The following is a 1,145,269-nucleotide window of genomic DNA, read 5'->3' as shown; positions in this document are numbered from 1 at the left end:
GTCTCTCACATCCCTGTGGAGGAATTTTGGCCCACTTTCATGTAGAACTGCTTTAACTCAGCGATCACCATGCTTGACCGTTGGTATGAGGTGTTTGGTTTTCGCCAGACATATCGGGACCCAATTCATCTAAAAAGTTGACTCAAGTTTGCCAAAAAGCACCTGAATGATCATTAAGACTCTTGGAAGAATGTTCTATGGACAGATTAGTCAAAAGGGGAACTTTTTGGAATACATGGGTCCTATTCGGTCTGATGAAAACCAAACTCGGCATTCCACAGTAAGAACCTCAAACCAACAGTCAAGCATGTTGGTGGTAGTGTGATGGTTTGGGGATGCTTTGCTGCCTCAAGACTTAGACCACTTGCCATCATTTTAGTTTTTATTTCACCTTTATTTAACCAGGTAGGCAAGTTGAGAACAAGTTCTCATTTACAATTGCGACCTGGCCAAGATAAAGCAAAGCAGTTCGACACATACAACAACACAGAGTTACACATGGAGTAAAACAAACATACAATCAATAATACAGTAGAAACAAGTCTATATACGATGTGAGCAAATGAGGTGAGATAAGGGAGGTAAAGGCAAAAAAAGGCCATGGTGGCAAAGTAAATACAATATAGCAAGTAAAACACTGGAATGGTAGATTTTCAGTGGAAGAATGTGCAAAGTAGAAATAAAAATAATGGGGTGCAAAGGAGATAAATAAATAATATAAATAAGAGGTAGTTGTTTGGGCTAAATTATAGGTGGGCTATGTACAGGTGCAGTAATATGTGAGCTGCTCTGACAGCTGGTGCTTAAAGCTAGTGAGGGAGATAAGTGTTTCTAGTTTCAGAGATTTTTGTAGTTCGTTCCAGTCATTGGCAACAGAGAACTGGAAGGAGAGGCGGCCAAAGAAAGAATTGGTTTTGGGGGTGACTAGAGAGATATACCTGCTGGAGCGTGTGCTACAGGTGGGAGATGCTATGGTGACCAGCGAGCTGACATAAGGGGGGACTTTACCTAGCAGGGTTCATTGAAGGAACCATGAATAATTCTCTGTTTTAGATCATTCTAAAGGAGAATGTCAGGTCATCTGTCTGTGAGCTGAAGCACAGATAGGTCATTCAGCAAGACAAAGATCCAAAACACACACGAATGGCTGAAAGGCAACAAATGTAAAGTTCTGGAATGGCCTAGTCACAGTTCAGGCCTAAACTCAGGACCTGAAAGACCACAAATGCCGCTGAGTTAAAGCCAGTTCCAAAATTACTATGACTCATCCACAACTACAGGAAGTGTTTTGTTGCAGTCATTGCAGCTAAAGGTGGCACGACCAGTTATTGTGCGTAAAAGGGCAATTATACTGAACAAAAATATAAATGCAACAATTTGAAAGATTTTACTGAATTACAGTTCATATGAGGAAATCAGTCAATTGAAATACATTTATTTGTCCTTATTCTGGATTTCACATGACTGGGAAAACAGATATGCATCTGTTGGTCACAGATACCTTAAAAAGAAGGGCCTCACAATGGGCATCAGGATCTCGTCTCTATTTTTGTGCATTCAAATTGCCATCAATAAAATTAAATTGTGTTCGTTGTCCGTAGCTTATGCCTGCCCATACAATAACCCCACCACCACCATGGAGCACTCTGTTCACAACGTTGACATCAGCAAAATGCTCGCTCACACAACGCCATACACATGGTCTGTTGTATTGAGTCCGGTGGGATATACTGCCAAATTCTCTAAAATGGCATTGGAGGCGGCTTATGGTAGAGAAATTAACATTAAATTCTCTGGCAACAGCTCTGGTGGACATTCCTGCAATCGACATGCCAATTGCACGCTCCCTCAACTTGAGACATCTGTGGCATTGTATGACAAAACTGCAGATTTTAGAGTGGCTTTTTGTTGTCCCCAACACAAGGTGCACCTGTGTAATGATCATGCTGTTTAATCAGCTTCTTGGATGTATTATCTTGGCAAAGGAGAAATGCTCATGAACAGGGATGTAAACAAATTTGGCACAAAATGAGTTTAATAAGCTTTTTGTGAGTATTGGAACATTTCTGGCTAATTTTCTTTCAGCTCATGAAACATGGGACCAACACTTTACATGTTGCGTTTATATTTTTGTTCATTGTATTTTTTCGCACAGGGGCATTTGGTGTTCCTTAACTTTGTTTATTAAATACATTGAAAAAAAGTATGAATATGTTGTGTTACTTGTTCACTCTGGTTCCCTTTATCTAATACTAGGTTTTGGTTGAAGAGCTGATAACATTCAGTGTCTAAAATATGCAAAAATAGAGAAAATCAGAAAAGTGGCTAATGCTTCACAGCACTGTCTGGCAAATCTGACTCCTGATTAAAAGCAAAAATACTAACAAAGTAGTGTTCAATACAGAAGTGGTCCAATGAATTCTAAACTACTGGACTGATCCACTAGCACAGACTGGAATATGTTCCTGGATTCATCAGTCACTGGCTTCATTAATAAGAGCATCGATGGCGTCGTCCCCACAGTGACCGTACGTACATATCCCAACCCAAATACATGGATTACAGGCAACATCCTCACTGAGCTAAAGGCCTGCGCTGCCACTTTCAAGGAGCAGGACACTAATCCAGACGCTTATAAAATATCCCACTACGCCCTCCGACAGACCATCCAGCAGGCAAAGCGTCAATACAGGACAAAGATTGAATCCTACTATACCGGCTGACTGTCGTCGGATGTGGCAGGGCTTGTAAACCCAGCCGTGAGCTACCCAGTGACACAAGCCTACCAGACGAGCTAAATGCCTTCTATACTCGCTTTGAAGCTAGCAACACTGAACCATGCATGAAAGAGCCAACTGTTCTGGACGACTGCTCTTCTTAGCCGATGTGAGTCAGACCTTTAAAACAGGCTGCAGGGCCAGACGTATTACCAGGACGCGTACTCAAAGCATGACCAGCTGGCAAGTGTCTTTACAGACATTTTCAACCTCCCTGACCCAGTCTGTAATATCTACATAGCAGATCATCATAGTCCTGGTGCCCAAGAATGCCAAGGTAACCTGTCTAAATGACTATCGCCTTGTAGCACTCACATCTGTAGCCATGAAATACTTTGAAAAGCTGGTCATAGCTCACATCAACACCATCATCCCAGACACCCTGGAGCCACTCCAATTTGCATACCACCCCAACAGATCCACAGATGACGCCATCTCTATTACACTCCACACTGCCTTTTCCATGTATAAATTTTATATTCTTCAAGAATCAATGGATTTATAATCCAAAAATGGATGTAGCAACTACAGATAGACTTAAAGGAGCAATCAAAAGTGTGCGAGTTTGAGCATGTGTCCATTAGGGGTGGCAGGTAGCCTAGTGGTTAGAGCATTGGGCCAGTAACCGCTGACAAGGTAAAAATCTGCCGTTTTGCCCCTGAACAAGGAAGTTAACCCACTGTTCCTAGGCCGTCATTGTAAATAAGAATTTATTCTTAACTGACTTGCCTAGTTAAAAAAAAAAATGTTTTTAAATAATAATAATTTATCAGCATGAATTAGATTTAACAATAAAAGCCCCACTTTTTATTCCATAGGCTGTGATCCACATTATGCAGCTGTTGCAAGAGCACATTTTCCACCGGCTGTCCACTGGTTTCAAAAACAATGATCGATAGGCAGCTTAAGGCTTCCTGAACAGACACTCTTTCACAATCTTCACATACGCTGCTACTACTCTGTGTATTATCTATCCTGATTGCCTAGTCACTTTTACCTCTACCTACATGTACATATTAACTCAAATACCTCTACCTCATACCCTTGCACATTGACTCGGTACCGGTACTCCTTGGCTCATAACCAAGATGGTGTAGCAGTGAAGACGTGTTTGTTTGTCCTCTTGTGTACTTTTGTATTTTTTCGTATTTTTTGTATATATATTTACATTTATTTTAATTAGATTATACCTTCCGGTAACCTGCCTCACCCAATGTGATACGGAATCGCTATTATTTTTATTTTTAGAACACATTCAAGAACCTCCAGAAGCTAACCAGCTAATTAGCTACAAGCTATTTAGTCATTGTTAGCCACTGCTAGCGGCTTTTACCTTCTGCACAGATACCAGCCCTGTTTTTAGCCTGGATAATACTCGCTAGTCTACCAGTATCGGACTGTCTCTCCACAACAACGCCGGATTTCTGGGAGGCCCACCTCCCGGCCTACTCAGCTGTTCACCCGAACCCCACTCATACACGGCTAGAGCCCAATACTCCACCGGATCCTTGCTGTAAACTCTGGACCTTGGCACCGGATCACCGCTGCTACCGATTGGCTATAGAGGCTAACGCCACTGCCACGAAGCTAGCACCAGTTAGCCGTGAGCCAGGCGCATCTCCCGGCTAGCAAACTAAATTCTACAATACCTCTTTCGCCATCTGGCTTGGATTCTCAGTCGACACGGCGCCCTGCCGCACCACCACCGACGAATACTCCATCCGCTGTGCCTTCAACCGGCCTCCGTCGGAGCAGACGCTCCTACTAGCCCCGGGCTACTAACTTTAAACGCCGTATCGCCCGCGTGCTAGCGTAGTGGCGGCATCCCTGTTCCATCTACTGCTGTCCCCTGGACACTATGATCACTTGGCTACATAGCTGATGCCTGCTGGACTGTCCATTAATCACAGTACTCCATTCTGTTGATTTATTTTTTATCTGTCGGCCCCAGCCGCGAACTCGGGCTCTGTGTGTAGTTAATCTGACCCTCTCTGCCTAGTCATCACCATTTTACCTGCTGTTGTTGTGTTAGCTGATTAGCTGTTGTTGTCTCACCTGTTGTTTTAGCTAGCTCTCCCAATCAACACCTGCGATTACTTTATGCCTCGCTGTATGTCTCTCTCAAATGTCAATATGCCTTGTACACTGTTGTTCAGGTTAGTTATCATTGTTTTAGTTTACAATGGAGCCCCTAGTTCCACTCTTCATACCTCTGATACCTCCTTTGTCCCACCTCCCACACATGCGGTGACCTCACCCATTACAACCAGCATGTCCAGAGATACAATCTCTCTTATCATCACCCAGTGCCTGAGCTTACCTCCGCTGTACCCGCATCCCACCATACCCCTGTCTGCGCATTATGCCCTGAATATATTCTACCACGCCCAGAAATCTGCTCCTTTTATTCTTTGTCCCCAATGCTCTAGGCAACCAGTTTTGATAGCCTTTAGCCGCACCCTCATCCTACTCCTCCAAAACCCAGGCCCTGCATGTCCCCAGGCACCCTCATTTGTTGACTTCTGTGATCAAAAAAGCCTTGGTTTCATGCATGTCAACATCAGAAGCCTCCTCCCTAAATTTGTTTTACTCACTGCTTTAGCACACTCTGCCAACCCTGATGTCCTTGCCGTGTCTGAATCCTGGCTTAGGAAGGCCATCAAAAATTCTGAGATTTCCATACCCAACTATAACATTTTCCGTCAAAGATAGAACTGCCAAAGGGGGAGGAGTTGCAGTCTACTGCAGAGATTGACATTACTTTGCAGGCTTACTTTCCAAGTCCATACCCAAACATTCACACCATTTGTGAATTGATCGCCCCCCATCTAGCTTCAGAGTTTGTTCTGTTAGGTGACCTAAACTGGGATATGCTTAACACCCCGGCAGTCCTACAATCTAAGCTAGATGCCCTCAATCTCACACAAATCATCAAGGATCCCACCAGGTACAACCCTAAATCTGTAAACAAGGGCACCCTCAGACATTATCCTGACCAACTGCCCTCCAAATACACCTCCGCTGTCTTCAATCAGGATCTCAGCGATCACTGCCTCATTGCCTGTATCCGCTACGGGTCTGCGGTCAAACGACCACCCCTCATCTCTGTCAAACGCTCCTTAAAACACTTCTGGGAGCAGGCCTTACTAATCGACCTGGCCCGGGTATCCTGGAAGGATATTGACCTCATCCCGTCAGTTGAGGATGCCTGGTCATTCTTTAAAAGTAACTTTCTCACCATCTTAGATAAGCATGCTCCGTTCAAAAAATGCAGAACTAAGAACAGATATAGCCCTTGGTTCACTCCAGAACTGACTGCCCTCGACCAGCACAAAAACATCCTGTGGCGGACTGCAATAGCATCGAATAGTCCCCGCGATATGCAACTGTTCAGGGAAGTCAGGAACCAATACACGCAGTCAGTCAGGAAAGCAAAGGCCAGCTTTTTCAAGCAGAAATGTGCATCCTGTAGCTCTAACTCCAAAAAGTTCTGGGACACTGTAAAGTCCATGGAGAACAAGAGCACCTCCTCCCAACTGCCCACTGCACTGAGGCTAGGTAACACAGTCACCACCGATAAATCCATGATAATCGAAAACTTCAACAAGCATTTCTCAACGGCTGGCCATGCCTTTCTCCTGGCTACTCCAACCTCGGGCCAACAGCTCAAATCTAAAATCAAATCTAGAGTCGTCTTTCTATTTCGCAACAAAGCCTCCTTCACTCACGCCGCCAAACTTACCCTAGTAAAACTGACTATCCTACCGATCCTCGACTTCGGCGATGTCATCTACAAAATAGCTTCCAATACTCTACTCAGCAAACTGGATGCAGTTTATTACAGTGCCATCCGTTTTGTTACTAAAGCACCTTATACCACCCACCACTGCGACCTGTGTGCTCTAGTCGGCTGGCCCTTGCTACATATTCGTCGCCAGACCCACTGGCTCCAGGTCATCTACAAGTCTATGCTAGGTAAAGCTCCGCCTTATCTCAGTTCACTGGTGACGATGGCAACAACCTCCCGTAGCACGCGCTCCAGCAGGTGTATCTCACTGATCATCCCTAAAGCCAACACCTCATTTGGCCGCCTTTCCTTCCAGTTCTCTGCTGCCTGTGACTGGAACGAATTGCAAAAATCGCTGAAGTTGGAGACTTTTATCTCCCTCACCAACTTTAAACATCTGCTATCTGAGCAGCTAACCGATCGCTGCAGCTGTACATAGTCCATCGGTAAATAGCCCACCCAATTTACCTACCTCATCCCCATACTGTTTTTATTTATTAACTTTTTTGCACACCAGTATCTCTACCTGCACATTACCATCTGATCATTTATCACTCCAGTATTAATCTGCTAAATTGTAATTATTTGCCTACCTCCTCATGCCTTTTGCACACAATGTATATAGACTCTTTTTTCTACTGTGTTATTGACTTGTTTATTGTTTACTCCATGTGTAACTCTGTGTTGTTGTCTGTTCACACTGCTATGCTTTATCTTGGTCAGGTCTGTCACGAACCGACTCAAAGCCCGTAACAAAAGGGAGACAACGTGGAGTTAAGGAGTAACAAAATATATATTTATTAAATAAAGCAACTAAGGAAAATATACAATGGTGTGTGTAATCAGTAGTGTAAGTGAGTGTTTTGCATGCATGAATGTGATAATGCAGGGTGTTGAAAGGTGCTAGAAACACAACAAAAACTATCAAAGTGTGCATGGAGAGAGTCTCTTCCATGAATGGGGAAGTGGTGTATTTTTCCTGGGAGACACCGGGCCCAGGTGTTTCCCATGTAGCTGACGACCCTCCCAACTCCGCCCACCAGCATCCTTATAAGGAAACAAGAACAAAGAGCAAATACGGCAGACAGAGTGGGAGGGTCGTCACAGGTCACAGTCGTAAATGAGAGCTTGTTCTCAACTAGACTAGCTGGTTAAATAAAGTTGAAATACAAGTAAATAAAATATAGTCTTTATTTTGTTACTATTTACTTTTTTAGCAGATTTTTCTTACGTTTTTAACTCTGCATTGTTGGGAAAGGGTTCGTAACTAAGCATCCCATGGTAAAGTCTACACCTATTGTATTCGGCGCATGTGACAAATACAATTTTATTAGATATTTTTAGTATGCTCCGCTGTCTCCACTAGGAACCTACATTCAAGACCTTGTTCGCTTGCCTCGATCACTGTTACTCCACATAGGCTAGCTGGCCCAATGGTGGAGTACCCAAAGTCCTTTAGGGGCTCTGCTTGTTTTCTGTTTGGAAGGAAGTCTGTGTAGACGCATGGCAATGGGATCACCACCTCTTGTTCAAGCTGCTCCTAGAGATGACACACATACGCAAGAATGCACTGAGCTAAGGCATTTTATCAATGGTCCACACTGCTTAATTGAGTGACCAAGTAATAACCCTTTGTTAATGTTATTGTATTTTTTTACCTCTTCATCTCCAATCTCATCATACACATGATTTTCGGACACAGGGGTGTCTCTGTCTCTCCTTCCTAAAAACAATTTATCAGTTTTAATCTAACATTAGGCCCTTAATTAATTCTGCATTTTTTATTTTGGCATTATTACAATAGTAGTATAATATAGTGATGATATTTGATCATTCCTAAAAACAGATGCTTTCTTTAAGTTATGCTGTTTGTACCTCTCCTGTTTCTGACAGGATGCTGCTCCTTGTTGCAAAGTCCTGTCCAAATACAATATGACAGGAAAATGAAATAACAGAATGGATGGTATTTTATCCATAGATGTGTGTATAGAAGTATATAAACAATCGATAACACTTTTCAGGTATAATACATTGTACAATACATTGTCATAAAATGCATGACCTGATTAATAAACAGCCATTTGAGATAGATACATAGACATCACATTATAAGCCTATTTGTATGACATTATAATGGCTCATATTACATATTATAAAAGGATTATATGTGCAGGCCTTAGTAAAGTGTTACCAAACGATCTTGAAAAAGGGGCTAAAACCATACCTGCCAGATGCTTCCGTATTTCTACCTTGCCAAAAAACAGAAATATTGTTTTTAATTTCATGAAACCACCATAACAGCCATTACTAAACAGACGTTTAATTACTGCGGTAAATGACACTATTTACCCTGGTGATATCTCCTGATGCAGGCAAATGATGAGCAGGCCGAATATGCAGATGCCCAATATTACCATGATTAGAACTTCTCTCTGGCCTATCGGCAGTGTGGCTCGGACAATTCCATCCTTACACACAGAGGATTGGTTATCTGCCCACAAATAGAACAGATCATGTTAGAACAAACTGGCATTTGGATACTGATCATCCACAATTAGTAATGACAATATGAATTATTATTATGTGTCATTTTGTTCCTTTGCTGGACAGAGGTTTGGTTTCAGTTTAGGGTTATGTTTAGGTTATGTTCCAGACCGACTATATTGCAGTTGGGTTGCACGTATCAACCAATGGCTGCGTGCACCGCCATCGACTTCGCAATCAGGCATTAGATTGCTATATCATACAATGTGGTTGGCTGACATGTGTAACACCTATCTAGGCATTGTAAGATCTGGCAGGCGACTGCAACGTGGTCAGCTTGGAACACTGCCAGTATGTTCCTATGATGGACATAGGCAAAGGTTAAGTTTAGGGGATATTTTTATGTTGCTCTCACCTGTGAGTTGGAAGTGGCCCCGTGACTGGCCTGCCTTGTTGGCCACCAAGCAGGTGTATTTCCCACAGTCAGCCTTGGTCAGGTTGTTCACCTGTAAGGTTTGGTTTCTCTCACCCAATAACAATCTGGAATCCGTGAGGAAGGGCTGGTCATCCTTCAGCCACCAATAGGAGAGGTTTGACCCCTTGACCTCACAGGTCATTGTTAGCAGCGCGTGGGAGAAGTTTACGCTGATGTGCAGGGTGGAGGGAGGAGCTAAAGAGACCAAAACATTCATCAGTTGTGAATCTCTGAATTTGAATCCAATAGGTAATGTGTCTGACTTGTTTTACTCTGGCAAACTTTTGTGACTTCCATTATATGGACATGTGCTCCCCATGAATACAGTCTTGGATTTATCTATTAGTGATTTCCATATATCTATGTATGGATTTCCACTGAATCTGAAGCACAGTTGGCATTACTGTGTAGAAAGACAGACAGGTAAAAATGGGTTAGGGTAATATGCTGTACTTACAAATGATTGACAGTGATATATTTAATGAGACCATAGTGTTATTCTTATAAATCACTCTTTCTTCATAGACACCTTCATCCTCTGCCCTCACTGAGTATATAACAAAGGTTTTATTGTGGGAAAGGAAGTGTGCAGTGCCATTGCATGCAGGGAATATGTTGGTGATGTTCCCATCCATTTTATGGAGAATACAGAGTGTCTGGGAGTTTCCACTTTTGTGACGCCATTCCACTGTTTTGATTAGTTTCAAAGGTATACTGGATCCAGAAAACTGTATGGGTTTGTTTAATATAGCCCATATACCTTCTCCTGGGACTTCAGGCCTGCCTGTAAGAGAGAGGAAGAGTGAGAGACTTACATCATGGCCATGTTAGCACAGCCTAGCTATAGAGCAATACAAAATCTACTTTACATATTTCTGAGCACCTCCAAGAAGTATGATACCTACTAATGGTCTAGTTACTTGAGACAGAAACAACCTTGGGGAGGTTTGTCGGAAAGGATGGGAGTGCGTAATACGCTATAGTCTAGCAATCCAAAATGTGCATGTTCTGGTCATGTCGGGGACAACTGTAGCATTTTTGCAAACTCTAACCCTTGTTCTAAACTTAACTCAATTCACCTAACCTTTGTCTTTAAAAAAAAAACATTTAGGGGTGGATCAGCTTTAATATTGTGGAAAGATTGTTGCTTCCATCAATGTAATTGTCTGCATCATTTCCAATACCCCATATATTTTGGGGGTAAATATACAGTATATCACAAAAGTGAGTACACCCCTCACATTTTTGTAAATATTTGAGTATATCTTTTCATGTAACAATACTGAAGAAATTACACTTTGCTACAATGTAAAATAGTGAGTGTACAGCTTCTATAACAGTGTAAATTTTCTGTTCCCTCAAAATAACTCAACACACAGCCATTAATGTCTAAACCACTGGCCACAAAAGTGAGTACACCCCTAAGTGAAAATGTACAAATTGGGCCCAATTAGCCATTTTCCCTCCCCGGTGTCATGTGACTCGTTAGTGTTAAGGTCTCAGGTGTGAATGGGGAGCAGGTGTGTTAAATTAATTTACAAAATCTTCCTTTTTTTTATAATGTTATCAAAAAATGTTTGTTTTTTTATCAATTAGTATATTTGAGTTTAACCACAATATTTGTTGTATTATTTGTTCTATCTCAGGTGGATTAAACTGACATTGCAACCAACTTTCTAAAGCTTGTTTTAAAAAATAACGATATTTTGGAGATTATTTTGTTTTCAAACAACCGAAAGTGAGCAGCTGTAATCTGAATAAAGGGAAAAGGGCCATTCTGGAATCAAATTTATCAACCCATGGAGGTCTGGATTTGGAGTCACACTCAAAATTAAAGTGGAAAACCACACTACAGGCTGATCCAACTTTGATGTAATGTCCTTAAAACAAGTCAAAATGAGGCTCAGTAGTGTGTGTGGCCTCCACGTGCCTGTATGACCTCCCTACAACGCCTGGGCATGCTCCTGATGAGGTGGCGGATGGTCTCCTGAGGGATCTCCTCCCAGACCTGGACTAAAGCATCCGCCAACTCCTGGACAGTCTGTGGTTTAACGTGGCGTTGGTGGATGGAGCGAGACATGATGTCCCAGATGTGCTCAATTGGATTCAGGTCTGGGTAACGGGCGGGCCAGTCCATAGTATCAATGCCTCTTGCAGGAACTGCTGACACACTCCAGCCACATGAGGTCTAGCATTGTCTTGCATTAGGAGGAACCCAGGGCCAACCGCACCAGCATATGGTCTCACAAGGGGTCTGAGGATCTCATCTCGGTAGCTAATGGCAGTCAGGCTACCTCTGGCGAGTACATGGAGGGCTGTGCGGCCCCCCAAAGAAATGCCACCCCACACTGTGATTGACCCACCGCCAAACCGGTCATGCTGGAGGATGTTGCAGGCAGCAGAACGTTCTCCACGGCGTCTCCAGACTCTGTCACGTCTGTCACATGTGTTCAGTGTGAACCTGCTTTCATCTGTGAAGAGCACAGGGCGCCAGTGGCGAATTTGCCAATCTTGGTGTTCTCTGGCAAATGCCAAACATCCTGCACGGTGTTGGGCTGTAAGCACAACCCCCACCTGTGGACGTCGGGCCCTCATACCACCCTCATGGAGTCTGTTTCTGACCGTTTGAGCAGACACATGCACATTTGTGGCCTGCTGGAGGTCATTTTGCAGGGCTCTGGCAGTGCTCCTCCTGCTCCTCCTTGCACAAAGGCGGAGGTAGTGGTCCTGCTGCTGGGTTGTTGCCCTCCTACGGCCTCCTCCACGTCTCCTGATGTACTGGCCTGTCTCCTGGTAGCGCCTCCATGCTCTGGACACTACGCTGACAGACACAGCAAACCTTCTTGCCACAGCTCGCATTGATGTGCCATCCTGGATGAGCTGCACTACCTGAGCCACTTGTGTGGGTTGTAGACTCCGTCTCATGCTACCACTAGAGTGAAAGCACCGCCAGCATTCAAAAGTGACCAAAACATCAGCCAGGAAGCATAGGAACTGAGAAGTGGTCTGTGGTCACCACCTGCAGAACCACTCCTTTATGTCTTGCTAATTGCCTATAATTTCCACCTGTTGTCTATTCCATTTGCACAACAGCATGTGAAATGTATTGTCAATCAGTGTTGCTTCCTAAGTGGACAGTTTGATTTCACAAAAGTGTGATTGACTTGGAGTTACATTGTGTTGTTTAAGTGTTCCCTTTATTTTTTGAGCAGTGTATAATTAGGCCCTTTTAATTTTGTCTGGCTTGCCATTCCAAATAAAAATTGAATATTTTTTGTTCATATAATTTAAAAAGCAGGTCACTAGGTTTAAGCAAAATCATAAGTAAATAGGTCAACTGTGATATGACTAAAGATCAGGGTGATTTTTCCACAAATAGACAGGTATTTTCCTTTTCATGGTAGCAAATCTATTTTTTTTAAATGTAGGTAAGATCATGTCTTTCTTTCGGAATTTGTATACAGAGTATGTCCACATCCCCGTCAGAACATTTAATTAACTACACGGTAATGTAAAAGTGGCATTTTTTTGTGATCCAATACATAATATACTAGACTTATCATAATTTGGTTTTAATCCAGAGAGGTTAGCAAAAATATCTAGATCCTCTATGAGGCTGTGGAGGGGTTCTAATTGTGGTTTAAAAAGAAAACATGAATCAGTGTAAAATGACAGCTTTGTTTTTAAACCACGGATTTCTAATCCCTTAATATTATTGTTGGACCTTAATATTATTGTTGGAAATAATAAATAGATATGCCAATAGTGGACAACCTTGTTTTACTCCTCTTGACAGTTTAAAACTTTCTGAGATGTAGCCATTACTTACTATTTTACACCTAGGGTGACCTATGCATAACTTGAACCCATTTTATAAGAGATTCTCCAAAATTGAAATATTCTAGGCATTTATAAATAAACTCCAGTCGTACTTTATCAAAAGCCTTTTCAAAATCAGCTATGAAAACATGGCCTTGTGTCCCTGATGTTTCGTAGTATTCTATTGTTTCCAGTACTTGTCTTATATTATCTCCAATGTATCGTCCGTGTAAAAAGCCTGAATAATATCTAACAACACCTTTTTAATTATATGCTCCTGCCAAGATGTTTGTAACATGGCCGAATGTTCCTGGACGCACTCCTCGACTCCTCTAACCGGGTACCTGCTCCTGCTGACTCCATTGAAGGTGTGTAATTCTGTCAGGATGGTGTATTGGCAACGAAGTCAAGTGCAGGAGAGCAGATTAAAATGAACAGGCGCACTTTTATTATAGTTCCAAGAAACGAGAGCACTACATGAAACAAACGCGCTCAAAAAATGGAACATAAAAGTAGACCGCGTAAACTAACACCACCTAACATGAAAACAATTACACACAAAACATGATTGGAAACAGAGGGTTAAATACAAGTAGCTTAATTGGGGAAATGAAAACCAGGTGTGTATGGAAACAAGACAAATGTATATACGAAAAATGGAGCGGCGATGGCTAGAAAGCCGGTGACATCGATCGCCGAACGCCGCCCGAACAAGGAGAGGGGCTGATTTCGGCAGAAGTCGTGACAGATCCAAGCATTAAGCTAGAATTTTTGCATCACAACACTGAGGTGTAAGAGGCCTCCAATTTCTTTAAATGGACTTGTTCTTTATATGTACCACTTGGATCACAAAGATCGTACTTTTTGGAGAAATGTCCTCTGGTCTGATGAAACAAAAACAGAACTGTTTGTCCATAATGACTATTGTTATGTTTAGAGGAAAAAAGAGGGAGGCTTGCAAGTTGAAGGACACCATCCCAACCGTGAAGCACGGGGGTGGCAAATCAAATCAAATTTTATTTGTCACATACACATGGTTAGCAGATGTTAATGCGAGTGTAGCGAAATGCTTGTGCTTCTAGTTCCGACAATGCAGTGATAACCAACAAGTAATCTAACTAACAATTCCAAAACTACTGTCTTATACACAGTGTAAGGGGATAAAGAATATGTACATAAGGATATATGAATGAGTGATGGTACAGAGCAGCATACAGTAGATGGTATCGAGTACAGTATATACATATGAGATGAGTATGTAGACAAAGTAAACAAAGTGGCATAGTTAAAGTGGCTAGTGATACATGTATTACATAAGGATGCAGTCGATGATGTAGAGTACAGTATATACGTATGCATATGTGATGAATAATGTAGGGTAAGTAACATTATATAAGGTAGCATTGTTTAAAGTGGCTAGTGATATATTTACATAATTTCCCATCAATTCCCATTATTAAAGTGGCTGGAGTTGGGTCAGTGTCAATGACAGTGTGTTGGCAGCAGCCACTCAATGTTAGTGGTGGCTGTTTAACAGTCTGATGGCCTTGAGATAGAAGCTGTTTTTCAGTCTCTCGGTCCCAGCTTTGATGCACCTGTACTGACCTCGCCTTCTGGATGATAGCGGGGTGAACAGGCAGTGGTTCGGGTGGTTGATGTCCTTGATGATCTTTATTGCCTTCCTGTAACATCGGGTGGTGTAGGTGTCCTGGAGGGCAGGTAGTTTGCCCCCGGTGATGCGTTGTGCAGACCTCACTACCCTCTGGAGAGCCTTACGGTTGAGGGTGGAGCAGTTGCCGTACCAGGCGGTGATACAGCCCGCCAGGATGCTCTCGATTGTGCATCTGTAGAAGTTTGTGAGTGCTATTGGTGACAAGCCAAATTTCTTCAGCCTCCTGAGGTTGAAGAGGCGCTGCTGCGCCTTCTTCACGACGCTGTCAGTGTGAGTGGACCAATTCAGTTTGTCTGTGATGTGTATGCCGAGGAACTTAAAACTTGCTACCCTCTCCACTACTGTTCCATCGATGTGGATAGGGGGGTGTTCCCTCTGCTGTTTCCTGAAGTCCACAATCATCTCCTTAGTTTTGTTGACGTTGAGTGTGAGGTTATTTTCCTGACACCACACTCCGAGGGCCCTCACCTCCTCCCTGTAGGCCGTCTCGTCGTTGTTGGTAATCAAGCCTACCACTGTTGTGTCGTCCGCAAACTTGATGATTGAGTTGGAGGCGTGCGTGGCCACGCAGTCGTGGGTGAACAGGGAGTACAGGAGAGGGCTCAGAACGCACCCTTGTGGGGCCCCCGTGTTGAGGATCAGCGGGGAGGAGATGTTGTTGCCTACCCTCACCACCTGGGGGCGGCCCGTCAGGAAGTCCAGGACCCAGTTGCACAGGGCAGGGTTGAGACCCAGGGCCTTAGGCTTGATGATGAGCTTGGAGGGTACTATGGTGTTGAATGCCGAGCTGTAGTCGATGGAACAGCATTCTCACATAGGTATTCCTCTTGTCCAGGTGGGTTAGGGCAGTGTGCAGTGTGGTTGAGATTGCATCGTCTGTGGACCTATTTGGGCGGTAAGCAAATTGGAGTGGGTCTAGGGTGTCAGGTAGGGTGGAGGTGATATGGTCCTTGACTAGTCTCTCAAAGCACTTCATGATGACGGAAGTGAGTGCTACGGGGCGGTAGTCGTTTAGCTCAGTTACCTTAGCTTTCTTGGGAACAGGAACAATGGTGGCCCTCTTGAAGCATGTGGGAACAGCAGACTGGTATAGGGATTGATTGAATATGTCCGTAAACACACCGGCCAGCTGGTCTGCGCATGCTCTGAGGGCGCGGCTGGGGATGCCGTCTGGGCCTGCAGCCTTGCGAGGGTTAACACGTTTAAATGTCTTACTCACCTCAGCTGCAGTGAAGGAGAGACCGCATGTTTTCGTTGCAGGCCATGTCAGTGGCACTGTATTGTCCTCAAAGCGGGCAAAAAAGTTATTTAGTCTGCCTGGGAGCAAGACATCCTGGTCCGTGACTGGGCTGGGTTTCTTCTTGTAGTCCGTGATTGACTGTAGACCCTGCCACATGCCTCTTGTGTCTGAGCCGTTGAATTGAGATTCTACTTTGTCTCTGTACTGACGCTTAGCTTGTTTAATAGCCTTGCGGAGGGAATAGCTGCACTGTTTGTATTCGGTCATGTTGCCAGACACCTTGCCCTGATTAAAAGCAGTGGTTCGCGCTTTCAGTTTCACGCGAATGCTGCCATCAATCCACGGTTTCTGGTTAGGGAATGTTTTTATCGTTGCTATGGGAACGACATCTTCAACGCACGTTCTAATGAACTCGCACACCGAATCAGCGTATTCGTCAATATTTGTATCTGACGCAATACGAAACATGTCCCAGTCCACGTGATGGAAGCAGTCTTGGAGTGTGGAGTCAGCTTGGTCTGACCAGCGTTGGACAGACCTCAGCGTGGGAGCCTCTTGTTTAAGTTTCTGCCTGTAGGCAGGGATCAACAAAATGGAGTCGTGGTCAGCTTTTCCGAAAGGGGGGCGGGGCAGGGCCTTATATGCGTCGCGGAAGTTAGAGTAACAATGATCCAAGGTTTTACCACCCCTGGTTGCGCAATCGATATGCTGATAAAATTTAGGGAGTCTTGTTTTCAGATTAGCTTTGTTAAAATCCCCAGCTACAATGAACGCAGCCTCCGGATAAATGGTTTCCAGTTTGCAAAGAGTTAAATAAAGTTCCTTCAGAGCCATCGATGTGTCTGCTTGGGGGGGGTATATACGGCTGTGATTATAATCGAAGAGAATTCTCTTGGAAGATGATGCGGTCTACATTTGATTGTGAGGAATTCTAAATCAGGTGAACAGAAGGATTTGAGTTCCTGTATGTTTCCTTCATCACACCATGTCTCGTTAGTCATGAGGCATACGCCCCCGCCACTCTTCTTTCCAGAAAGATGTTTGTTTCTGTCGGCACGATGCGTGGAGAAACCCGTTGGCTGCACCGCATCGGATAGCGTCTTCCCAGTAAGCCATGTTTCCGTGAAGCAGAGAACGTTGCAGTCTCTGATGTCCCTCTGGAATGCTACCCTTGCTCGGATTTCATCAACCTTGTTGTCAAGAGACTGGACATTGGCAAGAAGAATGCTGGGGAGTGGTGCGCGATGTGCCCTTGTCCAGAGTCTGACCAGAAGACCGCTACGTTTCCCTCTTTTTCGGAGTCGTTTTCTTGGGTCGCTGCATGCGATCCATTCCGTTGTCCTGTTTGTAAGGCAGAACACAGGATCCGCGTCGCGGAAAACATATTCTTGGTCGTACTGATGGTGAGTTGACGCTGATCTTATATTCAGTAGTTCTTCTCGACTGTATGTAATGAAACCTAAGATGACCTGGGGTACTAATGTAAGAAATAACACGTAAAAAAACAAAAAACTGCATAGTTTCCTAGGAACGCGAAGCGAGGCGGCCATCTCTGTCGGCGCCGGAAGTATCATGTTGTGGGGGTGCTTTGCTGCAGGGGGGACTGGTGCACTTCACAAAATAGATGGCATCATGAGGTAGGAAAATTATGTGGATATATTGAAGCAACATCTAGACATCAGTCAGGAAGTTAAAGCTTGGTCGCAAATGGGTCTTCCAAATGGACAATTACCCCAAGCATACTTCCAAAGTTGTGGCAAAATGGCTGAAGGACAACAAAGTCAAGGTATTGGAGTGGCCATCACAAAGCCCTGACCTCAATCCTATAGAAAATATGTGGGCAGAACAGAAAAAGCATGTGTGAGCAAGGAGGCATACAAACCTGACTCCGTTACACCAACTCTGTCAGGAGGAATGGGACAAAATTCACCCAACTTATTGTGGGAAGCTTGTGGAAGGCTACCCAAAATGTTTGACCCAAGTTCAACAATTTAAAGGCAATGTTACCAAATACAAATTAGTGTATGTAAACTTCTGACCCACTCACACTCCTATTATTCTGACATTTCACATTCTTAAAATAAAGTGGTGATCCTAACAGACCTAAGACAGGGAATTTTTACTAGGGTTAAATGTCAGGAATTGTGAAAAACTGAGTTTAAATGTATTTGGCTAAGTTGTATGTAAACTTCCGACTTCAACTGTATATATATTTTTTAAATCCTGTTTCTTATTTTCCAAAATTAGCTATTGATATTTGTAGTAATGTTGGCAATTTATGCTAAGGATTTTTACCTCTCACCAGTCTCGCCATTACCAAAATTACATTATGGCAAGCAATTATTATATTAGCAAACAATTATTTTGAATCATCTTATATTGTCCCTAACATCTTTTACTCCCTCGCAACAGTTGTGGGATACACACACACACTCTTACACACTCAACCCCTTTCCCCCACAACAACCATAGACTCAGATTCTCAACATTTGCACCATCCCAGAGCCCAACTCAAGAAAGGTCTTGATTTACGAACGCATATACAGTTGCAGCTGTATGAGAAGGCATGTAAAACTGTGCAAAAACAAATGGGCATTAGCTTTACCATTGTCATGTCCCAGATGATGGAGATCAGATATACCCTCTTCACATGAAACACCCACAACATGGTCACCCGTACTGACCATATTCCCAAGCATCTCCGTGCAGTCAGACCTTTGATTTTGTGCCACCAGGGCCACAATAATATTCCCCCTCTCTGAATGTCCGAGTGTGACCCCCTCCCCATGGGTTACTGCACCTAGTGTTGCCAGCACTGCCACTGCCTGGGTGCGGGCAGCCCTCCGGGATCCCCATGATAGGACAATAAATAAATTATGTGTATAATTTATTTTAAAACACTGTTCCACCATGATAGGACAATAAATAAATATGATGTATAATTCATTATAAAATCTATGTCCCTCATCTGAACAACATTGAAAGCTCCCTCACAACCCCTGCTCACAGCAATACATTGGTTCTGGGAAATGCAACCATTTCCTTTCTCACTCAACGCCACACTTTCCCAAACACCAAAAAACACACACCACACCATCCATCCATACATACTGTGCCTCTGTTTACTGAGTTTTTATCTCCACGATGTTGAATTAGTGCTTTAGTGTTCCAATTAGTTATATTTTAAGATAGATAGAAAAGCTATATTTTTTGTTGCATTATTACAATCCATAACCGGGCTAGAATTGTGTGTTTCCTTATTTGCCTCCTTTATGAGAACTTTGTAATTTTGAAAATAGCCATGGAGTAGTCTGTGTCTCTGAACAACTGGTTATCAATATACAGTTTATCAATATACAGTTTCCCTTGAATCTATTTTCCTTGACAGTTGGAAACAAAATTTACACTGTTCTGGAATTTCCTTCGGGAACTGGTCATGCATGCCTATTTTCGTGCAAGCAAGTCTTTCACCCAGGCTTTTAACCATTATTTTATCTTAAGGAAAGCACATTTTGCAACGATTGGGTACCTCTGCCCTCTCTGTATTAAGCAGTGTACACGTTCGAGTTGGATTTTGTCGATAGTTTCGGTTGGAATCTGAAGCGCTGTAAGGAGGAACTCTCTTACTACAGTGTCAGGAACCTCTCCTTATTTCTCTTGGATACCTGTAAGTACCAGATTCTCTCTCATGGATCTAGTCTGTATGTCAAGTAAGGCTTCTCTCAGAATGATGTTCTCCTTTGTCGTTTTAATTCTAACTGCCAATGTAAAATGTTCCTGGTCTCATATAAAGACATGCAATACCTTACGTCCGCCGTTACAGTGAGGGAAAAAAGTATTTGATCCCCTGCTGATTTTGTACGTTTGCCCACTGACAATGAAATGATCAGTCTATAATTTTAATGGTAGGTTTATTTGAACAGTGAGAGACAGAATAACAACAAAAGTGTCTTCACTGACATTTTCAACCTCTCCCTGTCCGAGTCTGTAATACGAACATAGTCCCTGTGCCCAAGAACATTAAGATAACCTGGCTAAACAACTACCAACCCGTAGCACTCACGTCTGTAGCCATGAAGTGCCTTGAAAGGCTGGTCATTGCTCACATCAACACCATCATCCAAGAAACCCCAGACCCACAGCAATTTGCATTCCTCCCCAACAGATCCACAGATGACACAATCTCTATTGCGTTCCACACTGCCCTTTCCCACCTGGACAAAAGGAACACCTATGTGAGAATGCTATTCATTGACTACGGCTCAGCATTCAACACCAAAGTGCCCTCAAAGCTCATCAATAAGCTAAAGACCCTGGGACTAAACACCTCCCTCTGCAACTGGATCCTGAAGATCCTGACGGGCCGCCCCCAGGTAGTAAGGGTAGGTAACAACACATCCGCCACGCTGATCCTCAACACAGGGGCCCCTCAGGGGTGCATGCTCAGTCCCCTCCTGTACTTCCTGTTCACTCATGACTGCACGGCCAGGCACGACTCCAACACCATCATTCAATTTGCCGATGACACAACAGTGGTAGGCCTGATCACAGACAACGACAAGACAGCCTATTGGGAGGTCAGAGACCTGGCTGTGTGGTGCCAGGACTACAACCTCTACCTCAATGTGATCAAGACAAAGGAGATGATTGTGGACTACAGGAAAAAGAGGACTGAGCACGCCCCAATTCTCATCGACAGGGCTGCAGTGGAGCAGGTTGAGAGCTTCAAGTTCCTTGGTGTCCACATCGTCAACAAACTAACATGGTCCATCCACACCAAGACAGTCGTGAAGAGGGCACGACAAAACCTATTCCCCCTCAGGAGACTGAAAAAATTTGTCATGGGTCTTCAGATCCTCAAAAGGCTCTACAGCTGCACCATTGAGAGCATGACTGGTTGCATCACTGTCTGGTATGGCAATTGCTCGGCCTCCGACGGCAAGGCACTACAGAGGGTAGTGCGAACGGCCCAGTACATCACTGGGGCCAAGCTTCCTTCCATCCAGGACCTCTATACCAGGCGGTGTCAGAGGAAGGCCCTAAAAAGGGTCAAAGAGTCCAGCCACTCTAGTCATAGACTGTTCTCTCTGCTACCACATGGCAAACGGTACCGGAGTGCCAAGTCTAGGTCCACGAGGCTTCCAAACAGCTTCTTCCCACAAGCCATAATACTCCTGAACACCTAATCAAATGGCTACCCAGACTATATGCAGTGCCCCCTCCCCCCTGATACCACTGCTACTCTGTTGTCATCTATGCATAGTCACTTTAATAACTCATCCTACATGTACATACTACCTCAAATAACCAGTGCCCCCCGCACATTGACTCTGTATCGGTACCCCCCTGTATATAGTTTTGCTATTGTTATTTCACTGCTGCTCTTTAATTACTTTTATCTCTTATTCTTATCTGTATTTTTTTTAACTGCATTGTTGGTTAGAGGCTCGTAAGTAAGCATTTCACTGTAAGGTCTACACCTGTTGTATTCGGCGCATGTGACTGATAAAATTAGATTTTTTGTTGTGTCTTTTACAGTAAAAACTCATTGTCCTACAATTAATGAATGGAATGGGGGGTTATTTGTTAGACAGAAAATATGGTAGTAGCTACACCATCCTTAGAAACCCAGTATGAGGGTTTGCGCTCAGGCTAGAATGAAATGCGACTGGTGCGTGGAAAATAAAATATCTGTAGAGTTCAAAAGGTACTCACACTCAAAACCATAGAAAATAAATAACCCAAGGAGGGCAAGATGCAAAAATAATATCATTAATTGAATCCATGTACTTTGCACTTTCACTTGTTGTATTATTTCGAGCATGTATTAAATGAATTATTTTTGCATCTCGGCCTCCTTGGGTTATTTATTTTGCATTGCTTGGAGTATGAGTTCCTTTTGAACTCTACAGTACACAACCCTTGAAATATATGAAATAAATGGCCAATATACTTTGCCATGCTGTATGAAGCGATGCAGTGCCATTTAGTTTAAACCTCAACTCATATCCTAGACCTAGTGAATCAGAGTTTATATGCAGAACCTCTAAAAGTCTAAGCCGTTGAGGGGTGGGGCAAGTTCTACGAAGCTAATATATGGAATTGTTTTAAGATGGTCATACCATATAGCAATTTGATGTATTGATTTATACATTTTTGAACCCCTTTAGGTTTAAAAAAAATATTTCAAATTATTTGATAAAATATTTAATTTGGCCTTTACTACTATAGAAACGTATTTAATAACACATAAAAGGCAAAGGAGACAGTAAAACAATGAATCATGAAGAATAAGGTTCTGAAGTGTCTGTCCTATATCTAGGAGATAGATATAAGAAAGCTCAGGAAATATGTGTTTTTTTTGACACATTGTTAACCCCGATTACTTCGTAGGCCAAACCATTCGGATGCCATAGACGTTTTCGTGAGAAGACTGCTTTTCGGGATTTCTCATGGTCTGACAAACACTGCTGTAGCTCGGTCACCTTCCACCTTCCTCTACTTTAAACTCACGGATTTCGATGCAGATTTTCTATTTTATGTTACTTATATCGTCAATACTCTTAAGGATTACAGAAAAGCAAATACAATGTAATGAATTACATGTTCACCAATACCCAATAAACGGACAGACTGATAGGATGAGTTGCCAAATGTTTTAAGACAGAAAAAGGGGACCAAATGCTGATGTTGAGATTTACCCATTATGATAATCTACATAAAACAATTTGATCAACAAAAATCACTGCCTTCTGTATTTTTCAAATTAGACGCAGCACAATTTTTTCAAGCAAAGTAACTTACCTGAATGTGTTGTGGTGCTCAAGGTCAATAGGAGAATAACCAGTTGGAGGGGACATCTCGAGAATAACGGTTTTTCTGTGGAATTTCTCTTAAAAATCAACCAGTTTACCATCATGCCATAGCTTGCCAGACCGATCAAAAGTTAAACTCTCATACACATGAGAGCTAGCTCAAAAAAGATGCATGATGTGCTTCTTCCACCCACAAACCACAGAGAGATTGGAGGTGGCTTCTGAAGACAGCAAGACGCATCACACTTTTTAAAGCAGCGATACAGTGTGTACAGAATGTATTCACACCCCTCAACTTAATCAAGTGTGATTAAAATGGATTTAATTGTACTTTTTGGTCAACAATCTAGACAAAATACTCTAATTTCAAAGTGGAAGCAAAACTCTAACAACAAATTATTGAAAAATAAAACAAACATATTTTAGCGGGGACAGCCTACTAGAGGATCTGGAGGTGTGGCTTGTTGCAGGCGTGGCCTTGGGTTAGCTCTGCTTGGTTGTCATACTCTGTAACTGTAATATGTAATTCTTTGGGTGACCTGACCAAATTAAATAGAAATGGTGTTATAGATATTTCATTCTCATTGAAAGCAAGTCTAAGAAGCCGTAGATTGTCAAGGAGATGTGGAGTCAGGGGCAGGAGAAACAAGTTCAGAATGAAAAGGGCGTTTAATAAACCAGTTAAAAAAATCACAGGACACCTGACTACAGCAGTAGTCAGTCATGAAACCCACTCACACAGTCCAGGGAAAAACCACCTGTAAAACAAGAACTAGCGAAAAACGCAACCCAAACTAACAGTACACGAAAACAACCCCCCCCCCCCCCCTAATTAACCAAAATGAAACCAGGTGAAAACACATAACAGACATAACCAAAAGAAAAGGAAAAAGAATCGGTGGCAGCTAGGAGACCAGCGACGCGACTTCTCTGCCGCCAATTACGCACCCCACTACACACCAACCACAAATTGCAAATTTGAGGCCATCACCTTGAAGACAAGTGTATTAAAGGCATTATTGATGTTGGGGGTAGCCAAATTCAGTGTGAGATGGATTCCATTTCTATACAACCCAAATAGGAGATGGCATGGCATACAGAAAAAAAGACATGCAGAACACGTTGCATTTGGAGAAGGCACAACACGTTGCATTTGGAGAAGGCACAACAAGGGACATATATTTCTTTATTCAAAGATTTAGAAGTCTACTTGGAAAAAAACACTTTAAAACATGACAAAAAAATTCTAACTTATTAAAGATTGTAAATTACAATGGAGTGCTCAAAGACATTATATATACATTATACAATAAAAACCTAAATCAAGTGCATGAAACATAATCCTTCCAACAACCCATCATTCTTCTGAACCTCTGTGCTCAGTGCATGGACCAGGGTTGTGTTTATTAGGTACCAAATGGAAGAAAACAGGTAATAAATGGACTTGTCCAATAAGAAACGCTCATATTCATTTTCTGGTGCAAAGCATTTAAAAAATGTTTTACATTATTTGCCCTAATGAACACAATTCCCCAGATGCACAGACGTGTTAAGTAACATGCATCAGAACATCATTACACATTCAGAAACACCTGGCATAGCAACAAACTACCAACACATCTCTTACTGGTGTTGCAACAGGAGTCTGACTCAGATTCATCATGACTAAATAGTGTGGCATCCTGAACTTCAGAACAAAGCACTATGGGTCAGGGTCCCCATTGAACAGAGGGTCTGCTGCTCTGCATCGGGGTATAATAGTTCATTCTTAGCTTGAGCAGAAGACAGCGTGTTTTAACAACTGGCGTATAACACAGCATCAAATGGCTTTTCACACTACTGAGCCACAAACCAAGCCAACCAACCATGCTGAAAAGAACCATCTGAAAAGAAAATATGAGAGCCAACCCAGTTTGGTTTGGGTAAGCATGATCGTATGAGTAATAGTGTAGGGTTGCAAACCACATCCGTTGGGCACTGTGGCCCTCAGCTCTTGGTGTGGATGAGAAGGTCCCTCTGCAGGTTTGCCTCCAGGCTTTCCGCCTTGCTGCCCGGAGGGTCAGTGACCAGGGTCAGCTTGTTGAACACCCCGCGGCCAAAGTAGTCCGCCACGGAGAGACCGTTGTTGGAGCTGCGCAGCTGAAATGCATAGAAATAAAAAAGTTAGCCATCATAGAGAAGTAGTAGGCTTCACATCAGTTCTGAAAGAAAGATCGAGAACTTTAGTGGTAAATTAAATATTTAAATATTTAAATAGTGAATTTTATATTGAACCACAGACTTCATATATGTGTTGCACTATTACTAGTTCTTATTGAATTAATTAACCTCGATACAAAACTGTTGTAGTTTTAAGTCGTGCCAATATAGCAGAGAAAAGACAAGCAAAGAGTGTATTTCCATGTTGTGTGTGTGTTACGGCTCTCATTTGTAGAATGAAGAGTGGACCAAGGCTCAGCGTGGTAGGCGTACATCATCTTTTTATTGATGACACCAAAACAAAATAATAAAGACAAAAAACGAAAGCGCACAGTTCTGTAAAGCTAAGAAACTAAACAGAAAACAAGATCCCACAAACTCAGGTGGAAAACAGGCTGCCTAAGTATGATTCCCAATCAGAGACAACGATAGACAGCTGCCTCTGATTGGGAACCACACTCGGCCAAAAACAAAGAAATAGAAAACATAGCATTTCCCACCCGAGTCACACCCTGACTTGACACCCAAACATAGAGAATAATAAGGATCTCTAAGGTCAGGGCGTGACAGTGTGTGTGTGTTGTGGTGGTTAATTTCTTTACTATCAGAGGAGAGACAAACTTATCACACAAGTCAGAGTTATACTTAAACTAAGTTTTTATTAGTGAGAGCTTTGCAATAGCGATGGCTGGTCGACGAATCACACTCAGATGATTCGTTGAGAGCCCCGAGACAAACATACATAGGTATTTTATAGCCGAGATACACCACTTTCAACCTACATGACGAACAACAGATATATAGAATGGGTCACAAGGTTAAGATTTGTATGAAAGATACCTACACTCTCTCCAAGATGGCGCCGGAGGAGATGGCCGCCGTTTTACGGTCTCCTAACCAATTGTGCTATTATGTGGGTTTTTTCCGCGATATTTGTCAATTATTTTGTACATAATGTTTCTGCAACCGTATCTTACGGAAGAAAAGAGCTTCTGGATATCAGGACAGTGATCACTCGTATTAGACAAAGATTTCTTCAACAACAACAACAACATGCAGGACTCACACGATATTCTCCAAACACCCCACAGGGCATACATCCCAATTATTCGCAATAGGAAGCGATGCAGAGGACGAAGAGCCGGATGCCTCGTCCGGGCCCGCAGAAGACAACTAGGAAAGATGCCGTTACCGTCAATATTACTCGCCAACATGCAATCATTGGACAATAAACTAGATGAGGTACGATCACGAATATCCTACCAATCGGACATCAAAAACTGTAATATCCTATGCTTCACGGAATCATGGCTGAATGACGACATGGATATTCAGCTAGCGGGATACACACTGCATACTGTCTGTGCATATTTGTAAACAACAGCTGGTGCACGAAATCTAAGGAAGTCTCTAGATTTGCTCGCCTGAAGTAGAGTATATTGTGATAAACTGCAGGCCACACTACTTGCCTAGAGAGTTCTCAGCTATACTTTTCGTGGCTGTTTATTTACCACCACAGACAGATACTGGCACTAAGATCGCACTCAGTCAGCTGTATAAGGAAATAAGCAAACAGGAAACCACTCACCCAGAGGCGGCACTCCTAGGGCCCGGAGACTTTTATGCAGGGAAGCTTAAATCAGTTCTACCAAATCTCTATCAACATGTTAAATGTGCAACCAGAGGGAAAAATTCTAGATCACCTGTACTCCACACACAGACGCGTACAAAGCTCTCACTCGCCCTCCATTTGGTAAATCCGACCACAACTCTATCCTCCTGATTCCTGCTTACAAGCTAAACTTAAAGCAGGAAGCACCAGTGACTCGGTCTATAAAAAAAATGGTCAGATGAAGCAGATGCTAAACTACAGGACTGCTTTGCTATCACAGACTGGAACATGTTCCGGGACTCTTCCGATGACATTGAGGAATACACCACATCAGTCACTGGCTTTATCAATAAGTGCATTGAAGACGTTGTCCCCACAGTGACTGTACGTACATACCGCAACCAGAAGCCATGGATTACAGGCAACATTCGCACTGAGCTAAAGGCTAGAGCTGCCGCTTTCAAGGTGCGGTACTCTAACCCGGAAGCTTAAAAGAAATCCCGCTATGCCCTGCGACGAACCATCAAACAGGCAAAGACTCAATACAGGACTAAGATTGAATCATACTGCACCGGCTCCGACGCTCGTCGGATGTGGCAGGGCTTGTAAACTATTACAGACTACAGAGGGAAGCACAGCCGCGAGCTGCCCAGTGACACGAGCCTACCAGGCAAGCTAAATCACTTCTATGCTCACTTCGAGGCAAGCAACACTGAGGCATGCATGAGAGCATCAGCTGTTCCGGATGACTGTGTGATCACGCTCTCCGTAGCCGACGTGAGTAAGACCTTTAAACAGGTCAACATACACAAGGCTGCGGGGTCAGACAGATTACCAGACGTGTGCTCCGGGCATGTGCTGACCAACTGGCAGGTGTCTTCACTTACATTTTCAACATGTCCCTGATTGAGTCTGTAATACCAACATGCTTCAAGCAGACCACCATTGTCCCTGTGGCCAAGAACACAAAGGCAACCTGCCTAAATGACTACAGACCCGTAGCACTCACGTCCGTAGCCATGAAGTGCTTTGAAAGGCTGGTAATGGCTCACATCAACACCATTATCCCAGAAACCCTAGACCCACTCCAATTTCCGCCCAAACGGATCCACCGCCCAAACGGATCCACAGATGATGCAATCTCTATTGCACTCCACACTGCCCTTTCCCACCTGGACAAAAGGAACACCTATGTGAGAATGCTGTTCAGTGACTACAGCTCAGCGTTCAACACCATAGTACCCTCAAAGCTCATCACCAAGCTAAGGATTCTGGGACTAAACACCTCCCTCTGCAACTGGATCATGGACTTCCTGACAGGCCGCCCCCAGGTAGTGAGGGTAGGTAGCAACACATCTGCCACGCTGATCCTCAACACTGGAGCCCCCCAGGGGTGCATGCTCAGTCCCCTCCTGTACTCCCTGTTCACCCACGACTGCATGGCCAGGCACGACTCCAACACCCTCATTAAGTTTGCTGACGACACAACAGTGGTAGGCCTGATCACCGACAACGACGAGACAGCCTGTAGGGAGGAGGTCAGAGACCTGGCCGGGTGGTGCCAGAATAACAACCTATCCCTCAACGTAACCAAGACTAAGGAGATGATTGTGGACTACAGGAAAAAGAGCACCGAGCACGTCCCCATTCTCATTGACGGGGCTGTAGTGGAGCAGGTTGAGAGCTTCAAATTCCTTGGAGTCCACATCAACAACAAATTAGATTGGTCTAAACACACCAAGACAGTCGTGAAGAGGGCACGACAAAGCCTATTCCCCCTCAGGAAACTAAAAAGATTTGGCATGGGTCCCGAGATCCTCAAAAGGTTCTACAGCTGCAACATGAAGAGCATCCTGACCGGTTGCATCACTGCCTGGTACGGCAATTGCTTGGCCTCCGACCACAAGGCACTTCAGAGGGTAGTGCGTACGGCCCAGTACATCACTGGGGAAAAGCTGCCTGCCATCCAGGACCTCTACACCAGGCGGTGTCAGAGGAAGGCCCTAAAAATTGTCAAAGACCCCAGCCACTCCAGTCATAGACTGTTCTCTCTACTACCGCATGGCAAGTGGTACCGGGGTGCCAAGTCTAGGACAAAAAGGCTTCTCAACAGTTTTTACCCCCAAGCCATAAGACTCCTGAACAGGTAACCAAATGCTTACCCGGACTATTTGCATTGTGTGCCCCTCCCCCAGCCCCTCTTACGCTGCTGCTACTCTCTGTTTATCTTATATGCATAGTCACTTTAACTATACATTCATGTACATAATACCTAAATGGCCCGACCAACCAGTGCTCCCGCACATTGGCTATGGTGCATTGTGTCCCACCACCCGCCAACCCCTCTTTTTACGCTTCTGCTACTCTCTGTTCATCATATATGCATAGTCACTTTAACGATACCTACATGTACATACTACCTCAATAAGCCTGACTAACAGGTGTCTGGATATTTGATTTCTTTACTTACCTACACACACACACACACACACACACACACACACACACACACACACACACACACACACATATACCTTTCTTCCCCGCACCATTGGTTAGAGCCTGTAAGTAAGCATTTCACTGTAAGGTCTACTACACCTGTTTTGTTCGGCGCATGTGACAAATACATTTTGATTTGATATAATTCACAGCAGACAGTATCTACTGTAAAAACAGTCATCTTTGTGTACAGGCCAGGGTCTGGCCCTGGGGTCATCTCTCCCTGGTGCCATATAGAACAGAAACATTAACTCATACTCTGGAATGTGGTCTCTGGGTTTTATCACCCAAAAGACATCGTAAATCTCCTGTCAGTGTTATCTCCCAGAGGCCCATCCTCAGTAGAACACACACACAATAGTTATAAGAATACTCTATCTGTTGCATAAAAACAAGCATTTGATGCAATAAAGGTATTATAACATAACCTTGCAATTTTCCACCATAGTGTATAATCTAGCACTCTGGGACCCTGCAAACCATGTTTTCTACAGAAGTCAAATGTAATGGAGTCCACTGCCCATGTTGTGAATGATTGCTGTCCATACAATGATTTGTACATTGCTAGACATGACCGCCTTGTCAACCTAATAGCCAGCGAGGTGAGACAGGTAGTCTCACCAACAGCACAAATCCATAAACATTATTGTGTAAGAGGACGCTGGTTAGATGTTGTTTTTTCCTATGTGCCAAATACAAAAACATGGAGCAGGCCTTTGCCGACAAGCTTCTTAAATACCAGCCCCTCATGGCATGCTTGGACAACCTCAGGTGTAGGTGCAAGCTGGTGCCGCTGATATTTGACAGTCTTGCAGTGCGTGGCCTCCAGATTACGGCAAAGCAGTTGGCCAAGGTACTGTACTGTTTCAGCTGTCGTGGACAGCCTAGCTGTTTGGAGAAGGAGGTGCTTTCTGTACCCTTGAGTGCCCTGCATACAGAGACCTTTGAAATGTTTGGATCCTTTTTTAATGTAAATTTGATTGGTGATTTAAATAGTTAAACATTTAAGTATTTAAATGTGTGTGTGTTCCACCTGTCTGGTGAAGTGGTCGTGTAGGTCTCGCTTCTGGTCCTGGGCATGCAGCATTTCCATGACCTTGCGGTTTTCTGGTATGCAAGTGGAACACTCTACCTCGCTCTCTGCATAGCTTTCAAAGCAGTGGTGGAAAGAATGACTGAAAGAATGACTGCACAGGAAGTGAACAGAGGGCAGCTCGAGGGGGCTGTTACACATGCTGCATTTGGTCTTCTGGAAAATCTTTGCACTTGTGAGAGAAACAAAAAAATACTTTGAAATCAGTATAGTTTCAATGAATGGTCATTGGGAGGTTAATTCAAGCTTTAAAAATACAGTACTAAAAACACATTCAGAATGTAGTTAAATTTGCTTCGAAGTTCAGCCATCAAACAAATTTAGAATGTGCTTGTGTATCTTAGTGCGGAGGACTAAAACTGCCCTTAGCCTTCACTCCACATAGATGTCAAAGAACTGGATGGAAGGACTATGGAGGAAACTCCAGTTGTGAACATGACCCAGCTCTAGGGGATAGGGTTTGTTTTTGGACTGGACTTTGACTATGATTTTCCTCTCCCTCACCTGCTTCTGAGTTCCTGGATCTCAGTGCGGAGGTGGGCCGTCTCCTCACGGTACTGGCGGATCTTGCGCTCGTCATCCTCGATCTGCTGTGTCTCCCTCTGCAGCTTGTTGATGAGGACAGCGGGCTGTGGAGTTGTGTGCCAGCGTCTGCACCACTGTGGACCAACACGCACATAGACAAGCACATACATACACACAAAACTTAGCAACAGTGCCCAATAAAATTCTCAAACTCTGTTATAATGCTCCGATTACTTTTCCTATTAACTTATAAAGCCCTATAGATTACTTAACCCAGCAACTGGCACGTTTATCATGAATGTACGCATATGACAGAAATAAATCTGCACTCGTTTTTCATATATTGATTTGAGGTTAGCCACGCAGTCAAACAGAACAGAAACACTCTAGCTAGTGAGACATTCAATAACAGGAAGGAAGTGGAGGCAGAAAACTGCAAAGAACACTTGAGTTTATTTTAAGTTGGTGAGGTCTGAAAGAATTCAGACAGTGACTACTAGGGAAATCCCTTCAGAAAGCCCCAGAGTCTTCATCTACAGAGAAGGAGAAAAACTGAGAAAAATGGCCACCAGCTTACCCAATAAGGGAGGCATCAGATTGTTCTGGTCGATGTGCTGCATGACTTGGCTGATGTAGGCCTTGCAGTTCTCCTCTTTGCGGGCAAAGTAGCCCAGCGCCTGCTCCCACAGGCACACTTCCTGGTCACCATAGCGCTGGGAGCAGGCCTCCACCACTTTGCCGTACTCCTCATTCTGCATGTGGTAGTGCATGATCTGCTGGTACCTAGAGAGAGAATGACATCATTCAAATGACATCATTGATAATTATATCAGTACATACCAATGAAGTCCCCATAGTCTGCACTTGTTCACTCTTCATCACAGATTTTAAAGCATTGGATCTGGGTGTTAAATGGTAGACAATCCGGCTACACCAATTCCATGGTTTTAAATCCACGAGGTGGAGTCAACGCATGCACACTTCAGAGAGAAGCAGAAATATTGGAATTTGAAGTGTTTCTGACTGCAAAGGTTAAGAGACAGGAAGACTCACAGCTTGCCCTTCTCATAGAGGTACAGGACCCCTTCTTTGAAGTTGTGCATCTGGCACAGGACGAGGGCCTTGTCAGATACGGTGTTGTCGCTCCTCAGCAAGGACAGTGCTGCCCCCTGCAGGACCTTCTTCCTCTGCCAGCGAAAATAGAAAGACAGTCAGACAGACCGGACAAAAATAAAACGTTTGATACTCAAGACAAAACACATAAATAGTTTAACATGAACTGGTGACACTACAAGTTGAGGAAATGTGTTTATCCTGAAATCTTAATTCAAAGTAATTTAGGCTGCAGATACATCATCTAATATTTCCTTTGTAACATTTTGCACATTTTGTATATCTATACAATTTTAGGTTGTTTGCGTGAACACATGGCGGTTTACAGTACACATGTGTGTGTGTTTCCATCACCTCAGGGTCTTGTTCATGTGCCCAGTCCTGCAGCCGTAGCACTAGCAGCGTGTCGTACACCCCCTGAGAGAAGAAGGGCTCCACCTTGATGATGTGCTCCAGGAAGGCCCTTAGCTCCTGCGGGTTATTAGCAAACACAGGGATGAACTCCTCTGAATTGGCCTGGGAGATAAAGGTACAAGTTCCATGTAATTTCAGCAAGCCATGACACCCACCATATCAGATTGTTTTGAAATCATTTCTGTAGTTAGAAATTGATCAGATTAGCATTTCTGCAACATTATTTTGCTGAAATATAATTAGATCAAAAGAATTCAGCTAATTGATTGCACCCAAATTGGCCATTTTAATTTAAAGGATTCAAATCCAATGTTATTGGTCACATACACATGGTTAGCAGATGTTATTGCGAGTGTAACGAAATGCGTGTGGTTCATATCATATTCAATAAATATAGTATCTAACATCTGATTTGGACCAAACTTTTTCCTAACAATGAGTAAGGAATCTAAATAAATTGTCATAAGCCACCCACGGACCCCCCACACACACACACACACCAGCAACGAGTATACAATATCAGTTCTTTGTGTCAGACAAGCAGTATAGAGCTGCGGCTCGGAGTATTGTGTCTTCATCCTCTGTAATGTATTCTCAGTGAATTTGGTGATGGTATATTTCCCCTGTTCAGAGAAATTAATAATTGAAGTTGTTAGGTTTATGTCCCATCCTGCATCCTGGTATCACCAAGTTCTGACCACTACAATGAGTAGTGTTATTACTATTACCATGAAATATGCATTTTACCATAACTTGATGGGGCGGCAGGGTAGCCTAGTGGTTAGAGCGTTGGACTAGTAACCGGAAGGTTGCAAGTTCAAACCCCCGAGCCTACAAGGTACAAATCTGTCGTTCTTCCCCTGAACAGGCAGTTAACCCACTGTTCCTAGGCAGTCATTGAAAATAAGAATTTGTTCTTAACTGACTTGCCTGGTTAAATAAAGGTAATAACCATTATAAATAGTACCATCCTTATAAGCTGTCTTAGACTAAATTGGTAAAGCCATTTTAATTAGGGAAAGGATCTCAAATCCAAAGTGCTAATGCTGCTAGACTAATCGGCTGCCTGGGGATGTAGCTGTTAACAGCTAACGGCTAACTGGCTGACCTTGTTGGCTGCCTCTGTCCGTGGTGTCCCAGCTGTAGTCGGTACACAGGCCCTTGAGGTGCAGCGTGGTGGATCAGGGTCTTGCCGTAGCGCTCTGACTGCTCGAAGGGAAGTCCCTCAATGTCTCCCAATAGCACAAGGCCTCCTCGTAGTTCTGTATGGAACATAGAGGAGGAAGACAAAGGGGTTTGAATTTCGGTAAAGGGTCGTTCAAATCGGATTGACTTTACCCAAGAGTAGGGGAAGAGGCTCTTTGTCCAATTATAATCAGAAATTGTCATTTGAAAATGGGTTTTGTGATCCAACAATGGGAGTAGAGGAGCTGCCTAAAATATGTACTGAATGTGGACAGAAGGCAGCACCAAAAGCACGATCGGGAAGCTCGAGCCCTCTTACGAGATACGTCCCTTTCTGGATGCTCAGCGTGTCTAAAACCTGTAGGCTCTGCACCGGAAGTCTCTGGCCAACGCCTACCACAACACCCTGCTGCTCAAGGATGTTAAAATGTTACATCCTTAATGTAGATTTTGACTCTGAATTTCAATAATGCAACATCCTGGGGAAGCCTTCATTCATAGCAACATAATGTATTGTTTATTCCTATCTATATACCATCAAATTACATTTACTTTAATTTAACTAGGCAAGTCAGTTTTAAGAACAAATTCTTATTTCAATGATGGCCTAGGAATAGTGGGTTAACTGCCTTGTTCAGGGACAGAACGACAGATTTTTACCTTGTCCGCTCGGGGATTCGATCTTACAACCTTTCGGTTAATAGTCCAATGCGCTAACCATTAGGCTACCTGCCGCCCCATTTGCTGCTCATTTCAACATTGTCCAACAGCCTGAGACGGTCTCAAAGCGGTCTGAAAGCTCACCTAGCATATTTTATCAGGGACAAGCTTAAGAGATCTGTCAGATAGGCCATGTGAGCTAGGGGGTACCTGATGTCTATATATCTAACCCAGAAGGCTGATCTTAACAGTACTACATCCTCTACTATTTTCTAATCTCTATTACCTTCAGGTCCTCCAGCTGGATCTTCAGGTACCACTCGTGGTCCTGGTGCCTCTCGGCCAGGAAGGCTGCGTGACTGTGGTAGCCTGCCTGGCGCAGCACCTTGATGGCAATTTCTACGTGGAACTGGACCTCGCTCTCGCTGCTCTAAAGGGGTCTAAGGGGAAATTAAATTATGTCCGAGCGCTGGGAGACCATACATGCATAATGTCGTACATGGCATATATTATTATTACTATCATCAGTTTCTAACCCAAAATCCTTCTATGGGCAATGATTCTAGTCCTTAAAAGCAACTGGGTGTGTATGCTTTTGTTCCAAGCCATCCCTAACACACCTGCTTCAACTACTCAACTAATCCCAGACTTTAGTCTGGACCATGATTATCTGAAGGCCCGGAAAGTAAACCTTCACACACAGTGTTTAAACCCTTTACAATGAAGATCTGTGAAATTATTTGGATTTTTAGTAATTATCTTTGAAAGACAGTTTCTTTTTTGCTGTGTTTATGTACAATATACATTTCCTTATTGATGTTATACAATCCCAACTCTATGGGATTACTTTTCTGTAAAATCCCATGTTTAATATTAACTATATCAGCATCTATGACATGAGCTTGAAGCGACTTAAATCCTGCATATACATCTTATTTATCATTATTAACTATATATTATGAAGTTGAAGTTAGATACATCGACCCCTGGGTGAGCATTACCGGATGCACTGTTGGATGGCGCCATCAAGGTCCCCCTTCATGTAGAGGTGGTCACCGTACTACCTGAAGATCTCACACAGCCCGTCCCTGTCTAAGTGCTGACTCTTAGCTAAGTTTATGGCCATCACAAACAGATTCTTCTTGAATAGCATCTAAAGACAGATTGAAGAGTTAAGTGCCTTACTCAATGGCACAACGGCAGTAAACGATACCTGGGATCTAAAACCTGTTGCCCTCCAGTTTCCAGTTCAATCCGATACAGAGTTTAACATAATACGTTTGAGGCGAAAAGAAGGCATGACGTCAGTCAGTGCACTTTGGCCTCACCTCTAGCTTGGTCTGAGTGTCTTTCTCCTGCAGCACAAACATCTTTCTGTCCCGAGTCAGGATGTAGAAGGAGCCCCATTCGGCCAGAACTTCGATGATGTCGTCAAAGGAAGCGCTGTAGGCGATGAACTTGTTGTTCAGGTCGTAGATAGTCAAGGTTTGCTTCTCTGACGGAGACATATCTCTGCTCCCAAATTCAGACCTGAGTACAGAAGTTACATTCAATACATTGTCATAGGAGTTAATATAGTTATATCACCTGCAAATATGCATATATGGTTTGGTTGAAAATACAACCTTCTGCGTTTGTCCACATCCATATAAATTGATTTAGAATAAAATGAATTATTGTGTTTCATTGTTGCAATAAATAAAGACTGACCCTGGCCTTGAACTGAGTCACTGGCTTACTAGGGCTCTTTCATACCGTCCCTAGGAGGGGTGCGTCGCTGAGTGGGCTGAGTCACTGATGTGATCTTCCTGTCTGGGTTGGCGCCCCCCCCTTGGGTTGTGCCGTGGCGGAGATCTTTGTGGGCTATACTCGGCCTTGTCTCAGGATGGTAAGTTGGTGGTTGAAGATATCCCTCTAGTGGTGTGGGGGCTGTGCTTTGGCAAAGTGGGTGGGGTTATATCCTTCCTGTTTGGCCCTGTCCGGGGGTGTTATCGGATGGGGCCACAGTGTCTCCTGACCCCTCCTGTCTCAGCCTCCAGTATTTATGCTGCAGTAGTTTATGTGTCGGGGGGCTAGGGTCAGTTTGTTATATCTGGAGTACTTCTCCTGTCCTATCTGGTGTCCTGTGTGAATTTAAGTATGCTCTCTAATTCTCTCTTTCTCTCTTTCTTTCTCTCTCTCGGAGGACCTGAGCCCTAGGACCAAGCATTTCGCTACACTCGCACTAACATCTGCTAACCATGTGTATGTGACAAATAAAATTTGATTTGAATTTGATTTGTTCAGGGGCAGAACGACATATTTGTACCTTGTCAGCTCGGGGGTTCCGAGCTAACCTTCCGGTTGCTAGTCCAATGCTCTAACCACTAGGCTACCTGCCGCCCCAGGTAGCGCAGAAATGCTGCTTACCAATGGCCATAAAGTTGAGGTTCTCGTGTACAGTGAGGCAGGACACCTCTGGTGGCTTGTTCCCAGGAATAGCTGGGAATATTCTGGTACACAGAGGATTCCTGCTGTCTCGCTTGTCCAGATTCCATACCTTCGCCTGGGAAACAGCTAGGTTTTAATAACAGTTCACAAATAACCAAGAAAACTAACACACTCTATTTTTGATAGTCTGTATTAAATACATCCTACAAATGTTCTTACAAGGGGGTTAACTCCTTGCTCGTCCTGCCCAACCGAGACCAAAATGCTGTGCTGCTTGAGCGGGTACAGGTGGGTCACTCGCAGCTTGTAAGCCTGAAAGGAGGACAACTGTAGTGAGCGTGTCAAAAACCATATCTGACCATCCATATGTAATTTACTCTGGGTCAAGGAAGCATCAATAGAGATCAGGAGAGACAAATGGACATTTGCATGGAGTTAGGGATAGAGGAGACAATTACAAAGGCAATACCCTTTTCGAATACTCTCAAAATGTATATCATTAGCCATAGGACTAAGAAGAGAAATGTTCAAGCAATGTAAATATGTACTCTTCTTAGTCTTATGGCTAGCACATAATATATTCTCCACGTCTCCACACCACGTGCTCTCACCACTGGTGTCCCCCAGGGCTCTGTTCTAGGCCCTCTCCTATTCTCGCTATACACCAAGTCACTTGGCTCTGTCATAACCTCACATGGTCTCTCCTATCATTGCTATGCAGACGACACACAATTAATCTTCTCCTTTCCCCCTTCTGATGACCAGGTGGCGAATCGCATCTCTGCATGTCTGGCAGACATATCCGTGTGGATGACGGATCACCACCTCAAGCTGAACCTCGGCAAGACGGAGCTGCTCTTCCTCCCGGGGAAGGACTGCCCGTTCCATGATCTCGCCATCACGGTTGACAACTCCATTGTGTCCTCCTCCCAGAGCGCTAAGAACCTTGGCGTGATCCTGGACAACACCCTGTCGTTCTCAACTAACATCAAGGCGGTGGCCCGTTCCTGTAGGTTCATGCTCTACAACATCCGCAGAGTACGACCCTGCCTCACACAGGAAGCGGCGCAGGTCCTAATCCAGGCACTTGTCATCTCCCGTCTGGATTACTGCAACTCGCTGTTGGCTGGGCTCCCTGCCTGTGCCATTAAACCCCTACAACTCATCCAGAACGCCGCAGCCCGTCTGGTGTTCAACCTTCCCAAGTTCTCTCACGTCACCCCGCTCCTCCGCTCCCTCCACTGGCTTCCAGTTGAAGCTCGCATCCGCTACAAGACCATGGTGCTTGCCTACGGAGCTGTGAGGGGAACGGCACCTCAGTACCTCCAGGCTCTGATCAGGCCCTACACCCAAACAAGGGCACTGCGTTCATCCACCTCTGGCCTGCTCGCCTCCCTACCACTGAGGAAGTACAGTTCCCGCTCAGCCCAGTCAAAACTGTTCGCTGCTCTGGCCCCCCAATGGTGGAACAAACTCCCTCACGACGCCAGGACAGCGGAGTCAATCACCACCTTCCGGAGACACCTGAAACCCCACCTCTTTAAGGAATACCTAGGATAGGATAAAGTAATCCCTCTCACCCCCCCTCCCCCTGAAAAGATTTAGATGCACTACTGTTCCACTGGAGGTCATAAGGTGAATGTACCAATTTGTAAGTCGCTCTAGTCGCGTCAAAAACCATATCTGACCATCCATATGTAATTTACTCTGGGTCAAGGAAGCATCAATAGAGATCAGGAGAGACAAATGGACATTTGCATGGAGTTAGGGATAGAGGAGACAATTACAAAGGCAATACCCTTTTCGAATACTCTCAAAATGTATATCATTAGCCATAGGACTAAGAAGAGAAATGTTCAAGCAATGTAAATATGTACTCTTCTTAGTCTTATGGCTAGCACATAATATATTCTCCACGTCTCCACACCACGTGCTCTCACCACTGGTGTCCCCCAGGGCTCTGTTCTAGGCCCTCTCCTATTCTCGCTATACACCAAGTCACTTGGCTCTGTCATAACCTCACATGGTCTCTCCTATCATTGCTATGCAGACGACACACAATTAATCTTCTCCTTTCCCCTTCTGATGACCAGGTGGCGAATCGCATCTCTGCATGTCTGGCAGACATATCCGTGTGGATGACGGATCACCACCTCAAGCTGAACCTCGGCAAGACGGAGCTGCTCTTCCTCCCGGGAAGGACTGCCCGTTCCATGATCTCGCCATCACGGTTGACAACTCCATTGTGTCCTCCTCCCAGAGCGCTAAGAACCTTGGCGTGATCCTGGACAACACCCTGTCGTTCTCAACTAACATCAAGGCGGTGGCCCGTTCCTGTAGGTTCATGCTCTACAACATCCGCAGAGTACGACCCTGCCTCACACAGGAAGCGGCGCAGGTCCTAATCCAGGCACTTGTCATCTCCCGTCTGGATTACTGCAACTCGCTGTTGGCTGGGCTCCCTGCCTGTGCCATTAAACCCCTACAACTCATCCAGAACGCCGCAGCCCGTCTGGTGTTCAACCTTCCCAAGTTCTCTCACGTCACCCCGCTCCTCCGCTCCCTCCACTGGCTTCCAGTTGAAGCTCGCATCCGCTACAAGACCATGGTGCTTGCCTACGGAGCTGTGAGGGGAACGGCACCTCAGTACCTCCAGGCTCTGATCAGGCCCTACACCCAAACAAGGGCACTGCGTTCATCCACCTCTGGCCTGCTCGCCTCCCTACCACTGAGGAAGTACAGTTCCCGCTCAGCCCAGTCAAAACTGTTCGCTGCTCTGGCCCCCCAATGGTGGAACAAACTCCCTCACGACGCCAGGACAGCGGAGTCAATCACCACCTTCCGGAGACACCTGAAACCCCACCTCTTTAAGGAATACCTAGGATAGGATAAAGTAATCCCTCTCACCCCCCCTCCCCCTGAAAAGATTTAGATGCACTACTGTTCCACTGGAGGTCATAAGGTGAATGTACCAATTTGTAAGTCGCTCTGGATAAGAGCGTCTGCTAAATTACTTAAATGTAAATGTAAATGTATATTGTGACATGATATAAGCGGGGGCCCGAGTTAATTGAGGTAGCTATGTACATACAGTTGAAGTCGGATGTTTACATACACTTAGGTTGGAGTCATTAAAACTCGTTTTTCAACCACTCCACAAATTTCTTGTTAACAAACTATAGTTTTGGCAAGAGGTTAGGACATCTACTTTGTGCATGACACAAGTAATTTTTCCAACAATTGTTTACAGACAGATTATTCCACTTATAATTCACTATCACAATTCCAGTGGGTCAGAAGTTTACATACATTACGTTGACTGTGCCTTTAAACAGCTTGGAAAATTCCAGAAAATTATGTCATGGCTTTAGAAGCTTCTGATATGTTAATTGACATCATTTGAGTCAATTGGAGGTGTACGTGTGGATGTATTTCAAGGCCTAACTTCAAACTCAGTGCCTCTTTGATTGACATCATGGAAAAATCTAAAGAAATCAGCCAAGACCTCAGAAAAAAATTGTAGACCTCCACAAGTCTGGTTCATCCTTGGGAGCAATTTCCAAACGCGTGAAGGTACCACGTTCATCTGTACAAACAATAGTACGCAAGTATAAACACCATGGGACAACGCAGAAGTCATACCACTCAGAAAGGAGATGCGTTCTGTCTCCTAGAGATGAACGTACTTTAGTGCGAAAAGTGCAAATCAATCCCAGAACAACAGCAAAGGACCTTCTGAAGATGCTGGAGGAAACAGGTACAAAAGTATCTATATCCACCGTAAAACGAGTCCTATAACTTGAAAGGCCGCTCAGCAAGGAAGAAGCCACTGCTCCAAAATGGGGACAAATGGCCACTGCTCCAACATGGGGACAAAAATCGTACTTTTTGGAGAAATGCCCTCTGTTCTGATGAAACAAAAATAGAACTGTTTGGCCATAATGACCATAGTTATGCTTGGAGGAAAAAGGGGGAGGCTTGCAAGCTGAAGAACCGCATCCCAACCGTGAAGAAAGGGGGTGGCAGCATCATGTTGTGGGGGTGCTTTGCTGAAGGGACTGGTGCAATTCACATAATAGATGGCATCATGAAGTAGGAAAATGATGTGGATATATTGAAGCAACAACTCAAGACATCAGTCTTGTTAAAGCTTGGTCGCAAATGGGTCTCCAAATGGACAATGACCCCGAGCATACTTCCAAAGTTGTGGCAAAATGGCTTAATGGCTTAAGGACAACAAAGTCAAGTATTGGAGTGGCCATCACAAAGCCCTGACCTCAATCATATAGAAATGTGTGGACAGAACTGAAAAAAATGTGTGCTAGCAAGGAGGCATACAAACCTGACTCCGTTACACCAGCTCTGTCAGGAGGAATGGGACAAAATTCACCACCAATTTTTCAGTTTTTGATTTGTTAAAAAAGTTTGAAATATCCAATAAATGTCGTTCCACTTCATGATTGTGTCCCACTTGTTGTTGATTCTTCACAAAAAAATACAGTTTTATATCTTTATGTTTGAAGCCTGAAATGTGGCAAAAGGTCGCAAAGTTCAAGGGGGCCGAATACTTTCGCAAGGTACTGTATATGTTTTTTCTCAACGATCTACCTACACACAATACCCCAAAATGACAAAGTGACAAAATGTTTTGAGAAATGTTTGCAAATGTATTGATAATGAAATACAGAAATATCCCATTTACATAAGTATTCACACTCCTGAGTCAATACATATTAGAATCACCTTTGGCAGCAATTACAGCTGTGCGTCTTTCTGGGTAAGTCTCTAAGAGCTTTGCACATCTGGATTGTACAATATTTGTCCATTATTCTTTTCAAGCTTTGTCAAATTGGTTGTTAGTCATTACTAGACAACCGTTTTAAAGTCTTGCCATAGATTTTGTTGTATTATTGACTGTATGTTTGTTTTACTCCATGTGTAACTCTGTGTCGTTGTATGTGTCGAACTGCTTTGCTTTATCTTGGCCAGGTCGCAATTGTAAATGAGAACTTGTTCTCAACTTGCCTGCCTGGTTAAATAAAGGTGAAATAAATAAAATAAAATAAACATTTTCAAGCAGATTTAGTCAAAACTGTAACTCGGCCCCTTGGGAACATTCACTGTCTTTTTGGAAAGCAACTCCAGTGTAGATTTGCCCTTGTGTTCTAAGTTATTGTCTTGCTGAAAGGTGAATTCATTACAGCTATTAAACTGTAACTGTTTTAAAGTCACCATTGGCTTCATGGTGAAATCCCGGAGTGGTTTTCTTCCTCTCCGGCAACTGAGTTAGGAAGGAAACGTGGATCTTTGTTGTGACTGGTTGTATTGATACACCATCCAAAGTGTAGTTAATAACTTCACCATGCTCAAACTGATATTTTTTTGTTTTACCCATCTACCAATAGGTGCCCTTCTTTGCGAGGCATTGGAAAACCTCCCTGGTCTCTGTGGTTGAATCTGTGTTTGAAATTCACTGCTCAACTGAGGGACCTTACAGATAATTGTATCTATTATTGCACAAAGAGTGAGTCCATGCAACTTATTATGTGACTTGCAAAGCAAATGTTTACTCATGAACTTATTTTGGCTTGCCATAACAAAGGGTTGAGTACTTATTGACTCAAGACATTCCAGATTTTCATTTTTAATCAATTTGTAACAATTTCTAAAAACATAATTCCACTTTGACATTATATGGGGTATTGTGTATAAGCCAGTAAAAAAACATTATATATCATTTCCACTTGTTTTTTTTATCTGACGTTTAGTGCCAAAAGGAGCCCTCATTCAATATTCTCCAATGGAATAATCGGTTTTCCTGTAGTCACACCCATTAAGTGCTGGCATTAAATGGTAGATTTCTATTAAACTGGCCCGGGTTGAACTGTCCTGTCACGTAACTGGGCGAAGATGGTGAGGGAGGAGCGCCCTGCTCAAATTGAACAGCAATCTGCGCCGCTTGGTTATGTTGTCAACAAGCCAGCATGATCCAGCATTCATAAAATATATGTTCACATTTTCAAACTAGTTTCCATTGGGAAGGCATATTATCAAAAGCAATCACTTTTCTCATGTGAAAACACGGAATCCTACTCATAGTCCACGTGCTAACCTATGTCACTTTTGATTTGAGCCGACGAATGTAATCAACTTTAAGCCGGTGGAACACACGCCTAAACGGGTGCTCGGGCAAGATTAATCGAATCCCCTCTATATCACCCAGTTACAGCCAATCCGAGTTGTTTAAAGGGGTACAGGGTATGTCTACCCGCCTATCAGCTCTTTTAAAGAAGATGAGGTCACTACACTGCCTGATACACCCGTGTGCTTTGCGCTTAACTCAGCGGTGAGTTGACACCATGGAGTTATGGATTTCATCAACTTTATCCAATCATCATCTAGCCTGCAACAGCGCTTGTTTCGTAGTCTGCTGAGCATCATGATCTAGCCTACTTTTACATTAGGACGTTCAATGGCTAAGAAAAGGTAATAAACCTCTTAAGAGAGCAGGCCATGTGAGGTTAGGGAGCAATTGCCGCGACAAGAAAGACAAAACATATCTAGCGAAAAAGCTTGCTGTGGAGTTCAGATGTTTGTTATTTAGTAACATCTTCAATCAATTGAATGGATTTTAAATAATTTGGGACTACATGGGAGGCAAGGTGCGAATTATGGGGGAGCCAGGGGGGACTCAGATCCCCTGAATCCAAAACATTCCAACTTGAGGGGGGAGCTTTAAATAATGCTAATTTAGTAATTATCCTATTTGTCTAAAATGTAGTGGTAAATATGTTTTACCGTGATAAATATGGAAATAAAAGCATCCTAATGAAACAAACACACCCACATCTATGTCATGGTTTAAACTACAGGTGTCAAACTTATTCCACAGAGGGCCGAGTGGCTGCGTGCTTTTGCTACACCTTTGTACTTGATTGATGAATTAAGGTCACTAATAAGTAAGGAACTCCACACACCTGGTTGTCTAGGGCTTGATTGAAAGGAAAAATCAAAAACTTGCAGACACTAGGCCCTCCATGGAATGAGTTTGACATCCCTTGTTAAACCATTTATTTCTGTGACGGCACTGTCCACTCAGTAGTGCTGAATTTAGGCCTCAGCTAAGTTCCTTTACATATAGATGTTACTTTGTACTTCCTCATTTTCTCCATTTGTTTGCTATGCATCCTTGATAAAAATAGCATATGCCTTTATTCTAACGCATTACACTTATCCATTGGGTATTTGATTAAGGATCCCATTAGCTGTTGCAAAAGCAGCAGCTACTCTTCATGGGGTCCACACAAAATAATACAGAATATTAATAGGACAGACAAGGACAGACATTTTGCTTTAGTCAGTCAGCTGTTTAGGGTGCTCATTGCTTTGCTTTTCAGTTGCACGCCGGTACTGGTGTTCTCTGTGCCCAGAAGTAGTCAACCATTTATTTTGCTTTATTATTAAATGACAATAGGCCTATAAGGTGACTATTTCAGTTAGAAGAGCTTAACATTCGGTTAGAAGCTTTCGATTTTGTAATGGCATAGGCCTACATTATTTTGGATTTGTGTGCCCAAGAGAAGTGTTTTCACAGTGAAACATCATGAACTGTTACATAGGCATAGTTGCACTTACAGTGCATCTTCAGAGATCTCCACGATCCAGGATTCGTACTGGGTTTAAGTTCAATGTTCTAATTCAATTGTTAAATGCTTAACAATGATAAATAGCCTAACACTGTCATAAATGTAATTAATGTAAGGAAAGAAAAGTAGTGTTTTATTTCACAGGATCTGTGAAGACTCCAAGCATTAACTCATGAATTATGGAGAACTCATGAACTAGGGTGTAAAACATGTTTTGATTCAACTCATTCAATTGAATGTAGGCCACATGTTCTGCGTGTGGTCATGTGGGTAAAATTGCCTCGGCTGAGAGGGTTGACTACCGGCAGTGGTGTAGGCCTAGTGGAAGGTAATGCCTTTTACCCATATTTTTCATAAAAATGCATTGAAGGTCTTTTTTCAGAGTTACCTACCTATTTTTAACCACTACATGACTGGCTACCGCTAGGCCTATTTGAAGTTCATGGTAATACACACTGTGGCCTAGTCTAGTAAATTGACCGTGAGTGTTAGGGTGACCATCCCATTTTCCCAGGACACTTTCAGCCCCATTTCAGTGTCCCGACTTTTCAGGCTGAATGTCATTAGGCACATGGTTTGGTGTTTTGTAACAGATGTCCATTTCCATTCATCAAATGGCAAGAGTATACATGCAGTTTGGATGCGGGGCTTATTTTGGAGTGGAAGAACATGCACAGCCTACTTTTTGAAGTAATTTGTTTGACAACTAGATTAAAATATTATGTCTGGTTGTCTTCATGCCACATTAAAAGGTAATTAATTTTTACAGTTTAAATGACATCTTTATTATCAGTCTCATAAAACGCAAGAGACCACGCGGAATGTCATAGTGCAATTCGCACACTGAGGGGAGGGATAAAACGATTATTGACGTGATTTAAAAACATATTTTCAAAATGAGTGTTATTTTCTCCTCTGATTTGAGCCCAAACAAAACAGTCAATTTCCCTACGCTGCACAACTATATTCAGTCATCATCAGTACAGATCTCTACCATGATGCCTGAGTTTTTAGATAAACTGAAAGTTAACATCGCAACGAGTCCCCACAGAGGTGGTGCAGTTTGTTATGGGGACCCGTAAGAGAGAGACTTCTCCACAAAAGATAGTCAGCATAAAAGGTTTCTATGTGTAAAAAAAAAAGAACAAGACAGAGAAAATAATGAAATGATAAAGAAATAGAAAATGGAGCTGAATGTGATGCTGGTCAACTGAGATATGCCATGCATAAAAGGTCTCCTATGTGTGAATACTAAATTGTCAAGCTATGTATGTAAAACAGACAGGAAAGGAGAAATGTCTTAATGTGATGCAGGTCAACTCTGTTAAAAGTACAAATGTGTTACATTACTTAAACAATTTGATGCACTGAATTAGACTAATCTTAAGCACATAAAATTAATTTTAACATTTCATTTTAATAAATGCTTTATAAAATTATAATTGTTTCTACATTGTTTTTTACACCGGTCCTAGGAAGAGTAATCCCATGTAGAAAATGTTTGGCCAGCCTGCCGAGTGGCACAGTGGTCTGTGCCACTAGAGATCCTGGTTCGAGACCAGCCGCGACCGGGAGACCCATGGGGCGGTGCACAATTGGCCCAGCATCGTCTGGGTTAGGGGAGGGTTTGGCCGGCAGGGATGTTCTTGGTTGCGGTCCAAATACTTAAAAGACATCCCCTCAGCCCTCAAATTAAGTGGACACTTCTGATGACGTATCATGAAGTCTGACGAGTATACACTTTCAGGGCAAGGGAGGACCACCCTTGGCCGGAAATTCATCACTCGTTCATCCTGTGATGATTGTGTTTTCAGCCACCAGTAGCATATGGGTGCATTATATGCGCTACAGTCAATTATGAGTGCATGTCTACTTATATTAAATATATAATTATTAATATAAGCTTACTGTATGATAACTAGCAAATGAATTAGCTAACTAACATTAGCCTGCTTAGCTGGAACTTCTGATGAAGGAAAAAAATGTCAAATCTACAATTTCCAAAAGATAAGCAAACAAAAACATATTTACTTTTTACGAGACGTGTTTGTGCAGTCATGTGCATTAGGAGCACAATTTCTAATTTATTTGCACTTGTATGTTGACTTCTCCATTGATGATGTTTTTAAGTTTTTGCAGACTTTTCTTAGCGGATGTACAATCATCGCAAATGTAATTTTGGGGAGTTTCAGGAGCCGGAGTGAACATAATTGTACACTCACAAACTCAACTAAAAACGAGGGCTGAGGGGCTTATGTTGCAAACTTCCCTTGCTTGGCTAATCATTTGGACCACCCTCCAAGATGGCGATGGGGATTCCCACAAGGGCATAAGGCGAGGGTAAGTGAGGGTGTCTTTTATGAGTTTGAACAGCAGCCCATGTCCCATCGTGCACTAGCGACTCCTGTGGTGGGCCGGGCGCAATGCACGCTGACATGGTCGCCAGGTGTACGGTGTTTCCTCCGACACATTGGTGTGGCTGGCTTCCGGGTTAAGTGGGCATTGTGTCAAGAAGCAGTGCGGCTTGGCTGGGTTGTGTTTCGGAGGACGCACAGCTCTCGACCTTCGCCTCTCCTGAGTCTGTACGGGAGTTGCAGCAATGGGACAAGACTGTAACTACCAATTGGATCCCACAAAATTGGGGATGAAGGGGTAAAATAAAATAAATTTAAATTATAACAAAGCACACACCAAAGAAAAGTTATATATATATATATATAGAGTATATACAATATTTAAATAATGTCTGCCCCCTGTAAATAACCTTTTTCAAATCTGGCCCCTTAAGAATACAGTTGAACAGCCCTAGTATATGTGATGAGTAAAAATAATTTGTGCAAAAAGGGTCAAAGCAGACAGTCCAGGTAGCTATGGTAAACTATTTAATTAACTATTTAGCAGTCTTATGGCTTGGGAGTAAAAGATTCAGGGTCCTGTTGGTTCCAGACTTGGTGCATCAGTACTTTTCAAGGGGCTATTTGAACAGGGCCATTGATTCAGATGATTGTGCCTTTGAAAGCCAGTCTAATATTTTTGATTCACTCCCTTCAAGCTAATTTCTCAAACTGGCACCTAGGCTAGCTTCTTACCTAGTTAACTAAAAAAGGCTCATGTCCTGGCTGTTTGCTAACGTCAGCTAGCATACTAGCCAACTCACATGTTGCTATTTAACTAGCTAAATCATTATTCATAATTTCCTTACTTGGAACTAGCTAGGAAGCATTATTAGCTCACTTGCTTAGACAGACTGCTTGCAGGGAGGGGTGTCTGTGCATCAAGTTAGCGAGCAATAGCTAGCTAGGCTGTTCACATCATGGAAAACACTGAAAGAATATCTCCAAGAATGATGTGGCTCCGGCCCGAGTCACAAGCCGATATGCCGATGGGGAGAACTACGTTTTTCCCATTATCTCCAACGTCCTTCACTGTCTCTTTATCAAAAAATACAAATCGTCTCCACTGTAAGAATGCAGCCATTCTCTTCGCACTGTATCCTCACAGTGACTAAATCATGTGATACCCACCCACAAGTCACGCGAGAGAGAGGAATGAGAGCGATAAATGTAAATTATACAAATAAAATGAAAATTCAATCAACACACGATATAATATGAATATCAATGTAGGCGGCAGGCTGTAAGTGTGAAGGTCAGAAAATAAAGTTGTTCGGTGTTCGTCATGTTAGTTTTGACATACCACCCATTAAATCGTTTTTTTTACTTGCATAAAATAAAGATAAGAACTCATTAAAATTAAACATATGTACCAATAAGTCATGGATAGTCAGATCAATAAATCAATCAATCAATCAGGAATCAATTAAATGGACTACAACAGTGTTTTGACTACAACTACTAGTAGTCGCCGATAAAGTAGGTCACCTTAAGACAATGTCGTTATATAATTTCCCCCCCATCAATTGAACGTGGACCAATCACACATCGACAAAGATTTCTTCTCGCCAGCCATCACTGCACGTGGACCTATCGCTCTGCAGTACTTGGAACGTAGAAGGCAGGCTCTATGTGTCAGCGCTCTCCTAGCGGAACAACGACTCGAGTGGATCCAATGAGATCACGCCGCGTTCTGGGCCCTATGGTGAGAACAAGCCGGTGATATAGCAAGGGAAAATCAATAAACCGTTATTAGTGTGGCTATGAAGATATTTTCAGTCAATACATATAGCCAACAGTAAGAAACATACAACGCAAATAATACGAGATTGGAAGTTTTAGCTTGTTGCAAGTCGTGCTCTCATTTTGATATTTTTGTGTAAATCAGCCTGCTTTAAAAAAACTCAACTGCTGCCGGCTCGAGAAGGTAAGGGTCTGCTCTGTCACTCCTCTCATAAATGTGCCTAGCTAGCTAAGTCATTGTTTTTCCATTCTTTATCTACCTGCAAATACTGTTGTTCATAGGTTAATTGAAGCAGTAACTAGCGGTTATTTCCTAACAGCCTCATTTCAAATAAACTTGCTAGGCTGGTTGAGATTTTTATTTAAGGTGTATAGTATTCTAGTTAACTATATGGCTTTTTTTTTTACCTAACCTAAGTTAGCTCGTTGAACCTGTTTCCAGAACCAAAGACTGCTTTGTTTTTTTTTAATGCTCAAGGCATCACCTGTTCTGGGCGTCCATAGTAGTACGTCAGTACTCTGATGGGACTAGAAGTTTCTACGCTCATGTATTTGAATAACTGCATGCTATATAGGCAATCAACAAGCTAATGGCTATTTGCCACTTGAGACCTTTGCTATGCTATATCCTTCATTCCGTGCCCTAGTCCGCAGCTAGAAAAAGTATTACTTCAATATGTCACCATGCTTCCTGACTCCATCAAGCACTTCAATTGACAGTCACAGAACTAATCTACTCTGATTTGCTAAGTAGAATACTTGAAAAGGTACTGTACAATTCATGCCACGTGTCAAAGAAGTTCGTCGGTGGGATCAGGCCAATTAGATTGCGCGTTAAGATCAAAGGGCATGCTACTGTACCTTGACTGCACCTGGACAAGCTGACACCTAGAGTTTGGAACTGATGTCTAAAGAACCCTATGAGGTGCTGAAGAGTAATGGCAGATAATTGTAATATTCTAAACTGTTCTTCCTACATCTGCACTGGTGTTGAAAGAGGCTATTATAGGGGAAAGCAATATGGTGTATGCCCACCAGGCATTTGCTTTTACCTCTCCTCCTGTTCAACAGTGCAGGTGAAGGAATGGACACTCGGACCGGAGGGATCTTGAGATGCAATCTCTTGTGCATTCAGATCCTTTTTTTCCCCCCACATTTTACTTTACAGCCTTATTCTAAAATTGAATATTGTTTCCCCTCTCAATCTACACACAATACCCCATAATGACATGGCAAAAACGGATTTAGAAATGTTGGCAAATGTATTAAACTGATATCACATTTTACATAAGTATTCACACCCTTTACTTTGTACTTTGTCAAAGCACTTTTGGCAGCGATTACAGCCTCGAGTTTTGTTGGGGAGCGTCGCTGCACAGCTATTTTCAGGTCTCTCCAGAGATGTTCTATCGGGTTCAAGTATGGGCTCTGGCTAGGCCACTCAAGGACTGAGACTTGTCCCGAAGTCACTCCTGCAATGTCTTGGCTGTGCGCTTAGGGTCGTTGGAAGTTGTATCTTTGCCCCTCTCTGAGGTCCTGAGCTCTCTGGAGCAGGTTATCAATGATCTCTGTACTTTGCTTTGTTCATCTTTCCCTTGATCCTGACTAGTCCCCCAGTCCTTGCCACTGATAAACATCGACACAGCATGATGCTGCTACCACCACGCTTCACCGTAGGGATGGTGCCAGTTTTCCTCCAGACGTGACGCTTGGCATTCAGGCCAAAGAGTTCAATCTTGGTTTTATCCGAACCAGAAAATCTTATTTCTCATGGTCGGAGAGTCCTTTAGGTGCCTTTGACAGCCCATTCGGAGTTTGCCTAATGTGCCTTTTACTGAGTGGCTTCTGTCTGGCCACTCTACCAGAAAGCCCTGATTGGTGTTGTGCTGCAGAGATTGTTGTCCTTCTGGAAGGTTCTCCCATCACCGCAGAGGAACTCTAGAGTGCTGTCAGTGACCATTGAGTTCTTGGTCACATCCCTGAACAAGGCCCTTCTCCCCCGATTGCTCAGTTTGGCTGGGCAGCCAACTCTAGGAAGAGTCTTGGTGATTCCAAACTTATTCCATTTAAGAATGATGGAGGCCACTGTTTGTGGACTTTTGATGTTAAAGTTTTTGGTACCCTTCCAGATCTGTGCCTCGACACAATCCTGTCTCAGAGCTCTACGGACAATTCCTTCGACCTCATCATGGCTTTGTTTTTGCTGTGGCATGCACTGTCAACTGTGAGACCTTATTTAGACAGGTGTGTGCCTTTCCAAATAATGTCCAATTATTTGAATTTACCACAGGTGGACTCTAATTATCAAGTTGTTAAACATCTCAAGGATGATCAATGGAAAAAGGATGCACCTGAGCTCAATTTCAAGTCTCATATCAAAGGGTTTGAATAGTTATGTAAATAAGGTATTATTGTTTTTTAATTATAGGGTGTTGTGTAGAATAAGGGGGAAAATGTATTTAATATATTTTAGAATAAGGCTGTAATGTAACAATGTGGAAAAGTAAAGGGCTCTGAATACTTTCACAAAGCACTGCATTTGCTTTGCTGCTTCTAGAGCATGCAGCTGTCCTCACTATTTCCTTCCTGAAACAGCACACTTGTTTCCTATTTGCTTATATGCATTCAATAAAAAAATCTAACTTCTTGAGCATGTGGGACTGCACAGACTGGAAGGTTGTAGTAAAAGATATTTGATTCCCAAAGTTGACTTTTAAAACCAAGGACATTTGTAGCAAAGGGCTTTGTACATATAGAAGCGAATGTATCTTTGATAGATTCCTGAGTTGCCAATAATTTTGCTCCTTATGAGGTCTCACAATAGTGAACCAATTATATTGAGCACAGTTACCATGTCACCAGGGAGGCTGCTATTAGGGTTTGAAAATCAATGTCTTTGTTCTGCTTTGTGTGTACAGGTCACCATGAGGAGGAAGATGTTATGGGCTCTCTTCTGCCTTGTCCTGGCTCTGCTGCCTTCACAAACGGGTACTAACGCTGCACATGCTTATTCCATCCAAGACACCTGCCTGCATCAAGCACTGGCATATTTGCCTAACACCAAATGCAAATTTCAACACATCTGAATGCCTCCATTTTGAGTGTGAGAATAAAATGGACACATGTAGAGATTTTAGTTAATCTACTCTACTGTGTCACTTCACAATATGATGCGCAGTTCATATTTGTACCTATTTACACAAGTTAATTTACTGATGCACGGGTGAACAATGATTTCATTTCAACTGACGCGAAGGACTTGTCAAAACATTTGACATTATTTGCGCACATTGCCACCACACCACTGTAGCCAGTGAGAAACTATTGAAGCTAATCCTCTTTAGTCTTTTCTCACCTAAATTGTGTAATCACTTTGTTATTACAAAAGTACAGGTAATACAATAACCATACCCATTATTTTGTCCATACAGCCTCTGTAGCAGTCATGTCAGTTGACCTAGGCAGTGAGTGGATGAAAGTAGCGATAGTAAAACCTGGCGTGCCAATGGAGATTGCTTTAAACAAGTGAGTATTGCCTTTATTTCTAACCATATCACCATGGATTATTGACTTTGTGCTTTTAGATGGAAATCCCTACTCCATTTCATGTTTGTTTTTTATGTATTCACAACTATTAACATCCATTGTTGCTGATGTTTAATAAGATAACATACATTGTAAGGAACAATAGCTAACTTGGAAATAACTAAGTGGGTCTGTGCCATCTTAACACATGCATGCCTCTGAAAAGTGTGGAAAACGAAATTGGGTAACTGAACAGTTGAGAGAGGGAATGAAGTGTCAGTTAATGATAAAATGCATTCTCAAAGCTTCATGTTTCAATGGACTCTCTTTTCCTTTGTGTGGCACAGGGAGTCCAGGAGGAAAACTCCAATAGCCGTGTGTTTGAAAGAAAATGAGCGACTTTTTGGAGACGGTGCATTAGGAGTGGTAAGGCACTTTGTCGTGGTGGAAAAAGTACCCAATTGTCATACTTGAGTAAAAGTAAAGATGCCTTAATAGAAAATGACTCTAATAAAAGTGAGTCACCCAGTAAAATACTTCTTGAGTAAAAGTATTTGGTTTTAAATATACTTAAGTATCAAAGTTAATGTAATTGCAAAAATATACTTAAGTACAAAGTAAAAGCAGAAATAATTTCAAATTCCTTATATTAAGCAAACCAGACTGCACCATTTTTGGGGTATTTTTTGTTTGTTTTTATTTCCGGATAGCCAGGGCTACTCCAACACTCGGACATAATTTACAAAGGTAGCATGTGTGTGTGTGTGTGTGTAGTGAGGCCGCCTGATCAGAGGCAGTAGGGATGACGAGAGATCTTCTCTTGATAAATGTGTGAATCGGACCATTTTCTTGTCCTGCTAAGCATTCAAAATGTAACAAGTACTTATGGGTTTAGGGTTTGGAATGAAAAGTACTTTTTTTTTTTTTTAATGTAGTAAAGTAAAAGTTGGCAAAAATATAGTAGTAAAAATCTAATAATAAAGTACATATAACCCAAAAAACAACTTAAGTAATACTTTAAAGTATGTTTTATTAAGTACATTTCACCACTGGCCCTTTGTCATAGGAACCTACCAGGTCACACATTTTAAAATGTATATCATACAGTTAGTACTCTGTATTTCCCTCTGGGGATCTATACAGTTAATTAATTCATATCTACACTGACTTTGATTTGGATTTCTCTTTCATCCGCAGTCTGTGAAGAACCCCAAATTTGTCTATAGGTATCTTCAGAGCCTCCTAGGCAAGAAGCACGACAACCCACAGGTGGCGTTCTACCAGAAACGTTTCTCCGAGCACCAACTGGTGAAAGATGCGAGTCGGGACACAGTTGTCTTTAGAAACTCGGAGTAAGTCTTATCTGATTTCCTATCATTGATTATCTTTTTCTTTCGTTTTAGCAGCAGATTGAGCCAAGTGATTCATTGTTGAAGTACTTTTGAAGAGTACAAATAATACTCAAGTCTATGAGCCATTGGTGATGAGGGGCAAAATGCTTACCCAAACACTTATCAGTTATTAGTGTATGACGTTCCTTTGCATACTGCCTAAATAACACATTACACAGCCTGTGACAATGTTATTGATCCAGTATGTCTTATGCTGTAGTTGTGGAATAGATTGCTTAGTTCTAATGCCTGCTCTCTGTTTTCCTACAGAGTAATGCAGTACTCTCCAGAGGAGCTCCTGGGCATGGTTTTGAACTATTCACGTGGACTGGCTCAGGACTTTGCAGGTTTGTATGTTCACTAGTAGTATGGGGAAAAGGTTTTCTCATTCAACATTTTATGTGTTGTATAATTATTTTGAAACCCCGCCTGACAATGTATTTTACTCTCGCTTACAGAGCAGCCCATCAAAGATGCAGTGATCACCGTCCCAGCCTTTTTCAATCAGGCAGAGCGTAGGGCGGTCCTGCAGGCCGCACAGATGGCAGGTGTTAAGGTTCTTCAGCTCATCAACGACAACACGGCGGTGGCGCTCAACTATGGTGTCTTCAGGAGGAAAGACATCAACAGCACAGCTCAGGTGCACTATCTATGCTGCTTTTACATTTGGATTTTTTTTATTATATTGAACTAGGTTGTTATATTCAGAACCAACTGGTAACTTTTTGAGCTTCATAAGTTGCTTCATGTGTAAGCAAAGTTGCTTAAGATGTCTCTTTCAACCTGTAATTGCATTAAAGTTGCTTTGTGTAACCCTAGTCTTATAGTCATGCCTGTTGTCTCCCTCTACAGAACATGATGTTCTATGACATGGGTTCAGGCAGCACGACGGCAACCATCGTCACATACCAGACGGTCAAGACCAAAGATTCTGGCACCCAGCCACAGCTCCAGATCCGAGGAGTAGGGTGAGACGAAAGGGCCTGTATACACACACACACACACAGGATGTTGGGGAAAGCACACACCTTAACCTCTACTCTGATCAATATGAAGTAATAGTTGTTGTGTTTTAAATTATGGTGGAGCTATGACAAGCGCATTTCCCAAATGTTCCTAACCTAGCAGATGTTCTCCATCTCTGGCCAGGTTTGACCGCTCTCTAGGGGGCTTTGAGATGGATCTGCGGCTGCGGGACCACCTAGCCAAGCTGTTCAACGAGCAGAAGAAGACCAAGAAGGACGTGAGGGAGAACCACCGCGCCATGGCTAAGCTCCTCAAGGAGGCCCAGAGACTCAAGACGGTGCTGAGCGCCAACGCCGAATTCATGGCACAGGTGAAGGGACATGCTGCTCTGTCAGTTTCATTGTCACCATAGCGCTATACTGTAATCTAAACTAAATGTTCTCACTCTTGCTGTATGATGTTCAGGTGGAGGGGCTTCTAGATGAAATGGACTTCAAGGCCAAGGTGACCCGTGTGGAGTTTGAGGCCCTGTGTGCTGACCTGTTTGAGAGAGTGCCTGGACCTGTACAGGAGGCCCTTAGCTCTGCAGAGATGTCCCTGGTGAGTCACCATAGTTTGTGTTTATTCATTATTAACACAATGGGAAAAAATTGACTGAAACAGGAAGAGACTCCTGTTGCAAAATAATTTTTTATTTTTTATTCCCATCGTGTGCCCTAATGAACATTTGATCTTATTGATCAATCACTATATCTACCTCTTGGGGGAAACTGTCTTTTATGCATAAACAATGACGTAGACAAAAGCATAATTTGACCCACAAAAAAACACAGGAAAATTGGCAGTATCAAAAAGATCATTGTAGTTTCCCAATCCCCTGGGTCTGTGGAATGTCTACGCTCCTTAGGATTTTAAGAGAATGCATTATCTAATCACAATTGCATACCAGGGTCCAGGGCTCCAGACTGTAACCCTTTGACTTGGCTGTGCCAGTTAAATCATTTTTGGTTACACTGGTGTGATCTGCACATGGTCACCTCAATCAAAACATCTTATTTTTGGGGGCAGATAAAACCATGAATTTGTTCAACAGTAAAGGGCTTTATCCTCATGATTTCTGTAATAGAAGTGGCTGTGCTGCCGCTGTGCCTGCCTGTTTCGCTGAGGCCGGCTGCTGTAAGGTGCAAGCATCTCAAACTTTCTCTTCCCCCTCGTGTGCCCCTCCGTGAAACACAACTTTGGAAGCAACTTGTTGTCAATATTAAAGAGAGGAGGGTCTCTGCCTTCTGTAGAATAATTTATTCCTTAACAATCACTATTGAGCTCAAAGCACACGGTTTTACAATCACGATATCTCATATGGCTTTGAAATATGGAGCCTGCGAAATTGCGCATCAGCTACCGCGAGTGCACTAGTCCTTTTTAGGACATTACATTTACTGTTATATGAATACGTGGCTACTAGCAGTAGGTGTTATATTTAGTTAGAGATCTAGCTGTGTTTTTAGTTTTGTTGAATGAGGCCTAATTATAATATTGATGCACATAAAAAGGAAGGACAATTCATCTCTATTGAACTGAGAAATTCTGGCACCCTATTTTGAGAGTAAAATAGTCAAGTCTACCTAAAATTCATGACAATCACAGGAAAGGGGGATACCTAGTCAGTTGTACAACTGAAATGTATCTTCTGCATTTAACCCAACCCCTCTGATTCAGAGGTGTGGGGGGCTGGATTAGGTTGCATATCAAAGTATTTAGAATCATGCTTTCCTGCTTGGACATGTTGGCTATAACAACTTATTTGTATATCTCAGTAGTCTAGTACACTTAAGGCATTGTGAATGAATTTTATATTGACTTTATAAGATGACTCAAGTGTATTTTATTGTGTGAAGCTGCTGAATTTTTTTGTTTGTTTTGTTCCTCAATTATGGGCTGGTGCCACAAACTAAAAAAGTGCCGCCAGGGAGAAATGTTAGTCTGGAGCCCTTAGAATCAAAAACTGAAGTAGGATAGTTGATGTCTGTGTGACTAAAAAGTTGCACTTTGATATCGGTTTGATATGAAATTCCTATTTAATGTGGTGGAATGTTCAATGGAACAATATGTTAAACTCTGACATGTTTCAGCATGACAAGCCTTCAGGGATTTATAGATTGAACAAACACGTGTTATGTTAATGTTTGTTATTTGCAAATACTGTTTGTATATCTTCCAACATTGTCTTCTAACAGGACGAGATTGAGCAGGTGATCCTGGTGGGCGGCTCCACCCGAGTGCCTAAGGTGCAGGAGGTGCTGCTCAAATCCGTTGGGAAGTAAGTATGTCTAGTGCTGTTGCGGTGACCGTATTACCACCACACGGGCAGTTAAATTCCACATGACTGTTTAGTCATGGTAATTAGGCTTCTCCAAGCTCTGATGCTGCTGCTGGTTATTAGTAGCCTACCAAACTTGCTAACTACCTGGTACTCATGCACAAAGTAGATGTCCTAACCGACTTTCCAAAACTAGAGTTTGTTAACAAGAAATTTGTGGAGTGGTTGAAAAACTAGTTTTAATGACTAACCTAAGTGTATGTAAACTTCCTACTTCAACTCTATGTGCATATATGACATGTGGGTTTTTTCCCCCGCTGCCCCTATTTCGATGCAGGTGCATAATGGTCCAATCTAAATCAAAACAAATGTGATATATTATTTAGTATATGAAAAGTCTGATGGGTTACAATAGTGATGGATACAGTTGAAGTCGGAAGTTTAGATACACTTAGGTTAGTCATTAAAACTAGTTTTTCAACCACTCCACAAATTTTTTGTAAACAAACTATAGTTTTGGCAAGTCGTTTAGGACATCATGGGAAAATCGAAAAAAAATCAGCCAAGACCTCAGAAAATAAATTGTAGACCCCCACAAGTCTGGTTCATCCTTGGGAGCTACTTCCAAATGCCTGAAGGTACCATGTTCATAAATACAAACAATAGTACACAAGTATAAACACCATGGGACGACTCAGCCGTCATCCCGCTCAGGAAGGAGACGCGTTCTGTCTCCTCGAGATGAACGTACTTTGGTGCAAAAAGTGCAAATCAATCCCAGAACAACAGCAAAAGGACCTTGTGAAGATGCTGGAGGAAACCGGTACAAAAGTATCTATATCCACACTAAAACGAGAAACCACTGCTCCAAAACACCATAAAAAAGCCAGAATACGGTTTGCAACTGCACATGGGGACAAAGATCGTACTTTTTGGAGAAATGTCCTCTGGTCTGATGAAACAAAAATAGAACTGTTTGGCCATAATGACCATCGTTATGTTTGAAGGAAAAAGGGGGAGGCTTGCAAGCCGAAGAACACCATCCCAACCGTGAAGCACGGTGAACCATGGCATCGTTGTGGGGGTGCTTTGCTGCAGGAGCGACTGGTGGACTTCACAAAATAGATGGCATCATGTGAAAGGGGAAATTATGTGGATGTATTGAAGCAACATAAGACATCACTCAGGAAGTTAAAGCTTGGTCGCAAATGGGTCTTCCAAATGGACAATAACCCCAAGCATACTTCCAAAGTTGTGGCAAAATGGCTTAAGGATAACAAGTCAAGGTATTGGAGTGGCCATCATAAAGCCCTGACCTCAATCCCATAGAAAATTTGTGGGCAGAACTGAAAAGGCATGTACGAGTAAGGAGGCCTACAATCCTGACTCAGTTACACCAGCTCTGTCAGGAGGAATGGGCCAAAATTCACCCAGCTTTTTGTGGGAAGCTTGTGGAAGGCTACCCAAAACGTTTGGCCCAAGTTAAACAATTTAAAGGCAATGCTACCAAATACAAATTAGTGTATGTAAACTTCTGACCGACTGGGAATGTGATGGAAGAAATAAAAGCTTCTCTACTATTATTCTGACATTTCACATTCTTAAAATAAAGTGGTGATCCTAACGGACTTTTTACTAGGATTACATTTCAGGAATTGTGGAAAACTGAGTTTAGATGTATTTGGCTAAGGTGTATGTAAACTTCAACTGTATGTACCCCAATTTGGGGTGGAATCTCCTCTCAACACTACATCTCTGTTGCTAGGCAGGAAATTAAGTGGCGCGGGAAATAAACTGTTCCTCCCTTAATGTGACCTGACTTTTTAATAATGGTTTTAATAACAGTTCACAAATAACCAAGAAAACTAACACACTCTATTTCTGATAGTCTGTATTAAATACATCCTACAAATGTTCTTACAAGGGGGTTAACTCCTTGCTCGTCCTGCCCAACCGAGACCAAAATGCTGTGCTGCTTGAGCGGGTACAGGTGGGTCACTCGCAGCTTGTAAGCCTGAAAGGAGGACAACTGTAGTGAGCGTGTCAAAAACCATATCTGACCATCCATATGTAATTTACTCTGGGTCAAGGAAGCATCAATAGAGATCAGGAGAGACAAATGGACATTTGCATGGAGTTAGGGATAGAGGAGACAATTACAAAGGCAATATCCTGTTCGAATACCCTCAAAATGTATATCATTAGCCATAGGACTAAGAAGAGAAATGTTCAAGCAATGTAAATACGTACTCTTCTTAGTCTTATGGCTAGCACATAATATATTGTGACATGACTGGACTGGTGTAAGCAAGCCTTCCACGGCATTACTGTACATCAAATAAAATGTTATTTGTCACATACTTTGTAAACAACAGGTGTAGACCAATAGTGAAATGCTTACTTACAGGCCCTTCCCAACAATGCAGAGGAAAAAATAACCAACTTCTAGTGTTGACCCTCTAAACCGAAGCACTCAATATTTCAATAGGATACCTGATAATTAACCCTATCCCAAGTTCAGGAGTTAGAATCCAGAGTCCATCAATAGTCACACACCTCATGGAGCCTAGCCCATAAGGCTATATGTTTTAATACGGTTTGTATCACAACTAAAGTGGCCAAATAACTTTTTCAAATTAAGCACAATCTGCTTTGCAAGGGGTGTAGAGCCTAACTGGCATATATAAGCATCGCATAAGTTTCAAGTTTGGGGAAGATCATTTTCACCATAAAAATGCACCTTTACAATAAAAGCATTACTGCATAATTGCATTTGCGGTCACTTTTGATAATGGTGTGTTCCAGTAATGGAACATTCCTGCTTATAGCCTACTACCATGTGTGCATTGCTGCGCTTATTATGTGAAGAAATGGCCTAATAGTTTATCCACATTTTAAGCTCAATGTTCTGATCCGTTGCGTCAGCCACATTGCATAAAAAAGGTTTTTAGATGCTAGTGGTTGTATTACTCTTATCACATCCCACAACTGTCCAAGACTATGTTTGGAATATTTATTTATCACGCAGAATAGAATAGGTTGACTTTGTACTATGGAGGATAGTATAGTCATGGCCAAAAGTTTTTGAATGACACAAATATCTATTTTCACAAAGTCTGCTGCCTCAGTTTGTATGATGGCAATTTGCATATACTCCAGAATGTTATGAAGAGTGATCAGATGAATTGCAATTAATTGCAAAGTCCCTCTTTGCCATGCAAATGAACTGAATCCCCAAAAAACATTTCTACTGCATTTCAGCCCTGCCACAAAAGGACCAGCTGACATGTCAGTGATTCTCTCGTTAACACAGGTATGAGTTGATGAGGACAAGGCTGGAGATCACTCTGTTATGCTGATTGACGCTTCCAGTCTGTTATTTGAACTCAAAAGGAGGGTGGAGCTTGGAATCATTGTTCTTCCTCTGCCAACCATGGTTACCTGCAAGGAAACACGTGCCGTCATCATTGCTTTGCACAAAAAGGGCTTCACAGAAAAGGATATTGCTGCCAGTAAGATTGCACCTAAATCAACCATTTATCAGATCATCAAGCACTTCAAGGAGAGCGTTTCAATTGTTGTGAAGAAGGCTCCAGGGCGCCCAAAAAAGTCCAGCAAGTGCCAGGACCGTCTCCTAAAGTTGATTCAGCTGCGGGATCGGGGCACCACCAGTACAGAGCTTGCTCAGGAATGGCAGCAGGCAGGTGTGAGTGCATCTGCACGCACAGTGAGGCAAAGACTTTGAGGATGGCCTATTGTCAAGAAGGGCAGCAAAGAAGCCACTTCTCTCCAGGAAAAACATCAGGGACAGACTGATATTCTGAAAAAGGTACAGGGATTGGACTGCTGAGGACTGGGGTAAAGTCATTTTCTCCGATGAATCCCCTGTCCGATTGTTTTGGGGGATCCGGAAAAAAGCTTGTCCAGAGAAGACAAGGTGAGCTCTACCATCAGTCCTGTGTCATGCCAACAGTAAAGCATCCTGAGACCATTCATGTGTGGGGTTGCTTCTCAGCCAAGGGAGTGGGCTCACTCACAATTTTGCCTAAGAACAGAGCCATGAATAAAGCATGGTACCAACACATCCTCCGAGAGCAACTTCTCCCAACCATACAGGAACAGTTTGGTGATGAACAATGCCTTTTCAGCATGATGGAGCACCTTGCCATAAGGCAAAAGTGATAACTAAGTGGCTCGGAACAAAACATCAATATTTTGGGTCCATGGCCAGGAAACTCCCCAGACCTTAACCCCATTGAGAACTTGTGGTCAATCCTCAAGAGGTGGGTGTAAAAACAAAACCCCACAAATTCTGACAAACTCCAAGCATTGATTATGCAAGAATGGGCTGACATCAGTCAGGATGTGGCGACGTGCAGCAGCTCTATTTCCTTTTCCAACAGCCAGATCAACCGCCTTCAACTTGAAAGCTGCATCATATGCATTTCTCCATGTCTTTGCCATGATGAGGGTGACACAATTACTACCATAATCAGAATGATGGGAAGTTTGAGCGCGCTCGATTTACGTCACATTGTGACGGTGCTCAGTTTTTTGGCGGCATGAATCTTGTGAAAGCGGGAAAAATCCATAAATTAGCCGCGTCATTGTATAAACCGCAAGGTTAAAAGTGTGGGAATAAAGTAGCGGCTTATAGTCCGGAAATAACGGTATATTACATGGATTTATTAGACTGAAGATTAGTTCACGTACGCTTGATATGCCTTACATCCACAGAATTTTACTGCTTTTGAGGTATGACAATGTCTCTGGCCAACCTTGTTTTTGGAGTGAACTATCACTTTGAATAAACAAGATATCTGCATGACATTGACCACTGTGTGTGTGTGTGTGTGTGTGTGTAGAGAGGAGCTGGGAAAGAACATCAATGCAGACGAGGCTGCAGCTATGGGTGCTGTGTACCAGGCCGCTGCCCTCAGCAAGGCCTTTAAAGTGAAACCCTTCCTGGTCAGGGAGGCAGCTGTTTTCCCCATCCAGGTAACACAGCTCATTCTTTAACATTGAACCCCATCCCTTTTTTTAAATAATTCCATTACCATCCATCCATTCCTTTTAGAGGAGACGAAACCCCAAAAGTTGTCTATTGTCAAGCCTCCCGAGTGGCACAGCGGTCTAAGGCACTGCGTCACTGTGCTAGCTGTGTCACTACAGATCCTGGTTTGATACCAGGCTGCGTTGTATGTGACCGGGAGACCCATGAAGCAACACACAATTTGGCTCAGCCCCGTCCGGGATAGGGGAGGGTTTGGCCGGTTGGGATGTCCTTGTCCCATCGCGCTCTAGCGACTCCTTGTGGCGGCCGGGCGCATTCAGACTTTGGTCGCCAGCTGTACGCCGTTTCCTCCAACCCATTGGTGTTGCTGGCTTTCAGGTTAAGCATGCATTGTGTCAAGAAGCAGTGCGGCTTGGCGGGGTCGTGTTTCGGAAGACGCACGGTTCTCGACCTTCGCCTCTCCCGAGTGCATACGGGAGTTGCAGCGATGGGACAAGACAGTAACTACCACTTGGATATTGCAAAATTGGGGAGTAAAAGGGGTTAAAAAATATATTAAAAAATGGTTAAGATGGGTCCACATCCCACGGCATCAGTTATGTAAGTTCAGCTATACACCTCCACCCAAAATGAATGGAAAAGCTTAGCACCACAACTCTATCATACGGTGCTCATCTTTTCATTCATCACTCTCATTCTCCAGGTGGAGTTCACCAGGGAGACGGAGGATGAGGATGGCTCCAGGAGCCTGAAACACAACAAGCGTATCCTGTTCCAGAGGATGGCCCCCTACCCCCAGCGCAAGGTCATCACCTTCAACCGCTACACTGATGACTTTGCCTTTGACATCAACTATGGAGACCTCAGCTTCTTGGGCCAAAATGACCTCAGGTGAGCACCTCTCCAATAAAGATGGGTTTAATTGGTAGGAACTTAGGGCTGTTTTCCTGGACACAGATTAATTAAATGGGTTCTCCATTGAGCATGTTTTTATTTTCCCAGGACTTTGTTTAAACTGTGTCCAGGGAACTGGCACATAGACTTAGCCCACTCTGTGTGAAACAACACGGCAAAACAGTAGAGATGTAACGATTCACCGACGCGTATCAGAATCGGGTTTAAATGTTAAGATACGAGTGCATTGGTCCACAGGAGCACAAACCAATCCAAATGTAGCATGAATCGGTCCGAAAATCTATTGTTTAAGCCTCCCTCAGTGCCTTCTGTGATGGAGGGTCAGACAGAGAAAGCACAGAGGGCAGGTGTCGTTGATTTTCTCTGGTTGCGCGTGATTGGATCAGGGTGATGTCAGGTCACAACACTGCAGCACCTCTCCCAAGGAAAATTCTGGGAAATTAAGGATATACTATACTGTAACAGCATTAGTTTGCCATTGGCTATTAGCCAATTCTATTAGGGCTAAGGGGACAAATACAGTTTTGAATTGTAACAGAAATCAAATAAACAGCCATAACACAACCTTATGTTGCATCTGATTTTAAATGTCCACCTCACTTCTTTTTCTCTTCCTTTCCTCCGCCAGTGTGTTTGGCTCTCTCAACCTGACCACAGTGCAGCTGTCTGGGGTGAGCAGCAGCTTCCAGAAGCACATGGATGCTGAGTCCAAGGGCATCAAGGCCCACTTCAACATGGATGAGAGTGGCATGCTCCTCCTGGACCGGGTCAGTACCATAGAATTACTTATAGAATGTGAATGATGTGATCTCTATGGTCAGTGCACCCCTCTGATGCTTATGGAGCTCCTCTCTGGAAGTACAATAAAATCTCAGATACAGAATTTATCAGACATTTAACTTTTTTAAAGATGGTTGCAAAATACATGTAAATAATTTTATTTTGGTGATCTATTGCTTTAATATTTATTTTTTATTTTTTAGGTGGAGTCTGTCTTTGAGACCATTGTAGAGGAGAAGGATGAGGAATCAACTCTGACAAGTGGGTTTTATGTAATCAATTGACATCTGATTTCCCCCCATTAGTCAGTCATAGTCTCTTCCATGTCTGAATTCTGTCTCTTTTGATTTGTCAGAACTAGGAAATACCATTTCCAGCCTGTTTGGAGGGGGATCCTCAGAGCCCAATGCAAATGTGACAGAACCAGTTCAGGTAATCCTCTCCTCAGTCCCCATCCTAATGTAACATGCTCCAGAGTTCCTCTCCTTCACACTAGTTCATTGCTGTCTAACACTCCCTGCCTCTCCCCTATTGTTTCTGTGCCCAGGATGAGGAGGAGGTTCCTTCAGAGTCTGGGAAGGAGCAGAGCAAGAAGGAGGAGGCTGCTCCCCAGGAAGAGAAGCAGGAGCCTGGGGAGAAACAGGAGGAGGAGGTCCCAACCCAAGAGAAGACTAAGGGAGAGGCATTGGACAGCAAGGCTGACCCTCAGGTAAGCACTCTGCTCAGTTGGAGACCACATGAACACCGGGACGCTCAGCCCTGGGGTGTATTCAGTGCTTTCGTGTTTAATGAACATTTTGAAACTTAAAGTTTTGTATGAAGCATTTGGTTACAGGATGTTGTCAGTAAAGTATACACCTCACATGAATGAGTTTTACCTCGTTCTCCGTTTGAATTGGACATTAAATAACTAGGTGTCATTACCATTATGTAAATGAATCATCTTTCTCTGAAAAGGAGGGAGGAAAAAATGGAGCGGAGGAGGAGAAGGAGGCGGAGAAGGAGGAGGCGGCGGAGGAGGAGGAGGAGAAGAAGGAGGCGGCGGAGGAGGAGAAGGAGGCGGCGAGGAGGAGGAGGAGAAGGAGGCGGAGGAGAAGGAGGCGGCGGAGGAGGAGGAGAAGGAGGCGGCGGAGGAGGAGGAGAAGGAGGCGGCGGAGGAGGAGAAGGCGGCGGGGAAGGAGGAGAAGGACGCAGCGGCGGCGAAGAAAGCCAAGCCTCACAAGAGAACTAAGTTCTCTGAAGATGTCTCAGTGGAGCTCCAAGTGAACGACATCCTTAACCCTAGCTTGGAAGCTATCGCCTCCTCAAACAAGAAGTATGTTGCGCTATCTTTCCTTCTGACATTTTTGGAGGCTTCAAATGTGCAGGGTGGGGAAGTTAAACGTAGATTTTTTCAATCTATAATGATATTCATGTAGCATCCTGACTTGGTTCAAAACCTAGCAACTTCGCCATTGGTTTTGGATCTCTTGGTGTAATGATTAAGTTGTTTCACAGACTGATAGATCCAGGTTCGAGCCCCAGCAACCTCCAACCTCCAAATTGGCTGCAATAATGTTTTTGATTTCCTCTTGACCTGACAGGCTCCAAGACCTGACTGATAGAGACCTGGAGAAGCAGGAGAGGGAGAAGACACTGAACAGCCTTGAGGCATTCATTTTTGAGACCCAGGTTAGAACAGCACAACACCAGTATGCCCCCCCCCCATAGGTGTGTGTATATAACCCACTTCTTGCAGCTGTCTAATTTCCCCCCCCCCCCCTTTCCTCTCCTTCCTCCTAAGGACAAGATGTACCAGGAGGAGTACCAGGCGGTGGTGTCAGAGGAGGAGAAGGAGACCATCATGACCAAGCTGAGCGAGGCGTCGGCCTGGATGGATGAGGATGGCTACTCTGCAGTCACCAAGGAGCTGCGGGAAAAGCTGCAGGAGCTCAGGAAACTGTGCAAGGCCATGTTCTTCCGTGTGGAGGAGCGCAGGAAGTGGCCCGACCACCTGGCCGCCCTGGAGAGCATGCTCAACCACTCCAGCTTCTTCCTCAGGTGGGTCCCGACAGCTCTAGGATCAGCTTCCCCAATCCTAACCTTAACCATTAGTAGGGAAAATGCTAAACGGATTTTACCAGTTAAGTTGACTGGGAACATATTCTCTTTTACAGAAACGACCTGGGGGGGGAAGAGTTACAAGGGGAGGGGATGAATGAGCCAATTGGAAGTTTTAGATTATGTGGCCATGATGGATTGAGGGCCAGATTGGGAATTTACCCAGTACACTAGGGTTAACACCCCTACTCTTACGATAAGTGCCATTGGATCTTTAGTGACCCCAAAGAATCGGGACACCGTTTTAACATCCCATCCTAAAGATGGCACCCGTCCCTTTCACGGCCCTGGGGCATTGGGATCTCCTTAGAGCCCCCCCACTGGCCCTCTTACGCCATTTCCAGCAGCATCGAGTTTCCCATCCAGGGAGCGACCAGAACCAACTCTGCTTAGCTTCAGAGGTGACATTTACAATGCATCCATTTGACATGTTTTTTTTCCTCAAGGAGCGTCAAACTAACACCAGAGGACGACCAAATCTTCACCGAAGTGGAGCTGAAGACGTTAGACAGAGTCATCAACGAGACCATTGTATGTGTGATTCATAAACTTCTATTTGTTTTACTCATTGATACCTTTGCCAAGATTTTGTTTTTGATGGACCATTACCTCAAGAATTCAAAATTACTCAAATATGAGATGACGTGGTTCACATGGTTATTGTCCCTCGTTTGTCATCAATGTGGAACAAAGAAACAACCTTTTTATTATTATTATTTGTTCATGTTTACCCCCCAACACCTCCCCCTCTTCTACAGACGTGGAAGAACGACACGGTGGCCGAGCAGGAGAAGCGTTCTCCCACAGAGCGGCCCGTGCTGCTGTCCAAAGACATAGAGTCCAAGCTGTCTCTGCTGGACCGCGAGGTCCACTACCTGCTTAACAAGGCCAAGTTTGCCAAGCCCAGGGCCAAGGCCAAGGCCAACAGCACCGCCTCAGAGAGCAGCAGCAAGGCCAACAGCAGCAAAACAGAGGAGAAAGTCATACCTCCCAAGGAGGAGACTAAAGACAAAGGTCAGAGAGAGTGGGGAAAACCCAACCCATTTTTGTTATGGCTTTATATATAGGGAGGGTCATGTTCAACAGGCCACACCTTAGCAAAATGCTTTGAAACAGGAAATCATGTAATCACGTGTGCAATAACTTGTCAAAGATCCCTTTTCGACAAAAATGTAATCACCGATCAGACCCATCTTTTCATTGGTGGGATTTGTTTTCATTTGACAGAAGCCACTCCGGTGGTGCAGCCAGGAGAGGAACCGCCCACCAAAGAGCCCACTGGACAGAACACAGATTCGTCCAGCCAATCGCAGCCTAAAGATGAAACTGCAAGTACAGGTACGTCTGCCGAAGCAACTATCCTTTTGCATGTGAAAATTGGCACCCAGGTGTCTTACAATTTCTGGCTACACAAGTGGGAATCTAATGGAAAGGAATAGATTTTGGCATTCCATTCAAGGTGGCGCAACTATGATAGTATAAAACCTTTTCAAAGTAATATGTTGTACTGTTATATACTAGAGTATAATATTGTATTCCTCTCCATTTTCAGAATCAACAGAGAAAGACAAGTCAGAAAAGCATGTAGGGGATGAGTTATAACAGCTGGAACTGAGAAGATTTAATTGTATTTATTGACGATGTTTAATTGTTCCAGTTTCCTCCATTTTCTTTTTCTTTTTTTTTAAGAGGGGGGTTGTTTTTCCACCCATATGTTGAAAACCAGAAAGACACTGGATCAGCTCAGACACCTTAATCGCCCCCCCCCTCCTTTCTCAATTTCTGTTGATCTTTATGCCCCTTGTTGATCTTTATACATCTCTCCTCTCACTGACATGGTGAGCAAGGAGCACTTACCAAGTCTGGAATAACCAGTGAATGAACTGAACCCAAGACCTCAAGTTTCTATTCTACCCTTATGGTTTAGGCATACTTTCCTGCATGCAAACAACCTTATTTTGACCACTATAATTTCCTGCATAGAACAGAACAAATACCTGATACAAAATGTTTTGTTTTGGAAGGACCAATAATAACAAGACTCGATGTTTCCTCCCCTGCAAAATTCAGCTTTTGTCATATTCTGTAATCAAAAAAGGTTGTGACTTCTCCTCTCAAGCACGGTTATCCTCAGATCTGTGTTTTCTTCGGGAAAATCTTGCTTTCATTCACTTTTAATGTGTTTTCTGTCTGTTTGAGAAAGATCTCATTGGGATTGAACTAGCTAATGTATACACCTCTTGGCAAATGGAATGGTGTTTCAGTTGTCTTTTGAATATTGAATTCCTTGCTTAATGCCTTGTATTGTCGCTGAGAAAATGCAAAACAATCGTGGTGTGTATTCTATACACCATGAGGGAAATTATCATCAAAATATGATTGACATTGACAACCATCCACTGTGTTCATGTGTAAAATCCATATTTTGTCCAGAACCCTCTCTCCATGTTCTAATTAGCATTGTTCTTTCTGAAAATTCATAACTGACTTAGGATGAGGGGGAAAAAACATGTTACATTGAATGACAGTTATCTTTTGATATGCAATACTTATGTGCAGTCTATAAATTGTACTCAATACAGATAGTTCAGTAAACTTCAATCACCAAGGGGCTGTCATGGGCAATAGTGGGAAAACATTGTTGCAATGGAGTGAAATGGCACATGATCGTATTCTGTTGCATAACGTTTTGTTACGATGTGCCCTACTGAACACTACCCTGGTGTTTGTGTATGGATGCCAGTATGAATTTGAGGACTGCTCGACTGTGTTGCACTGCCTGAAAAATAAGCAGATATTGTCCATGTTTCAAGCTGCTTGAACCTCTAGCAGAGGAGTTTCACTGGGTAAATCAACGTTTCCACTTAATTTCATTGAAATTAAGTGATGTTGAACCAATGTGGAATAGACGTTGAATTGACGTTTGTACCCAGTGGGATGATTTCTGCTCTTTGCGTCACTTCAGATGGTTTGTGGGGGGGAATAAACGGGAAGGGAGATGCCAACGTTTTTGTTTCTAAACTTTTAATTAATGTTTTTTCAATACTTTTTTTTTTTTTTTTTTACTGAAATGATGGATGGATGAACAGTGGCATGTGTATTTATTCCCTCATCCATGTCTTTAAAAAAATAAAGTGTCTACAAATACACATTCAACGGTACCATTGTAACTTTGGGCTAGGGTCCATTCTGTAATCAGGTAATGGTTACGCTCCAATTCATTGAGTTTAAATTCCAGAACGGCCTGTTTGAATGTGTAATTGTCTGGTAGTCTGAGGCTAGAGAACTTAAAGAGCAGTAGGACAGATTATGAAACATCATGGAAAAACAGGCCCTTTATTATATTTTACTTTTAAAAACTTTACCGAGTGGTTTTATACACCAGTATTTGTAAAGACTGGGAAATTGAAAGACAGGTTATAGAAAATGTGCATTTAAACATGATTTGATGGACAGCATCGAAGCCCTTGAAACTAATACACCAAAATAGGTAGTCATGTTTGATTTGACAATTTGGATTATGATAATAGATATGGAATAGCATCCATTTATACTTGACCTTACCCCCAGACAAAGAAGATAGCCCTTAATACCAGACTTTACATGTCTTTAAAATGGAAATAAACAATTTAAACATGCAGTGCTATATGTGCAGGTTACAGATATATTCATTAAGTTATTGCACTGTCACTGACCCACCTACTTAAGTCAGTGATCATAAGAACTAGGACATAGAGGAAACCACCTTAAGAGTAACGGGGCAAAGCCTTCCCCTAAACTGTCACTCTTTTGTAGTGAAGAGCATTCTCTTCTCTGTGGCCCCAATGGTCCTTGGCACAATGATCCAGTACGCAATGAAGGCTACCATGGAGATACAGAGCGCACCAACAATCCCTGCTGCTATGGCAACACCTTGCAAGGATCTGTGTTTTCCACCCAACTGCTCGGAAACTGCAAAGAGGACATGGGTTCAGAGAAAATACTTCACAAAGATTGTTTCTAGACAACTTTTGTATTATATCCTTTGAAATTCAAATATAGAGTACTCTGACAGAGTCACCATCACACCACCTCCATGCTTCACGGTAGGAACCACCAATGGGGAGATCATCTGTTTCCCCTATTCTGCGTCTCACAAAGACATAGCGGTTGGAACCAAACATCTCAAATTTGGACTCATCAGACCAAAGGACAAATTTCTGCCGATCTAATGTCCAATGCTCATGTTTCTTGGCCTAAGCAAATCTTATTATTGGTGTCATTTAGTAGTGGTTTCTTTGCAGCAATTTGACCATGAAGGCCTGATTCACGCAGTCTCTTCTGAACAACTGATGTTGAGATGTGTATCTTACGTGAACTCTGTGAAGCATTTTTGGCCTGCAATTTCTTCCTTTCCTGTGGCGGTCCTCATGAGAGCCAGTTTCATCAAAGCGCTTGATGGTTTTTGCGACTGCACTTGAAGAAACTTGAAATGTTCTGCATGGACTGTCGCTTCTCTCCTTATTTTAGCTGTTCTTGCCATAATATGGACTTAGCCCTATCTTCTGTATACCACCCCTACCTTGTCACAACACAACTGATTGGCTCAAACGCATTAAGAAGGAAAGAAATTCCACAAATTAACAAGGCACACCTCTTAATTGAAATGCATTCCAGGTGACTATTTCATGAAGCTGTTTGAGAGAATGCCAAGAGTGCAAAGTTGTCATCAAGGCAAAGGGTGGCTACTTTGAAGAATCTCTATGTAGAAAATAGTACAAATAAAGAAAAACCCTTGAATGAGTGGGTGTTTTTTGGTTGCTACATGATTCCATATGTGTTATTGCATAATTTTGATGTCTTCACGATTATTCTAAAATGTAGGAAATAGTCAAAATAAAGAAAAACCCTGGAATAGGTAGGTGCGTCCAAACTTTTGACTGGTACTGTAGCTATATCAATAGTTGTGATGAAAAGTAGATGCATACCTTCAGATACAATTCCGACAGTATCACCTGCATAAGAAATAAAAGGAAATGATGCGTTCATAACATGAAAACCCCCTCAACCAAAATGGCATTACTGGTATATGAACATGCAGTAAGTACATGTGATCAGTAAAGTGTTACTGTGCCTTCAATATATTTGAGTCATTCTTGCTGATGCACAGATGAATGTTGATGTGAATGATGGTCATGAACGGTCAGTGGTTGTTGCTCACCGTTGTCCACTTGGGTGCGGATGGGGCCGGAGCTGACTGTGGCTGTGTCGGTCACAGACGTGTCCTGGACCTCCCGCTTCCTCCTTGAGCTGATGTCCGTGCAGTTCTGAGGAGTAAAGGGGTGGTTGGAATAGCTTTCTTACACAAGGTCATAGGTCATTGCTAGCATCATTTACTGTATGTTTACTTTTTTATCCCACTGTATGTGTCATTTAATTAGCCATGAAGATGTGGCCATTTACTTTTATGTAACTAAATAATCAAAGTCATAATTGCTCAATGAGTCTGTGACCGTGGTTGTGAAAAAAAATGTAATGTTTGGTGTGCTCTTGTTTTGTTTAAGCACCTGCCCCCCAAAAGGTCTGTGCACGGCCCTGTACATAGTGCCACAAATATCACAATGCCAGGATAGGTGTTTAAAGTGGCAGTAACCACATTTGATCATGCAATCTAATGCCCGACTGCAATGAGGTGGCATTCAATTGTTGGTTAATTGGTGCATCACAACTACTTTCCAGATAGGCTGGAATGTGGCTACAACATCCGCACAGGAGAAGTGACTGACCTGTTGCAGGGAGGTGCAGACGGACCTCTCACAGAGTCTGGTAGAGCAGTGCAGGTAGAAAGTGGACAACGTCCTGTTCTTGTGCTGGACGAAGCGGAAGGCCTCAAACGAGAAACGAGCTTCCTGCTGTTGCCCATTCACCCCCATCACCGTCTGGCCATCCCGGTTACACCTGAGCGAGGCAAGGCACTAAGTTATGTCAAGGAAAAAACTAGGTGATCTTGATAACATGATAATTAATTAATAGCTAGAATGTAGCTGCAACTGAGTTTCTAGTCTTTTCCCCATCTACTGTATGTACATGTTTTGTCCTATAGGATGTCTGAATATCTTAGTAATCTAATTATTCCTAAAAGTAAAGCTTTGTGTGACTGACAACGTGTCCCAAAGGAGTAAGCTCGCACAGTTTCGTCTGGGTTGTATCACTTACCCAACAAAGAGGTCATAATAAGTGCTGTTGACGGGGTAAGGACTGGTTGTGGCATAGCATCGGTCCAACAACACGTTGAACCTAGAAATGATGGAGAAGAAAATAATTGTTGGCGAAAATGTATTTTCTTTCACGTGAAATATTTGGCAATATTCTAAATGGGACCATTGACATAGTTTCTTTAAAACGTTGATAATGAGGTTTGATGGGAAATGACATACTCCATCACAATATAGTCTACTACGGTCAGTAAATAACTACCAGTATTTTTTTTCACTTTCATGAAACAGATAGTTCCGGCCACTGATTGAACGAGATGCCTTAGCCGCTCCGCATTGGCCCGAACAACACCCTTTAACTGTATTCACCACATAGCATGGCCTCTTGTGCCTTATTGCTTAAAACTCCATGTTTTCTTCAATCCAGATTTACTATACCCGTACCTTCCAGTGAGATTGGTGGCCTTGACCTCCACAAAGATGCGTGTCTTCAGCGTCAAGCCTACCTCAGGGACCTTGAGCTGGGTTGTGTAGAACCTGTCCTTGGAGCCAATCGGAACAAGTCGGTGAAGACTGTCATTTGGGATCATTCAAGAATTCACAAGCACATTGGTCCTCTCAATATAGTTGAATTAAATGATGAACATTCATACCAGAAATACTGGAGGAAATCAGAATGTAAAAAATAATACAAACATTTTGTGTGTTATTGCACCCAGATCAATTTGGAAACTGCTAACACAGTTTTTTCCATGTGTACACGAAATATTATCTACAATTAGTGATTACACCTCACTTTCTTCTCCTCTGTCATAGAAAATGGATCATAGAAACACATTCTTACCGAGTAGAGCATCATACTCAGGGTACTGATGAAACTCCCATTGCTGTCTTTGACTGCTAGGCTCACCCCAGACCTGTTTGTAAAAAAAGAAAAATGTCTGCCTGTTAGCTACTATCAATTGCTGTGAGAAAAACTGCAGCGTATCACCATCCAGGTCACCATATGATACACCGTATGATTTAACCTATAATACAAAACTCAAAAGCATTAGTCCACCCGCCATAACCAGCTACTTGCAAACACCACGTCACTGGTATGGTCAGGTTTGAGGTTGTTTTTACTTAAACTCGGTTCAGTCCCAGTTCACATAAAACAATACTCCAATATCAATGTTATTGCAATCTTGTTATTTTTATTTGTTTTGGCATGAATCTGCCTCCATTTGATAACTTCCCATTGAGGGTTTTACTATTGAGGAAGTCCTTCCCTGAATTGACTTCAGATGAAGTGAACCTAAGAGTAAAGGTGGCCTGGGTTACTCACACGGTCATCTCAGTGTTGTTGACCAAGTACTGGAGTGGATAGCGGCAGGAGAATTTGTAAATCATTTCCTGGCGGTAGGTGATCGTTCCCGCACTGGGGTCCAGAGAGTTGATCATGCCCGAGATGTTGACAAACTGAACGCTGGAGAAATCTGCAAAGAGCCCAGAACCCACCTCCTGAGTGATCTGTGTCAGAGAGAGAGTCACATGTTACTAGGTTCAGGGTCAAATCCATCTACCCAGAGTTGAAGCAACATCTTCTAGTGTCAACCACCAAATGTCTCCTCCACGGTCAGTGTGATACCATAGAAATATAACTACTCAAACAAACTAGAATTACCTTTATTTTGTTGTTGCAGGCGGACACCGCCTCCTCTGTGATGGAGAAGTTGTATTTCAGAATAGGCGGGTCGACCGTCCAATCAGGTGTCCCCCGGCACTCTCCCTTGAAGTACTGAGCGTTGAGGGACATCAGTGTTTCATTGTATCCACCAAAGTAGACGGGACATAGCAAGATATGGAGCTCCATGCGATTTGTGCCACAGTAGACGTTAATGTCAGTGTTGGCTGTGGGGACACCAGGCCACATATTACCACAGCAGACATTAATGTCAGTGTTGACTGAGGGGACACCAGGTCACACATTACCACAGTAGACAGTCCACTACTGTTCTGTCCACTTAACTCCTACAGTAGCTATAGGCACTCTGTTTACTACAAGAAAGGCAAGCATTTCCAAAGGGGCATTTGAGTGCAATATTTAACATTTATACAGTACATTTGTCTGCCCAGTACCTCATGAGTGTGCATGACCACATTTTTATTGCCTTTAAACCACGCAAACATGTTTACCTGACACCTGCAACCATGACACACATCTATACACTGCAAAGATGCATGACATCACATCTGGCCTTTATCTATTTCCCATTGCCCACATATGGACCTCACTCAAAAAAACAAAGACTCCACAAACTGTTGGGTGGCCCCAACTGACAAACGTGGTAAAGAATGTAAGGTGAGAAAGTGGAAGGGGGACAGGAAAGGAAAGGTGTGAGACAGGTAGGGAGGAAGGGGAATTTGGGCTGCAGCTCCACTGACCTGGCTCCCTGAAGGTACGGTGTGTTCTGCAGTAGTCATTTTGAGCCTGGACGAGAGGAATCAGAGCAAGCTGATACATGAGGGCCCGCCACATTGTCTTCAAACCAAAGGAGGGGGAAACCCAGATATCAGGATCTCTCTCAGAACTGCTTTTGCAAGGCCAATCTGACAGGTGAAATGCAAAATACTTTAATGTTCATATATATAGCTTTGCATTCAAATTGTACATGTTTTTCTCATTGTGAAAAGAATTTGACAAATGTAATTAATCCCGGTAGGAAATATAAATGTAAAAGATTTCTTCACAAGTCGTGTGATAACTACGTACATGTAAGAACCCTGTTTTCTGTTATTATTCATCCTTAAATTAACCAGGTGAGTCCAATTCATCTATTAATGTATTTTTCAATGGTGTCATAATTTTCCTTCCCATTCCTCCCTGTTGCATTGTTAACAATCATAATTGAGAAGATGTGAAATTACCTTGTGTGATATATCTTCCTTCTCCTCTCTTTCAGTCTCTCTTTCTTATTCTCTTTCTCCCTTCATGAATCACAGCTATTTATACTGGCCTCCTTTGCAGTGAATGGGTGTGAAAGAGGGCAACCGACAAAAAACAGGTGGCTGGGAGAAGAAAAGGGAATGCCAAGAGAGCAATGCGAGAAGCTTAAACACCACTGGTGACTGCTTTGTCTTCAGGATCATCTGACACATCTCTGGAACACAATAACCTTTTATATTTAGTGGAAGTCTCTATGTTCTCCAGCTCTACACCACCGGTCTAAGGGTTTTTCTTTATTTGTATTATTTTCTACATTGAGATTCTTCAAATAGCCACCCTTTGTCTTGATGACAGCTTTGCACACACTTGGCATTCTCTCAACCAGCTTCATGAGGTAGTCACCTGGAATGCATTTCAATTAACAGGTGTGCCTTCTTAAAACTTAATTTGAATAATTTCTTTCCTTCTTAATGCATTCGAGCCAATCAGTTGTGTTGTGACAAGGTAGGGGTGGTATACAGAAGATACCCCTATTTGGTAAAAGACCAAGTCCATATTATGGCAAAAACAGCTCAAAATAGCAATGAGAACCAACAGTCCATCATTAAGAAGTTAAGACATGGTCAGTTAACATGGAAAATTTCAAGAACTTTTAAAGTTTCTTCAAGTGCAGTCGCAAAAACCATCAAGCGCTATGATGAAACTGGCTCTCCTGAGGACCGCCACAGGAATGGAAGACCCAGAGTTACCTCTGCTGGAGAGAATAAGTTCATTAGAGTTACCAGCCTCAAAAATTGCAGCCCAAATAAATACATCACAGAGTTCAAGTAACAGACACATCTCAACATCAACTTGTCATGCCCTGACCTGAGTATTCTTTGTTTTCTTTATTGTTTTGGTTAGGTCAGGGTGTGACATGGGTGATGTGTGTGTTTTTGTACTGTTTATGGGTTTTGTAGGTTTATGGGGTTGTTTATCATCTAGGTGTTTATATATGTCTATGGTTGCCTAGATTGGTTCTCAATTAGAGGCAGGTGTTTATCGTTGTCTCTGATTGGGAACCATATTTAGGCAGCCATCTTTGGGTATTTCATGGGTTATTGTCTATGTCTTGTTGCATGTGTCTGCACTAGTATTATATAGCTTCACGTTCGGTTTGTTGTTTTATATAGTTTGTTAAGTGTTCTTCGTCATTCATTAAAAAGTATGTATTCTGATCACGCTGCGCTTTGGTCTTCTCACTACGACGATCGTGACACAACTGTTCAGTGAAGACTGTGTGAATCGGGCATTCATGGTTGAATTACTGCAAAGAAACCACTACTAAAGGACACCAATAAGAAGAAGAGACTTGCTTGGGCTAAAAAACATGAGCAAAGGACCGGTGGAAATCTGTCCTTTGGTCTGGAGTCCAAGTTGGAGATTTTTGGTTCCAACTGCCATGTCTTTGTGAGACACTTTGTGGGTGAACGGATGATCTCTGCATGTGTATTTCCCACCGTAAAGCATGGAGGAGGAAGTATGATGGTGTGGGGGGGGCTTTTCTGGTGACACTGTCTGTGATTTATTTAGAAATCAAGGCACACTTAACCAGCATGGCTACCACAGCATTCTGCAGTGATATGCCATCGCATGTGGTTTGGGATTAGTGGGACTATCATTTGTTTTTTAACAGGACAATGACCCAATACACCTCCAGGCTGTGTAAGGGATATTTTACCAAGGATAGTGTTGGAGTGCTGCATCAGATGACCTGGCCTTCACATTCCCCCAACCTCAACCATAATTGAGATGGTTTGGGATTAGTTGGACCACAGGGTGAAGAAAAAGCAGCTGACAAGTGCTCAGGATATGTGGGAACTCCTTCAAGACTGTTGGAAAAGCATTCCGTGTGAAGCTGGTTGAGAGAATGCCAAGAGGGTGCATAGCTGTCATCAAGGCAAAGGGTTGCTACTTGAAGAATCTCAAATATAAAATATATTTTGATTTGTTTAACACTTTTTTTGATTACTACATAATTCCATATGTGTTATTTCATAGTTTTGATGTCTTTACTTTTATTCTACAATGTAGAAAATAGTAAAAAATAAAGAAAAACCTATTGAATAAGTAGGTGTTCTTAAACTTTTGACCGGTAGTGTACATTGAGACGTGATTTATTGTGATGATGAAAAAATGGGCTGGTTAAAAAGGTTTGTCATCCCCCAAATTCAAATGTGAAATACTGTACAGTATTATGCATGAGTCTAAACACTTAGCCTATAGAAGAATTTATAACGCAATATGAGCTATGCATAATGCATTATTCACAACATCAGCGCTATAACGCAATATGCCTTGCCTTTCTAAGATCTTCGAAAGCCAAGTTAACAAACAGATCACCGACAATTTCGAATCCAACCGTACCTTCTCCACTATTCAATCTGGTTTCTGAGCTGGTCATGGGTGCACCTCAGCCACGCTCAAGGTCCTAAACAATATCATAACCGCCATCGATAAGAGACAATACTGTGCAGCCGTATTCATCGACCTGGCCAAGGCTTTCGACTCTGTCAATCACCACATTCTTATCGGCAGACTCAACAGCCTTGGTTTCTCAAATGACTGCCTCGCCTGGTTCACCAACTACTTCGCTGACAGAGTTCAGTGTGTCAAATCGGAGGGCCTGTTGTCCGGTCCTCTGGCAGTCTCTATGGGGGTACCACAGGGTTCAATTCTCGGGCTGACTATTTTCTCTGTATATATCAACAATGTTGCTCTTGCTGCGGGTGATTCCCTCATCCACCTCTACGCAGACGACACTATTCTGTATACATCTGGCCCTTCTTTTGACACTGTTAACTAACCTCCAAATGAGCTTCAACGCCATACAACACTCCTTCCGTGGCCTCCAACTGCTCTTAAACGCTAGTATAACCAAATGCATGCTTTTCAACCGTTCGCTGTCCGCACCCGCCCGCCTGACTAACATCACTACTCTGGATGGTTCTGACCTAGAATACGAGGACAACTACAAATATCTAGGTGTCTGGCTAGACTGTAAACTCTCCTTGCAGACTCATATCAAACATCTCCAATCCAAAATCAAATCTAGAATCAACTTTCTATTTCGCAACAAAGCCTCGTTCACTCACGTCGCCACACGTACCCTAGTAAAACTGAGTATCCTACCGATTCTCGACTTCGTCGATGTCATCTACAAGATAGCTTCCAATACTCTACTCAGCAAACTGGATGCAGTCTATCACAGTGCCATCCGTTTTGTCACCAAAGCCCCTTATACCACCCACCACTGTGACCTGTATGCTCTAGTCGGCTGGTCCTCGCTACATATTCGTCGCCAGACCCACTGGCTCCAGGTCATCTATAAGTGTATGCTAGGTAAAGCTCTGCCTTATCTCAGCTCACTGGTCACAATAACAACACCCACCCGTAGCACGCTCTCCAGCAGGTATATCTCACAGGTCATCTCCAAAGCCAACACCTCATTTGGCCGCCTTTCCTTCCAGTTCTCTGCTGCCAGTGACTGGAACGAATTGCAAAAATCACTGAAGCTCGAGACTTACATTTCCCTCACTAACTTTAAACATCAGCTATCTGAGCAGCTAACCAATCGCTGCAGCTGTACATAGTCCAACTGTAAATAGCCCATCCAATCTACCTACCTCATCCCCATATTGTTTTTATTTACTTTTCTGCTCTCTTTTGCATACCAGTTTCACTACTTGCACATCATCATCTGCTCATCCATCACTCCAGTGTTAATCTGCTAAATTGTAATTACTTTGCTACTATGGCCTATTTATTGCCTTACCTCCTCACGCCATTTGCACACACTGTATATAGACTTTCTTTTTTTCTATTGTGTTATTGACTGTACGCTTGTTTATTCCATGTGTAACTCTGTGTTGTTATTTGTGTCGCACTGCTTTGCTTTATCTTGGCCAAGTCGCAGTTGTAAATGAGAAGTTGTTCTCAACTAGCTTACCTGGCCAGCTGTGCCATCAGCGACTCTGGATTCGCACCCAGGCTCTGTCGTAACCGGCCGCGACCGGGAGGTCCGTGGGGCGACGCACAATTGGCCTAGCGTCGTCCGGGTTAGGGAGGGCTTGGTCGGTAGGGATGTCCTTGTCTCATCGCGCACCAGCGACTCCTGTGGTGGGACGGGCGCAGTGCACGCTAACCAAGGTTGCCAGGTACACGGTGTTTCCTTACGGCACATTGGTGCGGCTGGCTTCCGGGTTGGATGTGCGCTGTGTTAAGAAGCAGTGCGGCTGGTTGGGTTGTGTATCGGAGGACGCATGACTTTCAACCTTCGTCTCTCCCGAGCCCGTACGGGAGTTGTAGTGATGAGACAAGATAGTAGCTACTACAGCAATTGGATACCACGAAATTGGGGAGAAAAAGGGGTAAAAATTCACACACACAAAAAAAAAACTAGCTTACCTGGTTAAATAATAATAATAATAATAATAAAAATAAAGGTGAAATAAAAAATACATAAAAAATAAACTTCTCATAAACATCTAAACATTTATAGTGCATTATGAACAAGGCTGTGGCTTGTTTTATGAATATAGTTACACCTATGTAATGCATTATAGTAGATTATGTAAAGCCCATAAGGCATTATTGGGGCGGCAGGGTAGTGGTTAGAGCGTTGGACTAGTAACCGGAAGGTTGCAAGTTCAAACCCCCGAGCTGACAAGGTACAAATCTGTCGTTCTGCCCCTGAACAGGCAGTTAACCCACTGTTCCTAGGCCGTCATTGAAAATAAGAATTTGTTCTTAACTGACTTGCCTGGTAAAATAAAAAATAAAAAAAATAATTTGCTTATAATGCATCATAAAGAATTCATAGTATCATCTTTGCCTTGTGAAAATTGTCATGAATTCACAAGTTGTTCAGTCTTTGAGTTGCATGCTTCTGGTCTGTGTGTAACGGACGTCACACTGATTTGGCCAAGGCTCGGACCCAGCACTTCTGCTCTGCTAGCACACGTGACCACCCTCCCGAAGCATATGACCAGCGCCACAGAAAAGTTAACAATTCTGCAGTGAAAGTGGCAACACTTCATCTAAAGAGTCCTGTGTTTTGCTAAATGTCCCTATTGTGAGCCAACTTGTGATGAAATCATTAAGACAGCGGCCATAAGACAACAAATTCCTCCCTCTGGAGATCCACAGTGGTAGAAATGTCCAGGAGTCCTACTCTACATGAGTTGCCTAACCTTATTGACAGTTCCACTATATGTTGATGAAAATCTGCCACCTGGTTGGAGGCGGTGAATGGGGGTGGAGTGGTGCCAGGAAAATAACCTCTTCCTTAACGTCAACAAAACGAAGGACCTGATCATGTACTTCAGGAGACAGAGGGAACACACCCCCATCTACATCGACAGGGCCGCAGTGGAGAATTTGAAAAGCTTAAAGTTCCTTGGTATACACATCACTGACAATCTGAAATGGTTCAACCTCAGGAGGCTGAAGACATTCTGCTTGACCTTTAAGACCCTCACAAACTTTTACAGGTGAACTATTGAGAGCATCGGGCTGTATCACTGCCTTGTACAGCAACTGCATCGCCCGCAACCGCAGGGCTCTCCAGAGGGTGGTGCGGTCTGCCCAATGCATCACCAAGGACCAACTGCCCGCCCTCCAGGACATCTACAGCACCCGATGTCACAGGAAGGACAAGAAGATCATCAAGGACCTCAGCCACCCGACCTCTAGTTGTTCACACCGCTATCATCCAGAAGGCGAGTTCAGTACAGGTGCATCAAAGCTGGGACCGAGACTATTAAAATGGCCATCACCAGCCAGCTCGACCCAGCACCCTGCTCTGAACTTAGTCAGTCACTAGCCGGCTACCACCCGGTTACTCAACCTTGCACCTTAGAGGCTGCTGCCCTATGTACACAGACATGGAACACTCGTCACTAAAAAAAATGAATTCTGGTCACTTTAATAATGTTTACATGCTGTTTTACCCATTTTATATGTATATACTGTATTCTAGTCAAGGCTCATCCTATGCTGTACATATATAGTGTCTTCGGAAAGTATTCAGACCCCTTAATTTTCCCACATTGTTACTTTACAGCCTTATTCTAAAATTGATTAAATAATACCCCATAATGACAAAGCATAAACAAGTTTAAAGAAATTATTGCAAATATATCAAAAAAACTTTTTAAACGAAATATCACATTTACATAACTATTCAGATCCTTTACTTAGTACTTTGTTGAAGCACCTTTGGCAGCGATTACAGCAACAAGCTTGGCACACACGTATTTGGGGAGTTTCTCCCATTATTCTCTGCAGATCCTCTCAAGCTCTGTCAGATTGGATGGGGAGTGTGGCTGCACAGCCATTTTCAGGTCTCTCTAGAGATGTTAGATCGGGTAAGTCCGGACTCTGGCTGGGCCACTCAAAGACATTCAGAGACTTTTCCCGAAGCCACTCCTGCGTTGCCTTGACTGTGTGATTAGGGTCGTAGTACTGTTGGAAGGTGAACCTTCACCCCAGTCTGAGGTCTTGAGCGCTCTGGAGCAGGTTTTCGTCAAGGATCTCGCTGTACTTTGCTCCGTTCATCTTTCCCTCAATCCTGGCTAGTCTTCCTGTCGCTGAAAAATATCCCCACAGCATGATGCAGACACCACCATGCTTCACCTTAGGGATGGTGCCAGGTTTCCTCCAGACATGACGCTTGGCATTCAGGCCAACAAGTACAATTTTGGTTTCATCAGACCAGAGAATCCGACCATCACCACTGGTGAGACAAAACCGCAACTCGTCGGTGAAGAGCACTTTTTGCCAGTCCTGTCTGTTCCAGCGACGGTGGGTTTGTGCTGCCGGTGATGTCTGGTGAGGACCTGCCTCACAACAGGCCTACAAGCCTTCAGTCCAGCCTCTCTCTGCCTATTGCGGACAATCTGAGCACTGATGGAGGGATTTGTGCGTTCCTGTAACTCAGGCAGTTGTTGTTGCCATCCTGTACCTGTCCCGCAGGTGTGATATTCGGATGTACCAATCCTGTGCAAATGCTGTTACATGGTCTGCCACTGCGAGGACGATCAGCTGTCCATCCTGTTTCTCTGTAGCTCTGTCTTAGGCATCCCACAGTACGGACATTGCAATTTATTGCCCTGGCCACATCTGCAGTGCTCATGCCTCCTTGCAGCATGCCCTAGGGCATGTTCACGCAGAGGAGCAGGGACCCTGTGCACCTTTCTTTTGGTGTTTTTCAGAGTCAGTAGAAAGGCCTCTTTAGTGTCCTGAGTTTTCATAACTGTGAACTTAATTGCCTTCCGTCTGTAAGGTGTTAGTGTCTTAACGACCGTTCCACAGGTGCATGTTCATTAATTGTTTATGGTTCATTGAACAAGCATGAGAAACAGTGTTAAAACCATTTACAATGAAGATCTGTGAAGTTATTTGGATTTTTACGAATTATCTTTGAAAGACAGGGTGCTGAAAAAGGGACGTTTTTTGTTGTTGCTGAGTTTACTTTTGCAAAAATGTCTAAAAACCTGTATGTGTAGATTGATGAGGAAATAAAATAATTTGATCCATTTTAGAATAAGGCTGTTATGTAACAAAATGTGGAAAAAGGAATCCTACGTATTCTTCAGATAGTATGTATATAGAATATATATTCTGTCTATGCATCCCATCACATATATAGATATATTTATGCTCTGGACTCTGACATTGCTCATACTAATATTTCTAAATTACATTTTTACTTTTAGATGTGTGTATTGTTAAATATTACTCCACTGTTGGAGCTAGGAAGACAAGCATTTCACTACTCAATATCATCTGCTAAATATGTGTTTGCAACCAATACAATTTGATTTGGTTCACAGTATGGATGGCACTTTTTATGGGAGCCTGCAGTGCCTTCAGAAACTATTCACACTGACTTTTTCTCAGTTTTGTTGTGTTACAGTCTGAATTTAAAATTGATTAAAATTTGTTATGACAAGCCTAAATAAGTTCAGGAGTAAAAATACACTTAAGAAGGGACATAATAAGTTGCATGGACTCACTGAGTGCAATAATAATGTTTGACATGATTTTAGAATGACCACCTCATCTCTGTACCCCACACATACAATTACCTTTAAGGTCCCTCAGTTGAGCAGTGAATTTCAAACACAGATTCAACCACAAAGACCAGGTTGATTTTCAAATGCTTCGCAAAGAAAAGCACCTATTGGTACACTCTTAAAAAAAAACGTGCAATCTAGAACCAAAAAGGGTTCTTCGGCTGTCCACATAGGAGAATCCTTTTGGTTCCAGGTAGAACCTTTTTTGGTTCAATGTAGAACTCTTTCCACAGAGGGTTCTACATGTATTACAAAATAGTTCTACCTGGAACCAAAAAGGAGTTCCTGGAAATTGACTTTATGTCCTGAATACAAAGCATTATGTTTGGGGCAAATCCAACACATCCCTGAGTACCACTCTTCATATTTTCAAGCATGGTGGTGACTGCATCAAGTTATGGGTATGCCTTTCATCGGCAAGAACTAGGGAGGTTTTTTTGTTGATAAAAAGAAACGGAAGAGAGCTAAGCACAGGCAAAAATATAGGAGGAAAACCTGGTTCAGTATGCTTTTCAACAGACAATGGGAGACAAATTCACTTTTCAGCAGACAATAACCTAAAACACAAGGCCAAATCTATACTAGAGTTGCTTACCAAGACGACATTGAATGTTCCTGAGTGGCCTAGTTACAGTTTTGACTTAAATTGGCTTGAAAATCTATGGCAAGACATGAAAATAGCTGTCTAGTAATGATCAACAATCCCCTTGACAGACCGTGAAGAATTTTTTAAAGAAGAATGTACAAATATTGTACATTCCAGGTGTGCAAAGCTCTTAGAGACTTACCCCAAAAGATATAATCGCTGCCAAAGGTGATTCTAATATGTATTGATTCAGGGGGTCGAATAATTATGTAATTATAATTATAATTCTCCCAATGTATTTTGTGTAGATCGTTGATAAAAATAACAAAACGTTTTTTATCCTATCCCATCCCACCTTGTAACACAATACAATGTGGGAAAAGTTAGAGGGTGTGTATACTTTCTGAAGGCAATGTATGTGAAAACCTATGTGTCTGTTGTTTGATATATAGACCAAATCACCTCTTTTTCTTCTTCTCTCTTTTAGCTTTAGGCTGTAACTGTTTGCTTGAAATGAGGTCTCTGACACAATCACTGCCTTTTAGAATGAGGGACACACCCAACGAGACAAAACAAAAGTGGTAATGTCAGCGTCGCCTGAACAATTGAGCTGGACCGGTTCCTTGTTAAATACAGGAGACTGAATGGAGCTAACAATGTCCTGCAGATGATCTTACAGAGAGTTTTTCTAAACATGTGTCTCTGAGAGCTACATAAGAGCTGTATAAGCCTGGAATTGAGGCTATCGCATTATTATTGGATCCCTCTATTAAGTGCCGGTGTCAATTAACGTGAAAAAGTCCACATAGACAAGGTTCTCCATTCATATAAAATGGTTTCTATGTAGTCCATTTTTAGCTACTTTGCTGCTATTTACAACTAAGAAACTATATTCAATGGATACTCAGAAAAGTGTAACTACTATGCAGTTATTAGGTAATTACCTTTTTATGGTGCCATTTATAGGTCATTTCTAAGGAACTACCTGGTAAACATCGGGCTGTAAAAATCAAACGTTACGGTCATTCTTAACAGAACTTGGCCATACAATGTAACAACGGATGCCTCATTACTCCCATCATTTTGGTCAATAAGGATGATGTTAGAAGTTGGTGGCAGTAGCTAAATTAACAAACTATGGATTACTACTCTCAAAGTAAGGAAGCATTTTTTAAATTGTGGTGGACTATCCCACTAGAAAAGCCTGGTCTCGCGCCATCCCGTTTGTCATTTTGACTTCAACATTCTAACAGTCTAAGCTGCCATGGTGGACATTCCTGCAGTCAGCATGCCAATTGCACACGCTCTCAAAACTTGAGACATCTATGGCATTGTGTTGTGTGACAAAACTGCACATTTTAGAGTGGCCTTTTATTGTTCCCATCACAAGGTGCACCTGTGTAATGTTCATGCTGCTTAATCCGCATATTGATATGCCACACCTGTCAGGTGGATGGATTATCTTGGCAGGGATGTAAACAAATTTGTGCACAAAATTTGAGAGAAATAAGCTTTTGGTGCGTCCAGAACATTTCTGGGATCTTCTATTTTAGCAAATGAAACATGGGACCAACACTTCACATGTTGAGTTGATATTTTTCTTAATTGTAAATCTAGACGTATGACCTGCATGAACCTCTATAGGATGATTTGAAAAATTATGTCTATTACACACGCTGCGCTGTTCATCATATTTCTTAATTTACTATTGACAATGTGGTCACCCATCAGACTACTGTCAATTGAATCTTGTCTTTAGGCCACATCTATGTGTGCAATTCATTGATATACTATGTGGCCAGTATATTAGGTACACCCATCTAGTACTCGACCAGACTCACCTTTGCCTCCAGAACACCTTGAATTATTCGGGGCATGGAAACGTTGCTCAAATTGTTAGGAGACCTAGCGTTTGCCAGGAAAACATTCTTCACACCATTACAACCAGCCTGAACCGTTGACACCTGGCAGGATGGGGCTTACGCCAAACCCTGACTCTGCCATCAGCATGACGCAACAGGAACCGGGATTCGTTAGACCAGGCAATGTTTTTCCACTCCTCACTTGTCCAGTGTTGGTGATCGCTTGCCCAGTGGAGCCGCTTCTTCTTTTTTTAGATAAGAGTGGAACCTGATATACTCGTCTGCTTCAATAGCCCTTCCGTGACAAGGACAGACGAGCTGTGCATTCCGAGATGCCGTTCTGCACACCACTGTTATACTGTGCCGTTATCTGATTGTTTCAGGGATGGAAACTGGTAAGGGCCCAAAAAGGTGACACTGAAACATGCAAAAAAATCCCTGCTAAACTCATAGCTAAAAAAAATTAAGAAAGCAATACAATGTTATTTGTGGTCTAGACTTTACTGCAAATGACACTCATCTTGAGAAAAACACCACACTAATATTGCAGTTAGCCATGACAGCCTTTATAATAGAACACTTGTGACCACACACACACATCTAAATATTGCACATGGGGGGAAAAAACATCTTAAGTAGAAATAGAATGAAACAAACAGGCATTCTATTTTTGCTCCATTATAGTGGCCACCGATCAAGTGCACAAGGCTACGTGTGCAAAAATAACGTTCACGGAGTAAAAACTTTAATAATTCCCCCTCACTCACACACGTGTTACTGTCAAATTCAACACAACAAAAGCAATATATTTGGGCTACACTGCACATTACTACATTGTACACTTTCTGCCTGTGGACATCTCTTCTACAATGTGCCAGCAGAGCAAGATACCCTTTGTTGGCATAATTTCTCTCTTTCAGGCAGAGAGTACACTTGGCATACCACTTTGTATTAGAGGGAAAGTGCGTGGTGTTCCTTTCACCTCTATAATGGCATCCAGTGTAAGCCAGGCCCAGCTCCAGCTACACTTGATCCCTGAATCCACTAGTTTAACAAACAACGCCTTATTTTCACCTAATTCTCTCATTCTGAAAATAAACCACATACTAGAGGGAAAACAGTTCACAGATAGTAGTTAGTTGGTTAGCTAGTTAACATTTCACACAGATTGCCAGAGTCCAGTAAGCAACTAACAGTAACGCGTTATATCTTGAGGAATGGCAAGAAGTTGTATAACGTTACCAGTTAATACTATAGCGAATTGGTTAGCTTACTAACATCACAACATCAGATGAGCTAACATTAGCAGTCTGAATTTATTAGCCAGCTAATTTTCACACCATAAACTCAATTATTTCATCAGTTAAGTTGGCTAATGTTGCTCAGCATTTCTCTGGCTAGCTAACGGAAAATCCGGTTCCAGCTAGCAAGATACATAACAATGCTAACAACACTTGTTCCACCACACTTTCTCCCTCACCTCAAACTTTATATAATTGATATTATAGAGCTTTATGTTTTATTTACATTTAGCTTTTTTAACTAGGCAAGTCAGTTAAGAACAAATTCTTATTTACAATGACGGCATAGGAACAGTGAGTTAACTGCCTCGTTCAGGGGCAGAACGACAAACTTTTACCTTGACAACTCTGGGATTCAATCTAGCAACCTTTCGGTTACTGGCTCAACGCTCTTACCACTAGGCTACCTGCCTATAGCACCAAGGTTCATCAGAGTAACCATACAGTATCACCTTCCAGGTTATTAGACTCGAAATATATATATATGTAGCCTACTTGCCAAGATATGATATTCTACTTAAAAAGGTGTATGACACTCCGAAATATAAACCTGTGTTTGTCCCTAATGAACCTCCGTATGTCGGACATCAGTGCTCCTTTTTCTTTTCCTAGGATAGTGTCCTGGGGTAAGATGTTTTTTGTATTCTACAGTTGGAACCAAGAGTTTTGTTAACTTATTTAGCAAAAACAGAATACACTTTGGGGTCAAATATACTGTAAAAACAGTCCACAAAATAACATTGTATAGTATTCCATGTCCACAACCTCTATGAATTTACCTTTGGTTTCATTTTCACCAGCGGCGGGCATCACCCTCAATAAGCACATAATACATGATTAAATCTGGTCTTGCATTGTTTACTGTAGTATCCTGTATCGTTTTAGATTTCATGGGTATTTGAGCTCATAAAATGTCATACATTCAGATGATCTGCTTGTATTCGTATGGACATGAGTAACTGCCTTCTTTGGGTGGCGTATAATATGGTTGTATCCTAATATTCCTTTACTCTACTCTTTTTCCTCATTATTACCACTGATAAATGAAAGCGCAGAATAGATTTTCACCAAACTGCTTTCAGTGTTCTACTTCCTCCAGATTAGTGTTCATGAACTGAAGGAAAAGAGATGAGAGGAAGATTTTTGGGACTATTAGCCTGCATCCCAATTCTCCCAAAGTGTGCATGTGCATTGTGCACACTCCCTCTTATGGATTTAAAAGCATTGGATAGGTGAAATCATTGTCTGGAAGGAGTTTTCACCATTGTTATTGGGAGTGTGCAAGTGCACACTTTGGGAGATGGGTGGAGAATTGGGGCCCAGTCATGGACCACAGTCAAAAAAGCATTCGACGAAGAGACACCAAATATAGGAGACAGTGTTGCAACAAGATTCAAATAGTGTCATCTTTACTTTGAACAGATCACCTGTACATAAAATAGACATTTGAGTCTTGGCATCTATTGCCATATGTTGGTATCAGTGGAGGCTGTTCAGGGGAGGACAGATAATAATAATGGCTGGAATGGAGCAAATGGAATGGCATCAAACCATGTGTAGGATTTATTTGATACCATTCCACTGTTCTATATCGTGGAGCTCCACCCCATAGGGGAGAACTGCTCCTAGTGGTTTACCCTGCTGCCTAGGCAGTGAATAGCCTGAGAGAAAATTATGCACACACCTGCAGCCAATAGGAGTACAGGTGTCCCTATACAAGGGGACGTTTTCCCTCAATCAGCCTCCCATTATCTTCAGCAACAGGACTGGAATGAAGAAGCCTAGAAGAAATCTCAGGACGAACCCACGTCGATATCCTGTTCTCGAAGTTGTCCTTCACGAGCACGCCTTTCCCACCCCCAAAGGCTCTTTTTAAAGCTCAGTGTCGCTGCTCCTCTATGGCGGCTTCAGACCCACACAACTGCCCTAGCTGCACAAATGCCCTAGCTGCACCCACCTTTCTTTAAAGGAGAGGAAGCATCGGTGGGCATTTTCAGGGAGGATACCCATCTAGAGGATGTCATTGTCTATGTTAGCCTCAGGTTCTGAGGCGTCAGACGACGACTGCACCTCTGGAGATGACGAGGATTTTGGAAAAACCAAGGCTGAAATGACCCCCCTTCCTAGTGAGAGTGAGGGGAATTTCACATCCTTGTGCAAGGAAGAGACAGGCTCTGAATTCTCAGCAGCCCCCTCCTATGCATCGGCCTCTCTGCACTCTGACTTTACAGGGCCCTGGAGATTACACTGTCCCCCATTCCCTCTGAACCAGAAGTGGATATGATGGTGGGCGGCCCCTAATCCAGAGCAAGATGGGTGGCTTTGCCTTTGGCACCTCGCTCGCTAAATATGTGGAGGGTGCATCAGAACGCAGGCGACGGCGTACACCCCATTCACCAGAGTGGATGGAAACAGCCTCAGGAGATCTCTAGGCTCGAGGACACACTAGCTGAGTACCTCACCCCAGGTTTGAGCTCCTGGCCATTGTCCAAGAAACCCACACTACCTATGACTGGCTCACAGCACAGCTGTTGGAGAAGTCCTTCCCACTAGGTGTACAAGCTGTAACGGCAGCTAACAATATTGCCCTACTGGCAGCCTCTCTATCCCGTCTCACCAAGGGTAGAACTGAGCTGTCGGGAGAGGAGATAGAGGAAGGGTCAAAGATTTCCGGCGCCATCCTCCATCTCATACAGGCGTCGGCTATATGTGCGGGGAGGTCCACAGCCACTTCGGTGGTCGTGGAGCGACACCTCTGGCTGTCTGACGGCTATGAAGGAACCCGACAAAGCTGCCCTATTGAACGCAGTCTCTTCGGAACCGCCGCCAAAATGCGACGGTGAGTTTTGGGAAGCTTGAGGAGAAGAAGCAGCTGTCTAGACACCTGCCATTGGCAAGAGAGTCTAGAGCAGCTTCAAAAGGAACCCCCTCGCTCCACCGTCTCCAGTAGACCCAGGTCTACAGCCAGACGGAGAGCCCGTCAAGCAGCAGCACCTGGTGTACCAAGAGCGGGCCCCGCCCCTCCTGCAACACCAGAGAAGCGGCTCAACTGACGAGAGAGGTTTTCATTTCATTGCCCTGGCTGCCGAGAGGCAGTCAGAAGAGATGACGACCATGACGGGACGAGCGGGAGAGAACGGAAGAGAGCGCAGCACTTCTTGTGACAGCACCTACTGTTCATCCCCCGCCCTTGCAAAGGGATGGAGGAGCAAATGTGTCCTTTGTTAATAAAGAATGTGTTCCATCTGACTGTCACAAGAGAACCTATTTTCCATAACAAAACTGAGTCCGATCAGGTTCCTTTTCTACCTCTCTCTTCCTCTCACCACTCTGCATGTAGCACAGCCCACTATGAGTGCGTAGCTGAGCACACACAGAAGGACGTTGTGAGTGGGAATGACATGAGGAAAGCAAGATGGACGCTCTTAATGAGCAGTCATTCTATACCTCATAAAAACCCTACACTACACACTCTTAGGAGTGAAGTAGCTCAGGGTTTAAAGAGCAGCCTGCATACACAGCACCATGTTGGGCCGATGATGCAATCGCTGTTGGGAGACGGCACACTATCTTTGGCAGACGCCTCTGTGTAGCTCAGACCCGTGGTGCGTTCACGGAGAGCTGGAACCACAAGGTTACACATATAACTGAAGTGTCAGCGCCCCTGCTTCTCACAGAAAGCATCAATATTCCCTCCCCCTTTCGAATTGGGCCCATCCTGGGCTGTCCCACCACTTCAGTGTTGGGGGACAGCGGCGGCTTGGGCCATAGAGGAATAGAGGTCCTTCCTACTGTCTGTACCACAGCTTTGTGTTCTCCTGCTCTCAGAGCATTATTTAGAGAGGCAGCAAAGCTGCACCCTCTCCTCCTGGCTAAGTCGGGCACTAGAGAAGGGTTATGACATCCAATTCCACCGAACCCGAAAATGGGGGAGGGATGTGGTGGAGACGGTGATGAAGATGCCAGAGAAAGTCGCCGCTCGTGAAAGAGATTACGGAACTTTTAGCGAAGGAGGCGGTCATAGTAATTCCCCAGAAGTAAAGGAACAGCGTGCTATATTCACCCTACTTCCTAGTGCCAAAAAAGACGGGGGGGGGGGACGAGGCCCATATTGGATTTATGCACTCTCATCGAGAGAGTAGCCAAACAGCCATTCCGAATGCTCACAACAAAACGTCTGCTGGAATGTATCCACAACAAGGACTTTTGTATAAGCTTAGACCTAAAGGACGCATACTTTCATGTTCCGATACATCCGCGTCACAGGAAGTTTCTGCATTTCGCCTTTCAAGCGGTGGTTTATGAGTATTCCATTCAGGTATGCCCTGGCATCTCACACCTTTTCCAAATGCGTCGAGGCGGCATTGGAACCGTTGCGTCAAGGGATACGGCTACAAGCCTACCTAGACGACCTATTGGTTCTGGCCCCATTGTCTGTGTCGTGTGGCGCTGGCACACACAACACAGACAATGATTAATCTCACACGTCTGGGGTTCGCTGTGAATTGGGAAAACAGTGATCCCTGGCCCAGTCATCGGATTGTCTACCTGGGGTTACAGCTAGACACTGACTATGAAGGCTTGAATTACCGATCCTCGACGGGCTGACCTGTTGCTAGCCCTACGAAAGGTTTTATCCGAATCACATGGTAACAGCGCATTCCATCATGACTGTCTGCACATGCGCAGAACACAGCGATGGTTTGCCCAACTAAGACTGTACCCTGTGAGGCACCTTCGTCGGTTGTCGGTAGTTCCCCTCTCGCACAGAACGGACCTGAACTATTGGAGAGACCCGTGCGTTTTGATGCAAGAGGTCCCATTAGGCAGAGTGTTATCCTACATTCCAGTGTATACAGAAGCTTGTCTGACTGGAAGGGGAAGGACATGTCAGGCTCGGGCAGTCAGTGTGTGGCCTCCCTCGGGACACCACATCAACCTTCTGGAACTGGAGACAGTTCTACTGTTTCTGACCCACTTCACGTCTACCCTACGGGGCCACAATGTGCTGGTCTGGTTGGACAATCGAACTTCAGTAGCCTACATAAATTGCCACGGGGGAGTCAGGTCTCCTGCACTCCAAAGGTTGGCGGAGGAATTGTGACTGTGGGCTCAAGAGCACCTTCGCTAGTTGACAGCAGCACACATTCCAGGATATCAGAACGTCGGAGCAGACCTCATGTCTCGAGGGGGTCCCCGAGACAAGTGGCAGCTGCACCCCAACATTGCTCTCCAAATATGGGAACGGTTCGGGAGAGCCGAGGTGGACCTGTTCGCGTCACGTGTGAACGCGTATTGTCTCCGATGGTTCTCTCTACGAGCCCAGGACAAACCACCACTAGGGATAGGCGCTTTTGCACACCAGTGGCCAGAAGTTCGCCTGTACGCATTTCCATCAGAACAGGAGAACTATCAATCATTTGATTGCCCCGATCGCCCAGGGGTTCCGTGGTACGCAGAGATGACCTAAATGTTGATTGCGCCATCATGGCCAATTCCACAGAGAGGACGCGATGGCTCAGGCGGCAGGCATAATAGAGCAATTGCCTCTAATCAGCCAGCCACTGAGGGTCTGACCCGAGAAGGACAAGTTAGAGCCGCCGTGGGTTATCTGATTCAATAATCAGAACCCTACAGGGCTCGCGTGACAGTTCCACACCCAGGACGTATGCCAGCAGATGGAACGTGTTTTCACAATGGTGTGCCACAGAGAATGTGGACCCCGTGTGCTGTCATGTCAAGGCGTGCTCTTTTTCCTACAGTTCATGTTTGACACGCAGCGCTCACCCGCCACAATCAAGGTGTTCGCGGCAGCGATTTCAGCTTGTCATGAGGGGTTTGGCAGAGACAACATTTTCAGTCACCCTCTAGTGAAACAGTTTCTATTGGGAATGCGGTGGCTTAGGCCAGCGGCTAGAGCCACATTGCCCCAGTGGGATTTAACTTTGGTACTCGAGGCGCTCTGGAAGACGCCGTTCGAGCCATTGAATCAAATCCCCCTCAAGGTGTTGTCTCTGAAGACGGCACTGTTGCTTGCCTTGACTACAGCCAAGCACGTCAGTGATTTGTGTGCCCTTTCGGCGAGACCCGACTGCCTTGCCATCAGTGAGCAGAGCGGTATTACTTCCTAACTCGGCATTTATACCAACAGTTATTAAGAACTCATACAGGTCTCAGACCGCTGCGTTATGGGCTTTCTTCCCCCCTCCCCATGCGGAGCAGAGAGAGGAGAGACTGCATCGCTTGTGCCCGGGGTGCGCCTTGGCGTGTTACGTGCAGCGATGATTAGGTCATCACCTCAGCTGTTTGTGTGTCACGGTGCTAGTACACTGGGTAGATCACCTTTGAAACAGCGGCTGTCTCATTGGCTTTGCGAAGGCATTGAGACGGCTTATGAGGTAGCAGGGCAACCAATACCTCAAGGCGTAAAAGCCCTCTCCACTCGTGGAGTAGCGGCGTCTACGGCCCTTTTCAGAGGAACTGGGGTAGATGATATTCGTGCAGCAGCATCGTGGTCGTCACCGTCTCCTTTATTCCAATTCTACCTGTTGGACGTCGTCAAACTCTCTAGCTTGTTCTGTACGCAGCGTGGCTGAAGGGAGAACTTAAGATAAGATGTGGGACTATTGGGCTGGGTTCCCATCAGGTCCGCTTATTTTGGCAAAGAGAGCGACACGTGCGATATCACCTCTGACTTTGTCAGTACAGTAGGGAATATCTAGCCCATATTCTGTTATCTGCCCACAAATCATTGGCTTTGCCTATCGATTAAGTGTGGCGGGTTGCACTGAGAAGAGAGTCTTCTAAGTTGGTTCAGCCTGTACTCAGCTTTGCTGATGTGAAGGCTAGAATTAAGGCGGAAAACACTGGACCAAATGGACAGGGTTTCCATCAAGGTCACTTTCTCCTATTAGAATAACTACATGACATGACTCCTGGCTGGGGGTGTGGCACAGTAGTCATGTGTTGTATCCTGCTCACAGGTCTATGACTGTGTTTGGGTGGAGGGATTAGGGATATAGTGTCTGTAACTGGTGTTAATGTACTATTAGACTAATCTTTAGTATTGACAGTTTTGAGCTCATCTATCCACTGGTACAGATTAGTATGACTCATTATGTTTATCTGCCCACTAGTCATTGACTATGCCTTTAGACTGAGTAGGGTGGTTTAGACCAAGGACGCAGTACATTGTGACACAGTCTGTTTTCACAGTGTGTTACAGTACTGCGGGTTTTGGTCGTAGCCATTGCTGGGCCCGACCTGTTCATTAAGTGTGAAGTGTTAGGCTCGGCAGGGAGCACACTTTGGAGCGTTGTGCTCCGCCTTAAACCACTAGGAGCAGAGCTCCACGATATAGAACGATAGTTGCCGGAGTTGTAACTCCAGTTCTATGAGTGGAGCGGAGCTCCATTAGGACTTAAGGACCTGCCGACCCCCAGTCTCACTGAAGATCATTTCTAGGGAGGCTGATTGAGGGGAAGCATCTCCTTATATAGGGATACCTGCACTCCTATTGGCTGCAGGTGTGTGCATAATTTTCTCTCAGGCTATCTGCTGCCTAGGCAGCGGGGTAAACCATGTCGTGTCTTTGGCATCATTAAATCGAAGACTTATTTTATCAAATCAATTCTCTAATTATTATTACGTGATTAAACTAACCATGTAAATGTAATTAACTAGGAAGTCGGGGCACCAAGAAAAATCTTCAGATTACCAAGTTATAATTTTCCTATTATAACTCTTCAGATATTTTAATATCTGATCAATTAGTCTTCTAATTAATGAATTATTCTTTACCTCACTTTAGTCTCATTCCAACCTAAATTGTTAGTTATCTGCACGAACCCAGTCTTTGCTATGAATCATCCATACATCAATTGTCTTAATCATTTATTTACTAACTAAATAAATCACAGAAATGCATAAACAAACAGTAGGTATGGTTACAAGGAAATGATAGGGGATGTGACCTAGTGGGCTAAACCGGTATGGCGGCTTGGTAGACAAAGGGACTGAGAAGGGCGCGAAAGACAAAAGACTCATAGTTGATAATTATAATAATTGAAATGCTAATCCTCTGCACATGAACGCTCACTCATTCGGGAATAATTGCAATCAATATATTTACGCTCAGTGTGTCGTCATGATCTCTGTTGGAATCGTCCGTCTTTCTGTTGGAAAGTTCATCTTAACTGCTCTCTCTCCCATGAAGTCCTTCGTTGTCAGAATGGATACTTCAGACTAATAATTAGTATCGAAGATTTGCTCTTATTCTGTTGGTATCGATAAGTCTGAGTTTAACAACCATTACAACCTTAGCTTATACTGAAGGTACGCATGGTCTCTACTCAAACCTTAGCCCTCTTGGTAATTGAGGTACGCATGGTCTACAGTGGGCTTCTCCAGGTGGGGGTTTTATTCGGAAAAGCTATCCCATGACGCCCGATCGATGTCTGTGCTTATGGGGGCGGGTCAATGACTTAGTGAAACTTTAAACACAAATACAATTTTCACATTAACGGTTTAAAATCACATTACACAAATAGTTTCATCTTTACTCATTCATTTTATATAATAATTAGATGCGAGCCTCAGAACTGAGGCTCCTGTATAAAACAGAGTTATGGTAATGTGGCTGTATTGTCTTTCCTGAGGTCACAAAATGGACTGGTCGTAGCTGGATTCTCCACCGGCCGTGTCCACATTCTCCAAAAAATGGGTATTGTTCAGTTCTCAAGTTCTGTAATGTAGAAGAAGTTCCTTTGTTCTACTGTGAAACTCTCTCTGACTCTACTGCCTGGCCTTGAGGAGAGAGTCTCCTCTAAGAATTTACGACCGGAGATAAAATATCCTGGGTGTAAGAGGGAGAAGGCACTCGCTACTCCCAAAGAGGGCCACATCATGACAACCACTAGGAACAGAGCTCCCCTATTGGGCTCCGCTCCACTCATAGAACTAGAGTTACTGTAGCTATCGATTCCACTCCAGCAATTACCATGAGCCAATCCTCACCAATTGTGGCTGGTGTAGTTTTTTCCATGGCTCTGTTAAAACACATTTATTCCACAGCCAACAGATCAGAAACAGCAGATTTTACCTTTGGATTGTCTTATAACTCTATAAGGCCCCTTTAAAGTTCTTATTCCAAATCTGGAGCTTAAATGAAATTAACGATCACTGAAAGGTGAAGAGCCATCTGCACATTTAAAGAACATTAAAATGGTATCACATATGTTAAAATGTGGATTTTAAATGAATGAAATATATATTAGGACAAAGTTGAAGTTAACAGGCCTGCTGTAGCATAGGCTACAAAAAATAATTTGTAGAGGTTGATCATATAGCGAGCCGTGCGCAACCTTTATTTAACCAGGCAAGTCAGTTAACAACAAATTCTTATTTTCAATGACGGCCTAGGAACAGTGGGTTAACTGCCTGTTCAGGGGCAGAACGACAGATTTGTACCTTGTCAGCTCGGGGGTTTGAACTTGCAACCTTCCGGTTACTAGTCCAATGCTCTAACCACTAGGCTACCCTGCCGCCCCAATAAAGGGTTTCCTCTGTGGTGTAGTGCTGTGACCATGTAACTCCTCAGTCGCCACACAGCCTCTGGTTAACGGTAGTCTCTTACTCCAGCTCACGGGAAGTGTCGCCTGCGGTGGGCTCGAAAATGTAATTCATAAACTAATTTGTGATGCCCGTTTCTTTAGAGGAGATGCCAGTGTCAGGATGGATCAGTTTCAGCAATTTATACAAATAAATAGCATAGTTGTCTTTCCTGGTCTTGCGTCGCTTCTTGATTAATATCTTCTGTGTTTTGGTCCTCTTTTTTTTTGTTTTGCCCTTCAGGGCAGAGGCCGATTCAGGCATTTTCTTGTATATGCTTGGTGTATAAGTGGCGGTTGAGAAACTAGAGCAGAACAGATGCTTCTGTCGTGTGTGTGTGTATATATATATATATATATGTGTTTTGCAATGCAAAACTGTGGAGCGAGGCGCTTTTGCTATTGGACATTTGAATGCTGTAGTTTATCACCATTGGTTAAAGCGTTTCCATTCTATCCGTCCAATAAGGAGGGACACTCGAGGTATAAATACAATTCTCAACCACATTACGTAAAGGCAGAAAGCAAAGTCCATGTACTGCATTGTCAATTATTATAGTCATTCGTATCAATCCAAATACGATGTCTGGTAGAGGCAAAACTGGAGGAAAGGCAGAGCGAAGGCAAAGTCCCGTTCGTCCCGCGCCGTCCTTCAATTCCCTGTAGGATGTGCCCACAGGTTACTGCGCAAAGGCAACTATGCAGAGTGTGTCGGTGCTGGAGCTCCAGTGTATTTGGCTACTGTGCTTGAATACCTAACCACTGAGATCCTCGAGTTGGCTGGCAACGCTGCAAGGGATGATAAGACCAGAATCATCCCCCGCCACCTTCAGCTGGCTAGCCCGCAACGACGAGGAACTCTAAAAGCTTTTAGGTGGCGTCACCATCGCTCAAGGAGGAGTATTGCCAAATATTGCTGTCCTACCCAAGAAGACTGAAAAACCAGCAAAGAGCAAATAACCAGCTTGGACAGTAAAGATCACAAAAGCTGAGCTCCTTTAAGAGCCACATTCTCTGTATAGAAACTCATTTTTAATGCCAGCACTACCTGAAACAGGAATGATTGAGAAAAAAATAAGCTTTGTCCGTCTGCAATGCATAGCCTACCCGACGTCGTTTATTTGGCCCATTCATAGAAATATGTATCGTCACAATTGAAACAAGAGTTTTCGTATATAATAACATTCGTCACTGTGGCCTCTTGGATCTGGACTATGCAGGCGCATTTGATGGTGGGGTGAATAATGCCACAGATATTTTATTGTAGGCATATATGGACCAATATTGAGTTTGTTTTTAGTAGTACTTTATCAACACATTTTGTGCTAAACAATGTAACATCTTGAGTTCAGTCAAATGTACATTTGATTATTTCAGTAAATGTTCTGTAGTGGTATTGGGCACGTGCACAAACGTCAGTCTAGTCTGTTTTCACAATCCGTGAATTTTCATTCAGGGCGCACATGAACAAAGGACACTGCATTGAAACGAATCTCGAATTTGTTATTTTAAGATCTGTGGGCATTTATGCAGTGTTATTATAATTGAAGATTGTGGTACTGAATTCTACAGGTTTATATAATGCATACTATACATTGAACATAGGAAAGAAGCCTCCCCCCAAAATATCTACATCAGCCATGGGTCTGTATTCTTAGTTCATTTATTCCCATGGAAAAGAACATAAGAAATTCCACTGAATCAGACCTACATATGTGAATACACATACAAGTGATTTAAATTTGGTTAATTCATAAACTGGATGTTCGTGCATTTCTTATTTATAAATGCACATACTTCTCTAATCAAATGATTAACACCATATTGATTGTTTCCTTTTAAATAAGGTATATTTCAAACGTTTCAACCATATATCATAACTGTAAGACATCAGGAGCATATGTCCTTGTGAGTCAGCAACTACAGTGAGGGCAAATATCTGAAATTACATTTATGGGATGCGTTGTTTTTGTAAGATAAACCTTCCTGCTGCTGCAGATGTCCTTACTCCTGATAGCCCTCTGTCTTCATGTCATTGAGACCAAGGTCTTCATTCTGCTCAAATGTCCTGGTGTACTTCTCAGTTGTCATCTCTGGGTCTGGGTCAGGGGCATAGACGTTCTGCAGACAAACACGACAAATCAATTCATTACAAATTAAACAACTGAGAGGAGACGATGCGTTTGAACCTCAGACATCTGTGAAAGAAGAGTGTCTTTTACCTGGAGATAGCTGTTCCCTGCAGGGTCGTCGAGAACAACGTGCACGTCCATTTCTCCCGCCATGATCTACAGTATTTTTTTGGAAGAGGTGTTTTAAGTGCCACTCAGCCTCCATTACACTTTGAGATGCAACAGTTTCAGCATGGGTGCCAGACTGTTCTGCATTCAAAAACTCTACTTTGTTGCCCAGCCAAACATGTGAAAGTATTCTTCTCAGATACAGCATATGTGAAATTGTTGCATGAGCTTTTGTTTAGTCTAAATCTCATGTCATACTAACAGTTGTTTGAGGATTCACAATAAGTGAGTTAAACCTAGTTAAAATATACAACCTAGTTATAATATACAACTACGGTCCCAAATATACATTACATGTACAAAAGCATATTTACATGGTAGTTATAGTGCATTTACAGTGCAGATACATATTGTTAGTATTTATGACTTATACCAGATGGTAACATTCACAATTTAAAAGAATTGCAATAAACTCACAATGGAGACATTGGATCTTTAAAAAATATTCTAGAGTGAGACTATTAGCCAAAGAGTTATTCAGAGTTAGTTCACAAATTGAATGCAAATAAATACGTAAAAATGTTCCATGGGTAAATACTTTGGGACGTGTAATTACACTAAGGTATTATATGTAAAGTTAGACCAAAACTAGCTCCAAACAAAACAGTGATATTCAATGATTTTATGCCTCTAACCTTGTCAATCTTCTCGCCAAAAAGTTTCAGTTTCTCTGTTCGATCTGAAGTGGAGCTGTCTCCACAAGTGAATGGATTTTTGGAAACAATCTGGAGGAAAACAGTGGCGGTGGATGAAAACATGAATATAATATAGCTCGAGTCCACAGTGAAAGAGACCATAGAACAGGGGTGCACAACTTAAATCCTTGAGGATGGCAGTCCTGCTGGTTTTGGTTTCTCCCTAGTATTTAACTAATCAATTAATGTCCATGATTGGCCACACCTGGCTTCACATGTCTAAATTAGGACTGGAGTTGTGCACCGCTGCCTTTGAATTACATTACAGCCATGGCAAAGGTATCCAAGCCAACAGTGATTCCCAGGTGCAGAGTCCATGGACTAGAAGTAACACAACCAGCATTAAAACATATACAACTCTCCACTGGAGCTCAATCCCTCTGTACATCCTTCCTGCTGGATCTCCCTTCATCCCCCCCCCTACTTCTCAACAGTCTGCTCACCAGATCTTTGATGTCTTTGAGGAGTCCCTCCAAGGTGGTGAATTTGCCACCGACAGCTGCCATCCCCAACTCAAACTCCAGCTCAGGTATGAGGATGCTACATGTCTCCGACTGCAAACACAAACCGGCACAACATGGTTGAGTCAACTCCATCCTGATTCAGGAATAGCATTGCTCTCCCGTGGAAAAAATTATGTTCCATTACTGACAGGAATTGATTATGAAAAGACCCAAACTCTTAAGACAGGACAACAAATACCTGAACCACTTCAATCATGACAGTATTCATATTATGAGCTCCATTTGGCATGGGTGCTATGAACTTTCTGCCATGCAACGGTAGCCTAAGTACCAGTCTGTTTGTGCTATCATGCCAACTCCTCGTCATGCCAAACATTGTTTGGCTTGACAATGGTAGTAATGGAGTTGGCAAAAGCACAAACAGACCTGGGACCAGGTTAATAAAAATGCTACAGTAAAAAAAACTAGTGAATGCAAGATAAAGTACAAAGAGGGGGCTACCTTGAGAAGATCTCTGGACATGTCAGACACGTCAGTGAGGTGAAGAGTTATCTTGGTGCCCAGCTCTTCTGTGGCTCCACCAGATTTCACCTAAACCACAGATTAGATGGGCAAATTAGAATGCATTCATATTAAGATATTTTCAATATCTGTTAATATGCCTTGAAAATAAATACATGTGCCAAGAAAATAAAAAGAGGACACTTACTTCGTTGGTTCGATGTCCACAGTCATCACAGTTTGTTGCCATGATAATGACTTCTTTGAAATGGGGTATTTCTGAGGAATTGTAAAGGATACCTAAAGGATACCTAAACCTTGCAAAATGAAACATTCTACACTGGGCCTCCCGAGTGGCACAGTGGTCTAAGGCACTTGATTGCAGTGCTTGAGGCATCACTACAGACCCAGGTTCCAGGTTGTGTCACAACCAGCAGCGACCAGGGCAGCGTACAATTGGCCCAATAACCCACAATTGGGTTAGGCCAGGGGGTGTACTTGGCTCGTGGCGGGCCGGCGCCTGCAGGCTAACTTCGGTCGTCAGTTGAACAGTGTTTCGTCCCGCACATTGGTGTGGCTGGCTTCCGGGTTAAGTGGGCGGGTGTTAAGAGCGGTTGGGAGGACGCATGACTCGACCATCACCTCTCCCGAGTCCGCTGGGGAGCTGCAGTGATGAGACAAGATCGTAATTGGATATCATGAAAAAAGGGGTAAAAAAAAAAAAAAAAAGTTACTGAACAGTGATGTAGTGGTAAAAAAATATATAATAATTAAAAAAGGTGGGTAAATGCCGACTGCCATTCGTGGTGAAGTAAAGTACCACTATTCTTTCAATGCATTTTCCTGCAAAAGGAGAGGAATGGTTGCGCAAAATAAAAAAAGGTAAATGGCATTTACGTGCCTTAACCTTACACTACACCATGCTGGGGACAACCAAACAGCCTGGAAAGGATACGGACAAGCTTCATGTTTGTCGAGGCTGGGGCATTGCACTCTGGACAGTTTGTATTAAACGTCAACACCTGAGGGAGAAATAAGGTATATTACTCAAAGGTCAATTATTGAGGAAAAACTCCAAATTGGGATGCAAAATGTCTGGAAATCCCACCTCATTTCTCATACAGTCAATGTCATTACTGGGCTTTTCCTCCTCGTCTTCAGCCTAAGCAATAACAAAAAAAGCTACATTTTAAGTCACTTTTGCTATATAGAAGTTTATACTGGTGAACATGGGTCAAATTATAAATGTATGCCGTCTTGTTTTTTTCTACCTTATGAGGATTCTACACGCACAAGACATGACAGCATCGGAGGCATTGCCTTTTCTAAAACAGATATGTCCCCTTACAGGAGAGTTGTGATGTGTCAAATCAAACCACGCACCTTTATTCCTAACTGGGCGTCCTGTTGGGGTGTTCTCTTGTAGTGGCTGACCGAGAGAGCCTCATCTTTCTGCGGAGCAAAGGGGTTCTCCACAAAACTGTTCCCAGATGGATCATCAATGACCTAAAATTGTATTGCCAGAAATATTCAATTCCATTTAACTTTAATCTTGTACATGGTTGAGGCTGGGCAATAAAATTGGACTTACCAGTGTGAATACACCTTCTTTCAACTTCTTCAATTTATCAATGAACTCATCAATCTTTACAGCAACTTCTGGTGCAGTTGCCTTCAAGAGTTAACATGATTTTAGTCAACAAGCAGTGAAGTACATATGGCATTTGGTATGATCAAAGTAAACAAAGATTATACATTTCTTAGTTGTTGGTCTTGCTCCAACCCTGCAACTGCACGGTCTATGAGGCCTTCGATGGTAGAGAGTGCTGGGGAGCAAGAGGAACAGTTAATGGCTTGAATGAGATTGAGGCATATGTGGATACTGTACATCTACATGCAAAAGTGTTATTCTAAGTAAACAAAGCTTCACTTAATACAACAGTTGGATTAATTTAGTCAAGTTTAGCCTACAACACTCCTGCCGCCTTTGGCAAATATGTGTATAAATAAAATTTAAATGATCCCAGTAAAAAATAAAATAATTAAAAGCTAAGGAATCTCAGCCGTAAAAGCCAGTATATTGGATGATATTGGATCTGGGACCAGGCTAGCAATTATCAGTCCGACAAAATATCAGTGGCGACATGACAGTGGCATGTATGCATGAAGAGTGAATATTGTTTTCAAAATCAATAAAAACTGAGTGAGTACTTACAGCCCTTCTGAGTGTATGGGGGGATTTCAAAATCCAGTTCTGGGATTCTGGTGGTTGCACTGTCTGCTTTGACAACTTCTCGATTCATATCCTACAAAATGAGATTACAAAAAACAGACTAAATATCTAATACAAGATATAAATCAAATAATACAAGTTAGATATTGTTTTCTTTCTAAGCTAGCTATATTAATTAAAAAGGTGTTCTGAAGCTAGTCTGGTCCTCAAGAGAAGCATTGACGTCGGCACAGCCAATGTGTACAACAGTCCTGACGGTGTGTTCTGTCTAAACGTTAACTATACTGTTTAGACAGAGGGTCAGGAGGGACTGTTGTGCACATTAGCCATGCCGTCCGCTTTGTATAGGAAAGCTTTGGAACTTTACTTTCATATCGGGAAAGAATTTTCAAAAAACAAGAGGTAAAATCACTATACATGGCAGGTAGCCAGCCTAATGGTTAGCGCACGTGTCAAACTCATTCAAGAGGGCTGAGTGTCTGCAGGTTCACTCCTCCCTTGATCTTGATTGATTAATTAAAGGTCACTAATTAGTAAAAAATTCCCCTCACTTGGTTGTCTAGGTCTTAACTGAAAGGAAAAACCCACTGACACTATGCCCTCCATGGAATGAGACACCCCTGGATTAGAGCTTTGGGCCAGTAACAGAAAGCTTGATGGTTTGAATCCAAGCCGAAAAGGTGAAAAAGCTGTTCATTTTAACAGAATCCCACGTGGCAATATTTCCAATGGATGTGTTGCATAGTTTTCCATTACAGCACCAGTGTGTTGTCAGTGATTATGTTAATGTTCACTCTAGTGTTATATTTTGGGAACTGTTTCCATCACGGAGTGTGACACTAAAGATGTGTGAAGAGCACAGTCAACCCCTGAGTCAACAGTTGCTTTGTGAGAAGGTGTTAACCCATGTTCACAGTTAACCATCGTTATGTAAATGAAAGCTGAAAAGCACCAGTGACTATGCCTTGGCCCCAAATCAGAGTAGGTCCACTGAGGCCATGGCCCTGTTGACACAAAGCTGGGCCATGGAGGTGGAAACAAAAGTCTGAGGCTTTGTAAACCTTTTCTCCAAACACAAGGAAACAGTAAGTGTATATTTTGCATTTGTAAAATTATTTTGATGTGATAATAAAGTATTCATAGCAGTGTTTTGTGCATCAAAGCTAGGACCGAGACTGAAAAACAGCTTCTACCTCAATGCCAGCAGACTGTTAAATAGCCATCACTAGCCGGCTACCACCCAGTAACTCAAGCCTGCACCTTAGAGGCTGATGCCCTATATACAGAGTCACTGGCCACTTTAATAATGTTACACTATTCACTTCAATAATGTTTACATTCTGCTTTGATCATCTCATATGTATACTATATTATATAGTCAATGCCACTGACATTGCTCATCCTAATATTTATATATTTCTTAATTATTTTATTTTACTTTTAGATGTGTGTATTGTTAGATACCACTGCACTGTTGGAGCTAGGAACACAAGCATTTCACTACACCCACAACATCCGCTAAATATGTGTGTGACCAATAAAATGTGATTCTCAATTGTGATGACAATTATAGTTTAGATGGAGTATGAGGCCATTTTGGTTGCCAGAGCTAGTTAACCTCTGAACATGTCTTGGATGGTAACGGAGTAGGCTAGCCCACAAACCTTAAACTCATCTGGTCTAGCCTAGTCCTGGATCTGTTTCTGCGCTTGCCAATGTTTCAAGTTTCATTAGTCCTATGTACGGGACACACATGGTTTACATCGTCCAACAAAACACTTACTTGCAGGTTCCTTCTTGACAATGCCAACTCCATTGCTGTTTTGCCATGACAATGAGTGGCATGATACAAACAGACTGGCACTCAGGCTAGCTACAGCTCATAGCCTGCACAGTTACTTATCAGTGGTTCAGCATATGCCTGGGAAAGGAACTGCATCCTACTTAGACTACCTGTTTTGACTTGACTTTGAGTGTGTAGGCGATGCCTTGATCCTGTATGCGACCAGCTGATTGGATTTCAGTGTTCGACCAGCTGCAGTTGGGACAGGTGAAAGAACTGATGATAACTTCTTTAAAGAAAGGAATCTTCGTAAGAAGAATACGTGTCATTCCCTACAAAAATGGAGAGAACACAACATGTTAGATGAGTCAATCCTACAGCGATACAGACAAGTCCATACGTTCAATTAACTGGTCAGTGTGTTAGCTAGCCATTTACTTACATTTTGGTAACAATTCATGCACAGACTCTCAATTTCGGTGGGTTGATTGTCTTCGTCATTATCAGCACTGATCTCCTTGAAAACACTACCGCCAATGCCACGGACATTTTCCTCTGCTATGACTGACATTATTTCTCTTCAAGAGGTTTTTGATAAACAAACTGTTCGTTTGCATATGCCGCCCGCTGTTTCTGGAACGTTCTACTATCTACATCTGAAGGTGCAGTCCAAAATACACGTTTTCATGTCTGCGTTGTATCCTTATCCCGGAAATAGACGTCAAATTAGTCTTCTTCTGTGGTGGAAATGCCATATGTTTTGTGCGCATGCGTAATACCATATGAACGCGTCCCATCATTTATGTATGTATATACACTGCTCAAAAAAATAAAGGGAACACTTAAACAACACAATGTAACTCCAAGTCAATCACACTTCTGTAAAATCAAACTGTGCACTTAGGAAGCAACACTGATTGACAATAAATTTCACATGCTGTTGTGCAAATAGAATAGACAACAGGTGGAAATTATAGGCATTTAGCAAGACACCCCAACAAAGGAGTGGTTCTGCAGGTGGGGACCACAGACCACTTCTCAGTTCCTATGCTTCCTGACTGATGTTTTGGTCACTTTGAATGCTGGCGGTGGTTTCACTCTAGTGGTAGCATGAGACGGAGTCTACAACCCACACAAGTGGCTCAGGTAGTGCAGCTCGAGATGTGGCAAGAAGGTTTGCTGTGTCTGTCAGCGTAGTGTCCAGAGCATGGAGGCGCTACCAGGAGACAGGCCAGTACATCAGGAGACGTGGAGGAGGCCGTAGGAGGGCAACAACCCAGCAGCAGGACCGCTACCTCCGCCTTTGTGCAAGGAGGAGCGGGAGGAGCAAAATGACCTCCAGCAGGCCACAAATGTGCATGTGTCTGCTCAAACGGTCAGAAACAGACTCCATGAGGGTGGTATGAGGGCCCGACGTCCACAGGTGGGGGTTGAGCTTACAGCCCAACACCGTGCAGGACGTTTGGCATTTGCCAGGGAACACCAAGATTGGCAGGTTCACACTGAGCACATGTGACAAACGTGACAGTCTGGAGACGCCGTGGAGAACGTTCTGCTGCCTGCAACATCCTCCAGCATGACCGGTTTGGAGGTGGGTCAGTCATGGTGTGGGGTGGCATTTCTTTGGGGGGCCGCACAGTCCTCCATGTGCTCGCCAGAGGTAGCCTGACTGCCATTAGGTACCGAGATGAGATCCTCAGACCCCTTGTGAGACCATATGCTGGTGTGGTTGGCCCTGGGTTCCTCCTAATGCAAGCCAATGCTAGACCTCATGTGGCTGGAGTGTGTCAGCAGTTCCTGCAAGAGGAAGGCATTGATGCCATGGACTGGCCCGCCCGTTCCCCAGACCTGAATCCAATTGAGCACATCTGGGACATCATGTCTCGCTCCATCCACCAATGCACCACAGACTGTCCAGGAGTTGGCGGATGCTTTAGTCCAGGTCTGGGAGGAGATCCCTCAGGAGACCATCCGCCACCTCATCAGGAGCATGCCCAGGCATTGTAGGGAGGTCATACAGGCACGTGGAGGCCACACACACTACTGAGCCTCATTTTGACTTGTTTTAAGGACATTACATCAAAGTTGGATCAGCCTGTAGTGTGGTTTTCCCCTTTAATTTTGAGTGTGACTCCAAATCCAGACCTCCATGGGTTGATAAATTTGATTTCCATTGATAGTTTTTATGTGATTTTGTTGTCAGCACATTCAACTATGTAAAGACAAAAGTATTTAATAAGAATATTTCCTTCCTTCAGATCTAGAATGTGTTATTTTAGTGTTCCCTTTATTTTTTTGAGCAGTGTATATATATGAAATTGAAAATATATTTATGTATTTATTTTTCAATTTCAAATGTGTTGCAAAAATCTATACATCCTTCTTAAAAATGTTAATACAAAACATCACAAACAGATAAACACAAAATCAAAAATACATGTAGTGTACATTTCCAAATAGTTTTGTTGGAGGGGTAACATCTGAGTTATTTGAAAGAATGTTTCTCTCACTTTGTTAGTGAGCACATTATTTGTATGATAGAGTCCATACCTATGGCCAATTTACAACACATTGGAAGTTCCACCTGAATTCCACCTGAGTTGAGTAGCTGGCCCACATCACATCGTTTACTTTGTGATGTTTATTTTTCCATACATTTAAACCGTGTCTTATCTAATTGGGAGCAAATATATTTGGGAGTGTTGAGACAAGATAACACATACGAGGCTCTAGACATGCCTTCAGCCGTAGTTATCAAAACTCTTCCTTGAATAGACAAATCTTTGCCTAACTTGAACTTATTTTTAACAGCTGGCGAAAATGGGGAAAGACCTTGTAAATTATCCGGTGGCTATTTTACCCCAGGTTCACAGTCCTCCTGAGGATGACCTTGTTTGATACTAACAGCCCATTGTACCAGGCTAGGAAACAGAAAGTTAGTACACTCTCTATATGGCAGGTGTAGTAGTTGGAGAGTATCCAGTGTTGACATTCAGTTGTCTTTGTTGGCATTTTTTATTGTTGTCCATTATGATTCCCAGGTACTTAAAACTTCCCACTCTTTCTACCTATTAACTATCCAGAATAAATTCTGACCCTGTGCTTGCTTATAGTTGTATTGGGGTCAGTCAGGCTTCCTGTTTAGATTAAGACACCGTGGAGCCTCGGAAAATGTACCTCAATCCAGAGAAATGCGTTGTACTCCGAATTGTCCCAACTGTTGCGACAAGAAGATTGAACGACTGCTAGTCCTATGGTTATTTTGCATACAACTTTCTGGGAATGGTGCAACATATTGCTTGGCTTTTAAGGAACTTGACCATTTTTATTTTCATTTTCTTTGTATTTCATTCCTCTAACAGAATTTTTCGTTCCTCTAACAATTTTTTTCTAGGAACGTTGTCCAACTGGTTTGACAGGAATGTTCTCAAATAATAAATTGCTCAGAGAACGTTAAGAAAATGTTCAATAAATAAAGAATGTAGTAACATTCTGAGAATGTTCTAAGAATGTTATTTAAATACATATACATTCCGTTCTCAGCATTAACAAACCTCTCTCCATGCTTTATCTTTTCAGGTGCCACTAATTGGCCACACTTGATCTTAATGAGTGCTTGTTTCCTAGATTAAAATGAACTGCTTTGTATGCATAAAAAAAGAGGGCGCGCTAGCTCCATGGGTAGAGAACAGAAGAGGTTTGAATCTCACTAATCCCATGTAACAATGAAAAAATAAATGTGTTTGCATGATTAATGAGACTAGTCAGGATCAAGGGTAAGATGAACGGAGCAAAGTACAGAAAGATCCTTGATGAAAACTGAGTAAAGGGTCTGAACACTTATGTAAATGTAGTATTTTAATTTTTTTGCAAACATTTCTAAAACCTGTTTTTGCTTTGTCATTATGGGGTATTGTGTGTAGATTGATAAGCGAAAAAAAACAATTTTATCCATTTTAGAATAAGGCTGTAACGTTACAAAATGTGGAATAAGTCAAGGGGTCTGAATACTTTCCGAATGCACTGCACTTAAACTAATTTCCTAGATAAGCGTCTCTTTTCTTTAGAGCATCTCTCTGCTGTTAATAAAGTTCGCCAGGATGTAATCATAAAAACCGGAAGGAACGGAGTTGCCTCTGGTTCATTAAGCAATTCCTATGAGACATGAATAGGGTTTTGGGAAATTAAGGTGAGGTTAATAGAGGCTTAGGAAATCTTATAAGTTTTATTCTATGATAATCATGATTAGCTCATTTTATTATTATTATTATCTCAATTACTTCATCAGTCAGTTAATGTTTGTGATTTTTTTTTATTACTTAATTCTTAAAAATCACAAAAATTCACATGAGCTGATGAAGATTCTCATAGAACAAAACATAAGATATCCTAAGCCTAGGTTAACCACAGACCTTATTTTGAGCGTTTATTCAAAAACCCTACAGAAACGACATTAATTTCCCAATATGTTTGTTCAACGAACCATGCTGGAGTTAGTGCCTACCAAAAGACACCATTACTATTTATCTCTATATGAATAGGATGAAGTTTAGACAAGTGTTTTTCACTATCCTCTTTGATTCTACCCTTAGTGGACTGATGCAGTCGGTGCAATGGCCTACATAAGTCTAAAGGGATTCCTTGGGACGCCAACTCTGATGTCACCCCGTTGAGGGGACGTCCCAAGGATTCTGGATAGCACTAACCATTCCTAAAGTGACCACTGTGCAGTTCTGTTGTGAAAGTTTCTTATTTATCAATTTAAAAAAATATAAATGTTAACTGCCAAAATAAAGGAAACACAAACATAAAGTGTCTTAATAAGGCGTTGGGTCACCATGAGCCAGAACAGCTTCAATGCACCTTGGCATAGATTCTACAAGTGTCTGGAACTCTATTGGAGGGATGCGACACCATTCTTCCACGAGAATCCATATTTTTGTGTTTTGTTGATGGAAAAAGCTATCGCACATAATTGGGTTGATATTTTGGGATATTTGATGCCATGGCATATGGTTAACATCGTTTTCATCCTCATCAACCCATTCAGTGACCACTCATGCCTTGTGGATGGAGGCATTGTTATCTATGGGGGCATAGCCAAAACGTGACCCTAAGCATGATGGGATGTCAATTGCTTATTTAACTCAAGAACCTCACCTGTGCAGATTATTATGGATACGAGCGAGAATACTTTTATTTGTCAAACGGCAGTCAAGCATCGATCATCGTCACCAGAATAAGACCCTCAATATTTATTGGAAAGTAGCATCAAGATCATAGTGCTCTTTCACCACCCTGTGAAGTTCATAAGTTATTTCATTTGTAGCCTAATAAACTGCATGGTTGAGTCATAGTGGGAGGACCACACACACTATATCGTTATGTGACTCCCAAGTTTACTTCGATATGTTGGTTATTAAATCAATATTTGCGCATAAAGGCATTTCCACCACCATTTCTCACATAATTAATTTTACAGACACAAAAAGATCCCACCATGTCGAATGAACAAATTATCTGTCGGTATTTATAAAATTGTACCGAAACTAGCCATTAACATCACAGCTATCGTGAATTTTTTACTCATAAAAACTGTGGATGGAAACGTGGTTAGTGACCTAAATAATCATTTATTCTCCAGGACTCAAAATGTGTAGACAGGCAAACTCTTCTTCCTTAAAATCCCAATTGTTTTGACAGTGTACATATTCAAGTATTCAAAACACACATAGCAGCTTTTATCAGTTTAAATTAATTACTCAGCCAATGACCAAATTTACAGATTGGGACTCTGGGGTATAACATGCTTTGTGTTTACAGAGTGATGAGATGGGACATTGGGTTTAATCGACTTCCTCGATGGTGGGGCCTGAGGATCCACCACCTCCAGGAGCAGCACCGCCAGCGCCTGAGAAGCCTCCAGGCATTCCACCAGGCATACCACCGGCACTCTGGTACAATTTGGTGATGATGGGGTTGCACACCTTCTCCAGCTCCTGTTGCTGGTGCTCATACTCTTCCTTCTCCGCAGTCTGTGAAAAAATATATACAGATTATGATTGATTTATTTACCTTCTTGACACGTTATAGGTAATAACTTGGTTTAAATTAATGGGCACAGCAACATACTGTACCTGGTTCTTATCCAGCCAGGCAATGATCTCATTGCACTTGTCCAGAATCTTGGTCTTGTCCTCATCACTGATCTTGCCCTGTAGTTTCTCATCCTCCACTGTGGATTTCATGTTGAAAGAGTAGGACTCCAGGGAGTTTTTGGAGGAAACCTTGTCACGCTGCACATCATCCTCACACTTGTACTTCTCAGCCTCCTGGACCATGCGCTCAATGTCCTCCTTGCTTAGGCGACCTGGTCAGACAAAAAAAAAAAAAAAGTCTTAAGTTAAGGATACTCTCACTATCCAAGTGGGCATCATATTGTAATAGCATTTCACTTTGGTCACATTTTATTGTGTCTACCTTTGTCATTGGTGATGGTGATCTTATTCTCCTTGCCAGTGCTCTTATCAACGGCAGAGACATTGAGGATGCCGTTTGCATCAATGTCGAACGTGACCTCAATCTGAGGAACACCGCGAGGTGCAGGGGGGATTCCAGTCAACTCAAACTTGCCCAACAGGTTGTTGTCCTTGGTCATGGCCCTCTCACCCTCATACACCTGGAGGATACAGTCTATATTAGCTAAAAACATACATGGTCATCAAATGAGAAGTACATTTCACTAAATAGTCCCTTAGACATCCAACAAAGGTATTGGGACATCTTTTGTCTTTCAACCTCTGGTGGAAACTATGAATGGCAAGAGTAAACTTCATCACAGCAAGTGGCTAAAGGAATGAGGAAACATTGCCCTGAAATGTACATTTTATGCAGGGTATTTTCACCTGAATGAGCACACCAGGCTGGTTGTCTGAGTAGGTGGTGAAGGTCTGGGTCTGCTTGGTTGGGATGGTGGTGTTACGTTTGATCAGGACAGTCATGACACCTCCAGCTGTCTCAATACCCAGGGACAGGGGGGTGACATCCAGCAGAAGCAGGTCCTGGACATTTTCAGACTTGTCACCTGAGAGGATGGCTGCCTGGACAGCTGTAAAAGGGAATGGTGAGGTTAGACTCATGTAAAAACATAATTGTAGAGCCACAGTAACATTGTTACTCAGACATTAAAAAAGGAAGGTTTTGGTCCATCTTTTGTCTGTTGAGTACTAATGGCAGGAATAAACTTAATCACAGCTAAACTATTAGGATAGGGCTAGTTATAGCAGCCCAATGACCACAGAGTGAACACAAGATGATCAGTGACCCACCAGCGCCATAGGCCACAGCCTCGTCGGGGTTGATGCTCTTGTTGAGCTCTTTGCCGTTAAAGAAATCTTGGAGCAATTTCTGGATCTTGGGGATACGAGTGGAGCCTCCGACCAGGACAATATCGTGGACCTGGGCCTTGTCCATCTTGGCATCACGGAGGGATTTCTCCACTGGGTCCAAGGTGCCACGGAAAAGGTCTGCGTTGAGTTCCTCAAAACGAGCTCTGGTGATGGAGGTGTAGAAGTCGATTCCCTCGTACAGAGAGTCAATCTCGATGCTGGCCTGGGTGCTGGAGGACAGGGTGCGCTTTGCCCTCTCACAGGCGGTACGGAGACGGCGAACAGCTCTCTTGTTGTCACTGATATCTTTCTTGTACTTTCGTTTGAACTCTGCGATGAAGTGGTTGACCATGCGGTTGTCAAAGTCTTCTCCACCCAGATGGGTGTCTCCAGCAGTGGACTTGACCTCAAAGATGCCATCCTCAATGGTCAGGATGGACACATCAAAGGTGCCGCCACCCAGATCAAAGATAAGGACATTTCTTTCAGCACCAACCTGAAACAGAAGAATGTTCAATATTTAAATGGTATGACACATGGCTAGCTAGAGAGAGAGAGATATATATACATACAAAAATATTGTCTCATGTACAGTGCGTCTGTGTGATATATATATAGAACTTAATGGCAGGAATAAACTTCATCATAGCGATTTAAATCTAGTTTGTCCAAATCAAATTATTATTTCAATAGACCTTCCTGAGCTCTAAAAATATACATGTGTCTCACCTTCTTGTCCAAGCCATAAGCAATAGCGGCAGCGGTTGGCTCATTGATGATTCGCAGAACATTCAGACCAGAGATTGTTCCAGCGTCTTTGGTTGCTTGGCGCTGAGAGTCGTTAAAGTAAGCTGGCACTGTTACAACCGCATTTGATACAGTCTGCAAAAATGAGGGTAGAAAAAAAGAAGAAGTTGTGAATGAATAGACTGTCAATAAAAATCTGAAATAGACTGCAATGCAACTCAAACTCACCTTCCCGAGGTAGGCCTCTGCAATCTCCTTCATCTTGACCAACACCATGGAGGAGATTTCCTCAGGGTAGAAGCTCTTGGTCTCGCCTTTGTATTCAACCTCCACTTTGGGGCGTCCGCTATCGCTGATGACGTTGAAAGGCCAGTGTTTCATGTCAGACTGAACCACAGTGTCCTCAAATCTTCTACCAATCAAACGCTTAGCATCTGGAATACGCAAATAAAAAGTATGTTAAAACAATTGCATTATAGACATACTCCGATCATAGCAGTTGATCTTTGGTTTCTCACTCAGACATCCAAGGAAGGTTATAAAACCTCTGGTGGAAACTACAAATGGCAGGAACTGCATCACACCTTTACAAACATCTACCAATAATCACCATTGCAATACATAAACCTACCGAACACTGTGTTGCAGGGGTTCATGGCAACCTGATTCTTGGCAGCATCACCGATGAGCCTCTCAGAGTCAGTGAAGGCAACGTAGCTTGGTGTGGTCCTGTTACCCTGGTCGTTGGCAATGATTTCAACCTTACCATGCTGGAACACACCCACGCAGGAGTAAGTGGTCCCGAGATCAATGCCAACTGCTGTTCCCTTAGACATAGTTGCTGTGAAAACAGATACATATTTAATGATGAGCAAAGTCTTTACAATAGGTGGCAGTCATCATCACTCAAAGTAAAGTGACCCATAGAGACTTTGGACTGTAGTTTATGAATCACTGTGACTGTATTTACACAGGCAGCCCAATTCTGATATTTTTTTAACAAATTGGTCTTTTGACCAATCAGATCAGCTCTGATGTGACAATATATTTTTCAAAGCTGATCAGATTAGTAAAAAAAAAAAGTTGGAAAAAAATCTGAATTGGGCTGCCTGGGTAAACGTAGCCACCATAGATTACATGTGCAACTTCCTTAATGGAGAAATATGCCAACTCGTTGTGTTGAAATTCAATTCCTAAGAACGGTGACTACTCCGGTTCCAAAAAAGTCTTAGGCCTTCAGTTTCATTTAAAGGGCAACTGCACTTCCTGATTTGGCCTTGTTTTAGATTTGGTTCATTAAAAAAATGCTAACGGCCTTGACAGAATTCAAAGGTGAGTTTGTTTTGTGGTGTGGCTTGATGTGGGTGTTTCCTGTGTGTACGCAGGTGGAAAGAGTTAGCCAAATTATTAAGCCAATTAGCTTCAGTCAGCTGGTGTGCCACCGTGGCAAAGTTGGTTTTACTTTGGATAGGGTATCTCTGGGGATAGTTAGGGGCCGTCAAAGTACACAATGTAAAAAGGGACAATATTTTTCATGTTGCACATCTTTTAGTTGTCTCATTGAATGCTTTCAATATTTGTAAATTAAGTTCTACAATTTATAGTTGGTTTAAGGTTAAGTCATTAAAATTTGGAGCTATTGACCTTTTAAATTATTGTTCCATGTACACTGTGTAATTTACTGATGGTCCCTAACTAGCCCCATTGTGATATCGAATGTCAACCAAATTGACCATTGGCATTGTGATCGGAGTTCTGAATTGATGATTACTTGGGTTCTGCAAGTTGTGGGAATTTGGGCAAGATTAAAATAAACACAGCCCATGGAAAACTGTTACGGTACGATTCATTCCATGACATAATTTTGTTTTCCTATCATCTTGCAAATCTCAGTTTTGTACAAGACATACTTAATGACCAACATTTTCTTATTTAAACTTCGTAGTCAATTTTGACACTAGAATAAATGTATCTGCACATATTGATTGATAGGCCATTTTCAAAATGAGAAGTTGCTTTTTAGGGACAGTCGCTCTTTAAACTGATGGCAAAGGTGCATAAATATAGAGAAATTCAGATATTAACAATGTTCCTACTAAACTGCACGCAGCTCCTCTTGGACTGCAGTGCAGAAGAAATATCAGCGTGCGCAGAGAAGCACAAGATTGAACTTCACTCAGTTTCCTCCTTTAATTAACACTATCAACGTTTTGCTCTACCGTGGGAATTGTGCTTGAATCAACACAATATTAGCCACTTCCAATGTAACATACCGAAACAAAGCAAACTATGCAAGAGATTTTCTTGTAGGCAGAACACATCGGAGTAGGGTTCTACTGCATTGACAAGCACATACTTTACACAGACCGGCGCACCATAACCTATCAGAACTGGTTGGCCTATATGTAAATAGCCATATATGGATCTGTGCTGTTCACTTTGAACTGGACTGTGTTTACTGCATGAGCAGTCACGAGTAGAGGTGCTTGTTTTGAGATCTGCATGTTGTCACCTGCGTACATGTGTTCATATTTTTTGCTAGTTAGTGAGTTATTATCCCAGTTATAGCTCATTTCTATTCAATAATAGGGGAGTGGTTGCTTCCTACAAGAGCACAAAATGTGTGCATTTCTATCCATCTTTGAATAGCAAGGCAGGTAAATAGCTTTTTTTTATGTTTTAAAGGGGCAGTGTTGTATTTTGAGTGGTCTTGAATAAGCTAAGTAGCCAATAGGAAGAGGGTAGCATTTGTCTGATTCCTTGTAATAATGGTATGGGAATAATAATGAATGTTATTTTGTAAAGTGGTTTATTGCATCAAACAACAACATTTTCAGGACAAGTGGATAAACAGGTTCATTACAAGCCCTCCATGTTTTTGTTTTTTTTAAATCTCATGAAATGTAGGCCTACATTGAACAACACACACTTGCTGCTACTGTAGGTGAATGATAGAACAGCTATTTCCATGTTAAAATGTTATGGGATGCATTTTTTGTTTTGATGGTAGGCCACTCTGGTAGGCCTACACTTTGATCAAATAGTCACAATAGCCTATGTGGTCACCGTTAAAACTAACTTAAAGCGAGTAAAGCCTCAATGTTTACAGTAAACACACGCCGGAAGTTGCACAGAATTATCACGTTTAAGGTGTGCTCAGCAAACCTGAAATTTGCTGAGTGGCGAAAAAAATAGAGGTACTATTGGAAATGACATCCTTGTTTTTATTACTTCCCACAAAGTTCTTAAACTGGCAAATTGAACCAATCAGCACAATCTACTTTTTCGCCGCTGTCTTGGAGCTAGAATTTGAATCATGTATTGCCTTTACAATTTTTTAACGGTGAGCAATGTACAATATGGTGAACTTAGCAAACGAGGCATTTGTGGTAAGTACATGGGGGCTGCCATCTTTATGCATCTTCGCCATTCATGTATGGGCTGGCATTGGATGGGCCAGGCAGCCATTTTAGGCAAGGCAAGAGGTATACATGGTGTGCTGCCTTACTACTGTAAAGACTATGCTACTGCAGTCCCATGGGAAATTCACCATGTAGCAGAGGTTGACACATTGAGACAGCAGGGAATTTCCAAGGGCATACAAACCCATAGGGCTGTGGGTAATGGCACTCAAGCTATTAGGAGTACACACAAAATAAGCTGGGGTGCTTTTTTAATCTCTGAACCTATAAATTATACTACAGTGAACACCATCAACACTATTTAGCCTACTATTATTATGTTACACAATCAAATGTCAGAATGTCTTGTCTTGGCAATTGCATCATTGCACTTTCACCCAGTTTGGCGTGGTTTGCAAATGCGATTTATCTTTATCTGGGATGATCCCTGACCATCTGGGGAGGCACGTGCTTTGCACGGTTGTGACTAGATGCAATACAGCGACAGACGAGATTTACAATTGAACTACCGCAAGAGTTGGATTTAACACTTTGAAGCCAGAGGATGAATGAGTCATATTTAACTGTTAGCTTTACACAAAGTAATTGTACATTCTCAGTTAATAAAATGTATGATTGTTTATTTTCGATGAAAGAGTTGATGATGGTTGTACTGTTGCATGCGTGTGCTCAGGCCCAGTCCTGGCTGTTCTGCCACCCTAGATTGGCCAAAGAAATTGTGCCCTCCTATAGACAGGCTGGTTGTTTAGCAACAAAACCAAGGCATGCGCAACTATGGGGCAAAACAAACAGAGTTGGCTTAGATTATTGACAACATGTAAACTATATTTAGTCTCCAATGTTTATTGAAAACATAAATAAATTAGCACAATGAACACTTGTCTCTCAAATGCATTGTTAAAGTTGTTTGTTAGCTAGGGTGACCAGACCCGTTTTTGGTGGCCTGTCCCCGGCTGGAGCTGTCCCCGTTTTTAACTATGCGTTAAAAACAGACCACGAAATGAAATAATATTTTACGTGGCAAGAAAGACCAGGCAGGAGCCTACCGGTTGATGTCTCAATCGTGTTGTGCTTGTTTTGGCCAACAGATGGGGCTGCTCACTATAGCAGCTTCATTCACTCGTCTTCTACTAACTAACGTTACTTGCTTGCACTAGTTTAAGAGAAAACTGCTGTGGAAAAGCAGAGGAAGCAAATTGCAGAGGAAATTGCATCTGAGGTCCTGGTGGTCATCCAAAAATCTAACCTGGAAAACAAAGTCGTGGAATTCCCTGCCGACAAGACAAATACCAACTTTGGAGGACTGAATAGGCTGGGGAGGATCAATGTCCATACCAAAGTTAAAAATGCTCTGCAACAGGAGGGGATTGGCTTAGGTTGTGCTGCCCACATCATTCATAACACGGCCAGAACAGCTTTGGATATGATATCCCTTGATGTTGAGTACCTGCTAACAAAGATATTTTCCTATTTTCACCGTCAGAGTAGAAAAACTGAAGAGCTTTTGTGAGTTTGTTGGCCAGGAGTATCATTTTAGGACACAGCTATGTTTGCTGGCTGTCCCTGCTCCCTGCTCTAGAACGAGTGATGAAAATGTATGTGCCATTGAAATATTTGTTTCTTTCTGAAGACAAATACCCTGTTGTCCTGCGAACAATGTTTGAAGATCCACTGACTCAAGTTTGGCTGGCCTTTGTCCATGGAAACCTGCCCGTATTCAGTGACACGATCAAGATGCTTGAAGGCCAGGACCGCTGTGCTGTGGAGTCAGCTGAAATTCTGGGAACGTTGAAGCAAAATTGACTGCAAGACGTGATGACAACTTCATTCCAGTTTTGGTCAGAGGACTTCTGAGAGAGCTAGAGGAAAATAGAGCAATGTCTAAAGAGAGCTTTCTCAAAACATCCCAATCATTCCTCACTGTGGCTGTGAACTACTTGCAAGCATGGGGAAAGCACACAGATAAATATAAAAGATTTACATTGTCTCCTTTTAAAAAGGCAACCTCAGCGTGAAGAGATCCAGATTCCGAGTTCAACTGTATATGATGGCAGCCCCAAAGTGACCATGAATGTGGATGCATTGTTTGACGAGGTTACTGGCCTGCAAGAGTTCCTAAAGGGGGGATCGCTTGAAGAATGGAAAACATCTGAGACACCGCTTAGTCAGAGATGGAGCATGGTGGTTACCCACTTCAAAAAGAATAACGTCCCACACACTAACCTGGCTGATTAGCGTCTGTTGTCATGTGCTTACCTGGAAGTAAAGCACCAGTCGAGAGAGTGTTCTCCCAAATGAATGATATTTGGACAGCAGCAAGAAATAGGTTCACTGTTCCTACCATCAAGGCCATGCTTATTGTGAAGACAAACTTCAACCTCCCCTGCCAGGAGTTCATGGAGAAGCTTGCCAAAGACAGAGGGAATCCTGAAGAAAATACATTCTTCTGAGAAATATACAGATTAGGTTGGTATAAGTATATTATGTAGTTACCAATCTCATCATCGTCTTACTTCTTTATTATGTTGTTAAGCATTTCATATATACTATTGTCTGTTTTTTAAATTTTGTTCATGTGGTCTTCCGCTCTTATTCTACCAGGACCACTGAATGGCTGTTCAGATCAGTTCTGTCTTGTCTGTAATGTTTCTCTAATATAGTTGTTTTCTCTATCACAGTGTGCCTATTAGACTAAATACATGAAATCAGAATTGTCCCCCATTTTTATTTCATAGATAATAACATTGGATATTTTAATGATATAGTGATATACCACCGAACTGGAAATGTCCCCGGTTTTCATTTCAGAAATCTGGTCGCCTTATTGTTAGCTAGCTAGTGAATTTTAGCCATATTAACATTGAAATAGAATCAGTCAAAACATCAATTTTTTTTTTACATGGAATCAATAACAAGATGAAATGAGCCACTTATGATTCTCCCCATTTGGCAGTTTCTGGTCATTCTTGCAAGCAATCTGGCCAACCAGAATCACAAAACAGGAAGCGCGCACATCATTTTCCTTACTGTTGTCAGCTAACCGATCTATACCCAGCAAAATCTAGAATAGCCCCAGTAAGCAAAATTACATTGAAAAGACATCTAAAATACGTATTTTCCAGACGTTAGAGTTAGGTTCATTTTAAGTTCTGAATGAAAGTTGAAAAGACGTCATTTATAGAAGTCTATTTTTGGACCAAATCAAGGCCAGTTCAGACCGGACCAAATCTGAACCAAACATCCAAAAGAAATTGGCCCATGCTTACTGGGGTGTAGCCTACAGTGTCAGCCCACAATGGAATTCAATGAATGCCCATCCATATGGTAGAACTACAGTTTGTAAAACAGGCAGTTGCATTGGCTTTATTAGTCCTGATTCCTGTAACTAATCAACTTGGCAATTTAAGCTCTGAATATCAGATACCCAAATTCATCAGAAGTTACAGTGCCTTGCAAAAGTATTCACCCACCTTGGCATTTTTCCTATTTTATTGAATTACAACCTGTAATTTAAATAGATTTTTATTTGGATTTCATGTAATGGACATACACAAAATAGTCCAAACTGATGAAGTGAAATGAAAAAAATAACTTGTTTCCCAACAAAATGTAAAGAGGAAAAGTGGTGCATATGTATTCACCCCCTTTGCTATGAAGCCCCTAAATAAGATCTGGTGGAACCAATTACCTTCAGAAGTCACATAATTAGTTAGATTAAATACAGGTGGACTTTATTTAAGTGTCACATGATCTGTCACATGAACTCAGTATATATACACCTGTTCTGAAAGGCCCCAGAGTCTGCAACACCACTAAGCAAGGGGCACCACCAAGCGGCACCATGAAGACCAAGGAGCTCTCCAAACAGGTCAGGGACAAAGTCGTGGAGAAGTACAGATCAGGGTTGGGTTATAAAAAAAATATCTGAACCTTTGAACATCCCACGGAGCACCATTAAATCCATTATTTAAAAATGGAAAGAATATGGTACCACAACAAACCTGCCAAGAGAGGGCCGCCCACCAAAACTCACGGACCAGGCAAGGTCTTTAATCAGAGAGGCAACAAAGAGACCAAAGATAACCCTGAAGGAGCTGCAAAGCTCCACAGCGGAGATTGGGGTATCTGTCCATAGGACCACTTTAAGCCGTACACTCTTCAGAGCTGGGCTTTACAGAAGAGTGTCCAGAAAAAAGCCATTGCTTAAAGAAAAAAATAAGCAAACACGTTCGGTGTTTGCCAGAAGGCATGTGGGAGACTCCCCAAACATATGGAAGAAGGTACTCTGGTTAGATGAGACAATGGTAGCCTTTTGGTCATCAAGGAAAATGCTATGTCTGGCGCAAACCCAACACCTCTCATCACCCCGAGAACACCATCCCCACAGCGAAGCATGTTGGTATGTTTTTCATCGGCAGGGACTGGGAAACTGGTCAGAATTGAAGAAATTATGCATGGCGCTAAATACAGGGAAATTCTTGTCTCAGTCTTAGCCTGATTGTCCATTCCATATTGTCCATTTTACTTTGACCTGTCCTGCTTTTATGATATGCTGTTTGTTAGCGTCAAAGCTAGGTGTTTTAACATGTCAGTGTATTTTTCATTTGATTAGGCGTCATTTAGGTTAGGCTATTTGATCGGAGAAACACGCATAACGTAAAAAGTGTCCTTCTCATTACATTGTCATACATTCTATCTCCAGCCTGTAGGCTACAGAAAAGTCCACATTCTTTTTTATACCATAAATTATGTAGCAGAAATAGCTTAAGTTAGATGTTTTTTTTAACGGAATGTTGGTGGAGCGCCACAGCGATGCATCTCCAACAGCACCGTGGAGAGGCGCACAGGGAATGGACATGCTAAATATTTTACACTCCTGCCTTTGACAAAGTGGGTACTGCTCATCAAAGGGCGGAATCAGCGCTCCCCTAAAAATCCTATATACCACTGGTTGAGAGAAATGGTCAGTGTTTTTGAGCAGAATTATGTGAGGTTTTGTGTGTCAATTAGGCAGCCGCGTAATCCTGCCTAATGTGCGGGCCGGCCCTGAGTGTGCTTACTGTGACTGTCAACCTAATATTGGCTACTCTAGCCCAGCTACTTCCCACACTGTTGCTGGACCGCAGTGCTTGTTGTTACCGTTCATTCTTGACATCTAGATGGTTATCAGTATTAGTTATTTATTGTATAGGGTAGTATCCTACTTTTTATCAAATCATGGGAGGGATGACATTGTCAGCATGCTTCAGTTTGGCTGGCGTCTAGCCGAGCTCTACTAGCCGAATGAGTGTGCTCGCATACTCCTTTAAAAGACCTTCGCTTGAATTACGAGAAAACCCAGTACACTTCCTCAAAATTCAATGAAGATAACTGAAGAAATCTGCCATTCATTTTGACGCTTTTGTCGAGATCTTAGTTGCGCAATTTTGCATCTGACTACAATATTTGGTGCAGTATTTCTCCAGTGAAAAAATGTGCATGAGATCGAGTCGTCTCTCGTTAAATGACAACAGGCACTTCATTAAAGAATCCCTACTTTTGACCAATCGCTGATGAGGAAGTGTAGGATTTGTCTACAGACTTTGGCTTGCCTCTTTTTTTGCCGAAAAAACACCACAAAATATCTTCATATGTATGCGGAAACTATTTAGTCTGGGAAGCATACGGACGCCTTTAGCAGCCACCAGCAACACCGTAAATACTGCTACCTAGTAGGAAGCACTCACGTCGTGACGTTAGCTAAATTGGCATGTCACTTACATCCCATATGAATACTACTTAGCTGTCATTACAAATGAATGAAGAGTCTATAGTTAAAAGTATAAAGTCAACATTGTGCTGCCCTCTTCATTGGCTTTCGATACTGTTGATCAGTCACTGCTAATTCGGATGCTTTCCTCAATTGGTCTAGACCAGGCTGCATGTAACTGGTTATAAAATTACTTGACAGATGAAACTCAATGTATATCTACTGATGGTGTTCAAACAGATTTCCTGGATTTTACGAAAGAGGTCAATTCCGGGTCCTGTACTTTTTACTATTTACATTAAGAATATTGAATGTAAAAAATAAAATAAAAATGTAGCCTGCACTTGTATGCCGATGATACTGTTGTGTATGCTATTGCCCCCACAGTTGACCAGGCTCTAGCTGAACTACAGTCGGTCATCATTGTATTACAGAAAAGCTTTATTGACCTGAAATTAGTGCTGAATGCAGGTAAAACTAAGTATATGTTCTTCTCTGGAGCCCATAAAAATAAGTCTGATTTAACAATATGTACTTGATCGTGACCATGCTTGCAAATATATTGGCATACAGTATTGATAGGTGAAAAGCTGTCTTTTAAAAAGCAGATTGATTAGTTTGCTAAGAAGCGGAGAATAAAAATGGGCTTATTCTATAGAAATAGGTCCTGCCTTTCGCTAAATAGTAGAACGCAGATTATTCAGTCAGCGTTCCTCTCGGTCCTAGACTATGGCGACATCTATATGAAGCAGCTGCCACTTCATTAAAGCGGTTAGATGCGGTTACACTACATTTTATTACAGTGCCAATTTTAGTACTCATCACTGCATTTTCTACCAGAAAGTTGGTTGGCCCTCTTTGATGTCACGTAGGTTGATACATTACCATTTTTTCATTTATAAATCCCTTTTGCAAAAAGTCCCACTGTACCTAACATCATTACTAAACTTTAGACATACGAGTTACCACACCTGGTCTCAGGGATGGCCAACTCTGAAAATTCTGTCTCTACTGAGTTAGGTAAATCAGCATTCTGTTTTCTTGCACCTTATTTGTGGAACAATCTTCAAAATGTTCTTAAATGTGATGTTCTGGTGCCTCGAGGGCAGGTATTCCCAAACTGGGGTACGCCCAATGCCATCGGAGTATGACAAATAAAAATGTGATTCACATTTGGTGAGGTTTTTTTCTTGCCTGAGTAGCCTCGTTTCATTGCCAAAAATAAAATTAAACCATCTAGTGTTCAGCGAAATAACAACACAATGTCAAATACAGGTAGCCTAGTCAAATAAATAACATCCAATCACATTAACCGTTACTCTCTCGCTGGAAACCTTCACTATTGCGCAGACATTTAGAAACAAAACATGACCATTTGAAAATTAAGCCACCGGGAGTTTTGGAGCGACAATAAAGACAACTTTAGAGTAGTAAGACGTATAGAAGCAACAGATACCATTAATAAGAAGGGGCTACAAGCGTCTTATATGGTGAGCTACCGAGTGGCTAGGACAGGCAAGTCCCATACTATTTGAAGGACTTAATTCCTCCTGCTGCCGCGGATATGCGGCTGGGACAATGTTGGGGGAAAAGGCCCAAAAAACTATACAGACAATGCCTTCATCAAACAACACTGTTTCACAACACATCAGTGACATGGCAGGAGATGTTCTATATCGTGGAGCTCTGCTCCTCGTGGTTTACCCCGCTGCCTAGGCAGTGAATAGCCTGAGAAATTATACACACACCTGCAGTCAATAGGAGTACAGGTGTCCCTATATAAGGGGACTCTTCCCCTCAATCAGCCTCCCATTATCTTCAGCGACAGGACTGGCCTGAAGAAGCCTAGAAGAGAAGAGAGAAGTCTCAGGACGAACCCGCTGTCGATCTCCTGGTCTCGACATCATCCTTCAATGAGCACGCATTTTCCACCCCAAAAGCTCTTTTAAGAGCTCAGTGTCGCTGATCCACTATGGCGGCTATGGTCCTGCACAACTTATGTTTTGTGAGCTTAAGTTCACAGCGTGCTAGGGGCAGCCTCACAGATCCCCCGAAATGCCCTAGCTGCGCCCTCCTTTCTTAAAGGAGAGGAAGCAGCAGTGGGCATTTCAGGGTAGATCTCCCTCTAGAGGACGCCATGTCTGTGTTAGCCTCAGGTTCTGAGGCGTCATATGATGACGGCGCCGCTAGAGAAGACGAGGATGTTGGGAAGTGTCTGGATTTTTCTCCGGAAAAATCCACTCTACTGACCAAGATTGAAAAAAAAACTGCCACAGAGAATGTGGAACCTGTATGCTGTCATGTCAAGGGCATGCTCTCTTTCCTACAGTTCATGTTTCACAAACAGCGCTCACCCACCACCATTAACGTGTTCGCGGCAGCAATTTCAGCTTGTCATGATGGGTTTGGCAGAGACATCATCTTGTCACCCTCTAGTGAAACAGTTTCTATTGGGAACACAGCAGCTTAGGCCAATGCCTAGAGCTTTGGAACTTTGGTACTCAAGGCGTTCTGCGAGACGCCGTTCGGGCCACTGAATCAAATCCCCCTCAAGATGTTCTCTGAAGACGGCACTGTTGCTTGCTTTGACTACGGCCAAGCACGTCAGTGATTTGGGTGCTCTTTCGACGAGACCCGACTGCCTTGCCATTAACGGCGATCTGAGCAGAGCGGTGTTACGTCCTAACCCTGCATTTATGCCAAAGGTTATTAAGAGCTTTTATAGGTCACAGACCGTTGAGCACCCCCCATGTGGAGTGGAGAGAGGAGAGGCTTCATCGCCTGTGCCCAGTGCGCGCCTTGGCGTGCTACGTGTAACGCACAGTGACGACTAGGTCATCGCTTCAGCTATTTGTGTGTCACAGTGCTAGTACACTGGGTAGACCACTTTCAAAACAGCGGCTGTCTCATTGGCTTTGTGAAGGCAATGAGACGGCTTATGAGGTGGCAGGGTGGCCACTGCCTCAGGGAATAAGAGCCCACTCAACTCGTGGAGTAGCGGCGCCGTTAGCGTCACGGTCTCCTTTTATCCGATTCTACCTGTTAGACATGTCGTATAACTCTCTAGCTCGTTCTGTACTCAGCATGGATGAAGTGAGAACTTGAATTAAGAAAAGATGCAGGAAGATTGGGCAGGTTTCCCATTAGGTCTGCTCTTTTTGTCAAGGAGAGAGGCGTGCGACATGACCTTTGTCTGACACTGTCAGTACAACAGGGAACGTCGAGACTGCCCACCAGTGTATCACTGTGTTGGGGAGGAGTGATGAGGGAAATAGTGTTGTAACTAGTATTACTTTACTATTAAACCGGTCACTAAATTTGATAGAATATTAAGGTATCATCTATCTGCTGATGCAGAGTAGGTGGCCCATATTCTATTATCTGCCCACGAATCATTGGCTTTGCCTATGGATTGAGTGTGGCGGGTTACACTGAGAAATCAGTGAGTAGGTCTTCTAAATTGGTTCTGCGTATTCTCAGCTTTGCTGGTGGGAAGGCGGGAAACGCAGGATCAATGGACAGGGTTTCCATCAGGTCCGCTTTCTCCTATTAGAATAACTACATGACATGACTCCTGGCTGAGGGTGTAGCACAGTAGAGTCATGTGTTGTATCCTGCTCACAAGTCTATGACTTGTGTTACAGTACTTTTAGACTAATCTTAAGACTAATCTTTAGTATTGACAGTTTTGAGCTCATCTATCCACTCGTACAGATTAGTATGACTCAATATGTTTATCTGCCCACTAGTCATTGGCTATGCTTTTAGACTGAGTAGGGTGGATTAGACCGAGGACGCAGTACATTGTGACACAGTCTGTTTTCACAGTGTGTTACAGTACTGCGGGATTTGGTCGTAGCCATTGCTGGGCCCGACCTGTTCATTAAGTGGGAAGAGTTAGGCTCGGCAGGGAGCACATTTTGGAGTGTTGAGCTCCCCTATGGGGCAGAGCTCCACGATATAGAACGATAGTTACCGGAGTTGTAACTCCAGTTCTGTGAGTAGAGCGGAGCCACATTAGGCCTTAAGGACCTGCCGAACCCCAGTCTCGCTGAAGATAATTTCTCAGGAGGCTGATTGAGGGGGGATTCTGTGCGTTACAGACGGATGAGTCAACAGATGTAGCGGGCCTGGCACAGCTCCTGGTATATGTCCATTACGTTTATGGAGGGTCAATTAAGGAAGACATCCTCTTCTGCAAACCACTGGAAACCAGGACAACAGGAGTCTAATTTATTTAAGTACTGGACAGCTTTGTGACATAAAATGGACTTTGGTGGTCAATATGTGTTGGTATCTGTACTGATGGCGCAAAAGCCATGACAAGGAGACATAGTGGAATGCCTGACAGCTTGAAAGACGTTTTGGACACTACAGTGAAATATTATCTTTGTTAAAGCAAGGCCCCTGAACTCTCGTGTATTTTCTGCATTATGCAATGATATGGGCAGCGACCATGTAACACTTTTACAACATATAGAAGTGTGCTGGTTATCAAGAGGCAAAGTATTGACACGTTTTTTAAAATTGAGAGACAAGATTAAAGTTCTTTACTGACCATTTTTACTTGTCTGACCGCTTGCATGATGACGAGTTTCTCCCACGACTGGCCTATCTGGGTGATGTTTTTTCTCGCCTGAATGATCTGAATCTAGGATTACAGGGACTCTCTGCAGCTATATTCATTGTGCAGGACAAAATTGAGACTATGATTAAGAAGTTGGAGCTCTTCTCTGTCTGCATTAACAAGGACAACATACAGGTCTTTCCATCATTGTATGATTTTTTTGTGTGCAAATGAACTCAAGCTTACGGACAATGTCAAATGTGATATAGCGAAGCACCTGAGTGAGCTGGGTGTGCAATTACGCAGGTACTTTCCCGAAACAGACGACATGAACAACTGGATTCGTTATCCCTTTCGTGCCTTGCCTCCAGTCCACTTACCGATATCTGAACAAGAGAGCCTCATCGAAATTGCAACAAGCAGTTCTGTGAAAATGTTATTTAATCAGAAGCCACTGCCAGACTTCTGGATTGGGCTGCGCTCAGAGTATCCTGCCTTGGCAAGTCGCACTGTTAAGACACTGATGCCCTTTGCAACCATGTACCTATGTGAGAGTGGATTCTCGGCCCTCACTAGCATGAAAACTAAATACAGGCACAGACTGTGTGTGGGAAATGATTTAAGATTGAGACCCTCTCTAATACAACCCAACATTGTGGAGTTATGTGCATCCTTTCAAGCACACCCTTCTCATTAACCAACGACGAGACGGCCTACAGGGAGGAGGTGAGGGCCCTCGGAGTGTGGTGTCAGGAAAATAACCTCACACTCAACGTCAACAAAACTAAGGAGATGATTGTGGACTTCAGGAAACAGCAGAGGGAACACCCCCCTATCCACATCGATGGAACAGTAGTGGAGAGGGTAGCAAGTTTTAAGTTCCTCGGCATACACATCACAGACAAACTGAATTGGTCCACTCACACTGACAGCGTCGTGAAGAAGGCGCAGCAGCGCCTCTTCAACCTCAGGAGGCTGAAGAAATTCGGCTTGTCACCAAAAGCACTCACAAACTTCTACAGATGCACAATCGAGAGCATCCTGGCGGGCTGTATCACCGCCTGGTACGGCAACTGCTCCACCCTCAACCGTAAGGCTCTCCAGAGGGTAGTGAGGTCTGCACAACGCATCACCGGGGGCAAACTACCTGCCCTCCAGGACACCTACACCACCCGATGTTACAGGAAGGCCATAAAGATCATCAAGGACATCAACCACCCGAACCACTGCCTGTTCACCCCGCTATCATCCAGAAGGCGAGGTCAGTACAGGTGCATCCAAAGCTGGGACCGAGAGACTGAAAAACAGCTTCTATCTCAAGGCCATCAGACTGTTAAACAGCCACCACTAACATTGAGTGGCTGCTGCCAACACACTGTCATTGACACTGACCCAACTCCAGCCACTTTAATAATGGGAATTGATGGGAAATTATGTAAATATATCACTAGCCACTTTAAACAATGCTACCTTATATAATGTTACTTACCCTACATTATTCATCTCATATGCATACGTATGTATATACTGTACTCTACATCATCGACTGCATCCTTATGTAATACATGTATCACTAGCCACTTTAACTATGCCACTTTGTTTACTTTGTCTACATACTCATCTCATATGTATATACTGTACTCGATACCATCTACTGTATGCTGCTCTGTACCATCACTCATTCATATATCCTTATGTACATATTCTTTATCCCCTTACACTGTGTATAAGACAGTAGCTTTGGAATTGTTAGTTAGATTACTTGTTGGTTATCACTGCATTGTCGGAACTAGAAGCACAAGCATTTCGCTACACTCGCATTAACATCTGCTAACCATGTGTATGTGACAAATAAAATTTGATTTGATTTGATTTGGTGAGTTATTCATAATTTCCAATGAACAAATAAGGTTTGTTCATCGAAAGAGCAAAATTATTGATTATTATTATTTGTGCCCTGGTCCAATTAAGAGCTCTTTGTCACTTCCCACGAGCCGGGTTGTGACAACAACTCACACTCATTCTTATGTTTAAGAAATGTATCATATAGTGTGTGTGGTAGGCTTACAACAATGGCAAAAAAAACACATTTGAGAGTGTGCTGACCCTGGTGCTAGAGGGGATATGCAGCTGGAGGTTGAATGTTTGAAGGGGTATAAAAAGTTTGGGAACCTCTGCTCTAGGGCAGCTCTAAACTGATTGAGGACCTAATTACTAATGAATGTGGTCCTCAATCAGTTTAGAGCTGTCTATTGCTGGCTGGTTTCAAAACATCCAGTTCAAACTCTCGAGCTATTTCAATGGTAAATTTCATCTGTCGCAAGTCACGACCGTTTTGTACCCTCCCCCACCCGGGATTCTGAAGGACAACGCTGTAAGTACTGCAGTACAGCTGGCTCCGCATCCATGCGCATTACAATTAATTGCGGCCATTTCACCGGTACCGTATTACATTTTCTAGAGACTGCTCTGGCATCTCTTAGTTGTCGTCTCAGAGAATGGTTGAATAAACCCCCAGTGAATACAACAATGTAGACATCAAATTATCTTAAATCAACAAATAAGTATACACATGTGGATTCTAATTATAAGGACACACTGACACAAAAGTGAATATGGGTAGCCAAGAAACAGTTGTAGGAAACGTCACATTACATATGCCTATAACTGACAATGATGTAGGATATAACAGATGAACATTTTGTTGCATTAATTACCTGGATATAATGGACGCAATTCGGAATGAAAGCTGTTCGCAGTCTCCGCAACCCGATGAATGAGACGAAGCCTCTTCCGGATATCTTCTTCCAATAACTCCTCACCTGCCGGTGAAAAGAAATGTTGCACTTCTAGTATGTTCTAGCAGACTGAAACTGATCTAGAATCAGAATGTACGTAAAGAATCAACCAGCACTAGGATCAGTTACATTTTTCTGTACGCTGTCCCTCAACGCATTGAACTCTGATTGGTTGAAGTTTAGCTCGTGCGTTACATAAATTCCTTGGGGGGAAAAACGTAGGTCGACAGAATATTTATATAGCCCCGGAAATAGCAAGATAATATTCTAGACCTTTCCTAATCAATTAACTGGGACTGACCCACTGAAATCAGAGTCCCAGAAATGTAGTTTGAACTGTGCTTTTACATCTGCCAATATACAACCACATTTACACCAGTGGAGGCTACTAATAATAATGGCTGGAATGGAGTGGCATCAAACACATTGATTCTGTTCCAGCCATTATGAGCCATCTTCCCCTCAGCAGCCCCCACTAATTTAAATGTTTTATTTAACCTTTATTTAACTTGGCAAGACAGTTAAGAACAAATTCTGACTTATAATGACAGCCTAGGAACAGTGGGTTAACTGCCTTGTTCAGGGGCACAACGACAGATTTTGACATGTCAGCTCGGGGATTCGATCTAGAAACCTTTTGCTGGCCCAACACTCTAACCACTAAGCTACCTGCTGCCTTACCTCTAGGCTAAATGTTGCCAGGAAGGAAATGTAACAATGTCACGTTACTGGTGGCTCTGTATGTCAGCCTTCAATTCATAGTGAACAGCCAAAACAGGATTTGAACGTGTGGCCCTGAGGTCTTTTGACAGTTGCACTGCCTGTGTTGATACTCCCATTATAGAGTATATGAGGAACTACACAGAAAGCTACACAATCCCCCCTCTCTCTAGAAGAGTCCCATGCACAAAAGCAAACGGGAACCTTCTTCAAAGGCCTGTGGGACTATCCTACTGCTGTCACCAGTGTAGAAATTGAAGTGGAACCGCCATAGGGGGGATCGAACCAGCGACTCTGTGGTTTTGGGGCAAATGAACTTCCACAGGTGTCATAATACCCATAAAACCTAGCGGTCAAACAGGGAAATGGTTCCAATCGTTTTTCCACCATTAATTTTTCCCATAGGCAATTTTAGAAACACTTAAAATAAGGGCTGTGTGTCATGTAGGCTTACCCTGTAGTTACACGGTTATCAAAACGCCACGTCCGGGTCAGCCTAGACGGAACACAGACCTTATTTGAAGTGTTTCTAAAATCCCCATATTGAATGGTGGGGAAATGATTGGAACCATTTCCCTGTTTGACCGCTAGGTTTTATGGGTATTATGACTCATACTGTGGAAGTTCATTTGCCCCAAAACCACAGAGTCGCTGGTTCGATCCCCCCTATGGCGGTTCCACTTCAATTTCTACACTGGTGACAGCAGTAGGATAGTCCCACAGGCCTTTGAAGAAGGTTCCCGTTTGCTTTTGTGCATGGGACTCTTCTAGAGAGAGGGGGGATTGTGCAGCTTTCTGTGTAGTTCCTCATACTCTATTATTGATGCAAGATGCAGTATCAACCACTGGATTTAATTGCATGAAGTTTCTCCACTAGATGCCATCATAGAACACTGAGCTGAAGAGATATTGAGTAGATGTAATTGTAGCCTTCTATTTGAGGCTTTAGTCTAGAAAATGCTCTTGACTATATTCTTACACAATTCTAAATCAACCCCCATACCCTACTTCCAAAGCACGTATAGTTCTGAAAGGATTGGACAGATATTGTAATAGCTCACCCTTGATTGCCTCTGTGGAATTTTCACTGAACTTTTAGATTGAGCCTGCACAAACACCCATGTCTAGGGGGTGGGGCAAACGCTCAATTTGGAAGTGGGCGTTTGTGTTAAACATTTAAATGTTCTGCTAGTTTTTCTTTTTTGATTTGAAATTGTACTAAAAGGAAATGATAAATGATTTGCAGATTCATTCTATTAGTATGTTGTAGAGCTGTGAACCTCATCCTACTTCCAATAGACCTCAAACAACAGTAGTCACTGTACAACATTGGTATAGCCTGGTGAACCTAGCCTGATTGCTGCGTTCACCATTCTCACCATTCCGTTCACCATTTCTCTTCACAGATCAGTCTGTCATTCCTCATTGAAACCGTCTGAGCCTGAGTGCTTTATTTTCGGCTGGCACTATTATCAAACACACATTTGTTGGCAATTTCGGTTTGTAAAAACTGTCTTTGGCTTTTTCCATCCTGTGAGTCAGGTTCGGCAATTTACTTCTCTAACATCAGCTCACTTGTGATGAGGTGGAAGGGGTGGGAATGTCTAAGCTGTGTGTTCTTAATGTACACCAAAGTGCCAATTTCATGCAATGTAAGTGGGGACCCAACAAAATCAGTTCTTATCACAAATGCAGATGGTTATGGAAAAGATTTTGTCAGTGGTGGCCATGGCGCAATGCCTATGTAAAGAAAAAATACAAAAAATATCTGCTCACTAGTCTGCTGCTCTTTAACTTTTAATAAATCGTACATGTGGTTTGTTCAGCCATTCCTATAGGGAAAGAATAGGGTTTTGGGATAAACGCTGAAAATAAGGCCTGAGGTTAACAAAGGCTTAGGAGATATTATACAAATAAAATTAAAATTAAAATGATTTGTCACATGCGCCGAATACCTTACAGTGAAATGCTTACTTACAAGCCCTTAACCAACAATGCAGTTTTAAGAAAATACCTTTTTAAAAAGTAAGAGATAAGAATAACAAATAATTAAAGAGCAACAGTAAATAACAATAGCGGGGGTACCGGTGTTGAGGTAATATGTACATGTAGGTAGAGTTATTAAAGTGACTATGCATAAATAATAACAGAGAGTAGCAGCAGCGTAGAAGAGGGGGGGGGGGGGCAATGCAAATAGTCTGGGTAGACATTTGATTAGCTGTTCAGGAGTCTTATGGTTTGGGGGTATAAGCTGTTTGAAAGCCTCTTAGACCTAGACTTGGCGCTCCGATACCGCTTGCCATGCGGTAGCAGAGAGAATAGTCTATGACTAGAGTGGCTGGAGTCTTTGACAATTTTTAGGGCCTTCCTCTGACACCACCTGGTATAGAGGTCTTGGATGGCAGGAAGCTTTGCCCCGGTGATGTATCTGGCCGTTCGCACTACCCTCTGTAGTGCCTTGCAGTTGGAGGCCGAGAAGTTGCCATACCAGGCAGTGATGCAGCCCGTCAGGATGCTCTTGATGGTGTAGCTGTAAAACCTTTTGAGGATTTGAGGACCCATGCCAGATTTTTTCAGTCTCCTGAGGGAGAATAAGTTTTGTCGTGCCCTCTTCACGACTGTCTTGGTGTGCTTTGACCATGTTAGTTTGTTGGTGATGTGGACGAAAGGAACTTGAATCTCTCAACCTGTTCCACTACAGCCCCATCGATGAGAATGGTGGCGTGCTCAGTCCTCCTTTTCCTGTAGACCACAATCATCTCCTTTGTCTTGATCACGTTGAGGGAAAGGTTGTTGTCCTTGCACCACATGGTCAGGTCTCTGACCTCCTCCCTATAGCCTGTCTCATCATTGTTGGTGATCAGGCCTGCCACTGTTGAGTCATCAGCAAACTTAATAATGGTGTTGGAGTAGTGCCTAGACGTGCAGTCATGAGTAAACAGAGTACAGGAGGGGACTGAGCACGCACCCCTGTGTTGAGGATCAGCGTGGCGGATGTGTTGTTACCTACCCTTACCACCTGGGGGCAGCCAGTCATGAAGACCAGGATCCAGTTGCAGAGGGAGGTGTTTAGTCCCATGGTCCTACGGTTAGTGATGAGCTTTGAGGGCACTATGGTGTTGAATGCTGATCTGTAGAAAATAGCATTCTCACATAGGTGTTCCTTTTGTCCAGGTGTGAAATGGCAGTGTGGAGAGCAATAGAGATTGCATCATCTGTAGATCTGTTGGTGCAGTATGGAGTGGGTCTAGGGTTTCTGGGATAATGGTGTTGATGTGAGCCATGACCAGCTTTCAAAGCATTTCCTGGCTACGGACGTGAGTCATTTAGACAGGTTACCTTAGTGTTCTTGGGCACAGGGACTATGGTGGTCTGCTTGAAACATGTTGGTATTACAGACTCAGACAGAGAGAGGTTGAAAATGTCAGTGAAGACAGCGCATGCTCGGAGCACATGTCCTGCGGCCTTGTTAATGTTGACCTGTTTAAAGGTCTTTTTTTAACCTTTATTTAACCAGGCAAGTCAGTTAAGAACAAATTCTTATTTTCAATGACGGCCTAGGAACAGTGGGTTAACTGCCTGTTCAGGAGCAGAACGACAGATTTGTACCTTGTCAGCTCGGGGGTTTGAACTTGCAACCTTCCAGTTACTAGTCCAACGCTCTAACCACTAGGCTACCCTGCCGTCTTACTCACATCAGCTACGGAGAGTGTGATCACACAGTCTTCCGGAACAGCTGATGCTCTCATGCATGTTACTTACCTCAAAGCGAGCATAGAAGTTATTTAGCTCGTCTGGTAGGCTCGTGTCACTGGGCAGCTCTCAGCTATGCTTCCCTTTGTAGTCTGTAATAGTTTGCAAGCCCTGTCATAGCCGAAGAGCATCGGAGCCGGTGTAGTATGATTCGATCTTAGCCCTGTATTGACTCTTTGCCTGTTTGATGGTTCGTCAGAGGGTATAGCGGGATTTCTTATAAGCTTCCAGGTAAGAGTCCCACTCAGCTCTACTCTTTAGCTCAGTGCGAATGTTGCCTGTAATCCATGGCTTCTGGTTGGGGTATGTACGTACAGTCACTGTGGGGATGACGTCCTCGATGCACTTATTGATAAAGCCAGTGTCTGATGTGGTTTACTCCTAAATGCCATCGGAAGAATTCCGGGAAACGTATTCCAGTCTGTGCTAGCAAAACAGTCCTGTAGTTTAGCATCTGCTTTATCTGGCCACTTTTTTTATAGACCGAGTCACTGGTGCTTCCTGCTTTAATTTTTGCTTGTAAGCAGGAATCAGGAGGATAGAATTATGGTCAGATTTGCAAATGGAGGGCGAGGGATAGCTTTGTACCCGTCTCTGTGTGTGGAGTAAAGGTTGTCTAGAATTGTTTTCCCTCTGGTTGCACATTTAACATGCAGATAGAAATTAGATTAAACTGATTTAAGTTTCCCTGTTTCCCTGCGTTTTGTTCTATGAGATAATATCAGTCAGTTAACATGACCTTTATGAATTATGAATCCTTTGTGCTTTGTGTAAAATACATGCTTCAAAATTCACAAAAAGTAATGTTAGCTGATGGAGATTATCTCATAGAACAAAACGTATAAAATCTAACTAAGCTTGTGTTTACCACAAACCTTATTTTCGTGTGTTTATCCCCAAAAAACTCCATTCATTCTCCCATAGGTTTTTTCCTACAAACCATGGTGGAGTTAGTGCCTACAAAAAGACTCCATTACTATTGTGCTCTATTCCAAAACGCTGCATCTAGTCTTCTATGGTATTATGGTGGTCCGCAAACAAATGTTAGACGTGCATGCTACCACCTACAATAAATTAAAAAAGAAACAAACATTAAGAAAAACTCAACCCTCCTACCCAATCCTGTACTACTAAGAAAAGAAAAAAAGAGCCTTACTAACTTCTAATAAACCCATCCAAAAAATCCCTTACAACCCCCCATACAACCTCAATAACCATACACATGAATCTTTCCCTCTCTTTTACATTCCGGTACCTACAACAATACATCAACACATGCTTCACTGTTTCATCAACCATACACTGTACACAAACTATTCACATGCTTGCCAACCAGATGTAATGAGTTCAATGTCCTAGGCCCAACCGATCAAACACCACCTCTTCCTTCCTAATCTGACCTTTGAATTTTGGTCCACCAACCTTTCTTTGGAGGGCATATAAATGCCGGATCTTGGGCTCGTGGTCCCACCTCTTTTGCCACACATCTATAAAAATGTCTTTAATCTTACATCTGGCCTCACCTCTACCAAGTGGATCAATAATGCCAATTAAATCTAGTTTTAAAGCCATTTTGGCTACCTGGTCTACTATTTCATCCAGAGTGGGCTGGGATCCAGCAGACTCACACTACTACACCCAGTCTTTCGATGATTCACCATAATAACATTAATGCCTCCAACCCCGCATCTATTGGACAACGCCCAGACTGATATAGTATTATAAGTGAAATAGAATAGTAAACGCAGGGATCAGGCTGGTTCTACCAGGCTACAACATTGGTGCATGGTGATAACTTTCAAGAGATGTCATAAAGACAAGAAAATAGACATTCTTAATATTGTCAATTCATAATCCAATCAACATTGCTTTATTTTTCATTCCATGTGATCAACAACCTCTAAATCTATCACCCGAAATGCCTTTGAAAGTAAATGTATTCAGTGTTGCGTGGAAACCCCATGAATTTTGCTGTGATGTCATGGAAGGCCCCTTGCTGTAGTGTATAAAGGCACCTCAGAGAGGAAGTGGCTCTGATAGTCCACATCTGAATCTGACAGTCAAGATGCCACTAAAGCTGCAGCTTTGCTTCCTAGTCTTGTTTGTAAGGGGTGAGTAGGCTACTTCACTGAAAGTAATTGTGTCAGAGACAATTAGGTACAAAGTACCCAGGCAGGGTACATGTAGGCCTATACAATACAGATTGACAGAGATATATGTTTTTGTTGTAAGATAACACAAATCAATATGTTTGCTGTATTTATATTTAGATATTTTTTAAATTGTAAATGTTTCCACAATCTTTGTCAGCATGTCAGATCAATTAAAATGGAACTGTTTTTTTTATTGATACTGGTGCTGTGACACATTTGGTTGTTTTCATGAGAATTGTGGAGGGGAATTGCTCTACTATAAGTGCATCTGAATGATGTTACCAATATATTGAGATAAATTAATGCTGTTATTAAAATGTACTCGGGTTGGAGAGAAATGTTGTATACAGGTGAATACTTAGAGAAACACAGAAAGCCACTGTTGACCACAGTGCCCTACCTTTGATTACACAATATCTTCCAAAAATGTTCAATAATCTGCCAATGTCATCAGTTTTTTATTTTCAGTGTCACATAGCGTATATACAATACTATTTTATAATCTGGGTGGTTCGAGGACTGAATGTTGATTTGCCTGAAAGCCGTGGTATATCAGACCGTATACCATGGGTATACTGTTCTAATTATGTTGGTAACCAGTTTATAATAGCAATAAGGCAACTCAGGGGCTTGTGGTATATGGCCAATACACCACTGCTAAGTGCTGTATCCAGGCACTCTGCGTTGCGTCGAGCAAAAGAACAGCCCTTAGCCGTGGTATATTGGCCATATATCATACCCCCTCGTGCCTTATTGATAGAGTATAGTACGATAACCATCTTGTGGTTTTTCTGGCAGTCTGACAAGTAGTGACAACACAAAAATAATAAACATGATCAAATGCTCTTTGGATTGTATCACAGTGAAAATGTGTACTACTTGTTGCCTTGTTTAAATATGTTGGCAAATGATTCTTTGCATCCCTGAATGTCATTTGGTGACTTTTTAATCATATAGCATGGTTTTTAAATTGATAACAAAAAGAGTCTAGTTATGCAGTATATTAGGAATTGGCAAAAAGACTCAGCACTGTAATACAAGCTCTGTGTTTATTATCACAATGTTTCAACCATTAAAGGTTGTCATCAGCTCTCATTGGGGTTCATATACTGTACCTCATTTAATATATGAATATTGAATTCAATCGTTGAAGACAGCTCTAATAATCACAGCGGTTTAATTCTAAATTACAGTAATTCCATGGATCACCATAGACCATCCCCATGGAATTTCTTTAATTTCTTTAATTTCAGTAGGTGCTATATAGCATTGCCCTATTATAAGGTTACATTATTTTAGCCCACACAATGTATGAAAACAGTTACCCTTCAAAACCTTTCAAGCCCACCAACACCAACGATGTCAATTTGCCACCACAGTTAATTGTTCCATATACAGAAGGCCTACCACTAGTCATCATAGCAGTAGCATAGGAAAAAGGAACACATGACGCTCACGTAGACAGTGTGACAAAAACCACATGCCCCTTGCTTTCGCTTTCACACCCCTCATGTGAATGGTGACTGACCACACTATGTTTGATTTCCTGTCAGTTGCAGTGTAGAAGGCTGTGTGAAAGTTGGCTGCATAATCTGTAGGCCTACGTGCAGTGTAGGGGCAAATGCACACCCCGCATGTTGTTTGTCACACCTCAAGCCCGACAATAGCAACTCAGTCTACTTCAGTTTCATCTGTGGCCCCCAGAGGCAGAGTCTGAGACCAAGGGCAGGCAGAGTGGTAGAATAGTGCTATGAGTCAGAGCTGTGAGAAATGAGGGGTCGGTATAAGGGTCTGTCAGGTCTTATCCAGATCATTTACACTGCCCACTTACTCATCATTCTACGACCCCTAAATCTCCTCTGCATGATTGCTTTTCAATACAGTCCATCCATAATCATATTATGTTAATGGAATACTGTAAGAAAGAGGAAAGTGCTGTTGAAAAGTAGGGTGAACATGTTTCATTATGTTCATGTTTCAATCATGTTGGAACATTCTATCCTGTCAATCAAAGTATGTCCTATACTAACTCATTTTGTATTTGCCATTGCAGGTTCCGTTGCAGTGCAACATATGACCGTGATGGAGGGTGAGACTCTAACTATTAAGTGTCACATTAGAAATGCTCACAGGAGCCACGTGGAATGGAAGAATCCTAACGGGCATGTGATGTTTTTCAATGACCATAAGGGTGAGGATATTATAATACCACATATAGACATTCATTTTATTTTATATACAGAAACGAAGCAGTATCTCCATTTGAATGTAGACTGGAAGCCCACTAAATGAGCAATACATGTTGACAGCTATATGGCTAGAATAATAATAGTTGTACATGATACAAGTAAAAATGTTTGTTCCTACTCATATTGTAACATCTTTGTTATGAACTAAAGTAGTTGAGTCATGATGTGACATGCATTCTCTCTTCCTTATCTTCACTAACAGCCCTGAGGGATAAGCGCTACAAGATAATCAACTTGTCCGAGTCCGATTTTTCAGTCAGTGTGTCTGATGTCACCTTCAAAGATGGAGGCCTCTACACATGTTTACATTACACAAAAGTGCCTGTAGTGAAGTCAGTTACCGTGACAGTTTTGGGTAAGTATGACATATTGTCATAGCATTGTTGTCTATAGTGATTAAGAAAGCACACAGCCTTTGTCTTTATTGAGTAGAATTGTCAACGCGAATGCCCCGCCCACTTGGGGATGTGTCTTTTTCAGCCATCTATTTCCTGTGTTTGAGGGGTTGCAAAATCCACTTGTCACCTAAATCTCACTGGATATTTATGCAAATGAGGCACATATAATTTTCTTTATTTTAACACAATATAAAATAAATACCTGATAACAATAGAAAATGTATATATGAGTGCATTCTAAGAAGAAGAAAAACATTTTACAAATTGAATACCTGAATTCCCAAAAATACCTGAACTCATTATTTGTCCGTGCCAGTAAAACATGTTATGTGCTATAATTCATTCAATACCTGATGGATTAAAAAATATATCTTCATCCATTGTCCAACTGTTGCATTTATGATAATTGTTTATAAAACCTTTTAACAATTTTGATGACCGTTGCTAGTATAATATTCGGTAACACTTTATGTGGATAGTCCTATGTAAATGATTTGTACATGTTCGATAATTGTCAACAACATTTCAACTAATTATCCACTAACCCTTATCCTAACCATAACCTTAGTAAGCAGTTGCTTATAAACATAGTATGACCATCTCTAGATAATCTATCTAAATAAAGTGTGACCGAACATTCATATTGGATCAAATCAAATGTTATTGGTCACATACACATATTTAGCAGATGTCAGGTGGTAGAGTGCTTGCCCCATTCCCACTTCCAACTAATTCAGTTGAATCCCAAAATCATAACCTCACTCTTTTTGTCATTCTCAAGGTATGCCAAAATTGGAGATAACAGAACACAATGGAAAGACTACCATCAAATGTTCTGCAGTGGGAAATAGCCATCCTCCCAAAATGTCATGGCTTTTGGGGAGTGGGTTAGAAATTGATGGTAAGTCACCTTTATTCTAGATTCACTTAGTAGATTTCGTGGCAAGGGATTATGTTACGATCGAAATCTTCTGATTTTGGTACACTTACTATTTCTAGGGGTCCTAGGCCTAGCTAAAGGGTGTGTTTTGACTCCTGGTTGACCAGCCCAAGTGAGTTATGTTAAAAAATGGTGCATGGCCAACAAATAATAGTATATACAAAAAGGACAACAAAACAAAAACTAAATATTCAAATCAAAGGTTTACATGGCCACCAAACTCCAACAGCCTCACTGCTCTGCCAGTTGCCACACCCTGGTTGCCACACCTGTGCACAATCAACACTTAACAAGACTTCCTGGCAGAGCATAACCCCTGACACTATATTTGTGACAGAAGTGGAATGGCGGCCGTGGGGCTATCGGAAAGCACGGCCAGACGTGTAAGAGGTTAACGGTAGATTGAAGTGCAGAGACTTGCCTTTTCTGTCTGGAGGGGGCAGTGTAGCATTCTTCGCAAAATCAGGAACGTTTCAATTTCACACCAAGTGGGTTAACTCTATTGACACAATGCATAGGGTGTTTGCATTTCACACGAAGTGGGTTAACTCTATTGGCACAATGCATAGGGTGTTTGCATTTCACACCAGCGACCTTGGTTTGCTTCCCTGCCCCGCCCTGCCGTTCACTTAAAAGGGGGATACCTAGTCAGTTGTACAACTGAAAGCATTCAACTGAAATGTGTCTTTCGTATTTAACCCAACCCCTCTGAATCTGAGAAGTGCAGAGGGCTGCCTTAATTGACATTCATGTCTTCGGCGCCCAGGGTACAGTGGGTTAACTGCCTTGCTCAGGAGCAGAACGACAGATTTTTACCTTGTCAGCTCGGGGATTCGATCCAGCAGCCTTTCACTTACTGGCCTAATGTTCCGACCCTCCAGGCTACCTGGAGCCCCACTTACATTATTCAATATATTTAACCAATGATAACAACCACTTTAAGGGATTGTGGAAAATAAAAACACAAGACAAGTCAAAATGGAGTAGTAAGAGACTGAGGATGTTGTGATGATATATAACGAAGGGAAATGCCTCAAAACAGTTTAGACTTCCCCTGCGAAAACAAATCCCCCACACATTCCACTTTATCTCATCCAAAATAAAGGGAAGTGAAATGTCTGTATTCTCCCTGTAAAGGGCAGTGCAGGTCAGTATTATAAGAATAAGTATGATGGTTGTTGACGTTCTGTTACATATGACATTTTGACACTTTACCAAAAGTTAATTGAACCTTTCTCTTGTTATTTAGCTCAGCCTCAGTCCCAGTATCTTTTGGAAAAAAACACATATTCCTCCCTGGATATCTTGCATGTTCAGTCCCACAAGAGGAGAGTCACAGTGAAATGCATCGTTCGCCATCCAGCCTTACACAATTCTTCTCTGATGAATTTCGTAAAAATTGGACAGAATCGTAAGTCACGAGTTCATTGTTCACACTTTCAAGCTATGGGAGGTTGAATTTAGCAGGGTATAAAAAATGACAATACTATGACATAAAGCTCAGATGACCTCCTTGAAAGTAAGGTGGAAATATCCAACAAAGAATTTAAAATAACAGGTATAACTTTATTTAAAATGTAGTTCTGCTTGTAGTGTTCTATTTGAGGAACATTGAAAGGAAAGTGTGCACATTTGTGGTTTCACTGCACAGTCACACTGTGGGTACTTTCTCACTGGTTTAAAATTAGGCCATAAGAACTGTAGGGTCATGGCACACTAGGGTATCTTTACCACACAAACATCAATAACTGAAATTCCCTTCTATCGTATAGCCTCTGAGGAATCACACTCCACTTCGAGAACCTCTCATTGGCCAAGTACAGAAGGTCCAACAACAGTCTCCCGTTGGCCTGGTACACAGGTGTCAACAGAAAAACCAACAGCTACAGCCTTAGATTGGCCCAATACAAAGCGTTCACCAGCATCAACCCCTGACTCACAACTCAGCACTCACAGTAAGTAAGACATTTTATTAACAGCCATGTTGCCCTGAGGTTACATCTACAAATGTTTTGTGAGTTAGTTTTCAACATGTGAAAAGTTTGTGTTTGTGAAAAGTTTGAAAACTGCTTAGGTGCAAAACAAAGGCACTTTGTTCTCATACCATCAAGGATGTTTCCTGAAATGGAAGTGAATAGCAATATTAGCCATATAGGTCCTCAATTTAAACCAGAATTTCAGCTCATGCTTTTTTTGTGTTCATTTAAGGTACCTGGATTTTGCCATTTGTTGTTATATATATTGACTTAAATTACAACATTTTCATCTGTAGTACAATCAGTGAGTGAAAATGACTTGCACTGTACTGTAATATCAATACAATAAAATCACAAATCAACAACTAGAAGTCTATTTAGTTTGTAATGAATCAACAAATGCATTTCGTCATTGGAGTTATCAATGTCTGTTGAATATCTTCACCTCCAGGTCAGCCAGCCCACTCAGTGTTTGAAGCTACAGGGTACACACTTGCTAATGACAGCAGTAGCAACTCAACCAGTACTACAGGTAAGAACGAGACTAACCATAGCTAGTATTGTATGGGAAGAAATTCACAGTATCATTGCCATCTAGTCTTACAAGTTATTCAGTGGGCTGCTTCTCCACCTAGTGGTGACTTTCCATCACTACAAATTATGGTTGAATGGTGGGAACCGTGACCGAGATTTACCCGGATTTACGGGCCAAAACTACTCCCTTTTCCCCGGGATAAATAACTGTGAGAAACAGGTAAATTATGATAAATGATTTATATGAACAGCATGGCGTGAAAGGGAACTGCTAAATTACATGCGATATCTAAATCTGGCTTCTCTATGCCCTCTGCATGATGAATCAAGGCTCAGGGTGGGGACAGACAGACAGACCACTTTTTGTCTTGTGACCGGGAGGCCTACATTTAGCCTACAGCATAGCCTATGCTACAGTAATATAAAGACCGAATGCGGTCTATTTTTACTCATCTGGCTTTTGGGGTCACCTTGTTTTTAATTGTAAAGATCGTTTAAAAAACTATTGCAGCTGCAGAGTTTTAAAAAAAACTATCACTTGAATATCGTTGCTTTAAATCACCTGTGCTCCACTGGCCTCCTTAAAAAACGCTCCTTAGCTCTTAGAGTCCCATGGAGGAAAGCTAGACTATTATTAAAAATAAAGAACAGAAATACGTTATTTACAAAAAGTATTCAGACTCGGAATTGTGCATCCTGTTTACGTTGATCCTCCTTGACGTTTCTACAACTTGATTGGTGTTCACCTGTGGTAAATTCAATTGATTGGACATGATTTGGAAAGGCACACACATAAGATCCCACAGTTGACAGTGCATGTCAGAGCAAAAACCAAGCCATGAGGTCGAAGGAATTGTCTGTAGAGCTCCAAGACAGGATTGTGTAGAGGCACAGATCTGGGGAATGGTACCAAAACATTTCTGCAGCATTGAAGGTCCCCAAGAACACAGTGGTCTCCATCATTCTCCATCATTTTTTATTATTTTTATTTTACCCCCAACTTTGTGGTATCCAATTGTTAGTAGTTACTATCTTGTCTCATCGCTACAACACCCGTGCGGGCTCGGGAGAGACGAAGGTCGAAAGTCATGTGTCCTCCGGAACACAACCCAAACAAGCCGCACTGCTTCTTAACACAGCGCGCATCTAACCCGGAAGCCAGCCGCACCGATGTGTCAGAGGAAACACAGTGCACCTGGTGACCTGGTTAGCGTGCACTGCGCCCGGCCCGCCACAGGAGTCGCTGGTGTGTGATGAGACAAGGATTTCCCTTCCGGCCAAACCCTCCCTAACCCGGATGACGCTAGGCCAATTGCTCGAGGGAAAGGATCGAGGGAAAGATGAGTGGAGCAAAGTACAGAGATCCTTAATGAAAACCTGCTCCAGAGTGTTAAGGACCTCAGACTGGAGCGAAGGTTCACCTTCCAACAGGACAACAACCCTAAGCACACAGCCAAGTCAACGCAGGAGTGGCTTTAGGACAAGTCTCTGAATGTCTTTGAGTGGCCCAGCCAGAGCCCGGACATGAACCCGTTCGAACTTCTCTGGAGAGACCTGAAAATAGCTGTCCATCAAACCTGACAGAGCTTGAGAGGTTTCGCAGAGAAGAATGGGAGAACCTCCCCAAATACTAGTGTGCCAAGCTTGTAGCGTCACACCCAGGAAGACTTGAGGCTGTAATCACAGCCAAAGTAAAGGATCTGAATACTTATGTTAATGTGATATTTCAGTTTTTTTTTAAATACATTTTCAAACATTTATAAAATCCAGTTTTTGCTTTGTTATTATGGGGTATTATGTGTAGATTAATGAGGGAAATAAACTATTTAATCCGTTTTAGAATAACGCTGTAATGTAACAAAATGTGGAAAAAGTAAAGGGGTCTGAATACTTTCCCGAATGCACTGTATTCGTCAGCCAACTAATTATACAAATAGGCCCAATTATATTTCAAAATTAACATCAAATTCGCTAGCCTATACTTGTAACTTTGTAGACCGCATTTGCTGCACCCGAATCGCAGGTTCTCTTCTGCTTTATCATGGTTTGAACGATGTGCATAATTGCAGTCCATATATTACAATATAATAGCCTACAATATATTACAGTAATAGAATTCACAATCAAAAAGATTAGTCTGCTGGAGCTAGTTTAATTTATTTAACCAAGAGAGCATATAGCTAGCTACATCTATGGACTTTTATGTTTTTTATGTCGTGCGTAATGTGCAATAGACTATATCATATATGTATTGGATAACGGCACAATCATTTGGGCTTTTTTAGGCTTCGGCTCATTAAATGTCGTTACTGTAGGGCTCATAAAATGTATTTAATATACGGCTCAGGTAGCATCAGGTTTGAATTTTCATACTGATCAAAGCTCTAATCAAATCCAGACATTTTTATTTGCTTTAAATTGCTTTTGAATGACACTTCCTGTTTTGGCGGGAAAAGCGATTTATTCTCGGGATGGAACATTTGTAAAAATACCTGAAAAATATTCAGATGTCCATCAAAGCAGTATCCAATAGTATAATCAATTGAAAAACGATTGTTTTATCCACAAATACACTCCATATCCTCTAGAAAAAGGTGACTGTAGGTACTGTCTGGAATAGCTGTATGATGCATTCATCATACAGCTATTCCAGACAGTACCTACAGTCACCTTTTTCTAGAGGATATGGAGTGTATTTGTGGATAAAACAATAGGATTCAGGTAAGACGGTCTTACTATTTTTCCGAAGTGCATACAGATCTGGTTAAGTGTGTCATGTTTAGGGGCTGTGTAAGCCAGATTTGGATATAAGGCTACAGTAGAAGAGGCTAAAGTTGCACTGGTGGTCTCATTCACAGGAATCTTCGATGAGACGGAGAGGCAGAGAGGAAATGGAAGCAGTGCGCCGTTGCTCATCTTCCTCGTGACGTGCCTCATCCTTGGTCTGCTGGTGGTCGTTGCATTCTTTGTAATCAAGCTGAGGAGGGCTCACATACTCTGGAAGAAAGGTAACTAGAGACCAGCACACCTCTCGGCTCTCACTGTTTAGGATCTTCTCATGACTTTGCATGTTTGGTCATCTTTGGTTTATGGCAGTTGTGCACAACTAGTCCTCAACTGGAATTTCACTCAGTTGGGTTTCCTTTCTTCTTTCTTGGATCAGTTGATATTAACCAAACATGGTTTTTCAGGTCTAGATCAGAAAGAACAAAAAACAGTGAATAACCTGCAGCCCTCAAGGACTTGGGTTGCCACTAAATCTTAAACTTTTCACAAGTAATTACTCAGAAATTATCATAGTTTTGATCATTACAGAAAATGAAGACTCTGATCAATCTGTGGAGAGCAGTAGATCAAAATCAAGCAATGAAGAGAAACAATCCAGAAGAAGGGGAAATGGTAATATTTTACATCCTACATAGTCTGATTTCTGTGACATGCCATATGAAGAAAGAAAATCAACCAATGAAAGAACACAATGACAAAAAGCACAATTATAAGACCTATCCCACAATTCAACGTCTATTCCACGTTGATTCAACTTAATTTAATTGAAATTATGTGGAAACAACTTTGATTCAACCAGTGTGTGCCCAGTAGGGTGTCTAATATATGCTAAAATGTAGGACATTTTATGTTCCACATGATTTAAAAAATGCCTGTTTTTCTAGGACTTTTTAACATTGGATTCACAAAGTATGTCGTTGAGGAACCAATGGCAACAGAGACGACAACAACAACAAGCACCAAAACAGAAGAGGCTCCTGAAATTCAAGTCATCCCACAAACAGATGGAGCAACCCTAAGCCCTCAGATCAAGGAGACGGAACTGTAAAAAATGTTTTAATATTGGGAATTCACATAGAGAATTGAAATCATAAGCACCTAAAATGTGACAAAAAATATATTTTTTATTTTAATATTGTTTTGAAACATGTAACGTTACTGTGATACAGTGGATAATTATGTGTATACACAGGCTCATAAGCTGCTATTATGTATGATATATATTTTTAAATCCAAGTTTATTTTTATACTGAAATAAAATAAAAATATACAACATAGGTATGGATTATTCTGTGGAAGTATTCCCCCACCTTGTTTATAGTGTGTATTCTCGTGTGTATTTATTTTATTCTACGGTGTACTTTTATATTACTTAGTACAACTGCATTGTTGAGCTTGTAAGCAAGCATTTCACTGTACTGTTTACACCTGCTGCATCCTGCACGTGTAACAACTGAACTCTGTGTCACGACTTCCGCTGAAGTCGGGTCCTCTCGTTGTTCGGGCGGCGCTCGGAGGTCTTCAAGCCATCATCGATCCACTTTTCATTTTCCATGTGTTTTGTCTTGTTTTTCCTCACACCTGGTTTCAGTTCCCTCAATTACTTGTTGTGTACTTAACCCTCTGTTCCCCCATGTCTTTGTGTGGGATTGTTTATTGTAGTGCTTGTGCACGTTTCCTGTGAGTGCACGACGGGTTATTTTTGTGCCCATGTATCTTGTTATTCTGGATGCCGTTGGTTTTGCTAAATAAATCTCTGGTTATCACCCAGTTCTGCTCTCCTGCACCCGACTTCTCTGCCGCCAATTACGCACCCCGCTACACTCTGATTTGATTTTCAGTAATTGTATCTACACTATCTTTGTTTGGGTGATTTCTCAATTGGCCTACATACCTTTGAATAACAAATACCATGAACTGTTCTGCTAGTTGAATGCTGGGCTAGAACAAAGTGTGCATACTTCTGGGGGTCTCCTAAGATAATTAGTGTGATGCCCTGTTAACATCGTGACGTATTTCATTATGCCGTACGTTTATCCTCATGAAAACTCATTCCGCTACTGGACAGAGAGCATAGGGAGGACAAGATGGATCCAAGACAAGATGGAGGAGAGTTTTCATATGTCATATCTTTCTGGAATGGCCCTTTTAAGAAATATTAATGGAAAATATTTGGTCTCTATCACAGAAATGTCTTTAAACTAATATGATTAAAGAAGTTTCATATAAATTAATCCACAAGTGCTACCCCTACTAAACATTATCTTTAAATGTTTTAAAAATAAATTCATGTTTCTTGTACCTTCTGTAATTAACAACCGGAGACCAGCATCCCTGTGGGTTGGGGGAAAGTGTTAATGTTTTGTACACTCAGTGTAGCAAAGAATATGCAAAGCCTTTCTTCGTAATCAACCTCATTCTTATTTTAGCTAAATTCCATTTTGAGTGAAACTTCTGTTTATTATTTTTGAGAATAAAGTTCAACAATATTTAAACACCTTCTCATAACAAAAAATAAATCAAAATGCTGTATTACCTTCTGTTGTTTGTAATATTTGTATACTCCGTTGTATACACTTAGTTTTTTCTATATTGTACAGCGCATTAGGAAAGAATTCAGACCCGTTGACTTTTTCCACATTTTGTTACTTATTCTAAAATGGAATAAATAGTTTTTTCCCCTCATCAATCAACACACAATACCCAATAAGGATAAAGCAAAAACAGGTTTTAGTTTTTTTTGCAAATGTATTAAGAAACTGAAAATTGAAACATAGCATTTACATAACTATTCAGAGCCTTTACTCAGTACTTTGTTGAAGCAGCTTTGGCAGCGATTACAACCTCTAGTCTTCTTGGAAATGACGCTACAAGCTTGGCACACCTGTATTTGGGGAGTTTCTCCCATTCTTCTCTGCAGATCCTCACAAGCTCTGTAAGGTTGGAAGGGGAGCGTTGCTGCACAGCTATTTTCAGCTCTCTCCAGAGATGTTCGATCGGGTTCAAATCCGGGCTCTGGCTGGGCCACTCAAGGACATTCAGAGACTTGTCTCGAAGCCACTCCTGCGTTGTCATGGCTGTGTGCTTAGGGTCGTTGTTCTGTTGGAAGGTGAACCTTCACCCCAGTCTGAGGTCCTAAGTGTTCTGGAGCAGGTTTTCATCAAGGAGCGCTCTGTACTTTGCTCCATTCATCTTTGCCTCAATCCTGACTAGTCTCCCAGTCCCTGCCGCTGAAAAACATCCCTGCAACATGATGCTGCTACCACCATGCTTCATCGTAGGGATGATGCTAGGTTTCCTCCAGATGTTTTGCATTCAGGCCAAAGCGTTCAATGTTGGTTTCATCAGACCAGAGTCTTGTTTCTCATGGTCTGAGAGTCTTTAGGTGGCTTTTGGCAAACTCCAAGTGGGCTGTCATGTGCCTTTTACTGAGGGGCTTCTGTCTGGCCACTCTACCATAAAGACCTGATTGGTGGAGTGCTGCAGAGATGGTTGTCCTTCTGGAAGGTTCTCCCATGTCCACAGAGAAACGCTGGAGCTCTGTCAGAGTGACCAAGGCCTTAACCCCTGATTAAGGCCTTAACCCCGGTGGAACCTTATATATACAGGTGTGTGCCTTTCCAAATCATGTCTGTATCACGTCTGTATCGCATCCGGCCGTGATTGGGAGTTCCATAGGGCGGTGCACAATTGGAGCAGCGTCATCCGGGTTTGGCCGGGGTAGGCCGTCATTATAAATAAGAATTTGTTTTTAACTGACTTGCCTAGTTAAATAAAGGCAAAATAAAAAATAAACATGTCCAGTCAATTGAATTTACCACAGGTGGACTCCAATCAAGTTGTATTTGTATTTATTATGGATACAAGGCAGCAGCTACTCTTCCTGGGGTCCAAACACATTTTAGCACTTACATTACATATAAAACAAAAGATAAAATAGTACATCATAACATTATTACACCACTACAATACAAAATGTACAATACAAAAGGTATAATACCACCATGCAACAATATTACAATGTATGCATGTGTCTGTACCTTTTATGTGAGCCTCTTCACAGTCCCTGCTGTGAAGAGACAAAAGTTGTATTTTTACTGTTTCTTTTCAATCCGATTCTACTGCTTGCATCAGTTACCTGATGTTGAATAGAGTTCTATGTAATACTATGCACCTCCGATAGTCTATTCTGGACTTGGGGATTGTGAAGAGACCTCTGGTGGCATGTCTTGTGGGGCATATATGGATGTCCAAGCTGTGTGCTAGTAGTTTACACAGACAACTCGGTACATTGAACTTATCAACACTTCTTACAAAAACAAGTAGTGATGAAGTCAATCTCTCTTCCACTTTGAGCCAAGAGAGATTGACATGCATATCATTAATTTTATCTTTTTGTGCACTTTTAAGGGACAGCCGTGCTGCCCTTTTCTGAGCCAATTGTAATGTTCCTAAGTCCCTCTTTGTGGCACCTGACCACACTACTGAACAGTAGTCTAGGTGCAACAAAACTACGGCCTGTAGGACCTGCCTTGTTGATAGTTAAGTTGGCAGAGCAGCGCTTTATTGTGGACAGACTTCCCCCAATCTTAGCTAATGTTGCATCAATATATTTGAATATGACAGTTTACAATCCAGGGTTACTCCAAGAAGTTTAGGCACCTCAACTTGCTCAATTTCCACATACATAGACACATAGACACATTTTGAGTAAAGCCAGTGGAATGTTGTTAGTAAAGATTGAAAAGGGTAAGGAATGTAAACAGCTACCCTGGGGAATTCCTGATTCTACCTGGATTATGTTGGAGAAGCTTCCATTAAAAAACACCCTCTGTCTTGTTAGACAAGTAACTCTTTATCCACAATATAGCAGGAGGTGTAAAGCCATGACACATATGTTTTTCTAGCAGCAGATTATGATCTATAATGTCAAACGCTTGAGAAGCAGACACCTCACAAGTCCTCAATTTGCAGCTTCATTAAATAGTACCCACAAAACACCAGTCTCAACGTCAACAGTGAAAAAGCAATTCCGGGATGCTGGCCTTCATCTGTCCAGTATCTGTGTTATTTTGCCCATCTTAATATTTTATTTTTATTGCCAGTCTGAGATATGTTTTTTTCTTTGCAACTCTACCTAGAAGGCCAGCATCCCGGAGTTTCCTCTTCACTGCTGACGTTGAGACTGGTGTTTTGAAGTTACTATTTAATGAAGTTGCCAGTTGAGGACTTGTGAGGCATCTGTTTCTCAAACTAGACACTAATGTACTTGCCCTCTTGCTCAGTTGTCCACCGGGGCATCCCAATCCTCTTTCTATTCTGGTTAGAGCCTGTTTGCGCTGTTCTGTGAAGGGAGTAGTACACAGCGTTGTACAAGATCTTCAGTTTCTTTGCATTTTCTCGCATGGAATAGACTTCATTTCTCAGAACAAGAATAGACGGACGAGTTTCAGATGAAAGTTCTTTGTTTCTGGCCATTTTGAGCCTGTAATCGAACCCACAAATGCTGATACTCCAGCTACTCAACTAGTCTAAAGGCGGCCAGTTTTATTGCTTCTTTATTCAGAACAGTTTTACGCTGCGCTAACTTAATTGCAAAAGGGTTTTCTAATGATCAATTAGCCTTTTAAAATTATAAACCTGGAATAGCTAACACAACGTGCCATTGGAACACAGGAGTGATGGTTGCTGATAATGCGCTCTGCAACACATGTAGATATTCCTTTTTTTTTTTTTTAATCAGCTGTTTCTAGCTACAATAGTCATTTACAACATTAACAATGTCTACACTGTATTTCTGATCAATTTGATGTTATTTTAATGGACAAAAAGGATCTTTCAAAAACAAGGACATTTCTAAATGACCCCAAACTTTTGAAAGGTAGTTATGTACATTGAAAGTCCAGGCGGTCCACATTGTCCTGGAATAAAGCAAAGTAAACCGCTTCTGTAGCATTGAAAAAAATCAATTTGAGACTGCCGAGCTAGCTAGGTTACAGGCTAGCTAGGCTAGCTGGGCTTCAGTGTCTCTACTTGACGGGGCATTTTCAACTTGAGAATTACACGGCTATCAAAACTCTCAGGCCAAGGTAAGTCAACACATAATTAATTTTAATGTTTGTCAAATTCACAATGTGAAGAATTAATGGTAGTGTAGAGTTTTGTAACTCAGTTTTCAAACAGTCTTCTCAAACCGTTGTGCTCATCTGAAACATCTCAAGGATGATCAATGGAAAAAGGATGCACCTGTAACAGTTTTCTTCCTGGGAAGGAGAGGACCAAAATGCAGCGTGGTTATTTATAAACATCTTTAATGAAAGATGAAACCGTGAACACAATACAAAATAAGAAACCGTGGAAAACCCGAAACAGTCCTAACTGGTGCAAAACACAGAGACAGGAACAATCACCCACAAAATATTCAAAGAATATGGCTGCCTAAATATGGTTCCCAATCAGAGACAACGATAAACACCTGCCTCTGATTGAGAACCACTCTAGGCAACCATAGACTTACCTAGAATACTACACTGAACACAACCCCATCAATCTACAAAACCCCTAGACAAGACAAACACATAATCACCCATGTCACACCCTGGCCTAACCACAATAATAAAGAAAACACAGAATACTAAGGCGTGACAGCACCTGAGCTCAATTTCGAGTCTCATAGCAAAGGGTCTTAATACTTATGTAAATAAGGTATTTCAGTTTTTTATTTGTAATACATTTGCAAAAATGTCTAAAAACCTGTTTTTGCTTTGTCACTATGGGGTATTGTGTGTAGGATGATGTGGACATTTTTTTTATTTAACCAATTTTAGAAAAAGGCTGTAACGTAACAACATGTGGAAAAAGTCAAGGGTTCTGAATACTTTCCGAATGCACTGTATATTTTGAATTGCTATGCAATTAAAAATACCAAATATAAAAATATATATAAATGACAGTGAGAATTTTTTAAATAAAATGTAGAAAAAGTACCTAGTCTTTCGTCAGGGATTGCATTTATTTTGGGAGATTGTAAAATATGACCTTTTCATTCAAGACAGGAGAAACATATGGTTTCAGTCAATAATAAAACATGTTTTTTTTTTTTTCCTCAACTTGTTTTCTAGCAAGTCAAGCTATCTTACAGTGCAGCTAACTAGCTAAAAGCTTGGCTATACTGTAGCTAGCGACCTCCACCTAATAATTATCATCAAAACAAACATCATTACCATCAGAGCCCCAGAGCCTGTGTAGAGTTCTGAGTACATTTGACTAAGTGAAGGAGTACATTGACTTTTGTTTTGTTTTTGAGAATATTATGAGTATTTTTTTCTCCGTTAAAGTATCTCGGTTTTTACGCCATCCAATCGGTGGCAGCAATACACATTTTCGGATGTAGTCCACCAAGAAGAAGGAGAAGAAGAAGGTTTTCTCTTGCCCCGTCACCAGTTGGGAAAGAGGATGGAACTAGGTGAAACTGGGCCGACATACTGCAAATGTTCTTATCGATGAAACATCTGATCTCAATACAGTTTTCCGTTCTCAAAACTATACATCTGTTACGAACACAGTGCACTCTATGTTTTATAAACTTGATGCTTTGTCAAAGTTTTATAAAATGGCGTTGTCTAGAAGGAGTGCAAGGTCTAATTGTTTGTGCACAAGTGCATTTCACAGACAAGGTGTTTCCTAACGGAAATATGCAAATACATGCTGTGCTTGGCATTGCCCACCTCCATGCTTGTTCTGCCCACTATGCTTAATTTGCTCCCACTGTAAATGACACAGTTGAACTATCTTGGGTTAATTATAATTATCTTTGCTTATGGTTAATGTTGCTGTGTTCATGTGCTAGTCGGAACTCAGAAATTGTCAACTTGTTAACTGGTTGAATGTGTATACCTACAACCAGTAGCTTGCTGAAAATGTCAGAGTTCCGACGAGCACCTGAACGCGGCATATGAACGAGGCATGACAGAAATATGGTTGTGAGGTATGGGGTCAGCTCACCATCCAAGAATTCACAAAATGTGCCAAACACCAAATAGAGACTCTGCATGAAGAATTCTGAAAAAACATCCTCTGTGTACAACGTAAAACACCAAATAATGCATGCTGAGCAGAATTAGGCCGATATCTGCTAATTATCAAAACCCAGAAAAGATCAGTTAAATTCTACAACCATCTAAAAGGAAGCGATTCCCGAACCTTCCATAGCAAAGCCATCGCCTACAGAGAGGTTAATTTAGAGAAGAGTCCCCAAAGCAAGCTGGTCCTGGGGCTCTGTTCACAACAGACCCCACAGAGCCCCAGGACAGCAACACAATTAGACCCAACCAAATCATGAGAAAATAAAAAGATCATTACTGTCACGCCCTGGTCTTAGTATTTTGTGTTTTCTTTATTATTTTGGTCAGGCCAGGGTGTGACATGGGTTATTTATGTGGTGTGTTTTGTCTAGGGTTTTTTGCCATTGCCTTGCCATTGAGAGGCCGCTGTAGGCAGACCTTAAGCAATAATTGTGCAAATGTACAAAACATCACGAATCACGACGTGGCCTTATCTCCAAAACTGAAAATATTTCGAAGCCGAAACTTGGTGAGCGTAGGTTTGGCATAATGGGCAGTTGGCCCCGAACAAGATGGCGTCTAGGCCTCAACGGTTTTTGAGTTATGGCCATTTTTCTGGGAGTAAAGGTCCAAAATGAAAATAGAGCAATAATTTTTCTGCTTCACGTCAAAGTCAAGGAGCCTCCGGTGTCAATAAAAAAAGAACCAGCCATTTATCTATCGTCATTTAAGAGAAATCATACAATGTCAAATTGGTGATGTTCAAAAATCGTTTTTTTTTTAAAAACAGTTACAGATCCAGTTGCAGAGTGTGCTGCGGAGCTCTGTGAGATTTCTGTGATTTTCTGAAATAACACACACTCACTAAACCCTCCGTAAATAACTCAGTTCTTAACTTCTTGCGTCGAGCCAACCCGGATCCGGGATCATGACTACAGCCTCAAGCTATTACCATAACGTAACGTTAACTATTCATGAAAATCGCAAATGAAATGAAATCAATATGCTAGCTCTCATGCTTAGCCTTTTGTTAACCTCTTGCTTCTACTCGGGACGCTTGCGTCCCAACTAGAGCTCTGGAAATGCAAATGCGCTACGCTAAATGCTAATAGTATTAGTTAAAACTCAAAAGTTCATTAAAATACACATGCAGGGTATCGAATTAAAGCTACACTCGTTGTGAATCCAGGCAACAAGTCAGATTTTTAAAATGCTTTTCGGCGAAAGCATGAGAAGCTATTATCTGATAGCATGTAACACCCCAAAAGACCCGCAGGGGACGTAAACAAAATAATTAGCATTTCGGCGTTACACAAACCGCACAATAAAATAGAAAACATTCATTACCTTTCACCATCTTCTTTGTTGGCACTCCTAGATGTCCCATAAACACTATTTGGGTCTTTATTTCGATTAAATCGGTCCATATAAAGCCTAGATATCGTTATATGTAGACTGTGTGATAAACGAAAAAAACATCGTTTCAAAACGTAACGTCATTTTTTAAAATTCAAAAAGTCGACGATAAACTTTCACAAAACACTTCGAAATACGTTTGTAATGCAACTTTAGGTATTAGTAAACGTTAATAAGCGATAAAATTCATCAGGAGGCGATGTAAAGATCATTAGCTGTCCGTCTGGAAAAATGTCCGGCTAGAAACTCAACGAAAATATCCGGTCCTAGACCTGAGGAGATACGGTGCCCTGCATGTGTTTGACCAAGAAAAAACTCGAAGGGAAATGACAAGACTCTAGACACCGTGTGGAAGCTGTAGGTACTGCAACCTCAGTCAATTAATTGTGGTTCACCTTTATCAATGGGTTCAAGTAGCGCATGGATATATTTTCCCATTTTCAGTGATCAGTTTTTCCTGTGCTTTTCGATGTAAATGCCGTTCTGGTAAAGCCACAGCAGTGATTTAACCAGTTTTATAAACGTCTGAGTGTTTTCTATCCACACAGACTAAGCAAATGCATATACTATATTCCTGGCATGAGTAGCAGGGCGCTGAAATGTTGCGCGATTTTTAACAGAATGTTCAAAAAAGTAGAGGGTCGACTTAAGAGGTTAACAACACTGTCATCTCAGATTTTCAAAAATATGCTTCTCTACCATAGCAAAACTAGCATTTAGCATTTAGCGTTAGCATTTAGCATTAGCATTTAGCGTTAGCATCACCAGGCAACATTTTCACAAAAACCAGCAAAAACATTCAATAAATCATTTACCTTTGAAGAACTTCGGATGTTTTCAATGAGGAGACTCTCAGTTAGATAGCAAATGTTCCGTTTTCCTGAAAGATTATTTGTGCAGGAGAAATCGGTCCGTTTTCTGCGTCATGTTTGGCTACCAAAAAAAAACGAAAATTCAGTTATAAAAACGCCGAACTTTTTCCATAATAACTCCATAATATCGACTGAAACATGGCAAATGTTGTTTAGAATCAATCCTCAAGGTGGTTTTCTACATATCTCTTCAATGATGTATCGTTCCTGGAAGTGTGCTTCTCTGTCTGTATCGCATGGTAAAATGATTGCCACTGAGAATTACGCACCAATTTAGACAAAGGACACCGGACGGGACCCTGGCAAATGTAGTCTCTTAATGGCCAATCTTCCAATGATATGCCTACAAATACGTCACAATGCTGCAGACATCTTGGACGAACGGCAGAGCGCATAAGCTCGTTCACAGCATATTCACAGCCATATAAGGAGACATAGTAAAACAGAGCGTCAAAAATCCTGCTCATTTCCTGTTTGAAGTTTCATCTTGGTTTCGCCTGTGAGATCAGTTCTGGGGCACTCACAGATAATATCTTTGCAGTTTTGAAAACGTCAGAGTGTTTTCTTTCCAAAGCTGGCGACTATATGCACAGTCGAGCATCTTTTTGTGACAAAATATTGCGCTTAAAACGGGCACGTTTTTTTATCCAATAATGACATAGCGCCCCCATAGGTTGAAGAGGTTAACGTAAAGACTTAAAACTCAGGATTCTGTAAAGGCATACCCCAATCAGGATATGTGTTTACTTATAGTTTCCTGTGCCAACCGGAAGTGCCATAATTGGTGTCACAGGGGCTGTTTCGAAGGGTTAAAAAAGTCAGATCTTTCATATGTGTTATTAGGCAACCCCCATGAACTGTAAATCAGTCATTTTTCCCATACAATTTAAAAGAAAAACTAAATCACACACACACACAACTTGGAAGGAGGGACGTATTGGGGTGCGTAGAGACAGACAGTGCCTGCAATAGTTAGCTTTGTTTGAGCTAAAAAATAACCGTCAGACCTAGAGTTCTGAAACTTTAGAAACCTGTTCTAGACCTCAGGTCGATAGTGCGTGGTGAGTTACGTGGCTCTAGAAGGTTCTCGGACCGAGAAACAGCCTCGTACATTTGCAATGACTTCAATTAATTTTGACCATTACGAAAATGACGACATTTAGAAAAGTCTCAGAGACGCAAGACTAGGTGCATTGAAACCGGCTCGGCCCATAGAGACGGACCCCAACGTTTCTGTCCGATAGCTCCTTCAAGGACCCCGTAGCAAGGCATGGAAAAAAGTGGATTTTCAGCACCAATTAGGGTTTTGCTCAGGCACCGAAGGACCTATCGAGCCGAAACTCGGGATTCGGGGTCGCCTCACATAGGCCTACACATAATGTCCAAACTGGACCCGCAGCTAGAACGTAACTATGTGTTTTACGTTTTTATTATGTTTTAAACTGAAGGCGCTGTGAATTATGGGGCTGCTCTGACATATGTGATAGTTGGCTTCTAAATGAGTTGGAAAAAGTGGGTTTGGTGTCAATTGGTATCAGTTTGGTGTCAGAATGATATCTAATTGACTGATGGACGGTGACTTGCTGGTGACTCTTGTCCATTTGCAATATGTTTAAACAGTGAGGTACCATCACCAAAATGGCATTCTGAAATCAACACAAAAGATGGCATCACCATAGTCTCCAGACTGTGCCGAGTTCAACGAGACGCCCCACTTGACCGTAGCTCGCTCTGAGTGCAGCGACCTTGAAGTAGTAGAAGTAGAAGGCCCAAAATGAAGCCTGGCCCTAAATATCATTTGCTTTTGGGTGACAGTGAGAGAACCGTTAGGGTGAGAAGCACAATTCGACCTCAGGTACGTTCCTGAGGTCCTCCCGATCTGTGCAAGCCTAACCTTGACCGTGTGGCATTAACCCTTAACAGTTAAAAGAAGGTGTTTACATCAAACAGTTTGCATTGACTTCTCTCCCCATAGGAATACATTGCCTGCACCCCTAAATTCAACCTGAAGCCTATGTGGTTATGAATGCCGTATGAACCTGTCTTCGATGACAGTCCATCAGGCCACTATGAGGTCTACCTGTGTCGATTCTAAGCTTCCTGGACCAACCGGAAGTGGTTAAAATCACCCTAAAAGTGTATATCCATACCCTGCCTGCAGTTTGATAGAAAAAGTGCATTCAACCCTGTGTAAATCAGTCAGTTCTTAACGTAAAGACTTAAAACTCAGGATTCTGTAAAAGCATACCCCAATGAGGATATGTGTTTACTTATAGCTTCCTGTGCCAACCGGAAGTGCCATAATTGGTGTCTCAGGGGCTGTTTCGAAGGGTTAAAAAAGTCAGATCTTTCCAAAACTTCATATGTGTGATTAGGCAACCCCCATGAACTGTAAATCAGTCATTTTTCCCATAAAATTTCAAAGAAAAACTAAATCACACACACACAGCTTGGAAGGAGGGACACATTGGGATGCGTAGAGACATACACTGCCTGCATTAGTTAACCTTGTTGGAACTTTTAAAGAACCGTCAGACCTAGAGTTCCGAAACTTTAGAAACCTGTTCTAGACCTCAAGTCGATAGGGTGTGGTGAGTTACGTGACTCTAGAAGGTTCTCGGACCGAGAAACAGAGGAACCAGAATCACTGCCCAGCCATCCCGAATTCATCGGGCCAGTCAATTTCGCATTCCAGCAGGATTTTTGAGCATGCCAAATTCGTGATGGTACATGCCCATTGAAACATATTGCAAATGCACGTGCACTTGCAATATGATTAAACAGTGAAAAAACATCACCAAATGGACATGATGAAGTCAACACAAAGAGCGATGGAAAGGAACAACTATCACTCCCCGGCCATCCTGTGTTCATCAGGTCAGTCAATTTTGCATTCCTGCAGGATTTTTGAGCATGCCAAATTCGTGATGGTAAATGCCCATTGAAACATATTGCAAATGCAAAATCGAAAGAATTTTGAAAAACGGTCCAGAAAGCACTAATTTTGTGGGTGATAAGTTTTAGATTTTTTTTCTCACTTTTTCAAAATTTTGCTTTTGGATGTTGACTTGTGTTGCATTTGCAATATGAAAAACCACTGTGGAGCGCGCTCGCCACCTGTTGGATTTTTAAAGTGTTACAACTGGCATTTGCAATCAACTTTGAACGAAACGACGCCGAATTGAGTGGTATTGGACACCGTGTATACGGTTTGTCCAGTGCCAATGACTTCCCATTCATTTTTGTCCATTTCAGGGGGGTGTTCCCTTACATTATATATGCTTTGTGGAAGTCACTGGACAGAAGTTGCTATCCGGTTTGATGATCAAACAAATGTGTGGTTGAATTTCTGAAATATGATTTGTAAAAACGCTGATGCAAAACTGGGCAAATCAAAGTAGTACATTATGAAGGTAGACTAAAAGTGCTCCTTCAAAGAAATCATGCAATGCGAAGTCATACAATGCTAGCTAAAATCATGTGTAGAAACACGTAATCTTGCGCACCCCTTCGATATGAGGTTATTTTTACTCCATCTTCACTTCCACGAGGTTGGGGTAATAACATGTTCAACTACTTAAGACATTGGCTCGAATCTACGTTGTGTCTTTAGATTTCGAGAAAATTAAATTTTCACTTCCCTCATTAACTTCCCAAACCCCGGCATGGTTTGGTCTGTCTCGCAAGCATTCCCCGAAATCTCGGGATTATGCGCATCTGCGTTCAGACACTGGCATAACCATGTAATACCTGGAATCATTTCTTAATCAGTGTTGCCAACTAATTTTCAGTGTAAATTGCTAGAGGCAGGTAGATTTTTTTTTTGCCAAGAATTGCTAAATGACGTTGTGATGTTATTACGTGATAACGTAAAACTGCGTCATTATGTAGAATACACAATAACGTTACTCAAATTGACTGGCCATCTTGGCAAAAAATATGATTTGACATTTGTTCAGGTACAGACTCCCACTCTTTTCTGTACAATTTTGATTGAGACATGTTGATTGATGTTGTAAATTCTGTTCAAGATCAAACATTCGTGACCAACTATATTCCCGGGTTTGGCTCGTCGAACCCGCACTACTGCTGCTTATCAGCCAACAATGATTTGCAATTTGCTGAATTTGCGGCCTGCCTGCTGCTGCTTGTGCACGAGCTGAGCGCCTGCTGCTGACGTCACTCACAATGCACTTTTGCAGCCAGGTACTTGTGTTGGGACTGAGCGTGTGACAGAGAAAATAGTTTTTGTGTAATTTCGAGGGAAAATGCGTGCATTTTAGCATTTGAGTCATTTCTCAAAAGTTGCTAAAAGTTAAAAATAAATGTTTAAAAGTAGCTAAATTTGTTGCTAGGTGCTGTTTGAAAATTGCTAAACTGGCATCACTGTTCTTAATGCTTTTGCATGTTGGGTGTCTCCCTCAAACTCATTGCTTTGAATACTTTTGGTGCTTTCAAGAAAACTGGGAACTCGAGGAGGAAAGGGAGGTCAAATCATGATGTCCGTGATCTTCAGCTTGGAAAGTCGGAGCTCTAGAAAGAGGCTCGAGTTCCCGAGTTGGATGACCGTTTAAATCGATTATCCAAGTCAGAGCTCGTTTTTTCCTCCCGAGTTCCCTATTGCTACGAACACTCGGAAATCTAGTTTTACTGTTGTCTTTGACCGCGGCAAGAGCGCTTGGTCTTTGTCGCAGAAGTGGGAGGGAACGCATGGGCCGTCCTGTATTTTTATTGGTGTTTTGGAATGAAAAGTGGAGTCCAGAGCTATGATTGGTTGCGTTGCCGGCGATATAAAAGTTAAAGAATCACATTTCCTTCTTTCTCTATTCTCTCACAAGGTCGAAGGAAGGCTTTGCCGTTGTTTAACTCCGACCAACATCAGCGTCACACTCGGTCACGAATTTGGTTAGTACAAGATAGTTTATTCTTAACGTAATCAATACATTAATTTTCGTTCGACATAAGCATGGTATTTAGCATGCTGACGTCGTTATCCGGTCTGAAGAAGGCTAGTAGACACATTGATTTAATAAACTCACTATAACTAGTTTGTCACCATTCGATCCCAATTTACTTTGACTGTTTCTCTAACATGGCTAGCCAACTAAATGTATCGTATAGTGTGTTAATTAGCGAGCCGGTCAACCTTTGTCGTGGTCGCATATATGACAGGTCGAGTTTGGTCATTTGCAGTGCAGGCAGTTTGAAAGACATTCGACTAACGGTTCCAACGTTTGTACACATGTTAATTAAAGGAAAAGGCACGCGATCATCCTCGTAGTTGTCGGCCTAGCTAGTTGTAAGCTAGAACGTTCTAGTGCTGTGGTTAAAGTCGTTAGTTTCGCACTAGTTTCCGACGTGACGCGGCAATGAAACTGCAACCCACGTGGTGTGACACACATTTTAATGGCGAGATTTCTTTATAGAAGTGTAATTATGCGCAACCTAATATGTAGCACATTTTTATTGATCGAAAGCTTAATTTGTTTTGGGGTGACTTAAACTTATCCGTATTCCTGTGTTTAGGCAACATGTCTACGAGACCAGCAGTTGGCATTGATCTCGGGAGCACCTACTCCTGCTTGGGTGTGTTCCAGCATGGTTGAAATCATTGCCAACGACCATGGCAACAGGACCACTTCAAGTTATGTTTCCTTCACAGACTCAGACTTATTGGTGATGCCGTCAATAATCGGGTTACACAGTATTCGGTACGTTTTTAAGTTCTGATAATTTTATCATTAAATTGCTATATTTTAATTGAAAATTGTATTTGGATAGTTGTATGGTTTGCCGTTTCAATGATTCTACTCGACCCAAGCTCCAAGTTTAATACAAAGGAGAGGCTAAGTCCTACCCAGAATACATTTCCTCTATGGTTCTGGTCAAGATGGAGATTGCTGAAGCCTACCCTGGAAAATTTATAATTTCAAATGTGTTGACTCTAAATTGACATGTATTTATTTTAAATCTGAAAAGGAAGGTGTAGTTTTTAGTTTTGCAATGACTGGTCAGTTTCTTGATTCCCTGTTATTGAATTATAAAAATTTATATTGTTTTTTTCTTTTCCTAGACAGTCAACAATGCAGTCGTTACCGTGCCTGCTTATTTTAAAGACTCCCAGCGCCAGGCATCCAAAGATGCTGGCACCATCTCAGGCCTGAATGTACTGCATATCTTCAATGAGCCAACTGCTGCTCCCATTTCCTGTGGCTTGGATAAGTAGGTAAATGGCTTGCTATGATCTTTATTCTGTTGAGAAGGACTGCAATGCAGGGATTATTTGCTGTGATGAAGTTTACTCCTGCCATTCGTAGTTTCCACCAGAGGTTGAAAGACCAAAGATGGCCCAATACCTTCCTTGGATGTCTGAGCGACTATTTTAATGTACTTCTCATTTGATGACCATGTATGTTTTTAGCTAATATAGACCGTATCCTCCAGGTGTATGAGGGTGAGAGGGCCATGACCAAGGACAACAACCTGTTGTGCAAGTTGGCGCTGACTGGAATCCCCCCTGCACCTCGCGGTGTTCTTCAGATTGAGGTCACCTTTAACATTGACGCTAACGACATCATGAAGGCGTCTGCAGCTGGCGAAGAGGACAAGATCACTATCACCAATGACAAGGGTAAGTTTGTTGTGGTGATGGCATTGTAAGACTAGAAAATGGCCTACAGTTACTAGCCCTAACCCAGTAGTTTCGCTGTGATGAAGTTTATTCCTGCCATTCGTAGTTTCCACCAGAGGTTGAAAGACCAAAGATGGCCCAATACCTTCCTTGGATGTCTGAGCGACAGTAGTACTTTTGAGTCTACAATGATGTACAGTTGAATCTGTGGTTCTTTTCATGTTGGTTGACTTGATTGTATTTTGCCATAAGGTCATTGAGCGCATGGTCCAGGAGGCTGAGAAGTACAAGTGTGAGGATGATGTGCAGCGTGACAAGGTTTCCTCCAAAAACTCCCTGGAGTCCTACTCTTTCAACATGAAATCCACAGTGGAGGATGAGAAACTACAGGGCAAGATCACTGACGAGGACAAGACCAAGATTCTGGACAAGTGCAACGAGGTCATCGGCTGGCTTGACAAGAACTAGGTAAGAATTCATTTGTTATGCCTTGTACAGTCTTGGGCCACTCGCTGTGATGAAGTTTATTCCTGCCATTCGTAGTTTCCACCAGAGGTTGAAAGACCAAAGATGGCACAATACCTTCCTTGGATGTCTGAGCGACTATTTTAATGTACTTCTCGTTTGAAAACCATGTATGTTTTAGCTAATATAGACGGTATCCTCCAGGTGTATGAGGATGAGAGGGCCATGACCAAGGACAACAACCTGCTCCTTGCAATGTTCTTCAGATTGAGGTCACCTTTGACGTTGACGCTAACGACCTCATGAAGGCGTCTGCAGCTGACAAGCACACTGGCAAGGAGGACAAGATCACTATCACCAATGACAAGGGTAAGTTTGTTGTGGTGATGGCATTGTAAGACTAGAAAATGGCCTACAGTTACTAGCCCTAACCCAGTAGTTTCGCTGTGATGAAGTTTATTCCTGCCATTCGTAGTTTCCACCAGAGGTTGAAAGACCAAAGATGGCCCAATACCTTCCTTGGATGTCTGAGCGACTGAAGTTAAATATTTCTCATTTGAAGGCCATTTAATATTTTGCTCATGTTAATCTGTTTATGTTTCTTAGACTGCTGATAAGGAAGAGTATGAGCACCACCAGAAGGAGCATCGCCATGTTGTACCAAGGTGCTGGTATACCCGACGGTGTGGCTGGTCGATACCCCGGAGCTGGTGGTGCGGCTCCTGGTGGCTGTGGGTTATCTTAACTGACTTGAGGAAGTCGACTAAACCATTCCACTGTTTCTGCAACTACCTCCCCCCTCACAAGCAACGTTTGAAATGTTCTACCTGTTTGTGATGGAGTCAGTGACTCTTGTCAGTGAGATTTTAAAGTTAGAAAAAAGGTTGCCTGATCACACTTCTATTGCAACTTTGTTTGCTACAGAACAGTAATTTTATGTTTGCTCAACTAGGCTGTCAGATTTCACATGGAGTATATTGTGCCTTTAAGACAAAATAAAACATGGTGACCTTCCACAACTTCTAAATGTTGATCTCAAGTGATTTTGATAAGGTCCTTATTTTGGTTAATATTCTTATGACAAAGTTTAATCTCACTTGTGACTTCCCTTAACCATAAACGTCCAGCTGCTAGACCAGTGTTTGTGGTCCTACCAATAAATATTATAGATATTTAGCAGCTCCAACTTAGTCAGGCAATCATCCAGTTTCTCAATAACCATGTTTTGTGCTACAGTTATGCAAGTAGTTGTATCCATTAACATGTGATGGAGAAGTTTGTGTAATTTTATAAATGCTGACTGAATTTGTTCATTTTACATGTCTGTAAAATGTATTGTGGGAAATGGCGGAAACCCCTTTTTGCGCAAATAAGGTCCTCCCTCTGACTGGGGTGGGCTAGTGTAGATTAGTCTACTCGCACTATATGCGAGCTGTTGGCTAGGCACATTTGCTATTTACTGCAAGTTTTTGTGATGACTATCAGCCTTGAGTGCGACATAGTTAGCTTTACATTCTTATTCGGGACAAACTTACACGAAACAGTTTATTTAGTGTGCTGTTATCTGCATTAGGTCCATTTGGAAGTATTACACTTCACACGGATTCCAAAATATTTGCATAGATCTGTCGCCAGTTAAATGGAAACCTAGCAATTTGGCATGAAATATAAAGTCTACTTTTTGCAGTTGATGTTCATGGGCTGTTGGTTAGGGAATTCTTGTGTCTTTACCTGGTCACGCACAGAAACCAGACTGCTTTATAGGGTAATTCGGGTAACATTGTCTTCAATTGCTTTACAGTTAGATTTAGAAAACAGTTATTGCAGTTTGTCAGACTACATATGGTGGGGTAATTTTGCTGAATTATCCCAATAGACCATCTGTAGTAACCCAGTCTATGGTTGCTGGCTTAAGGCAGGTAGCAGCCACTACAGAATGTCCGGTCAGAACAAGGATGAGGCGGCTGTCCAGGTTAATGGGAATTTAAAACTTATTCGGGATCGGTATACCATCCCCAGGACGGTTGAGCTAACGTAGACTAATGCAATTAGCATGATGTATGTACAAGAACATTTCCCAGGACATAGACATTTAATATTGGCAGAAAGCTTGTTCTTGTTAATCTAACTGCATTGTTTAATTTACAGTAGCTATTACAGTGAAATAATACCATGCTATTGTTTGAGGAGAGTGCACAGTTCTGAACATAGTTATTAATAAACAAATTAGGCACAGGTTTTGTGATGACTAAATTTCTCTTTGCTTCTGAGTACCCTGGTCACACAGCATAAGACAAAGAGCACTTAGGCAGTCATGCTACAACATTTAACAGAAATGCAATGGTTCATTGGATAAGTCTAAAACTTTGCACATATGCTGCTGCCATCTACTGGCCAAAATCTAAATTGCAGCTGGGCTGGAATAATACATTATGGCCTTTGTCTTGCATTTCAAAGATGATGGTACAAAAAAAATGCAAAAGAACGGTTGTTTTTTTCCTTTGTATTATCTTTCACCAGATCTTTTGTGTTATATTCTACATTCCTTTCACAATTCCACAAACGGTACCAATAATATGCATATTAGATTTAGGTATGTCATTTTAGACGAAAATTGAAAGGTGATCCTTGTAAGATGTCCACACACATCTGACTACTCATGGTTCAGATAACTGACATTAACTATGTGGTCGTTTAGATGCATACACAATTAAACATCAGACACACAGGGATTCAGTCCACAGGAGGAGAAGTTCAGCAGGGGGGTAGGCATGTTTCTGACCACACAGCGTGCTGGGGTCATAGACTGACTGAAACTGAAGTCCCGGGAATCAAGGCCACTGACTGCAGGAGATGTGGTGGTAATTAGTTAGCGTGACCTTGACCAATAAGACACTAACGAAAGTGGGGGTCCTCTGAATGGGAGACTAAGCTGCCCAACTAGAACTAACCTTAAGTGATGGATAGAATCAGCTGACTGAAGCTGGCCGTTTTAACAACTGCAATTAAGGGTGATGGAGGACTGCCAATAGCTAGTAAAGAAAGATATTAGGGAGGGGTCGAAATTAACACACCTGTTTCCCAGCGGAAAATGGGGGAGGGTCATGCTTTTTAAATTTCAGTCGCGGGGTTTAGTATATTTTTTATTTAGGCCAGGGGAGTGTCATGTAATTTGTAATGGATTAAATGTCAAATCCCTGATACTCTGCTGGGCACGAAATATCATGTGCGCCTAGTCTCAAATGATCCATAGCCTATACTAAAGGCCCAGGCTATACGAAGAGCATGCTTAGAGAAGCACAGGGCACAATTATATTTCTAAGAAAATGTACTTCCTTCCCGTTTTTGCGCTGCTGGGATGGTGTATATAAAACTAGGCTACACTGCATTACACACTGCAATGGATAGGCATTCCCAATCATGAGCTTCAGCCTGCCCTGCTTTTTGTTCTGGCTAACCAATGAATGTGCCGTGTGTGGTGGTACTTCAGGAAGCAAGTCAAATGTTTCTTCGAATGTATATACGCTGCTCAAAAAAATAAAGGGAACACTTAAACAACACAATGTAACTCCAAGTCAATCACACTTCTGTGAAATCAAACTGTCCACTTAGGAAGCAAAACTGATTGACAATAAATTTCACATGCTGTTGTGTAGATGGAATAGACAACAGGTGGAAATTATAGGCAAGACACCCCCAATAAAGGAGTGGTTCTGCAGGTGGGGACCACAGACCACTTCTCAGTTCCTATGCTTCCTGGCTGATGTTTTGGTCACTTTTGAATGCTGGCGGTGCTTTCACTCTAGTGGTAGCATGAGACGGAGTCTACAACCCACACAAGTGGCTCAGGTAGTGCAGCTCATCCAGGATGGCACATCAATGCGAGCTGTGGCAAGAAGGTTTGCTGTGTCTGTCAGCGTAGTGTCCAGAGCATGGAGGCGCTACCAGGAGACAGGCCAGTACATCAGGAGACGTGGAGGAGGGCAACAACCCATTAGCAGGACCGCTACCTCCGCCTTTGTGCAAGGAGGAGCAGGAGGAGCACTGCCAGAGCCCTGCAAAATGACCTCCAGCAGGCCACAAATGTGCATGTGTCTGCTCAAACGGTCAGAAACAGACTCCATGAGGGTGGTATGAGGGCTTGACGTCCACAGAGAACACCAAGATTGGCAAATTCGCCACTGGCGCCCTGTGCTCTTCACAGATGAAAGCAGGTTCACACTGAGCACATGTGACAGACGTGACAGTCTGGAGACGCCGTGGAGAACGTTCTGCTGCCTGCAACATCCTCCAGCATGACCGGTTTGGCGGTGGGTCAGTCATGGTGTGGGGTTGCATTTCTTTGGGGAGCCGCACAGTCCTCCATGTGCTCGCCAGAGGTAGCCTGACTGCCATTAGGTACCAAGATGAGATCCTCAGACCCCTTGTGAGACCATATGCTGGTGCGGTTGGCCCAGGGTTCCTCCTAATGCAAGACAATACTAGACATCATGTGGCTGGAGTGTGTCAGCAGTTCCTGCAAGAGGAAGGCATTGATGCTATGGACTGGCCTGCCCGTTCCCCAGACCCTGAATCTGGGACATCATGTTGAGCATTTACATTTTTCTGTACATGGACATTTATCATGTTAATCTCGCCTACCTCCCATCCACACATTGTATATAGACTGCCCACATTTACATTTTTACATTTAACTCTGTGTTGTCTGTCATTTAGCAGACAAATGAGAACTTGTTCTCTTACCTGGTTCCAGAGTGAAATAAAAATAAATAAAAAACATTTTTACAAATTGGTGCGTTCACCTTATGACATCCAGTGGAACAGCCACTTTACAATAGTGCATCTAAATCTTTTAAGGGAGGGGGAGAAGGATTACTTTATCCTATCCTAGGTATTCTTTAAAGAGGTGGGGTTTCAGGTGTCTCCGGAAGGTGGTGATTGACTCCGCTGTCCTGGCGTCGTGAGGGAGTTTGTTCCACCATTGGGGGCCAGAGCAGCGAACAGTTTTGACTGGGCTGAGCGGGAACTGTACTTCCTCAGTGGTAGGGAGGCGAGCAGGCCAGAGGTGGATGAACGCAGTGCCCTTGTTTGGGTGTAGGGCCTGATCAGAGCCTGGAGGTACTGAGGTGCCGTTCCCCTCACAGCTCCGTAGGCAAGCACCATGGTCTTGTAGCGGATGCGAGCTTCAACTGGAAGCCAGTGGAGGGAGCGGAGGAGCGGGGTGACGTGAGAGAACTTGGGAAGGTTGAACACCAGACGGGCTGCGGCGTTCTGGATGAGTTGTAGGGGTTTAATGGCACAGGCAGGGAGCCCAGCCAACAGCGAGTTGCAGTAATCCAGACGGGAGATGACAAGTGCCTGGATTAGGACCTGCGCCGCTTCCTGTGTGAGGCCACGTTGCACCACAGACTGTCCAGGAGTTTGCGGATGCTTTAGTCCAGGTCTGGGAGGAGATCCCTCAGGAGACCATCCGCCACCTCATCAGGAGCATGCCCAGGCGTTGTAGGGAGGTCATTCAGGCACGTGGAGGCCACACACACTACTGTGTCATTTTGACTTGTATTAAGGACATTACATCAAAGTTGGATCAGCCTGTAGTGGGGTTTTCCACTTTAATTTTGAGTGTGACTCCAAATCCAGACCTCCATGGGTTGCTAAATTTGATTTCCATTGATAATTTTTGTGTGATTTTGTTGTCAGCACATTCAACTATGTAAAGAAAAAAGTATTTAATAAGAATATTTCATTCATTCAGATCAGGGATGTGTTATCTTAGTGTTCCCTTTATTTTTTTGAGCAGTGTATATAAGTTATGTAAATTATTATGAAATGGCTAATTGTGAGGTTAATAACTCTGATAACATTTACATTACATTTAATACATTTGATTAATACATTTGATAAATAGCTTCATTATTGGCAACAATACAAGCGTACCTCCGGTCCTCCTTATCTTCGCAAGCTCCCTCTCAAACTGAACAGGACATCAGTAGGCCTAGTCCGCACGTAGATATTTAATTGTAAAAAAGTAAATATATATATATATATATATTTTTTTTACATATACATGTATATATGTATATATTTTAAATATATTATATACATTTATATTATATATTTGTATATATTATATTTATATATTATTTATTAACCTCACAATAAGCCATTTTATAATAATTTTCATAACTTATATTACTATGAAGCTGCAGCCGCAGAGATGGACAGCGCATGGGTGCTTAATGTAGGCTAATTCGAGAAGGCCTAATTCATTTAAACAGTCTTCATTTTAATTTGACTTCAGGCTACTAACAACAAGGGTTTTGTGTTGGAGCCTATTTCTTCCTATTCAAGAAATAAGAAGTTGGCCTACCTGTTTGACAGATGAAATGATAGTCTAGTATCCATAGATTTTGTCAGCCAATTCCTTCAGTCACCATGCACTCCTTAAATATCTCAGTGAACTGCTTGGTGTGTTAAGTTAAAACCAGGGATCGAATTGAAGGGGTATGAGGGATTTGTGGCTTTGGTTAATGCAAATGGCCAAACGCATAGGCCTAACGTAAACTCACCCAATTCCTACAAATGTGCGCAACCGCAACATTCAAACGAGGCTATAAAGAAAACTAATGCGACTGTAGCGACTGTGTTGTTCAAAATCCGGGGTGTGAACTAGGTTTCTATTCAAGCGTTCATCGACATGGTAATGCCTCATGTATTGGAGAAAAGTTGAAAAAACAGACCCTCCGTTACATAACGTACAGCACGCATAAAGCAACTATTTCTGTTTTACAATCTCTCCACCAAGTGTAGTGTAACAGTATAACTTTAGACCGTCCCCTCGCACGAACCAGGGACCCTCTGCACACATCAACAACAGTCAACCTCGAGGCATCGTTACCCATCGCTCCACAAAAACCGCGGCCCTTACAGAGCAAGGGGAACTACTACTTCAAGGTCTCAGAGCAAGTGACGTCACCGATTGAAACATCCGTTACAGTAGCACCTCTATCATCCTTTAAAAACAAGAAATTGACAGTGACGGGGGTAAGGGGGGGGGTACCTAGTCAATTTTTTGTCATCATTGCATGCAATAATCATTCTCAAAGCCGCTGTTTACTTCTAAGATCACTTTAGCACCGCCCTAAAAACCCGATTCAAATTCGACACAAACCTTGAAATAGGTATGTAATGACACATTATATAAACTCTTTATAGTGTTTTATTGACATTTTAGAGGCAATAAGGTGATAAGTTGGACAGATCAAGTGAAAAAAATACATTTTCCCACACAACATCTCTCCTCACTATCACGCATTAGTTTCGCTTCCCCACCCGCCATTTTTAAAAAGACCTGACGGGGCTCATTGCCTGCTTGAATTATGCAGAAACAAGCAGTGTTTAGGTCATGTAATCGATTCTGTTGGAAAGGGGAGAAATTGTGCTTTACAATGGAATTGACATTACAGTTGATCTGGAAGTATTACGTTTTTGGGGCGCTAAAATATGGGCAATTGTACGGACCAAGGCGATGTACAAGTATACGTGAGTTTACGTTACCTCTTTAAGATTTAGAACAGATTTGAATGGATCTGATTATATAAAGTGACATATAACAACGCTTTATTCCACAAAGCTTTATGCTAGAAACAAGCTGTAAAATGCCAGGAAAGACGTGACTCCGATGCATACGAGATATCTTAGGTTTGTTTCTATAAGATTCAGAGGCTGCACTACAACCTATAGCCAACGAGACAAATAATTGATTTTGCTTGGGAAGTAATGTGTGATTCTGTCACTATCAATTTACGTTCGACATTTCAACAGGGTATTAAATAACAAGTCAGGAGCAAGCCAGGTAGCCTAAAGAAACTAAATGAATTATTTAGGCTATATTATTATTTTTAAGAAATACATTGTGAAGCATTTGTGATACGCTACAGGATGTCAGGAGTGCATATGCCCAGAACGGGTAAACCCGAGTGGCTTGTAGTCCGATGTAGAAGAAGAAGATGAAGGAACTTTGGAAATATATGGAGGGGGAATACAGTATCCTTAAAGAGGGAGTTTGTTTTTATTGATCTATAAAATATATGACACACACAAGACACAAGTCTTTTCAGTTGCATTTCTTGAGGAAAACTCCCAAGTGGTTCAGCAGTCTAAGGCACTGCATCTCAGTGCTAGAGGTGTCACTACAGACCCTGGCTCATTTCCAGGCTGTCTCACAACCAGCCGTGATTGGGAGTCCCATAGGGTGGTGCACAATTGGTCCAGCGTCATCTGGGTTTGGCCGTCATTGTAAATAAGAATTTGTTTATAACTGACTTGCCTAGTTAAATAAAAAAACTGAGGTGAAATCACCGAACAAAACAACAAACATATTCACTAAACCCAGCCCCTTCGGGCTCAGACAATATTTTCCCGGTGTTATGATAATGGACAACACCTCCATCTATTGGTTGCGTCGGGGACAACATTTGTTGACAATTGTAGCTAACACCTATCCCCTTTTTCTAACCTTAACCTCAATCTCCTAACCGGCTACGTTATTTCACCTAACCTGCTGTTAGTTCTCCTAACCTTCTACATGAATCCACCTAACCTGCCACGTTAATTAAAAACTTACCAGACAAGCTAAATGCCTTTTGTGCTCGCTTCGAGGCAAGTAACACTGAAGCATGCACGAGAGCACTAGCTGTTCTGGATGACTGTGTGATAACGCTCTCGGTAGCCGATGTGAGCAAGACCTTTCAGAAGGTCAACATTCACAAAGCCGCGGGGCCAGACGGATTACCAGGATGTGTACTCAAAGCATGCACGGACCAACTGGCAAGTGTCTTCACTGACATTTTCAACCTCTCCCTGACCGAGTCTGTAATACCTACATGTTTCATGCATCATTCTGATGGAACCAAGATTGAACTGTTTGGCCTGAATGCCAAGCGTCACATCTGAAGGAAACCTGGCAGCATCCTTAGGTTAAGCATGGTGGTGGCAGCATCATGCTATGGGGATGTTGTTCAGTGGCAGGGACTGGGAGACTAGTCAGGATCAAGGGAAAGATGAATGGAGCAATGTACAGAGAGATCCTTGATGAAAACCTGCTCCAGAGTGTTCAGGACCTCAGACTGGGGTGAAGGTTCACCTTCCAACGACCACACACTCTGGAGCACACTGCCAAGACAATGCAGGAGTGGCTTCGGGACAAGTCTCTGAATGTCCTTGAGTGGCCCAGACAGAGCCAGGACTTGAACCCGATTGAAAATCTCTGGAGAGACCTGAAAATAGCTGTGCAGCAACACTCCCTATCAAAACTGACAGAGTTTAAGAGGATCTGCAGCGAAGAATGGGAGAAACTCCCCAAATACAGGTGTGCCAAGCTTGTAGCGTCATACCCAAGAAGACGCTATGCTGTAATCGTTGCCAAAGGTGCTTCACAAAGTACTGAGTAACGGGTCTGAATATTTATGTAAATGTGATATTTCAGTTTTTTTATTTTCAATACAATTGCAAAAACTTCTAAAAACCTGTTTTTGCTTTGTCATTATTGGGTATTAGGTGTAGATTCACGAGGGGAAAACACGGTTGAAACCGTTTTGAAAAAGTCAAGTGGTCTGAATACTTTCCGAATTCCATGTATGTTTGCCGGGACTCTTTCATTCAACACACCTTGTAACTCTTCTGTACAGTAGCAGTGCGTGGGTAAAAGCAGTGGGTAAGTCAAGTTTCTTCTATGCCACTGTGATATGCAAGAAGGCAGAGACAACAAAAATGTATAAGAAGGCTGAGAAAACAAAAAGTTTCATCACAAAACCAGAGAGCAACATCTGCCCAGTAAAGTCTACAAAGCAAATATCGCATGTAACAAACAATTATATGACCTACAGCATGGTCAAGCAAGTTAATGTTTTTGACCGTTTACTAATAACAACTACTGATTTTAGAACCACAGAGTTACCTCAAGTCAGCACAAAGACAACAGGAGCACTGCCTCTGCTATTCCAGCACCGTTTAAACATTTAAACATTATCCAAACAACAAGACTGTATGCTTAGTGTAATACATTGAAAACAAACTTAAAGATACCAAAAACAACGAAGTCCAATCAATGCTGCTAAATAGCAACATTCTATGGAACTGCCCCCACAATTGACACACCGCATTTTCCACCAATACTACACATTCCTTTGTCCCATGCCCTCCTGCACACTTCTGACATCTCGGAATTGTCATATGAAACACCTTAGTGGGTTCGGCACAAAGGCTCTCACTGGATAACTGATATATCCTAACATGACTTTATCAGGTAAATATTCAAAACTCAAAAGGACAGACAAAGTCTTCTTGGTTTCACCACACTCGCCACCAGGTCTGCGTCACACCAAACGGCAACCATCAGAGGGAATTTCCATTTCAGTTGTTCCACCTCAACAATTAACGCCACCCCAGTAATCACACCTTTCAAAGGCACCCTGCTCCGGAGAGCAAAGCAAGTTACAGGTCTTGTCGTTAGTCGCGTTACACTAAGCGCCCCCTCCCTCTGGACGGAAGAAACACAGAAAATCATCACAGGAGCAGATTGTGGACTATAGGAAAAGGAGGGCCGAACAGGCCATTAACAGGATGAAGTGGAGTGGGTTGAGAGTTTCAAGTTCCTTGGTGTCCTCATCACCAACTGGTCCAAACACACCAAGACAGTTGTGAAGAGGGCACAACAACACTTTCTCCCCTCAGGAGACTGATAAGATTTGGCATTGGTCCCCAGATCATCAAAAAGTTATCCAGCTCCACCATCGAGAGCATCCTGCATCATCACCTGGTTTGGCAACTGCTCGGCATCTGACCGTAAGGCTCTACAGAGGGTAGTGCGTATGGCCCAGTACACCACTGGGGCTAACCTTCCTGACATCCAGGACCTATATACTTGGCGGTGTCAGAGGAAGACCCAACAAATGGTTGAATCCTCCAGTCACCCAAGCCATAGACTGTTCTCTCTGCTACCGCATGGCAAGCGGTACCGGAGCGCCAAGTCTAGCACCAAAAGGCTCTTTAACAGGTTCTACACCTGTTGATAAAAGGATATTAGAAGGGTGAGCCGGTTAAGGATCGATTCAGACCAGGTGTTAAAATTGTACGACAAGCGACAGTTTATTTCAGAGGGAGAATATCTGGTACACGTAAATACGGCTCTTCCGTTAGTTCGTGTTGGAACAGCAGGCAGAGAGAGCGTAAACAGTCAGCACAGCCCTTATATACGTCACAGAAAGTAGGTTGACCCTAGGAAGATCGGATCTCCGGATTGGTTCAGCTGGTTGTAGTCTGTAGTCTTCCGCCATTGGCTCAGTTGTCTGTCCGTCATCGTAGGATCTTCTTCGGGCACACAGTGTTCGGTTACATAGGAGATTATGTGTGTAATGTGGGAGCTATCCTGTAGGGGACCCCACAGGCTTTACTGTGAGTTGTAGCCATGTAATTAGCAGTAAGTTAGTCACCTGCATACGAAATAGCAATTCCTTACACACCCAAGCCATAACCAGACTATTTACATTGACCCCCCTTCGCTTTTTTTTTGCCTGTTCTACTCGCTGTTTATTATCTATGCATAGTCAAATTACTTCGACTAACCTGTACCCCCACACATTGACTCGGTATAGGTACCACCTGTATACAGCCTTGTTATTGTTATGTAATTTTCTTGTGTTACTTTTTGATTAAACAAAAATCGACTTTAGTTTATTTAGTACATTTCTTGAACTGCATTGTTGGTTAAATCAAATCAACGTTTATTTGTCACGTGCGCCGAATACAGCAGGTTACGTATACAACAACCTTACAGTGAAATGCTTACTTACAGGCTCTAACCAATGGTGCGAAAAAAAGTAAGCATTTCACGATAAGGTGCCTACACCGGTTGTATTCAGCGCACGTGACAAATAAAATGTGATTTGAAGTCCACTTTGAACTGCTTTCACCGATTTTAATAGTACCCAATTTATTTTCTACCCGGCCTGAGACTACATATGGATCAGCCAAACGAAAGGGAAAAAAAAAAAAAAATGTCACTCCCACTGGGCCCAAATCATGCGTTTTCTCCATGCTTCTCTTCTATCTTTACAACTTTTTCCCTCCGGGCTGCATGTCTCAGAGGACACGTCTTAGCGAAGGGTCAATTGGTCCAGTCATTTTAATATACGCATAATTGGATGCCCTGCAAAGCCTCCAATACCCCTGCGCAGGCGCAAATCACTGTCTGTACGCGTCCGTTCGTTTCCATGGTTGCCTTTCTTCAGAACTGGAGAATAACATTGGTGAGTGTCTTTTGACATTGTATAAACCAGTCGATAATACCAGCGTCTCTCAGCTTTTAACATTTTCTCTCACGCTAATAAACTGTCTAAACCGTTTTAGATAGACAAGCAAACCATAGTTGTTGGTGGTTGTTGCCTAGGGGAGCAAGAAGCGGAGCAAAGCAAACCCAGTTCAGTAGTCAACATAAAGTGACACGTTTAATTAGAGAATCAAATGATAGTATAGGCTAACGTTAGTTCATGAGCCAGACACCCTAAATTGGGCGGTCGGGCACACTTCGTGTGATGATGTCTCATTGTGATTTTTTTTTTATGTCCCAGTGTTGTGCGAAAGCATTGGGAGCTTGCTGTGTGTTATCGCTCTTTCTTTCTTCCATAAGTTACCTATTAACATGGCTGGCAAAATTTCAAACGTTACAATTTATCTACACGTGCGAAAAATGTGCTACAGAGGTAAGGTTAGATACTAGTCCTCTGTTATTTTCAAGGTTCTGAACAAAGTGTTGAGTTTGCTAACTAATTCTCCACAACAAGTAAAGTTGAAGGCAATGTCCGCTTCTGACAGCTAACGTTAGCAGCTAAGCCTAAGAAATGTGTGAAAATATCGCGAATATTCTATTCTGAATATGTCATTTAGCTTTTTGATACAGAGGTTTTTCAAGAAGTGAACAAGCAGCCATCAGTAAAGTAAACATCTGTGCACACCTACTGTACTGTAATGAAAGCAGCATACTGACAGTGACAGTTCAACTACAACCAAGCTCTCAACTTTTTCCTCAGCACAGCAGTACAAAATGGAAGGTAAAAAGGGACCTGAGCACGGAAAGACCTATGTCAGGTTAAAGGATGAACACAGGAAACCCTGTCCACTAAAACCAGAGGTTGGTTTAAGCCTGTGGGACGCCGCTGAATCGGACACAGAGAGCTTGGTCCAGGAGAGGGACTACCAGCTTGAGCTTCAGAGGCGAATTGGTGTTGAGTCTGGTGACCAAAAAATGACACAACCCCAAGAGGAAGCCACAGATGGCTCATGTCTAGATGAGGGGGAACTTCATGTCTATGATAGTCTCGAGGTTTCACCACCCAGGCAGAACAAAAAGAACATCCAGCAGCAGAGCAGAGACAAAGAGGTGTCCAGGTAGGCCCTAAACCTTTGCTTTATCACCACTGCTATATGGTGATGGTTATACTGTCATCGTAACCTAAGCAAACTGAAAACTAGAGTGCCCTGTACTACTGCATGGAAGTAGGCCTACATATAAAAACAACCAAAGTAGGCCTACACAATACACTTGCAACTCATGTAATAGCTTTGTGAGGACCATTTTCATCTGCCACATCAAACAATAGTGTAGAAATCAAGTCTTGAACCATGTTGTTCACATTTTTTGCATGACTCAGCCTATACTTAATACTGTTAGGATAACCGTCTGTGTAGGAGAATGAAAAGTAAATAGGTTTGCGATCCAGAAGGGGTAAAAAAATAGATTTCTCATAAGACATTGTGCTGAATATCAATGTGACTCTTCAACAAATGTGTCTAATGTTCAAAATGTATTTACAAAGCAGGACATAAATATTTGTCTCATGATGCAGATACAAAGAGGCAAAAACACCATTCATAAATGGTCTGCCAAAGAGATTCAGTCAATCTGCCAAGTTCATCCAAATTCTATTATGCATGGGATGGATCCTGACAGATTCTCAGCCATTGGAAATAGGCCTACAGTTAATGTGACCGGTGTAGATGCATAATGTCAAGTAGGCATTCATATCACTGGCAATAGGCCTAAACATTGTTATCTTATACACTGAACAGAAATATAAATGCAGCATGCAACAATTTCATAGATTTAACTGAGTTACAGTTCATATAAGGAAATCAGTCAATTAAAATGAATTCCTTAGGCCCTAATCTATGGATTTCACATGACTGGGAATACACATACAGTGCCTTGCGAAAGTATTCGGCCCCCTTGAACAGGCTGAATAATTTTGCACGCCCAATTTTTCAGTTTTTGATTTGTTAAAAAAGTTTGAAATATCCAATAAATGTCGTTCCACTTCATGATTGTGTCCCACTTGTTGTTGATTCTTCACAAAAAATACAGTTTTATATCTTTATGTTTGAAGCCTGAAATGTGGCAAAAGGTCGCAAAGTTCAAGGGGGCCGAATACTTTCGCAAGTGACTGTATACATCTGTTGGTCACAGATTCCTTTAAAAAAGGTAGGGCCATGGATCAGAAAACCAGTCAGTATCTGGTGTGACCACCATTTTCCTCATGCAGCGCAACACATCTCCTTTGCATAGACTTGATCAGGCTGTTGATTGTGGCCTGTGAAATGTGTCCCACTACTCTTCCATGGCTGTGTAAAGTTGCTGGATATTGGGGGGAACTGGAACACGCTGTTGTACACGTCAATCCAGAGCGTCACAAACATGCTCAATGGGTGACATGTCTTGAGTACACAGGCCATGGAAGAACTGGGACATTTTTAGCTTCCAATAATTGTGTACAAAACCTTGCGAGCATTATCATGCTGAAACATGAGGGGATGGCGGCGGATGAATGGCACGACAGGATCTTGTCACTGTATCTCTGCATTAAAATTGCCATCGATAAAATGCAATTGTGTTTGTTGTTCGTAGCTTATGCCTGCCCATACCATAACCTCACCGCCATCATGGGGCACTCTGTTCACAACAGTGACATACGCAAACCGCTTTCCTACACGACGGAATACACGCCATCTGCCTGGTATAGTTGAAACTGGGATTCATCTGTGAAGAGTACACTTCTCCAGCGTGGTAGTGGCCATTTAAGGTGAGCATTTCCCCACTGAAGTCGGTTACGACGCCGCACTGCAGTCAGGTCATGAGGACGACAAGCATGCAGATGAACTTCCCTGAGATGGTTTGTGACAGTTTGTGCAGAAATTCTTTGGTTGTGCCATCCCACATTTTCATCAGCTGTCTGGGTGGCTGGTCTTAGACGATCCCGCAGGTGAAGAAGTCGGATGTGGAGATCCTGGGCTGGCGTGGTTACATGTGGTCTGCGGTTGTGAGGCCAATTGGACATACGGCCAAATTCTCTAAAACAACGTTGGAGGCAGCTTATGGTGGAGAAATTAACATTCAATTCTCTGGCAACAGCTCTGGTGGACATTCCTGCAGTCAGCATGCCAATTGCAAGCTCCCTCAACTTGAGACATCTGTGGCATTGTGTTGTGTGACAAAACTGCACATTTTAGAGTGGCCTTTTATTGTCCCCAGTACAAGGTGCACCTGTGTAATGATCATGTTGTTTAATCAGCTTCTTGATATTCCACCTGTCATGTGGATGGATTATCTTGGCAAAGGAGAAATGCTCACTAACATGGATGTAAACAAATTTGTGTACAATATTGAAGAGAACTACACTTTTTCTGCGTATGGACATTTTCAGGGATAATTTATTTCAGTTCATGAAACATTGGACCAACACTTATCATGTTGCTTGCATTGATATTTTTGTTCAGTATATTTTCCCAAAGTAGACTTTAAGACATTTTCAGTTTGGTCAGTAGGTGGCAGTAGTAGATCATAAGTGGCACCTCAAACGTATTTGTCTTCTTCTTGTGCATCTCAAAGGGTAGTATAGCCTATAACATTAGTGTAAGCATGTATTTTTTCCCATTGTAATGTTTGAACAAGCTGATCAGATTTCAGTTAAACTAGATGTGCTATTTATTCAAATCTTTACTGGAACATGTTATGTTGTACACTAAATCATAATCAGAAGTGTCCAAAATACAAATAGGCTACAGGGGAAGTAGGCCTACAGGGCATTATTTATTGATAATTATGTTACAACCAACTGTGATTGTTTTCAAATGAGCCAAGGCATTCCACTTTTTATTTAGCTTTTCTGAACATTAGAACAATTCAAGTGAATTATATCATTGTTGCGCTATTTACTTTAGGCAAATTAGTGCCTCACTTTTAATTAGGTCTAATCTGTTTATTGCATTAGAAAATACTGTTTTCAAGTACACAAATTAATCAAAATGAAGATTATAATACAGTGCTTATGTAAAATGTTATATGGAAAACTCCTGAAACAATAAAGCATTTTTCTCACTAAACAGCACATGGAAGATAAAAGATGAATAGCGTTAATTCTTCACTCAACAAGTGAACAAGGCCAATAATTGAGCCTGATGCACGCATTGGCAAATTAATTGAGCTGTCAGCAGACGTGTCAGGCTAATTTAGGTACTTTCCGAGTAACTGCCTTCATTTAAGGCAAATTAGATTTAAATTTTGTTGGAGGTTATCACAATAAGTGGTCACTCTGCTGTCCATTAACTGGCCAGCTCTTCATTGTCAACATGCCAGAGACCTCTCTGATGCAGGAATCTGAAGAGAGGACCCCCACATCTGTTTTTCACTCTCCCCATCTACAGGAACTGTTTCCTCACTGACCTCGCAATAATAATTTCACCCTAAACAGAGAGGGGCTATTCTCTCATTGTTGGTTCCGGGCAAATTGATGCCCGCCAAATGAAGATCCACTTCACCACGTAGGCACACATTGTTTCAGTGAAAATGACCATGGCAGATACTCACAAAAGGGTCAATTTCAGATTGTCTGCCCTGAGAACAGTCCCAATTTCCCAGCGTCATAGTCTCATTGATCGGCTCTGTCCTCAAAGCCGGGCGTCCACATTCACAACAGTGGGCATTTCACACCCATGTATAGCCTACTCGTCATTCAATCAATGAATGTCCCCATTCAAGCACCTCTATTCATCCAGTGCAATATTTTTCTGTTTACCTCGTGATTTCTTTTGAATGCTGATAAAGAAACACGTTTGAACATTTTCCATAATCTCTTTTTACTTCCCCCACAGTTCAGTTTTTATTCTTACACTGTTTCTTGAAATCAACCGAGTACATTTTGTTGCGTGTTTGGTCATTATCTCGACTACTATATAATAGCCTATGGGTGTTGTTTTGTGCACGGTAAAGAAGACGTCGCCCAGCTGTGTTGTATCCATAATAAATTCTCCACCTTCTCCAGTCATTACTGAGCCATCCCTTACCCTTTTGGCCTCATTGAGTGAAGTGCCCTACACCTAGGCAGCCCCGGGCAGGGGCATCATGAGATGAGGAGTACGCTTCCCCTCGTCCGCCAAGCAGCACAACAAAGAGGCACTCTGCTAATTATTTTAATGAGATCTTTTCATCCCCGTTAGAAGGGGCACATTAGGTAGCAATTTCAGTCCATTTTCTAAGCTGAAAATTCCCATTTGTGAACCATTCGCCAGTAGTAGTCTTCAGGCACTCCCTCATTATTGGATAAGGAGATGAAAATATGAAGATTACGTATAAATACAGGCAAATAATGTGCTGATGTCAAATTCAATTTGGAACAGTGGCTTGTCTGTTCAAAGAAGGACTCACTCTCATTGTTTAAGGACACCATCAGTATTGTTGAGGTGTACAGTAACACCTATTGTACTGCTGACCTCTCAAAGCTTGTTGGGTTTTTCGTAAAATCTTTATTTTCAGGAATGGAGGCCTACTTGGTCCTAATACTTTTGTATTCAATGACAATAATAGGATCTTCCATTTCTTGCAATATATTTTATTTCATCATAGGCCAGCCTATTGTACCTTTTTATGATGTTTTAATCATTCACATTGGTCTTTCCCATTATAGTGTTCTGATTTAGGTTGGTCACTAAAGAAAATGCAAATTCCACTAGTCATGTAAATATTCTACTAACGCCTCTATTCTCAAACTTTGCAGACAGATGCACTACGATGACACCTACGCAGAATTGCGCTACGATCCCAACTGGAGGACTAATCTTGAGGGAGCTCGACAGTTCGACAAGATGACCCCACCACTTCCCCTCGAGGAAGAATCCTACAACTCGGATGAACAATCTGAGGAGAGCCATAGCGAGAGAGGACAGGAGCTTTCAGGGAGTGGAGGATACAGATACATATTTTCCTGCAGTCCAGCTCTTGCAGAGAGTATGACTCCAGAAATCACAAGTAACGAACTTCAATCTAAACACCCCCTAACGTCTTACCACCTCCCCCCACTGCAGAATCAAGTTATCAGAGAGGTTTCACCTGCATTTTCCTACCACCTTCATCAGAACCAAGTTATAGGGGATAGCTTGCCAGAGTCCACCCACCCAAGTCCTGGTGTGCCATCTGAAAAAGCCATGGAAAGAATCCCACACCAGAGAGTCAAGGCCAACCGAGGTGTGAGGAATCCAACCAATGCCACTGGTGGTGAAATCCATGCTAGCTTTCCTGACCTGGAAGACCGTTACAGGGAGACACATGACAGAAATGATAGAGCTTTTCAGATTTACTACAATCAAGAGCAGTACGGACAGGCTAGTGGGACAGTGGCCGAGAAACAGTTACAGAATTCGATGTCCTCTAAATCAAAGGGTTCGCGGCACTTGTCCAGCAGAAAGCCAGACATACCAAGGGAGGACATCATTGAACGCAACAGAGTGACACTGGGGATCAACGCAGCCAAACAGGGCTCGTACCTGAGGGCACATGCACAACAGAAGGAGGTGAAATCAGACAGCAAAAATCAGGTAGGCTTATGTGTTGATAAGCTGTGTTTCTGAATTTGTGGTTGTGTATGAAGGCAACCACAGGTGGCCTCCTGTTTATTCCAATTATTTTTGCCCTCCTGTTGAATAGGCAGGTAGCCTAGCAATTAGAGCGTGGGGACAGTAACCGAAAGGTTGCTTTTCCAAATTCCAGAGCCTGCAAGGTGGAAAAATCTGCCTTTCTGCTCCCCGAGCGCCGATGACGTGGATGTCGATTAAGGCAGCCATCCGCACCTCTCTGATTCAGAGGGGTTGGGTTAAATGCGAAAGACATGTTTCGGTTGAATGCATTCAGTTATGCAACTAAGTATCCCCTTTCCCTATTTTGTAGTTTAAAAACTAGCCACTAGGAGCTGCACAAACATACTGTAACTCTTAATCTCCTTTAAAGGAATAGTTTATCCCATATCCAAAACTCCCAAGTGATTCCATACTCTGTCCCTGGAGTGCAGAACTGAGACCGCTGCAAAAACGGGTCATGTGACTATGCAGGCCTCACTCTGCTTCGTTGTCAGTGAATGCAGGATTCACAAATCTGTGGACAAATTCATAGTTTCTTTGAAAGTGTACGGTCGAATTAGCTGTTTTTGTCAATAGTACTATCGGTTTGGAGTCTGGAAATATGTAATTTTCCACCTAAAACGTGCAATTATTTTATATAGCGGACTGCCACAGCAGCGAAAATAGGTAACAACTGCACTTGTGGGCACCCTCATGAGGGAGACCCTGCTATGGAGAAATGTCACGATATTTTGGAGCTGTTGCGAAAGTTGATAAAGTTAGGACTATCGCAGGTAAAGTTAATTATGCAAAGTGGAAAAAGAGATGGCAGCAAGAGCAAGCTGGTGTTTGGCCCCTGGCTGCACTTTATATAGGAAATCAAGGGAAGAAGTTTCACAGTTTTCCGGTAAAAGATAAGCAAAAGATGGTTAGTAGCAGTTAGAAATAGTAAATACAATGTGGGTTACATACTCCTGCAGCCAACCTTACATCGCTGTGTGTGTGTACCAAGCACTTCAGCGACTATGCATAGGAACAAGATATGCAATCTGAAATGATGGGGACAGAAAACCGAAGGATACTTATAGATACAGCTGTTGCTACTGTATTTCTATGGACTGGATCTGGCGCAGTGCCAAAATACACAGCGTGTTTGAGAAGCGAAAGCGACAAAGCAAGCGTGCAGAGGTATGTAGTCTAGCCTGATCCTTTGAGTTTGAGGTGTTCTTATTGTGTTATCAGACCAGTGGTGGTCGGTGCTGTTTAAGATGAGGGAGGATAATGGCCTTATTTCTATTACAGCATATTGGATGACTGTCATTCTTATTCCATTCACCCAGTTCAATGTAATATCGAAAGGTTTAGGCTACTACATGATGCTAAAATTTTCCCTATACCCATCATGAGGTTGCTACAACCTAGCCTATGAATGAAAGTTTACGACGTAGGTGCACAGGTCGAGAGAATTTTGAGTAATCAAAGTGACAGACAGTGACACATTCAATATCTCCTTGCACACTCTTGGCTACATCTTGCTGATCTAGTTCTTTTTATCCCTGTTTCGTTCCGTTTGCTTCCGTTTTAAGAAATGTTTTTCAACAGAATTGGCGGAATGAATACACCTCTGATCACACGCAAACACAGTTCACTTTCATAGCAGCCACATGAAAACAGCATGATTACTATGCTCGTTGTATATATTATTCCTTCTCGCTACTATCTACACGCTGTTATCCTTTCACCTTTTCCCTTCGCTTGTGGACTTCAGTGCATCACATCAGCTTTCCAAGCCAAACCTTCATATCATGACCACTAATGCACTAATGCTACACACAGCCTACATCGTTGTCAAATCATAGTCAACATAGATACTAGAACTAACACGTTAGTAAACCCTCTACATTCATGCATTTACACCGGCGGGCCCTGGTGGCAATAAATTAACAAAACCTTGACTTGGGAGCGTTCCAGAGCCATAGCCAGCTAGCTAACATAGCGTCCCTCTCTATTTGAGCCGGGTGTTTGAGTAGGCTAAACTAGCTATCTGCATTGTTAGCTAAGTGAAGGTCAACGTTTTAATTTTTTTTTTTTAAATACAACCAAATATAGCTCTCTCTCGCTATCTTGCTTCTCCTTCATTTTGGAAGAAATTAATTAGTTCAAAACTGTTCAACTATTGTATTTCTCTCTCTTTGAGTCAACTACTCACCACATTTTATGCAATGCAGTGCTAGCTAGTTGTAGCTTATGCTTTCAGTATTAGATTAATACTCTGATCTTTTGATTGGGTGGACAACATGTCAGTTCATGCTGCAAGAGCTCTGATTGGTTGGAGTACTCCTCTGGAAGTTATCATAATTACTGTGTAAGTCTATGGAAGGGGTGGCAGGTACCCTAGTGGTTAGAGCACTGTACTAGTAACCGAAAGGTTGCAAGATTGAATCCCCGAGCTGACAATGTTAAAATCTGTCATTCTGCCCCTGAACAAGGCAGTTAACACACTTTTCCTAGGCCGTAATTGAAAATAAGAATTTGTTCTTAAGTGACTTACCTAGTTAAATAAAAAAATTTTTTTTTTTAAGTGTGTGAGAACCATGAAACTCCTAGGTTTTGTATTGAAGTCAATGTACCCAGAGGAGGACAGAAGTTATCTGTCCTCCGGCTACAGTTATGGTGTTACCCTACAGAGTGCTGCTGAGGCTACTGTAGATATTCATTGCAAAACAGTGTGTTTTAATCAATTATTTGGTGACGTTAATATATTTATAGTTTTATCTAAAAAAATGATATAATTTTTAATGGTATAAATTACATTAACTAAGGAGGATGGCCTCCCCTTCTTCCTCTGAGAAGCCTCCACTGATGTAGACATATAGGCCTAGGTGCTCTACAGGTTAGCATGTATTTATGACAAAGGGGGGGTTGAGGAGACAATAGACTGTGTCACCTTACATTGCAGAATAGAATATCTCAAAAACATTGGGATAAATAAACATAGGCTATATAGTGTTTTGGACAAATGTGAAAACATAAACCCACTAACCTCCACATAGAGGTTTATAATAAGAGATCATTCGGTGGCAGGGTAGCCTAGTGGTTAGAGCGTTGGACTAGTAACCAGAAGGTTGCAAGTTCAAATCTGTCGTACTGCCCCTGAACAGGCAGTTAACCCACTGTTCCTAGGCCGTCATTGAAAATAAGAATTTGTTCTTAAAGTTAACTGACTTGCCTAGTTAAGTAAAGTAAAGTTTAGCTACTTACTCGTTGGATAATTGTCCATTTGGCCCAGCTGGAATCTGTATTCCTTTTTGGAATACAGATTTTTTTACAAGACACCAGTGTTTTTGTGGGCAGCAAAAAATCCATGTGGTTGCGAAAGCAAACTAACTGCTCCAAATCAACAATAAGCTCCTCCATGTCTGTAAGAATTGTAGTCATGAATTCTAATTCTCTGCAGGGATGGATTGGGCCCCCGGCCCAGCTGCTGTTGCAGCCTCGGTTTCTAGAACAGAGGCTGCCGTCTGAAGTTCAATTTGCCTCAATTCTTCATCAGAATAGACTACTCTGGCTCAAATAAATAACACATCTAAAGCAAAGTTTGAAATGTGTTCTTCCCTCTTGTGGCTTTGAGTCTCTAGTGACTCTTGTCAAGGAGTTCAATTAGGCTACTCTTCCTCCTCACTCGTGACTCTTTCTTCATCAGACATGTTCTTGGTTGTTTTTTTGAGGGGTCACATGCGCAGTTGTGGAGGCAGTCGGCGATATAAAATAATCACAAATATTTAAGGTGGAAAAGTACACATTTCCTGACTAAAAACCAATAGAACTTTTGACAAAAATAGCTAATTTGGCCGTATGCTTTCAATAAAACAATGAAGTTGTCCACAGTTTGTGGATTTGCAAATCATGCATTCCAGGGCATAAAATGTACTTTTTGGTCTACCATCCACTGTTGCAGGTAGATTTTAAAATCTACCAGCCAGTCAGAGACACCAACAAAACACACACAATGGATGAGCATATTTTGTAATGTAACAAAACAATACAATTATTACTAGTAAGAAGTAATGTGGTATATTGCCGAATGACATTTTTTGTGACCTGAGTCTTTTAACCAAAATATCACAGATGAGACAAACATTTCCACCTGCCCCTTTAAGGGAGTGAGGTTACCATGGTAAGGTAACCTGCGAGGTTGAGTCTAACTAGTAGAAGTGTCTTTTCTTCCCTAGCAGTTAAAATTCAAACATAGAAAAACAACCTAGCTTGTGAATCTAACAATGTAAATAGCCAAGGACAAAGTCTCACTTCAGTAGACTTTCGTTTCAAGTAAATTAGACCAACTTTTATGCCTGTGCACAGCGCTTCTAAAAATGAACCTTTTACTGAGCTCTTCACATGCGCACAGCCCCCAGCCAGGCAGTGTTGCAGTGCGAGGTGGAATAGACTATGTAGGATTTGTAGTTCTTTGACCTTGTGCGATTCATTTACTAGCTATGAAACAAAACGTCAGAAATACTTTAACATTTTTATTTTACTATAAATGTGATCATAAATGACCATTTTTATTCACAAATGCGAGGGAATGCTCGCACTGTGGAGCCCTGACCACCTGCCAACATGGCTGGTGAAATGGACATCTTAACCGCCAATGCCAAAATCTACCCTCAATTGGCTGGTGGTGGGTGTTAATTTTAGGCCCTGATGCATTCACTGACAACAGAGCAGAGTGAGGTCTGCATCCAGCAACTTCACAAGTCACATGACCCATTTTTGCAGCTTTCTCAGTTCTGCACTCCAGGGAGAGAGAGTGGGAGAGGGCAAACTACACTGAACTAGCTCCAATGTATGACATCACTTGGGAGTTTCTGGATTTGAGTAACTTCTCCTTTACCCTAATCTCTACTAAACCCACTACCTGAAGTGTGTGTTGTGTAAATCAACAGGGCATTTAATTGTTTGTTCTGTATTGTTAATTCAAACGGGCTGAGGGGGATTAAGCAACAGACCTTTACATGTCAAATTGATTGTTTTCCCTCAGGAAGGTGCAAAAAAGCACACATGACGAATGGAAGGAGAAAGAGTCTGCCATGCCTTTCATTTCAGAAGCTTCCATTTCCTCTTAAAGGTATCAGCAGAAAATGGTCTTGGCCTAAAAGGGAATTTGTTTTTGCACTAGCCATGACAATATACAAAACTAAACACCACTTACACAAGAATAGACAATTTATTACATTTCTTTAATCTAATAATCTCACTGGTATAGTGAAGAACTAGTCCTATTCTACTCAAAGGCCTACAGAAATAAGCTATTTTACTGTTGAAAACTATATACAGTGGCTTCAGAAAGCATTCATAGCCCTTGACTTTTCCAAATGTTGTTGTGTTACAGCCTGAATTTAAAATGGATTACATTTAGATTTTTTGGTCACTGGCCTACATACAATAGCCCATAATGTCAAAGTGGAATAATGTTTTTTGAAATGTTTACAAATGAACTAAAAATGAAAAGCTGAAATGTCTTTAGTCAAATAGTTTAAATAAGTTTAGGAGTAAAAATGTGCTTAACAAGTCAAGTTGCATGGACTCACTCTGTGTGCAATAATAGTGTTTTAACATGATTTTTGATCTCATCTCTACCACACACATACAATTATCTGTAAGGTCCCTCAGTTGAGCATTGAATTTCAAACACAGAGTCAACCACAAAGAACAGGGAGATATTCCAATGCCTTGCAAAGAAGGGCACATAGTGGTAGATGGGTAAAGAAAAAAAACGAGACACTGAATATCCCTTTGAGCATGGTGAAGTTATTAATTACACTTTGGATTTTGGATGCTGTATCAATACACCCAGTTACTACAAAAATGCAGGCGTCCTTCCTAACTCAGTTGCCGTAGAGGAAGGAAACCACCCAGGGATTTCACCATGAGGCCAATGGTGACTTTAAAGTAGTTTCAGTTTAATGGTTGTGATAGGAGAAAACTGAGGATGGATCAACAACATGGTAGTTACTCCACAATAATAACCTAATTGACCAAGAGAAAAGAAGGATGCTTGTACAGAATAAACATTTTTCAAAACTTGCATCCTTTTTGTAACAAGGCACTAAAGTAATACTGCAAAACATTTGTTATGTTAGGGGCAAATCCAATACAACACATTACAGAGTACCACTCTCCATATTTTCAAGCATAGTGGTGGCTGCATCATGTTATGGGTATGCTTGTAATCATTAAAGACTGGTGGAGTAAAAAAAACATTTAAAAAAAAAAGAAGGAATGGAGCTAAGCACAGACAAAATCCTAGAGGAAAACTTGGTTCAGTCTGCTGTCCACCAGACACTGAGAGATTATTTCACCTTTCAGCAGGACAATAACATACAACACAAGGCCAAATCTACACTGGAGTTGCTTATCAAGAAGACGGTGAATCTTCCGAGTGGCCGAGTTATTGTTTTGACTTAAATCTACTTGAAAATCTATGGCAAAAACTGAAAATGGTTGTCCAGCAATGATCATCAACCAATTTGACAGCGCTGTAACACAACAAAATGTGGAATAAGCCAAGGGGTATGAATACTTTCAGAAGACACTGTACATAAAGAGATTGTTTGCTAGAACACCCACTGTAAACTACAGTATTATGTGCCATTCGGCACCTATTTGCTATTATACCAAACATAAATATAAACGCAACATGTAAAGTGTTGGTCCCATGTTTCATGAGCTGAAATAAAAGATCCCAGAAGAAGAATAAAAATATGCACAAAAACATATTTCTATAAAATGTTGTGCACAAAATTGTTTACATCTCTGCTAGTGAGCATTTCTCCTTTGCCAAGATAATCCATCCTTCTGACAGGTGTGGCATATCAAGAACCATGATCCTTACACAGGTGCACCTTGTGCTGGGGACAATAAAAGGCCACTCTAAAATGTGCAGTTTTGTCACACAACACAATGAAACAGATGTCTCAAGTTTTGAGGGAGCGTGCAATTGCAGGAATGTCGACCAGAGCTGTTGCCAGAGAATTTAATGTACATTTTTCTACCATCAACATCGTTTTGGAGAATTTGGCAGTATGTTTAATCGGCCTCACAATCGCAGACCACGTGTAACCATGCAGAGCCCAGGACCTCCACATCCAGCTTTTTCACCTGCAGGATCGTCTGAGACCAGCCACCCAGACAGTTGATGAAACTATGAACTGTAATTTAGTAAAATCATTGAAATTGTTGCATGTTGCATTTACATTTTTTTTTCAGTATAGATAATGATAATTTTAAAAGGTTAGGCTAATTCACACTCACGATGAGTTAGCCAAGGCTATGTCCTACAGACGGGTTGGTTGTTTAGCAACAAAACCGAGGCTTGCACAACTATGGGGCAAGACAGACGGTTTGGCTTAGATTTATTGACAACATGTAAACTATATTTCGTCTCCAATGTTTATTGACAACGTAAATACATTTTCACAATGAGTCCTTATTGTCTCTCAAATACATAGTTATAGTTGTTGGTTAGCTAGCTAGTGATTTTTAGCTATTGTAACGACCCTGGGTTTATAAGCGCAGATATAGACTCTGCCGCTGGAGCATGCTTTTGTTGATAGTGCGCTGGACTTCAGGTCGAGGGTTCGAGACCTACTCCCTGCTGTTTCATTACATTGGTGTCAGAAGTGATCGGACCTTGCATCCACGACAGTGCGTGGGCTTGGCCGATGAGCGCGGTCCTATAAGACGTTGAGTCGCAAACTAGCGCGAGGACCCTCTCTTTGAAAGGAGGGAGTAGTGTAACGACCCTGGGTTTATAAACGCGGATATCGACTCTGCCGCTTTAGCCTGCTTTTATGGCACAGTCAATAGCGCACTGGACTTCGGGCTAGAAGGTTGAGAGTTCGAGGCCTGCTCCCTGCTGTTTCATTACACTATATGACATGAAATCAGTAAAAACACATCAAAAGAAGACATGGTGTCAATAACAAGATGAAACGAGCCACTTACGATTCCCCACATGGTAGTTTCTTGTCATTCTTGTTAGCAATCTCACCATCCAGAATCACAACATGCTGACTTGTTGAAGCGTGCACATCGTTTTTGTAATGTTGTCAGCTAACCCATCTACACTACTCATGCAGTGAGTATAAGGCCTTTTTACTGTGGAATTGTACATATGGGCTGGACATTTTTTGTGTGTTTTTTATTCGTGGGGTTAGGTGTACTGTATGTGGCTGTCTTGGTGTTTTATTTATTGAGTTGCTGGTATTTAATACATATGATGCTGCCTGTGATGTGTTTTGTAATTCCATAATACTGACTTTAAATTCTGCCCAGCGTCTCTGGAGAGAGGTGATTTACATGTGCTGGGTCAATATTCAGTCTTGTTAACGTCCATACACTTCCTTTTTAAAAATCATAATATTAAGGTGAGATTGGCATTTATACGATGCAGACGAAGGCTTTGCATTGACCACAGATATTCCATTAGAAGTATTACAGAGTACTTGTATAGCACCTCATTGAAATAAATAAGGATATGTGAAATTATTTTTGTAGCTGGTTTTCAAATGCATAAAACATTTACAGTGCTTTGCAAAAGTATTCATACTTCACATTTTATTGTGTTACAAAGTGGGATTAAAACTGATTTAATTTCAAAATACCGTAATGTCAAAGGGGAAGAAAAATAAGATACTTTTTTAGATTAATGCATATTAGATAACTAAAATATAGTCTTTGCATAAGTAAAAATAAAAAATAAAAAAATTCAGCCCCTTTGTTCAGGCAAGCCTACATTAGTTCAGGAGTAAAATTTGGCCTAACAAATCACATAATAAGTTACATGGACTTACTCTGTGTGAAATGATAGAGGTTGGCATGATTCCTCTGCCTCCCATACATACAATATCTGTAAGGTCCCTCAATCAAGTATTGAATTTCAAGCACAAATTCAACTAATCTTTAAAAAAATGTTAGTATTTTTATGACCCTTTGACATTACAGTATTTTGAGTAGATTGTTGACCCCAAAAAATACAATTAAATCCATTTAATCCTACTTTGTAACGCAAAATGTGAAGAAATCCAAGGGGTATGAAAACTTTTGCACGGCACTGTATATGAGAAAACAGACTTTTAGTTGAGGCGACAACAGCAATTGGCTGTTGAAATAAAGGCTAGACAGTGTCTTAACATTACATGATCCAACACAGATGCCTTAGTATTCACACTCTTCTGATTTGTTGTGGGGGGGTGGCAAAAGCCTTCTCTAAACGTATCAATTGTGTTCCTATATATTAAACATGATGCCAGTCTAAATGGTCTGCTTCAAATGTATGTTATCTTTTGAATCCTCTCAATGGCAAATATGAGTCAGATTATAGGCTTCCTTTCCTTAATCATAATATTTTAACATATCTTCCTAGTTCCTCCTTATATCTTTTTAAATAAAAGAAAGTAATAGGCTACATTTTTCTATCGAACCAGACTGATGCCTGTCCATTTTATCATCCAAGATATGAATATCTAATTTCTTTGTCGACTCACATGGAAACTACAGAATATGCAGCAGCGATCTCTGACCTAGTCTGGGAAATTAATTTGGCAGGAGCAATGCCGTTTTCATTTGCTATCCACTCTGAGAAGGAAAAGGGAGCCATGTCTGCCTATCTAGTGCCTATTATGAGTTGATCTGTACAGCAGTAGCTATTAAGAACATCAGAGAGGCATGGTTACCAATAGCCTTTTAGATATCCCCCTGCACCTGGCACAGGGGAATAATTGGCTGAGGACGGTAGCCTGCTCCCTCTGTGCTGGGGTACACTGTATGCTTACCCGTGTAGCTATATCACTAAACCCTTTTCCCCCGTCTACCATTTACTAATCTGAGCCCCTACGCCTGTCACAATGTCTTGTATCATCCAGATTAGCATAGTCAAGAGCCGTTAGCATTGTGGCATGTAAACAGAGCTAGGCATTCTCCCTCCCCTAAACTGTCTGTTTTGCCAGTCTCCTTTGACTTAGCGCGTTGTTTTCTCATTGCTACTACTACTAACCACACAACATATTTTACTCGACGGGTGACATTGTGGATAAAGATTCCAGTCACCAATTTGCATGCATTGTATGCTAAATTGAATTTTAATGCATTCGTTTGAGAATGATCAGGCTAGTTTGTGTTACCGCCTCCTTGATGCAATCCAGCACCATGAAATTAAGCAGTCCAACATTCTTAGAACATTTGTATAAGGTTTAGTTGTTGTATCATTTGTATAAGGATAACCTATTGGCGCAGATGGAGGCTCAATTTTCAAACAGCAGAACAAGTACAAGTCATTATATAATGATTACCAGGCCTACTCATTCTTTTCTGATATGATTTTTCTGCTGCATATTGTGCGTTTCCTTCTCTTTCTCCACAATCTCCTTCAAAAGAAGCCAATTCTCTAGACAAATCGCATCAGTTTCACCACCATCATTATCCAAGCCCAGCTAACCATGCTCTTTATGCTCTCTTTAAAAGGCCCCATTTGATTTTTGACAGACAAGACTGTCTGAATCCAACTTGCATAATTAGCAGTGTTATTAAAATGTACACAATCTTGTAATGCGGCAACCTTGTAGCCGGCGAGTGTCAGGAGCAACGATGGGCTCCAGCAGTGGTCCCCTTTGATAAAGACAGAAGTAGCAGCAGCAATCTTCAGCTATTGCACTCAGCCCGCTGAGTCCCTCGCCTGTCTCTCAGGCCCTCACTTCAAAGCCATGGGACATAATGTACAATCTCTTAATAGTTTTAGACCAAAGCTTCCCGGGGGCTCTCGGCCACTGTATAGCCTACCTCAGTGTAAACACCTAATCAAGATTGCCTGGGCCTGGCCACAATAGCAACCAAATAGCAATCCAAGATCCGCGGCCCTTTGAAGTCTTCATTGCAAAAACTGATGTTTCCTGGGCAGCTCAAGGTAAAATGGCATGCCCAATTGCCTGGAATTTGTTGTGGCTCGTCTCGCCTAGAGGAGGGCAATTACGGGCCCCAATTTAGCAGAATAGATATTACACAGCTTACAATGCTCAAAATGCAATTTGGCTTAGATCATTTGGCTCCAATTGATTGGGATTTTTATAATGGGTGACAAAAGGCAGTGTCAGGGGGCACGGGCAAAGGTTGTGGTCCTGTCTTGCCATGGGAAAGCTGGGGATTGAGAGGTGGGTAGGTGGATACTGTCATTGGTGGAGTCATTGACACCTGTTACTGATCTACACACAAAACAGCTGCTGCTCCACCAGTGTCAGGCTTGGGGACAGACAGGACAACACCTGGACCATTAGACAGCCTATTAAATTACTAGAGGGTCTATGTCATAAATCCTTAAAGTTCCAGGATGGTATGAAAATGGTAGCCATATTGGTCAGGGAGAAATCCAAACCAGTCTAATTGGAATTAATGGCAGTAGAGGCATCGTCTTGATTTTACTTACAGGAAAATAAAAGTAAGGCATGTGATATATCAGAAATTGTGTAATAGATTTATTGTCAACCTAAAATATTGCCATATAATTATAAATAGTTTGTACAGGTTTTTCACCAATTTTCTGTATAAATAGCCTCTAAAATACGTGTAAACAGGCCATACATGTCTATATTTCTGTTTTCTTGGAAATATGTAAGTGCTCTCATATGATACAATATCAGTACTTGTTGCATTTACAACTTGTCTAAGTCCTATCATCAACTGATTTCAGACAATGTACCGCTGTGGAGTGACAGCATTATTTGAATGGAATGTTGGCATATTGGCAGTTAATTAGAAAAATCTATGGAATCATTACTCTAAAACTGGCTGGCTAGATGGCTAGCTAACAAACATACAGTGCAGATACATTCTTGAAATTCATTATTTTACACAATAACTTATCACAGCACTGGCAAACCATGATTGACCAACTCCCTGAACAAAATGGCTAACCTTTATCCCATCATAAGAAGGTTCATGTCCATTCTAGTATTCTAATTCCTAATTACAGTGGGGCAAAAAATATTTAGTCAGCCACCAATTGTGCAAGTTCTCCCACTTAAAAAGGCCTGTAATTTTCATCATAGGTACACTTCAACTATGACAGACAAACTGAGAGAAAAAAAATCCAGAAAATCACATTTGTAGGATTTTTTATGAATTTATTTGCAAATTATGGTGGAAAATAAGTATTTGGTCACCTACAAACAAGCAAGATTTCTGGCTCTCACAGACCTGTAACTTCTTCTTAAAGAGGCTCCTCTGTCCTCCACTCGTTACCTGTATTAATGGCACCTGTTTGAACTTGTTATCAGTATAAAAGACACCTGTCCACAACCTCAAACAGTCACACTCCAAACTCCACTATGGCCAAGACCAGAGAGTTTTCAAAAGACACCAGAAACAAAATTGTAGACCTGCACCAGGCTGGGAAGACTGAATCTGCAATAGGTAAGCAGCTTGGTTTGAAGAAATCAACTGTGGGAGCAGTTATTAGGAAATGGAAGACATACAAGACCACTGATAATCTCCATAATCTCTTCACAATTGGTGGCTGACTAAATACTTTTTTGTCCCACTGTATATGATCTGGACACTGTCAGGATCACCTTAAGTTCTATGTGCCAAATAATCAACACCTAACTTAGTTACAAAACCACCCCTCAAATGTCAGTATTTAAGCGGAATAGTTTTTCTGACATTTGACATTGAAATGGTAATGATACGATATAAGCCTAGTTTTCTCTAGTTTCACATTGAGAAGTTATGCTACTGCATTAACTGCATAACCTACTGCATAACCTATTTAAATTTTTTGGCAGCCATTTCTTTTGCTGAATAGGCCATAACATCACATGAACCAAATCCCACCATGATAGTAATTCTAAAATGTCAGTCTTCTTACCAAAATAGTATATAATTCAGTTACTTCTTTCATTAGCTTTGTACTACAACACCGGCTCTGCTTTTGCCACCGCTTAGCTATCATCTGTGTGCCTTCTTGCCCAGATAGGGAGGACACTGCATTGGGCCTTTCAGCAGATAGACAGAACAGTTTGACGCCACACTTATTGATGGATATATTACAACTCCATCCACTCACTCTCTCTGACCTTCGCCTATTCACTCTCCCAGAATTAGTGGCATTTAACGAGAAACTCCTCAACCTGTCAATACCATTGATCCTCTCAGATTGTCCTCAGGACGCAGAGTGAGGGACCCAAGTTAACTAAATGATTTTCATTACGACATTAGCTGAATACATTTCTCTCTCAAAAATGGTGCATTACAGTACAAAATGAAAGAGAATGGATGTGAGGGTTTGTGGAGCTTAGGCCAAAACGTGAGGGAATTGATTGTAAGGCAGGCTACTTGAAAAAAAATATAGGTTACACCTATGCTACAGATTTGACAGAGCAGAGTAGTTTTGGTGGTTAGGGGAAACATCAGTACTATCTTTTTTTTTAAGCCTGCAGTTTAGTGTCCTCAAAAGGCCTCCTCTCAAAATAATATTTTTATTTTGACTGTTGTCATTATTTGGGGAAAATAAGATACAGTGCCTTCGGAAAGTATTCAGACTCCTTGACTTTTTCCACATTTTGTTACATTACAGCCTTATTCTAAAATGGATTTAAAAAATTTAAAAAATCCTCAGCAATCTACACACAATACCCTATAATGACAAAGCGAAAACACGTTTTTCGAAATGTTTGCAAATTTATTACAAAGAAAAGCATAAATATCTTAGTTACATACGTTTTCAGACCCTTTGTTATGAGACTCGAAATTGAGCTCAGGTGCGCATCGTGTTTCCATTGATCATCCTTGAGATGTTTCTACAACTTGATTGGAGTCCACCTGTGATAAATTCAATTAATTGGACATGATTTGAAAAGGCACACACCTCTCTATATAAAGTCAGGATCATGGCAAAGATGAACGGAGCAAAGTACATAGAGATCCTTGATGAAAACCTGCTCCAGAGTGCTCAGGACCTCAGACTGGGGCAAAGGTTCACCTTCCAACAGGAGAACGACCCTAAGCACACAGCCAAGACAACGCAGGAGTGTCTTCAGGACAAGTCTTTGAATGTCCTTGAGTGGCTCAGTCAGAGCCCATACTTAAACCTGATCGAACATCTCTGGAGAAACCTGAAAATTGCTGTGCAGTAATGCTTCCCATCCAACCTGACAGTTTGAGAGGATCTGCTGAGAAGAATGGGAGAAACTCCCCAAATACAGGTGTGCCAAGCTTGTAGCGTCATACCCAAGAAGACTCAATGCTGTAATCACTGCCAAAAGTGCTTCAACAAAGTACTGAGTAAAGGGTCTGAATACTTATGTAAATGTAATATTTAAGTTTTTTATTTTAAATAAATTTGCACAAAAAAAACTGTTTTTGCTTTGTCATTATGGGGTATTGTGTGTAGATTGATGAGTGGGGAAAAAACAATTTAATCAATTTTAGAATAACAAAATGTGGAAAAACTCAAGGGGTTTGAATACTTTTTGAAGGCACTATATATATTGGGCAGTTTTGAGTATTGTGCACCTGACTGGACTGTCATTGTTTAACTCAGTTAATTGTGCTGTGAAATATTTACCTCCAATTTGCTTTCCTTTTATGCAAACGATGTAGGCTTTCATACAAGTGTTAGACAGCAAACTCAGCTTTTAGCAACATTTTCCTGAAGTCTTTCAATCTGTTCCATGAGCAGCTCATTCATTTTGAATGACACTTTTTGCTCCACTCTCCTCTTTTTCTATCCAAAGGTTTGCGATACTACAGAAGAGATTACCATTGGTGGAAACCAGGAGGAGGAAAGCCAAGGGGACAATTCAGACCCGGAGCTGAGGTGGCTCCAGAAAACCCAGCAACTCAAGGTGGGACCCTCTCCACTCCTTTTCATGTTATGATCTCATTCACTTTCTCCTGTGTGTTTTTGCCCAATTGCCTTATAACGCATAACTGCTAGCGAGGGGCTTTCTGCTCTTTTTGGGTTCACTACTGTCACCTGGGATTTTAATTTTACGGACCCAATCTATGTCTGATAGAGTTGTCGAGGCATAATAGGGCCTTCGCCCAAAAACTGTCCTGAAACTGAAGCCTCTACAGACAGGAAAAAGTGAGGGCAATGGAGAAACATCATTATTTTGAGCACTTGAGCGGTCACCCTAATGTTGCCTTGGTAGAGGAGAGGAGTGTAAATATTTTCCCATTAGAATGAGAGGAAGTTGGTGTTTGCTAAATCAGAGGCAATAGATTCTGAGGCACATTGCCTCGGAGCCCGGCAAAATAATTTGGGAGGGCCATGCTACGAGAATCTCCAACATAACATGAAAGGCCCTCTCTGGTCATGACAATAGCCACAAAGCATCAGTTACATAAGGAAAGAGGGGTATTTCTTCCACATTGTGGGTAAAATCTTCCAGCCATCGTCCCACTGATACGTTAAGGAACACATCACACTTAGGTTGTTCACAAATTTAGAATTGTATGTTTTATAATAAAAATTTTAAGTGTATTTTTTTGGTGTTTCTCAATCATGGGAAGTACGTTCTGATGTCTTTTTCCAAAGCGTATTTCATATGATATCTTGTCAATGAAAGAACATTTCCAGTACATTGGCATCCTCCTGCTCTTAAATATTTGGTTATTAGCCTATTTTCCTTTGTTAAATAGGGTCCTTGTTAGATGTATTACATGTGACTCATCAATCAAGTGTTAGTATATTTTAACCAATGCAGGAAGTCCTGATTTTCACAACTTGTTTGACCTCCATTACCTACATCATTGATATTGAACTTGTATCTTTTGTTTTCCTTATTGTCAGTGTTGAGTTAATCATATTGGTGTTAGCCTGTTGGTTGCTGTTATTCTAAATGTGAGTTCTGTTTTTCCAACCCCTACTCACAGGTAACTCAGATCTCCAAAGAAAAGCAAGCTCAGCAGAGAGTGAATCCCAAACCCCCCAGTGAGAAGAGACTCCTGGCTCAGGGGGTCAAAGCCAGGCCAAGAGACTGCTACCTGAGCCCCCCCACCGACACCACCAGACCTGCAGCCAGGACCCAGGCTCACTCCCACCACCAACCCCAGCACTCACCCCACCTCCAGGCACTCAGTGACACAGATTCCCAGTCTAGCATACTGGACACCCAGCCACACCAGCCCCAATGCATCCCCTTAACACAGTCCCCCACCGTCCACCTCAACATCAACACCTTGTCCAAGTTCCTCGCTTTTATGCACTGCAATCACCAGGACGCTGTTCTCACCATACCCAAGCCCTGTAGTGGCCCCAGCCCCCAAAGGAAGCCACAGTCTATAGATGGATACAGCCCTAACGCCAATGTACCGCTTAGGAACACCATCCTGGTAAACCCTTACTCCCACCCAGGCCCTCACCCCTGTCCCCAAGTCCACGGTTCATTACAGCTGGCTTTGGTTCCACAGGCTGATGTGTCTCCACTGTGTCCAGGTCGTGGCTCTCGCAGCAGTCAGGGCTTCCCAGGGATGCCCCCTCTCTGCCAGGGCAGCAGAGAACCACCGCATCTCTGGCACCAGGAGAACGCCCCATTGCAGCGTGAAAACCACATTGTCCTGCAGTATGATGATGAGGATAGTCACAGGTCTACTTACACCGCCGAGACAAAATACTCCTCCTGCTCCTACACAGTGCTGCCCCCTATAGGTAAAAGAATGACGGGAGACACTGAGCTAGGCCATGACAGAGCTGCACAGAGATTCACCTCCATGCAGAGAAGCAGCTCTGAGGCCTACCTGGCACAGATGAGGAGAGAGAAACAACTGAAAGAGAGAGTAATTTACAAGGTGTGTGTGTGTGCACCTGTGTGTGTTAACTTTAGCACACTATGTGTGTGTTAATCTTTAATTGCCACACTAACAAGCCAGGGCATGGTTACCTTTCTCAATACAGTTAACGGGCTAATTACATGACAGCCATTTGCCTAATCTCAAAGGGCATAATCAGCATTGCACAAGTCACACAAACAATATTCTTTGACGGCAGAGATGACATTCTCACGTTCTCCTTTACATCAGGTTAATTTTCTAATGCCTGTAAGATGCACTTAATAGCATTGAGATGATGAGGTAAAACAACCATTTTGAGACGTGTAAGAGAATAAGGTGAATAAAAGAGAGAGGGAGGCAAGGGGTGGCTAAAGACATCCATTTACATGCAATGACGGCCTCTTTCGTTGGCCATCTTGAGCCCTGCAGGTGTGTCCCATTGAGGAACAGAGAAAGTCAGCCCTGCTCCCATAAGGTAGTGTAGCACAGACTAGAGACATCCACATACAGTAGTAAACATTCGCTTTCTAAGACAAAACACTCAGTTAATGTTATAACGTAGCCTACTATTTTTATTTAGTAGGTAACTTAAAAATATATTCTACTGATTATATTTAAGGTACCAATTAATCTGAGAAAATTACTTTTATCACGTGATTACTGTTACAGGCTTTGGCTTTTCCATTTATGTTTTGAGGTTGGACTTTAGTGGAAAGGTGGGAAGGTGTTGTACCTGTGCTGGCCCTGGTGCTATTTAAGAGTGGCTGGCCCAGTGCTCCAGTTTTCTTGATAGATGCGGAGGGTTAACATCATTAAATGGATTTCCCCATTTTGATTTCTAGACAAACAATTCTTTATCTGATTTTCCTGATTTTGTTTTATGCCATCTTTTTGGTTTGCTTCCTGTCTTTACGTTTGGTGTAGGTTTTTCTTTTGTTTGCCTCTTTTTGGGCAAATTTAGTGGGCCCCATGGTGGGTGTCTTTTAAGTTCCAGTTGTTGCTAGTGAACTTTCAGTGGACACCTCCATGAGTGTCTTTCAGAACCCTTCGATTTGTTTGTTGGTCAGTGACTCTGTTAGTTCCACCTTCTGTTTGAGAGACATTTTTGCAGTGGAACGTAAATGGGATTTTGTTTCCCATGAGTATGGTAGTCGCTCTAGTCACCTCTCTGAAGCTCTGCTGTGCCCAAATATTTGAGTGTTCAAAATACATTTTTGTGGTAGCGTTTCTGTCACTGACATCCACCTAGAGGGGTTATACGATTGGTGCAATCATTTTTGAAAGATGCATAAACACACAGGCTAATAAAAAAAGCCATGGACTTGATCCCTGCTGTTACACGTGCGATGTCTAAGAAAGTCACCGGGAGCAAGTCTAGTGTGGAGGAGGATGTCAGCGATCCTACCATGGTTGATTTGTCCGAGACGTTTATGGGTGATCCTGATTTAGCTAAACGTCCTGAGTTGAACTCTCCTTTGAAAACCCCAAAGGTAAGTGAGTTTGTAGGATCACTGAAGGAAGAGAGGGTTGTCTAGGAAGCAGCAGATTGCAGAACAGATTAAAGATGTTTCCCTCTCCCCTCTTTTTGCTGAGATACATCCAATGGAGGAGTTTGATTAAGTTTATGTGGGTTGCTTTGACAGAGATGGTGTTTTAATGAGGAAATGGCGTTCTTGCACCACTTCGGGCAAAACGATTGGCCTAGTGTATCTCAAATTGTCGTTCCAGTTACGCTTCAACAAGAGATAGTGAGGCTGGCTCACGATGGTAGTATGGCAGGCCATCTGGCTTACTGTAAATCCTGTCGTGTTTACCAGAAGATGGGTACACCGAACCATGCTGCACCGGTTGCACCTTTGCTGCCTCTTCCTGCTTTTGACAAACCTTTCAACAGGATTCTGGTACTCTGTGTTGGTCCTTTGCCCAAAGCCAAGAGTGGTAACCAGTTTCTCTTAACCATGATATGTGCTGACACTCATTTCCTTGAGGCCATTCCATTGAGGAAAATCACAGTTCCCAGTATTGTTAAGGACCTGGCGAAAAAATGTCAACGTATGGACTTCCGCAGTGCAGTCGGACCAAGGTTCGAATTTGATGTCAAAGGTATTCCAACAAATGCTACAACAGTTGGGTATAACCCATTGCCCCTCTAGTACCTACCACCCAGAGTCTCAAGGTGCTCTTGAGAGATTTCATCAGACCTTTAAGTCTATGTTGAGAGCTTCCTGCTTTGAGTTTGAGGAAGACTGGGATGAAGGGGTCCCTCTTGTGCTGTTTGGATATCATGTCAGAGGTCCTTTGAGTTTGCTAAGAGAGAGGTTGTTGCAGGGCGACACGTTAAAAACAAAAACAAATCTGTTGGAGCACGTTAGCGCTTTTTGATACAGATTGCATCTCGTCTGTGAGTTTGCCAGTGAGAATCTGGAGAGGGTACAAACAAAAATAACAATCGGAGTGCAGAAAACTGCACTTTCGATGTGGGCGTGTAACGGTTTTCTGTATGTGAAGGAGAGTCAGACCAAAATGCGGCGTGGCTATTGAGATTCATGTTTAATGAAACAAAGTAAACACGAATCAAATACAAAAACAATAAACGTAACACGAAAACCGAAACAGCCTAATACTGGTGCAAAGTAACACAGAGACAGTAACAAGGACAATCACCCACAAAACCCAACACCAAACAGGCTACCTAAATATGGTTCCCAATCAGAGACAATGACGAACACCTGCCTCTGATTGAGAATCATATCAGGCCAAACATAGAACTAGACAAACTAGACATGTAACATAGAATGCCCACTCAGCTCACACCCTGACCAACCAAAACATAGAAACATACAAAGCAAACTATGGTCAGGGTGTGACAGTACCCCCCCCGCCCCCAAGGTGCGGACTCCGGCCGCAAAACCTGAACCTATTGGGGAGGGTCTGGGTGGGCATCTGTCCGCGGTGGCGGCTCTGGTGCTGGATGTGGCCCCCACTTCACCGTAGTCTTAGTCCCCCACCTTGTCCGCTTCCGTGGCCTCCTAGCCACGGCGACCCTATTTAATGACCCCACTGGACTGAGGGGCAGCTCGGGACAGAGGGGCGGCAGCTCGGGACAGAGGGGCGGCAGCTCGGGACAGAGGGGCGGCAGCTCGGGACAGAGGGGCAGGGGATCTGGCGCCTCTGGGCTGAGGAGCTCTGGCGCCTCTGGGCTGAGGGGCTCTGGCGCCTCTGGGCTGAGGGGCTCTGGCGCCTCTGGGCTGACTGGCGGCACTGGCGGCCCCTGGCTGACTGGCGGCACTGGCGGCCCCTGGCGGCACTGGCGGCCCCTGGCTGACTGGCGGCCCCTTGCAGACTGGCGGCACTGGCGGCGCTGGGCAGACTGGCGGCACTGGGCAGACGGGTGGCTCAGGCGGCGCTGGGCAGACGGGTGGCTCAGGCGGCGCTGGGCAGACGGGTGGCTCAGGCGGCGCTGGGCAGACGGGTGGCTCAGGCGGCGCTGGGCAGACGGGTGGCTCAGGCGGCGCTGGGCAGACGGGTGGCTCAGGCGGCGCTGGGCAGACGGGTGGCTCAGGCGGCGCTGGGCAGACGGGAGGCTCAGATGGCGCTGGGCAGACGGGAAGCTCAGATGGAGCTGGGCAGACGGGTGGCTCAGATGGCGCTGGGCAGACGGGAAGCTCAGATGGCGCTGGGCAGGAAGGCTCTGGCAGCGCTGGACTGAGTAGCTCTGGCGCCTCTGGACTGAGGGGCGGGAGCTCTGGTAGCGCCGAACAGGCGGGAGACTCCGGCTGCGCTGGAGAGGAGGAAGGCTCTGGCAGTGCTGGAGAGGCGGTTTGACTCCGACAGCGCTGGAGAGGAGGAAGGCTCTGGCAGTGCTGGAGAGGCGGTTTGACTCCGGCTGCGCTGGAGAGGAGGAAGGCTCTGGCAGCGCTGGAGAGGCGGGAGACTCCGACAGCGCTGGAGAGGAGGAAGGCTCCGGCAGCGCTGGACAGGCGGGAGCCCCTGTAAGGATAAGCCGGAGAGACAGCCTGGTGCGGGGGGCTGCCACCGGAGGGCTGGTGCGTGGAGGTGGTGACGGATAGACCGGACCGTGAAGGCGTACTGGAGATCTTGAGAGCAGGGCTGGCACAGGATGTGCAAGGCTAGGGAGGTGCACAGGAGGCCTGGTGCGTGAGGCTGGCACCATCTTCACCAGCCGACTAGCACGCACCTCAGGACGAGTATGGAGAACTGACCCAGGTGTCATCAAATCCCCGACACGCTCCGTCGGGCGAATTCCGTGTCTCATGCACCAACACAGCAACTCCCTCATATCTCTCTCCTCCAATTTCCCCATTAACTCCTTCACAGTCTCTGCTTCGCTCACCTCCAACACCAGCTCTGGTTCTGAGCTCCTCCTTGGCTCCTCACGATAAACGGGGGGAGTTGGCTCAGGTCTGACTCCTGACTCTGCCACACTCCCCCTGTGCCCCCCCCCAAGAAATGTTTGGGGCTGACTCTCGGGCTTCCGTCCGCGCCGCCGTGCTTGCTTCGCCAACCTCATTCTCCTGTAACCTTCCGCGCACTGCTCCATCGAATCCCAGGCGGGCTCCGGCACTCTCCTTGGGTCGACCGCCCACCTGTCTATTTCCTCCCAAGTAGTATAGTCCATATTCATGCCGTCCAAACCGTCCTCCCATGTCCATTCCTCTTTTCGCTGCTGTTGCCCGTTACCACGCCGCTTGGTCCTGTTGTGGTGGGTGATTCTGTAACGGTTTTCTTCTGGTGAAAGAGAGGCGGACCAAAATGCAGCGTGGTGGTTATTCATGTTTAATTTATAAAGACACTATACATGAATAAACTAACAAACACAATAAACGTGGGAAAACCTAAACAGCCCTATCTGGTGCAAACACAGAGACAGGAACAATCACCCACCAAACCCAACACAAAACAGGCTACATAAATATGATTCTCAATCAGAGACAACTAATGACACCTGCCTCTGATTGAGAACCATACTAAGCCGAAACATAGAAATACCCAAAACCTAGAAAAACAAACATAGACTGCCCACCCAACTCACGCCCTGACCATACTAAATAAATACAAAACAAAGGAAATAAAGGTCAGAACGTGACAGTACCCCCCCCCCCCCAAAGGTGCGGACTCCGGCCGCAAAACCTTGACCTATAGGGGAGGGTCTGGGTGGGCGTCTGTCCACGCCACTTGGTCCTGTTGTGGTGGGTGATTCTGTAACGGTTTTCTGTATGTGAAGGAGAGTCAGACCAAAATGCGGCGTGGCTATTTAGATTCATGTTTAATGAAACAAAGTAAACACGAATCAAATACAAAAACAATAAACGTAACACGAAAACCGAAACAGCCTAATACTGGTGCAAAGTAACACAGAGACAGTAACAAGGACAATCACCCACAAAACCCAACACCAAACAGGCTACCTAAATATGGTTCCCAATCAGAGACAATGACGAACACCTGCCTCTGATTGAGAACCATATCAGGCCGAACATAGAACTAGACAAACTAGACATGTAACATAGAATGCCCACTCAGCTCACACCCTGACCAACCAAAACATAGAAACATACAAAGCAAACTATGGTCAGGGTGTGACAGGGTGACCAAGTTCTGGTTTTTGTTGCCTGTTCTGGGGTCACCGTTGCAGGCTCTCTTTTCAGGCCCTTTCCCTATAGTGATTTTTTTTTAACAACATGCCTACCGAGTGAACCCTTAAAAGAAAGAGAAGCTCCGCAGAGAGGTGGTAACTTTCCTAACGAGAGGAAAGTTACTACGGCTATTGCAGACATGTCCGTGGGAAGGACAACTTGGTTGCTGATTGTCTCTCAAGGGTGTGCGGTCAGTGAGTTTTGTGTTTTGCCTTTAGCCAATGTGTTGCCCTGGCTCACAATTTATTTTGACTGCACATTATTCCATTTTGGAGATGAATTTTGTTTTGGTTGCGCTCATTCCAAGGGGACGAAATACCCAAAATACCAAATACTCTGCCCCTTTTCTCTCTCTGTATCCCCACTAGCCTCTCCCCTGCCCCTTTCCTTTCCCTTTATCCCCACTAGCCTCTCCCCTGCCCCTTTCCTTTCCCTGTATCCCCACTAGCCTTTCCCCTGCCCCTTTCCTTTCCCTGTATCCCCACTAGCCTCTCCCCTGCCCCTTTCCTTTCCCTGTATCCCCACTAGCCTTTCCCCTGCCCCTTTCCTCTTCCTATATCCCCACTTTGCCATGTTCGCCATCATGTCTGACAAGATTACAGGGTAGATTTGTAAACACCCCAATGTGGAGGGTATCAAAAAATGTGAAAGCAGATGGGAGGGGGTTGAAAAGAAAGAAAATAACTCAACAGGAAGCCATCTCCATGACCAATGGCTAATTCCAAAGTGGCGTAAGCCCCTAAAAGGAGCCAGTCCGATCTGGAATGATTAGTACCCTATTGTCCGGGGCAGTTTGTGGATTGCTGCTCGAGTGCACCTCAGAAATACATTGCGGATTAAGGTGCTTCCTCGTCTCTCTGCCTAGAAGAGAGAATCTCTCTGTCAACCTGTCCCTGGGACTCCACTCCCCAGGGTGCAATACAAACACCCCTTAATACCAAAAGACCCAAACATACAGGCACTTATCAACAACCTGTTTAAAGGCAAAATATAGATATTTCCATATAAAGTTTAATGTGTGTGTATGTCATTCCATGCCTTAATAATAAGTATTATCTAATAATATGTAGCGTGTTTGTGTGTGTGTATTGTCCTAGGCCTACACCCTGAAGGACTATAAGCAGCTGAAGCAGGACGTTTATCTTGGAGGCCTTGGGCCTGATTACACCACCACAGAAATTACAGTAAGTGCCTCTGCCTACCTTAAAACCAATTGTCATACCAAATAATAATATGTTCCTACGGCTTCCAGCAATTCTGTACCCTATGCTTTACTTTATTTAACTAGGCAAGTCAGTTAATAACATTATTTACAATGACCCAACATGGATGACGCTGGGCCAATTGTGCACCACCCTATGGGACTCCCAATCACGGCCTGGATTCGAACCAGGGACTGTAATGACACCTCTTGTACTGAAATGCAGTGTCTTAGACCGCTGCGCCACTCGGGATACTTTTTTATTCAGCAATCTTAAATCTGAACTTTTTTAAAGTGTTTGTTAAAAAAAAATGAATGTAGGTCTCAAACAGACAACGGTAATGATTAGATGCTTCATAAATCCATTTACCCGCTTCATTTTATTCAGCTGATGATCTTCAATGGCCTCTTTGTGCTTCCATTATATCCCGCCCCTCTGTCCCTGTTTCACATTAAAGACTTGTCTCGTTCTGAACAGATTCAATTGGAATCACAAAGCAAATGAGAGTAGCCCTGGAAGGTTGAATGGTATTTGGGGTCTGATGTATCTTTTGTTAATCCCTGAGAGTAAAAAGTGAGCATGTATGGCCAATTTGCACTAGATTGAGGCCGTCTCTGTCTCTAGGGTCGGCCCTATTAGTGAATGATATGTGTAAATGTTGATAGGCCTTCTGAATGGTTTGTTGTATTTGATTTTGTCGGGCGGTGTGGAGAGGCTCCGCCAAGGTATACACAAAGAGAATAGGGCCTTAAGGGAGAAATGGCTCAGTTAATTAAACCCACTCTTTTGTAATCTCCCTCTCTTTCTTTCTCTGTTCATTCACAACGTGGCTCAGGCCGAGAAAATGAGACGACAGAAGCTGTATTCAAATGTGATCCGCGAGCAGAACAAGAAGATAAGTAGGATTCCCTTTCTGCCAGCCGCCAGGAACGCAGTGGGCAGCAACAACAAGGACAACATGGTTCCTAGGAGGAAGGTAACAGAGAAAGAGACTCGGAGAGAATCAGAAACAGAAAGAGAATCAGAGAGAAAATCAGAGGGAGAGAGAGGGGGAGGGAGATTCAGAGGTGGAAAGACTGCAACAGGGAGAGAAAGAAGGAAAGAGAGAAAAAAGAGCGAGAGAGAGAGTACATCGCTTCAAGTGCATCCATCTCCCCCGGTTTCCTCAGTCAATTTGTCCATCATCATTATCTGTCTGCTCCATCACACAATGTGGTATCTTTGTCTCTCAGATAATAGAAGACAATTCGAAACAATGTATGAGCTTACTGCATCCTCTGGGAAACAATAGGCTCATTTAGGCAAATTGTCTGTATTGCACTTCCAGTCGCCATTTTGTTATTTACAGATAACAAATGAATTCCCATGCACTGAAATGTCACTTGATTGCGAGACAGAGATCAATTAAAGACACATCAACATTCTGTCACAAAGTTGTATCCCCAAGTTCATTCGGCCATTTGAAAGCATAGTTTTTCCCCCAGTTCTTGCAGTTGTACCTGCCCCTCTGTCTCCAAACTATATTTCTGTAAAACTTTACTTAAAGCCTAATGCTTTATTACTTGTTTATTACTTGTAAGCATGAGTCTTTGTCATCTTATATGTTTATAGCAAGTGTTTTATTGACTCAAGGTGGCAGTGATTTAGTTAGGAGGGATAATATGGGAAATTATAAGAGCATCATACATGTTCATAGAAAGTCTTACAATGCATTATAACGGTATTATATTAATCTCATTATACCTGTCAGTGTTAAATCAAATTTGACCTTTTATTTCCATTGGATTTAAGGCCCTGGAGTACGCCAGGAGCATCCTGAGGCCCAAGGTATTGCCCCAGGCCCAGCAGCCCAAGACCAGAGAGCCAGAGAGAGCCCAGGGGGCCCTTAGGGGCATCACTCGCCTCCGGGAGGGCCTCGACCTATCCCAGCTGGCCATAGTGGAGGCCCTGAGGAAACGGCACGAGCAAGAGAAACAGACTGTGGCCAATGTGGTGCATGCCATCTGACACAGCACCGGCCCATTCACTTTACAGCACACTGGAGTCACCCTTAAAGCTGACATGGCTGTTCGACTTTTGAAGAAACTCAGTATATGGACTATATAGACAATATGGAGGAATAAGCAGGGGATTAGTGCAGCAATCATTCATTAATGCTTGTGTCTATAACTGCAGTTTGAGGTGTAGCCTGTCTGTTTGTGGTTGATGACATAAGCATTTACTGTATGAAAGTTTTTTTACAACTAGTGATGCTGTTAAACATAGCTTACGTGTTCCTTCATATGATTTGATGCACTTAAACCATAGGTAAACATGGTACTTATTCAGTACCATACCGTAATTTACACTATAGGCAAACATAGTACTGTAATCCCAAACCAAGTGGATTTTTTTTTTAGCTTGCAGTTGATAATAAGGTAATATATTGATGTTTGAATAATATGCAAATGGTTTGTACACATTTCAGATAAATCATGCTCTGGCTATTGATGAATCCTCAAGTACTTGAATATCTCTCTAATATTCTTAACCTTACAATTGCGTGTAGGTTTGTGTAGGTTGTTTGATGACAAGGAGTAGGCAACTGAGTAAAAATACTGTGGGTAGACTATTGGTACATTTTTTGGGGAAACAGTACAGTGTACTCCACCTGTTTTTCTCTGTTGTTTTGATTGCACTTGACATTGAAACATCCTCTGTAAATTCAACAATACGTCATTAAATCAAAAAGCTTCCGGTACTCTGCTATATTGTCTCATTTTTGGGGGGTACGAGTTGGTAATTCACTCTTTGGCATTTTATCCACATTTCCAATTTGTCCCCTTTCACCCTCTCACGCACCTGGTTTCTGCTGTTAATCTGAAATAATCTGCTCTTTTTGTTCCATGCCTGATTAGTTTCTCCCTGTATCCCCCAGTCGCTACTTCACAGATACAAATGGGTCAAACAAAGATGACCCTTTGAAGGCCACCTGATTAGGGTCTGTAAACTAGTTCTCTGTAGTTTAAAGTGATAATTCCCCCCCAATAAAACAAAATCTCAAGCACCCCCCATTTATTTAATAGAACCGTCAGATCATTATCAAAGAGCTATTTACTCCTATGTAATATTTTAATTAGATTATAGTCTCCATTTAACCCATCATGGCATCTTTGATGCACTGTGTTTTTAGTGTTAAAGCCTCAGATGTGTGGGGGTAATAATAAATACTGGACCTAATGAGAAACACTGCCTATCCAGACCAACTCTCTTTGCATCTTTCCCCCCACCCCTCTTTTTCCATAGAAATCTAGTTAATTGAAGGAGTCTCACCACCACACATGAAGGGGGCTAAATTAGCATCCCTTTCTGCCGATTGGAATAACCGGGGCAGACGTGCATGCTTTGATGTGAGTAGGCGGCAGGCCCCTGAAAATGAGCTGATGGCCCCACTATTAGGTCCAAATGCAGATGCATCCATGTGTTGCAAAACGCTTAATCTTTTAATTGTTCACCTTCCGCACGGCCTATTCTCTTCAACGCTTTTTATTTTCTCAGTCAATCCACATTATCTTTTGAAAATGACATGAATTGCTTTTCAAAGGGTGGGAGAGTGCTGTATATCCTGTTTGGATGTGCCTGTTAATTTAAACCTTCCAAATGAATGGAGAGCTGCCTTGTGGTGCACATTTAAATGACTCAATAAGTTCAACAATAGCTGGTATTGATGATTTTGGCCTGTGCGTGCATGCGTACGGTGTGTGCATGTGTGTGTGAGTGCATGCGTGCATGCTTTTAAAGGGCATTCCAGATGAAGTGGCCCACATGGAAAGTGCCAGGTCGCCTAGAGGTTAGAGAGGTGGGCCAGGAACCGGAGGGTTGCCGGATCGAATCCCAATTCTGATAAGAAAATCTGGTGGCAAGTGGCGTGCCAGCTCCTGCCATTGTACCCTTGAGTAAGGCACTTAACACATAATCTGCTCCAGGGGCGCACCATGGCAGACCCTGGCTTCCAACTCCTTGGTGTGTGTGTGTGTGTTTCCAACCCTTTGGTGTGTTGTGGGTGTTTGTTTCTCGGGGCGTTGAGTTAAAAGAAAATAGTGAATACTCATTATCTGAAAGGAAAATGAATAAGAAATTATTTTTCTACTAGAGATAATACTTAAATAAAAATCTGCCCTTGTTTTTGCACTCATTGCCATTGCAGAAGAAATTAGCGTACTTGCTCACCTGTAGGCCTAAAGGGTAGTGCTGCTTCCAGCTCTCAGTCTCACATCAGAATTAGACATTCATCCATGTTTCTCATATGTCAAATTTGTGTGTCTGCATGCTACTGATGAGTATTATCTAGTGTGAGTATATTTTAACAATGTTTACTAACTGATTTTGATCATATTCAGAGAAATTAAAAATGGGTGTGTTATGGAGTTACTTTCACCAAGTCATGGACACTGTTTTCAATGTAATTTAAACCCCCAACATTTACTGTTGTGTTTAAATTAAAGCATGCTATTAGTACTAACATATCCATGTATCATGCATTATACAATGAAGGGCTCTCAATTCCCTTTGCTGTTATTTGTCCAAATCGTTTTCTGTTAGAGTCTCTGCTGATTGGCCAATCAATTAAGTGATGGTTGATTGACAAAGGTGGAGAATATTTAAATAATCATAATCTTCAATGCATATTGTTTTCAGGTGTGGCAGTTGTGTTTCAAGAGGTGACTGAATTTCTAGGCTATACTGAATTACTTTATTTTATCCTGCATTCTTTCCATAATTCCAGAACATTTTTTCTGTTTTACAACATTCGTTACATTTTTTAATTCTTGAGTGTCAAATTTAGTTTGGTTGGAGCTGGTAGCCTATTTTACTACGCAAACGATTCATTCCTTTTGGCAACAATTTTCGAGTAATATTCCACCACCGAGAGGCAAAGACCAACGATGGGTTGGTTTACTTTTAATGTCAACAACATTATGCACACATTAGACTTAAATATCTGTCCAAATATCCCCATTTAGCTTAGCATTGAACGCAATTTGTGAGGGGTCCATGTTGTTTTGAGTCGACTGCTTGAGTCAGTGGTGGACGTCTTCTCTTTCTGCTAAGACATTTGGTGATCCAGTGGCAGAATAACTGAAGTTGAATAAAAGTCATGAGAATGTTTATGAATAGCTTCCTCCAGGTTACATGTAACAACTATTTGTTCTAGTGTGGGGAAGTCTTTCTTGGATTCCTCACTCAGCGTGGTCCCACCTACCAAGGTTTACAACCGCATGAGCAACTTAAACAGGCAGCCTCAGATTCACATTACCTCCACAGCTAAATGGCTCCTGGTTCTTTAATAGGTGGGTTATGTTAGTAAAAAGCTATTACAACGGATCTCTTGTCTAGATACGGAAGGTGCATTTTCTAAGATATTAATGCGGGTAGGCCTATGCAAAATAATAACCTACTTAAAAATATTATTATAAACATAATTAATTCAAATGAAGATGCTATTATTATTGAAGTAAAAAAGAGGTCGTAGAACCGGACTGACAATCATATTGCTTTTCAAAAGTATGAGTATTCCTATAAAACTATTTCAATTAAATACAAATACAAATGTTCTAGTTAACTCTCCAGTGTCCTATAAAGATATGATTATTGATTAATAACGAACTAATAAAGCATTAACTGGAATTAAATTGAAACATTGGTCAATTCATCCAAGTTTAGAGGAAAGTGAAACTTGAATCCCTTTGCCTAATAATAAAACCAACTAACGTAAACGGGAAATGGTACAGGCTAAATAAACAATTAGCTCTTGTTATCATGCACGTTTTAATAGTAAAGCAATAACACTTCAAAGGGCATATGCTGCAACATCTTTCATTAGGCTACCTGAACGAAAGTGTAAAAATGTGACATGCTGCAATTGAGATGTTGATTTTGTTTATCAAAGTAGTTATATATAAATGTTTCTCAAAGATTTTCTCGCAAAATATTCAACTTGTGGCTTTAAACAATAAAAAAAAATCTTAAAATTAAAGATGTCTGGTTTTTGTTTGACTTTTGATTCAAAGATAGTCATACTAATAATAATATTATTAGTAACTTCCTAATAATGAACATTGCTTCAGATTATATTTTGTATGTACAGTTGTTTGATATGATGCATTTTACAGTCACGGAAAACATAAATATAGACAGAGCCTAAAATGAATGTGTAGTGACATATTACGCATACCCTTGAATAAATACTACTTTGCATTATTATTAGCATTGATTTGTTTAAAAAAGCTATATATAATTTCATATGGAAAAGACACAATTCAATATTTACATTTACAATGGGTCATGGTTATTTGTTTTTAAAACAACTTGCCACTTGCTCTATAGTGAAGGTTCTGGCGAGCAAATGTCATCCTCGATATCAACATCGTCCTCATTTTCCAAAATGTACGAGTTCGGCTCGATTCCACTGTTAACATCATCTGTATTTTTTTCGTTGAGTTCACTCTCACTTGCGTTATCCATGGATCTATCTAAGTCATTCGGATTTTTCTGGTCATCTTGTGTTTTCCTCAGTTGCTTTTTATGCTTCATCCTTCTGTTTTGAAACCATGTTTTCACCTGTGTGACAAAGGTGGAATATTTAATAAACTTGCTTTGCAGCACAATGCGACCATCCCGAAGCCTATGTTGATTGTGTGAATTTAGTTTTCTTACCTGGGTTTCCGAGAGACTTAACGCTGTTGCCAACTCCACTCGTTCTGGCGTGGATAGGTACCGTTGTATCTCAAATCTCTTTTCAAGACCAGATAGTTGAGAATCCGAGAAAACCGTTCTCGCCTTCCTGCGTCTGCAATGCTTGCCGGGTAACTCTGGATGATGCTGAAATAAAGCCGGCATTTGCATCCCTGTGAAATAAATATTGCATCCAAAATGTAATTCAACACAATATTTAATAAAATGATATTAAGATATACATTTGTTAAGTTAAGTTGTTAAGTTAAATGAGATGTCAAACTCTAGGCATGTGGGAAAATCAGGCTTTAAAGCGTTTTACTCCATGCAATTTCTTCACAACATTACCTTAGGCCTCGTTATATTTACCCAATCATTATATAATGGAGTATAAATAGATTTTGTTCTGATTGAGTTGGATTTATTCGAAAACGTTTTTTTTGCACCAATGTTTACCCGCGAAAAGGCCGATGCACCTGTTGTAAAACGCCGGAGACAATTCCATCGATTTGTCAGGCTATTAGGTTTAATGGGCTACTAAAATTGAAATTATGCATGCACTAACATTGTAAAAGACCCATTTGGAATTAAATCTTTATAGGCCTAACGGAATGTCAACGTTAATGTCTTAACTGTCATTGCACTCTCTGACTGCCTTAGCATCGTGAATGCATTTACCAGTCCAGTGCCTTCGTTGACTTACCAGACGTAAAGAAATACTGGTGATGGTCCAGTTTTTGTAGAGGATGGTGCGGGTGATGCGCTAGTATCGGAGTGGGCATCAGTGGGTATCCATATTCTAGGAGAGGCATTCCGGACGCCAGAGAGTTTGAGAACGGCGAGTGGAAGACCTCTCTCAGAGGCTTGGGTTTGTGTAATAAAATATCTTCGATGAAGAACGATGTTGACCTCTGGGCTGGCATCTGAGGCATGGGGGATGTGTAGTTCAGATTCATCTTAAATCTCTGAAAACACTTTCAAAATTGAGTCCGTGTGGAGTCGATGCTATGCGCACCCTAACAAACCAGGGAAGGGTTGCACTAAACTTCTTGCCCTTCTCGTCAGTCTCAAACGCTAGAATTGTCGTCTGTGTGGCAGCCAGTGAGTGGTGCCAGGCAGATTAGCCTACTATTTATTCAGTGCCAGTGGGAGGTAAATTAGCCTACTATTCATCCAAGGGGAGCAACTGTGGTAAATTGTGAAATTGATTTGTAATCAGCCAATAGCACGCCAGTGGGGCGGAGCATGGAATTAGTTTTGTATGGATTAATCATGGTGATGACGAAGAGGGAGGGTCGCTCGCCATGGTGCTGAAAAAGCCTTCCCATGGAAGTCCTGCAGTTGTTCCCGCGCCTCAGTCAAACTTGCTTCCATTCGCCTATTTTCCAGTCAAATTTGAGTATGAACATATATCCTACTATTTTAAGCCATTAGACTATTGTATATGTCACATAACCTGCGGTGCAATTTATAGACTATTTATAAACATCAACTGTTTATAACAAGGTATAAGCCATTACTAGGCAACACCAATGATTAACAAATGATAACGTTTCACTTTCTACATGTAGCCTATCTTAGACTTTTTTTTAAAATGACTTCTAACATCCGTGGGACTGCTGTTGGCATTCCCAAATAGACGACAGACAACTAACATTTACTACTCTAAATGGCATTACCTTTTTTTGTGCAACAGTAGCCTGTTCTTGTAATCCCTAGGCTATACTATCTTTTCTTAGTTAGTCATTTTGAGCGGATCGCTGAGGCGGGGGATATAACAGGGCTATCTGCTAATTCCGCCCTAAATTGGCTGTAATTGTTGGTATTACAATCTGTGAGAGTACAAGTGGTGCTCCTGCGACATTTAGGCGACTGAAGCCTTAATTTGTTGATATCGTGTTGTCATCACATTTCCAATCACACTGGCTAATGTGAAAGTGTCTTAATGCAGGCAGAATTTTCGCTGCAATGCTATTAGGCAATTAGGGGAGATGTTAGAGCGGAAGTAGTAATCCTTGGGCGCGAGGACAGTATTTCCATTTGATCAGGTAGGCAGAACAAATTAATTACTGGATTCAATTACTCACGAAATTGCATTACTGAGCCAAATCTTAAACATGTCCTCCATATGCATGAGCTTGTATAAGGAAATTGAATGTGCACCTTGCAAATGACTCCAAATGTAATGTAGCACCAGTTTAATGAACTTGGAAATGTGACAGCTTGAGGCACTGTTTTCGTTTGTTTCTCTATCTGAGCAGTCCAGAAATCATAGACTTTTATGGCAACTGCACAATTCGACAGTTGATCGAATGAAGTGATATGACATGATTTCACTTTGGTAATCCTCTTGAGGCCCTTTTTGACATATCTGTAGGCTACTTGTATAAACATTTGTTGAATATAATAGGCCTATAGAACAAATTAACTTGCTGAAAATAAAAAAAACACTTGCAAAGCATAGTTGTATTTTGAGTCTTTCCAGCTAAATCATGAACTAAGTTGAGAAAACCTCTGACATGCAAGTGCGCCTCCTCAGCCCTTCTTAAAAGAACATCAGGGTAACTGTTGGTTTAAGTGGAACATTTTAAAGTAGTGTAAATAAACAATGATGATGAAATCGTCTTTGCACGGATGGTCAATCGGCTTTTAACAGCCATTTCATCAAGTAAAGTGTAGTGCCTGGGCGCCAGAGCATCAATTCTAAAAGCCAATTTATGCTTGACCTGAAAATGTTGTCGGATGCGCTGTATGGAGGCGCAATTGCGGAATTGCGGAGCCTCCGGAGCCACGCAGAGGCCAAATTGAGCTCCCTACCACATTGCTGTGCGCCTCCCAAATGCTGTAATAATGTCGAGGGCTCAATGTGATTGGTTGATGGTAGGTGGGGGCGGGAGGTTCTGTATAAACACAAACTCACTTCCTTGACAACTTCCTTCACAACAATTTTGCGCTGCTCCACAAAGCCCAAGAAGTATGAATGACCTGACATCTGCAGAGGCCGTATCACCGTAAATGCTGCACGGCCAATGCAGATAGTGGATTGACCATGCAGCGCCTTTAAGTGGCACATTTCCTTCGATAAGAGGCTTGCAACATTCTATTTGGTAATACATCGTTTAGCTTCAGAGACGTCGTCTGGTCATTTTTTTTGCAGTGTTACTATATTGATCTGGTAACAAGATGAATCAAATTAAGTGGAAATAAGCTATATATTGTTTTGACATTCGTCTTTTCTTTCCCATCATGTACCAGTGGCGCGGTTGCGTGAAGAACATGTATTATTAGATCCTTAGTCTTCACTGAACTTTTGGCATCAGTTGATATGTAACATGATGATTGATTGTGAAATACAGGAAGGCAATGTCATATTAATTGAAATATGCATGCATTTTCCCAACACCTTTATCGCAAAACATTGTCCTATAGGCCTAAACCAGAGTTTCCCAAACTCTGTCCTGGGGACACCAAGGGGTGCACTTTTTTTTTCTTCCTAGCACTGCACAGCTAGTTCAAATATTCAACTTATCTAGATTTGATTATTTGAAATAGCTGTGTAGTGCCAGGGAAAAAAAACAAAATGTCCCCAGAGGGGTCCCCAGAGTTTGGGAAATGGTGGCCTAAACATTTCTGACTACCATCAATTAACCTCAGTCAATGTTTAACCAATCGAAGTGAAATCATGACACAAATTCCACACACAATGTGTTTGGCAAATATGTTTACCCTGCATCAGTGTATCATCTTGCATGCAATAGGTTTATCGCGGTCTTCCACTTAACCAATCCAGTTAGTCTGGACATCATATCATTCATCATGTTGTACAAGAATGCCTGCCACAGGACCAAATCATTTTTGTATGATCCAAACATATACATGTTTTTTTTATGATAGCCTATGTAATAATGGCATATGTGTTCAACATAGCAGCTTATTGTGCATCCCCATACATGCTATAAAACTATTACTAACATTTTCCAAAAGATACACACTTGAAAACGACTGCTATTCTTCTATAGCCTGACCCTGGGCAGTTGTGTTCTATAATTTCTTGAAGCCTGCCCAACTCTGCTAAAGCGTAATTTGATTGTTAGTAGCTATACCTACATACAGGAGACAGTATATTTATGCATCTGTCACATTTTATTTGAAGTACTTGGATAATTTTACTTGACCAGATATGTGTTAGTTTGTCTGCATTGCAGATAATGTATATACTTTACCATATCAAACCTGTACTCAAAATTGTCTATATTTCTGACGTGTAAAAATGGGCTGTGCAAATATAAAAGAACAAGCATTTAATCATTAAAAAGGATACATGTTTATCCCCAGCGTCCTTTATTCAGATCACTTAAAATATTAGAATCCATGTTCCAAAAGTAAATAGTGGATCGATCCATCTTGACTCTCAAATTCGGGGAACAGCCACAAGCTCTCAATATAAGACATTGATTATAATTTCGGAAGTCTTCTAGTGAGAGTTTGAGTTTCTGGGGCATTCGTGCATCCGATAGGCACACATATAGAATATACCTTTAAAAGAAAGACAAAGACATCATGTACTCGTACACAGACACAGACACACGCACACACACACACACACACACACACACTCACACACTCACATACACACACACACACACACACACACCGGCCTTGGATTAACCATATGAAGTATTAATAATATATATAATATATTTGCTTAAATAAAACATTAGTTCAGAATTAAATGTTATGTGGGGAGTGTGACCTGTGTTGTTTTGGTTTTACCTGAAAAGAAGTTTAGCACCACTGACACCCAGCCGATGATGAAGGACCAGGAGAACCTCCAGTTGCCATAGCGTTTACCATAGTAATTAATCGTCACGCCAGTGTACACTGCCATTGCTAGCAACACGAAAAAGCCTGGAGAGAAAAAGAGTGCAAACTACTTACTGCAACATCACATCATTTAACGATGGCATCCATGTTTTTGCATTTCTTGGATTCTTAAGTCTTAAGGGTTTTATGCTTTAGGTTTTAACACAGAAATCTGTCAAATTGTGACGTCAGTGGATACTGATCAATTTCAACACTGATACACAATTATGCACACTTATTTAGTGAACAGTTTGCTGTTGGAAGTATCTGATTTCCTTTTGTATGTCTAATTAGTAAACAATAGGCTAGATTTAGTCAATAATAAAATGGAACTAAGATCTTATTTTCTAGTATTGTTTCAGGTTAATGTTGAAAGTGCCAAACACAAAGGCAGACACATGCAAAAATGTAAACAATATTTAAAGTCCCTGCAAATACAATGAAACACAGATTTTTTAAATATTTTTTTTATACATCAATCATGATATTCTGCATAGTGGACCAAACTACCCAGATAACAACCAAAATAGCGCTTTTTATAGTCAGTAAACAGGTTTTCTTCCAAACTTTTTATGCGAGTAAAGTAGGTTACATGCCGGATAAAAAATGTTATTATAGGCCTGATGGAAAAAGCACATTTGTCTGTAAACTTTACAAAATGTTGACAAACAAAATATGCTACACAGGGTGGGAACTTTTTGTTGGTCAAATTAATTATGTGAGAAATGGTGGTGGAAATGGATTTATGCACAAATATTGATATAGGCCTAATAACCATCATATCGAAGTAAACTTGGAGTCATGCGATGATATGTTGTGTGGTTCTCCCACTATGACTCGGGAAAGGATGCAGTTTATTAGGCTACATATGCTCTACAACATCCGCAGAGTACGACCCTGCCTCACACAGGAAGCGGCGCAGGTCCTAATCCAGGCACTTGTCATCTCCCGTCTGGATTACTGCAACTCGCTGTTGGCTGGGCTCCCTGCCTGTGCCATTAAACCCCTACAACTCATCCAGAACGCCGCAGCCCGTCTGGTGTTCAACCTTCCCAAGTTCTCTCACGTCACCCCGCTCCTCCGCTCCCTCCACTGGCTTCCAGTTGAAGCTCGCATCCGCTACAAGACCATGGTGCTTGCCTACGGAGCTGTGAGGGGAACGGCACCTCAGTACCTCCAGGCTCTGATCAGGCCCTACACCCAAACAAGGGCACTGCGTTCATCCACCTCTGGCCTGCTCGCCTCCCTACCACTGAGGAAGTACAGTTCCCGCTCAGCCCAGTCAAAACTGTTCGCTGCTCTGGCCCCCCAATGGTGGAACAAACTCCCTCACGACGCCAGGACAGCGGAGTCAATCCCCACCTTCCGGAGACACCTGAAACCCCACCTCTTTAAGGAATACCTAGGATAGGATAAAGTAATCCCTCTCACCCCCTCCCCTGAAAAGATTTAGATGCACTACTGTTCCACTGGAGGTCATAAGGTGAATGCACCAATTTGTAAGTCGCTCTGGATAAGAGCGTCTGCTAAATGACTTAAATGTAAATGTAAATGAAATAAGTTATGATGAACTTCACAGGGTGGTGAAACTTTATGGTGATGAGCTTGATGCCCCTTTCCAATAAATATTGAGGGTCTTATGCTGGTGACATGATGATAATGCTTGGCTGCCATTTGACAAATAAAAATGATCTTGCTCTATTGTCCATAATAATCTTATCGTGTATAGGCTATACCCGCACTGTATCTGTAAGATGTTGCGAAAACCAGCAGTAGAAAATGTGATGGAAAACAATTTAACTTGTATTTTTTATTTGGTACATGGGAATTTAAGCGCAAAGAAAATGTTATGTTTACAATGTCATCATGCACAGCCTTTTAATCCGCAACAAGCCAATTTGATGGAAACACATATCTGGTGGGAAAATTAGCATATGGTCTTTAAACGTATATTAGACATTTGCATAAAAATCTGTCAACAATTGGATGGAAACCTAGCTAGTTATAGTTATAATTTGAGTATCTGACCTTGCTTCAACCAGAACCAGATTTCATCCAGACAATTATACAGTGGGGAACTGTGAGGGCCTTCAGAGAAGGCCTAAGGAATGATTTAAAATGTTGTTTTAATTTATTTTTCATCTTTACAATAATTGTAGTTGTCTTCTGCTTTCACCTCCTGAGTTTGTGTTGGATAGAGAAGGGTTAATACTGACGAGAAAAAAATATCCAATCAGGATTTGTCCTTGGTGGTCTCTGGGTAGAAAAATCTAGCTAGCTCAGTCAGCCATTGGCTAGGCCTTCAGAAGGTGGACAGAAGGCTTCAATTTGGATGTTGTTGCTAAACTGTTAGTATCACCCTTTTCAAGAACAACTTTCAAACTTTGTTTTCAAGTGATCATCTGGTGAATGACACTGTTTTATTTTTTTGCAGCTTGCTTGCAGTTGGCTATCTCATTGAAAATAATGACTGTGAAACACTGTTGCATTTAAATGTTAGCTCACCGGTTAGTGTGATGAATGTGCTAAAATATATTTGCAATGGGAAGTAATAGCTGGTTTGTTCATTTCATTTTGGAATGAAATGGTTCTGCTTTTATATTGTTATAATTTCATGGGACCTACTGGAGTGAATGTGATGCTTATTATTTAACATTATTTGAGGCTGTGTGACTGCTATCGCCTGTCTATGTGTTTGACCAAAACTGTCTCCCCTTCAGCACCATGGAGTGCACAGGTATTACGGTCGCTGTCCTTTTAGCACAATGAACCCTTCACCTTTTATGTGACACTGTTGTTGTCGGTATTGGTGATATTGGTGTTAGGTTATCATAGGTTATGTAAAGACTGTGTTTGTTTCGCTGGTCGCATTACTTTATGCTCTGTGCCACATGTGTCCATGCCGATTCTGACTGTGTGCGGCAGCCGAAGCACGGCCAGGCCTGTTGGATTCATTCATACATTCCATAAAAAAGCATTGCGCCTCCTTCACTAGAACTACAATTTTCCGACTAGAGTACATATAATGTTGGGCGCATTAAGTGATGCTATGTTTTCTTGATTTTTGAGTTTGATACAATGTATTGGAAGATTTTTGTTCCCTCTGAAGGTGTAGGTCCCATAGTCCCGATTCGCCATATCTTTGTGACACAACATCGGGAGTCTGTGTATTGGTTGGACACCCTGAGTTGTGCATCGTTCTGGTGATTGGCGACGGAAAATAACCATACCACAATATAGCCGGCTTCACTAAAAAAACGTTTCCTGTCAACAAAAGCATATGTGTAATCTCTAGGAACTCTACTTACCAGACGTAAAATGAAAAGTGTCCCTTGCTATCAATTAAATGTCAGAATCCTACTTTTGTCCAAACTGCACCATATTGTTTTCTTGCTGTGTAAAATAGATTCCGTGGTAGGACGTCTCGCGTGAAGTGCGTGGTCTAATGGCAAACTCCGAGGTATTATGGTGCGGTTCGGACACAAAAATATTTGGACTTTTATTTGATAGTGAGGGACACATTTATTTTTACGTCTGGTAAATATAGTTCCTAGAGATTATACATATGTTCTGTCGCCAACCACCAGGACGATGCACAACTCAGAAAGTCAAACTAATACACAGACTCCTGATGTGTTCCTAAACTCTGTTTGCCACTGCAATTATATCATTATGCTATTCCATGCCAAATTTTGCCTGGTGTATTTAAGTTTTATTCTTCAAAAACCATGTGGTTCATAAAAACCATTAGACACCATTCGACCGACAGAATATTTGAATTTGAACTAAAAGTTGTATTCAGCATCCAACAAATAAAGATAACCTTATATCACTTATCATACAGTTACAACATTTGACCTGGAAAGAAAACCAAACAGTATGGGTGCTTTCACGTATCCGCTTATGATCAGGATCCCGGAGCTTTCGGTACCCTGATCCGCGCTATAAAGCTTGTGTGAAACTCAAACGAACCCTGGCTGACACAAATCCTGGACTAGCGTGATTAGTGGGTCCAAGATCCAGGGCCAGAGCACCAGGTATTGTGGAGCGGGTCACATGGAACTTTTTGCGCATTGTAAACAAGCTAGCTCGCTAACGTCATGTAGAATGTGCGTCTTGATAATTGCATCCTGAAACGGTTATTTCAGGTATTGTGAAAGCAACTCGTATTCTGTAGAATTCCCACAAACGCTCCAGGAAACCGAACCAGGGTACATCATTTCATATGTGAAAATGCCCTCTGTAAAATGTGTAAAATAAGTGAAAAGAAGTAAGTGAACCCAACTTACATGAGATGAAGAACAATATGCCTGCAGCAAAGGTTTTGTCAAACCTGTTGAAGAACGAGGAGTGGATGAAGGCCATGATGCCGATAATGATGCCAATGAAACAGGCCAGAAGAGAGAGAATCATAAGTGCCCGGGTGGCATCCAAGTGGGCTGCAGGGAGTCAAAGGTTAACAGGAATTGTCAGGGTACAAGAGAGACTGACCCTGGCCTGTTTTGACCTGAAACTAACCATATTGATGACGTTTGAACTGTGCTTGGCAAATATGAATCTTGTTATGGAAAGCAAGCCTTGATGCTCATGCTGTGACTAGGATAATGACTCTTTCATGCCAAAATCAACAAGCTGTGGTGTGATTGGTATAGCTCCCATCACATCATATTGTGATTCATAAGCTGTACCACTGACATGGCACATAACATGGAAATAGCACCACTCATATACAATTTATGGCTCACTATGATATTTTTTGGGTGTTATGACAGTGTTATGACAGCATTGTGTGCACTGGCTGTAGTCCTCACCAATGCTGTCATTGTGTGTAAAGCATTTCCCCGGCATGCAGTACCGCCACAGGCCCTGATGCATGTAGTTGTTGGAGTGCCGGTACTGCATCCAATAATCGGTTGCCGTAGAAACAATCAGGAGGATGTTCCCCACGCCTGCACAGAACAGCCCTCCGCCCATGAAGCTGTACATCCTGCACCTGCAACCTGACACACAAACACGCACACACAATGATGAGCTTGAGGTCACTTAGAATACAGGGGTCAGCCGCGGCCCCCTGTCAACACACACACTTCAGGAAGAGAGGCCCTAAGTGTTGGTATTTGCATTGTAATTATCACATAGTTTCCACTGGATTGAGCCAAAGGGTTTCAGGTATGTGTCTATTCTGAGGTCCACTTTGTTCTCTGGGAGATCAGTGGGAAAGGATGGGCTCCTCACCTCTTATATTATAGAGCTTCACTTAGGGCATTTGCCCAGGATAACTTTGATATTTGATACATGTATTTGTCACTTGTTCTACCTGAAAACAATATCTTCTGATCAAACCCTGGTCGTTCTCATTTCAATTTCACATTTATTTGAACTTAAAATATTTACATGGCAGATTATGTCTGGTAAAATCCAGAACATCATTTTAATAACCATTGCAAATATCGTAGATCCACTTTTAATGTATGTATTACTGTTCTTATAGCAGCTTCTCAATACTCTTCTCCAGAGTATGTTCATTTGTGATCACATCTGTTGCTATTCTAGAAATAACTACTGTAAAACTGTCCCAAATACTGAAAGATGTACTAATGCTAATATTTAATTGCCAGCATTGAGTGCCAATATATCAGATTTTTATAAATGAAATCACATTAAAACTCTCATCCCTTTCAAAAACAACTCTACTTTTCTTCTTACTGTGAGAGCAGAAACTAATTAGCCATAGACACTCCCATCAATTATCTATCAATTTTACACTGGCCAGAAGAGGGCAACCTAGTTGTTTTCAGTGTCACCTATATGTCACCATACCCTATATTTCAATTTATACTCTATTTACACCAACAAAATTGTTGGTTATAATTTGGTGGAGATTTTACAATCATTTATTGAAAACTGATTCTATAGGCTACACATTTGGTCAGTTTTTCTCAGTGGTTCAATAACCAGATTATTCCCAAACACAAATGATTTATTGTTTATTTCTTAATACAGCAGATAGCATGTGCCTATTTTATCTATGAAAGTTGGTGATATCAACCTGTAAACTTATATATACTCATATACTTGACCACATGCAGTATAGTCATTCATTTAAACATTTAGGATATAAGTCTACATTTAAAAATGAAATGTTTGGAGAACTATACCAATATTTAACATCAACATTTACTGACCCTCATTTTTACCCTGAATGACTGACTCTTTTTTTCATATACTGGAAAGAATCAGAGATTGACTGTCACACACAAACACACTAAATCATAATGAATTATTTTCAAGATGGATGACACTATTGCATAAATCCAACCACACGCTGACAAGCTTACCTTAATAGACTTTTATGAAGACTAAGTGACTCTGTAGTAAAGTTGGTTTTCCTGACAAAATACAACAAGGCCCCTATAATGCCAAGACAGGCAGATTTCCAGCAGGCTAATAGCGCTAACGTTTGAATCGGTGAATAGGGAAATGGGGGATAGAACAAACGGAGAGGGCAGACAAAGGGACATGCAGAGAGCTAGCCAATCAGCACTACTAGTTTTGTCGTTTGGGAATCTGCTGAAAAAACAGAATTGTCTAAAGCTGTCAGGTTGAAGTAATACTGATGACTGGATGTTTTTGATTGAAAGTGAAGGGCTGAAGCAGCTATAGTGGAGAGCAGGTCAGGAGTTAAATCAGAGGCTCTGCCTCAAACAGCACTGATTATTTTAATCAAAAGTAAATTTAGCAAATATTAGGTAAAAAAAAAATATATATTTTCTGAGTGTTTCCTTGACCCACTTTCGATTCAATAGTATTTGTTTATTCTGTAAATGTAAGCTGTAAGAACTACGGGAATCCTTTTGTGAGGCATACCCACAATTTCCAGACATACTCTATATGAGAGATTCCCATGATGGTCCTACATAGTCCACAAAATTGCCCCTAATACCATAAGACTGGACTGAAATGTTTGCACATCCATTAAATACGATATGTTATTTTATGTTACAAATGCTGAATAACTGAAACAAAAGCAAGGTTGGTCGGGGAGGATGGATAGGGGTATACCGTGACCGTCTAGAAATCCAAAGGTTGTCGGTTCGAGACGCATCGGGGACAACTGTAAAACTGTTATTAATCCTTCCCCTAACGCTTTTTCTAACCTTAACCTAAATCACCTAACTTGCTACGTAAATTCTCCTAACCTTTGTTGTTAGTTCTTCTAACCTTTTACCGCTCCCTAAAACACTTCAGCGAGCAGGCCTTTCTAATTGACCTGGCCCGGGTATCCTGGAAGGATATTGACCTCATCCCGTCAGTAGAGGATGCCTGGTTGCTCTTCAAAAGTGCTTTCCTCAGCATCTTAAATAAGCATGCCCCATTCAAAAAATGTAGAACTAAGAACAGATATAGCCCTTGGTTCACCCCAGACTTGACTGCTCTTGACTAGCACAAAAACATCCTGTGGCGTTCTGCATTAGCATCGAATATCCCCCATGCCACTAGCCAAGGCTTTCGACTCTGTCAATCACTGCATTCTTATCGGCAGACTCAATAGCCTTGGCTTCTCAAATGACTGCCTCACCTGGTTCACCAACTACTTCTCAGATAGAGTTCAGTGTGTCAAATCGGAGGGCCTGTTGTCCAGACCTCTGGCAGTCTCTATTGGGGTGCCACAGGGTTCAATTCTCGGGCCGACTCTTTTCTCTGTATATATCAATGATGTCATTCTTGCTACTGGTGATCCTCTGATCCACCTCTATGCAGACGACACCATTCTGAATACATCTAGCACTTCTTTGGACACTGTGCTAACAAACCTCCAAACGAGCTTGAATGCCATACAACACTCCTTCCTTGGCCTCCAACTGCTCCTCCAAATGCTAGTAAAACTAAGTGCATGCTCTTCAACCGATTGCTGCCCACACCCTCCCTCCCGACTAGCATTACTACTCTGGACGGTTCTGACCTAGAATATCTGGACAACTATAAATACCTAGGTGTCTGGTTAGACTGTAAACTCTCCTTCCAGATTCACATTAAGCATCTCGAATCCAAAATTAAATCTAGAATCGGCTTCCTATTTCACAACAAAGCCTCCTTCACTCATGCCGTTAAACATAACCTCGTAAAACTGACTATCCTACCGATCCTTGACTTCGGCAATGTCATTTACAAAATAGCCCCCAACACTCTACTCAGCAAATTGGATGCAGTCTATCACAGTGCCATACATTTTATCACCAAAGCCCCATATACTACCCACCACTGTGACCTGTATTCTCTCGTTGGCTGGCCCTCACTACATATCCGTCGCCAAACCCACTGGCTCCAGGTCATCTATAAGTCTTTGATAGGTAAAGCCTCGCCTTCTCTCAGCTCACTGGTTACCATAGCAACACCCACCCGTAGCATCCGTTCCAGCAGGTATATTGCACTGGTCATCCCCAAAGCCAACACTTACTTTGGCCGCCTTTCCTTTCAGTTTTCTGCTGCCCATGCCTGGAACGAATTGCAAAAATCACTGAAGCTGGAGTCTTATATCTCCCTCTCTAACTTTAAGCATCGGCTGTCAGAGCAGCTTACCGATCACTGTACCTGTACATAGCCAATCTGTAAATAGCACACCCAACTACCTCATCCCCATATTATTATTTACCCTCTTGCTCTTTTGCACCTCAGTATCTCTACTTGCGCATCATCATCTGCACATCTATCACTCCAGTATTAATGCTAAATTGTCATTATTTTCGCCTCTATGGCCTATTTATTGCCTTTACCTCCCTACACTTCTACATCTGCACACACTGTACATAGATTTTTAATTTTTTATTTTCTTATGTGTTATTGACTCTACGTTTGTTCATGTGTAACTCTGGGTTGTTGTTTTTGTTGCACTGCTTTGCTTTATCTTGGCCAGGTCGCAGTTGTAAATGAGAACTTGTTCTCAACTGGCCTATATGGTTAAATAAAGGTGAAATAAAATAAATAAAAAATAAATAAAACTTAAATTGTCATAGAATTTGGTGTTAATAAAAAAATATATAGATTCTAGGTGCAGTGAAATGTGTTGTTTTACAGGGTCAGCCCTCGTATTATGGCACGCTAGGAGCAAATTAGGGTTAAGTGCCATTCTCAAGTGGCACAGACAGATTTTTCACCTTGTCGGCTTGGCTATTCGAGCCAGTGACCTTTCGGTTACTGGTCCAACAATCTAAGCGCTAGGCTACCTGCCACCCTAGTAAGTTAGTTCTCCTAACCAGCAATGTAAATTCTTCTTCTAATTCTCCTTTGTTGTAACAACGCAACAAGCAGCCTGGTCTCAGAAAAATATGTATAATATACACTACCGTTCAAAAGTTTGGGGTCACTTAGAAATGTCTTTGTTTTTGAAAGAAAAGCAATTTTTTTGTCCATTAAAATAACATCAAATTGATCAGAAATACAGTGTAGACATTGTTAATGTTGTAAAGACTATTGTAGCTGGAAACGGCTGATTTTTAATGGAATATCTACATAGGCGTACAGAGGCCCATTATCAGCAACCATCACTCCTGTGATCCGATGGCACGTTGTGTTAGCTAATCCAAGTTTATAATTTCAAAAGGCTAATTGATCATTAGAAAAACCTTTTGCAATTATGTTAGCACAGCTGAAAACTGTTGTTCTGATTAAAAAAGCAAAACTGTCCTTCTTTAGACTAGTTGAGTATCTGGAGCATAAGCATTTGTGGGTTCGATTACAGGCTCAAAATGGCCAGAAACAAAGAGCTTTCTTCTGAAACTCATCAGTCTATTCTTGTTCTGAGAAATGAAGGCTATTCCATGCGAGAAATTGCCAAGAAACTGAAACTCTCATACATCTCTGTGTACTACTCCCTTCACAGAACAGCACAAACTGTCTCTAACCAGAATAGACAGAGGAGTTGGAGGCCCCGGTGCACAACTGAGCAAGAGGACAAGTACATTAGAGTCTCTAGTTTGAGAAACAGATGCCTCACAAGTCCTCAACTGGCAGCTTCATTAAATAGTACCCACAAAAAAACATTTCTCAACGTCAACAGTGACGAGGTGACCCCTGGGATGCTGGCCTTCAAGGCAGAGTTCCTCTGTCCAGTGTCTGTGTACTTTTGCCCATCTTAATCTTTTATTTTTATTGGCCAGTTTAAGAAATGGATTTTTCTTTGCAACTCTGCCTAGAAGTCCAGCATCCCGGAGTCGCCTCTTCACTGTTGATGTTGTGACTGGTGTTTTGCGGGTAACATTTAATGAAGCTGCCAGCTCTATTTCTGATCAATTTATGTTATTTTAATGGACAAAAAAATTAGCTTTTCTTTCAAAAACAAGGACATTTCTAAGTGACCCCAAACTTTTGAACAGTAGCATATGTCCTCCAAGACTTATGATAAAGTTATGTCATCCAACTCATTTGACATTGTAAGACTGGGTAAGTCATGTATTGTCTGACTGCTATTCCATTCATAATGTAAGCTAACGTATATCATACTAAATGGAGGGGAACAAATGTAAGTGCCGAATCCTACGAATTGCCCTGAGGACAGGTTGATACTTTTGACAACCAGATATAGCACTAAAATGTCATGCTGAACTGAAATGATGCAGAATATGTCCAAAGTGGACCAATATGTCAGAGAACTATGCCCCCTTTTCTGGAAATTCACCAATAATTTGGCACCCAACATCGGTTTATCTTCTATAGAATGTCTACAGCAGATTAAACATAAAAGGGTATTTCGAAGAAATAATGTTACCCGTAGAAACAAAAATGCACATTTGAAGAAATTTCAAATGTTATGAATATCTGTGACTGTATAATAAAACACGATTCAAAGTTTCCAGGTTTTAACTTGACTTACTTTAATGCAGTTCTCTTTTAAATTGTACTCTTAAAAAGAAGATAAATAGCATCAGAATGTGACATTGCTCTCCTCAACCACTAAAGCTATCCCCACGTGAGAATCAGTAAATCTTCCTATAACTCTCTGCATGGAAAATATACAAACTGCCCCCATCATCAAAGCACATTTCCTCTGTATCATTCACCATCATGACAGCTTACACACACACAAACCAGCTAGACTATTAGCTTATTAGAATAAGGGTTTGTTTTCCCCCCATATATTCATGCATGTCCATTACGACTGATATGCCTCTCCTGTTGGGCCTTCCCTCGCCTCGCCACACACTCGCCCTGAAGATGAAAGGAGAAGAGTAGCTCCATTACCTGCATTACAGCAAGTTGCTCAGACCAATCGATGTCTACAACATGTCCCTGGAAAATATTTTTTCCCCCCATAGATGTGAGTGGCGTACTTACTTCCAACTTCATTTTTATAGACCCCTGCCTATTTTCTTCCATTTCAACTCAGCAGCCAGGAGGGTATTTTATATCATCTTGCACCATCAACGTGGACAATATGCCTCTTTGCTGGAAGAAAAAACCCATCTTCATCAAATCCATCTGGCTTATGTCGGATTCATTTTGTTATGGAAAGCACACATGTATGTATGTGGAGTTCAGGGGCAGTACAAATTGGCAAGCTGGGGAAAGAGCACACAAAATGTTAAGAGGTTCATAACATTCATGGTTCCATGAGCAATTAAACAAATATTATTTGACTGAGATTCACATCCACATGTCCATTACAATGCCATTGGCTTGTATGTCCTCTTGTTGTGCAGTCTGTTGGCTTGCCTCGCTCTGCCTAACACCACCAGCCATATATAGTGCCTTCAGAAAGAATTCATACCCCTTGACTTATTCCACATGTTGTTGTTACAGCCTGAATTTCTCACCCATCTACACACAATACCCTATAATGACAGTGAAAATATGTTTTTAGAAAAAATTGCACATTTATTGAAAATTAAATACAGAAATATACATTTACATAAGTATTAACACCGCTAAGTCAATACTTTGTAGAAGCACCTTTGGCAGCGGTTGCAACTGTGAGTCTTTCTGGGTAAGTGTCGAAGGTTTGTACAATGTTTGCCCATTATTATTTAATTTCAAGATCTGTCAAATTGGTTGTTGATCATTACTAGACAATAATTTTCAGGTCTTGCCATTGATTTTCAAGTAGATTTAAGTGAAAACTGTAACTCGGCCACTCGGGAACGTTCACTGTCTTCTTGGTAAACAACTCCAGTGTAGATTTGGTCTTCTGTTTTAGGTTATTGTCCTGCTGAAAGGTGAATTCATTTCTCAGTCTCTGGTGAAAGCTTACTGAACCAGGTCAAATTTTTATCCTGAAATACTGCAGCCACCACTTATGCTTGAAAATATGGAGAGTGGTACTCAGTAATGTGTTGTATTGGACTTTCCCCAAACATAACACTTTGTATTCAGGACAAAAAAGTAAATTACTTCGCCACATTTTTTGCATTATTACTTTAGGCCCATGTTGCAAAAAGGATGCATGTTTTGACAGAGGGAAAAGGAAGCCTTTATAGGTTCAAAATATTATTCTATACAGGCTTCCTTCTTTTCACCCTGTCAATTAGGTTAGTATTTTGTAATAACTACAATGTTGTTGATCCATCATCAGTTTTCTCCTATTACAGCCATTAAACTCTATAACTGTATTAACATCACCATTGGCCTCATGGTAATGTCCCTGAGCAGTTTCCTTCCTCTCCAGCAACTGTGTTGATATACTATCCAAAGTGTAATTAATTTACTTCACCGTGCTCAAAGGGATATTCGACGTCTGCTTTTTTTAACCTGTCTACCAATAGGTGTCCTTCTTGGTGAGGCATTGGAAAATCTCCCTGGTCTTTGTGGTTGAATCTGTGTTTGAAATTCACTGCTCGACTAAGGGAGCTTACAGATAATTGTATGTGTGGGCTACAGAGATGAGGTAGTCATTCAAAAATCATGTCAAACACTATTATTGCACACAGAGTCCATGCAACTTATTATGTGATTTGTTAAGCACATTTTTTCTCCTGAACTTATCGAGGCTTGGTTTAACAAAGGGGTTGAATACTTATTAACTCCAGCTTTTCATTTTTAATACATTTTTAAACATAAAAAAACAATTCCAATTTGTCATTATGGGGTATTGTGTGTAGGCCAGTGTCACAAAATCTACATGTAATACATTTTACATTCAGACTGTAACACATCAAAATGTGGACAAGTCAAGGAGTGTGAACACTTTCTGAAGGCACTGGCTTCCCCGTCTGACCATTCTGTCTGTCAATCTTTGACCAGTGGCCATTATACTGGCACTTGACATTGAGCCTCCTAGCCCCTGTGTTCACACAGGACTGGTCAACATCACTCCCATCCTCGAGACCCTTTTTTGTTTAATGAGTGAATATAGATTTAGTGTAAGTTAGGATAACTTAATATTTTAAGTTCACAAAACTTACAAATAAAAGATGAAGCAGAACAAAACTTAAATTAGTTAGTTGAGACTACAAATAATTTTGTACAGTGAACCTACTTTGCATATATCAGATTAGATTTTTTTTAAATCTTCCAGATCATGACAACTACTGATAAACATGTTGCAGCATTTTTCACAACACTACTCATTGATGAGAAAATGTAGGAAGTGATACACAGGCACTGTTGATTAAAAAATTGGATGCTACATTGTTGTAAACTGAAAATGTATTCAGTGTTGGCCTATACAATTCCCAGTTAAGGAATAAAACCTAATATTCTATTGTTATCAAATTGTGGCTATGATGATATTATTTTGACCTTATTATACGAGGTGGGTATACATATTAAATGGCTTAACCTCACTGTATTCACTGTCCTCACTTTGCATTGCACTCGCAAGATGTCAAACCGTAAAACCCTTATGCCAGCCATGACCTCTAAAAGCTGTTGAATGCAGCTGGCAAAATGTTCCTGAATCCTTTAAGTTGCCAGCCGCATTCTGCCTAAATGCTTAAATCAACTCTTTAGAATTGGATTTTGAAGCCTTCGGATGGCTAATTTGGACGGCAAGTGCTTTCAGTGTCTTTCTTAGCATTTAAGCGGTGGCTTTAATCAAAAGAGCATGCAGACGATGCTCCCCCCACGTCTGCTAGACAACATCATGGATGGGGAGAGAAACCCTTCCACTTAACCACTTAAATGAATATATCAAGAAACTAATTTGGCATTTTAATTGCGTGATTTAAGGAGGCGCTGCTTCACTCTCCCTCTTCCATTTTGGTTGATTTCCAATGTGAGCGCACATTAGATTGATCTATGAAAGACTGCAGAAATCACAACACTTAAGTCTTTTCATTTCCCCCATAATGAAATAATTGTAATTCCTGTCACTGTCTGCACTTTAGCGGCACACAAACATTACACACACCGGAGGCGAATGGATCGTGAAAGGTTTTTGTTTTTCCTTTTTTTCCCCTGTTGCTTGTTTCCTTTTCTCCTTTGCAAGAGCCAAAGATTCATTCCGTCTGTCAAACCCAGAAATAGCTCAGTGCTTGTCCATTTTGTCAACATTTGCTGGTCCCATTAAGTGATTGCTTGCAGAAATACGTTCCCTGAAACACCGCTGGCGGACATTAAGAAGACATTATTGGGTCCCATTTTCTCCCGACTACAAGGATATCCATTAGGGTGGGACACAGCCATATATTTTTTCCATTTTCTCCCTCACCAAACTTGACTTTGTACATTATTACGGCCTCTGATTTGCAATTTGCGGTCGCAAATTATATGAGAGAAAAGCTATCTTGCTCCATGTTGCACCTCTTCCCAGGGCTATTTTCCAACACTGATTCTGGAGTGTCAAAATGGGGACATCATTAGGCCTAATAATGATTGATGGGTGGGTGCTTTAAAAGTCCATCGAAGTTGGCCAACAGTGGAAAGTTATTATTGGCTGACAAAAGACTGTTGCAAAGACTGACATTGTATTTTATGTCACCATGTTGCATTATGCTGGTTAATTGTTAAGCAGTCTCTAGTGATTGCTCCAATGTCAACATTTCACCTTTTTATTAACCCTATGAGGATGGTGCAAGGGATCGTTCAACTCAATTTTTATGTACACTGAACACAAATATAAACACAACATGTAAAGTGTTGGTTCCATGTTTCTTGAGCTGAAATAAAATAAATGTTCCATATACACAAAACGTGTATTTCTCTCAAATTTTGTGTACAAATTAGTTATACATTCCTGTTAGTGAGCATTTCTCCTTTGCCAACATAATCCATCCACCTGACAGGTGCGGCATATCAATAAGCTGATTAAACAGCATGATCATTACACAGGTGCACCTTGTACTGGGGACAATTAAAGGCCACTCTAAAATGTGCAGTTTTGTCACACAACACAACGCCACAGATGTCTCAAGTTTTGAGGGAGCGTACAATTGGCATGCTGACTGCAGGAATGTTCACCAGAACGGTTGCCAGCTAATTGAATGTTCATTCTCCATCATAAGCCTCTACCATAAGTAATTTTAAAGAATTTGGCAGTATGTCCAACCGGCCTGACAACCTTAGATCACGTGTAACCACGCCAGCCCAGCCACATCCGGCTTCTTCACCTGCGGGATCGTCTGAGACCAGCCACCTGAACAGCTGATGAAACTGAATATAAACGGAGTATTTCTGTCTGTAATAAAGCCCTTTGTGGGGGAAAAACTCATTCTGATTGGCTGGGCCTGGCTCCCCAGTGGGTGGTGCTGGCTCCCAAGTTGGTGGGCCTATGCTCTCCCAGGCCCTCCCATGGCTGCGCCCCTGCCCAGTCATGTGAAATCCAGAGATTAGGGCTTAATTCATTTCAATTGACTGATTTCCTTATATGGACTGTAATTCAGTAAAAATTGTTGAAATTGTTGCATGCTGCATTCATGTTTGTGTTCAGTACATTTGTTTCCTTACCGTGAAAGAAGTAAAACCAAAGTGTAGATTGCTGTATCTCCTTGTCGGTAAACTGCTTTCAAGGTAAGGATCAAATTACATTTTGTAATTTGTCCGAACTATCCCTTTAAATGTGTGTAAACATATAGGCTGTGAATAAGGAGCCTTGAATATGGGAGTAAGCAGAAAATATAAAATGAGTTGAAGCGATGGCTTGGTTTTATTATTGTAGAATACAGTAATTTTTGTTTACCTTTTGCTTCTCCCACAAGTCATCTTAACTTAAAGCTTTTAGTGTAACAAAAACATTTGACTGACATAGTCTTTGCATTTTTATCTCACTAAAATCTCTATTATAAGATCCATTCAGAGAGCAGCAAACAGTGAGTGGACATTACTTTATTCTACAGTTATTTTATGTTCAGCTCCTGTGCTAAGATGGCTGTGCATGAAGCACTCTCCTTTCATTGATAGCTTTACTACCTCCGAGTCATTTCAGAACAATATTACCAGAAGAATGTACTCTGTTTTGAACAAATATTTGTATCATCTTCACACATCATATGATGTTCTTTTTCAGAAATGGGTGGTTGACACGTCATGTTTCCACTCCCTTTGACCTTTCAATACATAATGCCCTATGAACAAATATTGCAATCAAAGTGCAGTATAACTGCAGTACACTGTAACTGTAGTTAGAGTGCAGTATGTAGTGCATTCGGAAAGTATTCAGACCCCTTCACTCTTTCCACATTTTGTTACGTTACAGCTTTATTCTAAAATGGATTAAATAACTTTTAACTCAGCAATATACAACACCCCATAATGACAAAGCAAAAAACAATTTTAAGAAACGTAGGCAAATTTATTAAAAATAAAAACAAAAATACCTTATTTACATAAGTATTCAGACCCTTTGCTATGAGACTCGAAATTGAGCTCAGGTGTATCCTGTTTCCATTGATCATCCATTTTGGCCCAGCGTTGTTAGGGTTTTGCCGGGGTAGGCCGTCATGGTAAATAAGAAATTGTTCTTAACTGACTTGCCTAGTTAAATAAAGGTTACAACATTTAAAAATCAGAGCAAAAACCAAGCAATGAGGTAGACAAAAAACACAGATCTTTGGAAGAGCACCAAAACATTTATGCAGCATTGAAGGTCCCCAAGAACACAGTGGCCTGCATCAATCTTAAATGGAAGAAGTTTGGAACCACCAAGACTCTTCCGAGACCTGGCCGCCCAGCCAAACTAAGCAATCAGAAGAGAAGGGCCTTGGTCAGGGAGGTGACAAAGCACAGATGGCGACTCTGACAGAGCTCCAGGCTTCCTCTGTGGAGATGGAATAACCTTCCAGAACCTTCCAGAAGGACAATCATCTCCGCAGCACTCACATATACATATATACAGTGCCTTGCGAAAGTATTCGGCCCCCTTGAACTTTGCCACATTTCAGGCTTCAAACATAAAGATATAAAACTGTATTTTTTTGTGAAGAATCAACAACAAGTGGGACACAATCATGAAGTGGAACGACATTTATTGGATATTTCAAACTTTTTTAACAAATCAAAAACTGAAAAATTGGGCGTGCAAAATTATTCAGCCCCCTTAAGTTAATACTTTGTAGCTCCACCTTTTGCTGCGATTACAGCTATAAGTCGCTTGGGGTATGTCTCTATCAGTTTTGCACATCGAGAGACTGACATTTTTTTCCCATTCCTCCTTGCAAAACAGCTCGAGCTCAGTGAGGTTGGATGTAGAGCATTTGTGAACAGCAGTTTTCAGTTCTTTCCACAGATTCACGATTGGATTCAGGTCTGGACTTTGACTTGGCCATTCTAACACCTGGATATGTTTATTTTTGAACCATTCCATTGTAGATTTTGCTTTATGTTTTGGATCATTGTCTTGTTGGAAGACAAATCTCCGTCCCAGTCTCAGGTCTTTTGCAGACTCCATCTGGTTTTCTTCCAGAATGGTCCTGTATTTGGCTCCATCCATCTTCCCATCAATTTTAACCACCTTCCCTGTCCCCGCTGAAGAAAAGCAGGCCCAAACCATGATGCTGCCACCACCATGTTTGACAGTGGGGATGGTGTGTTCAGGGTGATGAGCTGTGTTGCTTTTACGCCAAACATAACGTTTTGCATTGTTGCCAAAAAGTTCAATTTTGGTTTCATCTGACCAGAGCACCTTCTTCCACATGTTTGGTGTGTCTCCCAGGTGGCTTGTGGCAAACTTTAAACGACACTTTTTATGGATATCTTTAAGAAATGGCTTTCTTCTTGCCACTCTTCCATAAAGGCCAGATTTGTGCAATATACGACTGATTGTTGTCCTATGGACAGAGTCTCCCACCTCAGCTGTAGATCTCTGCTGTTCATCCAGAGTAATCATGGGCCTCTTGGCTGCATCTCTGATCAGTCTTCTCCTTGTATGAGCTGAAAGTTTAGAGGGACGGCCAGGTCTTGGTAGATTTGCAGTGGCCTAATACTCCTTCCATTTCAATATTATCGCTTGCACAGTGCTCCTTGGGATGTTTAAAGCTTGGGAAATCTTTTTGTATCCAAATCCGGCTTTAAACTTCTTCACAACAGTATCTCGGACCTGCCTGGTGTGTTCCTTGTTCTTCATGATGCTCTCTGCGCTTTTAACGGACCTCTGAGACTATCACAGTGCAGGTGCATTTATACGGAGACTTGATTACACACAGGTGGATTGTATTTATCATCATTAGTTATTTAGGTCACATTGGATCATTCAGAGATCCTCACTGAACTTCTGGAGAGAGTTTGCTGCACTGAAAGTAAAGGGGCTGAATAATTTTGCACGCCCAATTTTTCAGTTTTTGGTTTGTTAAAAAAGTTTGAAATATCCAATAAATGTCGTTCCACTTCATGATTGTGTCTCACTTGTTGTTGATTCTTCACAAAAAATACAGTTTTATATCTTTATGTTTGAAGCCTGAAATGTGGCAAAAGGTCGCAAAGTTCAAGGGGGCCGAATACTTTCGCAAGGCACTGTATATATATATATATATATATATATATATATATATATACACTACCGTTCAAATCTTGTTTCTCATTGTCTGAGAGCCTTTAGGTGCCCTTTGGCAAACTCCAAGCAGGCTGTCATGTGCCTTATACTGAGGAGTGGCTTCCATCTGGGCACTCTACCATAAAGGCCTGATTGGTGGAGTGCTGCAGAGATGGTTGTCCTTCTGGAAGGTTCTCCCATCTACAGAGAGGAACTCTGGAGCTCTGTCAGAGTGACCAAACGGGTTCTTGTTAACCTCCCTGACCAAGGCCCTTCTCCCCCGATCGCTCAGTTTAATCAAGCGGCCAGCTCTAGGAAGAGTCTTGGTGGTTCCAAACTTCTTTCATTTAAGAATGATGGAGGCCACTGTGTGCTTGGGGACCTTCAATATTGCAGACATTTTTTCGTACCCTTCCCCAGATCTGTACCTCGACACAATCCTGTCTCGGAGCTCTACGGACAATTCCTTCGACCTCATGGCTTGGTTTTTGCTCTGACATGCACTGTCAACTGTGGCACCTTATATAGACAGGTGTGTTCCTTTCCAACTGATGTCCAATCAATTAAATTTACCACAGGTGGACTCCAATCAAGTTGTAGAAATCAAGTTCTAGTCTCATAGTAAAAGGTCTGAATACTTATGTAAATAAGGTATTTCTGCTTATATTTTTAACACATTCGCAAAAATGTCCAAAAACGTATTTTCCCTTTGTCATTATGGGGTATTATGTGTAGATTGAGGAGATGTTTTATTTGTTTAATCCATTTTATAATGAGGCTGTAACTTTTCAAAATGTGGAAAAAGTCTAGAGGTCTGATTTACCTTCCGAAAGCGCACCTGTGGAAATATGTATATGTGTATAAACATATATAAAGTCAGCAAAAAAAGAAACGTCCCTTTTTCAGTACCCTGTCTTTCAAAGATAATTAGTAAAAATCCAAATATCTTCACAGATCTTCCTTGTAAAGGGTTTAAACACTGTTCCCCATGCTTGTTCAATGAACCATAAACAATTAATGAACACGCACCTGTGGAACGATTGTTAAGACACTAACAGCTTACAGATGGTAGGCAATTAAGCTCACAGTTATGAAAAGTTAGAACACTAAAGAGGCCTTTCTACTGACTCTGAAAAACCCCAAAAGAAAAATGCCCAGGGTCCATGCTCATCTGCGTGAACTTGCCTTAGGCATGCTGCAAGGAGGCATGAGGACTGCAGATGTTGCCAGGGCAATAAATTGCAATGTCCGTACTGTGAGACGCCTAAGACACCTCTACAGGGAGACAGGATAGACAGCTGATCATCCTCGCAGTGGCAGACCACGTGTAACAACACCTGTACAGGATCGGTACATCCAAACATCACACCTGCGGGACAGGTACAGGATGGCAACAACAACTACCCGAGTTACACCAGGAACGCACAATCCCTCCATTAGTACTCAGACTGTCCGCAATAGGCTAAGAGAGGCAGGACTGATGGCTTGTAGGCCTGTTGTAAGGCAGGTCCTCACCAGACATCACCGGAAACAACGTCACCTATGGGCACAAACCCACCGTCGCTGGACAAGACAGGACTTGCAAAAAGTGCTCTTCACTGATGAGTCGCGGTTTTGTCTCACCAGGGGTGATGGTCAGATTCGCGTTTATCGTCGAAGGAATGAGCGTTACACCTAGGCCTGTACTCTGGAGCGGGATCGATTTGGAGGTGGAGGGTCCGTCATGGTCTGAGGCGGTGTGTCACAGCATCCTCGGACTGAGCTTGTTGTCATTGCAGGCAATCTCAACACTGTGCATTACAGGGAAGACATCCTCCTCCCTAATGTGATACCCGTCCTGCAGGCTCATCCTGACATGACCCTCCAGCATGACAATGCCACCAGCCATACTGCTCGTTCTGTTCGTAATTTCCTGCAAGACAGGAATGTCAGTGTCCTGCCATGGTCAGCGAAGAGCCCGGATCTCAATCCCGTTGAGCACGTCTGGGACCTGTTGGATCGAAGGGTTAAGGGCTACTAGAGCCATTCTCCCCAGAAATGTCCGGGAACTTGCAGGTGTCTTGGTGGAAGAGTGGGGTAACATCTCACAGCAAGAACTGGCAAATCTTGTGCAGTCCACGAGGAGGAGATGCACAGCAGTACTTAATGCAGCTGGCCACACCAGATACTGACTGTTACTTTTGATTTTGACCCCCCCTTTGTTCAGGGACACATTATTCCATTACTGTTAGTCACATGTCTGTCTAACTTGTTAATGTCTCAGTTGTTGAATCTTGTTATGTTCATACAAATATTTACACATGTTAAGTTTGCTGAAAATAAACGCAGCTCAGAGGACTTTTCTTTTTTTGTTTATATATATTATAGTTTATATATAAATACATTACCGGTCAAAAGTTTTCGAATACCTACTCTGTCACACCCTGATCTTTTTCACCTGTCTTTGTGATTGTCTCCACCCCCCTCCAGGTATGGCTCATCTTCCCCATTATCCCCTGTGTATTTATATCTGTGTTCTCTGTTTGTCTGTTGCCAGTTCGTCTTGTTTGTTCAAGTCAAGCAGCATTTGTGTCTCAGCTTCTGCTTTTTCCAGTCTCTCTTTTCTCACCCTCCTGGTTTTGACCCTTGCCAATTTGAGCCCGCCTGCCTGACCACTCTGCCTGCCCTTGACTCTAAGCCTGCCTACCGACCTGTACATTTGTCCCCCTCTGGATTACCGACCTCTGCCTTACCCTGACCCCGAGCCTGCCTGCCACCCGGTACCATTGCCCCACCTCTGGTTTACTGACCCCTGCCTGCCTTGAGCTGTCTATTTCCTGTCCCTGTTGGAATATTAAACTATTGTTTATTCGACGTGGTCTGCATTTGGGTCTTGCCTTCATACCTGATATACACATTCAAGGGGTTTTCTTTATTTGTACTATTTTCTACATTGTAGAATAGTAGCAAAGACAGTAAAACTTTGCACTCTCGTGGCATTCCCTCAGCCAGTTCCCACAAATGCTGAGTACTTGTTGGCTGTTTTTCCTTCACTCTGTGGTCTGACTCATCCCAAACCATCTCAATTTGGTTGAGGTCAGGGGATTGTGTAGGCTAGGTCATCTGATGCAGCACTCCATCACTCTCCTTCTTGGTAAAATAGCCCTTACACAGCCTGGAGGTGTGATGGGACATTGTCCTGTTGAAAAACAAATAAAAGTCCCACTAAGCGCAAACCAGATGGGTAGGCGCATCGCTGCAGAATGCTGTGGTTGCCATGCTGGTTAAGTGTTCCTTGAATTCTAAATAAATCACAGACAGTATCACCAGCAACGCACCCCCACACCATAACACATCTTCCTTCATGCTTTACGGTGGGAAATACACATGCAGAGATCATCCGTTCACCCACACTGCGTCTCACAAAGACACAGTGGTTGGAACCAAAAATCTCCAATTTGGGCTCCAGACCAAAGGACACATTTCCACCGGTCTAATATCCATTGCTCGTGTTTCTTGGCCTTTCTTGGCCTAAACAAGTCTCTTCTTCTTCTTATTGGTGTCCTTTAGTAGTGGTTTCTTTGCTGCAGTTCGACCATGAAGGCCTGATTCACACATTCTCCTCTGAACAGTTGATGTTGAGATGTGTCTGTTACTTGAACTCTGTGAAGCTGTGAAGCATTTATTTGGGCTGCAATTTCTGAGGCTGGTAACTCTAATGAACTCTGGGTCTTCCATTCCTGTGGCGGTCCTCATGAGAGCTAGTTTTTATATATATATTTTAAATTTTACCCCTTTCTCTCCCCAATTTCGTGGTATCCAATTGTTTTAGTAGCTACTATCTTGTCTCATCGCTACAACTCCCGTACGGGCTCGGGAGAGACGAAGGGCCGCACTGCTTCTTAACACAACGGCTGGCTTCCAACCCGGAAGCCAGCTGCACCAATGTGTCGGAGGAAACACCGTGCACTTGGCAACCTTGGTTAGCGCGCACTGCGCCCGGCACGCCACAGGAGTCGCTGGTGCGCGATGAGACTTCCCTACCGGCCAAGCCCTCCCTATCCCGGACGACGCTAGGCCAAATGTGCGTCGCCCCACGGACCTCCCGGTCGCAGCCGGTTACGACAGAGCCTGGGAGCGAACCCAGAGTCTCTGGTGGCACAGCTGGCGCTGCAGTACAGCGCCCTTAACCACTGCGCCATCCGGGAGGACCCTTAGAGCCAGTTTCATCAACAACAAAAAAATCTGTATTGACTGACCTTCATGTCTTAAAGTAATGATGGACTGTCATTTCTCTTTGTTTATTTGAGCTGTTTTTGCCATAATATGGACTTGGTCATTTACCAAATAGGGCTATCTTCTGTATACCCCCTACCTTGTCACAGAACAACTGATTGACTCAAACGCATTAAGAAGGAAAGAAATTCCACAAATGAACATTTAAGAAGGCACACCTGTTAAATGAAATGCATTTCTGAAGCTGGTTGACAGAATACCAAGAGTGGGCAAAGCTGTCATCAAGGCAAAGGGTGACTATCTGAATAATAATTTTTTGGTTACTACATGATTCCATGTGTTATTTCAACGTTTTGATGTCTCCACTATTATTCTACAATGTAGAAAATAGTAAAGATTAAGAAAAACCCTTGAGTGAGTAGGTGTGTCCAAACTTTGACTGGTACTGTGTGTATATATAGTTGAAGTCGGAAGTTTACATACACCTTGTCAAGCCCTGACCTTAGTTATCTTCGTTTTCTTTATTATTTTGGTTAGGTCAGGGTGTGACGAGGGTGGTTTGTTTAGTTTTTGTATTGTCTCAGGGTTTTGTATGTCTAGGGGTTTTTGTAAGTCTAGGTGTTTATATGTCTATGGTTGCCTAGATTGGTTCTCAATCAGGGGCAGCTGTTTATCGTTGTCTCTGATTGGGGACCATATTTAGGTAGCCATTTGCCATAGGGTATTTGTGGGTTCTTATTCTATGTTTAGTTGCCTGTCTGCACTAGCCATAGTTGCTTCACGGTTAGTTTTGTATAGTTTGTTCAGTGTTCTTTATTTAATTGAAGAAGTATGTATGCTTACCACACTGCGCCTCGGTTTCCTCCTTATGACGACCGTGACACACCTTAGCCAAATACATATAATCCTCGTAAAAACTCCCTGTTTTAGATCAGTTAGGATCACCACTTTATTTTAAGAATGTGAAATGTCAGAAAAATACTAGAGAGAATGATTTATTTCAGCTTTTATTTCTTTCATCACTTTCTCAGTGGGTCAGAAGTTTGCATACACTCAATTCGTATTTGGCAGCATTGCCCTTAAATAGTTTAACTTGGTTAAGTTAAGACGTTTCAGGTAGCCTTCCACAAGCTTCCCACAATAAGTTGGGTGAATTTTGACCCATTTCTCCTGACAGAGCTGGTGTAGGCCTCCTTGCTCGCACACGCTTTATCATTTCTGCCCACACATTTTCTATAGGATTGAGGTCAGGGCTTTGTGATGGCCACTCAAATTCCTTGACTTTGTTGTCCTTAAGCCATTTTGCCACAACTTTGGAAGTATGCTTGGGGTCATTGCCCATTTGGAAGACCGATTTGCGACCAAACTCTAACTGACTGATGTCTTGAGATGCTGCTTCAATATATCCACATAATTTTCCTCCTAGATGATGCCATCTATTTTGTGAAGTGCACCAGTCCCTCCTGCAGCAGAGCACCCCCACAACATAATGCTGCCACCCCCGTGCTTCACGGTTGGGATGGTGTTCATCGGCTTGCAAGCTCCCCCTTTTTCCTCCAAACATAATGATGGTCATTATGGCCAAACAGTTCTATTTTTGTTTCATCAGACCAGAGGACATTTCTCCAAAAATTACTCTCACAGTTGAAGTGTATCTATGATAAAAATTACAGACCTCTACATGCTTTGTAAGTAGGAAAACCTGCAAAATCGGCAGTGTATCAAATACTTGTTCTCCCCACTGTATGTATATATATATATATATATATATATATATATATATATATATATATATATATACACACACACACACACATCTTTATCAAGGGTGTCAATAATTTGAGGTGACTGTACATGGTAGCCTTTTTTTTTATACCTCACATGCCCACAGTGAGCAAACTAAATAGTAGTAAACATCTTGATACACTGTAGGTGTGTTCCTTGGACAGACTGAATAAAGATAAATAATAAATAAATATTGTACTATGGGGTCTAGAATTAAACCAGCAAGGAACAAGGCATATGTTACATGCATATTCTCATGAACCTGGAGTAGTTATTTTCTTATTTTTTTAAACGACACTTTCAAAGACTAGGAGTGTGTTAATGCAACCACTTTCAGTACTTTAGTTTAGATCAGTTTAGACCGAAGGCTGTGTAATCTACCTATGTACAATTTAGAAGATCACTTCGTCAGATAAGCATTCTAATAGACGTTAATATTTTTTTATATGGTGTTCTTATTATAGCATGGAAATCAATGAGATCACTCATATTTAACTACATTTGATCAAATACTATGTAACAATATTTGTATAATTCAAAAGATGACCTCGATATGCCAGGGTAAGTGACTAATGACTCAAACACAGCAATTGTAAACACAATACAGCGACTTACGCATTCAAAACAAACAAGTAAACACAAACAAACAGGTCAAGCCTCATCAAAGCGCTCAGGGAGAGCGCCATCATATCAGCGGTGGAGTCAGGCTCAAAGGCCACATATGCCCCCCGTGGCCCTGACATTCTCATCGCGCCTTGCCCATTAATTCTGCCATTATTGATTCCGCGGTCTCCTGGGGTCCTATTAAGGATTCAATAACTGCTGCTTAACCAAAGTCCACTGGCAATTACCCTCGCCCTCTGTGTTTGTCACTGGCTAGCGACTGGGCCAGCTGACAACACATGGGAGTACAGTGCAACTGCACGTGCTGCAAGTCTTTTACTGGTACTATTCAAAAGGCATTATTAGCCTGTAATTCAGGGAGTCAAACTCAATTAAGCAAATCTGTGTTGGGGCAGATGCCACTCTCTCTCCCTGTTGCTCTGCATGACCAGGCTGATCTCCGAGGCCTCCTGGAACAAGCCTCTGCATCGACCCCTGGCCGGGGGGAGACATGTTGCTAATTGAGTTCTCTCTGGTCATTTGCTCCCCCTAAGTGAGCAAGAAGAAAAAGGAGGCTGTCACCTCATCTGGGGCAGTAAGGTGTTTCCCAGGTCCTGCAAGGGAGAGAGTGCCACTTAATCAACAGGGACAGGGATCGAGGAGAGAGAAGAGAGAGGGCTAAGGGCAGCTCACCGGCAGCCCCGTTTCACCCGAGGGCGCCAGACAGCCACAGAACAACTCTTTCTGCTCACAAATTCTGTAGATTTGTTGTATAAGTGAAACAAAAATACTTGTGGTTTGAGAAGTCCTTTGACCATCGTTCATTAGGCTGGTGTCTTATTCACTCAATCAAATGACCAATCCAAATTGGATATGGTATTGATTGCCTAAGTATTATGATTGCCACCAATGCAAACAACCTCAGAAATTGATGACATACCAGCTCTCCTAAACATAGTGATACGAATAGCAACAATTATCCTAATCACTTGTTATATAGTCGTCACGATATCCTCCCCATCACTTTATAGTGGTGGCAGGCACACAACCAGCATATTGTCAGTGTTCACCCCAGTGGGGTTCGAGTGAATGAGAGCCCCCACCCAGTTGATTTAAATGTGTGTGATCTCATGCCTCTTTCACTCCTACCTTTGTTGCCGTAGAATGGTGAGGTCGTCACGGGTCAGAGACATATCCATTGACGGGGGGCTGTTTTGTGTGTGACTCCGCCCCTACTGAGGGGATGGAGGTTGGTTGATCTCCCCCGATGTACAAGTGTATAAGAAACCACGCAAACATGCCCCCCTCCCAACCCTTTCCGTATTCACAACAAGAACAACCAGGATGACCAGGACCCAGGGAGGTACAAGGGCTCACATTGGGAGGATTACTCCCAAATTGTTGAGAGTGCCTGGGGGTGGAAAGCCTGACTACACCACTCCTTCCAGCCTCCCGCCAGCACCTTCAGCTTAGCCTAAGCCCCCTCACTCTATCCAGTCAGCAAACAGACTGGACAAATGGGGGGTAAAGTGAAACAAGTGTTTTGCCACCAAGTGACCTTCAACCTGTTTTCTGAGGATGCTCCATTTGGGTCCCAGCGCATGGCACCTCTGTATTGCCTTTGAAATGTAGCATACAGCTCAGTTTAAAAAATAATAATAACGACAGAAAATGTTAAAAGTTACCTTATATCTGAAAGTATTGTACACAATAATCGCTAATAATGACTCATTTTGTGTAGTAAAACATGACAGTAAGTTACCATGTAGCTACCATATGGTTAACACATATGATACAGATGCATAATAAATAAACGTTTCTCAAGGAAATTGAGTTGAACATTTATTCCTTGAAAATTGAATTGCAAAGCTATTATCGATGTTTTATGAAGTGGCTACAGTAGTAGCTTTTAAAGGCTCACTATTTGTCAGGAACCGAAATGCTGACTAATTCGGAGAGACCTCCATATTGTTTTGGCAGTCCTCAATATGAGAGGTTCTTTAGTGCCACTGCACTCTGACTTTACCTTGTAAAATAGCTTAATCATCACCCACATTAATTACCAACTTGTTTCGCGTTAGTAAATGGAACCCGCAGTTAGTGCATAATTGAGTGTTCATTTACATGTTTTTTCTTTCCCGGCCCCCTCTCCTTGCTCCACCGTCAATCACGAAATGATGGTGGCTAAAGAACAAATGTACCACTTTGGGGAGAATAAGGGGCCCACAGTCATTGCAGTAATTAGCTAGTTCATAAGGCAATCTTTTTAATTATTCCCTTCAGTGGCGATGGCATACACTGGACTTCCTGATTACATGCCCATTGACTCTGAATCCTATGACGAAATGTTCTGCACGTCAATCAACTTCCTAATGGAGTCTAAAAGAGGAGTCATTTACAAATGTCAGGTGGATATGTTAAAGCAGAGTGCCCACATAGGACCTTTAAAATGTTACCGCCAATACAATTTAGCCAGTCATTTCAAGTAGGCTTTAGGGGTCACTGAAGCATCAATGCAATTAGCGAGTCTACCTTTTTGCCCAAGCATAGTTGATGGTTGTTTTTTTTAACATGTTACACACTTGTCTTTCAATCATTAGGCTGATTTTTTCTGAGGTTTGATTTCTGGATATGAAAGATAAATGTCAATCAGGCTGGTATTGTTTTTTGGATACTGTGTGGGGCTTTTTCTCTGAGTGGTTTTGTTTTCCATGAATATCATGGCAAGGGAATAGTAAGCAGCATGGCTAGTCTATAGTTTAGATTCATTGGCAGGCTTTGTTAGACAGCATGCCAATGATCATTCCAACTCACCTATTTTGTTTTCCTGTGGGGTTTCTCTGTAGCCCAGCCTTCCCAGATTCACATAATGTGTGTGGCTTGTTGTGAGCACAAAAAAAGCTAATTGCTTTTTGTTGCTTTTCCTTTTGAAATATATGTTTAGTAGGGAAACAAAGGGGAATGAGTTTGCATAATTATCATAAGCACAGAGCCTGGTCCCATTTCTACATTAATTAGGACCCCGTATATTATAAGTATGAATGTTTTTTTGACAAAATATTATTGGTTGAAACCACAACCACAATATCCACATTATGCTCAGTTTCCTCTCTTTGTCAATATTTCCACATTCAAGGTATAGTCATTTATAAACGGTAATAGGTGTATATAGTATTCCTGTAAATGTGAAAAAATCTAAGCAACCACTCAGTAAACACCGCAAGTCATTGAAAGCTTCAATTGGTTCGAAATATAGGTATTAAACAATAAGTGCCCTCGGGCGCAGTAGCAACCTGAATGTACCTCTCTTCTCTAAAAACACACTATCACGTCAAAAGCAATTAAAAACAACTTACTAGTCCACTGTGAAGCAGCTAGACGAAATGCTAAATGCAGGCAGGGTAAAGTTTCTCGAAACCACATCAAGACACTCAGCGTGAATCTAAATGCAGATAATGAAGAAATGGAAAATGGAGCCCAAATTGACCCTTTCACAGCGTGTTAAGTCAGTTTGTATGGGTACCTGTGGAGGCCAACCCTTTTCCCATCAATAAAATAATTTAAGAACACAGTTCTTTAAAAGGCCTCATTTGTCTGACCAGGTGACTCCTAAACGACCTGTTGGATTAGAGACACCCTGCTTCAAGTACTTTTAAATCAGCACACAATCAATATAACTTAGGCAACCATTGTGTTTGATAGAATATTAAAGAAAAAAAATGCTGGTTGAAATATTTGATTTGAAATAAGAACATGGTCAATAAATAAATGGATGGATAGGGGCTTGTTAATACGGTGTGTGTGTGTAACAAACATTCTTCACGGATAGGGCAGAGTCAATAGAGATATTAACTGGGTACATGGTAAGGAAACGGATCACGCTACAACAGAATTACAGAAATCTAGTTTATTACAAGATTATAAATATGTTATTAGAGATGTAAATGAAAGGGGTAAGCACAAAAGGCTGAGGTAGTTCACAAATGTCTTGTCATTACACAGAAGCTTACTTAATGTTTAAGTTCCACACCAGATAAGTTAGATCATCATCACACCAAATGTTTAAAATCCTGTATCTAGCTGATCTAGGCTGTAATCATTAGTCCAGAGTGTTTCTATTGGACAAATGCAGGTATGTTTATCCCTGTTTAGTTCTGCTTGCTTTAATGCTTTAAAAAACATTTTTCAACAGAATCGGTGAACTGAATACATCCCTGATCACACACAAACACAGTTCACTTTCAGAGCAGCCACATACAAACAGCATGGTCACTTTGCTCGTAAAATCCTTCTCGCATCAACATATTAATCTCCTCTCACCTTTTCCCTTCGCTTGTGGACTTCAGCGCACAACACATCAGCTGTCTGTGACCAGGCAAAAAATGTTTTACAAGCCAAACCCTCATATCATAATCGTTAACTGCTACACATTGCCTACATCGTTGTCATCATATTAGCTAATGTCATAGTCAACGTAACTCCTAGAACTAACACATTAGTAAACCCGCTACAATCATTCAGTACAGTGTAAAGTCAGCAAGCAGTTTAGCAGTTACAACGCCGGGCTCCGGTGGAAATAAATTAATAAAACCAAAAGCATACCTTGATTTGGAAGAGTTAAAGAGTTGGATAGCCACAGCCAGCTAGCTAACAAGGCATCCCTCTCTGTTTGTGCAGGGTGTCTGAGTAGGATAAACTAGCTAGCTGCATTTGCTAGCTAAGTAGGTGAAAGTGATATTGAAAAGCTAGCTCTCTCTCACTTTTGCTTCTCCTTAATTTTTAATAAATTAATTTGTTCAACTATTGTCTTTCTCTCTCTTTGTGTCAACTCCTCACCACGTTTTGTGAACTGCAGTGCTAGCTAGCTGTAGCTTTCAATACTAGATCCATTCTCTGATCCATTGATTGGGTGGACAATGCTACAAGAGCTCTGATAGGTTCGAGGATGTCCTCCGGAAGTTGTCGTAATTACTGTTTAAGTCTATGGTACGGGGGTGAGAAACATGAGCCTCTTAGGTTTTGTATTTAAGTCAATGTACCCAGAGGAGGACAGAAACGACCTGTCCTCTGGCTACACCATGGTGCTACCCTACAGGGTGCTGTTGAGGCTACTGTAAACCTTCATTGCAAAACAGTGTGTTTTAGTAAATTATTTGGTGACATTAATATATTTAGGATAACTTTTTTAAATGTTTCACTATTTTTATTTTTATGAAATTCACTGAGGAGGATCCTCCACTGGTCTTTAAGACCTGCCTAAGCAAAATAATGGAATCATTTGTGATGGTATACATTAGACGTTCCAAAGGCCTCCAATGTGCCGGGGCCTGGCAATGCTGCTGTTAAAGAGATGATGTACCCGAATGACAAAATACGTACATATGTGTTTCTCTATGGAGAAAGACAGACAACAATCCAAGCTTTGCTTTTGTTTACCTGGCTGCTGTCACACTTTAAATTATTAATTGAGATGGAATATGTGTGGGGCTCAATATGGTTTATGGGGATATTGACTTGCACTTGAGTGCTTTTTTTCTTCTCACATATACACATTTTATAAAAGCAAAGTATTTGTGTATTTTAGGCTTGAACATGTTATTTGCGCATATCACAAGTTAGCTCTATTTGACTATTTCCAAACAAATACATATCCACCACGTCGCCACCTGTCTGGCGTTAAGTAGAACGCTGTGTTCCCTCGCCTGTTTTCCCCGAGTGGAGCTCTTGGTGGCCAAACGAAGCAGTGATTTGGCATGTTAGCGGGTGTGTTGAGGCTAATAAGACAGAGGGGCCGCAGTAATGGACAGAATCTGGGCGGAATCACAGCCAGCCCAACTGCAGCAGGGAACCAGTAATACAACTAATTTCTCCTCTGTCTCGATAACCGCACAGACAGAAATGGGGTCAACAAAGGTGCAGGCAGCACCAAATGAACAGCTGTTGTCTTCACGCGACAGAGGAGCAGAAGAAGTGATACATACCAAAGCATAGAGACAAAACAATACCCCTCCCTTTCATTCCCCCCTTTTCTATAAATGGAAAAGTATCTATGTTCAAATTAAGGGCAGGACCTGTGCATATTTCCTTCATTCTTCTGTTAATCATTTTACAAAACCTTCCCCATCACCCACACTGTGTTTTTGAAACACTCAATATGGGGATGTGCAATGAAATGTAGGCAGTCGTGGTAGATTGCTTGGCCATGGTTTGAATTGTTTGTTGGAATGTAGAAGCAATTGGTTATTACAAAGATGACTCTCATAGGGAAATAAGGGACAAGAGTCTACACTGGAAACCCTTAAGGTGGCTACATGGAGTAGCATATAAGCCATGGTGGTAAGAAGCCGTACATACACTAATGAAACAATATACAGGTACATTTGTAGGGTTCTGAGTGAATACAGTGTATCTTGCTGTTTGATTGGATTTCATTGCACACATGAATATATGTATTTTTATTTTACATGGTGATTGCTACACTCATAAAAAAGGTGCTATCTAGAACCTAAAAGTGTTCTTCAGCTGTACCCATAGGAGAACTCTTTGAAGAACCCTTTTTGGTTCAAGGTAGAACCCTTTTGGGTTCCATGTAGAACCCTTTCCACTCTTTCCCTTTTTTCTAAGAGTGAAACGTCATTGAAATATTGCCAGCGGTATACTTAAATGCGTTGAGTATATACAATTACAGTGCTGTAGTCAATGACGTGTAGGCGTCATTGTGATAATCTATTTAAGAAAGCTGTTATGAACCCCCCCCCAAATAAATGTTTTTTTCTCAATGATTCTGGTGGTTTTTATGCTTAATCTCAACATTTGCTAAAACCGCATGATAACCTCAGGAAAGGCAGCCATTTAAATTATCAGTATAGGCATCGCTGCTTTGCTTAGCTTGAAGTAGCTTCATTCCTTTCATTGAGACAATTTCATATTTTGCGAACTTAAAGCTACTGTAGCTAACTAGCAAAAACAATCTGACAAATGGACACTATACTGCACCTCAAACATTTTCCAAGTTGGAATAATGTAACATGCCTTTGGAGGGTTGGAACAGTGGAACATCAACAATCATGAAAGTTAAGACATACAGAAGATCTACAAGTTGTGACATGCCGGGCATCCACAATCTCCCTCACTGCTAGCTGTTGGGCAGGCAAACAGTGACTACTGAACTATCCACTTGTTTGAAACGTCATTAATAGGGTTCGAGTATCGCGATACTCATTAGTATCGTGGCAAGGAAACAAGACACGAAGTAGATTTAACTTCTTTAGGAAAACAGCCCTAATGTTGAAAAAAAAAACATAATTATGTTGTCATCCAGATTCACATAAAAAAACAAATCCAAGCTATAACACAAAATATTTTACATACAGCAGGTTTTTAAAGGACCAAAGAGTTTCGTCTGCTTGGTGTTTTCATTTTTACTAGGGAGAAAATAATGTGATACTGGTATCATCACAGTCATAGTCATTACCAATTAATACCTTTTATCCAGACTTTTACACATCTTGGACATTTACTTTTACTTTGTGGATGTAATTGGAATGACTTATGTGTCAGTGTGGAAATGGAACCGAAGGAGGCCGACGGGGAAGCGTCTCCCACAGCCGTGGTCCTGCTGTGTGCCGGCAGAATAAAATAATGGACATGGGCTTCTGCTGTGAACCTCTCAGTGACATTTCTACAACGCTGTCACTGAGAGGTTCACCAGACCAATGGACTTCATTTACAAGTAAAGGTAGGCCTAAATGCATTTTCCTTTGCAATTTGCGGGTTAGGCTACTTTTGAATAATGCGAATAGACAACATCCCTTAGAAGGCATTTGATTTATCAAACTAGAATGTTGTTTTGATGAGACACTTTTTTGACTTTTTGAACTGCATTTTTCAGTCATTTTGGCTGTTGATAAGGGACATTTTGTTAGAACCTTATTTATCATATGCATGTGTGTGTGTGTGTGTGTGTGTAATAATATTTCACATAATAATATTTCTGTTTCTGTTTGCGCATGTTGCGCATTGGAAGAATTGTAAATCTATTGGGAAAGGCTTTGGAGTTTGCGTCGCTAGTTATTCGGATGAAATGTGCACATATAGTGTCCATATAGTGTCCATATATTGGTCTTTTAGTTCCACCTATCAGTTGTAACTGTGGATGCTCATGTCATTTTGTCGTATGAAATATGCCACCATCGGAGGCTATCACTTGTATATCTTGGCTACAATGGTATCACCCTGGTTGTTGGAGCCATCTGTTTTATGGTGAACTTGGCCTTCATCAAGGTTTATTTGTGAGTGCCTACCCAGCCACCAACCTCACCGTGCGTTTTCAACACTAACTACAGTAGAAGAAAATATTATATGAGTATTGATCACAATCACATTGCCAAGCTTGGAGATATCATTCAATACCAGCATCATAACATGACATAATAAATGGCATGAGATGGCATGACATATTGTGCCTACTGTCATAACAATGTGCCACCTGTCATAACTGTTTCCGATGCATGCCACATGACACAGTCTTATCAATTTAGACATTCAGTGAAACAAGATGTACTGTCTTGTTCCTAAACATTTGGTTGACATTTGGCTTATGACATTTTGTCATGTTTATGATAATATTATGACACTGTTATGACAAACAGTTCAAATAAAGTGTTACCCCCCCAAAAAATGCTCAGCTAATTACTATGTAAGTCATTTCTATAGTAGCCTATACAATATTCCTATTTGTGTCATCAACACAGCCTGTCCCACAATAGATTTCCTGTAGCTTAACACAAACTTGTCCACTTAGGGCTGGAGACCAGGTGAACACTACAGGAATCAATTAAAGCTGGTTCATTCAGTCAGGATAGCACTTAATGCCGATGCAGCACTCTCAGAGCAACCAATCACCAACCACCAGTTCAGCCTGAAAGTGAGGGAGAGGGATAGGGGGATGGAGGTAGAGGCACTGAAATGCAAATGGACCCTACGCTGGCGATGCATTAGGCCCTCCCTGTCAGGAGCCTTAAATGGATTAAAGGCTGCAGTCGCTCCATAGTTTGCCAGTCAATGTTCTTTATTATTTGCACGGTCCCCTTCCCCGTTCATTCCATTGCTGTTGGAAAGAGTCGATTTGCCGTCAATTGGCATCTCGGCCAACTGCATTAACACACATCCACAAAAGGATGACACCGCATTATCACCTCACTTGCTTTCTGACGCAGCTTGTGACTGGTTAACACTATCAGTTATTTGTTGGGGATTGGCCCTAATACGGCGCCGTCTAAAGATTTCATCAGGCATTTGATGATGGAAATAATCCACTGCCCACAGGGAAATTGCTCTGATTAATGGAATTAGGCGTTGGAGCGGAATCAATAAGGACAGGGCCCGCTCACGTGGGGGACAAGCCTAGCTGCCAATCACGGCAGAGGGAGATGAGCGTGGCTGCTCCAGTCCGCCCAAGACCCATGACGGCCCACCAGCACACGGCCCACTCGGCTCTAATAGGGTTCAGGCTCCACCGTGTGCGCCTCGAAAAGCCAGGGATTAGCGCGGGGCCCCACGCCGCGGCGGCCACTAGCAGCCGGTTCCCTTTAAATGGCAGACCATATGGGTCCTTCTAGATGCGGATAATTTCAATACAATGCAATCCATCTCCCGAGCAAAAAAAGTACTGTAAAGCTTTTAAAGTAGGAGACAAACAAGCATAAAAAACGTGTGCCTATTACTCAGGCTTTGTACACGCGGGGCCCCAGGGCCCACCTCCACCCCTCTCTCTTCCCAGCATTCTTAGCCAGTTAAGTGCTCTCATGTTGGAGCCCTCCCTCTAATGCACCTCTGCCCCGACCCCCGACGCTCCAACAACCCCCTCACCCCGACCTGCTTTGTGTCCAATTCCGGTCCTTTGCATGAACTGCTGCTGGAGGGTGACTAGGCAGACAGGGGTGGAGGGGAAGTGACACTCTTTGTTCCTTCCCCTCTGTCTATCCATATGATTCTCCCATTACTGAGTGGAAATCAGAAGAGGGAGGCATCGTGTCCATTGAAGGCCATACACTTGTAGCCCAACATTAGAATATGTGAATAGTTTATGTTCCGTGAATATAGTCAGTCACAAAGAGGGTTGTTTTTAGAAGTACTTCTGCCGCAGTAAATTTACCACCGGTCTTTTGAAAACCGTTCTGGAAATTCACACAGATTGGGTTGATGCATGGGCGGTTCTCAGACCATAGATCAGTAAATAGTCGCTATCTAAATTATTAGGCTATACTGTACATACATTTCCACTTATATTTTCCATTTGCTGTTTTGTTTCATCACCCTTGTTTTTGTTCCCACCACACAGCCCATCAACATGCAAATTAACTCAATTAGATTTGTGTGACGTTGTTTAGTAAATCATCAATCACAACGGATCATTGATACCATTCAAATGGTTTGCTTCTTTCGCTTTCAAAATTATTGAGTCACACCCCTCCCACTCCTTACCCCCCAAACACGGACAAGTTTTGGTTCGAGGTCACTTTCCTATTCCAGGTAGACAACCATGTTTGACAGGTGTTCTAAGAGGTGTGTGATTGTCTGTAGAGATCTTTGACTATGAGGTTTGCATCTTATAGAAGTAACAAAAAACTTTGGATGACTGACAAGACCATGTTGTCTAGTGGGTTCACACAATACGAGTTTGGTTACAAGACTACAAGACTAAAAGACTACAACTACAGACGGTGACTCTCTGCTGTACCCGACTGGCACCATGTAAACTTTCTCAAGAGACTTTTCCATGAGAGGGAATTCAGTTGTACCCTTGCCATTGTCTGCCATGCAAATAAAATTCCTGCTCCTTTACATTTGCAAAGGTCATTTGAGTCAGTGGTATATTGTACTTATTGAATGAGGTGTATTTGAGTTAATTATATTTGATGAACTGCTATGACACCTCAGTTCAGGAGACCCACAGAAGTGCAGGCTTTTACTTCCATCCTAGTACTTACACACTAACATAACTTGTCGACCAATCATCATGATCAAGCCCTTGGTTTATTAAGTCTGGTGTGTTAGTACTGGGCTGGAACACCCCACTACAGGCTCAGGTTGAAAAACACTAGTCTAAATTGTTTGTTTGATCATTCTCATATCTGCAGCAGTAGCGCCCCCTGCTGTCTACTGTCTGTATTCACACAGTATTAGCGATACCTGTTATTACATTGGCTCAAAAAGGTACAACCAGCAGGTCTGTGTTGATATCAAAAGCTAGAAACAGAATGGTAACAGTATGATGGTTGATGCTGCTGAATGTTGGTTGACCTAGTGGAATAGTGTGAGTACCAAGAACACCGCTCATTATACTATAAAATTATTTGGTGTAAAACCCTAGGAAACCGTGATGATAAAATTATTCTGTTAAACATATCTTTAAAAGAACTGTAGCTATAGCCTACTGACCTTACCTTACTTATCCAATTAACAAAACGTGTCTTAGTAAGATAATACTTGGGAGACAATTAAAAGCTTTGGCCGCCCAGAAATGTACAAGAAGGATTTATTGACTTAGTTATGATTTACGGTGTTGAATTGGAAAATTACCAAGCCTTTAAAAATTAACAAGCCTAAAAATTGCAAAACATCTTAGGACCCTATAGATCTACAGGTGAGCACACTACATGGAAAAAATGCTTTGCTTATGAAAATGGTTTAACGAACAACCATTTGTAGCAGAAGGACAAGACATCCATCTGTAAATCCCTTTAGTCAAGGTTACTCCGGAGTGATCTGCTTTTCTGCAGTATCCGGCTGAGGTCCAGTCTGCAGTCAACAGGACCTTTCACCCATTAACTCTACCCTAACTAAATGTAAACCTCAACCACCCTGCATTCTTTCAACTGGGGTGTATTCACTAGGAACCAAAAGGAAGCAAACGGGCAGAAACGGAGAGGGACTAACCTGAACTTGGTGTGCACTAATCAGGGCCGACATAGCCGGGGACCCCCAACCCAAAAAACGCGCGTGCACACACAAACTCAGTCGGGGTCGCAACTTACTGTTAATGGTTAAAATAGTAGAACACACAAGATGCAATTTCTACATTTGGTTGTGCATCAGCAGTTTTCCTCTTATTATGTCAATCACTGACAGTCACTTCAAATGTGTAGAATTGCATGAAATTAGCTGTAAAACTGCACATTTCTTCTCCCCGCCCAACGGGAAAATGTGTATAATGGCAGGAAATGAACTCTAAAATGTACAATTTCTCTCTGTCGTCAAGAGGGGGGCCACTAAAATGTTTTGTTGGCAAGTTGGGCCAAAAAAATGCACCTAGAACATCCAAAAGGCCCTGGCACTAATGAAGACACCCCAGTATTCTATTCTGTACCCAACTTTTCCAGAAGCCTCAGGGAGAAAGGATAGGGCTGAGGGAATCCACCAAGGTTTGCTAATCTGGAATTAATGGTGAAAATCTGCAGGGAACAGAGGATTGCATTGTGGGAGTTGCTGGCAGGTGCTTGGAAATGGCTGGATGGGAAGAAAGGGACTACGAGGTAATCATCGCAGATGTGTTCCTCCTGGATACATCCCTCCCTATAAAGATTAGACCCGTACTCAAATGAGTCCTACCGGCAACATGACACACCAACATATTGGACATATGACAAGCGGAATAAAAGATAGACTTAGCTTTTGGCCTGTAGTGGTTAATGTGAGAGATAATATCACTGACTGTGAGCCCCATGGCATTGTGTATAAGCCCCTCATGGTGTATTCATCAAATAGATTTAAGTAATCCCATTGCCAATTTACACAGAGGCAAAACAACACATTTTGTCATTCTCAAAATATAAATGATGTCAAAAAGAAGTAGAAGACCCAGGATTGATCATGTTTCAACACTAAATAACTAAAGCATGTCACAAACAAAGAACCAAAATGAATACACTATTTACTTGAAATTGTAAATGTAAACTCAAAGCTCTTGGACTAACGAATGTTGTTCAATATTATATGTAGACAAACTGTCCACTCTATTGTAACAAACACCACTCAGACCAGAGAAGTGTTGTATTAAGTATAGAGCTATAGAAATTACCGGTCAATATATCCAGAAATGAACCTGAGAGGTGATGGCTCTCCAAGATCTTACTCTCCAGGGAAATGAGTGTCATATCTGAGCATAGCGATGGTCTTCTGTCACAAAATAGTTTTCTCTGTTTGCCTTCACAAGGCCTTCCCAGGATCCCAGACAGCGTTAAGACAGCCTACAGGGAGGAGATCAGAGACTTAGCAGTGTGGTGCCAGGACAGCAACCTCTCGTCAGTAAGACCAAGGAGCCGATCGTGTACTATAGGCGAAAGAGGTTGAGAGCACGTCCCCATCCACAGACGGGGCAGTAGTGTAGGGGGTCGAGAGCTTCAAGATCCTTGGCGTCCACATCACTTAACATGGTCCACTCACACCCACACAATCCTGAAGAGGGCATGGCAGTGCCACTTCCCCCACAGAAGACTGAAAAGATTTGGCGTGGGCCCTCGGATTCTCTGAATTCTACAGCTGCACCATCGAGAGCATCTTGACTGGCTGCATCACCACTTGGTATGGCAAATGCACCACCCTCGACAGCAAAATGCTACAGAAAGTGGTGCGGACAGTTTTTTGCCATCCAGGATCTCTAGATAAGTCCGTGTCAAAATAAGGCCCAAAACATTGCCAAAGACTCCATGCAACCAAACCATAGACTGTTCACTCTGTTATCGTCCGGAAAATGGTGCCAGAGCATTGGCTCTTGAAACAATGGGCTCTGAGATAGCTTCTACTCCCAAGCCTGCTAAATACCCATAAGATTGCTAAATAGCCATAATACTGCTACATAGCCATGAGACTGCTAAATAGTAAATTAATGGTTACCCAAACTATCTGCACTGACCCTATGCATACTCATTAGACTATATATACTGAGTGTACAAACATTAGGAATTGTCATGCCCTGACCATAGAGAGCTGTTTATTTTCTGTTGGTTGGGGCGTGATAGTGACTAGGGTGGGTCATCTAGGTGATTAATGGTTTATGTTGGCCTGGTATGGTCCCCAATCAGAGACAGCTGTTTATCGTTGTCTCTGATTGGGGATCATATTTAGGTAGCCATTTCCTCATTGTGCTTTGTGGGATCTTGTCTACGGATAGTTGCATGTGTGCACACCAGTAGCGCCACGGTTTCGTTCGTTCGTTCGTTCGTTCGTTCGTTCGTTCGTTCGTTCGTTCGTTCGTTCGTTCGTTCGTTCGCTCGTTCGTTCATTCGTTCGTTCGTTTTGTTTGTTTTGTTTAGGCAGTTTTGATTAATTAAAATATGTGGAACTCTGCGCACGCTGCGCCTTGGTCCAATCATTTCGACGAGCGTGACAGGAACACAGTCCTACTATTGCGTTGCACACCTAATGCCCTCAGAAAAGCCTCAATTCATTGGGGAATGGACTCTACAAGGTGTCGAAAGCATTCCATAGATGCTGGCCCGTGTCGTCTCCAATACTTCCCACAGTTGTGTCAAGTTGGCTGGATGTCCTTTGCGTGGTGGACCATTCTTGATACACACGGGAAACGGTTGAGTGTGAAAAAGCCAGCAGCATTGCAGTTCTTGACACACTCAAACCAGTGCACCTGGCACTGAACTACCATACCTCGTTCAAAGGCACTTAAATATTTAGTCTTGCCCAATCACCATCTGAATGGCACATACACAATCTATGTCAGAATTGTCTTGAGTCTTAAAAATCCTTCTCTAACCTGTCTCCTCCCCTTCATCTACACTGATTGAAGTGGACTTAATAAATCACATCAGTAAGAGATCATAGCTTTCACTTCGTCATTCTGTCATGGAAAGAGCAGGCGTTCCTAATGTGGTAGAGTGGCCAGATGCTATCTGGTCAAAAATAGTATGACATTGTTGCCACCCATAGCATTGAATGCAAGGGAAGCCAGCAAGAATTTAGCTTCCCTTGATAATAAAATAAAATAAATAAATAAATTGCCAATCAGCGTGAGTGAGTGAGCTCAACTGTGAAAAGTATCCAGGGAAGCCAGTTTGGATTTGGTTTCACACCAATCACATCACGTCTCTCAACCAAACGTCATTGAGAGAGAACTTGAATTGTTGCATTTCATTGCATTGTCCTCCGGTGGCTAGCTAGCTAGCTAAAATCTTCCCTTTCCTAAATTAGCCATGGATGGATATAGAGAACTTGTGTTTTTACTTAATTCTCTGTACAGGCCGATGTACTGGCCAACAGAGACAAAGTGGAGTTGCAATTCAATGGCTCAGACACGAGACGTACTGTATATGGCAGGGTCTATAGATGATAACGGATTACAAAGGGAAAACCAGCCGGACACCAACGCCGTGCTCCCGGACAAGCTAAAGACCTTCTTCACCTGCTTTGAGGATAACACAGTGCCACCGACGCGGCCCACTCCTAAGGACTGTGGGCTCTCGTTCTCCAACGTGAGTAAGACCTTTAAGCCATTTAACCCTCGCAAGGCTTCCCTAGCCGCGTCCTCAGAGCATGGGTAGACCAGCTGGCTGGAGTGTTTACGGACATATTCAATCTCTCCTTATCCCAGTCTGCTGTCCTCACTTGCTTTAACATGTCCACCATTGTTCCTGTACCCAAGAAAGCAAAGGTAACTGAACTAAATTACTATTGCCCCGTAGCACTCACTTCTGTCATCATGAAGTACTTTGAGAGACTAGTCAAGGATCATATCACCTCTACCTTACCTGACACCCTAGATGCACTTCAATTTTCCTACCGCCCCAATAGATCCACATACGATGCATCCGCCATCGCACTGCACATTGCCCTATCCTATCTGGACAAGAGGAATACATATGTAAGAATGCCGTTCATTGACTATAGCGCAGCCTTCAACAACATAGTACCCTCCAAGCTCATCATTAAGATCCCATACATTTTCCATGCAGAAAAAGCTTGTCTCTAAAATATTGCGCACAAATTTGTTTACATCCCTGTTAGTGAGCATTTATTTTTTGCCAAGATATTTAATCCACGTGACAGGTGTGGCATATCAAGAAGCTGATTAAACAGCATGATTATTACACAGGTACATATTATGCTGGGGACAATAAAGGCCACTCTAAAATGTGCAGTTTTGTCACACAACATGATGCCACAGATGTCTCAAGTTTTGAGGGAGCATGCAATATGCATGCTGACTGCTGGAATGTCCAACAGAGCTCTTGCCAGAGAATTTAATGTTAATTTCTCCAGCATAAGCCGCCTCCAACGTTGTTTTAGAGAATTTGTAATAAAGCCTTTTTTCAGGGAAAAATTTATTCTGATTGGTTGTGCCTGGCTCCCCAGTGGGTGGGCCTTGTTCCCAAGTGGGTGAGCATTTGCCCTTTCACGCCCACCCATGGCTGAGCCCCTGCTCAGTCATGTGAAAACTATAAATTAGGGCTTAATGAATTTATTTCAACTGATTGATTTCCTTTTATGAACTATAACTGAGTCAAATCTTTGAAATTGTTACATGTTGCGTTTATATTTTTGTTAGTATAGCTTAGGTTGATTGGACTAAATTGTTTTTGGGATCTTTTAGTTGTCACCGTATTAGACTAAGAATAGGTGATTAGATGATGTTGAAATGGTGCTGAAATAGTGGAGGCAGTGCATGTTTTCTTTGCGACTTGCAGGACCTCTCCGTGGTTCAAAATCAATAGTTGTTTATTAGCCCAAAAATGTCTGAAACATTAACTTGCTTGACCATGCTGTAGGTCAGTGGTTCCCAACTCCAATCCTCGAGTACACCCAACAGTACACATTTTTGTTGTAGCGCCGGACAAACATACCTGATTCAACCCATTGAGGGCCTGATGAGTCAGGTGTTGAATCAGGTGTGCTTGTCCGGGACTACAATAAAAATGTGTACTGTTGAGGGTACTCGAGGACTGGAAATGGGATCCACTGCTGTAGGTCAAAAAACATCTGATCCAAGATGGCGTAGCAGTCAGATGTCTTTGTCCTCGTCTTGTGGTGTCCCGTGTATATATCTTTTTATACATTTTTTTCTTCGCATATATTTTTTAAATATATTTTTGAATCTCAACTTCAACATACTCTCCTGCAATCCGCCTCACCCAATGTGGTATGGATCTGCTATTTTCTATACTTTTGAACTGGAACCCCCAACAGAAGCTAGCCAGCTAACTAGCTACTAGCTAGTAGGCAGCTGGCCACTGCTAGTGGTCACCAGCTAACCTTTAGTCTGGACAACTCTAGCCTGTCTGCACAGCGCGACTCAAACCAGAGCAAATCAGACTTCTTTTTCTCCATATCTCCGGATTCCTACCACAAGCTCTGAACCTTTTCACCTGGATCATCACAGCTAGCTAGTTGCTATCCGAGTGGCCACTCCTGGTTAACGTCTCTGTCCCGAAGCAAGAACAACAGACTTCTTCCGTCGCGACGTCCATCTAAGGCCCTTCTGTTAGCTTGGTAGTCCCGGCCCGCTAGCTGTCTGAATCGCTGTGTCTCCAGCCCGCTGAGCTACTCACTGGACCCCTATGATCACTCGGCTACGCATGCCTCTTCCTAATGTCAATATGTCTTGTCCATTGCTGTTTTGGTTAGTGATTATTGCCTTATTTTGCTGTAGAGCCTCTAGCCCTGCTCAATACGCCTTAGCTAACCCTTTAGTTCCACCTTCCACACATGCGGTGACCTCACCTGGTTTAAATGATGTTTCTAGAGCCAATATCTTTCTCATCGTCACTCAATGCATAGGTTTACCTCCACTGTATTCTCATCCTACCATACCTTTGTCTGTACATTATGCCTTGAAACTATTCTACCGTGCCCAGGAACCTGCTCCCTTTATGATCTCTTTTACATTCTGAACGTACTAGACGACCAGTTCTTATAGCTTTTAGCCGTACCCTGATCCTACTCCTCCTCTGTTCCTCTAGTGATGTAGAGGTTAATCCAGGCTCTGCAGTGCTGAGCTCCACTCCCATTCCCCAGGCGTTCTTATTTGTTGAGTTCTGTAACCGTAAAAGCCTTGGTTTCATGCATGTTAACATTAAAAGCCTCTTCCCTAAATTTGTTTTATTCACTGCTTTAGCACACTCTGCCAACCCGGATGTCCTAGCCGTGTCTGAATCCTGGCTTTTGAAGACCATCAAAAACCCTGACATTTCCATCCCTAACTATAACATTTTCCGACAAGATAGAACTGCCAAAGGGGGCGGAGTTGCAATCTACTGCAGAGATAGCCTGCAGAGTTCTGTCTTTACTATCCAGGTCTGTACCCAAACAATTCAAGCTTCTACTTTAAAAAAAACACCTTTCCAGAAAACAAGACTCTCACCGTTGCCGCTCGCTATAGACCACCTTCTGTCCCCAGCTGTGCCCTGGACACCATATGTGAATTGATTGCCCCCCCATCTATCTTCAGGGCTCGTGCTGTTTGGTGACCTAAACTGGGACATGCTTAACACCCTGGCCATCCTACAATCTAAGCTTGATGCCCTCAATCTTACACAAATGATCAATGAACCTACCAGATACAATGCCAAATCTGTAAACACGGGCACCCTCATATTTAATAATAATAAATTTTTAAATGTATTCGTTATTTTACCAGGTAAATTGACTGAGAACATGTTCTAATTTACAGCAACGACCTGGGGAATAGTTACAGGGGAGAGGAGGGGGATGAATGAGCCAATTGTCAACTGGGGATTATTAGGTGACCGTGATGGTTTGAGGGCCAGATTGAGAATTTAGCCAGGACACCGGGGTTAACACCCCTACTCTTACGATAAGTGCCATGGGATCTTTAATGACCTCAGAGAGTCAGGACACCCCTTTAACGTCCCATCCGAAAGACGGCACCCTACACAGGGTAGTGTCCCCAATCACTGCCCATAGATATCATCCTAACCAACCTGTCCTCCAAATACTTCTCTTCTGTCTTCAACCAGAATCTCAGCGGTCACTGCTTCATTGCCTGCGTCCGTAATGGGTCCGCGGTCAAATGACCACCCCTCATCACTGTCAAACGCTCCCTAAAACACTTCAGCGAGCAGGTCTTTCTAATCGACCTGGCCCGGGTATCCTGGAAGGATATTGACCTCATTCAGTCAGTAGAGGATGCCTGGTTATTCTTTAAAAGTGCTTTCCTCACCATCTTAAATAAGCATGCCCATTCAAAAAATGTTGAACCAGGAACAGATATGGCCCTTGGTTCACTCCAGACCTGACTGCCCTTGACCAGCACAAAAACATCCTGTGGCGTACTGCATTAACATCGAATAGCCCCCGCGATATGCAACTTTTCAGGGAAGTTAGGAACCAAAATACACAGTCATTTAGGGAAGCAAAGGCTATCTTTATCAAACAGAAATGTGCATCCTGTAGCACAAACTCCAAAAAGTTCTGGGACACTGTAAAGTCCATGGAGAATAAGAGAACCTCCTCCCAGCTGCCCACTGCACTGAGGCTAGAAAACACTGTCACCACCGATAAATCCATGATAATTGAGAATTTCAATAAGCATTTTTCTACGGCTAGCCATGCTTTCCACCTGACTACCCCTATCCCGGTCAACAGCCCTGCACCCTCCACAGCAACTTGCGCAAGCCTTCACCCAAATCCAGATAGTTGATGTTCTGAAAGAGCTGCAAAATCTGGACCCCTACAAATCAGCCGGGATAGACAATCTGGACCCTCTCTTTCTGAAATTATCCCCGAAATTGTTGCAACCCCTATTACTAGCCTATTCAACCTCTCTTTCGTATCATCTGAGATCCCCAAAGATTGGAAAGCTGCCACGGTCATCCCGCTCTTCAAAGGGGGAGACACTTTAGACCCAAACTCCTACAGACCTATATCTATCCTACCCTGCCTTTCTTAAGTCTTCGAAAGCCAAGTTAACAAACAGATCACCGACCATTTCGAATCCCACCTGTCACATCTGCTCCCGTTATGCCCTCTGGTGGTCATCCGGTGTCCTCTTGACCTGAAGTTCCCTCCCTCCCTCCCTCCTTGTGATTGTGTGGTTGGAGACGGGTGTGCTGGAGTCAGAGCAGATCCCTACCAGCTGCAAATCATTCCATAAATCAAGATCTCTTCAAATGTTCATTCCTACCACTCCCACTCTGCCAGATCGTAATCTCTGCTCAGTCAGTCATTATCCTAGCCTTTTGTTAGTTCTCAAGATCCTGTTGCTCTGCTGTGCTTTTTCCCTGCCTAACACTGTTTTGTCCTCTCTTGCAGTTACCGCTCTGTCTCTGGCTCCTGTCTCCTGTTCCACAACTCACCACCCAACGACCTTGCCCATTCACCACCACCACCTTGGATTCCCCTCAGGACCTGTTTCCCTGTTCAACTCAGCCAACTCCAACCTCACTCTACACTTCTGATTTTTCTGCAACTCGTTTGAGCTACCCCGCTTCCTCTTCTGAGTCCGCTCTTGGCTTCCCCTGTTTTGCACCACATAACACTACCATACCTTCTTAGCATTGCAACCTGGTTGCATTTTCGACCTGGCCAAGGCTTTCGACTCTGTCAATCACCATATTCTTACCAGCAGACTCAACAGCCTTGGTTTCTCAAATGACTGCCTTGCCTGGTTCACCAACTACTTCTCAGACAGAGTTCAGTGTGTCAAATCGGAGGGCCTGTTGTCCGGACCTCTGGCAGTCTCTATGGGGGTGCCACAGGGTTCAATCCTCGGACCAACTCTCTTCTCTGTATACATCAATGATGTCGCTCTTGCTGCTGGTGATTCTCTGATCCACCTCTACGCATACGACACCATTCTGTATACTGTATACTTTGGACACTGTGTTAACTAGCCTCCAGACGAGCTTCAATGCCACACAACTCTCCTTCCGTGGCCTCCAACTGCTCTTAAATGCAAGAAAAACTAAATGCATGCTCTTCAACCGATCGCTGCCCACACCTGCCCGCCCGTCCAGCATCACTCCTCTGGACGGTTCTGACTTGGAATATGTGGACAACTACAAATACCTAGGTGTCTGGTTAGACTGTAAACTCTCCTTCCAGACTCACATTAAGCATCTCCAATCCCAAATTGAATCTAGAATCGGTTTCCTATTTTGCAACAAAACATCCTGCAACAAAACATCAACAAAACAACAAATCTAGATGACAAGCCTATGTAGAATATAGGAATGTACATTTACATTAAGTGGTTTGTAAGGTGGTGAATTAATACTGCACAACAAGTGGTTGTTTTCCATGTTATTTAACCAATAAATATTTGATGTGGATTTTTTGTGTCCTTGCCCATAACTTTGCACATTTTGATGTAAATGTTTGAGGACAAGGTTTTGTTCTTTCTTGATTCCATTAGATTAGAAGGACAATCACAGAGAAATGGACAGGACAACAACTCTTACAATTCCAACTATTGAATCCTGTAAGGTACTGTTCTTAATTATACAACAACCTTTATTGGCTTCCTGCGCTACGGATGCCTATATCGGTCCGCTAAATCAGGACTGGTAAAGGCCCAGGGCACTACTCTTGTCAGAAAATATATGTAATTATTACAATTCTTTATTTTTTATTCTTTTTTATTCTTTATTCCGATTTTTCAGCACCCTCAGCATTCCTACCCATCCATGGCTATGGCCGGCAGTAACAAATGTGGCCATTCTTTCCTCTCCCATTATTTTATTTAAAGTATGATAGCAGCCTACACAATAAATAATGAATATTGATAACCAACTAGATGTCACCTTGAATATTCTACTCAATGGGGAGGGCATGAACTGCAACAACACAGGGAATGTGTCCTTCGCTCCCGTTGGCCAAGCACTGTTGTCCCGCAATGTTGTGGGAAGTACAGTAGCTACCAAAAGTAGCCAATCAGGGTCAGTCACAGTAAGCACACACACATACAAGACATACAGTACACCCAACAGCCATCATCAGTAGCCTACTTTTAATAAAAAATAAACAATTTGATGACGTAGCAGTGTAGACGTTTTTTGTTCGTCCTCTCGTGTACTTTTGTATTTTTTGTCTTTTTTTTGTATATATTTCAATTTTATTTTCAATCATACCTTCCGGTAACCTGCCTCACCCAATGTGATACGGAACCGCTATTATTTTTAATTTTTAAACCTTATAGCAAGAACCACCTAGCCATCAGAAGCTAATCAACTAATTAGCTACAAGCTATTTAGTCATTGTTAGCCACTGCTAGCGGCCTTTACCTTCTGCACAGGTACCAGCCCTTTTTTTAGCCTGGATAATACTCGCCAGTCTACCAGTAACGGACTGTCTCTCCACTACAACACCGGATTCCTGCCGGAATCCCTGGACCATTCTCCAGATCTTCACAGCTAGCTAGCACCCACTGAGTTACCCAGTACCGAAGCTATCCCTGAGGCCCACCTTCCGGCCTACTCAGTTGTTCACCCGGACTCCACCCAAACACAGCTAGAACACACTACTCCACCGGATCCTTGCCATAGGCTCTGGAACTTGGCACCGGATCACCTCTGCTACCGTGTGGCTATAGTGGCCCTGCCCCGAAGCTAGCACCAGTTAGCCGTGAGCCAGGCGCATCTCCCATATAGAACACTAAATTACTACAACACCTCTTTCGCCATCTGGCTTGGATCCTTAGTCGACAAGGCGCCCTGCCGCACCACCACGACAGGTCTTCCAAAGAATACTCCATCCGTTGTGCCTTCAACCGGCCTCCGTCGTACGTCGGAGCAGACGCGTCTACTGGCCCCGGACTACTAACTTTAAATGCTGTGTCGCCCGCTTGCTAGCATGGCAACTACTCTGCGGCTTCCCTGTTCCATCTATTGCTACCCCCTGGACCCTATGATCACTTGGCTACATAGCTGGTGCCCGCTGGACTGTCTATTAATCACGGTACTCCATTCTGCAATTTTTTTTTTTAATTGTATTTTTTGTTTGTTTATCTGCCGCGAACTCAGGCTCTGTGTGTAGTTAACCAACCCTCTCTGCCCAGTCATCGCCATTTTACCTGTTGTTGTTTTAGCTGATTAGCTGTTGTTGTTTCATCCGTTGTCTTAGTTAGCTCTCCAAATCAACACTTGTGATTACTTTATGCCTCGCTGTATGTCTCTCTCATATGTCAATATGCCTTGTATACTGTTTTTTAGGTTAGTTATCATTGTTTTAGTTTACAATGGAGCCCCTAGTTCCACTCATTATACCTCTGATACCTCCTTTGTCCCACCTCCCACACATACGGTGACCTCACCCATTATAACCAGCTTATCCAGAGATACAACCTCTCTTATCATCACTGGGCTTACCTCCGCTGTACCCGCACCCCACCATACCCCTGTCTGCACATTATGCCCTGAATCTATTCTACCACGCCCAGAAATCTGCTCCTTTTATTCTTTGTCCCCAGCGCTCTAGGCGACCAGTTATGCTAGCCTTTAGCCGTACCCTCATCCTACTCCTACTCTGTTCCTTAGGTGATGTGGAGGTAAACCCAGGTCCTGCGTGTCCCCAGGCACCCTCATTTGTTGACTTCTGTGATCGAAAAAACCTTGGCTTCATGCATGTCAACATCAGAAGCCTCCTCCTTAAGTTTGTTTTCCTCACTTCTTTAGCACACTCTGCCAACCCTGATGTCCTTGCCGTGTCTGAATCCTGGCTTAGGAAGGCCACCAACAATTCTGAGATTTCCATACCCAGCTACAACATTTTCTGTCAAGATAGAACTTCCAAAGGGGGAGGAGTTGCAATCTACTGCAGATATAGCCTGCAAAGTTATGTCAAACTTTCCAGGTCTATACCCAAACAATTTGAACTTCTAATTTTAAAAATGAACCTCTCCAGAAATATGTCTCTCACTGTTGCCGCCTGCTATCGACCCCCTCCGCTCCCAGCTGTGCCCTGGACACCATTTGTGAATTGATCGCCCCCCATCTAGCTTCAGAGTTCGTTCTGTTAGGTGACCTAAACTGGGATATGCTTAACACCCCGGCAGTCCTACATTCTAAGCTAGATGCCCTCAATCTCACACAAATCATCAAGGAACCCACCAGGTACAACCCTAAATCCGTAAACATGGGCACCCTCATAGACATTATCCTGACCAACCTGTCCTCCAAATACACCTCCGCTGTTTTCAATCAGGATCTTAGCGATCACTGCCTCATTGCCTGTATCCGCTATGGGTCTGCGGTCAAACGACCACCCCTCATCTCTGTAAAACGCTCCCTAAAACACTTCTGCGAGCAGGCATTTCTAATCGACCTGGCCTGGGTATCCTGGAAGGATATTGACATCCTCCAGTCAGTCGAGGATGCCTGGTCGTTCTTTAAAAGTAATTTCCTCACCATCTTAGATAAGCATGCCCTGTTCAAAAAATGCCGAACTAAGAACAGATATAGCCCCTTGGTTCACTCTAGACCTGACTGCCCTTGACCAGCACAAAAACATCCTGTGGCGGATTGCAATAGCATCGAATAGTCCCCTCGATATGCAACTGTTCAGGGAAGTCAGGAACCAATACACACAGAAATGTGCATCTTGTCGCTGTAACTCCAAAAACTTTTGGGACACTGTAAAGTCCATGGAGAAGAAGAGCACCTCCTCCAAGCTGCCCACTGCACTGAGGTTAGGTAACACGGTCACCACTGATAAATTCATGATAATCAAAAATGTCAATAAGCATTTCTCAACAATCTGGACCCTCTCTTTCTAAAACTATCCGCCGCCATTGTTGCAACCCCTATTACCAGCCTGTTCAACCTCTCTTTCGTATCGTCCAAGCTGCCGCAGTCATTCCCCTCTTCAAAGGGGGAGACACTCTAGACCCAAACTGTTACAGACCTATATCCATCCTGCCCTGCCTATCTAAAGTCTTCGAAAGCCAAGTTAATAAACAGATCACTGACCATGTCGAATCCCACCGTACCTTCTCCGCTGTGCAATCCGGCTTCCGAGCCGGTCATGGGTGCACCTCAGCCACGCTCAAGGTACTAAACAATATATATCAATATAAAAGACAGTACTGTGCAGCCGTCTTCATCGACCTGGCCAAGGCTTTTGTCAATCACCGTATTCTTATCGGCAGACTCAATAGCCTTGGTTTTTCAAATGACTGCCTCGCCTGGTTCACCAACTACTTTGCAGATAGAGTTCAGTGTGTCAAATCGGAGGGCCTGTTGTCCGGACCTCTGGCAATCTCTATGGGGGTACCACAGGATTAAATTCTCGGGCCGACTCTTTTCCCTGTATATATCAATGATGTCGCTCTTGCTGCGGGCGATTCCCTGATCCACCTCTACGCAGACGACACCATTATGTATACTTCTGGCCCTTCCTTGGACACTCTGCTAACTAACCTCCAAACGAGCTTCAATGCCATACAACACTGTGGCCTCCAACTGCTCTTAAACGCTAGTAAAACCAAATGCATGGTTTTCAACCGTTCGCTGCCCGCACCCGCCCGCCCAACTAGCATCACCACCCTGGACGGTTCCGACCTAGAATATGTGGACAACTGTAAATACCTAGGTGTCTGGCTAGTCCTTCCAGACTCATATTAAACATCTCCAATCCAAAATCAAATCTAGAATCAGCTTTCTATTTCGCAACAAAGCCTCCTTCACTCACGCTGCCAAACTTACCCTCATAAAACTGACTATCCTACCGATCCTCGACTTCGGCGATGTCATTTACAAAATAGCCTCCAACTTTCTACTCAGCAAATTGGATGCAGTCTATCACAGTGCCATCCGTTTTGTCACCAAATCACCTTATACCACCCACCACTGCGACCTGTATGCTCTAGTCGGCTGGCCCTCGCTACATATTCGTCGCCAGACCCACTGGCTCCAGGTCATCTATAAGTCTATGCTAGTTCACTGGTCACGAGACCAGTTCACTGGTCACGAGAACAACACCCACCCGTAGCACACGTTCCAGCAGGTATATCGCACTTATCACCCCCAAAGCCAACACCTCATTTGGCCGCCTTTCCTTCCAGTTCTCGGCTGCCAGTGACTGGAATGAATTGCAAAAATCGCTGAAGTTGGAGACTTTTATTTCCCTCACCAACTTTAAACATCAACTATCTGAGCAGCTGACCGATCGCTGCAGCTGTACATAGTCCATCTGTAAATAGCCCACCCAATCTACCTACCTCATCCCCATACTGTTTTTATTTTATTTACTTTTCTGCTCTTTTCCACACCAGTATCTCACATCTGCTCATTTATCACTCCAGTGTTAATCTGCTAAATTGTAATTATTCGCTCCTATGGCCTATTTATTGCCTATTTCATGCCTTTTGCACACTGTATATAGACTTTCTTTCTTTTCTACTGTGTCATTGAGTTGTTTATTGTGTTATTGGCTTGTTTATTGTTTACTCCATGTGTAACTGTGTTGTTGTCTGTGTCACACTGCTTTGCTCTATCTTGGCCAGGTCGCAGTTGCAAATGAGAACTTGTTCTCAACTAGCCTACCTGGTTAAATAAAGGTGAAATAAAATAAAAATAAAAATGGTCAGTTTTATTAACAGAAAAAGTAAAATGATTTGTAACAGTGAAACACTCATACTCATCCAGGCATCAAAACAGAAGTCCAACTTCGAGCTCTTCTCTGGCTGCTGAAAGCCAATAGCAGAGTCCCAACAGCAATCCAACACCTTACCACTGCTACACCTGGTTATCTGCGGAGCCTTGTCTGGCAGTGAAACAATTAATTCAGCCTCATTTACTGCATTTTGAAAAAACATAGCTGGTATGGCTGACTTGCTGAAATAAATGTGTTTTCTACTGACAATTGAGATGTAGCCCCATATACTACCCACCATTGCGACCTGTACGCTCTCGTTGGCTGGCCCTCGCTTCATACTCGTCGCCAAACCCACTGGCTCCATGTCATCTACAAGACCCTGCTAGGTAAAGTCCCCCCTTATCTCAGCTCGCTGGTCACCATAGCATCTCCCACCTGTAGCACACGCTCCAGCAGGTATATCTCTCTAGTCACCCCCAAAACCAATTCTTTCTTTGGCCGCCTCTCCTTCCAGTTCTCTGCTGCCAATGACTGGAACGAACTACAAAAATCTCTGAAACTGGAAACACTTATCTCCCTCACTAGCTTTAAGCACCAACTGTCAGAGCATCTTACAGATTACTGCACCTGTACATAGCCCACCTATAATTTAGCCCAAACAACTACCTCTTTCCCAACTGTATTTAATTTATTTATTTTGCTCCTTTGCACCCCATTATTTTTATTTCTACTTTGCACATTCTTCCATTGCAAAACTATCATTCCACTTGCTATATTATACATTTACATTTTACATTTAAGTCATTTAGCAGACGCTCTTATCCAGAGCGACTTACAAATTGGTGCATTCACCTTATGACATCCAGTGGAGCAGCCACTTTACAATAGTGCATCTAAATCTTTTAAGGGGGGGTGAGAAGGATTACTTTATCCTATCCTAGGTATTCCTTAAAGAGGTGGGGTTTCAGGTGTCTCCGGAAGGTGGTGATTGACTCCGCTGTCCTGGCGTCGTGAGGGAGTTTGTTCCACCATTGGGGGGCCAGAGCAGCGAACAGTTTTGACTGGGCTGAGCGGGAACTGTACTTCCTCAGTGGTAGGGAGGCGAGCAGGCCAGAGGTGGATGAACGCAGTGCCCTTGTTTGGGTGTAGGGCCTGATCAGAGCCTGGAGGTACTGAGGTGCCGTTCCCCTCACAGCTCCGTAGGCAAGCACCATGGTCTTGTAGCGGATGCGAGCTTCAACTGGAAGCCAGTGGAGAGAGCGGAGGAGCGGGGTGACGTGAGAGAACTTGGGAAGGTTGAACACCAGACGGGCTGCGGCGTTCTGGATGAGTTGTAGGGGTTTAATGGCACAGGCAGGGAGCCCAGCCAACAGCGAGTTGCAGTAATCCAGACGGGAGATGACAAGTGCCTGGATTAGGACCTTATATTTACTTTGCCACCATGGCCTTTTTTGCCTTTACCTCCCTTCTCACCTCATTTGCTCACATTGTATATAGACTTGTTTATACTGTATTATTGACTGTATGTTTGTTTTACTCCATGTGTAACTCTGTGTCGTTGTATCTGTCGAACTGCTTTGCTTTATCTTGGCCAGGTCACAATTGTAAATGAGAACTTGTTCTCAACTTGCCTACCTGGTTAAATAAAGGTGAAATAAATAAATAAATAAAATGTACAAACTATGGCATTAGGGGACGACGAATGGATAAGAGGCAATCCGTAATTTTGATTAAGGCATTAATGAGCGAGATAGGACAGACGGATAAATAAATCGGGCAAATAAACAGACAATGAAAGATCTTACAATATTCGATAATTACATTTCTCTAAAACAGGTTATAGGCTATTTGTGCACCACCAAGTTAGAACAGATGTCACAGATTCCCCCTGTAATGCTGCTCATTCCGTGCACCAGTTCCGGAGATCTACGTCACCGACCTCTAGGCATCACTGAACTGTATCATTACGCACACCTCATTCCAATTCCCCTGATTAGTAATTGTATATATACTGCTCAAAATAACAGGAACACTTAAACAACACAATGTAACTCCAAGTCAATCACACTTCTGTGAAATCAAACTGTCCACTTAGGAAGCAACAGTGATTGACAATAAAATTCACATGCTGTTGTGCAAATGGAATAGACAACAGGTGGAAATTATAGGCATTTAGCAAGACACCCCCAATAAAGGAGTGGTTCTGCAGGTGGGGACCACAGACCACTTCTCAGTTCCTATGCTTCCTGGCTGATGTTTTGGTCACTTTTGAATGCTGGCGGTGCTTTCACTCTAGTGGTAGCATGAGACAGAGTCTACAACCCACACAAGTGGCTCAGGTAGTGCAGCTATAATCTGAGTACAGCGTTCAGACAACAAAGCAGCCAAAAAAAATATCCGCCATATTGTGTAGTCAACATTAGTCAGAAATAGCATTATAAATATTCACTTACCTTTGATGATCTTCATCAGAATGCACTCCCAGGAATCCCAGTTCCACAATAAATGTTTGATTTGTTCGATAAAGTTCATAATTTATGTCCAAATAGCTTCTTTTGTTAGGGCGTTTGGTAAACAAATCCAAACTCGCGTTCAGGTCCTGCCGAACGTCGGACGAAAAGTTAAAAAAGTTACATTACAGGTCGTAGAAACTTGTCAAACTAAGTATAGAATCAATCTTTAGCATGGTTTTATCATATATCTTCAAAAATGTTCCAACCGGAGAATTCCATTGTCTGTAAAAAAACATTGGAATGAGAGCTAACTCTCTCGTGACCGCTCGTCACGAGCCTGTGGCACTCTGCCAGACACCCACTCTGCCAACCCTAACCCACCTCTCTCATTCTCTCTCCCTTTATAGTAGAAGCCTCAAACAAAGTTCTAAAGACTGTTGACTTCTAGTGGAAGCCTTAGGAAGTGCAATAGGACCCCATTTCCACTGTATATTGGAATGGCAAAGAGTTGAAAAACTACAAACCTCAGATTTCCCACTTCCTGGTTGGATTTGTCTCAGGTTTTCGCCTGCCATATGAGTTCTGTTATACTCACAGACATCATTCAATCAGTTTTAGAAACGTCAGTGTTTTCTATCCAAATCTACTATAATATGCATATCTTAGCATCTGAGACAGAGTAGCAGGCAGTTTACTCTGGGCACCTTATTCATCCAAGCTACTCAAAACTGCCCCCGTCACCAAGAAGTTGAAGTGGCTGGAGTTGAGCCAGTATCAACTCAATGTTAGTGGTGGCTGTTTAATAGTCTGATGGCCTTGAGATAGAAGCTGTTTTTCAGTCTCTCGGTCCCTGCTTTGATGCACCTGTACTGACCTCGCCTTCTGGATGATAGTGGGGTGAACAGGCAGTGGCTCGGGTGGTTGTTGTCCTTGATGATCTTTATGGCCTTCCTGGGATATCGGGTGGTGTAGTTGTCCTGGAGGGCAGGTAGTTTGCCCCCGGTGATGTGTTGTGCAGACCTCACTACCCTCTGAAGAGCCTTACGGTTGTAAGTTGCCGTACCAGGCAGTGATACAGCCCGACAGGATGCTCTCGATTGTGCATCTGTAAAAGTTTGTGAGTGCTTTTGGTGACAAGACAAATTTCTTCAGCCTCCTGAGGTTGAAGAGGCGCTGCTGTGCCTTCTTCACCATGCTGTCTGTGTGGGTGCACCAATTCAGTTCGTCTGTGATGTGTACGCCGAGGAACTTAAAACTTACTACCCTCTCCACTACTGTCCCGTTGATGTGGATAGGGGGGTGCTCCCTCTGCTGTTTCCTGAAGTCGACAATCATTTCCTTTGTTTTGTTGACGTTGAGTGTGAGGTTATTTTCCTGACAACACTCCAAGGGCCCTCACCTCCTCCCTGTAGGCCGCGTCGTCGTTGTTGGTAATCAAGCCTACCGCTGTTGTGTCGTCTGCAAACTTGATGATTGAGGTGAAGGCATGCATGGCCACGCAGTCGTGGGTGAACAGGGAGTACAGGAGAGGGCTTAGAACACACCCTTGTGGGGCCCCAGAGTTGAGGATCAGCGGGGTGGAGATGTTGTTACCTACCCTCACCACCTGGGGGAGGCCCGTCAGGAAGTCCAGTACCCAGTTGCACAGGGCGGGGTCGAGACCCAGGGTCTCGAGCTTGATGACGAGTTTGGAGGTACTATGGTGTTAAATGCTAAGCTGTAGTCGATGAACAGCATTCTCACATAGGTATTCCTGTTGTCCAGATGGGTTAGGGCAGTGTGGTTGCGGTTGAGTCGTCTGTGGACCTATTGGGGCGGTAAGCAAATTGGAGTGGGTCTAGGGTGTCAGGTAGGGTGGAGGTGATGTGGTCCTTGACTAGTCTCTCAAAGCACTTCATGATGATGGAAGTGAGTGCTACGGGGCGGTAGTCATTTAGCTCAGTTATCTTAGCTTTCTTGGGAACAGGAACAATGGTGGCCCTCTTGAAGCATATGGGAACAGCAGACTGGGATAAGGATTGATTGAATATGTCCGTAAACACACCAGCCAGCTGGTCTTGTACATTTTTTTCATTTTAAAATTTTACCAGGCAAGTCAGTTAAGAACAAAGTCTTATTTTCAATGACGGCCTAGGAACAGTGGGTTAACTGCCTGTTCAGGGGCAGAACAACCTTTTGGTTACTAGTCCAACGCTCTGACCACTAGGCTACCCTGTCGCCCCATGCTCTGAAGACGCGGCTGGGGATGCCGTCTGGGCCTGCAGCCTTCCGAGGGTTAACACGTTTAAATGTTTTACTTTCTTTGGCTGCAGTGAAGGAGAGTCCACAGGTTTTGGTAGCGGGCCGTGTCAGTGGCATGAGCACATACGTTGTTTAGTCTGTCTGGGAGCAAGACATCCTGGTCCGCGACGGGGCTGGTTTTCTTTTTGTAATCCATGATTGACTGTGGACCCTACCTCATGTGTCTGAGCCGTTGAATTGCGACTCTACTTTGTCTCTATACTGACGCTTAGCTTGTTTGATTGCCTTGCGGAGAGAATAGCTACACTGTGTGTATTCGGTCATGTTTCCGGTCACCTTGCCCTGGTTAAAAGCAGTGGTTTGCACTATCAGTTTCGTGTGAATGCTGCCATCAATCCACGGTTTCTGGTTTGGGAATGTTTTAATAGTTGCTGTGGGTACGACATCGCTGATGCACTTTCTAATAATCCCGCTCACCGAATCAGCGTGTTCGTCAATGTTGTTATTTGACGCAATGTGGAACATATCCCAATCCACGTGATCGAAGCAATCTTGAAGCGTGGAATCAGATTGGTCAGACCAGCGTTGAACAGACCTGAACGCGGGAGCTTCCTTTTTTAGTTTCTGTCTATCGGCTGGGAGCAACAAAATGGAGTCGTGGTCAGCTTTTCCAAAAGGAGGGCGGGGGAGGGCCTTATATGCGTCGCGGAAGTTAGAATAACAATGATCCCGGGTTTTACCAGCCCTGGTAGCACAATCAAAAGTCAGGTGAACAGAAGGACTTGAGTTCCTCTATGTTGTTATGATCACACCACGTCTCGTTAATCATAAGGCATACACCCCCGCCCCTCTTCTTACCAGAAAGATGCTTGTTTCTGTCGGTGCGATGCGTGAAGAAACCAGCTGGCTGTACCGACTCCGATAGCGTGTCTCGAGTGAGCCATGATTCCGTGAAGCAAAGAAAGTTACAGTCTCTTATGTCTCTCTGGAATGGTACCCTTGCTCGGATTTCGTCAACCTTGCAGTCAAGAGACTGAACATTGGCGAGTAGTATGCTCGGGAGCGGTGCGCGATGTGCCCGTCTCCGAAGCCTGACCAGAAGATCGCTTAGTCTGCCCCTTTTACGGCGGTGTTGTTTTGGTTCGCCGGCTGGGATCCGATCCATTGTCCTGGGTGGTTGGCAAAACACAGGATCCTCTTCGGGAAAGTCGTATTCCTGGTCGTAATGATGGTGAGTTGACGTTGCTCTTATATCAAGTAGTGCCTCCCGACTGTATGTAATAAAACCTAAGATTACCTGGGGTACCAATGTAAGAAATAACACATAACAAAAACTAAATACTGAATAGTTTCCTAGGTACGCGAAGCGAGGCGGCCATCTCTGTCAGCGCCGGAAGTAAGATGACTGCTAGCTAAGACTTTGAAAGTAAGATTTTGACATGATCAGTCCAATCAAAGCTACTGTATATAGAATGTGATTTGATGTCATTCTATCTGTGGCCAATGACCTTGAACCTTCTTGGATGGGCATTTCTAATATAACTCTATGGCAGAACCCAAGGGGCAAACATTTTCGAGCACTAACCTTAGAATTGGGGATGACATATTGACCCCTGAGTGACAGAAAAATTGACCCCTGAGTGACAGAGGCGCTGGCTAGCCCCACCAGCACAGAAAGCACTGAGCTAGGCTGAAACACCTGCATTTTGGAGCTGCCTTACTCAAGAAAGCAAAAAAGATATGTGACACATATTAACGCCAAAATAACAAGCAAAACAGTCAATCCACCCCCCCCTCCAAAAAAATAACTTTTTTTTTTTTTTTTACCTTAAAGTGTGGTGCTCAAAACATACTCATTTATGATTTTTCACTGATTCTGGATGGCAAGTGTGTCTGTCTGGGTATATGTGTTGGGTTAGGTTTGTATCAGTGTTGATGACAAGTGACTGGCAGCATGCATGTTGAATCTCATGTAAGAAAAGAGGAAATGTCCACCATTGCTTTGTGGCCATGTTGCCTTCCCTTTGCTTTTAGTTTTCTCCAATCTAGTATTAGTTTTGTAGTATAGGCCTGTTTGTGATTTCAGATGACTTCATATTAAAATACTGCTATCTGTATCGTCCCATTGTCTCAAGTAAGATGACAGAAATCCAGGATAGCAGAACATCTCGAACACACCACTTTCCCTGCCCTCAAGTGTCAAAAGCCCACGCAAAATAAACTGTGATCTATATTGGCACATACAGTCAAAGTCCAGCAGAGGGCACCATGTAGCTGCATAAAATACTTTTGTCTTGAGTAGAAATCTTAATAAATTCACCTATAGTATCAACCTCCATACTGTGAAAGAGATTTTGGCAACAGAGAAGTTGTTAGCTGCTATGCTTAAAGCTGGAATCCTTCATGGTCAAACTGCCACCTCTGTTTTCAATATTACAACAAAGAAATTACTGCAAACAACAAACTGTTTTTTTTATTGCACACATGATAGAACAGCAGAATATATACAGCAGTTGTTTTTACCACCTTCCTGTGTGATATTTTTCACCTCTACTTTGTCAACAAAAACAATAACAACGGCAGTGGAGCGGACATTGGCGCTGTTTCACCTACTGCATATTCCATCTTTAAAGTTTTGATTGATAGGCCTCTTTGTGTAGGTCAGGGGTGCATAATTCTGGTCCTGTGGTGTCACTGCTCTCCTGCTGGATTTCATTCCTGCTTTTTGACTAGACTGATTTCTAGGTCTGTGCGTTCTTCAGGTGACCAGTAACCTTTATTGGTCAATGAGGTGCCATGAGAGAGAAACTGTCTGTATTGCGGAACTCGAGTTGGTAGAGTATGCTCTACTGCTGAATGGCTTGTTCCATGAAAAGAGTGCATCCCTTCAATATTTTAAGTACAAATTGTACACCAATATAGAATTTTAAAAGTCTGTTATATTAAATGAAGTGCCCTTTAATGTAGGTCACATGGAGAATTTAATGAATACGATTTTTAAAAATATGAATAAAGGCAAGCTAAAAGGCCAAAATTCAGCATTTTGACATATTCCTTCATCACTGTGTCTCTTCTCGGAAGATTTGAACCCTCTTAATCCCCAAATTTCACCATCATTGTAAAGCCCTAGTTATTTTGTTGTTTTGACAACGTCATTTCTGAAGATGTAATGTTTATTAAATTTAATTGGGATTAATGATTAACGTAAGTCTGTCCATCATAATTTAATTCTGTACATTATGTAAACTGAACTCACGTTTTAATATGGTGACACCATTCCTTTTTAAATATTCTTTTCTAAAGAAATATCGAACATTAATAATCAAATCATAGAGTAAAAGCAGGTGTGCTGGTACTACTCTTTTGGCCATTTTCTGGTGTTTTGTGGTGGAAAACTGAGTGGGTCAAGCATAACACGTCAACTCTGTTACCCATAGATAGACTGGCTCAGATCCGGCGGCAGAATAAAGTAACTGAGGCAGTTGAAATCATACAGAATTCTGCTTATCACACTACACCACAATAAACATACAGTTCAAATGCCAAGACTCTGAGACCATTGATTGAGTGCTTTTGATGTGACAGATGACACAAAATCTCTGCTGCGCTGTATCAGCGAAATGGACATCACTCTAAACACAATTAAATCAAGGTCGTTTTGGTAATGAATATAGGCTACAAGATAGGGTAATTCACCTACTACAAATAGCTTAAATGCAGCCGTACACATAGCTGTCTTACAAAAATAATGCTAACTTTATGCTGAAAGTAGTAGCATAGTTATTCATGCATGCAAACAACAATACTGAATAGCAGTTTGGCATAAAATACAGACAGAACTGCGAATGTGAACGAATAAATGGGAACAGAACAAAACATCGGTACCAAGTAGGCCTAGTTAACAAAATATCAGATCGATAAAGGCATGACACAATTTATATTTAGGCTAGTTATATTAACAGTAAACAAATGCAGTAAATAAAAGGCAAATGGAGATCCAAATCATCAAAACACAGCCCACTACAGGGAGATGCAGCTACTACAGTGAGATGCAGCTACTACAGGGAGATGCAGCTACTACAGTGAGATGCAGCTACTACAGGAGATGCAGCTACTACAGTGAGATGCAGCTACTACAGGGAGATGCAGCTACTACAGGGAGATGCAGCCTACTACAGTGAGATGCAGGCTACTACAGTGAGATGCAGCCTACTACAGTGAGATGCAGCTACTACAGGGAGATGCAGCTACTACAGGGAGATGCAGCTACTACAGGGAGATGCAGCCTACTACAGTGAGATGCAGGCTACTACAGGGAGATGCAGCTACTACAGGGAGATGCAGCTACTACAGGGAGATGCAGCTACTACAGGGAGATGCAGCCTACTACAGTGAGATGCAGGCTACTACAGGGAGATGCAGCTACTACAGTGAGATGCAGCCTACTACAGTGAGATGCAGGCTACTACAGGGAGATGCAGCCTACTACAGTGAGATGCAGGCTACTACAGGGAGATGCAGCTACTACAGGGAGATGCAGGCTACTACAGTGAGATGCAGGCTACTACAGGGAGATGCAGCCTACTACAGTGAGATGCAGGCTACTACAGGGAGATGCAGCTACTACAGTGAGATGCAGCTACTACAGGGAGATGCAGCTACTACAGGGAGATGCAGCCTACTACAGTGAGATGCAGGCTACTACAGGGAGATGCAGCTACTACAGGGAGATGCAGCCTACTACAGGGAGATGCAGCCTACTACAGTGAGATGCAGGCTACTACAGTGAGATGCAGGCTACTACAGTGAGATGCAGGCTACTACAGGGAGATGCAGCTACTACAGGGAGATGCAGCTACTACAGGGAGATGCAGCCTACTACAGTGAGATGCAGGCTACTACAGTGAGATGCAGCTACTACAGGGAGATGCAGCTACTACAGGGAGATGCAGCTACTACAGTGAGATGCAGGCTACTACAGGGAGATGCAGCTACTACAGTGAGATGCAGCTACTACAGTGAGATGCAGCTACTACAGTGAGATTCAGCTACTACAGTGAGATGCAGCCTACTACAGTGAGATGCAGCCTACTACAGTGAGATGCAGCCTACTACAGTGAGATTCAGCTACTACAGTGAGATGCAGCTACTACAGTGAGATGCAGCCTACTACAGTGAGATGCAGCCTACTACAGTGAGATGCAGCTACTACAGTGAGATACAGCCTACTACAGTGAGATGCAGCCTACTACAGTGAGATGCGGCCTACTACAGTGAGATACAGCCTACTACAGTGAGATGCAGCTACTACAGTGAGATGTAGCTACTACAGTGAGATGCAGCCTACTACAGTGAGATACAGCCTACTACAGTGGGATGCAGCTACTACAGTGAGATTCAGCTACTACAGTGAGATGCAGCCTACTACAGTGAGATGCAGCCTACTACAGTGAGATGAAGCCTACTTGTATCGGTAGTCGTATGAAGGTGTGGACCAAAGCACAGCAAGTGTTCATGTTATTTTTATTAAACTGAACACAAAACAAAATAACAAAGAGAATGAACGAAAACAAAACAGTCCTGTCAGGTGCAGAAACACAAAACAGAAAACAACTACCTACAAGACACAGGTGGGAAAAGGCTACTTAAGTATGGTTCTCAATCAGAGACAACGATAGACAGCTGCCTTTGATTGAGAACCACACCCGGCCAAACACACAGAAATAGAAAACATAGAACACAAAAACATAGAATGCCCACCCCAACTCACGCCCTGACCAAACCAAAATATAGACATAAAAAGGATCTCTAAGGTCAGGGCGTGACACTACTACAGTGAGATGCGGCCTACTACAGTGAGATACAGCTACTATAGTGAGACACAGCTACTACAGTGAGATACAGCCTACTACAGGGAGATGCAGCTACTACAGGGAGATGCAGCCTACAGCTACTACAGTGAGATGCAGCCTACTACAGGGAGATGCAGCCTACAGCTACTACAGGGAGATGCAGCCTACAGCTACTACAGTGAGATGCAGCCTACTACAGGGAGATGCAGCCTACAGCTACTACAGTGAGATGCAGCCTACTACAGGGAGATGCAGCCTACAGCTACTACAGTGAGATGCAGCCTACTACAGGGAGATGCAGCCTACAGCTACTACAGTGAGATACAGCTACTACAGTGAGATACAGCTACTACAGTGAGATGCAGCCTACAGCTACTACAGTGAGATACAGCTACTACAGTGAGATACAGCTACTACAGTGAGATACAGCCTACTACAGTGAGATGCAGACTACTACAGTGAGATGCAGCCTAAAGGCTACTACAGTGAGATGCAGACTACTACAGTGAGATGCAGACTACTACAGTGAGATGCAGCCTAAAGGCTACTACAGTGAGATACAGCCTACTACAGTGAGATGCAGCCTAAAGGCTACTACAGTGAGATACAGCCTACTACATTGAGATGCAGCCTACAGCCGACAGCCTACTACAGTGAGATGGAGCCTACATTTAAATAGGCCTATAGGCCTGTTTCAAACATGGAAAATCATTGCGCTTATGAGTTCAGCAACACGTTGTGATATGACACAATACACTTCTGTGGATCAAATTTGACCAACCTAATTAATGAAACAATGCCAGCCTACCAGAAACACATTTCCAATATGTACAGTTCCATTTACAACCATGTAAAACAGTATATGCTACTGTACCAAGAAAACCATAATAGAATACATCTATTTCTATCGTGAAACATACCGATATGTAGCTATACTCAGGGGCATCATTTGGGGCATCATTTATATCATGCTATACCACAATAAACATAAAAGTTCAAATGTCAAGACCATTGAGTGCTTTTGACCAAGGAGTGACAGGTTGGCATGAAATCTCTGTTGCGCTCTATCAGCACCATGGACAGCACCCTACACACTAAAGCAAGGCCATTGAAAAACTAGGTTTTGGCTGAAATGTCGCCAATGTCTATACCACCAAGATTTTGACAAAAACCAAACAGCTAGATTGTTTCTTACCTTTCAGAAGAGTTGCAGTCTCCTTGATGCTTTGTGGAACTTTCTGAGTAATTGATCATTCAATTCTCCAAGAAATCTCCTTGCAAGATCCCCCTCATATACCAGTTAGATTAGTTGATCTTTCTATGGGTGTAGCATGCTTCTTTTGTGCTGACTGAACACATTTGTCAAATTGGAAAATTAGTTCTCGCATGTACTGTAGGTGTGGACGCCACAAACGTCAATCCGGCACGGTGAGGCACAGAACATTGTTGCAGGACTTCAAGTGGGGACAATTAGTCCTCATTGGAACCGGAGACTGCGATTTCATTCTCCAAAAACTGGAGGCTGACACTAAACTCAGTTTCCACCAAATTTGTTTTGCTTTGATCCAGCAGTGATTTCACCTTTTTCACATCTAGAAAGTCATGTCTCTCTGGGTCAAGGGCACATAGGGCCTCCACCAGTTGGCTGTTGCGTTCGTTCAATCGTATTTTACATTTCACCAATGACAGCATCCAAGAACAGCCTTGTACACGCAGTCTCTTCTCAGATGGCTATGGTGCATTACCACCACCTACAGTACTGAAGCGCCCAAGCCTCCCACCTATGTACCAGAGTCCTAGTTTTTTTTTTTTAAATACCAATTTAAGTATATAGAGGGGTTCCTGCAGAATTGCGGGCTGCAGTTGCACCCATCTCAAATGTTGCACCCTTCTTCTTTGGTGTGATAATCTGCTTGGGCCATCTAATAGATGCTATATATTATAAAACAACCACATAAATCAAGGACAAAGAGGAGCAAAAAGGCTTAATATGGAGATTCAAAGCTACTGGATGAATGAGAACTATCGGCTTGGGGTTTCTCTAGGTTGGAGACATTGATGAATAAGATTAATAGAAAGTACTGTATGTTCTCAGGTGTCAAATCAAGCAGTCAACAATCTGGCCCATTACTGAGGCTACAATGTTAGCAGACATCAATCAAATTCAATCACATTTATTCCTAAAGCCCTTTTAAATCAGCCAATGTCACAAAGTGCTGTACAGAAACCCAGCCTAAAACCCCAAACAGCAAGCATATCTCATCATACAATTACATGAACCCCGAGCCACGTCCTTCAGTACTTAATCAAGTGACAACACATTTAATGCATTGTACATTACTTTGACCTGTATGCAGAATGACTGTGACTCTTTTCCACTGATGTGAAATACCTATAACATAGCAGATCAGTGGCTCCACTACACTATTCAGATAACCTATAGTGCCATAAATTCTGGTCCCAATTATACTGTAACATGTGTAAATATTTGTATGAACATAACAAGATTCAACAACTGAGACATAAACTGAACAGGTTCCACAGACATGTGACTAACAGAAATAGAATAATGTGTCCCTGAACAAAGGGGGAGTCAAAATCAAAAGTAACAGTCAGTATCTGGTGTGGCCACCAGCTGCATTAAGTACTGCAGTGCATCTCCTCCTCATGGACTGCACCAGATTTGCCAGTTCTTGCTGTGAGATGTTACCCCACTCTTCCACCAAGGTACCTGCAAGTTCCCGGACATTTCTGGGGGGAATGGCCCTAGCCCTCATCCTCCGAACCAACAGGTCCCAGACGTGCTCAATGGGATTGAGATCCGGGCTCTTCACTGGCCATGGCAGAACACTGACATTCCTGTCTTGCAGGAAATCACGAACAGAACGAGCAGTATGGCTGGTGGCATTGTCATGCTGGAGGATCATATCAGGATGCGCCTGCAGGAGGAGGAAGTCTTCCCTGTAACGCACAACGTTGAAATTGCCTGCCCCAGACCATGACGGACCTTCCACCTCCAAATCCAAATCCCGCTCCAGAGTACAGGCCTCGGTGTAATGCTCATTCCTTCGACAATAAACACGAATCCGACCATCACCCCTGGTGAGACAAAACCGCAACTCGTCAGTGAAAAGCACTTTTTGCAAGTCCTGTCTGGTCCAGCGACGGTGGGTTTGTGCCTATAGGTGATGGCTCTCCAGAGGGTAGTGAGGTCTGCACAACGCATCACCGGGGGCAAACTACCTGCCCTCCAGGACACCTACACCACCCGATGTTACAGGAAGGCCATAAAGATCATCAAGGACATCAACCACCTGAACCACTGCCTGTTCACCCCGCTATCATCCAGAAGGCGAGGTCAGTACAGGTGCATCAAAGCTGGGACCGAGAGACTGAAAAACAGCTTCTATCTCAAGGCCATCAGACTGTTAAACAGCCACCACTAACATTGAGTGGCTGCTGCCAACACACTGTCATTGACACTGACCCAACTCCAGCCACTTTAATAATGGGAATTGATGGGAAATGTTGTAAATATATCACTAGCCACTTTAAACAATGCTACCTTATATAATGTTACTTACCCTACATTATTCATCTCATATGCATACGTATATACTGTACTCTACATCATCGACTGCATCCTTATGTAATACATGTATCACTAGCCACTTTAACTATGCCACTGTTTACTTTGTCTACATTCTCATCTCATATGTATATACTGTACTCGATACCATCTACTGTATGCTGCTCTGTACCATCACTCATTCATATATCCTTATGTACATATTCTTTATCCCCTTACACTGTGTATAAGACAGTAGTTTTGGAATTGTTAGTTAGATTACTTGTTGGTTATCACTGCATTGTCGGAACTAGAAGCACAAGCATTTCGCTACAGTCGCATTAACATCTGCTAACCATGTGTATGTGACAAATAAAATTTGATTTGATTTTGATTTGATTTGGTGTAACTCGGGCAGTTGTTGTTACCATCCTGTACCTGTCCTGCAGGTGTGATGTTTGGATGTACTGATCCTGTGCAGGTTTTGTTACACGTGGTCTGCCACTGCGAGGATGATCAGCTGTCCATCCTGTCTCCTTGTAGCGCTGTCTTAGGCGTCTCACAGTACGGACATTGCAATTTATTGCCCTGGCCACATCTGCAGTTCTCATGCCTCCTTGCAGCATGCCTAAGGCACATTCACGCAAATGAACAGGGACCCTGGGCATCTTTTTTTGTGTGTGTTTTTCAGAGTCAGTAGAAAGGACTCTTTTAGTGTCCTAAGTTTTTCGTAACTGTGACCTTAATTGCCTACCGTCTGTAAGCTGTTAGTGTCTTAACAACCGTTCCACAGGTGCATGTTCATTAATTATTTATGGTTCATTGAACAAGCATGGGAAACAGTGTTTAAACTCTTTAAAATTAAGATCTGTGAAGTTATTTGGATTTTTACGAATTATCTTTGAAAGACAGGGTGCTGAAAAAGGGACGTTTCTTTTTTTGCTGAATTTAGTTCTAATGAGGATTCGGGTACACAGTAGGTGGAAGGCAACGCTGTGTGCTAGCTAGCACATGGTGTCACCCATGCCTGCTGTGTACCGAAGTAGGTAGCTGTAGGCAGTAGACAGTGTCCTCACCCCCGCCTGTCAGTTTTCTCCGGTACGCAGCAGGCGGAAAGAGGGCAAACTAGTTAGCTAGCACACGGTGTTGCCCCAGCCTCCCGCCTGCTGTGCTAGTGGGAGGCTGGGGCGACCGGTAGACTGTGTCCTTCGCCCCCGCCTGTCATGCACTCTTTTCCCGCAGTTCTGTAGTTCTGACGGTGAGGGCAGGTGCTCAGCAGGCGGGAACGAATGGTGTCTGCTCGATAGCTAGCAAGGAGGACTCCGGTACACAGCAGGCGGGAAGAGGGAGGTGGTGGTAAAAAACGAAAATAATACTTTTATTTCCCTTTTGACCCACATTCAAAAGTGTCACACAAACATAATCATTGTGTGATCGGCTTCTCAATTCCTTCTACAATTCCGTAACCCTCTCATCCCAGTACAGTCCCATGTTCCCCACTCTCTCATTTTCCACTCTCCTCCTGGAGGCTGCCGGCAAATCCCAATGTAGCTTCCAAGTGAAAGAACTGACACTGAAATGTAGATGTGAATTAATAAGAGTTTGGGTACTTTTGTATGCACTACAACGGTGCTCAGGATGAATGAGAATGCAAGGAAATTCCTGGTATTAAATATGAGGTTTTTCTCCCCGCAGGTCCCCAGAGTGGTGCCCCAATCTTGTGTACAAGATCACCCAACTCCTCTTCTGGTAGGCTTATAAATCTTCTCACTTCACTGTTTCCTGAATGGTGTTTGTATATGCTATCCATGTAATGCACTGGATTTTATTCTGAGAGTGCATTGCAAGTTTCTTGACACGGTTTTCCCATTTCTGCGGATATATGCAAATTATTCTGTGGCAGAATATATCTGCTTTTTTTGGGATGCCCATACTCGTAACTTAATAGGGAAAGTGGAGGTATACCACTTTTTCTTCTTTGCTTCAAACGCATAAGATAATATATCAGAATTTGACTGTCTCATCGCAGATGGGGGCAAGGTGAGGTATGTAATACAAACTGGTGGAAGACAACATATCCATGAGGGACTGGGTGGTGTAGTTGCCTGCCTGCCTGCCTGCCTGTCTCCTTGTATTCCTCTCCTCATACAGTATTTGGGCGAGTGGTGGGGCTCAAGCCAGTGGAGGTAGAAATGAAATGAATGGATCATTGAGCCAAGAGGTGACTCTTGGGGCACGCTGCAGCCTCATTCTGCCACCGTCCTAGTTAACCTCCAAATCTGACTCACATTCCACCTGCAGTAGTAGAGATTGGAGCGCTCTTCTTAGCTCTTTTACTCTGAGTCTGTCTATTTCGTTTACATGGCACAGGGCCTTCACTGTTCTATCTCGGCTGCCCTAGACATTCCTGCCAGTTACCAAGCTCTTCGGGCTGGCAGATTATTTGTGTCTGTAAATGTAAACAAATATAATAATAATCTATATGGCTTGCCTTGACGTGTGGCACATAATGCCATGCCTATTGGGATTTGGCTTCAGATTTTGACAATTGATCTTTGGAATTTCATTGACAATTGGATTTGACTGCAGTTGCACTTCACTGAACCTGACTGGAGTTGCACTTGGCTGAGCTGGTTAATGATTTTTCCCGTTGGCATTAAAAACACATTTACTTCTGAGGCTCCCCTTTTGTTGAGGCTTAGACGAACAGGCAAGAAAATAAAATGTGTACAAGCATAGTCTGACAGACATTTCTATTTTTTCTTTGCTAGCCCAAAAATGCTAATTTCCTTTGTGCCCTGTAACCTTCTCTTAGTCCCTCAGGGCAGCTTGGCCTTAGAGCCAATACGAAACATACTTTATGTTTTTCAGAGGACTTTCATGAAGTAAGATACCTACAAATGGTCTAATTACTTTAGACAGAAACAAATGTAGGAAGTTGGTCAAGGAGGATGGGTGGGCTTAATCCGCGATGGGTGGGCTTAATCAGCACTCCAAAGGCTGTGTGTTCGAGTCATGTTGGGGACAACTGTAGCATTTTAGCTAACCCTTCCCGAACCTTAAACTTCACCTAACCTTTTGAAATTTTAGTTCCCCTAACCTTTCACGTAAATGATCCTATCCTTTGTCATTAGTTCTCAATGTAAATTCTCCCTGTAATTCTCCTTTGTTGTTACCAAGCAACAAGCAGCCTCGTCCCATCCAATTCGTATGCTATTGTACAACCACGTATGACATATAATACTATAAGTCCTCCAAGATATGTGATATGTGAATTTACATAATCCAATTCATGTGATATTCTACGACCACTATTCCAATCATAATGTAACTTAATGTAACGTATCATATCATACTAAATAGAGTGTCAGAGTTTTACATGCAGAATAATACCAATCGCCCTGAGACAACGTTGATCAGGGACATCCCATGTAATGCTGGTACCTCCACTTTTTCTATACCTAGAAAAATAGTGTAGTGAAATGGCACAGTTTTCAAAGCAAAATATCATTATGCGCATTAGCAATGCAGTTGATGGCCTCTTGAGCCAGCTGTTTGGTCATCAGAGTGTGGGAAACGGACTGTCAAGTTGTGAACATGGAATTATTTTCATGGCTTTTCACAGAAAATGGGCTCATTTAGGATAATTATGTGTTCTGAGTCGGATTTGCTGAGTAGTGCTGATTTAATGCGTTACGTAATGTTGTGTTACATTAGTCTTACACACATTCCACACACAAGGGTGTTGATGGGATTACACATCTCTTGATTGGGCAAATGTTTGATCCATGGCAAAGGAACTATACTTAATGCAATGGGGCAATTCCACGATAACAGAAGACTCAGATGTTTCACTTTAAAATGTATGTCAAACAAAAACCAATGATTGCAAACTGGTCCCAGTGGTCCCCACACTTGGTGCACAAAAGAAAAGTGTATAGTAAGCATGTGTATGTTGACACTATAAATGTACTTGATGAAATCAATGCAGTAGCACTTTATTTTGCAATACCTTCCCACTGGTATTACCTGTCTTTGATAACAAATTATATAAATGGTTAGCAGTGGAGGCTGCTAAGGGAAGGACAGCTCATAGTACTGGCTGGAACAGAATACATAGACTTGTATCAAACACGTGGTTTCCATGTGTTTGATAACAATAACAATCCATTCACTCCATTCCAGCCATTATTATGAGCCATCTTCCCCTCAGCAGCTAACTGTTTTTGTTACTAATTCAACTCAATTGGACACAATTGGACAAATGGTGCCTACTGGTGCTCATTCCAAAGAAACAAAATCATTCACGTACAATTGTTTAATTGTCATACCTTGTCATTGATGCACTGTGAAGTCTTCAGGATCAGTGGGTCCCCTTCGGGACGTGGCACTAACGTAGGCTAATGAGATTAGTATGAAGTTGTAAGTAACAAGAACATTTCCCAGGACATAGACATAGACATATCTGATATTGGCAGAAAGCTTAAATTATTGTTAATCTAACTGCACTGTACAATTTACAGTAGCTATTACAGTGAAATAATACCATGCCATTGTTTTACGAGAGTGCACTGTTTTGAACATGAAAAGTTATTAATAAACCAATTAGGCACATTGTGGCAGTCTTGATACAAAATGTTGAACATAAATGCAATGGTTCATTGGATCAGTCTAACACTTTGCACCTGCACTGCTGCCATCTAGTGGCCAAAATCTAAATCGCAACTGGGCTGGAATAATACATGATGGCCTTTGTCTTGCATTTCAATTTTTTTATTTATTTTATTTTATTTTATTGAACCTTTATTTTACTAGGCAAGTCAGTTAAGAACAAATTCTTATTTTCAATGACGGCCTAGGAACAGTGGGTTAACTGCCTGTTCAGGGGCAGAACGACAGATTTGTACCTTGTCAGCTCTGGGGATTTGAAATTGAACTTTTTCTTTGTATTATCTTTTACTGTGTTATATTCTCCTACATTCCATTCGTATATCCTTGCTTCAGGGCCTAAGTTAAAGGCATTTATATTTGGGTATGTCATTTTGGGCGAAAATTGAAAAAAGGGTCAGTAGTTCATTAGTAGTTAATTCAGTAGTTCATTAGTGCAGGCCTGTGATTTTTCATTGTTCACTTTGGATGTCTGTTTATGACTGCGAAAAGAAAAGATTGCAGCATCAGTCATCCATTTACATCTTGTTTTCCACTAACACAAGTACATTCAGGAAAAACTGTAGGGTTATAAGTAGGTCCATAATGCTGACTAAATATAATGCATGTGTCAAACGTCTCCTCTCATGCAATTCATTTACCCGTTGAGAAGTAGAATGCAGCGTAAGGGAGAACATGGGAGCTGTCCAGCTGCTGAACTGAGGGCAGTTACACCAATTTATTTCGTCTTGTTCTGCATTCTGGCATCGCAGAGACTGCTAAAGTGACAGGGCCCTTCAACATTGATTAATAGCCTACGCTTGGCGACTTATGTGACCAGTGTTTTTGTGGAAGATGTGATGGTTGTTTATAACCGGAATTAGCCTACGTGGGCTGCAGTAAAGTATACTATATACTAATAGAATGAAGCCTACTTTTGCCTCGTTAAGAAAGAGAAAACGGTATCTATTTCTAAACGAGGCTAAAGTAGGCTACATTCTAAAATTAGGCTATATAGTTACTTTTACTGCATTATATCCCCCTTTAAGGACATTAAACTAGCCAACTAAAAAGTTACTTTTTAAGTCTATATTTTTTAAGACCGAATACTAGCTAGGCTATCATATGCTTAACACGTTTTGCATAAAATACAAATCTGCCTGTCTAAACATCAGATAGGCCTACATTTCAAATGCATTGCTTGGTTTTGAAATAGGATAACGTTTTGAACACGGTCGATATCGACCAACGCACGCACGCATAAAGCAAGACGCGGGAAAGGCGCACGGATACACACGTGGTTAGTGGGAATCACAGCGGGTTCCTGGACAGAAGTGTCTTTGTAAGCCACTGGAAGCCTATCCAAGCAGCCTCATACAAATTACGACCAATACCTTGGTAAAGGAGGGACTTGGTGCTGCTTGCGTTGGTGGCTGCTTTACAGTCAGATAGGGACCCGGGACGTAGCGGGAACTGCAGTCTGCTTGCTACACTTTTCCGAGGATTTGTGTTTGTAGTAGACTATATCTGAGCGGCAACATACTCCTCTACAACTACACAGAGAAGCGATCGACCAGTCAAACCACCATGAAGAATCCTATGTTCTGGGTTTTGCTGACCGGGATGGCCATTCTTCTGATTCAACAAGGTGGGCAATTATTTATTTATTTTTGCTGGGAGAAATGGCAGGTGACATAAGTGTTATAGCTATTGCATTATCATGTACATTAGGTGAGTGCGCACTTATTCTACATATGCGCGCGCTTTCTATATAGGTACTGTAGATTCCCTATTGCGTGGTGCCGAGATTTGACATCACATGCCAACAAAGTGGCAGTTAAACCAGGCGATTACTGTGAGACTCGACTGTCATGATGGTGGTGGTTGTCAAGGGATTTCGAGGTTTGCCTCACAAGTAGGCTACTTGTTCCAAGTGATTGTAAAACCCAAATTTAAGGCTTCACTATGAACATGTCCCCCTCTTAACTTTTGCCTTTATTTATACCCCAGTGATTCAAAGTTTTACATTTGTAGGTTAAAAAAACATTTGTTTAGCTTTATGGTAGATCATCATATAGGCTAGCATTGCTTCTCTGATCGAGTAATTCGTGTGTGTCTCTGGCTCTTGATGCACGTTTTGGCTTTCCCCGCGGAGCTTTTTGACGCATTGTAAATGTCACTCCAGACAGGAGGTTTTTGAGTAAAGTTGATTAAGAATTACTGGTTAATCCGCATCGACAACGTGTTCAGGCCATCGAAGTTAAACCGTGTTAACCCTCACAGGTAACTAAATTGATTGGAAAATCAACATTTGCCTTTGAGGGAGTATCCTAGCCTACTTGATTCGTGACATGCTTCTAATGGTTCCTCTGTAGTCTTAAGTGTTGTGGGCAGCTTCACTCAACGTTTTTCTATTAACCAACAAGTTGCTTCGTCACATATTTCATAGCTTTTTTATGTTTAAATATTTGAGTAAATATATGTTATACAGTATATGTTATACATAATTACATTTCCTGTCTTATGTATTATGGATATGTCACTGTGACTTGCAGAAAAAAGCATATTACCACACTGCTCATCCACTAGCCTGCATTACATTGCATATTGTAGCCCATTCTCACTTGCCTTGGCATTCTCACCATGGCACATAAGGGGGAGAGACGTAAAATGTGTAGAGGACAGGGTCATGTCCTTCATGGAAAACAGCCCTATGACAATGTCCCCCTCCAACCACTTGGCTCTGTATGTGGAGTGTTGAGTGGCAAGTGGCAATTTCCCCTCCCCTCTTTGCTCCTCCTCCCATCCCTCTTCGCTCCTCCTCCCCCCTGAGCCTCTGTCTGGCTCCGAGGCAGCTCTGGCCGAGCGTTGCCAGGATGCAACACATATTCCTGTGGCGATCCGGCCAAGACCCTCACAGGCCCTGTCTATTGTGCCCTCCAGTCCTTCCTTCCACCAGCCTGCCTCAGCCAAAGGCGAGAATTATTGGTGGTTAAATCGAAATTTGGAGCAGCAGCTGTTGTTCGACTTCCAACCGAGAGTGCAAGGGGTAAGCAGGAGGTGAAAACATTGTGAGGGGGGTAAGCAGCCCCTGTGAAAGGACATTAAGAACATTGCTGATGGGTAGAGTGTCCTTTCCTTGGGACAGCAAGGCTACAGTTACTCAATAAGGACCCCCGGGCCAAATATGGTATTTTAGAGAGCTGTCCTTGTGAAAGTGACACACTGTGCTCCTCTCTTTGTACATAATGCACATAATACCTTATAGAGCTTTTGAAAAATGAGTCAATAAGCATAACACACAACTAGAACAATATGACTGGCTAAATACAACTAATTTGCATTGAAAAGTGATATGTAAATATGATGAGGAAGAGGAACATGACCAATTCACATTAAAATGTGAGGGCGTGATACTAGCCTTGTCTGAATACCCATAGTCTGCTTGCGTCCTAAATAGTAGGCCAGTTGAGTATGTGAAAAAATGTAGTTTAATAGTATGCGACATTTCAAAATGTTGCATATGTTTAAACTTAATTTTTAATGCCCAGATGTCATACTCATTTCTGCTTTGACAAAAGCTGATCAATTCCATATGGGAATGCATTACCGAAATCAACGAATAGAGGGAAACAACGCAATCAAGCATGATGCATTCTCAGTATGCCAAAAAAAAAATGTTTCAGTGCTTCAGTGCTTTTTAAATAGGATAGATATATGGTCTACTATGGTATAGGTCTAATATGATTGTCTGGCTATTAACCAGTCTGAGTAGGCCTATAACTCCATTCCTATTTGGTTCAGAGTTTAGATTAATTAAATAAGCTATTATCAAGCTGGTTAATGCAGTGCATGTTTGTTGAATTTGGAAAAATCCACCCACACTCGGCCCACCCCACCTACTCATAGGCCTTCATTTTACTAAACATTAACTGCTAAATATACTGAACAAAAATATAAATGCAACATGTGAAGTGTTTGTCCCATGTTTCATGAGCTGAAATAAAATATCCCAGAAATGTTCCATAGGGACAAAAAGCTTATTTCTCTCAAATTTTGAGCACAAATTAGTTTACATCCCTGTTAGTGAGCATTTCTCCTTTGCCAAAATAATCCATCCATCTGACAGGTGTGGCATATCAAGAAGCTGATTAAACAGCATGATCATTACACAGGTGCAACTTGTGCTGGGCACAATAAAAGGCCACTATAAAATGTGCAGTTTGGTCAAACAACACAATGTCACAGATGTCTAAAGTTTTGAGGGAGCGTGCAATTGGCATGCTGACTGCATTAATGAACATCAGAGCTGTTGCACAATAAGTTAATGTTCATTTCTTTATCAAAAGCTGCATCCAACATCGTTTTAGAGAATTTGGCAGTACATCCACCCGGCCATACAACCACAGACCACGTATAACCACACCAGCCCAGGACCTCCACATCTGGCTGCGGGATAGTCTGAGACCAGATACCCGGACAGCTGATGAAACTGAGGAGTGTTTCTGTCTGTAATAGAGCTATTTTGTGGGGGAAAACTCATTCTGATTGGCTGAGCCTCGCTCCACAGTGGGTGGACCAGTCTCCCATGGCTGCGCCCCTGCCCAGTCATGTGAAATCCATAGATTAGGGCCTAATTCATTTATTTAAATTGACTGATTTCCTGATATGAACTGTAACCCAGTAAATTTGTTTAAATTGTTGTATGTTGCGTTTATGTTTTTGTTCAGTATAGTATGCAACAATGAGTACATAGCATCACCGATTATCCATTATATTGACCAGATACTCTAGTGGCTGCTTTATCAATGAAAATACATTTCTTCAAAAATGGAAGACAGTCAGGAGGAGGCAAGATCAGGTGGGACCATTGTAGCCAATATAATGGCAACTCCGATATAAAGTTGCCAGGATGTCAATAGTCCTATTTAAATCTGTACACTAGTAACGACATAATCATTACGAAACTCCTAAATAAGCCACACGTAGCGAATAAGCCATTCCATTTTTGTTAACGAAATTCAAAACTCTCCATACAGAAACTCTCCATACAGAAACTCTCCATAAATAAACCCTCCATACAGGATCTCCTTGCTTGTTTAGCGAAAAAACAAACACCACCTACTGGAGAAGACAGATTTTGGGCCCAGCTACCCCTCTCACTTCACCTCTTCCAAGTTGAACTATTAGGGTTAGGCTAATTTAAGATTAGAAAATGTTTTAACCAAAAAGCAAAATAAAATATTTGAACATGGTATCCACAAGTTCATTTAACTTTGGGGAAGTAGATAAATGGCCTTATTGCCAAAATCCTGAAGTATCCATTTAAGTTTCAATTTCTATGCAAGAAGGTACCCTCTCATTGGGTGCGGCCTTAGTTTTCCAAAGTGACACTACCCCTGTGCTTCCCAGCACAATATGTTATTAAGCAAATTAGGTGCAGATGATGACCGTGAATAATTGACATCGGTTACCACCCAGATGTGAAATTGCCACTTTGCCCATTTTATCAAAATAACAAGAGGGCTTTTCTCATTTCCTGAAGGAGAAAATTATAAATGAGAGGATGTTTAGAGGTCATTGTTATCATATTGGCTCATTTGTCACTGTTGTTTGGAACAATTTGTCACAGAATTACAGTATTACAGCATTACAGCACACTATTTCAACACTCATACATGTTTGTAACTTGTTGATGTATTTGTGCTCTGTACACACATTATTGTGATTTAAATCAAATCAAATGTTATTTGTCACATGCGCCGAATACAACAGGTGTAGACCTTATAGTGAAATGCTCTTTACAAGCCCTTAACCCATAATGCAGTTAAGAAAATATCCCCCAAAAAGTAAGAGAGAAGAATAACAAATCATTAAAGAGCAGCAGTAAATAACAATAGCGGGGCTATATACAGGGGTACCGGTACAGAGTCAATGTACGGTGCAAGGACACCAACCTTTCCCTCAAAGTGATCAAGACAAAGGAGATGATTGTGGACTACAGGAAAAGGAGGACCGAGCATGCCCCAATTCTCATCGATGGGGCTGTAGTAGAGCAGGTTGAGACCATTACGTTCCTTGGCATCCATATCACCAACAAACTAACATGGTCCAAGCACACCAAGAGGGAGGTGTTTAGTCCCAGGGTCCTTAGCTTAGTGATGAGCTTAGATGTTGTTGAACGCTGAGCTCTAGTCAATTAATAATATTCTCACGTAGGTGTTCCTTTTGTCCAAGTGGGAAAGGGCAGTGTGGAGTGCAATAGAGATTGCATCATCTGTGGATCTGTTGGTGCGGTATGCAAACTGGAGTGGTCTAGGTTTTCTGGGATAATGGTGTTGATGTGAGTCATGACCAGCCTTTCAAAACATTTCATGGCTATAGACGTGAGTGCTACGGGTCGGTAGTCATTTAGGCAGGTTACCTAAGTGTTCTTGGGCACAGGGACTATGGTGGTCTGCTTGAAACATGTTGGTATTACAGATTCAGACAGGGAGAGGCTGAAAATGTCAGTGAAGACACTTGCCAGTTGGTCAGCGCATGCTTGGAGTACACGTCCTGGTAATCCGTCTGGCCCAGCGGCCTTGTGAATATTGACCTGTTTAAAGGTCTTACTCACATCGAGCGTGATCACACAGTCGTCCGGAACAGCTGATACTCTCATGCATGTTTCAGTGTTATTTGCCTCGAAGCGAGCATATAAGTTATTTTCCTCGTCTGGTAGGCTTGTGTCACTGGGCAGCTCTCGGCTGTGCTTCCAATCATACACTGAGTGTACAAAACATTAGGAAAACAGTCCTAATATTGAGTTGCACCGCCTTTTGCCCTTAGAACAGCCTCAATCCATTGGGCATGGACAAGGTATTAAAAGCATTCCACAGGGATGCTGGCCCATGTTGACTCTAATGCTTCCCACAGTTGTGTCAAGTTGGCTGGATGTCCTTCGGGTGGTGGACCAGTTGAGCATGAAAAACTCAGCAGCATTGCAGTTCTTGACACAAACCTGTGCACCTGGCACCTACTACCATACCCCATTCAAAGGCACTTAAATTGTTTGTCTTGCCCATTCACCCTCTAAATGGCACACATACACAATCCATGTCTCAATTGTCTCAAGGCTTAAAAATCCTATGTTAACCTGTCTCCTCACCTTCATCTACACTGATTAAAGTGGATTTAACAACTGATATCAATAAGGGATCATGGCTTTCACCTGGTCAGTCTATGTCATGGAAATATATTGTGTTCCTAATGTTTAGTACACTCAGTGTATGTAAGATTGAGTGTCTATTGAAACACCATCAGGTATTTAACAGAGGTGGTTTATAAACCCTGTTTGCGTGATGAGTAACCTTGTCTGAGACATGACTTGTGTTAGCTCCCTGAATGAATGCTTTAGCTCAGTGGACTAACACAGTCTTGTGGCATGCAGGAGACAAACCCTAATTGGTCACATATAGAATCGGATAATTGATAGGAAAATTATTCATAATGCTTAGGTCTACCCTTTGGCATGACATTGACAATGCTATTGACTGCCATACCCAAGCGATTCAAATGAGATGTCGGTATTTGATCAGTAAATAGCTCAGAAATACAATGCTTAAAGATTCAAAATATTTGCTTCTTGCAGCTCATCCAATCTAAAGACATTTAATTTATTAACAAACCCTTTCGCCTCAAATCCATATTCATTTATAATGTGCGCAAATGCATTCTAAGGCCTTTGAATGTGTCTTCCTGGGAATAATAACAATATCCTCGTTGTAGTTGGCTCTAACAGAAGAGGCTTTCTTTTCCTCACAAACTTAGCCAAGTTCCAGTGGAGTGGTCACGTGGCGTGTTGTACGGTTTAGTAAAGCAGGAAGAGTGATTAATAATCCGTGCAGAGGCCGACTTCAGAGCAAGCCATTCATGGGTTGTCATGTCAAAGGAAATGCTGCTGCCTTCATCGCTCGCTGCTAGCGCTCCACCATAGAATTGGCTCTATGTAAGCAGCATTGCAAACAGAGACATTGGAAATACTTCTGTATACATGTTCCTTTGGGAGAGTCTGCCAGAAGCTGTTTACAGGGTGGCACAGAATCCTCAAAGCCCAAAAGTCGGCCACATTTCTGACTTTTGTCACAAAGACAGCATCTCTTTCAATAAGGTTGAGGATTCAAGCTTGGAAGGAAATGTCGATACACTTTGATTCCAAGATGTTAGTTGTATTTTGTGTCCTCATTATTTCTAGTCATGTTGCATGAAACTGACAGTCAAAATAATGGATTTTAGACAGTCCTCTCCAGATTTTGTTCTCATTTGTCGTGACGCTACAGTCTTATCTTCCTAGCTTGTTATCAATTCAAACATTGAATGAAGTTGAGTCTACCATACAGGATAAATACCAATGTTAGGTGAGGATGCCATTTCACGGGAGATTGCTATTCTAGAATTATAATTTTTCTCGAAATGATCTGCAAGCCAATAGTCTGTGTTATTATATATGCATTGCGTTAATGTTGGGCAATATTTGGGAACAGCTCTTCTATGATATGCTACTCCAAATATCATGATATCTGATATAATCGTTTCGTGCCGTTAATAACTAAATCACTCCAGACTGTGCAATTTTTGTGCTTATTTACGATATATTCACATTTTCGATCAATTATTTTTGTATGGTGAAAAAAATATGGCTTAGTTAATATATTTAGACTTCATTTTAAACTTATTGAACTGATAAAATTGCACAGTTTTGATTTGTAAAGTTCAAATAGAGTATAGTCTTGGACGAAATATCATCTTGCACTTTCGCAGTATATCAATCGCTGCCCGCACCCGCCCGCCCGTCTAGCATCACTACTCTGGACGGTTCTGACATAGAATATGTGGACATCTACAAATACCTAGGTGTCTGGTTAGACTATAAACTCTCCTTTCAGACTAACATTAAGCATCTCCAATCCAAAATTAAATCTAGAATCGGCTTTCTATTTCGCAACAAAGCATCCTTCACTCATGCTGCCAAATATACCCTCGTAAAATTGACTTTCCAACCGATCCTTGACTACGGCGATGTCATTTACAAAATAGCCTCCAACATTCTACTCAGCAAATTGGATGTAGTCTATCACAGTGCCATCCGTTTTGTCACCAAAGCCCCATATACAGTACTACCCACCACTACGACCTGTATGTTCTCGTTGGCTGGTCCTCGCTACATATTCGTCGCCAAACCCACTGGCTCCAGGTCATCTACTTCCGGCGCCGACAGAGATGACCGCCTCGCTTCGCGTTCCTAGGAAACTATGCAGTTTTTTGTTATTTTACGTGTTATTTCTTACATTAGTACCCCAGGTCATCTTAGGTTTCATTACATACAGTCGAGAAGAATTACTGAATATAAGATCAGCGTCAACTCACCATCAGTACGACCAAGAATATGTTTTCCGCGACGCGGATCCTGTGTTCTGCCTTACAAACAGGACAACGGAATGGATCGCATGCAGCGACCCAAGGAAACGACTCCGAAAAAGAGGGAAACGTAGCGGTCTTCTGGTCAGACTCAGGACAAGGGCACATCGCGCACCACTCCCCAGCATTCTTCTTGCCAATGTCCAGTCTCTTGACAACAAGGTTGATGAAATCCGAGCAAGGGTAGCATTCATATATCCTTATGTACATATTCTTTATCCCCTTACACTGTGTATAAGACAGTAGTTTTGGAATTGTTAGTTAGATTACTTGTTGGTTATCACTGCATTGTCGGAACTAGAAGCACAAGCATTTCGCTACACTCGCATTAACATCTGCTAACCATGTGTATGTGACAAATAACATTTGATTTGATTTGATTTGATCTATAAGTCTTTGCTATGTAAAGCCCCACCTTATCTCAGCTCTCTGGTCACCATAGCAGCACCCACCCGTAGCTCCGCTACAGCAGGTATATTTCACTGGTTACCCCCAAAGCCAACTCCTACTTTGGCCGCCTTTCCTTCCAGTTCTATGCTTCCAATGACTGGAACGAATTGCAAAAATCACTGAAGCTGGATACTTATACCTCCTTCACTAACTTTAAGCATCGGCTGTCAGAGCAGCTTACCGATCACTGCACCTGTACATAGCCCATCTGTAAACAGCCCATCCAACTACCTCATCCCCATGTTATTTTTTTATTTTTTTGCTCCTTTGCACCTCAGTATCTCTACTTGCACATTCACCTTCTGCACATCTATCAGTCCAGTGTTTAATTGATAAATTGTAATTATTTCGCCACTATGGCCTATTTATTGCCTTACCTCCCTAATCTTACTACATTTGCACACAGTGTATTACTTTTCTATTGTGTTATTGACTGTACGTTTGTTTATCCCATGTGTAACTCTGTGTTGTTTGTGTCGCACTGCTTTGCTCTATCTTGGCCAGGTCGCAGTTGTAAATGAGAACTTGTTCTCAACTGGCCTACCTGTCACGTCCTGACCTTAGTTCCTTTTTTATGTCTCTATTTTAGTTTGGTCAGGGCGTGAGTTGGAGTCGGCATTCTATGTTTTTGTTCTATGTGTTATAGTTCTATGTGTTTGGACTGGTATGGTTCCCAATCAGAGGCAGCTGTCAATCGTTGTCTCTGATTAAGAACCATAATTAGGCAGCCTGTTTTCCCACTATGGTTTGTGGGTAGTTGTTTTCTGTCTCTGTGTCTGCACCAGACAGAACTGTTTCGTTTTCGTTCGTTCTGTTGTTATTTTGTTTTTGTGTTCAGATTAAATAAATATTAACATGGACACGTACCACGCTGCATTTTGGTCCGATCTATCCTACTCCTCGTCAGAAGAGGAAGAAAACCGTTACACTACCTGGTTAAATAAAGGTGAAAAAAAAGAAAAAGAAAGCAAAAAATGAATCAATGTTAAATATCACAATATTCGATTTAATCATATTTCGGCCCAACCCTGCACTGCATAGCATGATGACCCATTTTTTGGGTGCATTGGAATAATCAAAAATGGCTTCCTTTTCTTATCCCCTGTCCTTCATCTGCACTGATCTGAAATCAGGGCATAGGTCAAAGCAATAGGGTGGATGCCCATATTGAGCATTTGTTTTAATCTGTCCAGGTCTTTCAGATCAGTTTAGATGAAAGGGAGGAGATGAAGGGAGGATGCTCCCATATGTCTCCTCGGTCCTCATTCACCTTGACAGTTGGGTATCTTCACTCAATACTTTGCTCTGTCAGCCGAACAGCCCTAACTGAGGGAAAGTGCCTCTGCATTTGGATCTGGCCAAGTGAAGCGGAACTGTGGTGGTGGCTAGTGTTGTGGACCAGATGGTGGAGTTAGCCGTTTGCTACCTCATGGTCAGTGCAGTTAATCCCTATGTCTGTGATTACTGCGGGCCTTCCCAGCGCTGGTCCATTTGAGGTTATGTGCAGGGAATTGGGATAACGCTGACTTTTAATTTAGTGTTATCACTTATTGTGCTTATTATAACTTATTGTGCAATCTGCGAGTGTCATTAGGAGGCTTTAAGAAATTTTGGGCCATTTACTTCAACCACTTTGGAAAAGTGGTGTTTGCAAAGTTGTGAAATGATGACACTGATGCAAAACATGAGAATGTGTCCTTTTTGGCAATCATCATTGCCATCTGTGTAGTGGCGATTTTAGCATGTACATCTTGGTGGGGCAAAACAAATTATTGTGGGATGCATGCCAGAAAAGCCACAACCCAAAACTTAAAATCCATGAATTGCACTATAACGGTGACAAACGTTACCCACAAACTATTAGGGCCTACATAAAGCTGTCCCAGCAGCGGAGTCCCAACAGCAGTCCCAACACCTTACCACTGCTACATCTGGCTATCAGCGGAGCCTTGTCTGGAAGCGAAACAGTTCATTTAGCCTCATTTACTGCCTTAAAAAAACATAGCTGATATGACTGACATACTTAAACAAATGTGGTTTCTACTGACAATTGAGATGTACAAACTATGGCATAAGGGGACGACAAGCGGATAAGAGGTAATCCTTAATTTCTATTAAGACATTAATGAGCGAGCGACGGCGTATGTAGTCAATATAACTATTTGTTCAGCACTTTTGAAATGTACAGCGACATAATTCAGAACATGGGCCGTTCTTACAGTATTCTCCCTGTACACCAAGTCAGAACCGTAGGATAAATAAAGGGGGCATATAAGCAGACAATGAAAGCTCTTACAATATTCAATGATTACATTTCTCTGTAACAGGTTATAGGCTACATGTGCACCACCAAGTTAGAACAGTAGGCGAAATCAAGAGGTGAAAATATACCAAATTATTAGGTTGAGGCACATTGAATGCCGTTTGGGTCACTATTTGACATGTTAAATAAGCTTTAATCTGACTCGTCAAATAACACAATTCCATTATAGAATGTTGTGTGTGCTGAATTTGCACGTGCAAGCCAAGCTTGCACAAAGCTGTACAGATACGTCTACAAAGATGGCACACACCAGCCACAAATGATGTGTTTACAATACCGCGTTGGTGAAAATAGACCAAGTTATTAGGATGAGGCACTTGGGCTACTAACAGCTTACTACACAACATGCACTTAGTATTACTTTCGTAGCTATGGTATACATATCTCCCTTGCATATTACATCATTTATGCAGCAGCATAACGTTACAAAACATTTTTGGACTCACCTCGTTCATCCACCTCTGGCCTGCTCGCCTCCCTACCACTGAGGAAGTACAGTTCCCGCTCAGCCCAGTCAAAACTGTTCGCTGCTCTGGCCCCCCAATGGTGGGGAACACCGATACGTTTTATCTATCATTTTTCTTCATTATTTCTCTTCATATGACAAGGATTTGCCAGTAGATTGTCGACTTGATTCATTACATTTACATTTACATTTAAGTCATTTAGCAGACGCTCTTATCCAGAGCGACTTACAAATTGGTGCGTTCACCTTAAGACATCCAGTGGAACAGCCACTTTACAATAGTGCATCTAAATCTTTTAAGGGGGTGAGAAGGATTACTTTATCCTATCCTAGGTATTCCTGAAAGAGGTGGGGTTTCAGGTGTCTCCGGAAGGTGGTGATTGACTCCGCTGTCCTGGCGTCGTGAGGGAGTTTGTTCCACCATTGGGGGGCCAGAGCAGCGAACAGTTTTGACTGGGCTGCGCGGGAACTGTACTTCCTCAGTGGTAGGGAGGCGAGCAGGCCAGAGGTGGATGAACGCAGTGCCCTTGTTTGGGTGTAGGGCCTGATCAGAGCCTGGAGGTACTGAGGTGCCGTTCCCCTCACAGCTCCGTAGGCAAGCACCATGGTCTTGTAGCGGATGCGAGCTTCAACTGGAAGCCAGTGGAGAGAGCGGAGGAGCGGGGTGACGTGAGAGAACTTGGGAAGGTTGAACACCAGACGGGCTGCGGCGTTCTGGATGAGTTGTAGGGGTTTAATGGCACAGGCAGGGAGCCCAGCCAACAGCGAGTTGCAGTAATCCAGACGGGAGATGACAAGTGCCTGGATTAGGACCTGCGCTGCTTCCTGTGTGAGGCAGGGTCGTACTCTGCGGATGTTGTAGAGCATGAACCTACAGGAACGGGCCACCGCCTTGATGTTAGTTGAGAACGACAGGGTGTTGTCCAGGATCACGCCAAGGTTCTTAGCGCTCTGGGAGGAGGACACAATGGAGTTGTCAACCGTGATGGCGAGATCATGGAACGGGCAGTCCTTCCCCGGGAGGAAGAGCAGCTCCGTCTTGCCGAGGTTCAGCTTGAGGTGGTGATCCGTCATCCACACTGATATGTCTGCCAGACATGCAGAGATGCGATTCGCCACCTGGTCATCAGAAGGGGGAAAGGAGAAGATTAATTGTGTGTCGTCTGCATAGCAATGATAGGAGAGACCATGTGAGGTTATGACAGAGCCAAGTGACTTGGTGTATAGCGAGAATAGGAGAGGGCCTAGAACAGAGCCCTGGGGACGCCAGTGGTGAGAGCGCGTGGTGAGGAGACAGATTCTCGCCACGCCACCTGGTAGGAGCGACCTGTCAGGTAGGACGCAATCCAAGCGTGGGCCGCGCCGGAGATGCCCAACTCGGAGAGGGTGGAGAGGAGGATGGCAGAACACAAGGGGCTTAAATGTTCGATGTCTGCTCTTACTGAGGACGTAGACTTGGCCTGTGACGTAGTGGTCCCATGAGTGACAGAACACTGAGCCAATCACGGCGCAATGCTCCTGCAAAATAGGCAAGCCCCCCCCCCCAAAAAAACGATTTGATATATTTTATAGATGCTCAAAATGTGAATGACGGGTCACCACAGCAACTATGGCAGTTTGGTTTACACATTGATATTGCAATTAATTTGTCATTGTCCAAATAATAAACCTTGAAGCTGATAGAACAATTTTTGTAAATGTATGTGTCCAGTTATGTTAGTCCCACCAGTCTTGTGATTGGCTGTGATATATCTCTGCGATCTCCTTAACCTGTCTGGGAACGGGGTTCCGCACCAACAGCCAATGAAATTGCAGGGCGCCAAATACAAATCAACAGAAAGCTCATAAATCAAATTTCTCAAAAATACAAGTATTAGGCACCATTTTAAAAATAACATTCTCGTTAATCCATCCGCAGTGTCTGATTTAAAAAATGCTTTACAGCGAAAGCTCCACAAACGATTATGTTAGGTCACCACCAAGTCACAGAAAAAAACAGCCATTTTTCCAGCCAAAGAGAGGAGTCACAAAAAGCACAAATAGAGATAAAATGAATCCCTAACCTTTGATGATATTCATCAGATGACACTCATAGGACTTCATGTTACACAATACATGTATGTTTTGTTCGATAAAGTGCATATTTATATCCAAAAAATCTCATTTTACATTGGTGTGTTATGTTCAGTAGTTCCAAAACATGCAGTGATTTTGCAGAGAGCCACATCAATTCACAGAAATACTCATTATAAATGTTGATGAATATTCAAGTGTTATGCATGGAACTTTAGATAAACTTCTCCTTAATGCAACTGCTGTGTCAGATTTCAAAAAAACTTGACAGAAAAAAGCATAATCTGAGTACGGCGCTCAGAGCCCAAAACACCCATACAGATATCCGCCATGTCAACATTCAACATTAGTCAGAAATAGCATTATAAAATTCACTTACCTTTGATGATCTTCATCAGAATGCACTCACAGGAATCCCAGTTCCACAACAAATGTTTGATTTGTTCGATAAAGTTCATAATTTATGTCCATATACCTCCTTTTGTTAGGGCATTTGGTAAACAAATCGAAACGTGCGTGCAAGTCCAGCGGAAAGGTCGGACGAAAATTCCAAAAAGTTATATTACAGGTCATAGAAACATATCAAACTATGTATAGAATCAATCTTTAGGATGTTTTATCGTAAATGTTCAATAATGTTCCAACCGGAGAATTCCATTGTCTGTAGAAAAGCAATGGAATGAGAGCTACCTCTCATGTGAATGCGCGTGACTGAGATCGAGGCTGCTGGCAGACCTCTGACTCTTTCCCCTCTCATTCAGCCACCCTTCATAGTAGAAACCTCAAACAAGTTTCTAAAGACGGTTGACATCTAGTGGAAGCCTTAGCAAGTGCAACATAACCAATATCCCACTGTAACTTCAATAGGGGCTGAGTTTAAAAACGACAAACCTCAGATTTCCCACTTCCTGTTTGGATTTTCTCTCAGGTTTTTGCCTGTCAAATGAGTTATGTTATACTCACAGACATCATTCAAACAGTTTTAGAAACATCATAGTGTTTTATATCCAATAATAATAATAATATGCATATATTCGCATCTGGGACTGAGTAGGAGGCAGTTTACTCTGGGCACGCTTTTCATCCAAAAGTGAAAATGCTGCCCCCTATTCCAAATAAGTTTTAAGCTAACACTGTGATCTTATGTTGTCAGCTGATGGCTATTGTTTGAATTAAATGGGTTTTAGGTTCACTGGAAGGGGGATTTTGTATTGATATAGTATATCCTGTGCATGAATGGCTTTAGCAATTCAAGTGACAGGTTTAATGGTAGGTAGTCTAGCGGTTAAGAGCGTTAGGCCAGTAACCGAAAGGTCACTGGTTGGAATCCCTGAGCTGACTAGGTGAAAAATATGTTGGTGTGCCCTTGAGCAAGGCACGTAACCCTAATTGCTCCTCGAAATCACTCTGGACAAGAGCGTCTGCTAAATGATGTAAATGTAATAAGGTGGTTGCGTGATCTCTTGATATGAATAGGCAATTGTCAGAGGTGGCCACATTCAATAATCAGCTCTATTTAATGGTGGGCCTCTGTGGTAAAAGGGTCATTGTGGGTGCTCAGTTAATATAGATTGGCTTGTTGTCTATGGTTTCACATTAGTGAGATGGGACTAATCTGTATTCAGTCCTTGGAAGTCTTTCTCAAACTTCTGTTTTATTTGTAATTTTGTAATACTGTATCTCTATAGAACTACTAGGCCTAATACTGAAACATATATGTATATATAAAATAAATAAAATATAATAATCATAACAATAATATATATATGATATATATATAATTTGTAAGTGTGTATATTGAAAACAAAATAACAATTAAAGTTTAATGTGGATGTTGACTCAGCACCTCATTTGCATCAGAACTTCTACACAGACCTCTTTGCGTGACTTCAGACTTTGAAATGCTCATTGAATTTCATGGAAGCTTATGAGGGCCCTCGTAATTAATGTTCAACGCTTGAGTGGCAATCTTAATGGCCTTTTGAGGTCAATATAAAAATGAATGTTTCTCATTAATCACAATCCCATTGTTGTGCTTTCTCCAAAATCGTTTTCTTAGGTAAGTTAAACACATCATTCAAATAGGCCACAAAGAAATCACTGTGCATTGTGCAATCTGAAATGTACAAAGCTTTGTTTTTTTTTAACAGGTTTCATTTTGAGAAAGTGAAAGAGAATTAGAAAAATAATTGTTTTCATTAAAAGGCTTAGGTTGATTTTCATATGCAACTGTCTTTTAATGATCAGCACTCACCAAAAGGGCTGGCAACACGTTTCAGTTTTGCCGACTGAAGCCGCTGGGATGTCAGCCATCCCAAGTGAGGGGGCAATTAAAGCCGTTACACCAGTTGTCACTTATTTCCCCCCTCTGCCATTATAGTGAAGATACTACAGCAGTCCTGACTCTAATTCTGGAGGTTTTATGAGCAAAATGCTCATTCTTCTACAACAATAGATACGTGTCTGAAAACACAACGTGAACGACAGCCCAAACTGAAGATGAGTGCCATTAAATGTCCCTCTGGGTTTTTACACTTGATTATCCAGGGTAATTGGAGAAAATTTGCCAGTCAGTCAATCAGTTCACAATACACAGGGATGGATTTGAATGGACTTGACATGTTTCTCTGGCCTTCAGACAGAGTCAGTGGTAGGATAAGTAGTTATCAGTCAATTTAAGCAATTGCAGTTGGTCATTCTGCATGCTACTCATACACCAAAGGGCTTTCAGTCAGGAGGCTAAATTTGATACAATCCCATGCAAGATCCTTGACTAACCATTTAACAAATGTAAGGTCACGGTTGAACAATGAATTGCCTTTTGTGTTTTTATAAAAATATGTTTTCGTGATTTGATGTTCTGAACATATTGTTCACCATATACAGTATACAGTATGTCTGATGCAGAGGGAGAGCCATGACAATTAGAGTCATGAAAATAAAAGTGCTGAAAACAAATCGGCTTCCTATTTAAAAATAAGATGTAGAACAAGCTATGAAGAAACAACACTGGAGTTTTAGTGCAGGTACAACCAACTAACACAATAATAATATAGCGATATTGTCAAAACAATACGATATATCGTCAAAAATAATATCCCGATATGTAACTGTATCGATTATTTTCCCTCATAGCTACAAACGCCCACACATAACACATAACATGCGCACGCACACATGCATACTGAGGCCACAAACACACACACACAAACACACACACTTTCACACTAACCACATACAGTGAAATAGTGTCTATTATCTATCCTGTTGCCTAGTCCCTTTACTCCTACCTACAGTATATGTACATAGCTACCTCAACTACCTCTTACATCGATTAGGTACTTGTACTCCCTGTATATAGCCATGTTATTTTTTACTCGTTATTGTTATTTGTTATTCAGTGTATTTATTCCTGGTGTCACTATTTCTGTTTTTATTTGAACTTTATCTTTATCTCTGCACTGTTGAAAAGGACCCATAAGTAAGTATTTCACTGTTAGTCTACACCTCTTGTTTACAAACCATGTGACAAAAAATATATAATTTGATTCTATAATTTATATGTATAATGTTTCCCTGAGACCCTCGGTATGCTAAATGGGTAATATATTCCCCCATTCCTTTTAATCACAGCAGATTGCACTTGGCCTCATACTAACTAATCTCATTAAAAGTTGACACGTAAGTGACAGATGTTTGAAACGCACTCATTTCCATGTCCCCAATGGATTCTGCAGTGGTGGTTGAACATTTTAAATTGGATTGAAAACGGATGTCAGCTTTTCACTGTCCAGGAGAGAGGATGGCAATACATAGAAAATATGTGCTTTTTTGTCTTTGTTGTTTTTATACATGAATGTACAAATTGTATATAAGGGCTTGAGAGCACTGAGAGAGTAAGGGGAAATATGGTCTGTGTTTTTACCACAATCATCAGAAAATGGATCCTTTTCTCTGCAGGTGTTGCTGGAAAGGCTCATTTTATTCTGTGACAATTTTTTGTGACCAGGGTGTAGAGTGAGTTGAATGTCTTTCATGCGAGAGACATCAAACATGCAGTCTATATAGAAGACTTGAATACGATGATAACTGGAACAATGTAAGTTGTCTTGAGTTGTCTTGAACTTCCATCCTCAAATGTCAGCATCCAACCTCAAAACGTCAAACCTGTTGGCATACATGTTTAGCTTACCCATAACCCATCTGGATTTCTAAATGAACAGTCTTTGTTGACAGTCTTATCTTTAATCTCATCTGTACTGTATGTTATGCGTAGAATTGAAATAGAATAGGCCTACTCTGGTGCTATGACGCAATGGCAAAAATAAGATAACATGACATTGGGCGCTCTGCAACCGAACATGTCAAAGCACTTTTGATCATAAATCTCACTTCTTTATCTACTGCTTTCCTAGATTTTAATATCTCTTTACCGGTGCACAATGAGATCTGTGTAGAACAAGATGAATTGAGATGTAATAAAGATCCCAACTTTAGGTTCACTGTACAATTCCAATGAGCTAACACGTGGCTAATAAAATAGTCATGGTATGAACCTGTGTGCTGAGATGTGCTGGGGTTTAAAGGAAGCGAAGGTTGGAAACATGAAGGACTGTGGAAACAGACTTTCACATCCAACTGCAGATCTTGGCAGGTAAAGTGCCGCCATCAGCCATAAATCCTCCCTTCCTGTTTTCACATCACTTTCTTTCCGCTCACCTTTTGTTACGCCGCCAGTCGCAGAGCCTAGCTTTGATAAGAGAACCACCTCTCCCATACACATGAGGAGATGACTTCTCTAAGACTCTTAGCAGACTCTTTAAGACGTTCAGAAAGTGAAGGAACTTATATTCAACCATAGGTTTTAGGGGAAAGCGGTTGGTGACATTTTAAGTGAAACACGGCAGTGTAATTACATTTGAACTTTGGACATATTGGGATGGTTATATCCTGAAGGCAAGCCAGCAGCCATGTTGAAGGGCATGCATTTGTAATGCCTTCTGGGGGAGAGAGGCTTTCAATGTTGGGTTCCTCCTTCCTCTTTTTATGGTTCCCGGGCTCCAAGGAAGTGGGAAGAGGATACACAGTCTTCTTTTTGTCTGCCCACCTAGCTCAATATTGGAGAATGACAGTGACCTGTTTGCTCGGGGATAACAGCTGTGGAGATTGCTGCTAAGGGGAGTTTATTTAGTTTATTGGCTAGTAGCTATCATAGCATCTGCTGCTTTCCTTCAATAAGTAGTCCCACATCTCCATATCACCACTGTTAGCCAAAACCCCATTGAGACCAGACACGCAGTCTTATCATAAATGTGTGAAATGATTTCTCAGGAAGGTATGTTTTGTGTATCCACTCCCACGTGGAGCAGATACACCGGGTATATTTCATTGGTATGTACATGGAGTTGCACTAAAGTCAAGCCCACACTGGATCATCAATAGTCTGAAACCCTGTTGTGGTGGTGGTGGGGCACTGGGGTTAAAACAATATCTAAATCAGGAAATCCGGGGAGCCGAGACTGAAATGAATCACTCATCTCTCTTAGCATATTTTAATCCACTCTTCTTTGAAACCCCAACACACTGTATCTCTCTCTCCAGATGGCGCGCCTCTTAGAAGTTTTTTGCTTTGCCACTTGGTACTGTGTGTGCGCATGGAAGAAATAATATGGATATTAGTATGCAAAAGGATGTTTAGCCATTTTTCTCTCTATAACTTGGGCCTATTTACTTTGTAACTCATTGTTGGATTTTGCTCAAACAAAGTGTGTAATTCAAATGAGATCTTGGTATTGAGCAGAAATGTTATATTTAAATCAATATTGTATTATATCAGCAATATGTGGCTGTTATTGTGTCACTGGTGTTTGCGTGGGGGTAAAATACCCCAGAGATTCAATTCAGTTCAAAAGTTGCTGATGGATGACAGCCAGTGTGTACAGAATAACAGGGATTGGGGGCCTAGGTAGGTTGCATAGGATGCAATTCAAAACACACACATTTAAATGCATGACTTTGCATTGAAACTCACATCAGTCTTTAAATGGATTTTTCCTCATGTTTGAACTTTTTGCAGATTATTTCCGATGAAAGTACCACTTCTTTCATTGCACAGGCCCAAAATACACCATGGGATCATTGACCAGTGCCCCCCACCTGCGTCCCCTTCTACACAAAGAAATGATGAGCCGTTGTGTAAAGCAATTTGTGCAATCGCTTTGACAGATGCTGCATTTCTCTGCATAAAACCTGATTGATTTTTACAGTCTGCTCCTGGCACGGGGGCGTGATTATCACCGAGAGAGGGATTCTCTGTCAAATTCCTGGATTTATTTGCCACGTCGCATGATTCATGGTCTGATCACCCCGATTTAATTAAGAAATGCATCAGAGTCCCCAGTGTTAGGCAGAGCTTTACGGGGGATGGCAGGTTAGGGCACAGCTAGGCCCTCTAGGCTTAACAACAAACAATGTGCTCTAGCTAGCCTAGCTAACACTGCTGGCCTTGCTCTCTAATCTCTAACTCTAATCTCATGTTGCTGATGCTCTAGGCTTTTTTCCTTCCCAATCACTCCGACCATTCAGTGAGATATCAAACCAAGACTAATGGGTGCAACGAGAAAAGGAGTCTCCCTTTGGGGGAACCTAGAAATTGTACTCATGTTTTATACATACTGGCTTGTGTAGGTTGAAAGTAAACATGCTAGTTTCCAATCCAGGCTGTATAGCTTTCCAGGATTTTGAATTTAAGCTTATATACCACTGTATTTCTTTGTCAATGTTATAGTTAAGTCCCAGAAGACTGTTGCTTTTGGTTGAAAACATAAGTTCCAGTGTGTGAGAACAGTGTAATTGTGTCCCGGCTCTGTCTCAGAAGATGAATGGTAAAACATTAGGTTGAAAGTAGCGGCAATGAATGTGTTTGTTTGGTGGAACCGGGAAACAAAATGAGCTCCCCCTGGGTGTCTCCAACACTCCCTTAACTGAACGGAGGTAGAGAATGAAGCCATTTCTAGAATAATGGAGAATGAAATATCTAATGGGAGCTCAAGAGAAGTACCTGCAAAGGAGTGGAGGGGCGGCAGGGTAGCCTAGTGGTTAGAGCATTGAACTAGTAACTGTAAGGTTGCAATTTCAAACCCCTGAGCTGAAAGGTACAAATCTGTCGTTGTGCTCGTGAACAGGCAGTTAACCCAAAATAAGATTTTTTTCTGACTTGCCTAGTTAAATAAAGATATAAAATTAAAGGCACAATTTGTCATCTCAACGATATGACCCTGCCGCTTTGTTTGTTTGAGAGACGATGCTGAAGAAATGGAACATGATCGTTTTAAACGGCTTCCGGTATCCTTGTCACAATGTGTTTCCTCGGTAACAAAAGTTTTCTTTTTAATTTTTTAAATGAATTAATACTTTTTTTACCCCCCTTTTCTCCCCAATTTTGTGGTATCCAATTGTTAGTAGTTACTGTCTTGTCTCATCGCTGCAACTCCCGTACGGACTCGGGAGAGGCGAAGGTCGAGAGCCATGTGTCCTCCGAAACACAACCCAACCAAGTCGCACTTCTTCTTAACACTGTGCGCATCCAACCCGGAAGCCAGCCGCACCAATGTGTCGGAGGAAACACCGTACACCTAGCCACCTGGTCAGCATGCACTGCGCCCGGCCCGCCACAGGAGTCGCTAGTGCGCGATGAGACAAGGATATCCCTGCCGGCCAAACCCTCCCCCAGCCCAGACTACACTGGGCCAATTGTGCGCCGCCCCATGGGCCGGCTGCGACAGAGCCTGGGCTCGAACCCAGAGTCTCTGGTGGCACAGCTAGCACTGCGATGAAAAGTTTTCTTTCTAAGAACCATTTTTGTTCAGAATGGACAGAGGTCTGGACTAAACTGACATAACTCCAACAAATATCCTTCCCCTTTTGCCTACATCACATTCAGTGGCTTTCAATTACATTTTGGACACTGTTCAAATGTGTGGGACCTTTGTTACTGATTTACAACTTAATAAAGCATCATATCCATCTTGCAGAGCATGAACAATAGCTCAGCACTACTTGGACTGTAATTTAAAAAGATTGATAATGTCCGCTAGTCTTCCTTCAGAATTGAATGGAAACTGACCTTCAGTTTTGTGATTACTTGGCATTCAAGACCATTTGATTATAGGAATAGACTTGGTCTGACACGCCATGACCTATTTCTCCCCTCATTTCACTCAGAAAAAATAAGTAATTAAGGCATCAAGGTTGATAACCAAGCAAAAAAAAGTATATTTTAATACATTGCAAGTATATTTTAAATATACTACCCTTTCAAATAATATACTTCAAATATGAGATGCACTTTCTTGAATATCTTAAGTATATTATAAATATACTATCATTATACTTCAATACACTTATTAAAAGTGTACTTTAAATTAATTGTTTTTCTGTCATTTAGTATGCTATATATTCACCGTCATTACACTTTAATATACCATATTCATTCAAAATACACTTTTTGAAACTCTGCTCATAAATAATCAAGTACACAATAAGTATAGCTTCAACCTATGCCATTAAATGTGAGTTTCAAAATACTTTAAAAATTCCTCTTCAGAAGAGTGCAGACAAAGACAAAGTTGACAATGATAATGATTGTTTATTCCACATCTAAGGAATGTGCACAGTTTAACTTTATGCCACGTAATTTCGGGAACATTTCCTGTCTTTTCTTTTTCACTGTAGACTACAACTTTGGGTAATTAGGCAAGCCAGGTAACCTTTAACACTTCCTTAGTCTCTGTCCAAACTGTTTGGAATAGGAATAACAAACTCTTTGTTTCTTTAACTCAACACACTTTCTTTTGAAATGATGTGCATGGACTGCAATTATGTTGTCTGACTGAAATGTAATGTACAAATGTGGAGGATATATTAAACTGAGAGTCTCTGCACAATACCCTTCTTGTATTGACAAGTTCACTAACCAACACACAGCACATGTAGGTGAATTGTCATGTGAACATTGTGTGGTTTGAAAGCTACAAGGCTACGGATTTTATACAGCATTCCATTTCTCAACTCCACAATTGAGTTGTTTCTTTTTTGTAGCTGGTTTACTTCTGAATTACATAATATGCCTTTAACAATGAACCAATTGTAATAACTGCATTTACTTACTCTTAGACATAGTAATTCTTCAATTGCAAGCATATGCTGAACAAATGGATTGCCAAAAACCGTTACATTTTCAGTTAGGCATTCAGATTTATCAGTTGATCTGTTGCTATTTTGTAGTTGGGAGAACAACTGTTGTACACCCTCATTAGCATCTATCATGCAAGTTGCAGCCCTTTGGGATAGACTCATCTACTTTAAATTCCTCTTTACTATTTGCACAGAGACATAAGTGGTACCATTAAAGTACTTAAGAAGTGTTCCATTGAAAGACTCAAATGAGAATGTGGAGGTTGCCCAAAGGGGCTTGCAGTTTCATACACTATCTGTAAGGTGTGTTAACAAGTGCACATTGAGTGATACATTGGCAGTGCCATACAGCCTCTGGAAATCGATCACAAACTTGTTCATTGCCAGTTCTGCCAAGTTCACATCTCTGAGATTGACCTTTTCTTTGAGAAGAACATACACTATATATACAAACGTATGTGGACACCCCTTCAAATTAGTGGATTTGGCTATTTCAGTCACACCCATTGCTGGCAGATGTATAATATATAACACAGCCATGCAATCTCCATAGACAAACATTGACAATAGAATGGCCTTACTGAAGAGCTCAGTAACTTTCAACGTGGCACTGTCATAGGATGGCACCTTTCCAACAAGTCAGTTCGATAAATGTCTACCCTGCTAGAGCTGCCCTGGTCAACTGTAAGGGCTGTTATTGTGAAGTGGAAAAGTCTAGGAGTAATCATGGCTCAGCCACGAAGTGGTAGGCCACATAAGCTCACAGAATGGGACCACCAAGTGCTGAAGCACATAGCGCACACAAATCGTCTGTCCCCGATTGCAATACTCACTACCGAGTTCCAAACTGTCTCTGGAAGCAACAGCAGCACAATAAGTGTTTTTCGGGAGCTTCATGAAATGGGTTTCCATGGCCGAGCAGCCACACTCAAGCATAAAATCACCATGCACAATGCCAAGCATCGGCTGGAGTGGTGTAAAGCTTGGCGCCATTGGACTCTGGAGCAGTGGAAACGCGTTCGCTGGAGTGAAGAATCATGCTTCACCATCTGGCAGTCCGACGGACAAATCCCACAATGCATAGTGCCAACTGTAATGTTTGGTGAAGGAGGAATAATGGTCTGGGGCTGTTTTTCATGGTTCGGGCTAGGCCCCTTAGTTCCAGTGATGGGAAATCATAACGCTACAGCATACAATTATATTGTAGATGATTCTGTGTTTCCAACTTTATGGCAAACGTTTGGGGAAGGACCTTTCCTGTTTCCGCATGACAATGCCCTGTGCACAAAGCGAGGTCCATACAGAAATGGTTTGTCGAGATCAGTATGGAAGAACTTGACTGGCCTGCAACAGAGCCCTGACCTCAACCCCATCGAACACCTTTGAGATGAATTGGAATGCTGACTGCGAACCAGGCCTAATTGCCCAACATCAGTGCCCGACCTCACTAATGCTCTTGTGGCTGAATGGAAGCAAGTCCCCACAGCAATGTTCCAACATCTAGTGGAAAACCTTCCCAGAAGAGTGGAGGCTGTTAGAGCAGCAAATGGGGACCAACTCCATATTAATGTCTATAATTTTGGAATGAGATGTTCGACGAGCAGTCAGCTCTTTGTCAACAATATCAGTTTTATTCCCAAAGTACTATTTTTGTCCATGGTTTGATGAATAAAAAAACAGAGCAGAGAACTATGCTGGTACTCTGGAATTAATCCCTTCACCATTTGAAACTTTTCTACAGTAGATTCATGAATAGTGACGGCCCTTTGAATCCCATGTCAGGCTCTTGAGGAGTTCCTGCCATGGCTTGTTTGCAACGGTCTTCCTCAGTTCTTGGAGCAGGCTCTGGTCTGGAGTAAGGATATGGCTCTCCACCTCTATCACAACAGAAATCCCATCCATAAAACCCATTGAACTGTTTTACGTTCCTCAGTAGAGGATGTGCAACTGAATCAGAACTACATACTGTATCAGTGCATGGACCCTCGAAAAATGCTCTCTATCCATTTGATACCATCTTTCTCCAGTAATGGCACTTCTGCAACAAATGGAGTCAACAATGTTAACATATTGGGTTTCTTATGTCCAAACCACAGACAGGGTACACGAATGTTAGCCTTTTGGTCTTTAGGCTCCAGTTAAATTACCTGGCACTGAATTGACCATATCTAGTACTTGGAACTATAAAACACAGGTATTCCATCCCAATTCCATATCAAACTCAGATCATCATCTCCAAGTTCCCCACTCTGTAAAAGCTTGATGTACTCAGTTCCACTTTGTACATCAGTGAGAACCCCTTCTGATGTAATGTGGTTTCTTGGCAAAACCACATTTGGATTTTCAAGCAGTTGCTTAATTTGTGAGGATACCAGGAAAAAATAGATTAGCATCATATTCTGACTTACATCTAGCGCACTGTGTTGGGCGGCTACTCAGTCTGGTTCCTATGTAGTTAGAGCAAGAGGAACAGTATAAATTAGGTTCATAATGGCAAATCTCTCCAACAAGATACGTTGTCATTGGCACCAGTCCTGGGGAATGTTCACTGAACAACTTAAGATGTTCTAGAACGATTTCTGTTTGATTGAGTCTGAGGATGAAGGACATCATTAAGAGTAGTGTCCTTTGGTCAGTGGCGCACCAAGGTAGAGAGGCTCATCACCATCTGTTTTCTCTGTTGTTTCCATCTACAAATGAGAAATAAACACACACATGGCTTAGATATCATATCACACTTCGACACATACTCAACCTCATGTCACATTGAATAGGCTTATCCTACTTCAGAAATGTGTCGTCATAGAATTTACACAACTAACCTGTAATGTCCATTTCTGTACTTTCCCTTTAAGAGAAACTCAGAAATGTAACCACACCAATTAATGGCAACTTGCAGCATAGAAGTTTAACACACAAAAACTAGGGGGACTTGTTCCACGTCCACGCATGCGCTTCATTGCGATAAAACTTCCGAAGTTGACTTTAAACCATCTCTAGTGAGCTGTCGCCCCGCTTTTCAGGAGCTAACATTGTACAATTGAGTCTCCCATTATAATGCAGTTACCATAGAGTGGAAGGTTGGTTTGCACAGTGTATACATTGAATTGTGCAACAATCACACAATGACAGGGCAAGACGAGGACTGCATGCGGAGCAAGCCACTGTACAAATAGCATTGGTTTTACAGACATGCTGTAACGATCGTCGTCCTCCTCGTCTGAGGAGGAGTAGGAAATATCGGACCAATGCGCAGCGTGGTACGTGTTCATGATGTTTATTTGCCTGAACACTGAAATACAAAATAACAACGTGAATAAACTAAACAAACGAAACAGTCCCGTGTGGAACAAACACTGACACGAAAAAATAATCACCCACAAAACACAGGTGGGAAAAGGCTACCTAAGTATGATTCTCAATCAGAGACAACGAACGACACGTGCCTCTGATTGAGAACCATACCAGGCCAAACACATAAACGCAACATAGAAAAACGAACATAGACTACCCACCCCAACTCACGCCCTGACCAAACTAAAACAAAGACATAACAAAGGAACTAAGTTCAGACCGTAACAGTACCCCCCCAAAGGTGCGGACACCGGCCGAAAAACCTGAACCTATGGGGGAGGGTCTGGGTGGGCGTCTGTCCGCGGTGGTGGCTCTGGCGCAGGACGTGGACCCCTCTCCACCATAGTCTTTGCCCGCTTCTGTCCCCGCCTCAGTGGCTCACCTCGGACTGGGGACCCTAGCAGTGGGCCCCGAATGGAAGGGAGATTCCGGCAGCACCGGATGGGTGGGAGATTCCGGCAGCAACGGACAGGCAGGTGACTCCGGCAGCGCCGGCGTGAAGGTCGACTCCGACAGTGCCGGAGTAACGGGCGGCTCCGGCAGCTCCTGACTGACGGGCGGCTCCGGCAGCTCCTGACTGACGGGGGGCTTCGGCAGCTCAGGATAGACGGGCGGCTCTGGCAGCTCCTGACTGACGGACGGCTCTGGCAGCTCAGGACAGCTGGGCAGCTCTGGAAGCTCAGGACAAACGGGCGGCTTTGGCAATTCAGGACAGACGGGCGGACCTGGAGGGAGGACACGTTAGGTACTTCCGGCGCCGACAGAGATGGCCGCCTCGCTTCACGTTCCTAGGAAACTATGCAGTTTTTAGTTTTTTTGCGTGTTATTTTTTACATTGGTACCCCAGGTCATCTTAGGTTTCATTACATACAGTCGAGAAGAACTACTGAATATAAGAGCAGCGTCAACTCACCATCAGTACGACCAAGAATATGACTTTCGCGAAGCGGATCCTGTGTTCTGCCTTTCACCCAGGACAACGGAATGGATCCCAGCCGACGTCCCCAAAAAACGACTTCGTAAAAGGGGGAAACGAAGCGGTCTTCTGGTCAGACTCCGGAGACGGGCACATTGTGCACCACTCCCTAGCATTCTTCTCGCCAATGTCCAGTCTCTTGACAACAAGGTTGATGAAATCCGAGCAAGGGTAGCATTCCAGAGGGACATCAGAGACTGTAACGTTCTTTGCTTCACGGAAACATGGCTCACTGGAGAGACGCTATCGGAGTCGGTGCAGCCAGATGGTTTCTCCACGCATCGCGCCGACAGAAACAAACATCTTTCTGGTAAGAAGAGGGGTGGCCACAACAACATACAGGAACTCAAGTCCTTCTGTTCACCTGATTTAGAATTCCTCACAATCAAATGTCGACCGCATTATCTACCAAGGGAATTCTCTTCGATTATAATCACAGCCGTATATATTCCCCCCCAAGCAGGCTGGAATCCATATATCCTGATGTTGCATTCATTGTAGCTGGGGATTTTAACAAGGCTAATCTGAAAACAAGACTCCCTAAATTGTATCAGCATATCGATTGCGCAACCAGGGCTGGAAAAACCTTGGATCATTGCTATTCTAACTTCCGCGACGCATATAAGGCCCTGCCCCGCTCTCCTTTCGGAAAAGCTGACCACGACTCCATTTTGTTGATCCCTGCCTACAGACAGAAACTAAAACAAGAAGCTCCCGCGCTGAGGTCTGTTCAACGCTGGTCCGACCAATCTGATTCCACACTCCAAGACAGCTTCCATCACGTGGACTGGGATATGTTTCATATTGCATCAAACAACAACATTGACGAATACGCTGATTCGGTGAGCGAGTTCATTAGAACGTGCGTTGAAGATGTCGTTCCCATAGCAACGATTAAAACATTCCCAAACCAGAAACCGTGGATTGATGGCAGCATTCGCGTGAAACTGAAAGCGCGAACCACTGCTTTTAATCAGGGCAAGGTGACCGGAAACATGACCGAATACAAACAGTGTAGCTATTCCCTCCGCAAGGCAATCAAACAAGCTAAGTGTCAGTATAGAGACAAAGTAGAATCTCAATTCAACGGCTCAGACACAAGAGGTATGTGGCAGGGTCTACAGTCAATCATGGATTACAAAAAGAAAACCAGCCCCGTCACGGACCAGGATGTCTTGCTCCCAGGCAGACTAAATAACTTTTTTGCCCGCTTTGAGGACAATACAGTGCCACTGACACGGCCCGCAACCAAAACATGCGGACTCTCCTTCACTGCAGCCAACGTGAGGAAAACATTTAAACGTGTCAACCCTCGCAAGGCTGCAGGCCCAGACGGCATCCCCAGCCGCGCCCTCAGAGCATGCGCAGATCAGCTGGCTGGTGTGTTTACGGACATATTCAATCAATCCCTATCCCAGTCTGTTGTTCCCACATGCTTCAAGAGGGCCACCATTGTTCCTGTTCCCAAGAAAGCTCAGGTAACTGAGCTAAACGACTACCGCCCCGTAGCACTCACTTCCGTCATCATGAAGTGCTTTGAGAGACTAGTCAAGGACCATATCACCTCCACACTACCTGACACCCTAGACCCACTCCAATTTGCTTTACCGCCCAAATAGGTCCACAGACGATGCAATCTCAACCACACTGCACACTGCCCTAACCCATCTGGACAAGAGGAATACCTATGTGAGAATGCTGTTCATTGACTACAGCTCGGCATTTAACACCATAGTGCCCTCCAAGCTCGTCATCAAGCTCGTCATCAAGCTCGAGACCCTGGGTCTCGACCCCGCCCTGTGCAACTGGGTACTGGACTTCCTGACGGGCCGCCCCCAGGTGGTGAGGGTAGGCAACAACATCTCAACCCCGCTGATCCTCAACACTGGGGCCCCACAAGGGTGCGTTCTGAGCCCTCTCCTGTACTCCCTGTTCACCCACGACTGCGTGGCCACGCACGCCTCCAACTTATCTAGTTTGCGGACGACACAACAGTGGTAGGCTTGATTAGTGTGAGGAAAATAACCTCACACTCAACGTCAACAAAACTAAGGAGATGATTGTGGACTTCAGGAAACAGCAGAGGGAACACCCCCCCCTATCCACATCGCTGGAACAGTAGTGGAGAGGGTAGTAAGTTTTAAGTTCCTCGGCGTACACATCACAGACAAACTGAATTGGTCCACCCACACAGACAGCATTGTGAAGAAGGCGCAGCAGCGCCTCTTCAACCTCAGGAGGCTGAAGAAATTTGGCTTGTCACCAAAAGCACTCACAAACTTCTACAGTCGTGAGCATCCTGTCGGGCTGTTTCACCGCCTGGTACGGCAACCGCTCCGCCCACAACCGTAAGGCTCTCCAGAGGGTAGTGAGGTCTGCACAACGCATCACCGGGGGCAAACTACCTGCCCTCCAGGACACCTACACCACCCGATGTCACAGGAAGGCCATAAAGATCATCAAGGACAACAACCACCCGAGCCACTGCCTGTTCACCCCGCTATCATCCAGAAGGCGAGGTCAGTACAGGTGCATCAAAGCAGGGACCGAGAGACTGAAAAACAGCTTCTATCTCAAGGCCATCAGACTGTTAAACAGCCACCACTAACATTGAGTGGCTGCTGCCAACACACTGACTCAACTCCAGCCACTTTAATAATGGGAATTGATGGGATTGATGTAAAATATATCACTAGCCACTTTAAACAATGCTACCTAATATAATGTTTACATACCCTACATTATTCATCTCATATGTATACGTATATACTGTACTCTATATCATCTACTGCATCTTTATGTAATACATGTATCACTAGCCACTTTAACTATGCCACTTTGTTTACATACTCATCTCATATGTATATACTGTACTCAATACCATCTACTGTATCCTGCCTATGCCGCTCTGTACCATCACTCATTCATATATCTTTATGTACATATTCTTTATCCCCTTACACTTGTGTCTATAAGGTAGTAGTTTTGGAATTGTTAGCTAGATTACTTGTTGGTTATTACTGCATTGTCGGAACTAGAAGCACAAGCATTTCGCTACACTCGCATTAACATCTGCTAATCATGTGTATGTGACAAATACAATTTGATTTGATTTGATACGGAGAGACAGTCTGGTGGGAAAAGGCTACCTAAGTATGATTCTCAATCAGAGACAACAAACGACACCTGCCTCTGATTGAGAACCATACCAGGCCAAACGCAACATAGAAAAATGAAAATAGACTACCAATCCCAACTCACGCCCTGACCAAACTAAAACAAAGACATAACAAAGGAACTAAGGTCAGAACGTGACACTGTCACGCTCTTCTTCCTCCTCATCGGAAGAGGAGGAGTAGTAAGGATCGGAGAACCAAAGCGCAGCGTGAAGTGAATACATTCTTTTAATGTAAGACGAAATAACACTAAGTACACTAAACAAACAAAATAACAAAACGACCGTGACTGCTATCAACACTGAGTGCAGACATGCAACATCCATAGACATAGATAATCACCCACGAAATACTCAAGGAATATGGCTGTCTAAATATGGTTCCCAATCAGAGACAACAATAAACAGCTGCCTCTAATTGAAAACCAATCTAGGCAACCATAGACATACAAAACCCCTAGACTGGTCACAACCCCATAAACATACAAAAGCCCTAGACAGGACAAAAATATATAATCACCCATGTCACACTCTGACCTAACCAAAATAATAAAGAAAACAAAGTATACTAAGGTCAGGGCGTGACAGACACATGCTGGACGTTTCTTTGAAACAGATTCATGTCCCATTTATCTCATATCCATTTGCAAAACAAATGGGCACAGCCAACCTAATGTATTAGTAGTAGTGCACACTATCTATATTATGACATTGGCTCATACTGATCAATGTTAGAGGCAAAAACCTAAAAGTATCATCCAAGCAATGCCCTCACATATATCAACTTTTGGTATAATGCAGCGGCATATAGAAAAAGCTAGTTTTGACATTAACTGTAGTCAATGATGGCAATGACCTTTCCGTTTGAATTAGTTGTGTTGTCCTCCCGCACATTTCTACTGTAAGTGGTTATACTCCAACCAGCACCAGACAACTCTGAGGGAGAGACACTTTGAGCTGAAAGGTCATTTTCTCTTTGTCCACAGGGCTGCAGAGAACTGACTGACTCTCCGAGAAATGATCTCTTGTTTTTTATTATTTTATTTAACCTTTGTTTAACTAGGCAAGTCAGTTAACAACAAATTCTTACTTACAATGATGGCCTACCATGAGGCAAAAGGCCTCCTGTGGGGATGGGGGCTGGGTTTACAAAAACAAATGTACACAAAACACACATCACGACAAGAGAAACACCACAACACTACATCAAGAGAGATCTAAGACATCATGGCAGCAACACAACATGACAACAACACTGTAGCAACACAATATGGCAGCAACACAACATGGTAGCGGCACAAAACATGGTACAAACATTGTTGGGCACAGACAACTGCACAAAAGGCCTAGGATTGAGCCTTGGGGTACTCCTTTGGTGACAGGCAGTGGTGGAGACAGCAGATATTCTGACTTTATACACTGCACTCTTTGAGAGAAGTAGTTAGCAAACCAGATCAAAGACCCCTCAGAGATATAAATACTCCTTAGCCGACCCACAAGAATGTAATGGTCTCCCGTATCAAAAAACTAAGTCAACATTGCTTAGAATCAATGATAATTTAGGACCTGGAGGCGAGCGACAGCTCGGGAGAGAGGGGGGAGTGTGGCGGGGGTACTTGTTCCAGACAGGGGGAGACAAGCCAGGGCAGACGCGTAGCAGATTGCTGGGTGGGATCCAAGCAGCAGTGCAGCAGTTAACAGGAGTAGGTGTCACATACACTTGGGAGATGCTTTTTTCGGTATGCTGAGTAGGAGAGGAGTCGTTCAACCTTACCAGACAGGTGCTTGGTAGAGCAGATAATAATGTCTGAAGTGAAAAGTTTGGTGAAAGAATTGTTAAAGTTGTTTAATTTTGATATTCGCCAGACGTTCTGACCTTCAAACATTAATAGCTCGCAGACGATTTCCTGAAATGTGGATATTCTATACGCAACAGACCGAAGACTGTTGCATGTATCAATTGTAATATAGAGCTGTTGAAGCGCAGTACAATGAGACCCTAGTCTAGGAGGACAATTAGTCCAGACTGTCACTGAGCAATTGGACTGAACAGTGGGACAGATGTAGGCTCAATACATGGTCGGACAGTAGGATGCAGAGACTTTGAATATGTGGAAATGTAAACGTGTGACTTTCCAGTTTTCCTAACTGCATGCAATACATTGTGTTGTGTTTGTGTATTTGTATTTGTATGCTGACGTCTTCTGTCTTTCTCCGTATCCCCATAATGCTGGAGGGTCCTGGAGAGCTGCAGTGTGTGCAGGTGTAATCATTTGTTGAACTTAAGCAAATGAGTGAAGAAACCTATTTCATGTTTTGGCTGTCAGTAGGACTGTTGAAAATGAGATGAGGTTCTCTTATTTTTGTTATGGTGGTTAATCAGACAAAATGCACTTGGTTGTGAGGTTCATTAGTGAGAACTGTGGGGCGGGTGAGCAACTACAAATCCTCCCAACATCCCACGGCTAGCCAGAGGGAAGGCATGTACTTTGCGATATCTGTTAAGTGGCTCACCACCTGCATGTCCTCATGAATCAATTCATAATTTTGCTTTCACTCGCCCCCATCATCAGGGACAAGCTTTGCAGGGGAGGTTAAGTCTTTATAAGAGGAACACATTTTAAGCAAAAGCTTAAAGTAAATCCTCCCGCTAGTTTTTTTCAACACTTGCTCTTGTTGAGGGATGTTATTGGACAAGCCAAGGCCGTTTGTTGCGAATTTGTAAAGTGATTTCCGGCCTCCATCAAGAGGATAAACCCCAGGGCCTGTCCAAGTGCATTGGCAGTCAGTCTGGCGCTTGTTTGTTCCCAGCCAAAGTCACAGGTAACAGTCAGTCGGGCCGTCAATATTCAATTAGTTTACCCAGGACTTCTTTGCATGGGCAAGCAAGGGAGTGGGCACTCCTCCTTATACTCCACTCTCTTTCTTTCCACACTTGCTCATTTCAGCCTTGGATGGATGACTGGACTGGCTTTATTGAATAAACAGGGAAGGAGGATTGAGTGACGAAGGGCCCTCCTGGATCTTATCTCTATGGACGGCAGGGGAGGAGGGCCCAGCGAGTTATAGTGGGTTTATATGACATCATTACAACCAGTTTACAACTCGAACTGGGCTGTCATGATGTCATTTCGACCACTTTCGTCTGCTGGGAGATGGGCAGGGCGAGGCTCCTTCTTGGAAGCCCCGGGTGGTCATCTTGGGTGGTTTGTTAAAAGTCTTAAGTGGTGTGGGAGGATCAGAGGCTGCTACAGACAGGTCAAGGAAAGAAAATGGGCAGAGAAGAGAGATTATCTTGTTTAGAGGTAGCTAAACAGGGAAGGGAGGGAGTGAGGGAGGTAGTAGAGACCGTGAGATAGTTTGGAGGGAGAATGAGAGAAAGCAAGGTTGTTCTCTTTTCTAATTACAATCTCAGCATCAGATCGACCTTGGTACCCTCAATGTTCTGAAAGGGTTTTTTAAAAAGCTTTCACACTCGTGCTGCAAAGCTGGTTAGAAGGTGCAGGCACTACAGGACCTTTGTTTTGTTATGTGATTAGATTACAGTACTATTTAAGAACATTCACAAGGTCACGTTATAACACCAAACTGTTCGATTATGAGACACAAAATCACCCCAAGGCTAACATTTCTTGAGAAAAGGAACACACCTGCATTCAATATTCAAACTATAGACAACCCTTCAACCTCTCTGTCTGTATCTCCCAGAAAAGGAGACAGAGAGGTGATAAAAGAAGCCACAGAAATATATATTCTCTTTGAAACGCGGTGATAACAGAGCTCATTGTGGAGGAACAGGGAGGCGGGAAATGAAGTGTGACAAGGCAAAGATGATTGTTTAAGTTACACTTAGCAAGATGAAGTTGCATGCACAAAGTAAAAACAGTAGTGGGTCAATTTCCGCAAGAACTAAAAGCATTGAAGCGTGAGGCCAAACTGCTCTGCCGATTTGGTCCCATAGCTACCATGTTGTAACAGCGTGAAGGAAGCCGTGCACATGTGCAGATACTCTGTATGACTGAAGTATTGCATCGCGCTCATCTCAATAGTCTACATGTCAACATAAACACCATGCCTTTTGATGGAAGAGAGCTATCAGCTTAATTTCTCCATCTCCTCCGTAGCTTGCATATAGAGCGGCAGCAGGCATTGACCTCCCTTTTGTGTACTTGAAGAGCTGGAGGGGTCAGAGTGTATAACAGAGTACTGTAGCGTGTTTATGGTCCTTTTGAAATGCTGAGTGTTAACTTTGCCCCTCCACACACACACCCATCCCCCTTTCTCTGAGGTCAGACAACAGCTTAAGAGCATGTCTAAGTCACTCCCTCTGTGTTTGTAATGGAAAAGGTTGGCAAATGAGATTATGGTTGACATATATAGGCTACCCACACAGCATTATTTTCTAGCCACCCAAACAAAGCACTCAATTTGTAATATCTGCTACTAGATTTGAGCTACACTGATTAATTAACATAAACACCTTCTCCAAAGTAAACATACATCTTTAAAGAGCACCTGTCAGTATTCTGTCCTGAGATATAGGTTGGCGCTTTGTCTGGAGCACTCAAACTAGACAGCTCCCGTGAAGGTGTTCATGTTTAAGATGCATTATGGCTCCTATAAAGAAGTGGCAACACAGTGGTCTACTGCCCATTAAAGATACATGAGAGTTTAGCTATGCCCCATCAACTTGTGACCAGTAGACCCATAGCAGAGGCTGGAAGAAATTATTTATTTAATGCTCAGTGCCCGCAGTGGACGTGTGGAGCCTACACCCACTCAGAGACACCGCCTGACTTCGTTGGGCCGCTTCCTTCACCACCGACACATTGGGAAAACTGCTGATGGCGGAGTTTGAAACGCCTCCGTCCTGAAAGCAGTGGGAAAACAAATACCTTCCCTCACCCATTCCTTGTGTTAGCATTCAAATGAGTCTCGCAAACCAATAGAGCATCTGTCTGTGGCGGGAGGTAGCAGCCTAATCCTATTACAGGACACATAGATGAGCAGACTTCTGCCTGCACAAATCTAATCTGGTTCAGCTCCCAGTGTAAGCACTTTTCCCCTGAGCAATCTTTAGCTCGAAGGAGCATTTAGGTGCTTGTCGACAGCATTTTCTTTCTTTCCTCCGTAGAGAAAGATCATACAAATTAGTTCAATCTTGTTTTTCGATTTCCTTTTTTCTCTGCTGCTTTATGCCGCTTGCTGGTGTTTTTTTAAGTGACCCGCCATGCCAAAAGCAGGGCCAGAGTTCCTCCCTGAAAAGCTTTGTCTGCTGTATATGCTCTGTCAACATCACTTTGATTCAGGGCGGTCGGATAGCCCCTTGAATGATTTCCTTCAGTAGGACAGACTGATTAGACTAGGGTGAGATACCTGAAGCCTGATACACAGTCCCACTGGACACGGGGATGTCAAATGGATTATACACAAAGTAGCTTTAAAATTCATAATGGATTAGTGGTGAACTATGTCTGTGGATTGCACATTGCTTTATAATGTTGGGAGCTCAAGGACAACCGGTGCCCCAGGTCTGGCGATGGGATTTGTGTACTGCGTATTTCTTAATACTATTGAAATCCTTCTTCGCTTTGGCTTTTCCGAATTAAGTGTTCAAAATGTAAGCATGCATTAGTATGCACTGTGTATCTTTCTGCAATAGGCAATGTCTATGCACCAACTCTTAAAGAGAAAACTGCATGGAAGTCAATCATAGACCCCTTTTATCGAAATGTGGATCTCTTGTCACTATCTGGAATAAGATCTTAATTCATGACTTGTCTGCATGCTGACTATCGGCTCACCATTTGGGAAAACATAATTATGGCGGATTAGTTGTGCAAATGTAGAGGGGACATTTGCTCTCTTCTACCTGCAAGAGAGGGGGACCTTTTGGATGTTGACATTTCATTGTCAGTACATTTGGAATGCGTAGAAGCCATTTGGAAAGCCTAATGAATAGAACATGCTGTCTCTCTCTTTTTCTCCTTCCCTCTGGTTTGATGATAATGGATCGCCAGTGTTAGTCTGAGGCAACAGATTCCCGCCAAAACGGCAAACACACATTTGCAGCCTTGCATCGCAATGCAGAGTTTATCAACCTGTTCTTAAGTCCCCCAACCACTTCCCACGCCACCTGAATCCACGGGAAGTCATTGTTACAGGCCAACGGGCTCTGAGTGCCTGTAAGCAAATGGAATATTAAAACTGTGCGTGGGACACTGTGGCGACTCGACGATAATGGGGAGCCACGCTGATGGGAGAGGCAGATTTCCCCGCACTCCGACATTTTTTATATTGTGGGGTTGCTAATGGCGGTAGGGGGATTTTCGACTTTCTCTCCCTCTCGCTCTCTTGCACTCACTCTCAGGAATGACACATTCAAGACACATTTGTAGGGAGCGCAGGGGGGAGGCGAGGGGAGATGGTACATTCATAGCGGGTGTTAGGCAAGTGGAACCTGATTTGTGTGGCCCGTGAAGGGTGGCGGAAGAGCTTAAGCCTCTCGGTGCTTATGACATTTTCTGGGACCTGCATTCTGCTGGAGAGGCCTAGAAAACATGACCGTGGAGCACTCCCTGCTGAATGATGAGTGAAGAGACGGGATGTCGGCGGCATATTCAGAAGCTGTACTCAACCTTACAGAACGCTCAAGATAGAAGCGGACAACCTAGAAAAGACACAGTTCTCTTATCTGGATGAGTAAACAACATTTCCTGCCAAGTCCAGAAGCATTATATAGCATTTTCTATCTGTGCATTTCTGTAAAACTACGTCAACCGTATTTGTCTCCCGGTGCAGTTGATGTGACCTTGGCTGCATTGATTTGAATTGACCTGATCTTTAATTTGATTCTAATTTCCCAGAGCCTTCATCTGATTCTATTTATTGCTTCATTTGTACTATTTTGCCTGCAAATTACAAATTAAAATGGAATGGATTAGCCTCAATCAGAAGCAAAGCTCATGCTAAATGAGTCGTATTATGATTCAAGTGTATACTCAGAAAGCACCGGTTTATTATTTGTAAAACAGTGAATATCTAACAACAGGAGATGTCCTAGCTGGATTTGGATCCGCTTTTTTCTATGATGAATTAACAACAATAATAACACAATGCTATACAACAGCAGTGGAACACATTTGATGAGTATAGTTTTTATGATTTCAGGGTAATTGACTGTGAGTTCATGAACCATTCTTTGAGTCTAAAACAAACATACTCTTTATTGTATTGTGTATGTCACGTCCTGACCTTAGTTCCTTTTTTATGTCTCTATTTTTGGTTTGGTCAGGGCGTGAGTTGGGGTGGGCATTCTATGTTTTTGTTCTATGTTTTGTATTTCTGTGTTTGGCCTGGTATGGTTCCCAATCAGAGGCAGCTGTCTATCGTTGTCTCTGATTGAGAACCATACTTAGGTAGGCTGTTCCCACCAGTTTATTTATTAAAATTAACACGGACACTTACCACGCTGCGTTTTGGTCTGATCCTTCCTATTCCTCATCCGAGGAGGACAACGATCGTTACAGTGTATATAAATCAGATTTCCAAAAAAGGATTTCAGTTCTCATACTAAACCAGTCAATCCAGTTAGTGGTGTTTGTGTGTGTGTGTGCACAGTGCATATGTTGGAGGGAAAATGGCTTCCTGTAGTCAGTTTGCCCTCCAGAGACCTGCACACGCCAAGCTAATTCACGTTGAGTGTACAGATGGATCGGAGCACCCGCTAAACAATTGATAAACTGGTAAATAGCAATCGCCATGCACTCGGCAAGCTATCATGACTGCAAGAGCTCTGCCGGGGTGCCATGTTTCCCAGGCGAGAGGTGAGAGTGGTGGATCAGGGCCTCCATTTTAACCTTGGGACTGATGGACTGAGGCAGCCATTTCTGTCACATCTCATTGATGTGTGTAGTCAGGTAATGGGCAGGTAGAAAGAGTGAAATACGTGTTATGTTATGGCTGGACATGATCTGTGGATGGATATCTTGCAACCTGCACTATCATCTCTGTCATGCCATAGATATGAGAAGACAGTTAAGAAGACGGACATTTAGACATCATCATCAGAACTCACACCAACTTCAACCATGATCGCAGTGTAAGGAGCGATTTCAGTATTTGAATTCAATATATTAGAATTTAGATATTGCATTTGAATTCAATATTTGTGCAAGTTCATAAATTGAACTTGTATTTCATGATTTGAAACTGAATTTAATGAATATTGCATTACATGTTTTAATTCAATATTTATATATTCAGTTTCAATATGATAGATATTGCATTCATTGTTTATGTATCAACTTTGCAAACTATCATTTCAAGTTTAGCAAAGTTTCATATATTACACTTCTCGGATGCATTCAGTGTAACACGGGTGGTTCGGGGACCACACTTGCCTGACGAGTAACCCTGAAAAGTTACATTGTCTGGCATACGAGACCTGGGTTAGAACCCCATCAGTAACATTACACGTCTTCAGGTCTCAGGCAAGGTTGATCATCACATGCATGGATCACCAAACCACCTCTGTTGCACTCATTTTAAAGGGTGTACTGATCCTTCTGCTTCTGTTTCCCACAGAAAGTGTTGTTGTGCAGTAGGCCTGAGGTTGAACACAGTCAGTCATATTGGTGCCGTCTCTGAGTATGAGGTCAAAGGGGAGGGGTCCACGCTCTTTGATTGGTAACCTCAGTAGAGACTTGAAGACTTGTATTCCTGAACTCATCCCAATGGGCTTTAGCTAAGTGGGCTAACACAGTCTTGTGACATACAGGAGACCTGGTTCAAACCTAGTCAGTCACAAGAGCAAGATAAAATAGGGAGTGGAAAAGATATCCTTAGAAGGGCTATGGTGGATATTCAACTATATTCTTATGGGGGCCAAATTACATTTTTTGTCACACTCCCTTCTAACGTGTCTTGTGAGCATCATGGAGCAGAACAGAAGTCACGACCATCTTCCAGAGTCTTCGCTTTAATTTAGGAATGGGGTCATAATAGCTTACAGCCCAGACGTTTCAAACGCTAGAGCCAAATTCATAGGAAAAAAACATTGGCTATCGAAACCGCCAGAAACCTTTTTAACACAGAGATTGTTTAATCTGTTCTCTTCGTCCATTCCTTGCTGGTAAAGTCCCAGGATGTTGTCTCTGGTTTTGTATCTGAATTTTGAAAACTGCATTTGAAAACTGAATCTGAATGTGATCTGAGAAGTTGAATATGAGACTTTGATATACTTGAAATTATAGTTTGTAAACTTGATACACAGACAATGAATGCAATATCTACCATATTGAAACTGAATATTTAAATATTGAATTACATTTAAATTAAATGTTAAAACTGATTGCAATATTCAGTCAATTCAGTTTCAAATCATGAAATGTTACATTTATGAATTAAATGATTACATTTGTGCATTAATCTAAATACAAATTCTAAAATATTTAATTCAAATAAAGTTTCTGTTGGTACTGAAATCACTTCATAGCAGTGCCTGCTTTTCAGGTTAGATAGTGTTACTATATGAAACCATGTCTTATACTTGAGATCCGGTCACATTAAAAATTGCTAAGACGCAGGTGTAAGTAGTCTCTTCCACTGAAGCCTAATGCCTCGCTAGCAAAGCCCCATCTCTCTGCTTTGATATAGAATTGGCCCCATAAAATAAGGAGTAATGACTGAAAGGTCAAAAGTAATATCCTGGCGGAGCTGCCATTTGTTTCTTAATGCCTCTGAAACGCTGAACATTATTGATCTCTGGCGCTGCATGACTTTGTGAAGTAATTAACAGGTTATATGATGGCATTTCGTTCCCCAAAGGATACTTTTATTACTACAATATTACCTCCTCCTCAAAGAAATACCTCTTGCATTCCATACAGCATTACCTTTTTGTGTGCAAAAGAGATTAAGTCATGAGTACAATTTATATTTGCAATTTAATATAGAGGTTTGGAGAATAGGAGAATTTCCCCTGTCAAAATCCTCCCTGTAATATTTATTCACATTAAATTGTGTCCCTTCGTATCTGACGTGATCATTCTTTTCTCCATGCGGCATCTCACAAGCAGGTAAGCAAACCTCTTATTCATAAAGAAAATAAAGCCAATTTTTATTTAGCTGTTTTGGACTTGGAAGTGAGGGAATATGGAGAGAGAGGCATACAGGCCTGGCCTTGGGGGGGTTCTGATTATTGTGCTCCATGGTGTTGCGCATGGCTCCTCTTACCAACAGCCCGTAGCGGGCTGGCTCTTACTCGGGCTGCCAACCAACCAACGGTGGAAATCAGTATTCCTTTGAGGCGTTTCCGCCTTTCTTCCCCTCCAACTCTGATGTCGTCCACACAGGAAACTCTTTTGGTTGTGTGAATAATTTTTCTTCAAGAATAGGAGCAAGATCCAATCTGATGCTCAAACCAATTGAAATCCAAATACATTTCCATTATCCTATAGTATCAGTAATATACATTTATAGTTAGCATGACAACCCCTGGGAGCTAAAGGAAATATCATAGTGTTGTAATAAACAGAATTGTAACATTTTCTGTTTTAGTCTGACTTAAGACCAGCTGTTGATAGCGAGTTAAAGTGGGCAGCAAGCTTGCCCAGACCCATGCAGGTGCCCAAAGCAAAGCCACTAATTGCTGTACTGCAAATTCTCAGGAAACATTAATTTTGTATAGGGAAGGTTCCATCGTTATGGGAGGCTTGAACTCACAATTCGCAATTATGCATGAGGCTCCCCCAAATAGCATTCAACAGCATGGAGGAGGATAGCACGAATACAAAATTCAAGCCCATATTAATCATCCTCTGCACAATCTGCATAAACACCCGTAATACTATTGTAAAGTGGCTGCTCCACTGGATGTCATAAGGTGAATGCACCAATTTGTAAGTCGCTCTGGATAAGAGCGTCTGCTAAATGACTTAAATGTAATGTAATGTAATGTATTAAACTTTCTTTTATTTAGCCAAGTCAAGGCAAATGTATAAAGTGCCTTCCGAAACTATTCACACCACTTGACTTTTCCACATTTTGTAGTGTTACAGCATGACTTTAAAATGGATAAAATGTAGATGTTTTGCCACTAGCCTATACAAAATACCCCATAATGTCAAAGTGGAATTATGTTTTTCAGATTTTTACAAATTATTTAAAAATGAAAAGCTGAAATATATTGAGTCTAGGTATTCAAGTCCTTTGTAATGACAAGCCTAAATATGTTCACAAGTAAAAATGTGCTTAACAAGTCACATAATAAGTTGCATGAACTCACTGCGTGTGCAATAATAGTTTTTATCATGATTTTTGAATGACTACCTCATCTCTGTATGCCACACATACAATTATCTGTAAGGTCCCTCAGTCGAGCAGAGATTTTCAAACACAGATTCAACCACAAAGACCAAGGAAGGAGGTTTTCCAATGCCAATCCCTGACCAAGGCCCTTCTCCCCCAATTGCTCAGTTTGGCTGGGCTCTAGGAAGAGTCTTGGTGGTTCTAAACTTTTTACATTTAAAAATGATGGAGGCCACTGTGTTCTTGGGGACCTTTAATGCTGCGGAAATGTTTTGTTACCCTTCCCCAGACGTCATGGGACCTTAGATAGACAGGTGTGTCTTTCCAAATCATGTCCAATAAATGTAATTTACCACTGGTGGATTCCAATCAAGATGTAGAAACATCTCAAGGATGATCAAGGAAAGAGGATGCACCTCAGCTCAATTTTGAGTCTCATAGCAAAGGGTCTGAATACTTATGTAAATAATATACTGTATTTATACTTTTTAATTTTTTATAAGTTAGCTACCATTTCAAAAAAACAGTTTTCGCTTTGTCATTATGGTGTAGAGTGTTTAGAATGATGAAAAAATAATAATACTTCATCCATTTTGAATAAGGCTGTAACGTAACAAAATGTGAAAAAAGGCAAGGGATTTGAATAATTTCCGAGTGCACTGTATGTTTAATAGGAAAGCCCAATTAGAAGTACCAGACCGGGAACAACCATCAGTTGTGACTAAACACCAGTACTTACATAAAACCGTATATACAGAACTCCTCACATGTAGTGTAGTGTCCAAACTGTAGTTGGGTTGGCTCTTTGTTGCTCTCATTGGTGAGGACAGGGGCTTATTAATCCTGTATCATTTGTTACACTGTCAAGCTGAACAGCAAAGGGCCTGGGCATTAATCAGTAGTGTCAGAGAGTGGGTGCAGTAATAGCACATCTTCAAAACAAAGAGTGCCCTCCCAGAGCTGGCATTTATCAGACGATGGCTGATGACTAGGAAAGGACTTCAAGTGGGGGAGGGGGAGGGAGCCTCTTGCCTTTATGACTGTGGAGTGATCATTGAGCAATACATTAAATTAGGGGAAAGAGGTGCTTGGAGTGACAGGAGATAATCACGCTGACTGGAGGATTTGTTTTCTTCATTCTAATTACATGGAGAGAAAACATTGGTCTATGATGATTAGCCAGGAGAGAACAACGATTTTAGGCGGAAAATTGGAATACTCTGGAGAGATGCTGCCTAATCTACATAGGAGTGTGTTACAGTGTGAAAGTGAATAATTTGAGTGATGTGGATATATACACAGTACCACAGTACGCCGAAGTTGGCTCCTCTCCTTGTTCGGACGGCGTTCGGCGATCGACGTCACCGGCTTTCTACCAATCGCCCCTCCATTTGTCTTGTCTTCATACACACTTGGTCTTCATTACCCCAATCAATCTACTTGTATTTAACCCTCTGTTTCCCATCATGTTTTGTGTGTAATTGTTTTCATGTCAAGTGATGTTCGTTAAGCGCTTTACTTTATTGTTCCGTTTTTTGAGCGAGTTTATTTTGTTGTTGTCACGGCTGTTGGAAGGAGAGGACCAAGGTGCAGAGTGGTGAGTGTACGTTTCCTTTATTAATCCAAATGATGCCAAACAATAAACACTACAAAAACAAACCGTGAAGCTCACAAGCAAAGTGCTCTAAACAAAGTCAACCTCCCACAAGCACAGGTGGGAAAAAAGGGCACCTAAGTATGGTTCCCAATCAGAGACAACGATAGACAGCTGTCCCTGATTGAGAACCATACCCGGCCAAACACAAAGAAATAGAAAACATAGACACAAAACATAGAATGCCCACCCCAACTCACGCCCTGACCAAACCAAAATAGAGACATAAAAAGGATCTCTAAGGTCAGGGCGTGACAGTTATGCTCCCGGTTTAGAACTATAATAAAGTGCACTTTATTTAATCATACTCTGCTCTCCTGCACCTGACTTTGCCTTCATACACATCCTGACAGTAGGTGTGTCCAAACTTTTAACTATATATATATACACTACCGTTCAAAAGTTTGGGGTCAGTTAGAAATGTCCTTGTTTTTGAAAAAAAGAGCACATTTTTTGTCCATTAAAATAACATCAAATTGATCACAAATACAGTGTAGACATTGTTAATGTTGTAAATTACTATTGTAGCTGGAAACGGCTGATTTATAATGGAATATCTACATCAGCGTACAGAGGCCCATTATCAGCAACCATCACTCCTGTGTTCCAATGGCACGTTGTGTTAGCTAATCCAAGTTGATCATTTTAAAATGCTAATTGATCATTAGAAAACCCTTTTGCAATTATGTTAACACAGCTGAAAACTGTTGTTCTGATTAAATAAGCAATAAAACTGGTCGCCTTTAGACTAGTTGAGTATCTGGAGCATCAGCATTTGTGGGTTCGATTATAGGCTCAAAATGGCTAGAAACAAAGCACTTTCTTCTGAAACTCGTCAGTCTATTCTTGTTCTGAGAAATTAAGGCTATTCCATGCAAGAAATTGCCAAGAAACTGAAGATCTCGTACAACGTTGTGTACTACTCCCTTCACAGAACAGCACAAACTGGCCCTAACCAGAATAGAAAGAGGAGTGGGAGGACCCGGTGCACAAATGAGCAAGAAGACAAGTACATTAGAGTGTCTAGATTGAGAAACAGATGCCTCAGAAGTCCTCAACTGGCAGCTTCATTAAATAGTACCCGCAAAACACCAACCGCAAAACGTCAACAGTGAAGTCAACAGGCGACTCCAGAATGCTGGACTTCTAGGCAGAGTTTCAAAGAAAAAGCCATATCTCAGACTGGCCAATAAAGAGAACACAGACACTGGACAGAGGAACTCTGCCTAAAAATCACGCCATGAGGTCGAAGGAATTGTCCGTAGAGCTTTGAGACAGGATTGTGTCGAGGCACAGATGTCTGCAGCATTAAAGGTCTCCAAGAACACAGTGGCCTCCATCATTCTTAAAGGGAAGAAGTTTGGAACCAGCAAGCCTCTTCCTAGAGCTGGCCTTGGTTGGAGAGGTGACCAAGAACCCGTTGGTCACTCTGACAGAGCTCCAGAGCTCCTCTGTGGAGATGGCAGAACCTTCCAGAAGGACAACCAGATTCTCTGGTCTGATGAAACCAAGATTGAACATCTTGGCCTGAATGCCAAGCATCACATCTGGAGTAAACCTGGCACCATCCCTGTGAGGCATGGTGGTGGCAACATCATGTTGTGGGGATGTTTTTCAGCGGCAGGGACTGGAAGACTAGTCAGAATTGAGGGAAAGATGAACTGTGTGATTTCAGTTTTTTATTGGTAATACATTTGAAAAAATCAAAAAAACTGTTTTTGCATTCTCGTAATGAGGTATTGTTTTTAAATTGATGAGGAAAACAAACTATTTCCATTTTATAATAAGACTGTAAAGTAACAAAATGTGGAAAAGGTCTAGGGGTCTGAATACTTTCCGAATGCACTGTACACATGCTCTATTGGATTCTTAGGGGAGGAATTCTACACTCAGTTGTAGGCGTTTGTTGGCATCTAGTATCAGCGTGGTAATGATTGAAGAAAAGTACTTTTTTCTAATGGTAAATATAGGCTTCTGCCAAGTGAATCCATTCTATCAGCCATGTAGCTAAACCTAAAGGGGCAGTAGGCAGAAATTACTCTGCCTTTTCCTGGTTGCTAAAATTCTTATAGATGACCTCATTTCGGTTTATGTGACAAAACAAGCAAGCATAGTGTAGAGAATCATTATACCACCTAAATCACTGCCTATGTCATTACCTTCTACTCATGAGACCAAACCCATGCCTACACAGCTATACAAACAAGAGTTTCAGTGTTATCTAAAGGCTCAGCAGTAAATGTCCACTCCCCAAGTTGATTTATAGTGGAATGTCTGAATAGTCTCTTATCTCTTTCACTCCCCTGCAGAGTTCTGTGTCTCTGCATCTCTTTTATCTTTGAGGCTCTTTCTCACAGACACCCTGTTTTGACTGCCATAACTCACACATCTCTCAGACCGTTTTTTATAAGAAGCAAAGACTAGAAAAGTACTGTGGAACAATGTTAAACCTTATAATGTAAATATATTTTGTTAATCTGTAGGCTAGGACCCTATAAAGGTAAGGGGGAGGGGTCTATTAACACCTCCCTTTCTATTAATACAACATAAGCATAATCAATTATTATAATACATCAAACATTTGGTACAGCCCCTATCATGACCCCAAGGTGAACCCAACAGTATCCACAAGTTCATCTGACTCTGGGGGGCCTCATTGCCAAAATCCTGAACTATCCCTTTAAGCTTATGCCATATCACCTGTATAATTACCTACACGATTATACAGACAGCAGTGGTCTGTTTAATTGAAAATGTGTATGAATAATCTCTTGTGATATGTAAATGTATGGCATGCCAGCGAAACACCTTGCGGTCAATTAGACTGTAAAAAGCTGAAGCTGGACCCTAATGTAATGAAGAGATATAGGCCTGTATGGAATGACTTTCATCGCAGCGGTGTTCAGGACAAAAACGGCACGCCTCGTCAGCAAGTACAAGGGTTGGTAATATGGGAAGGTTAATTTCATGCACTCAAAGTGGAGAGGAAATCTACATTTCATCCACAAATGGATGTCCTTTGAAAGACTCCCGGCGGGAACAATGTTTTTACATGCTGTGACATTTCTTCTGTCTATTCTGATGATTTTTGGAGGGACTGGCTGCTCATTGTCAGTGCTGTCAGGGTATTGGGGACATGGCAGGTGTTGAATATCATGTCAGCGAGAAAATTGGATTACATTGGCCAACAGGAGTAGGTTAGATATTGGCATGCCACCTCTAGCTGCCTTGGTGTATAGAGAGACGATCTTAATGATGTTTGGCATCATGACCTTAGTGTACAATGCATGCAGTGAATGTATTCAGGTGACTCTACAGTAAAACACTGTCTACATAATATTTATACAACAGGTGGCTCTAATCCTGGATGCTAATTGGTTAAATCCGCATTCCAGCTAGTGTCTATTTCACAAGTTCCACAAATGCCTATTTACTCTATTCCGTCTGACTGCTCAATCCACTGTCTCGTCAACTTAGATCCAAGATGGCGTAGCAGTAAGTCCTGTCGTGTCGTGTCTCTGTATATATCTCTTTTGTTTTTTTACATATTTTTCTTCGCATATCTCCTTAAAAACTTTTTGCTAAACCTAAGCTTCCAATTACTCTCCTGCAACCCGCCTCACCCAATGTAGCTATTTTTCCTAAAGTATTTATATTTATATTTACTTGGAACCGGAACCCCTCAACTGAAGCTCAACTGAAGCTAGCCAGCAAACCACTAGCCATGCTAGCGGTCTTCAGCTAACCGGTCATCAGCTAACCTTCAGCCCGGAAAGCTCTCGCCAGTTCGAACAACGCGACTCTAACCAGAGCATAACGGACCTATTTATTTTTTTCATCCACCGATTTCTTCCCCGGATTCCCACCGCAAATGGAACATTTTTCAGCTGGATCTTCACAACTAGCTATCTAGCTATCTACGAACTGTTAGCTTGCTAGCACAGGCCTGCTAACCGTCTGCATCGGCGCGTCCCAAACACCCATATTTACTTTCTATCTCTTTTTGATTTTTAATTTGTTTATACCTTCCGCCTGCCTCACCCAATGTGATACGGAAACGCTATTATTTTAAATTTTTTAGAACACACTCAAGAACCTCCAGAAGCTAACCAGCTAACTAGCTACAAGCTATTTAGTCATTGTTCGTTTTTTTTAACCTGGATAACACTCGCCAGTCCAGCTTCCCTGCCCCATCCACCGCTGCCCCCTGGACACTGATCTCTTGGCCACATAGCTGATGCACGCTGGACTGTCCATTAATCACGGTACTCCATTCTGCTTGTTTGTTTTATCTGTTGGCCCCGTTGCCTAGTCAACGCCATTTTACCTGCTGTTGTCGTGCCAGCTGATTAGCTGTTGTTGTCTAACCTACTGTTTTAGCTAGCTTTCCCAATTCAACACCTGTGATTACTGTATGCCTCGCTGTATGTCTCTCTCAAATGTCAATATGCCTTGTATACTGTTGTTCAGGTTAGTTATCATTGTTTTAGTTCACAATGGACCCCCTAGTTCCACTCCTCATACCCCTGATAACTCCTTTGTCCCACCTCCCACACATGTGGTGACCTCACCCATTACAAATCAAATCAAATCAAATTTTATTTGTCACATACACATGGTTAGCAGATGTTAATGCGAGTGTAGCGAAATGCTTGTGCTTCTAGTTCCGACAATGCAGTGATAACCAACAAGTAATCTAACTAACTATTCCAAAACTACTGTCTTATACACAGTGTAAGGGGATAAAGAATATGTACATAAGGATATATGAATGAGTGATGGTACAGAGCAGCATACAGTAGATGGTATCGAGTACAGTATATACATATGAGATGAGTATGTAGACAAAGTAAACAAAGTGGCATAGTTAAAGTGGCTAGTGATACATGTATTACATAAGGATGCAGTCGATGATGTAGAGTACAGTATATACGTATGCATATGAGATGAATAATGTAGGGTAAGTAACATTATATAAGGTAGCATTGTTTAAAGTGGCTAGTGATATATTTACATCATTTCCCATCAATTCCCATTATTAAAGTGGCTGGAGTTGGGTCAGTGTCAATGACAGTGTGTTGGCAGCAGCCACTCAATGTTAGTGGTGGCTGTTTAACAGTCTGATGGCCTTGAGATAGAAGCTGTTTTTCAGTCTCTCGGTCCCAGCTTTGATGCACCTGTACTGACCTCGCCTTCTGGATGATAGCGGGGTGAACAGGCAGTGGTTCGGGTGGTTGATGTCCTTGATGATCTTTATGGCCTTCCTGTAACATCGGGTGGTGTAGGTGTCCTGGAGGGCAGGTAGTTTGCCCCGGTGATGCGTTGTGCAGACCTCACTACCCTCTGGAGAGCCTTACGGTTGAGGGCGGAGCAGTTGCCGTACCAGGCGGTGATACAGCCCGCCAAGATGCTCTCGATTGTGCATCTGTAGAAGTTTGTGAGTGCTTTTGGTGACAAGCCGAATTTCTTCAGCCTCCTGAGGTTGAAGAGGCGCTGCTGCGCCTTCTTCACGACGCTGTCAGTGTGAGTGGACCAATTCAGTTTGTCTGTGATGTGTATGCCGAGGAACTTAAAACTTGCTACCCTCTCCACTACTGTTCCATCGATGTGGATAGGGGGTGTTCCCTCTGCTGTTTCCTGAAGTCCACAATCATCTCCTTAGTTTTGTTGACGTTGAGTGTGAGGTTATTTTCCTGACACCACACTCCGAGGGCCCTCACCTCCTCCCTGTAGGCCGTCTCGTCGTTGTTGGTAATCAAGCCTACCACTGTTGTGTCGTCCGCAAACTTGATGATTGAGTTGGAGGCGTGCGTGGCCACGCAGTCGTGGGTGAACAGGGAGTACAGGAGAGGGCTCAGAACGCACCCTTGTGGGGCCCCGTGTTGAGGATCAGCGGGGAGGAGATGTTGTTGCCTACCCTCACCACCTGGGGGCGGCCCGTCAGGAAGTCCAGTACCCAGTTGCACAGGGCGGGGTCGAGACCCAGGGTCTCGAGCTTGATGACGAGCTTGGAGGGTACTATGGTGTTGAATGCCGAGCTGTAGTCGATGAACAGCATTCTCACATAGGTATTCCTCTTGTCCAGGTGGGTTAGGGCAGTGTGCAGTGTGGTTGAGATTGCATCGTCTGTGGACCTATTTGGGCGGTAAGCAAATTGGAGTGGGTCTAGGGTGTCAGGTAGGGTGGAGGTGATATGGTCCTTGACTAGTCTCTCAAAGCACTTCATGATGACGGAAGTGAGTGCTACGGGGCGGTAGTCGTTTAGCTCAGTTACCTTAGCTTTCTTGGGAACAGGAACAATGGTGGCCCGACATACAACCAGCATGTCCAGAGATACAACCTCTCTCATCATCACCCAGTGCCTGGGCTTACCTCCGCTGCACCCGCACCCCACCATACCCCTGTCTGCGCATTATGCCCTGAATATATTCTACCATGCCCAGAAACCTGCTCCTCTTATTCTCTGTCCCCAACGCTCTAGGCGACCAGTTTTGATAGCCTTTAGCCGCACCCTCATACTACTCCTTCTCTGTTCCGCGGGTGATGTGGAGGTAAACCCAGGCCCTGCATGTCCCCTGGCACCCTCATTTGTTGACTTCTGTGATCGAAAAAGCCTTGGTTTCATGCATGTCAACATCAGAAGCCTCCTCCCTAAGTTTGTTTTACTCACTGCTTTAGCACACTCTGCTAACCCTGATGTCCTTGCTGTGTCTGAATCCTGGCTCAGGAAGGCCACCAAAAATTCAGAGATTTCCATACCCAACTATAACATCTTCCGTCAATATAGAACTGCCAAAGGGGGAGGAGTTGCAGTCTACTGCAGAGATAGCCTGCAAAGTAATGTCATACTTTCCAGGTCCATACCCAAACAGTTCGAACTACTAATTTTGAAAATTACTCTCTCCAGAAATAAGTCTCTCACTGTTGCCGCCTGCTACCGACCCCCCCTCAGCTCCCAGCTGTGCCCTGGACACCATTTGTGAATTGATCGCCCCCCCATCTAGCTTCAGAGTTTGTTCTGTTAGGTGACCTAAACTGGGATATGCTTAACACCCCGGCAGTCCTACAATCTAAGCTAGATGCCCTCAATCTCACACAAATCATCAAGGAACCCACCAGATACAACCCTAACTCTGTAAACAAGGGCACCCTCATAGACGTCATCCTGACCAACTGGCCCTCCAAATACACCTCCGCTGTCTTCAACCAGGATCTCAGCGATCACTGCCTCATTGCCTGTATTCGCTACGGAGCCGCAGTCAAACGACCACCCCTCATCACTGTCAAATGCTCCCTAAAACACTTCTGTGAGCAGGCCTTCCTAATCGACCTGGCCCGGGTATCCTGGAAGGACATTGACCTCATCCTGTCAGTTGAGGATGCCTGGTCATTCTTTAAAAGCAACTTCCTCTCCATTTTAGATATGCATGCTCCGTTCAAAAAATGCAGAACCAAGAACAGATACAGCCCTTGGTTCACTCCAGACCTGACTGCCCTCGACCAGCACAAACACATCCTGTGGCGGACTGCAATAGCATCGAAGAGTCCCCGTGATATGCAACTGTTCAGGGAAGTCAGGAACCAATACACACAGTCAGTCAGGAAAGCTAAGGCTAGCTTCTTCAGGCAGAAGTTTGCATCCTGTAGCTCCAACTCCAAAAAGTTCTGGGACACTGTGAAGTCTATGGAGAACAAGAGCACCTCCTCCCAGCTGCCCACTGCACTGAGGCTAGGTAACACGGTCACCACCGATAAATCCATGATTATCGAAAACTTCAATAAGCATTTCTCAACGGCTGGCCATGCCTTCCACCTGGCTTCTCCAACCTCGGCCAACAGCTCCACCCCCCCCCCCCCCCCCGCAGCTCCTCGCCCAAGCCTCTCCAGGTTCTCCTTTACCCAAATCCAGATAGCAGATGTTCTGAAAGAGCTCCAAAACCTGGACCCGTACAAATCAGCTGGGCTTGACAATCTGGACCCTCTATTTCTGAAACTATCCGCCGCCATTGTCGCAACCCCTATTACCAGCCTGTTCAAACTCTCTTTCATATCGTCCGAGATCCCCAAGGATTGAAAGCTGCCGCAGTCATCCCCCTCTTCAAAGGGAGACACCCTGGACCCAAACTGCTACAGACCTATATCCATCCTGCCCTGCCTATCTAAGGTCTTCGAAAGCCAAGTCAACAAACAGGTCACTGACCATCTCGAATCCCACCGTACCTTCTCCGCTGTGCAATCTGGTTTCCGAGCCGGTCACGGGTGCACCTCAGCCACACTCAAGGTACTAAACGATATCATAACCGCCATCGATAAAAGACAGTACTGTGCAGCCGTCTTCATCGACCTTGCCAAGGCCTTCGACTCTGTCAATCACCATATTCTTATCGGCAGACTCAGTAGCCTCGGTTTTTCGGATGACTGCCTTGCCTGGTTCACCAATTACTTTGCAGACAGAGTTCAGTGTGTCAAATCGGAGGGCATGCTGTCCGGTCCTCTGGCAGTCTCTATGGGGGTGCCACAGGGTTCAATTCTCGGGCCGACTCTTTTCTCTGTATATATCAATGATGTTGCTCTTGCTGCGGGTGATTCCCTGATCCACCTCTACGCAGACGACACCATTCTATATACTTTCGGCCCGTCATTGGACACTGTGCTATCTAACCTCAAACGAGCTTCAATGCCATACAACACTCCTTCCGTGGCCTCCAACAGCTCTTAAACGCTAGTAAAACCAAATGCATGCTTTTCAACCGATCGCTGCCTGCACCGCATGCCCGACTAGCATCACCACCCTGGATGGTTCCGACCTTGAATATGTGGACATCTATAAGTACCTAGGTGTCTGGCTAGACTGCAAACTCTCCTTCCAGACTTATATCAAACATCTCCAATCGAAAATCAAATCAAGAGTCGGCTTTCTATTCCGCAACAAAGCCTCCTTCACTCACGCCGCCAAGCTTACCCTAGTAAAACTGACTATCCTACCGATCCTCGACTTCGGCGATGTCATCTACAAAATGGCTTCCAACACTCTACTCAGCAAACTGGATGCAGTCTATCACAGTGCCATCCGCTTTGTCACTAAAGCACCTTATACCACCCACCACTGCGACTTGTATGCTCTAGTCGGCTGGCCCTCGCTACATATTCGTCGCCAGACCCACTGGCTCCAGGTCATCTACAAGTCCATGCTAGGTAAAGCTCCGCCTTATCTCAGTTCACTGGTCACGATGGCAACACCCATCCGTAGCACGCGCTCCAGCAGGTGTATCTCATTGATAAAGCCAACACCTCATTTGGCTGCCTTTCGTTCCAGTACTCTGCTGCCTGTGACTGGAACGAACTGCAAAAATCGCTGAAGTTGGAGACTTTTATCTCCCTCACCAACTTCAAACATCACCTATCTGAGCAGCTAACCGATCGCTGCAGCTGTACATAGTCTATTGGTAAATAGCCCACCCATTTTCACCTACCTCATCCCCATACTGTTTTTATTTATTTACTTTTCTGCTCTTTTGCACACCAATATCTCTACCTGTACATGACCATCTGATCATTTATCACTCCAGTGTTAATCTGCAAAATTGTAATTATTCGCCTACCTCATGCCTTTTGCACACATTGTATATAGACTCCCCCCTTTTTTTTCCTACTGTGTTATTGACTTGTTAATTGTTTACTCCATGTGTAACTCTGTGTTGTAAGTTCACACTGCTATGCTTTATCTTGGCCATGGCGAAGTTGCAAATGAGAACTTGTTCTCAACTAGCCTCCCTGGTTAAATAAAGGTGAAATAAAAAAAATAAAAAAATAAAAAAACCCAGCCAGATAATTTATATACTATATATCAGAGGTCCCAAACTTTTTATAGTCCCGAACCCTTTCAAACATTCAACCTGCAGCTGCGTAACCCATCTAGCACCAGGGTCAGCGCACTCTCAAATGTTGTTTTTTGCCACCATTGTAAGCTTGCCACACACACACACACTATACAATACATTTATTAAACATAAGAATAACTGTGAGTTTGTCACAACCCGGCTCGTGAGAAGTGACAAAGAGCTCTTATAGGACCAGGGCACAGATAATAATCTAATAATAATCAATAATTTTGCTCTTTACTTAGCCATCTTACATATAAAACCTTATTTGTTCGTCAAAAAAAACTCACCACAGGTTAATGAGAAGGGTGCGCTTTATAGGATGCACATAACTCTGCAATTTTGGGTTGTATTGGAGAGAGTCTGTCTTTTTCCACACACAGTCTGTGCCTGTATTTAGTTTTCATGCTAGTGAGGGCCGAGAATCCACTCTCACATAGGTACATGTTTGCAAAGGCATCAGAGTCTTAACAGTGCAATTTGCCAAGGCAGGATGCTCTGAGCGCAGCCCAATCCAGAAATCTGGCAGTGGCTTCTGATTAAATTCAATTTTCACACAATTGCTTGTTGAAATTTTGATGAGTCTCTCTTGTTCAGATATCGGTAAGTGGACTGGAAGCAGGGCATAACAGGGATAGCGAATCCAGTTGTTTGTGTCATCCATTTCGGGAAAGTACCTGCTTAATTGCACACCAAACTCACCCAGGTGCTTCGCTATATCACATTTGACATTGTCTTTCCATACAATGATGGAAAGACCTGTGTGTTGTCACTGTTAATGCAGACAGAGAAGAGCTCCAACTTCTTAATCATAGCCTCAATTTTGTCCCGTACATTGAATAGAGTTGCGGAGAGTCCCTGTAATCCTAGATTCAGATCATTCAGGCGAGAAAAAACATCACCCAGATAGGCCAGTGGTGTGAGAAACTCGTCAAAGCGGTCAGGAAAGTGAAAATGATGGTCAGTAAAGAAGACTTTAAAATAGTCTCTCAATTAAAAACTAAATGTGTCAATACTTTGCCCCTTGATAACCAGTATGTTGTAAAAGTGTAACATGGTCGCGGCCCATATCATTGCATAGTGCAGAAAATACACAAGGGTTCAGGGGCTTTGTTTTTAACAAAACGTACTGGACAGCTTTGTGACACTGTAGTGTCCAAAACATACTGGACAGCTTTGTGACATCAAATGGACTTTGGTGGTCAAGATGTGTTGGTATCTGTACCAATAGTGCAAAAGCCATGGCAGGGAGACTGTTGCGACTTTGTACTTAAGGGAGTCAAGCGCAGGAGAGCAGAGATGTCAAACTAGAGTCTTTAATAGGCAAGTCCAAAAATGGGTCAGGTACAATACCAATAAATGCCCAAGACATAGGAACACACAGTCACACAGTCATTCCCTACAACACTGTACACACATGAACAAACTGAGGAAAACCTCAACGAGCAACATGAAAATAATCCCGCCTCTTGGTAGATGCTGCAGTGTACCCAAGTGGTGTCGGTTTGCAGAAGAGGATGTCTTCCTTAATTGACCCCCTTAAACGTAACGGACATATACCAGGAGCTGTGCCAGGCCCGCCACGTCTGTTGACTCATCCAGCTGTAATGCATAGAATTCACTGGCTTGTATGCAAAGCAGTAATTGTTTCAAAACATCTCCTGCCATGTCAATGATGCGTCATGAAACAGTGTTGTTTGATGAAGACATTGTCTATATAGTTTTTTTGGCCTTTTCCCCCAGCATTGTCCCAGCCATTTCTGTGGCAGCAGGAAGATTTAAGTCCTCCACAATAGTATGGGGCTTGCCTGTCCTAGCCACTTGGTAGCTCACTGTCATGACGTGGCCCTTTCTGGGTGTAGATCGTGGCTTCCCCCTCTCTCACTCTCTCCCACTCCCAGGTCGTAAATTCCTGGTGGAGACTCTAGCTCCCTGGCCATGCAGAAAGAGAGAATACAGAGAGAGAACAAAGGATTTCACGTGGCCAAACTCCTAAATCCCCAAAATGGGAAAATGAAACTACATGTCCACTTGTGAGAATGTGGGAAGGGTCCGTGGACACTTAAGGGACAGTTATGTTGAGTGTGTTTCATTTGGTGACCTCATGAAGGACAGGAAACACACATAACTATATATCTGAATGTGTACATTTCTCAATTATGGTGTTTGCATCAAAATTCCAGAGCTGACAGTCAGCCAGGAGCTGCCAGAGCCATCAGTCAGCCAGAAGCTGCCAGAGCCGTCAACCAGCCTGAGCTACCTCTCAGTCCTGAGCTACCTCTCAGTCCTGAGCTACCCCTCAGTCCTGAGCTACCTCTCAGTCCTAAGCTACCCCTCAGGCCTGAGCTACCCCTCAGTCCTGAGCTACCCCTCGGTCATGAGCTACCTCTCAGTCATGAGCTACCTCAGTCCTAAGCTGACGAACACTCCCGAACAGTCCGGAGCTGCCCTTTGTTAGGGTTCCTAGGCCAAGGTTGGCGGCGAGGGTCGCCCCTCAAAGGACGCTAAGGAGGTGGACAAAGACAATGATGGAGTGGGGTCCACGTCCAGCGCCAGAGCCGCCACCGCAGACAGATGCCCACCCAGACCCTCCCCTATTGGTTTAGGTTGTGCGGTCGGAGTCCGCACCTTGGGTGTCACGTTCTGACCATAGTTATTTTGTGTTTTCCTTGTTTTAGTGTTCGTCAGGATGTGAGCTGGGTGGGCATTATATGTTTTGTGTGTCTAGGTTGTTTTTCTGTGTTCGGCCTAGTATGGTTCTCAATCAGAGGCAGGTGTCGTTAGTTGTCTCTGATTGAGAATCATACTTAGGTAGCCTGGGTTTCACTGTGTTTTTGTGGTTGATTGTTTACGTGTCTGTGTTTTACACCACACGGTACTGTTTTCGGTTTCGGTTATTCACGTTACGTTTATTGTTTTTTGTATGGAGTGTTCAGTTTATGTGTTTAAATAAACAACCATGGACACTTACCACGCCGCATATTGGTCCTCCGATCCTTCTCGCCTCTCCTCTTCAGACGAAGAGGAGGAAAGCCATTACAGAAAGGCACTACTCCCAATGTAGTTCTCATCATATTTGCACCTCTTCGATGGTCCAACATCCCTGTCTGTTGTTCGGTGCTTTACCGGGCAGTAGCTCTTCGGCTGCATCAGATTCACAACTGTCAGTGTCCATGCTAGCTGGGCTAACAAACAAATGTAGAATTACTGATACTAGCATTGGATGTGCTCTTGGAAGCAGAACAACTTGTCGTTGACAGGTGCAGGTACTACCAGTAAAGCTGGCATGTGTCTCTATGGACGCGGGCCTTACTTACAAGCAAACGGAATGAGCAGCAGCTACATTTGGCTACATACGGACTGTTAGTGGAATTCCCGTGAGAGAGTACCGGTTAATTATTGGATGTTAGTTATTTTACTACGCTACCTGTACTTGACATTGTTTTGTTATTTCGCTGAACACTAGATGGTTTCATTTTATTTATGGCAGTGAAACGAAGCTCCTCAGGCAAGAAAAAAAACTCACCCAAATGTATAGCCCCGTTGGCAATTATGAATGGACTGTTTGAAAATGTGAATAAATAAATATTTAAAAAAAACGTGAATCACATTTTTATTTGTCATTCCCCCGACGGCATTGCGCGTGAACCCCGGTTTTGGAATACTTGTACTAGATCCACACTGTAAAAAGCATCTAGACATTATCTACCTTTTCTTTTAGACTAGCATTTTATTTTCAACAGCGGAGATTTGTATAAACCTTGCTGTCTGTCTAGACGTCCAACATTTGCAACATTGTTTCAATATTTAAATTCGATCTCCAGCTGTCCTATGGTAATGAATGGGTTGGGAGTCGGGATAAGACAGGCTGGCAGCTTTTCTCCCCCAGTCGAAATCATGAATCAGCATCATTTTTATTGATTTAAACAAAGAAAGGTCAATAGAAAAACACGAAATGCATATAGTTTCCTGACATTCCAGCTGTGATTGTGATTGTATTTGCTGTGTAATTGGCTATCTCTTCAGAACAGTGGCCTGGCAAGAAAGCAAATATTCTATGCCAGGCAAATTCTCACATCATTAGCTCATTGTTCTGTATGTACCCAAAACAAAATCACTAGAAAACAGCTTAAACAAATGCAATGCAGCGACTTTGCTGATATTCTAGCAGCACCGTGTGATGTGACTGTGTTAGCCAAAGTTGGATAGCTAGCAATCAAAGGATAAGAACGTTACCAGTCATCATGGCAACAGAACATTCAGAATGAATGACTAGCTTGCGTCCATAGATTTAGAACAAAAATACTTAATTTTACATTACATTTAAGTCATTTAGCAGACGCTCTTATCCAGAGCGACTTACAAATTGGTGCGTTCACCTTAAGACATCCAGTGGAACAGCCACTTTACAATAGTGCATCTAAATCTTTTAAGGGGGGTGAGAAGGATTACTTTATCCTATCCTAGGTATTCCTGAAAGAGGTGGGGTTTCAGGTGTCTCCGGAAGGTGGTGATTGACTCCGCTGTCCTGGCGTCGTGAGGGAGTTTGTTCCACCATTGGGGGGCCAGAGCAGCGAACAGTTTTGACTGGGCTGCGCGGGAACTGTACTTCCTCAGTGGTAGGGAGGCGAGCAGGCCAGAGGTGGATGAACGCAGTGCCCTTGTTTGGGTGTAGGGCCTGATCAGAGCCTGGAGGTACTGAGGTGCCGTTCCCCTCACAGCTCCGTAGGCAAGCACCATGGTCTTGTAGCGGATGCGAGCTTCAACTGGAAGCCAGTGGAGAGAGCGGAGGAGCGGGGTGACGTGAGAGAACACTTAATGACCAGGTCGCGTCTCTGGCAACCGAACCTCTTTGGGTAGCAGCCCATGATTTTTGTTGGGACTATATTTTTGTGTAAGGATGAAATAGTATGAATAAATTCATCAAAATATTTTTTTCTATAAAAATATGTCAATCATTATTTGAATATGTTGGCAGAACATTGTATAAAAGTGATAATGCCCTCAGCCGGTGTTTGGAGGATATATTGGCACGGTTTGCCGACCTTCGACAAACAACACCCATGCCAATATATCCTCTAGTATTATCACTTAAATCTGAACTAGTTCAAAATGGTGCAAGTAACTTGTTATATAAGGGGAAATCTGCTAATGGTAAAACCATTTTTGGACTTTTAAATTTCCAGTTAAGTGTTGCCTAGGGTAACTTGGTAAAAAAAACGGTTGATTTTATTTCTCGTGCCCCAAACCTCAGTTGTTTACCCAACAGTGGCAGGTGCAGATTTGGTTTTGTTTGAACTACAGATTGCCCCTTTAAGTCGTTCATGGAAAACCATGGAAGTGTTTTTCTACTAGTGCAAGATGCTGCCTGCAGATTACGCAACTAGACACACAATTCATTAATGCTTGCTTTGCTATAAACTGAATTAGATGACAAATCTGATCAATTTGTCTCAGAATGTCATTCCTCAGTGAACACGTCAACAGTAAAACCTCTATTCTCAGCACCTGCATCTATTTTTCATCCCTATTTCTTCCTCTTTAGTATCCTTTATTTGTCGTATGTTTCATGTGTCTGGCAAGGATTACTGGGCTTGGGGGAGATCTTTGGGGAATGGCTTCTTTTCTCACTCACCCCTTCTCTCACTAGACTAGAGCAACAGCTCAAGCTGCTGTACACTGAATCTGAGAGCTTTCCAGATTCTACATTCCGAGCCTGCACTGAAGGCTGTTATTAATGGAAAGGTCAAAGCAGGTGGGGTGTTTGATAGTGGCATGCAGATACTGCCAGCTCTCTCTCCTTTAACGCCCCACGCTGCCAAGTAATCTGTGAGAATCTAAGGACTGAGCTCATGGAGGTATTACAGAAGAAGCTCACTTAACTCACAAGTCTGAAAGGTTTGCTTTTGCAGCCGCCTTTAAATTGTAATTCTAGACATGTCGGACAGATTTTGTCCATATCCTTCTAATTGCAATCATAACTCACTGGAGTGGACATCTTCTGACCTCATCTTCTGTCCTTTTTTTTGGTATTGTGCAGCAAGATTGAGATATTAACATCCCTCAAATTTCTTAAACTCCCAACACAGACCAATCCGCTTGCGTATTTTAAACTATTATCCATCCCCATTAAAGTCAGTTGTAAGGCTACTAATTAGTTCTTGGATTTGAATATCAGACTATTCTCTAGGGAACTAATGGAAATGAATGGGCAGATCTCTGGTCTGTTTAATTTGGCAAAAGCGGAAAAAGACAAGACAATGAAATCCCCAGCCCTTATCACTTTTATTTGCTCCAATATTTGAACTACTGATGTCAGCAATTATACCACAGAAAGATAGGACAAGGACCTCTTCAAGTCATTTTGTTGTAGGGGTTATTTTAAGTGTGTAGGGGTTATTATATGTGGTCCTTTATCTTTTGCTAATTTGTTTCAAACAACTTAGTCCATTTGTATAATTACAAGTAGTCAAGGAAAGTCTTCTAATGTAACTTTTATAACTGTTTTGTAAATTCTATATAGACCAAAAGATCCAGTCCCATTGATGAGGTACCTACTAACATATAGAGTAGGGCTGTGGCAATTATGGAATTTTGGGTAATGATTAATTGTCATGCAAATTGATTATTTTTTTATTCTGTATATACAGTATAATGTCTAGTATTCTCTCTGGTATGCAATCTGGTTTCCGCTCAGGTTATGGATGTGTAACTGCAATCTTAAAGGTCCTCAATGATGTCATGCTATTTTTATAGACTGGGCCAAAGCTTTTGATACTGTATGCCATTACATTCTTCTGGGCCGGCTAAGGAGTATTGGTGTCTCTGAGGGGTCCAACATGCTTTCTCTGCCCTTAACCTTGTTCAGAACACCTCCAAAACCAAGGTCATGTGGTTTGGTAAGAAGAATGCCCCTCTCCCCACAGGTGTGATTACGAACTCTGAAGGTTTAGAGCTTGAGGTAGTCACTTCATACAAGTACTTGGGAGTATGGCTAGACAGTACACTGTCCTTCTCTCAGCACATATCAAAGCTGCAGGCTAAAGTTAAATCTAGACTTGGTTTCCTCTATTGTAATCGCTCCTCTTTCACCCCAGCTGCCAAACGAACCTTGATTCAGATGACCATCATACCCATGCTAGATTACGGAGATGTAATTTATAGATCGGCAGGTAAGGGTGCTCTTGAGCGGCTAGATGTTCTTCACCATTCGGCCATCGGACTTGCCACCAATGCTTATAGGACACAACACTGCACTCTATACTCCTCTGCAAACTGGTCATCTCTGTATACCTGTCGCAAGACCCACTGGTTGATGCTTATTTATAAAACCTTCTTATGCCCCCCCTCCTCCCTAACTTATATATCTACTGCAGCCCTCATCTTCCATGTACAACATCCATTCTGCCAAGGTCCCCAAAGCACACACATCCCTGGGTCGCTCGTCTTTTCAGTTCGCTGCAGCTCAAGACTGGAATGAGCTGCAAAAAAACACTAAAACTGGACAGTTTCATCTCAGTTTTATACTTGGACTACCTGTATTTATCGATTGCCACAACATCTTCCAACTTCTTGTTTCTTGGGACATTTATCCTCGTTTGCTTCTGTCTTCCTTCTTTTCTTCATTCCTTCCTCCTACACTTCATGCATCCTCCTTTTTCACATCTTGGTGTGTATGTTCTGGGTCAAACCCGTTAAACATATTTGCATCTGAAAAGTCAAATGGGCAGGAATTCTTTATTTGAAGAGCTTATAATAATAATAATAATATAATTATAATAATAATATATGTATTTTATATAGCTCTTTTCATTACAAGTAGAATTTCAAAGTCGCTTTTAAAACAAAATAGACAAACTAAGGTGCTGGCTGTTCTTGTGCGATGGTCTTCTTTAGATGATAGGCATTTCAGAAAGGTAATATAAGAGGGAGCAAAGATAGTACAGCCAGGCAGGGAGGTAGAGACATCTGACAGCTCTTCTTTGGGTGACTAGTTATCTTTGATGTTCACAGCTCCTCCTCTGTAGATCAGGCTGGATCGTTCACTACTGAAATGTCGCACCCACCTGGGTGATGCTTCGGCAACTGTAAAAGCACCAGTAAGACTACCACACCTCTGTCAGCAGTAGTCCTGAAAAGCCCCCTACAATGCGAGCCTCTGCATCTCCTCACACCGCAGTCCACTTGTGTTGCTGCATTATTCAAATCCTATTAGCAAGCTAGCTAGCTTGTCAAGAAACATAAACTTGCTTGCCATAATCAGTCCTGCAATTCTGTGGGATACCACCAGATATTTCAGTTAATCTATCAACAGGTTATTAAAAAACAAAAAAGTTGATAAAAAAACAACAACAAAAAAAACATATACAATATTTACTCTGGCACTGACACTTGTTAAATATTCATTTCTGATTGTCATTCTAGAGCGTGCATTATTTCCCAATAACGCACGGTATACTATATCAGCACGGTAGAATTCAATGGCTACAGTTCTTCTTACATGTTCTATGTTTGAGCTGCTTTGGAAAGCAGAAGTCGAATTTAAAACATTATTGGCATTGTTGAATTAAATGTTCATAATAACATGCTAGTTCTGATGGTTTGTTTAGCTAAACTAGCAAGTCTGTTTGTTTGGTTACCAAGGCAACTACTGTAGCTATTTAGTAGACGTTGAACACATTTCTACTTGCAAATGAAAAAAATGTAAGTAGCAAATGTGTTAAATTATAGCCATGGTATAAAAGGGATAATCAGCTCTATGTGTTCTCTGGAAAATAATGCAACTCCGTGGAAGGTTAGTTCCATTCTGTTAGCGCGTCATGGAACACACCTTCCACGTCGTTCATTATTTTCCATAAAGAACGCATTGCCCCTCCTTGATTATCCCTTGCATATTAAGAGGCCCTATTTGATCACAAGGGTTCGGCTATAATGTATATTGAAAGTATGACACAGTTGATGACAGCATGATGCCAAGTTCTTAGCTATTAGTGTCAAGGTACTTTAGTCACAAGTCACTCAAGGAATACCAAGTTTATCGAATTCTTGAGACATCTTGTTGGACATTTTGAAATATACAAACAAGTGCATTCAAACATATTTTTAATATCAAAGCCATAGGCCTATGCTGAAACAATACTGTCAAAAATATGCCTCATTGGTGGTAAAAGCTCTCTGCTGTGTCTTTCCGAAATCATCAACAAATTGCTCTCTCTATGCCTGTACATTGGTAATCATATTAGGGATGCAGATTATATCTCGGCATGAATGCATAACATTTTCATGATAATGTAATCTATAACTCAAACTTTAAAGTAAACACCCTCCTAACCTCTGAAATTTAAATACTTCTATGCTTTATATCTTTAAATTATGTAATTGGGTCAAGTTGATCTTTCAAAGAGACAATAATTAATTAAACACACTTATTCAAGTGCGTGTTTACATTCATGTTCAATAAAATAATAATTGATTTGTGGTTACTCCACATTTTTCACGTATGTTGCTGCTTCATGAAGATTATTAGCAACAGCCGGCAGCTCTCAGAACCCCTCAAATCAGGTGTTCCAGTTGTGAATGCGTTCCACTCAGGGAAAGCAAAACTGATTCCATAAAGCTTGCTGGGGGCAGGCAGGCTACTGCTGGACAGATAAGCCTAGTCATGTTGACATACAGTACAGAACCGCTTTCCAGCACTTTCTGCCACAGACTGTGACCAAACTGTAAACAACACGTTTGTTCCATATAGTATGTGTAGTTGTAGAGTGCCACTTTTATGGATGATGGCATGAGCACGGGAAAGGGCTCCCATGCAACCTCGTAATAGAGACAAAAAGGGAACCATATAGAAGGTGTTGAGTTTATTAAATCATAAATCACACTTGGACAGTATAGCACTGATGGATGTGTCACGCTGGGCGAAAGTCTTAGGGTCGTGCATGTGGATTTGAGCTACCTTTTGGTGGAAACCCAACTGTTTTTGTTGCGTTGGCAATATATGCCCACATCCCTCATTCAGCTAATATCCATTAGTGCTGGGAATCGCCAGGTATTTCATGAGGAAGAGGCATAAGCTATTATTATTAATGCTGATAACATGAAGTTGTATAGTAAGTCTTATAATGCACTAGGCATACTTTCTACACTGTTGGTTCCAGATGATCAGCAGCTCATTTGATATAACTCAAGTCTCTTTTTTCCTGCTTAGGGACTGAGCCTATGAGACAAGCATGTTAGAGGGAGCTGCACACACCAGCAGTACAGAGAACCCTGTTCCAAGTACAGCCTAACACCCACTGAAATGAAGATTTCCATCCCCTGGACAGGAAGCTAGTCCAATCTATCTCCTGTTTCTGTAGCGTGAGGCAGCTTGATGTGCAAGTACATCCCCTGGACAGGACACTAGTCCAATCTATCTCCTTAATGCTGAGTGTCAAGCAGAGACGCATCGGGTACCAGGGATTGAACTCCCAACCTTCCTATCTCAGGGCGGACACTCAGCACAAACCGCAATGCTTGTAAAGAGCAGGATGTTGATATTAGAAACGTCTCTTTCTTTTTTTTAAACACATACTATAATATTGAACTTTGAGTTGATAGATGACCTCTCTTGGACATAGGTATGTACAGTCAATGGTCATTTGTTAGAACTGGTTTCTTTATGTCCTGTGTAAGCTTGAGCAGTTGCTAACTATCCATATTCATTTCCAATCCTTGAAGCCCACGGAATACAACAATTGTTTGTCTTTTTATTTGTATTTATTAAGGATCACCATTAGGATCACTGCCAAGGCAGCAGCTACTCTTCCTGGGGTCCAGCAAAATTAAGGCAGTTTATAGAATTTAAAAACATTACAATATATTCACAGCCTGTTTGCCCTCAGGCCCCTACTCCACCACTACCACATATATACAGTACAAAATCCATGTGTACGTGTGTGTATAGTGCATTGTGTTATCTAAATGTGCATCAATAAGGGACTATCATAGATGCACAATACTCATTCATATTTTACCCCCTTTGAATGTTTCACCTACGTCGGACTGCAGGTATCAATGAGGGGAATGAACAATGGAAATAGGCTAAGGAAGCGAACTGCCGTAGCTGTCAATGTATGTTAGAAATGTTCATTTCAACCATAAGAATGGTCCTCTGGCAGACAGTTGCCAAGTAAACATGTTAACCAAATAATTAATGGTTAATTGTCATGCAAGGTGCCACTTTGGTGCTGTTGCAAAGAGTGGAGGCAGCTGCAGTTGGAGGATTGGTGGCGCGTCTCACAAGGTGCACTACACAAGCCACTGCCTTAGGAGAGTTTGAAATTGTGGTGCCAACCGAGGCAAGGATCATAAAAGCTGCCGAGGTAATGTTTCTTCACCTTAAGAACAGGCAGTTCCGCACCCTTGCGGCTCGTTGCGATGTTCATTCATCATACAGAATATCAGCTGCTCAGCTCTTCCTCTTTTCTTTGCAAAGAAAGTGTGTTTGAGAGAGGGCCGCAGGGAATCATGGACTGGCCTTGTTTCTTGGTGGAATTTGCTTTTCAGTGCACCGAAGAGCCAAATAACTTGGGAGAACTTGATGGATGTAAGGTTCCACTCACTACTCTAAAGTTACAACACATTTTATGTGGAGGACCAAAAGGGCTCCAAAACATTGGACGACAATAAAACATCCTTTTTTTGAATGTCTTGTATGACATCGTGAGCATGCTTTATGACTAGCTAGCTGTCGTTGAACTGCCTGAAGGATAAAGACATTTGAACAGCAATCCCATTGAGAGCATGTCGACCTTTCTCGAATGGCCCACTGCAAGATCAGCACAAAATAAAATGCCCTTCCCCAACAATACAGAAAGTCCTACTTCCCCATCTTGTCCCATCACTAGTAACGTGTTGCTGTTCTGCTGAAACAATGGCAAGTTTTAAAATAACCTTTTTCAATGCTTGGCCCAATCAATTATTCATTAAATAAGTCAAATTGAAAAAGATCATTCTGCATATATTAAGTCGGACCCCTGTGGAATTGAAATGGGTGGGAAAAAAAGAGAACGAATGCTGTTATATTTTAAATTGTACATTAAAGGGGCCATGTTAAATTTAAATGTCCCATCTCTGTTTTAGTTATTCCGTTTATCGGTGACAACTGACGGTCTAGTAGCAAAACACAGCTGTTCTTATCAATGCTACTCAGGGTCACTTAAGGATGTATTTCTCAACAACTTTTGGCAAATGAAAGGACATGGGGAGTGGTTGTTTTCACCAAATTACCATCTAAAATTCTGCCCAAATTATACCAAAAATGAGCCTTGCCAGAATTAAATTAGTCTTGTTCTGTAATGACATGGCAGTTGACAATCTATATCTAAGGACCCGGTCGCTCACAGAACCATCCACGGTAAAAGTACAACCCTGTTGGGTTCACAGAGGATGGAATCAAGAATCAGGCAGTGTCAATCAGGGTCACTACAGGGAGGAATGTGTCAGGGCTTACCCCTGTCTCCGCATGAAGACCGACAGGCCTGGTATAGATCCTTATCCATCGGTCTGCAAACGGCCAATCCAATTCACAATGAGATCCCTCCGGACTAAGTCCGAGCCCAAACAATTGGCCTAGCTGAGCCTGTAATTGATATTTGTCAGAGTAAAGGGTTGATCCGTGTCAGCTCAGAGACTTTTCTGGCACATTTTGAATGGGAACACAAGGGTAGAAGAAGCCTGCAATGGTGGATCTATCTGCCCATTAGAAGTGCCATCCGCAAAACTATTATGAAATGAGGGAAAAGTCAGGGCCAAGTGACAAGCAGAGTTTTCAAACTCAATATAATAGTCCCAATGTATTTTGAAAGTCTTCCTTATAGGGTAAAGTGCTAAACACTTGACTTTACTGTCACTGTTCTATGTTAGAAAATATCATTTTCTTGTTATGAGTCATTTGTCCTTTTGTCCCAAGGACCAGGCCCCTTTGAAAAAGGAGCTAGACACGCTACAGCCGACTGAAACCAGTGGGGGAAAGTGCGCTGAGAACACGACAGCTAGCTGAGTGTTTGAGAACAGTCGTCATGGTTTCTCCTCTGTTTTTGAAGCTCTAGTTATTTCCTCAACTGTTGACCTTGTAGAAATTGGTGGTTGCTCCCTGGGCCCCTCCTGTTCCAGGTCACAGCAGACTACATCTCATCCTGCGGGAAAGCCTCCTCTCAGCTCGGCTGTGTGAAATGCCGTCAGGACCCAAGTGATCATTACAATATATTACTATCCATCGAGACAAGTAGATGGCAATGTCAATTTTTACACATCAGAGAAGAATGAGCACAACAGAGTTTCATCTGTTATTAGCAGTTCAGATGTTCTTAAAAATATTACGCCGCCCCGGTAGATATTCAGGTATGCTTTTGGGTCTTTCTATAGGACAATGTGTGACATTGGGATCAACATTTCAAAATAGTTTGATCGATATATATGCAGTTTCACATGTGTACTTACAGGAATAAAAGTGCATATATGCTATACCCGCAAAAACATCTGCTAAACATGTGTATGTGACAAATACAATTTGATTTGATGACTCCAGCTGAAAATAACACATAGATCTAGGACAAAATATAATTTAATATTTCAGGTTTTTGTCATTTCATAACCTGATCACCAGATCATTTTGTGAATAAGCCCACTAGGCCTCTCTATTACATTTTTGTCATTCTAAATATCCTGAATGATGGAAAATACAATTGCGTTGGGCAATATCCTATCCAAAAGGCACACATTATGAACAAGTAAATGTTACTCTTTCGGTTAGAAGCATTTGATTGTGCAACTCAAATTACTCAAACATAAGAAGACAGGAAAAGTAATGTAGAGATTTCCGAATTCTGTCTGCATACAAAAAAGACATCAAGACACTAACCATGGGAAAGAATTTCAGCAGGTTTTAAATCAACTCGTACATTTTATGTATACAGTACCAGTCAAATGTTTGGACACACCTACTCATTCAAGGGTTTTTCTTTATTTGTACTATTTTCTACAATGTAGAATAATAGTAAAGACATCAAAACTATGAAATAATGCATATGGAATCATGTAGTAACCAAAAAAGTGTTGAACAAATCAAAATATATTTTAGATTTTAGATTCTTCAAAGTCGCCACCCTTTGCCTTGATGACAGCTTTGCACACTCTTGGCATTCTCTCAACCAGCTTCATGAGGTAGTCACCTGGAATGCATTTCAATCAACAGGTGTGGCTTGTTAAAAGTTAATTTGTGGAATTTCTTAATGCATTTGAGCAAATCAGTTGTGTTGTGACAACAGCATTCTGCAGTGATACGCCATCCCATCTGCTATGCGCTTAGTGGGACTATCATATGGTTTTCAACAGGACAATGACCCAACACACCTCCACATCAGATGACCTGGCCTCACAATCACCCGACCTCAACCCAATTGAGATCGTTTGGGGTGAGTTGGACTGCAGAGGGAAGGAAAAGCCACCAACAAGTGCTCAGCATATGTGGGAACTCCTTCAAGACTGTCGGGAAAGCATTCCTCTGCTTTCCTGTCTTCCTTTCCTGTGACGGTCCTCATGAGAGCCAGTTTTGTCATAGCGCTTGATGGTTTTTGCGACTGCACTTGAAGAAACTTTCAAAGTTCTTGAAATTTTCCGGATTGACTGACCTTCTTAAAGTAATGATGGACTGTCATTTATCTTTGCTTATTTGATCTGTTCTTGCCATAATATGGTCTTTTACCAAATAGGGCTATCTTCTGCATACCACCCTTACCTTGTCACAACACAACTGATTGTCTCAAACGCATTAAGAAGGAAAGAAATTCCACAAATTAACTTTTAACAAGGCACACCTGTTAATTGAAATGCATTCCAGGTGACTACCTCATGAAGCTGGTTGAGAGAATGACAAGAGGGGGCAAATCTGTCATCAAGGCAAAGGGTAGCTTCTTTGAAGAATCTAAAATATATTTAGATTTATTTAACACTTTTTTGGTTACTACATGATTCCATATGTGTTATTTCATAGTTTTGATGTCTTCACTATTATTCTACAATGTAGAAAATAGTCCAAATAAAGAAAAACCCTTGAATGAGTAGGTGTGTCCAAAATTTTAACTGGTACTGTATATGTTCCCCCTTTTCGTTTTTATGTAATAACATGAAAGAAAATTGGCAGATTTTTATCAATGATTTATAAACAGTTCTAACAAGTTGTCCTCCACACAAAATACTCACTGGCACCCTAATTAATAGAAATACCCTTTTGTAGCTGTAGCTAAAGCTATGGAATGTGCAACGACTCTTCGGTTTAACGAGCCATCCGTCTTCTACTCTCTTTGAGAACGTAGACTTTACAGCTAAGATTTAGAGGGTTTTTCTGAATATAATCTCCTGGATTCCGACCTGTCTGTGTCCTGGCTCTACCCTGATGGAGATTTTAATGGAAGAGAGTCTGGGAAATGATAGAGCTGAGGAAACTCGGGTGTCAGAATGTGAGATTGTGATCACCTGTGTTATGAATAGGCTTGTCTGAGGGGAGCCTTAAAGATGGCAGAAAGCGACCTTGAGGCACGAGGCACGATAGATATAAATGTTATGACAGTGGCAATCTCTCTCGGGCTTTTATTCTCTCCTGTCATAATTAGAACAGGAGATACCATCAGGGGCAGGTAGAGGAGAGGGGATGGTGAGGCTCTACAGTGCAGCTCACACTCTGTTGTTTTCCTGTTGTAGGCTTTGGGAACTGATGAGGGTCCCCCTTAGCATTTGTTTAAAGGTGCAATCTGCACTGTCAGTTTTGGTAAAACAAATAAATGTTTTTGACCCAGTAGAATTAAGGGGGAGGGTCTTTGAGGGAGTAATGTGTACTGATTGGATTACATGGAACTAGGGGTGTGTGCGTGTACGTGCTTGTGTGTGTTTGAGCATATAGCCACAATGAGACATTACAGATGGCACCTTAAAGGAAAATAAATTGATCACTGGGAGCCAGTCAACTTCAACTGGACTTTGGACCAATGTAAAGACGCGTGGAGCATCTCAGTAATGCCTGTATGCAACACCTCCTCTCAGAAGCCCAAGGTACCAGAGACTTGAAGAAGTGTGTTAAACACGCCTTATTGTTCCCAGTCAGGCAGGCACTACATTAATGGTTGCCTAGAGTGGTATTAAAAATGTATCAGTCACCCGGTGCTAACAGGGTGCTGATGTTCATGAGCTTGCTGCTACAGCTCTATAAAGGCTTTCCAATAACAGATGTGAGAGGTATTTAGCCCTCAAACAAAACACAGAGGCTTAAAAATTATGATCTTTTGGGAAGGGACTTCTAGCTCTGAACCTGAGTCTGTAAGCAGTACCGGAGTACCAAGTCTAGGACCAAAAGGCTCCTTAACAGCTTCTACCCCCAAGCTATAAGACTGCTGAACAAATAATCAAATGGCCACCCGGACTATTTATATTGACCCTCAAACCACCACTAACCTGTAACCCTGCACATTGACTCGGTTCCGGTACCCCCTGTATATAGCCTTGTTAATATTATTGTTATTTTATTGTGTTATTTTTTATTTTATTTTATACTTTAGTTTATTTAGTAAAAATAAACTATATTTCTTGAACTGCATTGTTGGTTAAGGGCTTGTAAGTAAGCATTTCACGGTAAGGTCTACAACTGTTGTATTCACGCATGTGACAATTTTATTTTATTTGTTTCCAACTGATTGTACTGACTAAAACAATTTTTGGTTTACAGTTTAGTATATTAACTCCTAATGAAATGAAAACTATTATTTGATGTCATTGTATCAGCTCAAGGTAATTGAAAGACCCCGTTTCTGCCTGAATACAGCATATCTCACAGCAGGAGGAAGCCAGGGGCTAGACATAGTTGCCATTACGACTATAGTGCCAGTTTTATTTACTTTTCTCTGCGAAGAAAATCAAATGGCATTCCTCTTCGGCTCTCTCTTTCCAAGCCCTGGAAGTAATTTCATCTCGGCGCTGTTTTATGTATTGGCGGTGGTGTCTACACCCAGAGTCAATACCAATATTAAATAACATGCTGGCTGCTTTTGCTGTGCATACTAACTGCTTGTGAGACTATAAAAAACAATTCACCAGAGGGAGCCATGTTGGGGCCTTACCAGCACTTAATGGAATCTGTTGCCTACGGGCTATCAGATGCCCTGTGACACTGATGCCTTAAACAAGACTGATTATCAACAAATAGGAATAAAAAGTGCACATGTTACAAGTGAACAGCTTCTCAGTGCAGGGAAAACGCCAGTTTCTGTCTCACACAGAACCTTAAAACTTTTTGGGACATTGAGGTTAGAATCAACAAAATATTTGGTTAGAAGCACACTGCCTCAAGTTAAAATGCTAAGAAATTCCCATGTGAATGTGTTTCTTTTAACAAGCCATTACGTTGTGCAGACTGCAGGTGATTTTTTTGCCGATATGCATCATCATGTCCTTTCCATTCCAAGACTAGAAGGTTAAAAGCATTGTGGCATATTACAGGCAGTTTTCGTAATTTCAGAATGATGTATTGATATTTTTGCACCATGTGTGGAACATGAAAAAAGACATTTCTGCTGAATTTAGCATATTCCCCATGTGTGGGAGTAGAAAATGCCTGGTTTGAAAAGCAGTAAATGGTTCTTAACCCTCTGCAATGGGTGTCTGGAGAGGGTTAGGGGGAACTAGAGGCCAAATTCAGGGGGCACAGATGGGACTCATGGCCTAATTTAATATCTTTGAATGAATACTGCGTAAAATGGACTACAACTTGTAATTTCGATGCTAAATATGGATACAATTAATTTCAATGGGCATGACAGCTTAGACTCTCTCCAATACATCACATTGATTGTTGAGTTTCCTCTTATGACATACGGCACATTAATTTCCTTGTTCCATATTACCATATGTGATTGTATTGAAATAATGGGTACATTTTGAGAGATTAACCTTGCGTTGCCTCGTTATATCCACCAAAATAAAAATACAAATATTGAACTTTTATTTATTCAAGAGAACCCAATTGAGACCACAGTCTCATTCTCAATTGTGCCCTGAGAAAAAACAATTCACAAATCAACATAGTAAAGCAGTGGTCACCAAACTACGGGCCGCGGGCCGGATACGGCCCGTCAGCACATTTGGCCCGGCCCTCTGAACAATACCAGAGACGCTATCGAATTTTTTTCCTATTTGGCCTCCAGAAAAAAAATCCTAGGCCCTGCCCTGTCAAAGAGAGAACGGAATAATGGCGAAAAGGTTAGGTAAGAGAAAAATTGATTCAGAATGCAGGGTATTTAACCTGCAGTGGACAAACAATTGTTTTTTTGTTCAATGCAAAGAAAAGGCTGTTTGTCTCATCTGTCAAGAGACGGTGGCGGTATTCAAAGAATACAATCTTCGCCGACACTATGAATCCCGTCACAAAGACAAGTACGATAGCTTGCAAGGCCAAATACGAGCAGACAAACTCTCAAAGCTAAAAAGTGGACTACTATCTCAGCAGAATACATTTGTACGCCAAGCTCAGCTGAACCAGGCATCCGTTCGGGCCAGCTTTCGGGTTGCTAAACTGATAGCAAGAAGCGGTAAGCCTTGAAGAAATCGGGAGTAATGTATATGCCCAGCTGCAGCAGAAGACGAAAGAATTTGACTTTTTTTCATTAGCACTGGATGAGAGCACGGACGTGCAAGACACAGCGCAACTGCTCATTTTTATTCGTGGAGTTAGCGCAAACTTTGAGATATGCGAGGAGCTGGCAGCCCTCCAAAGTCTCAAAGGGACTACAACGGGAGAGGATATTTTTGACAAAGTGTGCCAAACCATGGAGAAGTTGGACCTGGACTGGTCAAAGCTAGCTAGCATCACGACTGACGGGGCTCCTAGCATGGTGGGCGAAACTCGCGGTCTAATAGGACGCATGAACCGGGAGTTGGAAAAAAGGGGTCTCACCGCCCCGCTACGAGTCCACTGCCTAATTCACCAGCAAGCACTGTGCTGCAAAGTGTTGAAGTGGGATTCTGTAATGAAGGTTGTGGTGTCGTGCATAAACTTCATCAGAGCAAAGGGACTTAAACACAGGCAGTTCCAAGAATTCCTGTCTGAACTGGAGTCTACGCACGGAGATGTGCTGTACTACACAGAGGTCCGATGGCTGAGCCGGGGCAGAGTTTTGAGGCGTTTTACGAGCTGCTACCGAAATTAACGCATTTCTTCATTTAAAAGACAAAACGGTCCCAGAGCTGATCGACCCAGAATGGAAATGGCACCTCGCATTTTTAACAGACGTGACAGAAATACTTAACAGCCTTAACTTGCAGCTACAAGGCGAGGGGAAACTCATTTGCGACATGTATTCACACATAAAAGCATTTGAGGTGAAATTAGCGCTGCTTTTGGAACAAGTGAAAAAGCGCAACTTCGTCCATCTTCCTGCTACCCAAAACCTGTCGACAGAGAACCCAGCGGTCCTGTTCCCAGCTGAAAAGTGCGTGGAAGCACTGGAAATGCTGAAGGCGGAGTTCGGTGTGCGATTCAGTGAACTACATGTTCATGCAAAAGAAATCCGTCTTTTTCAGAACCCCTTTGTTGCCGACATTGATGAAGCCCAGCCTTCATATCAGTTTGAGTTGGCTGAGTTACAGAACTGTGATGTTCTGAAAGACGCATTCAAGCCTAACAGTCTCATTGAATTCTATGCCGCCCTCCCAAACGACACATATCCAAACATCAAAAAACACGCAATGAAAATGTCCACAGTTTTTGGCAGCACGTATATCTGCGAGAAAACCTTTTCTCGCATGAAACTGCTGAAAACCCCGATGAGATCAAGATTGACAGATGAACATTTGCATCAGTGCTTGAGACTGGCTGTAACTAGAATGGAACCTGATATTCAACTTCTCACCAGCCAGATGCAGGCCCACAGTTCACACTGATGAACATACATAGGTAAGCTCACTTTTCTGACTTGAATGGCCCCCCATCAGAGAAGGGAAAAGTTATGTGGCCCTCACAGGAAAAAGTTTGGGGACCCCTGTAGTAAAGGATTGTAAATGATTCCAAACGCATTAAAACTAAAGGCTGATTTACCTACAGTGCCTTCAAAAGTATTCACAGCCCTTTTTCCACATTTAGTTATGTTACAAAAAGTGGTATAAAAATGAATTGTCCTTTTTTGTCAATGATCTACACAATACTCTAATGTCAAAGTGGAAGAAAAATGCTAATATTTGTAACAAATATACAGTATCGGTCAAAAGTTTGGACACACCTACTCATTGCAGGGTTTTTCTTTATTTTTATGATTTTCTACATTGTAGAATAAAACTATGAACAGATATGCAAACATGTAGTAACCAAAAAAGTGTTATATATATATATATATATATATTTAATATTCTTCAAAGTAGCTTCCCTTTGCCTTGAGGACAGCTTTGCACACTCTTGGCATTCTCTCAACCAGCTTCGTGAGGTAGTCACCTGGAATGAATTTCAATTAACAGGTGTGCCTTGTTAAAAGTTAATTTGTGGAATTTTGTGCAATCAGTTGTGTTGTCACATGGTAGGGGTGGTATACAGAAGTCCATATTATGGCAAGAGCAGCTCAAATAAGCAAAGAGAACGTTTCTTCAAGTGCAGTCACGAAAACCATCCAGCACTATGATGAAACTGGTTCTCATGAGGACCGCAAAAAGGAAAAGAAGACCCAGAGTTACCTCTGCTGCTAAGGATAAGCTCACTAGAGTTAACTGCATCAGACATTTCAGCCCATATAAATGCTTCCCAGAGTTCAAGTAACAGACACATTTCAACAACTGTTCAGAGGACACTGTGGAAATCAGGCCTTCATGGTCAATTTGCCTCAAAGACACCAATATTAAAGGACACCAATAAGAAGAAAAAACTTGCTTTAGCCAAGAAACACGAGCAATGGACATTAGACTGGTGGAAATCTGTCTTTTGGTCTGATGAGTCCAAATGTGGGATTTCTGGTTCCAACCGCCGTGTGATTGTGAGATGCAGAGTAGGTGAACGGATGATCTCTACATGTGTGGTTCCCACCGTGAAGCATGGAGGAGGTGTGATGGTGTGGGATGTTTTGCTGGTGAAACTGTCTGTGATTTATTTATCCCATCTGGTTTGAGCTTAGTGGGACTATCATTTGTTTTTTAACAGGACAATGACCCAACACACCTCCAGCCTGTGTAAGGGCTATTTGACCAAGAAGGTGAGTGATTGCGTGCTTCATCAGATGACTTGACCTCCACAATCACCCGACCTCAACCCAATTGAGATGGTTTGGAATGAGTTGGACTGCAGAGTGAAGGAAAATCAGCCAACAAGTGCTCAGCATATGTGGGAACTCTTTCAAGACTGTTGGAAAAGCATTCTTCTGGGTCTTCCTTTCCTGTGGCAGTCCTCATGAGAGCCAGTTTCGTCATAGCGCTTGGTGGTTTTTGCGACTGCACTTGAAGAAACGTTCAAATTTCTTGAAATTTTCCAGATTGACTGACTCCTTCAAGACTGTTGGAAAATCATTCCAGGTGAAGCTGGTTGAGAGAAGGCCAAGAGTGTGCAAATCTGTCATCAAGGCAAAGGGTGGCTACTTTGAAGAATCTAAAATCTAAAGTATAGGTAGATTTATTTTCAACTTCTTTGGCTATTACATGATTCCATATGTGTTATTTCATAGGTTTGATGTCTTCACTATTATTCTACAATGTAGAAAATAGTACAAATAAAGAAAAATCCTTATTAGGTTTGTCCAAACTTTGACTGGTACTGTATATATATTTTATTATTATACGGTATCTTGATTAAATAAGTATTCAAGCCCTAGAATCACCTTTGACAGTGCTCTGTCTTTCTGGGTAAGTTTCTAAGAGCTTTCCAAACCTGGATTGTGCAACATTTGCCCATTATTCTTTTCAATCTTCTTCAAGCTCTGTCAAATTGGATGTTGGTCATTCCTAGACAACCATTTTCAATTATTTCCATAGATTTTCAAGCAGATTTATGTCAAAACGGGAACTAGGCCAGTCAGGAACATTCAATGTCATCTTGTTAAGCAACTCCAGTGTATATTTGACCTTGTGTTTTAGGTTATTGTTCTGCTGAAAGGTGAATTCATCTCCCAGTGTCTGTTGGAAAGCAGACTGAATCAGGTTTGCATCTAGGATTTTGCGTGTGCTTAGTTTCATTCGGTTTCTTTTTATCCTGTGACCCACACTGCCCATAGGCACGTGGAACAGGAGTAACCTAATATGGTTTTGGAGCCTGTATACTTCGAATTTAGGAACATAAAAATAACGTTTTTCAAATTTCGTTGTACTTGATGAAAAAGCAAGCATAGCCTCCCCTCCTCTCAATTAAGGATTTTTTTGTCTGCCCAATGCAATCGCTAAGTAGTCAAGACTTGCTAAAGGGTTCGGCTCCTGAGACCGCTTGAATTTTTTTATTTTTACAAAATTAAAATATCAAGTTTGAGAGGAGTAAAACAGTGAGCTAACATTATCTTTTTATCTATGCATTGTAGGCAGGCCCACATTATTTTAGCCATGCAGGTCTTGTTTTGGATGTGCGTTAAACCCTCCATAGTCTCTGTTTTTTTTTATATTCTATGCCCACGGAGAGAAATTATGGTCCCTGTAAGTGTGACATAGCCTATGTAAAACAAGTTGTTGTATCATTTTGTTTAGAAATGAATTCAAATTAGTTGTTCTCTTTATAGACCTTTTCAATAATCAATTTAATCTTGCTTATTGACAATGTTTGGCATGTACATGAACAGCAATAATACAATTTACAGTAGGCCTAGCCCCTATATCAGTGTGAATGCTATTGAAGCCATGCAATTACTTAGAACAATGTGGACCTCAAAACGTTTCATGTTAACCTATTTAGCAAAGATGGGATAGGGTCAATAGTTTGTCATTTCTTGTCTGTAAGCCATTTAACAAACTATTACGGACTAACATTGGAATTGGAGTTCCAAGGCAGTAGATAAAAGACCGTAAATACACAACCTGAAGCAATCACATCTTTTGCCTTGGAGCACATTCTGATTGGCCATTGATGAGCCAAGCCTAGGTACACCCAGATACAACTTACTTATTCATCAAAACCAAGGCCTTTCACACCAATGCCAGCAAGTGTGCCTATAATTGTGATAGTGAAAAAGGCAAAAATATTTCTGACACACCCCTGCACCTATAGAGCAGTGGTTCTTAACCTTAACCTTGTTGGAGGTACTGAACCCCACCAGTTTCATATGCGCATTCACCGAACCCTTCTTAATTGGAAAAATAAAATATGATTTTTTTTTTCAAATTCAAAACATAGGTATATATTTTACTGGTGCACAAAATGAACCGTGCATCAACATCACTGTGTTCAAAGAACAAAATCATCAAAACATGATTTTCACACAAAAACAAAAACATAATAATTAATATCTACTGCAAATCAGTGTGACTTCTGCTGTTGCCTTTCAGAGACCAGTTCAGAAATGCGCGGCTTCACCTTGGCAAGTGCCACTCTCATGTCATTTTCGCAATAAAGTCTGTTCCTTTTCTTTGTTTTTATGTCCAGCATCCTCGAAAAGGATTGCTCGCAAAGATATGTTGTAACAAACGGTATGAAAATCTCCAGAGCTTTCTTAGCAATAACAGGGTATGTTACCATTTGTTGACACCAAAACGTTGAAAGTGTTGTTGTTCTGAGGAGTTGCTGTTGAACCTGGCTCTGCTGAATTTCAATGATTTCATCGAGGTATTCATCATTGACATCTGTTGTCTCAACACTAAATGTGAACGGCTGTCTCACCCATGCTGGATATGACTCTCTTGTAGGGAAGTATCCGTAGAGAGACTTTGCAAGCTCATCTAAGTGCGTGGCAATTGCTTGCTTCAGTTCCGTGGGTACAGAAATGTCTCCGATTCCAGATACATCTTCGATCTTACTTACACAGTCGTCCAGCAGGGGGAAGTTTGCAAAGTTATCGTTCTCTGTTCGTCGTTTCCATAACGGTAGCTTTTTTTGAAAAGCCTTCAGGTTTTCCTCCGCTTCGATGATGTTGACTCCACCGCCTGCATCTTTTGCTTGAGATGATTGAGAGCTGCGAAGATATCAGCCATGTACGCTAATATGAGAATGAACTCAGAATTGTTGAAGCAATCTGCATGACAATGTTGGTGCTCTTGCAAAAACAGGGCTAATTCCACACGCACGGCAAAAACACGATTCAGCACCTGTCCCCCGGGATAACCACAGAACGTTAGAATGGTACAGAAGTACCTCGAATTCAGAGCCCATTTCTTTACACAGCTCACTGAAGTGCCTCAGAGCACTAGTTCGCACATAGTTCACGCATTCCACTACAATTTTTAATACTTCTGCCAGTTTTGGAGGCAAGGTTTTTGTTGCCAATGCATGCCTGTGCAGAGTACAATGAGTAACAAGGATGTGTGGTGCATCGGCTTTCACTAGCGCACCAAAACCTGACTTTCTTCCCAGCATGACTGGAGCTCCGTCCAAACAAACTGCAGAAACCATATCCCACGAAAGATTGTTGTCTTTGAAGAAGTCATCCACAAGTTTCTTCACATCGGCTGCCTTAGTTGTTGTTGTAAGAGGCTTACAAAATAAAAATCTTCCTTTATCAAGTCGTCTTTCACATAGCGCACGAATACAGCAAGCTGGCTTAGATTGGAAACGTCTGTGGTCTCGTCGAGTTGAAGGCTGAATTTTGCCGGGCTTGAAATCAGATCTGCAACTACTTGAGCCAAGATGTCTTTGCTCATGTCCTCTATTCTGTCGCTGATGGTGTCCATTTGAAAGAGGAATTTGGGATAACTTAACTTCAGCCTCTTTTCCCAGCATGATATTCACCATCTTCAACACAGCTGGTTTTATGAGTGTTTCACCAATGGTGTGTGGTTTGCCCTGCTTTGCGATCAGGTAAGCAACTTCGTACGATGCTGTGAGGATCGGTTTGTTGATGGGTACAAAGCCAAGAAAAGGCAGAGTAGCCTTTTCATCGAATCTGGCTTTCTTCACCTTGAATTCAGCGAGCGTTGTGTTCTTGTATTTTCCATCTCCATGCAGCTTAAGGAAGTGTTCTCTTAGTTTTGCCGGTGCTAGACTAGAATTGCTCAACTTGGCATTGCAAATCATGCAGTTAAGACGCTGACTCCCATCACGTTCCGTTATACATGTGAATCCATATTGTACATATTCGTCCGACCACTTTCTTTTTTTGCTCGACATAGTAAGTATGAAGGGATTAAAATATTAAGAAAGAAATCACAAGACGTACCATCACGACAGTCACAAGTCGACTACTGAGCGCACCAAATTCCCTGCAGCACAGATAGGCCAAGCGATGTAGCGTGATCACCTGCAGCCAATGATGGCCAAGTGGGGCGTGTCATCACGAATCACATGAGTCGGATGTGTGTCTTGACCTCCGCCGAACCCCTGAGACTGACTCACCGAACCCCTGGGGTTCGATCGAACCCAGGTTAAGAACCACTGCTATAGAGCTACTGACTGCGCTTAGATTTACCTTTGCATGAGGTTTGTTAAAATAGAGCCATGGGTGCTCAAAGGGATATTCAACGTCTGCTTTTTTTTACCCATCTACTAATAGGTGCCCTTCTTTGTGAGACACGAGAAAACCTGGGGTCTTTATGGTTGAATCTGTGTTTGAAATTCTCTGCTCTACTGAGGGACCTTACAGATCATTAATTATATGTGTGGGGTACAGAGATCAGGTAGTCATTCAAAAACCATGTTAAACACTATTATTGTATACAGAGAGAGTCCATGCAACTTATTATGTGACTTTTTAAGCACATTTTTATTTCTGAATTTATTTAGGCTTGCTATGACAAAGAGTTAAATACTTATTGACTCAAGATATTTCAGCTTTTCATTTTTAATTAATTTGTAAAAAATTCTAAAACCATGAATTCCACTTGGACATTATAGGGTATTGTGTGTAGGTCAGTGACAACACATCTCCATTTAATCCATTTTAAATTCAGGCTGTAACACAACAGAATGTGGAAAAAGTCAAGGGATGTGAATATTTTCTGAAGGCACTGTAGGTTGGTAGAGACATGACGAGACATCAAGAGTTAACCAACCCATTCTACTTTAACAGAGAAGTTAGATATGATGGAAACTTGTGCAGCAGAGCGTTGTAAACAAAAAGGGAGAAATGAGGTGATCTACAGGAATTTAGAGAGTTCCAGCCAACCTTCTGATAAAGGATGCAGTGATGAGTATTAAACCTGTCACCTGTGATAAAGGGAAGTGCACTATGGTGCCCTGCAGCCAAGTGTTTCAGAGTAGTAACTGCTGCATTCTGATAAATAGTGTCACCATAATCAAGAGCTGGCAGGAAGGTTGCCTGTACAACCTGCTTCCTGCTGTTTAGGCAGAGGCATGATATATTACTATAAAAGAAGCCTACTTTAAATCTCAGCTTAGCTCATTTGTATGTTTTTTGAACGTCACATATTTGTCAATCCAAAAGCCCAGATATAATAGGCGGGAACCTGCTCGATGAGAGAACCATCCAATACTTAAAACCATCTGAAATATTTCTATGAGAATTAGAAAACAACAGGTCATATACCACACTGTCTTTTCTTGGGAAAAAGTTGCAGTACTTCCTGGTGCAAAAATGATACATCAGTGCCCTAGAAAAAAGTATTATCTACGGGAGGAGAATCCCAGAGAGAAATCTAATCTCGCTAGCAAAGCAGCAGGCCCTCGGAATCTGCCTCTACCTTTCAAAAACCCAGGAAGCAAATTGGGATGGTAAGACCGGTGTGCCATATGGGGAAACCATTGTAATCAGACACATTTTTCAAGATTGCAGACCCTAAAGATGTCTTTGGTGTATGTTGTTATTTTGATGGGTGTCTTTCAGTCTGACGTGCTGTGCTGAGCACACAATACGCTGATGCGGCACCAACATTGATGCTGACTGTTATCTATTCATACATCCAAAGATGGTATTTCTTATTATACATATCCCACAAATGACACAAGTGTTTTGAAGTTCTAAGGGCTTAATTGTGTCCTATTCGGACTTGTGACAGTGTCTGTTCTTTTATGTTACATGGCGATAGATTCCAGCAAAGTAAAATGATTCTTCATGTTCCTTGGAAGTAATGTCTACAAACGAGGAGGCATCTATATGATGAAGCTGTAGAATAGAGCTGTAGGGTGCACTGCGTTTCACAGATGGAGCCGTGTATGGTGTTCCTCATGGGGTTCATAATGGTTTAGTTGGTGAGCTGTAGATGGCCTTTGTTTGCTTATGGTGTTCTGTAGACTGGCCAGACCTACCAACTACAGTACTTTCATCTATCTACCAATTACAGTACTTTCATCAGGAATCGGTTTTGTACACTTTAGATTAGGGTTCCCCAGCTGGTAGCCCGCAGGTGGTTTTATTTGGCCACCCAAGTTTTTTGAGCAAAAAAAAATATATATATTTTTTTTAATTTTCATTGTTGGACATGAAAGATTGTCAACACACCAGCAAATCAGCTCCAAGTAATTTTAATTTTGGAAATCTGTTCCAAAGTATTCCCACACATGATAGAGAGATGATCATATACAAAAGTAAGCAAGGTTCGAAATGGTTCTTTTTTATTCAGATATTATATCTGTTTCTTGCAGTCAATTTGCAGTCTACAAATTATTTGCAATTATGTTCCGGCCCCCTGACCAGCCACTCAAGTACAAATCGGCTTACAGCTGAATCTAGTTGAGGATCCCTGTAGATCCTCAAAGTATATTATAATTCTGGGCAGGTCATATAGTGCTTGATAATGTAGTTTAGGATTATAGTAGGATTATAGAAAAAATTGAACTTTTATTCTGCATATAGGAGCTTATGTTAGCTGTGTGCTGTAGGCCTATCGTGTTGATATTGCAGACATGTCCTTGACACCTCCCAGATGTTAATTTGATCAGATGCTGGAATTTGAAAACTACCATCTGTGTCCCCATTTACTCAGATGTGTTAGAGAGGTGTTCTTTTTTCTGCAGCTGTCAAACAACACCCTTTCAGCCCTGTGTTAAAATAACTTGTATAACACCTAACCGTACAGTATACTTGTGCATGGTTTTTAGTGGAGCTCCAGACAGAGTCAGGTGGTAGTGCCATACTCTGTTGATGATACACTTTGGTCAGTAAATTAGGGTCACTTTCCCTTGGTTTTATTTTGGTATCCTTTTCCTGGTCGTGGGAAGCATCTGTGTGTGTGTGTGTGCATGTGTTTGTGTGTTTGTATTGGCTGGGGTCTTTTTCACCATTCGTTTGTCCAGTCTGGCCTGTGCCTCTTTTCCATTAAGGATATAACTTCTCCCCATAATAACAAAAGACTCTGTAACTACTCATTATTTTGTTGGTGATCAAACACTGATGATCAAAACTGCGTAGTTTTAAAATAGAAGACAGGCCTGCTGATCAAGTTTTGCATGAGAAGCATATCTCAATGATAAATAATGTTGCTCTTGTGTAGTACACGTGTGTTTTGTTGTGGAACAAGTGCCTACTGTAACTATTGCATTACTGACACTTAGTGTATGTTTTACCTGTTCGAACGTTGAAATATGACCATGTAACCTCAACAAGATGATCATTTTGAGCTAGATGCTAAATACAAACACAGCACACACTATAAATAACAGAATAGGATTCTGTACATTAACTCTCTGCGCATGAATACGCAGAACTCGGCTATATTCCATATTACTTATTGTACTGTTCTTTGGTGTAATGATGCTTCCTTCAGGGAGGTTTTAAGTCCTAATGTTTGTTGCATATTATATTCATTATTTACTTTGCCCAGCTTTTCTATTTCAACGGGATATTATTTACGTCGTAAATACGTATTTCAAATTAGATTTTGTTTTGTAAAGAACTTTGTTTTTCAGCTTGAAATAAAAGAATCAGCCAAGCGTAAATGGGAGGAATCATGAACTGTTAAATAAGATAAACTAAATTTGATTTGCCTCAAAGAGATTTCCTCAATGTTTATCTGTTCATGTATATCAAGCTGTGAGCAAACGCTGTACTGAATTAAAAATGATATTCCTTGAATCTGACAATGTTGTTCTCTGGAAGGGTTACAGCTATCTGATATGGATATGGATATGGAGGACAAAAGTCTCACAACAACACTGATGTTATCGTGTTATTACAGGGCTAATGTCCTTTTGGGGGTGGCAGGTAGCCTAGTGGTTAGAGCGTTGGGCCAGTAACCGAAAGGTTGTTGGATTGAATCCCCGAGCTGACAAGGTAAAAATCTGTCATTCTGCCCACTGTTCCCCTGTAGGCCATCATTGTAAATAATAATTTGTTCTTAGCTGACTTGCCTAGTTAAAGAAAGGTTAAATGTTTAAACATTTGTCTGCTGGAGTTATTTTGCCTCCAGGAGTAGCACTTCAGTTAACAAATACATGTCCATATATTCTCTATGCTCCTCTCCTATGGTCTTGGCTAAGGGAATTATTTTGGCATAATAAAATCATACATCATATCAAGCTTGAGGGTTGAACGCATCATTAATATGCTGATTCCAAAGAACTCTATGAACTACTTTTTTATTATGCTTCATCATCGTTTATTATTTCGGAAACTCTTGAGAACTTGTTTGTGGACTTGAGGTGCATTACTGCTATTGTGTTTTATTATAATAGTTTTGTATAATGACTTCCCAGGTGGCACAACGGTCTAAGGCGTCACTACAGACCCGGGTTCGATCCCGGGTTGTATCACAACCGGCCGTGATCGGGAGTCCCATAGGGCGGCGCACAATTGGCTCAGCATGGTCCGGGTTAGGGGAGGGTTTGGCCGGGGGGGCTTTACTTGGCTCATCGTGCTCTAGCGACTCCTTGTGGCAGACGCCTGAAGGCTGACCTCGGTAGTCAGTTGAATAGTGTTTCCTTCGACACATTGGTGCGGCTGGCTTTCGGTTTAAGAAGCGCGGTTTGGCGGGTCATGTTTCAGAGAATGCATGATGCAACCTTTGCCTCCTGAGCCCGTTGGGGAGTTTCAGCGATGAGACAAGATTGAAATTGGGGAGAAAAAGGGGGTAAAACCCCCCAAAATTATAGTTTTGTATAGCCATTGCTATTATGTGTTTTGATCAGAGGATGTGATCTTTTTGGGGGGGGAGTGTTGGCCTTCTCTGCTGCTCCAATTTCGCTCAGTCACGAGCTTTGGGCATGCTCTGCCCAGCATTTTTAATTTCCTTCATCACTGCTTTTTTAAATTAGGCCTATTCTGTTGCTTTTATTTAGCCTACCCCAACACTAATGTACAGAGATTTTGATAGCCGACCAAGAAATGGGTCACACAGCCTGCAGCAGCACCAGAGATGTTTAGATTTCTGTTTTGGCTATTGATAAAAATAAGAGGAGTCTTGAGTTTGTAATAGTGCTAAAGTTGTCTATCAACTGTAAAATGTGAGCGCAACAGAGACAGTTACAAATGAAGCATCTGATCATCAATAGATTAGAGAAAAAGCCATTTGTTTTATAACACAGCGGCCGCATATCAAATAAGTCCTTATTTAATATGACATGTTGTTTAAGCTTCTTAGGATGGCCTACTTCAAAACCAAGTGGCACACCGTCACAAAAGTAAATGGGGTGTTTGTTGAACAATCTTTTTAAATAAAAAAATGAATTGAGTGAATTTGGAGCAGCAGTTTTATTTCCTGTGTTTTTTAGTGAAGCAGGGGAAAGGATGTGGAGCGCTGGAGTGGTAAGTGGGATTTCCGGCCGCTCAACTCTGCTCACAAACTTTGTTTTTGATACAAATTGAAATTGTCTACTGCTGTATTACGGACGAGCAGTAAAAGTCAAGTACATCCGCAGAAAGCTTCACACAAGCCTTTGGAATACTTGACTTTTATCAGATGGACACACAAGACATTTTCCCAGAAAAGTCGAGAGGTCTGTCTGACTGGGTAAGATGTGAAATCATTTTAGGATGCGTAGCTAGTTCTCTGAATGCTCTCGCACAACACCAATTACAGTTCATTCTCCGGGTCAGTGGGGCTTGTCAAATTTATACAGACCTGCCTCTCTGCTTATGTAGATTTCAAGTTGATTAGCAACATTTGTGCCTTTCCCTCATTTGTTTGCAGAGTATGAAACCAGTCAGGTTCAGGATACAAAGGTAGGTCAGACAGAATATAAGTCTATTGAGGGAAAGAGTACAATAACCTCAGTATTTCAAACAAAATATTGGTGAGAAGAGAAATGGTTTTTGAAAATGTATGTATTATTTCCCCCCCTTTGCTGTTGTTTCAGTTCCTAACAATCTCTCTAATATCTGAAAAAGTTAAGCTTCTTAAAATACTGATTATTGCTGTAGAAGCTCATATGGATTAATGAACAAACAATGACTAACTATATTGATGAGGTTGCGCTCTGCTCTAGATAGAGAAATGCATGCATACGATGTGAAGAAGTATGATGAGTTTTGACAGGTGTTTATCTGGATGGAAATGTCAACGCTTAGTCTCTCGGCTTAGCGTTTTTATTTACTTGGTCGGGGACCATGCCAAGGTCTTACTTATCCATACTGAGAGGGTCCTCACTTCTAATCATCAAACATTCTGTGGCACCATTGCCTTACTTTCAAACAGCATTAAAATAGATCTGAGCCCAACCATTAGCTGTGGAATGGTAAAGATCTTATATTGGGGGTTGAGTTAGAAAGAAAGTCCGTTTCAGTTTCACTACACTTTCTCTCTTTAGTCTTTTCCATTAATCTGTCAAAGGAAGAGCCTGCATATTTCTCAAAGAAATGAGGCCTGGTTTTTAGTATCTTGATAATAGGCAGGGCTCCCCATAGACATCTTTGATATTTAGGAAGAGATGTTGCATTAAGCCAAGCAGCTGCTTACAAGACCATTGCTTTGTGCCATTGCTTTCAGACGTGCCTCCAAATGCCATTTCACTCTGGAAAGATTAAGAATGACATGTCTGTCTTCTATACAATGGTCTGCTTATTTTTCTTACAGAATATATCATTGAGGCGCTCCTTTGAGTGTCATTTCTTGCTTGTCCTCAATTCATATTGCACCATAGCAACCATTTGAAGGGAAATCGGCTAATTCTGTTTTAAAGAAAAGGCCTAGAGTATAATTAAAGAATGATCAGAAAATAAAAACGCATCTATAATGACACATCAAACCTCATGATATAAACATGATCTTTCGGACTTTATTTGAGGCATTACTTTTTCAGTACAGCTAAAACTTTTCACTGGATCTAAAGTGCTCCAAGGTGGATATCAAATCGCTGGCTGTGAATCAGTAGGAGAATGTACAGTAGGTGAGATGAATTGCTGAGATCTGTACTGAACTTAGGTATTAGCATTTGCGAAGGATATGGGGCCGCACTACTGTCTGGGATCATCAACACATTCAACGCAACATAGACATCAATTATACTCCAGTGACACGTCTGAATAGGTTTCTCGTCCCATAAATGTATGTTCTGATGTGAAAGAAGTGAGACACATTTACCACAGAAGCCCTTCAGTCTGGGAGCAACGGAACGACGTGACAACAAAGGAAATAGTAGAAAGAGAGCCTTATAGGCAGCACTGATATGTTTTGAGGATAATTGGCTTGAACGACAGCGGAAAACCGGGCGCCCCCGTAGGCTAAAAGCATGTCACTTAACGAGCTATGAGGAGAAATTCATCGTCGAGTTTATTCCAGGGTGAGTTCCCGGCATTCTCGCTTCCGTCAATGCCAACAGATGTTTATTGGACAGTCCAGTTCGCTCCTCTTTCATGATATTGCTAAGCGCTGTGTAGCCTTATTACCATTGATTCTTCCAGAAGATTCTCAATTCTCTTTTTGTTTGCTTTGATAGTGGCAGTGCATGAAAGACCCTGAGAGTTTCAAGTGGCAATGTTTTTCCACTGTTGGGGGGGCTGGAAATGGATGGAAAGTGAATGTTCTACTGTTTAACTCAGCAATACCTGGCTGAGCTGGTTTCTTGTAGGTTTCTTGTTCTTTAGCAAGAAACTGAAATGCTAATATTCAGTGATGTTGTCCATATTACAGGTTAAAGATTTGTATTAATCATCATCAGTAACTCATTTGGTAGAAATATGTGAATGGAATATGGTAGACTGTAAATCATATGACATAACCATATCTAGCCAACACTTTGAGGTGTCATTTGTTTTGTTGAGTAGATGTTCAGTCAGTCCTAGAATGAGAGACACAATGATAAGGATACTCTGAAAATATCAGATAATCATTGTAGATGGGATTAAAGTTAGACAAAGACGATTGTGCTGTCAGATTGAACAGCATTACAGTGTCTTATCAGAGACAGGGTGACACATTGTTATCCGTGGAGAGGGAATTATTGTTATTAAGTTAAATGGATTCCTTGTTCTCAATATCATGTGTTTGAAAGTGGAGCTGTGGTTGACATTTCGACTGGTTGCCTCGCCTCTAAATGGATAAGTCAATTTAATCTCCCCTTGATTTAAAGAAAATAAATAAAGGTTAAATAAAAAGGTACTAATGTACATAAATATTCAGACGATTTGAGAAATGAAGGCTGAATTATGGCTTGTTACAACAAAATCAAAGTTCTCTCAACATACAGTAGGACCACTTCAGAGGTCTAAAAACAGCTGATGAACTTGATTTTGGATTGTAACTTCCCTTTAGCCTTCTTCAGGGTTCATTATTGGATGAGATCAATAGAATATATTTTAGGTTGTACAGTTAAAGGCAATATTCTTCAGATTGCACACACTAATTGAAAGGTTCTCACAATGTCACAGTCTAAATTCTTCCTCACAGACCAGTTACAAATGGAACAACTGAGACTTTTGGCACCGGCACTCAAAAGTGAAAAGTGTCATTAAAAATTACAGTCTGCCCACTCTACAGTAAAACATATCTGGTGGCCTACAATCTGCCTGTCAGATCCAGAGAAGGAAAAGGAAATCAAAAAGCATGCACAGATCTCCAGAGATATTCTCCTTGACACGCTTAACGAAGTGGGGGAACGTTAAAGCACGTTCGGTAATCAGACATCCCAACTCAATGAAAGAACAGAGAGAGAGAAAGGGTAGAGAGATGAGAAACAGAAAATAGAGAGAGAGAATGGGAGTTCAGAGAGAATGAGAGTGCAGAGAATGAAAGAGAGAGAGAGGGTAGAGAGAGAGTGGGTAGAGAGAGAGGTTAGAGAGAGAGAGAGAGAGTTAGAAAGAGAGGAAAGAGATAGAGAGAGAGAGAGAAAGGGTAGAGAGAGAGAAAGAGGGTAGAGAGAGAGGAGAGGGGGACAGAGAGAGATCAATATGAGCTGGCGCATTGTTGTCATCTTCATTAATGTCATCATGACCTGCACCTCTGATGAACTTCCCGCCAATGATGTCATTCACCGGCCGAGAGGAAATCAATGCAAATGGAAGGGAAGCCATCAGTCTTATGGGCTGGGGAGATAAGGATTCCAAAATGCAGGAAGAGAAAGGAGGTAAAGTGGTTGTGAGGGGATGAAGATTCGATAGGAGACATATGGTATACAGTGAGGGGGGAAAGTATTTGATCCCCTGCTGACAAATAAATGATCAGTCTATAATTTTAATGGTAGGTTTATTTGAACAGTGAGAGACAGAATAACAACAAATAAATCCAGAAAAACGCATGTCAAAATTGTTATAAATTGATTTGCATTTTAATGAGGGAAATAAGTATTTGACCCCATCTCAATCAGTCAGATTTCTCAGTTTGTTACCTGTATAAAAGAAACTGTCCACAGAAGCAATCAATCAATCAGATTCCAAACTCTCCACCATGGCCAAGACCAAAGAGCTCTCCAAGGATGTCAGGGACAAGATTGTAGACCTACACAAGGCTGGAATGGGCTACAAGACCATCGCCAAGCAGCTTGGTGAGAAGGTGACAACAGTTAGTGTGATTATTCGCAAATGGAAGAAACACAAAAGAACTGTCAATCTCCCTCGGCCTGGGGCTCCATGCAAGATCTCACCTCGTGGAGTTGCAATGATCAGGAGAACGGTGAGGAATCAGCCCAGAACTACACGGGAGGACCTTGTCAATGATCTCAAGGCAGCTGGGACCATAGTCACCAAGAAAACAATTGGTAACACACTACGCCGTGAAGGACTGAAATCCTGCAGCGCCCGCAAGGTCTCCCTGCTCAAGAAAGCACATATACATGCCCGTCTGAAGTTTGCCAATGAACATCTGAATGATTCCGAGGACAACTGGGTGAAAGTGTTGTGGTCAGATGAGACCAAAATGGAGCTCTTTGGCATCAACTCAACTCGCCGTGTTTGGAGGAGGAGGAATGCTGCCTATGACACCAAGAACACCACCCCCACCGTCAAACATGGAGGTGGAAACATTATGCTTTGGGGGTGTTTTTCTGGGGACAGGAAAAGTTCACCGCATCAAAGGGACGATGGACGGGGCCATGTTACCGTCAAATCTTGGGTGAGAACCTCCTTCCCTCAGCCAGGGCATTGTAAAAGGGTCGTGGATGGATATTTCAGCATGACAATGACCCAAAACACACTGCCAAGGCAACAAAGGAGTGGCTCAAGAAGCACATTAAGGTCCTGGAGTGGCCTAGTCAGTCTCCAGACCTTAATCCCATAGAAAATCTGTGGAGGGAGCTGAAGGTTCGAGTTGCCAAACGTCAGCCTCGAAACCTGAATGACTTGGAGAAGATCTGCGAAGAGGAGTGGGACAAAATCCCTCCTGAGATGTGTGCAAACCTGGTGGCAAACTACAAGAAACGCCTGACCTCTATGATTGCCAACAAGGGTTTTGCCACCAAGTACTAAGTCATGATTTGCATTTTAATGAGGGAAATACGTATTTGACCCCTCTGCAAATCATGACTTAGTACTTGGTGGCAAAACCCTAGTTGGCAATCATATTTATAACATTTTTGACATGCGTTTTTCTGGATTTTCTGTTGTTGTTGTTCTATCTCTCACTGTTCAAATAAACCTACCATTACAATTATAGACTGATCATTTCTTTGTCAGTGGGCAAACGTACAAAATCAGCAGGGGATCAAATACTTTTCCCCCTGACTGTAGATGACTCAGTAATGGGGGGGACTTCAGTGGAGCCTTCTCAAGTCTCCATAATAATAATGGGACCAAAACGATAGAGGAGAGAAACAAAGTGAGAGTGTGTGAGGGAGGAAAGTGGCTGCTGCAGCCCCTCGCTTTCTCAGTCTCTGTCCTCTGTTATTCCACCCAGTGGGGCTCTTATTGCAGAGACACTGGCCAGACCCCAAGCGAGTACCCCTGGGAGCACGGCTGGTAGAGAGGACAAACACACACACTGATGCACACATACACACTCACCGGTGCACACAGACATACACACCATCGCACACACATCGCAGAGCAAATGAAGGTGTCCTGGAGGCTCGCTGACACATGACAGGTGACAGGTCTCCCGGGGCTCTGGCTGTGACATTGTCTCTTTTGTTACTGCCCAAGCCAGTGATTGGGAGAGAGGCACAGAGATTTAGAGCCGCTAGATACAAATAAACTCACAACCAGATGTATGCTTATAAGGAAGGAGAGATCTCTCAAGGACATATTTATCTGTTTTGTCAATGGGTTTCACAAAAAAAAGTTTCTCATTGCACTTTCATATGTTTGATATCTAATCCCAAAAACATCGACAGCCAAACATTCACACGGATGAAAAAACAGGAGAGAAGAGTGCTCGCACCTGTAACAACTTTCTGTGTGTGATTCACTCCCAGCATGACATTTTTCCCATACAGTCCATGACTGTTCCTTTGACAGTTCCACTTTAGACCCAATTTACAAATGGTGAGAGAAGCTCCAGCTTTATTTTTTATACAAGTCAATCGTTATGATGCTTTTGAATATCAGCGGGATGAAAGCTTCGCTACAGTTCAGTGAGACGATCACCACACAGATCGACTCCAGATACTGCTGTGCGTATCCCATCGGTAGAAGTCCTTAGATACACAACAGCAGTCTACCTGTCATTTATTTGTCTAATCAACACATTTTTCAAACTAAGCTCAAATATTAGTTGAAACTGTGCTTCAATAAAGAGCTTGGGGTGTAAACTAAAGGAGATTTAAAAGGCTTGAATGCATGTGAAATCAGAGTCATAGCTTGACAAGCAACAGCAAAAAAAAAAAATTGGCTTATAAATTAAACATTTGACTATTGAACAGATCGGTTTCAACATGACTAAAACCAGGAAGTCCTGTTGGAAGGACAACACTCTTTTTTTAAACCAGGAGAGCATGATCTGTCTCTCTCATTCAATTTAAGTATGACACATAATTATACAAGAAACATTGGCAAAATAAAACAGAAAATGGTGTCCGAGCGGGCGCACACACACACACACACACACACACACACACACACACACACACACACACACACACACACACACACACACACACACACACACACACACACACACACACACACAGAAACTAAATGCACACACGCGCACACACACACACCATGACCCGAGGCAGCCGCCGATGTCTTAGCTCAGTGCAGTCGTATCATCGTTTTTGTATTATTCTAGTCAAGTCATGTCATGTCCTTGGTCTGACGTGCTGGCATTATCACTCTGTGGATCTTCCCTGTCAATCAGCGATTAGAATCAGCAATGTTTCCTGAAAACCCACCGCATTGGGTGTCAAGAGGATAGTCAAATATTTACTATATCTATCTCTTAAGTGATATTTGCCTACTTCATTTAGAAAAACTGCTGAATTCACTGTTTCATTGTCAATGCAATGGCTAGACAGGGCCATTTATGTTCCAACTAGTCTACCAACCAGTGTTCTCCTGCTGGAGGTCTGGAGTGTGTGTGGGCGTCTGTCCCAGTCTCACACTTCAACACCTGGTTCAACCTAATCAATTAATCATCAAGACCTTGATTGGGCTGTAACAGGCTGTTCAATGTTAGTGCTGAATTGGGACAAACGCCCATACAGACACTTGCCCCACACACACACACACACACACACACACACACACACACACACACACACACACACACACACACACACACACACACACACACACACACACACACACACACACACACACACACACACACACACACACACACACACACACACATCAATCGAGCTCCACTTCGTGAGGTTTGTGAATTCTAACCTGCTCCGGCTGAATGTGACATTTTAAACAGATATGAGTCATTGACAAAGTAGAGGTCACTTTGAAGGGTACAGCACGGGCAAAACACCTCTCGTTGGTTCTTGCCAACAGCAGCAGGCTCGCTGAAAATCATTACTGTCATATACCCCACTGTCTTTCTGTGTGAAGCCATAAAAAACAGCTCGCCGATCACTTACAACAGCCAGGGATGCTAAACTGCCATGGTAAGGGACATGCGGAACTTGGTAAGATTGAGTGATGGTGTGGGCTACTCTTCAGACCTCACCCTCACACACGTGTAATCTCCCATCTTTTTGTTTTGTGGAAGGGACTTTTAAAAGTGTCATTTCTCTGATATCAATAAAATAAGGAAGATTATCTATGCAGTCGTTCCTCTAGCCAGCATTTTTCTACAATAATGACTTTGTCCAAAATGTGTAAATGACTAAATAATTAACAGAGGATGGTAGTGCATCCAACCCACCTCCCTCTACATGGAAGATGAATTAATGGGTTAGAAATCAAAGGGCCCAGTTGGACAAAGAAGCCAAGGAGCCTGGGAGATATAAAAGCCCAAAACATACAAGGATTAAATATTTTGAAAGGATTCGACCCTCCTTAACCTCCTATGATAAGAAACATGCCATCCGCCCATCAGTCTGTCTATCTGCGTCTGTCTGTCAATTTACCCCCCCCCCCCCCCGGAAACATTTTTTACATTGAAAATGAAGAACTAACACACTTGCGTTTCGTGAACTAACACTCGTACTTAACTTTTTTCCCTACTAACACTGACTACTTTATTGAGGAAAAATATACTATGGCTGAGATATGTGGTTGTCCCAGTTACAGTAGCTATCTTAAGATGAATGCACTAACTGTAAGACACTCTGGATAAGAGCATATGCTAAATGACTCAAATGTACATTTATCTCAGTTTATCTCAATCTATTTCAATTGTTAAATCTCAATCAACCTAACAACCAACCAATAAATCTATCCATCCATATATTTATCACTGATTTGCATGGCCCAAATAGACAGCAAGATTTTAAAAATCAGCGGGCAAGGAGGACATGTTTACTTGTGGTACTACCGATTAATGGTGGTGCTGATTACTTCTCATATTCACACATCTCTCAAGTGTAAACCAGAATCCTGTTTCTGACGCACATTAGGGCTCACTTGAAGCCGAGCTGGAGTCAGTCTTTATTAACTCTGGATCAGCGTCCCTCTGAGAGCTGCCAGCTGGGGGGCTCCAGATTTGGCAGGGTTATCAGTTGGCGGCCGGCTGTGCTTTCAGCAAGTTCCTCAGAAAACTTTGGCTATGACAAATGAAATGCGGCAGAGTCGGTGCACAGAGGGGAGGGAGATATAATGTATTTGTGTGTGTGTGTGTGTGTGTGTGTGTATGTGTGTGTGTGTGTGTGTGTGTGTGTGTGTGTGTGTGTGTGTGTGTGTGACTACAGTGCCTTTAGAAAGTATTCACACCCCTTTTGCCTATGCTTAGCTACATTCCATTTATTTTTTATCCTGAAAAACTCCCCGGACCCTTTAAGATTACAAGCATACCCGTAATATGATGCAGCCACTACTACTGTTTGCTTGAAAATATGGAGAGTGGTACTCAGTAATGTGTTGTATTGGATTTTCTCCAAACATAACACTTTGTATTCAGGACAAAAAGTGAATTGCTTTGCCACATTTTTTGCAGTAGTACTTTAGTGCCTTGTTGCAAACAGGAAGCCTGTTTTGGAATATTTTTATTCTGTACAGGCTTCCTCATTTTCACTCTGTCATTTAGGTTAGTATTGTGGAGTAACTACAATGTTGTTGATCCATCCTCAGTTTTCTCCTATCACAACCATTAAACTCTGTAACTGTTTTAAAGTCACTATTGGCCTCATGGTGAAATCCCTGAGTGGTTTCCTTCTTCTACGGCAACTAAGTTAGGAAGGACGCCTGTATCTTTGTAGTGACTGGGTGTATTGATACACCATCCAAAGTGTAATTAATAACTTCACCATGCTCAAAGGGATATTCAAAGTCTCTTTTTTTTTACCCATCTGCCAATAGGTGCCCTTCTTTGCAAGACATTGGAAAACCTCCCTGGTCTTTGTGGTTGAATCTGTGTTTGAAATTCACTGCTCTACCGAGGGACCTTGCAACTTAATTTTTCCTCCTGAACTTAATTAGGCTTGCCATAGCAAAGGTTTTGAATACTTATTGACTGAAGACATTTCAGATTATCATGTTTCATTTCGACAAACACATTTCCACTTTGACATTATTGGGTATTGTGTGTAGATCACTGACAACAAACCTCAATTTAATATATTTTAAATTCAGGCGGTAACACAAAAGTTTAAAAAGTCCAGGGGTGTGAATGCTTTCTGAAGGCACTGTAAGTGTGTGTGTGTGTGTGTGCGTATGTACGAGTGTATGCAAAAGAGGGAACGTACCTGCAGCCCGCGGCGCCGCACGCGCACAGCTGCAAGTCTCTGCCTCGGCTCCAATAAATCACTCCTGTACATTCATTTCATATGCCACAGACTACACACTGTGAAACACAGGCTGGCACCAAGTTGTCAGTGTGATCACTGCTCAGATGTGTTTGAAGATCAAACTGGGAGATTAGATTTCCATACAAAAGAGGGGGAGGGGAGAACGGTAGGGAGGTGGTGGGGAGTAGAAGTCGCAGTGTGGTTTGCATGTTGGACATTTTGATTTTGATTACCTCTTTTTAAGAACTGAGGCAGTGTGTGGGGGAGGGGTATGGGAAGCTTGTTATTAAAATTCCATAAATACATAGCATTGTAACACGGCGAGCGTCAGAGAGAGGCTTGAGGTTTATATTTTTGTTGTCATCTCGTGTTGCTTGTTTTCAGGCTGGACCACTGGCGTTGAGCAATGGAGGGTGATCTTTCACATGTGGATTATGATGCCATCCATCTTGGCGGCGACAGCGCGGCGCACCTCGCCACAAAGCCCGTCGGACCCGTCTCTTTATATTGCGTTACGTGACACCATGAGCTTGTCCCGTTCCGCATTGCTGTTGATTGATAGGTGCCCCTTCTAGCCCTTTGCTTGTTGTCCCCTTTGTAGATGTGCATCTCCTTATGCTAGCCCTTCTCCTCATTTATCTAACGCTCGCCCTCCCTGGCACCAGGAACTGCGTGTTGACAGTGTATCACTAACTGATGGTATACTAATCACAATGCAGAGATTGATTGATCTGCTATCTGAGTGATGATGGGTGTAAGAGGGGGAGGGAGGAGGTGTGGGTCCTAAACATCTAGTGAATGGTGGGAAATGGAGGCAGGGAGGATGTGTGGGGTACTAAACATCTAGTGAATGGTGGGAAATGGAGGCAGGGAGGATGTGTGGGGTCCTAAACATCTAGTGAATGGTGGGAAATGGAGGCAGGGAGGATGTGTGGGGTCCTAAACATCTAGTGAATGGTGGGAAATGGAGGCAGGGAGGATGTGTGGGGTACTAAACATCTAGTGAATGGTGGGAAATGGAGGCAGGGAGGAGGTGTGGGGTACTAAACATCTAGTGGAGGGAGGAGGTGTGGGGTACTAAACATCTAGTGTAGGGAGGGAAGTGGAGGGAGGAGGTGTGGGGTACTAAACATATAGTGTAGGGAGGGAAGTGGAGGGAGGAGGTGTGGGGTACTAAACATATAGTGGAGGGAGGAATTGGAGGGAGGAGGTGTGGGGTACTAAACATCTAGTGGAGGGGGGAGGGGGGTTACTAAACCTCTAGTGGAGGGAGGAGGTGTGGGGTACTAAACATCTAGTGGAGGGAGGGAAGTGGAGGGAGGAGGTGTGGGGTACTAAACATCTAGTGGAGGGAGGGAAGTGGAGGGAGGAGGTGTGGGGGTACTAAACATCTAGTGGAGGGAGGGAAGTGGAGGGAGGAGGTGTGGGGTACTAAACCTCTAGTGGAGGGAGGAGGTGTGGGGTACTAAACATCTAGTGGAGGGAGGAGGTGTGGGGTACTAAACATCTAGTGGAGAGAGGAAAGTGGAGGGAGGAGGTGTGGGGTACAAAACATCTAGTGAATGGCTCTACAAGGTCCCTCTCTGGGGACAGCTGGGACGGCCTGCTTGTTATGAGAGTAGCCCTGAGAAGCTTAAATCAGGGGATAATGGGATGGTTATGGAGCCGCTCGAGTGATACATCTGGCTTGCCGTGTAGACCCATGAGTCATATCATCTGTTCCAATCCTCAGCCTCCACTCTGTGTAGCCTAAATTGGTACAGCGACAGCCAATTTAGAGCTGCAGTTACTACTACCTGTGACACCTCAGTGGAGGTGTAAGGGCCTAAGGATAGAGACGGGTAAATTTACAACCTGGGTCTAATCAAGCAGCAGAAGCAGCAGTAGCAGCCAATGCCCATCTCGCCCGCAGTTTGTCGCCACAATACTTGTGCACCCTTGCACGTTCATGGCTTTCTGGGGAAGGGTGTTGGTCGCGGGCCAGAGAGCGAGTCTTCTCTCAACGAGTTTCTCAGTCTGCTAAATATTGAACCAGCGGTGGCCAGTCTATAAATGCCAAATGGGCCTAGTATGTGAGGTGGTGTCTCACCCATGCAAAGCAGCATTGGCCTGGGGAGGCTTAGTTGGATGGCAAACAACTGTGGGGATGAACATTTACGACCGTGTCAGCCGGCCTTTGTATTTCTCAGCAATCCATCAATTAAACCACAACGAGGGTGGTAAACGTAGCTGACTTGGAGCCACTCAGATCCCCATTACAGTACCCTTTGTTAAAGGCTGACCTTCAGGCTTTTCATTGACTAACAGTTAAACATATCAGCACGCAGCATGAATATATTATCAGCCTTTGCCAAATGTATAAAAGCCATCTCAACAAAGAGATACAGGTATGTTTGACTGTGCCTCTTATGACTATTGGTGACATTACACCATGAGCAACAGAATGAAAGTTCGAAGTTAACTTTAACAGAATCTTTGAAAAGGTCATTAAAATGAAAATCTGCCTTTTCTTCATGACTACTGGGCAGACCAAACCTCTATCCTGTCATTTTCCTCACCAGGTTTAAAATAAGATGTCTCTGTGTTTCCAGGTTAATAATCCCCTTCAGGATGATGTAAGCTGTTAATCACTGCATATTTTTAGCGTGCTTAGTCTCACCGGCGATATCCCATTGTGATAGACTGGCTATTTTAGGCCCCTATCCTTGCGCTAAATAGTCCAATGTGACAGTGTCCAATATCTAACGGGTGATTCCAAGAAGCAGACAAGAAAGGAATAGTATAAGCCTATTGGTCTAATCCTTCTGCTAGAGGATGCAAATGTATCCAATCCCACCCTCTGTCTTATTCCTTGAACTATAAACATAAAGAGATTGGGTAAATTGGGTAATTGTGGGTAAATCACCAACGTTTCGGCATCACTGTGCCTTCTTCAAAATAACAAAACCTATTGGGTGTAATGAAGCTGTGTCATTCCTTTCTTGACGTATATCTGGAATAGGGATATGAATTCATGCTATAGTTCCCAAGGTTGTAATGACCAAACACAGCATTAGTTAAACTGCAACTTACTTTCATATTTAAGAAATTTCGTTGCAACCCCCCCTATACATACAACATTGTTGTTTAGAAAGTATAAAAATGTGCCTTTATGAGTAAAACTTATTTTTAGACCAGGATGAGTGAACAATGTGTTATATGTTTACATGAGGTGTGTTCTGTTGTTTGGTTAGTGTGACCAAATCTAATCAAATGTTACTTGTCACATGCGCCGAATACAACAGGTGTAGACCTTACAGTGAAATGCTTACCTAAAATCGAAAATACCTAAAAAAAAAGATTAATAAAAGTAAGAGATAAGAATAACAAATCATTAAAGAGCAGCAGTAAATAACAATAGCGGGGTACCTGTACAGAGTCAATGTGTGCGGACACCGATGTGGGGTATGTGTTGTAAATAAATAATTAAAAAAATTAAAAATCACTGCAACTTACTGTATTAATCAGTGATTTCTGTTTTGGCACTTTTAAAACTGTGGCCTTGAACTGTGCAAGGCAAATTAAATGACACTGCCTCCGTTCAAGCCTGAGTGAACTTGGCTCCCGTTCTCTACAGCTGACAGAGGATGAAAAGAACAGAACACACACAATACTGAAGGCCACAGTGTTGCATTTGTTGCGAAGACGTTTATAGCAAAACAGGAACGCTGACTTGAAGCGTGATTAAGCGCGCGCATCACAAAAACGAGTCAGAAAATAATATTAAGGGAGGGGAAGACGGGAGGCATTAAGCTAGAGGTCAATTAGGTATGGTAAATAGGCTGGGAACCAGTAAACTCTCAGATCTCAAAGGATCTCCAACGTAATATTACCTGGGGTGTCTGGGGGTATTGTGTGTGTTTAAAAAAAAACATCCTCCTCTTCAGTTAAATGGGGCAAAAAGAAAACAATATTCCTCCATGTTAGTGCTCTTCAATGGACTGCCACGTCTAGTGGGATGTGTAGAAAATATATTGAAGAGAGCTCAAATGGGATGAAGAGAAAGGTCAGCCCCGTGTCATGCAGTCAATCTATTAGACAACCGAGAGGTGCTTGTTCAGTCCCACTGCTACACCCGTCGCATTCTTATTCTGGCCCCACAGAAGAAAGAAATCGCTTAAACAAGTGAGCATGATTTCCCATTACTCCGTCCAGTCACTTTGATGGGGTGTTTTACACCGAGTCCAAGCAGTGTCGGCAGAGATCCATAGGTGCTAGTTTTGACTGTATTGTTCTGCTGGTTCAGAGGGGTAAGACTGCTTGGTCTAGGAAGATGCGAACAAAACGCCTTAATCAAAGACAAATCGTTTAGAGTGGTGATAGTATACAAATCAGGTTTCTATGTGGACGATTACTATATTGCTGACGAGCAGGAATAATCATCAAAGTTGCTTTACTATACGAGCAGATAGAGAGATTAACTATAGAAAACTGAATAAGTGCTGTGAATATCCTGATTGGCCATAATAGATGGCTATAAAAGGGTTGATAATCTCTGAATCAGGCCTAAAATAGCAAACCTAACGCTTACATTTCTATCAGGGAATGGACAATACAGCATGTATTCCTAACCCACGAAATCTTTTAGATTGATGATGTAATCATCCATCACCTCGATGCCTGTATCTTCCCACCACCATGGTGAACTGGGCTAGGGGGAAAAATTAGCCATTACCTTGTTTTCCATATTCTATTTTTTCATAAATCAGTGATGCAATATTCTCAAGTTTGGGGAATCGTCTTCAATTTAGAGCAATTTAACCAAGTGAGGGGGGTAATTTGTTTTCCGCATCAACTTTCCGTTTGGATTTAAATGCATCATTACCAGACATGTTTTCTCTAGATTTCCCCAGATCGTAGGTGTCAGTATTCTCTGTTGACTTGAATGCGATAGGCCCCATTATAAGATGTGCCTAACGATTCACAGCTTGCTGGTGCTGAGATAAAACTAAGGTGCCTTTTTTTTGGGGGGGCTTTCAGCACACAATTTCCCTTGGGGACAGGTAGGAAACATTGGCGATGGATGACTGTCAGAATGCCAGGGGCAACTCCTATCATTCACAGCAATGGACTGTGAGATGAAGAGCGGCGTGAGATCTTTCAGAATACAACAGCGTAACACAGAGACTACGCCAGCTGAGACAACCTCCCACCAGTAACATCAGAGACATAGCACTGTGGGTTTTGATGGACAAGGTAACCTGCACTGCCCTCATGAGAACCACAATGTGGTGGGAAGTTTTACAACTCAATTGAAAGTAAAGGCGTACAGAAAGTCTGTACACAACAAATAATGTCAACTATGCAACATCAGCTACTGGAGAAATACAATGGAAGCCTAGAAATGACATGTCAAGGGAAATGTAGAATTAATTATAGGAGTTATGATGTCATTATCATGTAGACATGTCTTTGTTTCGAGTACTCTGATGAATTTCTCATCTTTGACTAGTTATGCCTGACAGATATATTATGAAGGCCGAAAGGGCAAGTTAAGAGGCATTGATTGCGTTTAGACTCAATTCATAAATATCCACTTTTAGTCCCCATTTTGTTGCATTTGATATTCTCCAGCATGTCATATTGAGTGTGCCAGAGACTGAACTATTTCAGTTTAAGGCTGATATAACCAGACTGGGACGGTGCCCATGTGTTCCACCACAGTCAGTGTGATGTAACTCATTGTAATCGGAACTCAAGTCATGAAGGAGGTGGTGCAAGACAAATGACCCAGCATACAGGTAGGCAAACTAAGATTCTGCTCAATTCAGGTCCAGGAAATGTGCCACCAAAAAAGACAATGTATGTCCTAAAAAAATAATAGGCTTAGTAGTTCTTTGAGGACCGTCCCCAAGTATTCAAGCAACTTCCAGAACCTATTCACCATAATACACACAATCCATTTTTTACACAACTTGAAACATGGAGATTGGAGAAAAGTATTGCATCAAAAGTTCGGAACAAGTAATTTCTTGGAACCTATTGAAAATAATGAAATTATGAAATGATCGAAGTGGCAAAGAGGATCCAGTGGAATCTGTCTCCCAGGCAAAGTGAAGAATTAGCTGCCGGAGCCATGTCCATCCATCTACCACCAACAAAACAGTCCATTATCTTATGGAACTTACTATCTGCAGCAGGCAGAATCAAATTCTACAATTTAAAGATCTAATCAATATAAGAAAAATTGGCTGTGCTTACAACAAATGGGTCTTGATTCAATTTGAGGCTGATAAGTTCTAGAAGCTTGGCCGCATCAATGAAATCAAACATAGTAATTGGGCCAAAGCATGCTGATTCACATCCTTCCTTTGAAAAAGGACGTGCAGTGTAATGATATATGAGTGTTTTCCCAAATGGGAAACAATGTGGAAACTGCACAGGAGAACTCATTTCAGTGTTATCACTGATAAGACCAGCACAGCTCTCTGTTCTCTCTCCCTAGCCTACTGTATCTTCGGAGTGAAAACATGAATTTCCCAAAACGTGAGTATCAATTCTTATTGTTTCAGGTCTCTAGCAGTTGCACTTTGTCGGTAGATGAAGCCAAGTCTCCCCTGCAGATGCAATATATAGCTGTCCATGACATTTCACATTCATCCATATGGAAAGTCTAAGAAATGAACCATTGAAATATGGTATATCTATAAAAGAGGTTTACACTGACAATGTCTGAAAACGTGATATTAAGAAATCAAGGAGTTAAATCATACTGAACATACAGTAAATCACTCAGAAAATAACGTTGTCAAAGTGTGATCTTTCTTTCCCTTCATTTAAAAGGACTGCTTTTCGTCATTTCTGTAGCTCACTGACTCAGATAATGTTCTTTTTTCAATTCTAAAGACTTATCTATGTGTGCATCACTTAAACATTAACATTTCACAGTCAAAACTGCTGTGGTGTGTGTGTGCATTTGCAGTAAGGAAATTAGATTTGAATATGCCCTTTCTTGGTATTTTCCATTTGAATACCACTGTTGTACCATGATATTAAAATATACCACTTTCACCTACCATGCTATTACAGGAGGACCGTTAGTAGCCTAAAAACATTTCACATCCACAGCTTTATATTTAAATAGGTGCTGATCACAGCCTGTTCCTTATTTAAGTAACTGTGAATGAAATCTATCGGAATTTCTGAGCTGGTATCCAAATTTTTATTGTCTAAAAATGTGTGTGTTTGCATTCGTGGCAGTGTGTGGTTGGGGGTGCTTAAAGTGTAGTTAGTGATCAAACCCTCTCGGGTAACCTGAACGATATTGTTTCTGTCCTGGGAAATACATCAATCACAGAAGTTGGAGACTGAAGGGAACAAAATAGTCTGTCTTCTCTTGATCAAGATTATTCCTTTACGCATCGCAATCAGGTAGACTATGCATGTAGCTACATAGGCATTAAATATACGTGTATTTTTATGTAGGGAAAGGATGAAGAAAAGGTGAAGAAGCAGTTTCTGATGAAAATCAACTCTGAAAATGTCTGTCATTTTGGTGGTCTGCTTAGTCTTTTAGCTGTGTAGATGAGGGAACCTTTACCCGCGATTAGCACTTCATTACAGCCAATTTTTCACAAGCCCTTGAATGAAAACATCACAGTTCAACGATACAAGATAATCTTCCATAAATGGCTATTTAGCCCATAAATTTAGCAGGACCGCATGCACTGCATAAATGTATGCATCACACAGAACGTTATAGTATATCCCATACATAACTCTACAGTACAGTCAGTCCCTAAGAGATAATCCATTCAGCCTCCTCCTTAATACTCCTCATCCAGTCCAATGCTAAAGACAAGGGGACTTATATTGTCCCTGAGGATACAGAGCTCGCTCACTGGCACACTTTTTTGTTATTTATCTTCTCTTGTTTGTAGTTGTGGTGGGACTCATTTTTCACATTTATTTTTTCCAAAAGTGTATTTTTTGTGCAAGTTCCTGGAACTCATCAAAAATCTTGACTCCTGGAGAGACACATCAATCATGGGTCCCTGCTGTTCTGCCAGGAGGGTGGAAATTGCTCCGCTGCTCCTCAAGTAGGGGGAATGGGGGTACCAGGAGGAGAGATCTCTACTGTATTCATCTCAGAGAGGAGAGGGATAGAGACAGGGATTTGGGTTTACGGTGGGGAGTTGATGGGAAAGGGGGGGGTGTTATGGGTTCATGTTGTCAAAAGTCTCAAAGGCTGTATTATCAGTGTGCTGCAGATTATGTGCTAGAAAGCTAGTGAGATGATGTGTGAGATGGTGTGGCCCACCACAGTCGATTAACTGGAGAGCGCTCTCCAAGAACTACAGCGCGAAGGTGGGGAAGAGGGCTGGAGTGTCGATGAGAATATATGGGAAAACACAACAGCCAGTGTTATGGCCCAAACAGATTCTCTGTTATTTCTGTTCATATGTGTAGACTGTGATTTCTTTCGAACAACAACAAATGTCATCACGTAGGCTTATGGTCTCTGGATATTTTCAGTCATGGAGTGAACATGAATATGAGCAAAAACAAAGCAATTAATGGTGAACATTGATTATTGCCTCTGTTTTGTTGAATTAGTCTTAAATGGGTACACGGCAACCATGACAGCCTATGTTGCGCTGATGCTGGTGGTGGGAGTGGTGCTGGTGGTGGGAGCATCTATACCTTGAAGAATAACACTCTTCACACCTCTATTTATACCCCTCCAAGATGAGCTCCACAACGCTACAATCTCTGCAAAGATCTCTCTCTAACTTCAAACATAACTGGGTACCAGTGTTTGTTAGAGCACAAGATTAATCTGTCATTGTTTCCAGGGAGTAAAATGGCATAACCCTAAATAAAGCAGTGTTTGTATGTAGTTATTTGCCACCCCCTTGCAGACACTACTGGGTGCCAACTCACTTCTCCAGGGGTTCAGGAAATCCATTGAAGGATCTCTCTCTTTCAAATGGCATAGGGGTAAAAAGGCAGTCCACACACATGAAAACGTATTCTGAGTAACAGTCTCTTCAGCTAACATTCCACTCCTTGCCACTCCTTGTCATTGGTACGTGACATGGGGTACAGGGAGTGGATTAGCTAAAGAGACTGTTACTCAGACTAAGTTTTGATGTGTGTGGACTACCTTTTTACCCTTATGCCATCTATCTTTTGAGAATGTTTTTGAAGATTTTGTAATTCCCACGAAAATCGAATTGAGCGCAAGTCCCTGAGTTACTGAGGTACCTGTAAAAAAGTGTAATTGACTTTGAGTTAAAAAAGCATCTCCTCAATAATTAATAAGGAAGTCCCATTGAGGTCAGAAGACCTATTTTACAAGGGAGACCTGGCCAAGAAGGGCAACTCAATAATAAAAACAGATAATTTACCAAGTACAGTGCATAGACAGCAAAAACATAAATATCAATAAATACCAACATAAAACATGTGTAGTCATCAATACCTGAAACTTTTGCACACCTGCTGCAACAAATCTGTAAATTAAGCCTCGACCTCCTCATACAGTTTATTCTTAATTTCCTGGAACATTGGTAGGACTGTGAGGTCACAATTACAATTTTCCTACCACTACAGGAAGTAGAGACATTCAACCTGAATGGAAACGTCAAACTCAAAGTATAATAACCATAACCCTTCGACATTTCAAACATGTCATTGTTTCCTTCTCAGACGTCTATAATCGTTATCAGGGAATTTACAAGACACCTTTTTAATCCTTGAGCCTTACTTGTGTGATTGTCCTCAGTGAGAGGAAAGGAAACTAGCGTTGCTCTAGCTGCTGTTGTCTGGCAGTGTTGGGGTCGTTACTCAAAATAATACATTACATATTACTCATTACTTCTTTGAACAGTAATTCATTATTTTCCTCATTACTCCCATGAAGTCATTAATTGCACTATTCTTTATATTACTTTTGCGTTACAACCCAAAACATTACATGTCCTTACTCAATGTAAACAATGTCAATGTAACGTAGGCCTATACACCAACACAAGTAGCCTAATAATGACAGATACAGAATCTTGTTTCGCTCTGCCTGTGTTAAAACCTCCCTCCGGAATGATTTAAATCAAGCCTTTGATGTTTGGATGAGGTAGTGCTACAGTTATCTACAGCAGCAGTGGTCAGGCCTCAGGGGTCTTTCACTGTGAGTTTTGTCTTGGCGTGTTGCATTTGCAGGTTCTTCTTGAGGTTGGAAGTTGTGTTTCTAGCAGTGGGGAGGTGTTTCTTTTCTGGACACAGTTTACATTTTACAGTTATATTCTTGTCATCTTGTGATCCTACCAAATCAAAGTAATGGGAGTACTTCTACGCTGAGAAACTCCATTTATTAGACTCCTTTTTTCATCTCCCTCAGGACAATTTTTTCTATATATTACGCCAACGGAGATGGAATAACAATCATCACATATTTATTTGGATCAATAGCTATAAAAGGAAAGGAATGATAACAGAAGAAGTAACGACCACCTATCTTTGATCAGTAACTGTAATATTATTTGTCAACTTGGAACAGTACTATTACTCGTTATCGTTACTGGACCTCCAACACTGTTGTCTGGTACCTTCACCTTGTCATTGAATGATTTGCTGAATATTCACAAATGCCTTGCCAAGGGAATTCCCAAGGCAACAAGCCAAATCAATGTCAATATAGTCGCTGTGGGTTCAACAGACATTAAAGCAGTCATCCAACACTAAATACTGTTACTAACCCAGATGGACTCTCAGACACACATTCTCCCACTGTTTTCAGTCAATGCTGCCATCGAACAATCCAGACAGTGGCCATTTTGTCGAGTCACACCGAATGACTTATATTTTTGGCAAATGTCATTTTGTGAAAGTGTTGGGATATGAGGCATTTCTCCAGAGGCACGGATTAAATTGATGTATTATACTGCATCTATGGTTGACTGCTGGAAATATACATTTTTCTTTAGCTGCAACATGTCTGACCAAAGGAATGCTTTACAGTAATGGTAAAAGAATGGGAAAGAACATACTTGTGTAAAACATCTGCATTGGATGACAGATGTCTGAGGTTGGTCTGATGGTGGTGGTGCCCCTGGACACCGGGGTTTGAACCTGATTAGTCCTGGACTAAAAAGCACTTCTAATGGAGAATATCCATTGATCATGCTTTTAATCCAGGGCAAGGCTTAATCTGTGTCCAGGAAACTGGACCCAAATATTTAACAGATAGATATCCTGTATGAAGTTAGGTTTCACTACTTATAGATAAGAGGAACTACTGAAAAGATGAGTGAAATACTGTTCACGATACTGACCTTATTTTGGTCTTCAGTCTTCCTTCCAAGCATTCATTAACTGAAAAAGAAGAAATTGATTGAAGACATTGGCACGAGCACCCTTTCTACTCTGAACATATTGTTTGATTTAAATATGTGTCGGTGGCAAGGCTAGGGGTTTAGTCTGTGTTACCTCTGCCCATTTTAGTCTTCATCCGAATAGGATAGACTACAGTCTCTAAAGCGAATGGTGTTGTTCACTGGCAATGAGACTGAAATGAGTCTGATTGTTGATTCCGTAAATGTTTTTGACAAACTGTTAGATGAGTTCAATACAAGACAAACAAAGCTTTTGTCCAACCCTTAATTGGTATTCATTGTGAACACATTTGTACAGTGTGTGTCCTTCACCCTCCATTCTCTCCCTCTGCCTCCGCTAGGGAACTGTACAGCAATTAATATGTTTATATGTTATCCCAGTGCACAAAGGCAGGGAGGAGTCATTGAAAGGGGCAACTATCATGGTGAAGAATATCTTACATTCTACTGCCCTCCCACTAAGGGGCATAGATCAGTGGGCTAACTGTAAGTTATTCAGTATGGTGATGCATTTTAAAATCACAACTTTAATAGGTACAGACATATGTTCAGAATATAGTAGGCCTATTTGCTTTTTGATCAAATACTTTGAGCATTTGATTGAGCCTGCCTGTAGTGTGAGAGAGGCAGGGTTTGCACCTTTGGGACTATTCTATTGGTTCCATTGGTTTAACTATTTGAACCCAGGTCTGATTAGGAACCCATATGTAGCCTAGCTAACCCTGCAGACAAACATTCCAACAACAACAAAAAACTCCAACATTGTAACTTTCCTAAATCATAAAATACACTAAGGGCCAAAACCGTGTGTCTGGGGTATAAGAAAGACACATTTCTATTCTGCTAGCTGGGCGAATGGCTGCACATTTGGAGGATCCACATAATCAGTATGGATAATATCTGATGTCTGAAACCAAATGAAACACAACCGCATATCGATACAAGTACACAAACAATATTTATTTTTACATACCCTCCCGGGAAACTCTTGATTGATAGTTTTATATTATTGTCGAAAATTAAGGGAATAATTTGCTGTTCTCAAAATAACTGCTCCTGGTCCTCCGACATCAGCTCAGCAGCAGCGATTACACAGCGCTTCCCAGAATTACAATGAATAATTTAACAGGCAAACAAAATGGATTATTAGCTAAGCATTGTATTCTCAACCAACTGTAACTTTGTTAGATTAGTGCCCATTTGCCTGGGTAGGGATTATAGCATTAGCTGTGTCCTAGACAATGGCTGTTATGCTTGGCAGCAGCACAGGTGAGCTTTGGAGCACATGTGTGTGTCTGTGTCTATTTGTGTGTGTCTTTTCAGTGTATTCTATATTTCTAGGTGTGTACGTTTGTATATGTATAGGTGTGTGTGTGTGTGCCATTTTGCTGACGCTAAACGTCCCTAACCTTTGTCACGCAATGCCACATTCTCTGGGAGACTGTACTCGATGACACATTCTCAGGTAACTAGCTCCCTCCACATATTGCAGTACACCATATGTAGACTAAAACAATATCTGCAGTCTATAGTAGCGACAGGGACACCAGGAGACATACTGCAGTCTATAGTAGTGCCAGGGGACACCAGGAGACATACTGCAGTCTATGGTAGTGACAGGACACCAGGACACATACTGCAGTCTATAGTAGTGACGGGACACCAGGAGACATACTGCAGTCTATAGTAGTGACGGGACACCAGGACACATACTGCAGTCTATAGTAGTGACGGGACACCAGGAGACATACTGCAGTCTATGGTAGTGACGGGACACCAGGAGACATACTGCAGTCTATAGTAGTGCCAGGGGACACCAGGAGATATACTGCAGTCTATAGTAGTGACGGGACACCAGGAGACATACTGCAGTCTATGGTAGTGACGGGACACCAGGAGACATACTGCAGTCTATAGTAGTGACGGGACACCAGGAGACATACTGCAGTCTATAGTAGTGACGGGACACCAGGACACATATTGCAGTCTATAGTAGCGACAGGGACACCAGGACACATACTGCAGTCTATAGTAGCGACACGGGACACCAGGACACATACTGCAGTCTATAGTAGTGACAGGGGACACCAGGACACACACCGTTGCTGGACCACACAGGACTGGTGCTCTTCACTGACGAGTTGCAGTTTTGTGAGCGCTACACCGAGGCCTGTACTCTGGAGCGGGATCGATTTGGAGGTGGAGAGTCTGTCATGGTCTGGGGCATTGTGTCACACCATCATCGGACTGAGCTTGTTGTCTTTGCATTTCAACGCTGTGCGTTACAGGGAAGACATCCTCCTCCCTCATGTGGTACCCTTCCTGCAGGCTCATCCTGACATGACCTAGGAATTAAATGACAGATGATGATGTGCAAGTAGAAATACTGGTGTGCAAAATAGCAAAAAAGTAAATAAAAACAATATGGGGATGAGGTAGGTAGTTGGATTAGCTATTTACAGATGGACTATGTACAGCTGCAGTGATCGGTAAACTGCTCAGATAGCTGATGCTTAAAGTTAGTGAGGGAGATATAAGACTCCAACTTCAGCGATTTTTGCAATTCGTTCCAGTCATTGGTAGCAGAGAACTAGAAGGAAAGGCGGACAAATGAGGTGTTGGCTTTGCGGATGACCAGTGAGATATACCTGCTGGAACGTGTGCTACGGGTGGGTGTTGTTATGGTGACCAGTGAGCTGAGATAAGGCGGAGCTTTACCTAGCAAAGACTTATAGATGACCTGGAGCCAGTGGGTCTGGCGACGAATATGTAGCGAGGGCCAGCCGACGAGAGCATACAGGTTGCAGTGGTGGGTGGTATATGGGGCTTTGGTGACAAAACGGATGGCACTGTGATAGACTGCATCCAGTTTGCTGAGTAGAGTGTTAGAGACTATTTTGTAAATGACATCGCTGAAGTCGAGGATTGGTAGGAAAGTAAGTTTTAGGAGGGTATGTTTGGCAGCGTGAGTGAAGGAGGATTTGTTGCGAAATAGGAAGCCGATTGTAGATTTAATTTTGGATTGGAGATGCTTAATATGAGTCTGGAAGGGCAGCAATCGGTTGAAGAGCATGTATTTAGTTTTACTAGCGTTTAAGAGCAATTGGAGGCCACGGAAGTAGTGTTGTAATGGCATTGAGGCTCGTTTGGAGGTTTGTTAACAAAGTGTCTAAAGAAGGACCAGATGTATAATGGTGAATGGTGTCATCTGAGTAGATATGGATCAAGGAATCACCAGCAGCAAGAGCGACATCATTGATATATACAGAGAAAAGAGTCGGCCTGAGAATTGAACCCTGTGGCACCCCCAAAGAGACTGCAAGAGGTCCGGACAACAGGCCCTCCGATTTGACACACTGAACTCTATCTGAGAAGTAGTTGGTGAAATAGGCAAGGCAGTCATTTGAGAAACCAAGGCTGTTGAGTTGAAAGGTGATTGACAGAGTCGAAAGCCTTGGCCAGGTTGATGAAGACGGCTGCACAGTACTGTCTTTTATCGATGGCGGTATTGATATCGTTTAGTACCATGAGCGTGGCTGAAGTGCACCCGTGACCAGCTCGGAAACCGGATTGCACAGCGGAGAAGGTACGGTGGGATTCGAAATGGTCAGTGATCTGTTTGTTAAATTGCCTTTCGAAAGACTTTAGAATGGCAGGGCAGCATGGATATAGGTCTGTAACAGACAATGCCACCAGCCATACTGCTCGTTCTGTACGTGATTTCCTGCAAGACAGGAATGTCAGTGTTCTGCCATGGCCAGTGAAGAGCCCGGATCTCAATCCCATTGAGCACGTTTGCGACCTGTTGGATCGGAGGGTGAGGGATAGGGCCATCTCACAGCAAGAACTGGCAAATCATTGTGTAGTCCATGTGGAGGAGATGCACAGCAGTACTTAATGCAGCTGGTGGCCACACCAGATATTGACTGTTACTTTTGAGTTTGACCTCCCCTTTGTTCAGGGACACATTATTCCATTTCTGTTAGTCACATGTCTGTGGAACTTGTTCAGTTTATGTCGCAGTTGTTGAATCTTGTTATGTTCATACAAATATTTACACATGTTAAGTTTGCTAAAAATAAACGCAGTTGACAGTGAGAGGACGTTTCTTTTTTTGCTGAGTTTATATTTATTAATACACGCTTCGTGGATGTCTTACTCGAGTAAATACAGGAAATGAGAAGATCCAAAGCCACTATCGCTCTCCACAGAACAGCAGCGATCCGATGCTCCAGCCCAGCATGTCACAGCATAGTCAACATAGTCTCCTTATCTCTCACTCTCTGTTTGGGCTTTTCTAACGCCATGGCCGCTGGGCGCAGTGCATGCCTCTCTCGACCCGACCATGCCAAAACCTGCATCCTGCAACAGCACGTTTCATTACTCCAGCTCCTTTTGCCCTGTGTCTCCCCTCCCTGCATGGTCTGTGCCCTCAAACCCAAACCTAGACCCCTACTGTAGGACATCAGTGTCCTCTGGGCCCGTGTATATTTCTGCAGATGTCCAGACACGCCCACAAATACACACTCACACAACCACACACACACACACACACACACTCTACTCTCAGTTTCTCTCTGGCTGCTATCGTGGTGCAGTGGCTTCATATTAGAAATGTAGCAGGATGATGGTGGTGAGGAGGGGGAGGCTTTCCTCTGTGGCTGGGCCTTGTCATATTGATTGATGAGAAAGGCAAGCTGTGTTCTGGGCAGGCTGGGGGTTCATCCTCTGGTTGTGTCTGATATACTTATCTTGGTTTAAGGGGGAAATGCCATGTTTTAGCCGCAGTGTTAAAAAGGGGGATTAGCGCAGCGAGCATCACGCAGACGTGACAGGGACCCGAGTGAAACACAATCTAGTCAACAGAAGAAAAAGCGTAGAATGGGCTCAGTGACAGAACAGCCTCTGGTTTGAGTGGGTGTTGGAGGGAGAGAAGGGGGGAGTGAAACCCCATGTTTTCTGTCTCTCTTGTCAATGGGTTTGAAGAGAACATGGCGATATCAACTGGGTGACAGAGCCGAGAGGGATAAACAGAGTGACAGTGTAACTGGTTTGGGGATTTGCTGGCGATTGATGTGATCCCGTGTGAAATTCTGACTGAAAAGACTGGTCCCTCCGGTAAATTTTATTACCATCTTTGTGGTTGTGACAATTGCTTTCTTCCCATCTTTTCTGGTCATGTTTTTCCCGGCAAATTCAGCGTATCATGCCTCCCGGGCTTCAAAAGAACAAAGCAGCTTGTTGCCATGTCACAGATGTAAGTTACTGTAGTAGTCACTGCAACGACTTGCTTAACTACAGGCCTACAGATGTTATTGCATCAACTTTCGTAGCAGAGAGGATCGTCGAAATTAGCTTACCGTATTCCTAGTTTGATATACACGTGTGGTTGGTAATCATGATGAAATGCGGAATTACTTGGGAGTAACACGACCATGCAGAGCAAACCACATTTATATGGTACTTTTTTTGTTTAGTTTTTTGTTTGCAGTGATCTATTTCTTTTTGGCTCAATGCTATTTCTGTATTCCACTGTGACTGCTTTTATAAAAAAAACTATGGTTTGTCTCATGCAGAGAAGCTTTGATATTCTGTCTGTAAACAATGGAGATTTGTAAGTCCTTAGTGCACAGGATCAAAGCAAGAACTGTTTGGTTCAGTGATGTCACTCTGCGCTTGCTTGCGCATACACAGGTGCAGGCACACGCAAAAACACAAACATGCATGTACACGTGTGCACATTTACACGTACGCATAGATAATGTAAGACATTCATGTTCATATACTGTAGTTCATACACTGTAACACGGCTTAAGGGAGTGGGAAGTGTTCAATTGAACCAGTCAAAAGAAGAGAGACAGAGAGAAAAAAAAACTAATCCAGGGAACATAATCTACAGCAGAATCATACAGGCCATTGCATCACCATAGAGACCACCCAAAAAACATGACCCATTGGCTCTATGTGGGTATTCGCTGGGCAAGATAGGCATGGGCTGGCCCACAGCAATCCCAAAACAGCCCAACACAGGCTAGCCCACACCAGACCAACACAGGCTGCCCACACCAGACCAACACAAGCTAGTCCACACCAGACCAACACAAGCTAGCCCACACCAGACCAACACAGGCTAGCCACACCAGACCAACACAGGCTAGCCCGCACCAGACCAACACAAGCTAGCCCGCACCAGACCAACACAAGCTAGTCCACACCTGACCAACAGAAGCTAGCCCACACCAGACCAACACAGGCTAGCTCACACCAGACCAACACAAGCTAGCCCACACCAGACCAACACAAGCTAGCCCAGAACAGACCAACACAAGCTAGCCCACACCAGACCAACACAAGCTAGCCCACACCAGACCAACACAAGCTAGCCCACACCAGACCAACACAGGCTAGCCCACACCAGCCCAACATGGGCCAGCCCACACCAGCCCAACATGGGCTAGCCCACATCAAGCCCAGCTAGAGGTCGGGGGCTCATTAGAATAAATGTTTGCACACAGTTCTTTTTGGTCAACTGGTGCTGAGAGTGTCGTTCTACTGTAAGTGTTCTGTTGTGTGATGCTCAAATGTTTCTGGTCTTGAACACTGCCAATGATAACTTCTTTAAAAAAATAAGTTCATGGCTTCCTGAGTGGCACAGTGGTCTATGGCTTACTTGGCTCATCGTGCTCTAGCGACTCCTTGTGGTGGGCTTTGCGTGTGCAGGCTGACCTCGTCATCAGTTGAACAGTGTTTTCTCCAACACATTGGGGCAGCTGGCTTCTGGGTTTTGCGAGTGTTAAGAAGCGCAGTTTGGCAGGTCATGTTTTGGAGGACGCATGACTTGACCTTCGCCTCTCCCGAGCCTGTTGGGGAGTTGCAGCGATGAGACAAGATTATAATTGGGTCGCAATTGGATATCACGAAATTGGGGGGAAAAAGAGGGTAAAATGCAAAAATAAATAATAATATTAAGTTAATTTGACATTTAAAAAACTTGGTTGCTGATACAAACTGTAACACGTTCGCTAAATACATTTAAAGCTAGAATATTATGCAAGTTATCCATTGAATGAAATTGTCATTTTAAATTCCTACCAAATAGCAAAGGCACATCGGCCCGATGTGGGCAGCCTACATGGTGACAATATTTTAACCGTCGTGCCAATGTGGGCATGTTTGCTTGGAAAAGATGGGCTTATTTCAGGCAAAATGAAGGCTACTTTCACCAGATATGGGCTGCCCACACTGGTCAAATGCCTTGGGGGCCAGTATGGAGCCAAAGAGCAAAGGCGCATTGGGACAATGTTGGCAGCCTACATGGGACCAATAGTTTAGCCCGCATTGTGCCCACATCATGCCAATGTGGGCATGTTTGCTGGACACAGAATAAACTTTGCTATATGTCTTACACAATACCTACTTGGTCATTCATACACTGGGAACACTTAAACAACACAATGTAACTCCAAGTCAATCACACTTCTGTGAAATCAAACTGTCCACTTAGGAAGCAACACTGATTGACAATACATTTCACATGCTGTTGTGCAAATGAAATAGACAACAGGTGGAAATTATAGGCAATTAGCAAGACACCCCCAATAAAGGAGTGGTTCTGCAGGTGGTGACCACAGACCACTTCTCAGTTCCTATGCTTCCTGGCTGATGTTTTGGTCACTTTTGAATGCTGGCGGTGCTTTCACTCTAGTGGTAGCATGAGACGGAGTCTACAACCCACACAAGTGGCTCAGGTAGTACAGCTCATCCAGGATGGCACATCAATGCGAGCTGTGGCAAGAAAGTTTGCTGTGTCTGTCAGCGTAGTGTCCAGAGCATGGTGGCGCTACCAGGAGACAGGCCAGTACATCAGGAGATGTGGAGGAGGCCGTAGGAGGGCAACAACCCAGCAGCAGGACCGCTACCTCCGCCTTTGTGCAAGGAGGAGCAGGAGAGCACTGCCAGAGCCTTGCAAAATGACCTCCAGCAGGCCACAAATGTGCATTTGCCAGAGAACACCAATATTGGCAAATTCGCCACAGGCGCCATGTGCTCTTCACAGATGAAAGCAGGTTCACACTGAGCACATGTGACAGAGTCTGGAGACGCCGTGGAGAACGTTCTGCTGCCTGCAACATCCTCCAGCATGACCGGTTTGGCGGTGGGTCAGTCATGGTGTGGTGTGGCATTTCTTTGGGGGGCCGCACAGGCCTCCATGTGCTCACCAGAGGTAGCCTGACTGCCATTAGGTACCGAGATGAGATCGTCAGACCCCTTGTGAGACCATATGCTGGTGCGGTTGGCCCTGGGTTCCTCCTAATGCAAGACAATGCTAGACCTCATGTGGCTGGAGTGTGTCAGCAGTTCCTGCAAGAGGAAGGCATTGATGCTATGGACTGGCCCGCCCGTTCCCCAGACCTGAATCCAATTGAGCACATCTGTGACATCATGTCTCGCTCTATCCAGCAATGCCACGTTGCACCACAGACTGTTCAGGAGTTGGCGGATGCTTTAGTCCAGGTCTGGGAGGAGATCCCTCAGGAGACCATCCGCCACCTCATCAGGAGCATGCCCAGGCGTTGTAGGGAGGTCATACAGGCACGTGGAGGCCACACACACTACTGAGCCTCATTTTGACTTGTTTTAAGGACATTACATCAAAGTTGGATCAGCCTGTAGTGTGGTTTTCCACTTTAATTTTGAGTGTGACTCCAAATCCAGACCTCCATGGGTTGATAAATTTGATTTCCATTGATAATTTTTGTGTGATTTTGTTGTCAGCACATTCAACTATGTAAAGAAAAAAGTATTTAATAAGAATATTTCATTCAGTCAGATCTAGGATGTGTTATTTTAGTGTTCCCTTTATTTTTTTGAGCAGTGTATTTTATTCCTCCTTCCCTGTCATCCTGGCATAAGGCTTCCTAGTCATATTATAGATTTCTTGAGATAGTACAGTACCCATGAAAGATTGTGCCAATATCCTACTTTAGACACTTTCCTGTTTCACAATCAGCCAGGTTAGCCAGGCTAACAATGCCCCAGTGGTCACTGATGTAGGATTCAACATTTTAGGAATAAAAACGCTCCGAACGCTTGCAATACGTGCTCAATTGAATCAGTAAAGATGCCCTTTATAAAGATATCCAAGCACGGCCCGTCAAGGTGGTGGTTTTTTACAACTCCCCCACCAGTGTTTATAAAGAACTAGATATCAAAGAGAGATACATGTTTCAAACAATAATACTTTTGTATTGATATTCACACCAATGCTATGACCTAGTTTCCCCAGATTATAGTTTATTCTTCATCGTATTCAGTAATCCTCTTTAGATGCCTCTTGTAGACAGTAAAGTGTATTTTACATCCTCAACACATATGGCCTTCAGAAACGTGGCTGTGTATGGATAGCGGGGCTGCAATTCTTTAGTGGAATCTTGGTGTCTGCATTAAAAAATATAGAGTACAATGGACAACATCTCTCATATGTTTGGGTAAACAATACAAGGAAAAAATGGAATGTTCTAGATTGATTATGTGATGTGTTAGAAAGTGAGAAGAGAGGTGATTGTGGAAAAAAAGGAATACAAAAAGAGAAAATTGACAAAAATAGACCAATTCCCTTTAAAAATTGTAGTTGTCATCTTTAAGATTGCACTAATTTATTGTTTCTCTTTTTCTTGGTGCTCTGCCTTCCTGATGGGTTTCCTGAACATCTAAAGGTAAGAGATTCTAGTCTTGTATCTCTCTAAAAGGGCTATTCTGACATTGACATTGTGCACTGGGGCACTCATCATGGTGTTGGGGGGATAAATAAGTACGTAGGCAGGCACTGGGCATAAAGGATGTAGCCCAGAAGTCTAGAAACTACTGCGATAAACAGTTTAGTGTTGGTATGGTCAGTGGTCTTTTCTATATCATCATCATCATGGTGCTGATCCAGAAACAATCAATCTGTATATATTACAGGAGGATCTTTGACATCATGTTTTTGCTGAGAGAGTTACTCTTATGATATTGAAAATGGTACCCTTCACAATATCTCTAATCAGATTGTACAGGCACTTCAGCAGAAATGTTCAAATGATCTGGTTATATTCAGATATTGGCCCTTGTTCTGAAAGCTGTCATTCCAATAATCCTCTCTATACATCACAGCCGTCTAATTGTGTTCCATCATTCCACAAATGCATAATGAATGATATTCAATGAGAGCAAATGTATGTGAAAGGAAATGTTTTAAAATAAAAATCTATCGCAATCAAATTAACATAATGATTCATTAATATGCAAATGAGTGCAGATGTTCAATGAGCAACAGCTCTTCATGTTTAACAACAGCACAATATGATGAACTGCAGGGAGAAAGCACTACTGACTGGGCAGAAGCATGGGTCATTTTTTACAATGCGTTTTTAAAGATCTGGAGTTATTATTTCAAAGGAGGCATTAACATCAGGTATCCATACAAAATTAAACTTCCCTTTCACTACCAGGCCAAAACAGCTCATTCTAATCTACTGTCACAACACCTGGGCGACGCAGGCCCAGCAATCTAACACAAAAGGCTACAAAACAGTTAGTTTAAGCAGGACTATTTAGTCAGCCTTACATAGAGACATTTGACTTGCTGATTTAGAAATTCTGTTAATGTTTTAGAAAAGCAAATTTCCCTTACAGCTACCTGTGCGATATCCAACTGAGAATGCACTCTTGAAGCCCCGTAAGGTGTGGACACATTTAAAAGTGATTAAATTAAGTGATAGCATTGCAATTGGGCTCCAGAGTGGCGCAGCAGTCTAATGCACTACATCTCAGTGCTAGAGGCGTCACTATAGACCCTGGTTTGATCCTGGGCTGTATCACAACCGGCCGTGATTGGGAGTCCCATAGGGCGACGCACAATTAGCCCGGCGTCGTCTGGGATAGGGTTTGGCCGTCATTGTAAATAAGGATTTGTTCTTAACTGACTTGCCTAGTTAAATTAAGGTTAAATAAATAAATAGAAATAAACATTTAGGACTTTGGGGTTATTTGGTGACCACTTGCCACTTGCTTCCATGCCTAAACCGAACCTTACCCTAACCCCCAACCTTATCCCCTCAACATTCATCAGTTTGCATGTACTGTAAATATTGATAATTTGACAATTCAAAGATATGGCTGTTAGAGCCTATTGTAATTCATAAAATGTAAGCATTTGTTGTGACTTTAAGTTTAAATATCATAGGAAACAACCCAGCCCTTTTGTATTATAGTTGGTGACTCAGGGGTGTGAATACTTATGTAAATGAGATATTTCTGTATTCATAACATCTATTTAATCAATGTTAAATTCAGGCTTCACATAACAAAATGTGGAATAAGGGGTATGCATAATTTCTGAAGGCACCGTATGTAAATAGTTCATGGGTAGGCTACATGTTGATTATTTGTGTATTTTCCAGGAGCTTGCTCGATTTTCTTGTTAAAAGATCTGGGAAATGTTTTTCAGTTTTGTCCATATTGGCTTAAATGGGATTATGGTTTTCCTCTTCCCTCTGAAAAAACAGCTGTCTGTATTAAATAAATACTAATAACTGCATTATTTCTACCATTTGTCATTTTGTGTAATAATGCTGCCTAATCACCTTCCGGTATAAAAACCATCAAAGTTTTGAATCCAGAAGGTTTGAATCCTAAGAAACCTGCCTACACATTGTTGGAAGTACAGTAGACCAACATAGCTACTGTGATAGGTCAAGAACGTATGCTGGAAAACATTGGTATTGCATGGGTGAAGTACACATTGTGGTGCTCATGTGAACTTTGGTCGTTTTTCAGCTTCTGACCAATGCCTACATCTCACTTAAAACATATATTTTTTTGTTTTTAATAATATCCAGCCAGACTACCTTCTGTGGACTTTCAATGAGTCCTAACAGATGAAAGGCACTTCTAGACATTTCCTACTCTGTCATTCCTTTTGAAACTAGCCTTAATATGCATTGTGTGGGGTCTGCTGGGCTACTGTAGGGCATGATAATCGATGCTAGCCTCCCTGGGACTGTTTCATCTGAATAGAGTATGATACCACGTGAAACCTAAATAAGCATCGTAATTCTAAGGCTCTGATTACATTCACTTTCTCTCTCTTTTCCTCTCCTTTTCTCTCGCTCTTCAAGCACCTCAGATGATTTTGCTGTCAGCAAACATATTATGTCTGTGAACAACACACTTGTTATTCATCGTCGCCCTGCTGCGTCTGAAAAGCAGCTCGTTCCTTCAAAATATTTCACCTGCTCTGTCTCAATCAACGGGCCTTAGTAGAGAAAGGATGCGTCAAGATCACAATATGATAGCCGTAAAGGCGTGCTCTGGGTAAACAAATAAATAAGGCGGTGATGAAAGATCCCACCGCTACTTCGAGTAATTTACATGTGAGAAGAAAACAATGGCTGAGATGCCAAAGCAAGGCTTTCAGTCCTGTTGCTAAGAATCAAACATGGGATACACAACAGTAACTATAAATCTGCATGTCTTCCATCACTGACGGAGAAAATGATCCTTTTGAAAGTATCATGCAGGTAGCAGACAGGCAGTGTTTTTTCTTATGATGGGAAAATAACTAGATTGAGTGTTATTTGGCGTAGCCTCCCGGCACAGTTATATCAGTGTCACTAGGAAGCACCCAGACATACATGCTCGTCGAACATCTCATTCCAAAATCGTGGGCATTAATATGGAGTTGATCCCCCCCCCCCCTTTGATGCTATAATACCATCAACTCTTCTGGGAAGGGTTTCCACTGGATGTTGGAACATTGCTGTGGGGACCATTTCTGACAAACCATTTCTGTATGGACCTCGCTTTGTACACGGGGTATTGTCACACTAAAACAGGAACAGGCCTTCCCCAAATTGTTGCCACAAAGTTGGAAGCACAGAATAGTCGAGAATGTTATTGTATGCTATATCGTTAAGATTTCCCTTCACTGGAACTAAGGGGCCTAGCCTGAACCATGAACAACAGCCCCAGAGTATTATTCCTACTCCACCAAACTTTACAGTTAGTACTATGCATTCGGGCAGGTAGCGTTCTCCTGGCATCTGCCAAACCCAGATTCATCCGTCGGACTGCCAGATGGGGAAGAGTGATTCATCACTCCAGAGAACGTGTTTCCACTGCTCCATAGTCCAATGGTGGCGAGCTTTACACCACTCCAGCCGACGCTTGGCATTGCACATGGGGATCTTAGGCTTGTGTGAGGCTGCTCTGCCATGGAAACCCATTTCATGAAACTCCCGACGGACAGTTCTTGTGCTGATGTTGCTCCAGAGGCAGTTTGGAACTCGGTAGTGAGTGTTGCAAATGATGACAGACGATTTTTACGCTTCAGCACCTGTTCTATGAGCTTGTGTGGTCTACCACTTTGCGGCTGAGCCATTGTTGCTCCTAGACGTTTCCACTTCACAATAACAGCACTTACAGTTGACCGGGGCAACTCTAGCAGGGCCGAAATTTGACGAATTGACTTGTTGAAAAGTTGTCATCCTATGATGACACCAACGACACCATTCTGTATACTTCTGGCCCTTCTTTGGACACTGTGTTAACAACCCTCCAGGCAAGCTTCAATGCCATACAACTCTCCTTCCGTGGCCTCCAATTGCTTAAATACAAGTAAAACTAAATGCATGCTCTTCAACCGATCGCTGCCTGCACCTGCCCGCCTGTCCAACATCACTACTCTGGACGGCTCTGACTTACGTGGACAACTACAAATACCTAGGTGTCTGGTTAGACTGTAAACTCTCCTTCCAGACCCATATCAAACATTTCCAATCCAAAGTTAAATCTAGAATTGGCTTCCTATTTCACAACAAAGCATCCTTCACTCATGCTGCCAAACATACCCTTGTAAAACTGACCATCCTACCAATCCTCGACTTCGGCGATGTCATTTACAAAATAGCCTCCAATACCCTACTCAACAAATTGGATGCAGTCAATCACAGTGCCATCCGTTTTGTCACCAAAGCCCCATATACTACCCACCATTGCGACCTGTACGCTCTCGTTGGCTGGCCCTCGCTTCATACTCGTCGCCAAACCCACTGGCTCCATGTCATCTACAATACCCTGCTAGGTAAAGCCCCCCCTTATCTCAGCTCGCTGGTCACCATAGCATCTCCCACCTGTAGCACACGCTCCAGCAGGTATATCTCTCTAGTCACCCCCAAAACCAATTCTTTCTTTGGCCGCCTCTCCTTCCAGTTCTCTGCTGCCAATGACTGGAACGAACTACAAAAATCCCTGAAACTGGAAACACTTATCTCCCTCACTAGCTTTAAGCACCAACTGTCAGAGCAGCTCACAGATTACTGCACCTGTACATAGCCCACCTATAATTTAGCCCAAACAACTACCTCTTTCCCTACTGTATTTATTTTATTTATTTTGCTCCTTTTCACCCCATTATTTTTATTTCTACTTTGCACATTCTTCCACTGCAAATCTACCATTCCAGTGTTTTACCTGCTATATTGTATTTACTTTGCCACCATGGCCTTTTTTTGCCTTTACCTCCCTTATCTCACCTCATTTGCTCACATCGTATATAGACTTGTTTACACTGTATTATTGACTGTATGTTTGTTTTACTCCGTGTGGAACTCTGTGTCGTTGTATGTGTCGAACTGCTTTGCTTTATCTTGGCCAGGTTGCAATTGTAAATGAGAACTTGTTCTCAACTTGCCTACCTGGTTAAATAAAGGTGAGAAAAAAAGAAGAAAAAAAAAATGACGGTGCCTTGTTGAAAGTCACTGAGCTTTCAGTAAATCCATTCTATTGCCAGTGTTTGTCTATGGAGATTGCATGGCTGTTTGCGTGATTTTATAAACCTGTCAGCAAGGGGTGTGGCTTAAATAGCTGAATTAACTAATTTTAAGGGGTGTCCACATACTTTGGGGGATGTAGTGTATTTAACAGAGGTTTCTCCTCCAGTGCAGTGAGTTTCTAGGTCCAACGATCTTTCCTCTAATTAGATTATTTCATCCCTGCTGTTTCATCACACGGCATGGTCAATATCAAAGATTAATCTTCCATTAAGCCTGTTGCCCCCACCCCCCCCAACTCTAGCTTGATGATGAATTGTTTTTAAAAAATCAGCTGTGTAGTGCTAGGGCAAAAAAAGACATGCAGCTGGGGGGGGGTTACAGGACCGATTTTGGGAAACCCTGGCCTAAGGAACACTGGTACAAGGCTACTTGTTTTGGCTCTTATACTGCACGTACCTCAGACAACACTGGAACATCACCTCACACATGCACTGTAAGTAACACTGGAACGGAGCAGAGAGTGGGTTCCATTGATCAAATTCGTTCTAAAGCGAATCGTCAAAAGAAGATGCGACACTACCCTTTGGTGGTGCACTATGTTCATGAAGCTTCTTGAAATGCATATATGAAAGCACTATGATCATCAATACACTACACTTAATTTACCGTTGTCTGTGTGGGGGAAGAACACACAAAAGGAATACTTTAAGCATGGCCAGTTTTACACTCACAGAGTACATTGTTTGTTGTCTTTAGCATAACCTCCATGGTTCTAACCACGGTGCCCACCCTAACACACGGAACGGCGGGGACTGTGAGGGGACAAACACACGCACACACAGATACACTCTAACACAGTTGTTCCCACCCAGGGGTACTAGGATCCCCAGGAGTACGTGGCCTATCCACTGGGGGCACTTGAGAAGACCTGTGAGACCATAGGCTTACTGATAAAATGCACATGAGGGGGTACAGGAGCAAAAGGTACAGTAACTGCAAAAGGTTGGGAACCACTGCTCTAACACACACATCATTTTTTTGTAATCTTTTAGTTGTTGTGTTTTACATTTGCGTGACTGTCCTTGTCTATCAGTGTATCATTGTTTTGTTACTTTTTTTGTGGACCCCAGGAAGAGTTACTGTGCTGTCCATGCTGGTTAAGTGTGCCTTGAATTCTAAATAAATCACAGACAGTGTTACCAGCAAAGCTCCCATACCATAACACCTCCTCCATGCTTTACGGTGGGAAGTACACATGTGGACACAAGGACACGGCGGTTGGAACCAAAAATCTCCAATTTGGACTCTACACCAAAGGACACATTTCCACTGGTCCATTGCTCGTGTTTCTTGCCCAAGCAAGTCTCTTCTTATTATTTGTGTCCTTTAGTATTGATTTCTTTGCAATTTGACAATGAAGGCCTGATTCACACATTCTCATCTGAACAGTTGATGTTGAGATGTGTCTGTTACTTGAACTCTGTGAAGCATTTATTTGGGCTGCAATTTCTGAGGCTGATAACTCTAATGAACTTATCCTCAGCAGCAGAGGTAACTCTAGGTCTTCCATTCCTGTGGCGGTCCACACGAGATCCAGTTTCATCATAGAGCTTGATGGTTTTTGCAACTCCACTTGAAGAAACTTTCAAAGTTCTTGAAATGTTCCGTATTGACTGACCTTCATGTCTTAAAGTAATGATGGACTGTCATTGGGCGGCAGCGTAGCCTAGTGGTTAGAGCTGACGAGGTACACATTTGTTGTTCTGCCCCTGAACAAGGCAGTTAACCCACCCTCCCTAGGCTGTCATTGAACATAAGAATAATAAGACTTGCCTAGATAAATAAAGCAAAATAAACATTTCTCTTTGCTTATTTGAGCTGTTTTTGCCATAATATGGACTTGGTCTTTTACCAATTTTGATGTCCTTACTAATATTCTACAATGTAGAAAATAGTACAAATAAAGAAAAACCCTTGAATGAGTAGGTGTTCTAAAATGTTTGCCCGTGTAATTCCACAACCACAGTGTTGCAACACACCCAAATACTGTACATAAACAACAGTGGGTGCGTTTTTTTTTTTCAAGATATATTTTTGTTAACCAAGTAAGTGAAGAAACTGTGTTTCCTTTTAGGTACAAATGCACCCTGTTCTGCTTCAGAACACAAATTGCACTTCAATTAGTGTTAATTATGAAACAGGAGGGATATGTGTTTGTTTATTGTTCATTTGGTACGCCATCCCATCTGGTTTGCGCTTAGTGGGACTATCATTTGTCTTTCAGCAGGACAATGACCCAACACACCTCCAGGCTGTGTAAGAGCTATTTTACCAAGAAGGAGAGTGATGAAGTGCTGCATTATATGACCTGGCCTCCACAATCCCCTGACCTCAACCAAATTGAGATGGTTTGGGATTAATCGGACCACAGAGTGGAAAAGCAGCCAACAAGTGCTCAGCATTTGTGGGAACTCCTTCTAGACTGTTGGAAAGGCAATCCAGGTGAAGCTGGTTAATATGCCAAGAGTGTGCAAAGCTGTCATCAAAGCAAAGGGTGGCTACTTTGAAGAATCTCAAATATAAAATATATTTTGATTTGTTAAACACTTTTTTGGTTACTACATGATTCCATGTGTTATTTCATAGTTTTGATGTTTTCAATATTATTCTACAATGTAGGAAATAGTAAAAATAAAGAAAAACCCTTGAATGAGTAGGTGTTCTAAAACATTTGACCGGTTGTGTATAAAGCCTATGTAATGCATATCTGCCTTCAGGGATCATGACGATAATACATAAAACATCAGGCTCTCTTTTGTAAATAGACATGGACTGTAGAAAAGCTTGAGGTGGTTCATCCCCACAGTTTACAAACAAGTGCATGTTCAGCACTTTTGACTGGGATTGAAAGTGACAGATTGTGCCTTTTTAAAATGAACTGTGAATGAGCCATTACGGCAGACATTCTATCATCCTTAAAGAGTCATATGTCTTCAGAAGCCTCATGTCAGTCCATTTAAGGAAACTGGTCACTGGGCTGATGTGATTTGTGAGTAATTCCACCAAATAATGCATGGACTACCACAGACTTAACGACAGCAAATGTCTTGCTTTGATTAGAGTTTGAGAATAATTTGTATTTGGGACATGATGACTCCCTCAGCAATACAGTATTATTTAGTGTTCCAGAATGGATGTAGTGGGTACAACCAATAATGTTTCCCCTTTAAGGATACTCTTGCGCCACTGGACAGCTCACATCTGGGTTTCCCTTTGTCGTCCGTAATAGTTTTCAAGCCCTGCCACATCCGACGAGCATCAGAGGCGGTGCAATAGGATTCAAAGCGTCAATCTTAATCCTGTATTGACGCTTTGCTTGTTTGATGGTTCGTCTGAGGGCATAGCGGGATTTCTTATAACGTACGGATTAGTGTCCCGCTCTTTGAAAGCGGCAGCTCTAGCCTTTAGCTCGATGTTGCCTGTAATCAATGGCTTCTGGTTGGGATATGTACTTACGGTCACTGTGGGGACGACATTGTCGATGCACTTATTGATGAAGCCAATGACTGAGGTGGTATACTCCTCAATGCCATTTGATGAATCCCGGAACATATTCCAGTCTGTGCTAGCAAAACAGTCCTGTAGCATAGCATCCTCATCATCTGACCACTTACATATTGATCTAGTCACGGGTACTTCCTGCATTAGTTTTTGCTTGTAAGCAGGAATCAGGAGATTTTCCAAATGGAGTGCAGGGGAGAGCTTTGTATGCATCTCTGTGTGTGGAGTAAAGGTGGTCTAGATTTTTTTCTCTCCTGGTTACACATGTGACATGCTGGTAAAAAATTAGGTAAAACTGATATAATTTTGCCTGCATTAAAGTCCCCAGCCACTAGGTGCGCCATTTCTGGATGAGCATTTTCTTGTTTGTTTATGGCCTTATACAGCTGGTTGAGTGCGGTCTTAGTGCCAGCATCGGTTTGTGGTGATAAATCGACTGCTACGAATAATATAGATGAGAACTCTCTTGGTAGATAGAGTGGTCTACAGCTTATCATAATGTACTCTACCTCAGGCGAGCATTGCCTCAATAATTATTTAATATTAGACATCGCACACCAGCTGTTTTTGACAAATAGACACACACCCCCGCCCCTCGTTTTACCGGACGTAGCTGCTCTGTCCTGCCGGTGCACGGAAAACCCCACCAGCTCTATACTATCTGTGTCGTTGTTCAGCCACGACTCGACCAAACATATGATATTACAGTTTTTAATGTCCCTTTTGGTAGTATAATCTTGATCGGTAGCAGCAACATTAAGTACAAATTAAGTTAAAAACAACGCGAGAAAAACTAACAAAATAGCACAGTTGGTTAGGAGCCCGTAAAACGTCAGCCATTCTCTCCGGCGCCATTCTACCAGAATATATTTCCAGTAGCATTTGGAGACGGTGAGGAACATATTTTGGTGCGACCAGGACCACAGGAATTGCCTGTTTACCAGTTTGGCGAGGCAGAGGTATTATTAACGTATAATTATTGGTCTTTCAACGGCTGATAGCACAGCACTCTGCCTCTTGTCTACGTCCCTAAGGCAGGCAATGTTATTATGCGTCGACCTGAATCAATCTTGCAGGACACCTTACATTTTCCATTTGCCTTAGATCGGTGCTCTCCCTCCTCAAAACCCCTTCTGTAAATGAGGTCAAAGCCTGGCCCTCGTCTGGAAATGGATTAAAATTAGAGCCATGTATTTCAAATTATACCCGGCTGCTGCGTTTTAACGAATGACCCAATATGACTGAGCACTGCTCCCCAGACAATTACACTTCAAGCGGCATAAGTATTATCCCCCCGCTAGCCGGTACGCAGGGTTGGGCCTCGGAGGCAAGAGGTGAAAATGTATTGCCAATTTTGAATAGACCACATCACTGCAACCCCCCCCTGACAGGGGAGGACTAGTGAAAAATGGGGCCTCTGATGCAAGTGTTTGTATGCTATTTCTTTAACCTACCAGTCTACCACTTCTGGGATTGATGAGTGATGTAATCATCTGTGATTTTCTCTCTGGGAGTTTGCCAGCAGTATGTTATAAAACAATTGGGTAACACTTTATTGTAATGTAGATGCTAATGTATTGTTTGTAAGTGTGTATATAAGTAGCTTATAAGGCCTTTATTATGTCTTATTAGCCATATGTTAGCGTTTTGTAATTCAAACGTTATAAGTCATGTACTACTGGCCAATCCTTATTAACCTAATTGTTAGCCATAATACATTTTGGCTTATAAAGAATAACAAAATAAAACAAAATAAAATAAATAAAGGCATTTGAATAGGTAATAAAGAGCAAGTTACACAAGGAACAGACTTAGTAAGCTGTCTCAATATGGGACTAATAAGAGCAAATGTTTTCCTTATTCTAAAGTATGACCATATTTTTACTTGCAGAATTTTTTTTTTTTTTTTGATCCCTTATTGATGTCACTTGTTAAATCCACTTCAATCCGTTTAGATGTAGAGGACAGGTTAAAGAAGGATGTGGAAGCCTTCTGACAATTGAGACATGAATTGTTTATGTGTGCCACTCAAAGGGTGAATGGGCAAGATCAAATATTTTAGATCATTTGAACGAGGTATGGTAGTAGGTGTCAGGCGAACCGGTTTGTGTTGTTGGCCTCATGGCATAAATGAAGGGAGGTGGCCCCTTTAGTCATTTCTGGACTGTTGTAAAAATATGGTCACACTTTAGAATAGGGACCACACATTGAGGTACTTTGCCCATATTAGTCCCCCGTTAAGACAGCTTCCTGAGAGTCTGTTCCTGGTGTAACTTTCTCTTTATTAACTATAAATATGCCTTTATTATTGCTAACAATGAGGTTATTAAGGATTGGCCAGTAATTCATTACTTAAAATGTTTGAATAAGAAATCACTTAATTAAGGCCTAATTAAAGGCATTATAAGCTACTTATATACAAATATTGTAGCTAATATGTGTACCTTAAAATAAGGTGTTAGCAAAAGTTTAATGTATTGGAAAAATCCTTCATCCATTATACATTGAATGAAGTATCTTAACATGTGGGTTGGTAGACTTGCATTTGAGAAGGATCAGGGGATGGGTTTGGGTCAAGGATTAGAATGATGTAGTTGTCCTCTGGCCTTTTGTTGCCATATATTATAAAGATCTTCATTTTGTATTTAGTTTTTCTCTGTCATGTTCTCTTCAATCCAATTTGAAATACCTCCAGAATGGCCAAACAGATCAGGGGGGTTTAGGTTAACGAAGAGGTATGTCTTCCTTAGAGAGTGCCGATGTTCAAGGGTTATTTATGTTTGGGACCTGTGGTGGACCCAGGTTTATTGCCAGTTAGTTACTGAGTGGGGTATTGAGTGTTTTCTTGCATTGTCTCAGATTGAATAATAGTAGTTTTTATTTTTCTCTCTGCCACTGGAACGACCACAACAAATAACCATCTTGTGCATGGCTATTGATTGTTTTTCCCTACACGCACACAACTTGACCGTCAATCGATAGCCACTGGTATCTGTGTTCACGAACAACGAAGCACCTTATAAATAACAGAAAAACATTCAGTTTGTAAAATAAATGGACCAGAAAATAGCAGAGCAAAATCTGAAAAACTTTTTCAGAAATCTAACTTTTAGTTAAATGATAGTGTCATTCCACAAGTTATGGTGCATATTTGGAAAGCATTTCAGTAAACTTCAATCATAGGCTGAAACGTTGGTGGTTTACCCATTCAATTACATGGATGCTTATAGCGTGTGCAACTCTATTTTTTGCAGCCTACACTTTACTCGCTGTTAGTCAGCAACTCTACTAACTTTTTGGGGTGTTCACCGGCTCATGCTTTTCAGTCAATTTCAATCATAACATAAGTATGTGAAACATTGCGTGTGGAAAACGTGTCAAATACACCATTGTCCATGGAGTACAATATCAGCTAGTGGCTATTTACCAAAATACCACAATTTTTAACCCTTGTGTGGTGTTCAGATCTGTGGGACCCATTTTCAATGTTCAGTAAAAGAAAAATTATACAATGAATTACATTTCAAATCAAAATTGTATTAGTCATATGCGCCAAATAAAACAGGTGTAGACCTTACAGTGAAATGCTTAAGAGCCTCTAACAAACAATGCAGTTTAAAAAAAAATATGAATAAGAATAAGAAATAAAAGTAACAAGTAATTAAAGAGCAATGCAAAAAGTATGGGTAGCCATTTGATTACATGTTCAGGAGTCATATGGCTTGGGGCAAGAAGCTGTTTAGAAGCCTCTTGTACCTAGACTTGGTTCTCTGGTACCGCTTGCCATGCGGTAGCACAGAGAACAGTCTATGACTAGGGTGGCTGGAGTCTTTGACAATTTTTAGGGCCTTCCTCTGACACTGCCTAATATAGAGGTCCTGAATGGCAGGTAGCTTGGCCCCAGTGATGTACTGGGCCATACGCTCTACCCTCTGTAGTGCCTTGAGGCCAAGCAGTTGCCATACCATGCAGTGATGTAACCAGTCAGGATGCTCCCGATGGTGCAGCTCTAGAACCTTTTGAGGATCTGAGGACCCATGCCAAATCTTTTCAGTATCCTGAGCGGGAATAGGTTTTGTCGTGCCCTCTTCACAACTGTCTTGGTGTGTTTGGACCATGTTAGTTTGTTGGTGATGTGGACACCAAGGCACTTTAAGCTCTCAACCTGCTCCACTACAGCACCGTCTACGAGAATGTGGGCAAGCTCATTCCTCTTCTTCCTGTAATCCACAATCCTCTCCTTTGTCTTGATCACGTTGAGGGAGAGGTGGTTGTCCTGGCACCACACGGCTCTGCCCTCCTCCCTCATTGTTGGTGATTAGCCTACCACTGTTGTGTGACAAACTTAATGATGGTGTTGGAGTTGTGCCTGACCGTGCAGTCTTGAGTGAACAGGGAGTACAGGAGGGGACTGAGCACGCACCCCTAAGGGACCCCTGTGTTGAGGATCAGCGTGGTGGATGTGTTGTTACCTACCCTTACTACCTGGGGGCGGCCCGTCAGGATGTCCAGGATCCAGTTGCAGAGGGAGGTGTTTAGTCCCAGGGTCCTTAGCTTATTGATGAGCTTTAAGGGCACTATGGTGTTGAACGCTGAGCTGTAGTCAATGAACAGCATTCTCACATACAGTGGGGAGAACAAGTATTTTATACACTGCCGATTTTGAAGGTTTTCCTGCTTACAAAGCATGTAGAGGTCTGTAATTTTTATCATAGGTACACTTAAACTGTGAGAGATGTAATCTGAAACACAAATCCAGAAAATCACACTGTATGATTTTCAAGTAATTCATTTGAATTTTATTGCATGACATAAGTATTTGATCACCTACCAACCAGTAAGAATTCCGGCTCTCACAGACCTGTTCGTTTTTCATTAAGAAGCCCTCCTGTTCTCCACTCATTACCTGTATTAACTGCACCTGTTTGAACTCGTTACCTGTATAAAAGACACCTGTCCACACACTCAATCAAACAGACTCCAACCTCTCCACAATAGCCAAGACCAGACAGCTGTGAAAGGACATCAGGGATTTACATTTACATGACATTTAAGTCATTTAGCAGACGCTCTTATCCAGAGCGACTTACAAATTGGTGCATTCACCTTATGACATCCAGTGGGACAGCCACTTTACAATAGTGCATCTAAATCAAGGGGGGTGAGAAGGATTACTTTATCCTATCCTAGGTATTCCTTAAAGAGGGATGAGTTGTAGACCTGCACAAGGCTGGGATGGGCTACAGGACAATAGGCAAGCAGCTTGGTGAGACGGCAACAACTGTTGGCGCAATTATTAGAAAATGGAAGAAGTTCAAAATGACGGTCAATCACCCTCGGTCTGGGGCTCCATGCAAGATCTCATCTCGTGGGGCATCAATGATCATGAGGAAGGTGAGGGATCAGCCCAGAACTACATGGCAGGACCTGGTCAATGACCTGAAGAGAGCTGGGACCACAGTCTCAAAGAAAACCAGTAGTAACACACTACGCCTTCATGGATTAAAATCCTGCAGTGCACGCAAGGTCCCCCTGCTCAAGCCAGCGTATGTCCATCCCCGTCTGAAGTTTGCCAATGACCATCTGGATGAAACAGAGGAGTTCACCGTATTGAGGGGAGGATGGATGGGGCCATGTATCGTGAGAGCTTGGCCAACAACCTCCTTCCCTCAGTAAGAGCATTGAAGATGGGTTGTGGCTGGGTCTTCCAGCATGACAACGACCCATAACACACAGCCAGGGCAACTAAGGAGTGGCTCCGTAAGAAGCATCTCAAGGTCCTGGAGTGGCCTAGCCAGTCTCCAGAACTGAACCCAATAGAAAATCTTTGGAGGGAGCTGAAAGTCCGTATTGCCCAGCGACAGCCCCGAAACCTGAAGGATCTGGAGGTCTGTATGGAGGAGTGGGCCAAAATCCCTGCTGCAGTGTGTGCAAACCTGATCAAGAACTACAGGAAACGTAGGATTTTTGTTTTAGATTCCGTCTCTCACAGTTGAAGTGTACCTATGATCAAAATTACAGACCTCTACATGCTTTGTAATTAGGAAAACCTGCAAAATCGGCAGTGTATCAAATACTCATTCTCCCCACTGTAGGTGTTCCTTTTGTCCAGGTGGGAAAGGGCAGTGTGGAGTGCAGTAGAGATTGTATCATCTGTGGATCTGTTAGGGCAGTATGCGAATTGGAATGGGTCTAGGGTTTCTGGGATAATGGTGTTGACGTGAGCCATGACCAGCCTTTCAAAGCACTTCATGGCTACAGACGTGAGTGGTACAGGTCGGTAGTCATTTAGGCAGGTTACCTTAGTGTTCTTGGGCACAGGGACTATGGTGGTCTGCTTAAAACATGTTGGTATTACATACTCAGACAGGGAGAGGTTGAAAATGTAAGTGAAGACACTTGCCAGTTGGTCAGCTCATGCTCGCAGTACACGTCCTGGTAATCTGTCTGGTCCTGCGGCCTTGTGAATGTTGACCTGTTTAAAGGTCTTACTCACATCGGCTTTGGAGAGCGTGATCAATCAATCAATCAATCAATCAATCAATCAATCAAATTACATGTTCAAACATTCATAGATGACCAGCAGGGTCAATTGATAATAATCACAGTGGATGTAGAGGGTGCACCAGGAGTAAATATCAGTGTGCTTTTCATAGCCGATCATTCAGCGTTAGAGACAGCAGGTGCGGTAGAGAGAGAGAGTGTCGAAAACAACAGGTCCGGGACAAGGTAGCATATCTGGTGAACAGGTCAGGGTTCCATAGCCGCAGACAGAACAGTTGAAATTGGAGCAGCAGCACGACCGGGTAGACTGGGGACAGCAAGGGGTCATCGGGCCAGGTAGTCCTGAGGCATGGTCCTAGGGCTCAGGTCCTCCGAGAGAAGAGAGAAAGTGAGAAAGAGTTAGAGGGAGAATACTTTAATTCACACAGGACACCAGATAAGACAGGAGAAATACTCCAGATATAACAGACTGATCCTAGCCCCCCAACACAAACTATTGCAGCATAACATACAGTCTTCCAGAACAGCTGGTGCTCTCATGCATGTTTCAGTGTTATTTGCCTCGAAGCGAGCATAGAAGATGTTTACCTCATCTGGTAGGCTCGTGTCACTGGCCAGATCTCAGCTGTACTTCCCTTTGTAGTCATTAATGGTTTGCCACATCCAACAATCGTCAGAGTAGTTGTAGTACGACTCGATCTTAGTCCTGTATTGAGGCTTTGCCTGTTTGATGGTTCGTCGGAGGGCATAGTGGGATTATAAGCTTATAAACTTCCGGGTTAGAGTCCCGCTCCTTGAAAGCGGCAGCTCTAGCCTTTAGCTCAGTGAGGATGTTGCCTGTAATCCATGGCTTCTGGTTGGGGTATATACGTATGGTCACTGTGGGGACGACGTCATTGATGCACTTATTGATGAAGCCCATGACTGATGTGGTGTACTGTACTCCTCAATGCCATCGGAGCAAAACCTTGAGTCTTCCTTAGATATTGTGCACCAGCTGTTATTTACAAAATACATAGTCTGCTGCCTCCAGTCTTAGCAGACAGCGCTGTTCTATCCTGCCGATACAGCGTTTAACCAGCCAGCTGTATGTTGATAATGTCGTCATTAAGCCACGACTCCATAATGCATAAGATATTACAGTTTTGAACGTCCCGTTGGTAGTTAAATCTTCCGCGCAGGTCATTGATTTATTTTCCAAAGATTGCACATTTGCTAGCAGAATGGAAGGCAGTGGGGGTTTATTCGATCAACTACGAATTCTCAGAAGGCAGCCACCCCTCCGGCCCCTTTTTCTCCACCTTCTCTACGCAAATTACGGGGATCTGGGCCTGTTCCCGGGAAAGCAGTATGTCATTCACGTCGGGCTCGTCGGACTCGTTAAAGGAAAAAAAGATTTCTGCCAGTTCGTCTTGAAAGGCAAAAATGTGGTTCTCATGTGTACACTGCATAGGGATGGGAGAATAATTTGTTCACTTCAAAGCAATAAACATCAATAGTGATGAAAACCTTGTTTAATTTATATTTGCTCAAGATTAACTTGATTTATTCTACCCATGTCTTGATTATAATTGATTTCTGTTTGCAAAAATCTAATTTGATCAAAAAAACGAATAGCACTGTTATTGATACATGTGATCTAGCAGAGGTAAATGGCAAATATTAACCATGTATGCTGCCTATATTGCTTGTAATTCATATGTCAACATCTAAGTATTCAGTATTTTTATGTAAATTGTGATAGTTGTATTGTTTGTTCTGGGTCTATGTTGTGGGTCCATCAGACCCACATTGGGTGAAAAACAAAAACATGAACACCACTCAAGGGTTAAAGTAGCCTCATGGTTGATGGCGCAGTTCTTTTGGACTAAACATTCATTTCAGGGACATATTTCCTTCATTCATGGCAAGGCATTCTTGCAAAATAATACTACTGAATGCTTGTAACATCTAAACAGGGATCTAGTTGGTGTTGTGAGGCTATGATTCAACGCTACAAATATTGCACTTGAGAGGGCCAACGTTCCTGTCTCAAAGTGAGTCACGGTGTTTTGCCACATAAATTGTTTTAACAAAACTTCTGTGACCGGGTCAAGTGAAACATCTATTGAGCCCCAGCCCTGTTTTGGGGTTAGCCCTGGTTTACTGGGCCTGCCAAGAGGTGTCACTGTCAACATCCTGCTCAAAAGAGAGGGGCCTTCAAGTGACGGCCTAAGCAGGAGGCTCTTCCACTGAAAACCTTTTTTTTCACGGATCTCTTGCATACAAAACCCCAAGGAAACCCATGTTGGTGTCTTGTCAGTCCGTCGTTGACATGTTCAAAGTGAGAGATGAGAATTGTGAGGAGTCCGTTATTGTGTTTTAGTGGTTTGCCTTCCAAAGCTGACATAATGCACTGTAGTCATAGCAATTTATGGCCAAGCGTTCAGACAGCAAAGCCTCCACAAACAACTATGATTACAGCCAATGGCATGATTGGGCTTTTCTCGTATTGCTCGTGTCAATTAAAACTGTGAAACAAAAGACTACTTTAGACTAACAAAAGACTACTATTGCTACTTTAAGATGAATGCTCTAACTGTAAGTCACTCTGGACAAGAGCATCTGCCCTCTTAATTACTAAAATGTTAAATGTTTAGAAACAAAGTAATTGAAAACAAGTGCATGTGCATTTTGTCTGCACGAGATATTGATATTGTATCTTTCTCCATAGAGTTACCCTCCCTCTCAATTGTGCTTAATTCAGTAGTGATAGCATCAGACCTTGGGCCAAATCAGCATCAGACCTTGGGCCATGATTTGGGCCTTGCACAACTGGATACATATTTATACCCCCCCCTCAAAAAAAGAGGAGAAAAAGGGGATATGCCATTAATTGCATCACATTCCTTTCTAGTATTCTCAGGCCTATGATGTTTTTTAAAAACATAAATCATATTATATTCCATTTGTCCTTTGAAGTGGTTTCCATACATTGATTGAATACATTCACCATGATCCTCATCTCTCTGGGCTGCCAGCCCTATTTCTCAAACTGTGTGACTGGGGCACCTAAATGTGTGTCACCTTAGCTTGGTTTCATTATTGGAAATGGGATTTGTTGCAGTGAAAGGAATTGTCCCATTCTTCTCTGCAGCACCTCTCAAGCTCTGTCAGGTTGGATGGGGAGAATCACTGCACTGCTATTTTCAGGTCTCTCCAGAGATGTTCGATCAGGTTCAAGTCCAGGTTCTGGCTGGGCCACTCAAGGACATTCAGAGACTTGTCCTGAAGCCATTTCTGTATTGTCTTGGCTGTGTGCTTGGGGTCTTGGTCCTGTTGGAAGGTGAACCTTTGCCCCAGTCTGATGTCCTGAGCGCTCTGGAGCAGATTTTCATCAAGGATCTCTCTGTACTTTGCTCTGTTCATTTTCCCTCAATCATGACTAGTCTCTCAGTCCCTGACGCTGAAAAAGATCCCCACAGCATGATGCTGCCACCACTATGCTTCACCATAGCGATGGTATTGGCCAGGTGATGAGCGGTGCCTGATTTCCTCAAGATGTGACGCTTGGCATTCAGGCCAAAAAGTTCAATATTGGTTTCATCAGACCAGCGAATCCTTTAGGTGCCTTTTGGCGAACTTCAAGTGGGCAATCATGTGCGTTTTACTGAGTAGTGACTTCTGTCTTGCCACTCAACCATAAAGGCCTGATTGATGGAGTGCTGCAGAGATGGTTGTTCTTATGGAAGGTTCTCCCATTTCCCAGAGGAACTCTGGAGCTCTGTCAGAGTGACCATTGGGTTCTTGGTTTCCTCCCTGACCAATGCCCTTCTCCCCCGATGGCACAGTTTGGCCAGATGGCCAGCTCTAGGAAGAGTCTTGGTGGTTTCAAACGTCTTCCATTTAAGAATGATGGAGGCCACTGTGTTCTTGGGGACCTTCAATGCTGCAGTTGATACCCTTCCATGGATCTGTGCCTCGACACAAGCCTCGACACTGTCTCGGAGCTACGGACAATTTCTTCGACCACCTGGCTTAGTTTTTGCTCTGACCTGCACTGTCAACTGTGGGACCTTATATAGACAGGTGTGCGCCTTTGCAAATCATGTCCAATCAGTTGAATTGACCACAGGTGGACTCCAATCAAGTTGTAGAATGATGAGGATTTTTATTTATTTAAATCAATTTCGAAAGTGAAGGGGTCTGAATACTTTCCGAATGCACTGTATCTGTCAAAGGCTCCTCAATGGCTGGCTATATGGCCTCACTTTAAAGAAAAAGTGTCCAAAGCCAAGTTGAATATATATAATGGCAGATAAATTGCATGAGAGGAAAAATTCATGAGACAGACCGACTGTGAGAGCTCACACTGTGAATCATTTTTGGGGACGGTCAGAAAAGTAGGTCACAGACAAACGTAAATCGAGAATGCTTTTGAAGGAGAAATGATTGCAGTATTGCTGCCCTGTGGCAATTCAAAAGAGGAACTTACGTTCAGGAAATTGTGAGGAAAAGTTCTCGCAAAGAGATACCTCATTTAACAGTAGCACTTGTTCTTTCTCTTAGTCATCTTTGTACTGTGTTTGGAATGGGAATTATTAAAGAGATTCTCTGGTACTTCTGTGTACTTTTTTGCCAGGAGTTCTGAAAGTAGCACCCATGAGCCAAAAGTGTTCCCTGAAGATTGCGTACTCCGTCACAAATGTGCAGATATGTGCACCATATCATCGCTGTCTCTCTCACTTTATGTTTGTGTCTTGCTAGCTGTCACTCAAATGACTAGGGGGCTGAAGCTCATTGGCTGTAACTCGAATTGCTAGGGGCCTGGCCCATATGGGGGTAAATGTAGGGAAATGGCACAGCACAGCTTCCAGAAAACAGTCTCTTTCAAACTAGAGATTTCTTGGCTAATTGAGGTAATATAGTAATTCTGCTCATAAATTATGAATGTATGAACTACACATTGACACATTCAGCCCAAAGCGGGAGGCTTAAAAAATACATACTAGTCGCCAAACCCCCTTTCCTCTGTGTTGTTCTTTGCCTTTGTAAACCTTTGCCTTGAAAGCTAGCCAATGCTCCCCTGTGACGGCCGTGTGCCTTGTGAATAAAGGAACATAACTTTCTCTGTCATCTAGATTCACCTTGCAGCCCAGCAGCAGAGGGGGAGTGTGACACGTCTGCACAGAGCAGCATTGCGCCTGTGTGTGTGTGTCCTTTAGGGACGTCCAACCCCCCCCCCGCACCTGATTGACTTAACTTTTGGTTCCTAGAAGGTTTCTGCTAGGTTTGGAATAGTGCAAGTTTTCAGTTTTTTTGTTGCAGGAACAATCCAAATCAAATCAAATTGTATTTGTCACATACAAATGGTTAGCAGATGTTAGTGCGAGTGTAGCGAAATGCTTGTGCTTCTAGTTCCGACAATGCAGTAATAACCAACAAGTAATCTAGCTAACAATTCCAAAACTACTACCTTATAGACACAAGTGTAAGGGGATAAAGAATATGTACATAAAGATATATGAATGAGTGATGGTACAGAGCTGGATAAGGCAAGATACAGTAGATGGTATTGAGTGCAGTATATACATATGAGATGAGTATGTAAACAAAGTGGCATAGTTAAAGTGGCTAGTGATACATGTATTACATAAGGATGCAGTAGATGATATAGAGTACAGTATATACATATACATATGAGATGAATAATGTAGGGAACATTATATTAGGTATCATTGTTTAAAGTGGCTAGTGATATATTTTACATCATTTCCCATCAATTCCCATTATTAAAGTGGCTGGAGTTGAGTCAGTGTGTTGGCAGCAGCCACTCAATGTTAGTGGTGGCTGTTTAACAGTCTGATGGCCTTGAGATAGAAGCTGTTTTTCAGTCTCTCGGTCCCAGCTTTGATGCACCTGTACTGACCTCGCCTTCTGGATGATAGCGGGGTGAACAGGCAGTGGCTCGGGTGGTTGCTGTCCTTGATGATCTTTATGGCCTTCCTCGGACATCGGGTGGTGTAGGTGTCCTGGAGGGCAGGTAGTTTGCCCCCGGTGATGCGTTGTGCAGACCTCACTACCCTCTGGATAGCCTTACGGTTGTGGGCGGAGCAGTTGCCGTACCAGGCGGTGATACAGCCCGACAGGATGCTCTCGATTGTGCATCTGTAGAAGTTTGTGAGTGCTTTTGGTGATAAGCCGAATTTCTTCAGCCTCCTGAGGTTGAAGAGGCGCTGCTGAGCCTTCTTCACGATGCCGTCTGTGTGGGTGGACCAATTCAGTTTGTCTGTGATGTGTATGCCGAGGAACTTAAAACGTACTACCCTCTCCACTACTGTTCCATCGATGTGGATAGGGGGGTGTTCCCTCTGCTGTTTCCTGAAGTCCACAATCATCTCCTTAGTTTTGTTGACGTTGAGTGTGAGGTTATTTTCCTGACACCACACTCCGAGGGCCCTCACCTCCTCCCTGTAGGCCGTCTCGTCGTTGTTGGTAATCATGCCTACCACTGTTGTGTTGTCCGCAAACTTGATGATTGAGTTGGAGGCGTGCGTGGCCACGCAGTCGTGGGTGAACAGGGAGTACAGGAGAGGGCTCAGAACGCACCCTTGTGGGGCCCCAGTGTTGAGGATCAGCGGGGTGGAGATGTTGTTGCCTACCCTCACCACCTGGGGGCGGCCCGTCAGGAAGTCCAGTACCCAGTTGCACAGGGCGGGGTCGAGACCCAGGGTCTCGAGCTTGATGACGAGCTTGATGACGAGCTTGGAGGGCACTATGGTGTTAAATGCCGAGCTGTAGTCGATGAACAGCATTCTCACATAGGTATTCCTCTTGTCCAGATGGGTTAGGGCAGTGTGCAGTGTGGTTGAGATTGCATCGTCTGTGGACCTATTTGGGCGGTAAGCAAATTGGAGTGGGTCTAGGGTGTCAGGTAGGGTGGAGGTGATATGGTCCTTGACTAGTCTCTCAAAGCACTTCATGATGACGGAAGTGAGTGCTACGGGGCGGTAGTCGTTTAGCTCAGTTACCTTAGCTTTTTTGGGAACAGGAACAATGATGGCCCTCTTGAAGCATGTGGGAACAACAGACTGGGATAGGGATTGATTGAATATGTCCGTAAACACACCAGCCAGCTGGTCTGCGCATGCTCTGAGGGCGCGGCTGGGGATGCCGTCTGGGCCTGCATCCTTGCGAGGGTTGACACGTTTAAATGTTTTCCTCACGTCGGCTGCAGTGAAGGAGAGTCCGCATGTTTTAGTTGCGGGTAGTGTCAGTGGCACTGTATTGTCCTCAAAGCGGGCAAAAAAGTTATTTAGTCTGCTTGGGAGCAAGACATCCTGGTCCGTGACGGTGCTGGTTCTCTTTTTGTAATCCGTGATTGACTGTAGACCCTGCCACATACCTCTTGTGTCTGAGCCGTTGAATTGAGATTCTACTTTGTCTCTATACTGGCGCTTAGCTTGTTTGATTGCCTTGCGGAGGGAATAGTTACACTGTTTGTATTCGGTCATGTTTCCAGTCACCTTGCCCTGATTAAAAGCAGTCGTTCGTGCTTTCAGTTTCACGCGAATGCTGCCATCAATCCACGGTTTCTGGTTTGGGAATGTTTTAATCGTTGCTATGGGAACGGCATCTTCAACGCACGTTCTAATGAACTCGCTCACCGAATCAGCGTATTCGTCAATGTTGTTGTCTGACGCAATACGGAACATATCCCAGTCCACGTGATGGAAGCAGTCTTGGAGTGTGGAATCAGATTGGTCGGACCAGCGTTGAACAGACCTCAGCGCGGGAGCTTCTTGTTTTAGTTTCTGTCTGTAGGCAGGGATCAACAAAATGGAGTCGTGGTCAGCTTTTCCGAAAGGAGGGCGGGGCAGGGCCTTATATGCATCGGGAAGTTGGAATAGCAATGATCCAAGGTTTTTCTCGCCCTGGTTGCGCAATCGATATGCTGATAAAATTTAGGGAGTCTTGTTTTCAGATTAGCCTTGTTAAAATCCCCAGCTACAATGAATCGAAGAGAATTCCCTTGGTAGATAATGCGGTCTACATTTGATTGTGAGGAATTCTAAATCAGGTGAACAGAAGGACTTGAGTACCTGTATGTTGTTGTGGCCACACCACGTCACGTTAACCATAAAGCATACGCCCCCGCCCCTCTTCTTACCAGAAAGATGTTTGTTTCTGTCGGCGCGATGCGTGGAGAAACCAGCTGGCTGCACCATCTCCGATAGCGTCTCTCCAGTGAGCCATGTTTCCGTGAAGCAAAGAACGTTACAGTCTCTGATGTCCCTCTGGAATGCTACCCTTGCTCGGATTTCATCAACCTTGTTGTCAAGAGACTGGACATTGGCGAGGAGAATGCTAGGGAGTGGTGCACGATGTGCCCGTCTCCGGAGTCTGACCAGAAGACCGCTTCGTTTTCCCCTTTTTCGAAGTCGTTTTTTGGGGTCGCCGGCTGGGATCCATTCCGTTGTCCTGGGTGAAAGGCAGAACACAGGGTCCGCTTCGCGAAAGTCATATTCTTGGTCGTACTGATGGTGAGTTGACGCTGCTCTTATGTTCAGTAGTTCTTCTCGACTGTATGTAATGAAACCTAAGATGACCTGGGGTACCAATGTAAGAAAGAACACGTAAAAAAAAATAAAAAAATGCATAGTTTCCTAGGAACGCGAAGCGAGGCGGCCATCTCTGTCGGCGCCGGAAGTAAAGTAGGGGGGACTATAGCACTGCATCGATTTCATTCTAATAATGTTTGGGAAATCTGTCATCTTACAAACAGGACATAATTTCCCCCCTATATGTTCCAAGGAACGTTTACTGTTAGTTCTAGGTGCTCAATCAACTTCCTGCCCAGCATCCACCACAGCACAGGAGCATCGTTCCACTTGTCAATAATGTTGGACGGGAACTTCTACTCTCATTAACAACATTAGCTCATTTGCGAGGTCTGTGGCGCAGCCTGTTAATGAATCCATTTGATCGGTTATTTCAGAGCCTTGCCCTCAGCAATTCGCTCATTAAAGCCCCACTGTCTCAGTTCAGTTGTTTCTTTGCCGAAGTGAGTAAATCTCAGTCTTGACTTGAAACCAGAGCTTTGTAAAACACCTTAATATTAAAGCTACTGCATGTAAAACAGATGCGTAAATAGGAAAACCCTGTTTCTGTTTAGATACAGTACGAGAATGATGCGCACTAAACCAAAACCAGAGGTTGGATTGAATACACCATTTCATATCAACATTTGAAACAACTATGTGGTCATACGGTAAGGCCCAGTTTAAATTCCATAACAGTCATATAAATCACTTTATACTCCACCCCTCCACTCATTATGTTAGTCTAGTAACTCAGTAGCATTATTGGATCAAAGGAAGAGTCATCAGTGTGATACACACAGACACACACACACACATACAAACCCACCCCGAAACAAACACTCAGACAACGAAACAAACAAACTAGCAAACATATGACAAAGCCAATTACAGCACGTGGCGGCATTGTTGTGAAGAGAGAGAGAGGGAGCGAGACAGAGACTGATGGGATTAGTGGACACGAGGCCAGATGGCGGAGGGAGGGAGTTCAGATGGAGTCATCGGCAGCCAGGACCCGAGGAGGGCTGAGCAGATGGGAGGATGAGTGGATCATAAAACTATATTACTGGTGTCATTATTATTGTAATAATCAGAGTAATGATACTAAAGATTAAGCTTATGTCCAAATTTTGTGACAGTCAAGAGGCGGCATTTTTGTGTTTTATCTGCATCGTGTGTGTGTGTGTATGGAAATTCACTGGCGCAGGAATTCAGTCGAGTCCACAATGGCTTAACACTGCAGTGCAGGAGATATTTGCTCCAGTTCTGCAATAATGCTCAAAGTGTAACATCAGTAGAATGTGTAAATAAAAATAAACCCACATCATTGGATGTTAAGTTTTGAAAATGAAATGCACTCACACATCTAGATGCTATATCTGAAGTGTTAAAAAAAAGAGTTTATTGCGTTGAAACCGTCACACCACACAAGCCTTTCTTCCTCTTGTGGACATTGTCGTTGGATATTGATGCTGTTATGTATTTAATAGAAAACGTGCAATCACACCAGTCCTTGACATTGCACCAAATACCCTAGTTTCAGACCCCTAATTATCCAGGCTGTAGCCACTTTCATTCCAGTCGGAAGAATTTACATAACAAATAATCAATGCAAGCTCTCCTCAACAATGCAATACACATTTATTTTAAAAAAATACACAATATCGAGGCATTTATCAAAAAATACACAATATCAAGGCATTTATCAAAAAAAGACACCATTATCAAGGCATTTATCAAAAAAGACACCATATCAAGGCATTAATCAAAAAAACAATAAGTAGTAAAGAGTAGTAAAAAGAAGAGGGTAATGTTGTGTGTGTGTATGTAATGGTGGGTGAGTGAGTGGGATTCAGTGAAAATAGTCTATAAGGTGCAGGTGATTGTCTGTGGTCTATTTCACAATCAGACGTTCTGGGTAGGGCTGCGGTGAATGTTGGTTGGTCCGGTTGTCGTTCTGATGGGGCTTTTTCTCCTCATGAGAGTGCTTAGCCCTTCTTCTCCAGTCTGCTGACACGGTCAGGGGAATGCCAGAGTGGGGAGGTTATAAAAAATGCATCAGGGTCCTCTGGGTCTGTCTCCACATCAGACATCATGTCTTCAGTTGCCCCCCACAAGTTGCTGCTTCTCTTCGTCTGAGAGTTCTTTTGACCGACTGGCCGGAGACAATAAGTTATTCTGCCCAATAAACAAACAGTCTTGAACACGGGAATCTCAAAGCTAAAATCTGTGGAACAAGTCTCAACTTTTCAAAACTCACTACTGTATTTCAAATGAATGGATTTGTTTACATTTATAAAATGAACCTGTCTCTGGCTACGCGGCCTTCGTTTTGTTTGTCCTGTTCCTTTGCTCTTTCTGGGGTGTCCGACTACTTATGCCTCCCTCTTTCAGTCCAATACCGATTTGCAGCTGCATCTGAGGAGTGTGTTGTGCAGACTGTTCTTCCTTAGAGATGACAAAGAAAAATCATTAAATTAAGTTTAGCATGATATTCTCACCACTATTTCATGTAACATATTTGAGAATGCTAAGATAACCATCATATAACAACTTACACTGATTGCTTGGCCTGACCCCAAACATTTATTTTGTCAAATTCAAATACAAATTTGTCCTCACTTTTCTTGCGGCTTATATACAGTGGGGCAAAAAAGTATTTAGTCAGCCACCAATTGTGCAAGTTCTCCCACTTAAAAAGATGAGAGAGGCCTGTAATTTTAATCATAGGTACACTTCAACTATGACAGACAAAATGAGAAGAAAAAAATCCAGAAAATCACATTGTAGGATTTTTAATGAATTTATTTGCAAATTATGGTGGAAAAATAAGTATTTGGTCACCTACAAACAAATCAAATCAAATCAAATTTTATTTGTCACATACACATGGTTAGCAGATGTTAGTGCGAATGTAGCGAAATGCTTGTTCTTCTAGTTCCAACAATGCAGTAATAACCAACAAGTAATCTAGCTAACAATTCCAAAACTACTGCCTTATAGACAGACACAAGTGTAAGGGGATAAAGAATATGTACATAAAGATATATGAATGAGTGATGGTACAGAGCGGCATAGGCAAGATACAGTAGATGGTATTGAGTGCAGTATATACATATGAGATGAGTATGTAAACAAAGTGGCATAGTTAAAGTGGCTAGTGATACATGTACTACATAAGGATGCAGTAGATGATATAGAGAACAGTATATACGTATACATATGAGATGAATAATGTAGGGTATGTAAACATTATATTAGGTAGCATTGTTTAAAGTGGCTAGTGATATATTTTACATCATTTCCCATCAATTCCCATCAATTCCCATTATTGAAGTGGCTGGAGTTGAGTCAGTGTGTGGGCAACAGCCACTCAATGTTAGTGGTGGCTGTTTAACAGTCTGATGGCCTTGAGATAGAAGCTGTTTTTCAGTCTCTCGGTCCCAGCTTTGATGCACCTGTACTGACCTCGCCTTCTGGATGATAGCGGGGTGAACAGGCAGTGGCTCGGGTGGTTGTTGTCCTTGATGATCTTTATGGCCTTCCTGTGACATCGGGTGGTGTAGGTGTCCTGGGGGGCAGGTAGTTTGCCCCCGGTGATGCGTTGTGCAGACCTCACTACCCTCTGGAGAGCCTTACGGTTGTGGGCGGAGCGGTTCCCATACCAGGCGGTGATACAGCCCGACAGGATGCTCTCGATTGTGCATCTGTAGAAGTTTGTGAGTGCTTTTGGTGACAAGCCAAATTTCTTCAGCCTCCTGAGGTTGAAGAGGCGCTGCTGCGCCTTCTTCACGATGCTGTCTGTGTGGGTGGACCAATTCAGTTTGTCTGTGATGTGTTCGCCGAGGAACTTAAAACGTACTACCCTCTCCACTACTGTTCCATCGATGTGGATAGGGGGGTGTTCCCTCTGCTGTTTGACATGTTTAAATGTTTTCCTCACGTCGGCTGCAGTGAAGGAGAGTCTGCATGTTTTAGTTGCGGGCAGTGTCAGTGGCACTGTATTGTCCTCAAAGCGGGCAAAAAAGTTATTTAGTCTGCCTGGGAGCAAGACATCCTGGTCCGTGACGGTGCTGGTTTTCTTTTTGTAATCCGTGATTGACTGTAGACCCTGCCACATACCTCTTGTGTCTGAGCTGTTGAATTGAGATTCTACTTTGTCTCTATACTGATGCTTAGCTTGTTTGATTGCCTTGCGGAGGGAATAGTTACACTGTTTGTATTCGGTCATGTTTCCAGTCACCTTGCCCTGATTAAAAGCAGTCGTTCGCGCTTTCAGTTTCACGCGAATGCTGCCATCAATCCACGGTTTCTGGTTTGGGAATGTTTTAATCTTTGCAATGGGAACGACATCTTCAACGCACGTTCTAATGAACTCGCTCACCGAATCAGCGTATTCGTCAATGTTGTTGTCTGACGCAATACGGAACATATCCCAGTCCACGTGATGGAAGCAGTCTTGGAGTGTGGAATCAGATTGGTCGGACCAGCGTTGAACAGACCTCAGCGTGGGAGCTTCTTGTTTTAGTTTCTGTCTGTAGGCAGGGATCAACAAAATGGAGTCGTGGTCAGCTTTTCCGAAAGGAGGGCGGGGCAGGGCCTTATATGCGTCGCGGAAGTTGGAATAGCAATGATCCAAGGTTTTTCCAGCCCTGGTTGCGCAATCGATATGCTGATAAAATTTAGGGAGTCTTGTTTTCAGATTAGCCTTGTTATTAAAATCCCCAGCTACAATGAATGCAGCCTCCGGATATATGGATTCCAGTTTGCAAAGAGTCAAATAAAGTTCGTTCAGAGCCATCGATGTGTCTGCTTGGGGGGGAATATATACAGCTGTGATTATAATCGAAGAGAATTCCCTTGGTATATAATGCAGTCGACATTTGATTGTGAGGAATTCTAAATCAGGTGAACAGAAGGACTTGAGTACCTGTATGTTGTTGTGGCCACACCACGTCACGTTAACCATAAAGCATACGCCCCCGCCCCTCTTCTTACCAGAAAGATGTTTGTTTCTGTCGGCACCTGTCCACAACCTCAAACAGTCACACTCCAAACTCCACTACGGCCAAGACCAAAGAGCTGTCAAAGGACACCAGAAACAAAATTGTAGACCTGCACCAGGCTGGGAAGACTGAATCTGCAATAGGTAAGCAGCTTGGTTTGAAGAAATCAACTGTGGGAGCAATTATTAGGAAATGGAAGACATACAAGACCACTGATAATCTCCCTCGATCTGGGGCTCCACGCAATATCTCACCCCGTGGGGTCAAAATTATCACAAGAACGGTGAGCAAAAATCCCAGATCCACACGTGGGGACCTAGTGAATGACCTGCATAGAGCTGGGACCAAAGTAACAAAGCCTACCATCAGTAACACACTACGCCGCCAGGGACTCAAATCCTGCAGTGCCAGACGTGTCCCCCTGCTTAAGCCAGTACATGTCCAGGCTCGTCTGAAGTTTGCTAGAGAGCATTTGGATGATCCAGAAAAAGATTGGGAGAATGTCATATGGTCAGATGAAACCAAAAGAGAACTTTTTGATAAAAACTCAACTCGTCGTGTTTGGAGGACAAAGAATGCTGAGTTGCATCCAAAGAACACCATACCTACTGTGAAGCATGGGGGTGGAAACATCATGCTTTGGGGCTGTTTTTCTGCAAAGGGACCAGGACGACTGATCCGTGTAAAGGAAAGAATGAATGGGGCCATGTATCGTGAGATTTTGAGTGAAAACCTCCTTCCATCAGCAAGGGCATTGAAGATGAAACGTGGCTGGGTCTTTCAGCATGACAATGATCCCAAACACACCGCCCGGGCAATGAAGGAGTGGCTTCGTAAGAAGCATTTCAAGGTCCTGGAGTGGCCTAGCCAGTCTCCAGATCCCAACCCCATAGAAAATCTTTGGAGGGAGTTGAAAGTCCGTGTTGCCCAGCAACAGCCCCAAAACATCACTGCTCTAGAGGAGATCTGCATGGAGGAATGGGCCAAATACCAGCAACAGTGTGTGAAAACCTTGTGAAGACTTACAGAAAACATTTGACCTCTGTCATTGCCAACAAAGGGAATATAACAAAGTATTGAGAAACTTTTGTTATTGACCAAATACTTATTTTCCACCATAATTTGCAAATAAATTCATTAAAAATCCTACAATGTGATTTTCTGGATTTCTTTTCTAATTTTGTCTGTCATAGTTGAAGTGTACCTATGATGACAATTACAGGCCTCTCTCATCTTTTTAAGTGGGAGAACTTGCACAATTGGTGGCTGTCTAAATACTTTTTGCCCCACTGTATGTCCTAACCAGCATTCATGTGTAGATCCTTTACTGCCCACTAGTAAAACAGAAAAGGCCATTAATAGAAAATGTATAGGATTGAAATATCCAACATTAGCTACCACCAATGTGCAAGTTGTAAAAGTAAACATTGAACTTATAGATATCTCTTTCCCTTTTGTTCGACTAATGCCCGTCGTCTTTTCCAGTGCAGTCGCTGGAGAAGTGCTCTGCTGTAGCTGCTGCTGCTGTTGTTGTTGTTGTAGGAAAATCTACTTGAACTACTTGTGTCGTCAGTCTTTTGTTGATATCAGCCATCATGTTTCAGACCGTTATCTGATTCAGCCTGGCCATGACACGAGTTGTTGGAAATCCATGCCCTATTTTGGTAATGCATCGTTCCCTCGCACGAAGAACGGCACCTCAGTACCTCCAGGCTCTGATCAGGCCCTACACCCAAACAAGGGCACTGCGTTCATCCACCTCTGGCCTGCTCGCCTCCCTACCACTGAGGAAGTACAGTTCCCGCTCAGCCCAGTCAAAACTGTTCGCTGCTCTGGCCCCCCAATGGTGGAACAAACTCCCTCACGACGCCAGGACAGCGGAGTCAATCACCACCTTCCGGAGACACCTGAAACCCCACCTCTTTAAGGAATACCTAGGATAGGATAAAGTAATCCTTCTCTCCCCCCTTAAAAGACCTAGATGCACTATTGTAAAGTGGCTGTTCCACTGGATGTCATAAGGTGAAAGCACCAATTTGTAAGTCGCTCTGGATAAGAGCGTCTGCTAAATGACTTAAATGTAAATGTAATGTAAAAACGAAGAGACTCCTGGCGGGCTCGCGGGTCCCACAAACAAATTGTATCAATTTAAAAAATGAACAGTCAATAGCCGTTTGTCTCCTTTGCTATCCATTCCAACATTGGGTAGCTACTGTTAGCCAACTATGCTTTGGTAGCTAGCTAGCTAACTTTGCTTGCCAGCTAACATTAGCTTGTTTTAGTCAAAACAGCAACATGCAATTTCTTACTCCTACAACTAAAATCCATGTAACATGATCATGTTAAATTCAACATTTGTAAGGAATAAAAAGGATGACCAGGTGTGTGTAATATAGTTGCCAACGGTTAGTCGACCGGTGACGTTGAGTGTCAGAGGGAGTAGGCATGACAGCTAGCTAGATTGCTTTATTGACAAATAATAGGACTACTTCTTACCTTGTTGCGGAGTCGCATCTGGAAGGTTGTGGCCATGGGGTATAGAGTATTGCGGACTCAGAACACCTTTATAAATGTTATCCGTAACCATTTCCATGGCTTGGTGAGATAGTAATTCCGGGGGAGTTGTTCATTGTTTGCAACCTGTGTGAGAATAGATTTGTTTTAATGACCGCCAGTAGAACCCACACCACCCAATGAATGGTTGTGCCTTGAAGCGGTATGGTTTTCAAATCAGCTTTTCAAATAATTTTCAACCACCACGCCCTCACTTATGGTTTTATTCATTTGATTGTATTATTTACCTTTCAATCACTACGCCCTCTGTTCTATTCCCATGCATTTGATTGGTTTTTGAGTCTGTGCTTCATGAAACTACACTTCCTGTCCCATCAAAATAGAAACTTTGTGATACAAGTATATGTTCGCAAGACATCTCTTTGGCAAATTTCTTCTGGTTCATATACAAGTACACCAGACCCAGCTGCTATCGCATTGGTATCTATGGAAGAGCCACCCCTTTAGGTTTACCGGAACTGTGGCCATTTCTTCAGTGATACATGGAGTAATCTTCATTTATCCACAATCTTTGGCTTGCTAATGCTAGTGTACATTGATATTATATCATAACAATTTATAAAGTTGGATACTTTATTGCCGAAACGTTTATTAGAAAAGTTTTTGTTAGTGTGATGCTTTTAACTTTCATGTAGGCTACTTGATATTTCATCACCAGCTTTTTATCTGTTCAACCAAACAGATTCAGGTCAAGCTCACATAGGTTGCAACAAATGCCTACAGACATCCTTGGAAAAAGTAGAATACTCCATCATTCACTGGATGAACAATCACGTACAGCAACATCAGAATGAAGTTCACAAAATGCAAGGGAGTATGTGGACACAGGCGAAGACCATGGCAGAGAGGAAAACAATAGAGACTGAAACTGGGGCAAGATTCTCTAAGCTATTTAAATGTCCATATTTTATGCCCATAGACATGGCTGTAGTGGACCCTATGCGTCATATTTGACGGGGGACAGCAAAACACATTTTTACTGTCTGGAAGAATATTGGTGTGCTGGATGATGCAATACTACGAAACATTCATCTTAAAGTTGATGCACTGAAAGCACCGGCAGACATGGGCCAACTACCCGCTAAAATCCCATCAGGGTTTCAATGCACAAGAATGGGAAAATTGGACATGCGTTTACTCCTTATTTGCTGTTAAGGGGCTTGTGGAGGGTGCCCATTATGATTGCTGGACCCATTTTGTCAAAGCCTGTACATCTTATGTACAAGATGTATCACAGCAGAAGGAGTTGGAGAGGCTCATCGCCACTTGCAACAGTTCTGTGAGAGCTTTGCAAGGTTGTATGGAAAACAGTATTGCACACCAAATATGCACCTCCATAGCCACTTGAAGAAATGCTTTTTTGGACTATGGTCGAGTATATGGTTTCTGGTGCTTTCCATTTGAACGAGTTCATAGGTAAACAGAAGACCAACAATCACAGCATCTCAGTTCAGTTAAAGAGAAGGTTTTAACTGCCTAATAGCATGGTTTGGCCAACTGGCTGATGATATTAGAAACCTTTTAGCAGGCGGTCATGAGCGATGACACACGTGTAGAGTAGGTCCTGACGGTACCAAGCACATTTACATGTATACATGCCATTGATCAGAGTGAGAATATGGATCTGAACAGTGTTAAATTTGCAGTGAGCTCAGACAATATTTGCATGCCCCTTAAACAGCTGTTTGTCATAGCAAGTGAATATAGGAATGATCTGTAAAGTGTCTTCACATGCATTTATCCAAACAATGATCTCACCATTGTACAGCTGACAGAACAACATGATAAGGTAGACATGCTGGGAGAGGTTATAAGCAAGTTTTTGCTCATCATCTGTACTTGCAAAGTGGTTTTCCACTGACAGTCACAGTTGTTCTCTTGTGATGTGCTTATTGGTCCAGCACATGAAAACATACACATTTCTCATGTTATGGCTCGTGTAAATTGGTTCCTGAAATATCTGAGTCTATATCATTTCAAGCCCCCTGTTGAGGTTTGGGGCAAAGCATTCGGATCTGTAACAGAGGCAGTTTATTCCAGTTCAGAAAATTATGAAGCACTTTAAAGTGCAGTTTGCCAGCACTACAGAGACAGTAATTGTGTTATAACCAGGTTCAAGCAGGGCTGCTTTTTAGGCATTAGGCTTATTGGAGGTGAAACTATGAGAAATTACATTTGAGAGCAAAGCTACTGTTTATTTCTAACATTGTAGGGGTAAAAAAAAATGATTTTTTAGAATTGTTTGTCTATATATATTTTTTTTATATGGAACTTTGCATTGTACTGTGAAACTGTTTGAAGCATTAAAACCTTTGTTTTATGTTCTTTGATAACATTTGACCTCTTTTATTGCTGTGCTTGTTATTTCATTGTCACACCCTGACCATAGAGAGCCTTTTATTGGTTGGTTAGGTCGGGGTGTAAATAGGGTGGGTAATCTAGGTTGTTTTAATTCTATGTTGGCCTAGTACGGTTCCCAATTAGAGGCAGCTGTTTATCGTTGGGGATCATATTTAGGCAGCCATTTCCCCACTGTGTTTTGTGAGATCTTGTTTTTGTGTTGTTGCCTGTGAGTACTCCAGAACGTCACATTTCGTGTATTCTTTATTGTTTTTTGTGCGGTTCATTTAAATAAAAAATGGCAAACTGATTTCACGCTGCGCTTTGGTCCGAATGTTCTTACTATTATTGTGACATTCATTTTATTGTTTTAAGTGTGTTGCTATTTGAATTGCACTTCAAATAAAGTTTGAATTGAAGTTTGATTTGATATTGGATCTTTAATTAATGATTGTATGAATATAGACTCCATTAACTTCTATCATTCTTATTAAGACGTTTTAAAATGTATGAACTAGGTTATAGGCTCAGTAAATAAATGTTTGGAGTAGATTACCTGCTGAGCTGAACTGGGGCATGATATGAGGACAATAGACAAGGTGTTAGGGGCTAAGCATGTGTAAAGGTCCATGACCTTCCAGAGCCTTCTAACCAAGACTGGTCAAACTTTGTTTTTGTTTGGACTTCTCAATAATGAGCTTCTACTTCTTATCATTAAAGATGTTCTGACTTACATGTACACACTCGTAAACAGTCCATTTTACGAAGTGTAAAATACGGTGTAAACATTCTGAGTGAATTCTAAGACCGCTTTCTGTTACCTGCAATTGATTGAATTGGGCACTAAGTTCTACAGTAATAATTTACTTATTCATCTCAGCCTACTGTACTACTAAACATGTTTGGCATGTTAGTAACAGAAGTTAGTAGATGAGAAGCAGGTGTCAGTCAAAGCATTTATCCAAGTGTAATCCTTTCATTGATATGTACCTATTTAGGCTAAATGTACCGGAAGGGAAAAACAAGCTGCTAGTTCTCAATATGCAATATTTTCTGCCCATATGGTCTGAACAGTCTAAAGTGGTATTTCCTATTTGAGAAATGTAGCTGTGTGTGTGTGTGTGCATGCATTTCTATCTAGTGAATAATCAGTGTTGAACTTCCCAAGAAATCTGTTACTGTCTATGTGTGTGTGCATTCATGTATATGTACAGTGCCTTCAGATAGTATTCACACCCCTTGACTTTTTCCACATGTTGTTATTTTACCGCCTGAATTTAAAAATTATTAAATTTAGATTTTTGTCATTGGCCTATACACAATACCCCATAATACGGATTTATGTTTTTCAAAATTAATACAAAATTAAATGCTGAAATTTATTCTACCCCTTTGATCTTTTATTTAACTAGGCAAGTCAGTTAAGAACACATTCTTATTTACAATGACGGTCTACCCCAGCCAAACCTGGACAACAATGGGTCAATTGTGCATCACCTTATGGGACTCCTAATCACGGCCGGATTCAGCCTGAATTTGAACCAGGGACTGTAGTGACACCTCTTGCACTGAGATGTAGTGCCTTAAACCGCTGCAGCACTTGGGAGCCCTGGCAAGCCTTTGGCAAGTCATGGCAAGCCTTAATGACTTCAGGGGTAAAAATGTGCTTAACAAGTCACATAATAAGTTGCATGGATTCACTCTGTGTGCGATAATAGTGTTTAACATATTTATTTTATGACTACTTCATCTTTGTACCTCACACATACAGTTATCTGTAAGGTCTCTCAGCCGAGCACTTAATTTCAAACCCAGATTCAACCACAAAGACCAGAGATGTTTTCCAATGCCTCGCAAAGACGGGCACCTATTGGTAGATGGGTACAAATAAAAAAGCAGACATTGAATATCAAATCAAATCAAATGTTTTTTGTCACATGCAGTGAACATGCAGTGCATTGAGTGCAGTCTTAGTGCCAGCGTTGGTCTGCTTTGGTATATAGACTGCCACGAAAATATAGATGTAAACTCTCTTGGTAAATAGTGTGGTCTACAGCTTAGCATGAGATACTCTACCTCAGGCGAGCAAAATCTTGAGACTTCCTTAGATTTTGTGTGCCAGTTGTTGTTTACAAATATACAAAAGCCGCCGCCCCTTGTCTTGCCAGAAGCCGTTGTTCTGTACTGCGGAAAAAGCTTAAAACCCGCCAGCTGTATGTCAATCACGTCGTCATTCAGCCACGACTTGGTGAAACATAAGATATTAAAGTTTTTAATGTCCCATTGGTAGGATATACGTGCTCGTAGCTCGTCTATTTTATTATTGATTGATTGTACTTTGGCTAATAGGACCGATGGTAAAGGTACATTACCCTCTCGGCGACGGATCCTTACAAGGCACCCGGACCGTCGTCCACAATATCTCTTTCTTTTCCTCCTGCGAATGATGGGGAGGAGCGCCCTGTCGGGCGTCCGAAGTAAATCCTTCCCGTTCGACTCATTGAAGAAGAAGAATTCCTCCAGTACGGGGTGAGTAATTGCTGCCCTGATATCAAGATGCTGTAATCGGTCATAAAACACGGTGGCAGAAACATTACGTACAAAATAAGTTATAAATAACGCGAAATAACATACACAATAGCACAATTGGTTACGGGATCGTAAAACGGCAGCCATCTCCTTCATCGCCATTATCCCTTTGAGCATAGGGAAGGTTTTAAATTACACTTTGGATTGTGTATTAATATACCCAGTCACTACAAATATACAGGCATCCTTCCTAACTCAGTTACCGAAGAGCAAGGAAACCGCTCAGGGATTTAACCATGAGGCCAATGGTGACTTTAAAACAGTTACAGAGTTTAATGTCTGTGAAAGGAGAAAACTGAGGATGGATCAGCAACATTATAGTTGTTGAAGGACTCCCAAGTGGTGCAGCGGTCTAAGGCACTGCGTCTCAGTGCACGAGGCATTGCTACAGTTCATGGTTCAAATCCAGGCTGTAGCACATCTGGTCATGATTGGGAGTCCCATAGGGCGGCCTACCCTGGGTTTGGCTGTCATTGTAAATAAGAATTTGTTCTTTACTGACTTGCCTAGTTAAATAAAGGGAAAATAAAATAATTTACTCCACAATACTAACCTAATTGACAGAGTGAAAAGAAGGAAGCCTGTACAGAATAAAAATATTCCAAAACATGCATCCTGTTTGCAACAAGGCACTAAAGTAATACTTCAAAAAATGTTTTCCAATCCAGGTGTGTAAAGCTCTTAAAGACTCACAGCTGTAATTGCTGTTAAAGGTGCTTCTACAAGGTGTTGACTCCACTTACTACTTAAAGTAGTGAGTGGATACATTTTTCATACTTTTTTTTCTCTTCTGTACTGTTTCCCCATGGGAATCAAACCCACAACCCTGGTGTTGCAAGCGCCATGCTCTTACCAACTGAGCTACACAGTACCAGTATAGATTCTAACATGTAATGTCTCAGGGGGTGTGACTACTTCAGCCAGCAGCATACCACCCTGCATTTTACTGCTGGCTTACCTCTGAAATTAATCAGGGTTGGTTCCTGGATGGGAGACCAGATGCTGCTGGAAGTGGTGGTGGAGGAACAGTAGGTGGTAGTCTTTCCTCAGGTCTAAAAAAATATACCGGGGCAGTGATTGGGGTGATTGGGGTCATTGCCCTGTGTAGGGTGCTGTCTTTTGGGTGGGATGTTATACAGGTGTCCTGACTCTCTGTGGTCACTATCATAAGAGTAGTGTTATTAACCCTGGTGTCCTGAATAAATTCCCAATCTGGCTCTCATACCATCATGGCCACCTAGTCATCCCCAGCTTCCAATTGGGTCATTCATCCACCCTCCTCTCCCCTGTACCTATTTCCCAGATCGTTGCTGTAAATGAGAATGTGTTCTCAGCCAACTTACCTGGTAAAATAAGGGTTAAATATAATTTATGTAAATTAAATATTTCAGAATAAAGTGTCATGAATAATTGAAGAGGTTTTTGAAAAATTCATAATTTGAAGGTCACTTCCTGTTGGGCGCATATGCCCTCGAATGGAACATTTTGTTAAAACATACATTTCTTCTTGAAGTGAAGAAGTGATCGATGACCATGGAGAACAATGATTGAGATTTTGGCCCAGGCTCACAACGGTCGGGGGGAAAAGGATGGTGGATGTCATCTATCAGCTGGGTTCTCTTATTATTGACTTGATACTGCATATCAGTTATGCACAGCTGGGATGGAGTTAGCCCTTGAAAACTAGACCAAGACCCAGACCGGATCTGTTGAGACCTAGACCCAACCTTTAAAGACCCAGACCCTCTCATTCGCCCCCACTTCACAGTAGAAGTATCAAACAAGGTTCTAAAGACTGTTGACATCTAGTGGAAGCCTTAGGAAGTGCAATATGACCCCACAGGCACTGTGTATTCGATAGGCAAAGAGTTGAAAAAATACAAACATCAGATTTCCCACTTCCTGGTTGGATTTTTTTCTCAAGTTTTTGCCTGCCATATGAGTTCTGTTATAATCACAGACATCATTCAAACAGTTTTAGAAACTTCGAGTGTTTTCTGTCAACATCTACTAATTATATACATATTCTAGCTTTTATGGCTGAGTAGCAGGGAGTTTAATTTGGGCACGCTTTTCATCCAATATTCCCAATGCTGCCCCCGACCCTAGATAAGTTTTAAGTTCCTTGCTCAGAACATGAGAACATATGAAAGCTGGTGGTTCCTTTTAACATGAGTCTTCAATATTCCCAGGTAAGATGTTTTAGGTTGTAGTTATTATAGGACTATTTCTCTCTATACCATTTGTATTTCGTATACCTTTGACTATTGGATGTTCTAATAGGTACTTTAGTATTGCCAGCCTAATCTTGGGAGTTGATAGGCTTGAAGTCATAAACAGCGCAATGCTTGAAGCACAGCGAAGAGCTGCTGGCAATTGCACGAAAGTGCTTTTTGAATGAATGCTTACGAGCCTGCTGCTGCCTTCCACCGCTCAGTCAGACTGCTCTATCAAATCATAGACTTAATTATAATATAATAACTCACAGAAATACGAGCCTTAGGTCATTAATATGGTAAAATCAGAAAACGATCATTTCGAAAACAAAATGTTTATTCTTTCAGTGAAATACGGAACCGTTCCGTATTTTATCTAACGGGTGGCATCCATAAGTCTAAATATTGCTGTTACATTGCACAACCTTCAATGTTATGTCATAATTATGTAAAATTCTGGCAAATTAATTATGGTCTTTGTTAGGAAGAAATGGTCTTCACACAGTTCGCAACGAGCCAGGCGACTCAGACTGCTGTATATACCATGAATCTGCTTGCACAGCACGCAAGAAAAGTGACACAATTTCCCTAGTTAAAATAAATTCATGTTACCAGGCAATATTAATTAAATATGCACATCTAAAAATATATACTTGTGTATTGATTTTAAGAAAGGCATTGATGTTTATGGTTAGGTACACATTGGTGCAATGACTGCTTTTTTCGCGAATGCGCTTGTTAAATCACCCGTTTGGCGAAGTAGGCTGTGAAGGCTGTGAAGTTAACAGGCACCACGTCGATTATATGCATCACAGGACACGCTAGATAAACTAGTAATATCATCAAACATGTGTAGTTAACCTGTTGCGACGAGCAATCCCGTATCCGGGATCCTATTTATAGCCTCAAGCTCATTACCATAACGCAACGTTAACTATTCATGACAATCGCAAATGAAATGAAATAAATATATTTGCTCTCAAGCTTAGCCTTTTGTTAACAACACTGTCATCTCAGATTTTCAAAATATGCTTTTGAACCATAGCTAAACAAGCATTTGTGTAAGAGTATTGATAGCCTAGCATAGCATTAAGCCTAGCATTCAGCATGCAACATTTTCACAAAAACAAGAAAAGCATTCAAATAAAATCATTTACCTTTGAAGAACTTCAGATGTTTTCAATGAGGAGACTCTCAGTTAGATAGCAAATGTTCCCGTTTTTCCAAAAATATTATTTGTGTAGGACAAATCGCTCCGTTGTGTTCATCACATTTGGCTACGAAAAAAACCTGTATCCAGGAGTGTAACTATCGCTGCAAGCTCATTAGCATAACACAACGTTAACTATTCATGACAATCGCAAATGAAATTAAATAAATATATTAGCTCTCAAGCTTAGCCTTTTGTTAACAACACTGTCATCTCAGATTTTCAAAATATGCTTTTGAACCATAGCTAAACAAGCATTTGTGTAAGAGTATTGATAGCCTAGTATAGCATTAAGCCTAGCATTCAGCATGCAACATTTTCACAAAAACAAGAAAAGCATTCAAATAAAATCATTTACCTTTGAAGAACTTCAGATGTTTTCAATGAGGAGACTCTCAGTTAGATAACAAATGTTCAGTTTTTCCAAAATGATTATTTGTGTAGGACAAATCGCTCCGTTTTGTTCATCACGTTTGGGTAAGAAAAAAAAACGAAAATTAAGTCATTACAACGCAAACTTTTTTCCAAATTAACTCCATAATATCGACAGAAACATGGCAAACGTTGTTTAGAATCAATCCTCAAGGTGTTTTTCACATATCTATCGACGATAAATCATTCGTGGCAGTTTGGTTTCTCTTCTGAAGAAAATGGAACGCGCATGGACCTGGAGATTACGCAATAATTTCGACGGAGGACACCGGGCGGACACCTGGTAAATGTAGTCTCTTATGGTCAATCTTCCAATGATATGCCTACAAATACGTCACAATGCTGCAGACACCTTGGGGAAATGACAGAAAGTGCAGGCTCATTCCTGGCGCATTCACAGCCATATAAGGAGACATTGGAACACAGGGCCTCAAAAATCTGGACCATTTCCTGTATGAAATTTCATCTTGGTTTCGTCTGTAGCATTAGTTCTGGGGCACTCACAGATAATATCTTTACAGTTTTGGAAACGTCAGAGTTTTTTATTTCCAAAGCTGTCAATTACATGCATAGTCGAGCATCTTTTCATGACAAAATATCTTGTTTAATACGGGAACGTTTTTTATCCAAAAATTAAAAGAGCGCCCCCTATCTCGAAGAAGTTAACTTGCGATTATGTTAAGATTGATTGTTTTTCATAAGATAAGTTTAATGCTAGCTAGCACCTTACCATGGCTCCTTGCTGCACTCGCATAACAGGTAGTCAGCCTGCCACGCAGTCTCCGTGTGGCGTGCAAAGTAATCGGCCATGATTACAGCCCCTGGACATCAAAACTTCATCCCTGATGCACATGTGTTATATAACAAAAGAAGGCACATCAGGAATGTGTTAATATAGTTCAAGGCCAGGCTAACTAGTGTATGACTCAGGGCTCCATTCAATAAAACATGCCTGTGAATTAATGTAGTGGAGCATTTAACCCCTATTGACTACTGTGATTCTCATATGGACTTTGACATAACCACACAATCATGGTATGAAGGAAAAGACTGTAGATGTCTTCAGATGAAATTATACCCTAAAGGGCTTTCCTACTCTGCCACTTGCCAGCCAATAGATGTTCTATGTTTACTATTTATTTATTTATTTGGCCGAGTGTGAGTGTGGTTCCCAATCAGAGGCAGCTGTCTATCGTTGTCTCTGATTGGCAGTCCTTTTTCCCTCTTTTATTTGTGGGTTCTTATTTTTGCACTGGTTGTTATTTTGCCCTGCAGAACGTCACGTTCATATTTTGTTTTGTTGCTGTCGGTGTTCAGTTAATAAATAAATATATATATATATATTTGTTTACCTTTATTTAACTAGGCAAGTCAGTTAAGAACAAATTGTTATTTTCAATGACGGCCTAGGAACAGTGGGTTAACTGCCTGTTCAGGGGCAGAATGACAGATTTGTACCTTGTCAGCTCGGGATATGAACTTGCAACCTTTCAGATACTAGTCCAACGCTCTAACCACTAGGCTACCCTGCCGCCCCACACTGCGTTTTGGTCCACTTCTTCCCAAGACGATCGTGACAATAATGCCATTTTGCTATTTCCTTTTGCAATATATCTCTCCATTTTAATGTGATGTCTTACGAGGGTCCTAAAACTCCCTATTTGTAAAATTTCTACCGATGATACTTCCCACTGACTGATCGTTGATTTAAGGACCACTAACAATACAGTTTGCAGGTCCATCTGAACCCTGATATTATGACATTTTATAAAACGGATGGGTCTAATCCTGAATGCTGATTGGTTAAAACCGCATTCCAGCTAGTGTCTATTCCACAAGTTACCACAGGCTAAGTCTAAAACGTTAAAAATGCCTGTTTACTCTGTTCCATTTGACTGCGCAATCTACTTTCTCATCTGCCAAGCCAAGCACTATAAAAAGCATCTAGACATTATCTCACTTTTCTTTTAGACTAACATGTATTTTTCAACAGCAGAGATTTGTATAAACATTTAATCTCCAGCTGTCCCATAGTAATGAACGTGTCGGAACAAGAGACAGGCAGGCAGGCAGGCAGGCAGCGTTTCTCAGACAGTTGAAATTATGAATCAGCTGGTATAATTGTTCTGGATATATACAAAGGAATGCCAATTGAAAAAAAGTTACACGAAACTTAGTGCCGCGAGTTTGCAGTCTTTTCAGCTTCAGTTTGAATTGATTGTGTTAGCTGTGTTGTTGGCTAGCTCCTATGAACAACAGTGTCCTGACAAGAGAGACAAATAAATGTCATTATAAAACAGCTTAAACAAATGCAAATGCAGCTACTTTGCTGTTATTCTGGCTGCACTTTTTGATGTGACTGTAAATTTGCCATAGTTGACTAGCTAGCAAGCAAGGGATTAGAACATTGCCAGAATGGCAATGGAACATTTAGAACGAATGACTGGGTGTCGTCTAGGGCTGTTACAGTGACTGTATTACCGCCACACCAGAGGTCACGAGTCATGATGGCAGTCCACGTGAACGTTTAGTCGCGGTAATTTGGCTTCTCCAAGCTCTGATGCTCTGATGTAGCCTACCAAACTTGCTAAATGCCTGGTACTCAGCACTTTATTGTCCCTCTAATCACTCGGACATCAATGCAAATCTAATCAAAAATCTAATCAAACATTTCATGAGAGCCCATGAGCTCTTGTTGAGCAACTTTTCTATAGGATATTGAATTGCTTGAGAAAACAGAGTGATAGCTTCTATTAAAAAGAGGAGGCTCCCATCAGCTTTCTAAAGGCTAGGCCTACTATATCTATTTCTCAACTTTCCTAATATTAAGCACATTGCTTCTCTTTAAAACAGCAGTATAGCCTACCTGGCTGGCATGAAAATGAACCACGGGAAAAGCGTTCTCCATTCTCTATTTAAGTGCATCGATGACATGTATTTTTTTCCCGCTGCCCCTATTTCGAGAGTGGGCAGTGCATTGCTGTGCTTATAATTTGAAGAAACAGCCGGGAACATTCGCGCTTATAGCCGTGTTCGCATTGCTGTGCTTATAATGTGAAGAAATAGCCTAATAGTTTATCAACATTTTAAGCTACATTTTCTCATCTGTTGCATCAGGCTCATTGCTTACAACAGGTTTTTTGATGCTAGTGGCTGTATTAATTTGGGATCTATCGCATCCAACTACTGTCCCGGACTATGTTTGGAATATGTATTTCTCGCACAGAATAGAATAGGTCAACTTTTGTACTATGGGGGACAGTAAATTGATATAGGCTAGTGCTTTTGCTGTTCGTTAGGCCTACTCATCTTGTTGGCTGACGAAAAGTAAATGTTCATCCAATATCTTCAATATGCACCTCGGATTTGGATAAGGACGTGCGCAGTTGCGTCCCGATGTGTCCGTCTTCACTTGTAGCCTGTGAGAAAGACCCAATCATGTGACTGAGAGCCATGTGAGTGAAAGGTGCTTCGGGCACCCAGACGGGAGAAGGGAATTATAAGCCCAAGGACACAACGGCCACTGGCTGCAAAAGGCATGGATTTCTTTAGGGGGCATTACGGCCACACAAAGGGGATGCAGCCAGGAAATTCGAGGCATTATCACGTGATTGTAAAATTGTGAATGAGAGACTGATGAAGTATGTTTGCCTGTGCAAAAACCATAGCAGAGCTCAGGCTTTTCATGCAGCTTTTTTCAAATCATCATTAGAGTCTCATCATGCAGCCTTAGAATGTATTAAAAATTAAAACATATAGCCCAATATTTGATTCACAACTAATGTTCTGCCTCTTTCTACCTGGTTTTAGTCACAACCCACCAATTGAGAATCACTGCTCTATTCCACAACCTGTAGGGGATGAATCTGTTTGTCTGGTTGGTGACATGACATCCATTTGTTATGGTGAGGATTTGTTAGCATGTAACCTTCACACACTTTGAAGTTTTTACCCTCTGTTTACTTCCCTTCTATCCCCCTCATTTTAATATGAATCGCCAGTTGTCTTTCGGGCAAATAGCTTATAAGGTAATTACACTGCCCAAATGTGATCGATAAAACGTAATTAGTATTGGAATTTAACACGGTTTAATTATTGATCACTCTTCAGAGTCAGGATCGGAGCTGCATATTAAAAAATAATTCAGATGGCCAAACATCATCGTCGAGGTTGGAACCTCTTAAAAATGTATTTGAATTGGTGAGGGCACCCGCTAATCTCAATTCTTTTAATTAAATCATCAGCATTTTAATTTAGTTTGCCTCCAACGAAGTGAGACCAGAGAAGAAGAATACCAAGTAAGAAATTAGAAAAGAGGGAGGGCTTTCAACAAAAACTAATCTTGGTCAATGTGGTTATTGTTATGAGCTGTAATATTCTCGGGATTGATTAGATTTAATGCATATTTTCACCTTGCCTCAGTTTGTTCAGAAGTTAAATATGGGGTGTGGAGATGCACAAAGAAAGAAGGGGTGTGTGACTCTCCTTGTGAACTGTTGCTCATAATCAGTTTCTTTGTTATCTTCGTGGAAGACGCCTGAAGATTGGAAATAAATTGCCCCAGTCTCTGAAAACCCTTTTAACGTCAAGGCTCCTGGCTCGGAAGCTTCCCGCGTTGCTTTTCAAGAGGGTCTTATTGCACTGCTAACTTTGATTGCTTTTCTTTGAGCAGTAGTAACAACGACTTTCTATCAGTTTTAATGACCCCAAAACAGTGCACGGATGTCATTCAGCATGACCATGTCATGGAGATAACAAACTGAAGTGGTGCCCGAACAACATAGACAGATTCTCAGCAGAATTAGAGATGGGAGGGTACAGAATTCATTTAGATTTCACTCTGTTTGACATGCTATTCCTTATACTGTTTCCCTTACAACTGGACTACACTTTTTCTGAAGAAGAATGTAATGGGAATCATAATGACCATAATTAATGATTATAATAAGAGTCTTCCCAAAACTCCAACTGCAATCGAATTTTCCTAAGGACTGCAAGCACCAAAGAGAGGGAATTTTAATTGGATGACTGGGAAATGTTTTCAAAACACAGCTAAGTGCACTCTGTATGAAAAAGGAGCACATGTAGCAAGCAGATAATTTGCTGGAAGCGTGTTTATTGTACTGGGGTTTGAAGCTGATATTGAAAAAGCAATATTTTGCCTCAATTACATAGTAAAGGCTGTTTCAATATGTTGCTTATTATAGTAGTGAAGTAAACAATGTAATTGACAAAACAAACTCTTTCAATCCGGGAAATTACAGGCCCAATGAGAGGATCTATAAAACAGAACAATGGTGAGGGCCAAGGAAAATATTTTCCTTGCTTTGTACATTAAAACCCCTTAAAGTCGAGGTCTGCAGCCCCGTGGGAATCGAATTAGCATAATTAAAAAATCCACATCAAAATCCCTTCAATTTAAGCTAGAAACAGTATCTATTTTTTTGCATTGGATGCTTCTCAATCCACCACATCTGCCTATGTCGCACTTCCACATCTACGGTGAAGGTGACAGAGCTAGAGCGGTGTTTGTCAGACCATGAGACCATCTCAAAAGTCTCACAAAATCATCTGTAGTGTCTGAACGGTTTGGCCTATTACAACTCTTCTATGAAAATATGAGACTTTTACGAACACGATCGTGTTCCCTGTTTTGCTCTACGACGTCAACAAGCGCCTTGAGACTCGTCTAAAGTCGGTACAGCTGATCTTCCAACTTCTGTCTGTAGCGTCCAAACAGTTTGGGTTCACACTAATATGACCCCTCTGTACAAAAGTGAGGCTCTCATAAACACGTACATCTTGGCCGTTTTGCTCTAGGACGCCTCACTGTACCAGTTGAAAAAATGAATGGAAGTATAAAAATAAGGGGTGTGAAAATAAAAATAAATATATATTTCCTAATCTTTCTTGTATCTCTCACATATAGGACAGACACTTCAGAACAAACTTCTTTTAGATAATTTTTGGGGGACTGTTGTTACATGTAGTGAATCTGTTATTCAATGTGTTTGTGAGGGATAATAGCAGTAAGGCCAAAAATGATTTTTCATCAAATATTTTTTTCTTTGCTTTTTTAGATACTTCAAAGGGGTCTTAAAATTCAAAATAAAATAGCTAAATGATCCTTGGTATGACGTTCTTTAAAAAATCTACATACAGTTAGACAGATTATTTCACTTATAATTCACTGCATCACAATTCCAGTGGGTCAGAAGTTTACATACACTAAGTCGACTGTGCCTTTGAACAACTTCCAGAAAATGTCATGCTTCTGATGGGCTAATTGACATCATATGAGTCAATTGGAGCGAGTGCAGGGACGAGGAACAGGGAGTACTGGGTTCTGGACACGCACAGGAAGCCTGGTGCGGGGGGCTGCCACCAGAGGGCTGGTGCGTGTAGGTGGCACTGGATAGACCGGACCGTGCAGGCACATTGGAGGTCTTGAGCACCGAGCCTGCCCAACCTTACCTGGTTGAATGCTCCCGGTCACCCTGCCAGTGCGGCGAGGTGGAATAGCCCGCACTGGGCTGTGCTGACGAACGGGGGACACCATGCGTAAGGCTGGTGCCATGTATGCCGGCCCAAGGAGCCGGCTTCATGGCACCTGGCTCGATGCCCACTCTAGCCCGGCCGATACGAGGAGCTGGTATGTACCGCACCGGGCTATTTTTGATTTATTTTACCTTTATTTAACAAGGCAAGTCAGTTAAGAACAAATTCTTATTTTCAATGACGGCCTAGGAACAGTGGCTTAACTGCCTGTTCAGGGGCAGAACGCCAGATTTGTACCATGTCAGCTCGGGGGTATGAACTTGTAACCTTCCGGTTACTAGTCCAACGCTCTAACCACTAGGCTACCCTTTCCGCCCCACCTTCACTGGGGACACCGTGCGCTCCACAGCATAACACGGTGCCTGCCTGGTCCCTATCGATCTGCCAGAGCAGTCAGCCAGCCAGGAGCTGCCAGAGCCGTCAGCCAGCCAGGAGCTGCCAGAGCCGTCAGTCAGCCAGTAGCTGCCAGAGCCGTCAGCCAGCCAGAAGCTGCCAGATGCCTCCTCATACCAGCGCCTCTCCGCCTTCGCTGCCTCCAGGCGGCGATATTCCCCTGGCTGTGCTCAGGGTCTTCTCCCATCTAAGATTTCCTCCCAAGTCCATTTCTCTAAATAGTGCTGCCTCTCCTGCTGCTCCTGCTGCTGTCTGTTACCACGCCGCTTGGTCCTTGGTTGGTGAGTGGTTCTGTAACGGCAGATTTCCTCCTCTTCCTCTGAAGAGGTGAAGCAAGGATCGGAGCAATATGCAGCGTGGTAGGTGTCCATGTTTTAATAGGGAAAACTGAACATGAACACAAATACAAAATAACAAAGTGAACTGGCAACGAAACAGTCCCGTGACGCAAACACACAGACACAGGAAACAATCACCCACAAAATACCCAAAGAACATGGCTGCCTATATATGGTTCCCAATCAGAGACAATGACTAACACCTGCCTCTAATTGAGAACCATATCAGGCCAAACATAGAAATGGGAAACCTAGACACACAACATAGAATGACCACTCAGCTCACGTCCTGACCAACACTAAAACAAAGAAAACACAAAAGAACTATGGTCAGAACGTGACAGATGGCCTAGGAACAGTGGGTTAACTGCTTTGTTCAGGTGCAGAACGACAGATTTTTCATTTTTGGGAAAAAAACATTCCCGTTATAACGGGATATTTTGTCAGGAAAAGATGCTAGAATATGCATATAATTGACAGCTTTGGATAGAAAACACTCTAACGTTTCCAAAACTGTAAAGATAATGTCTGTGAGTATAACAGAACTGATGTTGCAGACGAAAGCCTGAGAAAAATCCAATCCGGAAGTGCCCCAGCTTTTGAAAGCGCTGCGTTCCAATGACTCCCTATTCAGCTGTGAATGTACCATCAACGAGTTTACGCTTTCTATGTATTCCCCAAGGTGTCTACAGTATTGTGACGTAGTTTTACGCATTTCTGTTGAAGAATAGCCGTAGGCGGCCACATTGCGTAAGTGGTTACATGGTGGCTCCAAGAGAGATTCTTGCGTAAAATACAGAGGTAGCCATTACTCCAATCGGTCCTAGTGAAAAACGAATTGTCCCGACGGATATATTATCGAATAGATATTAGAAAAACACCTTGAGGATGGATTCTAAACAACGTTTGTCATGTTTCTGTTAATATTATGGAGCTAATTTGGAATATTTTTCGGCGTTCCGGGCGCTTTCTCAGCCAAACGTGAAGAACAAACGGAGCTATTTCGCCTACAAAAATAATATTTAGGAAAAAATGAACTTTGGCTGTCTACCTGGGAGTCTCGTGAGTGAAAACATCCGAAGTTCATCAAAGGTAAACGATTTAATTTGATTGCTTTTCTGATTTCCGTGACAAGGTTGCCTGCTGCAAGCAAGGCATAATGCTATGCTAGGCTATGATAAACTTACACAAATGCTTGTCTAGCATTGGCTGTAAAGCATATTTTGAAAATCTGAGATGACAGGGTGATTAACAAAAGGCTAAGCTGTGTTCCAATATATTTCACTTGTGATTTTCATGAATAGGAAGATTTTCTAGGAAGATTTATGTCCGTTGCGTTATGCTAATTAGTGTCAGATGATGACAACGGTCCCATTCACGGGATGGGGTGTCACTTTAGGTTTAAGAACAAACTTCCTTTAGAGTTTTTTGGGGACTATCTGTTGTTCAATGTAGTGACTCTGTTATTCAATGTGTTTGTGTGGGCTAATAAGGTCCAAAATTATTTATCATTAAGGAATTATTTTATTTTATTTTTATTCTCCAAGGGGTCTTAACATTCAAAATCAAATAGCTAAATGATCCTTGGTATGACCTTAAAACATTTCCATATAGCTTAGAAGAACCCCTTCCCCGGCTTTGACAAGGCTTAGACTCTTATGGGTTAACAGTGATTAATATGTGTGGTATACCAGTTTTTTTTTCAGAATGAAACCATGTGATTATTGTAGCTATGTTTCGATAATCATGGAAAATGTTTTTTCTTCTTCGGATAATAGAACTTGTGTTGCCAGCAAAATACATGTATTGACGTTGTGTCGTGACGTTTCTAACCATAGTGTATGTTTGTACAGTTTGGTGATGTTCTTGTTCACAAATACAATATGTTAGATTAAACAATTGTATTGCAAGCAAGCCTTCTTTACAGTACATTCAGAACCTCAATTCATGCATTATTTCTCATGTTCAAACATTTCATTTAGCTAATCTTGGAGCCGGAGATGATAAATCTCTCAACTGTCTTTGGACAAAGATCAAGCCTTTTCCTCATTGTTCTCCCAGTACTTTTGTATGGGTTCAAACACTTAATGTATTGCTGTGACAAGGGCAAAGTCATGGAAACCTACCAGAGAGCAGAACACAACAGCATACTAATAAGGGATCATTTAAGAGTAAGAGTAGCGAATTCATCCAATTCTGATAAATATTAAGTTTGTTTTGCCACCCCATTCTTGCTAATAATAGTTGACCTTCCAAAGCACTGTTGACTGCTCAATTATATTAGCTTTTGTGACATTACAAATGAGATACGTACTGTGGCTAATTATGTGCGCTCAAACGGTGCTTGAAAATTAAAATACAACTTCAGTAATATAGCTACTCCTGTACCTACCTAATATATTCCTGTGCACATTCTGCACAGATATTCTCACTTGACAAAATTACTCCTTCACTTTTGATTTGTCACACTTCTCTCCCAGGAATGTGGGTTTTCATTTTGAATTTTGGGAAATAGTATGTATTCTTGCTTATTGGAAGAGTAGTCCATTTATATCAGTTAGATTCCATTACTTTATCCCCATGTCCCTTGCAGTATATATCCCGGGACTGAAGAACTGGTGCTGTTCTTCAGCACTGTAGCTAGAACAATCACATACATTGCTGGATGGAGAAGTTTTAAGTGTATTTTGTAAAAAAACAAATAAAACTAAGTGGTGAACAATTGACTTCTAATTGCACCATGACAAAGCAGAAACTAGGCAAAACATAACAGGGCAAGCAGACCACTTCTTCTTGGCTGGCAGATGGAACAATGATTGGGGAGGGGGATGATTGGCTGATGATATCTGTCCTGTTGGTAATGACACCATTTGGAACCTGCACCTGTCCCCTCCACTTCTCCCCGAGGCCTGGTTTTGCCGTGCATCCTGGGAAAGAGCGATTACAGCGTGGTGCAGACTGTACTGTAATAGAGTCAGGACATAGTTGCCAGAGGCTATGTCACCTTTCTGTCTTGTTGTCAGATTGCAGTGGCTAAACATTGCTGTGCTGTCGAGCAGGAGGCCAGGAAGTTACTTTCCCGAGGAGGGTCTAGGTAAAGTGCTAGACATGGATTTAGCAACCCAGCAATGGGCAGTGTTATTTCTCACTGATCTTTGTGTAAGGAGTCTTTGGCTCAGAAGTATCCCTCCCATGGGAACCTCTTTGCTCATGTGGCTACATGCATACAAACACACACACACACACACAGAATATTGCCTCAAAGCTGAAATAACTTTCACCAAATAGTCAGAGATACTTTCAGATGAGGCGTCAAACAAAATCGTAGTGTCTTCTCTGCAATTTGAGAGATGATGACACTCATTCCCCATGGACCTCTCTGAGAGGAAGCAAATCATCATCTGATTGGTTTAAACTATAGTCTCCTCAAAGTCCACCTCAACCTGTACTTGAAACGTTTTTTTTTGCAGATGGCCACAAAGCACCGATTCGCCTGGTGTTGAGGTGCAGTCGTGAGGGATCCTTAGATCCTATCTCGCCTTCGGTTGCGATGGTAACAAGGCAGGCCACCTCTTGTAAGTCCTCTTAGTAAATTCATTCTAGTGTGGGCGAAATCTCAAGTAGAGTAATTATAGTTCATTTGTTCTTATTGCAATTTTCACCTGGATGATTTCACCTTGACATCACCTTGATTAAAGGTAAGCAAGAGCGGTAGCCTACAAATTAGAACAGTCCTTAACAAACCCTCCATAAATAAGATGAACAAAATGCCTCTCATATGACCTTGCTGATATGATCATCAAACAGGAAAGACAAGGACCTTTTTTCATGTTTGGACTGACAGCAAACGCTCATGTTTGGCTGATTCTGATAGAAAGTACAGCAAATAAACATTCAGAGCATGCAACATAAAAACATATTAAAGCACAGATTGTGGGCATGCTGGCTTCCCTTTGGTGAAATTGTCTTTTAATTTGTAATGAGCAATTGCACATTAGAGCCTAATAGTCTCTAATTGAAGTTAATTTGGCTCTCTCGAGGGAATTCAACATCAAGCAGCATCGACGATATGAATACATTTTTTAAATATAATTGTATGATATAATCTTCCACTAGAATGAGCAGCTCACTTTTAACTTTTTGGTATCTGTAATGTTATTTTGTACCACCCACAGTTAACACATTTGAAGATAAATCTCTAGGATCCAATAGTCATGTTGGGTCAAATTAAACTGGAAATGGGGCTAAACAAACAGGGCAGTCTAACGAGGTTAATTGCCAGATCAAATCACAGTTCATTTGATTATCTACATGAATAAACCATGAATTGATGAATGAAAAAGGAAACGCACACTTCAAATACAGAAAAAGGGTACAGTAAAGGGAATCAAAAATGCAGATATACATACATCACAAATCAATGTTCACAATTACATTACGTTGATTTATTTTTGTAAAATCTGAAAACATAAAGAATCATATCCCAGAGGTTACATGCACTTACAGTATATTGAATTAGTAAGTTTTGACAGTCAAAACATAAAGGAATTTATTTAGTCTAATTTCTCCTCACAGGGAGCCTGTGGTCCATTATGTGGTCTACCTATCTTAAAACTTAATCTCTCCAAATGAATCTTGTTTAAGTAGCTAAGTGGAGATCTGAGGCCTAGGGGGGACCCATTAATGTGAGTCATTGCCTGAATCAAGCCATAATTCATGCTAAAACTTTATCTTATGTTGCTAATATTTTAGTATGACATTTATAAGGCATTTGTCAAACTAGCGTTCCGTAGAAGGCAGTCAGTTTTTGAAGTTTAAGACAAAGGAAGGCTAGAGCAGTGCTTTGCTCTGTACTTTGATGCACTCAAAAGGATAGTTACTATAGAACTTAATGTGTGATTGATGAGGCCTCCATATGAATGGCTATACTGAAGTTTGGATAATTCACTGTTACTGCTAACTTGCCTAAAGCCAGAATAAATCCAACACTCTGTGCTGGGCCTTAAACAAAATAAATGATAAAGTAAACAAAATAAATGATAAAGTAGAGCATGCATACTCAGATACTGAAACACATTAAAAAAATGAACGTGCCCCACTTTACCTTTCCACTACCTTGTGTCTCATGGTCCTTTACTTTGCCTTATATACATACTGTTGACTTAATAGACCCCAGGGTAGCCTAACCTTTTGAAAACCCTATACTGCATCAAAGCTCTACAATATCTGAAACAATCTGTGTGTGCTTGGCATTTTGACTTGTGATTCGAAAGCCATCAGCAAGCATTTTCACGTAAAAACATGGTGTTTGAAGTGAGATGACGATAAAGTGAATAACGTAAAAGGCTAGCACAGCAACGTTAACTCTTCACACAAACCTATTGTTAAAAGTGTTCCAAGAAGCATCTTACAAGGTTTTTAGGGCAGCGAAAGCACATAAACATTTAATTAGCATTCATACTAAACTAAAACTTCCTTTTATGTTCATGCCTTAAACTTAAAGGTAACTGTCCTCTTTTATGCATGAATAACGTTCAGGGACAGATTTGCCATGTTTATGAACTCTTATTTAATCCCTACTGCTTTCCACAACAGAAGTGAGGTGCAAATGAACTCGGGAGCGTCAAACAGATGGATTAGCACCGAACTGAAGTTGGTGCCACAAAACATTGCTGCCAAACTTTGTTGTTTGGCTAGTAGGATGTCTCCGTTCGCTTGTAACGCTGGGCACCTCCACAAGTCAATAGCTTCAAGGCTTTTCCTGCCCCCCTTCCGTATGGATCTCCATCTGCCAAGAAAACGGCACAAGCACTTGGTTTGCACGTTGAGTAAACAGCGACTCTGAACCCTAATGAAGGAATGCTAAGCATTAAATACTTCCCGTTTTTTTAGGACATCACATCTCTCTCTCTCCGTGGAAGGCAGGAATGCAATGCAGTTGTTTAATATTCTCCCTCAGCAAATATGAAATGGCCGGGGCCTGTCTATTCGAAGGTGCCCCTAAGATGAGGCGGGGGCCAGTTGGGCGCCCATAACTGTGACTTGGCATGATAAATCACCGTGGAAGGAAGCTCATCAGGATAAACCTCCCAGTCGGCTAAGCCAACTGAATTTATGTCATCTTAAAAATAGTTATTTCCCCCTCTCTCTCCTTCGGAACTCGGAAACCGGGGGAACGAGATTAAGCGGCGGATGTTTATAATATCAGCCATAGGTGCACTCAAGCGCCGGGATGTTTTAAATCAGGCATGAAATTAATTTTCAAACTCCCTTTCAACACAAGCTGATGTAATGAGGTCAATATGCATTGTAGTTTGGATCTGACGGCGGCGGTGGCACTGGTAGTCTTTTACAATCAGCAGGTGTTGTACATCTCTGTCACAAAGGTCCGCCTTTGGAACCACCGATCGCATTTGATCCAAACATCAGAGGCAAAAAGAGAGAAAAGTTGAGTTTGACTTTGTGTGTATGTGTGTGCAGGCACAGACTGGACAGTTGTTGCAGGACTGTATTGTGCTGGGGATTTGTCTTTTGGCACCTGCGTGAATGCTACATTATGACGCTTTGCTGTGATCTGGCACTTAGCTTTGGCTCGCTTGGAATTGATCATGTGGCTGTCATGGTGTCTATCACAACAGCCTTTCGCTAGCTTCTCTGTTTTTTTCAGTCTCTGTCTCTCACACACTCTACAGTATCTCGCTCTTTCTTTCTCTCTCCTCTCTATCATTCCTCACTTCCCACAGCTGCTCGGCAAGTAACGGTAGTTCGCTGCACATCATGTGTAATCAGTGTCGTACTCTCAGGCGTGCTTCTCTTTGGCTCCAAGCCAAGTAACAGAATGGGCTCTGTCCTAGTGTGATCATTCTACTGCAATTGTCCTTTTATTCGTGAGCTGATTTGTTGCCGTTCACTCTCACACCATGGCAGATAAGTAGGCCCACGTCCATTACAATGGCTCCTTAGATCATTGGTGATACTGTTGTCTTGATACTCTGAGAGAGGATAATCCTTAATGTTATTTATTCTTTGAAACATTATTGAATTTCAGCAAGTATTCTGATAGGCCTAAACTCCAACAAGGTCTTTGTTTTGCCAGTATGTAAATCCTGTATGGTAATTACACCATGGCTTGACACCTGCATGCTGCCATATGGTCAAGATGTATTTGGTATAAACATTACTCACTTCAGCTATTCAAATGAGCTTAACTTTGTCCAAGTCCAGATGGGAAATAATTTTCTAAAAGCCCCAACAATTCATTGTGTGTACTGTGGCATACACCAAGGGGAGTTAAGAGGTGGAGGTCAGTTCAAATGTAGTTCAAATATAAAATCACATAGTTTCCTTATTATCATCCAGCATGCATCATGATCAAATACACAATGACATTGCATCCACACAAAAAAACCTACATGCAGATATCCCATTTTCTCTCCCTATGCATCAGAAAGTATTCAGATCCCTTGACTTATTCCACATTTTGGTGTTTTAGAGCCTGAATTAAAAATAGATTAAATATACAGTACCAGTCAAAAGTTTGGACACAGCTACTTATTCAAGGTTTTATTTTTACTATTTTCTACCTTGTAGAATAACAGTGAAGACATCAACACAATGAAATAACACATATGGAATCATGTAGTAACCAAAAAAGTGTTAAACAAATCTGTCACGGTCGTCATCATGAGGAGACCAAGGCGCAGCGTGGTAAGTGTACATAACTCTTTAATGAAAGCGACCACTGAACAAAACTATACGAAACAAACTTGACGCTATATGGCTAGTGCAGGACAGGCAACTAAACATAGAATAACCCACGCAACCAAAATGGAAAATGGCAACCTAAATAGGATCCCCAATCAGAGACAACCATAAACAGCTGTCTCTGATTGGGAACCAATTCAGGCCACCATAGACCTACATATACCTAGACATACTAAAACCCCATAGATATACAAAAAACACTAGACAGGACAAAAACACCTAGACAATACAAAAACTAAACCAACCACCCTTGTCACACCCTGACCTAACCAAAATAATAAAGAAAACAAAGATAACTAAGATCAGGGCGTGACAAAATCAAAATATATTTCATATTTGAGATTCTTCAAAGTAGCCACCCTTTGCCTTGATGACAGCTTTGCACACTCTTGGAATTCTCTCAACCAAGCTTCACCTGGAATGCTTTTCCAACAGTCTTGAATGAGTTCCCATATATGCTGAGCACTTTTTGGCTGCTTTTCCTTAACTCTGCAATCCAGCTCATCCCAAACCATCTTAGTTGGGTTGAGGTTGGGTGATTATGGAGGCCAGGTCATCTGATGCAGCATTCCATCACTATCCTTCTTGGTCAAATTGCCCTTACACAGCCTGGAGATGTGTTGGGTCATTGTCCTGTTGAAAAACCAATGATAGTCCCACCAAGCACAAACCAGATGGGAATGGCGTATCGCTGCAGAATGCTGTGGTAGTCATGCTGGTTAAGAGTGCCTCGAGTTCTAAATAAATCACTGACAGTGTCACCAGCAAAACACCCCCCCATCACAACTCCTCCTTCATACTTCACGGTGATAACCACACATGCTGAGATCATCCGTTCACCTACTCTGCGTCTCACAAAGACACGGCGGTTGGAACCAAAAATCACACATTTAGACTCATCAGACTAAAGGACAGATTCCACCAGTCTAATGGCCATTGCTGGTGTTTCTTGACCCAAGCAAGTCTCTTCTTCTTATTGGTGTTCTTTATTAGTGGTTTCTTTGCAGCAATTCAACCATAAAGGCCTGATTCACGCAGTCTCCCCTGAACAGTTGATGTTGAGATGTGTCTGTTACTTGAACTTTGTGAAGCATTTGGGCTACAATTTCTGAGGCTGGAAACGAATGAACTCGTCCTCTGCAGCAGAGGTAACTCTGGGTCTTCCTTTCCTGGGTCTCCTCATGAGAGACAGTTTCATCATAGCGCTTGATGGTTTTTGCGCTTGAAGAAACTTTCAAAATTATTGAAATTATACGCATTGACTGACCTTCAAGTCTTAAGTAGTGATGGACTGCCATTTATCTTTGCTTATTTGAGCTGTTCTTTCCAAAATATGGAATTGGCCTTTTACCAAATAATATTCTGTGTACCACCCCTACCTTGTCACAACACAACTGATTGTCTCAAACACATTAAGAAGGAAAGAAATTCCACAAATGAACTTTTAAGAAGGCACACTTGTTAATTGAAATGCATTCCAGGTGACTACCTCATGAAGCTGGTTGAGAGAATGCCAAAGGTGTGCAAAGCTGTCATCAAGGCAAAGGGTGGCTACTTTAAAGAATCTCAAATTTGTTTAACACTTTTTAGGTGACTACATGATTCCATATGTGTTATTTCATAGTTTTGATGTATTTACTATTATTCTACAGTGTAGAAAATAGTAAAAATAAAATAAATCCTGGAATGAGTAGGTGTAATCTACACACAATAACCCATAATGACAAAGTGAAAACATGTTTTTAGAAATGTCTGCAAATGTATTGAAAATGAAATACAGATATCCAATTTACATAAGTATTCAAACCCTTGAGTGAATACTTTGTAGAATCACGATTGGCAGTGATTACAGCTGTGAGTCATTCTGGGCAAGTCTTTAAGAGCTTTGTACACCTGGATTGTCCAAAATGTGCACATTATTCTTTTTACAATTCTTCATGTTCTGTCAAGTTGGTTTTTCACCATTACAAGACAAAACTGTAACTAGGCCATTCAGGACATTCAATGTTGTCTTGGTAAGCAACTTCAGTGTATATTTGGCCTTGTGTTTTCATTTATTGTTCTGCTGAAAGGTGAATTTGTCTCCCATTGTCTGTTGGAAGCAGAGTGAACCAGATTTTATTCTAGGATTTTGCCTGTCCTTAGCTCTATTCTGTTTATTTGCATCCCCCAAAAATCCCTAGTCCTTGCCGATGACAAGCATACCAATAAGAGTGATACTTAGTGATGTGTTGGATTTTCCCTAAACATAACACTTTGTATTCAGGACATAAAGTTAATTTCTTGGCCACTTTTTTTGCAGTTTTTCTTCAGTGCCTTATTGCAAACAGGATGCATGTTTTAAAATAGTTTATATTGTATCGGCTTCCGTCTTTTCACTCTGTCATTTATGTTAGTATTGTAGATTAACTACAATGTTGTTGATCGATCGTCAGTTTTCTCCTATCACAGCTATTAAACTCTGTAACTGTTTTAAAGTCAACATTGGCCTCATGGTGAAATCCCTGAGTTATTTCCTTCTTGTCCGGCAACTGAGTTAGGAAGGACGCCTATATCTTCGTAGTGACTGGGTGTATTGATACACCATCCAAGGTGTAATTAATAACACCATGCTCAAAGGGATATTCAATGTCAGCTTTTTTTTACGCATCTACAGTGCCTTTGGTAAGTATTTAGACACTTTGACTTTTTACACATTTTGTTACTTTACATCCTTATTCTAAAATGGACTAAATAAATACAAATCGTCAGCAATCTACACACAATACCCCATAATGACAAAGAAAAAAAAACTTAATTACATAAGTATTCAGACCCTTTGCTATGAAACTCGAAATTGAGCTCAGTTGCATCCTGTTTCCATTGATGGTCCTTGAGATGTTTCTGCAACTTGGATGGAGTCCACCTGTGTTATATTTAATTGATTGGACATGATTTGTAAAGGCACACACCTGTCTATTGAAGGTCCCACAGTTGACAGTGCATGTCAGAGCAAAAACCAAGCCATGAGTTTGAGCTCCGAGTCAGGATTGCGTCGAGGCACAGATCTGGGGATGGGTACCAAAACATGCATAAAGCATTGAAGGTTCCCAAGAACACAGTGGCCTCCATCATTCTTAAATGGAAGAAGTTTGGAACCACCAAGACTTTGCAAAACTGAGCAGTCAGGGGAAAAGGGCCTTGGTCATGGAGGTGACCAAGAACCCGACCCAGAAGGACAACCATCTCTGCAGCACTCCACCAATCACGCCTTTATGGTAGGGTGGCCAGACGGAAGCCACTCCTCAGTAAAACGCACATGACAGCCCGCTTGGAGTTTGTCAACAGACACCTAAAGACTCTTAGACCATGAGCACCAAGATTCTCTGGTCTGATGAAACCAAGATTGAACTCTTTGGCCTGGCACCATCCCTACGGTGAAGCATGGTGGTGGCAGCATCATGCTGTGGAGATGTTTTTCAGCGGCAGGGACTGGGAGACCCAGTCAGGATCGAGACTAGAGGTCGACCGATTAATCGGAATGGCCGATTTAATTAGGGCTGATATGAAGTTTTCATAACAATCGGTAATCAGCATTTTTGGACACCGATTATGGCCGATTACATTGCACTCCACGAGGAGACTGCGTGGCAGGCTGACTACCTGTTATGTGAGTGCAGCAAGGAGCCAAGGTAAGGTGCTAGCTAGCTAGCATTAAACTTATCTTATGAAAAACAATCAATCTTAACATAATCACTAGTTAATAACTACACATGGTTGATGATATTACTAGGTTATCTAGATTGTCTTGCATTGCATATAATCGATGCGGTGCCTGTTAATTTATCATTGAATCACAGCCTACTTCGCCAAACGGGTGATTTAACAAGCGCATTCGCGAAAAATGCAATGTCGTTGCACCAATGTGTACCTAACCATAAACATCAACGCCTTTCTTAAAATCAATACACAAGTATATATTTTAAAACCTGCATATTTAGTTAATATTGCCTGCTAACATGAATTTCTTTTAACTAGGGGAATTGTCTCACTTCTCTTGCGTTCCATGCAAGCAGAGTCATGGTATATGCAGCCGTTTGGGCCGCCTGGCTCGTTGCGAGTTGTGTGAAGACCATTTCTTCCTAACAAAGACAGCCAACTTCACCAAATGGGGATGATTTAACAAAAGCATATTTGCGAAAAAAAACACTATCGTTGCTCGAATGTACCTAACCATAAACATCAATACACAGAAGTATATATATTTTTTTACCTGGATATTTAGTTAAAAGAAATTCATTTTAGCAGTTAATATTAACTAGGGAAATTGTGTCACTTCTCTTGCGTTCATTGCACGCAGAGTCAGTGTATATGCAACAGTTTGGGCCACCTGGCACGTTGCGAACTAATTTGCCAGAATTTTACATAATTATGATATAACATTGAATGTTGTGCAATGTAACAGCAATATTTAGACTTATGGATGCCACCCGTTAGATAAAATACGGAACGGTTCCGTATTTCACTGAAAGAATAAACATTTTGTTTTCGAAATGATAGTATCCAGAATTGACCATATTAATGACCTAAGGCTTGTATTTCTGTATGTTATTATATTATAATTAAGTCTATGATTTGATAAAGCAGTCTGACTGAGCGGTGGTAGGCAGCAGCAGGCTCGTAAGCTTTCATTCAAATAGCACTTTTGTGTAATTGCCAGCAGCTCTTCGCTGTGCTTACAAGCATTGTGCTGTTTATGACATCAAGCCTATCAACTTCCAAGATTAGGCTGGCAATACTAAAGTACCAATTAGAACATCCAATAGTGAAAGGTATATGAAATACAAATGGTATAGAGAGAAATAGTCCTATAATAACTACAACCTAAAACTTCTTACTTGGGAATATTGAAGACTCATGTTAAAAGGAATCACCAGCTGTCATATGTTCTCATGTTCTGAGCAAGGAACTTAAACATGAGCTTTTTTACATGGCACATATTGCACTTTTACTTTCTTCTCCAACACTTTGTTTTTGCATTATTTAAACCAAATTGAACATGTTCATTATTTATTTGAGACTAAATAGATTGTATTGATGTACTATATTAGGTTAAAATAAAAGTGTTCATTCAGTATTGTTGTAATTGTCATTGTTACAAATATATATATACAAAAATCGGCCGATACATTGGTATCGGCTTTTTTTTGGTTCTCCAATAATCGGTATAGGGATCGGCATTGAAAAATCATAATCGGCTGACATCTAATCGAGACAAATATAAACGGAGTAAAGTACAGAGATCCTTGATGAAAACCTTCTAAAGAGCGCTCAAGACCTCAGACTGGGGTGAAGAGAGGATGTGCAGAGAAGAATAGGAGAAACTCCCCAAATACAGGTGTGCCAAGCTTGTAGTGTCATACCCAAGAAGACTCTGTAATCAGGCTGTAATCACTGTCAAAGGTAATTCAACAAAATACTGAGTAAATGGTCTGAATAATTATGCAAATCTGATATTTATGTTTTTCATTTTTAATAAATTAGCAGAAATGTCTAAAAAGCTGTTTTTGCTTTGTCATTAAAAACATTTAATCAATTTTAGAATAAGGCTGTAACCTAACAAAATGTGGAAAAAGTCAAGGTGTCTGAATACTTTCCGAAGGCACTGTACCAATAGGTGCCCTTGTTTGTGAGACATTGGAAAACCTCATTGGTCTTTGTGATTGAATCTGTGTTTGAAATGAAGTACTCAACTTAGGGACCTTACATACAGTATAATGTGTGTGTATATGTGTGGGGTATAGAGATAAGATAGTCATTCAAAAATCATGTTAAACACTATTATTGCACACAGAGTGAGTCCATGTAAGTTATTACAGTATGTGACTTGCTAAGCACATTTTTAATTATTTAGGCTTGACTCAAGAATTTCAGCTTTACATTTTTCATTAATTTGTCAAAAATTCTAAAAACATAATTCCCTTTTACATTGTGAGGTATTTTGTATAAACCAGTGACACAAAATCTCAATTTAATCTATTTCAAAATGTTGAAAGTGTTGTTTTGCATAAGAATGCTTTTACCTCAAGTTCACCTCGTCAGATCCCACTCCCCAGTGACATGCTTGAGAGAGGTTTTCCCTGACGCATTTGACAAGTTGACAAGCTGCAGCTGAGTGCGCACGTAATCTGACAATCTCAGGAGACTTCAACTGACGCTGAAGTTGGATCTGACTGCAAACGTCCATGTAGAGGCGGGTACTGAGACATTCTACCATTGGCTTTGCTGTAGACCTGCTGTGCTCCCTACTACTGAACTACTGATTTCTATGTCCCAGCCTCCATAGTGGCATTATTCTTCATTATCCTGTTAACATTTGAAGTTGACACCAATTCAGCACAGTATGTTAGAGAATGTTTTGCGCCACAACTTTGGCTGAACACAAGACCTCCATACAAATCACGTTGACGTGTGTCTCATCGCTACTGCCTAACGGGAAGGGAAACCATGGCGAATGTGATTGATGGTCACTGGCACGAAGTACTGATCACTGTGATAGCGATGGATCATTTTGGGGGGAGTGTCTACTGTATATATGTTCATTGTAAAGCTGAAATGAGATTCACAACAATTTGATTTTAAATGCAAATACAATGTCTGACTTAGCGCAATGCCATATGTCATTTTAAATGTTAGTGTTTACTTATGCTTTGGAAGAATCTGAATCCTTTTTAACATTCCTGTCCATGCGGTAACATTTTTGAATTTCTAACGTAATGCATGTGATTTTCTTCTCTTTTTAGGTAAGTGAAACAAATTGCTCCAACTGATTGCAAGCAGACCACCTCAGGCGATCTTATTCAACTGCACCGTGCCGCTGGTAGAGTACCCACACTTCACTGTGAAGCCTGTATTTCTTGCTAGTTAATGTCAAACAAAATAAAAAATGTTACTAGGTCCAATGCTGTGCATCATTATGCATTTGCACTCATTTACAACAATGTGTAAGTGTTCAAAATAGTCCTCTGTAAATGTGAAACATTTTTAGGCAAGCAATGCAAACCAAAGAGCAAGCAAAGATTATGAATGTTGATGTTGGCTTAGTCTCTCTATTAATTCAGCACCACAAAGCACTGAAAAACTAAAAGCACTACACAAAGCTTTCAACTGTACCATTGTCAATAATTGCAGGTCTCACTCCAAGTACTTTTTAAAGATGCGGAAGTAAATTACATTTAAGGGGAAGATAGTGCTTTGGCAGTGCGCTGATGTCCCAATCTCACGTCTGTTTCATGTGGCGTAAATGAGTGCAAATTGCATATCAGCCCCCATCATTACCCCCATCATTGTTCATTTTGTTTCGTGGGGCATGGGGTGGACAAATGTACCCCGGGATCAGATGCTATCTTCCGCATGGGCACTGAGACAACAGCATTACAGGCACTCCATTTTGACAACTGAAAAGATAATTGTCAGGTTGAACCAAACACAGGCCCTGAATACTCTTAAAATGCATTCTATCCTTCCTCCCTCCCTTCACTGATCGGACTTGACTTGATTAGTGCAAGCAAGCTTTCCTCTGCATTGCTTTCGCCAGATGTCATCATGTCAGATCAGTGATTACCACATGACCCTTGAAGGAAAGAAAGAAGGAAAGGATGGATTAATTTTAAGATTATATGCTAGTGTAGGGGACTGATAGCGTTGGTTTGTCTAGTAGTCAGAGGTATGACAATGCAGTTCGATGAATAACAGAAACATATGCTGCGTGAAATCATTCATTGCTTTTCTTGATAAATGTTACTGTAGTTCAACAGGTCCTTTGATAAATCACTCCTCTGCCTTATCCGTGTTTGGTTTTCGGGACGGAGAGCCATGTTATTGATGCACACTGCTTATTACAAACAGGACGTGTTCAATCCTGGGCAAGCGCAGTGGGGGCAGCATTATGAATGATAACTTTTTACATTTTTGAAAAGATTGTATCAAATAATAACATAACATGGGAGAAAAGGGGAAATTGATTGCCACGGGCGATGTACAATCCCAGGCATATACAGTCTTATTAGGTCTCTCAGTTCGATGCTCTTTTGAAATATGTTTTCAACATCATACTTCTGCTCTTTTATAATTTCCCATTGTGCTCAAACATGTATCGACATGCTCCAGTCGTGCCATTGTGTTGCTAATTTGGTGTTTTCTGATGTTCCATTTTGGTGTTGCTGTAAGCAAATGAATATGCACCACGTTGATAAAACACCCACCAGGCGAGGCGAAAGGGGACATTGATTGAGGCCGGAAGAGAAATTTAAATGTGCTCTTAACAAATAAATCAACCTCCTTCCAACCTCTGCCTCTATTCTCAAAATCTATTTTCAAAACCCCCAACCTTTCCACCGCTAGAATTCTGTTTACTATGGCTCTATGGTAATATGGCTACGGAATGATCCAGACCTTTGACTCTGCACTACTTTAAACTAAATCCAACATACCTCCACCGTCAAATCCCCTGCTCCCTTATCTGTCAAACAGGTATGCCCTTACTAAATAAATAGAAACATTAACGTCATGGGCGTCATGGAAAATGCTGCGTTGACAGGAAACAGAGTGGCCCTTTCTTATACCTCCCTGCTCTATCGTTATACCTCCTCGCAAAACTTTTGATTGATGTCCCCTTGGGCGAAGGGGGTTTGAGGTGTTGCCATGCAGCCAGAATATCGAGTATCTTCTTGCCCCCACTATTAGACAACAGCAGCTTCAAAAAGAGGGCAGACAGAGGGAGAAGCCCAGTGGCTGGCAATAATTGCCTGCCTGCATTCAAGGTCATTTTCAGACGGGGGCTAAAAAGTCATTAGTCCGGGGCCTTCTGTCAGCCCCTATGCTTATCAATTGTCTTGGATTGAGTTGGCAATGTAACATAACTCAATCACACTCTTGGTGGTCGGATTGGATTTTAGAAGAAGACCTAGTTGAGGCCTTTCAGATTAAACTTTGAGGTCCAGGACAAACTGAAACAATCTAGGATTAATATCGGTCGCAAAGGGAACCAGGGAGCAAGGGCTCGTTTGTAGCGGTGCAGAAGCAGCAGCATTAGAGCGAAGCGACCAGCCAGAACGAAAAACGGAGAGAGAACCAGAACTAGAGACCGAAAGATCCAGAATGAGAGAGACAAGAATACAGCAGACAAGCAAAGCCACAAAGACTTTCATCCCTCCACAAAGTGGAATCTCCATTAGAAGTCTCTCTAGTCTCCACTTTCAATTCCCATCACTTTTTCAGCAACACAACACAGCTTTGTCCTTTTGGCTGATATCGTCCCTGAAAGGCTTGTGTTGTCCCTTCGTCTAGGGCTTGTTCATTGTTATATCAGCTAGGCTGTGGTAACTCTCGATCACATAGTTTCATGCTCCTTTACTCAGCAGTATAGAAAAAATGGTGATGCAATTGTACTCCCCAATTAGTCTTGGCCTATGTCTGGGGTTTATTGTTGAAAATTCCTCCCACTTTGCCCAGCCTCTGAAATGAAACATGAATAAATAATATGAACACCACAATCCCATGTGAGTAGTGAAATGTCATGCAGGTAGCATAGTGCCACTGAGACAACCTTTCCATTTTAATACAGTACGGTCCATTGGCAGCTCCATTGTGCTAATGTCTAAGGCGATGCTGTTGAAATGATTCGTTAACATAATGGCGGAAAGGTAATTGGGCGAATTCCACACCAGATTACGGATAGTGGTAAATCACTTGCCACAACCACCCTGTCAGATATAGCCACACACACACAAACACGCATTAAGGCACACACACAATACAGTCTAAATGGAGTTGATTCTACTTGTGGCTACCCCAGTCACTCACTTTGGGTTGTAGCATAGTGAGGTAGTCTACGTACAGAGGAAAGTGAGGTAAGTCCATCTGAATCCTGAGCAGCTTTCTGAACACAAGTCAAAGCCTGTTGTGTAGCACAATCGCATGAAAACCTGAGCAAATGACACAAGACCTGACACAAGAGTGCAAATTATACCGTGACATTCAAGGGGGCCTCTATTGGGAAAATGTTTTATGTGCCTAATAGTAAAGATAAGTAATGTAATGGTAAAATTGTATTACATTTTAATGCGGCATGACGAAATGTAATGAGTGCGCTGAGAGGGAGTGAGTGTGTTTTAATAAATAAATTAACAAAACAATAAACACGAAACACAAACAACGCACCGACATGAAACCGAGTCAATAACACCTGAGGAAAGAACCGAGGAGAGTGACAGATATAGGGAAGATAATCAAGGAGGTTATGGAGTCCAGGTGAGTGTCATGAGGTGCTGGTGCGCGAAACGATGGTGACAGGTGTGCGGGAAAGAGAGTATACGTGACAAGAAAACCCACCCAATTCTGATATTTTTTTTGACTAATTGGTCTTTTCACAAATCACATCAGATCTTTTCATATTAGATATTTTTCAGAGCTGATATGATTGGTCGAAAGACAAATGAGTAAAAGATTATCAGAATTGGGCTGGCTAACTGTGTAAACGCAGCCAAAGGGACCGGTTTGCCAATTGTTTTTTATCTATGTGTGTGTGCATTCATGCATGTATGCATGTTCCTGGGTATGTTTGTACGTGTGTGTGGATTAAGAAAGGATGAATACCAGCAGACACTGAATCCTGTATTTGAAAATCATATCTAGCTCATTGGAAGCTTTCCTTAGTTGACTTTGTTGCTGAGATTGTCAGATTGGTTTTGGTTTATGCGAAATATGATGTCTAGAGCTGTGAGCTTACTGTTATGATACACAGTACACTAAATTCTGACAAGAGCTTTTGAATGGTAATATGTCAAAAGATATGGAACTGTAGACTGTGTGGGCAAGTATTTGGGCAAATATCTTTTGGGGTTGGAATATGTAGGCTAGTAATTATTGGACAGTCATTTTGAATCTGTCAACCAACTGCATGTCTGTGTGTAGTCAGTCCCTCTGGTCTGTACATCCGTGGTATGTTTTGTGTCTGAGCTAGTGGGAGGAGTAAACTGTAAGTCATTGTGTCCTGTGGTTTATGAGACTCCGTGGTTGATGCACAATAAAATGTGGGTAAATCCGTTCTTTGACCGATGCTAAGGGACATGTATGTAATCTATTCCCCTAGCATACTGTAGCGATATACAACTCTCACATATCTTTGCTGGCACTGTAGATCTTATTCCAGTTGATCCATATACGTTTGGCCTGCCCAGCTTTACCCACCATGTCCTGAATAGGCCATTGTATCCCATTTCTGGGGCTTACACAAACACACGTCGGACTGTAGGATGTCCATTCATTGATGTAACCCATGTACACAAAAGGAGTCATTCTGTGTTTCCCACATATTTATCATGTGCCATTGGATATTCTAGAGATCACCTACGTTTCTTATTGAATCGATTTTGCCCTGTAATGAACTCTGAATTATTTTTTTCTGGACGCCAATTTGAAATGTCCATGGCTAACCAACACATTCCAATTTTATCATCATCCATTGGTTGGCCTGGGTTCATTTGGTTCAGTGGTGTTGCCTCATAGCGTGAATGAAAAACAGTGCCTTCAGAAAGTATTCATACCCCTTGACTTATTCCACAATTTGTTGTGTTCAGCCTGAATTCAAAATGGAATAAATAGTTTCTTTACTCACCCATCTAAACACAATACCCAATAGTAACAAAGTGAAAACATGTTTTTAGACATTTTTGCAAATGTATTGAAAATGAAATAAATGAACATCTCATTTTCATTAGTATTCACACCCGAGTCAATCATTTGTAGAAGCACCTTTAGCAGTGATTACAGCTGTGAGTCTTCTAAGAACTTTACACAGCTGGATTGTACAATATTTGCCCATTATTTTTTTAATTCTTCAAGATCTGTGATGTTAATTGTTGATCATTGATAGACAGACATGTTCAAATCTTGCCAAATATCTTCAAGATGATTTAAGTCAAAACTGTAATTAGGCCACTCGGGAACAATCAATGTCTTCTTGGTAAGCAACTCCAGTGTAGATTTGGCCTTATGTTTTAGGTTATTGTTCTGCTGAAAGGTGAATTAATCTCCCAGTGTCTGTTGGAAAGCAGACTAAACCAGGTTTTCCTCCAGGATTTGGCCTGTGTTTATAGGTGTATTCTGTTTATTTTACAGTACCCATAAAATGATGCAGCCACCACCATACTTTAAAATATGAAAAGTGGTACTCAGTGCTATGTTGTGTTGGATTTGTCCCAAACATAATGCTTTAAATTCAGGACAAAAGTTCCTATATTTGCCAAATGTTTTGCAGTATTACTTAAAAACCTCTTGGTGTTAGGGGACAGTATTTTCATTTTTGGAAAAAAAACTTCCAATTTTAAACGGGATATTTTGTCAGGAAAAGATACTAGAATATGCATATAATTGACAGCTTTGGATAGAAAACACTCTAATGTTTCCAAAACTGTAAAGATATTGTCTGTGAGTATAACAGAACTGATGTTGCAGGCGAAAGCCTGAAAAATTCAATCCGGAAGTGTCCCAGGTTTTGAAAGCGCTGCGTTCCAATGACTCCCTATATGGCTGTGAATGTACCATCAACGAGCTTACGCTTTCTACGTATTCCCCCAAGGTGTCTACAGCATTGTGACATAGTTTTACGCATTTCTGTTGAAGAATAGCCGTATGGGGGCACATTGCGTAAGTGGTCACATGGTGGCTCCGAGAGAGATTCTCGCGTAAAGTGCAGAGGTAGCCATTACTCCAATCGGTCCTAGAGAAAAAGGAATTGTCCCAACGGATATATTATCGAATAGATATTAGAAAAACACCTTGAGGATGGATTATAAACAACGTTTGCCATGTTTCTGTCGATATTATGAAACTAATTTGGAATATATTTCGGCGTTGTGGTGACCGCAATTTCTCAGACAAACGTGAAGAACAAACGGAGCTATTTCGTCTACAAAAATAATATTTTGGGAAAAAATTAACTTTGGCTGTCTACCTGGGAGTCTCGTGAGTAAAAACATCCGAAGTTCATCAAAGGTAAACGATTTAATTTGATTGTTTTTCTGATTTCCGTGACAAGTTTGCCTGCTGCTAGCAAGGCATAATGCTATGCTAGACTATGATAAACTTACACAAATGCTTGTCTAACGTTGGCTGTAAAGCATATTTTGAAAATCTGAGATGACATGGTGATTAACAAAAGGCTAAGCTGTGCTAAAATATATTTCACTTGTGATTTTCATGAATAGGAATATTCATAACGTTGCGTTATGCTAATTAGTGTCAGATGATGATAACGATTCCGTTCACGGGCTGGGCGTCACTACAGGTTAAGTGCCTTGTTGCAAACAGATTGCATGTTTTGGAATATTTTTTTCTGTACAGGCTTCCTTCTTTTCGCTCTGTCATTTAGATTAGTATTGTGGACTAACTACAATGTTGTTGATCCATCCTCACTTTCCATTAAAATCACCATTGGCCTCATGGTAAAATCCCTGAGCAGTTTCCTTCCTCTCCGGAAACTGAGTTAGGAAGGACATCTGTATCTTTGTAGTGACTGGGTGTATTGTATTGATACACTATCTAAAGCCTAATGAATAACTTCACCACACTCAAAGGGATATTCAGCGTCTGTTTTTTTTCTTTTCTTTTTACACATCTATCAATTGGTGCCCTTCATTGCGAGGCATTGAAACATCTCTCTGGTCTTTGTGGTTAAATCTGCCTGAAATTCACTACTCGATTGAGGGACCTTGCAGATAATTGTACTGGTTGTGTGGGATACAGTTATGGGGTAGTCATTCAAAAATGATGTTTACCACTATTATTGAACATGGAATGAGTCCGTGCAACTTATTATGTAATACCGGCAATGAAGACAAGGGGCACTATTTTCAAACCCCACTGAGCCTCTGTAATCCAAAGAAAACCAATGCTAACAAATACATGTAAAATCCCATAGCGAATGCTAGCTAAATGCTAATAAGCGGATGCAAACATTTAATACAGTCTCTGCCATAAACTATTTGCAGGACAGACATCGCAGCTCATAACGTTTTAAAAGTAACAAAAAAATGCTACTCAGGGATTGCTACACACACAAAACCAATATTGATCCAGGAAGCGATTATCTGGATTTTGAAGCTGGATTTTGCAAGAACCTAACCACTTAGCTAGCTAGATGACTAGCTACTAATTTAGCAAACCAAATACATAACTGCAGAGTATTTAGCACATTTGACAGTTAACTTAATATTTACAAGATATCTAGCTGGCAAACATTTTATTTCAATTCCATACTGTAGCTAGATCACCTGGCGCATGCTGCACAGCAGTGAGTGAGGTCTCTTGTCAATGTGTGCTTGTAAACTAAATCTATTTAAATCAAATCAGATGTTATTTGTCACATGCATCATAGAAAACAGGTGTAAAATAACAGTGACACACTTACTTACAGGTCCATTTCCAACAATGCAGAGTTAAAAAATAACAATTTAAATAGTGACACGAGGGATACAGTGAATAATGAATAAAAATAACAAGTAAAAATAACATGGCTATATATAGGGAGTAGAAAATAACATGGTTATACAGTATACAGGAAGTGTCTACTGAGTCAACGTGCAGGGGTACAGGGTAATTTAGGCAGCTATGTACTGTAAATATAGGTAGGGGTAAAGTGACGAGGCAACAGGATAGATGACAGACAGTAGCAGCAGCGTATGTGGTGAGTGTAGGGCTGTTGCGGTGACCCTATTACAACTACACCTGCGGTCACAAGTCATGAATGCAGTCAAATTCCACGTGACCATTTAGTCAAAGTAATTAGGTTTCTCCAAGCTCTTATGCTGCTGCTGGTCATTAGTAGCATACCAAACTTGCTAACTGCCTGGTACTCAGCACTCTATTGTCCTTCTAATCACCCTGACATCAATGCAAATGTTTTTTTTATAAATCTAATCAAATACTTAATGAGAACCCATGAGCTAATGTTGCGCTACATTTCTATAGGCTATGTAATTGCGGGAGAAAACAGAGTGATGGCCGTTAATAAAAAGATGAGGATCCCATCAGCTTTCTATAGGCTAGGCCTACTATATTTATTTTAGTTAATTAAGCACATTGCTTCTCTTTAAAACAGGAGTATAGCCTATCTGGCTGGCATGAAAATAAACAACGGGGAAGTGTCCTCCATTCACTATTTAAGTGCATAGGTGACATGTATTTTTTCACTCTGCCCGTTTCGAAGCAGGTGCATCATAATGGTCCATTCTAAATCAAAACAAATGTCACACATTATTTAGTATATGCAAAGACAAGATTAAATAAAGAATAGTCTGATGGGTGACAATATTAGCCTATCACTTGTGAATGATATATTATCACGTGTGAATGATGCCCAGCATAAGAAATAATGCCTTTTTTTGCAACTTTTTCGATATCATAGTCACACACCTCATGTAGCCTAGCCCAAAGGCCGATATATTTTAAAAAGGTTTGTATCACAACTAAAGTGGCCAAATAACCTCTTAAAATGAAGCACATTAATCCGCTTTAAAAGGGGTCTAGAGCCTAACTGGCATATACAGTGAGGGAAAAAGGTATTTGATCCCCTGCTGATTTTGTACGTTTACCCTCTGACAAAGAAATGAGCCGTCTATAATTTTAATGGTAGGTTTATTTGAACAGTGAGACACAGAATAACAACAAAATAATCCAGAAAAACACACAAAAAATGTTATAAATTGATTTGCATTTTAATGAGGGAAATAAGTATTTGACCCCTCTGCAAAACACGACTTAGTACTTGGTGACAAAACCCTTGTTGGCAATCGCAGAGGTCAGACGTTTCTTGTAGTTGGCCACCAGGTTTGCACACATCTCAGGAGGGATTTTGTCTCTCTTTTCCCACTCCTCTTTGTAGATCTTCTCCAAGTCATTAAGGTTTCGAGGCTGACGTTTGGCAACTCGAACCTTCAGCTCCCTCCACAGATTTTCTATGGAATTAAGGTCTGGAGACTGGCTAGGCCACTCCAGGACCTTAATGTGCTTCTTCTTGAGCCACGCCTTTGTTGCCTTGGCCGTGTGTTTTGGGTCATTGTCATGCTGGAATACCCATCCACATTGCCCTGGCTGAGGGAAAGAGGTTCTCACCCAAGATTTGACGGTATATGGCCCCGTCCATCGTCCCTTTGATGCGGTGAAGTTGTCCTGTCCCCTTAGCAGAAAAACACCCCCAAAGCATAATGTTTCCACCTCCATGTTTGACGGTGGGGGTGGTGTTCTTGGGGTCATAGGCAGCATTCCTCCTCCTCCAAACAAGGCGAGTTGAGTTGATGCCAAAGAGCTCCATTTTGGTCTCAACTGACCACAACACTTTCACTCAGTTGTCCTCTGAATCATTCAGATGTTCATTGGCAAACTTCAGACGGGCATGTATATGTGCTTTTTTGAGCAGGGGGACCTTGCGGGCGCTGCAGGATTTCAGTCCTTCACGGCGTAGTGTGTTAACAATTGTTTTCTTGGTGACTATGTTCCCAGCTGCCTTGAGATCATTGACAAGATCCTCCCGTGTAGTTCTGGGCTGATTCCTCACCGTTCTCATGATCATTGCAACTCCACGAGGTGAGATCTTGCATGGAGCCCCAGGTCGAGGGAGATTGAAAGTTAATTTGTGTTTCTTCCATTTGCGAATAATCGCACCACCTGTTGTCACTTTCTCACCTTCTCACCAAGCTGCTTGGCGATGGTCTTGTAGCCCATTCTAGCCTTGTGTAGGTCTACAATCTTGTCCCTGACATCCTTGGAGAGCTCTTTGGTCTTGGCCATGGTGGAGAGTTTGGAATCTGATTGATTGATTGCTTCTGTGGACAGGTGTCTTTTATACAGGTAACAAACTGAGATTAGGAGCACTCCCTTTAAGAGTGTGCTCCTAATCTCAGCTCGTTACCTGTATAAAAGACACCTGGGAGCCAGAAATCTTTCTGATTGAGATGGGGTCAAATACTTATTTCCCTCATTAAAATGCAAATCAATTTATAACAGGGTAGCCTAGTGGTTAGAGCGTTGGACTAGTAACCGGAAGGTTGCAAGTTCAAATCCCGAGCTGACAAGGTACAAATCTGTCGTTCTGCCCCTGAACAGGCAGTTAACCCACTGTTCCTAGGCCGTCATTGAAAATAAGAATTTGTTCTTAACTTACTTGCCTAGTAAAATAAAATAAAAATACATTTTGACATGCGTTTTTCTGGATTTTTGTTTTGTTTTTCTGTCTCTCACTGTTCAAATAAACCTACCATTAAAATGAAAGACTAATCATTTCTTTGTCATTGGGCAAATGTGCTCGATGTATTTCCATGATTATACAGCTTTCTTGTGGCACAATGCCTACACACCGTAATGGTGTTGTCCACCACCCTTCTTCCGTCATCATATTTGACAGGGAAGCCAAAATGCTCCCATACATGAGACTTAAATGAAGCGGGAGGCTTTTCCAGTACTTCAGCTCCTCCACTAGCCATGGCTGTCACTGCTCTTTTTTCTTCTTTGCTTTTTGTAATGCGAGCTTCCAGGATTGATTCATTGGGATCCAATATACCCCATTCACGTGAACAGTACACACAACTGCTTTAAAAAAATAATTAAATCAACCTTCAGGCTTCAGAGTAAAACACAGCACGCATCTGTCTTGTCTTTATCTTTTCACTGCAACTCTGCATCGAGATTTAGGGAATTATTACTTTAAAAAGTGACAGCGGCAGTAAAACTGTATTTCACACTATGATGGTTAAACTTTGCAATTGATCCGCGGTTCACAAGCGTGCCGAACCGTGGGGGGTGATCTGTACGGATCATGGATCAACTACGGTCCGTTACACCACTTATGTGCATGTTATGTGTATGTCGGCGAATGTAGTGTGTGTGTGTTAGGGTGTAAGTATGAGTGAGTGTATGGGTAGAGTCCGGTGTGTGTGCATAGAGTCAATGCAGGAGAGTTCTTGCAAAAAAGGGTCAATGTAGGTAGTCTGAGTAGCCATTTGATTAGCTATTTAGCAGTCTTGTTTAGGAGTCTTATACTTTAGCTTGGGGGTAGAAGCTGTTCAGGGTCCTGCTGGTTCCAGACTTGGTGCATTGGTACTGCTTGCCATGCGGTAGCAGAGAGAACATTCTGTGGCTTGGGTGGCTGGAGTCTTTGACAATTTTGTGACTGGGGACTATGGGAAGCTTTATAATGAGAAATTAAGAACGTGATCATCTATTGCAAGTTGACTGCAGGTATTTACTTAAAAAGTAGCTGCAAATATTCTTAAAAAAAAAATGTAGTAAATAATTTTGACGGTATTGAAAACCATCCTGTGGAAATGTTCAAATACCCTGGTACACGGTTCAGCAGTCTTATGGCTTAGGGGTAGAACCTGTTAATTAAGGAGTCTTTTGGTCCTAGACTTGGAGCTCTGGTACTGCTTGCCGTGCGGTAGCAGAGAGAACAGTCTATGACTTGGGTGACTGGAGTCTTTGACAATTCATTGGGCCTTCTTCTGACACCGCCTAATATATAGGTCCTGGATGTCAGGTAGCTTGGGCCCAGTGATGTACTGGGCCATACGCACTACCCTCTGTAGCGCCTTATGGTCGAAGGCCGAGCAGTTGCAATACCAGGCAGTGATGCAACCGGTCAGGATGCTCTCGATGTTGTAGCTGTAGAACTATATGAGGCTCTGGGGACCCATGCCAAATCTTTTCAGTTTCCTGAGGGGTTAAGGTGTTGTCGTGTCCTCTTCACAACTGTCTTGGTGTGTTTGGATCATGATAATTCATTGGTGATGTGGACACCAAGGAACTTGAAACTATCGACCTGCTCACTTGTTCGGCCATCCTTTCCCTATAGTCCACGACCAGCTCCTTTGTCTTGCTCACATTACGGGAGAGGTGGTTGTCCTGTATTAACGCTTTGCCTGTTTGATGGTTCGTCTGAGTGCATAGCAAGATTTCATATAAGTGTCCAGATTAGTGTCTCCTTGAAAGCGGCAGCTTTAGCATTTAGCGGATGTTGTCTGTAATCCATGGCTTCTGGGTGGGAAATGTACGAACATGTGTCATGCTGGTAGTGAAGCCAGCCAGCTCTATATTATCCGTGTCGTCGTTCAGCCACATCTCGGTGAAACATAAGATATTACAGTTTTTAATGTCCCATTGGCAGCTACTCACGTTCCTGTATTTGAGTAGCTTTTCTATTTACTTATACTTTTTTGAGTATTTTTCAAAGGCTGTACTTTTACTTTTACTTAAGTACATTTTGAATGAAGTACTTAAGTACATTTTCAAAACAATCCGTTAGAGTACAATCTAGAAAAAGGATACACATCATCATGGAAAGCACATAAAGTTTGCCCCTTTTGTAGCAGCTCGAACTGTTCACTTGTTTGTCAGTGACAAGTAACATGACCAGATGGACCAATACAATTCAGTTTCATGCATCGCGCAAAAACGGCCCAATCACAGCTGTGTATGCAAACCAAATGATAATCGATAGCAGGATTTTCTGTAAAAGTAAAAACAACAACAAAGTAGCTACATGCCATGAAAAAAAAGGTTTCCTACATGCCATTTGAAAAATAAATGGACCCTAACGAGATTGAGCAGGTTCAGGAGACAATACAGACACACACAGAGACAGAGCCAGTGGCCGGGTCTTCTGAAGATCATGAGGGAGGAAATCCCTGGCCGCATCTCAAAGAACACTTCAGCTTCAAGCAGAGAAGAGGACTATTAAGCTCTGATTACCAAAGATGGTGGAGGTGGCTGCCTACAAAAACTCCATGTCCATCTTGAGGAAACGTAATGGTACGAAAAGTAAAGTTCTAAATATATTTTATCGCCATGAATGGCATTTGTTGTGTAGGCTATGTAGTGTAGCTAACAAAGTGTTGCTACTAGCCTGTTGCATTCAATCTGTAGCATAATGCTAACGTTAGCTAGCTCATCCTGTTGCTAGCTAGTTAGAAGCTAACCCTGACCAATGTCTTTACACAGCTGAAGGAACTAATGTTATACGCTATAGTGTGGGCTGCTACCGCATTTACATTATGGTGGCTAGTAACGTAAACTCACTCACTTTTGTACATCGCCTTGGTCCGTACAATTGGCCTTATATTAGCACCGCAAAAACATAATACTTCCAGATCAACTTTAATGTCAATTCCACTGTAAAGCACAATTTCTCCCCTTTCCAACAGAATCCATGGCGAGACCTCCACGCTGCCCGTTTCAAGAAGGCAATGAGCCCTGTCAGGTCTTTTTAAAAATGGCAGGTGGGGAAGCAAAACTAATGCATGATAGTGAGAAGGAGAGATGTCGTGTGGGGAAACTGCTTTTTTTCACTCGATCTGTCCAACTTATCACCTTATCGCCTCTAAAATGTAAATAAAACACTATAAAGAGTTTATATAATGTGTCATTACATACCTATTTGAAGGTTTGTGTCGAATTTGAATCAGGTTTTTAGGGCGGTGCTAAAGTGATCTTCAGAAGTAAACATTGTCTATTGAGAGTCATGATCGCTTGCAGTGACGACGCAAAAAATGACTAGGTATCCCCCCTTACCCCCGTCACTGTCCATTTTTTGTTTTTAAACAAAGAGAGAAGTGCTACACCTGGTGGAGAGAGATTGTAAGACAGAAATAGTTGCTTTACGCGTGCTGTACGTTACGGCATGACTACTTTTCTCCAATACTATAGAGCCATTACCATGTCGATCAACGCTTGAATAGAAACGTAGTTCACACCCCAGATTTTGAAGTCAACACAGTCGCTACAGTCCCATTATTTTTCTTTGCAGCCTCATTTGAATGTCGCAGTTGCGCACATTTGTACGGAATGGGGTGAGTTTACGTTAGCTAGCCATCCCATAATGTAAGTTGTTGGGTATAGCTAAAAGTGAAATTAATGAACTTGTGAAGATAAAATAAATACATACTTTTGAGACCTGGGATCTTTAGGCATGTGCATGATCTTTTTTTGCTTGCTTATTACCTAGCTATATCTGGTTGAATCACTGAGTTTCGAATAATAGCCAAAAATCATGTTTGGTTAAACTATAGTTCTTATAACTAGGGAAAAGAAATAACAATATTCCCCAACATCCATATGTATTTGGACAGTGACATTATTCAAAACATGCTGTAATTTCTAAATGGTTCATTTGAAACACATTCTTATAGCTGACAGTCTGCACTTTAACCCCATTGTCATTTTATCTTTGAAAAGCCAATGTGCTGGACTACAGAGCCAAAACAAAAATGTTGTCATTGCCCAAATACTTACAGATTGCATCTTGTGCTGGTTTAAGTTACTTTGTATAAAACCAAACTGGTCAGGCTATATACATTTTGCCCAGATTGATACAATAATTTTGTCCACAGAGGAAACATCCATTAAAGATGACATACTACAATATGCTCACCTCTGCAACAACAAACAAACGAACCAAGGAACTATCAAACAGCTCAACTTGCAAGCAAGCAAAGATGTCTGAAATGATGGAAGTGGCAGGAGCCAGGTGCATCTCACAGGCAACCGTTGACAAGCTTGCCATTCTCTGTGGTCGAACAACTAGCTTTTAAAGAGTTGGTAACCACTCTGCATCCTCAATGCAAAGTTATCTCCAGACCTACTGTTCGTTCAAGAATACATGAAGCTGCCAATCACATGAAGAAGACGGTTATGGCACACCTTGGCAGGGTAAATTATGTTGCCACCACCACTGATTGTTGGACAGCTCATCAAAGGAGTTATATCGGGGTCACATGTCACTGGATAGATGAAGAAACTCTGGTGAGACGTTCTGCTGCACTCACTTGCAAGAGATTGAGAGGTTCCCACACATTTGATGTGTTTGCAGGTGCCCTCGATGACATCCATTGTGCATAAAGGATCAGGGAGAAAGTGGTAAGAACCACAACAAAGTGGATCAAACTTTATCAAAGCATTCAATGTTTTCAGTGAGCAGAGCCAGGCAGTCGAGTCAGCAGACCAAGACTCAGATGCTGAAGAGCCAGCAGAGCAGGTTGAATACCAAGACTCCTATTCCATCCTGGAAAATGACAGTGGCCTAGACTATCAACTCCCTCAGCATCAACAGTGTGCATGTCACCTGCTGAACCTCATTTCAACAACAGATTCTGCGTTGGCAGAAACAAATAGTGAAAGCTACAAAAGGTTGTCCGGGTGGTCTTTTGCCATATGCCAAGCCATGTGGAATAAAACGGTCCGGTCAACCTTAGCTGCTGAAGTTGTAGAGAATGAGTGCAAACTGCAGATGATCCATCCAAATCAAACACGTTGGAACTCAACTTACCTGGCTGTGGAGAGGATCACACGTATAATACAAGAGAAGGGGAAGGATGCCATAAGAAATATGTGTGAAGAATTAAGTGAAAATGTGAGTAGCAATTCTTTGAATCAACGTAATGTTTTCCTATTACAGTAATATGTATTGTCCATGACATGTTAGTATTCTAAGAGGTATTACATTTACCTTACCTTGTCTTTCAGGCTGAGCCCGGCAGAAATGTCCTTCTTGAATGAGTACTGCAAAGTGATGAAGCCTTGAACGTTCTAGTCAAATGCGCTTTGGAGAAATGATGGAGGAGCCACAGCTTATTGCTGCTGCAATCCTTCTGCGAAAGTTCAAGACTTCTTGCACTGACAAAACTGATGTCATCACTGCCGGTATGATTTATTTTAACCTCATTGTCCATATGATGATATATGTTGGTCTTTGAGTCTTTTCTTAAATTGTTTTCTGTTATGTTTTTCTTTTTTTCATTATTCAAGTTGCATTACAGGTGTTGTACAATCATCTTTGCATATAACTATGTCTGGGTACAGCCAGACATGGACTCACCTCATTAGAGAATTTGTTAGGTCTGAATGTATTTGAACAACTCAAATCAATCTCAGTATCTGAGAGTAACAACTGTGTTAGAGCTATTGCAATGCTAATAATATGACTGTGTTGCCAGCCACATACAACAGAGTTTGCTGAAACACTGAAAATGTGAATGTTGTGTTGTTTCCAATGTACAGGTTTGGTGTACCTGAAGAATCATCTTGACACAAACACACAGGACGAGACTGAGCATCTAAGGCAGCATTCATTGATAAAGAGGGTTTCTTCTCATCACTGACAACCAAACGGTCAGAAGGTACAGGGCAGCTGGATGGGTATCTTGCTGGTCCATCGGACAAAATAGATTTACTTCATTTGTTTTCCGTACATAAAAAAGTTGTCCCTCAAACTCAACACAGGCCTGCCTGCATCTGCCGCCTGTGGGCGTATTTTTAGCTGTGCTGGACTACTCTTCACTGCAAAGCGAGCCAGGATAGACTCAATTAACTTAGGAAATCAGCTCCTACTGAAACTGAATGGCAAATTCAGAGAGAAGTGAATCATTTAAGGGTTCGATAGGTAGTTCCACAAAAAAATATTCCTTTTGAACATTCCTTTGAACATTTGTATATGTGAAGTTGAAGATTTAATATTAAAATCAGCTGTGCTGGATCTTATCTTGTTGGTTATTTTCTGGTGTTGTATGGAACATTTAGCCTGTCAAGCATTACATGTAAACAATATTACATATACAGTAGTATTACATATACTGTTGCCACACCCTTTCCCATGAACTTCCATTCTTGTAAAAGGAGAATAAAAATAACCATCGAAATAGCAAATTATTTTAGAAGTAACTTAGTAACTTTTACTCTGAGTACTTTTTAAATGTGCTACTTTTTACTTCTACTTGAGTAGTTTTTTATACCGGTACTTTTACTTCTACTTGATTACAATTTAATTTAAGTAACAGTACTTCTACTTGAGTAGGATTTTACAGTACTCTTTCCACCCCTGCCCATTGGTAGGATAGTGTTAATCGTATATCGTCGAGTTTGTTTTCCAATGATTGCACGTTGGCCAATAAGTGGTGGTTTACCTACTCTTCGGCAAATTCTTACAAGGCACCCCGCCCTCCTCCCCCTTTTTCTCCGTCTTTTCTTCACGCTCATGATGGGGGTTTGGGCCTGGTCTTGACAAGGCAGTATATTCTTTGCGTTGTACTCATTAAAGAAAAATCTTTGTCCAGGTCGAGGTTAGTAATCACTATTCTGATGTCCAGAAGCTCTTTTCGGTCATAAGAGATGGTAGCAGCAACATTGTGTACAAAATGAGTTTCAAACAATGTGAAAAAACAAACAAAATAACACAGTTGGTTAGGAGCCCGTAAAACGGCAGCCATCTCCTCCCGCGTCATTATTGCTTCCAGTATACAATTGAACGCCCAATCCTGTGTGGCTCAATTGGTAGCACATGAAGCTTGCATCATCAGGATTTTGAGTTTGATTCCCACTGGGGTCACCCATACAAAAAATGTATTCACACATACTGTCACTTTGGATAAGTGCTAAAATGGCAAATAATTGAACTAATGTCAGGTGACAATAACAGTAACTACTATGGTTAAATGGACCTATTTTGTTAATGTATTTTAATACCTATGTCCTGTTTCAGATGAAACAGGTGGGGTTGTGTCTGTAATGTGCCCCTGAATATATTAACTATGCCATGTCTTTTTGGTTGTGTTGAACAGCATGTGAATACATAAAGCACGTGGTAACACTTTCTCCAATGCCAATTGAACTACAGTGAAAAAAATATCTGGTTTCACTGAGTAACAATTCATATAAAGAAATCAGAAAGTCAGTCAATTGAAATAAATTCATTAGGCCCTAATCTAGGGATTTCACATGACTGGGAATACAGATATGCTGGTCACAGACACCATTTGCCTCATGCAGCACGACATCTCCTTTGCATAGAGTTGATTAGGCTGTTGAAGATGCATATGAGCTTCCCTGAGAGTTTGTGCAGAAGTTTTTGTTTGTGCAAACCAACAGTTTCATCAGCTATCGGGTGGCTGGTCTCAGGTGATCATGGAGGTGAGGAAGCCGAATGGACGTACTGCTAATTCTCTAAAATGACGTTGGAGGGACCAATGTTTTTGATTAATATAGTTTACTTCAAGTGAATAAAAAATTGTTTCAGTAACTGATTTGAACCCTTTCAATGCTGTTTAGCAATTCACTTTATATATAATAATGTTTTATTTATTTTTTGCTTTGACAGTTTGGGGCACCTGACAGGCTGACTACACCGCTCGTGTCACAAAATACATTTAGGAAGCTATGTTATTCAATTATTGCACCCACACTGCTGCACGCTCCAACGAGCGTCTGCGTTGCCAAGGGCTAAAATAGAAGTTCGAAGTTCTATATCCAGTTCTATTTCTGACGCAGATTGCGCTGCAAATCCTGCATCTCCCATCTCCTCATTGGTTTATAGAAGCAGGTACCCACGTGCCGTCTCCTCATTGGTTATACTCACGTGGGTGACGGAAAGACGAACAAGGTCAGTGGCGGTAATGCACCTAATTTATGAATGTTGCCAAATGCAATATAAAGTCAAGAGAAGAAAAATCCTGGAAGGAAGAGAGATGACTAGAAACGATTCGGTTGACCGTTTTATGTATGGATTAATTGGCGGAGTAGAGGACCTTGTGCATTTAAGGCTAAATAACAACTCAATGTTTATATCCCAGCACAAATTAACTAGCAACAGCAAGCTAGCTAAATACGACAAATTAGCTAGAAAGTGCAAGCTAACTAGCTAAATTGCCATAAATATTTAATGCTTTTCGACCTGTCCCCAAATTAATATAATTGGTTCAGAGTTTGTTTTGATATCTTAACCTGCGTGTCGTGATCGCATTTGGTGTGGGGGGACAAAATAAATGTATGCATGATGGTGCATGCGCACAGCCGGTTTGGGTTCCGTGTAAGTACTCTCCCAGACTGAGTATAATGAATTGCCTCTAAACTCAATTTTCATTACAAATACAATATGCCAGGAGAAACAAATTGCAATACTGATTTCTCATTTAAATCAGTTAATTTTTTCCTCAAAATTGTGTGCAGCGAGACATTGATATATTATCAGCAATCCATTAAATATGTTTTTAATAAGACACCTAATCCAAGGGGCACAAGAACACTGGCATGGATGCTTGACTTCTGCTAAAGGAAGTGATTTAATGTCACTCTTGTTTTTTATTAGCCCTGCATATACCCCAGACAATGTGTAGAAAACAAAATGAATCATTGGGATTGTCATTTTTTGGGGTGAAAGGTACTTAAATGCAAGATTAATTTAAATGCAGGCCTTCTCCATTTCCAATACACAGAAACATGGTGGAATTACACAGAGAGACTAGGTATATAAACTGTCAAATCAATGACAGATAATGAAATAGCGGGGAAAAGGTTCAAAAAAACATATTGGACCACACCTTTAATGAAGACTCACGTATATTCTGCTATCCAGGATAACATTCCCAATAGTCGTATACAAAGTCCTCAGAATCACTATATTCTCTAACTTTTGTTCTTTCACAATTGTGCACTCTCCTCAAACAATAGCATGGTATTCTTTCCCTGTAATGTCTACTGTAAATTGGACAATGCAGTTAGATTAACAATAATTTAAGCTGTCTGCCCATATCAGATATGTCTATGTCCTGGGAAATGTTCATGTTACTTATAACCTCATGCTAATCACATTAGCTTACGTTAGCTTAACCGTCCCGCGGGGATGGGGGACACACCGATCCCATAGAGATTAAAGGCCTAATGCAGTTTTATCTCAGTATTTAATATTTCTGGGTAACAATTAAGTACCTTACTGTAATAATTTTCCATAAAAATTTCTCAAGCAAGGATTTGGCTAGGACTGTCTGGGAGTGGTCTATGGGGAGGGAAAAACTGAAAACTAGCTGTTTTGGCAGAGAGGTTTGGAACTCTTTGTTTTTTGTCTATTAACTAATTTACCGCCTGGTGATGTCAGGCAAGCTGAAACAAAGGACACCCATGTAAAACTTGCTGAATAGAAGGTCCTGTGTAGATTTTATTTTCCCACCAGCAACTATTAGGAAATAACAATGATCAAATTTTTTTCACGCTTTTACAGTTTTAGATTTATCAGCTGTTGAACAATATGATACAAAACACAGGTAAAAATAATAATTTTGACTGCACTGGGCATCAACATAAAACATTAAGTTCAATTATTGAAGTAAATTTTACTTTTCTAGACCAGTTTAGGAGCTCTGCCATCATCTTTAGGAGCTCTGCCAACTGCTCTACTTTTTAAAACTAGACATTATTTTAATCCCTCATATCCTTCCTACTTCTAATATATTATTGCTATTTCAGACATTCTATCCAGAATGGGCACACCGTCAATGATTTGTGCGGTGAGTAATTTCTAATGGCTCATTGTGCACGTAAATAATTTAGCTGTGTGAGAAGGCAAAGTATCTAATTAACCTAACATGATGAAATTGCCTCTTACTGTCCTACATATCATTAAGAGCTCATTTGTATATTTCTAATTAAGTGTGAGCAAGTTTACTAACTATACTAACACCTACGGATCCAGCATCAGTCAAGCTACGGACCTTTACTATTATTACTATATATCTCAGTTATTCCTAGACCGCTGCCTCTGGATAGAGAAGTGTACTGCACTGTATACTGGGAAAGTGCCACTGCATGAGTTGTTGGGCAGGAACGATCTGGCTACAGGCTGAGGTAGTGTTTTAATTGGTTAACTGCCATGCAGTATGTTATGCATACATCAATGCTCTTCCACGTTTACACAGAGGGGAAAACATGTTTTTTTATTCCATTTGCTGTCAGCCAAAACATGTTTCTCCCTCTCGACAGTAGATTATTAACATAAACATTACCTAAATATGCATCTTTCCCTCAGAAGTCATCACGCCGACCACATTATTTGTTGAATGATTTTATGTTATTGATGACCCTGTGTGGTTCTCTATGCTCTTAATAGCAGTCAGACCATCACAGACAGGATAGTGATTTTGTATGAGGCTTGCACTCTCTCATTAGACATCTGTCCATCTGCAACAACACTGCTGTTCCTGACTAGATAGAGATTATTCATTCATACCCTTAAATAGTCCAGGATCAAACGCATGCAAAAGGAGTCTGTACTGTTGATTGTCTGTGTCATTTGTGATGATTCTTTGCGGTATATGTGATTATGCTGTGCCCCCCAGTTGGGCCCCGCCGATGAATCAGTAGGCGTGTAAATTGCGGACGATGATGAGTTTGATTAGTATTATTGTAGCAACGATTAAAATGCAATATGGGAATACATAATTAGCATAAGCCATTTGATGAGTGGCCACGATATTACCACATTGTTTTATCAGCTGGGGCATAATTAACATTGCATAATGATGACTCGGCATAGTGCCAGGAAAACTCTCGCAGCAAACAAGAATCCCCAAGAATGTGTGGGCGTGTCATGATAAACCAAAGTGTAAGATGATATGTGACAGGAGATTTTGAGTAGGAGAGGAAGAAATTAAACAATTTGGGGAGTTTTAGGCCAAGTTATCCCACAATACCCGGCGGCGGGGCCCAGTCAATAGCTCCTGAATGATGTCAAGAATCTTGGGTAATAAACAGACTCCTTAGTGCCACCACAGCTTAATTATTAAAAATGTTGGAATCTCATTACTCCAAAAAGCTCCGGCAACACATGATTAATGACACCACTCTAATTATACATGCAGTGTTGGAAGGTGTTTGATAATCTCATCTACAGGAATATTTATCACATTTTATTGCCAGTGGTGTTCAGATAATTCCTTTACCCACCACCCCCCAACCTCCTCCATGCACTCATCCAACATCTTTAAATATACTGTATGGAAATAGAGAAATAGAACAATGCAGCAGCGCTAACAGGCGGGAAAAGATTCCGTCACAGTGAAAAGAGAGGGTAAATATTAGGTGAGAAGGGATGTTAGGAGTTTATAGCCATCTACGACAAGTCATTAACTGTCGCCGAGTGGAGGGCTGAAGAGCAGGCTCGTAAATGTACCCAAATATATGTGACATCAAAACGAGGTCATCCTTGGAGGGCACGTTGAGCGCCATTTTAAAAATTAATAAAGGGGACAGTGTGTGTCCACACAAACTCACACACTACCGGTGTGCTCTTAGGTAAAGCACTATGTTGACATTGCAGGCAACCCACGGTGCATTCGGAAATTATTCAGACTTCTTCCTTTTTTTACACATTTTGTTACATTACAGCGTTATACTAAAATGGATTTAAATTCCCCCCCCCTCATCAATCTACAGTACACACAATACCCCATAATGACAAAGCAAAACAGGTTTTTAGAAATTTGTGCAAAATAAACAACAAATATTACATTTACATAAGTTTTCAGACCCTTTGCTATGAGACTCGAAATTGAGTTCAAGTGCATCCTGTTTCTATTGATCATCCTTGAGATGTTTCGACAACTTGATTGGAGTCCACCTGTGGTAAATTCAATTGACTGGACATGATTTGGAAAGGCACACACCTGTCTAATTTAAATTTTTATTTCACCTTTATTTAACCAGATAGGCTAGTTGAGAACAAGTTCTCATTTGCAACTGCGACCTGGCCAAGATAAAGCAAAACAGTTCGAAACATACAACAACACAGAGTTACACATGGAATAAACAAACATACAGTCAATAATACGGTAGAAAAAGTCTATATACCGTGTGTGCAAATGAGGTAGGATAAGGGAGGTACGGCAATAAATAGGCCATGGTGGCAAAGTAATTACAATATAGCAACTAAACACTGGAATGGTAGATGTGCAGAATATGAATGTACAAGTAGAGATACTGGGGTGCAAAGGAGCAAGATAAATAAATAAATACAGTATGGGGATGAGGTAGTTGGATGGGCTGTTTACAGATGGGCTATGTGCAGGTGCAGTGATCTGTGAGCTGCTCTGATAGCTGGTGCTTAAAGCTAGTGAGGGAGATATGAGTCTCCTGCTTCAGTGATTTTTGTAGTTCGTTCCAGTCATTGGCAGCAGAGAACTGTAAGGTAAGGCGGCCAAAGGAAGAATTGGCTTTGGGGGTGACCAGTGAGATAAACCTGCTGGAGCGCGTGCTACGGGTGGGTGCTGCTATGGTGACCAGTGAGATGAGATAAGGCGGGGCTTTACCTAGCAGAGACTTTTAGATGACGTGGAGCCAGTTGGTTTGGCGACGAGTATGAAGCGAGGGCCAGTGGTGGGTAGTAAATGGGGCTTTTGTGACAAAATGGATGGCACTGTGGTAGTCTGCATCTAATTTGTTGAGTAGAGTGTTGGAGGCTATTATGTAAATGACATCACCGAAGTCGAGGATCGGTATGATGGTCAGTTTTATGAGGGAATGTTTGGCAGCATGAGTGAAGGATACTTTGTTGCGAAATAGGAAGCCGTTTTTAAGATTTAATTTTGGATTGGAGATGCTTCATGTGAGTCTGAAAGGAGAGTTTACAGTCTAACCAGACACCTAGGTATTTGTAGTTGTCCACATATTCTAAGTCCGAACCGTCCAGAGTAGTGATGCTGGACGAATGGGCAGGTGCGGGCAGCGATCGGTTGAAGAGCATGCATTTAGTTTTACTTGCATTTAAGAGCAGTTGGAGGCCACGGAAGGAGAGTTGTATGGCATTAAAGCTCGTCTGGAGGTTAGTTAACACAGTCCAAAGATAGGGCCAGAGGTATACAGAATGGTGTCGTCTGCATAGAGGTGGATCAGAGAATCACCAGCAGCAAGAGTGACATCATTGATGTATACAGAGACGAGAGTCGGCCCGAGAATTGAACCCTGTGGAACCCCCATAGAGCCTGCCAGAGGTCTGGACAACAGGCCCTCCGATTTGACACACTGAACTAGTCTATGTAAGGTCGCACAGTTGACCTTGTATGTCAATGCAAAAACCAAGCCATGAGGTCAAAGGAATTGTCTGTAGAGCCCTGAGACAGGATTGTGTCGAGGCACAGATCTGGGGAAGGTCCCCAAGAACACAGTGGCCGCCATCATTCTTAAATGGAAGAAGTTTGGATCCACTAAGACTCTTCCTAGAGCTGGCTGCCCGGCCAAACTGAGCAATCGAAAGGCGTAGGTCAGGGATGTGACCAAGAACCTGATGGTCACTCTGACAGAGCTTCAGAGTTCCTCTGCGTAGATGGGAGAACCTTCCAGAAGGACAACCATCTCTGCAGCACTCCACTAATCAGGCCTTTATGGTAGAGTGGCCAGATGGAAGCCACTCCTCAGTAAAAGGCACATGACAGCCCGCTTGGAGTTTGCCGAAAGGCACCTAAATGACTCTCAGACCATGAGAAACAAGATTCTCTGGTCTGATGAAACCAAGATTGAACTCTTTGACCTGAATGCCAAGTTTGGAGGACGTAACGGGTCTGAATACTTCCCGAATGCGCTGTATAAGGAGATTTAAAAGCTATTGCTTGTCAATTGCTGTCACTGCTTCTTTTAAATAAAATGACACATGATTGACACATGAAGTGTTGTTTTAACACTGCATTCTCTTTCTGTCCTTGTAAACAAAAACTCAAAGCTGTGCTTAGATTTGCTTCTAATCTATGTTTGATTCTTCAGATCTGCAACCTTAAAATGTTACCTTTCTGTTTCTCTGACTTAAATGTGTCTGGAATATTCTAAGTGCTTATTATACGTTTTTATACGTGCATAATGGAGATTGATAAGCGAGGTTTCCTCAGAGTTGATGCTAAAGCATACACACTCGGTTGTGTGTTTGTGAAGTCGTGCACAGATGGAGAGTTGGACTGCTTTGCATCCATCAACGTCAATAGATTCTGTCTACTCTCTTCCCGTTATCAATCACACAGCTCCAGGAAAAATATTACTGGCGCCGCTGAGGGGGAATGAGATTGAGAAAGAAATCCATGGAACATTTAAAGGTTGCTGTGCTAGTTAATGTATAATGTGGAGTCTTGAGTTTTGTTAATGTAACGGTTTTCTAATGGTGAAGGAGAGTCGGACCAAAATGCAGCGTGTATATTACGATCCATGTTTTAATAAACAAACGTAACACGAATCTAAATACAATATCTACAAAAAAACAATAAACGTAATGAAAACCGAAACAGCCTAAACTGGTGCAAACGAACACAGAATCAGGACACTAAGGACAACTAAGGACAATCACCCACAATACAACCAAAGAATATGGCTGCCTAAATATGGTTCCCAATCAGCGACAACGATAACCACCTGCCTCTGATTGAGAACCACTCCAGACAGCCATAGACTTTCCTAGAACACCCTACTAAGCTACAATCCCACTAACATACACACCAAAACCCCCAGACAAAACACACCACAATACAAAAACTCCATGCCACACCCTGGCCTGACCCAATACATGAAGAAAAACACAAAATACTTAGACCAGGGCGTGACAGTTTAGTTGTAGTCCAGTGTTGATTACTGATTACTGGTAGTACGGTGGCCCTAAGAGGCAAAGTATCTTTGGACTGAGGGGCTAATTTTCTACAAGGAGGGAAATTAGGGAGGTACATCCCAATATTATCTCCTTTCTCCTGAAGTGTGCACTTGTTCATTACTTCCCACAAACCTATAAACATCGGATTGGTTAGGCATGGGCTTGTAGGGGTTTCCACCATATTTCTATACAAGTAATTGCCTTTCAAATCATTGAAGGGAAGTGAACAACTGCAGACTTTGGGAGGAATGAGAGATAATAGCCTAGGTCTCTGGCCAGGAAAATGTTTGTCTGGAAGAGTTTATGGATGCTCATGGCATATGCCTTAAGTGTTTGACTTCTCAGTATTTTTAGCTCATTATTGTGTCCTCAACCTCCAATTCCCACCTCTACCAATTTAGAAATGCCCTGGAAGACTCCATTATTCTTGACATTTTTTACAGTAAAGTCAGATATTGATCTATAACTCTAGAAAATAACCTCTTGGTCTGTTTTATTTTCATATTGACTTATTGACAGCTTGCTTAACCTACTGAAATGGCTTTCCAGGAAAGTGTGTACATTACTTTAAAAAATTGTATAACGGTTTTGGGAAATTGCATTGATTCATGTTCATACTGTAAGTAAAATTTTTAAGTTGAAATTTTCCTTTGTGTAATACTGTGTCTTTTCAACATAATACACTGCTCAAAAAAATAACTCCAAGTCAATCACACTTCTGTGAAATCAAACTGTCCACTTAGGATGCAACACTGATTGACAATAAATTCCACATGCTGTTGTGCAAATGGAATAGACAACAGGTGGAAATTATAGGCAATTAGCAAAGACACCCCCAATAAAGGAGTGGTTCTGCAGGTGGTGACCACAGACCACTTCTCAGTTCCTATGCGTCCTGGCTGATGTTTTGGTCACTTTTGAATGCTGGCGGTGCTTTCACTCTAGTGGTAGCATGAGACGGAGTCTACAACCCACACAAGTGGCTCAGGTAGTACAGCTCATCCAGGATGGCACATCAATGCGAGCTGTGGCAAGAAGGTTTGCTGTGTCTGTCAGTGTAGTGTCCAGAGCATGGAGGCGCTACCAGGAGACAGGCCAGTACACCAGAAAACATGGAGGAGGCCGTAGGAGGGCAACAACCCAGCAGCAGGACCGCTACCTCCGCCTTTGTGCAAGGAGGAGCAGGAGAGCACTGCCAGAGCCCTGCAAAATGACCTCCAGCAGGCCACAAATGTGCATGTGTCTGCTCAAACGGTCAGAAACAGACTCCATGAGGGTGGTATGAGGGCCCGACGTCCACAGGTGGGGGTTGTGCTTACAGCCCAACACCGTGCAGGACGTTTGGCATTTGCCAGAGAACACCAAGATTGGCAAATTCGACACTGGCGCCCTGTGCTCTTCACAGATGAAAGCAGGTTCACACTGAGCACATGTGACAGACGTGACAGAGTCTGGAGACGCCGTGGAGAACGTTCTGCTGCCTGCAACATCCTCCAGCATGACCAGTTTGGCGGTGGGTCAGTCATGGTGTGGGGTGGCATTTCTTTGGTGGCATTCCTCCATGTGCTCGCCAGAGGTAGCCTGACTGCCATTAGGTACTCACGGTACTCCATTCTGCTTGTTTGTTTTATCTGTCGGCCGAGTTGCCTAGTCAATGCCATCTTCACCTGCTGTTGTTATGCTAGCTGATTAGCTGTTGTCTCACCCACTGTTTTAGCTAGCTTTCCCAATTCAACACCTGTGTTTACTGTATGCCTCGCTGTATGTCTCTCGCAAATGTCAATATGCCTTGTATACTGTTGCTCAGGTTAGTTATCATTGTTTTAGTTCACAATGGAGCCCCTAGTCCCATTCCTCAGACCCCTGATACCTCCTTTGTCCCACCTCCCACATATGCGGTGACCTCACCCATTACAACCAGCATGTCCAGAGATAAAACCTCTCTCATCATCACCCAGTGCCTGGGCTTACCTCCGCCGTACCCGCACCCCACCATACCCCTGTCTGTGCATTATGTCCTGAATATATTCTACCATGCCCAGAAACCTGCTCCTCTTATTCCCTGTCCCCAACGCTCTAGGCGACCAGTTTTGATAGCCCTTAGCCGCACCCTCATACTACTCCTTCTCTGTTCCGCGGGTGATGTGGAGGTAAACCCAGGCCCTGCATGTCCCCAGGCACCCTCATTTGTTGACTTATGTGATCGAAAAAGCCTTGGTTTCATGCATGTCAACATTAGAAGCCTCCTCCCTAAGTTTGATTTACTCACTGCTTTAGCACACTCTGCTAACCCTGATGTCCTTGCCGTGTCTGAATCCTGGCTCAGGAAGGCCACCAAAAATTCAGAGATTTCCATACCCAACTATAACATCTTCCGTCAAGATAGAACTGCCAAAGGGGGAGGAGTCGCAGTCTACTGCAGAGATAGCCTGCAAAGTAATGTCATACTTTCCAGGTCCATACCCAAACAGTTCGAACTACTAATTCTGAAAATTACTCTCTCCAGAAATAAGTCTCTCACTGTTGCCGCCTGCTACCGACCCCCCCTCAGCTCCCAGCTGTGCCCTGGACACCATTTGTGAATTGATTGCCCCCCCATCTAGCTTCTGAGTTTGTTCTGTTAGGTGACCTAAACTGGGATATGCTTAACACCCCGGCAGTCCTACAATCTAAGCTAGATGCCCTCAATCTCACACAAATCATCAAGGAACCCACCAGGTACAACCCTAACTCTGTAAGCAAGGGCACCCTCAAAGACGTCATCCTGACCAACTGGCCCTCCAAATACACCTCCGCTGTCTTCAACCAGGATCTCAGCGACCACTGCCTCATTGCCTGTATCCGCTACGGTGCCGCAGTCAAACGACCACCCCTCATCACTGTCAAACGCTCCCTAAAACACTTCTGTGAGCAGGCCTTTCTAATCGACCTGGCCCAGGTATCCTGGAAGGACATTGACCTCATCCCGTCAGTTGAGGATGCCTGGTCATTCTTTAAGAGTAACTTCCTCACCATATTAGATAAGCATGCACCGTTCAAAAAATGCAGAACTAAGAACAGATACAGCCCTTGGTTCACTCCAGACCTGACTGCCCTCGACCAGCACAAAAACATCCTGTGGCGGACCGCAATAGCATCGAACAGTCCCCGCGATATGCAACTGTTCAGGGAAGTCAGGAACCAATACACGCAGTCAGTCAGGAAAGCTAAGGCCAGCTTCTTCAGGCAGAAGTTTGCATCCTGTAGCTCCAACTCCAAAAAGTTCTGGGACACTGTGAAGTCCATGGAGAACAAGAGCACCTCCTCCCAGCTGCCCACTGCACTGAGGCTAGGGAACACGGTCACCACCGACAAAGCCATGATTATCGAAAACTTCAACAAGCATTTCTCAACGGCTGGCCATGCCTTCCGCCTGGCTACTCCTACCTCGGCCAACAGCTCCGGCCCCTCCGCAGCTCCTCGCCCAAGCCTCTCCAGGTTCTCCTTTACCCAAATCCAGATAGCAGATGTACTGAAAGAGCTGCAAAACCTGGACCCGTACAAATCAGCTGGGCTTGACAATCTGGACCCTCTATTTCTGAAACTATCCGCCGCCATTGTCGCAACCCCTATTACCAGCCTGTTCAACCTCTCTTTCATATCGTCTGAGATCCCCAAGGATTGGAAAGCTGCCGCAGTCATCCCCCTCTTCAAAGGGGGAGACACCCTGGATCCAAACTGTTACAGACCTATATCCATCCTGCCCTTCCTATCTAAGGTCTTCGAAAGCCAAGTCAACAAACAGGTCACTGACCATCTCGAATCCCACCGTACCTTCTCCGCTATGCAATCTGATTTCCGAGCCGGTCACGGGTGCACCTCAGCCACACTCAAGGTACTAAACGACATCATAGCCGCCATCGATAAAAGACAGTACTGTGCAGCCGTCTTCATCGACCTTGCCAAAGCTTTCGACTCTGTCAATCACCATATTCTTATCGGCAGACTCAGTAGCCTCGGTTTTTCGGATGACTGCCTTGCCTGGTTCACCAATTACTTTGCAGACAGAGTTCAGTGTGTCAAATCGGAGGGCATGTTGTCCGGTCCTCTGGCAGTCTCTATGGGGGTGCCACAGGGTTCAATTCTCGGGCCGACTCTTTTCTCTGTGTATATCAATGATGTCGCTCTTGCTGCGGGCGATTCCCTGATCCACCTCTACGCAGACGACACCATTCTATACACTTTCGGCCCGTCGTTGGACACTGTGCTATCTAACCTCCAATCGAGCTTCAATGCCATACAACACTCCTTCCGTGGCCTCCAAATGCTCTTAAATGCTAGTAAAACCAAATGCATGCTTTTCAACCGATCGCTGCCTGCACCCGCTTGCCCGACTAGCATCACCACACTGGATGGTTCCGACCTTGAATATGTGGACACCTATTAGTACCTAGGTGTCTGGCTAGACTGCAAACTCTCCTTCCAGACCCATATCAAACATCTCCAATCGAAAATCAAATCAAGAGTCGGCTTTCTATTCCGCAACAAAGCCTCCTTCACTCACGCTGCCAAGCTTACCCTAGTAAAACTGACTATCCTACCGATCCTCGACTTCGGCGATGTCATCTACAAAATCGCTTCCAACACTCTTCTCAGCAAACTGGATGCAGTTTATCACAGTGCCTTCCGTTTTGTCACTAAAGCACCTTATACTACCCACCACTGCGACTTGTATGCTCTAGTCGGCTGGCCCTCGCTACATATTCGTCGCCAGATCCACTGGCTCCAGGTCATCTACAAGGCCATGCTAGGCAAAGCTCCGCCTTATCTCAGCTCACTGGTCACGATGGCAACACCCATCCGTAGCACGCGCTCCAGCAGGTGTATCTCATTGATCATCCCTAAAGCCAACACCTCATTCGGCCGCCTTTCGTTCCAGTACTCTGCTGCCTGTGATTGGAACGAATTGCAAAAATCGCTGAAGTTGTAGACTTTTATCTCCCTCACCAACTTCAAACATCAGCTATCTGAGCAGCTAACCGATCGCTGCAGCTGTACATAATCTATTGGTAAATAGCCCACCCATCTTCACCTACCTCATCCCCACAGTTTTTATTTTTATTTATTTACTTTTCTGCTCTTTTGCACACCAATATCTCTACCTGTACATGATCATCTGATCATTTATCACTCCAGTGTTAATCTGCAATATTGTAATTATTCGCCTACCTCCTCATGCCTTTTGCACACATTGTATATAGACTCCCCTTTTTCTCTACTGTGTTATTGACTTGTTAATTGTTTACTCCATGTGTAACTCTGTGTTGTCTGTTCACACTGCTATGCTTTATCTTGGCCAGGTCGCAGTTGCAAATGAGAACCTGTTCTCAACTAGCCTACCTGGTTAAATAAAGGTGAAATAAAAAAATAAAATAAAAAGGTACCGAGATGAGATCCTCAGACCCCTTGTGAGACCATATGCTGGTGCAGTTGGCCCTGGGTTCCTCCTAATGCAAGACAATGCTAGACCTCATGTGGCTGGAGTGTGTCAGCAGTTCCTGCAAGAGGAAGGCATTGATGCTATGGACTGGCCCGCCCGTTCCCCAGACCTGAATCCAATTGAGCACATCTGGGACATCATGTCTCGCTCCATCCAGCAACGCCATGTTGCACCACAGACTGTCCAGGAGTTGGCGGATGCTTTAGTCCAGGTCTGGGAGGAGATCCCTCAGGAGACCATCCGCCACCTCATCAGGAGCATGCCCAGGTGTTGTAGGGAGGTCATACAGGCACGTGGAGGCCACACACACTACTGAGACTCATTTTGACTTGTTTTAAGGACATTACATCAAAGTTGGATCAGCCTGGAGTGTGGTTTTCCACTTTAATTTTAAGTGTGACTCCAAATCCAGACCTCCATGGGTTGATAAATTTGATTTCCATTGATAATTTTTGCGTGATTTTGTTGTCAGCACATTCAACTATGTAAAGAAAAAAGTATTTAATAAGAATATTTCATTCATTCAGATCTAGGATGTGATATTTTAGTGTTCCCTTTATTTTTTTGAGCAGTGGAACCTTTCGTTTCATAATCAACCTTCCTGTGTGCAGTTGATTGCAAATTGAAATGGCATGAAGTCTCCTTTAGTGGTACAGTAGATGGCCTCCCAGCAACTCTCCATTTAATGCTAACACCACTTGGTCCATTGACAATATGGTTGTCAGAGGTTGTCTCCCGAGAGAAAGTGTGAGAGTGATAAAGAGCTTTCAAATACAGCTGTCAGCTATCAGCTGTTGAAGCACAGAGTGCCTATATGAAAAAGAAATGTAAGCGTTTCCGCTTCATTCAAAGTTGATGACAGTTCACATGGTTAATTAGGCCAGTTTCATTGCTTTTTCTTTGATATCCAACACTTAAAGATGGAAAGGTGCATTGATAGGACTATTAGGCCTAGATGGAGCGTTATTGTCTGGAAATGGGGTCTCTGTATGTATTGATGCATAATGCTCAAAATATCACATTTTCCACATTATGCAACCATTTCATAGAACTGATATTCCTTCCTTTACTTTTTCAAAGGCAAAGATGTAAAGTGGATCCCTCTAATCTGGTTAGCACTGTCCCAGATCGAATTGTCCGGATGAGAAGAATTGAGGAGGTAGAAAATCGGGTTTCGTTTTTTGATGTGTGTAGGCAGATGCTCTACTTCTCAGTCTCCGCTCATAGGGAAAAATAGGTTAAACACTTTATTTGTATGGTCTGTAGAGCATCTACAGATGGACTATGAGTAACATTTCAAATAACAATCTACTAACCCTAACCTTAACCTTAGCAAGCAGTTGCTTATCAACAGATAGTACAGTATGACCATCTGTAGAGCATCTAAAGATGGACTATCCGGATTATCCAAATAAAGTGTGACCAAAATTTGTATTCAAACCCTGAACCTACCATGCTTTAAAATGAAGCCACATAAACAATAGGTTTACGTTGGGGGAATATTGGCATTTGAGAGCAAACCATGTTTTACCTCATAACAAAAAAGTAGTTGAAGTGTTGTGAGGACAAGACACAAACATTGTGGAAGATACAGGCAGGTGAATAGAGGCGCATTTATTATTTTGTTAAGGCATGATTGATTTCTTGTTATTGTACAGGCCGATTGTTATCGGGGCAGTGAACATAGCAGGGGAGCTACTCCCTATCTAATCCAGATACTGACAGAAGGAGAGATTTGAAATGTAGACCGTGGTTAGTCCAGTATGAGCTCCCCTTTTTTGCTTCCCGTCGATCCTGGCAGGACACCCAGACTCCTGAACCCAACATCTAGGAGAGTTTTAAACATAGATAACACTCACTATAACAAATCATTACAGCTATATGCTCCCTTCTTCCTCTTAAAAGTGACTAACACAGTTTTCCAATTTGATCCATCATCTTATGCAACTTGTCCTAATGGTGACATAGGGTTGCCATTCGCTGCCAAGATGCCTTACAACAAGCGATGCATCATTCTTATGACAGTGTTAGCTAGCTAGCTTCCTGGCAGCCTAGCTCAGGTGAAGTGCTAGCTACTAGCTGAGAGGGCAGAGCTAATTAAATGCACAGCACGGGGCCAGACTGTTCAGCTCTGGGCCTCATCGACTTGGAGAAGGAAGGGGGGTCTGGTCCCTGACACAATAACTCAGCTGCGTTTACCATCTGCCTCCGAGTGAGGATTGGAGGCAATAGGGGAGGCATTTATTGCGTCTGAAATCTCCCAGATTGCATCTGAATGGCCCTTTAAACAACTGCCGTGACTGCCACTGCGACTTCATCGGAACTATCAATCGTCTTCGGCCTCATACGACGAGTTTCTCTATTCCAATCACAGATAACCAGTGGCGAGTCGTGGCTATTGGACCCAGGCCTTCAGTGGGGGGAATAAAAATCTTCCACCATGTTGTACCAAACTCAAAATCAAGAAAAATTACAGAAACACACTTTAAAAACAACACAGTTCCACTCAACAGATGATCTTTTGAAACGTAACTTCTTGTTGTAAGTTAATCTTGAAACGGGCGAAGAGAAGGCAGAAGTTTCCATACATTTTTGTAAAAACAGTCCCACCCATTACACGTCAAAATGTGATTGGTTGAGTCCACTGTCAGTCCAAAATTCTGCCCTAATAGGGCACCGACAAGCAGTTCCAGGAAGTGAATTCTCAATACAATCACCCGTGGTGATTATTAAATATTAGTGATAGAGATATTACTGTGCAACATAGACATTCTATTTTCGTATGTTGTAGTGCCCATCGATTATGAATGTTTCAACCTCTGTATCGAGAAGTTGTGTTTTTACCGTCAGTTTCTGGTGCAAAGAGTGCCAAAAAACTACACTAACCATGAGCCTTGTGGTCTGTATCATCCAATCACAAAGTAGATACAAGTCACGTAATCCACGAGTGAACACGCGTGTTCGCCAACAGATCACATCGATCACGTCACTTGCCTCTGCCCCGTGATTGTACGATTCATATATGATTCATATATTTTCATGCATGAGAAAAAAATCACACGTGAGTGGGGGTAAGTTCGAGTTTGAATGTAAAGTCCATAAATGCAGAGAGCCATGTCGGAAATAAGGTTTGTCAAGGTCAAATACAAAAGTGGAGCCACTTAAAAATCATGGCTAGGGCTGTTGAAATGAACTAAGGGAAAAAGTATTGCGCACAATCTGTCAATTTATGAGCAGCCATGCCTCTGGACATAAAACCATGGCAGCAGAGAAATAGGGATTACATCACTGTGAAGTGGAATAAATATTTGTTCACCTCAAATTGATGAGCTGTGGGCTTCCCTTATTTTTTTCTACTGTCCTATAAGGTATTTTAACAGAGAACAACGCCAAAAAATATAAAGTCAACTTCAGATCATTGAGATTTTCATTTTTTTTCCTTAAATGGATAGTACCACAACAGATTCTTATTATTTATTCATAAGCAGGTGTTTGCTAGGTTAACATTAAGCATGGGAAAAAACTGTGCTGTTCAAAATAATATTGTGTTGTAACTTAATTAACCTCTCTGGGATAGGGGGACGCATATGTCCCACTTGACCAATTGCCAGGGAAAATGCAGAGCGCCAGATTCAAATAAAATACTATAATATTCAAACTTTCATTAAATCACACATTAAAGCCAAATTAAAGCTACACTCATTGTGAATCCAGCCAACATGCTAGATTTCGGCGAAAGCATAAGAATCTATTACCTGATGATAGCACAAGAGTAAACAGTGAGAAATAATATTTCAACCCTGCAGGCGCTACACAAAACGCAGAGATAAAATATAAATCATGCCTTACCTTTGACGAGCTTCTTTTGTTGGCACTCCAATATGTCCCATAAACATCACAAATGGTCCTTTTGTTCGATTAATTCCGTCCATATATATCCAAAATGTCCATTTTTTTTGGCTCGTTTGATCCAGAAAAAAACAGCTTCCAATTTGCGCAACATCACTACAAAATATCTCAAAAGTTACCTGTAAACTTTGCCAAAACATTTCAAACTACTTTTGTAATAAAACTTTAGGTATTTTTAAACATTAATAATCGATCAAATTGAAGATGGGTCTATCTGTTTTCAATACAGGACAACAACAATGTTGTCTGAATGGTTAGTCCTCAGGTTTTTGCCTGCTACATAAGTTTTAGAAACTTCAGAGTGTTTTCTATCCAAATCCACTAATAATATGCATATATTATATTCTTGGCACGAGTAGCAGGAAGTTGAAATTGGGCACGCTATTTATCCAAAAGTGAAAACACTGCCCCCTATCCCAAAGAGGTTTTTAAGGAACACTAATTGAAATTTGAGGAACGATCGTAATTTCCTTATTATTGCTGTTGGTAACGAAAGGGAAACCAATTAAAGCGGGTGAATTTCACACTGTCCGTTCCTGGGGAAACTCTGATGACAGCATGACCGTTTGATTCAGGCATAAAATCGGAATGTATTGCTGTAGAGCTAGGACGTTTCTGTAATTATAACAACGTTTGCGGGTTGAAAGTCAGTCCCAACGAGATCGTTGGTGATTTGTTATGAAATGTGAAATGTCCTGTGACAGTGTTGAGTGGGCAATCAATGTTCAACAGAGGTTTAACGTAGTGCATTATATAATCACATGAACCATTTAATGCCTAATAAGATTTTTTCCTGCTACACAGCTCCGCAAACTGCATTGGACTGCTGTGGCCCAGTATTGGGCAGCCTATGGCCCTTTCAATGGATTGCTAGTTTCAAGCCCATTATCATAGTTCAGAAGGTGAATGGTATAATGGCTAGATAGTTAGACCGGCGGACGGACAGGAAGACAGGCATCTGGACAAACAGGCAGACATTCAGACAGACTGACAGACAGGCAGGTGGACAGACATGCAGAAAGACAGGAAGGCAGACACAGGCAGGCATGCGAAAAGACTGACAGACAGGCAGGCAGGCATGGGGACAGACAGAACAAACAGAAGAAAAATAACAAACTGAAGCAAAGCTGTGCAAACAGTTATTGACTGATGATGATACTTTGCACCATAATTGAAAATGGCTTTGAGTGAGTTCCAAATGACCATTTCCCCACACATCCAGGGCCTTAACCTCACGAAAGTCAAATGACTAGCAGACTACTGCAAGCATTTGTACACCATTTAAAACCTTTCAGATTGGATGAGGAATATCAAAGCCTTTGGGAATGCTACTCACATAATCAGAAATATGCCATGCGTACACAAACATACTGATATGTGTTTGTAAGTGGAGCATCCCCATGTTCCGTACAGCTGTGGAACTGCTAAATCCCACTTGGGGATGCAGGTGTGCCTGGCCACTCATCCCCCTCACCTCACCTAGACAGCTGCGCGTACCAATGTCATGCTGCAGACCATGTATAACTCTCCCACAGTGCCGTGGTACAGGCTCCTCCCTCTCCATGGTCCCCTCTAATTTGAATAAATCAGACTAATTTGACTCCCCATTTGGCTCCAGACAAAATGTTGTATTAATATTTTTTTGCAGAAAATAAATTAGAGGCAAATTAAGGGCTCAACTTTCACCTTCAGCAAATAATCTAGAACTGATATGGCTAGAACTGATGGTTGATGCTATAGTCTAATGACAATTATAATTTTCCATATTTTATGGCTTTTGTCCACTCGTGTCTTTGGAAAGTTGTAAGGTGCTGTCAGTGACTATCTATAAATAGCATTTGTTAGCCACACTTGATTGAGCTTGCCTAGTGCGATGGAGCCAGTAGAATAGTCCCAAAAGTGCAAACCCTGCCCATCTGGCCCAACAGGTTATCAAATACTATGAAATAACAATTATTGACAGTGAAGGGTTGAGCCTAGAACATGGGGGAATGGTGAACCTAGGTTAAGAAAAGGAAGTTAAATCAGAGATGTGGAGGGGGGGGAGCTGGTTGAGAAAAGGGAAGTTTAAGGAAAGAGAAGCTCTATCAGGGACATGAGGGGTGGAGACAGCTGGGCGGGAAACCAGGCAATCAGTGTCCTGGTGAACTGAAACTCGGCCTAACCACAATTAATAAGAAGGAAGGACCATAGACACTGAGTGTACAAAACATTAGGAACACCTGCTCTTTCCATGACAGACTGAATCCAGGTGAAAGCTATGATCCCTATAATCCACTTCAATCAGTGTAGTTTGAAGAGACAGGTTAAAGAAATATTTTTAAGCCTTGAGACAACTGATACATGGATTGTGTATGTGAGCTATTCAGAGGGTGAATGGGCAAGACAAAAGATTTAGGTGCCTTTGACCGGGTTATGGTTGAAGGTGTCAGGATCACTGGTTTGAGTGTGACAAGAACTGCAGCGCTGCTGGGGATTTCACGCTCAACAGTTTCCCATGTGGATCCAGAATGGTCCAGCAACCAAAGGACATCCAGCCATCTTGACAGAACTGTGGGAAGCACTGGAGTCAACATGGGCCATAGTATGTCATGTGGTTATATTTTGCAACACGCTTACAGAAACCTTCAACAGTACTTTATCGGTGTCATATTTCAAACATCCATTAGATTTTTCATTAAAGTGCAAGTTACTAGCTGCTCTAAAGCCAATGGACAAAAATGACTGTACACACTCCAGGCCTTGCTCTTTAAACCCCTCTCTCCCTCAATGTTACGTTTATCTTGGTACTCAATGAGGGCCCACTTCAAATCCTTCTAGGAATTAAAGGGACATTGTGGTAAATAGACCATGAAGAGAAAGTTGAAAAGAGTGATGGTAGCCAAGGAGGACACTTGCCTAAATAGATCATCGATTCCTATATGAACACTGTCATGGATAGGAATCGGAGTATTCCTGCTAATGCTTCAGACTTATGCCATGGTCCATTATATACTGATTGCTTCATTACAGGGTTATCATAGTTTTATGTTTTTATATCCGTTTTTATTTATATTAGTTTTAAGATTTTGTTTATTTTCAGTCAGTTGTCAGATCTGACTTACTAGTTTTTATGAAGTTTAATAAAAACATACTTATATTATTACGTTTTAGTGTTAGTGATAGGGACAGAAAGTAGCCTATGTGTGGCAGGCTAGGAGCCATTTATGTGTTGTGTAGTTTTGTTGTTTTTGGGGATGTCACTTCTTGCCACTGTGGGGCAGTAATGCTTGAGGTGATGGTTCAGGTCATGGGTTAGGTTAGGTTAGGTTTAATAATCATAACAAAGATGCACCAAGTAAAGAGTAGTAGTGGGTTAATTTTCTTAACAACCAGGTGCTGCACAGTTGATGACATGGTGGTACGCAACCATTTGTTGATGCATGCAACGTCTGAGCAGGGGAACACAACCAATAGCTGTGGTGCTGCTTGTGGCAATGTCATCTCACTGAATCTACCTTTAAATTAAATTAAAGTCAATGTCAATGTAATCTACCAGTTTCGGAAGCTTGAAAACCCCATTAGAAAAAAAAGCTTGAAAAACACTGTAAAAAAAATATGAAACTGAACATAATTCAATATGGTTATTATATTTTTAAAAGTTTTGGAATCAAAGATAATAGTTTCAGTATAGTTTTTCAAATGGGTTTGTTAATTATTATAATTTTTTTCATTTTAGTTTACTATAGTAACCTTGCTTCATTCTAATGGTAGAAAAGACATCAGGGTTACCACTTGGATGTGATACCCCATTAGGTCCTCTGTTTTATCTAGAAGGCGGCTTCACGCATGGAAGTGGTTTATTCCAGTGTTATACTTCTTGACATGAATAAACCATGAGGGGCCAAGCAAGTGGAAATCTTATTTAGTACTGTACTGTTATAGGTTTTCTTTAAAAATGTAAGTGAAAGTCATCTCACGGGGCCCTATGGATGTTTTTATTTATATTCTCACTAATGCTGGTGCAAAATTGATTTTGCCATAGGTTGTACCAGTCTTCTAGCTATACCAACAAAGTCAATGTTGCAAAATGAGGGAAGGCTGATTTGCTTTTGATACCAGCACATGAGATGCGTTCTCATTTCGATGCCAAATCCACCACTGGTGTACGTGACCAAAGAGCTCAATTTTCATGTCAGCTGACCAAAGCACCGGTTCCAATCCAAGTGCCTATGCCGTTTAGCAAACCCCAGGCGTTCACATTTGTTGGATGACATGAAAATAGAGCTCTTTGGTCATCACACCAGTGGTGGGTTTGGTGTTGAAATGAGAATGCATGATCAGAAAAGAACCCCATCAGAGTGATAGAAGTCTTTCTGGCACAGCTGTGGTCTGTACAGGTGAGTGGAGAGGTGTGAGTGTGTGACCTGTTCAGAGGTGTGTGTGTGTGTGTCGAGGTGTGTGTATAGGTTTATGTGTGTAGACGTGTGAGTCTATGACCTGTTCAGAGGTGTGTGTGTGTGTGTGTGTGTGTGTGTGTGTGTGTGTGTGTGTGTGTACCTGGTTTCCTCTGCCAGGAGGCTGATACTTGGCCGCAAGTAGTGGTGGAAAAAGTACACAATTGTCATACTTGAGTAAGAGTAAAGATACCTTAACAGAAAATGACTCAAGTAAAAGTGAAAGTCACCCAGTAAAATACTACTTGAGTAAAAGTCTACAAGTATATTGTTTTAAATATGCTTAAGTTTTAAAAGTAAAATTATGAATACTTTCTAATTCCTTATATTAAGCAAACCAGATGACATATTTTTCTTGTTTTTATTTATTTATGAATAGCCAGGGGCACACACCAACACTCAGACATAATTTACAAATGAAGCGTTTGTGTTTAGTGAGTCCGCCAGATCATAGGCAGTAGGGATGACCAGGGATGATCTCTTGATAAGTGTGTGATTTGGACCATTTTCTGCCAGGGAAAATGTATGGAGTAAAAATTACATTATTTTCTTTAGGAATGTAATGAAGTAAAAGTAAAAGTTGTCAAAAATACAAATAGTAAAGTACAGATACCCTAAAACTATTTAAAACGTACTTAAAATGATTTTTACTAAAGAACTTTACACCCCTGACCACAAGTGGATCTACCAACAAAAACCCCAAGTCCCGTGTAGCTCAGTGGGTAGTGCTTGGTGCATGCAGAGCCAGGGTTGTGGGTTTGATTCCCGCAGGGGATCAGTATGAAAATGTTTGCACTACTGTAAATCACTCTGGATTAGTGCTAAATTTTAAAAAACTAAAGCCACAATGAACTAGTTAGTTGGCCACAAATAATTTTGACCCCCACCTTTTTGAGAGAAAACATATTTCTATGAGAAATTATATTAGTATGAAAGAATTGTATGTATTCATATAAAATAATAGAATTTCTCCTTTTTTTTTACCATACAATAAACTCAGTATTTGAATAACTTATAAAAAAAGTGACTTCTGCTCATCTTTATCAAGGGTGTCAGTCATTTCAGACCCCAATGTATACAGTGCCTTCAATCATTCCCTTTGATTATTCCACATTGTGTTGTTACAGACTGAATAAAATGAAACACAGATATAAAAAATAGAAACATCCCTTTTTCAGGACCCTGTCTTTCAAAGATAATTCGTAAAAATCCAAATAACTTTACAGATCTTCATTGTAAAGGGTTTAAACACTGTTTCCCATGCTTGTTCAATGAACCATAAGCAATGAATGAACATGCACCTGTGGAACGGTTGTTAAGGCACTAACAGCGTACAGACGGTAGGCAATTAAGGTCACAGTTATGAAAACTTAGGACACTAAAGAGATCTTTCTACTGACTCCGAAAAACACCAAAAGAAAGATGCCCAGGGTCCCTGCTCATCTGCGTGAACGTGTCTTAGGCTTGCTGCAAGGAGGCCGTACTGTGAGACACCTAAGACAGCGCTACACGGAAACAGGATTGTCCTCGCAGTGGCAGACCACGTGTAACAAAACCTGCACAGGATCGGTACATCCGAACATCACACCTGCGGGACAGTTACAGGATGGCAACAACAACTGCCCAAGTTACACCAGGAACGCACAATCCCTCCGTCAGTGCTCCGACTGTCCGCAATAGGCTGAGAGAGGCTGGACTGAGGGCTTGTAGGCCTGTTGTAAGGCAGGTCCTCACCAGACATCACCGGCAACAATGTCGCCTATGGGCGACAAACCCACCGTTGCTGGACCAGACAGGACTGGCAAAAAGTGGTCTTCACTGACGAGTCACGGTTTTGTCTCACCATTGGTGATTTTCGGATTCGCATTTATCATCGAAGGAATGAGCGTTACTCCGAGGCCTGTATTCTGGAGTGGGACCGATTTGGAGGTCCATCATGGTCTGGGGCAGTGTGTCACAGCATCATCAGACTGAGCTTGTTTTCATTGCAGGCAATCTCAATGCTGTGCGTTACAGGGAAGACATCCTCCTCCCTCATGTGGTACCCTTCTTGCAGGCTCATCTTGACTTGACCCTCTAGCATGACAATGCCACCAGCCATACTGCTCGTTCTGTGTGTGATTTCCTGCAAGACAGGGATGTCAGTGTTCTGCCATGGCCAGCGAAGAGCCCGGATCTCAATCCCATTGAGCACATCTGGGACCTGTTGGATTGGAAGGTGAGGGCTAGGACCATTCCCCCCAGAATTGTCCGGGAACTTGCAGGTACCTTGGTGGAAGAGTGGGGTAACATCTCACAGCAAGAACTGGCAAATCTATTGCAGTCCATGAGGAGGAGATGCACTGCAGTACTTAATGCAGCTGGTGGCCACACCAAATACTGAATGCCACTTTTGATTTTGACCCACCCCTCTTTGTTCAGCGACACATTATTCTATTTCTGTTAGTCACATGTCTGTGGAACTTGTTCAGTTCATGTCTCAGTTGTTGAATCTTATGTTCATACAAATATTTACACGTGTTTAGTTTGCTGAAAATAAACGCAGTTGACAGTGAAGACTTTTATTTTTTTGCTGAGTTTATCTAATTTACATACTTTGTAGAAGCACCTTTGCCAGAGATTACAGTTATGAGACTTTCTTGGTAAATCTCTAAGAGCTTTCCACACCTGGATTGTGCAACATTTGCCCATTATTCTTTTCAGAATTCTTCAATTTCTGTAAAATTGGTAGTTGATCATTGCTAGACAACCATTTTCAGATCTTGGGTGACGATTTCCATTTAAAAAATGTTTTTTTTATACCTTTATTTAACTAGGCAAGTCAGTTATAAGAACACATTCTTATTTTCAATGACGGCCTAGGAACGGTGAGTTAACTGCTTTGTACAGGGGCAGAACGACAGATTTTCACCTTGTCAGTTCAGGGATTCCAATCTTGCAACCATACAGTTAACTAGTCCAACGCTCTAACCATTGCACTCCACGAGTAGCCTGCCTGTTACGTGAATGCAGTAGAAGCCAAGGTAAATTGCTAGCTAGCATTAACCTTATAAAAAACAATGAATCATAATCACTAGTTATAACTTCTAATCCAGTTTAGCAGGTAATATTAACCAGGTGAAATTGTGTCATTTCTCTTGCGTTCATTGCATGCAGAGTCAGGGTATATGCAACAGTTTGGGCTGCCTGGCTCATTGCAAACTATTTTGCCAGAATCTTACGTAATTATGACATAACATTGAAGGTTGTGCAATGTAACAAGAATATTTAGACTTAGGGATGCCACCCGTTAGATAAAATACGGAACGTTTCCGTATTTCACTGAAATAATAAACATTTTGTTTTCGAAATTATAGTTTCCGGATTCGACCATATTAATGACCAAAGGCTCGTATTTCTGTGTGTTATTATGTTATAATTAAGTCTGATTTGATAGAGCAGTCTGACTGAGCAGCAGCAGGCCCGTAATCATTCATTCAAACAGCACTTTCGTGCGTTTTTCCAGCAGCTCTTCGCAAGCACAGTGCTGTTTATGACTTCAAGCCTATCAGCCTAATGGCTGGTGTAACCAATGTGAAATGGCTAGCTAGTTAGCTGGGTGTGCGCTAATACTGTTTCAAACGTCTCTCGCTTTTAGATTTGGAGTAGTTATTCCCCTTGCACTACAAGGGCCGTGGCTTTTGTGGAGCGATGGGTAGCGATGCTTCGAGTGTGGCTGTTGTCGATGTGTTCTTGGTTCGAGCCCAGGTAGGGGAGAGGAGGGGGATGGAAGCTATACTGTTACACTGGCAATACTATAGTGCCTATAAGAACATCCAATAGTCAAATGTATATGAAATACAAATGGTATAGAGAGAAATAGTCCTATAAAAACTATATTAACTACATCCGAAAACCTCTTACCTTGGAATATTGAAGTCTCATGTTAAAAGGAACCACCAACTTTCATATGTTCTGAGCAAGGAACTTAAACATTAGCTTTTTTACATGGCACATATTGCATATTGGCACATATTACTTTCTTCTCCCACACTTTGTTTTTGCATTATTTAAACCAAATTGAACATGTTTCATTATTTATTTGAGGCTAAATTGAATGTATTGATGTATTATATTAAGTTAAAATAAGTGTTAATTCAGTATTGTTGTAATTGTCATTATTACAAATAAAAAAAAGTAAAAAATCGGCATCAGCTTTTTTTGGTCCTCCAGTTATCGGTATCGGAGTTGAAAAATCATAATCGGTCGACCACTACTTGCTATACATTTTAAAGAATATTTAAGTCAAAACAGTAACTAGGCCACTCAGGAACATTCACTGTCTTTTTGGTAAGCAACTCCAGTGTAGATTTGGCCTTTAGATTAGATTTGGTTATTGTTCTGCTGCAGGTGAATTCATCTCCCAATGTCTGTTGGAAAGCAGACTGAATCAGGTTTTCCTCTAGGATTTTGCCTGTGCCTAGCTTCATTCAGTTTCTTTTTTTATCCTGAAAACTCCCCAGTCCTTAACGATTACAAGAATACCAATAACATGATGCAGACACCACTATACTTGGAGAGTGGTACTCAGTAATGTGTTCTATTGGATTTGCCCCAAACATAACATTCAGGACAAAAAGGGAATTGCTTTGCCACATTTTTGCAGTATTCAGTGTCTTGTTGCAAAACGGGATGCATTTTTATTCTGTAAAGCTTTTCTTCTTTTCACTCTTTCAATTAGGTTATTATTGTGGAGTAACTATAATGTTGTTGATCCATCCTCTGTTTTATCCTATCACAGCCATTAAACTCTGTAATTGTTTTAAAGTCACGATTGTTCTCATGGTGAAATCCCTGAATGGTTTCCTTCCTCTCCGGCAACTGAGTTAGGAAGGACGCCTGTACCTTTGCAGTGAATGGGGGAATTGATACACCATCCAAAGTGTAATTAATAACTTCACCATGCTCAAAGGAATATTCACTGTCTGCTTTTTTTTATTTTACCCATATACCCTTCTTTGTGAGGCATTGTAAATCCTCCCTGGTCTTTTTGGTCGAATCTGTCTTTGAAATTCACTTCTCGACTTAGGTACCTTACAGATAATTGTATGTGTGCGGTACAGAGATGAATGAGGTAGTCATTCAAAAATCATGTTAAACATCATTATTGCATTAAAAGTTGAGTCCCTTCAACTTATTATGTGACTTGTTAAGCAAATTATTACTCCTGAACTTATTTAGGCTTGCCATAACAAAGGGGTTGAATACGTATTGACTCAAGACATTTCAGCTTTTCATTTATAATTCAATTGTAAAAATACATAATTCTATTTTGACATTACAGTGTATTGTGTTTAAGCCAGTGACAAAGACTCTCGATTTAATCCATATTAAAATGTGGAAAAAGTCTAGGGGTGTGAATATTTTCTGAAGGCACTGTACATATACAGTATGTGTGTATGTATGTGTGTGCGTGTCTCTGTGTGTGTGTGTGTGTATCACATCCAGCTGTGATTGGGAGTCCCATAGGGCAGCACACAATTGGGCCAGCGTTGTCCGGTTTTGGCCGGGGTAGGCTATCATCATAAATAAGAATTTGTTCTTAACTGACTTGCCTAGTTAAATAAAGGTAAATTAAAAATGTGTGTGCATGCATGCAATGACTCTCCCTCCTGATATCCACGAGATAGAAATAAACGCTATTAACTAAGTTTCTTTTAAATGCATGATTTCTCTTTCATGTCAGCTGGAGAGGAAATGGAACACCTCTATGGGGACACCTCATTTCCAATGAAGTTTGATTTGGAACAAATTAGGATTCATGAGGAGTGATGAGTAAATGTCTGTTGATAGTTAACACAACTGGGAAATAATGATAAAAGATTGTGTCTCAGAGGATCTGGTTTAGCTGATTCTGTACTGGGAGGGAAACATTATCTATTGGAAGAAAGTTAAATATACAATATACTGTAACATATTGGTATACTGATGTTTCCTAGCAACACATGTTGATGATGAATAGCCTTTTAAATAAATACAAAATACATAAATAATATATTTTTTCAATACTGAGTATTCCGAGAAGCAGCAGTGTAAGGAGAATGGTTTTGAGTCAGATTAACTAAAAGCCGTCAGATTAACTAAATCCTTAATGTTTCGCTGTGCAGAACTGTGTTCGATCTTGTCTAGCCATCTTGCCGCGAGGACCACAATGGAAATAAGTCCCAGACTTTATTGGGTGTTATCCTCGATGATTTTACTCATGTGCTCATATGGCTTTTTCAAGTTTTGTGTGTGCTTGTTTTTTTTAAATGGTTGAATTAATAAACTAAACTAAATTAAGCCAATACTCTTCTCTATCTCCATAGACCTTCTTGAGCTGTAGAAATTGATTGAGAGTGCAGTTCCCCACCGGTCACTCTAGAATGGCGCTGATTGGCTGGCTCCTGGTGGGGCTGAGAGGAGAGGATCGCTGACTTTGCCTTGCTCCTGTTCTCAGTGCATCAGCTCTGTGGTGGAAGGTGACTGGGGGCCCACGCCACGCTGGCGAAAAACAAATACATTTAGATTTTCCATTCCTCTCCTGTGGAGATCCCGTAGCACGCTTGGTCCGGGATGAGGTGGCGGCACAGCCCACTGTGCCTGTTGACTGATTTCTTGTCCGATGCCTCGTGGATCTATACAGGTCTCTGTGCTGTGTTGTTACCCTCTACTTCTTGAGATGGGTAGTATGACCCTGTGCCATGTCCCATTTTTTAGAAGGGTTGATATTAAGCCATATTCTTTGTCAAACCTCTGTCTAGAGTATAGACTGTCCATATTCCTTCAATAGATACAGCCCATTACCATCTTCAGCTCTAGTTGTCATAAAGATAGGTTGCTATGGCCTTGTTGAACCTCTTTCTTTATCCTTGGCCTGTGGATTGATACATACCTGTGCCAAGTTACTTTTCAGCTGTGTCATATCACATACTGTATTCTATTTTATTCTGTCATGTAGCCCCATTCCTTGACTGTCACCCTCTTTCTATCTAGACCAGGAGTAGGAAACCCTTATCCTGAAGTGCCGCAGGCACTTCATGTTTTTCATTTAACCGACCTGGAAGACCAGCTGTGTTGAATTTAGGCAATCACTGAACTGATCAATTAGCTCAGTTGGTCAGTTGCGGTGCCTAGTTGGAACAAAATCCTGCAGTACCCGTGGCACTCCAGGAACACGGTTCCTACCCCTGATCTAGACTCTCCTTGGTCTGTGGAGTGATACAGGTGTGTGCTATGTCCTCTTGTTTAGAAGGATTAGTAAAGCCCTATGGCTCACGCCCTTCTCCCTACAAATGTTCATTTCGTAAGTAAATAGCCATTAGAATGATATGTGAAAATGCCAAATGTCACACCTCCTTTTTATTTATCTACCTTTTAACAGGGATAAATGCTATATTGTTTTCTCTCTGCAAACATTTTACTGAATAGTATTTCCCTTAAAGGTCCATTATGTCGTTTTGACCTGACTGATTTCTGACAGAAATCTGATAAACTAACCTGTTGGTAGCACTTTAGTTAACAATGCTGAAATAACAGGTAACAACAGAGAAATAACACGCTAATGACAGGGTAACAACTCTGTAATAACCCGCTCATAGTAGGTTGTAGCTGCTAAATAACGATAGAAAGTGTGACGATTTTCCTGGTTATTATGTAGAACAATTATTCGTTACTTAGAGCACCCATGCAGTCTTTTTAATAGTATTTTAAAATCATCTAATAAATCACTGTGTGTTAATTTCATGAAAATAACTCCAAAATCTATTTCTTATCATTTATTTCCCTGAGTCTTGTTCTCCATTTAAATGTGTGGGTGGGTTAATAGATATTTAAATATATTCACATACACAGCCCTGATTGGTTGACAGGGTAATCTAGACTCTAGTCTAGAGCCTACCCCACTTACTCCTTTAAAGTAGGAGGATACATATGGAAATAAAAGATGACTGGTCATTGGTCAGTAGTATTACATCAGAATGTGATGTCATGCACTGAGCCTAAAACTCCATCCCACCTGACAGGTAGAACTTTTTTTTTTGCTCTTACACTAAAAGGGGATTATCATCATTTTCACAATTTCAGTATTATTTTGACCTCATAGTGTGGGAATATGTATACACTACATGACCAAAGGTATGTGGACACCTGCTCGTCAAACATCTCATTCCACAATCATGGGCATTAATATGGAGTTGGTCCCCCTTTGCTACTGTAACAGGCTTTTCAATAGATGCTGGAACATTGCTGCGGGGACTTGCTTTCATTCAGCCACAATAGCATTAGTGAGGTTGGACACTGATGTTGGGCGATAAGGCCTGGCTCGCAGTCGGCGTTCCAATTCATCCCAAAGGTGTTCGATGGGGTTGAGGTCAGCGCTCTGTGCAGGCCAATCAAGTCCTTCCACACTGATCTCGACAAACCATTTCTATACGCACTTTGTGCATAGGGGCATTAACATGCTTAAACAGGAACGGGCCTTCCCCAAACTGTTGCCACAACGTTGGAGGCACAGAATTGTCTAGAACGTCATTGTATGCTGTTGCATTAAGATTTCCCTTCACTGGAACTAAGGGGCCGAGTCTGAACCATGAAAAACAGCCCCAGACCATTATTCTTCCGCCAAACTTTACAGTCGGCACTATGCATTTAGGCAGGTAGTGTTCTCCTGGCATCTGCCAAACCCAGATTAGTCCGGCGGACTGCCAGATGGTGAGGTGTGATTCATCACTCTGCTCCAGAGTCCAATGTCGGCGAACTTTACACCACTCCAGCCAACGCTTGGAATTGCGCATGGTGATCTTAGGCTTGTGTACGGCTGCTCAGCCATGGAAACCCATTGCATGAAACTCCCGACGAACAGTTCTTGTGCTGACGTTGCTTCCAGAGGCAGTTTGGAACTCGGTAGTGAGTGATGCAACCGAGGACAGACGGGTTTTACCCACTACGCGCCTCTGCACACGGCGGTCCAGTTTTGTGAGCTTGTGTGGCCTACCACTGAGCTGTTGTTGCCCCTAGACGCTCAATTTTATACAGCTATCAGCAACGGGTGTGGCTGAAATAGCCAAATCGACTATTTTGAAGGGTTGTCCACATACTTTTGAATATATAGTGTATATATACAGCACCACTCAAAAGTTTGGACACACCTACTCATTCAAGTGGTTTTCTTTATTCTTACAAGAATAATAGTGAAGACATCAACAATATGAAATAACACATATGGAATCATGTAGTAACCAAAAAAGTGTTAAATAAATCCAAATGCATTTTATATTTGAGATTCTTCAAATAGCAACCCTTTTCCTTGATGACAGCTTTACACACGCAAAAAACATCGAGCGCTATGATGAAACTGGCTCTTATGAGGACCACCACAGGAAAGGAAGAATCAGAGTTACCTCTGCTGCGGAGGATAAGTTCATTAGAGTTACCAGCCTGAAATTACAGCCCAAATAAATGCTTCACGGAGTTCAAGTAACAGACACATCTCAACATCAACTGTGCGGAGGAGACTGCGTGAATCAGGCCTTCATGGTGGAATTGCTGCAAAGAAACCACTACTAAATGACACCAATAAGAAGAAGAGACTTGATGGGCCATGAAGCAGAGTAGGTTAACGGATGATCTCCGCATGTGTGGTTCCCACCGTGAAGCATGGAGGAGGAGATGTGATGGTGTGGGGGTGCTTTGCTGGTGACACTGTCTGTGACTTATTTAGAATTCAAGGCACACTTAACCAGCATGGCTACCACCTCATTCTGCAGCAATACGCTATCCCATCTGCTTTGCGCTTAGTGGGAAATCATTTGTTTTTCAACAAGACAACCAACAGGACAACCTCCAGGCTGTGTGAGGGCTATTTGACCAATAAGGAGAGTCTTGGAGTGCCGCATCAGATGACCTGGCCTCCACAATCACCCGACCTCAACCCAATTGAGATGGTTTGGGATGAGTTGGACCGCAGAGTGAAGGAAAAGCAGCCATATGCTCAGCATATGTGGGAACTCTTTCAAGACTGTTGGAAAAGTATTCCAGGTGAAGCAATGTAGAAAACAGTAAAAACATAGATAAACCTTGAATGAGTAGGTGTGTTATTATGATTTGTCCTCCCCTCAGCAGCCTCCACTGAATTATACTTAAGTAGAATGTACTTGGAACTTTCTTAGAAAGACTGTTTATTTAACAGAAACGTTTGAGAAACTACGTCAAAATATGTATACTGTATGTGGGCCAACCTTTTGGGTATTTTGCTTGTAGTTCATAGTTGTCCTGTCCTTACAGGTGATGTGCAAACAGGTACCATGTGGTTATTGACTCTACTTAGGTAATTATTATGATCATTACCGGTGCTTCATTCATAGTTTCAGACTTGATTGTGTCCTATCCCATAAAAGTACTTATACTTTCTGTAATTGGTACATTAGAATGGATGCGGAGGGTATTCAACTTAAAACGAGGTGTATCTATCGCTGATACTTTTCTACCCTAAACTGACTTTGGAGAGTACTTATCTATTTTAGGAGAGCACATATTGTCTACTTGCCTAACCACTATTCCTGTACACTTTTGACTGTTGGCTCTTGACCCGGCCTGTTCCAGGCTAGCAGGGGGCACAGTAGGATTTAGTGTGGGGGATTTAAACTCTGAATAGGAGTCTCAAAATAGGAGTGCTGATCCTAGATCACCACTCTTACTTTGAGATGCTTTATGGACATGGGAGACCTTTGGTCAGTGTGGAGCTTGATTGACTGTGAGCCTGGATGGAACATGGCTACCTACACACACTTCTGGTACAGAGGTCAGCGTGTTCTCTAGGTGAATATCAGAGGCCAACCTGGAAACTAACATAATCAATAAATTGGCATGGAGGGAGGAAGGCAAGAAGCAGATTTCCAGCAGCTGAGGAATGGAGATGGAACATTGTAAATCTTTGCATCCCTCTTGGCACTGTATCGAATAGGAGCACAAGCATCAGCCCAGTACCTCCAAATGTATATTATCATCTACAATGGCTAAATATTTAGCACTAAAAAACATACAATTATAGTCTTGCTAGTATATAGTCACATTCTAGGAATTCGAAAATCGAAGAGTATAAGAGACACTGGAGTGCAGGAAAGACTAGGTAAGCATGTACAGTTGAAGTCGGAAGTTTACATACACCTTAGCCAAATACCTTTAAACTCAGTTTTTAACAATTCCTGACATTTAATCCTGGTAAAAAGTCCCTGCCTTAGGTCAGTTAGGATTTATTTTAAGAATATGCAATGTCAGAATAATAGTAGAGAGAATTATTTATTTCAGCTTTTATTTCTTTCATCACATTCCCAGTGGGTCAGAAGTTTACATACACTCAATTAGTATTTGGTAGCAGAAAGAGGAGGAAGGGAAGCGCTACTAAGGTACACAATAGTACATTCTGGGAGACAGAAGGTGCTCTTTTGAAAAAGGGGTCAATTGGTCATCAAAAAGAAAGGTGGACCAAGGCACTCTTCATATAATTAATTAAAATGCCTTTATTTGTATGGCATGTTCAATAGAAATAAGGCTTTCAAAAATGAAACGCATCGGAATTTTAAAACCTTGTATCTATTGAACATGCCATACAAATAAAGGCATTTTAATTAGTTATATGAAGAGTGCCTTGGTCCTCCTTTCTTCTTAGTATTTGGTAGCATTGCCTTTAAATTGTTTAACTTGGATCAAATGTTTCTGGTAGCCTTCCACAAGCTTCCCACACTAAGTTGGGTGAATTTTTGCCCATTCCTCCTGACAGAGCTGGTGTAACTGAGTCAGGTTTGTAGGTCTCCTTGCTCACACACACTTTTTCAGTTCTGCCCACATATTTTCTATAGGACTGAGGTCAGGGCTTTGTGATGGCCACTCCAAAACTTTGACTTTGTTGTATGTATGCTTGAGGTCATTGTCCATTTGGAAGACCCATTTGCGACTAAGCTTTAACTTCCTGACTGATGTCTTGAGATGTTGCTTCAATATATCCACATAATTTTCCCTCCTCATGACGTCATCTATTTTGTGAAGTGTACCAGTCCCTCCTGCAGTAAAGCACCCCCACAACATGATGCTGCCACCCAGGTGCTTCACAGTTGGGATGGTGTTGTTCGGCTTGCAAGCCTCCCCCTTTTTCCTCCAAACATAACGATGGTCATTATGGCCAAACAGTTCTATTTATGTTTCATAAGACCAGAGGACATTTCTCCAAAAAGTACGATCTTTGTCCCCATGTGCAGTTGCAAACCGTAGCCTGGCTTGTTTATGGTGGTTTTGGAGCAGTGGCATCTTCCTTGCTGAGCGGCCTTTCAGGTTATGTCGATATAGGACTCGTTTTACTGTGGATATAGGTCCTTTGCTGTTGTTCTGGGATTGATTTGCACTTTTCGCACCAAAGTAGGTTCATCTCTAAGAGACAGAACGCGTCTTCTTCCTGAGAGGTCCCATGGTGTTTATACTTGCATACTATTGTTTGGACAGATGAACGTGGTACCTTCAGGTGTTTGGAAATTGCTCCCAAGGATGAACCAGACTTGTGGAGGTCTACAATTTTTTTTCTGAGGTCTTGGCTGATTTCTTTTGATTTTCCCATGACGTCAAGCAAAGAGTTTGAAGGTAGACCTTGAAATACATCCACAGGTACACCTCTATATTGACTCAAATGATGTCAATTATCCTATCAGAAGCTTCTAAAGCCATGACATAATTGTCTGGAATTTTCCAAGCTGTTTAAAAGCACAGTCAACTTAGTGTATGTAAACTTCTGACCCACTGGAATTGTGATACAGTAAATTATAAGTAAAATAATCTGTAACAATTGTCTGTAAACAATTGTTGGAAAAATGACTTGTGTCATGCACAAAGTAGATGTCGTAACCGACTTGCCAAAACTATAGTTTGTTAACAAGAAATTTGTGGAGTGGTTGAAAAACGAGTTTTAATGACTCCAACCTAAGTGTACGTAAACTTCCGACTTCAACTGTATGTACCTTTACCATCCCTATGTTGATTTATGCACTCCAGTGAGCTCTTTCATTCGTTGTTCAGTATTGCTAATAGCCGTGTCTTTGTATTGGCATGTTTCAGCTTGGCCTCCCTAACGACGGTGGCAGGTGTGATGGCGAGCAACGTAGTCAGGTGATGTTTACACCTGTCCCTGGGTGGCCATCTCCACCGCCGCATACCTCTCCGACAATGAGGGAGCGGCGCCCACTAACTTGCAAATGCGGGTCAGATATTTGTAGTTATTGAAAATATATTTCACAGCGGTATCGATGGTTGAATGATTCTCTACGCTATACATTGCTAGTTGTGTCAGATGAACTAGAATCAGGCCAACATTTTAGAATTTTAGTAGCAAGAAATGGCTGAGATATTTCTACATATGGCTCTTTTTAAAGAGTAGCTCACTATTTCTGAAGGAAATCTCTATATTTGATGTGAACTGCATGTTATAGAATAGAGGTCTACCGAATAATCGGAAAAGCCGATTAATTAGGGCCGATTTCAAGTTTTCATAACAATCGGAAATCGGTATTTCCGGGCGCCGGTTTCCGATTAATTTTTTAAATATTTTTTTATACCTTTATTTAACTAGGCAAGTCAGTTAAGAACACATTCTTATTTTCAATGACGGCCTAGGAACGGTGGGTTAACTGCCTTGTACAGGGGCAGAACGACAGATTTTCACCTTGTCAGTTCAGGGGTTCCAATCTTGCAACCGTACAGTTAACTAGTCCAACGCTCTAACCATTGCACTCCACGAGTAGCCTGCCTGTTACGCGAATGCAGTAGAAGCCAAGGTAAATTGCTAGCTAGCATTAAACGTATCTTATAAAAAACAATCAATCATAATCACTAGTTATAACTACTAATCCAGTTTAGCAGGCAATATTAACCAGGTGAAATTGTGTCATTTCTCTTGCGTTCATTGCACGCAGAGTCAGGGTATATGCAACAGTTTGGGCTGCCTGGCTCATTGCGAACTAATTTGCTAGAATTTTACGTAATTATGACATGACATTGAAGGTTGTGCAATTTGACAAGAATATTTAGACTTAGGGATGCCACCCGTTAGATAAAATACCGAAAGGTTCCGTATTTCACTGAAATAATAAACGTTTTGTTTTCGAAATGATAGTTATAATTAAGTCTGATTTGATAGAGCAGTCTGACTGAGCAGCAGCAGGCCCGTAATCATTCATTCAAACAGCACTTTCGTGCGTTTTGCCAGCAGCTCTTCGCAAGCACAGCTCTGTTTATGACTTCAAGCCTATCAGCCTAATGGCTGGTGTAACCAATGTGAAATGGCTAGCTAGTTAGCTGGGTGCGTGCTAATACCGTTTCAAACGTCACTCGCTTTTAGATTTGGAGTAGTTATTCCCCTTGCGCTGCTTTTGTGGAGTGATGGGTAACGATGCTTCGAGTGTGGCTGTTGTCGATGTGTTCCTGGTTCAAGCCCAGGTAGGGGCGAGGAGGGGGACGGAAGCTATACTGTTACACTGGCAATACTATAGTGCCTATAAGAACATCCAATAGTCAAAGGTATATGAAATACAAATGGTATAGAGAAAAATAGTCCTATAAATACTATATTAACTACAACCTAAAACCTCTTACCTTGGAATATTGAAGTCTCATTAAAAGGAACCACCAACTTTCATATGTTCTCATGTTCTGAGCAAGGAACTTAAATGTTAGCTTTTTTACACGGCACATATTTTACATGGCACACATTTTTACATGGCACATATTGCATATTGGCACATATTACTTTCTTCTCCAACACTTTGTTTTTGCATTATTTAAACCAAATTGAACATGTTTCATTATTTATTTGAGGCTAAATTGAATTTATTGATGTTTTATATTAAGTTAAAATAAGTGTTAATTCAGTATTGTTGTAATTGTCATTATTACAAATAAAGTAATACAAAAATCGATTAATCGGTATCGGTTTTTGGTCCTCCAATAATCGGTATCGGTATCGGCGTTGAAAAATCATAAAGATTTGATGTGTGCAGACACTTTATTTGTGATTCTTTTTGTGAACCTTACCTCAGCCAAGATAGACTTCCTAATTGCTTGATGTGCATTGTGGGGGCATACAAAAAACATGAACAAAAGCTCCAAAAACACCAAAATACTCTCATTCTAGTGATGTAGGTCTTTCGATATTGTGGACATGAAATTGTGTCATTCAAAACTTTATCTGCAATGCTATATTCCTTTTTGTGCGACTCACTCTGACTCAACCATCCCTAGCTGTGTCGTTTGCCATGTAGCCTAATGTTAGAATGGAATGGCAGGTATCGCTGGAGTCGCAACCAAAATGGAATATAACGTTGCGGATGAAGTTCAGAATAATCCAACATCAAAATAAGTCTATCACGGTTGGGGTAAGTTTCTCAAAGACAAGTGAAATCACAAAAACAATTGTCTGCAACCTTCTATAACGAACATTTACATTAAAAAAAATAGAGATTTAATTCAGAAATAGTGAACCACTCCTTTAAGTTATTCTCTACCGTAGGTAAGTCACCCACTGGAGGCATTTCTAAAGATATACCTACAGTAAATAGTCCTAGCTACCATTGCAGCCCAGTTGTCACGTCCTGACCTTAGTTCCTTTTGTATGTTTCTATTTTAGGTTGGTCAGGGCGTGAGTTGGGGTGGGCATTCAATGTTTTTGTTCTATGTTTGGTATTTCTATGTGTTCGGCCTGGTATGGTTCCCAATCAGAGGCAGCTGTCAATCGTTGTCTCTGATTGAGAACCATAATTAGGTAGCCTGTTTTCCCACTCTTGTTTGTGGGTGGTTGTTTTCTGTTTAGTGTATGTCACCTTGCAGAACTGTTTAGTTTCTTCCATTCACTTCGTTATTTTGTTTTTGTGTGTTCAGTTTATAAATTAACATGGACACTTACCACGCTGCGCATTGGTCCGATATTTCATACACCAGTCCTCTTTTATTAGAGGGGTAAATACAGTACTATACTGAACCGAACACTATTGTCTTTACAGATCTTCACATAGCAAAGAGAGCCTTGCGTTATGGTCGCTTCCCTCTAAAAACATCCAATGAATAATTGCTGCCCAGTGCCATGTCCAACTCTGATGACAGGCTTTCAGTGGTCAGATACAAACACATACCCAGCCCCCCTTCTCTCTGCAGATACAGTATTTATGGGAAATGTCAGCTTCACAATATGCCCCCATTAACTCCGCTGCCTTCAGAAGGATGGAGTCTATGGCCTTATGCCACTTGTATGGGCCCTGGTCAAAAGTAGTGCACTACATTGGGGCGGCAGGTAGCCTAGTGGTTAGACCGTTGGGCCAGTAACCGAAAGGTTGCTAGAATGAATCCCAGAGCTGAGAAGGAAAAATATCTGACATTCTGCTCATGAACAAGGCAGTTCACTGTTCCTATGCTGTCATTGTAAATAAGAATTTGTTCTTAACGGACTTGCCTAGTTAAATAACTAAAATAAGGTGCCATTTGGGATGCATATTTTCTGGGGGGGTGAAACATTCCAAAGTCCCTATCTGCTGCCTGTAGATCAGGGTTAGGTAATCCCACAGTACCCTGTGATATCCTCCTCATCCAGCCAAGCAGTAGACCATGACACCAGACTCTTAATCAAAGTCTTGTTTGAAGACTATGGCCAGTTGATTAGTAGAATCAAATTTGCTACCGCTTGGCTAGAACTAAACCCAACTTGCTTACCGCTTGGCTAGAACTAAACCCAACTTGCTTACCGCTTGGCTGGAACAAAATAAAACACATTCACTTGTCTGCAGTGAGATAGATTCGGATCCCTGCTTTATGATTCGTTCCACTCTGCCTTTAGATGCGGTAAATCCAGCAATTCATTTTTAAGCTGCCTATGTCCCTTTCTTTCTACTGTGTTTAGAGGGTAAAATGCAGCCTTTCACCCTTAGCCTCTATATTAATTCACCACATTTACAGTGGAATAGCAATCAGGCCCTCTGAGGAGAAAATGGATCCCCAGGCGGTGTCTCCTTTTCTCTCCTTGGATGCATCCCCAATTGACACCCTAATCCCTATAGAGTGCACTACTTTTTACCAGAGCCCTATAGATGCCAGTCAAAAGTAGTGCACTATATAGGGAATAGGGTGCCATTTAAGACAAACGACTTCTCGCTCTGTGAGTAAACACAGCCCTTTGAAGTTGCCTATTTGGGTGACTTCTGAGGGGTAACATTAAGCCCTTTCTCTTCTCTAGTCTTTACTCATTCCTGCTTGCTTTCTGAGCATGTAAATTGAAGACCTGTGCCAAGTCTTCACTTCTGCTTTTTCCTATAGCTGGGTTAATGTCTTTGAATCCTCTCGATGTCCTGTAGGCTGTGATACCAAAAGAGATGGAAAGAGAGGGCGATCACCGTTCCTTCCTCTCTTATTATCTGTTGGATTAATGAGTAGAAGTAGCAGGGCATTAGCGAACACTATTATAGAAAACCTCTCTGTGAACTAGAAATGGCTTGACAGTCGCCTCTCTTTAAGGTTGGGACGACGCATTCTATCCCAGTTTTTACAATGCATTGTTCTACAGCTACATTCAGTCAGTGGATCATTTGTTGATTTAGAATGAGCTGTGTGGGTGGCCAGCAATACAAAAGGGACAAACTACATTTTGGAGATCAAGAAATATGTGGGCCGATTTGGGAATAAGACATTTTAACAGACTATAATCTGAGATTTTAGGGAACAATACAGCCTACAATGTACAATGCAATTCCCAAATGACAGCTACAACACAGAATTTTACATAGAGCCTCTGAATATTACATTTATTAATGCGAAGGGTTGGTTGGTACGTCTAGTTTTCTCAGAAGTGGTAGGATTTCCTGGAAAATGTGGTTCTCTCGCCACCTGCAGGCAGACCCAGGGTGGTGCTGTTGGCTCCCACACTTGCCTGGCAGGGGGAAGTATTGACACATTATATATTTTAGATTTGTTTATGCAAGTCCTGTACTTTGTAGAAATGTTTGCAAACATCCTTTAGTTCAATGCTTTTATTAATTCCTTTCATTGCTGTAAAACCTTTGTACTATTGACAAGACGCATTACATGGTCTGTCATTGAATTTCATGTCACTCGTGTTGCGTGGTGCCTCTACCCCTGACCATTTTATTTTTAAGCTAAGAGGAGATGGAATGTGAGTATAACATAACATCAAACCTGGGTATAGCACTTGAAAGATTTTTTAAAAACTTGAGCTTTGCTTGGTTGATTTGCTTTGCTATCACAATGGAACTAATGGAATTGTCCCAAAAGAGTAAACCCTCCGTCCATCTGGCACTCCAGGCAAGCTCAACCAAATGTTCAAAAGGTTTCAAAGATTTCAGAGACTATTTGAAACAGGGTTTGCATAACATAACATAACTCAACACAACACAATAACTTTTTCAATCTGAATTGAGTGTAAAGAAAATCTTTCCCCAAGGGGCTTTGAAAACCCAGATAATAGTAATGTAGAGTATTGGGCCTAGATTGCAGTGGAAGAATGAGCTGCGCGTTAGCCCGATCATCTAAATGTTAATAGTAATGTAGAGTATTGGGCCTAGATTGCAGTAGAAGAATGAGCTGCGCGTTAGCCCGATCATCTAAATATTAATAGTAATGTAGAGTATTGGGCCTAGATTGCAGTAGAAGAATGAGCTGCGCGTTAGCCCGATCATCTAAATGTTAATAGTAATGTAGAGTATTGGGCCTAGATTGCAGTAGAAGAATGAGCTGCGCGTTAGCCCGATCATCTAAATGTTAATAGTAATGTAGAGTATTGGGCCTAGATTGCAGTAGAAGAATGAGCTGCGCGTTAGCCCGATCATCTAAATGTTAATAGTAATGTAGAGTATTGGGCCTAGATTGCAGTAGAAGAATGAGCTGCGCGTTAGCCCGATCATCTAAATGTTAATAGTAATGTAGAGTATTGGGCCTAGATTGCAGTAGAAGAATGAGCTGCGCGTTAGCCCGATCATCTAAATGTTAATAGTAATGTAGAGTATTGGGCCTAGATTGCAGTAGAAGAATGAGCTGCGCGTTAGCCCGATCATCTAAATGTTAATAGTAATGTAGAGTATTGGGCCTAGATTGCAGTAGAAGAATGAGCTGCGCGTTAGCCCGATCATCTAAATGTTAATAGTAATGTAGAGTATTGGGCCTAGATTGCAGTGGAAGAATGAGCTGCGCGTTAGCCCGATCATCTAAATGTTAATAGTAATGTAGAGTATTGGGCCTAGATTGCAGTAGAAGAATGAGCTGCGCGTTAGCCCGATCATCTAAATGTTAATAGTAATGTAGAGTATTGGGCCTAGATTGCAGTAGAAGAATGAGCTGCGCGTTAGCCCGATCATCTAAATGTTAATAGTAATGTAGAGTATTGGGCCTAGATTGCAGTAGAAGAATGAGCTGCGCGTTAGCCCGATCATCTAAATGTTAATAGTAATGTAGAGTATTGGGCCTAGATTGCAGTAGAAGAATGAGCTGCGCGTTAGCCCGATCATCTAAATGTTAATAGTAATGTAGAGTATTGGGCCTAGATTGCAGTAGAAGAATGAGCTGCGCGTTAGCCCGATCATCTAAATGTTAATAGTAATGTAGAGTATTGGGCCTAGATTGCAGTAGAAGAATGAGCTGCGCGTTAGCCCGATCATCTAAATGTTAATAGTAATGTAGAGTATTGGGCCTAGATTGCAGTAGAAGAATGAGCTGCGCGTTAGCCCGATCATCTAAATGTTAATAGTAATGTAGAGTATTGGGCCTAGATTGCAGTAGAAGAATGAGCTGCGCGTTAGCCCGATCATCTAAATGTTAATAGTAATGTAGAGTATTGGGCCTAGATTGCAGTAGAAGAATGAGCTGCGCGTTAGCCCGATCATCTAAATGTTAATAGCTTCATAATATGGAAACGTAATTATAATTCTATTGAGCTTTCCATGGGGAAAGTATTTAGAAACAGACAAATACATTTCACCTCTACTATACTATGTACTGTTATGTTGAGCATATTGATAATTCTATTAACAATTCCATGTGTTAGAAGACCTGTCCTTTCCACGTCACTGGTTGTTGCAGAAATGCTTGTACTCAGTAATGTGTTACATTCTTTGAACTTTGTGGGTTGGAAAAGGACATCACATCAATTATGGGTCAACAAGATGTTGTGGGCAGCAACACTGAGAAAAATATGGAAATCGAACTCAGGCTGCTTCAGTTATTAGGCATTTTGTCTGGATGTGTGACTAGCTCATGTGGTTTTACTGCTACTATTTCTACTACTAGTTCTACTAATATGGCTGCTACTGTTACAGCTACTACTACTGCTACTAATATTCCTGCTGCTACTACTACTACCATTACTACTACTACTAGTAGTACTAGTACTACTACTATTACTGCTACTACTACTATTACTGCTACTACTACTACTACTGCTACTATTACTGTTACTACTATTACTACTACTATTACTGTTACTACTACTACTACTACTACTACTACTACTACTGTTACTACACCAAGGCACTAAAGTAGTACTGCTGCTAATGCTACCACCACTTGGCTGCTACTACTTCTAATACTTGGCTGCTATTATTTAACACTTTCACATTTTATGGACCTTCCTATGCAAGGAAAACCGAGACAAGTCAATTATTGTTTCAAATCCTCCTATTCTAAATCCCATACTGCCTAAGTAACCCTTCTCTTCTGTTGGCATCAACTCACAAGCTGAGACTGTTTATTCTCTATAATGCAATTTCATTGTCAAGAAGAGAGAGTAATGTGCGGGAATGTAAAAATAACAACATCTAGAGAAATATAACATAAAAAATATTGTAAACAAATCCATCCTACCTTTGGTAGCTTAGCAACCAGCATTGTTATGCGGTATAGAGAGTTTAAGGTTAAGCGGAGGGTTAATGGAGCTGTATGGAGACTCCCCACGTGTTTGCTATTATCATCCCTGATCACTATAAGCCCGGAGGGATCACCCCTTTTAATGGGGGATATTCACCTCTCCCTTTATCCTAATGACATATTCATCATCCTGTCACTCAGCAGATGTAAATATGGACATGGCCTTTGGCGCTGCGGCGGGAGCTCGCTTATATGAGAAACTTAAGGCAGCTACTGTAGAGTTATTTGGAACAGGAACAAAGGCAAAAGTCCTTCCTTCCTTTAGGAGATCGGTGATCGGATATGTTGGGTAGGTTATGTTGGATAGGTTACAGGAGATCAGTGATCAGATATATTGTATAGGTTATGTTGGATAGGTTACAGGAGATCAGTGATCAGATATGTTGGGTAGGTTATGTTGGATAGGTTACAGGAGATCAGTGATCAGATATATTGTATAGGTTATGTTGGATAGGTTACAGGAGATCAGTGATCAGATATGTTGGGTAGGTTATGTTGGATAGGTTACAGGAGATCAGTGATCAGATATGTTGGGTAGGTTATGTTGGATAGGTTACAGGAGATCAGTGATCAGATATATTGTATAGGTTATGTTGGATAGGTTACAGGAGATCAGTGATCAGATATATTGGGTAGGTTATGTTGGATAGGTTACAGGAGATCAGTGATCAGATATGTTGGGTAGGTTATGTTGGATAGGTTACAGGAGATCGGTGATCAGATATGTTGTATAGGTTATGTTGGATAGGTTACAGGAGATCAGTGATCAGATATGTTGGGTAGGTTAAAGTGAGGTTTACAATGCATTGCTTTCACCAGGCCTAATTGTGCCAGATCAGAGATCTCTTCAGTTTAGAAAGGAAAGACGCTGGCCATTTGAGGGAACTTGAGACATTTTAGCTACTCCTATTAGAATGGGACCTGTACTGTAACCAATTTTGCCACTTCAACACTTTAATTGTCTGTTTTTGTTGCATAGAATAAATAAATTAGGAGATGATGCAGACCACATTTCTTGAGAACGGAGGCAGATGCGGCCTTGAACTATCTGAATGAATGGCTTGTGAACTGAGTGCACACAAAAAAACATTTCATGTACTGTATTGTTTGTGTACATGTCGGTCTTGCAAAACATCTTTCACTGCCCTTGTATATAGCAATCTGTCGTGTCAAGTAGAGCAACACAGCAACATACACATGTTCGCACCACAAGGCACACACACCACATCCCACATGTTTTCAAAGTTTGCGGGAGAGTGCATCTGCAGGCCTGCGCTCCCTCCTACACAATGTCCCCTTATTCCTCTATTCCAAGAGCCCCCCTCCCCCCAGTCTTGAACCTCTGAAAAACAATTTCCCATTCAAATACAGTGTACTCGAAATTGCCAGTCATTCCCACCACCGCAGAAATCCAAGCTCACTGGAGTTTGCAAGGCTGCGGAGACCGCACTACCCTTTCAGTGGCTTCATTCTGAGAAGGGAAAGACAACACTAAGCTCAATCCCCTGGATGGCCTGTTTCGGCTGTCCATGGCAATCGATTGGTGGTATCGAGCGCCTCACTGCCTGAATCCAACTTGACGGATGCCGCGGAGGCTGAGGCATCCAAATGGCCCTGTGAATAAGGCTGTTTTGACAGACTCGTTGTGGTGAAAAGGCCCTGCATTGACCACAGCGACTGGAGTGCTGGGGCTGCGAGATGGGAGCATTTTGAAGGCACTGCCATCTGGCCATCACCACCATTCACTCTGCTCAATGGTGTGGTAAACCCATTTAGACCATTTGAAAAGTCACAACTACTCTGAGAAAGACCTAGTTCTCCAGCCAACCCTGGTGGGACACCAGCTATTGGATCCTCCACGGCTTTCACAAAGTGGGATAAAGAGGGGGAAAAGATTGATACAGGCACGCACATGCACGCTCGGACGTGTACACACACACACACACACACATTTTTTCATAGTTTGAAGATGGAGCTGATGCACTATGTTAGAAAAAGGAAACTGTTATTATCATGATAATACAGTCAGTTCTCTCTCGGGTGTTTGAAAAAAACTCATTCACTTTTACTTGAAATATGCAAAGACCCAGTACCATTCAGTATTCATGTATTCAGCCATGCAGATGTATGCATTCACTGCAAATTCCATAGTCAGCAGTGGACTCATCACTACTGCATGTTCAGAATTATAACCTCTGTATTGGTTATATGTTAAAACAGTCATGGTGAAAACCGTCAGAGGTGGATGCGGATCATATTGCTACTAACTGAGTCATGTAAGTTGCTGTAGGTGTTTGAATAAGCTAAATGTGGCGTTTTAGGAATGTGATTGAATTAGCTATGGCTATTATATTGTTCTACGGGTGCACTTCTGAAAATAGTAACCTGGGACAGTATTTTGGTAGATTCTCAATAGTCTATGCCAGGGGTATTCAAATATTACCCAACGAGGTCCGGATTACTGATGTTTTTTTGTTCTACCTGAAAATGAATTGCACCCACCTGGTGTTCCAGGTCTAAATCAGTCCCTGATTCGAGGGGAAGAATGGGTAAAAAGCAGTGGAACTGGCTTCGAGGACCCCCAGGGGTACGGGAAATGCAGTCGGGGTTACACCAAATAAAAATGTGATTCACATTTAAACATTTATTTTATTTTATATATATATATATATAAACAATTCTTCACATTTTCAAACAGTCCATTTAGTTAGGCCCGCTCTACTGGTAGTACTGTCCGGTCCTCTGGCAGTCTCTATGGGGGTGCCACAGGGTTCAATTCTCGGGCCGACTCTTTTCTCTGTATATATCAATGATGCGGGCGATTCCCTGATCCACCTCTATGCAGACGACACCATTCTATATACTTCCGGCCCGTCCTTGGACACTGTGCTATCTAACCTCCAAACGAGCTTCAATGCCATACAACACTCCTTCCGTGGCCTCCAACTGCTCTTAAACGCTAGTAAAACCAAATGCATGCTTTTCAACCGTTCGTTGCCTGCATCTGCTCTTTTGCACACCAATATCTCTACCTGTACATGACCATCTGATCATTTATCACTCCAGTGTTAATCTGCAAAATTGTAATTATTCGCCTACCTCCTCATGCCTTTTGCACACAATGTATATAGACTCCCCTTTTTTTCTACTGTGTTATTGACTTGTTAATTGTTTACTCCATGTGTAACTCTGTGTTGTCTGTTCACACTGCTATGCTTTATCTTGGCCAGGTCGCAGTTGCAAATGAGAACTTGTTCTCAACTAGCCTACCTGGTTAAATAAAGGTGAAAAAAAAAGACAAAAAAAAAGTACTGCTACTACCAGCAGTACTACACCTGCACCTGTCAACGACAAGTTGTTCTGCTTCCACGAGCACATCCAATGCTAGCATCAGTCATTCTACGTTTGTTGTTAGCCCAGCTACCATGGACACTGACAGTTGTGAATCTGATGCAGCCGAACAGCTACTGCCCCCTTACCCGGGAAATCACCAAACGGACAGGGACGTTGGACCATCGAAGAGACGCAAATATGATGAGAACTACATTGATTTGGGGTTCACTTATATTGGGAGTAGTGCCTTTCCTCAGCCACAGTTTGTTATATGTGGAAAAAGTACTACTCACAACTCGATAAAACCTTCACTCTTGTGCAGACATTTAGAAACAAAACATGCCAATTTGAAAAATAAGCCATTGTCACGCCCTGGCCATAGAGAGGCTTTTTATTCTCTATTTTAGTTAGGCCAGGGTGTGACTAGGGTGGGCGTTCTATGTTCTTTTTTCTATGTTTTTGTATTTCTTTGTTTTTGGCCGGGTATGGTTCTCAATCAGGGACAGCTGTCTGTCGTTGTCTCTGATTGAGAACCATACTTAACTAGCTCTTGCCCACATGGGTTTTGTGGGTAGTTATGTTCTGTTTAGTGTGTTTTGCACCTGAAGGAGCTGTTTCGGTTGTTTCTTTTGTTCCTTGTTGTATTAGTGTTCAGTTTATTAAAATAATGATGAACACTTACCACGCTACATCTTAGGCTTCACCTTCTTCCACCAACGGCCGTTACAGCCATAGGAGTTTTTTGAGCGAGAATTTGAATTTGTGGGACAAAATTGAGGCTATGACTAAGAAGTTGGAGCTCTTCTCTGTCTGCATTAACAAGGACAACACACAGGTCTTTCCATCAATATATGCTTTTTTTGTGTGCAAATGAAGTCAAGATTACGGACAATGTCAAATGTGATATAGCAAAGCACCTGAGTGAGTTGTGTGCACAATTACGCAAGTACTTTCCCGAAGTGGATGACATAAATAACTGGATTCATTATCCTTTCATGCCCTCCCTCCAGACCACTTACTGATATCTGAACAAGAGAGCCTCATCAAAATTGCAACAAGCTGTTCTGTGAAAATTTTACTTAATCAGAAGCCACTGCCAGATTTCTGGATTGGGCTGCGCTCAGAGTATCCTGCCTTGGCAAATCGCGCTATTAAGACACCGATGCCCTTTGCAACCACGTACTTATGTGAGAGTGGATTCTCGGCCCTCACTAGCATGAAAATGAAATAGAGGCACAGACTGTGTGTGTAAAATGATCTCCAATACAACCCAACATTGCAGAGTTATGAGCATCCTTTCAAGCACACCCTTCACAATTTTCGATGAACAAATAAGGTTTTATATGTAAGATGGCTAAATAAAGAGCAAAATTATTGATTATTATTATATTATTATTTGTGCCCTGGTCCTATAAGAGCTCTTTGTCACTTCCCATGGTTGTGACAAAAACTCACACTCATTCTTATGTTTAATAAATGTATCGTATAGTGTGTGTGTGGTAAGCTTACAAGGATTTTAAAAAACAACACTTGAGAGTGCGCTTACCCTGGTGCTAGAGGGGGTATTCAGCTGGAGGTTGAATGTTTGAAGGGGTACGGGACTATAAAAAGTTTGGAAACCACTACTCTATGCCATATGCTTGGCATAATCAGTGGTGTAAAAATACTTTAAAGTACTACTTAAGTAGTTATTTTTTTCACTAGACCCCTAAAGATAAAAATGTACTCTTTACTCCATACATTTTCCCTGACTCCCAAAAGTACTTGTTACATTTGAATGCTTAGTAGGACAGGAAAATTGTCAAATTCACACACTTATCAAGAGAACATCCCTGGTCATCCCTACTGCCTCTGATCTGGCTGACTCACTAAACACACATGCTTCATTGGTAAATTAAGTTAGCTTTGTTGTTTGCCCCTGGCTATCCATATTTTTTCTTAACAAAATAAAAATTGTTCTTCTGGTTTGCTTAATATAAGGAATTTGAAATGATTTATGCTTTTGATACTTAAGTATATTTAAAACCAAATACTGAACTTGAGTCATTTTCTATTAAGGTACTGTACTTATTATCTGGTTTATAAATCAAATCAAATGTTATGGTCACATACACATGGTTAACAGATGTTAATGCAAGTGTAGTGAAATGCTTGTGCTTCTAGTTCCGACAGTGCAGAAATATCTAACAAGTAATCTAACAATTCCCCAACAACTACCTAATACACACAAATCTAAAGGGGTGAATGAGAATATGTACATATAAGTATATGGATGAGCGATGGCTGAGCGGCATAGGCAAGGTGCAATAGATGGTATAAAATAGAGTATATGTATATGAGTAATGTAAAATATGCAAACATGATTAAAGTGGCATTATTTTAAGTGGCATTGTTTAGTGACTCGTAATCCATTTATTAAAGTTTCCAGTGATTGGGTCTCAATGTAGGCAGCCGCCTCTCTGAGTTAGTGATCGCTGTTTAGCAGTCTGATGGCCTTGAGATAGAAGCTGTTTCTCAATCTCTCGGTCCCAGCTTTGATGCACCTGTACTGACCTCGCCTTCTGGATGATAGCAGTGTGAACAGGCAATGGCTTGGGTGGTTGTTGTCCTTGATGATCTTTTTGGCCTTCCTGTGACATTGGGTGCTGTAGGTGTCATGGAGGGCAGGTAGTTTTCCCCCGGTGCAGACCGCACCACCCTCTGCGCCTTGTGGTTGAGGGCGGTGCAGTTGCCGTACCAGGCTGTGATACAGCCCGACAGTATGCTCTCGATTGTGCATCTGTAAAAGTTTGTCAGGGTTTTGGGTGACCAGCCACATTTCTTCAGCCTCCTGAGGTTGAAGAGGTGCTGTCGCGCCTTCTTCACCACACTGTCTGTGTGGGTGGACCATTTCAGTTTGTCTGTGATGTGTACGTCCAGGAACTTAAAACTTTCCACCTTCTCCACTGCTGTCCCTTCGATGTGGATAGGGAGGTGCGCCCTCTGCTGTTTCCTGAAGTCCATGATCATCTCCTTTGTTTTGTTGACCTTGAGTAAGAAGTTGTTTTCCTGACACCACACTCCGATCTCATCGTTGTTGGTGATCAAGCCCATTACTGTTGTGTCGTCTGCAAACTTGATGACCGAGTTGGAGGCGTGCATGGCCACGTAGTCGTGGGTGAACAGGGAGTAAAGGAGAGGGTTGAGCACACACCCTTGTGGGTCCCCAGGGTTGAGGGTCAGCGAAGTGGAGATGTTGTTTCCTACCTTCACCACCTGGGGGTGGCCCGTCAGAAAGTCTAGGTCCCTTCTACGCTTGTTCATTTACTAGATTGTGTCATATTGCTGGATCTACAAAACAAGTGACCTGGCCACATGGATTTATCTCAACATAAGACCACTTTCAAACTGTTTAGGTCTGAATACATCTGACAAACTTTGGTTTTGCAGTGCAAAGGCCCTTCAACAGTTGTTAGAACCAAGGCCTCATGTACGGCAGTGCCCTGCACTTCAGAGTGATTTGTGGTAGACCTCTTAGACACCTCCTTTACTAATGGAAAAACGATTTAATGCTCAGTTAATGGAGTTCAATAGAGTGGGGAACTATTAGCATCTATGAGGCTTACTGACAGATTGCATAAATTCAAAGTCCCCCTTTGTTATACTCTGTAAAGTGTTGTTCAGCTCAGTCTAACGCTCACGATCAATTGGGTCAATGTCATATCGAATGGGACACCACTTTATTTGGAATAAGGTTAACTAGAAGGGGGAATATCTCTGTGTTGGCAGGTCAGTGTCCTACTAGTGTCTAGGCCTCCTGTTGCACCTCAAGTTATTGTCCTATCAGTTACTCAAGGTTGATTCTACCTTTTAGATGACCTTCTCTGACCGAAAACACATTTATTTGATGATTTTTTTCGTGTCCACTCCCTTTGATTACATTACTACACTAGATCATTATTCCACCCAGGAGTGAGTCTGACGATCTAAGGGACTGATACAGATCAATTCCCCCCCTCATTAGAAGAGCAGTAACTTTTACCACGAAACACACAAAAAGCCTTTATACTTTTTACTTCATTTTTTCCTCTATTTTGTTGTTATGACTACCTCGGCACAGTTTTTCAGCCTGAGTTAAATGTCAAATAATCGTTGGGAAGGAGCTCGAGTTCACCGGGGGAAAAGGGAATAGGAATTAGTCGAGGTTGGTTCTAATCAGCCTGTGCCATAGGTGGCTGGGAGACTATCAGCCCGGAGTGAAACAGCTTAATAACAGCTCATTAAGAGAATAGTCCATCACTGATAAGGGGGCCCCCGGGACGTACTAATTAAAAAGTTGGAATGTCAGGGGGTGAATTGTACCTCGGCTGTACCAGCTGAACTTATGTGCGAGACAAAAGGTGCTATACACTCACATTGTCTTCTATTGTTCTACTCACCATGAAGTGGAGTGACCCTAGACACACTGTGCCGGGGTCCTTTAGCTGTTGCTTAACACTGGCAGTATTAAAAGTTGAAAAGGTTGAATTGGTACAATGATTCCACAAAATGTGATTACTTTTCTCTCCTGTCTGTGTACTGTAATAGCATTGTGTGCAGGTCTGTGTAGTGTGACTGTGAGCGTGTCTGTCTGTCGGTATGTGTGTCTTCCCCCACTTGGTGGCAGAAGAGTTCTACTGAATGAAGCTGGTTCTTCATCGTCATCAACCCATTGCTCCAAAAACACCTTATGAGATGATTCAGAAGCACACAAGTGAGTTGCTACCTATCAAGATTTGATCATTGCAGGGTTGATGCAGTTCAATTGAGATGTATGTTCAATTTGAATGTGTCCAACGTGCGCTGAACTCAATAACCATATTTGATTTGATGGTACTGAGCTGGAGTTGGTGGAGTTCATTGTTATATTTGAGGTTGCTATCCAGCTTTGTTATGTCAGCACAGTCATAATGCAAACCACTACCTCTGTCATGACAACGGTCATCTGACTTGAGGGGTCATGAATGGACATGAAACCCATAGAAATAGAATCACTGACTGTTCATAGGTTGCACCTCCGTCACACGGTCAATCACTGACTGTTCATAGGTTGCACCTCCGTCACACGGTCAATCACTGACTGTTCATAGGTTGCACCTCCGTCACACGGTCAATCACTGACTGTTCATAGGTTGCACCATCACATGGTCAATCACTGACTGTTCATAGGTTGCACCTCCGTCACTCGGTCAATCACTGACTGTTCATAGGTTGCACCTCCGTCACTCGGTCAATCACTGACTGTTCATAGGTTGCACCTCCGTCACACGGTCAATCACTGACTGTTCATAGGTTGCACCTCCATCACATGGTCAATCACTGACTGTTCATAGGTTGCACCTCCGTCACACGGTCAATCACTGACTGTTCATAGGTTGCACCTCCGTCACACGGTCAATCACTGACTGTTCATAGGTTGCACCTCCGTCACACGGTCAATCACTGACTGTTCATAGGTTGCACCTCCGTCACACGGTCAATCACTGACTGTTCATAGGTTGCACCTCCGTCACACGGTCAATCACTGACTGTTCATAGGTTGCACCTCCGTCACACGGTCAATCACTGACTGTTCATAGGTTGCACCTCCGTCACACGGTCAATCACTGACTGTTCATAGGTTGCACCTCCGTCACACGGTCAATCACTGACTGTTCATAGGTTGCACCTCCGTCACACGGTCAATCACTGACTGTTCATAGGTTGCACCTCCGTCACACGGTCAATCACTGACTGTTCATAGGTTGCACCTCCGTCACACGGTCAATCACTGACTGTTCATAGGTTGCACCTCCGTCACTCGGTCAATCACTGACTGTTCATAGGTTGCACCTCCGTCACTCGGTCACATCGTTGCCATTGTTATCAACGTTCGACAGACGCCACAGCCATATTGATGCTCAAAAGTAGAACGGGGGCTAATGACTGTTTCATCTGAAATTACACTATAGGGGCTTGGGGATACGATGACATTGCTAAAGTAGGCACATATTTAGTAGGAAACAACTTTGCCATCATCATGTTGTCAAATGTACTTTAGAAAGATGGCAATGTTGTCATTCGCTAGCAAAGTTTGTCACAAATATCTAGCAATGCTAACATTAGTGAGCTTAAAGTCTGGAGGTCTCCCCTCAATCTAACGCTATAGTGCAACTAAAGTAAATGTGGCGACATCAAAATTATGACTGAATGTTTTCCTGCTAATTATTTGCCTCCTTTTGAAATGTTATTGTGTTTCCAAGCCATAGTAATGCACTTTAGATAAAATCTTCATCAGCGCCCACTGAGAATGCATTGAGTAGAATTCTCGGTTGGGCATCAGTCCTAAAATGAACGTTCAAAACAATATTGTAACGCAACGTGCAGCGCATTAATTCAATAATTAGAATCTATGATGATTCCATTTCTATGATGACACGCACCGATAGGTCTTAAAAGATCTTCATGTTCATGATATAGTGAAGTGTAACCGATACATGAAATATTGAAAGGTGGGATATTGACACCTTTGCACGACAACTAAATGAAAAAATCTATTTTGAGGCATTTTGCAGGCATTTGCACGCATTTCCTTAAATGAGTCACACAAACACTTATTTTTTAACCCACTCAAATATTTCCATACTGTATATAAGTATTGTCCAGTATATCATTTTAGTTGGCATGTCATTATTCACTCTCAAATAGCCTGTTATGTGCACACAAATGAACAGATGACAGGAGAGGAACTTAGAGCTAGATGGAAAAGTAGAGAGACATTGATAAGGGTTAAATTCATCTTTCCATCTCTCCTTTGCCAGAAGCCATGATAAATTATACTCCATGTGTCATCTGTTAAAAGCATATGATCACTGGGTGGCACCCACTCGAAGCCACCACGAATAGACAGGTTGAGAGGCTTGGCGACACTGTCTCCGTCACTCACCCAGATGCCTCATCTCTAGTGACCATATAAAAGGAAATCAAATGAAAGGCGATTGCGATTAAGATTCTGTCACATCCCCATCATCTCACACACAAGAGTTCGGAGTTGGAATATCACCAGTGCTCTTGATATTCTCTTCTTCAGTGACAAATAGCAGTTTTTCCCAGTTACAGGACTTGGTTGTAACAATTATGAAGACATAAAGCGTATTTCTTCGTATTAGAATGTATTTTCGACTCTGTTGGTTCCCCCTTATTCATTTCATTGGTACTGCTGCCATTGATAGTAGGGGCAAGGACCGTTCATACACAAATAATTTATCTTCTGGGAAGAATTGATTTAATGACAACCTCTTTTGGCCGCAATCGATGGCGAAGAAGGCAAAGGTGCATTATGAAGAAAAGAAGACAGATAATATCACATCACACAGTCATCGCCCATCACTCTAAACTAGAGTCCTTGAAATAAAATCTCAAGAAAAGTACCCACTACATTCCATCAATGCATTGTAGATGGCACCACAATATTTTTCAAATGTGCTTTGTCATTTAAAAGCAGTAGGTTTAGCATATTCTCTATTCAGTCTAACCTAGTTTTGACCTACGTCGAAAGCATTGTTCTTGTACTGTAAGAAAAGCTAAAACCATTTTTGGATTCATGCACTGAACTATTGTAAAAAAAAAACTATTGTAATGAAATGAAATAACTGCATATTGATTCAAACATGCTTTTCTGCTGCGCGGGAAAAGGTTTTTAACTGTGTCTTTCTGGTTGCTGCTTTACTTTGAATAGGTCTGAAATAGTACTGTTGCCTTGAAATGTCATAGGGTTTTATAAACCATTCAATCAACAAAATTCGTTCTTCACCACCGGTCACTCAATCATATTAATTGTATATTGTAATACTTTCAGCATTAGCAATGAGTCAGCAGCTAACCTTTGTGTATTTACAGAAACAGTTTTTCATTGTTTTAGCGCAGACTGTCTGTCACATATTACCTTGCCATTTTCAGAATTCAACAAAAGCCAGTCATTACCACAACACTATCTTGGCATGCTCTTTCAAATGTAGATTACTTGTTTAATATTGATTGACATAATGCAAATGCATCTTTAATATCTGTATTGGCACCATTATCTAATGTTAAACATTTGAGTATAAGCCCAGAGGCCCGAGTGAGTCCTGAGCAAATTCCACAGTAATGGAACTAAGCTTTGACTCAGTTTTTTCACTTACAAATTTATGCCAAACAAAAAACATTGATTTCAAGGTTTAACAAACCATACAACTCTACACACAATAACTACTTTTAGCAATTGCCACTGAAAAATGTACCAAAACCAATTTAGTCGAGGAGCTGTGGAGATGCAAACTTCAGTAACGGAATTCCGGTCTAATCTCCTCAGGTTTTTATGTGACCACGTTTGACAAAAACTCATTAAGATTCAGTGATGTCTGCAGAAATACTGGGGTGTCAGCTATGACATGACACTTTGAGTTTGAAAAAAAAATAAAGTTGTTTATTGAACTCCAGTAAGTGAAGTGGGTTTACACCCGGTAACATAATTACGGTAACGGAATTACATCATGGGTCACTGATCTGTACCTCACAGAAATGCATTTATTATGGATTTGAATGTCATTTTCCTCATGTTTCACAAGTTTGGACATCACAGTGCAGCCCAGGAGAGCACAGTAGGCTACAGTGTAGTGCAATACAGCAGAGTAGAGTACAGTATAGCATAGTTCAGTAGAGTACATTACAATATTCTGTACTGTACTATACTCAACTTTTCTTTACTGTACTGTACTACTGTATTGTATTGTACTCTACTGTGCTCTACTCACTGTACTATACTGTGCTATCCAAACTTACATCTACGATAGGTTCAGATTTGGTCCAGTCCATCCATCTGTGAATGTTAACATCAAGGCCAGGGTGGACTGACCAAAGGTCAACATGCATTTTGGTTGGTGTTCAGTGGGTGAAGATGCTGGTTAAAGTAAATGGAGAGAGGGGGGGCTCATGGATAAGTGTCTGTAAGAGCTGGGAGAGGGGACATTAACTGGAGAGTGAGAGTGAGAGTGAGAGAGAGAGAGGGGGGTTGTCCAGACTCAGACTGTTTTAACACTCTTGGTTTGACCACCAGACAATAGAAGTACAAAGAAAACAGTTCTGAGCTGAACATAACAGTATGCCAGTGGAAGGGAGGACAGTAGTAGCTACTATGAATTCCCATTGTAGACAGTTTTTATATATTTTTTAAATCACTTAATAATTCTTAAACAAAATTGATATCAGTAAAATCACAATAAACAATTGGTAGGTCTACCATTACTTGTTACTTCTTTGAACTTTAATTATCATACCTCCTCATGAGTGGTTTTGGTAACGGAATTACAAGGCACAAGGCAATATTTCTTAAACTTACAGAAGGTAAACAATTTCTCAAAAACTGTTATAAATATGAGTGTTGATATTAGTTGGCAGGGGTCTTTACTTCAAAATGATTGTGTTTTGATGTACAGTTGAAGTCAGAAGTTTACATACACCTTAGCCAAATACATTTAAACTCAGTTCCAAGCTGTTTAAAGGCACATTCAATTTAGCATATGTAAACTTCTGACTCACTGGAATTGTGATACAGTGAGTTATAAGTGAAATAATCTGTCTGTAAATAATTGTTGGAAAAATTACTTGTGTCATGCACCAAGTAGATGTCCTAACCGACTTGCCAAAACTATAGTTTGTTAACAATACATTTGTGGAGTTGTTGAAAAATGAGTTTTAATGACTCCAACCTAAGTGTATTTAAACTTCCGATTTCGACTGTATTTCTGATACCTTTTAAGACTTTTTTCTGGTAAGAAGACTTTTCCGTCTGTTTATCCATAAATGAAAGCCTTTACTTATGCCTGATGGAAAATGGTTGAAAAATGTATATATGACATTAATTCCCCCCAAAATAGACTCTTAGCTTTCATTAGACACCCAATTTGTTGGTGCTCATGGGTCCTTTTTCATGGAAATGCCATCCTTAAGCTGGGTCAGGTTAAACCAGCATGAGCCTTTAAACTTTAGTAATCCTCTTCAGTACTACCAATATTGCACGGCAATGGTTCTCCCCATCGCTGTCCCCTGCACTGGGAGAGGAACAGGTGTTGGCCAGGAACAGCTTGTGTTTTGGGCCTGTGATATTGTGATGAGGTGACAGTTCGGAGCCACTTTGGAATTCCACCGCCTCTGTGTGGTGGTGGGGGCGTTCCGGGGGGACATGGCAGATCTTCGGGTGCACACAGCTGGCCGTGGCGTGTGCCAATGACGGCCAACTGTGCCCGCCGACCGCTCCCTCCCACAGATGTCAGAAGCCATACGTACGTGCAGCGCCGGGGCCCGTGACAGTTTGTCTTGACCTTGTTCTCCCACCTTACTGTCGCTGAATGGGAAGTGAAATGGGGCTACTGGCAGGTGTTCCTTTAAAAAATATATATTGTCCTCAATGGGACAACTGGTAGAATAAAAAGATAAAAACATGAATGATTGAAGATGCACCAGGCTGCTTCACCACACACGGTAAAGCTGTGGAGTATAGGAACATATTGGTTTCTATCTTTACACTGTTGATAAAAATAAGATTATCGACAACGTAACAAGTTTTCAATGGCAGAAGTGCAGTAGTCAGAATGGTTTTTAAAGGCCTGAAAGATACTTTGAAATGGAGCTCCGCACATGATGGTTGTATCCAATGTTGTTGCTGTTGCTTTTCTATTTTCCTTTTGAACAATGGTATTTGTGTATGCACAGTTTTGAGGAATGCGTGTGTGTTATGTAATTTCAATGTGTGGTTGCCGTCATTCAAGATGTCCACAGTATTTCACTCATTGCTGTTTTTATAGCTGCACACACTCTTGAAATGTGTCACCTTCATATTAGTCAAATATCTCCATGGTAAGAGATTGCATATTCATTCCAACAGCAGAGGGCCCTATTCGTTTTTGGTTCCCATTCAGATTGGCCTCCACATCCTGCTAAAGCCTACATAACCAAGCTACAGCATCCCTTTTATAATTTTAGACACAAACACACATCCACCCCATGCAGCCCATCCAGTCCATCCACCCCATGCACTCCATCCACCCCTCATCTGCTACCACCACAATCATAGCTCGTTATCTAATCAGTTAGTACATTTCAGAGTCGACTGAATTAGACTGAGAATCCCCAAAGAATCATTGATGGGGAGCATGTGTTGCAGTGGATCACTGTAGATGTTAAAGTCAAATTTCCAGGTGCACAGGGGTGGGTTTAGTAATCGTGCTGAGATTGGGACCAACAACATTGGAGACAATGACTATTTAATTACAATGGCTAAAGCTTTTGAGAGAATATTTAGACATGATCTTACAAACTAAATCCAATGTTACAACATCCATATTAGGAAGTCATCAAATCAAAAATCAATCAAATTTTATTTGTCACATACACATGGTTAGCAGATGTTAATGCGAGTGTAGCGAAATGCTTGTGCTTCTAGTTCCGACAATGCAGTGATAACCAACAAGTAATCTAACTAACAATTCCAAAACTACTGTCTTATACACAGTGTAAGGGGATAAGGAATATGTACATAAGGATATATGAATGAGTGATGGTACAGAGCAGCATACAGTAGATGGTATCGAGTACAGTATATACATATGAGATGAGTATGTAGACAAAGTAAACAAAGTGGCATAGTTAAAGTGGCTAGTGACATAAGAATGCAGTCGATGATCTAGAGTACAGTATATACATATGCATATGAGATGAATAGTGTAGGGTAAGTAACATTATATAAGGTAGCATTGTTTAAAGTGGCTAGTGATATATTTACATAATTTCCCATCAATTCCCATTATTAAAGTGGCTGGAGTTGGGTCAGTGTCAATGACAGTGTGTTGGCAGCAGCCACTCAATGTTAGTGATTGCTGTTTAACAGTCTGATGGCCTTGAGATAGAAGCTGTTTTTCAGTCTCTCGGTCCCAGCTTTGATGCACCTGTACTGACCTCGCCTTCTGGATGATAGCGGGGTGAACAGGCAGTGGTTTGGGTGGTTGATGTCCTTGATGATCTTTATGGCCTTCCTGTAACATCGGGTGGTGTAGGTGTCCTGGAGGGCAGGTAGTTTGCCCCCGGTGATGCGTTGTGCAGACCTCACTACCCTCTGGAGAGCCTTACGGTTGAGGGCGGAGCAGTTGCCGTACCAGGCGGTGATACAGCCCGCCAGGATGCTCTCGATTGTGCATCTGTAGAAGTTTGTGAGTGCTTTTGGTGACAAGCCGAATTTCTTCAGCCTCCTGAGGTTGAAGAGGCGCTGCTGCGCCTTCTTCACGACGCTGTCAGTGTGAGTGGACCAATTCAGTTTGTCTGTGATGTGTATGCCGAGGAACTTAAAACTTGCTACCCTCTCCACTACTGATCCATCGATGTGGATAGGGGTGTTCCCTCTGCTGTTTCCTGAAGTCCACAATCATCTCCTTAGTTTTGTTGACGTTGAGTGTGAGGTTATTTTCCTGACACCACACTCCGAGGGCCCTCACCTCCTCCCTGTAGGCCGTCTCGTCGTTGTTGGTAATCAAGCCTACCACTGTTGTGTCGTCCGCAAACTTGATGATTGAGTTGGAGGCGTGCATGGCCACGCAGTCGTGGGTGAACAGGGAGTACAGGAGAGGGCTCAGAACGCACCCTTGTGGGGCCCCGTGTTGAGGATCAGCGGGGAGGAGATGTTGTTGCCTACCCTCACCACCTGTGGGCGGCCCGTCAGGAAGTCCAGTACCCAGTTGCACAGGGCGGGGTCGAGACCCAGGGTCTCGAGCTTGATGACGAGCTTGGAGGGTACTATGGTATTGAATGCCGAGCTGTAGTCGATGAACAGCATTCTCACATAGGTATTCCTCTTGTCCAGGTGGGTTAGGGCAGTGTGCAGTGTGGTTGAGATTGCATCGTCTGTGGACCTATTTGGGCGGTAAGCAAATTGGAGTGGGTCTAGGGTGTCAGGTAGGGTGGAGGTGATATGGTCCTTGACTAGTCTCTCAAAGCACTTCATGATGACGGAAGTGAGTGCTACGGGGCGGTAGTCGTTTAGCTCAGTTACCTTAGCTTTCTTGGGAACAGGAACAATGGTGGCCCTCTTGAAGCATGTGGGAACAGCAGACTGGTATAGGGATTGATTGAATATGTCCGTAAACACACCGGCCAGCTGGTCTGCGCATGCTCTGAGGGCGCGGCTGGGGATGCCGTCTGGGCCTGCAGCCTTGCGAGGGTTAACACGTTTAAACGTCTTACTCACCTCGGCTGCAGTGAAGGAGAGACTGCATGTTTTCGTTGTCAGACAAGTTGTCAGACAAATCTAGTATGCAAAGCCTCAGTACCCTTTTCCATTGAGATAGAGGGAATGTCATCAAGAGTCTTCCATTTTTGTATCCTTTTTAATTTTCATAATTCCCTCAATCAATTGACTCGAGATTGTGTCTGGCAATTTCATTACAGCCAATTAGAGAAGTGAGAATAGCTTCAATTCAGTGCGACTGAGCTCAGGCGAAACAACATGCGTCACTGCATGCAAAACAGTGCATGCCCGAGGTGGTTGGCCTGGAAACTCAGAATAGCTTTAGACACACACTTCCTCAGGACCAATAACAGCCTGAATTGTGTAAAAGACTAGAAGACTTAATAGAGTTGGGCTGTGTATCTTGTCTGAGATGACAGACACTGCAGACAATGCAGAGTCTGCAGACACTGGGGTGTCTTATTGACTGTAAATTAAACAGTTATGACATCAGCAAATAGTTGCTTTTTGCCAAAGAAGTACATTTTTATTATATCAATATGATACATTCATATTAATGCAATTTACATTAAATGTAGGCATGCATATGGACAACTTAGATTGATATTGGTAAGCCACATAATTTTACATTCTTAAAGGGACATTCAATCAGTCAGGAATATGTTTGGTTATCTAAAAGGCACTCCATAACTTTTTGGCTATAGGGGTGTTCTTGAGACAAAAGGTATCTCCAAAGTTGGACCATATTGAATAGAAAGGGGCACACCACCATGCTCATGAGGAAAGGCTATTTGTTTACATTTAAAAACAGGTTTAGTTAGTTAAGTAATGTATGCATATTGTGAAGTATGTGTACACAAATCATACAGTCTAAATTTAAGATGAAACAACTAGAAACAAACTTCTGTCTGTAGTGTACGTTTAAGTCCCCTGATACAACATTAGCCATAAGTCATAGAGTTGGTGCTCATTCCTGAATGATGGACCCTCAAAAGACAAACCAGTAGCTGGCAACCATCCGTTGAGTCACAGTACAAACAATAAGCAGTTTGAAGGGGTCAGTTGTCAAGGAAAAGTAATTGGTGGGAACTATAAATATAATAAATACATCAACCAACTCTGCCTTTGGAGAGTGATCTACATCCAACATCTCCACTGTTTCCTCTTGTCATCCACATCTGTCTGGCCGTCCAAACAACCCAAGGCTGCGGATATGCAAATCCAGCGCTCCGTTTTGGAGGAAAGTGTCGACTGGTGTTTATATCAGTCAGAGTGCTGTTTGTTTGTTCTTCCCTGCTTAGCATTCCGCTAAGGTACCATTTTCTTGGGGTCTCTCTCTCCATTGAAAGAAGGAGTCGACAGCAACCCCCCCTTTCTCTCACTCTTTCCCTTTTCTCTTCATGAATATCCAGAGTTATTTTCTACTTTTGACAGATTATGCATCATGGTTTTTAATTGATCCCTCTGGGGTGCAATTCACATTGTATGTGGGATTTAGCCATGCTGCGGTTTGAATTCCACACTGTGTTTCCGTTAGCAAACACAAACCCGTGAATAGCTGACTGACTGAGTGACTGGGGCTTCCTCTAATTGTCTATAGGGTCACATACACAGTGATGAAGTATTTTCTCTCTTGTACAAAGTTGGGGAAATTGAATTTTTGGGGAATATGTAAAGAAGGCATCAGGTTGTAGAGAAAAGGAAAGCATTTTAGGCATTACATATTAGGTCGGAACTAAACAGCCCTCGCTTAATTTTATCTTCCAACTTTAAATCTGGGGAGAATGAGCTTTAAACTGCCTCCTAATGCTAAGCAGCCTGTTAAAAAAAACAGGAAGTGTGTGTGTGTGTGTGTGTGTGTGCTTCACAGTGTGTGTGTGTGTGCGCACATCTATTGCATGCGTATCTCTGCATCTTTATTGTGTGTGTGCGTGGGTGGGTAACACTGATGGGATTTGATTAAGCTGGCCCGGTTCACTGGGTAGACAGAGTTTTTACTGGGTGAAAAGAGATTACATTCATTTTGAGACCCGGCTGCCTCCTGAGTGTGAGCCGGGTGCCCCGTTTAATGCCAATGGCGAAGTCAGCTCAAAACAAAGTGACATATCTCAACCACGTGTAGTAATAACTTAGAATTCAGAGTTTTCACATGAAAAGTGTTTGCTCTCCTGATAAAAACACAATGTGCTTTATCAAGGAAAACTGGTTTGAAAATTCTAACATATACTTTATGGAAAATACCTGTGTTTCTGAAAGATGCACCACACTGCCTTGCTGATATGACCAGGCAATGCAAATGACTGTTCAATTTGAGAAGGGCGCTCTTCCCCCGGTCACGTCACAGGCCATAGCCCGGTGCCCTCGGTTGAGTTTAATCAAACTCCCTAATTGCGAACATGCATAAAGATGGCAGCCCCCATGTACTTAACACAAATGCCTCCTTTGCTAAATTCGCCGTAATGTACAGTGTGCTCTCCATTAGTCTGTTTTTGTATCTGCATTAGCACAGTAAACTTGATCCCAATTCTAGCTCCAAGACAGCGGCAATTTGGAAAAACTTAAAAGTAGATTGTGCTGATTTATCAGCCGTAGTTTAAAAACTCTGAGTAGTGCTATCGTCATATCTGAATTCCTCCATCTTTATGCACCTTCACCATTGACTGTATCCATCATGACAGCCGACATTGAACCCACATCCCAACCAATGACTCATCAGAACCTCCAATGCGCTCTCCTGTGCCCTTGGGTATTAATGTCTTCATCCCTGCCCTCTGGGTCTTTGAGGCTTTGAGGCCAGATTATCCATGCTCAGTAATGTCATACCGTCCGGGTCATGTGTCATTGTGGTATTCCCTCGTCCTTACCGCTCTGTGTCAGTGAGAAACCTAATCTAACAAATCCTCTTATAAAGATATCATTCTCATATCCTCCTATCAGCCTCTCCGTTAGTCCTCCCCGCCACTGATGTGGTTCTCTCTCCCTTGTCATCGATCAGATGGCATAGTGGTGTATTAGGACAGGCCAACAGGCCGTATGGGTGACTTGTAATACATTATGAATATATTTCCCAAAGCTTTTTTTCCCAGGCCCTGACATCTGAGGTATGGCCATCAGAGTTAATATCGTCTCGTTGGCATGCAGATGAAGAGTTGCGCCTCCATACCATCAACCACAATAATTGAACTGTCGTCCAAAAAGCTCTATTCCCTATGCATAAAATTTGCATTAGCCCCGTATTGGAGCGAGTTATCTCGCCTCGACCTCTCTTTACTCAAGTAAGTCGAGTGCCTTTTAAGACATAACCGACAGCAAACAAGATTCAGAGCCTTGATATTTCAGATAGAGGTGAACAATTCAAGAGTCGAGGAAACAAAGCTATATAATGATGACACTTGACCCCAAGTTCTAAACATGATTTTTTTTATGATGACATTTTCTGCCTCTTTTAATCTGACCCAGCCTCTGAGTGACTGATGCTGACTGCAGGTTGGTGCGATACTTTGTCGTGGGCAAGGAAAGCTGTGTGTAACCTCAAGGTGAAAGCAGAAAAATGGGACACCCAGGCGGGGGGTGAGGTAATGTACGTTCAGTAAGAACATTACATTAGGTGGAAGAAACAGCTCAATCCTTGTACGTTATCCATATTAGGACAATCACAGGATATTTCAGGCGACACGTCAGTTTGAAGACTTTACTTGCTGATGGCACAGACAATGCCTGCATAAGCGATGAGGTAACATCAGTATAACCATCCACTTCTATATGATCTGAGTACATTCTGATGTGGCACAGTATATTCCATCTTATTTATTTTGTTGATGTTATAGCTTTGATAATTGAGTGTGGGGTTGATGATTGTGGTTGTGCAGGCATTTCATATGCATTTTTCAAACTTGAGATTACCTATTTCATATGCCACTCTTCATCTCTTCCTTCCAGGCTTGGAGAGGTTAATCAGATTTTCTGATGACACATAACAATGTCATTTTACGAGGCCAAAAAAAGAGCCTGATTGTGACACGAACATTAATGCTTTGATTCTATTTTGTGGGTAAAAATACCCATGCTTTATTGAGACCTGTGTTCAAATATCTCAATTACTTTCACATATATTCAAAGTAAGTATTCAGATATATTCTATTTGAGAAGACAAGATTTAATATTTAATACATTACAATTTTATATTTGAATGTATTTGGAAATACACTTGGGAAGTATTTGAGAATACTCCAATACACAGACTCAAATACACTCCCATGCATTTAACCCAGGTAAATGAAAATAGTATTTGAAATAAGTATTTGAAAATACTCTCAAATACAATATGGTAGACTATTTTGTTTTTACAAATAACCATTCAAGTACTCAAATAAAAATACTTGTTATAGGCTGTGTATTTGAAAATACTAAAATACAAACAAAAAACTATTTTACATACCAGATAGTCAAATGCACATGTATTTGAACCCAGCTTTGGCTTCATCCCATTGATTGGCTGCATGTGGCTGCGCAATACCTCCTCTGTTGCCATGTTTGTTCATAGTTTATCACCTTATTGGATACATAGGGCTACGGCTGTGTGGCAATACTTCAGATGTTATTATAAAGAGAGAGAGAGAGAGACTCAATACATAATTGTCTCCCATCCCATCAGATCAAACAGCTGTCACAACGAGACGGAAATGGATGGAAAACAGTATGTTTATACATAGTTATTTATCTGGAATACCGACGGCCACAAAACTAGACATCAAATGAAATACACAAAAAAAGATATATACTGTATATATTTGTTATATGAATAAAATTAAATGACCTGCTGCACATTCAAGTTCAAGAGCGTCTGTTGATTAATTTAAAAACTGTAAAGTAATAGGACGGAAGTAGTCAATACTTGTTTTCTGGCAAATCAAGGCAACTGTCCAAATCTTGAGGGGGGTCATTAAATGTCAGGTCAGTAGAAACACAGGCTGATTTTACTTGTAAGTTGAGATAAATCCATTCCAAATCCATTACATATCAAGGGTAATAATTCAATACGTTCTTGTAGTTCTTATACTGGGAGTTTTAGTCAATTATACTATGTAACTACTGAGGTATTAGTGTTTAATCAAATCAAATCATATTTGTCACATGCGCCGAATACAACAGGTGTTGACCTTACAGTGAAATAAATAAGTGATGAAAAGAAAAGGTTCAGGGGTGGCAGGGTAGCCTAGTGGTTAGAGCGTTGGGCTAGTAACCGAAAGGTTGCAAGTTCAAATCCCTGAGCTGACAAGGTACAAATCTGTTCTGCCCCTGAATAGGCAGACTGTTCCTAGGCTGTCATTGAAAATAAGAATTTGTTCTTAACTGACTTGCCTAGTTAAATAAATGAGGGGGGAAATTGAATGTGAAGAGCAAAGAATTCCAAGCGCTAGGTAAACAACACACAAAGAGAGCTAGCCACACTGTGTCCTCATGCTCCTTTTGGGCCATATCTAGGACCCAATTACAGGTCACACAATCACCCGGAGGTGTGCACAAATACAGAGAAAGATGCCTTATTAGCCTCAAAGTAATCCATTATGAGATACAAAGGCAGCTCTTGCCTGACAAGTTCTATTGCCTGCTTAGTTCTATTAATTCTCTGTCCTCAGTCTCACTGAAAACTGTCTGGGCACGGTGAGGATGAAATGCGCGGCCTGCCACCATCTGTTCGGAACGGCTAATAAAAGCAAAGCTGTCAGATTGCTAAATTATGCCTTTTTTATGAGTATGATATCCGATGGGAGTGTTTGCCGATTATTGATTGCTGAGGTGTTCTTTGGTGGCCCACCGCCTGTTGACTCTCCGCCCGCCGATGTCCTTTTAGAACATTAACAGATGAGGCATGGTTGGCTGAAAGACTTTTCCAGGTCAGAGACTCTCGTCCTATTAGTTTGACTGGGCTGCCTGTTCGCCAGCCGCTCCTCGATCCCCAGATGCCAATTTAAAACGGTTATTATGCAGTGCCATTTTAACGCTGAAGATGTCTATAGCACAGATCCTATTGTCCTGTAATTCGTCTTAACGCATGCAGACAATATTTATCTATTACGCTCCCGTCGGCAGTTAGTGGGGCTTTGTGGCATGAGCTGTACGTAGCCATGTCCCATTGACGGATGCATTCAATCCATCATTAAAACACTTCCAAACTGGCCCGCTTCCTAAGTCTTGAGGATGATGTCCTTCGTCTGTAGAGCCCGAATATTACCGGGGCAACAAGTCAAGGGAAGATGGATGCGAGAATGGAAGAGGGGGTGGGTGGGTGGGGGGGGGTGGCTTGCCGCTCGCTGTTGTACAGAAACTCACCAGTCCACCAGTGGCGGCCTGTCTGGTCCGAGGCTGCCCACAGCTTTTTTGTGTGTCTGCCTCGTTTCACAATTCATCAAGAGAGCACAACTGTCACTGTGCCTTCAGCCCCGGCCATCCATCAAGGCCTGTCAGCCAGCCATCAAAACCTGAGAGATGAGGCCCCGGTGTTGGAATTCCATTAGTCCCAGCAGCTAGCCATGCCACCGTCTGCTACCGCCAGCCAACCAGCCAGCCAGCACCTTGTTCAGGCCTCAAAGAGATAATAAAACCATATCGGCAAATCAGGAGAGCTCCCCCCTGGGATGTGCTGCAGTATTAAAGCCGTATTGACTGACATTCTTTTTCTTTTCTATCCTTTTGGGTGTTCGATCTTGAATGAAATATTTGTGCTACTTTCCCCTCCATTTTTTTTCTTCACATCATCTTTCTGCCTTCTATTCTTCACGTCTAGAAGGGTTATTAACCCTCCACAAGAAGGTAGGAATAGTTTGGCTTAGTGATTCTATGGCAGCTCAGACTCCATTATGTGGCTGCTGGGTATATGTAGAACAAATCATTTTAGGCTCAAAAACAGATTTTGTTTCTAAATATAACTTTGTGTGTGTTAAGGGGAAATTTCTCGAATAAAGTGGGACGGCGAACAAATATCACAACAAAACAACAGGTGTTTTCCAGAAGAAAGATGACACAATGACAGTGTTTACAGAAAACAACGGTGTGGATTTGATTCTATGGTTACTTGCGTAGCATAAGTCTGTCATTTTTCAAGGCACGTTTGCACTGTAAATGGGATGGCAGTCCCTCCGTTTATGGCCCACTGTGAGCAGTAATAGGGCCCTCTGTTAAAACAAATGTCATGGCTATGTACATTCTCGTAGCATATGAGATTAGGGCTGGGAAATGACATAGACATCACAATACGATATTATCTCGACACTTAGGTGTCGATACGATATGTATTGTGATTCTCATGATTCTATATGCACTGCGCTTGTGTCCTAGTGAGGATAGAAGGTCACATCTGGTTGCCTAAGAGACAAATTAAATCGATTGACACTGTACACCATAGACTGGCCAACCATGCCCCTTAATGCTGTGTCACAACACAAACATGCCTACCTATAATAACAATACAAATTGCTACGTTATGTCAGTTGCATGATGCTGAAATGCAATTGAACAATGTAGATCTATGAGACTGAGTAGACACATTTTTTATCCCTGACAACAATGATTCTGCCCTAATTCTGTCCCTTTTTAAAATAATAGAAGAGATCATGTGATATAAAAAATATTTTAGGATAGTTTTATGTGTAATTCTCAGACGGACACATTCACAGATTTTTTGTATAAGATATCCTTTTCACTACAAGAAGGGCTCACATCAGTGTGAAGAAAGTGTCCACTTGCAAGCAGATTTTCAACATTCCCACTTATAACTCAAGGGCCAGATTAAGGCTCACATTTCCAAAGGAGACTGTGGGGAATATTTGAATTTGCAAGGTGGATTTCTGCGCCCTAAAGTCTTATATTATACTGGGGGTTCCTCTTTGCTGCTCAGCGGAGGGAGTCCTTCTAGGGATGTTGATCCAAGCAAATGTATCCTCTGCTGTCTTCCCCCTTGTCGCCCCCGATGACGGGATTGTGTCCTGTCACGGCACCTCTCTTTGGCCCATCGGAACAACCGCTCCATTGTGAAATAACCCGGGCTGCAGCGTTTTAAGAGGAAGAGAAGATGAGCAAGGTTGTCTTATCTCCCAGAAATGGCATAACTCCTTTTCCTTAATCCCTTAAATGGACCTTCAGGCAAACAATTTGAAACCAGCCGAGTGTGAAGCTCCTCTAATGATGGGTTATTGACCCGTTTGCTGTTTTGGGCGACAAGGGCAAAGGCAAATTTAACAGTTCCTTTTTCTCACAGGTCAGGCTCGTAATGTCAGCCTAGCCTCTCTCCAGTTAAAGATGTAAATACATTTAAATGAGGAAGTGTTTTTTCAGACAATGTTTCTCCCGAGCGGTCAGCATCATGTCATGGGATCACAGTTTTTTTCTCTCCAGCCGTCACCAGTTAGCCCTGGGTCTGTAATTAAATGCCAAGCAGATGGAATCATCCTTCATAGTTATTTACATTGATTCATGCAGTGTGTAATTGAATCAGGAGGGCAGGGCATGGATGGAGGACAGGTATTAAGGATGTCAAATAAAAATGTATTATATAAGAGCTGGATTATGTCTCCTACATGAACAGTCAGATAAAGATTAACACCCCACCATGGTTTGGTGCTAGTCAATGTTAGTCAACAGTTTTAGGTGATCTTGCGCTTGGCATTCACTTTCACATCTCTTGCCAGCAGGGTTACTAATTCACTGAGCACTCATTTAATTAAAAGATATTAAGCTATTAGTTATATGCTGCAGATATATCTCACAGCAAAAACGCAGTGACAGAGGAATTTAGATTTCTTACCATTAAATCAATAACTCGCACAATGTTGCATTCAGAGATGCAAGTAATGAGTGTAAAGGAAGTTTGTGATTAATCACATTCCCAAAAGGGGCCTGGGGACATTCTCTGGTGGTAGCCCGATCTTTCTCCTTCTCTCTCTCTTTCTCTCTCACGCTTTCCTGTCTTTCTTTAATGCTGGTTATTTATCTTGGCGACCCCTACTTGTGTGGGAAGGGAGGTCTAAGTGGAAGGCTAGACAGGGATCCCGACTCCATGAGTCCTGGCAGGTCTCTCCATCCAGCTGCTGTCATCCTGTGGATGTATACCCGCAGTTAGGAAGAAATGCTGTCATGACACTGTCAGAAACAGTTTTACTGAGGTGTGTGTGTGTGTGTGTGTGTGTGTGTGTGTGTGTGTGTGTGTGTGTGTGTGTGTGTGTGTGTGTGAGAGAGAGCGTGTGCATGCTAGTGAGCGCATGCATGTACGCGTGAGCCCCATTGTGCCTGATGTTCAACTGTACAAGGCCCCTGCTCATCAAGTTCCTTGCCTGAGCAGTTAAAACCAGGATGTTTCAGTCAGAACACTTTTCCTACACAGTTTCCCGAAGACAATTGCCCCGGTGATGGTATTTCTCTCTTTATCTTTGATTCAAGATGGCTAACAGAGCTAACAGACAGTAAAATAGGGTATATAGTGTAACCCTCTCACCAGGCTTGAATATGACTCTCACAATATTAACTTATGTAGAGTATCTCAACAGCATGGGATGTTAGGTGAGAAGGACATCTCCAATAAGAATCCCTATTGTAAACTGTCTAGGGTGATGACAACTAGGGTATTAACTTCAGATGAAATGATTATAGGTTTCTGTTATTGTATCAGGATAGGCTATCCCATGCATTCAATTAGATTGAAACTTTAAATGACTCCACCAAGGCAACATACATAAGGTTCAATATGTGTGTTATTACATATTAACATAGCACAACAGCAAACTACATTTTAAAAAAGAAACCCCAATGAGTCGTGCACAAGTCCACATTATTTAAAGCTTGCTTAATAACCCGGTGGGGCGTGTTGGAAGCTATAAAAAAAAACGACAACACACATAAAGTCCAGAAGCACCTCACGTTGTGGTTACTCTCTACTTGTAGATATTCCTTCAGCGAAGTATGGCAGTTCCTTGCAGGTTTCCACACAAGGTCCACAGCAAGCACAGCTACCAATGCAGACAGTATTCCTTAGCTGTAACTGATATCCCATGGGAACATGAACTCGTTAAGCTTTCCCAAGCAATACTCTCTTGATGTCACACGATGCTAGGCTAACCTCAAGGCTGGCAAATACCTATACGATGAGACGGTAGCTTCAGTCTTTACTAAGTTTTAAAGATGATGATACAACAATAAAAATGAAAAAACATATGGTTTTTTCATTGTATTATCTAAACCAGATCTATTGTGTTATATTCTCCTACATTCAATTGACATTTACACAAACTTCAGAGTGTTCTCTTTCAAACGGAACCAAGAATAAGCATATCCTTGGTCCTGAGCCTGAGCTACAGGTAGTTAGATTTGGGTATGTCTTCAGGCGGAAATTTAAAAAAGTAGGGGGGTAGCTGTAAGAGGTTCAAAATTATAACAACTCTTACAAAATAAAATCGGTATTTCCCTTCATGTCTTAGTAGGTATGGGTTTTGTTCTAGTTTTGTCGTCTTCTTTTCTAATTTTTCTTTACCAACAGTCCTGTATGTAAAAACTCCATCCTTTTCTCAACGTCTCTGTAACGGTTTTCTAGGTGTGAATGAGAGTCGGACCAAAATGCAGCGTGTAGATTGCATTCCATAATTTAATAAACAAACGTAACACGAATCTAAATACAAACACTACAAAAAACAATAAACGTAACGAAAACCGAAACAGCCTATACTTGTGTACACTAACACATAGACAGGAACAAGGACACTAAGGACAATCACCCACGACAAACTCAAAGAATATGGCTGCCTAAATATGGTTCCCAATCAGAGACAACGATAAACACCTGCCTCTGATTGAGAACCACTCCAGAAAGCCATAGACTTTGCTAGATCACCCCACTAGCTACAATCCCAATATATACACACCACATACAAAAACCCATGCCACACCCTGGCCTGACCCAATACATGAAGATAAACACAAAATACTTCGACCAGGGCGTGACAGAACCCCCCCCCTAAGGTGCGGACTCCCGAACGCACCTCAAAACAATAGGGAGGGTCCGGGTGGGCATCTGTCCATGGTGGGTGGCGACTCCGGTGCGGGACGTGGACCCCACTCAGTCAATGTCTTAGTCCCCTCTCCTCGCGTCCCTGGATAGTCCACCCTCGCCGACCATGGCCTAGTAGTCCTCACCCAGAACCCCACTGGACTGAGGAGCAGATCGGGACTGAAGGGCAGCTCGGGACTGAAAGGCAGCTCGGGACTGAGGGAAAGCTCGGGAGTGAGAGAAAGCTCGGGAGTGAGAGAAAGCTCGGGAGTGAGAGAAAGCTCGGGAGTGAGAGGAAGCTCGGGAGTGAGAGGAAGCTCGGGAGTGTGAGGAAACTCGGGAGTGAGAGGAAGCTCGGGAGTGAGAGGAAGCTCAGGCAGGTAGATAGATCTACCAGATCCTGGCTGGCTGGTGGTTTCAGCAGATCCTGGCTGACTGGCAGATCCTGGCTGACTGGCAGATCCTGGCTGACTGGCAGATCCTGGCGGATCTGCCGGATCCTGGCCGACTAGCAGATCCTGGCCGACTAGCAGATCCTGGCCGACTGGCAGTTCTGGCAGATCCCGGCTGACTGGCGGATCTGGCAGATCCCGGCTGACTGGCGGATCTGGAAGAGTCTGTCTGACTGGCGGATCTGGAAGTGTCTGGCTGACTGGCAGATCTGGAAGAGTCTGGTTGACTGGCGGATCTGGAAGAGTCTGGTTGACTGGCGGATCTGGAAGAGTCTGGTTGACTGGCAGATCTGGAAGAGTCTGGTTGATTGGCGGATCTGGAAGAGTCTGGTTGACTGGCAGATCTGGAAGAGTCTGGTTGACTGGCAGATCTGGAAGAGTCTGGTTGACTGGCAGATCTGGAAGAGTCTGGTTGACTGGCGGATCCTGGCAGACTGAAAGATCTGGCTGCTCCATGCTGACTGGTGGCTCTGGCTGCTCCACGCTGACTGGCGGCTCTGGCTGCTCCATGTAGGCTGACAGCTCTGGCGGCTTCTTACAGACTAGCAGCTCTGGCGGCTCCGTGCAGACTGGCAGCTCCTTGCAGACTGACAGCTCTTTGCAGACTGGCAGCTCCTTGCAGACTGGCAGCTCCTTGCAGACTGGCAGCTCCTTGCAGACTGGCAGCTCCTTGCAGACTGACAGCTCCTTGCAGACTGACAGCTCCTTGCAGACTGGCAGCTCCTTGCAGACTGACATCTCTGGCTGCTTCATGCAGACTGACATCTCTGGCTGCTTCATGCAGACTGACAGCTCTGGCTGCTCCATGCAGACTGAAATCTCTGGCTGCTCCATGCAGACTGACAGCTCTGGCTGCTCCATGCAGACTGACAGCTCTGGCTGCTCCATGCAGACTGACAGCTCTGACTGCTCCATGCAGGCTGGCAGCTCTAGCTGCGCTGAACAGGCAGGAGACTCCAGCAGCGCTGTAGAGGAGGAAAGCTCTGGCAGCGCTGAACAGGCGGGAGACTCCAGCAGCGCAGGAGAGGAGAAAGGCTCCGGTAGCACTGAACAGGCGGGAGACTCCGACAGCGCAGGAGAGGAGGAAGGCTCTGGCAGCGCTGAACAGGCGAGGCGCACTGTAGGCCTGATGCGTGGTGCTGGCACTGGTGGTACTGAACCGAGGACACGCACAGGAAGCCTGGTGCGGGGAGCTGCTACCGGAGGGCTGGGGTGTGGAGGTGGTACTGGATAGACGGGACCGTGCAGGCGCACTGGAGCTCTTGAGCACCGAGCCTGCCCAACCTTACCTGGTTGAATACTCTCGGTCGCCCTGCCAGTGCGGCGAGGTGGAATAGCCCGCACTGGGCTATGCAGGCGAACCGGAGACACCGAGCGCAAGGCTGGTGCCATGTAAGCCGGCCCAAGGAGACGCACTGGGGACCAGATGCGTAAAGCCGGCTTCATGGCATTTGGCTCGACGCTCAATCTAGCTCGGCCCCCCGGTAACCACAGGAAGTTAGCGTAGGTCTCCTACCTAGCGTAGCCCTACTCCCTGTGAGCCACCCCCAAGACATTTTTGGGGCTGACTCTCGGGCTTCCATCCGCTACGCCGTGCTGCCTCCTCATACCTGCGCCTCTCAGCTTTCGCCGCCTCCAGTTCTTCCTTGGGGCGGCGATATTCTCCAGGCTGAGCCCAGGGTCCTTTACCGTCCAGTTCATCCTCCCATGTCCATTTCTCCAGGTAGTGCAGCCTCTCCCACTGCAGCTGCTGCAGCTCCTGCTGCTGCTGCCTCTGTTGCCTCTCCTGTGGCTCCTGCCTGTTGACACGCTGCTTGGTCCCGTTTGTGGTGGGTGATTCTGTAACGGTTTTTCTAGGTGTGAATGAGATTCGGACCAAAATGCAGCGTGTAGATTGCATTCCATAATTTAATAAACAAACGTAACACGAATCTAAATACAAACACTACAAAAAACAATAAACGTAACGAAAACCGAAACAGCCTATACTTGTGTACACTAACACATAGACAGGAACAAGGACAATCACCCACGACAAACTCAAAGAATATGGCTGCCTAAATATGGTTCCCAATCAGAGACAACGATAAACACCTGCCTCTGATTGAGAACCACTCCAGACAGCCATAGACTTTGCTAGATCACCCCACTAGCTACAATCCCAATATATACACACCACATACAAAAACCCATGCCACACCCTGGCCTGACCCAATACATGAAGATAAACACAAAATACTTCGACCAGGGCGTGACAGTCTCTCTCCCTCTTTTTTCCCCCAGGCCTCCCGTTAACCAGGTCAACTGCCATTGGCCACAGCTTAACAAGTGACCTTATTGGTCAAAACATAAACTTAAAAGTAAACCAAACTATTCACTTATACATTAAATAAATATTTCTTCAAAAATAAATGCAATAACAACATTACAATTTAGGAACAATTCAATCACCTTTTAAATATAATAGCAATTAATTATAACAAATAAACACAATACTTGGTTTTAACAAGAATAAATGCAATACCTAGTTCAAACAAGGGTATTACAATAGCATTTAAATAGTTTATTTATCTATAATGTACCTCTGACTCTTATATAAAGAGCGCATTCATAACAAGCCTGAAGGTATTAAGATGAAAGTGATAACCATTACAGATGCTAGTCTTGTATCAGGAGGATGGCCTACTCTAGGATCTGGCCTAGAAAATATGAGTATCTGAAAGATGGCAGAATGGGGCTGCATTAAGGAAGTGTTGCAATTCTTGGCAACTGTTAGAACAGTTTTCAAATTATTTATCAAAACGCGATACCCACTTTCTGTATTGGTGCCCACCACTTACTACCTTATAGAGAATTGATTAACCATTTTGAAGTTTAATACTGAACAGAAAGATAGGGTTGCCTTAAAGTTAATTAAACACGAATTGATAATCATAAATTTCCCTTCAACCTTCCTGTCTGCAATCAACATGTGTGCAATGATATACAAAGAAACCAGTATCTCTGGTCCCTCTGTCTCTGCTTCAAGGCAGTAAGCCCCACAGACCTTCAGTTCCCTTAAGTCTTTCCCTGGTGCAGGAGAGTGATCACTGGAATGCTTCTGCTCCTGTAGCATTGATTAAGTAGTTAGATACCTCACAGCCGGAGTGTCTGAGCAGAGCGTGCCCAATTTGACTGGAGTGCGGAGCTAGTTTCCCAAAGCTCCGGCCTTCTCGCCGCTCCAATTTCACTCCAGTACCACTCCAGTAGCGCTTACTTCATGAAAAGTTTTATTCATTTTTGTTCAATTATCTATTCAGTAGGCTACCATTGATTTTGGCCCAATAGGCCTGACATATTACCTACTTCAAGGAGGTTTCCATTTTGATAGGGTTATTTTGCCTGTCAATAGAAAAATAAAACACAACTCCGCATCCCTGCCCAGCCTGGCAAGAGTGGCCCAAAGGGTGTTTAGCATCCCCAGTAGCTCTGTGAATATTCTCCGCTGCTGCCCTTCTCTCCAGGCACCATTTCATGAGCTTGAAGCCAGACTCTGGCCAAACTCCTGTTACTACAAGTGAACTCAAAGGCAGGTTAGACTGAGCATAATAAGGCTTTTGTGTCATTTTTATGTAATTCTATGTCACAACATGTGCACAATTTATAGACTATAATGATTTAATACAATGAAATGTTTTATAAATGCTGGGTGCTTAATTTCCCTTCCAGCCTAGTGTGTCGCACTTGCAAATGCTTCACAACAAATGTATTTGTAGGCTATAGCCTTGAAATAATAGGCTAATAGCCTAAATCATTATTTTTCATTCCTTCTTAAGTTACCTGTCTTGCTCCAGACTATTTTGAGTGTTTATATTGTGTTTAATAAGAGATGTAGCCTATTTGAAATGATGAGCGCTTTCACCTTTTTATTTTGTTTATTAAAATCACATGGTTTGATTTCAATACCAAATGGGAGGTCCAGGTGGTCACACAATTAGATGGGTGTTGGTTAGAAGGTAATTTTAATGAATGGAGTGAATTTGGAGCAGCTCCTGTGAGCGAGTAGTGTTTTTTGGACTAGCGGTTTGTGAACGATATTGAGAGAGTCGGAGAGGTGCACTCAACTCCACTCACATTTTTTAAAACCTTTATTTAACTAGGCAAGTCAGTTAAGAACAAATTCTTATTTTCAATGACGGCCTAGGAACAGTGGGTTAACTGCCTGTTCAGGGGCAGAACGACAGCTTTGTACCTGTTATGCAGATGAGTAAGGACCCAACAGCGATTCAACAGAAACAGAGTCTTTTAATGTCCAAACAGGGAAAACATAAATCCTCAATCTTTACAGGAGATGTCCAAACAGGGAAAACATAAATCCTCTATCTTTGCAGGAGAGTCCTCCTTCTAGTAGTAGAGGAGAATTGCAGGGCTAGCGGCAACCGACTGCAGGTCCCTCTGGGTAGGCGCGGGCCGTAGAGGACAGAGACACCTGCTCACACGCAGCATCTGAAGAAGAGGCAGATTACGACAGGACGGGACAAGGGCAAAGCAAACAAGAATCCGACAAGGACAGAAGCAGAAACAGAGAGAGAAATAGAGACTTAATCAGAGGGCAAAAGAGGGGACAGGTGTGAGAGAGTAAACGAGGTCGTTAGGAGAATGAGGAACAGCTGGGAGCAGGAACGGAACGATAGCGAGAGAGAGTAACCAATACGACCAGCAGGGGGAAACGAAGAGAAGGGAAAGCACAGGGACAAGACATAACATGACAGTACCCCCACTCACCGAGCGCCTCCTGGCGCACTCGAGGAGGAAACCTGGCGGCAACGGAGGAAATCATCGATCAGCGAACGGTCCAGCACGCCCCGAGATGGAACCCAACTCCTTTCCTCAGGACCGTAACCCTCCCAATCCACTAGGTACTGATGACCACGGCCCCGAGGACGCATGTCCATAATCTTCCGAACCCTGTAGATAGGTGCGCCCTCGACAAGGACGGGGGGAAGACGAACGGGGCGCGAAGAAAAGGCTTGACACAGGAGACATGGAAGACCGGGTGGACGCGACGAAGATGTCGCGGAAGAAGAAGTCGCACTGCGACAGGATTAACGACCTGAGAAATACGGAACGGACCAATGAACCGCGGGGTCAACTTGCGAGAAGCTGTCATAAGGGGAAGGTTACGAGTGGAGAGCCATACTCTCTGACCGCGACAATACCTAGGACTCTTAGTCCTACGCTTATTAGCGGCTCTCACAGTCTGCGCCCTATAACGGCAAAGTGCAGACCTGACCCTCCTCCAGGTGCGCTCACAACGTTGGACAAAAGCCTGAGCGGAGGGGACGCTGGACTCGGCGAGCTGGGACGAGAACAGAGGAGGCTGGTACCCGAGGCTACTCTGAAAAGGAGATAGCCCGGTCGCAGACGAAGGAAGCGAGTTGTGAGCGTATTCTGCCCAGGGGAGCTGTTCTGCCCAAGACGCAGGGTTTCGAAAAGAAAGACTGCGTAAGATGCGACCAATCGTCTGATTGGCCCGTTCTGCTTGACCGTTAGACTGGGGTGAAAACCGGAAGAGAGACTGACGGAAGCCCCAATCAAACGGCAAAACTCCCTCCAAAATTGAGACGTGAATTGCGGACCCCTGTCCGAAACGGCGTCTGACGGAAGGCCATGAATTCTGAAAACATTCTCAATGATGATTTGTGCCGTCTCTTTAGCAGAAGGGAGTTTAGCGAGGGAATAAAATGAGCCGCCTTAGAGAACCTATCGACAACCGTTAGAATAACAGTCTTCCCGCTGACGAAGGAAGACCGGTAATAAAGTCTAAGGCGATGTGAGACCACGGTCGAGAGGGAATGGAAAGCGGTCTGAGACGGCCGGCAGGAGGAGAGTTACCGGACTTAGTCTGCGCGCAGTCCGAACAAGCAGCCACGAAACGACGCGTGTCACGCTCCTGAGTGGGCCACCAGAAACGCTGGCGAATAGAAGCAAGCGTACCCCGAACGCCGGGATGGCCGGCTAACTTGGCAGAGTGAGCCCACTGAAGAACGGCCAGACGAGTAGGAACGGGAACGAAAAGAAGGTTCCTAGGACAAGCGCGGCGACGGAGTGTGAGTGAGTGCTTGCTTTACCTGCCTCTCAATTCCCCAGACAGTCAACCCGACAACACGCCCCTCAGGGAGAATCCCCTCGGGGTCGGTGGAGGCTACTGAAGAACTGAAGAGACGGGACAAAGCATCAGGCTTGGTGTTCTTTGAGCCCGGACGATAAGAAATAACGAACTCGAAACGAGCGAAAAACAGCGCCCAACGAGCCTGACGAGCATTAAGTCGTTTGGCAGAACGGATGTACTCAAGGTTCTTATGGTCAGTCCAAACGACAAAAGGAACGGTCGCCCCCCAACCACTGTCGCCATTCGCCTAGGGCTAAACGGATGGCGAGCAGTTCGCGGTTTCCACATCATAGTTACGTTCCGACGGCGACAGGCGATGAGAAAAATACGCGCAAGGATGGACCTTATCGTCAGAATGGGAGCGCTGGGACAGAATGGCTCCCACGCCCACCTCTGACGCGTCAACCTCGACAATGAACTGTCTAGAGACGTCAGGTGTAACAAGGATAGGAGCGGATGTAAAACGCTTCTTGAGGAGATCAAAAGCTCCCTGGGCGGAAACGGACCACTTAAAGCACGTCTTGACAGAAGTAAGGGCTGTGAGAGGAGCTGCCACCTGACCGAAATTACGAATGAAACGACGATAGAAATTCGCGAAACCGAGAAAGCGCTGCAGCTCGACACGTGACTTAGGGACGGGCCAATCACTGACAGCTTGGACCTTAGCGGAATCCATCTGAATGCCTTCAGCGGAAATAACAGAACCGAGAAATGTGACGGAAGACACATGAAAAGCGCACTTCTCAGCCTTCACATAAAGACAATTCTCTAAAAGGCGCTGGAGGACACGTCGAACGTGCTGAACATGAATCTGGAGTGACGGTGAAAAAATCAGGATATCGTCAAGGTAAACGAAAACAAAGATGTTCAGCATGTCTCTCAGTACATCATTCACTAATGCCTGAAAGACAGCTGGAGCGTTAGCGAGACCGAACGGCAGAACCCGGTATTCAAAATGCCCTAACGGAGTGTTAAACGCCGTTTTCCACTCGTCCCCCTCCCTGATGCGCACGAGATGGTAAGCGTTACGAAGGTCCAACTTAGTGAAAAACCTGGCTCCCTGCAGGATCTCGAAGGCTGAAGACATAAGGGGAAGCGGATAACGATTCTTAACCGTTATGTCATTCAGCCTCGATAATCCACGCAGGGGCGCAGGGTCCCGTCTTTTTCTTAACAAAAAAACCCCGCTCCGGCGGGAGAGGAGGAAGGGACTACGGTACCGGCGTCGAGAGCTACAGACAAATAATCTTCGAGAGCCTTACGTTCGGGAGCCGACAGAGAATATAGTCTACCCCGGGGGAGTGGTACCCGGAAAGAGATCTATACTACAATCATACGACCGGTGAGGAGGAAGGGAGGTGGCCCTGGACCGACTGAAGACCGTGCGCAGATCATGATATTCCTCCGGCACCCCTGTCAAATCACCAGGCTCCTCCTGTGAAGAGGGGGCAGAAGAAACAGGAGGGATAGCAGACATTAAACATTTCACATGACAAGAGACGTTCCAGGAGAGGATAGAATTACTTGACCAATTAATAGAAGGATTATGACACACTAGCCAGGGATGGCCCAAAACAACAGGTGAAAAAGGTGAACGAAAAATCAAAAAAGAAATGGTTTCGCTATGATTACCAGAGACAGTGAGGGTTAAAGGTAGCGTTTCACGCTGAATACTGGGGAGAGGACTACCATCCAAGGCGAACATGGCCGTGGGCTCCCTAACTGTCTGAGAGGAATGTCATGTTCCCGAGCCCAGGCTTCGTCCATAAAACAGCCCTCCGCCCCAGAGTCTATCAAGGCACTGCAGGAAGCTGCCGAACCGGTCCAGCGTAGATGGACCGACAAGGTAGTACAGGATCTTGAAGGAGAGACCTGAGTAGTAGCGCTCACCAGTAGCCCTCCGCTTACTGATGAGCTCTGGCTTTTACTGGACATGAAATGACAAAATGACCAGCGGAACCGCAATAGAGACAGAGGCGGTTGGTGATTCTCCGTTCCCTCTCCTTAGTCGAGATGCGAATACCCCCAGCTGCATGGGCTCAGCACCTGAGCCACTGGAGGAAGATGGTAGTGATGCGGAGAGGGGGGAAACGGATAACGCGAGCTCTCTTCCACGAGCTCGGTGACGAAGATCTACCCGTCGTTCTATCCGAATAGCGAGTTCAATCAAAGAATCCACGCTGGAAGGAACCTCCCGGGAGAGAATCTCATCCTTTACCTCCGCGTGGAGACCCTCCAGAAAACGAGCGAGCAACGCCGGCTCGTTCCAGTCACTGGAGGCAGCAAGAGTGCGAAACTCTATAGAGTAGTCCGTTATGGATCGATTCCCTTGACATAGGGAAGACAGGGCCCTGGAAGCTTCTTTCCCAAAAACTGAACGATCAAAACCCGTATCATCTCCACCTTAAAGTTCTGATACTGGTTAGTACACTCAGCCCTTGCCTCCCAGATTGCCGTGCCCCACTCACGAGCCCGTCCTGTAAGGAGAGATATGACGTAGGCGATACGAGCTGTACCCCTGGAGTACGTGTTGGGCTGAGAGAGAACACAATATCACACTGGGTGAGGAACGAGCGGCATTCAGTAGGCTCCCAGAGTAACACGGTGGGTTATTAATTCTGGGCTCCGGAGACTCGGAAGCCCTGGAAGTAGCCGGTGGATCAAGGCGGAGATTGTGAATATGTTTCGAGAGGTCGGAGACTTGGGCGGCCAGGGTCTCAACGGCATGTCGAGCAGCAGACAATTCCTGCTCGTGTCTGCCTAGCATCGCTCCCTGGATTTCGACGGCTGAGTAGAGAGGATCCGAAGTCGCTGGGTCCATTCTTGGTCGGATTCTTCTGTTATGCAGATGAGTAAGGACCCAACAGCGATTCAACAGAAACAGAGTCTTTTAATGTCCAAACAGGAAAACATAAATCCTCAATCTTTACAGGAGATGTCCAAACAGGGAAAACATAAATCCTCTATCTTTGCAGGAGAGTCCTCCTTCTAGTAGTAGAGGAGAATTGCAGGGCTAGCGGCAACCGACTGCAGGTCCCTCTGGGTAGGCGCGGGCCGTAGAGGACAGAGACACCTGCTCACACGCAGCATCTGAAGAAGAGGCAGATTACGACAGGACGGGACAAGGGCAAAGCAAACAAGAATCCGACAAGGACAGAAGCAGAAACAGAGAGAGAAATAGAGACTTAATCAGAGGGCAAAAGAGGGGACAGGTGTGAGAGAGTAAACGAGGTCGTTAGGAGAATGAGGAACAGCTGGGAGCAGGAACGGAACGATAGCGAGAGAGAGTAACCAATACGACCAGCAGGGGGAAACGAAGAGAAGGGAAAGCACAGGGACAAGACATAACATGACAGTACCTTGTCAGATCGGGGGTTTGAACTTGCAACCTCCGGTTACTAGTCCAACACTCTAACCACTAGGCTAGATACTTTGCTCACAGCTGGGGACCCTGCGTTTTCGATCATCTAATACACTGGGGAGTTGTGTGTATACAGGAGGGCAGTGACCATCTTTTTGCTTCTAAGCTTTCAAATGTAAAATTCTGTCTTGGGCACCTTGCACAACCCACCTCTCCCCATCTGCCTGCCACTGTGATAACCATGTAAAAAGGGAACTGTTTCATGTATCAGTTAAATGGGGCTCTGGTGCCTGAACTGATCGGATGACAGTTCTTCTGACTATTAGAGTGACAGGAGATGTATGCGAAGGAAGCAATATCCATTTCAATTAGTCTGGGAGACACTGACCACGACTTGGATGTGTCTGGAGGGTAGAGGATGCCCAGCTAAACCCTATAGCCCGGCTAACCCCTATAGCCCAGCTAACCCCTATAGCCCGGCTAACCCCTATAGCCCGGCTAACCCCTATAGCCCGGCTAACCCCTATAGCCCCCCTATAGCCCGGCTAACCCCTATAGCCCGGCTAACCCCTATAGCCCAGCTAACCCCTACAGCTCAACTAACCCTTATAGCCCGGCTAACCCCTATAGCCCGGCTAACCCCTATAACCCGGCTAACCCCTATAGCCCAGCTAACCCCTATAGCCCAACTAACCCCTATAGCCCAGCTAACCCCTATAGCCCGGCTAACCCCTATAGCCCAGCTAACCCCTACAGCTCAACTAACCCTTATAGCCCGGCTAACCCCTATAGCCCGGCTAACCCCTATAACCCGGCTAACCCCTATAGCCCAGCTAACCCCTATAGCCCAACTAACCCCTATAGCCCAGCTAACCCCTACAGCTCAACTAACCCCTATAGCCCGGCTAACCCCTATAGCCCAGCTAACCCCTATAGCCCAGCTAACCCCTATAGCCCAGCTAACCCCTACAGCTCAACTAACCCTTATAGCCTGGCTAACCCCTATAGCCCAGCTAACCCCTATAGCCCAGCTAACCCCTATAGCTCAACTAACCCCTACAGCTCAACTAACCCTTATAGCTCAGCTAACCCCTACAGCTCAACTAACCCTTATAGCTCAGCTAACCCCTATAAAGGATGAGCTTTCCCTGGCCCAGCTGTGTCCTCACTCAGCCTCTGGTACTTGCTACTACTGACCTACCTCACTCATAAATGCAGATGGCAATTTCATCTTTGATAATTTTGAAGTGTTCCTCCTGCACAGAATCAAACGCATTCTGGTAGTGTGAAAGATAGGGAAGAAAAGATAAGTACGTCTTTCAATCTGGTGGAATATATAAGAAGAGAAGGGGGTAACGGAAGAGTCCTGGAAGCGGATCGATCAGGTCCGATGAAATATGTCTGGGGTTATCAGGTGGTTTCACTATGTCATTAAGACTGTATTTACCGACAGCGTTGTCAGGGATCAGGTCGACGAAGGTGTTTGGGTTGGACAGGATTGAGGAATATAGCCTCTGACTGTGATATATGAGTCTGCTGTGCTGGACGCTCACCTTGAGCTGACCTTGTTACCGGATTTATTGCTCCCGGCTGCATTTTTTTCCTAATTGAACATCATCCCACCTAACTTACCTCATTCTTGTGAAAGAACCAGCCAGAAAGCAAAAAAAAACAGGTCAAAGTTGTGGGAAGTTGTACGCATTTAGCATATTGAGAGAGTGGAGGAAATATAGCATCTTCCTCTTTCCAGTTATTGCGAGTAATACAATATGGATGTGATGAAGAGATGCTACAGAGCCTCTACAGTTAGTGCTGCTCCCTTGTCAGACAAGAATTGCAGTATTTTTCTTCCCCCCAAAGCCTGCCATGAAAGGCCCATGTCTGGTATCAGTAGCAGAACCCCAGTGGTAGACAGGCTGAGGTTTATGCATTATTAGTGGTTGGGACAGTGAGCAGAGCTTGTTATCTTTGCTACATGTGTGACCTCCCCCAGGAAACTCCTCCTGTAATAACTGCTCAGTGTGTGTGTGCTGGGTATTTGAAACACATCCGTGGTGTGCGCCACCAAAGTGTGTGTACTGAATATGTATTTTTACCCCACATTTAATGGTTGATGGGAAGATAGCATGAATTTCTGAGAAATTTCCACTCCTTATGGAATTGATGGGGAGCTAGGGAGGGGTTGGGGCGGGGCTGCATAATTCACCAGATAATATCAACACATTAGTATTTTGGTTTAGAAGGGCTATATTTTATGCCTAGTACAATATATAGGATTAGTAGATATGAATATAAGGTTTGTTCCATAGCTAATAAATACTCTGACCTGTACAATGTTCTCATACTGTGTAATATTTCAATCAGTCAAGCAGACACTCTACGGTAGACCTATGTCGTTATGCTGATATGCTTATGGCTGTAGAAAACATTACACATAATGGCTTCAACAATTGCAATGTAATAATTATTATAAAGTAATTCCAAGGTTTTAACTGTTTGTATACTGAATGTACCTGGCTGTGAAAAGGGGTCAGAATCTTCTTTTCAGGAGCTGAATAAGAGTTTTGTTTCAATCCTGAAGCAGCATACTACTTTCTGTGCATCCTGATTGATTCAGTGTGATACTGTAGGTGTTATCACCTTCCATGCAGTTCACACAATGTTGTGAGATGAATGCAAGAGCACTGCTGAAGATCGTGCCTCGTAGACAATACGAGATGGCAATGACCATTTAGAGTGAATGAATGAACTCTCCATTTTGTTGTTGTCAGACCTTTCCCCAGCAACAACCACATTCATAGCCACTTCTTATTTGATCAACATGTAAACACCTTCCAATGTTCAAATCCTCCATCTAGGCCACTCTGTACCTAAACCCATGGCCATGTGGCCTATGGTTTAGCGAAAGTGACAGTTTAAGACGGGTTCAGATGGCGTGAAGTGCAGATTGGCCACGCAATGCAAAATGTAATGTGAAGCAAAGCTCCTGCTATTGGTCCGGTCTGTATCAGTCATGGGCAGCTTGTGCTCTATGCAATATGGATTTGAACCATCTGCTGAGGGTTTGAGCTGCTCCTCCCCTGTCTGCCTTTTGGGCTGGCATCAGAAGACAGGGTGCTGGAGCGAGCAGGCTATGTAGGCCACTCCGAGCCCTCTGTCTGAGCGTCCAAGGTTTCTAGTACATTATGGAGGCTTTGCCTGTCTGGCTGTCTGTTTGTTGGCATATTATCAAGAGCCACAGCCATGCAGTGTCTAAGAGATATCAAAGATGGATCGATATGTTCATGATCAAAGTTTAAGCAATACTCTGAAACAATGAATTTGGTCAGGATGCTAGCTGGTTAACTCCCAGAGTGATTAATAGCACAATCCGTTTAGACGTTCAGGCCTTTGAGCAGTAAAAGAAGCAGAACCAGAAACGATTTTATCAATCTGTTTTCCATCAAGTGCTGGTTTAATAGTAGGCAGCCATTTAATAGATTTTTGGTGTCTATTTATTTTCCAGTTCGCGACATCATGTCCTCTTAGTTTTTTTTACATGAAAAGAGACAGGACACAGTTTTGAGAATATGGAGGAGGATTCATGTCAATAGATGTTATGTCTGCTTCTTTTTAAGTCTCTAAAAGGTTGCTCCAAAGAGCACATAAAGCATAACGCCTCTGTATGAGTAGGTGTGTCCAAACTTACATATACAGTATTTACCTATATGTAAATTAAAGATATCGAAATATGTGTAAGCTTCATTGTACATATATTTAAATATACAGCACCAGTCAAAAGTTTGGATACACTTACTCATTCGTGGGTTTTTGTTTATTTTTACTATTTTCTACATTGTAGAATAATAGTGAAGACGTAAACTATGAAATAACACACATGGAATCATGTAGTAACCAAAAATAGATATTTTATATTTGAGATTCTTCAAAGAAGCAAAGTAGAAATTGTGGAATTTCTTTCCTTAATGCATTTGAGCCAATCAGTTGTGTTGTGACATGGTAGGATTGGTATACAGAAGATAGCCCTATTTGGTGAAAGACCAAGTCCATATTATGGCAAGAACAGCTCAAATAAGAACAGAAATGACAGTCCATCATTACTTTAAAACATAAAGGTCAGTCAGTCTGAAAATGTTTCTTCAAGTGCAGACGCAAAAACCATCAAGCGCTATGATGAAACTGGCTCTCATGAGGACCTCCACAGGAAAGCAAGACCCAGAGTTACCTCTGCTGCAGAGGATAAGTTCATTAGAGTTACCAGCCTCAGAAATTTCAGCCCCAAAAAATGCTTCACAGAGTTCAAGTAACATACACATCTCAACATCAACTCTTCAGAGGAGACTGCGTGAATCAGGCCTTCATGGTCAAATTGCTGCAAAGAAACCACTATCTAAAGGACACCAATAATAATAAGAAGAGACTTGCTTGGGCCAAGAAACACAAGTAATGGACATTAGTCCAGTGGAAATCTGTCATTTGGTCTGATGAGTCCAAATTTGCGATTTCTTGTTCCAACCGTCGTGTCTTTGTGAGACGCAGAGTAGGTCAACGGATGATCTCTGCATGTGTGGTTCCCACCATGAAGCATGAAGGAGGAGGTGTGGTGGTGATTTGCTGGTAACAATGTCAGGGATTTATTTAGAATTCAAGGCACACTTAACTTAGCATGGTACCACAGCATTCTGCAGCAATACGCCATCCCATCGGCTTTGCGCTTAGTGGGACTATCATTTGTTTTTCAACAGGAAAATGACCCAAAACACATCTTCACTCTGTGTAAGGGCTATTTGACATAGGAGAGTGATGGAGTGCTGCATCAGATGACCTGGCCTCCACAATCACCCGACCTCAACCCAATTGAGATGGTTTGAGATGAGTTGGACCACAGAGTGAAGGAAAAATCAGCCAACAAGTGCTCAGCATGACTGTTGGAAGAGCAAGACTGTTAGAAAAGCATTCCTCATTAAGCTGGTTGAGAGAATGCCAAGAATGTGCAAAGCTGTCTTCAAGGTAAAGGGTGGCTACTTTGAAGAGTCTCAAATATTTTAACGTGTGCGCTGAGACTTGGGAAGCAAGTTCAGGGAGTGAATCATTTAATAAATAAATGAAAACATAACACAAAACAACACAAAACACAAAACACGAACAACGCACACACATGAAACAGAAACAATGAAGCCTGGGGAAGGAACCAAAGGGAGTGACATATATAGGGCAGGTAATCAAGGAGGTGATGGAGTCCAGGTAAGTGTCATTAATGCGCTGATGCATGGAATGATGGTGACAGGTGTGCACCATAATGAGCAGCCTGGTGACCTAGAGGCCGGAGAGGGAGTACACATGACAGTACCCCACTCCCCGAGGCATGGCTCCAGCCGCAGGACGCCGACCAAGATGATGATCCCGGGGATCAGGAGCGGACCTGTCACCGGTGCTAAAGCGCAGGAACCTGTCGATCCAGCTGAGGCGCGGGAGCATGGCGACCTAGAGCACCGGAGAGCGAGCATACGTGACAGTACCCCCCCCCCCCCCCCCCCAGTGTGTTCGGCTCCAGCCGCAGGATGCCAACCACAGGGACGATCCCGGGGATCAGGAGCGGACCGGTCGCCTGACAAACCAGCTGAGGCATGAGCGCCTGATGAGCCAGCTGAGACCTCCCCGGTTGCCTCGGTCGAGGCACGGGAACCTGCTCACCCAGCTGAGGCACGGGAACCTGTTCACCCAGCTGAGGCATGGGAGCCTATCGAACCCGCTGAAGCATGGCAGCCTGTCGAGCCAGCTGGGTCAGGGGAACCCGACAAAGAGGCGACTCCGGGATGCTGGCCTTCTAAGTAGAGTTGTAAAGTTAAAGCCATATCTCAGAATGTCCAATAAAAATAAAAGATGAAGATGGGCAAAAGAACACAAACACTGGACAGAGGAACTCTGAGTCACCTCTTCACTGACGTTGAGACTGGTGGTACTATTTAATGAAGCTGCCAGTTGAGGACTTGTGAGGCGTCTGTTTCTCAAACTAGACACTAATGTACTTGTCCTCTTGTTCAGTTGTGCACCGGGGCCTCCCACTCTTTCTATTCTGGTTAGAGCGAGTCTGTGCTGTTCTGTGAAGGGAGTAGTACACATCGTTGTACGAGATCTTCAGTTTCTTGGCAATTTCTTGCATGGAATAGCCTTCATAACTCAGAACAAGAATAGACTGACGAGTTTCAGAAGAAAGTTCTTTGTTTCTGGCCATTTTGAGCCTGTAATCGAACTCACAAAGGCTGACGCTCCAGATACTCAACTAGTCTAAAGAAGGCCAGTTTTATTTCTTCTTTTATCAGCACCTCAATTTTCAGCTGTGCTAACATAATTGCAAAAGGGTTTTCTAATGACCAAATAGCCTTTTAAAATGATAAACTTGGATTAGCTAACACAACATGCCATTGGAACACAGGAGTGATGGTTGCTGACAATGGGCCTCTGTACGCCTATGTAGATATTCCATTAAAAATCAGCCGTTTCCAGCTTCAAATGTCATTTCCAACATTAACAAGGTATTTGTGATCAATTTGATGTTATTTTAATGGACAAAAAAATGTGCTTTTCTTTCAAAAACAAGGACATTTCTAAGTGACCCCAAACTTTTGAATGGTTGTGTATATGTTTATACTGTATATTTAGATATATGGCGTGAAAATACAATTTTGACAGCATGCTGTGGTAGATAGTAAAATATGTTGCCATGTATTTTCATGAATGGAACATTTAGCTTTTGACCTTAAACAGTATACTGTAGCTAGGCTACATTAAAACACATTAAACTGCAAAGTTCTGGACTAAATCACAAAAACATGCTTAGGCATACTTTGGAAAGTTTGAATGAATGAACTGAAAGAGTGCTTTCAATAATCTTAATTTTTTTGCTTCAATAAGTTGGTCAATTGTTGAATTGGGGTGGCAGGTTGCCTTGGGGTGTTAGAACGTTGGGCCAGTAACCGAAAGGTTGGTAGATCGAATCCCGAGCTGACAAGGTAAAAATCTGTCTTTCTGCCATTGCACAAGGCAGTTAACCCACTGTTCCTAGGCCGTTATTGTAAATAAGAATTTGTTCTTAACTGACTTGCCTTGTTAAATAAAGGTAAAATAAAAAAATAAAAATAAGAATTGTATCATGGGAGTCACTTGAAGGTTGCATCTGCAACACAAAATATAATGGACAAATTACCTCTGTGCACTTAACGTCTGTATTGGAAAATAGTGTCTTTGAACATCAAATTGATACTTACAATGCTGATTCCTTCACCTCAAGTGTCCATTTCAAACTCACAAATTGACAGTTACTCTGTGGTAAGAGACGCGTACAAAGCTTTCCCTCGACCTCCATTTGGCAAATCTGACCATAATTCTATCCTCCTGATTCCTGCTTACAAGCAAAAATTGAAGCAGGAAGCATCAGTGACTCGGCCATTATAAAAGTGGTCAGATGAAGCAGATGCTAAGTTACAGGACTGTTTTGCTAGCATAGACTGGAATATGTTCTGGGATTCTTCCAATGGCTTTGAGGAGTTTACCACATCAGTCATTGGCTTCATCAATAAGTGCATGGATGACGTCGTCCCCACAGTGACCGTACGTACATACCCCAAACGGAAGCCACGAGTGTGTGCTCAGTACCCCTCCTGTACTCCCTGTTCACTCATGACTGCACGGCCAGGCATTAAGTTTGCTGATGACACAACAGTGGTAGGCCTGCTCACCGATAACGATGAGACAGCCTATAGGGAGTTTTTCCAAAACTGGACTGCAAGAACTCCAAACACTCCCTAGTGTAGAGAATGCATAAATGCCATCTTATTTCTCAGAAAACCATTCATTCAACTACACTATGAAGCCATGTGTGTCTAAGGCAATAAAGGGTTGACCTTGAGTCTGTCCTATTCGTCATTTTGCCTCTGTGTACCCAGAGCGATCATCCCTTATTGAAACTGGCTCTTTCCTTTTCGTAGTCCATCACTAGTTGGTTGTGCTCTAATTTTCACTAAAGAAGGAAGCTAGTTGTGTTAGCAAGCTCAATGAAAACTCTTGCTTGGAGTTGAAGAAATTATCTTCTTCCTTTGTCAACCACCAGGTTAAAATCATGTTTAAATTCAATGTTATGAATGTGTAATTAAATAAAATTCCACTATCCGCAAGAAAGCTTTTCAGTGTTGACAGCTGCTATTCTCCATCTTCTGAAGAAAATGTGTAATTGTAATGGCTGCTCTGTCAGTTGGAGGTGGACCTGGGGGCGGGGCTTTGGAACATTTGACATTGTGATTGACACCTCGTGATTCAAAAAATATATGTAATAATATTTTAACATATATTTACACACATGTTCTAAGTTCAAGTGTCTAATTTATTTGTATTATGTTTCATAAGTGGCAGTTAGGCTAAACCTCAATAGCTGCAGAATTTATTTTCAACTACAACTCAAAGATCCAACTTTTGCATGCAAAACGCCTGATGCAACGGTACCAGAGATCAATGAAACTCAACATTATCATCAGGCTAGAGAAGGGTGTGAGTTGTGAGTGTGTCTTTTACACATATTTTACAAATACAATTTGGTAAATACATTTTCCCAATATATTTGAATACATTGAATGTACAAAACATTAGGAACACCTTCCTAATATTGAGTTGCACCCTCTTTTGGCCTCAGAAGAGCCTCAATTCGTTGGTGCATGGACTCTACAAGTTGTCGAAAGAGTTCCACAGGGATGCTGGTCTATGTTGACTCCAATGCTTCCAACATTTGTGTCAAGTTGGGTGGATATCATTTGGGTGGTGGACCATTCTTGATACACACAGGAAACTGTTGAGCGTGGAAAACCCCAGAAAAACCCACTCAAACTGGTGCGCCTGGCACCTACTTACCATACCCCGTTCAAAGGCAATTCAATATTTTGTCTTGCCCATTCACTCTCTGAATGACACAAATACACAATCCATCTCTCAATTATCTCAAAGTCTTTAAAATCATTCTTTAACCTGTCTCCTCCCCTTCATCTACACTGATTGAAGTGGATTTATGAAGGCATCAATAAGGATCATTGCTTTCCCTTGGATTCACCTGGTCCGTCTATGTCATTGAAAGAGCACTGTTTTGTACACTCAGTGTATATTTCTATTTCATTTTCTCCGTATGGGAAGTAGTATTCAGTAGTAGTACCAATGGATCATGTTTTCCGTATGGAAAGTAGTATTCAGTAGTAGTACCAATGGATTAGTTGTTCATTTCAAATGCATTTCTTTGGGATTCATTCAAATAAACACTACTTTTTGCCATTTAATAGGCAGTTAGCCAAGTACCCCAGGTACAGGGTGAGGGCACACATTACCGCTATCCTGCAGTCCTTTTTCCAACTGGTGTTATTTACTGAGGCATTGTGAGGAAATAACAGTGTTCAGATATAATGGAAGATGTTTAGTTGTGTGGGAGTTATTGCAGTAGGCTCTGTCCTCCATATGGTGATTTGCTTACCATGATGAGGTAGCCTCCATATAACCTGCGCTTGTATTTATCTTATAGTTGGTAGGTATGGAATAGACTCGATAGTCTGGGCCCACTAGACCCCTATAACCTTATTTACAGTGGTAAAATGGAACAGGATAGGAAGAATGTGTTTTCCCTCCAAGGCCCAGCAACTAAATCAGAGTTACTACTATATTTTGTTTTTTTTTAAATGTAAGAGGTAAAAAAAACGATGCTATTGTATGAGCTGAAAGGAAAATAGACCCCCCCCCACACACACACACAAACACACAAACACACACAAACACAGACATCTATGCACACAAACACATAGACAGCCCAGCTGTGTATCTTTCTGCTGGCTCTTCCCCTCTAGAGAGCCCAGGTGACACACCAGGAAGCCATAACGACAACCTTCAGGGAAGACATCGCTGTCTCATGTCTGCCACACTCGCACCTAATTCCTCCAGCGCCTAACGAGCCACTTCATCATCATGCCATCTTTGGCTGGATCAATGCAGAAAGAGAGCAGGGAATGGAGAGTACATTTTCCCTGCTGGAGACTCCTTATCAACAAAGCATAATGTTGCATGACATGCCAAGATGACCTCAATGGCTTCATGTACCGTCATGGATCAGTATGAGAGGAGACAGAGAGAAAAGCAAGTGGAGGATGCTAAGTGGTGGACGGCAGGGATAGGTTTACTCGGAGTGGAGATTTGAACTTTCTAACTAATTTCTGGTTTAAAACATCAGTCAAGGTTCAAAGGCTGGAATTTTGTGAATCTTAAGCATTTGGCATAAGGCTTTGAAAATCACTCTAGCCGTTTGCTGGAATTGTTGTGGAATAAATAGTGAAAGCATAATGGCATTGCGTGTCAAAAAAATAAAAACATTTATGACTGTGATATCTGTCAAATAACAATAAATCAAAGACAGTATGACACCATAGACTGACTGCTGTATCTCTTTTGAAATGCTACCTAACAGTTATTTACATTTTCCAGACGTTTTTATGTCAGACAGAAATTTCCCTCGTGCTCGGCTCATAAGTAAAACATTTCCTTTCAAAAGGGGAAAGGTTGACTTTTGATGTCCCTGGATGTAGTGTCTTGAAATGGCATACCAAGACTGCACAATGTAAGCTGTACTAAAGGAAAATGAATAGCTGCTGAATATCATAAATAATTGAACGCAGAACAGGTGCTACGACATTTGTTCACTTTTTATTGCCATACAATTGCATTCGTTAGATAATTGTTGTGCCTACAACTGAACTCGTCATCAAAGCAGACATGTTGTGCAAAAATACATGTAGCTCATGGTGGGGATTTATGCCTACACAGTAAACTATCTTGATGTGACAAAGGTGAAATCCTATTGAATAGAATTCGAAGGAAAATAAGATTTTCTTGGTAATGAAATACAATTTGATCGCATATCTACATGGCCATGTGTCTATGTCAATACTGTCGTCATGTAATATTGCAGACAAAATCTGTACATTTAAGCCACTTATATAAAGATGTAGGATCTTCATTTGATCAGACTTTCTTTGCTGATTTACCTACAGTGCCTTCAGAAAGTATTCATACCCTTTGATGTGTTCCACATTTTTGTGTTACAGCCTGAATTCAAAATGGATTCCAAAAATAATTATCACCCATCTCCACACAGTACCCCATAATGACAAAGTGAAAACATGTTTTTAGAAAATGTTGCACTTTTTTTGAAAATGAAATACATTTGCATCACACCCCTGAGTCAATACGATGGCAACACCCATCCGTAGCACGCGCTCCAGCAGGTGTATCTCACTGATCATCCCTAAAGCCAACACCTCATTTGGCCGCCTTTCGTTCCAGTACTCTGCTGCCTGTGACTGGAACGAACTGCAAAAATCGCTGAAGTTGGAGACTTTTATCTCCCTCACCAACTTCAAACATCAGCTATCCGAGCAGCTAACCGATCGCTGCAGCTGTACATAGTCTATTGGTAAATAGCCCACCCATTTTCACCTACCTCATTCCCATACTGTTTTTATACTGTTTTTTTTTATTGTTTTTTTTATTTTATTTAATTTTTTTAAAAAAAAAATTTTTTATTTACTTTTCTGCTCTTTTGCACACCAATATCTCTACCTGTACATGACCATCTGATCATTTATCACTCCAGTGTTAATCTGCAAAATTGTATTATTTGCCTACCTCCTCATGCCTTTTGCACACATTGTATATAGACTGCCCATTTATTTTTTTTATTTTTTTTTCTACTGTGTTATTAACTTGTTAATTGTTTACTCCATGTGTAACTCTGTGTTGTCTGTTCACACTGCTATGCTTTATCTTGGCCAGGTCGCAGTTGCAAATGAGAACTTGTTCTCAACTAGCCTACCTGGTTAAATAAAGGTGAAATAAAAAAATAAAAATTTAAATGAAAAAAAATACATGTTAGAATCACTTTTGGCAGCAATTACAGCTGTGAGCCTTTCTGGGTAAGTCTCTAAGGGCTTTGCACACATGGATTGTAAAATATGAGCAAAATATTTGTTAAAAACCATTCATTTCTGTCAAGTTGGTTGTTGATCATTGCTAGACAGCCATTTTAAGTCTTGACATAGATATTCATACTGATTTAAGTCAAAACTGTAACTAGGCCACTCAGGAACATTCAATGTCGTCTTGGTAAGCAACTCAAGTGTATATTTGGCCTTGTGATTTAGATAATTGTCTTGCTGAAAGGTGAATTTGTCTTCCAGTGTCTGTTGGAAAGCAGACTGAATCAGGTTTTCCTCTAGGATTTTGCCTGTGTTTAGCTCTATTCTGTTTCTTATCATCTTGAAAAACTCCCTAGTCCTTGCCGATGAGAAGCATACCCAAACATGATGCAGCCACCACCTTGAAAATATGAAGAGTGGTATTCAATGATGTGTTACATTGGATTTGCCCCAAACATAAGGTTTGTATTCAGGACATAAAGCAAATTTCTTTGACACATTTTTTGCAGTTTTACTTTAGTGCCTTACTGAAAACAGGATGCATGTTTTGGAATATTTTTTATTCTGTACAGGCTTCCTTCTTTTCACTCTGTCATTTAGGTTAGTATTGTGGAGTAACTACAATGTTGTTGATCCATCCTCAGTTTTCTCCTATCACAGCCATTAAACTCTGTAAATGTTTTAAAGTCACCATTGGCCTCATGGTGAAATCCCTGAGCGGTTTCCTTCCTCTCCGGCAACTGAGTTAGGAAGGACGCCTGTATCTTTGTACTGACTGGGTGTATTGATACACCATCCAAAGTGTAATTAATAACTTCGACATGCTCAAAGGGATATTCAATGTCTGCTCTGTTTTATTTTCAGCCATCTACCAATAGGTGCCCTTCTTTGCGAGGCATTGGAAAATCGCTCTGGGTTTATGGTTGAATCTGTGTTTGAAATTCACTGCTCAACTGAGGGACCTTACAGATAATTGTATGTGTGGGGTACAGAGATAAGGTAGTCATTACAAAATTATGTTAAACACTATTATTGCATGCAGTCCATGCAACTTTTTGTGATTGTTTAACCACATTTTTACTTCTCAACATATTTAGGCTTGCCACAACGATGGGGTTGAATACTTATTGACTCAAGACATTTCAGTTGTGAATTTTTTATTAATTTGTGAATTTTTTATTAATTTGTAACAATTTCTAAACACATCATTCCACTTTGACATTATGGGGTATTGTATGTAATCCATTTTAAATTCAGGCTGTAATGCAACAAAATGTGGAAGAAAGGGTGTGAATACATTCTGAATGAAAACACATGGTTATGTTAACAGTATTGCACTTTTCCATGTAACCTACTTTTGGCCAGCTAATAGCCTAAACACCAATTAAGCAACATGAGGGACAAAACGTTCAAATCCTGATGCTGCAGTATTAACTTTCTGTGAAAATATAGGTCAAATTATGATCATACATCTGTACATATTTCTGTGAGGACTTGTTCCATCGGGTAGTCACTCTAGTCATTACCATTATCTTTGTACTATCTGATACAAGGCACAAGGTTTACCACAGTAAATGCATAGCCTTGACCCAACATATTTTACCTCCGCACACTCACCGGCATTCTGCCTCCACTGCAACTAACCAAGATTATAGTGTAATTATATGCATGTAGAACAAACAGTGCAAACATCACAAAAACACCTTTGAACATAGAAGTAATGCATAAAAAACATTAGTATCTGTTTCTTTGTATATTCCCTTACTCAAAAAAACCATCAAAAGGTATGCTGGATGCAGGTTCTTTCAGGTAGGGCTTTAGCAATCACGTCAAGTCCCATTTCACAAGTTGTTAACACCATCATTGATCCTCACCCACTCAGTAGTATTTAGCAGAGCCCATTTACAAGTATACATGTCTTTAATTCCTTTACTCTTGACAGTTTTCATTAAACCTGTGTTGTTATGTGTTAATAACATTAAGACTATGTTACCCAGCAGGCTATGTGAGGTTGGGGGAATTGTAGTATGCCTTGCATGGCTACAAGAGGAGATTGCTAGCTGAAGAATGTTAATTAAAATTAGTTAAACCTATGCCTCGGTTTGTCATTATACAAGGAACAAACATAACATGGTGTCAGATTGATAGTTGCTATGACGCGACAGAGAAAAAGAGTAACTGTAAATTTCCGCAATGAAAATTGAACATTCTACCACAAGTCAAGTGAGTAATCGAAGATGCTAGCAAGCAAGAGTGATGCCAACGAGCCGCAGCAGCGAGAGTGATGCCAACGAGAGCGAGGCTGTATTAGAATCTGTTGACGAGCAACCTACCGAAGTAAGAGAAATTTAAACTGTAGCTGTTCCCCTAATGTTTCCCGTCATGGGTAGGCTTAGTCCTCCTACTCCTATGCAGTTAACAGGCGATCTAGCTGACAATTGGAAAGGTTTCAAGCAAAGATTCAATATCTACCTAGCAGCCAGTGGAGCAGGGGGAGATGATGACAAATTGAAAGCTTCCATTTGTCTGTATGTTATTGGAGAGGATGTATTGGACATTTACAAAAGCTTTCAGCTAGATGAGGTAAACTTGACATTGTGCTCACAGCTAAATTTGAGGAGTGCTTTGTACCAAGCCAGGACATCTCTCATGATCAGAAATAGGGAGTCAGTTTTGACCAGTATTTGGCTGAGCTGAATACTGAGCAAAACGTGTGAATTTGAAAATCAGATTTTTTTTTTTAACCTTTGTTTAACTAGGCAAGTCATTTAAGAACAAATTCTTACTTTCAATGATGGCCTAGGAACAGTGGGTTGACTGCCTTATTCAGGGGCAGAACGACAGATTTGTACCTTGTCAGCTCGGGGATTCGATCTTGCAACCTTTTCGGTTACTAGTCCAACGCTCTTAACACTAGGCTACTTGTGAAAGTGGCATTCTTGATAATGTACTCAAGGGGACATTGCTGCGTGAGCTAGATTTAACTTTGGATAAAGCAGCGAATACGTGTTGAGCAGCTGAAACCACCAGAGCACAAGCTAAAGAGCTGCACAGGGATGAGACAGTCAGTGCATGCAATAAAAAGAGAGGAGCAACACACAAAACGCTTTACAAAACACGTTGAAAATGTAGAGTTTTCCACAAGCAAAATAATTGCCCTGCATATGGCAAATCGTGTATTTTAAATTTCTCAAAATGCTGCAAAGCTGAGGCTGCAAATAAAGGCTCACACAGTCAAAGAGGAGACTGAAGAATTCTTTGTTGATTCTGTGGAAATATGCAATGCAGTAAAAGCTAAATGGATTGTGCCATTGACTGTGAATGAAACTATAATACCATTCAAGCTCGATACTGGAGCTCAGGTTAACCTGTTGTTGCTGGATAACTACAAAACAATGAAAATGAAGAGCAAAATACACCCAGTGAAAATCAAGGTTACTGGTTATACCAGGGAGAATGTACCAGTCAAAGGAAGCTGCATAGTAACTTTACAGCACAAAGGAAAACAGCTCAAAGCACAGCTGCTGATTGTGGAAAAGAGTGTACAGCCTATTCTAGGAATCAAGTGCATGTGAAAGCTCAATTTGGTGAAAAGAGTGTATGTAGTGACAGACTAAAAACGAACAAGAATCATTACTGACTGAGCACGAGGACATGTTTGAGAGTCTTGGTTGTTTACCTGGAGAACACAAAATATGTACCGATGACAAAACTCCAGTTTTGCACTGAGGAAAAAGCTCAAGGAGGAACTCGAACTCATGGAAAAGATGGACATGAGTGAGGTCAATGGTTATTGTGGTGAAAAATAACAGCGATCGCAGGATCTGTCTAGACCCGTTAGATATCAACAAAGCTATGAAGCGAGAGCATTTCAAGTTGCCAACCAGAGAAGAGAATGTTGCAATTTTCTGGAGCAAAGTGGTTCAGCAAGCTTGATGCCTCATCAGGATTCTGGCAAATGAAGTTAGATGATGCAAGCTCAAGGCTACGCACATTCAACACACCGGAGGACAGGTACCGATTTATTTGTCAAACCATATTGGATTCTCTCAGTGCCATAGGTCTACCGCAAGACAATCCACATGATCTTCGAGCACATGATGGATGACATCATCATCTAGGGGTCCACAAAAGAACACGACGCGAGAGTGAGGCTTGCTGGACCTAACACGGAAAGTCAACCTGAAACTAAACAAGGACAAATGTGAGTTTGGTTTGAAAACCCTTACTTTCGTGGGAGACGTACTTTCAGATGATGGAGTCAAACCAGACCCGAGGAAAACATCAGCCATCATCAACATGGAACGCCTGAAGAACAAGGATGACGTCAGACGCTTCATGGGTATGATCACCCATCTTGCAAAGTTCATACCTAAACTGTCAACACAGTCCGCTCCACTAAGATGTCTTCTGGAACAAAAAAACGAAAGGGAATGGTCCCATAAGCAGGAAAACTGCTTCAAAATCCCAAAGACAACAATCACAGAAGAGCCAGTGCTTGGGTTCTATGATCCAGATAAAAGCATAAGGATTTCTGCAGATGAGTCACAGTTTGGCCTGGGAGAAGTTCTTCTGCTGATAGGATGGCCTGAACAGAAAAATAAACGTCCAAGGAGAATACAGGATTACTAGATGTGCAGAGTAGAGCTCACCATGACACTACGCAAAGAAATGCTACAGAAAATACACAAGTGCCACTTGGGTGAGGAGAAATGCAAACGACGAGCACAAGAGGTAATGTACTGGACAAGAATGAACCAGGAAATTAGCCAGAACTGTGAACTGTGTATGATCTACAGGCCAAAGCAGTAAGCAGAGCCGCTAATGCCTCATCCAGTACCCAACTGATCCACTACAAAGTTGGAGTTGACCTTTTTGACTGCAATGGCAAAAGTCACATTGTTGTTACCAATTACTACTCAAACTACCTGAAGTAACAACACTGCCAACTACCTCCAGCAAAGCTGTAATCACCTACCTGTAATCAGTTTTCGCAAGACATGGGGTTGCGTCTGAACTGTACTCCGACAATAGCCTGCAGTTGATTTATTTTACCTTTATTTAACTAGGCAAGTCAGTGAAGAACAAATTCTTATTTACAATGACGGCCTACCCCGGTCAAACCCGGACGACGCTGGGCCAATTGTGCGCCGCCCTATGGGGCTCCCAATCATGGCCAGATGTGATACAGGCTGTATTCGAACCAGGGACTGTAGTGACACCTCTTGCACTGAGATGCCGTGCCTTAGACCGCTGCTCCACTCGGGAGGCCGATCATTCGCTAACGACTGGAGATTCCGACACAACACCTCCAGCCTCAACTACCCAAGGTCCAATGGCTTAGCAGAGAGTTCAGTCAAAATTGTCAAAGGTCTGATGAAAAAGGCACACGATGGAAAAGATGATTTCCTAAAAAAATATGATCTACTGCAGCGCATCACTGCAGAACGGACTTTTACCATCACAAATGTTGATGGGACATCGCATCAGAACCAACCTACCCGTCCATGAGGATTTGCTAACACCCAGAGGTGCTCACAAAGTCAAACTCGAAGGAAAAACAGAAAGACAAACAAAGACAGCGACACAAGAAAAGTGCAAGACACTTACCTGAACTGAAACCTGGAGATCATGTATGACTCTGAGACATCACTACAGGAATCTAGATGCAGCAAGGGTGTGTGAGAGAGAAGTTGCACCGTGATCCTATGAGATCCAAACAGAACATGAATCACAACTGAGACAAAACAGAGTGGATCTAAAGCTTCAGCCATTCACTCAAGGGACTGAGGATCATCAGGAGGATACTGCTGAAGCATCAAATGCCTTTAGAAATGGACAATTCAGTCAGAACACCCTGACTGACAACGAACGCTGTCCAACTGCTTCAGTAAGCACTTCAGCAGAACAACCAAAATAGCCTTTCAGGGGCTCTGACAGTCCTATTGAGAATTGCTAAAAAATAAAGAAAAGGAGGAGCTTCTAAATAGTGTTCAGTTAAATGCTTGTTTTAGATATGAAGAACCCATTCAGATAAGTGGAGTGATCAGTCGGCACGCACAGAAATTGTCGCGGCAATTTAGGCTACCCTTGTTTTTAACGACAAGCAGGGATATGAGAATTCTTGAACCTGATCCTAGTGCTGTAGAGACAAAAAATCTGAACATTCATGACATTGGCTAAATTCAGAGATTAGGGGGTTCAATTGCATATTTTGTGTTGGAAAGATAGATATTAGGCAGATCCTGATAAACCCAGTGCCCTTGGAAGAAGTGTTAAACGATTAGGTGATCAATAAAACACAAGAGACAGATTGTGTACTCTGATGTTCTTAGCAGGAGAGATCCAAGGTGCTAATCCCAAAGTTTTAGAGGAAGTTTCTCCAAGGGAATCAAACATACTATCACTAATCAATCGCTCAATATTTCCCCTTCTTGGTATAGAACAAAGGGACGCAGTGACATTTAAATTATATTAGATGGTAGTAAGTACCATACATTTCCTTAATTCCAGCAAGATTCAATTGGTCCACATTTAATTTGTTTTAAATTGCTTAAAAGGGATGTTGGAAATCCAAACTCCATACCAAGTAATTGCTGCCGAAACGTGTGTGTGTGTTTGCATTTGTTTGTGTGCGTGTTGGTTTCACCACATATAATGAAAGACCTACTGGGGAAAAGGCACTCTGGTAATTTCATATCTGCCATTTTAAGAGAAAATATGTAGGTGTATGGGTACAATCTGATCAACCATCTTCTCAATCCAAGCTCTTTTCGGCAAATAAGACTTGTTCCCACATTCAGCTATTTCCCTTCTCTGTCTGAAAAAAGGTTCACTTTCTTTGGGAAACTGATGGTTACAAAATACGTAGTTTTTTTTATAGCCCCACTACTGCAGGAGTTGAAAGAGTTGTTCACCCGTGAGGGTGTCACTAAAATAATGGACAGAGGCTAAGAGGGGAGGAATGAGAGTGGGGTTTAAATGCAGCTTGTGAGAGACAAAGGTGTATCGAAGTGGTAGATGGGATGGTTTGAATGACGTAAGTCCCGTTGTTTTAAGAACTGCTCCCAGATAAAGATTGAAAAAAGAAGTGATAGGTTTTAGGCACAAAAACTTTATCCAAGCTGGGAGAGAGCGCATGAGGATGGCTCATGTCATGTCAACTCCGACCTTGCAGGGGGTCCAGAGAAACTACGTTACGCCAGTGAATTGCATTGAATGCAAAACTTACATATGGTTTCACATTCCATTCCATTTGTTTTAATAACATAAAGTCCTCTGTGAATGTGGGAAAAATGTATTTCAATCAATGAAATGTATCGTATAAGAACTTCTCCCAGATAACCACTGCTCCCATAACCACATAATCAGCTATAATATTGATGATTATATCGCTACCATTGTTTTGTTGATTAGCCAGACCACCCAATTTGGCATTTTACATTTTTGAGTGGCTATTATCAGGGCGAAATATCAGTGCAAAATGCATCAAAATGTACAGTTTAGTTGAACAACAGTTATAGGCAAAACTATGTTTCCTTAAACTGAATGGATTAGTCCCCATTGATTCCATGAATAATGTACTGGTAGTCGCTCATGAAGTTGTCTTGCTGACGTGCATTGGACATCACATCAAATACTTAAGTGCATTTATAAATAATAGATACGATCACAGTTGTATCAAAGGATTAAGGTCATAAACATAACTCTCACTGTAAAGTAAATATTTAATGATGGAGTTAAAGTTGATAGTCTCCTGTAAGGTTCTAAGTTATAAACATGCCCAATAGGTTTCTATTGCCATCTCACAGATGTGTTCTCAGTTCCATTGAACAACACAGAAAGATCAACAAACTCAAGATATAAACATGCCCAATAGCTTCTGTTTGCCAGCTCACGTGGTTGTCAGTTCAATTCATCACCACCATACAACCCATTTAAAATGGATGAGTATTTTTTAGAGGCATTTCATTTTGGATTTCTATTTACTGCTAAACTCTTCTGGAGAGGTGCATTGGGAGGTTATCTATTCCCATCTGCACTGCACAGTGTATTCAGCGAGGATTATAACACAGTATATTTCATTATATGGTGAAGGATCATTGTTTGTGGTGTATCTGATGCTACACAGATAACCTTGCGTACCATGATGTTATCTTCATATTGGGTTTATGTGATTAAATTAATTAACCTTGAAAATATAACAGTGGAAACTGTTATATTTATCTTCCTCCCTACATAATTTGTCTATAATATAATGAACGATTGCTGGAAACAGAAAGATGGAAAGATCAACCGAAGTGGTGGAACAAATATGAATTATTTTTTTTAACGGGTGGCTCGATGACATTACATTTATTGCTATTATTGGTTCTGTCAGAATTCCCAAGGTGAAATAGTTCTGAAAGCTTTACTGCTGCATAGGCAGTGCAGTTGTGACTTCCTCGTGCTATTGTTAAGGGGGTATAAAGACAACCACTGGTCTTAGATGGTAATATACATCCAGTCAGATTCCAATTTCATATTTCACCCCATCCAGAAATATACTGTGCAGCAGTCAAAAACTATCCTATTGTGGCCACAGAGCAGATCAAAGGCCACAGATGATTACCTCTCATGGATTAACCAATAGATTAAAGACTAGAGCCTTGAGTCATGGCAGTGACAAATACCACCATCTCTTCTGTTCACCCTTGGAGAGAGCAAGAGAAAGGGAGGAAGTGAGAAAAAGAAAGCCAGAGAGCAAGAGGGAGAGCGAAAGAGAAAGCAATCCAGTTGAGAAAATTGAGGGGGGGATGTGGGAAGCAAGTAAATCAAAGGGGGTTGTGTGGATTTCCTAAACCAAACAAGTTGTTCCAAGCGGTGTGTAATTCACCCACAGATGATGGGTTTTACAGCCCTTTTGCCTGTATTCTATCCAGCGGGATCTGTAAATCTGTCAACGAGAGAGTCAATTCCATTCCCTCTCTCTGTAATCTCATTTGCCTGCGGTGCCAATGGTGCATCAAATGCCGCTGACTTCTTCTCCGGTGGCGGATTACCTCGCGAGATGCCTTGGCGCTGGCTGCTGTCGCCACGCCGACGGAGCCTGGGAGTAAATCCCACCTGTCCCACATGAGCCGCTCCATCAACCACCAAAAATCCATTATCCTGGAATGTTTTAAGGGCCTAATGGAGTCCTTATCTTTATTTTGCACTGGGAAATATTTAATTACACGCCATAGTAAAAGTTCCCTGGTTATCGTCACCCCCACCCACCCACATTTACATATCTATGCATTTCGAGGCTGAATGAAAACATTTTGTTAAGACAGGTGTTGACTCAAGCCGATGTGTTTTCACAGTACCGGTGGCTGCCAATCATTGTGCCTGTTCTTTGCACGTGTCATTCCGCGTCGCAGCCAGCCTTTGAACACAGGAGTTCCTATCGACAAGATAAGGGAAAATAACAAGCATGTGAATGTCGCTTATTTCTGGCAGGGTTGTTTGTTAGACCCCATGGTGGGTCTTTTGTGTGTGTCCCCGGCACACACCGTAGTGTTACATTCCTTGTAAAACCTTGAGTGTTTTGAAAGAAAAAAGAAACAATTGATACTGTGTGCTAGAATATACAGTGGTGTACAATGGCGATTCAGCAGTATAGACTCTCATTGTGTCCCTCTCCACACGGAAATTTCGTAACAAGACTTTTCCCACAATCCCTTGGTTTTAATGTTTTTGTACTTCCTTTTACATCAGAGAAGCACCAACAGCCTAGAGTCAGAATCCCTTCAGCAAGGAGAGTACAAATGAAGCACCATAATTACTAGTCAGAGAGAAGACTCAAAGGCAGCAATGCATTTGGTTTTTAATTTGTACTGGAAGCATAGCTAACATAACACATCTATTTAAGAAGATGCTATGAATTCTATAGCAGGCTCATTATAGCATAAACACTTGCCTCTATGGTGGAGGGGTCTCCATGGTGATTAGGGGGAGAATTGAAGTGGGGGTGTTACTTTTCCCACAAAATGGCTACATGGTAATTCCGTGTCAAGTCAGGGTCTCAGATTGTGGTTTAAAAAATAAATACAAAATATATATTTTTTTGCAGAATTGGTGAGCGAGGGGAAAAAGTTGACACATTGGTTTAGAGCTTGAAGGCCTATGGTTTTCTAACTGTGGGGGTAGGCTTAAGTAACTACCACATCTTAGATATTGGGGTCTTATCAACTGACCAGTAAAGCGGTCCGTACTTACATCCCTGTCTTTCAGAAAAAGTGTACAGGCCTTTTAGTTCATGTCAGTCCACTACTGGATTGGTTCCCTAACGACAAACATAACTCTTCACTCAAAAGAAAAGGGAACTAAAGGAATCATTGACAACCAAACCAGAACAGAAAGTGTTTCAAAACAGGTTCTGAAAGTTGGCAAAGCAACTAGAAAATAGTTCTAAACGACACCCACCATGGATACCCACTGGATTTTCTTCAGAAAATACAAACTAAAGGAAAAACCAACACAAACTTAGAATAGGGAGTTCGAAAGAATATGGCCCAAACTAAACAGGGGAAACCACCAGAGTCAGGCTGTTTTGTTACCTACAGTGGACACGCTATACCACACACCTCAGCTAACATGAGTTGTAGGTCTCCCAACATCTCTTCTCTTCAACTGATGCACTGGGCCAGCAGGTCTTAAATACCAGCTGGGCCAGCACTGGTGAAACACATCCTGACTAACGAGGTGACTCCAATCAGTGTACGCAACACATAAACAGGACATATGCATCCAAAACCAACCTTGAAATGGAGAGGGAAAAAAAGCATGTAACACTACCGATAGAGTTCATTGGGAGTATTTTTATAAACCCACTGTGTTATTATTCCAGATAAAGAATGAAACAGCCAGGGACCAATAGCATTAAATGAAAAGCACATTAAAGATGATTGACTAATCAAGGTCAGGAATTGAATAAGATAACACAGTGAACCAGATGGCCCTATGCTGCACAGATACTTTTCTATTTTATAAACTCCAACGCAAAAGATGCTTAGCTTATTAATTACAACGTCACTGGTGAGCGATGTCAGAAATGTTTCTTCAAAATGCCTTATGACTGTTCTCCATATTCATTGGAGCTGATTATGTAAGGCCTACACATGTTATATGAGTAAGTAAACCCCTAGACGTGTATGTTGTTTCCCCCCCTAGCACTACACAACTGATTCAAATAATCAAACCATGATGAAGAGTTTGAATCACCTGTGTAGCACTAGGGCAAAAACCAAAACATGAACCCCTTGGGGTCCCCAGGATCAAAACAGTGGAGCACTATTAGAAATTGTATTTTATGTAACAAAATTTGGTTTTAACAAAACGTTACCAATCTCTGTCTGTCTTTGCTAGTCAGAGTGAAATGAACTAGGTGTGAAAGCGGCTAAAGCTACCCTTTATACATCATTATGGGTTCATGATGGTACGTCATGGTACATCATTAGTGACAGAAGTTTTCTCCCGACAGAGGGAAATCTCACAAGAATAAAACCCCATAACTAATTGCCACGCGCACAGTCCCGTCTCAAGCGGACACCTATACAATGATGTACTGGGCCAGTGACCACCAGTAGGTACTGGAAGCTACAGGTTTGCAAGAACCTACTTGAATTTAAATATTCTTGCAAAACACAGACTGCACTTGATTTTAAATGTGTGGATATGTGAAAACCCTTCTCCCAGACTTGCTGAGGTCAGTGTGAACAATCTCATGGCAGATCCTTCCCCCACCCGAGCCCTGTCCCTTAAGGCTCTGCACCCAGTCGGAGGCAGAGGAAAGGGTTCATGGTCACCTCCCTGGATGACCTTCTAGAACAGACAGCAAGTGCCTTCCTGTTGACATGCCAGTTCCTCATCCTGGTGCTAGAGGAGGATGGGACAGTGGTGGAGTCAGCTCTTGGTCCTCCAGAAGGGAGAGATGTGGTGTCTAACCATCAAAGCGACTCTTTATGAAATCTACACACTGTCATACGACATCCAATGCACGAGGGCCAAGGATATCTTGAAAATCTCTTCTGTGTTGCGTGACGTATTTGGCGAGAGTGCCAGGGTAGTTGCTTCTGTGTTGTTCCTCATACATACTGCAGTACATTGGGGATGATGAATACTAGGGCATGACCAAAGTCCAAGGCCCTGTTTGAGCTCTTTAAATTGCACCAGGTGACAACAAAGTGTCCAGGGCCTCTTGAATGCCATTTTTCTTTCTTCATGAAATGCATGTGGACCTTGTTACTGTCTGGTTTAGTTGAGCCATTGCACATTTATGTAAAACAATGTTGACGATACACATCAAATAAAAGCACTGCCCTGCTGGAGGATGATGTAAATACAGTACATGCTCATTTTTACTTTGGGGAACAAATCCCAACGCTCATGCATCTCTAGTTGGGATTTGGCGCTCACGATGTGACCATGTACGATTGTTGATTTTAAAGTCTGTTTAAAAAACAAATCTGGTTGATCTCTGTAGCAAAAGATCAGTGTTTTTAAACACTCATCAGTGTTCTTATTCCTTGAACACTGGATGTCCTCATTGTGTCATTGTATGTTTCTAAAATGTGGGGGTTAGTGTGAGGTGAAAAACATGACTGAAATGTTGCTTGGATTGACTTGAGATGGTGACTCTTTTACTGTTTCCATTCTCCATCGGTAGATTGGCAATCTACTGGGGTGAATCTCAAGTTTTCCTTGATTCCTCGCATCCTCTCTATGCACAGTATCAGGCCGCATTGGAGGAGAAGATCACCTCAGATCTTCTCCTACAATGAGTTTTGGGAATGGAGGAGAGAGGATTCGGTGGGATGTGAGGAATCGAGAAAAGACTTTAGGGCGGCGGGTAGGCTGGCGGTTAAGAGCGTTGGGCCAGTAACCGAAAGGTCGATGGTTGGGGTCCCAAAGGCAACTAGGTGAAGAATCTTTCCATGTGCCCTGGAGCAAGGCACTTAACTCTAATTGCTCCTGTAAGTCTCTCTTGATTAGAGCTTCCGCTAAATGACTCAAATGTAAATGTATTGCAAAAGCCCTTAGAACAGCAAAACATGTTTATTAAAGTGCGATCGTCGAGGGAAACAAACCTTAGAAGCGGAGCAGCAGGGCTTTTAAAACAGCTGTTGTGTCGCTGGGTTTAGCTCGCGCTCAAGTGCTGTGGTAAATAATCCCACACAACACCCCCATCAACACACACGCTCATCACAACTCACCTCACAATTCTCATTAAACCTCCCCTTAGCCCCCAGTATAAATCTCCTATTGCCTCTTAGACTCGATTAAAGATGCAACGATAAAGACCATTTTCTTATCAGTGCATTGGCAACTAGATTTGGCCTAGGCCCAAGTGTGAATAGATTCAAAACAGTTCCAGGCTACATCTTCCCTCTTTTCCTTTTTTTTGTGGTGATGATATGATGATACACTCTGTTGACTTCCCTTGCCAGAGACATACAGCCATGCAGTGTTTAGTGTTTCCAGAGATACTGTATGCTCCCTATAGCATGATATACAGAGTGCAGCTATTCTCTTTTCCCACACAACTCTTTCGCCAGATTAAAGACAGATTAAAAATAAGAAGGCACTTTAACTCCCGCCTAACCTGTGGTCGGGGAGAATGCATGTTCATCTCTCGAAAGGAGTTTGTGCTTAGACTGCCCAATACCTCCACTGCCCCCACACTGTGGCTGAATATGTGTCACTGCAAAGTGCACTTAACCTGCCTACCGGATTCAGGAGCCATTACCAAGGGGTGATAAAGAGGGGTCCATCGGCATCAATCTTTTTATTAGAAAGTAATGGTCACTTCCACTTCGAAGATGTCCACCGGCCCCCCTGAGCTAAAGGGCCTTCTCTCTTGTCGATTGCTTGATCCCCTCCTATGATTGAGATCTGGGAGATCACTCATCCCTGTGGGGAGGAGGTACACCATCACATTCCGATTCCCGAGCCACTTGGAATCCCTCTCCTATGCAATAACCACCGTCTTCTGCAACAGACTCCTCTCGGCGACCGACGACTCTTCTGTCGTTTTTCACGTCTTGTTTGTTTACTCTTAATTATTGTTTTTCTTCAGGAGCTCAAACCCCCAGACGAGCATATCGCGGTCGTGCACATCCTGGCTGCGCAAAATGCAATTCCAGCTATTCCACACCCTGGGAAAACTCACATTTGCTTTATTGTCTTTTTACAACGTTCTCATGGGATCCAATTAGATAGTGAGCAGACTTCTTCACTCCGGGATAAATATTAGCGATCAATGTATCGGGGATGGTTCCACATTAAACTGTGTGGCTATTATAAGGCATAGGATCCTATCTGGATTACTTAGGATCTAAAAGCTCTCTGAGTAGGGGAGGAAGGGTGCACAACAATCTGTAAATTACCCGTCTCAATTACTGTCTTCACCCTGTTCTCTTGAACCTGTATTCTGATATTTCCAAGTTGTTTTGTAATCATGACCAAGACCTGATTACCCAAGTTCCCTAGTGGACAAACACAATCTTAAAGATGGAGGCATCTGGTGCCAATCAGGAGGGTGTCAGAGAGCAGAACTGCTGAGGTGCTCGTTTAACTCCCGATCATGCTCGATTTCGTGCACATCTGCCATCCATATTCGACAAAGCATGAAAGATGCAATCAATGATGGCTCCTATCTAGGGCAACTCTGGTAAAGTATTGTACAGTATATTAGTCTATTCAGGTCAAATTAGTGTTGTTCCCTTTCTGTCAATTACAGTGAAGTAGAAAAAAAGGTGAAATGTAAAGTTCAGTGGGGTTAGTCTTGTTGATCCGAAAAAGATGGATGACCACCTAATTGTCAGCACATTGTCACAATTAATAAGCACACTGGGGGGAATATCTTGTAGTGTGAACCCAGCTAGCAAATGACATTCTAAGAACCATGTGTTTCTTAGAGCTTGGTGAGAGTGTGGTTGTCCTGTGGTTATTTTTCATACAACCTTCCCACAATGTTCTGGGAATGGTGTAGGATAGCCAGCTAGTACATAACATTCTGAGAACCATACAGTATGTTTCTTCGGTGGGAATTTCAGTACTTCAGCATAACGTTTTCTGCAGGTTTTCTCATGGTCCTATTTAAAGTCATGTTCTCAGAACATTAAGAAAACTTTCCATAAAAACCACAAGCAAACATTAGTAATGTTTCAAGAACATTCTAAGAATGTTATTTAAAAACATATACATTCCGTTCTCAGTATCAACAAAACGCTCTCTATCCTCTATCTTTGTAAGAGTGCTTGTTTTCTTTTGAAATGGGGTCTGGTTGAATAGACTAAAATGAACAGCTTTGTATGAGTTAAGAAACATGGCATGCCAGCTCCATCCTGGTGGTGCAGTTGACTAATTCCATGGATAGAGAACAAAAGATCATAGGTTTGAATCTCGCTGATGCTGTGCCACAATAAATTTAAAAAAGGTGTTTGCATGAATAATGTCTATGCAAATTAATTTCCGTGTGTCCTATCTGTGCTTGGAGTTCAAAAGAGTTAACCTAAGCTAACAGTGTTATTAAAAGTCCTATTGAAACATGTTCTCAGAATGTCATAACAAATCATATCCTTTCTCAGAATGTCTAATAACAAATCATTTCCGTTCTCAGAATGTTAATAAAACCTCCCACGAAAACTTTCAGGGAACCATAGTAAAACATTCTCAGAACCTCCCTGCAAGCTATAGTGTAGGTTCCCAGAACAGACAACATTTTCACTTACAGTCTCAGAACGTTTAAAGATGTTCAGTTTTACCAGTCAGGAAATATATGGCTTCATTTTCAGAATCATTGCAAACCAAAAATATATGTTCCTACAACTTCCAAGGAACCAAGTGTGCTAGCTGGGAAGATTATCCATTGTACCAAACCCACATTGTGGTTTCCCTTGATCTTCAATTGATTGAATTCATTATTAGGGCCTTAGTCTATAACTTCTATAACATTCTATAATTGTCTTTAACATCACTTGTTATATAAGTCAGCATTATTGATGTGAGAATTGCTACATCTGTCCCAGTATTTTTTATGTATGGAGTGCAAATTAAGTGCTGATTCCTACAGTGTCAGTGTTTGTTAACTGTTCGAGTTTGTTAACCTTATACGTCACCCGAGACCCCAGCAAAAATGGGCTTTTCATTAATCTGACTAAAATGTATCTGCATGTCCAGCCCTTCTATTTAGTTTCACAGTGAAGTGTTTTACTATTTTCTTTTTAGGACAACCAGGGCTACAAATAGAAAACAAAACCATCTGACATAAATAGTTGCATTCATGAGTTGTATTGGCAAATGTGAATAAAAAACGAGCTGTAAGTACAGATTGTTTGCTCACTGAGAAATGAATATCCAACTAGTCAGTGAAAACTGGGTGGCGTTCGGAGTTTGTGACAACATCTATGTGAGCTTATTACAGTATTATAGATTTTGTGTGTGCATGTTTGTGAGAGTCTCAGCTTTTAATAGTTTGTAGCTCAACATTCAACCAACATAATTTTTTGGTAAAAATCCCAGACCCCGAGCCCCTTCGGGATCCATCCTTGTCTCACAAACACTGCTCTAGCTCAGTCCCTGTTAATCACACAGACTGGTACCAATGCATGCAGAAGAAATAGCTGAATCCAATGGTATAACCTAGAAGTCTGTAGCTCAAAGTGAGAGCAAACATCTGCTGTTACTGCTCATTTGCAACAGCAAGCATCTCTGAAATGGGGAGGCCATTTAGCAGTGTATATTGTTAAATCTGCCATTCAGCGAAATTTGAAATATACTTGAATCACCTCGTCTCTTGTTTAGTGATGCGATATTAGCGGTGCATTTAGCCTTTTTATACTGTAACTCAACCAATATTAAATATAGATATCATTCCTAATTTAAGATCACCCTCTGTAACGCTCTATCTTTTTGTCTTCTTGAGACAAACGATATAGTCAGGCAACACTGAAAATAGTTAGATTAAGAAAAGCTACAGTGCATTCGGAAAGTATTCAAAACCCTTGACTTTTCCCACATTTTGTTACATTACAGCCTTATTCTTAAATGGATTAAATAAAAAAGAATCCTCATCAATCTACACACAATACCCCATAATGACAAATCGAAAACAGTTTTTTTAGACATTTTTACAAATGTAAAAAAAAAACAGATACCTTATTTACATAAGTATTCAGACCCTTTGCTATGAGACTCAAAATTGGGCTCAGGTGAATCCTGTTTCCATTGCTCATCCTCGAGATGTTTCTACAACTTGATTGGAGTCCACCTGTGGTAAAATGCAATTGATTGGATATGATTCACACACCTGTCTATATAAGGTCCCACAGTTGACAGTGCATGTCAGAGCAAAAACCAAGCCATGAGGTGGAAGGAATTGTCCGTAGAGGTTTGAGACAGGATTGTGTCAAAGCACAGATCTGGGGAAGGGTACCAAAAAATGTCTGCAGCATTGAAGGTTCCCAAGAACACAGTGGCCTCCATCATTCTTTAATGGGAGAAGTTTGGAACCAACAAGACTCCTCCTAGAGCTGGCTGCTCAGAACAAACTGAGCAATCGGGGGAGAAGGGTCTTGGTCAGGGAGGTGACCAAGAACCTGATGGTCACGCTGACAGAGCTCCAGAGTTTCTCTGTGGAGATGGGAGAAACCTTCCAGAAGGACAACCATCTCTGCAGCACTCCACCAATTAGGCCTTTAAAGTGGCCAGACGGAAGCCACTCCTCAGTAAAAGGCACATGAAAGCCCACTTCGAGTTTGCCAAAGGGCAGCTGAAGGACCCTGACCATGAGAAACAAGATTCTCTGGTCTGATAAAACCAAAGTCGAAGTGGGCCAAAACCATTTGGCCTGAATTTCAAGCGTCACGTCTGGAGGAATCCTGGCACCGTCCTTACGGTGAAGCATGGTGGTGGCAGCATCATGCTCCGGGATGTTTTTTAGCGGCAGGGACTGGGAGACTAGTCAGAATCGAGGGAAAGATGAATGGAGCAAAGTACAGAGAGATCCTTGATGAAAACCTGCTCCAGAGCACTCAGGACCTCAGACTGGAGCAAAGGTTCACCTTCCAACTTGACGGCCCTAAGCACACAGCCAAGATAATGCAGGAGTGCCTTCGGGACAAGTCTCTGAAAGTCATTGAGTGGGCCAGCCAGAGCCCGGACTTGAACCCGATTGAACATCTCTGGAGAGACTTGAAAATAGCTGTTCAGTGACGCTCCCCATCCAACCTGACAGAGCTTGAGAGGATCTGCAGAGAACAATGGGAGAAACTCTTTAAATACAGGTGTGCCAAGCTTGTAGCATCATACCCAAGAAGACTCGAGGCTGTAATCACTGCCAAAAGTGCTTCAACAAAGAACTGTGTAAAGGGTCTGAATACTTGTGTAAATGTGAAATGTACATTTTGCAAAAAATTCTAACAAGCTGTTTTTGCTTTGGCATTATGGAGTATTGTGTGTAGATTGACGAAGGGGAAAAAAAACAATTGAATCAATTTCAGAATAAGGCTGTAATGTAACAAAATGTAGAAAAAGTCAAGGGGTGTGAGTACTTTCCGAATGTGCTGTATATCCTCTGATCTATTAACTTTTAACATATCGTGCCATAGTGCTCTCTTAAGTGTACGTGTACGTATTCTCAAAATGGACAACAGAAGTTCAAACAAAGTGCTATTTAAAATGGTAAGCCCTTTAAATGTAAGATCCACACACACTGCTGTGATCTGGTGTCTGCCATTAAAGCTGAGAGTATTTTGATATTGCTCTTTGTAACCTGCTGCTCTCTTGTTTGTGATTAAAGCGCAGGGACAGTGGGTGTAATTAGCAAGCATCATCAGCCTGGCTAATGGCCATGGAGGAACTTCCCCTTTTATGACTGGGTCCAGACAGAATTACAGCAGAGCAGCACTTAGCCGCAACATAAATTACTTGACATGAACTGTGACAGATTGTGCATATGCATACCTTTTGTGGGGGACCTAAATTAGGTTATATTAAGCACTATGCAATTCATTGTTCACTGAGTTTCAATGGCTCCGATGACAGATACGGTACTGTATGTGGCAATTATGTCTGCCTGTATCACAAAGGATAATTTCTACTTCAGTGAACAATTTGGGTTATAAACATATAAGCTCACACAGCTTTTATGAAATGGCAGAAAATAAATGTTTTGACTTACTTGTAGGTAGGACTGATATCTGCAAGAAATACTGTAAGAAAGTTGCAATGCCTTTACTTCGAACTGGAACTGACAGCATTTTAACTACTTTGAAGATATGGAACAAACAGACGACAATAATAATAATAATCATAATATCAGTCAAAAATATACAATTTCCAGTTTATGCTACAAAACCAATTTTATAAGAGGTTTTAAAAATAGGTTATATTTGACTCAATGTTCCATGATTAATGGGTGGCAGGTAGCCTAGTGGTTAAGAGCGTTGGAGTAACTGAAAGGTTGCTGGTTCGAATCCCTGTCACGCCCTGACCTTAGAGAGCCTTTTTATTTCTCTATTTGGTTAGGTCAGGGTGTGATTTGGGTGGGCATTCTATGATTTCTATTTCTTTGTTTTGGCCGAGTGTGGTTCCCAATCAGAGGCAGCTGTCTATGGTTGTCTCTGATTGGGGATCATATATAAATTGTCATTTTCTGTTTGGGTTTTGTGGGATCTTGTTTTCTGTATAGTTTCTTTGCCTTACAGAACTGTGTGCTTTTTTTGTCGTTCTTATTTTGCTTTTGGTGTCATCAAATAAAAAGACAATGTACGCCTACCACGCTGCACCTTGGTCTGGTCATTCCACAAATGAGAGATGTAACAGTCCCCAAGCTGTTTCATTTTCAATGACTGAATATTTTGGACAAAAACTGACAAGTGTAACTAAGGCTGGGAATGTCAACACAATCAAACTAGGAAAGGCAATGATCACAAGTCAGTCATCATTTGGCTAATAGGCTAGTGTGTGTATATATTTATGTAACAAGCTAAAAACACAGAGCCTAACGTTAGCTAGATAGATAGCTAGCTGCTAGGAGGATGTCATGTCATTGGAGGAGTGGGTGAGTGAGTGAGTTGTCCCATCATATCGTTTTTTGGTGGCTACACACAGCTAGAGATGCAGGTGTCATTTGGTTAGCTAGCAAGAAATGTGAATCGCTTTGCTAGCTAGCTATGCTGAATGAATGTTATCCAGTTAGCATATCTCTGGAGTTTGCAAATTCACTCTGGCTAGCTATCTACTCAGATTTCAGAGCACTCTTGTCTGAGTGTGACATAGCACAGAATAACTGATACATTTATGAACGCGCAAAACTCGCTGAATATGACTGATGTCAGTAAACGTAGGCATAAAAAGTCATTGTTAGTCATGAACCCTCTATATAACATGTAAACATCCTATCCAAATCTGCTAGGGTGAGTAAAATGCTCAGCGAGGTGTTCTCTCATTTGTGTCTGGAAGTAGCTAGCTACCAAGCTAGACAACTTTAGCCAGTTAGCTTGGGTGCTTGGTTGGGACAACACATGCATTGGCAGGCAGCTGCAGAAGGAGAGCAGGCCATTCCCCATCGTTTATCAGTGCAATTTTGACAGCCAACTAGTTGAAAAAGTTTGAGAGGGTTTATCTAATTTTCCTTTGTTAGCTTTTAGTTCATCTTGCTCTGGTTTGCATTAGTTGTTGATCTTGTTGTTGTTGATGTGCATATAGGGAAGAGTCTATATTCTATAATGTAAGAGAACTTCTGTGGTATTTAGCTACTCTACATATTTGCTGTAATCCATTCAAGTGAATTTTGTGTCCTTTGTCAAATGCTTTCTAATGATATAAAGTCGCACTGTTGCGACTGCTTGTAAACACACAGCCCAGTTGAAAGTGAATGATGGCAGGACCTTATGGCAAGTGGCTTGTTTGCATATAGTCCTACTGTACCTCTGATTGGCTATGGTGCACTGCTCTGCGTAGACTTTAAAGTGTATGGGAGAGTCTTTCACTAAGATAACTGCAGTTGAATTGCCAATTTTGAGTTATGATTTTATACACTTTTATAACTATTGACTCTGAACCTTTTTAAGTGACAGCTTAAAGACATGCCCTTCACGCTAATTTAAACTTTGGCTGCACACATGATCTTTAGGAATACCAACCTCAGTGTGGAAATAAATATAAAACACAGGGAAACCACGTCCATGCCGTAAGTCATAGCAACGTGCGTATAATTGCAGGAAATTAGTTTTAAAACAGTAAAATGTTCTCTCCACCCCATGGCAAAATAGGTAAAATTGCAGGAAATTAGCTGTAAAACTGAAGAAAAATCATCTCTGCCCCATGGCAAAATTAGTAGGATTGCATGACGTTTTTTGTACAAAATTGCACTAGTTAAAATTGCATTAACTTGTGCAATGGCAAAATGTGTAAGATTGCATGAGCGCAACTCTCTCTGTTTGTTTTGCAGAGACCCCCCAACCAAATCTGGTTTAGGGCCCCCAAAGGGCTAAGGCCAGCACTGTGGCTTGCATAGGCTATATAAATGCACTGCAAGTAGATGATTTACACATTTAATAGCCTGGAATGTGAACATGGATGCTATGAGTCAAGGGCCGTATATTTATTCCACATGTCTTTATCCACACCACCAAAACACTTGAGTCATACCCACCAATTTCACCTGTTAAAGGTCTGAACAATATATCACGCAATCTGTAGGCAGTCTATAGCATCTGCATCCAAACACTTGGCACACTGCTGATTTTATTCGGCTTTCTGAGCAAAAGAAAAATGTAAGTTTTATTTTAAATGTTTTATTGTTGGACATAAAATACTATAAAAACATCAGCTCCAAGTGATTTTACATTTTGGAGATATGTTTCAAAGTATTCCCAGGCATATTAGAGTGATACGGTATATGTGGTCGTATACAAAATGTAAGCAATGTTTGAAATTATGTTTTAGTCAAATCTTATAAATGTTTGGGCTTCTTGCGGTCAATTTGCAGGCAAGAAATTATTTGTAATTATGTTATGATCCCCTGAAAATATCGTCCCGCTGCTGAATCTAGTTGATGATCCCACGTATATCGACGATGAGGGGACGCTGTAGGATGTAGATAGAATAATCACTAAAACTCGTGTAGCCTAGATCCAATCCCAAGAAAATCCGCATCTGTTGGAACGAGATAATCACGCATTTGTCTTGTTTTTGCGCTCTTCTGCGCATTTGGCACCGGTTGTTAAAGTTTTATCACAATCGCAAACGAAATAGCTGATGTGTTTGCTCTGCGTGCTATCCACAACTGCGACCGTTAATTTTCTGTGAATGCGTGTACTGTCATCATCAATAAGCAGTTGGACCATTCGGAAAGGAAGCGCACACATTTCCATTCTGCGAGCTACAGAATAGAACAGCCTGCACATATTTTGTTGAGTGCGCAGTAGGGATAGCGATACTCCTGCATATGCTATGCTGCACCTGGAAAGAAGATTTGGATTACCAGATGAACTGTAGGCTATTAACTAACCCGCGCTCGCTCCACCGGACAAAATACGCATTTGCCTTTTAAATCAACTGACGCGTTGTGTGTCTCGACAAGCAGTGGGATTTATAAACCGAAGATGGGTGTTTGTGGATACTTTGTCGTGTCTTGGAAGTGCCTGGTGGTTCTGTCATTCAGGGTACTGTTTCTTGTCCCCCCAGGTTTGCCTGTCCACAGTCAAGGGGATTCCCAAACCGATAATAAAGTAATGGACAATATTACCGTCAGGCAAGGCGAGACCGTCTTTCTCAGGTAAAAACCCTTTCTAATTATTCATACACTGTCACTGGTTGCGAATGGTTTAAAAAAGTCATCACGTTTATATGATTCCAACGTTGCTTTGACATTTGAAATTACAGGAAAAGTGTTTGTCAGGTTAAATTATACGATTCATACTGTATGGCCATTTCCGCGTCATGTGCATTTTGTCATTGAGGGGGATTCCAGAGGATTAGCCTATGCCAGACTATGAAGCAATAGTCCCAGCAGTTAAAATTAACTCCAAATGATTGTTGTGTAACGTGTTGAACTAAGGTGCTTATGGTGGTGGAAGAAGTCTATTGATATGGTCCACAAGCTACGGAGCATCACAGAGATGTAAACATCCTATTGGGGGAAAAAATGGTTGAATCAAATTGTTTCCGCGTAATTTCAACCAAACAATTCCATGTGATGACTTTGAATCAACGTGAAAAACGGATTCGCAAAAAGTAATCACTGTAAGGGAATTTCGTCTTTTTCACCCAACTTTTAACCTAAATCAAATAGCAGGGTTTAATTCACGTTAGTTGACAACTCAACTTAATCTAAATCAAAACTAAGCACTGAACTGATGTCTGTGCCCGGTGGGATGGGATATGAACTGGACTATAATAGAATAGAGAAACGGGGAGTGCAGTTTTGCACATTAACATATTATGTGATATTGCACATGCATACCGTAAATGGATGAGACTAGACACTTGTTAGTTATGAATAGATCTCGAAAAAGCTAAACCTGTGCTCAAAGTGTAGGCTGCCTTGGTCATAGAGCGCTATAGTACAGGTGTCATAATACCAATGAAACCTAGTGGTCAAACAGGGAAATGGATCCAATCGTTTTTCCACCATTCATTTTTCCCATAGGGGATTTTAGAAACACTTAAAATTAGGGCTGTGCTTCGTGTAGGCTTATCCTGGTGTGACGTTTTGATAACCAGGTGACTTTTATCAATATATTTGTCTCTACTTACTCTCAGATTCGAAAATGATAATTAGCATAAAAGGGGACATTCGGCAGTCTCATCATGGCATTTGTAGTTCTTTATGATGGCATATTCAATTTTGTAAATTATTATTTGTGTGTGTGTGTGGGGGGGGGGGGGTGTAAATACAGGCAAATATATTGATAAAAGTCACCTTGTCCTAGAGAGATTTACATGGTTATCAAAACATCACGCCAGGATAGGCCTACACGAAACACAGCCCTTATGTTAAGTGTTTCTAAAATACCTTATGGGAAAAAATAATGGTTTCTAAAATGTTTGGAACCATTTCCCTGTTTGACCATTTGCTTTTTGACTCTTACTTTGGAACTCTATTGCAGACATAAATAACACATAGTCCACCATTTTTCTTTTGATGTCGCTTGCATTAAAAAAAAAAAAAAATATATATATATATATATATATCATTTGCAGTTTGCTGGACCTGAATTTACTGACCCCAGGTCAACCTGCCCAACAATTTGCTGACAAAACCTCATTGTTGATCATACTAATTGAATTCAAATTTAATTTACATGGGGCATACTATTATATATAAAATTATATTTTTCAATCACCTGTGGGGGCTGCATATGTGCACAAGTGATATTTATTATTTAATCCAATTATCACATGAAACTCAAACACGTAGGGGCTTGATTGCAAAATGCACACAGATACATTGATAAACTTGTCTGATATAGTATGACACTTTTCTAGTTTAATGAAACCTGCACTCATTTTCAATGCAGGTAGGTTACAAGAGGGCTTGATTGAAGCTGTATGTCCACTATCCAGCTATTTAGCTTCATATTGTCTATGAAACATCATGCTGCCCTGGTAATATGTATCTAATTTAACTCAACTCGCCAATCACTTGCCTTTCAGAGATGTCTCCATACGTATAAAGTAGCTGCGTCATGACAGTGCTTTTATAAATAGATTATTTTCAGCACTTCTTTGGGCAACAGGATTCTAATCAGATTTATAGTGGGGCAAAAAAGTATTTGGTCAGCCACCAATTGTGCAAGTTCTCCCACTTAAGAAGATGAGAGGCATGTAATTTTCATCATAGGTACACTTCAACTATGACAGACAAAATGAGAAGAAAAAATTCAGAAAATCACATTGTAGGATTTTTAATGAATTTATTTGCAAATTATGGTGGAAAATAAGTATTTGGTCACCTACAAACAAGCAAGATTTCTGGCTCTCACAGACCTGTAACTTCTTCTTTAAGAGGCTCCTCTGTCCTCCACTCGTTACCTGTATTAATGGCACCTGTTTGAACTTGTTATCAGTATAAAAGACACCTGTCCACAACCTCAAACAGTCACACTCCAAACTCCACTATGGCCAAGACCAAAGAGTTGAAGTGTACCTATGATGACAATTACAGGCCTCTCTCATATTTTTAAGTGGGAGAACTTGCACAATTGGTGGCTGACTATATACTTTTTTGCCCCACTGTATATACTCTCTTAAGGACAGTAATCGGAGCTATCCGTATGAATCCTCAGGATATTTAGGTTTCAAAGCATATGCTCTGAAATGGAATGTAATATCAGCATCGGAACTAACATAGCCAAGCTGTGTGGTCATCTGAAAAGGGAGTTGCCATGTTTGGAATGAGTATTAGGTGAGGACAGGGAGTGGGGGCTGACATTATGAAATTATTCAAAATATAACAATAATAAATATTCTTACATGATTCAAAGTGCAAGTTATTAACTTGAGGTCACAGCAGTCATGGTTACCTCCAGTAAATCAGTGATACTAACAATTACTGTATTACCTGAATGCAGTATGGAAACTGCATTTTTAGTAGTCAGCAATGCACTGGGGCATGCATAATGAACAATTATACAAATTAGGACTCACTGTAAGGATTTGTATCAATTTGATAGAAGTTAGAACAAAAGTGATTTAAGTTTTTCATGGCTTAAGCAAAAACTTTCGCTAATTCATATGCTACATTTCATCCCAAAAACTTCTGTCAGTGAAGCCATTGTTTATAACTTGAGCCGCGTGTTGCATAACTGACGTGATGTTGACTCATCAGATGCCATGATCTAAATATGACTAGCAGGAGATGATAAGTCATAAAGAGATCACCGTGCAATTATGCTAGAAATTTTGACAAGTTAATTTGCAGGTTGCCTTTACTGCAAGACAGAGGGCCTGTCATCATCTTGACACAACTGGAGAGGAAATAACTTTCTTTCTGAGAGTCGTAAGCCATAACAACACATTGAGGGCAGGCTGCATGCAAAATCTGTTATCCGGATGTTTCCGGTTTAAGAAAAAATAACTGTGGTCTTCTTACACTGAGAATATGCAGCTTTAGATGCATTTCATCAATGAAACAATGACAACTGAAAGACATTCAACATCCACATGAATTCAAAACACACTTTGGCACAGCACTGGATAAATGTTGTTGTGCCTTAAACCTGGAAAATATGTATAGGCATACTTGTTTTGATTGAAAAGGGCCCTCAGTTTGAACATATACTACCAAAGTCCGTAAAATAAGAAATATGGTCTGAAATAAGTGCTATAGGCTAACAGAGTGACTGTGCTGTTCTTAACTTCCAGTTGTATATTTTGTGTGGGAAGAAATATACTTCAATCACACTATTCCCTGGTGTGATCCGACACAATTTGAATTATTCTTGCTTCATACTCTTTGAAAACATTTACATTTCATGACACCATGTTTGTTCAATTAGACACAACAGAAGAGATGTTAGTTCTTTTTGTTGGTTTAGGTGTAACAATGGATACAATTGTCTCTTATTCCCTTCAGATGAAAATCTGAATGGGTTGTGTATGTATGGGCCACTGTAGATCTGACTACAGTTTGACTGGAGTAGTGCAGTTATTGTTGTTGTCACTGAGTTAGCACAATGCTTACCTCAGCAGGCATCAGCCCCTCTTAAATATACCTATGTTCTCCCAGTTCAGTGAGAAACTATTGTCAGGCTGTTCTTGTCGGTTTAATATCCAGGTTTTCCTCTAGGATTTTGCCTGTGCTTAGCTCTATTCGGTTTCTTTTTATCCCCCCAAAAAACTCCTTAGTCTTTGCCGATGACAAGCATACCCATAACATGATGCAGCCACCACCATTCTTGAAAATATGAAGTGTGTTACTCATGTTGTTGTTTTTGCCCCAAACATAACACTTTAGGACATAGGACATAAAGTTGATTTCTTTGCCACATTTAACGTGATGCATCTTTTGGAATATTTTTTATTTTGTACAGGCTTCCTCCTTTTCACTCTGTCATTTAGGTTAGTATTGTGGAGTATCTACAATGTTGTTGATCAAACCTCAGTTTTCTCCTATCACAGCCATTAAACTCTAACTGTTTTAAAGTCACATGGTGAAATCCTTGAGTGGTTTCCTTCCTCTCTGGCAACTGAGTTAAGAAGTACACCTGTGTCTTTGTAGTGACTGGTTGTATTGATACAGCATCTAAAGTGTGATTTAATAACTACAACATACTCAAAGGGATATTCAATGTCTGTTTTAAAAAATATATATTTTAACCCATATACCAGTATGTGCACTTCTTTGCAAGGCATTGGAAAATCTCTCTGGTCTTTGTGGTTAAATATGTCTTTAAAATTCACTGCTCGACTAAGGGACCTTAAAGATACAGTGCATTCGAAAAGTATTCAGACCCCTTGACGTATTCCACATTTTGTTACGTTACAGCCTTATTCTAAAATTGATTAAGTCATTTTATTAATTTTAGAATAAAGCTGTAATGTAACAAAATTTGGAAAAAGTAAAGGTGTCTGAATACATTCCGTATGTACTGTAAATGTATGTGTGGGGCACAGAGCTGATGTAGTCATTCAAAAATCACATTACATGTTAAACACACCATGTAACTTATTAAGCACGTTTTCACTGCTGAACTTATTTAGGCTTGCCGTAACAAAGAAGTTGAATACTAATTGACTCAAGAAATTTCAGCTTTTCATTTTTTCATTAATCTGTAAAAAATTCCAAAAACATAATTACACTTTGACATTATGGGGTATTGTGTGTAGGCCAGTGACACAAAATCTAAATGTAATCCATTTATAATAGAGGTTGACCGATTTATGATATTTCAACGCCGATGCCGATTATCGGAGGACACACAAAAAGGCCGATACCGATTAATCGGCCAATTCATTCTTTTTTTTTTTTTTATGTATTTTTTATATATATATATATATATATATATATATATATATATATTTTTTTTTACCTTTATTTAACTAGGCAAGTCAGTTAAGAACAAATTCTTATTTTCAATGACGGCCTAGGAACAGTGGGTTAACTGCCTGTTCAGGGGCAGAAGGACAGATTTGTACCTTGTCAGCTTGGGGATGTGAACTTGCAACTTTTCGGTTACTAGTCCAACACTCTAACCACTAGGCTACCCTGTCACCCTGCCCCATACACACACACATTTTTGTAATAATTTAAATTGCAACAATACTGAATGAACAATGAACACCTTAATTTTAACTTAATATAATACATATTATGGGCTTTTGGATGGGTGTTCTTAAGGTGATTTCACAGGTTGGTGGTATTTTTTGATTTAGCCGTTGCTGACCCCATGCTTACATCTTTATCACAAATAAGACACCTTGCTTTCCCTGGTGCCAATTCCATGTAATAGTCCTACACTGGTGCTCTGCTTTTCTCTGCCATCTGTAAAACACATGTTGTGGAATGATCAGAATTAGTTGGGTAACATAGATAAGATGTTTTATTTTCATGATATGCTTATGAGTTATTTCTCATAAGAATGTATTTTGTTGTACTATAGTGGTGGCCATTGACAGTTATCTGTTCTAAGTTGCATGGGCCGCAGAGAGGGGAGAGGTCAAGGGGTCATCATGTGTAAACATATCTTTTCTGTGTGCCAGTGACTCCCTACTTTTCTCATCGGGGAAAGGAGGGTGGCAGTGTCTGGAATCATTCTATGCTCCCTCTTTGTTGACCTATAGGGTCACTCTCCTCTCTGTGAGTTTGTCCAGAATTGGTTCTATCTAAATGTCAATTTGATATATATCATAGGGTGGGGGTAATGTCTTGGTACCATTTTGTACCAAGGATGAGATAAGAGCTTTGTTTAGGAGACCAAACTGAACGATAATTTATAGCCCACTCTGTCTGACTAGGGGATATTCTCTCTGAAGTAAGGTTTTTTCTTTGTGTAAGTTCCTAAGACCTGTGTTTTGTCATGTCGTCTATGAGGGGGTGGATCTTTGCTATAAAGGATCCCATTTGCCATTATGTTGAGGACTCTCAACTTTTCATTAGAGATACTGAACTGTTGAAAGTCAAAATGCTATTGCAAAAGCTTAATTATTATTAAAGGTGAAGATTAAGCATAACTCTGACTCGTGTGTGTGATTTGCTCTCTCATCAGTTGGTAATGAAGGAAATTTCCACGACACACACACACATACACACAGCTCTGAAGTGTCAATGATACTGAAGAGTCTGCTTAGGAGACAAATACTCTCAACTGTTTGAATAAAAATAGAGTTTAAGTTACCTGTGATGAATGTTGAAAACAAAAACTCTAATTTCTATATGCAGGAAATCCTATTTTAATAATGGGCATGGTAAGAATTGACTACCAAAATGCGAGTCATAATTCCCATGACACCTAGCAAAATCTGCAAAGTAGTTCCTTCATTAATTTATTCCATAGGATATTTTTAGATTCATTTAAATAAGGTCTGTGTTTCGTGTAGGCTTACACCACCTTGCCAATTTTATAACTGTGTAGATATCCATAGGACAAGGTAACTCTGATCAATATTGGCTAAATATAAGCAAAGATCTTTTTTTTTTGTAGAGTGGATTTATGAAAATATGTTAACAAACGTTACCTTATCCGAGTGAGATTTACACGGGTATCAAAACTCCGAGGCAGTTTAAGTCTGCACGAAACACAGACCTTATTTGAAGTAGATCAAGACATTCTCTATGGAAGACATGAACGGTAAAATAACGAAGGAACCCCTTTCAAGTTCAGCCTCAAGTTATTACAGGAATTATAACGCGTCGACTATTTCTCTCTAAACCATATACCTTTCACTATTACAAGCCTGCTGCTGCCTACCACCCCACAACCAGACTATCAAATCATAGACTTAACTATAATAAACACACAGAAATATGAGCCTTTGGTCAAATCCGGAAACTATCACCTCGAAAACAAAACGTTTATTCCGTTCCGTATTTTATCTAACGGGTGGCATCCATTAGTCTAAATATTCCTGTTATATTGCACAACCTTCAATGTTATGTCATAATTATGTAAAATTCTGGCAAATTAGGCGGCCCAAACTGACTGCGTGCAATGAACGCAAGAGGTGACACAATTTCACCTGGTTAATATTGCCTGCTAACCTGGATTTCTTTTAGCTAAATATGCAGGTTTAAAAATATATGTAAAAAAAATGTATTGATTTTAAGAAAGGCATTGATGTTTATGGTTAAGTACACATTGGAGCAACGACAGTCGTTGATTGATTGTCTTTTATAAGATAAGTTTAATGCTAGCTAGCAACTTACTGCATTCTTGTAACAGGCAGGCTCCTCATGGAGTGCAATGTAATCAGGTGGTTAGAGCGTTGGACTGGTTAACTGCAAGATTGGATCCCCCGAGCTGACAAGGTAAAAATCTGTCGTTCTGCCCCTGGACGAGGCAGTTAACCCACCGTTCCTAGGCTATCATTGAAAACAAGATGGTGTTCTTAACAGACTTGCCTAGTTAAATAAAGGTGTAAAAAAAAAAAAAAAATCGGCACCCAAAAATACCGATTTCCGATTGTTATGAAAACTTGAAATCGGCCCTAATTAATCGGCCATTCCGATTAATCGGTCGACTTCTAATTGATAATTCAGGCTGTAACAGAACAAAATGTGGAAAAAGTCAAGGGGTTGAATACTTTCTAAAGGCACAGTATCTGTATGAGTAGCAAGAGTGGAAATAAATACAGTATTTATTGCAGAAAACCTTTCTCTCATTTGGTGGAGGGGGAACTCTACACAACACTTTGCCTCAAACTCTCTGATACAATCTTTCCTTAGCAATGGTGCTTGTCCCTCCCATGTTGTCAGCTAATGTATCTTTGCTCCTAATCGCTGTCAATATGAATCAAAGTTACTGGACTGAATCAAATCTCCATACATTTTCAGAGCAGAGGCATAGTGCTCACTTAACTTCACTTTAATAAACAAGACCGGCTGCTGCATGCCGATCAAGCTGGGGGTTTCCTCCTCCGTCCTCATTTTGAATGCAGCACTAAATAAGTGTTCGAATGACTCTGGGCGACGTGGATGTACAAAGATGACCAGTTTACCTGCCTGTCGCATGCACATGTGATACTACGTGAATGATGAGAAATATTTGAGTTTCGTCCACCTACATATAATCTGTCAGTACTGATGTTGGTGATTAGCGCCCAGTGGTGAATGTTACCATGGTGACCATGGTAGACTGAGGGTCTTCTGAGCTTCTTATCTTCCTGGACAGATGAGTCTAGTCCCACAGTCATGTGACATCTTTATGTGGTGGTATTATCATTCTCACCTTGCTGAACAGCTAGCGTTAGCCACATTATTTAGGTTGTGATAAGCACATGCGTAAGTAAGCTTGATAGTGAGGGATAAACATGAGCCTTTATATGCTAACTAGCCAAGATCTTTGTCTACTAGTGCATTTTCTTCACAGTTGATGTTCAATCTAAGATTCGACACATCATCTCAGCCATGTTTTCCTTGTACAACAGCCTCTGTCAACCAGTGACCGCATTACTAAAATGTAACCCTCCAATGATTGTGGTAGTTCAGCTCTGAGTCTGAAAGTCCTGCTGCTGCCAGATGGCGTTACAATTCCTTATGTCTTTTGTCAATTGCCATTAGCGTCCTACATTTAAAATAATTCCTATAATTAACAGTGTTAAATAGTGTTAAAACATCTTAGGGATAGGCGGGATGCAAATGTCTCAACTGGCCAATTGCCAGGCAAAATGCAGAGCGCCAGATTCAAATAAAATACTATAAAATTCAAACTTTTGTTAAATCACAAATGTAAGATACTCAATTAAAGCTACACTCGTTGTGAATCCAGCCAACATGTCAGATTTTTAAAATGCTTTTCGGCAAAAGCATAAGACGCTATTATCTGATAGCCTGCACCAGTAGTGAACAAAGGAGCTAGCATATTTCAACCCTGCAGGCGCTACACAAAACGCTGAAATAAAATATAAAACATGCATTACCTTTGACGAGCTTCTTTTGTTGGCACTCCAATATGTCCCATAAACATCACAATTGGTCCTTTTGTTCGATTAATTCCGTCCATATATTTCCAAAATGTCAATTTATAAAGCGCAACGTCACTAGAAAATATTTCAAAAGTTGCCTATAAACTTTGCCAAAATATTTCAAACTACTTTTGTAATTACAACTTTAGGTATTTTTAAACATTAATAATAGATCAAATTGTAGATGGGGCAATCTGTATTCAATACAGGAAAGAAAACAAACCAGCGCTGCTTTTCACGTCTTGCGCAACTCACAAAAGTTTCCCCAGTTCCAAGATGGCCTACTTCTTCATTGCACAAAGGAATAACCTCAAGCAAATTCCAAAGACTGGTGACATCCAGTGGAAGCGGTAGGAACTGAAAACGGGTTCCTATGAAATATCCCTTGGCAAAGACAATTCAGGGAACAGAGATGGGGGAAAAAAGAATTCTGAACAGTTAGTCCTCAGGGTTTTTCCTGCTACATAAGTTCTGTTATACTCACAGACATGATTCAAACAGTTTTAGAAACTTCAGAGTGTTTTCTATCAAAATATATGAATAATATGCATATCTTATTCTTGGCATGAGTAGCAGGAAGTTGAAATTGGGCACGCTATTTATCCAAAAGTGAAAATTCTGCCCCCTAGCCCCAAGAGGTTTTAACAATTGTGAAAACAATGTGAACAAATGTTTAATTTAATTTATAACAAGGTGGGCAGAAACGTGACAATAGTTTTGGGAAATCTGTTGCAGCTCTAGTCTACTAAAATGCCCAAAATTCTCTTTCGCTCTGGGCGGGCTGGATACACACAATAATACCAAAGTCAATATCAGCATGTGAAGGCGCTAACTAGCTGTAAAATCGCTAAAACAAACTGAATATAAATTCAGGAGTCTATCTCACTGAGTTCAACTTGCAGTTCATCTCTGCCCAGATTGAGAGCAGTGTACATTTCTTTCCCACAGAGCTACTTATGAGATGGGGATACTCCATTTGATTCGTAATTCTGACCATTGTGTACATTGCCCATGCATCGTCAATGGGCTGTGCGTTGCATTCTGGGCAATTCTGGGACAAGGAGAGCTCTCCTTCAAGGAGTGAATATGAGTCAATTGTTAGGTGACCTAAACTGGGATATGCTTAACACCCCAGCCGTCCTACAATCTAAGATAGATGCCCTCAATCTCACGCAAATGATCATGGAACCTACCAAGTACAACCCTAAATATGTAAACATGGGCACCCTCATAGATATCAACATGACCAACCTGCCCTCTAAATACACCTCTGCTGTCTTCAACTAGGATCTCAGCAATCACGGCCTCATTGCCTGCATCTATAATGGCAGTGGTCAAATGCTCCCTAAAACACTTCTGCAAGCAGGCATTTCTAATCGACCTGGCCCAGGTATCCTGGAAGGATATTGACCTCATTCCGTCAGTAGAGGATGCCTGGTTATTCTTTAAAAGTGCTTTCCTCACCATCTTAAATAAGCATGCCCCATTCAAAAAATGTAGAACTAAGAACAGATCTAGCCCTTGGTTCACTCCAGACCTGACTGCCCTTGACCAGCACAAAACATCCTGTGGCGTACTGCATTCGCATCGAATAGCCCCCACGATATGCAACTTTTCAGGGAAGTTAGGAACCAATATACACAGGCAGTTAGGAAAGCAAAGGCTAGCTTTTTCAAACAGAAATGTGCATCCTGTAGCTCTAACTCCCAAAAGTTCTGGGACACTATAAAGTCCATGGAGAATAAGAGAACCTGCTCGCAGCTGCCCACTGCACTGAGGCTAGGAAACACTGTCAGCCCTGATAAATCTACGTTAATCGAGAATTTCAATAAGCATTTTTCTACGGCTGGCCATGCTTTCCATCTGACTACCTCTACCCCATGTCAATAGCACTGAACCCCCCCACAGCAACTTGCCCAAGCCTCCCCATTTCTCCTTCACCCAAATCCAGATAGCTGATATTCTGAAACAGTTGCAAAATCTGGACCCCTACAAATCAACTGGGCTAGATAATCTTTCTAAAATTATCCACCGCAATTGTTGCAACGCCAATTATTAGCCTGTTCAACCTCTTTTTCATATCGTCTGAGATCCCCAAAGATTGGAAAGCTGCTGCGGTCATCCCCCTATTCGAAGGGGGAGACACTCTAGACCCAAACTGTCACGGAAAAGCATAATCTGAGAACGGCTCTGAGTCCAAACCAGCCAGAGAAATATCCACCATGTTGGGTAGTCAGCATTATTCATAAATAGCATTATAAATATTCAGTTACCTTTGATGATCTTCATCAGAATGCACTCCCAGGAATTGCAGTTCCACAATAAATGCTTGTTTTGTTCAATAATGTCCAACATTTATGTCCATTTATGTCCAATAGCTTCTTTTGTTTGGGCATTTGGTAAACAAATCCATAAGCTCGATCTGGTCCATTTGGAAGAAACGTTCAAAAAGTTATATTACAGGTCGAAGAAACTTGCCAAACTAAGTATAGAATCAATCTTTAGGATGTTTTTATCATGAAAGTTCAATGATGTTAAAACCGGAGAATTCCGTTGTCTGTAGAAAAGCAATGGAACGAGAGCTACCTCTCTCAAGTGAAAGCGCGTGACTGAGAATGAGGCTGTAGGCAAACCCCTTAGTCAAACAGCTCCCATCCGGCCCCCCCTTCACATGACAAGCCTGAAACAACGTTCTAAAGACGGTTGACATCTAGTGGAAGCCTTAGGAAGTTCAAAATAACCCATATCCCACTGTGTATTTGATAGGGGTGAGTTCAAAAACTACAAACCTCAGATTTCGCACTTCCTGTTTGGATTTTTTCTCATGTTTTTGAGACAGAGGTCTGTTATACTCACAGACCTCATTCAAACAGTTTTAGAAACCTCAGAGTGTTTTCTATCCAATACGAATAATAATATGCATATATTAGCATCTGGGACTGAGTAGGAGGCAGTTCACTCTGGGCACGCTATTCATCCAGAAGTGAAAATGCTGCCCCCTATCCCAAACAAGTTAAAAAAAGTTAAATAAATATATATATATATAAATATTGGGCGCTAGCTCTAACTGAACATTAGCATGAATGTCGTGAACAAGAAGTACAACATTGCAAATGTTTTTCAAGTTGTGAGAACTTGTTCTCTGTAATAGTGTATAGCTTTGAAATCATGACATTAGGAAAATAGGCATGTTTCTCGACTCATCCTGACTTTGAGAAGGGATTGCATAACAATTAGCTTATTAATCGTGTGACGCAGTATGACAACATTGGTCCATAGTCAGTTAGGTGGGGTGTTTCTCCATTCATTGCCCAATGGAATTCCGATCTCCTCCTTTCTGTAATATCGCTGTTTCCCTCGGACACACAGGGCGCATTGTGACTTGGTACTTGAAGGAGAAACGGGGTTGAATAATTTGGTACACTGTTTAGATTGACTTTATCTAAGCGAAATATATACTTTGTCATGATGATATAAACGGATGGATGTGTTCCAGACAAGTATGCTCATGATCTATTGGCTGATTTGGCGATCTGGAGTGCAGGTCATTATTTTAAAAGCGTTATGAAATGTGGTAGGGGATAACACACTCCAGTCGAGAATTATGTAGCTATGACGCATTCCTACATGACTTCCTGATTTTCAGAGACGGACCACTTAGAAGTAAAATCATGGGGACATTTTTTTTAACCTACTGATAGAACATAGGCTTTCACCAAATTAACAGGAGTTTCATGATTTTTATTGGATTATTCCTTTTAAGCTGCACAGCCGGTAATACACTTGTGTTCCCCTGCGACTCGCTCGTACATGAAACATACACCATTCAGGCTCCAAAGGCATCCTTAACTAACTGGAAAGAAACAGGGAAAATATGTGACCCGTTTCAGGAAACTAGGCATATGTGGCACGTTGCTACTTCACAGGAGAGGCATTTGAACATTTAAAAAATATATATCTAAATACGTTTTTGGGCAGAAATGCTTTCTGTAACGTGAACTTTCATGTGCCTTAATAACAAACGTATGTGCCATCTGTAAATGCAAATAAAATGGTTAAATAACGAGCCTGGTTTGTTTTAATAGGGAAAAATACAGGAACCTTCCCACTAGCCATGATTGGCTGAGATAATGGATGGTCTGACATGTAGAATGTCTATATCATGAGCTTTTAAGTGTGTGTGGATAATCCTGTCTACCGCTGCTTTTTTTGAAAGATATCATGAATAACTGAAAAAGTTTTGCTAGTGTTCTCAACATTGCTTCCCTGAAGTTAATAGTGCTATCGACCAAGCTCAGTGGTAAAACATTGTGATGGACTACTTTCTAGAGGATTTTTGTGCCATTCTGACTCTGAAAATTAATCAGACAATGAGAAAATCCCTGATTTTAGGTTTCATTGAACCAGACATTTTAGTCTTCTGATGACAACGATGGGGAAGAAACCGTGTCATTGTCATGGAAGAAGTTGACCGAGTTTTGAAATCAGTGGAATGCCTAGTGGAAGCAGAGAGCTGATTGCCAAATGCAAAGAGAACACAGAAAGAAGGCTGCTGTATAAAACCCCTGTCTCCAGATTACATCTTCAAACTAAGGGCAACCATGTATACGGGTAGAGTCGTGCAAGTTAAAGCGTACTGTTAGCTAGCTAGCTAAAGTTAGCTGGCTGGCTCGCTAGCTAACGTTACGTGTATGATCTGTGTAGGAGATCTAGAAAGGTTCCCGAGTTGGAATTCCGAGTTGGATGACCGTTCAAATAGATTTTTCCCAGTCTGAGTTTTTTCCCCCCGTGTTCCAAGTTGTTTTGAACGCGACATTAGAGTTGGGATTATGGTTAATTGTTCAGCTAGCTAGCTACATCTCTTAACAAAATACTCTACTATGCAAGTAACCATTTCCCAGTACCGTTTACATCTTCTGTATCCTGTCCATGTGACAAATAAACGTAGATTTGATTTGATATAGTCTGTGTTTACCAGAGACGGTAATGTGAAGAACAACATGACCTGCACCATGTGGCGCCCTTATATATGTTTTTTTTAAAATCGTCTAATAAATGTAATCAATCAACCAAAGTCAAATTAAGGATATAGGCCAAGGACTAGATAAAGTTTATATTTACTACTAGTTTTTGCTACTACTTTCACCACTTTTAGTCTTGAAGGCTTTGTTTGTTTACTACACTGTGAATCCTTAAAGAGATGGGTGGGGCTCAGGCTTAAGAGGGTGTGAACGATGCTGAATGGGTGTAAGCAAAGAAGAGCTCTCCAGTAGGTGTACCAAAACATTCAGAGGCCATTTTTTCAAAAGTGGGGTTACAAGTTTATCAACTTTCAAAGCAGAATTACTTTTTCATTGTTCTTCAACTACAGTGTATGATTAACACCATTTTCTAGCTCGGTGTCTATACTTTTATCCAATGTAAAAAAATATATGTTTTTTAAACATTCCATATTTTACTACACAGGACCAAATCCAGGTGGTGGGTCAAACATGCATACTGTCTTAATAAAACACAATCTGATAGAGTGGCTAATGCTACTTCATGCTGTTTCAGTGTGCATCTGAAAATAGTGATGGAAATGTGTTTTATTAAGACACTCATCTTTTTACTGATTATTGTATAATTGATGTTCATTGATGTCCATTTCTGTTTAAAACACTAGATGTAGCCAATGTTTTGTGTTTACAGACTAGGTGTCATATCTGTTAGTGCAGAGTAATTAGTTTGTGCATATAACTCCTCACAATTTCAACATGGAGATGTGTCTTGCCATTCCATGGTACTCTCAGAGTTGTGCAAGCCTTCTTCAAAGAGATATTCAATTTATCCCCAAAATTAACCCCCAGGCCACGATTGGGATGTAATAATTTGATTTCACAGAGAGATGTTAAGGATTCTCTTTTTAATCCTATTTCTCCCTCACCTTGCTAATCTAGTCTAGCATCTATCATCTACCACAATTTCAGGCGTTGTCCTCAATTTGCAATTAACTCATTGCTGGCATCTGGAGACCAAGATCGGTTTGGATATGTGGTCAGAGAAGACTCAGGGGAGACAAGGGTAAGAGTAGTAGAGTGCATGTGGAAGGAAATGGATACTCAAGTCAAATAAGGTTTTTGAGAAGCCGTTACTCAAATTAATGGCTCAGTGTCGCTGTACATGAAAATCATTCACGTCTCTCATCCGGTTTACCGTTGATAAGGTGAACCTGGTCCTTTTTGCTAAGGCCTTATCAAAGACGAAGCGAGGAGAGGGAGTGCTGTCCGTCTGCCATAGGGTGTGTCTTTGAGACAGCTGTTCGTCAAACTATTTCTGTCCCCAATGTCAGTGGGCTAATGGCATTGTGCCGCCATTCGTATGGTCTGGCTGGAAAACCAAAAAGCTCAATATCAAACAGGGCATTGAATTCAACACAGATCCTTAGCTAAGGAGCCCTGGCATGCAGTACTCTCTGGCATTAACCCACTGCAGCCAAGAAACACTGGCAGACACTTGTTATCCCTGCAGAGAGAATGCTAATCACCCCAAAAAATATCCTAGACTTCGACAAAGGTTCCCCCCAGGGGATGGAATTTGCAGTCGAACATGATTTTGTTTGTGTAATTTCCAGGCCGTGGACAGAATATGATCACTGTCAGAATTGGCTATCTACTTTGCTATACCTTTCCACAAGGCTTATTCCAATCTGACACAGCCACTGGACCCATTTGGCCCAGGCCCTAATGAAACTGGCCAGTTTTACTGACAGCAGTTTTATCGTCTGAATAAATTGAATGTTTTTATTTTTGAATTTTTTACTTATCTTTCCTTTCCCTTAAAAGCTCAGGGAAGGCTGACTTGTGCTATCAAAACAAATGGGTGAATGTGCCAAATCATATCAACCTGCAAAATTGCCAATCTTCAACAGAGAAAGAGGTAGACGCAGTCCTCTGGCATTGAATTTGATTGTATTGTTTCCGGCATATGCACTAGAACCAGCTTGGCCTACATTCACCAGTCGCTTTTTTTGTTGATGGAAATAATCTCGTATCTCCTGTGGATTACAGGAGTGGGGATTCACTAAATTGAGGAACAGGGGTGGTATGCAGTCTATGATTTAGTCTTTCAGATTTCTTCTCACTCTGTCTCACTCCCTGCTTTGAAGCCATTTTAAGGCCTCGTGTGCCATTCAAGAAACTACCAAAACACTGTAATGAAGTGTGGGAGATTGAATAAGTCCCCTTTGTGCAGATTCTTGTTTGGCTATCCAGGAAATGTTATAGGATTATGTAGGTTGATACTGTGAGAACATAACTGCTAAGCAAACCCTGAAGCACAGGAAAACTGTGATAACACAGATTATTTTACTGTAATTTGTTTTTCATTTGTTACCATTATCGCATTGCTGATCACTCCAAATAAAGCTGTCATAAGAATGGCCAAGCCTGCTCTTATTTGCATTGACACAGGCTTATTCATGCATTGTAAAACAATGTTTCAAGTAGCAGTAGCTTTCGGTTAATGGCTACATACATAGTAGCGGTGCATGGGTAATATCACGGGGGAAGCCAAGCCAGGAAAAGAAAGACATATTACAACCTGTGTTGTGCTAATTGCGTTGTTTGCTATAACCTGTTAGTTCATAGGCCTATATATCACAGTCGCAAGGCATAAGGCTGAGAAGAAAGTGGCAGAATAAATTCAACTCTACCTTTGTTTCATCACAAAACCGGAGAGCAACATCTGTCCGGTGAAGTCCACAAAGCATATTGCATTGAACAAACCGTTACATGACCTACAGCATGGTCAAGCAAGTTAATATTTCCAACTATTTCCTCACTAATGAACCAAGGGGAGTTACCGCAAAGAAAACAGGAGCTGCCTCCGCTATTTCATCACCATTTCAACATCAAATAACCCATGCTTAGTCTAATAGTGACAACTAAAATATACCAAAAACAATTCAGTCCAATCAACGTAAGCTAAATATAATGTGGCTGTCCATGGTTCTGATGTCTCTCTCGCTCTGTGTGGGTACGTGCAAGTAGAAAAAACATGTTGACTCACCCTACTTGTAGAGAAACGCCAATGTTGTCAAACGGTCTTTATCTCTGTCATGCTCGCTAGCCTAACTTCCTTTCAGGGGCATTGATGTGCCAGCTAGTTAACATTAGCCTACTACAGCTAGCTACATAGTGAACTTCCATCCTCCTTAGGCCAGGAGCACAATTAATTTATGGTTGGATCAGAATCACCGTTATAATCATTGGCCAGTATGGAGAATTAAGTAAAATCACAAGTCCAAATCCCTATCTCTATCCATGGCTAATTTAGAAAAGGGATAATTTTAGCTAGCTAGCCACCTGAGGACAATAACACAACAAGATGCAACAATTCAAGTTTTTTTCTGTCAATGACGTTTTGCTCCAGATGTGATGTGATTGGTGTGAAGCAAAATCCAAACTGGCTTCCCTTTCCTTTTTTTTTTCTGGTGCGGCAGGACCCATTCACAGTTGAGCTCAGTCAGTTTAGCTCAATACTGATTGGCTAATGCTTTCTGGCTTCCCTTGCATTCAATGCTATGGGTGGCAACAATGTCATACTTCTTTTGACTAGACAGTATCAGATAGATCGACTATACATGCAGAGACAAAGGGGCGCAGTTTTGTTCGCTCAGTTGCTTTCTCCAGTGAGATACATTCAGCCTCTTGAGAATTGAAGGAAAATTATGAAACAAAGAGGGACGAAAGATGAATTAATTTGTATCTTTTTCTAGGTACATTTTTGGGGGGGAAGCCCGGCTTCCCTTGGCAGCCATGAAAACATGCCATTGTGGCTACATCTCCTTTATGTGGTCTTCTTCTCTCTGGCAGTCATGTCTCTTAGGCTAACTCCGTGGAGAATGAACCTTGAACCTGCTACATCACAAAACAGTCAGCATTTCCTCAGGCAAGGCTTCAGCTTTGCTACATTATTGAGGTAAACTGCGGTAGACTTGTCTGGCCCAGGTGCAGAGTAAAGAGAGCATGTGCAGAGCTGTGTCATTAATGTAGCCTACTAAGCCATGGCTGAAGCTATGCCCAGGTATAATCTAGCTTGCATGGAGAGGTGAAGGGAGAGGGTGCAATGGAAAATGTGCTTAAGGGGTATACAGCTCCACCTCCGCTTCATCACGAGGATATATCAGTACTGAAAGACCTACAGAGCGTGCTGCATACACGCGCACACACAATCACTGTGTATTTACTAACATGGAGATAGCAGCAAAGGATGTATGCTATTTGTACTCCGACTGATTGACTGACATTCAGACTGACAGATGGACGGATGGATTCTGTCTAACACATACACACACACAAACACTGAAATTGACTGCGAACAAACATACCCAAAGTGCATTGAATTGTATAGCCATGGTTGGAAAGTTTGTTCTTCATACATAATTAAGTGACTTTATGGATTGAAGTTCTCACACTTCATTCATACTGATGTTCACATTTATATTACACGCCTTTCACGACACACACTCACATCCACTACTACCGACACACACTCACATCCACTAATACCGCTAAATCGCTGTTGAATATCGTGGCAAAGATTTAGCTCATCACAATTTGCCTTCCTTGACATTCACTTGATTGCGAGGACTCAAGCGTCTTTATATTTATTGCAGAGGCCCTTGTCAGAATTTGTTCCAAACACTAGCCAACTTGCGAGAGAAATACCAGGCCTAGCTGCTTATTGCTCTGGGGAGGCTCCCCTACCATTAACAGAACTGAGGAGTGATGTTAGCTATCCGTCTCTGGGATAAGATAGAATCAGATGGTATTTAAGACATGATTTATTATCTCTTCCCAAATGGCAGTTGGCTCACTTTGCCAACAGAGCCAAAGCGATAGGCTGAGCTCTATAGTCTCATCCCTTTGTTCAGACTATCTCCTCATATAAAGCACTGCTGGATTAAAGGCATGGGGTTGAGCTGGAATTTTCTATAGCTCGAATATCACCTACTGTTCAGACTAGTCGGTCAGCGCTGAGCGGTTCAATAAAAACTCATAATGTACGATTCTGTTGCTTCCCTATACCATAAATACAATCATTAATACATAATATCATTAATAGTTCCTTTCTACTGGTTTTACGATTGAAAATACAGTATATGCAACATAGTATCTGCCAGTTCTTTAAAGACAACTTTCTACAAAATATTTAGATTTACAAAACTAAAATGCATGAGTAAATTTTTTTGCTATCATTCATATTCATAAGCAATTTTTGTTTGTTGTTATATTGTCCATTTTTCCCCTCATAGTGTGTGCTTTGAAGTCCCTAACTAGGGTGCCTGGTGATATTTATGCCCCAGTGTTCTGAACCCAATTTGATATCTGGGCCAAATACTTGGCTTGAATGTGTTAAAGGCAAAAAAGTCAGTATTTCAATATACCGCCACTGCATTGCCCCATATTGCAAATGATGTATACTGCAGTAGTTTACCACTGATTATAGAGTACATTACCATGAAATGTTTGGCAATGGAATTGCCATTTAACATACACATTTATATTGATGGCTAGATTGAAAGAAATCTAAGGCCATCGATTGATACACAAACAGCTATTCTGTTTGAAATGCTTTTATTGGCAGCACACAAAGAGCTATTGTGAAAGAGCATCGGCACATGACATGCAATGTGGTCTCTGCAAGTTTCATCATATGGCATAAAACGCATCACTACACATTTGGATAGAAGTACTGTGACGTCGTCAATTTTTCAGATTTATAATTGATATTGTGAGCCGGATGCATAACCGCAGACATCTAAAATAGACTTCCATGTGACTCTGCCAGTCTATTCCACAGAGGACGTCAGGCATATGGTGGATGTCTCTGTCGGTGACTTCTCCCATAGTACAGTATGATCCACCACAGTTACATGCTGGGCTGATTGCAAGGTGTGTCTCTTCAGCCCTGAAAAGGTGTAGTGCACAGTTAGACAACCTGTCAGTGTCAATGGAGAGAGAGAACATCTCTGATGTCTGTACCTGCCCATCACTCTCAAGGTGTGTGTGGATAGTTCACTTATGCCATAAATAGACATGTCATAACAGCAACCACCTTTCTTCCTTCCCTTTTTCTGCTTGAAGATGAGTTAGTAACTAATGACTGCTAGACGCTTTTCATTTTCTATTCCAATTGAATATGAAATCTGTAAGATGTTGTATTTTGATAACTTGAAGCTATGAAATTGCAAATGAACTATCATTATTGTAAAACACTTAAACATGTATATTTTAGAGATCATTATCTACTCCTCAATCTCCAATGTTTGTGCAAAAGCTGCATTGATGATGTGGCAAACCAGTTGTACTTTTCAAAAACCAAATGTAAATCTCAGAAGCTTAGATTATTAGTGAATCGTGGGAAATATTTAGCACCTATACTGCATGTATGGAGTATGTGGCTCCTTCACACAAAACTGTGACTACCACTCCACTGTGATGGGTTCAAAGGACCTGTATTGACTCCCCCTGAGCAAATTGGTCCCTCAGATCTAAGTACCGTTGTCTTTTTGTAGAGTCAAGTGTCTTTTAAGTTCCCAGGATGCAGGGGCAAATGGGGGGAGTTGACAAGAAGACTAATCAATCTAGAGAAATTTCCACATCACAGACCCTCAAGGCTTGCACGGAGAACAGGAGCATGTGATGATGATGAATACGAAGGCACTCCAGCCCGGTTCTTCTAATCAGCCCGGTCTCCAAGAGTGATGCCTCCTGTGCTCTCCCATGTTCCCCTCTAAAAAAAGCAGCCTTTATTCCCCAATCAATGAAGAGCGAGGGAGACCTACGCAAGGAAGCCAGCTCTGCAAGCTCTGCATAGTTTTAAGGGGGGAAAATTATGAGGTTTCTCTCCCCTTTTCTTCGTAATCATCGCCTGTTTGCGTTGATGGCAGGATGACATCCACCTGAACTTTAAAACCTTGGAATAGCTTTGATGATGCAGTGCAGTAATTGTGTTCCAACTAAATGGTTGGAGGAAAAAAAAACAATAACAATGTTCTCTTATCTGCTGCCAGAGCACACCTGTGGTGGGGGTAGACTTTATCCCCCTTCAACAGTGAATGATTTTAAAGGACCAATGTAGCTGTTTTTTTTTTTTATCTCTATCAAATCATTTCTAAGTGACAATTAAATTATCTTACTGTGATTTTTTTTGTTCTTTTCTTTTCCTTTTTTTTTCTTCAATTATATCATCAAAAATAAACAAAAATAGCTTCTTAGCAAAGAGCAATTTCTCACAATATTTTTGCTATGACTGTCTGGGAGTGGTAAGAGTGGGGAGGGGAAAACTGAAAACTAGCTGTTATTGGCAGAGATGGTTGGAACTCTTTCTTATTGGTCTATTAACTAATTTAGCACCTGGTGTTATCACGAGGCAGGCCAAAACCCCACCCCACCAAAACAGGTGGAAATTTCAGGTGTTTTTTCCCCCCAAACAGCTCTTGAACTAAAAAGGTATTCTCACAATTACACAGTATTATTCCAACCTCCGTGTGGAAATATATATAAAATACAGAAATATAGTTTTTGACTGCACTGGGCATTAAGCAAGTTTAAACATGGGTTTATTTGGGACTCTCATGGCTTTATTTGGGACTCTACTTTGAATTTCAGTTTAATCTTTGGTTATTTTGTGCCTATCTGGGAAGTCAAAAACACTAAGCCACATTGATATCTATTTTCATATTTGGAAAATATATAATCTTCTATAGGGTGTTCTGTAGGTAAACCCAGTTTTGACTCCAAGAGCACAAAAGGGTTTATCTTTTAAGAGTTATTTTAAAGATCCCCTTGTTTCAGGGAAAATAAGGTTACTGTTAATTAAACTAGTTTGTCTTCTCCTGTTACCTTATTCACTCCCATAATGATGCCGGTAGAACATCGTTACCTGGGCAACATGAACTTCAAGGGTTTAATTAATACATTTAATATAGTGTTTGGTAACTGCTGGTCACTTGCAGTTATTGCTTTCATATATTTCCTATAATATAGCTTGACGATACCTTGTGCACCTCCATCAAGACAAATCTGGCATATGAACATGTATTAAGACGGACTGCGAAACCCATAAAAACAATTACAACGATCCCAGTCAGTGACATCAACTTCATTTTGGCTGTAATAAGTTTTGAGCGGAGTAGTTTTTAACTACAGCCTCGGGGAGTGTTATGGCCAAGTCGGCCAACAATACAACACAGAGAAGCAGTTCAGCCAGCTCTCTGCTGCACCTGGGGAACCTCCTGGAGAGTGTGTGTATTCTGCTGAGGTAGGCCAGGAGTTACGCTCTCTCCCTCTGTTCTCTAACTCCTCTTAAGCCAGCTGCCCCACTACATGTTTCATGATCTAAATGTTGGCTGAGCAGCAGGAATTTGTTACTCTGTATAATTTGGGATCCGCCACTCCGCTCTCACCTCTTGTCCTTACCACCTCAGGCTGCATCTCAATATTTATGAGGTAGCGTATGCTTACCTTTGTGGGGATTTTTTTTTAAATGTTGATATACAGGAGGACAGGGTCTGCTCATGTTTGTATCGGTCAATTCATCAGCAAGTATAATTCCAGCCAGCGACTCCTTGCTGCATGTAAATGCGATGGAGTCGTGGGGAATTATCACAGATACTGTATGAAGCATCCGGTGTGCAGGCTGATGGGCAGGATGATGGGCATCCCCATGTTGGCCTCTGCTTTGTCTCATTTTGAAGGTTAAGTGTAGCTATATGCTGACTGTCCGGTCGGCTGTTGCACATGGCTAGCTTCATCATTATGGCCTGTGCACTTTTGACGTTTCCATTATTTCTCATCATGTAACGGCCTTGCTCAATAGTGAGACGCAGATAAGTGTGTCACTCGTGGCGTTGGCAATGTTTACGAATACAAGCGAGCACACAATTAATTCTGTGTTATTTTAAGGGCCGCAATAGCCGTTACAGCCGACATTGTAGTTGTTGCTTTCTCCCTGAAAAATCCAGCAGTATCTTGAAAGATTACATAGAATCACAACAAAAATCATATCACAGAAGAGCATCCTTAAAAGCCCTGAAGTTAACTGGATGTGCCATAATTCTAGCGGGCAGCTCTCCTTACCTAAGACTTTGGTTCTTATTTCATTCTTAATAACATTGCTTTTTTAAATTTTATTCTCATACTTCTTATTGTACAGGATACTTTGTCCTTGAGCTCGTTTTCAATCATTCAGTGTTTGCAATACCTACTTCCAACGCAGGGATTATTGTTTGCCATTGAATGACCTCTATAATGTAATGGCTCACGCCTGGAATAAAAACCTGGCCTCAAGGGGCTTAAATCCTCTATGGTGGATAACTGCAAACAGTTATCAAGGAAAAACACATCTGTTAAATAACCACTGCTAACCTTTTAAAGGATTATAGAAGCACATGGTAGTAATCTGTATTATTACGGTCATCGTCGAGAGGAGAAATAATGTGGGTGTGTGTGTGTGTGCGAGCGCACTACCCAAGCCTTCTCCAGCAATGGTTTGGCAAATGAGTGACAGGAGATCAATGCATACAGTGCTTCAAGGATGACCCACATACAGGACACTAAGCCCATTACCGCATGGGCTCTTTTCAGAGGGGGGTGGGGGGGGGACTCTTAAAGGAATGAATTGTTTTTTTAAATTTTCCTCACATTTATGGAGCTCAAACTAGAGATGCAAAAAAGTGGGTGATACCCAAACAACAACAGCAGGTGTCCGAGTTGTGTTCAGTGTCACCAATGCCTTGCTGTAACTCCACACTAAATATGCTGCTGAAAATTACATCAAAGCACGAACGTTTGAGGACCCGGCATGTTCACAATTTGAGGTTGAACGCACATCTGGCCACTGCAAACATTAACGAATCATTAATGAATCAATAATGGCATACCCAGGAAAGACAGAGCTCTCTTGTTTTGGAGTTTTTAATTACAAAACTGTATTAAAGATGCATTGTACAGCTTTTGTATCATTTCAGCCAGTAAATTTGAAAGCCAAAATGGGTCCCCAAAAATGTTGCACTATTGTGTGCAACGTCATCCATTTCATATGATATGTAATGTCCTGCAATTTCTTGTATTTTTTTCTGCAATTCGTTTGATATGTTAGGAATTCCAATTCATAAAATGTTACAAATTTGTAAATGAACGGGATTTTAAGCAATCTCTTTAATTTGTAGACTGTTTATATAAACAATTTTTGTCTCTTGGTTCATTACCATCTTTGTGTAGACCATCAGAAGATATTTGGCCAATGAAATGGCAGACTGCTATTAATCCTGGCTTTGACTCCCAATAATTTTTGCTGTTGAAATTAGAGGTTGACTAAATATGATGCATTACTCTAATGGTAAATGTGTCAACATTACCTTTACAATTTTGTGTTCTCCTTGGAATTAACCATGCATCTAATGATTAATATACAGTTGAAGACGGAAGTTTACATACACTTAGGTTTGAGTCATTAAAACTAGTTTTTGAACCACTCCACAAATTTTCTTGTTAACAAACTATAGTTTTGGCAAGTTGGTTAGGACATCTACTTTGTGCATGACACAAGTAATTTTTCCAACAATTGTTTACAGACAGATTATTTCACTGTATCAGAATTCCAGTGGGTCAGAAGTTTACATACACTAAGTTGACTGTGCCTTTAAACAGCTTGGAAAATTGCAGAAAATTATGTCATGGCTTTAGAAGCCTCTGTTAGGCTAATTTACATAATTTGAGTCAATTGGAGGTGTACCTGTGGATGCATTTCAAGGCCTACCTTCAAACCCAGTACCTCTTTGCTTGACATCATGATAAAATCAAATCATTCATGGCCTCAGAAAAACTGCACATGGGAAAAACTGCACATGGGGGCAAAGATCGTACTTTTTGGAGAAATGTCCTCTGGTCTGATGAAACAAAAATAGAACTGTTTGGCCATAATGACCATTGTTATGTTTGAAGGAAAAAGGGGGAAGCTTGCAAGCCGAAGAACACCATCCCAACCATGAAGCACGGGGGTGGCAGCATCATGTTGTGGGTTGCTTTGCTGCTGGATGGATTGGTGCATTTCACAAATAAGATGGCATCATGAGGAAAGAAAGTTGTGGATTTATTGAAGCAACAGCTCAAGACATCAGTCAGGAAGTTAAAGCGTGGTCACAAATTAGTCTTCCAAATGGACAATGACCCCAACCATACTTCCAAAGTTGTGGCAAAATGGCTTAAGGACAACAAATTCAAGGTATTGGAGTGACCATCACAAAGCCCTGACCTCAATCCTATAGAAAATTTGTGGGTAGAACTGGAAAAGCGTGTGCGAGCAAGGAGGCCTACAAACCTGACTCAGTTACACCAGCTCTGTCAGGAGGAATGGGCCAAAATGCACCCAACTTATTGTGGGAAGCTTGTGGCAGGCTACCAGAAACGATTTAAAGGCAATGTTACCAAATACGAATAGAGTGTATGTAAACTTCTGACCCACTGGGGATGTGATGAAATAAATAAAAGCTGAAATAAATAATTCTCTACTATTACTCTGACATTTCACGTTCTTAAAATAAAGTGGTGATCCTAACTGACCTAAGACATATTTTTTTACTAGGATTAAATGTCTGGAATTGTGAAAAACTGAGTTTAAATGTATTTTGCTAAGGTGTATGTAAACTTCTGACTTCAACTGTACATTCGGAACCTATTTTCAACCTTTTTACTGGTAGATTTTGTATTACCTATATGTAACATCCCTTAAAGGCTTATTTTTACATCTCAAAGGGTGAGGCTATAGTCAAGCAATATAGTATCTCTCCCAATTCTTTTACAGCAGTATACAGTGGTTCGTCCTTTTAAAAGTTGCAGCGTACTGGAGCACAGCTTACGTGGTGCCATATAATGCTATGGCACGTTATTTAAGTGCCAACCACTGGTACCATTAATGCTATTTAGTGCTAGTTTGACCACCAGAGGGCATCTTTGAGAAGCATGTGATCGCCTTCAATAGTCGCTGTACTAGAGAATTTAAAACCTTTTTTTATATGACCATAGTATATGGGTTTGATTTTAATACATTTTGCTTAATTAATTTGCTTAATATTGTGGTGTTTCTATTCCCAGAAAAATGGAAAATCCTCGAACGGAGAATATGACACTGTACAACGTGACGGTCGGCAGTACGCTACAGTAATTGGCTATTTAGCTAAAGAATCCACGTGTCGTACGGGCACGCGGGAGACCGGGGATCAATTCCTCAATGGGGAGGAAGGAGTAGGTTGTCCTTGTAAATAAGAATTTGTTCTTAACCTTTTATAACTAGGGGGCAGTATTTTCATTTTTGGATAAAAAACGTTCCCGTTTTAAACGGGATATTTTGTCACGACAAGATGCTCGACTATGCATATAATTGACAGCTTTGGATAGAAAACACTCTGAAGTTTCCAAAACTGCAAAGATAGTCTGAGTACAACAGAACTGATGTTACAGGCGAAACCCAGATAAAAATCCAACCAGGAAGTGCTCCATTTTTTGAAAGCCCTGCATGCCAATGACTCCTTATATGGCTGTGAATGAGCTATGAATGAGCTTACGCTTTCTACGTATTCCCCAAGGTGTCTACAGCATTGTGACGTCTTTTTACACATTTATGTTGAAGAATAGCCGTAAGGGACCACATTTAACAAGTGGTCACATGATGGCTCCCGCAGAAAATCTTGCGTAAAGTACACAAGTAGCCATTTTTCCAATCGCTTCTTATGAGAAACCAATTGTCCCGGTTGATATTTTATCGAATAGATATGTGAAAAACACCTTGAGGATTGATTCTAAACAACGTTTGCCATGTTTCTGTCGATATTATGGAGCTAATTTGGAAAAAGGTTTGGCGTTGTAGTGACTGCATTCTCCGGTCGATTTCTCAACCAAACGTGAAGAACAAACAGAGCTATTTCGCCTACAAAAATAATATTTTTGTAAAAAAGGAACATTTTCTATCTAACTGGGAGTCTCCTGAGTGAAAACATCTGAAGTTCTTCAAAGGTAAATTATTTCATTTGATTGCTTTTCTTATTTTCGTGAAAATGTTGACTGCTGGTAGCAGAGCCTAGCATAGCATTATGCCATGATAAACTTACACAAATGCTTGTCTAGCGTTGGCTGTAAAGCATATTTTGAAAATCTGAAATGACAGTGTGATTAACAAAAGGCTAAGCTGTGTCTCAATATATTTAATTTGTGATTTTCATGAATAGGAAAATATTCTAGGAAGTTTTATGTACGCTGCGTTATGCTAATTAGTCTGAGGCTATGATTACGCTCCCGCATGCGGGATGGGTAGTATCAAGAAGTTAACTGACTTGCCTAGTTAAAGGTTAGTTAAAGGTTAGAGCATAACATTTCTACACCCTAATAGTATAATTGTAGTCTAACCAATACCCAAACAGAGATTCAGTGAAAATTAAAATCTCATTGATTTATCAAGACAACTCCCCATGCTTGTCTCAGAGCAGCGCGAAACGGTGCTAAAATAGTTGTAGGCTATTGCTTCAAATCCTATTGCTTCTAACTTCAATATGCTCTTTAAATAAATAAGACCTACACTACTTTTAACAGCACATTACTCAACACTAGTGAGACTCTTATTGCCTAGGCCTACAGTATATTGAAAAATGTGACCTGACTCTCCACCAGTGGCAGCCGGCACTGGTATCTGTAGCAACGCATCTTTGCATTGCAATGCGGTGACGTAGACAGCTGCGCCACTGGGGAGGCCCCATTCCCAAAGTATCAAAATACAGAGAGGTGTTGGTGAAAAGCCCATAATGGACTATTATAATACTGTACATGGTGTCCAGATCAGGATAACCAAAACATTTCTTTATTAAAGACTAACAGAAAGAATGTTGGTACTTATTTATTATGATCCAAAGCCAAGAATGACTGAGTCACTCAGGTTTATGTAGGTGCCGCTATATAACTGTGCCTTAGACTTGATCATATATAACGATATTTTGGAAGTTATTTAGTTTTCAAAAAACAAAATGAGCGAGGGAAAAAGGCAATTCTAGAACATGGGGAAAGACATTGTGACTAATTCGTAAATAAAGCCAGTTTGTTATTTAGAATTATTTATTTCTGTTTTTAGAGGGAGAGAAACCAAAAACGTACAGTCATCACATGGGTCTCCCAGTCGAAGCCGGCACTGGTATTGAACCAGCATATGTAGCAACACAGCTTGCACTGCAAGGCAGTGTCTTAGACCGTTGCGCCAGTCAGGTGCTGTAGAACATGACCGTTCGGGAGTGGGCTACGCTGCTACAGTAAAAGCAAAATAATCCTAAAAGAATGAAAACCTTAGTGTAACAACAGTTTTAGTAAGTAATACTGAAGCACAATTATCAGTTTCTATTTAGGTTTATGTTGCCTATTTCATTGTCAGACACAGTAAGACCTAAAAGCATAATCCGTGCTCTAACTCCCCCTTGCGCTGAACTGGAGAAATGAAGTGGTGACGCAGGGTACTGTAATAAACCACAAAATACCTCTAAGTACCGCAGCATAATCGCAAAACTTTTAGTGGAGCAACCACTGTATGCATGCATGTTACAAAATAATTTCCCCCCAGTACACATACTGTGACATGCAACAAACTGACACATAGCTAGTACACTGAAAGCACTTACAGTGCCTTTGGAAAGTATTCAGACCCCTTGACTCTTTCCACATTCTAAAATGGATTACATGTTTTAAAAATCTTCAGCAATCTACACAGAATATCCCTTAATGACATAGTGAAAAGAGGTTTTTAGACATTTTTTACAAATGTATTAAATAAAAAAACATGCCTTATTTACATAAGTATTCAGACTCTTTGCTATGAGACTCAAATTGAGTTCAGGTGCATCCTGTTTCCATTGATCAAATCAAATTAAATGTATTTGTCACATACACATGGTTAGCCGATGTTAATGCGAGTGTAGCGAAATGCCTGTGCTTCTAGTTCCGACAATGCAGTAATAACCAACGAGTAATCTAACCTAACAATTCCAAAACTACTACCTTAGTGTAGTGTAAAGGGATAAAGAATATGTACACAAAGATATGAATGAGTGATGGTACAGAACGGCATAGGCAAGATGCAGTAGATGGTATCGAGTACAGTATATACATATGAGATGAGTAATGTAGGGTATGTAAACAAAGTGGCATAGTTTAAAGTGGCTAGTGATACATGTATTACATAAAGATGCAGTAGATGATCATCCTGTTTCTACAACTTGTTTCTACAACTTGAATGGATTCCACCTGTGGTAAATTCAATTGACTGAACATGATTTGGAAAGGCACACACCTGTCTATATAAAGGTGACAGTGCATGTCAGAGCAGAAACCAAGCCATGAGTGAAGAAATTGTCTGTAGAGCTCCAAGAGAGGATTGTGTCGAGGCACAGATCTGAGGAAGGGTACCAACAAATTTCTGCAACATTGAAGGTCCCCAAGAAACTCTCACAAATACAGATGTGCCAAGCTTGTAGTGTCATACCCAAGAAGAGTCGATGCTGTAATCTCTGCCAAAGGTGCTAAAACAAAGTACTAAGTAAAGGGTCTAAATACTTATGTAAGTAGGGATATTTCATTTAAAAAAAAAATTCATTTAGAAATTAACATAAAATTCTCAACCTGTTTTTGCTTAGTCATTATGTGGTATTTCATGTGGATTGAAGAATGCATCAATTTGAAATAAGGCTGTCACGTAGCAAAATGTGGAAAAAGTCAAGGTGTCTGAAGACGTTTTGAAGGCACTGTATGTGAGGAGTGTGTGCTATCTTTTTTAATAGATGTCTATGGTTTGGGCCCTCTTGACCGATCTAAAATGACCATGCAAACTATACTTATTTCCACAGAGCCTGAAGAGCCATTCTCTGTCAATCCGTGTCATTCCGGCACTGTGGTGCATTGGGAAGAAAGACTAGAAGATTAATGGGAGTGTCCTAATCTTTTTTTTCCCACCTAATTGGAAAAGCAGAAGGTATCACTTCTAATAAAGTATTATAATGCCAGGCTCCACCGTCTCGCTGGTGACCTCTTGTAGTCTTCATCAATTGCAAGGTGGTTACTACTAACATCTAGCACCAGTCATCACTACTAAAATAATCTCGACCCCATACCGTCGCGTCTCCTTTCATCTGCCTTGTTTGTCAGCATTGGCAGCATGTCGTTAGAGGAGCAAAAAGACGACACCTGATGAACAGCAGTGGCTGCCTATTACAGTCATTTGCTCTATGGTCTGTTTTGGCGTGCAGTCAGGCAGGTTCCAGCATGCCGCTTCTCTGCTCACAGTGGAGGCCATCAGTGGCATGTGGCAGGCAGGAGCTGCCTTTTGTCCTCCACAGGAAGCTCAAAATGCCAATTCAGCTAGGGGGCGTGTGTGGGGTGCATTGGCACCAGATCAAACCCCCGCCATGGACACATTTACTGTATCAAACCCAATGCACATCAAAAGCTGGAACGACAAAAATGTCCAATATGTACCTCTACCACATATATAGATGTAGTATTTATCTGTGGAGTATAAATAGTGTGACAGAGGCACTTTTTACAACACCAGAACCCAGTATCTGAGAGAAACCCAGAAGATGACTGAAGGAAAAGATCCCACACGGACACGTGTACGGTACCAAACACAATGCTCATCAAAAGCTGGAACGACATGAAATGTCCTATAGGCCTACATCCCACTTCCACATAATGTACTATTTATTTGTGGGATATAAATTAATACAGTAACAGAGGCCCCCTTTACGACATCAGAAATCAGTATTTCTCTAAAGAAAACGGCTGATAAATGAGAAGGCATGAAATGATCCATCTTTCTCAAGTTCACGTGACACTTGTTAATATTTTCTCACAGCCTAATGAGGCATTGCGAGGAATTGTAATGAGGTGCTTTCACATTGACAAAAATAATATGAGACGATTGTGCTGGGGAGATCCCATTTTATTTTCTGTTTAGCAAGTGAAGTGCGGCTAATCTTCTATTAATTTGGTGCCTTTTTGGGCAATCACTTTGTTGAAATTGCACAGTGTAGGTGCTCAATTGTCTCAATTATTATCTTGTCTGCTTTACTTTCTGTCTGCCATTTGATACAATGAGTGAAATCTGTCCCAGTCAAGAGGAAGATACAGGGAGAGAGATGTAAAGAGAGGGAGACACCGTTAGTACGAATTTGTTAGAAGTGTCTGTATCTTGGTCAGTATTAGCCTTCTGCAATCCCAATACAGTGTGTAATCCATCCATCATATCCAGTGCCTTCCGAAAGTATTCATACACCTTGATTTACTCCACATTTTGTTGTATTACAGCCTGAATTCATAATGGATTAAAAAAATGTCTTACCCATCTACACACAATACACCATAATGACGAAGAGAACATGTTTTTAGACATTTTTGCACATTGATTGACAATGAAATACAGAAATATCTCATTTACATATGTATTCACACCCCTGTGTCAATACTTTTTAAAAGCATCTTTGGCAGCGATTACAGCTGTGAGTCACTAAGAACTTTCCACACCTGGATTGTGCTACATTTGCCCATTATTCTTTTCAAAATTCTTCAAGCTCTGTCAATTTAGTTGTTGATCATTTCAAGAAAACCATTTTCAGGTCTTGCCATAGATTTTGAAGTAGATTTAAGTCAAAACTGTAACTTGTCCACTCAGGAACGTTCACTGTCTTCTTGGTAAGCAACTCCAGTGTAGATGTGGCATTGTTTGAGATTATACTTGCTGTAGGCATCTATAATAGCTCATGCCGACTTTCATCAATATACAGTATAAATGAACTACTTTCATAAAACATTTCACATGGGTTGTTCATAGGATGTGAAAAAAACTATGGCAGTCTATGTGAAAAAACTATGGCAACCAGACTAGCACTCTAGAAGGCAATAGTCCTGGCTTGAATGCCCCCAACATATCCAGGGTTTTCAGAAAATGTTATTGCATAATACATTGTACCAATCTTCAATGTGAAAGGGGACATGTGATGCTGTTTGCCCCAAATCATAGATACACTCTGCCTCCTCTCAACTTCTCTGGTTGCGTGATGGAATAGGCACTCAAGTGTATAGCAGGAAAATTGCACCACTCGACTGTGAGTTCAGTGCTGAAAGAAACCACCTCATGTATCCAGTCAGAAAAGCCTTCCTCAAAGAAGCCTGAGCATCTAGTAAGGGACGTCAAATTAATTTCCCTAGCATGCTAACAGATACCCATAGACTTCCAGTCATTGTGCTAACGCTAGTTAGCAATAGCGCTAGCACTACTGTAGTTAGCAACTTGCTTCAAACCACACTCAAACACAAGAATGGTATCCACAAGTTCACCTGTCTCTGGGGAAGTAGATAAAGGGCCTCATTGCCAAAATCCTGAAGTTTCCCTTTAAATGTTACATACTAATGTTCATGTTACCCCCCTGCGATACTTGACAAAACCTATTAAACAAACTCCACTTGTCTGCTTGACTCCTGCATGTCATGGAATAATATAATTTCTCATGCAAAGTTTCCTTTATCACAATAACGGAGACAAGAACATTCTATTTTACTTCACATATTTTAAGTAAAGATTCAACCCTTAATAGATAGCACAAGTTGGAGACCAGCATTGTACAGTAGCTATAGCTTCTCTCCTCGTAGTGTGGAATGCCTGTCGCTTGCCGTTATCTCCCTTCTCTGTGTTTTCTGTGTATTACAGGACCTTATCACTTCCTACGTAACAAGGCTAATATGTTGTCTTTTTTAATTCTAAGCTTATTAACAGAGGATGAAATGATCAGGGGAGGAATTAAAGGCTAGAATTAGCATTTGTGCACATGATCCTCTGTGAAATTTCAGTTGAGTAGGGGCACCTCCCCATCTCACATGCAAATATATAGCTTTGTTTACTTGTTGGCTGCTGTCATGCAATTAACTTGAGCTTGAAGATCGGCTTCAAGAATCTCGGATCAAATCATACAAAACCATATTCATCTGGAAATGGTTGTGTACTGTCAGGTTGTTTACTTTTAAGGTTGTGTACTTTCATAGCTACACCATGGATGCCTTTCCACTCAGTCTTTTCAGTGGAATAGAGAGGAATTGAAGCACCATCCTCAGTTTGCATGCAAACACTTTGAGAGCGGCCTTTGTAGGAGTGAAGGACAAATCAACAAGCTATTCAGGCTCGTTGATGGCGCTTCAGGGACAATTCAGCAAACAGCTTGATTTCCTGATTGCAGCCTTTGATTAGTCTTTTGCCGCAGATATTTTACCCAATTGTGTTAGTTCCGTTTGGACTTGGATGGATCGAGTGCTCTTGGTTCCTTGATCGAAGTGCCCCATATAGCCCCACAGTGAATTTATGATTCCAATGAAAGTGGCTGCCTTTTGAGGAGGAAAATTGTCAAAGGATCCAAAATATACATACATGTAGGGTGCAAAGCAGTACAATAGATTGAGCTAGTCAATTACATCAAGAAGACATGGCAGTGAGGTCAAAGGAGAAAAACAACAGGGTTCGTTCTAATGCCCACCATGGCTATCCCCAATAGCTTTAATACTAATTTGCTGTAAGTAAATGCTGCTGCTGTATTTATAAGTGCTGTAACTTTTGTTCTGAGGGGTTACATAACTTCCCTGCGGGAAAACCAGTTGCAATGTCATGGTCAGGTTGTATACTAGTTATATATGGACATTTGTTAACCTATTTTAAGATAACAGAACATCTGATTGTAATCTGACTTCTGCTGGCTTTTACCCCAGAAAACCAATTTACAACCAGAAAAGGACATTTATATGGTTATTATATTCTCCTGTATAGGTTATTCTAACTATAATGCATTCATTTCTGCTGATCCAACTGTGACTTTAAATAGTATTTTTTTAATTGTCTATGACACCTGAAAGGCATGGGTGTACAGGGAGAGGAGGGTTCAGGTAGAGCCAACCAGCGATCTGTCTGAAATGATGTCTGCCGTCCTATGGTAACCAGTCTAATTGAACAGAAGTACATTCCCATTCTAACACCTTTATTAGGAGAGGAAGTTCACAACGAAGGATAAATAACTTTCTTTTTGTTCCAGGGACCTGACATTTGAAGTGTTTTTGTATTATTAAAGTCATTTCTGCTGGTTCCCTAAATGGCCTTGGTTGACTTGACCAGTGTATTCCCTGCAGCGCTCTACAGATATTTGAATAGGAGAATGATCATGTTCACCATGGTAATAATCATACCTTTGGATACTCCCTGATGTTGAATGGATGTTAGATTTTGAGAGTCCTCTGTAATAGGTTTTTCTCTGTAATAGGGTTTTCATAGTTTTTCAAAATAATGGCCAATCAGGGGTTCCAACAATCTGGCATATGAAGTTGAAACGTCCTACTGAGCCCAGTAACACTAAATAAATGATTTTACAGAAATAAATGATATGTCTACTAATGATCTAATGATCACAAAAAAAAGGTAAAGGAAGTTTATGATCTGGATTAGGTAAAAATATGAGACCATTTCAAAATGTTTCATATTTACAAGCACCATTTATCTTGAGGTCTTTCATTTGCAACAAATTCACTCTGGGAGGGTAGCAGAGTCAAATAGGTTGTTTCAAACGGAGGCTATTTGTTTTGAAGGGTTCCAAGTCCTCAAATGGGTACAAGCACTTGTTAAGCAGTAACCATTCAATTGTTTTATTTTCATCGCTCTGTCAGTATTGTAGCACAGCGAAATGCCACGCTACCCACCATTTGTTTCCTACCCACAGCTACAATAGACACCCTAAAGGCAACTTGTGTTGAACGAGTACAGCATCTCCTCCATATGGCTAATTAAATACATTGTTTCCAGGTATAAGCACAATTGAAAATGTCTCAATCACAGAGAAGAAGTGAATCCATTCAAGAGCTTCATTTACAATGTGTTTGTTCCGTGGCAAGTGACTTGATCTTGAGCACAACAGCAGCAATCACAACACCATTGTCTTAATTTGGTTTTCATAAACATGAGTGGGGGCGGCTGAAGAAAAGACAAACCCGCTCTTTCTGTGAAGGTTAGGGGCATCCGATTTAAAAACAAAATCCATGTGAACGCAATGTCACAAACCACAATTGGCATAAGATCCTGTTTTAGACTTTTAGAGGGTGCTCTGTCGGTGCTAGTGATGGGTAGTTTGCGAACGAACGTCTCTTTTTGAACGGATCTTTTTGGTGAACGTCTGGAACGGACTCACATCTGTGAAAGAGCCGTTCATTTGACTCCCTGATTTGCATACTGCTGCTACTGCGTTATGCGCTCCAGAAAACCATTATCTATTGATAAGTTATAAAAACATTCTCTGAAGATGGTAATTCCTCACTGCAGGAACAATATAGTGAGGAGAGAGCCTCATTCTGGTCCACGCTCATTTTTGCAGTGTGTAATTATTTTTTTCTTCATTTTGTTTTTGCAGGCGATCTAATCATTTTGTAAGGTAGAAATGTATTTGAACTCTCATATCATGATCGGACATTTAAGGCTTTACATTACAAATGTGCTATTTGTCATGGTTTTATGTCATGTTTTAAGCACTACTTAGGAGCCAAAGGAATTGTGAACGGATCATCGAAAAGACTGCCCATCACTAGGTAGTGCCTCTGACAAAGGTGACCAACGAGGGTGACATTTACACTACATACAACTAATTTGATGGGCAATTCCGCTTTCTGTGATGTTTCACAATGATCATAACCCTAATATGACTATAGTTATTCTAGGGAATGGGTTGCAGTGGTGTCCTAGTTTTGTTCATCTGCACATTTGTGAACTAGTTAGAATGGTCTGGGTAAAGGGGACCTGGCTGGTTGGATATAAACATTACCTAAGATATGTACTATAGGTGTAGAACAGGGATGGGCAACTCCAGTCCTCAGGGGCCTGATTGGTGTCACACTTTTGTCCCAGCTAACACACATGACTCCAATAATCAACTAATCAGTTTAGAATGCAATTAGTTTAATCAGCTGTGTTTGCTAGGGATGGGGCGTGGGGTGACACCACTCCGGCCCCTAGGACTGGAGTTGCCCATCCCTGGTTTAGAAGAACTGGCACCAAGAAACATAACCACACACAAGCACTGTGGCATACACCAAACTCACTTGATATAGTACTGAAGGAGGTATTGCATATCAATAAGTGCATCTGTAATGCAATCTCTAAACTGCAGACTGAGAATCAATCTCCCTCTATCCCCCTCTATCTCCCTTTCCCCTTCCCATTTCCCTCCTCTCTTCCTCCTTTACTGTCTCCTCTGTCTGTCTGTCTCTCTGTCGGATGTTCACACAGCCTTCCCTACACAACAAGATGGGATGGACAGACATGGTCGCCCTATTCCTAGCCAACTTTGCAGCATACTTTTTTTTTGTGCTGTTATGTATTAATGCACTGTTGGAGCTAGAAACATAAGCATTTCGCTGCACCTGCGATAACATCTGCTAAATATGTGTATGCTACCATTACATTTTTGGGGGACTTGTTATGCTGTAAGGTATACAAGGAATGCTGCATATCACTTAACAATCATGCTATTGTGAATATTGAATGCAAACACATAGCAGTCTAGCCCAACTTGGTTATCTTGTGTTGTAATCATCACATATTTTCCATTCACTGAGCTGTAGAACGTGTGCTGTAGTCCTACTATTATCTATTGGTTCATAAAAAAAGCAAGAATACACAGTTAGAAAAAGCCACATTACGGTGATGACTGTCATTGAACAGCCACCCCTAGCATTTGAGAGGCAGATTGCTGTAAGCGGGCTGGCTGGTGGACCTGTGTATTAGTGCTGGGCGATATGGACAAAAATGCATATTGTGATAAATTGCCTGAATTGATGCAATAACAATAAATGGAACGATAAGTTTATTAAAATAAAACTGTGGTGCACATAAATGTTATCATTTAAATTACTACTACTACTAATTTGATGGTTATAGCCATCAATTTTCCCATTGCCAATAAATTATCTGTATGGGCGGTGTCGATAATCTTGGGTATGTCGCCCCCAGCTCTACTGTATATGTGTGATAAACGGGGTGTTGCCAGGCAGATCGGAGCATTAGAGGACAATAGGCAATCTTGTAAGGACTGTTGCCCCTCGGGGCGCAGAGCTTGGTCCGTGATGAGTACGATGGCAGATACAGGCATGGCCTAAGATCAGTCAATGCTGCTTGTTCCTCAAGGGGGAGACGAGCCCCACCCAGAAACAACTAGAGGTCGACCGATTATGATTTTTCAATACTGATCATTGGAGGAACAAAAAAAGCAGATACCGATTAATCGGCCCAATTAAAAAAACATATATATATATATTCTTATTTTTAAAATATATATTTTGTAATAATGACAATTAAAACAACTCTGAATGAAGAATGAACACTTATTTGAACTTAATATAATACATAAAATCAATTTATTCTCAAATAAATAATGAAACATGTTCAATTTGGTTTAAATAATGCAAAAACACAGTTTTGGAGAATAAAGTAAAAGTGCAATATGTGCCATGTAAAAAAGCTAACGTTTAGGTTCCTTGCTCAGAACATGAGAACATATGAAAGCTGGTGGTTCCTTTTAACATGAGTCTTCAATATTCCCAGTTAAGAAGTTTTAGGTTGTAGTTATTATAGGACTATTTCTATTTTAAAAGTCTGGAAAATGAATTACGATCTTTGTTAGGAAGAAATGGTCTTCACACCGTTCACAACGAGCCAGGCAGCCCAAACTTCTGCATATACCCTGACTCTGCTTGCACTGAATGCAAGACAAGTTAATATTCGCTAGTTAATAGTGCCTGCTAACATACATTTCTTAACTAAATATGCAGGTTTAAAAATATATACTTGTGTGTTGATTTTAAGGCATTGAGGTTTTATGGTTAGGTACATTGGTGCAACGAATGTGCTTTTGTTAAATCACCCATTTCGCAAGTTGAAGTGGGCTGTGATTCAATGATAAATTAACAAGCACCGCATTGACTATATGCAATGCAGGACAAGCTAGTTAAACTAGTAATATAATCAACCATGTGTAGTTAACTATGCTGCACTTGCGTAATGTTATTGATTGTTTTTTTTATAAGATTAGTTTAATTCTACCTAGCAACTTACCTTGGCTCCTTGCAGCCACCAGGTCCTTTTTATGCTGCACTTGTGTAATAGGTGGTCAGCCTGCCACGCAGTCTCCTCGTGGAATGCAATGTAATCGGCGTCCAAAAATGCAGATTACCGATTGTTATGAAAACTTGAAATCGGCCCTAATTAATTGCCCATGCTGATTAATTGGTCAACCTCTAGAATTAGCTAGATCCAAAATAATTGGATAGGTATAAGCACTATAGTAGCAGTTCCGCCTTGCCCCCTGATAGGCTAGTTTTTTTGACTGCTTAAACATACCCAATCTTTTCAGATATACAAGTGTCTAGGGCAGGGATGGGCAACTCCAGTCCTCTGGGCCTGATTGGTGTTACACTTTTGCTCCAGCTAACACACCTGACTCCAATACTCAACTAATCATGATCTTCAGTTTACAATGCAATTAGTTTAATCAGCTGTGTTTGCTAGGGATGATGGGGGGAGTGTAATACCACTCTGGCCCCAGAGGACAGGAATTGCCCACCCCTGGTCTAGGAGCTAGGGGTTGTTTTTTGACTTGTATGTATGAGGGCATGGGACGGGACAATCAATCCATTATTGATATAGACTATCGTTTAGCTGATGTGTTGTCAGTGAGTGATGATCCAACCTTTGGAGCCCTCAGCAGTGTTCCCCTCATTGGTCCAACAACAGGTTTCCCTCTTGAGATTTGATCCGATGACCATGAAGCACTAGGCTAGAGTAGGGCACTCCAAACCTGTTTCTGGAGAGCTACCCTCCTTTAAGTATTCGCTGTTCCCCAGTCGTAACTAACCTGATTCAGCTTATCAACCAGCTAATTATTAGAATTAGGTGCACTAGATTAGGGTTGGAGCGAAAACCTACAGGACGGTAGCTCTCCAAGAACATGGTTGGAGAGCCCTGAGCTATAAAGTGTGCAGTTCTTTCCACATCTACCCTATCATAATCAATCCTCTGCAGTGGTGCCGATGCCCCGGGAAACATGGGAAATAGAGTTTGGATCAGTGGGGCTTTCTACTGGCAACTAATCTAATTGGTTATTTGTCATGGGCAATGCCCAGATACATTGAAAAGGGATAAAGAAGTTAGGAGTGTTGACAATACAAATGGTGCTGCCAATTCAATTGTGTTCTCTTTACCATGCCAAACTGACGAAGTACAGACAATAGTTTCCTTTATCGTTGGGTGAGAAGCTTCACCAGCCAGCAATGTAACATCCTCTGAATCATTACGATGGCTTTTCTCTATATTCATAAATGACAGAAATGCATAAACCTTTATAGGACATGCATACCAGTAAAGTGTGTTTTCTGGTGTGTAAGGACATTTAATTTAATGTACTGACATTTCTAATCAATCAAATGCGTCATACCCATTATTACTGTTGTTCATCATTTAACAGGTCAGTATTGTCAATACAATGTCATTCATACAGAAACCTATCCATCTCATCTATCAATGTGTAGTAAAGAAAACAAGGCCCCAACCCAATGGGAAAAAGTCTATTGCACCTACATAGGCCTACTATCTGGATGCTTTGTTTGTTTTCTCCCTTACTCTCTAATAATGGAACATGTCAGTGAGAGGCAGATTAACAATCAGCCTTTTCCTGTTCCACTTGTATGCATATTCTTTGTGTGTGTAGTATAACCACTCCGGGGCACTGCTCCGGGGCACTGCTCTTCCTCACCTCTCCACCCGAGTCCAGATCGATGCTCATCAGCAGAGGCCGGAGGTCACTGTAAACACCTGACAATTGCACAGTATTGATTAGGCCCCAAGACTAATTTATACTGCATATGGCATTATCAATATCAGGTTGCTGCTGCGGTTCCGGTAGACTAACGCATGCTATCACCTGGGTGATTATCCAAGCTGTTAATTAGTGAAACTGTTAAAAGTGCAATTTGAAGAAATAAGCAACAGCATTTCTTGGTTGCTAAAATTCTAATTTCAGTTTGTGACAAAACAAGCTCTGAGTGTAGAGAGTCATTGTACCATCTTAACTGCTGTGAAAATATATTTTCAATAATCAAAATTATTGTATTATCAGTTGTTTGAAGCTGGTGTTCAAAACTGAAAGTAAAATACGCAAAAACGAAACTTAAGAACGTGAAGAATGGAACACATCTATCGCTTCTTAGACTTGCTTTCAATGAGAATGACAGATATATAACTCACATTTCTACGTGAATTTGGTCGGGGTCGCCCAAAAAGTTACATATTGCAGCTGTAAGTTCAACATTTTTTTGTCCAATTTATCAATTGAACTACTGTAACTGTTAACCATGTCTGTGGTTGCATTGCAAGCAGTGGGCTAATAGGGTAAAGGGTCTCAAATACAAACAGGGATAGCAATTATCCGAGTGAATGAGATTGTGATTTCATTTCCATCGACTCTACAAAACTCTCCACTCATAATCCTCCTTTAGCTTTCCACCAGCAATTATGTCATTGCTTGCCACATTCTCCTTTTAATGCTCTTTCATCTCACTCCGTCAACTTTTCCATCATCTTGGGCTGATTAAAAGATGGAACAGTGAAACAAATTATAGGGAGGTCGCTGATGCCAATGGAGTCACTATTAAAAAATAACTAAGTGGGTAAAGATAAATGACCTGATATCCATTAATTAAGCCATACCAGTCAACACTCCTTCCTGGTCTTCCTTGGAAAAGGCATATACTGGTGTGACTTACTACGGTACATAATACTCAGGCACAGTGGTGGTTGTACGCATTACCAATACGACAATTTTCCATCATGTGGAGAGGGCAAGAGTAATAGGGTACATCTTTTTTCTCTTTCGATATGCGGCGCTTGGGGAAATGGTGCAGAGGTGTTGACCTTCCTCTGTTTTGCGGCGACCTAAGAGTGAATTTCGCTCAGCGTGGTTCTTTGTGTTAGGCCGCTGAAGTAGCAGTACCATTATTTAAAAGTCAGGTAGCAGGGGGAAGCAAATAGAAACCAGTCATTTATCAAAACCAAGGCCCTCCCCGGGCTTTGTGTGAGCTGCATACTGGCTAAGATCACATAATTAGCAGTGGTGAAAAAAGTACCTAATTGTCGTAGTTGAGTAAAAGTAAAGATACCTTAATAGAAAATGACTCGAGTAAAAGTGAGTCACACAGTAAAATCCTACTTTTTAAATATACTTAAGTATCAAAAGAAAATATTCTTGTTATAATATACTTAAGTATCAAAAGTAAAAGTATAATTCATTTTAAATTCCTTGTATTAAGCAAACCAGACGGCACAATTTTTTAAATATTTTATTTATGGAGCGCTAGGGGCACGCTCCAACACTCAGACATCATTTACAAACGAAGCATGTGTTTAGTGAGTCTGCCAGATCAGAAACAGCAGGGATAACCAGGGATGTTCTCTTGATAAGTGTGTGAATTAGACCATTTCCTGTCTTGCTAAGCATTCAAAATATAACGAGTAACTTTGGGTGTCAGAGAAAATGTATGGAGTAAAAAGTACATGATTTTCTTTAGGAAGGTAGTGTAGTAAAAGTTGTCAAATTTATATATATATGCATACATACATACATACAAAAGTATGTGGATCATGCACAATCCCAGGCATCGGCTGGAGCGGTGTAAAGCTCGACGCCATTGGACTCTGGAGCAGTGGAAACGCATTCTCTGTAGTGATGAATCACGTTTCACCATCTGGCAGTCTGATGAACAAATCTGGGTTTGGTGGATGCCAGGAGAACACTACCTGCCCGAATGCTAGTGCCGACTGTAAAGTTTGGTGAAGAGGAATAATGGTCTGGGGCTGTTTTTCCATGGTTTGGAGTAAGGCCCTTAGTTCCAGTGAAGGGAAATCTTAACAGCATACATTGACATTTTAGAAGATTCTGTGCTTCAAACTTTGTGGCAACAATTTGTGGAATGCCCTTACCTGTTTCAGTATGACAATGCTCCTGTGCACAAAGCGAGGTCCATACAAAAATGGTTTGTCAAGATCAGTGTGGAGTAACTTGACTGGCAAGCACAGAGCCCTGACGTCAACCCCATCAAACACCTTTTGGGTTGAATTGGAACGCAAACTGTGAGCCAGGTCTAATTGACTAATATCAGTGCCCGACCTCACTAATGTTCAGTTCACATAATATCATTTCAGAGTTTGCATTAAGGTGTCTGTAATAGAATATACTTGTCAAAAACAAATGTAGACGTCAATAATTGCGTTTCTATAGCTTCCCAAAAACGTTTCACTATGGAGGAGTACCAAAATGGCTTCTTTGTGGCTTCCAAAGTTCCCCCTGTCAGTAATCCAGGGTTTATACACATCATTGGTCCCGACCATGAGCACCTGCAACTGTGACTGTTAAGGGAATAAACTTCTTGACGCACCCTATCCCGTTAGCGTTTTCATCAACACCCGCTGAATTGCAGCACGCCATATTCAAATAAAATTACTGAACATATTTAATTTTCATGAAATCACAGGTGCAATATAGCAAAACACAGCTTAGTTTATTGTTAACCAACCTGTTGTGTCATATTTTGAAAATATGCTTTACAGTGAAAGCAATCCAAGCGTTTGTGTGAGTTTATCGATCACTAGACAAAACATTATGAACACCTAGCATCAAAGTAGCTTGGTCACGAAAATCAGAAAAGCAATCAAATTAATCGCTTACCTTTGATCTTCGGATGTTTTCACTCACGAGACTCCCAGTTAAACAATAAATGTTAATTTTGTTCCATAAAGATTATTTTTATATCCAAAATACCTCCATTTGTTTGGCGCGTTATGTTCAGAAATCCACAGGCTCGAGTGGTCACGACATTGCAAACACAAATTCCAAATAGTATCCGTAATGTCCACAGAAACATGTCAAATGTTTTTTTATAATCAATCCTCAGGTTGTTTTTAAAATATATAATCGATAATATATCAACCGGGACAATCACTTTTTCAATAGGAGAGGGAGAGACAATGGCTGCCCCACTCTGTTGCGCAAGCCAAACTCATGCGAACACCCAGCTATCCACTGACGCAATGTTATCTTTCTCGCTCATTTTTCAAAATAAAAGCCTGAAACTATGTCTAAAGACTGTTGACACCTTGAGGAAGCGATAGGAAAAATAATCTGGTGGATATCCCTTTAAATGGAGCGAAGGCAGGCTATGGAACATGGAGCTTTCGAAATAGAAGCCACTTCCTGGTTTGATTTTCCTCAGGTTTTCGCCTGCAATATCAGTTCTGTTATACTCACAGACAATATTTTGACAGTTTTGGAAACTTTAGAGTGTTTTCTATCATAATCTGACAATTATATGCTTATTCTAGTTTCTAGTCCTGAGAAATAGGCCGTTTCAAATGGGTACGTTTTTCATCCCAAAAAATCTAAATACTTTGCCCTACACTCAGCAAGTTAACATTAAACTATTTGGCTGACTGTTAAGTTGTAATGTTACGACCCATTCCGAGTTACCACATTTAATGATTCGGAATGAGAATGTTGACTTTCTCCTCTCCCTTTTAATTTGCTGGTAGGGTTCAAAGCACCCCTATACAAAATTGGTGTATAATTAAGTAATTATATTTTACCTGTGGGTGTGTTACCTCTTAAAACCTCTTTGGGCTGACATCCCGTTAATGGGATGATATTACAACAGCCAGTGAAAATGCAGGGCGCCAAATTCAAAACATCAAACATATCATAATTAAAATTCCTCAAACATACATGTATCTTATACCATTTTAAAGGTAATCTTGTTGTTAATCCCACCACAGTGTCCGATTTCAAACATGCTTTACAGCAAAAGCACCACAAACTATTATGTTAGGTCACCACCAAACGACAATAAACACAGCCATTTTTTCCAGCCAAAGCTAGCAGTCACAAAAAGCACAAATAGAGATACAATTAATCACTAACCTTTGATGATCTTCATCAGATGACACTCATAGTAATTCATGTTACACAATACAAAACAATATGTTTTGTTTGATAAAGTTCATATTTATATTAAAATATGAGTTTACATTGGCACGTTACATTCACTAGTTCCAAAAACATCCAGTGATTTTGCATAGCCACATCATTCAACAGAAATTCTCATCATAAATGTAGATGATAATACAAGTTATACACATGGAATTAAAGATATACCTCTCCTTAATGCAACCGCTGTGTCTGATTTTTAAAAAACTTTACGGAATAAGCAAACCATGCAATAATCAGAGAAGGCACTCAGAACAATAGTCAAAATAGCCGCCATTTTGGCGTCAACAAACAAGAAATTACATGATAAATATTGTTATGTTATATTCCTTTGTGTCTTGATGAGCAATAGTGGATACCACACTGTATGATTGACATATTGTTCCATCCATTATGTTATATTGTAATATATGATCCCTTTTCAGCTTCTCTTCTCTCAGTTTAAAGAAAAATGTGTGTTAAGAAATGAGCACACACTACAGGCTAATGGCCTGCACACAGATGTCACCCTCACACACACACAAACACTTATAGTATGTGTGGGCAATACAGTCTTTTTTTTACTTCAGAGGGAATGTGTGGAAAGGGGTGATCAAGCTTTCGAGAGTCGGCTCTGTCCTAAGCAATGGAGTTAGTTAACCTTGTCCACAGTGAACTCTCCGCTGCCACTGTAAACCCAGGGCAATAATAGACCTCTCATGGCAACCAATTAGGGGCTGTCATTTTTGTTGAAGTGCCAGGCTTCTGCTTTGATAGATCGTGCACAGTGCAAGGAGGAGGAGAGAGGCAGCCAGGCATGCAGGCAGGTCAGACCTACAAGCCTAGCTGGCACCACAGGTTCAAGGCTGTGATCGATTGAAAGGCAACCAAGCTATGTTATTTATAAGATCACAAGGCCGTTAGAACCAACTAGTCGCTTAGCCTTTGCCACCGACTGTTGCTCTGTGCCAACCAGGAGAGAAGCTGAGATTTAGGACGACTAGCTAACCTGTCTCTGTAGTCTGGTTAATTTATCATTGTGCGTGTCGGATGCACGTCTGCAGCCATGCACTGTATGTGTGTGTACTCATTAGGAACAGCTTGGTGCTCTCGTCGAATCGAAATACCCCACAGCAAAGGCTAAATAGCAAAGCAGGCTTTTGCTGAAAATAAGTGTTATTTATTTTTATTGAGACAATTGATGCCTTTCAGCGCAATGTCGGTTACGGAGGAGGGTGTGAGGAATTTTAATTGGGATGTGCCTGGACATTTAATATCATGCCTGTCTGTCTGCAAGGTATCATACATGTCCTTGCCTGTGAAATGTTAAACTGAGGTACAGAGACGAGGCATGCCAATATATGAAATATAGTTAAAGGCGGTGCTTATTGAGCCGAATCATAATTGGCAGTCGTCCCTGACGGGAAACCCGGAGCATTTTGTGGTGTTTTTCTCTTCTTTCTTTTTTACGTGAGCTGCCATCTCAGTGCCACCACGGACCTGGTGAATTTAGAGAAGCCTAATGTGTGTTATTTGCAAAGGGCACCTTCATTTGTGTGCGTCGGAACCTCGAAGAAGAGGTGATTTTCAGCTGTGAGCTAATCCGACCGCAGCACACTCCGAGCAGCCCACCCAGGGCCACCCAATCAGAACCACTGTCTTCGTCACACTTGATTTTTAGGCCCTGGTAAATCCAACCGATTACTCTAATTGTCCATTAATTGTGCGATGATTATTCCATCCATCTCCGATTTATTTGCACCCTCCCCTTGGTTAGGTGGTAACAAGGTGACTTTCATGCTTTCCGTGAATGTAATTATAACACAATTACTAGTTTGGTCCAGTGTAAACAGATGTACTGACATGTTATGCTGCTTGAGAGAATATGGAGGAGATGTAAGCGTGGAAGATAGGGCTATGTATGAACTTAATTGTATTCATCTCATTTGGTTCCTAGAATTGAATGAATGAGGCAGTCGTGTATACAGTATGTATATCCCTATACTGTATCTTTATGAAAACATGTACCTGACAGGAACATAGCTTTATTTGGATTCAAGGTCCCTGAGACACCATTATTATTGTCAAAATGATGATTATTAATTATGTTTATCAATTTTATGAATGCCATTGTGTTAATGACTCTACATGTGAAATATTGGCATTCCTTTTTAGATTCAAACAACTACACAAATCTCACATATACAGTACATTCAAATGTCTTTTTGTTGAAAATTGTCTCCTTTTAGCTGCCAGTGAGCTGCTAGTTTTTAAAAAAATGTTTATTTTCTTCATTTATCCTTTATTTAACCAGGCAAGTCAGTAAGGAACAAATTCTTATTTACGATGATGGCCTACACCGGCACGACGCTGGGCCAATTGTGCACCACCCTATGGGACTCCCAATCACGGCCAGTTGTGATACAGCCAGGTTTTCTGTAGTGATGCCTCTACCACTGAGATGTAGTGTCTTAGACCGCTGCGCCACTCGGGAGCCCAAGGTAATATGCTTCTGCATGGCTCTGTCATGTCCTCCTTTTTTACTTAAGTGCTGGGAGTTTATTCTGACTTATAAATTACTTTGAAAGTCTCTTAAATGTTTTTGAAAATGTATAAGAAAAAAAATACCTCTACACGACTTTTGCCCAGAAGTAGTAGTTGTGCGCCTCAGCAATGTCTGACTTTTACCCTCCTTTAGTGCACTAATACTTTGGATTAGCTATTTTTATTCGCTGGCAACAGGGAAACAAGAGCTTGTCTCTGATGCCTTGATTTATTGTATTTACATTGGTGCTGTGTAATTCGTTTGTACGAGGCAAGCAGAAGCTAGCGCCCCAGTGGCCTGTGTGGGGGCGGGGGAGAGGGGTGGGTGGCGGTTGTGAGAGTCAATATGATTCATGCGGGTGCTTCCCTCCTTTGCTGGGCTTTGTGTCCAGCTCAATTAACTGAAGGCTCATACACTCTCCCGCACGCCGGGAGCCCATCAGAGGAACCAACAGCTTACAGCCTGTGTGTGTGGATGTTTCCTTCCTCATGGTGTCAATTGCTCTGAGCAAGTGAAGCCAACTTGGGACAAATCTCCTATTCCCCAAACAAGTGTACCGACGTCTCATTTACCGTCATCTCATTTAAGCCCCCCCCTACCCACCCCGAGGCCCAGTGCAAGCAAGTCAACTCTGCCTTTGACCTGCCGGTGACCCCTGCTAGGAGCGGATATTAAACCAGAGATGCAGTGTAGTTCATCTCGAAACACATGGGAAATCCCATTGTTATTACACAGTAGCATTATACAGCTAGCTGTGTTTGCTAATTGCAGCTTGTGATTCAATGTGAGAATTATACCAACAAACTATTTTTACACTCATAATATTGGTCTCATTTCTTTTTCAATGGAAATTTGCACTGCCACTGGCAAGGTTGTTTCAAATACTGTCATTGCATCGTAGAAATGGTTCCACCAAAGTTGCAAGCTACAAACATTTCTGCCTGCTTCTTTGATCTGTGTTGTAATGAAAGGCTTTGGCCATGACAGTACGGATGATACGCCATTTAGCAGATCCTTTTCTCCAAAGCGACTTACAGTCGTGCATCTGTGTGATCCTGGGAATCAAACACACTATCCTGGTGTTGCAAAGGCAGAAGCCGTGTGGGGTTGGTTCACCAGTGTGGTTGGAAGAGAATCCATGAACTCTGACTGAACAGAGCTGGGCTGGGGTGTCTGTGTGGAAAGTCCCCCCCCCCCCATCTCTCTTGTCTTAACTGAGCCCACTATACCATTGTTGTTTTTATATATGTTTTATAATTAGAATGATAATGCAAAGCCAATTAATGTGGTAGGATGTTGTTGGATTTGACATTTCTGAACTGTAGTGTTTACCAGAGTTCAGAGTTAAGGCATTCCAGTATGTACAATTCTAAGAGTGGTTGATCCATATTGCCTGAAAATGGCCACTTGCCTGATTATTGCAGGACCACTGTAGATTGCGATATCCTCAATCAAATGCAGATATGGTTAATGACCCCTTCTTTTCAAAAATCCTCCATATAATATAATTTATTCCAATTGTTCAGGGGGTGCTGCAGGTAAGAGCAGTGGTGTAATCTGCATATCAATAATTGTTTTTGAGACCTGTGTTAACAGCCAGTGAAAAATGTGCTCTTGCAGCAACTGCATAGTGCCGATCCCAAGCTATGGAATAGAAGTTTGAGGGAGGTCCTCCCTTCTAAATTCCTCCGTGGTAATTGTGCTCCACATAATAAACCCAATCAAAATCAAATCAAATTTATTTATATAGCCCTTCGTACATCAGCTGATATCTCAAAGTGCTGTACAGAAACCCAGCCTAAAACCCCAAACAGCAAGCAATTTAGGTGTAGAAGCACAGTGGCTAGGAAAAACTCCCTAGAAAGGCCAAAACCTAGGAAGAAACCTAGAGAGGAACCAGGCTATGTGGGATGGCCAGTCCTCTTCTGGCTGTGCCGGGTGGAGATTATAACAGAACATGGCCAAGATGTTCAAATGTTCATAAATGACCAGCATGGTCGAATAATAATAAGGCAGAACAGTTGAAACTGGAGCAGCAGCACGGTCAGGTGGACTGGGGACAGCAAGGAGTCATCATGTCAGGTAGTCCTGGGGCATGGTCCTAGGGCTCAGGTCCTCCGAGAGAGAGAAAGAAAGAGAGAATTAGAGAGAGCATATGTGGGGTGGCCAGTCCTCTTCTGGCTGTGCCGGGTGGAGATTATAACTGAACATGGCCAAGATGTTCAAATGTTCATAAATGACCAGCATGGTCGAATAATAATAAGGCAGAACAGTTGAAACTGGAGCAGCAGCACAGCCAGGTGTACTGGGGACAGCAAGGAGTCATCATGTCAGGTAGTCCTGGGGCATGGTCCTAGGGCTCAGGTCCTCCGAGAGAGAGAAAGAAAGAGAGAAGGAGAGAATTGGAGAACGCACACTTAGATTCACACAGGACACCGAATAGGACAGGAGAAGTACTCCAGATATAACAAACTAACCCTAGCCCCCGACACATAAACTACTGCAGCATAAATACTGGAGGCTGAGACAGGAGGGGTCAGGAGACACTGTGGCCCCCATCCGAGGACACCCCCGGACAGGGCCAAACATGAAGGATATAACCCCACCCACTTTGCCAAAGCACAGCCCCCACACCACTAGAGGGAAAAACCACTTCCAAAACATGTTATTTTAAGAAGACGGCGAGTGGGGCTTTATTGTTCAATCTAATTTGTGTCTAACGGACACATGCTCAAACTCGCATACTTCAACAGCTGCAAATTATCGAGATATCAAAGTGTCACAAAGAAATGTAAACAATAGGCCGTTAGAAAATGCTGGATGGCATTAATTTTTCATAAGCAAATAAACATTTTCGGTAGTGTTCTATGCAGGCCATTCCATGAGAGCAGCATTTATTTTTCAACCATGTTTTGAAGCAAGACCAATGGATTTTCACAATTTCAGTTATATCATCAAAATCAATAAATCAAAGCACGTTTTTGGGCTCATTCAGTGGTTTAGTACATGATTAAGTAGAATCCTGTTGGAAAACTGTTAACATTTTTTAAGGTAATTTATATTCCTAAAACATATGTTAAATGATACTGTTGCTGCTTCCTGTTGTCATCTATTTTTGATTTATAGTCCAGTGTCAAAACAACTGTTTTAAATGTCAAAATTCATAATGCAAATGTTTAGAGGTTGTGATATTTTAAAGCCAAGCATAAAAATGACTCCCTACACAATTTTCTAAATTAGTACCTTATAAACTGCACAAACACCAAGATTTACCAAGCGGCAACTCTAAACTGGAATTGATTAGCTTGTTCTACTATTATCAATACCGTGCACAAATGAATCACTAACATCGATATTCTATAGAAATCAATGGAACAGGGACAATAACCATGGTGACATGTTCTTTTTTTGCGCTTTTCTAAAAGACAAACCACAACGAACTTGGGTATACTACATGTACCTGTCGATAGATGACAACCGGTAGTAGCCATTTATCAACTCATCTCCTTGTGCTACAATGTTTTAAAGAAATAGATTTAGTATCATCTTGATTACTATAAACTTTTATATTAACATCAACGTGATGTAAAAAGGATGTGTACTTCTGCTCAATTTATGTGGTAGAAAAAGCTTGTGTAAGGTAATTGCACAAACTGTCCACATTAGGGAAATGAGCGCAAAATAAAATAATTCAACATGTCAATTTAGGATCATAGTATATGTTGCCCACTCACAAGCTGACCAACTCATTGGCTTTGTGGTTAGTGTCCACCCTGAGATTGGAAGGTTGTGAGCTCAATCCCTGTACGAGTCATACCAAAGACTGTAAGAATGTGACCTGATGCATCTCTGCTTGGCACTCAGTATTAAGGAGATAGATTTAGAGGTAAAGCCCTGCTAGCGTCCTGTCCAGGCGGTCTACGTGTACATCAAACGCCTCATGCTACAGAAACAGGAGATAGGCTCATGCACTATGAGCCGTTCTGGCTCGTGCAAAGCTAATTTACTCACAAGCTGTAGCAACAATTACATATATTTAACCATTTATAGAGTTTAAAAAAGTGCTCTCAAACACAATTTAACTGGGCGCTCTAGGCTAGATCCTCCACAGTGTCTGTGCAGCAGGCTGAACGTTCAACGTCCCTACAATGAGCCCCATTAGTCCTCCATGACAACAAAAACATAAATAACAGAGTAGGCTAATAAGTCATCATTTTTTGGTCATGTTCAGGTAAATCAATTTGACTAATTTATAATTCAAAAGTTACATTACAGATTACAATGTTGGACAGGTAACTAGTAACTGTAACAGATTACATTTAGAAAGTAACCTACCCAACCCTGTAAAATGCTACGTTATGCTATGCTAAATCATTTTGCGATGTTGACCCGACTGAACAGATGCAGATTCATGATCAATAGTGATAGCCTATGGAAGACGTACAAATGGCCTAGCAGTCGCAGGGACGCCATTCTGCAATGACATGTCGACTATTCGAAATAGTAATGTGGTCTGGAAGTTATCCAGGAGTTATACATCTGTTAATTTCTCCTGAGTACATGGATTGTTAATCAATCTAAGCCAACCAAAAATAAATATATAACATTGTCTCAAAGCAATCAAAGCTGCTTGTGGTAAGATGTCATTTCCAAATAAGCTTACTGTATGTAGCCTCTGATGCTGATATAAAGTCCATTCCCAGGTAATGAAATACCATTTTACCCAACCCGCCATGTAATTGATTTATATGTTCAATATCAGGTAGTTCCACACGCAAAATATTTTTACATTTACTGTAGTCATCTTTAGCAGGAAATATTGGCATTTTCATTGTGTGCTAATACAGGCACTTACTCTAAGGGCAATGCATTGACATGCGCTTTTGTAAAAACATTTTTTTTATATATAAAAATTGAGTTTAAGGTTAGTTAGGGTCGCTGACGGCGTGATGTTTGTTTGAGTTATGTAGTTATTCTTCTTAGCTGTCAACTGACAGATACTCATTTGTGTTGGTACACCAAGAACAATACAGGATTGGCCATGGCGGTGTTGTCATTCCTTGAAAGTGCATTTAAATCACATCAGCGACCTTTTCTACTTGAGTACTAAAGGTCAGCATTACACTGCCTCTGCATAAACACTGCAGAGAAAAACTATTTCAAAGTGCATCATTTCAAGGTTGAATAAACAATATTTTTTTACTTTACTTGCAACAGAGACTCTTAAAATGCCCCTTTCATGCAACAACAACAGGTCTGTGATGTTTAATTTACATAGTGCTGGGGGCGTGTTCAGCAGGGTACTACTTTGTCGACCATTCTGTTGAAATATGTTATATAGAACAGATATGCCTCTCTGGCATGTAGACTAAGGAATCACGTCAGTTCAATTTATGACATTTATTTCTGCAATGTTTGCCCACTGATAACATAGGTCAAATAATACAGGGCATTTTTTACATTAATTCAATGTTTTTACAGATGACGGACAAATCCAGTAAGCACAGGTTGTGTCAGATTATTATGTAACTTTATTTATGGATGAATATTAATACAAATCCCTCAAATGATCATGACCTCACATTCATCATGCACTGAAGTTCATATGACAAATATATATAGTGTGTCATTTAAGTGACAGCTACTGATTCGAATATAATGGGGTTGAGTATTATTGAGCTTATTCAGAGATGGTACCTGAGTTAAGACTGGTGATAGTCTCATTTAGCTGCACATAGTTACAGTTGTTATGGTGCTCTCGAATAGAAAATCTCTCTTTGGTCGTGGGATGATAATATTTATCGGGATATCATTTAATGGGATACATTTGTGTTTATTGTTGATTTTGTTCAATCTCTAGAGATTGAGTGACCAATGGTAGTTCTCCCTTCCTCTGAATGCTTTCAAATGTATTTATTTTTACACGTTTGAATCCCATTTTCTTTGCTTACGGCACATGTATTCCCTTTTTGCTTTCAGTTTTATATGTTTGGTTAGGGATATTAGTAATTATAACTCAATACTATTGACATTAAGTTGTCTCCATAGAAAATGACCTTGTACTGCTAGAGGTTAATCAAACACAGAAATATGTGTATTCAAATACCTTAATAGAATACTCTGGTCATAGCAATGTTTCTCCACTGATCTGCAATGACCCAAAATATATCTGATGTTTAAAGGCCATGGCAATACATCCACATACAGTCTCCTCATTGAAATTCATGAGAATCCCCTCAGACAAATAAGCTTAATTTAGCGCAACATTTTGTTTGATATTCCCAGTACAGAGCCCTTACATTAACTGCCTGTGGATATTCCAAAATACGTAAAACCAGCAAGAACAGCCTACAGCCAAATATAAAATATGTATGTAATTGGAAACCAACATTTCCATTCTAGCTTTTGTATTTGAAGAGACTAAGCTATTAGTTTTAAATTTGTATGCAGCCTCTTTGCAGAGCCGTCCATACTTTTGAATACATCTCAACCATGCCAAAAATGTATCTTAATCTTTTGTAGTACGTAAAACATAAATTATTGTATTCCTTGTGAACTAGCCAATGATGACACGGCATCGTACATTAACCAACCCCATTGAAGCTCGCAGTGAACAAAGAACACTTGCAACCTCTAATTGTGGGGAAGAGAAACGGCATGTATTTATTTATTTTTTGCACGGTGCTTTTGTCAGAGTGCATCAGGAAAGAGGCCAGAAGTTATTTATTCCACTGCTTGATTTTTACTTCCTCCTATGCTGTATTTGGATCCCTTTCATAGTGCTGAAAGGGTCGACACTTTATTTGGATTAAATTGGTTTGCCTTCTGTGCAACAGTGATAAGAGGGAATAGTGCAGGATGAAATATTTATTCATTCATTTCTTTATTTGTAGGCATTATGGGGACTTGGTGTGGAGGTTGGACACACTGTACTCTATGACGACCTTGCATAGCACATGTTTTCAAAAGCAGGGCCTGTTGCTTAAAGGCCAATAGCAGTCAACAACGTGATTTTCCTGTGTTTTATTTTTATCTCCACACTGAGATTGGAATAATACTGTGAAATTGTTTGAAAAGACTGCCTGAAATTTCAGCCTGTTTTGGTGGGATGGAGTTTTGGCCTGCCTGGTGACACCAGGCGGTAAATGAGTTAATAGACCAATAAGAAAAAGAGTTACAAACCTCTCTGCCAATAACAGATCATTTTCAGTTTTCCCCTCCCCACTCAGACCACTCCCAGACATTCATTGGAAAAAATAAGGTTGAGAAATTGCTTGTTGCTTAAAAGCAATTTTGTTTATTTTTGACAATTCTAATTGAAAATAATCACAGCAAAGTACTTCATTGTTATCCAGAAATGATTTGATATTGAGAAACAATCGGTTGCATTGGACCTTTAACGACAACACCCCCTTAGCAGGCGAGGGCTTTTTGTAAGCCGAGTCTTTTTACTGTATAATCAATAACATGCCACCTGAGAGGTATATTGTTTGCTCTCAAAAGGCTTTGCAATCTCAGAGGCCCAAGAAGGTGCTACAACTTAAGCGACCTCTTCCGTATGTCTATTTTATCCTCACATCACCATGTCAATCACATTTTCTTTCCAACACCTTCCTATTCCCTCTCCCCCAGCGTCTCTCAACATGCTGCAGAGTTTCTTTACATTCAAAAGTACCAAGTAGGGTTCTCCAATCTTCTGCCTTGCTCTCCTCAGTTGTCTTCTGTAAGGTTTCTGGAGTCTGGAATAAATAAAATGCCTCACTGTGGCACTTTGAGCATTGGATGGAAAGACCTGAATATTGAGTAAGAAGTTGACATTTCTATTTTTGAGTCGGACCAGAATGCCCTGGGAGAGTTGCTAATGCACCATGTGGCTTGCTCGACAACCTTGTACTTTTTGCACCTCGCAATGCATCTCCTCTAGGTGTTACTGGCAACAAATCCTTGTAGGCTTTTTGGTTACGTTCACCATGAGACACATTTGTCTCAGTATTCAGGTCCCGGGATAAATTCTTGATTCACTGTGGTTCACTTCAAAAGGAAAAATCAACTACATTTACCTCAGACCGCTCCCTGGTGATTTTGGAGGTTACCCTTTGTGAAAGAAAGTAATCCAACGTGGCAAAATAAGGCATTAGATGCCATTATGTTTGTCAATGGGTAATTTGGTCAAGGATTGATCAGGAATTCATTAACATCATTTATAGTTTCTAATGAAGAATTAGAAGATTCAACAGTTTAAAAACAGTCTAGTGCTACCTTGAATTACCGTTGGTTGAATTATTCAATTTTCTGTAAAAGGCATGGTAGTCTGGGGATTATGTTGAGTTTAGAGTTGTTGTTCAGGTTAGCAAATGCCTGTATCATGCCAGTTTCAGGCTCGTTTTTCAGGACTTGCTCTTAAAATTGCATTTGCTGCTTTGTCTTTCTACGTTTTTTCGCCAAGGGTTGAAACTGCAGCCTCTTTTTGCACTTAGGAGTATTTGTGTTAATATAGGTAGGCCCTATCCGTATGACTATCTATCTTGTAAGACTGCTTTTAGCTTTGCTGCCCCATCACCTTGGAACACTTTGCAGAAGGACCTGAAACTGAATCATTTTATTCCAATTGATGATTTTAAGTCCGATTGGAGGGTTTCTTGCCACAAATTGCACATGTTTTAAAGCATTCTTTAAAAACAACTCTCGTCTGTACTATGCACATGTATTGTTATGTTTTAAATGTGTGTTTCATGTTGAGTTTACAGTCTTTCTTGGCCAGCGCTCACATGTAAAAGATATGTACATCTCAATATGATCTCTAGTTAAATAAAGGATAAATACAAAACCAGCCGAAGAGGTTACAGTGCGTTCTGTTGGATCTCTTCCAGCAAAGTAGGGTTGCACATTTTGGGGAATATTCACATGTGGAAACTATGGGAAAATATGGGAAATAATGGAAATGGATGCAAATTAATATTAATACCATTTAAATGTAGATGTTTTTTGCATTGGATATATTTACCATATCATATGGAGACAGAAACATTGTACCTTATCATAAGTAGACATAATTGAAATGTAATTAAATGAGTTGACTCTTCACATGGGATGATTTCACTGAACAACAAAGGGAATATTGAATGGTCCCCAATGATCTATTGCATCTCCCAAAAACATTTTCAACATAACTCAGTAAAATGATAGTCTAGAAACTAAAGTTTTGATTGTCTTCCTCTCAGGCTTCCATGTCTTCTCCCTGGACCTCCTCAATGTCCACCTCTTGAACATCAGACTCTGAGGCCTCGTATTCACAGTCACTTTCCAACCTTGTTGAGGATGGCTCGTTGTCAGGCTTAAAAAGCCTCAAATTTGCCCGGATGGCCACCAATTTTTCAACCCTTGTATTGGTCAGCCAGTTGTGTGCTTTGGTGTGTGTGTTCCCAAACAAGGACCAGTTGCGCTCTGAGGCGGCTGATGTTGGTGGGATTTGGAGGATGATGGAGGCAACAGGGGAAAGAGCCTCAGATCCACAAAGTCCCTTCCACCAGGTGGCTGATGAGATATTTTTGCATGACTGCCATATTGCATCTCCATCCCAAAGCCCTTGGTTGTAAGTGTGCTTCGCCAGACTGCCAAGAACCTTGTCCTCATCCAGGCCAAGGTGGTGAGACACGGTAGGGATGACACCATAGGCCTTTTTTATCTCTGCACCAGACAGGATGCTCTTGCCATCATACTTGGGGTCCAACATGTACGCCGCAGCGTGTATGGGCTTCAGGCAGAAGTCTTCATGCTTTTTGATGTATTTCAGAACTGCAGTTTTCTCTGCTTGGAGCAACAATGAAGTGGGAAGGGCAGTATGGATTTTTTCTCTTACATCTGCAAGCAGAGTCTGAGCATCAGACAGGATGGCATTGTCTCCCTCAATCTGTGCAATGGCTACTGCTATAGGTTTTAGGAGTTTCAGACTGCTTACCACTCTCTCCCAAAGTACATCCATATTGGCAGACTGATATGGCCATTTCTTCCCATCCAGGAAGAAATGGCATGATGACAACCCCCCCCCCCCTAATGGGTGTTGCTGGGCAGCTTCAATGTGGTGCTCATACTCTTCTCACTTTGCTTGGTGAGGTAGATTGCTGCTATAACTTGACCCTTCACATACCTAACCATTCCCTTGGCTCTCTTGTAGAGTGTATCCATTGTTTTCAGTGCCATGATGTCCTTGAGGAGCAGATTCAATGCATGAGCAGCACAGCCAATGGGTGTGATGTGAGTGTAGGACTCCTCCACTTTAGACCAAGCAGCCTTCGTGTTTGCAGCATTGTCTGTCACCAGTGCAAATACCTTCTGTGGTCCAAGATCATTGATGACTGCCTTCAGCTCATCTGCAATGTGGAGGCCGGTGTGTCTGTTGTCCCTTGTCTGTGCTCTTGTAGAATACTGGTTGAGGGGTGGAGATGATGTAGTTAATTATTCCTTGCCCACGAACATTCAAAAACCCATCAGAGATGATTGCATTACAGTCTGCTTTCTCTATGATTTGCTTAACCTTCACCTGAACTCTGTTGAACTCTGCATCCAGCAAAAGAGTAGATAAAGCATGTTTGGTTGGAGGGGTGTATGCTGGGCGAAGAACATTCAGAAATCTCTTCCAATACACATTGTCTGTGAGCATCAGAGGTGAACCAGCATACACAGCTCGAGCAAGACATTCATCAGCATTTCTCTGACTGCGTTCCTCCATTGGGTAAAAAAACCTTTTGATTCCAGGAGGACCATGAGCTGTTGCTATCGATAAGATATCTGATTCATAATTTGAACCTCAAATATAAGTAGAGGGACTTTTTGTCAGAGGTTGCTTGTTGTGAGCGCTGAGGGAACTTTATGCACTTCAAATCAAATTTCATTAGATTTTAAGTGAATAAAGTTCCCTCAGCATAAAGTTCCCTCAGATGATTCTGCATCTTTGTTGCATTCTTCACATATGATTTAGCACAGTATTTGCAAATGTACGCAGATTTACCTTCTACATTAGCTGCAGTGAACTGTCTCCACACATCAGATAGTGCCCGTGGCATTTTACTGTAACGATATTAGAAAAACAGTTGTAAAAAAACAACAAATACAATTCCATGTACCGATTTAAATAGTTAAGCAGTTAGATGAAACAGCTCCTTTGTAAAATACATGTTTTAAAATTAAACATGTATGGAAACAGGTGAATTTACACGCCGCAGTTAGCAAGCTCAAGCAAGCTAAACCCACATGGTAGCAAAAGTGGTAGTACAAGTGATACAAGTGATGGAAGAGAATTTAATGTTAATTTCTTTTCCATAGTCCTCCCCCAGAACCGTTTGAGAGAATTTGGCAGTACGTCCAACCGGCCTCACAACAGCAGACCACGTGTGTGGCATGGTGTAGGCGAGCGGTTTGCTGATGTCAACGTTGTGAGCACAGTGCCCTATGGTGGCTGTGGGGTTATGGTATGGGCAGGCATAAGCTACGGACAACAAACACAATTGCTTTTTATTGATGGCAATTTGAATGGACAGATATACCGTGATGAAATCATGAGGCCCACTGTCGTGACATTTATCCGCCGCCATCACCTCATGTTTCAGCATAATAATGCACAGTCCCATGTCACAAGGATCTGTTCCTGGAAGCTGAAAATGTCCCAGTTCTTCCATGGCCTGCATACCCACCAGACATGTCCCCATTGAGCATGTTTAGGTTGCTCTGGATTGACATGTACGACAGTGTGTTCCAGTTCCTGACAATATCCAGCAATTTCGCACAGCCATTGAAGAGGAATGGGACACACGATCAACAGCCTGATCAACTCTATGCGAAGGAGATGTGTCGCGCTGCATGAGGCAAATGGTGGTCACACCAGATACTGACTGGTTTTCTAATCCACCCCCATACCTTTTTTTAAAGGTATCTGTGGCCAATATTATTCCCAGTCATGTGAAATAGATTAGGGCCTGATGAATTTATTTAAATTGACTGATTTCCTTATACTGTATGAACTGTAACTCAGTGAAATCCTTGAAATTGCTGCATTTTGGACTTGTATTTCATGTATTTAACATTTATTTAACCAGGTAGGCTAGTTGAGAAGTTCTCATTTACCTGGCCAAGATAAAGCAAAGCAGTTCGACACATACAACAACACAGAGTTACACATGGAATAAACAAACATACAGTCAATAATACAGTAGAAAAAGTATATGTACAGTGTGTGCAAACGAGGTAGGATAAGGGAGGTAAGGCAATGAATAGGCCATGGTGGCGAAGTAATTACAATATAGCAATTAAACACTGGAATGGTAGATGTGCAAGTAGAGATACTGGGGTGCAAAGGAGAAAGATAAATAAAGTCATTGGCAGCAGAGAACTGGAAGGTAAGGCCGCCAAAGGAAGAATTGGCTTTGGGGGTGACCAGTGAGATAAACCTGCTGGAGCGCGTGCTATGGGTGGGTGCTGCTATGGTGACCAGTGAGCTGAGATAAGGCTGGGCTTTACCTAGCAGAGACTTGTAGATGACCTGGAGCCAGTGGGTTTGGCGACGAGTTTGAAGCGAGGGCCAGTCAACGAGAGCATACAGGTCGCAATGGTGTGTAGTATATGGGGATTTGGTGACAAAACGAATGGCACTGTGATAGACTTGTCGTGGAAATTTCCTGCATTACCAAATCATGAGAGCAAACCACACACAAGTCAGAGTTATCATAAAGTCCATATTTAATTATATATGAGCTTCACCATAGCCCTGTTTGACTCTCAGATCAATTCAGTGACTGTAAATTAATTCTCTGAGAGTGCTTACAAAACAATTCTTAGTATCATTTATAGCCAAGACACACCCATCTAAACTCACATGACAAATAACAGATCTTAGGAACATTACACAAAGAAACTTTACTTGAGAGAGGACTATCCCATAGCCAGACAGCATTAGCTATAAATTATTGTTCAGTTTGCTCTCTTAGACGAGGTTCTACTTCTCGTTCTTTTTACAACATAGTACCAAAACATTACCTCATCAAATGGCATATATCAATTGTCAATTCTAGATACTCCCATATCAAATACAACCCCTCCTGGACAAGATCACCAAGACAGTGAGCCTCTTAGGTCATATACTAAATCAAGATAAGGGCAACCTCAGAGGGGACATGTAACAGTTAGACACATTCCCATAAGAAGACAAGCCTGACCTCTCCCCTCTCTGGGGCCCAAGTAACTAAGCCCTAGCATAGAAGGGATAACTGCAAACTGCCAACAGTATCATCCAAATAGAAGACATCCTAATGACAAATATCTCACATAAGCATTATTATGTAAATAAAACATCTTATTTATCAATGTTACCTAACTAATTCTGATTCTGCTACCACAGACTGCATCCAATCTGTTGAGTAGAGTGTTTGAGGCTATTTTGTAAATGACATCACCGAAGTCGATGATCGGTAGGATGGTCAGTTTTACCAGGGTATGTTTGGCAGCATGAGTGAAGGATGCTTTGTTGTGAAATAGGAAGCCGATTCGAGATTTAATTTTGGATTGGAGATGCTCAATGTGAGTCTGGAAGGAGAGTTTACAGTCTAACCAGACACCTAGGTATTTGTAGTTGTTCACATTAGAGGTCGACCGATTAATCGGAATGGCCGATTAATTAGGGACCATTTCAAGTTTTCATAACAATCGGTAATTTTGGAAGGCGATTTTGCCGATAAAAAAAAAAGAAGTTATATTATTTATTTTTTACACCTTTATTTAACTAGGCAAGTCAGTTAAGAACACATTCTTATTTTCAATGACGGCCTAGGAACGGTGGGTTAACTGCCTTGTTCAGGGGCAGAACGACAGATTTTTACCTTATCAGCTCAGGGATTCAATCTTGCAACCTTAAGGTTTACTAGTCCAACGCTCTAACCACCTGCCTCACGAGGAGCCCGCCTGTTACACGAATGCAGTAAGAAGCCAAGGTAAGTTGCTAGCTAGCATTAAACTTAATCAATCATAATCACTAGTTATAACTCCACGTGGTTGATATTACTAGTTTATCTAGCGTGTCCTGCGTTGCATATAATTGATGCAGTGCACATTCGCAAAAAAGGACTGTCGTTGCTCCAACGTGTACCTAACCATAAACATCAATGACTTTCTTAAAATCAATACACAGAAGTATATATTTTTAAACCTGCATATTTAGCTAAAAGAAATCCAGGTTAGCAGGCAATATTAACCAGGTGAAATTGTGTCACTTCTCTTACGTTCATTGCACGCAGAGTCAGGGTATATGCAACAGTTTGGGCCGCCTGGCTCATTGCGAACTAATTTGCCAGAATTTTACGTAATTATGACATAACATTGAAGGTTGTGCAATGTAACAGGAATATTAAGACTGATGGATGCCACCCGTTAGATAAAATATGGAACGGTTCCGTATTTCACTGAAATAATACATGTTTTGTTTTTGAGATGATAGTTTCTGGATTTGACCATATTAATGACCTAAGGCTCGTATTTCTGTGTGTTATTATGTTATAATTAAGTCTATGATTTGATAGAGCAGTCTGACTGAGCAATGGTAGGCACCAGCAGGCTCATAAGCATTCATTCAAACAGCACTTTTGTGCGTTTTACCAGCAGCTCTGCTGCTTATGAATTCAAGCCTATCAACTCCCGAGATTAAGCTGGTGTAATGATGTGATGTGAAATGGCTAGCTAGTTAGCGGGGTGCGCGCTAATAGCATTTCAAACGTCACTCGCTCTGAGACTTGGAGTAGTTGTTCCCCTTGCCCTGCATGGGTAACGCTGCTTTGAGGGTGGCTGTTGTCGATGTGTTCCTGGTTCGAGCCCAGGTAGGAGCTATACTGTTACACTGGCAATACTAAAGTGCTTATAAGAACATCCAATAGTCAAAGGTATATGAAATACAAATGGTATAGAGAGAAATAGTCCTATAATAACTACAACCTAAAACTTCTTACTTGGGAATATTGACGACTCATGTTAAAAGGAACCACCAGCTTTCATATGTTCTCATGTTCTGAGCAAGGAACTTAAACGTTAGCTTTCTTACATGGCACATATTGCACTTTTACTTTCTTCTCCAACACTTTGTTTTTGCATTATTTAACCTCTTACCTCTACCTGGGACGCTTGCGTCCCAACTAGAGCTCTGGAAATGCAAATGCGCTACTCTAAATGCTAATAGTATTAGTTAAAACTCAAAAGTTCATTAAAATACACATGCAGGGTATCAAATTAAAGCTACACTCGTTGTGAATCCAGGCAACAAGTCAGATTTTTAAAATGCTTTTCGGCGACAGCATGAGAAGCTATTATCTGATAGCATGCACCAATACACTACAACAGAAAAGCACAGCAGGGGACGTAAACAAAATAATTAGCATTTCGGCGTTACACAAACCGCACAATAAAATAGAAAACAGTCATTACCTTTCACCATCTTCTTTGTTGGCACTCCTAGATGTCCCATAAACACTATTGGGTCTTTATTTCGATTAAATCGGGCCATATAAAGCCAAGATATCGTTATATGTAGACTGTGTGATAAACGAAAAAAACAGCGATTTCACAACGTAACGTCATTTTTTTAAATTCAAAAAGTAGACGATAAACTTTCACAAAACACTTCGAAATACGTTTGTAATGCTACTTTAGGTATTAGTAAACGTTAATAAGCGATAAAAATCATCCGTAGGCGATGTACATATCATTAGCTGTCGTCTTGGAAAAAATTTCAGGAGAGAGCTCTTCCGGAATGATCTGGGCGGAGACCGGAGGTACGTCGTGCCCCTCTTTCGGTTCAACCAAGAATCAAAGAGGATTAAATTCACAAGATACTCGACAACATGGGGATGCTGTGGGAGTTGAATGCTCGGTCTTATCTAATTCGGCTCACTGTTAACAATTGCGGTCGTGGCGCAAGGATATTTATTTCCATTTTCTGTGATCAGGTTTTCCTGCGCTTTCCGATGTAACGCACGTTATGTAATAGCCACAGTCGTGATTTAACCAGTTTTAAAAACGTCCGAGGGTTTCCTATACACACATTCTAACCATATGAACGTACTATATTCCTGGCATGAGTAGCAGGGCGCTGAAATGTTGCGCGATTTTTAACAAAATGTTTAAAAAAGTAGAGGGTCGACTGAAGAGGTTAAACCAAATTGAACGTTTCATTATTTATTTGAGGCTAAATTGATTTGATTGATGTATTATATTAAGATAAAATAAGTGTTCATTCAGTATTGTTGTAATTGTCATTATTACAAATACATTTTAAAAATCGGCCGATTTAATCGGCATCGGCTTTTTTTTTGGCATCCAATAATCGGTATCGGTGTTGAAAAATCATAATCGGTCGACCTCTAGTTCACATATTCTAAGTCGGAACCGTCCAGAGTAGTGATGCTGGACGCGTGGGCAGGTGCGGGCAGCGATCGGTTGAAGAGCATCTATTTAGTTTTACTTGCATTTAAGAGCAGTTGGCGGCCACGGAAGGAGAGTTGTATGGCATTGCAGCTCGTCTGGAGGTTAGTTAACACAGTCCAAAGAAGGGCCAGAGGTGTACAGAATGGTGTTGTCTGCGTAGAGGTGGATCAGAGAACCACCAGCAGCAAGATCGACATCATTGATGTATACAGAGAAGAGAGTCGGCCCGAGAATTGAACCCTGTGGCACCCCCATAGACTGCCAGAGGTCTGGACAACATGCCCTCTGATTTGACACACTGAACTCTATCAGAGAAGTAGTTGGAGAACCAGGCGAGGCACTCATTTGAGAAACAAAGGCTGTTGAGTCTTACCGATAAGAATGTGGTGATTGACAGAGTCGAAAGCCTTGGCCATAGATGGGCATGTTGCTTTGAATGGGACCAATATTTTGTTTTGTTTAATTTAACCTTTATTTAACTAGGCAAGTCGGTTAAGAACAAATTCGTATTTAAAATGACGGCCTACCCATACTGTCCAAAAAGTAATAATTTTGACTCCTCTGTCCATAGAACATTCTTCTTGATGATCATCCAGGTGCTTTCAGGTGCTATTTGTCAAACTTGAGACAACTTGTTGGATTAGATGGGTCCTATTACTTCTGTTGAAAACGCACACAAAAAAAACACATTAATAACCTCATACCAGCGGACAAGCACGGTGGTAGAGTGATGGTTTGGGGATGCTTTGCTCCCTCAGGACCTGGACGACTTGTCTTTATATAAGGAACCATGAATTCTGCTCTGGCTCAGAGAACTCTACAATACAATGTCAGGCCATCCGTCTGTGAGCTGAAGCTAGGTCATGCAGCAAGACAATGATCCAAAACATGCAATCAAGTAGACATGAAAATGGTTAAAAGCAACAAATTAGAAGTTTAGGAATGGCCTACTCAAAGTCCAGACCTAATCCTTTTTGAGATGTTGTGGCAGGACTTGAAACAAGCAGATATCACTGAGTTAAAACAGTTCTGCATGCAAGGCTGGGCCAAAATTCCTCCACAGCGATGTGAGAGACCGATCAACAACTACAGGAAGCATTTGGTTCCAGTCATTGCAGCTAAATGTGGCACAAAGTTATTGAATGTAAGGGGGCAATACTTTTAAACACTGGGGAATTAGTTGTTGCATAACTTTGTTAATTAAATAAATAAATTGTCTTTTTTATTTAATTAACTAGACAAGTCAGTTAAAAACAAATTCTTATTTACAATGACAGCCTACCCCGGCCAAACCCGGACGATGCTGGGCCAATTGTAAAAAAGTATACATTTGTTTCGTTATTTGTAAATACAGGTTCCTGTTATCTAATATTAGGTTTTGTTTGAAGATCTGATAACATTCAGTATCAAAAATATGCAAAAATAGAGAAAATCAGAAAGGAGGCAAATACTTTTTCATGGCACTGTATGCCATTAAGGGAAGGCTGTGAAATCGCAAATGGGGCCTGGTGTGGTCTCTCACCTGCTGTGTTTGATTTGGCAATGTTTTTTTCTTTCTTGTCCTCCAGGTGCCCACAGGGGGACATCGTCACACACACGGCCTGGCTCAACCGGTCGAGTATACTTTATGCCGGCGAGGACAAGTGGTCGGTGGATCCCAGGGTGAGTCTTGTTACACTCAATCAGGAGGAGTTCACCATAAAGATTGAGGACGTGGACATGACCGACGAGGGCCCATACATCTGTGCGGTGCAGACGAGCAGGAGACCGAGGACGACGTCAGTGCACATCCTCATCCAAGGTAAGCCGAAGCCTTAGAATCTAGAAACTGTCTTGGCGGGTGTTGTCAAAATAGCTTTTGTCTGATGTGTGTGTTTGTGTGTGTCTCTCTCTCCTATCTCTATCCCTCTTTCTGTGTGTGGACATCTCCCTCTCTGGTGTATTTGGTGGCCTTCATACCCCTCTGAATGAGAACCTGTTATTACTCCATAGAAAGACAAATGAGTCTACTTTCTCTCTCACTGTGGAAAGGCTGTAAAAATAAATCTATATAAATAAAAGGACTAGGTAAAACAACACAAGTCTGGGAATGCACTTCACTAAGTCATCCGTTATTGTCTGTGTTTCCATTAGTTGGTGGTCTTTACAACTTACAGTAGATTCTCCCTAACTTGTGCAACTTGCAGTATGGAAAGCATCCATCATGTGGTGTTCATGCTCAGTCTAATCAATTATTCATATGAAGTACTATCTCTGAGACTTCTTTACCTTGAATACTCCCATGTGCATGCACAAAAACTCAATTCCAGGATTGTATTCATTAGGGCACACATTTTGAAATATTTAAATCCCAAAGTGAGCATTTTTTATTGGACAAGGCCAGGCAGTCCCTCTCCATTTCAGTCTGTTTTTTTCCATTTGGTGCCTAATGAATACGACCCAGAACTTTGCTGTGAACTTCATAATGAGGATTCTCCGGCCGTATGTTCTAATGAAGTGGATAATGGTCTGATTTGAGCCCCATCAACGGCATTGCACCTTGGCGATACTGTATTTTTCCTAATCAGCAGATCCTGGGGCAATTTGATTGATGAAGGTGTCATTGCTAAGCACCAGAGCATTAAGGCGGAACAGAGGAGAACAGAGCAGGCTGAGATGCAAGGCCAGTCTGTATGTTCTCTAGAAGCTTGAAATGTATTTTTCTTCCCAGCTCCTTTGATGGCAATTAGATTTAAATACTGCTGTGTGCCATAAAGGGGGAAAATTGTATGATGTAGAATACCGGTGTAGGTGCAAATGAAGGTTATTCTGAGGGTTCGGTTGTGGTGTAGAGGGGGAGTTTGAAGACTGTTATATTGGATGTTCTTTGGTGCAATGTTGCTTACACCTAACTAGCCTTCTCAAATCTACACAGGTGCCTATGGGGGTATGGGCTAGGTGTTCTCTGGGGCTAGGGTATTTCGATAGAGGTAATCATGAATTCTGAAAGCTCCAGTGGTGTCTCTGCAGTTCCACCATATTTCCTGCAAGGTTATTGGATATATGGAGTAATATTGTGAAGACATCTTTCCTAGTGTTTGTATGTTAGTTGTATGTTTGTTCTGTAGTTTATTTCATAGCTTTCTTCTGTCAGGCTCTTTGTCTTCAGCATTGTTAACTACGCTATGTTTTTTAAAGAGAACAATACGCATTGCATATGACGGAACAAACAGACAAACAAATTCCTTTCAATCCGAATAATTTGAGTCTGGCAACTCAGATGTTTAGTGTCCTAGCTCTCACTCAAATGCCTCTGGAAATCTGCACAGCACCTCTCCAAAGATCAAAGAATTGTTCACTCTGTTTAGTTTCTCCCCCTTTTAATTTTTGGCAAAATTAATTACTAGCCTATCGGGTTCGTCCTCACTGTCTAAATGAAAAAGGTCCTTTCTTTACTGCACATGTACATCATTAGTTACACTAGATTACACTTGGACCCTTCCATTTGAACAAAATGCACAGTGAAAATAGTTTATTCAGAAATGTGCTTTGAATTACTTTAGAGTGTGATGACAACTGCCAACAGAGTGAAACTGCCAGCCCATGACTCAGACAGTAGGAGTAGTTGGCTATTTGGCTAACCCCCTGTGTTATTAACAAAACATATCTTCATAAGTTGATAAAACTGTTAGATGTCTACTTCAGAGAGGGATGCTTGCTACTGTGTGGGGATTAGGATGTGCTTGTTAAACAGAACAGACTTACTTCGCTCACTTTAGGAGTAATTGATCAGAGAGATATAGTTGTCATTTTCTTCATCCCAAATGACACAATATTCCTTATAGTGCACTACTTTTGACCAGAACCCAGGTCAAAAGTAGTGCACTATATAGGGAATAGGGTGTCATTTGGGACATTGCCATAGTCATCATAGTCTTGGTCTTGTTATGTGGTTATTCAACATGAATAGTTTGTTTTCTCAAACCTCATGGATCATCTGTCATCATTGTTGTTTTCTGATCGCTGTGTGCTTTAATTGATTGTGCTCCTATCAGGCAACTGCGTGTGTATTTACATTTGTAAATAGTCAACTCTAATTAAAAGGCAGATCAAAGAGGAACGGCGAGGAAAAGTCACGTTGTGGGAGGGAAGTAATGGCGGGGTTCTCAGCGGTAGCGACGTCCTCATTACTCAACAACCTTTTTATGGGAGTTTGCCCCCCCCTGCTTCCTCTAGAAGTGCACTGCACACACCACCTACTTACTGCAGTCACTTCCTCCCTCCACCACTTCCCCTTCTCTCTATTTCCCCCAGTCTCCATCATCCATTTCTCTACCTTCCATTTCTTTGCTTTTAGCCACAGTAAATCGTTCTGGCTAAAGCTGTGGAAATATCTGTACTGTTGCCATAGTAACCGGGCAGGCAGAATAGTGGCTTGATTGAGAGAGCACTGGTACACTTGAACAGAAAGGTCACAGAAACACAATGGCACAGGTCACTGGCACTGCTGCACTTGCATGCCATGGTGGCAATGACATTTTTAGTGCATATTCCCTCTTAACAGGACAGACAGAATTAATGAAATTATTTACCACCTGATTGAAGCCTCTACTCCAGCTTGCAGCAGGTAATATAAAAAAAATTGTATATACTGTACGTCCTGTAGGGATGCCAAATGTTCAGCCTGCTGCACTGATCCTATGGATGCTCTAGTCTAGGGTTCTTAGGAATGTTTTTGAAATCTCTAAATGGTTAAAGTAGGGAGAAATATGTGATTATTGAGTTTGCTTAATTTACTATCATCCTAAATTAAGATATTGAATTATTATGCCATATTTACTTATATGATGCTACTTTCCAAGATGTGGACACTGTGTTATTACATTACACAAGCTGACATTTTGACCACATCGGATTGGGCGGAATTGCATCCTTTTTACCTCAGATTGGTGATGTTAGTAAAAAAGTTTATGGTCAACTCAATGACAAAAGATCAGTTACATAAAACTGATCAATATCTTTTGCTTTTGTACTGTTGATTTTGACACAGCTATCATTTTCTTTCTCAAATTGAACAGATATTTCAGGGCGGTCTCTATATAAAGCAGTTGCTGGCCACATACCAATAAGGTGAAAGCACCAATTTGTAAGTCGCTCTGGATAAGAGCGTCTGCTAAATGACTTAAATGTAAATGTAAATGTAATATGGATTTGAAAGTCAAACTATCACTTAAAATAACAGCCAACCTTTGTCACTGATGATATCCTATTGTGTAAAAAATAATTTATTCTCTTTTCCGTGATGTCAGCCTCCCGAAATCAACAGCCGCCATTCCAAAATATAGATAGGAGCCTTCTACAAATAACCTATACATGGTTGGATGGTTATTTCATGTTTCCGTGTGGCCTTTGCATAGTGTTAGTTTAAACAGCGCTACACCCCAAACGTTTGCTCCCTGTTCTATTGATTTCAGTGTGCTATCCATGGAAGTGATTAGTAAAAGTGTTAAGTTACACTTACCGCATTGACGAGCCACTTCAATCAAAATGCAACACTTCAAAATGTCCTCTAACCAGTGATGTACACATTATTCCCAGATTGTGTTTTTTGTGCTGTGTTTAGTTTTAACAGGATGTGCAACCTCATTTCCCCCCTTTCGCGCAATTCATATCAACGTGATAATTGATAGGATTGACAAATAAGTGTTGCATTTCTCTTTCTGTTTTGGTGAAAAGGTAAACACTGCTGAATGAGTTAAAAATGTGCTGTGATTTATTTGTTTTGATATACCAGAAATCACCAAAACAGGTTTGCCCTGCCTACTGTATGTGCGCTTTGAAGCCCACAGCTACAAACAACACATATTTACCGTAATGCGTACAGTCGTGGCCAAAGGTTTTGAGAATGACACAAATATTAAGTTTCAGTTTGCTGCCGTCATCATTGCTTTGCACAAAAAGGGCTTCACAGGCAAGGATATTGCTGCCAGTAAGATTGCACCGAAATCCACCATTTATCGGATCATCAAGAACTTCAAGGAGAGCGGTTCAATTGCTGTGAAGAAGGCTTCAGGGCGCCCAAGAAAGTCCAGCAAGTGCCAGGACCATCTCCTAAAGTTGATTCAGCTGCGGGATCGGGGCACCACCAGTACAGAGCTTGCTCAGGAATGGCAGCAGGCAGGTGTGAGTGCATCTGTGAGGCGAAGAGTCCAGCCAGTGTAGCGAAGACTTTTGGAGGATGTCCTGGTGTCAAGAAGGGCAGCAAAGAAGCCACTTCTCTCCAGGAAAAACATCAGGGACATACCTGATATTCTGCAAAAGGTACAGGGATTGGACTGTTGAGGACTGGGGTAAAGTCATTTTCTCTGATGAATCCCCTTTCCGATTGTTTGGGTCATCCGTAAAAAAGCTTGTCCGGAGAAGACAAGGAGAGCGCTACCATCAGTCCTGTGTCATGCCAACAGTAAAGCATCCTGAGACCATTCATGTGTGGGGTTGCTTCTCAGCCATGGGAGTGGGCTCACTCACAATTTTGCCTAAGAACACAGCCATGAATAAAGAATGGTTCCAACACATCCTCCGAGAGCAACTTCTCCCAACCATCCAGGAACAGTTTGGTGACGAACAATGCCTTTTCCAGCATGATGAAGCACCTTGCCATAAGGCAAAGGTGATAACTAAGTGACTCGGGGAACAAAACATCAATATTTTGGGTCCATGGGCAGGAAACTCCCCAGACCTTAATCCCATTGAGAACATGTGGTCAATCCTCAAGAGGCGGGTGGACAAACAAAAACCTACAAATTCTGACAAACTCCAAGCATGAATTATGCAAGAATGGGCTTCCATCAGTCAGGATGTGGCCCAGAAGTTAATTGACAGCATGCCAGGGCGGATTGCAGAGGTCTTGAAAAAGAAGGGTCAGCACTGCAAATATTGACTCTTTGCATCAACTTCATGTTATTGTCAATAAATGCCTTAGACACTTATGAAATGCTTGTAATTATACTTCAGTATTCCATAGTAACATCTGACAAAAATATCTAAGGAAACTGAAGCAGCAAACTTTGTGGAATTTCGTATTTGTGTCATTCTCAAAACTTTTGGCCACGACTGTACGTACACAAAAAGTACACTTTATGTAAAAAAATGTATTCAACCTTATTGTCTGCCAACCCTTGTTATTGTCTGTTTTAGCAGTTCATGAGAATTATGTTGAGTATTTCATGGCTATTATATCGAATAAGCATTTGGGCTTTGTTTTGTGATCCTCGACTTACTGACCGACCGTCAACGGGTTGGTCCGTGGATAGTATACAGGCTTGATCAGATAATGATGAGATCATTAACATTTTTAGGGCGATTTAACGCTGTCAGTCCTAATCAACAACTCCCCAGACCACCGACGTTGTCAAGCGCTAATTTTTTTGCCTCTAGCGCTAAATACCTTTCAGAGCTAATATAACTATTTTTGCCTCTGGCTATTTGACACGATGCCAATATCCATGGAATAAAGCATGGACTATAGAAGTGTCTTTACTATACATGTATTTCTTGTCAGTTTGGCACAAGAGGCAAAATTTACTTAAATTCTGCATTTAAAACTGCTAGATGGCAGAATCTTTGTGCAAAAAGGCAAAAGTTGTGTAACGGGCAAATCAGGAGAATAACCCTTTCTCTAGTCAACACCAAAGCATCAGTATACAGCTCTGTGGCTGGTGCTACTTAAAGATTAACCACAGGTGGCCATCAGTTAGCTGAATGTTCCTTTAAAAAGAGCGGTGCTCTACCAGGTTTTCAGCGTGACCCCTTAACCCTCATGCTGTGTTTCGGTCGAATTGGACCGATTTTACAAGATTTTCTCTCTGAAAAGTGTAGTTAATTTAATCTGATTGTCCACGCAGGGCATCTGAACACACAAAATGTTTTTGTTTTATTTAACTTTTTTACGCCTGTGGTGTTCCCGGTCATAAATGACCGGTCATTAGAATTTTTGGGTGAGACTACAATTAGTGTATAAAATTGAGTTCAGGCACATGCCCATTCATCAGATGATACACACTTCCTCTACCAGACCCCCACATGCATGTGTGTTTGAGCACACACACACACACACACCTCAATCCCCTTTTTGGCTTCCATGGAAACCCCTACGGGAACCTTTCCCCAATAGAATCTTTCCCCCACGGGAACCACAGCTGTTGGCATTATCACAAACAATATATTATTGTTTCAATAATATATACAAATGTTCTCACTGCTCTGGTATATAAAGCTTTTTTGAGGCCTTGCTCACAGTTCATTCTGTGGCAGCACAATGACCAAACAATGTACTGTATGTGAGGATCTTGATCATATCTTTGATCATGACACTGGTGAGGAGGAGAGAGTCTTTGTTAAACTTTGACACAAAGTAGTCTGTGATAAATAGCACAATATGTTTCATCTGATTATTTGTTATAGTCAAAATAATCCATACATTATGCTTTTTCTACTCAAAAACGAGTTGTATGAGCTCAGGTCAATGAGGCCTACAGACCATGAATGGCAAATAGAAGTTCAAAACTTGTAATGTTCACAAGAACCTAAGTTGATAAAAAGATCTAACACAACATTAGGTGATAATATATGCATTATTATGGATTTATAATCAGCTATAATGGGGGCGGTCATTTTGGACCGGGAACACAGAATTAATTAACATGAAATTAATACAACATGAGGGTTAAAAGAGAATTGACCTACTCGTGCGTCAATCTAAGTTACATAATAAAAAAATCCCCATCAAAATCTACCAATTCAAGCTTGGGCTTTGTCTCAATCCACCGCATCTGCCTGTCGGCCTTACACTTCTGCTGTGGAAGTTGGCCGAGCTACAGTGGTGTTTCAGACCATGAAACATCCCGAAAATCAGTTTTACATTGAAAACATCTGTAGAGTCCGAAAAGTTTGGCCTACAAAACTATTATGACCACTTTATGGAAAGGGGAGACTCTCACGAACATGATGGTTTTGCTCTAAGCCACCAACAGGTGACTGGTCTTAAGGTAACCCATACAAACGAATGGAAGTAAGCAAGTAGTTGTGTACCATCAAAAAGTAAAAATAAAAAAAGACATACATTTCCATACAGTACAGACACTTAAAACCTTATTCCTTATGATACATATTTTTTTAATGTATTTTTTGCCATTTATGAATGTTTTATTTAATGTATTTCTATTGGCTATAGTAGTAAAGGACACATCTTTTTTTATACCTAATGGGGTCCTGAAATGTATTTTTTTTTTTTTAAGAGAAACCTACGTCGAACTGCATTATTGAAAATACTGTAGATACAAGTGCCTTCACAGTATTCGCACCCTTTGACTTTTTCCACAGTTTTGTGTGTTACAGCCTGAATTTTTAAAATTGATTCAATTGAGATGTTTTGTCACTGGCCTACACACCCATAATTAATACCCCATAATTTCAAAGTGGAATGTTTTTCAAATTTTGTACAAATGAATAAACAATGAAAAGCTGACATTCCTTGAGTCACTCAGTATTCAACCCCTTTGTTATGGCAAGCCTAAATAAGTTCAGGAGTAAAAAATTGCTTAACAAGTGACATAAGTTGCATAGACTCTGCAATTACATTATTTTTGAATGACTGTCTCATCTCTGTACCCCACACATAAAATTATCTGTAAGGTCCCTCAATCGGGCAGTGAATTTCAAACAGATTCAACCACAAACACCAGGGAGGTTTTCCAATTCCTCGCAAAGAAGGGCACCTATTGGTAGATGGGTCAAAATAAAAAAGCTGACCTTGAATTTCCCTTTGAGCATTGTGAAGTCATTAATGACACTTTGGATAGTGGTATCAATACACTCACTCACTACAAAGATACAGGCATCCTTCCTAACTCAGTTGCCGGAGAGGAAGGAAACCACTCAGGGATTTCATCATTCATCATAGCTACTCCACAATACTAACCTGATTGACAGAGTGAAATGAAGGAAGCTTGAATAAATATTCCAAAACATTCATCCTGTTTGCAACAAGGCACTAAAGTAACAATGCACAAAATGTTGCAAAGCAATTCACTTTTGTGTGTGTTGTTTGTGGCAAATCCAAATGACTCTAGGGTGTGAATACTTATGTAAAGAAGGTATTTCTGTACTTCATTTTTAATTAAAAAAAAACATGTTTTCACTTTGGCTTTGTGTGTGTGTGTGTGTGTGGTTAAACATTTTTTTAAACCTATTTTGTATTCAGGCTGTAACACAACAAAATGTGGAATAAGTCAAGGGGTATGAACACTTTCTGAAGGCACTGTAGGTACAGGGATTATCTAATAATCTGGAAGAAAGGTTATTAACAATCTGTGTGTATTTTGTGGTTCCAGGGAACGTGTCTTTTAATCATTTGTATATTCACTCATGTTTTTGAGAGGGAGAGAGGGGGGGTTGAACTGGAATTAGCTCCCTTGCTCAGAGGTACACACACTCACAGACCCAAATGTAATAAATTGCAGATAAGGGGAGCCATACTCTGGATCCTCTCAGAATGTTTACACGTTGAGGTGTTAGAAGCTGTCCTTCTAAGGTGTTCATATGAAATTGCACCTGTCTTTAGAATAGTGCATAAACATTCCTATTGAACCCCCAAGTAAGGTTTTTTTTATCTGCAACTGATTGACTTGGGGCCACAGCCAGACATTTTTTAATTTGATTTATTTCACCTTTATTTAACTAGGTAGGCTAGTTGAGAACAAGTTCTCATTTTGCAACTGCGACCTGGCCAATATAAGTCAAAGCAGTTCGACACATACAACAACACAGAGTTACACATGGAAAAAAAAAACATACAATATAGCAGTTAAACACTGGAGTGATAGACATGCTAAAATGGAAAAGGGATCAGGCTTGTGCCTTGTCTATCCTCAATTCAATGTGTTCTGTTTTGGGGTGTTTGTGTCCCTCATGACATTATATGGCACACGGTAGGTTTTTTGTTGATGCGTCACAACTTCAAAAGAGTAGTCCAAATCACCTGAGCAATGGAATCAGATCTAGACATAAAATATTTGTTGTTTTTTATGCCATTTTTGAAGAACCACCATTTTGGGAGATTGGATTCTCAACCCTACTTGGGGATCTTTGATGCCTACAAACTGTTTTTAGGGTTGCTGTGGCGGAGATGCATTCAGGCGACTGCTGATGCAAAGCAATTACACATATTTACACGTCACACGCTTTTGAATGTTTGCGTTGCTGATTTTGAATTACACATATTTACACGTCACAAGCTTTTGAATGTTTGCGTTGCTGATTTCGAATTACACATATTTACACGTCACAAGCTTTTGAATGTTTGCGTTGCTGATTTCGAATTACACATATTTACACGTCACAAGCTTTTAAATGTTTGCGTTGCTGATTTTGAATTACACATATTTACACGTCACAAGCTTTTGAATGTTTGCGTTGCTGATTTTGAAATCAAGAGCATGTTAAGTACCTCAATGTATTTCCTATTCATGTGCTAATTCATGCTCTCAAGACTGTTTTGCTGACGTGGGAGGTAAACATACACTGCCACGATGATGCGTGCAGAGGTGGCAGGGAAATGTAGGAGTGAGTTTATGCCAGACGCTATATGTGCTGATTGAAAGGCCCCAGGTCTAAGTGGTTTGGAACAGCAAGACTTACTGGAGGAACTTTAATGTATCTATTTATATTCTTTAAGTAGTTGCTGGTTGTGTGTGTTGAGGAGAAGAGGTCAAGGAGAAACGGAGCCAATTTGTCGTAATCCCCACACACAGAACTCTGCCGAGTTTTCTGCCGAGCTCCACTGTCATCTGCATTTACAAGGGAAGACGAGAATGGCTCGAGGGAGGCTACGGAACTGCATGGCATGATGTCTGGTCTTTCTTCCCACAGTTGTTGACCCCCCCACTTATGGTCCCTTACCATCAATGCAGAGAGAAAATAAAAAGATAATAACACAAGGAATAAATACACAATGAGTAATGATAAATTGGCTATATATCCGGGGTACCAGTACTGAGTCGATCATGCAGTTGGCGTACCAAGCTTGCATCCAGCCAAGATGCTCTCAATGGTGCAGCTGTAGAACTTTTTGATTCCTGAGGGGAAAGAGTACTTGTGTCCTCTTCATGACTGTGTTGGTGTGTTTGGACCATGATAGATCCTTAGTAGAGGTCGACCGATTAATCAGAATGGCCGATTAATTAGGGCCGATTTCAAGTTTTCAAAACAATCGGAAATCTGTATTTTGGGATTTTGCCTTTTTTTTACACCTTTAATTTAATATTTATTTAACTAGGCAAGTCAGTTAAGAACACATTCTTATTTTCAATGACGGCCTAGGAACGGTGGGTTAACTGCCTCGTTCAGCAACTTTAGCTTTCTTACATGGCACATATTGCATTTTTACTTTCTTCTCCAACACTTTGTTTTTGCATTATTTAAACCAAATTGAACATGTTTCATTATTTATTTGTGGCTAAATTGATTTTATTGATGTATTATATTAAGTTAAAATAAGTGTTCATTCAGTATTGTTGTAATTGTCATTATTACAAATATATATATATTTTTAATCGGCATCAGCTTTTTTGGTCCTCCAATAATTGGTATCGGTATCGGCGTTGAAAAATCATAATCGGTCGACCTCTAATCCTTAGTGATGTGGACACTGAGGAACTTGATGCTCTTGACCTGCTCCACTACAGCCCTGTTGACGTGAATGGGGGCATGCTCGTCCTTCATTTCCTGTAGTCCACGATCACCTCAGTCTTGTTGAGGTAGTTGTCCGGACACCACACTGCCAGGTCTCTGACCTCCCTCCTCCCTATAGGCTGTCTCATCATTGTCTGTGATCAGGCCTACCACCATTGTGTCGTTGGCAAACTTAATAAGAGTGTTGGAGTCGTGCACGGCCACACAGTCGTGAGTGAACAGGGAGTACTGGAAGGGACTAAGTACGCACCCCTAAGTGGCCCCCGTGTTGGTGGTTAATGTGTCGGATTTGTTGCCTATCCACACGACCTGGGGGCGTCCTGTCAGGAAGTCCAGGATCCAGAGCACAGGGACTATGGTGGTCTGATTTATATAGGAATTTCAGACTGGGTAAAGGAGAGGTTGAAAATGTCAGTAAAGACACTTGCCAGCTGGTCAGCGCAAGCTCGGAGTACGCACCTTGGTAATCCATCTGACATTGTAGCCTTGTGAATGTTAACCTGTTTTAAGGTCTTACTTGCATCAGCCACGGAGAGCGTGCTCACACAGTCATCTGGAACAACAGTTGCTCTGATGCATGGTTCAGTGTTGCTTGTCTCGACGCGAGCATAGATGACATTTAGCTCATCTTGTAGGCTCGCGTCACTGGGAATCTCGCAATTGGGTTTACCTTTTGTAATCTGTGATAGTTGGCAAGCCCAGCCACATCAAACGAGCGTTAGAGCCGGTGTAGTAGGCTTCGATCTTATTCCTGTGTTGACGCTTTGCCTGTTTGATGGTTCGTTGGAGGTTGTAGCGGGATTTCTTAGTGTCCGGATTGGTGTCTCAAATGGAGGGCAGGCAGAGCTTTGTATGCGTCTCTGTGTGTGGAGTAAAGGTGGTTTAGAGTTTTTTCATCTCTAGTTGCACAGGTGAAATGCTGGTAGAAATTTGGTAAAATGGATTTACTTTTTCTGGAATTAAAATCACCGGACACTAGGAGTGCTGCCTCTGGATGAGCATTTTCTTGTTTGCCTATGGCCCTATACAGCTCGTTGGGTGCGGTCTTAGTGCCAGCATCAGTTTGTGGTAGACAGCTATGAAAAAAAGAGAATAGTCTACAGCTTATCATGAGGTATTCTAAACCAAGGAGAAGAACCTTGAGACTTCCTTAATAATAGAGATTGTTAACAGACTACCCCCCTTGAGCTTACCCAACACTACCATTCTGTCCTGCCTATACATAGAAAAAACAGCTAGAATATTATTCACGTTCTGGTTCAGTCCAGTTTTGAGAAACATGGATATTACAGTTCTTCAGGTCCCGTTGATAGGATAGTCTCGAAGGGAGCTCATCCAGTTTGTTCTCCAGTGATTGTACATTTGCCAATAGAACAGAGGGTAGAGGAGAATTATTTACTCATCGCCATACTGCCCTACCAAGCAAAAAGGCAGTAACTGCTCATTTGGTCGAAAATTAGTTTTTCATTTATGCTAAATTCAATACATTAAATTAAATACATTAAATACATGCTTAATCATGTGGACAAGTGTTCTGCCTCATATTGTGTTTTGGAGAAAATGAGGGTCATGTTAGCAGTAACTGCATAAAGTTACTGTGAAAACAAGATAAATAAATAAAACAATTATGTTCCATGCTATGAACAGTTACTGCCTTTTTGCTTGGTAGGGCAGCATAGTTTCATAAGGGTACCTGCATATCGACCTCGATATCACCGTCTCTTTCTCTTCCGAGTGTCAGGGTTTGATCCGGGATAAGCAGTATGTCTTGTGCCACCAACTCATTGAAGTAGATATTTTCATCCAAATCGAAGCTATTAAAAGGGTCCTGTTGTTTCCAGACTTGGTACATCGGTACCCCACGAGAGAACAGTCTATGACTTGGGTTGCAATGTGGCCAACCTGTTGACAAACTTATTTCTAACAAGGTGTTTTATTGAGTGACTTCAAATATTACTTTACAGGGCCACAGCAGTAGATCACTCCTTTTGGTGAATAAGATGGACAATCAGCCATAATACCCAGATAAGCCTCATGTTTTGTCTGCAAGTCATGTTGATGTATAGTCTATACAAATAAACCCCTGAATGAACCTAGAAAATGTCTGTAAATCCCAAAATATATATATATATATATATATTGAACCTTAGCTACTGTACCTGTAGGATCATGGGATATACCTTAAGCAGGTAAAATTGTAAGATCTTCATTACTTATCTAATGGGTCAGAGAACTGAAGAGGGAATGTTCGCAAAAGTAGCTAGCTCACTCAAAGGAATGATCCAGGCCTGTTTATGATAGAAGGCAAATTGTATCAGTGGAAATTAAGATGCAGCAAATATGCTGAGCTTGATTACCAAATGTGCATGTTAATCGATGCTTGGAGGAGGCCATCATTTGCATGTCAAATCATTTGACATTTCCACAAGATGCAAACATTGTTACCGCAGCTGTGGATCCAACATTAGAGAACATGAATTCATTATAAGGGTGTTTATTTATTTAATAAGGAACAAGAACATCTTGTCACATTGAAAAATAACGAAATAAAATGGATTGCTTACAACTTAAGTAGCTGTATGTGAGATGTTACAGCGTTGGAACAATTGGTTTCACCTGGATGTGCACTGAAAGAACCTTTTTTGTTTGCAATCACATTTAAGATACATGTAGTTATTATGGTGGATATCCTAGTTTTCTAATTGAGATTTTTGTTTAAAAAAATGTAATTTGGGCAGGGACTACGCTGTCCTGACTTTAGGGGGAAACTTGTTCCAACATTGGGGTGCCAAGACAGAGAAGAGCTTGGCCTGGTCTGAGTGGGAGCTGCCCTCCAATAGGGGTGGAAGGGCCAAGCGACCAGAGGTGGCGGAACGGAGTGTTCGGGTTGGGATGTAGGGTTTGAGCATATCCTGAAGGTAAGGAGGGGCAGTTCCCCTTGCTGCTCCGTAGGCAAGCACCAGGGTCTTAAAGATAATGCGAAGTCTGCGGAGGAGCAGGGTGACATGGGCGAACTTAGGAAGGTTGAATATTTATCACAGGGCCTGGTTCAGGTAAGGCCTTCATTTAATAACAGATCACAATCCCACAGACCACACACACCACCAAACATGCAGTCATAAAGGGGAGAATCTCCATCTTCTGTAATCTTCCAATGGTAAAGCAGCTGGGATTCTAGGTTTAAGAATATATAAGGGCCTTTGCAACCAGCCAGCAATGAAGCAAATCATTTTGATTCAGCATAGCAGCCTGTTGACTTAAGAATCCTTTGAAGCTCTGAAATCCTCCTTCAAAAGTGAAGGGAAGGTACAGCTCTATTAAAAAGCAATTTAACATACTTTACCTCATAAAGGTTGGAGAATTCCAATCTGGTGGTAACACATACACAGGCTGTGTCTCAATTGAAAACCTATTCCCTACATAGTGCAACACTTTTGACCAGGGCTCAAAGGGCTCTGATCAAAAGTAGTGCGCTATGTAGGGAATAGATTGCCATTTGGGACTCACACACAGACCGATCTCTTTATTGGCCATGTGACAGACTGTGCAATATAAAAAGAAAGCCCCTCACAGTAAGCACTTTATTGGCTTTGAAAGGTATTTTTCTGCACTCGGCTGGTTATTCACATGCGTAGAAATATGGTTGGTAAAGATAGAAAAATCAATTGGATGACTACCGTTAAATAGGCCTATATTTTGAATGAGGCTTGAGGATGTTTTAGTGATTAACAAATGGGGACTTTATTTCTTTCTGTCTTTTTAATTTAAATTATTGAATGAATTCAAGATGCACGTCTTTAGCTAAATTTGTATGTAAGCTTCCCAAATATTAAGAGCTGCTTATGGTTGATTCATCGAAATAAGGAGATAATTATCATGAATGTTGACGCTCACTTACTATTCGAGGTAAACCATTGATAGAGCTACAGTGTATTCGGAAACCTGGACTTTTTCCAACTTTTGTTACGTTTAGTTTTATTCTAAAATGGATTAAATAAAAAAAGGGAAAGGTTTACCTTCCAACAGGACAACGACCCTAAGCACACATCCAAGACAAAGCAAGAGTGGCTTAGGGATAAGTCTCTGAATGTCCTTTTGGTCCAGCCACAGCCCGGACTTCAGCCCGATCGAACATCTCTGGAGAGACCTGAAAATAGCTGTGCACGACGCTCCTCATCCAACCTGACAGCACTTGAGAGTATCTGCAGACAAGAATGGGAGAAACTCTTCAATTACAGATGTGACAAGCTTGTTGCGTCATACACAAGACTTGAGGCTGTAATCGCTGCCAACGATGCTTCAACAAACTATTAAGTAAAGGGTCTGAATACATACTTAAATGTTATTATTTCTGTTTTTTATTTTTAATACATTTGCAAACATTTCTAAAAAACATTTTTTTCCTTTGTCATCATGGGGTATTGTGTGTAGATTGTGTAAAAAGTCAAGGGGTCGGAATACTTTCTGAATTCAGTGTATATTGTTTTGAACAATTATTTGAAACGCATCATCTAAATGGCTGCCGCTGGTAAAACCCCTCAGGTCATTATAACTGTAACACACAGAGGGGTAGATTATCACACAATGGAGGGGGTACAGTGAATACAAATATGAGATACATATTTTATTTAGGTTACACAGTTGTAGAGGGCAAGAGTCTGGGTTGTCTTTGTTACAGCAGCCTCCAGTTGTGTTCATTGTTGATGGACTTGATAATGTTGTAGAAATTCATACTGAGAGAGACTTTGTCATTTCTTCAAACAATCATCTTTATTTAATGAGGGATTGTTCTAAATTCTTCCAGGCTATCTTTATCTCGGGTCACACAGACCACATCTTGTCTATAGAATGCCAGCTTTAGGTTTTTATCACAAAGTCATTGTCAGTTCAAGCTATCTCCAGCAAAAACCCATTTCCTTGTCCATATGCCCAGACTAACTGCAGGAAACTAGAGTGGAAACCATCTCTTTACAGAAACACAGCATTTAACAGAACATATATGTCTTACTATTTGATAAGTATATAATCGTTAACTATTAATATCAAACAAATCAGGTAAATACAAACTTTTTTATCACAAAAACTCTCATATCTTCAGATGATGTGCCATTTCCTGCCTGGACAACACCCAAAGATTTTAGTTTTCCTTGTCTAACTGACAGGCAAAGTCTAGAAAATACCACTATTTGTATACGGTTGTCGTGACGTTGTATTAGTTAATGTGACGACTGTTGTTCATCGAATTATTAAAGTTTCTAATTGCGTGATTAACTGAATCAAGCAATTATTAACTCATTAACCTGGGGCACCATGGGAAAACTAGTTTTTATTGAGTTTCTATTTCCCAAATTAACTCAAAGAATATAGATTTTACAACAGCCGCTAATTAACCAGTTACCTCTACCAATCTCGTTCTGAACGTCGTATAGCCCGTGAATCTGCATGGACCCGGGTCTCACCAATGAGTTCGTACCACACCAATCTTAATTGAATATTTATTTACCAAAAAGCTAAAATGATGATAAAAGATACACATAGACAAAACACATTATAGGCTATTGATTAGAACTTAGTATAACGGGCCAACACACAATGGCGCGTGTTACCCAAAATGGGGATTTCAAAGAGAGAGAGAAAAAAGAAAGTACACGAGAGAAATATACATTTGGGTGAATGTCAGCTACGCTATTCTAACCCTAGCCTTGCCCCAAACTGCCACTCTTATGGGTCAGAATATAATGATGTAATTACGTGGGGATGATCTCAGAGGATTCTCTGCGTGGACTGTTCAGGCTGCTCGATGGCGCACTACTCCGGCGCACCTCTCTGATCGTCCTCCCGATGTCAGTGTCCTTTTGGCTAAGGAGTCTGTTCCCTCACCCTTTGCTCTGGAAGGGGTCTTCTGAGGACAGACAGCTCTGTAGCTCAGAGCTCACAGCATAGGAATGAAACCCTTTAGATACCACAATTTGATGGGAGATGGAGGCTAGGTGGTTCGACTTGAATTCACCCGCTTAGACACAGCTACTCATCCGTAGCTTGGGTAGAAAAGGATTTCTTTGTCTTCAAACTTGCATTGCGTTCTGGGTTCGTTGACTTTTTAGACCTTGGCTGCAGCTTGGTTCAGGTAGTCTTCCCTGTGAATTCTTTACTCACAGGTTTTATACCCTTGGGTCAGAAGTGGGCGTAACTGCCTTTAGGGCAATTCTCTGGGCGTACCTAGTTAATGAGGCAAGGTCTAGATTTTATTCAAATCAAGTCTTTGGCACGGCTTCGCACTGCTAGCTGTGCCACTAGAGATTCTGGGTTCGAGTCCAGGCTCTGTCGCAGCCGGCCTCGACTGGGAGACCATTGGGGCGGCGCACAATTGGCCCAGCATCGTCCAGGTTAGGGGAGGGTTTGGCCGGCAGGGATGTCCTTGTCCCATTGCGCACTAGCGACTCTAATGGTGGGCCGGGTGCAGTGCACGCTGACAAGGTCGCCAGGTGCACGGTGTTTCCTCCGACACATTGGTGCGGCTGGCTTCTGGGTTAATTGGGCATTGTGTCAAGAAGTAGTGCGGCTTAGTTGGGTTGTGTATCGGAGGACGCACGGCTCTCAACCTTCGCCTCTGCCGAGTCCGTACGGGAGTTGCAGTGATGAGACAAGACTGTAACTACCAATTGGATACCATGAAGTTAGGGAGAAAAAGGGGTAAATTTCATGTTAAACAATAAGAGCAATCAGATTAAGTTCAACAGTGACATGACTACTCGCATTCCGTTCTTCAACTAAAGAATACTTACTCCCCTAATTTGATTAACTACTACAGCACAAGTGAACCAAAACGCAAGCTATGTTCGAATACCCATGCTAACATACTGCATACTACATACTTAATGAGTATATACTACAAACTATTAGTGACCCGTTTCAGGAAACTAGGCGTATGTCATGGGTCACTACTTCACAGGAGAGCCGTTTGAACGTAAACTTTTTTATCAAAATGTTAATTTTTTTTGCAGAAATGCCAACATGTACCTTAATAACAAACCTGTATGGCATCTGTAAATACAAATACATTTGTTAAATTACGAGCCTAGTTGGTTAAAAAACATCAACCTTCCCGCTTGCCATGATTGGCTGAGATGATGAGTGGGCAGGACATGCCAAGAGATGTTTTTGGATTGGTCTGCCATATAGCATGCTTCTGTCTATTTGAGCTGGTCAGTATGTGTAGGGTAATCCTGTCTTTAACCTGTTGAACCTATGGGGGCGCTGTGTCATTATTGGATAAAAAGACGTGCCCGTTTTAAGCGCAATATTTTGTCACGAAAAGATGCTCGACTATGCATGGAATTGACAGCCTTAGAAAGACAAAACTCTGACGTTTCCAAAACTGCAAAGATATTATATGTGCGTGCCCCAGAACTAATGCAACAGGCGAAACCAAGATGAAGTTTCATACAGGAAATGCCCCGGATTCTGAAGGCGCTGTGTTCCAATGTCTCCTTATATGGCTGTGAATGCGCCAGGAATGAGCCTGCGCTTTCTGTCTATTCCCCGAGGTGTCTGCAGCATTGTGACGTGTTTGTAGGCATATCATTGGAAGATTGACCATAAGAGACTACATTTACCTGGTGTCCCGCCCGGTGTCCTGTGTGCGTAATCTGTAGGTCCATGCGCGTTCCATTTCTTCAGAATTGAAAGTAAACTGCCACGATGGATTTTATCGTCGATAGATATGTGAAAAACACCTTGAGGATTGATTCTAAATATCGGTTTGCCATGTTTCTGTCGATATTATGGAGTTAATTTGGAAAAAAGTTCGCGTTTTAATGACTTATTTATTTTATTTTTTTCTTACCCAAACGTGATGAACAAAACGGAGCGATTAGTCGACACATAATATTTTTTGTAAAAACGGAACATTTGCTATCTAACAGTCTCCTCATTGAAAACATCTGAAGTTCTTCAAAGGTAAATGATTTTATTTGAATGCTTTTATGGTTTTTGTGGAAAATGTTGCATGCTGAATGCTAATGCTAAATGGTACGTTAGCCATCAATACTGTTACACAAATGCTTGTTTTGCAATGGTTGAGAAGCATATTTAGAAAATCTGAGATGACAGTGTTGTTAACAAAAGGCTAAGCTTGAGAGCAAATAGATTAATTTAATTTCATTTGCGATTTTCATGAATAGTTAACGTTGTGTTATGCTAATGAGCTTGCTGATAGATTTACACAATCCTGGATACAGGGTTTTTTTCGTAGCTAAACGTGACGCAGAAAACGGAGCGATTTGTCCTAAACAAATAATCTTTCAGGAAAAACTGAACATTTGCTATCTGAGAGTCTCCTCATTGAAAACATCTGAAGTTCTTCAAAGGTAAATTATTTTATTTTAATGCTTTTCTGGTTTTTTGTGTAAATGTTGCCTGCTGAATGCTAACGCTAAATGCTACGCTAAATGCTACGTTAGCCATCAATACTGTTACACAAATGCTTGTTTTGCAATGGTTGAGAAGCATATTTTGAAAATCTGAGATGACAGTGTTGTTAACAAAAGGCTAAGCTTGAGAGCAAATAGATTAATTTCATTTCATTTGCGATTTTCATGAATAGTTAACATTGCGTAGAGCTTGAGGCTGTAGTCACGATACCGGATCCGGGATGGCTCAACGCAAGAAGTAAAAAAATGTATCACGTAATTAAACTTAACAAAAGACTACAGTATGCAAGTATCCATTTCAATAGAACCTCACTGCAACAGCTGTTTCAGAGCACTCTCGTCTGAGTGTACCAGAGCGCAGAATAACTGATGAATTTACAAATGCTCAGTACCGGTTGAATATTGGCAGGTGTCAGTAAACGTTCGCAAAAAAGTGTCATTAAATTGTTGCCAGGAGCACAGTTATAGTCACTAATGCTCTGGGTAACATGAAAAAATGGTCAGAGTTTGGGTGGGGGCTAAAGCTTAAGATGATTCTTATGGCATTGGTTCACACTGACCGTGTGCAGAGTGACTTGACACAACAACGGCCCAAGCAAGTTGTACATACAAAACGGAAACGACACGTCTTATTTAATGGCAGGGGTTGCAGTCTGCCGTGAAGCATTCATCCATGTATACAGGTAAGAATTTACATTTACATTTAAGTCATTTAGCAGACGCTCTTATCCAGAGCGACTTACAAATTGGTGCGTTCACCTTAAGACATCCAGTGGAACAGCCACTTTACAATAGTGCATCTAAATCTTTTAAGGGGTGGGGGGGTGAGAAGGATTACTTTATCCTATCCTAGGTATTCCTGAAAGAGGTGGGGTTTCAGGTGTCTCCGGAAGGTGGTGATTGACTCCGCTGTCCTGGCGTCGTGAGGGAGTTTGTTCCACCATTGGGGGGCCAGAGCAGCGAACAGTTTTGACTGGGCTGCGCGGGAACTGTACTTCCTCAGTGGTAGGGAGGCGAGCAGGCCAGAGGTGGATGAACGCAGTGCCCTTGTTTGGGTGTAGGGCCTGATCAGAGCCTGGAGGTACTGAGGTGCCGTTCCCCTCACAGCTCCGTAGGCAAGCACCATGGTCTTGTAGCGGATGTGAGCTTCAACTGGAAGCCAGTGGAGAGAGCGGAGGAGCGGGGTGACGTGAGAGAACTTGGGAAGGTTGAACACCAGACGGGCTGCGGCGTTCTGGATGAGTTGTAGGGGTTTAATGGCACAGGCAGGGAGCCCAGCCAACAGCGAGTTGCAGTAATCCAGACGGGAGATGACAAGTGCCTGGATTAGGACCTGCACTGCTTCCTGTGTGAGGCAGGGTCGTACTCTGCGGATGTTGTAGAGCATGAACCTACAGGAACGGGCCACCGCCTTGATGTTAGTTGAGAACGACAGGGTGTTGTCCAGGATCACGCCAAGGTTCTTAGCGCTCTGGGAGGAGGACACAATGGAGTTGTCAACCGTGATGGCGAGATCATGGAACGGGCAGTCCTTCCCCGGGAGGAAGAGCAGCTCCGTCTTGCCGAGGTTCAGCTTGAGATGGTGATCCGTCATCCACACTGATATGTCTGCCAGACATGCAGAGATGCGATTCGCCACCTGGTCATCAGAAGGGGGAAAGGAGAAGATTAATTGTGTGTCGTCTGCATAGCAATGATAGGAGAGACCATGTGAGGTTATGACAGAGCCAAGTGACTTGGTGTATAGCGAGAATAGGAGAGGGCCTAGAACAGAGCCCTGGGGGACGCCAGTGGTGAGAGCGCGTGGTGAGGAGACAGATTCTCGCCACGCCACCTGGTAGGAGCGACCTGTCAGGTAGGATGCAATCCAAGCGTGGGCCGCGCCGGAGATGCCCAACTCGGAGAGGGTGGAGAGGAGGATCTGATGGTTCACAGTATCGAAGGCAGCCGATAGGTCTAGAAGGATGAGAGCAGAGGAGAGAGAGTTAGCTTTAGCAGTGCGGAGCGCCTCCGTGATACAGAGAAGAGCAGTCTCAGTTGAATGACTAGTCTTGAGACCTGACTGATTTGGATCAAGAAGGTCATTCTGAGAGAGATAGCGGGAGAGCTGGCCAAGGACGGCACGTTCAAGAGTTTTGGAGAGAAAAGAAAGAAGGGATACTGGTCTGTAGTTGTTGACATCGGAGGGATCGAGTGTAGGTTTTTTCAGAAGTGGTGCAACTCTCGCTCTCTTGAAGACGGAAGGGACGTAGCCAGCGGTCAGGGATGAGTTGATGAGCGAGGTGAGGTAAGGGAGAAGGTCTCTGGAAATGGTCTGGAGAAGAGAGGAGGGGATAGGGTCAAGCGGGCAGGTTGTTGGGCGGCCGGCCGTCACAAGACGCGAGATTTCATCTGGAGAGAGAGGGGAGAAAGAGGTCAGAGCACAGGGTAGGGCAGTGTGAGCAGAACCAGCGGTGTCGTTTGACTTAGCAAACGAGGATCGGATGTCGTCGACCTTCTTTTCAAAATGGTTGACGAAGTCATCTGCAGAGAGGGAGGAGGGGGGGGGGGAGGAGGATTCAGGAGGGAGGAGAAGGTGGCAAAGAGCTTCCTAGGGTTAGAGGCAGATGCTTGGAATTTAGAGTGGTAGAAAGTGGCTTTAGCAGCAGAGACAGAAGAGGAGAATGTAGAGAGGAGGGAGTGAAAGGATGCCAGGTCCGCAGGGAGGCGAGTTTTCCTCCATTTCCGCTCGGCTGCCCGGAGCCCTGAATCTAGCTACAGTTTCAGATATTACGTTTCTAATTTTGTCAGGAAATTTGTTTTCATTGCAAGTTAAAGCTTACTGTTAGTTAGCTAGCTGACGTTAGATGGCTGGCTCGCTAGCTAACATTATGTTTATGATCTCTGTGTATTAATGTTATCTCAGAATGCCATTTCGTATTGTTAATTATAGACTAATGTTAGCTAACTAACTAACTTTAGCTAGCTATGACAATCGGTTTGACTTGCTAGTACTCTATGGTTTGTTGTTTATCTAGCTAGCCACATGTCTAAACAAAAGACCCCATGTAAAATCTTACTGTTAGCTAGCTAGCTGACATTAGATGGCTGGCTCACTAACTAACATAACATTACTACACACATGTTAGCTAGTGAGCCAGCCAACTAACGTCAGCTAGCTAACAGTAAGCTTTTACTTAGGGTCTTTTGAAATGACATTCTGAGATAACATTTATGATCTGTGTGTAGTAATGTTATCTCAGAATGCCGTTTCACATTGATAATTATAGCCAAATGTTAGCTAGCTAACTAGCTAACATTGAACCTATTTGGTTACCTTTAGCTAGCTATGACAATCGGTTTGTATTGCTAGTACTCTAAGGATTAGGATTATAGTTCATCGTTTAGCTAGCATGTCTAAACAAAAGACCACTCCGCCAGATGGTTACATGACCCATCAAGTTAGCCAGGTGTGTCTGACGGTGATTACGGCTATCTATTGTATAATAATGCCAAAATATTTGTATCCGGAATTTGTCTTTCAGCATCAGTAGAGCACGCCTGACTCTCCTCCACCAGTCATACAAGGAGAATGGTCTAATACCTCTCATCAAAAAGAGAGCTTGCCCAAGCAAGCACAGGTTACACCTGAAGCATGAGGACTTGCAGTGAGTGGTGAACTTCATCAACAGCTATGCAGAGGATAATGCAATAATATTACCAGGATGCCACCAAGGACACAAACACTTTGGTGGAAAGCTGCTGCCATCCATGTGACAAAAGCAGCAGTGTGGCGTCTCTACAAGGAATCAATGACAACACTTAGTATATAAAGCAAAAACAACACGTTTGGATTATTTTATTGACCTCCAACATGATTGGCACTACTTTTATTGATCTCACATTATTTCTGTATTTTCCAGAGATACGTGTAGTCGGGCTGTGTTATTATTTTAACTTCTAGTTTCCAGTTGAGGGCTCCCGAGTGACGCAGCGGTCGAAGACACTGCATCTCAGTGCTAATGGCGTCACTACAGACACCCTGGTTCGAATCCAGGCTGTAGCACAACCGGCCGTGATTGGGAGTCGCGTAGGGAGGCGCACAATTGGCCCAGCATCGTCCGGGTTTGGCCCGTGTAGGCCGTCATTTGTAAATAAGAATTTGTTCTTAATTGACTTGCCTAGTTAAATAAAATACAAATGTTTCTGTATGCAGTCCTGCTGCTTTGTAGGTAATTGAAACTTACCTGATAATGAAGCATTAAAAATGGTTTTACGTTACATTTTCTTTTCATTTTAATGTTCTTTTGTTGTTTGCAGGTGCACTATCCTTCTGCCCCTATGCAGCCAGGTCCTATATACTTTTTAACTCCTCGCAACAGCAGTGGCCAAAACAAGAACAAGTTTGTGCTCTGGTATTGTGCCTGGTGGACCATGCACATGCTCCACCACAGTCTGGACCTTCACTTCCTGATCACAGGCCACACTTAAGTTTGCCCCCGACTGGTGCTTCGGCCTCATCAAGCTGCGCCTCAGAAAGACCAGAGTGAACACTTTGTCTGAGATTGCTGGTGTTGTGAAGGACAGCACTGTAACAGGGATCAACATCCCACAGCTGGATGGACTGGAGGATGGTACGGTGCTGGTGGAAAGCTATGGCTGGCAACATCACCTGACTCTGTGCTTCAGGCCACTGCCACAGTTCAAGCAGTACCAGCACTTCAGGTGAATATCATTTTCATTGCATTGTATGAGGTTAATCTTGATGTTGTGCAAGGTTGTAATGTCTTATTTTTTTATTATTTCCTGTTTTACAGCATCGATGCTCTGGAGCCTGGTGTTGTTGTCGCCAAGGAGTGTTCGGACTCAGTTATCAGCACTATCTGCAGTGCCTCTATTCAAATGACTCTCTCCTAACCAGTGGCGATTTTAGCATGTTAATCTTGGTGGGGCAAAAAAGTGGGATGCATGACTGCAAAGCCACTACACATAAAAACATAGCTGATATGGCAGACTTGCTTAAACAAATGTGTTTTCTACTGACAAGTGAGATGTACAAACTACGGCATAAGGGGACCACAAGTGGATAAGAGGCAATCCGTAATTTCGAATTACGACGACGGACGTAGTCAATATAACCATTTGTTCAGCACTGTTGAAATGTACAGCGACAGAATTCAGAACATGGGCCGTTCTTAATGTGTACTCCCTGTACACATCAGAACCGTAGGATAAGTAAATGTGCCATATAAACAGACAATGAAAGCTCTTAGAATATTCAGGTTCTAGGCAAAAATAGACCAATTTATTAGAGTGAGGCACATTGAACGCCGTTTGGGTATTTGCGTGTCAAAAAATATACACGTCATATAACACTGTTTGACGCATTAAATAAGCTTTTAATTTGACACGTGCAAGCCAAGCATCACAACTACTATCAGTAGCACTGTCAAAGCTGTACAAAACAAAGTAGCCAAACAAGCACACACCGTGCCACGAACAATGTGTTTACAATACCACGTTGGTGAAATAGGCCAAATTATTAGGGTGAGGCACATGGGCTACTAACAGCTTACTATAAAACATATGTAACAGTATAGCTTCCATCCTTCTCCTCACCCCAACCTTGGCTCGAACCAGGGACCCTCTGCACACATCAACAACTGACACCCTCGAAGCATCGTTACATACTGCTCCACAAAAGCTGCAGCCCTTGCAGAGCAAGGGGAACAACTACGTCGAGGTCTCAGAGCGAGTGACGTCACCGATTGAAACGCTATTAGTGCCCACCCCGCTAACTAGCTAGCCATTTCACACCGGTTACACTCACCCCCCCTTTTGACCTCCTCCTTTTCCTCAGCCTCCTCCTATTCCGCAGCCACCAGTGATCCTGGTCAACAGCATCAATGTAACAGTTTTGCTTCCATCCTTCTCCTCGCCATACCTGGGCTCGAACCAGGGACCCTCTGCACACATCGACAACAGCCACCTCGAAGAATTGTTACCTATCGCTCCACAAAACCCCTTGCAGAGCAAGAGGAACAACTACTTCAAGGTCTCAGAGCGAGTGACGTCACCGATTTGAAACGCTATTGGCGCGTACCCCGCTAACTAGCTAGCCATTTCACACCGGTTACACATTTTTTATTTTTTTATTTAACCTTTATTTAACCAGGTAGGCGACTTGATGACATGCACTTAGTATTACATTCTTAGCTACAGTATAGATTTCTCCCTTGCATATTACATCATTTATGCAGCAGTGTACAATATATTTTTGGATTCACCTGGCGCAGCAGTCCTTTGTTGGCAAATTTTGTCATCAAACTTTGTCATAAAAGTCAGGAATTCTCTGGAACTCGGGGGGGGGGAAACACAGCTAGTCCATTGAATAGCAGGCTAACGTTAGTGGTTTCTTTGCAACACTTGGAGTTAGCCACTGATTCCTTCCAAACGACTCATTGTTGAATTTGCGATTTCCAAATTGTTGTGTAATCTTTATGTACAATGGCTGATGAGCGCCGATGCATTTTATATATAATTTCCCTTCATCATTTCTATTCATATGACAAGGATTAAGAAGGATTTGCCAGTAGATTGTCGACTTGCTGACAACTGATGATGACTGCTAGCTCTTACTTTGAAAGTAAGATGTTGACATGATCAGTCCAATCAAAGCTACTGTAGATAGAATGTGATTTGATGTCATTTTATCTGTGGCCAATGACCTTGAGCCTTCATAGATGGGCATTTCTAATATAACTATGGCAGAACCCAAGGGGCAAACATTTTCGAGCCCTAATCTTAGAATTGGGGATGACAGAAAACTGAGCCAATCAGGCGCAACGCTCTGTATTTTCTGCTGGCTAGCCCCATCACCACAGAAAGCACTGAGCTAGGCTGAAACACCTGCATTTTGGAGCTGCCTTACTCAAGAAAGCAAAAAAAGAGACCATATTTGTATGCGGCTTCATTAACTCAATGATATTTTTGATTTTTGCATTGTTTGCAAACTGATATGTGACACGTATTAATGTCAAAATAACAAGCAAAACAGGCAAGACCCCCCCATTATAATTCCTTTTTACCTAAAAGTGTGGTGCTCAAAACCCCCACCTGACATGGATGATGGGTCGCCACTGCTCCTAACACACATGCCATTAGACCATCACTAGCACATTTGCCATCACTAGCACATTAGTCTGCTGCCTATATACTGTACATAGACTTAATCTCTGGCCACTTTAATAAACGGAACACTAGTCAGTTTAACAATGTTTACATATTTTGCATTACTCATCTCATATGTATATACTGTATTCTATTGTACTGTATCTTAGTCTATGCCACTCTGACATTGCTCATCCATATATTTATATATTCTTAATTCCATTCCTTTACTTTGATTTGTGTGTATTGGGTACATGTTGTGAAATTGTTAGATATTACTTGTTAGATATTACTGCACTGTCAGAGCTAGAAACACAAGCATTTTGTTACACCCGCAATACCATTTGCTAAACACGTGTACGTGACCAATAAAATTTGATATGACACATTGCTGCTTCTATTTTATTTTTATCCTGCTGCTCGGCCATTTTACCCCTGATTGTATGCATATATCTGCCTCATCTATCACTGATCTTGTTCTTGTACATATGTATATTATATTTTATTGATATTGACACTTTCTGATATTGCTACTATGCAAGTAACCATTTAGCTGTACTGTTTACACCTGTTGAGACCCATACACTTGGCAAGATGTGTCTGGGGGTTATAGCATTTATTTCACATGACCCATCAATTTAGACAAGTGTGTCTGGGTAAGCGTCATCTAATATTTATGAAATATGTTTATCTGGACTTTTTAATCTACTCATTGTTTAGCACATGCCCTCACGTGAATCCTTAAAAAAATGGGTGGGGCTGCCTTAAGAGGGTATGAACAATGCTGAATGGGTGTAGACAAAGGAAAGCTCTCCAGTAGGTACAAAACTATTCAAAGACCATTTTCTCAAAAGTGAGTTTACAAGTTTACAACCTTTCAAAGCAGAATTACTTTCCCATTGTTCCTAAAAAATGCAGTGCATTATATACCATTTTGTAGCTCTGAGTCTCTACTTTTATTAATTGTAAAAAATACAATTTCAAATGTTACTACAGGAGATAAGACTGATTTCAACTGTGGATGACCCTGTCCTTCATCCTCTCTGTGGGTATACAGTATGTGTTGGTGTCTGTCTAGGGAGAGGGGAGACTCAGTGAAAAGTCACCAACGCTTTAGACTGGCTTGTCGACTAAAGCGGCAGGTCTCCAGGTGACATTTGACACACATTTAGTTCTCAAATTGACATCAAATTCTAAATGGGGTTTCAGAATTTTAGGGAGTGGCGCGTGCTTACACAGTGTAGTCCATTCTATTCCCAGTGGCTCCCTAAATAATATGATTGTGTTACATGTATATTTGTGCTGACTGTTTCCTTTTCGTGTTCTGCAAGGGTTCCACAAAGACAAGGATTAGGCCTTGCACTGCACTCTTCTCAAATAGTGTTCAAAGGCAATCAATACATCAGCCACGAGGTGAATTGTCTCGTTTGCATTTTTCAGATACTGAACAGAAAACCAATTACACAAGGATCCTCTCGAAATTAATTATTATTTTTTTTTTTACTTGTCTTCGTCTTCTTGGAAATAGAAATCCTTGAAAGTTAAAAGAAAGGAAGAAAGAGACAGAGGAAACCAAACGTGTCCGTTGATGTCAAAACATGAGGACACCTCTCTTTGGTTTGGCAGACACTTGCTGGAGAGATGAAAAGGCGTCACATGTGGGGGACATTCTATTTGGTAGTCCGACATGATACTTCCTCAAGGAAAGATGTGGAACATACTTGTGCCTTGGCCACGCACACTGCCTCATTTCAATGTAGCTTACAATATCACTATATTTCCATGTCTTATTCAAATGCAGTTATGCCGGATGTACAGTATAAGGAAGTATGCCTAGTGGCAGTGAAAAGCACTGTATTGGATGATGTTCATGGCTAATTCGCTTATGATTTGCAGCTGATGGCAGGTCCAGAGGGACAGAAGTGGAAGAAATTGTAAGGCTTGCTTAATTTCAGAACATACCTTCTAGTATAGCAGCTCAACATGCTCCCTTTCACACTTTGACCGTTTTTAGGTTAAGGGTTTTTCCTGGTGCTTCTGCTTTTCGGAAAATCTTTTCATTTCAACGACTGGTTTCCGAGTCTTTATAGGTTAGAATTTCAGTGCTTTTGAGTGGAGAGCAGGTGCAAAGTAAAAGCTGAGATATGTGTGTTCTTGTAAGACACTCCTGATAGTTGCTGGCTGTTTCTCGTTGCTTTGGATCTGCATTCAGCAACGATCAAGGTCATGCTTTTCGTATCTTCAGATCACAGCTGTGGTTTGCAGCAATGGTTTGCTGTGTTTGTGCCAAATACTATTTTGTGTGTAAAAGCACGTATTTATGATGGGTAGAAATTGCTTCATTAAACATAGTAGTATTTAGTGTACTTGTTTCTTTCTTCTTACCACTCAACTTGAGTAGGCCTGGTTCTAGCTTAACTTTTCTGACTGTAATGATGGTGAGCAGTCTACGATGGCCCTTAGTTGCACCCATGGCCCAAACAGCAAACTGAGGCCTATTTAATCCACTATCTTCCTTCAAGTTGGAATAACTCCTGTGACACAGTAATATTTTGATTGGGGTTGTGGTTGAATAGCTCTGGCCTTTGTTCAGTCCACTGTACCAGCAGTGAATGCCTTTAAGGGTAAACAGTAATGTCAGGAAAGGTTATATTTTTCTGTGCGTTCCTTCACTTTACAGAGGCTTGGTTATAGGAAATGCTCTGATGTAGTTATCTCAGCACTAGCTTGATATGAGATTCAAAGGAATGCGTTCCTCTGTCATATTTACAGTATTTTATATTTTAATAGTATTGTCATCTTTATCTTTAAATCCAAATTCTGAGTAACAAAGTTACTACAATACTTTTTGGTTAAAATGCTCAAACAGAAACAAATAGCAAACGAGTGTAATTTTCTCTGTGTTTTGCAGTGCCCCCCACAATCATCAACCTGTCGAAGGGCATCGTGGTCAACGAAGGCTCCAACGTCACGCTGATGTGCCAAGCCAGTGGCAAACCAGAACCCTCGTTTACCTGGAAACTCCTGTCTCCCTCAGGTAAGACACCAGTCTCTCTGTGCATTCAAATGGTCATCAATAAAATACAATAGTGTTTGTCCGTAGCTTATGCCTGCCCATACCATAACCCCACCACCACCATAGGAAACTCTGTTAACAACGTTCGCATCAGCAAGCCGCTCACCCACAGAACGCCATACACACTGTCTGTCTGCCATCTGCCCAGTACAGTTGAAACCAGGATTCATCCGCGAAGAGCACTACTCCAGTGTGCCAGTGGCCATCGTAGGTGAGCATTTGTAAACTGAAGTCGGTTTTTACCCGAACTGCAGTCACATAAAAACCCTGATGTGGACAAGTAGCACGCAAATGAGCTTTCCTGAGATGGTTTCTGACAGTTTGTGCATAAATTATTTGGTTGTACAAACCCACAGTTTCATCAGCTGTCCGGGTGGCTGGTCTCAGACAATCCCGCAGGTGAAGAAGCCGGATGTGGAGATCCTGGGCTGGTGTGGTTACACGTGGTCTGCGGTTGTTGGAGGTCGGTTGGACGTATGGCCAAATTCTCTAAAACAATGTTGGAGGTGGCTTATGGTAGAGAAATGAACATTCAATTCTCTGGCAATGGCTCTTTTGGACATTTCTGCAGTCAGCATGTCAATTGCACGCTCACTCAAAACTTGAGATATCTGTAGTATTGTGTTGTGTGACAAAACTACACATTTTATAGTGGCCTTTCATTGTCGCAAGCACAAGGTGCACCTGTGTAATGATCATGTTGTTTAATGCCATACCTGTCAGGTGGATGGATTATCTTGGCAATCTTGCTCAATAACAGGGATGTAAACAAATGTGTGTGCAAAATTTGAGAGAAATAAGCTTTATGTTCTATAGAAAATGTCTGGGATCTTTTATTATCTATCTTTCTCTAGCTCTATCTTTCTCACACTCTTTCTCTCATTCCCCAGCTCCCTCTCTCTCTCTCGCTCTCTCTTCCCCCCCATTTTGTCACCATGACTTTAGGTAGCCCCAATGACACTTGGTGAACTGTATCCTTCTCGTTTCTAAGTAGCTCATTATCTGTCGACTACCTTTTCCCTAATCACCATTAACCACTAATGATATGTATAGAAATAAATTGCTGTCAATGCATTTGGGATAATTAATTAGGATAATTGGAAAGATGTAAATGTTTTGGAGGTGAGTGAGTGACTGAATACATTACAGTATGAGGCGTCCTTGCAAAGACAAACGTGCCACAGTTGGGGATGTCTGAGTATATGTTTACCGAGTGGGTTTGGAGAACTGTGCTCACACATACCGCTATCTCATCAAGAGGAGGAGGAGGGGAAACCACATGTTTGTCTGCCTGTCTCCCTATCTATATTTCTATGCTTCACTTAATCAGGTAAGATGATGCTTGCATTTGTTATGCGCTACATTTCACGTGGAGACAATTGTGTGACAGTTTCCTCCCCTCTCTCTCTCTCTCCTTTTGTGTCGCTACAAGGATTGCGGAATTGAAATGTTAATACGACAAGGATGTGACTGGCCATGTATTTTAGGAGATAAGTGAGGAATTGCTTTGATGGGTCTCCATTTGCCACACACAGCGGGTGTCTTCAGAGGAGCCATAATTGCAGCCTGGGTGGCTAAAAAAGAGCCACTGTCACTTGTTGCGCCAGTACCCCCTGAATACATTCAAGACATATGGACATTTACGCAATTACCGCCTCCTTCAGTGTCAGCATGTATAGAATGGAGAAAGTGCTGAAACAAGCCTTTAGTCTGTGAGTTTTGTCATTTGGTAGGTAGAGGTTGATGTGTATGCAGCCTATTAGAGGGGTGAGTTTGGAGGTACATATAGCTAATTTGAACCCTTTACGGCTGTTATCTCAGAGACAAGTTTTATGTTTTGTATCTGTGGTTGTTGGGTGGAATTTTGAAAACATTTAGGTTTTTTGATTTGGCAACTCCGTTCCCATGAGTTCCACTGTATGCAGTAGCTACACTATATACACAAAAGTATGTGGACACCCCTTCAAATGAGTGGAGTCGGCTATATCAGCCACACCCGATGCTGACAGGTATATAAAATTGAGCACATAGCCATGCAATCTCCATAGACAAACATTGGCAGTAGAGTGACCTCAGTGACTTTCAACGTGGCACCATCATAGGATGCCACCTTTCCAACAAGTCAGTTTGTCAAATTTCTGCCCTGCTAGAGCTGCTCTGGTCATCTGTAAGTGCTGTTATTGTGAAGTGGATAGGTTTAGGAGCAACAACGGCTCATCAGCGAAGTGGTAGACCACACAAGCTCACAGAACAGGACCACCGAGTGCTGAAGTATGTTGTCATGTAAAAATCGTCTGTCCTCGGTTGCAACACTGAAAGCAACGTCCGCATAAGAACTGTTAGTCTGGAGGTTCATGAAATGGCTGAGCAACTGCACACAAGCCTAACATCACCATGCATAATGCCAAGCATCGGCTGTAGTTGTGTAAAGCTTTCCGCCATTGGACTCTGGAACAGTGGAAACGCGTTCTCTGGAGTGATGAATCACGTTTCACCATCTGGCAGTCTGACGGACGAATGTGGGTTTTGTGGATGCCAGGAGAACGCTACCTGCCCCAATGCATAATGCCAACTGTGAAGTTTAGTGGAGGCGGAATAATGGTCTGGGGTTGTTTTTCATGGTTTGGGCTAGGCCCCTTAGTTCCAGTGAAGTGAAATCTTAATTACATTCTAGACGCTTTGTGGCAACAGTTTGGGGAAGGCCCTTTCCTGTTCCAGCATGACAATACATCAGTACCGTCAAAGAGAAACAGTGAGTGTTAGCTAGTGCCATTGATGAACACAATAAGAGAATGATAGTGCATTTGAGAATGCTTTAGGCATCTTAGCCTTTTTTAACTTTGTCACAAAGTAATGCATGTTCAACAACAAATATATTTATTTTAAATCAATTTTGATGATGCTATTCAAACTTGGCCAAGAGCAATCACAGACTTGATAATACATTTGTAATTTTTATAGGGTGCCTTTGCCATGGCCCAATGTTTCATTTCTTTATTGGGGAGAACAAAGAAGCACATAATGCTTGCTCTTTCAAAATGGGCTTTCAAATGCACAATTTATGTTTATGTGCATTCAAAAAAACTTTTTTCAAATTCCTTTCAGGGCACAATCAATTGCTCTTAACTTAATTTAAACAGTGGAGATGGGGCCTTTGGAGGTTTCTGCTTTGTTTCATATTGAAGTACAGAGACAGCTGAATGCCAGATTTAACAAAATCACACATGCAATACACCAAATTAAAGCTACAGTTGTTGTTAATCCAGCCAATGTGTCAGATTTCAAAAAGGCTTTATGGCGAAAGCAAACCATGCAATTATCTGATGATAGCACCCCACCAAACAAACACATGACATTCATATTTAAACCCGCCGGGCGTGACACAAAACTCAGAAATAACGATATAATTCATGCCTTACCTTTGAAGATCTTCTTTTGTTGGCACTCAAATGTCCCATAAACATCACAAACGGTCCTTTTGTTTGATAAATTCCGTCGTTATATCTAAAATTTCCATTTATTTGGCGCGTTTGATCCAGAAGAAAACCGGTTCCAACTCACGCAACATGACTACCAAATATCTAGTAAGTTACCTGTAAACTTGTTCCGAACATTTCAAACAACTTTCCTTATACAACTTTAGGTATTTTTTTACATAAATAATAGATCAAATTTAAGACGGGTTAAACTGTGTTCAATACCGGACGAAAACAAAGTGGAGCGTGCTTTCAGGTCTCGCGCCTCTAACAAACAGTACACTTCACTCGACCCTCGTTCTGAACTGCCCTACTTCTTCATTGCACAAAGGAAAAACATCAACCAATTTCTGAAGACTGTTGACATCTAGTGGAAGCGATAGGAACTGCAAGCAAGTGCCTTAGATCCCCATAGAAATCCTATTGAAAAGAGAGTGACCTCAAATGTTTTTCCTGGATGGTTTGTCCTCTGGGTTTTGCCTGCCAAATAAGTTATGTTATACTCACAGACATCATTCAAACAGTTTTAGAAACTTCAGGGTGTTCTCTATCAATATCTACCAATAATATGCATAACCTAGCTTCTGGGCCTGAGTAGCAGGCAGTTTACTTTGGGCACGCTTTTCATCTGGACGTGAAAATACCGCCCCCTAGCCTTAAGAAGTTAAAAGTAGACGCCCTTTGCCTTGATGCACTCTTGGCATTCTCTCAACCAGCTTCATGAGGTAGTCACCTGGAATGCATTTCAATTAACAGGTGTGCCTTGTTAAAAGTTCATTTGTGGAATTGCTTTCCTTGATGCATTTGAGCCAATCAGTTGTGCTGTGACAAGTTAACTTCTTGCGTCGAGCCATCCCGGATCCGGTATCGTGACTACAGCCTCAAGCTCATTACCATAACGCAACGTTAACTATTCATGAAAATCGCAAATGAAATGAAATTAATCTATTTGCTCTCAAGCTTAGCCTTTTGTTAACAACACTGTCACCTCTGATTTTCAAAATATGCTTCTCAACCATTGCAAAACAAGCATTTGTGTAACAGTATTGATAGCTAACGTAGCATTTAGCGTAGCATTTAGCGTTAGCATTCAGCAGGCAACATTTTCACAAAAACCAGAAAAAGCATTCAAATAAAATCATTTACATTTGAAGAACTTCGGATGTTTTCAATGAGGAGACTCTCAGATAGCAAATGTTCAGTTTTTCCTGAAAGATTATTTGTTTAGGACAAATCGCTCCGTTTTCTGCGTCACGTTTAGCTACGAAAAAAAACCTGTATCCAGGATTGTGTAAATCTATCCGCAAGCTCATTAGCATAACACAACGTTAACTATTCATGAAAATCGCAAATGAAATGAAATTAATCTATTTGCTCTCAAGCTTAGCCTTTTGTTAACAACACTGTCATCTCAGATTTTCAAAATATGCTTTTGAACCATAGCTAAACAAGCATTTGTGTAAGAGTATTGATAACCTAGCATTGCATTAAGCCTAGCATTCAGCATGCAACATTTTCCACAAAAAACAGAAAAGAATTCAAATAAAATCATTTACCTTTGAAGAACTTCAGATGTTTTCAATGAGGAGACTCTGTTAGATAGCAAATGTTCCGTTTTTACAAAAAATATTATTTGTGTCGACTAATCGCTCCGTTTTGTTCATCACATTTGGGGAGGGGAAAAAAGAAATATATATATTAAGTCATTAAAACGCGAACTTTTTTCCAAATTAACTCCATAATATCGACAGAAACATGGCAAACCGATGTTTAGAATCAATCCTCAAGGTGTTTTTCACATATCTATCGACGATAAAATCCATCGTGGCAGTTTACTTTCTCTTCTGAAGAAATGGAACGCGCATGGACCTACAGATTACGCACACAGGACACCGGGCGGGACACCAGGTAAATGTAGTCTCTTATGGTCAATCTTCCAATGATATGCCTACAAACACGTCACAATGCTGCAGACACCTCGGGGAATAGACAGAAAGCGCAGGCCCATTCCTGGCGCATTCACAGCCATATAAGGAGACATTGGAACACAGCGCCTTCAGAATCTGGGGCATTTCCTGTATGAAACTTCATCTTGGTTTCGCCTGTTGCATTAGTTCTGGGGCACTCACAGATAATATCTTTGCAGTTTTGGAGACGTCAGAGTTTTGTCTTTCCAAGGCTGTCAATTCCATGCATAGTCGAGCATCTTTTCGTGACAAAATATTGCGCTTAAAACGGGCACGTCTTTTTATCCAATAATGACATAGCGCCCCCATAGGTTGAACAGGTTAAGGGTGGTATACAGAAGATAGCCCTATTTGGTAAAATACCAAGTCCATATTATGGCAAGAACAGTTCAAATAAGCAAAGAGAAACGACATTACTTAAAGACATAAAGGTCAGTCAACCTGGAAAATGTCAAAAACTTAAAAGTTTCTTTAAGTGCAGTCACAAAAACCATCAAGCGCTATGATGAAACTGGCTCTCATGAGGACCACCACAGCAAAGGAAGACCCAGAGTTACCTCTGCTGCAGAGGATAAGTTAATTAGAGTTACCAGTCTCAGATTGCAGCCCTTCATGGTCAAATTGCTACAAAGAAACCACTACTAGGGAGTTTTTCCTAGCCACCGTGCTTCTACACCTGCATTGCTTGCTGTTTGGGGTTTTAGGCTGGGTTTCTGTACAGCACTTTGAGATATCAGCTGATGTACGAAGGGCTATATAAATAAATTTGATTTGATTTGATTTACTAAAGGACAAGCAACACGAGTAATGGACATTTTGATCAGTGGAACATATGTCCTTTGGTCTGATGAGTTCCAATTTGAGATTTTTGGTTCCAACCGCCATGACTTTGTGAGACGCAGAGTAGGTGAATGGATAATCTCTGCATGTATGGTTCCCACTGTGAAGCATGGAGGAGGAGGTGTGAGGGTGCTTTGCTGGTGACACTGTGATTTATTTAGAATTCAAGGCAAACTTAACCAGCATGGCTACCACAGCATTCTTCAGCGATACGCCATCCCATCTGGTTTGCGGTTAGTGGGACTATCAATTGTTCTTCAACAGGACAATGACCCAACATACCTCCAGGCTGTATAAAGGCTATTTGAAAAAGGAGAGTGATGGAGTGCTGCATCAGATGACCTGACCTCCACAATCACCCTAACTCAACCTAATTGAGATGGTTTGGGATGAGTTGGACCGCAGAGTGAAGGAAAAGCATATGTATATAAATATAATATTATATGGATATAAAGATATATATATATATATATATATATATACATATACATACATATATATATATACATATATATATATTTATATATATATATGTATATATATATATTTATATATATATATACATATATATTTATATATTTATATATATATATATGTGTATATATATATATGTGTATATATATATATGTGTATATATATATATGTGTATATATATATGTGTATGTATATATATATATATATATATATATATGTATATATATATATGTGTATATATATATATATGTATATATGTGTGTATGTATATATATGTGTATATATGTGTGTATGTATATATATGTGTGTGTGTGTGTATATATATATATACACACATATATGTGTGTGTGTGTGTGTGTATATATACATGCTTTGTAAGTAGGAAAACCTGCAAAATCGGCAGTGTATCAAATACTTGTTCTCCCCACTGTACATATGTGTGTGTGTGTGTATAAGATCTCACCTCGTGGGGCATTAATGATCATGAGGAAGGTGAGGGATCAGCCCAGAACTACACGGCAGGACCTGGTAAATAACCTGAAGAGAGCTGGGACCACAGTCTCAAAGAAAACCACTAGTAACACACTACGCCGTCATGGATTAAAATCCTGCAGCGCACGCAAGGTCCCCCTGCTCAAGCCAGTGCATGTCCAGGCCCGTCTGAAGTTTGCCAATGACCTTCTGGATGATCCAGAGGAGGAATGGGAGAAGGTTATGTGGTCTGATGAGACAAAAATAGAGCTTTTTGGTCTAAACCCCACTCGCCGTGTTTTGGAGGAAGAAGAAGGATGTGTACAACCCCAAGAACACCATCCCAACCGTGAAGCATGGAGGTGGAAACATCATTCTTTGGGGATGCTTTTCTGCAAAGCGGACAGGATGACTGCACCGTATTGAGTGGAGGATGGATGGGGCCATGTATCGCGAGATCTTGGCCAACAGCCTCCTTCCCTCAGTAAGAGCATTGAAGATGGGTCGTGGCTGGGTCTTCCAGACCTTAACTCTAACCCCTTGCCTCGAGCCTAGCTAACGTTAGACAGCTAGCTAACGTTAGCATTATTCACATAGCTAATGTTGGCCACCACAAATTTGAATTCATAACATATCATACCATTTGCGAATTTGCAAACAGTGGCATAACCTCATTAATATTCGGTCTGGTTGGCTGGTAGCTTATACACGCTTCATCATTTATTTCCTTATAGAATCATAGCTGGAAGGGTGCTGGAGGTGCTGCAGCACCTCTGATAAATTTGTCAAAATTATAGAATTACTGCTGCCTGTTCAGAAAGAAATGAAATAATTCTGTATAATCTACTACACATGAGTAAACCACTAATTTAGCCACAGAGGATCAATGGCTTCTTAAAAAATATTGTCTAGCTGTGGGTTGTGTAGCCCAATAACAAGGCATAGCCTACAATTGGTAACACCTGGCAAATCTGTCAGTGAACAGCATGCAGACAAAACAGGCCATTTGCAATATTTCAAATACAATCGCAGGAAAACACAGGTTGGAAAGCAAAGGGCTCCTACTGAAAATAGACTCTAATCTTTCTGCTGTAGGCAACCAAAACATGTTATAAACATCCAAACAGACATATTGAGTAAGTCGGTGAACGCACCAATTTGTAAGTCGCTCTGGATAAGAGCGTCTGCTAAATGACTTAAATGTAAATGTTAAATGTACAAAGTTAAACCAGGGTGAGGTAGGCCTTTGGCAGGGATGGCGAGTGAACTGTGCAACATTGGGTGAGTCAGTGAAACTGGAAAGCTTTTTAAGGACTGGGCCACATCCCTATTGATGGATTCAAGATTAGGTCATTAGGTCGTGTGTTCCTCCCGGGGAAGGACTGCCCGTTCCATGATCTCGCCATCACGGTTGACAACTCCATTGTGTCCTCGTCCCAGAGCGCTAAGAACCTTGGCGTGATCCTGGACAACACCCTGTCGTTCTCAAATAACATCAAGGCGGTGGCCCGTTCCTGTAGGTTCATGCTCTACAACATCCGCAGAGTACGACCCTGCCTCACACAGGAAGCGGCGCAGGTCCTAATCCAGGCACTTGTCATCTCCCGTCTGGATTACTGCAACTCGCTGTTGGCTGGGCTCCCTGCCTGTGCCATTAAACCCCTACAACTCATCCAGAACGCCGCAGCCCGTCTGGTGTTCAACCTTCCCAAGTTCTCTCACCCCGCTCCTCCGCTCTCTCCACTGGCTTCCAGTTGAAACTCGCATTCGCTACAAGACCATGGTGCTTGCCTACGGAGCTGTGAGGGGAACGGCACCTCAGTACCTCCAGGCTCTGATCAGGCCCTACACCCAAACAAGGGCACTGCGTTCATCCACCTCTGGCCTGCTCGCCTCCCTACCACTGAGGAAGTACAGTTCCCGCTCAGCCCAGTCAAAACTGTTCGCTGCTCTGGCCCCCCAATGGTGGAACAAACTCCCTCACGACGCCAGGACAGCGGAGTCAATCACCACCTTCCGGAGACACCTGAAACCCCACCTCTTTAAGGAATACCTAGGATAGGATAAAGTAATCCTTCTCCCCCCTCCCCCCTTAAAAGACCTAGATGCACTATTGTAAAGTGGCTGTTCCACTGGATGTCATAAGGTGAAAGCACCAATTTGTAAGTCGCTCTGGATAAGAGCGTCTGCTAAATGACTTAAATGTAAATGTAAAATGTTTATTGATCTCAGTTTTTATTGATCTCAAAGTAGCCTGTATTTTGATAATTTATGCATTGTTTAAAAATATTCTCCCAAAGTCTCCAGTCATGTAGAATGAACCTAGGCTACTAAAAATGGTCCCATGTGTGCAACTTATGTAAGTGCCTATATTATACTGTTCTATGCCACTAAACAAATGTGATGATATGCATGCAATGCTTTATTAAAGCTTTTTTGTCTTAATCTCATGTGTTCCGGTACCTAAGAGCTCCCAATGTCACCTCTCACTCTCACTCACTTTTGGTTGGCATCTCCCAATTTACAAATGAAGCACTGAACACAGATATACAGTAGTCTAGACCCCTCAAACTCAACTCTGGACCTCATAGCCAGTTCCATTGCGTTTTTTTCATTGTTCCCCTCTAATCAGGGACTTATTTGGCCGTGGGATACCAGGTGGGATCAACTAATTATCAGGTAGAACAGAAACCCAGCAGGCTCCAGACCTCGTAGGGTAGGAGTTGAATACCACTAGACTCTAGCTAACCTCCATAATATGAAAAGATCCACACAAGCCACTAGCCAGCCATATATCCTTAGTTGGAAGATTATGAATATTAGGCTATATTATGAAGTTATTATTAAAGAGCATTTTAAGATGAACCACAATCAGTTAAAAAAATACACAGTATATATTGTAGATTTACATCAATAATCAACATCAATTATCAGCTGATAGCCTACCCTCTTTTCCCGATGTCAAGCATGTCTTTAGGGGCAGTTTCATTTTGAGCACCTGCTCCTTGAAAGGTCTGTGCACAGCCCTGGTTGGCACTAAGGTGAACTTTGCCCCTGTAGTTTCAGAGGCAGATGAGGAAAAACACAAAGTAAACATGAAAATATTGCCAATGGCACTGTTACTTTGAAGTCACACTCTGTGAAGCTCACGTATATACCCCAAGGAAGTGTATGTCTGCACAAGCTTTTGTAGCCTAGTCCCATATTATATGTACTGTAGCCAACTCTTCCATGGTTGTCAAGCCTTACGTATGTTAAATATAGAAGAGATGGCAACAGCACACACATGGGTCTGAGTTAATTATTATGCACTTATGAACCTGTCTTTTCATTTCAAGATACAATATTTCAATTATTTAGAAGAACCTCTCATTGGGATCTAATGAAAAGAAAGTGTGCAGTGGCTCAATGACAAACGACCAAACAGACGGAAATTACTGCTGATATGTTAAGTAGGTTAATGAAGGACAGAAATACCCGCCCGCACTAAACAATACCAGACAAAAACAGATTGTGCTTATTACAAGATAAATAAACCAAATCACGTGATGCCAATTTACGCAAATCAATTTCCATTCCAAATTGATATTTGCCACATTAAAAGTTTACGGTGGTGATCATGACGTGTGCATTTATTTTTCAAATGGTTAAATAATTAGGGCGATTGAATAGGTCCACAGCTGGATGTTCAAAAACTCCCCACTATTTACATGTGGGGAGTTTGTCATTCCAGCTGGGAATAGAATTAGGAAAAGCTGCTTATTCAGTTATTCTCTTGAACAGTCCAATCACTAGCCTATGAAAGCAACAGAGGGAGTATTATGTTTATAACAAGAACATACTGTATTCTGCATTAAAATCCCATTCAATATGAGCTGGAGCAGCTCTCAAACAAGTGCGTCCATTAATGGAGTGTGCCGATGGTTGGACTCCTCAGCTGAGCTAACTTTGTAATTGAATGTTAGAGAGAGCTCCTTGGAGTCTTCTGCTAGATTACGCCCTCATTTGCCAAGCTCGGGACTTTTATAGATTCAATTCATCAAAATTGCCTATAAGAGGGGAATCAGTTTTAAATGTTTTTGTGTGCGTGCGCGTCTGTGTGTGTGTGTGTGCTGATTCATGTCAAATATGTTCAAGCAATTGCATAATGGGGATAATACCCATGAAGCTTTTATTTACCACAGAAAGGGAGATTTATAATCATTATGACTGAAAACACTCTATATACTGTATGTGTTTAAGTACTATCTATCCAGATGTAATGTACAGTGCATTCGGAAAGTATTCAGACCTCTTGACCTTTTCCACATTTTGTTACGTTACTGCCTTATTCTAAAATGTAATAAAAAAAAGATTCCCTCATCAATCTACACACAATAGCCCACAATGACGAAGCAAAAGCAGGTTTGTAGAAATTATTGCAAATGTATTAAAAATTTAAAACAATATCACATTTACATAAGTATTCAGACCCTTTACTCAGTATTTTCTTGAATCACCTTGGGCAGCAATTACAGCCTCGATTCTTATTGGGTATGACTAGGGCTGTGGTGGTCACAACATTTTGTCAACTGGTGATTGTCAGGCAAATAACTGTCGGTCTCGCGCGGTAGTTGACCGTTAATTAACATAAACACATTTAGCATCTCCTGGCTTCCACATTTAATTAAAAAGTATAATAAATCCATGTAATATAGCCTACACCTTCACAATATATCCATTTATTTAAGACAGGTCTGAAGAAGCTGGATATGAAGAAAATGTAGTCTATTTAAGAAGAAAATAATGACATACTCTGAGTTGTCCTGATGTGGCTGTGCCAAATGGCTGTGGGCTATACTAGTTAATTGAGCAGACAAGATTTTATTATTTTGTTGTATGAAGAATACAATTGCTCAAAGCTGAATAAAATATTATTTTCTCCAAACAATTTGAGGGAGTGTGCACGTGTTGAGCGGTTAACAAAGAAATAAGGATTCCTATATGCTAAATTTAGAGTTATTAGTGTTATATCAGTTGTTCTATAAACGTTGGGCTTTATGTTTTGATTTTTAATACATTGAAAGGCTGCATGACGAGACTAATGATGATTTGAAAAAAGTCGCTTGAAAGTCATGTACGCACTCCAATAGTCTCTCATTTACAATTTGACAAGCACTTGATAATGCCTCGATTTTCACAGCCACATCCCCTTTGTGGCCGTAATGCATCCTTTAAAAAAATCCATGCCTTTTGTGGCCTAGATTGCTGCGTTGTGCCCTTCTCCCCGAGTGTGTGCTGCTCAATGCGAAGCGTCTCTCACTCACACGGCTCTCCGTCACATGATGGGTCTTTCTCACAGGCTACAAGTTAAGACCGACATCGCATCCTTATCCAATTCCGAGGTGCATATTGATGATATTGACGATATTGGATGAACTGTCCACATTTACTTTTCATCAGCCAACAATATGAGTAGGCCTAACGAACAGCAAAAGCACTAGCCTATGTCAATCTACTATCCGCCATAGTAAAAATGTCAACCTATTCTGTTTTAGAAATAAATATTCCAAACCGTCTGTGACAGGTGTGGCATGTGATAGATCCCAAATTAATACAACCACTAGCATAAAACATGTGGCAATGTGGCTCATGCAACAGAACAGAACGTTTAGCTTAAAGTGTTGATAAACTATTAGGCTATTTCTTCACATTTATGAGTGCAGCTATGCACGCGTGGTAATAGGCTATAAGTGCAAATCATCATCATTATCAAAAGTGAGCACAAATGCAATCATGCATGTAATGCTTTTATTATAATGGTGGGGCATTTTTATGGTGAAAAGGATCTTCCCCAAACTTGAAACTCACCCGCTGCTTATATATGCCAGTTAGGCATATAGCGATTTTCAGGTCTCTCCAGAGATGTTCAATCGGGTTCAAGTCCAGGCTCTGCCTGGGTCACTCAAGGACATTCAGAGATTTGTCCCAAAGCCACTCCTGCATTGTCTTGGCTGTGTACTTAGGGTTGTTGTTCTGTTGGAAGGTGAACCTTAGACCCAGTCTGAGGTCCTGAGCGCTCTGGAGCAGATTTTCATCAAGGATCTCTCTGTACTTTGCTCCATTCATCTTTCCCTCGATCCTGACTAGTCTCTCAGTCTCTGCTACTGAAAAACATCCCCACAGCATGATGCTGCCACCACCATGCTTCACCATAGGGATGGTGTCAGGTTTCCTCCAGATGTGACACTTGGCATTCAGGCCAAAGAGTTCAGTCTTAGTTTCATCAGACCAGAGAATCTTGTTTTGTTTCTCATGGTCTTAGAGTCTTTAGGTGCCTTTTGGAAAACTCCAAGCGGTTTATGTGCCTTTTATTGAGGAGTGGCTTCTGTCCGGCCCCTCTACCATAAAGGCCTGATTGGTCTACGGAGCAATTCCTTGGTTTTTGCTCTGACATGCACTATCAACTGTGGGACCTTACATCGACAGGTATGTATTTTTTACAAATCACGTCTAATCAATTGAATTTAGCACAGATAAACTCCAACCAAGTTGTAGAAACATCTGAAGGATGGTCAATGGAAACAGGATGCACTTGAGCTCAATTTCGAGTCTGATGAAACCAAGATTGAACATTTTTGGCCTGAATGCCAAGTGTTTCGTCTGGAGGAAACCTGGCACCATCCCTACGGTGAAGCATGGTGTTGGCAGCATCATGCTGTAGCGAAGGTTCACCTTTCAACAGGACAACGACCCTAAGCACACAGCCAAGACAACGCAGGAGTGGCTTCGAGACAAGTCTCTGAATATCCTTGAGTGGCCCAGCCAGAACCCGATCAAACATCTCTGAACGCTCTCCATCCACCCGACAGAGCTTGAGAGGATCTGCAGAGAAGAATGGGAGAAACTGGGAGAAATACAGGTGTGCCAAGCTTGTAGCGTCATGCCCAAGAAAACTCGAGGCTGTAATTGCTGACAAAGTTGCAACAGAGTAAATGGTCTGAATACTTCTATAAATGTGGTATTTAGTTTATTTTTAATTTTTATTTAGCAACCATTACTAAAAAACAGTTTTTGCTTTGCCATTATAGGGTATTGCATGTAGATTGATGAAGGAAAAAAAACGATTTAATCAATTTTACAATAAAGCTGTAACGTAACAAAATGTGGACAAAGTCAAGGGGTCTGAATAGTTTCTGAATGCACTGTATGTTAATTAAATGTGTGTACAATGTACACAAAAAAGAAAGAGCTGTAAAAACAAAGGAATTTTTGTTCTCCGAATATGCAGTTAAAGCAATAACCAAATGTCATCCCTGCCACTGTTCTGATAAAAAGCTGGGGGATAGGGCTGGAGAAATGTAACCACCTCCAAATTCATAGACAGAGCTATGGATGAAAGAAATGACCACCCATGACATCAAAATTATAGTATTAACCATGTTTTGACGATATAAAGTGTTTGTAAACAATATTAATGTAAACAAACATTGGATTAAAATAAGCTTTTACTTTGGGCTCCGATGGGTTACAACAGTTCAACTAAGCTTATGAGGAAAGTTATATTCTTCATGTATCATTGGACATATATCATTAATTTAGAAGTCCAAAAATGTATGTACTAGTCACAGATTTACTAAAACATAAAAAGAGTAATTAAAGTATATCAGGATGAATTGGCCATTAATAAATGCCATTTAGCAGATGTTTTTATCCAAAACGACTTACTGTCATGCATGCATACATTTTCCATACGGGTGGTCCTGGGAATCAGGACTTTGCTTTGCAAGCGCCATGTTCTAGGACTTCACATGGGTTAGTTAAGAATGGTGTTCCACCTTATTAATTAGTGGTAGGGTTGCACATTTTTGGTAACTTTCCCAAAATTCCCCAGTTTTCCTGAAATACTGGTTGGAAAAGACCTGGAATTAAGAGGGAATAAGCAGGATTTTCAGGAATACTCCATCCAGGGTTGCTGGAAAAACAGAAAATGTTGGGAAAGTTACCGGAATTGTGCAACCCTAATAAGTGTACCCACATGTACAGTTGTGGCCAAAAGTTTTGAGAATGACACAAATATTAATTTTCGTCGAAGCTTGCTTCTTCAGTGTCTTTAGATATTTTTGTCAGATGTTTACTATGGAATACTGAAGTATAATTACAAGCATTTCATACATGTCAAAGGCATTTATTGACAATTACATGAAGTTGATACAAAGAGTCAATATTTGCGGTGTTGACCCTTCTTTTTCAAGACCTTTGCAATCCGCCCTGGCATGCTGTCAATTAACTTCTGGGCCACATCCTGACTGATGACAGCTCATTCTTGCATAGTCAATGCTTGGAGTTGGTCAGAATTTGTGGGTTTTTGTTTTTCCACCTGCCTCTTGACGATTGACCACAAGTTCTCAATGGGATTAAGGTCTGGGGAGTTTCCTGGCTATGGACCCAAAATATTGATGTTTTGTTCCCCGAGCCACTTAGTTATGACTTTTGCCTTATGGCAAGGTGCTCCATCATGCTGGAAAAGGCATTGTTCATCACCAAATTGTTCCTGGATGGTTGGGAGAAGTTGCTCTCGGAGGATGTGTTGGTACCATTCTTTATTCATGGCTGTGTTCTTAGGCAAAATTGTGAGTGAGCCCACTCCCTTGGCTGAGAAGCAACCCCACACATGAATGGTCTCAGGATGCTTTACTGTTGGGATGACACAGGACTGATGGTAGCGCTCACCTTGTCTTCTCCGGACAAGCTTTTTTTCCGGATGACCCAAACAATCGGAAAGGGGATTCATCAGAGAAAATGACTTTACCCCAGTCCTCAGCAGTCCAATCCCTGTACATTTTGCAGAATATCAGGTCTGTCCCTGATGTTTTTACTGGAGAGAAGTGACTTCTTTGCTGCCCTTCTTGACACCAGGCCATCCTCCAAATGTTTTCGCCTCACTGTGCGTGCAGATGCACTCACACCTGCCTGCAGATGCACTCACTCCTGCTCCTGAGCAAGCTCTGTACTGGTGGTGCCTCGATCCCGCAGCTGAATCAACTTTAGGAGACGTTCCTGGCGCTTGCTGGACTTTCTTGGGCGCCCTGAAGCCTTCTTCACAACAATTGAACCGCTCTCCTTGAAGTTCTTGATGATCCGATAAATGGTTGATATGGTGCAATCTTACTGGCAGCAATATCCTTGCCTGTGAAGCCCTTTTTGTGCAAAGCAATGATGAAACACGTGTTTCCTTGCAGGTAACCATGATTGACAGAGGAAGAACAATGATTCCAAGCACCACCCTACTTTTGAAGCTTCCAGTCTGTTATTTGAACTCAATCAGCATGACAGAGTGATCTCCAGCCTTGTCCTCGTCAACACTCAAACCTGTGTTAACGAGAGAATCACTGACATGGTCAGCTGGTCCATTTGTGGCAGGGCTGAAATGCAATGGAAATGTTTTTTGGGGATTTAGTTCATTTGCATGGCAAAGAGGGACTTTGAATTAATTGCAATTCATCTGATCACTCTTCATAACATTCTGGAGTATATGCAAATTGCCATCATACAAACTGAGGCAACAGACTTTGAAAATTAATATTTGTGTCATTCTCAAAACTTTTGGCCACGACTCAACAACCTACTACTACATACTGTGTACTATATATTGTATTACGCTTTAGTTGGAATTTGTTGGCTTGCTAATTGAAACGGATCGTAACTGTCATGAATCCCTCCGGAACTTTAATTAACCACACCTGGCCCCTATTCCCACTGACTGTATTTGTGTATATGTGCCCTTTGGTTTCCATTTGGGGGTTGATTATTGTTACAATGTCCGATGGTGCGTGAGAGTACCTGTGCTGTGTGTTTTGGCCTTTCGTGCCCTTGTGGATTGGGCAGATGATTACGGGTCTCGTCCCGTGTTTTAATCATTGTGCACTTGTGTTATTTATTTGAGGTACTCCTCGCTCTTTTGTTTGGGTTTCTGCCCTGTGTTTTTGTTACGTGTTTGTTTGGTCTTCATCCCTGTGCCTATACACGGCACACCGTAATTTGGGGTATAATAAAAAAAACGATTACGCATTCCTGCGTCTGTCTCCCGATCCTTTATGCCAATGTGACATTAACAGAATCTGTCATGGTACAGAGAATGAATACTATTAGAACCACATTTTGCTTTAGTATGATAGAGAGTTTGACCCAATATTGGATTCAGGATATTATCTCACTGCAGAACATACAGAATGTCCACCAAAACTTGTTTAATTTGAAACTGCAATAAGCTTGGGAAATAAAATGTATTAAATTGTTTGTTTTTGTTTTTATTCACTTGAAATCAATGGTCATTATTCGAGATGTGCTATGCCCAGAAGGTTAGCACAGAAAGTTAATGCATTGTTATTAATTGTTAGCAGTTTGTGTACTGTCAATACTTAAAGTATCTACTTTTAATTCCTCAGAAATGCAAGAACAAAGGGCCTCCCGGGTGGCGAAGTGGCTAAGGGAGCTGTACTGCAGCGCTAGCTGTGCCACCAGAGATTCTGGGTTCGCGCCCAGGCTCTGTCGTAACCGGCCGCGACCGGGAGGTCCGTGGGACGACGCACAATTGGCCTAGCGTCGTCCGGGTTAGGGAGGGTTTAGCCGGTAGGGAAATCCTTGTCTCATTGCGCACCAGCGACTCCTGTGGCGGGCCGGGCGCAGTGCGCGCTAACCAAGGTTGCCAGGTGCACGGTGTTTCCTCCGACGCTGGCTTCCGGGTTGGATGGCGCTGTGTTAAGAAGCAGTGCAGCTTGGTTCGGTTGTGTATCGGAGGATGCATGACTTTCAACCTTCGTCTCTCCCGAGCCCGTACGGGAGTTGTAAGCGGTGAGACAAGAGAGATCAGTCTACGACTAGGGTGGCTGGAGTAGCTACTAAATTGTACCACAAAATTGGGGAGAAAAAGGGGTAAAATTCACAAAAAACAAAACAAAAAAAAGTGCAATACAAACATCTTAATAGAGACCCATCTCCAGATGAAACAAGCCATAAAATGTTGTGTCCCTTGGACATCACAAGGACTCCAGGGTTTCTGGCTCTAGGCAAGTGTTTTTGGCACTATTTGAGTTTGTGGTGCTGTATTGTAAAAGTTTTCATCCTAATTTGGTGTTACCCAAACTATCCAGGTGGGAGTGTTTACTGTAGTTCAATGGCAATGCCAAAATTTGAGGAATTGAATGATACAATGATTTCAATATTTCGATATGATCATTTAACCGCTCGCTGTTAGACAGACAATATGCAGACAGTATACACTACTGGATTGTTGCTGCTCCAGCCGAACACAGCCAAGCGGAGAAAGTAAACCCAATGCTCATTCTCATTGCAGTCGCAGCGCAAGGTTCAATCTTTCAGCCCCACAATCACCATCACACACTGTTCCAGTGCACTGCACTATCCTCTTGCCTCGGGACATTCAGTGTGTGCCCAGTTATTACAAGGCTTTTCCAGGGTGACAGAAATAAAGAATTAAATAGGTATCCATCAACAAGGAGGGAGGACTGAGGAGGAGAAGGGAGGGAGGACAGGGAAGGGAGGACGGACGAGTGGAGGGAGGACGGTGGATTGATGATATTCTGGCCCTTTCTGGAGCTCTCGTTGTAGTCATGACCTAGCTCAGCAGCCACCCGCCGCTTCACCACGCTTCATGATAGATAGATGAATCAGGGGCTTCTGCCGGATAAGGAGGGTCCCTGGTATCTCACTCCACCACAGTAACTGACTGGCAATGTTTGTTCACTCGACCAGAGTTCCGTCCCAAATGGCACCCTTTACCTATTTAGTGCACTACTTTGGGACAGGGCCCATAGAGAATAGGGTGCCATTTGGGACGCTGACCAGGAACTAACGGTAGCTGCCCCGGATGCATTAATACAATTTAGATTGTTGGGAATCAACGCAGTAACCAAGAATGAAGTCTGTTTGGAAACTGCTTTGTACTAGAGCTACATGGAAATGTATTGGTATTTCAGGAGGTTTATTTGCATGTCTTGGTACTGAGACTGCTGTTGCCTTGATGCTGTTGCCTGGCAGGAAAGGAGTAAAAAAGGGTATATTGTCTCTTGTAAGGGTGTTTGACAGCTTGATGATTTAAGACGGTACAATTCAGCAGATATAACAATGAATTCCTCTCCAATGAAGTAGAGACTAAGGGGACATTTCGGACCAGCATCCCATTGACAGCCCGACTAGCACAAATTTATAACTGACCCTGACCTTAACCCTCAGCTTAACCACACCCCTAACCATCAAATGTTATTTGTCACAAGCGCCGAAAATACAACAGTAGACCTTACAGTGAAATTCTTACTTACAAGCTCTTAACCAACAATACAGTTTTAAGAAAATACCTTTAAAAAAGGTAAGAGAGAGGAATAACAAATAATTCAAGAGCAGCAATAAATAACAATAGTGGGGATATATACAGGGGGTACCGGTGTCGAGGTAATTGAGGTAATATGTACATGTAGGTAGAGTTATTAAAGGACTATGCATAGATAATAACAGAGTAGTAGAAGAAGGGGGCGGGGGGCAATGCAAATAGTGTGGGTAGCAATTTGATTAGGTGTTCAGGAGTCTTATGGTTTGGGGGTAGAAGCTGTTGAGAAGCCTCTGACCTAGACTTGGTGCTCCGGTACCGCTTGCCATGCGGTTTCAGAGAGATCAGTCTATGACTAGGGTGGCTGGAGTCTTTGACGATTTTTAGGATCTTCGTCTGACACCGCCTGGTATAGAGGTCCTGGATGGCAGGAAGTTTGCCCCGGTGATGTACTGGGCCGTACGCACTACCCTCTAGCCCTAACCGTAAGATCATTTTAACCAATTCTAAAATGTTATATTGTTTTGCATGTCAGACACATACCCTTAGTTTTCCCCCTAAAAAAGAGTCACTTCAACATTGTGCCTTGGTGTCCGTTATTTTGTTATGGACGTTTCTCTGTTTTAATTGTATTCAGCAAATCAAATCTCCCAAATCAAAAATAATTTTACCCAGTGTGGTTTTAAAATACTTTTTACTACCAAATGTGCTTTTGCCAAATTGCCATCCTGCCATGGATTCATTGATATAAAATAATGTCAACATCAATATTCACCCCAGCTAAAAGCTTAAACCCAATACGTTAATCTCAAAATGCTCATTGTTCATGGCATCTATGATAATGCTTAAATGCAAAGGGACACATGCTCCGGCATTAGTGCCTGATGTGGTTTTCATAGCTCATTGTGAGTTCAAATGAATGCCGATTCTGATGGGTTGAATCAAAGTGAGACTGTCAAAATGCATTATCTTCGCTGCTAAGTCTTTCAATAGAAGTAAGGCAGTGTCATGGTATCTAATAGAACCCCCAGCTATACGTACGGTTTATCCCTCTCTTGTGTTTGTTTTCCATCAAAGAGGATAATAAATCAAAGCTATCAAAGATACATTCTATATTCTGTTTTGGAGTCAGTGAAAAATCTCCTAATACAGGGAAAAGTGAGTGCTACTGACATGCAACAGTTATACTGTACCCTCCCCCTGAAAGCAAATCCATCCATTTGTCCTTTACCTGTGCCCCCCTCTCTCTCGTAATAATAAGGTAAGTAACCGTACCACAACACTGTCACCTTGGAGAAATTGGATTCAGAGGGTGGCCGCTCAATCTCATACTGTATGAACTGACATTGGCTGCAACCCAACTTGGATTGATACACATCCTTCCCCCTTCCTTCCTGCCCTTTCTATCTCCCTTGCTCTCCCTTGCCCTCTCCCTCTATCTTGTGTTTTTTCTCTCTCTTTCTTTCTGTCTCCCTCCCCTCTCTCTCTCTTGCTCTATCAGTCTCTCTCCCCTCTCCCTCTGTATTGAGTTATCTCTCCTCTCTCTCTTTATCTACAACCAGAATCTGCCTGCGGCATAAGTGTGGTGCTCCTTCGGTTTTCAAAGACACAGTGAGTGTATGGGAGCCTCGGGAGCAGGCCCCTCCTGAGATATGCCAGCCCCCTCCCACCCCCACCTCTCTGCTCTGTGTGGTCTCCTGAGGGTCCTCTATTTCTAAGTCTGCGTCAGTGACTGGGGATATGGTGTGCAGGAGGCTGTTATCTTTGTGGCATCTCGTCTCTCACTTACAGCTTGTCCTCTGCTCCTTCACTATCAAGTACTTGAGTACTGCAGTATTGAGTATTCAGGATTTTCAAGCAGCGGATTGCATTTGAACAGTGTTTATTTGTTTGAGTTCCCCAAAGGTACAATCTACGTTATATTTGATACAAACACAGTTCATTTCAGTATTTCTGACACAAGCTTTCTGTGTTCATAGTTGCACAGTAACGCCTGCAGTCGATAGGAAACTCTGCCTCGGCTGAGCCAACATGTCCCTCACGGCCGTCCTTTCATTTTTCTCCACACAGGAAGCAGAAGTCCTGCTGGTGCCCTCTGCCGTACGTCGCTGTGTTTTCACTGGCTTTACTGACGCAGTGGGTGACAGGCACACAGGCCCGTATCGGTAATGAGTGAGGCCATGGCCGTGCTAGGGCCCCCAGCCGAGGTGGGATTTGCTAGCTACTTTCCCCCAACGACACACATTTTACGGCAGCCATAAAATGAGCTGGGAACTATTGATTTTATATAAACACCTCCATCTTGGCAATCATGGGCCCTACAAACTGCCTGGGTTGTACTGTAAAAAGCCATACTTAACCTAGACACTTTAAAGTGTGTTAGATTTACTCACGCTGGTCTTTTCTCTGCAAATTGCTTGGTTGGTTATGGTAACTCCTTGTTGACCCCTTTTACATATAGAGACTTGAAGTATGTGTTTAGTGTTGCCTGTACAGTGTACAAGAGTTGAACACGAGGTCAGTTGGTCGATTTGTGTCCTCTCTGACCCCTCAGTTAAAGGTCAGCCAGGAGCACTGTCTTGATAATCTGCCATAACTCTGTTGACAGATACCCAGCCTGCTAGAGGGTATATTGTTCATGTACACTCCCCCTGAAAGCATGGTATGGATTCAGATTGCTTTATAAACAGCGTGGTACACATATACAGACATGCAAGTTAGTTTGACATTTCTGAGTGTCTGAACAGAAAGATATAAGGGAAAGCCACGGTCAAGACTTAAACCGCTAATTGCTAGGCAGGCCACATAACATTCCTAAGAACATTTGTTGAGTTTTTGCATCAATAAAACTATCAACTTTTTTCAAACGACTGCACATATGAGCTCTAGTGCTCCAAATGCATTTTTTTATGAAACAGATACTTAGCTCCATGATGCAGTCTGAATTTGACGTTGCAGTAGTGGTAAACGAGCTAACAGAGCGAGAGGCTAACGAGAATGACGAAAGACAGCGAGAGAAAGCGGGATGAGGTAGAGAGACACCAGAGAGTGAGCGGGGCACAAGAGAAACAAGAAAGACTAGAAAAAAGTGAGAGAAGGACGAGGCTTTCTGGGCACCTGTGCGTTGTGGGGTCTGTCTGACACCTGTGCGTTCCGAGGGTTCTCCTGACACCCTCATCAGGTGATCCGAGATCATCCATGACTGCTTTTGTTAATGGCTCCTACCAGGTGGGAGTCACATGTCTGTTCAAACTCAGCAAAGTGAATACATGTGCATGCCATTACTGTCACCCACAATACCTGGGGAGATTTGTCTTAGTGTTATTTTATTTTTTTAAGATCTTTTTCGACATCAAGTACGTCCTTTGTACTTGACGTTAAGTTCTGTGCATGAAGGAATAAGCCTTCTCCCTCAAGCTTAACTGAAACATTGTATGATTTGCTTTATTGATGTGACAGTGAGGTGAACAGAAACGTGAATACTGAGAGCAGAGCAGTGATGGCTAAAGTGGAACTACAAAGGCAGTTACGCTAATCAATTAGTCATGTTTTCCACGACAAAATGTCAGTTTACAGAATGGTGATGAGTGTGGAGGCAGTTTTAAGTTTTGAGTCAATGTGTTTAAGGAAAGGATAGAGTGAGGAATACAACAGAAATATTCACTCCTTGACTTTTTCCACATTTTGTTACGTTACAGGCTTATGCTAAAATGTATTCAATTGTTTTTCTCTCTCTCATTAATCAAAACACAATATCCCATAATGACAAAGCAAAAACAGGTTTTTAGATCATTTTTTAAAACATTTTATAAAATAAAAATAAAAACTGAACTATCACAAGTATTCAGACCCTTTACTCAGCAAGTACAGCCTATAGTCTTCTTGGGTATGATGTTACAAGCTTAGCACAACTGTATTTGTGGATTGTCTCCCATTCTTCTCTGCATATCTCTCAAGCTTTGCCAGATTGGATGGGGAGCATTGCTGCAGAGCTATTTTCAGGTATCTCTAGAGATGTTCGATCGGGCTCTGACTGGGCCACTCATGGACATTCAGAGTCTTGTCCGGAACCACTCCTGCATTGTCTGGGCTATGTGCTTAGGGTCGTTGTCTTGTTGGAAGGTAAACCTTTGCCCTAGTCTGACATCCTAAACGCTCTGGAGCAGGTTGTCATCAAGGATCTCTCTGTACATTGCTTCATTCATCTTTCCCTCGATCCTGACTAGTCTCCCAGTCCCTGCCGCTGAAAAACATCCCCACAGCATGGTGCTGCTGCCACCACCATGTAGGGATGGTGCCAGGTTTCCTCCAGACGTGACACTTGGCCTTCGTGTTTCTCATGGTCAAACCAAGCAGGCTGTCATGTGGCTTTTACTGAGGAGTGGCTTCTGTCTGGCCACTCTACCATAAAGGCCTGATTGGTGAAGTGCTGCAGAGATGGTTGGTCCTTCTGGAAGGTTCTCCCATCTCCACAGAGGAATTCTAGAGCTCTGTCAGAGTGAAGATCGGGATCTTGGTCACATCCCTGACCAAGACCCTTCTCCCCCGATTGCTCAGTTTGGTCGGTTGGCCAGATCTAGGTAGAGTAAAATATTGGTGGTTCAAAACCTTTTCCATTTAAGAATGATGGAGGCCACTGTGTTCTTGGGGATCCTTCAATGCTATAGAAACATTTTGGGACCCTTCCCCAGATCTGTGCCTCTACACAATTGTGTTTCGGAGCTCTACGGAAGATTCCATTGACCTCATGGCTTGGTTTTTGCTCAGACATGCACTGTCAATGTTATATAGACAGGTGTGTTCCTTTCCAAATCATGTCCAATCAATTGGACTCCAATTGTTGTAGAAACATCTCAAGGATGATCTATAAGGACTGACGCCAGGGAGAAGAAGCAGGTACGGGAAGTTGAAAATTTAATGAGGAACAGACAGGTAACGTGACAGGAAAAGAGTCAGCACACGGGTAAACAAGGACAATCAATGCAGAAGCAGGGAACAGAGTGGGAAACCAGACAGATATAGGGAAGGTAATGACAGAGGTAATTGAGTCCAGGTGAGTCCAATAATCGCTGATGCGCGTGACGGGGGAAGGCAGGTGTGCGTAATGATGATGGCAGGTGTGCGTAATGATGATGGCAGGTGTGCGTAATGATGATGGCAGGAGTGCGCAATGCTGGGGAGCCTGGCGCCCTTGAGCGCCAGGGGGGAAGAGTGGGAGCAGGCGTGACATGATCAATGGAAACAGGATGCAGCTGAGCTCAATTTCAAGTCTCATACCAAAGGGTCTGAATACTTACAGTATGTAAATAAGGTATTTCATTTTTTTTTGTACATTTGCAAAACAACTGTTTTTGCATCGTTATTATGGGCTATTGCGTGTAGATGTTTTCTTTAATCAATTTTAGAATAAGGCTGTAATGTAACAATGTGGAAAAAGTCAAGGGGCCTGAATACTTTCCAAAGGCACTGTATATATAATATGATTTTTTTATCTATACATTTTCAGTTTTCCACAAGACAGACAATATCAGTTGAAGACATTAGTTATCCCCCCACCCTTCAATTCCCTGAAACAAATGACAGATAAACATGGAAAAGTATTTTCATTGTTTCTAACATATGATGTACATATGTCAGCTTATTAAATGATTGATCTATATATTTTTTTAAATATTTGTGGTACACTGCTGATTTGTGCATGTTCTGGGTTCATCTCCAATTGATTCAGACTTCAACCTTTCCTTCGGTCAGAATCCTGAAACAAAAACGGTTCATTGGCAGCTGGCTAGTAAATCAGTTCATGAATCATTGTTGCTTGGAGTCGTGGGAGCTTGCAGTTGAGCTTGACTTAGAATAACATCAGTTCTTTCTGATGTAGCCAATAGCTAGGTTTCCATCCAATTGGCGACAGATTTTCATGCAAATATCCAAAATCCGCATGAAGTAAATATGCCAAAGTTCCCACCAGTGGTGTTTCCATTAAACTAACTTGTTACAGATAGAAATCAGTGTGATGACGTAGTGCACACAAAATGTACTTTTTTGCTTAAGTTTTTATCTACCGAATAAAAATATAAAGTTCAATGTGTTTCCATTGCATTTTCAACAAAAACTGTTGCGTTAAATGTGCCTACTCTGGTCTTGGCACTTATTCTGGTGACATGATTCTTGATGCTTGGCTGCCATTTGACAAATAAAAATATTCTTGATCTTATCCATAATAATTTCATCATGTAGACTTGCCTACCCACACAACCTATCCGCACTGTATATGCGAGCTGTTGCCATGAGTGCCCCCCCAATATGTATTGGATAGGAGCATCAAGATCACCATGCACTTTCACCACCCTGTGAAGTTCATTATAACTTATTTAGTCTGTAGCCTAATGAACTGCATGATTTCCCAAGTTGTAGTTGGAGGACCACACACCATGTCATCGTGTGACTCCCAAGTTTACTTCAATTTGATGGTTGTTATACTGTGTCAATATTTGCGCATAAATGTGTTTCCACCGCTATTTCTCGAATAATACATTTTACCGACACAAAAAGATCTCACCATGTCGAATGAACAAATGATCATCAGCATTTATAAAATTGTACCAAAACGTTGTTTTCTTTTATATGGTATGACTTTACTCTCATAAAACCTGTGGATGGAAATGTGGTTAATTAGTCAATTATATTTCTGAGTGTAGTTACAGATGTAGGATCTTAATTTGATTACCCTGTTGTTGCAGGAAATGCAAATGTTAAGGTTTAAAACTGGCTACAGGTTATCTACAAGTCTCTGCTAGGTAAAGCCTTGCCTTATCTCCGCTCACTGGTCACCATAGCAGCACCCACCCGTAGCACACGCTCCAGCAGGTATATCTCACTGGTCACCCCCAAAGCCAATTCCCCCTTTGGTCGTCTTTCCTTCCAGTTCTTTGCGGCCAATGACTGGAACGATTTGCAAAAATCTCTGAAGCTCCCTCACTGACTTTAATCACTGGCTTTCAGAGCAGCTCACAGATCACTGCACCTGTACATAGCCCATTTGTAAATAGTCAATCCAACTACCTCATCCCCATACTGTATTTATTTATTTATCTTGCTCCTTTGCACCCCAGGATCTCTACTTGCACATTCATCATCTGCACATCTACCATTCCAGTGTTTAATTGCTATATTGTAATTACTTCGCCACCATGGCCTATTCATTGCCTTACCTCCCTTATCCTACCTTGTTTGCACACACTGTATATAGACTTTTTTCTACTGCATTATTGACTGTATGTTTGTTTATTCCATGTGTAACTCTGTGTTGTTGTTTGTGTCGCACTTCTTTTCTTTAACTGCCAGATCGCAGTTGTAAATGATAACTTGTTCTCAACTAGCCTACCTGGTTATATAATGGTGAAATAAAAAATAAAACCTCCACAGGTGACCTGGCATCGGAGGACGAGTACCTGGACATCCCCAGTATCTCCAGACAGAGAGCGGGGACCTACGAGTGCACCGCCGTCAATGACATCGCCACAGATGTCCAGACCGTGGAGATCACAGTCAACTGTGAGTTCAATGTCAACCCAGTCCTGACATGTATTTTACTAGGAACGAAACGGAAGCAAATGGGCCAAATTGGGGAGGGACTACCACTGAACTTGTCCAATAAGAGAGACTTGTTTTTGTTGCAAAACGTTTTCCATTTGCTACAATGTGCAATAGGCATTCCATTCCCTTGCAGACAGTTTCTCTGAGTCAATGGTCTCATGACCAATAATTTAATATAGATGAATGGATGAAGCTCAGTTTGGGTTAATCTTAACTTTGTTCCAGTTCTCCAGAAAAACTTGTAGGGTTCCATTTACGTGAAATCAGTTTTGATTTGGGTTTAGCTTTATTGTTTTTACACTTCACCAGAAAAACAGTTTGTGAAAGAAAAAATATATATAAGAATTTGTGCTTGCTATACATCATGCCTTATTGGCTGTCTATGGGTAAAGGTATTTGATGCATGTTGCCATAAATTGGGCATTTTAATGTATTTTTAAAAGACAGGAATCGTTGATCTTATTATACTCCCCTTGTAATCATTACAACATTAACTGTGCTCTGAAGTACCAGTTAAATTAAACCCCTCTGCATTTACAAATTGGTTCTCCAAAGAAGAATGGCTTTCAACTTGATTACAGCTGTTCAGATAGAGGAACTTCCTTTCTGGATGGACCAAATCCTCGCTCTGCTATTTACACATGACCCCTGCGTGATACTTTGACCCCGTCTCTGGAACACTGATCCCATGAGTGCCCTCGTGTGCCCGTAGATGCCCCCAGTGTGTCAGAGGGCAGAGACGTTGGCGTGACCCTTGGCCAGAGAGGGGTGCTGGAGTGCGAGGCGGATGCAGTACCCGAGGCAGACTTCGAGTGGTACCGAGACGACAGAAGGTAACCCGTTGTGCATGTTTGCAAACATGTTGAATTGCTGCTTTTTCCAGGCTTTTTGATTTTCCTGGAAGTAGATTTTCAAGGAAGGTCATTAGATCATCAGTATTTTCAAAGGTGAGAGAGCGAGAGAGTACACTTGTAGAATGTCCCTATGGTTAGAGACCCAAAGCCTAACGGCCGTATATCATTTTGTATTACACATCTTACCATTGTACGTGGTCAAGACACTGTCATTTCCCCTGCCATTGAACCTGCTTGGAAATTGCAATAAATTATAACATATAGTTAAGATAAAATGACATAAAATGTAGACGTCGTGGTGGTCATCTCAGACTTTCCCAAACCCCTAGCTGCAGTAAGTTTCCATACAAGTAGGTTGTGAGTAACACAAGAATTGTGTGCATTGCTGTACTCACATGGCTGAGGCAGCTCTACACTGAGTGTACAAAACATTAGGAACACCTTCCTAACATTGAGTTGCACCCCTTTTGCCCTCAGAACAGCCTCAATTCATTGGGGCATTGAGTCAACAAGACTAGATGTTGTTTGGGTAATGGACCATTCTTGATACACTTGGGAAACTGTTGAGCGTGAAAAACCCAGCAGCCTTACATTTCTTGACACTCCCGGCATCTACTATCATACACCGTTCAAAGGCACTGTCTTGCCCATTCAACGGCTTACTGCCACACATACACAATCTATGTCCCACTTGTTTCAAGGCTTAAAAATCCTTCATTAACCTGTCTCCTTCCCTTCATCTACACTGATTGAAGTAGATTTAACAAGTGACATCTATAAGCGATTATAGCTTTCACCTGGATTCACCTCGTAGGTCAATTTCATGGAAAGAGCCGGTGTTCCTATTTTTTTGTACACTCAGTGTATACTGTGCCTTAAGTATTCAGACTGCTTAATTTTTTCCACATTTTCTTACGTTACAGCTTTATTCTAAAATGGATTAAATGAAATAACATCATCCGCAAACTACGCACAATACCCAATAATGACAAAGCGAAAACAGATTTTTTTAAAAGTATTCAGACACTTTGATTTGAGACTCGAAATTGAGACTTTCCATTGATCATACTTGAGATGTTTATACAACTTGATTGGAGTCCACCTGTGGTAAATTCAATTGATTGGACATGATTTGGAAAGGCACACACCTGTCTATATAACGTCCCACAGTTGACAGTGCATATCAGAGAAAAAAACCAAGCCTTGAGGTCGAAGCAATTGTCAGAAGATCTCCGAGACAGGATTGTGTCGAGATACAGATCTGGGGAAGTGTACCAAAAACATTCTGCAAAATCGAATATCCCCAAGAACACAGTGGCCTCCATCATTCTTAAATGGAAGACGTTTTGAACCACCAAGACTCTTCCTAGAGCTGGCCAAGAACCCGATGGTTACTCTGACAGAGTTCCTCTGTGGAGATGGGAGAACCTTCCAGAAGGACAACTATCTCTGCAGCACTCCACTAATCAGGCCTTTATGGTAGAGTGGCCAGACGGAAGCCGCTCAGTAAAAAGCACATGACAGCCCGCTTGGAGTTTGCCAAAAGCCACCTCAAGACTCTCAGACCATGAGAAACCAGATTCTCTGGTCTGATGAAACCAAGATTGAACTCTTTGACCTGAATGCCAAGCGTCACATCTGGAGGAAACCTGACACCATCCCTACGGTGAAGCATGGGGGTGGCAGCATCATGATGTGGGGATGTTTATCAGCAGCAGGGACTGAGAGACTAATCAGGATCGAGGCAAAGATGAACAGAGCAAAGTACAGAGAGATCCTTGATGAAAACCTGTGCTAGAGTGCTCAGGACCTCAGACTGGGGAGAAGGTTCACCTACCAACAGGACAACAACCCTAAGCTCACAGCCAAGACAATGCAGGAGTGGCTTTGGGACAAGTCTCTGAATGTCCTTGAGTGGCCCAGCCAGAGCCCGGACTTGAACCGGATCGAACATCTCCGGAGAGACCTGAAAATAGGTGCGCAGCAACGCTCCCCATCCAACCTGACAGAGCTTGAGAGGATTTGCAGAGAGGAAGGGGAGAAACTCCCCAAATTCAGGTGTGCCAAGCTTGTAGCGGCATATCCAAGAAGGCTGCAATCGATGCCAATGGTGCTTCAACAAAGTACTGAGTAAAAGGTCTGAATATTTATGTAAATTTTACATTTTATAAATTAGCAAAAATTCCAATAACCTGTTTTCGCTTTGTCATTATTGGGTACTGTGTCAAGATCAAGCACATTTAAAAATATATATATTTTAGAATAAGTTTTAGAATTTTAGAATAAGAGTAACCTAACAAAATGTGGTTAAAGTCAAGGGGTCTGAATACTTTCCAAAGACACTATGTATTTTACATTCTTAAATAAATTCCTTTATTCATTCATTGACTACAGAGGTGTGCATCTCTCTTCAAGGATCTTCAATGGTTTTGACGGCATGGAGATCGAAGATGCCGGGCAGCTCTCCAAGTTGACCTTCTTCAATGTCTCTGAGGCCGACTACGGCAACTACACTTGCATCGCCATTAACAAACTGGGCAGCTCCAACACACGCTTTGTCCTGTATGGTGAGTACATTAATTACCATGTGTTCCAGGTGCAACAAAATGAACATGTTGTATGTTGGTAACACATTATAATAACTTTCACGAAAAGGCCACGATACATGTCCCTAAATGCTTCATAAAGTATTTGACCTGTTGTAAAGGTATACTATGAATGTTTACAAATAATGAAATACTTATTTATTAATAGTTTAGAAATAATGTATTAATGCCTGTTATCATAAAGTGTACTGAAAATGTTGTGTTATTTCGACATGATTCTCATTTCACTTTGAATGGACTTTTATTCCTTTTTATGTGATTTATTTGATATAAATAACTGAGGACATTTCCATGCTTAACATCAGTCTGAAGCTGATTTAATGTAAGAATAACTGCATATACTCAATTTAGTCATCTGTGCCTTAATCTAATACAACATCATAATGATTTAGGTTAACAGCAACATCTTCCACCTCACTGTATGCCTTTTAACACTGCACCCACGAGGCTAAAAAGTCATTCACCAGCTTTATTTTCACGTTGTTCATATTAAGGCAGCAATGTCTATGATTGTTTGCTTTTGTTCGTTTTTATATATTTTGCTCTGTTCTGTTCCGTTTTTCTGGTGTAGAGGTTATTGAACCCACTAGCTCAACACTATTGCAAGGTTAGTACCGGTATTCGGCATGAGCATGTGTTTCGACCCACTCTCTGATGCGCTAACAGCATTCTAACAATGCATGATAAGCATTGCCATTTTCACATCGACAACAAACTGATTATATGCCAATATCACTGGAGTATCATACAATGCTAATACTGAGGTGACAGGAGGACTATGTTTCTGCAAACTGAAAGGGATTATATAGTGTTTAAGCTCAGCCTGACGAAATTAGATTGTCAGAGTTACTGGGCTATTCTGACTTCTTATGATAACTTTATTAGCTTTCAATTCCATTTATTAATATTGATAAGAAGTTAAAAGGTATATCTGACAGGTGACATTTCCTGGGAGAATTCTCCCAGGCTGATAAGGAGAAAGTATGTCACTGGAATCGTCGTGGAAATGGTAAATGAAGAGCTCTGAGCTTTTAAAGGTTTTTCTAACCGTGTTTTGTTCTTCTTTTTTCAACCGCCTAACCGGCTCGCCATGTGGCATGGCTTTATTTTGATTTTGCATGTGCTTCATCTGCTGTGTAAGTATCTATCTGTCCTACAACTATCATTTGTGATGGATCATGTGTGTGTTTTAACGGTTGTAACAATTTGTTATGCAATTTGTCCATCTAGTTGTTGATTTGTGTCTATATAGAAATCTCTAATGTCTAATTCTTCCTTCCCTCTAGTTTGTCATTAATGAATACTTGTAATAAAGGTTACTACTATAGTGTAGCACTATGACTGACCTCTTAGCAATGTGTTAGCAATGAATATTGACATTTGATGTGTTCTCAGCATCATCATTTTTTGTATTAATTAGACATGATTGGAATGTAAGTGAAACAGGATCCATTAACTGTGGGGCTCCTCTTCAGAGATGTATTAATTGCTTTGATTTGGATTGTGGGGGGAAAGCAGAACTATTATTGTAATTATCCACATGCAGGTTTAGGAATAATCTACAGTGGCAGCATAATTGGATAGATGTCCCAAAAGAAAGCCTGGTGAACTCCAAGAAAATCAAAGGGAAATTAGAAGTCATTGTATTAACGGTACTCGGCTTCAAAGTAAAAAATGTAATAATTATCGTCCCTCTCTCTCACTCGATAATGCCCCATGTGGTCCAATATTTATTTACAGTAGGGTGAGGAATTATTGGATCCTTTGATAAAAATGAATAATGAAGACTATAAAATAAATAATTAAAATAAAATAAAAAATAATAAAAATATATATATTATTTTAAACTAATACAGTTGCTCAGGGAGGTTTTGTTTATTAACAAGTAGTAAAAAAATATCTAAAGAAGAAAGATGTCTTGCTGGAAGATCTACTTGCAGCCAAGTTTCAGCCTCCTAACAGAGGCAACCAAGTTTTTGGCTAAAATATACTTGTAAAGTTAATTATGCCGTTGACCTTAACAAGGGTCCCAGGACAAGTGGAAGCAAAATAGCCCCATAAGATCAAAGATCCACCGCCATGTTGTACAGTAAGGATGAGGTATTTCCTGCATATGTATTGTTCTTTCGAAGGCCAAATCATTGGTGTGCATGGCCAAACAGCTCTATTTTCATGTCGTCTGGCCATAGCACCGCCTAATCTTTGCTAAACGGCATTGGCACTTGGATTGGAACCGGTGCTACGGTCATATGACATGAAAATTGATCTCCTTGGCCACGCTCACTAGTGGTGGGTTTGGCCTTCAAAAGATCAATGCATATGTAGATATACCTCATCCCTACAGTAAAATATGGTGGTGGATCTAATACCACCATCACAACCATTTTTTAACTGCTATTGCGGTAAACATGTACTGTAATTAGCAGGAATACATGATATGCTATAGGATATTCTGAAACTCACAAGATTGTTTTAGTGAATAAGTAAGTGGTTTGACATTTTAATTGGACCATCCTACAACTCCCTTATTGCTCCAGGCCCCACATCGTTAGCCCAGCCTCTGCTATCATGCTTCAATTTAGATTAAAAACTCACAGACCTCCTACCAACCAAGAAAAAAAGTCCCTGGTCCTGCTCTTTCCTCCACTGTCTATCAATGGTTATTGCTTGTCTCCCTTCCCTCAGTTGATTAGCTTGTTTACAACCAGCCACAATTATGGCTGAACCAGGCAGCCGGCTTGGTTGGTCAAGGTTTCATAATATCATACAGTAAGATGATAATAACGGCGGTGATAAGGGCTCAAGTCAACAGGGCTTGCTGGTGATGAGAGGAAGAGAACAGATGCTTTAGCAATGCTTAAATGGCCGCCAAAGTGCCCCCAATTAAACATTCCATCAGCAGGAATCTGAGTATTCTGTAGTCTGGGAATGACCTGATTAGCATAGCTAGCTTAGGTACCCTAGCTATGCCAGGGATAACTTGGACATCTCTATGCTGAATAATAAGTAAACAGAACTGGGATGAATAACAATGTTCCCTTTTGAGGTGGGTACCTAATGGCACTAGCAGGCGTTTGGCCCGGGGTGTAGTTGATTATGTGCCTTGTGTCAATTACTGCAATCCATTTGTTGCTTTTCTGTGGAGTGCCGGGGAGAAGGTATTAGAGCAGTGAATCACTTGTTATCTGCAGATCAGAAGGTTCAAGTCAGCAAAACCAATCTTGAACACCACAAACTCATCCAAATGTTTTGTTCCCTCTCCTCTGCCATCCCCCTTGGCCACAACAGGACCCGGAGCAGTGCAGGATGGGAACAGCGGCTCGATGGGGACGCATGTACACACCTACACCTGTCTACTTCTGGCCATCCTTCAGTTTCTGCTCAGGTTTTGATGCAGTAGGCTTTCTGGCTTCCGAGGCAAGGTTGCGTGGTTTGTGTGTTTTCTCTCACCCGGAACCACAAACGTGATGCACATGAGTGCATGGGCTACCCTATTACATCATGTCAAACCTCTAAAACGTATTATGTAACATACACATTTTTCTTTGTTAATTTTAGGAGTTTTAAGGACATAACAACATTGGATTTTTTGAGTTTTGATTTGTTTTCGTTTCCCCTCCCATTATGGTATGATTCTCAAATGTTTCTTTTTGGGTGTGGTTTGTCTGTTATTTACATTTATTTATTTCAGTTTCTACCGAGTGACATAGTCATCTTAGCCCCAAGAGTCTTAAGCGTAAATCATAGTCCATTGACGTTAAGACGCAATAGTCCGGCATCCCATTGTGACATAGCTACGCGGCTCTGAGACCACCATCCGCGGGGAATGCACAGCCCGAAAGCGCACCTCCCAACAATTCCCAACCAACGCCGCTCCGATACGCGTCCTTTATTCATTTGAATGTGGTAACGGTTGGAGAAAAAGCTTGAGAATTTGAAAAGTATGAATGCCAATATTCCAGAACACTGCTGTGCGTATGCGTACACATTTTGGACTATGATAGACGCTTTAGCACCAAGATTCTTATCCCCAAGAGTTAAGTGTATGAGGTGAATGAAACAAACATTTCAAACAGGCAGTGAAGCAGATGGACTGAAATCACTCTAGGACCTAAAAGCCTGTTATCATGTTTTTTGTTGTTGGTGTAATTATAATTTAAACCTATTTCTGATTCCGACACATTGACAAACCACAACAATGGTTAATAAGAAATTATATTTTCTCAGCAATGTCAATTGTGATATTTTCAGTTGTTTGTGCTATTCTATCTATTTTGGGGATTTTAACACATATTTTGAAAGGGGTAAATACAATATCAAAGCTGTAATTGTGATTATTTAGGCAAAGAGCTTGTTTTTCCTCCCTTTTAGCTGGCACAAGTCTACACAAGGTGGTGTAAAGAATGACTTAACTAGTTATGAATGGGAAGGAAGTTATTTCCATTTGTGTGGACATCTAACTTCAAGTAATGTAATCTCTCACAAATGTTATTAATGTTACTACAACTGGTTTTACTTTAAGGTACTTTAAGTTATATGTATTTACATGGGTCATTTGCACACTAGGGTCAATTCTGAAGTATTCCCATCTCAACAGTGTTGGTAACAAAGAGGCTAAGGAGTAAGATTGTGTCCAATAGCAACTCTATGGATCACTCTAAGGGCAAATTCTAACTTGCACTTGAAAGGATACTTTGGGATTTTGGCAATGAAACCCATTATCTACTTAAGATGAACTCACGGATACCACTTTTATGAATCTGCATCCAGTATGAAGGCAGTTAGAGGTAGTTTCACGATCCAATGCTAACTAGCTTAGCGCAATGACTAGAAGTCTATGGGATCTACTAGCATGCTAGCAGTTACCATGGACTAACACTAGTTAGCAATTGTGCTAACTATAGTTAACAACTTCTTTTAAACTGCTCACAGAGAAAATGGTATCCACAAGTTCATCTGACTCTGGGGAAGTAGATAAAGGGCTTCATTGCCAAAATCTTGAAGTATCCCTTTAAGTAACATTTTCACTTTGATGCATTGATGTCAATGGGAGACTTAGTGGAAATTGGACTGAAGTGGAGGTTAGTATTTGCCCCTAAAAGAGCCCAAAGACCTCTCAGCCATTAGTTTGTCTTTTTTAGTTGTTGTTACAAAATACCCTCTCATAACCAATAAGTATTAATTGTTTGGTTGTGTTGAACTGGTACATGTAAATGTACTGGAATGTACATGCAAATGTACTTTGACTGGAAATGCAAATGTTTTACATATATTGTCTCCCAATAGAGCACATATACATACAGTCCATTAATATATTATAATTTAGTGTTGTATACCGGGTTAAATAATCAGGGCCGAGTTTGGATTGATTTGAAATCAGGCATATATTTGTCTCCTCTGTGACCTTGTCACCAATGACACACTCAGGAGCTACAACAATACTTCCTGTAACCTTTCTATGTAACACAACATCCACTTAGTCTGACTCTATAGAGAAAACATCTACTACAGACGTTTGCTCAATGCTCAATTTGTTTTTGTATAACAGGAAAGCACACAATGCTCTGTGAAATCAATATGCAAGAATTTTGCAGCTTTCTTCTGTGCAATGCCATCAACCCTTTGGCCCAGTTTATAAACTGCACAGCAGTTGCTCTTCCTTGTGATCATTTTTTAAACTCTATTAAAATATCTGGACCCATATTCACAAAGTGTCTCAGAGTAAGAGTGCTGATCTGGGATATTTTTTGTATTTTAGATCATAATGAATACAATGGCATGGACAGGGGGGGTCTGATCCGAAATGATTCGTTCCTGTGTTGTTTTTAACGTTACATCTATCAGGCAGTGCACTTGTGGAGCTCATGAACAACAAATCATTTACAATGAGAAACCCCAATCGAGTGGTTCACTGTGGCTAAAAGGATGATTGTAAGGGACTGATGTATAAAAACAAATCCTAATTTAGAGGTCTTAAAGGTAGATTCAACGTTGTGAATTCATCATCATACACAGCGGGACAATTTATTGCTTTGCTCCCAGAAATCAACATCTAATCTGCCAGGCCTGTTACTATTGGTTCTTCCTTAAATGGGCATGCCTCAGGCGAGGGCCCAGATTAACAGTCAGTTTTGGCAGTTTTCTGTTGTTGATGTCTGGAAGCAGGAGGTCACCATGCCATGTACGATGATAACATATAGTGAAGTCTGCCTTCAATATTTTATTCGCAAATGGGGAGAAAGGGACACATTTTGATGTTAAGAAATATTTGACATGTTAATGGTCCAAACCTGTGGTGCTGCCATCAGAATAGGCCATATTACAGCAGATAATTGGGTGCATTCATCACACATTTAAAATGTGTGATGTCTGTGTGAGAGCTGCATTGATTTTACACTGATTAGGAATATCACTTTAATGCATGTCATGATTGGTGCAAAATACATCAGCGTAATGGTTTGCACCCCAAAACTATTTTTGAAATAAATACCACATGATTATTACCCTTGTAAAAGAGGTATTCAGACCTCCACGGGATAAATAAAGGTTGAATAAGTTTTCTCTGTGGTGATGGCATCACACATTTTTACTGACAAAACGGATCCCAATGCCTGTTGAAAGATATGGAAATCTGGGGTTAACCTCCGTCTAGTGACGGAAACTATATCATTATGTGGACTCAATGAATTAAAGGCCATGCTAAGGGTAGATTCAATAAAAGTGTTTTATTTTTTTTATTTTTTGCAGTTGTTTCAAAACATATGTACAGAAAGCAACAGCTGGGGCTTCTGAGAAGTCCACGGTATAACCATCACAGAAACCTATTTCCAACTATTGTTTTTGATTGAGCTTATATTGCACCTACCCTTTAGTATAGTGCTGTTTGTGACGTGACATTTGTTGAGTATGCATTGCAGTTTGGAATAATTCCTTTTGGAATAGGGACTTTGGAAATAGCAGTGACAAAGTTGTAGACATTGGCGGCATACGGATGTGCTTGTCTCAGTTGTTATAAAAGGACATTTCTGTGTTGGTGCATGACCAAATCTCATGATCAAATGAATTTGAATTTCTGATGACACACACATTCCCTCTACTCCAATACAGTACAGTCAAGTCATTCACCCGGCATAGGTCACAGTAATCCCTTAATTCTGGTTGATTCCAAAGTGAAGAGAAAATTACATTCTATTTGACTCCCTGTAATGTAAGATTGTTGATTCATATGTATTTTCTTTATGAAGATTGTGTGTTCATATTTAAGACTGACAATAATAAAAAAAACATGTATCTTAAATGCCCCATGATCTTTGTTTGAGTATGCTCAATGCCATGGTTTGGAATTGCAAGTCAGCCATTCGCGTGTTTGCTTCATTGGGTAATTTAACTCACCTGGTGTCTCCAGGCTCTGTGTCCCACCACCTTGTCAGCCATACCTCTCTAGGACCCACATGACAGACCTGCCTATTGGATTTTTCCATTTGGGAGACATTTCCAATCTGCTAAACTGTGTTAAGCGAATCAAATCCCCATATCATGCCAGTGGTCTGCCATAAAGTGGAGAGAGTAAGTGCACTCTGTGGAGTAGTGAGTGTGGTGACTGTCACAATGACCGGAGAGTACCATTGATTTTTCACTGACCCTGGTCTTGACTGACTGTGGCCCTGTACAAACACTGTGCCAACTCCCGCTAATGGCCATGTCCCAATGACTAGACTCTTACTTCTGAGTGAATACTGTAGTACAAATGCTCTCCTCTCACCTATCAATTATGTACCACTTCAGCATGAGAGCTTCCTTAATAGGTTAAATCTTGTTTCTCTGCCCTGCTATACCAACACGACAGTGGATGTTAATTGCACGGCGCACCAAGTGAAACTTTCTAATTCTCATTCCCATAGATTATACATGCAACAAGAGGCGCTGAGTCTTCTACAAAACATCACCTAGAGAATAGGTCAGGGGTAGGCGACCCTGTTCCTGGAGTGCTGCAGGTACTGGAGGATTCTGTTCCAACCAGGCAGCACACCGAGCTAATTGATCAGTTTAGTGATTGCCTAAATTCAACACACCTGGTCTTCCAGATCTGTTGAACCAAAAACATTCAGTTCCTGCGCACTCCAGGACCAGGGTTACTTACCCATGCAATAGGTCATTACCAGGAGGATTGCTTTGCAGACAAATTATTATTTAAAACTGTGTACTGTTAAGTGTGTAGCGCATCTTCAGGTTGTCGTTGTTTATTGCCACTTTTCCCCCCCAAAAATGATTACAAATTGGGCTCCTCTGTTGCGCTGCACTCGCTACCATGCTGTTCTACTTCATCCTCAACAATATTTAATTCATGCAAACATCTGCTCACTGCAATTAACAGAAAGTACAGAACGGGACTGTTAAAAAGAAAACGGGCCTGTCGATAAGATGACATCTTTACCTGTACTGTACTTTATCTTGATCACATTTCTTTAACGGGCAACTTCCTAAGAAATGTACAAATGGGGATACATTGGGGAGAAGGTCAGTTAATACAATAGAAGCGGATGCATGTCTGTCTGCAACCTTGTTGACTGATAACACAAGGAGTCTCCGCTGTTACTTACTTCATGATCAACGCGAACCGTCTACCCTCAGTTGGCAGTCGGCACAGCTGGTGGCCATCAATAGCAGATAGCTAGGCAGCCACTTCCCAGCTTTTAAAGGCATTGAAATACTTGTTGGTTCTACATTTAAGGAGTTCATAAATAAGTCCACGTTCTGAAAGCGTAATGACTGAAAGTTTGTTGTTAATTTGACCAGTTTTTGAAAGATAAATGTACATCATATCAAATTTGTAACTTAACATGCCAACTTCAAAAGGGCTCTGCCTAATTCTGAATATTCTTCCTTGTCCATAATATGTTAGTGTAATTACATACATACTGCATACTGGCAAGCTAAAATCAAGTGGTGTGATATTCAGGCTAACATGTTTAATGTGCATTGGGTCTTGTAAATAACACATGTATAGTCAAGTGTTTAACACTTTACATTTGGCTGGAAATTGTTTTTTTTTATAGCTTACGTCAGTAGTTGGCTCTTCAGAAGCAGAGTATAGATTTTAATAGAAAGAGACTGGACAGGCAGATTGGTTGTGCTTGACCTAGCACCCAAGTCTATGTTAGACATTTAAACATGGGAGACAAGTCATAGCTGTCTGTCTTGCCATGTAAACCATATCCCCCCTCACTTTCTCAGTGTTATATCCCCTTCTAATTAGTGTCAGAATTGAGTCACAAAGTTAATGATCCTTCCTCACCAATGGTTTGTTTCTCCCACCACCAATTTTATCACTCATCAAGGCAGCAGACGATCTTAATGGCGGCGGGTAAATACTTGTGATTGGCACAATAAATATATCCTCACAGGCCCGTGCGGAGCTGACTGAGGAACATAGGATTGTTTGTGGTGCTTACGAGAACCAAAGTGAATACCATCTGTTCTGAAAGGAACCAGGGTCGGCTCGTTCCACGTAATTACAAGAGTGGGAACTCAATCCGGAAACAGGATTTTTTTTTATACTCGCACTTTCATGTTTCTTTCTCTCATCTTTTTCTTATTTTTTCTCGCAAAAAAGGCCTGTTAGCCTGCTTGACTGTGAAGCAGTAATGATGGTAGGAAATCTTGGAGAGCTCCCTCCCATGTGTTGCAACATGAAAAAGGCCCTTTTCAAAGACCCGTCTGGACTAGAATGCGTTGGTCAAATCAATGCTATGTTTAACTAGGTTAGCCCTGTGAAATGTCTTATTTTGTCTGCATGCTGAATGCTCATTCGTACAACTAATTTACTGGCGTGCAGCAAATCTCGTTAGTGAGTCTCGTCCATTCAAATGATGTGATTGTTCACTGTGTGGCTTTAATACATTCAATACACACTTATTTTATTAATGCCCTCACATTATGAATTATGAGGGTTATGGATTAATGTATGCTATTAAGATCAAAGATAACTCCTGTCTATCTGTATGACCTTTATTAGAGCACGTGTGTAGTTCCCTTGAGGCCATACACCATCTGGGATGACACACACACATCCAACAACACTGAATAAGCCATGAATCATATGTTGGAGTCATCTACGTAGGTGCAATATTCAGCCCTGAAATGTGCATGTTCAACCGGACCTTTCATGTCTACAAATATTTTTCTTCAATAGGTCTGGATCTAAAACCAGCGTGGTGAATTTCCTGACCTCTATTGTCCATGGTGCAGCCATTTGTTTGTACAATTCCACTAATTTGATTGTCTACTAATATACACTGCTCAAAAAAATAAAGGGAACACTTAAACAACACAATGTAACTCCATGTCAATCACACGTCTGTGAAATCAAACTGTCCACTTAGGAAGCAACACTGATTGACAATAAATTTCACATGCTGTTGTGCAAATGGCATAGACAACAGGTGGAAATTATAGGCAATTAGCAAGACACCCCCAATAAAGGAGTGGTTCTGCAGGTGGTGCCCACAGACCACTTCTCAGTTCCTATGCTTCCTGGCTGATGTTTTGGTCACTTTTGAATGCTGGCGGTGCTTTCACTCTAGTGGTAGCATGAGACGGAGTCTACAACCTACACAAGTGGCTCAGGTAGTGCAGCTCATCCAGGATGCTACCAGGAGACAGGCCAGTACATCAGGAGACGTGGAGGAGGCCGTAGGAGGGCAACAACCCAGCAGCAGGACCGCTACCTCCGCCTTTGTGCAAGGAGGAGCAGGAGGAGCACTGCCAGAGCCCTGCAATAATGACCTCCAGCAGGCCACAAATGTGCATGTGTCTGCTCAAACGGTCAGAAACAGACTCCATGAGGGTGGTATGAGGGCCCAACGTCCACAGGTGGGGGTTGTGCTTACAGTCCAACACCGTGCAGGACGTTTGGCATTTGCCAGAGAACACCAAGATTGGAAAATTCGCCACTGGCGCCCTGTGCTCTTCACAGATGAAAGCAGGTTCACACTGAGCACATGTGACAGACGTGACAGAGTCTGGAGACGCTGTGGAGAACGTTCTGCTGCCTGCAACATCCTCCAGCATGACCGGTTTGGCGGTGGGTCAGTCATGGTGTGGGGTGGCATTTCTTTAGGGGTCCGCACAGCCCTCCATGTGCTCGCCAGAGGTAGCCTGACTGCAATTAAGTACCGAGATGAGATCCTCAGACCCCTTGTGAGACCATATGCTGGTGCGGTTGGCCCTGGGTTCCTCCTAATGCAAGACAATGCTAGACCTCATGTGGCTGGAGTGTGTCAGCAGTTCCTGCAAGAGGAAGGCATTGATGCTATGGACTGGCCCGTCCATTCCCCAGACCTGAATCCAATTAAGCACATCTGGGACGTCATGTCTCGCTCCATCCACCAACGCCACGTTGCACCACAGAGTTGGCGGATGCTTTAGTCCAGGTCTGGGTGGAGATCCCTCAGGAGACCATCCGCCACCTCATCAGGAGCATGCCCAGGCGTTGTAGGGAGGTCATACAGGCACGTGGAGGCCACAAACACTACTGAGCCTCATTTTGACTTGTTTTAAGGACATTACATCAAAGTTGGATCAGCCTGTAGTGTGGTTTTCCACTTTAATTTTGAGTGTGACTCCAAATCCAGACCCCCATGGGTTGATACATTTAATTTCCATTGATAATTTTTGTGTGATTTTGTTGTCAGCACATTCAAATAATGTAAAGAAAAAAGTATTTAATAAGAATATTTCATTCATTCAGATTTAGGATGTGTTATTTTAGTGTTCCCTTTATTCTTTGAGCAGTGTATATCCACAACATTTAATAGCTATCTGGACTAGGAATACTGTTCAATAACTCATAGGCCACATTTTGGAAAGCCTCCTATCTGCATGGAGTGCAGATTTAAAAAACAACTGTGGTGAGTTCCCTGACAACTCTTGTCCATGCTACAGCAATTTGTTTTTCAAATGTTCAATTGTTTGATTGTCTACGTAAACCACGTGTACATACCAAAGGAATAACTACTCAAAAGTCTGAATAACTTCTACTCTTCCCTAGCCAGGATTTAACTACTCAAAAGTCTGAATAACTTCTACTATTACCTAGCCAGGATTGAACTACTCAAGTCTGAATCACTTCTACTATTACCTAGCTAGGATTTAACTACTCAAAAGTCTGAATAACTTCTACTATTACCTAGCCAGGTTTGAACTACTAAAGTCTGAATAACTTCTACTATTACCTAGCTAGGATTTAACTACTCAAAAGTCTGAATAACTTCTACTATTACCTAGCCAGGTTTGAACTACTAAAGTCTGAATCACTTCTACTATTACCTAGCCAGGATTGAACTTCTCAAGTCTGAATCACTTCTACTATTCCCTAGCTAGGATTTAACTACTCAATAGTCTGATTCACTTCTGCTGTTCCCTAGCCAGGATTGAACTGTTCAAAAGTCTGAATCACTTCTACTATTACCTAGCCAGGATTTAACTAAAATGTGAATCACTGCTACTATTCTCTAGCCAGGATTTCACTGCTCAAAAGTCTGACTTACTTGTACTATTCCCTAACCAGGATTTCCCCTTTACTACTGCCATAGACCTATACCCACCTACCATCACAGTAGATAAGGCACATCCATTTCTATATTTAATCTATTTCAGGAGTAAAATGGGCATACTGTGTAGGTGGTGTATTGGACTTGTGAAGTTCTCTTGTTATTTTGTGTGATTCGGGAGTTTTGTCAAACGGTAACATAATTAGCAGGCATGGGTAGGCATAATTAATTAGAACAGATCAAATGACAACTCATACAGACAAGAAAATACATTTTGTAGAGGTGAGTTCATTATTAACTTTCAATCAAGATAAATTGTACTGAATGAACATTGAAATTATACAGATGACTCACTGTACGGTCTAGATTGTAAGACAATCCCTTTGCTGTTCATGCGCTCATACAAATAACATGAAAGAAAATGTTTTTATTGAACGAGTTAGATTCATATATTCATAATTGTAGTCTATCACATCAAAAAAGGATGGATACTAAACATACTGATACTAAATTAAAATAGAAAGCAAGTTCATTAAATGATCAAGCTACTTAAACGGCTATGGGAAGACATTCATTGTGTTCCCATACTCGTTTATTTCTACAGTACTACCAAGTCATGCCAATCAAGTATCAATACAATTAAAACTCATTCAAGGTGATTTGTTGTGAGGGTGTTTTGTGGTTGGAGTAGCAGAAGTGGTTAATGTACTTTGGTGTTCATCCTTGGGCTTGAAATATGGCACATCTTCTGTGTTGCAAGTCAAGGAGCAAATGCATTACAGTGAAGGCTGGGCTTAATTTGGTTTTGCACGATTCATTGGCTACATAGGCCAACACTGTTTCAAAACTAAAGGTGGTATCAGCAAAGAAATACATCAGTGCCGAGGCATCCGGAAAACATTACCTCTTTGGGGAGTAAACCAAAACGTGATTAATGAGGTGACAGTCATCTACCTTCATCCGCATCCTCATCCCTTTTGTCTAGGGCCAATGAATGTGCTGTCTGACCACAAAAGATGGAATCCAGGGAATGATCACCCTTTGTCCTCCCTATGTATTCCACATTTTAACGCTCTGTTTTACCTACACTTCCCGGACGATATTCCATATGGAGTTCTTTATCTACAAATGCCTGGTGGTGAGACAGACAAAGCCAAATGCATGCAGAAATCCAGATAAACAAACAAGCATTTAATGATCTGCATAGTACATGACATTCATTTGTTTGGCGGTGGCGCATTCTGAATACCGTTTACTTGCTGGCTGATTATTGGCATTGGTTTCATATGATAATTGTAAGTGGCCAGTGAACTCATAAATTCTGTGGACAAAAACAAAACATTGTTGCAGTGTATTTAATGTTATGTTATTTGACAGTCAATTCAAACTTTTTATTTGATCAACAAGTTCCTACAAATGTATGTATTTTTTAAAGTCTGTGTTGGTCCATGATAATCTCATTAGTTGCATTATGGAATGTTTGTTCTGTTGGATGTAGGCATGATGTTTTAGTTACACTTTATTTGAACATTAACACAACACTTTTAATACTTAATGCCAACCGGTACAGAATAAATCTGTTTTATTTACTTGTTATAAGCACGTATGAACCCTTATAATGGCGTATACTATGTCATATTGTTCATAGGCTGTCATTGAATATAAGAATTTGTTCTTAACAGACTTGCCTAGTTAAATAAAGGTACAATAAATACAAATATTTCTATGCAACAATAATTCAACAACCCAAAAATATCTGTTAGACTTTTTACACAATAAGATGTATCAACAACTAACATCTAATTCATTGAATATACAACTACTTGAATTGATTATTTCAACACAGCCATTGCTTTTTGTTATTTGGCTAGATTCATTTAACATATCCCTGTCACGTGTACACATGCTTTCTTATGTAATGGTTTACATCTGTACACTTAATTAGGCTTCTGTTTGTTGCTGTAAATACACAACGGGTCTGCCTTTGATGACATTGCCGTTTGAGATGTTCTACTTTGTGACAGCTGTCATCAGGCCCGTGGTGGATGGAGACGGTGCTGTGATACCACCTTCTTCTAAAAGTTCTTAATTAAAATACTCTAGAGTCATTTGAGTGTTTACAAAGGAAGTACACCGAGAATGACGAACAGGGTTCAATATTATGTTGAAGTCAGTTCCCTAACTCGGAAGCCAGTTTCTATTTGATGAATGCAATAAACACATTTAGATGGAAACCTGATAGATGGACCCAACAGATGGATTATCAAACATATCTGACAGGTATCTTGCAACAGACTATCTACAGTACAATGTGCATTTTAGAACACCCTCATACCTAACTATCAGCCAACACTGAAGGTTAGCAGGGAAGAATAGCATCTGTTCATTCTTCATTTCTTCGTAAAAGCCCTAAGCAAGTTCCTCTGAGAGTGCACATTCCTATATACTGTTTATGAGATATAAGGTATTCTTTTTGTTCCTATATATAATTGTGCCAAGGGATAAAACACATATTTAGAGGAAAATATCATGAGGCTTTATTACACTAAACAGATACAACCATCTCTTACTCTTTCTCAAATAGAAAAGACAACTATGTCTTAACATGCACAAATAGTTCAATACTGGTATGTTCCTTTAGTTTCTTGCCAAAAGTCATTGACATAGTTGTTGTTAATACTTTTGACAAAATAGGAAGGAAACCAAAATGTGAAAAAAAGAAAATCTACAATAACATTTCATTTACAGTGAATAGCTTGACAAGTTACACAGAAAAACAAATGGGCAGCATAGTATCTCCTGTAATCAATAAACAAGGCAACAGTATCTGCACATTTGAATGCCAATAAAGTGGACCACTCATAAATTCCTGTTCCCAGATTGATTGAATGGGATGAAGATCCCCATTTAGGGTGGAACACTACTTTGAGATTACTGCACATGCCTCATACTTTGGTGCAAACCTTACATTGACGTCATTGCATGGTTTACGTAAAATGTCAGTAATGTGCATATCTCAAGCTATGATTTGTACTATGTGTAACTGCCCAATAGCTATTTGAATTCTGCTCCAAAACCTCTCACTCTCATCATTGGTTTTGGGGCAAGTTACAATGCAAATTAAATAACTATATTGCAGTTATGTTTGCCAAGACCCACACATGTTTACAAACATACGTTAGGGGCTCACTGCGGATGGAAACTGAGATTGAGTAGTGCTCCTTTTAAAGTGCATATACAGTAATGTGTCAGATGTTTCCTTATTCTAGCATGACATTTGCACGTGGTTGAGTTATTGTATGTCATTCAGATGTGTAATAACTGGAGCAGAATGTATGTACAGTATGTATACATGAATTATGCCCTGAAGCTGCTTAACGTTGCAGTTTATTTATCTGAGAGTGCAAGTGCCAGCGATGCAGTCAAGGGAATCATGTGCGGACACTGATAGCATAGAGCTCTTCTTTACAGATTAATACGTTGCTGTACTTAATATTTTGTGAGGCTACAAACATATGAACCCCCTTAGTTTGAATCAACATGATGCCGTTAAGTGCAATTGACATTAGTTGTTTTCTACGAATTGTAAAATAATTGTGGAAGTTGCCATGTTTTTCGTAAGGCTATTGTAACCTGAAATTGAAAAAGAGACTTCGAGACATTGATATTGGAATTAAATTGAAACATTCACAATATGTTTATATCTGATGGAATTGCATTGCTGTTTCCAGATAATACTGTTGCTGTTGAGTGTGATACACTTAGCCTGGACTACAGTGTGGTACCAACTACATAAATATATATACTTTTTTTTAAAGCACACAAGGCACACTGCTCGCATGATATAGATATTTGTATACTCTATATACCCTCTCTTTCAGTTATACTGCATACCTCACAACGTACTGGGATTGTTCCCAGATTTGATCATGTTTTATGATAAACTACCTTGAAAGTTTCACTTCCATGTGTTGAGACACTGCAACCCATTATTTTTTATCTTTATTTAGCTAGAGAACAAATTGCTTTTGGGACTTTGCTGAATTATCCATTTAAAATAATGGTGCAGGAAAAAAACAGTGGACTTTTCCAGATTGCGTATTAGTTGTGTTATATTATGTTGGTTTTGATTGGTGTTATGTTCATACCGTTAGCTAGCTGGACATAATCATTTTTTTCACCCAGACATACTACTTGGTATCACTTCCTATCTGTGTGCTATTTGCTAAAGGAAATCATTATTAACAAACATGAACGAAGTAATGTAAAACAATGAGAAAACATACATATTACTTGCCAAACACTGGGCCTTGTTACAAAGGGCTTATCATTTGACAATACTAATTAGTGAAAGGTTTCCTATGCAATTTCTGTCTGTTTATAATTTTGTAGAGAATAAACAAACGAAATAATGAATATGGTTCATTAATGATTAATTGACAATTACAAGCTGTTATTGACAGCATATGTACAGTGTTACCCAGTACACAAAATGGTCAATACTTTGACTGATTTTAATGTATAGTGGATGGGGTTTGATCCAAGAGAAACACAAAAGCTCCCTATCTAGGAGCTTAGTTTAGTCATGTATGTTGACTCAAGGAATGGAACATTTAAAGTAGATATTGTTTCCCCAGGATCGAAATCTATCGTTTGATCCTCTCTTTGTCACAACTGCAAGATTACAGTTATGACTAATACGCTGTTCATGATGATTTATACACAGATTCGTTTTTGACGGTGTGACGGCACTTGTGTAGGCTACAAAAGCTTTCCTTTCACTTTCAATGGAGCATTTTTTTTCGTGGATGAGTTACAACAGTCATCAGTTCTTCATAAATAAAAGTGCAGACATTGGAAAACTTTGAAGAAATACTCATTTCTGTTTTTAACTGTGGATCAAAGGTTTCAAGCCACTTTGCCCCTTAGGGCCACTGTACATGGGTGGGGGAGTGGCAAGAAAAACAAAAGTGTTTAGCCTTCTGTCCTAGGGGACAACAGTCTTTATAAAACTCACTTTTTACATATAAACAGCACGTTCAAAACCACACCGTAGACTGATGTTTGTGTATTGACAACATTTCATTTGATCTGTATTCAGCCAGAAACAGTCAATCATTGAATATTCTCTTTTTTCAAATGCAATGCACCACATCACCTTAGTTTGTCTTCTCTTAATTTGTATGGTTATTGTGGGGATAACACTGACCATTTACATTTAGAGCAAAGTGGAATGTTGCCTTTAAGTCAACCACATTTTGCCATATTAGATTGTGATTTCCTGATTTGTTGAGCTTTAACATACCTTCTCCCTCCAACCCAGTTCACCAGTCTTCCCTATGGGCCCGATTTCGACCCGAGTTAAGCATGTGTAAATGGAACGTAATTCCCTATTTAGGTACTTCTCTCTATGCGTACTCTGACGAACTGAAGCATGAGAGTAAAGTGCTATTCACCTGCTATTCGTTTTGGTTGGAGCTGGAATAAATGAAGGTGTGGCAGAGCTGTGTCTACAGATACTCCGTATTCTGACCGTGCCTTAATTCCACCACCTTTACCTGCAGGTTCCAAGTAGAAAAAGCATCTACTTTATTTTTTTGATAGAAATACCACCATTCTCCATGCACTGTAATAACTTGACAAGAGCTATGTAAATGAGTAATCCGTTTGGAAATAACATTTGTTTTAGATATATTTTACCTTATAATCACAAATGTGAAACCAGACAAATGTGAAACCAGTAATATGGCAGCAAACTGAAGAATATCAACATAGTGTAACAGTAAAGTTTAAGAAATGCCGTCCCATTATGCATAATTTAAATTGTAAGGCCTTTTAGCAGGGATGGACACTCTCGAATGTCTTAATTATAGGCTACCTCGTCTTTCCAGTTTCCATTTCTATCATGTTAAAAATGAGCCATTATAGTATTGACCGTCAGTAGGTCTAATAACCACACATATTTAACTGCCAATTTACTGTTAGATCCCTTCAGTTGGTATAGCCTACATTATCATTCCATTACTGTTAGATCCCTTCAGTTGGTATAGTCTACATTATCATTCCATTACCATTAGATCCCTTCAGTTGATATAGCCTACATTATCATTCCATTACTGTTAGATCCCTTCAGTTGGTATAGCCTACATTATCATTCCATTACTGCTAGATCCCTTCAGTTGGTATAGTCTACATTATCGTTCCATTACTGTTAAATCCCTTCAGTTGGTATAGCCTACATTATCATTCCATTACTGTTAGATCCATTCAGTTGGTATAGCCTACATTATCATTCCATTACTGTTAGATCCCTTCAGTTGGTATAGCCTACATTATCAGTCCATTACTGTTAGATCCCTTCAGTTGGTATAGCCTACATTATCAGTCCATTACCGTTAGATCCCTTCAGTTGGTATAGCCTACATTATCATTCCATTACTGTTAGATCCCTTCAGTTGGTATAGCCTACATTATCATTCCATTACTGCTAGATCCCTTCAGTTGGTATAGCCTATATTATCATTCCATTACTGTTAGATCCCTTCAGTTGGTATAGCCTACATTATCATTCCATTACTGCTAGATCCCTTCAGTTGGTATAGCCTACATTATCATTCCATTACTGTTAGATCCCTTCAGTTGGTATAGCCTACATTATCATTCCATTACTGTTAGATCCCTTCAGTTGGTATAGCCTACATTATCATTCCATTACTGTTAGATCCCTTCAGTTGGTATAGACTACATTATCATTCCATTACTGTTAGATCCCTTCAGTTGGTATAGCCTACATTATCATTCCATTACTGTTAGATCCCTTCAGTTGGTATAGCCTACATTATCATTCCATTACTGTTAGATCCCTTCAGTTGGTATAGCCTGCATTATCATTCCAATGTTTCCTTTACCTTCATTTGCTTCCTCGGTAAACGCCATCTTGGCCATGTGGTTGTTGCTGAGGATCATTAGTAACAGTTAATAGTATAAAAAAAGACATATAGGCTAATTAAATTGTTATGGAGCAGAGCGCAGACCAAGCCATAACAGTTTGAACCCGACGCATGGTCCATTACTTGGCAGTGTCATCACACAGTTCCATGGTTAGTGCAGGCAATAGATGAGGGTATAGCCTACTATTGTACACTATTCTCCCTATTATAATGATATGTACACTATTCTTCCAACATTACCATGGGTTAAAGAATTGAATGTGGCAATTTTTCAGACTGAATCAAACCACGGTTTTCTTTCTTCCGTGCATATATTGAGATGGCTTTCTTTCATTGATCTAACTAAAAGGTACAACGTATTCCAAAGGGATGGCTTAAGATAAATGTACTGAAAACTCCACAAGAAAAAATATGTTGGACAGCAAGTAGGAGATATTCAATGATTGAATTACATTTATGCAGCGCGCGCAAGGGAACCACGCCTGCAAAGCCCGTTACGCACCTTCATAAAGTGCGTAGGAAAGGCGTGCGTGCGAAAGGTGTAATTTCCTAAGTCGGAATTTGGCCCTAGAAAGGGGGCCCAACATTAGCCATTATGGTCTCCAAAATAGCCTTGTGTGTGTGTGTGTACACACTCCTCTCTGCTGCTGCCTGATAACCATGCAGTTTTGGGACGAACCCAACATGCAACAAACCAGGTGTTGATGGCATTGTGGGGCAGCTGTGCGAAGGCTGATCAGAAGTGACAGCTGTGACATTGAATGGTTCTTATTCATCTGGAAGAAAAAGGGAAGATGTAACAGCTTGAGCCTCCCCATATAGATAGTTGATAGAGATACAGGGGACAGAGAAAATCCTCAGCCTTCATTATTCCACCCTGTGATTGAGAGAACACTGGGGTCAGGGCTTCTGTCAAAGATTAAAAGGTTGCTTGAGGCATTCAAAATGACTCTCCTTGTAGCACAATGAATACATACTTTGACAGTGTAGTGCTATATGGTATTTTAAAAGCTTTTTTACAGTGTGGTGCTATATGTTAACAGATGTGTGTGTCAACTTGTGGCGTTAGATGTGTTACCATGTAACAATACATTCAATAATTGTGCAGTCTTTTCTATTCCAGTTCAGGTTATTTTGATAAAATGCACTTACAGTAGCTTTCTCAATGATGTTTACTTGGGGAGGGGGGGGGGACTCTAGTGAGATCAAATGGCTAGCTATGTTTGTTAAAGCAAATGAATTGTTTTTCACTGGACATTTTATAATGAAAACTTCAGAGCCTTAATTGGATACAAAGCATATTCCTACACTTCACTGCAAACAGCCTCAACCTAGACATGACTCGCACACTGTACGTTGTTTCATTTTGTGTGGGCTATCATGGGTAGTATTGTGTCACATACTCAAAAGGACTGAGGACTTCTTTGTTTTAACAGTTCATAATTTATGGACAATGTAAAACCTTATCTCCAGCTGACATGTTGATTACTCACCATAATGGTTATATCATTCCGATTCATGGACTCACTTGATCAAAACAAATTGTTGGCACTATATGTTATGACATGGGGGATCGGCAATGCTATAGCAAACAGTAAACCATGCAGGTAAAGTACATGAGAAACACGCATTCTAAACTGGAGGAAACACATGTGGTTCAGTGAATTTCTGCGAGGCACTTTGCAGAATTATAATTGATTGTGACAGTAATTTAGGTAATCAGGCAAAGTAATTAGGAAACCATTCTTAAATCAAAAACCTTTGTCTGTTCAAAAGATATGCAGCTATGAACATCCAATATACACACCAGCTTCATTGTTTATTTGAAAAAGTCCTAAAACAGTGAAAAGACACTAACCTACTGACATTGACAGCGTTTCAATCCATCTCTGGTCAATGCAGAGGGCTGACTTCTGGGTTTATGGTCTCTCATGTCTTACCATTTAAAGAGAGAGATGACTCATTTCTCTTCACTTCATGTAGTGGGGAGTGCAGAACACATTTCTACATAAACTCAGCAAAAAAATAAACATCCTTTTTCATGACCCTGTCTTTCAAAAGATAATTTGTAAAAATCCAAAGAACTTCACAGATCTTCATTGTAATGCTTGTTCAATGAACCAGAAACAATTAATGAACATGCACCTGTGGAACGGTTGTTAAGACACTAACAGCTTACAGATGGTAGGCAATGAAGGTCACAGTTATGAAAACTTAGGACACTAAAGAGGCCTTTCTATTGACTTTGACAAACACCAAAAGAAAGATGCCCAGGGTCCCTGCTCATCTGCGTGAACGTGCCTTAGGCATGCTGCAAGGAGGCATGAGGACTGCAGATGTGGCCAGGGCAATAAATTGCCATATCCGTACTGACACACCTAAGACAGCGCAACAGGGAGACAGGACGGACAGCTGATCATTCTCACAGTGGCAACACCTGCACAGGATTGGTACATTGGAACATCACACCTGCGGAACAGGTACAGGATGGCAACAACAACTGCCTGAGTTACACCAGGAATGCACAATCCTTCCATCAGTGCTCAGACTGTCCGCAATAGGCTGAGAGAGGCTGGACTGAGGGCTTGTAGGCCTGTTGTAAGGCAGGTCCTCACCAGACATCACCGGCAACAACGTCACCTACGGGCACAAACCCACCATCGCTGGACCAGACAGGACTGGCAAAAAGTGCTCTTCACTGATGAGTCTCAGTTTTGTCTCACCAGAGATGATGGTCGGATATGCGTTTATCGCCAAAGGAATGAGTGTTACACCGAGGCCTGTACTCAGGAGAGGGATCGATTTGGAGGTGGAGGGTCCGTCATGGTCTGGGGTGGTGTGTCACATCATGATCGGACTGAGCTGGTTGTCATTGCAGGCAATCTGAATACTGTGCGTTACAGGGAAGATATCCTCCTCCCTTATGTGGTACCCTTCCTGCAGGCTCATCCTGACATGACCCTCCAGCATGACAATGCCACCAGCCATACTGCTCGTTCTGTGCTATCATTTCCTGCAAGACAGGAATGTCAGTGTTCTGCCATGGCCAGCGAAGAGCCCGGATCTCAATCCCATTGAGCACGTCTGGGACCTGTTGGATCGGAAGGTGAGGGCTAGGGCCATTCTCCCCAGAAATGTCCGGGAACTTGCAGGTGCCTTGGTGGAAGAGTGGGGTAACATCTCACAGCAAGAACTGGCAAATCTGGTGCAGTCCATGAGGAGGAGATGCACTGCAGTACTTAATGCAGCTGGTGGCCACAGCAGATACTGACTGTTAATTGTTATTTTAACCCCTCCTTTGTTCAGGGACACATTATTCCATTTCTGTTTGTCACATCTGTGGAACCTGTTCAGTTTATGGCTCAGTTTTTGAATCTTGTTATGTTCATACAAATATTTACACATGTTAAGTTTGCTAGAAATAAACGTAGTTGACAGTGAGATGACATTTATTTTTTTGCTGAGTTTATATCCTGTTGGCATCATGTTGTTTTTATTTAACCACTTGTGTTTTGTTTGTAGACATCAACATGAGCTAAATGGTATATTGTGGGATGACACTACAGTATATAGCCAGAGGGAGACCGAATTGTTTGTGCAATGAATAACCTGTTTTCATAGGACATTTCTGCTTGTCTATATCAGCCTTGTCATTCTCAACTTCCTTTCAAAAAGGTGTAAGCCAATTTCAGACAACGTACAGTCATAAACTGTCTTGGACTATGCAGTCCTTCTTAGTGACACCCCCCCCAAAAAAATATATCCGTTCTGTTTATGTTTTAATCATGTTTGTTTTGCAGTGCTTGGACTTCATTTGTGACAAAAATTCGATAAATATTTGATATTGTATTGTTCTGCCTCAGAAATGATAGCACACTATGTTACACTGAAGTTGACATTGTTTATATTGAATGGTCTGTTTTTGTTATTATTCTGTTGCATACAACTGTAAAAATACAGTAAATTCAACAATCACAATTTATGTTTTCATTTTTTTGTTGTTTACTTAAGAAAAACTTATGTTATTGTACAGAGATCAAACAGGACATGACACACCAGTAATCCGAATGTACACCTCAATATTTGGGTAAAACCAGTCAACTATCAACACATACATGAACTTTTTGTTTCCCTTTTTTTACATATAAAAGTTTAGATTGACACAAATTCTGTAGTACTACCATCACCTCAGATCAGCATCCATGTCGACCCTCTCCCTCCCCACCACCCTAGACGTGTCCCGTCTTCTGGTTTTTGTCCAAATGAAGACATACCGCCAATGCATACCAAAAAAAAAAAGAAGGGTGAACCAACGATGTTATTGGTAGTTCCTTTTGTTACTTTTCTTCTTCTGGGACCAAGAGTCTTGTTGTTGTTCAGTGCTGAGTAAAGCTGAGGATGAACCGTGTTGCATCAAAACTTGAGCAGGAACAACAAGAAAACAGTCAGCAGGAGGCAAAAGGAGCAGTGGGGCGACAGGGCAGCCCTGTTCACATCATGCATCATAGTCCCGGGACCTGTTGGGAAAAATAGTTTGATATTAACGTCACTAAGGCATCTCAAGAGGCAGTGCTTCCTATACCTATCTTCCCCTCCACAACTAAACCAGTGCGGGTTCTATTGGCTTTAACTTACAACTTTAGATGCCTGATTGTTGTCTTTACAGCCCTCTCCTGAAATGTAATTCAGTAACGATAGGCATAGAACCAACAAGATGGATTCCTCCTGCACATTGAATAGGACTGGTTCCTTTGAAAACGGAACACAAGCTCCATCAGACACTGGTCATCTTAACAAAGCATAGCAAGGATCTCAAATAGCTTTTTCCACGCAAACACATCATTCATATCAGAGATGACATGCCATTCTATCCCCTTTGATGATCAAAAGGAAGCAAGCAGTACAAAACAAACATTCCCCCAAATCCCTTGGCATGTGAACTGAGGAGCACGACTGAGGCTAGATTTTATTTTTCATGATTGGGCCTTTATAACGTTGAGAATAGAATAGTGTTGGATGACTAAAATGGCTTCTTAATGTGTTTTTCTTGCAGTCTGTTAGTCTTTGTAAACTGCTGGAACTGCAGTCAGAGGAAAAGTTGACCAAACATTGTGGATGACCTGAAATGCTACCCTAAGAACAAATTTGTATACTGAGCAATTGTATTCGCTCAATAGCTATTGTATCCAACGATGCTCAGCTCTTTCACATTATATGCCCCTAGAGATAATCAAAATAAGTTGCTGCTTTTTGTCCTATTTATAGTAACAATGTTAATTTATGGCTTTATTCTACATTACATAACTGCAAGTTTGGTTCACTGTGGAGTATTCTCCCACATATTAATAAGACCACTGACAAACAAAATGTATCTATTTGCATTACACCCCACCCCACAGACAGACACATCTACATTTAGGCCAGGATGAATCAGATCAGCGTTAACCCGCAGTTACCGACAACTGCACAGCATATCATTGCTTTTGTTTAGGCGATGTTGGAGGTTTAACTGCAGCCGCAGCTGCTCTTGTGGTCATTGTCACAAAACCACACAATATACAGTTGAAGTCGGAAGTTTACATACACTTAGGTTGTAGTCATTATAACTCGTTTTTCAACCAATCCACAAATATCTTGTTAACAACCTATAATTTTGGCAAGTCGGTTAGGACATCTACTTTGTGCATGACACAAGTAATTTTTCCAACAATTGTTTACAGACAGATTATTTCACTTATTTCTCTGTATCACAATTCCAGTGGTCAGAAGTTAACATACACTAAGTTGACTGTGCCTTTAAACATTTTGGAAAATTCCAGAAAATTATGTCATGGCTTTAGAGGCTTCTGATAGGCTAATTGAAATCATTTGAGTCAATTGGAGGTGTACCTGTGGATGTATTTCAAGGCCTACCTTCAAACTTAGTGCCTCTTTGCTTGACATCATGGGAAAATCAAAAGAAATCAGCCAAGACCTCAGAAAAAAAATTGTAGACCTCCACAAGTCTGGTTCATCCTTGGGAGCAATTTTCAAATGCCTGAAGGTACCACATTCATCTGTACAAAAAATAGTACGCAAGTATAAACACCATGGGACCACACATCCGTCATACCGCTCAGGAAGGAGACATGTTGTCTCCTAGAGAAAAGTGCATCAATCCCAGAACAACAGCAAAGGACCTTGTGAAGATGCTGGAGGAAACAGGTACAAGAGTAACTCTATCCACAGTAAAACGAGTCTTATATCGACATAACCTGAAAGGCCGCTCAGCAAGGAAGAAGCCACTGCTCCAAAACCGCCATAAATAAGCCAGAATATGGTTTGCAACTGCACATGGGAACAAAGATCGTACTTTTTGGAGAAATGTCCTCTGGTCTGATGAAACAAAAATAGCACTTTTTGGCCATAATGACCATCGTTATGTTTGGAGGAAAAAGGGGGAGGCTTGCAAGCCAAAGAACACCATCCCAACCGTGAAGCATGGGGGTGGCAGCATCATGTTGTGGGGGTGCTTTGTGGCAGGAGGGACTGGTGCACTTCACAAAATAGATGGCATCATGAGGGAGGAAAATTATGTGGATATATTGAAGCAACATCTCAAGACATCAGTCAGGAAGTTAAAGCTTGGTCGCAAATGGGTCTTCCAAATGGAAAGTGACCCCAAACATACTTCCAAAGTTGTGGCAAAATGGTTTAAGGACAACAAAGTCAGGGTATTGGAGTGGCCATCACAAAGTCCTGACTCAAACATATAGAACATTGGTGAGCAGAACAGAAAAAGCGTGTGCGAGCAAGGAGGCCTACAAACCTGACTCAGTTACACCAGCTCTGTCAGGAGGAATGGGCCAAAATTCACCCAACTTATTGTGGGAAGCTTGTGGAAGGCTACCCGAAACGTTTGACCCAAGTTAAACAATTTAAAGGTAATGCTATCAAATACTAATTGAGTATATGTAAACTTCTGACCCACTGGGAATGTGAGGAAAGCAATAAAAGTGGAAATAAATCTTTCTCTCTACTATTATTCTGATATTTCACATTTTTACAATAAAGTGGTGATCCTAACTGACCTAAGACAGGGAATTTTTACTAGGATTAATGTCAGGAATTGTGAAAAACTGAGTTCAAATGTATTTGGCTAAGGTGTATGTAAACTTTCGACTTCAACTGTATATATAGATTTTTTTAACTAGGCAAGTCAGTTAAGAACAAATTCTTAACCTTTTGGTTACTGGCCCAACGCTCTAACCACTAGGCTACCTGCCGCCCCAATAATATATTTATATTATTGCATCAATAATTGCTATAATTGCATCCCAGTACACACAATAACATATATTACAACAATATTGTTCTACAACAGTAACAGTAGGCAGTCTTACCGTAGAGGATTATGCTTGCATTGGTGATCCCCATGGTGTTCATGGCCACACACGTGTAGTTTCCATAGTCCTCTTCAGAAACATTCAAAAACATAAGCATGGATTGTTTACCTTGGTTCTCTATCTTAATCCCATTCAGTCCATTTAGGAGTCTGTAAAGAAGAAAATACATTCTTAAAATATTAATTCTGTAATCCCATATCTATATGTTTATCAATAATAAATCCCCATACCCGTGAAATTGAAGGGTATATCTTATAACAATCAAATTTGGCCCGTTAGGCCAGCGAATCTCAACTGATGGGGGAGGTTTTGAATGGGTTGTGAGTGTGTGAGTAAAAAAACAGAGAGAAATAATAATAAAAAAAGTTTATGAAAAATACTCCTGTCTGAACTTAAATGACTAAAACCAGTTAGAAAGCGTGTAGAAATGACAATGAACCTACATATTCTTTTTAATAATTTGACCTCTGAACTATTTTTCTTCAATCACAATATTTTCAATTTACTGTACAGTTGTTAGCAGCTGGTCTCAAGCCAGTGATCTTGACATTCATATGGACAAAATTGAATTTTTGAAAATGAAAACGGTGGGACTGTTGTTCCCTTGTCATATAATTCTGACATTTTCTATCCTAATACCATAAAAAAGAGTTTTCCAGATTGCATTTGGGCCGCAGAAAAATGGGATGCGAATATTGGATCGCGACTGAGACAAACTGGTTAAATTTTGGTCATGAGGCCAAACCAGTTGAGAACCACTGCATTAGGGGATACGATTTGAAGGTGTAATCTGTAAACAATGTCAGTATAATCCAGTCAGGTTTGACTGAACAAGTGCCATTGAGGTCGTTGCTGTGTTGGCATTTGTGTATGTCCTTGAAGGGTTCAGCACAAGTACGAATGCTACAGTTGGTAAAGACTATTAGTCTCGGGAATTTATGGACAAAAATACTTTTGAAATAAGTCTCTAAAGCCCTAAAACCAAACACAGCTCATTAGGTCGTGCTGAGACGACTGCTCTGCACCGCTGTACAACAACCTGCGTTGTGTAACATTTTCTCTTTGGCTGCACTGCTAATATTCCCCACGCTTCACTGGCTTGTGCCAGTTCTTTGGGAAACAATCATTTTTTGAAGCGTAGTCATTCATTATAAAAACCCCTGTACTTTCTCAGAGGTTGTCCAAGCAACGCAGCCCATTGACAGAAACGAATTATGCAAAGAAATACAACTCGCCTTTGGTGGCCATGATGGTTTAGATTAGAAATTGTTCTCCAAAGAAAGTAATTTTAATAGTAGGTTGTTAATGAGACAAAATTACATTTTGCCAGTGGAGAATAAAACAACTGGGGGATTTACATCTCCTTACAACCAACAAAGGCCAAAACTGACTCTTTTCTAAAAGATCTATTAGGACTTACCTGCGGTCCTCTTTGTACCACTCAAAATCTGCACCAGGAACAGCAGAGGCCTCACATTGGAGCACCCCTTTTTGGCCCACTGGGGTACCTGTACTCCCAGCCTTCAAAATGAAGGGAGCATCTGTAAGATGTATGAAATTGAGGTTATTTAATGAGTTTTATAGCAGTGCATATACATTTATTAAAAATAGACTCAGCAACATGACATCATCACATACAGCGGGGCAACATCCTGCTTACAGAAATCAACAACAACAAAAATCTGCCACTATTGGGTCTTCCTAATGTGGGTATTCCTCACAGGAGGGAGCACATTGGAAATAGCCTGTTTTGGCAGTCTTGACAGATTGAAATTATGCTTTTGACTTCTGCAGGCAAGAATTCTTTCCGCTGTGTATGATGTCATATTGCTGTGTCTAACTACCTGATAACCATTACTTTGATGTCCTTTAAAGTGAACTGTTTCAAAGAGGTGAAGTATCTACTATCCTGAATAATCTGTAAGGTGCGTCAGTATATTTTCTGTTGATAACAATGTACACTCGAGCTAGCATGCTAAACTTCACGAGGCTTCTAAAATTATCTTAATAACCCATTTTTTTTTTAAATGGGCTCCTGAGTGGTGCAGCAGTCTAAGGAACTGCATCTCAGTGCAAGAGGTGTCACTACAGTTCCTGGTTTGAATCCAGGCTGTATCACATCCGGCCGTGATTGGAAGTCCCATAGGACGGCGCACATTTGGCCCGGTGTCATCTGGGTTTTGCTGGGGTAGGCAGTCATTGTAAATAAGAATTTGTTTTTAACTGATTTGCCTAGTTACATATTTTTTTTTATTATAAGCTCTTAAAAACAAGCTTGGATCAACAACTGCCTGGGAAAACCATGTGGCTGATAAAATAGCAACAAATAAGATGACCATTTAGCTTTGTTTAAGTGTTGTGGTGCTTGGCATCATTGTTTGTTTTCATGCTTACAATTGACTGTGACTTTCACTGTCTTCACATCTGGGGCTGAGATGTCATTGGAGGAGATGCATTCATACGATCCCGACTGTTCTTTAGTGATCGCTGTCATATCAACATATTCCCCTTCAGTGACAAATTTGTGTCCTGAAAAATACCACAATAACATCTGTTTTTAAAAATAGAAAGCATACAGAGGTGCATTATTACCAAACCCCCCACGATTGAAGTGCAGTTTCTATATTTTTTAATATTTATTTTTCATAAAATAAAATATATCCCAAAAATCCACATAACAACTCAAACGTTCATTTCATAAAAATACACAGTTGGAAAGAAGTGGAGTGCGCTCAACTAAGGTGAGTCGAGGTGCAATTCAAAAATATAATCATAATTGAAAAGGAAAAGGCGCAACACTCGCTCACCATCAAACATTATTTGTTTTATTTAATGTTTCGCCTTCTCATGAAGGCCGAAATGTTCATCTTTTAACCTTGCCTAAATAAAACAAAGAATTTGTAATGATGTTGTTATGTTGTGCTTTTTATATTTTTAATATAACAAAGAACCATAATAAATTCATAGCAGCAGCAACTCTTGAATTCGACACACACATATGCAAACATACTTCTGTTTTCTAACGGTCTAGTGAGCATGAAACATTACTTACAACCAGGTTAAACAGGTGTGAGATCCAAGATGCATAGAAATCACCCTTTCAAATGGTCTGCAGCATTGACCAAGGTAGCGTGTAGGCTATACATCAGACACTACAACGTGACATTTCTACACCTGTTGGTTGAACATTTGAAAGCAGGAGCCACTCAAGGTGGAAATTCTCAAGAGTTACAGTAGCTGTGTCTTGTACACAACAGCAGCAGGTACCACATTACAGAAACACTGGCCCTCAATATGTTATCAAATGTCAACACACATCACATAAAATAAAATTTCCCCAGACATCAGCAGTACTGTGGTTTAATCTCTACCCACTGCTCCCGCGAGGGACATCATAAAGTCTCTAAGGTCTTGCTATTCAAAGAAACGTGCCGGTATCAGTTATTTCTCCTCTCTCTCTGTGTGTGTGTGTGTGTGTGTGTGTGTGTGTGTGTGTGTGTGTGTGTGTGTGTGTGTGTGTGTGTGTGTGTGTGTGTGTGTGTGTGTGTGTGTGTGAGAGAGAGAGAGAGAGAGCAGGAGGCAATGGGGCTGAGACTGAAATGGAGCGGCACCTTTACTTGGAGATAACCCATTCCCAATCAGCTGAAATGTCACATACAGCAATATCTCGACATTAGCATGATCTCATTACTTTCCCCAAGCCCTGGTCCCACCAACAGCTACTGCTGCTGCAGCTGACAAGGGACTGACTGGAAAGGTTGTCCTGGCTGGGTTGTTTCTTTTAACTTTAATGTGCTGGGCCATGGGAAATGGAAGTACAGATAATTTAACATTTTATAATGTGTTTCTATCTACATTATGCAGATTGAGGCGAAGAAGTGGAAATTGAGTTATTGGCCATTACTGTGTTATTTTATGGTTGCAGGCGGTGATCGGGTGAGTGATGGCAAGGTTAACCTATGATAATGCAGGCTTCAGCGTATCAGCGACTCCATGTGCAAAAGATTGCAGAATCGGTTATGCCTGTATTTTCAGTCAAGTCGATAAAATAATTATGCTAGGTTTTTAACTAAAGGGAAAAAGTTTGGGTAATGTCTTAAGATTCGTGATTCAGTCACTCCTTTGTATCTGCAAACCCAAGGAAACATTGTACCATTTACATGGTGCAGTGCCTTCAGAAAATATTCACACCCCATAACTTTTCCAAATAGTGTTGTGTTACAGCCTGAATTGTACAACTTAATAACACATTTAAAGCTGAAATGTCTTAAGTCTATAAGTATTCAACCCCTTTGCTACGGCAAGACTAAGTATGTTCAGGAGTAAAATGTGCTTTAACAAGTCACATCATTTTTAATTTTTTTATTTCACCTTTATTTAACCAGGTAGGCAAGTTGAGAACAAGTTCTCATTTACAATTGCGACCTGGCCAAGGTAAAGCAAAGCAGTTCGACAGATACAACGACACAGATTTACACATGGAGTAAAACAAACATACAGTCAATAATACAGTAGAAACAAGTCTATATACGATGTGAGCAAATGAGGTGAGATAAGGGAGGTAAAGGCAAAAAAAGGCCATGGTGGCAAAGTAAATACAATATAGCAAGTAAAACACTGGAGTGGTAGATTTGCAGTGGAAGAATGTGCAAAGTAGAAATAAAAATAATGGGGTGCAAAAGAGCAAAATAAATAAATAAATACAATAAATACAGTAGGGAAAGTGGTAGTTGTTTGGGCTAAATTATAGGTGGGCTATGTACAGGTGCAGTAATCTGAGAGCTGCTCTGAGAGCTGGTGCTTAAAGCTAGTGAGGGAGATAAGTGTTTCCAGTTTCAGAGATTTTTGTAGTTCGTTCCAGTCATTGGCAGCAGAGAACTGGAAGGAGAGGCGGCCAAAGAAAGAATTGGTTTTGGGGGTGACCAGAGAGATATACCTGCTGGAGCGCGTGCTACAGGTGGGTGATGCTATGGTGACCAGCGAGCTGAGATAAGGGGGGACTTTACCTAGCAGGGCCTTGTAGATGACATGGAGAGCCAGTGGGTTTGGCGACGAGTATGAAGCGAGGGCCAGCCAACGAGAACGTACAGGTCGCAATGGTGTGTAGTATATGGGGATTTGGTGACAAAACGGATGGCACTGTGATAAGACTGCATCCAATTTGTTGAGTAGGGTATTGGAGGCTATTTTGTAAAAGACATTGCCGAAGTCGCGGATTGGTAGGATGGTCAGTTTTACAAGGGTATGCTTGGTAGCATGAGTGAAGGATGCTTTGTTGCGAAATAGGAAGCCAATTCTAGATTTAACTTTGGATTGGAGATGTTTTATGTGGGTCTGGAAGGAGAGTTTACAATCTAACCAGACACCTAGGTATTTGTAGTTGTCCACGTATTCTAAGTCAGAGCCGTCCAGAGTAGTGATGTTGGACAGGCGGGTAGGTGCAGGCAGCGATCGGTTGAAGAGCATTCATTTAGTTTTACTTGTATTTAAGAGCAATTGGAGGCCACGGAAGGAGAGTTGCATGGCATTGAAGCTTGCCTGGAGGGTTGTTAACACCGTGTCCAAAGGGCCAGAAGTATACAGAATGGTGTTGTCTGCGTAGAGGTGGATCAGACACTCACCAGCAGCAAGAGCGACATCATTGATGTATACAGAGAAGAGAGTCGGTCCAATAATTGAACCCTGTGGCACCCCCATAGAGACTGCCAGAGGTCCGGACAGCAGACCCTCCGATTTGACACACTGAACTCTATCAGAGAAGTAGTTGGTGAACCAGGCGAGGCAATCATTTCAGAAACCAAGGCTGTCGAGTCTGCCGATGAGCATGTGGTGATTGACAGAGTCGAAAGCCTTGGCCAGATCAATGAATACGGCTGCACAGTAATGTTTCTTATCGATGGCGGTTAAGATATCATTTAGGACCTTGAGCGTGGCTAAGGTGCACCCATGACCAGCTCTGAAACGAGATTGCATAGCAGAGAGGGTATGGTGAGATTCGAAATGGTCGGGAATCTGTTGGTTGACTTCGCTTTCGAAGACCTTAGAAAGGCAGGGTAGGATAGATATAGGTCTGTAGCAGTTTGGGTCAAGAGTGTGTCCCCCTTTGAAGAGGAGGATGACCGCAGCTGCTTTCCAATCTTTGGGAATCTCAGACGACACAAAAGAGAGGTTGAACAGGCTAGTAATAGGGGTGGCAACAATTTCGGCAGATAATTTTAGAAAGAAAGGGTCCAGATTGTCTAGCCCGGCTGATTTGTAGGGGTCCAGATTTTGCAGCTCTTTCAGAACATCAGCTGACTGGATTTGGGAGAAGGAGAAATGGGGAATGCTTGGGCGAGTTGCTGTGGGGGGTGCAGTACTGTTGACCGGGGTAGGGGTAGTCAGGTGGAAAGCATGGCCAGCCGTGGACAAATGCTGTTTGAAATTCTCAATTATAGTGGATTTATCAGTGGTGACAGTGTTTCCTATCTTCAGTGCAGTGGGCAGCTGGAAGGAGGTGTTCTTATTCTCCATGGACTTTACAGTGTCCCAGAACTTTTTTGAGTTAGTGTTGCAGGAAGCAAATTTCTGCTTGAAAAAGCTAGCCCTGGCCTTTCTAACTGCCTGTGTATAATGGTTTCTAGCTTCCCTGAAAAGCTGCATATCACGGGCGGGGGCTGTTCGATGCTAATGCAGAACGCCATAGGATGTTTTTGTGTTGGTTAAGGGCAGTCAGTTCTGGGGAGAACCAAGGGCTATATCTGTTCCTGGTTCTAAATTTCTTGAATGGGGCATGCTTATTTAAGATGGTTAGGAAGGCATTTAAAAAAAAAAACAGGCATCCTCTACTGACGGGATGAGATCAATATCCTTCCAGGATACCCCGGCCAGGTCGATTAGAAAGGCCTGCTCGCTGAAGTGTTTCAGGGAGCGTTTGACAGTGATGAGTGGAGGTCGTTTGACCTCTGACCCATTACAGATGCAGGCAATGAGGCAGTGATCGCTGAGATCTTGGTTGAAGACAGCAGAGGTGTATTTAGAGGGCAAGTTGGTTAGTATGATATCTATGAGGGTGCCCGTGTTTACGGCTTTGGGGAGGTACCTGGTAGGTTCATTGTAATTTGTGTGAGATTGAGGGCATCAAGCTTAGATTGTAGGATGGCTGGGATGTTAAGCATGTTCCTGTTTAGGTCACCTAGCAGCACGAGCTCTGAAGATAGATGGGGGGCCAATCAGTTCACATATGGTGTCCAGAGCACAGCTGGGGGCAGAGGGTGGTCTATAGCAGGCGGCAACGGTGAGAGACTTGTTTTAGAGAGGTGGATTTTTAAAAGTAGAAGTTCAAATTGTTTGGATACAGACCTGGATAGTAAGACAAAACTCTGCAGGCTATCTTTGCAGTAGATTGCAACACCGCCCCCTTTGGCAGTTCTATCTTGTCTGAAAATGTTGTAGTTCGGGATGAAAATTTCAGAATTTTTGGTGGTCTTCCTAAGCCAGGATTCAGACACGGCTAGAACATCCGGGTTGGCAGAGTGTGCTAAAGCAGTGAATAAAACAAACTTAGGGAGGAGGCTTCTAATGTTAACATGCATGAAACCAAGGCTATTACGGTTACAGAAGTCATCAAAAGAGAGCACCTGGGAAATAGGAGTGGAGCTAGGCACTGCAGGGCCTGGATTCACCTCTACATCACCAGAGGAAAAGAGGCGGAGTAGGATAAGGGTACGGCGAAAAGCAATGAGAATTGGTCGTCGAAAAAGTCTGGAACAGAGAGTATAGGGAGGTTTCTGGGTGCGATAAAATAGTTTCAAGGTATAATGTACAGACAAAGATATGGTAGGATCTGAATACAGTGTAGGTAAACCTAGGTATTGAGTGATGATGAGAGAGATATTGTCTCTAGAAACATCATTGAAACCAGGAGATGTCATCGCATGTGTGGGTGGTGTAACTAATAGGTTGGATAAGGTATAGTGGGCAGGACTAGAGGCTCTACAGTGAAATAAGCCAATAAACACTAAACAGAACAGCAATGGACAAGGCATATTGACATTAAGGAGAGGAATGCTTAGTCAAGTGATCAAAAGGGTCCAGTGAGTAGTGAGGTTGGTTGGGGTCTCGGCGATTCAGACAGCTAGCTGGGCCATCGGTAGCAAGCTAGCATAGGATGGAGGTCTGTTTTTAGCCACCTCGTGCGTTTCCGTCGGTAGGATTAGTGGGGTTCTTTGTGGTAGAGGGTATCAATCCAATTCGCAAAAAAAAGTATAGTTATATAGGCCCAAGAAAAAAATTGTCCGATAGGTCTAGTCAGATAGCAGCCGATAAGACAGCTAACGATTAGCGGACTGCAGATGCGCGTTCAGGTAACGTCGCGACGGAGGAGCCAGCTGGATAACTCCCTCGGGCAGATAACGTCGGTAGTCCAGTTGTGAAGACCCGGTGGGGCTCCTCGTTGGCAGTAAAACGGGTCCCGATAGGTGATTGTAGCCCAGGAGTGACTGATGGAACTCTTCAGCTGGCTAGCTCCGGAATAATTGATGTTTGCTCCGGGATCGACGTAAGCCGATAGTTACACGGATAGCAGCTAGCTAGCTGCGAGATCCAGCTATAAATGTCCAGAGCTTGCGGTTGAAATCCGTGGACATGGAGAGAAAAATTGGTCCGGAATGTTCCGGTCCGAGCCGCGCCGTACAAAACTGGCGATATATTTTCGAGCTAAAGGATAGCTGATGACCACAAACCGTGGTTAGCTGAATACTAACGATTAGCCAGTAAAGAAGCTAACTAGCTTCTGGCTAGCTTCTGATTAGCTTCTGGTTAGCTTCAGGCTAGCTTCTGGCTAGCTTCTGGTTAGCTTCTATGGAGGATTACAGATTTATTTATTTATTTTTTATTTCACCTTTATTTAACCAGGTAGGCTAGTTGAGAACAAGTTCTCATTTGCAACTGCGACCTGGCCAAGATAAAGCATAGCAGTGTGAACAGACAACACAGAGTTACACATGGAGTAAACAATTAACAAGTCAATAACACAGTAGAAAAAAAGGGGAGTCTATATACATTGTGTGCAAAAAGGCATGAGGAGGTAGGCAAATAATTACAATTTTGCAGATTAACACTGGAGTGATAAATGATCAGATGGTCATGTACAGGTAGAGATATTGGTGTGCAAAAGAGCAGAAAAGTAAATAAATAAAAACAGTATGGGGATGAGGTAGGTGAAAATGGGTGGGCTATTTACCAATAGACTATGTACAGCTGCAGCGATCGGTTAGCTGCTCAGATAGCAGATGTTTGAAGTTGGTGAGGGAGATAAAAGTCTCCAACTTCAGCGATTTTTGCAATTCGTTCCAGTCACAGGCAGCAGAGTACTGGAACGAAAGGCGGTTTTGAGATTTGAGGTAAATAATACTTTCTTTTGAACAGGCTAGTTTTGAAGATGAGTTTATGGAAAAGAAAAAATATATATAAAAAGGTATGCGAAGAAAGTTGTAAATATATATATATATATATATATATATATACGGGACACGACAAGATGAGGACAAAAGACGTTTGACTGCTATGCCATCTTGGTGACAGGAATGGGCAACAACAAAAAAGGATGATAATGAGTAGCATGGACTCACTTTGTGTGCGTTAATAGTGGTTAATATGATTTTTGAATGATTATCCCATCTCTGTACCACACACATACAATCATCTGTAAGGTCCCTCAGTCATGTAGTGAATTTCAAGCACAGATTCAACCATGAAGACCAGTGCCTCGCAAAGAAGGACAAAGATGGCGGAAGAGGAGATGGATGGTGTTTTACGGACTCCTAACCAATTGTGCTATTGTGTGCTTTTTCGCGTTATTTGTAACTTATTTTGTACATAATGTTTCTGCCACCGTCTCTTATGACAGAAAATAGCGTCTGGATATCAGGACAGTGATTACTCACCTTGTACTAGACAACGATTTTTTTCTTTCTGGAGTCGGACACAAAGGATTTACTTCAGACACCCGACAAGGCCCAAATCCCCATGATTCGTATGAAGAAGAGGCAGAGATATTGGGGACGTAGGTCGGGGTGCCTTGTAAGGATCCGACGGCGAGTGAGTAATCCCCCTCTATCATCAGTCCTATTAGCCCATGTGCAATCATTGGATAACAAAATGGATGAGCTCCAATCAAGACTATCCTACCAAGGAGACATTAAAAATTGTAATATGATATGTTTCACAGAGTCGTGGTTGAACGACGACAAGGATAACATATAGCTGGCGGGGTTTTCGGTCCATCAGCAAGATAGAACAGCTGCCTCTGGTAAGACAAGGGGTGGTGGTCTTTGTCTATTTGTAAATAACAGGTGGTGCACGAAATCTAATATTAAGGAAGTCTCAAGGTTTAGCTCACCTGAGGTTGAGTATCTCATGATAATCTGTAGACCACACCATTTACCAATAGAGTTCTCATCTATATTTTTCGTAGCTCTCTATTTACCTCCACAAACTGATGCTGTCACTAAGACGGCACTCAACGAGCTGTATAAGGCCATAAGCAAACAAGAAAATGCTCATCCAGAAGCAGCGCTCCTAGTGGCCAGGACCTTTAACCTAATTTCTACCAGCATGCTAAATGTGAAACCAGAGGGGAAAAAAACTCTAGACCATCTTTACTCCACACACAGAGACGCGTACAAAGTTCTCCCTCGCCCTCCATTTGGCAAATCCGACCATAACTATATCCTCCTTACAAGCAAAAACGAAGCAGGAAGAACCAGTGACTCACTCGATAAGGAAGTGGTCAGATGATACAGATGCTAAGCTACAGGACTGTTTTGATAGAACAGACTGGAATATGTTCTGGGATTCTTCCAATGACATTGAGGAGTACACCACACCAGTCACTGGCTTCATCAATCGATGACGTAGTCCCCACAGTCACCGATTGTACAGTACAAACCCCAACCAGAAGCTAAAGCTAAAGGCTAGAGCAGGACTCTACCCTGGACACTTAAAATAAATCCTGCTAAGCCTTCCGACAAACCATGAAACAGGCAAATAATCAATACAGGACTAAGATTGAATCGTATTACACCGGCTCCAACGCACGGCGGATGTGGCCGGGCTTGCAAACTATTATGGACTATAAAGGGGAACCCAGCCACGAGCTGCCCAGTTACGCGAGCCTACCAGACGGGCTAAATGCCTTTTATAATCACTTCGAGACAAGCAACACTGAAGCATGCATGAGAACACCAGCTGTTCCGGATGACTGTCTGATCACGCACTCTGTAGCCGATGTGAGTAAAACCTTTAAACAAGTCAACATTCACAAGGCCACGGTGCCAGACGGATTACCATGACGTGTACTCAGAGCATGCGCTGACCAACTGGCAAGTGTCTTCACTGACATTTTCAACCTCTCCCTGACTGAGTCTGTAATACCTACAACTTTAAAGCAGAGCATCGTAGTCCCTGTGCTCAAAAACGCAAAGGTAATCTGCCTAAATGACTACCGCCCTGTAGCATGCACGTCTGTAGCCATGAAGTGCTTTGAAAGGCTAGTTTTGGCTGACATCAACACCATCATCCCTAGAAAATTCAGAAACTCCTTCAGGAGAAACAGGAGAAACCTTCATGTGAAATATTCACATGGGTTTGTGTAGCGGTTCAAAACACTTATTTGTTTTATTTGCCAGACGTCTTGAAAAGGGGGAGTGATTTGTTATCTTGTATTTATCCAAGAAGTTAGTTTTTCCTTGTCGCTGTTCAAGCGAGTATTCCTGAAGTAAGACAGTACTGGAGCAATCAAATTTGTTCACATCTGTGCAGCTGAACAGATATCCTCTGCGATAAAACTATTTGCTAGAGATCAGAAAAACCTCTGACACAGGCAAAATTACATACACAGCTTCTTTCTCAAAGGATAACTGAGAGGGCAACTTGTGCTTGTTTGCTGACACATAGTACCATAGCTAACTATACATGTGAAGAAGGTTATTTAAGCCCAACACAAGTGCATGAAATGCATAGACATAACTACTAGACTGTAGGGCAGAGTTGCACTTTGCATTACTACCCATTCCAGGAATAGTTTTGAAGTTTCAATTGAATCACACCACACAAGGTCAGCCAGTGGCTATATGTAGGTTATCCAGCCCTTCACGTTACTCCTAGAGTGGTATGATGGAATAGAAATCCTAAAATCCCAAAATATATTAAACACTAATAACATATTTCACCAAAAATGTATCACTGAATCATATATCAGTGATTGATATCAACACATTCATACACTTTATATACAAAAGTATGTGGACACCCCTTCAAATTAGTGGATTTGGCTATTTCAGCCATACCTGTTGCTGACAAGTGTATAAAATCAAGCACACAGCTATGCAATCTACATAGACAAACAATGGCAGTAGAATGGCCTTACTGAAGAACTCAGTGTCTTTCAACGTGGCGCTGTCATAGGATGCCACCTTTCCAAAATTCACAAAATTTCTGCCCTGCTAGAGCTGCCTGGGTCAACTGTAACTGATGTTTTTGTGAAGTAGAAATGTCTAGGAGCAACAATGCCTCAGCCATAAAGAAGCGCAATGCCAAGCGTCGGCTGGAGTGGTATAAAGCTCGCCGCCATTGGAATATGGAGCAGTGGAAACGCATTCTCTGGACTGACAAATCAGGCTTCAATATCTGGCAGTCCGACGAACAAATCTGGGTTTGGCGGATGCCAGGCAACACTACCTGCCCGAATACATAGTGCCAACTGTAAAGTTTGGTAGAGGAGGAATAATGGTCTGGGGCTGTTTTTCATGGTTCAGGCAAGGCTCCTTAGTTTCAGTGAAGGGAAATCTTAACTCTACAGAATACAATGAGATTCTAGACTCTTCTGTGCTTCCAACTTTGTGGCAACAGTTTTGGGAAGGCCCTTTCCTGTTTCAGCATGACAATGCCCCTGTGCACAAAGCGAGGTCCATACAGAAATGGCATGTCGAGATCGGTGTGGAATAACTTGACTGGCCTACACAGAGTCCTGACCTTAACCCCACCGAACACCTTTGGGATGAATTGGAACACAGACTGCGGGCCCGGCCTATTCGCCCAACATCAGTGGCCAACCTTACTAATGCTCTTGTGGCTGAATGAAAGCAAGTCCCTGCAGCAACATCTATTGGAAAACCTCTATATTTATGCCCATGATTTTGGAATGAGATGTTCGACAAGAAGGTGTCCACATACTTTTGATCATGTAGTGTAGCATACATACAACATTCAACTAGAATGTAAAATTGCTAAATTAATCATACAAATAAAATAATCCAACTGGGATTGATAAACACATATTTAATCAAATTTAATTTCAGTAACACATTCTTGATTTTCTTCAGAAGACAGCACTAAAACAGCATTGTGACTTAAACATTTCTTAAATGAAAAACAGTTTTTCCTTGAATACTCCATCAACAATAGAACTGTAAATGACTGGAAATTGTCAACAGCTGCACAATATCTTTAAAGTTCCTGCAAAAATTCACGACAACAAAAGAAAACCACAAAGCCTCAATCTGTATAGATCAAATCTACTATTTTCACTTCACTCCTTCCTATTCTAATGTGCATGGTTCTATGTAGAACAAAGTGATTGCATTAACAGGGGAGATAGGTCATCTGTACATTGTAAAAGTAAACAAAAAACTATAAACACCTAACAGGATAATGTAGCTTTTCATTGACTCCGATGGGTGACCGATCGCTGATTTGAGTTTGGGAGATGGAAGTGCAAACAAAGCCGGAGGCCCATTGCAATTACAGCCAACAGCCTCCCTTATAATCCTGAGGCCATTATGGAACTGTCTGTCCACAGTGAGAGAAGGCTTATTAGATTGTTAAAGGGGGGGGTAGCGACTAGGAGAGCATGAGGAAAAATTAATAATAGAGCCATCTCATCCCTCCCCCCTCTGGTTTAAAGCCCCAGAGATAAGCTAGGCCCTAGCAACATTATTGAGATTAGCATCGACAACAAAAGGCTCTCCACATTACACTTCACATGGACTTCTTTGCATCAACCAACGAGTCCTCAGAGGGGGATGGAATAGGTTGACGAGAGTGGAGAGTGAGTGCACATTTGCTGTTGTAACAAAACACACCTTGGGGGAAAACATCAACACACACACACACCCACCCAACCACCCAGAGATAGCATCAACATAGACAGAAACTGATCTGTGGCAATTTCACTGGGGCTGGGACAATACTAGTATCGCAATATTTTTCCATGGCAAAAAAAGAAAACATGAAGCAGACCAAACACGTTGGTAATTTAAAAACAAGCTGCATGTAAAATATTGTGTGATATAGCTTGGAAAATAACATAATGATGTTTGTTTCCAACATTAGGACTGTTTTCCTAAAGAAGTTAAGTTGTCAAGAAATGTCTTGTTTCCTTGTCATGATAGTAATGAGCAGTGGCATAAAGCACTTATAAGTATTTTTTTCTTAAGTCGTTTTTTTTGTTGGTATCTGTACTTTACTATTGATATTTTTACAACTTTTACTATTACTCCACTACATTCCTAAATAAAATAATGTACTTTTTACTCCTTACATTTTGAATGCTTAGCAGGACAGGAAAATGGTCTAATTCACGCACTTATCAAGAGAACATACTTGATCATCCCTACTGCCTCTGATCTGGCAGACTCACTAAAAACAAATGCTTCATTTCTAAATTGTTTCTGAGTGTTGAACTTTGCCCCTGACTATCCGTACATTTAAAAAACAAGAAAATTGTGTCATCTGGTTTGCTAAAAATAAATACATTTTAAATTATTTATACTTTTTCTTTTGATACTTAAGTACATTTAAAACCAAATACTTTTAGATTTTTACTCAAGTAGTATTTTACTGGGCGACTTTCACTTTTACTTGAGTCATTTTCTTTTAAGGTATCTTTATTTTTACTCAAGTATGAAAATTGGGTACTTTTTCCACCACTGCTAATGAGTATTGCGATACTGGTATTGTCCCGGCCCTAAATTTAACCATATACAGTTGTTACGTCTGTCGTTAGTGGTAGACCAAGGTGCAGCGTGGTAGGCGTACATTTTCTTCATTAAATGTTCCACCAAAAAAAAACAAAAAAAACAACACAACGAACGTAAAGCTTCGGAGTGCAACACATGCAACAAACAAAGACAAGATCCCACAACCTAAATGTGGGAAAAAGGGCTGCCTATGTATGATCCCCAATCAGAGACAACGATAGACAGCTGCCTCTGATTGGGAACCACACTCGGCCAAAAACAAAGAAACATAGAATGCCCACCCAAATCACACCCTGACCTAACCAGATAGAGAAATAAAAAGGCTCTCTAAGGTCAGGGCATGACAGTACCCCCCCCCCCCCCGGATTGCAGACCCCCGGAGGCACCGGACTGGGGACCGTCGCTGGAGGCTCCGGACTGAGGACCGTCGCTGGAGGCTCCGGACTGAGGACCGTCGCTGGAGGCTCCGGACTGAGGACCGTCGCTGGAGGCTCCGGACTGAGGACCGTCGCTGAAGGCTCCGGACTGGGGACCGTCGCTGGAGGCTCCGGACTGGGGACCGTCGCTGGAGGCTCCGGACTGGGGGCCGAAGTTGGAGGCTCCGGACTGGGGATCGTGCCATGGATCATCACTGGAGGCTTTGTGCCATGGATCATCACTGGAGGCTTCGTGCCATGGATCATCACTGGAGGCTTCGTGCCATGGCACAACCCGTCCTGGCTGGATGCTTAGTTTCGCCCGGCAAATGCGGAGTGCTGGCATAGGACGCACTGGGCTGTGAAGGCGCACCGGAGACCAGGAGCGCTGAGCCGGCACAATCCATCCTGGCTGAATGCCCCCTCTAGCACGGCAAATGCGCATCACCACATAACATGGTGCCTGACCAGTCACATTCTCCCAACGGTAAGCAAGGGGAGTTGGCTCAGGTCTATACCCTGACTCCGCCAATCTCCCCGTGTACCCCCCCAAAACCCCCAAAATATTTTGGAGCTGCCTCTCGGGCTTCCGTCGTTGCCGTGACTCCTGGTCTCGTCGCCGTTCCTCCCTCGCTGTTTCCACCTGTTCCCATGGAAGGCGATCCCTTCCGGCCAGGATCTCCTCCCACGCCCAGGATCCTTTGCCGTCCAGGATGTCCTCCCATGTCCACTCTTCCTGGCCACGCTGCTTGGTCCGTTTTTGGTGGGATCTTCTAGTGGTAGAATGACCGGACCAAGGTGCAGCGTCGTAGGCGTACATTTTCTTTATTAAATGTTCCACCAAAACAACACAACGAACGTAAAGCTTCAGAGTGCAACACATGCAACAAACAAAGACAAGATCCCACAACCTAAATGTGGGAAAAAGGGCTGCCTATGTATGATCCCCAATCAGAGACAACGATAGACAGCTGCCTCTGATTGGGAACCACACTCGGGCCAAAAACAAAGAAAAAGAAAACATAGAATGCCCACCCAAATCACACCCTGACCTAACCAAATAGAGAAATAAAAAGGCTCTCTAAGGTCAGGGCGTGACAACAGTGGGGTCTGAATTGATTGAATCCCTTGATAAAGATGAAGCAAAAAAGACTGTATAAAATAAATAATAGAAATACTGAGCTTTTAAAAATTGCTCAGCGAAAGAGATTTTGTTTAACAAGTAATGATATTCATTTTTAAGATAGGGTTAAAAATGGATTGAATCCCCTGTTTTCAATACTCTTGCACCCTCCCCTTGCAAGGATAACAACACTGAGCTTTTTTCTAAAATGTTTTATGAGATTAGAAAACACATTGGGAGGGATCTTAGACCATTCCTCCATACAGAATCTTTCCAGATCCTTGATATGGTCAGATGACATGGTTTGAATTGAAGAGGGCAGTTCACTAGTGCTGACGAAGGATATCAAGGATCTGGAAAGATTCTGTATGGAGGAATGGTCTAAGATCCCTCCCAATGTATTCTCCAATCTTATTTTTCTTTTTAAAGGTACAGTATAGTTATTCTCGCGAGGGGAGGATGCTGGTGTATTATAAACGGGATCCAATCGTTTTGAACAATGCATTTTTAACTGATATAATTCCATTGGCTATTTGAATTCTCTGTGGAAATGGAACAACACTATTTAAGCATTTAAAGTCAATTACTCTCAATTCATCCAATTTCTGCCAGTATTCATTTCCAAAGATAACAGATCCACCTATGTGAATAACTGCAGTTGATTTGAACTTAATAGACAGGCCTCAAAGAACGCTAATCCTTTATCATGCAATATATCAGGGATGGACATAATTTGGTTTTGCATCAGCAGTTTTTCTCTTGTTATGCCACTCACTGATAGTCAGTCAATTAGCCCATGTCAGCAAAAAATGTTTTTGATTGGTAAGTTAGTTTTGCGGTCAGCTCTCTAAACTTTTATCATGGTTGAATTACCGGCTGGGAGGCCTCCATTGATTCTGTTAGTCAGTCTCACTATTCTCACTTAGTCCGTCTCACTCATATTAAAAACTGCAAACATTTCTCTCCACCCTATTGCAAATGTGTAGAATTGTTTGTGGCCACCACCACCATCAAAGTTGCCCTCCATGTCATTTTTATATACAGTACATCACAACACTTAACAATGTTTTATTGTTACACTTTTTAAGCTATACTGTTTAATGAGTACTTGACATTCTACTGTGTGTGTTTTAATGAGTTGGTGTGAATTCAGAACAGCAAGCATCACTTCATCTTCTGCTCCATCTTGAATCAACAGTCAAAGCCGTTCCCAGATGACCAACTATCCATAAATCATCAAAAACTACATAATATCCTCAAGTCAGTCTTGATCGGCCATCTATTATGCAGGGGTATCTGTTTTATCAAGCTAAAAGTTGAGGTGGACATTGCCCTTCTGTTCCGAACTGCCATTGAATTCCTATATGAGTTCTGCCATATGCCCTTTAAAGCTCAAGTGACCGTTTATTATGCACCCTAAATATTAACAACCATAGCCTCACCCAATTACCATCTGTCCCCAGAATTAAAGTGACAGAACACACTTTCACTTCAGTTTTTGGGAAACAGAGAGGTTGTCTTTGATGTCTTATAGTCGTGCCCTTTTCTCTAGAAACACGTTATGAGAAATATCTCAACAATTTATGTCAATAGATCACTAGCTAAAGCTACAATGCAGATTCCACCCTTCTCTCCGTATAGGGGCATCATAGCTTTGTTTGTGCTGACAATGTCGAGTTCAGTGTTTTCTTTTGTTATGTCCTTGCCAAAGCAACATACAGTATGTAATTTTAAATCAGACAGACTGTACTGTACTCTGTCCTTAATAATGACCACAAGGTTGCCATGGAAATCTCTGAAGATAAACAGAGCAAATAGAGTGTAGAAATGGAAATGCAGACATAGTATAAAATAACAGAGATGAGGAGGCTTGTTCAGGCATGGAAACTGTCCAAGGATGTGTCTCAAATGACTATTGCCTGTATAGTGCACTACATTTGTTATATATGTGGCTCTGATGAAAAACGGTGAACTTTAAAGGGAATAGTAGGGTTTCTTTATAAGACATCATCCCTTAGCTATGGGGTGAAATAAAGTATGGCTAGCTGTATGTATAAGACATCATCCCTTAGCTATGGGGTGAAATAAAGTATGGCTAGCTGTATGTATAAGACATCATCCCTTAGCTATGGGGTGAAATAAAGTATGGCTGGCTGTATGTATAAGACATCATCCCTTAGCTATGGGGTGAAATAAAGTATGGCTAGCTGTATGTATAAGACATCATCCCTTAGCTATGGGGTGAAATAAAGTATGGCTAGCTGTATGTATAAGACATCATCCCTTAGCTATGGGGTGAAATAAAGTATGGCTGGCTGTATGTATAAGACATCATCCCTTAGCTATGGGGTGAAATAAAGTATGGCTAGCTGTATGTATAAGACATCATCCCTTAGCTATGGGGTGAAATAAAGTATGGCTAGCTGTATGTATAAGACATCATCCCTTGGCTATGGGGTGAAATAAAGTATGGCTAGCTGTATGTATAAGACATCATCCCTTAGCTATGGGGTGAAATAAAGTATGGCTAGCTGTATGTATAAGACATGATGAATAATAGATCACTACAGTGAAAGCATAATATGTTTATGATATTCCTAAACCAAACATGGTCCTGCTAAACTGCGTCAACAATATCTTACTCAGTCAGTTGAAATGGTCCTTCAGATACTATAACACAAATCTGATCTGAAGTCTGTCCTATGATTAATGCCATGGTTTGCCTTGTTGTATGCTCTGTATTTCCCTAGTCCATTCTGCTTGAGCTGGCTAAGGGGAACAGGGTTGTCTGTAGCTTTAGCTCATTTCTGGCCCTGTGGTTCACAGTAAATTAATATCAACGCATTATAGGATGACATTCCACTTATAATGAGATTTCCGAGTGCTAATGATTTCATAATAAACCATTGACCATTATTCATGTTTGTCAACACATCTAATTGTGATATGCAATCATTGCCAGATGGAATGGCCCCTAATAGGTTTCAAAGCGTTGATTATGACTTTTGTCTGCATAAACCAATTAGGAGCCTGCTGACACACTTGATAAGGAGTGGTTATATTGAAAATAATGAGAGTGCACTGGGGACTTAGCTACTACTGTATAGCAGAGAGAAGAAGACAAAACATTCTCCTAGCAGGATAGAGGCACATTCACACACAGGCACACAGTAAACTCACGTCAAGTGATTTATACCCTGGTTCTTTCATAACCTCACTATTTAGATGTCATATTTTTGCAGGGCAGACTAGGACACTGGAAAATTGTGCAGTTAAGAGTTAGGTACAACATTACCTGGAAATGAAACCAGTAACTCTGAAGCAGTTTGGCATTTATTGATATGACTCATATACTGGAAGTAGCTCTGCACTAGTGGTCACTAGCTGGTCATAAAATCTGATTTTAAATCTAACCTTAACCACACTGCTAACCCTAATGCCTACACCTAACCTTAAATAAAGACCAAAAAGCACATTTTCTTTTCATGAATTTTTACGATAATAGCCCATTTGTACTTTTAGCAGCTAGCCCATCTAGCGGAAACCACTCAATTCTTCCTCCAGGGCAAGACTCATGACAATAAACATCAGCCTGTAACTCTGAATCCACTTTGTAGCACTATTACATCACAGGTTGCTGTTTCACATAACCTCTGATGAACCAAGTCAAAACAATGTATTAGTTATTTATTTAATAACCAATACGTACAATAAAATCCAACGTTTCTGGAAAGATTCCTCTCATTGAGAAGTCTGGCCTCGACTCAATGCTCTGGGCATCAAAAACAATAGCACATGCAAGTGTACAGAAAATGTGATTCCTAGACAAGAAATCAACTGTCTGTAAGGGAGCCTTGTTAATCATACTGTACATCTCACCATGTTAATTGGAAATGTAGACACGTATAGCTGTATGCTGTCAAAGCCTGTCAACGCAGTTATCAATATTTGTTGGCTTAATATTGGCTAATATAAGGCTTAATGATGTAAGTACTGTGTGTAGCATAGATTAAGATAATCATGAATTGTGAATAAATTATGTCTATCACAGCTTTTCATCAAGAGCTATTGTATGGATCTCTGTTGTCATTCTATTGTATGGACCTATGTTGTCATTCTATTGTATGGATCTCTGTTGTTATTATATTGTATGGATCTCTGTTGTCATTCTATTGTATGGATCTCTGTTGTTATTCTATTGTATGGATCTCTGTTGTTATTCTATTGTATGGATCTCTGTTGTTATTCTATTGTATGGATCTCTGTTGTCATTCTATTGTATGGATCTCTGTTGTTATTCTATTGTATGGATCTCTGTTGTTATTCTATTGTATGGATCTCTGTTGTTATTCTATTGTATGGATCTCTGTTGTCATGATATTGTATGGATCTCTGTTGTCATTCTATTGTATGGATCTCTGTTGTTATTCTATTGTATGGATCTCAGTTGTCATTCTATTGTATGGATCTCTGTTGTCATTCTATTATATGGATCTCTGTTGTCATTCTATTGTATGGATCTGTTGTCATTGGTAGAAGCATTCCCAATTATTATACCTCACTACGCACTATTCTGTCACTCCATTACCATGCCATGACTAAACAAGTCCAATCTGGGATCTGTTGTCATAAATAAAAATCATAAGACCTTTTTCAAATGACAGAAAAATACAACCAAGCTATATATTTGTCAGCTCTTGTTTAATGAATTTGACTACACTAATGCATTAGATTGACTTTCCCCACCTGTCCAATTTGTGTGATATCTTCAAAAGCCTTGTAAAGTGAAATTGCCCTCTCAATTATCCTCCTTATTTCATTAATAATAGGCCTACATTATGAGAACTGGTCACCAGTTCAATGACTTTTATTATATCCCAATGGACAAACCTTTTCCATAGAGGTCAGAGGCACATATTGTGAGGGAAATTATATTGTTACAGCTAGTGGATAATTGGAGATCTGAGTTGTATTCAGTAGGCACTAGACAGGAGAAAACATTTTGAAACAGGGAGTGAAATGGGGATATAATACCTGAACGTGTCCAGTAAGAAAACAGGCATTGGATAGGGCACATAAATGGTGAGCCCTACTGAACACCAGATGGTTACTGAATTGGCTTCGCTACACACTTTAGCCTACTACTTCACTGTATCTGTGAAGCTGTGCCAGTTGATAACCGAACCAATTAAAACAATCTCGGAGCAGAAACCAATCTTTACCACATCATACAATAAGACTGCAGTAAAAACAGTGTAATTGGTCAATGATTTCAGGGGTCATATGGTTCAGTATCACTTACTAATTGAGCTTCCCTCTTGAATATTACAGTATATTGAATTATGAATGAGGCAATAAAGCTTAATACTATTTTTTGAACTACCAATGCATTAAGTAGGCCATTACTCTTCAAAATATTTCTTCCTAGCAGTGTTAACTACAGAATCAGAGCATATTCTGATACTTCTTCAAACAGTGATATGACAGGGAAATTCACAGAACATTGTTTTTGCCTTTCAGAAGAAGGAAATTACTTATCAAGAGCCAATTTAGGGAATGACATCCGGATATTAAGGGACATTACTGCGCATAGAGAGAAAACTGAATGATTTTGATTGTGTATCGAGCAACCATTATAAAATGCCAATATAAAGCAGCTATGCTCTAGTCTTGCTTGCTCAATGTCATCTCGCACTGGGATGGGGCGGAATCCACCCCAATCAGCTTGCGGATAAGTAACGGGTCACCATGGTTACGCGGTTCTGCCTGACTTATCATCACATGCCTCCCTGAACCGCCTTCTGCATCCTGATCTTTAACGAGGATCTGGGAGATGAATCGCCTCAGCTCTTTACAGTACAAATATATCTTCATTAGGACAGTCATCGCCCAGACAGGGTCTAATTACTGAGAGGTTTTGATTACTGACTGCCAATCAATTACTCTGATATAATTCCTCACCCCTGAGATGGGCTGGAGTGATTACTGCTTCATTGGGTATTGGTCTTTCTGTCTGTCTGAAGTTGTTGTCTGGGGGTTTTGAGACAAAGATACATACCTGTCAGAGCTAAAGACTAGTGGCAGAGCCGATCCATTCCCTGGCTGGCTTTTCGTTCTCTTCCATATCTGATCAGAGCGTTTGAAATCATCCTTTGTACCAGAACTAAGAGACGTCGATAAGATTTACACACATTTACACAGAGAGTGGCTGGCTTGACTTTGCGAATTGTGGGCAGTTAGTTAAGCACGGAGTGTCAGCACTAAGGAATAATGCCTCTGAGGTATATTGCTATACCTGGCACAAGCAATAGCTACATATAATAGGTAATATTACTTGAACAGCTTGTTCAATTTAAAAGTTGTTGATTACAATCGATAGGTCCCCAGGCAATGTTTTTTCATGTGCATTATCAAATCACACAACTGCCAAACATTTAGAATAATCTGATAATAAAGCCATTAGCCTATAGAAAAAGAAATGCATGAAAAAACCTACGTCTATAAAAACCGATAACTATTGTGCATATCATTGTGAATATCAAGATGTATTATTTCACTACAGTCTATCTTCCTAAAATCAAGCTGGAAAACCCTTTTTGAATTGACCTAGTTTTGGCACCCATCACGTAACAAGGCACACTCGATATCATCACTTGTGGCAATAGCATGTTATTCTTGTCAAGAACATGCCCACCCTTATCAACTATAGAGTTGAGGCGCAGACATCATAGACGAGAGCTACACGGCAGGATGTGCAATTCCTGGGGAGGTGTTGCATCAACCCGCTAATTGTACCTGATGATAATTAATAATGATTCTACCGGGAAGGCGTTCCAGAGCTCCCTCTCGACAGGAACAGTCGTGGAGTGTGACAATGCTCCATGTTGAGATAAGAAATCACACATCTAAGTTTGGAAATGAGAAGATGAGAGGGAACAGGGAAGTGATACAAACTGGGAATACATGTCTCGTTCAGGCTTCATCAGGTATGCGACTGGTTTAATAATGTGAGGATAGAGTGATTGTGCATGAAACACAGTGTAGCATGGCTAGTGTAGCATGGCTCGCTAATGATGTGGGAGGCTGATGTGAGATGGGAGAGATAGGTAATGTGGGAGAAGTTTGGTGGGTATAGTGCTCTGGAGAGAGACACAAGCCATTAGCCATGGCATAGGGGACCAAAGAGAGACAGTGTATTGAACTGTTCATTAGTGTTTTTTGGTGGCCAACAGCCAAGTAACGCAGGACACTTATTTTTATTGTATTTTTATTTAACCTTTATTTTATCGCGGAGTCATACTGAGACCAAGGTCTCTTTTACAGATGAGCCCTGAATATTGAACAAAACCTACAGTGGGGGTGTCAGGTTGATGGTGAAAACAGCAATGTGAGCAAGAGCTGACTTCCATTACAAAAGGTGTAAAACCCACGCGCAAATATTTAGGCCTACTCTCCCAACGATTGATTCACACTGTAGGGCTGACCTGAACTGTTCTGCATGGCACAGATATTTATTTTCTTTATTGTTCTTTACAGCAGCCAATACAGCTCTGCTTGGCTCGATTTGGCCTTAGGAGTGAATCGGACATAATAGTGATGTTCTCAAAACATGTCAGTATGATGTTTACTCTAAGTGAGAGATTAAGCCAAACAGATCATTGATGTCAGGATCTATAACGGATGCTAGATGACTAAATATTTTTAAAGCTAATATCTCAATGACACATTTGGGGCACTTGATTTGCCTGGTGCTTAAATGCACTGGTACACTCAAACACATGATTGAAGTGAGGATCCCTGAAAAAACTAATAGGCATAAAAAAAGAGACATATGATACTTCTGAAGCCAGCTGACAGACAAAATTTATCCACGTCCTGATTTTCTGCTTTGAATCACAATTTCCCTATTTAGTGGCAGCCTTGACGGAAGGAAACATTTAAACATTCGACTGGCAGCAATGCCCCCAGCGTGGTAGACAGCCGCCTCCCACCTAAGTGACTGTATCCTGGGCATTTTACAAAAGTATGACAACCACTCAGCGTGTTCCCTTTTCACCTGTCTCTCTGGCGGCCTTGGGAAGCCATGTCATCCACAGAGGGGTACGAGGACACCTGTCAGAAGGGCCACAGCCATAAAGAAAGCCTTTACTTAGCGGGGACATGGCAAAATGGAAATACCACGGCGGCTGACGAACACCTCCACCTGACGCCACCCAACGCGACACACCACACCGTCCTATCTATAATCACAGCGTGTTGTCGCCACTGAAATACTGAAATTCACAGGCCTATCAAGTCCAAGGGTGTAAATCAACAGCCTTGTTGCTAAAAGTAGTGGAGGAGAGCATTTTCCACTTCCCTGTAGCCTAATCTATAGTGATAGGGAACATCGTATGAATATCAACAGGAATATGTGTTAGTTTCATCACTTGTGAAGTTGGATAAAGTTTGAAACCGGCAGCCCCACCACTGCCAATGATGGGGAAGGGGACGCAACACGTGATCAAACCTCTATTATCTATTTCCTCCTATTCCTCAAAAACAGAACCTTTTCAATGAAAGGGTTGTTTTAAATTTAATTGAATACTTTAAAAACCCTTCTCCGTTCCTTGTGGTAATTACTCATCTGTATGTAAGTGGATAAGTGAAAACAAAACATCCATCATATTACTTTCACTAATCAAACCTTGTCAGATCTGTAACATTCAAAGAGAGAAGGCTTCCTTCATACTGAGCCCCACATCTTCAACTACCGTGCTACAGCTGTTCCTGTAGCCTATGTGTTTTTTCTATTTATAGATAAAGGCCCAGCCATCATTGCTAAACACATTCTGAGCAGGAAACTATAGCGGACGACTCGACGCTACACGTTTCACAGTGGCAGTGCTCTTAGTCATGAGCTGGAGGATTAATCATTGTCTGCTGACAACCCTGCATTGAGCTCTTACAACCCATCTGACACAGTCCTGACACACAGACTTCCCTTAACTCTCTGGGTCACTCTGCTACATAGATAGGGTTAGTGAACACACAAAGACACACAAGCATGCGCACACACACGTAATCAGGCACACACGTATGCACGCATACAAACACACATACACATGATAAGACACGCACTCTACACACACGTACACATGAGTTTTGTATTGTAAATATGTGATAGTGGAGTAGTGGCCTGAGGAAACACATGTAATGGGTAAAGTGTTTTGACATGTAATATTTTTAACTGCATATAACTTTCTTAATGTTGCTGGACCCCAGGAGGAGTAGCTGCTGCCATGGCAACATCTAATGGGGATCCTTGATAAATACAAATACACACACAAACACACACACTCAACAGCCCCCCACTGTGCGATTACATCTCTAAAGATACATAGGCAGTGTTCACTGTAGATAACACAGACAGTAACATGAAGATCATATATTTTTGACATACAGTACCAGTCAAAAGTTAAAACACACCTACTCTTTATTTAGACTATTTTCTACATTGTAGAATAATAGTGAAGACATCAAAACTATGAAATAACACATATGGAATCATGTCGTAACCAAAAGTGTTAAATAAATCAAAATATATTTAATATTTGAGATTCATCAAAGTAGCCACCTTTTGCCTTGATGACAGCTTTGCACACTCTTGGCATTATCTCAACCAGCTTCACCTGGAATGCTTTTCCAATAGTCTTGAAGGAGTTCCCACACATGATGAGAACTTGTTGGCTGCTTTTCCTTCACTCTGCGATCAAACTCATCCCAATCCATCTCAGTTGGGTTGAGTTTGGGTGATTGTGGAGGCCAGGTCATCTGATGCAGCACTCCATCAATCTCCTTCTTGGTCAAATAGCCCTTACACAGCCTGGAGGTGGGTTTTGGGTCATTGTCCTGTTGAAAAACAAATTATAGTCCCACACTAAGTGCAAACCAGATGGGATGGTGTATCACTGTAGAATGCTGTGGTAGCCATGCTGGTTAAGTGTGCTTTGAATTCTAAATAAATTACAGACAGTGTCACCAGCAAAGCACCCCCACACATCCTCCTCCATGCTTCACAGTGGGAACCACACACACGGAGATCATCCATTCACCTAGTCTTCGTCTCACAAAGACACGGCGGTTGGGACCAAAAATGTCAAATTTGGACTCATCAGACCAAATGACAGATTTTCAATGGTCTAATTTCCATTGCTCGTGTTTCTTGATCCAAGTAAGTATATTCCTCTTATTGGTGCCCTTTACTAGTGGTTTCTTTACAGCAATTTTACCACGAAGGCCTGATTCACACTGTCTCCTCTGAAAAGATGATGTTGAGATGTGTCTGTTACTTGAACTCTGTGAAGCTTTTATTTGGGCTGAACTTTCTGAGGCTGGTAACTCTAATGAACGTATCCTCTGCAGCAGAGGTAACTCTGGGTCTTCCTTTCCTGTGGCAGTCCTTATGAGAGACAGTTTCATCATAGTGGTTTATGGTTTTTGCGACTACACTTGAAGAAACGTTCAAGTTCTTGACATTTTCCAGATTGACTGACCTTCATGTCTTAAAGTAATGATGGACTGTTGTTTCTCTTTGCTTATTTGAGCTGTTCTTGCCATAAAATGGACTTGGTATTTTACCAAATAGGGCTATCTTCTGTATACCACCCCTACCTTATCACAACACAACTGATTGGCTTAAACACAATAAGAAGGAAAGGTATTCCACAAATTCACTTTTAACAAGGCACACCTGTTAATAGAAATGCATTCCAGGTGACAACCTCATGAAGCTGGTTGAGAGAATGCCAAGAGTGTGCAAAGCTGTCATCAAGGTAAAGGGTGGCTACTTTGAAGAATCTCAAATATTAAATATATTTTGATTTGTTTAACACTTTTTTGGTTGATTCCATACGTGTTATTTTATAGTTTTGATATTTCACTATTATTCTAAAATGTAGGTGTGTCCAAAATTGTGACTGGTACTGTATGTGCATAATGTTGATCTACATGAACCTGCTCCTGTAACGGCTTTCTTCCACTGAAGGAGAGGAGGACTAAAATGCAGCGTGGAGTAGTATTCAACATCTTTAATATAGACGATCAACGAGAACACTACAAAATACAAAAAAATAAATGTGAAAACCGAAACAGTCCTATCTGGTGCAATGACACAAAGACAGAAGACAATCACCCATAAAATACCCACAGAATATGGATGCCTAAATATGGTTCCCAATCAGACACAACGATAGACAGCTGCCTCTAATTGAGAACCAATCTAGGCAACCATAGACCTACAAACTACCTAGAAAGGAAACAGCCCCATAAACAAACAAAAACCCCTAGACCAGACAAAACACATAAATCCCCCATGTCACACCCTGACCTAACCAAAATAATAAAGAAAACAAAGATAACTAAGGCCAGGGCGTGACAGCTCCCTAGTTTTAAATATCTTTGCAGAAAGAGATAGTGGGGGTAGGGGTTATTAGGTAGGAACAACTTAATAAAACTACATTTTACAAGCCAAGCATGTCTTCACGAAGGAATGTATTTGTGAATATTTGTTATTGTACAGTCCGGGCCAAAAGTTTTTAGAATGACACAAATATTAATTTCCACAAAGTTTGCTGCTTCAGTGTTTTTAGATATTTTTGTCAGGTGTTACTATGGAATACTGAAGTATAGTAACAAGCATTTCATAAGTGTCAACGGAATTTATTGACAATTACATGAAGTTGATGTAAAGAGTCAATATTTGCAGTGTTGACCCTTCTTTTTCAAGATCTCTGCAATCCGCCCTGACATGCTGTCAATTAACTTCTGGGCCACTGATGGAAGCCCCTTCTTGCATAATCAATGCTTGGAGTTTGTCAGAATTTGTGGGTTTTTGTTTGTCCACCCGCCTCTTGAGGATTGACCACAAGTTCTCAATGGGATTAAGGTCTGGGGAGTTTCCTGGCCATGGACCCAAAATATTGATGTTTTTTTCCCCGAGCCACTAAGTTATCACTCCTGCCCTATGGCAAGGTACTCCATCATGCTGGAAAAGGCATTGTTTGTCACCAAACTGTTCCTGGATGGTTGGGAGAAGATGCTCTCGGAGGATGTTTTGGTACCATTCTTTATTCATGGCTGTGTTCTTAGGCAAAATTGTGAGTGAGCCCACTCCCTTGGCTGAGAAGCAACCCCACACATGAATGGTCTCAGGATGCTTTACTGTTGGCATGACACAGGACTGATGGTAGCGCTCACCTTGTCTTCTCTGGACAAGCTTTTTTCCGGATGCCCCAAACAATCGGAAAGGGGATTCATCAGAGAAAATTACTTTACCCCAGTCCTCAACAGTCCAATCCCTGTACCTTTTGCAGAATATCAGTTTGTCCCTGATGTTTTTCCTGGTGAGAAGTGGCTTCTTTGCTGCCCTTCTTGACACCAGGCCATCCTTCAAAAGTCTTCGCCTCACTGTGCGTGTAGATGCACTCACACCTGCCTGCTGCCATTCCTGAGCAAGCTCTGTACTGGTGGTGCCCCGATCCCGCAGCTGAATCAACTTTAGGAGACCTGGCGCCCTGAAGCCTTCTTCACAACAATTTAACCGCTCTCCTTGAAGTTCTTGATGATCCGATAAATGGTTGATTTATAGGTGCAATCTTACTGGCAGCAATATCCTTGCCTGTGAAGCCCTTTTTGCGCAAAGCAACGATGACGGCACGTGCTTCCTTGCAAGGAACCATGGTTGACAGAGGAAGAACAATGATTCCAGGCACCACCCTCCTTTTGAAGCTTCCAGTCTGTTATTCGAACTCAATCAGCATGACAGCGTGACCTCAAGCCTTGTCCTCGTAAACACTCACACCTGTGTTAACGAGAGAATCACTGACATGATGTCAGCTGGTCCTTTTGTGGCAGGGCTGAAATGCAGTGGAAATGTTTTTTTGGGGATTCAGTTCATTTGCATGGCAAAGAGGGACTTTCAATTAATTGCAATTCATCTGATCACTCTTCATAACATTCTGGAGTATATGCAAATTGCCATCATACAAACTGAGGCAGCAGTTTAAATATTTGTGTCATTCTCAAAACTTTTGGCCATGACTGTACGTACAGTTGAAGTCGGATGTTTACATACACTTAGGGTGGAGTCATTAAAACTCGTTTTTCAACCACTCCACACATTTCTTGCTAACAAACTATAGTTTTGGCAAGTCGGTTAGGACATCGACTTTGTGCATGACACAAGTAACTTTTCCAACGATTGTTTACAGACAATTGTTACAGATGATTTCACTTATAATTCACTGTTTCACAATTCCAATGGGTCAGAAGTTTACATACACTAAGTTGACAGTGCCTTAAACAGCTTGGAAAATTCCAGAAAATGATGTCATGGCTTTAGAGGCTTCTGGTAGGCTAATTGACATAATTTGAGTCAATTGGAAGTGTATCTGTGGATGTATGTCAAGGCCTACATTCGAACTCTGCCTCTTTGCTTGACATCATGGGAAAATCAAAAGAAATCAGTCAAGACCTCAGAAGACCTCCACAAGTCTGGTTCATCAAATTTCCAAAAGCCTGAAGGTACCACGTTCATCTGTACATACAATAGTACGTAAGTATAACCACCATGGGACCACACAGCCGTCATACCACTCAGGAAGGAGACGCGTTCTGTCTCCTAGAGATGAACGTACTTTGGTGCAAAAAGTTCAAATCAATCCCAGAACAATAGCAAAGGACCCTGTGAAGATGCTGGAGGAAACAGGTACAAAATTATCTATAGCCACAGTAAAACGAGTCCTATATCGACATAACCTGAAAGGCCGCTCAGCAAGGAAGAAGCCACTGCTCCAAAACCGCCATAAAAAAGCCAGACTATGGTTTGCAACTGCACATGGGGACAAAGATCATACTTTTTGGAGAAATGTCCTCTGGTCTGATGAAACAAAAATAGAACTGTTTGACCATAATGACCATCGTTATGTTTGGAGGAAAACGGGGGAGGCTTGCAAGCCGAAGAACACCATCCCAACCGTGAAGCACTGGGGTGGCAGCATCATGTTGTGGGTGTGCTTGCTGCAGGAGAGACTAGTGCACTTCACAAATTAGATGACATCATGAGGAGGAAAATTATGTGGATATATTGAAGCAACATCTCAAGACACCAGTCAGGAAGTTAAAGCTTGGTCGCAAATGGGTCTTCCAAATGGACAATGACCCCAAGCATACATACCAAAGTTGTGGCAAAATGGCTTAAGGACAACAAAATCAAGGTATTGGAGTGGCCATCACAAAGCCCTGATCTCAATCCTATAGAAAATGTGTGGGCAGAACTGAAAAAGCGTGTGCGAGCAAGAAAGCCTACAAACCTGACTCAATTACACCAGCTCTGTCAGGAGGAATGGAACAAAATTCACCCAACTTATTGTGGGAAGCTTGTGGAAGGCTACCCGAAACGTTTGACCCAAGTTAAACAATTTAAAGGCAATGCTACCAAATACTAATTGAGTGTATGTAAACTTCTGACCCACTGGGAATGTGATTAAATAAATAAAAGCTTAAATAAATCATTCTCTCTAGTATTATTCTGACATTTCACATTCTTAAAATAAAGTGGTGATCCTAACTGACCTAAGACAGGGAATTTTTACTAGGATTGTGAAAAACTGAGTTTAAATGTATTTGGCAAAGGTGTATGTAAACTTCCGACTTCAACTGTATTTAGGCTTCATCAGTAGGCAATATTCCATGTCATGTTATGGTTAGTTTACATACCAGAGCAAATTACAGACAGTGCATAACTTGATTCAATGTTTTGTGAACTGCTTGGTAAAAAAATGGAACTGGGTGAATATTCCGATGTTCTCGGACTAATTCCACAACTAATGCTAATATGGATTTCATTAACAAACATACTTGTCAGAGCAAGTATCAGAATCCAGGCATTGAGGCATAACGAATTGAAACAACCTCAGTACTCAGTATAAATAGCTACAATGAAAACAAAAATACTGCAATTGCTTTTTATGGCTGGTCTCCTTAAGACAATATTTAACAGAATACCTCCTGAAGGGGAGAAATGCAGACGTATAAAGAGCGTAGATTAAGCCATTTATTCCGTGGTTATATAATAACCCCAAGGTTATTTATAAACTGGCTGGGTCAAGCCCTGAATGCTGATTGGCTGACAGCTGTGGAAAATCAGACCGTATACCACGGATATGACAAAACATTTATTTTAAGTGCTCTAATTAAGTTGGCAAGCAGTTTATAATAGCAGTAAGGAACCTCAGGTGTTTGTGGTGTATGGACAATACACCATGGTTAAATCCAGGCACTCCGCGTTGCGTCGTGTGTAAGAAGAGCCCTTAGCCATGGTATATTGGCCATATACAACACCCCCTCGTGCCTTATTACTTAATTAGGCAATATGAACAATAAAGACCAAAAAAGCTGTCATACTGAACACAACTTAAACCTTCTCAGAAGAAAATGATTTCTACCTCCCAAAATATGCACACACAACCTCCAAAAAACAACCTCCTTGCAGACATAGAAAAAGGAAGAGAAAGAGAGATAAAGAAATATTGCCTGTTCTTTTGGATGCGTCTAGTTTAAAGAGTACATCTACTTGGTCTTGCACTTGCTTTTGACCCACATCCTCCCTGAGCAAAAAAAAGCTAAGAAAAATACATTTGCAGCCAAGAAAGTACTTCTTGGCTTGGCTTTCAAAGACATTGACAGAATGGGGACAGTTTAAATGTGATATATGGTGATAAAAATCTTGCCTTGTCAGCAGCGCATAACAAAATGATATAAAAAAATGGTCACACTTCTATTTCCACAATGCCCTAATTACAGGGAAATAAAAGCACAATTAGGTGGAAACCATGTGTCACTTTGCAGCTAACTAGGTTGCTTTAAAGTTTGATGAATAACATAAGGATAAACAAAAGCAGTCAGGTGGCAAGTCTTGGAATGCCCCAGAAAACAGTCTTGCAAAGCAAAAAATTAAGAAGAAAAATATTTTACTTTCCTATTTGCTTTCTGAGAGAACTGAATACACTATAATCATCACCTTGTAGAACAGGAGGACAGAAAAAAAACATATTTTCACACCTGACTCAGCAAAACTATCTGGTTCCGCAAGATTTTTGTGACTAAAATACACATACAGTCGAAGAGATGATAAATTGAGTTACCGCAGTCTCACTCCTGTGCACATTGTAAAAGCAATATCATCATCGTATAACTTTCTGATTGCTCCTGATGTGTACAAAGACAAAAAAATCACATCCCTCCCCCATAAGTCTCCCCTCTCGAAGACATGAGTTACAAGGCGGATTTACATTCACAAACATCATCACTAATACCATTTTAATGATCTACTCATTCTACTGTACCTGAGAATCAATACCGGCCTTGCATAATGCCACTTCATAAGCACTGAGAATACCATATTCATGAGTGACCACAGACGGCTTCTAATAAAAGAGTAAATGTCACATTTCAATAAAGATCCGTCTGGCAATCAGAACCATTGGTGAACAGACTCTGATACCATTAAGAGATTCTCTATAAGCAAAATGAATAACAATTGTATAGGAAACTCACATGTTGGTTCCAGGCTGCTATAATGTCTGCCACAATCTAACATATTCTCATCTCACCTCAACTCAAAATTTGACTTCCCTGACACTTCCAATATAAACTAGCTTTAGAATTCTCAGTGCACACACACTGGCCACACAACACAATAAGCATTGTATAAGGCAGACCAGGCATCTTTTCACATCTTCAATTCAGGGCTAGATTATAATCTGGACCGCGGAAGATCTGTGTTGAAATGTGCCTACGTGGCTTCGATATTGGTCGTAAACAATTGCACTAGTTGCAAAATTGACTAAGATGTGTAAGTGGTAAAAATTTAGTCAAATAGTATCTTCCAAAAAGGAGATATGCGAGATTTATGTAATCTAAGGTATGAAACAATTTTCCTTGGGATGTGTGTCCACATGCCCACTTCTGGAAGTACCCAAATAATAATTGATTCGGAGCACAGCTGCAGAATCAACCTACAGCCCACCCTTTTCTGGACAGAACGCAGAGCTAACCAATTGAGGCATTAGTACACAGCATCTTGGGACTACTTTGATTGACATAACATGAGACAACGTACAAAACATACATTGGCACCAATGTTATGTTGAAAGAACGAGAACTGTTACTTATAAACAGCTTCTTTTTTTGTCTAAGACCCTCGTGGTCTTGTCATATAGCCGGAATTTACCCCTTACTACTATAATTGACTTGTGGTGTAAGCCTGGAGATGGCGAGATACAACAGCTATGAGTTCAAAACCCACAAGGTTTTTCTTTGAGGAAAAATGCTCCACTGCTTTGACTATCAGAACGTGCTGTTGGATGCTTTCATGGAAACGTTTTGGATGACGTCCAACTACGTCAATGATTTTAATTGGCTTATATGGAATTTGTTACCGGACATAATCATGCTTCTCACCTAATCGTGTTAGCACAGCACAGCACAGCACAGCACAGACAGACAGACAGACAGACAGACAGACAGACAGACAGACAGACAGACAGACAGACAGACAGACAGACAGACAGACAGACAGACAGACAGACAGACAGACAGACAGACAGACAGACAGACAGACAGACAGACAGACAGACAGACAGACAGACAGACAGACAGACAGACAGACAGACAGACAGACAGACAGACAGACAGACAGACAGACAGACAGACAGACAGACAGACAGACAGACAGACAGACAGACAGACAGACAGACAGACAGACAGACAGACAGACAGACAGACAGACAGACAGACAGACAGACAGACAGACAGACAGACAGACAGACAGACAGACAGACAGACAGACAGACAGACAGACAGACAGACAGACAGACAGACAGACAGACAGACAGACAGACAGACAGACAGACAGACAGACAGACAGACAGACAGACAGACAGACAGACAGACAGACAGACAGACAGACAGACAGACAGACAGACAGACAGACAGACAGACAGACAGACAGACAGACAGACAGACAGACAGACAGACAGACAGACAGACAGACAGACAGACAGACAGACAGACAGACAGACAGACAGACAGACAGACAGACAGACAGACAGACAGACAGACAGACAGACAGACAGACAGACAGACAGACAGACAGACAGACAGACAGACAGACAGACAGACAGACAGACAGACAGACAGACAGACAGACAGACAGACAGACAGACAGACAGACAGACAGACAGACAGACAGACAGACAGACAGACAGACAGACAGACAGACAGACAGACAGACAGACAGACAGACAGACAGACAGACAGACAGACAGACAGACAGACAGACAGACAGACAGACATCTTACAGGAGGCCTGGGGATCCTCTAAGGAGAGATGCATTAATAATCAGCTACGTTAAAAACACAGCTGTGTCTGCACCTGGGCCCAGTTGAAAAGATTCCTAGAGGTCTGTTGATAGTGCCACCTTCCCTTCTGTGTCTGCCGATGAGGCATCTGCAAGCTGCACCACAGGTAAAGCTTTATCACTGCAGTGCAATCTGGGAGACTAATAAAGGAGAAGGATTGATTTCTTTTATAAAGTTTCCAATCTTCATGACACCATATTCAACTTATTTTGTGTCACTCTTTCATCCGTAGCACTCAAGTTTGCATGGACATTGTTAATATTCCTTATTGGAGGAAACTGGGTGGTTTTTGGTTTACTATTAAATCATAATTTAAGTATGAAAATATTGATGGGTATTGGGTGGGGTAATTGCACCATGTAGTACTTACTGTATCTTCGCCCTAACAATTTTAAAGAAGAAATTAGTATGATCTGTGCAGCAATCCTCATTCCTAACCATTCAACTAGTGCAATACTTTTAACAAACAGCTGTTATTGTGGAATGTCTCACCTCTCAATCCAGAAAAGCTATTGCTATAACCTATTAATTCAAAGTGATATTATCTTACAAATGCATTATCTTAAAAGGTGTTTCCTTACTGCTCAAGGTTAAACAATATATATAAAATGAATAGCGTCGCCATTCAATTTGTTCACAGGAAATGTTTCCCCATGTTCTTTACTGGTTCTGTTCCCATCAAAATTCAGCTGTGAAGTGTTTAGGGCTGAAGTACTTGACTGATGTAATATTGCCAGAACAACAAGAGCCTCATAGGATTAAAACCTCGGAACAATCGTAACCCAACACAAATTGCAACAAAAGCGACTACGTGAAATAAAGCCAAACAACGCAGACATACACCATGAAAAGAAATGCATCCTTGATTTGTTTACGCTTCTCTGTAAAAAGTCAAAGTCTTCACACAAAACATTGATGCTTTAGGAGAGCGAAGGCAGGAGAGAAATATGGGGCGGCAGCGTAGCCTAGTGGTTAGAGCGTTGGACTAGTAACCCCTTACTACAAATCCCCGAGCTGACAAGGTACAAATCTGTCATTCTGCCCCTGAACAAGGCAGTTAACCCACTGTTCCTAGGCCGTCATTGAAAATAAGAATTTGTTCTTAACTGACCTGCCTAGTTAAATAAAGGTTAAAAAAATAAAAATACAGGACTACTTGTTGAATCCTAAACAGAACTCTAATCATCTGTGTACACCGAGTAACAAGCCTTTATAACTCAACATACCACTAGCTTAATGATAGAGCAGCTATTTCCATGTTAAAATGTTATGGGATGCATTTTCTCCATAGTTTTTAATGGTAAGCCACTCGGGTAGGCCTACATTATGATCAATTAGCCACAGTAGCCTACTTGGCCACTGTTAAAACTGTAACTTTAAGTGGGTACACCCTCAGTGTTCACAGCAAATGCACGCTGGAAGTTGCACAGAATTTGCGCTCAGCAGACCTGAAATTGTCGGAAAAAATTAGAGGGAACATTGGATGTGATGCTTGTAAGGGAAGTGAACTGTGCAGACAAAACTACAGTACATGTGGCTTCTGTAGGTAAACCAGCACACATTGTTTTGTGGTCTGGCCTACGTAAGGCTGCAATCCATCCTACATGGTCCCCGGAGTGAGCTGAGTAACACGGTCTATGCTCTAACGTGGGGTGTGAATCCATTAAGGCTTCCCTTTATCTAGTTGCATGTCGATATTTTAATCCAACACTGGCCATTTTCCCAGCACTGAGAACCACTGAAGGTTCGAATGACTGGATATACTCCCTCACACCCTACCTCACACCCAACCTTAGGTTGTGGGTGTCTCTCAGAAGGCACTTGCTCAGAAAGATTAGGAATAACTTAGGCGAGAAAGGACATTTAAAATGAAACTTAAACCTGATACAATGTTGCTAGTGGTATGTTGAGTTATAAAGGCTTGTTACCTGGTGTACACAGATGATTAGAGTTCTGTTTAGGATTACAGTAGCAGCCAATGTGTGGTGTTCAATGTAGGCCTACAGACTTTAAAAAACAAAACATGCAGGGCTTGACATTAACCTGTTTATCCAACTGTCCTTCAGACAAGGACGTGACTGAAGGTGGTGTTGTGTTGTTTGACGCAAGAAAGCACTTTACAAAATATAATGCATTATACATTTCCATACCATTATTACAGAGAATCAGACAAATTATGCTACCCTAATTATCTATTTCAACATTGATTATGTTAACTAACAGTGATCTTTTCTCTGTGGGCTGATAAAGTATTTATTCTGCATGGCAGTCTACATAGTTAGTATTGTTTCTCTTCCATGGTGTTATGACCATTATGAGTCTACGGTGTTCATATCCGTGATTCTTACAAGTAGAGTGCACTAAATAAAGGTGTGTTTAAGACAAAGGACTTTACTTTTCCTACAAAAATAACTCAACAGGAGAGAGGTCAAGAATACTGGGGAAAATGGGTTTCGTACTTGGAAAAGGTCTAATTCAGAGATGTCAATGTAACTAATATGATGATATGATGATGAAGGTATGACGTGCACTGTAACTGCCAGATCTTTTTTTAAATTTTTATTCTGCTTTTATTTGACTTTATTTGTAGTTTCTTTGTGTTCCTACAATAAAAACAAAGTATAACATTTTTTTAAATGTCTTGCTCATTCCCCACATATCTAATAACAGTGGAAGTAACTTCATTGATTCTAAAGTATTTGAGAAATAAAAATGTATCAAAAATGATCCTTATCTAAGACACAAAGAACAGTTCTTGAGATGTATAAAATGTGCTTCTTATCTTCCTCAAGGAACTTCTTAATTGTATTTCAGTGTCTTTAAAATCAAAGGGGGTTTGGCTGGCCTGGCTCTGAGCGCTGTCGAGGACGGACATACAGTGATGAATTAGCCACGTTTAAAGATTAGCTGGAGCTTCACTCGGAGGAATAACGTTAGATGACATGTTATTAAGCTGTAATGAAGAGCCTCTTGAAGCCTTGAGATGCCTGGGTGCTCTGGGGGGAGGGGGTTCTGCCTACACAGTGGATGGGGGGGTGGGTGTGGTTGGAGTGGTGGGGGAGGTGGGGGTAGCTACCACCGCCACATGGAAACCCCCCAGTGAACTAATCATGTCAAGAGATGAAATGATGAACCCCCATCTCCTCATCCCCCCCACCCTCACCTCCCTCCCTCGCTCCTCGAACGAAAGAGGGGGAAAAAGCTAACAGATGCAGACTGCGGTCTCCTCTTGTCCTCTCTCCATTATTAATGATTAAAGTTCATATAGAATTAGCCGAGTTTGTCAATGATTTACAGTACCAGTCAAAAGTTTGGACACACCTACTCATTCAAGGGTTTTTCTTTATTTTGGCTATTTTCTACATTGTAGAATAATAGTGAAGACATCAAAACTATTAAATAGCATATGGAATCATGTAGTAACCAAAAAAAGTGTTAAACAAATCAAAATATGTTTTATATTTGAGATTCTTCAAAGTAGCCACACTTTGCCTTGATGACAGGGGAGTGCGAAACTCGTCCAGTAGAGTACTGGTTGCACCTGTCTTCCTGCTTTGCACTCCTCACCTGAAGAAGGGTTTGGCGTTGACACTGTTGAAAGGGAACGCCATTTCTACTAGTATGCTAATTTCTCTTTATACCTCCACAAAACCTTACCCATAGGTGTGTTCCCTCTCTCAGTGAGTCCAATTTCTCACAGCTAGGCGAGACAAGCGAGTGTGCTCACATACTCCCTTAAAAGAACTTCGCTCGAAAAATGAAAAAAAAAAGGCGTCAATAGGAATATTTGTCCATTTTGAGACACCCGTAGCCAGTATTCACTTCCTCAAATAGTGTGTATTAATCTAAGATAACTCAAGAAATCTGTAATACATTTTTGCAAAGATCTTAGTCACACAATTTTATATCTAACTAAGATGTTTGGTGCAGATTGCTCAAAGAAAAAATGTGCATGAAAACAAGACTACTACTGAAGAATCCCTACTGTTGACCAATCACTGACAAAGGGGCGTAGACTTCGGCTACCGACATTGGCTAGCCTCAAGAAAGAATGTTGTATGCCGAAACAACCGAAAAACCCTTTCCGAAGTCCAAAACTAACAAACACATCACAAAATGTCATTATAATATATACACAAACTCAATGTCACTCCAGTAGGTCATTCACAACTACTGTCGCAACATTCCCTCTGAAAATTATTCAGGAAATAATATGTAAGCTATTGTACTAGCACCATTCTACTATACTGAACAGCTACTACTAAAAGGTAACCAGTACATTATAGGCAATTGATTTATCTTGTTTCTTCAAGATCAAAGTTCTAAGTTTTAGAGGCATTGGCAAGCATATGTTTTGGATATTGCCCAAAGAAACTTCATTTATTAAACTTTTCGAGGCAGAAGGTTTTTTTCCAATCCCCTTGGCTTTTTTTAAGGCACGGTCAAGCAGATATTAATGCTTGGGATATTGTCCGCCACAAAGCCACTCTTTTCAAACCATAATTGAAAAAGGTTCTGTCTAAAGCAGCTTTCACTGGCCTTTCCAATAGCAAGCTAATAATTTCTTACCTTGTGTGTGTGTGTGTGTAGTGGAAGAATGAGATAAGGTGATATTCGCAACTGGTGACACGAGCAACCGGCGACACTAGCAACTGGGGATTGGCTGGCATTGGAGCACAGCATGATGGCACTTTCAGTGGCCTAACGGTTAAGGGTGTTGGGCCAGTAATCGAGAGATTGCTGGTTCGAATCCATGAGCCGACAAGGTGAAAACTCTGTTGATGTGCCCTTGAGAAAGGCACTTAACCCTAGTCGAACTGGATAAGAGCATCAGATAAAAACAAAATGAAATCAAGATTTATGACCTTGTTTTGATGACTGACCATTTGTGGGCTTTCACAAGGGTCAAACACACCTTATCTGTGGTCTTCTCGGTTGAGGGACATTCCCGCAGAACCTTGAGAGCACGGACAGTGTTGGAGGTGTGAAATATTCAAAATTAATGTTACTGTTTGATTTAAATGGTCAGGTTTCAAGAGTTCATAAAGAGCTACAGTATGAATTTGTATATGTTTTATTGTACTGTAAGTGCTATGGATTTATTGTTACAGGGAAACTGTGTTTTTTGTTGGTTGGACGGAGGATAGATCAAAGAGGAGTGACACTGGTGTGCTCCCATCATTTAAATTGAGATGATTAGATTAGAATCTGGGTGGGTTGTTCTTGCCTTTTGTTTTTACTAGCAAAGTGCAAAGAAATGTTCATGCAGATTGGGGGTGAGTTCTTGCTTGAATTTGGTTGAAAGGACAATGAATTCACTTATGCTTTCAGGACTTGTTACCAAGCTCTTGTGTGTATCACACAGATCGTTTTTTATGTAGTTGTTTGAGTGTTAATTCTTTCGTGACTAATAAATTATATTAGTTGAAGTGGGTAAATGCATTCCTCATTTTACAGAGTCATTATTTGATTGACCATAGGCTTATAATTGATTAAATCTATTTCTATAGTTGTTATAGAAACTATACATTGCACATGCTTCGGTACAACCTTGACATCTTTGATCCATTTGCATCAATATATTAATGCTAGAATATTGGTCGTCAAGATTAGCTATTTGTATCTAGTCTTTTAATAATTGTATAACAGTGCAAGTAAGATACATGTTCATTATAGTCATGCTGAGAGATGATGTAAGGCTCGCTACCTTGACTAGATTCCTCCAGAGATGTACAAGGCTTGTTGCATTTATTCACATAAATTGGAGTCAGATTGATTAATGTACTTAATTATTATATTCAACATAATTTCTACATAATGGGTGTATAATTTCCATCCACTACATGTGACCACCTAATCCGATAACAGTAGTTGATATTTGTGCTAAAGGGTTGGAACACATATTCTGATTCCATTGGAGAGCAAAATGTAGATTGTGTATGGTGTCCATATTAGGATACATGTTAAATGGAAGTTGGAATTGGATGTGTGACTGTCCTAACATGGAAACAGTATAGCTGTCCTAGATTGATGACATCATACCTGTCCTGATGTCAGCCTCTGACAAAAAACGTGAACAAGTTTACATAAAGAAATAGAGGTGTCACAACTGGGTGAGGTTGTCACAAGTTGTAATAATGGCATAAAATGTCTGTTACAGACATTGAAAATAGTTGGAGAGAATGGTTATGACTGTATACTTACTTCCTTCGAGCAATATGCAAATCTCATTTTGAGAATGAATGGGCCCTCTTATTTCCTCCCAGCATAGTTCAAAATCATTAGAGGGAAATTTGAAACTGGGGAAAGATTCTCTGTATTTAGCACATAAACAGTATAATTGATACATGGTAATCCTATGAACACTTCCTGATTACAACACAGTCACACTACTGTGATTTTCATTGAAAACTCTGCTTCATGGACCTATGGTTATACTGCCAATAACAACCAGAAAATGAGATTAAGGAGGAATATAGTCAATGAAGGAATTACTGAAATACTAGAATGTTTTATTTTTTTGATGGCTGTTACCTATCTTATCATTTAATCTTGATCTTGATATTTCAGTGTATTCTATTTTTCCCTTCTCAGAGTGTTGCCAATATTCATATTTCATTTTACAATGGATAACATTTCTGCAGAGAGAACAAGCAGAGAGGACCCAGTAAATTAAATCCTACAACAGCATGAGCTCCAGAATATGATTTCACGCAGCACTGCAAGTTCAATTCATCAGAGATGAATATGTCGCTCTGCTTATGTATCCTGTGGGCAATCACAAATTGCATATGAATTGTTGAGTGCCATTTTGTAAAGTGCCAAATGCTTCAATGTCAAAGGAAAAGGGACAAATCACATCCTGAGCCATATGCTGTGAATGAGGAGGTCTGCAAACAAATTACAACAGCTGGCTTCTTGAAAAATGGTGTTTTCACTGAGGCTTTGGATCATTTTGGCTCTGCCTAATTCAATGGTCATTAAGGAATATGAGCTTACTTTAATGCCTATGAACAAATACACACGCACATAGACACAGGCACACACGGAAACACGCATGCACACACACACACACACACACACACACACACACACACACACACACACACACACACACACACACACACACACACACACACACACACACACACACACACACACACACACACACACACACACACACACCACTCAGTGTTAGTAATGTCTAAGTGTTGGACAAATATATCAAAAGCCTTTTCTGTGATTCTGGCAAGCAACTGTATCAACATGGACAATATTGCTTTTCAATTCTTGTTTGCAAAAGAGAACAAGGCCATATGAAACATTGGTGTCATCTCTGACCAAATGACCTTTAGCAGAAATAATTGATTGAATTGTTTCACAACAAACAGAGTTACAGGAAAGTGATCATAAAGAAAGCGACCAGTGGGACTGCATGGAAACAAAGGCACCTTGCTTGCCAACCTCATTTGTCTTTTCAGAGAGATCAGATTTCAATGTTAGATGCTCTTGAACAAACCCCCAGATACATTGAGGGTATTCGATTCAACTGGTCCGGGTTGCACCGGGTAAAGCCCTGCTCAAATGGAACAGTTATCTGCACTGCTCTGTCATATTGTTAACAATGCAGCATGATGCATCGTTCAGAAATGTACATCATAGTTTTTCTTTAAAATACTGTATATGTTTGAATTTTCAAACTAGTTTTTATTGGGAAGGTAGATAAAGCATTTGTATGAAAATCAATGAATTTTGCATGTGAAAACACAGAATCCTACTCATTACTCCATGTGCTTAACCTTCGCAGAGATAAAGAGGCAAAGCGAGAGGATTACTTCTGCCCAAAATCTGTCCAGGTAAGATAAGCAGACCAAGTGACCAAGTGATTTTTTTGTATGGAGGTCTATGGGAGAGTGTTAAATACGCCATGCTTATTTGATCTTATAGAAGTTACGTCATGTTTAGGCTGTTACAAATGTACTGATGTAAGTGGATGCACGTGGCATTCTGGCAACTGAGAAAAACAACTTAGTAGTAGCCTGTTGTTCACACGTGTATCTGCCCTCTCCTTCTCCCGCCTGCCTTCCATTTTTGCGTACATGTATTTCCATTGTTGGAGCAGTCACTCGACTATCTTGTCATTATATTTGATCATATTTGACCTACGTCACTTTTGTTTTGGCCAACTGGTTTTCTGTTCAACCTGATAATTAATTGCACCCATCTGGTGTCCCCGGTCTTAAACAGTCCCTGATTAGAGGAGAACAATGAAAAAGTGCAGTGGAACTGACTTTGAGGGCCAGAGTTGAGTTTGAGAGGGCTAATGAGCAAATGCAATGCATTGTCTTCCAAGACATGGCCTTTTCCAATGACCTGCTAGCCCTACAATTATTTCAAAAGTAACTGATAACTCTAATATCAGATTTACTCTCAAGTGGTTTCCAAAAGCAGATTGAAAAAACACCCGTTTATGCCAGTGCTGCCCAAACCTACTGTATTCCTTGAGCTCTAACATCCTGTAGGTTTACAGTCAAACCCTAATTTAGCACACCTGATTCTACTTATTAGCTGCTCACCAAGACCTTAACTAGCTGAAATAGGTATGTCAGGTTAGGGTTGGTCTGAAAACCTATAGGACGGTAGATCTCCAGGAAGAGGATTTGGCAGCCCTGCTTTATGCCTTTAAAAAAACTTGTGTAAAAGCATGAGGCAAATTTCGTCATGTTCATCCAAGACAGCATCAATAACTACACCAGGTCAAACCGTTTAGCCAGTGGCAGACAGGACGTTGGCCAAACATCTTAACCTAAACCTTACAAGAAACCAATGCCCATCCCTACATGTATGCTTTGAACTGTATACAATCCAGTGCTGTTTCCAGAACTTTCCTACACCACTGGGTAAGGTCCCCAGTGATTTTGCCATCACTCCACTGACAGTGCTAATAGAACATTATTCCCATTGATAGACGTATCACAGCAAATGGCATGCCATACGTTTCCCCTGTATAATAGTCTGATTGCCACTCATCACGAGAGCTGCCACCAGTCTACAACATCAGTCCACAATGCCATAGAGCTGTCAATCATCTGCTGACACTGCCAAATTAGAGTGCAAAGACCTTCAAGTCTCCAACAGGAACTTTCCTAACTGGCAATTTTTCTCCCCCAAGACACAAATTACAACGCGATTCGGAAACAAAAGTGGATCGGCTCAACTGAGCTAGACAGCATGATTGATGGCCGCTGTCACATCTGTGTTGTCCGTGATGTTTTGCAGTGTAAAAGTATGAATCTTACCACAACATTGGATGGGAGAGTGAATGAGAGGGCAAAAAAAGTATAATTTCAAGACATAAGGGAGCAAAACAATTATCAAGCTATTGCCAAGATTGACAGTCCTGCAAGCACGGTGTAGGCCGCACATTCATTTACAAACTGCATAGTCTTTAGTATTTACCATCGTTTTTAATGACAAATGCCCAGTATGATGTTTCTGACAGTTCGACGAATGGACACTCGTAACCTCCTCCATATAATGTGTCTTTAATGGCCCACATTGATCCATTTGGCCCGGCAGTGCATTGTCCTCACCATGCACTGTTTTCTTCATTCATACTTCTTCTAATCCTTTTAGAGAGCCTGGCAGCCAAGGATGAAGTGGAAAGCGTTGAATAATTCATTCACAGTTGTCCCCAAATGAATTGAAGTGGGGACAGGCTTTTGGTGCACTAAATCTAGCTGAATCGTCAATTGATTGCATCCATATATTAAGGTAACCAGTGATGTAGTAGTAAAAAAATAGGTGGGTACACTCCCTATACTTTCAATGCATTTTTTTGCAAAACATTTCGTCATGTTCCTGCCTGACATTGAGTGTGAAGCACTAGATAGAATAATACCCATCTGATGCCTTGGCGGTTTTCTCACAGATTTTTAGTCATGCTTGTTTAGCTCAGTTCGTCATGTATAATTTGATTTGTTGGATTTATTTTCAAATATGTTTTCTAAATATAGACAAATCACTTAGCAGTCACTTTAATACAATTCTTGCAGGCATAAATGCTTTATTTTTGGGAGTGGTTCATAATCAGAAGCGAGATAGATGGAGATAAACTGGGAAAACAGTGAAGAAATGTCACTCCAGAACACATTTAGGTTTTTATACACTCCGGTGAGAATGTCTTTCCGAGCAGCCAAACATCCCTCACATCTTCCTCCTTTCTTTCTTTCATTCGAGCTTGCACATTAATGCCAAGCAAGATAACCCGCCATCTTCGCATCTGCCTGACATTAACAGACACTCTCAGCCACAGACATCGCTTATTGGTTTTCACAGAAGTGATTTCATCCCTTCATATTGGCTGATTTTGTTGCCGCTTAATGTCAGTCTATGGTGTCTGTTATGACAACTAAATTAACATACATTTCCTTTCTCTGTTATTCCCCGATTCAATAGAGTAGAGTTGGTAGATCAACATTGCCATCATAATGCATGCATTGCATGAGAATAGAGTGTGGTTTTAATTACACTCAATTCCAGCCATGGATAATGACACCATCTGGTTTATGCATACAGGCATTTCATTAAACAGTTACCCTTTAACTATAATTGTAATGTGCACTTCATATAAAAGTTAGCAGGAAACAGATGATATTCAATGTAAATATTGAAAAATCAGGGCAGTTGTTTTAGTGCGGTTGTTAAAGAGTGTCTCCAGTACTTTGGTATACTTTTTAACCAGTAGTTCTGAAAGTTGTATTTTATTTTTAAAATAGTGCTCACAGTCCCTGAAAATTATGTGCAGATATGTGCACCACATCATTGCTCTCCCTCTCACTCTGTGTGTGCATGATGTGCCTCATGCTAACTGTCACTCACATGGCAAGGGGCTGAAGCTCATTGGTTGAACTCAAATTGCTAGGGGGCTGGTCCACGTGGGGGAACACACATCCAGGGCCAAGCGCAAGTGTCACGTTCTGACCATAGTTCTTTTGTGATTTCCTTGTTTTAGTGTTGGTCAGGATGTGAGCTGGGTGGGCATTCTATGTTGTGTGTCTGGCAGGAGCAGGAGAGGCAGCGATGTCAGGATTTCTGGACATGGGAGCAGAATCTGGACTATACTACTTGGGAAGAGATAGACAGGGAGAGTGCCGGAGCCCGCCTGGGATTCACTGGAGCAGTGCGAGGAGGGTTACAGGAGAATGGAGTTGGCGAAACGAGCACAGCGGCGCGTTAGGAAGCCCGAGAGGCAGCCCCAAAAATTGGGGGGTGGCACACATGGAGTATGGCGAAGCCAGGTAGGAGACCTGCGCCAACTTCCTGTGCTTACCGGAGAGCGAGAGAGACCGGGCAGGCACCGTGTTATGCTGTGGAGCGCACGGTGTCTCCAGTGCGGGTGCATAGCCCGGTGCGGTACATTCCAGCTCCTCGTAACGGCCGGGCTAGAGTGGGCATCGAGCCAGGTAAGGTTGGGCAGGCTCTGTGCTCAAGAGCTTCAGTGCGCCTGCACGGTCCGGTCTATCAAGTGCCACCTACACGCACCAGCCCTCCGGTGGCAGCCCCCCGCACCAGGCTTCCTGTGCCTGTCCAGAGTACTCCATGTTTCTCCTCCCCGCACTCGCCCTGAGGTGCGTGTCCTCGGCCCAGTACCACCAGTGCCGGCACCACGTACCAGGCCTACAGTGCGCCTCGCCTGTCCAGAGCTGCTAGAGTCTCCCGCCTGTCCAGAGCTGCTAGAGTCTCCCACCTGTCCAGAGCTGCTAGTCTCCAGCCTGTCCAGAGCTGCTAGAGTCTCCCGCCTGTCCAAAGCTGCTAGAGTCTCCCGTCTGTCCAGAGCTGCTAGAGTCTCCCATCTGTCATGAGCCGCCAGTCTGCAAGGAGCCGCCAGAGCCGCCAGTCAGCCAGGATCCGCCAGAGCCGCCAGTCAGCCAGGATCCCCCAGAGCCGCCAGTCAGCCAGGATCCACCAGTCAGCCAGGATCCGCCAGAGCCGCCAGTAAGCCAGGTTCTGCCAGAGCCGTTAGTCAGCCAGAAGCTGCCAGAGCCGTCAACCAGCCTGAGCTACCCCTCAGTCCTGAGCTACCCCTCAGTCCTGAGCTACCCCTCGGTCCTGAGCTACCCCTCGGTCATGAGCTACCCCTCGGTCATGAGCTACCTCTCAGTCATGAGCTACCTCTCAGTCATGAGCTACCTCTCAGTCATGAGCTACCTCTCAGTCATGAGGGGGGGGGGGGGTTAATGTCACGTTCTGACCATAGTTCTTTTGTGTTTTCCTTGCTTTAGTGTTGGTCAGGACGTAAAAGCTGGGTGGGCATTCTATGTTGTGTGTCTAGTTTGTCCGTTTCTATGTATGGCCTGATATGGTTCTCAATCAGAGGCCGGTGTTAGTCATTGTCTCTGATTGGGAACCATATTTAGGTAGCTTGTTTTGTGTTGGGGTTTGTGGGTGGTTGTTTCCTGTCTTTGTGTTCTCTTCACCAGATAGGACTGTTTCGGTTTTGCCACGTTTGTTATTTTGTATTTGTGTAGTGTTCACGTTATCGTCTTTCATTAAACATGTTGAACACGAACCACACAGCATTTTGGTCCTCCTCTCCTTCGACGGAAGAAAACCGTTACAGCAAGGTTTAAAAAAATACTTGGCAGTCGCCAAAGTTCCGGAGCATGACTTAAAAAGGGGATATTGAAAATCCTGTACTGTGAAGAAGAATTGGCTCAGCCGACGACATGTAAATGAGAGACAAACATCTGGACTGGATGCATTCATGTTGAGTGTTCCAGGCAGAAAGTGTGTGATCGTATTGAAGCAAGCAGCCCATGATTCTTGGAGCATGTTCACTGGAAACCAAAGGGCTGCTTTTACACGTAATTAGAAGACAAAACACGTTTACACACACACACGCACACAGGCACGCACGCATGCGTGCACGCTCTCGTGGCTTGTGGTTGCCAGCCCAAACAGAAAAATAACTAAACTTATCCAACATTGAATGGCCTATGGCCAAGCTATTAGTATATTTGGCTGCAGGTTGGACCTACCAGCATTGAGGTTGTAGGTACAGATGGGACAACCATTTCAAAACATCAATAAATTGCCCTTTTAATGTAAATTCATCAATATGGCTGACAGTACAGCTGTTCTGCTAGCCTGAAACAACTATTTAGCCTATATAATGCAGGCAATATTCATGTGAATCAAGTGATGTAGGTGTTCTTTTAGAAGGAAGGTTGACACAAGACATGACATTTTAGATGGATAAATTAGGTCAGGCTGTAACAGCTTTGTTCGTCAGCCAAGGACACCATACTTATTACACGGTCATGGAGCATTACATACAGTATGGGCGGCAAGTTAAAGCGGTGGGCCAACAACCGAAAGGTGGCTGGTTTGACTACCCTAGCTGACAAGGTCGAAATCTGTTGATGTGCCCTTGAGCAAGGCATTTAACTCTCATTTGTTATACGACAAGCTCTTAAAACCTCAGCAACACAGGTCATTAGAATTTTGATGACTAGAGACGATACGCTTTTAGAATAGATACACTGCTCTATTATACTCATTGATTGATTCTATGTTTTGACCTCAAAGGTTTGCAGTCTTACCTTTTGCAGAGCGATGTTTCCATATGATGTTAGGCTCTGGTCGTCCAATGGCCAGACACATGAGAGTTACATTGCTGCCCTCGTTCACTGTGATGTCCGTCGATATATTTGTGATCTTCGCAGGTACTAAGAAAAGAGGAAACATAAGCAAAGCACATTTAAGCAATAAGGGCCAATGGGGTGTGTTATATGGTAAATATACCATTTCAATTTTTAATGTCACATTCACAAGTACAGTGAAATGCCTTTCTTGCTAGCTCTAACCACAACAATGCAGTAATCGATACCAATGTAATACTAAAAATAACAAGGTAGAACATAAACACACAAGATATAAAAATAAGAACAACACGATGAAGTAATAAGTAAGCATACTATATACATGGTCAGTTCCAGTATCATATTTACAATGTGCAGGGATACTGGATCGATAGAGGTAGATTTGTATGGGGGTAAGGTGACTAGGAATCAGGATATATGATAAACAGAGTAGTACATCATCAGTAGGGTAAAACTAACCTGTCTCACGACGGATGTGTAGAGACAGTATAAATGTATGTGCATATTATGTGTGTGAGTGTAACAGTTTAGCTTCCGTCCCTCTCCTCGCCCCTACCTGGGCTCAAACCAGGGACCCTCTGCACACATAGACAACAGCCACCATTGAAGCATCGTTACCCATCGCTCCACAAAAGCCTCAAACAACTACTTCAAGGGCTCAGAGCGAGTGACGTCACCGATTGAAATGCTATTAGCGCGCACCCCGCTAACTAGCTAGCCATTTCACATAGGTTACATGAGCAAATGGTGGAGTGAGTATTTGCATGTGTGTTGGAGTATCAGTGTGCTTAGTGGGTAGGGCCTTGTTCCTAGCCCTTTGTCGTGTTATATTGTGCGCATATAGCACAAATCCTGTGGTACCTTATTGATTTTACAAAGCAGTAACCAACATATTAAAACAATAAATTACATTGTTCGCCTAAATACTCACTTCTGATTTTTCAGAGGGTGTTGATTATTTCTCAGTAAATGCACAGCAAAAAAATATATTTAACGGGTAAGAAAGTAGTTCTAACATAAAATTGTAAAAAAGATGTGCCCTCCTACGAAAAGAAAGGATGCAAGTGAATTGAGCTTGTGAGCCAGTATTCATTGAGCAAACTTGTATCCAGCGTTGTTGCATGTCATTTCCGGCACATTTAGTGACCACTAGCTAGTAAAATGTTCCCAAGAGGCGAAACCAAAAGTGTTGTAAAACAGTGTTACATCTTTGAGTTGATCTTTCAAAAGTCAAATTTAGAACATTATTGACATTGTTGAATTTGATTGTCATAAGAAGTTAGCTAACATTTAGCAGCGATGCATAGCTAGCTAGTATTTTCCCAAGAAAATGTGTTACCAAGGCAACAAGCTAGTGCTGTGTGAATTTTTATTTAGACATTAGACTGCTATGTGAATTTGAACTTACAGTACATGTAACAATTGTCACATCCATTATTATAGCTAATCATGGTTATTAGAATGGATAGGGCAGACAGATACAGTGACTTCCAAAAGTGTTCACAGCCCTTTTTCCAAATTTGATTGTGTTACAGCCTGAATTTAAAATAATTGAATCTAAGATTATGTCACTAGCCTACACACAATTCCCCATAATGTCAAAGGGGAATTATGTTTTCAGAAACGTTTACAAATTAATAAAACCTGAAAAGCTGTCTTGAGTCAATAAGAATTCAACCCGTTTGTTTTGGCAGGTCCAAATAAATTCAGTAGTAAAAATTTGCTCAGCCCAAAATTTGGACCCACCTACTCATTCAACCTACAAATGTTCTTAATTTTGAATATTTTCTACATTGTAGAATAATAGTGAAGACATCAAAACTATGAAATACCACATATGGAATGATGTAACCAAAAAAGTGTTGAACAAAAAATATATATTTTATATTTGAGATTCTTCAAAGTAGCCACCCTTTGCCTTGATGACAGCTTTGCACACTCTTGGCATTCTCTCAACCAGCTTAAACTGGAATGCTTTTCAACAGTCTTGAAGGAGTTCCCACAAATGCTGAGCACTTTTTGGCTGCTTTTCCTTCACTCTGCGGTCCAACTCATCCCAAACAATCTCAATTGGGTTGAGATCGGGTGATTGGGAAGGTCAGGTCATCTAATGCAGCACTCCATCACTCTCCTTCTTGGTCAAATAGCCTAGAGGTGTGTTGGGTCAGTTTCCTGTTGAAAAACAAATGACAGTCCCACACTAAGCGAAAACCAGATGGGATGGCGTATCACTGCAGAATGCTGTGGAAGCCATGCTGGTTAAGTGTGCCTTGAAATCTGAATAAATCACTGACAGTGTCACCAGCAAAGCACCCCCATACCAACACAGCTCCTCCTCCATGCTTCATGGTGGGAACCACACATGCGGAGATCATCCGTTCACCTACTCTGCGTCTCACAAAGACATGGCGGTTGGAACCAAAAATCTCAAATTTTGACTCATCAGACCAAAGGACAGTTTTTCACTGGTCTAATATCCATTGCTTGTGTTTATTGGCCCAAGCAAGTCTCTTCTTATTAATGGTGTCCTTTAGTAGTGGTTTCTTTGCAGCAATTGAGGCCTGATTCATGCAGTCTGCTCTGAAAAGATGATGAGATGTGTCTGTTACTTGAACCGTGTGAAGCATTTATTTGGGCTGCAATTTCTGAGGCTGGTAACTAATGAACTTATCCTCTGCAGCAGATGTAACTCTGGGTCTCCCTTTCCTGTGGTGGTCCTCATGAGAGCCAGTTTCATCATAGAGCTTGATGGTTTTTGCCACTGAACTTGAAGAAATGTTCAAGTTCTTGACATTTTCAGGATTGACTGACCTACATCTCTTAAAGTAATGACTGCCTGTCATTTCTCTTTGCTTATTTGAGCTGTTCTTGCCATAAAATGGACTTGGTCTTTTACTGAAATGTGTCTTCCGCATTTAACCCAACGCCTCAATCAGAGAGGTGCGGGGGGCTGCCATAATCGAAATCCATGTCTTCGGCGCCCGGGGAACAGCAGTAAAAATGAGGGATGCACGATATACCGGTGAACATATCATAATGGGTCCATATTAGCTAAAAATGCCAACATCGGTATTGGCTGATGTCTAGTTTAACGCCCGATTTGCTAAATCGATGTCAAAGCTGAAGTGCTTACCTACATAACGAAAGGTACATGACGTAATCACACCATGTAAAATTTTGCGCTATACGTGCAACACAGCATTCCTAAATTATCCCACAATGTCTGCTGTGTGGATCGAGGATTCAACATTTCAGCGAGACAACTCAGAGGCAACTCAAAGCCAAGATAATGGAATTCATTGCCCTTGACAACCAACCGTTCTCTGTTATGGGTGATGTTGCCTTTCGCCGACTGGTCGAGCACCGGTTAACATTAAGTGCGCTATTTTTCCGATGTTGCCCTACCAGAGTTACACAGTAATAGCTTCACGACATACATACTATGGAACACCGTTTGAGTCTTTGCGTGTCAAAAAAAGATACAGTAGCGCTGTACAAAAAAGTCTGCAAACAAGCAAACACCGGCCACAAACGATGTGTTTACAATACCGCATTGGTAATAAAGCATCATTTGTTCGACTGCAATTTCTGGGGTACCTACAGTAGCAAGCACCAATACAACCAGCCTGAAAACAATGACCAGTAGAAACTGTAGTCATTTTCATTATTCTTAGCAATGATTTAGGAATCCTTGTGTGTAAGTATTAGCTAGGTTGACACTTGTTCTTAGCCTATTGAAATTGAACTTCAGTTCATGAAAATAAATAGCTAGCCAGCTACTTAACCCTGTTTCCTAAAGCTAACGTTATAAGCAGCCAGCTGGCTTCATCTGGCTAGTGAGGCTCGACCGGACTGAGTTATGTGTTGTGAAGCTAGCCACAATAAGGATTAGGCACAATACTGGAATTTGCGGTTTGCCTTCAAAATAAAAAAAGCTAGCTAACTATATAGCTACTGAAACAGATTATGTTGTGTTATTTGACATGCCAAATAGTGTTATTTGACGTGTATCGTTTTTGACAAGCAAAGACCCAAACGGCGTTCCATAGAAATCCTGGTTGAGAATGAAACGACTGAACAATAAAACAGCACAGAAAGTAAGTGAAAGAAATATTATTTGTATGATGTTTTACTGGTAATGGGGACATACGTGGTGTCCCCTGCTTCGAGGGTGGCTGTTGTCGTTGTGTTCCTGGTTCGAGCCCAGGGAGGAGTGAGGAGAGGGAAGGAAACTATACTGTTACACTGGCAATACTAAAGTGCCTATAAGAACATCCAATAGTCAAAGGTTAATGAAATACAAATGGTATAGAGATAAATAGAGAAAGTCATATTGAAGACTCATGTTAAAAGGAACCACCAGCTTTCATATGTTCTCATGTTCTGAGCAAGGAACTTAAACGTTAGCTTTCTTACATGGCGAATATTGCACTTTTACTTTCTCCAACACTTTGTTTTTGCATTATTTCAACCAAATTGAACATGTTTCATTATTTATTTGAGGCTAAATTGATTTTATTGATGTATTATATTAAGTTAAAATAAGTGTTCATTCAGTATTGTTGTAATTGTCATTATTACAAATTTTTAAAAAATCGGCCGATTAAATCGGTATTGGCTTTTTTGGTCCTCCAATAACCGGTATCAGTATCAGCGTTGAAAAATCATAATCGGTCGACCTCTAATATGTATATGTAAGTATATGGATGAGCGATGGCGAAGGTGCAATAGATGGTATAAAATGCAGTATATACATGTGATATGAGTAATATAAGGTATGCAAATATTAAAGTGGCATTATTTAGAGTGCATTGTATGAAGTGACTAGTGATCCATTTATTAAGGTGGCCAGTGATTGGGTCTCAATGCAGGCAGCAGCCTTTCTGAGTTAGTGAGTTCCTCGGCTTACACATCACTGACATTCTGAAATGATCCACCCACACAGACAGTGTGGTGAAGAAGGCACAATAGCACCTCTTCAACTTCAGGAGGCTGAAGAAATTTGGCATGGCACCTAAGACCCTCACAAACTTTTACAGATGCACAACTGAGAGCATCCTGTACAATCTGAAATGATCCACCCACACAGACAGTGTGGTGAAGAAGGCACAATAGCACCTCTTCAACTTCAGGAGGCTGAAGAAATTTGGCATGGCCCCTAAGACCCTCACAAACTTTTACAGATGCACAACTGAGAGCATCCTGTCGGGCTGTAACACCGCCTGGTACGGCGACTGCACCGCCCGCAAACACAGGGCTCTCCAGAGGGTGGTGCGGTCTGCCCAACGCATCACCTGGGGCGTTGGGCAGACCCAATGTCACAGGAAGGCCAAAAAGATCATCAAGGACATTAACCACCGGAGCCACAGCCTGTTCACCCCGCTATCATCCAGAAGGCGAGGTCAGTACAGGTGCATCAAAGCTGGGACCGAGGGACTGAAAAACAGCTTCTATCTCAAGGCCATCAGACTGTCCAATAGCCATCATTAGCCGGCTACCACCCGGTTACTCAACCCTGCACCTTAGAGGCGCAGGCTTATATACATAGACATGGAATCACTGGCAACTTTAATAATGGAACATTAGTCACTCTAATATATGTTTACATACTGCTTTACTCATCTCATATGTATATACTGTATTCTATTCTACTGTATTTTAGTCAATTCCACTCAGACATTGCTCGTCCTAATATTTTTATATTTCTGAATTCCATTCTGTTACTTTTAGATGTGTGTATTGTTGTGAATTGTTAAGATACTACTACACTGTTGGAGCTAGGATAACAAGCATTTTGCTACACCCGCAATAACATCTTCTAAAAATGTGTATGTGACCAATACAATCTGATTTAATAAGTAGTTTCATTGTAACGTTACATCTTTGAAAACTGATCTGCAGCCTGCTGCCTGCCGTGCCTTTAGCTAGCTATGTGCTTTTAGTAGGACTAGAGGTTATAACTGTTTGAACAGTAACAATGGTTACTTGCTTGCTCTTGAGGGACAACTTCATATTTATCATTAGCCTAGTTAGCTAGCTAGCAACTTGTTGTAACCAGGGCTTGTGTTCAAAATGTTTCAGGGTCTGATAACAATACCAGGCATTTAATTCAGTGTCGAACAATTCAGTGCAGTAAAAAAAGGTTTTGAATAAGTCATGCGGCCATAGTTAGCTCTCTTTCCACTGCACTATGCACCGCCACTAGCTATAGCTAATGTTAGTAATAGCTAACATTAGTAATGCCTACATTCCAATTTTCCACAGCGGTGCTGGTCCCAACACTTCTCTTTTCTTCTGCTTCTCCTGATTTGTCACATCAGTTTATCTGTGTTGAGCTGATTCTGATTGTAATTTTCATGCTATGCAATATTATTTTCTACCTGAACGGTTACAAGCTGAATGGGTCTACTTTAGCTAGTTTCATTACATATAACTTGTTATGGGTAAAGTAATGATAAGCTGCACTCGTTGCTGTTTTACCTTGGCACTCCAATTTGATAAAGTATGTGGAATTCTAGCTATCTACTGAAAGTTCACAAAACTCTAATTTGCTCTTGTTTTGGTTAATATTGTACTTCATCTTGTGTATTTTCAGAATCTATGTGAAGGAGTGTGAGCCGGAGGGGCAGCTGCCACCTGCATGGCTGAAGAAGAATATACACGGTATGCTACTGTATGTTATCTTGACATTTATTTCTGTGCTGTACTTAGCTAATAAAGTTTCCCCTTACTCTGAGTGCAGCAACACTTTCCCATCTATTTCCTATGCTTCACCAGCAAATTCATGTACGTGTGAAGATATACTATAAATGTTAGAAAGGAGCCAGTTTTCCAGAGAAATGTACTGCAATTGGCATAATACCTATTAATAATTAATAATACCTATTGATGTTGAAATCTATCCTATACAAGGAGTACCGGTACCGAGTCAATATGCAGGGGTACGAGATAGTTAAGGTAATTTAGGTCATATGTAGGTAGTGGTAAAAGAGTAGAAACAGCAGCATATGTAAAGAGTGTGAAAGAGTATGAACGTGTCTATGTGTGAGTGTTTGTGTGTGTGTGGCATCAATATGCATGTGTGTGTTTTTTGTTGGTGTGTGTGAGAGTACTGTATGTATTGTGTGTGTGTTGGGTTGTCAGTGTAGTATGTGTGAGTGTGTGTGTAGAGCCCAGTGAGTGTGCATAGAGCCAGTGCAGGAGAGTCAGTGCAAATAAAAAGGTGGTCAATGGAAATAGTCAGGGTAGTCTTTTGATTAACTGTTCAGCAGTATTACGGCTTGGGGGTAGAAACTATTCAGGAGCCTTTTGGTCCCAGACTTGGCGATCCGGTACCGCTTGCCATGGGCCTTTCTCTGACACTGCCTGGTATAGAGATCCTAGATGGCAGAGAGCTTGGCCCAATTACTACCCTCTGTAGCGCCTTACGGTTGGATGCCAAGCAGTTGCAATACCAAGCGGTAATGCAGCCAGTCAAGATGCTCTCAATGGTGCAGCAATATAACTTTTTGAGGATTTGAGGGCCCTTGCAAAATCTTTTCAGCCCCCCGAGGGGGAAGAGGCATTGCCGTGCCCTCTTCGCGACTGTGTTGGTGTGTTTGGACCATGATAGGTCCTTAGTGATGTGGACAACGAGGAACTTGAAGCTCTCGACCCGCTCAACTACAGCCCAGTCAATGTGAATAGGGGCGTGCTCAGCTCCTTTGTCTTGCTGACGTTGAGGGAGAGGTTGTTGTCATGGCACCACATTGCCAAGTTTATGATCTCCTTCCTATAGGCTCTCATCGTCATATGTGATCAGGCCTTCCACCATTGTAACGTCTCCAAACTTAATGATGGTGTTGGAGTCGTACGTGGCCATGCAGTCGTGGATGAACAGATAGTATAGGAGCGGACTAAGCACACAACCGTGATTGAGGGTCAACGTGGCAGATGTGTTGCTGCCTACCTTCACCACCTGGAGCGGCCCGTCAGGAAGTCAAAGATCCAGTTGTAGAGATTGTTTTTCAGTCCCAGGGTCCTTAGCTTAATGATGAGTTTGGAGGGCACTATGGTGTTGAACACTGAGCTGTAGTCTATGAACAGCATTCTTATGTACAGTTGAAGTCATAAGGTTACATACACCTTAGCCAAATACATTTAAACTCAGTTTTTCACCATTTCTGACATTTAATCCTAGTAAAAATTCCTGTCTTAGGTCAGTTAGGATCACCACTATTTTAAGAATGTGAAATGTCAGAATAAAAGTAGAGAGAATTATTTATTTCAGAATTAATTATTTTGTTCATCACATTCCCAGTGGGTCAGAAGTTTACATACACTCAATTAGTATTTGGTAGCATTGCCTTTAAATTGTTTAACTTGGGTCAAATGTTTCAGGTAGCCTTCCACAAGCTTCCCACAATAAGTTGGGGGAATTTTGGCCCATTCCTCCTGACAGAGCTGGTGTAACTGAGTCAGGTTTGTAGTCCTCCTTGCTAGCACACGCTTTTTCAGTTCTGCACCCAATATTTCCTATAGGATTGAGGTCAGGGCTTTGTGATGGCCACTCAAATACCTTGACTTTGTTGTCCTTAAAACTTATTATGGCTTAGATCCCGTTAACAGGATTCGCTTACATTTGATGATCTTCATCAGAATGCACTCCCAGGAATCCCAGTTCCACAATAAATGTTTGTTTTGTTCGATAAAGTCCATCATTTGTGTCCAAATACCTCCTTTTTGTTTGCGTGTTTAGTACACAATTCAAACTCACGAAGCGCGGGCAAGTCCAGGCGAAAGTTCAGATGAAAAGTTATATTACAGTTCGTAGAAACATGTCAGACGAAGTATAAAATCAATCTTTAGGATGTTTTATCATAAATCTTCAATAATGTTCCAACCGGAGAATTCCTTTGTCTGTAGAAATGCAATAGAACAGAGCTAACTCACGTGAGCGCGCGTGATCAGCTCATGCCACTCTGGCAGAGCCCTGACTCATTCAGCTCTCATTAGCCCCCACCTCACAGTAGAAGCATCAAACAAGGTTCTAAAGACTGTTGCCATCTAGTGGAAGCCTTAGGAAGTGCAATATGACCCCATAGACAGTGACTTGAAAAACTACAAACCTCTGATTTCCAACTTCCTGGTTGGATTGTTCTCAGGGTTTTGCCAGCCATATGAGTTCTGTTATACTCACACACATCATTCAAACACTTTTCTAAACTTCAGAGTGTTTTCTATCCGAATATACGAATACTATGCATATATAGGCAACTGGACCTGAGTAGCAGGCAGTTTACTCTGGGCACCTTTTTCATCCAAGCTACTCAATACTGCCCCCAGCCATAAGAAGTGAAGCCATTTTGCCACAACTTTGGAAGTATGCTTGGGGTCACTGTCCATTTGGAAGACCCATTTGCGACCATGCTTTAACTTCCTGACTGATGTCTGCGATGTTGCTTCAATATATCCACATAGTTGTCCTTTCTCATGATGCCATCTTATTATGTGAATTGCACCAGTCCCTCCTGCAGCAATGCACCCCCACAGCATGATGCTGCCACCCCCGTGCTTCACGGTTGGTATGGTGTTCTTTGGCTTGCAAGCTTCCTCCTTTTCCTCCAAACATAACGATGGTCTTTATGGCCAAACAGTTCAATTTTTGTTTCATCAGACCACAGGACATTTCTCCAAAAAGCACAATCTTTGCCCCCATGCGCATTTGTAAACCGTAGTCTGGCTTTTTTATGGCAGTTTTGGAGCAGTGGCTTCTTTCTTGCTGAGCCGCCTTTCAAGTTATGTCGATATAGAACTCATTTTACTGTGGATATAGATACCTTTGTACCTGTTTCCTCCAGCATCTTCACAAGGTCCTTTTCTGTTGTTCTGGGATTGATTTGCACCTTTTGCACCAAAGTGCGTTCATCTCTAGGAGACAGAACACGTCTCCTTCCTGAGCGGTATGACGCCTGCGTCATCCCATGGTGTTTATACTTGCATACTATTGTTTGTACAGATGAACGTGGTACCTTCAGGTGTTTGGAAAGTGCTCCCAAGGATGAACAAGACTTGTATAGGTCTGCAATTTTTTCTGAGGTCTTGGCTGATTTCTTTCGATTTTCCCATGATGTCAAGCAAAGAGGCACAAAGTTTGAAGGTAGGTCTTGAAATACATCCACAGGTACACCTCCAATTGACTCAAATTATGTCAGCCTAACAGAAGCTTCTAAAGCCATGACATAATTTTCTGGAATTTTTCAAGCTTTTTAAAGGCACAATCAACTTAGTGTATGTAAACTTCTGACCCACTGGAATTGTAATACAGTGAATTATAGGTGAAATAATCTATCTGTAAACAATTGTTGGAAAAATTACTTGTGTCGTGCACCTAAAATATAGTTTGTTAACAAGAAATTTGTGGAGTGGTTGAAAAACTAGTTTTAATGGCTCCATCCTAAGTGTATGTAAACTTCCGACTTCAACTGTAAGTGTTCCTTTTATTCAGCAGGGAAAAGACAGTGTGGAGCGCAATAGAGATTGCATCATCTGTGAGTCTCTTGGGGCGGTATGCGAATTGGAGTGAAGGATGTAAACATTGTAAGACTCAGCCAGCCAGGTCATTTACTGTTCTCTCTGCTACTGCACGGCAAGAGGTGCGGGAGCATCATCAGAGGAATGTGGTCAGGAGATGGTGGATGAAGATGGAGTCTGGTGACAATCTTGTAGAGGGCTAGCTACTCTGGGAACCAGCCTGAGTCATGTAGCCACTGGACTTCTCCTTCATAATGTATGGCACCCACTTGGGTGTATGGCACCTGAAAGCTCTGTTCCGAGTACGAACTAGCTAGCCAGTCGTCCTCATTACGAGCCCTCTGCCTTAGCACTGCATTACTCTCATGCTTCAGGTGACTCTTCTATTGATATACTGTATGCTTAGGCCTACGGTTAACTCAAGTTTACTCCAAATGCTAGCTACTTATCTATCTAACGTTAACCCAAAGCAACAACACTCTGGCATTCTGCTATAATGAAAGGTCACTGGGTGGGGCTACATACAATCCTTTCCAGTTCATATGCGAAACCGTTACTGATGGTGGTGACCTTTTGAACGATCATCCAACTCGGAATAACAAGTCAGAAACTCAGGCATCATCCCAAAGCTCTGACTTCTACGACTTGAAAATCACTGTCACAATTTTTCACAGTCTGAGTTGTTTCTAATTTCCCAGTTGTCTTGAATGCACCAAAAGTAGTATGTTGTGGCCATGGTATACTGCATACTTTTTACTAAACAGTATGTGCTAAATAGTATGCGACGATGAGTACATACTACGCAGATTAAGTATTTTATTTATTTATTTTATTTCACCTTTATTTAACCAGGTAAGCAAGTTGAGAACAAGTTCTCATTTACAATTGCGACCTGGCCAAGATAAAGCAAAGCAGTTCGACACATACAACGACACAGAGTTACACATGGAGTAAAACAAACATACAGTCAATAATACAGTAAAAAAAACAAGTCTATATACAATGTGAGCAAATTAGGTGAGAAGGGAGGTAAAGGCAAAAAAGGCCATGGTGGCAAAGTAAATACAATATAGCAAGTAAAACACTGGAATGGTAGTATTGCAATGGAAGAATGTGCAAAGTAGAAATAAAAATAATGGGGTGCAAAGGAGCAAAATAAATAAATAAATTAAATACAGTTGGGAAAGAGGTAGTTGTTTGGGCTAAATTATAGGTGGGCTATGTACAGGTGCAGTAATCTGTAAGATGCTCTGACAGTTGGTGCTTAAAGCTAGTGAGGGAGATAAGTGTTTCCAATTTAAGAGATTTTTGTAGTTCGTTCCAGTCATTGGCAGCAGAGAACTGGAAGGAGAGGCGGCCAAAGAAAGAATTGGTTTTGGGGGTGACTAGAGATATACCTGCTGGAGCGTGTGCTACAGGTGGGAGATGCTATGGTGACCAGCGAGCTGAGATAAGGGGGACTTTACCTAGCAGGGTCTTGTAGATGACATGGAGCCAGTGGGTTTGGCGACGAGTATGAAGCGAGGGCCAGCCAACGAGAGCGTACAGGTCGCAATGGTGGGTAGTATATGGGGCTTTGGTGACAAAACGGATAGCACTGTGATAGACTGCATCCAATTTGTTGAGTAGGGTATTGGAGGCTATTTTGTAAATGACATCGCCAAAGTCGAGGATTGGTAGGATGGTCAATTTTACAAGGGTATGTTTGGCAGCATGAGTGAAGGATGCTTTGTTGCGAAATAGGAAGCCAATTCTAGATTTAACTTTGGATTGGAGATGTTTGATATGGGTCTGGAAGGAGAGTTTACAGTCTAACCAGACACCTAAGTATTTGTAGTTGTCCACGTATTCTAAGTCAGAGCCGTCCAGAGTAGTGATGTTGGACAGGCGGGTAGGTGCAGGTAGCGATCGGTTGAAGAGCATGCATTTAGTTTTACTTGTATTTAAGAGCAATTGGAGGCCACGGAAGGAGAGTTGTATGGCATTGAAGCTTGCCTGGAGGGTTGTTAACACAGTGTCCAAAGAAGGGCCGGAAGTATACAGAATGGTGTCGTCTGCGTAGAGGTGGATCAGAGACTCACCAGCAGCAAGAGCGACCTCATTGATGTATACAGAGAAGAGAGTCGGTCCAAGAATTGAACCCTGTGGCACCCCCATAGAGACTGCCAGAGGTCCGGACAGCAGACCCTCCGATTTGACACACTGAACTCTATCAGAGAAGTAGTTGGTGAACCAGGCGAGGCAATCATTTGAGAAACCAAGGCTGTCGAGTCTGCCGATAAGGATGTGGTGGTTGACAGAGTCGAAAGCCTTGGCCAGATCAATGAATACGGCTGCACAGTAATGTTTCTTATCGATGGCGGTTAAGATATCGTTTAGGACCTTGAGCGTGGCTGAGGTGCACCCATGACCAGCTCTGAAACCAGATTGCATAGCAGAGAAGGTATGGTGAGATTCGAAATGGTCGGTAATCTGTTTGTTGACTTGGCTTTCGAAGACCTTAGAAAGGCATGGTAGGATAGATATAGGTCTGTAGCAGTTTGGGTCAAGAGTGTCCCCCCCTTTGAAGAGGGGGATGACCGCAGCTGCTTTCCAATCTTTGGGAATCTCAGATGACACGAAAGAGAGGTTGAACAGGCTAGTAATAGGGGTGGCAACAATTTCGGCAGATAATTTTAGAAAGTATGTACTACGCTAGTATGGTAGTACGGCCATTGTCTGGTGAATAGCAGGGGGCAGAGACTGCTAAGTAACTAGCATGAAGGACCAGGTGACCATGTTCCTCTAGCTTAATAATGGCAGTTGTCAAGCGATTAAAACATGCTAGGTCACAGGGCCCTGATGGTAGTCAGGAGTCCAAACCCCAGGACATAACTCACTCGGGTTCATGTCAGCACAGCGAGGGCTGGCACTGGTAATTAATTGAAAAAGTAGAATCAAGCATGTTGTGGATGTTGGGAGGAGATTTCCTTAGGGTATTTTAGGGTATCTCTAGGGTAGATGGATTCTCAAGCTTTGTAGAGACTATTCGAACATCCCAGGTTTTATAGCAGGATGCTCTATCAAGAGTCAAACGGCAGAGGAAATTCTGATGAGGTCCCAGTGGATCTCATCTGTCAAGCTATTATCACTGTGAAACATAATTCTTAGCATATAATTGAAAATACTTTTCACTATGCATGATGATGTAAGTGAAGGTAAAGTGCAACCGTGACTTTACATCAAGGAAAAGAGGAGTATGAAATACATGGTCACGTTAATGTTTCCTCAGAAAACTTGGCAGATAAAAATGTGTGTGTGTGTGTGTGCACGCCGGTGTGCTGTGCCCAACGTTGCAATATCTGTGCAACCTTGATTACTTTTTACAGTGGACACTCGAAACCTATAATAGACTCGAAATCTATCTATTTCGATCCAATTCATATTTAATTTGTATCCGACATGAATGGAATCTTTTCCCTTAAAAAAATGACCATGTACTTTTGGCTATTTTGATACATTGACATTTCACTGCACATCAAAGGCATTGTTCCAGCTATGTTCTCCGAATGTATAACGGATGTTCACAGCTCTTTTATAACCGATTAACATCAAACAGATCACTCAAGCTTTTCCAGCCTTTCTACCTGTACACATAGTCCCCAAAAACATCAGAGCCAACTTCTAGGATCTCACCCACATATATACAGTGCATTCGGAAAGTATTCAGAACTCTTGACTTTTTGATGTTACGTTAAAGCCTTATTCTAAAATTGAATAAATTGTTCGTTTTTTTTATCAATTTACACACAATACCACATAATGACAAAGCAAAAACAGATTTTTAGATATTTTTGCAAATGCATTTAAAATACAAAACTGAAATCACATTTACATAAGTATTGAGACCCTTTAGTCAGTACTTTGTTGAAGCACCTTTGGCAGTGATTACAGCCTTGAGTCTTCTTGGGTACTCCTGTATTTGGGGAGTTTCTCCCATTCTTCTCTGCAGATCCTCTCAAGCTCTGTCAGGTTGGATGGGGAGTGTCGCTGCACAGATATTTTCAGGTCTCTCCAGAGATGTCCGATCAGGTTAAAGTCTGGGCTCTAGCTGGGCCACTCAAGTGTTGTCTTGGCTGTGTGCTTAAGGTTGTTGTCCTGTTTGAAGGTGAACCTTCGCCCCAGTCTGAGGTGCTGAGTGCTCTGGAGTAGGTTTTCATCAATGGTCTCTTTGTACTTTGCTCCGTTCATCTTTCCTGTCTGACTAGTCTCCCAGTCCCTGCTGCTGAAAAACATCCCCACAGCATGATGTTTCCACCACCATGCTTCACCGTAGGGATGGTGCCAGGTTTCCTCCTGACGTGACGCTTTGTATTCAGTCCAAAGAGTTCAATCTTGGTTTCATCAGACCAGATAATCTTGTTTCTCATGGTCAGAGTCCTTTAGGTGCCTTTTGGCAAACTCCAAGCGAGCTGTCATGTGCCTTTTACTGAGGAGTGGCTTCCGTCTGGTCACTCTACCATAAAGGCCTGATTAGTGGAGTTCTGCAGGGATGATTGTCCTTCTGGAAGGTTCTCCCATCTCCACAGAGGAACTCTGAAGCGCTGTCAGAGTGACCATTGGGTTCTTGGTCACCTCCTTGACCAAGGCCCTTCTCCCCCAATTGCTCAGTTTGGCTGGGCGGCCAGCTCTAGGAAGAGTCCTGGTGGTTCCAAACTTATTCCATTTAAGAGTGATGGAGGCCACTGTGTTCTTGGGGACCTTCCATGCTGCAGAAATGTTTTGGTACCCTTCCCCAGACCTGTACCGCGAAACAATCCTGTCTCGGAGCTCTAAGGACAATTCCTTCCAACATCATGGCATGGTTTTTGCTCTGACATGCACACATTCATTCCAATTAGACTAGTTTAGATTTCTCCCTGACCTATATGGCTGCCATATTCACCCCATTCTGGAACATTGAGGTTCTATGACAACCCGTCTAGTAATTTAATATGATTTCTATGGTCTAACTGTACCCTGATGTGAAAGTGTATTTCTTTCTCATAAAACACATCTCTTATTTAGTTGTGCGTAAAATAATTTAATTAGGATTGTGTTTTTTATATCAAATTGCCATGGAAACGTGAAAAAGCAGGGAACTATTGAAGTAGTGATCGACAGCATCCACTTGAAAGCAAACAATTCTCTGAGACGCAAGCTAGTGAATTTCACTTCAATCCCTGTCTGCCCCTGAGAGATGCCACCAGAAACCCAGAGAATGAAAACTAACTAGACCCCTCAACATTGATATTAAATCTGCGCATAGGCGATAGATGTATTTGTGGAGTTTATTATAATTACTTGCCTATTACTACCTCCGGGGGATCATGGAAGCTAAGCTGTTTGTGCAGAACATGCTGAGTGAACATAACATTGGGTTTGTGTGGCAATTGCCACTTCCCTTACACTCTAATAATGTTATTAATGGGGCTGCGTTTATGGCAGTGGAATGGGCTGCTGCTTCATCACCCCCGTTAAAGTGGGTCATTTGGGCTGCTCTCACTTTATTAGAGGTTCAGGGAAAAGCCATCAGCATGGACTAGTTAATTGCATTTGCGTCTTTGCTGTTGTAAACAGCACGTCGCCAGTCTGTTGTAGATGTGCAGGCATTTGTCTGTGAAAAAAATGCTGACATTTGTTTACAAAAATGTATGATTTGTCGAAGTCAACACGAAAACTGTTTTAATCTGTGCTAGACTTCTTTGAGTTGATTTTGCTTGGGGAAAATATTCAGCTGTGTGACATCCATATGCTGTACGTGCCTTGCAAAAGTAGTAAGACCCCTTGGATTTCTTCACATTTTATTGTGTTCACAAATTGGAATAAAACATTGAATGTAATTTATTTATGTCAACCAGGAAGAAAAATTGGAAGTATTTATTTTTAAAGATTAACAAAAATGTAATAACAAAAAATTGTAATTGAATAACTATGCAGTTCCCTGAGTCAATACATGTTAGAAACACCTTTGGCATCAATTATAGCTGTGAGTCTTTGGAAAGTCTAAGAGATTTGCAGACCTGGATTGTGAAACATTTGCCCATTTATTATTTTCAAAATTCTTGAAACTCTGTCAATATGTAGGGATCATGGCTAGACTACGATGTTCAAGTCTTGCCATAGATCTTCAAGTGGGTTTAAGTCCAAAAAGTAACTTGGCCACTCAGGAACATTCACTGTCTTCTTGGTAAGCAACTCCAGTGTAGATTTGGTCTTGTAGGTGTTGTAGGTTATTATCCTGTGGAAAGGTGAATTCCTTTCCCAGTTTCCAGTGTAAAGGAGACTGAAGGTTTTCCTATAGGATTGTGCCTGTGCTTAGCTCCTCCCGTAAATTTTTATCCTGAAAAACTCCTCAGTATTTGCCGATGTTAAGCATACCCATACCATGATGCAGGCACCACTATGCTTGAAAATAAGGAGGCAGTTGTGTCGGATTTGCCCCAAACATACGGCTTTGCATTTAGGCCAAAAGGTGTATTCCTTTCCATTTTTTTGCAGTATTACTTTAGGGCCTTGTTGCATACAATAATATTTTGAATATTTCTGTATATTGGCCTCATAGTAACATCCCTGAACAGTTATATTCCTGTCCTGAAGCTAAGTTCAGAAGGACAAATGTATCTTTGATGTGTCTGGGTGGTTTAATACATAATAAAAAGCATCTGCCAATCAGTGACCTTCTTAATGAGGATTTCGAAAATCTCCCCGGTCTTTGTAGTTGAATCTGTGCTTGAAATTCAATACTTGACTGGGGGACCTTACAGATGTGTGGGGGACAGAGGAAGGGTTAGTCATAAAAAAATGTCAACCCCTATTATTTCACACAAAACATAATGTAATTTGTAAAGCCACATTTGACTCCTGAACTAATTTAGGCTTGCCTAAACAAAGGGGCTGAATACTTATGCAACAACTACATTTCAGTTATATTATTTTTGATCTTCTGTGAGTGAAATTCGAAACAATGCTAGATAAAAAGCTATTGGGTTTTTAAAAAGTGTATTATCTTAATTTAAAATGTTTCCAACACGCAATGTAATTGTTCTGAACAGCAAGCCGACCCACGGGTTGAAAGAATGTTTTCATTCAGGCCGCCAGCAGATTTTTATGCAGCTCACCAGCTGGGAACCGCTGGTATTCTACCCCAAGCAGGACCCTACTAATGATTAGCAGATAGGCTGAAGCATGGGATTGCCTCTTTACAGTGCATTCAGAAAGTATACACACCCCTTGACTTTTCCCACATTTTGTTGTGTTACAGCGTGAATTGCAAATGGATTACATTTAGATTTTGTGTCACTGATCTACACACAATTCCACTTTGAGATAATGGTGTATTATGTTTTTAGAACGGTTTACAAATTCATAAAAAAGGAAAAGCTGAAATGTCTTAAGTATTCAATCCCTTTGTTATGGCAAGCTTAAATAACTTTGACTAAATTGTGCTTAACAATAAGTTTCATGGACTAACTATGTTCAATAATGGTGTTTAACATTATTTTTGAATGACTACCCCATCTCTGAAGCCCACACATACAGTTACAGTGCTTTCAGAAACTATTCATACCTGTCACGTTGGCATCAAGGATCGGGAGACAGACGCAGGAATGTGTAGTAAGGGTTTTTATTAAGCCCAAATTACGGCGTGCCGTGTAAAGGCACAGGGACGAAGACCAAACAAACACAACAAAACAGTGTTGAACACCAAACAAAAGAGAGGAGTGTAATGAATACTCAGGGAGAAAAAGGTGTAGATTCGCGAGCAGAGGGCGGCAGATGTTTATTAAGCCTTCGCAGAAGGCAGGAATCGTGGTCACAGGCAGGCGATGGTCAAACGCAGGTAGGCAGTCAAAAACAAACAATACCTCACAACCATACAAACAGAAATAACTCAATAGGGAGCTGATGAGACCAGGTGAGAAACGAACACAGGTGAAATCAATAAACAAAAATGAAAGACAGGGCTACTTTCCGGAACACAAAGAAACAGGGCTATGTTCAAGAACACAAAGAAAAAGAACACAAGGTGACTAGGAAAAGAAAAACAGAACCTTACAGGAGTACCTCGAATAAATAACAGACGCACACAATGATTAACCCACGGGACGAGACCCGTAATCATCTGCGCAATCCACAATGGCACGAAAGCCAAAACACACAGCACAGGTACTCACACGCACCAACGGACATTGTAAAAATAGTCAACAGCCCTATGGAAACCAAAGGGCACACTTATACAAGTACTAATCAGTGGGAATAGGAGACAGGTGTGCGTAATGAATGTTCCGGAGGGACAGTATTACTTTAGTGCTATGTTGCAAACAGGATGCATGCTTTAGAATATTTTGATTCTGTACATGTGTCCTTCTTTTCACTGTCAATTAGGTTAGTATTGTGGAGAAACTACAATATTGTTGATCCATCCTCAGCAACTGTTTTAAAGACGCCATTGATAAATCCATGAGCGGTTTCCTGCCTCTCCGGCAACTGAGTTAGGAAGGATGCCTGTATCTTTGTATTGACTAGGTGTATTGATAAACCATCCAAAGTGTAATTCATAACTTCATCCTGCTCAAAGGGATTTTCAATGTCTGCTTTTTAAGTTTTTCTTTGCGAGGCATTGGAAAACTTCCCTGGTCTTTGAGGTGTAAATCCGTGTTGGAAATGTACTGCTCGATTTGGGGACCTTACAGATAATTGTGTGGGGTACAGAGATTAGGTAGTCATTCACAAATCATGTTAAACACTATTATGTTTAACATTGCACACAGAGTACGTCCATGCAACTGATTATTTCAATTGTTAAGTTTAACTTATTTAGGCTTGCTATAACAAAGGGGTTGAATACTAAATTTAATACATTATCAATTCAGGCTGTTAAACAACAAAATGTGGAAAAAGTTCAGGGTTGTGAATACTTTCTGAATGTACTGTATCTGTAAGGTCCCTCAGTCAAGCGATGCCTCGCAAAGAAGGGCACCTATTGTTAGATGGGTGAAAAAAAAGCAGACATTGAATATCCCTTTGAGCATGTTGAAGTTATTATTTACACTTTGGATGGTGCATCAATACACCCAGTCACTACAAAGATACATTCGCCCTTCCTAACTCAGTTGACGGAGAGGAAGGAAACCGCTCAGGGATTTCACCATGATGCCAATGGTGATTTTAAACCAGTTACAGAGTTTAAATGGCTGTAATAGGATAAAACTGAGGATGGATCAACAACATTGTAGTTACTCCACAATTCTCACCTGCGAACACACACAAGAGACAGTCATATCAAACCACATTCCGAAAGCAACTCACGTTTAAATTCTGTCAAGGCCGCTAGCATTTCTTAATGAACCACATCTAAAACGAGGCCAAATCAGGAAGTGCAGTCGCCCTTTAAGCTTTACATCTGTGCTTTGCCATGTGCTCCTAGTGCACGCCCCCTCTAATATAGTCTTACTATGTAAATGTTAATGGGAAAGCAGTGAGAAGCAGACCAAATAGCCGAAGAACTCAGTAGGTGAGAAATTGATGAAGAGAGCACCTTTAATGTGTTACACAAGCAAAAGCTTAGAAGCAGGCTCCAATTTCTATTCTCCTAATGTTGCCTGAATATTTCGAATGCCTCATTACTTGCTTTTGATGGACTAGAGAAGAGGCTCCTCTCCATCCAATAATGAGTCCTAAAGCTTATTACGCCAATGTGCATTGAATTGAGAGGCCAATCCTTTTTCTTTTAGACACCCCTTATGCTAGAGAGGACTCAGGCCTAATCTAAAAACACAGTCACATCATTACATTTGAGGAAACCATAGAGGATCCAGTAGTCTGTTGAGAAGGCTTCATAATTGAATTGATTTACACCTGCCCTTTGACACATCATATTGTGCGTGACATTTTTCTCTGGAGAAAGCATACGTTTCGAGGCCACCCTGGAATGGCCATCAGAATGAAAGGCCTCCTCACTATGTCTAATATGAGCGGCCTGTGCCATGCCAAGCACCCCACGATCAGGGTCCATGCACATTCACCACGTGGGCCACCACGGTTGGGAAGGCTTAACGGATTAGCGTTGTCTCGAAGCACTCACCAAATCCCATTTACAGGCAATTGAATCAACATGTAATTTCTGTCAGATTTACCACCCTTTATGCTACACACTCTTATCTTATAAATATACTAAAATGTAAAGTTAGAGAACATAGAGGTAGTAGGTGCCAGATACATGGTTTTAACTAGACAGTACATGTTAATATAGTATCTATGAAAAAATTATTTGAGATCAAACAACAACCTCATAGACAAACATTCCAAAATGCACTTGCTCTGTATCACTTATTAATAACTCATATTTAACAAAACAACATAAATCATTCATGTTAAACCAACAGATTTAAATGGCAGTCCCATTTGATTTGTATGGATTGTAGGGGTGTAACGGTTCCCCAAACCCATTTGGGTTCACGGTTTGGTTTCAATACAGCGGGAAAATTCACAATGTTGACAATGTTCATCATTCACAATGTTCCTGGCATTGTCTGTTGTGACCGGATTGTTATGTTGGGCCTCTCAAGTTTCCACTCTGATGCTGCCTTTGTAACCATGTGGGAGGTGGGAATTTACCAGTTGTTAAGTTGTAAATATCAGTTGGATGCAGTCATGTGATTTGAACTCGTTGAGAAACGCCAATTTGCTAATGGCCAACACGCTGTGTCAACCATAAACTAAAAGTACAGCTGTTATGGTTGTAAACAAATTATAAAAACAACATTAGTAGATTGCGTTTTATAAATATTATTATTTTTTGCATTCAATTGCTGAAAATGCTGTTATAGAGTCCATTTCCTTAGTAGGGGATGTCAGAGGTCACCATGTGGGAGAAGTGGGTGCTCAGGTTGATAGACAAGTTTCCCACTAGTAATTACCAGTTTGAGGGCCGTTTAAGTGGATTTTTCCCAGTCGTATGTGGTAAATCCCCATATCCCACTTGGTTATGAACACACCATGACACTGCCTCCTTCAGTGCCAGATGTACACTTATGACTCTCATGAAGGAGTTGTGTCTCTCCCACTGAGGGGTAATGTGATGGGCACTGTTAAGTAAGCGCAACACAGGGTGCATAGGCCAGTTCATTGAAAACTTGGTTTGCTTGCATTATATAGAGCGGGTACTACCTGTTTGCTGAAATAAGTGCAAGAGGGAAGTTCGTAACGTGGCCCGAGCACTTTCACGAGGTGCTGAAACCCCATATTTTCAGCTATAAACTAAAGACTGTAAAAAATATAAACATAGCCTTTCGTTCTTGTAATTTCTTTGGCCCGATCAGAGTCATCTACCAAGGGCTGCTTGAATACAGAGGGGAGACATGTTGTGTTGTTCCAGTATACTGGGGTGATGTTAACGTAAATGTGTCGACATATTTGAGGTGTTGGCAGTTGCATAGGCTATTCCCCTTGAGCGTGGTGACATACCGTTAACGTTTTATCCACAACTCTCTGTCCATCGTCGTTGTAATCTACTGGGGAGCCAACATTTCCCAAACTGGAGTTATTAAATGATGATGCAGGATCCTCCAATTCTGGTTTATCAACTCCACCACTCGCCATCGTACAGAACTAGTTCCGGCTGCGTCTTACAAAATGACAGTTTGCTGTGTCAATTCATTTTATATATTTTTGTTATGCATTCATTCGGGTTCACAGCATGGACCAAACCGAGGTTCCCATACACCCCTAATGGATTGTGATGTCAAGTAGATTTTGAGATATGGTGTAAATATGCCTTTCTCTTAGCGTAGACGCTTGAAAAAGTAAAAATGACAGATATTCCAGTAGTGTGTTAGAGGAGGCTATGCTGGTGTAATCCATTAGATGTGTGACCCATTCTAAATGATTCGATGTGTGACCCATTCTAAATGATTCGATGTGTGACCCATTCTAAATGATTCGATGTGTGACCCATTCTAAATGATTCGATGTGTGACCCATTCTAAATGATTCGATGTGTGACCCATTCTAAATGATTCCCATGGGCACTGTATCGAGCATATGGTCAGCAAACCTTATTCCCTTTTACTTATGAGTCACTGTCTGCACTGGTGTGAGGGCAGTACATCCCATGGTACCAAAAGGGAGTTAAACATAGCAAAACACACCTGGCCCGTCTCTGCACCACAACTCAGCCTCATTTTCTAGCTGCTATTACCATGAGTTTAACAAATCTGAGAATCAGAATGCACTCAAATTTGTAGGGCTATCAATTGAGCTCTTTTCCACTCCTCACATTCCAGCTCTTTTCCACTTCCATCAACTCTAGTACTGGAAGTAAACATAAGGTATGCAGCAAAGAGCTTTACTTTAGATAACATATTCCTTTTAATAGTGTCTCTTGAATGCATTTGGCTCAGGTTTAGCTTCTCCATACAGTCACCATGGAAGCAGGTGCCTTATTCCTGGTGGTATCAGTGGACAAGGTCACTTGGCTGATTGACATTTCCCTCTGGACTGGAGGCCTTCCCTCTGTGCAGGTTAACATGGAACTCAATTTCAGTGGCGGTGGTAGACGGGAGGGCCTGTGGGGGCCAGAAGGACCACTAAGGCAGTACTGTCCTTATGGACTTCCCAATCGTTCTCTCTCCTGCCGTAAAGCTGGGTTCCTACTTGGTTGGCTGACTACAGTTTTTATTACTACTAATCCTATTACGCTGGCTCTGACGCTTGACTGATGTGGCAGGGCTTGCAAAATATCACAGATTACAAATCGAAACCCAGCCGCGAGCTGCCAAGCGATGCAAGCATACCAGACGAGCTAAATGCCTTCTATGCTCGCTTTGAGGCAAGCAACACTGGACGATGCATGACGGCACCAGCTGTTCCGGACGACTGTCTGAGCTTGTTCTCTATAGCCGATGTGAGTAAGACCTTTAAACAGGTTAACATTCCCAATGCCGTGGGGCCAGACAGAATACCAAGTGTCTTCAATGACATTTTCAACCTATCTGTGACCTGGTCTGTAATACCAACTTGTTTCAAGCAGACCACCATAGTCCCTGTGCCCAAGAATGCTGTGTCTGGGACTTCCTGACGGGCCGCCCCTAGGTGGTGAGAGTAGGCAACAACCCATCCGCCAAGCTGACCATCAGAGCGTGACCCCCTCAGGGGTGTGTGCTTAGTCCCCTTCTGTACTACCTGTTTACCCATGACTGCGCCGCCACACACGACTCCAACACCATCATCAAGTTTGCTAACGACACGACGGTGATAGGACTGATCTACGGCGACGATGAGGCAGCCTATAGGGAGCAAGTCAGAGACTTGGCAGTGTGGTACCAGGACAACAACCTCTCCCTCATGGGTCATTCCATGTAATTTCAGCAAGCCATGTCAACCACCATTTCAGATTGTTCTGAAAGCATTTCTGTAATTAGAAACAGATAAGATTAGCATTCCTGAAACATTATTTTGTTGAATTTATATTTTGATCTGAGAAATCAAGCTAAATTAATTGCACCCAAAATTACCATTTTAATTTATAGGATTCATATAATCTTCAATAAATATAGTACATAACCTCTGATTTGGACCATCATTCGTCCTAACAATGAGTAAGACATGAGGAATCCAATAAAAGTATCAATAGCCACCCACAGGGTTAGGGTTAGGGTTCCACCCCAACAACCAGTATAAAGTATCAGTTCTCTATGTCTGACAAGTACTATGAAGCTGCTGCTTGGAGTTTTGCATCTTCAACCTTTGTAATGTATTGCCTGTGAATCTGGTGATGTTTTATTCCCCTGTTCAGAGAAAGTCATTGAAGTCACTTGCATTCTTTACCATAAATTAGTGTGAAAGTACCCAGCTTTGCCTACTAGATGCTGCAGTTCTGGCTATTCCCTTATATCCATTTTGCTGGTCTCTTTATGTTTATTAAATGGATCACAACATTTTCTTTGCAACTTTGGGTAGAAAACCAATTGCTTTTGCTCATGATGAAAATAAATTGTGTGGTCAAGCCAGTTGTTGGGGTGGGAATGGGGGGTCTTTGGCTGGCTGATAATAAAGTGAAATAGACCATGTTGATGTATAGCCCTCCATCATTTGTTTTTCTTCATGTAATTAATTAGACTACATTTGTGAATGAAAACTGAACACATTTTCACATTTCTGAAACATCTAGAAGCACACTTTCACTTGTTAGTAAGAGTTCATTGGGTTTTCTTATAAAGAGACTCACAGACAAGTTGATCAGGTATGGAGTGCATCTCAGTATGAAATGCCAATAAAATAGGTTCAGCATCTTTCAATGTAAGGGTCACATGATTGTAATGTTATAAAATGTCTATACAGTACAATGCTTATTGTAGTAGGGATAAATGCCTTTGTAGAATGGCTTTTGTTGATGATATTCCTGAGTTGAGCTATTTGGTAATCGTTCTATTCTGCCTTCTGTGGATTTATGTTAAAAAGCCATATCAATGTTATAACTCACAATAGATACACATGGCGAGGCTTAACATGACCATGCCACTGAGCAGTGTACAGCTGTAGGGTACTCCCATTTCTCCTATGTTAAATTGCCTACTTTACTCATAACCCGACAATGGCTGTATTATTTTTTTTAATCATTCTATAAACATTTTGGATATGGTTGGTTGGTCGTTTTTAAACATACTTCCATGTCGTCTTAACACACTACATCATGCTTAAAAACACTTCGAACAGATATAGCTTTGCATGGAATATACGTCACAATTACCAGCCAAAGAGCCGATTCCGACTGACTTTCTTCAACTAGCTAGCTAACCCTGCTTTTAAGATGCCGAAAAGCTGTTGCGTACCATTTTGTCTGAACAATACTGGGAGAAAACACCACCAAATTAAGTTTCATCAACTGCCCAGGGACCAGGTTAGATGAACCTCATGGTTTCCTCAATGATGATGATGATGATGGAAAGCTGTGGGCTCCGGTTACTCGATATATTTATGTGTGTTCGAAGCACTTCATCACTGGTAAGTCACTAACACTCTTTTGTATCTAACTAGCTATGTGTATTGCATAAAGTTTGTTAGTTAGCTTGTGAAAGATTATTGGAATCTGTGTGGGTAGCTGAACAGGTAGGATGACTAACAATAGTGAAGGTGAACAGGTGGTCACGGGTCAGGTGACAGAGGAATGGAAGAGACTGAGGCAGGAATTCCTTTAACCACAAAGTGGTATATTTACTGGGTAGTTTGTGTTGATTCATGGACGCACAGAATGTGTGGGTTAGACGGAGTTGAGGAAGAGAAGGCAGCAAGGTCTGGCGGTGGAGATTTCCTCCATTTAATGAGTTGAGATCTGTCGGACATTTCCACCTGACCTAATTAAAGCGCCCCTGGCCCAGCTCAGAAAGTGTCCATGAATTAAGGGATGATTCCACCAACTCCATTCTACAGCTTGTAATACGGACTAGTGAGATTAATCTGTCCAAATAACAGCTATAATATTCTTCAACACTTGGATATTTATGCAAACCTGGAGATTCCACCAAATAGGTACAGATATTGCCTTAGTCTACTTTGCGCCATTTGGTAGGGTTGTCTCCCCAGCTGGTCTCCGGCAAGTTGAATGGACATATAGGCAAGCCAACAAGAATGAACTTTTCTAAATACCTAGTCCGTTCAAGGGCAGGCAAAGACTGCAAGTAGTTACGCAACATTTCTAAGACTAGCGAATTAGATCGAGATTAACGTCAGCTAACCGGTGAAACAGCAAGGGCTAAACAAACAGTGACGGAAGTATAATGCGACAGATTTACTAGCTTTACTGTCAGTGTTAGCAGGTTTGAGAAACAAGTTAGAATGACTAAGCATTTTTCATTTCAAGATATAATAACTAATAGAGATTCCAGGTTGAAAAGTATGGATGAAGGTTACAGCTATAAAATCTTATTAAGAAACAAAGTGAATGTTATGAAATTCTGACAAAACTTGGCTTCCTATAAAGTCTGGCTTTTCTGTGAAAGTGGCATTGACGTCTTGTGAATACAAACTGTGATTCTCTCACTTCTCTCAGTTTTAAATGGTTGAGAGACAATTGTAGTCAAATACTGCTTCTGCAACAATCAAATGACCTTGGTCCCCTTATAAAGCCCTATTACAATGCTTCTTTGTGTTCTCTACAAAATTAAAACCTCAAAGTTTGAGGCAAAATCCAAGTTTAAGGTTTCTGTCTGGGGCTCCTGTACATTCTCCTTCATTACTTGTCCCCTATTGAATTACTTCTAATCAATATCACAGATGGATGTTTTGGAAGTGCATGCAGTTTTGACAAAGATATGGTTTTCCAGTTGGCTTCATTCTAAACCAAAATAGATGCAGTTTTGACATTACAGCAATATCAAAGCAGATCATAATCCAAAACATCCATTTGCAGAAATACATGTGTTTTACTGTAACTCTGCATAAGGTATACAGTAATTGTAGAGAGACGAGAACAATTCTACTCCTATTTCTTCCTTGTGTTGTATAAGTAGGCAGGAAGGCAGAGAAAGCAGTGCGGTGCCGTTTTGAGCTTGCAAGAGAGAAATGTGATAGCATTTTTTTGTGAAGCATTTCATGGCTAAACACAGCATGAAATATTAAAGGCTGAGGTGCAGTGAAGGGCTGCCGTGCTGTGTTGGTTTCCGTGAACCAACGGCCTGGCACCCATGAGTCACCTTCGCTCTCACACAGCAATTCTCAAGAGTGGTGCTCTCCAGGAGAAGTCTCTTTGGATCTAACAATAAAAGCACCTGACAAATTCAGCCATGTTGTACACACCAACTTAAGAGTTGTGCAGTATCTTAGAGGGTCACGTTTAGGAAAATTAAAAGTGAAGGAAAAAGTCTCATCATTAAACATGGAGTATTGTTTTTCTAATATGATTTCTTGTGTGAGTTTTTCTTTCTTTATCCTAGACCAAACACCTTCACAATCTAATAGTGAAGTGTGCGAAAATATGATGAGGAAGAATTAAAATCAGTCTGTGCAAAAAGCTTCCACTTCTAAACCACAATAAATCAAATCAAATTTGATTTGTCACATGCACCAAATACAGCAGGTGTAGAATTAACCGTGAAATGCTTGCTTATGAGCCTTTCTCAACGTAAACGTAAGTTAAAAAAACATATACGCTACCGTTCAAACGTTTGGGGTCACTTAGAAATCTCCTTGTTTTTGAAAGAAAAACTCATTTTTTGTCCATTTAAAATAACATCAAATTGATCAGAAATACAGTGTAGACATTGTTGATGTTATAAAATGAATATTGTAGCTGGAAACGTTTTTTTTTTAATGGAAACAGATTTTTTTATGGAATATTTACATAGGCGTACAGAGGCCTACTATCAGCAATCATGACTCCTGTGTTCCAATGGCACATTGTGTTAGCTAATCCAAGTTTGTCATTTTAAAAGGCTAATTGATCATTAGAAAACCCGTTGGCAATTATGTTAGCACAGCTGAAAACTGTTGTCCTGATTAAAAGAAGCAATAAAACTGACTTGACCTCTTGCTCAGTTGTGCACTGGGGCCTCCCACTCCTCTTTCTATTCTGGTTAGTGACAGTTTGTGCTGTTCTGTGAAGGGAGTAGTACACAGTGTTGGACGAGATCTTCAGTTTCTTGGCAATTTCTCGCAAGGAATAGCCTGCATTTCTCAGAACAAGACTCGACTGACGAGTTTCAGAAGAAAGTATTTTCTGGCCATTTCTGGCCATTTTGAGCCTGTAATCAAACCCACAAATGCTGATTCTCCACATACTCAATTAGTCTAAAGAAGGCCTGTTTTATTGCTTCTTTAATCAGAACAAGAGTTTCCAGCTGTGCTAATATAACTGCAAACAGGTTTTCTAATGATATATTAGCCTTTTAAAATGATAAACTTTGATTAGCTAACACAACGTGCCTTTGGAACACAGGAGTGATGGTTGCTGATAATGGGCCTCTGTACGCCTATGTAGATATTCCATTAAATATCAGCCGTTTACAGCTACAATAGTCATTTATAACATTAACAATGTCTACACTGTATTTCTGATAAATTTGATGTTATTTTAATGGACCAAAAAAAAATTCTTATTTAAAAAACAAGGACATTTCTATGTGACCCCAAACTTTTGAGCGGTAGTGTATATATTAATACAAGGAATAAAATACACAAGAATGGAGCTATATACAGGGAGTACCAGATCAATGTGCAGGGGTATGAGGTATTTGAGGTAGATATGCACATGAAGGCAAGGTAAAGTGACTAGGCATCAGGATAGATAATAATAAGAGTCAAATAAAGTACAGAGTAGCAGCAGCATGTAATAAATTAATGACATATTATGAAGAGTAATTATACAGAGTAGCCAGAATTCCTTCCAATGATCTGTTAATTACAGTTTGGAATAATGATTTAAGTACAGTAATTTGTTCTGTGTTCACAGACTGAACTCTTTTTTTATATATATAAAGCCGCTGCTAATTTTTAAAGTAAATAACTGCCAATTATTATTTTTATTTTCCCAGTAATTAGTGTCAGGGCTAAATTCAAAAGGTTAATGAGTAACAGATTGTTTTCTTAGAAAAAAGTTGCATTTTCAAATAAGACAATAAAGAACCCTTGGGGACTCTGTTGCGCAAGAAATAGACATTGCCAAATGTCTAATGTCAATTATTTTATGATTCCATGCATACTGTCGTTTGTTGTGGCATTAGTCCCATTCTAAATGCAAGATCTTACATGATAAAAAACTCTCGTCCGTAGTTAATCTTGTTCAGTTTTAATTAAACGTCAAATGAGTGTGTCTACATGATCTGTACCACTAAAGCCGACAAAGGGCAGTGGTGCTAATTGTTTTTGGAAACTGAGCGAGAAGAAAATTGAGTTCACTGTAAATGATAACAAAAGTCCAGGTATCGACAGCTGATTTAGTAAGCCCTTGCACTGAAACGGGGCCACGGTATTCTCCAACTTGCTGTGTCCCCAAATCAATATCTATCAACGACCTGAAATTAAACCTAGATTAAATCCCAATTTCATCTCAGGGAATCACGTTTGGCAAGTTTCAGATAATTAGATCATCCTGGCGAAGGCGACTAAGAAGTTTTCTTTCTCTTTGTCTCTCACTGGTTAAGTCAAAACAATCACAGTCCAGAATTTGAAATATAGCATCTGTAAACTTAACACTAAAGTCAGTCAGACTACCAAGCAAAGACAGTGATATCTATTCAGCCCTATGCGTCTAGAAGGAAAATTGACAAATCACAAACCACAAGTGAACTATGTAAATGGACAGAATCTGAGAGAAGAAGTGCAGTACCTTGAACGATGAGATGCACTTTGGATGATTTGGGTTTGTTGCTTGTGAGGATGGAGCACACGTAGGGCCCCTCGTCGTGTACATTCACGTTCTGGATCTTTATGCTGTACTCTGTCACGGGTGTGTTGTCCATTCGGACCACTCGAGGGTCCAGAGACCACTTGTCAGCCCCCGCGTAGAGAATGGTGGTGCGGTTGAGCCAAGCCACCCGCGATACCTTGCTATCCACAGTACATCTGTGAGGAAAACAGAAATAACAGAGAGAGGATGAGTGTTATGCATTCCAGCATATTTTTACAGTGTTCTATTGTGTCCATTCTGTTGTGAAGCACAATCGAGTGATGGTCGAGTGATGTCTGACCGACCAAATCAAATGTTATTTGTCACATGCGCCGAATACACCTTACAGTGAAATGCTTACTTACAAGCCCTTAACCAACAATGCAGTTTTAAGAAAATACAAAAAAAAAGAGATAAGAATAACAAATCATTAAAGAGCAACAGTAAATAGCAATAGCGGGGCTATATACAGGGGGTACTGGTACATAGTCAATGTGTCAATGTGCAGGGGCACCAGTGGAGAGGTAATTGAGGAAATTATGTACATGTAGGTAGAGTTATTAAAGTGGCTGTGCATAGATAATAACAGAGAGTAGCAGCAGCGTGGCGGGGGGGGGGGGGGGGCAATGCAAATAGTCTGGGTAGCCATTTGATTAGCTGTTCAGGAGTCTTATGGCTTGGGGGGGTAGAAGCTGTTTAGGAGCCTCTTGGACCTAGACTTGGCGCTCCGGTACCGCTTGCCGTGCGGTAGGAGAGAGGACAGTCTTTGACTAGGGTGGCTGGAGTCTTTGACAATTTTGAGGGCCTACCTCTGACACTGCCTGGTAATAGAGGTCCTGGATGGCAGGAAGCTTGGCCCCGGTGAAGTACTTGGCCGTACGCACTACCCTCTGTAGTGCCTTGCGGTCAGAGGCCGAGCAGTTGCCATACCAGGCAGTGATGCAACCCGTGAGGATGCTCTCGATGGTGCAGCTGATGCTACTATTGTGTGAAGATGTGGCTTTTGTATGAAGTTTTTGAGAAAGTAAGACCTCAGGATTTCTATTACAATATAGGGTGTTCTTCAATACTGTTGCTGGGGACCCACATGATGTACAGGCGTTTGTTCCAGACCAATAGCAGCACATCTGATTCAACTAACCACCCTGCCCTTGAGCATTTCAATCAAGTATGTTAGCACTGGAATGGAACAACAGCCTGTGAGTCCCCAGGACCTTGATAACATAACTGACTACTTTGAGCTCTCCCCGAGTACCCCAACTGCACACATTTATGTTGTAGCCCCAGACAAAAACACCTGAGGTCGAGTGATGAGGTGTGTTCAGTTCACTTGATGATCGTTTGCTACGTTGCGGAACGGTTTGTACTAAACGCGCTCCGGTACCGCTTACCGTGCGGTAGCAGAGAGAACTGTCTATGACTTGGGTGACTGGGGTCAAAGACTTCCTCTGACACCACCTAGTATATAGGTCCTGGATGGCAGGAAGCTTGGCTTCAGTGATGTATTGAGCCGTACGCACTACCCTATGTAGCGCTTTATGGTCAGATGCTGAGCAGTTACCATACCAGGTGGTGATGCAAATGGTCCGGATGCTTTCGATGGTGCAGCTGTAGAACTTTTTTGAGGATCTGAGGAACCATGCCAAATGTTTTCAGTCTCCTGAGGGGGAAAAGGTGTTATTGTGCACTCTTCTTGACTGTCTTGGAGTGTTTGGACACTGATAGCTAAAAAAATATATATTAGGGAGTGGATCAGCTTTAAAATTACAGATAGATTGTTGTTTCCATCAATGTAATTGGTCTGCATCATTTCCAATCCACCATATATTTTTGGGGTAAATATATATATACATAAACATCCATACACACATATATATATATACACACGTGTGTGTGTGTGAAAATATCAGCCAATACACATATATACGTATATAGATATATATATTCCCAAAAATATATATATATTTGCCCCAAAAATATATGGTGGATTGGAAATTATGCAGAAAATTACATTGATGGAAACAATCTATCCGTGTATATATACACACATACATGCACATACCATGATAGTTTGTTGGTGATGTGGACACCAAGGAACTTGACACTCTTGACACGCTCCACTACAGCCCCGTCGATGTTAATGGGGGCCAGTTCAGCTCTCCTTTTCCACAATCATCTCATTTGTCTTGCTCACATTGAGGGAGAGGTTGTTGTCCTGGCACCACACTGCAAGGTCTCTGCCCTCCTCCTTATAGGCTGTTTCATCGCTGTCAGTGATCAGGCCTACCACTGTTGTGTCATCAGTAAACTTAATGATGGTGTTGGAGTCGTGCTTGGCAATGCAGTCGTGGGTGAACACGGAGTACAGGAGGGGACTAAGCACGCACCCGAGGGGCCCCGGTGTTGACGATCAGCGTGGCAGATGTGTTGTTGCCTACCATTACCACCTGGGGGCGGCCCGTCAGGAAGTGCAGGATCCAGTTGCAGAGGGAGGTGTTTAGTCTCAGGGTCCTTAGCTTAGTGTTGAGCTTTGTGGGCACTATGGTGTTGAACGCTGAGCTGTAGTCAATGAACAGCATTCTCACATAGAATGTGTCCAGGTGGGAAAGGGCAGTGTGGAGTGTGATTGAGGTTGCGTCATTTGTGGATCTCTTGGGGCGATATGCGAATTGGAGTTTTAGTTTAGTTTATTTTATTTTTACAGGGACAGTGCACATTAATCAATGTTTCAGTAAAAGTGCCGGTTTTAGCCAGCCGGCTAATTTTCAACCGCAGTCCCTGGGCAGGTTATGGGTCTAGTTTTCTTGCTCTATCATACTGGGCACATAGCATGAGAGATACACAGATTAAATAAAAACACTAGCATTGCAAACACTCAGAACAAAGAGAGCATTAGTGCCTGGAATTTGCAGTCTCCCTCTTTAAGTTCCCCTTCCGAGACTGGCTGCCTGTTGAGAACAAGTGACAGGCTGAACCTCCCACAGCAACCACATCCTCAATATTCCACACACCAGAATTCAGTATTTTAGTCTATGATTGCCATGTGAGTGTACCAAAAAATAAATAAATAAAAATAAAATAAAAATTGGTGAAAATAAAATAATGATGAACTGTACCAAAAAAACATCAAAGTTTATGTATTAAAAATCTTAAATATTGCAATGTTGGTTTTCACAGCTGTTTCACAAGGTGCTCATTATTGTACATTTTAAGGTATCCTTTGACTGTATTTATTTGTTTCACATTATTCATTGTTGTATCCTAGGACCTACAATAGATACGTATATATTCAACCACAAAGGTGTACTAATGAGCTATGCGAGAGAAGAAAATTAATCATAATAGAGGACTACTGAAATTATATTGTTATTCTATTCACTCTGTCAATTAGGCTAGTATTGTGGAGTATTCTTCTTGCCAATGTCCAGCCTCTTGACAACAAGGTTGATGAAATCCGAGCAAGGGTAGCATTCCAGAGGGACATCAGAGACTGCAACGTTCTCTGCTTCACGGAAACATGGCTTACTGGGAAGACGCTATCCGATGCGGTGCAGCCAACGGGTTTCTCCACGCTTCGCGCCGACAGAAACAAACATCTTTCTGGTAAGAAGAGTGGCGGGGGCGTATGCCTCATGACTAACGAGACATGGTGTGATGAAGGAAACATACAGGAACTCAAATCCTTCTGTTCACCTGATTTAGAATTCCTCACAATCAAATGTAGACCGCATTATCTTCCAAGAGAATTCTCTTCGATTATAATCACAGCCGTATATACCCCCCCCCCCCAAGCAGACACGTCGATGGCTCTGAACAAACTTTATTTAACTCTTTGCAAACTGGAAACCATTTATCCGGAGGCTGCATTCATTGTAGCTGGGGATTTTAACAAAGCTAATCTGAAAACAAGACTCCCTAAATTTTATCAGCATATCGATTGCGCAACCAGGGGTGGTAAAACCTTGGATCACTGTTACTCTAACTTCCGCGACGCATATAAGGCCCTGCCCCCCCTTTCGGAAAAGCTGACCACGACTCCATTTTGTTGATCCCTGCCTACAGGCAGAAACTGAAACAAGAGGCTCCCACGCTGAGGTCTGTCCAACGCTGGTCAGACCAAGCTGACTCCACACTCCAAGACTGCTTCCATCACGTGGACTGGGACATGTTTCGTATTGCGTCAGATAAAAATATTGACGAATACGCTGATTCGGTGTGCGAGTTCATTAGAACGTGCGTCGAAGATGTCGTTCCCATAACAACGATAAAAACATTCCCTAACCAGAAACCGTGGATTGATGGCAGCATTCGCATGAAACTGAAAGCGTGAACCACTGCTTTTAATCAGGGCAAGGTGACCGGAAACATGACAGAATATAAACAGTGCAGCTATTCCCTCCGCAAGGCTATTAAACAAGCTAAGCGTCAGTACAGAGACAAAGTAGAATCTCAATTCAACGGCTCAGACACAAGAGGCATGTGGCAGGGTCTACAGTCAATCACGGACTACAAGAAGAAACCCAGCCCAGTCACGGACCAGGATGTCTTGCTCCCAGGCAGACTAAATAACTTTTTTGCCCGCTTTGAGGACAATACAGTGCCACTGACACGGCCTGCAACGAAAATATGCAGTCTCTCCTTCACTGCAGCCGAGGTGAGTAAGACATTTAAACGTGTTAACCCTCGCAAGGCTGCAGGCCCAGACGGCATCCCCAGCCGCGCCTCAGAGCATGCGCAGACCAGCTGGCCGGTGTGTTTACGGACATATTCAATCAATCTCTATACCAGTCTGCTGTTCCCACATGCTTCAAGAGGGCCACCATTGTTCCTGTTCCCAAGAAAGCTAAGGTAACTGAGCTAAACGACTACCGCCCGTAGCACTCACTTCCGTCATCATGAAGTGCTTTGAGAGACTAGTCAAGGACCATATCACCTCCACCCTACCTGACACCCTAGACCCACTCCAATTTGCTTACCGCCCAAATAGGTCCACAGACGATGCAATCTCAACCACACTGCACACTGCCCTAACCCACCTGGACAAGAGGAATACCTATGTGAGAATGCTGTTCATCGACTACAGCTCGGCATTCAACACCATAGTACCCTCCAAGCTCGTCATCAAGCTCGAGACCCTGGGTCTCGACCCCGCCCTCTGCAACTGGGTACTGGACTTCCTGATGGGCCGCCCCCAGGTGGTGAGGGTAGGCAACAACATCTCCTCCCCGCTGATCCTCAACACGGGGCCCCACAAGGGTGCGTTCTGAGCCCTCTCCTGTACTCCCTGTTCACCCACGACTGCGTGGCCACGCACGCTCCAACTCAATCATCAAGTTTGCGGACGACACAACAGTGGTAGGCTTGATTACCAACAACGACGAGACGGCCTACAGGGAGGAGGTGAGGGCCCTCGGAGTGTGGTGTCAGGAAAATAACCTCACACTCAACGCCAACAAAACTAAGGAGATGATTGTGGACTTCAGGAAACAGCAGAGGGAACACCCCTATCCACATCGATGGAACAGTAGTGGAGAGGGTAGCAAGTTTTAAGTTCCTCGGCATACACATCACAGACAAACTGAATTGGTCCACTCACACTGACAGCGTCGTGAAGAAGGCGCAGCAGCGCCTCTTCAACCTCAGGAGGCTGAAGAAATTCGGCTTGTCACCAAAAGCACTCACAAACTTCTACAGATGCACAATCGAGAGCATCCTGGCGGGCTGTATCACCGCCTGGTACGGCAACTGCTCCGCCCTCAACCGTAAGGCTCTCCAGAGGGTAGTGAGGTCTGCACAACGCATCACCGGGGCAAACTACCTGCCCTCCAGGACACCTACACCACCCGATGTTACAGGAAGGCCATAAAGATCATCAAGGACATCAACCACCCGAACCACTGCCTGTTCACCCCGCTATCATCCAGAAGGCGAGGTCAGTACAGGTGCATCAAAGCTGGGACCGAGAGACTGAAAAACAGCTTCTATCTCAAGGCCATCAGACTGTTAAACAGCCACCACTAACATTGAGTGGCTGCTGCCAACACACTGTCATTGACACTGACCCAACTCCAGCCACTTTAATAATGGGAATTGATGGGAAATGATGTAAATATATCACTAGCCACTTTAAACAATGCTACCTTATATAATGTTACTTACCCTACATTATTCATCTCATATGCGTACGTATATACTGTACTCTACATCATCGACTGCATCCTTATGTAATACATGTATCACTAGCCACTTTAACTATGCCACTTTGTTTACTTTGTCTACATACTCATCTCATATGTATATACTGTACTCGATACCATCTACTGTATGCTGCTCTGTACCATCACTCATTCATATATCCTTATGTACATATTCTTTATCCCCTTACACTGTGTATAAGACAGTAGTTTTGGAATTGTTAGTTAGATTACTTGTTGGTTATCACTGCATTGTCGGAACTAGAAGCACAAGCATTTCGCTACACTCGCATTAACATCTGCTAACCATGTGTATGTGACAAATAACATTTGATTTGATTTGAGTAACTAATATGTTGATCCATCGTCAGTTTTCTCCTATCACAGCCATTAAACTCTAGCTGTTTTAATGCCCATTGGCCTCATGGGGAAATCCCTGAGTGGTTTCCTTCCTCCCCGGCAACTAAATTAGGAAGGACGCCTGTAGCTTTGTAGCGACTGCATGTATTGATACACCATCCAAAATGTAATTAATAACATCACCATGCTCAAAGGGATTTTCAATTACCCCTTTTCGTTTTACCCATCTACCAATAGGTGCCCTTCTTTGCGAGGCATTGGAAAACCTCCCTGGTCTTTGTGGTTAAATCTGTGTTTGAAATTCACTGCTCGACTGAGGGACCATACAGATAATTGTATATGTGGGGTACAGAGATGAGGTAGTCATTGAAAAATTATGTTAAACACTATTATTGAAAACAGAGTGAGTCCATGCAACTTATTATGTGTCTTGTTTAGCACATTTTTACTCCTGAACTTATTTAGGCTTCCCATAACAAAGGTGTTGAATACTTATTGACACGAGACATTTCAGCTTTTCATTTTTTATTAATTTGTAAACATTTAGAAAACATAATTCCACTTTGACATTATGGGGTATTGTATGTAGGCCAGCGACAATACATCTCGATTTAATCCATTTTAAATTCCGGCTGTAACTCAACAAAATGTTGAGGTGTGTGAATACTTTCTGAAGGCACTGTACATTATCATCTATTTTCATACATTCAGTGTGTCTATTGATTGGTGGTAATATTTGGCTTATGAATTGATTTTATGCACTCAACACCAAATGACATACGTGAGGCTCATTATAAATGATTCAAGCATTCTATGGAAACAAAATGTATGCTTAGTATTTTGCAAATTTATTCTGTCACAATTATCATGATACATTGATTTAAATGTCAGCACCTGTGCTAAATTTCAATTTACAATGAGAATGTGCGCCAAGTCCGATTTGCATATCCTTGGCATTCTCCAGTAGGCATGCTTTGTGGAAAATTCCAGTCAAACCATTTATTTGAAAAAGAGAGAAGCCTCAACTGATTTCTCTCTGAGCCCCCAAGAGAACTGGTGGTAACAAACATGTGATTTGTATTCAGGACAGATTATTGGATCCTAACCTCTTTGCCTAACCTTCAATCCAATGAACTTCAGTGGAGGAATATCATAATGCTCATAATACCAATTCGACTTCCAGCGCATACCAAACGGGGACAAGGAAGAGTGGGTCTCCGTGGGCATATATCAAAACTATTGGAGAACTGTACCATTTGTGATGCAAATCTAAGACTAATGGTTAACGTGAGTGACTGATTTCTTCAAAAAAGTATTACCGAAGGAAAAGCGAAATAACAATATTCAACAGTAAAACAAAAAAAGTTATATTCATGACAAAAGACCAATAACCTTTGCTCTGTCCAGCAATACACCCTATTGGAGTGTTTTAGCTCAGTGACCCTTTGTTCGTTTTGCAACAAAGAGGAAAGCTTGCCTTAAAGGTTGTTTTGAAAGATTGGTTGTGCTTTTATTTATCTGACATGATAAATAACTTACCATGGATTGCCTTGTGATCTGTAAATGGTCATACCATCAACACTACCCGCTACATTCATTAGGCAACTACCTCTCCTTGGCAGGCAGTTACTAAGTTGTCTTAGTAATCAATGTTCACATGTATTTCATTAAGTTAAAGAAGACCGATTAGATGGACAGAGAGAACAGTATAAATCCTCCCGCTTCCCTTAAACCAGTTACTACTACCCTTGCTGTAAAAGTTTGTTTCTTGTTGCAGATGACAACAAAAGCCTTGTGGTTAGAGCGTTGGGCTAGTAACCGAAAGGTTGCAAGTTCAAATCCCCAAGCTGACAAGGTACAAATCTGTCGTTCTGCCCCTGAAAAAGGCAGTTAACCCACTGTTCCTAGGCCATCATTGAAAATAAGAATTTGTTCTTAACTGACTTGACTAGTTAAATAAAGGTCAAATAAAGTAAAAACTGGCAGTAAGTTGAATATCTACAGAGCAGAGATGTCCAACACTGGTCCTGGAGAGCTACTGACGCCTTCAGTCTGGACCATGATGAGTTTAATCCCTCTTCTTGTAATTTAAAAACTATTACCACTCAAGTAATAACATGTTTTGACTGAAATACTTACAGGAACATCACATATTTGTTGTTAATCTAAATAACGGAAATAATGTTAAATCACATCACGCTGTGACCACTTTTGTCATGAAAATAGTGCTCTATTAATATTCATCATTGTTCCATGAGAAGGTCACACGTGGTTGTGGCATGTGTATTACTTTTACTCCAAAAACAAGGCAGAAAAATAATACAACAAATAATTGTGATGAATTATTCATTAGGTATTCATTTATTCAAGAGAAAGGTCAGCAGTGTTGAATGTGTACACAGTCTCGCTGCATGTTACTGTATTATCACAATTAATGATAGGGAATCTATGATAGCTGTCAGAGCCACTTGTAACCCAGTGTCAAGGCTTTTGCTTCACAGTACAATGGTGGGTGTCAATGTGAATCGCTGATAGCACAAACCGTCAGCTTTAACCACATTCAATCATTATTTCAAGACGATTAAATGGCTGTTACCAGGGTAAAACATGGAGATGTAAAGTGTATGGAATGTTTCTAACACAACAAATAACCCATAGTTTGGGAGTATTCTGAGCTTTAAACATTTAAATAAATGTTGCAAAAATATACAAATATCGCTTAGTTCAGATCACATGATTCCAGTATAGGCCAGGTAGTACAATGCCTAGTTGAATTATGTTTCTGATGAACTACAGTACAGAGTGCAAACCCTAGCAAACCCCTCCTTCACAGAAAAATCCAGACACATCACAAGGTCAAAAGAGGAAAGCTAGCCTTTAAAGAGTAGTTCACTATTTTACAACTTGATGTTAGATGGGTCTTCGCCCTGAAAGTAGTCTATGAGCCAGCAGAAGTGTAGGCAATGTATTGGAACTAGAGGTTAACCGATTAATCGGAATGGCCGATTAATTAGGGCCAATTTCAAGTTTTCATAACAATCGGAAATCGGTATCTTTGGGCGCTGATGTGTATATATATATATTTTTTACACCTTTATTTAATCTTTATTTAACGAGGCAAGTCAGTTAAGAACACATTCTTATTTTCAATGACGGCCTAGGAACGGTGGGTTAACTGCCTCATTCAGGGGAGACTGCCTGTTACGCGAATGCAGTAAGCCAAGGTAAGTTGCTAGCTAGCATTAAACTTCTCTTATAAAAAACCATCAATCATAATCACTAGTTAACTACACATGTTTGATGATATTATTAGATATTATCTAGCGTGTCCTGCGTTGCATATAATCTGACTGAGCATACAAGCATACAAGTATCTAAGTATCTGACTGAGCGGTGGTAGGCAGAAGCAGGCGTGTAAACATTAATTCAAACAGCACTTTCATGCGTTTTGCCAGCAGCTCTTCGTTGTGCGTCAAGCATTGCGCTGTTTATGACTTCAAGCCTATCAACTCCCGAGATGAGGCTGATGTAACCGAAGTGAATGTTTCATTATTTACTTGAGGCTAAATTGATTTATTGATGTATTATATTAAGTTAAAATAAGTGTTCATTCAGTATTGTTGTAATTGTCATTATTTCAAATTAAATAAACATTTGTAAATCGTCCGATTAATCGGTATTGGCTTTTTTGGTCCTCCAATAATCGGTATCGTCGTTGAAAAGTCATAATCGGTCGACCTCTAATTGGAACCATTGACAACCACAAGATTAAGCAGTTCTCAATGATACCAAACACTCTGACGTCGCTTGGCAATGACTGCATTCACAAACAAAAGTCTTCCCTCCCTTTTTCTCTCTGCTTTCCTCAGCTCACACCCTCTTGTTTCTAAAATAACTATGTCATTTTGAGATTGTGTTTCGACTGCTGCAGTGAGGACAGCCATGTCTGTATGCCATCCAGTGTTGCTGCCTCTCCATTCGTCCCTAATGACTACAGTATGAGCTCTTACACCATAAATCCTTTTAACTGGAGCGGACATCCAGCAGGTTTTTACTGAGCCTATCAATTCTGTATCCAGAGGCCTCCATCAAAAATATGGCGGTGAACTCGAGCAAACCTCCATGTGTCCCTTGATAATAAGTGTTACTTATTGTGCCCTCAACTCTTCATTCAGGAATCAAGGCTGAGACAGATACTTATACAGAGCTCGCCTACTGCCACAGAGACCAAGTCGAACTTGGACACACACAGTTAAATAAACAGCCAACAAAATCATCTGTTCCAGGGGGACATTGAAAGGTGATAGATACCGCAGAATAACGAGTTGATAAAAAGTAGGGGAGTGATGTCTGTGCTTCAACGGTGTTTGCAGAAACCAGAAGGCCACTGTTTTGCACCCCAAGCAACATTCTCATTATTGACTACGTGGGCTGGGCTCTTGCCTTGGCCTCTAATTGTGAGGCCACATTGCCATCGTACACCCTGAGCTAACAAAGTGTCAGCCACCTGAGTGGGGGGATATTTAATAGAATAACAACTATTCTGCTCGAGATTCCATATCACCATCCAACAGACAGATGCCATATTTACAGTATACAAAATCATCCTTAACTCTTCCGTTCATCTAATAATCATATAAGTTATATTAGACACCATACAGTATTTACTTTAATTCATACGTTATGCATTAAACAGTAAAACCCAGTAAGTTATGCAATAGAGAACATTAAACTACAATTGAGCAAAGCTCCATGGGAGTACTTTGGTCTGGTACATCACTTAATGATGTCTTTCATGGTTTAATGATAGTGGGTTGAATACAATAACATTCATGTACTGTGTTTTTCCTTGAGAGAGCTGCAGGGAGAGAAATATTTAGAAATATTAACAATTAACATTCTATGAACCAGGATATTTAAATGTAATGTTTGTTGGCATGGCCACTCATTGATTCAACAGACAACAAATAGCCTAAATTGACACCCCTAATCATTACAGGAACACAGCATGTGGTCGGTCTTGAGTTGCCAGCTACAATATTAGAAGCACTTGTACAAAAATGCATGTCTTACTTATGTAAATATTACAAGCAAATACTATCCAAATCGGTTTTGTGCTGCAATCACCTAAGTCTTAAAATGACCTAAAATGAACACCAACGGCAATATATGGCAATAGAACTCCAATGGAAATAGTTAGTTAAATAGTTAACCAATTTCTGTATTTAACCTTTATGCACCTTTATCTCTTTTGGCATATCACATACAGTGCCTTCAGAATGTATTCATACCCCTTGACTTAGTCCACATTTTGTCGTGTTATAGCCTGAATAGAAAGGAACTCCAGTGTAGATTTGGCCTTGTGTTTTAGGTTATTGTCCTGCTGAAAGGTGAATGTATCTCCCAGTGTCTGGTCGAAAGCAGACTGAACCAGTTCTTCCTCTAGGATTTTTCCTGGGCTTAGCTCCATTTCATCAATTCTTTATCCTGAAAAAGTCTCCAGTCCTTAACGATATACTATAACGTGATGCAGCCACGTGCTTTAAAATATGGAGAGTGGTACTCAGTAATATATTTGAGGCAAATAGTTAATTGCTTTGCCATATTTTTTGCAATATTACTTTAATGCCTTGTTGCAAACAGGATGCATGTTTTGGAATATGTTTTATTCTGTACAGGCTTCCTTCTTTTCACTCTGTCAATTAGGTTAGTAATTGTGGAGTAACTACAATGTTGCTGAGCCATCCTCAGTTTCTCCTATCATAGCCATTAAAATCGGTAACTGTTTTAAAGTCACCACTGGCCTCTGTGAAATTCCTGAGCGGTTTCCTTCCTCTCTGGCAAATGAGGTAGGAAGGACACCTGTATATTTTGTAATGACTGTGTGTACTGATCCAAAGTGTAATCAGTACCCGCAAAACACCAGCCTAAATGTCAGCAGTGAAGAGGCGACTCCGGGATGCTGGCCTCCTAGGCAGAGTTGCAAAGAAAAAGCCATATCTCAGACTGCCCAATAAAAATAAAAGATTAAGATGGGCAAAAGAACACTGGACAGAGGAACTCTGCCGAGAAGGCGAGCATCCCGGAGTCATCTCTTCACTGTTGACATTGAGACTGGTGTTTTGCGGGTACTATTTAATGAAGCTGCCAGTTGAGGACTTATGAGAAATCTGTTTCTCAAACTAGACACTCAAATGTACTTGCTCAGTTGTGCACTGGGGCCTCCCACTCCTCTTCTATTCTGGTTAGTTGTACGAGATCTTTAGTTTCTTGGCAATTTCTCGCAAAGAATAACCTTCATTTCTCAGAACAAGAATAGACTGACGAGTTTTAGAAGAAGGTCTTTGTTTCTGGCCATTTTGAGCCTGTAATCAAACCCACACATGCTGATGCTCCAGATACTGAACTAGACTAAAGATGGCCAGTTTGATTACTTCTTTAATCAGAACAACAGTTCTCTGTTGTGCTAACATAATTGCAAAAGGGTTTTCTAATGATCAATTAGCCTTTTAAAGTTATAAACTTGGATTAGCTAACGCAACATGCCATTGGAACACAGGAGTGATGGTTGCTGATAATGGGCCTCTGTACGCCTATGTAGATATTCAATTAAATATCAGCCATTTCCAGCTAAAATAGTCATTTACAACATTAACAATGTCTACACTGTATTTCTGATAAATGTTATGTTATTTTAATGAACAAAACAAAAGGCTTTTCTTTCAAAAACAAGGACATTTCTAAGTGACCCCAAACTTTGAACAGTAGGCTATATATATATATATATATATATACATATACACACACACACACACACACACACCTTTGTCATATATATCTTTGAAATTATGTATATAAAAGTACCATGTATTTAGTATGCAAAAAAATGTAAAATGTATGTATGTATACGTAACAAAAAAAACTTAAAACAAGAAATATATATTTTTGTCCTCGGAACAGGGGGATATATTTGTTACTTGTATTTTTTCCTTGTCTTATTATTTTTCTATTAATTCATTATTTTTCTATTTTCTTCTCTGCATTGTTGGGAAGCAGCGTTTCACTGTTAGTCTACTACACCAGTTGTTTATGAAGCATGTGACAAAAACGTTTGATTCGATTTGAAATAGAACTCCAATGGCAACGCAACACTGTAGTGTAAAATGACCTGTCAAACTGCCCATTTACATTTCCTTTTGTTACATGGTTTTAGTACGTTATAAAGTCATATTACGCTTCAATGTTGTTTACTATGGAATTCTAAGCTGTAAATCAGTGTCTCTTACTCCTACAATACTGTTCCATCCTGATTTGAAAATCCGACTAGACAGCAGCATCAATTTGTGGTAATTTGCTCGCGAATAGACAGCATGAACTGATTTTTACAAAATGTTTAGACTGATTTCGGTGTCCTCACATTTTCATTTCCCTTGTGCCACTTTAATGTCAGGTTGCGGAACCTCCTTGCAGTTTAAACTTCCCAAACTGATTGACTTCAGCATGCTTCAGTAGGTTAATAGCACTACTGGGAAATCTAAATTGTTGAACATTATTAATGGCCAAATGCAGATCCAATTTGGAGAGGTCTTGAATAGATAACAAATAAAATAGAGAACCAACCTGGCACAGCAGTGGCATAAAACGTTAGGGTGCAAGCAAACATATTTGGTTGATAAAGATAGAAATACCTTGTTGTTAGCATTATTATTATTATTTTTGATGGGATATTGCTTCATAGCAACATCTTATGTGAAACCCAATGTAAAAAAATAAAGAGATATCTGGTCATTGAGAGTTACATATCTAGAAAACAACTCCAGGCCTTAACATTTAAAAATAACAACATCACTATCAGAGATAATAACGAGAGTTATCCCAATTATATGTATCTGCAGGACATGGATACTGACAGCTGGAAATATGGTAATATTAGGAACAGGATGCATTAGAAAGATCTCCATTTACCTGCAAAAAAAGACGGAGTCAGACAAACAATGTCTTAAAGAGCCTCAGATCCTCTCTCACTAAATATCCTTGTACAAGAAATGTTTTCACTCCAGTACAATGAGTGTCCCTTTAATTGTTAATCATTAACATGATGTTGGAGAAATCTTTAAGCATAAGCCTCCGTCCCTCTGTCGAGCATGTTAAAAAGCTACATGTTTTCTCAAAATGATGTGTACTAGCCTTTTTCTTATTTATATGTGGACTACGGATCTAAGATATGGATAGTGGACTACGGATCTAAGATATGGATAGGTCACCAAGTCGCAGCAGAAGACTTTTAGTGATTGCAGATCATTGTCAGGAGCCCAGGCTGCTCCCAGAGCCCCAGCAAAGAGATAAATGATAGCCTGGCTCTAGTTGCTAGGTGGATTGATGACCGTCATTACATTGGCTGCAACGTACGGTAGCAACTTTGTTGGGCTCCCTCAGACAAGAGAGACATATAAATGATCTCGCAACTATCTGGCGAGACAAACGTGATGGAGCCTGGGCTGTGTCTGAAAACATTACTAACCATCAAATCCTTGCTTCCTATATCCTTGTTTCCTTAATTCTTCTCAAAAGTCATTGGAGGAAAGGATTGAAAGTACCTCACTGGGACCACCTCTTCCAATGAGCTTTGAGAGGAATTAAGGAAACAAGGACAGAGGAAACAAGGATAATGTTTTCAGACACAGCCTGTCGGTCTACGTAAGGGGAAGTTATAACATAGCCAGACAAAACAATGACAAAAGACAATCAGGTTAAATTAAATAGCAGTTTGCTAATCGAGAGCCTTCAATTCTGTTTAAAATAATTAGCTAATGTCAGAGTGGCTAATTACCAGCCCTGTCAATTGTAATATGTATTGAGGAGGAGGCAATGACAAGAGGTGCTTTAAAACATCAATACTCATTGTGAGCTTGATTTGGGCATTAGTTTGAACTGTAATTATAGTGTAATTACCATCTAATGTTCAGCGAAATAACAACACAATGTCAAATACAGGTAGTCTAGTCAAATAATTAACATCCAATCACATTAACCGTTACTCTCTAATGGGAATTCCACTAACGGTCCGTATGTAGCCAAATGTAGCTGCGGCTCATGTTGGTATCTGTACTGATGGCGCAAAAGCCATGACAGGGAGACATAGTGGAGTGGTAACGTTTGCGCAAGCAGTTTCTCCCGACGCCACTTCGGTACACTGCCGCATCCACCGAGAGGTTCTTGCTGCCAAGGGAATGCCTGATAGCTTGAAAGAAGTTTTGGACACTACAGTGAAAATGGTTAACTTTGTTCAAACAAGGCCCCTGAACTCTCGTGTATTTTCTACACTATGCAATGATATGGGCAGCGACAAAATCAAATCCAAATCAAATCAAATTTGTCACATACACATGGTTAGCAGATGTTAATGCGAGTGTAACGCTTTTACAACATACAGAACTGCGCTGGTTATCAAAGGGCAAAGTATTGACACGTTTTTTTTTTTTTTAATTGAGAGAAGATCTTAGTTTTATTAACTGACCATAACTTTCACGTCTGACCGCTTGCATGATAACGAGTTTCTCACACGACTGGCCTATCTGGTTGATGTTTTTTCTCGCCTGAATTATCTACATCTAGGATTACAGGGACTCTCTGCAGCTATATTCAATGTGCGGGACAAACACACAGGTCTTTCCTTCATTGTATGTTTTTTTTGTGTGCAAATGAACTCAAGCTGACGGACAATGTCAAATGTGATATAGCGAAGCACATGAGTGAGTTGGGTGCACAATTATGCAGGTACTTTTTCAAAAGAGAAGACACAAACAACTGGATTTGTTATCCCTTTCATACCTTGCCTCCAGTCCACTTACCGATATCTGAACAAGAGAGCATCATTGAAATTGCAACAAGCGGTTCTGTGAAAATTGAATTCAATCAGAAGCCACTAGCAGATTTCTGGATTGGGCTGCGCTCAGATTATCCTGCCTTGGTAAATCGCGCTGTTAAGACACTGATGCCCTTTGCAACCACGTACTTATGGGGAAGTGGATTCTCGGCCCTCACTAGCATTAAAACTAAATGCAGGCACAGACTGTGTGTGGAAAATGATTTAAGACTGAGATTCCGTTATGTACACCCTTTCAAGCACACCCTTCTCATTAACCTGTGGCGAGTTATTCACAATTTCGATGAACAAATAAGGTTTTATATGTAAGATGGTTAAATAAAGAGCAAAATAATTAATTATTATTATATTATTATTTGTGCCTTGGTCCTATAAGAGCTCTGTCACTTCCCACAAGCCGGTTTGTGACAAAAACTCACTCATTCTTATGTTTAATAAATGTATATGTGTATATGTATATGTATGCCAGGCTTACAAGTATGGCAAAAAACAACATTTGAGAGTGTGCTGACCCTGGTGCTAGAAGGGGTACGCAGCTGGAGGTTGAATGTTTGAAGAGGTACGGGACTATAAAAAGTTTGGGAACCACTGCTTTAGAGCATGACCCCAGAGTGTAGGGAACAGAGATTCTGTTTTCCATTACCAAACACAAGACAACACACTAGACAAAAGCACACTGTTTCAATTGTAAACAGCCACTAACTTCTTGGTGACTATTGGCAGTATTGAGTAGCTTGGATTAATAAATTGCCCAGAGTAAACTGTCTGCTACTCAACCATAAAATCTAGAATATGCATATAATCAGTATATTCGGATAGAAAAGACTGAAGTTTCTAAAACTGTTTTAATTATGTCTGTGAGTATAACAGAACTCATACCTACGTGTCTGGTTAGACTGTAAACTCTCCTTCCAGATTCACATCAAACATCTCCAATCCAAAGTTAAATCTAGAATTGGCTTCCTATTTCGCAACAAAGCCTCCTTCACTCATGCTGTCAAACATACCCTTGTAAAACTGACCATCCTACCAATCCTCGACTTTGGCGATGTCATTTACAAAATAGCCTCCAATACCCTACTCAACAAATTGGATGCAGTCTTATCACAGTGCCATCCGTTTTGTCACCAAATCCCCATATACTACACACCATTGCGACCTGTACGTTCTCGTTGGCTGGCCCTCGCTTCATACATTTAACATTTAAGCTGATGTGGAGGTAAACCCAGGCCCTGCATGTCCCCAGGCACCCTCATTTGTTGACTTCTGTGATCGAAAAAGCCTTGGTTTCATGCATGTCAACATCAGAAGCCTCCTCCCTAAGTTTGTTTTACTCACTGCTTTAGCACACTCTGCTAACCCTGATGTCCTTGCCGTATCTGAATCCTGGCTCAGGAAGGCCACAAAAAATTCAGAGATTTCCATACCCAACTATAACATCTTCCGTCAAGATAGAACTGCCAAAGGGGGAGGAGTTGCAGTCTACTGCAGATAGCCTGCAAAGTAATGTCATACTTTCCAGGTCCATACCCAAACAGTTCGAACTACTAATTTTGAAAATGACTCTCTCCAGAAATAAGTCTCACTGTTGCCGCCTGCTACCGACCCCCCCTCGGCTCCCAGCTGTGCCCTGGACACCATTTGTGAATTGATCGCCCCCCATCTAGCTTCAGAGTTTGTTCTGTTAGGTGACCTAAACTGGGATATGCTTAACACCCCGGCAGTCCTACAATCTAAGCTAGATGCCTTCAATCTCACACAAATCATCAAGGAACCCACCAGGTACAACCCTAACTCTGTAAACAAGGGCACCCTCATAGACGTCATCCTGACCAACTGGCCCTCCAAATACACCTCGGCTGTCTTCAACCAGGATCTCAGCGATCACTGCCTCATTGCCTGTATCCGCTACGGAGCCGCAGTCAAACGACCACCCCTCATCACTGTCAAACGCTCCCTAAAACACTTCTGTGAGCAGGCCTTTCTAATCGACCTGGCCCGGGTATCCTGGAAGGACATTGACCTCATCCCGTCAGTTGAGGATGCCTGGTCATTCTTTAACCTCTTAAGTCGACCCTCTACTTTTTCGAACATTCTGTTAAAAATCGCGCAACATTTCAGCACACTGCTACTCATGCCAGGAATATAGTATATGCATATGATTAGTATGGGTGGATAGAAAACACTCAGACGTTTATAAAACTGGTTAAATCACGGCTGTGACTATAACAGAACGTGCGTTTCATCGAAAAGTGCAAGAAAATCTGATCACTGAAAATGGAAATAAATATCCTTGCGCTACTTCCAGGAGTTGTTCAAAGTGAACCGAATTAAATGAGGCCGAGGTTGCAGTGCCTACAGCTTCCACACGTTGTCTAGAGTCTTGTCATTTGATTCGGCTTTGATTCTTGATTCTTGACACAAGGGAACCGATTCCCTCCGGTCTCCGACCGGATGTTTTGGTCGAGCTCTCTCCAAGACATTTTTTCGAGACGGACATCTTTAGAATTTACATCGCCTCCTGATGAATTTTATCGCTTATTAACGTGTACTAATACCTAAAGTTGCATTACAAAAGTATTTCGAAGTGTTTTGTGAAAGTTTATCGTCGACTTTTTGAATTTTAAAAAATGACGTTACGTTATGAAACGCTATTTTTTCCGTTTATCACACAGTCTACATAGAACGATATCTAGGCTATATATGGACCGATTTAATCGAGAAAAAAAAGACCCAATAGTGATTATGGGACATCTAGGAGTGCCAACAAAGAAGATGGTCAAAGGTAATGAATGTTTTATATTTTATTGTGCGGTTTGTGTAGCGCCGAATATGCTAATTATTTTGTTTACTTCCCCTGCGGGTCTTTTGGGGTGTTACATGCTATCAGATAATAGCTTCTCATGCTTTCGCCGAAAAGCATTTTAAAAATCTGACTCGTTGCCTGGATTCACAACGAGTGTAGCTTTAATTCAATACCCTGCATGTGTATTTTAATGAACGTTTGAGTTTTAACTAATACTATTAGCATTTAGCGTAGCGCATTTGCATTTCCAGAGCTCTAGATGGGACGCCTCCTCACCATTTTAGATAAGCATGCTCCGTTCAAAAAATGCAGAACTAAGAACAGATACAGCCCTTGGTTCACTCCAGACCTGACTGCCCTCGACCAGCACAAAAACATCCTGTGGCGGACTGCAATAGCATCGAATAGTCCCCGCGATATGCAACTGTTCAGGGAAGTCAGGAACCAATACACGCAGTCAGTCAGGAAAGCAAAGGCCAGCTTCTTCAGGCAGAAATTTGCATCCTGTAGCTCTAACTCCAAAAACTTCTGGGACACTATGAAGTCCATGGAGAACAAGAGCACCTCCTCCCAGCTGCCCACTGCACTGAGGCTCGGTAACACGGTCACCACCGATAAATCCATGATTATCGAAAACTTCAACAAGCATTTCTCAACGGCTGGCCATGCCTTCCTCCTGGCTACTCCAACCTCGGCCAACAGCCCCCCCCCCCCCCCCGCAGCTACTTGCCCAAGCCTCTCCAGGTTCTCCTTTACCCAAATACAGATAGCAGATGTTCTGAAAGAGCTGCAAAATCTGGACCCGTACAAATCAGCTGGGCTTGACAATCTGGACCCTCTATTTCTGAAACTATCCGCCGCCATTGTCGCAACCCCTATTACCAGCCTGTTCAACCTCTCTTTCATATCGTCTGAGATCCCCAAGGATTGGAAAGCTGCCGCAGTCATCCCCATCTTCAAAGGGGGAGACACCCTGGCCCAAACTGTTACAGACCTATATCCATCCTTTGAAAGGTCTTCGAAAGCCAAGTCAACAAACAGGTCACTAACCATCTCGAATCCCACCGTACCTTCTCCGCTGTGCAATCTGGTTTCCGAGCCGGTCACGGGTGCACCTCAGCCACGCTCAAGGTAGTAAACGATATCATAACCGCCATCGATAAAAGACAGTACTGTGCAACAGTCTTCATCGACCTTGCCAAGGCTTACGACTCTGTCAATCACCATATTCTTATCGGCAGACTCAGTAGCCTCGGATTTTCTGATGACTGCCTTGCCTGGTTCACCAACTACTTTGCAGACAGAGTTCAGTGTGTCAAATCGGAGGGCATGCTGTCCGGTCCTCTGGCAGTCTCTATGGGGGTCCCCATACTGTTTATATTTATTTAGTTTTCTGGTCTTTTGCACACCAATATCTCTACCTGTACATGACAATCTGATCATTTATCACTCGTGTTAATCTGCAAAATTGTAATTATTCGCCTACCTCCTCATGCCTTTTGCACACAATGTATATAGACTCTCTTTTTTTCTTTTTCTACTCTGTTATTGACTTGTTAATTGTTTACTCCATGTGTAACTCTGTGTTGTCTGTTCACACTGCTATGCTTTATCTTGGCCAGGTCGCAGTTGCAAATGAGAACTTGTTCTCAACTAGCCTACCTGGTTAAATAAAGGTGAAATAAATCAAATAAATAAATATGGCAGGCGAAAACCTGAGAAACAACCCAACCAGGAAGTGGGAAATCTGAGGTTGGTCATTTTTCAACTCATTCCCTATTGAGGAAACAGTGGGATATTGGTCATGTTGCACTTCCTAGGGCTTCCACTAGATGTCAACAGTCTTTAGAAACTTGTTTGAGGATTCTACTGAAAAGGAGGGGCTCATTAGGGCTCTTTGAGTCAGTGGTCTGGCAGAGTGCCACAAACTCATGACGCTCGTTCACGTGAGGGGTAGCTCGCGTTCCATTGCTTTTCTACAGACAAAGCAATTCTCCGGTTGGAACATTATTGAAGATTTATGTTAAAAACATCCTAAAGATTGATTCTATACATCGTTTGACATGTTTCTACGGACTGTACCGGAACTTTTTGACATTTTGTCTGCTCCTAGTGAACGCGCTTCGTGACTTTGGATTTAGCTATTTGGACATAAATGGACATTATCGAACAAATCAAACATTTATTGTGGAACTGGGATTCCTGGGAGTGTATTCTGATGAAGATCATCAAAGGTAAGTGAATATTTATAATGCTATTTCTGACTAATGTTGACTACACAACATGGCGGATATCTCTTTGGCTGGTTTGGTCTCTGTTGTTTATCTAAAAGTTCCATGTATAATAGTTGTATCTTTTATCAATGTTTATTATGAGTATTTCTGCGAATTGATGTGGCTCTTTGCAAAATTACCGCATGTTTTGGAACTACTGAACATAACACGCCAATGTAAAATGAGATTATTGGATACAAATATGCACTTTATCGAACAAAACATACATGAAGTCCTATGAGTGTCATCTGATGAAGATCATCAAAGGTTAGTGATTCATTTTATCGATATTTCTGCTTTTTGTGACTCCTCTCTTTGGCTGGAAAAATGGCTGTGTTTTTCTGTGACTTGGTGGTGACCTAACATAATTGTTTGTGGTGCTTTCGCTGTAAAGCCTTTTTGAAATCAGACACTGTGGCTGGATTAACGAGAATTGTTTCTTTAAAATGGTGTAAAATACTTGTACGCTTGAGGAATTTTAATTGAGATTTTTGTTGTTTTGAATTTGGCGCCCTGCACTTTCACTGGCTGTTGGTCCCGAATATCCCAGAAAGGTTAAGGGTGGTCAAACCATGCATTACTACTTCAGGGCAAATGCCTTCTGAAGGTAAAGGTAACTGGCTTGTGGACTCTGAAAATAGAGCATTGTTTTTAGTCCAAAGCAATGGTTTGTTTTAAAAGGTCTGTTCATAACTTCATCTGTGTACTATTTATGACAGAAGTAGGATTATTATATTCACTATAATGTATTTTCTATAATAAAAAATATTAAATTGAAATTAAACAGAGTTGTGATTTTATTACAGAACCCTTCTTTCTCAAGGATGAATTATGGAGTGCCCTTTCCTAATTATGTAGAGTGAACACATGACACTGAGCATAACGACAGTGTCATTTGTCAAGTCCCGGACAAATCTAGTCCAATGGAAAATACTACATATGTGCTCCACTGGTGGGCTGTCTGTAGGGAATACAGCTGAATGAGGAATTTTACAAGTGAAGCAAGAAAACCATCAAATCTTCAATACACCTTTTCACAGAATGATTGGCTTTTCTTGAAATGTGAAAATGGCAGTCCAATCCTAGTTCCCTCTAGATCTGTCAACAAAAGAAGGGGGTTTGAATTATCTTGTACGATATATCAAGCTATGAGGCCATATGGGGGCTTTGAGTCTGTTTTGCTATACATGATAGCTAACTAAAACCTGTTTATTTTGTGCTGGTCAAAGAAGTAGAATGTTTGTATATGTTATAATACTTATAGAGGTCAGGATTCAAACCTGCTACTTCACTATGGACAAAATCCTTAATTAGGATTTGGCTCTTATAGAGTATGTGCACCCTCTAGTTCAGGGGTATTCAACTCTTACACTAAAAAGTCTGGAGCCTGCTGTTTTTCTGTTCTATCTGATAGTTAATTGCACACACCTGGTGTCAAAGGTCTAAATCAGTCCCTGATTAGAGGGGAACAATGAAAAAATGCAGTGGAACTGGCTTTGAGGTCCAGAGTTGAGTTTAAGGGCTCTAGTTGCTAGCTTAGTGATTTGCTAGCCTAGGTACTTGCTAGCTCTGTTACTTGCTAGTTGCTATCTAATTTACTTGCTAGTTCCTAGCTTAAAGGCTAGCAGATAGACCAGCCAGCTAACATCTGTTTTCAGGGTTCAGCTAGTTCAGCTTTTGCATTATCATCACAATAGACCAATGACAATCAAACCTCACAACCTTCAATTCTGCTGCTCCTATTCTTTATCATTCTTCTGAACTCCTTTCTGTATTCTTACATAATGTGACAATCCATATATCTTGTCCTCAAACAGATGAAAATGTATTCAGGTATTTGTGAGGATAGGAATTTGACAAAGAGAGATTAATTTTGTCACAAACATCTATAAACAGTCTATATTGGGTTTTGAAATTAGCCATCCTGGCAAAGCACGGAACACAATGGCTCTCCAGAATAAGCAGATAGTAAGTAGCTTTGGGATTTTCATGGCTCATGTGCATAATGGCTGCGTTCACACAGGTAGCCCAATTCTGATATTTTTTTCCCTAATTGGTATTTTGACCAATCAGATCAGCTCTGAAAAAGATCTAAAGTGATTGGTCAAAAGACCAATTAGTGCAAAAAATATCAGAATTGGCCTGCCTGTGCAAACACAGCCATGGGGGCTCACAATATCCCAGTCTTTGAGCGTCATAAGAATATGCTTTGATGCACGCCTGAAAAAGCAGCAGAAAAAAAGCATCTTAAGCATCCAAAAATGATTGACTACATGGAATGATAAAACATCTATTCAGCTGTGCCTTTAATTCAATTTAACTGTTTTTCACTGTTCAGCTACTGTAATTAACCAATTCCAGCTACACTGCTCCAAAGCAAACTGTGAGTTTCAAGTGTAACCATTTTGTTTTTCCTTTCTCGCTGCTAGAACTGGGGTCTCTGTTGTGTTTCACCAACATTGCTTAATGATTCTTAACTAATTCAGAAAGTTACAATGTCTGGAATTAAGGAGAAGCCGAACCAAGATTCAATGTGATTTAGATTATACATACACTGCTGGTGCTTGATTCTAATCTGCTTACATTTCATTGGCTGTCTGGGACTACTGATGCAGTAAATCTTCAAATAGCCTTGAAGAGTCATTGAATGTGTACTTACCAATTGTATTTTTAGTTCCATGTGTACAGTTTAAGTCAAAATCTGTACCTAGTGTCAAGGTATAAGAATAAACTTTAAGGCTCATACATATATATATATATATATACAGTGTTTTGGAAAGTATTCAGACCACTTCCCTTTTTCCACATTTTGTTACGTTACCCTTAAATGGATTACATTTTTAAAAAGCCTCTACACATGAATCTACACACAGTACCCCATAATGCAAAAACAGCTTTTTAGAGATGTTGCAAATGTATCAAAAATAAAACTGAAAAAGATGATTTACATAAGTATTCAGGCCCTTTGCTATGAGACTCGAAATTGAGCTCAGATGCATCCTGGTTCCATTGAAACTTGATTGGAGTCCACCTGTGGTAAATTCACTGAATTGGACATGAATGGAACGGCACACACCTGTAAATATAAGGTCCCACAGTTGACAGTGCATGTCAGATCAAAAGCCAAGACATGAGGTCAAAGGAATTGTCCTTAGAGCTCCAAGATAGGATTGTGTCAATGCACAGATCTGGGAAAGGGTACCAAAACATTTCTGCAGCATTGAAGTTCCCCAAGAACACAGTGGCCACAATCATTCTTAAATGGAAGAAGTTTGGAATCACCAAGACTCTTCCTATTGCTGGCAGCCTGGCCAAACTGGGCAATCGGGGGAGAAGGGCCTTGGTCAGGGACGTGACCAAGAACCCATTTGGTCACTCTGACAGACTTCAAGAGATCCTCTGTGGAGATAGGAGAACCTTTCAGAAGGATAACCAATTCTTGTTGCACTCCATCAATCAGGCCTTTACGGTAGAGTGGCCAGAAGGAATCGCTGCCCGCACCTGCCCGCCTGTCCAGCATCACTACTCTGGACGGTTCTGACTTAGAATATGTGGACAACTACAAATACCTAGGTGTCTGGTTAGACTGTAAACTCTCCTTCCAGACTCACATTAAGCATCTCCAACACTACTCAACAAATTGGATGCAGTCTATCACAGTGCCATCCGTTTTGTCACTAAAGCCCCATATTCTACCCACCACTGCGACCTGCTCATTGGCTGGCCCTCGATTCATACTCGTCGCCAAACCTACTGGCTCCTGGTCATCTACAAGTCTCTGCTAAGTAAAGCCCCGCCTTCTCAGCTCACTGGTCACCATAGCAGCACCCACCCATAGCACTCGCTCCAGCAGGTATATCTCACTGGTCACCCCCAAAGCCAATTCTTACTTTGGCCACCTTTCCTTCCAGGTCTCTGCTGCTAATGAATGGAACAAACTGCAAAAATCACTGAAGCTGGAGACTCATATCTCCCTCACTAGCTTTAAGCACCAGCTGTCAGAGCAGATCACTGCACCTGTACATAGCCTATCTGTGAATAGCCCATCCAACTACCTCATCCCCATACTGTATTTATTTATCTTGCTCCTTTGCACCCCAGTATCTCTACTTGCATTTTCATCTTATGCACATCTACCATTCCAGTGTTTAATTGCTATATTGTAATTACATCGCCACCATGGCCTATTTATTGCCTTACCTCGTTTGCACACACTGTATATAGACTTTTTCTACTGTATTATTGACTGTATGTTTGTTTATTCCATGTGTAACTCTGTGTTGTTGTATGTGTTGAAATGCTTTGCTTTATCTTGGCCAGGTCGCAGTTGTAAATGAGAACTTGTTCTCAACTAGCCTACCTTGTTAAATAAAGGTGAAATAAAAAAATCTGGTCTGATGAAATCAAGATTGAACTCTTTGGCCTGAATGCCAAGCGTCACATCTGGGGGAAACATGGCAACACCACTAGGGTGAAGCATGGTGGTGGCAGCAGCATGCTGTGGGGATGTTTTCCATCAGCAGGGATTGGGAGATTAGTCAGGCTCAAGGAAAGATGAACAGAGCAAAGTACAGAGAGATCCTTGATGAAATCCTGAGCGCTCTGGAGCAGGTTCTCAGACTGGGGTGAAGGTTCACCTTCCAACAGGACAATGACTCTAAGCACACAGCCAAGACAATGCAGGAGTGGCTTTGGGACAAGTCTCAATGTCCTTGAGTGACCCAGTCAGAGGCCGGACTTGAACCCGATCTAACATATTTTTAGAGACCTGAAAATAACTGTGCAGCGACGCTCCCCATCCAACCTGACAGAGCTTGAGATGATCTGCAGAGAAGAATGGGAGAAACTCCCCAAATACAGGTGTGTCAAACTTGTAGCATCATACCCAAGAAGATTCAAGGCTGTAATCGCTGCCAAAGGTGCTTCAACAAAGTACTGAGTAAAGGGTCTGAATACTTATGTAAATGTAATATTTCAGTTTTTTTATTTTATAAAATTGGCAAAAAAAATCTAAAAAACAGTTTTTTCTTTGTCATTATGGGGTATTGAGTGTAGATTGATGAGGGAGAAAAAACAATTTAATCAATTTTAGAAGGAGGCTGTAATGTAACAACATGTGGAATAAGTCAAGGGGTCTGAATACTTTCCAAATGCAGTGTATATCTTGTCTAAATAGCCTACAGTAGAGCAATGACTTTTATTTTTATTTTACCTTTATTTTACTAGGCAAGTCAGTTAAGAACAAATTCTTATTTTCAATGTAAGGAACAGTGGGATAACTGCCTGTTCAGGGGCAGAACGACAGATTTGTACCTTGTCAGCTCGGGGGTTTGAACTTGCAACCTTCCGGTTACTAGTCCAACGCTCTAACCACTAGGCTACCCTGCTGATCATGAGAGCATCTACTGTAGATACAGTGTATGTGCTAAAGATGGAATCCACTGTAGGGGAAACAGCGCCACAGACCGAACCACGGCCATTATCATTTTTGTAATAATAATCCATTGGATTTGATTGGCATTTTTTATTGGTGCTCAAATCACCTCATCCACTACCAATATGCAACACCCACCAGCCATGGCATCCTTTTTGAGCCATCACATTGGAGAGGTGCAAAACAGTGTGGTTACTGCTGCCACTGATAGTTCAAATTAGATACATAATTGGTAACCACAATGGTATACAAGTTCACAAAACAAAGCTGTCAAAACAGCTGGGATGGTGGACACAGAGCTATACTGTATGACTTTCTACTGAGTCAATATTTTGCTGGCTTGCCACCACTGCTGAATGCAGCCTATTGTTTGTTATTGATCTGGGGTCTCGTCTATGCTTCATTCAGATTGGTGTCATGCAACTGCATGGCCACACCAATATATACACAATACATTTGCATATATTATCTAATCCTGACCGTGTAAAACAGTGGTATCCAAATTATTATTATATATCCACTACCGTTCAAAAGTTTGGGGTCACATAGAAATGTCCTTGTTTTTGAAAGAAAATGAAAAAAATTGTCCATTAAAATATAATAGATCAGAAATATAGTGTAGACATTGTTAATGTTGTAAATGACTATTGTAGCTGGAAACGGCTGATATTCCATAAAATATCTACATAGGCGTACAGAGGCCCATTATCAGCAACGATCACTCCTGTGTTCCAATTGCACGTGAGTTAGCTAATCCAAATTTGTTTTATCTCCAGCATGCAACAATAAAAAATATAAAAAATGCACCACAACATGAAATGTCATGTACCCAGTACTTCCACTTGCAAAATCATTACTTTTTAATTTTACCACACAACCAGTGATCTAAAGTTTAAATAATATTTTACACGAAATTATATGACAAAAAACAAAAAGCAAGCTGTAGAATAAAACAAAAAGTCCCACTCACCATTATGATTATCCTTTAAAAACTAAGTCCATTCTATTGTCATTCTTAATGAAATGGGCTCATATAGCTTGTCTTCTGATTTTAAATTCGAAAAAAGTTTTTTTTTGATTGTGATCAAAGCCAGGGCTGACAGTCACGCCTGTCCAGTGGTGTTCCTGGAATGTCTTGATCTTTTTTAGTGCATAAAATGTTCCTTCTACTGATGCAGTGGACACTGGAATGGTAAAAACTAGACAGGTAAGCAGATACAATTGGTGCATACTATCAATTAGTCTCTTCTGCTGGTGAAAGTGGAGCAGATCAGATCTTACCCTCGAAGTCAGACATTGAGTACATAACGTTCGCGTTTCCCTATATATTGGGAACTTTTGTGGGTCAAGGCGGGCAGGGAACATAAGCCTTTCATGTTATTGTACCTGTTTCTTAGCTGAGTGACAATGCTGTCGATGATCGCACTGTGTAGTTGTTGGTACTGCCCACGAACGTCTCCTTGCATATGTGTTCTGCGCCCCCTTGGAACTCCGGTCTCACTCACAGTGTCCTCGTAGATGGAATTGAATGTTCCTTTTCCATCTCTGTGGTGTTGCAGAAGTCGTCCACCATGGATAAGTAGAGCTGTATGTCAAACTCCCTGTTCTGCAATATTCCAAACAGAGCATTGGTGTATGCAAATATGGAGTAGAACGCGGATAGCAGGAAGCAGAACTCGAAGCTTGTCAGGTGCATCATGTATCCATCTGAGCTGTGAACAGTGTCTTCATCAGAGTCATCGTGATGGTCCACTATGTATTCAAAGAGTTCAATGGGTTACGCCAATTTTTCATACACAGTGCAAACTAAGCGTGAGGAGAAGTTCCATCGTAGTGGCGCCACTCAGGGTAGTCTTTGCTGGCATATTTCATCCAGTAGTTTTGTTCGTTTGACAAATCTTGAGAAAAAAGCTGCTAGGCCACAAAAATGAGAAAATAAATCTTGCATTCTTTTAGTTTACCGGTACCTTGTGACATCACCAGATTAAGAATGTGCGCATAGCAATGAATGAACTATACCGCAAGCTCTGTTTCTTTCATCTTGGCTTGTACTCGGTTTATACCAGAGGCCATGACTGCGGCCCAATCGTAACACTGTGCCACAACTTTGGCCGTGCATTCACGCTCCTCTAAAAAGCTGATAATTAGGGCAGCAAACGCTTTTTCCTGTTTATCCTCAGTTACATCCTCACATTTGAAAAACATTTCGGTGTGTGTAACGCAACACGTAAGATATTTGGGTTACATTGCTGATGTCTTGTTGAGTCAACCATGATGGTTCCAAAGTGGGTTTTCTTCAATTCTTCCCTCATGACATATGTCATTACATTCGCAACCGTTTGCACTAGGTCATTTTGCTTGAAGTGCCTGTGAACATGGTAGCCGTAGCCAAATGGCAGTTTAACGTGCTGTCATACTCAGCCATTAAATCCAGTATTTCCAAGTAGTTTCCCTTACTTCAAGGTCTCAGAGCGAGTGATGTCACCGATTGAAACGCTATTAGTGCACACCCCGCTAACTAGCTAGCAATTTCACATCGGCTACAGATGCTAACAATTTAGCCACCACACCGTCCTCGATTACTCTCTTTGCAGTTGCCATCGTTACATACACTCACGTTACACTGAGCGTTGAGCCCAGCTTGATTATTTCTACCAAGAGACGACAAAATAAAAATTCTGATTAGATATTTTTTTCTCTTGGATAATAACCCTTCTTTTTCCAACATAAACTGAAGAAATTCAATAGGAAGATCATTACAATTGAGAAGCCCCTGACTGTAAGTGTGCAGTTCGGGGTCGTTCTCAGTGTGGGCGTAGTCAAACACGTTTAACGTTAACCCAAACCCTTCCCTTCTCCATCAAGGTCACCCAAATTGGAGGTAAACGTTGAATGTATCAACGTCAACGAAAGCAAATCTTAATCGAACCTAACCTACATGGATAAAAATATAAACCATGGAAGTAAGTGAGACTCATTATCCATAATGTACTTTGTGATATTCATGTTATACCAGTGCAGTGGTATATTTTTATGACCAACTGCCGCACCGATGTTAGCGTTAATTAGCACCCATTTGCACGTGAGCTAGCTAATTGCGCACAATAGGGACTCTTATTTGGACAAAGTTTTCTACTTGAGTAGTAAGCCTATGTTTACATGTACAGTTATGTAATCGATTTGATCGTTGATTGTCTGTGTTTCTTCAATGTATGCCTTGTTGTGTTTGGCTGGCTCTAAATGTGTATCGTTGATGCCATTCCCTTAGTTACACATAGCGAGTCTACACAGCCTCCATAGTATATACAATAATGAAATCACCTGGTCCCAACATACATGGCAAGTTAAGAAAAGTCATTGTAACTTGTCCACACTGCAAACTGAAGTTAAATAAGAAAAACTTCAAAACACATTTACGAGGAAAGCATACACATTGCTTTGAAACAGTGTCCAGGGAAAGATTGTTGGCATGTGAGTACATTGATATGAGAAATGGTGTGTTTGCAGTCGAAAATACATTTTCTGGTCCAGCAAAACCCATACATGTTGTGAAAAATAATTGGGCTAATTCAGTTCCAACTGTGTTCAAAACTGTTATTGCTCATACTTTTTCTTGTTTATGATTCTTGACACTTTTTTGGGGACCTATTTCCTACAGTTTTTACACTACATACAAAATGCATAGATCAAACTCCTGCAGAGCTGGATGCTGATGTGACAGTCTGTGACTTCACCTACTACAGGTAGGTGTCATGATGAGTGGTATAGTCTTAAACCAATGTTTAAAGACTTAACCCCCCCCCCCCCTCCAATATATTTCAGGATGATGTAGAAGATGCCCCAAGAAGTCACAGCATGTCACATCAGCATCCAGCTCTGTAGGATCAGGTACTGTATAGGCTATTAGCTAAAGTAAGTGCATTCAGGTACACACGTCCCTAGAGGTTACCTTACATTACTTAATGACCACAATATGTTTTCTTTCTAGACGATACGGAAAACAAAATGCACAGCTAACTGGGAGCTGTGAACTGGGTATGTAGTCTCCTGTGTGTAATACTGAAGGCTTGATGCATGGCAAGATATAATAGTTGTGATTACTTGTTGAGTAGTTATAGATATCACTGAAAATTCCTTCAGTAATATTGGCTTTTGTTTGCATGGTGCTATTATGAAAGTAGGGTGTAATTTAACTTGATCACCCAATGAGGCACTACTCTTAATATTTATTATTCCTTTTTCTTCAAGGAAGCAGGTGTTCTTCTAAGGGACACCCTAGAGGCAGCAAGGTGGTGCGAACTCCAAACATTTAAAAGCACTATTTCCCTCAGTGTAATTGGAATGGACAGGAAAGACCGCATTTACAACCCTTAAAGAACTACGGCTGTATGATGGCCTGGATGAAGATGAAAATATTATCCTCAAGGAACCATTCATGTTCCTGTTACAGATAGGTTATGATATGTTCTATGTGGAGGCAGTTGACAACAAGAAAATGACTGTCTTTGCCTCTTCTGAGGAGCAGGTGTGAAGCCATTTTTGAGGAGTGGTCAAACCTTGTTTTTGTCTGCTGTGTTAAATGTGTTATGTTGTTTAGTAAAGATGACGTAGAAGTCACCCGAGCCTCTGATCTCTTTACTGGAGCTAGTATAACTTAATGTACAAAACACATTCAGCTTGTCAGTATGTCTATATGGTATAGTCTGTCTCCATTCTCATGAGGAAAGTAAATAGCATTATAAGGATAGGTAGTAACTGTGTGTATGTAGATATATATATATATATGCTCAATGAAATAATATAATTAAAGTTACAACATTTATCAACACAATTTTAACAGTACATGACATACATAACAAGTCTGTTGATCACTGCAACAATATCAGTAGCTTGTCTCAAAAATAGCATGAAGCAAAAAGTGTTACAACACATCTGCTGATACTTTATATAATATTTCTTACACTCTTCAAAAATAAAATACTTTGTATTCAACGTGTGCCTTGCGCAAACATGTGTGTTTGTATTCAGTGTGACTGTCAAACCTCAGACTACAACAAAGTGGGTGGGGTCAAATGTGGGCGGGTTCAAAAATGGACTCTGCCCACATTGAGCCCTGACCCAAATTGCACACTGCAGTCATGGGTACTTGTTACAATTAAGACAAAAAAGATTAAATCAATAAAAAACAAAATTTCAAATTATATACAAAAATATATACAGATTGGTATCTATCCTTAGGCCCTCTGAGGGCGTAGAGGGCCCTGATTGTTCCCCACTGATGGTTAGCTGTTCCCTCACAAACATTAAATATGGTAAAGAGGATTTCAAAATGAGTTGAGCACGGTTTTTACCGATAGGGTAACAGTTAGGGAGATACATTACATCTGGAGTGTATTTGTATAATTACAGATAGTGATCACACTTTATGCTAAATGTCTCTAATACCTATAATGTGTTGTATTAAAACTGGCTATCTACTATAGTGTTATCTATAACACAAATTCCTCCCAAAAACGATAAGAAATGTTGCATTGAACTGCAATGTTAAAAAGGCATCTGACAACTGTCTCTGTGCCTCATCATTTGGCAGCTTTGTACAAATTAGACAAATGATTAACAAAATATCTGTAATTACGCCTTAATGACAGAATGATAAGGTCAAAACTGTATTCTCCAAAAATTTGCTCTAACCCAGCAGCTTTCACTGCTGGAACGCATTCTTCGTGAAGTTAACAATTATCTTTTTCTCAGGCAGGTGATAGAAGCCAGATGGCTTGCTTTGGCTCTGATGCATATTTAATAAGTTGCATCTTGCCTGTATTCCTTCAAAGCTCTATTGTATTCTCTGGGACCTATTTTCCCACCCAGCGAGAAAAGAACATCTTTAACACAAAATTCAGAACTAAATATTGAGAAATAGAATGGAAACATACCAATGGATAATTAATGCCTCAAGAAGTGGTTTACACTACAAATATGTGCACAGATGGACCAGAAGATCTCCTTTGCAAACAAACGTATACCAGAGTTATATCTTGGAGTCTGGGTTTTACCATTTTTGGATCCCTTTTCTATCTACCTGCCCAATGATTATTGGCACTATCATATTGTTATGGACAAAAAAAAGTTGACATATAATATAATTACGGTAGCCTAAAACGAGATAAAGGTGTAATTCTGATTGGGAGTTTACCACGACAATGATTTTGATGTTTGTTTTGTATAAACATGTCAAACAAAGGACATTTGCTTTTCAGAACAAAGCCAAAAAACACAATGAACAGAGGAACTAATTAGAGCTAATTCATCTATCTAATTGATAAAGAAACCAATAATAATATGACGGTGTATAATACCACAATGGTTTAGTTTGTCCTTGGACTTGATAAGGAAGTCTGATTGGTGCACATTTGCATAGCAAAATGACCCAAAAAGGGTTTAGCAGACCATGAAATGGCAACGTTCTCAGATTACAAATAGAGGTATAACTACCACGGCAGATGGACATGATTATAGATAGCTAAACAATATTCTGCAAAGTTCAATATCTCTGCCAACGGTGACATTTAAAAAGATTGTCAGTTATGTCAGTGCTTTCATATCATTGTCAGGTGCTTTACACAAATTGTAATCATCCAATCATCCACTCGTCCGAATATCATCATAATAAGGGACAAATGCTGACAGACGAGCGATATCATCTATGGTTTGTCTGTTTGCAAATATGCATTCATGAGTCGTCACATCTGCTATTCCCATTGTGAATCTCTCAGCAACGTGTCCATTTATCAGTCCATTGCCATAGCAAATCAAATCAATCAGCCAGGAGAAGGCCTTCACTTCAAAAAATACATTTACATAATTTGAATGGCAAAGCCCTCAATACAGCCCGACCAAATGTTGCCCTCAGATATATAGCATGAATATAAAGGCCATGGAAGAAGACTAAAAAGCCATAAAATGATCTCAATTAATTAAATATTCTATGATTGAATATTGATTATTTAGATTTTCACATACATTTGTCATAATGTAGATGATTATATCCATTAGTGCCAGTTGATTGACACTTGAGTTCTCATTGACATGTTTTGTCATGACATGACACACAAGATTGCAAACCGATGTCACTTCCGTCCATATGGAACAGAATATTAGCATGTTTGAAGTCATGCATATGGCCATCACAGTTTCTTGGGTATTTTTCTCACATTTTGGCACTGATGAACCTTAACCCTACATATTGTAGCACGTATACTACTTTCTGTAGTGAATAACGATGCATAATTAGAGGGGATGCATTCTCCCTTTCAAAAAACGTGCATAGCACCAGACAATCAGTATGAATCACCAGAGCTTTTCACAAATGGCTTTATGTTGATCAGTCCCTTTAATTTGCCTTACACACAATTAGCCATTTTCTTACCATGAACTCACGTTTTTTCCCCTCTCAAAGTAGCAATAGTAATTTGGGAGTAACAAGCTGCACATCAGGACAACATCCAAATGGAATTCAGATTCTGAGATATTTTTCGAACAGAACTAACCGCACAGCATACACTACATGACCAAAAGTATGTGGAGACCTGCTGGCCGAACATCTCATTCCAAAATCATGGGCATTAATATGGAGTTGGTCCCCCCTTTGCTGCTATAATAGCCTCAACTCTTCTGGGAAGACTTTCCACTAGATGTTAGAACATTGCTTCAGGGACTTGTTTCCATTCAGCCACAAGAGCATTAGTGAGGTCGGGCACTGATGTTGAGCGATTAGGCCTGGCTCGCAGTCGGCGTTCCAATTTATCCCAAAGGTGTTCGATGTGGTTGAAGTCAGGGTTCTGTGCAGGCCAGTCAAGTTCTTCCACACCAATCTTGACAAACCATTTCTGTATGGACCTCGCTTTGTGCACAGGGGCATCGTCATAATGAAACAGAAAAGGGTCTTCCCCAAACTGTTGCCACAAAATCGTCTAGAATGTCAATGTATGCTGTATCGTTAAAATGTCCCATCACTGGAACTAAGGGGCTACTCGGCTGTGGAAACCCATTTCATGAAGCTCCCAATGAACAGTTATTGTGCTGACGTTGCTTCCAGAGGCAATTTGGAACTCGGTAGTGAGTTTGTGTGCTCGGCGATCCCATTTTGTGAGCTTGTGGGGCCTACCACTTTGCGGCTGAGCCGTTGTTGCTCCTAGACATTTCCGCAATAACAGCACTTACAGTTGACCGGGGCAACTCTAGCTGGGCAGAAATTTGACAAACTGACTTGTTGAAAAGGTGACATCCTATGACAGTGCCTCGTTGAAAGTCACAGAGCTCTTCTGTAAGGCCATTCTACTGGCAATGTTTGTCTATGGATATTGCATGGCTGTGTGCTCGATTTTATACACCTGTCAGCAACGGGTGTGGCTGAAATAGCCAAATCCACTAATTTGAAGGGGTGTCCACATACCTTTGTATATATAGTGTACATTGGTGTGCCTGAGCATTTCTCTGCTGCATTTTTGGTGTCAACACAGTCAGGCTGAGTTCAATAGCATTCTATATGTGTCAGCCTACAAAAGATGATGGCTAACTAGTCAAGTGGATGATTGACCCGAAAGAGAATGTGGCGATACGCCCCTCTTCTTCTGAAGCCAGTCCGTCAATTATAACAAGGAATGGGAAATGGCCTGCCAATGAATGGGTATGCGTCCACAAACTCTAAACCACTCACCAAATGGGGATGTTTCATCGCACCATAGACCAAAAGCCTTCTTGGCAATAGAGCTTGATGCTGTACAGCTATCACCACACAAAATGGGTTGATGATATTCCTTTACAATAACCTAACAATCAGAACCTAACAAAATGCAATGTTAAAACACTGCTATAGCACATATTGGAAATAACCCTCAATAACCCTATTGCTGGTTGTGCAGATTGGAAATAACCCTTAAATAGCTTAAGTCTGATTCCATTCTACAGAGGTACAGTTGAGTACAGTTGGTGAAGGAATGTAAGGATGGGAACATCGTGTCTCCACTTCATTACCTCAAAATAGCAGCTTGATATGCAGATGACAATGGCACAGATTCCTACACTGTGTTCTATGGGATTACGTTGCATTTGAGAAACACATTCCAAAACATCCAGAAACAGTTAAACATTTAACTGTGCACATAATAGTATATATGTAGTATAGTATATATGCCAGATTTGAATTGATGCATACACATACAGTTGAAGTCTGAAGTTGACATACACCTTAGCCAAATTAATTTGAACTCAGTTTTCAAAATTGCTGACATTTAATCAGAGTAAAAATTCCCTGGTCAGTTAGGATCACCGCTATTTTAAGAAAGTGAAATGTCAGAATAATAGTAGAGAGAATGATTTATTTCAGCTTTTATTTATTTCATCACATTCCCAGTGGGTCAGAAGTTTACATAGACTCAATTAGTATTTGGTAGCATTTCCTTTAAATTGTTTAACTTGGGTCAAATGTTTTGGGTATCCTTCCACGAGCTTCCTACAATAAGTTGGGTGAATTTTGGCCCATTCCTCCTGACAGAGCTGGTGTAACTAAGTCAGGTTTGTAGGCCTCCTTGCTTGCACATGCTTTTTCAGTTCTGCCCACACATTTTCTATAGGATTGAGGTTGTCTTTGTGATAGCGACTCTAATACCTTGACTTTGTTGTCCTTAAGCCATTTTGCCACAACTTGGGAAGTATGCTTGGGGTCATTGTCTAAGCTTTAACTTCCTGACCAAGCTTTAACTTCCTGACTGATGTCTAGAGATGTTGCTTCAATATATCCACGTATTTTCCCCCTCATGATGCCATCTATTTTGTGAAGTGCACCCGTCCCACCTGCAGCAAAGCACCCCCACAACATGATGCTGCCACCCCCATGCTTCACGGTTGGGGTGGTGTTCTTCGGGTTGCAAACCTCCCCCTTTTTTCCTCCAAACATAACGATGGTCATTACGGTCAAACAGTTCTATTATTCTTTCATCAGACCAGAGGACATTTCTCCAAAAAGTATGATCTTTGTCCCCATGTGCAGTTGCAAACCGTAGTCTGGCTGTATTATGGCGGTTTTGGAGCAGTGGCTTCTTCCTTGCTGAGCAGCCTTTCAGGTTATGTCAATATAGGACTCATTTTACTGTAGATATAGATACTTTTGTACCTGTTTCCTCCAGCATCTTCACCTGTTTCCTCCAGCATCTTCACAAGGTCATTTTCTGTTGTTCTGGGATTGATTTGCACTTTTCGCACTAAAGTACGTTCATCTCTAGGAGACAGAACGTGTCTCCTTCCTGAGCGGTATTTATTTTTATTTTTTTTATTTTTTTTATTTCACCTTTATTTAACCAGGTAGGCTAGTTGAGAACAAGTTCTCATTTGCAACTGCGACCTGGCCAAGATAAAGCATAGCAGTGTGAACAGACAACACAGAGTTACACATGGAGTAAGCAATTAACAAGTCAATAACACAGTAGAAAAAAAAAATGGGCAGTCTATATACAATGTGTGCAAAAGGCATGAGGTAGGCGAATAATACAATTTTGCAGATTAACACTGGGGTGATAAATGATCAGATGGTCATGTACAGGTAGAGATATTGGTGTGCAAAAGAGCAGAAAGGTAAATAAAAAAATAAAATAAAAAAACAGTATAAAAACAGTATGGGGATGAGGTAGGTGAAAATGGGTGGGCTATTTACCAATAGACTATGTACAGCTGCAGCGATCGGTTAGCTGCTCGGATAGCTGATGTTTGAAGTTGGTGAGGGAGATAAAAGTCTCCAACTTCAGCGATTTTTGCAGTTCGTTCCAGTCACAGGCAGCAGAGTACTGGAACGAGAGGCGGCCAAATGAGGTGTTGGCTTTAGGGATGATCAGTGAGATACACCTGCTGGAGCGTGTGCTACGGATGGGTGTTGCCATCGTGACAAGTGAACTGAGATAAGGCGGAGCTTTACCTAGCATGGACTTGTAGATGACCTGGAGCCAGTGGGTCTGGCGACGAATATGTAGCGAGGGCCAGCCGACTAGAGCATACAAGTCGCAGTGGTGGGTGGTATAAGGTGCTTTGGTGACAAAACGGATGGCACTATGATAGACTGCATCCAGTTTGCTGAGTAGAGTGTTGGAAGCCATTTTGTAGATGACATCGCCGAAATCGAGGATCGGTAGGATAGTCCGTTTTACTAGGGTAAGCTTGGCGGCGTGAGTGAAGGAGGCTTTGTTGCGGAATAGAAAGCCGACTCTTGATTTGATTTTCGATTGGAGATGTTTGATGTGAGTCTGGAAGGAGAGTTTGCAGTCTAGCCAGACACCTAGGTACTTATAGATGTCCACATATTCAAGGTCGGAACCATCCAGGGTGGTGATGCTAGTCGGGCATGCGGGTGCAGGCAGCGATCGGTTGAAAAGCATGCATTTGGTTTTACTCGCGTTTAAGAGCAGTTGGAGGCCACGGAAGGAGTGCTGTATGGCATTGAAGCTCGTTTGGAGGTTAGATAGCACAGTGTCCAATGACGGGCCGAAAGTATATAGAATGGTGTCGTCTGCGTAGAGGTGGATCAGGGAATCGCCCGCAGCAAGAGCAACATCATTGATATATACAGAGAAAAGAGTCGGCCCGAGAATTGAACCCTGTGGCACCCCCATAGAGACTGCCAGAGGACCGGACAGCATGCCCTCCGATTTGACACACTGAACTCTGTCTGCAAAGTAATTGGTGAACCAGGCAAGGCAGTCATCCGAGAAACCGAGGCTATTGAGTCTCCCGATAAGAATATGGTGATTGACAGAGTCGAAAGCCTTGGCGAGGTCGATGAAGACGGCTGCACAGTACTGTCTTTATCGATGGCGGTTATGATATCGTTTAGTACCTTGAGCGTGGCTGAGGTGCACCCGTGACCGGCTCGAAACCAGATTGCACAGCGGAGAAGGTACGGTGGGATTCGAGATGGTCAGTGACCTGTTTGTTGACTTGGCTTTCGAAGACCTTAGATAGGCAGGGCAGGATGGATATAGGTCTATAGCAGTTTGGGTCCAGGGTGTCTCCCCCTTGAAGAGGGGGATGACTGCGGCAGCTTTCAATCCTTGGGGATCTCAGACGATATGAAAGAGAGGTTGAACAGGCTGGTAATAGGGGTTGCGACAATGGCGGCAGATAGTTTCAGAAATAGAGGGTCCAGATTGTCAAGCCCAGCTGATTTGTACGGGTCTAGGTTTTGCAGCTCTTTCAGAACATCTGCTATCTGGATTTGGGTAAAGGAGAACCTGGAGAGGCTTGGGCGAGGAGCTGCGGGGGCGGAGCTGTTGGCCGAGGTTGGAGTAGCCAGGCGGAAGGCATGGCCAGCCGTTGAGAAGTGCTTATTGAAGCTTTCGATAATCGTGGATTTATCGGTGGAGACCGTGTTACCTAGCCTCAGTGCAGTGGGCAGCTGGGAGGAGGTACTCTTGTTCTCCATGGACTTCACAGTGTCCCAGAACTTTTTGGAGTTGGAGCTACAGGATGCAAACTTCTGCCTGAAGAAGCTGGCCTTAGCTTTCCTGACTGACTGCGTGTATTGGTTCCTGACTTCCCTGAACAGTTGCATATCACGGGGGCTATTCGATGCTATTGCAGTCCGCCACAGGATGTTTTTGTGCTGGTCGAGGGCAGTCAGGTCTGGAGTGAACCAAGGGCTGTATCTGTTCTTGGTTCTGCATTTTTTGAACGGAGCATGCTTATCTAAAATGGTGAGGAAGTTACTTTTAAAGAATGACCAGGCATCCTCAACTGACGGGATGAGGTCAATGTCCTTCCAGGATACCCGGGCCAGGTCGATTAGAAAGGCCTGCTCACAGAAGTGTTTTAGGGAGCGTTTGACAGTGATGAGGGGTGGTCGTTTGACTGCGGCTCCGTGGCGGATACAGGCAATGAGGCAATGATCGCTGAGATCCTGGTTGAAGACAGCGGAGGTGTATTTGGAGGGCCAGTTGGTCAGGATGGACGTCTATGAGGGTGCCCTTGTTTACAGAGTTAGGGTTGTACCTGGTGGGTTCCTTGATGATTTGAGTGAGATTGAGGGCATCTAGCTTACATTGTAGGACTGCCGGGGTGTTAAGCATATCCCAGTTTAGGTCACCTAACAGAACAAACTCTGAAGCTAGATGGGGGCGATCAATTCACAAATGGTGTCCAGGGCACAGCTGGGAGCTGAGGGTGGCCGGTAGCAGGCGGCAACAGTGAGAGACTTATTTCTGGAGAGGGTAATTTTCAAAATTAGTAGTTCGAACTGTTTGGGTATGGACCTGGAAAGTATGACATTACTTTGCAGGCTATCTCTGCAGTAGACTGCAACTCCGCCCCCTTTGGTAGTTCTATCTTGACGGAAGATGTTATAGTTGGGTATGGAAATCTCTGAATTTTTGGTGGCCTTCCTGAGCCAGGATTCAGACACGGCAAGGACATCAGGGTTAGCAGAGTGTGCAAAGCAGTGAGTAAAACAAACTTAGGGAGGAGGCTTCTGATGTTGACATGCATAAAACCAAGGCTTTTCGATCACAGAAGTCAACAAATGAGGGTACCTGGGGACATGCAGGGCCTGGGTTTACCTCCACATCACCCGCGGAACAGAGAAGGAGTAGTATGAGGGTGCGGCTAAAGGCTATCAAAACTGGTCGCCTAGAGCGTTGGGGGCAGAGGATAAGAGGAGCAGGTTTCTGGGCATGGTAGAATATATTCAGGGCATAATGCACAGACATGGGTATGGTGGGGTGCGGGTACAGCGGAGGTAAGCCCAGGCACTGGGTGATGATGAGACAGGTTGTATCTCTGGACATGCTGGTTGTAATGGGTGAGGTCACCGCATGTGTGGGAGGTGGGACAAAGGAGGTAACAGGGGTATGCAGAGTGGGTCTAGGGGCTCCATTGTGAACTAAAACAATTATAACTAACCTGAACAACAGTATACAAGGCATATTGACATCTGAGAGAGACATACAGCGAGGCATACAGTAATCACAGGTGTTGAATTTGGAAAGCTAGCTAAAAACAGTAGGCGAGGCTAATCCGCTAGCACAACAAACAGCAGGTAAAATGGCGTTGACTAGGCAACGGGGCCGACAGGTAAGACAAACAAGCAGAAAGGAGTACCGTGATTAATGGACAGTCCAGCGTGAGTCAGCTATGTAGCCAAGAGATCAGTGTCCAGGGGGCAGCGGTGGATGGGCAGGGGGGCTGGCGAGTGATTCAGGTTTTTTTTTTTTTTTTTTTTTTTTTTTTAACTAACAATGACTAACTAGCTTGTAGCTAGTTAGCTGGTTAGCGTCTGGAGGTTCTTGAGTGTCATAAAAATAAAGATAAGAGTAAAAGTAATAGCGATTCCGTATCACATTGGGTGAGGCAGGTTTCGGAAGGTATAAACAAATTAAAAATCAAAAAGAGATAGAAAGTAAATGGGGTCAGAGAGTGATTGGGACGCGGTGGTACAGACGGTTAGCAGGCCTGTGCTAACAAGCTAACAGTTCGTAGGCCCGAGCTAGACAAGGTAGCAGTTAGCGGACCGGAGCTTGACAAGCTAGCCGTTAGCAGGCCGAATTAGCAAGCAGGGAGATAGCGAGGGCTAGAGAGTTAACCTTTGGGGGACGTCGCGATGGGGTGAGTCTGTTTATTTATTCCTCTTCATGCGGTGAGCTGGAGATACAGCGATTCAGAAAGCTCGCGGGCCTTGGCCAGCAGATGGATCTTTGGCGATGTCGCAGCGGAGAAGCCTGTTGAAACCCCTCGGACGATTATGTCGGCGGACCAGTCGTGATGGATCGGCGGGGCTCCGTGTCGGCAGTAGAGGGTCAGTCGAGGGTCCAGGCCAATTGGCAAATTAGGTATTTTTGGTATGATGGCTGGGTGGGTCCCATGGTGTTTATACTTGCGTACTATTGTTTGTACAGATGAACGTGGTACCTTCACGCATTTGGAAATTGCTCCCAAGGATGAACCAGACATGTGGAGGTCTACAAAAAATCTCTGAGGTCTTGGCTAACTTCTTTAGATTTTCCCATGATGTCAAGCAAATAGGCACTGAGTTTGAAGGTAGGCCTTGAAATACATCCACAGGTACACCTCCAATGGACACAAATTAGGTCAATTAGCCTATCAGAAGCTTCTAAAGCCATTACATCATTGTCTGGAATTTTCCTAGCTGTTTAAAGGCACAGTCAACTTAGTGTATATACACTTCTGACCCACTGGAATTGTGATACAGTGAATTATAAGTGAAATAATCTGTCTGTAAACAATTGTTGGAAAAATTACTTTTGTCATGCACAAAGTAGATGTCCTAACCATCTTGCCAAAACTATAGTTTGTTAACAAGAAATTTGTGGAGTGGTTGAAAAACGAGTTTTAATGGCTCCAACCTAAGTGTATGTAAACTTCCGACTTCAACTGTACACTATACACTTTACAATCAGTACGTGGAGAATGACGACACTTGCTCTGTGCATCAAGGCAGCATGTTTGAATATGCAAATGTATACATTCTTGTTTTGAACTTTGTTGAATAAAAAAAAAAAAACTTACTGCCATAAATATTCCCTCAGTTGACCCCCTCTGTGTACAACAGGTGTTAAAGTAGTAGCTTAACATAAAAGATTTCTTTATCAACAGTCTACTTGTCACACCCTGACCTTAGAGATCCTTTTTAAGTCTCTATCTTGGTTTGGTCATGGCGTGAGTTGGGGTGGCATTCTATGTTTTGGGTTCTATGTTTTCTATTTCTGTGTGTTTGGGCAGGTGTGGTTCTCAATCAGAGGCAGCTGTCTATCATTGTCTCTGATTGAGAACCATACTTAGGTAGCCTTTTCTCCATTTTCAACCTGCAGATCGATGTGCCCCGCAGTGGATTCTGACATTCGCATCAGCGATGCAATGGGACAATGCAATGCACCCTGGACCAAAGAGGCGGAGAAATATGGTGGCCCTCTGTTAAAATTACAACATTCTTGCAAAAATATGATCAATGGTTCATTGGAGAAAAGACATCCTCCTGCGTTATGACATTGACCAGTATTGAAATCTGACATGTAAACGTTTTCACGATCGAAAAGTCATATTCATAATAACTTCAAGTGTAGTGCGAGCGGCTAATCACAATACTCCGTCACACCAGACAAAATTTCTGCCTGCTTGAACGGCAATTGCTGAAATACATATGAAAACATGACATAAACCATGGAATCGATAGAAAATTGCTCAGATGCACAAAAACAATATGGGTGAATCTTTCCTTTAAGATCTGACGGTGTCCAAATAAAAGCAAACAATAATTTCAAAGCGCACATGCAGTTAGTAATACAGTGGCGTTCAGAATCATGCCCTGAGCAAGTATCACTCGGTTATTGGAAATCCTTGTCATTGGAATTGAACTACTATCATCCCATTCCGATATGGGAGCATTGAGGTGGAAAACAGCCTTCCTTATCCTGGTTGAGGTAAAATTGATGTTTTGGGGATTTCCAATGCAGATAAAAGAGGATGTAGTGTCTCCTGGATATAATGGTGCAGAAAAATACAATGCCTTGCAAAATTATTCAGACCCCTTGGATTTCTTCTCATTTTATTGTGTTACAAATTCGGATTCAAATGGATTTAATTGTTGTTGTTTTTTTATTAACAATTATGTAAAGTATATATTTTTTAAGATACATTAAAAATCCATAACTGAAGTATAATTGTTGCATAAGTATTCAGCCCCTTTGTTTAGGCAAGCCTAAATTAGTTCAGGAGTCAAATGTGGCTTACCAAATCACTCACTTGGTGTGAAATAATTTTTGAAAGACTAACCCTTCTTCTGTCCCCCATACAAACAACATCTGTAAAGGTTCCTCAGTCAAGTGTTGAATTTCCCTATGTCCAGGGAGCTTTTCGAAAGCCTCATAAAGAAGGGCAGTGATTGGTAGAAATATGAAATATCTCTTTATGCATGGTCAAGTTAACAATGATGCTGTGGATTATGTATTAAACCACCCATACACATCAAAGATACAGTTGTCCTTCTGAACTGAGCTGCAGGACAGGAATACAACTGCTCAGGGATGGTACCATGATGCCATTGTTGATTTTAAAACAGTTACAGAGTTCAGTGCCTGTGATCGTAGAACAATGAGGATGGATCAAAAACACTGTACTGACTCCACAATAATGACCTACAGTGGGGAAAAAAAGTATTTAGTCAGCCACCAATTGTGCAAGTTCTCCCACTTAAAAAGATGAGAGAGGCCTGTAATTTTCATCATAGGTACACTTCAACTATGACAGACAAAATGAGGAAATAAAATCCAGAAAATCACACTGTGGGATTTTTAATGAATTTATTTGCAAATTATGGTGGAAAATAAGTATTTGAAGTGTTGAAGTGTACCTATGATGAAAATTACAGGCCTCTCTCATCTTTTTAAGTGGGAGAACTTGCACAATTGGTGGCTGACTAAATACTGTTTTGCCCCACTGTAAATGAGTGAAAAGAAGAATACAAATATAGAGAAGAAAATAAATTCCCAAACATGAAAGTAATACTGCAAAAAAACACAGCAAAGGTATACACTTTTGGGAGTAAATGCAAAGTCTTATGTTTAGGGCATATCCAACACAACACATACCTTCAAGCATGGTGGTGGCTGCATCATGGTAAGGGTATGCTTGACATCGTCAAACACTGGGGAGTTTTACAGGATAAAAAGAAACAGGATGGAGCTAAGCACAGGCAAAATCCTAGTGGAAAAACTGGGAGAGGAATGCACCTTTCAGCAAGACTATAACGTACAACCAAAATATACACGAGTTGCTTAGCAAGAAGACAGTGAATGTTCCTGAGTGGCAAAGTTTTTACTTAAATCTGTTTGAAAATCTATGGCAAGACTTGAAAATTGCTGTCTAGCCATTATCCCCAACATCTAAAAGACAGAGCTTGAAGAATTTTGTGAAAGCGGACAGCTGTTTCTTGTGGAAATTTCTTGTATTACAAGTCACAGCATAATTTGCATACACATGCTCTAGATTCATTCCATTGATACAAACATGAATTACAAATGACAAAAAGTCCAATAGCAATGGCATAAACACGCAAATTCATTTGGCAATAACAGCATCTCACATTCTGTGTATGGATGCCATATCAGATTGCTTAATAATGACTGTTTTTTGGGCCTCCTGAGTGTCGCAGTGGTTTAAGGCATCGCAGTGCTAAAGGCATCACTACAGACCCAGGTTCGATCCCAAGTTGTGCTGCAGCTGGCCGTGACTGTGAGACACATGAGGCTGTCATCAGGGTTAGGGGAGCGTTTGGCTGGCCGGGATGTCCTTTTCCCATTGCGCTCTAGCAACTCCTTGTGGTGGGCCGAGCGCATGCACGCCGACTCATGTTGTACGGTGCTTCCTCCGACACATTGGTGTGGCTGGCTTCCGGGGTAGGCGGGCAGGTGTTAAGGAGTGTGAGTCATGTTTTGGAGAATGCATTTGGGGAGTTGCATCGATGAGACGAGATTGCAATAGTGTATCACAGAATTGGGGAGAAAAGAGGTTAAAAAAAATATGACTGTTTATTGCAGTGATATACATCACATGAAATCGGTATCGACTCTGTACATTCATTATACAGTGCATTCAGAAAGTATTCAGACCCCCTCACATTTTTCTACGTTACAACCTTATTCTAAAATTGATTCAATATGTTTTTCCCTCATCAATCTACACAAAATACCCCATAATGGCAAAGCAAATACAGATTTTTAGAAATGTTTGCAAATGTATTAAAAATAAAACAAACTGAAAAATATTATTTACATAATTATTCAGACGCTTTGCAATGAGACTGGAAATTGAGCTCAGGTACATCCTGTTTCCATTGATCATCCTTGAGACGTTTCTACAACTTGATTGGAGTCCACCTGTGGCAAATTCAATTGATTGGACATGATTTGGTCTCATAGTTGACAGTGTATGTCAGGGCAAAACCCAAGCCATGAGGTCGAAGGAGTTGTCTGTAGAGCTCCGAGACAGGATTATGTCGAGGCACATATCTGGAGAAGGGAACCAAAACAATTCTGCAGCATTGAAGGTCCAAGAACACAGTGGCCTCCATCATTCTCAATCGAAGAATTTTGGAACCACCAAGACTCTTACTAGAGCTGACCACCCAGCCAAACCGAGCAATCGGGGAGAAGGGCCTAGGTCAGAGAGGTGACCACGAACCCAATGGTCACCCTGACAGAGCTCCAGAGTGTCTCTGTGGCGATAGGAGAAACTTCCAGAAGGAAAACCATCTCTGCAGCACTCCACCAATCAGGCCTTTATGGTAGAGTGGCCAGACGGAAGCCACTCCTCAGTAAAAGGGACATGCCAGCCCGCTTGGAGTTTACCAAAAGGCACCTAAAGGACTCTCAGACCATGAGAAACAAGATTCTCTGGTCTGATGAATCCAGGATGAATCTTTTTGGCCTGAATGCCAAGCGTCACGACCGGAGGAAACCTGGCACCATCCTTACGGTGAAGCATGGTGGTGGGAGGGAGACTAGTCAGGATTGAGGGAAAGATGAACAGAGCAAAGTACAGAGAGACCATAAGCACACAGCCAAGACAACACAAGAGTGGCTTCGGGATAAATCTCTGAATGTCCTTGAGTGGCCCAGCTAGAGCCCGGACTTGAACCCGATTGAATATCTCTGGAAAGACCTGAAAATAGCTGTGCAGCGACACTCCCCATTAAACCTGACAGAGCTTGAGAGGACCTGCAAAGAAGAATGGGAGAAACTCCCCAAGCTTGTAGTTCCATTCCCAAGAAGACTCGAGGCTGTAATCGCAATTTTTTATTTTTAATACATTTTCAAAAACTTCTACAAATCTGTTTTTGCTTCGTCATTATGATGTATTGTGTGTAGATGGGGCGGCAGGGTAGCCTAGTTGTTAGTGTGTTGGACTAGTAACCGAAAGGTTGCAAGTTCAAATCTCCGAGCTGACAAGGTAAATCTGTCGTTCTGCTCCTGAACAGGCAGGTAACCCACTGTTCCTAGGCTATCATTGAAAATAAAAATTTGTTCTTAACTGACTTGCCTAGTTAAATAAAAAAAAGATTGATAAGGGGAAAAACACAATTTAATACATTTTAGAATAAGGCTGTAATGTATCAAAATGTGGAAAATGGGATCCGAATACTTTCCGAATGCACTGTATTCCATCACACCCAACAACAATTCCATGTACAAATATACAAATAGAAATTTGGGTAAATACCAGAAGAAAAAAACGGCATAAATCCAGTGATTTCAAATGAAACTATCATAACACACTTTTACATACAGAACAGTGCATTAACACTGTATACACATGTGGTGACCTGCATCCCCTTTACCCCTTAGGTAAACTTATACATTTAATTTGCTTTTCCATAAGCCTTGAATCCTCTGTTGTTCTCGGTTTCAAGAATTTATATTATTTAACACACATTCCGTCAGAGCGCGGGGACTTTGCTGCTTTCAATCAAGTGCAGAAAACATGTCGCAGACATGCGTAACGAGGCAGTATTTCTTGCAGCGTCTGCCATGAATAGAAACTAATAGAAGCCAGACGGTGTCCCTCTGGTGAATGTGTGGCCCATTGGAGATAACCTGATCGACTTCTGATTCGTAGCTGTCCATCATCCAGACGATACCATCGCCTTTTCTTTATCTTTAATACATCTGAATTAATACGGATGGAGAGAAGGGCTGATAACTAGCAGCCAAGCCTAGCCTCAGGACATCGAGGCTATGGCCTCTCATTCTATGAGGGTTCTCATTTCCACAATGGATGTAGCTAAAACTGATTTCTAGTCTGAGAAGTGTCAAAATTAGAGATTTATTAACCGGACCACCTATCATCAATCATGTGATTATAAATGACTTATGGAATCTAAATGTATAATGTTTTATCAAAAATCTAAATGTATAATCCACACTTGTCAAGAAATGTTATCTATGGATCATCTACACACCATGGGTCACCATACAACTAAACATGATTTTATAACCATATAGTCCTAAACTGGAGTTTTATCCTCTGAGGTTATATCTGAAGAAGAGGGCAAGCAAATACCAAAATGTGTGTACACACGACACAACATTGTCGTCATTGTTTAGTTAATCAAATTCACCCACTGCTGAACTATAATCATATCTCAATCACACCAGACACTCACAGGTACTCTGCGAAGAACACCCTGAACACGTGATAATGAGTTATGAGGTAGAAAATGAGCTCTAGATACATAGCACAAAGACTGGTGAGGGAGCAAATGAGGATGCAGACGGTACATAGCACAAAGACTGGTGAGAGAGCAAATGAGGATGCAGACGGTACATAGCACAAAGACTGGTGAGGGAGCAAATGAGGATGCAGACGATACATAGCACAAAGACTGGTGAGGGAGCAAATGAGGATGCAGACGGTACATAGCACAAAGACTGGTGAGGGAGCAAATGAGGATGCAGACGGTACATAGCACAAAGACTGGTGAGGGAGCAAATGAGGATGCAGACGGTACATAGCAAAATACAGTGATAAACTGTCTGAGACATCTTCAAAATGGTGAGAGACAGAAAGTGTCTGCACATCTCTGGCAGCCTCCCTCCTTCATCTAAGCTGTATGATACTTGTTAGTATTGCTGATTAATCTTCATTCTTTCCAATGTCATCTCCAACTTTCATCGGAAGCCAGTTGCTCTAAGAAACACTGTCTGTGAAACATCTGTGAAGCATCTGTGAATCAAATCATGAACAAAGCAGCAGCGATACAACCAAACTAGAGCACATGAGTTGGAGCTGAGGAAACAGAAAACATCACAGTAACTGGACAGCCTCCTTCCTGATGAGAGAATACCAAGTGGCCTCCCTTTAAAATAAAATCAATCGCTGCACGACTCAAAACCCACAGCACAAGCAATTAACTTCCCCATTCACCCTAACACAGATAGATGAATGACAAGCTAACAAACAAAGTGGAACAAGCTAAATCATTGGTACGGCCTGACAGTGTAGCTTGTTGTGAAGGTGTATTATCATGTTTAGAATATGTACAACCTTCAAACATATGTATTACTTCCCATTCAATGTTAATTCATCGTACTTCATTAAACCTGAATTAATTTCAATTAAAAGTTTGTCTAGTCATGATCATTAATTCAATTTCTAGAGATAACTATTTAATGGAGCAGGACAGAAACAAACAAACAATTAATATACCTTTTCATGTGATTAACTATTTCTACTCCCACTACTAACATATCAGCATCTATTCCTTCAACGATCATTATGAACTTCAAGGCAAGTCAAAGCAATATAGCGGAGAGTTCCGACAACCTTCCTTTCAACATCACTTAAAACATAACAAACATGCTTCTTTCTCTGAGTCACAGTGATATGGATATTTTGTGCAACTCCTAAAAGTCCTTTTAGCTATCAAAGTGCTATGGGGTTTGAAGGGGGATTTCAATGAAGCAGTGTCAATATGTTACCTCAATTGCTGAAGAAATTCTATAGAGAGTGATTGCCGATGTAGGAGTGAAAACTGAGAAAGAGAGCACTGTAGGTTTACGAAAGTGCAAGATGAAATGTTGACTTCAAAGAGAAAGAAGGTCATAATATTCTATGACATACTGTACCTGAGCGGGAAAAGCTTTCATTTTGACTTCCTTAATTAGGTTGTGAATCGTGCCGCATAGAGAACCTTGACAGCAGCATTCACATTCAATGCCGATTCCTGATTGCTTGGTTACAAAAATATTTTATTTATATTTCCTCCTGAATAATGAAAGAGACTTTCTTAGCAATGCTTTTGCTGTGGGGTCCGTTTCATTGGAAGACACTGTGGTACTGTAGGTCCAATAATAAAAAATAAAAAAATTGTTCTCATGTTTGTTTCGTCTTTATACATGTATTTAACACCAGTTAGAAAATGGGAAAATTGCTCGCAACTTTCAGACTTTAAAATGCAATTAACCCAGGAATTACCAATGTTTGATGATTTTGGCTTTATTCAAGGTGCAAAATTTAAGTTTTCCAGTATCAAACAAAATTAACTGCTTATTAATTTAAATAATATTATCTCGTTGGCCAGGAGAAATAAGGTAATTTTTAACTTATATCCCGGAAAAACTAGTTGTGTTTGAATATTCTAAAATGTATTATATTGTTTTTTTTTCTCATCAATCTGCACATAATGACAAGCAAAAAACAGTTTTTAGAAATGTTTGCAAATGTTTAAAAAACTGAATATTACATTTACAGAAGTATTCAGAGGGCGGCAGTTAGCCTAGTGGTTAGAGCGTTGGGCCAGTAACCGAAAGGTCTCAGAACCCCTGAGCTGACAAGGTAAAAATCTGTCGTTTTGCCCCTGAACAAGGCCGTTAACCCACTGTTCCCTAGTAGGCCATCATTGTAAATAAGAATTTGTTCTTAACTGACTTGCCAGGTTAAATAAATATAAAATAAATTCAGACCCTTTACTCAGTACTTTGCTGAAGTACCTTTGGCAGTGATTGTAGCCTCAAGTCTTCTTGGGTATGACGCTACAAGCTTGGCACACCGGTATTTGGAGAGTTTCTCCCATTCTTCTCTGAAGATCCTCTCAAGCTCTGTCAGGTTGGATAGGGAGCGTCGCTGCACAACTATTATCGGGTATCTCCAGAGATGTTTGATCAAGGACATTCAGACCTGTCCCGAAGCCACTCCAGTGTCGTCTTGGCTGTGTGCTGCTTAGGGTCGTGGTCCTGTTGAAACCTTCACCCCAGTCTGAGGTCCTGAGCATTCTGGAGTAGGTATTAATCAAGGACCTCTCTGTAATTTGCTCCGTTCATCTTTCCCTCGATCCTGACTAGTCTCCCAGTCCCTGCCGCTGAAAAACATCCAAGCACGATGCTGCCATCACCATGTTTCACCATAGGAATGGTGCCAGGTTTTCTCCAGACGTGACGCTTAGCATTCAGGCCAAATATTTCAATATTGGTTTCATCAGACCAGAGAATCTTGTTTCTCATGGCCGGAGAGTCCTTTAGGTGCCTTTTGGCAAACTCCAAGTAGACTGTCATGTGCCTTTTACTGAGGAGTGGCTTCTGTCTGGCCACTCTACCATAAAAGCCTTATTGTAGAGTTCTGCAGAGATGGTTTTCCTTCTGGAAGGTTCCCCCATATCCACAGAGGAACTTCTGAGTTCAGAGTGTGACCATCAGATTCTTGGTCACCTCCCTAAACAAGGCCCTTCTCCCCCAATTGCTCGGTTTGGCCGGGTGGTCAGCTCTAGGAAGAGTCTAGGTGGTTCCAAACTTCTTCTTTAAGAACGATGGAGGCCACTGAATTCTTGGGGACCTTCAGTGCTGCAGAAATGTTTTGGTACCCTTCCCAAGATCTGTTCCTTGACACAATCCTGCTGTTTTTTAAAAATACATTTGCAAACATTTCTAAAAACCTGTTTTCGCTTTGCCATTATGGGGTATTGTGTGTAGATTGACGAGGAAAAATGTATTTAATACATTTTAGAATAAGGGTGTAACGTAACAAAATGTGAAAAAAGTGAAAGGGTCTGAATACACTGTACATGCACAAATACAGCAAATCTCTTTCTCACAAACAGACACACACCTGCAAGTAATCATGAGTCCGTTTTTAAACGCTTGTGGACTTGCTGTCAGTCAAACCAATCCTTGATTGGGGACAATGGTGTGCCAACCAGGCCCTTTCAAGCAGTGAAACAGCAAGTGTGACTAGACTCCCTGAAAACAAGCCCACACTGATAAGAATCAACAATGCCTGGCCTTCCTCCCTACACCAGGTCCGATTTGCATGTTGATGTGGGGAGTCGGTCTTGTGTAGACAAAAAAAAGCCTCCACGGCTCAGCGACCATCCTCCCAAACAACTGGTTAAATGGGCCTTGTTTTTTTTCTTAATGCCTCATTCTGCACATCCCTTCTAACACGCAGGTGTAAGAGGATCGCTGGTGCCCTGCTGTGCTTCGAATCATATTGAAATAATACTACCTTCCCTCCCAGGGACCCCCTGGCTTCACAAGCTGCCAATTTGTTCTGAGATGTTTCACATGAAATCCACAGGTAAATCTCTTGTAAGTTATTGTAAGGAGGGGGAATTTGTAACAGCGCTCCCTGTCCACTCAACTGCCATAACCCAGAATGTTGAACACGGAGTGAAATCCTTTCTAGTGTAATGAACACGATGGGAGACAGAGAGCTGGTTTCAAGCGCAGGGCGCAGCAGGTGTTTATTTGTAAAGGACCACAGGAGGAGGCAGGTAGCTGGGTTCAGGGGCAGGCAGAAGGTCATACACAGGGGGTAAAAAAGGCAACAGTACAGGCAGGGGAAATGCTAGTAACGTTGTCTGGGAGATCAGGCAATAGGTTGATAACAGAAAATTCGATAGGCTAAAGTACAGGCAGGGAATAGGCAAAAGGCGCCGTTAGTGAGGCAGGCAAAAACTATCATACACGGGAGGATTCAATCACAGGAAAAACAGAGCTCTGAATAGAGGTGCCACAAAACAAAAAATACCTCACAATGATGGGTGCAAAGAACTGAACTACATAGTGTGTGATAATGACATACAGGTGTGTGAACAGTTGATCAGAATTCAGGTGATTGGGATCTGGAGAGTGAGCTGTGCAGAGGGGATCTATGTGTTTGAGGGTTTGAGTTGGAAAGTGAGCTGGCGTTCAGTGATCTATGTGTTTGAGAGTGAGTTGGAAGCAGACGTTACATCGAGTACATTGTGGCGACATTATGAAATCAAACATTATTACTAGTGATTATGGGGTTCATTTTTTTCAAGTCAAATGCAACGCCAAACTGATGTACAGTCTCCATGCAAATGTGATGTAAAACTACAACAGTAAGAATAGTGACAGAGAGGAGTTGTTTTAATCAGTCAATCATTCAATCAATCAAATGTATTTTCTAAGGCTTTTTTTACATCAGCAGTTATCACTAAGTGCTTTACAGATACCCAGCCTAAAACCCCAAACAGCAAGCAATGCAGAGGCAGAAGCATAGCAGCTAGGAAAACAAGGCAGGAACCTACGAAGAAACCTAAAGAGGAACAAGGCTCCGAGGGGTGGCTCATCCTCTTCCGGATGTTCCGGTTGGAGATATAAGAGTACATGTGGCCATGTACTCTTACATGGTCACAGACTGACTGCAAGCACCTTCACTTGTCAAATATTAAGAGTATCTGTTGTGAAGGAAAGGGTTTAATTCAATTAATTCCAACTTTATTTATTAATTCCCTCAGGGGCAATTAAGAATGCGTTGACAGATCATAAATAATCACATGTAATCATATCCTGCACATGCAATACAAGTACTTCACAGACATCTCATTACCCGAATACATACATGTATATATTTTGATAATCCTAAATGGATGCTACACATCCTGGTGACATAACAGATTGAAAGGGATACGTGCCAAAAATTATCTTTACAAAGATCACTAACTCAGTGTTCAAAATCAGATATCAGATAATTTATGCATATCCTGATAAACATTCTGCACCATGCCCCTGTGTCTACATCTGTTACCTGCCCAGATGTCAGACTCAGAGAGATTACCAGGTTAGTTCTCCAATTCATTTTGATGTTGTGACCTCATAGCTACCTGTCCAATAAAATGTTTATGTTATTGCTTTCCATGATATACTAAGGTCTTGGAAAAAATATGTAGTAATCTCAACATGACCTCCTAAATAAAATTTAAATAATAACTACAGTATACCTTTTTAAAACAGGTAGTTCTGTGAATTCAGCCCAAAAACATTGATTTATATTCAATGCTCTTGTTTGACAGTTTTCTATTCAACACTTCATATAAAGGCAAAAATGTTCAATATCGTTCAGAAAAACATTGTGTGAAAAGGTGTGTATGTTCTTGTGATGCTTTCTGACAACAGAAAAGGTCTCTCCCTCAGAAGGCTGTAATAATAAAACTGGCTACTTCTCTGCTCTCTCAAAAATGAATGCATTGGGTTTCTACTAGAATTCTTTCCAAAGCAGAATGAGTATGTGATTGTCATCCGTATTGACAGCCCAAAACATAATCAACTTTTGAACACACTTTCTCCCTCCACCCCTATCTTTTTTTTCCCCACACACACACACACACACACACACACACACACACACACACACACACACACACACACACACACACACACACACACAAAAATTTCTTAATTACAGGCCATGCCATTGTCGGGGACAGAACAGCTTTTTCCTATGCTCAGCAGACAACCTGGGAGGCTCAAATTGAAGATGATTTTACACTGAGCTAGTATTCCTCTAGCAGTCAAATGTCTGGTGCCCCAGTAATAGCTTATCATTGTGTAATAATAATGTCCGAGAAAATAGAGCACCTGAAGCCTTTATTGCAACCATCTTATGGAACCCTATTGTTGATCATTGTGTTGAGCTCTATCGGGAGAAAATGCAGGCAATCGGATATGAATCTGTTCACCTCGAATTACAAAGCCTATTGCGTTTACAGAGATGTTGCAATTTGGTGTCTAGCTAACAGCTCTATGACATATTGAGTTGTAGCAGTACGACACGTTACAGGTGAAGAAAGCCAGCCTTGATCTCTCTCATACAGTCAGCAACTTATGAGGGTTAGCGGTTTATCAGCAGTATCTAAGACAGTGGTCTCCAAATTCTGTCCTGGAGAGCTGGTTGTGTAGGCTTTTGTTCCAGCCCAGGACCAATAAACTTGATACAGACTGAGTTGCTTGCACCAGAGTTGGAGACACATAGTTTAAAGATTGGAGTCAGAAAAATACCAGTGACTGTAAAATCCAATACTATTACCATTCCTGTCTATCACCATAATTGTGTGTGATGGTATGTGATGTACTGTATATAGCTAATTGAATGAGTCTGGTTGTGTGGATAGTCCTTGAACACACCCTCCTACTTATCATTGGCCCAGGCAGATGGCTCAACTGGCTGGTGAAGGGGCCCCAGCTGCACCCAATAGACTTATCAAGACAGATTGAACTAGGAGAATTAGCCACTACATCTTGAACTAAAAGGTGCTGCTTCTAGTCACTGAGGGGAGGATGGCTCATAATAATTAGAGGTCGACCGATTAAATCGGCATGGGCAATTAATTAGGGCCGATTTCAAGTTTTCATAACAATAGGTAATTGGCCTTTTTGGACTCTGATTATATTGCAATCCATGAGGAAACTGCATGGCAGGCTGACCACCTGTTACTCGAGTGCAGCGTCAAAAGGACCTTGTGGCTGCAATGAGCCAAGGTAAGTTGCTAGCTAGCATTAAACTTATCTCGTAAAAAACAATCAATCTTCACATAATCACTGGTTAACTACACATGGTTGATGGTATTTCTAGGTTAACTAGCTTGTCCTGTGTTGCATATAATCAAGGCAGGGCCTGTTAATTCATCATCAAATCACAGCCTACTTCAACTTTGCCAAACCGATGATTATTTAACAAAAGCACATCACAAAAAAAGCACATTCGTTGAAATGTACCTAAATGTACCTAACCATAAAGATCAATTCCTTTCTCAAAATCAATACACAGAAGCATGTTTTTTTTGTAACCTGCATATTTAGTTCAAATAAATGCATGTTAGCAGGCAATATTAACTAGGTAAATTGTGTCACTTCTCTTGCGTTCAGTGCAAGCAGAGTCAGGGTATATGCAACAGGTGGGCCTTCTGGCTCGTTGCAAACTGTGTTTCTTCGTAACAAAGACAAATGAATTTGCAAGAATTTTACATAATTATAACATAACATTGAAGGTTGTGCAATGTAACAGCAATATTTAGACTTAGGGTTGCCACCCGTTCGACAAAATACAGAATGGTTCCGTATTTCACTAAAAGAATAAACGTTTTATTTTCAAAATTATAGTTTCCGGATTTGACCATATTAATGACCAAAGGCTTGTATTTCTGTGTGTTTATTATAATTAAGTCTATCATTTTATATTTGATAGAGCAGTCTGACTGAGCGGCGAAAGGCAGCAGAACGCTTGTAAGCATTCATTCAAACAGCGTTTGCGAGCAGCTCTTAGCAATGCTTGAAGCACAGCGCTGTTTATGACTTCAAGCCTATCAACTCTCAAGATTAGGCTGGCAATACTAAAGTGACTATAAGAACATCCAATAGTCAAAGGTACAGTATATGAAATACAAATGGTATAGAGAAATAGTCAACGTGTCATAATTCCTATAATAACTACAACCTAAAACTTCTTAACTGGGAATATTGAAGAACTGGGAATATTGAACCACCAGCTTTCATGTTCTAAGCAAGGAACTTTAACGTTAGCTTTTTTACATGGCACATATTCCACTTTTACTTTCTTCTCCAACACTGTGTTTTTGCATTATTTAAACCAAATTGAACATGTTAATTTATTTGAGACTAATTCGATTTTATTTATGTATTATATTAAGTTAAAATAAAAGTGTTCATTCAGGATTGTTTTAAGTGTCATTATTACAAATATATATACAGTTGAAGTCGGAAGTTTACATACACCTTGTCCAAATACATTTTAACTCAGCTTTTCACAATTCCTGACATTTAATCAGAGTAAAAATTCCCTGTCTTAAGTCAGTAAGGATCACCACTTTATTTTAAGAATGGGAAATGTCAGCATAATAGTAGAGAGAATGATTTATTTCAAGAATTTGATAGCATTGTCTTTAAATTGTTTAACTTGGGTCAAACGTTTTGGGTAGCCTTCCGCCAGCTTCCTACAATAAGTTGAGTGAATTTTGTCCCATTCCTCCTGACAGAGCTGGTGTAACTGAGTCAGGTGTGTAGGCCTCCTTGCTGGCACATGCTTTTTCAGTTCTGCTCACAAATGTTCTACAGGATTGAGGCCAGGGCTTTGTGATGGACACTCCAATACCTTGACTTTGTTGTTCTTAAGCCATTTTGCCACACCTTTGGAAGTATGCTTGGGGTAATTGTCCATTTGGAAGACCCATTTGTGACCAAGCCTTAACTTCCGGACTGATCAAATCAAATCACATTTATTTATACAGCCCTTCGTACATCAGCTGATATCTCAAAGTGCTGTACAGAAATCCAGCCTAAAACCCCAAACAGCAAGCAATGCAGGTGTTGAAGCACGTCGGCTAGGAAAAACTCCCTAGAAAGGCCAAATCCTAGGAAGAAACCTAGAGAGGAACCAGGCTATGAGGGGTTGCCAGTCCTCTTCTGGCTGTGCCAGACTGATGTCAATATATTCACATCATTTCCTCCTCATGATGCCATCTATTATGTGAAGTGCACCAGTCACTCCTGCAGCAAATCACCCTCACAACATGATGCTCCCACCCCTGTGCTTCACGGTTGGAATGGTGTTCTTTGGCTTGCAAGCCTCCTCCTTTTTCCTCCAAACATAACGATGGTCATTACAGCCAAACAGTTCTATTTTCTTTTCAGACCAGAGGACATTTCTCCAAAAAGTACAATCTTTGTCCCCATGTGCAGTTGTAAACCGTAGTCTGGCTTTTTTATGGCTGTTTTGGAGAAGTGGCTTCTTCCTTACTGAGCGGCCTTTCAGGTTATATTCATATAGGATTCATTTTACTGTGGATATGGATACTTTGTGCCTGTTTCCTCCAGCATCTTCACAAGGTCCTTTGCTGTTGTTCTGGGATTGATTTGCACATTTCGCACCAGAGTACATTCATCTCTAGGAGACAGAACACGTCTCCTTCCTGAGCGGTATGAAGGCTGAGTGGTCCCATGGTGTTTATACTTGCGTACTATTGTTTATACAGATGAATGTGATACCTTCAGCATTTGGAATTTGCTCCGAAGGATGAACCAGACTTGTGGAGGTCTACATTTTTTTCTGAGGTCTTGGCTGATTTCTTTTGATTTTCCCATGATGTCAAGCAAAGAGACACTGAGTTTGAAGGTAGGCCTTGAAATACATCCACAGGTACACCTCCAATTGACTCAAAGGATGTCAATTTGCCTATCAGAAGCTTCTAAAGCCTTCTCATCATTTTCTGGAATTTTCCAAGCTGTTTAAAGGCACTGTCAACTTAGTGTTTGTAAACTTCTGACCCACTGGAATTGTGATACAGTGAATTATAAGTGAAATAATCTCTCTGTATACAATTGTTGGAAAAATTACTTGTGTCACACACAAAGTAGATGTCCTAACCGTCTTGCCAAAACTATAGTTTTTTAACAAGACATTTGTGGAGTGGTTGAAAAAGGAGTTTTAATGACTCCAACCTAAGTGGATGTAAACTTCCGACTTCAACTGTTATATAAAACAATTGTCAGATTAATCGGTATCGGCGTTGAAAAATCATAATCGGTCGACCTCTAATTATAATGGCTGGAATGGAGTCCAATAGAATAGAATGGTATCAACCAAATGGAAACCTTGTCTTTGATGTGTTTGATAACATTCCATTGACTCCATTCCAGTCACTATTATGAGCCATCCTCCCCTCAGCAGCCACCACTGCTACATACCATACATAAGGTATAAGCTTGTCTGGTGTTTCATTGTTGGCTGAAACAAATAGCTGGTTCCTGAAAGTCAGCACTACCCCAGACCTCCAGGTTCAGATTAGAGTACTCTTGGTATCAGACCTCACTCTTTGCCTCTGAGGCTCCATACCTCAAGACCCCGCCTAGCTCTGGTCCGTGTCAATGGCCCTCACAATAAGATCCAGGGGCATCCAAGCAGGACCAAATGTTTCCAAATGTGATCGTTCTAAAATCTATCAACAAACCCACAAAATGTATCTTTCTTTCTCTCTGCAAAAAAAGCTGAAGAAACTCCAACAAGCAACCCAGTGAGGCCGAGGTAAAAGGCTGCCACTCAACGGGTTGCCTCTCGGAGAACTTCTTCTGTGGTCAATCAGAGATCCGCTCAACCTTGGAGTATAAGTTAATACCAGGCCCGGCGCTTCTGTTGTGTGGCTTCAGGTAAGACTGACAGGGGTCCCTTCACTGGGCCTGTACAGCCCCCCCCCACACCAAACATTCTCTCGCTGAGTGACCATCATGCTCTCTGCCTCTATTTAAGCTGTCAGCGTTGACAGTACAAAACGGTCCCAAAGGATTCGCACAACATTTGCATAGCAAGATTGATGACGGCGAGCACGGCCAATGGAGTGAAAAGGTATGCAGCGTGGGCCTTTGTGTATGTCTGTGTGTACACATCATTTTCGTCAATTCCACTGGAGGCTTTACAACGGCAGATTAAATGACAGAATTAATTTGCCGTCAACCCCGGTGGTGGGTACAAGTTAAAATTGAATTTCTTCATGTGGATTTGTCAAATTATTCAATATTCCCAAGTACTAATCATGCACACTTTTATTGTTGAGATATAGTGGCATTCAGGTAGACAAGAAAATATAACTGACATCTTCATACAGACACAGCGGTATTGTCAGGGGTGGAATTAGAGGATAGCTTGAAGGATATTTTCCAACCTCACTCAGTTTTAGTCCCTCGCCGTTCCATGACCAGAGGGGTTGCCTTGAGAGTTAGACTACCTAAGTTTCATACATTATTCTATCAAATAAACGTTCCAGTTCCCATCACTACCAACCTGATGTTGTGATGACAGGTGGTTAGCGTTAGCTACAGCAATCCCTTCTCACTAATCTAGTCTATGTTAAACCAAACAGACTTATCTGTCATTTCAGTTTAGAGTACAAATACAATGCTGGCAAAATGTCCAATGAAGTTATCTATTGACGCTATAAAACAAAACATGACTACTACTCCTTAGCAATCCCTTTTCATGACTCAGAGAGAGAGGTGCTATAGCCATTTGAATCATCCTCATTCTACTTCAGAATAGTTTTCAGAGTGGAGAGCCAAGTAAAAAAGACATAATTTCCTTTCCACTGTAATGCTAGACATGACACACTGGGAAAAGTGCTCTTACTTGTACGAGTGGGCCATTGAATAGAGCTAACTGCTGTCATAGTCTCATTGAGATTCTTTCTCCTCACTCTGAGATGACGATGAACCGATTAAGGACAAGAAACCCCCTTGGCAATGGGAATACAGTTAAATCTCTCTATGCTCAGAACTTTTCCCATCATGCTTAATTATCCGCTTCCTAATGCTTGCAGTCCATTAGACTGGCTCACAGATTCTGAAGGGAACGCCAGGGAAACATTAATAGTTACATTGATAGTCTGAACGGAGTCACACGTGCGCATGCAAAAGCAAAGCACTCATACAGCATGCAGAACACCCATCGTAACAGGCTTCGTTTAGGCGGGGGAAAGGGAGAGTTGCACAGAGAGCGGACTGCATTGTGAACATCTACACAAACTCTTATCTGAGACATGTTCTAAACCTCATTGTACCTGGCTGCACTTACTGTACACTCTTAGAAAAAGGGTTACAAAAAGGTTATTCGGCTGTCCCCGTAGGAAAACCCTTTTTGGTTCCAGGTGGAACCCTTATGGTGGGCTCCATGTAGAACCTCCTGTGGAAAGGGTTCGACATGGGACCCAAAATTGTTTTTACCTGGAAGAAAAAGGGTTCTACCTGGCACCAATAACGGTTCTTCAAAGGGTTCTCCTATGGGTTCAGCCGAATAACCTTTTTTAGGTTCTACACTGTACCAAAATATAAACGCAACATGTAAAGTGTTGGTCCCATGTTTCATGAGCTGAAAGAAAATATCCCAGAAATGTTCCATTTGCACAAAAAGCTTATTTCTCTCAAATGTTGTGCACAAATTTGTTTACATCCCTGTTAGTTAGCATTTCTCATTTTCCAAGATAATCCATACACCTGACAGTTATGGCATATCAAGAAGCTGATTAAACAGTATGATCATTACATAGGTGCACCTTGTGAGGGGGACAATCAAAGCCACCCTAAAATGTGCATTTTCGTCACACAACACATTACCACGTCTCAAGTTTTGAGGGAACATGCAATTGGCATGCTGAAAGCAGGAATATCCACCAAAACCGTTGCCAGAGAATTGTTAATTTCTCTACCATAACCCGCCTCCAACGTTGTTTTGGAGACTAGTAGAAAGAGGAGGGAGGGAAGCACTACTAAAGTACACAATAGTCAATTTTGGTAGATAGAAGGTGCTCTTTTGTAAAAGGGGTAAATTGGTCATCAAAAAGAAAGGAGGACCAAGGCACTCTTCACATAATTGATTAAAATGCCTTTATTAGTATGGCATGTTCAATAGAAACAAAGTTCTTTTTTTTTTCTTTTTTTAACCGACGCGTTTTCGGCTGCATGGCCTTCGTCAGGGAGTACAAAAAAAGGAATACAAGGTCCTCTTTTTAACAGCTTTACAATTAGCCCTAATTGGAAGAAGGATTGGTTACACAATTGATTGGACACACCTAGTAAGCAATAATATACACATTAAAAGGTGAAATACTGTAGCAATGTTATCATAAAAATACAACTCCAAACTAGAAGTATCAGAACACTAAAAGGTAGTTCTAACCTTAAATATGACTGGGAGAGGTGTCAAGAATAAGAAAGCTATATATTCCATAGTACACTAGAACACAGCAAAACATGAACAACAGTCTGACCATAGCTGAGGGAAATAGAGCAAAATGTCCACTAGATGACAGCAAATGGACCCATCACGACCCTACAGGAAGGGTGAGAAATCCATATCTCGTTTTGGAGACATTGGCAGTACGTCCAACCGGCCTCACAACTGCAGACCATGTGTATAGCATCGTGTGGGCGAGCGGTTTGCTGATGTTAATGTTGTGAACAGAGCGCCCCATGGTGGCGGTGGGGTTACGGGATGGGCAGGCATAAGCTACAACTAATGAAGACTTGTTGTATTTTATAGCGATACTGTGACGAGATCCTGAGGCCCATTGGCGTGCCATTCATCAGCCGCCATCACCTCATGTTTTAGCATGATAATGCATGGCCCCATGTCGCAAGGATCTGTACACAATTCCGGTCCCTGTCCTAGAAAACGGTCACACCAGATACTGACTGGTTTTCTACCTTTTTTAAGGTATCTGTGACCAACAGATACAGTTGAAGTCAGAAGTTTACATACGCCAAATAAATTTGACCTCAGTTTTTCACAATTTCTGACATTCAATCCTTGTAAAAATTCCCTCATATTGTCACGTTCTGACCTTTAATTCCTTTGTTTTGTATTTATTTAGTATGGTCAGGGTGTGAGTTGGGTGAGCAGTCTATGTTTGTTTTTCTATGATTTGGGTATTTCTATGTTTCGGCCTAGTATGGTTCTCAATCAGAGGCAGGTGTCATTAGTTGTCTCTGATTGAGAATCATACTTAGGTAGCCTGGATTGCCCTGTTTGTTTGTGGGTGATTGTCTATGTCAGTGGCTTGTGTCAGCACAGGTCTCATTTGTAGCTTCACAGTCATCATTGGTTTATTGTTTTTGTTACTCTTTTGTATAGTGTTGCAGTGTTCAGTGTTCTCTTTATTAAACTTCACTATGAACACATACCGCGCCGCATATTGGTCCTCTGATCCTTCTCGCCTCTCCTCTTCAGATGAAGAGGAGGAAGACCGTGACACATATCTGTATTCCCAGTCATGTGAAATCCCTAGATTAGAGCCGAATGAATTTATTTCAATTGACTGATATCTTTATATGAACTGTAACTCAGTAAAATCTTTGAATTGTTGCATGGTATAGTTTTGTTCAGTATAGATAGCACATTTTTTTAATAAAATGTAGAAAACCGTCAGAGGTTTGGGCACGAAAAACAAATAAGCCATTAGCTAAAAGTGTAAAAGAATATACATATCAAGGGAGTTGAGTTAGTGGGTGTTTTTGAAGCACTGTTAAAAGTCTCTGGGGGTCAGATTGAGCAGATGAGCACCTTTTTGTGAATAACTGATGATAATGTAGGCTGATATTTGGCCAGACCCATCCAGCCGAGTGGAGAGTGATAGTGGATTGCGATGTGGGGAGGTGTTGAGGATAGATTAGACAGACCTCTCTCCGTGAAGCAGGCCCTGCCAATCGATAAGACAAACTTTAACACAGCCCCCAACAGATATTTTATTTACAAAGTAAGAGCTCCTCTATACAAGCTGTAGGAAGGACTTTCCAGACTTAATGTAATGACTGTGAGATGTGCCAAGCAATGAGAACTTGGGCCAATACCATCTCTTATGTCCTCCATCTGTTCACATGAAGTTTGCAGATGCTAAGCAATGTACATCTGGATTTTTATGTTGTCCACTTGCCAAAACGCTGTAGCCAATTTGGCTAACCACTCAACAGCAGAAGAGTTTGTACCTGGAATCTGACCTTTAAGTGCCATATTTTACTTTCTAAACCGTTAATAATATAGATTAGTATAGGCTGGATAACACTTCCGTGATTTTTTTCCTACATTTTTTCAAGTTGTAAAGTAAGCACATTTCTCACTGTTACTGCAAAGCATTATTGCATGAGGGACAGCAGATGTTGATGAGATTTGTGGACACCTGCTTGTCGAACATCTCATTCCAAAATCATGAGCATTAATATGGACCTGGTCACCCCTTTGCAGCTAAAACAGCCTCCACTCTTCTGAGAAAGGTTTCCACTAGATGTTGAAACATTGGTGTGGGGACTTTTTTCCAATCAGCCACAAGAGCATTAGTGAGGTCGAGCACTGATGTTGGGCGATAAGGCCTGGCTCGCCGTCGGCTTTACAATTAATCCCAAAGGTGTTCGTGGGGTTGAGGTCAGGGCTCTGTGCAGGCCAGTCAAGCACTTCCACACCGATCTCGACAAACCATTTCTGTATGGACTTCGCTTTGTGCACGAGGGCTGAAACAGGAAAGGGCCTTCCCCAAACTGTTGCCACCAAGTTGGAAGCACAGAATCATCTAGAATGTCATTGTATGCTGTAGCGTTAAGATTTTCCTTCACTGGATCTAAGGGGGCTAGCCCGAAACGTGAAAAACAGCCCCAGACCATTAATTCTCCCCACCAAACTTTACATTTGGCACTATGCATTCGGGCAGGTAGTGTTCTACTGGCATCCGTCAAACCCAGATTAGTCTGTTGGACTGCCAGATGGTGAAGCATGATTCATCACACCAGAGAAGGCATTTCCACTGCTCCAGAGTCCAATGGCGGCGAGCTTTACACCCCTCCCCTCCAGCCGATCCTTGGCATTGTGCATGGTGATCTTAAGCTTGTCTGTGGCTGCTTGGCTATGGAAAGCCATTTCATGAAGCTCCTGACGAATAGTTATTGTGCTGATGTTGCTTTCAGAGGCAGTGAGTGTTGCAACCGAGGACAGACCATTTTTACACACTACGTGCTTCAGCACTCACCGGTCCCATTTTGTGAGCTTGTGTGGCCTACCACTTCGCAGCTGAGCCATTGTTGCTCCTAGACGTTTCCACTTCACAATAACGGCACTTACAGTTGACCGAGCAGATCTAGCAGGGCAGAAATTTGATGAACTGACTTGTTGAAAAGGTGGCATCCTATGACGGTGCCATGTTGAAATTCACCATGTTGAAATTCACTAGCACAACTTTACTGTTTTTATATAACCATTGAGAATATTCTTACATACACTCCATTTTGACATTGACATCCTTGATAAGATCTCAAGCTAATACATGAGAGCCACATTTATTTTGTCTGCTCTGTTTTACTCTCACCATGGGTCAAATGGACGAAATGGTGCTCCCGAACAGCAATACAATCCAGAACCATTTCAATCTGAGTCTAGTATTAACAAATGTCATTCGCCATATAATTGCATTAGCAGAACCAATTCAACCACTTATTCTCTTTCGAGAGTTTTGAGATTAAAAAATGATATATGATGATTTGAAAGTTTCCCCTTGTCTAAAAAGACACTTCAGGAATATTCTGTGAAGCGTTACCTGTCGAGGCTCCAAAAATAAACCCACATTTGAACACATTTCAGCCCACTACTGACACCAATTGGCTACTAAAAGATGAGGTGTTTCGGTGATTATGGGGGGGTTCATCTTTCAGTTTAAGACTTTCTGCTGCTGAACAATTTCTTGTTAAGTTGAAAAAATGCCCTTCTACCCAAGCCAATGTTCTCATGACCCACTTACTCATGCAAGTTTTTAAATTACAAAGGGTTCCAAGAGGCTTAACCATTGAGGCATCCTCATAAATTAGTGACACTGAGCAATGACAACTGCATTTGAACAGCACTGCAAGGTGTGGTCATAAACGGAAGCATAAAATTAAAGTGTCAGACTCTACAATCGAGCATCAGTCACCGCCACACCGATTCAATAGCCGTGGAGTTCATATTTCAAATGGCAGCGCATAATGTTTATACTGAAATTTAGAGCAGGTTGAAGTAGTATAACTTGAGATTTTTCTTTTTTGCAAGCATGGTATAACTTGAGATTTACCGTTGCGTATGACCCATCTAGGTAGGACCTGGTTGGTAGGACCTGGTTGGTACTTGGATGGGAGACCACTCTGTAAAATCTGGTTATTAATGGATCTAGTGTTAATGAGCAACTAGGGCAATCTTCCCTGTGCTTGAAGGAGATACAAATCCCCTCAGGAAGGGATGGAAACACAACAATGTCATGCAGTACTGGTGTTCCAGATTGCCTATTTTCAGTCGTGCTGCACATCTCAGAAGATGTCCATAGCAATTTAATGTGGCGAATGAGACATTGCACACGGATAATCTGTGCAACATGACCACCAAAAGGACAACCTGGAACACCATCCGTGTCTACCTATCCATTCCTGGGGGACCACAAGGGGTGCACTTTTTGTTCTCGTCCAGATTCAACTACTCAACTAATCACCACACCGTTGAACTTGGAGCAAGAGGAAAACACTACTATGCCTACTAGTGATGTCACAGCAGCTGCACACACCCTGTGGATCTTCCAACTAATGTAATGGTGTCATCCTTAGGATGAGGTATTAAACCAGTCCTGACTCTGTAGTCCCGAGTAGGAGTCTTATCCCAGATCGACTGTAGCTGAATTCCCAAACCTTCCCCTCTAACTAGCATGTCTTTCCATATAATTCGCCAGCTTAAAAAATTAACACAATAACACCAACTCTCCACTGAAACAGCTGCTGTGTAGCAGCCAGTCAGCCAGCTAGCCAGCCAGCCAGCCGTTCTGGGGGCATATGACAGCAGCAGTGGGTGAGGTGAGTCACCATTGAACAGTGTGAGATGCAGCGAAAAAGCTCTATGCAAATGCAATCTGTTAAAGATTTAAATCTGGAACTAAGACATAAAAATCCAAGTGGCTAAACGCGCCAACGTATGTTTAATTTGACCTTCTTGGGTACTGCTCGTTGATGTGGAATATAAATGGGGATGTGTGACAATGTATTTCCCTGATTTGGGATTTCGCTCTCATACCACATTCAACTAAGTTTAAAGTCTCCCTAAAACAGCAGGAGAATGTGGCTTGCCACTTAGAGAGTTACTGTCCCCGGAAGATAAGGGGAACAAATTAGGCTCTGCACATGAGACTCGCATGTCAAGAGCCTGGCTTGTGCCCTTTACAAAGTGTTTTATTAATAATCAAATATTTATGATTATTATGTAAATGTATAAAAGATGATCGCACATGTGGGTTATTATAAAAACTGCATGGGAAATGAATACAAAGCATTAAAGCATGCACAAGTCATGTAATGAACAATCTACTCATTTGGTTTTCTTTCCCTCACAGTATGAGATGTAAGTGTTCTGTATGATTTTATGGATATGCATATCATTTTCTAAAACTATTAATTAGCATACCAAAAAGGCAGTAACTGCTCTTTTGGTCTAAAATGAGTTAATGTCATTTTTACTACATTAAATACATGCTTAATCATGTGGACAAGTATCCTGCCTCTACTGTGTTTTGTAGAAAATGAGGGTCATGTTAGCAGTAACTGCATAAAGTTACTGTGAAAACAAGATAAATAAAAGCAATTTTTCTCAGTTCCACACTATGAGCAATTACTGCCTTTTTGCTTGGTAGGGCAGTACAGTACATGCAACTTTGGGCAATTATTTCTAGTGAATGTCTTAACTTCCTAATACAACACTATTTAGTATATATTTGAATCTTACCAGGGAATAGAACAATTTTAATGTAATGTGCAGTTCAAAGTAATTGAAGAGTTTCTTTCCAAAACGCTATATCCACCAATCTTTCACATGTTTTTTTTCACCAGAAATGATTGCTTATAGGTACCTTCATTGTGTGTGTAAAATAATACTTTTCCGAGATTCATAGATTTGAAGTGTCTATTAAAACGCTCTAATATCCACTGTTTAGCTGGAATGTAATGTTTGTATACAGTATATTTGACTGTTATATGTGGTTGTCTCGCCTAGTTATATTCAAGGGATACCTTTGGATAAAAGCATCAGCTAAATAACTAAAATGTCAAATGTAAATAACTAAAATGTCAATGTAAATAACTAAAATGTCAAATGTAAATAACTAAAATGTCAACTGTAAATAACTAAAATGTCAAATGTAAATAACTAAAATGTCAAATGTAAATAACTAAAATGTCAAATGTAAATAACTAAAATGTTAGATGCAAATGTTTTACATACAGATCTCATAATTGTATTGATAACTCTATCAATGTCACACATGTATCATTTGAATAGTTCTTTATTTAAAAATGTAGTTTTTTTAAAATACATTTTCCAGTGCAAAACATAGCAATACTACTTATTTCTCTGATAGTTTTTGCAAACCACTACATATCCACTTCACTATCATTTGTCTCTCTGAAATTAAACCATCAAGTGATAGATTTCAAACAAATACTTGCCTGTCATTAAACAAGCGCATGCCATGATTACACAAATCTCTTTCATAAGTTCTTTAAATTAAAAATAAAAGCTAATTTACCAACATTTCTGCAAATGCTTATATAGCGTTTTGGAAAGAAACTCTTCAATTGTAGATTTAGTTCAGTCCAATCATCACGTACCTTTAACCTAAGAACACTAATTCTGTAGTACTATGTTTTGTAATACAAGAGAACCACTACCACTTGTTATATCTGAACTTATTTAAAGGGGTCTGGAAAATGATTTGCTTCTGTAATATGTCTTATACATTGAAATGGATTACTGAGATGACATGAGATCAATACAAAACAATCATGTTCAAATGTCAATATTTCTAAAGCTATGTTTTTTTACATGAGGGGTAGAACTAGCACATCAATGAAGGAATAGGAATTGTTGCATATTAGGCTACTACTACAAAGACTAATAAAGCAATTACTTCTACAGCATGTTTTCAGAAACCAATGAACCTTCTGACAGTTGCCAACTAATGTATTTATAAGGTCACAATAGACTAAACTTCACTTCAATGAAAGTGTTTCCATAACAACAATAATAATGTATTCTGTTGATAAATCTAATCCAAGGACCACAGCTGAACTTTGGCTGTGTTGACAACAATATTTGCATAGCTTGCTCACCAAATATCATAACATAATGTGTGATAATGATTTGGCATATAATTTGGTCAAACATTAGTCATTGTTAACCACAATCCACAAAACAATCCCTGATCTCAAAACATTTGCCAGACTGTATAGTATCAGTGCTCACATCACATCTGGCCAAATGGACTGTTTGTTCACTATTGTTTGAGCTATTTATGATCCCAACATCTGACGGTATTAATTATTAACAGATATTTGAGATCCATCTCTGGACAGGACATTGGCTTGTTTGTGCAGACTACATAAGGTCACTTTAAAGGGGCAATCCGCATTTGAAACAATAACAAAGCGACACACCGCCACTCTTTCAGTAAAAAACTGAGGGACGGGGCAACAGAAATGTAAACATTCTCAAATTCATAGACACAGCCATGGAGGAAAGGACTGACCATTCATGATACAGTATCAACATTATAGTTTTAAGCATTTTGTTTTGTTTACATTTAGGTTTTTACAAACATTGGAGTAAAACAAGCTTATATTTTGGGTGCCGATGGGGTACGACAGTTGAACTAAGCTTATGAGGCATTTATAAGTTATATTCTTCAAGAATCAATGGGTACATATAATTAATTTAAGAAAAAAAAATGGATTTGCAACTGCAGATTGACTTTAAGCAAACGTATAAATGAGATTTTTCCCTTGGATACCATCACAACCCAAACCCTTATATTTAGCTTGCACCTGCTGTAGCCAATATTTCATCAAAAATGAACTACTCCAACAGTCCATTGCATGGGTTGGCTATTGACAAACGCACAAACTACAGGAGGTGCAAGCTTTTTTTTTTATCTAACCAGGATGTCTTTGAAGATTACCTGGGCTAGGGATGCAACCTACTAACTTGAAGTTTTTATCCAAAACTATGGATATCAGCACGCAGTTACACATGACATTTATTTGATGTGACATCAGAGCTCCAGTCCGCCCACACTAGTCGCCGCTCAACTCCATCGTAAATCATGGAGTTGAGTTGTTGGCTAGGCATGATGCAGAGCATATATGAGTTGGCATCTATTTTTGACAAATTACATTATAGTCATTTAAATATTTCGATAGGCTAAAATACTAATTTTATTATGTTAATAGTTGGTATTTACACTAAATCAAATCAGATGAGAAAGGTCTACAAAGGACACTTAAGTCTGCACAGTAGTCCCTAAATGCAATGAATACCATTATACATGGTATTTCGGACATCGAATCTGAATTGATTAAAGGCTAGGAAACATCTACCACCTTTTGAATGCTGATTGATGATGTTTATCATGAATCCTATAAAGCTCCAGAGGTGCCTTCACAGCTTATTCATACTGGCCCTCTAAATCGATACCTGTAAGACTAGTCAAAGCTGATAGAAGCATGATTTGAGTCCAATGTGTTCGCTTTTTATACATCTGGAATTGAAGCATCTGGTATGCCCTCCACATCTATCCTGTGTGGAAATGAGTTTGAAACAAACCAATAGGTTGGCTGTAAATGGACTAGCCAAACTGTGGCTGGATGCATTTGTATTGTTAACTCCGTTATAGCTGGGAGAGAAAAAAGGGATGTGAAATCATTCTGTGGATTTGGACCCTGGGCCCCATCTGGCCCTGTGTTTCCCATCTCAAATAAAAATGGGAGAGAAAAAAAATACACAACAAGGAAATACAGAATATATCACACCAGGAGTGTAGCCTATATTCAAATAATAAGGACCTACCTACCTTCAATTGATCTGACACGCTCACAGATCCCATTTCCTCCTGGAGAATGATGGGGCCCTGACACATATGTTGTCGGGTAAACATAGCCTGGGTGTTTACATGCTTTTTGAGATAGAGAGCATGAACCTTAAATGAAGATTCCACTCAAAAACGATATTTGGTATTTGTTTCATTTGTCAACTGTTGATACAGTCCCAAAATGTTTTGCATGTCAGCAATCAAGTTTTCAAGATCTATAACTCTTAAAATACAGAAAGTGTCACAGTATAATGTGTTTTCATCATGATATGTTTGTTTCATAAATTATTTCGCAAAATCAATAATTCTCCGCATATTATGCACAGACTTGAAATTTGACCAGTCACACACAATTTCCCATAAAACAGTCAAATCATCACAAAATTATCACATAACACTGACCCATCACCGCAGAACAAAAAGAGGGCTAGCAATTTCAAACAACTACCGCACAATTACAGCATAATATGGTGATTCTTCCCTCGTCCGCGCATTTCTGCAACACATTTGACAAAATCATTGCATAATGCCATACAAAATGTCTGAATTGCCTCAGCAAAATCAACAATTTTTGCCTGCAAATATCACCAAACATCCCCAAAAAATCATAGAGGGACTGATATTTACTGACTGTGAGTCTGTAAATGAACAGTAACAACTGCCAGGAAAAGCATGGTGCCCCAGTAATATGCATCAGGTCATGTAGATGAAGATAAGGTTGACTCATTCCTTAAATGTCATATTTACTGCACATCATGGTTGTTTACTGTAAATCTAGCCTACGTCAGATAAGAGCCACACGTATTGTTTTGGAATCTAAGTAGATTTGATCCTTAACATGGCTTTTATGTAACTGTTCGGCATTAATATACATTTTCCGTGCCGCTTTAAAGCTGAGAAAAAAATGACAAAACCTGGAGATACAGACTGCTGACGACAGCGAAACCGAGCAGACTATTGACAGCATGGTTATCTTTACCCCATCACCAATGGTATCTTCAAGGATTTTGATATGCATCACTCTTCAAGAAACCTTGGAGGCCTTCCTGCCTTTAGAAAGAGTGACCTTTACAACTTCAGACGAGTACAGTTTGAAGTCATTTGCAAGGGATAATAAATGTCATTTTGCACTTCTCCTTACCCCTTGTGCCTCCCAGTCTGTCACAGAGCGTGGGAAGTAAGATAAGGCTCTTCAGTGATGGATCTAAATGAACACTTATTCGCACATTCATTTCCCAAGTGCTGTATGGCAATGGAAGAAAAGGGCACTTTATCTTCAAATTGCAATCTGTACATAATGTGTGTACGTCTGGATCTCTAGAGAGCAAAGCTTCACTGGAACATACGTTTCCTGTGTAAATAAGGCAAGGCTTGGCTTTCTGACTCTCCAGTTTGAAACGTGTGGAAAATACACAGCCTAAAACTTAGGAAGAATTCTAGGCAACATGGAGAGTTTCAAATATCAGGGAAAGTACTGTACATTTTATTTTTGCTATTCTTTAAATGCAATATTGTGTAGCTCTGGTACAGTAGTTATTTCAAATTAAACACATTGACTTGCTCTTTGCGAAGCCTTAGTGTGCAGTAAAGATTCAAGTGTATCGTAAAGTAGAAAGCCCAGTTGTTTTTCTCCTTTTGACAAAACGCCTGCGAGAGGCACTGACATCAGACATGCTCTATTTCACCGGAGACCGGGCTGTGGGATTGAGAGAGGGTGGGAGAGTTGGGGAAAAGTTAAAAGTTCATCAGTAAGACAGTACGCTACTGAGGCTTATGAAGGTGGAATTGCTCGTCCTTGCTCCTGAGCTAATTTTATCAGATGTACCGACACGGTCTGGAAGCATTCTATTATTTGCAGGACAAATGTGCCACCCCTTAGGCAGACAAATGAGCGCAACACACTCTACCGAGAACAACACCATTGACCCAAGCTCCCTCGCAGCCATAGATTCTCCTTCAATGCGAGCTCTTAAATCCAACAGGCCACAAACACCAGCCCATCCAAACGATATATTAAACCGCGATCAGTGCTTATTCAGATATTAACCTTTCGGAGGGCACCTTCCTAAAGCATTTCACATGTCAGAAAATTACCATGTTATTTATCTCGTTATCCTTCCAAAATGAGACGCTTATCATTTATTATTTTATATCTTCCCTGCGCCACGGTGTCCAAAAAGTAAAAAATATTTCAGATGAGTACTGAAACATCTTATCCCCTTTTGTTCTTCCTTCTTGAACATCTGCAAGATAGGAACACCATCCAGGGAAGAAGTAAAGCTCTGTCACGCGGCTGTTGATGTAGAGAGATCACACTTGTGGGGAGGCTTTGGCAATCCTTCACACTGACACACAGGGCAGGGGTGGCCACCTAAAAGTACATCATCCTGGCTGGCTGCTGCAAAAGAAGAACCTTGAGTTGTTCCTGTTATTTTTCCGCCTTCACGAAACTGGTTCTGAAACGGACATCATAGGCTACAGTAGAGGTACTCAAGTACTTTTTGAGAAAGTCCGGTCACACATATTTAATAGGTGGCAAAGGCCCAGATGGATAATGTAATTTATCGGCGTAGTAACAAACCACCACCTCGCAACCCATGCGACCCCAAAATGTTCACACCCCTCTTGTTGGCAAAGAGAAAATGTATGTATCCATGCAAGGTAAAATCCTTTACATTAGAGAATGACTTCTGCAAGCAGGAATCAGTATGAAATAGTTAGAGCATAAAGTTACAGACAAAAAAATCTTAAAATAAACACTTTGTTTGTAACTTAAGAATCTGCTCACAGAAAGCACAACAAGTGCATGATAGGACAGCACATACTTGCTGGCAGTTCATAGCCTGCCCTGCAAACAGGCAATGTAATTTACGTCCAGACAAATCCTTCCACCACTCTGTGTATAACATCCCTCCCAGAGAGAGAATATGTTGAGGATGTTATGATTTATCTTGTGGGTAAATTAACAGAATCACTTGACTTCTTCTGGCTAGCAACTCACTTAACGGCACTGCCCTTGTCCAAACAAACACTCGCTTTCCCTCCCAATTATACCCCATTCATGTTTATTTTAAAACATAAAACAGATATTAAAAATAACCAGATGGGCTTGACTATAGATTTCGAGTGATTGTTTTGGTGTGCCGTCGCTATCGCGGACTAACCAGACACCTCCGGGCTAATTAAACAGTGATGGACACAGTTCCTTCGACCTCAGAGGAAGGTCACGTCTCACCTCCGTGTGAGTGCTGTAAATGTAATATAGGAGTCGGAGGGGTCGCTGTAAACAACCTGCCTTTTATTGCTCTCATTATTTCCAATGGCAAGTGAGGGACAATGGATTCTACAGTTGAGGAGGTAGACTAGAGGCGAGAGCAAAAACAAAGTCAATGGGCAATATTTGTACGTTATGCTATATGCACATATTGCTATTGCCAAATGACTCTCCTATCGGCTGCGTTGTTGTTAGCTTGTCACAGTTATAGTGTAGTCTCTGCAATTTAGATGGAACAGTTTGCATGTACAAGTGTGGATTCATTAAAGGGTGCAATACAATGCGGTCTCGGATAAGAGTCGCAGCGTGTCATAATTATGCACTACTCCCAGTCAATATGGTGCTGAAAAAGGCATATGCACTCTTTTTCATCCCTCCCCAAGAACAAAGTGAAGGCAAATGTATAATAATGATATTGAAGTTCAATGGCTTAATTTCCTCCGATAGTCTTTAGTGCTATTAATTGGCCTTTATTTTGAGATAAGAGGTTTGGGTGTGCGGTAGATTCTGATAAAAGAGGTTAAAAGCGAGGCCGGCTCGGGTTTGTTTACACTTTTGTTATGTAGCTTGTCCAAGACACCCTTTTCATTTAATGCATTCATTTCTTGTGAAAAGATTGTTTTCTCACCTCGGAAAGGGTGATATGACAGATGGAAATGGCTAATTACTTTCATTGGTGGCTCTGTTGCACTATATTTCAAAAGCCTTTGAAAATGACTGCACACACACACACACACACACACGCATCAATGGGAGTTGTCCAACAAACATTAAGTATCTAGCAATTCATCACACTCCCAGGAAGACTCTTCATCGGCTCCCAATGCTTTAGCACTCTCACAATGACACTGTGAGGGCTCTTGCGCTTCGTCAAGGCTCTGTAAATGCAGCCAGCACTGTTGTCAGAAAGAAACCTCTTATGTTGAACAAGTCAAGCACACAAAGTCATATAGCTTTTAATTTGAATCACGCACAAAAACATTTTTATCACAATTTTTCCATCCAGCCAATGACTCATGACTATATAGCAGCTAGCAGAGAATTAAAGTCATAATTCTTTTGGATTTGATTTAAGGTTCTACTATGACAACCATATTGGAAGATGGGGATGAAAAATACAATATTTAGTTTGTCTTGAAACCTCTTGCTATTTCGAGCAGAACAAGTGGCTTGGCGAAAATCTGCTACACCTCATTTGCTTTGACAGGATTGAGATGGCTTTTCTTCAGGGAATGTATAAATCACGACAGCATCTCCAGGTCTACAAACGCGCCAGTGAAAATGACATACTCATGCTGCTGATTGAACCCACCATTGCTCATGAATGAATGTATACATCTGCCTCTATTCACCTCATATGTTCTACACTGAAGCACATATACACTGTAGTGGTTCAGCTAGGTTAAAATATAGAGCATTTCTATGAATTATTTGATCCATACATGGTTATCAAATAGTGTATGCCCTGGTTAAACTGATTTTAAAATGGAATACAGAGATGGGTCCAATTTTGGAATAGATGCATCTGATTTATTTTCTTATTCTATATCATAAACTCTGGCTGTAGCTCGTAGCATGACAAAGCATGCAAAATGGATGTTAACAGCCATTGGGTCAAAAAGTGTCTTAATTCAAATAAGGCAAAACATGGTGCAGTGGTTAGTCGGATTGGAAAATACAAGGAAAAATACATGTGTAATTTCATTATCTTTAACAGCAATGGTTTGACCAACCTTAGTGTACTAGATTTAGTCTAAATGCTATTCAGGATTTTTTTTAACACGATTTCCAAATGAGAGCGGTGATAAAAAAAATGTTGATTCATAAATGTTGATTCACCATTGGCTGCAGTCACTTATTTGTCTAATGTGGTTTGAAATCCTTCCCAGATAATTGACTTCCACTTCCACATCCATTTCCATACTCATTATTGAGCAACACTGGCTGATACTTGTTTGAAATAATTTGCAAAGACAACACATCAGTTCGATGCGCCCATGCCAGTAAAGCCTAACTACGGGTATTCACATGTGGTATTTATTATACAAAGTGAGTTTTTAAAGGCAGTGGCGACCCCTCATTCAGGGCAGGTGCCCCACCTGTTTTGAGACCCCATTTGTGTGACAAATTAATTTGCGAACAACGTTTTTTCCTTGCGTTAATAAAGCCGCATACAAACACGGTCACTTTCTTGAGTAAAGCAGCTCCAAAATACAGGTGTTTCAGTCTAGCTCCGTGCTTTTTGTGGTGGAGGGGCAATCAGAGCGTAGGCCTTGGTGATCATCTCTAGTTGCGCCATGATTGGCTCTGTGTTCTGTCACTCATGGGGACACTACATCACTGCAGAATCTACAGTTCAAGCCCCCATGCTGCCATAGATTTACAGTAGATTTACAGTAGAACTGCCCGCCCAAAAAGGCTGAAGGTCATTGGCTACAGATAAAAATCACATTATATCTACCTTAGCTTTGATTGGACGGTTCCTGTCAACATCATACATTCAAAATCTTAGCTAGCAAGCTAGCTAGCTAGAAAAGCAGTCATCATTATGAATCATGTCGACAACCTACTGGCAAATCCTTTTCAATCCATGTCATATGAAGATAAATTATAAATAAAATGTCCCCATCCTCATTGGCTATTGGACATAAACATTACACTGCAAGTCGTACTAAGTGTATGTTGTGTAGTAAGCTGTTAGTAGCCCATGTCTCTGCCCTCAGAATTTAGCTTACTGTTCTGACTTGCACATGTAGCCTAAAGCCTGTTTTAGAGAAATGTCATCATCAGATATTGTAAGAGCTTTCATTGTCTGCTTATATGCCCCCGTTATTTATCCTACGGTGTACAGGGAGAACCCTGCAAGAACGGCCCATCACTGGCTGTCCATTTCAAAAGTGCTGAACAAATAGGAATATCGACAACATCCATCTTAGCTCGCTCAATGTCTTGATCGAAATTATGACTTCCTTGCTGTCACACCCTGACCATAGTTTGCTTTGTATGTTTCTATGTTTTGTTTGGTCAGGGTGTGATCTGAGTGGGCATTCTATGTTGTGTGTCTAGTTTGTCTATTTCTATGTTTGGCCTGATATGGTTCTCAATCAGAGGCAGGTGTTAGTCATTGTCTCTGATTGGGAACCATATTTAGGTAGCCTGTTTTGTGTTGGGTTTTTGTGGGTGGTTGTTTCCTGTGTTAGTGTTTGTGCAACACGGGACTGTTTTCGGGTTTTCACTTTGTTGTTTTGGTTATGTGTTCATGTTCAGTTTTCTAATTAAAAAACCATGGACAACTACCGCACTGCATTTTGGTCCTCCTCTCCTTCTCAGGAAGAATCCCATTACACTTGCCTCTTATCCGCTAATTGTTCCCTAATGCCATAGTTTGTACATCTCAATTGTTATATTGCTTATATAGGTTTATCTTATTAGTATCTTATTCATCAATTTAACCAATGTTATAATGATGCATGTCATTGTTTTGCTTACTTAGTGTATTATACATAGCTCATGGGGATACTATATAATGTTGTTGGCTCTGTAACCATGCTTGCCAGTCAGTCTCTTCCCATTCAAAAAAAAGTCAACAAAAGGTTCAGTACGCTAATAGACCCACGTACAGTAATTTCAGTTGATATTGTGTGGGTCTGTGCATCAGTATATTGTCTATTAATTAAAGCAGATCCTTGTGATTGTATTTTCCTTCCTTTTTAGACCACAGAGGCCTAATAAAATACTTCAAATGGTAGTCTCTCTATCTCTCTGAATGAATAGGCCTACCTCGTCACAGCTCGTTAGTTTGCAGTGTTAATGATATAACAAATATTATGAATTTACTGAACATAAATGTAATATGGTTCAATAGTTGAATATGGTTAAATAGTCAAAAATCATAAGCAATGGTTATTGAAGGAGAATGTGGTTCTCATCGAGTTAATCAAATCCACAAGGAGTCAGTAGAAACCATATTTAAGCAAGCAAGTCAACCATATCACCTATGGTTTTTAAAAAGGCAGTAACTGAGGCTGAATGAACTGTTTCACTGTCAGACGAGGCTCCGCTGATAGCCAGGTGTAGCAGCGGTAAGGATTCATTCCATTGTGCTGAAAGGAAAACTCTGCTGTTGGGACAGCTTTATGTAGGCCCTAACAGTTTGTGGGCACCTTTTATCACCATTATAGTGCAATTAATTTATTATTTAGTGTTGGGTTGTCTTTGCTGGCAAGCATCTAAAACATTTGGGGGAGTTCGCACCACCAAGATTGACATTTTTTACCTTTATTTAACTAGGCAAGTCAGTTAAGAACAAATTCTTATTTTCAATGACAGCCTAGGAACAGTGGGTTAACTGCCTGTTCAGGGGCAGAAAGACAGATTTGTACCTTGTCAGCTCGGGGATTTGAACTTGCAACCTTCCGGTTTCTAGTCCAACGTTCTAACCACTAGGCTACCCTAGTACATGCTAAAATAGTCACTGTACTGGGATATTATATTCTTATATTTGGATGACATTCCACCTTGGACTATTTCCAACAAAAACAGTCAGGTGTTCAAGTGTTCATTTTACAGAGTGTCAGAGACTGTTAAAGGCACCAACAGAGAGTTGTGATGTGACAGTTCAAATGTTTTCTTTAGTTGAAGACTTATCTTTTCCATATAGTGTAATTTTTTTCTACTGTTTTTCTTTTTTCCATTTTAGGATGGCAAGCTTTTTTTACATTCAAACACTTATTCTCTTGACATACTCTCTTTTTCAGAAAGTCCTTGGCTTTAGAAATAACTCTTATTTGTTGAAGTAGACTATGTAGTCTTTCTAGTTAGGCAACCAATGGAAAATAACTGATTGTATCCACAACAAAAGTGTCCATTTTACTTAGATTGTTTAAAATAGTTGGCAGTCTACAAGTTTTGGGTGTGTAAGAGAATCTACATTATGTGCAGTGAGACACTCAACAAAGACAAATGTATGCTAAATGAGGACATTCCTATACTGATTGGAGAACCAGATACTGTAACATACAGTATCTAGCATACAAAATCATCCTGTATGTCCCTCTCGTTTTTCATCAAATGTAGCCACAAATCAAATGTTCCTCTGCTGCATTGTTTTGAAATGACAGCCGCACCACCAGTGATGGGGAAGATGGGTAATTCACATATCCCATGGGGGAATACTTGTCAGTTCTCTTATGTTTGATTGAGTGTCTATTTCATCCAGTATCAATATGATTGTGCTCCTTGTTGTATCATATCACAATTACGTGTTGCTAATAAAGCACAAGGTTATGTGTGGATGACATGACACATTTAATTGGATAATATGTATGTCTATGTTTAGCTACTCATTTGTCAAACTAATACTTGGCTATACAAAATATTAGAGGAATAGAAGTTTGCTGTAAATTGCTTCACATATTAAACATTGTCAGAACATCTGAATTGAATTGAAAACATGCTGTTGATGCATGTGACAGCTAAGAGTAAATGAGGATGGTGTGAGATAGACAGTGTGCATCCAGATTCCTATTAGCACACCTGGCTTTTGAAATAAAAAATCTCTCTGCTTTCTCACACACAGCTAGGCCTAATGTACATAATGCGTGACATTATTTTTACTTGCTGGTTAGCAAAATGCATAGAATATAATAGAACATTTTTGTAATTACCAACAGAAGTGTAATGTGTCATTTCCCTCTTCAAACACATACAGTAACATCATACCAATACATGTACAGTAAAGGAAACGGAAGTGAAATAATGCACAGGAACGGTTAGAAGATCAATAGATTCATTACTGTGGAGGGAGTTAATTGCAATCATGAATAATGATCCCATTGTCTTGACTTCCTGATTCTAACTACATGTACTAATTGTTATCATTACACGGCATGATGGGGGACTGAATTAAATGTGCCTGTAATCATTCCTCTGGTAAGTCAACATCCTTCCTCCATCTTGTCTCTCGGTCTGTAAGTGAACAGAGGACCGAAGTGTAACTGTATAAGGTAAAAAAAATAATCTTTTGGCCTTTGGTCAATACATTTGCTGAGGGTGAGTGTCATTGTCATATAACCTTCTAATATAGTTTTTTGGTCCTTTGGTCAATACGTTAAATTTGCTGTAGATACAGTATGTGTCAATGTCATAACTGTCTAATTTTGCAGTTTTAGCCTTTGGTCAATTTGTTTGCTATGGATGTGTCAATGTCATGTGCAGGGTTTAGGTGTCACGTGTGCTCCCTCTCTTGCCTCTAGTTCACCAGGCTGCTCGTTATGGGCACACCTGTCACCATCGTTACATGCATTATGACACTTACATGGACTCCATCACCTCCTTGATTACCTGCCCTATATATGTCACTCCCTTTGGTTCCTTCCCCAGGCGTTATTATTTCTGTTTCATGTCTGTGCGTTGTTTGTGTTTCTTATTTTGTAGTATGTTCTGTTTATTTATTCAAACACTCACTCCCTGAACTTGCTTCCCGACTCTCAGCGCACATTGTTACAGAATAAGCCTCACCAAAGGGAAGCATCAGGGAGTGTTTTTTTTGTTTTGGAGTTGATGTTTGGTCCGGGTGTCAGAACCGGAGCTACTTGGGAGGCTTCAGCCGGTTTTGTCGGAATCCCATGCCTTGGCGGGTTCAACGGGTTCCCCTGCCTCTGCGGGCTCAATGGGTTTCTATACCTCAGTGGGTTCGATAGGCTCCCGTGCCTCAGCTGGCTCGACAGGCTCCCATGCCTCAGCTGGCTCCCGTGCCTCAGCTGGCTCAACAGGCTCCCGTGCCTCAGCTGGCTCCCGTGCCTCAGCTGGGTGAACAGGTTCCCGTACCTCAGCAGGTTCCCGTACCTCAGCAGGCTCCCGTGCCTCAGCTGGCTCGACAGGCTCCCGTGCCTCAGCTGGATGAACAGGTTCCCGTGCCTCAACTTAGGCAACCGGGGAGGTCTCAGCCAGCTCATCATGCTCTCACGCGTCAGCCGGTTCCCCAGGTTTCTGCGCCTCAGCGGAGGCGACCGGTCCGCTCCTGATCCCCGGGATCGTCTCTGTGGTTGGCGAATGGAGCTGAACACACTAGGGAGGGGGTACTGTCATGTATGCTCTCTCCGGAACTCTAGGTTGCCATGCTCCTGTGCCTCAGCTGTATCGACAGATTCCAGCGCCTTGGCAGAGGTGACCAGTCCGCTCCTGATCCCTGGGATTGTCATCTTGGGGTAGTAGCCGCGTGTCGGGGAGGGGGTACTGTCGCGTGTGCTCCCTCTCCGGCCTTTAGGTCACCAGGCTGCTGGTTATGGCGCACACCTGTCACCATCGTTACATGCATTATGACACTTACATGGACTCCATCACCTCCTTGATTACCTGCCCTATATATGTCACTCCCTTTGGTTCCTTCCCCAGGCGTTATTATTTCTGTTTCATGTCTGTGCGTTGTTTGTGTTTCTTGTTTTGTATTATGTTTCATTTGTTTATTAAAACACTCACTCCCTGAAAATGCTTCCTGACTGTCAGAGCACATCGTTACATTAGGAGTGTATTTTGATTGTTTCCGGGATAATTAATTCATGAAAAGACATTCAAAGTATTGTTTCAATAAAGTTATTATGGTAATTTGATAACAGGGTTATATACTGCCCATGATTAAATGATGATTAAATAAAATACTATTGATTGAAAACACAAATATACTGTACGGTGTAAGGTGAAAAGGCAAAAAGGTATTTTTATGGGTGACAAATAAAACATGCTTTAGAGTTTTTGTCGGATCACAGCAAAGGAGGGGGTTGTACAGCGCAAAGGTGTCATGGTGTTACATTGGATTCTAACTGACACCTACTCAAACTTAAATTCCCTCTCAATTCATCTCGCCCAGGGCCATATCTCTATTGAACTCATCTTGAGTTGCAAAGATGTGGGAAAACATGTTGCATTGTTACTGTACCTATTGAATTGAGATGATCACATATAATGAATTCAGTCAACAGCCAGTATTTTGTAACAGTGCCGCTGCACAGATAACAAGTTGTATACTGTTAGCAGACATCCTTGTTTAACCACAATAGGCCTCTGTTCGACCATGAAAATTGGTCTTGTTACGTACAAAAGGTCAATAAAAGTCAGAAGAAAAAAAGTTGGGCAGAAAGTAAGTAGAAAAAGTGCAGTGAGCCAACAAGGAGGAGAGTGCAGGTGGCGAAGAGAGACAATTAGCCGGGGGAAAGTGACATGACGGTGTTGCCACTAATGAGAATTAATTATGTTGGAAAGGTGCAACTAAACATGCAGTAGGAATGAGAAGCGACGACAGGACATAATGGATGCGGGCTGGCATCGGAGCAGGAGCGGCTAGGATTGCATTGTAGTGCATAGGTGCCCGGATATATAAAAAATGTATGACTCGATCTCCGTGATTTACGACAACACGAAAAAGCTGAAACCTAACTTGTGTAAGATGGATGTCACAGTAGGCTCCAACAGAAGACTGATGTGTGCTCAGATTACTTGATGCTCTTTCGGAGATGTAAACCACATAAAAAGAGGCACTCCTAGATAATGTCTAATAACTGCTTGTACAGCATCTCCATATAAAGTTGATTTACCTTCCTTTGAACAAAACAGTTGAAGGTTGTTGGTTTCATTGATGCAAAACCCCTCAAAATGCAAAGAATGACGAAGGTAAAATATCTCCACCACTTCTATTAACTTGGGTGATGCTGAGGCACCAGTAATGCACCATCAGTTCTGAGTACCTTACAAACTGCTGCATAACACTGACTCCAACATATTTAGATGCAACTTTGGGTGCTACTGTTTCACTATAATTGAAATATTTTGGTCCAGATCATGTCAAATAAGATTTAGAGCTAAAAACAGTATTGTCACTCTTCGTCAATGTAGAATTTAGCTTGATCGTGACATGATTTTGCCTAACAACAGTTATGGGTAAGATAAATGGTGACTCAAGCTCTGTATCATATCCTTACAAATGTTTAATGTGCATTTTCCATTCAATGTTCCTCACATATTTTCAACTTTTTGTTTATTATGATGCAAATGTTATCCTTTCAAAAACTGTTTGATTGCCGACTCCTCAGCAACCAACATTAAAATCAAGCCTTTAGAGCCCAGCAGCTTAAGCTAATGACACCCTCATTTAAGCACCAGGGGGTGTGTGGTGCCTCTGCATGTTCAACACTTTATTTTTTTTAATACTCTTGAGTAATTTGGCCTCATAAAAATGATAACTCATATCCAACCAAGCTAATAATGGCAACCGAAGCCCGGTGACCATCTGCTCGTTCCTTGGATCCAATGGACAGTGTGACCAAATTGAAGAGGATGTATACCTGGCCTGCATGTGTAAATGCCTCCAGCTGCCAATTCTCATTGGTCGATATTATCAAAAGGGACATTTTCTATTTTGTGCTCTGACATTCACAACACACAGACAGAGATAATAAGGGAATTCAGGGAGATATGTGATTCTACAAATGTAGTGTAATTTGGTAAAATTACCAAATTATGAATTTCACCTAATTGTAACATTGTCATAAAAAACATGTTTTCCCATCTTAAGAGATTCAATTACTAAAAGTGACTATAAAAGTAACTATTAAAGTGGCAGGCTTGACTGTAACAGATTTGACGATTTCAATCCATAACTCCCCTTGTGACAGCCTACAAGACAGACTAATCAGACATTGAGAATGCTAATGAATCTGATCAGCCTGCCAGGAATAGAGCTCACCCACTGGATCATATGCATCAGCCTATAAGGCACTTTAACAGCTAATATGCCTGCAAGGAGCTTTGGTAATGAAACAGCCTACAAGGCAGCATCCTGATTTATCAGTCTCTGAGGTTGCTATTGAATCTCATCAAGCTCTGAGGCTGAAAGGGAATATGATCAGCCTGTAAGGAGTGGAGCTCACCCCTCTTTAAATGTAAATGTTATCCACAAAACATGAAGTCTCCCTTATAAATATACTCTTTACACATATAAATTATGCAGGCTAACAACCAGCATAGATAACTCACAAGACTACCTTGCTAGATCACAAGACTAGATAGCCGAGTTAGCATGCTAAGCAGCCCTGCTGTGATTGGCTCAGGTCTTGGGGGCAGCACGCAGCCTGGCAGACCAACTGTCTGTCAGGCGTTTTTCAGGGCTTAAATGCCCCGCTAGTCAAAAGCCTGGGTTTGGCAATGGCTGCTGCCACATGTTGTTGGGCAGCCATTTTGATTCTTCACACATTGGTAGTTCTCGTTTGGGCAAAAGTCCATCCTCTGTCCTCTCTCCTCCGTGACCCGGAAACCGATAAGTGGTCGCGGATTGTGTCAATTCTTTTAATAGGCAAATGGAAGATGGTCCTCCCCTCCTTGATAGCCTCCTTTTGGCAAAGAAGCACGAGCGTATCCTACCGCAGAAGTTTTGATATAATATGTTTAAAAACAATATGCTACTTATTGCTTTATCTATAAAATGTATTGCACAACTAACTTAATTTGTTTTTATTACTTTACACATTTATTTTGTGATCCACCTCTGTAAACGTCATTGTCCTGATGACACGTGAGTAGAGGACAATCTCATTTCCAACAAGCGCATTTCCGTCCATGATCCTCGTCACCACACCTCAATTACCTCTTTCAAAAGGAGGCAAGGAGAGGACAGAGGACAGTGGACTTAGCAAAACCAATTGAGAAAAGGTAATTGTCTGCTGCTAGTCTGACTGGAATGCTTTTTCAAACTATTGCTTTTGTGAGATTGTGAAAGAGCAAGAGTCAATTAGGTTGAAATTATTATTTTCTGTCTAAACAATTGTACCAACCCAACCAGGTGAGCTTGTGAATACCAAACACTGCAGAAGGAAAATGCTAGGAGGCCATATTGTTGCATGTGATTTGAGTTACTTCTGTCTTTCTGGAGAGGGAAATTCAAAGTTTATTGTAAAGTCATTTTTTTATACCTTCAAAACCACTTAAAAAGTAATTCCCTACAGTTTATATTGAAATCCCGATACTGGTTGTAAAAACAACAAAATGTCTAATATTCCATTTGATTTAATTTCTGGAATCGTCTCTAATGAATGTCGTATTAATCTTGCAAAATACAACAGGCTCCTCTTGGTAATTCCCTTGTATTTCTTCCAAAGGTTAATAGATTTTCTTTATATCATGAATATGAAGGCGTAATGTTGAATTCTGCCATGGGCTTTACATCTCTGCAGGAAATTGGGCATGGGTGTTCCAGATGTATGTTTGTGTGAGGGCATGGGTGTTCCAGATGTATCTTTGTGTGAGGGCATGGGTGTTCCAGATGTATGTTTGTGTGAGGGCATACGTGTCATACGAGGCTTTCAATGTATGTCCGTTACCTAACAAGTTTGACATGATGATCTGTACCAATTGTTTTAATCTGACTCCAATGCTGATGAACTTTTCTTACGGTTACAAGTCAATTATGGGCCAAAGTGAGGCCTGTGATATTGATTCTTACTCTTGGCCTTGAACAATTATTTAATGTAATAAGGGTGTACTGCAGACCACCCCTATTGCAATGTTGAGGTTCAAAAGGTTTCAATCATAGAATGGTTGTTCATTTGGGTGAATTATATTCCTATTATACTGATTTCCGGTAACCTTTCTATCCTGTGTTCTCAACAGCAAGCATAACCCACTTTCCCAGAATATGATTCCATATTACAGCCTGTGTTGTAATCATTTTGTTGTTTGCTCTTTAACCTGCTTCCAACGTGATATATAGCCCTAAGGCTCAGACAATAAGAAGACACAATGGAATAATAAATTCAATCACACCTTTGTTTCATCACAAAACCGGAGAGCAACCTCTGTCCGGTGAAGTCCACAAAGCATATGGCATGTAACAAATAGTTAGATGACTTACAACATGGTCAAGCAAGTAAATTTTTCGCAGATTTTCGGACTACTAAACAACTATTGATTTAGAACCACTGAGAGTTAACGCAAGTCGCAAAGAAAACAGGAGCTGCCTTCACTATTCCTGCACCATTTCAACTTCATCATAAAATCACCAATGCTTTGTCTAATACAGTGACAACTAAAAGATACCAAATTGAATTTAGTCCGATCAACGTAAGCTAAATATGATGTGGCTGGCCATGGTTCTGATATGCATGCGTGCAAGTAGAAAAAACATGTTGACTCACCCTACTTGTAGAGAAACGGCAACGCCATCCTCCTCTCTTTCATGATGTCATACAGTCCAGGTTTTTCATTTATGTTGTCCTAGGTTACATGGCTAAAATGCTTGCTCGCTAGCCTAGGTTCATACAAGTGACTGACTGTGCTTGGGAGGAATCCTCACCATCAGTACAAGAAATTTGGCAGTATGCCCAGAACCTTGCTTTGAGAATGTAAAGGGATATCTCAGTTTCAATGTCTCAGCTTGGAGAGAAGAAGCCTTGTGAGGTATTGGTCGGTTACATACATGAACCAAACGTTAATTATGATATAATTATCAATAACGTAAATCATGCAAATATAACTTGTCTGTGTAAGCAATATATAAGGAAATGAATGGGACTGCCCCGTCGGAGCTCCTGACAGACGTGTACTGCTTGGTACATTAAGTTTGTTGGAACCTCTCCAGCTTGCTGATAATAAAGAATTATTCATTTAAGATTGACCTCCAGTGTCCCTGGTGGTAATTTCCACAACACTTCCTTTCATGGGCAACGATTAGCCAGCTAGTTAACATTAGCCTATTAAATCTAGCTACATATTGAACTTCCATCCTGTTAGGCCAGGAGCACAATATATGAATTTATGGTAGAATCCGAATCGCCGTTATAATCATTGGCCAGTATGGAAAATTAAGAAAAACCAGAAGTACAAATCCCTATCTTCATCAATGGTTCATTTAGGAGTGCCAATTTTAGCTAGATAGCCACTGGAGAACAATGACACAACAAGATGCAACAATTTATGTTTTTTTTTACGTCAATGGCGTTTTGCTTTAGATGTGATGTGATCAAGGGAGGCCAAATGATTGCAAGCTTCCCTTGCATTCAATGCTACGGGTGGCAACAATGTCATAGTCTTTTTTACCAGACAACATCAGATAGATGGGCGAGACAGAGGGGCGCTGTTTTTCTCTCTTGTATGCTTTCTCCGGTGAGATGGATTTAGCCTCTTTGAATTGATGAAAAAATATTTAACACAGAGACGAAATACACATTGTTTTTATATATTTTTGTCCATTTTTTGTGCTTCCCTTGGCATCTATGAATACACGCCGCTGATCATTGCATGTTGCAGGAGTCTAGGATAATATGGTTATTGTCCCACGCAGTGTTCACATCCATCTCAAAGGGTTTTCTCATCCTTTGAATTGCTATGCATTTGGTTAATAATCTATTTTCTGCTGTGCTTCCAGTTGTCTTGTTGAATGGTCCTTTCCAATTCCCAATGTCTTGTTGAATGTTTGATATAACAAAGCATTGATTTTCTGGTTGTCTTTTTGTTCTTCAAGGAATGGTCGAATGAATGGTCCTTTGTTTCTAAACCATTACGAGATCATCAATGTCATGTGGAGAAAAATGTTTCCGATGTGATTGAAATGTGAGCTTTTCATTTCTGAATTGTGCAAGATGAATTCTACTGACCATTTGATTCCATTTTATTACAGAAGATGTGTTACTATCTGAGATTTCAACTACTGGTATATATTATTGCCGTAGATTTGACAGTGATTACAATTACCTGCAGCAGTTGCCTACTTTTACTTTTTGCTGCAGCAATATCCTGGTTAGCCCAGAATACAGACCTAGAATAAAACACAAGTCTGAACCTGTGACTGTACCAGTTAAGCAACACTTTTCCCACGCCGGAAGGTATGTCTAATCGGTAGACAGTTCTTACTAAATCGCCATCCTTTTATATACCAAGCAGTGCACAAGAAAGTATTGAATCCAGTTAGATGCTACCTGCCTCCCCAGAACAAAATCAGACAAGAATTACAAACACATGTTTGTCCTAGCTAATCAGCCTCGCAATACGGGCGCCATGCTGCCACAGACAGGAAGTCGAACGGAGCATATTAGCACAAACATTGAAATCAAATACTATTTTCTCGTGCACTCCTTGGTTTTGTTGGTAATTCCAATACATGTATCACTGATACCACAGGAGGTTGTTGGCAACTTAATTGGGAGAATGGTATCAAAAACATCAAACACATGGTTGCCATGTGTTTGATGCCATTCCATTTGCGCATTTCCAGACATTATTATTATTAGCCATCCTCCCCTCAGTAGCCTCCACTGATTGATACTTGTGATTTTGCTGTGCAGTTTAGCTATAGAGAACTTTTTTTGTGTGTCTCTTTGCTTTTGTGTTCATGCAGGTCTTTGCCACTGGTTATGGGTGACAGAGGACACCAGCAACAGCCAGGACACTTGTTGTGAGTATGGCTGACAAATTTCTAAATGGCCACATTTCCTCAAGGTTGCAATCTTCTTTGCTGGTGACAGTGCTTAAAGTGCACTCTTATCGGAAGCTGAGCCTCTGTACTATTTCCTGAAACATGTGGTAGCCAAAGTTAGAATATACAGTGGGGCAAAAAAGTATTTAGTCAGCCACCAATTGTGCAAGTTCTCCCACTTAAAAATGTGAGAGGCCAGTAATTTTCATCATAGGTACACTTCAACTATGACAGACAAAATTAGAAAAAAATATCCAGAAAATGACATTGTAGGATTTTTAATGAATGTATTTGCAAATTATGGTGGAAAATAACTTCAGACGGGCCTGGACATGCGCTGGCTTGAGCAGGGGGACCTTGCGTGCGCTGCAGGATTTTAATCCATGACGGCGTAGTGTGTTACTAATGGTTTTCTTTGAGACTGTGGTCCCAGCTCTCTTCAGGTCATTGACCAGGTCCTGCTGTGTAGTTCTGGGCTGATCCCTCACCTTCCTCATGATCATTGATGCCCCACGAGGTGAGATCTTGCATGGAGCCCCAGACCAAGGGTGATTGACCGTCATCTTGAACTTCTTCCATTTTCTAATAATTGCGCCAGCAGTTGTTGCCTTCTCACCAAGCTGTTTTCCTATTGTCCTGTAGCCCATCCCAGCCTTGTGCAGGTCTACAATTTTATCCCTGATGTCCTTACACAGCTGTCTGGTCTTGGCCATTGTGGAGAGGTTGGAGTCTGTTTGATTGAGTGTGTGGACAGGTGTCTTTTATACAGGTAACGAGTTCAAACAGGTGCAGTTAATACAGGTAATGAGTGGAGAACAGGAGGGATTCTTAAAGAAAAACTAACAGGTCTGTGAGAGCTGGAATTCTTACTGGTTGGTAGGTGATATCATGCAATAAATGCAAATTAATTACTTAAAAATCATACAATGTGATTTTCTGGATTTTTGTTTTAGATTCCGTATCTCACAGTTGAAGTGTATCTGTGATACATATACAGACCTCTACATGCTTTGTAAGTAGGAAAACCTGCAAAATCGGCAGTGTATCAAATACTTGTTCTCCCCACTGTTTATACATATATATACACACACACACACACACAGTATATACAAGGAACAAAAATATAAACATGGTGCTTGCCTACGGAGCTGTGAGGGGAACGGCACCTCAGTACCTCCAGGCTCTGATCAGGCCCTACACCCAAACAAGGGCACTGCGTTCATCCACCTCTGGCCTGCTCGCCTCCCTACCACTGAGGAAGTACAGTTCCCGCTCAGCCCAGTCAAAACTGTTCGCTGCTCTGGCCCCCCAATGGTGGAACAAACTCCCTCACGACGCCAGGACAGCGGAGTCAATCACCACCTTCCGGAGACACCTGAAACCCCACCTCTTTAAGGAATACCTAGGATAGGATAAAGTAATCCCTCTCACCCCCCCCCTTAAAAGATTTAGATGCACTACTGTTCCACTGGATGTCATAAGGTGAATGCACCAATTTGTAAGTCGCTCTGGATAAGAGCGTCTGCTAAATGACTTAAATGTAAATGTAATGTAAATGTAAACGCAACAATTTCAACGATTTTACAGTTCATAAGGAAATCAGTCAATTGAAATACATTAATTAGGCCCTAATCTATGGATTTCACATGACTGGAAATACAGATATGCTTCTGTTGGTCACAGATATATATTTTTTTAAAGTAGCTGTATCAGAAATCCATTCAGTCTCTGGTGTGACTACCACTTGCCTTATGCAGCACGACACATCTTCTTCGCATTGAGTTGATCAGGCTGTTGATTGTGGCCTGTGGAATGTTGTTCCATTCCTCTTCAATGGCTGAGCGAAGTTGCTGGATATTGGCATGGGAAGTTGCTGGATATTGGCATGGGAAGTTGCTGGATATTGGTAGGAACTGGAACACGCCGTCATACACATCGATCCAGTGCATCCCAAACAAGCTCAACGGGTGACATGTCTGGTGAGTATGCAGGCCACAGAAGAATGAACATTTTCAGCTCCAGGAATTGTGTAAAGGTCCTTGCTACATGGGGCCATGCATTATTATGCTGAAACATGAGGTGATGGCGGCGGATGAATGGCACGACAATGGGCCTCAAGATCTCGTCACTGTATCTCTGTGCATTCAAATTGCCATTGATGAAATGCAATTGTGTTAGTTGTTTGTCGCTTATGCCTGCCCATACCATAACCCCACCACCACCACCATGGGGAACTATGTTCACAACATTGACATCAGCAAACTGCTCGCCCACACAATGCCATACAGTACAGTTGAAACCGGATTAATCCGTGAAGAGCACTCTTCTCCAGCATGCCAATGGCAATCGAAGGTGACCATTTGCCTACTGAAGTCGGTTACGACGCCCAACTGCAGTCAGGTCAAGACCCTGGTGAGAATGACGAGCTTCCCTGAGATGGTATCTGACAGTTTGTGCAGATATTCTTCGGTCTCAGACGATCCTGCAGGTGAAGAAGCCGGATGGTGATCTCCTGGGCAAGCATGGTTACATGTGGTCTGCGATTGTGAGGCCGGTTGGACATAGTGCCAAATTCTCTAAAACTATGTTTGAGGCGGCTTATGGTAGAGAAATTAACATTAAATTATCTGACAATAGCTATGGTGGTCATTCCTGCAGTCAGCATGCCAACTGCACATCTGTGGCGTGGGTTGTGTGACAAAACTGAACATTTTAGAGTGGCATTTCATTGTCCTCAGGTGGATTTCAGGTGCACCTGTGCAATGATCATGCTGTTTAATCATCTTCTTGATATGTCACACCTCTCAGGTAGATGGATTATCTTGGCAAAGGAGAAATGCTCATTAACAGGGATGTAAACAAATTTGTGCACAACATTTTACAGAAATCAGCTTTTTGTGTGTATTGAAAATATCTGGGATGTTTTATTTCAGCTCATGAAACATGGGACTAACACTGTACATGTTGCATTTAGATTTTTGTTCAGTGTATATCATAGCCAACAGTAGGGTACTAAATACAATTTCCAGTGGCACTGACTCATTTAATGAAGAAGTTGAAGCCATAGGTTACTCACGGTGATGACCGGTGCCCTCGTCATGGGAATAGATGAGTTACTTTGAAATACAGTGCTGCTGTTAGCAAAAAATGTTGGTTCTACAGACAGATTAGTCTTCTCCTTTCAGCAGAAGACATTTGCTTTCCAAAACATACGTTTTTCCCGCAATTGTATTTTGAAATCTGCAAAAGGCAAAACGACGGCCACAACCAACCATAGAAATATAATCCATAGATGGCACTTCCCATTCAGATCAGGACTGACATCCATTGCTAGTGTACCCATGAGTACAACAGTCAATTTGCCAGGGTAAACGGTTACAAAACCCTTACATGCATTATTTGTCTATGGCCACAATTTAACAAGCTTTAGCCTATATTTGGCGTGCATGCTGCCCAAACTGCGGCCTTTCCAACTGTAGGCATACCGGTAACTGCCAAACTAAAGGAACCACTTGAGTAAACAAGGGATACAAAGTATACTGTGACATGACTAACATTAATGCGATGACGATTATTTTATCCAATTAACTATGTTTAATTATAACAATGATTAAATTAATCATGTAACAATTAACTCATTAGAAATCTTGGGGCACCACGGAAAAAGTTTGTTTAATGAGTTAATGTTTCCCGAATTAACTCAAGAATATCAGAATATATCGTCCATATTAGTCATCCATTAATTATTATTAATTCATATCAGTCTTATTCTGAATGTCGCTTAATCCGTCAAATCTGCACGAACCCTAGTCTACATGATGACTCAGTGATACACAAATTGGCTTAATTATTTATTTACTAAATAACTAAATCACCCAGAATTACATAAACACACACACAGGATAGATTATACATTGATTACTACATAATGCAATGAAAAGTCCCTAGTGGACTAACCCGATATGAAGGCTGGTTACACAATGAAGGGGTGGGGAAAGAAAGAGTGGGAGAAGGAGAGACAAAGCAATTTAAATGTGGATATTTAGCACCCTAACAACCACTCATTCGGATTTAGAAATGCAATGTACATATTTACGCTTATATATCTTTGTCTCTCTCTGTTAAATTCGCCAGATCAGTCTATGACGAATAGTTCGACAGAAAGTCTCTGGTTGTGTAAGTGTCTGGTTGTCCACCAGAGGTCACCATGTCCTTAGTAGTTGTAGTAGGTTTCCTTTGTTCTTGAAGTGTCTGTTAGGATGGATACATCAGATGTACCAATGGTCGTTTGATAGGGAAATGTTCTTCTTTTCTCGTCTTCAGTCGAGTTTCTTACACTACGTTACATGCAGAGCTGCAGGCGGTGCATATCTAGTCTTCTTCTCTGTTGAGTTTCAGAGGGTCTTACCATTTGTCTGGTACAGTCTAACCATTTTACACGTGTAGCCACAGCTCGATGCTTTCTGGTCTAGTAGTTTTAAACCATTTGTGACTTCTGGCTTACTGGTCTTTAGTTTAAAACTATTTCTCAGCCGTGTAGCCACCGCTCCATGCTGTCTGGTCTAATGTACATTTCATTACGAGTCCTTTTATAAGCAGTCTGGAAAAATGGGCGATCCATCCTTTTGGCATAATGTCTGTGCTCACTTGGGAGTGGTTACTGACTGGGTAAAACTTTACATGAAAAACAATTGTCATTTAGAAGGCTAAAGTCACATTTCATCTTCTCACAAATAGTTGTATATTTAATCATATAAGTTTTACAACATTTAGATGTAACTGACAAACATTGTGAAAGCTCTTAAAGTTCCAATGTTTCCATTATAATGTCTTTAATGATATTTTTAATTTGAACCTTTATTTAACTTGGCAAGTCAGTTAAGAACAAATTATTATTTACAATGATGGCCTACCAGGGAACAGTGGGTTAACTGCCTTGTTCAGGGGCAGAACAACAGATTTTTACCTTGTCAGCTCGGGGATTCGATCGAGCAACCTTTTGGTTACTGGCCCAACGCACTAGGCTACTTGCCGCCCCCTAGGCTATCTGTCGATATCACCAAACAATACATTATCTGACATAATAGTTCTTTACGTCCCTCCTGACCATTTCCCACATTCTTTGTGTTGGAAATATTGTTCCATTATCCATTTTTGGATGTTGTAGTGTTGGCAGGAGGAATCTCCTTGTAACAAAAGGGTTCTTTCCCCTCAATACTGCATGGTCAAGGAGTGATAGTTCCTGCAAGGTATTTACGATCATCATAAAACTGGCCAACTCCCCCAGGAGGGGGCGTCTTGAAACCTTTGGTTAGCCGGCACCTTTGATCTCCATCCAGGATGGCAAGTCATGACAACTGTATGTTGTGGTGTGGGTGCATTTTCCTGGCATGGTTTGGGTCCACTTGTAGAATCTATGCCAAGGTGCATTGAAGCTTATCTGGCAGCTCCTGGTGGCCCAACACCTTTTAAAGAGACTTTAAAACCTTTTAAGGATGTTGCGAATTTTCGCAGCTTTTTGTTAAAAATCGCGCAACATTTCAGCGCCCTGCTATTCATGCCAGGAATATAGTATATGCATATGATTAGTATGTGTGGATAGAAAACACTCAGACGTTTCCAAAACTGTTTAAATCACGCCTGTGGCATTTACAGAACGTGCGTTTCATCGAAAAGTGCATGAAAATCTGTTCACTGAAAATGGAAAAATATATCCTTCCGCGACTACAGGCAATTGTTCAAAGCAAACCGAATTAAATAGAGCCGAGTTTTCATTGGCTACAGCTTCCACAGGTTGTCTAGAGTCACGTCATTTGTTTCGCAATTGATTCTTGGTCTAACCGAAACAAGGGAACTCCTTTCCTACTGTCCCCGCCCAGATTTTGGTTCGACCATTTCAAGACATCTTTTTCTCCACGGACAAGCTAAACATTTCACATCGCCTCCTGAGGAATTTTATCGCTTATTAACGTGTACTAATACCTAAAGTTGCATTACAAAAGTATTTCGAAGTGTTTTGTGAAAGTTTATCGTCGACTTTTTGAATTTTAAAAAATGACGTTACGTTGTGAAATGCTAATTTTTTTCTTTACTCGCAACGTATTCTTAGCTCGATATCTAGGCTATATATGGACCGATTTAATCGAAAAAAGACCCTAAATGATGTTTATGGGACATCTAGGAGTGCCAAGAAAGAAGCTCGTCAAAGGTAATGAATGTTTTATATTTTATTTCAGCGTTTTCGTTTGCGAGGGCTAACGCAAAATCTGTCGTTTTAGGTGACGGTGCAGTATTTTGAGGGTGCATGGTATCAGATAATAGCTTCTCATGTTTTCCCCGAAAAGCATTTTACAAATCTGACTTGGTGGATAGATTCACAACGAGTGTAGCTTTAATTCAGTATATTGTATGTCAATTTTAATGAAAGTTTGAGGTTTATCAACCTCTATGGTGGCGCTCTTGAGCATTTCTGCTGATTGTGGTCCCCACTTCGGTACCACGTCCTTAACAAGTTTTAAGTTGGTGTTTCCTTTATTTTGGTATGTGCTTGTGATAAAAACTTAATCCACAGTTATTTTTTTATATTGATTTTATGTGGCTAAAGTATGCTGCCTGGTGTATATTAAACATTGAGAGCCTGCTCCTGTGATTGGATACAAAATTATAATAATACAAATATGTATATAATTTCTATATTTATGCCTTCCCTCTTGGGCCCTCTACGGGCTTGGGGCCAGCCCCTCACTCACACAGTTGACCAGTCACATTTATTTATTATGCCATTTATTTTATTAACCAGTTACCCAATTAAGCCAGGGCCTCAGTTACTTCCTCTCCTCTCCACATCTGATGATTAGCAGAGTGGCAACAGGCAGCAGCAGGCTGTCAACACTCATTGAGAGCAGGCTCATGAGTCCTACTGTGGTTGGCGGTTGCAGTAAAGAATATTTAAAATATATACACTAAATACTCTACATGACCATAAGTATGTGGACATCTGCTCTTGAAACATCTCCTTCCAAAATCATTTGTTCCATGTTATTGATTCAGTTAATGTCATTTAAATATTTTTAAGGATGCTGTGGGCTTCGATACTGATATCGATGTGTGGGTAGGGGGTGGGATGGGGTCGTCAGCTGATCATAATGTAATATTATATTAACTGTTGTGGTATTGTTGTACAAACATTGTGATTATCCAGTAACAGAATAGAAGACAATAGATTATTCCATTATTTGTAACCAATCATGTCTGGAACCCATACAAAATGTATACAGCTCTGTCTGTCAGTGAGTGAGAGAGATGTGATCAAATCCTATCTGAATCTCCCAATTCATGAAAGACATAAGTGAAGGGGGCAGAGCTGACAAAGTGTGTATTCATGTCTTGGGTGACTGAAGGAAAAGTGGATCTTATGTCACATTCCAGCCCGGTTTTGCTAAGAGCCTGGCACCATACAAAGTAGGAGCCATTCTGGAGAAAGAGAGAATTGCCTGTGGTGGCCACTCCTGGACACATACTGGAGTCTTGGAGAGCCATCCATGAGAGAACTTCATTTTGACCATAGAACAAAGCTGTCAACCTAAAATAGTGTTAATCAGCAGGCAGAGATGATTAGCTGGCCAGTAGGGTATGAGGGCCAGGTTGGGAACTGGGGTTAAGACCTGTACTCTTGAGAGGTGCCATGAGTTAGCACAGATTGATCACATCTGCATTAAAATGCTACTCTTTGAGTTTGATAAATGCCATTGACACTTGTATTAGAATCAGGAGATATGGTCAGATGAGACGAAAAGAGAGCTTTGGTCACGCACACCAGTGATGTGTTTGGCCTCGAAAGAAGGATGCATATGCAGAAAAGTACCTCATACCTACTGTAAGGATAGATATGGTGGTGGATCTTTTATGCTATGGGGATATTTTGCTTAACCTGATCCTGGGGCTCTTGTTAAGGTCAACAGAATCATGAACTCTAATAAGTACCAGGATATTTTAGCTAAAAACCTGGTTGCCTCTGTCAGGAGGCTGAAACTTGGCCACAAGTGGATCTTCCAGCAAGAGAATGACCCCAAGCATACAATAAAATCTACAAATAAATGGTTAATTAGCAGCAAAATCAACATTTTGCGATGGCCATCTCAGTCCCCAGACCCCATTGAAAATGTGTGGTTTGAATTGAAGAAGGCAGTACATAAGCACATACCTAAGAATATCAAGAATATCAGATCCCTCCCAACGTGTTTTCAAATCTCATAAAACATGATTGAAAAATGCTAAGTGCTGTTATCCTCACAAGGGGTTAGTTAAGTGCTGTTATCCTCACAAGGGGTTAGTTAAGTGCTGTTATCCTCACAGTATTGAGTATTGAAAACAGAGGTGCCAATCATTTTCACCACTATCTTTTTTAGATTATTATTGTTGAACAAAATATTTTTCTCTGAGCAATTATATTAGTCGCCTATACAAAAATACAATTTTCCCATTTTTGTAGCATTCAATATAGCTAGCGCAGTATTTGTATTATTTATGTTATACAGTCTTTATCAAAGGTGCCAATCATTTTAGGTTGACAGCTTTGTTCTATGGTCAAAATGAAGTTCTCTCAGGGATGGCTCTCCAAGACTCCAGTATGTGTCCAGGAGTGGCCACCACAGGCAATTCTCTCTTTCTCCAGAATGGCTCCTACTTTGTATGGTGCCAGGCTCTTAGCAAAACCGGGCTGGAATGTGACATAAGATCCACTTTTCCTTCAGTCACCCAAGACATGAATACACACTTTGTCAGCTATGCCCCCTTCGCTTATGTCTTTCATGAATTGGGAGATTCAGATAGGATTTGATCACATCTCTCTCACTCACTGACAGACAGAGCTGTATACATTTTGTATGTTTCCAGACATGATTGGTTACAAATAATGGAATCTTCTATTCTGTTACTGGATAATCAAAATGTTTGCACAACAATACCACAACAGTTAATATATTACAATATTGCATTATGATCAGCTGACGACCCTATCCCACCCACACATCGATATCAGTATCTATGCCCACAGCATCCTTAAAAATATTTAAATGACATTAACCTTATCAATAACATGGAACGACAAAAATAGAGGTAAGTCTGCGTTTTGCATGCTATAGTGCTTGCTTGAGATTATGAAAGAATGACGCAGTTAGAGTTAATTATATATTATAAATAATAACATATTGCACATCATGCTTGCGAAGGATATTTGTGGATATTAAGAACACTGTAATGAATTCCCCCCCCCAAAAAAAAATTGGCACGTGTTTTCGACTATTATAGTTCTCCAGCACGCAATATTCGCCGAACCAATGACTTTGAAAGCATTGAAATAATGTACAAATGAAATTACTTACTTTAAGACGGCACTGTCCCCTTGTCTGACAGTGATGTTGTCCTTAGAAAAAGAATCCCCGCTCCTCGCTGGCACTCCTGCAGGTACAAGGAATAACAGTCTTACACCGATGACAACAAGGCATTTCCAAGGCGCCACAAAATAACCACAAATGCCCATTTTCCGTCAGTGGGCAACTTCCACAAAAACTTGAATGTCAAATACTCCTTGCTCCGTGCGAAATAGTGATGCCCACAGAAATTCAACTCCACTCGAAATGCTGTTGTGGTTGGTGGTCGACCTCTATTTGCTTGCCTCAACTATAAGGTGAGAATATCAAAAAGTAAGCTATATCTGTGCCTCTAGTAACCTATCTCCAAGAAATTTCCAGCTACAACAAGCTTCAGAGGAAAAAAGCGATGTGTGTTTTCTGAAAGCTGATGTAGACCGTCTCCCCAGCTTTGTGTATGTTATTTGTAATCGCCAAGAGATGGATGCTCGCGCAAAGATGCATCAGCAAAGTCTCCACTTGGGTAGTTCTCCCGATACAGCACAACACTGCAGTGACTCTAGAAACTAGTATGCTCTAAAATCAGTTTTGTATCCTTATTTATCAAGAACATAAACTAAATCCACCAACCAGCCAGCACCGCGGAATCAGGTGAAAGCACTCCTTGATTCGAGTGTGTGCCTCGCGTACAGGCAAGTCTGCAGTTCTCTCCTGCGCAGGTTATAAAACCATGTGAGCCATCCGCGCAGCATCCCTACTCCCGCTATTTTTAATACCCCATTGGATGATCAAGCAAGTGATTTGTAGAGATAAATATATAGGCTGTATATGTCATTTAAACTATATCTTAGTCTGCGTTATAATGACAATAACCACCACAATGAATAGGTCAATCGGGTTGCCTAAGGCAGTAAACGTTATTTATAATAATGTTTACATGGAGAAAATCGGACCTCTCTGAAATGAAAATGGATTACACTACCTCCAGTAAAAGAGATTTTAGCTACTCTCCGTGAACGCTTGAAAAAAAGTGACCCTCCTATATACCCTAAATAACAATTTAAACAAGGTGGATAGCAGAGAACATGTCTACCATTTTACTCCCACGTCTTGGACCGACTAGAGCCTTCTGCAGTGTTAGAAACTATTCCTGGTGTTGGAAGCATGACATGGTAAGGCGGGTATTTTGATAGCGCACAGGGCTGTGGGCCAGAAGGTTGTGGGTTCGCAGACCACCGTGGACAAGAGTAGGGGTAGAAAGATTTCCTTTATAGTGAAAGCATTACATTAATCTATCATCGTATTTGCAGGTCCGATTAAAAAAAAAAGCATTTTATAAACATTTCATGCAATTCTACTCATTTGACATGTAAACCGAATCTTTTTTTAATTCCACACAAATTACCGACATTTCAGGCTAAGAATGGACAAAGAGATGTGTTCATCTTTGCAACGAAACTGTCCCCTTTGCATATAATAGGAATCTGAGCATAGTACTTTCAAAAAGTTATGCCTACCATTCTACACCAGACAAAGTAGTCCTACCAATGCAGAAAGAAATTAAGCTTTAATTGCTGGCTACTCTTCATCCGTGGGTTAACCCAACGAGAGGTCACAAGTTTTTTACTGAAAGCTGTCTGGGTTTAAACATATATTTTTAAATATATACACTACCGTTCGGGGTCACTTAGAAATGTCCTTGTTTTTGAAAGAAAAGCAAAAAAAATTGTCCATTAAAATAACTTCAAATTGATCAGAAATACAGTTTTAAGGGAGTAGTACACAGTGTTGTACGATGTCTTTGGTTCCTTGTCAATTTCTCACATGGAATAGCCATTATTTCTCAGAACAAGAATAGATTGAGGAGTTTCAGAAGAAAGTTCTTTGTTTCTGGCCATTTTGAGCCTGTAATCAAACCAGCAAATGCTGATGCTCCAGATACTCAATTAGTGTAAAGAAGGCCAGTTGTGTTGTTTCTTTAATCAGCCCAACAGTTTTCAGCTGTGCTAACATTATTGAAAAACGGTTTTCTAATGATCAATTAGCCTTTTAAAATTATAAACTTGGATTTGCTAACACAACGTGCCATTGGAACACAGGAGTGATGGTTGCTGATAATGGGCCTCTGTACGCCTATGTAGATATTCCATAAAGAATCATCAGTTTCCAGCTACAATAGTCATTTACAACATTAACAACGTCTACACTTTATTTCTGATATATTTTCTGATGTATTAATGGACAAAAAAAATGTGCTTTTCTTTCAAAAACAAGGAAATCTCTAAGTGACCCCAAACTTTTGAACCGTAGTGTGTACAGTTGAAGTCGGAAGTTTACATACACCTTAGCCAAATACATTTAAACTCAGTTTTTCACAATTCCTGACATTTAATCCTAGTAAAAATGTTCCCTGTCTTAGATCAGTTCGGATCACCAGTTTATTTTAAGAATGTGAAATGTCAGAATAATAGTAGAGAGAATGATTGATTTATTTCAGCTTTTATTTTTTTCATCACATTCCCAGTGAGTCAGAAGTTTACGCACACTCGATTAGTATTTGGTAGCATTGCTTTTAAATTGTTTAACCTGGGTCAAACATTTAGGGTAGCCTTCCACAAGCTTCCCATAATAAGTTGGGTGAATTTTGGCCCATTCCTCCTGACAGAGCTGGTGTAACTGAATCAGGTTTGTAGGCCTCCTTGCTCGCACACGCTTTTTCAGTTCTACCCACACATTTTCTATAGGATTGAGGTCAGGGCTTTGTGATGGCCACTCCAATACCTTGACTTTGTTGTCCTGAAGCTATTTTACCACACCTTTGGAAGTTTACTTGGGGTCATTGTCCATGTTAAAGACCCATTTGCGACCAAGCTCTAACTTCCTGACTGATGTCTTGAGATGTTTCTTCAATATATCCACGTATTTTTCCACCTCATGATGCCATCTATTTTGTGAAGTGCACCAGTCCCTCCTGCAGCAAAGCACCCCCACAACATAATGCTGCCACCCCTGTGCTTCACCGTTGGGCTGGTGTTCTTCGGCTTAAAAGCCTCCCCCCTTTTCCTCCAAACATAACGATGGTCATTACAGCTAAACAGTTCTATTTTTTGTTTCATCAGACCAGAGGACATTTCTCCAGAAAGTACAGTCTTTGTCCCCATGTGCAGTTGCAAACCGTATTCTGTCTTTTTTATGGCGGTTTTGGAGCAGTGGCTTCTTCCTTGCTGAGTGGCTGTTCAGGTTATGTCGATATAGGACTTGTTTTACTGTGGACATAGATACATTTGTACCTGTTTCCTCCAGCATCTTCACAAGGTCCTTTGCTGTTGTTGTGGGATTGATTTGCACTTTTCGCACCAAAGTACGTTCATCTCTAGGAGACAGAACACGTCTCTTTCCTGAGCAGTATGATGGCTGCGTGGTCCCATGGTGTTTATACTTGCGTACTATTGTTTGTACAGATGAACGTGGTACCATCAGGCATTTAGAAATTGCTCCCAAGGATGAACCAGACTTGTGGAGGTCTACAATTTGGCTGATTTCATTTGATTTTCCCATGATGAAATACATGCACAGGTACACCCAATTGACTCAAAGGATGTCAATTTGCCTATCAGAAGCTTCTAAAGCCTTGTCATCATTTTCTGGAATTTTCCAAGCTGTTTAAAGGCACTGTCAACTTAGTGTTTGTAAACATCTGACCCACTGGAATTGTGATACAGTGAATTATAAGTGAAATAATCTGTCTGTAAACAATTGTTGGAAAAATTACTTGTGTCATGCACAAAGTAGATGTCCTAACCGACTTGCCAAAATTATAGTTTGTTAATAAGAATTTGTGGAGTGGTTGAAAAATGAGTTTTAATGACTCCGACCTAAGTGTATGTAAACTTGCGCCTTCAATTGTATATATACTGAACAAAAATATAAACACAACATGTAATTTATTGGTCCTACGTTTCATGAAATTAAAGATGCCAGAAATGTTCCATATGCACAAAAAACGTATTTCTCTCAAAAATTGTGCAGCATGAACATTACTCAGGTGCACATTGTGCTGGGGACAATGAAAGGCCACTCTAAAATGTGAAGTTGTGTCACACAGCACAATGCCACAGATGCCTCAAGTTTGAGGGAGCGTGCAATTGGCATGCTGACTGCAGGAATGTCCACCAGAGCTGTTGCCTGAGAATTGAATGTTAATTTCTCTACCATAAGTCGCCTCCAACGTCATTTTGAGAACCAGCCTCACAACCGCAGACTACGTGTAACCCGCCCGCCCAGGACCTCCACATCCGGCTTCTTCACCTGCGGGCTTCTTCACCTGAGACCAGTCACCCATTTATTCTGATTGGCTGGCTCCCCAGTGGGTGGGTCTATGGCCTCCCAGGCCCACCCTTGGCTGCGCCCTTGCCCAGTCATGTGAAATCCATAGATTAGGGCCTAATTCATTTATTTTAATTGACTGATTTCCTATGAACTGTTTATGAACTGTAACTGTAAAACCGTTGAAATTGTTGGATATTGTGTTTATATTATTATTCAGTATATTTCTATATATATTTCTAAAATATATATTAAACATCTTCTGTTGTGCAGAAAGTGAATAGCTTAATCAATTGATTGTGACAGAATTAGATTAGTTCCCAAGCAAAGTCAGCCTCTGAATGTCAAGGAAACAAAACAAGGATATCCTCATTTACATCAGTCTTTCCTGGGTACTTGACAGCTTGTTTCTAGCATAAAGCATTGTGGACCAAAGTGCTGTTATAGATCACTTAATACAATCAGTTCCATTTTATATTCTTCAAAATCTTAAGATAAAAGGGGTAGGCCTCTGCTTTTTGCCATTTCCTTAAATGAAAGGTAGGCCTATTGCGTAGTCTCTCCTACCCCCTCAATTCGATTCCTGGCTTTAACAGCCCTTCACTGACACAGAGGTACGCTATTTAAAGAGTGCATGGTGGGTGGAGGACTTGACCATCAAATAGCCACATTTTGTCTGTCAAACAGGTCTACCTCTTATTTTATTTCCAAAAAAGCTAGAAATAAGCTCCAACACAAAGCCCTCTTCTTGTTGTTAAAGTCTAATTAAAATGAAGATGATTGAATTATGCCTACTCGAATTTGCCTACTTTCAGCACCATGAGCTGTCCGTTTCCAATGGATTGTGCCGCAGCTGCTGTTTCAAGTTTCAGCACTACAATGTAAGTAACTACAATCTGGATTATTATGAGGTCAATCAACCTTTGACTCTCCGCCTGAACTGCCACCATAGAGCAGGTTAGGGCTCAGTGTTGGAATTTTCATTGCAGTGTGTAGTTTTATTTACACCATCCCATCAGCTATATTAGAAACATAACTTTGCTCTGTGCTATTCCAAGCATGCATTTCATAGCCTATAGCCTCAAGGTTATAGAACATTTGATTGAGACCATGCTAAATAGCCAATAGGCGCACTTGATATTGCGAGCCCAGTGGAGAATCATAGATGAGGGGTGGCATCAGGCACACATCAATATATAGCCTAATAAGCAACTCATTCTAAAACACCGAGAAATATTGAAATTCCATCAATTACAAATTACATGACCCTCCCCTGGACTAGATAAAGAAAATACTAAAGCCTCCCCTTGAGTGAAAAGTAAAAAGCATGACCCTCCCCCATTTTCCTCCAGGTAATCATTATGTACATTTCGATTTGTCCCTATATCATTAGGCCTACCATAATGCAGTCAATTATTATTTCAATACTGTGTATTGGGAATGCTTAGCTAATCATCTGAAACATACCTTCCTGAACATATCAAGTTGGATCTATGCTCTGCTCAATAGTATAAGTGGTAGACTATACTATTGTATATCAGAACTGTAGCCTAGTGTGTGTGCATGTGAGAGAAATATTTTCTAATAGTGATATAATATTTTTGGTTTTGTGTGTTCAGCTCATTGTAGGCCTCAATGTCAATGTGTAAATGACAAGATATTTAGTCCCACTAAAGTTTGTGAGTATGTATTGTATAACAATGTTTTAGTACATGTTTTTAAAAAAAAGTGTAATTATGATTATATTTTTAACCTTTATTTGACTAGGCAAGTCAGTTAGGAACAACTTCTTATTTATAATGACAGCCTACTCCGGATGACACTGGGCCAATTGTACGCCGCCCTATGGGACTCCCAATCACAGTCAGATGTGATACAGCCTGGATTTAAACCAGGGACTGTAGTGACACCTCTTGCACTGAGATGCAGTGCCTTAGACCGCTGCGCCACTCGGGAGCACAAGAACCCTGTAAATACATTCTACCTATACCTACAGTATCTACCATACATCATTGTTTTGCAATATACAAAATGAGTACAGTATATAGTGTAAACAATAGAAGCTGGTTGTTGAATAGCTCTGCCGAGACATCTTTCCATGGCATTATCATAAGCACATATGTGTTGTCAGCGTCTTAGCGCCATGCAGTGCACATTACTGTGCTAGGACAACTGAGCATTGTTATTGTAAGCATGTTATTTAATTCTGTCCTGCATAGACCTACATCCAAGGGCTCCCAGACCACATACTAAAAGACATGTTCCATTACTCTGGCGACTACGTACTGTAGTATCTTTTTAACCTCCCGCTTTGGGCTGGATGTGTCAATGTGTAGTTCATACATGCATAATCTATGAGCAGAATTACTGTTTTACCTCCATTGGCCATTAAATCCCTAGTTTGAAAGCTACTCGTTTCTAGAAGCTATGCAGCACCATTTTGAGTCCTGCAAGCTTGGCCCACTTGAGCCAGCCCCCTAGCAATTTGAGTTCCAGCCAATTTGAGTTCCAGTCCATCGCCATTTGAATGACAGCTTGCAAAATGCACATTGACGAGTCTCACAGTGAAAGAAGAGCGCTGGCCTAGCCTGCCCAGCGTTATCCAATGAGGTTGCATGTCACTGAGCCAATGGCTCCATGGCAATGGCTCAGTGACACAGAAGAGAGAGAGAGAGAGAGAGCAATGACGTAGTGCACATCCACTGAAATATGCATATTTGTATGCATGAAGATTGATTGGGTGTGGACTGAACTGGGGATATAGGGGTCACTGTTTGTTTTGACATGCACGCAGCCTCTTGGATTTACAGAGGTGTTGTTCAATTTATTATTAGGGCGATAGTGGGGGAATTATGATGATGACCCGAGCTGGAAAAATTGGGCTAAGATAAGAGTTAATTAAAACTCTATCTAGCCTGTGGTGCAACCTGAGTAGGTCTTCGTGCACTACGTGCAAATCGAACTCAATGGCATTTTAATTAAAACCCCTCGTTCTGACCTCAGCAAATCTAAGATGTGTGGTCTTAATTAGCATTGGTTGCTAGGTGTGGTGGGGGGTCTTGGTGAAACACTTGTTTCTGAAACACCCCCAGCAGATTAGGATGACAACATGTTGTTGACTATAGACTGCCTATAACATCAGACCTGTCTATCAGCTTGAACGACCTCATCTTATTTAAAGGCCTACTCTGTGATATTTACAGACATTTTTATTAATGTAAATGAATGATATATTCAAATATAACTCATAAATGCCCCATGTCATGAGCTTTGATCAACTGTCTAAACCAACCATAACCCAAAATATAAGGACGTTTTACATCCCTCAGTTTTATAGGAACCCAAGTGGCAATGTTGCTGTTTTATTGATTTCAAATTAAGGAGTTGGCCTTTAAGCTACAATACATAGGGCTGTGGAACATTGCAATTTTCACTGTATGGCTGAGTCAACCATTTCAATTACCTGGGGATTAGGAGTAAATTCACAAGTGTATCTAGGGAATTTACATTACTTTGAAAGAGTCTTTAGTCACAATGAGACTGGAAACCGTGTAATATACATAATCGAGCCAACCTTCATTGTTTTGTCATGAGAGGGTCAGATGCAGTGGATGACCTTGCTTTGTTAGCCAGCGATGTGTTTATGAGAACTGGTGCTGCGCTCTGTGAAATGACTAATTAGACTGGCATTGTGTGCTAGACTCCATGCATGGATCATTTCCCCACTGTGTACTACAAACAAGAGTAGGAGGGGACCTTAGACTTAGTCTGGTGCCCAAAGAAGTAACATTTGCATTGAATAAGAGCACACTTACATTAGTATCTGTTGAGTTGGGTGTTGCTTTATTGTAGCACATCAAGGAAGACAGTTTATACTGTAGATTCATGAAATTATATAGTAGGCTATACTGTATCAGGTGTATATGTATAAGGTGAACGCACCAATTTGTAAGTCGCTCTGGATAAGAGCGTCTGCTAAATGACTTAAATGTAATGTAAATGTATCTATATCAACAGTTTATGATATATATATACAAATTCTAAGAAAGGAAGATAACTATTTTTCATAGAAATGATTGAAATGCCTTTCGTCTATTGATGCCTTTACATGGAATGTATTTATGCATACACTGACATTCAGGCCCACACTGACACTAGTCATTCATACTCATCACAATCCAGCACAGTACATCATGACACCTTAGAACAATGGGCATGACACTGGATTGAACTCTCGCTGTTCTCTTTCTGCTTTAAAGTTTTACAGTACATAACTAAATATTTCAAAGTAATCAATGTATTTAGACATATGGTGCCCTTAAATGAATTGAATCTGCAGACATCTTCTATCTGAAGTTCCCTGGAGAGATACTCAATGTAGATATGCTGATACAGTACCATGTATCAGGCGTTGGTGACTTTTACATGACTTCCCAGGAGGAAATTAAATGCATGCTAATTATAGTATCATTGATACTAAGGCCATTCAATGAAGGTCTTGACCTTGAGATCAACTCTGAATACACACATTTGTTTAATTGTCACATACTGTACAGTGGATAGGCGCCGTGAAATGTGTTGTTTTACAGCCATACTACTAGTATGGCACCCCTGGACCAAATTAAGGTTAAGTGCCTTGCTCAAGGGCACAGACACATTTTTGACTTTGTCGGCTCAGTTATTCAAACCAGCAACCATTTGGTTACTTGCCCAATGTTCTAACAACTAGGCTACCGGCCACCCTACTGTATAAATTAAGAATTTCCTCTCATTTAGACGAAACATGCAAGAAGCATGCTTTATGGCAACTGTCTGAAAATTAACATTTGTCTGCATATGTAACATTTGAAGGCTTAGTAATAAGGATGTACTTTTTCTGGACATGAAAAGGTTTTTGAAGGCTCTAGCTTATCTTCGAAGCCATGCGGTCTACATTTATTCTGACAGCAGGTAAAGCAAAAAATACATCAGCAAGCACCCCAGTGGTACACGGCCTGGTGGGCACTATGGCAAATCAAAGTACTTCTTTATTCCTAAGAAATCCGGGGACAGCGATAATGGTGGTGTTCTCTTACTCTGAAAGGGCCAGCAAACGGTTCTTATTAGTGCAAAAGTAAGTGGTGTTTTTCCGCATTTGCCATTGGCTAAATCCAAGAAAAAAACATATTGCATAACTTTAGGTCTATGATGGTAGAGCAAAGTTTATCTAACCTGATAGTAAGATTAACTTTGTTTCAATGTCAACAAACAATTCAGAGAGATTTCTTACAACTGTGTCATATCTGTGGTAAGACATGTCATGGAATGATTTGGATGATGTCTTTAGAAGTGCATTTGAACATGTACAGTATCTAAGGGAAACATCATAGTACATTGAGTCAATTGAAATTAAGTACTGAGGCTGGATTGCTATATTGTTTCTCAGTACTTGGTAATGTTTTCCCGAATTACACTCATTTAGCATTTTATCAGGTCTACACTAGAATCAGTATTTGATCCTTTAGACAAGGTATTCCCAAACTGGGGTACGCACAATGCGGTCAGCGGTACGCCAAATTAAAATGTGATTCATATTTTTTTTAAATAATAGTTTAAAAAATAAATATATATATATGTTTTTAAATTTATTTTTGTAATAAAAAATAAAATTCTTCACCTTTTCAAACAGTCCATTTATATTTTCCAACGAGGCTATACATTTGGGTGAGTTTTTTTCTCTTGCCTGAGTAGCCTCATTTCACTACCAAAAATAAAATGAAACCATCTAGTGTTCAGCGAAATAACAACACAATGTCAAATACATGTAGCCCAGTCAAATAATTAACATCCAATCACATTAACTGTTACTCTCTCGCGGAAATTCCACTAACGTATAGTTGCGGCTCAATTTGTTTACTCGAAAATGGATAAATGGTTAAAAAAAGCAAGGCCCACTTCCATAGAGACACATACCAGCTCTACTGGCAGTACTGCTACTACCAGCAGTATTACACCTGCACCTGCCGGCAACACAAGTTGTTCTTCAGTAATTCTACAATTGTTGTTAGCCCAGCTAGCATGGACAATGACAGTTGTGAATCTGATGCAGCCGAAGAGCTACTGCCCCCTTACCCGGGAAAGCACCGAACAACAGACAGGGACAGTGTGTTATATGTGCAGTGTGTTATATGTGCAAAAGTACTATCTCACAACTCGATGAAACCTTCACTCTTGTGCAGACATTTAGAAACAAAACATGCCAATTTGAAAAATAAACCACAGGAGTTTTTTGAGCGAGAATTAAGACAAGTTTCGGCAAGCAACAGATACCATTATTAATAAGAAGGGGCTAGAAGCGTCTTATATGGTGAGCTACCGAGTGGCTAGGACAGGCAAGCCCCATACTATTGTGGAGGACTTCATTCTTCCTGTTGCTGCGGATATGGCTGGGTCAATGCTGGGGGAAAAGGCCATAAGAACTATACAGACAATGCTTTCATCAAACAACACTGTTTCACAACACATCAGTGACATGGCAGGAGATGTTTTGAAACAATTACTGCTTCGCATACAAGTCAGTGAATTCTATGCGTTACAGCTGGATGTGTCAACAAACATGGCAGGCCTGGCACAGGTCCCGGTATATGTTCGTTATGTTTATGGGGGGTCAATTAAGGAGACGACATCTTCTGCAAACCACTAGAAACCAGGAGAACAGGAGAGGATATTTTTAAAGTACTGGACAGCTTTGTGACATCAAATGGACTTTGGTGGTATCTGTACTGATGGCGTAAAAGCCATGACAGGGAGACATAGTGGAGTGGTAACGCGTGTGCAAGCAGTTGCTCCCGACACCACTTGGGCATTGCAGCATCCAATAGAGGCTATTGCTGCCAAGGGAATGCCTGACAGCTTGAAAGATGTTTTGGACACTATAGTGAAATGGTTAACTTTATTAAAGCAAGGCCCCTGAACTCTTGTGTATTTTCTGCACTATGCAATGATATGGGCAGCGACCATGTAACACTTTTACAACATACAGAAGTGCGTTGGTTATCAAGGGGCAAAGTTTTGACGTTTAAAAAAAATTGAGTGACGAGTTTAACGTTTTCTTTACTGACCATCATTTTCACTTGTCACGCATGATGACGAGTTTCTCACACGACTGGCCTATCTGGGTGATGTTTTTTCTTGCCTGACTGATCTGAATCTAAGATTACAGGGACTCCCCAGAACTATATTCAATGTGCGGGACAAAATTGAGGCTATAATTAAGAAGTTGGAGCTCTTCTCTCTGCATTAACAAGGACAACACACAGGTATTTCCATCATCGTATTATTCTTTGTGTGCAAATGATCTCAAGTTTACGGACAATATCAAATGTGATATAGCGAAGCACCTGAGTGAGTTGGGTGCGCAATTACGCAGGTACATTCCCGAAACGGATGACACAAATAACTGGATTCGTTATCCCTTTCATCCCCTGCCTCCAGTCCACATACCTATATCTGAATAAGAGAGCCTCATCGAAATTGCAGCAAGCAGTTCTGTGAAAATGTTATTTAATCAGAAGCCACTGCCAGATTTCTGGATTGGTCTGCTCTCAGATTATCCTGCCTTGGCAAATCGCGCTGTTAGACACTGATGCCCTTTGCAACCACGTACCTTTGTGAGAGTGGATTCTCGGCCCTCACTAGCATGAAAACTAAATAGAGGGACAGACTGTGTGTGGAAAATGATTTAAGACTGAGACTCTCTCTAATACAACCCAACATTGCAGAGTTATGAGCATCCTTTCAAGCACTCCCTTCTCATTAACCTGTGGTGAGCTTTTCACAATTTTTGATGAGAAAATAAGGTTTTATATGTAAGATGGTTAAATAAAGAGCATTATTGATTATTGTTATATTATTTTTTGTGCTCTGGTCCTATAATCTTTGTCACTTCTCATGAGCCGGGTTGTGACAAAAACTCACACTCGCTCTTATGTTTAATAAATGTATCGTATAGTGTGTGTGTGGCAGGCTTAGAATGATGGCAAAATACAACATTTGAGAGTGCGCTGACCCTGGTGCTAGAGGGGGTACGCAGCTGGAGGTTGAATGTTTTGATAATAAAGCCTTTGAAACAGAGATGAAACTTAATAAGCCCAGAAATCACATGTTAACTATGCCATCACAGAGAAACATGATGTCTGAAATAGATATAGAAAGCTATGATCTTATTGCATCTGTTTTACCAGATTGTTTATTATAATATATATATGTTTATAGGGCTTTCATAGAATCTCAAAGTGCTTCACGAGCAAAAAACAAGCAAGCATTATATCATGACAGGTTGGTTGACCAAGTTTTTTGAAAGCTGCATCCTCCAAAGATGGAGCGGATCAGTTCATGGCTTGAGCGGAGAGAGCTGGTCAGAGGATGGTAGATGATGGTGATGGAGTTGGCTGATGGTCTTGTAGAGGGCAAGTCTGGGAACCAGCCTGAGTCTTATAGCTAGCCACTGGACTTCTCCTCTTCCACTCTGTGTAGCACCAACTTGGGTGATGCCTCAGCAGTTCTCCTCACTACGAGCCTTCTGCCTCAGCACTGCTGCATTCCTCTCTCTCCCATTCCTCTCACGCTTCAGGAAACTCCTCCAGTGATGTTCTCAGAAGATCAGGAATTGGCAGGCAGGTGAAACAGAAAAGCTGATACCTTGTCCAGATGCATTTATCAAACACATTTTTTTGCCATTTAGCTAGCTAACTAGCCAAGCCAAAAAGTGTTAACCTGTCAGTCAATCTGCAAATCCGTGGCTCAAAAGCACCAGATATACGCAATTAAAACTCAATGTTATCAAAAACAAAAGAGCTGATTAAAAATCAACAATTAAAAACACTGAAAAAGTAACTAAATATGTATTAATTTATGTGGCGTAATGCAGGTCAGCCACCAGGGGGAGACTCGTCGAGGCCTGGTGACAGATGGAGTATACATCACGAGGCGATTGCCCCATCTGCTGGACGTGCCAGGTCTCGACGGGCTCTCCGGCCAGGACTAATTGGGGCAGATTGGGGATTGGTGAGTAATCAAGGGCTGATTGCTCACCAGCTGTACAACTCCCATAAAGCTGCCAGAAGGGCAGCACACAGGAGAGAGACTGGGGATGGAAAGGACTCCCGTATAGTTGGGGAAGGTACCAGAGGTAACAGGTGGGTGTTCAGTTGTTGATCCCCACAGGATACAGCAAGACCCGGAGCCCAGAAGGCGGTATCCCGGAGAGGGTCTCTGGGGGAGACCTATTCTTTTCTTTTGGACTATTATTTTAATAAACACATTTGAAACTGAGCTAATCCTACTCTGTCTGTGTCTGATCTGTGTAAACGTTTAGACCCAACCCCAGGGTTGACGTTTACGCAGCATCAGCATGGACGAGTTGATAGCTCAGTTCATCCGGGCCCAACAAGCCCAACAGGCGGTTCAGCAACAAACGATGGAGGAACGGCGGCTACAAAACTTCCGCCTCATTGAGGAAATCAGGAGGCCCGTCTACTGAATCATATCCAAGCAAGTTTTTAATCAAGCTAACAGAAGATGATAACATCGAAACCTACCTCTGTACGTTGGAACGGACAGCACTACGGGAAGGATGGCCAAGGCAAAAGTGGACCAGTTCGCTGGCCCCGTTCCTCTCTGGGAATGCCCAAAAGTCATATTGGGACCTGAACGATGAACAGGCTGCTAACTACGACGGACTCAAATGGGAGATACTCATTTGGGTATAGCCTGGCCCATCGGGCTCAACTATTCCACGACTGGAGTTTCGTAGCCGACGCATCCCCCCAAGCCCAGATGAGCGACCTAATCCGCGTCACCAGGGGATGGCTCCTAACCACCCTCTCCATCCTAGACAAAGTGGTCCTGGATCGCTTCCTACGGGCACTACCCCACAACATGAAGAGGGCAGCGAGTCTATGCGCAGCCCAGACCTTGGAGGGCCTCCTGGAAGCAGTGTAGATGCATCAGAACTCTAAGGCCCTGCTGAGTGGGAGTCGGGCCGAGTCGGCGCCCGTTCGAGAAGTCAGAAGGACAGCCCCACTGCTGTGTACCCCGAACCGACAGTCGGCAGGGCCAAAGGACCGCAAAACCATGGAGAGACGTCTGGGGTAAGGCCGACCCACCACCCACGACCCCAGATAGATGGAGAGCAAAGGAGGTGTTTTGAGTGTTGCCTGGAATTGCCCGGCTCGAGAGGACTCGATGCCATCAGCAAGCCCCGGAGGCGAGTGGGTCACGCAGTGAACTACGTCACCTCCTGTTGGGCATACCACGAATCAACTGCACCCATGGTCCTGGTGAAGGTTGACGGACACGACACAGAAGCTCTATTAGACTCCAGAAGTATGGTTACCCTCCTAACCACGAGCCTGCTGAACCAGGATACTAAATGTAGTGGGGAGATGCCCATTTCCTGTGTTCATGGGGACACAAAGCGGTATTCAACCGTATGGGCCAATATCGTGACACCACAAGGGAACTGCCAGATGATGGTGGGTGCAGTACCAGAGTTGTCGGTACCTCTCCTAGTGGGATGAGATTGTCTGCTGTTCGTGGCCCTGTGGAGGCACGAGCTGGCCGAAGACGAGAGTGAGGACGACCCATCGTCTGTGCAGGCCCGGAAGCAAACGTTTGATCAACCTGTATCGACGGATCCGGAGACGAATGGGGGGGCCGAAACCCGACCCCCTGGGGAACCACGGGAGGAAGAGCCCAGCCTCCCCCTCCTCGATTTCGAGGGGCCAGCCGAGACAACCCCTGGGGCCCAACGCAAAGGAACAATTCAGGATGGCCCAGTGGGAGGATTCTAACTTGAAAGCCACCGCAGCCCTAGTGATTTTTTTTATTTTTTATTATTATTATTTTTTACTAGGCAAGTCAGTTAAGAACAAATTCTTATTTTCAATGACAGCCTAGGAACAGTGGGTTAACTGCCTGTTCAGGGGCAGAACGACAGATTCGTACCTTGTCAGCTCGGGGATTCGAACTTGCAACCTTCCGGTTACTAGTCCAACGCTCTAACCACTAGGCTACCCTGCCGCCCCGGTGGATGGACAGCTACTTCCGGGGGTGAGTGACTGGCCATACCCCCATTTCCAAATCAAGAATAACCTTTTGTATCAGGTGTCGTGCCAACAGGGGGAACTTCGAGAGGTATTGTTGCTGCCCCGACGGTACGTGGGAACCGTTCTTCAGCTGGCCCACACCCACCTGTTGGGAGGGCACCTGGGAATGGAGAAGATCCGGGAACGGATCGCCGCCCGGTTCCACTGGCCCGGGATGAGGAGGGCTGCGGAAGATTACTCTAACAGTTGCCCGGAGTGACAAATGACCGCCCCAAAGGCATACTTCCGAAACTCACGGGTCCCCCTACCGATCATTGGGGTGCCCTTTGAACGTATCGCCATAGACTTAGTGGGACCCCTGGTAAAAACAGCACAAGGACACCGGTACATCCTGCTAATAGTGGACTATGCCACCCAGTATCCTGAGGCCATTCCCCTACTGTCAGCGGTATTCAAGGGAATCGCCCGGGAGCTGTTCCACCTCTTTAGCCGGGTGGGTATTCCGAACGACATCCTGACAGACCAAGGTACTGAGTTTATGTCCCGCCTAATGAAAGATTTGTGTGCTCTCCTGCAGATTAAGCAGATCCGGACCTCTGTCTTCCACCCGCAGATGGATGGGCTCGTCGAGCGGTTCAATAAAATGCTCAAACAAACGCTGTGGAAGGTCACTGAGCAGGACGGGAAGAACTGGGACCAGCTACTACCCCACCTAATGTTCTCAATACGAAAAGTACCCCAGTCCTCCACTGGGTTCTCCCCTTCGAACTCCTCTATGGGAGGAGGCCACCGGGGCCTAATGGAACTCGTCAAGAAGGTGTGGGAAGCCAAACCAACCCCCTTATGCAGCGTGGTAGAGCACATGGAGACGATGAGGGAGCGGCGGACAGACATATAGCCAGTCGTGAGGGAACATATCGAGAAGGCTCAAAGCTCCCAAGCCCAAGTCTACAATTGGGGAGCCCATCCCCGAGAATTCCAGGTGGGAGACAGGGTATTGGTTTTAATCCCCACATCCAAAAGTAAGTTCCTGGCTACATGGCATGGGCCATACGAGGTGATCGAGAAGCTGGGACCTGTCAATTACCGTGTACGGCTGCCGGGGAGACGGAAACCCCAACAGATTTACCACGTGAACCTGTTGAAGAAGTGGCACGAGAGGACAGCCTTGGCCGTGTTATGGTCGGGACCCAGGACGCCAACGGTACCAGTGGTGGTCCCGAGCAATGAGGACCCAGAAGCAAGATCTCAGGGAGCTCGTTGATTGGAACACGGCGGTGTTCTCAGAGAAGCCGGGCCGCGCGACCCTCATTGAACACCACATCCGAACACGGCATGGGGAAACAGTACGAAAGAGGCCACATCAGATTCCGGAGGCCAGAAGGAAGGCCGTGAAACAGGAAGTGGAGGCTATGTGGAGGATGGGGGGTCATTGAAGAGTCTCACAGTGCATGTTGCAGCCCCATCGTGTTGGTGCCCAAACCGGACGGTAGCCAGTGCTTCTGTAATGATTTCCGGGGTGTGAACGACATAAGCTTGTTCGACGCCTACCCCATGCTGAGGGTGGACGAGCTCATCGACCGATTGGGAAAGGTACATCAGCACCATTGACCTGACCAAAGGATATTGGCAGGTACCATTGGCAGTCTTTCGATACCAGACGGATTGCATTAGTACCGGGTGATCCCGTTCGGTCTCCACGGAGCCCCGCCCACATTCCAGGCGAGTGACGGAGTATACATCACGAGGCGATGGCTTCATCTGCTGGACGTGCCAGGTCTCGACGGGCTCCCAGCCAGGACTAATTGGGGCGGATTGGGGATTTGTGAGTAATCAAAGGCTGATTGCTCACCAGCTGTACAACTCCCATAAAGCTGCCAGGAGGGCAGCACACAGGGGAGAGACTGGGGGAGGAAAGTACTCCCGTATAGTTGGGGAAGGTGCCAGAGGTAACAGGAGGGAGTTCGGTTTTTGATCCCCACAGGAGCAAGACCCGGAGCCCAGAAGACCTTATTTTTTTTCTTTTGGACTATTATTTGAAAATGAGCTAATCCTACTCTGTCCATGTCTGATCTGTGTGAACGTTTTGACCCAACCCCCCGGTCTTCACATTTACTAGAGTTCTGTGCTATAGAACTATTATATATTTAAAGGATAAGCGCTGATGTCTTGTACATTACCTTGTAAATAATGGACAATGCAGTGGGACGAGTCCCTTTGCAGAGTTCATTTTTCCAAGGTAATGTACAGAACAGAGGGTTTTATCCCGCTTATACCACAGTTGCCAAAGAAATCAATATGAAAGAGCACATTTAGCGGTAAAAACTTTTTTTTCTTTGATATTTTTATTTTTATAAGCAAATTCATACTTTCTCATCTTTTGGATGCTAGAGACGTGTCATTCTTTCGATTAGTTTGATATTTATGGGGTGACCCAGTTGTTTGTTTGCCAAATAAAATAATACTATAAGCACAAATTTACCTTTAGAACTAAAACATTTCCGTTGATATTTTCATTTACAGTATATAAGCAAATTAATACATTCTCATCTTTTGGTTGCTAGAGACGCAACCCAGTCGCAACCCATTCGATTAGTTAGATATTTATGGACGCGACCAAGTCGTTCGTTCTTTATGTTCTATTGCCATGCTCACTGGCAATGTTCTAGTTACTGGTTAACACAGTCACGACCTCTGCAGCCAGAATAACTGCAAAGTAGCTGCTTTCTATTGATATTCCTTTGGATACATCCATAACAATCAGCTGATAATGCCTGATTTTTCCTGGCATAGCTAGAAAAGTTTGCTTTCTCATCAGAACACTCGACACTGTTCATTACAAGAAGATCGCATTGCATAACAAACACTAGGCTAGAAGCTATCTAGATAGCTTGCTAGCAAACCTTCCACTATGACAATTGAATAAAAACCTACATTTCTGAAAACAGCTGGTCAAACTAGAAACGTGGGAGGATTTGACAACATAGAGCCTCTTGCGTCATGACTGCAACAGTTGCCGAGACCAGAGAAATTCATCTTCATTACTCACCACGTTAGGTCATCAGATGCTCAAAATACAAATTATTTGCAACAACAAATCAATGCTAGCTAGCTATTTTTTCCTCATTTGTTCTGGGTAGCGCCTTGGATTGTCTGGAGGCTCCTGAACATCCTCAGTGTGTGCTTGCTCCATTATAGCTTCTGCTATAGCAACACCTTCATCAACACTTTCCCTTCTTTCAGCCTGGGGTCTCTTTGCACACCCACCGTCCTGTACAGTTCCCTGTGTGTCACTCTCAGGAGCTCTCTGTGCCTGTCCTCTCTCGATGTTGTCCATGGAATGCATTTGGTTAATGTGACACCACCGCATTATGTCTGGGCTCACTTGAACCTGGTAAGTTCTGGGTCCCGTTTCTATACGTTCCCTCTTGTCCATTTCCCTTCCCTTCTGTAGTCTCACACCATCACTTCCTGTTCTGTTTGGAGATGGTGCTCCCGGCCACCGGAGAGCGTCTTGGCTTGTTTGTTCAGCACTTCATTATGCCTGTTTGGCTTCATGATGTCCAGCTGTGTGCGGAGAGGCCTCCCGAACATCAGTGCAGCTGGACTTTCATTTGTCGTGGCATGTGGGGTGTTTCGGTAGGAGGCCAGGAACTTGGCCAGTTTTGTTTGCAAATTCCCTTTGTGTCCTTTTGCTGCACGGAGTCCATTCTTTAGGGTTTGCACAAAGTGCTCTGCCAGCCCATTGGTGGCAGGGTGGTACGGAGCTGAGGTTGAGTGTTTGATTCCATTTACTGACATGAATCCTGTAAACTCGTCACTTACAAAAGCTTGCACTTTGTCACTTACCAGCTGCAGCGGCAATCCGAAGCATGCAAACGTTGTTCTGAGACACTCTATTGTTGTTGTTCTCTCAGACCACCGGGGCGGCACTCTATTGTCTGAGCTGAGGTGGAGGAGTCAGTGCAAAACACCTCTGGAAATTTGGAATGGGCATCAACTATAACCAGAAACACGCTTTTCAAAGAGAATAGCGTAGTCCACATGAATTCTCTGCCATGGCTATGTGGGCCATTCCCATGGGTAGACTGGGACAGGAGCAGGCAAGTGAAGGGTTTACAAACATCCGCTACAGTTCTTCTCCATGTTTTCTATCTGTTGATCCAGACCTGGCCACCAGAAGTGGCTCCTTGCGAGCAGCTTCATTTTGACAATTCCAACATGACCTTCGTGTAGTTGCTGCAAAACCTGATGTTGGCATTTCTGGGGTATCATGACTTTGAAGAACTCACACTTCTGTAGTTTTGCCTGTAGACCATACTGTTTCAGTCTTTTCAGAACCTCTTCCAGGTTAGCCAGGTGCTCTCTGTTGGTGAGTCCTGTTATGATCATGTCATCCAGGATACACTGGGTTCCTGGGATTCCTTGCTAAATCTGGTCAATAGTTTGTTGCCAAATGGCTGGGGCCAATGCAATGCCAAAAACCAGGCAGTTATACCTGTATAGACCTTTGTGTGTGTTTATTGTCACGTACTGTTTGGAGCTCTCTTCAACCAATAGCTGCAGGTAAGCCTGTTTCAGATCGATTTTACTGAAGTGTTTCCCACCAGCTAGTGCAGCAAAGATGTCATCCAGACGTGGCAGGGTGTATTGGTCCACATGCAACATTGAATTCACAGTTACCTTGAAGTCCCCACACATTCTAACAGACCCGTCTTTCTTTACAATAGGAACTATTGGCCCATTTGCTTCGGTCCACTTTCATCAGTATCCCTGTATCCTGCAAGCGATCGATTTCCGGTTGATTTTGGTCTCAGAGAGTATGGAACAGATCTGGCTTTGCAGAATTTTACTGCTCCCATCTGATCACTGAAAACTGTGTTGTATTTCTTCCGCAAGTGTTCCAGTGTTTGGTCTGTACCTTTCTCTATGGACTGGAAAGTGTGGAGCATTTTCAAGTCACACCAGTTCAGCTTAATTTTTGAAAGCCATTCCCTGCCAAATAATGGGGGACCAGTTCCAGGCACCACATGCAGCTGTAACTGTGTTTTCTCTCCATAACTCACTCTGACCTACAACACCCCATTGGGCTCAATCGCTCTCCTGAGTAGGTCTTCAGCTTGATAGCCTTGAAGTGCTCATTGTAAACAGTTGTGTAAATTATGGACACTGCAGATCCTGTGTCCAGCTCCATTGTGAGGGGTTTGCCTTCGATTTCTGGTGTCACCCATATTATGCTACTGCTGAGAGAAGTCACTGTGTTTAACTCCATTGTACCAATTAATCGTTCATCTGAATCACTGCCACTTTTCTCTGCTAGTGCATTCACAGACCCTTTCATTTTCTCATTTTTCCTGTTGTGACTGAATTTTGCTCTGCATGCTCTTTGAATGTGCCTCCTATTGCATTTGTGACAAATTTCATCTTTGAAACAACAGTCCTCTGCTCTGCGCCTGTTTCATTTTTCGGCCACACGGGGGCGGTGTCGGCTGTGTGAAAACTTGTGCAGTGAAGTTTGTGATAGGTCAGTATTTCTTTTACTTTGCAACTCAAATGCATCTTTAGTCGTGATTTCCATAGCCACAGAAATTTCAACAGCCTTTGCAAACGTGAGATCTGATTCTGTGAGCAAACGTTTTTGAATGTGTTCATGTTTCAGTCCACAAACAAATCTATCCCTTAATGTGTCCTTTAGGTTCTCCAAACTGGCAATGTTCAGACAGTTTCTTCAACTCTGCTACATATGTACTAACACCCTCCCCCTCATTCTGATCTCTCTTGTGGAAATGAAAACGTTCCACGATAAGGAGTGGTTTAGGTGATTGATGATTTTGCAATATCTCCACAATTTCTGTGAATGTTTTATTGGAGGGCTTCAGAGGGGCAGTCAGATCTTTTAGCAAACTGTACGTTTTTGGGCCAATTAAACTCAACAATGCTGGTACTCTTTTGTTATCAGCAATGTCGTTTGCAATAAAGTACTGTTCCAGTCGTTCAATGTAAGTTGCCCAGTTTTCTTGCGTGTCATCAAACACATCTATTTTCCCGATGCTAGCCGTTCTCTTTACCTCAGGCTCCACAGGTCTTTGATCTGTCGCCTCGTTCTCGTCAGCTCTCCCCTCATCGTCACTGCTTGCTAGCTGTTGTGCTACTGGGTCAAAATCGTCCTCTTTTCCTACGAGCTCCATCTGCATTCGTGATGCACACTGCAGGTAATCATCCTCGTATCTTAGCTCTTATTACTTATTTATATAATAAGAAAGACTCTGAATACAAGGAATTGAACTGGAGCTTCACATTTACTAAAACGAGTTAGTACCAGAATAACATAGAACAACACTGCACATGACCAAGTGTGCTCCATTCTTAAAGGGGACATGAGCAATTAACATAACAATAATGTATCCAATTTCAGTTTGTGTGGTTGTTGGTTTATGATTGTGTAACTTTGTAGCAAGTACAGTCTGCATGTGTAGGAGCTAATTGAGACATGATTGCAAGGTGTCCTGATATTATTTCTAACTGTCCCATTATCTGGTTTTAATGTCCATTCTAAAATGCCCTTCTAGCCAATCAGAAATGATTATTCAACAATGCTGTGGTATAATTAGTTTTTACTTATCTATCAATTTCATCAGCATTAGCCAGTTCATATATATGTATGTAAATAAGTAAATCTGTCTTTAACCCAAAGTCAAACGCAATTTGGAGAAGGCTACACTGGCAACAATGTGCAATCTAAAAAGGAGTGAACCAGCTTGTGGTTATACTTAGTTAGGTGTAAACTCAACTGTCATCCTAAAATGAATTCCACTCACTTCAAGGTGAATGATTCTTAGTTCTGAATTTCCATCAGAATGTTACTCAAATGGAACTAATACCTCAGGATGGATGGCATCAACCATTCAGATCAAATTTAGAGCTGGCATATGACAAAGTTTGCAAAAATATGCGTAAGGTGTCAAATATTTCAAAAGAGGTCAGGAATAATTTTAGATGCATAATCGTCCAATTTCAAGAGAGGTCACCATTGCAGTTTTGGTGGCGGCTCAGCCAATTGGCAGAGACGTTCAATAATGAATGACCATTCTAGGCCAGTATAATGGCCCTATACTGGACCACACTCAAGGTCGTTTCTAGCCTTTTGGGGGCCCTAAGCGAGATTTGGTTTGGTGGGCCCCCCATCTCAAGGTAAAACATTTTGGTGGTCCCCCTCTTGATAACGGAGAGCAACATTTTAGTTTTAAAGGTAATTTCCTGCAATTCTACCCATTTTGCCATCGGGTGGAGAGAAACTTTTACAATTTTAAATCAAATTTCCTACAACCCTACACATTTTTCCACGACTTATGTCATGTTAATATGATATCTGAGAGAGAATGACTAGCACTGTCACGTTCTGACCTTTATTTCCTTTGTTTTGTATTTATTTAGTATGGTCAGGGCGTGAGTTGGGTGGGCAGTCTGTTTGTTTTTCTATGTTTTGGTCTATTTCTATGTCTGGCCTGATATGGTTCTCAATCAGAGGCAGGTGTTAGTCATTGTCTCTGATTGGGAACCATATTTAGGTAGCCTGGGTTTCACTGTGTGTTTGTGGGTGATTGTTCCTGTCTCTGTGTTTTGCACCAGATAGGGCTGTTTTTGGTTTTCCACGTTTATTGTTTTGTAGTGTTCGTGTTTATCTTTTTGTTATTAAACATGAATCAAAGAAACCACGCTGCAATTTGGTCCGCCTCTACTTCACCTAAAGAAAACCGTTACAAACACAATCAATGGGGGGCCCCTGGAGTTCAGGGCCCCTGGGCACGTGCCCTGCATGCCCGGTCGGTATTCGGCCATGATTAATACAAGTTGAGATCGCTGGCGTAGCAGTAAGTCCTGTCGTGTCGTGTCCCCTGTATATATCTTTTTCGTTTTTTACATATTTTTCTTCGCATATCTCTTTAAAAACCTTTTGCTAAACCTAAGCTTCCAAATACTCTCCTGCAACCCGCCTCACCCAATGTAGCTATTTTTCCTAAAGTATTTATATTTATATTTACTTCGGAACCGGAACCCCTCAACTGAAGCTAGCCAGCTAACCACTAGCCATGCTAGCGGTCTTCAGCTAACCGGTCATCAGCTAACCTTCAGCCCGGAAAGCTCTCGCCAGTTCGAACAACGCGACTCTAACCAGAGCATAACGGACCTATTTATTTTTTCATCCCCGGATTCTTCCCCGGATTCCCACCGCAAATGGAACATTTTTCAGCTGGATCTTCACAACTAGCTATCTAGCTATCTACGAACTGTTAGCTTGCTAGCACAGGCCTGCTAACCGTCTGCATCGCCGCGTCCCAAACACCCATATTTACTTTCTATCTCTTTTTGATTTTTAATTTGTTTATACCTTCCGGAAACCTGCCTCACCCAATGTGATACGGAATCGCTATTATTTTTTATTTTTTTAGAACACACTCAAGAACCTCCAGAAGCTAACCAGCTAACTAGCTACAAACTATTTAGTCATTGTTAGTTTTTTAAAACCTGGATAACACTCGCCAGTCCAGCTTCCCTGCCCCATCCACCGCTGCCCCCTGGACACTGATCTCTTGGCCACATAGCTGATGCACGCTGGACTGTCCATTAATCACGGTACTCCATTCTGCTTGCTTGTTTTTATCTGTTGGCCCCGTTGCCTAGTCAACGCCATTTTACCTGCTGTTGTCGTGCCAGCTGATTAGCTGTTGTTGTCTAACCTACTGTTTTAGCTAGCTTTCCCAATTCAACACCTGTGATTACTGTATGCCTCGCTGTATGTCTCTCTCAAATGTCAATATGCCTTGTATACTGTTGTTCAGGTTAGTTATCATTGTTTTAGTTCACAATGGACCCCCTAGTTCCACTCTTCATACCCCTGATAACTCCTTTGTCCCACCTCCCACACATGCGGTGACCTCACCCATTACAACCAGCATGTCCAGAGATACAACCTCTCTCATCATCACCCGGGGCCTGGGCTTACCTCCGCTGTACCCGCACCCCACCATACCCCTGTCTGCGCACTATGCCCTGAATATATTCTACCATGCCCAGAAACCTGCTCCTCTTATTCTCTGTCCCCAACGCTCTAGGCGACCAGTTTTGATAGCCTTTAGCCGCACCCTCATACTACTCCTTCTCTGTTCCGCGGGTGATGTGGAGGTAAACCCAGGCCCTGCATGTCCCCAGGTACCCTCATTTGTTGACTTCTGTGATCGAAAAAGCCTTGGTTTCATTCATGTCAAAATCAGAAGCCTCCTCCCTAAGTTTGTTTTACTCACTGCTTTAGCACACTCTGCTAACCCTGATGTCCTTGCTGTGTCTGAATCCTGGCTCAGGAAGGCCACCAAAAGTTCAGAGATTTCCATACCCAACTATAACATCTTCCGTCAAGATAGAACTGCCAAAGGGGGAGGAGTTGCAGTCTACTGTGTGTCATCCGCATAGCAGTGAAAGTTAACATTATGTTTTCGAATAACATCCCCAAGAGGTAAAATATATAGTGAAAACAATAGTGGTCCTAAAACGGAACCTTGAGGAACACCGAAATTTACAGTTGATTTGTCAGAGGACAAACCATTCACAGAGACAAACTGATATCTTTCCGACAGATAAGATCTAAACCAGGCCAGAACATGTCCGTGTAGACCAATTTGGGTTTCCAATCTCTCCAAAAGAATGTGGTGATCGATGGTATCAAAAGCAGCACTAAGGTCTAGGAGCACGAGGACAGATGCAGAGCCTCGGTCCGATGCCATTAAAATGTCATTTACCACCTTCACAAGTGCCGTCTCAGTGCTATGATGGGGTCTAAAACCAGACTGAAGCATTTCGTATACATTGTTTGTCTTCAGGAAGGCAGTGAGTTGCTGCGCAACAGCCTTCTCTAAAATTTTGAGAGGAATGGAAGATTCGATATAGGCCGATAGTTTTTATATTTTCTGGGTCAAGGTTTGGCTTTTTCAAGAGAGGCTTTATTACTGCCACTTTTAGTGAGTTTGGTACACATCCAGTGGATAGAGAGCTGTTTATTATGTTCAACATAGGAGGGCCAAGCACAGGAAGCAGCTCTTTCAGTAGTTTAGTTGGAATAGGGTCCAGTATGCAGCTTGAAGGTTTAGAGGCCATGATTATTTTCATCATTGTGTCAAGAGATATAGTACTAAAACACTTGAGCGTCTCTCTTGATCCTAGGTCCTGGCAGAGTTGTGCAGACTCAGGACAACTGAGGTTTGGTGGAATACGCAGGTTTAAAGAGGAGTCCGTAATTTGCTTTCTAATAATCATAATCTTTTCCTCAAAGAAGTTCATGAATTTATCACTGCTAAAGTGAAAGTCATCCTCTCTTGGGGAATGCTGCTTTTTAGTTAGCTTTGCGACAGTATCAAAAAGGAATTTCGGATTGTTCTTATTTTCCTCAATTAAGTTAGAAAAATAGGATGATCGAGCAGCAGTAAGGGCTCTTCGGTACTGCACGGTACCGTCCTTCCAAGCTAGTCGGAAGACTTCCATTTTGGTGTGGCGCCATTTCCGTTCCAATTTTCTGGAAGCTTGCTTCAGAGCTCGGGTATTTTCTGTGTACCAGGGAGCTAGTTTCTTATGAGAATTGTTTTTAGTTTTTAGGGGTGCAACTGCATTGAGATCCTCAGTTAGGTGGTTAACTGATTTTTGTCCTCTGGCGTCCTTGGGTAGGCAGAGGGAGTCTGGAAGGGCATCAAGGAATCTTTGTGTTGTCTGTGAATTTATAGCACGACTTTTGATGTTCTTTGGTTGGGGTCTGAGCAGATTATTTGTTGCAATTGCAAACGTAATAAAATGGTGGTCTGATAGTCCAGGATTATGAAGAAAAACATTAAGATCCACAACATTTATTCCATGGGACAAAACTAGGTCCAGCGTATGACTGTGACAGTGAGTGGGTCCAGAGACATGTTGGACAAAACCCACTGAGTGGCTCCGAAAGCCTTTTGTGGACTTTTCCATGTGAATATTAAAGTCACCAAAGATTAGAATATTATCTGCTATGACTACAAGGTCCGATAGGAATTCAGGGAACTCAGTGAGAAACGCTGTATATGGCCCAGGAGGCATGTAAACAGTAGCTATAAAAAGTGATTGAGTAGGCTGCATAGATTTCATGACTAGAAGCTCAAAAGACAAAAACGTCATTTTTTTTTTGTAAATTGAAATTTGCTATCGTAAATGTTAGCAACACCTCCGCCTTTGCGGGATGCACGGGGGATATGGTCACTAGTGTAGCCAGGAGGTGAGGCCTCATTTAAAACAGTAAATTCATCAGGCTTAAGCCATGTTTCAGTCAGGCCAATCACATCAAGATTATTACATTTACATTTACATTTAAGTCATTTAGCAGACGCTCTTATCCAGAGCGACTTACAAATTGGTGCATTCACCTTATGACCTCCAGTGGAACAGTAGTGCATCTAAATCTTTTCAGGGGGAGGGGGGGTGAGAGGGATTACTTTATCCTATCCTAGGTATTCCTTAAAGAGGTGGGGTTTCAGGTGTCTCCGGAAGGTGGTGATTGACTCCGCTGTCCTGGCGTCGTGAGGGAGTTTGTTCCACCATTGGGGGGCCAGAGCAGCGAACAGTTTTGACTGGGCTGAGCGGGAACTGTACTTCCTCAGTGGTAGGGAGGCGAGCAGGCCAGAGGTGGATGAACGCAGTGCCCTTGTTTGGGTGTAGGGCCTGATCAGAGCCTGGAGGTACTGAGGTGCCGTTCCCCTCACAGCTCCGTAGGCAAGCACCATGGTCTTGTAGCGGATGCGAGCTTCAACTGGAAGCCAGTGGAGGGAGCGGAGGAGCGGGGTGACGTGAGAGAACTTGGGAAGGTTGAACACCAGACGGGCTGCGGCGTTCTGGATGAGTTGTAGGGGTTTAATGGCACAGGCAGGGAGCCCAGCCAACAGCGAGTTGCAGTAATCCAGACGGGAGATGACAAGTGCCTGGATTAGGACCTGCGCCGCTTCCTGTGTGAGGCAGGGTCGTACTCTGCGGATGTTGTAGAGCATGAACCTACAGGAACGGGCCACCGCCTTGATGTTAGTTGAGAACGACAGGGTGTTGTCCAGGATCACGCCAAGGTTCTTAGCGCTCTGGGAGGAGGACACAATGGAGTTGTCAACCGTGATGGCGAGATCATGGAACGGGCAGTCCTTCCCCGGGAGGAAGAGCAGTTCCGTCTTGCCGAGGTTCAGCTTGAGGTGGTGATCCGTCATCCACACGGATATGTCTGCCAGACATGCAGAGATTCGATTCGCCACCTGGTCATCAGAAGGGGGAAAGGAGAAGATTAATTGTGTGTCGTCTGCATAGCAATGATAGGAGAGACCATGTGAGGTTATGACAGAGCCAAGTGACTTGGTGTATAGCGAGAATAGGAGAGGGCCTAGAACAGAGCCCTGGGGGACACCAGTGGTGAGAGCACGTGGTGTGGAGACGGATTCTCGCCACGCCACCTGGTAGGAGCGACCTGTCAGGTAGGACGCAATCCAAGCGTGGGCCGCGCCGGAGATGCCCAACTCGGAGAGGGTGGAGAGGAGGATCTGATGGTTCACAGTATCGAAGGCAGCCGATAGGTCTAGAAGGATGAGAGCAGAGGAGAGAGAGTTAGCTTTAGCAGTGCGGAGCGCCTCCGTGATACAGAGAAGAGCAGTCTCAGTTGAATGACTAGTCTTGAAACCTGACTGATTTGGATCAAGAAGGTCATTCTGGGAGAGATAGCGGGAGAGCTGGCCAAGGACGGCACGTTCAAGAGTTTTGGAGAGAAAAGAAAGAAGGGATACTGGTCTGTAGTTGTTGACATCGGAGGGATCGAGTGTAGGTTTTTTCAGAAGGGGTGCAACTCTCGCTCTCTTGAAGACGGAAGGGACGTAGCCAGCGGTCAGGGATGAGTTGATGAGCGAGGTGAGGTAAGGGAGGAGGTCTCCGGAAATGGTCTGGAGAAGAGAGGAGGGGATAGGGTCAAGCGGGCAGGTTGTAGGGCGGCCGGCCGTCACAAGACGCGAGATTTCATCTGGAGAGAGAGGGGAGAAAGAGGTCAGAGCACAGGGTAGGGCAGTGTGAGCAGAACCAGCGGTGTCGTTTGACTTAGCAAACGAGGATCGGATGTCGTCGACCTTCTTTTCAAAATGGTTGACGAAGTCATCTGCAGAGAGGGAGGAGGGGGGAGGGGAGGAGGATTCAGGAGGGAGGAGAAGGTTGCAAAGAGCTTCCTAGGGTTAGAGGCAGATGCTTGGAATTTAGAGTGGTAGAAAGTGGCTTTAGCAGCAGAGAGAGAAGAGGAAAATGTAGAGAGGAGGGAGTGAAAGGATGTCAGGTCCGCAGGGAGGCGAGTTTTCCTCCATTTCCGCTCGGCTGCCCGGAGCCCTGTTCTGTGAGCTCGCAATGAGTCGTCGAGCCACGGAGCGGGAGGGGAGGACCGAGCCGGCCTGGAGGATAGGGGACATAGAGAGTCAAAGGATGCAGAAAGGGAGGAGAGGAGGGTTGAGGAGGCAGAATCAGGAGATAGGTTGGAGAAGGTTTGAGCAGAGGGAAGAGATGATAGGATGGAAGAGGAGAGAGTAGCGGGGGAGAGAGAGCGAAGGTTGGGACGGCGCGATACCATCCGAGTAGGGGCAGTGTGGGAAGTGTTGGATGAGAGCGAGAGGGAAAAGGATACAAGGTAGTGGTCGGAGACTTGGAGGGGAGTTGCAACGAGGTTAGTGGAAGAACAGCATCTAGTAAAGATGAGGTCGAGCGTATTTCCTGCCTTGTGAGTAGGGGGAAGGTGAGAGGGTGAGGTCAAAAGAGGAGAGGAGTGGAAAGAAGGAGGCAGAGAGGAATGAGTCAAAGGTAGGCGTGGGGAGGTTAAAGTCGCCCAGAACTGTGAGAGGTGAGCCGTCCTCAGGAAAGGAGCTTATCAAGGCATCAAGCTCATTGATGAACTCTCCGAGGGAACCTGGAGGGCGATAAATGATAAGGATGTTAAGCTTGAAAGGGCTGGTAACTGTGACAGCATGGAATTCAAAGGAGGCGATAGACAGATGGGTAAGGGGAGAAAGAGAGAATGACCACTTGGGAGAGATGAGGATCCCGGTGCCACCACCCCGCTGACCAGAAGCTCTCGGGGTGTGCGAGAACACGTGGGCAGACGAAGAGAGAGCAGTAGGAGTAGCAGTGTTGTCTGTGGTGATCCATGTTTCCGTCAGTGCCAAGAAGTCGAGGGACTGGAGGGAGACATAGGCGGAGATGAACTCTGCCTTGTTGGCCGCAGATCGGCAGTTCCAGAGGCTACCGGAGACCTGGAACTCCACGTGGGTCGTGCGCGCTGGGACCACCAGATTAGGGTGGCCGCGGCCACGCGGTGTGGAGCGTTTGTATGGTCTGTGCAGAGAGGAGAGAACAGGGATAGACAGACACATAGTTGACAGGCTACACAAGAGGCTACGCTAATGCAAAGGAGATTGGAATGACAAGTGGACTACACGTCACGAGTGTTCAGAGAGTTAAGCTTACGTAGCAAGAATCTTATTGACTAAAATGATTAAAATGATACAGTACTGCTGAAGTAGGCTAGCTGGCAGAGGCTGCGTTGTTGACTAAGTAGGCTAGTTGGCATTGGCTGCGTTGTTGACACTACACTAATCAAGTCGTTCCGTTGAGTGTAATAGTTTCTACTGTGCTGCTATTCGGGGCTAGCTGGCTAGCTAGCAGTGTTGATTACGTTACGTTGCGTTAAAGAACGACAATAGCTGGCTAACTAACCTAGGAAGTCGCTCTAGACTACACAATTATCTTTGATACAAAGACGGCTGTGTAGCTAGCTATGTAGCTAGCTACGATCAAACAAATCAAGCCGTTGTACTGTAATGAAATGAAATGAAAAATGTGATACTACCTGTGGAGCGAAGCGAAATGCGACCGGATTGTTGAGTGCAGAAGTTCTGTTCGGTAGACGTTGGCTAGCTGTTGGCTAGCTAGCAGAGTCTCCTATGTTAAGGACGACATAAAACTACACACTCTAAACTACACAATTATCTTGGGTACGAAGACAGCAAAGACAACTATGTAGCTAGCTAACACTACACTAATCAAGTCGTTCAGTTGAGTGTAATAGTTGTGCTGCTAATCGGTAGACGGTGGACTAGCTAACGGTGGACGTTAGCTAGCTGGCTAGCTGCAGGGCAGTGTAGACTGCGTTAGGACGACGAAATACGATAATTACGCAATTATCTATGAAACAAAGACGGCTGTGTAGCTAGCTAAGAAGAAATTGATAAGATTAGACAAATCAAACCGTTGTACTATAATGAAATGTAATGAAATGTAATACTACCTGCGGACCGAGTGCAGATGCGACCGCTCGCTCCAACCCGGAAGTGCAACTATTATGATCAGTGATTAGTTCATTGACTATAATTGCCTTTGAAGTAAGGGATCTAACATTAAGTAGCCCTATTTTGAGATGTGATCTCTTTCAGTAATGACAGGAATGGAGGTGGTCTTTATCCAGTAAGATTGCTAAGGCGAACACCGCCATGTTTAGTTTTGCCCAACCTAGGTCGAGGCACAGACACGGTCTCAATGGTGATAGCTGAGCTGACTACACTGACTGTGCTAGTGGCAGACTCCACTATGCTGGCAGGCTGGCTAACAGCCTGCTGCCTGGCCTGCACCCTATTTCATTGTGGAGCTAGAGGAGTTAGAGCCCTGTCTATGTTGGTAGATAAGATGAGAGCACCCCTCCAGCTAGGATGGAGTCCGTCACTCCTCAGCAGGTCAGGCTTGGTCCTGTTTGTGGGTGAGTCCCAGAAAGAGGGCCAATTATCTACAAATTCTATCTTTTGGGAGGGGCAGAAAACAGTTTTCAACCAGCGATTGAGTTGTGAGACTCTGCTGTAGAGCTCATCACTCCCCCTAACTGGGAGGGGGCCAGAGACAATTACTCGATGCCGACACATCTTTCTAGCTGATATGCACGCAGAAGCTATGTTGCGCTTGGTGATCTCTGACTGTTTCATCCTAACATCGTTGGTGCCGACGTGGATAACAATATCTCTATACTCTCTACACTCGCCAGTTTTAGCTTTAGCCAGCACCATCTTCAGATTAGCCTTAACGTCGGTAGCCCTGCCCCCGGGTAAACAGTGTATGATCGCTGGATGATTCGCTTTAAGTCTAATACTGCGGGTAATGGAGTCGCCAATGACTAGAGTTTTCAATTTGTCAGAGCTAATGGTGGGAAGCTTCGGCGTCTCAGACCCCGTAACGGGAGGAGTAGAGACCAGAGAAGACTCGGCCTCTGACTCCGACCCGCAGCCTAATGGGGAAAACCGGTTGAAAGTTTCTGTCGGCTGAATGAGCGACACCGGTTGAGCGTTCCTACAGCATTTCCTTCCAGAAACCGTGAGAAAGTTGTCCGGCTGCGGGGACTGTGCCAGGGGATTTATACTACTATCTGTACTTACTGGTGGCACAGACGCTGTTTCATCCTTTCCTACACTGAAATTACCCTTGCCTAACGATTGCGTCTGAAGCTTGGCTTGCAGCACAGCTATCCTCGCCGTAAGGCGAGTACAGCGGCTGCAATTAGAAGGCATCATGTTAATGTTACTACTTAGCTTCGGCTGTTGGAGGTCTTCGGCCAGGGCGTGACAGTCTTAGTTTCAGGATGAAGCTGGTTCATCCTCATGTCTCCCCCTCTTCAAAGGGGGAGACACCCTGGACCCAAACTGTTACAGACCTATATCCATCCTGCCCTGCCTATCTAAGGTCTTCGAAAGCCAAGTCAACAAACAGGTCACTGACCATCTCGAATCCCACCGTACCTTCTCCGCTGTGCAATCTGGTTTCCGAGCCGGTCACGGGTGCACCTCAGCCACACTCAAGGTACTAAACGATATCATAACCGCCATCGATAAAAGACAGTACTGTGCAGCCGTCTTCATCGACCTTGCCAAGGCCTTCGACTCTGTCAATCACCATATTCTTATCGGCAGACTCAGTAGCCTCGGTTTTTCGGATGACTGCCTTGCCTGGTTCACCAATTACTTTGCAGACAGAGTTCAGTGTGTCAAATCGGAGGGCATGCTGTCCGGTCCTCTGGCAGTCTCTATGGGGGTGCCACAGGGTTCAATTCTCGGGCCGACTCTTTTCTCTGTATATATCAATGATGTTGCTCTTGCTGCGGGCGATTCCCTGATCCACCTCTACGCAGATGACACCATTCTATATACTTTCGGCCCGTCATTGGACACTGTGCTATCTAACCTCCAAACGAGCTTCAATGCCATACAACACTCCTTCCGTGGCCTCCAACTGCTCTTAAACGCTAGTAAAACCAAATGCATGCTTTTCAACCGATCGCTGCCTGCACCCGCATGCCCGACTAGCATCACCACCCTGGATGGTTCCGACCTTGAATATGTGGACATCTATAAGTACCTAGGTGTCTGGCTAGACTGCAAACTCTCCTTCCAGACTCATATCAAACATCTCCAATCGAAAATCAAATCAAGAGTCGGCTTTCTATTCCGCAACAAAGCCTCCTTCACTCACGCCGCCAAGCTTACCCTAGTAAAACGGACTATCCTACCGATCCTCGACTTCGGCGATGTCATCTACAAAATTGCTTCCAACACTCTACTCAGCAAACTGGATGCAGTTTATCACAGTGCCATCCGTTTTGTCACTAAAGCACCTTATACCACCCACCACTGCGACTTGTATGCTCTAGTCGGCTGGCCCTCGCTACATATTCGTCGCCAGACCCACTGGCTCCAGGTCATCTACAAGTCCATGCTAGGTAAAGCTCCGCCTTATCTCAGTTCACTGGTCACGATGGCAACACCCATCCGTAGCACGGGCTCCAGCAGGTGTATCTCATTGATCATCCCTAAAGCCAACACCTCATTCGGCCGCCTTTCGTTCCAGTACTCTGCTGCCTGTGACTGGAACGAATTGCAAAAATCGCTGAAGTTGGAGACTTTTATCTCCCTCACCAACTTCAAACATCAGCTATCTGAGCAGCTAACCGATCGCTGCAGCTGTACATAGTCTATTGGTAAATAGCCCACCCATTTTCACCTACCTCATCCCCATACTGTTTTATTTATTTACTTTTCTGCTCTTTTGCACACCAATATCTCTACCTGTACATGACCATCTGATCATTTATCACTCCAGTGTTAATCTGCAAAATTGTAATTATTCGCCTACCTCATGCCTTTTGCACACATTGTATATAGACTCCCCCTTTTTTTCTACTGTGTTATTGACTTGTTAATTGTTTACTCCATGTGTAACTCTGTGTTGTCTGTTCACACTGCTATGCTTTATCTTGGCCAGGTCGCAGTTGCAAATGAGAACTTGTTCTCAACTAGCCTACCTGGTTAAATAAAGGTGAAATTTAAAAAATTATATTAAAAATAAAAATAATAATAATAATAACCAATCTACAAATGTACATGGCTGATTGCCAGCTAATTGAGGGACTGACATAACAAGAGAAACTGTTGATGCACAACCACATTTTGAAATTACACTGTGTATTCTACTATTTTTACTCTCAAAAGTAAGTTGAGACCCTGACAGTTCCTAAAAAACACTTATATCGCTTATGCTTGGAGCTGCCCCTGACCAAACAGACAACCACAGTGCACACCTACCTTCGCTGTTGCTGGTGTTGCCTTTAGTGACTTAGTAGTTCATTTTGTTTCTCATATTCAGCAGAAACCTACTGCCATGGTAACCGTATGTAGCACGCCATGCTAGACCTGAAGGCATGCTAATCTGGCAGCAGAACATCAGATTGTGTATAAAGGAACATTTGCATACCTGGCCTATGTGTGAAGGTAGTGTCTATTGAGAAGGGATTTCTTATTAGGACATCGTCAGAAATATGAACATAATCGCAACAACAAATTATGCAAGCGACAGCTTGTTGACTTCCATTGAAGTGTGAAATTAGAAGATTGCCAGGTTGGCCTCCAATGCTTCCTGTAGAAGACGTTTCTGTGTAAGATATTTTTCTTTTTGTAGCACTTTAGAACAGGTTTATGAACAGGTTTGAAAATATGACTTTTGGAAATAAAAAGATGGAAAGGTGACAGTCTGGCCAACATGAATTGCTGTTCTTTGCAGTTGAAGACCAAAACGTACTATACAAACACACATCCCACACTGTTTGTGTGGTATCAAAGCTGCCATGCTCCGAAGATATAATCACCATGTAGACAGACTATTTCCCTTTTAGTTCAGTAATTGACCTTTTCTAGTGAAATGGGTAGATCACGCGTGAGGAGGCTCATCTATGCCTATCAGACACACACTACTGACTACTCTGGCATTTCCACAGGTGACAGTCTGACATGTTTCATCCCTCAACCACTCTCTCTGCCACTCTCACTGAGACGATAACAAAATCCCAACCAAAAGACGTATGTCGTATACCAAATGACGTAAAAAGCCCAGAGAGCCCACAATGACATGCAATTTGTTTCACTATTCTTCCAGACAGTTATCCTTTTTGAAGAATGGCTAGTAAATCAGGTCATGAAATTAGATCTTTTCGTTTCCCATGTTAAGTGTAAGTGGATAAAGTTATTTTCCAAAGTTTTAAGTTACTTGCCTATTAAGCCAAAACTACCTTTATCTCCTAGAGCCACTAATATTTCCATATTTGATTATGTTAACTCAATAAAATAAGATTGCTTTCTAGCTGGGGCATTGTGATTTCCTCCCATGTTATTTTCTTAGACCAACCAACTGCAAAGCACTGTTATATGAAAGACTTGGAGGCATAATTACAATTGGCAATGGAAAGGAAAATGTTGGTGTTGAGAAGAATAATGGGTTTAAACCTCTCTCATTTTTCTTATCTCTGTACTAGTCCAAGAGGCCTGAGATAGTATATTACATGAGCTACCCTGATGGTATCATGATCTACTTCTATAAACACCATAGTAGCATATTTTGTATTTTTCACTAGCCTATATTGTTATTTGTTAACACATTTTGCTGGTGAAAGAAACTGCATTTTAGAAACACGACAAGAAATGTATTCATAAAAATCTGTTAAAAGGAGCTGTGGGCTGGAATCCTTATTATAAGTCTTCTGATGCACTATGGGGTGATAGAAGGCACTATAAATGTACTTCAGAATACATTATACACAGTGGCTCATAGAGAGTGTTACTGAAACACAGAAGTGTTACCGAAAGTTTTTCCGAAAGTGTTTCTGAATCCATTATGAAGTGGTGCAGAAATTCCAAACAATCTTTATGTTGAAGAGTGGTTGGAGAATGGTGACAGATAAGATCAATGAAGTTTACTAAAAATGTACTTCAGTCAAACCCTCTCATTTAGCTTAGCATGGCCATGTAGATTGCAGGAATGGTTTATTATCCTTATGAAAAGCAAAACTGCAAGTTAACCATTTTTCTTTTCGCTGGCTCTCTTTCAGCAGAAATGCCAGAAGGAAGCATTGAAAGTGGCAAGACGCAGATATCTGAGAGAGTATATTGGAGAAAAGGCAATAACATGGTTGCAAAATCATGATATAGTATATAAAATATTACACTGTAGCAGTCATATTATAGTCTTTCATCAAAGGAAATCACTGTTTAAGTGTCTAATAAGCCGTTATTTGATAAAACCTACAGTGGAACCTCTAAGACATCAATGGTTGACAGTTTTTTTTTGTGTTATAGCCGTAGCAATGTTCCATAAGTTGTTAATTTGTCTTTATTAGTGTGCTCTACTTGCCATCACAGCCAGGTATGATCTGCGCTAGATCCAACATGAGATAATTGAAGAAGTTATTTAAGTCATATACTCTGTTAAAGGCACATACAATGCCTGGCAAAAGTATTCAGACCCCTTGGATTTCTTAAAAATGATATTAAAATTGATTTAATTGTCATTATTTTTCAACAATCTACACAAAATACTCTGTAATGTTAAAGTAGAAGAAAAATGTGAAGATTTTTAAAGCTGAATAAAAATCAAATATAGTCATTGCATAGGTATTCCGCTCCCTGAGTTCATACATGTTAGAAACATCTTTGGCAGCGATTACAGCTGTGAGTCTTCTTAGGTACGTCTCTAAGAGCTTTACACACCTGGATTGTGCAACATTTGCCTATTGTTCTTTTCAGAATTCTTCAAGCTCTGTCAAGATGTTGAGGATCATGGCTAGAAAGGGATTATCAAGTCGTGCCATGGTATTTCATGCAGATTTAAGTCAAAACTGTAACTTGGCCACTTAGTAACATTCACTGTCTTCTTGGTAAGCAACTCAGGTGTACAGTAGATTTGGACTTGCGTTGTGGGTGAATTTCACTCCCATTGTCTGGTGTAAAGCATATTGAAGCAGGTTTTCCTTTAGGATTTTGCCTGTGCTTAGCCCTATCTTATTTATTTTTATCCCAAGTATTTGCCTATGTCAAGCATACCCATACCATGATTTAGCCACCACCATGCTTGAAAATAATGAGGCAGTTACTCAGTAATGTGTTGGATTTGCCCCAAACATAGAGCTTTACATTTAGGCCAAAAAGGGTATTCCTTTGTCATGTTTTTTAGTCTGTTGCAGTATTACTTTAATGCCCTGTTGCATACAAGATGCATGTTTTGGAATATTTTTTATTATGTATATTTGTGCTCTTCTTTTCACGGGTCATTATTGTGTACAACGCTGTACAATTCTGTTGATCCATCCTCAGTTCTCTCCCATCACAGCCATTGAACTCTGTAGCTGTTTTAAAATCACCAATGGCCTCATGGTAACATCCCTGAGCAGTTTCATTCCTGTCCTGAAGCTCAGTTCAGAAGGACGAATGTATCTTTGAGGTGTCTGGGTGCTTTAATACATAATGCACCGCATAATTATGAACTAAACCAAGCTTCAATTGATATTCAATGTCTGATTTATATTGTTACCCACTGGCCCTTTTTATGAGGCATTCCAAAGCTTCCTGGTCTTTGTAGTTGAATCTGTGCTTGAAGTTCACACAGACTAAGTCCATGTAACTTTTTATGTTATTTGTTAAGCTAAATTTTACTCCTGAACTTATTTAGGCTTGCCTAAACACAGGGGCTGAATACTTACAGTATGCAACGATAATCTTTTTGTTATACTTTTTTGTATTCGTCTTTGACATTTTGTGTATATTATTGACCAAAAAACGACTATTAAATCAATTTTAATAACACAGCACAATTTGAAGAAATCCAAGGGGTCTGAATACATTTATAAGTCACTGTATGCTGTATGTGTTGAAAATTATTATAAAGTATAACAACTCAGTGCTAAACTCAATCAGCGTTCTTGAGAAAACCTAAAAGACCTACTCCAAATTGAACTTGGTAGATGTTCATCATTCCTTCCAATGTCAGCTCTACTCACTTCAAGATCAGCTCTGCTCTTTATCAAAATACAAGACTACACTCCCCTTTCATTGAAAAAAGTTTTCTGTAATCTTGAAATTATTGCAGGGGAATGGCATTAGCCTAGCATTTCCCCTCGTAATCAACAAATTGCTGTTCCATTGATAAACAGTAGAATCAGAGAGGCTGCTCCATCGAAGGTGCAAAATAATTATGCTATGGACATGAAAGGTGACCTAATAAAGATGGCTGCCACACAGATTGAAGCCAATCCCCTCAGGTGTGGAAGAGAATTTCAGCTCTCTCACATTAATACGACAAGACATTCCCTCTTTTCTCCATTTCATTGGAAGGTCTGCTGTATTGTTAACCTACAGTTCTCCATCTTGAGAGCTAGAATCAAGAACTACCTTCACTGGGATCTTTTGACCTAAGCCAAAGATTGTACTTAGAGGAGTATGAAGAGTATGTATTATTGACTATCGAACACCTTTGGCTGTTTAGTGAACAATTTGAAAAATGCAGTACAATTTGGGAAGGTAAAAAAGTCTAACCTTGCCACAGACTGAGAAATGTTCCGGCTTCAACCAAGATCAGAGTTGGTAGGAAAAAATGTACTTGTCAATGTCTCTTACATAGGAGTATTGAATACCTCTGTTCGATATGAATTAACTATTTAATTCCCATATCAAATGCTGATTGGGTGTTCAAGTGTAGTTATAATGTCATTACAACAATACTTTTTTGTTCTGGTGTATATTTTGCAGGTCGTTCCTCTGACAACATGTTTCTTCTTAGAACAGGAAAGAAATGAATGCTTCACTTAGTTCCCAATGGTTTGCTCTTTAACACTATTAGGCACAGTACAGTTCAACCCCATCTTAATTTAAGCTTTAAATTGGGCCTCTGCTAAATTGGGAAAGCAGGCATGAATATTTGAAACAAATACAGGCGAAGAAAATTAGAATGTCTTGAACATAAAAATATGTGTCTTGGAGGAAAGTGGTAATATTATTTTGGTGCAAAATGCTGTGACATTGTTCCCAGAAGCTACCAGAAACCACTTTTCCATCCACAGTTTTTAATATATGGTGGTCGTATGCATTTTTTCAAACAAGCTGGGGGATGTTGTGTAAAGGTTTTTATGACAAATTCTGTTGACACCATATAGTAAATAAAGATACTTGAAGTTTTATATCAGAGACATGACTGGTTTATTAAATGTTATAGCACAGCAGGGAGTTGTAGAGAAGCCTGCCCCTCTCTCATGTGGGGGAATTGTAGAATTCTCTCTGAAGAAGATTCTCCACACTCTGCTTTCATTGGAGCATCTTATACATAGTTGTAATTATTGATTCTCATCTTTGACATAACTAGGTCACAAATATACTTAATTGGGTACTGGTTGCAAAATAGTGTTTAGAGAGGGGAAAAATACATGTCCAATTTAAATTACAAACTATGAACCTGTAATTCATTATGTATGCCTCAGATGAATAATTAGTGAAATAATGCTGTCATGACGACTTGTCAAATTAGCCCTTGTTGACATTCATTGGATACATTACCCAGCAGTAATTTCAATTTAAGCTTCTTGCTGTGTCCAAAGGTGTCTGAGGATGCAGGTTAATATTATTTACTCCCAAGATATGGTATTAATTTCAAATGTCCCTATCGAAAGTTTCAATTGAATATGATAAATGAAGTTTTCACAACAGTTAAGCAGAGTATAATAAATGTAGCAGACTCTTATAAGTCATGAGTATGCATTGTGTTTCTCGCTTCTCATTTCAAAGTCACATCATAACACACTTTTCATATACAGTACAATGCATTCAACTTTTCACATTTTGTTCCGTTACAGCCTTATTCTATAATTGATTAAATACATTTGTACCCGCATCAATCAACACACAATACCCTGTAATGACAAAGCGAAAACCGGTTTTTAGAATGTTTTGCAAATATATTAAAAAACTAAACAGAAATACCTTATTTACATAAGTATTCAGACCATTTGCTATGAGACTTAAAATTGTGCTCAGGTGCATCCTTTTTCCATTGATCATCCTTGAGATGTTTCTACAACTTGATTGGAGTCCACCTGTGGTGAATTCAATTGATTGGACATGATTTTGAAAGGCACACACCTGTCTATAAAGGTCCCACATTTGACAGTGCATGTCAGAGCAAAAACCAAGCCATGAGGTCGAAGGAATTGTCCGTAGAGCTCCGAGATAGGATTGTGTCGAGGCACAGATCTGGGGAAGTTGCAAAAAATGTCTGCAGCATTGAAGGTCCCCAAGAACACAGTGGCCTCCATCATTCTTAAATGGAAGAAGTTTGGAACAACCAAGACAATTCTTAGAGCTGGCCACCCAGCCAAACTTAGCAATCGGGAGAGAAGGGCCTTGGTCTGGGAGGTGACTCTGACAGAGCTCCAGAGTTCCTCTGTGGAGATGGGAGAACCTTCCAGAAGGACAACCATCTCTGCAGCACTCACCGATCAGGCCTTTATGGTAGAGCGGCCATACGGATGCCACTCCTCAGTAAAAGGCACATGACAGACCACTTGGAGTTTGCCAAAAGGCATCTAAAGGACTCCCAGACTTTGAGAAACAAGATTTTTTGGTCTGATGAAACTAAGATTGAACTCTTTGGCCTGAATGCCAAGCGTCACATCTGGAAGAAACCTGGCGCAATCCCTGTGGGCAAACATGGTGGTGGCATCATCATGCTGTGGGGATGTTTTTCAGTGGCAGGGACTGGGAGACTAGTCAGGATCGAGGGATAGATGAACGGAGCAAAGTATAGCGAGATCCTTGATGAAAACCTGCTCCAGAGCGCTCAGGACAGACTGGGGTGAAGGTTCACCTTCCAACAGGACAACGACCCTAAGCACACAGCCAAGACAACGCAGGAGTGTCCACGGGACAAGTTTCTGAATGTACTTGAGTGGCCGAGCCAGAGCCCGGACTTAAACCCGAACAAACATTTCTGGAGAAACCTGAAAAAAGCTCCCCATCCAACTGGACATAGCTTGAGAGGATCTACAGAGAAGAATGGGAGAAACTCCCCAAATACTTACGTTAAAAAAAACTGTTTTCACTTTGTCATTATGGGGCATTGTGTGTAGATTGATGAGGGGAAAAAACATTTTAGAATAAGGCTGTAACGTAACAAAATGTGGAAAATGTGAAGGGGTCTGAATACCTTAATGCACTGTTAATAAGCCAAGGCCATTATGGGTGGGCCATGATGCTATATAACTTTGATCAAAATGCTAGGCAACCTGCGATGAGAATAGGGTTGTGAGTGAAGGATGTTGAACTATATACCAGAGTTCTTGGGGTTGCAGTATCACCGATTTCGCCCTCGCAAAATGGACTGAAGTCTGCTCGGATAAGCAGCTGTCATTTAAAGTGGTGCTATCTACTGACAGTTTGCAAGGCTCAGCAAAAATAGGATGGGATGTTTGTGTTATTAGAGAGGAGTAATCTACTCTCTGCTATCAATGTCTGTAGAGATGGACAATTTGGCTGTGTTATGATTAAGGGCCACAGTCAATCATTGAATCAGGAGAGGGAGAGCACAACTTCAGAGTCCATAGTCACAGACTTGCTTTATTTGAGAGTAGGAACAAAACACATACCCACATTCAGCATATCTACTATATTATCTACCAAAAATGTCAGAGAAATGTTCTTCAAAGGCTACCATATAATTTTGATCAACACAATTGAAGAGCATTTATAAGAAGAAAAAACAATGCAGTGTAGACCGGTCCCCAGACAGAACCACAGATGTCTCAAGTGCAATGACCTTGGAGATACAATCAAGGGTAAACTGGTTGGCAGATTCTGTCTAATTCAATCAGCATCTTACAAGAAATCAAGGGCTCGCATTTCCCTCGCTGTTCAAGCAACCGCCGTTACCTCTGAAGCCAACAAGCTGAAGGGAAATATAAATAATACCAATAGTTGTATAAACACATGCGATTGTAGCATGTGATTTCTGTGATTGAATCTAGCTGTCACGTTGGCATCAAGAGATTCGGGAGACAGGCTCAGGAATGCGTAATAGTTTTTTTTATTAAGCCCCAAATGATGGCGTGCCGTTTAAAGGCACGGGACGAAGACCGAACAAACACGTACACAAAACTAAGGATTGAAACCCAAACAAAAGAGCAAGGGGTACCTCAAATAAATACACACTTGGACAATGATTAATACATTGGACGAGACCCGTAATCATCTGCTCAATCCACAAGGGCACGAAAGCCCAAAACACACAGCACAGGTACTCTCACGCACCAACGGACATTGTAACAATAATCGTCAGCCCAATGGAAACCAAAGGGGACACATATACAAGTAGGAATCAGTGGGAATAGGGTTACAGGTGTGCGTAACGAAAGTTCCGGACGGATCCGTGACACCAGCCAAATTTTACCCATTAAAATAACCACATGGGACATATACGGAAATTGTGTAGTGTTTATTACATTTACATTTACATTTAAGTCATTTAGCAGACGCTCTTATCCAGAGCGACTTACAAATTGGTGCTTATGACTTATAACATCCAGTGGAACAGCCACTTTACAATAGTGCATCTAAATCTTTTAAGGGGGGTGAGAAGGATTACTTTATCCTATCCTAGGTATTCCTTAAAGAAGTGTTTATAGTTGTTGGACAATCTGTTTGAAACATTCACCATTCTCAAAAAACATAACCTATATGATATGTTAAAATGGTGCCCGCAAGCTAAAATACTGCTGATTCAATAATCAGACATTTATTTTACAGGAAAACTGAAAGTACAACAGGTTATTAATGCAGGTTAATATCTTGATCTCTAATTCAAACAAAGGAACAAAACAAATAAGGGCATGTGTACAGTGCATTCGGAAAATATTCAGACCCCTTGACTTTTTCCACATTTTGTTATGTTACCAAAACAAGCCAAAACAAGTTTTTAGAAATGTTTGATCAAAACAGAAATACCTTATTTACATAAGTATATATACCCTTTGCTATGAGACTCGAAACTGGACTCAGGTGCATCCTGTTTCCATTGATCATCTTACAACTTCATTGGAGTCCACCTGTGATAAACTGAATTGATTGGACATGATTTGGAAAGGCACACACCTGTCTATATAAGGTCCTCCAGTTGACAGTACATGTCAGAGCAAAAACCAAGCCATGAGTTCAAAGGAATTGTCCGTATAGCTCAGAGAGAGGATTTTTGCAGCATTAATTAAAGGTCCACGAACACACACAGTGGCCTCCATCATTCTTAAATGGAAGGAAAATGGAAAACGCAGACGACACCATTCTGTATACATCTGGCCCTTCTTTGGACACTGTGTTAACAAACCTCCAAACAAGCTTCAATGCCATACAACACTCCTTCCGTGGCCTCCAACTGCTCTTAAATGCTAGTAAAACCAAATGCATGCTTTTCAACCGTTCGCTGCCCACACCCGCCTTCCCGACTAGAATCACTACTCTGGACGGTTCTGACCTAGAATACGTGGACAACTACAAATACCTAGGTGTCTGGTTAGACTGTAAACTCTCCTTCCAGACGCACATCAAACATCTCCAATCCAAAATCAAATCTAGAATCTATTTCGCAACAAAGCCTCCTTCACTCATGCCGCCAAACTTACCCTAGTAAAACTGACTATCCTACTGATCCTCGACCGATCCTTGATCTACAAAATAGCTTCCAATACTCTACTCAGCAAATTGGATGTAGTCTATCACAGTGCCATCCGTTTTGTTACAAAAGCGCCTTATACCACCCACCACTTCGACCTGTATGCTCTCGTTGGCTGGCCCTCGCTACATATTCGTCGCCAGACCCACTGGCGCCAGGTCATCTATAAGTCTATGCTAGGTAAAGCTCCTCCTTATCTCAGCTCACTGGTCACGATAACAACACCCACCCATAGCACGGGCTCCAGCAGGTATATCTCACTGGTCATCCCCAAAGCCAACACCTCATTTGGCCGCCTTTCCTTCCAGTTCTCTGCTGCCAGTGACTGGAACGAATTGCAAAAATCGCTGTAGCTGGAGACTCATATTTCCCTCACTAACTTTAAACATCAGCTATCTGAGCAGCTAACCAATCGCTGCAGCTGTACATAGTCCATATGTAAATAGCCCACCCAATTTACCTACCTCATCCCCCATATTGTTTTTATTTACTTTGCTGCTCTTTTGCACACCAGTATCACTACTTACCACCATCATCTGCTCATCATCATCTGCTCATCTATCACTCCAGTGTTAGTCTGCTAAATTGTAATTACTTTGCTACTATGGCCTATTTATTGCTGTATATAGACTTTTTTCCTATTGTGTTATTGAATGTACGCTTGTTTATTCCATGTGTAACTCTGTGTTGTTGTTTCTGTCACACTGCTTTGCTTTATCTTGGCCAGGTCGCAGTTGTAAATGAGAACTTGTTCTCAACTAGCTTACCTGGTTAAATAAATGTGAAATATTTTTTTTTTTTTTTAAATCCCAGGCAGAACAGGAAAGACACAGTGTAGAGCTTGACCAGTGTGACATATGCCCATCTGATAAGACATTTAACCGTTCATGTAGGGGAAGGTAACACATGCTAACAGCAGATATTGGCTCAGGTCTATGTTTGGTTTACGAGATTGCCTTTATGATACAATCATTCCATGTTTTACCATTTCTGCAAGGGTTTTACCACTGAGGCAGTGCTCGAATAAAATCTTTATTAATACCTTCAACTCAGGCATTGGTAATGGCATAGGTCAACGGTGATAGTGGGTGAGTGAGCGAGTGAGAGAGCGAGGGACGTTTACTGATTCGGTCCCATTAAGTACCTGGTGGTATTATCAACAAACTTGTGTCTATCTATCTATATTTTCACATTACCAAAAAGATTTTGGTAAAAGTTAGAGGGATATTAGGACTCAAGGTTAAGGCGGTAAGGGACCTCAGACGTGGCTTAGGAACTTGAGCTGAATTCGTGATAGCAGTAGCTACTGAGTGGATGTAAGGACACAGATAATCATGCTGAGGCTTACCATGCCCCTCACTTGAAAAATCTGTATTAGCTTTTCCCATGGGAGAATTCCCAAACTAAAATTCCTCTGGGTTGGGAGGGAATATCTTAAAATTCAGCATTTTATGTATAAATTAATCTAACCATGAAGCTGTCTCCCGCGCCTTTCAATTAAATTGGGAAACGTTTCCTGCCCTCCTCAAAAATGAATTTTCAACAGAAGCCCAAATCTAATGGGGCACACAATAAACCCTCCTGCCATATGGCAGAACTGAGTAGCTGTGAATGTGGACCTGTTGAGCAGGAACTTGTGAGCCTAGCAGTGATGCAAGGCTCCTTTGAAGGATGACTGTCTGTTATATTAGGTTTGGGAAATTGTGAAGCACTTGACAGATCCCCTTGATCTTCATTGACTTTCATCAAAGGTTGTGGACTGCATAGGAAGATTGGAGGGATTACTTCAGAGTGTTTGTAGGCTTTGGTGTTAAATTAGACATGGCTTAGAACACAGAGAGCCTTCCTGCCATTTAAAGCTACACTTGTTTGGATATCTAGGAGGCAGGCTGCTGCTGATGGGGCAAGGGCTCTGTGGATGAACTTTCCTGTGTACGCATGAACTGAGATCATCATGGTTCCCTATAGAGCATGCACTGCTCTCCTCATATACACAACCAAAAGACGATCAGTATAATCAGATGGAGGTTAAAGAAGTCCATTTGGGATTGAATTTGACAGAGTATTGAATAACAAAACACATCCCCCACGGATGTCCTTTGGGTGGTGGACCATTCTTGATACACACGGGAAGCTGTTGAGTGTGAAAAACCCATCAACTTTGCAGTTCTTGACACAAACCAGTGCGCCTGGCACCTAGTACCATACCCCGTTCAAAGGCACTTAAATATTTTGTGTTGCTCATTCACCCTCTGAATGACACACATACACAATCCATGTCTCAATTGTCTCAAGGCTTAATAATCCTTCTTTAACCTGTCTCCTCCCCTTCATCTAAACTGATTTTGAAATGGATTTAACAAGTGACATGAATAAGAGATCATGGCATTCAACTGGATTCACCTCGTCAGTCTGTCATGGAAAGAGCAGAACAATGGACTATTACATTTTGTTTTTTGCCATTATGATCTTTAAGCCTTGACATTACACCATTGAACACTGGAGCTGAGGACAGGGTTGTCCTAAAAGCTTTTTTTTAAAGGCATACTGTATTTCCTACTACACCCCCAGAACTATTGACAGGTGTGTTGTTTTGATGCTCTAAATAAATAAATGTTCATTATCTTTCCTCAGAAAATTCTATCAGAGGCGTATCGATAAAAATGCTGTTGTGCTCAAGAATGAGTAATGTTGTTTCCTCACAAAGCATAAATACAGTATTGATTACCCATCTCCAGAGTTTTGGCTGTCATTTTTCTCTCTGGACACAGTGGGACTACTACTGGACAGTAATTACTCGGCACTCCACTGGCACTAATGTCAGTCATTAAGTCTATACCGAAATAACGAACAAAATATGCTACTTCATAAATCACCCGCAGTCACTTCCAGCAGATCCAGCTGTCTCGCCGAAAAGATTTACCAAGTAGTGCATGGAATGGTTGACTTCACTCTCATTTGCTGGCCTGAGGACGAGGTCAGAGGATAGTTTTTTGATGTATCAAGTATCACATTTCTACTAAGTCTTGTCTGTTTTGGAGTGCTAATTCACTAATTTGCCACAAACCAAAAGTGCCCTTGTCACGCAGACAACAAGATTATACAAATAAAGGCCTATGAGTTCGATCACTGTTAATAGGGTCTTGAGGCTCTCTTTAAATGGGTGATTTAAAAGGGGGCTTAGTCTTGTAATGACTCCTGCATTTCCCAAAAAGAAACACATTTGTAAATAGAAAGTATAAATTGGGTCTGGCTGTGTCATTGTTGAAGCCAACTGGGAGCAGCCTCGCTCTGTCGGGGAACCTAGTCTGAGGAAGAATGAGATGCAAGCTTACCATGAATATCTAATGTAGCCTACATTGGGGCTGAGGAACTGCAGTTACGCAGACATTGAGGTTCCGATTATATAAATAGAACTACTGAATTCTGAGCTGCCTGCTTTTACTTCCTGGTATGGGACATTCAATATGGTCGCTGGTCCACCCTTCATGGAACATGGACTTGAATGTCTATTAATTCTATCTCTATGGTTTTGATTAGTAACCAGACAGACGAGTAGAGATGGAAAAGTAGAGAGAGGGGAAAACAATGGTTAGTCATCCTGTACCTATCCAGGGAGTTGTATCCAATACAGATCTGTGCTGCTCTGACTGACGCTGGCAGCCACCATGACAGAACGGCACAAACATCTCACATTTAATGATGTCATATCTGCCATCTGGTGGCGCGTACGAAGTGTCATGGTACCGCATACTGTAAACACTGATGTTGTTAAATCCGTTATTACTGGAGGCCTACAGTACACGACACCATTTCACTTCTTCATGACTGTTGTGATGGTGGCGGGGGTGGTGATGCAATGTGATGAAATCTCATAAACTGTGTTTTCGATGTGGTATCAGCTAGCTGGACAGCTTGTGAGTCAAATTACTATGACCATCATTCCCCCTGGCCAAATGGGCATGTGGTCCATTTGTGCCCACTTAGCCTTTCTGCTAATCTTTTTGTTACTTTACTCATTGGTGCAATTTTCGGTTGTATGTTTCCAAACTAAAATAGATTACAGAAGATTAAAGAATCAAGCCCAAATTATGCTGGGGGTAATCACAAGGATTTTGTCCTTGGAAGACTAGAGTAGACTTGGACGAATATGACACTTGGAGTACAAGCTCTTCTGTGGGTTAAAAGAGAACTTAATAACCATTACATAACAATGTTAATTGAAAATCCAAATGACCAGCTATATATAGGACTTTGTCAAAGACATGCATCATTCAGTATCAATTACATGATTTTAGTTCTTACTAATTAATCTTAAATCAGAAGTATGACATTTGCATACATTTTTATTCATATTACTGCCTATCAGGCTTTCCTATTTTACCATACATAATTGATCTTATCATAGGGAATTTTTGCATTCCTTTGTTACAGCCTTCAATATAGGTTTTGCTTTTAAAGGATATTGTTGGCCTCTTATGTGCATATCTGGAGTGAGGCGCTCTTTGCTGCTCTATGTGAAAGCTATTTGAAACAGTAAAATGGACATGTATCTGGCCAGGAAAGTGGGGATTACCATATATCTATTCAATTAATCATGCCCATGATACTGTATGTGTTATGATCTGATGTCATTATGACATGTTATTTTATTAAATCCCTTTTGTATAGCTCTCTGAATACATTTTTGATACGTGGGAATAAGAGCTGCGAGGGAAGAAGAAAAGAAGGAGAGAATGATGAGAATAATAGCCTTTATAGAGAAGAGTAAACCAGAAAGAACCTAATTAGTCGTTGTTCTCGCTGCACCTGTATCCAATTCTCCCCGACAGTAGCGAATTCATCTCTCTTCTCTTTACCTACTTCAAAAGACTTTGCACTTTATTCTAACCAACTGAAATCACATTGTTTGTGTGCTGCTGTTTTGAGTTGTAAGATAGTGTCTGCAGGGTTTTATCATCCCCGACTGAGACAGAATTGTCTTCACAATAAACTAAATGGATGATTCAATGTATACAATACCCCAACTGAGGCATTCCCAGAGCCAGGCGCTCCATCTTCCATAGAGGGAGAATAACATGGCGTCCATAGTGAGTGAGTGGCGTGCAGACTTGACATCGTTTTTTTGGTAAGTTGTAATTTCATTGCACTCATTAGATATACAGATACAGTAGCTCTATATTATGTGAGAGCTATCAACAGGTTTGTCATATCCAGTGGTGCATTTGAATTCCCTTATATTGGTTCTATTCCATGTGTGGTATCTACAGTTGTCATGCCCTGACCTTAGAGAGATTTTTTATTTCTCTATTTGGTTAGGTCAGGGTGTGATTAGGGGGGGGGCATTCTAGGTTTTCTGTTTCTATGCTGGTGTGTTTGATTCCCAATCGGAGGCAGCTGTCTATCGTTGTCTCTGATTGGGAATCAGATATAAGTTGTCAGTTTCCTTTTGGGTTTTTGTGGGATCTTGTCTTTGTTTGTTACTTTATGCACGACTAGCTTTACGTTCGGTTTGTGTTAATTGGTTTTTACCGGTGTTACATTTTCAAATAAAGCGAGAATGTACGCCTACCACCCTGCACCTTGGTCCGGTCATTTATCATCCGACGACGAGTGTAACAACAGTGCCTTCAGAAAATATTCACTCCCCTTGACTTTTTCCACAGCTTGAATATCAAATTAATTACATTTAGATGTGGCATTGGCCTACACACAATACCCCATAATGTGAAAGTGAATTATATTTCCAGGATATTTTTTTTACAAATAAATAAATTGAAATATCTGAAAAGTCTTGAGTCAATAAGTTTTCAAACCCTTTGTTATGGCAAACCTAAATAAGTTCAGGAGTAAAAATGTGCTAAACAAGACACATAATAAGTTGCATGGACTCACTACGTGTGCAATAATAGTGTTTAACCTGATTTTTGAATGACTACCTCATCTCTGTACCCCACTCATACAATTATGTATCTCAGTCTGCTGTCCCTCCCCACTTGCTTCAAGATGGCCACCATTGTTCCTGTACCCAAGAAAGCAAAGGTAACTGAACTAAATGACTATTGCCCATAACACTCCCTTCTGTCATCATGAAGTGCTTTGAGAGGCTAGTTAAGGATCATAATATCACCTCCACCTTACCTGACACCCTAGACCCACTTCAATTTGCATAACGCCCCAATAGCTCACCAGACGATGCAATAGCCATTGCACTGCACACTGCCCTACCCCATCTGGACAAGAGGAATACCTATGTAAGAATGCTGTTTATTGACTACAGCTCAGCCTTCAACACCATAGTACCATCGAAGCTCATTAAGCTCGGTGCACTGAGTCTGAATCCTGCCCTCTGCAACTGGGTCCTGGACTTCCTGACGGAACGCCCCCAGGTGACCAAGGTAAGAAACAACACCTCCACTACACTGATCCTCAACACAGAGGCCCCATAAGGGTGCATGCTCAGCCCCCTTCCTGTACTCCCTGTTCACCCATGACTGCGTGGCCACGCACACCTCCAACTCAATCATCAAGTTTGCAGATGACACAACAGTAGTAGTAGCTGATTAGCAACAATGACGAGACATCCTACAGAGAAGAGGTGAGGGCTCTGGTGGAGTGGTGCCTGGAAAATAACATCTTCCTCAATGTCAACAAAACCAAGGAGCTGATTGTGGACTTCAGGAGACAGCAGAGAGAGCACGCCACAATCCACATTGACGGGACCGCAGTGGAGAAGATGGAAAGCTTCAAATTCCTCGGCATACATATCACTGACAATCTGAAATGGTCCACCCGCACAGACAGTGTGGTGAAGAAAGCGCAACGGCGCCTCTTCAACGTCAGTAGGCTAAAGAAATTCGGGCAAATGTTTTGGGCAAATCCAACACAACACATCTCTGAGTACCATTCTTCATATTTTTATATCATATTACGGATATATTACGGATATGCTTGTCATCGATAAGGACAAGGGAGTTTTTTGGGATAAAAATAAATGAAATTGAGGGAAACCTGGTTCAGTCTGCTTTCCAACAGACACTGAGAGATAAATTCACCTTTCAGCAGGACAATAACCTAAAATTCATGGGCAAATATACACTGGAGTTGCTTATCAAGATGACATTGAATGTTCCTGAGTGGCTTAGTTACAGTTTTGATTTAAATTGGCTTGAAAATCTATTGCAAGACTTCAAAATCGCTGTCTAGCAATGATCAACAACCAAGTTGACAGAGCTTGAAGAATTTTTTAAATAATAATGTGCAAATATTGTACAATCCAGGTGTGCTTCGAGACTTATTCAGGAAGACTCACACCTGTAATTTCTGCCAAAGGTGATTCTAACATGTATTGACTCAGGGGGGTGAATACTTATGTGAATATGATATTTATGTATTTCATTTTCACTAAATTTGCAAACATTTCAAAAAATCTGTTTTCACTTTGTCATTATTAAGGTGTATTGTGTCTAGATGTGTGAAAAATAAAGTATGGAATCCATTTTGAATTGTAGAATAGGAGTATAAATACTTTCTGAAGCCACATGCTGTTTATATTACTGTTTTGCTATACATAGAAATATGCGCTGCAATATGTTTTTTCTATCCTACACTGTTTTAGTGATCAACACACTATGTCTCTGTACTTTTGCTGTCAAAGTACAACATACTCTGAGGATGAAGCTATGGGGCTGCAGGAAGAACAGCTGCAATGGGCTGCACTATTAGGGGTTTAGATGTTATTTGAGAAACCTAAAATTCCTACTGATCAAGCTCCTTCATTAGGACACCCTGGCCCTGTGTCTTAGTTGTGATGATCGTTGATTGAATTCTTGAAGGGATCATATACACAAGAAACATTTACGCTCTCACTGTACTGTAAGTCACTTTGGGTAAAAGTGTTTGCTTTAGTAGTAGACTCTATTACATTCTATTGAATGGGAGAAGTGGCCAAGGCGAAGATAGACCCATGATTTGCAACCAGGCAGACTGAGTGCTCGTGCTGCTGCCACAAATGTTTAATTAAACCCATTTTACAGTGAAGGGAGAAAGGGATGGAAATTTGACTAAAAGCCACTTGCGATGTAGAACAAATCCAGAATAGGTCAGCACAATTCAGGATGTCCTTGTGACATATTTCAAGGCCACTTGATTGTAGGGTTGCATCTCTCTTCAATGCACCAAAGCATATGAGCCAAATTGGGAAGTGCAATGCAGAGCGCAAGCCCTTCAAAATATAAACACCATAATATGATGTGTTTTCTATGGCATAACACTTTGCTCCTGTCGTAAAATCCCCTGCTTTGCGTTAAGGCTGGTTAGTTTGAGTGGTGATTCAGCAAGCCTCTTGCCATTTTGGTGGTAGCCCCACACCACCCTTTCCCTAAACCCTGACAGTTTGTTCTCTCAGGAAAGAGGGACGGATGAAGGGAGAGAGGGGAGGGCAAACCTCTGTCTGCTTTAGAGACACATGCCTAGCTCAGTGAGTGCTGTAAGCCTCTTTCAGGTTCTCTGGCATATCAAGTCTAATTTCAATTTTATTCGTCACATGCCTCGTGAACAACAGGTGTAGACTAACAGTGAAATGCTTACTTACTTTCCACCAATGCAGAGAGAAAGAAAATAGAGAAATAATAGAAAAGTAAAACACGTAATAATAAATACAAAATGAGTAACGATAACTTGGCTGTATACACAGGGTACCAGTACAGAGTCGATGTGCTTGGGTACAAGGTAATTGAGGAAATATGTACATATAACGAAGAATAAGTGACTGATAAAAACAGTAGCGGCAGTGTACGTGTCAAAACAGTTTGTGCAAAAAGTCCATGTAGTTATTACAAATAGTCCATGTAGTTATTACAAATAGTCCATGTAATTATCACAAATAGTCCATGTAGTTATTACAAATAGTCCATGTAGTTATTACAAATAGTCCATGTAGTTATTACAAATAGTCCATGTAATTATTACAAATAGTCCATGTAGTTATTACAAATAGTCCATGTAGTTATTACAAATAGTCCATGTAGTTATTACAAAAAGTCCATGTAGTTATTACAAATAGTCCATGTAGTTATTACAAATAGTCCATGTAATTATTACAAATAGTCCATGTAGTTATTACAAATAGTCCATGTAGTTATTACAAATAGTCCATGTAGTTATTGCAAATAGTCCATGTAGTTATTACAAATAGTCCATGTAGTTATTTGGTTAACCATTTAACTAACTATTTAGCAGTCTTATGGCTTGGGGGTAGAAGATGTTCAGGGTTCTGTTGGTTCCAGCACTTGCCTTATGGTAGCAGAGTGAACAGTCTATGACTTGGGTGGCTGGAGTCTTTGAAATGTTTAGGTTCTCCCTCTGACATCGCCTAGTATAGAGGTCCTGAAAGCTCGGTCTCAGAGATGTACTGGGCCGTACGTACTACCCTCTGCAGCGCCTTTCGGTTGGATGCAAAGCAGTTGCGATACCAAGCGGTGATGCAGCCAGTCAAGATGTTGGCAATGGTGAAGTTGTAAAACTTTTGGAGGATCTGATGCCCATGCAAAATATTTTTGGCCTCCTGAGTGAGGAGAGGTATTGTTGTGCCCTCTTCACGACTGTGTATGTTGTGTGTGGACCATGTTAAGTCCTTAGTGATGTGGACACAGAGGAACTTGAAGCTCTCAACCCGCTCCACTACAGCCCATCCGTTTCCTGTAGTCCAAGATCAGCTTTTTTGTCTTGCTGACGTTGAGGGAGAGGTTGTTGTCCTGGTACCACACTGCCAGGTCTCTGACCTCCTCCCTATAGGCTGTCTCATCGGCTGCCCACTGGCTGCCTGATCGCAAACATGAACGTGTGTGTGAGATAAGTCATGCTCCTCAGTGATTATGTCACAACCATTGCCTCTTTCCCTGCTGCTTTTGGATGCCTCTTTCCCTGCTGCTTTTGGATGCCTCTTTCCCTGCTGCTTTTGGATGGCTTTCCATGCTGCTTTTGGATGCCTCTTTCCCTGCTGCTTTTGGATGCCTCTTTCCCTGCTGCTTTTGGATGCCTCTTTCCCTGCTGCTTTTGGATGCCTCTTTCCCTGCTGCTTTTGGATGCCTCTTTCCCTGCTGCTTTTGGATGCCTCTTTCCCTGCTGCTTTTGGATGCCTCTTTCCCTGCTGCTTTTGGATGCCTCTTTCCCTACTGCTTTTGGATGCCACTGCCTCTATTTTGTGCCAGCAACAGTTTTCTCCTCTTTTTTGGGAGAGTTAATTGCCAGACAATAAAAGAAGGGGCACAGAGACGGTCACGATAGCTCCAATGCCAGTACAGCACATCTCACCATCACAATACGCCCACATTCAAATGATATGTTGTGAGAAAGCCTCAGCACTAGGGCTCACATTGTCAGGCCTCACAATGCTTTATCCGCAGTCGACTTGGAATGCTTCTCCACCTGCCCGTGTTTAGAAAGCCCATCATTTAGCCAGATAGCTCATTTATGAGTCACTCAGAGGGCGTTAATAGTTTAAGAACATCCAACCCACACTCTTCTCTCTCTCCACGTCTCAGCCAGCCAGCCTGTTTCTCTGGCCAGTCAATTAACCCCATGCTACAAGTGGAAGTGGGTTCTATGCGTTTCTTTGTTTACGAGCGAACTCCGAGTGGCTCTCCATCTCCTACTGCAGTGGCTGGAAGGACACTGAGGTCAGGCACGCCCAACCGTTTGGCTTGCAGTGCTCCCCAGCACCCCAATCTTTATTCACAGCTAAAGCTAAGCACATTACTCACCAAGATAACACTCCTGTACTCTATCAGTGGGGGGCACCGGAAGTGCTCGCTGGATAATCACCTTCATTTTAAAACCATCCAAGTGAAATATGTTTTTAAAAAAGCTTCAATTTCAAATCTCACTCAGTGGTGAAAGAACTGTATCTACATTTTAAAAATAATGCCTGCAATATGCTTTTGGTATCTCTGAAGCTGGAGGTTTTAGTATTTGTTATGTTTGTTAAATGTTTGGACAAAACTGATTTCGACTGTACTGTTCAATGACAAATACAACGTATATTCATTCAAATAAATTAACAGGGCATATTTAATATATAAATCATTAATAAGGCACAACAAATAGATCACAATTGCCAGATGCAGTTGCTTCAGAACTGGTCGGCAGCCTATTACAGATCCGTAGGATACATTTGGTTTGATATGTACTATCTTACAGTAACATATGTGCTACACTGATGTCGTGGCGAAAGTAGAAGATTTTTGTGTTGTTACACTTTTTACGGTGTGAGCAGAGCACCAGGCACTTCATCATGTGGTCTCAGACATGAGCCACAAGTTGAATTCTTGAAAATAGAACTAGAGTTACAATTTTAAACTTAGCTCCGTGTCCGTGACACTCTTGCAGGGCTGCACTGCTTACGGACAGTTTTGGGAGCATTTCACGCCCGGCAAAAGTTACATGTCCAGTGTAGCATGCCTGTAAGCAATGAAGCTAGTTGGAGGCCCTACATTGTCACTGGTGAGCTTGCGTTATAGCAATGACAGTTAAAGCTGCAACATGACTGCCTTTACTTATTTATCTAAGAGAATAAATACCAAGCTAGAGGAGAAGTTACCGAGAGATGAGATTATTATTGTTCATATATTGTCTAAGCCTCAAAATATCCGCCAGTACAGCCAACAGAACATCTCAGATCAAATGCTTATTTAAAATATTGCAGCTACAGAAACCGAAAAAAATGTGCTCATTATAATCAAAGGGAACATTTTGCTGAGTGTGACATGTGCCATAGATATTGTAGCGACTGCCATGTTTAATCTTGTCTGGAGTCTGTGGCTATTACACAAAGAAAAACAACCAAAATATTGATTATCTCGACAGAATTTCCTAGACAGAGAGCCAAAGAGTTAAGTGGAAGAGCACCCAGTGTGAAATACTTTGCTAATTAGCCCACTGCGGTGCTATTGGGCTCCCATTCTCTGTGCCACCAATCTGCCAGAACTGAGCTGATTCAATGCCCGCAGGACTGTAGATGAAGGGTGGGCATTGTCCCTGCACGCTATACTGTAGCTAGCTACTTCTGTCTTTGACAATCACTCTCTCTCACACTCTCTCTCTCTCTTCTCACTGTCTTTGACAATCACTCTCTCTCTCTTCTCGCTGTCTGTCTCAGTCTCTCTCGTTCTCCCAATCCGCTTCTCTTTCTCTCCTTCTGTCTCTCCCTATTTCTCTCTTACCCTGCCTCCTCTCTCTCTGGCTCAGTCTCTCCCTCTCCAACGCCGACATCCTCTCCCATTAGATTAGCGGCAGCTGGATCTGCCTCTCTCGTCCTCTCCCACCTTATAATTGCCCAGCGGGAGGTGATTGACATCTGAATCCAACGTGTCAGAAAACTCAGAATATTAATCTGGGGTGTAGGTGAGTGCTTGTAGGTGTCTTCTCATGTCACCTGCTAACTTTCATTACTCAAAATCATTCCAGAACCCTACCCTTTTGATCCCTCCAGGAATTATAAACAGCCTGTCATGTTTCATGCGATATATTGCGAATATTCCTCTCTTGCTCCAGTCGTTTGAGGGATGTTTGAGAACCAAAGAAGCAATTTGGTGAGACTATAAACTAAATTTTCCTCCTGTCTACTGGAGATGTCAGCTGCTCAAAAGGCCTGGTTTCAATATTTAAAATATTTCGTACTAATGCGATGTAAGCTGACCATTTTGGATAGACTTCACTTGTTTATGTCGAGACTTACTTTGACATGACTCATTAAGACTCACTGAACATTTTCTAAACAATGAAATACCCATACTCAATAAATTATAATGGTCAAACTCTATACTGGAACTCTACTGGTCTAGCTGTTTGCCAGTTTGTTTTGGTTTCAGCCAACTCCTCACCATGTTGTTGTCTTGCAAAACAATCTGGCTACAGCAGAAACAACCAGGCTTCTGCAGTAGCCATGTAAAGAAGTATCGAGGGACTTCTATATTAAGTCTATAAAGTAGCTTAGTATACATGCAATCATCCACTTCAGACAGGAAGACCTGAAAAGTGGAAGATATTACATGAGATGTGGGCAGCAGTTATGTTGATATGACGTGTGCATGGAGTATTGCACAGATAACAACCATGCTGAATAGAAGTGCCACTATAGAGTAAGTTAATGAGGTCTGAGTCCTATGGATTGAACCTTAATGACACCAACACACAGTACGAAATATGAGACATGCTCACACTATAATATGTGCCACAGCCCTCAGATAGAAACAAGGAGGAAGTTAAAAGTGATTTTGTTTGTCTCTATTGTAAAAATATACCCAATGGGACTTTCCTCTTGTCTTGTCTGTTTGTGAGAAGGCTATTTCCCAAGCTGTGAGTAAGTGAACTAAGTGTTTTGTTTACCGCTCAAACCTATCTCAATGGATTTAACAATATTGACTTGTCTAATTGTTCTCTGTGGCTGTAAAAAACACACAACGGAATGCTGTTGACTAGACGTTGAATTAAAGAGTAGGCCTATAAACCGCCAATGCCTGTGTATTTTCTTTTGTAAATTAATCTCTGGAACTGCAAAATTCATTTTGGGGGTAAACAGCCAACAGGCAGAGGCTATAATGATCTAATGCACCCTAAATCAGAGGTTGACATTTGTCCGTGAAGTCGACAGGCTGCTGTCTGTGGGGCTGAGCGCCGATGCAGCAAAGATGACAGTTGGCAAAGCTAATCCTCTGAAAAATTTTGGTCGATTGCTTTTTTAAAACTTTAGCATTCTCTTCCTCCTCCTTCCCCAATGACTTAAACACCTAGGTCCGATTTAACATGTACATTTCAAGTCTAGAACATTCCGAATAAAAATGCTGTCGGACATTAAGGAATAGCCCTGTTTTTTGGCCCCGAGTTTAAATTTCTGTGATATGCCAGATGTGAGACGAGAATTATTCTTTCAGATCATGGAATTGTTTGGACAGGCTGAGGGAGCCAATGGGAGCTGAGCCACCGAGCCAGAATATGCTTGCAGAGCTACTTCTTTGGTTTCGAGGCATCAACTGGTGACGGTGGATGGCATTATTTACTGGTTACCCGTCAGTACACAAACATGACAACATCTTTATTTATTATGTTCCCTCAACACCTGCAAAGCTAGGGAGGGGAATTGTTGTTTGTCTAGTCAGGTGAGTAAATAAACACAGAATTTAAAGGCAAATAAGTGAGGATTTAATCTTGATTGTATATCTTTATTGCAATCCATTTCACATGGAAATAATAAATGGATATAGTATTGTGTTGGAGAGGAGATGTGGCTGTGCTGCTATAGTAGGGAAGATATATAAAATACAAAGACATTGCAGTTCTGTAATTTTGTTCATAATGTCTGTACATTACATTCTTCGGGAAGGGTAAGTATCACCTCTTTCCCCTTGTTGTGGGTCATCAGTATGTTTGCAGTATCAGTTAGAGCACAGGGACAAACCAAATAGATTTGTTTTAAATAAGAATCTAAAAATCTAGGAAATTTGAATTTATACAACATACAATATGTTTGGGGGGGCAAATTCAAAGGATGAATTAGTGTACAACCCAGCTAATGAATAGATGGATTAGTCAGTGAACCCGATGTACAACCTTCTCATTATATTTGATAAAGCTAGGGAACTGTACACAACATCTGCAATCATATTCTATTATAGCACTTTTCCAAGTAGTTGGTTTGATCTCCTGCTCTATGGTATTCAGCTAGTATTTCCTGCACTATGAATGCTGTCTTCTGCCAATGCCATTTATCTGTTTGGCTGAATTGCACTCCTATATACGGATGGGAATTCTCTTCTGTATCCACAAAAGCAGAAGTGGATTTCTTTTGACGTCTAGCTTTCCTGCTGGAATGCATTATTTCCCTGCACCAGACAACTGACTGTAAACAAGAGAGCTCAACTCCAAAGCTCGTCTTTAAAGTGAAGTAGTAAAGATCTAGCCTGTTTTATTTCAAAATAATAATAATTTAAACAAGCAAGTCAGTTAAGAGCAAAATCGTATATACAATGATGGCCTACCCCTGGCAAACCTGGACAATGCTGGGCCAAATGTGTAGCGCTTATGGGACTCCCAGTCACAGCCAGATGTGATACAGCCTTGATTTTTTAAAGTGAAGTAGCCTGTCTTTTTTTACCTTGGCAAGTCAGTTATGAACAAATTCTTATTTACAATGACAGCCTAGGAACAGTGGGGTAAGTGCCTTGTTCAGGTACAGAACGACAGATTTTTTACCTTGTCAGCTCAGGGATTTGATCTAGCAACCTTGCACTTACTGGCCCAATGCTCTAACCACTAGACTACCTGCCAGCCCACTTCTTTGAAATGAAGTAGTACAGATCTAGCCTGTCTTTAAAGTGAAGTAGCAAAGATCTAGCCCGTATTTAAAACGAAGCAGAAAAGATCTAGCCCGTATTTAAAACGAAGCAGAAAAGATCTAGCCTGTCTTTACAGCAAAGCAGCAAAGCACCAGTGCTTTGAGTCTCGAGGCAAGACTTTCTTAGGCTGTCTCGCACTATAGCACTGCATCACACTGCATCACACGTCACATGCAGTCTGCCGCACTGTGTTTTCCCTTCACAAACACCAAGAAGTAGGCTAAGGCCTTGAGAAGTCCCCCAAGTTACTTATCTTAGCAGTATAGCTGAGGATGAGCCTCCCCCTTCCTGGGATGACTAAAGTTTTAATGTCACACCGCTGTCTTGCAACCTGCAGTGTGTTTTAGAATAGTTGCACAGATATTGTTTTTCTACAAAGCAGCAGCACATCCTACAGAGAGTACACGTCGCAAAGAAACTAGATTATAAATCACTTGAGTCTTTGGGAATGCATTATTTAAAAGCACATTTCTCTCACGGGTTTGCTCGTTAACAAGGGTTCTAGTTCTTTAAAAAAAAGATTGAATACTCATGTTCATTTGTAATATATTCAATGTGTATTATTAATAAACTAACCAGTCTCTTTTTATTTGCATAGAAGATACTATTATCTGCATAAAAAAAAGAGTTGGCGAATCAGCTCCATTGGAACACTATGTTCTTTCAATAGACTGAACAGACCCCTCGTGTCCTAGAGTGACCCCCAGCGCCACCCCGACTTCCATTCAACAACCAGCTAATTTTCCACACGCCCCAGGCGCCTTCCATCTCCTCTGTCTAATCTGGACTGCCCCTGGGTGGTCTTTTCTTGCCCCAGTTAATGCTCACACGTCCTCCTCTCCCCTCCGTCTGGGCTGCAGTAGAGCACAGCAGAGCAGGCTGCCTCTGAAGATTTCAGACACAGTCAGTAGCCCCATTTAGGTGCTCGCTATCTGGAACACATTTCAATTTGCCTGCTTCCGGGTGCTCATGTTCATCAAGATTTCATGGAGGACGCAAACAATTAGCCGCAAACAACCCTAGGGGACAACCTAGCACCCCACTGATAGTAAGCAAACATTAAGAGTGGAATAAACTTACAGTCATATTAATAACCACTCTCTCTACCAAACTATTTATAGTCCTTTCCCCCCTCATTGAAAGCAAAAATGCTCATCTTGAGCCTGCATCTCTTTGAAGTGTAAGAGGTGGATCCACTTGAGGTGGATTATTTACGGCCATGTAGTTTAAATCTAGTTAAGTATCCATAAATTATCTCCCAAGTACCCAACCAACTGGACATTAGAAGAAAAAAAGAAACCATCGGCATCCATTTTGATGTTATGGCATATATGCGTGTTAGTTACTGCAAATTCAGTAATCCGGTGCATAGACTTCTGAAAGCCTCTGCCCTCTCCTTCCCCCTGATGTTGGCGCTGTCTGTCCCCTCTATTGACGGCTCATCATGGAGTCTGTTTGTTCCTCAGCAGTGTTTGATGCAGGGACATTGTTAATGACATGCTTGGCCTTTCTGCTATGACACAGCAGCATTCGTGCTTGCACAGAGGATATGGTAATGAAATTGTATGTTTATGTGCACATACATATTTTTGTTCAAAGAAAGACAAATGCCTGAGCTCTGAGCACAAAAGCGTATGAAAAATAGGTCATTTCCACAACTTCTCGAAGTGTCCATGGCGCTACTTTGCCCTCCAGTGGCGCAAAAGCAAGCTGCAAGTACAGATTTAATTTTAATGTCCTGCAGGCTGTTGACATTTTCTGTCTAAGACCCTATGTAATGAAATAATACATTGTCTTGATTTCAGTGGTCAAATAGGATGTGTCGGCACTCATATTGAAAAATAACTGGTGTGTGTATTAATGTATGGTGGGCCTAATTGGCAAAGTATTCTTAGTAAAGAAATTCCGAAAACCATAATGTATAGGTTCCCCAAGATAAAAGTTACTGTTGTTGCAACTATTTTGACCCCTATCTAGCTCACATTCTATGCAGGTGGTGTGGTAAACAACCGGTCCCTTTAGGATGACCACAGAATATGTAGATAAGCAAATGCCAAGGAATTGGGAGAATTGATATTTACCTTATTTTATGTTTCACAACTCAAATAGTCAAGAGCGGATTATTTTATGGAATACTTTCCACTTCACAAAAGAACACCCTATGATAGCACAAACACATGAGAAGCTAAAGATAAATGATAACAATAATAAAAAATGGGTTTTAATGACAGATGCTGTCTACTCCATTATGACAAAATGTATTGCTTATTGTCCATCTAACTGAGATGAGTTTATTTTCGCCTGAATTGAAATTATGCCCGAAGCTTGAGGTCCCGACCAGTTCCAATATTAGCATGTAAATCTTGATAGGGCCAAAAAAAATAAAAAATAATTATAAGCATGCCAGCAAAGCCACTACACAACACAACACAAAATAATACATGAATTGGACTATAACCGTGACAAACGGTGCCCACAAACTGTTAGGGCCTACATAAAGCTGTCCCAACAGCAGTCCCAACACCTTACCACTGTTACACCTGCCTATCAGCGGAGTTTTGTCTGGCAGCAAAACAGTTCAATCAGCCTCATTTACTGCCTTGGAAAAAAACATAGCTGATATGGCTGACTTGCTTAAACAAATGTGGTTTCACTGACCATTGAGATGTACAAACTATGGCATAAGGGGACGACGAGTGGATAAGAGGCAATCCATAATTTTGATTAAGACATTCATGAGTTAGCTAGCACGGATGTAGTCAGTATAACTATTTGTTCAGCACTTTTGAAATGTACTGCGACAGAATTCAGAACATGGTCTGTTCTCCCTGTACACCAAGTCAGAACTGTAGGATAAATAAAGGGGGCATATAAGCAGACAATGTAAGCTTTTCCAATATTCAATGATTACATTTCTCTAAAACAGGCTATAGGCTACTTGTGCACCACCAAGTCAGAACAGTAGGCTAAGTTATAAGGGGGAAACTGCTCGGCATCTGACCGTAAGGCTCTACAGAGGGTAGTGCGTACGGCCCAGTACATCACTGGGGTCAAGCTTCCTGACATCCAGGACCTATATACTAGGGGGTGTCAGAGGAAGGCCCAAAAAATTAACTCTGTATTTAGCCTTGTTATATAGCCTCTACTTCCTGAACTGCATTGTTGGTTAAGGGCTTGTAAGTAAGCATATCAAGGTGCATGTGACAAATACAATTTTATTTTATTTGAAAGGGAATAAATTATTAGAGTGAGGCACATGGGCTACTAACAGCTTACTACACAACATACACTGAGTATGATTTTCTTAGCTACAGTATACATATCTCCCTGGCGTATTACATAATTTATGCAGCAGCTTATAAGATATATTTGGACTCACCTTGTTGTGCTGTGCTCACTTGAACAGGAAGGTGGTGCAGTGGTACTTGTGGGCAAATTTAGTCATCAAAGTCTGGCATTCTCTGGATTCATGGTGCTTTCAAGACAACTGGGAACTCTGAAAACAAGGTTGAATCATGACGTCAGTGATCTTCTGGTCGGAGCTATAGAAAGAGGCCGAGTTCCTGACTTGGAATTCCGAGTTGGATGACCATTCGAACATATTTTCCCAGTCGGCGCTCATTTTTTCCAGAGTTCCCAGTTGTCTTGAAAGCGGCAGAAGCCATGCTGGATTGACAGCATGGCCAATGTTGAATGTTTATCCTTTTAAGCTTGGAAAAGAGACTCTTAAGCCCAGACTTGGACCACATATCCACTTCACTGAATAGCAGACTAGTGATTGCTTTGAAATGCTTGCAGTTGGCCACTGCTTCCTCCAAACCACTCATTGTTGAATTTGCAATTTCCAACTTGTTGTGAAATGTTTATGTCCAATGGCCGATGAGCATCGATACGTGTTATCTATAATTTCTCTTCATATGACAAGGATTGAAAAGGATTTGCCAGTAGATTGCCAACTTGATTCATGATGATGACTGCTAGCTAAGATTTTGAAAGTACGATGTTGACATGATCAGTCCAATCAAAGCTACTGTAGATATAAAGTAATTTTATCTGTGGCCAATGACCTTGAGCCTTCTTGAATGGGCACTTCTAAAGTAATTCTATGGCAGTACCCAAGGGGCTTGAACTTTCAAGCTCTCCCCGTAGATTTTGCGGTGACGCAGTGTCCCCATTCGTGACAGAACACTGAGTCAATTCTGGTGCAACTAGAGAACATTACCAACCCCTACGCTCCATATTTTCCGCTGGCTGTCACACCACCACAGAAAGCACTGAGCTAGGCTGAAACACCTGCATTTTGGAGCTGCCTTACTCAAGAAAGCTAAAAAGAGACCATATTTGTATGCGGCTTTATTAACTTAATTATGTACATATTTTTTTTTTACATTGTTTGCAGATTGACATGTGACACGTATTAATGCCAAAATAACATGTAGAACAGGCACACACATATATATATATATATAACCCGGAATTCCATTCATCACTATTTGAATGCCGTGCTCCCTTTAGGGGCGATTGCCAGCCTTCAAGAAGCATGCCATTGCCATCTCTTATCTTTCCAATCCCTTCAAAAACAAAGGATTCCCTCATATTCCAGCAACAAGTGAGATATTCACATATTCATTCCAAACCACATCATCTTCATTTCCATTCTACTCTCCTACAACCATTTGAGATTCACAATATGATTGTGTTGTCCAGTTTTAGTAACTCGATGAGGATGGCTATGGTGTTGGGTCTTGAGTACTGAATCTAATCCGTGCTCAGTTTGAGACAATTAGGCTGTTCCAGACTGCTGTTACCCACTGATGAAAGAGGGGGTGGAAATGATAGGTATGAAATTCAAATAAAATGGGGTCCTCGTTAGAGGTGGAAGAAGGCAATCTTGTGCTCTGTGATTTACATAACATTACTCCACAGCTGCTTGGTCAGACATGGAGACAGACCAGGGTGGGATGTAAGATGTGGAACACAGAAATAACATTCACAAGATTGCTTAAAATGTAAGCAATGCAGGATGGTGTTTGTAAAGCATAAGCATGTCATAAAAATGCAGACATGATGGTATTTAATATTGTATGTACCGGTTGTACTTTCTACTAACAAAAATATGAACTAAAAAACATGAACAAAATGACTGTTGTGGTTGTTTTCCATTCTCATTTTATCAATGCCATAAAGGTTAGCAGTTAGCATTGTGTGGGATTATCATGTTCAAATACTAGCAACAGCACAACAACCAAACCAGAAGCTCCGAGTGGAGACTTGCTGAAAGGACAGATAGATAGTGACTGCTGCACCTGGAAAATGCTTAGATTCCTAAACACTGTGTGTTTCACTGTCTGTATCCATCTGTAAGTACTGTGTCTGTTGGACAACATTTCATACTGATAATAGCATGGCAGCTAGCAGCAAAGCAAATGGAGTTGGTTACCGTGGGTGACGACATGAGGTGACCTTATCAGACAGTGATAAACTGGAAATGGGAAAGAGAAATCAAAATACCATCACATACAGACAGGCTACCTCAGTTGCTGGATGGGCTTTTTGCCGGGAAAAAATGAATTGCCTTGTTGAAAAATAGACTGTAGGAAAGACTACACCCCCCCCCCCCCCCTTTACACCGCTGATACTCTCTGTTGTCATCATCTATGCACAGGCACTTTAATAACTCTATCTAGAGTACATATACATATTACCTCAATTACCTCGACTAACCGGTGCCCCCGCACATTGACTCTGTACCGGAACCCCCTGTATATAGTCTCTGTATTGTTATTTTACTGCTGCTCTGTAATTACTTGTTACTTTTATTTCTTATTCTTATTTGTATATATATTTTTTTTAAACTGCATTGCTGGTTAAGGGCTTGTAAGTAAGCATTTCACTGTAAGGTCTACACCTATTGTATTCGGTGCATGTGACTAATAAAATTTGATTTGATACAATTTGATTTGATTCAATTTTTTTATTCCATTGCCTACACCAACACTTTATAGACAACTTGATTGAATCTGGATTTTGCTGTAGTATGTAACAGGCTGCCAGCATATAACATTCAGATACCGTCAACTTATTCAAAATCAGAAAATAACACATGTAGTAACATTTTAAACAGTGTACAAAAGCTTAACGGGACATTACACTCCAAAACCAACGTTTGTTATATGTTGTTGCAATGCCAGGGTGATTAATAAGTACCCTAGCATTAAAGACACTGCTAAGACTGAGGCTGTCCTAATATGGACACCATATACAGTGGGGAGAACAAGTATATGACACACTGCCGATTTTGAAGGTTTTCCTACTTACAAAGCATGTAGAGGTCTGTAATTTTTACCATAGGTACACTTCAACTGTGAGAGACGGAATCTAAAACAAAAATCGAGAAAATCACATTGTATGATTTTTAAGTAATTAATTTGCATTTTATTGCATGACATAAGTATTTGATCACCTACTAACCAGTAAGAATTCCAGCTCTCACAGACCTGTTAATTTTTCTTTAAGAATCCCTCCTGTTATCCACTCATTACCTGTATTAACTGCACCTGTTTGAACTTGTTACCTGTATAAAAGACACCTGTCCACACACTCAATCAAACACTCTCCACATTGGCCAAGACCAGACAGCTGTGTAAGGACATCAGGGTTAAAATTGTAGACCTGCACAAGGCTGGAATGGGCTACAGGACAATAGGCAAGCAGCTTGGTGAGAAGGCAACAACTGTTGGCGCAATTATTAGAAAATGGAAGAAGTTCAAGATGACGGTCAATCATCCTCGGTCTGGGGCTCCATGCAAGATCTCACCTCGTGGGGCATCAATGATCATGAGGAAGGTGATGGATCAGCCCAGAACTACACGGCAGGACCTGGTCAATGACCTGAAGAGAGCTGGGACCACAGTCTCAAAGAAAACCATTAGTAACACACTACGCCGTCATGGATTAAAATCCTGCAGCGCACGCAAGGTCCCCCTGCTCAAGCCAGCGCATGTCCAGGCCCGTCTGAAGTTTGGCAATAACCATCTGGATGATCCAGAGGAGGAATGGAAGAAGGCCATGTGGTCTGATGAGATAAAAATAGAGCTTTTTGGTCTAACCTCCACTCACCATGTTTGGAGGAAGAAGAAGGATGAGTACAACCCCAAGAACACCATCCCAACCGTGAAGCATGGAGTTGGAAACAATTCTTTGGGGATGCTTTTCTGCAAAGGGGACAGGATGACTGCACCGTATTGAGGGGAGGATGAATGGGGCCATGTATCGCGAGATCTTGACCAACAACCTCCTTCCCTCAGTAAGAGCATTGAAGATGGGTCGTGGCTGGGTCTTCCAGCATGACAACGACCCAAAACACGCAGCCAGGGCAACCTAGGAGTGGCTCCGTCAGAAGCATCTCAAGGTCCTGGAGTGGCCTAGCCAGTCTCCAGACCTGAACCCAATAGAAAATCTTTGGAGGGAGCTGAAAGTCCGTATTGCCCAGCGACAGCCCCGAAACCTGAAGGATCTGGCGAAGGTCTGTATGGAGGAGTGGGCCAAAATCCCTGCTGCAATGTGTGCAAACCTGGTCAAGAACTACAGGAAACGTATGATCTCTGTAATTGCAAACAAAGGTTTCTGTACCAAATATTAAGTTCTGCTTTTCGGATGTATCAAATACTTATGTCATGCAATAAAATGCTAATTAATTACTTAAAAATCATACAATGTGATATTCTGGGTTTTTGGTTTAGACTCTCACAGTTGAAGTGTACCTATTATAAAAATTACAGACCTCTACATGCTTTGTAAGTAGGAAAACCTGCAAAATCATCAGTGTATCAAATACTGTACTTGTTCTCCCCACTGTATTTGACTGGTAATAATCCATCTCAGGAGTTCTACACATTTTTAATAATGACACCCCTCAAGACTGCAGAAGTTCAAGTCACTTGATTGATGTGCTTGTTTTGCCTTGTTGGATTGATGTCCTTGTTGACAGCTAATATGTCATATCTCCAATTATTTTCTCCAGTCTAGCTGACAGATTTCAACAATCTGAGATATTATTGATTTATTTGTTGTCCTCCTTGAGACTGAATGACTGATCCAAACAGCAAATATCAGCTCTGACACTTTGATATAAAAATCTCAGCTCAAACACTTTACTATAAGTTATTCATTTGATTGTTCTTGAATTGCAGTGCCATTTCCTTTGCCTTTGCAACCATGAAAAACATGTCACATTTCAAATAGTTACACATCAATCAGGGCTGGGTAGGTTACTTTCTAAATGTAATCCAGTTACTAGTTACCCGTCTCGATTGTAACCACTAAAGTACCACTAAAGTAACTTTTGGATTGTCCAAACTCAGTAACATAATCAGATTACATTTCAGCCAATCAGTTACTTTTAGATTACTTTCCCCTTAAGAAGCTTTAGAAGAAGACAAAAATGTATGTTACCAAATGAACCACGTGTATTGCACGATAAATCAATGTTAATGTTTACATAGCTGGCCATTACTTTGTGGGTTGGTTAGGTAGGTGTCTTCTAACCCATCACTTTCTACTACTTATAATAATATGACTAAATTATGTATATATTTACATTAAAAACCAAATCCTATCAGAATTCCAGTCATTCCAATCAAATGTTATAACCCTTGATCTTCAAGAATAGGACTTGGAAATATGGAATATAGATTAGACAAATTGTTTTATCTGAGCATAACCCCAAAACTAAAGACTTATTAGCCAGCCCGAGTCTGTTGTTTATGATTTTGTTGTCATGGAGGAATGATTGAGCTCACTGCTAGCAAAGGCTAGCTTTTCAAACAGAAATGTGCATCCTGTAGTACAAACTCCAAAAAGTTCTGGGACACTGTAAAGTCCATGGAGAATAAGAGCACCTCCTCCCAGCTGCCCACTGCACTGAGGCTAGGAAACACTGTCACCACTGATAAATCCGCAATAACTGAGAATTTCAATAAGCATTTTTCTACGGCTGGTCATGCTTTCAACCTGGCTACCCCTACCCCGGTCAACAGCCCTGCACCCCCCACAGAAACTTGCCCAAGCCTCCCCCATTTCTCCTTCACCCAAATTCAAATAGCTGATGTTCTGAAAGAGCTGCAAAATCTGGATCAGCCGGGCTAGACAATCTGGACCCTCTCTTTCTAAAATGATCTGCCGAAATTGTTGCAACCCCTATTACTAGCCTGTTCTACCTCTCTTTCTTATCGTCTGAGATCCCCAAAGATTGGAAAGCTGCCACGGTCATCCCCCTCTTCAAAAGGGGAGACACTCTAGACCCAAACTGCTACAGATGTATATCGTATACCCTGCTTTTCCAAGGCCCTCGAATGCCAAGTTAACAAACAGATCACTGACCATTTAGAATCCCACCGTACCTTCTCCGGTATGCAATCTGGTTTCCGAGCTCGTCATGGGTGCACCTCAGCACGCTCAAGGTCCTAAACGCTATCATAGCCACCATCGATAAGAGACAATACTGTGTAGCTGTATTCATCGACCTGGCCGAGGCTTTCGACTCTGTCAATCACCACATTCTTATCGGCAGACTCAACAGGCCTGGATTCTCTAATGACTGCCTCGCCTGGTTCACCAAATACTTCTCAGATAGTTCAGTTTGTCAAATCGGAGGGCCTGTTGTCCGGATCTCTGGCAGTCTCTATGGGGGTGTCACAGTGTTCAATTCTCTGGCCGACTCTTTTCTCTATATACATCAATGATGTCGCTCTTGCTGCTGGAAACTCTCTGATCCACCTCTACGCAGACGACACCATTCTGTATACTTCTGGCCCTTCTTTGGACACTGTGTTAACTAACCTACAGACGAGCTTCAATGCCATACAACACTCCTTCCATGGCCTCCAACTGCTCTTAAATACTAGTAAAACTAAATAAATGCTCTTCAACCGATTGCTGCCCGCACCCGCCTGCCCGCCCACTCAGCATCACTACTCTGGACGGTTCTGACTTAGAATATGTGGACAACTACACATACCTAGGTGTCTGGTTAGACTGTAAACTCTCCTTCCAGACTCACATTAAGCATCTCCAATCCAAAATTAAGTCTCGCTTCATATTTGTCGCCAAACCAACTGGCTCCAGGTCATCTATAAGTCTGTGCTAGGTAAAGCCCTACCTTATCTAAGCTCACTGGTCACCATAGCAGCACCCACCCGTAGCACGCGCTCCAGCAGGTATATTTCACTGGTCACCCCCAAAGCCAATTCCTCCTTCGGCCGCCTTTCCTTCCAGTTCTCTACTGCCAGTGACTGGAACAAACTGCAAAAATCACTGAAGCTGGAGACTCATATCTCCCTCACTAACTTTAAGCACCAGCTGTCAGAGCAGCTCATAGATCACTGCACTGTACATAGCCCATCTATAATTAGCCCATCCATCTACCTCATCCCCATACTGTTATCTATTTGTATTATTTTGCTCCTTTGCACACAGTATCTCTACTTGTACACTCATTTTCTGTACATCTATCATTCCAGTGTTTAATTTGTTATATTGTAATTATTTCGTCACTATGGCCTATTTATTGCCTAACCTCCCTTATCCTACCTCATTTGCACACACTGTATATAGACTTTTTCTATTGTATTATTGACTGTATGTTTGTTTATTCCATGTGTAACTCTGTGTTGTTGTTTGTGTTGCACTGCTTTGCTTTATCTTGGCCAGGTCACAGTTGTAAATGACAACTTCTTCTCAACTAGCCTATCTGTTTAAATACAGGGGAAATAAATTGGTAATTTGTGGAATTTCTTCCCTTCTTATTGCGTTTCAGCCAATCAGTTGTGTTGTGACAAGGTAGCGGTGGTATACAGAAGATAGCCATATTTGGTAAAATACCATGTCCATAATATGGCAAGAACAGCTCACATAAGCAAAGATAAACTACAGTCCGTCATTACGTTAACGGTCAGTCAAGAACGGAAAATTTCAAATGTATCAGTAAAAAAATGTATGTAGCAATGACAGATCGCCCCTTTACGTGTATCAAAAGTGTGTGAGTTTGATCATGTGTCCATTAGGTCTATGGATTACATTTTTATATCAGCATGAATTAGAGCAATAAAAGCCCCACTTTGACCAAGCAAATCAAGGACAATGTCACACCGTATGAGCACCAGAGATATGTTTTAGCCCCAATACTTTGGCACCCACATTAGTATTCGGAATGGTAATGAACACCAGGAAAACAATTTAGATCTAATTGGGTCTTAATGGCACCTGAAAAAACACACACCCACACACTCACACACTCTCAGGGAACCAAAGCAGTAATAAACTCATTCAATTTTCATCTTTCAGGCCAACAACTAAGGTCAGAGATGACAGTCTCAGTAGTTCAGAATGAATTCTAAATTGCAACGATGCAAATCAACAGAGGTGCACAGACATGAAATAGGCTTTAGGGAGCAATCAAAGAGCTTGTCAACCTCTCCCACTCCACCAAGAGGGAGATGTGGAATAATTCACCTTCATAATGATTGCTATGTTTAAATATCAGCAGCTCCAGCTTATTGTACAATACCGTTCTTGGTTGATAACACTTCCACTGCTGATATGGAGAAAGCTTTCTTACCTAAAAGTGCAAAATATTGCAAACGGAGCTGGGAAGTTTGCACACATAAGTAGTGGAATATGAATGAATTGATTTGTTTTGTATGGAACATTTACTATCAATCCTCACAAACTAGTCATTGTAAACATGAAGATCATTACTATCTCAACTAAGTTGTTTTCCTTTTTTTGTTTCCATATTGTCCCAGCAGATGTCAGTATTACTCAAGGTAAGTACAACTTGAGTAGATTACACTACATCTGCATTCGTCAGAAAACAATAATACCCTTCCTATAATACTCTTCTGGTTCAATTTCCTATCCAATTTGTGCAACAAGAATGGCTCCAACATTCTAACCAATTTCACCAACATTAATATGGAAAATAAGTATGTCACTATAATTTTAATTAATTAATGATAAGATACACCAGCAGATTTTTGCAGTTAGCTGTCAACATAAGGGGACATTATATTTCAGCCAACTACAGCTTGTACTGCCCTTTTAAAGGACTACGTCGGAATGAAAAATGTGATTTAATGGGTCTCATCATTGAAATCCTTGTCAGATTTTAATGAATGAAGCTGTGATCAACTGGTCCTGGAATTGTTCAGTAGCCAAGAGGTCATCATTTGATTAAAGATAAAGGACACAAGACAGAGAAGGAAAATGGCTAGACTGTTACATTTCTATCATTGTGGTTATAGGTCTTCCTTCTCCATCTCAACGTAAAGGGTAGTTATTGTGCCAGACAGCCACAACAACGAACCAGGGATATCCTCCAACCCTACTTCAGTCTTTCATTGTTCGAAGGAAATGTTTTACTCCATTAAAGTCCTGCTGTTCAGGGGTCGTTTCAATTAATGACATAAAAACATTGATTATTGAGGAATCCAACTTATTAAAACCATAAAAGTTAAGCTTTGTACAAGTGTCTTATATTAAACAAAGTGGCAGGGCAAGGCTGTTGAAATGACAAATTGTGCCTTTAAATGCTTTTTATTTTTCACAAGTGAATGATTTTACAGCTATTATTTGGTGGGTAGAATAATGAAGTCCCTGAAGGAAGTTGTCTTGACAAAGGACCGTCACATTAGTTATTGAATGTTTCCTCCACAACAACAGTGTATGAGAGTCTACTCGGCATTCTCTCTAAGGAAAGTATGGCTGAAATGATCAATCAAGATAAAAATAATTTCACTCGTACAGTGTTCAAGCTTTTCTTTCTTTCATACCGTGTAATCACGTCAGTCATAAGCACTTCAACAACAATACATCTCAAGTGTGTGCTCCGTGGTCTGTGTATTTGGGCATTCTCCTGCATACTGTTTAATTTATCTTCCATGTCTCTGTGTTTCATACATTTCCTTCAATTCACAAGAGGCTGAATGTATCTCTTTTTTTTTTTACCCCTTTTTTCTCCCCAATTTCATGGTATCCAATTGTTGTAGTAGCTACTATCTTGTCTCATCGCTACAACTCAACCCAACCAGCCGTACTGCTTCTTAACACAGCACGCATCCAACCCGGGAAGCCAGCCGCACCAATGTGTCGGAGGGTACACCGTGCACCTGGCAACCTTGGTTAGCGCTCCCTGCGCCCGGCCCGCCACAGGAGTCGCTGGTGCGCGATGAGACAAGGACATCCCTACCGACCAAGCCCTCCCTAACCCGGACGACGCTAGGCCAATTGTGCATCGCCCCACGGACCTCCCGGTCGCGGCCGGTTACGACAGAGCCTGGGCGTGAACCCAGGGACCACTGCACCACCCGGGAGGCCAGGCTTAATGTATCTCACCGGAGAAAGCATCCGAGAGAGCGAAAGAGCGCCCCACTGTCTCTGTACGTGTAGCTTACAGTATCTATCTAATGCAGTCTGGTCAAAAATGACATTGTTGCCGCAAGTAGCATTGCATGCAAGGAAAGCCAGTGAGTATTTGGCCTCCCTTGACAAAAAAATGAAGAAAATAATAACCAATCAGCATTAAGCTAAACTGAGTGATCTCAGCTGTGAAGGGTCCTGGTGCACCCCAAAAAAGTGTCAAGGGAAGCCAGTTTGGATTTGACTTCAGACCAATCACATCAAATCAGAAGCCCAAATGTCATTGACAGAAAAAAAACTTGAATTGTTACATTTCGTTGTATCGTTGTCCTCTGGTGGCTAGCTAGCTATTTAAAATCATCCCTTTCCTAAATTAGCCATGATGGAGATTTTTTTTCTTCACATTTTGTTTTTTATTTGACCTTATTTAACTAGGTAAGTCAGGGATTTGATAGGGATTTGATTCTCTGTACTGGCCAATGATTCTAAAAGCGATTCTGAATCCAACCATGCATTGTGCCCCTGGCCTGAGAGGACGGAAGTTCAACATGTAGGTAGATATAGTATGCTAATGTTAACTAGCTAGCCTGACGCATTGTTGACCATGAAAGGAAGTTAGGCTAGAGAGCAGGCATTTTAGCCATGTAGCCTAGGACAACAAAAACTAAAAGCGTGTACTGTATGACAGAGTCGGAGACCGCTTAGGCAACATGAGGATGGCATTGGCATCTCTCTACAAATAGGGTGAGTCAACATGTTTTTTCTACTTGCACCCACACACACGCACACGCACACACACACACACACACACACACACACACACACACACACACACACACACACACACACACACACACACACACACACACACACACACACACACACACACACACACACACACACACATCATATTTAGCTTACATCGATTGGACTAAATCATTCTTGGTATCTTTAGTTGTCACTGTATTAGACTAAGCATAGGGGATTAGATGATGTTGAAATGTTGAAGTTGAAATGGTGCTGGAATACTGGAGGCAGATCCTGTTTTCTTTGCGACTTGCAGTAACTCTCAGTGGTTCTAAATCAATAGTTGTTTAGTAGTCCAAAAATTTCTGAAACATTACCTTGCTTGACCATGCTTTAGGTCATGTAACTGTTCGTTATATGCAATATGCTTTGTGGACTTCACTGGACAGAGGTTGCTCTCCGGTTTTGTGATGAAACAAAGGTGATGTTGAATGTATTCTTCCACTGTGTCTTCTTATTGTCTCGGCCTTTAGGCCTATATATCAAGGTGGTAAGGCATATGTACTAACAGGTTACAGAGCAAACAACGCAATTATCACAACTCATGGGTTGTAATTTGGCTTTTTTGGGGGGCCTTGATTCCCCAGTTATTTTACCCACGCACTGCTACGGCATGATCATAATCTTGTTGCTCACACCAAATAACTTCTCAGCTAGGTCCACTGTCAGTACTGAACCATACACGACACGGGTCTGCCGATTTCTACATCATATGTCACTTCCCTTCCTCAGGGACATGTGGTTGTGCAAATCAAACACACTTCTGGAAGTGCAGTGGAGAAAATCCACAATCTGCTAAGAGTGAGTTAAAGCCTTAGTCTCCGCACAGCAAAGTCAGTGTATGCCCAAGGTCCCATTAGGGTGGCACTCTCCACTGCTTTTGCCATTTCACCCCTCAATAAACAATTGATTTAGGCCAAGGGAAAACCAGGTGAGGAGATTCTTTAACAACCAATTATTTTAATTAAATCAAAGTGCTGAAACACAGAAAATGAACATCCACTAATGCCAGGACCAAGAAGGACATTTATTCACTTCAAGTCTCTTTGTGGTGAATCATCAAGTATCTAGGTACATATTTAAATGTACAAAATATTAGGAACTCTATCCATGACATAGACTGACCAGGTGAATCCAGGTAAAAGCTATGATCCCTTATTGATGTGACTTGTAAAATCCACTTCAATCAGTTTAGATGAAGGGGGGAAGACAGCCCCTTAAAGAAGGATTTTTAAGCCTTGAGACATTGATTGTATATGTGTTGAATGGGCAAGACAAAAGATTTAAGTGGTATAGGGGTATAGTAGTAGGTCTAGGGGTATAGTAGTAGGTGACAGGCACACCGGTTTGAGTGTGTCAAGAACTGCAACGCTGTTGGGTTTTTCACGCTCAACAGTTTCCTGTGTGTATCAAGAATGGTCCATCATTCAACATGGGCCAGCATCCCTGTGTAGGGAGGTGTTCCTAATGTTTTGTACACTCAGTCTATATGGGACTGAATGGCAAATCCAGCTATACTACATCAATATGTATATATTTATAAAAGACACACTGCAGCTTGTAGTCTCTCAAGTATATTCAATGGCCCTGACATTCTAGCAGTCCTTTACAAAGAAATAACCCCAAGGCTGTCATTTTTACAAATTAAGCACATCTTTACAAACTGACAGTATTTTTAAGTCTGGTACAGGCCAATTGTTGGCCACAGTAGTTAGAGCTCTAACAACACCACAATCTCCTGACCCAGCATCACTGTTTGCTCTCTGTCTGACCCAGTCACAGTATCTGTGACACTGGTACAAATGAGTACTGGTGTTCACTTCATGCTGCTAGGCTTTGGACCCCGGCCAGGTTGGGACGAATGCCGCGGCATGAATCACTTGGCACTTACATAACAAAAATAGCACCCATTGTCTATGACTAGTGGGAGACGTTGGTCTAATATGGTACAGTTTTTTTATGCATTGACAGGCAAATACAGGTACAGTCGTGGGAATAAGGACAAATATTGCACTTCAGAATGTATTCACACCCACTGACTTCTTCCACATGTTGTTGTGTTACAAAGTGGGATTAAAATTGATTTAATTGTCATTTTTGGTCAACGATCTACACAAAGTACTCTGTAATGTCAAAGTGGATTAATAATTCTAGCATTTGTAAAAAAAAAAAAAAAAAATCATGAAAAGGTTAAACACTAAAATATCTTGATTAGACAAGTAATCAACCCCCTGAGGCAATCCATTTTAGAATCACCTTTGGCAGAGATTACAGCTGTGAGTCTTTCTGGGTATGTCTCTAAGAGCTTTGCACACCTGGTTTGTACAATATTAGCAAATTATATATTTTTATTTTTCAAGCTCTGTCAAGTTGGTTGCTAGACAGCCATTTTCAAGTCTTGACATAGATTTTTAAGATGATTCAAATCAAAACTGTAACTAGGCCACTCAGGGACATTCAATGTCGTCTTGGTAAGCAACTCTAGTGTATATTTGACCATGTGTTTTAGATTATTGTTTTGCTTGAAAGCGGAATTTGTCTCCCAGTGTTTGTTGGAAAGAAGACTGAACCAGGTTTTCCACTAGGATTTTGTCTGTGCTTAGCTTTATGCCATTACTTTTTATCATAAAAGCCTCCCTAGTCCTTGCCGATGACAAGCATACCCAGAACATGATGCAGCCACCACCATGGTTGAAAATATGAAGAGTGGAAATAAGCAATGTGTTGTGTTGGATTGGCCCCAAACATAATGCTTTGTATTCATGACAAAAGTTAATTGTCACATTTTTTGCAGTTTTACTTTAGTGCCTTATTGCAAGCAGGATGCATGTTTTAGAATATTTGTATTCTGTAAAGGATTCCTTCTTTTCACTATGTCATTTAGGTTAGTATTGTGAAGTATCTACAATGTTGTTGATCCATCCTCAGTTTTCTTTTGTCACAGCCATTTAACTCTGTAACTGTTTTAAAGTAACCATTGTCCTCATGGTGAAATCCCTGAGTGGTTTCCTTCCCCTCCGGCAACTGAGCTAGGAAGGACACTTGTATCTTTGTAGAGACTGGGTCTATTGATACACCATCCAAAGTGTAATTAATAACTTCACCATGCTCAAAGGGATATTCAATATCTGCTTATTTTATTTTTACCCATCTACCAATAGGTGTCCTTCTTTGTGAGGCATTGGAAAACATCCCTGATCTTCGTGGTTGAATTGGTTTGAAATTCACTATTTGACTGAGGGACCTTACAGATATATATTTTTTGTGCAAAACAGAGATGAGGTCGTCATTCAAAAATCATGTTACGCACTATTATTGCACACAGAGTGAGTCCATGCAACTTATTATGTGACTTGTTAAGCACATTGTTACTCCTGAACTTACTTAGGCTTCAGCTTTTCATTTCATTTTTTTTTTAAATCTAAAAACATAATTCTACCTTGACATTATGGGGTATTGTGTGTAGGCCCGTGACACAACAAAATATGGAAAAAATGAAGGGTTATGAATACTTTCTGAAGGCACTGTATGTGCAGTATAATGATGTAACATGTCAATAAACATCATAACAACCATTTGGTTGAAATGACGTCGTTGCAATGATTTTTGACAGCTGGGAAAGGTCTATCATGTTGAATGTGACAACACATGGTTATTTTTGCATTATGCTCACTCAATAGGGCGTGTGCCTTGTGTACTTGTGGATGATTCCCAATGCTGCATATTTTAGCTGATCATAGCAGGATCTGGCCACCTGTACCAACACAGCTGTGTAGCGCTGCCAGAGAGAGTCTGATTAGATTTTCAGGTTTTCTTCCCAAATGGAATTATCAAAGGCTGCAATCTCCATATTCTCCCAAAAGTACATTTCAAGAAGTCTGTTTTTCTCTTTTCTTCTCTAAGGGGCTGCAATTGGAAGCAAGTTGCAATCTATACCACAATTACTGCTGATTGCAGTCTGGTCTTTGATTTATTTATAATTACAAAGGCATTCACTGCTAGTAGTGAAGAGTTACAATTTTTAATCGGAAAGTCAGTGTTACTTTGAAAGCAACTATTTGATCAAAGCAAATGCATTTACAACATTGTTAGACATGCAGTAAACTCTTACAACCCAGTCTAATTGTTACTACAATACAGTTCAATAGATATTACATTTCTGTGCGTTTACTTGTCAAAACACTAACTTAAAGACAGATATATTTTCACCAAATTCATTCATACTCACAGCACTGCTTCTGTGACACATTCATTTTATACTCGTTATCAAAAGTACATTCAATCCCATTTTTCTAAGTTTTTCTAAGTCAGTCATCAAAATCCTAAATGAAATAGTCAAGCTGTTTAAAATTCTGATAAGACAACCGTAATATAATTGTTTCAGTCCCTGCTTCACTATTATGCAAAACCATGTCCTTCACTCCAGGCAATGTTGAAATAATATTCCCCCAACAATTTGTCCAAGCTGGAGTATACTTGACAGAGAAGCTGAGCCTTGGACTGACTGAGAGAAAATAGATCTAGGAGAGAGAAAGTGCAACAAACCAGACTGGCCATTGGAATGAAGCAGGCTTCATCCACCCCACATTTCCTCTAACTGGCACCCAGTCATATCTCACAAATGGATAAAAGCATAATGAACTCCCCTGCCATCGCATGATAAAGGCCCCAAATTCAATAACAAAAAGGCAAACTGACTACGTAAACAGAAGCCAGAAGCCCAAATGTTGTATTTTTGACAATCAGACATTTCAAAAAACCTAATGATCAACTCCATTATACTCCACTCTGTCTATGTGACATCCCTTTTTCTTCCCTAAATTCAAATGAATGCTATGACTGGTTTGGACTAGACAGAGACTGGAGCCAGCCCTTTGAATCAGCGCTGACACACACAGACAGCAAATGTAATAACGTTTGCAGTAGAGGGAGCAATTGATGTGTCGCTAAGTGACTCCACTTGGACGTCTCTGATTTGATGCACATTATCATCCCATCATACAGGTACAGGTTAAATGTCACCTGGGGCCTACTTGTGTTCATTCTGGCCATGCACCTCTAGTACTGAATGTGTCTTTCTTGATTTGTCAGTCTAGAATACTTTTCCTAAAGGAAGGGAGGGACTTGCACTTTAATTTGATGTAATGGTTAGACCAAGGAATGATTGTTCCTCAAAAGTATGCATTTGATAAGCCATAATTACATAATGTACATGCAAATAGTTTCAAATGCTACATTTGAAGTAATTTCACCTATATAACTGGAGCAGGTCATTGAAAAGTAAGGTACCCTCTCCTATTATTGCACCTATTTTTAAAGCCCATGTTTCATGTTAAACCCTACCAACAATAATGAGTAGTGCATATTTGTATGAATCTGATGTCACTTTGTTTTCATTCCAACATTATATATTGGAGATATAATCGATTATATACTTCTGGGCTGCATGCTAAAAATATTAAATAGAACGTTGTCCAGGCTTGAAGTAGACTCAAGTGAATACTTTTGGAACACTGAGCCATTAGCTACACCAGATGGTAGTGTGCAAGTGTTTCTTTTGAAAATGAAGCACCAGACTATAGCCATATTATTTTGAACCTAGAAGAAGACCTATAGACGGGAGTTGGAAAGAAGGAGTCGTAATGTCTAGTTGGTCAGAAAAATATGGTAAATTACCAAGTGAGTGTCTTTGATAACTGCCTAGTTGGTTAGCTAGCTATTTAGCTGCATTTTACACTTAGCCAGCTCATTAGCTAGCTAGATAATGAACTAACTGCAATTATCATAAACCACTGTTATCTAACTATCTACAGTAGCAGCTGTAGTTCAAAATCTGATTTTAAGAAGAGAAATTGTAGAAATAGGCAGGATGTATGACTGTCAACAGGAACATTAGGCACTTCTTGTCAGTAAGTCATGATATATATTTTTCCTTTATACTGCATTATACCATTCAAGAGCTAATACTACACTCATATAAGATATGGAGAAGCCCTATGCACCATACAAAGGTCTACTCCTGGAGTAACTCCTTGTCAGATAGACTGCGATAAGAGGGTTAGGCAGGAGGCCCTGGGCCAGTGGTAGGTCAGGAGTGAATGCTCTCTCATTCAAGCACACTCACTACCTCTATCCATCTCCAGGTGCTACAGAGACGGACTGGTCCAAGGACCTTCAGAGTCTTCTGACCGATTACCTGTGATCTCTCCAGAGCACAGACAAGTATGCGTCACTCATACTAGAATACTCGTTGCACTAGCAGTCTGCTTGTGTGATGCTAGCATATTATCCAGGGCCAAAGGTTGGATAGGATTTACTGTACTCCAAAATTCATGCTCTGTCCTCCTCGTAAAAGTCTCCCAGACTTATAAAAACGGACATATGTCCCTCCCCCTTTCCTCTAGGGGAGTCTGCTGGGCTATGGAACTCTAGAGCATAAAACACATAAAAAAGCTAACACCCTGTTGTCAGCTATCCGCAGACTTTCAATGGCCACATTTTGGGGATGACCAAATGCAATAAAGTTTTGTATAAACTACTAATTTTCATTTTTTTTATTGTAAGATTACAAAACAATAACTTTTTCATAGCATGTTTGTCATGTTGGTTTTAAAATGTTTGCTAACTTCTGTGATAACTTAATCAAGACAAATGCACTAATACAAGTCTCATGTCCAGAGTGAATATATTTGTATTAATGTATATCACACAGGTGTCTCAACTAAAATATTTATCCCAGTCAAGATTAAAGAATAGGACAAAGTGAATATACAGTAAGTCGGTGCTTGTGTCCATAGCAGTTTGTATGAATTTGAGTGGTTACATACAATACATGTTGACAGAACGGCTGTGAGACAGAGAGACTGTTGCTTCTGGAACGACTGAAGACCCCAGTATTCAGTCAGGAAGCTTGAAGATGATGTGTAACCCTCTCCATTCAAGCCCATGTCACAGCACGCAGTGGCCTGATAGGGACATGACAATAAATGCATAATGTACCTTTCATCACCAAAGCCATGTTCACTGCACGTGTTTCTGCACAATTCAACCCTTTTGTCAGCGTCATTGATATATGGAAATTCACATACAAATATTCAGTACATAAGCGTCGACTGCAATACCTCCAGGTTCTTGTATTGGGCAACAGCTTTCTTCCTGGGTTCGTATTCACAAAGTGTCTTCAGAGTAGGAATAGGGATCTAGTACCAGATCCCCCTTGTCAATGAAATAATTAATTGTGATATAAAAGGCTAAACTGATCCTAAATCAGTACTCCTACTCTGAGATGCTTTGTGAATAGGAGCCTTGGTCTGTCTGCATGCTGCTTTTCTGGTGAGCTAACTCCCTCTTCATCTGAAATGAAACAACACCAAATATATGAATAAGAATTAGTCTAGTCAGTCAGTAACTTAGTTACCTAATGAAACACTAATGTAAATGCGCACAAGCCTATTCAGCCAAATTATACCAAAAACAACTACTTTTTCAGTCAGCAGTGCATCAATAAATATGCAGGGGAACAAAGCCCAGATTAATCGGCCCAGAAGCAGCCCTCTTTCAGGGGCCGGAACTCATTGAATCGGCCCGGTGTCGGACTCAGCCCGGAATCAAAATGAATGACTGCCCAGAATCGGCCCAAGTACATTGGGCCGTTCCCGTCTACCGGAATTCAGTCGACTTTGCCGGCATCTTACCAGAATCCCCCCAGAAGCAGTCCGATGCATATTTAGTTAAATGTATTTAAACAAAATTACACCATTTAGTAATTTTAAATATTACTATTATACATTTTATTCATACAAATGATACCCATCCACCCCAAAAAAATGTTATGTCAGAGGAAACACCTGCATGGTGACTGTGTCAGCGTGCATGTGCCTGGCCCTCCACAGGAGTCGCTACAGTGTGATGGGACAAGGACATCCCGCCCAGCCAAACCCTCCCCTAACTCAGACGACACTGGGCCAATTATGGTCTTCTCCTGACTATCGAACAAGCATCTGTAGCAAGGCAGTTTGCACTGCGATGCAGTGTCTCACACCGCTGCACCACTCAGGAGGCTCCATCCACAAAGTTTTTCATGCTTATCAATTTCCTTGCACAAAGTATCAAAATACAACTTAAGCAGGACTCTTAAAGAATTTAATTGAAATATTTATTTTATTTTTTGATCACAGAAACAATGACAAAATATGGCAAAAATAAATGAATAATGAAATGTTAATGACATAAAGCAGCCCACATAATCACATGACTATACTGCCTAAGGTGGCCCAGACTCAGGCCACATGATGTCGGCCGAGTCTGACTCTCAGCCGAGTGCCCCGACTCTCAGCCGGATTCGGCCCAGATCCACTGTGCTAGCTGGGAGTAGTTTGACAAAAAGTTTTCACAACAGTCAGCAATATAGCTAGCAAATACATTGTTTTAATTTTCGAGAAACCTATCTACATTTCACTTCACTAGCTAAGGTGGTGAAATCAGACTGATGGTGGGAGTTAGGTAACATCACCTCATTTACTTCCAGCAGTTTTTCATTTAACTAGGCAAGTCAGTTAAAAAAACATTCTGATTTAGAATGACTGCTTAGAAACAGTGGGTTAACTACTTTGTTCAGGGGTAGAACAACAGATTTACCTTGTCAGCTCAGGGATTTGAACTAGCAACCTTCCGGTTACTGGCCCAAAACTCTAACCACTATGCTATCTAACAACTTTATAAATAAGATGGATAGCTTAGAAAATATACACTGAACAAAAACATAAACTCAACATGTAAAGTGTTGGTCCCATGTTTCATGAGCTGAAATAAAATGTTCCATAGGCAAAAAAACATTATTTCTCTAAAATGTGCATACATTTGTTTACATTGCTGTTAATGAACATTTCTCTTTTGCCAAGATTATCCAGCCACCTGAGGTGTGGCATATCAAGAAGCTGATTAAACAGCATGGTCATTAAAACAGGTGCACATTGTGCTGGGGACAATAAAACGCCATTCTAAAATGTGCAGTTTTGTCACACCACAGTCACACCACAGTGCCACAGAGTGTGCAATTGTAATGCTGACTGCAGGAATGTCCACCAGAGCTGTTGCCAGAGAATTTACTGTCAATTTATCTACCATAAGCTGCCTCCAATGTCATTTTAGAGAATTTGGCAGCACATCCAACCGGCCTCACAACTCGGAGACCACGTGTATGACATCGTGTGGGCGAGCAGTTGGTGGCGGTGGGGTTATGGTATGGGCAGGCATTAGCTACGGACAATGAATACAATTGCATTTTATCGGTAGCAATTTGAATGCACAGTGATACCGTGACGAAATCCTGAGGCCCATTGTCGTGCCATTTATCCACCGCCATCATCTCATATTTCTGCAATATAATACACCCCATGTTGCAAGGATCTGTACACAATTCCTGGAAGCTGAAAGTGTCCCAGTTCTTCCATGGCATGCATAATCACCAGACATGTCACACATTGAGCTTGTTTGGGATGCTCTGGATCGATGTGTTCGACAGAGTGTTCCAGTTCCCGCCAATATCCAGCAGCCATTGGATAGGACTGGAACAGCATTCCACAGGCCACAATCAACAGCCTGATCAACTCTATGCGAAGGAGATGTGTCATGCTGCAAAAGGCAAATGGTGGTCACACCAGATACTGACTGGTTTGCTGATTCACGCCACTACCATTTATTTTAAGGTACAGTATCTATGACTAACAGATGCATGTCTGTATTCCCAGTCATGTGAAATCCATAGATTAAGGCCTAATGAATTTATTTAAATTGTCTGATTTTCTTATATGAACTGTAACTCAGTAAAATCTTTGGAATTGTTGCATTTAGTGTTTATATTTTTATTCAATATAGCTATTTGTTTTCCCCTTGGATGTAATGCCGCCTGATACAGCTTGCCAGTTGCTCGTAAAGTAGCATGAATAAGTCAGCTAGCAACGCCAAGTTCATGCCTTTTACCACCAAAAATCATGTACACGTATAAAAGAGACAATTACCTTCAAGCAGATAATTTTTGTTTTATTCTGGGACTTCCGGCAGAGGAGTAATAGCTACTTGTTTGTAGAACCGGCGTCTTCACCAGATGTTGTTCCCAGTCAGCTCCAGCGTCTTCACCTGAACGAACGTCACAGGAAAATCACAGACTGCGTCACGCACTTGAGGGGGCATCGTTTACTAGCGCACGTGCTTAATGTCTTTTTAATTTAGCAGCCTGAAAAATGAAAAAACACGCACGTTTTTGGATTGACATCTATAAGGGGTATATATTCTATTTATATGGGCAAATTAAATAGCAACATGGCCTGTAAGTATAAATTATTGTGCACTACTCCTATGCATGTGTACCGATTTCCATTGTTTTAATCAGTTCTCCATACATCCACTTTGTGATACCAATCTAATGCATTTTGTGGAAACGCAGAGAGCAGATGTTAAATACGAAAATATATGCCAAAATACTGTGTAGCAGGATAACTCTTCATACTCTATTCTATATGCCAATCAACTCTGTACATTTCAGTCATTTAGCAGACACGCTTATCCAGAGTGACTTACAGAAACAATTAGGGTTTAGTGCCTTGCTCAAGGGCACATCGCCAGATATTTTACCTAGTCTTCTCAGGGATTTGAAAAGCAACCTTTAGGTTACTGGCCCAAAGCTCTTAACCGCTAGGCTACCTGCCAATCTACTAAATTGTGTCATACGTGTAAAGGGCAAAGGCACTCAGATGTCTATGTTATAAGATGGACAGAATGTTTTCTCCCATAAACAGAGGGCTGACTATAGGCCTTACATTTATAAACATTGCAGAGCCTCGCTTAAAGGACGACCCCTTCCCGTAATTGAAAATACTTCTTGAGATTCCAGTACACCCTGGGAATATGAATAATTTATATATAGTCCAACCCTAAACATGAGATCGAGTTTTATGCTTCTTCAGCCCACGGTTGTAGAGTCGACATGTATTCATATTCTTTTACAGTTCACCAGTCATGGTTAAAGTTTCATTTATCGTCCCTGGAAGAAATGGAATGTCAGTTGAGAGAGGAATTTGTAGGTGAGAGGACTAGTTCACCGGTTCACTGGTTCAACCCACTTTAGCTGATTGTAGCCCAACACCGGTGATCCCCATTTCCATCACAGGAAGATCCAGCAAGGGGGCTTTTAGAACGTGATTACTGTACTGGTATGAATAATGTAACTGATGATGCCATGAGATCGGAAAAACATATTAGACTTAGACGTGACACCAATATGTCCAAGAAACAGAAAGTCAACCAATCTTGACAATACTGCTGGCAGAATACAGGTGATATTGGATATCAAACAATAAGTTCTTTAAAAAAAACAGAACCCTGAACTCCTGATTTGAACTGACCATTTAATTCTGTCTTTTTTATTTGTGTTTCTTGTTGTGTGCAAGCGACAGAACCTACCGGTGCCGCAAAAAGTTAGATACACAACACTTTTCTGTGGATACCTTATCTCCACTTCTTACTGTTAAAAGGACCAACAGCACAGATAACCGGTAAAGTAAGTTTAAATATAATTTTATTCAACATTCTGGCTTGTAGAGACTCTTGGGTCATTTTTACTCTTGCGTCTTTTTTCTTGTTTCAGGCTGAATAACCATGGGGTAACCATGGTGACAGTATGAGGTTTGGGTGAACTAGATAAATATTGTTGTAATTTAATGAAATTGTTCGTGAGCATGCATGTTTTTTAAATACTTTTTTATATTTATAAATAGAGTGGTTCCACTTTCTCACAATGCCTTTTGAGGATTTTACATTTTGTGGTAGCCGTTGCAAATAGCAAAAGTAACATGACACGAGCAGAATTAAATGTAAACGCTTTGAAAATAAAAAGCTTGTGGTACGCACAGAGCTCCATTGACTTTGCAGAGAGATATGCTTATTTTTGTGAGATATCTTCGAAAAATAACATGAATTTCGCATTAATTTGAAAATACTACATGTCATGTCTTGTCTCAAAATTGACATGTATCTTATATTGCTTTATGTCGTTTGGATTCGAGAAGAAAGATGAGTTCAAAGGTCTGTCTGTCAGTTAACTTTAATTCTCGCACAGTATCCAGCCTAGCTAATGCAATGTTATTCTCCTTTGATTTAGTCACCCTAATTCTCAGTTATTGTATTCATAGTGTCAAGTTAAAAAGAATGCTGATAGATAGAAATGCACTGAGCCATTGTAATTGATTAAAGTGACAATACTGGTTTACTGAACAATTGTATGAGCTATGTAATTAGAGATATTGTGCACTTGTAAAACATGATATTTTGTACCTATGTTGATGATGTTGATGTTGATGATTTTCTGTACAATTTGAATTACAATTTATTTGAAACTAAAGCTACTTCGGTCATGGTTTCCACCTGTCACCAGAGGGCGGCAGAGACTGTCCTAGGGACATTAACGACACTCAGGTGTGTCCAATTTACTCTTTATGATTTCCCTGTTAAAAGAGGTGTGTTTTCTTTTTACCTTGTGCATTCGTATCCTGAGTGAATTTGAGACTTAGTGGTTTTTTTTTTTTTGCAAGTGTACAGTGATCCCGTGGCTACCGTTTCTCAGTAAAGTATTGCAGATGCAAGAAAAAGTATGTGAACCTGTTGGAAATACCTGGATTTTTGCATATATTGGTCATCAAATTTGATCTTCATCTAGGTCACAACAATAGACAAACACAATCTGCTTAAACTAATAACACACAAACAATTATACGTTTTCATGTCTTTATTGAACACACTGTGTAAACATTCAGAGTGCAGGGTGGAAAAAGTATGTGAACCCCTGGTTAACCCTACTTTGGCAACAATCTCAACCAAACATTTTCTGTAGTTGTGGATCAGACCTGCGCAAAGGTCAGGAGGAATTTTGGATCATTCCTCTTCACAAAACTGTTTCAGTTCAGCAATATTCTTGGGATGTCTGGTGTGAACTGCTCTCTTGAGGTCATGCCACAGCATCTCAGTCAGGTTGAGGTCAGGACACTGACTGGGCCACTCCGAAGGTGTATTTTCTTCTGTTGATTTACTTCTGTGTTTTGGGACGTTCTGTTGCATCACCCAACTTCTGTTGTATTGGCTGACATATTCTCCTGCAAAATGTTTTGATAAACTTGGGAATTCAAATCAAAGTGTATTTGTCACATGTGCCGAATACAACCTTACAGTGGATTGCTTACTTACCAATAGTGCAAAAAGGTATTAGGTGAACAATAGATAAGTAAAGAAATAAAACAGTAAAAAGACAGGCTATATACAGTAGCGAGGCTATAAAAGTCGCAAGGCTACATACAGTCACCGGTTAGTCAGGTTGATTGAGGTAGTATGTACATCTAGATATGGTTAAAGTGACTATGCATATATGATGAACAGAGAGTAGCAGTAGCGTAAAAGAGGGGTTGGCGGGACACAATGCAGATAGCCCGGTTAGCCAATGTGCGGGAGCACTGGTTGGTCGGCCCAATTGAGGTAGTATGTACATGAATGTATTGTTGAAGTGACTATGCATATATGATAAACGGAGAGTAGCAGCAGCTAAAAAGAGGGGAGGCACACAATCCAAATAGTCCGGGTAGCCATTTGATTACCTGTTCAGGAGTCATATGGCTTGGGGGTAAAAACTGTTGAGAAGCATTTTTGTCCTAGACTTGGCACTCCGGTACCGCTTGCCATGCGGTGGTAGAGAGAGCAGTCTATGACTGGGGTGGCTGGGGTCTTTGACAATTTTTAGGGCCTTCCTCTGACACCGCCTGGTGTAGAGGTCCTGGATGGCAGGCAGCTTAGCCCCAGTGATCTACTGTGCCATACGCACTACCCTCTGTAGTGCCTTGCGGTCGGAAGCTGAGCAATTGTCGTACCAGGCAGTGATGCAACCAGTCAGGATGCTCTCGATGTTGCAGCTGTCGAACCTTTGAGGATCTCAGGACCCATGCCAAATCTTTTTTGTTTACTGAGGGGGAATAGGCTTTGTCATGCCCTCTTCACAACTGTCTTGGTGTGTTTGGACCATTCTAGTGACGTGGAATAATTATTCTGTCAATGATAGCAAGCTGTCCAGGCCCTGAGGCAGCAAAGCACCCACAAACCATGATGCTTTCTCCACCATACTTTACAGTTGGAATGAGGTTTTGATGTTGGTGTGCTGTGCCTTTTTTTCTACACACAGTGTTGTGTGTTCCTTCCAAACAACTCAACTGTAGTTTCATCTGTCCACAGAATATTTTGCCAGTAGTGCTGTGGAACATCCAGGTGCACTTTTGCAAACTTCAGACGTGCAGCAATGTTTTTTTTGGACAGCAGTGGCTTCTTCCGTGGTGTCCTCCCATGAACACCATTCTTGTTTAGTGCTTTACGTATCGTAGACTCGTCAATATAGATGTTAGCATGTTCCAGAGATTTCTGTAAGTCTTTAGCTGGCACTCTAGGATTCTTCTTTAACCTCATAGCGCGCTGTGCTCCTCCAGTCATATTTGGAGGACAGCCACTCCCAGAGAGAGTAGCTACAGTGCTGAACGTTCTCCATTTATAGATAATTTGTCTTACCATGGACTGATGAACATCAAGGCTTTTAGAGATACTTTTGTAACCCTTTCCAGCTTTATGCGAGTGAACAATTCTTAATCTTTGGTCTTCTGAGATCTCTTTTGGTCTTGGCATGGTTCACATCAGGCAATGCTTCTTGTGAATAGCAAACTCATATTGTTTTGTTTTTAATAGGGCAAGGCAGCTCTAAACAACATCTCCAATCTCGTCTCATTGATTGGACTCCAAGTTTAGCTGACTCCTGACTCCAATTAGCTTTTGGAGAAGTCATTAGCCTAGGGGTTCACATACTTTTTCCAACCGACACTGTGAATGTTTAAATGATGTATTCAATATAGACAAGAAAAATACAATAAGTTGGTGTTATTAGTTTAAGCACACTATGTTCGTATATTGTTGTGACTTAGATGACGATCAGATCAAATTTGATGACCAATTTATGCAGAAATCCAGGTAATTCCGAAGGGTTCACATACTTTTTCTTGACACTGTATGTTTATCCTTAACCACTGATTCCTCAGCTGGTCTCTTCTCTGCACCAGGGTCCAACCTTACCACGTCACAACTTCTTAGTGTGAATCCTTTCTACAGGGGTGTCGTGTCTTTGGCTATGCCGGATTAATTGATATGACATGCTATTCTATAAAATCCTTTCTCTGTAATTCATATTACCTGTTTGAGCTAATCATGTAAATGTAATTAACTAGAACGTCGGGGCACCACGAAAGAGTGTTTATAGAGCTGTTATCTTCCGAATAAACTCTGAAAGACCTAATAATATTTTACATCAATAGCAGTCAATATTTATCGTCACCTTACTTCAGTCTTATCTTAACCCTGGTTAACAAGTTGAATCAGCAATACAAAATTGGGTTTAATTATTTATTTACTAAATACCTAACTAATCACACAGAAATACATATACACAGAATGCAAATGATGTTATACAGAAACGTCCCTGGTGGACAGAGCCGACAATTTCTGGTTAGATAAGGAAAGGGGATTGGGTTTGAGTGAAAGAGCGGGAAGACTGAGGAACAAAGGGAGAAGCGATGCTTGGAAGCGAGAAGCGATGGTAAATGCATTCTAAATTACCGCCCATTTGGAAAAGGAAAATGCAATAAATATTTACTCTGAGCTGCGCTTCGGTAGGTTGGTCATAGATGCTGGCCGTGTTGGTCAACAGAGATCTTCCTGTCCTCGGAAGAATGTCTCTGGTGGTAAATTGGATACGTTGTAGTATCATCGTTGTGTGTTAGACTGGATACGTCGTCTGTCCTTTCCTAGCCCACGTTTACAGCGGACGCTGCTAACTCAACGGCTAGGAGGTATCACTTCTGTAGTGAATAAGAGTTCAAAGTGCATACCATTCGCAATCAAAGCTCATGCTGAGGTTGGCTTAGTTCTGTAGTTGACATGTTAGTCCTTTTTAACGTATGGACCGTCGTCCTATCGTCCTCGGAACAGAAGGTTACATTATCGTCAAGGGCTTATATAGTGGAGGGAGAGAAGGGTGTGTTTCCTAGTTATCTAACCCATGTCTCTTCACAGGGGCAGGCCACTGATTGAGCAGAGCTCTAACCTTATGAAAACCCAATTCTCTCATTTGGAAGCTAAAATTACATTTAATCTTTTCACAAATAGTTTCATAGTCAAACATTTAAATTGCACAACAATTCCATGTGAATCTGATAACTAGAATGTGTAGACTTTCTCAGATACTGTTTATGTCATCCTGTCATCAGTCATAATGTCTCAGATGACAACCTAACTGACATCATATTCATTAAGTACCAACGCATATTTTCAACTGGTTCTATTACCGAAATATGGTTCCTTTCCCTCCACTTGTTTGATGTTCCCATACTCTCTATGCTTAACAAATGCTATTCAAGAGTCCTTCAGTAGAGTCAGAGAGAGAGAGAGAGGGAAGGGAGAAGGGTATTTATGGGGGGGTATAACGCTCTCACAATCTGACTCAATCTGAATCCATTACTATCCAGACTCACAGATGTAGAATTACCTTTAACATTTTCTTCAATCCTCTTTGAACATCATGAAGGAAGACACCAGCATGATGTGATAAATACTCTTTAAATAATGACATCATACAAAATATTTTCTAAAACCAAAACCAAACCCTTGCTATGGAGAAAATAAGTCATAGGCAGATCTATAGGAAAGAGTCTCACCTTTCTGCAGACTGTCGGGATGTCTGGGTGAGCTTCATAAAACAATTCAGCAATCTCATAGCATCCTGTTATCTCTGTCTGTCGCTATGGGGAGCAGAAGCCTTTAGATTGGAGTGCGCTAATTCACACCACGCTGCGCTTTGGTCTCTGAATAACCCACCACCAAAGGACCAAGCAGCGTGGTAAAATGCAGCAGCAGCAGCGATCACAGGACTCATGGACTTGGGAGGAAATTCTGGACGGCGTAGGACCCTGGGCACAACCAGGGGAATATCGCCGCCCCAAGGCAGAGCTGGAGGCAGCGAAAGCAGAGAGGCACCGGTATGAGGAGGCAGCACGGCAGCGCGGCTGGAAGCCCGAGAGGCAGCCCCAAAAATGTCTTGGGGGAGGCACTTGGAGCAGTCGGCGAAGATGATGGGTGAGTCTGAGATTGTTATTGGACAGATTAGAGTCTCAGTTATTGGACAGATTGGAGGAGAGTGAACGTAGGGGAGATTATGAGACATTCGAGGAGTTATAGACGAAATTAGAGGAGAGTGAAGAGAGAGAGCTGTTGGTTTGGCGCAATATGCACGGCATTCGCCCTGAGGAGTGTGTTAGCTGTTCGATGCCACCTATGTCAGTTCCTCGTACTCAGCCTGAAACTTGTGTTAAAGTTCCGGAAGATTTGATGCCGGCTATACACACCAGGTCTCCAGTACATCTTCACAACCCGGTGTGTCCTGTTCCTGCTTCTCGTACTCATCCTGAGGTGCGTGTTCTCAGCCCGGTACCACCAGTACCGGTACCACGCACCAGGCCTATAGTGCGCCTCGACAGTCCAATACGCCCTGATCCTCTTCCCCGCACTCGCCCTGAGGTGTGTGTCCTCGGCCCAGTACCACCAGTGCCGGCACCACGTACCAGGCCTATAGTGCGCCTCGGCAGTCCAGTATGCCCTGTTCCTACTCCCCGCACTCGCCCTGAGGTGCGTGTCCTCGGCCCAGTACCACCAGTGCCAACACCACGCACCAGGCTTCCTGTGCATCTCTAGAGCCCTGTAAGCCCTGTTCCTCCTCCCCGCACTCGCCCTGAGGTGCGTGTCCTCGGTCCAGTACCACCAGTACCGGCAACAGTACCCAGTCCAGAGCATCCGGCTACAGTAAACAGTCCAGAGCGTCCGGCTACAGTACCCAGTCCAGAGCGTCCGGCAACAGTACCCAGTCCAGAGCGTCCGGCAACAGTACCCAGTCCAGAGCGTCCGGCAACAGTACCCAGTCCAGAGCGTCCAGCAACAGTCTACAGACCGGAACCTCCTACAACGGGCCGCAGTCCGGAACCTACCACGACGGGTCGCAGTCCGGAACCTACCAGTCCGGATCTGCCAGAGTCTCCCTCCAGTCCTGAGCCGCCAGAGTCTCCCTCCAGTCCTGAGCCGCCAGAGTCTCCCTCCAGTCCTGAGCCGCCAGAGTCTCCCGTCTGTCCTGAGCCGCCAGAGTCTCCCGTCTGTCCTGAGCCGCCAGAGTCTCCCGTCTGTCCTGAGCCGCCAGAGTCTCCCGTCTGTCCTGAGCCGCCAGAGCCGCCAGTCAGCCAGGAGCCGCTAGAGCCGCCAGTCAGCCAGGAGCCGCCAGAGCCGTCAGCCAACCAGGAGCCGCCAGAGCCGCCTGTCACGCCGGCGATGCTGGAATCTCCCTCCTGTTCAGAGCTGCCAGAGCCGCTCCTCAGTCCAGAGGCGCCTTTCCATCCAATGGCGCCCTTTACGATGATCTTCAGTCCAGGGCCCGCTGTGAGGGTCCCCGCTCCAGAGGTGTCAACTAAGTGGGCCAAGACTGAGGTAGAGCGGGGTCCACGTCCCGCACCGAGCCGCTACCGTGAAAAAGGCCCACCTGGATCCTCCCCTTCTGATTAGGTTTTGCGGAAAGGAGTCCGCACCTTTGTGGGGGGGGTACTGTCACGCCCTGCCTTGAGTATTCTTTGTTTTCTTTATATATTTTGGTTAGGTCAGGGTGTGACAAGGGTGATGTATGTGTTTTGTACTGTCTAGGGGTTTTGTAGGTTTATGGGGTTGTTTACCATCTAGGTGTTTATGTATGTCTGTGGTTGCCTAGATTGGTTCTCAATTAGAGGCAGCTGTTTATCGTTGTCTCTGATTGGGAACCATATTTAGGCAGCCGTCTTCTTTGGGTATTTGGTGGGTTATTATCTATGTCTATGTGATGTTGCATGTTAGCACTCATTTTCTATAGCGGTCACGTTCGTCTGGTTAGTTTGTTTGTTTAGTGTACTCTGTGTTTTTCCCTCTTTTCATTAAATCATGCATTCACACCACGCTGCGCTTTGGTCTCCTCAATACGACGATCGTGACAACAGTGAGCTTAGTCTTCTTTTAATTTTGCCGAACATATTCTTCAACACCTACTAAACTACTCAATGTGTATATATATAATCCTTTCCTATACTACTGTGTCACTTCAAAAAACACATTTGCATGAAATTCAACACAGAAATAGCACTGTGAAATGTCATGCTTTCATATAGTACCAATATCCATGGTAAGGATAACTGGATTCCTCGTCTGCACCAGCTGACACTGTAATGGCTACTGTTAAGCTTTTAAACATGACAGCCCTTTTGCCTGACTGTTCAACTACAGGCCCCCTTTTAGCAAACAGTGCTGGCCATGAAAAGCCTGCAGCAGACACTGATAGCCCTGTCAAGCGTCTCTGCAGCAAAAACTGTGTATTTTTCCCTGTACAATAAGTGCACATCCGAAGGCTGAATGGGGTTATGTGGTGCGTGTTTGGTGTGAGTCCTTTACATTCTACTCTCAAATAATGTATACAGTCATTTAACTGACTCAATGAACCGATTCTGTTTGCACAAAGAAGCTCTTCTGTTCCATGTTGGCAGTGTATAGGCTACAGTACTTGTTCATATAAATGTAATGTATCACCATAAATGGGAGACAGTTCTCACTTGTGGATGACATTCCTAAGCCAAAAAACTGTATTTACGAAATACTTAACCCTCCATAGAAAGCTTTTCTGTGTCTGTGTTAGATGTCTTAGTGAGATCTATGATCCATTTTAAGCCAAGTCCACATTTGGCACATTAGAACACAATTCATACCCTCACTATAATCCGTTAGCCGTAACCAAACACCTTGAGTGGGAATATGATTGGCATATAAGAGAGCTGTTAGCTTGTTAGTGCTAAAATCACCTTTAGATTGCACTATGAACACTACAGAGGCTGCGTGGGAGTCTATTGGGCCTGTGTGGGAAATTATGAGCAGTGTGAGGAGTCTCAACACTTCTAGCATAACAGCCTTCCTGCTGTCTGCAGGCTGTTCAGAGAACAATAATGCTCCCCTGTCGGAGGAGCATTATTATATGACAACCATCTGCCGTGTCATATGAGATTTTGACTGAGAAAAGGTTGAGTTGTCTTTTCTGTCGCTGCATGTGTATTATATAATAGTGGGCTGCCGTGTTTTATGTCTCAGGGTTCAGGGGATTTGAGTCATTGACTGTAAGGTTTCGACTATTGAAGCAACTATTGAAGAACACATTGTAGATTAGTAGTCCTGGAGTAGTCTTGAGTACAGATTTGTTTGTCGTAGCCCTGTTTCAACGAGTAAACTAATCACCAAGCCCTTGACTAGTTGAATCAGGTGTGTTTCTCTAGGGCTATAACAAAATATTACTTTTGGGGCTACTGCAGATGACAACCACCATAGAGCAAGAGATTACCCAGTCACTCCAGAAGAAAAAGCTGACCTATTTAGCAAAGGGACTCAACCATGACAGAACCAATTAGCAATCTGCTTGAGTCCACCACATCTGATTGACAGTGTGTAGAATACTGTAAGCAAAGACATTCTGGTTACATAGAACTGTGCCCATGCTGGCCAGGAAAAGATCACCGACCAAAACATCTAGATTTTCCTCTTCAAACACACACTACTTTTTTGGAGATTTTTTTCTGATTTTAAACTATTGTAGAGGAAGCCTTCAACGGAACCATATAAAACATGTAAGAATGATGCTGAAAAATACCAAAACAGACTGTACTTTTGGACCAGATCTGGGCTGAGAACTCAGTTCCGGTCCTCAAGGGCAGCAGTAGCCTGAAAGCTCGGGTCTTTTTCAGCAGAATTCTTAATTGTTTCATGTCTTGAATTCCTCCCAAAAACAATCTCTAAAAAATTAGCAGGGTGTGTTTCAAATATCAGTCTCATTTCAGGTTAAACCAACCACAATCATGTTATGTGAGAAAGCGAGACATTTGCTGATGGTGTTTTGTGCTAAGATTGTTTTGTGCATTTGTTTTATAAGGACATCTAGCTGTTCTCCTTCTGGGAAGGCTGTGGGGAGGTGTTATCTCTCAGTGGCACGCTGTTCCCAGCTCCTGGAGAGCTTCCTCACTTTTCTATCAAATAATGAATTACTGGTTGTGAAACAGAGAAGCTCAGCAGGACTTACGCCAAGGCTGAGAGAGTGATAGAGTCATAAATCAATGGATGACGACCGTAAGATGTTTACTCAGAGGTAAAATGTAATCACATTCTTTTGCTTTTTGAGCCATAAACACTTAAATACCCTAATTATGTGATGTTTATTTACAAGAGCATTATACATGATTACATTTTACTCCATAGAGAACTGAATTTGAGACACTAAATATAGATACATCCTTGTTGACTCTACAGTATTAGTTGATAATGTCATCACAACATTCAGTAATGATTGGTTGATATAAAATTCCTAAAAGATCTATGATCCAAAATTTCTACGTAGATTAGTCAATGTATTTTCAAAATGCATGTTACACCGAATCCTTGCATGAGACATTCAAAGTTATTTGAACACCTTTTTAAAAGCATTATGAAACTGCAAGGAAGCTGCAGGGCGAAATATTATTTCCTCAATGAACATTAAATTAAATCACAATGAGGACAATGATGCCTGATTGGGCTCTCTGACTCCAAATTGCATGTAATTTCTGTGTGTTACCTCATTAGGTCTAGCCACTGGTCACAGACATAAAGGTAGACTATAATTTTTTAGACCCAGGAAACATCAATACAAAAACCAGGCCATTTGAATCAAACCTCTTTCAGGCCACTTCGTCCCAAATTATGATGATCTTTAGAGGGAAACTACATTTTTTGTGCATATAAAGTTGGCTCTCTGGGTTTTAATGTAAAGTGACATCAAACTTAGTCTTTATTTGAATTTAGCTAATTTAGCCATAAAACCTTGCAGATTAGTCTTACAATTTGAACCCCAAATCTCTTAGTTTGCCTCCTCAAATACCCCAAATTAGTAGTCACTATAATTACCTCCAAAAGCACGCCTGTGTCAATCCCACTCCCATCTTATCCTCTGGCAGGCACCCCTGCTGTCACGTCACGCAGGTGCCCCTGAGATTAAATTCACAGACTTTTACTGCTGAATTGCAGGTGCATATGTTCTACTGGCACATTGCCAACAACCAGTGCAACCTATATAGGAGGCTTATATGTATTGCCTAGAACTTCTCTAATCATGCAACGCAATTATATGCATTTTCAGCAAACAATAAGAAGCATTCATTCCCAAATACCACATGTAGACACTTTACAAATGGTTAAATCAACTATGAGCACCCTCAGTGAGCTACTGCTACTGCACTCTACCATTGCAGCAACTCTGGGATGCATTCAGTAGTTTAAACTGGTTTCCTCTCTGTGACTCCTCATCTGCACTGATGTAAAAAGACAGGATGAAAGCATTGGTCACCCACTAATGGATTTGCTTTCACCTGTCCAGTTCTTTTAGATCAGTTTATATTAAATTAAGCCACAAAGAAATAAAGCCATTTTGGACTATGGAGAAACCCACATGGGAAGTCAGTAATAGGTCATATCTAGAGAATATTGATACTCAATGATGGCTGTACTGTAGGTCAGTAGCTCTTGGGCTGTGGCCTCTCAACACCGCGCCCATCAACACTGGCCCCCCTTTCGGAAAAGCTGACCACGACTCCATTTTGCTGATCCCTGCCTACAGGCAGAAACTAAAACAAGAGGCTCCCACGCTGAGGTCTGTCCAACGCTGGTCAGACCAAGCTGACTCCACACTCCAAGACTGCTTCCATCATGTGGACTGGGACATGTTTCGTATTGCGTCAGATAAAAATATTGACGAATACGCTGATTCGGTGTGCGAGTTCATTAGAACGTGCGTTGAAGATGTCGTTCCTATAGCAACGATAAAAACATTCCCTAACCAGAAACCGTGGATTGATGGCAGCATTCGCGTGAAACTGAAAGCGCGAACCACTGCTTTTAATCAGGGCAAGGTGTCTGGCAACATGACCGAATACAAACAGTGCAGCTATTCCCTCCGCAAGGCTATTAAACAAGCTAAGCGTCAGTACAGAGACAAAGTAGAATCTCAATTCAACGGCTCAGACACAAGAGGTATGTGGCAGGGTCTACAGTCAATCACGGACTACAAGAAGAAACCCAGCCCAGTCACGGACCAGGATGTCTTGCTCCCAGGCAGACTAAATAACTTTTTTGCCCGCTTTGAGGACAATACAGTGCCACTGACACGGCCTGCAACGAAAACATGCGGTCTCTCCTTCACTGCAGCCGAGGTGAGTAAGACATTTAAACGTGTTAACCCTCGCAAGGCTGCAGGCCCAGACGGCATCCCCAGCCGCGTCCTCAGAGCATGCGCAGACCAGCTGGCCGGTGTGTTTACGGACATATTCAATCAATCCCTATACCAGTCTGCTGTTCCCACATGCTTCAAGAGGGCCACCATTGTTCCTGTTCCCAAGAAAGCTAAGGTAACTGAGCTAAACGACTACCGCCCGTAGCACTCACTTCCGTCATCATGAAGTGCTTTGAGAGACTAGTCAAGGACCATATCACCTCCACCCTACCTGACACCCTAGACCCACTCCAATTTGCTTACCGCCCAAATAGGTCCACAGACGATGCAATCTCAACCACACTGCACACTGCCCTAACCCACCTGGACAAGAGGAATACCTATGTGAGAATGCTGTTCATCGACTACAGCTCGGCATTCAACACCATAGTACCCTCCAAGCTCGTCATCAAGCTCGAGACCCTGGGTCTCGACCCGCCCTGTGCAACTGGGTACTGGACTTCCTGACGGGCCGCCCCCAGGTGGTGAGGGTAGGCAACAACATCTCCTCCCGCTGATCCTCAACACGGGGCCCCACAAGGGTGCGTTCTGAGCCCTCTCCTGTACTCCCTGTTCACCCACGACTGCGTGGCCACGCACGCCTCCAACTCAATCATCAAGTTTGCGGACGACACAACAGTGGTAGGCTTGATTACCAACAACGACGAGACGGCCTACAGGGAGGAGGTGAGGGCCCTCGGAGTGTGGTGTCAGGAAAATAACCTCACACTCAACGTCAACAAAACTAAGGAGATGATTGTGGACTTCAGGAAACAGCAGAGGGAACACCCCCTATCCACATCGATGGAACAGTAGTGGAGAGGGTAGCAAGTTTTAAGTTCCTCGGCATACACATCACAGACAAACTGAATTGGTCCACTCACACAGACAGCGTCGTGAAGAAGGCGCAGCAGCGCCTCTTCAACCTCAGGAGGCTGAAGAAATTCGGCTTGTCACCAAAAGCACTCACAAACTTCTACAGATGCACAATCGAGAGCATCCTGGCGGGCTGTATCACCGCCTGGTACGGCAACTGCTCCGCCCTCAACCGTAAGGCTCTCCAGAGGGTAGTGAGGTCTGCACAACGCATCACCGGGGCAAACTACCTGCCCTCCAGGACACCTACACCACCCGATGTTACAGGAAGGCCATAAAGATCATCAAGGACATCAACCACCCGAACCACTGCCTGTTCACCCCGCTATCATCCAGAAGGCGAGGTCAGTACAGGTGCATCAAAGCTGGGACTGAGAGATTGAAAAACAGCTTCTATCTCAAGGCTATCAGACTGTTAAACAGCCACCATTGAGTGGCTGCTGCCAACACACTGTCATTGACACTGACCCAACTCCAGCCACTTTAATAATGGGAATTGATGGGAAATTATGTAAATATATCACTAGCCACTTTAAACAATGCTACCTTATATAATGTTACTTACCCTACATTATTCATCTCATATGCATACGTATATACTGTACTCTACATCATCGACTGCATCCTTATGTAATACATGTATCACTAGCCACTTTAACTATGCCACTTTGTTTACTTTGTCTACATACTCATCTCATATGTATATACTGTACTCGATACCATCTACTGTATGCTGCTCTGTACCATCACTCACTCATATATCCTTATGTACATATTCTTTATCCCCTTACACTGTGTATAAGACAGTAGTTTTAGAATTGTTAGTTAGATTACTTGTTGGTTATCACTGCATTGTTGGAACTAGATGCACAAGCATTTCGCTACACTCGCATTAACATCTGCTAACCATGTGTATGTGACAAATAAAAATTTGATTCGATTTGATTTGATTTAATGGAAGCAATTCATAAATGGTGTCCCATGACTTTTAGCAGAGGCATCTAATATGGTTATAATCAATCAACTTGTACAGTATTTCTCCTTGACATCTCATTACGCCCAGCATGAATTGAAACCTTGATGATCATCCGATGACAAAGTGCGTCCCTAGCTGGCGCACCCTAAAAATGTGTCTTTCCCTTTTGAGTGTGTCATCACTGAAGACTGACAAAGGCTGCTTTTTAAAAATCTTTTCTCTCAGTATTCTTTAAAGTTTCACATGGAAGGTGTTCTCTCTTTTCAGTGTCTGTCTTACCTTTACATTCTCTCACTAATGAGGTACGGGTCTCAAAATGCTGAGAAAGGTTTTGTATTATTATCTTTGTTTAAGCAGACAATTATCTCCAAGAGGATAAAATAATGCTTGACAAAAATTAACTTAAATATGGCATATTTCTATAGTCTCTTCATTGTGTTTGGGCTGATTCATGTGAATCAATGGGCAGCTATGGACACAGGTCTGTGTTTTGAACTTCACCTGTACAGTCTGTTATTTAATAATGACTCATAAGATCATTCATAAGATGTTTAATATAGGTCCTTTATAAACCCTTTACTAATAATTAGTTAAGTCTTTTTGCGTGGCCTCATCTAAAGTGTGGGCCATTTATACTATAAATATTTGATAAATGTTTCGAGTGACAAGTGTAATATGCCATTGGTTGATATAAGCTGGTTTTAGGCCAATGTTTGTAAACAAAGTAAATGTTATACAAACACTATAGCCTCAAAACAATCATTTTGATATCATGGTTGGTCAGTCCATGCATCCATAGTTCTATTCATGAATTTGAGAGTGGTTACATTTCTCCAGCCCATAACTCCACATAATAAAGTATTTATAATGGATTAGTAAATATATACTAATTACTCCATTCATAAGACGTTTAAAGCGGTAATCAACAGTAAGAAGAATAACAAAGCCACACCACTGTTTCGCTAGAAAGCTGAGGTAGGATCAGAAAGTGCTACTCATTAGGAAGCTATTATAATGCATTATGAAGGGGGTATTCATAGGAAGTTTTACTGACCTGTTGTCATAAATGAATAGGTAATGAATATTTCTTGGCACAAAATGTTGAACAATTTTGCTCCTGGTGAGGACAGGAGTGAAAACACAGTTTCCTCAGAAAGGCATAGAGCCTGCACTGCACACATCTTTAGCAGAAAATAAATAGTTCCATCAAATAAACAGACATGTTTAATATGAGGTTGTCTATCTACTGCTGTCATTTATGAGCTCGTAAATCCTCAAAATGTAATTTAGATTTCATTACGTTTTCATGAGAAGAATGAGATTGCAAAATGTGCTTATAAGGGTTAGGAGTAGGTTGATAGGAGTAGGCTACTATATTACAATATCATATTCATTTGCATTGTTGTCAATATGAAATATAATTATTTACTCATCATTTGAATATATTCTCCTGAATTCCCATTCCCAAATAATAATATACAATAACAGTTCACAAATAAAACAACTTTATTTAACAGCTTTTAAGATCATTACAATAGTCAGGAATTAATTCAGTAAACTCCCTAGCAATGTAACATTCACATGACACCTTCCAGGTTCTAAAGTTGGGATGAAAGTTTCAGGCCTTAACCCAGACTCGGACCGTGGATTAAATTCACAGGTGTCACTACCATCTCCCGGTTGGGCGCCAGACTCTCGCTGCTAGATTTATTCATCCTGTATCACCGAGGCATTGGGGCTTGTTTGATTGCTCAAACATGGGCTTGATTTTTTATGTTGAATTTCAAGTAACCCAGTAGCCTCTTTTCTTAAACATTGTGATGTTCTTTTTTTAGCATTTGATAAAGATCAAAGTCGATGTTTTCTTCTCAGTTGTCTGTCAGTACGTGTCTCCTAAGGTGGATGTTATAGTTCAGTAGATGATTCAAAATAAATGTTATTTAACCCGGAGATTGATTTATTATGCGTCTTCCTGATAATTTGCAGAAAATAGCCACTAAGTAATGCATGAAGTAGCACTTACACTCTGAAATGACATGCTTTCTTTGATTACAGAGGTGTAATTATGACCAATTACACAATGTCTGAGTTCCTTGAGAGGCACCTTGTGTTTTCAAGGGCTTTCAGGTCAAAGCATGCTGCCTGACATTAGGGGATACGTTATTTCCCAACAAGCCTCTGGCTCTTAGTTACAAAGCTGTAGTCTCTTTGAAAGTACTCAAATCCTGTCAGTTATGGTCTGAAAGATTTCCCCATGTTGTTACAGTACTTCTTTAAACTTGTCCACACAGTTAATAATAATGTTCAGAGCCCTATACTACGAATCAGGTTTGAGAAGTTACCAAGGTAACTTTGGTCAACTTTGAGTTCAACTTGGGATAACCACCTTTTAGCCAGGCACCTTTCTGTGGCAACAAGCCTTTAGATGAATCTGCTCCGGGGCAGGCTAACACAGGGCTAACTCAATTTATCCTGAATGAAGTGTCTGAGCCTCGAGTTGAGGACCAATTAAATCAGATTCCCTCCCTCTCGTAACGATTGCGCCAACATCCTCTTCATTTGAGGAAGACAACTGATTAATTCATATATTTATTCAATGTGTTCTTTTTTGTGTTAAAAAAAAGTCATGTTAAAATACCTATCATATTACATGTTTGGTAATGACAGAATGCAATTGAAACTTCACTCAGAGTAAAAGTTTTGCATGACTTAATAGAAGTATTTTATCAATAGGAGTGGGAAAAAAGGTGCTTGTGCATTGATAACACCAAAGAAGGCATTAACGATGAGTAATAAAATAAAGACAGGACTTCTAAAAGCCTATTTCACACCATAGCCAGCTGAATTTGCAAGATAACATTTCTTTCATTTTGATTTCAGCACAAATGAAAATGTGGCAGTGACTCGCCCATGGGTTGATGTTTCAGCATTGTCTCAATGAAGAGTTCGGCATTTGACTAGCTATGTATGACATGCACGCACAGTTACAAGCCTGCTAGAGTTAGCGGTAGATGGACGAGCAATATGCACCGTCGTAGTACGGATAAAGCCTGAGAAAGAATGTGAAGCCAACTGAAGCTGCCAAGCTTTAGAAAACCCAGAGTAGATCTAGCTCCCTTCATAGCATTACCCCCCAGGTCTCTTTCCCTTTCCCTTCTTCATACCAGAATCTCCTCAGCCGCTCAAAATAACATTGAGAGTACCCTACAGTTACATGTGTGATATTTTATCTAGTTTGTGCATTTTTCTACATCTTCTATCAACAAGTGCATTACCCAGACTGTTAAACAGAACATAAAGACAATACTAGCAATCTCTTTGCTTACCAACCAGAACTGACAACCTCTCCAAACACCTTTTCCCTCTGATCAAAGTGGCTGTACAGGCGCTATACACAATACTAGTTTGGCATTTCTGTATTTCTGTAGATAAGTGTATATTCTTGTGTTTGACATTTACTGCAGCTGACAGCTATACTGAAATGCACGCACGCGTGTAGAATGGAAAAAATGTTGCATGTCGAAATTATAATGCATCTATACTTTTTGAAATAATTGCAATTTCTGGGGGCATTCTTAACAAACAAATTTGTCCGATTTATTTTTTACTAAATCCTCTTCTGAATTCTGAAATCCCGATGTGGCTCTCGAAACAAAATGATTGTCCACCCCTGAATTCGAGGCAGTAATCAGGGCTCACGCTGGTGCCACCAATCGGCGGGCACGGGGCCTCCCACGCCTAGGTCTGCATGCCCGCCTGCATGCCTTTCATGCCTGGGTCTGCCTGCCCATGTGTATGACATTTACTGCAGCTGACAGTAAATGTGATAGAGAAAATTAGGTTTATTTTCCTATATTGAAAGCTACAAGCACGGGGGTAGAATGGAACAGCAACTTCAGTTACTGTATACATTGTTTGGCAGTGTAATGGTTTCTCTGGAACAGCAAATAAGGATTTGTCTTCATACAATAGGCAGGGTACTGACAAATTGGTAATTATCTGGGAAAGAAAAAGTGAAGGCCACTGTATTCTAAAGCTCTGTAGTATACAGACAGCGACACAGACAGAAACAGACACAGAGACAAACAGACTGAAACATTTACTGACTGACTTAGTGACTGACTGACAGAGCGCGCGAGAGAGAATAGGAATAACTACCCAGATTGCTTTTTGGATCACTGACACAAAATCCCTTTTTGGCAGTAATATTGCCCCCAGGACTGTAAAACTGAATGTTGTCCCAAGCAATTGGATTAGCTATGGGGACATTCATAAATGCTCCCTTGAGTCTATAAAATATGCTTCTTTAACAGTCAGTTGACTATTCCTTTAAACATTCAAAGCAAAGTATTCAGCATTGCTTACCCATTTGCATATGAGCATAAGCAGAAGATAGCCAGTAAGCCTCTAAGCTCATCCCTCAACCAACAAGAGATCTTTAAATGTCAGTATTCTGACACAGCCCTCTGACACAGCCCTTTGTGTGTATGTGTGTGATTTTGTCTAGTTGTCCATGCTGCCTCTAGCCCTGTAGTGTGTGTGTGCGTGTGTGTCCGTTCATCCGCCCATACGGCTTCTTACCCTGAAGTTTGTGTCTGCCTGTGTGTATATAGCAGTGCTACCTTTAGCCCTGTGGTGTGTGAGCTTCGGCACAGGTTGTGTGTGCTGAGGCCTGCAGGAAAGGTCTGCACTCTGGCCTGCTGTCTAATTAGAGCAGGGGTAAGCAACATATGGCCTGTTCAATCTGGCCTGTGGGAGTTTTTAGGTAGGGGGGATGATTATTTCTGGTTAAAAAACACTTCAGGCCACTCTTGAACATTTAAAACTCAATATAAAGTATGTCGGAATTATAAATAACTGCAATTTTCTGGCATTTTTCTTAACAAACAAATTTGTCCAATTCAGTTTTTTCTAAATCCTCTGCTGAATTTTGAAATCCCAATGTTTACCTCGAGACAAATTGATTGTCCACCCCTGAATTAGAAGCAGTAATCATGGCTCACGCTGGTGCCACCACTATGAGGGCCCAGGGCCTCCCACACCTGGGTCTGCCTGCCCTTCATGCCTGGGTCTGCCTGCCCTTCATGCCTGGGTCTGCCTGCCCATGAATCTGCCTGCCCGCCTGGCCCCCAAGCCTTGGCCCCAAACCTGGGTATGCACGTCCACCTGCCTGACTGCCCCCCATGCCTGGGTACGCTCGTCTTGTACCAACTTCACACTGTAAATCTCAGGACACTTGCAACCCCCCCAAAAATATCTATCAATAACGCAACCAGAGGTATGTGTGTGCTGAGGGCTGTCTGTACCACCTCCCTTTAGTCAGTCTCAAGACACTTGTAAATTCTTGAAAGGATTGCATCAATAATGCAGTCAGCCCAAGGATTTCCAGTCCGAGCAATGTGTTGATGGACGATGTAAATTAACGTAGCTTTTGGACACAATCAACCCTGAGGGGTGAATATGAGCAAAGGCCATTCTCAAGCCTCTATAGTCTCTGCCTCTTGGCCCTCTGGGAAATGTGATCCATCTCTGGGAAACGGGTTACTCGTCATGCCTCTAGCACATCCACATTGCGAAGGGATTTTCCATTTCATTAAAGAAACAAAGCATTTCACACTACGACACACAATTCTTTCTCGTCCACCTCCAGGGGTGGTCAGCCACATTCCTCCATAATCGGATTATAGGTCTTTGAGTCTGTCTCATACCTAGCCTGTATGATCAAATGTTGATTTAATTGGATCAAAGAACACATGTTAATGCAGGGTGTAGATGTGGCATGAATCCATCCAGATTACAGAGCCTAGCAAAGCGTTTATTTTTTACGATTGTGATCAGTACTCCAGACACTCTTCTTGTGCACGTCAAAGTTTGCATATGGCTGCATGAGGCTTGAGTTGACTACTGTATGTTTTGGCCTTTCATCACTCCAGCAAATGTCTGCCACAGTGTCAAAACATTTCCAAGTTTGCTGATTGTGGCTCTGATCGAGATAACTTGTGTGAATGTTTGATGCCAAATGCCAATCTCTGTTGTCATCCTCTTCCAAAAAGCCCATTAATTCTATGTGCACACGCATACAAACGGACGCACGCACGCACACACACACACACACACACACACACACACACACACACACACACACACACACACACACACACACACACACACACACACACACACACACACACACACACACACACACACACACACAATTTGGAAATTACCTTCTGCTACTCCTAAAAGCTCTTCTTTCTTCAACAAAGCTACAGTTGGTGGTTTATATCACTCTGACTGCAAAGTAGGGACCCAACTACTGTCCCCAAAGTGAAGTTGAAAATTTCACTTGTACATAAAGATCACAGCAGTCAATATTGAGTGGCCTAACTATTAAGGATTCTACCGTCTTGGGAGAGTCATATTGTATATTTATTAGATTGGGAAAAGGGGACAGCTTACAGCTTAATCTAATTACAGTTTACATTTATAGACATTTTATTTCATTTTTGACAGCGTTCCCCAGATGGAGATTGCCACCGCCAACAGGGCAGGAATTGCCACATGGTCTGCAGCCTGGGTTGTATTTTCTCCCACTTGCAAAATGTATCCAGCCTGATATATTTTACTTAAACACTGTCTGAAAGAGCTGATTTCCCCCGAGTCATATTACAGAATCTGTTGAATTGTTTTGCAGCCCCTTGAGTAATAAACCTCCTCTCCGTGCTATCTAAAGTCGGACCTATTGCTTCCTCCCCCTGACTTCTCCCCATCAGCATGCGGTCTTTCCAAACGTTAGCACACCACCGGGACTCCTCTCTTTCTCACCTGTGCCAACACAAGGGCATTTCAAGCGCCAACAACTAGTGAGCAGGTGCTGTCGTACGACTTATATGATAGTATTGCCAGTGCCTTTTATTTGTTTGATGACAGAGACATTTGAGCTTTGTTTTCATAGTGAGTTTATTGCAATATCAAGTGTCACTAAATCTCTGGCATAGGTTTAATTTAACCCACTCCACTACTTTCCAATTAGATCATTTCCCAATCTCAATGAATACTACCACATTTGGGTCCATCCGGGTAAGCTCTACTGTATGTACATACATACAGTGTACATACAGTGCCTATAGAAAGTCTACATCCACCTTGGATTTATTCACATTTTATTGTGTTACAAATGAGATTAAAATGTATTTAATTGTATTTTCTACACAAAATACTCTGTAATGTCAAAGTGGAGGAAAAGTTTTAGTGTTTTTTAAAGATAAATGAAAAATGAATCACTAATATGCCTTGATTAGATAAGTATTCACCCCGAGTCAATGTTAGAAACACCTTTTCAAGTGATTACAGCTGTGAATCTTCTTGGGTAAGTCTCATAAGAGCTTTGCACATCTGTATTGTGCAATATTTGCCCAATATTCTTTTAAAAAATGATCATGGCTAGACAGCAATTTTCAAGTCTTGCAAAACATTTTCAAACAGATTTAAGTCAAAACTGTAACTTGGCCACTCAGGAACATTCACTGTCTTCTTGGTAAGCAACTCCAGCGTAGATTTGGCTTCGTGTTGTAGGTTATTGTCCTGCTGAAAGGTTAATTCCTCTCCCAGGGTCTGGTGTAGAGCAGGATTTTCTCTAGGATTTGCCTGTGCTTAGCACCATCCTGTTTCTTTTCATCCTGAAAAACTCCCCAGTCTTTGCTGTTGTCAAGTATACCCATACCATGTTGCAGCCACCACCATGCTTGAAAATAAGGAGGCAGTTACTCAGTGATGTGTTGTGTTGGATTTTCCCCAAACATAACAATTTGCATTTAGGCCAAAAAGTGTATTCCTTTCCTTTGTTTTTTAGTGCCTTGTTGCTTATGTAAAGGATGTCACGCTGCTTGGTAAGCAAGTACAAGTTTCTTCCAATTCAGCTCATACCTAGCACAAACTTGGATCCTTTGCTTCCCAAACATACCTGACCATCTTCCCTCAAGCGTCTTAGCCAATCGAGCCACCTCAAAGCTAGCTAAGGAAGCGACGCAAGCGGGACACTTCAGACTGACGAGTAAGTTTTACACATCCCTATGTGCTACCTATACATGTTTTGGAATATTTTTATTCTTCTTTTCACTTTTCATTTAGGTAATTATTGTGCAGTCACTATGATGTTGTTCTCAATTTCCTCCAATAACAGCCTTTGAATTCATACTGTAGCTGTTTTAAAATCATGGTGACATCTCTTAGTAGTTTCCTTCCTATCCTGCAGCTTGATTCAGAGGGAAAACTGCATCTTTGATGTGTCTGGGTGGTTTAATACATCATCCACAGCATAATTATTAACTTGACCATGCTTAAAGAGATATTCAATGTCTGATTTGTTATTGTTACCCATCTACCAATCACTGTACTTTTCTATGAGGCTTCAGAAAAGCTCCCTGGTAGTTGAATCCATGCTTGAAATTCAATACTTGAATAAAGGACCTAACACATGTTTTATGTATGTGGGACAGATGAAGGGTTAGTCATAAAAAAGTCATGTCAACCCCTGTTATTTCACACAGAGTGAGTCCATGTAACTATGTGATAATTGTTTTTTTTAAATTGTTTTTGTAGGGTTAGATCAGCCTTAATATTGCGGATAGATTGTCTGCATAATTTCCAATCCCCTATATAAATATATATACATACTGTATGTGGTCTGCGGTTGTGAGGCCAGTTGGATGTACTTCCGAATTCTCTAAAACGACGTTTGAGGCGGTTTACAGTACAGAAATTAATATAACATTATCTGGCAACAGCTCTGGTGGACATTCCTGCAGTCAAGGTGCCAATAGCACGCTCGCTCAAAACTTGAGACATCTGTGGCATTGTGTTGTGTGACAAAACTGCACATTTTACAGTAGTCTTTTATTGTCCTCAGCACAAGGTGCACCTGTGTAATGATCATTCTTTTTAATTAGCTTCTTGATATACACCTGTCAGATGGATGGCTTATCTTGGCAAATGAGAAATGCTCACTAACAGGGATGTAATCACATTTCTCAGGAGGCTGAAGACATTGAGCTTGGCACCTAAAACCCTCACAAACATTTACAGATGCACAATTGAGAGCATCCTGTCGGGCTGTATCACCACCTGATATGGCAACTGCATCGCCCGCAATCACAGGGCTCTCCAGAGGGTGGTGTAGTCTGTCCAAGGCATCACTGTGGGAAAACTGTCCTCCAGGACACCTACTGCACCCGATGTCACAGGAAGGCCAAAAAAATTATCACAGACAACAACCAACTAAGCCACTGTCTGTTCACCCCGCTATCATCCAGAAGGCGAGGTCAGTACAGGTTTATCAAAGCTGGGACCGAGAGACTGAAAAACAGCTTCTATCTCAAGTCCATCAGCCCGTTAAATAGTCATCACTAGCACTTTTGAGGCTGCTGCCCTGTATACATATACTTGAAATCACTGGCCACTTTAATAAATGGAACACTAGTCACTTTAATAATGTTTATATATTTTGCATTACCCATCTCATATGTATATACTGTATTCAATTATTTTCTACTGTATTTTAGTCTATGCCGCTCTGACATTGCTCAACCAAATATTTATATATTCTTCATTCCATTACTTTAGATTTGTGTGTATTGTTGTGAAATTGTTATATATTACATGTTAGACATTACTGCACTGTTGGAGCTAGAAACACAAGCATTTCGCTACACCAAAAAGAACATCTGCTAAACATGTGTATGTGACCAATACAATTTGAATTGTGCACAACATTTGAGAGAAATAAGCTTTTTAAAAAGCTTTTCTCTGCTCCTTTTTCATTTTGCATTTTCTATTTTTGTTCAGTATAATTTAGGCTTGCCCAAACAGAAGGGGTGAATACATATGCAATGACTATATTTTAGTTATTACATTTTTATGAATAATATAAAAGAAGAATAAAACAAATCTGTTTTCACTGACATTATGGAGTATTTTGTGTAGAGCAATGATCCCAAAAAATGTTGGGACCACTACCTTAATTCTGCAAGAATTGTTGAGGTATCATTGTCCATAATTACTACCTCAACTGGCCAGTGTGATTTGTTAGAGAGGGCGGGAACAACGTGACCTTGACCAAATTTATACGCTTTAGTTGTCAGGATTCGTTTACACTTCATGATTATCCATACAAGAGGTGTCTTCAACTACCTCCGGAGGTGGTCAGGAAGATCTAATAACAATCAGATCACAATGCGTCTTTTGATTGTCTACACCTGTTGACAAATGTGGGCACAATCAGAATGTGGACAAGATCAGGAAAACAGACGCATGTTAGAACCAGGTATAAACAAGGTTTTAGTTGATTTTTGTCTTGATTTGATATTGTGTTAAATAGAGACTCCAATAGAGCATATTTTGAACCCCTACGTTTTGCCTATTCTTCTTGACATTTCAAACCTCACAATAATTTGAGTGACGCATGTGGCAACCCTCAACTCAATAAACAAATGTCAATTTTAAGTCAACAAAGACTTATTTTTTTCATTTTCCAAGTCATTTGCATAGTCAATCTGCGGGGACACAATACACTCCAGATGAGTCTGGATCTCTATGAAGACAAGGAGAAATGAAGGACAGAAAGCAATTATGGAGTTAGGTGTTTGGCTTGTCTTTCAGTGTCATACAGTATAGTGTAGTGACCTTGAATAAACCCTTGACTAACTGACACAGCTCTCTTTCCCAAGAGCAAAAACACACACTTTACTTTTTGAATAGCCCTTCTGTACTGTCTTCCTGCAGTTTGAGCCCAACCACTCTCCTCTCTCCTGAGATAGTGATGGATGGCAAAAACTCCTGCCGTTTCTGACAAGGTTATATGGCTTAAGCATGAAACTAATGGCAAGGGAGCCACATCCAATCAAAAATATAAATCTTACCATTCTTGAAGCTGTCATACCAATGTTAACACAATATATTTTATTTTCTACTGTACACACAGACACATACTATCACACTATCATACTATACTATCACGTTTCGAAGTAACAATGTTTATTACAGCAACAGGGGCAGGCAAATGACAGGTCAAGGCAGGCCGGGGTCGGTAATCCAGAGTAGTGGGGCAAAGCTAGACGACGTCAGGTAGGCTCAGGGTCAGGGTAGGCAAAAAAGGTCAAAACTGGGAAAGACAGGAACAATCAAGAGACAGAAACAGAGGGTAAAATGCTGGTAGGCTTGACAAAACAAAACAAACTGGCAACAGACAAACAGAGAACACAAGTATAAATACAAAGGGGATAATGGGGAAGTTGGGCAACACCTGGAGGGGGGTGGAGACAAGCACAAAGACAGGTGAAACATATCAGGGCATGACACATACTGTCATTTCGAAAGATGGACACATCTACCTGTGTGGGATGTCCACCTGGTAGTCAAAATATACACGTTTTACTGTACAAGATAACACTTTAAAAACTATAAACAAAAACTCAAAGACTAAAACAGTATTCTATTAGACCATAGCTACATTGTAGATATACTGTAGCTTTGTGGGTTCAATTGAATAGAGACCATGGTCATAGAAAACGTAAAGTCATGTAATATATCTATTCTCAAACCATCAAACTTTGAATGGCCAAGGTTACAAACATCTCACCCCCTAATGTGCCGTGTTAAAGCTAAGTTCTCGAACACAATAAACCACTTCCCGGTGCATCTATAACTTCCAGTGAGTACTTGGCCAGGTGCCACTGGTGCTTCAGACCTCCACCAATCACGACCCCCTCCTGTGTAGATGTCTCCAATCAAACATGATTAATGAATCCACTTTTGACAACCATGACAGGTCTCAGTAACAAGTGATGTCTCCAAACGTTCTAAGCGGTCACCTTCAGGAGAAAGCTTGTCTTTGACATGGTCATGTGTCGATATCATCTAAGGACTCAGAGTATTTGGGGAAGAACAGTAGAGTTTAAATATACATAGTCTGGCACGCTTGATGCGTTCCAGACTGAAGGGTGTTAGATGTCAGCTTTTATTAGACTTTGAGATGCATTTGGTCATTGTCGTAGTCAAGATCTAATACCTAATTGGTTTTCCCTTACCTATGAGGTTGGCTAAAATACATTTTCTGAACAGTTTAGACTTAACAACTTTATACATGAATGCTGGGTAGAGTTCGTTCCAATAACTCAGACATAAAGAGAGTGTATTCAGTTCATTAGCTACTGTATAAAGCATTGGGATGAAAGTATTTTTTCCAAGCCAAATACTTACAAATTCTGAATACTTTTGAGTTTTGAAAAGCTCCTTCCAACTTTGATATACTGTTCTTCGGTGACCAACTACCCTCACTTCAGGACAAAGCCATGTCATTTGAAATACAACAACATAAGTATACTGTATACCATTACTGAACAGCAATACATCATGATAGCCTTGACACATAGAGCATAATGACACAGACCCATGTAAATAAATGGCCATAAATCCACCATCCACCTTCCGTGAAAACCATCAACCATCCACCTTATGCTGTATATGTCTAGGCCTCACAGTCCACTTGTCTGCTACTCCACAGCGGTCTATTGTCATTGGAGAAAACTCTGTTGCATCCGTCTACCCCTCTCTCTCTCCAAACTCTCCTCCACCTTTGTCTGTGGTGTTATGATTGATTAATGGGTTCATGCTCAAAAGGAATCTTAAACTGAGAGGAGGACCTCAGACGATCCTTTGAAGAAGGAAAGCTGATAACAAGGGGATAGGAGATGATGTGGAAAAGACTAGTTGAATGAAAGCTAACATTGCGGGAGTCTGCATGAGGCTTTCATTGACATGGTCGGGAGCTTGATATTAGCAGGTTATGCTAGACTTTGTTCACAGCAGTTACTTGGTACCTACTTACTTACTTAGAGGCTAACTTCCACTTAAGTCAAATTTCACTGTCATACACTGATGTCAATAGGAAACTAAGTGAAAATGTTACTCAAGCGAAAGTTAAGATTCGCCTTAGTTAGATCTTACATCTCCTACATTCACCTGTAATAGTAGTTTCTAGAAAAAGCAGAGGAAGGAATTCATCCCCGGCATTACTTTTGTGTAACTGCATTGTATGCAAAGACATTACCAATGCAAACGAGTGTATGTGGGCATCAGAAACAGGTAATGCTCCATTAATATTCTACTGCACTGTTTCCTTACCATGGTCTTTCCCTCTTTCAACAAATCTCAGATTAATATCCATTTTAATTGGTTTTCAGCACATACCAGCATGCAACAGCTAGTAGCCATTTATGTAAATGATCCACAATCCAGGATCATTGCAGTGCTTGACTCTTACACTACCGTTCAAAAGTTTGGGGTCACTTAGAAATGTCCTTGTTTTTTAAAGAAAAGCACATTTTTTGTCCATTAAAATAACATCAAATTGATCAGAAATACAGTGTAGACATTGTTAATGTTGTAAATGACTATTGTAGCTAGAAACGGCAGATTTTTTATGTAATATCTACGTAGGCGTACAGAGGCCCATTATCAGCAACCATCACTCCTGTGTTCCAATGGCACGTTGTGTTAGCTAATCAAAGTTTATAATTTTAAAAAGGCTAATATATCATTAGAAACCCCTTTTGAAATTATGTTAGCACAGCTGAGAACGGTTGTTCCGATTTAAAGAACAAACAAAACTTGCCTTTTAAAGACTAACTGAGAATCTGGGGCATCAGCATTTGTGGGTTGGATTACAGGCTCAAAATGGCCAGAAACAAAGAGCATTCTTCTGAAACTCGTCAGTCTATTCTTGTTCTAAGAAATAAAGGCGATTCCATGTGAGAAACTGCCAAGTAACTAAAGATCTCTTACAATGCTGTGTACTACTCCCTTCACAGATCAGCGCAAACTGGCTCTAACCAGAATAGAAAGCGGAGTGGGAGGCGCCGGTGCACAACTGAGCAAGAGTACAAGTACATTCGTGTCTAGTTTGAGAAACAGATGCCTCACAAATCCTAAACTGGCAGCTTCATTAAATATTACCCGCAAAACACCAGTCTCAAATGTCAACAGTGAAGAGGCGACTCCAGATGCTGGCCTTCTAGGCAGAGTTGCAAAGAAAAAGCAATATCTCTGAATGGCCAATAAAAATAAAATATTAAGATGGGCAAAAGAACATATACACTGGACAGAGGAACTCTGCCTAGAAGGCCAGCATCCCGGAGTCGCCTCTTCGCTGTTGACGTTGAGACTCCAGATACTAAACTAGTCTAAAGAAGGCCAGATTTATTGCTTCTTTAATTAATCAGAACAACAGTTTTAAACTGTGCTAACATAATTGCAAAAGGGTTTTCTAATGATCAATTAGCCTTAAAAATGATACACTTGGATTAGCTAACACAACATTCCATTGGAACACAGGAGTGATGATTGCTGAAAATGGGCATCTGTATGCCTATGTAGATACAGTTGAAGCCCGAAGATTACATAGACTTAGGTTGGAGTCATTAAAACTCGTTTTTCAACCACTCCACAGATTTCTTGTTAACAAACTATAGTTTTGGCAAGTCAGTTAGGAAATCTACTTTGTGCATGACACAAGTCATTTTTCCAAAAATTGTTTACAGACAGATTATTTCACTTATAATTCATTGTATCATAATTCCAGTGAGTCAGACGTTTACATACACTAAGTTGACTGTGCATTTAAACAGCTTGGAAAATTTCAGAAAATTATGTCATGGCTTTAGAAGCTTCTGATGGGCTAATTGACATCATTTGAGTCAATTGGAGGTGTACCCGTGGATGTATTTCAAGGCCTACCTTCAATCTCAGTGCCTCTTTGCTTGACATCATGGGAAAATATAAAGAAATCAGCCAAGACCTCAGAAAAAAACATTTAGACCTCCACAAGTCTGGTTCATCCTTGGAGGCAATTTCCAAATGCCTGAAGGTACCATGTTCATCTGTACAAACAATATTACGCAAGTATAAATACCATGGAACCACGCAGCCGTGGAATGAAGGAGACTCATTCTGTCTTCTAGAGATTAACTTACTTTGGTGCGAAAATTGCAAATCAATCCCAGAACAACAGCAAAAGACCTTGTGAAGATGCTGGAGGAAACAGGTACAAAAGTATTTATTTCCTCAGTAAAACGAGTCCTATATCGACATAACCTGAAAGGCCGCTCAGCAAGGAAGCAGCCACTGCTCCAAAACCCCCATAAAAAGCCAGACTGCAGATGGGGACAAAGATCATACTTTTTGGAGAAATGTCCTATGGTCTGATGATAGAAAAATGCCACTGTTTGGCCAAAATGACCATCGCTATGTTTGGAGGAAAAAGGGGGATGCTTGCAAGCCGAAGAACACCATCCCAACCGTGAAGCACGGGGGTGACAGCATGTTGTGAGGGTGCTTTGCTGCAGGAGGGACTGGTGCACTTCACAAAATAGATGGCATCATGAGGAGGAAAAATACGTGGATATATTGAAGAAACATCTCAAGACATCAGTCAGGTAGCTAAAGCTTGGTCGCAAATGGGTCTTTCAAATGGACAATGACCCCAAGCATACTTCCAAAGTTGTGGCAAAATGGCTTAAGGACAACAAAGTCAAGGTATTGGAGTGTCAATCACAAAGCCCTGACCTCAATCCTATAGAAGATTTGTGGGCAGAACTGAAAAAGCGTGAGCGAGCAAGGAGGACTACAAACTGGACTCAGTTACACGAGCTCTGTCAGGAGGAATGGGCCAAAATTCACCCAACTTATTGTAGGAAGCTTGTGGAAGGCTACCCAAAATGTTTGACCCAAGTGAAACTATTTAAAGGAAATGCTACCAAATACTAATTGAGTGTATGTAAACTTCTGACCCACAGGGATTGTGAAGAAAGAAAGAAAACCTGAGATAAATCATTCTCTAGTATTATTCGGACATTTCACATGCTTAAAATAAAGTGGTGATCCTAACTGACCTAAGACAGGGAACATTTATTTTCAGCAAACCTAACATGTGTAGATATGTGTATGAACATAACATGATTCAACAACTGAGACATAAATTGAACATTTTCCACAGACATGTGACTAACATAAATGGAATAATGTGTCCCTGAACAAATGGGGGGTGGTCAAAATCAAAAGCAACAGTCAGTATGGCCTGCATTATGTACTGCAGTGCATCTCCTTGTCATGGACTGCATCAGATTTGTCAGTTCTTGCTGTGAGATGTTACCATACACTTCCACTAAGGCACCTGCAAGTTCCAGGGCATTTCTGGGGTGAATGGCCCTAGCCCTCACCCTCCGATCCAACAGGTCCAGGACGTGCTCAATTGGATTAAGATCCGGGCTCTTTGCTGGCCATGTCAGAACACTGACATTCCAGGAAATCACACACAGAATGAGCAGTATGGCTGGTGGCATTGTCATGCTGAAGGGTCATGTCAGGATGAGCCTGCAGGAAGGGTACCGCATGAGTAAATAGGATGCCTTCCCTGTAACGCACAGCGTTGAGATTGCCTGCAATGACAACAAGCTCAGTCTGATGATGCTGTGACACACCACCTCAGACTATGATGGACCCTCCACCTCAAAATCGATCCCGCTCTAGAGTACAGGACTAGGTGTAACGCAATTTTTTTTAGATGATGAACGCAAATCCGACCATGACCCCTTGTGAGCCAAAACCGCGACTCGTCAGTGAAGAGCACTTTTTGCCAGTCCTGTCTGGTCCAGAGACGGTGGGATTGTGCCCATAGGCGACGTTGTTGCCGGTGATATCTTCTGAGGACCTGCCTTACAACAGGCCTACAAGCCCTCAGTCCAACCTCTCTCAGCCTATTGTCGACAGTCTGAGCACTGATGGAGGGACTCGGTGTTCCTGGTGTAACTCGGGCAGTTGATGTTACCATCCTGTATCTGTCCTGCAGGTGTGATGTTCGGATTTTGCCATCCTGTGCAGTTGTTGTTACACGTGGTCTACCACTGTGAGGATGATCAGCTGTCCATCCTGTCTCGCTGTAGCGCTGTCTTAGGCGTCTCACAGCACGAACATTGCAATTTATTGCCCTGGCCACATCTGCAGTCCTCATGCCTCCTTGCAGCATGCCTAAGGCAAGTTCACGCAGATGAGCAGGGACCCTGGGCATATTTTGGTGTTTTTCATAGTCAGTGGAAAGGCCTCTTTAGTGTCCTAAGTTTTCATAACTGTGACCTTAATTGCCTACTGTCTGTAAGCTGTTAGTGTCTTAACAACCTTTCCACAGGTGCATGTTCATTAATTGTTTATGGTTCATTGACCAAGCATGGGAAACTGTGTTTAAACCCTTTACAATGAAGATCTCTGAAGTTATTTGGATTTTTACAAATTATCTTTGAAAGACAGTGTCCTGAAAAAGGGACGTTTCTTTTTTTTGCTGAGTTTTATATATATATGTATATACTTTATTCTATTCTACTGGATTTTAGTCAATGCCACTCTGACATTGCTCGATTTAATATTCAGATATTTAATTTACTTTGTGTGTATCATTGTGAATTTTTAAATAGTACTGCCCTGTTGGAGCTAGGAACACAAACCTATCGCTACACCCATAATCTCCTAAATATGTTTATGTGACCAATTTTATTTGATTATGCATTTCATGAAATGCATAAAATGTATCACTGCAAGTCATTCTGATTTTGTCAAAGGTGGGCACAGATTGAAGACTATATCCACTATGGTGCTCAAGGCCTAATACCCATTTAGTTGTACTAATTCAACTAATGGAACAAAGACTTTAACAATGTTCTGAAGATGATATTAAACCTACCCGCCCACAGTACTCTTGATAGAGAACAATGAGACATAAACAAAGGCTGACTGCAGACTAGAGAACAAAGTAGTATTTCTGATCAGTAGAAAATACCCCAAAGCATTCCCACCTATGCATGTCACTGTTTCACTGGTTGAGCATGATCCGGTCGGACAGCAAAGGAGAAATGGACGTGCCAATGTCCTTCTTTCTATAAGCACCATTGGCAGGGGACCTGGACTCTCTCTACAACAGCTTCCCTGATGTAGAGTACAAGTTTACTCCACTCACTGCCATTGCTCTCTCTAGTGAGTTGTGGCGAGGAACACAATAATACATGATACACACATCTGTCCCCTAGTGCTAGCGGCTCTTGCTCATTTACTGGGCCTACTTGCTTGTAAATATCCTTTGCTATTTATTATACATTTTTATATGTGATATGTTTCATGACTGCTGCAAAATGAATTGACTCTCTAAGGACATTCAAATTGTCTGAATCTGAATATATATCACCACCACGACATGGAAAAGAATGCAGAGTTTATAGTAACCCCATGGTTCGCCAAAGTATATGTTATCTGGTCTTTGGCATCCCAACTCTATTAGCACAGCCGGCAATACACTCCTAAACCCCCGCGACCAGTGAGTACATAAAACATCCTCCAATCAGGCTGCAAAAGCATGGAGGTGCTCCTTAACTAGCTTTAATGGTGTGCCTCTGAATTTATTTTAGGTGGAAAAATATGCGTACCATCTTAAAATAAAATACAATTTCCACCACCATGCTAAGCTGGCTAATGCGTTGAGTACAGCATTCAACCAATCAGGTTGCGCCAGTCTGTTATTTACCCCTGCTGTACACAATGTCCAGAAGTAGCTAGCCTTCTGGACATTGTGTACAGAAGGAAAATTGTGATTTATTAAGACAGTATGCATATTTTCCCTTATTTTTATGGAATGGCCCTCCATTAAATCGAGTTCATAAGGAAACCAATGCCATTGTAGCCTGATAGGAGGATAATTTATGTACCAACTGGTCGCCGTGGGACATGAGTGTATTACCGGCTGGGCTGATTGCGTCGACACCTAGAGGTAATACACGTCACGAAAACTATGCCCTCTAGGGATCCCGGCACTAAGTTTATAGGCAGATGGAATAAGTTTCTTATTTCATAACGCACTGTGGTTAAGTGCACAGTGATGAGTTTCATGCAAATTTACAATAAATATCAAGGTTATCATTTGAATGATGCTGGTGACATGATGATCGCTGCTTGGCTGCCAATTCTAAAAAAGGATCTTGCTTTTAAGATTAAAACAAGGTAAAAGCTGTGCAGTGTATTGGGAAAAGTGTTGGACTTCTCAGTTTTTCAACTAGTGACGCACCATTTCCAATTATATTACATGTGATAAAGCACTCTGAGCAGGTTGTGAAAATGAAATTTGGGGGTAATTTGATGGCCCTTATCCAGATGGAGGAAAATGTGTCCCTCCGAGAGTATTGTCAGCAGACGAGACCGGTTTGCTGAACAACCGCTTCCTGATTTGAAAAAACAGTGCATGTACACACTTCAATTTGAAAACCACAATTGCTGCTGTCTGTATAGGTGAGCGATTCATAAGGATCAGTTAGCTGAATACCAATTGTTTGGATGGAAATACTTGACTCATCTCATTATCATATCACTGATATAGGTTATGCGAGGATCATCAATTTCCGCTATACGTTTTCTAGACAGTTTGGGTTCCATTTTGCAATACACAAAAATATGCAGCTATACCGAATTAAAATATAAACGCAACATGCAACAATTTCAAAGATTTTACGAAGTCACAGTTCATATTAGGAAATATAAGGAAATCAGTCAATTGAAATAAATAAATTAGGCCCTAATCTATGGATTTCACATGACTGGGAATACAGATATGTATCTGTTGGTCACAGACCCCTTAAAAAAAGGTAGGGTTGTGGATCAGAAAACCAGTCAGTATCTGGTGTGACCACAATTTGCCTCATGCAGCACGACACATCTCCTGCGCATAGAGTTGATCAGGCTGTTGATTGTGGCCTGTGGAATGTTGTCCCACTCATCATTGGCTGTGCGAATTTGCTGAATATTGGCGGGAACTGAAACGCTCTGTCGTTCACGTCGATCCAGAGCATCCCAAACATGCTCAATTGGTGACACGTCTGGTGAGTATGCAGGCCAGGAAAGAACTGGGAAATGTTCAACTTTATTTCAGTACATCCATTGTCTGGCAATAGCTCTAGTGGAGGTGCACCTGTGTAATGATCAAGCTGTTAAATCAGCTTCTTGATATGCCACACCTGTCAGACGGATGGATTATTTTGGAAAAAGAGAAATGCTCACTAATAGGGATGTAATCAAATTTGAGAGAAATACGTTTTTTTTCTGGGTGGAACATTTCTGATATCTTTTATTTCACCTAATGAAACATGGGACCAACACTTCATATGTTGCATTTATATTTTTGTTCAGTGTTCCCTTACGAAAACAGATTACAGTCAGAGTGCAGTATAACTGCAGTACACTGCAGTATAACAGTAGTTAGAGTGCAGTATCCAGCAAATACTGCATTCAAAATAACACCTTTTTTTACTACAGTAATTTTGCAGTCTGTACTGGGTTTACCAGTACAGTGTTTTATTTCACTAAATGTAAAAGTTGCGGGTTTAAAATATTTTCGTTTTTTTCGGCATTAGCCCAGGTTATAGCTCTATAGTTTTCAGAATGTCATCAACAACCACAATGCTTTCCCAAAAAGTGGAAAAACAGCATAAATTGCCAGCATAAATAACTAATCATTAATGCCACTGACCATAAACAATATGCCCTATGCCCTGGCAATTTTAGTGTGTAAATCTTAGTGGGATGAACCCCCAAAAATGTTGATGCATGCCAGCAAAGCCACAACACTAAACAATACATGAATTGCACTAGAATGGTGACAAACGGTGCCCACAAACTGTTAGGGCCTACATAAAGCTGTCCCAACAGTCCAAAACAACAGTCCCAACACCTTACATCTGCTACACCTGGCTATCAGCGGTGCCTTGTCTGGCAGCGAAACAGTTAATTCAGCCTAATTTACTGCTTTGAAAAACAACTAGTTGATATGGCTGACTTGCTTAATAAACAAATGTGGTTTCTACTGACAAATGAGATGTACAAACTATGGCATAAGTGGATGACGAGCGGATAAGAGGCAAGCTGTAATTTCGATTAAGACATTACTGAGTGAGCTAGGACAGACATAGTCAATATAACTATTTGTTCAGCACTTTTGAAACGTACACCTTCAGAATTCAGAACATGGGCCGATCTTACAGTATTCTCCCTGTACACCAAGTCAGAACCATATGATAAATAAAGGGGGCATATAAGCAGACAATCAAAGCTCTTACAATATTTGATGATGACATTTCTCCAAAACAGGCTATAGGCTACATGTGCACCACCAAGTCAGAACAGTAGGCTAATTTATGATGGAAAAAGGGACCATATGATTAGGGTGAGGCACATGGCCTATTAACAGCTTACTACACAACTTTCTTAGCTACAGTATACATATCTCCCTGGCACATCACATAATTTATGCAGCAGCATACACCTTTTTTTTACCTACCTTGTTGTGCTGTGCTCACTTAAACAGGAAGTTGGCGCGGCGGTCCTTCGTGGGCAAATTGTGTCATCAAAGTCTGGCATTCTCTGGATATTATGGTGCTTTCAACACAACTTCGAACTCAGAAAAAAAACTCTAACTCTAAAAAGAGGCCAGAGTTCCCAACTTGGATTTCCGAGTTGGATGACCGTTCAAAGCTTATTTTGACTGTCAGAACTTGTTTCTTGACCTCACTGAAGTCTGAGATTTCCCAGTTCTGTGTTTCCAGTTGTTTTGAACATGGCAGAAGTCATGCTGGATTGACAGTATGGCCAATGTTGAATGTTTATCCTTTTAAGCTTGGAAAAATACTTAAACCCAGACTTGGACCACACACCCACTCCACTGAATAGCAGACTAGTGATTGCTTTGCAATGCTTGCAGTTAGCCACGGATTCCTTCCAAACCACTCATTGTGGAATTTGCGATTTCCAACTTGTATAATGTTTATGTCCAATGGCCGATGAGCACCGATACATTTTATCTATAATTTCTCATAATTTCTCTTCATATAACAAGGATTGAAAATGATTTTCCAGTAGATTGTCGACTTGATTCATGATGATGACTGCTAACTACCTATGTTGACATGGTCAGTCCAATCAAAGCTACGGTAGATATAACATGATTTTTTTCTGACTTTGAGCCTTCGTGGATGGGCACATCTAATGTAATTCTATGGCAGCACCCAAGGGACTTGAATTTTTGAGTTTCTGGTGACGTAGTGTCCCCATGAGTGACAAAACACTGAGCCGATCATGGCGCAACTAGAGAACATTACCAAACTCCTACGCTCCGTATTTTACACTGACTGTCCCACCACCACAGAAAGCACTGAGCTAGACTGAAACACCTGCATTTTGGAGCTGCCTTACTCAAGAAAGCAAATGTATGAAGCTTTATTAACTCAATGTTTTACATTGTTTGCCAACTAATGATAACATGCAAAACAGGCAGGTGGAGTTCAAAATGTTCAAAATGACAGGTCACCACTGACCAAATGTGCCACAAATTGAAATGTAATATATTTTGTGAAGAGCCACAACATAGCGTGAATTCCAAATCCATGGCAAATTAAATCTAGTTAATGGTGCATGTCCATACATGATGGTGTAATACTTGCTAGTGCACCAGTGTGAGTCGGCGGTGTCGTGGAGGCAGGACACACCATGACAACAACCCAGAAAGGTCTCATAGACCCAACCCCCAACTATGACATTGCCCAATTGAAAATGTTCCTTTTAACAGGGATGACATAACAGCCCTGGAGAACAGCCGGCTCCACCAATCACAGAGCCTCTTTGCGCACGGTCTGTGAAAGCAACCCCAGAAGTTACACCACACCAAATGCAATCTGACAGCTGAGAACACAAACAGCCAGCTGATTTGGCAAAAATGCTACTTCCCCCAATGCTAGAATATTGAGTACAATGCCAAAAACAAGTCATTTTTTTTAAATACACAAAAGGGCAAATAATGTTTGTGTTTCGGGTAGTTCAGAGACTAAATCAACCATGACTGGAATAGTAATACAAGAACATTTGATTAAATAAAATCCCATTGAATATACTGCTAATTTAGATTATTTTAGGCCCACCTACAGGGCTGTTCTGTTCGTTAGTTGATGCATTGTGCAATAGTTCTTATAGCCGAGTCTAGATAGTGTCCTTGAATGACCTTGCTTGTGTGATGCCTTGTACACCAGGCAGGTTTCACATTCCTAACAGGATTGTCTGTCGGCCAAGATGGGAGCGTTCTCCTTGATGTAAGGGGTGGCTCTCTGTGAAATTGTTGTTTCATCAATAAATAGTAAGAGGCGGAGCGCTGCTGTCCTGTTTTCAGACTGTTATACCCATACTGCCGTTATGTTCCCAGTTGTTGGTATTTTATAGATGTGAAGAGAAGTTTGTTTGGTATGGAATATGCACAAGTTCAGGGGGAATTCCGACCTGAGTTAAGAGCGAGTAAATGTAACATACAGTAATTCCTTTTTTATTCACTTTTCTCTCTATGCGTATTCTCTCTATGCATATTCTGACCTTGAATTTAAGCATGAGAATAGCATGTTATTCACCCTCTATTTTGGGGGGGCGGAGATCTAATAAATTAAGTTATACATTGTTGGTTCAAATCCTGAATGCTGATTGGTTGAAACTGCATTCCAGCAGGTGTCTATTCCACAAGTTACCACCAGCACAATCTATGGCATTAAAATGCCTATTTCTCTGTTCCATCTGACTGCTCAATCCACTGTCTCATCAGCCCAGCCAGGTCATTTATAAACTTTATCTCCACTAGACATTATCTCACATTTGTTTTAGTCTAACATTTAGCTTTTAACAGCCGAGATTTGTATAAACCTTGCGGTCTGTCTCTCCGACATTCATTTGATCTGTATTCATCCAGTAACATTGTAGCTGGGGATTTTAACAAGGCTAATCTGAAAACAAGACTCCCTAAATTGTATCAGCATATCGATTGCGCAACCAGGCCTGGAAAAACCTTGGATCATTGCTATTCTAACTTCCGCTCTCCTTTCGGAAAAGCTGACCACGACTCCATTTTGTTGATCCCTGCCTACAGACAGAAACTAAAACAAGAAGCTCCCGCGCTAAGGTCTGTTCAACGCTGGTCCGACCAATCTGATTCCACACTCCAAGACTGCTTCCATCACGTGGACTGGGATATGTTTCGTATTGCATCAAACAACAACATTGACGAATACGCTGATTCGGTGAGCGAGTTCATTAGAACGTGCGTTGAAGATGTCGTTCCCATAGCAACGATTAAAACATTCCCAAACCAGAAACCGTGGATTGATGGCAGCATTCGCGTGAAACTGAAAGCGCGAACCACTGCTTTTAATCAGGGCAAGGTGACCAGAAACATGACCGAATACAAACAGTGTAGCTATTCCCTCCGCATGGCAATCAAACAAGCGTCAGTATAGAGACAAAGTAGAATCTCAATTCAATGGCTCAGACACAAGAGGTATGTGGCAGGGTCTACAGTCAATCACGGATTACAAAAAGAAAACCAGCCCCGTCACGGACCAGGATGTCTTGCTCCCAGGCAGACTAAATAACTTTTTTGCCCGCTTTGAGGAAAATACAGTGCCACCGACACGGCCCGCAACCAAAACATGTGGACTCTCCTTCACTGCAGCCGACGTGAGGAAAACATTTAAACGTGTCAACCCTCGCATGGCTGCAGGCCCAGACGGCATCCCCAGCCGCGCCCTCAGAGCATGCGCAGACCAGCTGGCTGGTGTGTTTACGGACATATTCAATCAATCCCTATCTCAGTCTGTTGTTCCCACATGCTTCAAGAGGGCCACCATTGTTCCTGTTCCCAAGAAAGCTAAGGTAACTGAGCTAAACGACTACCGCCCCGTAGCACTCACTTCCGTCATCATGAAGTGCTTTGAGAGACTAGTCAAGGACCATATCACCTCCACCCTACCTGACACCCTAGACCCACTCCAATTTGCTTACCGCCCAAATAGGTCCACAGACGATGCAATCTCAACCACACTGCACACTGCCCTAGCCCATCTGGACAAAAGGAATACCTATGTGAGAATGCTGTTCATCGACTACAGCTCGGCATTTAACACCATAGTGCCCTCCAAGCTCGTCATCAAGCTCGAGACCCTGGGCCTCGACCCCGCCCTGTGCAACTGGGTACTGGACTTCCTGACGGGCCGCCCCCAGGTGGTGAGGGTAGGCAACAACATCTCCACCCCGCTGATCCTCAACACTGGGGCCCCACAAGGGTGCGTTCTGAGCCCTCTCCTGTACTCCCTGTTCACCCACGACTGCGTGGCCATGCACGCCTCCAACTCAATCATCAAGTTTACGGACGACACAACAGTGGTAGGATTTGATTACCAACAACGACGAGACGGCCTACAGGGAGGAGGTGAGGGCCCTCGGAGTGTGGTGTCAGGAAAATAACCTCACACTCAACGTCAACAAAACTAAGGAGATGATTGTGGACTTCAGGAAACAGCAGAGGGAACACCCCCCTATCCACATCGATGGAACAGTAGTGGAGAGGGTAGTAAGTTTTAAGTTCCTCGGCGTACACATCACAGACAAACTGAATTGGTCCACCCACACAGACAGCATCGTGAAGAAGGCGCAGCAGCGCCTCTTCAACCTCAGGAGGCTGAATAAATTCGGCTTGTCACCAAAAGGACTCACAAACTTCTACAGATGCACAATCGAGAGCATCCTGTCGGGCTGTATCACCGCCTGGTACGGCAACTGCTCCGCCCACAACCGTAAGGCTCTCCAGAGGGTAGTGAGGTCTGCACAACGCATCACCGGGGGCAAACTACCTGCCCTCCAGGACACCTACACCACCCGATGTCACAGGAAGGCCATAAAGATCATCAAGGACAACAACCACCCGAGCCACTGCCTGTTCACCCCGCTATCATCCAGAAGGCGAGGTCAGTACAGGTGCATCAAAGCTGGGACCGAGAGACTGAAAAACAGCTTCTATCTCAAGGCCATCAGACTGTTAAACAGCCACCACTAACAATAATGGGAATTGATGGGAAATTATGTAAAATATATCACTAGCCACTTTAAACAATGCTACCTAATATAATGTTTATATACCCTACATTATTCATCTCATATGTATACGTATATACTGTACTCTATATCATCTACTGCATCTTTATGTAATACATGTATCACTAGCCACTTTAACTATGCCACTTTGTTTACATACTCATCTCATATGTATATACTGTACTCAATACCATCTACTGTATCTTGCCTATGCCACTCTGTACCATCACTCATTCATATATCTTTATGTACATATTCTTTATCCCCTTACACTTGTGTCTATAAGGTAGTAGTTTTGGAATTGTAAACTAGATTACTTGTTGGTTATTACTGCATTTTCGGAACTAGAAGCACAAGCATTTCGCTACGCTCGCATTAACATCTGCTAACCATGTGTATGTGACAAATCAAATTTGATTTGATTTGATAACAGTTAATCATTGAATATTCTCTTTTTTCAAATGCAATGCACTACATCACCTTAGTTTGTCTTCTCTTAATTTGTATGGTTATTGTGGGGATAACACTGACCATTTACATTTATAGCAAAGTGGAATGTTGTCTTTAAGTCAACCACGTTTTGCTATGATATTAGCATTGTGATTTCCTGATTTTTTGAGCTTTAACAGACTAACCCAGTTCCCCAGTCTTCACTATGGGCCCGATTTCGACCCGAGTTAAGCATGTGTAAATGGAACGCAATTCCCTTTTTATGTACTTCTCTCTATGCGTGTTCTGATGAATTTAAGCATGAGAATAGAGTGCTATTCACCTGCTATTCCTTTTGGTTGGAGGTGGAAAAAATGAAGGTATGGTGGAGGTGAGTGTACAGATACGCCATATTCTGACCTTGCCTTAGTTCCCTAATAATTCTACCACCTTTACGCGCAAGTAAACCATGAATAAGGTCTAGCAAACCTACCGGTTCCAAGTAGAAAAAGCAGCTACTTAATTTTTTTCAACAGAAATACTACCATTCTCCATGCATGTAATTTACAACTTGATAAGAGCTATTGATAAGAGCTAGGTAAATTAGTCTTAAGTTGGGATAAGGGAATTACACTTTTTTAGGTTTATTTTACCATAAAATCACTGGAGACAAATGTGAAACTAGTCATATGGCAGCAAACTGAAGCATATCAACATATCAACTTTCCCACATTCAATTTTAGGAAATGCGGTGCCATTATGCAGAATTTAAATTATACGGCCTTTTAACTTGCAGGAATGGGCACTCTCGAATGTCTTAATTATAGGCTACCCCGACTTTCTCTGTTTTGTCTTTCTATCATGTTAAATATTAGCCACTATCAGTATCGATAGTGGCTAATACTTGGCCGTGTCATCACACAGTTCCATGGTTAGTGCAGGCAATAGATGAGGGTATAGCCTACTATTGTACACTATTCTACATATTGTACACACTTCCTATTATAATGATATGTAAACTATTCTTCCAACATTACCATGGGTTAAAGAACTGAATGTGGCAATTTTCAAAGTTATTTCATTAGTGCGTCAAGGCTCACCAATCCTGTTTTTTATGATTCACAAATACTTTCCTAAACTTCAATAATCTACAAGATGACAGTATTGTTTAAATCTACCAATTGGTGCTGAAATGGAGAGGAATATGTATATATTAGATGGCTTTCTTTCACAGATCCCTAATATTTTGAACCCGTTCTCTCGATATATTCTATTGAGTCTATCGACAAAATTCAAAATAAAATGTTCCACTGTATTTAAAGGGATGGCTAGAGATAAATGTACTGAAAACCCCTATTGAATGAAGACTCCACAAAAAATCTGTTGGCCTGCAAGTAGGACGCTTTCAGCAGTTGAATGAAATGTATTCAGAGTGCACATGGTAGCAACACCAGCAGAGAGCTTTACACAACTGAATAAGTCTCAATACCAAATACTGAGAAGTGGATAGACGTAAATTCCTAAGTTGGAATCGGCCCCATGTGAATATTGGCATTTCTTTATGAAGCCAGGCAATGATGTCTAGATATTTGGAATATCAAACTATCACATATAAATCACTGTATCCACATGCCACCATCGTACTACAATTACAATGGCATCTGTTCGAGACTTGATTGGTACACTAAATGAAGAAAAAAACATGTTTATTTTAACAGATCAATCAAAACACTTTGGTTACACACTGAAAGTCCTGATGAAGCAAATGTAAAATATGCACGAATAAAATATAGCATGCTGCCATGTTTCTGGAGGCTTAAATGTTGTTAGTGCATGATGTTTTGGTCAATTATCACCTACTACTTTACTATAGTTTATGAACAACAATTGCTTTCTTAGTGTGTTCTTACAATTATTATTTATTATTTCTCACACACTTGAACAGAACATTATGTGGCAACTGATAATTTGTACAATGAGGGGACAATGTCTGGAATTCAAATCTCAGTAAAAGAAAGCTATGTCACCTTTCATCTCATTTTTATCATACAATGGTAGAAGTCAACTGACAGCCATAAGGATGACAGTGTAATGTGTGATGCCTTTTAGTTTCCTTACACTCCACTGAATCTCTTTCTCTTCTTCTCTCACCCCCGCCCTCTCTGCATGAGGCAAGTTCTAAAACAAAGTTATTTTCCTTCACATTTCTCTTCAACCCAGCAAGCGATGACATCTCTGACCTTTCTATCTTTTCATACACTACGCCACCATAAGGTCATTCATGCATGAACAAAATTCATCCACAAGGAACTCGCTATATTGCTCTTTTCTCATATCTATGCCTTGGTGCATTTAATTGTGATTCATATAATAAAAATGATACTATTCTTAAGGCTCCAGGTAAAGATGATGGATCATCCCATAACGACCTTTATCCAATCTTGAATAATAGTCTTCTACAACTGTAAGGACGATTTTGAACAACCAGATCCACTGGTTGTGTAGAATATCAAAACACTTGCTAACAAGGAGGTTTATTTAGTATGATTGTGAAGACAGGGTGCATTATGTTTTGTTTTTAAGTACTGTAATTCAGGATTTTGTACCATGCTGGAAGACTACAGTGGTAAATACATGACCAAAAAAACAAACTAGCAAACTAACTAACTTACATATTTTTCAAAGGGAAGAATATAACTCGTAATCAGAGCATTTCAGTCATCTAACTTATACTGAACAAAAATATAAAGGCAACATGTAAAATGTTTCATGAGCTGAAATAATACAATACATCCACCTGACAGGTGTGGCATATCAATAATCTGATTAAACAGCATGATCATTACACAGGTGCATCTTATGCTTGGGACAATAAAGGGCCACTCTAAAATGTGCAGTTTTGTCACACAACACAATGCAACGGATGTCTCAAGTTCTGAGGGAGTGTGTAATTTGCATGCAGGCTGCAGGATTGTCCACCAGAGTTGTTGGCAGAGAATTTAATGTTAACTTCTTGACCATAGGCCACCTCCAACGTTGTTTTAGAGAATTTGGAAGTACGTCCAACAGGCCTCACATCCGCAGACCACGTGTAACCACGCCAGCCCAAGATCTCAACATCCAGCTTCTTCACCTGTGGGATGGTCTGAGACTGTCTGAGACAGCTGATGATTCTGTTTGTTTGCAAAGCCGAAGAATTTCTGCTGTCAGAAGCCGTCACAGGGTAGCTGCTCTGAGTGCTCGTCGTCCTCACCAGGGTCTTGACCTAAGTGCAATTCAGAATCGTAACCGACTTCAGTGGGAAAATGCTCACCTTCGATGGCCACTGGCATACTGGAGAAGAGTGCTCTTCACAGATGCATCCCGCTTTCAACTGTACCGGGCAGATGACAGACAGCCTGTGTGGCATCGATCGAGCGGTTTGCTGATGTCAACGTTGTGAACAGAGTGCCCCATGGTGGTTATGGTACAGTATGGGCAGGCATAAGCTACAGACAATGAACACAATTGCATTTTATTGATGGCAATTTGATTGCACAAAGATACCATGACGTGATCCTGAGGCCCATTGTCATGCCATTCATCCACCGCCATCACTTGTTTCAGCATGATAATGCACTGCCCCATTTCGCAAGGATCTGTCCACAATTCCTGGAAGCTGAAAAATGTCCAGTTCTTCCACGGCCTGTATATTCACCAGACATGTCACCCATTAAGCCTGCTTTGGATGCTCTGGATCGACGTGTACGACAATGTGTTGCAGATCCTGCCATTATCCAGCAACTCCGCACAGCTATTGAAGAATGGGACAACATTCCACAGGCCACAATCAACAGTCTGATCAACTCTATGCGAAAGAGATGTGTCACGCTGCATGAGGCAAATGGTGGTCACACCAGATACTGATCCACTCCTTTTTTTAAAAGGTGTCTGTGACCAACATATGCATATCTGTATTCCCAGTCATGTGAACTCCATAGATTAGGGCCTAATGCATTTATTTCAATTGACTGATTTTCTTTAATGAACTTTAACTCAGTAAAATCATGAAATTGTTGCATTTTGCATTTATATATATATATATATGTTTTCAGTGTAAATTAATATGTTAACTTGTTACACTTGTGTTGACTTTACTTCCTGAATCAGGTTGAATGTAAACACTTGACTTATTCTGAGAAAAGGGTGTCTACTAGTGATGTACAGGTTATATCTGCGGGCAGGCACTTTTAGGCTCATAAAATATTGTCTGGATGAAGGGGCGGGTGTGTGTCAGGCGAGTTGAATAAAGAGGAAACAATATACCTTAAAAAAATTCCATAAATGTATCATTCTTGTGCACTTTACAGTATATATCTATAGGCTACATTGAGGTTTTTATTTTACTATTTTATTCTATCTGGCATTAGTGCCTAAGCTTTAGGGCCTAACTGTATGTGCGGCAAATAGCCAACACGCTAATCGCCAAATGCTTTTGGGAATGGGCAGAAAAATTTAACTGTGATCCACAGAGGCAAAAAGGACAATGTCTGAGTTTAATTCAATTAGAGAAAAGCTGCAAAATGGAGAGTTGAAATTAAATAAAATTGAGGCCCCAAAAAAGTAATGTTTGGGAAAGATTTGGTGAAGCACTAAAAGAGGATGATACCAGTGATTGTGGGGCGCTATACAAATTCGACAGTTACAAGAAGGGGACTTCAAAAAGGCCTATGGCACGTCAAGGGAACAATAGCCCACTGACACTGACTGTAGGTCTATAAACTCTTACATAGTCTTAATGTTAACTATTGTAGAATTGTATTTCTTGCAGTAAAATTATACACCAAATTTAGACAAAATTTTGACTTGGGAACAGGAGTGGAGAAATATGATTTCAGAACGTGAATGCGCAGTTAGACAACCTGTCTGTAGAGGTGCTATCTTTAAAGCTAACAGTATTTCAACCACATGAAATATTAATTCAAGCCGAAAACATGTTGGGTCGTTTTCACAGCTTTCTATTTCATTTCAAACGGAAATTTGCACAGATAAAAAAATAAATACAAAAATGTGGATTGCATTTTCTCCCCAGGTCCCAAACATCTTTGCTCAACAAAAGAAGCAGAGATCACTGAGAACTTTACCAATGTCAACTAGATTAAAGGTTTTATTCTATCGATTTATGACATTATTCTGGTGAGCAAGGGTTTATTTAGTATTTTAAGGCAACATATAATGACAGAAGAGAAGCTGCGTGTTTCTAATTATAGATAAGTTCATTTACAAATAAATGAGGCAACAACAAAACATCTGTAGCCTACATCGTTTTTCTATATTAGTGTTAGCGTCGGATGTGGTCCTCAGATTTTCACTTTATCACATGTAGTTGGATGGTTGCCAATTGGTTATTTGAAATTGAGAGCCGATGCAGGTCAACAAACAGCTGGCCCGCGCACCACTAGTGTCAACAATGTAAGCTTTCTGTCTACAATGTAACCCTTCTGCCCTCATCTGGGAAAGAGACTGGCACTCAGTCTCTGGTATTAGCATGTTAGTCTAGTCTTATTATCAGCACTCTCAAGTCTATCTTGCGTCCTGGGTCTGATAGTGAAGCTAGCTCTACAACCATAAACATATAGTATGCAAAGGTCTAAGATAAAACGTCCTACAACTACTCTATATCAATGCATTTCCAGTCAAAGAGAGCATATTGGGTAGCCATTTAACACTAATAAATATGACCCATTATAATCAGGGATGTAGCTCTGATCGATCACTGTCACGAGAGAGCCTGACAATGCCTTGGTAATGGCTTACTAATGAGTTAATCATGGATTTCATCATAGCTGAACTAAATCATAACTTCGAAATGGATGTGTTTGTCTCTGCCATATTTAGAATCCCAAATAAGACCTAGTGAAATAACAGTATTCAACTTCTATTCAGGACTTGTTCATTTAAATCCTCCTAATTCAAATCCGTGTTCAAGAAATGATCTATGTAGCGTTGACAGATTTGTTCCCATCTAATTGCCAGTTGTTTGCACGTCTAACCTGGAAACTGTTGTTCTGTTTATTCTAATGGCAAATCACTCACTTCTTCTTGAGCTGGCCTCGTTCCCACTGCCCTTGAATAATGCTACAGGAAGCAGATGTCAAGATTGCTGTTTGAACAAAACTAAAAATTCCTCCACTTTAAATAATGACATTTTCTACAGCGGGAGTGCCTTCTTATGAGCTCCCCACTGCATGTCATTCTATCTGGAAACAATGTCAACTGTTGGACATTAGTCTGAGCATATAATCAACAGAATTACACACACACAAAGAGAAGCATTTCAAATGCTTCATCTCTTGAAGGTACTGATTTTCTCCAGTTAGATACATAACATGTGGTAAATAAAAGCAGATGCAATTATGTCTGGATGTCATGGATGATAATTACATTCCTAATTTTTGCTGGTTGTGATAATTGATTTTAAACATGCATTTGCAAGTATGTGAAAAAACCAAACCCCTCTTATAATATTAAGTCATCTTTAGATTGGCGATAGTTGCTTTAATACGAGAGAGCATATTGATTATGCACTCATATCTAAAATGTATGTTTTCAACCATTTACTAACATCTAAGGACACTGAACAACATAAGGCGGATAACATGAGTAATGCTTGGCAATGATGAACAATTATTTTCCAAAGGAAAAGGAAGATTAAGCTATCACAACTGCAGAAATATTCACAGTTGCGTTTTGGCAGGTGGGTTGATAAGGTTTTTCTTGAGAAGTAAAGCAAGAGAGCGAGGGAGGGGGTAAAAAAAGAGTGATAGAGAGAGAGAGGGAGGAAGAGAGAGAGTACTGAGGACCTGAAGTGGCTCCACTGGGCCCCGTGAGGCAGAATGATAGCGTGTCTGAGTGGAGCTCTTGAATGCTCCTCCATCCTTTCAGGCATATTGCCTTCTCAGTCTGTACCTCCATCACATCATCACCTCCCCATTAATCCAGCTACAGTTACCAGCAGTATGGACCTGTAACTAAGCTTATGAGATTTATTAGTGCCTATGTTGTGCATGTAATGCAAAGCTCACAAGGTATTAGAAATGTTATTACGATTATAAAGAGAGTGTTCAAATGAAGTGTGAACAAAAATAGACTCGTGATAAAAAAACAATACATTTTGGGGGCTTGAATAGCAGAACATTTGCATGCACTAAGAGTGTGAATACTATACATACTCTAGTTATGCTTCCTTACATATGGATCCCCGGTCAGGGATGAAAGCCCTGCATCCTCCATGCCTTTCCTCCAACCAGCAGCAAACGGCTGGTGCTCAACAAAGTGAGGTCCTTTTGAAGGGCACAGGGTGTACACAGTGGCATATGGGGCTTGGCATTGAGCTAGTGTGCCTGGCACTCACTCCAGCATTTCTGCCCCAGCCCTCTACAATCCTTGGACCTTGCAAGGATGAGTGGACAAATGTGTGTAATTGTTTTAATCCTGTTTGGACCCTAGGAAGAGTAGATTCTGCCTTGGCAGCAGCTAATGGGGATCCTAATAAATACTAAATATTAAATGAGTAATTGTAGATGTATTTTGTCAGGGGCGCTTGACACTTGAGGCAAGGTCAGGCAACATCAGGGCACGTGACATGTTGGACTTAGCCATTTCACCATTTCTCTTTGAGGAGAGATTCAAAACAAGAAAAGGCTGCTTTCACTAGCATTTCCAGCAGTGCACAATTCCATTAACATTTCCAATGCCATTTGTCATACAATGGATAACTGGAGAAAATAATAACCCAGGCATAATACCATTATCTCACAGCCTGCTAAGTACGATGAGTGTTTCACTTCATCACAACACACACTCAAAGTAGTACAAAATAATACAGTGCATTAACATGTGCATGATAGACCTTGTGTTCACTCTGGATTGAAACTGGGTACAGTGTGAAAAGGACTGCTATGTCATTGAAGTCATCGAAACAGAACTGAAGTATATGCTTTATGATTATCTTGGGAAAAAAAATCTTTGGCACTGCATAAGCCAAAGTCAATATTTTTTCAAAGAGAAAGTGTATGTGTGTGCCCGCACGTGTGTGTTTGTCTGTCTCTGTGTGATTTTGCTATACACATTGTCTGGCATTCTAGTATTACATTAAATAGGGTCTCTCTGGCATTATCACTTCAGTATTCTGTGATCCCACGTCATTCTTCTGATGGTGGCTTTGTTAAACTTTTGTGTACAGAAGTATTGTATCTGTCTATTGGGCCTACAACAGTAGCACAGCAGTGAGCTACATCTATTCTCTCCCTGCCTTTCCTCTCAGTTGGTCGGTTGATAGAACAACAGTCGAGTTTTATCTCACTCTGACTCACATGATCAATTCTCCATTGAATGACGATGCATTATCACATTCATTCTGATAGTTGGGGCATTCACTGGTACCACTTTACATTATTGTCAAGCACTAAGCCAGACATCTAATCTGTAACACTCATCGAGCTATGATGCAATAGGACATTGCCTTTTCTCTAGTCTGAAACACAAATAAATAAATAAATGGACTGTACTCTCTAAGAATGTTTGTCAATGGTGGACAATGTCCTTACAGTATCAACATCACCATTAGTACTGAATGATGTGTCCTTCCTCTTTGTCGATATTGCCATCCAAGTGTGTGTGCAGAGTTTGGAGTGTGTGTAAAGTCTTACACAGTAACCCATTGAGATGAACACATCTCTTAGCTGGTCGGCCCTTCCAAGTAGAGCTGAGACATTACAGCATTCCCAGAGGAAAGGCAAGCATGCATCACAGCATCTTAACCACATGCAGTGGGGCAAAAAAGTATTTAGTCAGCCACCAATTGTGCAAGTTCTCCCACTTAAAAAGATGAGAGAGGCCTGTAATTTTCATCATAGGTACACTTCAACTATGACAGACAAAATGAGAAGAAAAAAAATCCAGAAAATCACATTGTAGGATTTTTAATGAATTTATTTGCAAATTGTAGTTATATACCCTTTGTTGGCAATGACAGAGGTCAAACGTTTTCTGTAAGTCTTCACAAGGTTTTCATACACTGTTGCTGGTATTTTGGCCCATTCCTCCATGCAGATCTCCTCTAGAGCAGTGATGTTTTGGGCCTGTTGCTGGGCAACATGGACTTTCAACTCCCTCCAAAGATTCTCTATGGGGTTGAGATCTGGAGACTGGCTAGGCCACTCCAGGACCTTGAAATGCTTCTTACGAAGCCACTCCTTCGTTGCCCGGGCGTTGTGTTTGGGATCATTGTCATGCTGAAAGACCCAGCCACGTTTCATCTTCAATGGAAGGAGGTTTTCACTCAAAATCTCACGATACATGGCCCCATTCATTCTTTCCTTTACATGTATCAGTCGTCCTGGTCCCTTTGCAGAAAGCAAACTTCAGACGGGCCTGGACATGTACTGGCTTAAGCAGGGGGACAAGTCTGGCACTGCAGGATTTGAGTCCCTGGCGGCGTAGTGTGTTACTGATGGTAGGCTTTGTTACTTTGGTCCCAGCTCTCTGCAGGTCATTCACTAGGTCCCCCCATGTGGTTCTGGGATTTTTACTCACCGTTCTTGTGATAATTTTGACCCCACGGGGTGAGATCTTGCGTGGAGCCCCAGATCGAGGGAGATTATCAGTGGTCTTGTATGTCTTCCATTTCCTAATAATTGCTCCCACAGTTGATTTCTTCAAACCAAGCTGCTTACCTATTGCAGATTCAGTCTTTCCAGCCTGGTGCAGGTCTACAATTTTGTTTCTGTTGTCCTTTGACAGCTCTTTGGTCTTGGCCATAGTGGAGTTTGGAGTGTGACTGTTTGAGGTTGTGGACAGGTGTCTTTTATACTGATAACAAGTTCAAACAGGTGCCATTAATACAGGTAACGAGTGGAGGACAGAGGAGCCTCTTAAAGAAGAAGTTACAGGTCTGTGAGAGCCAGAAATCTTGCTTGTTTGTAGGTGACCAAATACTTATTTTCCACCAGAATTTGCAAATAAATTCATAAAAAATCCTACAATGTGATTTTCTGGATTTTTTCCCCTCATTTTGTGTGTCATAGTTGAAGTGTACCTATGATGAAAATTACAGGCCTCTCTCATCTTTTTAAGTGGGAGAACTTGCACTATTGGTGGCTGACTAAATACTTTTTTGCCCCACTGTAGCTAGTTCACACGATGTCCATATTAGGACAGCTTCATGAGACTGATACTGTCCTGCTGAGACTAATGTAGACTGTCCTGCTGAGACTAATGTAGACTGTACTGCTGAGAGAACATTTAATTTAGAAGTCAGCGATAGCACAACTACCCACTGAGACAGGCTAATGCCTTATAAAGAATATGAGATGATATGTTTACTTCCAACTTATTGTAATACAAGGTGTTGGATCTGTGCTGACAGAGTTGAGTTGTCTGTCTTATTAAACTGCCTCTGTAACAATTCGTAGCTGTCAATTCTAAAAAAATGTTTATTACAAGTGCATCTAAACATCTCGATACGCTTCATTTCCAGTTCTCTCTAATGTTGTGGGTATTTTTGTCTGTAATGTGGATGGATTTTACTTGGTTTAAAGCTGTGTACTTTAGAGAGAATATGATATTTTGACAGACTATATCAATACTAAATACAACAGGATGCATTCACATAATCAACAGCTAATAAACTGAAGCCTCATTTTCACAGCCAATTTGATCCCCTGATCATAGCAATCCATCATGTCGAACCTAGCTGATCAGTGAGTAGAACCAACCTGTACTGTGTGTTAAGAGTAACAGGCTCTGAGCGTGACATTATGATTAATGATTCTCTCAATTTAAGCTTAGATAACTGGGTGGTTTGTGGTTAGACAGAAAAAAATACTTTAAAAAGTTTTTTGTAACTATGTCACTTAAATCAGCAATGACCATCTGATTCAACAAACAAGAATGCATAGATAGATTGATAGATTAGGTTTGATAGATTAGATCTAGGTTTTTAGATCGAATCCCCGAGCTGATAAGGTAAAAATCTGTTGTTCTGCCCCTGAACAAGGCAGTTTACCCACTGTTCCTAGGCCATCATTGTAAATAAGAATTTGTTCTTACTGACTTGCCTAGTTAAATAAATAAAAATAAATGGTGGTTGAGGAATCGTTGCAGATACAACAACAACTTTACGTCATAGAGGTGAAATGGCTCCATTGACTACTTCATTTTTCAATTAATGACAACCCACCTGACAATTATGAAAATAGACATGGCCGTTTTGTTAGCCACAACAGTCACTATAACTTTCCGTATTTTTTTTATTTCACCTTTATTTAACCAGGTATTTAACCAGGTAGGCCAATTGAGAACAAGTTCTCATTTACAACTGTGACCTGGCCAAGATAAAGCAAAGCAGTGCGACAAAAAACAACACCACAGAGTTATGCATGGGATAAACAAAAGTATAGTAAATAGCAATAGAAACATCTATATACAGTGTGTGCAAATGGAGTAAGGAGGTAAGGCAATAAATAGGCCATAGTAGTGAAGTAATTACAATTTAGCAAATTAACACTGGAGGGATAGATGTGCAGATGCGCAAGTAGAAATACTGGTGTGCAAAAGAGCAAAAAAAAAACAAAAAAAACTATATGGGGATGAGGTAGGTAGTAAGCCTTGTGACAAGAACAAACTCAAAATGACAGTTTAACCTGCTTTTTTGCAATAATCACTGATCTGTCTTTCAAGTCTATGAAAATTATATTTTTGTTACAAATTTAACCAGAACCATGCACAATGCACATCAACTAAAAGTGATCAACTTCTTGTAGCAAGCATTACAGAAAATGAACACAGGTCTCATAAACAATATCTCAAAGACAAGCCCAAGTGCTAGTGAGTAGCTATTCTTTATATTTCAAGTCTAGCCAACTTGGATCTATTTTTTTGCTAACAAGGTGGAACAGTTGACCTGTTATGAATACATCTTCTTGTCCAAATCAAATCAAAATCTGTCTACAACTGTTTGAACAACATAGCCTGTTCACTTTGTTAAGATACTGATATCAAGTGGCCTACCTGGACAAGACCATCCATTATTCTGAGAATGATAATGAGTTGCCAATTCCTTATATACAGTAAATGCTTATTTTTATGCTCATTGCATATTTATAAAACACAGACTAGACAGCTAGCACTACAGTCTGTGGCTAAAATGCTGCTAGATTCCCTGTATGTGGTACAGAAATGTAGCATTCACTTTCCACCAGGTTCATTGATACTCTCGGTTTAGTAGGGTCTGCTCTGTTCTACATTTTGGGAGTTGAGACATAAAAGGTTGATCATTAGATGTTCTAGTCTATTTGAGGAAAATAATGTCTCTAAGTCTTTCTGTGCCTGTATGACAGATTCTGTTCGACCAAACTGAAAATGCAAATAGCGAGATTGCTGCTTGTCAGAGAGGAAGGTATCTTCAGTGTTGCCAACTAGTTTTCAAGAAGTAGTTGCTCCATTTGTGCTACAAGTCGAGATGACATATGACTTAATACTGTCTTCATAACATTAATTTGAGCATAAGCATTAAAACAATTTGTTTTGTGCTTATGCTGTCTCTCAGTCTCTCATGCAATGATACATTTTCCAAAGCAAAACTAAATACAATGTTTGATGGAGAACAACAAGGAACCAATTAAATAATGAAACAGCACAGATAAAAACAGAGTATGTTAGTTCACTTTTAGAGAAAATATATTTTTGTACTTTTTAAAAAGTATTATTATTAATTATGCTTTGGAGAGCTGTGGTATCATTTAACAACAAGGAACCAATGTAATAAATCCACTTTGCTCACTGCAGCAGTGGGGAGAGGACCTAGAGGCTAGAGCAGAGAGAAGCTGGGGAGGGAGCGATAAGAGGAGGTAGGGGCGCAAGTGATCGGTGCACACACCAGAATGTGTGAGTGGAGTTGAGCCCACTCACTACTCAAGGAGTGGTCATTGCGCATAGCTCCAGCGAGTCCCTTCCCCACTTTGCTAAAAAATCGCTCAGTGCTCACCCCCCCCCCCCCCCCCCCCCCACCCACAAAATGCTACTCCAAATTCATAGGCTATAGTAGGAAGCTTCAACATTTCAACAACATGTGGAATTAAACAAGGACCTACTTGATGATAGGCCTATGCAACAGCTGTGTTAAAAAACAACCTACTTTTTCTCTAATCTATTGAAGATCAGATACTCAAGTTGTAACTGTGAGCCCATATTTTACAGTTGTTAAACAAATTCAGCGCTTTACAAACATACTTTTTTTTAAAACAATAGCCTAGGCCTATATAAACACCTAAACTTCCCCAGTGCTGCTGCATGAGCGTATTCGTTATCTTGCTATCAATTACACAGGCTGTGTGACATATTTCTTGGTTGGCTCATACCTCTGCACATTAATGGTGGGGTAGGCTAAATAAATACAAGAGAATTGGCCTAATTAAAGTAACAGTGATGAAGGAAATGAAAAATGCTGGGCAGCTTGTGGCTGAGTGGTACCAGAGCGAAATTGGAGTAAGAGAACATTTTTAAATCTGCTCCATGCTCCAGCCAAATTACACTCTCTTCTCTCCACTGCAACTCCACTCCGCAAACATCCTCTGGCAAATGCAGCAGCCTGCAGAGAAGGGAGCAGACTAGTGGTGCTCCAATCAGCTGTTTGTTCACCATCACCCACCCAGAATTGCTAATAACACATCAGAAACCGCCCAACTACATGTGATCAAGTAAAAAAGTCTTAAAAAAGGAAGGCACCAGACTCTAACCCGCTAATATAGAAAATACGCTCTAAGCTACAGTCAGAGACAGCAGAAAGAGTTTTTGTCAAGCGGTGCTGGATTTTTTTTTGTTGTTGCCTGATTTAAATGTTTGTGCTTACAATTTTCTACATATTGGTAGGCTATTTGTTCGTCAACTCTTCTCTACTGAGAAAAATGCAGCTTCTATTCTGTCATTATATGTTGCCTTAGAATACTGATAATATCATAGAATGGATGCTTTAATCTAGTTTACTTCGGTAAATTTATCTGTGATCTCTGCTTCTTTCAAGAAGCAACGTTTAGGGACCTGGGAAGAAAATGCAATAGGCTAACCCCCAAAAAAGTGGAAAGATATTTCACCTGAAGATTTTGGATCAGTTTGACAGGTTGTAACCAAATAGAATGCTGTGAAAAACAATCAGTTGATGCAATCCATACACAAATGATTTGCGCAAAACCTTTGTTTCCACAACTACTGATTGGGAGAGACAAAACTACGGTGACATAATCGACAGGCTTTTACGACTGGATAGAGAAATCAATCAACCTAACCGTCTGTCATCAGAGTTGGGCAGATTCCGAGTGAAACCAACAACATTACTTGTTCAACATTGTCATAATGCGGAATTTCTGGCCACTGGCAACGAGAATGTCGGGAAAGAAAATGTGTCTTCATAAGAAGTGGCCAGGAGAGGCAGGGTCCGTCTAAAGGAAAATGGAAACAGGACAACAGCCCCAATGACACAATGTTGATGTGGAAATTGAAGAATCTCTCTCCGGCTCAGCAGCAGAGTTTGCTGGATGCCGTGGCGGTAAACTAACAGACTCCCTCTTACGTCTCATCTCAGCTGGTATACATAAGAAATTGGATGGAATATATGTGAACATGATGATTAACAACTTTGCAGTAGATTTTTTAGTAGATATGGGTGCTGAAGTCACTGTATTGCCCATTTCTTATGAAAAACATATAAACTCAGCAAAAAAAGAAACGTCTTCTCACTGTCAACTGCGTTTATTTTCAGTAAACTTAACACGTGTAAATATTTGTATGAACATAAGATTCAACAACTGAGACATAAACTGAACAAGTTCCACAGACATGTGACTATCAGAAATGGAATAATGTGTCCCCGAACAAAGGGGGGTCAAATCAAAAGGAACAGTCAGTATCTGGTGTGGCCACCAGCTGCATTAAGTATTGCAGAGCATCTCCTCTTCATGGACTGCACCAGATTTGCCAGTTCTTGCTGTGAGATGTTACCCCACTCTTCCACCAAGGCACCTGCAAGTTCCTGAAAATAAAAGAAAGCCGCACACTCTTGGAGCTCAGATGCAAAAATGTAATACCAACGTTTCGACAGCCAAGCTGTCTTCATCAGGGTATAATCACAAACACTGCGGGATGACTCGTTTATATAGTGTCAAAAGACACAGGTGTCTGTAATCATGGCCAGGAGTGGCCTAATATCATTGGTTAATAATCAAATATTAAAATGTCATACAAAGAACAGCATACAAACAAATGGATATCATAGGATCATATATTAATTTTACTATACAAGTTTACACACAATTACAATGGCAAAGTCACAATAATCACAAGAATGGCTTCAGATCAAAGTCTACGTTGAGACCGAAGGGCGCAAGGGTCTTTAAATTAAAGATCCAGGCAGCCTCTCGTTTTAACAATAAATTATCAAGGTCACCCCCTCTCCTAGGGAGGGTGACATGTTCGATGCCAATATAACGCAGAGACAAAATCGAGTGGCCTGCCTCCAAGAAGTGTGCCGCAACTGGATAAGTAAAGTTTTTACACCTAATGGTGCTACCATGCTCTGAAATACGTACTTTTAATTCGCGCTTTGTTTCACCTACATAATTTTTACCACAAGGACAAGTTATAAGATAAATAACTGCCTTAGTGGAGCACGTAATAACACCTTTTATTGGGATCGATTTCCCTGTTTGTGGGTGTTTGAAGGATCTACATTTATAAGTGCTATTGCATTGAGCACAGCCATTACATTTGTAATTTCCATCCAGTAGGGGCGCAAATAGATGTTGTTCAGGAATATCTTGGGGTGGTAAATCAGAGTTTACCAATTGGTCTCTGAGATTTCTGCCCCGCGAGAATACGACCAAGGGAAGGTCCGAAAACACATTACCGAGACTATGATCGGATATTAGGATGTGCCAATGTTTGTGAACAATTCCCTTAATTTGTTCAGAGCACTTTGAATAGCGGGTAGTTAAAATGCAAGAATGCGTCTTTTTGCGAGACTGACCAAGTTCCTGGACATTTCTGGGGTGAATGGCCCTAGCCCTCACCCTCCGATCCAACAGGTCCCAGACATGCTCAATGGGATTGAGATCCGGGCTCTTCACTGGCCATGGCAGAACACTGACATTCATGTCTTGCAGGAAATCACGCACAGAATGAGCAGTATGGCTGGTGGCATTGTCATGCTGGAGGGTCATGTCAGGATGAGCCTGCAGGAAGGGTACCACATGAGGGAGGATGTCTTCCCTGTAATGCACAGCGTTGAGATTGCCTGCAATGACAACAAGCTCAGTCCGATGATGCTGTGACACACCGCCCCAGACCATGACGGACCCTCCACCTCCAAATCGATCCCGCTCCTGAGTATAGGCCTCGGTGTAACACTCATTCCTTTGGCGATAAATGGAAATCCGACCATCACCCCTGGTGAGACAAAACTGCGACTCGTCAGTGAAGAGCACTTTTGCCAGTCCTGTCTGGTCCAGCAACGGTGGGTTGGTGCCCATAGGTGACGTTGTTGCCGGTGATGTCTGGTGAGGACCTGCCTTACAACAGGCCTGCAAGCCCTCAGTCCAGCCTCTCTCAGCCTATTGCGGACAGTCTGAGCACTGATGGAGGGATTGTGCGTTCCTGGTGTAACTCTGACAGTTGTTGTTGCCATCCTGTACCTGTCCCGCAGGTGTGATGTTCGGATGTACCGATCCTGTGCAGGTGTTGTTACACGTGTTCGTCCACTGCGAGGACGATCAGCTGTCCATCCTGTCTCCCTGTAGCGCTGTTTTAGGCATCTTACAGTACGGACATTGAAATGTATTGCCCTGGCCACATCTGCAGTCCTCATGTTTCTTTGCATCATGCCTAAGACACATTCACGCAGATGACCAGGGACCCTGGGCATCTTTCTTTTGGTGTTTTTCAGAGTCAGTAGAAAGGCCTCTTTAGTGTCCTAAGCTTTCATAACAAAACAGTGTTTAAACCCTTTACAATGAAGATCTTTGAAGTTATTTGGATTTTTACAAATTATCTTTGAAAGACAAGGTCCTGAAAAAGGGATGTTTCTTTTTTTGCTGAGTGTATGTCCTCAGTACACGGACAAGAAGATGAGAGCAACAGGAGTGGTGGGTGGGAGACAGATATGAAGCAGACAAAACCATTTTCAATTTCAATTTGTCCATTGAAGATTGATGCAGGAGTGTGGATAGGCTCCTTTGAACAATTTATTTTAGGCCTCAACGTTATTATGCAACTTGACTCTACACTGAACATCTCTGAAGGAAAGGTGACGGGGAAAATTAGACAATTGCAGGGATCTACAGTTCAGAACCATCCAATTTGGACTCTGAAGAAAAATTTATGTAGAACTTTGGACATGGAACCACAGGATTGAGTCCGTTTGAGGTCGTCACAGGTCAACCCATGTCACTACCAGGCACGTTAGATTTGAGAAAGACAGATGTAAACTTTATGAGTGACCCAATGCTTAACTATTACCTACAACTTTCTAATGCAGGAGGGGAAGCAGACAGAGAAGTAAAAGAGGCATGGGGAATTAATCCAGAGGGGGGACATGACATAGTGCCAGGACAGTAGTGGGTAATGGTAAAAAACATATGTAAGAGACACATTGTAAGAGACACAAAATGGGAAGGTCCTTATCAAGTTTGGCTCATAACGAGGTCAGCAATGAAAGTCCAGGGCAATCATGATGATTACATGTTACTCATTGCAAGGTTGTCCATTTTGATGACAAAGCGGAGCCTGGAGAATAAATAACTTTTTGACTAGCAGCCGGGAGTCAATCTCAGGTGAAGAAGCATAGTAAAATGATCAGAACCTGATAAGCTTCTATGTTGTACACCGTAGTCACCATATTAGGGATATCTAGATGAAATGTCCAGCTTTTCCTGAAAATCGGGACATGCTTACTTAGGGAAATCTTGGTGAAATATACATTTCTCTTGAAACCAGGACATGTTTTCTTTCATGATATGTTTCCTTCGTTACAGGATATGATAATATACTGTCTGAATTCTGCAGCAATACTCCTTGACCCAAGACCTGTACCTGAAACGATACAAGATCACCGGAGAAGTGTTAATTAGAAACGTCCTTATCAACCAGTGAAACGAAAGAAGAATTCCTCCCTACCGGCATACTGTCAGAACATAATCTCTAATAGTTATCTTTGTAGGACTGCTGGTCATACTTACAGGACTCTGTGAATGATTACCTTGCCAATAGGACGATTGAATAGTATTGTCTTGCAGACAATCATTTTTTTTAGGAGATTCCTCCTTGTACAGGATGTGGTAGGAATCGTTAGGGACATCATCATCACACCTGTTAATACTTATTTTCTATAACTTTGTGGGAAGCTTCTTCTTACTGTAACGGCAAGTAAAAAATGCCCTTTGTGTTTTATTGAAATTGTGAGTGCGAAATTACAAGATTATGTTAAAATACTGTTATTGCATCAAATGGTTGTTTTATGGAGTGGAATATCGTTTTTAGAACACTCTAATCTGTGTGTGGTCTTCTGAGTTGGGCGTCTGGGGGCTTAATGCTGACAATGGATTTAAGATGACTTTGGTGATAAAAACCTAAAATCCGCATTCCATAGCATGAGTTGGTGTTTGTGTGCTGGAAGGTACCAGGGAGAGATGGCTCAGGTATGGGTTTCTACACAATGAGAACAGTCTTTACAGCAGATACTGCCTGCTGTGAATGATTAGTATCTTTCATATGAATCTTAACCTTGTGATCCATTCCATACATCTATTGTTTGTCATGAACATTCAGAAGGATGTACTTTGCTAAAAAATACTGTGGCTCAAAACCGCTCGTTGGAGTCTCAACGAATCATCTAGGGGTGGTTTGTCGACCAGCTTTATTACTGAAATAATTAATCAATATTATTAATACGTTTTGAATAAAGTAATATCCTGATTGTCTCTCCTCATTATTGATTAGTATTTCCATGACAAGATCTGGGTAATTGGGATCTCAGAAATTGGGATCTCAGGAAAAACCACACTCATTATTGAGCAGCTGGACCCACCTATGAACTGAGAGGTAGCTGGCATGGGTGGATACCAGATCTCAGACATAGCATTGAGAGAGGTGAGCTTGGACAATCTATCAACAAGTAATGAAAAGATAAGAAAACATTTAAATAATAAAAACATAAAAGCCGCTGTTGAGGGTACACTCAGAGTGAGGTCTTCCTTAAGAGGTCCAGAGTTGGGGTGACTAGCAGGACTGCATTGAGTTGATAAGTGTTAAGTGAGTCTTAAGTGAGGTATCCTTGGATGAAATTGTTAATTGGCCAGTTGCGGGCCACCAAATGTCCAGATCTGTAGTACTGGGTTGATCACAGTAGGACTGGTGAGGTTAATGTATTGAACGAGGAACTAGAGTGCAGGTGGCACCTTGCGAGGGCATCTGGCTTGGCGAAGTTCAAATTATAGTGCGTAATGTGTTGATGAAGTGTTTTGATAAATGAGGTAAACAAGCCCTGCGTTACTATTGTTAGAGGTTATTGTGAGTGTTTTGTTTTGGGACCATGATAATGGCATGGGTTTCCCTGTTCATTTAGACAGGGTTTAAATCTAAAAACAGCTGAGCCAATGGATTGGTTGATGTGAGTTCCTAAGAATTTCTAATGTTCTATATGGATTCTGTGAAGATAAGAAAATATGTTGAATTTTATGTGTGTGTAATCGATTACTAGAGATTTTATTAAATAATACATTGACTAATATTCATATACTAACTTGTTCACCCAGATGTTTTCTGAGTTGGTCCCTTTTATGGATCACTTGATAAAGATGAGGTTTAAACATTATTAAAACTGTTTACAAAGTCTGGGCAATAGTCTCAGAAACTGATTGGAGTGTGTCCCCTTTTGGTTAATTTAGCCAAGGATGTAACTATAAAATGCTTTTGGGATTTTTTTTCAGTCCAGGTACTATATTTAACATGAAACTGCCCATAAGAGAAGTTGCTATATTTATTGAATAAACCTTTTTTCCATACAGTAAAGATGGCATCTCTACGTAACATACAGTGGGGCAAAAAAGTATTTAGTCAGCCACCAATTGAGCAAGTTGTCCCACAGAAAAAAAAAGACGAGAGAGGCCTGTAATTTTCATCATAGGTACACTTCAACTATGACAGACAAAATGAGAAAAAAAATCCAGAAGATCACATTCTAGGATTTTTAATGAATTTATTTGCAAATTATGGTGGAAAATAAGTATTTGGTCAATAACAAAAGTTTATTTCAATACTTAGTTATATACACTTTGTTGGCAATGACAGAGGTCAAACGTTTTCTGTAAGTCTTCACAAGGTTTTCACACACTGTTGCTGGTATTTTGGCCCATTCCTCCATGCAGATCTCCTCTAGAGCAGTGATGTTTTGGGGCTGTTGCTGGGCAACACGGACTTTCAACACCCTCCAAAGATTTTCTTTGGGGTTGAGATCTGGAGACTGGCTAGGCCACTCCAGGACCTTGAAATGCTTCTTACGAAGCCACTCCTTCGTTGCCCGGGCGGTGTGTTTGGGATCATTGTCATGCTGAAAGACCCAGCCACGTTTCATCTTCAATGCCCTTGCTAATGGAAGGAGGTTTTCACTCAAAATCTCACGATACATGGCCCCATTCATTCTTTCCTTTACACGGATCAGTCGTCCTGGTCCCTTTGCAGAAAAACAGCCCCAAAGCATGATGTTTCCACCCCCATGCTTCACAGTAGGTATGGTGTTCTTTGGATGCAACTCAGCATTCTTTGTCCTCCAAACACAACGAGTTGAGTTTTTACCAAAAAGTTATCTTTTGATTTCATCTGACCATATGACATTCTCCCAATCTTCTTCTGGATCATTCAAATGCTCTCTAGCAAACTTCAGACGGGCCTGGACATGTACCTGCTTAAGCAGGGGGACACGTCAGGCACTGCAGGATTTGAGTCCCTGGCAGCGTAGTGTGTTCCTGAAGGTAGGCTTTCTTACTTTGTTCCCAGCTCTCTGCAGGTCATTCACTAGGTCCCCCCGTGTGGTTCTGGGATTTTTGCTCACCGTTCCAAATACTTATTTTCCACCATAATTTGCAAATGAATTCATTAAAAATCCTACAATGTGATTTTCTGGATTTTTTTCTTCTCATTTTGTCTGTCATAGTTGAAGTGTACCTATGATGAAAATTACAGGCCTCTCTCATCTTTTTAAGTGGGAGAACATGCACAATTGGTGGCTGACTAAATACTTTTTTTGCCCCACTGTATAACGTCGTACAAAGCTTAACTTAGGGTTTTTCATCAAACTCATTTTGATTATAGAGCGAATGTGATGTAATAAAGTAATTTAAATATGTCGCATGAGAAAAGATAATACGTTATTATTAAAAGGCGCAAGACGTGGTTTTACATCAATGGACTGCTATGATTGCGAATAAATCCCCTTTTGCGCATGTGAAAATCTCTGTGGAGAAACACTTGGAGGAACTTTAAGGCAATTGTCTGTGAATTGTGTCGTTACTATGTGCCAGATGTTAAGATTACAGACCATTGTAATTGGGTTATTTGTGGAATTTCTTTGTCATTTCAACTGCATTTGGTCTATGGTTTTGACCAAAATCTGGGTTTCTAATTGCAATTCAACTGTGGATATGAATTTTATATATGCTTGTCAACAACAGCAAGTGTTTGTCTTATTACCTGTAGCCTAATCAGAAGGGATAGTTACCTAAATCTAATGCATTTTAATAATAGAGGATAGGCAATTACGATATGGCTGTGACCATGATCATCATTGATAACTAAACATGGGTATCATTTTTTGCATGATAATACAAGACTACAACAGAGATTGACTACAACAGTGGTGAACTGAGGTTGTGGGCTGGGAAGAGGCTCTTGGATTGTGAATTATTTTCGCTCCCTGTGAAATGTGTCTTTTCTTTGAGAATTGGCTGATTTATTTTATACATTTGGCGCATTACAGGTTATAATAGACGTTTGGTGAAGTGTGATGCAGAGGTTGGTATTAAACATATAGAGTAATATTGTTAGGGTAGACTACAATGTAAATGTTGCCTTCTAGTAAGAAGAGAATAATCATGTTTGGTTTATTTATTTATTTTAAAACTTACGATGGGTGACAGTGGCGAAGACATTGATAGGGAGGATTGATGTAAACTTAATGAGTGTTGATGCCCTCTTAACCCTGAAGCCAGCCGCACCAATGTGTTGGAGGAAACACCGTACACCTGGCAACCGTGTCAGCGTGCTTTGCACCCGGCCCGCCACAGGAGTCGCTAGTACGCAATGTGACAAGAACATCCCTGCCGGCCAAACCCTCCCCTAACCCGTCAATTGTGCGCCGCCGCATGGGTCTCCCGGTTGCGGCCCACTGTGACAGAGCCTAGACTCAAACCAGAATATCTAGTGACACAGCTAGCACTGCAATGCAGTGCCTTAGACCAATACGCCACTCAGGAGGACCTTATTTTAGTCATTTGAAGAAGCTGAGGTTTCAATACAAGGTTTAATGATTGAGCCTTGAGGTTGTAAAATAGATTAGCTGCGGTTGACCTCTAGCAGGCTGTAAGGGACACAGTGAGACATATGCAGCAGAGGTCTGAATAGTTGAATTGGAAACGTACTTTGACAGTTTCTGATTAGTGTTGCTGGGTTTTATAGTTTAGGTAAAACCAGTGAATTTGAGCAGGAAGTTGATGTATTCTAAAACTATAATCGGTTTCCATTACGTGGAACGTTGTCAAGCAATTAAAGTACATTGAAATAAGTATTGAATATTAAGCTGATAAGACAGCACCAACTTTTTGAAGGTCTTAGATTTGTTAAACAACAGCAACAAACAACTAAATTAATGCAACAGGTTGTAATGACTAGATTACCGGAAAGGGGATGCGGGTTTGTTTATTTTAGAAGGGGTCGATTCCACTTAATGAAACACTATTATCTGATGTGTTTAACTTCTTGCGTCGAGCCATCCCGGATCTGGTATCGTGACTACAGCCTCAAGCTCATTACCATAACGCAACGTTAACTATTCATGAAAATCACAAATTAAATTAAATGAATCTATTTGCTCTCAAGCTTAGCCTTTTGTTAACAACACTGTCATCTTAGATTTTCAAAATATGCATTTGTGTAACAGTATTGATAGCCTAGCGTAGCATTTAGCGTTAGCATTCAGCAGGCAACATTTTCACAAAAACCAGAAAAGCATTCAAATAAAATCATTTACCTTTGAAGAACTTCGGATGTTTTCAATGAGGAGACTCTCAGATAGCAAATGTTCAGTTTTTCCTGAAAGATTATTTGTTTAGGACAAATCGCTCCGTTTTCTGCGTCACGTTTAGCTACGAAAAAAACCTGTATCCAGGATTGTGTAAATCTATCCGCAAGCTCATTAGCATAACGCAACGTTAACTATTCATGAAAATCGCAAATGAAATGAATCTATTTGCTCTCAAGCTTAGCCTTTTGTTAACAACACTGTCATCTCAGATTTTCAAAATATGCTTTTGAACCATAGCTAAACAAGCATTTGTGTAACAGTATTGATAGCCTAGCATAGGATTATGCCTGTCTTTCAGCATGCAACATTTTCACAAAAACCAGAAAAGGAGTCAAATAAAATCATTTACCTTTGAAGAACTTCAGATGTTTTCAATGAGGAGACTCTCAGTTAGATAGCAAATGTTCCGTTTTTCCAAAAACTATTATTTGTGTCGACTAATCGCTCCGTTTTGTTCATCACGTTTGGGTAAAAAAATAATAATAATAATAATAAAGTCATTAAAACGCGAACTTTTTTCCAAATTAACTCCATAATATCGACAGAAACATGGCAAACCGATGTTTAGAATCAATCCTCAAGGTGTTTTTCACATATCTATCGACCGATAAAATCTTTCGTGGCAGTTGACTTTCTCTTCTGAAGAAATGGAACGTGCATGGACCTACAGATTACGCAATAATTTCGACACAGGACACCGGGCGGGACACCAGGTAAATGTAGTCTCTTATGGTCAATCTTCCAATGATATGCCTACAAACACGTCACAATGCTGCAGACACCTTGGAGAAACGACACAAAGGGCAGGCTCATTCCTGGCGCATTGACAGCCATATAAGGAGACATTGGAACACAGCGCCTTCAGAATCTGGGGCATTTCCTGTATGAAACTTCATCTTGGTTTCGCCTGTAGCATTAGTTCTGGGGGACTCACAGATAATATCTTTGCAGTTTTGGAAACGTCGGAGTTTTGTCTTTCCAAGGCTGTCAATTCCATGCATAGTCGAGCATCTTTTCGTGACAAAATATTGCGCTTAAAACGGGCACGTTTTTCAGATTATTGCATGGTAGGCTTTTTCCGTAACGTTTAAAAAAATCTGACACAGCGGTTGCATTAAGAACCAGTGTATCTTTAATTATATGTAGAACATGTATCTTTAGTCAAAGTTTATGATGAGTATTTCTGTTATCTGGTGTAGCTTGGTGTAGCTCTGGTGTAGCATTTCTGAACATGGCGTCAATGTAAACCGAGATTTGTGGATATAAATATGCATATTACCGAACAAAACATAAATGTATTGTATAACTTGTCATATGAGTGTCATCTGATGAAGATTTTCAAAAGGTTAGTGATTCATTTTATCTCTAATCCTGCTTTTGTGACTCTATCTTTGGCGGTGGTAACATAAATACATAAATATATGTTGTGTTTTCGCTGTAAAACATTTTTTTTTAAATCGGACATGATGAACAAGATGTTTATCTTTCATTTGAGGTATTGGACTTGTTAATGTGTGAAAGTTAAATATTTCTAAAGAATATTTTTGAATTCCCTGCGCCACCTTTTCAGCTGAATGGGGGGGTGGAGTTCCCCTCGGGGATCGTCTTGCCATAACAGGTTTTAAGGGTTTGAATGACTTCTGACCTCCAGTATGGTTTGATCGCCCTCAATGCTCCTTACTTTTTCGAACATTCTGTTAAAAATTGCGCAACATTTCAGCGTCCTGCTACTCATGCCAGGAATATAGTATATGCATATGATTAGTATGTGTGGATAGAAAACACTCTGACGTTTCTAAAACTGGTTAAATCACGGCTGTGACTATAACAGAATGTGTGTTTCATCGAAAAGCACAAGAAAAACTGATCACCGAAAACTGGAAAAAATATCAATGCGCCACTTGCATGTATTGTCTATGGGAAAGCAAATTACATGGGGCTGAGATTGCAAGTCCTACAGCTTCCACACGATGTCGCCAGTCTTGTCAATTGCCTGGGCTTTGTTTCTTGGTCAAACGAGTAAGAGAGAGCCCATTCCTTCCGGTCTCCGACAGGATGTTTTGGAAGAGAAATTGCGGAGCTATTGAATACACATCGCCCCGTGATCAATTTGATAGATTATTAACGTTTACTAATACCTAAAGTTGGATTACAAAAGTATTTCGAAGTGTTTTGTGAAAGTTTATCGTCGACTTTTTTAATTTTGAAAAATGACGTTGCGTTTTAAAACAGTGTTTTTTCCTGGATCACACACTTTTCATAGATCGATATTTAGGGTATTTATGGACCGATTTAATTGAAAAAAAGACCCAATAGTGATGTTTATGGGACATCTAGGAGTGCCAACAAAGAAGCTTGTCAAAGGTAATGAATGTTTTATATTTTATTTCTGCGTTTTGTGTAGTGCCGGCTATGCTAATTATTTTGTTTACGTCCCCTTCAGGTATTTCGGGGTGTTGCATGCTATCAGATAATAGCTTCTCATGCTTTCGCCGAAAAGCATTTTAAAAATCTGACTTGTTGGCTGGATTCACGAGTGTAGCTTTAATTCAGTACCCTGCATGTGTGTTTTAATGAACGTTTGAGTTTTAACGAGTGCTATTAGCATTTAGCATAGTGCATTTGCATTTCCAGATGGCTAGAAGGGACGCATGCGTGTCGGGTGGGCTTAAGAGGTTAAGGTAATTTGTAATATTGATTTGAAGGTAATTTGTAATACTGATACTTATGATAAAGTTTATAGTTCATGGACATATTTGTGATTTGGACCAACAGGAAGAAGGAGAGGGCGTTGCCTTTGACTATATGTAGGCTGTCTTAAGTCTATTTCCCTACAACTGTATAGGTACAATTATTTCTTTATGGAGTTATTAAGGGTAGTGTTTCTATTGTTCAATTTTTTTTATTTTGACAACCAGTGTTGTTTTTTAAAATGGGGGAATTGCTGATGTTTTTGGATTGGAATTTACACACCTTGTTCGATATGTAGAAGTGTCTTGAGTGATATATGAAGGAGTGTGCTGTTTTGTTATATGTTCTGTTTTGTTTGCAATACAAATCTCAATAGATTGGGTCTGCTGGATTTTTCGGATTCTCCCGAACGGGTTAGAGGTCTAACTTTCTGATCCTGTGGCGCTGTGATGAAGTTGACAGTGTGATGGGGAGTATAAACAATTTTTGAAGAAGAAAAAATCAACAGAATGTGTTGTTATTCTCTTTTTCTCTTTTTTTTGTATTACGAGTAATTGGTAAAAGTTATAATTCGTCATATAGTAAATGCTTGTCTGGATTACCTTAATCAGAAATTAACTGAACTAAACTCTTATCATGAAAGGTGACGTCAGATGGTGTCTTGATGCATGGCCGGGAAAATTTGGGCGAGAACGGTGTGAACCTCAAAACCCTCTCTAACCGGCTGAAGAAGAGTAACAAAGGCATTCAATACAGTCTTGTCTGCACCACTTCTTCCGAGAGACCTGAGTCCGAGCCATCAACCAGTGTGCAGCATGCAATCAAAGCTGTCAACTGTTTTTTTTCTCTCATGTCTTTTCTCTCAGGAGTGTGACAGGAGTCCACGTGTTGTGAGCATGGAGAGCGATCTGTTCCACACTTCTATCATGTTGCTGCTATGCTGGTTGGCAAACGGCCAAGATATAATGTGTGGTAAAGGTGGTGGCAGCCCAGGTGAGAAACTGAAATAGGGACATTATCATGGGCCATCCACAATGAACTATGAAGCTATCCGAAAAAGAACCAATGAAGAGACGCCAGAAGATTTAGTGCCTGAAGGGGGGGGGGGGGGGGGGTTGGTCAACTGTGCCCAAAATTGATTTTGACTTGTCTAAAATTGTTTATATTATCAGGTTGATTGAGGAGGTCTAAACACTGCTAAATGTATAGTAATTCAGAATAAGAATGCATTGAGATACCGATCTGTAATTATATTCGTGATTGAAAAGTTGATTATAGAATTATGGACAATTATACTGTATGCCTCTTAGAGCTACCCCCCTATTTTTTCAATTTCTGCCTGAAGACATACCCAAATCTAACTGCCTGTAGCTCTGGCCCAGAAGCAAGGATATGCATATTCTTGGTACCATTTGAAAGAAAACACTCTGAAATTTGTGTAAATGTGAATTGAATGTAGGAGAATATAACACAATAGATCTGGTTTAGATAATACAATGAAAAAAAACATATGTTTTTTCGTTTTATTGTTGTATAATCATCTTTAAAATGAACAAGATAAAACAAACATTCAGATAGGATGATGGGGACAATTTCAGTGAAAACTATAAGAGGGCAACAGTACTTGTGCAAAGTTTCAGAATGATAACTTCCAAAATGAGTGCGCTGCTACATGACATTTATCATGAAGTCACCCAGGTGTCCCACACAAGTAGCCCAAATGTACCCAAGTGACCAAATTGGTGAAGGTATAGATTTTGAAACACATAACTATATACAAAATGCCAAAATGGTATTCTAACACACACACCCCAAAAATTGAGAAAAAAATATGGGAATAAAACATGTGCATTTACAAAATAACATGGGTAACTATTTACACACTTTCAATATTTGGAAGACCCTCAGTCCTCTATCAAATCAAATTTATTTATATAGCCCTTCGTACATCAGCTAATATCTCAAAGTGCTGTACAGAAACCCAGCCTAAAACCCCAAACAGCAAGCAATGCAGGTGTAGAAGCACAGTGGCTAGGAAAAACTCTCTAGAAAGGCCAAAACCTAGGAAGAAACCTAGAGAGGAACCAGGCTATGAGGGGTGGCCAGTCCTCTTCTGGCTGTGCCGGGTGGAGACTATTACAGAACATGGCCGAGATTTTCAAACGTTCATAGATGACCAGCAGGGTCAAATAATAATAATCACAGTAGTTGAAGAGGATGCAACAGGACAGCACCTCTAGAGTAAATATGAACAGTTTAGGGTTCCATTGCCACAGGCAGAACAGTTGAAACTGAAACAGCAGCAAGGCCAGGTGGACTGGGGACAGCAAGGAGTCATCATGCCAGGTAGTCCTGACGCATGGTCCTAGGGCTCAGGTCCTCCTCCGAGAGAGAAAGAGAGATTAGAGAGAGCATACTTAAATTCACACAGGACACGGGATAAGACAGAAGAAGTAGTCCAGATATAACAAACTGACCCTAGCCCCCCGACACATAAACTACTGCAGCATAAATACTGGAGGCTGAGACAGGAGGGGTCAGGAGACACTGTGGCCCCATCCAATGAGACCCCCGGACAGGGCCAAACAGGAAGGATATTTATTTATTTTATTTTATTTATTTATTTCACCTTTATTTAACCAGGTAGGCAAGTTGAGAACAAGTTCTCATTTACAATTGCGACCTGGCCAAGATAAAGCAATATAATATAATAATATAATATAATAATAATAATATATATAATATAATATAACCCCACCCACTTTGCCAAAGCTCTACACAATATTGTGCTGCTGATGCCAGATGCCATAGCAGTCTCTTTCTGCTGTAAAGTGAGTATCAACAGGTATAATAAACAGATATATATATATAGAGTACAGGGAACATAAGGTTGAATATATTATTATAGACCTGCTAGATCTAATGTATCTTTTATATTATGACATTTCAGCTAGATCTACTGTCTCTATTATATTACAACAGACCAGCTGTATCTACTGTCTCCATTTCACGTTGGCCATTGTTGCGGGCCTGCGCTCCCCTCAACAGCCTCAAATAGGCTATTTCATGTGGGTTGGGGTGGGGCGGCAGACACACGCATCTCACATTTCATTTACATGACATTTTTATATATTGCTTCTAAAATTAAAATAAATCACAAATAATATTTTAGATTATTAATTTCAAACAAGGGCATTAGCATGAGAAGAACTTACCAGTCCAAAACATGTCCTCTCCGTTCAAAAAATATTCCTCCACTTGGGAATCACTAAATGAATCGTCCTACAACAATCTCTGTCTCACTTTTCAGATCAGTTTCTTCTAAAATTGTGGGTACACCTGTATATCTAGACTTCGATTAAGCTTTCCCTGACTTAGTCGCCATAATGATTGATATATAAACAGCTAAACAGCTGAATCGGCGCGTTTACCAAACAATGCAGTGCGTAATATGCATAGCTCCTTCCGGTATAAAACTTCAATGGCAAATGACTCTCTTTACGCCAGAGTTTACTACATGGGTTGGTCTTCCAACACATAACCATTGCATATTGACGTTTACCTCAGCTCATTGGCTATCTACCCAGCTAGATTTCAAGATTATCAGTGGTCATTGGGTTAAAATACAGTCAATCAACAAAACAGTGGTCATATCATTGGTGCACAGCGATGTCATTACTTGTTGTCTTCAAATCGATTTCTTTCAGTCAATACGTCCCACGAAATGGCCCATCACGCTTGGTTGTGTTACAAACAAACCAGTTGATTGCAATGAAACCAAACATGACTGGAAAAGTCACATTTTGTGTGTGTATTTACCCTCGAAGGTGTCGTCGAAAATGGAATGAGACGGAATTCACGACACAAGCGGTTCACAAAATGTTTTGTGTTAGGCTATAAAAACAGATTTTATCAAACAAAAGATCATTCATTGTGTAACAATGAGCATTGGGATTGCAAACAGATGAAGATCGTCAAAGGTAAACAATTTATTTTAATGCAGTTTGTTAGCCTGTGCTGGTTGAAATAGTTTTTTTATGGGGCTCTATCCTCAGATAATCGCATCGTATTCTTTCACAGTAAATCCTTTTTTAAATCTGACAACGCAGTTGGATTAGCAAGATTCTAGGCTTTCGATACATGTGAGACACTCCTATTTTCATGAATGTTTAATATGACCATTTATGTAGCGATCACCGTATGTTGTGGAATTTCAGCCCGCTACCGGGATCCGTGCGCAGAGAGGTTAATATAAATGTACATTCTGCCAGTGTTGATGTGTGTTAAGTTGAGGGTTTTAACTTTGAGTCATAGCACCAATGTGAATCACTGAAGAATGTCATTCCACATTTTTAATTGGGTTTTGACTATGATTTGGAAACTGAATGATTAAAAAAAACGGACTAATTGATTTGAGTAAGTTTTTAGTATGTTAATAACTATATGAGTGAAGCAATTCATGTTTTAGGTATTGATTGTTTTGATTGTTGTTGTACTAATTGTGACATGGGTAAAGAAGTTGTGTGAACTAAAGATTTTGACACTATTCTCAGCATGCCCTGGTGAATGGAGAGGGGTACTTTGATCCCGAGAATGAAACTGATCCGAATCTATTTGACATATATCCATTACCAAAGTACATTTTTGATGATAGTGATAACACTCAGGAACTATAGCAGGTATGGTGCTAATGGCACAAAGAGACTATAGGAGTTGCCTTATAAAAAGTGGAATCATGACGCTTGTCCTGGGTCATGTTGATTAGGCACCAACACAATATATTTGACTTAAACTGGGATTCTCTACCTGGATTTGTCCAACAAGATATTCTAATTTTAGTTTCTGGGATGGAAATAGTTATTTCCACTATGCTCACCAAGGGGAGTATGCTCAGTATCAACATTATGTTTTGTTTCATATTGATGAAAAAACTCTGATTTAAATTGCTGATAATTTCTTAATGATATTTTAATGTTTATATTCCCAATGAAGGTTAATTTTACATTAAGGTTAAAGGCTCAATGAACCAACGGATGGTAATTTACAATAGTAGTATACTAGTGCAAGGAAGTCATTTTTTTCATATATCTTTGAGTTAACCTCTTTGTGCTAGGAGGCAGTATTTTGACGTCTGGATGAAAAGCGTGCCCAAGGTAAACTGCCTGTTACTCAGGCCCAGAAGCTAGGATTTGCATATAGTGGTAGATTTGGATAGAACACACTCTAAATATTCTAAAACTGGTAACCTCACTAGGGTAGGGGGCACTATTTTCACCTCTGGATTAAAACGTGCCCAAATTAAACTGCCTGCTACTCAGGCCCAGAAGCTAGGATATGCATAAAATGAGTGGATTTTGATAGGAAACACTCCAATGTTTCTGAAACTGTTAAAATAATGTATGTGAGTATAACAGAACTGAAATGGCAGGCAAAAATCTGAGAAGAATCCATCCAGGAAGTGGGATTTTAAAAATGTTTGCATGGTATGCTTTCACTGTCAAGCCTTTTTGAAATCTGACACAGTGGTTGGATTAACAAGAAGTCCATCTTTAAACCTATGTATAACACTTGTATGTTCTATGCATTTTTTTTAATGAGTATCTCTGTTTTTTAATTTGGTGCTCTGCAATTTCACTGGGTGTTGGCCAGGTGGGACGCTACCATCCCACACCCCCTAGAGAGGTTAAATAATGTCTGAGTATAATAGAACTGATATGGCAGGCGAAAACCCGAGAACAAATCATAAAAAATATAACCTCCCAGATTGCAGTTCCTAGGGCTTCCACTAGATGTCAACAGTCTTTAGAAAGAGTTTTAGGCTTGTTTTTGGAAAAATTAGATAGAATGTAATGGCTCCCATTTTGGCTGTAGTGTTTTCATGCGCGTGGATGAGAGCGCGTCCTTTGTTGTTTATCTCCGGTAAAGACAATAACGATTCTCCGTCTTAAATTTCAGTGTTTATTCACATATTAGGGTACCTGAGGTTTGATTATAAACCTTGTTTGACTTGTTTTGAGAAGTTTATTGGTAACGTTTGGGATTCATTTTGTATGCATTTTAAAGGAGGGAAACCGAGTGGATTATTGAATTTATCGAACAAAAGGACCCAAAGGACCATTTGTGATGTAGCTGGGACCTTTTGGAGTGCCAACAGAAGAAGATCTTCAAATGTAAGGCATTTATTTTATCGCTATGTCTGACTTTCGTGGTGCACCTGCCTGGTTGAAATGTCTTTTTAATGCTTTTGTGTGCGGGGCGCTGTCCTCAGATTATCGCATGGTGTGCTTTCGCCGTTAAGCCTTTTTGAAATCTGACACAGCAACTGGATTAACAAGGAGTTTTATTTTGATGTATGACACTTGTATTTTCATGAATGTTAATTATGACTATTTCTGTCATTTGAATTTTGCGCTCACCGAATGTTGTCGAGGTCGGTCGCTAGCGGAACACCTGCGCCAGAAAGGTTAAAAGTTGTTTGATGCCTTATATGTTTTCTGCGTGTGAATTCATGTTTTTAAATCTTGTAATTTTCTTTTAAGTTGAGAGAATTCTCAAAATGGGGGAATGTGAGTGTGAAATTACAAGATTATGTTAACATACTGTTATTGCATCAAATGGTTGTTTAATGGATTAGAATATGGTTTTTAGAACACTCATCTGTGTGTGGTCTTCTGTGTTGGGCCGCTGGGGGCTTAATGCTGACAGTGGATTTACGATGCCTTCGGTGATAAAAACCTAAAGACCGCATTCCATAGCATGAGTTGGTGTTTGTGTGCTGGAAGGTACCAGGGAGAGATGGCTTGGGTATGTGTTTCTACACAATGAGAACAGTCTTTACAGCAGATACTGTCTGCTGTGAATGATTAGTATCTTTCATATGAATCCTAACCTTGTGATCTATTCCAAACATCTATTGTTTGTCATGAACATTCAGGAGGATATACTTTGTTATAAAATGCTGTGGCTCAAAACCGCTCATTGGGCTCTCAACAAATCATCTAGGGGTGGTTCGTCGACCAGCTTCATTATTGCAATAATTAATCAATGTTATTAATACGTTTTGAATAAGGTAATATTCTGATTGGTGATATTGGTGATATTCTGACCTTGTCTCTCCTCATAATTGATTAGTATTTCCACGACAAAATGCAAGGTGTTTAATGTGAATGATTACAGATCATTTTTTCATACTGTCTATTTTTTTATGTTTTCTATTCTGTTTTCTAAAAATACATTTTAAGTATATTTCTTTTTAAAATGGTCGAAGGGGAGTGTAAGAATATTTGATAATAAATACACAATGCAGAGGACTAAAGTCCAGAGGGAATTCATGATCAATGGAATTAGTTGTTTTTCTGTAATGGGGAACTGAAGATAAATGGGGCAGGGACACGGGAAGTTCATAGCTATGTGGCAAGTTCTCGTTGGTCTGAATTGTCTATACATTAAGCCTAAAACGGGATACTTGTTATTTGGCCATGTTCCCAATTTTACTGTAAGGAATTCTATTTGGTCAATCACAGGCTAGGGTTGGGGTATAAACTACATTCTGTCTCTTTGTTCAGGGGATAAACCATTGAGGACAGGGAAGAATGAACATCTGCCATCTACTTTCCAGCATAACAACTATGATTTGTTCCCTTTGAATAAATATATTTTCTCCTGATTTGCTTTGGGGTCTGTGTTATTGAAGAATAACATCAACTGCTAACAGTAGCCTACTTCAAGTACTACTTGACTTGTAGCTACCCTAGATAGCTGTATTATTTTGGTTTGGCTTTTTGATATGTTTCAGATATGGACTGATTAGCATCCTCTTGAACGAACAGTGTGCTTACTTTACTGCGGGAAGACATTGATCTGTTTGTTGCTACCCTCTGGACAGTAGACCATTCGAATAGCTAGTAGGCAAGGTTTTGTAACCTTATTAAGTCCTACCTGCTATGGTTGGTTTTAGATGAATTGGTATGCACACGTTTTGAGGTAGAATTACTGTGTTCAGGGAAAGGGGCGATACCCAGTTTCGTGTCTTTACTATCATTAAACTGAAGATTAATCTTTATAAAATAACTCTGTAATTATTATTACGTGATTAAACTGATTAGTCATGTAACTGTAATTAACTTGGAAGTCGAGGCACCAAGGAAAATATTCAGATTACAAAATTAGAATTTTCCTAATACATCTTTTCAGATATTTTCATATCTGATCAATAGTCTTCTCAATTAATGAATTATTTATTTTACCTCACGTTAGTCTCATTCCAAACGTCGTAAATTGTTGGTTATCTGCATGAACCCAGTCTTCACTATGAGTCATTCATACATCAATTGTCTTAAATCATTTATTTACTAACTAAGTAATTCACAGAAATGCTTAAACAAACAGTAGATAGTTACAAGGAAATGATAACGGAGTTTCCCTAGTGGGATAAACTGACATCGCGACTTGGTGTAAAAAAGGGAAGTGGGGGTCGACTGAGATAAGACAACACACAGTTGATAATTATTACAATTGAAATGCTAATCTTTTGCACATGAACGCTCACTCATTCGGGAAAAATTGCAATCAATATTAATATTTACGCTCAGTGTGTTGTCAGGATCTCTGTTTAAAAGTTTGTTTCTGTTTGTCACGCCCTGACCTTAGTTTTCTTTATTATTTTGGTTAGGTCAGGGTGTGACATGGGTGATATGTGTGTTTTTGTCTCATATAGGGTGTTTGTATTGCCTAGGGTTTTTTGTAGATTTATGGGGTTGTTTCCATCTAGGTGTTTATGGTTGCCTAGATTGGTTCTCAATTAGAGGCAGGTGTTTATCGTTGTCTCTGATTGGGAACCATATTTAGGCAGCCATATTCTTTGGGTATTTTGTGGGTGATTGTTTCCTGTGTCAGTATTTGTGCCACACGGGACTGGTTCGGTTCCATTTCACTTTGTATTTGTGGCATGTTCAGTATTTTCTATTAAAACGTGGACACTTACCACGCTGCGTATTGGTACGATCCTTGCTACACCTCTTCAGACGAAGAGGAGGAAATCCGTTACACTGTTGGAGAGTTTGTCTGCCCTCTCTGTCGTGGTTAGAAGGGATAGTTCAGAGTGACATTCATTCATGTCGTTATGGATAGATGTTTCAGCGGTTGTCGGTCTTCGTGTTCAATGATACCGAATTCCTAGCTGCAGACTTGTAATTAATATCAAAGACTTGTTCTTATTCTGTCGGTATCGATAGTCTAAGAGTTTAACCATGTGGTATGGTCAAAAGATTCAGCCATCTACTCAAACCTTGCCCCTCACGTTATCGAGGTAAGCTGGTCTGCAACCTTTGTCCTCTCGTAATTGAGGGAAACATGGTCTGTTGAGAAATTCTCAAAATGGGGGTTTTATTCGGGAGCTGCAGAAAAGGGCCTGTCCCAGGATGACCGACCCTAACTGGGCTCATTGGCGGTCCTCTGATTTAGTTAAACTCAAAAGGGAAAAGGAAAGGGTTTCCTTCATTAAACAGTCCAAAATCACATTACACAATTTTACAAACAGTATCATCCTCATTCATCTAATACAACAATTAGATGTAAACCTAATATCTGAGGCTATTATATAAACAGCGTTATGGTAATGTGGTGGTATTGCTTCCCCTGAGTTTCACCAAATTGTACCAAACGGACCAGTTCGTAAATTCTTCACCAATCTTTTATACCTTCTCCAAAACATAAATGTTGTTTGGAAGAAATTATTTTGTTCTCTATGAAAATTCACTCTGTCTCTATACTGTGGCCATGAGGAGATAATCTCCTCCAGGAATTTACGACCTCTCTCTGACCACAGCAGCATGTGTGTAGGAGAGGGGGTGGGGCTTGCTGTACTCAAAGAGGGCAACGTCATGACACTAGTCTGTCCAAATGAATGTATTCAACTGAAATGTGTCTTCTGCATTTAACCCAGCCCCTCCAAATCAGAGAGGTGTGGGGGGCTGCCTTAGTCGACATCCACATCTTCGGTGAACAGTGAGTTAACTGCCTTGCTCAGGGGCAAAACAAACATTTTTACCTTGTCAGCTCGGGATTCAAACCAGCAACCTTCCGGTTACTGGCCCAACGCTCTAACCACTAGGCTACTGGCTACCTAATAATATATAACGCACGCTCCACTCTTAAGTTCAAGTTGATCTTCTTGACTGATGCCTAGGCGGTGGCTGCTATTGGAGCAGCTGCTGACCAGAAGACTGCAGCCAAGGCAGCACTGGTCCACACCTGTCTGTCGAGTGAGTACTATTGGTTGGTACTGTATGCTCCTTTAGGTTCCGCTTGCTGTGTAGGGTATTGTACTGGCCTGTGTGTTACAGTCTTTCACATGTGCAGTAGTGTTTAGCATTGTATTGCTTAATTTATCATTTGTGTCAACTTTGAATTCAATCTAAGCCACAGATTGTTAACTTCCTCCATTTTGTACTTGACCGTTATAGACGCAGACCCCAAGACGTTCAAGGAGCAGTTTGAGAGCAAAACATCCCAAATCTCCAATGATCCCAGTACTGGTTGATGTTCATCCTTAGGTGACCACACACTCTCTATTGGACCTACTGTACAGCTGGGGTAAGATTCTTTCATCATTCACACACGGTAGACTTTGTGTAAACCACCATGTTGTCAACAAAATGCTGTCCTCAATGCTAAAGTTGTATTGTTTATGGCTCAGTTTTGGTAAATTCTGTGATCACTCATCGTTTTAATTGTTGTGATTCACAGATACACGATGACCACGATTTCAATGCTTGCAACTGAGATGGAATGTGACCCCGAGTATGTGACCACACTGTGACCCCGAATATGACTTGACATGAAATATGTGACAATGACTGACCTTAAAAGGGGTGCAGATGCACACCAGCACCCCATTTTATGTTTATCCATCATCTCTATAAACCCACCCTACCTTGTTTATTTTCCCTATTCTGCTTCTTTCACTTGTTCTTCTCCTGATTTGATAACATCTAGACTCAGTAACACATTTAAAAGTGGTATGGTGTAGTTTTTGTTACCTATTCCCCCCATTGTATCTCTGTCATCCTCCTGCTTTATCTGAGGTTCAGACAATGTATGGTAAATATGCTGCTCACAATTGACAGCATAAACATAGATCTGTTTAATAGACAAGAAGGATGTTGATATAGCTGCGTTTAGGCATGGCTTCCTTGTTTAGAGTCTGGTAAGTGTGTTTCTCATTCTGCTGGAGTTGACCAAGTATTTTATATTAAACTTACCTAAAACATCCAGTTGTTTCTCCATTTGTAACTCACCCACCGAAAATCACAATATGCTGTTTTATATTTTGTGTTATTTGAGCTGTTCTGATTCTTAAAATGGAAAAGCAAAATAATCTGTGCGCTCTTGGATTGTAATAATAGTTCATTTGGTGTTCTTCGATGTCGCAGGTTTGTGGCATGAATAAATTAATAAATCATTTAATCTTTACTTCAAGTGAGATGTTTATGTTATTTATAAAAGGCTGAAGGAGAAATAGATCTGGTAAAATAAGGGTATATTGCTAATATCATCTAGATAGCTAATTAGCTATTTTCTTGGCAAAGATTTAGGATAGTATTCTATACAAGACAAGACCAAATGCATAATATAAGCCAACAATTATTATTTAAATAAAATATGAAACAGTAAATGAAAATGTTCAATATAAATGTTGTTTTGGATCGAGGTAGCTAGTAGCTAGAAATGACGTGCAGGAGCTTTCAGGGATTTGTAGCCTTGCATGATGTCAACTTTCCTGCTAATTTGCATGTTCAAATCTAAAGGTAAATATAGATTAATGTATTGATTAAAAGTCACCTTGTCCAAGAGAGATTTGCATGGTTATCAAAACGTTACACCAGGGAAAGCCTACATGAAACACAGACCTTATATGTGTTGAAAAAAAGATTGGAACCAATTCCGTGTTTGCCTGCTAGGTTTTATGGGTATTATGACGTGTCCACTGTTGGGCTCTATACATCACCCTGTAATTGAGGCAAGGATGAATACGATGAACATATCTCTTAGTGTGTTCAAAATAATCAGTCAGACACATTTCTGAGTAAATGCGCACCGGAGAATTCCACACGTGCCCTATTAAAAGTCTTCATTAGATGTGTTTGTACATTTGAGACGCTGTTATTTCAAGGCTCATTATCTTACAAATAGCTGAGAGAACAAAACATTGTGCTCCAGTCGCACAGAGCTGTCGAAGATAATGAATTGCATCGAGTGTGCACAATTGATAAGAACGCTTTGTGAATCAGCCGGCAAGTCTATAGCATTACTGTATGAAAATTAACAAGAGAACCCCAAACTTTAATGGGATCATATTAATCTTCCCACTCATACATATTATGAAAGCTTTCTGCAAGGACCATATAGACAGGTGGTTTGCGAAACACTTACGAATGCACTGTGTGGCACCTTACAGTCAGGCTGTAGTCATTTACTCAGGGCTGGGCGGTATAATGTATTTTACTATATATACCGGTATTGATCTACACACCGGTACGTTCTATAAAGTTATTATAATGTTTGAATTGTTATATGCAACAATTGTGTAATGAATCAAAAAAACGTTTTTCCAGTGGTAAAAGACTGCTAACAGCTGAGTACTGCTAGATTATGGAGGATTCTCTACCTTCTCTGTTGCTAGCACAACAAGTAAAAAAACAGAAGGCTAAAAAATTGTGACACCGTATGTAAATTAGAACAAATGAGTGCAGGAAATTAAGGAATTACAAGTGAATTCTGGAATTGAACCAATAACTATGCAAATGTCAAGCATTGGGAAGCACCAGAGTTTGAGGCTGCAAAATATACTTTAATTCCTATGAAATGCTCAAAAGATAGGACTGAATACTTAATTGACAGGTTTGTACTCCTATTATTTTTGGTTAAAGTTTGGATGACCACTATAAAACAAATCAGAATTGAAAAAGCCCATTAAAACCACTTACAATCCATTTGTTGCCATCCTAGAGTTATGCACTACCCATAATGTATATTTACAACTTTTTCTATTCAGAAACACAAAATACCATCTAATTACCGTTATACCGTCAGAAATTAGAAAAATACTGTAATATGATATTTTGGTCAGATTGTCCAGTCCTAATTTAAGTAATGTGGTCTCTCGTGTCTAATCACAGTTACTCGATATGACAGGTCCTGGATTCTACAGGAAATCACATCCATTTCCTTCAATCATTCTCATCTTGAGGGAAGTGACCAGTGTTTCCCACTAAGGTCTTTCAGGCAATATCCAATGCAACCAACAGGGTCAGTTTCATACACTGAGGGAGTATAGACTACATTTCAGTGTATTTCGGCTGAGATGTAGTATAAAACAAGTAGACACAGAGAAGCAATCGAAATCTATGCCAAATGATATACAGTACACAATACTATTGATTGAGTGCAAAAAGACTAAATGGATGCCACATTGACCTTAGCAGACAGAGTCCTTCATACATCTGTGAATGGCCCAGTGCGCTTGTACTGTTTATGAAGCTGGTTGATTTGATGAACTTTGACAAGGATGTAACCTGCTCTGGGCTGTGACGGAGAGAGTACAATAGTAATGGTACTGTAGGGACAGAGCATACAGATTTAGCTTATTCAGTGTTTCTACCAAAGTATGACCATACACATTTTTGACTACATCTCATTCAAAGAAAGGGTCCTAGTTGAGTAGTTGAATTCATGTTAATCACGGTGTATTGACATTTAAATCTTTAATTTCTATAATACATGGGGGTCTATGGGTAGGTGTGCCGGCATTTGAAAGACCAGGACACTGTAGATTTTCCATAAGATTATGTCAGTAGCTTGTTGTTGGCCAGGAGTATAAAATATCCTGCTATTTCTGTCGGAGTCTTAGGAGGAGATGGAGGAGTCATAGGGTCCATGGAGAAGTCTTACAGTCCATGGAGTAGTCTTAAGGGTCCATGGGGGAGTCTTACGGTCCATGCCTTAGCGTATCATTCAACATCCAAAAGTCAATAGCCATAGTTGCAGTGGAATATGAATAATCCACCCATTTGGCTAGAAGAGTATCAAAAAGGACCCTTCAATATTGTACAACACCATACCCACATTGAGTCTCCATTTGAGTGACTGCACTGCCTAGACAGCAGTGTTCTCCTGATGTCATTGTCCCAGTGGCGGGCGGTGCCCCTACTATAGGCCCTATGATGTCACCGTGGAACAGATGGAGTCTGTTAGTCATGCCGGATTGCTATTGACCCCAAAGCTCTCGGTGAGTAGGGCCACCACATGACATCTGCATTGCTAACTGTCCTGACTTTGCTGCGTCTTCATCCAGTACAAGCTCGGACACACCCCTGCAATGTAACTGTTTCAGCTTGTGCATGACTTTTAGAAGTGTGTGTGTGCGTGTGTGCGTGCGTGCGTGTGTGCTTGCATGCATGAAGTAGGTACAATGTGGTATATGAGGATTGTTTGGATAATGTACTACATTGGGCTAATCCTGAAAAATATGACCTACACAATTTTCAGAAATGTAGAATTTTGCTCCAGTAATATATCCAATAACAGAAGTAAATCAATTCAAATAGAAATGTGCCTCAAGCCCTTTCCAATTGTAATCATAGACTCTCTTTCCCTGAACATCAATTATGAAACACACACTCTCCTCTCTGTTGATTAACATGTCAAAGTCACTCACAAACGCTGCACGTCTAGCTGCGACCGACACGAATTATCCAGACCTTGAAGTCATGGTGTGAAAAAAGCGGTTCCGTTACCCTGGAGAATATAGGCTTCTCCTTAGACATGGCCCCAGAATGATCAATATTAATTTCCTTGGCTAGACTCAAAATGGGACAAAACTGGTTTTCTGCACTGTATGCTGTTGCCAATGCAAGCTTTTCTTTACGTTAGTTTCTGTCTACATCAAAACCCAATGGAAGCAAGTTTTGGCAATGCTGTGGGAGCTTGTGAGGACACAAAATTAAGCAAGTATCTCCTTGAGCTAAGACCAAAGCTTTTTAGTAGAATCAACAATAACTGGACCACTTTCCTCCACTGTATTTCATCTGAATATTTTACAACAGCATATATGGACAGTAACAGACCAATTCTTGGGAGAGAGAGAGGGAGAGGGGAGAGTGAGGCAGAGTGTGTGATTGTCAAATGTAGCTCCCCCGTAGAACTCTGTTGCTACGGTTTATCACTTTGCAACATTAGTACCAATACACAAGCAAGAGAGCTGTAGATGGTGAGAAAGAAAAAGAGAGGGAGAGTAGTCTTACCTGGGAACACGAGCAGAGCGAACACCCATGACAGGATGAGGAAACACATAGAATTATACATTCTTCCAATTTAATCTGTTGACACCGTTGAACACTTGTGCTTCTTCTTCGCCGTCTTCTTGTATTATAGTAGTGTTTTTTCTAACAGGAACACAGACAACAAGACAGTGATGTTTTGCTCTCTTTTGTAAATCTACAATTTTGGAGTTTATCCTTCGACTCTGGTGTTCTCTGTGCTGAAGGTTATTTAAATCCACTGCAAATTGTGGCAGCATGCAGCGACCGAGTCCTCATTCAGTATTCCCACTCACACATACACAGGGACCAAGCCAAGGGAGAGGGGTGGTCTGTCTCTGCTCTCCCTCTATTGGCCGAGGCTTTTGACTGTCAGTGCCATCTGGCTTGCTTAATCTAAGGAATGTGAAAAGATTTATACTTTCGATACTTAAGTATATTTTAGCAATTACATTTACTTTTGATACTTAAGTATATTTAAAACCAAATACTTTCAGACTTTTACTGAAGTGGTATTTTACTGGGTGAGTCATTTTCTATTAAAGTATCTTTAATTTTACTAGACGACATGTGTACATCTTGTTGTTATGAATTGATGCTGTAAAACAACGTTACATTGTTAAAACTGGGTCAGCATTCCTTGCCCAGACTGACCAGTTTGTGTAACCAATTACATTGTGTTGTAACGAATCTCTTTGTTGTCGGAGGAGGAGTAGGAAGGATCGGACCAATAAAGCAGCGTGGTAAGTGTCCATGTTAATTTATTAGACTGAACACACGAAACAAAATGACAAAGTGAATGGAAGAAATGAAACAGTTCTGTCAGGTGAATACACAAAACAGAAAACAACTACCCCCAAATCATAGTGGGAACACAGGCTACCTAAGTATGGTTCTAAATCAGAGACAACGATTGACAGCTGCCTCTGATTGGGAACCATACCAGGCCAAAAGCAGAAATACAAAACATAAAACAAAAACATTGAATGCCCATCCCAACTCACGCCCTGACCAAACTAAAACAGAGACATAAAAAAGGAACTAAGGTCAGGACGTGACATGTGTAACCTATTAATACATTTACAGGTCTCATCTGCCTTTAATTTAATTGGGTATTTGAAATGAGCCATTCAATGTTGTGTGAGTGAAAGTCCCTGTTAGACCCCAAATTGATAATTCTATCCCTTTTTAATTCTGAGAATCTCTATTTATTGCAATTGAAGAACATAGTCATAAGCATCCACTAGAGAAAATGTATTTGATTTTGATCATGTTTCATTTCAAGCTATCCAATTACAGTGTAGTATGGACAGGGATTGAACCTGAGGATTTTACGCACTGGCAAGCTGCAATTTGTACTAGCCGAGGTCAAAAATCTGTGCCGTCCAAAATCTGTGCCATGCGATATTTGAAAAGACCAAATTTCTCTAGCTGGTGGGCTGCTGAGGCACTTTCTAGTCCGGTCTGAAAAGTACTAGCAACGGGCTAGCTCGCTTTAATTTCCATCCCTGAGTATGGAGCCTTCGCCCATCACCATCTCATGTCCCCTCAAGTTTAGAATAACAGTACACCTTCACCCACATATAATTTCCTCCTGTGTGTTAATATCCAGGTCGTTTGTTCTCTCTGTTTTTCCAAGAACAAATCCCTGAGCACTTTGTAGTGTGCCTTCAAAAAGAGCTTCCACAGATAGTCTGTCCTCGCTAACAACACAGACCTGATTCCCCAGACATCCATACATTCTTAGAGCAGTACTTGAACATGCAGGGACTTCCTTGTGAGTTTCACAGTACAGTACATAATGCCCCTTGGATGACTGCATTTGGGCCTTGTATAAATGATTCCTTTATGAGGGCTCTCCCATGTTGCCGCAGGGCGAGACTCAGGCCAGGCTTTGGGATGAAAATACAGAGTGGCAGGTTACCGTGGGGAGCGTCATCTGTAACATTTGAGAATCCAGTCCCTCAAGATTACTCTTCTGTCGATTTTCTGATGTGTGCAGTACAAGATGCAAGTCAAGGAAAGGGTTTCTTAAAAACCTACACAAACTCATTGGTCGTGCTCCGTGCTGCCTAGGTGTCTTTGCAGTAACGAAACTAGGTCACGGTTGGTTATTCAACAAAGTTTGAGGGGATCTTATTATAGCGGATACAACTACAAAGCTTGTTTTCTTTTTTTCTTTTTTTCTTTTCAGTAAAAACAGGCACAAAGGCCTATGAGAATATAGACCTTTTTTAAACAACCTTATGAAAGCCAATCGGTTATGTAAGGGTTTCTGGTAGACTGAGATTTTCCAATTAATGGGCATCAATTGTTCATGAGTCCTCTCTGACAGGAGGATTCTTTCCTGGTCAGAATTTAAAGCAAGACATCTTTAACTCCTGAAATGTAGTACTTTCATGGCAGCAGATATGTTATCAGATGTTTTTAGAACCCCTAACAATGGTCCTCAGTGTGTTGTTTCACTACTGTACATCCTGAAAAAGCTATTGTTACAATAAATGTGAAACTATTTCCTTGGGGGTGGAAAAATAGTAAGGCACACAGTTGCTAGTAAGGCCTAAAGTTGGCGAATAGTTTTAAGTTCCCAAACCAAACTGTAATTACTGACCTGTTCTTGGTAGCAGCAGATAAGATTGAAAAAAAGATGAATTGCGTTATAATGAAAGAAAACTTCCCTTAGAAAATGCAGATTAAGCAACTCAAAGAGTACCAATTGATCACCATAAGAACAATGTAATAAAACATGTTTATGTTTAAGCTATTTGCTCTTAAATTCCAAAAAGAAGATGGTACTGAAATAAATTATATTATTATTACACATTAGTGAACAGAGGTTGAATGAGGACATGTGGGGTTGAGAGAGACCAATTTAAGAGTTTCTCAGAATAACATGTGTCTTCTGGTCAATTTGCTCATAAAGTCAATCAAGACTACATTGGTGTATATATGCACTGCTCAAAAAATAAAGGGAACACTTAAACAACACAATGTAACTCCAAGTCAATCACACTTCTGTGAAATCAAACTGTCCACTTAGGAAGCAACACTGATTGACAATACATTTCACATGCTGTTGTGCAAATGGAATAGACAACAGGTGGAAATTATAGGCAATTAGCAAGACACCCCCAATAAAGGAGTGGTTCTGCAGGTGGGGCCCACAGACCACTTCTCAGTTCCTATGCTTTCTGGCTGATGTTTTGGTCACTTTTGAATGCTGGCGGTGCTTTCACTCTAGTGGTAGCATGAGACGGAGCCTACAACCCACACAAGTGGCTCAGGTAGTGCAGCTCATCCAGGATGGACCATCAATGCGAGCTGTGGCAAGAATGTTTGCTGTGTCTGTCAGCGTAGTGTCCAGAGCATGGAAGCGCTACCAGGAGACAGGTCAGTACATCAGTACCGTAGGAGGGCAACAACCCAGCAGCAGGACCGCTACCTCCGCCTTTGTGCAAGGAGGAGCAGGAGGAGCACTGCCAGAGCCCTGCAAAATGACCTCCAGCAGGCCACAAATGTGCATGTGTCTGCTCAAACGGTCAGAAATAGACTCCATGAGGGTGGTATGAGGGCCCGACATCCACAGGTGGGGGTTGTGCCCTGGGTTCCTACAACACCGGCAGGACGTTTTTCATTTGCCAGAGAACACCAAGATTGGCAAATTCGCCACTGGCACCCTGTGCTCTTCACAGATGAAAGCAGGTTCACACTGAGCACATGTGACAGACGTGACAGTCTGGAGACGCTGTGGAGAACGTTCTGCTGCCTGCAACATCCTCCAGCATGACCGGTTTGGCGGTGGGTCAGTCATGGTGTGGGGTGGCATTTCTTTGGGGGCCGCACAGCCCTTCATGTGCTCGCCAGAGGTAGCCTGACTGCCATTAGGTACCGAGATGAGATCCTCAGACCCCTTGTGAGACCATATGCGGGTGCGGTTGGCCCTGGGTTCCTACTAATGCAAGACAATGCTAGACCTCATGTGGCTGGAGTGTGTCAGCAGTTCCTGCAAGAGGAAGGCATTGATGCTATGGACTGGCCCGCCCGTTCCCCAGACCTGAATCCAATTGAGCACATCTGGGACATCATGTCTCGCTCCATCCACCAACGCCACGTTGCACCACAGACTGTCCAGGAGTTGGCGGATGCTTTAGTCCAGGTCTGGGAGGAGATCCCTCAGGAGACCATCCGCCACCTCATCAGGAGCATGCCCAGGCGTTGTAGGGAGGTCATACAGGCACGTGGAGGCCACACACACTACTGAGCCTCATTTGGACTTGTTTTAAGGACATTACATCAAAGTTGGATCAGCCTGTTGTGTGGTTTTCCACTTTAATTTTGAGTATGACTCCAAATCCAGACATCCATGGGTTGATAAATTGGATTTCCAATAATCATTTTAGTGTGATTTTGTTGTCAGCACATTCAACTATGTAAAGAAAAAAGTATTTAATAAGAATATTTCATTCATTCAGATCTAGGATGTGTTATTTTAGTGTTCCCTTTATTTTTTGAGCAGTGTATATTTGGAGATTTCTGTTGATTCTAACGACTCTAACTATTGTTTAAGGCAGAACAATGAATTTGATTATAGATCCAAATGTTGTAGATATCTATATACCAATCTATAATTGGTATGGTCTGATCAGGGCCACCTCTAGCATTTTGGGGGGCCTAAGCGAGATTTGGTTGCCTTTCGAGGCTGGTCAGTAATCCAGCCTTGATTTCTACAAGGTTAAGTTAGCTGGCTAGACTAACTTACTTAGTAATCTATAAAATGTTAGCTAACATGGGCTAATTGATTGACTGTCAGTGACTGACATAATAAGAGGAAAACTGATGATGCACTACCAAATTATATAAAATTGCATGTTGCGTTTTCTACTATGATATCTCTCAGCAGTAAGTTGAGGGAATACGAGTCCCCGGCTGACTTCCTAACTCCAACTAATGGGCACAGAAAATACCCCGCTGTAAAATAATGCCATTTTTGTCACGGCCGTCAAAGAAGTGGACCAAAGTGCAGCGTGGTGAGTGTACATTTTCTTTTATTTCAAAATGTTGCCAAAAAAACAACAAACGAAAGAATCAACCGTGATTCTTACAGGGCTAAGTGGCACAAACAAAGTTAACTACCCACACTGAAAAGAGGGAAAAAGGGCTACCTAAGTTTGATTCCCAATCAGAGACAACGATAGACAGCTGTCCCTGATTGAGAACCATACCAGGCCAAAACATAGAAATAAAGAAACCTAGAAAACAAAAATGAGAATGCCTACCCCACATCACACCCTGACCTAACCAAATAAAGAAATAAAACGTCTCTCTAAGGTTAGGGCGTGACAATTTTTTTACTTGCAAGATAAGACCTAGGGCCTCCTAGTGGTTGGGAGCCATACGCTCAGCACATAGTCTGCGTATAGGCACTGGGTTTAATCTTACAGGTTAAAAAATGCCCATTCATTTTCTGCGGGGTATAGTCTGTGCCTATTAGTTGGAGTTAGGAAGTCAGACAGGGACTCGTATTTCCTTTGTGAATATCAGACATTCATAATTAGGAGTAACACAATTTGTTCTACCGTTTGGAAATGACAGATGTTTTTAGTTTTTTTTTACCAAATGTGCATAATAATGAAATCAGATGTTTCCTGTTTGTTTCCCTGTCCAAATTGGATAAATAGATTTGAGGGGGATGATGTAAACTGTAGGTTTGAACCGAGGAGTCAACATGATTTTTTACCCTTAATTAACTTGCTTTTGTTTTTAATACTATCAGAAAAGTGGCAAGGGAAATCTAACAGTAAGCCATTCTAGCTGATTGCAGGACTGTGTTTAGAGAAATTGATAATTACTAATCACAGGGGACAATCGGCTTGCACCTTAACTAGATTAGAGAATATGGGCTGCTTACAAATTGTTAGATGGGCAGAACTCCCATCTAATTCATCGCTAAACAAGTTTGCATAACATATTTATCATCTGATTGCTTTTCTGGGTCAGACGAACCAGAATGCGACTGAACTGTAGGGAATTTAATCAGCAAAGCACTCGTCGTTTCTCATTGAATTTGTGCGAAGATGGTGTTTGTTTTTGCTCAAATTGTCAAGATGTCTTGGATGTGACATTACACGCAGTCCAACAGTTTTCACAAATTGCAGAACGATTAGTGGGGAAATATCTAATATGTAAGAAAGAGAGGATCCTTGTTACACATCTGTGATCGTTTGCCAATTATTTCCCTCTTGTCACTCAGCATTCTTTCATTATGTTAAGGCATTCTCTGCCTGTCTTGTCTAGTCTGTTCAATTTTGCCAGTACTATTCTGTCTCCTTATTATCTCTCAGATAGAAGAGAAAATATACCGTGTCTGCTCCCCATTATTGAGTTCAGGGAGGTTTTGTATGAAGTGGAAGTTGATCCAAGGTGATTGTTGAAGAGTCAGACCTTATGAATTATTAAAGATAATTAAAGTGCATGCGCTCATAATGCAGAGATGTGGGAAATCAAGTTGTCATCATTTTGACAGATGGGGTTTACATATCAAATATCACATATGTTAATGCTGACAATATTCTAACCTCTTGTCTGATGAATATAGTTTTCTAATATTTCAGTAACTTGGCTCACAGCAGTAATGATCATGACAGAGGCAGTCACCTATGGCCTTCACATAGGTGGCAATACATCTGTCAATACCAGTGGTGGGAAAAGTACCCAATTGTCATATTTGAGTAAAAGTAAAGATACCTTAATAGAAAATGACTCAAGTAAAAGTTAAAGTCACACAGTAAAATACTACTTAAGTAAAAGTCTAAAAGTATTTGGTTTTAAATGTACTTATGTATCAAAAGTAAATTTAATTGTGAAAATATACTTAAGTATCAAAAGTAAAAGAAAAAGTATGAAAAATGTCAAATTGCTTATATTAAGCAAACCAGACGGCTGTCACGACTTCCGCCGAAGTTGGTGCCTCTCGGCAGTCGTCGTCACCGGCTTTTACGCTGCCAACGATCCACATTTCTTTTTCCATTTGTTATATTTTGATTGTACACACCCGGTTCCCATTACGTTATTATTTCCCTATTTAACCCTCTGGTTCTCATTATGCTGTGTGCGTGATTGTTCCTGGTTTTGTGTTAGTCTTTTGTGATGGGTTTTGTTATCCCTGCGTGGATTTATTGGCTGATTATTTCAGAGTAATGTACGTTATTTTACTCAGTTCTGTGTCCTGCGTCTGACTACGTCCTCACCTACATTTACATTTAACATTTAAGTCATTTAGCAGACGCTCTTATCCAGAGCGACTTACAAATTGGTGCGTTCACCTTATGACATCCAGTGGAACAGCCACTTTACAATAGTGCATCTAAATCTTTTAAGGGGGGTGAGAAGGATTACTTTATCCTATCCTAGGTATTCCTTAAAGAGGTGGGGTTTCAGGTGTCTCCGGAAGGTGGTGATTGACTCCGCTGTCCTGGCGTCGTGAGGGAGTTTGTTCCACCATTGGGGGGCCAGAGCAGCGAACAGTTTTGACTGGGCTGAGCGGGAACTGTACTTCCTCAGTGGTAGGGAGGCGAGCAGGCCAGAGGTGGATGAACGCAGTGCCCTTGTTTGGGTGTAGGGCCTGATCAGAGCCTGGAGGTACTGAGGTGCCGTTCCCCTCACAGCTCCGTAGGCAAGCACGATGGTCTTGTAGCGGATGCGAGCTTCAACTGGAAGCCAGTGGAGGGAGCGGAGGAGCGGGGTGACGTGAGAGAACTTGGGAAGGTTGAACACCAGACGGGCTGCGGCGTTCTGGATGAGTTGTAGGGGTTTAATGGCACAGGCAGGGAGCCCAGCCAACAGCGAGTTGCAGTAGTCCAGACGGGAGATGACAAGTGCCTGGATTAGGACCTGCGCCGCTTCCCGCTTCCTCACCTCTGCACAACTGACACTTGACAACGGCACAATTCTTTTCTATTTTTTACTTATGTCGTTTTTTACTTAACACTTACTTTTCTTAACTTATTCAAGCATTTTTGGTTAAGAGCTTGCAAGTAAGCATTTCACTGTTGCATTCGGTTTATGTGACAAATACAATTTGATTTAGATTTGAATTGTATTGTTGTAAATTGCTTACGGATAGCCAGGGGCACACTCCAATACTCAGACATCATTTACAAACAAAGATTTTGTGTTTAGTGTGTCCGCCAGATAAGAGGCAGTGGGGATGACATGGGATGTGCTCTTGGTAAGTGCGTGAATTGGACCATTTTCCTGACCTGCTAAGCATTCAGACTGTAACGAGTACTTTGGGTGTTAAAGAAAATGTATGGAGTAAAAAGTACATCATTTTCTTTAGGAATGTAGTAAAGTAGTCAAAAATATAAATATTAAAGTACAGATACCCCCAAAAATGACTTAAGTAGTATTTTAAAGTATTTTACTTAAGTACTTTGCACCACTGGTCAATACACATGCGTCCAAATGGCAGAGGAACCGAAGTGACAATTTGAAACAGTGCCATTTGAAATGTGCTACAGGGCCTTTGCTCACCGAATAGCAACGACCATGATTACATGGTCCAAGACAAGCTGGGTTAGCATAATTACAAATACAAAAATTGTTTTGAGACACTTTCAGAATTGGGTTTTGTCAAGGGCTAGCACAGGAAGTGGTGCACCTTGGGAAAATGGTTTTCCTTTGGGAAGGTGAGAGGTTTCCTCGGGGAGATATGACACAATGGAAAGTATTTAAACAAGGCTGTAGCAAGTGAAGCCTAAAGCAGAAGATTTTTCATTTGCAATGAATATTACTCATCCAAGATAAATATTTACGCAAGGAGGGTGTAACACAGGGGATCAAATTAATGTCCTGGGTATATGTGAGGAGTTGCATGATGCACAAACAGTCCTAACATGTTGCACTGGGAGCGATGTTGTATTCCCACACCATAGTCCGAAAAATAATTACATAATTCAAACTTGCCTCAAGTAGTCTAGATCTTGTCATGCCACCATGTAAATAGTGTGTTATGTGGAGGATTTATTTTAATTAAACAGAAGCTCATTGATGTTGTCCTTTTATTTGACATTCACCACACATTGTTTGTGACATTGGGATAATTAACCCACATAGAAGAAAGTAGCTCCAGTCTGGTCTGCTCCAAACTTGAGAGATTAGATTGTTGCAAACACATGGTCTCATTGCACATGCCAGAAAAAGTGATTTCAGGATCCAAGTGTAGTGGGCTACTGGTGACTTGATGTGCCTTACTCTGTGTCAGCACAGCAACATCTATTAGCAAGCCCTGGGGGAGGTGGTCCACTAGCAGTTTGAAAAGCTTGTGTAACAGTGTAATGATGTAATTGTATTACATGATTCTTCTGCAGGAACAAGTAGATTATATATTCTCAACAGAATGGGTGGGTCTAACCCTGAATGCTGATTGGTTGAAACCACATTCCAGTCTGTGCCTATTCCACACGGTACCACCGGCTAAATCTATGACATTAAAATGCCTATTTACTCTTCCATTTGACTGTGAAATCCACTTTCTCATCAACTCAACTTTATAAACTTTATCTCCACTATAAAAAAACATGTAGACATTATCTCACATTTATTTTAGACGAACATTTAGTTTTCAACAGCAGAGATGTATTAACCATGCGGTCTATCTCTCCGACATTTGCAACATTGTTTCAATATTCAAATTCGATCTCCTGCTGTCCTATAGTAATGAACGTGTCGGTAGTTGGGACGAGACAGAAAGGCAGGCAGCGTTTCTCAGCCGGACTAAATCATGAATTAGGTGGTATCATTTTTATGTAAATTGAAAAAAGGTCAAATGAAATGCAGCTAATTTGTAGTCTTTCCAGCTTCAGTTTGAAGGGATTGTGTTACTGTAGCTGTGTTGTTGGCTAGCTCGTTTGAACAACAGTGTCCATACGAGTGAGCACATTCTCGATACCAGGCGAAATCTCGCCTCAATAGCTCATTGTTATGGATGTTTTCAAGTAAATGTCACTAGAAAACAGCTTAAACAAATGCAAATGCAGCTGCTTTGCTGTTATTCAGGCTAAACTTTTTGACGTGACTAAGTTAGCCGTAGCTGGCTAGCTAGCAAGCAAGTAATAAGAACGTTGCCAGCCAGTATGGCATTGAAACATTTAGAACAAACAACTGGGTCGCGTCCATAGATACAGAGTACAAAGACTGAACGACTGTAACGGCTGTCTTGGGTGGAAGAAGGAGAGGACCAAAGCGCAGCGTGTTTAGTGTTCATCTTTTTAATAAACAACTGAACACTTCAAAAATACAAAACAACAACGTGACAACCGAAACAGTTCTATCTGGTGCAGACATACAAAGACTGAAAATAACCACCCACAAAACACAAAGGAAAACAGGCTACGTAAATATGGTTCTCAATCAGGGACAACGATAGACAGCTGCCTCTGATTGAGAACCATATCAGGCCAAACACAGGCCGCAAAACCTGAACCTATAGGGGAGGGTCTGGGTGGGTGTCTGTCCGCGGTAGCGGCTCTGGCGCGGGACGTGGACCCCACTTCACCACAGTTTTTGTCCGCCTCCTCAACCGCCCCCGTGGCCTCTTACGAGCGGCGACCCTCGCCGCCGACCTCCGACTGGGGACCCTAGCCATGGGTCCCGAATGGACAGGAGATTCCGGCAGCGCCGGACAGGCGAGAGACTCCGGCAGCGCCGGACAGGCGGGAAACTCTGGCGGCTCCTGGCTGACTGACGGCTCTGGCGGCTCCTGGCTGGCTGGCGGCCCTGGTGGCTCCTGGCTGGCTGGTGGCTCTGACGGCTCCTGGCTGGCTGGCGGCTCTGGCGGCTCCTGGCTGGCTGGCGGCTCTGGTGGCTCAGGACAGACTGGCGGCTCTGGCGGCTCAGGACAGACTGGCGGCTTTGGCGGCTCAGGACAGACTGGTGGCTCTGGCGGCTCAGGACAGACTGGCGGCTCTGGCGGCTCAGGACAGACTGGCGCCTCTAGCGGCTCAGGACAGACGGGAGACTCTAGCAGCTCAGGACCGACGGGAGACTCTGACAGCACTGGACAGGCGGGAGCACCTGTAAGGATAAGATGGAGAGACAGCCTGGTGCGGGGGGCTGCCACCGGAGGGCTGGTGCATGGAGGTGGCACCGGGTAGACCGGACCGTGAAGGCGCACTGGAGCTCTTGAGCACCGAGCCTGCCCAACCTTACCTGGTTGAATGATCCCCATAGCCACGCCAGTGCGGCGAGGTGGAATAGCTTGCACTGGGCTGTGCTGGCGAACCGGGGACACCATGCGTAAGGCTGGTGCCATGTACGCCGGCCCGAGGAGACGCACTGGAGACCAGATGCGTAGAGCCAGCTTCATGGCACCTGGCTCGATGCCCACTCTAGCCCGGCTGATACGGGGAGCTGGGATGTACCGCACCGGGCTATGCACACGCACCGGGGACACCGTGCGCTCCACCGCATAACACGGTGCCTGCCCGGTCCCCCTCGCTCTCCGGTAAGCATGGGAAGTTGGCGCAGGTCTCCTACCTGAACTCGCCACACTCCCCGTGTTCCCCCCCAAGACATTTTTGGGGCTGCCTCTCGGGCTTCCTTGCCAGCCGTGTTCCCTCAAAGCGCTGGCTCCCTTTAGCTGCTGCCTCCGCTCTCCTGGCTGCCTCCACCTGTTCCCATCAGAGGCGATCCCTTCCAGCCAGGCTCTCCTCCCATGTGTAGCAACCCGTGCCGTCCAGAATGTCCTCCCATGTCCATTCCACCTTATAGCGCTGCTCCTGCTGCTGCCTGTTACCACGCTGCTTGGTCCTTTTTTTGGTGGGTGGTTCTGTAACGGCTGTCTTGGGTGGAAGAAGGAGAGGACCAAAGCGCAGCATGTTTAGTGTTCATCTTTTTAATAAACAACTGAACACTTCAAAAATACAAAACAACAAAGTGACAACCGAAACAGTTCTATCTGGTGCAGACACACAAAGACTGAAAATAACCACCCACAAAACACAAAGGAAAACAGGCTACCTAAATATGGTTCTCAATCAGGGACAACGATAGACAGCTGCCTCTGATTGAGAACCATATCAGGCCAAACACAGAAATAGAAAATATTGAAAAACTAACATAGACTGCCCACCCCAACGCCCTGACCATAATAAATAAAGCAACCATAGATTTGTGTCAGGACTGTATCTTGTGGAAGGATGAAATTGTATGAATAAATTCATCAAAATAAAGTTAATGAAAATATGTCAATTATTATTTGAATATGTTGATAACCCGTTGTATAAAAGTTATTATGCCCTCGAAGCCAGTAAAACAACACCCATGCAAATATATACTCCAAACACCGGAATCTCAGGCATTACTCCAAGATAGCATAGCAGTCAGACGTCTTTGTCTTGTCTCGTTCCATGTATATATCTTTTATATATTTTTCTTCGCATCTTTTTAATATTTTTCCTAAACCTCAACTTTAAAATACGCTTCTGCAACCCGCCTCACCCAATGGGGTGTGGATCAGTTTTTTTCCCCCGAACTGCAATATCTCAACTGATGCTAGCTAGCTAACTAGCTACCAGCTATTAGCTATCAGTCAGCTAACCACTGCTAGCGGTCATCAGCTAACCTTTAGCTCGGAAAGCTCTCATCAGTTCATACAACGCGTTTCAAACCAGAGCATACCGGATCCTACTTTTCTCTCCATATCCCCTGATTCCTACCGCAAACTCTGAACCTTTTCATCTGGATCACCGCAGCTAGCTAACTGTAACCCGGTTGACTACTAATAAACTTCAGTTAGTGCTAAATACGGCTGTTAGAATCCTGACTAGAACCAAAACATTTGATCATATTACTCCAGTGCTAGCCTCCCTACACTGGCTTCCTGTCAAAGCAAGGGCTGATTTCAAGGTTTTACTGCTAACCTACAAAGCATTACATGGGCTTGCTCCTACCTATCTCTCTGATTTGGTCCTGCCGTACATACCTACACGTACGCTACGGTCACAAGACGCAGGCCTCCTAATTGTCCCTAGAATTTCTAAGCAAACAGCTGGAGGCAGGGCTTTCTCCTATAGAGCTAAATTTTTATGGAACGGTCTGCCTACCCATGTGAGAGACGCAGACTCGGTCTCAACCTTTAAGTCTTTACTGAAGACTCATCTCTTCAGTGGGTCATATGATTAAGAGTAGTCTGGCCCAGGAGTGGGAAGGTGAACGGAAAGGCTCTGGAGCAACGAACCGCCCTTGCTGTCTCTGCCTGGCCGGTTCCCCTCTTTCCACTGGGATTCTCTGCCTCTAACCCTATTACAGGGGCTGAGTCACTGGCTTACTGGGGCTCTCTCATACCGTCCCTGGGAGGGGTGTGTCACCTGAGTGGGTCGAGTCACTGATGTGATCATCCTGTCTGGGTTGCCCCCCCCTTGGGTTGTGCCGTGGTGGAGATCTTTGTGGGCTATACTCAGCCTTGTCTCAGGATGGTAAGTTGGTGGTTGAATATATCCCTCTAGTGGTGTGGGGGCTGTGCTTTGGCAAAGTGGGTGGGGTTATATCCTTCCTGTTTGGCCCTGTCCGGGGTGTCCTCGAATGGGGCCACAGTGTCTCCTGACACCTCCTGTCTCAGCCTCCAGTATTTATGCTGCAGTAGTTTATGTTTCAGGGGGCTAGAGTCAGTTCGTTATATCTGGAGTACTTCTCCTGTCCTATTCGGTGTCCTGTGTGAATTTAAGTGTGCTCTCTCTAATTCTCTCTTTCTCTCTTTCTTTCTCTCTCTCGGAGGACCTGAGTCCTAGGACCATGCCTCAGGACTACCTGACATGATGACTCCTTGCTGTCCCCAGTCCACCTGGCCGTGCTGCTGCTCCAGTTTCAACTGTTCTGCCTTATTATTACTGGACCATGCTGGTCATTTATGAACATTTGAACATCTTGGCCATGTTCTGTTATAATCTCCACCCGGCACAGCCAGAAGAGGACTGGCCACCCCACATAGCCTGGTTCCTCTCTAGGTTTCTTCCTAGGTTTTGGCCTTTCTAGGGAGTTTTTCCTAGCCACCGTGCTTCTACACCTGCATTGCTTGCTGTTTGGGGTTTTAGGCTGGGTTTCTGTACAGCACTTTGAGATATCAGCTGATGTACGAAGGGCTATATAAATACATTTGATTTGACTACTCCTGGCTAACATTTCCGTCTCGGAGCTAGCACCAACTAGCCTGGAGCTAGCCCATGCTAGAACCATCTCCCGGCTAGGGCTCCTGGGCTACTCCCGAAGCCCACTCCTCGTCTACAATATCCAGACCCCTTCCACTGCCGGTATGGGGCACGGAACCCTGCCGATCCTTCACGACTGGAATATCGACATAATCTACCGGAGGATCGCACCCGAGGATCGCAACAGGCCCCTCAGGTGTGACGTCCCCTGAAGGCTGCTAGCTATCTAGAGCAGACTGTTAGCTGATCCATCGGCCAGTTTCCTGGACCACTATACCCATTTTGCCAATTGGACTTGGACCACTCTGCTACTTGGAACCCTACTAATTCTGCGACTGGTCTATCGAGGTCACCGCACGAGGAGGCAAAAACAGACTTTCCACCATAGCGACGTCCCTCTCAGGCCCTTATTATAGCCTGCTAACTGTCTGAATCGCCTTGTCCCCAGCCAGCCCAACCACTCACTGGAACCATACGATCACTTGGCTATGCATGCCTCTCCCTAATATCAATATGCCTTGTCCATTACTGTCCTAGTTAGTGATTACTGTCTTATTTGAGCAGAGCCTCTAGCCCTGCTCAATATGTCTTAACCAACCATGTTGTTCCACCTCCCACATATGCGATGACATCACCTGGTTTAAACGTCTCTCGAGACTTTATCTCTCTCATCATTACTCAATGCTTAAGCTTACCTCCAATGTACTCTCTTCCTACCATACCTTTGTTTGTACATTATGCCTTGAATCTATGCTATCGTGCCCAGAAACCTGCTCCCTTTACTCTCTGTTCCAAACGTCCCTAAGTTTGCTTTATTCACTGTTTTAGCACATTCTGCCAATCCGGATGTCTTAGCCGTGTCTGAATCCTGGCTTAGGGTAACCACCAAAAACCCTGAAATATCCATCCCTAACTATAACATTTTCCGATAAGATAGAACTGCCAGAGGAGGTGGTGTTGCAATCAACTGCAGAGATAGCCTGCAGAGTTCTATCTTACTATCCAGGTCTGTACCAAAACAATTCGAGCTTCTACTTCAAAAAATTCACCTTTCCAGAAACAAGTCTCTCACCGTTGCCGCTTGCTATAGACCCCCAGCTGTGCCCTGGACACCATATGTGAATTGATTGCCCCCCATCTATCTTCTGAGCTTGTGCTGCTAGATTACCTAAACTGGGACATGCTTAACATCCCGGCCATCCTACAATCTAAGCTTGATGCCCTCAATCTCACACAAATGATGTATGAACCTACCAGGTACAACCCCAAATCCGTAAACACGGGCACCCTCATAGATATCATCCTAACTAACTCGCCCTCCAAATACACCTCTGCTGTTTTCAACCAAGATCTCAGCGATCACTGCTTCATTGCCTGCATCCATAATGGGTCTGCGGTCAAAAAAACACCCCTCATCACTGTCAAACGCTCCCTAAAACACTTCAGAGAATAAGCCTTTCTAATCGACCTGGCCGGGGTTTCCTGGAATGACCTCATCCCGTCAGTAGAGGATGCCTGGCTATTCTTTAAAAGTGTCTTCCTCACCATCTTAAATAAGCATGCTTCGTTCAAAAAATGTAGAACCAGGAATAGATATAGCCCTTGGTTCACTCCAGACCTGTCTGCCCTTGACCAGCACAAAAACATCCTGTGGCGTTCTGCATTAGCATCAAATAGCCCCGGTGATATGAAACTTTTCAAGGAAGTTAGGAACCAATATACACAGGCAGTTAGGAAAGCAGAGGCTAGCTTTTTCAAACAGAAATGTGCATCCTGTAGTACAAACTCAAAAGAGTTCTGGGACACTGTAAAGTCCATGGAGAATAAGAGCACCTCCTCCCAGCTGCCCACTGCACTGAGGCTAGGAAACACTGTCACTACTGATAAATCCACAATAATTGAGAATTTCAATAAGCATTTTTCTAAGGCTGGCCATGCTTTCCACCTGGCTACCCCTACCCCAGTCAACAGCCCTGCGCTCCCCACAGCAAATCGCCCAAACCTCCCCCACTTCTCCTTCACCCAAATCCAGATAGCTGATGTTCTGAAAGAGCTGCAAAATCTGGACCCCAATAAATCAGCCGAGCCAGACAATCTGGACCCTCTCTTTCTAAAATTATCTGCTGAAACTGTTGCAATTTATTACTAGCCTGTTCAACCTCTCTTTCGTATTGTCTGAGATTCCCAAAGATTGGAAAGCTGCCGCGGTCATCCCCCTCTTCAAAGGGGGAGACACTCTAGACCCAAACTGCTACCTTCTCCGCTATGCAATCTGGTTTCAGAGCTGGAGACATTACTGTGCAGCCATAGTCATCAACTTGGCTAGAGCTTTAGACTCTGTCAATCACAACATTCTTATTGGCAGACTCAACAGCCTTGGTTTCTCAAATGATTGCCACGCCTGGTTCACCAACTACTCCGATAGAGTTCAGTATGTCAAATCGGAGGGCCTGTTGTCCGGACCTCTGGCAGTTTCTATGGGGCTGCCACAGGGTTCAATTCTCAGGCCGACTCTCTTCTCTGTATACATCAATGATGTCGCTCTCACTGCTGGTGATTCTTTGACTCATCTCTACGCAGACGACACCATTCTGTTGACCTCTGGCCCTTTGTTGGACACTCTGTTAACTAACCTCCAGATGAGCTTCAATGCCATACATCTCTCCTTCCGTGGCCTCTAACTGTTCTTAAATGCAAGTAAAACGAAGTGCATGCTCTTCAACCGATCGCTGCCCGCACCTGCCCGCGCGTCCAGCATCACTACTCTGGACGGTTCTGACTTAGAATATGTGGACAACTACAAATACCTAGGTGTTTGGTTAGACTGTAAACTCTCCTTCCAGACTCGCATTAAACATCTCCAATGACTCTTACCTGACTCTTACCTCCCTCACTAGCTTTAAGCACCAGCTGTCAGAGCAGCTCACAGATCACTGCACCTGTACATAGCTCATCTGTAAATAGCCCATCCAATCTACCTCATCCCCATACTGTATTTATTTATTTATCTTGTTCCTTTGAACCCCAGTATCTCAACTTGCACAATCATCCTCTGCACATCCTACCATTCCAGTGTTTAATTGCTATATTGCAATTTCTTTGCCACCATGTCCTATTTACTTCCTTACCTCTTATCCTACCTCATTTGCACATGCTGTATATAGATTTTCCTATTGTATTATTGATTGTATGTTTGTTTATTCCATGTGTAATTCTGTGTTGTTGTATGTGTCGAACTGCTTTGCTTTATCTTGGCCAGGTCGCAGTTGCAAATGTGAACTTGTTCTCAACTAGCCTACCTGCTTAAATAAAGGTGAAATAAATAAAAATAATAATTTCACTTTAATAGATCCCCACTTTGGTTTATTCTATCTTATTATCCAGGTATCCCTTGGGAGAGAGGTGTTATGACCTTAATAGGACTTCCTGGTTAAAAAAAGGTTAAATAATGATTTCTTTATTATACTCATATACTGTAGTCTATGAGGCAATGAACATCTTTTACTCTTGCTATGAGGTCATCAATCTATTTCTACATGCTTTTCCAATTATGTTCCTTGTAGAAGTTCTGTTTATAGTATTTGACTACATGCTTTTTCTTTCAACGTATTCCATAAAATGTCAATATAAACTACATGCCAATCAGACCATGATAAATAATTCACTGAGATATGCCTATGAAATGGCAATGATCAATGTCAAGGATAGCATGTAAAAACAGAAAATTCAAGCGTAGGCTATTCATGATATACAATTAATTTGATTTTTAAAGCAGTCTCAGCTATTTCAGTCAACTCATGTCAACAATCATCAGATGTGTATATACAGTAGGTCTCACAACAGAGATACCAAAGTGTAGTGCTTATATGATGGGCACTGTAATATCATGTCAATTCTTTTTGATTGAAACACAAACGCCCATCAGCAGATCTGGAGATATGGCCATGTACAGCAAATCATCACAGGAGCTCCAATTACATGACATCTGACCTTTCCATTAACCTTGGAGTGGACATGTCTGGTCCTCTTGATGTCGGCAGTAATTTTTGCCAGGCAGACAGGAGAGGTGTTGGTGGTGGGAGATGATTTCTGTCGAGTTGTTTTTTTTCCCTGAGGGAGGGATGGGGGTATGGAGGGATGAAGAGATGAAGAGGAGGGGATGGTTTATAAATGGACTTGCTGCATCAGTTATGGCTGTGGGCAGGTTACGGCAAACAGCAGAGGGGACAGTTCAGTTGTTCTGCGTTTCACTTTAATGTTCACACACTGAGATAATTAATGTTCCAGCCTTTTGTTGCCCTCTCCATCCTCCGTTTGTTGTTTTCCAACATTAATAATCTTTGAACCGACAGAGAGGGAGTAAGGTGCCAAATGTGTTGATGTCATGCTTTGTCTTAATCCTTTGTTGTTCTCGTTTTCAGAACAATGCCTCTGTGTAGGTTGGGCATGAGCTGTACCACACAGATTTGTATCATGGTTGTAGATGTAATCTTGCATTGCCTAATAGAACAAGTACAGAATTGAATAAAAGTGCTATTGTAAATGTATTAACCCTACGGCCTCTCCGTTTTGCTCTTTTTATCGTCAACATCTTACTGCTCCTCATTCAAGTAATAGAGACCCACAATGGATTTCAAGAAAACTACAGTTGTCAGAGGGAGTCCTTTCTCTGCGCAGGGAGTGCCGGGTGGAAATTAGACCACAACAATTACAGGGGAGAAAAATAATTGCAAGCTCAACTGCATTGAAGGCTCTGATCTGTCTGGGCTGGTGAGTGGGTCCTATTATTTTGTGTTCACACAAACACATACACACTGACAATGATCACCCGTCACATCAAAAGAATGATTGTTGTGGATGGCTCTATTTAGACTCCAATCAGCCCCATAGGGGACATGAAAGCACCATTGTTGGAAATAACATCAGATTATGTAATTGGTTCAGAAATATGTAAAGTATCGTCAATACAAACAGGCCATCATGTGGGAGATCTCATGTGAGTCCCACATTTCATCCTATTCCCTACATAGTGCACTACTTTTGACCAGAGCCCTGGGTGCCATTTGAGATGCAACCCAAGTATAAACAGCTATGGTTGGAGTCTGCAACAGGTCTACCAGTAGCTCGCAGCCCACCTATGACTATCTTGGCAAACAATTCTGAAAAGAAATACATTTTTAACGTGTTCCACCGCAAACTTTCTTAAACAAATATCAGACACCACAAACTCCCGACTACTAGCCAATCAAAGCCAAATGTACATTTTCCCATCCCTTGTTAGCCACACTTTGCTTATAAAGCCAAAAGTAACACAATATACACAATTCATTTCCATCAACATTGCCCCGTCTGTCTGTGTGGTACATGCGTTTAATTATCACTTTGTGAAGCCAGCTAGCGATGCTAATGATAACCATCATTGTTGGTAGACAGAAGGCATTCGTCTAAACTCTATTAAATATGAAGTACTAAATATAGGCTTACCTGACAAAATATTATCATGATTATTTGTATTAATCGGGTGGGCATTTGTTTGCAAAATCTGCCATCACATGTGCAGTAGCAGTACAGAAACATTGCTAGCCAAACACATTCCTCTCTTGCTAGTTGAATTACAAATGTCTTAATTTTTTAGGTCTGAAAAAATCTATCTTCTGATGTGATTTAAGCATTGACGTGGACTCAACGAATCGAATTTGGTTGTTTCTCTGTCAGAGGTGAAACTTCAGTTTTAGAAGGGGGGGACATAACGTTTTATTTGTATACATTTTTTTGTCGGAAAAACTCTCCAAAAGAGCCTACTCAACAACTGAATTTGATAAAAAATTAAATCTAAATTATTATTATTTTTAAATAAAACTGAAAACATGGACAGTTGAAGTCAGAAGAATACATACACCTTAGCCAAACACATTTAAACTCAGTGTTTCACAATTCCTGACATTTAATCAGAGTAAAAATTCCCTGTCTTAGGTCAGTTAGGATAACCACTTCATAACCACTTTAAGAATGTGAAATGTCAGAATAATACTAGAGAAGTTTACATACACTCAATTAGAATTGCCTTTAAATTGTTTAACTTCGGTCAAACATTGAGGGTAGCCTTCCACAAGCTTCCCACAATAAGTTGGGTGAATTTTGGCCCATTCCTCCTGACAGAGCTGGTGTAACTGAGTCAGGTTTGTAGGCCTCCTTGCTCGCACACGCTTTTTCAGTTCTGCCCACATATTTTCTATAGGATTGAGGTCAGGGCTTTGTGATGGCAACTCCAATACCTTGACTTTTGTTGTCCTTAAGCCATTTTGCAACAACTTTGGAAGTATGCTTGAAGTCATTATCCACTTGGAAGACCCATTTGTGACCAAGCTTTAACTTCCTGACTGATGTCTTGAGATGTTGCTTCAATATATCCATATAATTTTCCTCCTCATGCAGCCATCTATTTTGTGAAGTGCACCAGTACAAGCATCCCCCCTTTTCCTCCAAACATAACGATGGTCATTATGGCCAAACAGTTCTATTTTTGTTTCATAAGACCAGAGGTAATTTCTGCAAAAAGTACGATATTTGTCCCCATGTGCAGTTGCAAACCGTAGTCTGGCTTTTTTTATGGTGGTTTTGGAGCAATGACTTCTTCCTTGCTGAGCGGCCTCTCAGGTTATGTCGATATAGGACTCGTTTTACTGTGGATATATAAACTTCTGAACCTGTTTCCTCCAGTATCTTCACAAGGTCCTTTGCTGTTGTTCTGGGATTGATTTGCACTTTTCGCACCAAGTACTGTCACGCCCTGACCATAGAGAGGCTTTTTATTCTCTATTTTGGTTAGGCCAGGGTGTGACTAGGGTGACTATGTTCTTTTTTCTATGTTTTTGTATTTCTTTGTTTTTGGCCGGGTGTGGTTCTCAATCAGGGATAGCTGTCTGTTGTTGTCTCTGAGAACCATACTTAGGTAGCTCTTGCCCACATGGGTTTTGTGGGTAGTTATTTTCTGTTTAGTCTGTTTTGCATCTGACGGAGCTGTTTCGGTTGTTCATTTGTTGTTTTGTATTTAGTGTTCAGTTCTATTTAATAAATGATGAACACGTACCACGCTGCGCTTTGGTCCTCACCTTCTTCCACCAACAGCCGTTACAAGTACGTTCATCTCTAAGAGACAGAACGCTTCTCCTTCCTGAGCGGTATGACGGCTGCGTGGTCCCATGGTGTTTATACTTGCGTACCATTGTTTGTACAGATGAATGTGGTACCTTCAGGCATTTGGAAATTGCTCCCAAGGATGAACCAGACTTGTGGAGGTCTACAATTATTTTTCTGAAGTCTTGGATGATTTATTTTGATTTTCCCATGATGTCAAGCAAAGAGGCACTAAGTTTGAAGGTAGGCATTGAAATACATCCACAGGTACACCTCCAATTGACTCAAATGATGTCAATTAACCTATCAGAAGCTTCTAAAGCCATGACATCATTTTCTGGAATTTTCCAAGCTGTTTAAAGGCACAGTCAACTTAGTGTATGTAAACCCACTGGAATTGTGATACAGTGAATTATAAGTGAAATAATCTGCCTGTAAACAATTGTTGGAAGAATGACTTGTGTCATGCACAAAGTAGATGTCCTAACTGACTTGCCAAAACTATAGTTTGTTAACAAGAAGTGTATTGTAAACTTCCGACTTCCAGGTCCTTGTGTAGCATGGAAGATAATGCCTATCTGACAATAAATAAATGAGTAGCTTGCAACCACGTTCGAATCAAGATGGCAGCAGTGTTGTGTCACACTGTGTGTTTCAAGTGTGTTTCAAGATTTACACGTTTCATAACATAGCAAAACAGTTATAGGCTGCGAGAGTTGTCATTAAACAACAGGCAAAATCTAAAATCCTACAGGATCAAAGCAATCAAAGCGTTAAAGTTAAAGGAGTTAGTATCCTTGCCTGTTTTTAAGACTGATCGACAACACTGTGTGATAACTGCAGTTGTTTCTAATCTTCAACTGTATCTGTAACTTGTGATACGTTCTGTATTATTTTATGGACTGGCTGCTCTTTCCCTGTTTTGCCTTCTTGCCAGGTCACTATCGCAAAATAGGTTTTTAACCTCAATGGAATGTACCTGGTTAAATAAAAATTGTAAAAATGTATTTTATTTCAAACGTAGCTCTCATGCTCATACTGCTCTAATGAATGTGTTACATTATGTTGCAGTTTCCCAGACCCGTACTGAACTCCCGGACTAAACATCTCTATAAAATAAAGATCCTCCATTGAGCAGTTTTTTGTACAAGGGTCTCAATCTGGGCCTGGAAAGTCAGATATGTGTGTGTGTTGGCATTAGCTATTAGGCATTTATTATATTATATTATTTTTTGTAATAGTCTCCTTCACAGTAATAGTCAGTCTTTTTCAATGTGACAAACACTAAAGATATTTGTAATGATATCAGGCATCAACTCCTCAGAACACTATTATCAAGTGCCAGGTGGTAAACACTATAGCCAATTACAAGTATTTTTGCAACATGATTGATAATACGTTTAGAGTAGAGAACACTAATATGTTCTGTAAGAAGGGTCAGTAATGCTTTCTTTGTCACAGGAAAACTGGCAAAATGCACTTACTAGAATAGTATAAATGGTAACAGGGTAAGGATTGCTCTGTTATAAGTAGTAATTTTGAATAATTTAACCTCATAGTCCGCCCCATCCCGCATGCGGTATCGTTACTACAGCCTCAAGCTCATTACCATAACGCAACGTTAGCGATTTCTAAAAATCGCAAATGAAATGAAATAAATATGCCTGCTCTCAAGCTTATCCTTTTCTTAACAATCCTGTCGTCTCAGATTTTCTTAGCATTTAGCGTTAGCATTTAGCACGCAACATATTCACAAAAACCAGCCAAGGAATCAAATAAAATAATTTACCTTTGAAGAACTTCAGATGTTTCAATGAGGAGACTCTCAGTTACATAGCAGATGTCCAGTTTTTCCTGAAAGATTCTTGTGTAGGACACATCGTTCCCTTTTGTTACTATGCATTTGGCTACCGAAACTAACCGAAAATTCAGTCACCTACACGTCGAACTTTTTTCCGAATTAACTCCATAATATTGACTGAAACATGGAAAACGTTGTTTGAATCAATCCTGAAGGTGGTTTCTCATATATCTCTCTATTGAAAGCACCGTCCTTGAAGCCTGCTTTGTTGTCTGATTCGAATGGAAAAACACCGGGAGCTGACTTTTGCGCACCAAATGCCACACAGACACCAAGCGGGACACTTGGCAATTGTAGTCTCTTATGGTCAATCTTCCAATGATATGCCTACAAATACGTCACAATGCTGCAGAGACCTTGGGGAAACAAGATAAAGTGTCCGTTGATTCCTGTCGCATTCACAGCCATATAAGGCGATCATGGAAAACGTAGCCTCAAAAATCCTGTTAATTTCCTGGTCGGTCATACATCTTGGTTTTGCCCGAAGCATTTGTTCTAAGGGACTCACAGTGAAAATCTTTGCATTTCTGGAAACGTAAGACTGTCTTCTTTCCAAAGCTATCAAGCATATTCGAGCATCTTTTCGTGACAAAATATTGCGCTTAAAACGGGCACGTCTTTTTATCCAAAAATGAAATACTACCCCTATAGGACTAACAGGTTAATCAATCAATCAATTGTATTTATAAAGGCCTTTTTACATCAGCCGATGTCACAAAGAGCTATACAGAAACCCAGCCTAAAACCCCCAAACAGCAAGCAATGTAGATGTAGAATCATGGTGGCTAGGAAAAACTCCCTAGAAAGGCAGGAACCTAGGAAGAAACCTAGAGAGGAACCAGGCTCTGAGGGGTGGCCAGTCCTATTCTGGCTGTGCCAGGTTGAGATCATAACAATACATGACCAAGATGGTCAAACGTTCATAGATGACCACCAGGGTCAAATAATAATCAATAATCACAAAGCTCAGCACCTCAGAAGTAAATGTCAGTTGGCTTTTCATAGCCGAGCCTAACCCTAACCCTAGCCCTTACAGAGCGGGAGACAGCGGGTGCGGTAGAGAGAGAGAGTCGAAAACAGCAGGTCCGGGAAAAGGTAGCATGTTCTGTGAACAGGTCAGGTTTCCATAGCCGCAGGCAGAACAGTTGAAACTGGAGCAACAGCATGACCAAGTGGACTGTTGACAGCAAGGAGTCATCAGGACAGATTAAAAGGGGCATGGTCCCAGGGCTCAGGTCCTTGAAGAGGGAAAGGAGAGGAGAGAGAGAGAATTAGAGGGAGTATACTTAAATTCACACAAGACACCGGATAAGTAGGATAAATTCTCCAGACATAACAGACTGACCCTAGCCCCCCGACAGATAAACTATGACAGCATAAATACCGGAGGCTGAGACAGGAGGTGTCGGGAGACACCGTGGCCCATCTGACAACACCTCCAGACAGGGCCACCCAGGCAGGATATAACCCCACCCACTTGGCCAAGGCAGAGCCCCCACGCCACTAGAGGGATATCTTCAAACCACCAACTTACTACCCTGAGACAAGGCTGAGGATAGCCCTCGAAGATCTCCCCACGACACAAACCCGGGGGGATGCCAAACCCAGACAGGATTCAGTGACTCAACCTACTCAAGTGACGCACCCCTACTAGGGATGGGATGGAAGAGGACCAGTAAGCCAGTGACTCAGCCCCAGTAATAGGGTTAGAGGCAGAGAATCCCGGTGGAGAGCGGGGAACCGGCCAGGCAGAGACAGCAAGGGCGGTGCGTTGCTCCAGTGCGTTTCCGTTCACCTGGCCAGACTACACTCAATCATAAGACCTACTGAAGAGATGAGTCTTCAAAAATGACTTGAGGGTCGAGACCGAGTCTGCGTCTCTCACATGGATAGGCAGACCATTCCATAAAAATGGAGCTCTATAGGAGAAAGCCTTAGCTTAGAAATTCTAGGGACAATAAAGAGGCCTGCGTCTTGTGACCGTAGTATACTTGTAGGTATGTATGGCAGGACCAAATCGGAGAGATAGGTAGGAGCAAGCCCATGTAATGCTTCGTAGGTTAGCAGTAAAACCTTGGAAATCAGCTCTAGCCTTAACAGGACGCCAGTGTAGAGGCTAGCACTGGAGTAATATGATCAAATGTTTTGGTTCTAGTCAAGATTCTAGCAGCCATGTTTAGACCTACCTGAAGTTTATTTATTGGTAGCCAGAAAGTAGAGCACTGCAGTAGTCTAATCTAGAAGTGACAAAAGCACGGATGAACTTTTCTGCATCATTTTTAAACAGAAAGTTTGTGATTTTTGCAATGTTACGAAGATGGAAAAAAGCTGTCCTTGAAATAGTCTTGATATGTTCATCAAAAGAGAGAGAGAAATGCTGAGGTCCACAGTTTTAACTTAATTTGCCGCCATCCACTTCCTAATGTCTGAAACGCATGCTACCAGGGAGGGCAATTTTGGGGCTTCACCATGTTTCATAGAAATGTACAGCTGTGTATCATCCAGTGAAAATTAACATTATGTTTCTGAATGACATCACCAAGAGGTAAAATATATAGTGAAAACAATAGTGGTCCTACAACGGAACCTTGAGGAACACCGAAACGTACAGTTGATTTGTCAGAGGACAAACCATCGACAGATGAGATCAAAACCAGGCCAGAAGTTGTAGACCAATTTGGATTTCCAATCTCTCCAAAAGAATGTGGTGATAAATGGTGTCAAAAGCAGCACTAAGGTCTAGGAACACGAGGACAGATGCAGAGCCTTCTGACATCATTAAAAGGTAATTTACCACCTTCACGAGTGCAGACTCAATGCTACAGTATGATGGTGTCTAAAACCAGACTGAAGTGTTTCGTATACATTGTTTGTCTTCAGGAAGGCAGTGAGTTGCTGTGCAACAGCTTTTTCAAAATGGGAGTTTCAATGTAGGCCGATAGTTTTTTATATTTTCTGGGTCAAGGTTTGGCTTTTTCAAGAGAGGCTTTATTACTGCCACTTTTAGTGAGTTTGGTACACATCCGGTAGATAGGGAGCCGTTTATTATGTTCAAAATAGGAGGGTCAAGCACAGGAAGCAGCTCATTCAGTAATCTGTATTTGCATGATGCCTTTCTATGGCATGGTACCCAGTTCAAGTCTATATTGGCTCCTCCCTATCCTTGCAACATGTGGGTGTTATATCTGGCGTAGTTGGCAGGATAGGGAACTGGGTACAGGTCTGGAAACATGTCAAAAGGGCAGCAGCAGCAGGAGGAGCCCCCCTCCGGTTGGTTCAATTTGCTTGTTGTTTTATTCAGACAACATTATTGCATGGTTTGTTTGGTGTTTGTATACAAAATTGCATTAACTGTTTGTGTTGCCCCTCTCTCCCTGTATGAATGTGTATGTGTGAGTGAGTGAGTGAGTGAGTGAGTGAGTGAGTGAGTGAGTGAGTGAGTGAGTGAGTGAGTGAGTGAGTGAGTGAGTGAGTGAGTGAGTCAGTAAAATACATCATGTGTCTACAGCACTATGGGATCCATGGCTTTCCGTGAAGTAAACAGACATGTGAGGGAGGCTTGGGGAGCTCATTATGTGGGTCTACCGCCCCTGGTTAGACTCTCCTTTCCACTGGCCTCTGGAAATGGGTTGAGAGGGAGAGAGAGGTCTTGGTGCAAGTTGGTGTTGGCCACACCTGCGAGGGCACAAACGTTGCTCCCGCCCATGCGTGCCCCGAGGTATGCTGCCATCTCTGAAGGAGGGGACCCACGGTGACCAGCGGCAATATGGGCGCTGGTGCCATAGGCTATCAACTCGGTTCCAATTGCATGTGAAATATATAGTCTGTTTTTGTTATAGTGGCTGCCATGCCCCCCAGTGGCCAAATCTGGGGTGGCTCCATATCCATATATTTCCGGGGTACATACCGAAAAGCAGCACTAAGGTCTATGGTGTGGACAAATTTGGTGCTCTGGTCACAAAGTGCACTATTGAGTCAACATTTTCATCTTAGTATCTCACCACTAGTATTCCTTTATATTAACACAGAAAGAGTCAATTGTGTTTTTTAGTTGGTAACTAGTGTCGTGGTAATTTCCTATATTACTAAATGAGAGTTTACAAACCACACACAAGTCAGAGTTATATTTTAAACTTAATCTTTAATCAAATGAGCTTCACCTTAGCCTTTTGACTCTCAGATCAATTCAGTGTCTTTAACCTCATAGTCCGACCCATCCCGGATCCGGTATCGTGACTACGGCTCAAGCTCATTAGCATAACGCACAATGCGAAAAAATATTCCTAAAAATATTTAACCTCCACACATTAACAAGTAAAATAGCTCAAATGAAAGATAAACAAGTTGTTTATCTACCCAGCAAGTCAGATTTCTAAAATGTTTTACGGCGAAAACATAGCACATATTTATATTAGATCACCACCGAAACAAAAGGCAAGCGGCGGCCATTTTGTCCCAGAAAAAATAAAATTTAAAAGTAGGATTAAAAAATAAATAATTCACTAACCTTTTGAAAATCTTCATCAGATGACAGTAATATTACATGTTACACAGTACATATAATTTTTTTTCAATAATATGCTATATAATATCCATAAATCTCGGTTGACGACATTTAAAAAAAAAACATGCTACTCAAATGTCAGGAGAAATGATGATAGCTCCCGACAGATAACGTCAGATAACAAGCAATAAACATGACTAAATATACATGTTCTACATATATTTACAAAGATACACTTCTTCTTAATGCAACCGCTGTATTACATTTATTTTTAACGTTACAGACATCGTTCACTTGGCTATACTAGGAGTCGGCGCTCAGATATTAGCAGTACGTTTGGAGTCCACAGAAACCCAAAATAACCACATAAATATTCCCTTACCTTTGATGTTCTTCCATCAGAAGACGTAGAAGGAGTCATACTTACCCAATAAATCGTTTGGTTTCACGTTGCGTGTCCCTGTATTAGCATATGCTAACTGCTTCAGCTGAAATGCATCAAAAATGACTTCTGGTCCAGCACTCTTGCGCACCAAAACTTCCAATTTACATATTATATGTCGATTAAACTGGTCAAACGATGTGCAAAATCGAGCTTTATGCTGTTGTTAGCATGTAGAACAAAGGACAGCGCTAACAGACAAACCGGCTTCAAATGCTGCATGTTGGAAAAAGACGTACTCCAAATCGGCCACGCGCAATAGAGTGCCCGGTTTTGAGAGGGACACGCGGAATTTCGGGGCGCCAAAGGTGCAGGGCTCGTGCGATTCTCACAGTGAACGCCAGTTGAAAGCAGACATCGCGCTGGACAGATAGAGACTGTTCTTGGATCCGTAGCTGCCTGGGAAGGGTGTTGGCGATGACGTCAAAGTAGACCCAACTTTTCTATTCTTCACAGAGTGTTTGGGAGAATGGCTCTCCTGAGAGTTCTGCTTTACATACAGACATAATTTAAACGGTTTTAGAAACTTTAGAGTGTTTTCTATTCAATAATAATTTTTATATGCATATATTAGCAATTTTGGGAAAAAATATTTTCAGTTTACTTTCTCCAACAGGGGCAGTATAGAGCGAGAGTTCTAAGAGGTTAAATTAATTCTGAGAGTGTCAACATAATGGCAACTGAGATCTTTTATAGCAAAGATCCACCCCTCTCAACTTACATGACAAACCACAGATCTCAGGAACTCTTCACAAAGGGCCTTTTACTAAAAAAAAGGAGTATCCCATAGCCAGATAGCATTAGCTATAAATTATCATTCAGTTTGGTCTCTAAAACGAGATTATTTTCTCATTCCTGGTACTTCATAGTACCAAAACATTACCTCACTATCTGGAATGCTCTTTAGGCTTTATTGGCCAAAGACATCGTAAATCTCCTCTATCTCTGTAAATCTCCTAGAGAAGAAAGGAAAAATGCAACTGCCGACAGTATAGTCCAAAAAAAGACATCCTAATGACAAGTATCTCACATAAGCATATTATGAAAGGAAATAAAACATCTTATTTATCAATGTTACCTAACTAATTCTGATTCAGCTACGACTAGTTGCTTGACAAAGTCCTAAAATGTCAGGATAAAAACCCCTGTTGGTGCTTTTAGGGTTAAATATGAGGACAAATTGTATTCAAAGGTGGGGGAAGTTGTAACAGGGTCAGGATTGTCATTTGAGTATTTCTATTCTATGTTTTCCTGATGTGTTTCCATGGCCTTGTACTTAGTTCAAGTCGACATAGGTTGCAAGGATCGGTTAAGAGCCAATGGGATTAACAGAAAGTGTGTTGTCTGTCTGACCTGAACGGACAAGTGGTGAGGAAGGCAGAATCCATCCTGTCTCACTGTTCCCACCCCCTACACCATGAATTCCAGGAGCTACCCTCTGGCTCCTGGTATGGATTCCCCACTGTCAAGACTAACAAGTACAAGCACTCCTTTACTCCTACGACCATTGCCCTTTTTAATAAAGTTAAAGAGGTCGGCTAGTCTGGCCAAACTGGTTTCTCTGCCCTTGTGTTTTTGCTTTTCTTTTTCATACAAGGTGATTACGATGATGATTATGTTGATTATAATGATGATGGTGGTGGTAATGTGATGATGATGATGATGATAATAATGGTGACATTACTGATTATGATTGTCATTTTCTCGATGATGTTGACGTGATGATTTGAGAATGTGCACAGCGCACTTGACTAATTATGTAACCTGTACTAATGTTGATCATTAGTATTGTATATAATTGTATCAATGGCTGTCACCCCATGACTGACATACTAGCCCATTGTTATTAAGGATAGTTTGTGTTCCATGTGTTTTTTATTTGTATTTTTATGTCTAATGTGCTCACCTGCTGCAAAAAAAAGCTTAAACTTGATTTGATATTACAAGGAGCTATAGTGTTAACAGCTCATATTGAATAAGGTCCTTGTTTTTAATCTCGGAGAAATATCTCACGTCAACAAGAAAATACGATCCAGCTCAGTGACACAATTGATTACTATGATTAATTGTATCATCAGTTAATGATGCATGCGAGTATAATACATATTTCATCTCCTGTAAGGTACCACCACACTGTTTGCTCTAATAATGTATAATTGGCGGCTGTTTGTATTGTAAATTATTTAGTTTAAAGATTATTAAGATTATCATTGAAGTGGCCAAGATTTACACCAATCCATAACGTCAAGGAAGTCTATATTAAACTGGCAGAAAAACGTTACTTTAGGTTTAGGGGACAAAATCAATTAATTTCTTAGGGTTAAAGTTAGGTTTAGGAATGAGGGTTAGGTTAAGATTAGGTATAATATCAGTGTTACTGTAAGGGTTTTCTTCTGGTGAAAGAGAGGCGGACCAAAATGCAGCGTGGTGGTTATTCATGTTTTTAATAAAGACAACTATACATGAACAGACTAAACAAAACAAGAAAAGTGAAAACCTAAACAGTCCTTTCTGGTGCAAACACAGAGACAGGAACAATCACCCACAAACACACAGTGAAACCCAGGCTACCTAAGTATGAATCTCAATCAGAGACAACTAATGACACCTGCCTCTGATTGAGAACCATACTAGGCCGAAACATAGAAATACCCCAAAACATAGAAAAACAAACATAGACTGCCCACCCAACTCACGCCCTGACCATACTAAATAAATACAAAACAAAGGAAATAAAGGTCAGAACGTGACAGTTACAGCTATTTCTTAGTGTGGTTGGATCATCTAAGACGATGATGAATCATCAGATGGCAACTCAAATGATGTCACAGACTTTCCCTTGGCAGAATCCGTTTGCAAATCTATGACAAGCACATGTTCCGTTGGGACATTCGGTGAGCATTTATGCATTATTAATGCTAATTCATAAGAGGCAAAGCCTCAAATGGATTTATCTTGGACCATGGTAACATTGTAATTGTTGACTTGCCCTTAAAACATCTCAAGATACATACTTGTCCTCCATTTAAGTATGCCTCAGTTATACTACTGTAGGTATTTCATGAGGGAGCTCTTGCTCTCGTTTTATGATACATTCATGTGACTACAAGCGTTTTCTACATGTGTTTTAAATATCAAAGTAAAAAAATATACTGTCTTGCATATTACAAGCCGTGGAAAGGGGAAAAACAACAGTATTAACTACATAACCAAAGGTAAACAAAAATGTCAACGCAACACCAAATTGCTCTCGCACTTAACTTAGTCTGGCCTGACACATCGTTGCCTCATCACTCTCCTACCCTGGATAATTTGCTCAGTGATTTGGCAGCGGCCCCTTAAGCGGTGTGGCTTAGATGAGGGGCCTCGCAATCTCTCCCCGCCTGCTCCCCGTAAGAGGCTTGTCTGATGTTGACTCCTTGGGGGAGAGGCTGGCCTGATTTCCACAACACTAGTCCACTCTGTAGTTTATCCAGGGGGCAGACTTCACCTGAGCTCTAATCCCCACTCCCCATCCTACTCTGCTGTCTTCAGATATGCTCCTTGTACACAGAGTCGTTGACCAGGTGGTGGAAGGCCAGTTGCTATGCTGGCTGTGTCTAAATTCTCTTCTAGTCTACTTCTTACTAAAAGTATTTCAAATTACAAGTTATCGAACCCGTTCACAGGGTTGGTTAATTCTGGAGACTCCTTTGGTGTCTTCAGAGTCAGGTTTTTCTACTCCATATGTAGAAAAGCAGTACACATACTAAAGAGGCCTTAGTGAACCTTGGGCAGTTTAGAGAGTGGACACAATTTTATCATGAAGAATATGTTTGTTTTAGTTTATTGTGTTTTGTGTATATTTGTTTGTGTGTGCAATTTGAGTCTTGCTGTACTTTACTTGTTTTTGATTATTTTGTTCTATGAAATTGTATATGCAGGGCTCCCTTGAAAAAGAGACACTGGTCTCAATGGTGACTCCCTGCTAAAATAAAGAAAACAAAATCTACTGATGTTATTCCCTGCCATTTGTTAATTTTTGTACAGCCCATACCTTTATCTGATTATCAGCTGTTGTCAAACACATGTGGGTCTGAAAAGACAATTCATTAATGTGCTGCAAATTCATACCAAAGCATACTCAATTTGTGAATTTCACACCCTATAACATTTTCTATTTTTGCATACCCAAAAAGTAGACTATTTAGGATGCTAGTATGGGTATTCAGTCACAGCTCATTAACAATGGGGGTATTCCATTTGGGACCTTCCAACTCTCCCTTAAATAGACCATTGGGGACATTCTAGGCTCACCTTAGAAATATAAACAGAAATACATTAATTACATAAGTATTCAGACCCCTTGTTATGAGACTCGAAATTGAGCTCAGATGCATCCTGATTCAACAACTTGATTGGAGTCCACCTGTGGTAAATTCCATTGATTGGATACAATTTGGAAAGGTACACACCTTTTTATATAAGGTCCCACAGATGACAGTGCATGGCAGAGTAAAGTTCCGAGACAGGATTGTGTCGAGGGACAGATCTGGGGAAGGGTACCAAAAACTTTCTGCAGCATTGAAGGTCCCCAAAAAAACAGTGGCCTCCATCATTCTTAAATGGAAGAAGTTTGGGACGACCAAGACTCTTCCTAGAGCTGGCCCGCCCGCCCTGCCAAACTGAGCAAACGGGGGAGAAGGGCATTAGTCAGGGAGGTAACCAAGAACCCAAGTCACTCTGATAGAACTCTAGAGTTCTAGAGTTCCTCTGTGGAGATGGGAGAACTTTCCAAAAGGACAACCATCACTGCAACACTCCACCAATCAGGCCTTTTTGGTAGAGTGGCCAGACGAAAGTAAAAGGCTCATGACAGCCCTCTTAGAGTTTGCCAAAAGGCACCTAAAGACTCTCAGACCATGAGAAACAAGCTTCTCTGGTCTGATGAAACCAAGATTGAATGCCAAACGTCACATCTGGAGGACACCTGGCACCATCCCTATGGTGATGCATGATGATGTCAGAATCATGCTGTGGGGATGTTTTTAAGTGGTAGGTACTGGGGGACTAGTCAGGATTGAGACAAAGATGAATGGAGCAAAGTACAGAGATCTTTGACCAAAACCTGCTGCAAAGTTCTCAGGACCTTAAACTGGGGTGAAGGTTCACCTTCCAACAGGACAACGACCCTAAGCACACAGCCAAGACAACGCAGGAGTGGCTTCGGGACAAGTCTCTAAATGTCCTTAAGTGTCCCAGCCAGAGGCCGGACTTGAACCTGATCGAAGATCTCTGGAGAGACCTGAAAATACCTGTGCAGCAACGCTCCCAATCCGATCTGCAGAGAAGAATGGGAGAAACTCCCCATATGCAAGTGTGACAAGCTTGTAGCATCATACCCAAGAAGACTCAAGGCTGTAATCGCAGTCAAAAGGTGCTTCGACAAAGTACTGAGTAAAGAGACTGAATACATACAGTTAAAATAAAAAGTTTGTGAACCCTTTGCAATTTCCTGGATTTCTGCATTCATTACTCATAAAATGTGGTCTGATCTAAGTCAAATAATAGACAAACATAATCTGACTAAACACACAAACAGGATTGACTTTTGTGCTCTTGGAGTGATCGCAGTACAACTGTTTTGTTTTATTAGTTTAGTCAGATTGTGTTTGTCTATTATTGTGACTTCGATGAAGATCAGACCTCATTTTATGAATAATCAATGCAGAAATCCAGGTTTCATTATTTAAAAAAATGTTTTTGCTTAGTCATTGTGGGTATTGTATGGGGTATTGTTCGTAGATTAATGAGGGGGAAAAAATTTAATACATTTTAGAATAAGGCTGTAACCTAACAATGTGGAAAAGGTCAAGGGGTCTGAATACCTTCCAAAGGCACTGTTGACAATTGTGGCACTGGCTGCTACACTAAATAAATGTGTTGGGTGTTAAAAAAAATACACATTTCATGGTATAATGGAAATAGAGCCGGGAATCGCTTTTGAACCTATTCTCTTTCATGTTGTCTCACTTGCAGGTCCAAGGTTTTTAGCTCCCTTGACAATAGCATGGTCTGCATAGGAGCTGCACACAAGCAAGCAGCTACTTCATAGCAATTTGGAGTGCCCGCGTTAAGCTTGCTTTCACATTTAAGCACATTCACATAGCTTTTTTGACTCCTCAGGGGACACATTAACCGTAAACGCCATGGCCAAGGTAAAAGGCAATGCAGGCAGGTCCGTTAGTATCATCTCCTCAAGGGGTTAAGTGTGATGAGCTTTTGATCCGTTGTGGAACTATTAGCCTTCCTCTCCTCCAGCTTCTCTAGCTGCACAGATGGCACTGTGCACTTAATTCTCATTCTGCCCCTGAGATGCAGGCGGGCAGGTGGGCAGGCGGGCGGGTGAGCAGACAAGGCAGGGACATAGAGACATGAAAGGAGATGAGGTGGTGTAGTGAGCTATACCCTGGCTGTGTGTGCTTGACAAGTGATTCCTCTTCTGCTTTAACATCTTGCAGCTCCCCCCCTACTTTGTGCAATTTCCGCCTGAAGACATACCCAAATCTAACAGCCTGTAGCTCAGGCACAGAACCAAGGATATGCATATTCTTGGTACCATTTAAAAGAAAACACTCTGAAGTTTATGTAAATGTGAATTGAATGTAGGAGAATAACACACAATAGATCTGGTTTAGATAAAACAATGAAAAAAACATACGTTTTTTATTTTTATTTTTGTATCATCTTTAAAATGAACAAGATAAAACGAACATTCAGATAGGATGATGGGGACAATTTTAGTGAAAAATATAAGAGGGCAACAGTACTTGTGCAAAGTTTCAGAATGATAACTTCCAAAATGAGTGTGCTACATGACATTTATCATGAAGTCACCCAGGTGTCCCACACAAGTAGCCCAAATGTACCCAAGTGGCCAAATTGGTGAAGGTATACATTTTGAAACAAATAACGATATACAAAATACCAAAATGGTATTCTAACACCCCCCCCCCCCAAAAAGAAAATGGAGAAGAAAAAAAAAGAAAAAAAAGGAAAAAAATAATTATTGATAAAAAAAAACATGGGTAAAAAATATATATACATGTACAAAATAACATGGGTAACTATTTACACACTTTCAATATTTGGAAGACCCTCAGTCCTCTATCAAATCTATTCATATATCCCCAGCCTAAAACCCCAAACAGCAAGCAATGCAGGTGTAGAAGCATGGTGGCTAGGAAAAACTCCCTAGAGAGGCAAAAACCTAGGAAGAGACCTAAGAGAGGAACCAGGCTATAAGAGTTGGCCAGTCCTCTTCTGGCTGTGCCGGGTGGAGATCACAGTGGTTGTAGAGGGTGCAACAGGACAGCACCTCAAGAGTAAAAATGAACAGTTTAGGGTTCCATATCCGCAGACAGAACAGTTGAAAATGGAACAACGGCAAGGCCAGGTGGGCTGGGGACAGCAAGGAGTCATCATGCCAGGTAGTCCTGATGCATGGTCCTAGGGCTCAGGTCCTCTGAGAGAGAGAATTAGAGATAACATACTTAAATTCACACAGGACACCTGATAAGACTCCCATTCGGAGTCAGTGTCACTGTGAAAGAAAATGTTCAGTTAGAATAGTTTCACATATGAGCCCTGTATCAACAGGTATAATAAACAGATATATAGAGAGAGTTGAAGGTTGAATATATTATTATATTATTATTACCTGCTAGATCTACTGTCTCTTTTATATTATGACATTTCAGCTAGATCTACTGTCTCTATTATATTATGACAGACCAGCTAGTTCTACTGTCTTTATTATATTACAACAGACCAGCTGTATCTACTGTGTCGTGGAAATTTCCTCTATTTACCAAATCATGGGAGCAAACCACACACACAAGTCAGAGTTAGTTATCAATGTCCATCTTTAATTATATGAGCTCTATCACAATCCTGTGACTCTCGGGTAATTCTGTGTCTCTCAATGAATTCTCTGAGAGCCCCCTTCTGCATTGCAACTGCGATCCTTTAACCTCTTCAACCTATGGGGGCGCTATGTCATTATTGGATAAAAAAACGTGCCCGTTTTAAGCGCAATATTTTGTCACGAAAAGATGCTCGACTATGCATATAATTGCCAGTGTTGGAAAGAAAACACTGACGTTTTCAAAACTGCAAAGATATTATCTGTGAGTACCCCAGAACTGATCTTACAGGCGAAACCAAGATGAAACTTCAAACAGGAAATGAACAGGATTTTTGACGCTGTGTTTTACTAACGTCTCCTTATATGGCTGTGAATATGCTGTGAACGAGCTTATGCGCTCTGCCGTTCATCCAAGATGTCTGCAGCATTGTGGCGTATTTGTAGGAATATCATTGGAAGATTGGCCATAAGAGACTACATTTGCCAGGGGGCCGTCCGGTGTCCTTTGTCTAAATTGGTGCATAATTCCCAGTAACACTTATTTTGCCATGGGATACAGACAGAGAACCACACTTCCAGGAACGATACCACATTGAAGAGATATGTAGAAAAACACCTTGAGGATTGATTCTAAACAACGTTTGCCATGTTTCAGTCGATATTATGGAGTTATTATGGAAAAAGTTTGGCGTTTTTATAACTGAATTTTCAAGGTTTTTTGGTAGCCAAACATGACGCAGAAAACGGACCGATTTCTCCTGCACAAATAATCTTTCAGGAAAACTGAACATTTGCTATCTAACTGAGTCTCCTCATTGAAAACATCAGAAGTTCTTCAAAGGTAAATTATTTATTGAATGTTTTTGCTGGTTTTTGTGAAAATGTTGCCTGGTGATGCTAACGCTAAATGCTAATGCTAAATGCTAACGCTAAATGCTAGTTTTGCTATGGTAGAGAAGCATATTTTTGAAAATCTGAGATGACAGTGTTGTTAACAAAAGGCTAAGCATGAGAGCTAGCATATTGATTTCATTTCATTTGCGATTTTCATGAATAGTTAACGTTGCGTTATGGTAATGGGCTTGAGGCTGTAGTCATGATCCCGGATCCGGGTTGGCTCGACGCAAGAAGTTAATAGCAAAGAACACACATAGTCAGACAGCATATACATAATACATCGTTCAGCTTTGTCTCCTTACTCAAACCCCAGAACCATAAACCAATCCTCCATATCAACAGGCATATATCAAATCCATCCTATCGTGACAAGATCACAGAGACACACTGACTGGCACACATACATTGTGGAGCCAAGAGATACACACTTGATGATCCCTTGACCTCTCCCCTCTCTGCGGCCCATGCAACTTAGTCTTGACATAGAACAGATACTGCAACCCTGCCACAGTATTATACAAAAATAACATTCTTGATGAGAAGTAACTTACAAACATATGATGAATATAAAACATCTTACCTATGTTACCAACCAATTCTGATTATTTCCACAACAACTGTCTCCATTTCCCTTTCGCCATTGATGTGGTCCTGCCCTCTCCTCAACAGCCTCAAATAGGCTATTTCATGTGGGTTGGGGTGGGGCGGCAGACACACGCATCTCACATTTCATGACATTAAATATTTATATATTGCTTCTAAAATAAATAAATAAATCACAAATAATATTTTATATTATTAATTTCAAACAAGGGCATGAGCATGATAAGAACTTAACAGTCCAAAACGATGTCCTCCCCCGTTCAAAAAATATTCCTCCACAATCGCTAAATGAATCGTCCTACAACAATCTCTGTCTCACCTTCCCAATCAATTTATTCTAAAGTTGTGTGTACATCTGTATATCTAGACTTGACTTAGTCACCATAATGATTGATATATAAACAGCTGAATCTGTGCGTTCACCAAACAATGCAATGCGTAATATGTGTTTCTCCTTCCGGTATGAAAATTCAATAGCGCATGACTCTTACGCTGGAGCTTACTACATGGGTTGGTCTTGCAACACATAAACATGGCGTATTGCCCTTTAGCTCATTGGCTATCTACCCAGCTAGATTTCAAGACGATCAGTGGTCATTGGGTTAAAAGACAGCGAAACAGCGGGCAAATCATTGGTGCACAATGATGTCATTACTTGTTGTCTTCAAATCGATTTCTTTCAGTCAATACGTCCCGCGAAATGGCCCATCAGGTTTGATTGTGTTACAAACAAACCAGTTGATTGCAGTGAAACCAAACATGACTGGAAAAGTCACGTGATTTACCTGGAATGTGTTGTTGAAAATGGAATGAGACAGAATTCACTACACAAGCGGTTCACAAAATGTTTTGTGTTAGGCTATAAAAACGGATTTTATCAAACAAAAGATCATTCATTGTGTAACAATGAGCATTGGAAACAGACGAAGATCGTCAGAGGTAAACAATTTATTTTAATGCAGTTTGTGATTATGTTACCCCTGTGCTGGTTAAAAAAAATGTATGGGGCTCTATGCTCAGATAATCGCATGGTATTCTTTCGCAGTAAATCCTTTTTTGAATCTGACAACACAACGCAGTTGGATTAGCAAGATTCTAGGCTTTCGATACATGTGAGACACTTGTATTTTCATGAATGTTTAATATGACTATTTATGTAGCGATCACCGTATGTTGTGGAATTTCAGCCCGCTAGCGGGTTCCGTGCGCAGAGAGGTTAATAAGAGAGAGACTCCAACTGGATGCAGTTGTGTGTCATTTATTTACAGGTGGGTTCGAAGAGTACTTCAAACTCCCGACGTCTGCATTCAATGAATTTCTTTCCAACTCTCTTTCCCCTCTTTGCCTCTTTTGACCTCAATCTTTCCCAATCCCCTCCAACTCACAAGGCAGACAATATGCTTGACCTCATCTTTACAACTTTGTTTCCTTTTCTGTCTCCCTTTCCTCCAAACCTAACCACTCAGCCCCTACCCAGATGGTCATGCACCGTCACAATCGTTGCTCTCTCTCTCTCCCAGTACTCCCTCCTCTTGAGGAAAACTAAACTTCCGGAGGACATATCATCCTTTCACTCCCTCCTCTCTATTTTCTCTTTCTCTGTATCCGCTGCAAAGCCACTTTCTACCACTAAATTTCAAGCTTCTGCCTCTAACCCTAGGAAACCTTTCCACCTTCTCCTCCCTCCTTAACCCTCCACCCCTTCCTCCCTCTCTGCGGACAACTTTGTCAACCACTTTGAAAAAAAGGTTGACAACAATCGCTACTCATTCACTCAGCCTATTGAGTCCACTGGACACTAACACAAAACTACCCTACGCCTTGACCTCTTTTTCCCCTCACTCTCCAGATAACATCCTGCAACTAGTGAGGTCCGGCCGCCCGACAACCCGTCCGCTCGACCCCACCCCCCCATCCCTTATCGGAAACCTTCTCCCATTCCTCACTTCCCTCATCAACTCATCCCTGACCACTGGCTGCATCCCCTCTGACTTCAAAATGGCCCGAGTTGCTCCGCTCCTCAAGAAACCAACACTTGACTCATTGGATGTCAAAAACTATAGACCTGTATCCCTTCTTTCTTTTCTTTCCAAAACACTTGATCATGCTGTCTCTGATCAACTTTCTCTTATCTCTCGCAGAATGATCTTCTTGAAGCCTAACTGGTTAGGATCAAGATGGGTCCCTCAAATGAGACTCCTCTTCTCTGTGTCACAGAGGCTCTCCGCACTGCCAAAGCTGACTCTCTCTCCTCTGTTCTCATCCTCCTAGATATATCTGTGCCTTCAACACCGCAAATCATCAGATCCTCCTCTCCACCCTCTCAGGGTTGGGCATCTCAGGCTCTGAACACTCTTCTATTGCATTCTACCTGGCAGGCCATCAGGTGATGTGGAGAGGATCTGTGTTTGCACCACATACTCTCACTACTGGTGTCCCCCAGGGCCCGGTTCTAGGCCCTCTTCTCTTCTCTCTATGCACCAAGTCCATAAGCCCCATTATATCCTCACATGGTCTCTCCTATTATAGTTATGTGGATGACACTCAACTACTTTTCTCCTTCCCCCCCTTCTGACACCCAGGTTGCAACACACATCTCTGCATGCCTGGCAGATATCTCAACCTGGACGCTGGCCTACCACCTCAATATCGACAAGACGGAATTGCTCTACCTCCCGGGGAAGGCCGGCCCACTCAAAGACCTCTGCATCGCAGTTGGCAACTCCACAGTGTCGTCCTCCCAGAGTGCAAAGAACCTTGGCATGACCCTGCACAACACCACTGTTGTTCTCTGCAAACATCAAAGCAGTGACCCGTAGCGTACAGCCCTACCTAAAACAGGAAGCTGCACAGGTCCTAATCCAGGAACTTGTCCTCTCTCGCCTGGACTACTGCAACTCGCTGTTGGGCTCCTAGCATGTGCCATCAAACCCATGCAACTTAACCTCTTCAGTCGACCCTCTACTTTTTTGAACATTTTGTTAAAAATCGCGCAACATTTCAGCGCCCTGCTACTCATGCCAGGAATATAGTACGTTCATATGGTTAGAATGTGTGTATAGGAAACCCTCGGACGTTTTTAAAACTGGTTAAATCACGACTGTGGCTATTACATAACGTGCGTTACATCGGAAAGCGCAGGAAAACCTGATCACAGAAAATGGAAATAAATATCCTTGCGCCACTACCGCAATTGTTAACAGTGAGCCGAATTAGATAAGACCGAGCATTCAACTCCCACAGCATCCCCATGTTGTCGAGTATCTTGTGAATTTAATCCTCTTTGATTCTTGGTTGAACCGAAAGAGGGGCACGACGTACCTCCGGTCTCCACCCAGATCATTCCGGAAGAGCTCTCTCCTGAAATTTTTTCCAAGACGACAGCTAATGATATGTACATCGCCTACGGATGATTTTTATCGCTTATTAACGTTTACTAATACCTAAAGTAGCATTACAAACGTATTTCGAAGTGTTTTGTGAAAGTTTATCGTCTACTTTTTGAATTTAAAAAAATGACGTTACGTTGTGAAATCGCTGTTTTTTTCTACATATAACGATATCTTGGCTTTATATGGCCCGATTTAATCGAAATAAAGACCCAATAGTGTTTATGGGACATCTAGGAGTGCCAACAAAGAAGATGGTGAAAGGTAATGACTGTTTTCTATTTTATTGTGCGGTTTGTGTAACGCCGAAATGCTAATTATTTTGTTTACGTCCCCTGCTGTGCTTTTCTGTTGTAGTGTATTGGTGCATGCTATCAGATAATAGCTTCTCATGCTGTCGCCGAAAAGCATTTTAAAAATCTGACTTGTTGCCTGGATTCACAACGAGTGTAGCTTTAATTTGATACCCTGCATGTGTATTTTAATGAACTTTTGAGTTTTAACTAATACTATTAGCATTTAGCGTAGCGCATTTGCATTTCCAGAGCTCTAGTTGGGACGCAAGCGTCCCAGGTAGAGGTAAGAGGTTAACCAGAATGCTGCAGCCCACCTGGTTTTCAACCTTCCCAAGTTCTTTCATGTCACCCGGCTCCTCCACACACTCCACTGGCGTCCAGTCGAGGTTTACATCCACAACAAGACTGTGGTGCTTACTTACGGAATAACAAGAGTAACTTTCCATCCCTACCTTCAGGCTATGCTCAAACCAAACACACCAACCCAGGCACTCCTGGCACTCAGGTCTCTTGGAAACCCCAACACTTCTATCTCAGACTCTACTGATAGATATGTTATTTGTGGTTGTCCCACCTAGCTATTTTAAGATTAACTGTCAGTCGCTCTGGACTAAAATGTAAAAATGTTAAATATACTGCTCTAAAGAGGCTCTCTAACAAGCTACCCAGGACATGGTGCTTCTAGCTTTTTGACCAAGTCTGTCACTTTCTATGGAGGGTTTTTAACTGGGTTGTCAGTTACAGTGCCTTGCGAAAGTATTCGGCCCCCTTGAACTTTGCGACCTTTTGCCACATTTAAGGTGCACTGAAAGTAAAGGGGCTGAATAATTTTGCACGCCCAATTTTTCAGTTTTTGATTTGTTAAAAAAGTTTGAAATATCCAATAAATGTCGTTCCACTTCATGATTGTGTCCCACTTGTTGTTGATTCTTCACAAAAAAATACAGTTTTATATCTTTATGTTTGAAGCCTGAAATGTGGCAAAAGGTCGCAAAGTTCAAGGGGGCCGAATACTTTCGCAAGGCACTGTATATATTTTTTATAATACATTTGCAAACATTTCTAAAAACCTGTTTCCATTTTGTCATTATGGGGTAAGTTTCTCACTCATCATTATTCCCGATTCATTCAGTTTAATGTCACCAATTGGCCTTGGATTCCTCTGACCTGGTGTCCCAGGTCTGCCATCCTGACTATATGGTAATCAAAGCACTAAGATGACAAACAAGCAACGTTTCACTTCCACAGAAAGAGCCTTATACCTTTTAGTTCTTTGCAGGAGAGCAACAACCCCATTGTTAGTTGACTGCTCTCAGCTAGGGCTTTCCAGTGAGAGGTCCTCAGGCAGGCTAAGTCTCTAATAGTGGAGCTTTATTTTTTATTTTATTTTACCTTTATTTAACTAGGCAAGTCAGTTAAGAACAAATTCTTATTTTCAATGACGGCCTAGGAACAGTGGGTTACCTGCCTTGTTCAGGGGCAGAACGTGAGTGGCATAGAGGTCACTGCACCACACCACCACCCGTTACAGATTTACTTGATAAAAATAATCTTGTCAGAAGTAAAACCACTCAGACAGAAAACCCTGCCTTACTCAAGTTTACGCAATCTTTAGAGACTTCGTAGGTTTTTTCATTGAATGAAATATAAAATGGCTGCCTTCCAGCACTGTATGAAAAAGAGAATCGATAAACCAAAAAGTTAACTAAACTATTTTATACTAAGTCTCCTCCCTTGGTACATCAAGATCTATATGAATGCTCTAAGGGTGAATATCAAAAATGTTATTGACCAGCATAATGCCTAATCATGCATTCCATTTTAGCAGAAACATCAATACTATGATATTCCTTTAGGTGGTCAGTGTTTTTGCTGCTACTTCAACACAAATCCCTACGAAAATCTTAAACTGAATGAAATAACACCACAGGACTAATACAGGGTTTGCAAAAACACCTCAATTGTCAACAGTTTGTGACACCTGGAGCACTTGCATGAGATAACAGACATACTTGCATCGATCTCACAGAAAGTTATGAATATGTTTTGTATCAGCCACAAAAATATCAAAGCGTAACTTTACCACCATAGAAACTCTCATTACTATAGCCTTGAAGTCATTGCACCACGTAATGGAACATGCTATAAAATGCACTTATAAATCTAAATCTTTATGGGGACATGCAGAAAATATGGCATTACATATACTGGAGTGAGTCCGAGACGGTCCTTACATAATTTGCTCGAGCTAGTTTGGCCAATGAATGGTTTATGCAAAACCACAACTAGCCATTATTAATTAGGCCTCAGAAAGGGAGGCAGATGGAGCGAGAAATTGTAAAGTCAGTGACTTGGAAGGCTCAATAGAATGTTTAAGGGTTTAAAATTGGATTTATTTCCATTGCCAATTAATCTTATTTGGACTCCCCCATAATATCCCTTTCTTCCTTAATTCTCATTGTTGTCAGTTTGGTAGTTCCACAATGATTACAGGGGTGCATACAGTACATACAGGTAACGGCCAAAATAATGGAAACACTTGAATAAATAAGGGATACAAAGTATATTGAAAGCAGGTGCTTCCACACAGGTGTGGTTCCTGAGTTAATTAAGCACGTACCATCCCATCATGCTTTGGTGCATGTATAAAAACGCTGGTTAGGCCATTATTTTGTAAAGAACGGGAAAGCCCGCGCACTGTTTATACTCCCAATTCACCTTATTATTGATAATAATGTTTAGATCCAAAACTGATCTTCATCAGGTCAAACAGACTGAGTGCTCATGTAAAGGACGTCACGCTGCTTGCTTAGCGAGTACCACTTCCTCCCAATTCGGCCCAAAGGCGCGCTGTGACTCTTTTCAAAAACAACTTGCCTATAATAATTTGATATCAATGAGATGGGAATATGTAGAACTTACAGAAATTGTAATGCAAATGTAAATGCTCTGTTCTACTGTTCACTTGTCGTCCAATCAAAATGCAGTTAAGAACATTATTGTTTTATTTGAGTGTGAATATAGAAGTTTGAAAAGCAAAGCTTTTGTTGATGATCAGACCTGAAATTGCTTCATTGTATACATACATATGTACAAAATGACAAGTGCAGACCTGGATGGCAAGACAAATCAGTATAATGTATTCATGTAAGAAATTGTCTGATATCAAACTCGACAAATGGTGAATACAATACAATTATCTCCTCAGTAATGGATTATCAGTATCTCAGTATCTGTTCGATACCAATGTATCTCAGAGAGCTGATATTGTTCCACCCCCCTGCCAAACCCCCCGCATCTCCACCAACCACAAGGATGCATTCCCGTGGTTGGCAGATAGCAGGTTGACTGGCATGTCAGACCCTGTGAACACAGGATACTGGTAAGTACAACACAATAAACAAACAGTATAACTCATAACACACAGCTGTCTGTGCGGGTTGCTACACAGCCCCCCACCACAAAGTCCCTCGTTCCCTAGAGAACAAACAAGTCTCTGAAGCGACCCGGATGTCTCCTTTTTCTGTGTGGGCGTGATGGGTGCAGAGTGTCCAGATGTAGAACAGGGGGCTTAGTCTGTGGTAGGGGGGTGCCCCTCTGGGGCCCAGCGGATGAAGGCAGGGACATGGGGGGACAAGGATGAGGGAACAGGGGATACAGTCCGTGGCTCCAGGAACCACTCGGTGACACAGGGAGGAAAACTGGGTGAGTGGGCTGTCTGGAGCCTTGGGGAATGTTATTGCCAGAGGGGGGGATTGTAGGGGCCCTGGGGTTTGGGGAGAAGAGGCCCCTCTGTATGGGGCTAACCTGTCCCCTGGGAGAAAGCTGCACCCGGTACGCAACCTCCCCTACTCTCCCAGGACGCTGCAGGGCCCCACCCAGTGGCTGTCCAACTTGGAGCATCACAGGGGGCTGTAGACCCAGACCAGTTCCCCAGCCACAAAGCGCCTCCCCCGGATGTGCAAGTAATAATTCCTCTTCTGCCTCAGACCTGCATTCACCAGCCGCTCTCTGGTGAAGGTGTGGGCTCTCTCCAGATGGTCCTGGAGTCTCCGGAAATACCGCTCCCGGGGAAACAGGAGGGCTATCCAGGGGCCGACCAAACGCCATCTCTGCAGGGGTGCAGATCTCTCTCCCCAGCATAAGGGCAGGCATGAAGGAGGTGTAGTCTTGGACAGTGAAGCGGCATCCCATGAGGACCATGGGCAGGTGCTTGTCCCAGTCACACTGGTGTTTGGCTTGGTCAATGGCCAGCTACTGTCCAAGCGTTTTGTTGAAGTGCTCCACAAGGCCATCAATTTGAGGATGGAGAGGAGTAGTGCGGGTCTTGTGCATACCCAGCCTCTCACACATGGTGGCGAACTCACAGGACTCAAAGTATCTGCCTTGGTCGCTGTCGATGGACTCTGCAGCTCCAAACCTGCTGAACATCCCCACTGTCAGGGCATCGAGGATGGTCTCTGCCTCCTGGTCAGGCAGAGCATAGGCCTCGGGCCATTTTGTGAAATAGTCCATGGCCATGAGCACCCAGTGGTTTCAACCTGGCACAATATCTGGGCTCACCAGGAGTACTGTGGATTTGGTGTCCACCATGGCAGAGCAGGGCACCCCCTCCACAGTGACATGATAAGAGTGCCCAACATAGGTCCGGCCCACCACAACGACAGGCTGCTTCCTACTGCTCGCACTAGTCTGCTTCCGAGGGAAGTGGAGCCTTGCTCCCCCGTCCGTGCTGGTGGGCTCCTCCTGGCGATGGTGATGGTTAGGAAAGAGAGCCAGGGGTCCGCACTGCCCCATCTATGCGAACCCCGAGATGTTTCCCTGAGCTCTGGGGGACATGGGGTAATTCTAGCGCAGATGGCCTGGCTGGCAACACCCACAGCAGACCATGGGACCAGGGCGTGTGTTGTGTGCCACCTGTAAAGACACAGTACGAATTACTTCAGTCATTTCAGCCACCCATGCAGACTTTTTCGGCTCTGCGCTGCTCTGCACCACAGCCCGCACAGTGGGTGTGTCTCCATGCACCCCCACCAAAGCCCCTACTGAAGCCTCAGCCCACACAAGCTCCCTCTCCAAAGCCATCTCCAAGGCTTTCTGCAATGACTCAGGATGAGCCAGCTGTGTCTGTTTGCGCAGCTCCGTAAGAGAGAGCACCTGCATGAACTGGTCCCGTGCTAGCTCGCTCTGCACGGAGGGTTGCATGTGAGCATATGTCTGCCAAGAGAGGTTCTCAATGTCATTAGCTAGCATCCGTAGTGGCTCTCCAGGCTGACTGTGTCTATTACTCAGTTCGGAATGTAGCAGCCTGGGCCGTACACACTGTCCAAAGCACCTCATCAGTGCTCCAACTAAAGTCCCATAATCACGTCTATCCTCAGGGCTAATCAATATCAAAACAGGACAGAGTATCATCCGTGAGGCACAAAGCCAGCTGCAGTGGCCTATCTTCATTCGACCAACCCCCAGAATGAACTAACAGTTCAAACTGAGCATGAAAAGTTTCCCAATCCGCCTTACCGGAGTACTTCGGGATCATAACAGATTCGGGTGCAACCGCCACGTACATCCTGAATCAGGAGTTCCAGCCTCCTCGTCACGTACTGTCGATGTCACCCCCTCGGTCCGCCCCCCAGAATCCATGAAGCCCAGTCGCAGAAGCACCCATGCCCGCTTCAGCTTTCCTTCTAGCAGTCACTCTCAAGCGAGATCTGTGCTCTGCTGCCTTGGCGATCTCCTCGGCCAGATCCTCCGACGTCCATGCACATGCACCTCCCTGGCCATAATCGTCTCCTGCCTCCTCCTTCACTTTCGGATTCCCTCTAAGTATTTTCAACCCCCGTTCTCCACGTGACATTTGCTAGCCACAGCAGTCAGCTAGCTAGCTGGCTTACTTTTATCTAAGTTTTTCATTCTGACACCTGGCTAGATCATAAATTAACAAATGTCCAGACAGAGGTTTGAGTTTACGAACTCAACACAGGTTACTGTTTGGCCGCAGCCCACGTCAAATAAATCAAGGATCCCAGTATAAAACAACAGTGACCATTTCTTGTTAAGACAAAACTTAGGAGAGAGAACAATGGCTAAGCATGGTCTTAAACTTGTGGTGCTCCACCACCCTGGCAAATCCCCCTGCTGCTCCACCAACCACGAGGATGCTCGGCACCATAACATTCCAGGCATTCCAGTGGTTGGTAGATAGCAGTTTGGCTGGGATGTCCGACCCACGAACACTGGGTACTGTAAGTACAACACAACAAAGGAACAGCATAACTCATAACACACAGCTCTCTGTGCAGGTCGCTACAGAACGTTGCACATTTGTTCGTAAACTTACTTTGGGTACGTCAGCCACATCTGTAATTACTGTTCGGCATATTATCTTGGAAAGTGCTACGTGGCACAGGTGTAAGATCTCACCAGCATTTTACTTCTGTTAAACTTGTTGGTGACAGGGGGGCAGTATTGAGTAGCTTGGATGAATAAGGTGCCCAGAGTAAACTGCCTGCTACTCTGTCCCAGATGCTAATATATGCATAGTATTATATTATTATATATATTACATATTATATATATATACATATTATTAGTAGTATTGGATTGAAAACACTGAAGTTTCTAAAACTGTTTGAATGATGTCTGTGAATATAACAGAACCCATATGGCAGGCGAAAATCATCTGAGAAAAATCCAACTAGGAAGTGGGAAATCTGAGGCTTGTAGTTTTTTAACTCAGCCCCTATTGTAGATACAGTGATTGGGATATATTCCCAAGGCTTCCACTAGATTTCAACAGTCTTTAGAACGTTGTTTGAGGCTTCTACTGTGAAGTGGGACCGAATGAGAGAGGAATGAGTCAGGTGTCTGGCAGATTGCCGCAGGCTCTGAGGCGCTGTCACGAGAGAGTTAGCTCTCGTTCCATTGCTTTTATACAGACATAGGAATTATTATCCGGTTGGAACATTATTGAAGATTTATGATAAAAACATCCTAAAGATTGATTCTATACTTAGTTTGACAAGTTTCTACGGGCTGTAACGGAACTTTTTGAACTTTTCGTCTGACGTTCGGCTGGACCTGAACTCTCTTTTGGATTTGTTTACCAAGCGCCCTAACAAAAGAAGGTATTTGGACATAAATGATGGACTATTATCAAACAAAACAAACATTGATTGTGGAACTGCAATTCCTGGGAGTGCATTCTGATAAAGATAAAAGGTAAGTGAATATTCATAATGCTATTTTTGACTAATGTTGACTGCGCAACATAGCAGATATTTCTTTTCGCTGGTTTGGGCTCTGAACGCCGTACTCAGATGATGCTTTTTCTGTAAAGCTTTTTTGAAATCGGACACAGCGGTTGAGTATTTCTGTGAATTCATGTGGCTCTCTGCACAATCACCGCATGTTTTAGAACTACTGAACGTAACGCCCCAATGTAAAATTAGATTTTTTTAAATATAAAAATGCACTTTATTGAACAAAATATATATGTATTGTGGAACATGAAGTCCTATGAGTGTCATCTGATGAAGATCATCAAAGTTTAGTGATTCATTTTCTCTCTATTTGTGCTTTTGTGAATCCTCTCTTTGGCTGGAAAAATGGCTTTGTTTTTCTGTGAGTTGGTGGTGACCTAACATAATCGTTTGTGTTGCTTTCGCTGTAAAGCATTTTTGAAATCAGACACTGTGGCTGGATTTACGAGAATGTTATCTTTAATTGGTGTATAATACTTGTATGCTTGAGGAAATTTAATGATGAGATTTTTGTTGTTTTGAATTTGGTGCCGTGCACTTTCACGCACTTTCACTGTCTGTTGGCGAGGTGTTACGCTACCTACCCACATATCCCAGAGAGGTTAAAGTTTTTTCCCAGTTGTTTTAGTCACTGCTCAAGATGTGCCAGTGTTTTTTAATGATATGGTCTAACTGTTTGCCAAGTGGTGGAGTATTGAAGGAAGCATTGGACTTGTTGGTGAAGGGGGCGGGGATGCTTGGGAGTGAGGCTGTCATCCTGGGTCTTATTTTTATCATTGTAACCCCATTGTCTAAAGTGCTCATCCAGGCAGTGTGCTTGTTTGTCTTATTCACTCTGTGTACAACAAATCATAGGCAAAATTGCCAAGGGGGATGGTGTGCCTTTAGTGGTTCATCGATGTTGCATGAACTAGTTTGTTAGCTAAGCTAGTCAAGTGTAGCTAGTGTGTAAGTCCTCCAGTATGTGTTGACGTCATTTCAACGGATGTGTTTTTGGGCAGAAGCTGTAGAGATCAGTAAGAAATGTCTGTGCATTTCTGTAGCCAAATATCTTATTCATGAAAAAAGGTACCTTAAAATGGCATGGTATGATGGTGCATTGATCCGCTATACAGTTTAAAGCCAATATTTTTTTATTTTGCCCAAAGTCCACATTTAAAGTAATTGTCCAGTTTTTCCAGATTTCGATTTCATTTGACCTAGAATGTTTTAATTACAATATGAGTAAAATAGTTTTCCTTCCAAAAAATGGTAACTAAGGGCTTACCCCAACAACAGAATGGTTGTTTCACCCACCCACACCACAATTTCTCTCTGGCTACAGATCCTGCATTTGCGACTGCATTGGCTGATAGGGAAGCTCTATTTGAGGGGTGCAGGCTGTAAGCTCTGTGTAAAAAGGAATTCCTGTCTGTAGGCTTTCAGTGTTATCTCCATCTCTACTCAAAGACTCAATAATGTATTGTTTTCTATACATTTTTGCCTTGTTGCTGTTGCCTGTGCCAAACAATTTTTTGTACCATGTTTGTGCAGCTACCACGTTGTGCTGCTGCCATGTTGTGTTGCTACTATGTTGTTACCGTGTTGTTGTCATGTTGTGTTACTATCATGCTGTGTTGTCTTAGGTCTCTCTTTATGTAGTATTGTGGTCTCTTGTCGTAATGTGTGTTTTGTCCTACATTTTTAATCCCAGCCTCCGTCCCCGCAGGAGGCCTTTTGCCTCTTGGAAGGCTTTTATTGTAAATAAGAATTTGTTCTTAATTGACTTGCCTAGTTAAATAAAGGTTACATACAGATTGGCATAATCCAGTGCCATTTTACTACCCATAGCAGTTCCCTTCTGTTTGAATGAACATGTAATTTCTATACTCCCCACTTCGCAAACAGTTCGACCATTTCATTGAAAAACACTGGCACATCTTGAGCACTGGCACACAACTGGAAAATATCTTTAAAGATCTCCCACTGGTAGTCTTCAGACGCACCCCCAACATCAGTAAAATTGTGGGGAGGTCTGATTTCCCACCGATGCCATGTAGCACCTTCCTGAACAATGTGCCGGATGGTAATTCTAGATGTGGCCGATATACCCAGTGTAACTTACATTTACATTTAAGTCATTTAGCAGACGCTCTTATCCAGAGCGACTTACAAATTGGTGCTTTCACCTTATGACATCCAGTGGAACAGCCACTTTACAATAGTGCATCTAAATCTTTTAAGGGGGTGAGAAGGATTACTTTATCCTATCCTAGGTATTCCTTAAAGAGGTGGGGTTTCGGGAACTGTACTTCCTCAGTGGTAGGGAGGCGAGCAGGCCAGAGGTGGATGAACGCAGTGCCCTTGTTTGGGTGTAGGGCCTGATCAGAGCCTGGAGGTACTGAGGTGCCGTTCCCCTCACAGCTCCGTAGGCAAGCACCATGGTCTTGTAGCGGATGCGAGCTTCAACTGGAAGCCAGTGGAGAGAGCGGAGGAGCGGGGTGACGTGGGAGAACTTGGGAAGGTTGAACACCAGACGGGCTGCGGCGTTCTGGATGAGTTGTAGGGGTTTAATGGCACAGGCAGGGAGCCCAGCCAACAGCGAGTTGCAGTAATCCAGACGGGAGATGACAAGTGCCTGGATTAGGACCTGCGCCGCTTCCTGTGTGAGGCAGGGTCGTACTCTGCGGATGTTGTAGAGCATGAACCTACAGGAACGGGCCACTGCCTTGATGTTAGTTGAGAACGACAGGGTGTTGTCCAGGATCACGCCAAGGTTCTTAGCGCTCTGGGAGGAGGACACGATGGAGTTGTCAACCGTGATGGCGAGATCATGGAACGGGCAGTCCTTCCCCGGGAGGAAGAGCAGCTCCGTCTTGCCGAGGTTCAGCTTGAGGTGGTGATCCGTCATCCACACTGATATGTCTGCCAGACATGCAGAGATGCGATTCGCCACCTGGTCATTTACAAATAAATGCACCTGGTCATTTACGAATAAATGCACAATGTTCAATCACCCCATCACGGGCAAGTCCATTAAGATTAAGGGTATCATTAAGTGTTCTACAAAAAAGGTGGTACACCTGATCGAGTGTATTTGTGGTCTATGTTATGTAGGAAAAACTAAAAGAGCTCTGAAAAGGTAACCATGATTGACAGAGGAAGAACAATGATTTCAAACACCACCCTCCTTTTGAAGCTTCCAGTCTGTTATTCGAACTCAATCAGCATGGCAGAGTGATCTCCAGCCTTGTCCTCATCAACACTCACACCTGTGTTAACGAGAGAATAACTGACAAGATGTCAGCTGGTCCTTTTGTGGCAGGGCTGAAATGCAGTGGTAATGTTTTTTGGGGGATTCAGTTAATTTGCATGGCAAAGAGGGACTTTGCAATTAATTGCAATTCATTTTTTCACTCTTCATAACATTCTGGAGTGTATGCAAATTGACATCACAGAAACTGTGGCAACTGTCACGGCTGTCGTCGGATGAAGAATGAGACCAAGGTGCAGCGTGGTAAGTGTTCATGATAAATTTAATACTCAAAACACAAACAAAATAACAAAGAGGGAAAACCGAAACAGTCCTGTCAGGTGCAGACACTAAATAGAAAACATAGAAATAAAGAAACTAGAATGCCCACCCTAGTCACACCCGGGCCTAACCAAAATAGTGAATAAAAGCCTCTCTATGGCCAGGGCGTGAGAGCAACAGACTTTGTGAAAATGTATATCTGTGTCATTGTCAAAACTTTTGCCCACGACTGTACAGTAAGTATGACATTTTCTGTAACTACTACATGTGCACATCTTAATGATATCAAATTATAAGAGGTAAGCAAGTTGTTTAAAAAAGAATAGGTCACTGTATTTATATCTATGGCCAGCACGCGTCCTGAGCGTAACGGTGATATGGGCGGTAATCCAACAGTTTCCAATTTCCAGTAATCCTTTTCTACTGTTGCCTACAGTAGATTTTAACCCGGACTGATTTGTATGTATATAATCCTTTATGATCATATGTACCTCTGATGAATTATTATTGACTATGCGCAAAAGTTAATTGAATTGTTTCCACACCCACCATGGTGTCAAGTACGTAATGGTCATGTGAGTTGAAATGTGTATATTTTGGGATGTGTGTGTAGCACCTGCAGAGTGTGAAACTTACTCCTCAGCCTGAAGTGACCCCACCGGCGCCCCACTTCGATCCGTTTTGGATCGAAATTTGAATGGGCAACATAAACAGTGTGCAGTCCTTCCTGTTATTCTTTATTTTTTATATTTTCGACATTGTAGATAATAGTA

At 41.7% G+C, this 1,145,269-nt stretch overlaps 11 protein-coding genes, 2 long non-coding RNA genes, 4 other non-coding genes and 2 pseudogenes across 29 annotated transcripts; 12 read left to right on the top strand and 7 right to left on the bottom strand.

Moving 5' to 3' along the window:
- Nucleotides 1-23,719: 23,719 nt before the first annotated feature.
- On the bottom strand, nucleotides 23,720-35,877 carry LOC115136283 (vacuolar protein sorting-associated protein 11 homolog; annotated as a pseudogene).
- A 12,568-nt stretch (nucleotides 35,878-48,445) lies between these two features.
- Nucleotides 48,446-68,748, top strand: LOC115136031 (hypoxia up-regulated protein 1-like). Its single transcript, XM_065023761.1, has 26 exons — nucleotides 48,446-48,543; nucleotides 48,727-48,765; nucleotides 51,500-51,569; nucleotides 52,013-52,106; nucleotides 52,454-52,532; nucleotides 53,304-53,458; nucleotides 53,768-53,844; nucleotides 53,956-54,137; nucleotides 54,350-54,465; nucleotides 54,647-54,833; nucleotides 54,929-55,063; nucleotides 56,701-56,783; nucleotides 61,649-61,781; nucleotides 62,501-62,688; nucleotides 63,341-63,479; nucleotides 63,696-63,753; nucleotides 63,848-63,924; nucleotides 64,040-64,201; nucleotides 64,450-64,554; nucleotides 64,626-64,807; nucleotides 65,076-65,163; nucleotides 65,276-65,532; nucleotides 66,039-66,123; nucleotides 66,351-66,606; nucleotides 66,820-66,930; nucleotides 67,145-68,748. Exons 1-26 carry the CDS (start codon nucleotides 48,469-48,471, stop codon nucleotides 67,192-67,194), a joined length of 3,183 nt encoding a protein of 1,060 aa, XP_064879833.1. The 5' UTR covers nucleotides 48,446-48,468; the 3' UTR covers nucleotides 67,195-68,748.
- Nucleotides 68,749-68,912: 164 nt separating this feature from the next.
- si:ch73-261i21.5 (zona pellucida-like domain-containing protein 1) lies at nucleotides 68,913-74,811 on the bottom strand. The gene is made up of 11 exons (XM_029671364.2): nucleotides 74,697-74,811; nucleotides 74,214-74,378; nucleotides 73,453-73,679; nucleotides 73,114-73,298; nucleotides 72,631-72,703; nucleotides 72,231-72,328; nucleotides 71,788-71,868; nucleotides 71,358-71,529; nucleotides 70,793-70,898; nucleotides 70,560-70,586; nucleotides 68,913-69,543 (listed from the first exon to the last, which is right to left on the bottom strand). The coding sequence occupies exons 2-11, from the start codon at nucleotides 74,305-74,307 to the stop codon at nucleotides 69,374-69,376; spliced, it is 1,233 nt and encodes a 410-aa protein (XP_029527224.1). The 5' UTR covers nucleotides 74,308-74,378; nucleotides 74,697-74,811; the 3' UTR covers nucleotides 68,913-69,373.
- Nucleotides 74,812-96,771: 21,960 nt separating this feature from the next.
- LOC115136029 (histone H2A-like) lies at nucleotides 96,772-97,149 on the top strand (annotated as a pseudogene).
- A 329-nt stretch (nucleotides 97,150-97,478) lies between these two features.
- LOC115136028 (zinc finger protein ZPR1-like) lies at nucleotides 97,479-104,891 on the bottom strand. The gene is made up of 14 exons (XM_029671362.2): nucleotides 104,608-104,891; nucleotides 104,336-104,497; nucleotides 102,365-102,455; nucleotides 101,905-101,975; nucleotides 101,741-101,821; nucleotides 101,533-101,655; nucleotides 101,258-101,311; nucleotides 101,105-101,171; nucleotides 100,358-100,428; nucleotides 100,150-100,239; nucleotides 99,628-99,738; nucleotides 99,125-99,214; nucleotides 98,412-98,477; nucleotides 97,479-98,310 (listed from the first exon to the last, which is right to left on the bottom strand). The coding sequence occupies exons 1-14, from the start codon at nucleotides 104,734-104,736 to the stop codon at nucleotides 98,194-98,196; spliced, it is 1,323 nt and encodes a 440-aa protein (XP_029527222.1). The 5' UTR covers nucleotides 104,737-104,891; the 3' UTR covers nucleotides 97,479-98,193.
- Nucleotides 104,892-109,778: 4,887 nt separating this feature from the next.
- On the bottom strand, nucleotides 109,779-128,864 carry LOC115136027 (heat shock cognate 70 kDa protein). 3 transcript variants are annotated; one of them, XM_029671359.2, is made up of 9 exons: nucleotides 128,756-128,864; nucleotides 112,932-113,141; nucleotides 112,529-112,734; nucleotides 112,283-112,435; nucleotides 111,494-112,049; nucleotides 111,071-111,273; nucleotides 110,646-110,844; nucleotides 110,303-110,535; nucleotides 109,779-110,200 (listed from the first exon to the last, which is right to left on the bottom strand). In XM_029671359.2, exons 2-9 carry the CDS (start codon nucleotides 113,134-113,136, stop codon nucleotides 110,012-110,014), a joined length of 1,944 nt encoding a protein of 647 aa, XP_029527219.1. In that variant the 5' UTR covers nucleotides 113,137-113,141; nucleotides 128,756-128,864; the 3' UTR covers nucleotides 109,779-110,011. The 3 variants fall into 3 exon arrangements, with proteins under 3 accessions (XP_029527219.1, XP_029527220.1, XP_029527221.1); XM_029671360.1 differs by lacking the exon at nucleotides 128,756-128,864 and adding an exon at nucleotides 123,220-123,316; XM_029671361.2 differs by lacking the exon at nucleotides 128,756-128,864 and adding an exon at nucleotides 113,438-113,615.
- A 6,484-nt stretch (nucleotides 128,865-135,348) lies between these two features.
- On the top strand, nucleotides 135,349-146,116 carry LOC115136026 (cytotoxic and regulatory T-cell molecule-like). Of its 2 annotated transcripts, none has more exons than XM_029671358.2 (10): nucleotides 135,349-135,420; nucleotides 137,516-137,551; nucleotides 137,914-138,066; nucleotides 138,891-139,010; nucleotides 140,299-140,460; nucleotides 140,822-141,004; nucleotides 141,477-141,557; nucleotides 144,418-144,567; nucleotides 144,875-144,958; nucleotides 145,231-146,116. In XM_029671358.2, exons 1-10 carry the CDS (start codon nucleotides 135,375-135,377, stop codon nucleotides 145,392-145,394), a joined length of 1,179 nt encoding a protein of 392 aa, XP_029527218.1. In that variant the 5' UTR covers nucleotides 135,349-135,374; the 3' UTR covers nucleotides 145,395-146,116. The 2 variants fall into 2 exon arrangements, with proteins under 2 accessions (XP_029527218.1, XP_029527217.1); XM_029671357.2 differs by having other exon boundaries at nucleotides 137,516-137,653.
- Nucleotides 146,117-159,503: 13,387 nt separating this feature from the next.
- On the top strand, nucleotides 159,504-162,812 carry LOC115136025 (heat shock cognate 70 kDa protein-like). 4 transcript variants are annotated; one of them, XR_010464920.1, is made up of 7 exons: nucleotides 159,504-159,602; nucleotides 160,224-160,408; nucleotides 160,771-160,919; nucleotides 161,142-161,328; nucleotides 161,581-161,796; nucleotides 161,998-162,162; nucleotides 162,400-162,812. XR_010464920.1 is itself a non-coding variant. In XM_065023758.1 (7 exons), the coding sequence occupies exons 4-5, from the start codon at nucleotides 161,320-161,322 to the stop codon at nucleotides 161,794-161,796; spliced, it is 225 nt and encodes a 74-aa protein (XP_064879830.1). In that variant the 5' UTR covers nucleotides 159,504-159,602; nucleotides 160,224-160,408; nucleotides 160,771-160,923; nucleotides 161,142-161,319; the 3' UTR covers nucleotides 161,998-162,162; nucleotides 162,400-162,812. The 4 variants fall into 4 exon arrangements, 2 of the variants coding, with proteins under 2 accessions (XP_064879830.1, XP_064879831.1); XR_010464919.1 differs by having other exon boundaries at nucleotides 160,771-160,923; nucleotides 161,119-161,328; XM_065023758.1 differs by having other exon boundaries at nucleotides 160,771-160,923.
- Nucleotides 160,981-161,074, top strand: LOC115136531 (small nucleolar RNA SNORD14). Its single transcript, XR_003864641.1, has one exon. It is a non-coding gene; the product is annotated as a small nucleolar RNA SNORD14 (small nucleolar RNA).
- On the top strand, nucleotides 161,401-161,494 carry LOC115136558 (small nucleolar RNA SNORD14). The gene has a single exon (XR_003864667.1). It is a non-coding gene; the product is annotated as a small nucleolar RNA SNORD14 (small nucleolar RNA).
- Nucleotides 161,838-161,931, top strand: LOC135573850 (small nucleolar RNA SNORD14). Its single transcript, XR_010464977.1, has one exon. It is a non-coding gene; the product is annotated as a small nucleolar RNA SNORD14 (small nucleolar RNA).
- Nucleotides 162,235-162,328, top strand: LOC135573849 (small nucleolar RNA SNORD14). The gene has a single exon (XR_010464976.1). It is a non-coding gene; the product is annotated as a small nucleolar RNA SNORD14 (small nucleolar RNA).
- Nucleotides 162,813-173,856: 11,044 nt separating the features above from the next.
- On the top strand, nucleotides 173,857-207,158 carry jhy (junctional cadherin complex regulator). The gene is made up of 7 exons (XM_029671355.2): nucleotides 173,857-175,239; nucleotides 179,898-180,714; nucleotides 195,519-195,629; nucleotides 196,663-197,577; nucleotides 204,314-204,400; nucleotides 205,254-205,394; nucleotides 206,210-207,158. The coding sequence occupies exons 1-7, from the start codon at nucleotides 174,896-174,898 to the stop codon at nucleotides 206,423-206,425; spliced, it is 2,631 nt and encodes an 876-aa protein (XP_029527215.2). The 5' UTR covers nucleotides 173,857-174,895; the 3' UTR covers nucleotides 206,426-207,158.
- A 3,368-nt stretch (nucleotides 207,159-210,526) lies between these two features.
- LOC115136495 (brain-specific homeobox protein homolog) lies at nucleotides 210,527-212,654 on the bottom strand. The gene is made up of 3 exons (XM_029672074.2): nucleotides 211,836-212,654; nucleotides 211,115-211,305; nucleotides 210,527-211,018 (listed from the first exon to the last, which is right to left on the bottom strand). The coding sequence occupies exons 1-3, from the start codon at nucleotides 212,086-212,088 to the stop codon at nucleotides 210,779-210,781; spliced, it is 684 nt and encodes a 227-aa protein (XP_029527934.1). The 5' UTR covers nucleotides 212,089-212,654; the 3' UTR covers nucleotides 210,527-210,778.
- A 2,802-nt stretch (nucleotides 212,655-215,456) lies between these two features.
- Nucleotides 215,457-222,492, bottom strand: LOC115136494 (lens fiber membrane intrinsic protein-like). The gene is made up of 5 exons (XM_029672073.2): nucleotides 222,334-222,492; nucleotides 220,807-220,995; nucleotides 220,285-220,434; nucleotides 215,906-216,040; nucleotides 215,457-215,668 (listed from the first exon to the last, which is right to left on the bottom strand). Exons 2-5 carry the CDS (start codon nucleotides 220,979-220,981, stop codon nucleotides 215,607-215,609), a joined length of 522 nt encoding a protein of 173 aa, XP_029527933.1. The 5' UTR covers nucleotides 220,982-220,995; nucleotides 222,334-222,492; the 3' UTR covers nucleotides 215,457-215,606.
- A 65,741-nt stretch (nucleotides 222,493-288,233) lies between these two features.
- Nucleotides 288,234-730,636, top strand: LOC115136021 (opioid-binding protein/cell adhesion molecule-like). Of its 5 annotated transcripts, XM_029671351.2 has the most exons (9): nucleotides 288,234-288,461; nucleotides 597,746-597,836; nucleotides 662,913-663,145; nucleotides 692,566-692,691; nucleotides 719,709-719,837; nucleotides 720,592-720,712; nucleotides 723,149-723,300; nucleotides 723,911-723,946; nucleotides 726,628-730,636. In XM_029671351.2, the coding sequence occupies exons 1-9, from the start codon at nucleotides 288,401-288,403 to the stop codon at nucleotides 726,729-726,731; spliced, it is 1,053 nt and encodes a 350-aa protein (XP_029527211.1). In that variant the 5' UTR covers nucleotides 288,234-288,400; the 3' UTR covers nucleotides 726,732-730,636. The 5 variants fall into 5 exon arrangements, with proteins under 5 accessions (XP_029527211.1, XP_029527214.1, XP_029527209.1 ...); XM_029671354.2 differs by lacking the exon at nucleotides 288,234-288,461 and having other exon boundaries at nucleotides 597,118-597,836; nucleotides 723,911-723,941; nucleotides 726,536-730,636; XM_029671349.2 differs by lacking the exon at nucleotides 288,234-288,461 and having other exon boundaries at nucleotides 597,120-597,836.
- Nucleotides 479,239-481,726, top strand: LOC115136023 (uncharacterized). The gene is made up of 3 exons (XR_003864560.2): nucleotides 479,239-480,599; nucleotides 480,713-480,889; nucleotides 481,247-481,726. It is a non-coding gene; the product is annotated as an uncharacterized LOC115136023 (long non-coding RNA).
- A 15,970-nt stretch (nucleotides 730,637-746,606) lies between the features above and the next one.
- On the bottom strand, nucleotides 746,607-1,092,768 carry LOC115136019 (opioid-binding protein/cell adhesion molecule-like). Of its 3 annotated transcripts, XM_029671347.2 has the most exons (8): nucleotides 1,092,467-1,092,768; nucleotides 926,150-926,225; nucleotides 828,764-828,999; nucleotides 798,850-798,975; nucleotides 752,620-752,754; nucleotides 751,646-751,766; nucleotides 750,223-750,374; nucleotides 746,607-747,357 (listed from the first exon to the last, which is right to left on the bottom strand). In XM_029671347.2, the coding sequence occupies exons 1-8, from the start codon at nucleotides 1,092,525-1,092,527 to the stop codon at nucleotides 747,254-747,256; spliced, it is 1,011 nt and encodes a 336-aa protein (XP_029527207.1). In that variant the 5' UTR covers nucleotides 1,092,528-1,092,768; the 3' UTR covers nucleotides 746,607-747,253. The 3 variants fall into 3 exon arrangements, with proteins under 3 accessions (XP_029527207.1, XP_029527205.1, XP_029527208.1); XM_029671345.2 differs by lacking the exon at nucleotides 1,092,467-1,092,768 and having other exon boundaries at nucleotides 926,150-926,845; XM_029671348.2 differs by lacking the exons at nucleotides 926,150-926,225; nucleotides 1,092,467-1,092,768 and adding an exon at nucleotides 857,163-858,531.
- LOC115136020 (uncharacterized) lies at nucleotides 858,610-860,772 on the top strand. Its single transcript, XR_003864559.2, has 5 exons — nucleotides 858,610-858,739; nucleotides 859,435-859,519; nucleotides 859,599-859,664; nucleotides 859,765-859,811; nucleotides 860,025-860,772. It is a non-coding gene; the product is annotated as an uncharacterized LOC115136020 (long non-coding RNA).
- Nucleotides 1,092,769-1,145,269: the final 52,501 nt, after the last annotated feature.

This window comes from Oncorhynchus nerka, linkage group LG10 (assembly GCF_034236695.1).
Source record: "Oncorhynchus nerka isolate Pitt River linkage group LG10, Oner_Uvic_2.0, whole genome shotgun sequence".
NCBI lineage: Eukaryota > Metazoa > Chordata > Actinopteri > Salmoniformes > Salmonidae > Oncorhynchus > Oncorhynchus nerka.
The sequence above is the reverse complement of the archived record's forward strand: the minus strand, read 5'-3'. Positions and strand labels throughout refer to the sequence as shown.

Bases quoted from the DNA above. Each gene is read 5' to 3' on its own strand.
- LOC115136494 (XM_029672073.2), bottom strand. From the start codon at position 220,981: ATGTACAGCTTCATGGGCGGAGGGCTGTTCTGTGCAGGCGTGGGGAAC. The intron at 216,041-220,284 runs GTAAGTTGGGTT...TTTTCTCTCCAG, and splicing joins CATATTGTTCTTCATCTCAT to GCTTTTTCGTGTTGCTAGCA. The intron at 215,669-215,905 runs GTAAAACCAAAA...TTTCTTTTAAAG, and splicing joins GGTGCTAAACTTCTTTTCAG to GTATATTCTATATGTGTGCC.
- LOC115136028 (XM_029671362.2), bottom strand. From the start codon at position 104,736: ATGTCAGTCATAGCAGAGGAAAATGTCCGTGGCATTGGCGGTAGTGTT. The intron at 101,312-101,532 runs GTGCGTGGTTTG...GTTATTGCTTAG, and splicing joins ACGCCCAGTTAGGAATAAAG to GCTGAAGACGAGGAGGAAAA. The intron at 98,311-98,411 runs GTAAAAGACACT...GTTTGTCTGCAG, and splicing joins CAGGGAACAGCTATCTCCAG to AACGTCTATGCCCCTGACCC.
- LOC115136021 (XM_029671354.2), top strand. From the start codon at position 597,664: ATGGGTGTTTGTGGATACTTTGTCGTGTCTTGGAAGTGCCTGGTGGTT. The intron at 719,838-720,591 runs GTGAGTTCAATG...GTGTGCCCGTAG, and splicing joins CGTGGAGATCACAGTCAACT to ATGCCCCCAGTGTGTCAGAG. The intron at 720,713-723,148 runs GTAACCCGTTGT...TCTCTCTTCAAG, and splicing joins TGGTACCGAGACGACAGAAG to GATCTTCAATGGTTTTGACG.
- LOC115136026 (XM_029671357.2), top strand. From the start codon at position 135,375: ATGCCACTAAAGCTGCAGCTTTGCTTCCTAGTCTTGTTTGTAAGGG. The intron at 141,558-144,417 runs GTAAGAACGAGA...TCTCATTCACAG, and splicing joins CAACTCAACCAGTACTACAG to GAATCTTCGATGAGACGGAG. The intron at 144,959-145,230 runs GTAATATTTTAC...CTGTTTTTCTAG, and splicing joins ATCCAGAAGAAGGGGAAATG to GACTTTTTAACATTGGATTC.
- si:ch73-261i21.5 (XM_029671364.2), bottom strand. From the start codon at position 74,307: ATGTGGCGGGCCCTCATGTATCAGCTTGCTCTGATTCCTCTCGTCCAG. The intron at 73,299-73,452 runs GTAATTCTAGTT...TCTCTGACACAG, and splicing joins CCTGCAACAACAAAATAAAG to ATCACTCAGGAGGTGGGTTC. The intron at 71,530-71,787 runs GTAAGTGATACA...TGCCTCGCTCAG, and splicing joins TATTATGACCTCTTTGTTGG to GTGTAACCGGGATGGCCAGA.
- LOC115136027 (XM_029671359.2), bottom strand. From the start codon at position 113,136: ATGTCTAAGGGAACAGCAGTTGGCATTGATCTCGGGACCACTTACTCC. The intron at 112,436-112,528 runs GTGAGTTTGAGT...TCATTTTTGCAG, and splicing joins CAGAGGCCTACCTCGGGAAG to ACTGTATCAAATGCGGTTGT. The intron at 110,845-111,070 runs GTGAAAATACCC...TGTATCCTCCAG, and splicing joins AGCCTGGTGTGCTCATTCAG to GTGTATGAGGGTGAGAGGGC.
- LOC115136495 (XM_029672074.2), bottom strand. From the start codon at position 212,088: ATGAATCTGAACTACACATCCCCCATGCCTCAGATGCCAGCCCAGAGG. The intron at 211,306-211,835 runs GTAAGTCAACGA...TTTATTTCACAG, and splicing joins CCAGTATTTCTTTACGTCTG to GGATGCAAATGCCGGCTTTA. The intron at 211,019-211,114 runs GTAAGAAAACTA...TTTGTCACACAG, and splicing joins TAAGTCTCTCGGAAACCCAG to GTGAAAACATGGTTTCAAAA.
- LOC115136019 (XM_029671345.2), bottom strand. From the start codon at position 926,307: ATGGGCATTTGTGGTTATTTTGTGGCGCCTTGGAAATGCCTTGTTGTC. The intron at 750,375-751,645 runs GTAAGTCCTAAT...TCTTCTTTACAG, and splicing joins TGGTACAAAGAGGACCGCAG to ACTCCTAAATGGACTGAATG. The intron at 747,358-750,222 runs GTAAGACTGCCT...TTTTCCCAACAG, and splicing joins TGCAAGCATAATCCTCTACG to GTCCCGGGACTATGATGCAT.
- LOC115136031 (XM_065023761.1), top strand. From the start codon at position 48,469: ATGTGTCAGCGCTCTCCTAGCGGAACAACGACTCGAGTGGATCCAATG. The intron at 48,544-48,726 runs GTGAGAACAAGC...TGTGTAAATCAG, and splicing joins GCCGCGTTCTGGGCCCTATG to CCTGCTTTAAAAAAACTCAA. The intron at 61,782-62,500 runs GTAACACAGCTC...CTCATTCTCCAG, and splicing joins CAGCTGTTTTCCCCATCCAG to GTGGAGTTCACCAGGGAGAC.
- jhy (XM_029671355.2), top strand. From the start codon at position 174,896: ATGGAAGGTAAAAAGGGACCTGAGCACGGAAAGACCTATGTCAGGTTA. The intron at 197,578-204,313 runs GTGTGTGTGTGT...GTATTGTCCTAG, and splicing joins AAGAGAGAGTAATTTACAAG to GCCTACACCCTGAAGGACTA. The intron at 204,401-205,253 runs GTAAGTGCCTCT...AACGTGGCTCAG, and splicing joins ACACCACCACAGAAATTACA to GCCGAGAAAATGAGACGACA.